A 1,153,433-nucleotide genomic window follows, 5' to 3' on the forward strand; every position below is an offset into this window, starting at 1 on the left:
GCAGATTACTACCTGAATGGTTGTAAATTGGGAGAGGAGAGTGTGCAGCGGGACCTGGGTGTCCTTGTGCACCATTCGCTGAAGGTAAGCATGCAGGTGCAGCAGGCGGTAAAGAAGGCTAATGATATGTTGGCCTTCATTGCGAGAGGTTTTGAGTATAGAAGCAGGGATGTGTTGCTGCAATTATACAGGGCCTTGGTGAGGCCACACCTAGAATATCGCGTGCAGTTTTGGTCTCCTTTTCTGAGGAAGGATGTTCTTGCACTTGAGGGAGTGCAGCGAAGGTTTACCAGACTGATTCAGGGATGGCGGGACTGTCATATGAGGAGAGATTGACTATGTTAGGATTGTTCTCGGTGGAGTTCAGAAAAATGAGGAGGGATCTCATGGAGACTTATAAAATTCTAACAGGACTAGACAGGGTAGATGCAGGGAAGATGTTCCCAATGCTGTGTCCAGAACCAGGGGTCACAGTCTGAGGATTCAGGGTAAACATTTCAGACAGAGATGAGGAGACATTTCTTCACCCAAAGAGTGGTGAGCCTGTGGAATTCATTGCCACAGGAAATAGTTGATGCTGAAACTTTGAATATATTCAAGAGGCGGCTAGATTTAGCACTTGGGGAGAATGGGATTGAAGGCTATGGGGAGAAAGCAGGATTAGGCTATTGAGTCGGATGATCAGCTATGATCATGATGAATGGCGGAGCAGGCTCCAAGGGCCAAAAGGCCTCCTGTTCCTATCTTCTATGTATCTATGTAACCCCTACCCCAATGACCCGCCTGCCGAAGCTGAGCAATCTCAGAGGAGAGTGTCAGCCAGTGCTCTCTCTTGGTTGTGTGGGCTTGGGTCTGCACATATGCAGCAACAGACTGCGTACACAAACAAAAAGTTGATGACACCCAAAACATCTGGGACAAATGGCATTCCAGGAATGCCCGACCCAGGATGGGGCAGAAAGCCAAATTCTGGGACGATTGGTGACCCCGCCTGCGCCCCCCCCCCCCCCAGAGGCTGTTTGCACAGCCAGCTGAACGTGCTTGTGAGTGGCTTCTACATGCAAACATATTTTTGGTCACTTCCAACACAACCCATTCCCCATTCCCGATTAAAATTTCTTTCCCATGTTTTTGTATCTCTTTCTGTGAAAACCAGAAGTGAAACCTAACGGCTTTGCTGATGATAAGTGGTAATTATGCAGTGGGACATCATCTTATTTGATCCGAGCAGCAGACATGCTTGGCACATTTACCTTTTGCACTGCTGGAAAATCTGAAATGTACAGGAGTTAATTTCTCACAGTAGTGCTTCTGGATGTTGTGAAGAGAGCAGTGGGGATTGTGAGCAACAAAGGTACAAGGTTTATTCCTCACCCTCAGGATTTTGGATTTTGACACATTTTCAGTGAATTTTATAGTCTAATGTGATGCAGTACCCAGGTCCATCCACAACGTCCCCAGACCTCTCTCTGCACACTCATGGAACTTTTGTGTATTTGCTGAATGCAGAATCAGAGTATTTCGGGTACGACTTCCCATAGTCCAAATTTCAGGCAGCAAATGCTGACACACTGATAGTGTTGGGTAAAAGCGGACTGCATGTATGTAATGGTTAATTTTTAACAAAATTATTCATGGAATGTGAGTATCATTGGCTAGGTTAGTATTTATTACCCATCCCTTATTGCCCTTGAGAAGGCGATTGTGAGCTTCCTTCTTGAACCGCTGCAGTCCATTTGGCGTAGGCACACCCAGTGTGCTGGTGGAAGGGAGTTGCTGGATTTTGGCCCACCGACAGTGAAGGAATGGCAATATATTTCCAATTCAGGGTGGTGAGTGGCTTGGAGGGGAACTTGCAGGCAGTGGTGTTCCCAGGTATCTGCTGCCCTTGTCCTTCTAGATGGTCATGAGTTTAGAAGGTGCTGCTTAAGGAACCTTGGTGAGTCCTTGCATATTGTAGATGGTACCCAATGCTGCCATTATTTGTTGGTGGTGGAAGGAGTGAATGTTTGTCGATGGGGTGCCAATTAAGCAGACTGCTTTGACCTGGATGGTGTCAAGCTTTCTGAGTGTTAATAGAGCTGTATTCATCCAGGCAAATGGAGAATGTTCAATCACACTCTAATTGGTCGAGGCATTGCCATAGAAAATTCACCAGGTTACAGTTAACTGCCAAGCTTTTGTTTAAATTCAACCAGGCAGGTTGCCTCTGGTCAGCTTACTACTGTTCCACGTGCTGTAAGATTGTCTTCATCAACAATGTAGTAAATGGAACCTGAACCATTTTCCTACCATGTAAGCTTGATGTTGAAATAGGGAATCACAACTATCATGGGGGATATTGGCTACTCTCACCACATTGTTGCTTGCTCTATATATCACAAACTCATGTATGGGCCTTAAGCTGCCACTTTGTCTGGAAAAGTGCTCAGTCTACCTCCGATTACCCTGGACATGTGAGGTGACTCAAAAATGCTTAGCAACAAGTGAAGCTAACTGCTCTGCAGTTGCAGCATGGGTGGGATTGTCCATGAACAGGATGTTGGCTTCAAGCCAAAAAGGGGTTCTGCCTATCACACAAATGAACAATGTGATATAGGAATTTCAGTGTCGCAGTGATCTGGAGTATGTTGGCTGTACATCCCAGGATGAGTAGCTCGTAACAAACAGCTGGTCCCTTCAGCTGTTTGCAACTGACAAAGTACTGACTGTACCCAACCAGCCTGTGCTTGCAAAATTCAGAATATAATGTTCAACATTAGATGTGATGCCGTGATTGGCCAGTACTTGCTAAACAATCCTGATTGTGCTATAAATTACACTGACAACCAATTTAAGATTATAAATTGGGTTCGCAGTGTGGTTCAGTTATGTGTGCAAAAAGCTACATATATTCACACACACTGGGCGACATTCTCCGACCCCCTGCCGGGTCGGAGAATCGCCGGGGGCTGGCGTGAATACCGCCCCCGCCGGTTGCCGAAATCTCCGGCACCGGAGATTCAGCGGGGGCGGGAATGCGCCGCGCCGGTTGGCGGGCCTCCCCGCTTGATTCTCCGGCCCGGATGGGCCGAAGTCCCGCCGACAAATTGCTTGTCCCGCCGGCATAAATTGAACCACCTACCTTACCGGCGGGACAAGGCGGCGCGGGCGGGCTCCGGCTTCCTGGGGGGGGCGCAGGGCGATCTGGCCCCGGGGGGTGCTCCCACGGTGGCCTGGCCCGCGATCGGGGCCCACCGATCCGCAGGCGGGCCTGTGCGTGGGGGCACTCTTTCCCTTCCGCCTCCGCCACGGTCTCCACCAAGGCGGAGGCGGAAGAGACTCCCTCCACTGCGCATGCGCGGGAAACTGTCAGCGGCCGCTGACGCTCCCGCGCATGCGCCGCCCCGACATGTCATTTCCGTACCAGCTGGCGGGGCAACAAAGGCCGTTTCCGCCAGCTGGCGGGGCAGAAATTCCTCCGGCGCGGGCCTAGCCCCTCAAGGTTGGGGCTCGGCCCCCAAAGATGCGGAGCATTCTGCACCTTTGGGGCGGCGCGATGCCCGTCTGATTGGCGCCATTTTGGGCGCCAGTCGGCGGACATCGCGCCGCTTCCGGAGAATTTCGCCCACTGTCTTTTCCTTTGCAGGCAGAAAGAGCATGTCCAATGAGTCTTTTTCAATGAAGCAAAACTTGAGGGATAGCCATTCCCTCGTTCATTCCCCAATGCCAATGCCTTGACCATCAGAGTCAAACTGCCTGGTTTGAATTTAAATAAAAGTTTGGCAGCTAACTGGAACCTGGCGCATTCTCCGTGGCAACACATCTACCAATCAGAGTCAAAGATAATAATTTTTATTATTGTCACAAGTAGGCTTACATTAACACTGCAATGAAGTTACTGTGAGAAGCCCCTAGTCGCCACAATCTGGCGCCTGTTCGGGTACACTGAGGGAAAATTCAGAATGTCCAATTTACCTAACAAGCACATCTTTCTGGACTTGATGGAGGAAACCGAAGCACCCGGAGGAAACCCACAGAGGCTCGGAGAGAACGTACAGACTCTGCACAGACAGTGACCCAAGCCGTAAGTCGAATCTGGGACCCTGAAGCTGTGAAGAAACAGTGCTAATCACTGTGCTACCATGCCGGAACTGATCAGCACTCTCTTCTCATGCAGTATAAATTGCTGTTCCCTTTGCAATTGGTATTTTTACAAATTTGTCCTGATGAGTGGAAGATGATAGGCTTCGACTGCAAGCTTCCTTTTTCAGAAATACTCAAGTGTTGTTCTGTTACGACCCCTTGGGTTAGTGCGCGGTCAATCCCAGCCCCATTTGACCCAGAGTCACAACACAATTGAAACTAATAAATCTTTCTTCGAAAAGCCCTTCGCTACCCAATAACTACAGTCACCAGGTTTGTAAATTTAAACACTATTCCTTTTGTTAATAACAATAACTATAATTCAATATGCAGCAATTACAACAGGCTAACTATTATCTAATTCTTAAGCTCTCTACTTAAACTCGCTCCACCCTCTACACACACAAGACAGATAAACACAGAGGGGAAAAGAGGGGTGCAAACTAATGATAAAAGCAAAAAGGATAAGAGTCTTTGTTTCAGATGGTTGTTTTCTAGCACACCTTAATTCAGTCCTGGCTTTTACTTTGAGGTTTCTGTTTCAAGTCGGTAATGGTTTTCACTGTAGATTCATTCAGCTCTCTGCAGTTTCAGAAATACAGCAGCTTTCCTGGAGAAAACACAAGGGAGAGAGAGAAAGAGCATCCAGTACTCAAACTGCTTCCACTGGCCATCTGGAAATCATCCCACTCATACAGGACCCAATCACCGCCTGTTATCAGGCAAAATACGCCCTTTTGGCTAATTCATTGCCCATTGGCCAACCAATCGAACCGAGTCCCACCGATCTCTCGGGTACCGAAAGGTCTGACTTCTGCTGTCCAATGTTTTGTAACATTTGAATTCCTTACTCCCCCTGCTCGACTTAAAGATATATAGAACATAGAACATACAGTCCAGAAGGAGACCATTCGGCCCGAGTCTGCACCGACCCACTTAAGCCCTCACTTCCACGCTAACCCAATAACCCCATCTATCCTTTTGGGTCACTGAGGGCAATTTATCATGGACAATCCACCTAATCTGCACGTCTTTGGACTGTGGGAGGAAACTGGAACACCCGGAGGAAACCCGTGCAGATTCCGCACAGATAGTAACCCAGCGGGGACGCACAGATAGTAACCCAGCGGGGAATCGAACCTAGGACCCTGGCGCTGTGAAGCCACAGTGCTATCCACTTGTGCGACCGTGCTGCCCCCATTAAACATATGTCCATTAAACATCCATAGATCAAAATGATAACAAAAACAAATGAAGGGGAAATAAGGAAATCAACATAAAGGTCCCTTACAGTAATAACAATCAAATAGAATTCAGGATACAATAGTTATTTGGTTACTCCTGTATTTTGCTGATCATTCCCTCTCATCCTCTCAGAAAATTGAAGTATCAAATGGAACATACACCTGTTGGGGGATACATCAGTGTGGAAGAGAACACTGTAGAGGTCTTGATGGAGGAAAATTCTGCACTCTTAATTAGAGAGTAAGAACGGTAGAGATTTTACATGTAGTTTGATGGATGTCCTGCATACCCGGAATAATGCAATTATCAGAAAGATATCTTTAGTATGACCAGCTGGCCTGAGAGTCACAATGTGCGGCATCAGTTGGAGCCACAGCTTTGTGGAAAACCTGCAGTTTGCGAGAAATCATGCTTAATCTGCTGCTGTTGCAGTGCCAACCTAAGAAAGCAGTTATCAGGATTCACTTGCCTAACAAAAGCATACCATGTAAGCCCTACAATGCAGCATGGGCATTCACATGATGCGTGCCAAGTCATCTTCATTTCAAAAGAGGACACATTTAATGACGAGGGCTTTTTTTGTTCAACCCCTGGGCTCACTTTAATTACCTGGAAATCCGATTTAGTATTATTGTTTATAGGGAGCCTGTGTTTTCTTAGCGGAGAGGTCAGCGATGTTAAAAATAGCAAGTGAAAATGTAATGGATGAAAACAAACCAGGCCAGCGGCACAGGAATTTCCACAGATATGCCACCAGTCAATGGGATAAATACTCAAATTGATTAACTCCTCCTCTTAAGTAGAATTCTTCATTTCACTTTATTCAGGGACTTGAGTGTAAAATGTCAGCTGGTGCACCAGTGCAGTACTGAGGGAGCTCTGCAGTATTTGAGGTGTAGTCTTTTCAATGAGGCGTTAAACAGAGGCTTCATCTGTACCCTTCGGTGGATATAAGCATTCAAAGAATCAAAGATGTCAAAGAGAATCAGAGGAGTTAACCCACTGTCATGATATTCAGATAAACATATCATGGTGCAAACACACAAACACACTGATGGACAGATCAAGGGACCAATCAAAACACACGCAACATCACAGCCAATCACCAGTGAGAGCACACGCACTATAAAACGGGGAACACCACAGTTCCCGCTCATTCCAGCAGGAGACAGCTCAGGGCACAGAGCTCACAGCGTGACACTCAAACATACACCATGTGCTGAGTGCCTCTCTAAGGTAATGTTAGGGCTAGGTCCACAGGCTAACGGCTAAAGTACGAACCACAGTCATACGTTTACAGATGTTGTTATCAAGAGTAATAAAACAGAGTTGTACCATCTACAACCGTGTTGGTTCGTTTGTATAACGGAACACCCAACACGACTCCACTTCTTGGCCAGTATTTATCATTCAATCAACAGCACTAAAAAATGAGTAATGTGGCCCTTATCACTGTTATTTCTGTTTGTGGCAGCTTGCTAGACAGCAATTACTACATTACAGTAATGAATACGCTTCAAAATGTATTTCATTGTTTGCAAAGCACCTTAGGAGGTGTTGAGTTCATATAAATCCGAGTCTTTGTTTTGTCAACTAGCAATGTGGGAGGCGATGGTGTGTTGGTAGTGTCACTGGACTAGTAAGCCAGAAACCCAGAGTCATGCTCTGTGGACCAGGATTTGAATCCCATCACCACAGATGTTGAGATTTGAATTCAATAAAAATATATGGAATTAAAAGTCTCATCCATCTTGGCCGAACAAATAGTCAGGCAAATTATTATCTAAATGGAAAGCAGATTCAAAATGCTTCTGGGCAGAGGGATCTGGGTGTCTTTGTTCATGAATTGTAGAAAGTCTGTACGCAGGTACAAAATGTAATAAGAAAGGCAAATGGAATGTTACTGTTTATTGCAAAAGGACTGGAGTATAAAAGAAGAGGGTGTTGCAATTGTATAGAGTATTGGTGAGACCACACCTGGAGTATTTTGTCCAGTTTTGGTCTCCTTATTTGAGGAAAGTTGTGGTGGCATTGGAGGCAGTTCAGAGGAGGCCTGTCAGATTGATTTCAGGGATGAAAGGGTTAACGTATGAGGAGAGATTGAACAGTTTGGGCTTATACTCGCTGGGGTCTAGAAGGATGAGAGGGGATCTGATCAAAGTATATCAAATTCTAAAAGGGATTGATAAAGTAAAAATCGACCAAATGTTCCCCCTTGTGAGGCAATCTAGAAGGAGAGGTCACAGATATAAGGTGAGAGACGGTAGACTTAAATCTGAGATGAGGAGGTGCTACTTCTCACCGAGGTAGTGAATTTGTGGAACTCGCTGCCCTATAGTGCGGTGAAGTCCGAATCATTAAATGGTTTCGAGAGGGTGACAGATATATTTCTGATTTTAAAAACGGGTTAAAGGGACATGGGGAACAGGCAGGGAGGTGGATTTGAGACCAGTGTCATGGGAGTGCCCCTTTAAGAATGGTTTGTATCTTATCACATGGACTTCAATGATGTCATGGTGTGGGTGGAGCTGCGCTGTGGTTGTGTGAGGTTTTTGGTTTCGCTTTCAGTTTTGTGACTGCTGTGGACTACAGACAAGGAGAAAGAAGTGTTTCGGCCTGTCTCTATCTATTTTCATTTTAAATATCTATTCCAGAAGTAAACAGGTTGTGACTATCTGCTTTGGTAACTTAAAAGAGAAGCTCAGGGAAAGCCAGTCACATTCAAATGAGAATGCAGAGTGCTGGGCCATGCCCTTGAATAGGGTTTTTTGATTTTTTTGGTTTTTGTTTTTGAATTGGAACAGTTAAGAGGGAATTCATTAAGTGTTATACATAGAATACTGTAGCTGATGGTGTCTTTATGTGTGTAATTGATAACAATTCTTGCTGTGTGTTTGGCTGAGTACAATTCTGCTGCTGCTGATGGCCCACAGCGCCTCATGGATGCCCAGTCTTGAGTTGCTAGATCGGTTCAAAGACAATTTCATTTAGATTTAGATTTATTGTTACATGTACCGAGTTACAGTGAAAAGTATTGAATAGCAAAGGAAAGTCTTTTGCATTAATGTGCAATTTATTGAACTTTGAAATAGTTCTTTCTGTCTTGCATTGTTTTTAGTTATCATGGAATTCTTACTTTGCACCTATGCCTGAACATTTCATTGCTGACTCGGGATAGGTCAACACCAGAGACTGGATTTTATAGCTTCCAGGCCAGGCATGTATTTTTTAACAACAATCTTTATTGTCACAAGTAGGCTTACATTAAGATGCAATGAAGGTACTGTGAAAAGCCCCGAGTCGTCACATTCCGACACCTGTTCAGGTACACGGAGGGAGAATTCAGAATGTCCAATTCACCTAACAGCACGTCTTTCGGGACTTGTGGGTGTAAACCGGAGCACCCAGAGGAAACCCACGCAGACACAGGGAAAACGTATCGACTCTGCACAGACAGTGACCCAAGCTGGGAATTGAACCTGGGACCCTGGTGCTGTGAAGCAACCGTGCTAACCACTGTGCTATTGGGCTGCCCAAGGGGTGCAGGAAGTGGCTAGGGGGTGGGGGAGGTTAGTTGTTCGGCAGGAAGGGAGCGGAGAGTGGAGGAGGTGGCGGGACCCATAAAATATGACGGTTGGCTAGTTCACCTACTTCCTCCCCATCCCAGACTCAATCACCACAGCACAGTAGGCAGGCAGATGGATGCCAAAATCAGCAGCCAGCCTACCATTTAAAAAAAACTAACTAGCAATTGAGCTTGTTGTCATGATATGCAGACACACACATAATGATTTACAGACAAGCAGCTAATGGACACAGAGAACAGGACATGACCAATAAGCAGGCAGGACACTCAGGGGTGGGATCTGACTATAAAAGACACGAGGCACTCACACTCCGCCTCTTTCCACTGATGAATATCTAGAGAGTCAGTCAAGGGTGTTGTTACAATCTCACACCTCCACCACGTGGCTAAGAGCTGGTCTGGTTCAGTCAGACAGAATAACCACACTTAAGTTAGCAGAGAGTCGAACTCACAGAGAACTGTGCTAACTGTGCTATTAGTTCAATAAACCTGATTGAACTAACTTCAAGGTCTGGAGTACCTTTCTGATCTAAGCTGCATCCAGTTGCAGCCAATGTTAGACCAGTGTACCTAACACGACACTTGTTGCAGGCAAATTGACCTAAACATTATACTGCCCATGCCATAATCCAGTTGGCATGGGCAGGGTTGAGATCCAGTCGGCTGTTATTTAAATAACTTTGACAAGGCGGGAAGGAAGCAGGGGGCTACATCATTGAGTGGGTGTGTCTTGTGTGTACCCCACCGCCAAGATGGTGCCCCCCCCCTTGTGCCTCCCCACCTGACCTCCAAACCCTGCTTCTTGTGCAACGCCTACGCTCCCTGATCCCTTCCCTGGGACTTAGTTCGAAATCCATTGCTCGTCTTTCCAGGCCTGTTTGCAGTCCCAGCAGCGCCCAATGCTGAATAATGGTGCTGCTCGGACTGAGAGAGCTGCTGGAAGCTCTGGAGGATTGGACTTCCTCCCAATGAAGGGCGAGGTCACACTCTCAGGAACGAGAGGTCGTCCAGCAGTGTGTTTGCCATTGGCCACCTTTTCCTTTGGAACTGACTTTTGTTGGAGTGGAGGGTGGTGTTGAGCATTGTGCCCCTCAGTCCTGTAAAATTCAGCCTCAGGTGTACTTAAGTCCGCTGAAGATATTCTGGAAGTAATTAAGTCAAACTCCCAAAACATGCAAGCACCTGCATTTTCTGATTGCTGACCAGATTAAATTCTTCAAGCCTTTGATGCTCATCTGTAATTACAGAATAACTCTGCCTATCCAGACAGCTATCAGGGAACACTGCTGGAAAAAATAATGCTAATGGCAGTACACTCAACAGACATTTGCATAATAAATCATCTTTTGTTCTGTAGCAGCCTAGAGATGCCAGTGTTTTTCTGCAAAGATCTGTGTTGTGTTTTGAAATGTAATCTATTTAGTCCAGAAGTAATTTTAGGTTAATTTATATTATGTTGCCATGTAGTTAAATTCTGTTGACAAAAGGCTAACTCTGAGAAGTTATGCAGGATGTTGATTAAGACCATTAACGAGATATTAAATGAAGCAGTTAGCAGAATTGTTATGTGCATGAACCAGATTGGTTACAGAGATGTGTGTACCTAATTTTGTTCGAACAAATCTTGAAGTCACAGAATCACAGAAATGTTACAACGCAGAGGGAGGCCATTCCTTGATTAAAGTGATTTTATTTTCAACAGAGAGGCAATGTTAAATTTTAAAGTTGACTTTTAGTGTGAATACGAAGAATGTCACTCATCCAAAGTGTTCCTCCCATCAGGACGATCTGTTCATTGTACAATCAGTTGGCTTGCTTCCATTTCATGAATTTGTACAGAGATTCCACGTGTACTATGAAACTGCACTCTAGCCTCCATCCCAGGTTTAATCATAGAATCCCTACAGTGCAGAAGGAGGCCATTCGGCCCATTGAGTGTGCATCGACCCTCTGAAAGAGCACCCTATCTAGGCCCACGTCTCCATCCTATCCCCGTAACCCAACCTATCCTTTTGGACACTAAGGAGCAACTTAGCATGGCCAATCCACCTAATGGCACATCATTGAACTGTTTGAGGAAACCGGAGCACCAGGAGGAAACCCACGCAGACAGGGGGAGAACGTACAAACTCCACACACACAGTCACCCAACACTGGAATTGAACTCAGGTTCCTGGCGCTGTGAAGCAGCAGTGCTAGCTGCTGTGCCACCGTTCCGCTTACTAATTATTTGAGTGATTTAACTTTAAAAAAAAGAAAGGTCTATTATTTATTTAAACAAAGACTGTCTTTGCCAAGCCATCAACCCCATTAAAAGCAGAAGTTTAAATATTGACAAAAAATTCAGCAAAGTCACTATCACCATTGTATATAGTGCTGACTGCACCTATGAAAATTAGAGTTATCAACAGAGAGTGAATTATATAAAAGTCACAGGTGTTGTGGTTCTGTGGCCTTGCTGTAGCAATGATACTCCCAGAACTGTTGATGAGTTACTTAGAATAATGATTTTATTAATTAACACGTGGAAGGATAACATGCAACTAGGTTGCTCTGGAATTACTCGATGTGCGACTGGCCATGTGCACACCTTATTACCAACTAATGAATCTGCCACATCACATGACCAAGGTCTGATGCCACCAGCTGGTTGGAGGTCACATTGCTATCTGCATACAATATTATTCACAGATGTATCACCACAACAGGGAAATATGGAATGCCATAAGTGATAGTGTAAGTCAATAGTTCTATACTTCCCTCTATAATTTGTGCTTTGAAAGATTCTGATTAGATGTATCATTGTTTCTCCTTCGGTGGTCATTTGGTAATGAGTATGATTGTTCACTTAAGAAACTCCGTGTCACTGGTCATGGGTTCTGTGGGTCCTTGCGTGTCTGATGAGCCCTATCCTAAAGCCGCATCTTTGACCGTAAATTTGGCAGATAAATCATTTACAATTCTGGCCAAATATGTCCTTATCCCATGTGCTCCTGTCGACAGTGCATCTCTGTTGTAATGTGCAAGCCCTCATCTGTCACTCTGTCCCATCGTTTATGCAGTTCCTTCTGTTCACTCCTGATCCATCTCTTAAAATTACCTTGTAAAAGTGCTCATAGAGCTTGTAACTATTTAGGATGTTTTCCTCTTAAAGAATATTAGCATTTAAAGTGAGTGCTGTAAAGATTAATAAACAGGTTTTCCAATAACAAAGATTGTCCACTGTACCCGGGATGTCAGAGGAGAGGGACAGTTGGAGGAAAACTGAAGTGAGGGTTAGCAGCTGGCCAAAGATAGAGACAGATGGTGCAGAATGGATGGGAGCAAGAAACAATGCAGGAAGCCAGCCTTTCCTTTCAATGAGACTGCTTCCTGGATTGGCTCCTGCTGGCTGCTGCTCTTTTCTTACTAAACTTGTTTTACCTGTTTTGAATTCCCTCTCATCGCCCTGGAGTCGGCACAAGTTCGGAAGGATGGGAGAACTTTGCATGGCATTGCATGCAAGGTCCCCGCATCCAGTTGACATAATGAGAGACTTATTGTTTGGGCCCCCAGGTAATGCTGTCATTTAACTGGGTTAAAAGTAAACTCACAATTGTGTTGCATTCAGGCTCTGCTCATGAGAATGACTGAGTCACCTTGAACCAGAGAGAATATCTAATGCAGTTCTGAATTTGTAACAATTGTATGAGTCAGACTGTGACCGTTCCTTTAACTAAACTTTAGTTTAACCCGGAATATGCTACAAGGAAGAAATTGTAAATAAAATAGTATCCCTGAAACAAACTTGAATATTTTAACTCTGGAAATGTTAAAATACCTCAGTTATTGTAATGCGTCCCATAAGCAATATGTAAGGACTTAAAAACAATTTATTTATACACTTAAAAATCTGTATGTACTCTTGGCCAAAGCCTTGCGTTCTGTTGTCACAATTTTGGAGTCACTTCTGTCCTAATTTCTTCCACCATAAATGGATACAGCAATATTTCCCATTCAGTTTTGCTGTGCCAAATTTTTCCATCATAGTTTGTTGTTGAACCAATAGGATCACTCAAAAAGCTGATTTCGAAAATATATGTTTGCTATTGCTAATTTTCTGATTAGTTTGAACTTCTAATCTCTGGAATCTCTGCTGTTGCATTAATGGTTTGGTGCTCCTTTTACTCTGATTTTGAGCATTTCATTAACTATGTATTTCCAACTTCTGCCCATTGGTTCATCTTTTGACTCTTTCCATTCGGTTTTTGTACTTCTTTCGTCTAATTTCTGGCAATGGGCTTTCCACATTTTATCTGTTATAAATGCAGTGATTCCCACAATTACCTGAATCATACATGCTACCCAGGTTCTAGCAAAGACACGGTACTTTCCCCCTGTTGTATATGCTCTGCTCACTGTCTTCCGCATCAGAACTTTTGAAATGTATTTTTTTGTTTAATTGAAGTTCCTCATGCAGTGACTAATAGGCCCCTTGACTGGATCTATTCCATTTTCCAGCTCTGACACACATTTCTGCCCCTTTCTCTCTCCAGCTTAACATGCTTTTCAGATTGTGGTCTATCATTTCTGCCACTTACATCACTATTCCACTGGAAACACGTCTTCCTTTTCTGCCTTAAGAACACCTTGGCTTACTTTATCATTACCTCAACTTGCAGCTGCTTTTTCCACATTTTTCCATGCAATGAAAGGAGATGGAAAGTTATTAGTTCACATGTTCCTGCACCATTATCCAGAGCCCAACACACTTCTCCCATTGGTGAAGACAATTTGTGTGTACATCTTCCGATTTATCATAGGCATTCACTGCTCATGATGTAACTTCTCTATATAAATATGAATGTATGGGGTTCCGGCTTTGCTGAGCACTTCAGTTTTGATTTCAGACATGACTCTCAGGTCTCTCATTATTTCTACTTCCTCTTCCATTCTCACTCACCTCTCCATTTAAATTACATGAAGCCAATGAAGCTCAACATTAGTTCCAAGTTCAGTGTTTAATCTTTTCTCCTGGAACTCTGCAGCCCTCTGTCGTATACATGGACTTGAGTAACTTTCGACAAATTATGGAATGATACAGCACAGAAGGAGGCCGTTCTACCTATCATGGTGACACCATTTCTTGAAAAGGGCTATCCAATTATTCGTACTCCCCTGCTCTTTCTCCTAACCTCTGCGAAAGGAACACTGCAAACTCACCATTTCTTAACATGAGAGGGCTGGCTGGGTTGTGATGGGACAGAGAATCATAGACCTTACAGTGCAGAAGGAGGCCATTTGCCCATCGGATCCGCACCGGCACTTGGAAAGAGCATCCTACTTAAGCCCAGGCCTCCACCCTATCCCCGTAACCCAGTAACCCCATCAAACCTTTTGGACACAAAAGGGGCAATTTAGCATACCCAATCCACCTGACCTCCACATCTTTGGACAGTGGGAGGAAACCGAAGCACCCGGAGGAAACCCACGTACACACGCGGAAAAAAGTGCAAACTCCACACAGTCACCCGAGGCCGGAATTGAACTCGGGTCCCTGGAGCTGTGAGGCAGCAGTGCTAACCATTGTGCCACCGTGCTGCCCATATGGCACCCACAGAGAAGGGGAAAGGAGAGCAGCTGATGTTTGGGCAGATAGAATACTGGTGTGTTGTTTCAATCTCCTATTTTCGTTTTCACCCTGACATCCTGGCATTCTATGTTTACCATTTTCTTGGGTTTTTCTAGAGCAGAGTTGTCATTACCTTGAGTTGACACATGTCCTTTGTTCCAGTAACATCATTAACTATTTTGATGCTTCTTTGTTCCATCGGTATTTTATTTGCATTTGTCGACTGTTTTCCACTCTCCATTTCCTGATACTATGATTCTTTGGCCGGGATGTTCCTCCCTCGTTCGGGCTGGGCAGGTGGGGGAAATATCACAAGGTCAAATTTGCGTTTTACATCGGTGTAAACGCGTGCCGCGATTGTACCCATCGTTTGAATATATTAACATATCATCACGCCCCTACCCCTGAATCAACCCCCCTGCCAAAAAATCCATTCACGTTGGCATGCTGACAGAATGACGCAAAACTTGACTGGTCTCCCAAGGCGTTCACCTGATGAGCAGACCTCCCAAGGGAGCTCAGGTGAGTGCAGTGCTCAGGGGGAGAGGATCATCTCTGGGCACTACTCAGACAGTGGCAGTGCCAGGAGGGTGTGGGGTTGGGGTTCCAGTGTGAAATCCTTTGTGCTCGGGCGGCCTTTAAAATTGGCTCCTGATCCTTGAATGACAAAGTTACTGCTGAGGCAGGTGAATCAGAGGTTGCTCCGCCAGTGATACTTAGTGGGACCCACCCCTTTATGTTTTTTCTTCAAAGCTTGGGACGATATAGCAGAGAAAGCTGGCATTGCTGTCGCCGACTTCAGTGGGGCGGCACGGTAGTACAGTGGTTAGCACTGTTGCTTCACAGCGCCAGGGCCCTGGGTTCAATTCCCACTTGGGCCACTGTCTGTGCGGAGTCTGCACGTTCTCCCCGTGTCTGTGTGGGTTTCCTCCGGGCTCTCCGGTTTCCTCCCACAAGTCCCAAAAGACGTGTTTGTTAGGTGAATTGGAAATTCTGAATTCTCCCTCAGTGTACCCGAACAGGTGCCGGAGTGTAGCGACTAGGGGATTTTCACAGTAACTTCATTGCAGTGTTAATGTAAGCCTACTTGTGACAAGAATAAAAATTATATATTATATGACGCTTTTCCCGCCTGCCGTCAGCTTTTACCGATTTCTGCGAAAGTCTCGTCCTTTGTCTTTCATTTTTATTTCTGAAGGCCCAATTTAGAATATGGGGCTGAATACTCCGTTCCTGAGACTAATTGTTGATGCCATCGTGAAAATGCAGGAGTTTCATGAAGCCGTCATCGGGTCCACAGGTGGAGCGATTCAACTGCTCCCTAGGGGCTAGCACAGGCGGATCGTGAAACGCCCGACGGGCCGGCGGCCGATTCGCTGGTTCCGTCATTGACGCGATGTCGTGGCTGCACGTAATCATTCTCCCCCTCACACACAACGTCGCAGGCAAGGTGGCTGCAAGGAGAGCCGCGCAGCGATTCCAGGACGGCGAACTGGAGACCCTCCTGGACGCCTTGGAGGAGAGGAGGCTAGTGTTGTACCCATGGTGAATACCCAGCATTGTGCCCCTGGCACCAACCACCTTACCCCCCCACACACATATGATCCGCCTCCTCCCCCCACTCCGCCCAAGGGGACGGTCGGAACCCCACCCTGACCCACATGGCTGCACCCACCCATGCCAGCCGCAATGGCCATGTGCCCGGGCCACTGATGCCATCAGAGATCCAACCCCTGGGCTGCATGGGTTGAACCGTCTAACACTGTTGCTGTTTGTGTTTGCCGCCCTCCCCCCCCCCCCCCCAGGCCAAGTCCCCGCATAACCGCCGGGAACGGAAGAAGTCCGGCGGGGGACCACCAGACCTGCGTTCCCTCACCATGCCCGAGCAGAGGGCACTAGACATTGTTGGCAGTCCGGAGGAGAGGGAGGTCGCCGATGCGGAGGTTGGCGGTGCGCCACAAACTGAGACGCCTGGTTGGGGGTCTTCGCGACAAATGTCTGCCCATCCCAACCCCTTCACCCCCCCCCCCCCCCCACCACCACTCCACCCCAACAGCCCTCACGCCTCACCCCGTCCCGCTGTCAACCATACATGCTGTCTTGTGTATTACGGACCAGCCGAAGGTGGGCCCGGCCCACCAGAGCCCCCCACCCCCAGTGAGTGCCAGGGCCAGTGCCCCCCAGAAATCCAAACACTGACTGGGAGAGCAGCCGGAACACCAGCCCTCTGCCCGAGATTAGCCAGGAGACCACGACCCAGGAGACCAACACATAGGAGACAAACACACAGGAGACAGACACACAGGGGACAGACACACAGGAGACAAACATACAGGAGACAAACACACAGGGGACAGACACACAGGGGACAGACACACAGGAGACAAACATACAGGAGACAAACACACAGGGGACAGACACACAGGAGACAAACATACAGGAGACAAACACACAGGGGACAAACACCCAAGGGACAAACACACAGGGGACAGACACACAGGAGACAAACATACAGGAGACAAACACACAGGAGAAAAACTGATAGGTCATCAATAAACACACGACGAGTGATGAATGTAACTGAGGCTTTATTACACTAAACAGCTAGCCTCCTGGCCTCTGGTCCCGAACTGGGGCGGAGGCGGAGACTAGCCACCTTTATACATGAGCCCTAGGGGAGGAGCCACAGGCGGAGCCAGCCGGGACAAGCCAAGGCATATACAACACAACACAATGCAACACAGTGGTTTACCACATTCACCCCCTGTTAGAAAAAGAGTCCGGCAGGGGTGAAGTCTTAAAGGTCAAGTCTGTCGGGGGGCCTTGACCTTCCGCCGTGTTCACCTCAGGCCCGGCTGTGGTGTGGGCACCGGTGTCGAGACCTGCGCTTCCGGGAGCGTGTTGTCCTCTTCTTCACCCAGTTGTTGATCGGTGAAGGGGGGGGCGATGTGTGGGCGGAGGTGGTGGTGATAGTCACCGGTGGGCCTGCGGGTGCTAGTTCGTGAGGTAGGTGGGCGGGGGTGGGGAAAGAGAGTGTTGGGCCAAGGGTGGTGGTGGTGATGGTCGCTGGGGAGCCTGCTTGTGCCAAATCCCGAAGGAAGACTGTCCTGTCACCCGTCCTGGTGTGCCATGTAGGTATATTGTGGATTGGCATGGAGGAGCAGGACCTTCTCGACGAGGGGGTCAGATTTATGGCTCCTTGCATGCTTCCTGAGGAGGATGGGCCCTGGGACTGCCAGCCAGGACGGGAGCAAGACCCCATGGTGTATTTCCGGGGGAAAGCAAACATACGCTTGTGAGGAGTCTCGTTGGGTTGTCCCACCAAGTTTGTCCTATGCTTCCTGGACCTGACTCGTCATTCGCACAAAAATTGGACCAAAGGGGCCATCCTTTCCCCTTCAAATACTTCCTCAACTCTTCCTCCCATATGGGGCATTGCTCTGCTCTGTTGGTCGCTGCGACGTCGGGTTCCTGTGGATTCATTAAATGTTCCATCGCTTTTGTGGCCATTGCTTCTCATATCTCTTTTCCTACCTCTAATCTCTCGTTTCCTCCCGTTAATCTGTTTCCTAACGTTAATTTGGGACAGGGGGATAAGGCGGCGATTCGAACTGCGCGTATGGCCTAAGCTATATTCTGATTCACAACTCCCTCGATAGTTTTGACACAATCTAACAAGTTTACCTTATATCCCTGTTAGTATGCATGCAGGTTAGTACACACTTCCAAAATTCGGTGATTTGGTTGATATGGGCTTGCACTTGTGGTTCTTTCTTTGTCTCGCAATTGGATTTCAAAGTTTTGAAGGTTCTCTCGGAGTGACAAAATCACTTCTACATCGAATCCCATCAGAGGTCTCCAATAATGTTGCTCTTTAATGTGAGGCTCTATTTATAATATGATATTATGTCCCAACATCGTCGCCAATACTGTGGGTATTTCTATTTATCTCGGTGAACCACAAGTCTTTTCCTTATATTGGTCAAATGACCACACAACCAGTTAGTCAGTTCAAAAGATGGTTTATTTACATACACAAAAGGGTTACTTCGATATGCAAACACAATATCGACTACGAGTTAAATTACACCTATCAGCTACAATAACCTGTACTTAACTTCAGGGCGACCGGCGCTGTGCAGATTGATAAGGCCTTTATGTTGATCTCACGTGGCTGGTTTGAAGAAGTGGCTCTGTCTGCTGGGCTCATCCATCAGGTAGCGATTGTTGGTCTTGAACTTGTCTGTCTGGTCGTTATGCTGCAGTTGGGTTGGCACAGCCGGATCCAAAAGAGGCAGAACACATGGCTGTGTCCCCTTTTATCCCTCTGGGATTTCACGCTCTTTGGGGTGGTCCTTGATCTTGGACCCAGTAGTTCGACAGGGCTCTGATCACAACCTTTGATTTTGGCCAATAAAGGGGCGGGTGCCTTGGTGGCTGGGAGGATCCTTAGCGGTCATTGACCTTGGAGTTGGGCTCTCTGAGTAAGGGGAGTGGCGCCGATCAGTCTGTGGCTGTACCGGTTTCTTGATTGGAGTCCTATTGTTCTGGGGAACGGGCCATTAAAATGCACTCGGCGACTGGAAAGACCCCGCCGCGTAAAAGTTCAGGCCGACCGTCACCTTTACGGCCACCGGGAGCGGGTGTCCTCCCCCATTCCCACGCGGTGCCAGGTGTGCCATCATGTGGCAGATATGTCTGACAGTCTCCCGGCTCATCCGCAGTTTCCTCCTGAATGCTCGGTCCGGGAGTTCCTCAAAGGACATGCGGCTCCAGTACACGCGGTGCCTCACCTGGCGCCTCCATGGCTCCTCCTCGTCCTGTTCCCTCTCCTCCTCCTCGTACTGTTTCCCCTCCTCTTCGGTCTGTCGGGCAGGCGGCTCTCCAGCCTGCGCGGCTGCCACCTGCCCCTCTGCAGCCCGCTTCTCTGCTATAGCCTCCGCATCCTCTCTCCGCCGCCTCACCTGACGCTGCCACAGGGCTGCATGCAGGAGCATGGCCGCCGCCACTGCGGCCAACATCACTGGCTGGTGGCCAAACATGATGATCTGCAGGGGGTGCAGGGAAAACATGTTACCATGGCGCATACACCCATGCCCAACGAGGTACAATGGGCTACATGGTCACCCCGGTTGGCACTGGGCACCCCAGTCATGCATACCCCCCACCCCCGCCCCGTCGGTGCCCCACTCCTGGCGCCCATCCCTGCTGCCGTATGTTGGCACTGCCCTCACTGGGGGCTGCCGTCGGCGTGGCCTGGATGGTCCCCCGGTGGGTGTCACCAGTTGAGTGGGGTGGCCGGGGTGGGGGGGATGGGACGAAACCCCCCCATAGGGCCGTTAACCCTGCGTTCACCCAGGGGTGGGGGTGGGTGGCCAACAAGATGGTTGCCGTAATGGGGCTCGGTGCATGGGCCCCGCCCCGTCATGTCGGGGACTCCCCCACTGCTCGGCCTGTCCCCCCCTTCCCCTCCCCTCCCCAGGCCCCTTGCAGGCCCCCCCCCCTCCCAGAGAAAGCACGGCTGGTGTCCGTTACGGGAGCCCGCCGTTCCCCCACGCCATCTCCTACTTCTTCCCACAGCCGCCTCAACCAACACGCCAGCTCCATGATTTTTATAATGTGGTTAGAACCACGCCGTCGGGAAATCGGCCCATTCGGGCTGCAGAATCGCTGAGGCTCTGGAGAATCGGTCGTCAGGACCGATAATGAGATGTGTACTGTATTTCCGGGCCGCGCGGCGGGTGCCACGTTTTCATCGTGTTGTAAGTCTGGAGAATTCCGAATCGTGTGAAACCGCCGTCAAGCCCGATTTCAGCGCCGGAGCAGATTCTCCGTCCGATCGCGTTTTGCGATTTCGATGTTATGTCACGGAGAATGCAGCCCATGGTCTTTTCCCTCCATAGTTGGTCATGTGTGTGCCCAGCGTTTTCTGTTCTATTCCTAACAGCAGCAGTAGCAAAGGTAACCAATATGTAAGGGAGTGGCTAGCTGAGGGTATTATGTCTGGCCTTGTTGCCTGCAGAATCATTTCCCACTTGCACATGCTCTGGTCCTACTTTTAGAAATTCAGTAAGAGATGTCCACGGGGCAGGGATTTGCAATTGTCGCCTGTACTGCTGAGTTTTTATCTGCATAACAACTTATGTCAACAGCAATATTCAGATTACATTTTCATACAAAGAAATGTTTCACAATTGAAAACTACGGGATGGAAATATGGTGCCTAATAAAAGTAATAAACCCATGAAACATGAGTTTGATATTCCACCAAAGCAATTCACTCTGTTAAAACCAAATGGCTATGTTAAGACTGCTTTCATAAAAATGGAAGACAATAAATTCTATGCAAATGTGTTTGTTGCTAGCACAGCCTCGTTATGTTAATTTGAAGTGGGATTTTGCTTTAAAAATGCAAATTACCCAGTAATTCAAATGAGGCAATTTAACTAAATAATACAGGATCCAGTTTTTCACAAATTCAATTCAAATTAGTAGATAATTGGAATTAGGTTCAATTAAGGGTAGTAGACTGCTTACAAAGCATGATTTTAAGGCATGTTAATTTGAATTGTAAATTTAAAAATTATAAGATGGGAAAATTAGAACTTTTATGAGCAATTAATGGCCAAACGAATTCATTGAATTTTATGGATTTACACAGGAATTACATTTTTGTAAGCATTTACCACATTTCAGATAAGTAAGTTATTCATTGTGAAACACAGGAATATCTTGAGCACTGTGTTTATAAAAGTGCATGATCTTTCTAACAGAACCTAAAAACGTTGCAATTTTAGTGCAGGATATTCAATATCAGGTGACTTTTGGACACTGTGATGAAGAAAAAAAAGTGGTTCTTGTAAGTGTTTGTATTGTATCTTTTTAAAGTATTTTTATAGGATTCATTTCTAAATTTTCATCTATTTGTGCATCACTGTGTCATCCATGTCAGATTTATTTGAATTTCAGCGTTTTGGTATTGTTTTATGATGGTCCTGAATCACTTCTACAAAAGTTTAAAATAATACATTAAGTACCAGGGGAAAGTACTAGCTGCAGCTGTTCGTTTGACATTACAATATTAACTTAATGTGCTGAAGTGGTAGATGGGGCAACACAGTGGTTAGCACTGCTGTCTCACAGCACCAGGGATCTGGGTCCAATTCCAGCCTTGGGTGACTGCCTTTGTGGAGTGTGGTGGTATGTATTAGGGGTATTATGGTACCCTGTGATGCCGAGAGGCTATTGGTGGATAGACGCTGGGTCCCAATTAGATCAGCCGCCTACTGGCTCCACCCAGTAAGGCGGAGTATAAGAGCCCAGGTTCTCCCAGCAGCTGCATTCTGTAAATGTGCTGCTGGGGAACAAGTCTGCGTAATAAAGCCATTGATTGACTCCACCTCTTCTCATCTCGTGAGTGATTGATCGTGCTACATGGAGTTTGCACGTTCTCCCCATGTTCGCGTGGGTTTCGTCCGGGTGCTCCAGTTTCCTCCCACAGTCCAATGATGTGCAGGTTGTCATAATATGCACCCATGCACATCATGAGGTAAAAACAGGCAGTGACAGACACCCACGTTAGCCAATCAACAAACAGGACAGAACACAACTAATCACCAGACAGAACACCAGAGTGGGGCTTCCAACTATAAAACACACGAGGCATCAGCACTCCGCCTCTTTCCACTGGTGCCAACTGTAGTGGCAGTCAGGGTGTATATATCAGTCAGCACCTTCTACACGTAGATCAGAGCAAGCCTGATCCAGTAAGTTAGAGTTAGTACACTTGGAGTAGTAGAGTGCCAACCCACAGCCAGCTGTGTGCATTGTTACAGAAGTTCAATAAATTGTATTGAACCAGCGCCTACGTTTGGTGTATGCTTTACAGTTCATCTGCATCCTGTTGCAGTCCTAGTTACCCCAGGGTGAATAACCCGACATGATACCAGGAGTCTACTTCATTTAAATAATTTACCTTGAATAATTCAGTGACGACCAGCATGTGCCTCCCAGTGGCATGGAGAAGATCCAGGCCCCTCCACAGCTCCAGATCTCCGGAAATCTCGGCGCCAACTGGCGGGTCCTCAAGCAGAAATTCAGTCCATACATTGAGGCCTCGGGCTTCGAGGATGCGTCCGATGCCAGAAAAAGTGCTCTGCTCCTATCGACTGCGGGGGACTAGGCCATCCAAATCTTCAATTCGCTCACTTTTGCTGATGGCGAGGACAAGACCAAGTTCCAGACTGTGTTAGCCAAATTTGACAGTCACTGTGAAGTCGAAACGAACGAGAGCTTTGAGCGCTGTGTCTTCCAGCAACGCCTTCAGGGAAAGGATGAGCCTTTCCAATCCTTTCTAACTCATCTCCGCATATTAGCGCAGTCCTGCAACTACGGTGACACCGTTGATTCCCTCATCAGAGATCAGATCGTGTTTGGGGTCCACTCCGACGCCCTGCGGGAGCAGCTCCTAAAAATAAAAAACATGACCCTGCCAGTAGCCATCGAGACGTGTAAAGTCATGAACAGGTGAAAAGTCGCGACTCCCGCCTTAAATCGGCAGAACAGGACCAACTTGCCTCCCATGAGGCAGAGAGTGTACAGGCCATCGCCTGGATGCGGCGCCTTAGCATCGATGAAGGCGGCCATTTCGCGTGCTTTTCCCGTGGTCCCACGCATGCGCACCACAGACGGGGGAACGAAGTGGCCGAAGACCACACTGCGCAGGTGCGAACGGCGGCTGACCCCACTGCGCAGGTGCGACACGCACGGAGCGTTACGACGTCAACATCATGACGTGCCCGAACTGCGGCACTGCCCACTTAAAGCGGCAATGCCCTGCAAGAGGCAGGCGATGTTTAAATTGTGGGAAGCCTGGTCATTGTGCAGCCTTGTGCAGGTCTGCACCTCTGATCGTGGGCCAGCGATCCCAGTTCCAACGCAAACGAGTTTGAAGTGTGCAGCAAGGGCTGCTAGATTCAGAACCTGATACCACCACAGATCCAGAGGACGACTGCTTGGAGTCCCCATATCGTGTGGGCATCATTATCACGTATGACAAGGCCTCCTCAAAGTCAGCAACACGCCGACCCATCGTCAATGTGGATTTTGCGGACGAATGGCGTTCTGTCATACACGTTAACCAATGCAGCATCCGGTTCAAGCTGGTCACTGGTGCTTCAGCCAATCTAATATCTCAAGCAGATCTTGCTCACATCCAAAGGCAGCCAAAAATTCTTCCGCCGGCCTGCCAGCTGCTTGATTATAATGGCAATGCCATTACTGCGTTCGGGTCTTGTCACCTGCATGTCTCCAACAAGACCATCGAAGCCACACTGCGATTCGAAATCGTCAAGCTTGACAAGGCTTCCCTGCTTGGTGCCCATGCATGCAAGCTACTCAATCTCGTCCAGCGCGTACATGCCGTGTCCTCTGCCAATATGAATCTTCAGGCTGACATTGACGAAATCCTGTCACAATACCCAGATGTGTTCAGTGGGATGGGCACGCTGCCGTACCGCTACAAAATCTTACTCTGGCCTGATGCCACGCCTGTGATCCATGCACCACGCCAGGTGCCGGCTCCTCTGCAGGACCGTTTAAAGGCGCAGCTAAAGGAGCTCCAAGACCAGGGTATAATCTCTGAAGTGACGGAACCGACTGACTGGATCAGCTCGATGGCCTGTGTGACGAAGCCCTCTGGAGAACTGCGCATATGTATAGATCCCAAGGATCTTAACCGAAACATAATGCGGGAACATTACCCGATCCCGAAGCGGGAGGAGCTAACCAGTGAGATGGCACATGCCAAATTCTTCACAAAGCTAGATGCATCGCCTGGCTTCTGGCAGATACAACTGGACGAGTCCAGCAGTAAGCTCTGCACGTTTAATACACCTTTCGGACGGTACTGTTACAACCGCATTCCGTTTGGTATTGTTTCAGCCTCTGAAATCTTTCACAGGATCATGGAACGGATGCTGGAGGGCATTGAGGGTGTGCGGGTTTATGTTGATGGCGTCATTATATGGTCCACGACCCCAGAGGAACACATATCTCGTCTCCAACAAGTCTTTAGACGCATACATGCCAACGGCCTCAAGTTGAACAAGGCCACGTGCTCCTTTGGCATGTCATCAATCAAGTTTATGGGTGATCAAATATCCCAGCAGGGCATGCAACCAGACTCGGACAAAGTCAAGGCCATGAAGACCCTGGAAGACAAAAAGGCGGTACCCCGCTTCCTGGGTATGGTTAACTTTTTGGGAAAGTTCATTCCCAACCTCGCATCACACACCACGGCTCTCAGGCATCTGGTGAAGAAGTCCATTGCCTTTCAGTGGATACCCACACATCAAGCAGAGTGGCTCGAGTTAAAGGCAAAGCTCACCACTGCTCCGGTACTAGCATTTTTTGACCCAGAGCGGGAGACAAAAATCTCCACGGACGCCAGCCAGGACGGCATTGGTGCGGTGCTCCTCCAAAAGGATGACTCCTCATCCTGGGCTCCAGTGGCCTATGCGTCCAGGGCCATGACTCCCACCGAGCAGAGGTATGCTCAGATTGAGAAAGAGTGCCTGGGCCTCCTCACCGGTATTGTAAAGTTCCATGATTACGTCTACGGTCTACCAACCTTCACAGTAGAGACTGACCTCAGACCCCTAGTCCATATCATTCATAAGGACTTGAATGACACGACGCCCAGGCTTTAGCGCATTCTCCTTCGACTCCACAGGTATGATTTCGAATTGGTTTACACACTGGGCAAGGAGCTAATCATTGCGGATGCCCTGTCTCGCGCCATCACCTCGCCCTGTGAACAGGTCGACTTCATCCGCCAAATTGAGGCACAGGTGCAACTGTGTGCCAGCAACCTCCCAGCCTCAGATGAACGAGTCGTCAACATTCGAGAAGAGACCGCCAAGGACCCTCTTCTGCAGCGGGTCATACATCACCTTGCAAATGGTTGGCAGAAAGGGCAACCAGCATCTTCTGGAGAGAGCACAGGCAAATCAGTAGCATGAGCATCGTATGTCAGTTATTTATTGTCAAGGATGACCTAACAGTTGTCGAGAGGATCCTCCTCAAGCTCGATCATATTGTTATTCCTCGCAGCCTCCAGAGCTTAGTGCTCAAACAGATCCAGGAGGGACACCTCGGTATCGAGAATTGCAGGCGCAGGGCCCGGCAGGCCTGGTCCTCAATTGTGCGACTTACCAGCGTTTCCAGCCTGCTCAGCCCAAAGAAACACTCCAGCAACATGAGATTGTGACCTCTCCGTGGTCTAAGTTGGGAATCAACTTTTTCACGCCAATGGCCGTAACTACGTGCTTATAATTGACTACTTCTCGAGTTACCCCAAAGTGGTGAAACTGTCCTCAAGGGCTGCAAGGAGACATTTGCCAGGCATGGTATTCCACTCACAGTCATGAGCGACAACGGTCCCTGCTTCTACAGCCAAGAGTGGTCCAACTTCGCGAAGCCGTACCAGTTCAAGCACATTACCTCGAGCCCGCATTACCCGCAATCTAACGGGAAGGTCGAAAAAGGGGTCCATATCATGAAGCAACTGCTCTGCAAGGCTGCAGACTCAGCTTCTGACTTTAACCTTGCGCTCCTGGCGTACAGGGCAACCCCTCTGTCCACCGGTATATGTCCAGCACAACGCCTTATGAATAGAGACCTGCGGACGACTGTTCCAGCCATACACTTACCCAGACCTGGATCACCTCCCAGTGCTGCAAAAGGTGCAGCAACTCAGGAACCGGCAAAAGCTGACATATGATACTCATGCTATTGATTTGCCTGTGCTATCTCCGGAAGGTGCTGTTCCCATCAAGTTACCTGATGGAGGCTGGTCAGCTCCAGCTGTTGTTGTTCGACAGGCTGCTCCCAGGTCATTCGTGGTTCACATGGCAGATGGATCCATTGTCAGGCACAACAGAAGGGTACTACGCAAACTTGCCTGCCCACCACCGGATCTCACGTTCCCAGCTGCCGTTATGCCTTTTCCGGACACCTCGCTCCACGAGGCCACCAATCTGGCTGCAATCCCGCCTGTCAAGGTGCCGTCGTCCCCACCTCCACCTCTCAGGCGGTCGACAAGGATCCGACGCCAGCCCAAGAGATTGCACTTATAAATATTTCCTTTGTACATATTGTTCTGTATCTGCATGCTAGACACCTTACATGTACATATGCATTCAGTCGCCATTTGATGTAAATAGTTATATCTGTAAATATGTCGTATATGCTCTAAGCAACCGACAATTTTTTTTTAAAAAGGGGGGATGTCACAATATGCACCCATGCACATCATGAGGTAAAAACAGGCAGTGACAGACACCCACGTTAGCCAATCAACATACAGGACAGAACACAACCAATCACCAGACAGAACACCAGAGGGGGGCTTCCAACTATAAAACACATGAGGCATCAGCATTCCACCTCTTTCCATGGTGACAACTGTAGTGACAGTCAGGGTGTATATATCAGTCAGCACCTTCTACACGTGGATCAGAGCTAACCTGGTCTAGTAAGTTAGAGTTAGTACACTTAGAGTAGTAGAGTGTCAACCCACAGCCAGCTGTGTGCATTGTTACAGAAGTTCAATAAATTGTATTGAACCAACGCCTACATTTGGTGTATGCTTTACAGTTCATCTGCATCCTGTTGCTGTCCATGTTCCCCCAGGGTGAATAACACGACACAGGTTAGGTTGATTGGCCATGCCAATTTGCCTCTTAGTGTCCAAAGATAAGTTGCGTTTACGGGGGTAGGGCGGGGGAGTGGGCCTAGATAGAGTTCTCTTTCAGAGCGTTGGTGCAGACTCGTTAGGCTGAATGACCTCCTGAACTGTAGGGATTCTATGATTTAACTTGAGGCCAACATGTTGGAAAAGTTGCTGCGTTAATTATATGTGCCATTCCACTGGTCAACAAGCTCCGTGTTCACTGAAACCTTCAGGATGACTGTCAGAGCATTGTAAGGCGCCTCCCTTGCATTCCTAAGTTACTTTGGGTATAGTTAATTCATCCTAGGAAATCTATTGATTTTCAACTCCTAAAGTTCAAACCTCTGCTGTGCAGATAGCAATATGCACAATGGTTCAAAAATTCCCAGAAGTAGTCAGTTTGCACTTTAACCATTTCCATTTGGTAAGCTAGGTTTTAGCTCACTACCCTGCTGATGTTAACATACTGAAAACATTTTTGGTACTATTGTAGCCATCTGAGTTGGCTAAGTCCCGATTTAAAATGGCAAACGGCATAGGCTGAAGGTAAATTCAGCCAACGCAGGCAGAAACCAGCAGGTGCAAGTTTGCTGTGTATTTAACTCTGCAAAGGCCCAGACGGCATCGCTACTAGCAGCCATCTGCATAATAATGTAGCAACCATCTACATACTAATAAGCAATCCCCGGGAACAATAGCAACATTTGGGACAAACAAAACTAAGCCAGACTCCCCGGCGCCAGCAGGAGCCAACACAGAAGAGGTTAACGGACACCTCAAGACTGCCCATCGATCAGGGAACCGCTCCAGTATTGGAGAAATCGAACCAAGTGATTGGAACGAAGTCCAATCACCTAGAACCAGGTACAGGGTCCGCCCCGAAAGGCGGAAAGCCCCTGTGGACTTTAAAGTTAAGCCCCCAAGTTCAAATCGTTCTTCTTGACCGGGTCACCCAGCAATGCGAACCAACATTGACCGTGACCGGATCAACTGCCGTCGAGGGATCGCAAGTCTTAAGTCAACGCTCGCTACGAGATAGGCGCTCCTAGCTATTAATCCGTACCAACTTCGAATCCCGCAGACTCAGAACCCGAACGAAAGGCCATTTGTTCCCCTGACCTGGTGGGCCAGTCCGAAGCTAAGTACAGGCCTGTTAGTTGTAGAAGTAGCTTAGACGTAGAATTTGTGCATGAGTAGCGATTACTGTGTATAATAAATGTGCTTTGGTTTAAATCTTATAAATCGGTGTATTGAGTTATTGGTCATTACTCGAACTTGAACCTCGTGGTGGTATCATAAAGATACCTGGTGACTCGAGAGCAAAGGTTGTAAAACAGAGCCAAGTGAACCAACCAAATGTTAGCAACACTATGCATCTCATTTTTGGTGTTTTGCAAACTTCGCCAGTTTCATCTTTGGACTACTAGTTTCTTCTATTTGGCACAATTTAGTTATCCTTCTTTGTAAACCTTCCCTCCCCCAATTTCCCTTTTGGTTTTCCTGCTTGCCCATTTGGAATATTTTTCTTGGGTGTGCATTGGCATTTTATTTTGAAAGAAAATCTATTTCTTCCGAACAGCATTATTTTCAAATTGAGTTCCATGAATGTGTGTCATGAACGACTATCTCAAACCCCTATCATTTGCCTGTCTGATGTTGTATACCTTGTTGATTGGTCAGGCCAGAAGTTACAATACTATGATTGCTCTGATCTAATAATTCATGAGTCTATTCCCCATTTTGCTGTTATATAATATATATTATATAATAATCACTTGTTATAATACACGAAATGCTAATCTGGTTGAAACTGCTTTTCCTGGCAGGAGAGCCAGTAAACAGAGGACAGCAATTTAAGATAATTGGCAAAAGAACCAGAGAGAAGATGAGAATATTTTCATGCAGCGTGTTATGATTCGGAAGGCACTGCTTGAAAGGGTAGTGGAAGCAGATTAAATAATAACTTTTAAAAGAAGATTGGATATATACTTGAAAAGGACAATTTGCAGTGCTAAGGGTGAAGAGCAGGGGAGTGGAACTGATTGAATAGCTCTTTCAAAGTGCTGGCCCAGACACAATGGGCTGAATTGCCTCCTTCTGTGCTGTAAGATTTTATTCTATATTTAGGAGCAATCACAGACTTTTCTGTGCTACCATAGAATACAGCTTATAAGTCGTTCTTTGAAGCCTCCAAAGACCCTTCAAAAAACGGGGTTGACTTCTACGCAAAATATACAGTGTGAGCTTCCATTCTGAAGGGTGGCTTCCATTCTGAAGGGTGAACAAACTAACACTGGTAATTCATACTAAATTAATGTGGCACAGTTTGTTGAATGTACAAAGTTGTACAAAGTAAACGTTAACCATAATCAAAGTGCTTTAAAACCACCAAATGTGTTGTTTTCATCATCTGATGCAAAGTTCATTGAATTCATTTTGAGGCACTTTGGCTATGATATTGTAAGGATCTCAGTCTGGATTAGTTTTGGCAATTCTGCTTTCTTAATCATTCTTCCACAAGTCATCATCTTCTCCATTCATTGAATTTAATATTCCGCATTGTTTTGAAAGATCTGATGACACTTTGTGATTTTGATTTGATTTATTATTGTCACATGTATTAGTATAGAGTGAAAAGTATTGTTTCTTGCATGCTACACAGACAACGCATACTGTACGTAGGGAAGGAATGAAAGACTACAGAATGTAATGTTAAAGTCATAGCTAGGGTGTAGAGAAAAGATCAACTTAATACGAGGTAGGCCCATTCAAAAGTCTGATGGCAGCAGGGAAGAAGCTGTTCTTGAGTCGGCTGGTACATGACCTCAAACGTTTGTATCTTTTTCCTGATGGAAGAAGGTGGAAGAGAGTATTTCTGGGGTGCGTGGGGTCCTTAATTATGCTGGTTGCCTTTCTGAGGCAGCGGGAATTATAGACAGAGTCAATGGATGGGAGGCTGGTTTGCGTGATGCACTGGGCTACATTCACGACCTTTTGTAGTTTCCTGCAGTCTTGGGCACAGCACGATCCATACCAAGCTGTGATACAACCGGAAAGAATGCTTTGAATGGTGCATCTGTAAAAGTTGGTGAGAGTCATAGCTGACATGCCAAATTTCCTTCGTCTTCTGAGAAAGTAGAGTTGTTGGTGGGCTTTCCTAACTATAGTGTCGGCATGGGGGTACCAGGACAGGTTGTTGGTAATCTGGACACCTAAAATCTTGAAGCTCTCGACCCTTTCTACTTCGTCCCCATTGATTTAGACAGGGGCATGGGAGGCGCTAACAGCGTCCCCCAATTTGACCATGAAACCACACAAAAAACCAAGCGGGGTGCATATTTCCACTCTTTGTGACTTTTTACTCCAGCAACCATCTGCCAATTCCATTTAGTGTGAAATTGATCCTGGAATGTCTTGCTGAGGCACATTAGAAACTCGGATAGAACTGCAATGTGGCTTATTTCTTTGTGGATACCTCTTGATCTCATTGATCATTTGGAATCTGAACATGGCCCATACAAATAAGCTGCACCTTTATGTAGGCCACCGGGACACCTATTCCATACATTATTGATTCATAACTTCACCTCATCACATACATAAAAAGCAAGAGGGTAGCCAGGGAAAGGGTTGGCCCACTGAAGGATAGGCAAGGGAATCTATGTGTGGAGCCAGAGGAAATGGGTGAGGTACTAAATGAATACTTTGCATCAGTATTCACCAAAGAGAAGGAATTGGTAGATGTTGAGTCTGGAGAAGGGGGTGTAGATAGCCTGGGTCACATTGTGATCCAAAAAGACGAGGTGTTGGGTATCTTAAAAAATATTAAGGTAGATAAGTACACAGGGCCTGATGGGATCTACCCTAGAATACTGAAGGAGGCTGGAGAGGAAATTGCTGAGGCCTTGACAGAAATCTTTGGATCCTCGCTGTCTTCAGGGGATGTCCTGGAGGACTGGAGAATAGCCAATGTTGTTCCTCTGTTTAAGAAGGGTAGCAAGGATAATCCCGGGAACTACAGGCCGGTGAGCCTTACTTCAGTGGTAGGGAAATTACTGGAGAGAATTCTTCGAGACAGGATCTACTCCCATTTGGAAGCAAATGGACGTATTTGTGAGAGGCAGCACGGTTTTGTGAAGGGGAGGTCGTGTCTCACTAACTTGATAGAGTTTTTCGAGGAGGTCACTAAGATGATTGATGCAGGTAGGGCAGTAGATGTTGTCTATATGGACTTCAGTAAGGCCTTTGACAAGGTCCCTCATGGTAGACTAGTACAAAAGGTGAAGTCACACGGGATCAGGGGTGAGCTGGCAAGATGGATACAGAACTGGCTAGGCCATAGAAGGCAGAGAGTAGCAATGGAGGGATGCTTTTCTAATTGGAGGGCTGTGACCAGTGGTGTTCCACAGGGATCAGTGCTGGGACCTTTGCTCTTTGTAGTATATATAAATGATTTGGAGGAAAATGTAACTGGTCTGATTAGTAAGTTTGCAGACGACACAAAGGTTGGTGGAATTGCGGATAGCGATGAGGACTGTCGGAGGATACAGCAGGATTTAGATTGTCTGGAGACTTGGGCGGAGAGATGGCAGATGGAGTTTAATCCGGACAAATGTGAGGTAATGCATTTTGGAAGGTCTAATGCAGGTAGGGAATATACAGTGAATGGTAGAACCCTCAAGAGTATTGAAAGTCAAAGAGATCTAGGAGTACAGGTCCACAGGTCATTGAAAGGGGCAACACAGGTGGAGAAGGTAGTCAAGAAGGCATACGGCATGCTTGCCTTCATTGGCCGGGGCATTGAGTATAAGAATTGGCAAGTCATGTTGCAGCTGTATAGAACCTTAGTTAGGCCACACTTGGAGTATAGTGTTCAATTCTGGTCGCCACACTACCAGAAGGATGTGGAGGCTTCAGAGAGGGTGCAGAAGAGATTTACCAGAATGTTGCCTTGTATGGAGGGCATTAGCTATGAGGAGCGATTGAATAAACTCGGTTTGTTCTCACTGGAACGAAGGAGGTTGAGGGGAGACCTGATAGAGGTATACAAAATTATGAGGGGCATAGACAGAGTGGATAGTCAGAGGCTTTTCCCCAGGGTAGAGGGGTCAATTACTAGGGGGCATAGGTTTAAGGTGAGAGGGGCAAGGTTTAGAGTAGATGTACGAGGCAAGTTTTTTACGCAGAGGGTAGTGGGTGCCTGGAACTCGCTACCGGAGAAGGTGGTGGAAGCAGGGACGATAGGGACATTTAAGGGGCATCTTGACAAATATATGAATAGGATGGGAATAGAAGGATACGGACCCAGGAAGTGTAGAAGATTGTAGTTTAGTCGGGCAGCATGGTCGGCACGGGCTTGGAGGGCCGAAGGGCCTGTTCCTGTGCTGTACATTTCTTTGTTCTTTGTTTGTTCATCCAGCCAATCATTATCATGGACATGTACAAACACTCCTACAGAGATCCTTATTTTCAGCATGGTTTAATTTTTGAAAATGACCAAAGTCTTTACTTTCATCCCGTTGGCCATGCAGACTAGTACCAGTGTAAATCTTGACTTCCCGTCCTCCCATTTTCATTAGAACTATTTTTGAACCTTTCCATTTCATGGCTGCTAGGCATATTGAAATTAATGGATGTCTCATCCATGTTGCTGATGTGACTCAATGTTTTTGCTGCTCTCTTATGATGAACGAGCAGGAAATTGCATGGGTGGTATTCCCTTCAGGATCCCGCCCACCCGACGCAATTCTACGGTGTGGCGGGCAGGGCCTTGTGGGGGAATGCTCCTATTAAGGCCAATTAATAATAACAATAAACTTTATTGTCACAAGCAGGCTTATATTAATACTGCAATGAAGTTACTGTGAAAAGCCCCTAGTCGCCACATTCTGCCACCTATTTGGGTACACAGAGGGAGAATTCGTCCACTTAAGGGCCTTTACCCACCCAGCTTCAATGTTTAGGCTGGCGGAAAATGTTTGGAGCAGGGAGAGAATTGAAAAAGTTCAAAACCCTCCCTCAAATTTGGGCCCCCTCTCTTCCAGGACCTGGGAACTGTGGTCCTCTCTCCCTCCCTTCCCAGCCGATCTTCCGAGACCAAGATTGCTCCCCTCCTGACCCCCCAGGGCATCCACTATTTTCCCAGCCCTGGGATCCTGGTACGTATCTGGTGCAGTTCCGGACTTAGGCTTAGGCACTGAGCTGCAGTACCTTTGCTAGCCACTGCAGCGCTGTACCTGGAAGGACTGGAGAGCTGGCAGCCAATCTAATTGGCCAACAGCTCTGCAAGGCAGGATTTCTGTCTATGGGCGGTGGAAGTCCCACCTTCTGCCAATTGAGAGTGACTCCTCTGGTCTCTTCAAAGAGTGTAAAATTCCACATCCTGTGACTGCTGAAGCCAATCTTGCCCGACTGTTTGAAAACCAGCTGTCCCTACCAACAAAATAGCTTAATAGTAATCCTCAATGAGCGTAAAATCGCAGCGGGCCTGTCGAGCTCAGCGGGATAGATTCCTTGCCAACTCTCTGGAAGGTGGGCGCCGAGCACTCACTATCCTGAAAATTCAGGTTTCATGTCCTATCACAGCACTCGACTATTTCAATCCATAAAGTGACCACACCAACTAGCTGTTGCTCTGAAATCTTTGCTGGACTCAGGGTTTCATTTGACCACTTAAGTGGGACGAGATGATGGTGTAGTGGTAATGTCACTGGACCCCAGGCTAACGCCTTGGGCGAAAGGTTCAAATCCCACCATGGGAACTGGTGGAATTTCAATTCCGTTGATAAGTCTGGAATGTAAAGCCAATCTCAGTAGTGGTGACTATGAAACTATGGTTGATTTTTGTAAAATCACAATGGATCACTAATGCCCTTTAGGGAAGGAAATCTGCCATCCTAACCTGGTCAGGTCTACATATAACTCCAGATCCACAGCAATGTGGTTGGAGAAAGCCACTTAGTTCAAGGGCAGTTAGGGATGGGTAACAAATGCTGCGACACCAACATCAGTTGAAAGACAAGCAAGTGTGTGTATGTCCATATAAGTGCATAAATACACATTGTGTTTCTGGTGATAATTGCCCATACCAAATTCTCCCTCTGTGTACCCAAATAGGTGGCAGAGTGTGGCGACTAGGGGCTTTTCACAGTAACTTCATTGCAGTATTAATATAAGCCTGCTTGTGACAATAAAGTTTATTGTTATTATTATTATTACCGTCATGCCCATCATGACGGGCATGATGAATGATGCACGTCAGGACCCTGTAGAAATCCAAACGAGCAACATATGTAGGAATTGCTCAGAAGTTTAACTTGCCTGGATATATACGCAGGAAGTGTTAGACAGCTTAAAACCTGGTTTAACAGCTGGGTAACCACACTCGCCGCCCCAATTCCCCTGACAACCTGACTACCCCTGACCACCCAACGACACCCCCAACCTATCAGGGTACATGCATCTAGGTTAATTGGGATTGATTGTAGAATCAGAGCAATGAGGAGAAGGTGATGAGGCACTCTGTGCCTCACATACACATGTTTGAGATTTAAGAAGAGCAGAATACGATAGACAAGGGTTGAATGATGATAGACAAAGTGATAATGATGCACAGATTAGAGTATTTTACCCAAAGGAAACAGCCAAAAGTTAGTACTGGGGTAACATCCCAGTACTAACAGCCCGTAACAGCCTCCCCGAACAGGCGCCGGAATGTGGCGACTAGGGGCTTTTCACAGTAACTTCATTTGAAGCCTACTTGTGACAAGAAGCGATTTTCATTTCATTTCATGTATACCAGAAAGGTTCAGTGAATGGAGGAATATGACTATTGTAGGGACAGCCAGGAACATTTCCAGACACTGGAAAATTTAAACATTTGCCAAATGTTGAAGATGGTGAATAAGCAATAAGGGGCTGGATTCTTCGCTGTCGGGATTCTCCATTGCACTGGCAGCCCTGGGGATTTCTCGACAGTGTGGGGCTGCCCAAAATGGGAAACGCCATTGGCCGGCTGTCAAGATGGAGAATCCCGGGGGCGCGCTGCACCAGAATTCTGGTGCGGCAGGACGGAGAATCCCGCCCAAGATCTATAGACTGGAAAAATGAGGGGAAACTGTGGAAAGCTAGAAAATGCAGAGTGATCCCATAGCGGATCCGGAAGTGACTCTGGCCCTATGAAGCAATCGCATACTGGCAACAGAACATCTGATTGTGGGAGGGAGAGGCCATATAGCAGGAGCCCAGAAAGAGATAGAAGGGCTAGTGGAGGCCCTAGTTTGACTCAAATAAGGACAATAGAACAAACTAGGAATGCCACTTGAAGTAGAAGCTTTTCTGATCGTGAGGTTTTGGTGGCTACAAACAGATTAGAAAATAAATCAATAAGAGGTGTGAAACAAAGAGAGTTGGATAGTTAGAAATAATTTGGAGTCTATGCTGAAGTGCCAGATGGGACAACCAACGTTATCACATAGGTGGATATGTAAGGAAAAGGTACAGATAAGGCTAAAGTGAGACTGGTGACTCGAGATTTCACAGAGAGACTTGGTGACCAAGATACTGGAATGAACTCCCCCTCCCACCCCATTAAGGAAATGTGATCTTGAAGATTTTCTTAGCTCTCTTAGCCACATATTTGTGAGAATGTAGGTTGATCGCTATAAAAGCTACATTTTGGCAGGGTGAAACATTTCAGAGGGATGGTTTTGAAACTGCCCGAAGAAGCGAGTGACGTGGAAGGGAAACTGGAAATTAAACAAATATGTTAATGGTGAAATGATGTGTCGAGGGTACACAATTTCTCTGTTAGGCCAGTCTTGCTCAAGGTAGGTTCTATTCAGCTGAAAGCAGACTCAACATCACAAAGAGAAATTTACAGGCATCTTTCTGATATCGTCAATGGTTTTCCATGAGAAGGTTCTGCGGTGGAATTTGAGCAATTTGTTCTAGATAAGATAAAAGGGAAATTTATGTTTGGAAGTTAGGCTTTGAGGGCCTTTAAATATATAAGGTCAAACATTAAGCATAATAGGTGAGGAACAACTTTGAATCAACAATTATACTTGGAAAGTGTTAATTGCATCCTGTTAAATCAGGCCTGGTCCTCACAGGAAGATGCTCTTTCATCCAAAGAACAAACAGAGCAGTTAGGAAGTTTGTTTGGAAAGTTAATCGGGCAGTGCACTCAGCCAAGACCCAATGATGGTTATGACATATTGGACCTTAGTCTTATAATGAAACATGCGGCAATTTAAGAAGTTCTGAGGGCAAATAAAACATTAAAGAAATAAAATTTGGAAAAATGCACACTCCTGTTTATAGCCTTGGGTGACCTGAAAAATATGAAGTTAGAACTTTTTGTGTTGCTTCCCTTGCCAATTTTCCAGATGGGTATTCAAATACAGCTAGGTTTATCATCATTTTTGTGGACAAAAATGGAAAATGTTGTCCCTTCGTCTGGGAAGCCAAGAAAATTAAAACCTATTTAAAAGTAATCTAGCTGGAGAAACACTGGCCCAGTTGAAGCAATAGATATGAGATTGTACATGCCTCACGTTCTGAAGGAAATTCTATACAAATGTTCATTTGGCGAAAAGTGTCACTAAGAAAAGGTTGAGAATTGATCGTCCTCGTATAAAAGAAATGTTAAAGAGAAAATGTGTCTCTAAAATAAAATGGGTTGATGCAAATCAACCATCTTACAAAAAGAATGCTTGCTCCATGAAATTGTTGGAGGTGTCTGGCGCAGTGGTTAGCACTGCTGCCTCATGGCGCCGAGGACTTGGGTTCGATCCCGGCTTTGCGTCACTGTCCATGTGTAATTTGCACATTGTCCTTGTGTCTGTGTGGGTCTCACCCCCACAACTCAAAGATGTGCAGGGTAGGTGGATTGGCCACGCTAAATTGCCCCTTAATTGGAAAAACAGAATTGGGTACTCTAAATTTATATTTTAAAAAAGAGGTCCGAGAAGAGAGGCGTCTTGTACCATGACAAATTGTAAGAAATATGCCAAAAAAAAATTTCTTTGATGCTTTGTGGAGTGCTACAATGGTTTTTAAAGAAAACAAAAAGTGGATCACCTTAATAGTTGTTTGATTATGTTGTTAAAGATATACAGGTGATGGGCATCGTCATTGATTAAAAACAGAGCAAATATAAAGAGAGTCAGCTGGGTCACTGGGTGGATTGTTAGAAGGTAGAGATCTTTCATACGGCATCCTGTGAATAAACCTACTCTCAAGGGAAAGATCTGTGTCTTATTCTGCCCTTCACCATCTGTCTTGGATCCATTTGAAAGATAATGCGGAATGGACTGGGAATGGCATAGGAGCATATTATTTAAAACGCTCAGTTTGGAAGAGTAATGTTTGGAGTTTAATGCTTGTTGTTTTGTGGATCATTTTAAGGAAAAAAGTACTTCTCCCCATTTTTATGTGTTCCCTTCTTCTTAAGCTCACTTACAACCTATGTCAGACATGAGGCCCAAGAGATATGCGGAAGCTTCCCATCCTGAACCCACATTCTAGTCTGGTGACACTACACATCAGTACTGTTGGTGTTTTCTCAAGTTATAGCGGCTTCAAATCTTTTGTGAACTTGGAACAAAGCTGCCTGCTGCATTGTAACAAATTAAATCACCCCCTGAGATGCCTCCCTGTCAGTGACCTAACTAGAGCAGCTGAGAGGAAGTCTGTCTCAGGTATGGTACTTAAAGCTTTTAAGAACATGAGTGAATATTTTTAAACACAAATTGTTTTTTTCAACGTGATTGGGTGTATATTCAATAAAATGTCTTGTCTCTGGATTTTCTTTCTCTATTAAATTTGAAGGGATGTGCAAGTGTTAAAAATCACCAACAAAGCAATGCGTTATTGCTCCATTTGTGATATTTAAGTAAAACACATAGCATGATGCCACACTGTTTACTAATGAATTGTGTTCTTGCAACACATGATGGATTCTTATTCTCAACTGGAAATGTGGAGGAAGCATCAACCTGGAGGTAGGGTTTTCCTTAAGCAATGGAGAGGAAATCCGAGTGAGCTCAAATCCAAAGGTTGGCAACAGCTCGCCAATGACTTCATGCTTTAACTTGGCTTCACTCCCAAACTTTGGCGCTATCTGTGCCTTACACTAAGTTTCTACATTTTATAAACGGTTGCTTTTCTGGCCTCCAGTTTTAGAGGTTCTTCAGATCTCCCTACTTTTGCACGCTGTCTCATCCCCACTCTCCCCACAAATTCCCTCTACCTTGGTGTCCATCCCCCCACTTTCTCCACCCCACTCACTCCTCTCTATTCACTCCCCCACTCTGGGACCACTCTGTCCTGCCCACTCTCTCTCCTGTCCCCCCCCCCCCCCCCCCCCCCCCCGGCCCTCTGCTTTCTTTCCCTCCCCTGCTCTCTTCCCCCAATCTCTCATCCCCAATCTCTTGCTCATGCCCCCTTATTTGGCACCCTGCCCTTTCAACACCCCCCCCCACCCCCCCCCCCCCCGGTCTGCATCTGCCACCTTTTTCCACTCCATACTAGCTCTGCCCCTGTGCGTGCTCTGTCCTAACGCCCCCCCCCCACACTTGTGCTGCACACACGCCCCCACACTCTGGCTCTGCTCCCACCCCCGACGCTTACTCTCCCCCATGCTGGTTTTGTCCCCATGCTCACTCAACTGTCACTGTCTCCCCTCTCTACCATCACATCACCTCTTTCTCCTTTCTTTACTACTGAACTACCTGCCTATCCCCCTCTATTACCACACCAACTCTCTCTCCCTTCACTCCTCCTGCATCACCTCTCTCTCCCCTCTGTACCCCAGCATCACATCTCTCTCCCATGTCTATTATTTCACCACTTCTGCCACCCGGCTCTACCACTGCACTACCTCTCTTGTCACTTCCACTATTCCATGTATTCAATTTGTCAGTAGGTATCCAACCTTGGATGAGACTCACTTTCCTCCAGCTCATCTTCTGCGACCATTAAAGCCATCAACTTTAGCCCACACCATAAACACTTCATCCTGCTCCCTGACCATGATTTCAATTCAAATCAGAATTTTGATCAGTTTCACCAGAAAGACTGTGACATCTATCTCTGTAGCTTTGTCACCTTAACTCCACTCTATCAGCTGCTAAACATTTCTTGTCACCTTCATGTCTTTTTCATCTCCAGATTTGACTACACATATACTACCTTGTTCCATCTGCCACCCTCCATGAACTTCAGTTCATCCAAAACTCTTGCTGCTTTTGTCCTATTCCACACCAATGCCCCATACATTCATCTTTACATTGACTTTCATTGGTTCGGGATACTTCAACACTTAAAATTTAGTATTCTCACCTTGTGTTTAAGTCTCTTTATGGTGTCACCCTCACTACATTCCAGTCCGGTTCTCTGCTCTTTTGCTTTTCGTGGAAACCCCCTTGCCTTTTTCCTCATCTTTAATAGCCAAGTCTTTAGTTATTTAGGCTTCAAGATCTGGAGTTGACCTCTGAAACCTCTCTATCATTGCAGCTCTATCTCCCCCATATCAGTTAGACAAACCATTGGTCACTCATCCTAATATTTCTTCTTTGGTTCAGCATCCATTTTTGATTATGTCTCTGTTAAATGATTTGGGGCAATAGAACTTCTTCGACTCATTGGGCCTTGTCTTGAGCCTGTCCCAAATCTTGGAACTGAGGTAGCTGATGTGGTCACCCCAGAAGTAACGCTTTAGAGGGTTACCTTGGGTGGTGGAAATTTGGCTCATGTCAAAAGTTGTTTCTCCTTCTTTGCTCCTTCCCTCTCAGCTCTAACCTCACATTTTTCTCAAGTATCTCTCCTATCACCCTTCTTTGTGCTCATCTTGTCTATGAGATCCATCTTCAGTTCCCTCAATGCTATCCCCACTAAAGTGCTGATCACCTAATTTCCCTTACTGGCTCCATGTTAGCTGATGTTGTTAATGGTTCTTTATCCTCAGAGACTGTCTTCCCTCTTTCAAATCTGCCATCATCATTCTCTTTCCGTTTCTATGAGATTATTAAGACTGTCCATTTTCACTTTTGTAGCATCACCTAACTCCATCCCTGTTCATCTCATCTGTTCTTGAAATTCTCATCCATACCTTTGTTACCTCCAGACTGACTATTGCATACAATCCTACCCTGTCTCTCATGTTCTATAATCATGAGGTCATCCAAACTCTGCTGTCGGTGTCCTAATTCACCTCCTCCCCCACCATCACCCCTCTGCCCGCCCATCATTCTGCTGCTCACTGCTTCCTGGTTTAGCAATGTCTCAATTTTCAAATTCTCAATCTTGTTTTCAAATCCTTTCATTGCTTCACCATTGGAATCTCCCCCAGACCCACAATCCTCCAAGATATCTGTGCAACTCTAATTCTAGCGTCTTGAGCATCTTCAATTATAACTGTGCCATTCGTGGCCGTGCTATCAATTGCCTTAACCCTAAACTCATGAATTCCCTCCCTGAACCTCATTCCCTCACTACTTTGTTTTCCTCCTTTAAGACGCTGCTCAAATTCTACCTCTTTGACCAAGCTTTTGGTCAGATTTCTAATATTTCCTTGCGTGGCTCTGTCACACTTTGCTTTATACCACTCCTTTTGAAGTAACTGTGGATATTTTATTCTGTTAAAAGTGCTATATAAATGCAGCTTGTTGTTGTGTTTGTTAGTTCAATCCAGATAGCTGTTTAGCTCCCTCTGAACTTGGCGCTTCGCCAGCTAGATTCCCAAAATTGAAGAACGGGTCCTCCACTGCACACCTGTCAGAATTTCTCTGAGCCAGAAATGAGATACTTTCTACAGCAACTTCTGTTCCCTTCTTCCTATCACACTGGATTTCCACCCACAAACTGTTTCCTGGATGAGCAAAGACTAGCATATGGCTGCGCTTTGGTTATATGATACACCTATTTTCACTGACCTATGCAAGGCAGTACCTTCATCAGAACACACTGGTTGAGTCAGCATATCTCAAACATCATCTGCCAAAGCCTTGAAAATTTTTATAAATGACCTGGAGGAGGGTGTAGAAGGATGGGTGAGTAAATTTGCAGATGACACTAAAGTCGGTGGAGTTGTGGACAGTGAGGAAGGATATTACAAGTTACAGAGGGACATAGATAAGCTGCAGTGCTGGGCTGAGAGGTGGCAAATGGTGTTTAATGCAGAAAAGTGTGAGGTGATTCATTTTGGAAGGAATCACAGGAAGACAGAGTACTGGGCTAATGGTAAGATTCTTGGCAGTGTGGATGAGCAGAGAGATCTCGGTGTCCATGTACATAGATCCCTGAAAGTTGCCACTCAGGTTGAGAGGGTTGTTAAGAAGGCGTACGGTGTGTTAGCTTTTATTGGTAGAGGGATTGAGTTTCAGAGCCATGGGGTCATGTTGCAGCTGTACAAAACTCTGGTGCGGCCGCATTTGGAGTATTGCGTGCAATTCTGGTCGCTGCATCATAGGAAGGATGGGGAAGCATTGGAAAGGGTGCAGAGGAGATTTACCAGAATGTTGCCTGGTATGGAAGGAAGATCTTATGAGGAAAGGCTGAGGGACTTGAGGCTGTTTTTGTTAGAGAGAAGAAGGTTAAGAGGTGACTTAATTGAGGCATTCAAGATGATCAGAGGATTGGATAGGGTGGACAGTGAGAGCCTTTTTCCTCAGATGGTGATGTCTAGCACGAGGGGACATACCTTTAAATTGAGGGGAGATAGGTATAAGACAGATGTCAGAAGTAGGTTCTTTACTCAGAGAGTAGTAAGGGTGTGGAATGCCTTGCCTGCAACAGTAGTGAACTCGCCAACACTAAGGACATTCAAATGGTCATTGGATAGACATATGGACGATAAGGGAATAGTGTACATGGGCTTTAGAGTGGTTTCACAGGTCGGCGCAATATCGAGGGCCGAAGGGCCTGTACTGCGCTGTAATGTTCTATGTTCTCTGTTAACTGTGGGGGAAAAAAATTGCCATGTTACAATCACGATTTTTCAAAACCATTACATAAAATGCTTTGTGCCTAAATCTTATCCTGAGACTTAGCAAATTGGTCATGGGACCCACGAGAGTAGATATCTGTGCACCTGCATTGCTCAGATTGAGGTAGACAAACATTGCAGCTAAAAGAAACCCTGCAACTCCAAGTCAGCTGTCACTGAATATAAATTGATAAAATACTGATTATCCATGACACCAAGGAATTAAGAACTTTAGTTATCTAATTGGATTCCTATGAAGCTCCTTGGGATGTTTTATTATTAAAAATGCTTCATAAATCCAATCGTGTTGTTACTTCTGAAAACTCACTGGTGTCATGTCATTGGAAGTTGGAACTATCACTGACTGCTGTTGAGGATCCTTGTCATTCTCACCAATTGGCATCAATGGTGTGTAATGGCATGAGTTCTGTATAAGCTGTGGGCAGGTTACATAACTTCTTTCCCTCACATGGTCCCTCCGGGAAGCAGATTACATCATCTTCAGTTCCACTTGTATTGTCTTCTCCTTCTCACTCACACTCGGTATATCATGCAGTGTTCCATCCTGCAGGTTTATCACTGACATGCCAGCCCCTGTTCTGATGTCTATGTTTCCAACTGGACACATTGCCTTTGCTAAATTCTAGACGATCAAACAAATTCTAATCCAATTAACATTTCTGCTGGGTGTCTTTTTCGTTGCATACTCTGATGAAAGTTCCTGGCTTATATGGGCTTGAAAAGTCAGAAACTCATATGGGTGTGGTCCATACTTCCACAAAATGGGGTGGGAGGGCAAGTATTGGCATTTCTGTTGTCTACAACCCAATATGATTTTGCAAATGCTGCTTGCTGCATTACATTCAGTGGAATAGTAGCATTTTCCACATCTTCCTGGTCCATTTCAGGTGGACAGCTATCTTCATGATATCTGACAGTTCTGACCAAAGAGCAAAGAAAAGTACCACACAGGAACAGGCCCTTCGGCCCTCCAAGCCTGTGCCGAATATGTTGCCTGTCTAAACTAAAATCATCTACACTTCTGGGGTCCGTATCCCTCTATTCCCATCCTATTTATGTATTTGTCAAGATGCCCCTTAAACGTCACTATCGTCCCTGCTTCTACCACCTCCTCCGGCAGCGAGTTCCAGGCACCCACTACCCTCTGTGTAAAAATACTTACCTCCTACATCTCCTCTAAACCTTGTCCCTCGCACCTTAAACCTATGCCCCCTAGTAATTGACCCCTCTACCCTGGGAAAAAGTCTCTGACTATCCACTCTGTCTATGCCCCTCATAATTTTGTAGACCTCTATTAGATTGCCCCTCAACCTCCTTTGTTCCAGTGAGAACATACCAAGCTTATTCAACCTCTCCTCATAGCTAATGCCCTCCATGCCAGGCAACATCCTGGTAAATCTCTTTTGCACCCTCTCTAAAGCCTCCACATCCTTCTGGTTGTGTGGCGACCAGAATTGAACACTATAACACAAGTGTGACCTAACTAAGGTTCTATACAGCTGCAACATGACTTGCCAATTTTTATACTCAATGCCCCGGCCAATGAAGGCAAACATGCCGTATGCCTTCTTGACTACTTTCTCCACCTGTGTTGTCCCTTTCAGTGACCTGTGGACCTGAACACTAAGATCTCTCTGACTGTCAATACTCTTGAGGGTTCTACCATTCACTGTATATTTCCTACCTGTATTAGACCTTCCAAAATGCATTACTTCACATTTGTCTGGATTAAACTCCATCTGCCATCTCGCCGCCCAAGTCTCCATACGATCTAAATCCTGCTGTATCCTCTGACAGTCCTCATCGCTATCCGCAATTCCACCAACCTTTGTGTAGTCCGCAAACTTACTAATCAGACCAGTTACATTTTCCTCCAAATCATTTATATATACTACGAACAGCAAAGGTCCCAGCACTGATCCCTGCGGAACACCACTAGTCACAGCCCTCCAATCAGAAAAGCACCCTTCCATTGCTACTCTTTGCCTTCTATGACCTAGCCAGTTCTGTATCCATCTTGCCAGCTCACCTCTGATCTCATGTGGCTTCACCTTTTGTACCAGTCTGCCATGAAGGTCCTTGTCAAAGGCCTTACTGAAGTCCATATAGACAACATCCACTGCCCTACCTGCATCAATCATCTTTGTGACATCCTCGAAAAACTCTATCAAGTTCGAGAGACATGACCTCCCCTTCACAAAACCGTGCTGCCTCTCACTAATATGACCACTTGCTTTCAAATGGGAGTAGATCCTGTCTCGAAGCATTCTCTCCAGTAATTTCCCTACCACTGACGTAAGCCTCACCGGCCTGTTGCTCCCTGGATTATGCTTGCACGTAAGGCTCACCGGCCTGTAGTTCCCTGGATTATCCTTGCAGGGGACCAGGAGAGCGTTCTGCTCCTAATTTCAAAGGGAGCTGTTTGAACAATTTTATCCACATCCATCTGATAGTCTGTTACATTCTGTGTGCCCTTGGAGAAATCTTCAAGCCTCATTTAGTGACAGGATGTCTGATTAGAATAACATGTTCCGGTAGTGCAGTAAAGCAAGAAGGAGCTTTGCATTGAATTATCAGATTCTGTATGGATTGGCTCATCTTGTACTACTGCTAAATAAAAATGATTTGAGCTTTTGATGAATTGTCATGATATACAGAGAATTTGAATTGATAATTATAAGTCGTTTAGTCTATAGGTCTTAATTTCCCCAATTAACTATCATTTATATGTGTTCCCCATTTCTGAAGTGTGGCTATAAAACCCCATCTATTTTCCTATTTTGTTGATTGCCCTGGCACTTGTGATAGATTTAGTACATCTTTCACTGTCCATCATAGCATTGTGTGGATCTCACTGGCAATTTTTACAAACATCTTACGTTTTGGGATTTTGGGATTTGTGCAAAATGCAGAGCACCAGAAGAAATAAAGATGATTCTTCTCTTAACTCTATCTACTTTGAGGGCAGCACGGCGACGCAGTGGTTAGCACTGCTGCCTCACGGTGCCGAGGACCTGGGTTCAATCCTGGCCCTGGATCACAGTCCATGTGGAGTTTTCACATTCTCCCCGTGTCTGCGTGGGTCTCACCCCCACAACACAAAGATGTGCAGGATAAGTGGATTGGTCACCCTAAATTGCCCCTTAATTGGAAACATGAAAAATAAAAAAATCTTAAGAAACAAACTCTATCGACTTTGTCATGAAGAGAATTTCTGTATTACTACAATACTGTGAGTTAGTGTAAGTGGGTGAGAGTGACATGCTCATTGTGGGGGCTGGGGGACTAAGAAGGAGTCACATGTAGGCCAGACCAGGTAAGGACGAAAGAATTCCTTCCCTGAAGGACATTAGTGAAACAGATGTTTTTTTTTAATCAACAATGGTTTCATGGTTATCATTAGACTTTTAATCCCAAATGTTACTTGAATTCAAATTTTGCCATCTGCTGTGGTGGGATTTGATCCCAGGTCCCCTAGTCCAGTGACAATACTACAGTGCTACCACCTCCCCTGTACTCTACTCGTACCTAAAGCGTACTCAGATCATTTCACTTAACAAAAAAATCTTTAGAAATACTGGGCCGGATTCTCCAGATTCCCAGTTGCATATTTCTTGGTGGTTTGAGGCGACACTGTTCACTAGCGTGGGATTCCCTGCTTCTGCTGCTGTCAATGGGAATACCAATTGAAGCCACCCTACGCTGCCTGGAAACTCACGGACGGGCTTGCGCTGCCGGCTGGACCAGATAATCCCACCGTCAACGAATGGCCAGAGAATTCCAGCCATCGTCTTAGAATTAAGAAATAATTTTAATGTTTAGAGAAGGAGAAGAAAAGTTTATATTCAAGAAATGAAAACAAAATTTAGATGTACAAACTGTCGTGTTGGGTGTTCCGATATACAAACGAATCAACACGGTTGTAGGGGAGGTCGTGCCTGACAAACCTGTTAGAGTTCTTTGAAGAGATAACAAATAGGTTAGACCAAGGAGAGCCAATGGATGTTATCTATCTTGACTTCCAAAAGGCCTTTGATAAGGTGCCTCACGGGAGACTGCTGAGTAAAATAAGGGCCCATGGTATTCGAGGCAAGGTACTAACATGGATTGACGATTGGCTGTCAGGCAGAAGGCAGAGAGTTGGGATAAAAGGTTCTTTTTCGGAATGGCAACCGGTGACGAGTGGTGTCCCGCAGGGTTCAGTGTTGGGGCCACAGCTGTTCTCTTTATATATTAACGATCTAGATGACGGGACTGGGGGCATTCTGGCTAAGTTTGCCAATGATACAAAGATAGGTGGAGGGGCAGGTAGTATGGAGGATGTGGGGAGGCTGCAGAAAGATTTAGACAGTTTAGGAGAGTGGTTTAGGGGCTGGTTTAGCTCACTGGGCTAAATCGCTGGCTTTTAAAGCAGACCAAGGCAGGCCAGCAGCACGGTTCAATTCCCGTACCAGCCTCCCCGAACAGGCGCCGGAATGTGGCGACTAGGAGCTTTTCACAGTAACTTCATTGAAGCCTACTCGTGACAATAAGCGAATTTCAATTTTTCAATTTCAAGAAATGGCTGATGAAATTCAACGTGGGCAAGTGCGAGGTCTTGCACTTTGAAAAATAGAATAGAGGCATGGACTATTTTCTAAACGGTGACAAAATTCATAATGCTGAAGTGCAAAGGAGTCCTAGTCCAGGATTCTCGAAAGGTAAACTTGCAGGTTGAGTCCGTAATTAAGAAACCAAATGCAATGTTGTCATTTATCTCAAGAGGCTTGGAATATAAAAGCAGGGATGTACTTCTGAAGCTTTATAAAGCATTAGTTAGGCCCCATTTAGAATACTGTGCGCAATTTTGGGCCCCACACCTCAGGAAGGACATACTGGCACTGGAGTGGGTCCAGCGGAGATTCACACGGATGATCCCAGGAATGGTAGGCCTAACATCCGATGAACGTCTGAGGATCCTGGGATTATATTCATTGGAGTTTAGGAGGTTGAGGGGAGATCTAATAGAAACTTACAAGATAATGAATGGCTTAGATAGGGTGGACGTAGGGAAGTTGTTTCCATTAGCAGGGGAGACTAGGACCCGGGGGCACAGCCTTAGAATAAAAGGGAGTCACTTTAGAACAGAGATGAGGAGAAATTTCTTCAGCCAGAGAGTGGTGGGTCTGTGGAATTCATTGCCACAGAGGGCGGTGGATGCCGGGACGTTGAGTATCTTTAAGACAGAAGTTGATAAATTCTTGATTTCTCGAGGAATTAAAGGCTATGGAGGGAAAGCAGGTACATGGAGTTGAAATCAGCCACGATTGAATGGTGGAGTGGACTCGATGGGCCGAATGGCCTTACTTCCGCTCCTATGTCTTATGGTCTTATAGATGGTACAACTCTGTTTTATTATTCTGTATAATAACAACTGTTAACTTCTGGCTGTGGTTCGTGCTTCACCATTTAACCTGTGGACCCAGCCCTAGCACTATCTTAGAGAGGCACTCAGCACATGGCATATATTTGAGTGGCGCGCTGTGAGCTCTTATGCTCTGAGCTCTCTCCTGGTGGAATGAGCGGGAACTGTGGTTTTCCCTGTTTTATAGTGCGTGTGCTCTCACTGGTGATTGGCTGTGATGTTGCGTGTGTGTTGATTGGTCCGTCGATCTGTCCATCAGTGTGTATGTGTGATTGCACCATGATATGTTAATATGGATATCATGACACAAACTACATATCTTTTAATATTAACAGGCCCTGTATGGTGTAGCTGATAATGAGTCAGAGAGGTTATACAAATAAAGGTGCTGTGTCAAACAGTATGAACAGTGATATAAACTAAAACCAGAAAATGCTGGGAAAACTCAGCAGGTCTGGCAGCATAGGTGGAGAGAGAAACAAAGTTAACGGGGGCGATTCTCCTCGCCCCACGCTGGGCCGGAGAATCGCCGCAAATGCGCCACGATGCCCTGATGCCGGTGTGCGATTCTCCGAGGTGCAGAGAATTGGCGCCATTTACGTCGGCGCTGCGCCGGCTGCGGGTCGCTGGAATCGGCGGGGCCGCCGATTCTCCGGCCCGTATGGGCCGAGCTATCGCGCCGATACGACAGAGTCCCGCCGGCGCTGTTCACCCCTGGTCGCTGCCGGCGGGACCTCTGCGCGAAGAGTCGGGGGGGGCGGCCTGTGGGGGGGGGGGGGGGGCAGGGAGGGGGGTCCTTCACCGGGGGAGGGCCTCCGATGGAGTCTGGCCCGCGATCGGGGCCCACCGATCGGTGGCCCGGCCTCTTCCCCCCCCCCCCCCCCGGGCCTACTTTCTGGCGTGCCGGCCCCTGAACACCGACGCCATGTTGAGTCGGGGCCGGCGCGCTAAAGATGTCCCCCACGCATGCGCAGGTTGGCACGGCCCAACTGTGCATGTGCGGGTTGGCACGGTGCCCATTTGGCACTGTGAAAGGAGGATGGAGCGGCGTGAACTGCTCCAGCGCCATGCTGGCCCTCTGTGGGGGCCAGAATCGGTCGTACCAGGGCCCGGTTCGCGCCGTCGTGAAACGCGACTTGGGCTCCATATTGGAGAATCGCCCCCAATGTTTTGAGTTCTTATGCCTCTTTAGCGCTATCAGATTCAAATAAACTGACTAGTGTACATCATTAGAATTAGCAAATAGTTTAGTAGCTTTTAATGTAATTTCCAATCATTTAAAATAGTTTAAAATTGGATTACATAACGGTAATGGTTAAGTACCAAAGCTGTTTAGTTTTTCTGATGGACCTATATCCAGTTGTATCAATAAAACTGCACCAGGTTACCATCCATCAATACGTTGAGGAATATTTTGTAACGTAGGAAAAAGAGGTTTCTGACCATTCACGGTGGGATTTTCCTGTCCCGACGATGGTGCATACCCGCCGGCCAATGGCAGGCCGCCTCCGCCACTGCGACACATGCGGCGGGGTGCGCAGAAAATTCTGTCCCAAGACTTCACTTTGGAAAATTGACATAATTTGTACCCAATCATTCTTAAAGTGGAGACTCCATATAATTCCTTGAATGAATGTCATCATTGCTTACTGGGAAATTATCATTGAGGTGTAATAATATCAGAGCTTTGGGATCATCAATCATTGCGTAAATGTAATCACGTTGCGATGAAATATTACTTTCGGAGTTTTTAAAGTACAGTTCAAACTCAATTTCAATCAGAGGATAAGTGGCAGATTAAATTCATTTTGAGTGGTCAGCTATGTTCATTAACAAATTGTTATGGCAAATCACTGAAAATATTGATGTGTTCAGTTAGAATCCTGGAATGGAAATGTATGGGTTTTGCTTTGTAAAACTATAACATTGGGAGTAAAGTAAATGTTAACAGCGTACAAAATATAAGAAGAAAATAATATTCCCATAGCCAGAGTACAGGAAGAAAATATATTTCTACATCAACCTGGCTCCTGTATAAAATTATTATTGTTTTTTTTTTAATGGACCTAACTAGCCACTAGCCATATCTCATACCAGATGAATTTCTAATCTTCAGACAAACAGCAGAGGCTTGTTATCTCCCAAAAGATGGTAATGCGCCGCCCCCCCCCCCCACTTTTCACCCGCACCCCGCACCCCCCACACCACCACCACCACATACACACACACACACACTCGGAACCGCCCAAATCCTCTTTACATTGCTAAGCAGAATCCTGGCCATCCGGGATGCTGGGTGCGATTCACCCAAAAAATTTCTAAGTTTCATTTTGGGTGAGTTTGGCGGGGTGTTAACCGCCGTGTTTTTGGGTGAGATCCAGACTGATATTTGTAGCGATATCATGGTTGTGTTGTAATTCAGCAACTGACCACTAGGAGTCGCATTAGTACATAAGTGAATTTAAGAGTCAGGTGACCTCAGATGTACTCGGGAGCTGGGCGAGAGGTTGCTTGTGTATATTCATACTATTAGTCATCGGTTGTTTGTATATACTTGACCCACAGTTAATGTTAATAAATCATTTATAGCTCTAGCTACATGTGTTCTTGTAATATAAATCAGGCCATCCGAGAAGAACATTACATGGTACCAGCACTTGATGGAATGAAACACTGAGAAAAAACTATCACATCATCAAGTGAAGCCTGCCAAAAGGTCCACAGAGATTTGAAGATTTTGCAGACTGCAAGAATTAACTACATGGAGTTGTTGAAGCCACCAATGAGTTTCAGATTTCATGGTAATCTGGACAGCAACCGGCGTGTGTTTAAACAATAATTTAATCTGTTTCTTACTGCAATAAATTTAGGAGATCAATCGGATTCACATAAGGTAGCGATGCTCCTAACAGCGGCAGGGCCCAAAGCAATTGCTGTGTTTAATAGGTTTACATTTGTAAACAATGAAGATAGTAAAAATTTTAACGAAGTAATTCAAAGATTTGATGAACATTGTACCCCTAGAAAGAACGAAATTTATGAACGCTATGTGTTTCGATCAAGTTTACAGAAGACAGAAGAGTCCATGGATCACTCACCGTGGGGTCGGGGTGAGCGGGTATGCGGATACGGCAACACTTAGCCTCAGAAACAGACAATCCAGCCCACCATCTCCTGTGATGAAACATCATTGTTTGTTGGAGTAAAAACTGAGAATAATTTTTGGGAGATATCAAAATATTCGCCAGCTCTTATAAACATGCAAACTGATGCTATATTTAAAATAAATGTGGTTGATGAGGACAATGGCTGCTACCACATGAGGTAAACAGTGTCGTGGGCTAATTCAAGTTAGACACTGGTGCCAAAGCCAATTTCACCAGCATGATGATTTAAAAAATCTAAAAATTCAGCCAATTAGAAGAAATCACAAAATATCTCTGAGAGATTATATTGGTTCAAGCATTAAATGTTACGCCACCCCCCCCCCCCCCCCCCCGACAATCATGCGCCTGGCACCACCCCCACCCAGCACCATACCATGCCTCGACCCACTCACATCCAGCAGGGCTGCCCCCACAATACACACACACAGCTGGTGATGTACATCAAGTGGAGACAGGAACGCCCAGGCAAGACAGCAGCCAGAGGTCTGCTGGGTCCCAGTCAGATGATGAGCCTCTGGATCAGGTTTACCTGGAGCTGATGTAGTCTATAGGCTGCGGCCTTTTTATTCAGAGTGGGATGTCAGCGAAACTCCAGCAGGTCCATAGCTGATTGGAGGAGTCTCAGAGACTACTGGTGCAGGAGGTGGCACTGGTAATGCATGGCACTGGGGCCAATACCACTAGGGTAACAACCGCAGTGGAGAGCCTGGGGTATGACATCGGTAGCATGAGTGGAGCACCTCAACACCATGTCCAACTCGCTGGGGGATGTGTCCCAGTCCAGGTGGACCTTTATGACGCACTGTGGAGTGGGACCCCACCCCGAGCTGTGGTCCCCACCGAGCAGTGGGGTGGCAATTCCAGTGCCCCGGGCTCTTTGCCTGTGAGCAAAGAACCCTCCTCGGTTCTCCAAAGAAGCCCTTCCGCCAGGTTCACATTTTCGAAAGGAGTACTAATCGGAGCCAGTGTGAGCACTTGCTGGGGAGGCTGCTGAATGACAGAAGGCCATTGGATATGGGGTGGCTCCTGTTAATTGTATTGAAATAGGGCTTAAGTGGTGATAATTGATTTCTCACCTTGCTAAGTCGAGATCCCGTACTGTCGCAAACTGTTTGGCGCTTGGCGCAGTTCTCGTTTTTAGCCTCTCCCAGTATTCATCAGCATTGTTTCGCTTGAGCGAGAGCGTAACGAGGCCAGAGAATCGTGCCCCTCATTTCTGGAAAGACAGATCACCCTGCAGCATTCAGCCTACTGCCCTTTGAAGCAATATACCATTGGACATTTGATTTTGGACTCTGGACTCATGTAAGGCCATAACTCTGATTTTATTGCGGTCTTGTCCTGTACCCCTTTTTCTCCATTATCTCTATTTTATTGCGTGAGTGCAAAAGGGGAGGACATTGTGTTAAGTATGTGTGTGTGTGTGAAATAAACCAACCCTCTTATTTTATCTTATCTCAAGTTTGCTGAGGAATTATTAATCGAGGATTGCAACACTTCAAACTGAAGGGTTCAAGAAAATACTTCACCGATTATAAAGGTGAAAATCAGAAATCAAAAACATCTTTCTGTTTACAGACTTGTAATGAGAGGAGAAATTAAGGTTGTTTCAATTCATTCCCTCCTGCCCATATAAATGTTGTATCCCGTTTTGCTGCTTAGGTCCCCCAAAACACAGAACCATGTGGTCCTTAATTTACCTGGATGATAGACATCTTCCTGGGGCCAGTGGCTCAGAACTGACTTGTCCAGCAACCTTTGCAGCAGCTGCTTCTCTTGCACAAATTGAATTGCTCAACTTGTCATTTAGAAAGATGTGTGATGGTTGGTGGCAGCAGTGTAGATGTATGAGAAATATTGAATCAAAAATACACACTTAACAGAATTTTTCATCAAATGTTTTTTTCAAATGTTTTTCAATTTTAATAAGGCATCTGTGTGGTAGATTGCAGCGTTTCTTTTTAAAATTGGGTCTGCTGTTCACTCAAAGTTCATGAGTGGAAGTGAATTTGTGCATGGAACTTTGTCTCTTGGCACTTATTATTCTGTCACCATAGAATCAATTTAATAGTGCTTTGATAGTATTTAAAAGTGGCAGTTAAAAAGTAAGAATTGGAACAAATTAGAGATGAAAGCTGAAGCCCTTATTATCAACCTCACATTGTAGAGATTGAAGGAATAGCTATTTTTAATCACCAGAAATGTACTATGAATACTCAGCAACTGGGTGAAGATTTGCTCTTAAATGACTGACCCCTTAGCCTAGACTCTAGACTTATCAGCCAGCTGAAACTGGCTCTCAGCAGCACGGTAGCACAGTGGTTAGCACTGTTGCTTCACAGCGCCAGGGTCCCAGGTTCAATTCCTGGCTTGGTCACTGTCTGTGCAGAGTCTGCACGTTCTCCCCGTGTCTGCGTGGTTTTCCTCTGGGTGCTCCGGTTTCCTCCCACAAGTCCTGAAAGACGTGCTTGTTAGGTGAATTGGACATTCTCAGTTCTCCTTCAGAGTACCCGAATAGGCGCCGGAGTGTGGCGACTAGGGGATTTTCACAGTAACTTCATTGCAGTGTTAATGTAAGCCTACTTGTGACATGAATAAAGATTATTATTATCAGTCCCTCAAAGAATTTTATAATTAAATGTGGCCACCTCTCAGTCCTCTAAACTCAAGAGAATATCAATCTATTTTACTCACTTTTTCCTCTTAAAACAGCCCTCTTGTCCCAGGAATCAATATCGTGACACCCCCTCGAACGCAAGTTTTTACTTGCCAGATTTCACTTTTGAGTTTATTGAAGAAAATATCTATTCACATAGGACTTGTCACAATTTATGCTCCAAGGTGCTCCATGAATAGGTTCTATATCCTAGAAAAACTGCCCCATACAAAGTTTTATTCCACTATTCAAGAAAGGAGGGGAGAGAAACGGGACACAAGAGGCCAGTTAGCCTGACATCAGTAGTAAGGAAACTGCTGAAATTTATTATTAGGGACCAAGAGCAAATATAATCAGGCATAATTCACGGGTGCTATTGAGCCCAATTTTGCTGCTTAAGTGTCTTGTACATAGAATGCTCTTACTTGCTGTGACATTTTTCCATTATAAAAGTCCCCATCACACATGATTGATAACTGCCCTATTGTCACAAAGCATTATATTGCCTGACACAGCGAGAGGAGTGACACAGGAGAGCTGCTGGCATGTAATAAAAACAGAAAATGCAGGAAATGTGCAATTGGTATCTGTACTTTATGTCAGGACTGTGCTTTTCTCTGAGGAATATGTTTGATAGAATAAAACTTAAACTGTGGAGGAAAGCAAACTCTTTGAACTCTCTCTCAGCATCTGCCCTCCCACCCCATCGAAACATCTCACTCAGCCGCCTTTTGTAAAATTGTGCTTTTACTGATTTTCAGCTTGTTTTCCTTTCCATCTTCTGCTCCATGTCTTCTCGGCATCAACAGCCATGAGATGACTTTCTGACCATAATTAGAAATCTAGACTGCTGGTGCTGACACAAAAGAATTATTGAGCTACAATGTCAAAAGGTACATGCTAAAGGTATTCGAGACTGGGTTAGAAGCTGCATTGCACCATGGCATGAATTTTTAAACATTAGCCAACTAAATAATCTATCAATGTAGGATCACCAAATGTGTGCGCACAGATTTCCCTGAGATGCAGTATACCATTTTTATTCCCAAAGTGCACAAATTATTACTGAAACTCATAGTGCGTCTGACACCTTACTGTCAATCACAAAGCAAGTGAACCATTTTTTTCCCCCCTCTGAGAACCAGAAGCTGTATAAATAAGATCCCCGAGTGCTTTGATGTAATGGCGATGGACAGTAAGATATCACAAGTGCAATTTGCTATTGTTGCATTTAGGACTTCACACTGAGTGTTACAGTTCAATAATCTGTGGAATTCGCTATCCAGGGTGCAGTGGCTGCTGGGACAGTGAGTATATTTAAGGAGAAGTTAGACATATATTTAATTGGTAATGGATTGAAGGGTTCAGGAGAACAGGCAGGACGGTGGAGTTAAGGCCAGGATGAGATCAGTCATGATTGTATTGAATGGTGGTGCGGGGTCGATGGGCTAAATTGTCTACTCCTGCTCCTAGTTCATGTGTTCTAAGAAAGAACTACTCTGGCTGGTTTCACCATCCAGCTCTTGGTCTGTAGCATGGTAGGTGACAACACCCCAATTCAATATGGTGTTCGTGATTAATAACGGGATTTCTTGATTAATATGGAGATCAGGGGGTTTGGGGAGAAGGCAGGAGAGTGGGGATGAGGAACAGATCAGCCATGATCAAATGGCAGAGCAAATTCGATGGGCCAAATGGCCTAATTCCGATCCTATATCTTATGAACATTTAAATTTATGCTTTGGAGACTGGCGATAAAATAATACAGTGCTCAGTATAAATGGCAGAAAATAAATAGGTAAAAACTTGGATATGAACTTCCCTGAGGTTCAGTGGGTAAATGCTAATTGCTCCACCCAGTATGGTACTGAGCTATATAATCTAGGAGCCAGACTCAGGCCTGCAAATAATTAGATGGAATTGACTGATTTGAACCAGGGAATGGTGGACATTACAAGTTGTCTTTGTATTCCTGATTTAACATCAATCCAGCTTCCTGCTCCTAATCACAATTCAGTGACTGTTACTGTAAATGACAGCTGTCAGATAATAAAAAGATGCCAGGCTGCAGATTCAAAACCCAAATCGTGTTACAGAATGAGAAAAGGACATTTCCAGTTGAGAATTTTTTTACACATGCATGGATTGGAGCATCCAGAGACTATTAGGCACGAGTATAGTCGGTAACTCCAATCAGCTGGCAGCGATGCCATCAGCAAGTCTTAACTTCTAACAGAAGACAAAAGACACTCAGAAAAATGATCAACTTTAAGTAGCTTCAAGAGCCAAGCATTCTAGTGAACTTCCAACAATATGTTCTCCAGAATCTCCATTTTAATGGTGTGGAGAAAAATTGGAAAGAGCTGAAGGTAGCCATCGTCCCAAGCTGTGAAGAAAGCATCGGCTACAGGACTGGCAAACACCAAAACTGGTTTGATGAGAATGACCAAGCCATCCAAAACTTTATTGACAAGAAGAGGAAAGCTCTCCGTGCCTGGGAAAATGACAAAACCAGCAAGGTGAAGCGGAGAACTCATCAATTAGCCAACGCAGAGGTACAAAGAAGAACTAGGGAAATCAATAACCAATGCTTCGACTGAGAAAGCTAAGGAGCTTCAACCTCTTGCTGACAAGCATGACACCGGTGCTTATTCAGTGCCACCAAGACAATATATAGGCCAAATACCTGAGGCCTCAAACTGGTGGAGAGTAAGGATGAAACCCTCTTGAGACATAGGGAAAACATAAGACATAGGAGCGGAAGTAATGCCATTCGGCCCATCGAGTCCACTCCACCATTCAATCATGGCTGATTTCAACTCCATTTACCCGCTCTCTCTCCATAGCCCTTAATTCCTCGAGAAATCAAGAATTTATCAACTTCTGTCTTTAAGACACTCAACGTCCCGGCCTCCACCGCCCTCTGTGGCAATGAATTCCACAGACCCACCACTCTCTGGCTGAAGAAATTTCTCCTCATCTCTGTTCAAGTGACTCCCTTTTATTCTAAGGCTGTGCCCCCGGGTCCTAGTCTCCCCTGCTAATGGAAACAACTTCCCTACGTCCACCCTATCTAAGCCATTCATTATCTAATGGTCGCATTCCAAGCATTGTTTGGCATCTTTGAATTTGTTTATATATGTGTTTCTGGAACATACCTCTTCATTCACCTGAGGAAGGAGCAGCGCTCCGAAAGCTAGTGACATCGAAACAAACCTGTTGGACTTTAACCTGGTGTTGTAAGACTTCGTACTGTATTCATTATCTTGTAAGTTTCTATTAGATCTCCCCTCAACCTCCTAAACTCCAATGAATATAATCCCAGGATCCTCAGATGTTTATCGTATGTTAGGCCTACCATTCCTGGGATCATCCGTGTGAATCTCCGCTGGACCCACTCCAGTGCCAGCATGTCCTTCCTGAGGTGTGGGGCCCAAAATTGCTCACAGTATTCTAAATGGGGCCTAACTAGTGCTTTATAAAGCTTCAGAAGTACATCCCTGCTTTTATATTCCAAGCCTCTTGAGATAAATGACAACATTGCATTTCCTTTCTTAATTACGGACTCAACCTGCAAGTTTACCTTTAGAGAATCCTGGACTAGGACTCCCAAGTCCCTTTGCACTTCAGCATTATGAATTTTGTCACCGTTTAGAAAATAGTCCATGCCTCTGTTCTTTTTTCCAAAGTGCAAGACCTCGCACTTGCCCACGTTGAATTTCATCAGCCATTTCTTGGACCACTCTCCTAAACTGTCTAAATCTTTCTGCAGCCTCCCCACCTCCTCCATACTACCTGCCCCTCCACCTATCTTTGTATCATCGGCAAACTTAGCCAGAATGCCCCCAGTCCTGTCATCGAGATCGTTAATATATAAAGAGAACAGCTGTGGCCCCAACACTGAACCCTGCGGGACACCACTCGTCACCGGTTGCCATTCCGAAAAAGAACCTTTTATCCCAACTCTCTGCCTTCTGCCTGACAGCCAATTGTCAATCCATGTTAGTATCTTGCCTCGAATACCATGGGCCCTTATTTTACTCAGCAGTCTCCCGTGAGGCACCTTATCAAAGGCCTTTTGGAAGTCAAGATAGATAACATCCATTGGCTCGCCTTGGTCTAACCTATTTGTTATCTCTTCAAAGAACTCCAACAGGTTTGTCAGGCACGACCTTCCCTTACTAAATCCATGCTGACTTGTCCGAATCCGACCCTGCATTTCCAAGAATTTAGAAATCTCATCCTTAACGATGGATTCTAGAATCTTGCCAACAACTGAGGTTAGGCTAATTGGCCTATAATTTTCCATCTTTTTATCCTTGTTCCCTTCTTGAACAGGGGGGTTACAAATCCTCTGGGACTTTCCCTGACTCCAGTGACTTTTGAAAGATCATAACTAACGCTTCCACTATTTCGTCAGCTATCTCCTTTAGAACTCTAGGATGTAGCCCATCTGGGCCCGGAGATTTATCAATTTTTAGACCACTTACTTTCTCTAGCACTTTCTCATTTGTGATGGCTACCATATTCAACTCTGCCCCCTGACTCTCCTGAATTGTTGGGATATTACTCATGTCTTCTACTGTGAAGACTGACGCAAAGTACTTATTTAGTTCCTCAGCTATTTCCTTGTCTCCCATCACTAGATTACCAGCGTCATTTTGGAGCGGCCCAATGTCTACTTTTGCCTCCCGTTTGTTTTTAATGTATTTAAAGAAACTTTTACTATCATTCCTAATGTTACTGGCTAGCCTACCTTCATATTTGATCCTCTCTTTCCTTATTTCTCTCTTTGTTATCCTCTGTTTGTTTTTGTAGCCTTCCCAATCTTCTGACTTCCCACTACTCTTTGCCACATTATAGGCTTTCTCTTTTGCTTTGATGCATTCCCTGACTTCCTTTGTCAGCCATGCCTGCCTAATCCCCCCTCTGATAACCTTTCTTTTCTTTGGGATGAACCTCTGTACTGTGTCCTCACTTACTCCCAGAAACTCCTGCCATTGCTGTTCTGCTGTCTTTCCCACTAGGCTCTGCTCCCAGTCGATTTTTGTCAGTTCCTCCCTCGTGCCCCTGTAGTTACCTTTATTTAACTGTAACACTTTTACATCTGATTCTACCTTCTTTCTTTCAAATTGCAGACTGAATTCTACCATATTATGATCACTGCCTCCTAAGTGTTCCCTTACTTTAAGATCTTTAATCAAGTCTGGCTCATTACATAACACTAAGTCCAGAATGGCCTGTTCCCTCGTGGACTCCATCACAAGCTGTTCCAAAAAGCCTTCCTGAAACATTCAATGAATTCCCTTTCCTTGGGCCCACTGGCAACATTATTTACCCAGTCCACCTGCATATTGAAGTCCCCCATGATCACTGTGACCTTGCCTTTCTGACATGCCCTTTCTATTTTGTGGTGCATTTTGTGCCCCTGGTCCTGACCCCTGTTAGGAGGCCTGTACATAACTCCCATTATGTTTTTTTTGCCTTTGTGGTTCTCAACTCTACCCACACAGACTCCACATCATCTGACCCTATGTTGTTTAGTGCTATTGATTTAATTTCATTCCTAATTAACAAGGCAACCCCGCCCCGTCTGCCCACCTCTCTGTCTTTTCGATAGGTTGTGAATCCCTGGATGTTTAAATGCCAGTCCTGAACCCCCTGCAACCGCGTCTCTGTGCTGCCTACCACATCATACCTGCCAGTCACAATCTGGGCCACAAGCTCATCTACCTTGTTCCGTACACTGCGCGCATTTAAATATAGTACCTTTAATTCTCTATTGACCGTCCCTTTTTGTTTTCTTAGTGTGGTGGACCTTGGTTTACTGAGCCTTTCCATACACTGTGTCATATTTTGTGGGATGGGGGACTATCGTAACCTCTCCCGAGTTCTGTCTTTTTGTGCTTTTTTGTATTCCTAAGCAGCTACGCTTCCCACTGATTACTTCACCTCTTGGTTCCCTGACTTTCCCTTCCCCCCCATCTCTAGTTTAAAGTCCTATTGACAACCCTATTTACTCTTTTTGCCAGAACACTGGTCCCAACTCGGTTCAGGTGGAGACCATCCCAACGGTATAGGTCCCCCCTGTCCCAAAACTGATGCCTGTGTCCCATGAAAAGGAACCCCTCTTTCCCACACCACTCTTTCAGCCACGTGTTAACTTCCCTTATTCTTGCCTCCCTATGCCAATTTGCACGTGGCTCGGGCAGTGATCCGGAGATTATGACCCTTGAGGACCTGTTTTTTAATTTGAATCCAAGTTCTAATGCCGGCGTGAAAAGCGGCGCCAACCACTCCCGATATTGAGGAATGCTCCACTTCCTAGGGGCCTAGGTCGGCGCTGGAGTGGTCCCCGCAGCTCCAGCAGGCACGGAACGGCTGGCGCGAGTTCGCGCATGCACGCTATGGCCGGCGTGATTCCACGCATGTGCGTGGGTTCCCGTCCCACGCCGGCCCCCTAGCAATATGGCGGAGCCCTGGAGGGGCCTGGCGCAGAGGAACATAGGCCCGCACGGAACCAGCCCGTCTGCCGATCGGTAGTCCCCGATCGCAGGCTAGGCCACCATGGGGCCCCTCCCCCCCCCCCGGGTCAGATCCCCCCCCGCACCCCCCTCCAGGGCGGCCCCTGCAGATACACTTTCCAGGTCCCGCCGGGTGGGACTTGAGTAACCCACGCCGGAGGGACTCGGCTGAACTCGGCGGCCACTCAGCCCGTCGGGGCCCGGAGAATCGCCGCGGGTGGCGCTTTCAACGGCCCCCGACCGGCGTGGCGGCGATCCCGTGGGCGCCCGAGAATTGGTGTTGGAGAATAGGTAAGCCGGCATCGGAGCGTCGGGGCGCGATTCTCGCGTCTCCCCGGGGATTCTCCGACCCGGTGCGGGGTCGGAGAGTCCTGGCCCCGGTTTGAATGGTCAGGTCCTAGCCCCCTTTAATCTCCTTTAGCCGGGTTCCTGCATTAATCCCGACAAACCATTCATCATGATATTGTTTCCACGACCAAAAGAATAGACCCCATTCAGATGTAATGGGCGAAATTCTCCCCAAACGGCGCGATATCCGCCGACTGACGCCCAAAACGGCGCCAATCAGATGGGCATTGCGCCGCCCCAAAGGTGCGGAATGCTCCGCATCTTTGGGGGCCGAGCACCAACATTGAGGGGCTAGGCCGGTGCCGGAGGGATTTCCACCCCGCCAGCTGGCGGAAACGGCCTTTGTTGCCCTGCCAGCTGGCGCGGAAATGACATCTCGGGGCGGCGCATGCGCGGGAGCGTCAGCGGCCGCTGACAGTTTCCCGCGCATGCGCAGTGGAGGGAGTCTCTTCCGCCTCTGCCATGGTGGAGACCGTTGCGGAGGTGGAAGGGAAAGAGTGCCCCCACGGCACAGGCCCGCCCGCGGATCGGTGGGCCCTGATCGTGGGCCAGGCCACCATGGGGGCACCCCCGGGGTCAGATCGCCCCGCGCCCCCCCCAGGACCCCGGAGCCCGTCCACGCCGCCTTGTCCCGCCGGTAAATAGGTACTCTAATTTACGCCGGCGGGACAGGCAATTTATCGGCGGGATTTCGGCCCAATCGGGCCGGAGAATCCAGCGGGGGGGCCCGCCAACCGGCGCGGCCCGATTCCCGCCCCCGCCGAATATCCGGTACCGGAGACTTCGGCAACCGGCAGGGGCGGGATTCACGGCGGCCAACGGCTGGGGGGTCGGAGAATGACGCCCAATGTCTCTGACTCTCAAATTGATATGCATGTGATAAAGTTCACTTCTCCTTCGCTGTTGTTGATGTTTGTTTGCATAATCGCTGTTGTCTTAGGCCATCGGCTCTGATGGCCTCCCAGTTTCTGTAATTGGATTGTCTGATGGCCATTACTTTGTGTTTGAGATGGTAATGTCCCAATATCTTGGTTTCAGTATAAACATGCTTCAAAGATTAATCCCTTGCTGTACAGTTGAGGTTTGGCCTGTTTACAGTATTTATATCCATGAAAATTTGGGGTTTTATATTTAATGAAAGTCCACTTGGAGGCGATTCCAACCCTACATAAGCATAGTTGACATATATGGAGCATGGGGAGTAGATGAGGGTTCACGCTCTAATACTTAACAAAACAACTGTGACCAAGTCACAGAGGGCTGAGTCAGGCCTTTAAAACAACCCGCCTCAGCATTTAACAGTCCCGTGGCCATTTCTGATTTGTCTCTAGGGATGACGGGCCTGACTATCCTGCACCCAACCCCCAACTTTGGAGCATGAATCACGCCAGTCAGGGCATTTTTTCCTGAGGCGGGTGCACAGAGTTGGGAAATTTCCCAACTGGAGCTACCCGCCCTGGTAGTGAAATTGCGGCCCAAGGTCTCGAAAGAACATGCGAGAAAGGGTACTCAAAAATACGAAAAGCAAAGTGATTGCTAAGTTTATCTTATCACCTCTCCTGCTTCCAGTCCTTGCATCAGATGTTGCTAGGGAGTTCTCTGACTATCTTGGATGGTGGTTGTGTCAGGACTTCAAATTTTGTCAAATATCTGCTCACCTCCTATGAAGTGAACACGACTCACAGAGCCTTCACGGCAGCACACTTATCTTCCATCAGCAATAAATGAATGATTATACAAAGTGTTCCTTTTGTATATTTATTCAAAACTTGATTATAACCGTGGCTATCTGAACTTGGAAGAAATGCAAATAATACTGTTATGGGCCAGGGTTTAGAGAACCCCAAAATGTATCATGGAGTTCACCTGGCCCACAACTTTTACTAGATTGTGGTATGGGGAGCACACGGCCCACTCTACAGGTGGGGTAGAGCAGAAATGGAAAAGTATTTTTAAAGCAAAACAATGTTTATTCTATGAACTCAAGTTAACCTTTTTAAAACATACAGTGAACATCTTAGCAACCATTAATTCAAATACAACCCCCAAAGAATACAACACAAAGTAATCCTTTAAGCATTCCTTTTAACATCCATAAGACACCTTTTACCAGAAGCACATCAGGTTAAAGTCACTACTGTTATTAGTTTTAAATTACCAGGATTGATTTACAGTCTTTAGGTTACAGAGAGAGATTCATACATCTTCTGGCTGTGACTGCAGCTATCTAGCTCTGAAAATGAAACTAAAAAACACCCTGCAGGAAACAGCATAAAACAAAAGTAAAAAGCTGACAGACAGCCCAGCTCCACCCACTCTCTCACATCACTGCAGTAATAAACACCCATTTCGTAAAGGTACTCTCACTACAGATACTTATATACATACCCATTTATAAACACCCATTTCGTAAAGGTACTCTCACATGACACCTACCCCCAAGAAAAAAAAGTACACCATCAGCTTCAAGATGGTTTCATTTTTCACCTTTTCACTATCCTTTAAGAAATACACACACTTTATCGTTTCAAAAAACAACACACGCAAACAGGTATAATAATATAGTCCATTTTTCTTTTTTCCTCCAACTGAAATCCTTCTTGATTGACAGTCTCTTTGAACAAGAAGGTCTCTGCACGATCCATCCATTTCTCTACGCCTCGGCATTTCTCTTTAAAGTCAGATAATTTAGTTCAATCTGATCACAGAGTCCCTTGTAATTCTCCAACACAGGAGCATTGGTTATCACAGCTTTCAGGCAGTCAAATGCCTGTTGAAACTCCGCTGTCCACTGAAATTTTCGACGTTTCATCAGCAAGTCCATCAATGGAGCAACCACGCTACAAAGCCTTTGTACAAATGTTCGAACAAATTCACTCATGCCACAAAATCGCATTATTTCCCTTTGTCTTGAGGGTATTGAAAACTCCTCAATAACTGTTGGTTTCACATCCCGTGTGACCATTCGACCCTGTCTGATTGTATTGTCAAGGAAAGTGACTTGGGCTTTTCTAAATCCAGTTTGGAAATAAAAGCTGATTGTCCCACTTTCTCAATGCAATCCTCCAAACATGGAATAGGATAAGAGTCTGTTCTTCTAACTGCTTAACCTTTCTATAGTCCACACATGACCGTTGGGTACCATCTGGTTTTGGTACCATCACTATGGGTGAGCTCCATTGGCTGCAACCCACTTCATTTATGCCATTTTTAAGCATATTCTCAATCTCTTTGTTAACCTGTGCCAATTTTAAAGGGTTAAGTCTGATTGGATGTTGTTTGATTGGAACTGCATTTCCCACATCTACATCATGTATAGCCATTTTAGTACTTCCCAATTTATCTCTACAAACTTGCCCACGTGATATCAATAACTCTTTCAGGTCAGTCCGTTTTTCCTCTGGAAGGCAACTCAACAACTTATCCCAATTTTAAGAACATCCTCGTTTTCCAATTTAATTTGAGGTATGTCAAATTCACAGTCATCTGGATTTGGTTCATCACTTTGAGTTAGAATCATTAAAACCTCCTCCTTTTGCTCTCCTTCCCTTTCAAAGTTCCTTTTAAGCATATTCACATGACACACTCGGTGAGTTTTCCATCTATCTGGTGTTTTTACCACATAATTCACCTCACTTAATTTCCTTTCAATCTGATTAGGTCCACAAAACCTTGCTTTTAAAGGTTCACCTACCACTGGTAACAATACTAAAACTTTATCTGCACTGGCAAAACTAAGAACTTTGGATTTCTTGTCTGCTACCCGTTTCATCACATTTTGTGCAACTTTTAAATGTTGTCTAGCCAATTCACCTGCTCTATTTAATCGTTCCCTGAAATTTGACACGTAATCCAATAGTGTAATTTCCGATTTCTCACTCACCAATTTTTCCTTAATCAGTTTAAGTGGTCCTCTTACCTCAAGACCAAAAATTAGTTCAAAAGGACTGAATTTGGTTGACTCATTAGGTGCATCCCTAATTGCAAACAGTACGAATGGAATTCCTTTATTCCAATCCTCTGGATAATCTTGACAAGCCCTCAACATTGTCTTTTATGTCTGATGCCACGTTTCTAATGCTCCCTGTGATTCTGGAGGGTGTGCAGTTGATTTAAATTGTTTTATTCCTAAGCTATCCATAACTTCTTTGAATAAACTTGAGGTAACATTCGATCCTTGGTCTGATTGTATTTCTGTGGGTAGTCCATATCTAGTAAATAATTTAAGTAACTCATCCACAATCTTTTTAGCTGTGATATTACATACTGGAATGGCCTCTGGAAACCTAGTAAACACACCCATTATAGTTAAAAGATATTGATTCCCACTTTTTGTTTTAGTAAGCGGTCCTACACAATCAATTAGGACCCTTGTAAAAGGTTCCTCAAATGCTGGAATGGATATTAGGGGCGCTGGCTTTATCACTGCTTGAGGTTTCCCTATCACTTGACATGTGTGACATGATTGATAAAATTTAACTACATCTTTATGTAGTTCAGGCCAATAAAAATAATTCTGGATTTTAGCTTGAATTTTCCTTATTCCCAAATGACCTCACACTGGTACATCATGTGCAACTCGCAACACCTCCTTTCTATACCCTACCAGCAATACTACTTGATGAACTTCTGCCCACTTTTCATCCGCCTGCACATGTAAAAGTCTCCATTTTCTCATCAAGACATTACTTTTACGGTAATAATACTCTGGGCAGCACGGTAGCATAGTGGTTAGCACAATTGCTTCACAGCTCCAGGATCCCAGGTTCGATTCCCGGCTTGGGTCACTGTCTGTGCGGAGTCTACACGTTCTCCCCGTGTGTGCGTGGGTTTCCTCCGGGTGCTCCGGTTTCCTCCCACAGTCCAAAGATGTGCAGGTTAGGTGGATTGGCCATGATAAATTGCCCTTAGTGTCCAAAATTGCCCTTAGTGTTGGGTGGGGTTACTGGGTTATGGGGCTAGGGTGGAAGTGTGGGTTTGGGTAGGGTGCTCTTTCCAAGAGCCGGTGCAGACTCGATGGGCTGAATAGCCTCTTTCTGCACTGTAAATTCTATGGTATACATGCAGATTCCTCTTCCGTGTATGCTTTCTGATACATCCGTTTAATTTCTATATCTTTTTGTTGTAACTCCGCCAATTCTCCTGAACTAAAAATATCCGCCTCATCCTCCACCTGTTCTTGCTCTTCTTCAACCATCTGATCAAAAATTGTTTCTAATAATTGCACTTCAATGTCATCTTCAATCTTTGATTTCTCCTCTTGTCTTAACCTGTGACTTTGCGACCTTGTTACTGCACAATCCGGAAAAATTCCAGGATATTCGTCCTTTAACACTTCAGTTGTCTGATTTTCCACTGGCTTATCCACCACAGTGGGCCTCATTCCCACCTGCGATCCAGCTATATCATTATAGCTTCTTATCACAAGATAGTTTCTTATTACTCCTACTACCACTTCACCACTCTTCACTGGATGATCTAAACTTACCTTATGTAATTGAACACTACTCCTCTCGCCCTGAATTCCACATATTACCACCTTTTCTGGCACCATTCTTCCCAAACTACATAACTCCTCATCTCTTACCATTAAAGATTGACTAGCTCCCGTATCTCTTAAAATTGTGACTTCTTTACCTGTTCCTCCTGATACACAGTAGTAAACTTTACCCACACAAGTAAATTCTTTAAAGACATCTGGCACCTTCTTATCAATCATCTCTTGGTCAGGCTGTACAATCGTTTGCACCTCCTTCGCTTCACTTGGGCTTTCCTTTACCACTCTAACAAACCCCACTGTCTTATCCTGTTTTACCACATCAGCCTTCCCAGTGCTTTTCTTCAACCACCAACACTGTGACTTTACATGGCCTAGTTTATTGTAGTGAAAACATTTGAAACTTTTCATTTCTTTTCCACCCTCCTGAATTTCTTTTTTAATCTGAGGTACACTCTCCCTATTATCTCCCATCGGATCACCTGTACCTTGACCACTTGAGTATATCTCATGTCCCCAGTTTCTATCCCTCACAGGCTGAAACTGATGTCGGAAACCAAGCTTTGATTTATGAACTAATTCATAATCATCTGCCATTTCTGCTGCTAACCTCGCAGTTTTAACCCTCTGCTCTTCCACATGAGTTCTCACTACATCAGTAATTGAATTTTTAAACTCCTCCAAAAGTATTATTTCTCTGAGAGCTTCATACGTTTGATCTGTTTTCAAAGCCCTTATCCACCTATCAAAATTACTCTGTTTGATCCTTTCAAACTCCATGTATGTTTGACCAAATTCTTTCTTTAAATTTCTAAACCTTTGTCTGTAGGCTTCAGGCACTAGTTCATATGCACCTCAGATGGATTTTTTCACCTCCTCATACGATCCAGATACCTCCTCCAGTAGTGATGCAAACATTTCACTTGCTCTACCTACCAGCTTTGTTTGAATCAGTAATACCCACATGTCCTGTGACCATTTAATTTGTTTAGCTACCTTCTCAAGTGAAATGAAAAAGGCTTCTACCCCCTTCTCGTCAAACCTTGGCAATGCTTGGACATATTTAAATAGATCCCCACCAAGCCTTCGACTATGACGCTCTATCTCACTATCCTCATCACTATCAACCAACCATACTTTCCCTTTAAATCTGCCAATTTTAACTGACTGTCATGTTTCATGGCCATTTTCTGAAGTTCAAACTCTCTCTCTTTACCTTTTTCCCTGATCTGTATCTCTCTTTCTCTTTCTTTTTGTTCTGCTACGTCTATTCATTCTTTTTTCCTTTCTTCTCTCTCTTTTTCCTCTCTCTCTCTTTCTCTTTCTATTTCTTGTTCCTCTCTCTCTCTTTTGTATTCAAGCTGCTTTAATTCTCTCTCATGTTCCATTTGTTTAATTTGCAACTGAATTTTTGCTATTTCCAATGAGTCAGACTGTATCTCAGGCAACTTTAAATGCTTAGCCCCCGCCATAATTACCTCAGCTTTTCGCATTGTCAGGTAATGTTAACTGCAATGCTTTCACCAAATCTAACAGTCTGTTTTTAGTCTCTGTTCGTAAGATATTGCGTGTGAACGTCTCCACCCCCAAAAACTTCAGAGTCTCTGAAAGAGCCATTGTCCACAACACACTCCCTACTTAAACTAGAATACAACACCTGAAAAGCACCCACAATATGCTCACCCCTCACTGTCTTTATGTTCACTAAGCCAATCCAATAGATAGACTTTTATCCCCCTCGAGCCCCCAATTTGTTATGGGCCAAGGTATAGAGAACCCCAAAGTGTATCATGGAGTTCACCTGACCCACAACTTTTAATAGATTGTGGTATGGGGAGCACACAGCCCACTCTACAGGTGTGGTACAGCAGAAATGGAAAAGTATTTTTTAAAGGAAAACAATGTTTATTCTATGAACTCAAGTTAACCTTTTTAAAACACACAGTGAACATCTCAGCAACCATTAATTCAAATACAACCCCCAAAGAATACAACACTAAGTAATCCTTTAAGCATTCCTTTTAACATCCATGAGACACCTTTTACCAGAAGCACATCAGGTTAAAGTCACTACTGTTATTAGTTTTAAATCACCAGGATTGATTTACAGTCTTTAGGTTACATAGAGAGATCCATACACCTTCTGGCTGTGACTGCAGCTATCCAGCTCTGAGAACGAAACTAAAACACACCCTGCAGCAAACAGCCAAAAACGAAAGTAAAAAGCTGACAGACAGCCCAGCTCCACCCACTCTCTGACTTCACTGCAGTAATAAACACCCATTTTGTAAAGGTACTCTCACATGACAATACTTAAAAGAATTTTGGAAAAAGTAAGTTGAATGATTTGACCGGATTTATCTGTGTTGCATCTGATAGATTTCTGTCAGCTTCACGGTTACAGAATTGTATCTTGTTACTTCATTCTATTTCAGCTAAACGATGGGAGAGAAGTACAACGTGCACAGAACTGAGGAAGATTGTAGGAATGTTTAGCATTTGTGAAGTGGTTTCAGCTCCATTGCAATGGTCATTTAATGCAATGTAAATTGAGTTTCAAGGCTATAAGAGCTCCAGAGGGAAATGGATTGCAACTCCCTTCTACAGGAAGTCTCTGTTCACTTCACTTCAGCATCAAGTCCGGTGCTGACTCTAGATTCAGCTTGATATTTGCATTGTAACCGAAACATTGATCATGAAGTAAAACCACTTTGGATTTATCCAACAGTGGTTTTATAGATTAAACCTTTTAGACTGCTGAAAAGAGAGTAAAATATTTCATTTCATTCTGAACTATTTAAATAGAGGGCTGCTGGACCTTTTTGGCCATGCTTTGAGAACTCAATTTCAATATGAATGACAAAGGAAAAATGAAAGCCAATGGAAATATGAATCTATCTTCGTGTGGGTTTTCCCCCCTATATAATCAGTTTTATGTGTAAAAGGGGAAAGCGATTGAACATTATATTAAGAACATTAACAATTTTTGTGTAATTTCAATAAGCAAAGTAACAGAAATGTTTAAAATTCCAAACCTGTAATTTTTCATTTACAAATGGTACCTGTTCTTTCACTTCTCTTTAATCAAGATTAATATTTGTATTGCATTTATGCTTTGGTAGTAACTACATTGCCTACATATTTATAGCTAACATTCACACACACAGTTCACATCCCAAAGGACAAAGCTACAGCAGTCCAGTTTTTGTTTGACCTTTTAATAAATAATGAGCAGGAAGTCTCACCTCCAAATTGTCTCCTCTTTCTGCATTTCAATTCCTTTTCTCTCAGCTATACCACTATATCTTTCTTAACCGATTATATACCAGATGCCAATGCGTGGCTTAATTGTTTGCCCATTGTGAATGCAGAGTCTTTCGGCTTAAATTAATGACCATAATTATCCAATGCTGACAGCCTGGAGCAGATTCATTCTGTCAGGCTGTATAACCAGCAAAGCAGTAAATATTCATTTTTACTTTGTTTCTGGTGTCTCAGCAGCATATCCAAAATCGCAGCCTAAAGGTGCATGTCATCTTGGAGCGTCTATTGTTTCTTGGAAAATCTGTGCGCTCACCATAGCGGCAGCCACTAACCAGAAACTGCATTTCCGTTCAGGACGTCAAACAGCAGAGAATGAAACAGAGGCATTGGATAGATTTGGCTAATGGAGGAAATTCAGGATAGGGGTTAAAGTTTCAAAATCAAATTCCTGACCCAAACCTGCCTCCAACCTACCAGCCACTGGTTCCAACTGAGGAAAGAAGGCCAGCAGGAAACCAACCTGCTCCAAGGAGGAGGACTTTAAAAATGACAATGAGTCAGCAACTGTCGGCGTCGTTCAGCTTTTCAAATTTGACTGTTATCGCCCACGTTTCCTGAGTTGATCAGCTGCAACCAGGTGAGGACTTGGGGGATTCAGGAGGTGAATCCCTAACTCCCAGATCCATTATGCCTGCCTTTAGAATCCTCATTAATTCCGTACCCCACCCCTCAACAAAGCCTCCACCCGTCCACCCAGAACTGCAAATCTCACCCCCAGGTCTCTTAACCCTCCCCCACTACCCCCCACCACCACCACAAACACCGGCCCCAAGCACAGGCCTCCAATATCATCCCACTTCCCAGGTATCAAAGCTCCCCATCAGGCCTCAGGCCTTCAATCTCCAATCCCCAAGGCTTCCGACCACTTCTCACCAGGCTTCTGATCTCCACTGACTGATCCCTCCCAGGTCTCTGACACGCCTCCACCCCCCAGGTCCCACTGCCTACCCCCTGCCCTGACCAGCCCTAAGAGGCCTTTGATTACCACCCCACATCACCCCGCTCACTTGGGGACCCTGGGATCGACAGCATCTCTTTATGATATTATTATTTGGATCACTTCCACATTGGGAGTAGGAAAGCCAATACCTGAGTACATCCTATGCAGAAAATATAAGCCTACAACAAACTTACACCTGTTCAGAAGTGACCACTGGAATGCCAGATCACTCTTATACACATATCTATGTTAACAATATAAATAGTAATATGCAGGCTACTGTTTTACAAATTCAGTAAGTTGGACCCTAGGTCAAATCAATAACTTGGCCTTCCCGAGATCAAAAGGGTCTCACCAGTTCCAAGTATAAATCCTACTTTTCAGTTAGTTAAAACCTTTCTCTGCACTTAACAAGGTAGCCATAATCAGGTACCTCATTACACAACCTGCTTTATATTATAAACATTGCATCAGATTTATCTCTGGCACGGAGTCTAATGGCATCTACCATTAGTTAGACTTTCCCAGTGCCGTGCCAAAAGACATGAAAGAGATCATAAACTGTTTAAATCAAACTTTACTTTCTGCTTTTTAAAACTGGACTTTACCAGACCAAACTCATGGCATGATTTGCAAGTTGACCACAGTTCTGGAACCTTGCAACAGTAATACAGGACAAAGCTCAGTTCCATCCTTGTGGAATCAGACACCTAACATTGCATGGACCCATTACAATCAATGAAACAGGGAAGCAGCAGATGTCTCTCCAGCCTGCACTTATAACAACGAGGGAGCCTCAAAATTTGTTTACCTGCCGAGGTGATAATAGCCACCATCTATCTCCTAAAGTGAACAGTGGGTTTTGACCAGAGACATATACACCGATTGTTAATCTGAAACAGATTTATCAATCGGCAATACCACATGACCTAAGCTCCTTCGGAAAGTTGTAATATTACATTCCTGGACATCCGAGGTATTCTGTTGTTAAACATCTAGCCCATCAAAACCAAAGCAGAACTGGAGGCTAACAATAAAACCTGCCTCAAGCCTAAAATTCCATGAAGCCTGGTTCTTTGGAAGATTCCTGCCACATCACCTGCAGAGCAGGCCATGACTCTGAATACCAACCTCATCTTGCTGCCTCATCACCAACTTTGAAGGAATTCTGCAAATCCTGTTTTCATGTGGTGTAGGTACACCCACAAGTGCTATTAGGGAGAGGGTGTTCTTGGAATTTAACCAGCAACAGTGAAGGAATGCTGATGTATTTCCAAGTCAGGATGGTGAGTGATTTGGAGGGGAACTTCGAAGTGATGGTGCTCCCAGGTATCTGCTGTTCTTGTCCTTCTATATGTTTGCAGTTGTGGATTTCGAAGGTGCTGCCGAAAGGGCCTTGGTGAGTTCTGAAATGCAACTTGTAGATGATACACACTGCTGTTACTGTTTGTTGGTGGTGGAAGGAGTGAAAGTTTGCAGATGGGGTGCCAGTCAAGCAGATTGCTTTGTGCTGGATGCTGGTGAGCTTCTTGAGTGTTGTTGGAGCTGCACTCATCCAGACACGTGGAGAGTATTCCATTACACTCCTGATTTGGGTCGTGTTGATTTGTGCCGTGTAGATAATTTAACCTTTGGACTCCTGATAACATTCTGATTAATCTGTACAAACTCCTTCCAGAGGCAGTAGAATGGGTGTTTCTGTGATCAACAAATGCATAAATAATGGTGCCTGCTGTTGGCCTCACCATTAGTTCAAGAGCAAAAGATGAGCATCACCTACCTTACAACAAGAATGTGCATTTACACAGCTCCTTTCACGTAATAAACTATTCCAAGACTTCACAGCAATGTTATTAAACATAATTTGACACCAAGACAAAATATGCAAGGACAAGTGAATTGACGTTTGGTCAAAATACAGGTTTTAAGGAGTCTCTTGAAGGAGGGGAGAAAGGTTTAGGGAGGTAATTCCAAAGTCTAGGGCCAAAATAGTTGAAAGCTAGACAGTTAAAAATCAGGGATGCACAAGAGGCCAGGGTTAGAGGAGCACAGAGATCTTAGAGGGTTTTAGGGTTAGAGGTGGTCACAGAAATAGGAAGGGGCATGCAGGAATCAGAAATTCCATCATTTGTAGGATTCGACCAGCATTGTGCAAATCTGCCATTTGAGGCTAGTTCAGGGTACTGGACTCAGAAAAACCATAACACTGTTATCAGTTCGTGAGACAGGAACTGACTGCTGGGTTATGATTAGAGGAGCAGCGATTGCCAGTGTGTAAGGCAGTCACAGCTCAGGTAGCGTGCCACCTTGCAGATTTTGCAGGAGGGTCACCATTAGTGAGGTAGGGAGTGAGTTGTGATGTTTGTTTCCAACTCTGATCCATACCTACTCCAAAATTTGCTACCTCCAGTGTCGGACTGGATACGGCATTCACCTGAGATGTGCAGTGATTCTGTAATTCCAACACTGCGGTTAACATGCAGCAACCACAGGAGGCTCCTTACCCCTCCCTCCCTCTTATTCATTCTCACTCCGCTCTCTCTCTCTCCTCTCTCCCCACCCCCTCTTGCTCTTTGTCTCCCTTGCTCTACCTCCCCTTCCCTCTCTGATGCACGATCAATTACACAAAGACGAGAGTAGGATGTAATCGAGGCTTTATTACACTGAGGTGTGTGGCCTCCTACAGCAGCTGGCAAAATGGCTGCTGTACTGGGAGCACACATATTTATACTCCGCCTACTGGGCGGAACCAGCAGGCAGGGATCTACCCCCGTACCTGTAGTCCAGGGGCCTTACCGTAAAGCACCGATATCAACATCCTATATATACAATATATACATCAGTGGTGACTACCACATTCACCCCCTGTTTAAAAAAATGACTCCGGCGGGGGTGGTGGAGAACTATACACAGAAAGTTGTGTTTTAAAAGGTACAGATAATAATACAAATTCAGGTGGTCTGGTGCCTTGATCTGTCGTTGAGAGCGCCGCAGTGCTGGTGGCGACTCTGGCGGCGGCTTGGTCTTCGGTGACTCTGTGAGCGTGTCGAAATCCTCTTCACCCCCGGGTGTGAGCAAGGGGAGGACGGATTGTCCCGGAGCGGGGGCTGCGGTGGGGTGCGCCAGGGGAGGGGAGGGTGGCACTGGGGCGGGGGTGTGTGTGTGTGGAATCAGCTGGTGCCAGGTTCCTGAGGGAGACTGTGTCTTGGCGGCCGTCGGGGTACGCTACGTAGGCGTACTGCGGGTTGGCGTAAAGTAGCTGTACCCTCTCAACCAACGGGTCCACCTTGTGGAGTCGAACGTGTCTACGGAGGAGAACGGGTCCTGGAGCTGCCAGTCACGTCGGGAGTAAAACCCCGGAGGTGGACTTCCGAGGGAAGGCAAAGAGACATTCATGGGGGGTTTCTTTAGTCACCGTGCACAGGAGCGACCGAATGGAGTGAAGTGCATCTGGGAGGACCTCCTGCCAGCGGGAGGCTGGGAGATTTCTGGACCGTAGGGCCAGCTGGGCGGCCCTCCAGACCGTCCCATTCTCCCTCTCCACCTGCCCGTTTCCCCTGGGGTTGTAGCTGGTCGTCCTGCCCGAGGCAATTCCCCTGTTGAGCAGGTACTGGTGCAGCTCATCGCTCATGAATAAGGATCCCCGGTCGCTGTGGACATAGGCGGGTAAGCCGAACAGAGCGAAGATGGTGTTGAGGGCTTTGATGACGGTGGCAGGCGTCATGTCGGGGCATGGGATGGCAAAGGGGAATCGGGAATATTCATCAACCACACTGAGAAAGTACGTGTTGCGGTCGATAGAGGGGAGGGACCCTTTGAAGTCCACGCTGAGGCATTCAAAGGGGAGGGAGGCCTTCACCAGGTGCGCACGGTCTGGTCGGTAGGAGTACGGTTTACACTCCGCGCAGACCTGGCAGTCTCTGGTGATCGCCCTGACTTCCTCGATGGAGTAGGGCAGGTTGCGGGCCTTTATGAAATGGTAAAAACGTGTGACCCCTGGGTGACAGAGGTTGTCGTGCAGGGTCCGGAGTCAGTCCACTTGTGCGCTGGCACATGTACCTCGGGATAGGGAATCAGGGGGCTCGTTGAGCTTACCGGGGCGATACAAAATCTCGTAATTGTAGGTGGAGAGCTCGATCCTCCACCTCAAGATTTTATCATTTTTGATCTTGCCCCGCTGTGTGTTATTCAACATGAAGACAACCGACCGTTGGTCAGTGAGGAGAGTGAATCTCCTGCCAGCAAGGTAATGCCTCCAATGCCGCACAGCTTCAATGATGGCTTGGGCCTCTTTTTCGATGGAGGATTGCTGAATTTAGGGGGCATGGAGGGTGTGGAAAAGAATGCCATGGGTCTGCCTGCCTGGTTGAGGGTGGCGGCCAGAGCAACGTCTGATGCATCGCTCTCGACTTGGAAGGGTAGCGTCTCGTCGACCGCGTGCATCGCGGCCTTGCCTATGTCGACCTTGATATGGTTAAAGGCCTGGTGAGCCTCGGCCGTCAGAGGAAAAACAGTGGATTGAATGAGTGGGCGGGCCTTGTCCGCATAGTTTGGGACCCACTGGGCGCAATACAAAAAGAACCACAGGCAACGTTTGAGGGCCTTGGGGCAGTGGGGGAGGGGGAGTTCCATGACTGGGCGCATGCGATCAGGGTCGGGTCCCAGAACTCCGTTCTGGACTACATAGCCGAGGATGGCTAAGCGGTTCGCGCTGAACACGCACTTCTCCTTGTTAGACGTGAGGTTGAGGAGAGTGGCGGTGTGGAAAAATTTGGCAAGGTTGGCGTCATGGTCCTGATGGTCGTGGCCGCAGATGGTGACGTTATCCAGGTACGGGAAAGTGGCCCGCAGTCCGTACCGGTCAACCATTCGGTCCATCTCCCATTGGAAGACTGAGACCCCGTTGGTGATGCCAAAGGGAACCCTAAGAAAATGGTAAAGGCGGCCGTCTGCCTCGAAAGCCTTGCGGATGGGGAGCTGGTGGTAGGCCGATTTCAGGTCTACTGTCGAGAAGACTTGGTACTGTGAAATCTGATTGACCATATCAGATATACGTGGGAGGGGGTACGCGTTGAGCAGCGTGTACCGATTGATGGTCTGACTGTAGTCAACGACTATCCTGTTTTTCATCCCCAGTTTTGACCGCTACCACTTGGGCTCTCCAGGGGCTGTTGCTGGCCTTGATGATGCCTTCCCGAAGCAGCCGCTGGACTTCAGACTTGATGAAGGTCCTGTCCTGGGTGCTGTACCGTCTGCTCCTGGTGGTGATGGGTTTGCAATCCGGGCTTAGGTTTGAAAAAAGGGAAGGTGGGTCGACCTTAAGGGTCGCAAGGCCGCACGAGTAAGGGGTGGTAGGGGTCCGCCAAATTTCAGGGTTAGGCTCTGGAGGTTGCACTGGAAGTCCAGGCCGAGTAGCAAGGCAGTGCAGAGGTTGGGGAGGACGTAGAGGCGGAAGCCGCTAAACTCCATGCCCTGGACAGTGAGAGTGGCGATGCAGTACCCCCGGATCGCCACAGAGTGGGACCCGGAGGCCAGGGAGATTCTCTGGTTAGCGGGGTGTACCGTGAGGGAGCTGTGCCTTACCGTATCGGGGTGAATGAAGCTCTCAGTGCTCCCGGAGTCCAGCAGGCAGGAGATCTCGTGCCTGTTGATTTTCACTTTAGTTGAAGCAGTCGCAAGGTTGTGTGGTCGAGACTGGTCAATCGTGACCGAGGCGAGACGCGGCTGGTCGTTGGCGGTTGCAGGTGATGAGCGACCGGATGAGGTGCCCGACGGGCATGGATCCTGAGTCGGGTAAGATGGCAGCGCCCACGGGCCGCACGTGCGGTGGGGGAAGCAAGATGGCGGCGCCCGTTGGTCCTGGGAGGAACAAGATGGCGGCGCCCACGGGACGCACGTGGGGCGTGCCGGGACAATAGCGGAGATTGAGCGGGCCTGGCACACTGCAGCGAAATGTCCCTTCTTGCCACAGGCCTTGCAGAAGGCGCTCCGCGCCAGGCAGCGCTGTCAAGGGTGTTTTGACTGCCCACAGAGGGGTTGGTTGGCTGCCGCGCGGCACAGGCGTGGGATTGGCTGAGGGCGGTCGCTGATGGAGTCCACGATGGGGCGGCCATCTGCAGAGTCCATGATGCACTGGGGGGGGGTGCGCCGCGAGGTCGGGGGCATAGGCCTGTATGTTGCGTGATGCGACCGTAAGTGAAAGCACTCGTTTTTTGGTCACTGCGAGGTCGAGCGTGGCCCCCTCTAAGAGGCGCTGGCGGATCTAGTCAGACCCTATGCCCGTAACAAATGCGTCTCTGATTAGCAAATTTGAGTGTTCTGTCGCCGAAACGGCCTGACAGTCACAGTCTCTAACTAGGGGGAGCAGGGCGCGGCAGAAATCTTCCACCGACTCACCGGGAAGTTGACGCCACATGGAGAGGAGGTGCCTGGCGTAGAGGTGTTAGTCCGCTGAGCGTAGTTTTCCTTCAGTAGCGCCATGGCTTCTGCGTAGGTCGGCGCGCCCTGGACAAGTGGAAAGACGCTGGAGCTCAGCCGCGTGTAAAGGATCTGGAGCTTCTGTGCTTCTGGAATTTCGTCTGGAGCAGACCCGATGTACGCTTCAAAACAGGCTAGTCAATGTGCAAAGTCCTTTTTGGCGTTGTCTGCTTGCGGATGCAGCTGCAGGCGATCCGGCTTGATGCGGAGGTCCATCTTCTGAAAAACTCAGTGTAATAAATTGATGCACTATCAATTACACAAAGATGAGAGGAGGATGTAATCGAGGCTTTATTACACTAGGATGTGTGGCCTCCTACAGCAGCTGACGAAATGGCTGCTGTACTGGGAGCACACATATTTATACTCCGCCTACTGGGCAGAACCAGCAGGCAGGGATCTACCCCCGTACCTGTAGTCCAGGGGCCTTACCGTAAAGCACCTATGTCAATATCCTATATATACAATATATACATCAGTGGTGACTACCACACTCTCTTCCCATCCTTTTCTTCTCCACCCTTTCATCTCTCCCCCTCCTCCTATCCCCCCACCCCCTTACTCTTTCTGCTCATCACGCTTTCTCCCCCAGGTCTTGTCTTTCCCTCACTCTTTTTCTTGCTCCCTCTCTCCCCTCCTTCTATCTCTCTTTCCCTGATCCCTGTCTCACTCTATCTCTCTGCCCCCTCTCCCTTTCTTTCCTCTGCCTCTCACCACCTCATTCTCTCCACTCTTTCATCCCTCCTCTTCCTTCTCTCTCTCTTTCCCTCTATTCCCCCTCTCTCAGGTATGACTGAAATGTCAGCCTGATTCGTATTCTGTTCATTTATCATGGGGCGACTGGTAAGTCAGCAACTCAGTCAAATCAGGTGGCCTGTTGGACATAGACTCCAATAATGAGCCTAGCTGCATATATAGAATCATAGAATTTACAGTGTAGAAGGAGGACAATCGGCCCATCGCGTCTGCACCGGCCCTTGGAAAGAGCACCCCACTTAAGCCCCATGCCTCCACCCTATCCCCTTTATCACCATAACCCAGTAACCCCCCCTAATTAAGGGCAATTTAGCATGGCAAATCCACCTAACCTGCACATCTTTGGACTGTGGGAGGAAACCGGAGCACCCAGAGGAAACCCACGCAAACACGGGGAGAATGTGCAGACTTCGCACAGGCAGTGATGCAAGCCAGGAATCGAACCTGGGACCCTGGAGCTGTGAAGCAACTGTGCTAACCACTGTGCTACCGTGCTGTATAAGTACAGTGGTGCTTATACAATTCCACACATTTAGAGTGGCCTAGAGCATTTGCATTTCATCATAGACCATGAAAAAATACTGCAAGATTCTAGCCCCTTCGCTCTGCAGTGACTTTGCTGTTCTGCACTACTATGTAATTCCTTATCACGAAAACATTTCAGACCCTTTTTGTCTTTGGACATTCTCATCCCGGGATATGGTTATGGAAGGATTTTAAAATTGAGACATTGCCAGGCCAGAAGCCAATGTAGGTCAACGAGCACTGGGGTGATGGGTGGAAGGGACCTGGTGCAAGTTTGGACAAAGATTTGAATGACATCCAATGTATGGAGAGCAGATAGAACAGCATTTGAACATTCAAGTCCAAAAGTAACAAGGGATGAGTGCTTGAGCAGCAAATGCACTGAGGTAGGGATGGTGTCAAGCGAGGTTACGGGGCAGCCTTGGATATACAGCAGATAAGTGGTTGGCAGCTCATCTCAGGCTCAGATACAAAGACAAAGTTGCTTATCATCTAGTTCAGTTTTAAATGGTAGTCAGGGAGAGAGATGAAATCAGTGACTAGGAAACTGAGTTAATGGCAGAGTCCCAAAGACAATGGCTTTGGTCTGCCCAATCTTTCTTCAGAGGAAATTTATTCTCATCCAGGATGTCAGACAAGCAGTTTGCCAATTTCGAGACAGTGGAGAGGTTGAGAGGAATTGTGAAGAAATAGAATTGCATGACAACAGCATACATGTGGAACGTAACATTTATTAGATGATGTTGCAAGGATCAGCTTGTAGATGTTGGCACAATGGCAAGCACTGCAGCCTCACAACACCAGGACATTGCTTTAATTGCAGCCTTAGCTAACTGTGTGGAATTTGCACATTCTCCCAGTGTTTGTGTGGGTTTCCTCCAGATGCTCCGGGTTCCTCCCACAGTCCAAAAGATGTGCAGGTTAGGTGGGGTTGCGGGGGAGTGGGCCCAGTGGGGTGCTCTTTTAAGAGAGGTGGTGTGGACCTGATGGGCTAAATTACTTCCTTCTGTACTGTAGGCATTCTATGACTCTATGAGCAAGCTCAAAGAGACATCTTGAGGGATTTCAGTGTGTGTTTAAGGCTGGGACACACTCAGTGGCACAGACCAATGTACATATCACTGAAACTTTACTTCAGGAGTTTCAACCTAGTCAACATTCACAAATGGTATTATTTTGTCAAACATATTCTGGCATTCTGCTATCCACAGTACAGTTTGTTGATGGTTTTTGTTAATAGGCAGAACACAAGAGAACAGACTCCAGTGGTGTTTGTAATCAAAAGGAGTCAGGTTTAGAGGAAGAAAATTATATCAGAACTGAAAATTACACATTTCAAACCGCCAACTAATTATTCCATGTTTTGCAGTCTATGAATGCAAAAGTGATGAGACAAAGAAACCTCGTGAGTTGCTCATAAAAATATAATTCTATTGCTGGGAACGAGCTGTGCATCTCCTTGTACAATGCTGGAACACAGAGCATCTGTCGATCTCCAACAGAGTCTTGTGATATATTTAATTCTGCAGGTTTAAAATTGGAGCACAGCACTTTCAGCTTTCCTCTGATTCGAAACGTGTGTGCAGCCCATTTTAAAATGCCCAATAAGTGTGTGTGTGGGGGGGGGGGGGGGGGGGGGGGCGGGCGGCGGGGGGGGGGGGGGGGAGGTTAGGGAGTGAATCGGGGACTGGGGTCTTTACCCGAATATTGTAGCTAACACTTTGAGAGCACATTCTCATGCAGTCAGTGAGCTGCATGTCTCAAACTAGTGGTCTGAGGTAATTCAGCAGTTGGAATGGGTAAGACATTGGCCAAATCCCATAAATAGAAAGAAATGCAAAGCCCCTGAGGTGGGTTTTGGAGATGGGGCATTTAATTGGATGGGAAGTGCTGGACTCCAGCCACCTCCCTGCCTCTGCCCCAATTATGTCTATGGAGGGAAGGCTCTTGGATGGCCTTCCCACCCTGCTGCCAATAGAGCCCTTTAAGAAGACAACTAATACCCACAAAATGGGTGGCGGGTGACACAGTGGGTAGCACTGCTGCCTCACAGCATCCCAGGAAGAAAATCATATTGCATTGGAACAAATTGTCTTTTCATTTTATTTGAACACTTCTTTATTGGTTCATAAAAGTATTGGAGATGGGGGGAGAAAAGGCAATTTGACTGCACGGGAAGTTAGAAGTGTGCGAGATTATGTAATAAAATCTTCAACTGAAATTGGCAATCCTGTCATTCCTGCAGTTAGATGGCCTGTTCTGCAGCTTCCAACAGTGTCATTCTGTAACTGTGTGAGTCTTCCACTGAGTATAAGGATGTAAATGCATTGGAAGCAATTCAGAGGAGATTTACTAGATTGATAGCTGGAATGAGTGGGTTGTATCATGAGGATAGGTTGGAGTTTAAAAGAGTGAGGGATGACTTGATTGAAGTATATAAGATCCTGAAAGTTATTGATAAGGGGTACACGGAAAGGATGTTTCCTATTGTGGCTGATCCCAGACCACCGGGCACTGTCTTAAAATCTGGGGTTCCCTTTATAGGACAGAGATGAGGAGAATGTTTTTCACTCAGAAGGTTTTGGGACTTTGGAACTCTGCCTCAGAAGGCGGTGGAAGCTGGAGCACTGAATATGTTAAGGCGCAGGTAGATAGATTCTTGTTAGGCAAGATAATTTAAGGTTATCAAGGGGTAGATGGGGAATGGGACCTCAACACAAACAGATCAGCCACGATCTTATTGAAAGGCAGAGTAGGCTCGGTGGCCTGAATGGCATAGTTCTGCTCCCATTGCGTATGATAGTTTCTTCACCTTGAAGTGAAGGGTATAAGTTTAGCCTTCACTGGGTTTACCCTCCCAACTTCATTCTAGATGGGCAAAAACCTGCCGTAAAATACTGCCCCAAACCAGCACTAATTGAAAGTCTTAAGCCACCAAAATAACAAAAGGAGGAAGATCAGAGTGCACACTTGCTAAGTTTTAGTTATTCAGTGTAAGACGTGCTCATTTTGATGTTCTATCTTGGTGCTACCTCGTGCTTCAAAATAAGAACGAAGAACAAAGAACAAAGAAAAGTACAGCACAGGAACAGGCCCTTCGGCCCCCCAAGCCTGTGGCGACCATGCTGCCCGTCTAAACTAAAATTTTCTACACTTCCTGGGTCCGTATCCCTCTAATCCCATCCTATTCATGTATTTGTCAAGATGCCCTTTAAATGTCACTATCGTCCCTGCTTCCACCACCTCCTCCGGTCGCGAGTTCCAGGCACCCCCTACCCTCTGTGTAAAAAACTTGCCTCGTACATCTACTCTAAACCTTGCCCCTCGCACCTTAAACCTATGCCCCCTAGTAATTGACCCCTCTACCCTGGGGAAAAGCCTCTGACTATCCACTCTGTCTATGCCCCTCATAATTTTGTAGACATCTATCAGGTCGCCCCTGAACCTCCATCGTTCCAGTGAGAACAAACCGAGTTTATTCAACTGCTCCTCATAGCTAATGCCCTCTATACCAGGCAACATCCTAGTAAATCTCTTTTGCACTCTCTCTAAAGCCTCCACATCCTTCTGGTAGTGTGGCGACCAGAATTGAACACTATACTCCAAGTGTGGCCTAACGAAGGTTCTATACAGCTGCAACATGACTTGCCAATTCTTATACTCAATGCGGTAAATATGGCTCCACTGGGTGTGTGATCAGTTTTGCTCTTTTTGATTAGATAGTGAACCAGACTTGCGTGTGAATGGATTATAGTGGGGGAGTATTGCAGTGTCACCACTGACCTATTTTGGTCCAGTGGCTGGGACGTCTTCTATGTCTTGTCGAATTCTACGTTTGCACAACATTGTGCTGAGCCAACTTCAAGACCGTCAGACCTTAGATTGGTCTCAGCGACCTAGTTCACAGGAATCACTCGTCACATGCCAGGGTAGACAATATTATTCATAACAGATCCTAGTTATCGAAAATTACAGGGGTGACTTTGAGCCCACACTCTCCCGCCTGTGAGAAAATCGGCATGGGCTTAAATTCCTGAGAGGTTTGAAAAACGCAATTCTCTGTAGCATGATTGGGTTTAGCAATTTCCATCCCTCCTCTCTGGTTGACTCGTGTGAATTGTGCTACAGGAGCTCGGGAACCTCCTTTTAATACATTAGCATATCATTAGTGAGCAGTACAGACCTTCCACCCCCCCCACCCCTATGTATTATTCACTGGGTGCCGACGTGATGTCACAATGTGTTATTTACAAGTTACATAAGCATGAACCTGGCAGCCTCACTTCCGAGGGGAATGTTGAAGGTGAGCTCTCAGGCAGCCATGATTCTCCAGGCTCTTCACTGCTCAGGGTGCATCGGAGAGGGGCTGGGGAATCAGTCCCACCCCTATCCATTATTAATATCGAACCCCTTCCCCCCCTCCCAAACCGCACCCCCCCCCCCCTATATTTCCTCTCGAGAAAAAAAAATTCCCAGCATCAATCCCTTACCCCCCCCCCCCCCCCCCCTCGCTTGCCTCATAGGCCCATCAAAACCTGCTAACTAGGCTCCAATGTCCGCAGCCCTCCTCTCACCTCACCTCTGTTCACTAGCCAACTTTAGCTAGCGGGGTGACACCCCCGCCAAGATATACCATCCCCTCCCACCCAGTCCTAGAGAAAGAAAAAACAAAAACAACAATCCAACCCATACAATTCACTAAACTAAGATATAACCGTCGCAACACAGAATGCCAATCCACCCAACCAATAACTTGAATTCTGTAACAATGTGAAGAGAAGTAAATTACAATTCATGTCAGTAAAAAGAAAGTTATAGCATTTATACATTTTCCAGCTCCCCAATCACAGTCCACAGTCTCTCTTCCAGCTCCACCCCTCACGTCTGTCCCAAGCCTTCTGCCCTCACGAACGCCTCAGCCGTCTCAAAATAAAAGTCTTAGGCATCATACATCACCCTCAGCTTCGCCGGGTATGCCATACCAAATCGCACACCCCTTTTGTACAGTGCCGCCTTCACTCGCCCGAACGCCGCTCGTCTTTTTGCCAACTCCACCATCAAGTCCTGGTAGATCCAAACTCCAGCACCATCCCACTGCACCTCGCGCTTCTGCTTCAGCCAGCTTAACACCTTCTCCTTCATGCAGTACTTATGGAAACAGATGATTACTGCTCTTGGCGGCTCTTCACTTTGGGCTTTGGCCTTAATGACCGATGAGCTCGGTCCAGCTCGTACCGGCAGGGGTTCTCACCCTCCCCCATCAGCTCTGCCAACTTCTTAGCAAAGTACTCTGTTGGCCTTGGACCCTCTATCCCTTCGGGCAAGCCCACAATTCTCAGATTGTGCTGCCTCGAGCGGTTCTGAAGTCCTCTGTTGATCTCCACTACCCTCCGTAGCTCGACCCCCAGCGAGGTGAGCTGGTCGCTATGCTGCGACACGGCCTCCTCCACTTCCTTCATCTTCTCGCCCAGCTCTCTCACCTTGGCCGATGTCTTTGCCACAGCTACCCTCACCGGGGCGATTGCCTCCTCCACCAATGACATCAATGCGACCGCCATCTCCTTCCTCAAAGCCTCCATGTGCCTCGCAAACTGCTTTTCCAGCTCCACCGCCATCACCTCAGTCATCTTCTCCAACATAAGTAGTGCGGCCCCACCATGAGGTCCGGCATCCGCCATCTTGTCAGCATTTTTGCTCGTCCTCTCATTCAGTGGCGAGCCCGCGTATCCTCTCTTCCTCGATGCTGCTTTTTGCATCCTTTAACGGATTATTATTTTCCTTTTTCTCACCTTTCCTTCCTTCTTCAATCTCAAATTTCTTTAAAACTTCTTTCTCTTCTTTTTTGTATTCCTCCAGAATTTCCCTGTGACCGGACTTCAGTCTTCTTACCACATTCTAGGTGAGAGCCATCCGATGTGGGACACCTCACCTACATCGTGCCCTGGCTTCGAGCCTGCAGCCTCGGCCTCCGATTGGCTCCGCCCCCGCTGCTCCTTTCAAGTTTTCAGGAGAGAGAGAGAAACATTTTTTTTCTCTCCATGCTCTTTGAGCCCTTCGGCTTTCAGGGTGTTGGGAACAAAGTCGCGATCCCCGCTCCTCCTCTACGTGCAGCCGCTCCGCCAAATCCACCGGGACCGGTCTCTCCTCTCCCGCCCTTCCAACCCACCGGCTCCGTGAAACGGAGCTTTGACGCTTTAACAGGGGAGGGATGCAGGGCCAACCCTGGAGTGGTTTAATTCCTTCCAAAAAATCAGCGGGGCACACCCCGAAAAAGACTGTGATATCGCGGACTGGCGGGACCTTCTCCTGAATGCGCCCACTATGCTCGCGAACGCCACCGGAAGTCACCAGTGAAACTCTTGAGGATCCAGCGCTAATCCTAGTCGAGTTGAGATGGACAGCTGTGGAGATATGCCAGTGTGAGAGGGGAGGGTGTGAGGCTTAGTGGAGAGGCATTCACTAAGGGGGAAGGGTATGGGTAGTGGTCCCAAAGCAGTAGAGCACTGAGGGGGAGGACTTTCTCCAGAATCCTCACTGCTCACTTTGCTTTTCTTCTCATTTTAGTGCATGATTCTGGTGAATCATGGAGGGTGCCAATTACTTGCGCTGGAGCAGCAGCAGAGACATGGATGTGCCGCAACATAGCCAGGACCAGCGCCCTGCTGAGGAGATGGAGGCTATGTCCATAGCTGTACAGGGAGCAGCACCACAGAAGGAACAGCCCGATTTGAGATTGTACTGGCAGAGGGTCTTCCAACATTGGACATCCGATCTACAGGTGTCGGAGCTACAGCGTCTGTCCGGGGGACTGTGGACCACCTTTGCTATGTCTTAGCGCTGCAAAGGGGAAAGCACGTGAAGCATGTGGAGATGAAGGAGCGCTGCATCTGTTTGGATGAGCAGGAGGACAGCAAGGGGCAACCCGTGGAGGAGGAAGGGCCTCAGGCCATGGCCAGGGCCCACTTGGGCTGTTGGGCTACGGACACTTACATAGTATCTAGGTTTTGGGATGAGCGGGATTAGAGCTGAGGATATCTCTAACCACGAGGAATGTTATTTTAGCATGAATATGATGCCAGCGATAGGTTTCCATGATGGTGCCTGATTCCATGGGCAGGACTCTAAACCCATTGGCCGGTCTCTGCAGGAGAAGGATGATGACTTGCATTGAGGACAAAGCGATGCTCCATTCATCCTCAGTAATATGTCTGACTCCTGCCTGGCAGAGTTGAACACGTCCTGCCAATGAACCGGCTTATCGTGGAGTTTAGAGACGCTAGATGAGGTCTCATCTGCAACAGCCTTCCTCAAGGTCAGGCATTCTGTTGTGTTCCTTCAACTAACCTCCAGGGTGAGTCAGCCTCTTTACACTTCATAAGTGCATGGCATTCTCATCTCTGGAGGAGAGTGGCTGCAATGAAAGGTCTGAAGTTTGATGCTGGAGAAGGGGGAGGCCTGCGAGTATGATGCTGAGGGGAGGGGGTGAAAGGAGACCTGCCAGTATGTTGCTGGGGTGAGGGGGGGGGGGGTGGAGGCCTGCCAGTATGATGCTGGGGTAGGGGGGGGGTGGAGGCCTGCCAGTATGATGCAGAGGTGAGGGGGGGGGGGGAAGGGAGGCCTGCCAGTATGATGCTGGGGGTAGGGGGGGGGATGGAGGCCTGCCAGTATGATGCTAGGGGTAGGGGGGATGGAGGCCTGCCAGTATGATGCGGTGAGGGGGGGGGGGGGGGGAGGGGGAGGCCTGCCAGTATGATGCTGGGGGTAGGGGGGGGGATGGAGGCCTGCCAGTATGATGCTGAGGTGAGGGGGGGGAAGGGAGGCCTGCCAGTATGATGCTGAGGTGAGGGGGGGGGGGAGGGAGGCCTGCCAGTATGATGCTGGGGGTAGGGGGGATGGTGGCCTGCCAGCAGCAGCAGCGTGTCTTTACTGAGTCATCAGTGTGGGAGGTGGGAGAGACATAGCGCTGGCATTCTCACACTGCACAGGGGTGAAGCGCTGAGTGTTTGCAGAGCATGGCACCATGAAATGACAGGGGGAGGATCTGCTGGTGAACAAAGTGATGTTTATTTACATGTGCTTTTTTATAGTCGTGACCTATCTTAACTATTGCCTCTGTTCACCCGTGCCCACTAGGTGCCTTCGGTTTCTTACCCTAACTCTCCCACTTCCTAACTCTCCCACTATGTCGAAGTGTTTCCCCAGGATCCACAGCTGAGGTTGAGGGAGTCTGCTGCATTTCGTGCTTTGTTGCCTGAGATAACTCAATGGGATAGAGGGGCAGCTGGAGTGAGGTGCAGAAGCCCTGCCATCCTCTGGCGCGAACACTTGTGGTTTCCCACCATCCTGCACCATGCAGTTGAAACCCTCAACCACATAGGTCATGCCCTCAGCCGTGGTGGTCGTGCCCTCAACCAAGGAGCGGACAGCCCCTGCCATGGAGTGTACGTCCTACACCAAGGTCTCCACAGCACCCTTGCAGTGTTGACCTCTTCCGTTGCATTGACGGCACCATCTCCTCAGTCAGAAGGTGCTTAGATTCCTTGCAGTGAAAATGGATGCTGTCATCCCTTCTTGATTATTACGACTCTGTCTTTGCAGTTACTTCATCTCAGGGACAACTGGATCCAGGGACATGCCATTGGCTAGGGGCTCAGTCCTGTGCTCCGGAATCTCTCCAAGTGCCAAATTCCTGGGACATCCCTGCCTCAACTTGCTGTGAGTGGGATGCAGCTATGTCACCTCTTCTATGGTTATGTCCGAAGATTCCTCCTCTTAGCTGATCAGGTCTGTGGTTTCCAGGGGGTGCGAAGATGATGCGGGCTGCCCTTCTGATTGCCCTGCAAGGGAAAGCAATGGTATTAATATAACACGGGAGATAAATGATCCAAAATGTTTATTCATGTGAGCTTTGAGAAATGACTTTGATCCTGGGGTTCTCACTTTTTCTTGATGTCCCACTTTGCCAGCAGCACAGAGGTAGTCCTGCTCCTCCTCAGCCAGCTTAATGATTCGTTCCTCATGGGGGGGGGGGGGTGAGTGGTGAGGCCACGCAGCTCCTGCATGACTCCAGGTAGCTGTGCCTTCTCACGCCGGTTGTGTTCTATTTTGTCCTGCGGGGATAAAGATGGGGAGATTGTAGGTGTGAGTCCTGCCAGTTCAGAGGAGTGGCATGTGTGGGACTGGAGTGGGAACAGGGTTGTGAGAGCAGAGTTGGTGGGGCGGGAGGGGGGGGGGGGGGGAAGGCTTGTGACACTTAGTCAGCCGTTGAGGTGACAGGGTGAGAGATCACCTTGGGGGTGCGAGTGGTGGGTGAGGGGTTGCTTCGAGAGACTGGAGGTGGCAGACGTAGCCTGGCCGCGGGAAGAAGGTCATTCATATTTTTACGGCACAACTGGCCCGTCTTCTTCTGCAGGGAGCTGTCACTTACTGAGGCTGCCACATCCTCCCAGGCTGGGGTGGTCACCTTGCTGGTGGACCACTTCTCAGAGTGCGGGTATAGCACATACCGTCTCTGGCTGGGCTCCCGCCAGAAGTCTGGTCAGGGCTCCTCCGGGATTCTTGGAATAGGCTTTCTGGCTGCCATCTCACCTCCAATGGATTTTGAACATGTGCTTGGGAGTTATTTATATGGAGCTCCCCAGTGATTGCAGTAGTTACATTTCCCCGGGGCAAGTGAATCAGCGCATGCCGCAAAAAGGGCAGCATGAATCAGGTGGAGGAAAAGGACTTTATCATAAGAGGCTCAAAATTCTGTTTTTCTCACCAGAGCTAAGTTTGCCATTTTTTGGTAAGATTTCGCCCGACCTGTTTTACAACTCGGATTGAACTACGTTGGTGGTGCAGTGAAGAGGGAGATCTAATCTATATAATCTGGAACCCATCTGCTCACCACTTGCTTGTTGCTGATGGTGACTGCCAAAGAGCAGAAAAATGCAACGATTTGAAGGATGGATATTGCTCATCTTTACCTGAACAAACATGTTCTGCTAAAAATCTAAGAGTCCATAAGGATGGAGTTGAAAGCTGAGATCTATGTGGGTGGAGAAAAGCTCAGAATATGGCGTTTAAAATGGCAATGTATGCTTACCTCAGTTTTAGTTTCTGCACTTTCTGTTTTAGAATCCATGACCTTCTGGCTCTTTCAAGGATGTTGTGTATTTGTAAAATGTGTGTGTGTACAGAATTTTGCAGTATGGCAGTTGAGGCGGCAGGCCTGAATCCAGGACACGAGGTAGCCAAAACGGTGGCAGAGGGTGAGGCAGCTGGAGCAGCAGAACTGAAGTTCAAGTGTGGAGCAGCAGGGCTGAAGGCAAAGTGTGGAGCAGCAGGAGCAGTGAGACTGAGGTCAGTGCTTGAAGCAGCCGGAGCAGCGGGGCAGGGCCCAGAACACGAGGCAGCCGAAGGCGGCATGTAGAGGGGTCGTCACACGTTTGGTGGCTTCTGCTTACATAAGAACATAAGAACTAGGAGCAGGAGTAGGCCACCTGGCCCCTCTAGCCTGCTCCGCCATTCAATGAGATCATGGCTGTTCTTTTGTGGACTCAGCTCCACTTTCCGGCCCGAACACCATAACCCTTAATCCCTTTATTCTTCAAAAAACTATTTATCTTTATCTTTAAAAACATTTAATGAAGGAGCCTCAACTGCTTAACTGAGTAAGGGATTCCATAGATTCACAACCCTTTGGGTGAAGAAGTTCCTCCTAAACTCAGTCCTAAATCTACCTCCCCTTATTTTGAGGCTATGCCCCCTAGTTCTGCTTTCACCCGCCAGTGGAAACAACCTGCCCGCTTCTATCCTATCTATTCCCTTCATAATTTTATATGTTTCTATAAGATCCCCCCCGCATCCTTCTAAATTCCAACGAATACAGTCCCAGTCTACTCAACCTCTCCTCGTAATCCAACCCTTTCAGTCTCTTTCCAGTGGAGACAGTCAGTGAGTACAGACACAGGGTTAATTCGATATTACACCCACCACGTGGATTGCAGCAGCTGGTTAGTCAGTCTGGGTAGCTGTAGTAGGATTAGCAGTAGTGTCGAACCCGAGTAATAAAAGTGTAAATAGTTTAATAAACGTGTTGACGTTATCTCCACGTCTGAACCTTCCTTTGTCAAGTGCACCACAAGGACGCCGCTTATGTTACACCGACAACATAACAAATCAGGAGGTAGATACGTAACAGTGACAGGTGCATTGGAAGGGAGGTTGGTGGCGTTGGTAAGTGTGTCTGGTCCCAACTGGGATGATGCAGGGTTTGTAAAGAAGATGTGTGGATCCATTCCCGTATTGGATTCACATGAATTGATAGTGGGTGGAAACTGAAATATGGTACAGGAGCCAAAATTGGACAGGTCACGACCGCGATCGCTTACCCAGTCAGGGGGAGCAAAGGCATTGGCTGGGCTAATGGTGGAAATGGGAGGAGTGGACCCTTGGAGGTTCTTGCACCCAGGGAGTGGGAATATTCTTTCTTCTCTTCAATTCATAAGGCCTATTCGCGGATAGATTTTTTTGGGTGTGGGGAAGTTGCTGTTGGCCGGGATCAAGGGGTCGGAATATTCGGCAATTGCGATATCGGACCATGCGCCACACTGGGTTTATATGGTGTTGGAGAAGGGAATAGTGCAGAGGTGGGGGTGGAGATTGGATGTGGGGCTGTTGGGGGCCCGAGGGATTTGTGATATGATTGGAAAAGTGATTGAGGTATATGTGCAGTTTAATTGTACGGATGAGGTCTCGCAGGCGGTGGTATGGGAAGCTTTGAAGGCAGTGGTGAGGGGGGAGGTGATACTGTTTAAGGTGGGGAGGGTGGAACTGCAAAGGTTAATAGATGAGATGTTGGAAATGGATAGGCGATATGCAGAGGGTGTGGATCCAACACTGTTGGAAAAGAGGATGGAGTTGCAGGCGAGTTTTGACCTTTCCTTGTACATACGCAAAGCAGTGCACCAATTGAGGCGGGCGAGAGGAGCGGTCTACGAGAATGGAGAGAAGGCGGGACGCATGCTGACAGTCAACTTTGGAGGGCGGCAGCAGAGAGGGAAATTATTCAGGTGCAAGATAGGGCAGGGAGGTTGGTGGTGGCTCCAGATCAGATTAATAGGGTATTTGAGGAGTTTTGCAAGAGATTGTATAGGTCGGAGCCACCTGGGGAGGATCGGGAAATGCAGGGATTCCTGGATGGTTTGGAATACCCGAGATTGAGGAGGGGGACAGGGCCATATTGGAGGGGGCGATAGCGGAGCAGAAGATAAAAGATGCGATTGGGAGGATGCAGTCGGGAAAGGTAGCAGGGCCAGATGGGTTTCTGGTGGAGTACTACATAAATTTAAAGATAAGTTGGCGCCGCTGATGGTGGGGATGTTTGAGGAGGCGATAGGGAAGTGGGTGTTGCCACAGACTTTGGGGCAGGCATTGATCTCCATGTTGCTGAAGAAGGATAAGGATCCGACAGAATGTGGGTCGTATCAGCCCATATCACTTTTGAATGTGGACGAAAAGGTGTTGGCGAAGGTATTGGCGGGTAGGTTGGAGGAGTGCCTCCCGAAGGTGATAGGAGAAGATCAGACAGGGTTTGTGAAAGGGACGCAGCACTTTTCGAACATTAGGAGGGTATTGAACGTGGTTATGGTGCAGGTGAAACGGAGGGAGACAGAGGCATTGGATGCCGAGAAGATGTTTGACCAAGTAGAGTGAGGGTATTTGATGGTGGTTCTGGAGCGGTTTGGGATTGGGCCACGATTTGTAGATTGGGTAAGGCTGCTGTACAGGGAGCCGAGGGGGAGTGTCCGCACGAATAACATGAATTTGGGATATTTTGCTCTACACCTTGAGACCAGACAGGGATGTCCTATGTCCCCCCTGTTGTTCGTGCTTGCGATTAAACCGCTGGCCACCGCGTTGAGGAGTTCGAAGGTGTAGAAAGGGATAGTGCCGGGGGTGGGGGGGGGGTGGGGGGGGGGGTGGGGGGTAGAGCATAGGGTATCTTTGTATGCGGCCAACTTGCTGTTGTATGTATCGGAACCGAGTGTGTCAAGCAGCATGTTGGAGCTGCTTTGAGTGTTAGGGTCTTTTTCGGGATATAAACTAAATTTCGACAGAAGTTAATATTTTGCAGTGTTTCAGCCAGGGGTGGGGGGGGCTTCCATTCCGTAGGGTGGGGGACTCACTTTAGATATCTGGGGGCGCAGGTGGCATAGAATTAGAGCGGGGGGGCTCCGTCGGTATAACGTTACTAGTCCGGTGGGGAGGGTGAAAGCGGATCTGGTAAGGTGGGATGGTCTCCCTCTGTCACTGGCAGGGTGGGGTACAGGCAATTAAAATGAACGTGTTGCCACGATTCTTGTTTATTTTTCAGTGCCTGCCGATCTTCCTGCCAAAGGCATTTTTCAAGGAGGTCGAAAAGATGATTACCACATTTATATGGTGGTGGGGTTGGCCAGGATTAGGAAGGTGTTGTTGCAGAGAGGACGGCAGTTGGGGGGTTGGGTCTTCCGAATTTACTATATTATTACTGGGCGGTGAATGCGGAGAAGGTGAGGAGCTGGGTTAGAGGGGGGGGGGTGCTCCCAGTGGGCTAGAATGGAGGAGAGTCTGTGTAAGGGGTCAAGGCTGAGGGTGTTAGCAACAACGCCGCTCCCGATGGCCCCAGGCAAATACTCAGGGAGTCCGGTAGTAATAGCGACATTGAAAACCTGGAGGCAGTTACACCAGCACTTTAGGCTGGGGGCGGGGTCAATGAAAATGCAGATTCTGGGGAATCACAGATTTGAGCCAGAGAAGTGGGATGGGAGCTTTCGGTGAAGGGAGGAGTAGGGAGTCAGGGCTTGAAAGGATTTGTTTCTAGGGGGCCGGTTTGTGGGATTGAAGGAGCTGGGGGTGAAATATGGATTGGGGCAGGGGGAAATGTCGAGGTATATGCAGGTCCGAGATTTCACTAAGAAGGAGATACAGAGCTTTCCGGTGGCGCCGGCCTCCACACTGTTGGAGGAGGTGCTGACAGCAGGGGGAATGGAGAAGGGGCTGGTGTCGGCGATTTATGGGGCTATTATGGGAGATGAGAAGGCACCGCTGGAGGGGATTAAGGCAAAGTGGGAGGAAGAGTTGGGAGAGAGCATAGAGGAGGAGTTGTGGTGTGAGGTGCTCCGGAGGCTAAATGCCTCAAGTTTGTGCGCGAGGTTGGGGCTGATGCAGCTGAAGGTGGTGTATAGGGTGCACCACACAAAGGCGAGGATGAGCCGACTCTTTGAGGGTGTAGAGGATGTTTGTGAAAGTTGCGGTTGGGGGGTACTGCCCCCACAAACCATGTTCATATGTTTAGGTCCTGTCCAAAGCTGGAAGGGTATTGGAGGGAGGTTTTCAGGGTAATTTCGACAGTGGTATATGTGAGAATTGTGCCGGGTCCTCTGGAGGCCATTTTCGGGACATCAGATCGGCCGGGGCTGGAAGCAGGTACGGAGGCAGATATTTTAGCCTTCGCCTCGCTGATCGCCCGAAGGCGGGTCCTGTTGGGGTGGAGGTCAGTTTCTCCACCCTGTGCCCTGGCGTGGCGGGGGGGATCTGTTGGAGTTTTTAACACTCGAGAAGGTGAAGTTAAGTTGAGGGGAAGGAAGGATGTAAGGGTTCTACAATTCATGGGCTTTGTTTATTATGCACTTTCAAGAATAGGATGGCATCAAACATTGGGGGGCCAGGGTTGGGGGGTGCGGTTCAACTGTGCATTTTGTTGGTGACTATGTATGGGTAGATGGTGGATTCCTGAATCCTGTTCTTTGATGTTTGTATTTAAAATGTTGAGGGTTGTTTGGGGGTTGGTGGGAGGGAGGAATTGTTGGCCAGGGGATTGACATTGTATTTGTTACCGTTGATTGCTTGTTGGTGGGTGTAAATTTGGATGAAAATGTGAAAAAGGAGGAGAATAAATATATTTTGCAGTATGACCCTGGTGCATAAGTAGATAAACACAAGATGCAAAAATATTTTCGGGATATTAACAGACCTCCTGTGGTACTGCCTGTCAGAGGATATTGTACTATTTTATACCTTGCAGCATAAAATGTATCATCAGATTCTTGAATTATGAGTGAATAATTCAAATTGCATCTTTATTCCAGTGGTCCAAGAATGTTAGTCATATTTTGGGTCTCAGATCATGTGTTTATTTGTGTGGAAACTGTAAGCTAGTGGCTTTGTTTACCATTAACTACAGTAAGCCCTCACTTAAAGTTGTAGTTGAGGTTGCGAAAATCATCACTTTGAAATGAAATGAAAAATGAAATGAAAATCGCTTATTGTCACAAGTAGGCTTCAAATGAAGTTACTGTGAAAAACCCCTAGTCGCCACATTCCAGCGCCTGTTCGGGGAGGCTGGTACGTAGAACAACTTTAAGCGAATCACATTTTCCCATTAAAACCACTGTAAAAGCTGTAATTAGGCATTGTAGAATGTCCCTGATCTAAAAAAAGTTAGAACATATTATATATACCCTGTAATTTGAAATACTTCACATTGTTAAACTCGGACCACAGCATCTGGTTACCGAATGTCAGGACCAGGAGAGATTGGCAGCTGCGGGGCTTCTAGCTGGGAGGGGGGAGGATGAGTAATTGTAATTCATGTTGCTCAGCTGTAATCAGGGGCGACATTCTCCGACCCCCCGCCGGGTCGGAGAATCGCCGGGGGCTGGCGTGAATCCCGCCCCCGCCAGTTGCCGAAGTCTCCGGCACCGGAGATTCGACGGGGGCGGGAATCGCGCCGCGCCGGTTGGCGGGCCACCCCGCTCGATTCTCCGGCCCGGATGGGCCGAAGTCTCGCCGATAAATTGCCTGTCCCGCCGGCGTAAATTAAATCACCTACCTTACCGGCGGGACAAGGCGTCGTGGGCGGGCTCCGGGGTCTTGGGGGGGGCGCGGGGCGATCTGACCCCGGGGGGTGCCCCCACGGTGGCCTGGGCCGCGATCGGGGCCCACCGATCTGCGGGCGGGCCTGTGCCATGGGGGCACTCTTTCCCTTCCGCCTCTGCCACGGTCTCCACCATGGCGGAGGCAGAAGAGGCTCCCTCCACTGCGCATGCGCGGGAAACTGTCAGCGGACGCTGACGCTCCCGCGCATCCGCCGCCCCGAGATGTCATTTCCGTGCCAGCTGGCGGGGCAACAAAGGCCTTTTCCGCCAGCTGGCGGGGCGGAAATTCCTCCGGCGTCGGCCTAGCCCCTCAATGTTGGGGCTCGGCCCCCAAAGATGCGGAGCATTCCGCACCTTTGGGGCGGCGCGATGCCCGTCTGATTGATGCCGTTTTGGGCACCAGTCAGCAGACATCGTGCCTTTTCCGGAGAATTTCGCCCCTGGTTCTTACCCGCTCTGGCTGAGAACCTGATTGGGCCAGGAGACTCGCAATGGGTTTGACGCCTGAGACGAGCGGTCACAGTGAATCATAGCCTTAATCTTTCGTAATTTGCTATCCAAGAGAACAGTGGAGGCTGGGTCATTGAATAAAATTTAGGCTGATTTGGGGGTGGGGGTGGCGGTGGTGCAGGTAAGAAAGTGGAGTGAGGGCATGTTTAGATCAGCCATGATCTGATTGAATGGCGGAGTAAGCTTGATGGGTCAAATGGTTCCTAATTCTTATGTTCCTATATTCCAGGTAGTATGAATTGTATGTAGCAATACTGGAAAGTCAGATGCAATGTTGAAGGATGCTGGGTGGATTCTCACATGGGGTTGTGTGGTTACTGAATGTGGGACTACTGTTGAGGTAATGAAGGTGAGGTGATAGATGCTCTCTCAGGGAGGGAGCGGAGGGAAGACCATCAATGCTCATCACGGGGGAAGAAGCTGAAAGAGGAAGGGGGAGGAGGAGGGAAATGGGCAGCACAGTACACGATTGCTTCACAGCGCCAGGGTCCCAGGTTTGATTCCCGCTTGGGTCACTGTGCGGAGTCTCCCCATGTCTGCGTGGGTTTCCTCCGGGTGCTCTGGTTTCCTCCCACAAGTCCCGAAAGACCTGCTTGTTAAGTGAATTGGACATTCTGAATTCTCCCTTAGTATACCTGAACAGGGTCCGGAATATGGCGACTGGGGATTTTCACTGTAACTTCACTGCAGTGTTAATGTAAGCCTTCTTGTGACAATAATAAAGGTTATTAGATTATAATATATTGCCGTGTTCAAGTCAAAAAACTATGAGCTGCAAGCAGGGTGGAGGGGTGCGGTCTAATGCAGAAGGAGGGTATTTGGTCCCCCATATCTGTCTACTGGTTTGACTTTGCAGGTTTGACTTTGCTAAGAAGAAAAAACAACATACAAAGGGTTTTGAAATGTAATTTTAAGCAATTTAATGGTTCAATTTTTACCCCTCTTGAGAGGGGTGGACTGTTTTTTCTCTCTCTCCTTCGCCGTGCTCCGTGTTGGAGTGGCCTATTCCGGTGGGTTGGGCTGGTGTGCCTTTCCACGGATGTAGGTTGGGGGGCAGGGGGGGGCAGTTTGTAAGTGTGTTCTGGGGTGCCAAGTGTTTGGTGTCCTTGTTGTACTGTTTTCTGTATTTTGATAATGTTATTAAACTAAAATACAGCCCATTGTCACTTCGCATTTATTCAAGTTTTAAAGAACAAAAATCAACATTTTTGAAATTATTTCTGCTTTTGTGTTTCTTAGTAAGTTATCTTGAGAGCTCATAATTATGGACTTGTGATTTATACCTTTTTATTTGAGCTTGTCAAAAATGTGATACCAAGGTGTGTTGCAAAAAATAGGCGTCATATTCATCATAATATTATGTTAATTAGTATGGAAATGTCGATGTTTATTTCAAAAATATTGAATATCCTTTCCCCTCTTCTGAATAATCATCTTCACATGTGCCAAACAGGTCACGCATTTCAAATTGGAAAATGTCAGTGAGGGATTAACTGGTCTGATTTAGATGAACCATTCACAGGTTGGCATTTGCAGTAGAGAAAATGGAACAGTAGACTTGCTGCTTAAGTGTGCATCATGTGCAAAGTCCAACATTCAAGGTTATTACTTGGGCTTCCATAGAAAATTATTTTGGAGGAAGGGGATTATGATTTAAAAATAAAACAGTACACTTGGATAATGCATTTACTTTGAAGTATTAGCCCAAGACATTACAGCAGATTATACTGGTTAACACCACTCACCTTTCCCTGTCAAAACTAAATACAGCAATAGGCGCTCTGACAACAGGAGTAAACTGCTAGGTAGCTCTTTTCTTAACACAGTATATATGTTACAGTATATATGTTATTTCAAATTACAATTTTATTGCAGGATATCATTATCAATCAAATTACTATTTTACGAATTGAAATTGATTGCTATAACTTACCATTTATGTTAAGTGCTAATGGGTGAAGTTGGAACCATTTACATTAAAGGATTTGCTCATAAACACATATTAGATACAAAAAATTGAATATTTACAACGCAGAACGAGATTATTTGGTCCACCTTATCTGTGATCGCCAAAACCAGCTTAATTCCATTTTCCAGCTCTTTGAGCGTAGCCCTGTAGGTTGAAGTGCATATTTCTATATGTTTTTTCAATTAAGGGATAATTTTAGCGTGATCAATTCACCGACCCTGCACATCTTTGGATTGTGGTGGTGAGACCCACGCAGATAGTGGGAAAATGTGCAATCTCCACACTGACAGTGACCCAAGGCCGGCATCAAACCTGGGTCCTCGGCGCCATGAGGCAGCAGTGCTAACTACTGTGCCACTGTGCCGCCCTGCATATCTGTATTTTTTAAATACACAGAGTTTCTGCCTCTACCACTGTAGAGTAAAGTGTTAACTCTAATGATAGCGACTGAGCATGTGTGGAAGGAGTTCTGTCACAGTGATGTCACTTACTAAGAGGCGATGAGTCTGAGAGGAGCTCAGAGAGGAGCTCCAGCAATGTCTCCGTCTTATTTAATGTTTGTAAATAGTTAGCGTATAAATAAATGTTTTTGAACAAAAGACCATTGCCGCCAGCAAAATCTCTTCTAGATTAAGAAAAAAGTGAATCCCGAGATAAACCCACAATAACAAATGGTGGCAGCAGTGGGGTTTGAACCCATGATCCTTTATCCTGACACCGTACTTCTATCGACTCTATCCAGGCCCCTCATTATTTTATACACCTTATTAAATCCCCCCTCATCCTCCACTGTTCCAAAGACTTTCCACATAGCTAAAATTCTTCATTCCTGGTAACATCCTCAAAATCATACTCTGTACCCTATTGCAATCATATTCTTTCTATAATGTGGTGCCCAGAACTGCACACAGTACTCCAGCACTGGCTTATCTAGTGTTTTATGCAAAGATGCTTCAGTGGGATTTGGAAGGCTGAGTGAGTGGGTGTGTGCATGGCAGGTGCAGTATACTGTGGATAAATGTGAGGTTATCCGCTTCGGTAGCAAAAATAGGAAGGCAGATTATTATTTAAATGGGTGTAAATTGAGAGCGGTGGATACTCAGCGAGACCTTGCTGAAAGTAAGGGCGCAGGTACAGCAGGCAGTAAAGAAGGCGAATGGTATGTTGGCCTTCATAGCGAGAAGATTTGAGTATAGGAATAGAGATGTTTTGCTGCAATTGTATAGGGCATTGGTGAGGCCACACCTGAAATATTGTATGCAGTTTTGGTGTCCTTATCTGAGGAAGGATGTTTTTGCTCTGGAGGGAGTGCAGCAAAGGTTTACCAAGCTGATTCCTGGGTGACGGAACTGTCATATGAGGAGTTAGAATTATATTCATTGGAGTTTAGAAGAGTGAGAGGGGATCTCATTGAAACGTACAAATTTTAACAGGATTAGATAGGGTAGATTCAGAAAGAATGATCCTGATGGTGCGGGAATCCAGAACTAGGGGTCATAGTTTGAGGATAAGGTGTAAACCTTTTAGCACTGAGGTGAGGAGAATTTTCTTCACCCAGAGAGTGGTGAATCTGTGGAATTCACTACCACAGAATGTAGTTGAGGCCAAAACATTGTGCACTTTCAAGAAGGAATTAGATATAGCTCTTGGGGACAAAGGGATCAAAGGATATGGGGGTGGGGGAAGGCGAGATCAGGGTATTGAACTTGATGATCAACCATGATCATAATGAATGGCGGACCAGGCTCGAAGGGCCAAATCACGTCCTCCTGCTTCTAATGTTTCTATGTATTCAGTTCAAGCATAACCTCCTTTCTCTTATATTCTATGGTTTTGTTAAATAAAAATATCCCATATGCCTTCTTAATCACCTTATGTCTTATTACCTTCAGGGATCCGTGGACATACATTTCAAGATTCCTCTGTTTCTCTAAACTTCTCAGTATTGGACCATTTATTGTGTAATCCCTTGCCTTGTTTGTTCTCCCCAAACGCATCACCTCACATTTCTCAGAATTGGACTTCTCTGCCCAATTGATCAAATCCATTGATATCTTCCTACAGTCTACAGCTTTCTTCTTCACTATCAACCACACAACTATTTTTTGTATCATCTACAAACATTTTAATCATGCCTCCCCTCCTCTATTTATGTCTAAATCATTGATACATCCCCCCGAAAAAGCAAGGGACCTTGTAGTTAGGCATATGCTTGATCCCTGTATTTCTATACTCCTCTTTGCTTTCTGCAGTATTGAGTTAAGCATTGTGCTTGCCATTTGTACTGGCTAAAAAAGTTCTCCGAAATGCCTTTTTAAGAATTCTGCATCCACTATACCTCTTGCACTGATTTTATGCCAGTTAATACTGGGGTAATTGAAACCCTGTACTATTACTGACCTATTGTTTCTGCACTCCTCAGCAATTTGCTTACATATTTGCTCTTCTACCTTTCTCTGACTGTTTATATTATACTGTGGTTAGCACAGTTGCTTCACAGCTCCAGGGTCCCAGGTTCGATTCCCGGCTTGGGTCACTGTCTGTGCGGAGTCTGCACGTTCTCCCCGTGTCTGTGTGGGTTTCCTCCAGGTGCTCCGGTTTCCTCCCACAGTCCAAAGATGTGCAGGTTAGGTGGATTGTCCATGCTAAATTTCCCTTAGTGTCCAAAAAAGGTTAGCTGCGGTTACTGGGTTACGGGGATAGAGTGGAGGTGTAGGGTCAGTTAGGGTGCTCTTTCCAAGAACCGGCGCAGACTCGATGGGCCGAATTGCCCCCTTCTGCACTGTAAATTCTGTGATTCTATACTCCCAACAGTGTGATTACCACTTTTTGTTCCTCGGTTTAACCCATATGGCCTTATTTAATGATTCTCCTCTCTTATATCCCTCCTCACAGCTGTGATTAATTCTTGAAAGCTTAGTGGCTATGCAGAGTGGAGTTCTGCCAAAAAATGTTTTATTTGGAAAGTCAAGTCATTCAGTGTATCTTTTGTCTAAAGTGCCCAATATTTAATATATAATATGATTGAATTTTACATTCAGTTTGAGGGAGAGAAGAATATGTCCGAGACTGGTATTTTAAACTGAAAGAAGGGCAATTATGAGGGCATGAATGCAGAGGCGGACTTAAACTTTTGGGGGCTACGTGCTCTCCCTCTTTGTGGGGTCCTTACATTACGCCCCACCCTCTGGTGACGCGGCGGCCGGCCCCCAATGATGCCAAGCCCCATCAGCTCACACAATGCAAGGCACAGAAACCCAAAATCACTGCTCAATTGCTGTCGTGCTTTTTACCTTATGACAACAAGCCTGCACTGTAATTGATAAATTGAAATCAAGTCTACCTGTTGTCAGTGTGACGATAGAGATGGTAAATATTGCAATCTGTGCATCTTGAGGCGAGCAAACATGGACTGGCTGATGAGCAACAGGATGGAGAAATCAGACGATGATATGACTGCAGCACAACACACGGGACAGAATGAGCCAGTAAAAGTCCAGTGCAGGAGCAAACACTCCAATGATGTGGAGTGTTCAGCCCAAGTCTCACAACAGTGGCTTTTCTGGAACTGTCTGGCAGGATTCCGTTCTTTATCCATAAGAGAAGAGACTTTCTGAAGGTCAATATTGAGAGTGATGGGGAACCATCATCCAAAAGGCAGTAAATTCAACTTGCAAAAACAAGTGAAGATGCTGATTGTTCCGCACCAATGTTGCGAATGACCCTGTAAAAGTGTGGCAAGTACAGGTTTCGAGAGACAGCCCAGCAAAACTGAGCAAAAGACACTTATCCAGAACTCCATCAGAGCTGCAGAAGAAGAATTGGCCGCCACAATAAGCACAGCAGAAGCATCGACAAATTCAGTAAGGTTTCAAAACACCGTGGCAAAAATAAACCCCCACTGTGTCATCATGCAAAGAGACTGCGCATTCAAACCCAAATTATTCCCAAGAATTCAAATCTTGAAAAACTAACCTTCCAGTTGAAATGCCCAAATGGACTGAGCCTCCTCTCATTGACTCTCAAGGTGGGTCGAGACCAGGTAAACGTCATTTGGTGAGTGCTGAAGTAATGGAGCACCAGCAGATACAAAACCATGGAAATCCTCATCCCCATCCAAGATCAAACTCTACCAGCTGCCCATGACATTTACTTATCTCAGCTACATGGTATAGTTCCTCCCTTCATGGAAATAATCTATTCTTTCAGGAATTTTTAAAAAACTTCCCTTTTTAAAGATTGTAGCAACCATAGCTTGGCAGCTTATTCTTGATATTGTTGCAAAAAAAATTCTGGTATCTCACCTAACCCCATTATGAATTTTATAAATATACCCTTGAGTCTTCCTATCCCAAACTGATAGGACAGTATCTAAACCCAAGACTTTGTAATATTCCGGTTATATCCACTACAATGTCTCCAGAAATTCAATATCCTTTACCATGCGTAGAGACCAAAAGTGGACAAAATATTCCATATGTGGCTGTACCAGGCTGAAATGGAATGCATCTCTCGTTGTAGTATGAGTAGCTCTTTTCACAAATGAACAGGATTCTCCACAGACTTTGGGAGCCTGGCATCAGGACCAAATGGGGACCCCGATCCTGCACTTGGCAAAAACCAGGCTGAAGGAGCTATTTTTACCAAGTGGCCTCCTAATTGGCTGTCTCCATGGTCATTGTCCTATGAAGGATGGTGGCCGGGCTCCTAATGTTGCTCACCCAATCACAGGGCCAGTAGCTCTATAGCCTCAGCAGCCTCACGAAGAGAGTGGCATTGCTGAGCTAGGTCTGCGAATGTGAGGATAGTACAAAATGGAGCTGCAGTCAGAGGTAAATAAAAATTAAACATTATACAGGGAGAAAGCGAAAGCCCCCTCAACTGGATTGTTGCACTACGGGAGTTGTCTTTTCTGCCAGTGACACCCTCCTTTTTGGGGGACGATGCCCTCTGACTCCAATGCACCCCCCAGCCTGTTGCATGGAGGCCACCTCAATAGAGCTAGCAGTCGCTCCACACAGAGGGTGGTGGTGGGGTGGTGTGGGGGGGGGGGGGGGGGGTGGGATGCTGGCAAAACACCAGTGGTGCTACAAAATTAGGGCCTTAACTATGTAAACTGCTTGCCCACCTCTGTGCAGCTAGCAGGCACTCCACTTCCCTAGCCACCTCTGCAAAACCTCCGTGCCTTAGGGAATGTGTCAGGAAGCCACTCCAAAGGGCTGCCTCCTATTTCCCTGCCCACCTCCAGCCTCTACTCCTGCCACCACTGGGCTGGGAAAGTTGAGCCCAATGACTTCAGCCACGACTTTGTACTTTTAAATTAAGGACCCTAACCAGTTTTGCCTGGTTACTTTGACTGAGAAAAGAGTTGCAATAAATTAGGTAATTATAATGATAAGTACAAATAGAAATTCCCAATTATGAAACTGCAATTATTAAATTACTGACCAATAAACAATCGACACATCCCCAATGTGATACGAGAACATTAGAAAACAGCATGCGGTGATCACACGCAACAAACAAACAAAGAACAAAGAAATGTACAGCACAGGAACAGGCCCTTCGGCCCTCCAAGCCCGTGCCGACCATACTGCCCGACTAAACTACAATCTTCTACACTTCCTGGGTCCGTATCCTTCTATTCCCATCCTATTCATATATTTGTCAAGATGCCCCTTAAATGTCCCTATCGTCCCTGCTTCCACTACCTCCTCCGGTAGTGAGTTCCAGGCACCCACTACCCTCTGCGTAAAAAACTTGCCTCGTACATCTACTCTAAACCTTGCCCCTCTCACCTTAAACCTATGCCCCCTAGTAATTGACCCCTCTACCCTGGGGAAAAGCCTCTGACTATCCACTCTGTCTATGCCCCTCATAATTTTGTATACCTCTATCAGGTCGCCCCTCAACCTCCTTCGTTCCAGTGAGAACAAACCGAGTTTATTCAATCGCTCCTCATAGCTTATGCCCTCCATACCAGGCAACATTCTGGTAAATCTCTTCTGCACCCTCTCTAAAGCCTCCACATCCTTCTGGTAGTGTGGCGACCAGAATTGAACACTATACTCCAAGTGTGGCCTAACTAAGGTTCTATACAGCTGCAACATGACTTGCCAATTCTTATACTCAATGCCCCGGCCAATGAAGGCAAGCATGCCGTATGCCTTCTTGACTACCTTCTCCACCTGTGTTGCCCCTTTCAATGACCTGTGGACCTGTACTCCTAGATCTCTTTGACTTTCAATACTCTTGAGGGTTCTACCATTCACTGTATATTCCCTACCTGCATTAGCCCTTCCAAAATGCATTACCTCACATTTGTCCGGATTAAACTCCATCTGCCATCTCTCCGCCCAAGTCTCCAGACACTCTAAATCCTGCTGTATCCTCAGACAGTCCTCATCGCTATCCGCAATTCCACCAACCTTTGTGTCGTCTGCAAACTTACTAATCAGACCAGTTACATTTTCCTCCAAATCATTTATATATACTACAAAGAGCAAAGGTCCCAGCACTGATCCCTGTGGAACACCACTGGTCACAGCCCTCCAATTAGAAAAGCATCCCTCCATTGCTACCCTCTGCCTTCTATGGCCTAGCCAGTTCTGTATCCACCTTGCCAGTTCACCCCTGATCCCGTGTGACTTCACCTTTTGTACTAGTCTACCATGAGGGACCTTGTCAAAGGCCTTACTGAAGTCCATATAGACAACATCTACTGCCCTACCTGCATCAATCAACTTAGTGACCTCCTCGAAAAACTCTATCAAGTTAGTGAGACACGACCTCCCCTTCACAAAACCGTGCTGCCTCTCACTAATACGTCCATTTGCTTCCAAATGGGAGTAGATCCTGTCTCGAAGAATTCTCTCCAGTAATTTCCCTACCACTGAAGTAAGGCTCACCGGCCTGTAGTTCACGGGATTATCCTTGCTACCCTTCTTAAACAGAGGAACAACATTGGCTATTCTCCAGTCCTCTGGGACATCCCCTGAAGACAGCGAGGATCCAAAGATTTCTGTCAAGGCCTCAGCAATTTCCTCTCCAGCCTCCTTCAGTATTCTGGGGTAGATCCCATCAGGCCCTGGGGACTTATCTACCTTAATATTTTTTAAGACACCCAACACCTCGTCTTTTTGGATCACAATGTGACCCAGGCTATCTACACCCCCTTCTCCAGACTCAACATCTACCAATTCCTTCTCTTTGGTGAATACTGATGCAAAGTATTCATTTAGTACCTCGCCCATTTCCTCTGGCTCCACACATAGATTCCCTTGCCTATCCTTCAGTGGGCCAACCCTTTCCCTGGCTACCCTCTTGCTTTTTATGTACGTGTAAAAAGCCTTGGGATTTTCCTTAACCCTATTTGCCAATGACTTTTCATGACCCCTTCTAGCCCTCCTGACTCCTTGCTTAAGTTCCTTCCTACTTTCCTTATATGCCACACAGGCTTTGTCTGTTCCCAGCCTTTTAGCCCTGACAAATGCCTCCTTTTTCTTTTTGACGAGGCCTACAATATCACTCGTCATCCAAGGTTCCCGAAAATTGCCGTATTTATCTTTCTTCCTCACAGGAACATGCCTGTCCTGTATTCCTTTCAACTGACACTTGAAAGCCTCCCACATGTCAGATGTTGATTTGCCCTCAAACATCCGCCCCCAATCTATGTTCTTCAGTTCCCGCCTAATATTGTTATAATTAGCCTTCCCCCAATTTAGCACATTCATCCTCGGACCACTCTTATCCTTGTCCACCAGTACTTTAAAACTTACTGAATTGTGGTCACTGTTACCGAAATGCTCCCCTACTGAAACATCTACCACCTGGCCGGGCTCATTCCCCAATACCAGGTCCAGTACCGCCCCTTCCCTAGTTGGACTGTTTACATATTGTTTTAAGAAGCCCTCCTGGATGCTCCTTACAAACTCCGCCCCGTCTAAGCCCCTGGCACTAAGTGAGTCCCAGTCAATATTGGGGAAGTTGAAGTCTCCCATCACCACAACCCTGTTGTTTTTACTCTTTTCCAAAATCTGTCTACCTATCTGCTCCTCTATCTCCCGCTGGCTGTTGGGAGGCCTGTAGTATACCCCCAACATTGTGACTGCACCCTTCTTATTCCTGATCTCTACCCATATAGCCTCACTGCCCTCTGAGGTGTCCTCTCGCAGCATAGCTGTGATATTCTCCCGAACAAGTAGTGCAACTCCGCCTCCCCTTTTACATCCCCCTCTATCCCGCCTGAAACATCTAAATCCTGGAACGTTTAGCTGCCAATCCTGCCCTTCCCTCAACCAGGTCTCTGTAATGGCAACAACATCATAGTTCCAAGTAGTAATCCAAGCTCTAAGTTCATCTGCCTTACCCGTAATGCTCCTTGCATTAAAACATATGCATTTCAGGCCACCAGACCCGCTGTGTTCAGCAACTTCTCCCCGTCTGCTCTGCCTCAGAGCCACACTTTCCCTATTCCCTAGTTCTCCCTCAATGCTCTCACCTTCTGACCTATTGCTCCCGTGCCCACCCCCCTGCCATACTAGTTTAGTTCTTACCTTCTGAGTGTCTGAGATGTTCTCAGGTTCTCTCGCTGACAGAGACTGCTCCGCCACCTCCGATCCTTGACCTGCACAATGCTAATAATATAATAATATAATATGGCACTTACCTTACACCAATGGGTCTTATTATTAGGTTAGAGGAGGAGGGCGGGTGGGAGACACTACACGTGTAGTGTCTCGGGTTTCCTCTCCACCAGAATTTATTGGTTAGGGGGGGGGGGTGGGGGGACTTGCCAGAGGTCGAACTTCCGGTTCCCGCCTTATATAAAAACAAATAAAACAGAAAAGAAGAACAGACACGGGACCAGGCAAGGCTTTTTAAATTCACTACTCACCTCCCAGAAGGCCCCTGCGCACCGCTGCCGCCGAAATCCAAAGGGCTGTTCCTGTAAAGGTAAGGCTTTTTAAATACACTACTCACCTCCCAGAAGGCCCCTGCGCACCGCTGCCGCCGAAATCCAAAGGGCTGCTCCTGTAAAGGTAAGGCTTTTTAAATACACTACTCACCTCCAAGAAGGCCCCTGCGCACCGCTGCCGCCGAAATCCAAAGGGCTGCTCCTGTAAAGGTAAGGCTTTTTAAATACACTACTCACCTCCAAGAAGGCCCCTGCGCACCGCTGCCGCCGAAATCCAAACTCCTTCCATGGATTTTTAAAAAATGAAATAAAAAGGTCAAATTTACATAGATGATTCCAGTTTCATTTATTGTTGTAACATTTATTCTCAAAGCTCTTTGACAAAGGTCATGTTAAGTCATCACTGTAAACAGATGCCATCAAGTGACCTTGTTATTGACCGTTTACTATCAGGGATAAAAATGAACTTTATCCTTTAAAGAAGCCGAAAGGCAAATGTTATTGCTTTAGTTTACATATAATAGGACTCGGCCATTTCAGTCCCATGAGCATCTTCCTTCATTTAATTAGATAATAGTAGATCTGCATCTCAATCCCATTTACCTGCCTTTCGTCCATATCCCTTGGTACACTTAGGTAAAAAAGAATCAATCGATCTCAGTCTTCAAAACAGCTATTGACCCGGCAAGCACAGTCTTCTGGGACAGCGGTTGCCAGATTTCCATTACTCTTTGTGTGAAAAAACGGCCTCCTGATTTCACTCCTAAACGACCTAGCTTTAATTTGAATATTGTCTCCCTCTGGATCCACTCACTAGAGGAAATAGTTTTTCTGTTTCAAGCCTATAAAATCCTTTTATTATTTTCAAAGACCTTGATTATACCAACCCACAATCTTCTAGATTCAAGGGAGTACAAGCAAGTTTCTGCAATCTGTCTTCCTAATTTAATCCTCTAAGCCCTGGTATCATTTGATGATAAAATCAATGACAACAAAAATCTACACTGTACCCTTCTGAAGTGAAAATATTTATCCTAAGGTACAATGTGCAAAACCGAAAACAGTCCTCAAGATTTACATTGAGAAGCAACCCCTTCATAACCATTACCCTTAATGTAAATGATCAAAATCTAAGCTGTTAACCCAGTTTTTCTTTTAACCATTTATAATTTTTATCACCAATCTTAGATTTGTATTGTTTCTAAATACTTTTCCAGCCTTGGATGCCAATGTTTCTTTTAAACTCAGTGATCAAGTTTCAATTGATAATTTCCTTTCATCAAATGATCAAATTGGTTTGGCTTCTTGATTTAATTGCACAAGTTATTTTCACCTATAAGAACTGGTTTGCTCCTTTGTGAAGATATGCATATTTGATGCAAATTGTTCACATAATATCTTGTATATTCACGGCCCCACGAGGCCGAACGGGTCCAGGCGATTGAGTTTCTCCCAGCCCGCGGCCCGGACGAGGGCGGCCGTTTCGCGCGCTTTTCGAGGCCTCCCGCGCTTTTCGAGGCCTCCCGCGCTTGTGCGCGCCAAAACCTACGGCAACACTGAGGGATGTGATGCGCAGGCGCGCTCGACGCAAGACCGAACTGCGCATGCGCAGTGGCGCAACGAACGCCATGACGTCACGACGTGCGGCAACTGTGAAGCTGCACATTTAAAAGGGCAATGTCCCGCAAAAACCCGACAATGCCTACGCTGTGGCAAGGTGGGCCACTACGCTGCTTACTGTCGAGCAGCTCAACCTGTCGATCTTCCACATCTCCGACAACCTCGCAGGAACGTGCGGACCATTCAGCCTCCATATTACGACATCCAGACCGATGACACAGATGACCGAGACGCCTTCCGGGTTGCGGTCATTGATGGGAACCGAGTCAACACAATCAATCCGGGTGATGAATGGTGTGCCACCCTGACGGTCAACCAATCGCCGATCACTTTCCGCCTGGACACTGGTGCCTCCGCCAACCTCATAGCATGGTCAGCCTTCTACGCCATGAAGGTCAGACCACCAATCCGGCCGTCCCGGTGCAGAATGGTCGACTACAATGGGAACGCTATCCCGGCTATGGGATCCTGCCAGCTCCAGGTGACACACAACACACACACGGCCACACTCACGTTCAAGATAGCCGGCTCATCGAAGGACTCCCTGCTAGGCGCACAGGCATGCAAGGCTCTCCACCTCGTGCAACGAGTCCACTCTCTCTCTCCAGACGGCACATCTGACTTCCCGGATGCAGAGTTCAACGCATGCTAACCGTTTTAGATAAGTTCCATGATTATGTGTATGGTTTTCCCCGGTTCACTGTCCACCGCCCCCTGGTCAGCATCATAAACAAGGACCTGAATGAGATGACCCCTCGCCTCCAGCGCATCCTACTTAAACTCAGGAGGTATGACTTCCAACTGGTCTACACCCCAGGGAAGGAACTCATCATTGCGGATGCCCTATCCAGAGCAGTGAGCACGCCGTCAGATTCGGAGGGGTTCGTATGTCAGGTCGAGGCGCAGGTGGCCTTCACATCGGCAAATCTGCCAGCTGACGACTCCAGTCTGGCCCGTATTCGCCGAGAGACTGCGGCCGACCCCCTTCTACAACGTGTGATGCGCCACATGACGGGAGGGTGGCTCAAAGGGCAGTACCCGCAGTTCTACAATGTCCGAGATGACCTGGCCGTCATTGATGGTGTCCTTCTGAAGCTGGACCGGATTGTGATTCCGCACAGCATGCACAAGCTGGTTCTCGACCAACTACACAAAGGCCACCTGGGGGTCGAGAAGTGCAGATGGAGGGCCCGAGAGGTGGTATACTGGCCGGGCATCAGTGACGATATTGCCAACATGGTGCTCAACTGTCCCACCTGCCGAAGGTTTCAGCCGGCGCAACCTCCTGAAATGCTTCTGCCCCATGAGCTGGTGACGTCCCCCAGCGCGAAGGTGGGTGTGGACCTTTTTCATGCGCTCGGCAGGGACTATGTCATCATCGTTGACTACTTCTCCAACTACCCAGAAGTCATTCGCCTGCACGATTTGACGTCACCCGCTGTCATCAGGGCTTGCAAAGACACCTTTGCTCGCCACGGCATTCCGATGACCGTCATGTCGGACAATGGGCCCTGTTGTGCCAGCCAGGAATGGTCATCGTTTGCTGCCTTGTATGGCTTCACACACGTGATGTCCAGCCCTCTGCACCCCCAGTCAAATGGAAAGGCGGAGAAGGGTGTTCACATTGTCAAGCGGCTCCTCTGCAAGGCTGCTGTTGCCGGGTCGGACTTCTGCCTCGCCCTGCTGGCCTATTGCTCGGCCCCACTAGCCACTGGTCTCTCACCAGCCCAGCTGCTGATGGGTCGTGCCCTCAGGACCACTGTGCCTTCCATCCTGGCACCCACAATAGACCATGCTCCGGTACTGCACAGGATGCAACTGCAGCGCGGTCGCCAGAAGAGGTCATATGACACACGGGCAACTGATCTTCCCGCCCTGGCCCCTGGAGACGAAGTCCGCATCCACCTACCAGAAGGTGGCTGGTCAGCACCTGCCGAAATTCTCCCACGCGTGGCTCCCCGCTCGTTCCTGGTTCGCATGCCTGATGGATCCGTGCGTAGGCGCAATCTCCGAGCTCTTCGCCTACTTCCACACTCGCAATGAGACGTTACACTGACACCGTGTCCTCCTGTGGTTCCTGATAGCGACTTCGTGGAGCTGCCTGCTATCATGCCCCTTCCGTCGCCGCCCGTGGCCAGGCCCTCAAGTCAGCCGGTGGTTCCAGACCCACCCTTGAGGCGGTCAACCCGAATTTGTCGCCCACCTACTAGACTGGACTTATGAGACTGTTTACACGTTGAACTCATGCAACCACTGTTTTAACATGTTTATGTTCTTATCATTACAGGAATTCGTTTTATCGTTCCACATTTCCACGTTCTTTGTTATTGTACAACCTCGTTATTATGTCACACCCGACATCGCCCCTTGTATATAGTTAAGCCCCATGTACATGCTGTAAATATTACACACACACACATTTAGCTGCACTCAGTACACATCTCTATTTATAACCACGTAGGCACATAATCTTGTAAAAAAAGGGGGATGTCATGATATTCAAATGAACATCACAGCACATACACACATACATAATGATGGACAGATCAACGGACCAATTAGCACACACAACACGACAGCCAATCACAGACAAGAGCATACAGAGTACAAAACAAGGAACACAACACTTCCTGGGGAGTCCAACAGGAGACGGCTCAGGGCAAGGACCTCTATCTCTGTTTCAATTCTTTCTTCCTTTGTGTAAATGTTCTCCATTCTGTCACCTCGTATCTCCTAAATTGTATGCCTCTCATACACTTGCCCTCTGTCCCTCTGGTTTTCGCGTTTTTAACTACTGTGTTACTCTCAGCCTCTCTGTCTTTCTGTATATTGAAAAACGTATTTAAAACTTATTGTTTTCTGCCCTTCGCCCCTTCCTCACCCAATTTCATATACCTCATGTTCAACATCCATCACTTCTCCTTGTAAACTGCTTAGAGATGTTTTTTAATGTGAGGTGCGTGGAATGAATATTTTATTCTTGCTAATGAAGTAAAATCAAACCTACTTCAGAGGAATTTCATCAAATAAAACCTGACACCAAGCCTGCATACAAACATATTAGAGAGGAAAACCAAAAGCTAAAACTTAAAGAAATAAGCCTTAAGGTGCCTCTACCAGCAGGAACAAGGGGCAGAGAGGCACAGTGGTTTAGAGAGGGAATTCTAGAGCTCAGTGCCTTGTTAACTGAAGAAACAGCTGCCAATGGGAATTAGGGATATGAAAGAGACCAGGAAAGGAGTCCATAGTTCAGATAATTGCTGGGTTGAAGGATGTTACAGAGATGAGTTGGTTTTAGAATCGATGTGTAACTCAAACAGGATCTAATGTAGATCAGTGAACACAGGGTGATAGGTAAACGGGCATTGGTGTAAGTTAGTAAATGAACAGAAGAGATTTGATGAGCTTCAGTTTACAGAGGATGGAAGACAGGAGGACAACCAGGAGCATATTGGAATAGTTAAACACAAAGGTAACAGGGATGAGCATTTCAATAGCAGTTGAATTGAGAAAGTGTTATGAACCCCACTGATGTTCAAAGCGAGAGCCTCCCAAATCCCAGAAAAAAATGTGAGAAAAGAGATGAAACACGACGAGGAAAGGGGTCAATGTTGTTGTAAATTATTCAGATAACAAAACGTTTATTAAACTTGAAACACACAAGAAAGGAAAAAGTAAAGAACAACATTTACAATCAACTACAATACCCAGACAGTGGGCGCGATTCTCTGACCCCCCACCGGGTCGGAGAATCGCCGGGGGCCGGCGTGAATCCCGCCCCTGCCATGTCGCGAATTCTCCACCACCGGATATTCGGCGGACGTGGGAATCGCACCGCGCCGGTTGGCGGGAATCGCCCGGCGATTCTCCGGTCCGCGATGGGCCGAAGTCCCGCCGCTGTCAACCCACGCCAGCCGGCGTGGATTGAACCACCTTTGTGACGGCGGGACACGGCGGCGCGGGCGGGCTCCGGGGTCCTGGGGGGGGGGCGCGGGGCGATCTGGCCCCGGGGCGGGTGCCCCCACGGTGGCCTGACCCGCGATCGGGGCCCACCGATCCGCGGGCGGGCCTGTGCCGTGGGGGGCACTCTTTTTCTTCCGTCTTCGCCATGGTCTCCACTATGGCGGAGGCGGAAAAGACCCCCTCCACTGTGCATGCGCGGGGATGCCTTGAGCGGCCGCTGACGCTCCCGCGCATGCGCCGCCCGGCAAAGTAATTTCCGCGCCAGCTGGCGGGGCACCAAAGGCCTTTCCCCCAGCTGGCAGGGCGGAAATCAGTCCGGCGTGGGCCTAGCCCCTCAAGATGAGGGCTCGGCCCCTCAAGGTGCGGAGACTTCCGCACCTTTGGGGCGGCGCGATGCCGGACTGATTCGCGCCGTTTTTGGCGCTGGTCGGCGGACATCGCGCCGATATCGGAGAATCCCGCCCAGTATGTTTAATTCACCTCCATTCCAAATCTATCTACTTTGCTAAACTCTGAGAATAAACCTTTCCCAAAACAACATCCCATAAGTTTAACTCTTATGAGCCAAATCCAGAAAATTATTACCACACAGGTCCTGTAGCTTTCTTTTGGGAACGTTTCTTCTAATTTAGGGTCGAACTTATGGCAACTGACCATGGCTATGATCTAGGTCTCTCAACTCTCTTCTCCACTTTGCTTAATGAAGTATCTGTTTCACCCTGCTGCTAGGCTAATCTGCATCTCACAAATCTTCATTGCAATTAAAGGTGGTGGTGAGTTGCTTTCTTGCAGTCCTTGAAGTTCAGGTACACCCACTGTGCTGTTGGGGAAGGAATTCCAGGATGTTGCCCCAGCGACAGTGAAGGAGCGGCAATATATTTCCACAGGGTGGTGAGTGACCTGGGGTGGGATTCTCCGATATTGGCGCGATGTCCGCCGACCGGCGCCAAAAACGGCACGAATCAGTCCGGCATCGCGCCGCCCCAAAGGTGCGGAAGTATCCGTATCTTGAGCGGCCGAGCCCTCACCTTGAGGGGCTAGGCGCGAGCCGGATTTCCGCCCCGCCAGCTGTCGGGAAAGGCCTTTGGTGCCCCGCCAGCTGGCGCGAAACTGACTTTGCCGGGCGGCGCATGAGCGGGAGCGTCAGCGGCCGCTCACAGCATCCCCGTGCATGCGCAGTGGAGGGGGTCTCTTCCGCCTCCGCCATGGTGGAGACCATGGTGAAGGCGGAAGGAAAAGAGTGCCCCCACGGCACAGGCCCGCCCGCTGATCGGATGGCCCCGATCGTGGGCCAGGCCACTGTGGGGGCACCCCCCGGGGCCAGATCGCCCCGCGCCCCCCCCCAGGACCCCGGAGCCCGCCCACGCCGCTGTGTCCCACCATCCCAAAGGTGGTTCAATCCACGCCGGCTGGCATGCGTTGACAACGGCGGGACTTCGGCCCATCGCGGGCCGGAGAATCGCCGGGGGGGGCCCGCCAACCGGCGCGGCGCTATTCCCGCCCCCGCCGAATATCCGGTGCCGGAGAATTCGGCAACCGGCGGGGACGGGATTCACACCAGCCCCTGGCGATTCTCCAACCCGGCGGGGGGTCGGAGAATCCCGCCCCACCTGGAGAGGAACCTCCAGGTGGTGGGGTTCCCAGGTATCTGCTGCTCTTGTCCTTCTAGATGGTAGTGGCTGTGGGTTTGGAAGGTGTTGTCTAAGAAACCTTGGTAAGTTATTGCAGTGCATCTTGTAGATGGTACACACGGCTGCCACTGTTTGTCAGTGGTTAAGGGTTTGGTTTGAATGTTTGTGGAAGGGGGGGCTATCAAATGGGTTGCTTTATCCTGGATGGTGTCGAGCTTCTTGTATTTTTGGAGCTGCACTCATTCAGGCAAGTGGAGAGTATTCCGTTACACTGCTGACTTGTGCCTTGGAGATGGTGGAGAGGCTTTGTGGGGTCAGGAGGTGAGTTACTCACTGTCGGATTCCTAGCTTTTGTCCTGCCCTGGTAGCCACAGAATTAATGTGGCTAGTCCAGTTCAGTTTTTGATCAATGGTAATCCCAGGATGTTGGTGGTAGGCCCCGGGTTGGTCTCCAGTGCTTCCTCCTCCATGATGGCGCCCCTAGTGCCCTGCGGGATTCGATTGGGTGTAGGGGAAGCTGGAGTGAGCTCCAGAGGCGTCTGAGTGACCTGGCGCTGCCAGTCCTGACGACTTTCCATTGCCTGCAGCATGGTGTCAACGCCCTCATTAATGGTCCCCAGTGACTGGGCCACGCTCTGGAGTGCGTCAGCAATGTGCACCTATGTCTGGAACACGTCCCTCAGCGACTGGGACATGATATTGAGGCCCTCAGCTGTGGTCTTCACTGTGAGCCATGCCTTGGACACCAACTCTTAAGATGCGAATGTTGTGCTCCATGTTTTCAAAAGTGGTTGCCACCTTGGCAGTGTTGGCTCAGTGCCATGCATTGTCAGCACCATCTCCTGCGCCTGAAGCCAATGGGACTCCTCCCCCAATTGCAGTCACTGGAATTTCGCTGACACCCTTTCCTGAATCTGATGGCTGTGTTCTGTTAGCTTGGATGAATCTGAAAGAATCACTCGGTACTCAGGTCTGTTCCAATAGTCAAAATGGTTCATTTGTTACGCCAGTGGGGAGCGAGTCCCCGGCTAACTCCGAGCTCTCTCCGCAGAACAAAAGGAAACCGCATCATTGAAACACTTCTTCAGATAACTAACAGCCCAGCATGGCTGATCATGGCCCAATCATTTATTAACAGGCAGGGTGGGATGGTGTAATCTGCAGTTGAAGGTTTATTCATGACTTTCTGATGTTATCAGACCCCTTGTCTCCTGTCCTTGTTTCTTTGCATATCCACTTCCACTTATCGCAACCTTGTCAGCGGCTGGTCCCATTGTCCTTAACTTTGCCTCCATTATCCTTAGCTCTGTCCATGGCTGCTCCCATTGTCTATGTTCAGGAGGATATTCTGGGAGCTGATGATGCAGATGTTCCTACTTAATATGCTGCTTCTGTCTGACTCAGTGTGGCTCTGTTCTCTCAAAGAACATGGTCAAGTCAGAATGTGGTCAAGCCCCACCATGCTTTGCGTATGTTGTTTTAACCTGAGAGCATACATTTGCTTCTTGATGTTTGCTGCAGACATTAAACATATTTGGTATTTCTTACATATTAAGTACGCAGATGCTTCTGCCCAGGAAGTGCCTCTAACAGTTCTATCATCTTCAATAGCTCTGGGAGAACCTTGTCCAGAGGCTCAGCATCTGACTGGGACCTAACTGTGTCCTGGGATTCAGCAGACCTCCGACTGCCGTCTCCCTTGGATGTTCCTGCCACCATCTGATGTGCATCAGCAACTGTGTGGTGCTCACCAGATTGTGCCCTAAAAGGCTGTCCACTAAGTTTGTCCACAGAGGTGTGTCATGTTGCTAATGTTTGGTTGGCTCTTAATTTGGCTCTGTTTAATCACGTTGCTCAAGAGTCGCCAGGTATCTTTCGACACCGCCACAAGGTTCAGAACCGAATACTGATCAATGACTCGATACACCAGTTAGTAAGTTCAAAAGCAATGCTCATTTATTTACACACAGTTGATGCACGATCAATTACACTCAAGACGAAGTGATTTCATAACTGAAGGCTTTAATCTACTAGAACCTCTTCCCCAGCAGCTTCGGTACAGAAAGTGAAGGCTGCTGGGACGGCACCGTTTCTTATACTCCACCTGTCAGGGCGGAGCAACGTATCAACAGCCAATGGTAAACTCCTGGGTTTAACCAATGGTCATCAGCCTCTTAGGTACCGCAATACCTGGTACTACCACATTCACCCACTGTTAAAAAAAGAGTCCGGCGGGGGTGGTGGCCAGTGGTAACAGTCGCCTGTAACATGGTATGAGCAGGTATGGAGGTACCGTGCTGTCGAGAATATTTACAAAGTGTTCGTTCACGGTTAAAGTCAAAGCGAAGCAATCAGTTGATCGGGTGGCCTGGTTGTCCTTCTGGAGCGTCTGGGCTTCGGTGGTGATTCTGGTGGGGGTCCAGGTGGTTACGACTCCAGGAGCGTGGTTTCGGCATCCCTGGCAGCTTCGTCACCCCTAGGCGGCGCTGTTGGGGCAAACGGTTGACACCGGGGGGGGGGGGGCGTCTGTAGGGGGCATCGGTGGGTGGGCGGGCCTAGGCAGGAGTGGCGGGAGTACTGACCCCCCCAATGAGGTGCTGTGGGGGGGGGGGGTCATAGTTCGGGTGCGCGTGGGGTTCCGGCGGGCGCCAGGTCCCGAAGGGAGACTGTATCTTGCCGGCCGTCAGGGAACGACACATAGGCGTACTGGGGGTTCGCGTGCAGCAGGTGGACCCTCTCGACCAACAGGTCCGACTTGTGCGCCCGCACGTCCTTCCGAAGCAGGATGGGTCCGGGTGTCGCTAGCCAGGTTGGGAGCGAGGTCCCGGAGGAGGACTTCCTGGGGAAAACAAGGAGATGTTCGTGAGGTGTCTGATTTGTGGTTGTACAGAGCAGTGGAGGGCCACCGGGAGGACTTCTTGCCAGCGGGAGACTGGGAGATTCCTGGACCGTAGGGCCAGTAGAACCGTCTTCCAGACCGTTCCGTTCTCCATCTCCACCTGTCCGTTTCCCCGGGCGTCATCCTGCTCGAGGCAATGCCCTTGCTGAGCAGGATTTGACGCAGTTCGTCGCTCATAAAGGAGGACCGCCTATCACTGTGTATGTACGCGGGGAAACTGAGCAGTGTAAAGATACCCCGGAGGGCCTTGATGACGGTGGTTGTGGTCATGTCGGGGCAGGGGATGGCGAATGGGAACCAGCAGTACTCGTCAATCACGTTCAGGAAATACGTGTTGCGGTCGGTGGAGGGTAGGGGGCCTTTGAAATCCATGCTGAGGTGTTCAAAGGGACGGGAAGCCTTTATCAGGTGCGCCCTCTCTGGCCAGTAGAAGTGCGGTTTGCACTCCGTGCAGATTTAGCAGTCCCTGGTGACTGTCCTGACCTCCTCGATGGAGTAGGGCAGGTTGCGGGTTAGGGGTCGGGCTTTGTCTGCGTAGTTGGGGACCCACTGTGCGTAATAGCTGAAAAACCCGAGGCAGCGCTTCAGGGCCTTGGGGCAGTGAGGGAGGGGGAGCTCCATAAAGGGGCGCATGCGCTCAGGGTCGGGGCCTATAACTCCATTTCGCACTACATAGCCTAGAATGGCTAGACGGTCGGTGCTAAATACGCATTTATCCTTATTGTATGTCAGGTTAAGGATTTTCACGGTCTGGAGAAATTTGCGGAGGTTGATGTCGTGGTCCTGCTGGTCATGGCCGCAGATGGTGACGTTATCCAGATACGGGAACGTTGCGCGTAAGCCGTACTGGTCAACCATTCAGTCCATCTCTCGCTGGAAGACTGAGACCCCATTAGTGACACCAAAGGGAACTCTTAAAAATTGATAGAGCCGCCCATCTGCTTCGAAGGCAGTGTACTTGCGGTCACTATTACGGAGGGGTAGCTGGTGGTAGGCGGACTTGAGATCCACCATGGAGAAGACCTTGTATTGTGCGATCCTGTTTACCAGGTCGGCTATACGGGGGAGAGGGTACGCATCCAGCTGCGTAAACCTGTTGATAGTCTGGCTGTAGTCAATGACCATCCTATGTTTCTCCCCGGTCTTTACCACCACTACTTGAGCTCTCCAGGGACTGTTGCTCGCTTTGATGACCCCTTCCCTCAGCAGCCTTTGGACCTCTGACCTGATGAAGGCCCGGTCCTGGGCACTGTACCGTCTGCTCCTGGTGGCGAGGGGTTTGCAATCTTTTGCTCTTTTTAAAGCGTCCACGGCATCTGTATGCTGTGGAAGCCATTCCCAAGGTGCCTGCTTCTTGAGAAGGTCGGAAAGGGGCGCTGCTTTAGTGGCAAAACCGTCAATGTGGTTTCGGCAGTAGCCACCCAGTCCTAAAAATGACAGGAGGGCTGAGACATTATGGGGAAGGGGCAATTTGACGATCGAGTCAATTCTCTGGTGCTCAATCTCGCGTTTACCATGTGTGATTGCTGTTCCCAAATAAATCACTTTTTCTTTCATAATCTGGGCCTTCTTGGGGTTGACTTTACAACCAATTTCTTTTAGGAGTGCTAGCAGCTCGGCGAGAAGCAAAATGTGCTCTCCCTTTGTGTCTGTCTGTAGTAACAAGTCGTCTACATACTGGACCAGACAATCGGGGCGGGAAAATTTTGCTAATCCATTTGCCAGCTGTCGGTGGAAAATGGAGGGGGAGTTGTGGAAGCCTTGTGGAAGGCACGTCCACGTGTACTGTTGCCCTTGGAATGTAAAGGCAAATTTGTACTGGCACGCTTTAGCCAATGGAATGGACCAAAAGCCATTACTAATGTCCAAAACCAAAAAAGATTTTGATTGGAGTCCCTATTTGAGCATGGTCTCGAGACTCGTGGCTACGGTGGGGGCTGCTGCTGGGGTTACTTTGTTCAGTTCCCGGTAATCAATGGTCAGTCGCCATGATCCATCCGGTTTCTTGACGGGCCAAATTGGTGCGTTGTTTGTGGAGCCTACTGATCTGAGTACGCCTTGATCCAACAAACTCTCTATTACTTTGGAGATTTCTCCCTCTGCTTCCTGGGGAAATCCGTACTGCTTCTGGGGTTTAGGGTCGGGACCTGTAATGTTCACAAAGCCAGTCAAATTGCCACAGTCGTGCTTGTACTGTGCAAATGCTGCTTTATGTTGCTGTTGGACTGCCCTAACCTGTTTGTCTGCACTAATGGTTCGTGGGTCGAACCAGAAGTCTCCTACTGAGCTAATCCTATTTACGTACTCTCCTACTGTGAGCGTGGCGGGGGCTTCTGCTGCCATTGCCATTTTCCAAACACACTTGTTAACTGGGTCAAAAGAAAGGTTATCGGAGCTCATGAAATTGATCCCAAGGATATGTTCTGCTGTCTGGGGCAGATCAACTAAAACTACGGGGTGCTTAGTCGTGATGTTCCCTATCTGTATTGCTATAGGGGCGATGATGTGTCCCTGTTGTAAATGGCCTGTAAAACCGCTGACTGTGATGGTGTCTGTTGTGGGCCACGTGTCTCGCTGGAACAATGTGGAGGAATTGAGTGTGGTGCGGGACCCTCCTGTGTCCCAAAGAAATTCTATGGGTTGTCCCCGGACTTTGCCTGCTACTACCGATCTACCGGACTTGTCCCAAAGGGTGTCGCAGACCCAGGTTGGGGAGCCCGAACACCGTCAGTCGGTGCCGTTCATGTCTGCATTCTCTGAGCGGGCGCTAACGCAATAGATCGGCTTTGCCCTATTCCTGTTTAGGGTGCCTGTCTGTTGGTTTCTCTGCTGCTTCTGGGGCGAGTTGCACTCTCGTGCAAAGTGTCCTAGCTGTCCACAGTTATAGCATTCCTGAGTTTTGGGCTGGGGTTGGCTGTTCCTGCCCTCATTTACCGATACGGGGTTCTGGTGTGCTTTAACTGCCTGCTCTTCATCGGGTGTTATAAATGCGGTTTTGCCTGCAATGGATTGTTTCCAAGCGCAGGGCAATCTCTTCAAAACCCATTTTTCATTGTGGGCCTCATCTGAGGGGTCATAATTTGCGCAAGCTTTTTGTCCTGCTCCTGTGGCGTGGGAGACTAGAATTCAGGTCCATTTGGCCATATTATCTAGGGACAAATGGGCAGGGGCTAACTCTCCAAAAACTGCGGTAAAGTGAATCCACAAACGTCCAGCAAACGCTGTGGGGTGCTCTGTCTTCATTTGCCTCCACTTATTTCGGCCTTCTATGGGGTCTCCTCTGTTAAAGCCGATCGCATCAAGGATCGCTGTGTGCATCTCTTGGAGTGTGCCGCCTCCTACATTCTGTGGGTCGGGAAGGGCTGCTACGACTGAAGGGTCGAGGCACAAAACTGTGAGCTTCACTTGCTCCTTTTCGTCCAGGCCGTGCATGGTTGCCTGTTGTTTGACTTTCACGAAAAATTGATGGGGGTCTGAAGTGGGAAAGAACGGTGTAATTTTTCCACACGCGTCCCGTAATTGGGTCACGGTTAACAGGGGTGTGTAAAGGGAATCTGCTTCTCCTTCTCCTGCGGCCCTGCGGTGTGTGGTTACAGGATTCATGGGGGGGTGTTCTGCCTGTTTGGTTGGGGGTTGGGGCGCCTTCCTTTTCTGGGGTTTTTCCTGTGTACATGTCGTATCTATGGGCCGTCTCATTTAATTCCTGACAATCGGGGCCGTTTTCTTGATCTAATTGGGGTCCGAATGTACTTTGAAATCCGTTTTGAACAGAAAGCAGAGATTGCAATTCTGAAATTTGCTTCCGACACTTTGCGTGGTCTACTGAGCTCTGCCTTTGTTCCATTGTGGAAGTATGGAGTGCTCGTAGGGCTGCTTTTAAATCATTGCATTGTTTCTGCAATTTCTCGACTTGCTGTTCTGTCTCTTGTCTTACCAAGACCGCACGTTGCGTGTCCTGGTAGGCCTTATCATATTACGTCTGAAAACTGTTCAGATGCGCGAGACAAGACTGATGTCCCTTCGCATCATCCACCTCTCTGTCCCTTGCTGCTAACTGCTCTTTTAAATCTCGATTCTCTTTCTCTACCTCACTCACATCTACCTCACTGCTTCTGTCTCTCTCCTCTATCTCTCCACGGAGCGTCCTAACGACCTCCTCTGTGCCTCGCAATTGTGCCAAACAGGACGCTTGCGAGCTTTCCCTAACCTCTTCTTGTGGATCTCTGACAGGTTCTCCCACCAAGTATGTCCTATACTTCCGGGCCCTGTTTTCTCATTATTGCAGAATTCACTCCAAAGGGGCCATCCTTTCCCTTTGAGATATTTCCTGATCTCATCTTCTCACGGTCCTACTCTACTGGTCGCTGCGACCTCAAATTCCTGGGGGTCCATAAGGCGTTCCATTGCCTTCATTGCCATTTTCTCTATCTAGTATCTCTACTGAATTTGGAACAGGGGGTGATAAAGCGGTGATGTAAACACGGGTATGGCTTTCGCTAATTTCCGGCCTACAAAACTCCCGACAGTTTTACGCAACAAAATCTCTCAGATTTACCTTATATCCCTGTTAGTACGCATGCATTAACACACTTCCGAATCTCAGAGGCTTGATCAGTACTGTCCTTACACTTGTGGTTTTTCTGTTTCCAATTGGATTCTCAATTCAAATTTTGGGTTCTCTCGGAGAGGGTAAGCCACTTCTAAGTCGAGTCCCAGCGGAGTCGCCAGTAAATGTTGCTAATGTTTGGTTGGCTCTTAATTTGGCTCTGTTTAATCACGTTTGTTCAAGAGTCGCCAGGTATCTTTCGACACCGCCACAAGGTTCAGAACCGAATACTGATCAATGACTCGATACACCAGTTAGTAAGTTCAAAAGCAATGCTCATTTATTTACACACAGTCAAATCTACTCATGCATAAACTCTACAAACTAAACTACCACTATTACTAAAGCCTATACTTAGCTTTGGGTGCCCACTCAGTCAGAGGAACAATGGCCATTGCTCGGTTCTGAGGCTGCTGGGTTGAGCTGTTTACAGGGTAGCAACTAGGAACATCTATCTCGTAGCGTGCGTTGACTTGGAACTTACTTGGTCTGCTGCAGCTGCTTGGTTGGTCTCTCTCTTCGGTGAGAGCCAAAGCCAAAGGAGGAAGATTCTCCCTTGGGGAATATCTTTTATACTGAAAAGGGCTTTGTGCGCTTTTGGGTGGGCCTTGAACTTGGCCTCAACTAATTGGGTCTTTCTCAATCAGTCATATCGATTTTCCTCCAATAGAGGGGTGGTTCCCTGATCGCTGGGCGTGTCCTGGTGACTGTTAGTCTGCTTTGTCTTAGGCTCTTCTGGTGCCAGGGAGTCTGCCTTAACATTGTGTGTCTAAATGTTTCCCTTTTGTCCCCGGAGATGGCTCATTAGTATGAAGATTGCTCGGTAGTTTCTGTCCTGTCTGAGAGTTTAAAGTTCGAATAAACAGACAGAGCTTGCACCTGCTTGTTTCTTAGCATTGTCCAATTTTCCCTGCACTCTTTGCAAGTGTCCATTTTGTAATCGGGACGTGGCCATCCCAGATGGCTACAGTCTCTCTGAGCTGGTGGAAGACGCGGGTGATAGCTATGATGCCTCGCCAGTGGTCTCCTCTGAGGTCTCCGAGGTGTTTTCTTGAGTGGCCAGGAGGGGATAACTTCGGAAGGCCCAGCCTCATCAGGTGGTGATCCTGCGAGACCATGGGCATGTGGTCTGTGAGAGGGAAGGATCATTTTTCAGCCATGAACAACTTACTTGAGACAGGTCATCTGCGTGACGGGCCAGTGGATCCTCACCTCTGCAGCACAGGCCAATCTCGCTTTCAGTCGCTGCTCTCTCCTCCGGTATCCCTGCAATTCCCAGGGCCCGTTCCTCATGTCATAATATCCACTCATGTATATAATGAGATGCAGACAGGCAGTGATTGACACATAGGATGACCAGTAAGCATACAACACAGCACAGCCAATCACCAGACAGGACACTACCACTATAAAGCCAGGGGGCGCTAGGTTTCCCGCTCTCTCGGGACCCAGCCACTGAGACAGTCAGAGTCCATGAGCTAGCAAGCACAAACACCATGCGGTAGCTAGTAAGTCTGGTCAGGCTACTACAAGGTCACTAGTCAGACCAGTATAGTGTCGACCCACAGCTGAATATGTACAGCAGTTCATCTAGTTGAATAAAACAGTGTTGGATCTTCTCCTGTGTTCGACGTCTGTTTCTAACTTCCCTGCATCGAGTGCAGTCCACATCGAACCAACCTGCCTAACACATCAGAGGCTGTGGACTCGAATCTCTGGGATTCCTGCGCCCGCCTTGGCCCTTTCCTGTTGATTATACGTTATCTTCTCTTACGGGGACAAAGAGAGGGCATTTTGAGCGGCACGCCTGATGGGTCGGGGGGGTGGTCTATAGAAGGTAGCATGTGTGAGCATCGCACATGGATTTGGAAGGGGTTGCTCTGGTTGGTGCAGGGGGTTCTGAGGAACAAGCTTGAAGATTGGATGTGGGGAGCGTGCAAGGTGGATTGGGGTGTGGGACGCTGATCTTGGAAATTTGAGGGATGGCAGACAGAATTGATGCCAGGAGAGAGGTGGTAACTTACCCTTGCTCGTTGTAGGTCGTTGGTCATCTTCCGACATTGGACGGCGGTCCTCCTGGTCATGCTGCCCGCACTAACAGCCGCTGCCACTGCCTCACAGGTGGTATTGCTGACCCTGTGCTAATCCTCCGACTCTCTCGGAGGAACAAGGTGTCTAACTTCTCATCCACTGCATTGAGAAGCCTGGCCAGGTCGGCATCACCAAAGCGAGGAGCAGATCTGCATGCTGCCATACTTGTGTGTTGATTCGGAGTGAGTGATGAGGGACCGCTTAAAAGTAGCTCCTCTATGTTAGCGGCGAGCAGCTGAGGCGTGCGTTGAGCGAATCAGACGGCAAAGCAGGCAGTAATGTTGAAACTCTCGTGGGAGCTCAATATTGGCACTAAGCGTCGTTGAATATGGCTGGCAATCGCGCCAATGCAGCAATTACGAAAGACCCCACCAAATGCGCCCAAAACCAGATTTTCTCGTTGGTCCACTAACTCCCGCCCACTGTCTCCAAAAACCTACTCCCCAGACATAATAACTAAAACTCATTACGCCTTTCTTTGTAAACATAAACATGGTTTGAAATAACGATGATCTCACTTTTACAACATTTTAATTGCACCTTCCGCAGCCACAGTGTCTGTCTTTCTTTTAAACCAGGATTTTAAAACCATTACTGCACCAGATACATATAATACATTATATATACCAATTTATTACATTCATCATAGAACCAATCACTTGTCATTCAGCAGCATATTTCTGATGACGATTTGAGATACTTCTTTTATTTTTATTTTTATCCTTTGTGTCTGATTCAATCAACAGGGCCAATGTCATACTACCTGGTTACTGAGTGTGATAGGTGAATGCAGAGCATGCTGTTAGTATGCAAGCATGCTGTGTTACAGGCCTGGCTCCTCTGATTGCCCGCATGAGTTACCCAAGGGATGTCATCTAGCCTGGTGCTTCCTCACAGGGAGAGAGAGCTTTTCTTTTTGTAATACTGCCAAACATAACTGCTTTTATTCAGCTCAACTCAGCTCAGATGTACATAGTTGCATTGACCTAATCAGCAGTATTAGAGATTGACTGCAATTGTATAGTATTACAATCAGGACAATATTACTAGTGCAGATGCGGAATAACAGGGACAGAAGAGAAGAAAAATAATTAAATACAATGGAACTTCCTATTGCAGTATTTAAAGAAAACCTATAATTCTTTCCCAGGGTTGTTATGAGCATTGAATTAAATGTATTGCAAAGGCCTGACTGAGCATTGTCAAGAGGGTTCAGAATTAATAATGAAGGCGGCCAGTGGTCTAGCTATTACACCCGACTGTGCTAATATTTTATATCTGGACCTTCATGTCTCTTAGGCACATCAGCAAAGCTTTTCCAACTGTGAATTAATGGTAGCTTTCTATAACAGACATTTTCCACCACAACCGATATAAATATATAACAAGTTAATCCTTGGCAATTTGCCCCCAGTCTCCTAATAGCCACATCAAAGAAGTGATTATTAGTATGGTTCAACAGAGCCACTCATATTGTAATAAAATAAATAATTTCATTTACATCATTAAGCTTTTCCACCTAGATGCACCACTCTTATCATCTCATTATCTCTCCCATTTTTGTATTCTTTCACAAAGGAGCTCTAGCAGAAAATGCCTAAGGCAAAAAGAAAGTTGGCCGTTTTTGAAGCTGATATTTCAGCCCCTTAGTCAAGATGGAAAATTTTGCAATTACAGATCCTTACTGAGTTGTCTTTATTCCTATTTTGATGTAGAATTCAGTCTTACAATGTAGATATGATTGGTCTAGGTATGTGAACCAACATTATAGAAATTAGGGATAAAATTCAGCCTTCTGTTGCAGAAAGCAATATGGAATTTTATTTTTCAGGAAAATATCCTTTTAGTAACACTTTTCCAATGAAAGGACAATTTGGTGTGACCAATCCACCTATACTGCACATCTTTACATTTTTGGGTTGTGGGGTGCGATCCACGCAGACACGGGGAGAATATGCAAACTCCACACGTGCAGCGACCCTGGGCTGGGATCGAACCTGGGTCCTTGGCACCATGAGGCAGCAGTGCTAACCACAGCACCACTGTGTCGCCCTAGGAAAGTATCCTTTTTATAATATGCATATGATAGTATTATTTCTCACTAGCTCAGAGCTTTCCTTTAATATGAACATTAAATAACTGAGTTTTACAAACTACGGAAGTTCTGATTTTTCTGCTCAGTCCGAGCTGAGTTTACTTGACCATTGCTATCCTTGAACTGTCGAGTAGTAAGAAATAAAACAGAAGCTGAAGTCCCTGGTCCCCATTGTTAGTCTGTTACCAGTAAACTGCAAATGCTGTGAGTTTGGATGAGGAAAAGATTGGATTAACAATACTCCAAATGTTTGCTGTACTGGAAAATGGCTCTACCCAATCTTGAGTCTCCACTTTCAGGAAAGGAAAATAGAAATGGCAGCAATTCTGCACCAGCCACATCCCACACACTGTAATGGATGAATAAGTAGGTCACTTATTTTCTTCGGTATTATTGAGGGAACCGTTATGGCCAGGGTACTGGATGACCTGCTGCTTTTTAGTGAATGGTTTAGGTCGATGTCAAATATCTAATCAAAAGGATGGCATTTCCAAAAATGTAGCAGACTGCTCGAGACTCAGCTTGGATGTTAAGGTCAATTTTAAACCGGCAATATTTTGACCCAGAGAAAAAAATGCAGCAAACAGCCACGCTGATAAAGCCTATACCATATAAAGTACAGGCATTACACTGGGCCATACTTACATTTACCTGAAAGAAATCTTGCAAAAGATGTAAATCAGTTACTGACAACAAACCATTGTGGCTGCAACATGAGTATATATGTTCCAATCCACCAAACAGGTGAACAATAAGCACCAAAACAGTACCAATGACAAAACTGTCTGCACCAAAAACCTTATGGGCCAGAATTGTCCGCCACTGGTAGCGGAGTTCCCGATATCGGGGGTAATCACGGCAAAAAACAGGATTGGCGTAGCGACGTTCCAATCCCCCGGTGACAAGGGTATCGTGGTTCGTGCCCTGCACCGGCGGGAGGTCATTTAAACCCATTTTCATCGTATTAACAGGCAACACCGGATTCTCCATGCCTCCATGATGCTCCGGCCTTCTGGGCCAGGATTTACACCAGGGCGTGGATTGGTGCAAGCATTTGCCAGCGTAGCCCTGACATAGTGGACCTCACGGTGGGCCAAGGGGGTAAGTGTTTAACATAGATGGTCCCCCTCACCCCCACAATACAAATCCTGCCCACCCCACCCCACCATCAGAGACCCCCACAACAAAGATTCCCCCAAAACAGAGACCCCTGATAACAGAGAGCCCCCATAACAAAGACCCCCCCCCCCATTTCATTTACTCTCCCATCAGAGGATACCCCACCACCCATCAGTCACCACTGTCTGGAAGATAAAATGCAGTCCAGGTAGAAACAGTGAAAAATCACTGATGTTTCACTTCCCTCTTGTTACATCTGCTACAGGCAGAGGTTTAGAAAACAGTAGCGGCTATGTCATAGAAAATCGAAACGACATTGCAAGGATTTAAACCCCTTCAGATCCTTTGATCTGTGAGGCTTCTATTCACTTTCAAGGAGAATTAGCTTTTAGTAGGCTGTAATTGACAGGGTTATAGCTCCCAGACAACCAGGAGACAGGATTATTTATTTTCATTTCCCTTCATGCTTGAACGCATCTCAATACCTTGGTTTGGACCTAACCACAATATTTATAAACATCGAGGAGACTAGTGCCTTCAGTCCCTCTTTATCTCAGCAGAAAGCACTTAACTACTTTTGATGTGGTCAGGAGAAGTCAATCATAGCTAGGCACTTATAAACATGTTAGTAATCCCGTTTTTTCTATTAAGACAAGAAGAGATAGGAGCTGAGTTAGGCCACTTGGCCCATCGAGTCTGCTCCGCCATTCAATCATGGCTGATATTTTCTCATCCCCATTCTCCTGCCTTCTCCCCATAACCCCTGATCCCCTTATTAATCAAGAACCTATCTCTCTCTTTCTTAAAGCCACTCAGTGAATTGGCCTCCACAGCCTTCTGCGGCAAAGAGTTCCACAGATTCACCACCCTCTGGCTGAAGAAATTCCTCCTCATCTCTGTTTTAAAGGAGCGTCCCTTTAGTCTGAGATGGTGTCCTCTGGTTCTAGTTTTTTCTACAAGTGGATACATCGTCTCCATGTCTATCCAGGCCTTGCAGTATCTTGTAAGTTTCAATAAGATCCCCTCTCATCTTTCTAAACTCCAACGAGTACAGACCCAGAGTCCTCAAACGTTCCTCATACGACAAGTTCTTCATTCCAGGGATCATTCTTGTGAACCTCCTCTGGACCCTTTCCAAGGCTAGCACATCCTTCCTTAGTTATGGGGCCCAAAACTGCTCACAATACTCCAAATAGGGTCTGATCAGAGCCTTATACAGCCTCAGAAGTACATCCCTGGTCTTGTATTCTAGCCCTTTTGACATGAATGCTAACAATGCATTTGCCTTCTTAACTGCTGACTGAACCTGCACATTAACCTGAAGAGAATCGTGAACAAGCACTCCCAAGTCCCTTCGTGCTTCTGCTTTCCGAAGCATTTCCCCAGTTAGAAAATAGTCTATGCCTAGATTCCTCCTTCCAAAGTGCATAACCTCACATTTTTCCACATTGTATTTCATTTGCCACTTCATTGCCCACTCTCCTAGCTTGTCCAAGTCCTCCTGCAGCCCCCTTGCTTCCTCAATACTACCTGTCTCTCTACAGATCTTTGTATCATCTGCAAACTTAGCAACAGTGCCTTCAGTACCTTCTTTCAGATCATTAATGTACATTGTAAAAAGTTGTGGTCCCAGCACAGACCCCTGAGGCACACCACTAGTCACCGGCTGCCATCCTGAAAAAGACGCCTTATCCCCACTCTCTGCCTTCTGCCAGTAATCCAATCCTCTATCCATGCCAGGATCTTACCCTGAACACCATGGCTCTTAACTTATTTAACAGTCTCCTATGCGGCACCTTGTCAAAGGCCTTCTGGAAATCTAAATAAATCACGTCTACTGGTTCTCCTTTGTCGAACTTGCTTGTTACCTCCTCAAAGAACTCTAACAGATTTGTCAGATACGACCTACCTTTGACAAAGCCATGCTGACTCAGTCCTATTTTACCATGCACTTCCAAGTGCTTCGCGATCTCATCTTTAATAACAGACTCTAAAATCTTACCAATGACCAAAGTCAGGCTAACCGGCCTATAATTTCCCATCTTCTGCCTGCCTCCCTCCCTTCTTAAACAGTGGTGTTACATTAGCCACCTTCCAGTCCTCTGGGACCCTTCCTGCCTCCAGTGATTCCTGAAGATCATCACTAATGCCTCCACAATTTCCTCAGCTATCTCTTTTAGGACCCTGGGGTGTAGTCCTTCCGGTCCAGGTGACGTATCCACCTTCAGACCTTGCAGTTTCCCCAAACCTTCTCCTTAGTAATGGCCACTGCACTTACCTCTGCCTCCTGGTTCTCCTGGAACTCTGGCATCCCACTGGTGTCTTCCACCATGTAGTACCACATCCCCATTTCTTTGTGCCCATTTCACTCCTGGAGTGAGGTAGCCTTTCCTTATAATCTTACAAAATTAAAATAAAATCTATCCTGTATCCTAGCCACTGTTGGGGTCTGGCCTGGTAGTCTGGGATCGTAATATTAGTCCCTAGAATTCTCTATCTCAGAGAGCAGTGGAGGCTGGGCTATTCAATATATTTAAGGCTGAGTTTGATAGAAGTTTGATCTACAAGGAAGTCAAGGGTTGTTGGTAGTGGGGGACGGGGCAGGGTGGCTTGAAATTGGAGCTAATGCGGCAATGAGATCAGCTGTGATCCTATTGAGTGAGCAGATGGGGTCAAATAACCTCCTCCTGCTCCTACTCCTTAATTCCAATTTATATGGAACAATATTACTCCTACCAATATTGTCATGGACAGATGTATCTGTGATAGGCAGATCGCTGAGGACCATATTGTAAACACTTTTCTCTTGTTGGTTCTTTCGCCACCTGTCATCGGCTCAGTCTGGCAGAACTGGTCTTCAGGACGAGGTCAACGCAGTCAGTAGAGATAGTACCAAGCCACTCTTGATGATAATCAAATAAGTCTTCCAGCCAGAGTACATTCTGTGCTGTTGATACGCTCAGTGCTTCCTTTAAGTGATGTTCAACATGGAATATAGAACATAGAACATTACAGCGCAGTACAGGCCCTTCGGCCCTCGATGTTGCGCCGACCTGTGAAACCAATCTAAAGCCCATCTACACTATTCCCTTATCGTCCATATGGCTATCCAATGACCATTTGAATGCCCTTAATGTTGGCGAGTCCACTACTGTTGCAGGCAGGGCATTCCACGCCCTTACTACTCCCTGAGTAAAGAAACTACCTCTGACATCTGTCCTATATCTATCTCCTCTCAATTTAAAGCTATGTCCCCTCGTGCTCGACATCACCCTCCGAGGAAAAAGGCTCTCACTGTCCGCCCTATCTATGGTATGCCTCAATTAAGTCACCTCTTAACCTTCTTCTCTCTAACGAAAACAGCCTTCAGTCCCTCAGCCTCTCCTCATAAGATCTTATCTCCATACCAGGCAATATCCTGGTAAATCTCCTCTGCACCCTTTCCAATGCTTCCACATCCTTCCTGTAATACAGCGACCAGTGTTAGATGTTTTAGATGCTGTGATATGAAGAGTTTAAAGTTCTGTTCCTTTTTCACAAACACAGATTTATTTCATTCCAACAGCCTTTGCACAAAACTCTAATTATACATCACCTGACAGAGGCCACCTGAAGCCCTTTACATATCAGTGCCAGTTAATGGATACTTAATATAAATGAGACAACTAATTGCAATGTCTCTTAACCCATTACTTAACAGTCTCCCCTTCCTTGGAGAAAAAAAAAATAATTAGGTGAAAACAAAATTTCAAGAAACTCAATAACACACATGATTTCCCCCCCTTTTTTTTGTTTGGACGAGAAAGAAAAAAAAACAATCACAGAAACAAACGCCCTTCATTAACAATATCCAAAAGTTTCTGTGAACTCGCCCCTCTTTCGTAAAACAGTCTGACAGTTGATAGCTCCTGTCGACCCATTTAATTTTTGTTATTTCCCCTCTGTCCAACATCTGCTTCAAACTTGTGATGTCTATCCGTAACCTCTTTTCATTGACACTTTTTGTAGAGTGCACATTTTCCCACAGGAATTTATTGCCAATGTGACAGTCAATAGGTATATTACCTAAATCCCCTAATCCCAAAATTTCTGTCAATATCATACTTATATAAAAGGCCATATTCACCGCCTCTACAAGGCTTAACGTCTTAGAAGCCAAAGTGCTTTTTACCACTCTCCTTATTTTCTTTGTTACCCACACAAGCGGGCAACATTTACCATTGTTCCCCAAAAGGAAAATTATAAAACCTCCTGCGCTTGAAACCCCATCACATAAAGTTGCGTAGGACGCATCACTATAAACTATGAGTTTCAAGTGCCGAAGGTCACCTAAAACCGGGAACTTCAAAACACACCCCTGCGTTTTTAGTTTGGCCAACGCTTTATTTGCTCTCATTATGTCTTCCACTTTGGGATCATTCATTTTTGTACTCAACTCTAAGACATCAAAACTCACGTCCGGTCTAGTCTGTCTACCTAACCAGTTCAGTTGCCCAATTAAACTTTGCAGTTGCTCTTTTTCTATCTTTGAAACCATTGCGTCTTTTTGTGAAACTCGGCCACGACTAATTGCTATTGGGTTGATGCTTTCCAAATAAGATTGCTGACGTAAAGTTGCCCCTAACTTAGTCTGTCCAATTTCCAGTCCAATATATTTAAATGCACCGGAAGCCTGACTTCCTACCCTGAATTCTTTCCTCAAACCAGAGATTACAAAAGCTTCAAAACCACTAGTCCCACCCCACAAAAAATCATCGACATGCATCATAAAAATGCCAGAAAGATTTCCTTTATAGTGCCAGTAAAACATTGCAGGATCTGCTTTCAACTGGCAACAGCCTAACTTTAACAAAACTGACCTTACCGAAAAATACCAGACTCTAGATGCATCATTTAATCCATATACACATTTGTTCAACTTCCAGAGTACCCCTTCTGCTTCTTTAGGAGGACGGAGAAAAATGTCTCTCTGGAGCTGATGCTCCTGCAAAAAGGCAGCTTTTATATCTATAGATTTGCATTCCCATGTCTTTGTGGCTAATAGAGCCAAGAAGATCTTTAAAATAACCTTTCCTGCTGTAGGTGAATCTACCCTTAAATTCTGATTTTCTAAGTTTTCTTCAAATCTCCTTGCCACAAGCTTGGCCTTTGCCTTATAAGTTCCATCCGGAAGAACCTTTTCCGTGCAAATCCATCTGTTGGGTAGAGCTCTTTGTCCCCTATCCGGTACTTCCGTGTATACCCCAAACTCACTCCAACTATGCAATGCTTGCTGTTTAGCTTCTTTGATAACTTTTTCATCTAATTTATTTGAAGCCATCAAAATCTCACGTGCATGTGGGCTTCTACTCCTATTAGTATTCGTAGTCTTACTCATGTTCCGAGATCTTGATAAACTACGTCCCCTCTCCTGCCTGGTATCTCGTTCTGTACTGCTACTGCTTGATCTTTCCCTTCTGCTGTGGGATGTCCTTTCAATAGTTCTCGACATTTTCCTGCAGACCTGTTCACCATCGGATGTACTATCTGAACTGGCACTGTGTTTCTCTGCCCTCCATTTTTGAACTTCGTTTTCCCAATCCATTGTCTTGACTCCTTCCCCTGAATGCTGTACATTCAACAAATGTTTATACTTTCCAGTGGCCTTCCCTGCTCTACTAATAACAGTTGCATCCTTCCATTGACTAGACCCTTCAGGCAAGTATGTTACTTTTGTACCAAATTTTGGCAGTTGCCCTTTCGGAAAAATGGCCTGTTCTAATTCATCAGAAGTGTTGTGTTCCTCCACAGAAACCCTGTCTATATCAGTTAATTGGTCCTCATAGTCTGTAACACATGCGTACCAGATGACTCTGGTTCCTCATCATGTCTGTCTGCTCTGTCTAAATTTGAAAATTTGTAATCTCTACCCATTATCCTTGATGAATGGACCCTAACAGTTTGATTACCATGTTGCAAAATAATTGTTTTGCCATCTATGCCTATGATCTTCCCTGGGCCTTTCCATTCATTAGAATTGTCTCTCTTATAGTATACCATGCCTCCTTGCTGAAAAACAGCATCTGATGGCCGTACGTTATGTCTTAAAGCTCTGTGAATTCTTTCAGAGACTTCTGCTTCCAAAAAAGCTTTTCTACTGCTAGCTAATGCATTTAAATGTTCAGCAAAACCAGAGCTAATTATAGTCCCCTCCCAAGCTGGAGGCTGGTCATCCAAAATGGATGGAATTTTAGGATTTCTACCAAACACTAATTGATAGGGACTATAGCCCCCAACCATCTGCAATGAATTCCTTGCATGTACTGCCCATGCTAAAGCTGAATTTAGCCTGCAATTTGGTCGATCTGCCAAAATTTTCCGAAGCATGTAATCGATGACAGCATGATTTCTTTCACAGACACCATTACTAAATGGGCTTTCTGCAGCCGTATTCATAACTCTGATATTCATGTTTTCACACATATCCCTAAACTCATCATTAGCAAATTCTCCCCCCTTGGCCGTGAGGAATTTTGCCGGTGGACCCATTCCTGTCCCTATTCATTTTTCCACGATTTGATCCAGAATTACTCTCTTTTCTTTACTTCGTACAATCGTTGATTGACTAAATATGGTTGCTAAATCTACAAAATGGAAAATAAATATATTATTTGCTTTATCCCAGATCTTCAGGTCCATGGCCACAATATTGTTAAAGTCCCTGGCCAAAGGTAGAGTTACTATCGGTCATGCTGGTGTTCTTCTGTACTTCCTACAAACTTCACTGCGGTCACTAACCTGTTCTATCAGTTTAGTATAGTAGTCATCCCTTAACCCCTGCATCCTTTAATACATTTTTCAGCCTCCGAGGAGACGGATGTGCAAATTGCCTATGCAGTTTTAATACCACAAGCTTTTTATCAGCTAAAGTCCCATTTTCAACTGCCATAAACACATTCTTAATCACTCTACTTGAAATATTATTTGTCAGTAATGGAATACAATAGTGTCCCGACTGTGTAAATTGTAAGTCCATCTTTCCAAAAACTGTTGCCTTATCCTGTTTCATATCCAGTTTCATGTGTGCTTTCTTCATCGACGGTCTGCTCAGAAGCAAAGGTATCTCACTTGATACAACATCCGTGCTAATGAAATGATTCACTCCGGCAATATTGCAAGGGATCACCACTCTTTTCAGCGACTTCAGAGTATTATCATCCCCAAACCTGAAACTTGTGGAACTTTCAAATTCCTTCACCTTGTTACGATTTTCAGCATTCAAAGAGTCCAGGTAACATTTTAACCAGTCAATTCCACACACAGTAGATGTGCAGCCACTGTCCAATACAGCACAGTTGAAGGATTCTGCAACCAACACCCTCATTACTGGCGTAAAACTGCTTGTCAATAGGACAATGCCTTCTTTCTGGTCACTAACTTTTTCCTCTTCTGACTCTTCCGTGTCATGTGTCGCTTCAAACACTCTATCATAATGAGTTGGACAGTTAAAAGCATAATGGTATTGAGAGTCACATCAAAAACATCGATTTATCATGTCCGTGCATTTCTGGGGTTCATCTTCCTATTGTAGGTTCTAACTGGGTTTCTGTCTTCATAATTTCCTTGTCTCGGTCTCCTTCTGTAGTCTTGAGCCCTGTTCGTAGCCACACAATTTTGCCATCCTGTTAGTAGTGTATCTTCCATATTCTCCCTTATTGCAGGCTGACCTATTTGGGTCATCAGAGCCATCGGAATCGAATGTTTCCCCAGAAACTTTTGTAAAGCTTTTGTCATCCGTTCGAATAAGGCATCCTTATCAGTAAACTGAACTCCTGTCAAAACCAGGAGCCTATCTCTGTTGCTCACTCTGAAGCCCTCCCTCCTGCACCATCCCTGTAGCCACGTGTTCAACTCCTCTCTCTCCCTATTCCTCATCTCGCTAGCATGTGGCACGGGTAACAACCCAGAGATAATAACTCTGTTTGTCCTAGATCTAAGTTTCCACCCTAGCTCCCTGAATTACTGCCTTACATCCCTATCCGTTCCTACCTATGTCGTTGGTGCCTATGTGGACCACGACTTGGGGCTACTCCCCCTCCCCCTTAAGGATCCCGAAAACACGATCTGAGACATCATGGACCCTGGCACCTGGGAAGCAACACACCAACCGCGAGTCTCTCTCGTTCCCACAGAATCTCCTATCTATCCCCCTAACCATGGAGTCTCCAATGACTAATGCTCTACTCCTCTCCCTCCTTCCCTTCTAAGCAACAGGGACAGACTCTGTGCCAGAGACCTGTCCCCCATGGCTTACCCCTGGTAAGTCCAAAGTGGTATACTTGTTACTAAGGGGAATGACCACAGGGGATCCCTGTACTGACTGTTTCCTCCTAGCCCTTCTCACCGTCACCCATCTATCTTCGTTCTTCGGAGTAACTACATCCCTGAAGCTTCTATCTATGCCCACCTCTACCTCCCGAATTATCCGAAGTTCATCCAACTCCAGCTCCAGTTCCGTAACGCGGTTTCTGAGGAGCTGGAGATGGGTGCACTTCGCACAGGTGAAATCAGCAGGGACACTGACAGTGTCCCTCACCTCAAACATTCTGCAGGAGGAACATTGCTCTGCCTTCCCTGCCATCCCCCCGAGATAACTTGCGGTAAAAACAAGAAAAAGAATGAAAGAAAGAGCTTACCTGATATTCACTCAACCCCTTGGGTTAGAGGAGGTGGAAGGGTGGGGGACACTACAAGTGTTGTGTCTCGGGTTTTGCAACCGCCCAACTTATATACAGGTACTACAAACCTCCCCAGAACGCCCCATGGCCGACTTCCGGTTTCCTGCTGCTCTGAAAAAAAAACAACTCCGAAACAAAGTTAGTTAGAAACAATAATTCAGCTTACCCTCCATTCTCCTTACCAAAAAATCACTCCCCTCTCTGCCTGCTCCGCCTGAAGAATATTGATTCATCAGGGAGAGCAGGAGGAGGTAAAATTAGGACATTTGCTTGCCAATGTTGAACCTGATGCCCTGAAACTTCAAGGGATCTGATGTCAATGGGTCCACCACATCTGATGCATTTGTCCTGCTCGTGGGACATGACACTCTCAGGGATGCTGATGGAGGAGAGTCGGACATTGGTTGCAATGTGTGATGTTGTGAGTATGACTATGTCAGGCATAGCCCATGACTATGTCTAGTCTGTGGGCCAGCTCTCAAAATTTGGCTCAAATTCCCAGATGCCAGTGAGGTGGACTTTGCAGGGTCGAGTTGTGGGTGTAATGCTTTTGTCGCTTTCCGGTGCTATGTAGGATAGACTTCGAATAGGTCTAGTAACTCATATATTGGGCACCATGAGGCACTGAGGGCTATCAGCAGCCGCAGAATTGTATTCTGCAACCTCACGGCCTGCCATATCCCCCACTCTACCATTATCATCAAGCCAGGGATCAACCCTGGTTCAATGAAGAGTGCAAGACAGCCTGCCAGGAGTAATACCAGGCATACTGAAAATGGCATGTCAACCAGTTGAAGCTACAACACAGCACTACTTGTGTGCCAAACAGCATAAGCAGCAAGTAATAGACAGAGCTAAGCGATTCCACAACAAATCTAAGCTCTGCAGTCCAGCCACATCCAGGCATGAATGGTGGTGGACAATTAAACAACTCACTGGAGGAGACTCCACAAATATTCCCATCTTCAATGATGGAGGAGCCCAGTACATATGTGCAAAAGACAAGGCTGATGCATTCGCAACAATCTTCAGCCAGAAGTGCCGAATGGATGATCCATCTCACTTTCCTCCAGAGGTTCCTAGCATCACAGATGTCAGTCTTCAGCCAATACGATTCACTCCACATGATATCAAGTATCTGCTGAAGACACTGGGTACTACAATGGCTATGAGCCCTGATAATAGCCCAGCAATGGTACTGAAGGCTTGTGCTCCAGAAGTTGCCGCACCCCAAGTCAAGCTGTTCCAGTACAGCTACAGCACTCGCATCTACCCGGCAATGTGGAAAATGGCCTAGTGTGCCCAGGTCACAGGAAACAGGACAAACCCAATCCAGCCAATTGCCACCCTATTAGTCTACACTCCATCATCGGCAAAGTGATGGAAGGAGTCATCAAGAGTGCTATCAAGCGGCATTTACTCAGCAATACCCTGTTCACGGACGATCAGTTTGGGATTTGCGAGGGTCACTCAGCTCATGGCCTCATTAGAGCCTTGGTTCAAACATGGACAAAAGAGCTGAATGCCACAGGTGAGATGAGAGTGACATCAAGGCAGCGTTTGACCAGGTATGGCATCAAGGAGCCTGAGCAAAACAGGAATAAATGGAAATCAGGCGGAAAACTTTCTGCTGGTTGGAGTCAGACCTGGCACAAAGAAAGATGGTTCTGGTGGTTGGAGGTCAATCATCTGAGCTCCAGGACATCACTGCAGGAGTCCCTCAGGGTAATGTCCTAGGCCCAACCATCTTCAGCTACTTCATCAATGACCTCTCTTTCATCATAAGGTTAAAAATGGGGATGTTCGCAGGTGATTGATTGATTGATATTTATTGTCACATGTACCGAAGTACAGTGAAAAATATATTTCTGCGGCCAATGGAGTGCACACAGTACGTACATAGTAGACAAAAGAATAATCAACAGAGTACATTGACAAATAGTACATCAACAAATAGTGATTGATTCCAGTGTGGAACAAGGGCCAAACAGGAGCAGCATAGGGTGTTGTGAATAATGTTCTTATAGGGAACAGATCAGTCCAAAAGAGAGTCATTGAGGAGTCTAGTAGCTGTGGGGAAGAAGCTGTTTCTATGTCTGGATGTCCTGTGTAGGTTTCCTCCGGGTGCTCCGGTTACCTCCCACAGTCCAAAGATGTGCAGGTTAGGAAATTGGCCATGCTAAATTGCCTTTAGTGTCCAAAAAGGTTGGGTGAGGGGATAGGGTGGAAACATGGGCTTAAGTGGGGTGCTCGTTCCAATGGCCGGTGCAGATTCGATGGGCCGAATTACCTCCTTCTGCACTGTAAATTTTATGATTCTATTTGCAGGTCTTCTGATGGAAGGGTCTGGAAGAGGGCAAAGCATGGGTGTGAGGGGTCTCTGACAATGCTGTCTGCCTTCCTGAGACAGCGGGAGGTGTATACAGAATCAATGGGAGGATGGCAAGCTTGTGTGATGCATTGGGCTGAGTTCACCACACTCTGCAGTTTCTTGCGATCTTGGACCGAGCAGTTGCCATACCACGCTGTAATGCAGTCGGATAGAATGGTCTCTCTGGCACATCTGTAAACGTTTGTAAGAGTCGATGCAGACATGCCAAATTTCTTCAGCTTCCGTAGGAAGTAGAGGCGTTGTTGGGCTCTCTTGACTGTTGCATCAACGTGAGTGGACCAGGACAGCCTGTTGGTGATGGTGACCCCCAGGAACTTAAAGCTATTAACCATCTCCACTTTGGAGCCATTGATGTAGATGGGTGTGTGTGTCATGCTACGCTTCCTGAAGTCGATGATCAGTTCTTTGGTCTTTCCAACGTTTAGTGACAAGTTGTTTTCGGTACACCATGCAACCAAGAGATCTATCTCCCTTCTGTTGTCTGATTCGTCGTTGTTTGAGATATGACCCACCACAGTCGTATCATCTGCAAACGTATAGATTGAATTGGAGTTGAATCTTGTCGCACAGTCGTGTGTGTATAGGGAGTACAGTAGAGGGCTGAGCACACATCCTGGTGTTGAGAACTATTGTGGAGGAGCTGCTGTTACCTATCCTGACAGATTGCGGTCTGTTGGTGAGGAAATCAAGGATCCAGCTCCACAGGGAGGGGTCAAGTCCAAGGTTGCAGACTTTGAATATGAGTCTTGTCGGGATGGTGGTGTTGAAGGCGGAGCTGTAGTCTATGAACAGCAGGATGTTAATGTTATGGCTCAGTTAAAAAGCCACTTGAATGTCCGTTGGAGATTACAATGTGTTCCCAACCCCCTCTGAAATGGTCCCGTCGTATCGGCAGGGACGAAGTTGAGAAAATCTCACCCATCTTTTCTATGCTTATTCTATCAAATCCCTTCAGAATTTTAAAGACTTCAATGATGTCACCCATTTTTAAAAAAAGAGCCCAAGTCTGGTCAGTCTTTCCTGATAATTGTTTTAATAATGGTGGCATTCAGCTATATCTTTGTACATAAAGATCTTACATTCAGCACACTATTTTCCACAATTCAGGAACCACAGATGTACAATCTGTATTGTCAATTTAAATATCCTTCTCCAGAAAGCAGGAAATCGCAACGGAACAGATATGGAACTTACCATTGAAGAATGAGCAGGCTTGTGAAAACTGCTATTTACCAAGCTCCAAAGTGATTTGAAAACAGCCAATCAAAAGTCAGCAATAAAACAACACGATGAACCAATGATAGCACTCAAGGTAGGTTTTGAAAGTCTGATCTGGTCACCATCTGTCATTTGCCTCTTCAGCATGATATAAAAGGTGCCATGTATTTATTGGAGGATGTGTAAGGAATTTCCCTCAATGCACTATAAATATATATCACTCAACTACAACATGAAGTATAAGTGAGGTGGTCATTTATCTCATTGTGGCTGCCTACATAACAACAGTGAGTGCACTTCAATCACAATTCATTGCCACTTCGGGACCTGTTGAAACTATGGGAAAACTATAATAAATGGAAGCATTCTTTGACATAAAACACGCGCAAGCGATTACATAGAAAGATGTAAGTGGAGCCAGAGGCACAGATTTACATTCCATCGTTGCACATCATATGCCACTTCTGTTCCAATTGTACTGCACTGTCTTAATATTGACAGATTTAAGATAGTGCTTATGTTTTCAGATATTGAACAAAGTAATTCTAGTAAGAAGCTTATCTCAAACATGGAAGGAAAATATTTTATGAGGCAACGTTCATTTATTCCAAGCAGGTGTTGGTCATGTCTCTTGTACAAATTATATTTATTATTCTTCATTTCCTTATTAACTACAGCTTGTAGTTTTAATTGAATAAGCTGTTGTAATATTCAACAGCTCTCATTTGTTAGGTTGCCCACAAAGTTAGGCTACGTTTAATTAAATGGACTGCCAGTTTTGGAGTGGAAGACTTCTAGTCACACATAAAAGCACCAATTACTCTCTCTTTTAACTTCAACTATTCGATATATATATTCAGTCGAAGACAGGCTTTTTGCTCAGAAATTCTTCCACTGACTATTTACCATCTGTTTATTGAGTTAAAACACTTGATTTTGTGAAGGTACATTTTCTATCTTCCTCCCCTAGGCACTGTAAACTAGGTCAGCTATATGGAGTCTTAATTGATTGTATCAGTGATATGTCATCTAGTAACTACCAGTCTCAGAGATTGGCCTCTCTCGTGAATATTCAACATAATAACAATTAAGATAATAGTTAAATTGACCTTCAAATAATGAGATTGGAATAAATCTAGGGAACACAAGGGCCCAATTTTCATTTTTGAACAGGAATTGGGAGTCTGGAGATTTCCTGAATTTGAAATTCTACTTCCTACCTGACAGTTCCCACCAACACTATTTTCAACCGCAAAGGTGGGTTCGGCCTGGATTTGGACCTGCTGCCACCTGAGGCTGAGGCGGGCTGATGCCGAGGTGACCAGGTTAAAAGGCCTACCTCCATTCACTAATACGTTGGTCCAGTTCTGTAGATGGTCCAGTTCTGTCGATGAGTGTAAGAGCCTCCTAACTCTCACCTCCCATAATCTCCTCAACTCTCCATACCCTAAACCCTATCACGCCCCATACCACCTCCAACCCACTCCCCCAGTACCAACTGTAAACAGAATTTATGTGCCCGATAATAACATTTGGAAGTCTTTGAAATGTTTATAACTCGATCAAAATCAACACACATTACTTCAATATCCACCAAATCAATAGTCTCTGAAAAGCACATAAATATGTCAGAATAAACAAGCTTCCATTCCAATTTACAGCTACATCAACTATGCTGAATTTATTAGATGGCTAGAAGGCATCTAAGCATTTGTAATGAATTTCCACTGAACTGTATGAACAACCTGCGCTGAGCAGAATTAATTAGATCCTTTGAAAATGGCCAGAAGCTCAGCCATCTGTCAAAGCTTTGAAACAGCCCAAACAGATGGCTGGGATGAACTTGAAGGAAAAATAGTAGAGTAATGGAGAAATTCCCTACAGTCAGATCTGGATTTCAATATTGTACAGTGTGGAATAGCACTTTATCTAGTAGATAATGTACTCCAATAGATCTGAAGGCACTATCATTTTCACAATGCTCTTTTTTCCCCCTCATTGGCTTGCCAGTTGTCAGAAGTAACAGCCTGGCAACCACATTATTAAATAGCCAGTAACCTTTCCAAAACAAAGCAGAACGCTCAATCACTTCAATAAAAACAGATATAGTCATTATGACATGTGAAGAAAGGAAAATTTTTTGTCCTGACATTTCATATGGTTCCCACCTCCAAACCATGGTTCAACCATGGTTCACGGCACCTCTCTGTTGATGTGACTCATGTCACATGCTTTCACCCACCTTCCTCCATCAACGTTGCTGAAAATGCTGCCGGCAGAGTTGGGTCAGCAACATGTGAGTTCCCAACATACCCACAAATCTTGCTTTGCTGAAAATTGCCAGTGGCAGGCTAGGGGATAAGAGTCGTCTGGTTCTGTCCTCCATTTTTAAAACCTGCCTGATGCACTTGTAGTCTCTTGTCGGGATGGAAACATCACACTTACAATATGGAAAGTGCACAGAGATTCAAAATGTAACTACTGCTCAAAAAATGTTTCACTTCTGCATGATTCAAATCATCTAAAGACCTCAGTTATCACCCAATATTCTTCCACAACTCAGTTGCCCATATCTTCCCTCGTACCAAGTCCCATTCACCTTCTACTCTGTGCTTGCCGACTTACATTGGCTCCCAGTCAAACAAGGATTGAACTTTATGATTCTTTATGATTAAGGTCAGCATGGTGGTTTAGTGGTTGGCACTGCTGCCTCACAGCGCCAGAGACCCAGGTTCAATTCTGGCCTTGGGTGACTCTGTGTGGAGTTTGCACGTTTTCCCCGTGTCTGCATGTGTTTCCACTGGGTGCTCCGGTTTCCTCCCACAATCCAAAGATGTGCAGATTAGGTTGATTGGCCATGATCAATACGTGGGGTTACAGGGATAGGCGGCGGGAGTGGGCCGAGATAGGGTGCTTTTTCAGAGGGTTGCTGCAGACTTGATGGTCCGAATGGCCTCCTTCTGCACTGTAGGAATTCTATGGATGGATCCTTCTATGGATATGAAACACAGCCAAACATTCATAATGGCTACAACTGTGACAACAAAAGCATCCAGCTACATTGCCTGAAACTGACAGAGCAGAATGATGTTCCAATTCCATTTCAAAGACGGCGCCTGTCAACAAATAGAGAGGAGCTCATGCAGAGACGTTTTTGCAACTTTTAAAGGCAGTTTTTTTCTGAACATCCAACGTTGTCAGTTGATTTAACTCACAGCACAGAACACAAGAGCAGAGACTGACGGAGCATTTTTAAAATATTTTTTAAAGCAAATGGCACTTTTAAAAATAAAAATGTACCATCATGCATGACAATGCGTTCACAGTTGTGGCCACTGTCAGGTTCAACTTACCTTTGGACAGACCCCTATAATGAATCACTGCATTAAAATTACATCTACATTACAAACAGCATTTAATAGTGATATCTGAAGATTATCAAAACATATTTGGCAGGATTCTCCATTGGCTGATGCCGAAATCGCAAAATGCGGAGTATTGGTTCTGTCGCTAAAATCATGGTGGACGCTGATTTGGCGCCAAATCACAATTCTCCGTCATCTCGACAGAAGCGTCAATGTGTTCTGGAACGTATGTACAGTAAACACCATTGGCATATCATTAGTGGGCCTGACCCAGTATTCTCCGGGGCCTCCGGGATTCTCCCCCTCCGATGGGCCGAGTTCCTGACAGCGCGGTTCACTTGCGCTTTTAAAAATCATGAAACTGCCGTCGTGGCTGCTGAGGGAGAAAGAGGGGGGTACGGAAAGTGTTCAACATCGCCATAGTTCGCGACAGTTGTGCTGTTGGCCGGGTGGTGGCCAGGAGGTGGGCTGTGGGGTCGGGGTGGACAGGCAAGGAACACCGTTGGCACAGCTGGCAAGGCAGCCATGCAGCTGCACACGCCGCTAACAGCCCACTGTGAACGTAGGGCCACGGGTCGTATAGGCGCCCCCCCCAGAGCACCCCCCTAGGTGCCCTCTGGCCCCAGCCGATCCATCAGTTGTATGGGCATGCTCCAGTGCACCCAGTGCCATCTTGTTGGCTGGGTGAGTGTGGGTGGAGATTGTAATGTGTATATGCGGCTGCAGCTTGTCAGCCTCCAGAGTGTCAATCACGGACCCAGCGAATCCCACACCGTTTTCCATTGGGATCGTTCGTGTTCCACGTGGTGCCGGTGCTCGCCCCTCCACAGTTGCTGAATGAAAGTCCACAAATTCTGCGTTGGCGTCAACACTTAGTCTCAGAAATGGAGAATCCCGCCCATTATATTTACCTGTCAGAATGTTCCTGACTCTTATGGCTTCCCCCAGTGATCACAAAACCTACAAGAAGAACCTACACGGTAGCATTGTGGATAGCACAATTGCTTCACAGCTCCAGGGTCCCAGGTTCGATTCCGGCTTGGGTCACTGTCTGTTTGGAGTCTGCACATCCTCCCTGTGTGTGCGTGGATTTCCTCCGGGTGCTCCGGTTTCCTCCCGCAGTCCACAGATTGGCCGTGATAAATTGCCCTTAGTGTCCAAAATTGCCCTTAGTGTTGGGTGGGGTTGCTGGGTTATAGGGTGGAGGTGTTGACCTTGGGTAGGGTGCTCTTTCCAGGAGCCAGTGCAGACTCGATGGGCCGAATGGCCTCCTTCTGCACTGTAAATTCTATGATAATCTATGAAGTTTAATTGCTTTTGTTTTTTAGGGTTTTCAAAACCTACACCAGCACATGAAAATTGGGTGTGGGAGGAAATGTAATTTCCCTGTAGTCCTCATAATGGGGGCCCCGATCTAGGAAGAGATGAATGCAGATATTGCAGCCAAGGCCTTCCCGACCCACAAAAAGACCACACGAAAATGAAGTGAGAGGAGGAAGACAGAGGGGAAGGTACTTTACCAGCAAAAAAAAAAAAGCTACGTTCAGGGTTGTCGCAGTCCGATTCACACCTCCAGTGGGAGCTGAAAATCCAGTGCCGTGTTTTCAAATTCCCCGTTGCCTCGCCCCTTCCTCTCTTTGCAATATTCTCCAGGCCCACTCCCCACTTCAGATATCTGCATTCATCTAATTTTGCATTCTTGAACATACCCTATTTTAATCGCTTCACCATTGGTGCTGTGCTTCTGCTGCCTCAGCCCTAAGCTTTGGGATTCCCTCCCTAAAGCTCTTTGTATCTCTACCTTGCTTTAGTTCCCTACGACCCCTCCAACCCGGCTTACTCACTCTTCCAACTTCTTCCATCGGAGAGGAGATACAAAAGTCTGAGAACACGCACGAACAGATTCAAAAACAGCTTCTCCCCCACTGTTACCAGACTCCTAAATAACCCTCTTATGGACTGACCTGATTAATACTACACTCCTGTATGCTTCACCCGATGCCGGTGTCTATGTATTTACATTGTGCACCTTGTGTTGCCCTATTATGTGTTTTCTTTTTATTTTATTTCTTTTTCATATATTTAATGATCTGTTTGAGCTGCTCGCAGAAAAATACTTTTCACTATACCTTGGTACACGTGGCAATAAACAAATCCAATCCAATCCAATACGATACTCCTTAAAACCTTCTTCTTTGACCAAGCTCTCGATTATTTGACCTATTATCTGTTTATGTTCCTCAGTGCCATATTTTGGTTTATGATGCTCCTGTGAAGTGCCTTGGTATATATTTTATTTGAAGATGTAATATAAATATAAGTTGTTGTTGTTGCTCCATTTTGGGTAGAATAGCAGCAGTCATGGACGGGCATCTGACTGATGTCCAAGTTGGATTCCATCCGAAAGAAAAACAAAAAAATGCTGGAAATACTCAGCATCTGTGGTGGGAGAAAGAGAATTTCTTCAGTCCTGAGAAGAGTTATATTCGATTTGAAACGTTCATTCTTTTTCTCTCTCTCCAATGACGCTGCCAGACCTGCTGAATATTTCCAGCACTTTGTTTTCATTTCAGATTACCAGCAGCATTTTTGCTTTTATTTTGGAATTTAGCCAAAGTGTTTACAGCGTGGTTAAGTTGCACATCTAACTCAAACATTGAAGACAGCTTTGAAAGCATTGAAATGAAAAGGGCCATGTTTATCCATCTGTCGACTCTGACATTGAATCATCATGCACTTCTAAGTGGCCCAGTAAAGGCAGAACGTTATATTGTGGGTGTTGTTTTGGCTCAGTCTAACACGTGGAACCAACAAAGTCACCTAAACCCAAAGTTATCATTCATTTGCTGATCGCTGGAAACTTTATCCTCTTGAGTTAGCAGACAATGTGTCAGGTTTTACTGGATGGCCCTCGGAATATGAATATGGCTGTACATACACATCAGCAACACATAACTGGCATGTACACACTCGTAGAGAGGTGCAGTGGTGCTTTGATTCCTCAGAAGAAATCGTAGGCTGCAATTATATCACCGCAAGCTGTCCACCTTGATATTATTCATTATAACTCAATTATGCTGCCAGATTAGAAAAAAATAAGGGAATTGTAGACAACCTGCATGTTAGATTGTCAGTCTCTGCCAGATCTCACAGCTTTTGAAAATGTGAAGTATAAAGCAAATATTCTAACATTTTGCCACCTGCCCATAATTTACAGTGAAATTACCATTCCAAAATGCTAATGCTTTCATTTTTTTCACATCTGTACAAACAATGCATAAATAGTCCAATGTCAAACACTAATAATACATCAACCATCACTGTCAGATTAGCAATTGCATTCAGAATATTATTAACCCACTAGATGTGGATCTTGTGTTATTAAAATCTAGGGTGCGACCTACAGGCTCTTTACACCGATGGGATATTTCGGTCCCATACCGGCGCACAGGTTTCCCGGCGGCGAGGGGTGCAGTCGCCAGGAAATCCTGCTGACAACGGCGGGATCGGTAAATCACGCTGGCGGGCCGCCTCCGCCACCAAAAGACAAGCGACGGGTTGGTCAGTAAGTCCCACCCATAGTATTTATTATTACCAGATATACTGTGGCATTCATTTCAGCAAATCAATGCTCATGATGCCACAGTAAGAGAGCTGGATTAGTGTAAAGGAGTTTTAGGCTGGGCTGATTGACCTGTGCAGAGGATTGTACTTAAATTACATACACTGCTCATGTACATTCACAGATGGTTCTTTAAGAGACAATGGGCAAGATTCTCCGACCCCCCCCTCTGGGTCTGGCTTGAATCCCGTCCACGCCGGTTGCCGAATTCTCCGGCACCGGATATTCGGCGGGGCGGCCCCCGCGCGATTCTCCGGCCCGGATGGGCCGAAGTCCCGCTGCTAAAATGCCTGTCCCGCCGGCGTAGATTAAACCACCTACCTTACCGGCGGCTTGGCCCGCGATCGGGGCCCACCGATCCGCGGGCGGGCCTGTGCCGTGGGGGCACTCTTTTCCTTCCGCCTTCGCCACGGTCTCCACCATGGCGGAGGCGGAAGAGACTCCCTCCACTGCGCATGCGCGGGAATGCCGTCAGTGGCCGCTGACGCTCCCGCGCATGCGCCGCCCGGAAATGTCATTTCCGCGCCAGCTGGCGGGGCACCAAAGGCCTTTTCCGCCAGCTGGCAGGGCAGAAATTCGTCCGCCGCCGGCCTAGCCCCTTAAGGTTGGGGCTCGGCCCCCAAAGATCCTTTGGGGCGGCGCGATGCCCGACTGATTTGCGCCGTTTTGGGCGCCAGTCGGCGGACATCGCGCTGTTTCCGGAGAATTTCGCCCAATACTTCTTTGCCTGAAATGGGGTTTGCTATCGGTTCCTCTAATACTGCTACAGTACATTAGGGGTTATAAACCTCTTTCACAAACAGAAGGTGCATCTTATTTTAACTTAGCATATTGTGAGAATTATTTACTTGGTTGTGGGACAGTTTAAGTGGCCAAGCCACTTAATCCAAAGACAAACATACCGAGAATGCGTTTCTCAGTGGCCGATTTTAAAATTAACATACTTCTGTCGAAATCTATGGTGTCACGTTGACTATTTAATTAATCTGGTGGGCGGCTAAAACCCTCAACAAGGTATAATATAATGTTATCTACAAATTTATGAAAGTAAGGAGGATCCCATAATCCCATGAAGCCAAATGATGGAACAGGTATCTGGCGTAATGTCCTTGTGCACCATTCGCTGAAGGTAAGCATGCAGGTGCAGCAGACGGTAAAGAAGGCTTATGGTATGTTGGCCTTCATTACGAGAGGTTTCGAGTATAGAAGCAGGGATACGTTGTTGCAATTATACAGGCCTTGTGAGGTCACACCTGGAATATTGTGTGCAGTTTCGTTCTCCTCTGAGGAAGGATGTTCTTGCTCTCAAGGGAGTCCAGCGAAAGTTTACCAGACTGATTCCAGGGATGGCAGGACTGTCATATGAGGAGAGATTGACTAGGTTGGGATTGTTCTCGCTGGAGTTCAGAAGAATGAGGGGGATCTCATAGACTTATAACATTTTAACGGGACTAGACAGGGTAGATGCAGGGAAGATGTTACCAATGATGGAAGTGTCCAGAACCAGGGGTCACAGTTTGAGGATTCAGTGTAAAGCATTTCGGACAGAGATGAGGAGACATTTCTTCATCCAAAGAGTGGTGAGCCTGTGGAATTCATTATCACAGGAAGTAGTTGATGCTAAAACATTGAATATATTCAAGAGGCGGCTAGATATAGCATTTGGGAAGAATGGGATCAAAGGCTAAGGGAAGAAAGCAGGATTAGGCTATTGAGGTGGATGATCTCAGCCATGATCGTGATGAATGGCGGAGCAGGCTCGAAGGGCCTAAAGGCCTCCTCCAGCTCCTATCTTCTATATATCTATGTATCTATGTAATCTTTAAAAAAAGTATCTCTCCTGTTACTCTGGAAAGGATATGATATTTTAATTTCTTTAACATAATACCAGAAAATAACTTACGATTACACCTTAATACTGAGGAAGGAGCAGTGCTCTGAAAGCTAGTGATTCGAAACAAACCTGTTGGACTTTAACCTGGTGTTGTAAGACTTCTTTCTGAGTTACAATGACTAACACCTCCTCCTTCTTTCCTTCTCTATCAAAATAACTTTTGAGCATATTAACATGATACACTCTGAGATTTCCTTCTGTCTGGCATTCTTAATCAAATAATTCACCTCACTCAATTTCCTTTCAATTTGATACAGCCCACTAAATAGTGCTGTGCTTTTAATGGTCCACCACCATTGGTAACTGTACTAATACTGTCTCCCCACTAACAAAACTCTGAATTTTTGATTTCTTATCCATCTCTTTTGTCATTACATGTTGTGACAATTTTAAATGTTTCCTAGCCAACTCACCCGAGTTAATCTCTCCCGAGTCCAACAACATAGTCTCCAAACCCTGACTAACCAATTTCTCTTTGATCTGATTGAATTTCTTTTCGTAATCCATATCTAGTAAAACATTTGGTTAACTCCTCTACAACCTTCTTAGCTGCAATGTTTCTTAATGGAATGGCCTCTGGAAATCTAGTAGACACATTCATTATGGTCAACAAATACTGGTTCCCACTTTTCGTTTTGGGTAGGGGTCCCACGCAATCAATTAGGACTCGAGTAAAATGTTCCTCAAATGCTGAAATGGATATTAAAGGTGCTGGTTTGATTACTACTTGAGGTTTCCCTATTACCTGACATGTGTTACATGTATGGCAAAATTTAATTACATCCTTATGATGTCCAGGCCAATATAATTTTTTTGTATTTTTGCTTGCGTTTTCGTTACTCCTAAATGACTCCCTACTTGCACCATATGTGCTACCAATAAAACCTCCTCTTTATAGCACACCACTAATACCACTTGATGAATCTCTGTCCATTTCTCATCTGCTTGAATATGTAATGGTCTCCATTTTATCATTAATACATTATTTCTAATGTAATAACACTCTGATATAAACTTCGATTCTATTTCCATAAATGTTTTCTGATTATGCTTATAAATTCAGAGAATTTATCTCTGAATATCTCTGCTGTAATTCAACCAACTTTCATGAACTAAAAATATCCATCTCATCCACCACTTGCTCTTGTTCTTTACCAACCATCTGATCAAACATGGTTTCTGACAACTGAACTTCAGCCTCCCTATCGGTACTCCTGAAATTCTCTTCCTGCCGTCTCGTGTCACCATTCAATCAGGAAACACCCCAGGTTATGCTTCTTGCAATACTTCAGTTGTTTGATCTTTCACTGGGTTTTCCACCACAGGAAGCAGTCCCCTCCTCTGACCCTGCGAGCCTATGGTGTGGATTGGGCCTGTCATGTACAATACGAGATCGTCAGTGTACAGGGACACCCTATGCTCCACTCCATTGCCCTCATTATCCCCCTTCACCCACTTGAGCGAAAGAACCCTCTCCATCACTGAGGTTGTTGGAGCCACAGGGAATGTTGGAAAGATCCGCTTTGCAAACTTGCAGGTATCTGAGCGAGTCAGACCGCGAGCGCCGAAATTTCTCCGACAAACTCACAAACCGTCCCTCCAAGAACAGATCCTCCATTCCTTCCAACCCCCTCTCTTCCCATCCCCCTGCCATCCGATCTCACAGGTTCAAACATATAATTCGAGCAGATCGGAGCCAGCTTCGATACCGCCCCCAATTTAAAATGCTGCCGAAATTGTCTCCATATCTTCAGGGTGGAGAAATCACTGGATTTGCCAAATATTTCACGGTTAAGTACAGGAGTGAGACCATAGCTAGTGCCCTCAACCCAGACCCCTACATGGTTTTGACTCCATCCGTACCCAGGTGGCTTCTGGATCCCCACACCAACCCAACACCTTCTCCACATTCACTGCCCAATAGTACTGTATCAGGCTTTGCAAAGCCAAGCTCCCTGACTGTCAGTCTCTCTGAAAGACTCTCTGTCGAATCCTCGCCACTTTGCCCAAATAAAGGACAAAATCAATTTCTCGACTCCCCACCAAAGGACTTTGGATGAAAAACCGACAAACACTGGAACAGGAACAGAAATCTTGGTAAAACATTCATGTTGACCGACTGAATCCTGCCCTCCAAGGCCAGAGGGAAACTATCCCACCTCTGCAAATCGGTCCTGACCCTTCCCTCCAAGCTTGTGTATTTCAACTTACGGAGCTGGGCCCAAGCATTAACCACCTGAACCCCCAGATACCTGAAGTGAGAATCCACTAAGGGGAATGGTAACATTCCCATACTGACTCCCCGCCCTGGGGGAATAACTGGGAAACACTCACTTTACTCCAGGTTCAATTTGTACCCTGATAAAGGCAAAGCGCCTCAGCAGCGCCATTATATCGCCCAAGGTGGGGATGGGTCTTCCACGTTCCATAAGAGATCGTCAGTGTACAGGGACACCCTATGCTCCACTCCACTCCCCTCATTATCCCCCCCCCCCCCCCCCGAAGCCCTCAGGGCAATGGCCAAAGGTTCAATCGCTAACGCAAACAAGAAGGGGGACATAGAGCACCCCTGGCTTATTCCTCTGATCAACTGAAGATGCCCCGGGCTTACGTTGTGTGCGGACACTGGCCTTCGGAGATTTATACAACAATCGTACCCACAAAACAAATATAGACCCCATCCCAAATTCTTCCAGTACCGCAAACAAATACCCCCATTCTACCCTACCAAAAGCCTTCTCAGCATCTACTGCAACAATTACCTCCTGTTCTGCCCCCTCCGAAGGGGCAAGCACCACAATTAACAACCGTCACACATTCAATCACAACTGCTGACCCTTAACCTGCACATCTTTGGACTGTGGGAGGAAACTGGAGCACCCGGAGGAAACCCATGCAGACATGGGGAGAAAGTGCAAACTCCACACAGACAGTAACTCAAGATTCGAATTGAACCTGGGTCCCTGGCACTGCAAATCACTGTGCCACTGTGATGCCCATTTGGGCCACTGTTATGTATGGAGTTAAAATACATTGTGTAGCACAGTATTGATTTCAGTGCTGTAGACTGCATGACATACTACATAATGAAACACATTATTGATTTTGACCAAAATTATTTAGGACTTGAATTCTGAGCAATTGACATATTGGTACAGTGGAAGTGGCAGCTCACAATATTGACAGGAGCACTGCATTCTCCAGATGGAAAGCATTTAACATAAAACATATTAGTTATTGAAGGCAATACGTTTATCTCTGAAGGAGGGTACAGTTTTGTTAGGATTTCACAATTGTGTATTAATTTTCTGTTATTTTTCATGTGCAGTCTCTGAAGTTTGTTTCAGCTATCTTCCAGCCTTATCCTGCTATGTTTACAATACTCGGGGGCACGATTCAGTGGATTGAAGTTAAAGTCCGCTTTCGGGCATGTTTGGTGGGCTGTTTCGGGTTGGCAGCGTTGGCAAGATCACGGCTCGTATTCAATGGCACTTAGTGCCAAAAATGAGCCCTCACGAGATTCTCAACATTGCTGGTTCCCTCGCCGTCTGATTCACCGGACTCACACCTCAGATGTTCACTGCTAACAAGGGGGAGCTGCTTTTAAAAGATCCCTCACCACTCACTTCCAATCAACACACAAGCTTGGCAGCGTGCAGTCCTACACCTTGCTTTGGCGATGCCGACCTGGCCAGGCTTCCTGACACTGTGAATGAGAGGCAGGACACCCCGTTCCCCCGGGGGGTTGTCAGCAAACCAGCAGCAGGGTCAGCAATACCGCTTGGGAGGCAGTGGCAGCTGCTGTCAGTACGAGCAGCATGACCATGAGAATCGCTGTCCAATGTCAGAAGAAGACGAAAGACCCCCAACAAGCTGCAAGGGTAAGTTACCACCTCTCTCCGGCATCAGTTCTGCCTGTGATCTCTCAAATTCCCAACCTCCACCCTCTCCCAATCCATTGGCTCTCACGTCACACCCTCCCAACATCCAATCTTCAACCTTGTACCTCAGAATGCCCTGGCACCCATCAGCACAACCCCTTAACTCTATCGGATGATTTAAATGTTCTTTCCATTTCTGGCCGAACATTACCAGATCGTCGATGTATACCGCACAATTGGATAATCCTGAAACAACTTTGTTAGTTAACCATTGAAATGTGGCTAGGGCGTTTTTCATGCCAAATGGCATAACTTTGAAATGGTATATACCATCTGGAGTCACAAAAGCGGAAATCCCCTTCGCCCTTTCGGATAAAGGTACCTGCCAGTAACCTTTAAGTAAATCCAGTTTGGAAATAAAAGCTGATTGTCCCACTTTCTCAATGCAATCTTCCAAACATGGGATAGGATAAGAGTCCGTTCTTGTAACTGCATTAACCTTTCTATAGTCCACACACAACCGTTGGGTACCGTCTGGTTTAGGTACCATCAGTATGGGTGAGCTCCATTGGCTGTAACCCACTTCAATTATGCCATTTATAAGCATACTCTCAATCTCTTTGTTAATCTGTTCCAATTTTAAAGGGTTAAGCCTGTATGGATGTTGTTTGATTGGAACAGCATTTCCCACATCTACATCATGTATAGCCATTTTAATACTTCCCAATTTATCTCCACAAACTTGCCCATGTGATATCAATAACTCCTTCAGGTCAGTCTGTTTTTCCTCTGGAAGGTAACTCAACAATTTATCCCAATTTTTAAGAACATCCTCATTTTCCAATTTAATTTGAGGTATGTCAAATTCACAGTCATCTGGATTTGGTTCGTCACTTTGAGTTAGAATCATTAAAACCTCCTCCTTTTTCTCTCCTTCCCTTTCAAAGTACCTTTTAAGCATATTCACATGACACACTCAATGATTCTTCCTTCTATCTGGTGTTTTTACTACATAATTCACCTCACTTAATTTCCTTTCAATCTGATAAGATCCACAATACCTTGCTTTTAAAGGCTCACCTACCACTAAAACTTTATCTCCACTGGCAAAACTACATACTTTGGATTTCTTGTCCGCTACCCATTTCATCACATTTTGTGCCACTTTTAAATGTTGTCTAGCCATTTCACCTGCTCTATTTAATCGTTCCCTAAAATTTGACACGTAATCCAATCATGTAATTTCCGATTTCTCATTCACCAATTTTTCCTGAATCAATTTCAGTGGTCCTCTTACCTCATGACCAAACATTAGTTCAAAAGGACTGAATTTGTTTGACTCATTTGGTGCATCCCTAATTGCAAACAGTACGAATGGAATTCCTTTATCCCAATCCTCTGGATAATCGTGACAATAAGCCCTCAACATTGTCTTTAATGTCTGATGCCACCTTTCTATCGCTACCTGCGATTCGAGATGGTACATAGTTGATTTAAATTGTTTTATCCCTAAGCTATCCATAACATCTTTGAATAACCTTGAGGTCAAATTTGAATCTTGATCTGATTGTATTTCTTTTTTTAAATGTTATTTTTATTGGGTTTTTGTCGATTGTATTTCTGTGGGTAGCCCATATCTAGTAAAGAATTGAAGTAACTCCTCCACAATCCTTTTAGCTGTAATATTACGTACTGGAATGGCCTCTGGAAACCTAGTAGACACATCCATTATAGTCAAAAGATATTGATTCCCACTTTTCATTTTAGGAAGCGGTCCTACGCAATCAATTAGGACCCTTGTAAAAGGTTCCTCAAATGCTGGAATGGGTATTAAAGCCGCTGGTTTTATCACTGCTTGAGGTTTCCCCATCACTTGACATGTGTGACATGATTGACAAAATTTAACTACATCTTTATGTAGTCCAGACCAATAAAAATGTTTTTCGATTTTAGCTTGAGTTTTCCTTATTCCCAAATGACCACCCACTGGTACCTCATGTGCAACTCGCAACACCTCCTTTCTATACCCTATACTACTTGATGAACTTCTGCCCACTTTTCATCCGCCTGCATATGTAAAGGTCTCCATTTTCTCATCAAGACATCACTTTTACGGTAATAACACAGTAATATCAGATTCCTCTTCCATATATGGTTTCTGATACATCTGTTTTATTTCTATATCTTTTTGTTGTAACTCCGCCAATTTTCCTGAAATAAAAATATCGCCTTAACCCACATCTGTTCTTGTTCTTTTTCAACCATCCGATCAAAAATCATTTCTGATAATTGAACTTCAACTTCATCTTCACTCTTTGACTTCTCCTCTTGTCTTAACCTGTGACTTTGCGATCTTGTTACTAAGCAATCTGGAAAAATCCCAGGATATTCGTCCTCCAACACTTCAGTTGTCTGATTTTCCACTGGCTTATCAACCACAGTTGGCATCACTCCCACCTGCGATCCAACTATATCATTACCCAAGATAAACTGTATTCCTGGACAAGATAGTTTCTTATTACTCCTACTACCACTTCAACACTCTTCACTGGACTTTCCAACCTTACCTTATATAATGGAACACTACTCCTCTCACCCGGAATTCCACATATTACCACCTTTTCTGGCAATATTGTTCCCAAACTACATAACTCCTCATCACTTACCATTTAAGATTGACTAGCTCTCATGTCTCTTAAAATTGTGACTTCTTTTCCTGCACCTCCTGATACACATGAGTAAATTTTACCCACACATGTAAATTCTTTAAAGAGATCTGGCACCTTCTTATCAATTACCTCTTGATCAGACTGTATAATCTTTTGCACCTCTTTCGCTTCACTTGGGCTTTCCTTCACCACTTTAACAAACCCCACTGTTTTATCCTGTTTTACCACATCAGCCTTCCCAGTGCTTTTCTTCAACCACCAACACTGTGACTTTACATGGCCTAGTTTATTACGTGAAAACATTTAAAACTTTTCATTTCTCCTCCACCCTCCTGGATTTCTTTTAAAATCTGACGTACACTCTCCTTATTATCTCCCATCAGATCACCTTTACCTTTACCACTTGTGTATTTTTCATGTCCCCAGTTTCTATCCCTCACAGGCTGAAACTGATGTCGGAAACCAATCTTTGATTTATGAACTAATTCATAATCATCTGCCATTTCTGCTGCTAACCTCGCAGTTTTAACCCTCTGCTCTTCCACATGAGTTCTCACCGCATCAGGAATTGAATTTTTAAACTCCTCCAAAAGTATAATTTCTCTGAGAGCTTCATACGTTTGGTCTATTTTCAAAGCCTTTATCCACCTATCAAAATTACTCTGTTTGAACCTTTCAAACGCCATGTACGTTTGACCAAATTCTTTACTTAAATTTCTAAACCTTTGTCTGTAGGCTTCAGGCACTAGTTCATATGCACACAAGATGGATTTTTTTCACCTGCTCATACGTCCCAGATACCTTCTCCGCTAGTGATGCAAACACTTCACTAGTCCTACCTACCATTTTTGTTTGAATCAGTAATACCCACATGTCCTGTGGCCATTTCATTTGTTTAGCTACCTTCTCAAATGAAATGAAAAAGGCTTCCACCTCCTTCTGGTCAAACCTTGGCAATGCTTGGACATATTTGAATAGATCCCCACCACGCCTTCGACTATGACGCTCTTTCTCACTATCCTCATCACTATCATCCAACTGTACGTTTCCCTTTACGTCTGCCAATTTTAACTGACTGTTCTGTATCACAGCCATTTTCTCGAGTTCAAACTCTCTCTCTTTGGGCGGAATTCTCTCACGCCACGCCGCCCCGATTCACGCACGCGATTCTCCCCCCCCCCCCCTAAACCGGCGCAGCGAGAATCACTGCTGGCCGCTGGGAGAATCGGGGCTTGCCGTTGGTAACGGGCGAGCGGCGATTCTCCGGCCCAGATGGGCCGAGCGGCCTGCCCAACAAGACAGGTTCCCGCCGGCGCCATCCACATCTGGTCGCTGCCGGCGGGAACAGCGGGGAACGCTGGGGGGGGGGGCAGCCTGTGGGGGGGGTGTTCCTGTACCGGGGGGCCCTCAAAAGGGGTTTGGCCCACGATGAATGCCCACCGATTGGCGGGCCAGCCTCTCTGAAGGAGGACCTCCTTTCCTCCACCACCCCGCAAGATCCATCTGACATCTTCTTGCGGTGCGGCCGCGGGGAGGAACGGCAACCATGCCTGCGCGGGTGATGTCATTTACACGGCGCCGGTTGTGTCATTTACACGGCGCCGCTTTTGCGCAGCGCCAAGGCCCGGCGCGCGTAAATGACGCGGCGCCGCTCCTAGCCCCCCGGGGGCGGGAGAATAGGGGGCTGGGAGCAGGCTCCGACGCCGGAGTGAAACACTCCACTTTTCACTCCAGCGTCGGGACCTAGTCTCCCGATGGGAGAATTGTGCCCTTTATCTTTTTCTCTGATCTGGGGCGAAATTCTCCATTATTGGGGCGATGTCCGCCGACCGGCGCCAAAAACGGCGCAAATCCCACCTGCATCACGCCGCCCCAAACGTCACAATGTCTCTGGCCCGGAATGGGCTAGCAGCGACGTGACGCTATCCGCGCTGGCTCACGTGGTTCACGCCGTGCGGCGTCATGCACGCCGCACGGCGTGACGGCTCAAAAGACGTGCTGCTCCCACCACCCGACCAGAAGACCCGACCGGATGGCCGCCCGCCACTCAGCCCCGAGGTTCCAGTCCCGCGACATTGAGGCGCTCCTGGACGCAGTGGAGCAGAGGAGGGAGGCCCTGTATCCCGGACACGGCCGCAGAGTCGCCCCATGCCGGTGTCTGTGGAGGGAGGTGGCAGAGGCCGTCAGCGCTGTGGCCCTGACACCACGGACAGGCACCCAGTGCCACAAGAAGGTGAACGACCTCGTCAGGGCAGCCATGGTGAGCACCCCCCCCCCCGCCCGAGATCCATATCCATATGCTCCCTCCCCCATATCCCCTCCCCATATCCCCCCTCCCCATATCCCCCCTCCCCATATCCCCCATATCCCCCCTCCCCATTCCCCACATCCCCCCTCCCCCATATCCTCCCTCCCCCAAATCCCCCTCCCATATCCCCCTCCCCCATATCCCCCTCCCCGTATCCCCCCTCCCCCATATCCCCCCTCCCCCATATCCCCATCCCCCATATCCCCCTCCCCATATCCCCCCATCCCCCCTCCCCGTATCCCCCCTCCCCATATCCCCCTCCCCATATCCCCCTCCCCCATATCCCCTTCCCCATATCCCCCTCCCCCATATCCCCCCTCCCCATATCCCCCCTCCCCCATATCCCCCCTCCCCCATATCCCCCCTCCCACATATCCCCCATATCCCCCTCCCCCATATCCCCCTCCCCATATCCCCCCTCCCCCATATCCCCTCTCTCCCATAGCCGCCTTCCCCCATTTCCCCAAGTGAATCCAGCCCTAACCTTAACCTCTGCAATACACGCACAACCGATGGCGTGCATTCATATACCTGTCTAACACTGTAGCCTTTTACCCCTGCCACCACCACCCACAGGAGAAGCGCGCACAGAACACCAGGGAGCATGTGAGGACTGGAGGAGGCCCAGCTGATGAGAGGCCACTGACCGAACATGAGGGAAGTGCCCTGGAACTGGCTGGTGGATCTGAGGACCGGGAGGTTGCTGATGCAGAGGTCGGGGGCCCACCAGCAAGTGAGCCACCGACAGCCCGTCCCCGTATCGCCCCTCCCCCATATCCCCCTCCCCCATATCCCCCTCCCCCATATCACCTGATCACTACCTGCGTGTCTAACCATGCATGCTTCATTGTGTATCGCAGGAGCAAACGTCGAGGCACCCATCCCCGCAGATGCAGACCTGGAGCAACAGGGAGACGGTGCCCCGTCTCATGCGGGTGCGGCGACGCAGGCGTGTGCCACCCAGCGACGAGAGTGGCAGCCACAGGCCCCCGTCACAGCCGAGCCACGAAACCACAACCCAGGACACCCCTACACAGGTCACCATTACCCAGGACACCAATACCCAGGACACCACTACCCAGGACACCCCTACCCGGGACAGCACTACCCAGGACACCCCTACCCGGGACAGCACTACCCAGGAAGACGAAATACCGGACAGTGACTCAGAGTGGATGGGTGGAGACGAACCCCCACCCCAAAGTGCCGTGGACTCAGAGTGGGATGAAGAGCACGACACAACGCCACTGCTGTCACCAACACCCTTCGCCATCGCAGAAACACTCACCTCGGTTGGGCACTTTAGTGATGAGGCGTCTGGTACACTCACTGGTGCGCACAACATAGCCGTCCCGGTACAGCAGGTGGATATAGGAGCAGCAGAGGGGCCGGGCGGTCGGAGGGCAGCCCGGCGCAAGCGAACATCTGCCGCCCAGATGGATCCCGGGTTCCTGGAGTTACCACACCCACCCATGGGTCCGATGCAACCACTGAACCTGAGCCGAGCGAAGAGGGTGATGGCCAGCTTGAGGCGGCTGCAGTCGCAGGTGGAGGAGTCCACCCACATCCAGGAGCTGGCAGTGGTGCCGGTCATGCGTGCCACCCAGGCCGACACCGCACGGGTGGCGTCCGCGGTGGAGGCAATGGGTGCGACGGTGTCAGACATGGGGAGCGGTTTGCGAGGCCTGGGGCTTTCCGTGCAGGCGGCGTCTGTGGCCCAGGACATGGCTGCCCTCTCACAGGAGGCCATGAGCCAGCGCCAGCGGCAGATGGCAGAGGGGCTCGCTCAACTCCGTGGCACTAACTCTGCAGGCCATGGCCCAGTCTCAGCAGGCCATGGCCCAGTCTCTGCAGGCCATGGCCCAGTCTCAGCAGGCCATGGCCCAGTCTCAGCAGGCCGTCGCTGAGGGCATTGGCGCCATTGCCCATGTGCTAGCCGGCATCGCACAGTCACAGACAGGGATTGCCAACTCCCTGAGCTCCATGGCTGCAAACCTGCAGACTGTTGTCGATACCAGCACGGGCCTCCAGGACTGGCAGCGCCAGATGTCGGAGGCCAGTCCGTTTGCATCCCCCACCCATGTAGAGGCCTGGGGGCCATCGGGCACCCCGAGGGAGGAGGAGGTGCTGGGGCCTGTTCCGGGTCCCATTGTAGGGGAGGTCCCGGAACACCTCAACACCTCGGGCTCCCCCCCTTCCGTCCCAGGTGGATCGGGTGGGCAACGGGCAGGACAGGCTGGCAGCTCGCCATCCCAGTTGCCCGGGCCGCAGCCTGGCCCATCTAGGACTGGACGCCCCAGGAAACGGCCGCCAAAGGGATCCCGTGTCAGAGGGCAGGAATCGCAGGGGTCCACCTCCAGATCTGCTGTACCGTCTGGGGAACCACCTAGGCATAGTCAAAGGGTCCGTAAGGCCAAACAATTAGATACTGAGTAAGTTGGCACGGGTGCAGGGCACAGATGAGTTTTAGGTGCTAGGGCACGTGCATGAACTCCTTTCGTTATTAAAGTCAATGTTACACCTACAGAAGCTGCCTTTGTGCTCTGTCCAAAGCGTGCGGGGGTGTCATGTACGTTGAGCGCAAGTGTGTGTGTGAGGGGTGGTCTTACCTCAGCCCCAGGTGAGTCTGCCCCCTTCCCCCTGGGCCGCCATCAACATCCCCCCGGGCAGAGGACGGGACCGTGCGCTGCAGTGTCACAGCCGCATGCAGGGATGGTCCGGGTGGATGGTGGTACTGTGGCCATGGGTCAGACATAGTCTAACGATGTGGAGCCAGGAGCTCATCGCAGGGCGGGTTGTCATCATCCTCCATGGCCTGCAATAGACACGCGTCCACCGGCAACTGTGTGAGCCCGGCCGTTGTGCCGCAGGTGGATCGGCAATGGGGGGGTGGTGTGCATGCGGGTGGGGTGTGTGGGGTTGGGGAGGGGGGTGAGGGTGCTGGGTGGGTGGATGGGTGGGGGGTGTGGGTGGTCGGCTGTTGCCATGGTGTGCGGTCTGTGACCATACTACCCGATTCCCACGCCCATCTAGTCAGTGAAGCGGGCGTCTATCAGCCTGTCCCGTGCCCGCTGGCCCAGCCGGTAACGGTGGACAGCCACCCGCCCGTGTCTAGCCCGTCTGCCCTGACCATTGCCCCCATCCCCCTCATCTGGGGAGGACTGCGCCTCTTCCTGCTGCTCCTCCACTCCGCCCTCCTCTGCCTGCGGCACATCGCCCTTCTGCTGGGCTATATTGTGCAGGGCGCAGCACACCACAATGATGCGGCCGACCCTATGTGACCGATACTGGAGGGCGCCCCCAGAGAGGTCCAGGCACCTGAAACGCATCTTCAGCACGCCAAAGCACCTCTCTATCACTCCCCTTGTCGCTACATGGGCATCATTGTAGCGGTTCTCTGCCTCATTGCTAGGCCTCCGCATAGGCATCATCAGCCACGATCGCAATGGTGGGTAGCCCCTGTCGCCCAGCAACCAGCCCCTCAGCCGGGGATGGCGTCCCTCATGCATGCCGGGGATGTATGACCACGACAACACGTATGAGTCGTGTACACTGCCTGGGTAACGGGCGCAGACGTGCAGGATCATCATGCGGTGGTCGCAGACCACCTGTATGTTCATCGAATAGGTCCCCTTCCTATTGGTGAACACGGCCCTGTTATCTGCAGGTGGCCGCACGGCGGCGTGCATCCCATCAATCGCGCCCTGGACCATGGGGAACCCGGCCACGGCAGAGAAGCCCACGGCCCGGGCATCTTGGCTGGCCCGGTCCACAGGGAAGCGGATGTAGCGGTGCGCAATGGCATATAGGGCGTCTGTCACTGCCCGGATGCACCGGTGCACCGATGTCTGCGATATGCCGGACAGATCCGCACTCGGTGCCTGGAATGACTCCGTTGCATAAAGGTTCAGGGCCACCGTAACCTTGACAGACACGGGGAGAGGGTGTCCCCTGCCAGTGCCACGCGGTGACAGGTGCGCCAGCAGGTGGCAGATGTGTGCCACAGTTTCCCGGCTCATCCGGAGTCTCCTCCTGCATTCCCGGTCCGTGAGGTCCTGGTATGACAGCCGGGGCCGGTACACACGGGGCGTCCTCGGGTGCCTCCGTTGCCGTGGGGCCGCGACATCCTCCTCCCCCTCCTCGTCCTGTCGGTCAGGTGTCCCTCCAGCCTGGGCGGCTGTCGCCTGCCCCTCTGCGGCAGCCTGCACCGCCTCTCTGGCACGCTCCTCATCCTCCTCCTCATCCAGGGCAACATGGACATTAGCGGCTGCCGCCACGGCGACCAACATCGCTGGCTGACCGGAAAACATGATGGCCTGTGCGGGGGGGGGGGGGGGGGGGGGGGGGGGGGGGGGGGGACCGACGACATGTCATCATTGCCCATACCCCCTCCTCCCCCCCAGCCAGGTGGCATGGACCGCATGGGTCCGACTTTTGGAGGCTGGCACCTGGCCAGGTGGACCAACTCACTTGCCCTCGCACCCCCCCCTCCCCGGCACGGACCCCGTCCCCCTCCCCGGCATGGACCCCCCCGTCCCCCTCCCCGGCACAGACCCCCCGTCCTCCTCCCCGGCATGGACCCCGTCCCCCTACCCGGCACGGACCCCCCCCATCCCTGTCCTCCTCCCCGGCACGGACCCCCCGTCCCCCTCCCGGGCACGGAAGCCCCCCGTCCCCCTCCCCGGCACGGACCCCCCGTCCCCCTCCCTGGCAGTCATCCTCCCGTCCCCGGCACTCACCCCCCCTCCCGGCACTCCCCCGGAGCCTAGCCCACTCTAACCACCCCCCCCCCCCCCGCCGCACACACACACACCCAACCCTACACACACCTCTCCCCCACACATACAGACTGCGGCCACGCCATCGCCTCTCCAGCGGCCAACCCCCCAGGCCGTCACCCACCTCCACGCTGGTCGGCGTCAACCATGAGCACTGGTTGACGCCAATTAATAGGTGGTTTGATTTACGCCGACGTGACCCGTGATCACGTCGGCGGGACTTCGGCCCATCCGGACGGGAGAATATCGGCAGCCCCGAAGTCCATTGCCTTGCGCCCACCCGTGCCATTCTCCGAGGTATGCGGTGCGATTGACACCCCGCCGACCTTTCTCCCTTCGGAGAATTCGGCGGGCGGCGGGGGCGGGATTCACGACGGCCAACGGGGATTCTCCGACCCGGTGGGGGGTCGGAGAATCTCGCCCCTGTATCTCCCTTTCTCTTTCTTTTTCCTCTCTATCTCTTTGTTATTCAAGCTGCTTTAATTCTTTCTCATGTTCCATTTGTTTAATTTGTAACTGAACGTTACCATTTCCAATGAGTCAAACTGTATCTCAGGCAACTTCAAATGCTTAGCCATCGCCATAATTACCTCATCTTTTCGCATTTTGTCAGGTAATGTTAACTGCAATGTTTTTACCAAATCTAACAGTCTGCTTTTAGTCAGTCCGTAAGGTACTGCGTGTGACCGTCTCCACCCCCAAGAACTTCAGAGCCTCTGAAAGAGCCATTGTCCACAACACACTCCCTACTTAAACTAAAATACCACGCCTGAAAAGCACCCACAATATTCTCACCCCTCACTGTCTTTACGTTCCCTAAGCCAATCCAATAGATTGACTTTTATCCCCCTCGAGCCCCCAATTTGTTATGGGCACAAACATTAGGGTATAGAGAACCCCAAAGTGTATCATGGAGTTCACCTGACTCACAACTTTTACTAGATTGTGGTATGGGAAGCACACGGCCCACTATACAGGTGTGGTACAGCAGAAATGGAAGAATAGTTTTTAAAGCAAAACAATGTTTATTCTATGAACTCACATTAACCTTTTTAAAACATACAGTGAACATCTTAGCAACCATTAATTCAAATACAACCCCCAAAGAGTACAACACGAGGTAATCCTTTTAACGGCCAGAAGACTTAAAGAAACATTTTTACAGAAAGACATCAGGCTTAACTTCACTACTGAGAAAAGTTACCACGCTGAAATCGGCAAATGGACATTCATAAGCTTGCAGAGATTCACACACATCCTGCTGCGATTGCAGCTTCTCCAAAACTAAAATGAAACCAAATCCACCCTGCAGCAAAAAAGCCTAAAGCAAAAGTAAAAAACTGCCAGACAGCCCAGCTCCACCCACTCTCTGACATCACTGCTGTAATAAACACCCATTTCTTAAAGATACTTGCACTACAGATATTTATATACCTACCTCTTTATAAACACCCATTTCTTAAAGGTACTCTCACATGACAGTTGACGTTGCTGCCTTCTACGGCCTCTGCCCACCTCGTGGCAGCCTCCCCAGTATCAACACCAGCCAACATTGTTTTATCTGTAAGGAATTGGTGAAGGAGAGAGATCCACAGGCAGTTAGGGATTCCATCCCAAGGCCCTCATATCTCCCAAGCCTCCCCAACCCTTACCACAATTGTCCCGCCTTCTTTCATGCAGCGAGGCAGTTGTACTGACAAACCTTGCTCTGCACAAACACCCCTGGCCACATCATGAGCCACTAGACCTCTGCCGGGAACATTAGGGAGGCCATGCTCAGCTGCCCTCCGCTCATCCAGACACTTACCCTTTGGCCACAGGAGTGTCATCAGTGGTGAAGCCCTGCGTTTTAGTGTTTGATTGTTGACAGCTGCCTCTATGGTGCTGAAGCTCCTAGAGATCAGACACTGTTCAGGCATCAAAGCTCACTGGACATGTAGTGCATTAATCATCTTCTGAGATATAGCACCCGTGCCCTCGAAGGGGCACTTGAGAGTGGAGAATATTTTGTTTATTAAACGGTCAACAGTAACAAAGATTTGAACATCAACTACGTAACATTCCAGATATCACACTAGCCATTAGAGAACAAGAAAACATCACCATTCCATATTGGTACCAATGTAAAGCAATATCAGCTCATGTTCACAAAAGAAAACAAACACTCAGTATCTCGTCTCGCGGGTTCCTTAGCAGACACGGAGGATAAGCCTGAGAATGTGGTATCACGTAACTGTCTGTGTGGAGTTTTCACCCTTTCCCCGTGTCTGTGTGGGTTTCTTCCAAGTGCTCCAGTTTCCTTCTAAAGTCCAAAGATGGGCAGGTTAGGTAGATTAACCATGCTAAATTGCCCCTTAGTGTCCGAAGGTTAGGTGGGGCTATGGGAGTAGGGCAGGGGATTGGGCCTCAGTTGGGTGCTCTTCCAGAGGTCGGTGCAGACTTGATGGGCAAATGGCCTCCTTCTGAACTGTAGGGATTCTATGATTCTATTCTATGTCCAGAACTTTGTCGTCGAACTAATCTGTCCATCAATATGTGACTTGCTCCATGTATCAGTGCCATTCTCTGTCCAGGAGCTGCAGCTGTGCAGGCCCTCCCACACGGAACCAAATCCTGGCATCCACATATTCCACTCGCGCTCAAGGTGCAGTTGAACATCTTGACTTGCAGCATGTTTAACCCTTGGTGATGTGTCAGTTACATGCAGCATTCACCACACCAGCAACAAAAGCATAAGCAATTTGCAAAAGCATGGCGTTATCAGGTGGCCCATTTGGAACATGTCTCGTACCAGGTCCTGCAGTGTCTTCCTGCTTCAAACTGGATTGCCTTCTGCATTCACAGTTTCCCCTGCGCCCGGTGTTCCAGGATTCAGGTACCGTTGAAAAAATAGTCCTTCTTTCAAGCTACAGAAAAGAAAGGAAACAACAAGAGCAGCCTCCAGGCATTGCTGTCACCAGCAGGAGCAAGCAGCAAACACAACCTGCAGCTGTGATGTGCGCTCACAACTAACAAGGCTAATTCCTTATTTGAAACAGCCTTCAGATGTGAAATTAGAGGCTGCTCACAGTCAAAGGGAGTGAAATTGACTTTCAGGAGAGAACCTGCAACATGGCTCTGTCCTACAAGAGTTTGGTAGGATAGACAATTGCAACTGTGGTTGACCCCGTTATGGGCCTCCACAACATTTAAAAATGTCTTGAAGGCTTCACAGATGCAAAGCCCCTTAACCCCCACGGCCCAGGGGCGACCCCCGAGCTGGAATGCTTCAGCCCCCCGACCAAGCCCAACACCCCTGAAGGGTCCTGTCCCTCCCCACTCCGAGCATTAATGAGATTGAAATGAATGCAAATTAGGGTTATTGATATTCTCGCCACTTTTGGGCGAGATCCAGAACGCGCCATCGGGTGTGCGCCGGATGAATTGCAAAATGGTTCGGCGCAAAACTTGATTTTACCCTCTCCCGATGTTCACCCGGCGCACCAAGATTCATGTTGGGCGTAATGCGGTTGCTGAATCGCTTCCCGGATGTTACTTACCTTTCAACATTAGCAGAAAATTGATGGTTAATGTGCAAATAAAAGTGAAATGAAAATTACGAAGCAACCAGACTGCTCACCCGAACTGGTATTACACCTTCTGCTTAAGTGTGGTTTGTGTGGTCTCCTGCCCGGGTTAAAGCAGAGAGCTTATGTCTGTACAAACTGGGAGCAGCACGGTGGTGCAGTGGTTAGCACACTGCCTACGGTGCTGAGGACCTGGGTTCAATCCCAGCCCTGGGTCACTGTCTGTGTGAAGTTTGCACATTCTCCCTGGATTGGCCACACTAAATTGTCCCTTAATTGGAAAACAATAATTGGGCACTCTAAATCTTTAAAAAAAAATATCAGTACAAACTGGAATATTCATAAAACCAAAAATCATGTGGCATAGAAGGGGGCCATTCTTCTCATCATGTCTATGTTAACACTTTGAACGAGCAATGTAATTTTCCCCATTCCGTCACTCTTTCTCCTCATCGTCCCTGATTAAGCTCCCTGAGTTACCATGAGATCACTTCCTTCAGCAGGTCTTGACATGAATGCCATTTGTTGTCTGTGCCTGGTTATTGCAGAACTGAATTCCTGCTTTGGTAGAAAAATAAACACAGAATCATGGGAGCCACCATCCTACACACCTCGAACATAAGATGAAAAAATAAATAAAAAGATTTATACAAGCAAAAAAAATGATAGATTCATTTAATAAAGGACATTGCTCATTATTTTGATAACCTTTTAGTTAAGATTTCTGTCCCTTGATATCACTGGAAACTACTTGCAATATTTTGCTATTGGGTGTGAATTGGTAATAAATAGGACACACTTTGCAGCTCAGTCACAGCCGCTCAATGTGTACCAACAATTCATTTCAGTGAGAAAATGTACTAGGAACCCAGAATGCCAACAAACATAGTCCACACTGCAACATTGAACAGATTGGGGCTGTTTAAGTGTGTAATTAATGAAAAGAATGCTTGACTTTAGTTAGCGAGAGTATGGTGTGATTCATGCTGTTCCTTAAAAGGTCTTCAATCCCAATTCAAATTAAGATTATGGCCTGAGTTTTATGTGGTAGTAGCGGCCGTGTGCCTGACCCGGAAGACTGTAAAATATTGCGAGAAGACGTCGGATGCACAACATTACGGTTGGTGGGCATGCGCGGGAGTTGGAAACACGCCTGCTGACCATTAATCTCCACCTGTCCTGTTTCTGGTCCAATGAACTCTTACCTTCCCTCGAGATGCCTGCTTTTCCACGACCTCTGTGCTAGCGCTCAAGGCCGTCTATCTTAAATGTACTCAAGATGAGCAGGTTAGCCACTCCACCACCAGTTGTTGTGTGCTCAGCGGTATTATGGCTTCTCTTCTGGAAGTACAAATGTTCAATCATTGTTCCAACTACAAAATCATAATAGGCTCTCGCCCACACCACCCTACAAACAATGTTGATGTTCCTGTCATCTTTGCACATCTGACCAAGCTGGACCCAGGGTTTCCGATTCCTACATCCTTGAGTGCCGCCAAGGACGACCAACCTTCCAGATTTCTCCACATTGGACCATGCTAACTCATCCTTGCCGAGCACAGAAGATCATTGAACTTTGTTCGGCACTGTATCCAGGTGCAGAGCATTATGCCGTGCCGGCTGACCTGGACTGTCACCACAGTGCAGCCCATCTTCATTAGGTGAGGTGATTTGCATCAGGATGTCCCGCATGACGTGGGAATGCGCAGGCACTCGTCTGAGAAGCGCGGGGGGGGGGGGGGGGGGGGGAGGGAGGGTAAGAAAGAGTGCCCACCTGCATTGACAGTGGAACCAGTGTTCAGTGAGGGAATTAATACTTCAGGATAGGAGATGAAGAAAGACAAATGTAGTGAAAAATGAAAGCTCAGTTGATTAGATGCCTTCATTGTACAATGGAAAAGATTCAATTATGCATACATTTCCCATGTCAACTCTAATGCAGGTGTTATTTAGTTCAGTTACCACTAGCATCCTACAGCTGATACCTAGAATTATATTGTTACTGAGCAGGATATTTGGAGTATGTGCATTCCCCTGATAACATGTTATGATACTGTGTATAGTAGGTCTTTGGTATTATATTTAAAAGCTGTTCATTATCTAGCTGTCACCAAATGCACCATTACTGCCTTCTTAATTGCATTTCCAAAACATGTTCTTTGATGATCAATTGTTGACGTATCTGAGGCGATGATGACATTTAAAGGATTTATGCTGTGATGTTGGGTTACTTCTTTCCATTGTTTGTGTTTAGAGAGGCAGTTCTAACAACTGGCGGTGTTTATGTTACATTTAATTTAACTCTTTCACTGGACAGAATGATGATGGGCCACATTTGTGATGTGGCTGTTTAGGTTTGGGATTGGGATGTGGCTGTTTAGGTTTTAAGACTTTTTGCCATCAAAGTTCATGGAAGTACGAGCTGATTACAGTGTAGCACAATGAAGGCAAAGGGCTACCTGGGATCCAGGTGCAACCAGTGAGATTTTAAACTTGAGAGAAATATATTGAATTAAAGTGGGTGAAAATCATTGCCAAATCAGGTACAGAAAAAGAGAGGGAAGGGCAATTGGACTAAAAGAGAGATAAGAGACAAAGAAAAGTAAGGAAAACATTTAATTTAAAACTTTACGTTTTTTTGAAATCTCTTAAAACTGTTCACAATCTGAAGGAATGAGATACAACATTTATAATTGTTTATTTTCTGGGCAAGAAAGTTGATTGGCAGTCATTAACAATTAACATGGCTACTTGCGTTGTCAATTACTGTGGTTAGCACTGTTGCCTCAGTGCCAGGGTCCCAGTTTTGATTCCCAGCTTGGGTCACTGTCAGTGCGGAGTCTGCACATTCTCACCGTGTCTGCAAGGGTTTCCTCTGGGTGGTCCGGTTTCCACCCACAAGCCCTGAATGACGTGCTTGTTCGGTGAATTGGACATTCTGAATTCTCCCTCTGTGTATCCGAACAGAGTGTGTCGACTCGGGGATTTTCACAGTAACTTCATTACAGTGTTAATGTATGATTACTGGTGACAATAATAAAGATTATTATTACTAAACTGTGGCAAATTTAAGCAGCAATTAGTGTGCTGATGTAGCAGCGTCATGAAAATTACAGGGAGGTTAAGCACAAGACACCATTTCCATTAATGGTGAAGCAACTTGCAGCAATTCACAACATTTCTCTTACTCAATACAATTTACTAGCTAATTTGTGCATTATTAACAGCATACATTTTTTCCAGAAAACTGACCCCGGTGGGAGTTTTGACTTGGTTGACTGTGGGGGCGTGGGGATGGGCTACAAACCCCAAAAAATCAACATTGTTCAGCAGAGACGTGCTGCCAATTGACAGATGTTAATCACTCATTTAGAGCAATATTTCATATCACTTTTGAGTTTCAAAGGCAAAGTCGCCATAATCTTTGAGGGGGGAGAGCTGACTGGTGGTGATTTAACCTGAGTTATCACCACACCTCAGGCAAGGGGCAAGGTTGGGAAGGTGGGGCCCTTATGATTAACCTCAGCAGGCATGGGAATTGAACCCGCTCTGTTGGCCTCGCTCTGCATCATAAACCATGGGCTGGATTCTCCGCCCCCCGACACTAAAATTGCGTTCGGCAAGGGGGTAGAGAACCCCGATACCGCCATAATCATGGGTGGCGCGCTTTCGCGATGCTACGCCCCTGAAAAGCAGCAAACTCTAGGAGTACACTGCATGCCATATCAACGGCCTCAGGCCGTTGCCTGAATCCCGCCCCGCGATGCTCCATCCCCGACCGGCCGAGGTCCCGATGGTGTGGGACACGTGTGGTCTCACCCATCGTGAACTTAGTGTGGTGACTGCGGACTCAGTCCAGTCCACAGTCGGGGGAGGGCTGATCCGTGGGCAGTGGGGGGGGGGGGATTATTCGGGGCTGGGGGCATTGTGGGAGGGGGGTCTGGGGTGCGCTAGCGGCCGAAGGGGGACACCATTCTTGCGGTCCGGCTCCGCGTGCTAAGTCTGCCATGAAGCACGGCGCGGCCGCTGCAGGCGGCCACAGACCTGTCAATGCTCCGGGCCATATCGGCAGCTCGAGCTGGAAGCTCTGCCCTTCCTCTCTGCTATCCCCCCCCCCAGCAAAAACGGGGAATTGCTGGCCGTTTTTCGCCAGTTTTCCTGGCGTAAAACACCACCGTTTTCACACCGGCGTGGGGACTTAGTCTCCCAAATGGAGAATCCTGCCCCAGTTTTCCAGCCAACTGAGGTAACAGTTGGCAGCTGCCCCAGGCTTCCTGATTCACCACTGTGAGCAAGTCCAGAACATGGTCGTAATTGAGAGGATCAATCTGTTGCACCTACCCTGCAGAGGGAGGAAGGGGTGATGATGTGCCTTATTTGCCGAAATCAAAAGAAAGAATAGGGAACACTGTGCATAGGTTGAAGTAACTTAAGGAATATTTTAAAAAACGGGTGATTTCATGGAGGTCTCACAAATCAATCCCAGGGAATTGTGGCAGTAAATATTCAGTACTCCCAGCTGTTTTCTTCTCCAGCTTTGGGAACGGGCATTCAGAGCCATTTTGCGAAGAGGTTGCTTTCTACAATTTGGAAGTTTGTTCTGTCACATCAGGATGGGAGGTGCAATGGCTGCCTTAGAATACACTTCAGGTAGGAGCATCGTGACCAACAGCTGTTCCAGTACTAGCAGAAGGCCAGCAGAGAGGGTAACAGCAGGGAAGGGATCAGCAGAGAAGGGTACAGCCCACAGGAGGCACTATTCTGTTCGACCGGTAGAGGCTGAATTTCTTACATGTCTGAGCAGCAATGTCCCAGGAGGTTCTGCTTGCTGTGTCAGGAAATGGCAGATATCTGAACCTGATGACCATGCCTTTAACAATGGCTGTCAAAGTAATGACCACCTGACGACTTCCGGGTGCGGCGATGACCAGCTGAGTCGCACGTTTCGGCAGCTCCCGGTGGAACGGACTTTTGGGCTCTTAATAAGAGCCCCAACGGCAATTTTAACGGCTAAAAGTACTGTGCGGTGAACCAGAAGGGAATCCCCCCTGGATACGGATGAAAAAAGGAGAGGAAGGTGGCCGGATTGCGGTGGATCCTTTAGAGCAGCGGCAAGGAAGGCAAGCAAAAACCAAGATGGCGTCGGAAGGTGGCAGTTTAATATGGGGCCCTGAACAACACGAGTTTTTGAAACGCTGCGTGGAAGAACTCAAAAAGGAAATGAAGAAGGAGCTGTTGGCCCCGATATTACAGGCGATCGAAGGGCTAAAGGAGGAGCAAAGGACCCAGGAGCAGGAGCTTCGGGTCGTGAAGGCAAAGGCTGCCGAGAATGAGGACGACATACAGGGCCTGGTGGTGAAGACGGAGATGCACGAGACATAAACGATGTGTGGAAAGGCTGGAGGCGCTGGAGAACAACGCGAGGAGGAACAACCTAAGGATTCTTGGTCTTCCTGAAGGTGCGGAGGGAGCGGACGTCGGGGCATATGTGAGCACGGTGCTGCACTCGTTAATGGGAGCGGAGGCCCCGGCGGGTCCGCTGGAGGTGGAGGGAGCATACCGAGTGATGGCGCGAGGACCGAGAGCAGGAGAAATTCCGAGAGCCATAGTGGTGAGATTCCTCCGTTTTAAGGACAGAGAGATGGTCCTTAGATGGGCAAAGAAAACTCGGAGCAGTAAGTGCGAGAACGCGGTGATCCGCGTATACCAAGACTGGAGTGCGGAGGTGGCGAGAAGGAGGGCGAGCTTTAATCGGGCCAAGGCGGTGCTTCACAAAAAGAAGATAAAATTCGGAATGCTGCAACTGGCAAGACTGTGGGTCACATATTAAGGGAGGCACCACTACTTTGAGACGGCGGATGAGGGGTGGACTTTTATCGTGGAAGAAAAATTGGAATGAGCGGGTGATTAAAAAAAGAACGTTTGAAACAAAGTGGTGGGGCGAGTATGGGGGGGGCGAAGAGGGAGGTAAAAAGGGGGGAAAGAGGAGTTTTATGTTATTAATCCTGCGATGTGGTAACTTTTCTCTCTTCCACAGGAGGTGGTGGGGGGAGGAAAGGAGGTGGAAGAGATGGGGCGTTGGCCATTGGGGGCGGGGCCAAGGGGGAAGCGCGGGCTCGGTTCCCGCGCGATGATAATCATGGCGGGAATAGGGAAGCAGGAAGGAGGGGGCGTCGCACGGTGCGAGCCGAGGTCACGGGGGGAAGCCGAGGTCGGCCAGAGTTTGCTGACTTCTGGGAGCAACATTGTGGGTGTAACTACGCTAGTAGGGGATCTAGCGGGGGGGGTGGGAGGGGGGAATTATTGGGCTGCTGCTGCTGGGGAGCTGGTATGGGGTGGGATCGGCGGGGGGCACCGCCTGGGGGGGGACACAGCTGCGTGGGAACCGGGTGAGGAGCTGGAAAAAGGGGATGGCTAATCGACAAGGGGGGGGGTAAAAAGCCCCCCAACCCGGCTGATCACGTGGAACGTGAGAGGGCTGAAAGGGCCGATAAAGAGGGCACGGGTACTCGCACACCTTAAGAAACTTAAGGCAGACGTGGTTATGTTACAGGAAACGCACTTGAAACTGATAGACCAGGTGAGACTACGCAAAGGTTGGGTGAGGCAGGTGTTCCATTCGGGGCTAGATGCGAAAAACAGGGGGGTGGCTATATTAGTGGGGAAGCGGGTAATGTTTGAGGCAAAGACTATAGTGGCGGATAGCGGGAGCAGATACATGATGGTGAGTGGCAAACTACAGGGGGAGACGGTGGTTTTGGTAAACGTATATGCCCCGAACTGGGATGATGCCAATTTTATGAGGCGTATGCTAGGACGCATCCCGGACCTAGAGGTGGGAAAGTTGGTAATGGGGGGAGATTTTAATACGGTGTATTCGCGAATAGACTTTTTTGTTTTGGGAAGGGCGTTGATCCCGAAGGTGAGGGGAACGGAGTATACGGCTATAGCCATTTCGGATCACGCTCCACATTGAGTGGACTTGGAGATAGGGGAGGAAACAGAAGGGCGCCCACCCTGGAGAATGGACATGGGACTAATGGCAGATGAGGGGGTGTGTCTAAGGGTGAGGGGGTGCATTGAAAAGTACTTGGAACTCAATGATAATGGGGAGGTCCAGTTGGGAGTGGTCTGGGAGGCGCTGAAGGCAGTGGTTAGAGGGGAGCTGATATCACTAAGGGCACATAAAGGAAAGCAGGAGAGTAGGGAACGGGAGCGGTTGCTGCAAGAACTTCTGAGGGTGGACAGGCAATATGCGGAGGCACCGGAGGAGGGACTGTACAGGGAAAGGCAAAGGCTACACGTAGAATTTGACTTGCTTACAACGGGTACTGCAGAGGCACAGTGGAGGAAGGCACAGGGTGTACAGTACGAATATGGGGAGAAGGCGAGCAGGTTGCTGGCCCACCAATTGAGGAAAAGGGGAGCAGCGAGGGAAATAGGGGGAGTGAGGGATGAGGAAGGAGAGATGGAGCGGGGAGCGGAGAGAGTGAATGGAGTGTTCAAGGCATTTTATAAAAAATTATACGAAGCTCAACCCCCGGATTGGAGGGAGAGAATGATGGGCTTTATGGACCGGCTGGAATTTCCCAAGGTGGAGGAGCAGGAAAGGGTGGGACTGGGAGCACAGATTGAAATAGAGGAAGTAGTGAAAGGAATTAGGAGCATGCAGGCGGGGAAGGCTCCGGGACCGGATGGATTCCCAGTTGAATTTTACAGGAAATATGTGGACTTGCTTGCCCCGCTACTGATGAGGACCTTTAATGAGGCAAAGGAAAGGGGACAGCTGCCCCCGACTATGTCTGAGGCAATGATATCGCTTCTCCTAAAGAAGGGAAAGGACCCGCTGCAATGCGGGTCCTATAGACCTATTATCTCCTAAATGTAGACGCTAAGATTCTGGCCAAGGTAATGGCAATGAGGATAGAGGATTGTGTCCCGAGGGTAGTCCATGAGGACCAAACTGGGTTTGTGAAGGGGAGACAGCTGAATACGAATATACGGAGGCTGCTAGGGGTAATGATGATGCCCCCACCAGAGGGGGAAGCGGAGATAGTGGTGGCGATGGATGCCGAGAAAGCATTTGATAGAGTGGAGTGGGATTATTTGTGGGAGGTGCTGAGGAGATTTGGTTTTGGAGATGAGTATGTTGGATGGGTGCAGCTGTTGTATAGGGCCCCAGTGGCGAGTGTGGTCACGAATGGACGGGGATCTGCATACTTTCGGCTCCATAGAGGGACAAGGCAGGGATGCCCTCTGTCCCCATTACTGTTTGCACTGGCGATTGAGCCCCTGGCAATAGCATTGAGGGGTTCCAAGAAGTGGAGGGGAGTACTTAGAGGAGGAGAAGAACACCGAGTATCTCTGTATGCGGATGATTTGTTGTTATATGTAGCGGACCTGGCGGAGGGGATGCCAGAGATAATGCGGACACTTCGGGAGTTTGGAGAATTCTCAGGATATAAACTGAACATGGGGAAAAGTGAGTTGTTTGTGGTGCATCCAGGGGAGCAGAGCAGAGCAGAGAAATAGAGGAATTTCCGCTGAGGAAGGTAACAAGGGACTTTCGTTACTTGGGCATCCAGATAGCCAAGAATTGGGGTACATTGCATAGGTTAAATTTAACGCGATTGGTGGAACAAATGGAGGAGGACTTCAAGAGATGGGACATGGTATCCCTGTCATTGGCAGGGAGGGTGCAGGCGGTTAAAATGGTAGCCCTCCCGAGATTCCTCTTTGTGTTTCAGTGCCTCCCGGTGGTGATCACAAAGGCTTTTTTCAAAAGGATCGAAAAGAGTATCATGAGTTTTGTGTGGGCCGGGAAGACCCCGAGAGTGAGGAAGGGATTCTTACAGCGTAGTAGGGATAGGGGGGGGCGCTAGCACTACCGAGCCTAAGTGAGTACTACTGGGCCGCCAATATCTCAATGGTGAGTAAGTGGATGGGAGAAGAGGAGGGAGCGGCGTGGAAGAGATTGGAGAGGGCGTCCTGTAGGGGGACTAGCCTACAAGCTATGGTGACGGCCCCATTGCCGTTCTCACGGAAGAAATACACCACAAGCCCGGTGGTGGTGGCGACTTTGAAAATTTGGGGACAGTGGAGACGGCATAGGGGAAAGACGGGAGCCTTGGTGGGGTCCCCGATAAGAAATAACCATAGGTTTGCCCCGGGTAGAATGGATAGCCTCGTGTGCCAGGCTAAGCCTGATTCAATTTAAGGTGTTACACAGGGCGCATATGACTGGAGCACGGCTCAGTAAATTTTTTGGGGTAGAGGATAGGTGTGCGAGATGCTCGAGAAGCCCAGCGAATCACACCCACATGTTCTTGTCATGTCCGGCACTACAGGGGTTCTGGGTGGGGGTGACAAAGGTGCTTTCGAAAGTAGTGGGGGTCCAGGTCGAACCAAGCTGGGGGTTGGCTATATTTGGGGTTGCACAAGAGCCGGGAGTGCAGGAGACGAGAGAGGCCGATGTTTTGGCCTTTGCATCCCTAGTAGCCCGGCGCAGGATACTGTTGATGTGGAAGGAAGCCAAGCCCCCGGGGGTGGAGACCTGGATAAATGACATGGCAGGGTTTATAAAGCTGGAACGGATTAAGTTCGTCCTAAGGGGATCGGCTCAAGGGTTCACCAGGCTGTGGCAACCGTTCGTCGAATACCTCACAGAAAGATAGATGGAATGGAAAAGAAGGAGGCAGCAGCAGCCCAGGGGGGTGGGGGGGAGTGGGGGGGGTGGAGTGGGGGGGGTGGAGTGGGGGGGGGGGGGGGAGTGGGGGGGGTGGGGGGGGGAGTGCGGGGGGGAGTGGGGGGGGGAGTGGAGTGGGGGGGGGTGGAGTGGGGGGAGTGGGGGGGGAGAGTGGGGGGGGGAGAGTGGGGGGGGGAGAGTGGGGGGGGGGGGAGAGTGGGGGGGGGGAGAGTGGGGGGGGGGAGAGTGGGGGGGGGGAGAGTGGGGGGGGGGGGAGAGTGGGGGGGGGAGAGTGGGGGGGGGAGAGTGGGGGGGGGAGAGTGGGGGGGGGGGGAGAGTGGGGGGGGGAGAGTGGGGGGGGGAGAAAGAGTGGGGGGGGGGAGAAAGAGTGGGGGGGGGGAGAGTGGGGGGGGGAAGAGTGGGGGGGGGGAAGAGTGGGGGGGGGGAAAGAGTGGGGGGGGGGAAAGAGTGGGGGGGGGGAAAGAGTGGGGGGGGGGAAAGAGTGGGGGGGGGGGAAAGAGTGGGGGGGGGGAAAGAGTGGGGGGGGGGAAGAGTGGGGGGGGGGAGAGGTGGGGGGGGGGAGAGTGGGGGGGGGGAGAGTGGGGGGGGGGGAGAGTGGGGAGGGGGAGAGTGGGGAGGGGGAGAGTGGGGAGGGGGAGAGTGGGGGGGGGAGTGGGGGGGGGAGTGGGGGGGGGAGGAACCAGAAGGAGTCTCAGGGTTATTAATATATATGTATAATATGTATAATATGTATAGGTCGTTGCTATAAATAATTATATATTGGACTGTTAAATCATATTTTTGGAGAGTGTTTATCTGAGACAAGGCAGTTGCCATTTAGTTTTAGTTTTCGTTTATTTATTCTTTGTTTATAAAACAGGTCATTGTTATTTATACTGTTATATTATTGTGTAAAGGATACACAATGTACTGTGATGGTTGACCAAAAATTTTCAATAAAATATTTTTTTTAAAAAGTAATGACCACCTTCAAGTTTTTAATCCTCCAAATTGTTTATGGTCCTGCCAGAGGTATTTCCAGCATCTACCAGTCAGTGGCCCACAAATTTCTAAGATAAGTGACTGATGGCTTATTTGCCAGTTAAAAATTATGCCAACTTTGCCTGCAATGCAATAAATCAGAATGAGGAGGTTGGGTTTGTTATTCTGGCTTCTCACAGGAGCAGTGCATTATCAACCACGGTAGTCCAAGCATCTCCAAATCAACCAGTGCTTGTTCATCGACTGCAAGTGCTTCTACTCTATAATGCTTTCATCCTGCAACAGTCCAATCTCCCTGATGTCTTCTGACCTGCAAACAGACTAAAGCGGTGGCTGTCTGGAGACCAGGGGCGGGATTCTCCGACCCCCCGCCGGGTCGGAGAATCGCCGGGGGCTGGCGTGAATCTCGCTCCCACCAGTTGCCGAATTCTCCGTCACCGGAGATTCGGCGGGGCGGGATGGGCCGAAGTCCCGCTGCTGGAATGCCTGTCCCGCCGGCGTGGATTAAACCACCTCTCTTACCGGGGGGGACAAGGCGGCGCGGGCGGGCTCCGGGGTCCTGGGGGGGCGCGGGGCGATCTGGCCCCGGGGGTGCCCCCACGGTGGCCTGGCCCGCGATCGGGGCCCACCGATCCGCGGGCGGGCCTGTGCTGTGGGGGCACTCTTTTCCTTCCGCCTTCGCCACGGCCTCCACCATGTTGGAGGCGGAAGAGACCCCCTCCACTGCGCATGCGCGGGGATGCCGTGAGCGGCCGCTGACACTCCCGCGCATGCGCCGCCCGGCAATGTCATTTCCGCGCCAGCTGGCGGGGCACCAAAGGCCTTTCCCGCCAGCTGGCGGGGCGGAAATCAGTCCGGCGCGGGCCTAGCCCCTCAAGGTTAGGGCTCAGCCGGTCAAGATGCGGAGGATTCCGCACCTTTGGGGCGGCGCGATGCCGGACTGATTTGCGCCGTTTTGGCGCCGGTCGGCGGACATCGCGCCGATTACGGAGAATTTCGCCCGAGATTTCCACTGCAAACTTGGTTCATTACACTTGTCAGAAACCCGAACAATGAAGCTCAACAGCATTAGAATGAAGATAAAAGAACATGCTGGAATCTGAAACAGCACAGAAACTATTTGGCCATCTCAGCAGGTCTGACAGCATCTGTGGAGAGAGAAGAGAGCTAATATTTTGAGACTGGATGAGTCTTTGTAAAAGCTATAGAGAACTGGAAATAGGATCAAATGTATACTGTTGTGGGGTGAGGGCATGGAGCAATGGCACTGGATAGAGAGTCAACGGTATGTGGAGATTGACAAAGATGTCGTGGACAGAAAGACAAAGGGAATGTAAATGGTGGAGATAATGACTAAGAAGGGTACTGGACCAGGCCAGATGGTGGGGGATGAATGTAATGCAACATGAATCCAATGTCCCAGTTGAGGCCGTACTCATGTGTGCGGAACTTGGCTATAAGTTTCTGCTCGGTGAGTCTGCGTTGTCCCGCGTCCTGAAGGCTGCCTTGGAGAACGCTTACCTGGAGATCAGAGGCTGAATGCCCTTGACTACTGAAGTGTTCACCGACTGGAAGGGAACATTCCTGCCTGGCGATTGTCACGCGATGTCCGTTCATTCTTTGTCACAGCATCTGCAAGGTCACGCCAATGTACCACGCTTCGGGACATCCTTTCCTGCATGAGTTAGACAAGGTTGGCCGAGTCGCACGAGTATGTACCGCGTACCTGGTGGGTGGTGCTCTCATGTGTAATGGTGGTACCCATGCCGATGATCTGGCAGAGATTGCCATGACAGGGTTGTGTGGTATCATGGTCACTGTTCTGAAGGCTGGGTAGTTTGCTGCAAACAATGATTTGTTTGAGGTTGCGCAGTTGTTTGAAGGCAAGTAGTGGGGGTGTGGGGATGACCTTGGCAAGATGTTCGTCTTCATTGATGACGTGTTGAAGGCTGCGAAGAAGATGTCCTAGTTTCTCCGCTCCGGGGAAGTACTGGATGACGAAGGGTACTCTCAGTTGTGTCCCATGTTTGTCTTCTGAGGATGTCGCTGTGGTTTGTTGCTGTGGCGCGTTGGAACTGTTGATCGATGAGTCGAGTGCCATATCCTGTTTGTACGAGGACATCTTTCAGCGTCTGTAGATGTCTGTAACTCTCCTCCTCGTCTGAGCAGATCCTGTGTTTACAGAGGGCTTGTCCATAGGGGATGGCTTCTTTGATGTGTTATGGGTGGAAGCTGAAGAAGTGGAGCATCGTGAGGTTATCCGTGGGCTTGCGGTAAAGCAAAGTGCTGAGGTGACCGTCCTTGATGGAGATGAGTGTGTCCAAGAATGCAACCGATTCTGGAGAGTATTCCATGGTGAGTCTGATGGTTTTTAAGAAGGGTGAAAGGGGAAACCAGAGAACTCTAACGTCTGTGATGGGGAAATTATAATCAGGGGTGGGGGGTAACTGAACACCTCAAAAAAGTTCAGTTGATCAGTGAGAACCAGCATGGATTCATGTAGGAAAAGTCGTGCCTGACTAATTTTTTTGAATTTTTTGAAGCGGTGACTAAGTTGACAGGGGAATGTCTTTGGATGTTATTTATATGGACTTATAGAAGACATTTGATAAAGTAGTGGAGAAAATGGTAAATACTCTAATTGGCAGGAGGTGACTAGTGGTGTACCATAGGGATCTGTGTTGGGGCCACAATTATGAAATGAAAATGAAAATCACTTATTGTCACAAGTAGGCTTCAAATGAAGTTACTGTGAAAAGTCCCTAGTCGCCACATTCCGGCGCCTGTTCGGGGAGGCTGGTATGGGAATTGAATTATTCGCATTATTCATTAATGACTTGGATGATGGCATAGAAAGTCATATATCCAAATTTGCTGATGATGCAAAGGTTAGGCGGCATTGTAGACAGTCTAGATGATAGCATGAAATTGCAAGATATTGACAGACTAGGTGAATGGGCAAATTTGTGGCAGATGGAATTCAATGTAAGCAAGTGTGAGGTTATCCATTTTGGACCAAAAAAGGATAGAACAGTGTACTTTCTAAATAGAACGAGGTTAAGTACAGTGGATGTCCAAAGAAACTTGAGGGTTCAGGTATATAGATCTTTAAAATGCCGCGAACAAGTGCAGAAAATAATCAAAACGGCTAATGGAATGCTCACCTTTATATCTAGAGGATTGGAGTATAAAGACACAGAGGCTATGCTGCAGCTATACAAAACCTCTGTTAGATTCCACTTGGAGTACCCTGAGCAGTTCAGGGCACCACACCTTATGGAAGGATATATTGGACTTGGAGGGACTGCAACGTAGGTTTACTAAAATTATACCGGACTATGGAGGTTAAGTTCCGAGGAGAGATTACACAAATTAGGCCTGTTTCACTTGAACTTTGAAGTTTAAGTGGTGATGTGATAAAAGTATTTAATATAATAACAGGGAAAGACAGGGTAGATAAAGATAAACTATTTCCACTGGTTGGAGATTCTAAAACTTGGGGGCATTGTCTAAAAATTAGGGCTAGACAGTTCAGGAGAAATGTTAAGCAGCACTTGTTTACTCAAAGGGTGGAAGAGGTTTGGAACTTACTCACACAAACAGCTTTTGAAGTTAGAACAGTTGTTAATTTTAAATCTGAGATAGATAGATTTTTGTTCGGCAAATATATTAAGGGAAATGGGCCCAAGGCAGGTATATGGAGTAAGGTCACAGATCAGCCATGATCTCATTAAATGGTGGGACAGGCGGGAGGGGCTGAATAGCGTATTCCTGTTCCTATGTTCCTAATTGAATGCCGTACGACATATGTAATTGGGACCACAGACAGCAAGGAATACTGAGTCTCTCCTGATTTCCAGTGATGCCTCCCGACAGCTATTAGTTGCCAAATATGTGATGGACCACCTCCAGTTCACTCACTTGGTGTAACGTGGAGAGGCATGCAATTGCATAAGGATGCTGGTGAGTGCGATGATGAGTGGATCAAATGGGAGTAAGTTCTTAGAACAAGAAGGATGGACCTACAAGGAAAGTGGGTGCAACGAGCGATTTGACGAAGAATGCTGAGTGAGGGGTCAGGATGTTGCGCAGGATATAAGTGAATGCTGTACTTGCCTTTTCTGACTTATGTAAGTCATTAATAGACTTCCTACACAGAATACAGAAATGTGGCACAACACAGCTGCTACTGACCTCCTGGGCCACTGGAACCTTGGGCACGATTCTCCGCTCCCACGCCGGTTGGGAGAATCGCCTGGGTCGCCAAATTTTCCCACGACGCTGGTCCGACGCCCTCCCGCGTCCCAAGCCGTGAGAACGGCCCCATCGAGTTCTGCGCAGCGCAGGCCGGAGAATCGCCCGAGACACCCAAATTGGCGATTCTCCGGCACCCCTGCTATTCTCAGGCCCGGATGGGCCGAGCGGCCAGCCCAAACCGCCAGGTTCCCCCCGGCGCCGTCCACACCTGGTCGCTGCCGGCGGGAACAGCACGGGAACGCTGGGGGGGCGGCCTGCGGAGGGGGGAAGGGGGATCCTGCACCAGGGGGGGGGGGGGGGGGCCTGAAATGGGGTGTGGCCCGCGATCGGTGCCCACCGATCGTCGGGCCGTCCTCTCTGAAGGAGGACCTCCTTTCTTCCGCAGCCCCGCAAGATCCGTCTGACACCTTCTTGCGGGGCGGACTCGGAGAGGACGGCAACCACGCATGCGCAGGTTGGCGCCGTCAAACCCGCTCATGCGCGGGTGACGCCAGTTATGCGGCGCGGGCCACGTCATGTATGCGGCGCCGCCTTTACGCGGCGCCAAGGCCTGGCGGATGTAAATGATGCGGCGCCACTCCTAGCCCATTATCGGGCCCTGAATCGGTCGAGATAGGGGCCGTTTCGCGCTGTCGTGAATCTTGACGGCGTTCACGATGGCGCGAACACTCTGCCTCCATTTCAGAGAATCCCGCCCCATACATGCTTGGTATTAGCAGCCAGTTTCTTCCTCCTGCTGCTGGGTAATAGAACCTTTGCCCAACTCCTCACCATCCCCAGCACCCTGCCTTTGAGAGTCCTGATTCGACACTGAGCTTTCTTTATCTGTTTCTTCCAACTCCAACTCCTCCAAGTTGCACCTTTAGATTGGCCCTTTAACTTTTCAGTTCAGATCGTGCCATGCAGATCCGCATCATAACCTCTCATTGTGGCCTTTTGTCATCTTGTATTTTAATAACCTCGCACTTGGCATTGCGCCTTTAACTGCCTAGGCCCTAAGGTCTGAAATTCCCTCTCAAAGACTCTCCACTTCTCCATTGTTCTGTGGCTCCTTTAAAACACTCCATACCCCTTTGAACATGCTTGTGGTCTCCTTGTGTGGCTCAGTTGTCCAGGTTTGTTTGATAATGCTCTTGTGATGCAGCTCGCCATTTTTTCATATGTTAAAGGTGTTATGGGCCAGGGTTTAGAGAACCCCAAAGTGTATCATGGAGTTCCACACACTACAGGTGTGGAACAGCAGAAATGGAAAAATTATTTTTTAAAACAAAACAATGTGTATTCTATGAACTCAAGTTACCCTTTTTGAAACATAGAGTGAACATCTTAGCAACCATCAATTCAAATACAACCCCAAAGAATACAACACTAAGTAATCCTTAATAACTTCCCAAACAACATCCAGAAGACAGAAGAAACACCTTTTAACAGAAGCACATCAGATTTACATTCACTACTGAAAACATTTATAATTCTGAATTCACCAAGTGATCAAGAGATAGTCTTTTCATGGCAGAGAGGTCAACAGTACACCTGCTCTGTCTGGCTTCAGCTCCAACACTGAAAACGAAACTAAAACACACCCTGCAGCAAACGGCCTAAAACAAAAGTAAAAAGCTGACAGCCCAGCTCCACCCACACTCTGACATCACTGATAAACACCCATTTCTTAAAGGTACATTTCTTAAACACCCATTTCTTAAAGGTACTCTCACATGATAAAGGCAATACAAGTTGTCATTTTTTGATGTAAATATCTTGGGTGGTACAATTGTAAATTATGCAAGGCTGTAATTAATTTAGATATCAAGAGATGTGTTTTCTTTCTCCCCCCCCCCCAGAGATTAGTACATCTGTGGAACAGGCTGCTGGTTCATATACCGGCTCATGCAGTGAACACTGAGGCTGGACATGTTTTTACCTCATGCAGAGTTTCTTGCGTATAAAGGCAAGTTACAGTATAGCGCAACTCAGGGCCAGAGTGGTCTCCTCAATTAATTTGAGTAGCCATAATTGGTCTGGGTTTTTTAATCTGATTTTTCACCTCTCTAGATAACATGAATTCTGGATGGAATAGAGAAGATATATGTGCTGTAATACACAAGGCATTGTAGTTGTGTGGGACTGGCTGGATGCATCAGTGGATTTTTTTCCTGCTCATTATTGTTTGTATGTTTATAAGATGGACATAATTCCAGTTGTATGATGTTCCTCACTGGAATGTTGTTTTTGTCTGATTGCAGCTTCTAGATTTTGCAATTGCATCTATTCCGCGAACAAATGTTGCACGCATGTGAAGCATCTCTTAAAGCTAATGGTAGAAGTGCAAGTGAAATGTCATGTTAATACTGAAATTCACTCCCAGGTAAATATAGATCTGTGCTGCTGGAGGGGTCAGTGGAATTTGGTAGGCTGATGAGAATCATGACATTCGTAATGATGCCCTGAACGTCAATCAGTTTGCTACCTTAATTACAGGTGGCGGGTTTATTAAATGATTTTCAGACACCAGATATAGATAATAAACCTTAACAACGATGACGTTACCCTCCCACTCCTTAAGCCCTGTCATATCACTCCATGAGAGCAAATGGAAATAAAGTTCTTATCCTGCTCTATTGATCAGGTAGAAATATCTTAGCAATTCTGTGCAGTGAGAAGCTGCTTCGTCCCTTTTCTTCCCATTCCTCTCTTGGTGCTGATGTTTCTTCAGGAATGTGGTTGACTGCAAAAGTGTAATTAATTTACAAACAAAATTGTGTCTGAGTCAACCAATGCCGTAAAAATATATCATTGGTTGTATCCCATTGTTCTTCACCAGCAAAACAGTGAATCAATTCAAAGTATTTCATTGTACTTTATTTTGGGATGTTTCTGACAAATCATAAGTTCTTCTTTTTAACAAACAAAACACAATTATAGTCTTTTTAAGTATCTTTTTTAGTAATGACTATTCCTAATTTTCATCTATAGAGCTTGTGTTTAATCTGATGTGTGAATATGCAAATACGAGAGAAATAAAAGGAAAGTTAATTTTTTATTAGAATGGGACAGGAAAATTGTATATGCGACATTAAACAGTTGGATTGAGTTCCACAATGATTATGGTGACACATTAGTTTTTGTGACTGGGGCCTTCCTTGGGATCAACAACGTTACTGCACTGAGATCTCCACTCCTGTTTGGGTCCAGGTGCCGTTCAGCTCCAGGATATGGGGTAAAAGGAGGGAAGTGGAAGAATTGGATAACTTTCAAAGACCTAGCGCGAACATGAAGGGCTGAATAGCCTCCTTCTATGCTGTATGATTCTGTTACCTTACAAGGAAGATTGGCACAGTGGTTCGCACTGCTGTCGCACAGCGCCAGAGACCCGGGTTTGATTCTAACCTTGGGTGATTGTCTGTTTGAAGTTTGTATGTTCTCCCTGTGTCTGCGTGGGTTTCCTCCCACAGTCTAAAGCAGATTAGGTGGACTGGCCATGCTAAATTGCTCCTTAGTGCCCAAAAGGTTAGGTGGGGTTATGGGGATAGGGTGGGGGTATGGGCTTAGGTAGGATACTCTTTGGGAGTGTAGGTTCAGACCCGATAGGTCGAGTGGCCTCAATCTGCACTGTAGGGATTCTATGATCGTGTGCTCCTGTATCCGACTTCTTCTGCTGTTCTGTATCTTTGCCAATCACTGTGTTAAGTCTGCGATGTGACACAGCCTTTTTGTGTGTAGTGCATATGTTATTTCAATGTTAATACAAAATAAGATATGCACTAGCTGGATGAGATGACTTGCCAAATGTATTTGATGAACTGCAGAGCTATTCACCTTCCTGACCTTTACTGAGTCAACAGATCAGAGTGGAGCATTGACAGGGGTACTAAAGTTGGCATCACTGCTCTGGACTCGGAGGGGTAAATAATAAGCCTGGGTTCCTGCTCCTCTTGCTATATATGGGTGCGTGTGGGCATCCAAATATGTCCCAAATGGTCCCTAGCGGCAGCTTTCTGCTGTTGGTTTTCCCACCTGGCGAATGACCAACCTGTCAATCTGACTGGTTGCCAGGTAGGAGATGGTGAAAATAATTGATAGAAGTCCTGCCATTAAATTTGGTAGGATATATGCATTCCTGGCATTTCAGGTGCATCCTTCACAGAATCACAGAATTTACAGTGCAGTAGGAGGCTTCTTGGCCCACCGAGTCTGCACCGGCCCTTGGAAAGTGCACCGCACTTAAGCTCACACCTCCACCCTGTCCCCGTAACCCAGTAACCCCACCTAATCGTTTTGGACACTAAGGGGCAATTTATGATGGCCAGTCCACCTAACCCGCACATCTTTGGACTGTGTTGGAGGAAACCAGAGCACCCGGAGGAAACCCACGAAGACACAGCGGGAAAGTGGAAACTCCACACTGCTACAGAGCAGAGAAAGTTAAGAGGAGATTTTGATGGAGAGTTCAAGATCAGGAAGGATCTGATGGACTAAAACAAATATAAGAAATTGGCCTTAATTCTATGCTCGTTGCGATTCACATTTCTCTCCGGCAGCACACCCCTTCCTGCCTGTTTTCCGGCGGTGAGGGGTGGTTACAATGGGAAATCCCATTGACAGGCGGTGGCAGGATAGAATCCCGCCCCAGCGAATGGTTGAGAAACATGCAGCTGGGGGACCGGTGAATCCAGTCCACTGTTTCTGTTTGTAGAAGGGTCGGTAGCTAGTTGTTGCAGAATTAAAGTAATTTGCAAAAGATCCAGAGACAAGGTGAGTTTTTCTTTAATACAACAAGTTCTTATAATCTAGAATAAACCATCTGAAAGAATGGTGGAAGCAGATTCTATAATAGCGCTTATAAGACAATTTGGAGAAATTACCTGAGGGCCAATAATAGCAGAACTGGGTTTCAGGGTTGACCTGTTCGAGGTTTACAATATTATGAGTGGCATGGAAAGAGTGAATAATCAGATGCTTTTTCCCAGGATGGAAAAATCAATTACTAGGGAACACAGGTTTAAGATGTGAGGAGGAATGTTTAAAGGTGATGCGCAAGTCAGGTTTTTTTACACAGAGGACGGTGAGTGCCCGGGACGCACTGCCAGGGGAGGTGATGGAAACAGATATGATAGCGGCTTTTAAGAGGCATCTTGACCAATACATGAATAGGGTGGGAATAGGGGGATAGGACCTCTGAAGTGCAGGTTTTAGTTTCGACAGGCATCATGATCAACACAGGCTTGGAGGGCCGAAGGGCCTGTTCAACTGCTGTATGTTCGTTGTACTCTTTTGTTCTTTGACCGGGCTACAGTTCAACAGTTCAAGCAATGAAACATCACTTGCGAAAGATCAGCGTGGGAGGGTGCTGCAATAGCTGCCTCAACCAAGTATCTGGAATGGCGATTGAGCCCACAACCTTCTAATTCCAGGAAGAGTCTTAGCCGTTGAGCCACAACTGCCAGCCAAACATCATGGGAATAACATCTGATGAAGTGTCACAATTGTGTCTGTTCATGATTTTGTTTATTCTCAAGTCATGGTGGTTTATTAGCTGTCATCTTACTAAGCATGCTGCTTTTGCAGCAGCTGCAGTTAGCTTCAACACACAGATGTGGCATCTTTGAATTGTCTATATATGTGTTTCTGGAACAGACCTCTTCATTCACCTGAGGAAGGAGCAGCGCTCCGAAAGCTAGTGACATCGAAACAAACCTGTTGGACTTTAACCTGGTGTTGTAAGACTTCGTACTGTACAAGGAAAGGAGTGAAGGATATTCGTTCTCCAGCAAAAGCTAGATATTTTCACATGGTAGTGCTCATATACAACTTACAGTTTTAATGCTATTTATTTGCATTGTAATTGCAAGATCGACTATTAATTATCCTGTCAGTCCCTCCACATTGTGTTTGCCCATGAAAGGAAAACATCCCCATGAGCCTTTCTCTTCCTTCCAGAATAATTCTTTGGCATGCTGACCTTCTCTTTTAAAGATGTATTTTGGAAAGAGTATGAAGATAATACAGAGCAATGCTTTGCAGGATCATGTAATTCATAAGCTTCGCAACTCCTGCCCACCCCCATTTATATAAACAAAGTCAAGAAAGAGCACTCGCGGCCTCATAAATATTTATAAATCTCTGCTTTATTTCAACTATAAATTCTGACTTCAGGTGTCCTCACAAGTGAGGGTACTTAGATCTTTTGTGAAACTGTAGTTCAGGATTCAAGCCCATAAACAGTGATGAGTGATCATTCCAGTCTCAAACTGCAATATCACCATTGAATAGAGTGCTTTGCATGTATAGTGTACCAGATGCAGAACTGTTATTTGATATAGGAAACAAATTAACTGATAAATGCAGTAACATGACTCTTGCTTAGACCTTGTTGGTTAGACTGTGGTATGTTTGAACCCTGTGATAAAGGAATATACTAATTGACACTACATGATGCAAATCTACAGCTTGAAAATTTGCTAATCAGGTGGGTACAGTGCTACCAGAGGTAACCAAGTTTCAAACATCTTTTATAATTTACCATCAGCAGTGTGTATGTTTTTAAACTATTCTATTTGAAGTAACCATTTTGAATCATGGAAACATATTCTATTCAATGATGGAGCATGTAGAACAACCTCCTCACAACTGTGAATGAATAGAATACATTTCTGGTGAAAAGGTAATTGCTCAGTAACCTCTACAAAGGACATTTTTGTATTAGATGTATTTTATTTATGGTTTCAGTGACACTAGTAAGGAGTGCTTATGTAATGGCTGCAGTTTATGTTGTGTTCTAATATTTTGAGGAGTAATTCTGGCTTTTACTCAGATGCAAAATGTCCCTTTCCAGATGTCAAAATGTAACCCCCTCCCTTCCACTCCTCTCTCTGCCATTACTGCATTCATTACTAATAGGCATTACATCATGTCTGGCTGTTCCTTGCCTCGATTCTCTGCAAGGCCCTTCACATGCTGTGAACAGTATTTGAAAAGAAGTGTAGAAAGTGATCGATCTAGTAGTGATTGTGCAGACTTCAGCATGTTTTATTCAAGGACACGACAGTCCAAGTTGATTTCAAGGCAGTGCCAACTGCAAAGTAAATGTACTTGCACTGTACCATCAATAATTGGTTCCATTATGTTTTAAACTACTATCTTATTTCTTCCCAAATTAAGGGGCAATTTAGTATGGCCAATCCACCTAACCTGCTCATCTTTGGGTTGTGGGGATGAGACCCATGCAGACACGGGGGAATGCGCAAACTCCGCATTTGCAAAGTCCGCATGTACAGTGACCCGGGATCGAACCCGGATCCTCGGCACTGTGAGACAGGAGTGCTAACCACTGAGCCACCATGCCATCTTTTTAAGAACTATCTTTTATTTACAGAAAAAAAATGTCCGTGGCAGCGCTGCAGATAGTTATTTCAACAAAGAGAGTGCAGTGCAGAGGCATGGGTGAGGGATTTTCCAGGGATGAATGTACTGCCAAGGGCTTGGTGCATTCTGATTAAAGGTTTATTTGGGAATGAAAACTGCAAGTTATGGAATAATGAAGTGAATCCTTGACAAATAAGTTGCACTTATACAGGGACCTCAGGATGTCGCAAAATGCTTTACAGCCAATTAAATACTTTCAAATTGTAGCTACTGTTTTTGGGAAGCACAGCAGCCAATTTAGGCAAAGCAAGCTCCCACAAACAGCAGTATGATAGTTACCACATCATTTTTTTAGTAATGTCGGTTTAGGGATTCTCACAACTTGATTGGGCAATATATTTGATTGAAACATATGAAACCTGTAGCTTGGCCAGTCAGAGTTACCTTTTCATTTTTAATTGAGCGAAAAGTTAAAAATGAGAAAATAAATTATGTTCTAGCTTAATCAATGTTGCCTTGTTGGGGTAAAGAAGGCAGTGGGCTAAGAAAATTAAATCAAGGATGAAGTAAATTCGATTGCTAATGCAGACTCATATTTTCCAAAATATTTATCCTTCGAGCAGCTAAGGTTCAAACATGGAACGAACACAACACATGATGTCATCCCAGCATTATGAGGGCGATGACAGCACAAACCTTTTATATATTTGATAATTGAAAGTCAAGTTAGAGCTTCACCTGGTTGAGTCTCCAATGTCACCATTCCATTCATTAAGCCCCAGATCCCCAATGGGTATGAAGCCCGTCTTTGCAGGGAGTATCTGAGCTAATTATAGGCCAGTTTTGTGCATGTTGCCTCCACCTGCAAAATGCTTACACCAACCCAAGAGGTGATGACAAACACCGCCGCACACATGGGCATTACTTCACACCCCTCCATGTGAGAACACCCTGCTATGGGGTCCTTGGCACTGCCACCCCCTTCCAGGGCCCCCACCCCACTCAACCTCCAGAGGCCCCTTCATACCTGACCTACACCCTCCGCACACTTCACACCCACCCCACCACCCTCCTTTCATGAGCATGGCCACTCTTCTGGCCCTGACCCTTGGCAGTGCCACCCTGGCACCCTCCTGCCAGCTTGACAGTGCCAGGGTGGCAGTGCCAAGGTACCATGTTCCAGGGCGAGGGCCAGGAGGCCACCCTGCATTGTCCCTGTCCACCCAGGGGACTCCGATGACCTGGGAGACCCACTCCCCCCTGGGGGGCTGTTCCACCTGGTCCACGTGGACCAGTACCGAATGGCACTTGGCTGGGACTCGGTGGGGAGGCCGTTAGATGCTGTGAGGTCGGTAGATCATTAATAAGTAAGCCTTAATAGGTTTAAAGTTTACTTAAGCGAGTACGGCTTGGTCCCGCCCATTGTGGGTGGGTTCCTAAACCCAATGCATTGTGTGACTTGGGTAGATCCCGCGAGGTGTGGTAGCTGCCGTGAAGCCCGCGGCAGGCATCTACCGAGCGCGACGCAGCTGGTAAATCTCGCCCATGGTGTGCCCAACAGTCCCCCTATACTGACATTGATAAACTGCTGGTGGATGTATAAAAACGCTGCTATAGGCAACTTCATTGGATTAATTTGATGCCCATCTCCAGGAATATCCTGTGGTGGGGAAAGACATCGTACTTCCCTCCTGATGCTCTGCCACCTTCTTATCCAACCTTCTCAGCTCCCAGCCTGTCTCTGGAGGATTGATCATACCCCAGCCATCGTGTCTGTGCCAATTTGCTAGTGGAGTCCCCCTGCTCCCTGTACACTCCATTGTCCTGCATTGCTGTCAGCTTCAATATTATTCAAGCTTTCCTTAAAAGATGTATAATTAGAATTTTGTGACAAAGCTATAATGACCTTCTGCTTAATGAAATTTCTTCAAATCTCTATTCCTGTCCTTGCTGTTTGTTATAACCTGCCTGCTTACCATTGACTGGGGACTAATGACAATCCCACAATCCTGTGGGAGTATGAGCTTCCCCAATGAGGGAGGCGGAGAAATCATCAGCAGACTCCCTGTATAAATAAAGCTGGCCAGTTTGGAACCAGCCAGGAAGGAGTGAGCAGCAAGCGAAGTTGCTGCTGCTGTTGTATATGCATGTTATTGTAAATAAATGTTATTCCTTTGTATCCTTAAAACTCGTGCTGGATTCTTTGTGGCCCTCACAAAAGTGTTAATTTTAGGAGTACTAGGTAAATAATACAGTCACAAAGTCTTTATATTAAAATGTCTTTATTGTTATAATGTGAGCTATTTCAATGTTACAGTTTGTTTGCTGAAAACTATTAGGACAAAATGATTCGCTTAGGGACACTAAATTTTGGGGACTTTTTAAGGATTTTAAAAAAAAAATAAAGAAATCTATTAATTATATTGCCGAAGTTGGAAAGACCAGCGTCTAAACCTTTCATGCCCAGTATGAAATGTAGGAACCAGAATCAAGGCAGCAGGTCATTTATTTAAATGTTTCTTTTTCCACCCTGCTGCTATGCTCACAGCATCCCAAGGCCCACAACAGAGATTGGTTTTAGACATTACTGATCGCATTGATCGATCAGAGTTATTTGCAGTCATGTTGACCCACATGTCACCCAAATTTGCTTGCATTTAGCTTGATTCATCAATTCAACGTTGCAAAGCAATGCAGTTGGATATTTGCTTCACCCGTAAAAGAAAAGCTGCAGATCTTTGCAGATCGTTCCAATTTTGGCCAATCCATAGGGTGTGACTCAAATTTCTGAGTTCTCAGCTTGGCAGATGAAAGCGTATTTAAAACACAGACATTAAAATATTGCCGTGTGTACAGGAAACTAAGGAAGATTATAGAATATTGTGGTACGTATAGAACACTGGATACATTGTGGTTCATATAGCACATAGGGGAACATTATAAATTAATGAGGCTTCTGTAGAGCACGAAGACACATTGCAGAGCTGCCGCTGTCTCAGTACAAGAGGTGAATGTAACATTTTGAATACATGGGAGTGATGTAGAGGACCGTAATGAAGAATTGTGATTGTATAACCAGGAGAGCTTGTGCCTTAGCACCTGATTTTCATTTTGTGAGCTTTTTTGTTGCTGACTATATCTTGCTATTTATATTATGGCTTGGATTCTTCAAAACGGCGGCTAAGTGTTGAAGCCAGCGTAAACACCAGAATGTTTCACGCCGGCGTCAACGGGCCTCTTGGCCCATCGATTCCATGGCCCACAGGGGGCCAGCACGGCGCCGGAGTGCTCCGCGCTGCTCTAGCTGCCGATGGAGTCCCCCCCGCAGCCGTGATGCCGAGCTCCCACCGGGTGGAACCATACGTGAACCACGCCAGCGGGAACTCGGCCGGTCGACCGCGGAGAATCGCCGCGGGGGCCTCTTCCAACGACTGGCGCCGCGTCGACCACGCTCACGACGGCTGCCAATTCTCCCATCGCCGGAGGTTCGCGTCCCGGCTTCGGACCTGATCGCGGGTCTGACACCGCATTCTCTGCCCCTGCGCCGAGCGCAATTCCGGCGTGGAGGCTCGGAGAATCCCGGCCTATGTCTTTGGTGTTTCAAAGGGCCTTTACAAAAGTTTTCAAGTGCCTTGACATGTTGACAAAAAGGGATTATTAATTATTAGTCACATAGTTTCTTGGAATTAATCTACCTATTATTTTGCAGTAATGATATTTCAAACATTTATCTCCCATTGTGAATGTCAGCACTATGCAAGGACATTGAGAGCATTTGACTAAAACCTCTGGTACAAAAAGGTCCAAAACCAGAATACAATGACCACATGAAATGAAACTTGTTGTAAACAATAACTGACACGAGGGAGCCACCCAACACAGCATTTTAATCTTCAAGGTTCAGTCAGTCGTTCTAAACCACTCGGGTTTTGCTGTTATGGCTCATGACATCATCTAAATCCCTTGATTAGATTACTTGTAATTACTCCCAGCCAACCACTACTTTCCATTCAGTCTCCTGCTTATTATCAGGATTTTCCATAAATCTTACATGAAAACATTCAATGCCCTTTTCTGATTGCAGTTATACATTTCAGCAAATTCACAATCGTTCATTGTTTTGCTGACTCACCTCACCAATTACTTCCTCTCTTCAAACTTCAACCAAGATTGCCACATGTAAGTCGAGAATTAAAACTAAGAGCACAGGAGGGACAAACAAATCTTAAACATGCTGGACCACACACATTTTGGTCCCATGATACTCTAATATAACAATTTCTTCATTTGTGTGCTATAGTTTCCCTTTGAAAAAGTGCAAATGTTGCTATTCCTAAAGATTCTTTTAAGCCTGTAGCTGTTAACTGGGTGAACATCTCCGTTTATTGAATAATGCCTTTGAAACTTAACACCACCTGCTAGTTTACTAAATGCATGCAGAAAATATCTGTGATCCACTGAATAGCATCCACTTGCTACAAGAATAAATGGAGATAAAGTAATGTAGCTCAGTGGTCACATGCCTGATTCTGGACTAATTTGGGACTGGAAGTGCTCCATAATTGTGATTTTTGCCAACCAAAACTGAATAAATGGAGTTGTGGTATGGATGCACCATGCATGATCTAACGAATGGCAGAGCAGGTTAAAGTGGCTTCGTGATATATTCCTGTTCCTAATATAAGGGACCTTCCTGTTTATCCTGTTTATTCCCTTATTTCCCTTTGTTTTATTTTGCTGTTGCATTTTTGATTCATGGGATGATTAGTGGACTTGTGTGTTTAAGGCAAGTGGCCTGTGCCTTTTATTCAAGCAGAAGATTTCAGCAGCAGGAGAGATCACTGTGCTGGTTCAAACTGGAGCTGTAGTCTGATCAACACCAATGATAGAGATTGGCTGGGACTCAATTGGAATGATTTGACTGATGACTAATGAATTGGTACAAGAAGCTGTGCTCTGTCCGGTAACTGATGGTGACTGAATCTGATCCCATGGAATGTTTTCAAAGTCACGTTGTTTTCAATTTGGCTTCAGTTTGACTCCTAGCCACTTAGGGAGAAGATTCACTCCCTTTTCCCTCTGTTTGTTCTCCAGAAAGGCTGGGCGCAATTCTCCCATCGGGAGTCTAAGTGCCAACACCGGAGTGAAAACCGGAGTGTTTCATTCCGGAGTCGGAGCCAGCTCCCAGCCCCCTATCCTCCCACCCCCGGGGGGCTAGGAACGGTGTCATGTCATTTACGCACGCCGGGCATTGGCACTGCATAAAAGCGGCGCCGCGTAAATGATGCGGCTGGCGCTGCGTAACTGGCGTCATGTCTCAGTACATGCGCGGTTGCCGTCCTACCTGAGGCTGCCCCGCAAGAAGATGTCGGGTGGATCTTGCGGGGCGGCGGAGGAAAGGAGGTCCTCCTTCAGAGAGGCCAGCCCGCCAATCGGTGGGCACCGATCGCGGGCCAGACCCCATTTGAGCCCCCCCCCCGGTGCAGGAACCCCCCTCAACCCCCCCCCCCCACAGGCCAATCCCCCAGCGTTCCCGCGCTGTTCCCGCCGGCAGCGACCAGCTGTGGACGGCGTCGGTGGGAACCCATCGTATTGGGCAGGCCGCTCGGCCCATCCGGGCCGGAGAATCGCCGCCTGCCCGTTGCAAACAGCGAGCGGCGATTCTCCCAGCGGTCAGCTGTGATTCTCGCTGTGCCGGTTTGTGGGGGGTGGGAGAATCGTGTGCGGGTGTCAGGGCGGCGTGGCGGGTCACACGCGGCGCCCCGGCGATTCTCCCAACCGACGTGGGGGCGGGGGTATAATTCCGCCCGCTGTGTTTCGAACTGACTGAAAGCCTGGGTCAATCCATTTATAGGAAAACCATTACAGGCTGTGCAGGCAAAGTCCAGAATTGGTGAACTCTCCCCAGAAATGCTGGTGTGAATCGACTATCTTTCTCCAGAAGGCCTTATGCCTGTGCGTACTACCTTTTCTACACTCTGGAGGCCTGAAGACAAACCACAAACTGAAAGCAATGTTTGTGGAAACAAAGTCTCTGCCTTTCCAGGCAAGGTGATACTACGGTGCTTTTAAAAACTGCAGGAAAATCAGTACAGGTTGCAAAACAAAGACTGTGATTTACAAGCTACTGTGAAGAAAGCATGCATGGAACCATCGTCTGAAGCAACAACTCTTTTCTCTTTCACTTTTTTCCTCTTTTCCACCCCTCTGTGTTTGTCTGTCTGGCGTGTGTGTGTGTGTGCGTGTGTGTGTGTGTGTGCAGAGGGTGGGAGGCAAGTTATTTAACCAACTGTATCTGCTGTGTATTTCATCATTATTATTGCAGTAATTGTGTTTCAACTTACCACCCTGCTAACTATAATTATTGGGCAGCCAAGGGCCAAAGACCTTGGGTATTTTTACAAGAATTTTTGTTTAATTCACTTGTGCCGTGACTCCGGGATGGGTGGGCTGAAATTGACTGTGTGCTTGCCTAGGGTGTGTTGCTCGTTTTATCCTTAGTTTACTTTATTCTAATTCTGTCACCTTTGCTCATGAGTCGCCAGGTATCTTTCTGATACCGCCACGTGGTTCAAGCTCAAGTAATGATTAATAATGCAGCACACCGTTTAGTAAAGGTTAAATCAACGATCATTTATTATATACAGCAATAAATACTTATACAATAATCCTACTTCTAGACTACTACCTACCACTAAAGGCCAATACTTAACTTTGGAAATGGCCCACCAGATCAGGGAAACAAATGGTCTATCGAATTGGGTCTGGGGGATTCAAAGATGGTACAAGTCGATAGTCAGGAGCACCTATCTGGTAGCGATCGCTGGAGTAAGACTTACTGTTTTCTTTGTCGAAGGGTCTCGAAGGTTGCGAGCAGGAAGAGAAGGGTCGATCTGAACTTGGCCCCTATTCTTGTAGTTCCCAGGGGCTTCCCGCCTCTCGGGGCGGACCTCGTACCTGGTTCCAAGTGATTGGACTTGGTCCCAATCACTTGGTTCGATATGCTCCAATAATGGGGCGATTCCTTGATCGGGGGGTGGTCGTCTACCTTCCTTTGTCACAGCCCCTGCTGGCGCCGAAAGGTCTGGATCGGCTTTATGTTGCTAATGTGTGGCAATTGTTCCTGGGGATGGCTGCTTAATATGCAGATGGCTGGGTTGTTGTGATGTTGATGGCTACAGGTATCGGCCTGGGCTGACTTCCCCAGAGCCGAATACACTGTTTTACCTGCAGCTGTCCGTTTGAGTCCTGTTGGCTGATTTTCCCATCAGCCTCTTTCGTTCGCCATTTTAGATCGGGGTTTGACCATTCTAATCGGGAATCAGCCATTTTAGGTGGCTACAAACCTCCTTGTGATCCTAACGCGAAGCGTGAAGGATCACATAAATGTTGTTCTTTCCATTCCCTGACCGGGGGGGACACCTCCTACATGGCCTCTGCTCTGACCCTAGCTGTGCACAAAAGATTTTACCGAGCAATTCTAAGGACGCTATGTCAGACAGGGGCATGCATTTACAAAATAACAAACTTGGAACCTCTATTTTAACCTTATTACACTATACTCACTAAACATTGCATTATCCTATCTTCCTAAACATACAACAAAATCACACTATTCCAGAGTCTTTCCTGGCTTGGCAGTCAAGCTCAGGATCATACAGTGTTTTTCATGAAAAATTTGAACATTTCTTTATTCACAGTAATAACGCAAGTGAATGCTCTTTATTATTTTGTATAGATCGTGGGGTTCGGGAGTCTGGTCGTAACCAAATATAGGGGATCTGATCCGATATACCGGGGTTCGAGCGCGGTACGCTCTCCTTCTCCATTTGTGGAGGCGCATAGTCTGCACTACACAGCAGAGTATCGCCAATGCTAACAGTGCTTCGATCACGTAGGACAGGGAGTACCAGGTTATGAACCTGGCACACCAGGAAGATGCAGTGTCGCTGGTGACTGGGCTCTGGGTACTGCGGGGCAGTGAAACATTAACGGCAGGGGGGTTTGAAGTAATGGGGTTCGCGTTCCCACGCAACCAAGTGTCCATTGAAAGCATGTTGAGCATGATGAACGGAGTCCTCACGGCTGTCCTGGCTGTCCTCTTTCCTTTTCCTTCTTGTGTTCTTTGTTTTCTCTGGTCCTGGAGCCTCTGGCATTCTGTAAAAACAAGCATAGTATCTGTAACTACCTCTGTTCAATATCCGGTATGCTAGTGTGTCTGTCCTTTGGGGCCAATTATACCCTTATAATTGGTCACTATGTGTGACTCCCTTATTTTTTTTTCCAAAAACAAATTTTAGGACGCGGCACACTTCCCAATGACGGACCAGTGCTGATTTACCATCCAAATGTTCCAGGATGTAAATAGCAGATGGCAGCAACCTAAAGGTCGCCTGAACAAATAAAAACTTTTTGAAATGAAAAAATGTCAAATGAGGTGCGTATGGGCCGCGACGGGTAAGATTTGGATGGAGTCCCCGGGTAGGACGGCTACCAATGCCGTATCTCCCCTACCTGAGCGTGTTTGACCAACGGGGGAGTCCCCAGGCAGGGCAGGTCTCACGCCGTTTCTCCACTGCCTGAGCAACCAACAAGAATGGGCAAAAATGTAGTCATTGTGGTGGGGCTGCTGTAATGATTCTATCGTTGAATCAGAAGAGCAGTTACGATCGGGCGTCTGATACCCGAACAAGTATCAGCTGAAGTGTCTGTAGACAAGCTAGTTCCGCTGAACAAGCGTCTGGAAAAAATTCTCCTGTCGGACGAACAACACAAAACAAACGTACGAACAACATAAAACATCCTGCAGGTTCCATCAGGAAGGACAACACTTCTCCCAAGCGTTTCCTTTAAACATCATGTGAACACCTCAGTTCTCTGTTGCGAACAGGGTCGCAAAGGGGTTGGCGGCTTGGGAGTCAGACTCGAGGTCGTCCCCTTCTCCCGGGTGCCAAACTCTGGAGTGAATTAGGGCTGAAAGGGCTGCTTGGTGTGAGTTGGGGTTGCTTTCGTCGTTGCGGACGAGTCTGTAGGAGTTGTCGCGGTGCCAGTGAGTTGTGTCGAGTTGTGTGGGGACAAAGTCGGGGTCGTCCGTGTGGTTCGGTGGTCGGTGGTGGGATTTATTTAGAAAAGTGATCGGGAAGGGATCACTGGGATCGTAGTCGGAGTCGCTGGGTGGGGGTCCGGTTGCATGGGGATAGTAGGGAGGCGTGCTGTGGCCATCGTCTGAGTCACAGTCGCTGTCTCTGCTGTTGCAGTCTGTGGGCATTCCGGGGCGGAGTGTATATTTTGGGGGTGGAGTCGAGGTCGAGTCCGTGTCTGGGCTGGACGTGGTGGGGGTTGGTCTGGTTACGTTGGCTGTGGTCTGGGTGTGGTCTGCTGTGTCAAGCATGACGTGGTGGGCGTGGTTTGACTGTGTTCCATAAGCCTTTAACTGGTTTATATGAAACCACGCAGTCTTACCATTTGGGTATTTTATTTTGTATACCGATGGGCTTACTTTATCCGTAATGGAGTACGGACGCAAGTATTTTGGTGACAGGAATGTGCTGGGGTTATATACAGACAACATCACTTGCTGTCCTATATCATACTCCGTTGCCTTGTCAAAACAGGCCTTGCTCTGTTTCTTTTTGGTGCTCAATTTAACTGCGGCTGCTAACTGAGCCGTTTTGACATTAGCAACTAATTGCCCCACGGCTTTCTCGTGGGTGAGGGCCGTTACTCCAGAGCTGGTCAGGTCTAAACCTAACAAGTATTCTGTCCCTTTCATGGGGCGTCCGGTCATAAGAGTGTGTGGGGTGTAACCTGTGGAGGTGGAAACAGTGTTACGCAAAAACATCAGCGCAAAAGGGAGGACTGAGTCCCAAGTGGTGTTGTTCTGCTGGACCATTTTTCTGAGGGTGGTTTTTAGGGTCTGATTCATGCGCTCCACTATACCACTCATCTGTGGGTGGTACGCAATGTGGAATTTTTGGGCAATGCCAAATATCGTGAGGACGTTCTGCATGACCCGTCCCGTAAAGTGGGAACCTTGGTCCGATTCAATAATGCGGGGGAGTCCCCATCTTGTAAAGATGTGGTGAATTAGGATCTTGGCTGTGGTTTTCGCGGTGTTGGTGCGGGCTGGAATTGCTTCCACCCACTTTGTGAACGTGTCTATGACCACCAGAACATATTTATAGCCATTCCTGCAAGGGGGCAATGGACCTATAAAATCAATCTGGAGGTTAGTCCAGGGGCCGTTAACGGGTCGGGTGTGGCTGAGTTGGGCCTTTTTGGCATATCTATCGGGGTTGTTCTGGGCACAGATAAGGCAATTCTCAATGTAATGGCTTACATCTTCCTTGAGATTTGGCCACCAACAAAGCTGTTTCAGGTGGGCTGTAGTGGGATCGATTCCTTGGTGTCCATGACCATCATGGAATAAACAAATTAATTGGTTCCTATTCTGCTCAGGAACTACATAAAGGGTGTCCTTTAACACCTCACCGTCATGAATGGTTAGTGTATTTCTGAACCTCTCGTAGGAGGCTGGAAACTTCCCTTTCACGATTTCAGTGAGAGCGCTATCCTGCTTCTGGGCCTCTACTAGATCCTCGATCCTAGTCTGTGTGACCTGAACTCCACTCACTGGCACAATCACTGGCGCGCTTTCGGGGGGTTTCCAAAAATACCCATGCCTGGAACCTGCCTTAGCCAGTGCGTCGGCTTTTACATTTCCAGGTGGGGAGGAACGATGGTGGCTGTGGACTTTTATAATGCCAAAAGTCCTGTTCTGGGCTTTTTGTAAAATATGGCGCAGTAATGGGGCTGAGGGGAGGGGTTTCCCATCCGCGGAAACAAATCCTCTTGTTTCCCACAGGGGCAGAAATTCTGTAAGGCTGTTACAGACATGGAGGCTGTCTGAGTACATGTCTGCTGGGCTGGGGAAGGAATCTGGGTGGTCTATTATGTACGCGATGGCCGCAAGCTCTAAGTGCCCGGGGAGTTTTAATGCTATTTCCTCGAGGGCGCGTCCCTGCGCGTCCTCAACATAAAACCGCAACCTGTTATGCGTCGCCCATCTAAGGCTGTGGAAGATCCATCCACATAAATCTGAATGGGTTCACACGTGTCCGGGTGAGGGGGGCTCTGAGATGAATTTCCTATCTTTCTGGGGCGGGGGGGGGGCGGAGTTTGCCATAAAGGGGCCTGTGTTGTGTTGTGGAGAGATGATTTCACACTCATGGGGGGTTCCGGGGTACTGCAAATTGTCCGCGAAGTATGTGTGAGTCTTTGTCCGTTTTACTGTGATGTCCCGTCCTTGCAGGAGAAGGGTCCACCTAGCTGCGCGTATTTGGCTGAAGGTAACGTCCTTAAGTCGTCCGTCCAGTAAAAGTTGGGTGGGGGTGTGCTCGGTCAGAATGGTGATGGGGTTCAGTCCGGTAATGTATGAAAAGTAGTGGACTGCCCAGAAAACTGCGAGCAGGTGCCTCTCACAGGCTGAAAATCCCTGCTCCACAGCATCTAAAAGCCGGGGAAGCATAAGCTACGGGTCTTAACTGGCCATGCCGTTCCTGCAGGAGCACGGCTGAAAGGGTGCGGTCTGTGGTCGCTACCTCGATGGCGTAAGGGGAAAGCGGGTCTGGAACTTGTCGTGCGGGGGCGGCTATGGGCGCCTGTTTTAATGATTCCACAGCATCCGTATGCTGCGGAAGCCACTCCCAGGGGGCTCCTTTCTTTAGGAAGTCTGAGAGGGGCGCTGCCTTAGTGCTCTTCCTTAGTGTCTGTCTGCAGTAGCAGATCGTCCACATACTGTACCAGACATTCGGGGTGAGACAATTTTGCTCGTCCATTTGCCAGCTGTCGGTGGAAAATGGAGGGGGAGTTGTGGAAGCCTTGTGGCAGGCATGTCCACGTGTACTGCTGAGCTCTAAAAGTGAAACCAAATTTATACTGGCACGCCTTTGCCAATGGAATGGACCAGAATCCATTACTGATGTCCAAAACCATGAAATATCAGGAATTGAGTCCCTGTTTGAGCATGGTCTCGGGACTTGTTGCTACGTTGGGGGCTGCTGCGGGGGTGACTTTATTGAGTTCCCGATAATCAATGTCAGGCGCCAGGATCCGTCGGGGTTTCTCACTGGCCAAATCGGGGCATTATTAGTAGAGGCTACCGATCTTAGTACGCCCTGCTCTAATAAGCTCTCTATAACTTTTATGATTTCTCTCTCTGCTTCCAGGGGGAATCCGTACTATTTTTGGGGTCTAGGGTCCGGTCCTGTTACTTGTACGGAGCCAGTCATCCGTCCACAGTCGTGCTTCTGGGTCGCGAATGCTGCCCTGTTCTTTTGCAGGACTGCCCTAACCTGCCGGTCCGTGCTGAGTGTGGTGGGGTTGAACCAGAACTCGCCCACTGCGCTAATTTTGTTCATATAGTCCCCTATGTTGAGCGTTGCGGTGGCTCTAACAGATTTCGCCATCTTCCAGACACACTGGTTGACTGGATCGAAGGATAGGTGGTGGGAATTCATAAAGTCGATTCCCAGAATGTGTTCTGCTGTGTGGGGCAGATCTACTAAAACTGCGGGATGTTTTGTGGCTATGGTTCCGATTTGGATGGATACAGGGACTGTGATGTGTCCCTGCTGCGAGTGGCCTGTAAAGCCGCTGAGGGTGATAGTGGCTGTAGTGGGCCACGTGTCCTTTTGAAAAAGGGTGGAGGAATTTATGGTGGTGCGGGACCCTCCTGTGTCCCAAAGAAATTCGATAGGCTGTCCCCGAATTTTCGCTGCGACTACAGGTCATCCTGACCTATCCCAAAGGGTATCGCAGACCCAACTGGGGGAGCCTGTACACCGTCAGTCTGTTTCGGTCAAGTCCGTCTGATCCGAACGGGCGTTAACGCTATGGATGGGCTCTGCCTTTTTCTTAATCAGAGTGCCTGTTTGTTGGGCTTTCTGTGGCTTTTTGGGGCCATTGCACTCTTTTGCAAATGTCCCAACTGTCCGCAGTTGTAACATTCTTGTGATTTGGGTGGGGGGCTGTTCTTTCCCTCATTTACCCAGGCGGGGTTGTGAGGTGTGGCTTTTACTGCCTGCATGTCTGCGGCGGTTTGCTTTTCCTCGGTGGTTTTAGCGCCGGGTTTATTGTGAACAGACTGCTCCCAAACGCGGGACAATCTTTTAGCCACCAACTTCTCGTTATGAGCCTCCTCCGAGGGATCATAACTATTACAGGCATTCTGTCCTGCCTCTGTGGCACGGGAGATAAGGGTGCGGGTCCATTTGGCCATATTGTCTGGGGACAAATGGGCACGGTCTACGTCTCCAAAAACGGCTTCGAAGTGAATCCACAGGCGTCCTGCAAACGCTGTGGGGTGCTCAGACTTCTTCTGCCTACACTTATTGAGGCCATCTACCGGGTCACCCCGGTTATACCCGATCGCATCCAGGATCGCGGTATGCATTTCTGCAAGGGTGCCTCCTCCTACGTTCTGTGGGACGGGAAGGGCTGCTACCGATGCATCTAAACTTAGAACCATGAGCTTTACATGCTCTCTCTCATCCAGGCTGTACATGGTCGCCTGATGTTTGACGGTGGCAAAGAAATGGTGTGGGTCTGAAGCGGGGAGGAACGATGTGATTTTTGCACACGCGTCCCGTAATTGGGTCACTGTGAGGGGGGTGGAATATAGGAATTCCGCCTCGTCTGATGTGGCTGTGCGGTGGGTTGTTACAGGGTTCATGGGAGCCTGAACTACCTGCTGTGTGGGGGGTGGGGGTGCTTTTCTCCTTTGGGGCTTTCCCTGCACACATGTTCCCTGAACATATCTCTGCGCTGTTTCCTGTAATTCTTCCCAATCAGGGCCGTCTTTCTGGTCTAACTTTTCCCCAAAGGTTTCCTGAAATCCTTTCTGGACAGAAAGCAGTGATTGCAGGTCTGCAATTTGCTTCCGGCACTTTGCATGGTCTATGGTGCTCTGTCTTTGTTCTGTGGTTGCAGCGTGGAGCGCTCTCAAGGCTGCCTTGAGATCACGACATTGTTTCTGTAGCGCATCCACCTGCTTCTCTGTTTCTGTCCTCACCAGGACTGCACGCTGCGTGTCCTGATAAGCCTTTCATACTGGGACTGGAAACTACTCAAATGCGCCAGACAAGACTGGTGACCCCGTTTGGCGTCAGCCACTTCTTCATCCTTTGCTGCTAATTTCCTCCTTAATTCCAGATTCTCTTTCTCAACCTCGCATACATCGACTTTACTCATACGATGTATGCCCTCTACTTCTTTGCGGCGCGTCTTGACGACCTCTTCTGTGCCTCGCAATTGTGCCAGACAGGACACAATTGCCATCGGCTTGCGAGCTTTTGCTAAGTTCTTTTTATGGATCTCACTCATGTTCTCCCACCAAGTATGCCCTATACGTCCGGGACCTGAGTCTTCATTATCGCAGAAATCATTCCACATGGGCCATCCTTTGCCCTTGAGGTATTTCCGGATTTCCTCTTCCCAAACGGGACACTGTCCCACTCTACTGCTGCTGGTCGCTGCGACCGCAAATTCCTCGGGGTTCATGAGGCGTTGCATTGCCTGCATGGCCATCTTTCCTCTCCGCCTGCTTTGTTTAAATTTGGAACAGGGGGCTAAGGTGGTGTCGTAGATGCGGGTACGGCTTGTGCTAATTTCCGAAAATACAGACTTCCGACAGTTTTGACGCAACAAAAATCTATCAGTTTTACCTTATAGCCCTGTTAGTTACGCATGCATACACACACTTCCGAATTATGAATTATTAATCAGAACTGCTTGAACACCTGTGGGTTTTTTTTCCAATTGGATTCTAATTCAAAGTTTCTTGGGTTCTCCCGGAGTGGTTTTCCACTTCTAGATCGGGTTCCGTCAGGATGTCGCCAAAATGTTGCTCGTTATATCCTTAGTTTACTTTATTCTAATTCTGTCACCTTTGCTCATGAGTCGCCAGGTATCTTTCTGATACCGCCACGTGGTTCAAGCTCAAGTAATGATTAATAATGCAGCACACCGCTTAGTAAAGGTTAAATCAACGATCATTTATTATATACAGCAATAAATACTTATACAATAATCCTACTTCTAGACTACTACCTACCACTAAAGGCCAATACTTAACTTTGGAAATGGCCCACCAGGTCAGGGAAACGAATGGTCTATCGAATTGGGTCTGGGCCTGCGGGATTCAAAGCTGGTACAAGTCGATAGCTAGGAGCCCCTATCTGGTAGCAATCGCTGGAGTAAGACTTACTGTTTTCTTTGTCGAAGGGTCTCGAAGGTTGCGAGCAGGAAGAGAAGGGTCGATCTGAACTTGGCCCCTATTCTTGTAGTTCCCAGGGGCTTCCCGCCTCTCGGGGCGGACATTGTACCTGGTTCCAAGTGATTGGACTTGGTCCCAATCACTTGGTTCGATATGCTCCAATGATGGGGCGATTCCTTGATCGGGGGGTGGTCGTCTACCTTCCTTTGTCACAGCCACTGCTGGCGCCAAAAGATCCGGATCGGCTTTATGTTGCTAATGTGTGGCAATTGTTCCCGGGGATGGCTGCTTAATATGCAGATGGCTGGGTTGTTGTGATGTTGATGGCTGCAGGTATCGGTCTGGGCTGACTTCCCCAGAGCCGAATACACTGTTTTACCTGCAGCTGTCCGTTTGAGTCCTGTTGGCTGATTTTCCCATGAGCCTCTTTTGTTCGCCATTCTAGATTGGGGTTTGACCATTCTAATCGGGAATCAGCCATTTTAGGTGGCTACAGGTGCGTAACACTAATGATCCCATGATATTGTTTCAACTTCACTGCAAGAGTGATGCTACTTTTACAACTTCAGAAGATCAAAACCATTGCTGTATGTCATAAAATTATAGATAAACAACAGTGACAACTCACACTTTCTGTCTGAGATACATCCTCTGAGTTGCAATATGAAAGAAGAATCGGCCATGAACTGCAGTTCAGGAGGACAGTTGTAGGAGGTAACGAAAGGCCTAGTTAAAGAGACAGGTTTTCTGAAAGCATGGAGAGAAGACATAGAGCTTTAGGAAGCTGATTTCAAAGTATAGGCATGGTAATTGTTGACACTGCTGCATATTGTGTGAGAAGGTCCATGATATCCAAGACTACAAAGAACAATACAGCACAGGAACAAGCCCTTCAACCCTCCAAGCCTGTACCGGTCATGATGCCAACCTTGGCCAAAACCCTCAGCATTTCCTTGTGCCGTATCCCTCCATACCCATGCTATCCATGTATTTTCAAGATGCCTTTTGAACGCCGTTAATGTATCTGTTTCCACAACCCACCCTGGCAACATGTTCCAGGCACTCAGCACCCTCTGTGTAAAAAGCCTACCTCGCACATCTCCTCTAAACTTTGCCTCACGGACCTTAAACCTATGCCCCTTGGTGACTGACCCCTCCACCCTGGGAAAGAGTGCCTGCCCGTCCACTCTATCCATGCCCCTCATAATCTTGTAGACCTCTAACAGGTCACCCCTCAACCTCTGTCGTTCTAATGAAAGCAGTACGAGTCTCTTCAGCCTCTCATGGCTAACACTCTCCAGACCAGACTAGATTGAGAAGATCACAGAGTGTCAGCTGATGTAGGGGGGGTGGAGGAGGTTGTAAAGGGCGGGAGGAGTAAACCCATGGGTGTGGTTACAAGGAAGGAGGAAGGTTTTAAAATGATGCACTGGAGATTGGAAAGTAATGGCGGTTGAGGAGGGCAAAAATGATAGATGAGCAGGTAATGTGGGTGGTGGGGTCCTGGATGAGTTGTAGTTTTTGCAAATTTGTCTGGCAGTAAGAACATCGTGAAGACAAGTCAGATGCTGAGAGCGCTGAATGAGGATTTCAGCACAGTAAGACGTCTTACAACACCAGGTTAAAGACCAACAGGTTTGTTTCGTATCACTAGCTTTCGGAGTGCTGCTCCTTCCTCAGGTGAATGAAGAGGTATGTTCCAGAAACATATATATAGACAGATTCAAAGATGCCAGACAATGCTTGGAATGCGAGCATTAGCAGGTGATTCAATCTTTGCAGATCCAGAGATGGGGTAACCCCAGGTTAAAGAGGTGTGAATTGTGTCAAGCCAGGACAGTTGGTAGGATTTTGCAGGCCAGATGGTGGGGGATGAATGTAATGCGACATGAATCCCAAGTCCCGGTTGAGGCCGCACTCATGTGTGCGGAACTTGGCTATAAGTTTCTGCTCAGCGATTCTGCATTGTCGCGCGTCCTGAGGGCCGCCTTGGAGAACGCTTACCCGGAGATCAGAGGCTGAATGCCCTTGACTGCTGAAGTGTTCCCCGACTGGAAGGGAACATTCCTGCCTGGTGATTGTCTCGCGATGTCTGTTCATTCATTGTCGCAGCGTCTGCATGGTCTCGCCAATGTACCACGCTTCGGGACATCCTTTCCTGCAGCATATGAGGTGTTCAACGTTGGCCGAGTCGCACGAGTATGTACCGCGTACCTGGTGGGTGGTGTTCTCATGTGTAATGGTGGTATCCCTGTCGATGATCTGGCACGTCTTGCAGAGATTATCATGGCAGGGTTGTGTGGTGTCGTGGTCACTGTTCTGAAGGCTGGGTAGTTTGCTGCAAACAGTGGTTTGTTTGAGGTTGCGCGGTTGTTTGAAGGCAAGTAGTGGGGGGGTGGGGATGACCTTGGCAAGATGTTCATCTTCATCGATGACGTGTTGAAGGCTGTGAAGAAGATGTTGTAGTTTCTCCGCTCCGGGAAAGTACTGGACGACGAAGGGTATTCTGTCGGTTGTGTCCCGTGTTTGTCTTCTGAAGAGTTTGGTGCGTTGGAACTGTCGATCGATTTGTCTATATATATGATTCTGGAACATACCTCTTAATTCACCTGAGGAAGGAGCAGCACTCCGAAAGCTAGTGATACGAAACAAACCTGTTGGACTTTAACCTGGTGTTGTAAGACGTCTTACTGTGCTCCCCCCCAGTCCAACGCCGGCATCTCCACATCGAGGATTTCAGCAGCAGTGGATAATGTGTGGAAGCAGGCACGTCTACAGTATTGGTCTTTATGATGGCCTAGATGTGTGGTTTGAGGCTTAGTTTAGAGTGAAAGAGGATACCAAGGTTGGCCACTGCCTGCTTCAGCCTAACTGAGCATTGATGAAAGGGAATTAAGTCAGTGTATGAAACAAGCTTTCTGGTGCAGTTTGAACTGAATGGCTGTGATTTTGCTGATTGATATTAAGCTGGTGAAAGTTCCAGCTCAGACAAGACAGACAGTTACATAGAAAAGCCACAGTTGTAAAGTTGGAGGTGATGGGGAAGAACTAAAGCTGGTTTTATGGAGCTGAGTCCATACTTGCAAAATGTGCCATTTGTGGGGCAATATGTAGATGTGGAATGCAAGCCTGCCAGCAATAGAACCTTGAAGCACTCCAAAGCTGCCTGGATCTGACTGTGAAGAGAAACAATTGCTGATAAAATTGAGTGACAAAAATCCTAGAGATGTATGATGTCGGGCAGGCAGTGCAGCATGGAATGGTTCAGTATGTCAAAGGTTGCAGAGAGAAGACGATGCGGTTTTCACAGAATCTTACTGGTTCCTATGGCTAAGCTGAAGAAAACTGACTGAACAGGCAGGAGTGTTCGGGTGTGCAAGTATATTAGAGAACACTAGAAAGAAGGGCAGGTTAGAGACAGCGGGCAGGACCAAGAATAGATTGGGGAATGTTATGAAAGGGATTGATAGTGAATAGGCAATGGGTCATATTTAAAAGACTGCTCATGAATTACAACAAGTATTCATTCCAGCCTGGTGCAAAAATAGAAGAGGAAAGGTGGCTCAACCATGGCTTACAAAAGAAATTAAGGATAGTATTAAATCCAAAGAGGAGATATATTAAATTGCCAGAGAAAGCAGCAAGCCTGAGGATTGGGAGCATTTTAGAATTCAGGAAGGGAGGACAAAAATGTGATCAAGAGGAAACTAGATTATAAGAGTAAAATTGCAGGAACATAGAAACTGACTGTAAGAGATTCAATAAATATGTGAAGAGAAAAAGATTAGTAAAGACAAATTTCTGTCCCTTACGGTCAGAAGCCAGGGAAATGATAAAGTGGAACAAAGAAATGGCAGAAGAATTGAACACATCCTTTGGTTCTGTCTTCACAAAAGAGGGCATAAATAACCTCCCATAAATGTTAAGAAACCAAGGGTCTAGTGAGAGGGCGGAATTGAAGGAAGTCAGAATTTGTAAGAAAATGATGCTGGGGAAATTAATGGGTTAAAGGCTGACAAATCAATGGGGACTGATAATCTACACCCCAGAGCATTAAAGGGAGGGATTCTGGAAATATTGGATGCTGTAGTGATCATTTCCAAAATTCTATAGATGCTGCAGCAGTTCATACAGATTGGAGGGTGGCAAATGTAACCCCACTATTTAAAAAGGGAGGGAGAGAAAAAGGGGAATTTCAGACATGTTAACCTGACATTAGTAGTGGGGAAAATGCTAGTCTGTTATAAAACTCGTGATAACAGAACATTTGGAAAGCATTAACGGGATTGGACAAAGCTAACATGGGTTTAATTAAAGGCAAAACATGCTTTACAAAACTGACATTTTTTGAGGATGTAACTAGTAGAATAGATAAGGGAGAACCAGTGGATGTGGTGTATTTGGCCTTTCAGAAGGCTTTTAATAAGGTCCCTCCTAAGATGTTAGTGGGAAAAATTAAAACATAAGATGGGGCTAACGTATTGGCATGGATCGAAAATTGGTTGACAGACAGGAAACAGAGTGGGAATAAATGAGTCATTTTCTGAAAGGCAGGCAGTAACTAGTCGGGTACCACAGCGTTCAGTGCTTGGGCCCCAGCTGCTTGTGATATATATAAATGACCTGGATGAGGGAACCAAATGTAACATTTCCAATTTTGCTGGTGACACAAAACTGAGTGGATTTGTGAGTTGTGAGGAGGGTGGAAGGAGCCTTCAAGGTGATTTAGACAAGGTGAGTGAGTGGGCAAACACATGGCAGATGTAGCACAACACGGCTAAATGTGAGATTATACACTTGTTGTAGCCTAATCGAGACCTACGGGGTTGGAGCAATCAGTCTCCCCATGAGTCTCACCAATTACGATCTTCCCCGCTAAGGGGATGGGGAGTCCTAGATCATTCATAGTTAAGTTCTGTATAAAGTTGGCCAGCTGTGAAACCGCCCCACAATCACAAGCCTCACATTTTACATAGGCACAGACTCCCAATAAAAAGAATGTTGCAGGCATTTCAGACATAGAAAGTTTTTAATTTAATAATCTTTATTATAATTTTTAATATCCACATTACATTACAAACATTATTTCAAATATCATAGAATTTACAGTGCAGAAGGAGGCCATTCGGCCCATCGAGTCTGAACCGGCTCTTGGAAAGAGCACACTTCCCAAGGTTAACACCTCCACCCTATCCCCATAACCCAGTAACCCCACCCAACGCTAAGGGCGATTTTGGACACTAAGGGCAATTTATCATGGCCAATCCACCTAACCAGCACATCTTTGGATTGTGGGAGAAAACCGGAGCACCCGGAGGAAACCCACGCACACATGGGGAGGATGTGTAGACTCCGCACAGACAGTGACCCAAGCTGGAATCGAACCTGGAACCCTGGAGCTGTGAAGCAATTGTGCTAACCACAATGCTACCGTGCTGCCCAAATAAGATGACCTTGAGTTAAAACCAAGATGGCAGACAAAAGGTCTGTCGTCTCTCTGTTTATTTATGGATTTTTCTGATTAGCTTTGCTTCATTTGTTGCCTGTGGCCAGTGCTCCCTTATTGGAACATTTTTTAAGTGATTTGTCTTTTGAATCATGGGCTGGATTCTTTGGCTGCACCTGCCGCAAGATCGCCACGGACGGAGACCATGTAAAGGTCCGTTGACCTCGGGAGGGAATTTCCGGTTGCCGGGCAGGCGCAGCCGTAGAATTCCGTCCCATATGTTTGCTACATTTTCAGTTCTAATTCATTTCTATTTTAAGTCAATGAAGTATGAGTCAATTCAAGTCATGGAGTTATACAGCATAGAAAGAAGGCATTCGCCCATTGTGTTTGCACTGACCAAACACCTATCTATTCTAATCCCCTTTCCAGCAGTTGGTCTGTAGTCTTGTGTGCTGCGGTGTTTAAAGTGCTCATAGAAATGCTTCTTAAATGTTGTGAGGAAATTGGCTGCAGAAAATTTGCATGTATACAGATGTGACTTCCACAGAATTCAACTCCACAGTGTGATAAACAAAATATGCAAGGTGCAGTAATGTAATTATTGATAGATGGAATGATCTCACTTCAGTGCAGCACAAGTATTATTTCTGCTGCAAAGAGGAAGGTGATGATGATAATATAATTGTAATGAAGAGCCCTAAACACACCTGAAAATATAATTTTGTTTTATTTTCTTGCTGTGTAACACTGCGGTACATTACTTTTCTCGTCATCCCAGCAGCTTCTGAACATGCGATGAGAGTAATAAAGAGCGACATCGCCAGGTGAAGCTTTTCTACTTTTCCTTTTTGCTAAAGAAGTATTACTTTCAAATGTCACAAATTTTAGGTTGCTGTTGTTTTGTGGTCATTGAAGATAAAGGATGCCTGTACAAAATGAAATACAGTAGCCGGAATTCTCCCATCGCCCATGGTAGGATTGATGGCGGGTGGGAGTGGATAATATAATTGGGGCAGAAAAGTTACAAATCCGCTGGCCTAAAATCGCAGTGCAATTCTCCCAATAGTGGGCTAATAGCAGGTCAGTCCTCCCGATGGCAGGTGGTGTGAATACTATTTGCATTCATTTGCATCTCATGAATGCTCATTAAAACAGCTGCCCACTGGTGTCTGGTCAGGCCATTCAATCTTGCCTCATGCCAGTGGGAAATCACATTGACATCAAACTTGGTTGATAAAGAGTGATATACATAAAATGGTCCTCAGTTGGCAAGAGACATAGAAGTGTGTGCAAAATTGCCTTGGTGCAGAGGTGGACTTACATTTTTGGGGGCCTACGCTGTCCCCCTTTGCAGGGACCCTATGTCACACTCCGCCCTTGGTGACGCGACAGCCCGTCCAGAGTGAAGTCACCCCAAATGATGTCAATGTCCACCTGATACCGCTCACCCTCAGCTCAAACAATGCAAGGCACAGAAACTCCAAATCACTGCTTGCTTTCTTTGCATCTCGCAACTGTTGCTCTGCTCACCTCTCCGCTCTCGGTCAGGTAGCCTGACCTCCAGCCTCAAAGACCGCAAGTGCTCCTGGCTGACTGCCTGGTTACTGCTGCTGGCTATCTGGCCTGGCCCCTGCTCTCTCTTGTCCTCACCACCTTGTCCAGTTGCTGCCCGGCCCAGCCCAGCCCTCTCACTCTCAGTTCTGCCTGGCTAGCCCGGACTCTGGTCGAGTCTCCCCGCTCCCTCTAGCCACTGCTCTCCGATTACCTGAGACCCGATGCCAGTGCTTGCTGGACTTCTTTGCACCTCCCAACTGTTGCCCTTCTCGGCTCTCGCTGGAGTGGCTGGGGCTTGAGCCTCAACCCTCAACGACTGCGTATGTTCCTGGTCTGCTGGCTGCCTAGCTGCTGTTTATCTGGCCTGGCCTCCTCTCTCTCTCTCGCCGCCTAGTCCAGTTGCTGCCCAGTCCAGCCCTCTCACTCTCAGCTCTGCCTGGCTGGCCTGTGATTGGTTGAGTTACCTCACTTTGGCTTGCCACTGCTCCCGATTCCTCGAGACATGACACTGGCACTTGCCTGGCCTTCTCGCACCACCCGACTGCTGCTCTCTTCACCTCTCGGCTCTCGCCTAAATGGCCAGGCCTCGACCCTAGATAACCGTATTTGCTCCTGGCTGGCTGCTGGCTATCTGGCAGGTGGTCTCTGTTTATTTGGTTTGTTGTCTTTCCCCCTCAGCTCTGGCCTGGAGGTGGAGAGTGGCCAGGCTGCTCCCCTCGATGGCCATTGACCAGCACTGCCTCCTCAACTCACTGAATGCTTCACAGGTTCGCAGTCTGATGTTAGGTTGGCGCCCTCACTTTTGCCTCAAGTTGCCTGCCAGATCAAATGCCAGAAACCTGGCTGCTGTTTTGCACCTTTACTCAATAAGAGTTCAGAGACTTTACACCAATTCAGGAGATCTGAACTTCTCTAAGTCTCCATCACCTCTCATGTCTGGCAGACTATTTTCCCGCTCTAAAGGAGAGTCCACCAATCAGAGCCCGATGGTGTTCTGTATTGCCTGCTGATAAGAATCTATCAGCAAATTTAGAGCCAGCAAGGCTCTGATTGGTGTTTAATTGAAAATCCATCTCTGCTTGGTGCTGCGCTGCCTCTTGATTCACTGTACACTGTGCTGGTGCAGACTGGTTCCTGCCCTCCATCTCCATATTGAGCTGGTCTTAACTGTGCTGCTGGATCCATGTATCCTGTGTCACCGAGTCAGATCAGTGCAGCACCTGGAGTTGGGGAATACAGGAGTCTCTTTCCTCCTCATGCTACACTCCAGTGTCTATCTGGACAGGACAGTGCTGTGGTGCTCCTTCAGCCACATCAACAAAAATCCAACTTTTGGCCAGGAATTAAGTGAGGTTGGGGAGGTGGGGGTTGGGGGAGCCTGACTAAGTCAAAGGGGGGCAATGTGGAAGAAGGGCCTGGGAAAGAAAATCTCACAAACAAGGTGGGCAAAAGGATACCATATTATTTACAGGAAGGGAAAGGATGAAAACTCCAGATGCAGTTGGTAGAGGCCCAAGTGGGGCAAGGGCATCACGCAGGTGATGGGCTTGGTGGTAGGCGGTTGAATCAAGAAGTGGACTTTTTCATGAGCCTTTTTCTTCTGGGTTGCTGACATCCTGCATGATCTGGTGAAGACAAGGGGGCTGAAGGGGACGATATGAGCTTGTTGGACTGGTTTTTAAAATATGGCGCCGGGACCTATGAACGCGTCAGCTGAGGGCGGGCAATTGAGTCCAGAGAGTCAGAGGGGAATTTGCCTATGCAGAATTAATGAGGTTCCAAGTGGAGAATCTGGCACAGGATCCCACCATTCTGGCCAATGGGAAAGGAACCGCCAGAACCACCCGCCGCCGCACTTGGTCTCAAAATGGAAGAAATGAAATGAAAATCGCTTATTGACACAAGTCGGCTTCAAATGAAGTTACTGTGAAAAGCCCCTAGTCGCCACATTCCAGCGCTTGTTCGGGAAGGCTGTTCCGGGAATTGAACCGTGCTGCTGGCCTGCCTTGGTCTGCTTTCAAAACCAGCGATTTAGCCCTGTGCTGAACAGCCACTATTCCGCCCATTGTAGTTGAGAGCCTTGTACCAGCATCAAGGATTCCAATGCCAATTAAATGCAAACCAAGAAATAAAACAGAAGTGCTGGAAACACTCAGCAGGTCTGGCAGTAAGTCTGCTGTGACACTGTATCAAATACCTTTAGAAAGTACATATACAGCACATCAACAGCATTACTCTCATCAACTCTTTCTGTTACTTATTCAAAGAAAACTAGCAAGTTAGTTGAACACAATTTCCCATTAGAAACCTACAATTCCAATGTGACCATTCTATCCGGAATAATTGTTCATAGAAACTTCCCCATGACTGAAGGTAAACTCATTGGTCTGTAATTGCTGCACTTAACCTTGCAACCTTTTTTGAACAAGGGTACAGTGTCTGCAATTCTATAGTCCTCTGGCACCACCCCAAGTCTAGGGAAGACCGAAAGTGTATGGCCAGTGCCCTTACAATTTCCATTCTCACTCCCTTCAATATCCTTGGATGCATCTCATCCAATCTTGGTGCCTTTTCAAATTTAAATACTGTCACTCTGTACAACACTTTCTCCTTATCAATTTTGAACCCTTCTTGTGATAGAGTTCCTTTGTCTGTCACCATGGCCTGGATAGCATCTACCTCCTTGGTAAAACAGATGCAAAGTATTCTTTTAATACCTCACCCATGCTCTCTGCCTCATTGTGTAAATTCCCTTTTGAGTCCCTACTCCTTGTCTTACTACCCTTTTACTATTTGTTTTTCAAATAAGGGGCAACTTAGCGAGGCCAATCCACCTACCCTGCACATCTTTGGGCTGTGGGGGTGAGACCCACGTAGACACGGGGAGAGTGTGCAAACTCCCCCGCGGACAGTGACCCAGAGCAAAGACTGAACCCGGGTCCTTGGCGCTGTGAGGCAGCAGTGCTAACCACTGCACCACCATACTTCATTCCTTTTGCTACTGATATATATTTTTTGCATGTGCCGTAATCAGAAACCCAGGCAATTGCTTCCGCAGTGGTGAAGTGGAGCTCTCTGAGCCCTCTGCTGAATTTTGTCAGGGGGCAGTCTTTCATATGCCGATAGAAAACTTTGGTATTGTTCTTTATGTTGGCTGTCAATCTTTTCTCATAACCCCTCTTTGCTTCTCTAATGTGTTATTTCACCTCCCCTCTGAACCTTCTGTATTCCTCTTGGTTCTCAATTGTATTTTTGACCTAGCACACAAACACATATTTTCTTCTCTATCTTAATTTCTATTTCCCAGCTCTGTACCCTTGACCCTGACACCAGGGAGGCAACATACCATCCAGGAGTTACACCTATGGCCAAAGAAAATCCTGTCTGTTCCCCTAACTAACAAAACCTTTATCACTGTTACTCTTCCTTTCTTATTCCTCCCTTCATACAGCCGAGCCGCTTGTGGTACCATAAATTTGGCTTTGACTGCATTCTTCTAAGGAACCAGTTCCCTCACCAGCTTCCAAAGTGGAAAACCAAATTGTGAGTGGAACCCTATGGGACTCTTGCACTTCCTGTCTGGTTCTCGTAGATTTCCTGGTAGTCACCCATTCCCTTTCTTCCTCCAGGCTCCTAAGCTGTGGTGTAACCACCTCGCTGAGCGTGCTATCCACATAGCTCTCAGAATTGCAGATGCACCCAGGGACTCCATCCGCAACATGAATTCTTACACCCAGAGCTCACTTTTCTGCAACTGGCAGCACTTACTGCATATATAGTCATCTAGGACATCGGTAGTGTCCATGACTTCCCACATGATACAGGATATTCATTCAACTTGACCGAGCTACTCTGCACGGCTTAACTTTAGTTAACTTTATTTACTTATATTACGTTATTATAGTGTTATTTACTTTCCATTATTTGTGGTGTTTCGTAAGTATAATGCTCTTTAAAAATATAATGCTTTTCTAACTTACAGCAATTTGAAGACAGCCCTTAACAGCAGTTTATTACCAACCAATAAACTTACAGTTTTTGTGTGATGCCACTATTTGTTTGTTAAACCTAATGCAAGCAACAAGATGCCCACTTTCTGCTACCTGCTCATTTCAACAGCTGTTGTGTGCAGGCAGTGCCAACCACTGCTAATCATTGACTGCATGCATCTGCACAGACCCAATATTAGAACTTTCGAGAAGCAAATGGAGCTAATCTCCATTGGTTAAAACAAGTATGCACCTCTTAAAGGGGAGATGCATTGTGGTTTCAGTGGGTGCTGGCAGTCGTGCAGGAAGTGAATATGACCAGGAAACATTGACGAATGATACAATGCAGGAGAAAGCAGAATCCATGGTCTTCGGAAGGTGCACGAGAAACCTTGGTACAGGAGTTGGAAAGTAGGTTCTGTATGTTAGGTGAGGCAAGGCTTCCTCTAGACAGTGGGAGCAGATGGAGCCCAATGCCAGGTGTCAAGCTCTGAGGACCTGAATGCAGTCTTTGAAGACGTTCAATGACCGTACACAAGTGGTCACGATGACCACCTTCAAATGGCATAGCTGAGCAACTGCATGACAAATATCAGGTACTGCTGAGCAACTGCATGACAAATCTCAGACACTGCTTAAATTACCATACCAAGGTGCAAATGTATTAGTGCACTCATGTTTGGGAACAATTGGTGAGTGCAGAAGGCTTGAAGTCAGCAAAAACATTTTCAGCATTTGTTTCACCGCTCCCTGTAGATTTCTGCAACTTGTAACAATCATAGAAAGTACCAAACACTTGTTGATTGACTTCTGGCTGTTGCTGTGATTCTACAATTAACCTGTAAATATAATTGATTATCCCTTTAAACAGCGCTATCAGAGGAGGGGGTGGGGGGGTTGTTTTGTGCAACAGGCTGGGTGCTGGGTGGGGTGTGGAGGGGCAGGGGGAGGTGGGGTAATGGTTATTCCTGTTGCTGAACTGATGTTCAGCTGTGTAACATTAAGAAAAGACAAGAGTGTTGACCTCCAAAATCGCACATCTGCCGTCAAATCAACATTAAACACTGATTGACATCATATCTGCCTGCTCGCAATACTGCTGGCGGCTGCTCATTAAATTCATTGCTAATTCCTTCACCTATCAATTCCAGAACCAATCACACCAGATACCAGTTTAGAGCTTGGAGGCTGTTTGTAGCCCCTCAAATAACTGCTGTTAATGAGCCCAATGCATTTTAAGAAAGTATTTTGAGTTTAGTTATCCATAATAAATTTGGATGGAAAATTGTGTGTTTTTAAATTCATTCACAGGGTGTGGGTTTTGCCGGTCGGACAGTGTTTATTACCCATCCCGAATTGTCATTGAGAAGGTGTGGTGAGCCACAACCTTGAACCACTGTAGGCCATAGAATTTACAGTGCAGAAGGAGGCCATTCGGCCCATCGAGTCTGCACCAGCCCTTGGAAAGAGCACCTCACTTAAGCCCCACACCTCCACCCTATGCTCATAACCCAGTAACCCCGCCTAACCTTTTTGGACACTAAGGGCAATTTAGCATGGCCAATCCACCTAACCTGCAAGTCTTTGGACTGTGGGGGAAAATTGGAGCACCCGGAGGAAACCCACGCAGACACGGGGAGAATGTGCAGACTCCGCACAGACAGTGACCCAAGCCGGGAATCGACCTGGGACACTGGTGCTGTGAAGCAACCACTGTGCTATTGTAAGAATCACCGCTCATTTCACACACTATCACACAGTAGCTAACCACTGTGCTACCGTGCTGCCATCTTGCGCAGGTACACCCACAGTGCTGCTATGAAGGAAGTTCCAGGATTTTGAACCAGCAACAGTGAAGGAACGGTGATATTTCTTCAGGTAAGAATGGAGTGTGGCTTGGAGGGGAACTTGGTGGTGTTCCATACATTGACTGCTCTTGGTGCGGGTTTGGAAGGTGAGTTGCTACAATACATCTTGTAGATAGTACACATGGCTGTCTGTGCATTGGTGCTGGAGGGAATTAATTTTCAAGGTGGTGGATTGGATGCCAATCAAGTGGGTTGCTTTGTCCTGGATAGTGTCAAGCTTCTTGAGTGTTGTTGGAGCTGCACTAATCCAGGAAAGTGGAGTGTATTCCATCACACTTCTGACTTGCACCTTGTAGATGGTTGCCAGGCTTTGGGGAGTGGGGAGGTCAGTTACCTGTCAAAGAATTCCCAGCCTCTCACCTGATCTTGTAGCCACAGTATTTATATGGCTTGTCCAGTACAGCTTCAGGTCAGTGGTAAGCCCACAGGATGTTGATAGTGGGGCATTCAGTGATGGTCGGATGGCAATGGTTAGATTATCTCTTGTTGGGATGGTCATTGTCTGGAATTTGTGTTACCACTTGTCAGCCCAAGTCTGAATGTTGTCCAGGTCTAGCTACTTATGGACAAGGACTGCTTTAGTACCTGAGGAGTTACTAATGATGCTAAATATTATGCTTTCATCAGCGACAATGCCTACTTCTGACCTCATGATGGAGCAAAAGTCACTGAAGAAGCAGCTGATGATGGTTCCATATGGACATAGAAATTTGGGGCTGAAGTAGGCCACTGGTCCCTCGGGCCTATTCCACTATTAAAGAAATTGAATGCTGATCTTATTATAACCTCCACTCCACATTCCTGCCTACCACTGATAACCTTTCATATTATCTTCTCCATATCTTCTGGAAAATTCTCTGCTCACCCACAGACAACAGCTCGTCACAAATGCTGTAATATTAGTATCCCAGGGTTGTTTCAAGAAACACAAAAGGCTAGGACCCTACCCTGAAGAACTCCTGCAGCAATGCGCCATGGCTGAGATGATTGACCTCCAATGACCACAACCATCTTCCTTTGTGCCAGGTATGAGTCAAAACAGTGGAACATTTTCTCCCAGATTCCCATTGATGTCAGATTTGTTAGGGCTCCTTGATGTCAAGGGCTCTCATCTTACCTCTGGAGTTCAGTTCTTTTGTCCATGTTTAGACTACGGCTGTAATGAGGTCAGGGCTGAGTGACCCTGGTGGAACTCAAACTGATTGTCAGTGATCAGGTTATTCCTGAATTATTGTTGTTTGATAGTACTGTTGATGATCCCTTCCATGTGATGATCAAGAGTGGACTGATGGGGAGGTAACTAGATTTGTCCTTTGGTCCTGCGTTTTGTGGAAGGACATAACTGGGCAATTTTCTCCATTTCAGCGGAGTCCACAAAAGATCAGCCATGATCTCATTGAATGGCGGAGCAGGCTTGAAGGGCCAGATGGCCTACTCCTGCTCTTAGTTCTTATGTTCTTATTGCTGGGTAGAGACCAGTATTGTTGTACTGGAATTTCCACTGTTCAGAATGACGTTTTGGCGCAAATCCTGTCAAACAACTTGTCAACAGATAGCATGATGTAGATTTGCAAACCCAGTTGAAAAATCTAATCTTATCACACACTTTGAAATGAAAAATTCTTTGTTGGTGGGTTTTTTGCCTTTCATATGCATTGTCCTAATATTTAAAATTGCTGCCAAAATAAAAGTCCAGTGAGTTTAGAAAAAATTTGTTTGTGTTTTAGAAAATGACAGTCTCCATGACACATTTTGTTTGTTTCTAATAAGTGATATTGGCTCCTTTACTTAGACTTCTCGACAACACAGCCACATGAACTGAAGCATTGAGACAACACAGGGATTGCAATGCAACATTGTGGTGCTCTTTGTCCACCTTTTATGTGAGTCCAAAACTTGTCACACCATCCCGTCATTCCACATTTTCTTTCCGAGATGTCAAAACCTTGGAACTCCGTATCTTCTTAAATATTTTCTGTCACCCACTGGCACCAGCTTTCCCCAAATGTTTTTCCACACCCTCCCTACACACCCTGCCCCCTCCCCAACAAACACTCCACACTCTCCCTGTTGTCATGGGCACCCGCCCCCCTTTTCTAATTTTTTTTACCAAAACCATCCAGCCTAAACAGAAAAAAACTAAACCCTCCGCTGACGATTCAATACTACTTAAAGAAGTCAATGAACAGCTTCCACCTCGAGGTGAACCTCTCCTCCGCCCCTCGAATGGTGAACTTGATGTCCTCCAAATGCAAAAGCTCTGCCAAATCGCTCACCATACACCCCTGCCCTCGGCAGCTTAAACAGTACTACTCAATACAGTGAATACAGTACCCTTAATTGCTATCTTTATTCCCACTTAAACAACAAGAAAACAACAATATCATCTTTCAATCCACCTTAAATACCAATAGCACAGAGAAGTTATTCTTTGAGAAAGAGATCTTTTGACACTACTTTAGAGAAAAGATCTAACTCTGGTCAGACCTGTGCAGAAACTCTGGCTGCATGTCTTCAAAAGCTGTTTCAACTGGCTTATTTCAGCCCCCTCCCGCCTTGTCTTCAGACAAATCCACACTGCTTTAAAGACTCTTACTCTCTTTTTACCTAAACTGCAGAGTAAAAGCTGACTTGGGGGTCCCAGCTTCACCCAGGACTGAACTGAACTCCGCTCAGCAATGACATAATCTCACCAAACTAAAAACTAATTTTCTAATAATAATCTTTATTAGTGTCACAAGTAGGCTTACATTAACACGGCAATGAAGTTACTGTGAAAATCCCCTAGTCGCCACATTCCGGTGCCTGTTCGGGTACACAGAGAGAGAATTCAGAATGTCCAATTCACCTAACAAGCACGTCTTTCAGGACTTGTGGGAGGAACCCGGAGCACCGGAGGAAACCCACGCAGACACAGGGAGAACGTGCAGACTCCACACAGACAGTGACCCAAGCGGGAGTCGAACCTGGGATCCTGGCGCAGTGAAGCAACAGTGCTAACTACTGTGCTCCTGTGCCACCCTAATTAATTAATTAACTCACCAGGGAATCCCCTTAATCAAAACAAAACTGCATTAGCCCAAACTTTTCCTGCTCGTTGCACCCCTGGCTTAAACTAGGATTTATTTTAAAACATGACTGCAGCAAACACATTCAAACCCAGGTTTTTAAACACTGCACCAAATACTTCAATACATCTGAAATTCCTGAATTTATCGCACCACATAAATAAAATTTGTTTAGAAAGTGAGTGAGAAATGTGGTTGAGATCTAATGAAATTAGAACACTTAGCTTTGCCGCGATGAATTTGTTTTCCTTCTAAATGATGCAATTGAATTAATTGTCTTTCTCATTTTCTGGGATTAAGGATATTGATACTCAGAGACTGATTACCCCATTAGTAAAACGGCCTCACTTTGCAATAGTTGGAAAGTATGTCAGCTTCTCGTTTACAGCTGTGCCCATTCCTTCCTAATTAATCTCCATCAGTCAGGCCACATGATGCCCATCTCATTTGGATTATTCCACTGTCTGACTGGGTTTGAAGCTGACGTTCGCACAGGAACGATTCAAATTAAATCCTTTTTTTTCCGGAGAGGGGGAAGAGAACATTAACCCCCCCCCCCCCCCCCCCCAGCGGTGATTCTTTCAACACTCGTTTTTTAAAAAAAAACTCGGTTACGTATCATTTTTTTTCACCAAGTGGTAATTGTTCATTCAGGAAGGTAGGATCGTGGCAGCAGAGAGTGACTCATCTCTCTTATTTAAGCATCGATATGGAACACATGTGACCTTCAATAATGATTATAATAAAGTGGAAAAAATAATTATGGTAAGCACGGCACTAATTGGGGAGAATGTTGTGTGCGCGGGTTTCACAGACAGGACATTACCGGGGGGGGGGGGCATTTAGCATTTCTGATGGCTGATTTTCCTGACATTCTTGTGCCTGACCCTCTTGAGCAGGCTTGCAAAGCCATAAAGGTGCCGATACCAGTGAGCTGCTGGTAGTAAATATCCCATTGGGAACGGCGATCTCTGCAGGGAATAGTAAGATGATACAGTTTATACGTCGACATTTTTTTTTACATTGACAAACTAAGCTGAGCAACCAAGATTGAGCATGAGGGAGGGGGGAGGGAGAGAGGATTTGAGAAACCAAGAAGAAGCAACTAGGAAACTCCAAGCTTGAGCAATAATTACATTGTTTGAACAGAATGACAATGCAACAAAACAGTTTCGTTGAAGCAACTGCATTTTTTCTTCTTCTGTTATGCCAGTCAGTTTTAGCAGATGACTGCTGTGCTTAATTCAACTTAATTAAATTCAGCACTGCAACTATAACCAGGCTGCGAGGACGTCCATAAGCCCCAAGAGCTATTCTGTTCAAGCTCCTTTGGATGCTGGTGTCTTGCTGATTTTTTAAAAATTGTGTATCAAATGCAGAGACCATTATCTCCGGGACGGTGAGGTTCTGTGGAGCTTGCTCGAGACATTTCGCCGTTGTCATTTTTGCTGAGCTTCCAGATGGCACGCTGCCATTTTGATTCTCATCAAGGCACAAAAGAAACGTCAGGAGGTGGGACAGCTATCAGAGAAGGAGCGCATCTGGATAATGTGCTGAATATTTACGACATTTCTTTTCTTGAGGTGGATGGAAAATGTCCCGCCTTCACCATTTAAAGGAAAACATTGTTGGTCTGCTGCAAGGTGCAGACTAAAAAGGAGCATGGAAGCGGCAATGACTGTTTACCAATGTTGAGTGTTTTCTTCTGAAATATTGATGTATTTCCAGGATGATGAGAATTGGAGCTGAGCTGTAGCTACTGTTATTGATGAGCTGAATTTCTCCACTGGCCTCATAAAAAAGACAGCGGCTTCAAACTTAATTACTTCGTGTTGGTGTCACAAATAGGTCAAGCGCCAGAACTAATATTCAAATCTGCTGCATAAATCACATTACGCAAGCCATGTATTAGTGGATAGCTCTTATGACCTGAAAAATATTAACTGGATTCACATTTGATCATTCAGCACAGTATGCGTGGGGTAAGGGATTTGGATAGTGCTTGATTGCACGCTCTCCAGTAATGAGGTGATTGAGAGTAGCCGACTAAATTGTTGCTAATTTCTTTGCATGTTTGTTTGGAATCTAAGCCATGGGGATTCTAAGTCTCCGTTCCTGAGACTAAATGTTGATGCCAGGGCAGAATTTGTGGACTTCTACAACAGCAAAAATGGCGCTGCACCTGGATCAATTCACGATCATTACCGCGCTCGCACCGGCGCCATGTGGAACATGATCGGTTCCAATGAGTAACGGTGCCGGGTTTGTGATTGACGCTCAAGAGGCTGACCAGCTGCAGCCGGATATAAACACTTCACTCCCCACACACACATCCCAGCCAACAAGATGGCAGCAAGGAGAGTAGCACGTCATTTCACAGACGCCAAATTGAAGATACTGCTAGATGCCGTGGAGGAGAGGCAAGCGACCCTCTGGTGGGAAGGAGGCTTCTGACCGCTACCGTTCGCCATGTCTGGACACAGGTGGCAGAGGTAGTGAGCACCGTAGCCAACACCGCAAAGACTGGCCAGCAGTGCCATAAAAAAACTGCACAACCTCCTCAGGCAGCCACAGGGTGTGGACAGCACTGTGCCCCGAGCACCAACCCTTGTCCCACACACCGTAAACCCTATTCCCCCACCCGACAGCAGCCAAACCCCCACCCTGTACCACATACCCATACTGGCTGCCATGGCCAGGTGTCCTGGCCACTGAAACCACCAGTTACCCACCCCCTGGCCTGTATGCGTCAGACTGTCTGACACTGTGCACTTCTGTTCCCCCCCCCCCCCCCCCCCAGGAGAAGGCCGCTCATAATCATCCTGAGAGGGGGGAGACCGCCAGGTCTACGGTCCCTCACTGCAGCGGAACAGGGCACTGGACGTGCTCGGTGGGCCCAAGAGCAGGCAATCGCCTAAGTGGAGGACGGCATCAGGCGAGGACATGAGACCCCCACTGGGTTGCGGTTCCCCATGGTATGTGTCACCTCCCCCACACCTCCTTTCCACCACCATCATCACTCCACCCCCACCCCCCCTCCCAACCCCCCAGCCCGCGATGCAATCATGCATCTTGTCCTGTGTCTTACAGGAGTTCCTGGCAATGTGCGGGACCTTCTGGTGTCCAGCGACCCCAACCAGAACAACAAGCAGATCGCAACGAGGACATGAACATGGACAACGATGGGAGCCCTCAACCCGCATCCCGTGACACCCGAAGCTCGAGTCCAAGGAAGAGACCGACTTTCCATCACAGCTATCTTCAACACCCTCTACCATCCCAGAGATACTCATCTCAGTTGGGCACTTTAGTGAACAGGTACTTCAGGTGGAGGTAGGAACCCCCAAGGAGGCGGATGGTCGGAGCGCACGCTGAACCCAGGGCCTAGCTGCCATCCAAATGGGTTTTGGGCTTCTGGAACAGGTAGTCCCATTGATTGTGGAGATGCAGTCGGAGAGCCAGGGACTGCATGAGGTGTTGTCGGCAACCATCCAGCGTTTGCAGATGCAGCTGGAGGAGTCCAACTGTCTGCAGGAGGAGGAGATAGTGCCAACCATGCATGCCACCCAGGCCAATATTGCACAGTGCACGGGTGGAGGCCTTGCGGGCGAAGATTTCAATTAGATTACAATTAGATTGGCATAGGTACAGCACGTATGATAGCGATAGGAACTAGGGCACTAATCTGTGTACATATGTTCATAATAAACACGTTCACTACATTACAACCTGCCTCGGTGCTCTGTCAGAAGGGAGTGAAGGATGGGCAGGGCTGTCTGCAGAGGGGATGGGGGCGGTGCTGTGCGGAGGGCCATGGGACTTGGTGCACAGACCCCAGTATAGCCAGTGCTCACTGCTCTCATGCCCCATCTCCGTCTCCACCTCCGCCAACATCAGAGCTAATCGCAGAGTGGGCCAACATCACAATCCATCCCATGGACCAGACTAGCTGTTACAGCCAACCCAGGGCCTGCACGCCATGGTGAGGCAGATAAGAATCATGAAGGGGGTCGCACGCGTGTGTGCGTGTGGGGGCAGAGGGGTGACAGTGGCGTAAGGAGGCTGTTCATGGGAGGGGGTAGTTGGTGGGGGTTGAGATGTACATGCCGCTGGCCAGACCCCCTAGTCAGTGAACCTGGAGGCGATCAGAGTGTTCCATGCGCGTTGGCCGTCATGCACATTTTGTGCGGCCTCCCGTGCCTGTCCGGGCCTCATCAACTGCCCATCCCTGCCCTCCCCTGCATCCTCCTACTCAAATGAGGACTGATGTTCATCTTCCGCCTCCAGCACGGGCTCCTCTGCTGTGCGATGTTGTGGAGGATGCTGCAGGCCACCACAATGTGGGAGACTCTCCTAGCGCAATACTGGAGGGCCACTCCAGAGCAGTCCAGGCACCTGAACCGCATGTTCAGGATGCTGAAGCACCGCTCAATCATACCCCTGGTTGCTCCATGGGCGTTGTTGTAGTGTGCCTCCTCGTCGATCTCTGACCTCCAGTTAGGTGTCATCAACCACGACCACAGCGGATAACCCCTGTCGCCAAAGAGCCAACCCCCCAGCTGGTGATGCGCCTGGAACAGGCCAGGAACCAGCGGGTGTGCCAGGATAAAGGCATTGTGCACACTGCCCGGATTTTGGGCGCAGATGTGAATCTCATGGTCACACACCAGCTTCACATTCATCGAGTGGAACATCTTTCAATTTGTCAAGATCGGCCTGTCATCTGCAGGTGCTCGAAGGACACTATGCATCCCGTCGATCACCCCCCTGGACCTGGGGCATCTCGGCAATCAAAGTGACCCCGCTGCCCGGGAATTCAGGTGGTCCCGGTCCATATTGAAATTGATGTATTGTGGTGACCGGGCATGTAGGATCTCCATGTACAGATGTACTGAGCTCTGTGAGATTCTGGACAGGGCTCCGCTCGGTGCCAGGAAGGACGCCATGATGTAAAAGTTCAGGGCAATCATCACCTTGATGGCCACCAGGAGCGGGTGTCCTCCCACATTCCCCCACGGTGCCAGGTGCACCATGATCTGGCAGATGCACTGTCCGCTAGCTCAGTCGGAGTCTTCGACGGCATGCCCGGTCCAGCAGGCCCTCAAGTGACAGGCTCCGCCGGTACACACAAGACCTCATGGGGTGCCACCTTCCATCTCCTCCTCGGCCTGTTGGATGGCCGGCTCTCCATCAAACCGGCTGCCTCCTGTTCCTGTGGGCCTGTCTCCGCTGCTGCATGGTTCTCCTCCTGAGCAACTCCAGCTCGTACAGCCTCAGGGCTGCGGTGACTAGGAGGAAAGCCACCATTCCTGGTTGAATTCTAATATCCATTGTCTGTAGGGGGTGAAAATCCGACATGTTATCATGGTATGTTCCCCCGTGTCCAAGAGGCTACATGTAGCCCTGTTTTGCACTGCGGACTCTGCCATCGCATGTGGTGTCCCGTCCCCCCGCCACATCTCCATGCCCCTGGGCCCGTCAGTGCCCAGCACTGTGGAGGCCTCTGGCCCTGGCACCTGTCTCTGCTGCCAGGGGTTTCGTTGGCTGGTGCTGGCCTTGCCAGCAGTATGCTCTGTAAGCCCCGTCCGGCGCCCCATGTAGGGGCTACTGTGGGCGTTGCCTTGGGTGGGCCACGTGATGTCCCGCCAACGGGTGGCGGCCAGTTGTGCGGGGGAGGAAGGGTATGATGGAGGATAGGGTGCAGAGGTGATCGGGTGGAGACTGGGATGTGGGGACAGGGGGCACCCATATGGTCGGTATCAGTCTGAAGAACCAAGGGCCAAGATGGATGGTCAATGTGGTGTGGAGCAAGTTGGCTGCCTTGCAGGCCACAGCAATGTGATCCGTGCCTGGACAACCCGGTCCCATGGTGGTGGGGGCGGGGGGGGAGCCAAGGCCTACGCCCACGGCCCACTAATGATATGCAAACTGCATGAACTGTACATGTGGAGTCGAATGCATTGACACCACTGACGAGGCACCAGAGAATTGCACTTTGGTGGTGTGAACCCGGCGCCAGCCCCAATTTCGGTGTCAGACCAATTCTCCACCCAAGCGCCTTTCCATATTTTGGGGGTCGGCCAATGAAGAATCCCGCCCATGACATTTTGCCCACATTGCAAAGTTCAATGACTTTCTACGTTATTAATTTCTGTGCAGGTGAATTGTAAAATTTACCTCCCTCTCTCTACCTTATGGTTAAAGCTCTCTTTTTTTCATTTGTTCATTGATGGCACGGCCAGCATTTATTGCACATCCGTAATTGCTGGCTTGAAGGTAAGGCCTGGCTTACCAGTGGATTCGGGCATGCCCAAGGATGGACATGAAGGCGTGTGGGGCATAAGCCGAAAGGTATGATTCTGTAAAGATGATCGTATGAGGCTGCTGCTTGACAGCTCTTCCAATTTTTGATGATGAGGACTTTGTGGAGTGGGTTGATTTTATTCTGTTCTGTCGTGATTTGGGGTCATTTCACAGTCTGATACATTACTGAAGGCCTGGAGTCACATAGTAAGGATGTCAGGTTTCTGTCTCTTAAAAACATTTGTGAACAAGGTAGATTTTAAAATGACCTTCATTACTGATTCCAGATTCTTATCCTTTTTTATTTATTAATTTAACTGAATTCATATTTCCCAGTTGCAGTGGTGGATCTAGATCCAGGCCTCTGGACTGCTAGTCCAATAACGCAACCACTATGCAACTGCTTCTGAGTGCTGATAAATGGTCTTGCACATTAAGATGAATAGCAATTCTAATCTCACTATTTGATAAGGATATAATAATTGAAATGATTCTTCCATGCCAAAGGCCATTTCTTAAACTGACAAAATTGTTTCATATTATATTAATGGAGGCCTTAGAATGCATATGTAGATAAGGACAGGAATCTGCCAATCTTTAATGACATGAATTTTTCTGAGTGGAAATTCCTTGACTACGGGTTGGCATAGAACTGCATAAAACGAACATCACTGAAGCGAGTCATTCGGCCTAATTGCCCATGTGAAGATTTATCCTCTACAGGAGCCTCCTCCCACCTCTTTGCACACCCGTATCAATATAACTTTGTATTCCTTTATCGCTAAGATGTTTACCTTACTTATCCTTAAAGCCATCTATGCTCTTATGCTCTTTGCCTCAGCAATTGTTGCAGTAGTGAGTTCTACATCCCAACAACTCTTTGAGGAAATAAGTTTCCCATGAATTCGTAACAAAGTTATTTTGTCGCTGCAAACAACACTGGCTGATACCACTACAGTTTTGCTGTTAGTGCACAACTAATGTTAATATTGTTAATAAAAGAAAGGTACCAGGGATAATCCTGGAAATTATAGGCCGGTGCGCCTCACGTTGGTAGTAGGTAAATTATTGGAGAGGATTCTCAGGGACAGGATTTATACCCATTTGGAAACAAATGGACTCATAAGCGATAGACAGCATGGTTTTGTGAAGGGGAGGTTGTGCCTCACTAAATTGATCGAGTTTTTTCAGGAGGTAAAAAAGATGATTGATGAGGGGAGGGTGGTGGATGTTATTTACATGGACTTCAGTAAAGCCTTTGACAAGGTACCTCATGGCAGACTGGTACAAAAGGTGAAGTCACATGGGATCAGAGGTGAGGTGGTGAAACGGATACAGAACTGGCTCAGTCACAGTAGGTAGCAGTAGAAGGGTGTTTTTTGAATGGAAGGTTGTGACTAGTGGTGTTCCACAGGGAACTGTGCTTGGGCCTCTGTTGTTTGTGGTGTACATAAACAATTTGGAGGAAAATGTAGTCGGTCTGATTGGTAAGTTCGCGGATGACACCAAGATTGGTGGAGTGGCAGATTGTGGTGAGGATTGTCAGAAGATACAGCAGGACATAGATAGGTTGGAGGCTTGGGGAGAGAATGGCAAATGGAGTTTAATCCGGACAAATGTGAGGTAATGCATTTTGCTAGGTCTAACATAGAGGGGAAATATACCGTAAATAGTAAAAGGCTACGGAATATACAAAGTCAGAGATATTTGGGCGTGCAGGTCCACAGATCTTTGAAGGTGGCAACACAAGTGGACAAGGTAGTCAAGAAAGCATACGGAATGCTCGCCTTCATTGGACGGGGCATCGAGTATAAAAACTGGCAAGTCATGCTACAGTTGTACAGAACCTTGGTAAGGCCGCACTTGGGATATTGCGCACAATTCTGGTCACCACACTACCAAAAGGATGTGGAGGCTTTGGAGAGGGTGCAGAGGAGGTTTATTGGTATGTTGCCTGGTCTGGAGGATGTTAGCTATGTGGAGAGACTGAATAGGCCCGGACTATTTGCATTAGAAAGACGGAGGTTGAGGGGTGACCTGCTGGAGCTCTACAAGATTATTAGGGGCATGGATAGAGTGGATGGGCAGGCACTTTTTCCCAGGGTGGAGGGGTCAGTCACCAGGGAGCATAGGTTTAAGGTCCGTGGGGCAAAGTTTAGAAGAGATGTGAAAGGCAGGTTTTTTTTTACACAGAGGGCGGTGAGTGCCTGGAACGCGTTGCCAGGGGAGGTTGTGGCAGCAGATACATTAATGGCATTCAAAAGGCACCTTGACAAACACCTGGATAGGATGGGTATAGAGGGATACGGCACAAGGAAGTGCTGAGGGTTTTGGCAAAGGTTGGTATCATGACTGGTACAGACTTGGAGGGCTGAAGGGCCTGTTCCTGTGCTGTGTTGTTCATTGTTCTTTAATACTGGTGCAAACTAGGAGAAAAGTGGGCATTTCTATCAGGACATTCCATTTAGTCATATATAGGATCCCGATTAAACAATGCCTTGATTTTAAAAATACTCATCTTTGTTTCGTAATCTTTCCATGGCCTTGAATTTCTGTAATCTCCTCCAGGTCTACACCACTCTAAGATATTTGTCCCTCTCCATTTTTAATCACTTGATCATTTCGAAGTTTAATTTTATCAGCCCTGCTGGCCAAACCTTCAGTTGCTGAGACCCTAAGCTTTTGAATCCCCTCCCCAATTCCTTCTATTTCTCACTTTATCTTTCCTCGTTCAAGACATGTCCCGAAATCTACCTAAGCTTTCCCCCAATCTTTTGGTCATCTCCCCTAGCATTGCTCTTTGTGACTCTGTGTCACATTTTGTTTGATGATGCATTTGTGAAGCATCGTGGGGAATGTTACCATGTTAAAGGCACTCCAAAAATGCAAATCGTTGTTGCACACTTCCTACCACCAGCCCAAGAGATTGATGCTGTGCTTTTTCCAGGATAGCAGAGAAATAGAGGGTATGATTGCATACATGCCATGCCTGGGGGATGTTATAGCACAGGTATCTGATCACCAGAGGACAAGATCACATACTAGGGGTGGGATTTTCCAGGCCCCTCCTGTGGCATGTTTTGCAGAGGTGGCTTGCCCTTGGCCGGCGGCAGGATCTTGGTCCTGCCTATGTCTATGGCATTTTGGGGTTCACCCGTCCTGCCGCCTGGGAAGCCCACCCAGGCGTCTTGCCTTTGGCAGGACCAGATGATTCTGCCGGCAGGAAGGGCTTGAAAATCCCACCCTAGGTCTTGCAGTGGAGTCAGATGAGCATTTTGAAGGGCCAGGCAAAGCAGGTTAATGTGCATACAGAACTAAAGGCTTTGAGCACCTGAAAGCATGCCAGAATCTCCTCCAGTTCATGGCAAGCAGCCTTCCAGTAAACATGCTACAGCCCTGGGGAAGCACCTTATGGGAGCACTTGGACTGGCAAAGGTACACCGACAACAGGCATGAAGGGAACATACAAGAGTGATTTGTTTGATTTTGTATGCTTTGTGCCAGGAGTGAATTGATAAAATTGAACTAAAATATGCATTTTCTGATGGTTTAATTTTTGTTGTTACTGCGGTAACTTGTTCACAAAAAGGTAGTTGAAACACTTTGAAAGTTAATGTTCTTCAATATTTGAAAATAAGTTCAAAATACAGTATGTTGTTACGACACCCTGAACAAGAGAGAAGTCAATTCCAGCCCCACTCGTTCCAGAGACACAACATAAGTGAATTAACTAATAATCCTGATATGAATTTCCGAAATATATGACCCTCGGCTGCCCAGTAATGACTGTCACCAGGTTTGTGTGTTGAAACTCAATTGCTGTTTATTTATACCAAGAAGAGTGATGAAATATGTAGTAAATACAACTGGATAACAACAAGCTACCTATTACCCCCTTTAACTGTGCCACCCTCTAACCACATACACAAGAAAAACAAACTCAGAGGGGGGAAGGGTAAAATAATAAGGATGAAGGTCAAAAGGTCTTTGCTTCCAATGGCAGTTCTTTAACATGTTTTCCTTGCAGCACACTCGCTGATTAAAGCCTCTGGTTTACAACTGGTAAGGATCTTCCTTGCAGAGTCATTCATTCAATACAGCTATCAAACTGGGTGCTCAGTTCGAGGTTCACATCCAGGCCTCTCTGGTTGAAATTCTCCGGTTTGGGTCTGTGCAGAGTCTGTACATTCTCCCTGTGTCTGCGTGGATTTCCTCCGGGTGCTCCGGTTTACTCCCGCAAGTCCCGAATGACGTGCTCTTAGGTAATTTGGACATTCTGAATTCTCCCAAAGTGTACACGAACAGGTGCCCTGGATCCGTGGTGTTGCTAAAGTTCTCACCAGCTTGTACGTCGTCACCCCACACACACACTCAGGAGAATTGAGCGCTTTCTGTTTGTGATCCATTTTGCCAAGAAAATGTGTTCCAACCTTTCCACATATTCAGTCCAGTTCCCGTTATCTTCCACAAGCTCACTGATAGACCCAAACATAGCCATGTGCTGCTAACTTTTCTTCCGCTGTTTCATGTTGAATGTGCTGACACTCAATTTTTTTTGTTCTCTTCACCAAAATGATGTGGTAACTTGACCTCAAAAAGGTAGTTGAAAGTTAATAATCTTTAAGATGTAAAAATAGCTAAGTTTAAAGTACAGTATGGACTGAAAACCGGGATCAGCTATTTAAACATCGAAATAACAGTAGCTGAAAAGAATCAGAACCAATGGCAGTTAAATACAAATATACACTGATAACAACAACTAATGACGTCTTATTCACGATATCAACAATGGATGTAAATATGAAGATGCATAATAATAACACTCAGTTATGATCCCAGTTGATATAACTGGACGGGGAGATTCCAGAATGGAACCCTGGCTCAAAAGACTAACGTCTTACTTTTTTTGAATGAAATGAAGAGTACCAGACTCACAAGGTAACTAATTAATTAACAAGAAAAAAAAATTATTAAACATGAAAAGGTTGGATTATAATACAATACCCTTTTACTCCCCCCTTTAGTTTAACAAATTACAGACAAGTTTTAGGATTAACATAGATTGCAAAGTATATCTGAAGTTGCTGTCGTCTCATTAACACACAAAGTTCCTTTTGAGCATGCAAGGTGACTGTATAAAGACGCACCTCTCTCGGCCTCCAAGTGAGTGTCTGTGGATTTCTCCTCAAAATCCCTCCAGATTATTCTTATACTGTGAGCCACCTTGTCTCATTGAACTCCGGCTTTCACATGAGTGATTTCAAATTCCACTTTCAAAAGTTACACTTTCATATCTTTTTTCCCCCGTTACTTCCGTAAAGGTTTCACTTTCAGGTTTTACACCTTTGCCTTAAAGGTGTTTACATAAACTCTGAAGTCCAGCTGCCAATTTCCACAATTATTTCAAATAATCTCTCCCAAACTGTAGTAATTTCTCACAAAACTTAGCACTACTGCAGATATCTTTCTGGACTCTCACGATCCAATGACTTTTGAAGGCACTGCGACTTTGTGTTCTGCTTCCCAATTTCCTCTATTCAGTTAACTCCAGACTTCTTGGGAACCTCTCTTTATTTCTCTAGTTTCCTTAACTAGCTGGACTTTAGATTTCTGGCATCTGTTTTATTAACTATTACCCCTTAGTATGTTTTTTTCTTGTGACAAGGCTGAGCGAGATGTTCCCTCTTTAACCTTCTAAAACCAACTGCTTCTAGCAAAGCTGTAAGTACGGCTTTCGCTCTCATCTATCTCCTTTCTCTCACTACCGATCTCAAACTGCAATCAAATTCAGCAAACAAAAACTTAAAAGCTTCTCTACCTTACAAGGCCCCAGTTGCTTAGCAACCATTGCTGGTTCATTTACTCTTCAAGCTGTAGCCCTCTCTAAGCACTGTTGAAATTGAAACCAACCCTCACACATACAAACACTTTTGTCCAACATGAAGCTAACTTTCCAGGTTTTACCCTTCTAGGCACAGAAACATTAAATTAAACCCACTTAAAACCATACCTCATTTCTAATGTTTTGCAATACAAACACAAATCCCTTAAAACTACCTTTGTTTTCCTAACATTGTGCTACCAGAAAGAGGGTGATGTGATGGTGACTGATGGAGGAAAAGTGTAAGTCCGGGACTATTAGTGAATGGGGTGATGTGGTTGAGTTTACTGATAATACTGAAATAATCCGATCACATAGAGCCTGGGTAGAAGAGGGCTTCTGCTCCCTTCCTCTTCCTGTCCACTCAATTTCTGTTGCATCTCCTCCACTTCCTCCTCCTCCTCACCTCCCCCTCAGACACTGCCTCTTTCTTCTCTAGTTCTCCTTCTTTTCACATTCCTATCCCTCGGCTTCCCACCAGATAGGTGATGGCAGGAGCTATTCCCTTATAATGGTCAGGTTGTGTAGCAGGCAGGATACTATTATCGCATTAGGTGTGGTGGGGGTGGGATCTTTCATTCCGTTTAACTTCATATGAAATACTGGAAATCTGAAGTAAAAATGGAAAATGCTGGATTGACTCATCAGGGGCGGGATTCTCCAACCCCCCGCCGGCGTGAATCCCGCCCCCGCCGGCCTCCGAATTCTCCCACCCCCCAAAAACCGGCGTGGCGTGAGTCGTGCCACCCGCCTCGGAGAATGGCGGGGTCCAGCGCGACTCAATGGGCCTCGGGGCCGCCCGGATTCCCCGGCCCGCAATGGGCCGAAGTCCCGCCCGCCTGTAGCCAGTCTCCCCTGCGTAAATTGGAGTTGGCCCCTTACCGGCGGGACCTGGCGGCGCGGGCGGCCTCCAGAGTTATTGGGGGGTCGCGGGGGGGATCTGGCCTCAGGATGTGCCCCCACGGTGGCCTGGCCCGCGGTCGGGGCCCACCGATCCGTGGGGGCACTCTATTCCTTCTGCACCGGAGGCCATGGTCATCCGCCATTCCCGGTGCGGAAGTGACTCCACGTGCGCATGCTGGGATGACGTCAGCAGACGCTGACGCTCCCGCGCATGCGCTGACCCGCGCTGGCCGGCGAAGTCCCTTCGGCCCCGGCTGCCGCGACGCCAAAGGCCTTCCACTCCGGCCGGTGGGGCACAAACCGCTCTGGCGCCGTCCTAGCCCCTGAAGGTGCGGAGGATTCCGCACCTTTGGGGCGGCCCGCGCCGGAGTGGTTCCCGCCACTCCACTGCGCCGTTTCTGCCTGCCCCCCCAATTCTCGGAGAAGCCCGCCCCTGGTCTCACAGCATCTGTGGAGGGAAACAGTTGATGTTTCTGATCCAAATGACCCTTCATATTCAGCTGTGTGACAAAGTCTTGGCTGGAGTGTGCAGTTTGACAATGGCAATGTTGACATCAATTCAGCATTACACATGGATTCGCACATCATTTTAAATCTCACCATGCTGCGGGTGGTCGTTTGGTGTGCAGTTACAGACCCCTTTACCAAGTAGGCATTCTGCGCACTTCCTTTTGTTTTGAAGTGCGATAGAGGCAGGTTCAATCGAGGCATTCATAAGGTCACTTGATTACTTGAATAGAAACGGTGTGCAGGGGTATGGGGAAAAGGGAGGTGAATGGCACTCAGTCATGATGCTTTTTTGGAGGGCCGTTGCAGATACACGGCCAAATAGCCTCCTTCTGCACCGTAATGATTCTGTGCAATTAGCTTTGATAAATTGAGGGTGGCATGTGGCGCAGTGGTTAGCATTGAGACTACGGCACTGAGGACCCGGGTTCGAATCCCAGCCCTGGGTCACTGTCCGTGTGGAGTTTGCACATTCTCCCCGTGTCTGCGTGGGTTTCACCCCCACAAACCAAAAATGTGCAGATTAGGTGTATTGCTAAATTGCCCTTAATTGGAAGAAGAAATAATTGGGTACTCTAAATTTATTTTTTTAAACTTTTGATAAATTGATCCAGTAATAGATTACTGACATATGATATTCGCTCATCTATCCAGAAACTCTGAAGATTTTTTCTCATACACATTTTGTGTGTTTTATTGCAGGCTTTTTTAGGCATTTATTTTTGAACTGCAAATTTCAATTTGGTTATGATACTTTGCGAGATGTGACAGGTTCTGGTATGTAAATATTTTTGCCTTTACAGGAACAAGCTGCATTCTCACTGCAGTCTCTTGTTAATCGACAGAAACGCATTAAGGGGAGGATGGATTATAAAAAACATCATATGCTGTAAGGTGTTCAGTCTTTACTGGTGCACCAATGTAACATGCCATCTGTTACAGACTGATGTGAAGCAAAATATCGCTCAACTGCTCAGTGGCTTCCCCTGCCGAGTTATAAACCTCTACACAGAGGACTGGAACTAAAGAAGTAACATCTTTCAACATACATTGCTTTCATGATTCTCTTTTAAATGGCAACAAGTTATTGAAATCACCTTCGCTTTGGCGCTGTTAACCATTTTTAAGTCAAATACATCTGCAAGGAATAGATGGTGAAGCAGCTGGAAGTTCGCAGGGCTTTTTCACCTGTCTTCTTGCTCATTTGTAGGTGGGTAATGACACGAAGTAAAGAAAAATTATCAAAATAAGAATGTTTTGATGTCTGTAGAACCATGAAGCACTTGTAATTTTAAAAGTGTGTCTGAAGCCTATTGCCATGTTCAGCACTGCATATAAAACGGGAGGTCTGCAACTAAATGGCCACTTAATTTTGTGACTAAGCTTTTGGTCATCCTTCCTCATTGCTTTTCCTTTGTCTTGGTGTTCATTCATACCTGATTATGCCCCTTAGGACATTTTTCTGTTAAAGGCACTGTATAAATCCAAGCTGTTATTACCTACAGCTATCTCAATCTTAGCATTGCAATGGCAATGTAGTCTCTGTCAACAGTGAGGGATTGTGGAACATCCTCCTCAAATTCGGCTGCCCGCAGAAATTCGTCACCATTCTCCACCTGCTCCATGATGACATGCAAGCCGAGATCCTCACCAACAGAAACACCACAGACCATATACGTATGCAAACTGGGTTCAAAGTGAGCTGCATCATCACACCAATGCTCTTTTCCATCTTCCTCATAGCAACACTCCACTCCATCACCCTGAAGCTCCCCGCTGGAATGGAGCTAACCTACTGGACAAGTAAGAAACTGTTCAATCTCCGACGCCTCCAGGCCAGAACCAAGCCCACCCCAACCTCTGGCATTGAGCTGCAGTCTGCCGAAAATGCCTGTGTGTGCGCACACTCAGAGGCCGAGCTAAAAACCATTGTCAACACATTAACTGGGGCATATGAGATGGACCTCAGACTAAACATCCAGAAACAAAGGACCTCTACCAGCCTGCTTCTGCACGTAAAACTGCAACCACCCCCCCCGTCCACGGTGAGCCTCTGGACAATGTACATACCTCAGGAGCCTCTCGGTGCGAGCAGACATTGAAGATGAAAATCGACTCCAATGGATCAGGGCAGTCTTCAGACGTCTGAGGAACAGAATGAAGACCGAGACCTCAAATCCAGCACTAAGCTCATGGTCTACTGAGCAGCCATGGTTCCCAACCTCCTGTATGCATCAGAAACATGGACATGGTACAGCAGGCACTTCAAATCCTTGGAGAGATAGCACCAACGTTGCTTCTGCAAAATTCTGCAAATCCACTGGCAGGATAGGCGTACCAACGTGTAATAACCTGCACAGGATTCATCCAGCTGGGGATGATGGTTCCCCATGTTCAATTGGAACTAGCACTAGCATAAAAGGCCGGCAGCTGTAGAGCCAGTTAAAACGGAATGAGGACCCGGTGAAAGGTAACCGGGCCCTGTTCATGTATGATGCTGTTGCTGAAACAAAGGACTTTTAAGAAGCTCCTTAGACTCCCCTGGCTTTATCACATTGGAGATGATGATGAATTGGAGCTGCTGGCGTGCTGCTCGTTCGGCTGAGCTAATTTCCCGGAATTTTTTTTTTAACCTGTGGACTACGGTACACGTTTTTTTTTTGTCGTGTTTTCCTTTCGTGGCCTGTAATGTCATGGAAGGGGAGCGCCGGCTCGGATTTTTGCTGCCGGCTTGTGAAATATGTCCGTTGGGAGTGATCTGGAGTCTGACGTGTCCCGCAGTACCGGATGCGGTATCTTCTGAGCGACTTTTGGTGTTGGTCGCTTAGCGTTTCGTCCTTCGTCGTTTTGTGATTCTGGCAGAGTGGTCCACTGGGGAGTCCGTTCTCGAGTTGGTCTCCGCCCTTTTTGAACGTCATTCTGGTTGTGAGTGCGGAGTTGTGTTTGGAAGACTGCTCTGCGACTGCTTGGACTGTGGGATTTGCAACAGTGATGTTTTGCCTGAGAGCTGACAGTTTGTTGTGCCCTCAATAACGACGCTAGAGAGTAAAACGGTAAAGAAGGCTTTAATAAGCTAAGAGCTAGCCTGGTGCCGAGACGGGTGCATACTGGGTGCCGCTTGCAAGGCGGCCCTTTATATACGACTCCCAGGTGGGCGGAGGCGGAGTCCCCCAAGGTTCCAAGCCTGGTCTTAAAGGGGACATCACCTTACATGATGATAAGGGTACAGTAATACAATAACCGTTCATCACACAGTTATTGCACAACTGCAGGTTTTGTGCCTGGAGACTGTTGCCGTTGCGTTGACTGGGCACTGCATATGTGACTTCTGGTCCTGTGGCAGCTTGCACAGAGCCCTGCTTTTTTTTTTAAATTTGCGCTGTGTGTTTATTTGCCTGTGTAGAGGAACTGTTAAGAATGTCGGGGCGACAGCTCCCTGGGCATTTTACTAGGTGCTTTAATTTTAGATAAAATTTAGAGTGCCCAATTTTTAAAATAAATTAAGGGGTGTTTGGGAGTCACGGGACATTGTCCGATGTTCAACCCCCCCCCCCCCGCCCCCACATGCTCCCTCTGACATAGTTCATCGCTCATGAACGATGTACCCCGGTCGCTGTGGATATAAGCGGGGAAACCAAACAGGGTGAAGGTGCTGTGCAGTGCCTTAATCATGGTGGCCGAGATCATGTCGGGACAGGGGACGGCGAATGGGAAGTGGGAGAACTCGTCGATGATGGTGAGGAAGTAGGCATTGTGGTTGGTGGACGGGAGGGGGCCCTTGAAGTCCAGACTTAGTCGCTCAAAGGGCCCCGAGGCCTTCACGAGACGAGCCTTGTCTGGCCGGTAGAAGTGTGGTTTGCAATCCGCGCAGATCTGGCAAGCCCTGGTCATGACCTTGACCGCCTCGGTTGAGTGAGGTAGGTTGTGGGACTTGATAAAATGGATGAGCCGGGTAACCCCCCGGTGGCAGAGATCATTGTGGATGGCTTGCAGGCGATCCTCCTCCGTGTTGGCGCACGTGCCGCGGGACAGAGCATCTGGGGGCTCGGTGAGCTCCCCTGGATGATACTTGACATCGTACGTGTAGGGTGGAGAGTTCGATCCTCCACCTCAAAATGTTATCGTTTTTTATTTTGCCCCGTTGTGCGTTATCAAACATGAAGGCTACCGACCGTTGGTCGGTGACGAGGGTGAACCTCCTACCGGCGAGGTAATGCCTCCACAATGGCTTGTGCCTCCTTCTCGACTGCAGAGTGCCGAATCTCGGAGGCGGTGAGGGTCCGGGAGAAGAACGCTACTGGTCTGCCTGCCTGGTTGAGGGTAGCAGCCAGGACGATGTCTGATGCATTGCTCTCTACCTGGAAAGGGATAGTTTCGTCCACCGCGTGCATAGCGGTCATGATGATGTCGGCCTTGATGCGGCTGAAGGCCGATCGGGCCTCAGCCGACAGGGGAAATATTGTGGTCTTTATGAGTGGGTGGACTTTGTCCACATATTTGGGGACCCACTGGGTGTTATAGGAAAAAAGCTCCAAGCACCGTTTGAGGGCCTTGAGGCTGCGGGGAAGGGGAAGTTCCTTAAGGGGGCGCATGCGATCGGGGTCGGGACCTAGGACCCCGTTTTCCATGACATAGCCGAGGATGGCTAGCCGGGTTGTGTGGAAAACGCATTTTTCCTTGTTATAGGTCAGGTTGGGGGCTCTGGCGGTCTGGAGGAACCTTTCGAGGTTCGTGTCATGGTCCTGCTGATAATGGCCACAGATTGTGACGTTATCCAAATACGGGTATGTAGCCCGCAAGCCGCACTGGTCCACCATTTGGTACATCGCCCTCTGGAAGACGGAGACACCATTTGTGACGCCGAAGGGGACCCTGAGGAAGTGGAAGAGCCGGCCGGCTGCTTCGAAGGCAGTATAGGGGCGGTCTTTCAGTCGGATACGGAGCTGGTGGTAGGCGGATTTGAGATCGACCTTGGAAAATACCCGGTATACCCGAGCTGCGTGAAGCGGTTTATGGTCTGGCTATAATCCACGACCATCCGTTTCTTTTCCCCGGACAGGACTACCACCACTTGTGCTCTCCAGGGGCTGTTGCTAGCCTCGATGACCCCCTCTCCCAGTAAATGCTGGACCTCTGACGTGATAAAAGTCATATCTTGGGCACTGTACCGCCGGCTCCTGGTGGCGACGGGCTTACAGTCAGGGGTGAGGTTCGCGAATAGTGAGGGGGGTGCGACTTTCAGTGTCGCAAGGCTGCACACCGTGAGGGGGGCAGGGTCCGCCAAACCTCAGTGTCAGGCTCCGGTGGCTGCACTGGAAATCCAGTCGGAGCAGCAGGGGGGCGATGAGGTGAGGGAGGATATACAGTTTGAATCGGGTGCATTCGGCGCCCTGGATCGAGAGATCCGCAATACAGTACCCCTTGATTTGGACCGAGTGTGACCCGGATGCGAGTGCTATGGTTTGGGACACGGGATGGGTTCGCAAGGAGCAGCGCCTTACTGTTTCTAGATGAATAAAGCTTTCTGTGCTCCCGGAGTCGAAAAGGCAGGGAGTGTCGCGATCGTTGACCTGGACCTGCATCATAGAGTTCTGCAGGTGTTTTGGCCGCGTTTGGTCGAGGGTGATCGCTCCCAGTTGCGGGTAGTCCGAGTCCTCAGCCGAGTCGGATTTGTAAAATGGCTGCCGCCGCCGGTCGCACGTGTCGAGTCGAGAAGATGGCCACCGCCAAGATGGCCGCCCCCATGATCCGCACGAGGCAGATGACGCGTCAGAAGGGGGCGTGTCGGGTCGATGCGCAGCCGCGTTGCGAGCCCTGCAGGCCTGTGAGCCTGATTTATGGGCCTGCTGTTCTTTGTGTTTCTGGCCCTTGGGCCTGGCCAGGCAGACCCTCGCAAAATGCCCCTTCTTCCCGCAGTCGCTGCAGAAGGCGGAGCGGGCTGGGCAGCATGGGCATGAGTGCTGGCCCTGCCCACAGAAATAGCACGGTGTGTCACAGGTCTGGGCGGGTCGCCGTGCAGCGCAGGCCCATAACGTGGCCGAGTCTAGGGAAGTCAGAGGGGGGCTCGCAGGGTACGTGCCTAAATTATGTCGGGCCACTTCCAGCGAGGTGGCGAGCGTTAGCGTGTCCTGGAGGTCTTTTGCCCCGTTTTCGAGTAGTCGCTGTAGGTTGAGCGGATGCCAGACACGAAAGCGTCTGATGTGCAGGTTCATATGGATTTCCCCCGTCACATCCTGATGGTCACAGTCCCTGGCGAGCGCGGTGAGTTTTTCTACGAATTCGTCTAGCGTTTCCCCCGAGGGCTGCCGGCAGGTAGAAAGCAGATGCCGGGCATGTACCTCGTTGATGGGTTTGACAAACTGCTTGCGTAGTATCTCGACTGCCTCTTCATAGGTAGTCGCTTTTTCGAGCATGGTGGAGATTCTGTGACTCACCCGGGCATGTAGTAGGCGCAGCTTGCGTGGCCCCAGGATGGGAGTCTCTGAGGAGTCCAGGTAGGCCTCGAAGCATCGGAGCCAGTATTTAAAAATTTCCTTTGCCTCCGGTGTCCGTGCTTCCAGATTGAGCTTCTCTGGTTTTAGGCCTGCGTCCATCCTGATGTAGTTTGGCTTATTGAATTGTTGTACCCTCAATAATGACGCTAGAGAGTAAAACGGTAAAGAAGGCTTTAATAAACTAAGAACTAGTCTGGTGCCGAGACGGGTGCTTGGCCCCTTATATACGACTCCCAGGTGGGCGGAGCCGGAGGCGGAGTCCCCCAAGGTTCCAAGCCCGGTCTTAAAGGGGACATCACCTTACATGATCATCACACAGTTATTGTACGACTGCAGGTTTTGTGCCTGGAGACTGTTGCCATTGAGTTGACTGGGCACTCCATATGTGACTTCTGGTCCTGTGGCAGCTTGCACAGAGCCCTGCTTTTTTAAAAAATTTGCGCTGTGTGTTTATTTGCCTGTGTAGAGGAACTGTAAGAATGTCGGGGCTACAGCTCCCTGGGCATTTTACTAGGTGCTTTAATTTTAGATAAAATTTAGAGTGCCCGATTTTTAAAATAATTTAAGGGGCGATTGGGAGTTACGGGATATTGTCCGATGTTCCGCACCCCCCCCCCCCCCCCCCCCCCCCCACCCCACCCCCACATGCTCCATCTGTGACTGGAAGGCATGCCACGCTGATTGTGCCTTGGGTTGATGTGTCCGATGCCATGGTGCGCGCAGTACCCGGGGCGGCTGTTGGCAGCTTCGCCCCCTGTGTGACTGGTGAGGGTGTTGGGCCGGACGTAATGCTTGGTGGAAACACGCCTGCCCGTCCTGCTTCCCCGTTCGGTGGCGCCTTATCCGAACCAATTTTTAAAAAAATGTTTGTTGTCTGGTCACTGTGGAGTTTGCACCCGTTTGGTCCTCTCTTATCCACTCCTCCTAAATGGCGAGGGGTTTCGGACTTTGGGGGAGAGGGGTGTAATAACCTGCACAGGACTCATCCAGCTGGGGATGATTGTTTCCTGTGTTCAATTGGACTGAGTTAACCCAGCACTAGCATAAATGGCAGGCAGCTGTAGGGCCAGCTAAAAAGGAACGAGGACCCGGTGAAAGGTAACCGGGCCCTGTACATGTATGATGCTGTTGCTGAAATAAAGGACTTTTAAGAAGCTCATTGGACTCCCCTGGCTTTAACACACAACATAAGCATCCTCTCCCAGCCCAATATCCCCAGTATTGAGGCACTGGCCATGCTCGACCAGCTGCGATGGGCCGGCCACATTACCCGTATGCCAGACACCCGAAACAATTGCTCTACTCCAAGCTCCGCAATGGTAAATGATCACTCGGAGGGCAGAGGAAATGCTCCAAGGACACTCTGAAAGCCTCCATAAATAAATGTAACATCCCCATTGACACATGGGAATCGCTTGCCTTAGAACTGGAGAAGGCGCATCCACAAAAGCGCCAATCACCTCGGGCATCACAGGGTGGTACACGCGGAGGCCAAATATAAACAGCAGAAGGAGAACGCAGAATCCAGAGCATCCCACCCACCCACCTCATCAAATACCACCTGCCAAACCTCTGTGGCAGAAGCTACTGACCAGGGTCGGACTTTTCAGCCACCGCAGAACCCACCTCCCGGAGTGGAAGCAAGTCATCCTCGACCCTGAGGACTGCCCAAGGAGAAAGCAATGCAATGAATTGTAATGTAGAAACTGAAAATGCAAAGCAGGTTGGTGAAGATTTGAAAGAGAAAGCTGTGTTATATTTGATGATCATCTTTCTTCAAACATACAAATCTAGTTTTCAGGGCGGCACAATTGTGCAGTGCTTGGCACTGCTGCCTCACTGCGCCGGGGAACTGGGTTCGGTCCCGGCATTGGGTCATTGTCCTTGTGGAGTTTGCACATTCTCCCCATGTCTGCGTGGATCTCAACCCCACAACCCAAAGATGTGTAGGGTAGGTGGATTGGCCTCGCTAAATTGCCCCTTAATTGGGAAAAAAAGAATTGGATACTGTAAAGAAAAATTTTAATTTATTTTTGTTTTCTAGGCGCCATACATTAAAAGCATTTTCTGACATTATTTCAGATATTCAAACTTCATGGCTGGGATTCTCCCAAATCCCGGCTAATTGCTGACGCCGGCGCCAACGGGCCTCTTGGCCCAGCGATTCAGTGGCCCACGGGGCCAGCATGGCGCCGGAGTGTTCCACACAGCTCCGGCGCCGATACGCATCCCTGCACTGCCGGCTCGGGTCCGCGCATGAGCGTGGTGGCCATTTCCACGCCAGCGCCACGCAACATGGCATAGTGACACAGTGGGCCCGCGCGGAAGAAGGTAGGCCCAGCCCCGGATTGCGCGCCCCCGATCGTGGGCTTGGCCATCGTGGAGGCCCCCCTGGAGTCTGATCCCCCTCCCGCCAGGACGGCCACCGCGGCCACGGGTCCAATCTCCCGCCGGGTGGTAGCATATGTGAACCATGTGGGCGGAACTCGGTGGGAACTCGGCCGGTCGACTGTGGAGAATTGGAGAATGAAATGAAAATGAAAATCGCTTATTGTCACAAGTAGGCTTCAATGAAGTTACTGTGAAAAGCCCCTGTGAATCGTCACGGGGTCCTCTTTCAACGGCCCCCAACCTGCGCCGCGTCAATCGCGCGCGACTGTCGCCGACTCTCCGGTCGCCGGAGAATCGCGCTCCAGCGTCGGAGTGGCGTGGCGGGAATTTCCGGCGTCATGCCGATTCTCCGGCCCGGCGTTGGCTCGGAGAGTCCCGGCCCCTGTTTACTTTTGAATCTGTGTAACTTTATTCAGGGAACCCTAATTGCATAAACCTTAAAATGTCACTGACAGAAGACATCAACAGTAGCAGTGGATTTATATGAGGATTCTTCCTTTGGAAACGTGTGTGCCTTTTTGCCATTATGTATGTGACTGTATCCTAGTGCTTACCCACGCTGCACTGGCAACCCAAAGGTGCTGAGAGCATGTCCCAGCACAACAAATTCTTAAATTGATTTCAATTAATCAGGCCTCTTGTGGGGCTGCCAGCAGAAAATAAGCATGAAATCTACTGGATTGTTTTAAAAGCCAAGCTGGTTCACTAATGTCCTTCAGAGAACAAACCTGTCACTCATTATCTAGTCTGGACTTCCACAGAACTCTAGTTCCACAATTGATGGTGGGCTATTAAAGCCCTTAGGGCAACTAAGTATTCACAATTAATACTGTCTTCCAATATCACCCACACCCCAAGGTCAATGGGGAATAAATGATGGCAAGCCCTCAAAAATCTGTTTGGCAGTCAGCTTCTGTGAAACGTTTGTTGGTTTTTTCGCTGAATTATGAAATTCGTCAGAAAATAACTGTTTAAATTAGTTGATGTTTGGACACAATCTGGTCGAAAAAGATTAATTGGGTTTCTACTTTCCTTTTTGGTAAATAAAGTCAGGAGGAATTATTTAAGGGGACTAGTGGTTACGGGGAGAAGGCAGGAGAATGGGGATGAGAAGATATCAGCCATGATTGAATGGCGGAGCAGATCCGATGGGCCGAGTGGCCTAATTCTGCTCCTATGTCTTGTGGTCTTATTTAATTTAAATAAAATACTTTGTTTTCGAGATTAATAGAATGAAAACTCAGCAAAAGCTGGATCTCTGAAATAAAGACGGCAATTGCTGGTAATGTGCCGGTCAGTCAGGATCTGCAGAGAGAAAAGTAAGGCTCGCACATCAGGGACCTGCCACCAAATCTCTGTTCGGTTCCAAGGAATGATCTATTTTCGAAATCTAACCTGCCTTTTCCCCCACAGTCTCGTTTTTTTTAATTTACAAGATTTAACTAAAAGAAAGCAAAGAAGAAAGATTGGAATTTATATCACACCTTTAACATTTTCAGAGAGCTTTCGAGCCAATTAAGGACTTTTGCAGTTTAATTTTCAAAAGGTAATGGGGAAGTGGTGGCGTAGTGGTATTGTCACGGGACTAGTATTCTAGAACATTCTGGGGACCTGGGGTGCGAATTCCACCATGGCGGGTTGTGGAATTCAAATTCAGTAAAAGTCTGGAATTAAAAGCCTAATGATGACCCGATTGTCATACAAAGCTACCTAGCTCATTAATGGCCTTTTGAGAAGGAAATCTGCCATCCTTACCTAGTTTGGCCTGCATGTGACTTCAGGCCCACAGCAATATGGTTGACTTTTAAGTGCCCTCTGAGCTGGCCTAGAATGCCGCTTAGTTGTATCAAACCACTCAGCACTGAGTTGTACCTATAGCACGTGGACTGCAGCGGTGCAAGAGGACAGCTCACCTTCACCTTCTCAAGGGGAAGCAGAAATGGCAATAAATGCTGGCCTAGCAAGCAATGCCAACATCCCATGAATGAATGTTAAAGAAATCACTTGCAATAGTACCACGACAATGTGAGCAGGTAGATACTCTCCTGAACCTTCAATCAGATTAGACAGTGTGAGTGACAAATGCTGGGAATATTCGGGGAGTGATGGGGTGTGCAGGAGGCTGTCCATGATGCACACAGGAAAGGAAATGTGCGAATTAGCAATTTGGGAACAGATATTATTTATTATATTTCGTAAGGTACGAATAGATTTCCTGTGGCATTGATCGTGGCCAGCTTTCAGCATTTACCATTGTTCCAGGTGCTGATTAAGCACAGCAGCGATTGGATCATCAGCTATCGTATAGAAAATTTACTGAAGCTTTTCATCATAACTGCTTCAAGGTAAAATACTACTTTACTTGCATAGAATTCAACATATTCTGACTATAAGACTTGTTAGGACCTGAAAATAGATGCAGCGATCAGATCTTCATGCTGGCTGCTCATTTACATGACTAAAGCATGCAGCCAGCTTTAAGCAAGCTGGTGAGTGGATGCACGCCCTAAGAGGATTTTTAACAAATTGGTTGAGTCAGCAGATAGGTGGCAAATAATGTTCAATGTGAGGTGATGTGTTTTGGCAGAAAGACCATAGAGAGACAATATAAAGTGAGGGATAACATTTTTAAGGGGGTGCAGGAACATTTTTAAGGGGGTGCAGGAACAGGGACCTGAGTATGTATGTGTATAGATTGTTGAAGGTCGCAGGACAGGTGGCGAGAGCAGTCAATAAATCATATAGTATTCTGGGCTTTATTTACAGGGATATAGAGTACAAGAGCAAGGAGGTAATGCTGAACTTATACAACACACCAGTTAGATCCCAACTGGAATATTATGTACAGCTCTGGGTGCCACACTATAGGAAGGATGTGAATGCATTGGAGAGAGTGCAGAAGGGGTTTACAAGAATGGTTCCAGAAATGAGAAACTTCAGTAATGAGGACAGATTGGAGACATTGGGATTGTTCTCCTTGGGCAGAAGAAGACTAGGAAGAGATTTGATAGAGATGTTCAAAAAAGTGAGAGGGCTGGGTGGTAAGGGAGAAACTGTTCTCGCTTGTAAAAGGATGGAGAACAAGAGGGCGCAGATCTAAAGTGATTTTCAAAAGAAGCAAATGTAATGTGAAGAAAAACTTTTTCCCACAGCGAGTTGTTTGGGTCTGGAATGCACTGCCTGGAAGTGTGGTGGAGGCAGGTTCAATCGAGGCATTCATGAGGACATTAGATAATTGTTTCTATTTAAGTAATATACAGAGTTTCAGGAAAAAGGCAGGAGAATGGCACTCAGTCATGATGCCCGATTGGAGAGCTGGTGCAGACGTAATGGGCCAAATGGCGGCCTCCTGTAAAGATCCTATGATAACGTCATGAGAGCCTAGCGTTAGCTCGTTAGTCTACACTACTTAAAGCCAGCCTGCATTTCATTAAGAGGAGGTGTTTTGTGAGTGGAGTTAGTGCTGAAGTGGCTGGGGAAGAGTAACTATGGCACAATGATGGGAGAGTGGGCACCACGGTTTCCTGACAGCCTTAGAAGCCTTAGTGCAGATGGGGATCGGTTCTATATCCGCAGGGGATTGGGAGGCCCTTCAGACAGTTGCTGCAAAGACAGTGGGGACAGATATTGTGGTCAATATCTGTGTAGGGATGAGTGCCTGGATGTAGTAAGGGAAAAGGTTTAATAACTTCACATACATGAGTGGCCAAGGTCAGTGCATGCATCTTCAAATGCCACCTCTACTAGCTTCACACATTGCTCAATTTGCCACACTCTTTTCATTCACCTACTATCTGCATCAGTCACTGCTCACATTCACAGCTTCACCTCACCTTCATTCACTTAGCACTGCTATAAGCTTCACATCCACATTTCACAGCTTTCACACACTGCCAGCTATTCAACCAGCTCGATCCAATCCTTTGCGCTGTCAATTTTATCTTGACCCATGAAGTTTACTTTAGTCAGCATGATGATTGCGTGATCAGCTCATGATTTAGCCCCATCCTGTTCCCTGTCCATTTGTTGTTTTCATTTCCGCTGTCCTTTGCTCCCCCTGTTCCCATGTCGCTTATCTCAATCAGTTCCTGCTCACCCCATTGTTCGTCTGGGTGCAGGATGTTGAAGTTGGCTCCTCTTTGTACCATGGATTGTCTGAGCACAGGATGTTGGGACTACTGTTAAGAACTGCTTATTGAGCTGGCTATATTATTGCTGACCACATTATTTCTATCTGATTCTGTTTGTCTTAAGAACATGGGCAAGTTTGCTTAAATCCCATCATGCATTGCAGCCACTGCTTTTAGCAAGAGTTTAAATGGAGGAATTTCTAACCTGCAGACATGCGTTATCTTTATGAAAAGAAAAGCACCAATGCCTCTTCCTGGAACTGCACTAAGCTTCTTTGTATTTCCAAAGAGTTCTGATCTCCAGGGATGCTGTATCTCCAAGGGCAAAGACAGCTGTTTGTGACTCCTAAAATCCAAATGTGGGGTTATTGGCCTGACTCTTGCCTGCTCCAAAACATAATGGGTTTCGACCAGGAGCCATGTTCGTTAATGCAAAAGCACCCTCTCACATGACCAAGACTTGAACAAAGAACAACGAAAAGTACAGCACAGGAACAGGCCCTTCGGCCCACCAAGCCTGTGCCGACAAAGTTGAGTTGTCTGAATTCCTTTAATGAATAAGCTGTTGGATCTTTATCTCCAGTTACTGTTTGACCTCTGATAGGAATAGTAACTCCAAGCAAACAGCCTGTCGCTGTCTGATTTTAGCATTGAACTGATAGCAGCAGAAAGAGTTCTGTCCAGTTTACAACTAACTGGCCCTCCTCTATGCTATGAACAACTGAACCATTGGAACTGGTGCCTTCAAGACTAATTCAACTCTATGTGCCTTCTCCCTCGTGGAAGTCTTCACATTTGGAAAGACAGATAACCGCAACAATCAGCCAGACTTTCGGTTCTGGATTCTGGACTCATGTATCACCATAACTTGTTTTTGTTTGTGGGCTGGCCCTGTACCTTTGTTTCCCTTATCCCTCTTTTATTTTATGAGTGGAAAGAGGGGTGGTCGTTGTGAAACCACTTTCCCACGTGTTTGTGTGTGAAATAACCAGTCAATACGTAACGACCAATGCGCCATCATCTACTCCTTGCATATCAAGGACTGTTCTGTATAACCTTGTTTCCGTAGTATTGGGTTCAATTCTTATTCCAAATCTGTATGATGCTAGTGTTTTACAATTCCTTCTTGCCTTTTTAGTGGTTAATAAACTTATTCCATCTTGACTCAAATGAGCCTGATTAAATTGGCTCCTTTTCAAACATAGCTATTGGGCGTGGAAAAGGTATCCAAGGGAATGGGAACCTTTGTTGGATTAAACATTGTTGCTACCGGCAGAGGGTGCGTTGAACAGTGAGACGATCATCCATTGACTCTATCTACACCTCCCGCTGCCTGGGGAAAGCGGGCAGCGTTATCAAAGACCCCTCCCACCCGGCTTACTCACTCTTCCAACTTCTTCCATCGGGCAGGAGATACAGAAGTCTGAGAACACGCACGAACAGACTCAAAAACAGCTTCTTCCCCGCTGTAACCAGACTCTTAAACGATCATCTTATGGACTGACCTCTAACACTACAACCCTGTATGCTTCATCCGATGCCAGTGTTTATGTAGTTACATTGTCTACCTTGTGTTGCCCTATTATCTATTTTCTTTTATTCCCCTTTCTTTCCATGTACTTAATCTGTTGAGCTGCTCGCAGAAAAATACTTTTCTCTGTACATCGGTAAAAGTGACAATAAACAAATCCATCCATCCATCCCTCCTCACTTGGGATTGTAATAATTTGGGGGTATCCCCGCCAGACGATGACAAATTGAGGGGTCTTGCCCAGGTCAACAACTTTTGGGGAACCTCACCTGGCGTTAGTCGTAAGACAGTTTACAAACGGATAGTGAGAGAAAAAAATCAGGGCTGTTTAAATTCATCCTCCTTCTGTCCGTAACAGTAACTTGTCCTCCTCCGGGTCAACTCTTGCTCATTCACCCCATCATTCTGTAGGTTCAAAGGGGGTAAAAACTATGAGCTCGATTCTCCCAAAAGGGAACAGAGTCCCCTAGGGAGCACGTTTAGCCACGTGTTTCCCAGTGCTCGCTGTGCCAAGGAACACGTAGGTCTTCAGCGTGACTCGCGTTAAATTAGGGGCCTGAATGGAGAATGCGTGGCCGAGGCCGCACATAGCCCCATTTTGTACAGTATGGTCCTCCGCTCACTGGAACTCAGCAGTGTCATCCCGATCTCTGAGGCCCCCAAAACAATTCCTGACCTCACTGGGAGGGGAGGGTCCCAGCCCCCTCCCATGCAGCCTCTCCCAACACCCACGCTGGGCAATCCATACCTGGTAGCGCGTGCACAAAAAATGCCAGCTTGGCAGTGCTAACCTGGCCCCAGCAATGCCTATGCCAGCTTGCAGCCAGGTGGTACTGCCAAGGTGTCAGTCTGGCACTGCCAGGGTGCCCAGGTAGCACCAGCTGTGCCATGGCATGCAGATGGGGGGCCCCAAACCCCTGGGAGAGCCCCCCGAGTGCCATTCCATCTGTTTCCCGTTTGTGGGGATTAGAGCTGAACGGTGCTCACCCGAGGTCTCTGAGGTGAAGGGATTGAATCCTATTGTCTCAGGTACCTCCATAATCTGCACATTAGAGTGAATTTTACTGCCTCGCTCTAATGTGCAGATTTGCCAAAACGTGATCCCTCCCATTGTGGGCGGGATTTACATTGCAACGTCTCACAAGATTGCGTTGGATCTCACAAGGCGTGACGAGCTGGGTAGATCCTGGGTGCGGGATCTCCCGACTTTCATCGGCCACGCTGCGCCGCGGCGCGCTGCTTTTCCGACGCAGCATGGCTGTTGGATCGCAGCCTATTTGTGCCTTTAACAGATGAGTGCTGTGAACAGAATTCGTGAATGGGGAACCATGTTCCTTATCCCATGCCACACCACTAACTGTAGATGTTATCAACTTTAAGTAGCAATGCAAACCTTGATACGCTAATACTAACTTGGCAATTAACCTGAAAATGGTTAATGATTCCTTTAAATAACACTGCTGGTAGGTCCTGCCTAATGTTGAATATGTACGTGACTATGCAAGAGAGGACGTCTGCTTGAAGGCAAAAATAGCACAGCTAAAATCAAATTGGTGTTTAAACGCTGAATAACATCATGATCTGCCTAGTATACATATCCCAGTACCTGTGCTAATGATCTCACCAGATTTATCTGCATGCAGAGTGGATGACAATTTGGACCTAGAGTGGCACGCAAACTGTTGGAAACAATGGTGGTAGGCAACTGAAATTTGTGGCCAATATTTTTAAACTTAATAACTCATCACTTTACAGGACTTGCTTAGTTGTTTGTTAATACCTCTGCTTCGCTGTTGTCATGTATATAAATATATACAAAAATATATATGTCAAAATCAAATGCTGAGATGCTGGAAATTTGAAATACAAACAAATTGCTGGGAGCACTGAGCAGCATCTTGCAGCATGGAAAGAGAAACAGCACTTAAATGTGATACTGAGGGATGTCTTCCTTCCTTGCCTTCACAGCACTTGTTTAAGATGTAAGTATTTGTCCCAAAATCATCCTCTTCTCAGCTGCCTGGATAAAAATAAAATACACTCTTCTCACATCTTCACCACCTTATTTTTTGCCATCCTTGAAGTTCTTCATGAAGCTGTTATCAGTGTAGCATTGTCAATGAGGATATTGTTGTCCACTATTGAATAGTTAATCAGCATGCTGCATGACTCCAGTAAAGTTTAAGGAATAAGCAGTTTGCATCAAATCCATTTTTATTGCATGGGATTCTGTGACTTTGGAGATTACATACTGCCATTCCATCCATCTCCCTGTGGTGATGATAAATTAGTTGCCTGAATATAAGCCATCGAAGCATTGCACAGAAGAAGCCTTTTAATGCTGAGCAAACTGATCGTTTCACTAAATTGTTCAGTATTAAACCTAGGACGAAAGAGAAAATGCTGGAAAATCTCAGCAGGTCTGGCAGCATCTGTAGGGAGAGAAAAGAGCTAATGTTTTGAGTCCGATGACTCTTTGTCAAAGCTTTCATCATAGAATTTACAGTGCCGAAGGAGGCCATTCGGCTCATCGAGTCTGCACCGGCTCTTGGAAAGAGCACCCTACCCAAGGTCAACACCTCCACCCTATCCCCATAACCCAGTAACCCCACCCAACACTAAGGGCAATTTTGGACACTAAGGGCAATTTATCATGGCCAATCCACCTAACCTGCACATCTTTGGACTGTGGGAGGAAACCGGAGCACTCGGAGGAAACCCACGCACACACAGGGAGGATGTGCAGACTCCGCACAGACAGTGACCCAAGCCGGAATCGAACCTGGGACCCTGGAGCTGTGAAGCAATTGTGCTATCCACAATGCTACCGTGCTGCCCTCAAAGCTCTGTGTACCAGCTTTGACAAAGAGTCATCGGACTCGAAACGTTAACTCTTTTCTCTCCCTACAGATGTTGCCAGACCTGCTGAGATTTTCCAGCATTTTCTCTTTTGTTTCAGATTCCAGCATCCGCAGTAATTTGCTTTTACCCAGTATTAAACCTGCATATGTTCAGTGATTTAGTACTGACGATGCTACATGTGTCCTGGGAATGTTTGATGCCGGAACTGTTGGTCATCTGCATCTCTGCCAATTTACACCTTGACCAACTCTGTTCAAAAGTTTATGCAGTGCAATCTTGAAAATACAGGCACCACATGGACTGCAGTGGTTCAAGAAGGCAGCTCACTACCACCTTGAGGGCAATTAGTGATGGGCATTAAATGCTGGCCTATCCAGCCACGCCCACATCCCATGAATGAATACAATTTAAAAAAGTTATTAAACCCATTTCCAATGCCAAATAAAGAGCGTGCACATTTATAGTGTCTTTCATGACCTCCTAAAGTGCACCAGAGTCAGCAAAATATGTTTGTTTGAAGTTATTCTTCAAGGAAAATTAGGTCTTCACGTGCTGGTGACCAGATGTAAAATTGTCCCTTTGACATTAAGGATCTCATTGAATTCCACACAATCTGTAGGAAGATGTAGTTGTCATTCTGGGGAGAAGGAGGGTGAATAAATGAAACAAAACCCAGAATGATACGTGAAAAGAATGGGTGCAATCATGGTGTACTTGCTGACTAGTATCATTTTTAGCAGTAGTTCTATATACATAACCATGTTTGCTATTTTATTTGGAAGAAGTTGAGGATCCCGTTCCTGGTATTTATTTGGGTCATCGTAAAATGATGGGCAGTTTTGCAAAATTTGCTCAAACAATTCTGCCAGCTGTATGCAATCCACTTTTGCAAATTCCAATCACCGATGTTTGGCGATGTATATGCAGAAGAGATTGAGTTCCTTTTGTAAAAAAGTACTTGCTCTCTGCTAAACTAAAAGTGCATCTCTTGCAGCATTCGCAAAGGATGTGCAGCAGCCTCAGTCAAAGCTGCAGCTGTAAACCCGCTGGATGATATATTCAAATAATTTAAAGTATTTTAGTATGAACAAGTATTTTCTTTGCAGTATAATATCCTTTATTAGCAGCTACCGTAATATAAATTTGTATTTTGGAGAATCTAAAATCTGATTAATTCAGCTTTTTGCAGACCTGCTGAAGTACAGTTTATTTTTCATTTGCAGAAATGCTCTGCTTAGGATTTCCATGCAGAATTGTGCAAACAGTATCGAGTTGTAATGATTTAATTGAATACCACTGTTCTGTAAATGATATGACCCCACAGGTTAGTTGTCCTGTGTTTTTCGCAAAATTTTATGAAAGATCAAATTACAAACCTCGTTATATGTCCATAAATATTACATGCACTGCCCTTTGTTGCATTTGAATTAAATTCACATATCATGCTTCCTCAATACTCCCTTACTGAAAAGAGATAAGGGGCGGGATTCTGCGGGAATCGGCAGGGCGGGCAACTCCGGCGGGACGGAGTGGCGTGAACCACTCCGGCGTCGGGCCGCCCCAAAGGTACGGAATCCTCCGCACCTTCAGGGGCTAGGCCCGCCCCGGAGTAGTTTGTGCCCCGCCGGCCGGCGGGAAAGGGGCTTAGTGCCATGCCAGCCGGCGCCGAAGGGCCTCCACCGGCCGGTGCGAGTTGGCACATGCGCGGGAGCACCAGCGTGTGCTGCCGTCATCCCCGCACATGCGCAGAGGGCTTCGTTTCTGCACCGGCAATGGCGGACTGCAACAGCCGCCGGTGCGGAACAATTGAGTGCCCCCATGGCACAGGCCCGCCTGCGGATCGGTGGGCCCCGATTGCGGGCCAGGCCACCGTGGAGACACCTCCCATGGCCAGATCCCCCCATGCCTCCCCAAGAACCCCGGAGGCCGCCCGCGCCGCCGGTAAGGACCTACTCCAATTTACGCCGGCGGGACTGGCAAAAGACGGGCGGGACTTCGGCCCATCGCGGACCGGAGAATTCGGGCAGCCCATTCGGGGCCCATTGAGTTGCGCTGGACCCCGCCATTCTCCGAGGCGGGCGACGCGACTCAAGCCGGGCCGATTTTTTGGGGCCGGAGAATTTGGAGGACGACGGGGGCGGGATTCACGCCGGCTCCCAGCGAGTCTCCGACCCGGCGGGGGGTCGGAGAATCCCGCCCCTGATTTTGTAAACTGTATCACCTGTTTCAACCAACTACCCACACTGAGCTTTAAAAAAATGAAAGAGACCACAGCTTAAATGTAATTGCCAAATGAATCATAGAATGGTTGCTGTACAGAAGGAGGCTATTTGGTCCATTGTTTCTTTGCCAGCCCTCTGCAAGAGCAACTCAGTTGGTCGCACTCACCTTATCCCTGTGGCCCTGCAATTTTTCTTCTATTCAAATAATTTGTCAAATTCCTTTTTGAAAGTCCCAACTGAATCTTCCAGTAACAGACTCTCAGGCAGTGCATTCCAGATCCTAACCACTCGCTGTTGCCTCTGGTTTTTTTATCATTCACCTTACAGTGCATTTTGTGAGGGCCACGAAGACAATGATATGTACACAGCAGCAGTAGTTCACTATTGCTTCCTTCACTAGCCGGTACCACACTGGCCAGCTCGATTTATACAGGTACAACTGTTAATGATTCCCCCCCCCCATTGGGAGAGCTCACATTCCTTAAGAGGGATAATCAATAGTCCCCAGCTAATATGATGCTGCCAGGTTATAATAGTGTAGTTCTCTGGTTCTTGTCCCATATGCCAATGGAAACAGTTTCTCCCTGACTATTCTGTCCCAACTCCTCTTGATTTTGAAGATCCCTATCAAACCTCCTCTCAACCAGAGGCAGCATGAGAAGAATAATACACACAGCGAGTTGTTATGAATTGCCCCGCCTGATAAGATGATGGAAGCCGATTCAATAGCAGTTTTCAAAGGGGAATTGGAAATATCTTTGAAGGTGAAACATTTGTTGTGCTACCGGGTAGGAGCAGGTGCGTGAGACTCTCTCAAAGAATCGGCATTGCCATGATGGGCTGAATGGCTTCTTTCAATGCTATATCATTCAAGTTCTACTTTTTTCCAACAATACAGTGCTAACTTATTCTTTGTTTGAATGTTGCTCCGCCTTGCCTGTGAATCGGAAAGTTGCAGGTTCCAATCCTGAGCCCATAATTTATGTTTGTACTTCAAGGGACACGCGGAGGGAGAGATGGACTGTTGTGCGTTTTGAATGAGACGCTAATCTGAGACCCATCTGTCCTCTCAGTTGCATGTAAAAAATTCAATGACACTAGTTTGAAGAAGAGCAGTGAAGTTCTCCCCAGTGACCTGACCGATATTTATCAAACTACACTACATTGGCTGGTATTAGCATACTGCTCTCTTTGGGTTCTGGCTGTGTGAAAATTGACAAAATGTTTCCTACGTGATATGTAGACTTCAAAAAGAACATTAGCTGTAAAATGTCCTGATGTATCCAGAGATCGTGGAATTTATGATATGAATGCGAGTTTACCCTTCCTTTAACCATTTTGTGTTCTATACAATTGCATTCCTGTTATAAGCCACCTGTTCAGACTTAATTTAGAAGTTTTGAAGGCAGATTTTATTTTCTGCCTGAATCCAACCTCATCATTCACGAGAAACAAATTCAAAATTGACTTTTATAAATATCATACTCTGTGCATGGCTTTGTGTTAATCTGTGAAAAACTGTCTTGTTTACAATATTTCACAAATGTGTGGAATATGCTCCACACTTCACGTATATAGGACAATGATTTACTTAACTGCATTGGCTGGACACTGTCTCTTCTGATATTGCTACTGTCAATTAAATTGCAGCATTTGCCCACATTCAAGTCCCAGTGAGTTTAAACTTTACTGCATTTGAACCCTGATCAGATTCATAACATGGCACCATCAGTCTCCAGCGGAATAATCAGTTGCTGCTATCTCTGTTCATTATTTCCTGAGCACACTGCGCTTCTGTTAGCTATCCCTGCTTGTATAGTTCATTTTAATCCTCTTTTGTCTACTCTGCAATTTGATCTAATGCTATAAGGTGGAAAATGCTATAATATAGTGGCTGATTTAGGAAGAGACCAGCTGGTCCTCCCCCACATTCACAATGGCCGGAACATCAGAATGAGACACTCCCCACCATCCTCCCCTCCACAACCATGTATATTTCTGAGAGAGGCCAAACAAAAGAACAAAGCTCTGGAGAATCCTACTCCAGCCCTCCCAGACTACAGTTTACGTACTGAACCAAACGTGACTCCGATTAGTTTTGTGTAAAATTGATGTCACTTCCGGTTACATGAAATATATTTTTGTCCTGATATTCCAACAGAGGTAGCCTGGGTAAACATTTGAGGAAAGGTTTTACTTTACAAAGTGTTGACTGATGTCGTCCTATATTAAGGATTCCAAAGAGCTGATTTCAGGAAGGATACATTAATTTTGAAGTGGATCTAGTGCAAATTCACCAGAACGGGATGAAAAGAGTTAGATAATGACTGCAAGCTATGTAGACTAGATAATAATTCCCTTTATTATAGAAGATTAAAGAGTATTTTAATTAAAATGTTTGGCAGTTAAAGAACTTGATAAGATGGGTAGAGATAAACTTTTTCTTCTGATGGGCAAGTCCAGACCAAGTGACCATAAACTTGGTCATTCAGGAGTCACTTTTTCCACACAAAGCAGTGAAATTCTGGAAAATACTTTTTCCAAAAAGCTGGATGATGCTAGGTCAATTCAAGGCAGCAGATGGTCAGAAAGGTTCAAGGCTGTGATATATTTTCTTGGGTAAAAACATTGAGGAATATGGAAACCAAGCAGGTAAATGGAGTTAAAACACAAATCGACAATGAGCTAACTGAATGGTAAAAATGTCCTGGGGGTCTGAAGGTCCTACTCCCGTTCCTGTGTTTGAAGTTTTCTGACATGAGATTGTGGTCAGATAGTGTAGAAAAAGATGAGAGAAGACAGATCAGAGGTCACCTGGAGAGAAATAGAAGAAGTACATTTTGGAAAAAGGATAGGGAGAATCAGCATACCCATAATGATAGTATTCTTAGAATGGAGTAATAAAGATCAAGGGGTCTAGATACACAGATCCATATCATTGGAAGTGAGGGAGCCAACTACAATCCTGGAGTTTATATCGGAGTACTTTGGATACAAAAGCATGGAAAGTAGTGTTGAATTTTGGCAAGACATTATTTAGCTGGTCAGAACACCCCATTGAATGATTGATATTTTAGGTACAGAAAGAAGTACAATAAAGATTCACTAGAACCAGAGACAACAGTTTATGAAAAAAGGTTCTAAAAAATTGCAACTTGTCAACTGGAACCAAGAGGATTAAGAAAGATCTGGCAGAAATCTTCAAGATTATGAAAGGTCTGAGAGGGTAAGTTGTGAAATATTGTTTCCATAATCCAAAACATTACAGTATATTTCTCTTAATGCTCCAGCTTTTAATATAAAACCTGTCTTCTTCAGTTGTTTTTAATGTAGAGCTGGGAGAGATAATACAAAATGCTGACACTCATTGGGTAAGATTTATTATGTTTGTTGCCTTATGCTGTCCTCTCAAGAATCCATTTTAATATTCCTTGAGACTCATACAATTAAACCTTAGTGCTATGATACTTGCTGCAAACTCACTGTTATTATTGGCATGGTGTATAGGTGCCTTGCTTATTTGTATAGCACCATTTCAAATTTGCATTACTTTGGTCTTTGCCACGTTGATTGACGAAAACACAATTTATTACTAAAGGGAAGCCAGGAGCAGGTTCTTGGTAAGATTTTTAGATTAGGGTAACAGAAAGATCAAGAAGAATATATAAAACTACCAGTTTGAGTTCAGCACATAAAAATGGGATTAAAGGGAAAAAGAGCTACTCTTTTAGAGTTTACTCTTAGATCCTGATGGTGAAACAGATTTTACATGTGAATATCAATCAGATTGTTTTTCCAGAGATTAATCCTTCCAGAACCTGAAACTGAAATGGGCATATCATCTCTGTGTATTTAATAACATGTCGGAAAAGGACACCGAAGGTTATACTGGATTGCACAGACAAACAGCTCGCAGTAGCAGCTGTTTAGGAAATATGAGTGGAATTGATTAACTAAAGGTCCATGAGACACAGTGGAAGCACTATGTGCCATCTATAAGATGCACTGCAGCAACTCACCAAGGCAGCACTCTCCAAACCCGCGACCTCTACCACCTAGAAGGACAAGTCAGCAGTGTATGGGAACACCACCTCCTGCAAGTTTCCCTCTCAGTCCCGCATCATGCTCACTTGGAAGGTTATCACCATTTGGTCACTGAGTCAAAATCCTGGAACACCCTTCCAAACAGCACTGTGGGTGTACCCATACCATATGGAGCGCAGTGGTTCTAGAAGGTGACTCACCATCACCTTCTTGAGGGCAATTGGTGATGGGCAATAAATACTGGGCTTGTCAGCGATGCCCACATCCTGTGAACAAATAAAAAAGTCTTCTTTGAAAAGGTATACCTTTTCCCACAGTGATGGAACAGGTATTCATCAGTACTTAATTCGAGAAATCGTTCAGCTGCAACAATTTGTAATGTTGCCTGTGTATGCTGAGCACCTTCAGCTCTGGACAGATTGCAGTAAATCCAGAGCTGGGCACACATCCCTCAGAACCTGAGATAGATGTTGCTGAGTGTCAAATTGTGACTGATAATGATCCTGTGAAAGGCCTTGGGGCATTTGACTGCATAAAAGGCTCTATCTAAATGCAAGTTGTTTTTGTTGTACATTCACTTTTGAGGAACATAGCCTAACCCCTTCATTATCAAACTTTACATAAATAACATGGCAGATTTGCGTGGGGGAGTGAAGCCAATTATGGAAGATATGACATTGGTTGGAAGCCAACTCAGAGGAATTACAAGCTACTGAATTCAAAGATTTTTAACCAATTTTTTTTTTAAGGGCGGAGCTTTGTCAACTATTTGGGGAGTGTGGGGTGTAAAATGGATGACGGTGGACTGTCCACTCGTTACGCAGCTGGCCTGAATCTCCTTTTCTTTCACTTCAGTGGGCAGGTTGAAGATTCAGTGACTGATCCAATATCATCCATTTTAGTTGAAAGTTCAGTGATTATATTAAATTTGACCTTATCGAATTAAACTATTTGTTCGCTTTATTGTTAAATCATGATTTTCCATGAGGAAAATAACTTTGGTATAAATAAGACCAGTGACATCCCCAGGAAAATGACAGAGAAGTAGCTATGTCAGGCATTCATTATTTATTTGCTATTTCAGGGAGTTTCTTTAATACCTTGTGTTGGGCATTTGTCCCTTTAAAGACAAAACCTGTCCACCATCTACAAGGCACATGCCAGGATTGCGATGGACTATCCTCCACGTGCATGAATGAGTGCAGCTCCAACAACACTCAAGAAGTTTAATACCACCCAGGTCAAAGCAGTCACTTAAATATTAAATATTAAAATATGCTGCTGTGCAGAGAGACCTGGGTGTGCTGGTGCATGAGTCGCAAAAAGTTGGTTTACAGGTGCAACAGGTGATTAAGAAGGCAAATGGAATTTTGTCCTTCATTGCTAGAGGGATGGAGTTTAAGACTAGGGAGGTTATGCTGCAATTGTATAAGGTGTTAGTGAGGCCACACCTGGAGTATTGTGTTCAGTTTTGGTCTCCTTACTTGAGAAAGGATGTACTGGCACTGGAGTGTGTGCAGAGGAGATTCACTAGGTTAATCCCAGAGCTGAAGGGGTTGGATTACGAGGAGAGGTTGAGTAGACTGGGACTGTACTCGTTGGAATTTAGAAGGATGAGGGGGGATCTTATAGAAACATATAAGATTATGAAGGGAATAGATAGGATAGATGCGGGCAGGTTGTTTCCACTGGTGGTTGAAAGCAGAACTAGGGGGCATAGCCTCGAAATAAGGGGAAGTAGATTTAGGACTGAGTTTAGGAGGAACTTCTTCACCCAAAGGGTTGTGAATCTATGGAATTCCTTGCCCAGTGAAGCAGTAGAGGCTCCTTCATTAAATGTTTTTAAGATAAAGATAGATAGTTTTTTGAAGAATAAAGGGATTAAGGGTTATGGTGTTCGGGCCGGAAAGTGGAGCTGAGTCCACAAAAGATCAGCCATGATCTCATTGAATAGTGGAGCAGGCTCGAGGGGCCAGATGGCCTACTCCTGCTCCTAGTTCTTATGTTCTTATATTTGACTGGCACCCCATCCACCACCTTAAACATTCACTCCCTCCACCACCGACATGCAGTGGCAGCAGTGCACACTATATGCAAGATGCACTGCAGAAATGCACCTGTAGGCAGGCATTAAGATAAAAGGCACAACCTTCTTTAATCTGTAGTAGGGACAGCCATTATGCTGAGTGAGTGAATCAAAATGTATGCTAGCTCCATAAGGATGTAACTGCGACCCAGTGTTTAGGATCCAAACCATCCATGTGGTATGGATTCCTGAAGAGTAACACATTTCCAAGAAGAAATGTTTAGAAATCAGTTCCCTTTCTCAAGGCAACACATGTTAAGTAATGGGTTAAGAGACATTGCAATTAGTTGTCTCATTTATGTTAAGTATCCATTAATTGACACTGATATGTAAAGGGGCTTCAGGTGGCCTCTGGGAGGTGGTGTGTTAAGAGTTATGTGCAGAGGCTGTGGGAGTTAAATAATTGGTGTTTGGTGAAAAGGAACAAGAACTTTAGACTTCATTTCACAGCAACTAAAACAGCTAACAATGGTAGCAGAGGATGGTTGCTGTGCAAATGTGAAGGTTTGAAAGATACAACTTTTCCTGATCAAACCAAGGAGTGAGTGAGAAGGGAAAAAAAAGAAGATACATGGCTGAACCCAGGATAAAGATGGCTGGATATGACTATCCTCCCTTGTTTTCTGAAAGGGAATCGTACGACCAATGGAGAAGTGCAGTAGTTATGTGGACTAAAGTAACTGCTTTGGGAAAGAGAAAACAAGGTATGGCATTGGCTCTTTCTCTACCATATGGCAGTAAAATCCAAAACAGAGTGCTTTCTGAGCTGGATTTGGAAGAGTTAGACTCAGAAGATGGTCTGGAGACTTTATTACATTATATGGATAAGATTTATAAGAAAGATGACTTGTTAAGTGCGCATGAAGCATGGTCGGATTTTGATAAGTTCCGGAAAATGGAGGATATCTCCATGGAAGACTATATAATGGAATTTGGCAGACTATATAAAAGGCTGCAGAAACACAATCTGGAATTTCCACAGTCTGTGTTGGCCTTTGAATTACTTGACTGTGCTAGACTGAGCAACATGGATAGGCTCCTGGTTTTGACAGGAGTTCAGTTTACTGATAAGGATATCTTATTCGAACAGGTGACAAAAGCTTTACAAATGTTTCTTGGGAAACATTCGATTCCGATGGCTCTGATGACCCAAATAGGTCAGCCTGCAATAAGGCAGAATATGGAAGATACACTACTAACAGGATGGCGAAATCGTATGGCTACGAACAGGGCTCGAGACTATAGACGGAGACCGAGACAAGGAAATTATGAAGACTGAAACCCAGTTAGAACCTACAATAGGGAGATGAACCCCAGAAATGCACGGGGCATGATAAATCGATGTTTTCGATGTGACTCTCAATACCATTATGCTTTCAACTGTCCAACTCGTTATGATAGAGTGTTTGAAGCGACACATGACACGGAAGAGTCAGAAGAGGGAAAAGATAGTGACCAGAAAGAAGGCATTGTCCTATTGACAAGCAGTTTTACGCCGGTAATGAGGGTGTTGGTTGCAGAATCCTTTAAATATGCTGTATTGGACAGTGACTGCACATCTACTGTGTGTGGAATTGACTGGTTAAAATGTTACCTGGACTCTTTGAATGCTGAAAATTGTAACAAGATTAAGGAATTTGAAAGTTCCACACGTTTCAGGTTTGGGGATGATAATACTCTGAAGTCTCTGAAAAGAGTGGTGATCCCTTGCAATATTGCCGGAGTGAATCATTTCATTAGCACGGATGTTGTATCAAGTGAGATACCTTTGCTTCTGAGCAGACCATCGATGAAGAAAGCACACATGAAAATGGATATGGAACAGGATAAGGCAACAGTTTTTGGAAAGACAGTGGACTTACAATTTACACAGTCGGGACACTATTGTGTTCCATTACTGACAAATAATTTTTCAAGTAGAGTGGTTAAGGATGTGTTAATGGCAGTTGAAAATGGGACTTTAGCTGATAAAAAGCTTGTGGTATTAAAACTGCATAGGCAATTTGCACATCCGTCTCCTTGGAGGCAGAAAAATTTATTAATGGATGCAGGGGTAAGGGATGACGACTATACTAAACTGATAGAACAGGTTAGTAACCGCTGTGAAGTTTGTAGGAAGTACAGAAGGACACCAGCACGACCGATAGTAACCCTACCTTTGGTCAGGGATTTTAACGACATTGTGGCCATGGACCTTAAGATCTGGGATAAAGCAAATAATATATTTATTTTGCATTTTGTAGATTTAGCAACCATATTTAGTCAATCAACGATTGTACGAAGTAAAGAAAAGAGAGTAATTCTGGATCAAATCGTGGAAAAATGGATAGGGACAAGAATGGGTCCACCGGCAAAATTCCTTACGGACAATGGGGGAGAATTTGCTAATGATGAGTTTAGGGATATGTGTGAAAACATGAATATCAGAGTCATGAATACGGCTGCAGAAAGCCCATTTAGTGATGGTGTCTGTGAAAGAAATCATGCTGTCATCGATGACATGCTTCGGAATATTTTGGCAGATCGACCAAATTTCAGGCTAAATTCAAGAACAAAGAACAAAGAAATGTACAGCACAGGAACAGGCCCTTCGGCCCTCCAAGCCCGTGCCGACCATACTGCCCGACTAAACTACAATCTTCTACACTTCCTGGGTCCGTATCCTTCTATTCCCATCCTATTCATATATTTGTCAAGATGCCCCTTAAATGTCCCTATCGTCCCTGCTTCCACTACCTCCTCCGGTAGTGAGTTCCAGGCACCCACTACCCTCTGCGTAAAAAACTTGCCTCGTACATCTACTCTAAACTTTGCCCCTCTCACCTTAAACCTATGCCCCCTAGTAATTGACCCCTCTACCCTGGGGAAAAGCCTCTGACTATCCACTCTGTCTATGCCCCTCATAATTTTGTATACCTCTATCAGGTCGCCCCTCAACCTCCTTCGTTCCAGTGAGAACAAACCGAGTTTATTCAATCGCTCCTCATAGCTTATGCCCTCCATACCAGGCAACATTCTGGTAAATCTCTTCTGCACCCTCTCTAAAGCCTCCACATCCTTCTGGTAGTGTGGCGACCAGAATTGAACACTATACTCCAAGTGTGGCCTAACTAAGGTTCTATTCAGCTTTAGCATGGGCAGTACATGCAAAGTATTCATTGCACATGGTTGGGGGCTATAGTCCTTATCAATTAGTGTTTGGTAGAAATCCTAAAATTCCGTCCATTTTGGATGACCCGCCTCCAGCTTGGGAGGGGACTACAATTAGCTCTGGTTTTGCTGAACATTTAAATACATTACATAGCAGTAGAAAAGCTTTTTTGGAAGCAGAAGTCTCTGAAAGAATTTGCAGAGCTTTAAGACATAACGTACGGCCATCAGATGGCGTTTTTCAGCAAGGAGACATGGTATACTATAAGAGAGACAATTCTAATGAATGGAAAGGCCCAGGGAAGATCATAGGCATAGATGGCAAAACAATTATTTTGCAACATGGTAATCAAACTGTTAGGGTCCATTCATCACGGATAATTGGTATAGATTACAAATTTTCAAATTTAGACAGAGCAGACAGACATGACGAGGAACCAGAGTCATCTGGAACGCATGTGTTACAGAACTATGAGGACCAATTAACTGATATAGACAGGGTTTCTGTGGAGGAACACAACACTTCTGGTGAATTAAAACAGGCCATTTTTCCGAAAGGGCAACTGCCAAAAGTTGGTACAAAAGTGACATACTTGCCTGAAGGGTCTAGTCAATGGAAGGATGCAACTGTTATTAGTAGAGCAGGGAAGGCCACTGGAAAGTATAAACATTGGTTGAATGTACAGCATTCAGGGGAAGGAGTCAAGACAATGGATTGGGAAAACTAAGTTCAAAAGTGGAGGGCACAGAAACGCAGTGCCAGTTCAGATAGTACATCGGATAGTGAACAGATCCGCAGGAAAAGGTCGAGAACTATTGAAAGGACACCCCACAGCAGAAGGGAAAGATCAAGCAGTAGCAGTACAGAACGAGATACCAGGCGGGAGAGGGGACGTAGTTTGTCAAGATCTCGGAACATGAGTAAGACTACGAATGCTAATAGAAGTAGAAGCCCACATGCACGTGAGATTTTGGTGGCTTCAAATAAATTAGATTAAAAAGTTATTAAAGAAGCTAAACAGCAAGAATTGCATAGTTGGAGTGAATTTGGGGTATACACAGAAGTACCGGATAGGGGACAAAGAGCTCTATCCCACAGATGGATTTGCACGGAAAAGGTTCTTCCGGATGGAACTTATAAGGCAAAGGCCAAGCTTGTGGCAAGGAGATTTGAAGAAAACTTAGAAGATCAGGATTTAAGGGTAGATTCACCTACAGCAGGAAAGGTTATTTTAAAGATCTTCTTGGCTCTATTAGCCACAAAGGCATGGAAATGCAAATCTATAGATATAAAAGCTGTCTTTTTGCAGGGGCATCAGCTCCAGAGAGACATTTTTTTCATCCTCCTAAAGAAGCAGCTAACACAGAAGGGGTACTCTGGAAGTTGAACAAATGTGTATATGGATTAAATGATGCATCTAGAGTCTGGTATTTTTCGGTAAGGTCAGTTTAGTTAAAGTTAGGCTGTTGCCAGTTGAAAGCAGATCCTGCAATGTTTTACTGGCACTATAAAGGAAATATTTCTGGCATTTTTATGATGCATGTCGATGATTTTTTGTGGGGTGGGACTAGTGATTTTGAAGCTATTGTAATCTCTGGTTTGAGGAAAGAATTCAGGGTTGGAAGTCAGGCTTCCGGTGCATTTAAATATATTGGACTCGAAATTGGACAGACTAAGTTAGGGGCAACTTTACGTCAGCAATCTTATTTGGAAAGCATCAACCCAATAGCAATTAGTCGGGGCCTTGTTTCACAAAAAGACACAATGGTTTCAAAGATGGAAAAAGAGCAACTGCGAAGTTTAATTGGGCAACTGAACTGGTTAGGTAGACAGACTAGACCGGACGTGAGTTTTGATGTCTTAGAGTTGAGTACAAAAATGAATGATCCCAAAGTGGAAGACATAATAAGAGCAAATAAAGTGTTGGCCAAACTAAAAATGTAGGAGTGTGTTTTGAAGTTCCCGGTTTTAGGTGACCTTAAGCACTTGAAACTCATAGTTTATAGTGATGTGTCCAACGCAAATTTATGTGATGGGGTTTCAAGCGCAGGAGGTTTTATAATTTTCCTTTTGGGGAACAATGGTAAATGTTGCCCACTTGTGTGGGAAACAAAGAAAATAAGGAGAGTGGTAAAAAGCACTTTGGCTGCTGAGACGTTAAGCCTTGTAGAGGCGGTGGATATGGCTCTTTATACAAGTATGATATTGACAGAAATTTTGGGATTAGGGGATTTGGGTAATATACACTATTGACTGTCACATTGACAATAAATCTCTGTGGGAAAATGTGCACTCTACAAAAAGTGTCAATGAAAAGAAGTTACGGATAGACATCGCAAGTTTGAAGCAGATGTTGGACAGAGGGGAAATAACAACAATTAAATGGGTCGACAGGAGCTATCAACTGTCAGACTGTTTTACGAAAAGAGGGGTGAGTTCACAGAAACTTTTGGATATTGTTAAATGAAGGGCGCTTGTTTCTGTGATTTTTATTTTCCTTTCTCGTCCAAACAAAAAAAAGGGGGGACATCATGTGTGTGTTTTTGAGTTTCTTGAAATTTTGTTTCCACCTAATTATTTTTTTCTCCAAGTAAGGGGAGACTGTTAAGTAATGGGTTAAGAGACATTGCAATTAGTTGTCTCATTTATGTTAAGTATCCATTAATTGACACTGGTATGTAAAGGGGCTTCAGGTCGCCTCTGGGAGGTGGTGTGTTAAGAGTTTTGTGCAGAGGCTGTGGAAGTGAAATAAATGGTGTTTGGTGAAAAGGAACAAGAACTTTAGACTCTTCATTTCACAGCACCTAAAACGTCTAACGACACATACCCCAATTCTTAGTCTTCTCTTCCTCGCACTCCTCTCTTTCCATATTCAGAGGGGCAGTGGACAGATGGGCGGGTTTGATTTTTTCATTCACAAGACATAGGCATCACTGGGTAGGCCAAGATTTATTGCCCATCCCTAAAAACCCTTGAGAAGGGAGATGGTTAACTGGCTTCTTGAACCGCTGTAGTTCATGTGGTATAAGTATATCCAGAGTGCTGTTCGGAAGGTAGGCTCCAGATTACGACCCAGCGAAGGTGAAGGAACCATGATATACATCCAAGTCAAGATGTTATGTGGCTTGGAGAGGAACTTCCAAGTGGTGGTGTCCCATGCATCTGTTGCTCTTGTCCTTCTCGGCAGTCGAGGTTGTAAGTTTGGAAGGTGCTGTCGAAGGAGCCTTGGTGAGTTCCTGCAGTCTATCTTTCATATGGTATGCACTGCTGCCACTGCATGTCAGTGGCGGAGGGAGTGAATGTTTAAGATGATGGATGGGGTGCCAATCAAGTGACTGCTTTGTCCTGGGTGATGTTAATCTTGTTGAGTGTTGTTGGAGCTGCACTCATTCATGCAAGTGGAGGATAGCCCATCGCACTCCTGACATGTGCCTTGTAGATGGTGGACTGGCTTTGGGGAGTCAGAAGGTGAGCATAAGTTCTGACCAGCTCTCAGAGCCCAGTATTTACATGACTGGTCCAGTTCAGTTTCTGCTCTTTGGTGCCAGAGGTGTATCCAAATTAGCACTTGGCACCTCATAGCTATATTATTCAGACATCGGTTTCTCAATCCTTCTGCAAATCTTTTCCATTCCTTTTCCAAAGATACTTGCTTGCACTGGAGTTTGGTAACCACTGGATATTCCATTATTGAGCACATCACGATCCACACTGACCTTGTCCCAGTTAATATCTATTGAAACACAATTCCCAGCAGGAGTCACTGGATAGAGATCAGGCCCAGGAGCTCCCAGTTTATTTTCCCCTCATTGATCCCCATACTCTGAGCACTGGTAATGTCAATGTGGCTGAGATCAGATAACATCATTCTATCTGATTAATATGTTGAGTAAGAAGGAATTTTGTAACTGTTTAGTATGCAGAGCAATTTGGGGAGTAAATAAACATTTGTGCCTATAAATAAGTGTTTGGACCTATGTTTTGACAATTGCTTGATGAGTTGGATTTGAATGAGCAGCTCCTAACACTACCCAGTTTCCTTACAACAGAATTATTTGGAAACGTAATAGTAGATACTGCTGTTCACTCGATTTGAGAAATGCCTCAAACCAGCTGCACTTTTTTCTCTCTGCTTGCCAAGCTATGCTGTTTCAGCAAAATGCCCCCCTCATAGGTCATTCCCCCAGCTGCTGAACGCTTAATATTTGATTCAATATAATTGGTAGAGAAAGCATTAAAGCAAGTTCATTCAACAGGAAGCTCTCGTAGACTAATGAGGCATTTACAATCACTTGTTTGATGCAATTGCTTCTTACCTAGAAGCTGAAATTAATTGATAGTACAAAGCCTCATGCCCAAGACTGGTAACAGAAATAACATGTCTGCACGGGTCAAATATCGTGAACACTTTTTTATCGCAAATAAGTGACTAATTTCTTAGCAGTCTGTGGCAAATGTCAGTGCTGCTATCATTACAGTGTGTTTTGGTATCACACACTTAATAGTCAGGTAAATTATAAGGTAGAGCAATATGAGATTACAGATGTAGCAACTAGGAAGGACTTGTTACATTCCGTTATAGGTATCATCAGCCTGTCAAATCTTACCTTTAAATTACATTCAAGGGGCATTAGCTGTCACAGTATTAATTTTTCAAAACAGGCTACCATTGTGCATAGTTATCATAAAATTTCATAAAATTTACAGTGCAGAAGGAGGCCATTCGGCCCATCGAGTCTGCACCGGCTCTTGGAAAGAGCACCCTACCCAAGGTCAACACCTCCACCCTATCCCCATAACATAGTAACCCCACCCAATACTAAGGGCAATTTTGGACACTAAGGGCAATTTATCACGGCCAATCCACCTAACCTGCACATCTTTGGACTGTGGGAGGAAACCGGAGCACCCGGAGGAAACCCACGCACATACGGGGAGGATGTGCAGACCGGGCACAGACAGTGACCCAAGCCGCAATCAAACCTGGGACCCTGGAGCTGTGAAGCAATTGTGCTATCCACAATGCTACCGTGCTGCCCTGCTGCCATGTCACAGCTATTCAAAATATGTTTTTCCATTAAAAGGGAAATCCAGCTCAAGATGATTAAACCTTTGCATTGAGAAAACCTGCCATCGTTTAGTCTGCTTTTCAAATAATTACAACATTAAAATAACAAAAACGCTATCTATAATTTACAAACAACTGTAATTTAGTTCTTAATGGTCCAGGCATTTTAATGGTGTAATATGTTACATTGTTATATTACAATGCATTGCAGAATTAACTAAGTATTCAGTGTATTCAGGGTCATTATTTGTAACTAATCTCCATTATGACATACAGCAGCACAAAGGAATTGGGACAATATATTTTGGATCCGGCTACCGAGGAATTGTTTCTCTAGGAATTTTTTTTTTCCCAAGTACATGTCTTCTCTTCCCATTTCTAGCATTAAAATGCAGTTTATTGATGATATGAATACTGTTCACACAGCCTTTGTTTCACCAGTTGGTTACTGATGTCAGCTATATCACTTTCCCATAACTGCTTATCAAGCTGGCAATATTGGCCAATGTCAGTTCTCAACAATGGAATGTATCAATCAGTTCCTGGTAATAGAAGTCTTTGCAGGTCATCCAAGAAAAATGCTAAACTATATCATTGTCTTGTGCTCAATGAAGCAATTCGAAATGGTCTTCAGGTCAAGTTAAAGAGCTCTATATATGCTGACACAGTCCAAAGTTGAGCATTGCCACCAGATTCTTATGCAGATTTGAACCATTTTGTCTGTCTTCATGTCAAACTAACACTGAAGCAGGCTTTATGGAGAATAGTTGTTTCCAGTATTGTAGGACATTCTATGAATGTACAAATTGATTTATAGCTGAGACCTTAATATGGTCATAATAATTTGTAAACCTGTAATTTTAATGGGGTCACACTGTCACGATACAGCCAATTCAGTATATCGCTGGAGGCTCATCAATTCCACCTTGCATAGAACAGTTGGGACTTTATTTTACTTCGATCTTCATTTTCAGACAGGATTGTCTGTATCACTGACACTGCAATGACATTTCTGTAAAGTTGCACTCTGGCTTCAGTTAGAAAACGGATTATTGTTAGGGATCAATGATCACACCAGCTTCATAATAATTAAATACATAACTTAATACAGCATTTCATTATCGAAGAATTTTATTATTCTAAATGTAGTGCCCAGCAAGTTGAGGGCTGTCAATGCTACAATTTAACACATTTTGTTTTTAAATGTCAGTATCAGCCAATCGCGAATACTATATAAATTGATGCAGTGTGCAAAACTGTCTTTACTCTTCCCCAGAAACTTGCCTCACATTCCAACTAAACCAGTATGGCTTGATATTTTATTTTCCGGACAAGCCATTCTTTGTCTGCACTATGTGTGGGAAGCTAAGTCTAGTTGAACGTCTGGTCCATCACGAAGATCAGTCAACCTTTTTCAATTGGTAGGGATTGTTAAGCAACCTGCTAAAATTAAAAAGTAATAGAACAATGGTACAAACCACTACAAAAAAAATACAAGAAACACCCACACTCTTATACTCGTGGCAGCCTGCACTGAACTAGTTAAACTGCTTTTGGCAGGTATGACCACTTGCAGAAGTGTACTGTCGTAATAGTATGAAAAAAACTGGCAGCTTGCCACCAGAATGTTACCAGTTTGTAATGCAAACTCGTGCTTAAAGAACTGGATTGAGAGTGGAGCATGCACAATTTGTGAGAGAATGGAGAATAGATTTGGGCCAAAGCAATGTTGTTTTCATTAGCTTCTCATTATTCTAGCCCCTTAACCAAACAATTGAGAATAAGTTTTTGTTTGTTTGCAATTCAGTGCAATTATCTGCATAAAACACTGTAATTTAAAATAATAACTTATGCTGTATATTAAATGGTGCAAAATATTGAAGAAATTGAAGTGTGTATCTCATGAATAACTTTGGTCAGGTGAAATTATCAGAGATATGATTCTGTTATGATATATGATATTATTGGAGATATGACTCAGCCACATTGATGCCACCTGCTGATGACTATTTTAGAACCCGAAATACTTTCAGAGATAATACCATGTGGTTACATTTGTTACATTAGTTTTCCAGAACACTTGAGTGAATGGGCTTAAGAAAGGATGTTCTGCAATGACAAAACTGGAATTAAAGGCCGAGGACACTATTAGGGCAATTCTTAGGCATATCATGAACTTTCAAATCTTGAGTATCTGAATAGATGGGTTCAAGGTAAAGTGAAGGAGCAATAATGTTGAATTGTGTCTTTTGCCTTGAAATTGAGCTCTTTGACTATCAGCATACAAGTGCTGAACATATTCTTATGAAATTACCTTGCCTGCTATTTTCAGAGATGTTAACCAATTTAGCATCTCTGTGAAAAATGTGGAGAAATGCCTCCTGTGCCTGCTGGCTATAAAAGCATCAAATGAAATCAGCTTAGGTAGCTTGCCTAATTTATAGTGGGCATGTCTCAAAGACACAAATCAAAATTCAGCAGCCTCACTTAGAGCCCTCGGGTATGGCTGGTAAAATTTCCCACTAGTATTGTAAAAAGTTAAATGTCCCAGTAATGCATGAAGTGAGATCGTCTGTACTTTAACATAGATTATTAGAGTGGGATTTTAATCTGATTTAACCTGTATTATTACTGACCTGTGAATGATCAAATTTGACATTGTTCAAAATTGGAAAAAGACTCCTTTCTGGAGATTGGCGTTATCTGCATCTGAAATCAGAACCCAGATATGTTCTGCTTCAGGGTGGTGGTTGACTAATCTGGCTGGGTGATAGCACACCATGGGCGGGATTCTCCACTCCCGCGCCGAAGTGCCCACGCCATCGTGAACGCCGTCGAGGTTCACGACGGTGCGAAACGGCCCCTATCCCGACCGATTCATGGCCCGATAATGGGCTAGGAGCGGGGCCGCGTCATTTACATGCACCAGGGCTTGTCGGCACGTAAAGGCGGCGCCGCATACATGACGCGGCCGGCGCCGCATAACTGGCATCACTCGAGCATGCGTGGTTGTCGTCCTCTCCGAGTCCGCCCCGCAAGAAGATGTCAGACGGATCTTGCGGGACTGCGGAAGAAAGGAGGTCCTCCTTCAGAGAGGACGGCCCGACGATCGGTGGGCACCGATCGCGGGCCAGACCCCATTTGAGGCCCCCCCCCGGTGCAGGATCCCCCCCCCGCAGGCCGCCCCCCCCCCCCAGCGTTCCCGCGCTGTTCCCGCCGGCAGCGACCAGGTGTGGACGGCGCCGGGGGGACCTGCCGTTTTAGCCTGGCCGCTCGGCCCATCCGGGCCTGAGAAAAGCGGGGGTGGCGGAGAATCGCCATTTTGGGTGTCTCGGTCGATTCTCCGGTCTGCGCAGCGCGGAACTCGACGGGGCCGTTCTCACCGCTTGGGAGAATCGCGGCAGGGCGTCGGACCCGCGTCGCGGGAAATTATGGTGACCCAGGCGATTCTCCCAACCGGCGCCGGAGTGGTGAATCGCGCCCCTTGTCTCCCAACCTGAACTCTAATGGGTCTGTCTTGGACCCTTCCTGCAAGTGTCCTGTAAAACCGCTTAGCATGATCTTTTACGGGGGCCCCACATGTTATCCAAGTCGCAAGATGTATTCAGGGTAGTATGGGATCCTCCTGTGTCCCATAGGAACCCGACAGGTTGACCTCTGACCTTGGCTTCTAACAGGGGCCTCCCCACACTATCTCATTTGGCTTTTTACACCCAAGTCGGTGAACCGTCATGCCCCCGGTTCTGTGTCCAGTTGGGGGTACAGGCTGTATGGATTGTCGGTTTCCTCCACTGGGGTTACTGCGGCCTGTCGAGCGGGTCCCTCCAGTGTTATGGGTCCGGGATCTTTGTTCAGGAAACCGCTGGTGTGCCTGTGTCTGTTGGCGGGGTGCCCTAGACTCTAACATAGCGGCCTGTCTGGCCGCAATTGTAACATCGTCCCTGCGGAGGTGAATCCCTAGGGTCCCCTTGGGGCTGATCTCTGCTTTTATGGGGGGAAGGAGCATATGGGGGCAGGTATCACCTGTAGTTACCTTCCCTATTCCTGCCTTCCCCCCCCTCCCCATTCTGCCACATTGGGCTGGGGTTCGAGTTAGTTCAAATGGGATTAATTTTCCCCACCATCGTGGGTTTGGGCTTATTTAGCTCCTGTACCACCTCCTCCCAGGCGTGGATCACCCTCAGAATCACCCATGCCTCGGTGTGTGTGCATCGGCTGGGTCAAAATTCTTACAAGTCTTCTGACTCCCTTCGGTGGCAGCGAGACGAGCCTTTGCATTCAATTGGACCGGTTTTGCTCTTTTAATATCAAAGAAGATAGGAAGAAGGTTTTTCAATATATAAAAGGTAAAAGAGAGGCACGATTAGACATTGGATCACTGGAAAATGAGGTTAGAGAAGTAGTAATAGGAAACAAAGGAACTGAATAAGTTTATTTTTTATTTTTAATAATCTTTATTGTCACAAGTAGGCTTACATTAACACCGCAATGAAGTTACTGTGAAAATCCCCTGGTCACCACATTCCGGCGCCTATTCGGGTACACAGAGGGAGAATTCAGAATGTCCAATTCACCGAACAGCACGTCTTTCAGGATTTGTGGGAGGAAACCAGAGCACCCAGAGGAAACCCACACAGACACGGGGAGAATGTGCAGACTCCGCACAGACAGTGACCCAAGACAGGAATCGAACCTGGGACCCTAGCTGCTGTGAAGCAACAGTGCTAACCACTGTGCTACCCGTGCTTTGCATCAGTCTTCAGTGTGGAAGATACCAGTGGGATACCAGAACTTCAGGAGAATCATGGGGCAGTGGTGAGTGTAGTGGCCATTACTAAGGAGAAGGTTCTGGGGAACCTGAAAGGTCTGAAGGTGGACCTGGACCGGATGGACTACACCCCAGGGTCCTAAAAGAGATAGCTAAGGAGATTGTGGAGGCATTAGTAGTGATCTTCCAGGAATTCTTGGAGGCAGGGAGGGTCCCAGAGGACTGGAAAATAGCTAATGTAACACCCCTGTTTAAGAAGGGAGGGAGACAGAAGATGGGAAATTATAGGCCGGTTAGCCTGACTTCGGTCATTGGTAAGATTATACAGTCCATTATTAAAAATTAGATTGTGGCATATTTGGAAGTGCATGATAAAGAGTCAGCATGGCTTCGTCAAGGGGAGGTCATGTCTGACAAATTTGAGGAGGTATCCAGGAAGTTAGATAAAGGAGAACTAGTGGACATGATTTATTTAGATTTCCAGAAGGCCTTTGATAAGGTGCCACATAGGAGGCTGTTAAATAAGTTAAGAGCCCATGATATTAAGGGTAAGATACTGGCATGGATAGAGGATTGGCTGACTGGCAGAAGGCAGAGAGTGGGGATAATGGGGTCTTTTTTAGGATGGCAGCCAGTGACTAGTGGTGTGCCTCAGGGTTGGGTGTTGGGACTACAACCTTTCACAATTTACATTAATGATCTGTGTTATGGGTCAGGGTTTAGAGAACCCCAAAGTGCATCATGGAGCATCAACTTTTAATTCTGTATGGATTGTGGTATGGGGAGCACACAGCCCACTCTAGAGGTGTGGTACAGCAGAAATGGAAAAGTATTTTTAAAAACAAAACAATGTTTATCCTATGAACTCAAGTTAACCTTTTTAAAACAAACAGTGAATATCTTAGCAACCATTAATTCAAAGATAACTCCCAAAGAATACAACACTAAGTAATACTTTAAGCTGTCCTTTTAATATCCAAAAGACTTAACAACCTTTAAACAGAAGCACATCAGGGTTTACATTCAATACTGAAAACATTTAAATTTCTGAATTCACCAAATGATCAAGAGATAGTCCTTCATAGCAGAGAGATCAACAGTACAGCTGCTTTGGCTGACTTCAGCTGCAACACACTGCAAAGCTCAGCTCCACCCACACTCTGACATCACTGCAGTAACATGAGCAGCTAACCATGTCTTAAAGCGACATTCTCATGTCACCTCTCCCCAAGAAAAAAAAACATCAATTTCAAGATGGTTTCATTTTTCACCTATCACTATTCTTTAAGAAATGCACACAGTAAATATACTTTGCGGTGTTTTTTTAAAAATGAAACAGGTGTAATAATAGAGTCCATTTTTTTCATCGTTCTTCCTCCAACTGAAATCCTTCATGATTGATAGTCTCTTTGAACAAGAAGGTCTCTGGACGATCCGTCCATTCCTCTACGCCTCAGCATTTCTCTTTAAAGTCAGATACTTTAGTTCAATCTGATCACAGAGTCCCTTGCAATTCTCCAACACAGGAGCATTGGTTATCACAGGTTTCAGGCAGTCAAATGCCTGTCGAAAGTCCGCTGTCCATTGAAATTTTTGAAGTTTATTCAGCAAGTCCATCAGTGGAGCAATCACGCCACAAAACATTTGCACAAATGTTCGATCAAATCCACTCATGCCAAGAAATCGCATTATTTCCCTTTGTCTCGAGGGTATCGAAAACTCCTCAAGGAAAGTGACTTGGGCTTTTCCAAATTCACTTTTGGCTAGGTTTATTACCAAACCCGCCTCCTGAAGTCGATCGAATAACTCCATCAGATGTTTTAAATGTTCTGTCCATGTCTGGCTGAAAATTACCAGATCGTCTATGTATACCGCACAATTGGGTAACCTGAAACGACTGTGTTAGTTAACAGTTGAAGTGTGACTGGGGCGTTTTTCATGCCAAATGGCATAACTTTGAATTGGTATATACCATCTGGAGTCACAAAAGCTGAAATCTACTTCGCCCTTTCGGGTAAAGGTACCTGCCAGTAACCTTTAAGTAAATCCAGTTTGGAAATAAAAGCGGACTGTCCCACTTTCTCAATGCAATCCTCCAAACGTGGGATAGGATAAGAGTCCATTCTTGTAACTACATTAACCTTTCTACAGTCCACACTCAACCGTTGGGTACCATCTGGTTTAGGTACCATCACTATGGGTGAGCTCCCAGTCTCTTTGTTAACCTGTGCCAATTTTAAAGGGTTAAGTCTATATTGATGTTGTTTGATTGGAACAGCATTTCCCACATCTACATCATGTATAGCCATTTTAGTGCTTCCCAATTTATCTCCACAAACTTGCCCATGTGATATCAATAAAGCTTTCAGATCAGTTCGTTTTTCCTCTGGAAGGTAACTCAACAATTTATCCCAATTTTTAAGAACATCCTCATTTTCCAATTTAATTTGAGGTATGTCAAATTCACAGTCATCTGGATTTGGTTCGTCACTTTGAGTTAGAATCATTAAAACCTCCTTCTTTTCCTCTCCTTCCCTTTCAAAGTACCTTTTAAGCATATTCACATGTCACACTCGGTGATTTTTCCTTCTATCTGGTGTTTTTACCACATAATCCACCTCACTTAATTTCCTTTCAATCTGATAAGGTCCACAAAACCTAGCTTTTAAAGGCGCACCTACCACTGGTAATAACACTAAAACTTTATCTCCACTGGCAAAACTACGAATTTTGGATTTCTTGTCCGTGACCCGTTTCATCACTTTTTGTGCAACTTTCAAATGTTGTCTAGCTAATTCACCTGCTCTATTTAATCGTTCCCTAAAATTTGACACGTAATCCAATAATGGAATTTCCGATTTCTCACCCGCCAATTTTTCCTTAATCAATTTAAGTGGTCCTCTTAACTCATGACCAAAAATTAGTTCAAAAGGACTAAATTTGGTTGACTCATTAAACATTGTCTTTAATGTCTGATGCCACCTTTCTAACGCTCCCTGCGATTCTGGATGGTACGCAGTTGATTTAAATTGTTTTATTCCTAAACTATCCATTACTTCTTTGAATAACCGCGAGGTAAAATTTGATCCTTGATCCGATTGTATTTCTGTGGGTAGTCCATATCGAGGAAAGAATTTAAGTAACTCCTCCACAATCTTTTTAGCTGTAATATTACGTACTGGAATGGCCTCTGGAAACCTAGTAGACACATCCATTATAGTCAACAAATATTGATTCCCACTTTTTGTATTAGTAAGTGGTCCTACGCAATCAATTAGGACCCTTGTAAAAGGTTCCTCAAATGCTGGAATGGGTATTAAGGGCGCTGGTTTTATCACTGCTTGAGCTTTCCCTATCACTTGACATGTGTGACATGATTGACAAAATTTAACTACATCTTTATGTAGTCCAGGCGAATAAAAATCTTTCTGGATTTTAGCTTGAGTTTTCCTTATTCCTAAATGACCTCCCACTGGTACCTCTTGTGCAACTCGCAACACCTCCTTTCTATACCCTACCGTCAATACTACTTGATGAACTTCTGCCCACTTTTCATCCGCCTGCATGTGTAAAGGTCTCCATTTTCTCATCAAGACATCACTTTTACGGTATAACCACTCTGGTATACACTCCGATTTCTCTTCCGTGTATGCTTTCTGATCCATCCGTTTTATTTCTATATCTTTTTGTTGTAACTCCGCCAATTTTCCTGAACTAAAAATATCCACCTCATCCTCCACCTGTTCTTGTTCTTTTCCAACCATCTGGTCAAAGATCATTTCTGATAATTGCACTTCAACTTCATCTTCACTCTTTGATTTCTCCTCTTGTCTTAACCTGTGACTTAACGACCTTGTTACTACACAATCTGGAAAAATCCCAGGATATTCGTCCTTCAACACTTTAGTTGTCTGATTTTCCACTGGCTTATCAACCACAGTAGACATCACTCCCACCTATGATCCAGCTATATCATTACCCAAGATAAACTGTATTCCTGGACAAGATAATTTCTCTATTACTCCTACTACCACTTCACCATTCTTCACTGGACTTTCCAACCTTACCTTATATAATGGAACACTACTCCTTTGACCCTGAATTCACATATTACCACTTTTTCTGGCAACATTCTTCCCAAACTACATAACTCCTCATCTCTTACCATTAAAGGTTGACTAGCTCCCGTATCTCTTAAAATTGTGACTTCTTTACCTACTCCTCCTGATACACGTGAGTAAACTTTACCCACACAAGTAAATTCTTAAAAGAGATATGGCACCTTCTTATCAATCACCTCTCGATCAGTCTGCACAATTTTTTGCACCTCCTTCGCTTCACTTGGGCTTTCTTTTACCACTTTAACAAACTCCACTGTCTTATCCTGTTTTACCACATCAGCCTTCCCAATGCTTTTCTTCAACCATCAACACTGTGACTCTACATGGCCTAGTTTATCACAGTGAAAACATTTGAAACTTTTTATGTCTCTTCCACCCTCATGGCCAATCCACCTAAACTGCACATCTTTAGACTGTGGGAAGAAACTGGAGCACCCGGAGGAAACCCACAAGACAGAGGGAGAACGTGCAGACTTCGGACAGATAGTCAACCAAGGCCAGGATTGAACCCAGGTACCTGCCGCTGTGAGACAGCAGTGCTAATCACTGTGCCACCCACTGGGCACAAAATGGAACAGGAGAATGACATTTGTTATGGGCCAGGGTTTAGTGAACCCCAAAGTGTATCATGGAGTTCACTTGACCCACAACTTTTAATATATTGTGGTATGGAAGCACACGGCCCACTCTACAGGTGTGGTACAGCAGAATGGAAAAGTATTTTTTAAAACAAAACAATGTTTATTTTATGAACTCAATTTAATCTTTTTAAAACAAACAGTGAATATCTTAGCAACCATTAATTCAAAGATAACCCCCAAACATTACAACACTAAGTAATCATTTAAGCTGTCCTTTTAACATCCAAAAGTCTTAACAACCTTTAAACCGAAGCACATCAGGGTTTACATTCAATACTGAAAACATTTAAATTTCTGAATTCACCAAATGATTAAGAGATAGTCCTTCATGGCAGAGAGATCAACAGTACAGCTGCTTTGGCTGACTTCAGCTGCAACGCACTGCAAAACGAAACCAAAAAGACAGAGACACACCCAAGCTTTTCTCAAAGTGAAACTAAAAAGCAGAACCATAGCTCAGCTCCACCCACACTCTGACATCACTGCAGTAACATGAGCAGCTAACCATTTCTTAAAGCGACATTCTCATGACATCTGAAAGAAGGAACTGAGGGCACCGTTGCTACGTTTACAGATGATATGAAGATCTGTAGAAGGACAGGCATTATTGAGGAAGCAGGGGGGCTGCAGAAGGACTTGGTAGGCTAGGAGAGTGGGGAAAGAAGTAGCAGATGCAATATAATATGGAAAAGCGTGAGGTTATGCACTTTGAAAAGAGAAATGGAGGCATAGACTATTTTCTAAATGAGGAAATGCTAACGAAATCAGAAGCACAAAGGGACTTGGGAGTCCTTTTTCAAGTATATCTTAAGGTTAATGTGCAGGTTCAGTCAGCAGTTAAGAAGGCAAATGCAACGTTAGCATTCACGTCGAGAGGGCTGGAATACAAAAGCAGAGTCATACTTCTGAGGCTGTATAAGGCTCTGGTCAGACCCATTTAGAGTTGTGAGCAGTTTTGGGCCCTGTTTGTAAGGAAGGATGTGCTGGCTTTGGAAAGGGTCCAGAGGAGGTTAACAAGATTGATCTCTGGAATGAAGAACTTGTCATATGAGGAATGATTGCGCTGGTCAAGGAGACACAGCCTGAGTGAGTGAGACACAGACAGAGTGAGAATTTGGTAATTTGGTGCAGTGAGGTAACCAGGAAAGGTAAGTGGTTAATCTAATTGTGCTGTTTTTCAGTTAAAGGTGCAGTGTAGATTAGTGTCTGATTGGCTGAAGCTGCCCCACCCTAATTGCTGAGAGGCAGTTATCTGGCAGTCACCTGAGGCCTGTTAAGGGGCACAAAGGTACACATTGTATTCTTCTCTTTGAAGTTTTAGTGTGAGTCATCCTAAAGTCTGTATAAAAGACAGACAGAAAGCGCACTTAGTAAGCATTGCGCTGGTCAAGGAGACACAGCCTGAGTGAGAATTTGGTAATTTGGTGCATTGAGGTAATTTGGTGAAGAGTGGGAGAAGGTGCTTTTTCCCGACTGTTTTGTTCTCTCTCTTTCTTCGGACCTAATTTTGGGAGCCGTTCGGAGGAGGAGGAGCAGTCTCTGTGAGTATAAAAACCTAACGGTAACTTCCTGTTTTCCAGTTTTTTTCCCTAAAAGTGACGTCAGAGGGAAGCTGTGATCTGATTGGTTGATAGCAAATCTGCCCCAAATTTAAAAAAAAACACAGCTAAACTCGTAAACTTAAATTAAACTAATTAATTAATTAGTGATGGCTGGTCAGGTGATGTGCTTGAGCTGCTTGATGAGGGAGCTGGCAGATCCCATTGCGAGCTGCACATCTGCAGTAAGTGTTGCCTGCTCGAAGAACTCCGGCTCAGAGTTGATGAGCTGGAGTCTGAGCTTCAAACACTGAGGCACATCCGGGAGGGGGAGACTTACCTGGACACTGTGTTTCAGGAGGCAGTCACACCTGTCAGAGTAAGTAGTTTAAATCCTGTCAGTGGCCAGGGACAGCAGGGTGTGACTGCAAGTCAGGCAGGTAAAGGGAACCAGCAGTCAGGAACTCAGGAGCCTCAGCCCTTGACCCTGTCCAACAGGTATGAGGCACTTGCTCCCTGTGTGGATGGCAAACAGGGCTGCAGGAAGGATGAGTCAGCTGACCAAGGCACCATGGTTCAGCAGGCCATTCAAGGGGAGGGAGTAAATAGGCAAGTTGTAGTTGTAGGGGATTCTATTATCAGGGGGTTAGTTAGTATCCTTTGTGAGAAGGATAAAGAGTCCCGCATGGTATGTTGCCTGCCCGGTGCTAGGGAGCGGGACATGTCTGACTGGCTTGAAAGGATACTGGAGAGGGAGGGGGAGGATCCAGTTGTTGTGGTCCATGTCGGTACCAACAACATAGGCAAGTCTAGAAAAGAGGACCTGTTTAGAGATTATAAAGAGCTAGGATTCAAATTAAAAAAAACAGGTCCTCAAGGGTCATAATCTCCCGATTACTGCCCGAGCCACATGCAAATTGGCATAGGGAGGCAAGAATAAGGGAAGTTAACACATGGCTGAAAGAGTGGTGTGGGAAAGTGGGGTTCCTTTTCATGGGACACTGGCATCAGTTTTGGGACAGGGGGGACCTATACCGTTGGGATGGTCTCCACCTGAACCGAGCTGGGACCAGTGTTCTGGCGAAAAGAGTAAATAGGGTGGTCAATAGGACTTTAAACTAGAGATTGGGGGGGAGGAGGGAAAGTCAGGGAACCAAGAGGTGAAGTAATCAGTGGGCAGCGTAGCTGCTTAGGAATACAAAAAAGCACGAAAAGACAGAACTCAGGAGAGGTTACGATAGTCCCCATCCCACAAAATATGACACAGTGTATGGAAAGGCTCAGTAAACCAAGGTCCACCACACAAAGAAAACAAAAAGCGACGGTCAATGGAGAATTAAAAGTGCTATATTTAAATGCGCGCGGTGTACGGAACAAGGTGGATGAGCTTGTGGCCCAGATTGTGACTGGCAGGTATCATGTGGTAGGCATCACAGAGAAGTGGTTGCAGGGGGTTCAGGACTGGCATTTAAACATCCAGGGATTCACAACCTATCGAAAAGACAGAGAGGTGGGCAGAGGGGGCGGGGTTGCCTTGTTAATTAGGAATGAAATTAAATCAATAGCACTAAACAACATAGGGGCAGATGATGTGGAGCCTGTGTGGGTAGAGTTGAGGAACCACAAAGGCAAAAAAAACATAATGGGAGTTATGTACAGGCCTCCGAACAGTGGTCAGGACCATGGGCACAAAATGCACCACAAAATAGAAAGTGCATGTCAGAAAGGCAAGGTCACAGAGATCATGGGGGACTTCAATATGCAGGTGGATTGGGGAAATAATGCTGCCAGTGGACCCAAGGAAAGGGAATTCATTGAATGTTTACAGGAGGGCTTTATGGAACAGCTTGTGATGGAGCCCACGAGGGAACAGGCCATTCTGGACTGAGTGTTATGTAATGAGCCAGACTTGATTAAAGATCTTAAAGCAAGGGAACACTTAGGAGGCAGTGATCATAATATGGTAGAATTCAATCTCCAATTTGAAAGAAAGAAGATAGAATCAGATGTAAAGGTGTTACAGTTAAATAAAGGTAACTACAGGGGCATGAGGGAGGAACTGACGAAAATCAACTGGGAGCAGAGCCTAGTGGGAAAGACAGTAGAACAGCAATGGCAGGAGTTTCTGGGAGTAATTGAGGACACAGTACAGAGGTTCATCCCAAAGAAAAGAAAGGTTATCAGAGGGGGGATTAGACAGCCATGGCTGACAAAGGAAGTTAGGGAATGCATCAAAGCAAAAGAGAGAGCAAAATGTGGCAAAGAGTAGTGGGAAGCCAGAAGATTGGGAAGGCTACAAAAACAAACAGAGGATAACAAAGAGAGAAATAAGAAAAGAGAGGATCAATTATGATGGTAGGCTAGCCAGTAACATTAGGAATGATCGTAAAAGTTTCTTTAAATACATTAAAAACAAACGGGAGGCAAAAGTAGACATTGGGCCGCTCCAAAATGAGGCTGGTAATCTCGTGATGGGAGACAAGGAAATAGCTGAGGAACTAAATAAGTACTTTGCGTCAGTCTTCACAGTAGAAGACATGAGTAATATCCCAACAATTCAGGAGAGTCAGGGGGCAGAGTTGAATATGGTAGCCATCACAAAGGAGAAAGTGCTAGAGAAACTAAGAGGTTTAAAATTGATAAATCTCCGGGCCCAGATGGGCTACATCCTCGAGTTCTAAAGGAGATAGCTGAAGAAATAGTGGAGGCGTTAGTTATGATCTTTCAAAAGTCACTGGAGTCAGGGAAAGTCCCAGAGGATTGGAAAATCGCTGTTGCAACCACCCTGTTCAAGAAGGGAACAAGGAAAAAGATGGAAAATTATAGGCCAATTAGCCTAACCTCGGTTGTTGGCAAGATTCTAGAATCCATTGTTAAGGATGAGATTTCTAAATCCTTGGAAGTGCAGGGTCAGATTAGGACAAGTCAGCATGAATTTAGTAAGGGGAGGTCATGCCTGACAAACCTGTTAGAGTTATTTCAAGAGATAAAAAATAGGTTAGACCAAGGAGAGCCAATGGATGTTATCTATCTTGACTTCCAAAAGGCCTTTGATAAGATGCCTCACGGGAGACTGCTGAGTAAAATAAGGGCCCAGGGTATTCGAGGCAAGGTACTAACATGGATTGACGAGTGGTTGTCAGGCAGAAGGCAGAGAGTTGGGATAAAAGGTTCTTTTTCGGAATGGCAACCGGTGACAAGTGGTGTCCCGCAGGGTTCAGTGTTGGGGCCACAGCTGTTCTCTTTATATATTAACGATCTAGATGACGGGACTGGGGGCATTCTGGCTAAGTTTGCCGATGATACAAAGATAGGTGGAGGGGCAGGTAGTATGGAGGAGGTGGGGAGGCTGCAGAAAGATTTAGACAGTTTAGGAGAGTGGTCCAAGAAATGGCTGATGAAATTCAACGTGGGCAAGTGTGAGGTCATGCAGTTTGGAAAAAAGAATAGAGGCATGGACTATTTTCTAAACGGTGACAAAATTCATAATGCTGAATTGCAAAGGGACTTGGGAGTCCTAGTCCAGGATTCTCTCAAGGTAAACTTGCAGGTTGAGCCCGTAATTAAGAAAGCAAATGCAATGTTGTCATTTATCTCAAGAGGCGTGGAATATAAAAGCAGGGATGTACTTCTGAAGCTTTATAAAGCATTAGTTAGGCCCCATTTAGAATACTGTGCGCAATTTTGGGCCCCACATCTCAGGAAGGACATACTGGCACTGGAGCGGGTCCAGTGGAGATTCACACGGATGATCCCAGGAATGGTAGGCCTAACATACGATGAACGTCTGAGGATCCTGGGATTATATTCATTGGAGTTTAGGAGGTTGAGGGGAGATCTAATAGAAACTTACAAGATAATGAATGGCTTAGATAGGGTGGACGTAGGGAAGTTGTTTCCATTAGCAGGGGAGACTAGGACCCGTGGGCACAGCCTTAGAATAAAAGGGAGTCACTTTAGAACAGAGATGAGGAGAAATTTCTTCAGCCAGAGAGTGGTGGGTCTGTGGAATTCATTGCCACAGAGGGCGGTGGATGCCGGGACGTTGAGTGTCTTTAAGACAGAAGTTGATCAATTCTTGATTTCTCGAGGAATTAAGGGCTATGTAGAGAGAGCGGGTAAATGGAGTTGAAATCAGCCATGATTGAATGGTGGAGTTGACTCGATGGGCCGAATGGCCTTACCTCCGCTCCTATGTCTTATAGTCTTATGGATTGTGGACTCTGGGTCTGTACTCATTGGAGATTAGTAAGATAAAACTTACAGGATACTGCGAGACCTGGATCGAGTGGCAGTGGAGAGGATGTTTCCACGAGTAGGAAAATCTAGAACCAGAGGGCACAACCTCAGACTGAAGGGATGATCCAGAGGGTGGTATATCTGTGGAACTCTGCCGCAGAAGGCTGTGGAGGCCAAATCACTGAGTTTCTTTAAGACAGAGGTAGCTTCTTGATTAATAAGGGGATCAGGGTTTATTGGGAGAAGGCAGGAGAATGGGGATGAGAAAAATATCAGCCATGATTGAATGGCGGAGCAGACTCGATGGGCCGAGTGGTCTAATTCTGCTCCAATGTCTTATGGTCTAACCGTTCAAAAGCGGTTGTAAATTGAGTCCACAAGAAACTGCCATATGCCATCGGGTGTTTCCTTTCTTTTCTGAACTTATTAAGACCATCAACTGGGTCCCCTCCATCATATCCTACGGCAGTCAAAATTATTGCCTTCATTTCCTCTAATGTCCCCTCGCCTACATTTTGAGGATTGGGCAGGGCGGAGGATGTCGCTGTGCTCAAGCACATTAGTATTAGTTTCACCTCCTCTACATCTTCTAACCTGTGCAAAAGCCCTCTGTTGGTTTGTATTGTCGAAGAATGCGTTTGGATCTCCTGATGGTTCAAACACCTCAACTGTCCTGGCGATGTTGGTCAGTTGTGCTACGGTGTAAGAAGTGACATATCTAATGTTAGCATTCTGACCATCCCACCAGATAGTGATGAGCGGATTCATAGAGATGGGGAACTTTTCTGGGTGTGCCATTGGTCCTATTGCCTGGAATAGGGGTGAGAGTCCCCACCCATTGTCAGAGTTGGAATATTTATGTGTTTCCTCCTTTATCTCTTCCTACTCTGCCCCTGCGTCACTCACCTGATTCTGTTGTGAAGGCACACATTTTGATGGACAATGTGATTTTAATTTTCCAATCTCGTGCAGGCACTTTGAGTGATGTGCCGCACGGGCTCTATTCTCTTTCGCTGTCTGCTGCAGGACCTTTACTGCAGTATGCATTTTGCTGCATTTCTCTTTTAATTCTTCTGCTGTCTGTTGCGCCGCATCTCAGTCCCGGGTCACGGTTGCTCTTTCTGATACGCCTTCTCGCATTGAGCCTGAAACTGGCTCATATGTAGAAGGCTGGCTTGGTTCCTCTGCTCTCGTACCTCGCACTCACATTTCAGCTTCTCTATCTGCTCCCTAGCGTCACCTGATTCCTTTGAAAATTTTAAACCCACCGCCTCTCTCCCGTGTTGCTGCTCCAAATAACGTGTGATTGCAATCGCTTTACTCAACTTCGAAGCCCGTCTCCCAACTCTTTGTGTGGTCCAAACAATTCTTTCCTTCTAATCCCAGATCCGATATCAATGTCTTACACACTTCTACCCATTTGGGCCAATACATATTTAGGCATCTCCTAAGGGTTTCTTCCCATTCGGCATGGATTGCCATTTCTAATTCTCTCTCGATTTCTGCCAGGGGTGCATCACGGGTGTGTGGGAACCAACTGGGGTAGGGGTCCAACTTTCATTAAATTTCCCCTCGCAAAGTTTACCCAACTTCTTTTCCTATCCTATTTCTCACTATGTTGTTTGTTCACTTTGTGTTACAGACACCTGGTTTATGGCCCAAATTATTGTTTGGATATCTGTACTCTCGTCCACCTACTAGAATCCTGGCCATCACGTGGGTTGACTGCCCTTCTAATTCAGGCACAGGCTGGATGTTGGAGAATACAAAGTTGGTGGGTTCCAATTCAGAGTAACTAGGTCACTTCTTATTGAAGAGGGAGGCCAAATGTTGTCTGTAAATTATCAGACACTTTGACCAGTTTATTATTAAAACATTTTATCCAGACGCTCTTACTTGCAAGATGAACAGTAGACAAAAACATGTTCACGATTCAACCCAATTTATTCACAAGCACAATAAAACAGTTACTCTCCCAAATTCTCCCCCAATATTACCTTCCCAAGATTCTAATATGTACTTGATTAACTTGATCGAGCTGCGGGTCCATTCCTCTGAGTTGCGGTCGTCTCAGGGCCCTCGTCTGCAAAGGTGGTCCTCGCACGCCTCTTCCGTCTGTTTCTGGTTCACCACCGAGTCTGGTCCGTTGTCTCAGTGTTTGATTCTTTGCCAAGAAAAGTCTCTGGATGTCCCTTCTTATCACCCTCTTTGCACCCTTCCAGAAGTTTCTCTGACCCTCACCCAATGAGATCACAGGGCAGAGGTTGCAACACTCAATGGAGTTGCTGATTTCGACTCTGCAGAACCCCAAGAACTGCTCCCAGGGATCTATCAGTGGCACAGTGGTTAGAACTGCTGCCTCACAGCACCAGGGTCCTGGGTTCAATTCTGGATTTGGGCGGAATTCGCACTTTTCCCGCATGTCTACATGGGTTTCCTCTGGGTGCTCCGGTTTCCTCCCACAGTCAGAAGATGTGTAGGTTAGGTGGATTGGCCACACTAAATTGTCCCATTGTATCCATAGGTGGGGTTACAGGGATAGGGTGGAGGCGTGGGCTCAAGTAGGGTGCTCTTTCCAATGGCCAGTGCAGACTCGATGGGCTGAATGACCTCCTTCTGCACTGTAAATTCTATGATTTTATCCTCAGGTGAATTGTCTGCACGCAACCTTATCCCATGTATGGTAATGCCGGAAAATCAAGGAGGCCAGAGAGTCTGGTTGCATCTTGGCAATCCACAACAATCAATCTATCTGCAAAGGGCCGATTATCTCCAATCTCCTGTCCAGACTTGCCCTGGCTTGCCTGTCTCTGACCAGTATACTCGAACTTGGCTGTTTGAATTCCCATCAGGCCTGTCTGTGGTTTAATTTAAAGTGTCCAGTTCTGAATATAGAGTGTCCAATTATGTGTCGGGCCTAATATTCAGGCTGTTGGTCAATAACAAGCAACTTTAATTTAGATAGTATCTTTAACATAGAATAACGTCCTGTGGAGCTTCACAGAGACAGCAGCATGGTAGCATATAGGCAGCAAGGTAGCATAATGATTAACACTGTCGCTTCACAGCGCCAGTGTCCCATGTTTGATTCCCAGCTTGGGTCACTATCTGTGCAGAGTCTTCACGTTCTCCCCGTGTCTGCGTGGGTTCCCTCCGGGTGCTCCGGTTTCCTCCCACAAGTCCCGATAGACGTGCTTGTTAGGTGAATTGGACATTCTGAATTCTCCCTCAGTGTACCCGAACAGGTGCTGTAATGTGGCGACTAGGGGCTTTTCACAGTAAGTTCATTGCAGTGTTATTGTAAGCCTACTTGTGACACTAAAGATTATTAATATTATTAGCAAGATTGACCAAAATCTTGGGCAAATAGACTTTGAAGAGGATCTTCAGACAGGAGAAGGAGGTGGAGAGGTTTAAGGCGTGAATTCCAAAAGGGTGGGCTTGAATAACTGAAGACACAATTAACAATGGTAGGGCCAAGGGCAGATAGGAGGTTTGTCAGAGGAATACAGGGGGTGTAATGGTTGTGGGATATATGAGGTTACAGAGAAAGGAAGGATTAGTTCATTTAAATACTTGGATGGACTCTTAAGTTCACCATAAAATATGTTTTTAATGTGCTTGCGTGAACTAAATGCCTTGTTATGCAGATTTGCATGCTGTTTTGCTGATGTTCTTCCCTCAGTTAATGTTTCACACCTTTTCTCTCGTATCTGAGCTGACAGTAGGCTGGTGAGTATCCACCAGAAGGTGCCCAGCAGAAACACAGGGGAGTCTCTTAATTTAGCCTCCCTTCATCTTGAGGAGGAAGACATCTGGGATGCAATTTAACGGGAAAAAAAGTTTCATTTTGGGATCATTCGGGATGTGTTTCTCAGCATCTGCAGAACCGAGAACAACCCCGTTATCAAATAGGCCCCTGGGTTTTTTAGGCCTGGGTGGGGAACGCCCCGCCGAGGCTGCACTTACCTTCATTTCCTGCAGGAAGAGATCAGGGCACCATTTTTAGATGCTGCCCCGATCTCTCAACCCCTCTCAGCATCCCATCATGGCCTCTGGACTCCCCCAATTTCCCAGCCTACCTGTTAGGGGGCCCTGGAGCCCCCTCTCACCCCACCTTATATGGGCATGACACACCCGGGCCCTATCTCTGGCATGGGAACCTGGTACCCGGGCACCTTGGCAGTGCCCCTGCCAGCATGACAGTGCCACCCTGACACTGCTGTGGTACCTTGGTGGCAGTGCCAACGTGCCAGGTTGGCAGTGCCAAAGTGCACAGGTGTTAGGAGTGCCAAGGTACCACCATGCCCAGAGCATGACCATGTGGTAGAGTCCGATGGCCTGGGAGACAGGAGACACCCTCCCCCCCCCCCCCCCCCCCCAGGTGTTGTTACACCAAGGCCAATTTGTGTGGACTAGCACTAAATGGAACCATGGCAAGGTCTCCCCAGCATGGGCGTTCCTTCCTGGGCCTCTGTAGCATTGATGTGGAGATGCCGCCGTTGGACTGGGGTGAGCACAGTAAGAAGTCTTACAACACCAGGTTAAAGTCCAACAGGTTTGTTTTGATGTCCCTAGCTTTGAGAGCGCTGCTCCTTCCTCTGTAGCATTGGGCAGCGGCATATTTAAGTGAACCTAACTGCTCAGTTAAATATATAAATCTGGATCACGCCCAGTAAGGGTGAGATCTAGCTTGTGACATCTCGCAAGATATCGTTAGACCTCGCAATGCTTTCCGGACGTCGCAAATCACGCGAGAGGCCTCTCGTGAGATTTAAAGGCCTTGTCGCGTCACCGAGTCAGGTGTGATGAGGCTGTTCAATTGCACCCCTGGGCTCTGGTTGAAGCTTTGCAGTAGTGGAGTGTGGGATTGAATCTGCATCCTAATGATCTAGCACTATATATTAACCTTCTGTTCTCCAATCTGTCTGTGTAACTTAAGTATCTCGAGTGGGATTCTCCATTCTGCCGCACATGATTTCTCGTGTGTCGCGCACCTGGGATATTCCATCTCGACAGCCAGCCGATGGGATTTCTCATTGTGGACAGCCCTACGCCGTTGGGAAATCCCAGGCTGCGGCGCAACAAAATTGATCACACTGTTCCAGTTGAGGTAGCAGTAGTATCTTAGAAAGATTCATCATAACTTCCTTGATTTTGTATTCTATGTCTTGGTTTATAAAGCCCAGGATCCCTTACTCCTTTTTAACCACTTTATCAACTTTCCTTGCTGCCTTCAGTGATTTTGTGCACATATATTCTAAATCTCTCTATTCCTGCACCACCTTTAGAATTGAACCATTTATTTTCTACTCCCTCTCCTCATTCTTACCAAAGTGTATAATTTTACACTTCTCTGCATTCAATTTAATCTGACATGTGTCCACCCATTCCACTATTTCTCTATGTCCATGTGAAGTCTATTACAAATCTCCTCACAGTTCAAACTGCTTCCAATTTTGAGTCATCTGCAAATTTTGCCCTGTACAACGATGTCTCGACCATTATCAAATATCAAGAAAAGCAGGGGTCCTAATATCAACCCATGAGGAAACAAAAATAATTGTCCACAACTGTTAAAAATAACAATATTTAGGTTATTAGTTACATAGCACTGTGAGACATCTGGTGATCATGAAAAATACCATGTAAATGGAAAGTTATCTTTTAGTTGTTATCTTTAAGTAGAATGGTACTGATAGTGTATCATGCGTTCTCTAGTGGTCAGGGTTGTGTCTTCAAATGTCTAAGAATGGGTCAAGGTGATGGTGCTTCTTTCTACTATTTACAGTTGGAGAGAGACGTTTCTATGACAGGAGACAAATGAAATGCAATTCACATAGAGTCCAGGCCTACCTGCTTCAAATTCTAATGACGTGACTCATCTAATATACATGAGAACCATTGCAGAGTTGGCTATGCGCACTTGATCATCTTTCAGTAAAGGAAGGTGTCACACCTTCTCTCTTTGCTATCAATAATTTACAACCAGCTGAAAATATTTATTGAAATGTTATATGAATGCTTTCCCTGAACTGACATTGTGGGGGCGGGGTGGTGGTTGCTGAACAGAACTCTGTAGCAGGGGCTGTTGCATTGAAAACCGCAAATACATGGGTTGTGCCCTACATAGTTTGGTTATTTGCCAATTGTGGCTCTATATATCGCTGATTCTCCAAATGCAGACGTTTTTGATGGCTTTTTTCTTCCCCAATTCTGCATTGTAGTTTCGCCCTGGGGATTGTTTAATCCACACTTTAACACAGGACTCCTGCAGAAAACTGTCTTAATGTGCAGCTCTAATGGAATAAAATGAATAGACAGCAAAACACGCGCTTTAATTCAAATTTAAAAGAAAAACTCTCCATAACATTAGCAGAGCTTCTGCAACTGTTTGGTTTGATGAATTATTTCAGCAGGCACCTTCAGTGATGTTGGATGTGGTTTGTATTGGGGGAGGGGGCAAACTAAAGAACTGATCGAGGTGGTGGTTATTGGGAGTATCTCTCTTTACCCCGAATCCACCAGACAGACGGCAGCCCTGAGCCAGAGGCCTCTCGGATTTGCTGCTGGGTTCTTTCTGTGGATTTGATGCTTGTTCGGCCACGCTCGCCGAGTCTCCACTCGCTCAGGCTGTACTCTCATTTCGATGTCAATGAGATTACCGAATCAGCTGTAAGGAATAAAATGACGACAAGATAGAGGAAAGTTAGAGGATGTCTTGCTGTAGGTGACAAGGAATCGTGTTCAGTGGAGGTAACACACGCGATAAACTGCATGAAGAGGTCTTTAGTTTCCGGTATGTTGAGGTCTGCGGCTCGACAATGAGAATGGACTGGAAGAAATTGCTTTCTTGATCTTTGCCCCTTCTTCCGAACGATGTGGGTAAAGCAGGCGATTGAAAGCGGCATTTCCATTTCTGTTGGAGAAGTAGGGACATTATGCCTTCACTTCCAGACTTTCAGATTGACTTTCAGTGAAATACCTGATTGTCTTTACCCCCAAGTGACGAGAAGCCTGAAGATAATTTATTCCTGTGTTGGTTAGAGATTACATCCAAGCTTTGTTGCAGGGTTTAAATCTAGATTTTTGAGGAAAAAGAAAACGAGGGATAGACTGTCACCAAATCTAAGGTCATGTAGGAATTGTAAATTTCGTGTCCTCTTTTGTTCTCTCACATTGGAGTTGGTCGGTTGGGAGGATGGGGGCGATGCTACACGTTTCCAATTATAGCGCCTGGCTTTTAGTATTATCAGGGGGTTTAGGTCCCATTTCCGTTTGGGAGTTGACAAGTGCGCGCTGTACTGTGGAGAGCTGCACTTAGATCTGTGAGGTGTTAGCAACAGTCGACAGCTGCCAAAGCAAACCTCTTTTTATCCAGTGTTTAAACTGCCACGTTCCGAGCTCTTCTCCAGGCAGATTTCCATAGGTCGGGAGCTGGAGACATTGACAGTTCCACAGGCGGACACTCTGTCATGTTCAGAGGGTGTAAGTCTGCCCCATCTGACCAGGAGATTGGCGTGACAGATTTCCGATGGGACCAGTGAAACATCAGAGGCGCGTTAACCATTGCGAGCAGCCCGTGTCAGCACGCTGTACAGCCGCCTCGCCTTACTGCACCGCAGATGGTGAGAGCGGGACATTACAGCTCCTCGGAAACTTACACCCTGTGATTGAAGTCTGATCAACACCGTGGACAGCAGCCCAAGCAGCGAGAGCTCCTGCTTTCAGAACCGTGGACAGCAACACCCCACAGCGTGGAAAGCAACATAGCGCTGCAGGGCATTGTGGACAGCGGCCAAAAGCAGCTGCTTTCAGGACCTTGGATAACGGCACCGCGCCAAGAGCTCCAGTTTCAGCACCGCGCACAGTGCCACAACAGGAAAGCTCGGAATTGCATTATCTTGTTTCAGCAACGCACCACGGATGGTAATACGTTTTGTGAACATTTGGACTCGATGTTACAGCATCTGACTGGTTAAAGTTGGGGCTGCGAATGGTAATAACCTTTTTACTTTAACGACTGTATTGTATTTGTAGAGCTTGTCTGTAAGGTATGTTGGAAAGAGTTGCATTCGGAATGGGCAGTTATCCACATACTTGACCAGTGGAGTTTAGACTGAGCGGCAAGACTTAATGGAGTAGTGATATAATTGAATTTAGCACTGTAATCTTTAATGCATGTTAATAGCCAGCGGAATCATTGAACTGCAAGCATCCGACATTCGGTAAACGAGCAGATCATTAACGAGGCTGGACTAGTTCCCTCCGACCCTACCCACCAGATGTCACTTTAGTGATTTTAATACAGTGAACAGCGCCAGGCTTTATAAAACGGCAGCGATCTTACTGAATTCAGGGTATTCAGCACTGTCTTCCCTACTGGAGAGGTTTAGACAAAGATAAAATCGCCGCCGCGCTCTTAAAATAGTGCACTAGTAAGGCCCGACATAATCGCCCCTTCTTCCCGTTACTATTCCTGTCACTTCGGATGATCTGATTGTGGATTCAACGACACTGAAGTCCTGTTTCTCTCTCTCTCTCTCTCATATTTCCCTTGCAGAGTTGAAGTGATAATTCGCTCGGCGTCAATATGCACAATAACGGCGATGGCTCGCTCTCTCCTCGGGAAAGCTGCACCAATGGTTGTGGCCAGCGGGACGTGCCCGCGGTCCGCCAAAGGACGGACAGTGGCGCGGAGTACAATGCCGAAGAGGTCCCCAAGAAAATGGAACCGACGCTGGTGGTGAAAAAGGCCAACCGAGAAATACTGGACCACGAACGGAAAAGACGAGTCGAGCTCAAATGCATGGAGCTCCACGAGATGATGGAGGAACAGGGGTAAGTGTGCTGGGTTGCAATCTTACTGCACACAGATCTGGGAGAGAGGGAATCCCGAATATCAAGTGAGACAATATGTTCAAACGATTTAAAAGTAGAACGTTTTCCCCACCCATTTCCTGGGGCATTGATTTTTAAAAAAAGTTTTGGGGGCACACTTTCCAAACAACTCGACTGAAATAACTCTTGAATTAACCCCAATCGTAGCCGGAGATCCACAGTAAACCCGAGGTTCTATTGTTGCTGGGCAACTGAATTCTAATTACCACCGCTGGTGGGAGGTTTGTAAAGAGAGCGTGTTCAGTTGGGACAGTTGTCAATTTCCGGTACACTGACATTCAAGGACTTTTTTTTCTCTAAAGCACTTTATTACAACCTCCAAGGTGTTTATCTCAACACTGTACGTTCTGTGTGATGTGTGGCAGAGTTGAGGGAGAACAGTGCAAAGACTCGGCGCTGTGGAATGTGAATTGTACTTTGGCTCTTACAATGTGTCTGGTTAAGAATTCCTTTCAGTTGCTTGATTGGAAGTTCGAGGTGACCAATAAATAAAGGCCCCCTGCTAAAGGCAATTCCGTGTTTACAGCCGCCAAGTCAACTAAACTCAATGCGTTGTGTTAGGTTGAAATCGTCCTCGTTCATTAAGACTTGAAGCAATTGCTTGTGATTTAATATTTAGTTCAAACTCTATTACTTAAGTAGGGTGCTCTTTCCAAGGGCCACCGCACACAATGGGCCGAATGGTTCGTTATTGATTCCACTTTGGATTGTTTGATGATTGAAACATTTTTATTAAACTTCTATTTAATAGTATATTTTTTTCCTGCACCTACTGCCTGGCAGACATACAGAGGAAATATAAAAATCAAATAGCACTAAATTAATTGCTCATTGTATCCTGTTTCTTACAAATAAAAAGCAAGCTCGGACAAAATGAAGGAAAGAAAGTGAAAATAAAGCACAATACTGTACCACCAAGAATCCCCTACTGGCCTTCCACAGCAAGTGATGGTTTCATTGTGGGTGCCACGGATTGCTAATTAAAACAGCAGCAATTAAAGAACTATTCTAATTAACTCTTGATGCCCTGGCAACTTTGTGATTTATTGCACAATTAGAGACCTGACTCTATTGCATTAATCTCCTTTAGATCTAGGGGTTGGAAGCATAAGGTTACATCATCTCCAATTCCCTTCAATTGATTTTTCTTCCTCCTTTGGGGTCCCTGACTTTCACTGTGTGGTACGATCATTACCTCTTAGCTGGGAATATTGAAGGACTGAAGTTATTTGCAATCTACCCACCGCATTGGTGAATGTGTTTATAACTGCTTGACACCATAAAGGACTTTTTCTTGAATATTATTTCTCACTCTATTGTTTTCACAATATGCAAAATCTCATCCTGCTTGCTCACTCTTGTAGGTAATGTCCTCAGGCATTGGATCTAAATAAATGTAAAAGTATTTAAATATTTTTCAAGAATATCAATCTTTGTCTCAGTGCTATTTTGTGAATAATTATTCAATCGAACACAAAACTCTGCACACCTAGTAGCATGGTACTAATTGACCATTGCCTTCTGCATATTCAACACTCCAGACAGAAGGCGGTGTTGCTTATCAGTCGTTAGCAGGGCCTGATTGTGATAGAGTGTATAAATTCAAGTGTTTTCTCTTTATTATTACCATTCATTCATTTTGTACCCAAATCAAGACTCTAGTTTTAGCTTTAATTTGGTTTTAACAAGTTAAAATTATGTGGCAGAACAGCTTTGCTCATTTGCGTTAATCTACAAGGTGGGGCATCATGTGATTCTTCAACTTGGGTGAGGAGGGCTTTTCTTGGTTTAGTTGAATCACAATAATTGTCGGTGCTGACTCTTGGAAGAAGCAATTCATTTGGAGCCACCTCCCACCTTCTCCCTGTAACCCTGCACATTTTACCTTTTCAGATAATAATACAATTCCCTTTTGAGTACCTCAGTTGAACCTGCCTGCTTCACAATTGGAGATTGTGCATTCCAGATCCTAACCACTAACTGCATGAAAAAGGTTTTCATCATGGTACCATTATTTCTTTTGCCAATTACCTTAAATCTGTGCCCTCTGGTTCTCAATCCTTCCATCAATGGGACCAGTTTCTCCAGATCTACTCTTCCAAATCCCTCACGATTTTGAATGCCTCTCCTCTCAATCTTCTTTTCACCAAAGAAAAAGTCCCGACTTCTCCAATATATCTACTTAACTGGAGTTCCTCATCCTTGGAACGATTTCATGAATCTTTTCTGCGCTCTCTCTAATGCCTTCACATTCTTTTTAAAGTGTGCTGCCTGGAGCTGGACACAGCCAGTATTTTATACAGGTTTAATATAACTTACCTGATTTTATGTTCCGTGCCTCTGGTGATAAAATCCAGGATGCCATATGCTTTATTAACCCTTCTCTCAAACTATCCTGCCACCTTCAATGGTTTATGCCCATATACACTCCGATTTTTCTGCTGCTGCACCCCTTCACAATTGTACTCTTTATTTTATGTAATTCAGAAATAATCACCCTCTAATTCCAAAATCATCTAGGGTGGGGGAGGCCTATCTCCTTGACTTGCCCCAGCTAGCAGAATGGTGCCCCTCAAGCTATATGAAACCAATTGTCTCTCTAATGGAAACTGATGGCTATGGTCCTTTTATTGACTATGACTAATTACCTGATTTCAAATCCTGAAACTATTGCTGTAATGCTGAAACGTAGATACACTTTCATAAAAAATAGAGACACGTGTTTTCACCCAAATCTGCCCTATGTAGCCGTGGTCATGTCTCCATGTTCTTAATACCAAAATTAAACACTTCACGCTTCTCTGCAGCGATCAGGCAAATTTCATCTGCCAGCTGTCTGCCCATTCCACCAACCTGGCTAAGTTCTTTTTGAAGTTCTACACTATCTTCATTTCAGTTCACAATACTTCCAAGTTTTGTATCATTTTGAAATTGTGCCCTGCACACCATGGTCCAGGTTATTAATATATAATGTGAAGAGCAAGATCCCTAACGCCTATCCCTGGGGAACACTACTATAAACCTTCCTCCAGTCTGAAAAAAAACTGTTAACCACTACTATTTTGCATTCATGGTGCTACTGTCACTTTTATTCCATGAGCTCTAATTTTACGTACAAGTCTGTTGTGCAATAGTATATCAAATGTCTTTCGGAAGTCTATATACACCACGTCAACAGCATTACCCTTACCAACCCGCTCTCTTACCTCATCAAAAAACTCAAGCAAGTTATTTAAACATGATTTTCCCTTAACAATTCTATACTGGTTTCCTTAATTAGCCTGCATTTGCTCAAATGACTAATAAGAGACTATTAACCCAAATTATAATTTCTACAAGGTCCTCCATCACCAAGGTTAAACTGACTGGCCTGTAGTTGCTAGGTTTATATTTACACCCATCTTTGAACAAAGGTGTAACAGCTGCAATTCTCCAGTCTGGCACCATCATTGTGTCTAAGGAAGATTGGGAAATTATGACCAGTGCCTCTGCAATTTCCATTCTTGCTTCCCTTGGATGTGCCTTATCCAATTCTGGTGTTTTATCAACTTAAATACAGACATCCTATCTAATACCTCAATATCAATTTTAAACCCATCAAGTGTCTGAACTATCTCCTTCACCATGATATGCTTGCACAACATCTTCATCTTCAGTGAAGACAGATGCAAAATATTCATTTAATACTTTTGCCATGCCTCCTGCCTGCAACCCTAAATCAAACTTTTATCCCTAATGGGCCCATTCCTCCTATAGAGGACCTTTGGATTACCTTTCATGTTAGCTGCCATTCTCTTCTCATACTCTGCCTTTGCTTATGTTAATTGATTAGGTAATTCCCCACTGAACCTTCTATATCCATTATTTAAAGATAGCAATTTAGTGATTATACATGTAGCTGAAAGTGCAAGAGACCTGAGGACTGTGACACTATTTGTCATAAATTCAGCTAATGTAGATCAGTGAAATGTTGTGCATTGATTATTGCTACATGATTCAGTATTCCAGGCATTAAATATGTACATATTAGTTTAATGTTACACCATAGTGAAAATCTGCACAGCGATTCAATGTATTACTATATCCTCTGCTCTAGGGGTTCTGTTCAGTAGCCTGTTGCCCAATCAGGATTTGAGCTTCTCTTGCAAAATGCAACTGGCTATTTTCCATCCTCTCTTATGAAGATCATGTCCCCTTAATGGGCAAGGTTACACGGGCAGTCTATGGCTCCAAAATCCTAGCACCAGGCTATGCAATGGTTATGGAATACGGTAAGAAAGTTTGGTGTCTCTTCATAGAATCATCAAATTGACAGTGCAGAAGGAGGCCATTCAGCCCATCGAGCCTGCACCGGCCGTTGGAAAGAGCACCCTACCTAAGCCAACACCTCCACCCTACCCCCTAAACCCAGTAACCCTATCTAACCTTCTTGGGCACTAAGGGCAATTTAGCATGCCCAATCCACCTAATCTGCACATCTTTTGGACTGTGGGAGGAAACCAAAGCACCCGGAAGAAACCCATGCAGACACAGGGAGAATGTGCAGACCCATCCAGACAGTGACCCAAGCCGGGAATTGAACCTGGCATCCTGGAGCTGTGAAGCAACAGTGCTATCCACTGTGCTACCATGTCGCTCTTGGGCAAATTCTGATCCTCACTCAATGTGCCATTTAACCAAGCTACATCCCATGCCATATCTACATAACTGTGTATAAAACCTCAAGTTTTAAGAATAATCTGTACATTTTGGGCAGCACAGTAGCACACGTGGCTTGCACCGTGGCTTCAGCGCCAGGGTCCCAGGTTCGATTCCCTGCTGGGTCACTGTCTGTGCGGAGTCTGCACGTTCTCCCCGTGTCTGCATGGGTTTCCTCCGGGTGCTCCGGTTTCCTCCCACAGTCCAAAGACGTGCAGGTTAGGTAGATTGGCCATGCTAAATTGCCCTTAGTGTCGAAAAAGGTTAGGAGGGGTTATTGGGTTATGGGGATAGGGTGGAAGTGAGGGTTTAATTGGGTCGGTGCAGACTCGGTGGGCCAAATGGCCTCCTTCTGCACTGTATGTTCTATGTATGTATCTCTTTTAACTTAATGTGAAGTACCTCAAAATAATAAGATGACGGCTTTCGCTAGCAGTTCTCCAGCCAATGAGCTATGGTTCTTGGTTGTTGTCACCCATTAATGAGGACATTTATTCCGCAAGGATTTTTTTCAAGCACCAATGAATTCCCATTGGATTAAAATCAGTACTAATGGATTTTGCTTCGTGCAGATGCTTTGCTATACCGGATAATTCAAATCTCATCAGGTGGAACACTTGGTTTAATTTTTCAAGCTATAGCTATTGACTCCTAAATAAGTTATTACTTGGCATCATGCTGAAGTTTTGGGACGCATTTACAAGAAATGAGCCATATTTTTATGATCACTGCTCTGTGGAACAGATTTTCATGAAAAGAGCTATATCTCTGATTTTTATGTTAAAGTGTATCTACGTTTCTAGCTCCATAAAGAATGAATTGTACAATATGAGAACATTACAGCATAGTTTTAGATTTTAGAATTAGGTAATTAACTAAATAAAGCACCCCAGGAATCGCACTCCAGAGATAATTGATTATGTATAGCTTGCGGGCCACTGTTCCGCAAGCTTGGGGCAAGGCGAGGAGGCAAGCCTCCAGGAACTACCACAGTAGATGATTTTGGAATTAAACAGTAATTATTTCCAATGAAACCATCTAAGTGGCTGGATTCATTTTCTGTTTGTCCAGCATACAGTGCTGAATACGCCTAAGGCAAGAGTGATATCTGTCATTGCCCCTTTAAATAATATTTGCTGCAACCTAGACAGTATTAACTGAAATCATTGTACAGGATGGGTCATTAAACAGTGGGAATAGAATTTAGGTAATTTGCAAAAGTTTCAGAGAGGAGATGAGGACAAATTGTTTTATGCAACAGGTTGTTATAAACTGGAATGCACAGCCTGAAGTGGTGGTGGAAGCAGAGGAAACAATAAAAATGGAAGTGGATAAATACTTGAGAAAGAGAAATCTTAGGACTGTGGGGAAAGAACAGGGGAGTGTGATTAATTGGACAGCTTTCAAAGAGTTAGCACAGACATGATGGGCTGAGTGGCCTCCTGTGCTGTATGATTCAATGATGAGTACTGTTGCTAATTTTCTGTGCTCCATTGTACAATTTTAATACTTGTTCTATTAAAGTTATACTTAATACTCAAATTAAAAGTATTTCTGCGTGTGCTCAATAATCATATAGCGTCATTAATCTATATGTAATAGTTGGCTTACATTAGGTGACAAAAGGGGTGCAAGCATTTTCAATTTGGAAACCATTTTTTCAGATTGTAAAGTTGAGCCTGTCACTCTGCTATTTACGAAAGTTGACAGTGAGAAACCAGGGAATTATAGAGTCGTTGGCCTAACACTTCTAGGAAATTTCTAAAGGCTAGACTTCAGGGTAAAGTGATGAAACACCATGAGAAACATTCAGATAATCAGAGTACCAGCACAAATTTGCAAAGTGTAAGTCATGTCTGACAAACCTGTCTGAATCTTTTGAATAGGTGAATTAAGCAGTGGACAAGGGAAAGTCTGTAATAAAGAGGAAAATTCTGGGAAAATTGCTGCAGTGCATCTTTCATGCGGTACACACTGCTGCCACTCTGGAGTGGAATCATAGAATCATTACAATGCAGAAGGAAGCCCTTCGGCCCAAAGAGTCTGCACCGACAGTCTGAAAGAGCACCCTATCTAGGCCCACACCCCATCCTATCCCCATAACCCCGTAACCCCATCTAACCTTTTTGATCACTGAGAGGCAATTTTCACATGGCCTGCACACCTTTGAACTGTGGGAGGAAATCGGAGCACCCGGAGGAAACCCATGCATACATGAGGAGAACGTACAAACTCCACACAGACAGTGATCCAAGGCTGGATTTGAACCGGGGTCTTGGTGCTGTGAAGCAGCAGTTCTAACCACTGAGCCACCATGCCGTCCTGGAGGATCTTATTAAATGGGGGCTCAGGCTCGGGTGGATCAGGCTTGAGGGGTTGAATGACCTATGCCTGCTTCTTGTCCATATGTTAATGTTGGTGGGTGGGGTGCTGGTCAAGTAGGTTGTTTAGTCCACAATTCGGAGTGTATGCTTAGTTTTTTGAGTGATGGTGGAGCTGCACTCATCCAGGCAAATGGAGAGTCTTCCATCACACTCCTAACTTGTGCATTTCAGCTGGTGGACATGTTTTGGTGAGTTAGATGCTGATTTTCTCACCACAGAATTCTCAGCCTTTGACCTGCTTTTGGAAGCCACAGTATTTATATGGTTGTCCTTTTTAAGCTGGTTGATGGTGACCTACAGGATGTTGATGGTATGGAAACCAGCGATGGTAATGCTATTAAACGTCAATGGGAGATGGTTAGATGCAATCTTGTTGGAGATCGTCGTTGCCTGGCATTTGTGTAGCATGAATGTTATTTGCCACCTATCAATCTAAGTCTGAATGTTGTTCAAGTCTTGCTACATGCGGATGCAGACAGCTTCAATATCTGTGAAGTTGTGAGTGGTACTGAGCACTCTGCAATCAGCGAACAATATGGAAAATTGCCCAGGTATTCCTTGTTCTTTTTATGGAGGGAAGGTCTTTGATGAAACAGCTGAAGATGTTTGGGCCTTACCCTGAAGAACTCCCATAAGCGATGTCCTGGGAATGAGATGATTCGTCGCCAACAAATAAAACCGTCTATTTTGTGCAAGGTATGACTCCAAACAGTGGAGAGTTTTAGCTCGATTCCCATTGACCTCAATATTCTTAAGATTTTTTTGATATAATTGCCACTTGATGGCAATGTCAACGACACCTTCCATCACTTTGCTAACAAGGGAAAGTAGACTGATGGAACAGAGTCTGGCCATTTTGGATTTGTCCTGTTTTTTATGGACAGGACATACCTGGGCAATTTTCTATGTTGTTGAGTAGATGCGAGTATTATAGATGCATTGGAACAATTTAGCTGGGGGCACGGGACTAGATCTGAACTACAAGTCTTCAATCCGACAGCTAGGATCCAGTCAGGCCCATAGTCATTGCTGCATCCAGTGCCTTCAGCCGTTCATTGATATCATCTGGAATTAATCAAACTGGCTGTGGACTGGCAACTTATAATACTGGGATGACCTCAGGAAGAGGCCAAGATGGATCATCCACTCTGGCTGAAGATGCTTGCAAATGCCTTTAACATTGTCTTTTGCTTTCATGTGCTGGACCCTGCCATCATTGAGAAGGTTGTTTTTTTTTGGAGCCTCCTCTTCCAGGTAAAGACATAATAATAGTTATCAGAGGACAGGCTGCAACATACACATCTAAGGTGACACCTGGAGAATGACTTCTTGGGCAAGTTCTAGAGGGTAACTTAAGTATATGAGACTGCATGCTAATAAATATTGGGTACCTTAAGGGGGGAATTAGAGGGTAAATTCACATGCAACTGTGCCTGGTTTCATTGTTTAAAGTATTTGCATCTGTGAACCGTGTAATGGATCAGCTCTAGTACTGTTAATAATTGAGCTTATGAACTTGGAGTTCTGAAATTGTTTTGGAATCAATCTATTTCCTGTATCTATTTTTATATATAAATGTTCTTACTAACTAGATTTCCATTAATTAGTGTCCCTGCCTACATTTCTTGATGAAGCTGATTAGAGAATAGTTATGTTCCATTCATAGGGCAGTGTATAATTGTGCGACAGGACAATTGCTGGCTCACCTGCTGGCTGAAGGGGGTGACAGAAGCCCTGTGCTACCTCTTTTAGGGAAGTTCTGTGGCATTAAATGCCAGTCAGGCACTTTACTGGACAGAAGCGGGTCTTCACAAAATCAAGGACGGAAAGCAGATAGGGGCAGAAGTCACACTTGCCTTTTGAATGCTGGATCCCAAGCCACAGGTGAGTGATAGTGGGAGGGGGTTTGTGGGATGGGGCACCGGAGAAAGGTGTGGAGGGGGATTGGTAAGAGGGGGACCTGGTAGCTCACACCAGGTCCCTCCCTCTTGATACTGGATCCCTCCATCAGGCACTAAATGCCTTTGAACAAGGGAACCCCCTGAAATCCTCCCAGAAGCCCGCAAGCAACCCTGTGCATCTGCATGCAGAGAAATCCCTATTTCCACCACCAACCTGCCCACACCTGGGTTAATAAAAGTGGCAGTGGGTTAAAGCCCTTAAATTGACATCAATTGCCCACCTGCAGGCCACTATTGGTGGTAGGGTGGGAAGGCTATACTTCCGTGTTTTCCTGCCACGGAATTCATTGAGGTGGAGGTGTGAAGGAGTGAGAGGTACATTTGCCACTCCCCTCCCCCACTACCACTGATTAAATGCCACCACCACCAAACGTGCCAGGGGGAAGGACATTAAATTCCATCTATAGCTTTATGTCCTTCGTGACTAGAACAACATGTCATGATAAATTGATGTTTTGAAGCGGGTTTGACCTTGTACAGAATGGATGAAATTCCTGCTGTTACTTCTGAAAAAGCTGTATCACAATCACTTAGCAAAGATGTCTTATTTGAGATGGTTCAGTAACTAATATAATTGCTCACATTGGTGTTATTTATCATGTGTCATTTCTGCCATTAGAGTTGAAAATGTTCAAGAATATTTGATTTGTGCAATTAAAATGCATTTGTTCTGCCAATTTCAAGAAAAAGGGACAAAGTTAATCCAACTTCCTATTTATCACTTACATCTTTGAGACCTAGTCATTTGCACAGTTTCAATTTAGTAAGGAGCTTATCTTCTAATGCAGCCCTACATACAAAGTCGAAATTGAGGACAAAAATGTAAGTATGTGGATCTGGAATAGTTCATCATTTTGTCTCCAGTGAATCGCTGAATTGCTACAGAACAGAAGGAGGCGTTTTAGTTTGTCATGTTTGCATCGGCTCTCTATAGGGGAAATTTACATAGAGCCACTACCCTGCCTTCTCTCCATAGCTCTGCGCATTCTTCCTTTTCGTTTAACAGTCCAACTTCCTCGTGAATGCCTTGATTGAAATTGCCTCCACCAAACCCGCAGACATTTCAATCCAGATCCTAATCACTGTGTAAATAAGTCTTTCAAGCCTCCATTGCTTCTTTTGTCAATTACCTTAAATCTTTGCCCTCTTGGCCTCGGTCCTTTCTCCAATCGGAACATTTTCCCGATTTACTCTGTCCAGAACCCTCATGATTTTGAATATCTCTATCAATCTTTTAACTAACTTTTGATTAATTTTTCCCTAGAACAACAACAACATTTCAAATATTCAGGCATTTAAAACACAAGTTTCATTCCATATTTGATCCCATATTGCTCCTTTCGACCTTGATAGTGCCCTGTAAGTGGACCATTCTCCCTGCACCAATTCTCTCAATCATTGAAAGGAAATTAAGTGAATGGGAAAGTCCAATGAATTTAATTGAAGGTATATTTTCATTTGGCATTTTTCTTGTAGCGAAACACCAAATGTAATCTTGGTAAAGTTGATAGCACTCTTGTCTTTGAGCCAGAAGATTGTCGGATCATGCCCCGCCAAAGACATAGCAAGTAGGCTACGGTTGACACTTCAGTGCAGCACTAAGGGATTGTTGCATTTCAGAGGTACTGTCATTCAGATAAGACATTAAACTGAAGCCTAGTCTGTCAGCACAGCTGGATATTAAAGATCCTATAGCTCTACTTAAAGAAGAGCAAGACGCTTTCCCAGCATCTTGTCATTTATCTCCTGTGAATGGAACATTTCTGTTGCAGACTGGCAAACACATTTGCCTGCATGGCAACTACACTTTAAATTGGCTGCAAAATGTTTCCGAATGCGGTGAGACTGTTCTAAAGCAGCGATGGGCAACCTCGACTAGAGATTGGTCCGCATGAGTGACACCCCTTCATCTCAGTGGGCCGGAAGATTGAACCAAGGCTTGCTCAATAACAGTGACCCAATGAGTAAGATTAAATACAGTTAACACATGCCAAATATTTCATAAGGACTTATAGAAAGTGTTTAATTATTTATATATTAATAGAACTATCACCAACTTCAAATGGTAAATTTAAAATAAATATTTACACTTGATTGGACACAGAGGGAGCGCACGGCTCCCACAATCAATGTTGGGAGGAATCAGCATTCACCTCACTTCACTTGCCCTCGCTTTACGTGCGTATCACTTCAGTCATACAGGTAGGAAAAAACTGCAACTGCATGGATGGAAATCAGTGGCAACCCTGCGTGTTGTGTTGGGTGCTCTGCTACACAGATGAACCAACACGGTTGCAGATGGTACAACTTTGTTGTATTACTATCAATAACAACATCTGTAAACATGTTACTGTGGTTCGTTCATTACCCTTTAACCTGTGGACCCAGCCCTAACACTATCTTGGAGAGGCACTCAGCACATGGTGAATGTCTGAGTGGCTTGCTGTGAGCTCTGTGCCCTGAGCTGTCTCCTGCTGGAAATGAGCGGGAACTGTGGTGTTCCCCGTTTTATAGTGTGTCTGCTCTTGCTTGCGATTGGCTGTGATGATGCGTGTGTGTTGATTGGTCCGTTCATCTGTCCATCAGTGTGTATGTGTGTTTGCACCATGATGTTTATCTGAATATCATGACACTGCGCATCAACTAAAAGACTTGCGGGCCGTACTCAGAATCCTGGGGTGGGAATCGGCGGGACGGGCAACTCTGGCGCGAAGGAGTGGCGTGAATCCTCTGCACCTTCAGGGTCTAGGTCGGCGCCAGAGTGGTTTGCTCATGCCGGCCGGCGTGGAAGGGGCTTGGCGCCACGCCAACTGGCGCCGAAGGGCCTCCACCGGGCGTGCAAGTTGACGCATGCGCGGGAGCACCAGCATGTGCTGGCGTCATCCCAGCGCATGCGAAGGGGGTTCCAACTCCGCGTTGGCCATCGCGGAGGTTCACAGCAGCCGACGAGGAGGAATAGAGTGCCAGCCTGCGGATCGGTGGGCCACGATCGTGGGCCAGGCCACCGTGGGGGCACCTCCCGGGGCCAGATCCCCCCACATCCTCCCAGGACCCCGGAGGCCGCCCATGCAGCCAGGTCCCGCCGGTAAGTACCTGTTGTAATTTACCCAGTGGGACTGGCCTAAAACGGGCAGCCAGTTGGCCCATCGCGGGCCGGAGAATCGCCGGGAGGGCCGCTATCAGTGACCGTCGACCGCCGCGGCTCGATTCCCGCCCCCGCCAAATCCTCGGCACCGGAGAATTCGGCAGCCAGCGGGGGCGGGATACACGCCGCCCCCCCCGGAGATTGTCCGACCTGGCGGGGGGATCGGAGAATCCCACCCCTGATGGGCCACATATGGCCCCTGGGCCACAGGTTGCCCACCAACTGTTCCAAGGTGATCTGTGTTAAATAACATCATTTAAAGCTACAGCTGTAAACACTTCTATTAAACAGAATGTTGACTTGTTTAATCGCAACAAGTGGTTTTAAAAGTGCTCTGCCACCAGGAATACTGTTAGGGACAACGGTTATTACACCTATCAGTTAGAATGGTGTGGACATTTTTATTTTGGGCTCAGCAGCTTTGAAAGTTTCTCGGAAGGCTGACATTTCAGGCAGCACGGTGGCGCAGTGGGGTAGCCCTGCTCCCTCATGGCGCCAAGGTCCCAGGTTCGATTCTGGGTCACTGTCCGTGTGGAGTTTGCACATTCCCACCATGTTTGCGTGGATTTCGCCCCCATAACTTAAAAATGTGCAGGCTAGGTGAATTGGCCTTGATAAATTGCCCCATAATTGGAAAAAATGAATTGGGTACTCTAAATTTATTTTAAAAAAGGAAGGCTGACATTTCTGCAGCTTGCGATGGAGCTATTGCAAGGGCTGGAATAGGAATGGTGCGAACGGAGCATTCACGGATTTATTCAAGTAAATTTATTTGCTTACATCTTGTAACATTTCAAATGTGTAATGTTCTTTAGATATATCTGCCAATTGTTCAAACCCACAGTCATTGTGAAAATGAGCATGCTCTGTGACCTGGCGACCAATTTCCTGAAATTGCTCACACAAACTTTTGCACAAAAAAGGGCAATGTACTGTTTGTGACACGACACAATTTGCATTTTTTGTGAAGCAGGCTCATGTTGTAGGGGTTAGCATTTTAGCATGGATAGAAGATTGATTAGCAAACAGGAAGTAGAGAGTAAGAATAAGTGGATGTTTTCGGGTTGACAAGATGTGACGAGTGGAGTGCCTCAGGGATCAGGGCTGGGACCTCCAACTATTTACAACTGAGATCAATGGCTTGGATGAAGAGATTGAATGTATGATTGCTAAGTTTGCTGATGTCGCTAAGACAAGGAGGAGAATAAGATGTGAATGTGACATAAGGGGCTGGATTCTCCAATTCTGTGGCTAATTGCTAATGGCGGTGTGGAAACTGTGGCGTTTTACAATGCCAAAATCGGCGCCGAACCCTCACCGATTCCGTGACTGGTGAGGGGCTAGCAGCGGCACCAGGGAGAACAACGGGCTCCCGCCCAAAAAACATCCGGAGAATGGCCGGGTCTGTGGCCGCGCATGAGCACAGCGACGACCTGCAGTGGTCGCGCCGTAAAACATGGTGACGGCTGCGCGCAGATCCGACCTGCTAGCTAGTGACCCCCTGGACCCTCCCCTCCCCCCCCCCCCCCCCTCGCCACCCATGGACCACCCCTCACCAGTCCCCCCAGCCCTCGCCGAAGCCCCCCTGGCCAGCGGCACAGCTTCCCCCCCGACTGTGGCAGCACTGGACACAGTCCGCAGCCGCCACGGGCAGTTCAGGAAAACTGAGAGCACAAATGAAATGTGCCATCGTGAACTCGGCCCATCAGGGACGGAGCATCGGGGGAGGGCTTTCAGGTCAGCCCTGAGGCCATCCCAACGGCGTGCAGCGTACTCCCCAAAGACTCCGTTTTAGATGGGGCGGAGCATCCGAAAGCAGGCGCCGCCCCTGACTCGATTGTAAAAAGGGATTCTCTGCCCGATCGCCGATTACAAAATTGCAGTCGGCAAGCGGCGAATCCGTCCAAGGTGTCTGCAAATAGACATAGAGAGGTTAAGTGAGCAGCCAAAAATTTGACAAAAGCAGTTTAATGTGGGAAAATGTGAACTTATCCACTTTGGCAGGAAGAATAGAAACATAGCATATTATTTAAATGGAGAAAGATTGTACAATGTAGATGAAAAGAGAGATCTTAGCGTACAAGTACACAGGTCGCGAAAGGCAGCAGTTCAAGTAGACCAGGTTGTGAAGAATGCATATAGAATGCTCTCCTTCATTGTTGGAATTCTATAAAACACTGGTGAGGCCACAACTGGAGTATTGTATGCAATTCTGGTCACGACATTACAGGAGGAGTGTAATTGCTCTGGAAAGAATGCAAAGGAGGTTTACAAGAATGTTGCAAGGGCTAGAAAAGTGTAACTACGAGGAGAGATTGGATAAATTGGGGTTATTTTCCTTGGAACAAAGAAGGCTGAGGGGGTGACTTTATTCAGGTGTACAAAATTATGAGAAGAAGAGATAGAATGGACAAGGTAAAATTGTATCCCTTGGCGGAGAATTCTAGAACCAGGGGACATAGATTCAAAATAAGTGGCAGAGGGTGTAGAGGGGACATAAGGAAGAATTGTTTTACACTGAGGGTAGTGGATGTCTGGAATTTGAGTTGGTGGTGGGGACAGAGACCCTAAACTCTTAAAAATACCTGGACCTGCACCTTAAAAGCTGTGAGCTACAGGGCTACGGACCAGGTGCAGGACGGTGGACTTAGAATGGGCACCTGGCTGTCCTTGGGCTGGCATGGACAAGATGGGTTGAATGGCTTTCATCTGTGCTGGACCGTTTTGAAGGTTCTAACTCTGAGGTACAGAGGAATTCGGACATCCTACTTTATGAATCAGGAAAAGTTAATATTTAGGTACAGTAAGTGATTAGGAAGGCAAATTTGCCATTTACTGCAAGGAGAATGGAATATAAAACTAGAGATGTTTTGCTACATTTGTACAGGGTACTGGTGAAACCATGGGCACGATCTACTGGCCGCATTATGCCTGAACTGGAGCGCCACGCAGCCGATAGATGCCAGGAGACTCCTCCCATGGGCTTCCTGACAGCCAATACACCTCCTGGAATCTGATTAGATCTGGCAAGGCATTGTGATCAGAATCCCATCCACAATAGGTGGGACCAAGCCTCACGCTCCTAAGTAGGTTTTAAACCCTCTTAGGAATGAGTATCTGGGATCTACCCGGCTCCCGGCATCTACCGGCCTCCCCAGGGAGACCCCAGCTGGCCGCCTTTCAGTATTGGTTCACACAAACGGAGGTCTGACGGGCCATCGGAGGGCCCTGGGTGGTCAGGAATAGGGCAGGGTAGCCTCAGCCACGGTATCCGGGTGGCACTGCAAAGCTGACAGGAGCACTGTCACGGTACAGTGCCTGGGTGCCAGGATGCCACTGCCAAGGGTCAGGGCCTGAGGGGGCCGTGCCATGAAAGGAGGGTGGAGAGGAGGTATGAAAGGTGGAGGTTTCAGGTCTGGCATGAAGGGGCCTCCAGAAGGTTGGGGGGGATGAAGGGTGGGAGTCCTGGAAAGGAGGGGGGCCCTAAAATGTGAAGGCCTTAAAAGGGTGACCCCATGGTTGGGTGTCATCACTTGGGGAGGGGTGGGGGAGCTACATTGCCTATGGGTGGGTAGTGTGGGGGACCCTCAAGCTCACTTAGAGATCGGCGCATCCTTTCAAAATGGTGGCCCGATCTTTGAGGATCTGGCCTGGCCAGCGAGTTCAGCTCCCCAGTGATGAAAATAATTCTGGGCTAGCCCGAAGTGAAACTCCCCAGAGCCCAGAAAAGTGACTACGTTTGGTTAGATAGTGGTAGGGAACTCTCTGACAGAGCCGGGGAGAAACCCCAGCAAAACCCGCCACATCTATGTCGATGATATGACACGTAGAAATTCTTCCGTTAGATCGCGCCCCACATCTCTAGCACTGTGTACAGTTTAGATCTTCTTCTTTAAGAATGGGAATAAATGCATTAGAAGCAGTTCAGAGAACATTCACTTTACTGATCCCAGGAGGGTGATGGAGGTGGGGGAGTGCATGTCATCTTTTGAGGAAAGGTTGGTCAGGCTGAGCCTGTGTCCATTGGAGTTTAGAAATGCGGGGTGGTCTTATTGGAACATATACGATCCTGAGGGGATTTGACAGGGTGGATGCTGAAAGGATATTTCGCCTTGTGGAAGAGACTAGAACCAGCGGGACACAGATTAAAATAAGGGGCTCCCATTTAAAATGGAGCCGAGAAGCAATTTTTTCTCTCCAAGTGTCGTGAATCCTTGGAATCTCTTTCACCAGAGAGTGGTGGAGGCAGGGTCAGTGAACATTTTAAAGAGCGAGGTAGATAGACTCTTGACTAACAAGGGTTGTCGGGGTAGGCAGAATGTGGAGTTTGGGCCACAATCCAATCAGCCGTGATGTTATTGAATGGTGGAGTCGAATACTCCTGCTCCTCATTCATGTGTTCATCTTTTTTAACATTTTACTGTTAACTGGGCAATTTCTGCTCATAGTTGAGCACCGCCTTCAGGATTAAAGACTGAAATAGAGAGACTTAAATTATACTTCATGTCTGAAAGAAGGACAAAAAGATGCGTACGTATTTCATTCTGCACTAGCGTACTGTAGAAGGTGTAGTTAATAGAAAGAGAGAAATTTTAATGTAAGGACAAACAGCATTTTAACAAAGCAATCAAAGCAATCATCTGTTTCCTGAGTTGACATGGAAAGAAACATAAAAAAGTTGTTATTTTGCAGAGTATTTCTCTGTATATACATTGATTATGGTTATCGTGACATGGTAAAAGGGCAATCATCAACTCGCTGACTCCGCATGCTTTGCTGTGCAGCTACCTGCTTTCCTTTATCCTATTGATGTGCCACTACAAATTTAAAATCATCGTGCTTAAAATAAACTTCTCTGAAATAAATTTGATTGTAATTTTCTGACTTTGTTAGACAAGGGTTTTGTCACACATTTTAGCACGTGTTAGCAAGCAATCTCTGGGAAAACTGAAAGTGACTGCAACTGTGCCAATATCTTACAAACCCACCCTTTATGGTTGAAGACTGAAAATTGTCCTGGGAAAGGTCACACAACCAGTGTCGTCAATGGCACCATGAGCTGTGCTGGAGATGTAGTTCATACTTGCTGATCAAAAGTCATTGACCTTCCCGGCACACACGTGCACTCATTCTGGCATCTGATTGATACTCGAGCTATACTGGATTGATATTAAGACATGCCACGAGAATGTCGCTTTAAGAAATGGTTAGCTGCTCATGTTACTGCAGTGATGTCAGAGTGTGGGTGGAGCTGAGCTCTGGTTCTGCTTTTTAGTTTCACTTTGAGAAAAGCTCGGTTGTATCTATGTCTTTTTGGTTTCGTTTTTCAGTGTGTTGCAGCTGAAGTCAGACAAAGCAGCTGTACTGTTGATCTCTCTGCCATGAAGTACTATCTCTTGATCATTTGGTGAATTCTGAAATTTAAATGTTTTCAGTATTGAATGTAAACCCTGATGTGCTTCTGTTTAAAGGTTAAGTCTTTTGGATGTTAAAAGGACAGCTTAAAGGATTACTTAGGGTTGTATTCTTTGGGGGTTATCTTTGAATTAATGGTTGCTAAGATATTCACTGTTTGTCCGACCATTCCCATCTGAGAGCAGGACACCCTGGTACTGGGTGATCATCCCTAGCGAGTCGGACATTTTGCCTGGACCCTCAGCCATGGCTGTCACTGACTGCACGATGCCTTGGACACTTCCACTAAAGGTGCCCACATCATGCACCAGGCTCTCCACTGTGGTCGCCACCCTAGCAGTGTTGGCCTCGGTGCCACGCATTGCCAGTTCACCTTTTGCGCGCGAAGCCTTTGGGACTCCTCCAATCGGCCGTGGATCTGTGAAGTGTCGCTGACCTCCCCCTCTGAATCTCCTGGCCGCACCCTAAAGTCTCCATCAGCTCTGGGATAATCTCTCCATAGGCTCAGCATCAGGCTGGGACCCAATTGGATCCTGGGATCCAGCAGACCTCCGACTGCTGTCTCGCCTGGGGGGTTCCTGCCTCCACCTGATGTGTATCAGAAGCTGTGTGGTTCTTGTTGTGTTATGCTTCTTCATGTAGCATAAGCTGCTTCCTTGATGTATACTCTGACAAAGGAAGGTTCAGACTTGGAGATAGGTTTAACACATTTATTGAACAGTTAACAATTCTCCTACTTGAGTTCGACTCTCCTGCTGATCTTGCTATAGTAACTCAGTCTAACTAACCAGTCTGCTCTAATCCATGCGGTGGGTGTGATGCTTTCTGATCTGCCCCTGTCTCTCTGAGTGTCGCCTCTGGAAAAAAAGAAAGAGCATGTGTGCCCTGTCCTTTTATATGGGTAGCCCCCTTGTGGTCTGTCACCTCTGGGTGTCTTGACTGCCCATTGGTCGTGTCCTATCTTACTGACCTATTGGTTGAATGTCTGTGTGTCATGATGTCTCTGGTGCTCCCTCTAGTGTTTATTTAGTTCTAGTGTATCTACATTAACCCCTTGTGTATCTACAGTGATGCATATCACCACAGTTCTCACTCCAGATTGTGCCCCATAAACCTGCCGCCTAACATTTCCCACCGAGGTGTGTGTATCTGCGCTGGTGGAGAGTGGGGATGACAGCTGAAATGCTTCGATCGTGTCTTCCTGGAGCTCCCCTCCAAGCCGTCGGCCGGAGGAACTGCGGGAAATGGGCATGTGGTCAGTGGGAGTGATGGATCAGTCAGTAAGGCAATAACAACTCTTGTTTGACAGGTTCTTCGGGTGGAGCCCATTGGTTCCTCACCTCCTGCGGCCTCCGCGTTGGTGACCGCTCGGTCCTCATTCACCCAGTCACCTCCAGGGCACGTTCCTCGAAGGAGGTGGGGATTCTTATGCCCGGCCCCCCACCACCAGTCTGGGCCTCTCCTGAAGGTTGTGGGAAAGCTTTTCCTGAGGAGACACAGAGAGGGCACAGTTAGCCACACATGTGGTTCAAAGTGGAGGGAAGGGCTGGGGGAGCTTGAAGGGAGAAGGGGATGGAAAGGGTTGGGGGCCACATTGGGGGGGTGGGGGGGTTGGTGTCCACTCATTCGTGCTGCCCGGTCATTGACCTTTTTCCGGTACTGGAGGCCAGTGCTCCTGGTCACACTCCCAGCGTTCTCAGCCGCCTCCACCTCAACCCAGGCAGCACTGGCAATGCTGCGGCTGACCCTCAGGAACCCTCAGGAGAACAGGATACAGGATATCCCTCCTGGCCTCCATTGCGCCTAGGAGCCAGATCTGCATGCCGGAATATTGGGACTGGTCTTCTGAGTGCCTTTGTTGCGAGCTGGCTGGGGTTGGCTGACCAAGTGCTGTTCGACCTTGTTAGCAGGGGGCTGGCGAGGGATTGTGCCGGCGAAATGGCTGGCGAACCTTCATTTGCAGCGAGAAGTCCATGGGGCTCGTTAAGTGGACCGATTAACATTGAATAGCGTTAGCGGCCTCTCTGGGCTGAGCGTCAGGAAGCTCGCGGCAATTCCTGCTCGCGACCACACTTCGAAATCTTTCCGGAGAATCCCGTCATTAGTGTCCTGGCCAGGATATGCTCAACACACACAATAGACTGACTGTATATATACCTTCCTGTAAAGCTTTGCATGCTCGATTAGCTGATCAAAATTAATTATTAATTTACTTTTTTTTGAAAGGATCACCTGTATAATCTACTGCAGACAATCATTTCAACTCGTGTGTATTATATTTAAAGATATTCACATGAGCAACACCAGTGATACCTAAAAGATGCGTCAACCTGGTGAATCTGCAACATAAGACAGAGCTATCTACTATCGACAGAGCTCAGTTATCTCACTCTTTACTGATCAAATCAAAGCTTTACTACTCTGCCACATTCATTGAATGGTGGTTGCTAATTAAACAGCTAATGGGGGGAGGAGGTTCCACGAACATCCACATCCTATATGATGCAGGAATCCTGCACGTCAGTGCAAATGACAAGGCCAAAGTGTTTGCAACCATCTTCAGCGAAAAGTACCGAGCAAATGATCCCCAGCAAAAAAGATGCTAGTCTTCAGTCAATTTGATTCATTCCATGTGATATCAATGTGATATCAAGAAACAACTGAGCACAGAGGATACAGCTATGGGCTCACTATGGGCCTTGACAATTTCCTACCTGCGGCACTGAAGCTTTGTGCTCCAGGCTAGCCATGTCCCCTAGCCAAACTGTTCCAGTACAGTCATAAAACCTCCATTCACCCAGTAATGTGAAAAAATATCCAGGTCTGTTATGTGCACAAACAGCAGGACAAATCCAACCCAACCAATTACCACTGCATCTGTCTACTCTCAAACAAAGTGATGGAAGGTGTCATCAGCAGTGCTGTCAAGCAGCGTGAACACACCAGTAGCCTGCTCATTGATGCTCACTTTGTGTTCTTCCCGGACCATTCGACTTCAGGTATCATTACGGCTTTGATCTAAGCATGGACACATGAGTTAAATTCCAGAAGTGAAATGAGAGGTGAAATGTCCCTTGACATCAAGGCAATACTTGAACAAGTGTGGCTTCAAAATGCCTTCGCAAAATTGAAGTCCATTTGAATTGGGGTAAATTCTCCACTGGTTGGAGCCACACACAGCACAAAGAAAGATGGTTGTGGCTGTTGGTGACCAGTCATCCCAGCCCCAGGACATCGCTGCAGGAGTTCCGTAGAGTAGTGTCCTGAATCTAACCATTTTCAGCTGCTTCAACAATGACCTCCCATTCCCTCATTAAGTCTGTAGTGGGAATGTTCACTGATGATTGCATGTATTTCAGTTCCATTCACAATTCCTCCGATACTGAAGCAGTCTTTGCTCACACGCGACAAGACCAGGACAACTTTCAGGCTTCGGCTGATCAGTGGCAATGTTGAGAAGGCAGGGCCTTCATGAAAACCTCAGCCAGCACAGGAATTGAACCCGTGCTGTTAGAATCATTCCACATCATGCACCAGCCATCCAACCAACTGAGCTAATCATTTGAATTGTATAGGGCTCAGTGAGGATTCTTCAATCTGATTGATTGCGTGCTGTTTCTTACCCAGTTCACAGACGCCACAGGTCCCCTGCAGAGGGCATCATACTGGAGCAGACATCAGGGGCGGGATTCTCCGTCCCACCGCACCAGGGGCTGGAAGTCCCACGCCGACATGAGAATGGTGGTGTTTTCCGCCAGGATACCTGGCGCAAAACGGCCACCGATTCCCTGTTCCAGGGGGGTGGGGGGCTAGCAGCCAGGCAGCGTAGAGCACCCAGCTCTAGCTGCCGATACGACCGGAGAATTGCCGGGTCGGTGGCCGCCGGGCTGTGCAACATGGCACCGGCCACGCGTGACCCAGACTGCCAAATAGTGGCCCCCTTTGGGCAGGCTCGCCACCCCCGGACTAAATCCCACCAGTGCCCCCAGCCACCGCCAAAGCCCCCCCTGCCCCTGAAGTTTAAAAACTCACCACTATTCTTAGAATTCCCCCTATACCAAAAAGGGTTGATATTCTAAATGGTGAACAGGAATTCTCACTCCCCGACTCCTGTGCAGGCTTCAGTGGGTGCTATTCAGGTCAAACTATGTTTTCAAGTTATCCGCTGGTATAACCCATACCTTCACAGAAGAATTTTACCTACTTACCCCTTTAGTAGCATTGATATCCTGGGTCCTGCGTTGCTAAGTAAGTAAAGTAGGCTAAAAACCACTGTTTCAGGTTAAAACTTTTAAGTTATTTTATTATTTGATGTTTTTTTCTTTTAAAAGATGCAATCATTATCTTTACAGAAAAGTAAAAAGATCTTGCTTCTGTACTCTTCTGGTTGGTTGAAGGGACCTTCAGGCCCACCTTGACAATCAATCTGCTTTAAAGTCTGGTCTTCTTTAGATATATTCGCTGATTAGCTCGGTTGCTATGTCCTATCTTTTCCATGTACCGAGCTGTGAGTGCTGGCTCTGCTGGCTGTCCCCTTTCTTCGGGTTTATATATTTTTCTAACAGTTATTCAGTTTTTATGACTTTATTGTAAAATAACTTTTATTTCACTTGGATTGTAAAAGGTACCTTTAATCTGAATTTTTCTAACACAACTAGGTATTCATTTTGGGCATGGCCTCAGCCCATAGATCTGATTACATTGTGTCCTTTGTGATGTTCAAAATGCTTTGATTTCAAGAAACATGTGAATTTTGATCCCTGTCATTTCTATAGTTTTATTTTCTAATTGTGTCCCCAGCTCATAATTTTGACTTTGATTTTGGCTTTAAATTATGTTTCTCGTAGACTGATAGCCTCCAATTTTCTTTTAATTTACCTGATGTCAGCAGAGCTTCACATCTATATATTTGTCTCCCTAGTCATTCTTTTCTATCTGCTGATTTTACTTCAATGAAGGTGTGAATCATTGCTTTTAGCGTAATGCTAAAAATCCACTTGGTTATAACTTGAAAGGTTTACATTGATCACCTAATTCAACTAAAACCCTCCATGCTTTCACAGATGCTTACTAAGATGGTTAATTTCAATGAAGGTGTGAGCCATTGTTTTAGCTTCATACAAAAATCCTGTTTGTTTGCTAAGCCTGTTTGGAAGAAGGAATCTGCATTTCATAATCCTGATCTTTGCAGCTGCTAGGATCTTTCCCTACATTCTCTCATTTTTCTCTCAGACCAGATATTGCCAGACTTCCATGTTTCAAATGACACATCTTTCCATATTGTCAATTACACCCCGTCTTGACATTTGAAACATAACTATATCATTGTCAATTATCCCCCCATCCAATTGTACTGACTAACATATATGCCCGATCTTTGTCATTTGTATGTATGTTTTGTGATTTTAAATTGTGCACCGAAATCAATTTGTAAATGTATCCATATCACAGACCAGTGTCGATAAGAGTCTTTTTTCATTCTTTCCTCAAGTCCGATTACCGTGAACCATAGCTGCAGCCGCTCAGGAAGGTAACGCAATAGCTATATCCGTGTGTTCCACTACCTCCAAAGCATTTTACTTCCTTGGGAAAGCAGCACCGTAAAAGCTTCCTCATGTCCCTTAGAAACAGCACACAACTCAGTCCATCAGTAATCACAAAGGTCTTTTGTCCATCACTGGCTGTCTAGTGTCCCATTTTTCCATCATCCAAATTTCTTTCCGTTTCTCATTGGAATGGTAAATTATGATATCATGTACCACCCACTGATTCCCTTGCTTCATTAATTTTAAAGGTTCACTTGATCCTGCTTCTATCCCTGACTTCCTCACATTAATGTCTAACGTTGTCCTGAACCATGTATGTCTGCCAGCCCCTGGTGTACATGAGAGAATATCTTTCTGACAAATTTCCTTCAAATGCCTTTCGTCTGTTATCATTTCCCTTACCACATGAAGCGTATATTTTCCATTACAACATTTGCAACATAATATGCCAACAGTATTCGCAAAACCACATCGAACTATCACTTCTTTTTCCAAATAAATTCTCCCTATTGTTAAATACACAGTAAAAAAATATATTAAGTTTTATCTTAATACATTACTCATTACTTAACCACACAAATAGACTGTGTGTTATAACTTTACATATTTGCAACTGTTATCACAATTTCAATACTAAAAATAAAGTACAATATCGACACATCCCTTCGTGGCTTTGGGACCAATAGTCATTACATACTGAATATGGCGTGTTAACAACATCAATATTATTCGTGATGTTTTATGCAGTTAAATCAAGAAAACACACTAAATTACCACTATTCCCCCTCTATTAAAATATGCACACATCTTAGAAATGCTGATCAAGTTCTTGAACGGCACACATACCCCCATTATCATAAATAACAGTCCCTACCAATTTACATGACATTTCTTCCTTAATAACTATTACAGCTCATCAATGCAATATTGTTAGCTGCATTGGTAATAATTTTCCCACCGTGGCATCAAGCTACAAAAATTCTTAAACTATTGTCATTTATCATGTTGGGGTTCCTCGTCAGTCGCTGCTATCTGCCGAGACCCTTAATAACTCCACTGCGTAGTACATACTCTGTGGAGACCGCAAATCATCCATCAGCTGATGTCCAGTTAAATTTGTCTGACCGAAGGTTTCACTGTTCAGTAATAATTTGATATTTTGATTTGTTTCTAACCCGTAAAGCTTTCCTCCGGGCTCTGTCATTTAATTCTCTCAAATATGTAGCCAATTGTATCATTAGTTTCCCCCCAATCCTGTCTGAAACATTCTTCTCTGGAGTGTAGTTCTCTTCCTTCTTGTGAACTGGTTTGTCTGTTATTTTTTTTTCCATCTGAAAAATCAAATGAACAAGTCAAGGGTGGAGAGGGCCCTATTCTTTAATTTGCACTTTCTATTTTCATTTGGATACTCCAGAATTGCCCTCTCCAGGACTTCCAGATTTCTTTTGCCACCATTTCTTTCCTTTTTCTTTTTGAACTGGTTTATCTTCCTTATCATTGATGTACATCATACAATTAAGGCCTGTTAAGCCTCCTCCTTCTGTCATTGCACCCCTGATTGATATTCAAAGAATCTCAAACTCCTCCTCTTTTGCTCACTCAGTGATCCAATCTGGTCGAAACCATACCCTGATACATTCCTGATCTTGCTACTAAATTTACTTTAATTGCTTTATTTTGATTACGACCGGATTTTTACGAAGGTAAGTCCAAACATGACATTTTAGCTTTATCATCTGTCCAATCAATGCTGCTAACGGGTTTTAATTCACTGTCTTCCCACCAATTGGGTCATATGTTTTAATTGTGATACAATTTATTTTGCTCTAGACACCATGCTTCTCTAATTCAACTGTATGTTTACCCAGATTCTGAACAATCTTGTCTTTACATTTTACAGCTTCACTGATTATTTTTCCTGCAGTCTTAGTTGGTAGCTTCACCCATACTTCCTCTCCTACTTGATAATTTCCAGATTCACTTGGGTCCCCTTGTCCCTGGGAGACAGAGGTTTCGAGATTACTATTAAGATCAAATACTATTCTCTAAATGTCTGTATCCCAGCGTTTATCATTCTGATTCTTTTTGATCCAATCCTTTACTTTTCTTACAGACCTCTCAGCCATTCCATTACTCTCAGGCGCATATTTCACGGCCCAATTGATTGTTATTCCTCTATCAGCACATATGTTAATAACGGTATTATTTCTAAAGTGCGACGCATTATCCATCCGGATCGATTCTGGTCTACCTCTTGAGGTCATCATTTCTGCCAATACCTTTTTGATAGTGGCTCCATTTGCTTTGCTGGTTGCTCTAAGGTCAATTTCTCCTGTGCAGCTATCAGTTTTGACTAAAAAGTACAAATTACCTTTGCTGCTTCCTGGAAAAAGTGGTCCTGCATAATCTAATGACCATTCTTGCATTGGTTTCCCAGTTTTTATGCTCCCATATGTTTTATTCCCTCTCTGTCCTCCACAGGCCATACATCTTTCACATTTTCTCCTTACTGCCGTTAAGTGTTGTCTCCAATAGGCTATTTTAATTCCTACCTTTTTCAACTCCCTTCCAACCACAACATGACCTCCATGCCCTGTGGCTTCATGTATTTGCTTAATTACCACTTGAAGGTCGGCCACTGTGTTCCCAAGAGTCCCCAAGATTATCGTTCTAAGTCTGGCTAATTCGTCCACTTCCTGATTCCCCTTACACAGTTCCCCAGTTCCTTTTGTGTGTGCATTTTGATGAATTGTCTGGATTTCCATATCTGCTAAAATTTGATCTGTCTCTTCCCACTCTTCCTTCTGTTCCAGTAGTTTATTTCTACCATTTGTCCAACCGTTTAGTTTCCAAAACTTCAATTCTTTCTCCAATCCTTGCGGCACGAAAAAGCTATTGGTTACTAAGGTTACTTCCTGCAGCTTTCTCTGCTGACATTCCTTTAACCCTTGCAATACTCCCTCTACCTCGGCTGTCTGTGCTGACCCAATGATTATTCCCTGTTCTTCCACTACTTTCTTTCCTGAATTTAAAAAAATGAATGCCCATCTGGCTTGTTCTTCGTCCTCCTTGACTTTACTACCATCAGTATATACTACCCAAGCATTCACCAACTCCGTTTTACTAACTGGTTCATCAAGTTTCTGTCCCTTTTTAATGTTATGAATAAACATTAAGTCAGGGTTTAGAAGAATGGTTTCCCATCTTTCCCATCGAGCTGTATTCGCGCCTTGCTGGCAAATCTGTCTCTTGGTTAGCTCTTTTAATTCCAAAAACTCAGTTGTGACATAGATTTTCTTACCAACCAACAAGTTTTCTAACTCTGCTATTCTTTTTGTTATAGCTGCCAGACATTTCTCGATGTCTGAAAATTATTGTTCAGCTCTCGATCAGTTTCCTGTCAGATGTTTGATAGGTGCCTGATTGCTATGATTAGCGAGCACCATACCATATCCATTTTTATATATGTCTAATTTAATGCTTAAATCATCCTCTTCTTGTCTCCCAACTAATGGTCCCGATATTGCAACTGCTGTCTTTAACTGATCTAACCCCCTCTGGGCCTCGCTGGTCCAAATAAAATCCCCTTTCAATATTTCATAAATAGGTTTAGCATAAAGACTGAAGTCCTTCACTACTGGCCTTAAATATCCCAATATTCCCATTATTGTTTGAACCCCTTTTCTCGAGACAGGCGCAGTAATTTCAGCTACCTTCTTCCTCATTTCAATACTGGCCTCCCTACCTTCCTTTGATAATGAATAACCTAAATAGTTGACTTCGCTTCTCCCAATTTGACATTTCTTTAGTCCTATTTTAAAGCCTGATTCACTAAGTGTCTTAATAATCCTGGCCACTCTTTCCACATGTTTCTCCTGATCGTCATCTCCAATTAATACATCATCGATATATACTAAAGCCAAATCGTCTTTAATCAGTTCCCTGACTATTGCGTGAAAGTGATTCGGAGAATTAACATATACCTGTGGCAGTCTACAATATACGTAATGCTTAGTGCCGAAGGTGAATGCTGTTTTCTCCCTGCTGTCTGGGTCTAATGGAACACTCCAGAATCCATTCGCCAGATTTATACTAGTTAAGTAAGATTTTCCCGCTACTTGCTCTAAGGTAGTTTGTGGATTTATCAAATATCTCTTATCCTTTTTTGTGACTTTATTTAGAGCTTTGTAATTTGTTACCATCCTAAATGTACCATCTGGTTTACTTACTACTTGAATTGGACTATTTGTCGAGGCATATGTGACCTCTTGAATAATCCTCTGCTGCTCTAATTCCTTGATTGTTATCTCCAGCTCGCTCTTAGCTCCTCCGGTCAAAGGATACTGTTTTTGTGCTCTATGCTGTCCTCCGTGTATCGTGTGTTGGAACCGCTTGCTAGTGAAACCTGTGACATTCTTTCCTATCGCTAGGTTTGCTCCCATTAATACTTCTTCCATCTTCTTCCAAGCCTCGTCATTTAAAATACTTTTTTCTTTCTGTTTCCTTATTTCCTCTGTGTTATCAATTGGTTTTAATATCCTTATTTTTTCCTGTATTAATTTTTATTAAATCTTTTCCTGCCATCAGATTCTCATTTCCTGATACTGCAAGTAATTCTCCTAATCTAATTCTGGTCTAATATCCTTATTCCCTAATGCTTCTTCTACTATGTATTCTTTTCCTGTAAGATTTCCAGCTTCCCTTATCATTGATACCTCAGCTCCTGTGTCCACTATAAATCTCTTTCCCCTGTATTCTATTACTAATTCCCCTTTTTCTGTTTCTGTTGTTTGATTTTGGATAGCCTGTTTAAGGAGAGAAGCCAAATCTGTTCAATTTATACCAGGGCCTCCTCTGCCTCTTCCTCGGAATCCCCCTCGCCAGGGTCCCGAGTACCACTCTGGTGGTTGATATCTACCTTGCTCAATCCTCCCCTGACCAGCTGCTCTTCTCCTATCCTCAATGAATCTGTCTCTTTCCTCCCAACTGAGGGCTAGGAATTGTTCCCTTGGTAAGTCATTTAGATTTTGTGGTGGGGGTGGTCCTTGTGACCGCAGATTATACCCGTGTTGTGCAATTGCTGGTTGGGCTAGATTTTGTCCCGTTCTGTCGCATATCTGTCCATTCGGTGGTCTGGTCTGAGCATTTTGTGCTGAAACGTTATTTTGGGCAGCTGCTGCTCTCCTTTGTTCCCCTTTTGTTTGTTTATCCTTAACTGCTTTGCCTGCCAAATCAAATTTGACCAGTTCTCTCCCTATTTCTTTTCTGGGGGTTGTTAGCAGTATTGTTGAGAAGCTATTCCCTCCTGGAACCTTGGGTCCTAATTGCCTCAGGAATCTGACTACATCGGCCCCCTCTTCCTTATTAACCTCATATATTCGGCCGACATATCTTGTGATGTGTTCCCCTACATATGCTGCCTCTGTCATTTCTTTCATTAATTTATCTCTCTCCCAAATCTAACTCATTTATTAAATCTGAGACTTCGTCTGTAACTATTTCTCCCACCGTATGTAAATCAATCAATTTGGTGGATTCTCTTGATGCCCCCATTTTCTTCGCTAACTGTTTTACCCTCTGAATACTCAATTCTACTCTCCCCATCTTTCTTTGGGCCTGCTGTCTTCATTACTGCTGCTACTATTTTATACGGTACCATACCTCCCTGTCCTTCCTCTGGACCTCGTGTAAATGACTGAACTACTTTCTCACTTCTGGGGCACGGCGTTCTTAAAGGGGCACTTCTATCTGGTTCCCTATATTCTGAGAAATGTATTTGTCGTTGCACCGGTTCTTCTTCAAGATAGGGGGTAACCTGTTGTACAAAATCTTCCACCGGGTCTATATATTCATCGAACATTGCAATTGGTACTTGGCTATCCTGTGGAGCAAAACTTACCCTATCTATGGGAGTAGGTGCAGTTATTCGGGGTCTTGGGAGATTCTGTATCCTTTCTTGTGGTCTTAATGCTGCTATTATCTGGCCTTGCGTTTCTGTGATGTTCGTTACTCTACTCATGGCTCTTCCGAAAGTATCATATCCTTTGCCCATTTGCCAAATTTTAGCGTTGGGGGTAACGTTTGACAATCCCAGTAATTTTGTAGAATCAATTTGTTGACTTCCTCCTAATATTTGTCCTATTTTAAGTCCCCTAGATATAACCTCTCTTTCCCATCCTTCCTGATCTCTGTGGTGTACCATTTTTTCCTTTGGATTATACATATAATACGGTAAATCCTCATTTATTGGTCGATAAGTGGAAGGTTGTTGTTGTTTCCAGTAATCATTATAATCCCCTATTTCTAATGGTTTAGAATTCTTTCTATTCCCTTCTCTTCTCCTTGGTTTTAATATTTCCTCATTCTCTGATGAGGATGAGGATTCTTCCTGTCCCAGCGCAGGAGGCACAATAAGCCCAATTAGGCTTTGTTCCTCTTCACTTTCTTGTGTTTCAAAAAAATAATCCATAAAAGCTCCTTCTTTATGTGTGGCAGATTGCCTAGGCCAATTTTCTTCCCGAAACAAACTTAAATCTGGGTATTGAGAATGGTATCCCTTTGGGAAATTTTCAACGGGGTCCGAATTCCCTTGGTTATCTGGGGCTCTGGGACGTGTTTTTTCTGTCTCTGACAGGGGTGCTGGCACTTGGTTGAATTGAAATTCAGATTGCTGTCTTGTTCCTGCTGTGTCTAAAAGGACTTGTGGCCATTGCTCACGCCAAATCCTTATTATCTGAGCTGCCCTAGCCGGAGGGGTTAATGCACATGTCTTTATTATTGCTCTCGGAGATTCCCTTGAGTTATTTTTGAATATTCCTTCTCCTAATAATGTCATATCAACATCTCTTCCTACACTATGTCTTAGGATTCCTTCCATGTTTGCTTGATTTACTTCTATCTCATCCATCATACTATACTGCTGTCAGGAATTGTTTAGTGATACCACATGTATAATCATTGTCCCATGGCTCAGAGTTGTGGCTCTAGCTATCCTTTCTTTAAATTCTCCTCAAGAGCTACCTCCTCATCCATTTTGAGCTGTAGCTCCGGATTGTATCTATGAGCCGATACCCCTGAAATTCCAGTTCCTAATTTCCCCTTTCTATTGGAAGGATTAACTTGTACGTCCTTTTGGGCATTGGTAAAGTCTCCTTCCACTAAGTGGATCTGCTTTCCTCCTACGTGCAATTTTTTTATAAGTCTCGTCTGCTCCCATTCATCTTCGATTTTACTTGCCGCATTTGTTTGAAGCCCTACTGTTTTTACTGTGCTATCTGATTCTAGGACTGATTCCTCATCATTTTCCATTTCTAAAGCTTCATTTTTCTGCAGCTGTTTTCTATATTCATTTGCCACTTCAGACTTACTTTTGTGTTCACTAGGGATCTATATTATTTCTTTCATGTTTTCTTCGTCAATGATTTTAACCAGTTTGGAGCACACTTTGCCCACTTGAGCAGCTGCATGCTTCTGTCTGTGTCCGAACAAAATTCACGATTCAGCTTGCTTTTCGAATGCAAATTTACAAAGTGCTTTAAGAATCCCGACTGGATCTCTATATTGCAGGGCTTTAGGCACTCTAACAAAGAATGAGACGTCTCCATCTTGATACGTCTCTCTCTCTTCTGGGATTTTTTTTAGCTCTTTTAATTTCTTCCATTCTTGTTTCATTGCTTCATCTCTCTTGACTGTATTCCAGGGCACGAGAATTACCCTAATTGCCATTTTTCGGTTTTCTAACTTCTGTTCCTGATTGTCCCTTTCAGGTGCACTCTGAAATTAAGGATAAGTACCCTTTCTGGGCCCTATCCAAGGCTAACTAAGGCACTATCTTCCTGTTTTAGTTAAGGGTCGATTGGTTATTGGTCTCTAAAGGTTTCTAGGCGTCCCTCACAATCTGCCTCACTCTAAGGATGATTTATTTTTTGGCCTCCTTTTACCAGTAATGGATGCAAGATTTTTAGTGCTGTCACCAAGATGTCTTGCAGAATTTTTCTCTGGGTCAGTATCTTCTAGTCTACTGATTTTCACCCCAACCTGAGTTTTATGTCCCCTTGTAGCCACCTGAGTTGACCAAGTCCCGATTTAAAATGACGAATGGCAAAGGCTGAAGGGAAATTAAGCCAACACAGGCAGAAACCAGCACGTGCAAGCTTGCTGTGTATTTAACTCTGCAAAAGCCCAGACAGCATCGATACCAGCGACCATCAGCATAATAATGTAGCAGCCATCTACATACTAATGAGCAATCCCCGGGAACAATAGCAACATTTGGGACAAACAAAACTAAGCCAGACTCCCCGGCGCCAGCAGCAGCCAACACAAAAGAGGTTAACGGACACCTCAAGACCGCCCATCGATCAGGGAACCGCTCCAGTATTGGAGAAATCGAACCAAGCGAGTGGAACGAAGTCCAATCACCTAGAACCAGGTACAGGGTCCGCCCCGAAAGGTGGGAAGCCCCTGGGGACTATAAAGTTAAGCCCCCAAGTTCAAATCGGCCCTCTTCTTCTTGACTGGGTCACCCAGCAATGTGAACCAACATTGACTGTGACCGGTCCAGTGGCCGCCGAGAGATCGTAAGTCTTAAGTCAACGCTCGCTACGAGATAGGCGCTCCTAGCTATCAATCCATACCAACTTCGAATCCCGCAGACTCAGAACCCGAACGAAAGGCCGTTTGTTCCCCTGACCTGGTGGGCCAGTCCGAAGCTAAGTATAGGCCTGTTAGTCGTAGAAGTAGCTTAGACGTAGAATTTGTGCATGAGTAGCGATTACTGTGTATAATAAATGTGCTTTGATTTGAATCTTACTAATCGGTGTATTGAGTTATTGGTCATTACTCGAACTTGAACCTCGTGGCGGTATCATAAAGATACCTGGCGACTCGAGAGCAAAGGTTATAAAACAGAGCCAAGTGAACCAACCAAAAGTTAGCAACACCCTCGATCCACAAAGTAACCTGACAAAAGTCAATCACACATGACTTTCCAAACTAAGCACGGCAGGTAAAGTTTGACTCACACATTGACTAGAAACTTCTAATATTCTAGCCTTTGTGCAAGTTAGAAACTTCTAATATTCTAACCGTTGTTTGGGAACTAGAAACTTCTAATATTCTAGCCCCCACTCTGCTTAACTAGAAACTTCTAATATTCTAGCCTCGCTTTACCTAGAAACTTCTAATATTCTAGGCCTCCACGCTGGGCGCCATGAAGTTTAAAAACTCACCACTATTCTTAGAATTCCCTCTATACCAAAAAGGGTTGATATTCTAAATGGTGAACAGGAATTCTCACTCCCCGACTCCTGTGCAGGCTTCAGTGGGTGCTATTCAGGTCAAACTATGTTTTCAAGTTATCCCCTGGTATAACCCATACCTTCACAGAAGAATTTTACCTACTTATCCCCTTAGTAGCATTGATATCCTGGGTCCTGCATTGCTAAGTAAGTAAAGTAGGCTAATAACCACTGTTTCAGGTTAAAACTTTTAAGTTATTTTATTATTTGATTTTTTTTTTTCTTTTAAAAGATGCAATCACTATCTTTACAGAAAAGTAAAAAGAAATTGCTTCTGTACCCTTCTGGTTGGTTGAAGGGACCTTCAGGCCCACCTTGACAATCAATCTGCTTTAAAGTCTGGTCTTCTTTAGATATATTCGCTGATTAGCTCGGTTGCTATGTCCTATCTTTTCCATGTACCGAGCTGTGAGTGCTGGCTCTGCTGGCTGTCCCCTTTCTTCGGGTTTATATATTTTTCTAACAGTTATTAAGTTTTTATGACTTTATTGTAAAATAACTTTTATTTCACTTGGATTGTAAAAGGTACCTTTAATCTGAATTTTTCTAACACAACTAGGTATTCATTTTGGGCATGGCCTCAGCCCATAGATCTGATTACATTGTGTCCTTTGTGATGTTCAAAATGCTTTGATTTCAAGAAACATGTGAATTTTGATCCCTGTCATTTCTATAGTTTTATTTTCTAATTGTGTCCCCAGCTCATAATTTTGACTTTGATTTTGGCTTTAAATTATGTTTCTCGTAGACTGATAGCCTCCAATTTTCTTTTAATTTACCTGATGTCAGCAGAGCTTCACATCTATATATTTGTCTCCCTAGTCATTCTTTTCTATCTGCTGATTTCACTTCAATGAAGGTGTGAATCATTGCTTTTAGCGTAATGCTAAAAATCCACTTGGTTATAACTTGAAAAGTTTACATTGATCACCTAACTCAACTGAAACCCTCATCCATGCTTTTTCAGATGCTTACTAAGATGGTTAATTTCAATGAAGGTGTGCGACATTGCTTTTAGCTTCATACGAAAATCCTGTTTGGAAGAAGGAATCTGCATTTATAATCCTGCTCTTTGCAGCTGCTGTTAACCCTTCATGGGATCTTTCCCTACATTCTCTCATGTTTCTCTCAGACCAGATATTGCCAGACTTCCATGTTTCGAATGACACATCTTTCTATATTATCAATTACACCCCTGACTGTGGTGGCGCTGGACTTAGTCCGAAAATAAATACCATGAGTGACCGACGCTGTCGGGAACTCAGCCCATCGGGGCAGAGCATCGGGGGGGGGGGGGGCAAGGGCCTCAGGTGGTGTCCTGAGGCCTTCCATACATTGTGGTGGGTACTCTGCGAGTACGCCGTTTTGGAGGGGCAGAGCCTTGCAAAAGCGGCGCCGCACCCGATTTCGGCGGCAACATGGATTCTCCGGCCGATCGCCGAACACAATTTCAGTGTCGGAGCCCGGAGAATCCCACCCGTGATCTCCCATTGTGGTCAGCCCATGCCACCGGGAAATCCCCATTACTTTAAAAAAAAAAAAAAATATTTTATTGAAAATTTTTGGTCAACCATCACAGTACATTGTGTATCCTTTACACAGTAATATAACAGTATAAATAACAATGACCTGTTTTATAAACAAAGAATAAATAATATATAACAAAAACGAAAACTAAAACTAAATGGCAACTGCCTTGTCTCAGATAAACACTCTCCAAAAATATGATTTAACAGTCCAATAAACAATTATTTATAGCAACGACCTATACATATTATACATATATATTAATAACCCTGAGACTCCTTCTGGTTCCTCCCCCCCCCCCCCCCCCCCCCCCCCCACCACCCCTGGGCTGCTGCTGCTGCCTTCTTCTTTTCCATTCCCTCTATCTTTCTGTGAGGTATTTGACGAACGGTTGCCACTGCCTGGTGAACCCTTGAGCCGATCCCCTTAGGACAAACTTAATCCGTTCCAGCTTTATAAACTCTGCCATGTCATTTATCCAGGTCTCCACCCCCGGGGGCTTGGCTTCCTTCCACATCAACAGTATCCTGCGCCGGGCTACTAGGGACGCAAAGGCCAAAACATTGGCCTCTCTCGCCTCCTGCACTCCCGGCTCTTGTGCAACCCCAAATATAGCCAACCCCCAGCTTGGTTCGACCTGGACCCCCACTACTTTCGAAAGCACCTTTGTCACCCCCACCCAGAACCCCTGTAGTGCCAGACATGACCAGAACATGTGGGTGTGATTCGCTGGGCTTCTCGAGCATCTCGCACACCTATCCTCTACCCCAAAAAATTTACTGAGCCGTGCTCCAGTCATATGCGCCCTGTGTAACACCTTAAATTGAATCAGGCTTAGCCTGGCACACGAGGACGATGAGTTTACCCTACTTAGGGCATCCGCCCACAGCCCCTCCTCAATCTCCTCCCCCAGCTCTTCTTCCCATTTCCCTTTCAGCTCATCTACCATAATCTCCCCCTCGTCCCTCATTTCCCTATATATATCTGACACCTTACCGTCCCCCACCCATGTCTTTGAGATTACTCTGTCCTGCACCTCATGCGTCGGGAGCTGCGGGAATTCCCTCACCTGCTGCCTCGCAAAAGCCCTCAGTTGCATATACCGGAATGCATTCCCTTGGGGCAACCCATATTTCTCGGTCAGCGCTCCCAGACTTGCGAACTTCCCATCCACAAACAGATCTTTCAGTTGCGTTACTCCTGCTCTTTGCCATATTCCAAATCCCCCATCCATTCTCCCCGGGGCAAACCTATGGTTATTTCTTATCGGGGACCCCACCAAGGCTCCCGTCTTTCCCCTATGCCGTCTCCACTGTCCCCAAATTTTCAAAGTCGCCACCACCACCGGGCTTGTGGTGTATTTCTTCGGTGAGAACGGCAATGGGGCCATCACCATAGCTTGTAGGCTAGTCCCCCTACAGGACACCCTCTCCAATCTCTTCCACGCCGCTCCCTCCTCTTCTCCCATCCACTTACTCACCATTGAGATATTGGCGGCACAGTAGTACTCACTTAGGCTCGGTAGTGCCAGCCCCCCCCCTATCCCTACTACGCTGTAAGAATCCCTTCCTCACTCTCGGGGTCTTCCCGGCCCACACAAAACTCATGATACTCTTTTCGATCCTTTTGAAAAAAGCCTTCGTGATCACCACCGGGAGGCACTGAAACACAAAGAGGAATCTCGGGAGGACTACCATTTTAACCGCCTGCACCCTCCCTGCCAGTGACAGGGATACCATGTCCCATCTCTTGAAGTCCTCCTCCATTTGTTCCACCAATCGCGTTAAATTTAACCTATGCAATGTACCCCAATTCTTGGCTATCTGGATCCCCAAGTAACGAAAGTCCCTTGTTACCTTCTTCAGCGGAAAGTCCTCTATTTCTCTGCTCTGCTCCCCTGGATGCACCACAAACAACTCACTTTTCCCCATGTTCAGTTTATATCCTGAGAATTCTCCAAACTCCCGAAGTGTCCGCATTATCTCTGGCATCCCCTCCACCGGGTCCGCTACATATAACAACAAATCATCCACATACAGAGATACCCGGTGTTCTTCTCCTCCTCTAAGTACTCCCCTCCACTTCTTGGAACCCCTCAATGCTATTGCCAGGGGCTCAATCGCCAGTGCAAACAGTAATGGGGACAGAGGGCATCCCTGCCTTGTCCCTCTATGGAGGCGAAAGTATGCAGATCCCCGTCCATTCGTGACCACACTCGCCACTGGGGCCCTATACAACAGCTGCACCCATCCAACATACTCATCTCCAAAACCAAATCTCCTCCGCACCTCCCACAGATAATCCCACTCCACTCTATCAAATGCTTTCTCGGCATCCATCGCCACCACTATCTCCGCTTCCCCCTCTGGTGGGGGCATCATCATTACCCCTAGCAGCCTCCGTATATTCGTATTCAGCTGTCTCCCCTTCACAAACCCAGTTTGGTCCTCATGGACTACCCTCGGGACACAATCCTCTATCCTCATTGCCATTACCTTGGCCAGAATCTTAGCGTCTACATTTAGGAGGGAAATAGGTCTATAGGACCCGCATTGCAGAGGGTCCTTTTCCTTCTTTAGGAGAAGCGATATCGTTGCCTCAGACATAGTCGGGGGCAGCTGTCCCCTTTCCTTTGCCTCATTAAAGGTCCTCATCAGTAGCGGGGCGAGCAAGTCCACATATTTCCTGTAAAATTCAACTGGGAATCCATCCGGTCCCGGAGCCTTCCCCGCCTGCATGCTCCTAATTCCTTTCACTACTTCCTCTATTTCAATCTGTGCTCCCAGTCCCACCCTTTCCTGCTCCTCCACCTTGGGAAATTCCAGCCGGTCCATAAAGCCCATCATTCTCTCCCTCCCATCCGGGGGTTGAGCTTTGTATAATTTTTTATAAAATGCCTTGAACACTCCATTCACTCTCTCCGCTCCCCGCTCCATCTCTCCTTCCTCATCCCTCACTCCCCCTATTTCCCTCGCTGCTCCCCTTTTCCTCAATTGGTGGGCCAGCAACCTGCTCGCCTTCTCCCCATATTCGTACTGTACACCCTGTGCCTTCCTCCACTGTGCCTCTGCAGTACCCGTTGTCAGCAAGTCAAATTCTACGTGTAGCCTTTGCCTTTCCCTGTACAGTCCCTCCTCCGGTGCCTCCGCATATTGCCTGTCCACCCTCAGAAGTTCTTGCAGCAACCGCTCCCGTTCCCTACTCTCCTGCTTTCCGTTATGTGCCCTTATTGATATCAGCTCCCCTCTAACCACTGCCTTCAGCGCCTCCCAGACCACTCCCACCTGGACCTCCCCATTATCATTGAGTTCCAAGTACTTTTCAATGCACCCCCTCACCCTTAGACACACCCCCTCATCTGCCATTAGTCCCATGTCCATTCTCCAGGGTGGGCGCCCTTCTGTTTCCTCCCCTATCTCCAAGTCCACCCAATGTGGAGCGTGATCCGAAATGGCTATAGCCGTATACTCCGTTCCCCTCACCTTCGGGATCAACGCCCTTCCCAAAACAAAAAAGTCTATTCGCGAATAGACTTTGTGGACATAGGAGAAAAACGAAAACTCCTTACTCCTAGGTCTGCTAAATCTCCACGGGTCTACTCCTCCCATCTGCTCCATAAAATCTTTAAGCACCTTGGCTGCTGCCGGCCTCCTTCCAGTCCTGGACCTCGACCTGTCCAGCCCTGGTTCCAACACCGTATTGAAATCTCCCCCCATTACCAACTTTCCCACCTCTAGGTCCGGGATGCGTCCTAGCATACGCCTCATAAAATTGGCATCATCCCAGTTCGGGGCATATACGTTTACCAAAATCACCGTCTCCCCCTGTAGTTTGCCACTCACCATCACGTATCTGCCCCCGCTATCTGCCACTATAGTCTTTGCCTCAAACATTACCCGCTTCTCCACTAATATAGCCACCCCCCTGTTTTTCGCATCTAGCCCCGAATGGAACACCTGCCCCACCCAACCTTTGCGTAGTCTCACTTGGTCTATCAGTTTCAAGTGCGTTTCCTGTAACATAACCACGTCTGCCTTAAGTTTCTTGAGGTGTGCGAGTACCCGTGCCCTCTTTATCGGCCCGTTCAGCCCTCTCACGTTCCACGTGATCAGCCGGGTTGGGGGGCTTTTTACCCCCCCCCTTGTCGATTAGCCATCCCCTTTTTCCAGCTCCTCACCCGGTTCCCACGCAGCTGTGTCCCCCCCCAGGCGGTGCCCCCCGCCCATCCCACCCCATACCAGCTCCCCCCTCTCCCCAGCAGCAGCAGCCCAATAATTCCCCCCTCCCACTCCCCCCGCTAGATCCCCCACTAGCGTAGTTACACCCCCCATGTTGCTCCCAGAAGTCAGCAAACTCTGGCCGACCTCGGCTTCCCCCCGTGACCTCGGCTCGCACCGTGCGACGCCCCCTCCTTCCTGCTTCCCTATTCCCGCCATGATTATCATAGCGCGGGAACCGAGCCCGCACTTCCCCCTTGGCCCCGCCCCCAATGGCCAACGCCCCATCTCTTCCACCTCCTTTCCTCCCCCCACCACCTCCTGTGGAAGAGAGAAAAGTTACCACATCGCAGGATTAATAACATAAAACTCCTCTTTCCCCCCTTTTTACCCCCCTCTTCGCCCCCCATATTCGCCCCACCACTTTGTTTCAAACGTTCTTTTTTTAATAACCCGCTCATTCCAATTTTTCTTCCACGATAAAAGTCCACGCCTCATCCGCCGTCTCAAAGTAGTGGTGCCTCCCTTGATATGTGACCCACAGTCTTGCCGGCTGCAGCATTCCGAATTTTATCTTCTTTTTGTGAAGCACCGCCTTGGCCCAATTAAAGCTCGCCCTCCAGTCTTGATATACGCGTTTCACCGCGTTCTCCCACTTACTGCTCCGAGTTTTCTTTGCCCATCTAAGGACCATCTCTCTGTCCTTAAAACGGAGGAATCTCACCACTATGGCTCTAGGAATTTCTCCTGCTCTCGGTCCTCGCGCCATCTCTCGGTATGCTCCCTCCACCTCCAGCGGACCCGTCGGGGCCTCCGCTCCCATTAACGAGTGCAGCATCGGGCTCACATATGCCCCGACGTCCGCTCCCTCCGCACCTTCAGGAAGACCAAGAATCCTTAGGTTGTTCCTCCTCGTGTTGTTTTCCAGCGCCTCCAGCCTTTTCACACATCGTTTATGGTGTGCCTCGTGCATCTCCGTCTTCACCACCAGGCCCTGTATGTCGTCCTCATTCTCGGCAGCCTTTGCCTTCACGACCCGAAGCTCCCGCTCCTGGGTCTTTTGCTCCTCCTTTTGCCCTTCGATCGCCTGTAATATCGGAGCCAACAGCTCCTTCTTCAATTCCTTTTTGAGTTCTTCCACGCAGCGTTTCAAAAACTCGTGTTGTTCAGGGCCCCATATTAAACTGCCACCTTCCGACGCCATCTTGGTTTTTGCTTGCCTTCCTTGCTGCTGCTCTAAAGGATCCACCGCAATCCGGCCACCTTCCTCTCCTTTTTTCATCCGTATCCAGAGGGGATTCCCTTCTGGTTCACCGCACAGTACTTTTAGCCGTTAAAATTGCCGTTGGGGCTCTTACTAAGAGCCCAAAAGTCCGTTCCACCGGGAGCTGCCGAAACGTGCGACTCAGCTGGTCATCGCCGCACCCGGAAGTCCGAAATCCCCATTACTACCGGCGCAACAGAGAATCCCGACAGCGGAGATACCAGCCCCTGATTCACGGAATTCTCTGCTGACAAGTCAATTGAAAGGCTGTGGGCAGTTGTCAGTGAAACGAACAGCGAACGTTGTCCTTTCACTGCTGTGAGTAAAACCTAGTCAGTTGTGAAAATATAAATAAAGGCCCCAGAAAGGGGAATTGTTCAAATTGACAATGAAAAATAAATTGGTGCATAAAACTGTAGACCTTTATATTTGGAAGGTGGTAACTTGCCTGGATTTCATTTTACCAAATCTGTACAGTATGCCACCAGCTTTGGTTGGTACTTGAGATTCTGCAATTTGATGAGATAGTGCAAAGAAAGAATTGACATTGCACTGAAATACTGGAGTGATATTGATTTATTTTAAATCATTCCTCCGCCCTGTGGTTTCACACTTTACAGATCTTACCCACCCTGTGGTTTTGCAATTTTAGAAGTCAATTTCATAAAAATACCATCTATCAATACATTGACACACAAAGGAAAATATTCCAGCCTTACCCTGGTTAAATTTAACATTTTACGCTGAAATATGTGAGAATAAAATGAAATAAATGACCCTTAATGATGTGAATATCTAAACTTTATTTAAACCTAATAAAATAATGGAAATTGCATGCTGCCATTTTCTTCCACTTTGATGGAATGATTTTCTCTATAGTCCGCACTGCACAGGCTGACATAATACAGCATGAAATAGTAGCCTACAAGCTGCGATTTGCCAAGCAAATTGCAGGCTGTTACTTCCAGAGTAAATTGTCGGCATTCAGAAATGCCTGCCTTAATTATAAGTTTCTATTAATAAATGACCGGTTTTGTCCAGTCAAATTTGAAGTATGGTAATTTTCATTCCAAGTAAAAATGATTTCTTTCTGATTTGAAGTGGACCCCTTCAGGCAGAATCTCAAAAATGACACGTTGAAAAAACAGTGACAGGGAGACGGCGGCTTAGATGTAATGCCACAGGCCTAGTGACCCAGATGCCCAGGTTGATGCTCTGTGGACGCAGATTCGAATCCCGCCACGGCAGCTGGTGGAATATAACTTCAATTAATAAACCTGGAATATAAAGCTAGTCTCAATAGTGGTGACCATGACAACCGTCATCGATTGTTGCAAAAACCATCTAGTTGACCAATGTTCTTTAAGGGAGGAAATCTGCCGTCCTTACCTAATCTCGCTTACATGTGACTCCAGATCCACAGTAATGTTGACTCTTAGCAGGCCAAGGGCAATTAGGATGGGCAATAAATACTGAAAGCAAACCATGAAAGAATACATTATCTAAAACAAACATTGTTTTAGCTTTGCATGCTAACTCTTTCTTCATGTAACATTGGCGAATGACTGGAGCTCAAAGCATGTATGTTACTATAACATAGGATGTAATGAAACAACGGTAGGAATCATTCACTTTCCCAGCCTTATAGTCATCATCCCTAATAGTTCAGAGAAGGTTTACTAGACGAATGCCCGGAATGGGCAGGTTGGCTTAGGAGGAAAGGTTGGACTGGCTAGGCTTGAATCTAATGGAGTTTACAAGAGTAAGAGACAATTTGATTAAAACGTTTAAAGTCCTGAAGAGTCTTGATTGGAGAGGGTGTTTCCTCTTGTGGGAGAATCTAGAACTAGGGGCTACTCTTTAAAAATAAGGGGTCGCCCATTTAAAACAGATGAGAATCTATTTATCTCCGAGGGTAGTGTGTCTTTGGAATTCTCTTCCTCAAAAGGCCAAGGAAGCAGAATCTTTGAATATTTTTAAGATTCTTGATGAGCAAAGTGGGTGAAAGGTTATCAGGGTAGGTAGGAATGTGGTGTTAAGGTTGCAATCAGATCATTTATTATCTTATTGAATGGTAGAGCAGGCTCAAGGAGCCAGGTTGCCTACTCCAGTTCCTAATTCGTATGCTTGTATGCACTATCTGCAATTAAGTATGTCACTACAACAGGTTAACTGGTCATTTATCTCATTGCCGCATCTGGATCTTGCTGTTTACAAATTGGCATTTCTTACATTACAATAATGTCTGCGCTTCAAAAGTACCTATTTGGCTGTGAAGCACTTTGGATCACCTGAGGTTGTGACTGGTTCTATGTAAATGGAAGTCCACACTTCCGGGTGCGGCTATGCAGAGCTAGGTCGCATATTCGGCAGCTCCTGCTTGGAACGGACTTTTGGGCTCTTTTACAGTGCCCCCACGGCATTTGTTTGACATTTCCCGGTGTGGGAAGAAGGCTGCAATATTCCCCCGACAGTGTCCCCCAGGAAGGGTATGTCTCTGGGTTGCCAGACACGGCAGAAACAGTAAAAGATTTGGCTGCAACTGCAGGATAAACAGGGCCTCTTCCAGCATGCAGGCGGGGGAAGGGCAAGCTTAAAGCTGCAAGCTGACCTGAGGGCCTGTATCAAAGGTGAATTCTAGCAGCAGAGGGAACAACTGTGAAAAGACCTCATCAAGGCCACTGAAGGGACTTCCGGTTGCGGTGATGCCTAGCTAGCCGCACGCTTCGGCGGCTCCAGCTCCGACGGTCCTTCGGGCTCTTTTAAGAGCCCCAACGGGGAATTTTTCGACGACGCAACCCGGTGTGGGGTGTGTGAGAAGGGAGTCACCCCCAAACGAAGGAGGAAAAAACCGGCGGCGGTGGTGGCTGCAGCGCAAGGAATCGCCGACCAAAGGGTCAGAAAGAGAGAAGTACAAGATGGCGGCGGAGAAAGCGCAGGCGACGTGGGGGCCTGAGCAGGATGAAATTGTGAGACGGTGCGTGGAGCTGCTGAAGAGGGAGGTGCTGACCCCGTTGCTACAGGCAATTGAGGGGCTCAAGGAGACATTAAAGACCCAGGAGACAGAGCTCCGCGTGGTGGAGCAGAAGGTGACAGATATTGAGGACGAGATACTGGGCCTGGCGGTTAAGACACAGACGCACGATGCACTTCATTAAAAAGTGTACTGAAAGGATCGAAGCCCTAGAAAATGGAGCGCGAAGGAAGAACCTTCGGATACTGGGTCTCCCTGAGGGTGTGGAAGGAGTGGACTGTGGAGCGTACGCAAGTACGATGCTGAGCTCACTGATGGGTGCTGAGGCCCCTACGGGCCCCTTGGAGGTGGAGTGGGCAAATCGGATTCCGGCGAGAAGACCAAAAGCGGGAGAACCACCCAGGGCGATAATCGTGCGATTTTACCGCCTTAAGGATAGAGAAGAGGTCCTGAGATGGGCTAAAAAGGTGCGGAGTAGCAGATGGGAGAATGCAGTGGTACGGGTATACCAGGATTGGAGTGCGGAGGTGGCGAGAAGGAGGGCGAGCTTCAACCGAGCCAAAGAGGTGTTGCATAAAAGGAAGGTGAAGTTCGGGATGCTGCAGCCGGCAAGACTATGGGTCACGTATCAGGAGAGACACCATTATTTCGAGACGGCGGAGGAAGCATGGACCTTCATCAAAGAAGAGAAATTGATTGGAACTGAGGGACTGATGCTGCAGGAAATGTTATTGTTAATGTTATGGTTGAAGTTAATTGAGAAGTAAATTGGGAAGGGGGGAGACATTGGGGAAATGTGGGCGCCGGTGAGGGGGGAAAGACGGGACATAGTTGGAGAATGGGGAAGGGGAGTGGGAGGGGAAAGGGAGCTGCGCCATAAGAGGCGGGTCAGGTAAAGGGATGTTCCCGCGCCAGAAAGAATAAGAACAAACAAAGAACAAAGAAATGTACAGCACAGGAACAGGCCCTTCGGCCCTCCAAGCCCGTGCCGACCATATGGCCCGACGAAACTACAATCTTCTACACTTCCTGGGTCCGTATCCTTCTATTCCCATCCTATTCATATATTTGTCAAGATGCCCTTAAATGTCCCTATCGTCCCTGCTTCCACTACCTCCTCCGGTAGTGAGTTCCAGGCACCCACTACCCTCTGCGTAAAAAAACTTGCCTCGTACATCTACTCTAAACCTTGCCCCTCTCACCTTAAACCTATGCCCCCTAGTAATTGACCCCTCTACCCTGGGGAAAAGCCTCTGACTATCCACTCTGTCTATGCCCCTCATAATTTTGTATACCTCTATCAGGTCGCCCCTCAACCTCCTTCGTTCCAGTGAGAATAAACCGAGTTTATTCAATCGCTCCTCATAGCTTATGTCCTCCATACCAGGCAACATTCTGGTAAATCGCTTCTGCACCCTCTCTAAAGCCTCCACATCCTTCTGGTAGTGTGGCGACCAGAATTGAACACTATACTCCAAGTGTGGCCTAACTAAGGTTCTATACGGCTGCAACATGACTTGCCAATTCTTATACTCAATGCCCCGGCCAATGAAGGCAAGCATGCCTTATGCCTTCTTGACTACCTTCTCCACCTGTGTTGCCCCTTTCAATGACCTGTGGACCTGTACTCCTAGATCTCTTTGACTTTCAATACTCTTGAGGGTTCTACCATTCACTGTATATTCCCTACCTGCATTAGCCCTTCCAAAATGCATTACCTCACATTTGTCCGGATTAAACGCCATCTTCCATCTCTCCGCCCAAGTCTCCAGACAATCTAAATCCTGCTGTATCCTCAGACAGTCCTCATCGCTATCCGCAATTCCACCAACCTTTGTGTCGTCTGCAAACTTACTAATCAGACCAGTTACATTTTCCTCCAAATCATTTATATATACTACAAAGAGCAAAGGTCCCAGCACTGATCCCTGTGGAACACCGCTGGTCACAGCCCTCCAATTAGAAAAGCATCCCTCCATTGCTACCCTCTGCCTTCTATGGCCTAGCCAGTTCTGTATCCACCTTGCCAGTTCACCCCTGATCCCGTGTGACTTCACCTTTTGTACTAGTCTATCATGAGGGACCTTGTCAAAGGCCTTACTGAAGTCCATATAGACAACATCTACTGCCCTACCTGCATCAATCATCTTAGTGACCTCCTCGAAAAACTCTATCAAGTTAGTGAGACACGACCTCCCCTTCACAAAACCGTGCTGCCTCTCACTAATACGTCCATTTGCTTCCAAATGGGAGTAGATCATGTCTCGAAGAATTCTCTCCAGTAATTTCCCTACCACTGAAGTAAGGCTCACCAGCCTGTAGTTCCCAGGATTATCCTTGCTACCCTTCTTAAACAGAGGAACAACATTGGCTATTCTCCAGTCCTCCGGGACACCCCCTGAAGACAGCGAGGATCCAAAGATTTCTGTCAAGGCCTCAGCAATTTCCTCTCCAGCCTCCTTCAGTATTCTGGGGTAGATCCCATCAGGCCCTGGGGACTTATCTACCTAAATATTTTTTAAGACACCCAACACCTCGTCTTTTTGGATCACAATGTGACCCAGGCTATCTACACCCCCTTCTCCAGACTCAACATCTACCAATTCCTTCTCTTTGGTGAATACTGATGCAAAGTATTCATTTAGTACCTCGCCCATTTCCTCTGGCTCCACACATAGATTCCCTTGCCTATCCTTCAGTGGGCCAACCCTTTCCCTGGCTACCCTCTTGCTTTTTATGTACGTGTAAAAAGCCTTGGGATTTTCCTTAAAGGCGGGAAGACAGGCGCAAGGCAGATGGGAGTTCCCCACACGGGGGGGTCGAGGAGTGAGCAGGAGTAGCCGCGGTCAGTTGAAGTCAGCTGACTTACGGAAGTAGTATGGGGGAACAATCATGCTAGAAAGAGATCTAGCGGGGAGGGAGGGGGAGGGGGAGGGGGGGGACAACTGGGTTGCTGCTGCGGAAATCCAAAAGGAAATGGCTAAAGAGTGGGTGGGCGGGGATGGTGTGCGACGCTGGGGGAGTGAGCGGGAGCGCGGAGGCGGGATATGGGACTGGCCTAGAGAAGGTAATGGCTAGTCGACACGGGAGGGGGGCAGGTAGCCCCCTAGTGAGGCTGATCACGTGGAACGTGAGAGGCCTGAACGGACCGATAAAAAGGGCCCGAGTGCTCGCGCATTTGAAAGGACTAAGGGCAGACGTGGTTATGCTCCAAGAGACGCACCTAAAGGTGGCGGACCAAGTTAGGCTAAGGAAAGGATGGGTGGGACAGGTGTTCCACTCAGGACTGGACGCAAAGAATAGAGGGGTGGCCATTTTGGTGGGGAAACGGGTAGCATTTGAAGCAAAGAACATCGTAGCAGATAGCGGAGGTAGATATGTAATGGTGAGTGGCAGGCTGGAGGGAATGGAGGTCGTGTTGATTAATGTGTATGCCCCAAACTGGGACGATGCGGGATTTATGAGACGGATGCTGGGGCGTATACCGGACCTGGAGGTAGGAAACTTGATTTTAGGAGGGGACTTTAATACGGTGCTGGACCCGGGGCTAGATAGATCCAGCTCAAGGACCGGAAGAAGGCCGGCAGCGGCCAAGGTGCTTAACGGGTTTATGGACCAAATGGGGGGAGTGGATCCATGGCGATTTCTTAGACCTAGGGCTAGGGAGTTTTCCTTCTTCTCCCATGTCCATAAAGTGTACTCCCGGATAGATTTTTTTGTTTTGGGAAGGTCGTTGATCTGTAGGGTGGAAGAAGCTGAGTACTCAGCCATAGCGGTTTTGGATCATGCCCCACATTGGGTGGACCTGGAATTAGGAGAGGAAAAGGAGCAGAGAACACTCTGGCGATTAGATGTGGGACTGATGGCGGATGAGGGAGTGTGTGCAAGAGTGCGGGGGTGTATTGAGAGATACCTGGAGGTCAATGACGACGGCGAGGTCCCTGTGGGAGTGGTATGGGAAGCACTAAAAGCGGTGGTCAGAGGAGAGCTGATCTCCATTGGGGCCCACAAAAGGAAAACAGAGGCCAAGGAAAGGGAAAGATTACTGGGGGAGATTTTAAGGGTGGATAGGGAATTTGCAGAGACCCCGGAGGAGGAATTGTACAGGGAGAGGAGACGACTCCAGATGGAATTTGACCTTCTGACCACCAGAAAGGCGGAGGTACTGTGGGGGAAGGCACAGGGGAGGAGGTATGAATATGGGGAAAAGGCTAGTCGCCTGTTGGCTCATCAATTGCAAAAGAGGGCAGCAGCGAGGGAGATAGGAGGAATTAGAGACGAAAGGGGAGACACGGTGCGAAGGGCAGGAAAGATAAATGAGGTGTTCAAGACCTTCTATGAGGAACTGTATAGGTCTCAACCCCCAGAGGAAGAGGAGGGGATGCGGCAGTTCCTGGACCAATTGAGGTTCCCGAAAGTGGAGGAGCGGGGGGTGGTAGGCCTGGGGGCACCGATTGGGGTGGACGAGGTTATTAAGGGACTGGGAAGCATGCAAGCAGGGAAGGCCCCAGGACCAGAAGGGTTCCCGGTGGAGTATTACAGAAAATATGTGGACTTGTTGGCCCCATTGATGGTGAGGACGTTCAATGAGGCCAGGAAAGGGGGGACTCTACCCCCGACGATGTCGGAGGCGACGATATCGTTAATTTTGAAGAGGGATAAAGATCCGTTGCAGTGTGGGTCCTATAGACCCATTTCATTATTGAACGTGGACGCCAAATTGTTGGCAAAGGTACTGGCATCGAGGATAGAGGACTGTGTCCCGGGGGTGGTGCACGAAGACCAGACAGGGTTCGTAAAAGGGAGACAACTGAATGTTAACGTGCGACGACTATTAGGGGTGATAATGATGCCCCCAGTGGAGGGGGAGGCAGAGATAGTGGCGGCAATGGACGCAGAGAAGGCATTTGATAGGGTGGAGTGGGAGTATTTATGGGAAGTGTTAAGGAGGTTTGGGTTTGGGAACGGGTTTATTAGCTGGGTTAGACTTCTTTATGGGGCTCCAACGGCAAGCGTAGTTACAGGTCGACATAGATCGGAGTGTTTCCGACTATATAGGGGAACAAGACAGGGATCTTGTTCCGCTGTCTCCATTGTTGTCCGCGTTGGCAATTGAACCTCTGGCCATGGCGTTGAGAGACTCCAGGAAATGGAGAGGGGTGATTAGAGGGGGAGAAGAACACCGAGTCTCGTTATACGCGGATGACCTATTGTTATACGTGTCGGACCCAGCGGGGGGGATGATAGAGGTTATGCGAATTTTGAGTGGGTTCGGGGATTTCTCGGGGTATAGGCTAAACATGGGGAAGAGTGAATTATTTGTGATACATCCAAGGGACCAGAGTAGAGAGATAGAAGGCTTGCCTCTAAGGAAAGTGGAAAGAAACTTCCGATACCTGGGGATTCAGATCGCTAGGAGCTGGGGAACCTTGCACAGACTTAATCTGACACGGTTGGTAGAACAAATGGAGGAGGACTTCAAGAGGTGGGACATGCAGCCTCTATCGCTGGCGGGCAGGGTGCAAGCAATTAAGATGATGGTCCTCCCGAGGTTCTTATTCGTATTTCAATGTCTCCCTATACTAATCACCAAGACCTTTTTTAATAAAATAGACAGGAGCATCACGAGCTTCGTGTGGGCAGGGAAAGTTCCGAGAGTAAGGAGGGGGTTCCTTCAGCGTAGTAGGGACAGAGGAGGATTGGCACTACCGAACTTGGGCAATTACTATTGGGCCGCCAATGTGGCAGTGATACGTAAATGGATGATGGAGGGTGAGGGAGCGGCGTGGAATAGACTGGAGAGAAAGTCCTGTAAAGGGACGAGTTTAGAGGCGCTGGTGACGGCGCCGCTACCGATCTCACCTAAAAAGTTTACCACGAACCCGGTGGTGGCGGCAACATTGAATATCTGGGGACAGTGGAGGCGACAGAGAGGGGTGCGGGGAGCCCTGGTGGGGTCCCCAGTCAGGAACAACCATAGGTTCGCCCCAGGAAGAATGGATGGAGGATTTCAGAGCTGGTACCAGTTGGGAATTAGGAGGGTGGGAGATTTATTTATAGATGGGACTTTTGCGAGCTTGGGAGCATTGGAGGAAAAGTATAAGTTGCCCCGGGGAAATTTCTTGAGATATATGCAGGTGAGGGCGTTTACTAGACAACAGGTGAGGGAATTTCCGTTGCTCCCGACACAGGGGATACAGGACAGGGTGCTTTCAGGGGTGTGGGTCGGAGAGGGCAAGGTGTCAGAGATTTACCGAGAGATGAGGGAAGAGGGGGAGGAGTCGGTGGGCGAACTAAAAGGAAAGTGGGAAGAAGAACTAGGGGAGGAGATAGAGGTGGGTATGTGGGCTGATGCCCTAAGCAGGGTAAATTCCTCTTCCTCATGCGCCAGGCTTAGCCTGATTCAATTTAAGGTGCTACATAGACCACACATAACGGGAGCAAGATTGAGCAGGTTCTTTGGAGTGGAGGACAAATGTGGGAGGTGTGGCGGGAGCCCGGCAAACCATGCACATATGTTTTGGGCGTGCCCGGCACTGGAAGGGTATTGGAAGGGAGTGACGGGAGTGATTTCGCGGGTGGTGAAGGCCCGGGTCAAACCAGGCTGGGGGTTAGCTCTATTTGGAGTTGCGGAAGAGCCGGGAGTGCAGGAGGCGAAAGAGGCCGACGTTGTGGCCTTTGCGTCCCTAGTAGCCCGGCGCAGGATCCTACTCATGTGGAAGGAGGCGAAACCCCCCCGGACTGGAGGCCTGGGTGAATGATATGGCGGGGTTCATTAAACTGGAGCAGATAAAGTTTTCCCTGAGAGGATCGGCTGAAGGGTTCACCTAGGGGAACGTTAGAGGGAAGACAGATGACCAGCAGCAACAACCCAGGGGGAAGGGGGGGGGGGGGGTTAGTTTAGTTTAGGTCAAAGATAAAGGGGTTTTGTTACTTGTGTATTGTTAAAAATTTCTGGATTGTTATTGTTGCGTTTGCTTTGTAAGAGGGGAAAAATTGTTGTTTGGGAAAAAAATTTCAATAAAACATATTTTTTTAAAAAAATGGAAGTCTTTCCTTTACAGTAAATGATATTGGCAAAGGAATAGAAGAATATGCTGATAGACTGAGCTGAGGTAGGGTGGAAAGAGGCTTGTGTGGAGCATAAAGACCTGAATAAACATGTTGGACCGAATGGCCTGTTTCTGTGCTGAGATCCGACGCGAAGAGATGCTGAGAGTGATTAGTGGAAATAATCTTATTGAACAGTGATGCCAACTGTTTATTTCCCCCCCACTCATGGGGTGGGATTTTCCGCAAACGGCGTGATGTCCGCTACCCGGCGCCAAAAACGGCGCGGATCAGTCCGGCGTCATAGGACCACGCCGGAGCGGTTTCCGCTGCGCCGGCTGGTGGGAAAGGCCTTTGGTGCCATGCCAGCTGGGGCCGAAAGGACTTCGCCAGGCGAAGCATGCGCGAGATTGTCAGCGGCCGCTCACTGCATCCCCGTGCATGCGCAGTGGAGGGGGTCTCTTCCGCCTCCGCCATAGTAAAGACCATGGCAAAGAAAAAGAGTGCCCCCACGGCACAGACCCGCCCGCGCATCGGTGGGCCCCAATCGCAGGCCATGCCACCGTGGGGGCACACCCCCGGGGCCAGATCGCCCCGCGCCCCCCCCCACTACCCGGAGCCTGCCCGCGCTGCCTTGTCCTGCTGTTCAAAAGGAGGTCTAATCCACGCCGACTGGCGAAGGTTGACAGCGACGGGACTTCGGCCCATCACGGGCCGGAGAATCGCCGGGGGTGCGCCCGCCGACCGGCGCGATTTCCGCCGACCGGCACGGCGTGATTCCCGCCCCCGCCGAATCTCTGGTGGCGGAGAATTCGGGACACGGCGGGGGCGGGATTCACGCCAGCCGCCGGCGATTCTCCGACCTGGTGGGGGATCGGAGAATCCCGCCCATGTTCTCCTCTTCTTTCTGGAAGGTGCTAACCTGACCTGGACACAGTTCCATAGTTCACACCCTTCAATACCTCCCCAGTAGAACCAGTTAAGTACTGAGCGGCCACTAGTCTATGATGGGACAATCCCAGTCCTATTCTTGCACATGCATGCTCCAATTTGAGTCACTGAGGTAGCAATCAGGACCTGGAAGCCTATCCCAGTCTATTCAGATGTATCAGACCAATTGTAGCGGGCAAGTGCTGCCTGGATGAGACCAGGTCATTGACCAGACAGCAGAATAAAGCATCCTTTTCACCTTGAAGACACAGGACTCAGTTCCACTTATCAACTCATCATTACCATTTATAATTGGAGAGATTGGAGTTTGTTGGTTTTATTTTGTGATGAGCTGTTATAACGAGCCTTAGCCATGGAGCTTTGTTCATTTGATAGCTGATACTGCTCCCGCTGAGGCATTAGATTATTATCCACTATAGAATTTAACATAGATTGGATTACTACAAACAACACTGCACTCTCCTATGTTATAGAAAATAACAGAGAGTTAATGACACATACACTCCCAACTAAGGTGGAACCTTGCCACCAGCTACAAGAATTGGTAAATCATGGATGACAATGCTTAAAACTTCACACCCATTAATTTTGGACAACACATCATGGGCTGTGTACCAATGATACACATAACAAATGTCAAGAGCCTTGGTAAAATTGGCTTTAGATGGTTTTAGATGACCTGGTAAATGCTTTATGTGGCCACTGACAGTCCGAAACCAATGGTCCAGCAGTCATCCAAAACCTCTCATTGTTGCAGCATAGTAAGCTTATGAAAATATAAAAGATTGACTCATACCACAGCATGAATAAAATAAGTTTACATGTTCTCCCATTGTCTACGTGGATTTCCTCCGGATGCTCCAGTTTCCAAAGATGTGCAGATGGTTTGGCCATGATCAATGTGTAGGATTACGGGGATAGCAAGGAGGAATAGGTCTGGATAGCGTGCTCTTTCGGCGGGTTGGTATAGACTCGATGGACCGAATGGCCTCGTTCTGCACTGTAGGGATTCTATGGATTCCACGCATAAAATGGAATAGAACATGGGGTCATAGACTGGTCACAGCACTGAAGGAGGTTGCTGGGCTCTGCAAATATTTATCTTCAGATAATTATGTTCACAATTAAATTATTATGTCCTCTGGGATTCAAGACTTCGGGCAATGGAGATAGTTTCTCCCTATTTACTTTGTCCTGGCCCTTTATGATTTTGAACACCAGTATCAAATCTCCTCTCAACTTTCTCTTCAAAGAGAATGGCCCTAGCTTCGCCAATCTATGCTCCAGTGAAATTTCTAGGTATTTTTCTAAACTTAATCTTTTCTCCACCTCCCCTAAAGCCTTTACACACTTCCTAACATGTGGTGTCCCAAATTGGACGCAGTACCCCAGCTGAGGCCAAATAAGTGTTTAATGAAGGTTCACGTTCCATGATTTATAAATACTGTCCAACGCGTGGGATGATTTGAACACCTGTTAACTTTTTCCTTTAAGTTACGTAAAGAAATACAGAAAGTGAGTTTCAACCACAACACCTGGTCCTTGCTCATGCAATTCCTTCTCTAAAGGACACAAAATGTTTTGCTTAAGAATAACCTCTGATCAGCGTCATTGGAAGATGCCCTAGAATAGGTAGCCTTGGCACCTCTTGCTTCAGTGTGGACATCCATATGGATCAAAGGCAATGTAGACCCAAGAAGAGGTTTGGGACTATTTGGATCCTGGGACAACTTAACTGGACATTCAGGAGTAAGATGTGTTGACACTCAATGGAGAAATGAGTTGGCTTGGACTCAAACCATGCATCAATTAAGTCTTCCTCTGAAGATTGTGAGAGTCCTAACTCGGTGTAAAATATTTTAGTAATTTTATCACAATCCCTTTTCTAACTCTCGCTCACTATGCAACTTTATACCTCTCATTATAATGATCCTGAAGCAACTTTCTCCCTTCTCTCTCCACGTCTTCCTAAGCGTGATTAGTTAAATAAATCTTTGGGGAAGACATTTAAATTTATTTGAATCCATTTACCATGCGAAGTGAAATGAATTTGAGCAAACTCTATTCAATCTCTGGTGCATACAAGTCGATGGTGCAAAACTAGCTGTATTTCTTTACTAATTGGCACTAAACGGCCAGCCTTTCTTAGAGTAGTCACAAAATGACTGGCGTGGGAGATGCAGCTCCACCAGTGTTTTGAAAATACAGTGCTTGAATTGCAGATATTCTCACATGACTTGCAAATGTATGACAGTTTATGAATTCATCACCTCTGCAGCATTTCATTGGCAGTACAGAGCTTTCCACTTCTGTTTCAGACCTGGCAACACCTTTTCAAAATGCAAAACAAAAGAACCAGCTTGTGTGAATTGGAAAATGGAATTGTAATTCATTTAAAAAAGGACTTCACCTGTACTAAACCAGGGATGTGAGAATGACCTTGTCCTTCAGGGTAACCTATTAATTCTCCAAAATAGTTCAAAGGAGAGCTTCCTTATTTTATTTGTATTTTGTCATCACTTGATACCTTCATCCTGCATTATACCCTGGTTCTGCTAATTTAATGATGGCAGAACCCATATTGGTATCTGAATAAAGTTAAGAATTGGCAAATTGGAAGCACATTATAGTCTACTGATGACTGGGATGAAGAATTGGATTTGTTGCTAAATTGAAAGCCATTTGTGTAGCGATAGAACTCTGTTACTTGGAACTTTAACAATCCTGAGCTATCTGGGTAAAGAAAACGTCTATGGTCAAAATGAGAAGAGTTTTTTCCTTGAGCACTATGTTACGTGCCCAACAAAGCTTGTTCCAGATCCAATTCTGAGTAAGAGGACAGGGCAGGAAATGTCCTGAAGATAGAAGACCCCTTGAAAATTAGTGACTGAAGGTTACCACGAGGCTACCAAGGCTATGAAAGAATTTAAGAGGATAACTGATGAAACATTAGGTCTAAAAATGGAAGAATTGTTCTCCGAGGTTAGGACAGGAAGGGAAAGCAGAACCAGACCTTCCACTTCTTTAGTCCAATGGTTTTATCTGCCCAGCACCACCGTCCTATTCTGTCAACCGCCCCCACCCCCAACTCCAAACCTGCTGCTGGAAAAATTACAGTTCCCCTTGAAGACTGGATAGGACAAGATTATGCAGGTTGAACAGCCTGCCGACACTTAGGCCTGGATTTTCATGGACCTGATTGGGTCTAATAGAACATAGAACATAGAACAATACAGCGCAGTACAGGCCCTTCGGCCCACAATGTTGCACCGAAACAAAAGCCATCTAACCTACACTATGCCATTATCATCCATATGTTTATCCAATAAACTTTTAAATGCCCTCAATGTTGGGAGGTGGGATCCCAAATAATTGGAGGTGGGATCAGAAAAGAAATGCACCGAGCAGCGCACCTGGAAGTTCCATCTCTGTTTCCAACCTCAGCAATTTTCACAAGGGTGGGGTAGGGCACAGGACTCACACTCTCCTATCAAGGAGGCATCTGACAGCGTTGTGAGTTTATTGAGAGCCCACACCCATGCTCATGGAGGCGGCTAACTTTACCAGAAACTGTCAGGAGGTGTGAACCATGGTTTGGAGGAGGGAAGAGTTTAAAAGGCAAAAAATGGTTTTGCCTCCTTTACAATTCATCATGAAGTGCTATAGCATGTGTTGTATCTGTGGCCATTAAGGTAAGCCATGCCAATGACATGCTATGATTGGAAGATGTAACTACCCCTTAACAATGTATTTGCTATATTGTCACTTCTGCAATATGGCAAGCTGTCAGTGAAGGATTAACATTGTAAATGTAGAAAAGTCTTCAGATGAGTTACATAGTTCATCAAATTAACAAAAAGGTAGAGTGTATTTAACACTATTGAAAGGGTACGATAGTAATGTGTAAATGTTTCATCTTTTTCCCATTGCTTTTATGTTTTCAGTCAAACAGTTGTTGAGATAGCAGTTCTGAAGTCTGTGTACTGATGAGTTTTATGAACTCTTGGCTGCAATCTAACTGCCTAATCATTATACAAGTGCTTCACATTGTTTACACAGCTACTTTGAAGAGTCTGTTTGTTTACTTGGGTGGTTTATGAGTTATTCAACTGCTTCCAACTGTAATAATAAGGCTTTGTGAGTCTTGTGAGTTCTCTTCATAAAGTGGACGATGGGTGAGGGTGAGGAGTGTTAGAAGTGGCTAGAAGATTCAACTGTGCATAAATGAGCCACTGATTGCATTGCAAGCACCAGACTGAGTTTTTGGGGAATGGAGGCAAACCTTTAAACCTTCCCACTCTGGAATTGGCTACCCTCCATTTATGCCGTCTCCAGTCCTCTGAGGAACTGGACCCTCAAAGTCCATCCTCCTTCAGTATCAAAACAGAAACAGGAATGGGAAGCAGGATTAGTCCCATTCCCTCGATTCCTGGGCGCGATTCTCCGACCCCCCACCGGGTCGGAGAATCGCCGGGGGCTCACGTGAATCCCGCCCTCGCCGTGTCCTGAATTCTCCACCACCAGAGATTCGGCGGGGGCGGGAATCGTGCCACGCCGGTCGGCGGGCCCACCCCCGGCGATTCTCCGGCCTGCGATGGGCCAAAGTCCCGCCGCTGTCAACACTCTCCCTCTGCCGTGGATTAAATCACCTTTTGAACGGCGGGACAAGGCGGCGCGGGCGGGCTCCGGGGTCCTGGGCGATCTGGCCCCGGGTGGTGCCCCCACGGTGGCCTGGCCCGTGATCCGCGGGTGGGCCTGTGCCGTGGGGGCACTCTTTTTCTTCCGCCTTCGCCATGGTCTTCACTATGGCGGAGGCGGAAGAGACCCCCTCCCCTGCGCATGCGTGGGGATGATGTCAGCAGCCGCTGACGCTCCCGCGCATGCGTCGCCCGGCGAAGACCTTTCGGCGCCGGCTGGCGTGGCGCCAAAGGCCTTTCCTGCCAGCCGGCGGAGCGGAAACTACTCCAGCGAGGGCCTAGCCCCTCAAGGTGAAGGCCTGGCCCCTAAAGGTGCGGAGACTTCCACACCTTTGGGGCAGCCCGACGCCAGAGTGGTTCCCGCCACTCCATTACGCCGGAACCCCCTGCCCCGCCGGGTACGGGAGAATCCTGCCCCCTGTCTCTGGCACATAAATCTGGCCCTCACTGTCTAGGCTCCCAGATGAATTTCCAAGTGGATGAGGTACAGGAGGCTTGGCATCTTTGAAACAGTAACTCAACAAGAAGTTGCCAGAAATTGCTGGGAAGTTGGTGATGAATTAATGGAGCTCGCTATTGCAATTCTGCAGAAATCTAGCAATCTATGTGAAAGAAGTCATACCCCATGAGTTCCGATTCTCCACAAATCACTGGGTGATTTGCATCACTTTGCAATTAGCCTCCACAAAACTGGAAAATAACAACCTAGCCATGAGCCTCCTCATTGAATTTGTGTGCCATGGAACTTCTAGATTTACACCATTAGTGCAAATAATCTCACTGCAGTCAATTGGAACTGACAATTAATGGCTGGTGTCTCCGCCCCCCGACGCCGAAATGGGGCGGAAAATCCGTTTTGACGCCAAATTCAGAAACGGTGCTGGTTTTAAAATTCTCCGCCCCTCCCTCGAAAATCGGCGTACTCCTCAAGTATTCACCACCTCAGGCCATTGCCTGAGGCCCGCCCCACGATGCCCCGTTGCCGACCGGTCAAATTCCCGACGGCGTGGGACTCGCGTGGTCTCACTGTCCAGGATCCTCGCATAGTGGCTGTGGACTCTACAGTCGGGGGAGGGCCAATCGGAGGACAGGGAGGACTTCATTCGGGGCTGGGGGCAATGTGGGCGGGCGGTCCAGGGCACGCGAGCGGCCGATGTGGGGCACTACTTTGCCCGTCCAGGTCCGCGGGTTGAGTCCGCCATGGAGCACGATGCCGCCGCTACATTTGTTAAATACCTAATTTATGGCCCAGACATGCCATGCAGTCTCAAAGGCCAAGGAAGAGAACAATTAAACGATGAGCTCTCACTCCTGCAGATTGCAAGTTTATCCTAAATATTGTTGAAACATATTTTCTCTCTTGGTAATATTTTTGTGCCCCGTCTTTCCACACCCACCTTTACAATGCTAAACTGTTTAGATATTTAGGAATTCAAATGAGATAGATTTATTTTACGAAATAATATTTAGGAATGCAATACATCAGTAATTTGAGACGTGGTGTGGTAGATGTAGCATGCTTGGCAGGACCTATGGTTCCCACAACTCTCTCTTATTGTGATTTCCATCACCTAATGTCTGGGTCTACTGTAGATTAATTAATAGAGATTAATTGCTTTGATTAATCAACAATTCCATTGTCATTGCATTATGTGACCATCAGGATGGTAGAAGGCAAACTTATAGACCACTTGTGTTTTTTGTTTAATCATTTCTATGTTCCTGATCATGGTGATCATGCTAGTTGAATACATGCTGAAAAATGTTTGCTCATTTCACATATCTATCCTGCCATTCACTTATCGACTTCCAATAACAATTCTCAAACACAAATGGGTTACAACACCCTCTTCTTCTGCTGGTTCTCTTTAGTTATTTTTCTATTGAACATTTGAAATTGATGGGCAGGAAAATACACAGCGGCCCCATCAAACATGTCTCACACAATGGTGGCCAGCACAACACAATTAAACACTTCTGCACTCCCTCTCCGTATGCCCTCTGCTTTTCCCACCAGCAGCCATGGAACCTCCTGGGAAAGGCAAATTAAGACAGAAAATGTACAGCACTCCTCAGGTAGTCAGAACCGGTGCTATTGATAAAGACACTTCCCTTCTATGTTCAGCAAGCTTTATCCCCAATCAAAAAGTCATCCCTCTTGAAGGCAGTCAGCATGCACTACGCCAGTCAGCAACACATTTGCTGATGATCGCAATTCTCTCAGAATCGGAAAAAATGCTTAATATCTGGCCTATTCCATTTCATACATTTCAAAACTGTGTACTTAGTCCTCCTCAACCTGATAACCTGGAATAATGCAACAATAGCAGGCTATCCAGCCATTTATTTAATTTGTATACTTCTTGTCAGGCCACCTCTGAGTCAATACTGCTCTGAAGTATTAAGACCAAGGTCCTTGCACTTATCTGTGTAACTGAGGTTCACTAAGCTGGCAATCATTCTTGTTGCTCTCTTTTCTCAATTTCTAATGCTACCATATCACCACTCTTCCGCAGGACTTTCCATAAACACAAATACATTTCAAAATTAATTAGCCCATTTGGAATTTCATCCTATTTTTATCAATGTATCAGACACAGATGGGTGGCGGAGGTGCACATTTTTCCAAAATACAAATGGGTAGCTCAGTTGCTTTTGAAGCCCTTCTAAGTAATAACATTGAAGACGCCGTCTAATTTTTAAACTCATGTGGTACCTCCATTGGAGCTGGATTCCTGCTTAAAAGAAAGGAGCAGGGCAGCACAGTGGTTAGCACTGCTGCTTATGGCGATGAGGGCCCGGGTTCGATCCCGGCCCTGGCTCACTGTCCACGTGTAATTTATACATTCCCCACCGTGTCTGCGTGGGTCTCACCCCCACAACCCAAAATGATGTGCAGTGTAGGTCAATTGGCCATGCTAAACTGCCCCTCACTGGGGAAAAAAAGAATTGGATACTCTAAATTTATTTTTTAAAACGGAGCAGATTTCCCGAGAAACCCGCTCTGCAACTTTCAGCTCCTGACAAATGCAGCATGTTTACAAAAACGATTGGCCCACTATAGAAATGTATGCTAATAAATAATGCTTGTTTAATATTAATGCATTAATAATTGAACATGGATTACAGTTAATTGATATTAAATCTGTTCAACCAATGTTAGTTTAAGTAACAACAGTTTTCAAATATTCTCTTGTGATATAAAATATTTAATGTCACATTTGATCTGTATTGGAGCTGCACTTAAAAAGTCCATTAATTATTAAAATTATTTTTAAAAGTGCCTGGATTCAGTGTGCACTCCTAAGCATTGATCTCTCCCATGGTAACACTGACGAGGGTGGGCATCTGATGACCAAAGCATTGATTCTGTATTTCTAAAGTTCTGTGCTATAAACCAAGAATTACCATCAAGGCGCATTGGAGCTTAGTTTCTGTGAAGTATGCATGTTGCAGAATACCTTTCCCACAAAAGCTTTCTGCCTCTTTGAGCCACGCGTTATAGCAGCAGTCAGTTCATGAGAGAGAAAAGTCAGAAAGAATAAGTCAGAAGAGAAGGGGTGATGCAGTTGAGCGTGAACAGAGTGCAGACTAATGAGATCACAAGAGAGCCAGCCAATCAGGTCCACAGTACTTGTCCTAAGTACAAATGAGATTTAAAAAAAAAAAAAAATCTAGAGTACCCAATTATTTTTTTCCAATTAAGAGGCTTATCCACCTAACCTTTAGGTTGTGGGGGTGAAACCCACGCAGACAGGGTGAATGTGCAAACTCCACACAGACGGTGACCCAAGGCCGGGTGTGAACCCGGGTCCTCAGTGCCACAGGCATCGGTACTTACCACTGCGCCACCGTGACCCTCCCCCCACACACACACAAATGAGCTTTAAGTAAATTCAAAAAAGAAGGGCAGGTTGGAATTCATAAGGCAGGACATGTAGTGATAACATTCTGTGCAACTGGCCTTCAATATTATTCAGACTGAAAGTTACCAAGATAACTGGCGAAATTCTGGCCCAGTGAATTGGATTATCATTCCATTGAAGTGAAGTGAAACCATGGGGAAATACTAGCACTTTGTCTGTTGTTTGGGGAAGCATGAGAAGTGATAAATTTGTGTTACTGGGGTCCTGACACTTCACCGAAAAGTGTGTTTGAGTTGAAATTGTTACTGCCATCTCAAAACGATTTTGTAGTCTACCAATTGGCTGAAAAATGGAGGATAACTGGTTTCCAATATGATAGTCTGAAGTTTAACTGCTGGTAATTTTCAGTTCTGAAAAGGACAATTGCCTTTTGTAGGAATTTTGAGCCCACATCATTAATTTTCAGAATTTTATAACATGACTTTTTTTCCTTTATATGAATTAAGAGCTTTTGTTTTCAATTTCAGTTTAAGTGGTTTGGTAATGCACAGGTATTGAGCAAATGGACTGTTTTTAAAAAAAAAAGTACAAAATGCATTTCAAAGTTCAATACTGATTTACCCCAGTTTTCCACGGAGAGTAGGTATACTCAGGATGGTAACACTGGAAGAGTCAAGACTGTTTCTGTGAGGAATAAAAAAAAAGAAGAAAATATTGGAAAACTTGCAGAATATCAGGTAGGGGAGAGAAAGGAGTTTCAGATCGATGACCATTCAGCACAGCATCCTCTGGGTTTTTTTCTGTTTTGATTTCAGTTTTCTAGTATCTGCAATATCTTGCTTCTATTTTTATGAAGAGGATATCTCAGATACATTTGATAAAGTTTTGTTCACAGTCTACGATTCCCATTGCTCAGCATTCTTCAGCCCACAGAACCTCAGAGTTTATACTGTTCACTTAGTGTCTGTCTCAAGCACTGCGCTGTAAGAAAACATTAGAAGCACTTTGCACGAACACACTCTGAATTTTGTAGGGCACTTGCATGTCTCAGGTAGCAGCTCTAATGTTTTTTTTAATTAAATTTACCAAGAGGAAAGGTTTATAATGTGCAATATATACATTTGGAGTGTAATGTGGAAAAATGTGAACTGGCCCCCTTTGGGAGGGAGAATAGAAAAGCAACATATTGTTGAAATAGAGAGGGATTGCAGAACTCGATGGCACAGGGGGACCTGGGTGTCTTAGTACATGAATCAAAAACAATTGTATTGTGGTATAGCAAGTGATTAGGAAGGCAAATAGAATGTTGCTATTTATTGCAAATGGAATGGAATATAAAAGTAGGGACGCTTTAGTGCAGCTATATTGGGCCTTGGTGAGACCATGTCAGGAGTATTATGTACAGTTTTTGTCTCATTTGAAAAAATATATATTTGCGTTGGAAGCAGTATAGAGAGGTTCACTCGACTTATTCCTGAGATGAGGGGCTTATCTTAAGAAGAAAGATTGAACAGGTTGGGCATATACGTATTGGAGTTCAGAAGAATGAGCGGTGATCTTATTGAGATATTAATAATAATAATCACTTATTGTCACAAGTAGGCTTCAATGACGTTACTGTGAAAAGCCCCTGGTGGTCACATTCCGGCGCCTGTTCGGGGAGGCCGGTATGGGAATTTAAGATTGGTATTTAAGATCCTGAGGAAATTTGACAGGGTCGATAGCATGAGGATGTGCCCATTTGTGGGAGAGACTAGAGCTAAAGGACAGTTTAAGAATCTGAGGTCTTTAAGACGGAGATGAGGAGAATTTTTCTCTCAAAAAAGATTGTTGGTCTGTGGAATTCTCTTCCCCAGAAAGCAGTGGAGACTGGGTCAGTGCTGAGTTTGACATCTTTTTGTTGAAAAGGGAGTTGAGGGTTATGGAAGTGCAGACAACAAAGTAGGAGTTGTGACTATAACTAAATCAGCCATCATCTTATTTAATGATGGAGTGGGCAGGAAGGGCTGAATGACCTACTACTTCTCCCACGTCCTATGTTTCTAGGTTTATCTATGGAAAATTGACAACAGCATATGACTGGAAATGATAGTGTTTAAAATCTTCTCCGATGTTATAACCCTCAGGGAGATCACAAGATTAGGACAGTTATATTCCAGCTGACCTCCTCTGAATATGACTTCCCCCGGTAACAAGGGGGCGGTGTCTATCCCCTAGTATAAAAACCCGGGCCTGGAAACAGGTCAGGAAGGAGGCCCTTCGGGGAATAAATAGAATCTTTGCGTTCTACCTGGCTGATCCATGTGTGCTGCTTTAGCGGATTCTACATTATCTCTCAACTGTCATCTGTTTTTTAAACCCATATTATATCTGCAATTTGTAAAAGAACACTCATGGGCAGGCAAGGTAGCACAGTGGGTAGCACTGTTGATTCACAGCTCCAGGGTCCCAGGTTCGATTCCTGGCTTGGGTCACTGTCTGTGTGCAGTCTGCACGTTCTCACTGTGTCTGCGAGGGTTTCTTTCGGGTGCTCCGGTTTCCTCCCATAATTCCCAAAAGATGTGCTGTTAGGTGAATTGGATATTCAGAATTCTCCTTCTGTGTTCCCGAACAGATACCAGAGTGTGGCGCCGAGGGGCTTTTCACAGTAACGTCATTGCGGTGTAAATGTAAGCCTCTTTGTGACAAGAAAATTATTATTATGTTTTAATTGCCTATTTCTAGTGAGGCTACAATAACCTTTTCTATAATTGAAAGAGCCTTATTTGAAGAGCCAAGGCCCAATAACAATAATCTTTATTGTCACAAGTAGGCTTACATTAACACTGCAATGACGTTACTGTGAAAATTGGACAAAACCTCATCTCAATTGAAAAGTGCTACAGAGGACAAATGACTAGGTGATGTCATATTTGCAGATTACAGGAGAATGGGACGATGAGTGATTAGGAATTTTACAGGTGTTAGATCCAGGAAAAAAGGGAATGGCTGATTTCAACACTGGAAGGAGGCAGAAATGCACTTTGGTTTGGCCCTACATTGAGTGTGATATAGTGGCATGTCAAACCCGGTTTACAAAGTGCTCAGTGACTCCCTGTGTCTCTTCCAAGCCCATCTGATCTTAGTCCCAGGGTTGGATTCTCCGATTTGCAGACTAAGTGCCAACACCGGCATGGGAACAGTGGTGTTTTACGCCAGACAAAACGGCGCAAAAGCTGCACCGATTCTCCGTCCGGTGGGAGGCTAGCAGCCGCACAACGTAAAGCTCCCGGCTTTACCTGCGGATACGGCCAGAGAATTGCCGGGTCCGTGGCCACGCATGCACACTGCGGCGGCCTGCAGCGGCCGCGCGTGGACCCGGCCTGCCAAAAACTGCCCCCCTGTAACCAGGATCTCCACACCCCAACTGTCCCCCCCCCAGCTTCCGACGAAGGCCCCCCTGTCAGTGGAACAGCTCCCCCCTTACTGTGGCAGTGCTGGACTCAGTCCGCAGCCACCACGCAGGGTCCATGATAAAGAACCATAAGTGTCCCACAGCATCAGGAACTCGGCTCATCGGGGGAGGGCCTCAGGTGACATCCTGAGGCCGTCCCGATGGTGTGCGACGTACTCGAAGAGAACGCCGTTTTTGAGGGGGTGGAGCATCGCAAAAGCGGCGCTGCCCCCGATTTCCGTGCAAACAGGGATTCTCCGGCCAATCGCCGAACACGATTTTGCCGTCAGCAACCGTAGAATCCAGCCTCAAGTGTTTAAACAGTGGTAACTCTCCCCTCCCCAATGTTGGTACTTTAAAGTTTCCAGGCATGTGAAGAGCTTTCTCTTGGTCAAAGCTGTAGAAGAGGAATTCCTGGAGTGTGCACAGGATGGGTTTCTGGACCAATATGTTGAGGAACCACCTAGAGAACAGGCCATCCTAGACTGTGTACTGTGTAATGAGAATGGAATCATTGGCAATCTCATTGTGCGAGTCCCCTTGGGGATGAGCAACCATAACATGATAGAATTTTTCATCAAGATGGAGAGTGGAGCAGTTGATTCTGAGACTAGGGTCCTGGATCTTAATAAAGGAAACTACAATGATATAAGCCGTGAGTTGGCTTTGATCAATTAGTGAATGTTACTTAAAGGGATGACAGTGGATAGGCAATGGCAAGCATTCAAGGAGCGCATTGTTTACTCCTGTCTGGCACAAAGGTAAAAGGGAAAGGTTTCCCACAGATTGCAAGGGAAATTAAAGATCGTATTGGATTCGAGGAAGAAGCATACAAATTGGCCAAGAAAAGCAACAGGTCCGAGGTTTGGGAGCATTTTAGAGTTCAGTAAAGAAGAACCAAGGGATTGATTGAGAAAGGGAAAATAGAATACAAGAGTAAGCTTGCAGGGAATATAAAAACTGATTGTAAAAGTTTCTATAGGTACGTGAAGAGAAAAGGATTGGTGCAGACAAATGTCCCTTACAGTCAGAAACAGGGCAATGTATAATAGGGGATAAATAAATAGCTGAGCAACTAAACACATACTTTGGTTCTGGCTTCACAAATGAGGGCACAAATCAGATACCAGAAATGTTGTGGCACGCAGTGTTTAGTGAGAGGGAGGAATTGAAGGAGATCAATATTAGTAGAGAAATAGTGTTGGGGAAATCAATGGGATTGAAGGCTGATAAATCCCCAGAGGACTTAAGGAAATGGCCCTCAAAATAGTGTATGCATTGGTTGTCATCTTCCAGGATTCAACAGACTCATGGAACAGTTCCTGCAGATTGGAGAGTGGCTAATATAACTCCATTATTTAAAAAGGTAGGTAGAGAGAAAACAAGGAATTATAGACCAGGAAGCTTGACTTCGGAGTAGGGAAAATTCAAAGATTTTTAGCAGAACACTTAGAAAATAGTGGCAGGATCATATAGAGTCAGCATGGATTTATGAAGGGGAAATCATGCTTGAAAAATCTACTGGAATCCTTTGTGGATGTAGCTAGTAGTGTTGATGAGGGGAGGCAGTGGATGTGGCATATTTGGACTTTCAGAAGGCTTTTGACAAAGTCCTGCATAAGAGATTAGTGTGTAAAATGAAAGCGTGTGGGATTAGGGGTAGTGTATTGAGATGGATCGAAAACTGTTTGGCAGACAGGAAACAAAGAGGAGGGATTAATCGGTCTTTTTCAAATTGGCAGGCAGTGACAAGTGGGGTACCACAGCGATCGGTGCTGGGACCCCAGCTATTCACAATATATATTAATGATTTAGATGAGGGAACAAAATGTAATATTTCAAAATTTGCAAATGACACCAAGTTGGGTGGGAGGGTGAACTGTGAGGAAGTTGCAGAGATCCTTCAGTGTGATTTAGACAAGTTGGTGAGTGGGCAAATGAATGGCAGGTACACTATAATTTGAGGAAATGTGAGGTTATCCACTTTGGTAGCAAAAACGAGAACACAGAGTATTATCTGAATGGCCATAAATTAGGAGAGGGGAATGTGCAATGGGACAAGGGTGCCCTCAAATACCAGGTAAGCAATCAGGTATAGCAGGTGTAAAGAAGGCAAATGGTATGTTGGCCTTCCCAGTGAGAGGATTTGAATACAGGAGCAGTAATGTCTTGCCAATATATAGGGCCTTGGTGAGGCACACCTGGAATGTTGTCTGCAGTTTTGGTCTCCTTATCTGAGGAAGGATGTTCTTGATCGATAGGGAGTGCAGCAAAGGTTTACCAGACTGATTTCTGGGATGAGGGGACTGACTTATGAGGAGAGATTGAATCAGTTAGGATTGCATTTGCTGGAGTTCAGAAGAATGAGGGGGGACCTCATAACCTATAAAATTCTAACAGGAATAGGCAGCGTAGATGTAGGAAGTATGTTCCCGATGGCGTGGGTGTCCAGAACTAGGGGTCACTGTCTGAGGATGTGGGGTAGACTATTTAGGACAGAGAGGAGGAAAAATTTATTTTCCCAGAGACTGGTCGGCATGTGAAATTTGTTACCACAGGAAGTAGTTAAGGTCACAATATTTATGTTTTCAAGGATCAGTTGGGCGAAGAGGATCAAAAGGTATGGGGAAAATTGGAATTAGGCTATTGAGTTACATGATCAACCATGATCATAATGAATGGCGGAGCAGGCTTGAGGGGCTGAATGGCCTCCTTATGCTCCTATTTTCCATATTTCTATGTTTCTGTGTAACAGATTCCAGTGGTCATTAGCTGGAGCCAGATCTCAAATACCAGTTTCAACCCAGAGTTGTTTGGTATGCGAATGCATCCTTGGAAGACCCTCCCAGATTTGGCAACAAGGGGCGAGATTCTCTGACCCCCCGCCGGGTCGGAGAATCGCCGGGGGCTGGCGTGAATCCCGCCCCCGCCGGTTGCCGAATTCTCCGGCACCGGATATTCGGCGGGGGCGGGAATCGTGCCGCGCCAGTCGGCGCCCCCCCCCCCCCCCCCCCCCCCCCCCCGCGATTCTCCGGCCCGGATGGGCAAAAGTCCCGCTGCTAAAATGCCGGCGTAGATTAAACCACCTACCTTACCGGCGGGACAAGGCGGCGCGGGCGGGCTCTGGGTTCCTGGGGGGGGGGGCGCGGGGCGATCTGGCCCCGGGGGGTGCCCCCACGGTGGCCTGGCCCGTGATCGGGGCCCACCGATCCGCGGCGGGCCTGTGCCATGGGGGCACTCTTTCCCTTCCGCCTTCGCCACGGTCTCCACCATGGCAGAGGCGGAAGAGACTCCCTCCACTGCACTTGCGCGGGAATGTCGTCAGCGACCGCTAACGCTCCCGTGCATGCGCCGCCCGGAGATGTCATTTCCGCGCCAGCTGCGGGGCACCAAAGGCCTTTTCCGCCAGCTGGCGGGGCGGAAATTCGTCCGGCGCTGGCCTAGCTCCTTAAGGTTGTGGCTCGGCACCCCAAGATGAGGAGGACTCCGCACCTTTGGGGCGGTGCGATGCCCGACTGATTTGCGCCGTTTTGGGCGCCAGTCGGCGGACATCGCGCCGATACCGGAGAATTTCGCCCAAGGTTTGTTGGAGAAGTAAGAGTTGTCAAGCAGAAAATGTGCATGATTCTCCATTTGCCGACACCAAAATCGCAAAACGCGATTGGGCAGAGAATAGGTTTCGATGCCAAAATCAAAATCGCGATTCTCTGTCACCTCGACAGCGGCGTCAATGCGTACCAGAACATACGTACAGTACACTCCATTTGCATACCATTAGCAGGCCTGACCCGGGATTCCCCGAGGCCTCCGCGATTCTCCTCCGATGGGTCGAGTTTCCCAACGGCACAGTTCACTTGTGCTATTAAAAATCGTGAAACTGGCGTGGTGGCTGATGAAGGAGAGCGAAGGTAGGACACAGAGAGGAGCGACTGCGAGCTGCTGGGCCGGACACTAGCCGGACTGGCTGGGGTGGAGATGGGTTGGTGAGGTAGCCCTGCCAGGGCCGGGGGAGGGGGGGGATGACCGAGGAAACAGACCAAGCCGCCCTGGTGACGCCCCCACGGGACTGGGGAAGTGCCCAGTCATGGACCGCTTTTACCGCAGCCAGATTTCTGTGCACCGACTGACCTCCCACCCTGGCCTCTGGTTCTGCACAGTGACCCCGGCCGTATGGGGGAATATATTGAGGATTAAACTCAACATGCATTGGAGTATATGTTTGCCATGTCTTTGCCTGCAGTAAATCCCCAACATACCATGGTTTATAGGGAGGCAGTGGCGTAGTGGTATTGTCGCTGGACTAGTAATCCAGAGACTCAGCGTCATTCTCTTGGGATTCGGGTTCGAATCCCACCATGTGAGATGGTGAAATTTGAATTCAATAAAATTCTGGAATTAAAAGTCTAAAGGTGACCATTAAACCATTGTTGATTGTCGTAAAAACCCATCTACTTCACTAGAGAAGGAAATCTGGCATCCTTTCCTGGTCTGGCCTACATGTGACTCCAGATCCACAGCAATGTGGTTGACTCTTAAATGCCCTCAGGGATGGGCAATAAATGCTGTCCCAGCCAGCGACGCCCACATCCCAATGAACGAATAAAACAGATGGTGGAAGATAGTGACAATAATTATGGGGATTACCCCAAATGTCTCATTAAAACTCTGACCAGGCGGAGGGTTGGAGATAGCTGTGATAGCGCAGTTCCAGCATTAGTCTGGATAATGGTCTTAAGCACAATCAATGACCACTAAAGCGAGGTTGTAGTCCAACTGAAGGCTTTAATAAGCTAGATGTTTCCCCCAGCAGCTCAGGTGCAGAAAGAAGGCTTCTGGGGCGGCACAGGCTCTTATACCCCGCCTTGCAGGGCGGAGCTACCATACAGCTTGACCAATAGGGAACATACAATATCTACCAATGGTGTTCCAGCATTACCAGGTGCCGTAACACCTCTACACAGACTACCACATGGTCAATAGCAGAATCGTGACCAATAGTCCATCCCTTACCCAAAATCTGCAGTGCCAATAGTGCCAATATAGCTGAGATTAGCTAACCCATCTCCAATTAGGAATTGAAGCAAGCTTCTACAGCAGGGTGTTGGTGATTCTCTGAAGACACCGGTAGCTGTTACATTTATTGTGTTTTCAGTTTTCCCCCTTTCTTCAATCCCAAGCAGAATTCAATTCTAAATTTATCATTTTTTTAAAATTTAGAGTTTCCAATTCATTTTTTCCAATTAAGGGGCAATTTAGTGTGGCTAATCCACCTATCCTGCACATCTATTGGATTGTGGGGGGCGAAACCCACGCAAACACGGGGAGAATGTGTAAACTCCACATGGACAGTGATCCAGAGCCAGGATCGAACCTGGGACCTCAGCGCCGTGAGGCAACTGTGTTAACCACTTGCACCACCGTGCTGCCCTCTAAATTCATAATTTAGCTGCTGGCCCCTTACATTTGTCAATTCAAAGCAGCAACTGGGACAGAAAGACAATACACCACATCCATGTGCTTTTTAAATCCATTTGAGTCATTAGCACAGATAGTAAACACATATTCATAATGGGTTGGTGAGCCTGGGAGTTAACTTGAGTGATGCTGACACCATAGAACAACACTGCTGATGTGCAGTGTGTCGATAATAAAGCAGATTTCCTGCTGTAGACATGGAGCCCTCCCCAAGATATGTGTTAATTGAGTGAAACAATATTCTGTAATATTCCCATTTTAAAAAGATATTAACAAAGCGCATAAGTAAACTTACTGCCCATGTCCCTGTAGACCATTTCCTGTTAAACTTTCTCAAATTCAGTGTTATACAATGTACATTCGGTATAGTGAATGATTCCAGAGTGTGTGTCTTGTAATATGCACAGATGCAAAATGTGGTCTGGCTTCCGATGTTGTGTGACTCAATCAAAAAGTTTCATTCTGTGGGCAATTCCAATTTGGTTTGAGGTTTGGTGTTTCAACATTTGTTGCGAGTGGCGGTCTGGCCTCTAAGAAAAATGTCAGTCAAAAATTACTTAAAACTGGAAGCCAGGATTCCCGACATTACCCTGAAATTACACAGAACTAATTCAATTGGCGGTGTTCAGGCTCCAAGTGCTATGTCACTCTCCATCCCTTGGGACATTGCACAATGTTGAATGTGCTATGTAAATGTAAGTTGTTGTTGTTTTGGAGCACTGTAAACTGGAATTGTTATGATGTGTTTATTCGTTTTTAAAAATACAATGGCTTTGTAATTAAGGTGTGGCGGCTAGCCAGCAGTACATGTTGCAGCTGTCTACAGTTGTAAATCTCGGTTTAAGATGGCCTGCTTTTAATAATCTCACTGCTTGTTGCTGTTCACGATCTTATTACTGGAACTAAAAAGCACAAAATGTCAGACCGCTTCATATGCTTCTGACTTATCGCTGATCTTCCTAAAAAATGTGACCAATGGATGTAGATAGTAGCTTTTTGTTCCTGAAAGTAAATTACCATGGTAATATGTTTCCAGTTTCTTGAGGGCCTTATTTACTGGAAAGTTCTTGTAAAATGTCTAGTTTCCTATTAACCTGACAGATGCGAAGGCCTTAATAATTTAAGGAGCTGTCAAATATTAGAACGTGGAGCTTTGTTTCCTCCTTGCTCAGCAGTATTCAGTGATTGACAAGGTGCAATGTCTGGGACTCTGATTACCTGACGCTTCTTTCATTTCCCTCATGTTCAAACCCACTGAGGCCATATTCTGGAATACACATGATAATGCACAAAAATATTTTGTTATGAGGAAAGGGCAGGGATCTCAATATGCGTGCACGTAAGAGCTCATAGTAGCGTTTTTTTTGCTTCCAAAAAAACCCACATGTGGGATTTGAGAGAAAATTGGTGAGATAATGAAAACAGGATGGGGCGAAAACCGCAAATCTTTTTTAATGACGGTTTGCAGCTGCTAATGAAGTCCCTCGGGAACCTACTCTTGGACATTTGATCATCGGTCTTCTTTATTAACAACCAGAATGAGATGGATATCAGCAGAACTTCTGAGTTTGGTGCTGGTACAAAATCATGTGGGATGGCTGAGGAAGGGAAAGGTTATCCAAAAGGGTTTGCAGAGGCTTAGCACCTGGGTAGACGAGTGATAAATGGAATTCAGTGCAGACAAATGGAAAGCAATACATACTAATGACAGCAACATTAATTAGAACTTCACAGTTAGGAGCATAACCTTGAAAGTAGGAAAGGAAAAGGAAGTAAATATTTGGGCATTAATAAAGACTACCTTTGCACTCTGGGATGCCTTAGTCGCAACTAAATGTTAAGGCACAGAACCACGTTAGTGTTAACCCTGTAAAGCACTGAACAGAAGGCAATATTGTATGGTTCCTCGCCAGCGGGTTTGAAGGTGGGAGAGTTGATAAAATGTAGCATGTTACCTGTGTTACAATCCCAGTTGATGTTATAACTGCATGGGAAGATCCCAGAATGGAACACTGGCTCAAAAGACAGGGGGCTGGATTCTCCCTTGGCAGGATAATCCGTTTTGCCGGCAGCTCACTCATGCCCGCGGATTTCCCTGTTGGCCGCTGGCGTGATGAATAATCCTGCTGCTGGGGGGAATGCACCGCACCAGAAAACGGATGTAGCGGTATGGAAAGTCCCGCCCAGTAACTTTTATTTTTTCTTGATAAAACGTGAGGAACAAAGCCACACCACTGTTAATTAGTTTGAACAACAAGATAAAATATAATTTATTAAACATGGAAAAATTGGATTATAATACAATACTCCTTTACTTCCACCCTTAGCTTAATAAATGCACACAGATTTAAAGATTAACATGGATTACAAAGTACGGGGGCGATTCTCCGATATTGAGGCTAAGTGTTTGCGCTGTTGTGAACGCCGTCGCGTTTCACGACGGCGCAAACAGGGCCCGGACATAACCTATTCTGGCCCCCACAGGGGCCCTGCACATGCGCAGTTGGAGCAGCCCAATCCTGCGCATGCACAGTTGGGCCGCACCATCCTGCGCGTGCGCAGGGAACGTCTTACGCACGCCGGCCCCTCACCAACATGGAGCCGGTGTTCTGGGGCCGCCCGCGGAAGGGGGTAGGCCCAGGTGGGGGGGAGAGGCTGGCCCGCTGATCGGTGGGCCCCAATCGCGGGCCAGACCCCATCGGAGGCCACCCAGTGAAGGAGCCCCCCCCCCCCACAGGCCGCCCCCCCCAGCGTTCCCGCAGAGTTCCTGTAGGCAGCGACCAGGGATGGACAGCACCGGTGGGAACCTGTCGTGTCGTAGCGGCCGCTCGGCCCATCCGGGCCAGAGAATGACCGTTCGCCGGTTCTCCGAGCGGCCCGGTGCGAATCGCGCGCCGCTGGTTTCCGGGGGGTGGGTGAATCGCGTGCGGGGGTCGGGGAGGAGTGGCGCGATTCGTGCGGCGCCCCGGCGATTCACCCACCCGGCATGGGGGGGAGAATAGCGCCCTACGTCTTAAGCTAATGGTCTCAAAGTCCTCTTTTAAGCACTCATGATGTCTGTGGTCAAATACACGCACTCTGCTCTGAACCCAAGTTAGTGTCTGTGGCGTTTCCTCTGAATCCCCCAGATTATGATCACATGAGAGTTTCCAAACTCCACTCCCAAAATCATGTTTTAAAATCTTCTTGCATAATAATGCTTTCCCTCAGTGGTTTGCATTCTGAAATCCAGTCCAGGTTTTACAAATGACTCTAACCCAAGCTTCCGCTCCACTTTTAACATTGAATCCAGTAAAGGATTTTATACCACCCCTTTTAGATTTCATTTGCCTTAACTGCTTTTACACAAACTCTTGAGATCCAGCCACCGATTTCAATAGTTATTTCAACTCACATTCCACAGACTGTAGTAAAATCTCACAAACCTGAGAGTCACTTCAGATATCTTTCTGGTGTCTCAGCATTCTTCTCGGCTTGGTCCACTTTTGCTGAACATTTCTCTGTTCTCGTACCTTTAACATGGGGAGTCTAGGAAACGTCTCTTAATTTCTCTAGTTTCCTTAACTAGCTGCTCTTCAGATTGCTGCACTTGTTTTTTTAACCATTACTCCATGGTATGGCCTTACTTCTAGCAAAGCTGAGAGTGAAGTTCCCTCTAGCCTTCTAAACTAATTGCTTCTAGCAGAACTGTATATTCTGAGAATTAGCTCACTATGAAGGCAAAATGCAGGATTCTCTCTGGAGCTTTGACTTTCAGGCTGTTGTAGGTCGAAGACACAGGCTGCTAGCCTGGTGTCTGGTTTTCTCTTCTGAAGCTCAAGGCTTCATGATGTGGCTGGATGTTTTGGGTCAAGTAATTCAGCTAATAAGACCCCTTGTTAAAATCCATAGTGTTTTGAGCAAGTAACTGCAGAACTATTAGCACGATGTTGGCGATGAGGGGCGGGATTCTCCTTTCCGGGAATTAAATCCCCACGCCGGCGGGAAAACCGGCGCGAACCACTCCGGCGTCAACAGCCCCCGAAAGTGCGGAATTTTCGCACTTTCGGGTGGATGCCGGAGGGGTTGGCGCCGTGCCATCTGGTGGCGAAGGGGCTGCTCAAGTTTGCACATGTGCCAAAGGGCCGGCGTGATCTCGCGCATGCGCGTGGGTTCTCTTCTCCGCGCCAGCCATGGCAGAGCCCTACAGGAGCCGGCGGGGAAGGAAGGAGTGCCCCCACGGCAAAGGCCCGCCCGCAGATTGGTGGGCCCCGATCGCGGGCCAGGCCACCGTGGCCCCCCCCCGGGTCGGATACCCCCGCCGACTTACCTGCCCGGTCCCGCCGTGTGGGACCATGTCTAACCCATGCCAGCGGGACTGACCAAAAAGGGACGGCTGCTCCGCCCATCGGGGCCCGGGGAATTGCCGGGGTGGCAGTTGCCAACGGCCCCCGACCGGCACGGCGTGAACCCCGCCACTGCCCAAAAATCGGCGCCGGAGAATACGGCAGCTGGCATCGGGGCGGCGGGTCAGGATATGCGCTGCCCTCGGGGGATTCTCCGACCCGGCGGGGTGGTTGGAGAATCCCGCTGATGGAGTCCCAATAGTTTTGACTTTCTCTGGAGCTGGCTGGTGAAGACCTCTCGTCTACTAATCCTTTGTGTTGGCTTGGCTGGAATGTTTATACAATGCAAGGACTGTTACATTCCAGGAGTGTGACGAGTTACCTTTTGTCCATTTTTAAACTGCTCAGAAACTTCCAGAACTGCCAACATGTGGTCAGCTGCATCCATTTTTATCCATATTAATATTTTGTTTTGGAGCCAGATGCATATTTGTAAACATGGCTGCACAATGAATAATAAACTTCAACATTTCTTGTTCTCTTGTTAGCAAACTAAACACATGCTAAGGGAGTGGCTCGAGAAAGAGGGGTTCCATTGTATGGGGTACTGGCATCAGTATTTGGACAGGAGGGATCTGTAGCGTTGGGTCAGTCTCTATCTGAACGATCTAGAACCAATGTTTCAGCGGAAAGGATAAATAGGGTGGACACAAGGACTTTAAACTAGCAAAACGGGGTTGTGGAAGCCTATGGGGAACTCAATACTGTTCCAAAATCAAGTAGCAGGTCAGACAGTAAATAGATAGTCAGGAACCCAACTTCAGGAACTGCAACTAATGGCAAAACTACTGTGGTAAACAGGTTAAACCAAAAGAGAAAAATAATAAACAAGCAATTAAAGCATCAGTGCTGAGGGACAGATTAGGATATACAGCCCAATTAAGAGTTCTATATACTAATGCACAGAGCGTAAGGAATAAACTAGATGAACTGCAGGCACAAATACCAATTGAAGATTATGATGCAGCAGCTATTACAGAGACATGGGGCGAAAGTCTCCGTAATCGGCGCGATGTCCGCCGACCGGCGCAAATCAGTCCAGCATCGCGCCGCCCCAAAGGTGCGGAATCCTCTGCATCTTGACCGGCCGAGCCTAACCTTGAGGGGCTAGGCCCGCGCCGGACTGATTTCCGCCCCACCAGCTGGCGGGAAAGGCCTTTGGTGCCCCGCCAGCTGGCGCGGAAATGACATTGCCGGGCGGCGCATGCGCGGGAGCGTCAGCGGCCGCTCACGGCATCCCCGTGAATGCGCAGTGGAGGGGGTCTCTCCCGCCTCCGCCATGGTGGAGACTGTGGCGAAGGCGGAAGGAAAAGAGTGCCCCCACGGCACAGGCCCGCCCGCAGATCGGTGGGCCCCGATCACGGGCCAGGCCACCGTGGGGGCACCCCCCGGTGTCAGATCGCCCCACGTCGCCCCCCCCAGGACCCCGGAGCCCGCCCGCACCGCCGGTAAGAGAGGTGGTTTAATCCACGCCGGCGGGACAGGCATTCTAGCAGCGGGACTTCGGCCCATCCGGGCCGGAGAATCGCCGGGGGTGCCCGCCAATTCCCGCCCCTGCCGAATATCCGGTGCCGGAGAATTCGGCAACCAGTGGGGGCGGGATTCACGCCAGCCCCCGGCGATTCTCTGACCCGGCGGGGGGTCGGAGAATCTCGCCCATGGCTGCAGGATGGTTGGGACTGGGAACTAAATATACCTGGGCCGGGATTCTAAAAGAAGGGTTACAAAATTGCAAAACATAGCACAGATCCAGACAAATGGGATTGATACAAAGACCATCAAAGGGTCTCAAAGCAGCTTAAGAGCTACTGAAAGGGCTTATGAAATAAATCAATAAGAAGAAAATCCAGAAGAAGAAATGTTATAGTTACATAAAGGGAAAGCGGGTGGTCAAGAGCAATGTAGGCCCACTAAAAACTGAAAGTGGAGATATTGTCAGTGATAATGGGGAAATGGCAGGCATGTAACTAGTGCAGCATCAGTAACTAGGAAATTAATGGAACTAAAATGTGTCAAATCTCCAGGATTTGACTGTTTCCATCTGAGGGGGTTAAAATAAATAAATAATCGCTTATTGTCACCAGTAGGCTTGAATGAAGTTACTGTGAAAAGCCCCTAGTCACCATATTCCAGTGCCTGTTCGGGGAGGCAGGTACAGGAATTGAACCCGCGCTGCTGGCATTGTTCTGCATTACAAGTCAGCTGTTTAGCCCACTGTGCTAAACCAGTTAATAGAAATAGCAGAGCACATTGTAGAAGCCCTAACTATAATCTTTCAGATTTCTCTAGATTCAGGAATAGTTCCTCTGGATTGGAAAATTGCACATGCCGCTCTACTTTTTAAGAAGGGGTGAAAGGGGGTAACCAGGGAATTACAGACCAGTTAGCCTAACATCTGTGGTGGGGAAACTGCTGGCGTCTGTAACCAGGGATGGGGTAACTGAAACCGTGAACATTTCCAGATGATCAGGGAAAGCCAGCATGGATTTGTGAAGCGAAGGTCATGCCTGGCTAATTTTATTGAATTTTTTGAAGAGCTGACTCAGGTAGTGTACAGGGGAATGTCTATGAATGTTATTCATATGGACTTCCAAAAGACATTTGATAAAGTCCCACATAAGAGACTGTTAACTAATGTGGAAGTCAACTGAGTTGAGGACAAATTATTGACATTGTTAGGAAATTGGTTGAGTGGCAGGCAACAGAGAGTGGAGATGATCAGTAATTACTCTAGATAATAGCATAAAATTATAAGGAGAGATTGACAGACTCCGTGAATAGGCAAAATTGTGGCAGATGGAAATCAATGTAAGCAAGTGTGAGGATATCCATTTTGGACCAGAAAAGATGGAGCCAGGGTACTTTCTAAAGGGAAAGAGGTTAGGTACAGTGGATGTCCAAGGAGACTTGGGGTTTCAGGTGCAGACATCATTAAATGCTGTGAACAAGTACAAACAATAATCATAAAGGCTAGTGGAATGTTCGCCTTTATATCTAGAGGATTGGATTATAAAGACACAGAGGTTTGCCGCAGTTATACAAAACCCTGGTTAGACCCCACTTGGAGTACTGTGAGCAGTTCTGCGCACCACACCTTAGGAAGGATATATTTGCCTTGGAGGTTTTCAACAATGATTTCTGGACTACGGGGTTACGAGGAGAAATTACTCAAATTAGGCCTGTCTTCTTTAGAATTTATAAGGTTAAGGGATGATCTGTTTGGTGTATTCAAGGTGTTTATAGGAAAAGATAGGGGACGGCATTCTCTGTCGGCTGACGCCAAAATCATGAAATGCGATTCGGTGGAGAATAGGTTTCGACCCTAAAATCGCAGTGGGTGCTGATTTGCCGCTAAATCGTTATTCTCCGTCACCTCGACAGCGGTCCGTAACGCATGTGCAGTAAACACCTTTTGCATATCATTAGCGGGCCTGACCCGGTATTCTCCGGGGCCTCCATGATGCTTCGCCTCCGATGGGCTGAGCTCCCGTCGTCGCGGTTCACTTGTACTTTTAAAAATCGTGAAACCGCCATCATGGCTGCTGAGGGAGAGAGAGGGGATACGGAAACATCACCATGGTTCGCTGACAGTTACACCGCTGGCTGGGTGGCTTCTGCCGGAGCCGGGGTGGAGTAGCGGGGCGGTGGCCACGATGTGGGCAGTGGGGTTTGGGTGAACACCATTGCCACAACCGGAAAGGCAGACATGCAGCTGCGCCTGCCACTGACAGACCACTGTGAACTTAGGGCCACGTGTCAAAATGGTCTCCCCCCCCCCCCCCCCCCCATGCAAAGGGTGGTCGAGGTTTAGAACTCTCTGCCACAAACAGCAGTTGAAACGAGAACAGTTGTTCATTTTAAATCTGAGATTGCTAGATTTTTGTCAAGCAAAGATATTAAGGGATATGGGCCAAAAGCCATGGAATTAGGTCACAAATCAGCCATGATCACATTGAATGGTGGGACAGGCTCGAGGGGCTGAATGGCCTACTCCTGTTCCCATATTCTGGTGTTCTACTCCTGCTCCAATTTTTTGTGGTCTTGTTCTGGTTGCATTTCAAAACAACTGAAGTTTAAATAAAAATGTAACATTTGGATCAAAGCCCTCCCTTTAAGTGCCAGAATTTTTTAAAAAATCCGAAATATTAAAGTTTTACCGAGGTTGGAGTTTCCACTTTGCCATGCTCATCCAACTGCCTTCATTCTCTCCTTGCCTTATAGATGAGCACTGTTATATTCTCAATGTGCCACAAAGAGAAAAGGTATGGAGTTGCCACACACTTGGATTTGCAATCACGATGAAAGGTTTATTGGGAGATGTTGCAGATAGAATCTTAGATAGAGAACTGAAGCCTGCACGAACACCCTGCTGACATCACTAAGATCACGTGACATTCCAACATCAGGGGTGTATTCTCTAATGTATAACACCCCCTCCCCCTTTACGTCTTTAGTACAACAACAGCTTTCTTAACATTTATAGCACAGACCCAATTATTCATTTGATAAATGACTTGCACCATTATCTTTTTTTATAGATACAACTTATCTTGTAACTAACTTTAAGGGGCTGTTTGAGGGAAAATCAACATCCGGCATGAGGGAGGCTTTCAAATGTCAGTTGACTGGAATCCAGGACAGGCATGTACCTGTGAGGATGAAGGATAAGAGTGGCAAGTATAGGGAACCCTGGATAATGAGGGATATTATGAATCTTGTCAAAAAGAAAAAGGAAGCATTCGTAAGGTCTAAAATTCTTAGGACAGATGAAGCCTTTGAAGAGTATAAAGCAAGCAGGAAGGAACTTAAGGTAGGAGTTAGGAAGGCTAAAAGGGTCATGAAATGTCACTGTCAGGGCAGCATGGAGGACAAGTGGTTAGCACTGGGACTACGGCGCTGAGGACCCTGGTTCGAATCCCGGCCCTGGGCCACTGTCCGTGTGGAGTTTGCACATTCTCCCTGTGACTGTGTGAGTTTCGCCCCCACAACCCAAAGATGTGCTGGTTAGGTGGATAGGCCATGCTAAATTGCCCCTTAATTGGAAAAAAAATAATTGGGTACTCTAAATTTATTTATTTTTTAAATGAAATGTCATTGTCAAACAGGATTAAGGAAAATCCTAAGGTGTTTTACACATATGTAAAGAGAAAAAAGGCAGCCAGAGAAAGGTTTGGGTCACTCAAGGATATTGGAGGGAATCCATGTATGGAACCAGATGAAATGGGAGAGATACTAAATGAATACTTTGCCTCAGTATTCACCAAAGCAAAGGACTTGTTGGATGAGGAGTATAGGGTAGAGTATGTAGATATTCTGAGTCATGTTGATATTAATAAAGAGGAGGTGTTGGGCATCTTAAAAAGCTTTAAAGTAGATAAGTCCCTGGTGGGATCTACCCCATAATACTGCGGGGGGCAAAGGAGGAAATTACTGGGGCCTTGACAGTAATCTTTGGATTCTCATTGGCTACAGATGAATTTCCAGAGGACTGGAGAGTAGCAATGTTGTTCCATTGTTTAAGAAGGGCAGCAGGGATAATCCAGGAAATTATAGGCCGGCGAGCCTTACATCAGTGGTAGGGAAACTATCAAAAAGATTCTCAGATTGATCAGGGGGTTGGATAGGGTGGACAGTGAGAGCCTTCTCCCGCAGATGGAAATGGCTGGCACGAGGGGACATAGCTTTAAACTGAGGGGTAATAGATATAGGACAGAGGTCAGAGGTAGGTTCTTTATGCAAAGAGTAGTGAGGCCGTGGAATGCCCTACCTGCTACAGTAGTGAACTCGCCAACATTGAGGGCATTTAAAAGTTTATTGGATAAACATATGGATGATAATGGCATAGTGTAGGTTAGATGGCTTTTGTTTCGGTGCAACATCGTGGGCCGAAGGGCCTGTACTGCGCTGTATTGTTCTATGTTCTATGTAGATAGGATTTACTCACATTTGGAAACAAATGGACTTATTAGTGATGGACAGCATGGTTTTGTGAAGGGGAGGTCGTGCCTCACTAATTTGATCGAGTTTTTCGAGGAAGTGACAAAGATGGTAGATGAGGGAAAGGCAGTAGATGTTGTATACATAGACTTCAGTAAAGCCTTTCACAAGGTACCTCATGGTAGACTGGTACAAAAGATAAAGTCACTTGGGATCAGAGGAGAGCAGGCAAGTTGGATACAGAACTGGCTTGGGCACAGGAGACAGTGGGTAGCAGTAGAAGGGTGCTTTTCTGAATGGAAAGCTGTGACTAGCGGCGTTCCACTGGGATCAGTTCTGGGGCCTTTGTTCGTGGTGTATTTAAATGATTTGGAAGAAAATGTAGCTGCTCTGATTTGTAAGTTCGCAGACGACACAAAAATTGGGTGGAGTTGCGGATAGTGAAGAGGATTGTCAGAGGATACAGCAGATATAAACTGGTTGGAGTCTTGGGAGGAGAAATGGCAGATGGGGTTTAATCCAGACAAGTGTGAGGTAATGTACTTTGGAAGATCCAACGTATGTAGGAATTACACAATAAATGGTAGAACTCTTGCAAGTATTGACAGGCAGAGAGATCTGGGCATGCATGTCCATCGATCACTGAAAGTGGCAACGGATGTGGATAATGTGGTCAAGAACGCATACGGCATGCTGGCCTTCATCGGTCGGGGCATTGAATATAAAAATTGGCAAGTCATTGTGCAACTGTACAGGACCTTAGTTAGGCCTCATTTGGAATATTGTGTATAATTTTGGTCACCACCCTACCAGAAGGATGTGGATGCTTTGGAGAGGGTACTGTTGCCAATCGCCACCAGAGTCACCAATAATGTTGCCAATTAATAATGATGCTCTTTAAAGTCGCCAGGTATCAAATGATACCACCACAAGGCTTTACCGGATATCGATCAAAGGACCACACAACCAGTTAGTCAGTTCAAGTACAAAAATGGTTTATTTACACACAAAGATTACTTCGACATGCAACACAAAACACTACGTGTTAAACTACACCTAACAACTACAATAACCTATACTTAACTTCAGGGCAAACGGGCGCTATGCAGATGGACAAGGCCTTTGTCCGGATCTTGGGCGGGATTCTCCGACCCCCCACCGGGTCGGAGAATCGCCGGGGGCTGGCGTGAATCCCGCCCCCGCCGGTTGCCGAATTCTCGGCACCGGAGATTCGGCGGGGGCGGGAATCGTGCCACGCCGGTTGGCGGGCCCCCCTCCCCGCGATTCTCCGGCCCGGATGGGCCGAAGTCCCGCTGCTAGAATGCCTATCCCGCCGGCGTGGATTAAACCACCTCTCTTACCGGCGGGACAAGGCGGCGCGGGTGGGCTCCGGGGTCCTGGGGGGGGCGCGGGGTGATCTGGCCCCGGGGGGTGCCCCCACGATGGCCAGGCCCGCGATCGTGGCCCACAGATCCGCGGGCGGGCCTGTGCAGTGGGGGCACTCTTTTCCTTCCGCCTTCGCCACGGTCTCCACCATGGCGGAGGCGGAAGAGACTCTCTCCAAAGCGCATGCGTGGGGATGCCGTGAGCGGCCGCTAACATTCCCGCGCATGCGCCGCCCGGCAATGTAATTTCCGCGCCAGCTGGCGGGGCACCAAAAGCCTTTTCCGCCAGCTGGCGGGGCGGTAAATCAGTTTGGCTCGGGCCTAGCCCCTCAAGATTAGTCTGTATCTGTATCGGTTACTTGAGTACAGTTCTTTTGTTCTGGGGAAATGGGCCATTAGAATGCAAACGAGCAGGGGTTTCGATCGCGTTTAGCTATCTGGGTTGCAAATACACACACAAGCTCTGAGTCTGTCTGAGTCCTGGGTTGGCCATAATTCCCATGGTCCTTTGCAGGTGGCCATCTGAGATGGCTACAGTACAGAAACGGTTTACTAGGATGTTGCCTGTATGGAGGGCATTAGCTATGAGGAGAGGTGAGATAAACTTGGTCTGTTCTCACTGGAACGACAGAGGTTGAGAGGTGACCTGATAGAGGTCTACACGATTATGAGTGGCATGGACAGAGTGGACAGTCGGATGCTCTTTCCTTGGGTAGGAGAGTCAAGTACTAGGGGACATAGGTTTAAAGTGCGTGGCAAAAATTTAGAATAGATGTGCGAGGCAAGTTTTTTACACATCGGGTAGTAAATATATTGAACGTGCTGACTGGGGTGTGGTTCGAGCAGGTACGATAGTGGCATTTAAGGGACATCTAGACAAATATATGAATAGTGTGGGAATGGAAGGATACGGACTCCCTAAGTGCAGACGGTTTTAGTTTAGGCAGGTAGCATGGTCAGCACAGGCTAGGCGGGACAAAGGCCTGTTCCTGTGCTGTATTGTTCCTTTTTAACTCCGAGATTATGTATTGTTCGTTGTTCTTTCTTCTTTGTTCTAGTAAGATAGTCTCTCAGGTGGGTGCCTATTCCTTTTGTGTTATACTCGACCTTCTTGAACCTGGCTACTCGAGACCCTTGGTATGTCTTCTTTTTCTTCAGTAGGTGATACTTCCTGTTAAGTTACTTCAGTGTCTGTCCCCATAGGTATTGAAAAGTCTTCAGATACAGAATCTGAATTTGTCTCTGTATTTGGTTTCTATTCAGAAGTATCACTGCTTAGATTTTCCGATTTCACTTTGGGAAGCTAGTAGTTGGTCAGTATGACGTCACCAAACTCTTTCATCAATCCGTCTATATGGTGTATGATATTGGACTTCTTTTTGCTAGGATAACTGCAGGTAACTATTTCTCACTTGTAGTGTAGCTTCTTGCTAACATTCGCTCTGCCTGAGTAAATACTAGCTTTTTAGAGTTTTAATCCCTGCTAATAATCTACTTGTTGTCATTTGACAATCTCTGGAGTATCAGGTGGTATCAAAAGGTCAAACTTTGTCCTTGCCTTTCTTTTGAAAAGCAGCATTGCTGGTGAATTCTGTGTCGTTACGTCTGCTGTTTATGGGTAAGACATCTCGCAGCTATTTACTCGTCTTAACAATGTACCTTGTGATGTCCAGCTTGAGGTCTGGATTTTTATATTGTATGTCTGTCATGGTTCCTTTTTGGGCCATGTCCTTAACCTTCCCCATCACTGGATTGGTTCTTGTGTATCGCTGTTCTTGAAATGGAATCACGGGTACATTATCCATGTGTGAGAAATATAGGGTGTTGACAAAACTCTCTTCAGTTTCTTGCTTGATTTGCTCCGACAATCTTGACAAAGCATCAGCATTTGCATATTGCTCCGGTTTATGATACTGAATCTCATACTTGTTTGCCAAAAACATCAAAGACCATCTCTGTAACCTACTAGCTGCCAAAGAGGGAATACCTTTCGATGGCCCGAAGATTGTCGTCAAAGGTCGGTGATCCATCAAGAGAGTAAAATGATGCCCACAAAGGGAGTGGTGAAACCTTCTTACTCCAAAATGATGCTCAATGCTTCTTTTTCTAGCTGAGCAGAATTAATTTCTATGCTCGTAAGAATGTGTGAAGTAAATTCTATCAGTCCTTCCTCTCCTGAAGGCATTATGTGCAAGACAACTGCTTCAACCCCATTGCATGACCCATTGTTGTAACTTCAGCTTGGGATTCTAGTGACCCAATAACTCTGAATTCTTTAAGACTTCTTTTACCTCTTTATACGCACTTTCACATTCTTCTGACCATGTTTGGAACATAAAATGTGTCAAGGCATTAATCGTGTTGCTAAATTCAGAATAAATTTACCGAATTAATTTAGTTATCCCAGAAACTACCTCAGTTGTGTCACATTTTGAGGATGGGGTGCTTCTAAGATATCCATCATTTTTTTTGGCTCTTTATGCAAGCCATCTTTATCGATAGCCAGATAGTTTATGGACGTCCTGGAAAAAGTCACACTATTCCTTTTTAGCTCCGAGATTATGGTTTTGTAGATGTTTCAGTGCAGCTTCCAGGTTCTTCAAGTGCTTTTGTTCACTTGAACTGGTGATGAGAATGTCACCAACGTAACATTACACCCTATTTAGCCCACTCAGAATTTGATCCATGGATCTCTGAAAAAGAGCAGGAGCAGATGTTATCCATAATGGAAGTCTCCTGTAACAGAACAGCCCTTTGTGCATCCCGAAAGTGAGTAGAGGCTGTGATTTTGTAGCCACATTCATTTGTCAATATGCCTGTGATAGATCGACCAGAAAGACCAGCAGAGAGTCTTCAATTAACGGGAGGTGATAGTGATCTGCGCACAATACTGGGTTAATAGTTGTTTTAAAATCTCCACATATCCTTACTGAGCCATCACGTTTTAATACAGGAATGATTGGTGTTGCCCAATCACTTGTAGTAACTGGTTCAATGACTCCTGTTTGAATGAGTGTTTCTAGTTCTTTTTCAAATTTTGGCCTGATGGCACATGGTGTGGATCTATCTTGGAAACATTTCAGTGTACTGTTTGGCTTCATTTTGAGTTGAACTTCAACTCCTCTCATTGTGCCAGTGAGTTTTCAAACATTTTTTTATACTTTTCCAGAAATCATTGTAGGTCATTCTTTGAATCCACGAGTTGAGTTTAATTTTTCACACCCATGCTCGACCAAATAAAGCATGAAAATTCTCATTGACAACGTGGCGCGTCAACTCCGCTGTATGTCCATTTACTTCTACTTGTACCATATTGTATCCTTTCAATGGTATGACCTCTTCTATGTATGGTCTTAGGATAACATTTGATGGTTTTAGTGGTAGATACTTTAACTTCTGATTATTGATTGTCTTAGGTGTCAATAATACAGCTGCACTCGTATCCAATTCTATTTTGACTTGGTTTCCATCAAGTTTTGGGAATACCCATAAAAATGGTTGATCGCCCTGCACCGACCAGAGACCTATTTTCAGCTCTTGAAGTTGTTTGGGTACGTCAGCTCCTGAGGGGTCTTGAACTCCATCTTATCTTATAGACTTGACTAGTCTGCTTCGACTGGTTTTTTCTTACACGTTTTAATAAGTGTTGATGAAGCTTGCCATGCCAGCACGCCTTGGAAATATGGCCCTTTATGCCACAGTTCTTGCACTTGTTTTCCCTACTCCAGCATTCCTCCACAGTGGCCAACCTATGTACATTGATGACATGGTTGGACGCTCATAAAATTGTTTATGGCAGTCTCCATCTCATTGATCTTTGCCCTAGCATCCAGCTCCTTCCTGTGAAACCTCTTTTGTTGATAGCTCCATAGATGTGACTGCCGTCGAATGTTGCACCAAACTTGCAGTATTTTTCTAACCTTCTTAAGTCACCACGAATTGTATGATGCTTACTCCAAGCGACGTAAGTGTGTGGCACCTCCATTTTCCCTTTGCGGCTCATTGAGAATATAACAAATGAAAAAACTGGCGATGAGGATGGGATGGAGATGCCACACACTTGGTTTTCTTACAAGCATGATGCGAGGTTTATTAAGGGATGTTGCTCATACAATTTAAGATGGAGAACTGAAGCCTGCGTAAGCACACATTACAGATCACAAGATGTTCCATTTATAGTGATGTATTCTCTAATACATAAGAACAAAAAAGGTTCAGCATAGGCCTTCGGCTTCCATGCCTATGCTGACCATGCTGCCCATCTAACCTAAAACCTTCTACATTTCCGGGGTCCGTATCCCTCTTTCCCATCCTGTTCATGTATTTGTCAAGATGCCCCTTAGATATCACAATCATCCCTGCTTCCACCACCTCCTCCGGCAGTGAGTTCCAGGTACCCACTACCCTCTGTGTAAAAAAACATCCTTCTCACATCTCCTCTAAATTTTGCCCATTGCTCCTGTGCCATGTCCTCATGGATTTGGCACCCATGGAGGAGAAGGACGACATCTGCTCCTGGAGTACATGAAGGTCACCGCAGCCCTGAACCTTTATGTACTCCCTGGCTTGAGCAGAATTTCACAAGCTACAGCCCACAAGTGTATCCGTGAGGCCATGGACACCCTGTATACCTGGGCATCAGTCTATATTAACTTTGGGCTGGCCCAAGCCCATCAAGATGCCCTGGCCGCAGGATACTCAGCCATCTCCGGAATGCCCCAGGTCCAAGGCATGATTGATGACACACGTGTTGCCTTGCGTGCACCAGGGAGTGCCCTTCATTAACAAGAAGGGGCTCAAGACCTAAATGTTCAACTCGTATGCGACCACCAGCTTCAGATCATGCACGTGAGTGCCCGTTTCTCAGGGAGCATGCATGACAACTATATCCTGGGCACTCAGATAACAATCACTAATGGGGAAAGCAGGTTCAGGAAGAGTACCCATAGCCCTTGAATGCTCCTCTTTTGTAATTGAAAATGGGGCAGGATTTTTGATCGGTTATGCTGGTTTCGTCGGTGTAATTTGCCCAAAATTGATGTAACCCCGAGTACAGATTTAAAGCTGAAGGAAACCTATTTGATCGACACTCCATTGGCTCACAACCATCTTCTCAAGGGCAATAAACAAAGGGTAACAAATGGTGTCCTCGCCAGCAATACTCACATCCATGTGCTGAAAAATGAGTTTCCGTGATTCTTTGCACTCGAAGCTACCCACCTCGTGTGTTTTCCCCCCCCCGCCCCCCCGTCTCCCCACACAAAACTGATGAGACTTCCCACCCAAGCCAGGATGAATGACTCACCATTTTCATGCACTCATTTACAGCTTTGAGAGACCTCCAAAAACTAAGCTGGCACCTGAGTGTACAAGGACAGTAATAGGCACGTTTTGAAAGCTTTTGAATGTAACAGTTCTGTCAAATTTACGAAACTGATTACAGAATCCTATTGTACCGAGGGATTGATTCTCTATATTTGTAAAAGTCAATTTTGGACATTTTAAAATTTCAAGCAATTTTTTTTCAAAAATATTTAAGTTGTAAACTCTGCCTGTGGTACATTTTGAACTTGGCAAATTAATTTGAGCAGCAATCCAAGAGGAAAAAAAGCCTCAGAATGGCGTAATTCTGGATGCAATTTCCACCTGAATTGTCTACCCTGATGGGTTACTTTTACTTTCAAAAAGTACATGGTTTTATTGTTGCTACAATCTCGTAAACCAGGTACTTTTTTTATAAAGCTGGGAATGCATTAAGTCAAATCTGTTCATCCCAGACTTTCCTTCCCCTCCTTCATCTGGTTATTTGTCAAGAACCTGACTTTGATCTGTCACTTACAAAAGGGTCATTATCGAGTGAACTCTTTCTATCCAGAGCCTTTTGATTAGCCAGCATTGCTTGACGAGGATCGGGAACTCATTCTGACATCTTTGATCAAGCAAATTAACCAGCTGATAATTTATTAACAACTTTTGGGAAATGGATAGAGGAGGAGCTATATCATGGTTAGGGATTGAGTTCATTGATTCACCTGGACATTGTAATCTTGAAATGTTAGGGGGTTACCATCGGAGCTAAGAAGAGAGACTTGTCAAAACCCTCCCCTGCACTGTGTAAGCATTCTGAGAATTTCACCCTTCCAAACTGTAACAAGTTATGATAGGGGGACAGAAAAACTCCCAACAGAAGATCAGAGTTTTCATGTCGCTATGTGAAATATAAACTTTACATAAGAAATGAACTTGGCCTGACATTTTGGATACATTGCAGGAACATTGGAAATATTGATGAACAGCGAGGAAGAGAGAGTTAAGAAGATAATTTATGGTCTTCAGGTGAGGCGCAATAAACCATTGCCTCGACACAGTTAAAGTTCACTCGCAGCATTTTAACAGCAAGGGCAGTTGTCCCCTTGCCCAAACATGAATTATCACTTAATTATTGGGACGTGTTTTACATTCTTCAGTCAAAAAAAGTAATTGCAGACTAATTGCTCGGAGTCTAAACAAGGTATACTCGAAACTGTAGTGTTAAATGAAATAGAAATTATTATTGAGAGTATTTAACAAATAGGAAGAAATGTTTGCAGTAAGTCTTCATGCTGGCTGGTTCCAGGATTTTTATTTATTCGTATTTGGAGCAGAAACAAGTTTGCATTCCCCTTTTCCTCCAGCATCCTGATTTTTTTGTACTTTCGAAAAGATCAGTAATTAGTTTGTCAATTCAGGCATTTTTAAACCTAATCACTTTTGGCAGCTGATCTATCTTTCATTAATTATCCATTGTTCCCTAAGGATTTTGGGCAGTTGGCAGTAATTACAGTTGCATCTATATGTGTAGTCATTGTCTTCCCTACTCATTGTAAGTGAAGAAAACTTAAAATAAATTCCATTCCTAATTGCAAGCGACATGGTGGGTTAGATAGGGACAAACTGTTTCCACTGGCAGAAGGGTCAGTAACAAGAGGATACAGAATTACAATAATTAAAACCAAAAACAAAATGGAGCTGAAGTTAAAAAACATTCACAGATTGTCTGCAGGGCCCCTGCCCTGAAATTGGCAAGGCAAGATGGACGCTGTTAGCCTCTGGCACCTGCAGCTAAACTCCTGGCTACCAGAGCCCAGAGAGTGTGCTGAGCAACAGGAAACCTCTAACCTGCACCTGTACTTACCTATACTTCAGAATGCTCCTCTGATCTGTGGAATGTCCCAGCTCCGACTCTGCTATCAGCTTGCTGGGTTGATACAGAAGGAAATGCAGCATCAGGGCAAAGATGCTGACTCAAAGCCATTTATAGCCAAAGCCAAACTCAAAGCCATTACAGCCAAAGATATTTACTGTAGTCACAAGCTCAGAAGAACCTATTTTGCAAACTCTCAGATACCCCAGGCATTGTGCTGGGGCAGAGAGCCAATATGACAGAATCTAAGTGATAGATATAGGTGAGGTGCTCAGGCCATTATGCATCCCGAACCAAACCTAAAATACCAGAAAATATTGGACAATCTCAGCAGGTGTGACAGCATCTGTGAAGAAAAAAGGGAGCTAACATTTAGAGTCTGGATGACTCTTTGTCAAAGTCATCCAGACTCAAAATGTTAGTTCCCTTTCTCTCCACAGATGCTGTCACACCTGCTGAGATTGTCCAGTATTTTCTGCTATCATGCAGCATCAGGGCAGAGATGCTGACTCAAAGCTTGCATGTACTGTAGTTACAAGCTCAAGGTCACCTATTTTGCAAACTCCCAGATACCCCAGGCATTGTGCTAATTCCAGCATCCGCAGTTATTCGCTTCTCCCTGAAATAATGTTGATCTGGTCATTTGTTTAATTGTTGTTTATGGGAGCTTGCGATTTGCAATTGGCTGTCGCATTTCCTACACAACACTGACTGCAAAAAGTACTTCATTGGCTCTGAAGCACTTAGTGCTGAGGAAAGCACGATTTAAATACAAGTTCGACTGACAGCACTTTCAATTTTCTCTCCAGTTTGGCCGTATTCTCAGGTTTTACACATTCTGTTACAGGGAGAACTCAATGTCAAATAATGGCTTGCTCAACGCTCCAGGATTTTGTGTTCTTGTATGGTTCAACTTTGTTCTGATTGGTCGGCATGATTATATGACAAGTTTAGACAGCTTCAGCTAATCTGGAGACACTGGTGTGGAATTTCGGTTTGTCAGGGCCAGCGTTCTAAGGGATTTGCTATTCTGCTGGAGAGTGATGACTTTGATATGACTGGAGTTTCATGTCAACTGAGTTTCACTCATCGTGTTGTTGTTGTGTTCCTGAAAAATACAACTTTTTAATGAATCCGTATTAAGCAAATCAGAATTTTCCCATTCCAGCCATTGCAAAATCTGTAGTTCGGTTCTGTTGGATCTTTCTCGTCAGAAAAAAAATAGTGGCCCTTATCTTCCAGTGAGCTGGCAATTGAGTCAGATTGCTACTCCGTTCCTAAATATTTACCTTGAAATCATGCTGCTCCTATCTCGCCTGACCTTTGAACTTGGGCCAAGTGAGATCAAGGGGGTAGTTGGGGGAGTCCCATACTTTTCTAACTATCCGGAGATAGCACAGCTAGCGAGTTCCACGGGCAGATGTGTCATTAAGAATGTTAAAGAGATTTTTGCACGCCACGGGATCCCGATCATGGCCATGAGTGACAATGGCCTGTGTTTCGACAGTTATGAGTGGACAAAATTTGCACGTCAGTATGATTTTAAACACATCACCTCGCGTCCCCTATGCCCTCAGTGGAACGGTAAGGCTGAGAAGAGTGTTCATATCATTAAACAGCTCCTGAAAAAAACATTCTATAGCTGAGATGACACCTATCTCGTGCTCCTAAGTTATCGTTTTGCACCCCTAGTCAATGGGCTTTTACCAGCTCAGTTGCTGATGAACTGGCAACTGAGAATGACCTTGCCCTATATTCCTTAAGAACCAGTGAACCATACGTTAGAGAGGCAACTGATCTCTGAAAAAAGAAGGCAAAAGGGATTTTACGATAGATCTGCGAAAAGACTCCAATCATTGCAGCCAGATAACATGGTCAGACTGGAAGATTCCAAAGGGAATGGATGGTCTAAGTATACGAAGGTACTGCAACAAGCAGGTCCAAACTCGTATCTCATCATCACGGATGGAGGTATTGTCTCAAGAAGGAACAGAAGAACTCTGCTGAAAGTCAGCAACCTTTTGTAATGCAACCACCAGAACAAGTAGGTCTGAAGACAGCAGAAAAAGATACAATGCAGCATACGGAGCAACAACAACAAGATACAGACACAACAATACAAGAAGAACAGCAAGCAGCATCCATCCACAACTACAAAGGAAGATGAAGTAACTTCACAAGTTCAGCAGACACTCAGAAGATCAACAAGGCTAAGAAGTAAACCTGAATTTGTGACAGACTGTAAATAGTTTAAAGATATTTATGCATTTCATATTGAACTGTAAAAATGATCTAATGAATATAAATAACAATATTTCCAAAGGAAAGGGGATGTGATGGTATGCATAAAGCAATTCTGTATATAATATTATACACGGCATCCAACCAGCAGGTGGCAGTGTAAGTCTACCATGCGGTTCTGTGCCTCGAGGCAGTTGGGAGTAAGTTGGATTGGCGGATAGATGTATTTTGCAGTAGCTCTATAATATTTAGTTGTGTTCGTAGTTTATTACTTGTTTATTCCAGTTATCTTTATCTCACAGTTGTTTCATAATAAATTATTTAAACTCAATGTCCTGGAGTGCATCATTCATATCGGTCAGTCTACAGAATCTGACATTCAACAAACAGGTATTTTGTGCAGCAAGGAAGAGATGTGAGCGACTGGTTACTCCAACATCTAAGAATGCAGCCAATGTGGTTCATAGCAGCATAGACAGAGAATGCTCCTATCTCAACCAATCCTGGAGGAAAGGTCCTGGCAAAGAAACTGAACCAAATAGTGTTTACCTGCAGCAATGAATGACTGAACCAATTGAACAGCTTCCACCATGCTAAATTCAAACAGATTATGACTGCACAAGAAGTCAAGAACATACAAACATAGAAAACAAGAGTTAAAGGAGGCCATTCAGCCCTTTGAGCCTGCTCCACCATTCATTATGATCATGGCTGATCATCCAACTCTGTAACCTGTTCCCAATTTTCCCCCACTTCCTTTGATCTCTTTAGCCCCAAGAGCTATATCTAACTCCATCTTGAAAACACATAGGGCACGATCTTCCGGCCTCGTTGCGATCTCGCTCAAGCGAAATGACGCCTGTTAATAGCAGGGAGGCCAAAAACGAGAATCGCGCCAGGCGCCAAACAGGCGATGCAACTGGCCCGCTCCCATAGGCGAAATCGGGATCTTGCCGTAGCGTATCGAGAAACCAATTATCACCACTTAAGCCCAATTTGCATACAATTATCAAGAGCCACTCCATATCCAATGACCTCCTGTCATTCAGTGGCCTCCCCAACAAGTACTCACAATGGTGCCGATTAGTACTCCTTTTGACAAACGTGAACCTGGCGGAAGGGCTTCTGCGGGGAGCCGAGGAGGTGAATAGCCATCTTTGCTCACAGGCAAAGAGCCTGGGGATGCTGGGCTTGCCACCCCAGTGCTTGACTGGGGATGGGGGACCCTCCACAGGGGTGGGCCGCCATGTGGGAGGGTGGGGGCTATGCTGGTGGGCAACTGGGGGGGCAACCGCTCATGGCACCACCATGCCATGTTCCGGGGACAACACGTCCCTGCCCGTCTGCCCCATTGATCACCCATAACCCCATTGACTGCTGAGGCCTCTGGCCGTGCAGCTGAAGGCTATTGCTGATAGGGAATTGGCAATTGTGGTTAAGTGAACACTTCACGCAGGCCATGTAGCATGTGGGAGTCATTGCCTAGAATCCCAGTCACAGCTTGATGCCTGAACACTGCGGGAGGCAACACCACACAGGCAGCAGCCAACATCTGAACACACGGGATGGGACACAGCTCCTGGGCCGGAGGGTGGGTGGGTGCCATGGGGGGGCGGAAGCCTGGAGAGATGGGCCAAGGGTTTGGCTGTCAGCCCGCATTGTGGAAGAAAGTGACAGAGGCATCATGATGGTTGTACACAAAGGTGTTTAATGTGTAATACAATTCCCCACTCTCCCGATGGTGCTGCCCCCACCCCTCCAAATCTTCCCCTCCCCTTCCCCTAATGCCCTCCGTGATCCTCAACGTGCTTGGCCCTTCGCTCTACCACTACATCTTGGTGTCTCCCCAGCATGCACATCTGAGGTGTAGGCAGCCAGCTGCTCACCTTGTTCCGTGACATTCGAGGCCCCTGGCGGGCATCCTCTGGGGGCTCTGAGGCCGGAGGGCCCCGGCGCACTTGTCGGTGGCACATGCACAGTGCTGACTTCGCGACACGGCATCATCAGAGGGGAGGAATTTTGGGGAGCTAGTTGCCATCGTCGCCACTCCATGGGACAGGTCCAGGTTGGCACTCAGCGCCCCCTCCTTCCGCTTGGTGTCCATAGGACCTGGGGTTCACCTTGGGACCGAGAGGCAGCTGGTTCGATCCCTGGCGCCCCTGCATTATCTGGGTCTGCCAGGTCTGGTGGTTCCCAATGGTCTGCACCATGGTGTTGTGCCCTCAGTGACTGGGTCATGCTCTGCAGCGTCCAGGCAATCCCCATCTGAGAGTGGGACATGTCCCGCAGAACCTCATCAAGGTCGGCCCGGTACTGGGTGACATCCGCCAGTAGACATTCTGCCGAGATCTTCAGCCATGGCCATCACCCACTGTGCGACGCCTTGGTCACCTTCACTTATGCTGCTGACGTTGTGCACCAGGCTCTCTACTGCGGTCACCACCTAGCAGTGTTGGCCTCGGTGCCACGCTTTTCCGGTGCCATCACCTGCGCCCGTAGCCTCTGGGACTTCTCCAAGCGGCTATGATCTGCTGGAGTGACGCTGACATCTCCCTTTGAATGTCCTGACTGCATCCTATCATCCAAATCAGCTCTGGTTAACTCTGTACCACAGGCTCAGCATCAGGCTAGGACCCAGCTGGGTCCTGGGATCCAGCAGCCCTCTGACTGCTGTCACCCCTGGGAGTTCCTGCCTCTACCTGATGTGCATCATCAGTAGTGTGGTGCTCACCAGATTGTGCCCCAGAAGCCTGTCCATTAACATTTCCCACCAAGGTGCATGTATCTGCACTGATGGAGGGTGGGGATGACAGCTGTGCCGCGACTATAACAGTTGCATCCTCGGAGTCAGGAGAGGGTGCTGCCCAGGGTGGGATGGCACTGTCAGCTGGAGGACCTCCGGGCGAATGGACATGTGGTCAGTGGGAGGGATGGGTCAGTCCGTATGGCTATAACAACTCACGTTTGACGGGTCCCCAGTTTGGAGCCAAGTGTGCAGGAATGTGAACTGCAATGGATTGTTAGAAGTTTCTGTTATAATTTCCACATGTCTCCTAAAGCCTTCCCATGATGGATACTGGGTGAGTGGCTATGGAGGTGGCATGGCTGGTATGAGGGGCCAAGGGGCTGTGGGGGAGGGCGTGTGAGGGGTGAGGCCAAGAAATGTTAACAACTTCATAAACTTCTTCAACTTATAGACATGGCTGCCTATGGCCTGCTTCCAGAATCAGTGGTCTTGCCTGTATTATGCACTCACGTCTCCAGAACAGAAATTGTGTGTTTTGGAGTATTTCTTAACCAAGGCATGTCCAGCATGTTGGGTAGCCAAAATCTGGCAAATAGTGTTCAGGTTAGTGATCAGAAAATCAACCTTGATTCAAGTTTCCCACAGATGGTACATTGCAGCTGAACGAGTGATTTGTTTTGGGATGGGTGGGGCAAACATTTGTAATTGATATGTCCCTGTACTGAGCCCTGAGACCTGAATCGAACTGAAGATCGAATATACTGCCATAGAGATATTTTCCCCAGTGACAGTAAGGGCTCAGCGAGTGAAAGGTGAGCATTTTGGAATGTGATCCATCAGCACAGTTAATATTCTGAGGAAGGGTTCCCTTGCAGATACTCCTTGACCTGCTGCGCATTTCCTGTATTCAGTTTTATTTCAGATTTCTGGTTTTAAATGTCAGTTTCTTTTTTTAACATCAAAAATGTGTCTGCTTCAAGATCTGTTTTAAACCTTATAATGCACTGATTGCGTGCTAAAGTAAATTGCGTAAGTGCATCATGCTTGAGAAAATATTCATATTGGTGCATCAATATTAAATATTAAATTAAGGCAGCAGTTATAAAGTGTTCTGTTGACAGATTTTACTGGACTGGGTAAAATTGCGTGTGTTGTGTTTCGGGGTCTGGGAGCGGGGGCGGGGGCTGGTGTGTGAGCGCAGTGTGTGGTGGAGAGGCAATGCTGAACCTTGCAAAATAACCCCTGGCCTTACATTGAATGCAATTACGGAGAAGCCTGCCTCCAGAGTTGAGCCTGACATGCACTTGGCTGAAGAGCACAAAATTCAGTAAGGAAGCTGTTCTTAAGGAGATGCAGTTCAGCATAAAAAGGAACTCTGTGATTGTGGAATCTAATAAATCTCTCCTCCACCTTCTCAAAAACCTTACTAAAAATATGCACAGTATTCCGGCTGACGCCTAACCAGTGATTTGTAAAACTTCAGTGAGTGGGACTTCCCACGCGCCCCTATGGCATGTTTCGGAGCCGCTGAGATGGCCCGCCATTGGCCAGCAGCAGGATCTACTGGTTCAGCCACTATCAGTGGGGTTTTCTATTGTTTGCAACCCACCCCCCCTAACTCCATCCGCCCCCCCCCCCCATTGGTGGGACCAGAAGATCCCGGTGGGAACTGCCAGAAAATTCCAGACAGTGTAATGTCCTTGTTTTTCCACATAATGCTCCTATTTACAAAGATAAGTATCCGATACCCAGGTTCCTCTGCTCTTGCCACCTGCATATATTACCATTTAGATTATATCGCCTCTTTACTTTGTTTCTGCCAAAAGTTCATCACTTTCTATCGCATCTGCCTTCTGCCTGCCCATTTCACCAGTCCTGATATCTGCTATTGTTCTTGCACAGTATTTACTGTGTTGTCAAGTTTGGTTCCTTCTGCAAACTTCAAAATTGTGCTCCCTGCACCCTACATCCAGGTGACTTAGAGATAATTAGAAAAGCAATTACTTTAATAGAGACCTTCTGAGGGACATCACTGCATCCCTTTCCTTAAGTGCAGCACGGTAGTGCAAGTGGCTAGCACTGTGGCTTCACAGCGCCAGGGTCCCAGGTTCGATTCCCCGCTGGGTCACTGTCTGTGTGGACTCTGCACGTTCTCCCCGTGTTTGCGTCGGTTTCCTCCGGGTGTTCCGGTTTCCTCCCACAGTCCAAAGACGTGCAGGTGGATTGGCCATGATAAATTGCCCTAAGTGACCAAAAAGGTTCGGAGGTATTATTGGGTTACGGGGATAGGGTGGAAGTCAGGGCTTAAGTGGGTCGGTGCAGACTCGATGGGCCGAATGGCCTCCTTCTGCACTGTATGTTCTATGTTCTTAGTCAATAAAACATCCATTCACTACTACTCTCTCCCTCTTAACACTTAGCCAATTACATATCCTGGTTAGCACTATCCCTTTAATGCCATGTAATTCTATTTTCCAAATAAGAATGTTATGCCTTTTGAAAGTTCATATCTATATTATCTGCTGCACGACCTTCTTCAACCCCTCTGTTATTTTGTCCAAAAGAACACAATCAGGTTAGTCAGATAAAATTTTCCTTTCAGAAATCCACACTGGCTGTTCCTTATTAACTTACACTTCTCTAAGTAAGAATTAAATTTGCCCTTGACAATGGCCTCTATCAGTATCCCCAATGCAACCATTAGACTGATTGGCCTGAGTTAGTAGGCTTATCTCGCTCTGCCTTTGAGAACAAGCAAGTGACGTTTGCGATCCTCTGCTACTACTCTCACATCCAAGGGTGACTGGAAGATTGTGGTAAACTTTAAATTTCACTGTGGAAATAATGCACTGGTGTTAAACGTTCTTATGGAATTACTGCTGTTATAAATCTAATAAAAAGTGTGTGCTTAATTATCCATCACTTCCTCATGCTAATCTAGATAGAATGTGACTTGCATTGCAGAATGTTTGTTCGTACTTTAAAACCTGTGAGGATTTTAAGGATATTGGAGAACAAGTATTCATCATCAACCCTAAATGTTCCTTGTCAGTCAATCAAGCTAAGACAGTCATGTTGCAACACTGTTTTTGTGAGGGCCATGAAGAATCCAGCACGAGTTTTTAAGGATACAAAGTAATAACATTTATTTACAATAACATATAGCAACTTCCCTTGCTGCACACTTCTTCCTGCTGGTTCCAAATTGGCCAGCTTTATTTATACTTGGAGTTTACTAATGGTTTCTCCGCCCCCCTCATTGGGGAAGCTCATTCTCCCACAGGATTGTGGGATTGTCATTAGTCCCCAGCCAATGGTAAGCAGGCAGGTTATAACATCCCTCCCCCCCCCAAAGTCCAAGGAATCCACCGAAGACCCTGGCGAAGGAGGGCGTCGGACTCGTTTTGCGCAGGCCGGACACCATTTGCACGCGGCGCTGGATCAGGCGGCGGGTAATGAGACGGAGACCGGCGCTTCCGTGATGAATGGCGCAACGGTTGTACATCCACGGCCCGTGGACCCGAGGATTCCCCCTCTGATGCATCCTGTGTCTCCATCTCGGAGTCAGAGTCTGCTGCCTCCGTCATGTCAGCGTCTCCAACTCCATTCGGTTCTGTAACGACCTGTGCAGGCTTCGAGTGAGGCACCAGTGGAATATTGTGAGGACTACCTTCCCTTGTCTCTGGTCTCTGCGGCTGTAGAAATGAGCTCCGGGGGCGGGAATCTTCTGAGGGGATACTCTTCTGGACCGAACGTGGTCTACATGTTTGCGCTGGAGACGACCCTGAGCTTGCACCTGGTAAGATATAGGGCCCGTTTGGCGAAAGATTACGCCAGGAACCCACTGGGCACCACCAGCAAAATTCCGAACGAACACTGGGTCACCGGGCGCAAACTGCCGAATCGGCCGATGCCGAGAAAATCCCTGTCCCTGCCGTTCTTGTGTGCGGCGTACTTTTGCGCCAATGTCCGGGAAAACCATACTAAGGCGGGTGTGAAGTCTCAGGCCCATTAGGAGTTCTGCGGGAGCTACCCCAGTCACCGCATGGGGGTGGTCCTATACGTAAACAAAAAGCGAGCCAGTCTCGTGTCCATTGATCCGGAAGACTGCTTCTTTAGGCCTCTTTTGAATGTCTGCACTGCGCGCTCTGCCAACCCATTTGAAGCCGGGTGGTAAGGGGCAGTGCGGATATGGCGTATGCCGTTCATCTTTGTGAACCTCGCAAACTCCTCACTCGTGAATGGAGTGCCGTTATCCGTGACCAGCACCTCGGGGAGGCCATACGTACTAAACGACAAACGCATCTTTTCAATTGTTGCGCAGGACGTTGTCCCCTGCATCTTATGTACCTTTAGCCATTTAGACTGTGCGTCAATTAATAGAAGGAACATGGATCCTTGAAAAGGACCTGCGAAATCTGCATGCAAGCGCGCCCAAGGCTGCCCTGGCCTTTCCCAGTGATGTAGGGGCGCGGCCGGCGGAAGCTTCTGATGCTCCTGGCAAATGGAGCAGTTTTGGGCCACCTTCTCAATGTCGGTGTCGAGGCCTGGCCACCAGACATAACTCCGGGCCAACATTTTCATTTTGGTCACACCTGGGTGCCCATTGTGCAAGTCTGTTAGTATCAGCTCCTGGCCTTTTTCTGGGACAATCACACGCGTCCCCCACAAGAGGATGCCGTCTTCCACGCTGAATTCTGACAGATTGGAGGAAAATGCCTGCAACTCGCCTGGGAGCTGTCTATGCTGCCCACCATACAGGACTATGTGCCGAACCTTTGACAGGACTGGCTCCGTCTGGGTCCACTCACGGATCTGTGATGCCGTGACAGGCAAGGTGTCCATAAAATTTAGGGTTGCAACCACCTCACCGGTCGTGGGGGTTGACATGGGGCCGGTCGATAAAGGCAATCGGCTCAGTGCGTCGGCATTTGCTATCTGCGTACCTGGTTTGTGCTCCAGAGAGTACTCGTATGCAGCAAGCAACAAAGCCCAGCGCTGGATCTGTGCGGAAGCAATGGGTGGTATTGGCTTATCGTCTCTGAAAAGTCCCAGCAGAGGCTTATGATCAGTCACGATAGTGAAATGGCGGCCATACACGTACTGGTGGAAGCCCTCCTTCTCGATCTGCGTGTACCTTTTCTCCGCTGCAGTCAATGTGCGGGAGGCGAAAGCTATCGGTCGCTCGGCCCCGTTCTCCATCTTGTGGGACAGGACGGCCCCAATACCATACGGGGATGCATCACATGTGACGAGCAAAGGCTTTCCAGGATCATAGTGGGTTAGTAACCCAGATGACGACAATTGTTGCTTTACCCGCCGGAAAGCGGTTTCCTGCGGCTGACCCCAAACCCAGGTGTGATTTTTCTTTAGCAGAAAGTGCAAAGGGGGCAGTGTAGTTGCCAGATTGGGGAGGAACTTCCCGTAATAGTTTACGAGACCGAGAAAAGAACGAAGATGCGAAGTGTCAGTCAGGGCGGGGGCCTGTTGAATCGCTCGCACCTTCTCTGCGACGGGGTGCAAACCTTCGCGGTCCACCCGATAACCTAGGTAGACTACTTCCTTTGCCTGAAATACGCACTTTGTGCGACGTAAACGGACTCCAGCCTCCGAAAAGCGTCTAAGGACAGCCTCCAGATTTTCCAAATGTTCCTGCTCCGACGTCCCTGTAATCAAAACGTCATCTAAGTAGACAGCAACACGTGGTAAACCTCTCAAAATGCCCTCCATAACACGTTGAAAAATTGCGCAGGCAGAGGATACTCCAAAGGGCAACCGTGTATATTCATACAGGCCCCGGTGTCTATTAATCGTTACATATGGTTGGGAGGCAGGGTCCAGCTCCAACTGCAGGTAGGCGTGACTCATATCTAATTTTGTGAACGAGAGTCCACCTGCAAGCTTCGCGTAGAGATCCTCTATGCGAGGCATTGGATATCGGTCGAGTCGGCAAGCCGTATTCACTGTAAGTTTATAGTCGCCATACAAGTGAACTGTGGCATCTGGCTTCATTACAGGGACAATTGGTGCTGCCCAGTCAGCAAAACGGACGGGCCTGATAATACCCAAACTCTCCAAACGAGTGAGCTCTCCTTCTACCTTCTCGAGCAAGGCTAAGGCACGGCGCGCCCGGAAATAGCACGGCGTGGCTCCTGGTTCGACTTGGATGCGGGCTACGGCCCCTTTTATTTTTCCCAAACCAGGCTGGAATACATCTGGGTATCGTCCTAGCACCTCAGTCAACCCTTCAGAAACTGTTTGGAGGATGTGCTGCCATTGCAACCGCAAATGGCGCAACCAGTCCCGACCCAACAGGCTGGGCCCATGGCCGCGCACCACGATAAGTGGGAAATGCCCCTCCTGGCGTCCATAAACAACAGGGGTCACTTGTAGTTCCTGCAATGTCCAGTGGTTCCCCCGTGTAGGTGGCCAACCTGGCCTGTGAGTCGGTTAATGTAAGGGTCTGTATACCCTGCTTGATGTGGTCGAATGTCCTCTGGGCGATCCCGGAGACCGCTGCGCCAGTGTCCAACTCTACCTCAAGCGGGTGGCCATTGACCCGTACTGTCACCTTAATGGGGCCACACCGGGAGCTGCCACACAATGCAGCTGCAGGCAGTCGTCCTCTGTCTCCACATCCTCAGGAGTAGTCGCCGCAGGTTCATCCACATGGAAGGTACGGCCCCTGGGCTGGTCCCAGTTACGGCCCCTGGGCTGGTCCCAGTTTCGGTCGAAACGACGGCGCCTCTGGCGCCCCCAGGACCGCCGTCCGCGACGGGGTCGGCGCCTACAAGTCTGACACGGACATGGCTCCTCATCATTGGTTCTGGAGAAGGCTCCCTTCGGGGAGGAATGTCCGATGGCCACTGGCGTCAGTCCGGGCGTTGCCTCGCCCAAGGTACCGCAGGAGTGCGGGGGGACGTTTTCGGACGGAAGGGGTTGCACCCCAAGGCATGCACTTCCATTCCCTGTAGCTCCTGCACTTCTCGTTCTGCGCTCTCTCGGGACAAGACTATTTGTATTGCCTGTTGAAAAGTCAATGTTGGCTCAGCTAACAACTTTCTCTGGGTGGCCGCATTGTTAATACCGCAAACCAAACGGTCGCGTAACATTTCTGACAAGGTCTCACCATAGTCACAGTACTCCGCAATCCTGCGTAGCCTGGATAGAAAATCGGCAAGGGATTCTCCAGGGGTCCTCTCAGCGGTATTAAACCGGTAACGCTGGACTATCGTGGACGGGGTTGGGTTAAAATGTTGCCCCACTATATTCACAAGTTCATCAAACGTTTTGGTGTCCGGCGCAGCTGGGTACGTAAGGCTCCTAATCACCCCAAACGTATGTGGGCCGCAGGCGATGAGCAATATGACCACCTGGCGCTCGTTTTCGGTGATATTGTTTGCCTGGAAATAGTAAAGCATCCGTTGTGTGTACTGGTTCCAGCTTTCCAGCGCAGCATCAAAAACATCCAAACATCCGTACAGAGGCATGGTATAATAGAAAACAACTTCCAACTTGTATCCAACAAAAATCCAGGGAGGTGGCTTCAGCAGTGTAGACAGCTATTCACTTTAACCCTCGTCGCCAGTTTTGTGAGGGCCACGAAGAATCCAGCACGAGTTTTAAGGATACAAAGTAATAACATTTATTTACAATAACATATATATATAACAGCAGCAGCAACTTCCCTTGCTGCACACTCCTTCCTGCTGGTTCCAAATTGGCCACCTTTCTTTATACTTGGAGATTACTAATGGTTTCTCCGCTCCCCTCATTGGGGAAGCTCATACTCCCACAGGATTGTGGGATTGTCATTAGTCCCCAGCCAATGGTAAGCAGGCAGGTTATAACAACTGTTAAAACACCTGATTAAACAGCAATGTTACAGTATTTTGTGCATCACTAATTCCATGTGTGAAAACTAACAGGGGAAAGTGATATTTGCTTCTGTTTAGCCTGTTTCCCGGGCCTTCCAAGAGTGGATTGAAAATGTTAACAAAGACTAATGAATGGTTCAGGTCATGAACAAGAAACCTTTGCAACATTCTGCAGTTGCAGTGAAATCAAAATAAAGTCATCTGACTCCTTTTTCTATACCTGCTCTTAATGAAATTAAGATGGAGTAGATTGCTAGTTACCAGCCCCATTGTGAAAAGAATTAAAGCAGATGGGAGTTTCATACTCCTAAACAGCTGAATGAAGGGCAATGGGTATTTCCCAATAGAGCAGGGGAAAGAGGAAATTGCAGTGAATAATAATTATCTTTATTAGTATCACAAGTAAGTACATTAACACTGTAATGAAGTTAAATCCCCTAGTCGCCACACTCCGGCGCCTGTTCGGGTACACAGAGGGAGAATTCAGAATATCTAATTCACCTAACAAGCAGGTCTTTCAGGACAACAGTATTTCTTCAGACACAAAGAGGAAATATCTGGCAAACCACCATCCCATCAGTCCACTCTTGATCATCAGTAAAGTGATGGAAGGGGCCATCAACAGTGCTGTCAAGCGGCAATTACTCAGTAATAACCTGCTCAAGGATGCTAAGATTGGGTTTTGCCAGGGTTGCTCAGCTCCTGACCTCATTACAGCCTTGGTTCAAACATGGGCAAAAGAGCTGAACATCAGAGCTGAGTGTTGAAATCAAGGCAGCATTTGACCGAGTTTGGCATCAAGGAGCCCTAGCAAAACTGGAGCCAATGGGGATCAGGGGGAAACCCTCCACTGGTTGGAGCCATACCTGGTACAAACAAAGATAGTTGTGGTAGTTGGAGGTCAACCATCTCAGCTCCAGGATATCACTGCAGTAGTTCCTCAGGGTAGTGTCCTAGGCCCAACCATCTTCAGCTACTCCATCAATTACATTCCTTACATCATAAGGTCAGAAGTGGGGATCTTTGCGGATGACTGCACAATGTTCAGCACCATTCATGATTCCTCAGATAATGTAGCATTCCATGTCCAAATGCAGCAAGACCTGGACAATATCCAGGCTTGGGCTGACAAGTGGCAAGTTACACTGCGCTGCACTAGTGCCAATGGCCATCGCCCCTGACATTCAATGGCATTACCATCGCTGAATCCCCCACTATCAACATCCTGGCTGTTACCATTGATCAGAAACTGAATTGGACTAGTCATATAAATAATGTGGCTATCAGAGCAGGTCAAAGGCTTGGATGCCTGTGTCATTTCACTCATCTCCTGGCTCCCCAAAGTCTGTCCACCATCTACAAGGCACAAGTCAGGAGTGTGATGGAATACTCCCCACATGCCTGGATGAGTGCAGCTCCAACAACACTCAAGAAGTTCAGCACTATCCAGAACAAGGCAGTCCACTTGATTGATTGCTACCTTTTCCACAAACATTCAATCCCTCTTCTGCCGACACACAGTAGCAGCAATGTGTACCATCTACAAGAAACACTTGAGGATCACACCAAGGTTCCTTAGGTAGCACCTTCCAAATCCATGACCACTACTATCTAGATAGACAAGTGCAGCAGATACCTGGGAACACCACCACCAGGAAGTTCCCCTCCACATCACTCGCCATCCTGACTTGGAAATATATCACCATTCCTTCACTGTCACCGTCAGAATCCTGGAATTCCATGCCATCACTGTGGGTGTACCTAAACCTCAGGGACTGCAGCGGTTCAAGATAGCAGCTCACCACCACCTTCTGAAGGGCAACTGGGTATGGGCAATAAAAGCTGGGCTAGCCAGCGATGCCCACATCCTGTAACTTAATTTTTAAAAAACGTTAATAGAATGGAGAAGTAGTGCACTTGGAGACATGGGTCTGAATTTTACATGCAGAACGCTCTCGAAGTCACTCAAGCTGGAGCAAATATGAAACCTGTTCCTGCTCAAGATTGCAGTGCAAACATGAAAATATGTACTCTGTGAAATTCTGAGTGCTGCTGGAAAGGGTGGGAGGAGGGCGGATGCTGAGAAAAGGGAGTGTGTGGGCTGGCACTTCTAAGGCGTTCCTTCGGGAGGGAAGCCACTGCAGCTGTCTGAGGGAGCTGCTGACTAGTAAAATATAATTATCAGTGGAGAAACTCCGCCATAAGTGTCTGGGTGGCACAATCATACACAGACCTCAGGCCCATGACACATCTGTTAATTTTATTTCAGCCCTGAATTTCATCCTGCCCTGGATAGAGTTTGCAGCTAAAACATAACGGCCGCCTTGCCAATCTGCCTGCCCCCTGACTGTAAAAGCCCACGGGCCATGTAAAGTTCCAGTCAATTGTTGTTTAATTAATTTAAATTGGCTTCTTGATTGTCGGCAGACGCACTTATGACTCATACACACTAGCCAACATATTACATAGGGACGCAATGATGTCAGGACACATGCCCAAAGTCGTCTTGCGCGATTTTACACGCTTCCAGGTCAGGTGCACGCCAACCCGAACAACATTAAACTCTGGCCATAGATTCATCAGAGTTTCCATCACTGACATGTGCCATTTGAGTCATGAAGGTCTTAATGGGGTAGATAGTCAACTATTTGCTAGCCAGTACCAAGAAGGCAACTTAATTCAGGTAGCACCCAGATCTCCCGGCCAGATATCTACAAACCATATTACAGACATAAACACAGTATTTAGAGTGACACTCTTGTATGGTATTGAGGGAGTGAAGTACAAGCGGAGGTTCTGTGTTTCAAATGAGACATTGAACCATTCTTCCAAGTGAGATTCATGTTATAGATCCCATCGTATTATTTGAAGAAGGGAAGAACATTTCTCCCAACAGTGAAGCCAATTCAAACTTCAACCAGCTGTAAGGATTCTTCTGTAAATCCTTGTTAGACCCTTTTATCCTTTTTTCCTGTTCTTTTGGCTTTTATCATTTCTGTACCTGGACATAAATGTGCCTATGCCTTTAAGATGACCTGCACCTTTAATTCAAAACCAGGAGGTCTTAACAGGCTGTGCTGCTACTCTGACATCAATGATGACAGATCTTGATGGACTTGGCTGTCAACCAATGGACTACTTTATTTTCCCAGCATTTAACTGACACTCGATGCAGATTTGTGCTGACCATTTTGGAATGTTCCTTAATTTGTGAGACTGTGTGTTTGCTTTCAGTTTCGCTTGTTGATGAAGCAGCAAGAGGGTCATAGCCCTGATCTCTCTCTTCTTACTTGATGGCCTCTGGCTAAAGACCTGAAGAGAATACCTTTCTCTCGCACAGCCTGTGAGACTGTTTAAGAGCAGTTAGTTTCATTTTGAGCACCAAGCTGAAGAAAGCCCCTTTTGAATCTCTCTGAGGGTAAATCTCTCTGAAACACCCCAGTTGGCGGCTCTGTTTTCTCCTCAACCGAGCTGGTAGACATTCTAAGGAAACTGGACACCAAGTAAGATTAAAATCCAAGCTGAGAGCTGGATTTGAGTGGAGACAAGTAATCTTAAGAATCCAATCCAGCCATTAGCTAAGCAAGGTTAGTGCTTTTTAAAAATCCTTCTTGCAAAATCTGGTCTTATCAGTGAGGCTGATAGTTATTCTGGTGGAGTTGGAAGTAAGTCAGAATTAAACAGACTTGAGGCAGATCTTCTGAGTGATGACCCAGGTTAATTCAAGTTAAAGTGACTCCCTAGAGGGGATTCCACAGCCTGAGAGTTCTGCCTGAAGGTTCCAGCCTGAAGTCACACGTTAACCAACCAACCGGTGGTTCGCAAGCACTTTGCATCCTGGAGGGACAATCAGCTGGAAAACAACTTCAACATTTGAAACAAGGACACTCATCTTCCATCTCACATTATTCCTCTTTTAGTTTCCCCCACCCCTCCCTCAGTATGTGTATGCCTTGTGTGTGTTTAGGTAGAAGGTGGGATGGGAAAAGAGGGGAGTGGATTAGCTGATCGTTATTGTAGTATAATTATTGCATGTCTTATCTCTATTGATGTTATAGAACAACAGTTGTTGTATTCCACTGGTGCCTGTAAGATATTGGAGCAGTCAGGGGCCAGAGGTCTCAGAACCTTTGTACAAACTATTGGTTAATTCACTTGTGTTGGGACTCCAGGGCCTGTGGGACTGGAATTAACCATGCACTAGCCCAGGATGTCATAACACCGCGCACCCAAAAATAGATTATTTTGCTATTGATCTCATTTGCTGTTTGTGTGACCCTTTTTTGCCACAAATTGGCTGTTACTTTTGCCCATGTAACAACATTGAATAGATTCCAAGAGTAATCTGTTGGTTATAACATTTTTTAATACATTCTCAGAACATCAAATGCAGGGAAATTCACCGCTGTTCTCTATTTGTCAGAGATCTTTCAAGGAATGGGCGGGGGCCATTGCAGGAGATCGCCAATTAGCCTTTGCAGATTTTGCATGGTTTCTGCAGAGACAATTGACAAGCAAAGAATATATTAAAAGTGAATGATGTATTTTATTCATTTTTTCACTGCTTGTCATACGCCCATTTATTGCATTTTGCTCAATTGTCTGCTCCTTTATCATGAACTTCCAGAGGTGCCATCTTCCTGATAAGATGTTAGAAATAAAACCTATTATTGCTGCTTGTACATGGATAGGAATACTAAATACGCCTATTAGTTTGGGCCACAAACCTGTTGGATGCCATCAAAGGCAACTATTGATATTAAGTGGCAATCATCTGCTTCGGTACTACTCCACCTATGCCTTTGGTGGAAGGGATTCACCAGATGCCCATGTGATGTATGAACACCAAATTGGGGTATCTCTGGACTTTGGAGTCCTTCCTTCATGGACTTCTATAATTGTACTTCATGATCTGAAGCTGGTCATTGCTACATGATGGAGTTTTTAACTCCAAAGTCTCCATAGCCATCACCTGTACAAATGCCACTAGGATTGATAATATTCCCAACACTAGGCTAGTGTGGGAACTACTTATTCAACTAAAATATGCCCCCTTCAAATTACGGCACAACATGGGCCTGAGGCCACTCCAGCCAGCACGTCCAAGTCCTAATAGCACCTTCATTATAATTCATTGAAGACATTTGTCAACAGCACCGCTTGTGCTTGGGAATTCCTCCCTGCAATATCTTCTCTTTATCATGACGACACATATATTGTATTTTGTCTCACAGTGATAGTCTCATCTCATCTACCTTAGTTGCAAATCCTTGTTAACATTTCCAACCCGTGTCGAGTTGTTAATATATATCATTTTAATAACTTCCCATAAAAGTCCTGACCTCCTTCTTTTATAGTAACATTCACCGCTTTACCTTTGTTCTCCTAAATGTCATGCAGCTGGTTCTGGACTTCTTGTAAAGCTCTTTTGAGTCATCGCCATGTCCAGTTGTCCAATGATGAATTGCCATGCTTCTTGCGACCTATGAACTTTCTCCTATTTCACCATTTATCTGATTGGTTCATTGCAACAGAGTGCCGAAGCCTTGGTTGTAAAATTCAACTTATTTTCAATCTATTTTGAACCATTTTCCATCAACCTCGAGTATAAAAACTGGCAAGTCACGCTACAGCTGAATTGAACCTTGGTAAGGCCACACTTGGAATATTGTGTACAATTCTGGTCGCCATACTACCAGAAGGATGTGGAGACTTTGGAGAGTGTGCAGAGGAGGTTTACCAGGATGTTGCCTGGTCGGGAAGGTGTTAGCTGTGCGGAGAGGCTGAATAGGCTCGGACTGTTTTCATTAGAATGGCGGAGGTTGAGGGGTGACCTGATAGAGGTCTACAAGATTATTAGGGGCATGGATAGAGTGGATGGGCAGGCATTCTTACCCAGGATGGAAGGGTCAATCACCAGGGGGCATAGATTTAAGGTCCATGGGGCAAAGTTTAGAGGAAATGGGCGAGGCAAGTTTTTTACACAGAGGGTGGTGAGTGCCTGGAACGCGTTGCCAGGGGAGATTGTGGAAGCAGACACATTCCTGGCATTCAAAAGGCATCTTGACAAATACATGGATACAATGGGTATAGAGGGATACGGTACAAGGAAGTACTGAGGGTTTTGGCCAAGGTTGGTATCATGACCAGTACAGGCTTGAGGGCAGAAGGGCCTGTTCCTGTGCTGTATTTTTCTTTGTTCTTTGTTGTTGTTCTAAAATACTTCAGTGATAATGTTTTTGGCCCTTATGCCAATTAACTGACTCATCAGCCTTTTGAGAACCATTAAAGAACCAATATGTTTTGAGTATATTGAAGTTGGCTGTTAATTTAATTGGGACCAACTAACACCTCATACCCTCAAATGTAGATTATGTTGGAAAGTGATAGATTACCATGAATAAAAGGAATTAAAGTTTTTTACAAACCAAAGTACAAAATATAATTCTGTGAAGACAACAGTTCACTTTCCACATACCATCATAGTGATGTTCTCCAAAATCTTCAACTGCCAGTTTTAGAGTCATAGCCTCCAAGAAACACGAGGCTGGGGGACCGGAGAATCCAGCACAATATAATGGGAGAAATTGAGTTGGGAAAATTACTTAGCCTAATAGACATCTGAATGAAATGAGCAAACCTGAAGTTACAGGGGGGCGGGATTCTCTCAGCCGAGTGGATAGAGTGGATGGGTAGGGACTTACCTGGCGGGACCTCGGCATCCATCCTGCGGAGGGCGGCGGGGGGTCCGTCCCCGGGGGGGGGGGCCTCCACTGTGGCCTGGCCCACGATCGGGGCCTACCGATCGGCGGGCCGGCCTCTCGTGGTGGGGGCCTCTTTTGCTCCGTGCCGGCCCCTGTAGCCCTACGCCATGTTGCGTCGGGGCCGACACGGAGAAGGGTGCTGCTGCGCATTCGTGCCGGTCGCAGTGTGCATGCTTGCATTCGTGCTGGTCGCAGCACGCATGCGCAGACCCACGGCGCCCATTTGACGCCGGTATCGCCAGCTGGAGCGGCGTGGGTCTGGCCTCCTGTAGGGCTCAGGATCACTGCTCCTGGGGGCCTGTTGACACCGTCGTAAAACGTGACGGCGATTACGACGGCGTCAACACTTAGCCTCAGGATCAGAGAATCCTGCCCAAGGTTCCTGAAGTACTAATGCTCATATTGACTCGTGTTTTTACACAGAGGGTAATGGGTGCCTGGAACTCGCTGCGGAGGAGGTGGTGGAAGCAGGGACGAAGTGATGTTTAAGGGGCATCTTTACAAATACATGAATAGGATGGGAATGGAGGGATACGGACCCCGGAAGTGTAGAAGATTTTTGTTTAGACGGGCAGCATGTTCGGCGCAGGCTTGTAGGGCTGAAAGGCCTGTTCCTGTGCTGTACTTTTCTTTGTTCTTTGTTAACTCAGTATAAGTTAAGGGATTCCTTAACCAGATTCCTCAAGAGTGTCATCAGTTGTTGTATTTGTAAATATTCCCTGAAGCGTTGAAAGACAGAGGATAAGAAAATTGTTGGCATGATTGTTGCTTTAACATTAATCTTCTAAAAAAGCTTACTCTTAACTGATTTAACCTAGAATATTTTGGTTGATTCAGTAAATCTGGTGAAGGTCCTTGCTTCCCAACACCAGGTTTGAGTGTTGACATTGTGTTTGACATACCTGTATCAGACTCACCCCTGCATTGGGAATAAATGTTATCAGATGCCGGAGGGGACATCTCACTTGAATAGAAAAGGAAGATTTGCATTAACATAGCATCTTAGCATGACTGAAATATCCTGTAACCCTTCGCAAAGGGTGACTGCTGTAAGGAAGGTAAATGAGGCAGTCATTTTGAAAACAACAAGCATCTATCTTTGGGTGCTAATTTATGGGAGGAATGGCACTGCTGTCAAGGTTAGAGCTTGCCTTAGCCAAGAGCTCTCAGCTGACATTGAGCAGCCCTGAAATGGAGAAAGTTGGCTCATGCAGAATCTCCAACTGAAAAAAACTTACTCTGCTCAAATTGCACGTATACAGTTGCCAAATTGATAAACTGGGAGATAGGTCATCCGCAAGCTGAGATTGCAGCTTACTCTAAACAAGGACAATTATATTTCAAGCCACTCTGTCCACATTGCTCTCTCTCCTTGCACAGGAGGGAGGGAATGGTTCAACTCCCCAATATTTCCACAGACACAGCATAACTTCCTTTTGTCCTTCATCAGAAGATGGGCTTGAAAGACTGCTGAGTTCTGTTCTTTCCTTGATAAAACTGCTGAAGCCAATTATTCTTCCTCTGTACAAGGAGAATCTGGAGAAAGATGAATGATATTTACTTTGAACTGATGGGTTCAATACTACAGCCAGATCCTGCACAGCCCTGTTATACAATGTTTTTCACATAACTCTCCAGTATGGCATTGTGCCACTTTGGAAAATTTCTCATATGAACTACGCTGGTTGGCTGGTCTCCTCCGACTTCAAAAGAGGTATTATGGATGATTTGAATCATTGGAATGAAGTCATCCTGTCAGTCGACAAAACCAGAGAAACATTACTGGTTGGAAAAACACTTCATTGAGGCTCGTTCGCCATATCGCCCTCATGCAGTGCCACAGATGGTTAAACATTGCATGCTTTGTAAGCATTATTGTCTTTTAGGAGCTGCTGCTGATGCCACAGAATGCATCTTTAGATGATGTTCAGAATGTAACATCGTTAGTGGCTGCTAGCTTGAATGTTCAACTCCGAATCCAAATTAGCTGCCTAAAATGTGCTCAATTATTTAACGAGACTTATTGTGCCAGTGGTTACATCTTGCTTCAATAAGATGTGCAGCATTGTTCCAGGCTATTTGGATCACAGTGCTCCCATTGTATGTTCAACAAAACATTAATTTCTAATTATTTTTAGGGCTGTGTAGATAATTAGTTAATACTTTTTAATAGTCGATTACTGCATCCCAATACATGCCGCAGAAAAGTGGAAGATGTGATACACGCCAGAAATCATTTCCCTTGGGTTTGTATCTAAATAGCAATTGAAAAATGTGCACTGTCTGCAGTCTGACATCCTTCTATCTACAGAAGATGATGGACATACAGCAAACAATCCTTGATGGTTAAAGAGGCCAATCCTCGAGAAGCAGGTTCTGTCACATGTGCCACACATGAAGCTACTGAGTGTCATTGTGGGTTGTTTGCTTCGACGTTGGCACCTGCTGCCCACAAGAGGTGTCGTCATTTTCCCCTGTTGTCAGCTGCAATAATCTATGTCTAGTGTCTTCACGTCATGCTTGCATGCGTCCTTGAATTGGAGCAAATGGGGTTTTGGCTTATCCTCTCATCCAACAGCGCCACCCTCTCTCAGTACTGTGCTGAATTTTCAGCCTAGACTTTGCACTCCAGTCTCTAAAGTGGGACTCGAATCCTCAACCTTCTGCTTCCAAGCCGAGAGTGCTATCACGAACCACGATCGCAGTTTCAGAAAGTGTTGCAAGATGTTGTAACATCTTCAATTACCAATGGAAGCTGTGTCTGGCTCCCTTTTTGTGAGATGTCTTCTTTGGAGGCAGAAGAGGAACAAGAACCATGGCCGGGATTCTCCCCTACCCGGCGGGGCAGGGGAATCCAGCGTAATGGAGTGGCGGGAACCACTCTGGCGTCGCGCCGCCCCACAGGTGCGGAATTCTCCTCCGCACCTTTAGGGGCCAAGCCCTTACCTTGAGGGGCTAGGCCTGCGCCGGAGTGATTTCCGCCCCGCCGGCTGGCGGGAAAGGCCTTTGGCACCATGCCAGCCGGCGCTGAAAGGACTTCACCGGGCGACGCATGCGCGGGAGCGTCAGCGGCCGCTCACGGCATCCCCGCGCATGCGCAGTGGAGGGGGTCTCTTCCGCCTCCGCCATAGTGAAGACCATGGCGAAGGCGGAAGAAAAAGAGTGCCCCCACTGCACAGGCCCGCCCGCCGATTGGTGGGCACCGATCGCGGGCCAGGCCACCGTGGGGGCACCCCCCAGGGCCAGATCGCCCCACGCCCCCCCCAGGACCCCGCAGCCCACTCGCGCCGTCTGCTCCCGCCGGTAAGGTAAGTGGTTCAATCCACACCAGCTGGCGAGGGTTGACAGCGGCGGGACTTCGGCCCATCGCGGGCCGGTGAATCGCCGGGGGGAGCCCGCCAACCGGCGCGGCGCGATTCCCGCCCCCGCCGATTCTCCGGTAGCGGAGAATTCGGGACACGGCGGGGCGAGATTCACGGCAGCCCCCGGCAATTCTCCGACCCAGCGGGGTGTCAGAGAATCGCGCCCAATGGCCGGGATTCTCCCCTACCCGGCGGGGCGGGGGAATGTGGCGTAATGGAGTGGCGGGAACCACTCCGGGGACGCGCCGCCCCAAAGGTGTGGAATTCCCCGCACCTTTAAGGGCCAAGCCCTCACCTTGAGGTGCTAGGCCCGCGCCGGAGTGATTTCCGCCCCGCCGGCTTGCGGGAAAGGCCTTTGGCATCACGCCAGCCGGCGCCGAAAGGACCTCACCAGGCGACGCATGCGCTGGAGCCCAGGTACACTCCAGGGCAGACTTTAATACCTTATACGTTGAAACAATCTTTATACCAATCTTCCAGCAAGCTGCAGTTTTGTGTGCAGATATATAAGGAATACCAATAAACTGGTCACCTGAAAGCAATGCTCTTGCTGGCTTTGGTTTACTGTGCAGAGTTGGCTTGTTGCACTCTGACAGCCCCTTTAAGATTAGCGTGCTGCTGCACATGCATGCATCTTAAAGGGAATGTTGCTTGCGCACCGCATGTCACATTCCGAATAGTTTTGAGGAAACATTACACACAAGGCTGTTTTAAATCTTGGCTGATCTGTATTTCAATTCCATTTACCTGCCTTTGCTCTATATCCTTTGGGACACTTACTTAGCAAAAATCTATCAATCTTGAAAGCTTCAATTGTCTCACAGCAACCACAGCCCTTGGAGGGCGTGAATTACAGATTTCCACTGCAGTCCATGCGAAAACATACTTCCTGACACACCTCCTAAATGACCTGGATCTGAATTACGGCCACTTGTGCATGGTTCACTCATGAGAGGAAATAGTTTTCTGGTTGTGGTGATGTGATTTTCACTGTATGGAACCCTTTTAACATCACAAACATCTCAATCAGCTTACCCCACAACCTTCTCGAAGAAAGACAATCAGTTAACTTCTGCCCGAACTTCAGGTCACTTAATAACAGTTATTTGCAGCACTTCCCTGCCTCGGCCTCCTTTTGCACCATGCTGTAAAGCCACAGATCACAGCGGTTTTTATATATTTTTTCATCTGAGCTGACAAGTATAAGTAAGCCTCCTACAGGCTCTCCTGTGCTAGACAGGCAGTTTCAATATTGATTTTTATTATATATATATATATATATGGTAATGATCTTTTGTTTTAAAAAGATTGGAACATTTTCTCCTTGTTTTGAGTGTTGGCTGATTGCTTCCAGCTTACAACCAATAATTAAAGGATTTTTCTCTGAATTCTTATTTTCGCACCACCCCAATCCATTAAAATATAATGGATTCCATGCTTTTCAAGGGCAACTTGAGTTGCACATAGACACTTAGTAAAATTGGTTTACAAGAGACCTTTAAAGGTATCTTGACGTGCAATGGACTTTATCGATTTGGGAAAATCACTTTACTTGGCATCAGACTGATGAGTTACTTAAATCCCCCCACCCGCTTAATGTAATATCTCAGACCTGGGTGTTATTTTCAACAATGGGGAAATTTTGCACTGCTGTGCTTTTTTAAAAAAAAAAAAGTGCTGCAGACACCAAATTGCCTCGTGACTAAAAGATCAACCCTTTCATCATTGAGATGCACTTTGCCCCCAAATCTACTGCTTTGTGTTCCTGCATGTGTAGAAACCTCAGAAATATGAGTTGCCGTTATCAGCCAAACCTACAGAAATATAAAGGCTGGAGGAAAGTAAGAATCATGGTTTTCGTTCTTATGTTTGCTTTGTTCATGATGTCGTACTCAGAGCTTTATTGACTTCATTCATTTATGTTTCCGTAACGTAAGATACGGATTTGAGAAAAATTTAATTTTCAGTTCTGGACAACTATTCAAAACCTGACTTTGCTCCCAAAATCAGATGGGTACCAACATGTAAAGTGATAATAAATGTTATTGGAACAATTGGGTTCTCCCAGGACGAACATACAGTGCTCTCTAGGAATTCTGGGGGAAGATTTGGGTTTGTTGCTGCTCCTTTCAGGAGCCACAAGACCTTTTGTGGTTACAAAATGGCGCCGCAATGTGCATGTACACTTGTGACACAAAGCGTGCCAGATACGACTTTGCTGAAGGGGTCAGTGTACACAATTGAACACAGGGCTAAGCAGTGTGAAACACCACCCACCTACAGGTAAGTTGCTGGTTGATTTCTTCTGGCAGTTGCTCCAATTATACACGTTCTTGGTTAGCTTCACAATTTCCACATCTCAGTGGTCTGCAGGAAGTAATTTGGTCCGTGGTGAAGTACTTTATGCTGACTATTTTTTTTGCATAAACTAGTTGCTCCTGTACATGGTTGGCCGAGCAGGGCTTTCCTCTTCGAATCATAACTTGCTGGGAGAATGAGCAGAGGCGACTCAGAACAGGATAAGCAGTGAGAAGGGGAGGAAGAGATGGGGAAGGAGGGAACTGAACAGGAGTCTAGATTCACCCAAACGATTCAGGGAATTCTTCCCTGATCTTCAGCAACAACCAATATTCGAGACATCTAAGATCGTCACTGAAATCTGCCACCTGCTTCAGCACAATTCCAACCTCAGTACAGGGTAATCACTGCAATAGCAGTGACTGCGAAGTTGACGATGGCTACGGGCTCATATGAAGCTGCCTTGTTCTAGGTTTTTGGAGTTATGAGCAATATCAAGCAGTTTGCAATGCTATGTTCCATGAGGGAGGCCACTGAGACTCTCCATGCATAGAGGGATAACCGTTTCCAAAAGAGAAGCAGACAGAGCAAGTACGTGATTTTACTTCAATTGCAGGTTTTCCCATAGTGCAGGGCGCCATTGACAGCACAGACATTGATTTGCATGCACTTCATGTCAACCTGTCACATATCTAAGTCTAAAGAGATTCCCTCAACATAGAGCTGGTGGCTGACCATAGGCTGCACAACATGTAAGTTTATAACTTGTGTCCCAGCAGCAACCCTGATGCATGCATTTTTGTGCCAGTTCACTGTGCCAACTACTTTTCAGCCAATACATTAAATCACGGGTTGACTATGTGGTGACGAGGGCCACTGGCTGACCACGTAGCTCATGATTCCAATTGTTAAGAATTGAGAAAGATTAAGATTAAAAAGGAAATTGGGAGAAAATAAAATAAAACAAAAAGGGAAATTGATAAGGGCAGCTGTCTAAAGAGGGTTTTGAAATGCTAATTAGAATACCAGTGAGAAAAGCAAGTATTTACCTTTTGTGACTAGGGGAAAGAATGGGGTGTAGAAAAGGTAAACTCAAAGTGGAGAGATAAGGGAATTGGCACTTATGTGCTAAAAGCTGGGTCCACAGGTTGGGTAACATCAAAGAGAAAAATGATATATCCAAAGCACAATAACTGGAGAAAGAGACACAGTAGCAACAGCTGCCATCATAGCCACACCAAGTTATTGCTAAAAGGGCATCCAGGTAAATCTTTGCTTAAACTGAAGACTGCTTTCCCAAACATGGACAAATAACCTGTGCGTGGTAATTACCTGCTGGATTTAGCTCATTTACAGGAATTTAGAGTTACATAATGTTGGATGTTGTTTGGAAACAAGAGGCACCTCAGAGTTCGGGAAACTTAGGTAGTTGGGAACAAAGGGATAGCTTCATGTAATACTGTGTGTATATAGCCATCAGTGTAGTTAAGTGTTTTGTTGTAGTATATTCTAGTCCTTATTGTCGTGTGTTTTCTTTAAGCTAATAAATATTCTTTGTTAATTAATCACAAAACGACTGGACTATTCCTCCCTGGTTTGCATATCTTTTCTCACAGTATACCAAACTGAAAATATACATCACTAAGAACCGGTGTTCCAAGTTACCTTTCTGGGTTTTTGGATATCCTCACATTTAATATCAGCAGGGCTCTTGACACAATTCACAACTCATGCACACATGTGCAGCATGCATAAAATGAGAGTCAGTCTGTCAGAGCAAATCAGTGATGTTCTGAAGCAGCAATCTGCTGCTTGGGTTCTCTGGAGGAACCCTATAAAATTTAGCTGAGTGGGTCTCATGATTTGTGGTCATGTGCTGCAAGTTGTACAGCCATGCTATTATGAAGGAATGGCCCTTACCACCAGCTGTCAGACAGGGCTATGAGATGCAGGAGCCTGAGACTGAAGAGGAACGCAAAGGGACCTGGTCATGCCCTTTCAGCCTGAGCTACACCTTAAAAACTAGTTCAAGTACGATACCAGTCAACTCAATCCCAATTCCCCATTCACCAACAGCCCTACACTTCTCATCTTCCCTGTATCACTGACTGTCACATCGTCCTCTTGGCCGCGATGCAAAAGTGAAAGCCAATGCCTTCAACAGCCCCTTCCAAACCCTCAACCTCTACTACCTAAAAGGACAAAGGCAACACATGCATGGGAACACCACCATCTGCATGTTCCTTTCCATATTCTATCCTGAATTATATTACTATTCCTTCACCATCGCTAGATCAAACTCCTGGAACGCCCCCCCCAACAGCACTGTGGGGTTTCTACGGCACATGGACTACAGCAGTTCATGAAAGTGGATACCAACCACTTCTTAAGGGCAATTAGGGATGGGCAATGAATGCTGAAATGACCAATGACGCCCACTTCCCATGAAAGAATAAAACAAATGCACGTTAAAGTCCAAATTTCTAAATGAATTCATGTCATATTGCAGACAAAATTAAATTCATAACCTTGTGCATTTCCTTACTGCCTGTCTTCCATGTGCCTCTGTCTTCGTGCCTGCAAGTGGTTGCAGCATAGCTGGGAGGGCCGCACCCCAGCAATCCGATAATCCACCAGAGGGTAGATTACTGGACTGTTGTAACACCCTGAAGGCCCTCTGAACCAATGTATCCACAATGATGCTGGTTGCAGTCTGAGCTTCCACTGCAGCACTCGGCTGTTGGGTAGATGCTGTTTGTGCAATGACAGGAGGCTGAGGCATCAGATGCAGCATCATGATTGGTTACACAAGTGTGATGATGCTGTTTCACACCAGTTCAATGCTTAAATGCTCTACATAAAGGCCTGGTAATAGACTCATCCATACTCCTTTCTGGCAGGCTTTCCAATGTACCCGGGTAGTTACCCAACATCATTTTTCTGTAGCCTGCCCCATCCAAGTCCTTATCGGAGTCCTCTGCAGCGGTATTCAGGTATGAGCTCACACACTGGCGAGCTGGCATAAGCATTACCCTTTCCTTCTGCCCTGCATGCGGCACACTTGAACCTGGTATCTCACCACGTGCAGATCCTGCCTCTGTGCATCCTCCAAATTATGCACACTGTCGGTATCTGAGCCGGTGACTGCATGTGTGAAATTGGGCGGGGGTGTGTCTTCATCATCACTCTCTTGCTCTCCTCCAATGCCTGGCCAGTTTGCCATTTTTCAGTAAATGAAACAAAAAAGGGACAAGGTTAAGGTTAGAGTGAGGGGAGAGGAGAAAGTAAGAAGTTTGCACTTTCGCCATCTGCACCTTGTGAGTCAGAAGCGAGTGAAGGATGAGAGAGAATGGGATGTGAGAAAGGAGATTAGTTATAACCATTGTCTTCAGTGCAGTCAGTCCAGCTGATGGCCACAACAACAAATGGCCCTTCCCTTCGTGAAACATATAGATCCTGAGGGGTATTGACAGGGTGGATGTGGAGAGGATATTTCCTCTTGCGGGAAAATCTAGAACTAGGGGTCACTGTTTGGGAATGAAGGTCACTTATTTAAAATGGAGATGAGATGAAATTGTTTCTCTCAGAGGGCCGTGCGTCTCTGGAACTCTCATCCTGAAAAGCTGGTGGAAGTCAAGGCTTTGGATATTTTAGGGGTGCCTGGGTACTGAAGGTTATCTGCTAAGAAAGTGTGGGTCTTGGTCCTTTTAACAGTGATGTCCCGCCCCTGCAAAAGAAGGGTCCATCTGGCTGCTCTTATTTGACTGACTGTACCGTTTTTAAGACGTCCGTCCAGTAAAAGTTGGGTGGGGGTGTGTTCAGTCAGGATTGTGATGGGGTTCAGTCCGGTTATGTATGAAAAATATTGTACTGCCCAAAAAACTGCGAGCAGGTGCCTTTCACAGGCTGAAAATCCCTGCTCCACAGCATCTAAGACTCTGGAGGCGTAAGCCATGGGCCTTAACTGTTCGTGCCGTTCCTGGAGGAGCACGGCCGAAAGGGTGCGGTCTGTGCTTGCTACCTCTATCACGTAGGGGGAAAGCGGGTCTGGAACCTGTAGTGCGGGGGCTGCAATGAGGGCTCTTTTCAAAGAGTCCACAGCATCCGTAGGCTGCGGAAGCCATTCCCAAGGGGCTCCTTTCTTTAGGAGGTCTGAGAGGGGCGCTGCCTTGCTGGCGAAACCGTCAATGTGGTTTCAGCAGCAGCAAACCAGTCCTAAAAACGACCGGAGGGCTGAAACATTCTGGGGAAGGGGCAATTTGGCAATCGAGTCAATTCTTTTATGCTCGATCTTGTGTTTACCGTGCGTGATAATTTGTACCCAAATATATCACTTTGTTTTCCAAAATCTGGGCCTTTTTGCGGTTTACTTTGCAACCAATTTTCTGTAGGAGTTCCAGGAGTTCGGCTAGAAGCTCAATGTGCTCTGCCTTGGTGTCTCTCTGCAGTAATAGGTCGTCCACATACTGGACCAGACATTCGGGGCGAGAAAATCTCACTAATCCATGTGCCAGCTGTCGGTGGAAAATGGAGGGGGAGTTGTGGAATCCTTGTGGAAGGCATGTCCACGTGTACTGCTGACTTTCACATGTGAAGGCAAATTTGTATTGGCACGCTTTTGCCAATGGAATGGACCAGAATCCATTACTGACGTCCAAAACCGTAAAGAATCGGGAATTGAGTCCCTGTTTGAGCATGGTCTCGGGACTTGTGGCTACCGTGGGGGCTGCTGCGGGGGTGACTTTGTTAAGTTCCCGGTAATTGATGGTCAGTCGCCATGATCCATCGGGCTTTCTCACTGGCCAAATCGGGGCATTATTAGTGGAGGCTATTGATCTGAGTACACCCTGCTCTAATAAGCTGTCGATCACTTTAGCGATTTCTCCCTCTCCCTCTTGGGGAAATCCCAATTGCTTTTGGGGTCTAGGGTCAGGTCCTGTGATTTGAATGGAACCAGTCATCCGGCCACAGTCGTGTTTGTGGGTTGCGAATGCTGTCCTGTGCTTCTGCAGAACTGCCCTAACCTGCTTGTCTGTGCTAATTGTGGTCGGGTCAAACCAAAATTCGCCGACTGCGCTAATCTTGTTTGCATATTCTCCTATTGTGAGCGTTGCAGGGTCTCTTGCGGATCTTCGCTGCAACTACTGGTCGGCCGGACCTATCCCAAAGGGTGTCGCAGACCCAACTGGGGGAGCCCGAACACCAACAGTCCATTCCGTTCAGGTCCGTCTCGTCTGAATGGGTGCTCACACTATGTATGGGCTCTGTCCTATTCTTATTCAGAGTGCCTGCCTGCTGGGTTCTCTGTGGCTTTCGTGGGGCATTGCATTCTCGTGCAAAGTGTCCTAAATGTCCACAGTTGTAACACTCCTGTGGCTTTTGTGGGGGGCTGTTCCTGCCTTCATTTACCCATGCGGGGTTCTGGTGTGCCTTAACTGTGTGTATGTCTGCTTCTGCCTGCTGTTCTTCGGGATTTTTGTTTGTGGGTTTGTTTTGAACAGATTGCTCCCAGGAGCGGGACAATCTTTTTACAACCCATTTCTCATTATGAGCTTCCTCTGAGGGGTCATAATTTGTACAGGCTTTTTGTCCTGTTTCTGTGGCATGGGAGATAAGGGTGCGGATCCATGTGGTCATGTTGTCTGGGGACAAATGGGCGCGGTCTAAGTCTCCGAAAACTGCTGTGAAATGGATCCACAAGCGTCCAGCAAACACTGTGGGCTGCTCGGTTTTCTTTTGCCTGCACTTATTGAGGCCTTCTATGGGGTCACCCCGTTATACCCGATCACGTCTAGGATCGCGGTATGCATTTCTGTTCTGCAAGGGTGCCTCCTCCTACATTCTGTGGGTCGGGAAGGGCTGCTACGGCTGAAGGGTCTAAACTCAAAACTGTGAGCTTTCCTTGCTTTCACTCATCCAGGCCGTACATGGTAGCCTGCTGTTTTACTCTGGCAAAGAAGTGGTGTGAGTCTGAGGTTGGGAGGAATGGTTTGATTTTATCGCACGCGTCCCGTAATGGGGTCACTGTTAAGGGGGTGGTGTACAGAAATTCCGTGTCGTCCGATGTGGCTGTGCGGTGGGTTGTGACTGGGTTCATTGGAGCCTGAACTATCTGCTCTGTGGGGGGTTGGGGCGCTTTTATCTTCTGGGGCTTTCCTTGCGCACATGTTCCCTGAACATATCTATGCGCGGTCTCATTTAATTCTTCCCAATCCGGGCCGTCTTCCTCATCTAATTTGGATCCAAAGATGCCCTGGAAATCATTCTGAACTGAAAGCAAAGACTGCAGTTCTGCAATCTGCTTCCGGCACTTTGCGTGATCTAGTGAGCTTTGTCTGTGCTCTGTGGTGGTAGTATGGAGTGCTCTTAATGCTGCTTTCAGGTTGTTACACTACCTTTGCAATGCCTCTACCTGTTTCTCTGTTTCCTCTCTTACCAGGACTGCACGTTGCGTGTCCTGATAGGCCTTTTCGTACTGTATCTGGAAGCTGCTTAGTTGCGCCAGACAAGACTGGTGTGCCCACTTGGCATCATCCACCTCTCCGTCCTTTGCTGCTAACTTCCTTCTTAATTCTAGGTTCTCTTTCTCTATCTCGCCCACATCGACCTTACTCATTCGATGTGTCTCCTCTATCTCTTTACGGAGCATCCGAACGACCTCCTCTGTGCCTCACAATTGCGCCAAACATGACACGATTGCCATCGGCTTGCGAGCTTTTCCCAAGCTTTTCTTATAGATTTCGCTCAAGTTCTCCCACCAAGTATGCCCTATACTCCCGGGACATGTTTCCTCATTTTCACAGAATTCACTCCAAAGGGGCCATCCTTTCCCTTTGAGGTACTTTCTGATTTCCTCTTCCCAAACGGGACACTGTCCTGCTCTGCTGCTGGTCGCTGCAACCACCAATTCCTCAGGGTTCATGAGGCGTTGCATTGCCTGCATTGCCATCTTTCCTCTCTAAATACTTCTCTTAAAATTTGGAACAAGGGGTATTAAGGCGGTGCTGTAATTACGGGTACGGCTTTCGCTATTTTCCGGAATACAAACTCCCGACAGTTTTGTCGCAACAAAAATCTATCAGTTTACCTTATAGCCCTGTTAGTTACGCATGCATTAACACACTTCCAAATTATGAGGATTGATCAGAACTGCTTGAACACTTGTGGTTTTCTGTTCCCAATTGGATTTCTAATTCAAATTTTGGGTTCTCCCGGAGTGGTTAAGCCACTTCTAGGTCGGGTCCCGTCAGGATGTCGCCAGTAATATGTTGCTAACTTTTGGTTGGCTCTTAAATCGTAATTTGCTCTGTTTTATAACCTTTGTTCTAGAGTAGCCAGGTATCTTTATGATACCGTCACGAGGTTCAAGTTCAAGTAATGATCAATAACTCAACACACCAATTAGTAAGATTCAAATCAAAACACACTTATTATACACAGTAAATCACTACTCATGCATAAACTCTACTTTCTAGACTATTTCTATAACTATCAGGCCTATACTTAGCTTCGGGCTGGTTAACCAGGTCAGGGGAACAAATGGCCTTTCGTTCAGGTCCTAAGTCTGCGGGATTCAAAAGCTGGTATGGACTGGTAGCTCGGAGTGTCTATCTCGTAGCAAGCGTTGACCTGAGACTTACTTGCTTGGAGGCAACAAGACAGGTCACTGTCGAGGGTTGGTTCAAGTTGCTGAGCGACCCTGCCAAAGAAGGACGATTTGAACTTGGGTGCTTTACTTTATAGTCCCCAAGGGCTTCACGCCCTTTGGGGTGGACCCCGTACCTGGTTCCAATTGATTGGACTACTTTCCGATCACTTGGATCGATTTCTCCAATGTTGGAGCGGTTCCCTGATCACTAGGCGGTCCCTAAATTTCCGTTGGCCTTCCTTTGTCTTGGCTCCTGCTGGCGCCGAGGAGTCTGGCTTGGCTTTGTTTACCTTAACTGTTGCCATTGTGCCTGGGAATCGCACATTACTATGATGGCTGCTGGTTTCAGTGCTGCCTGGTTGTTTTGCAGGTTCCAATATAGGTGATCTCTGTATTTGCTAGTATTTGCCTGTGTTGGCTGAATTTCCCTTCAGCCTTTGCGGTTCTCCATTTTAAATTGGGAAGTGGCCAACTCAGGTGGCTACAACCTTCGGGATTCTATGAACTTTTATGAACCAGTCTGTCTTGTCTGTTTCTCCGTTATTTCCTTTGCTACTTTGCATTATGAATTAATTTTGAATTGTGGTCTGCCTGTAATAATCACATTGTGGTGCAGTGCAGGACTAATCTATTCGTGGCTCTGCATTTTTTTGTTTGCATTTCAGTAATGACAATCTAAGCCTCGTTCTTCCTGCCAAAGCAGCCTCTGATATAAAAGCACACGTCTGGTAGCAGATGAAGGCATCCTATTATTGAATCAGTTTAGATTGGCAGATGAATGGAGCACTCGTTTTGCATTTGGCACGAGCTTTGCATCTTTCTTCATTTTCATTCAAGGAAATAACAGAGCTGCCAAGCCTATTCATTCTGGTCATCACCAATATTGATGCGTTCAAAAGTAAACACCTGAACCAGTCTCCCTATTTTCAGTCACAAGTCAGACACCTAACAATTCCCCAGTGTTGCTGGTTACAGCATAAATAAAGCATGAATAAAGCATGGATTCTTTTAAAGATCCATTACAATTGCCTGTGCTGGTAAATTATTCTGGAGACTATACAGATATTTATTTTAACTGTAATTGCAGAGAAGCACCTCCTGTGTATAGCCCTCATAAGGAATATTGTGCAGAAATATTGATCGGTATCTTTATTCCATATCCATTAAAAAAAATTAATGGTTTATTTGCTCCATTATTGCTAGCAATGACTGTGAAATACCTTTATCTCAAGATACATTGCACAGTACATGGTGCATGCCATTCACATCAATATACCATCAAGCCTATCCCCCTTTCATGATGGCTGGAGCATCATGATTAGATACAGCATTTCCTAATCATTGCAACCATGTAATCTTATAGAAGAAGCAGGAAAAAAGATAAACGCCCAAGGCCAATAAGGAGAAAAAATACTCTGTTAAAGTTTTGTCTGATCCCTCTCAGACAATCAAACCCAGTGCAGGAGATCATTTGGATCAAATGTTACCTATGTTAACACTTAATGGGTGACATGGTGGCACTGTGGTTAGCACTGCTGCCTCACAGCCGATGGGTTTCCTCCGGGTGTTTGGGTTTCCTCCCACAATCCAAAGATGTGCAGGTTAGGTGGATTGGCCATGCCCTTTAGTGTCCAAAGATGTGGAGGTTAGTAGGGATTGTGGGGATTGCATGGAGGAGTGGGCCTGGGTAGGTGCTCTTTTGGAGGGTCAGTGCAGACTTGATGGGCCAAATAGCCTCCTTCTGCACCGTAGGGATTATATTCCATGAGATGATGCAATCTCTGTCTTGGTTAATAATTAGCCCACTCTCATAAGGTCTTGAAAATTATTTTTAAATAGTTTGGAACATATATGAAGTATTCCAGTTGGGCTATTCACATCCGGAAGGGGAATATCATTTTGAATGTAATCCATTGGTCAGAGGGGATTGTGGAACTCCACCAGAATCACTGCCTTGCAGCATTTCCTCTAATGCTGGTGCACTCAATTCCAGCATTTCAAAATCAGATTTCCATGTGTTGTTGGTGTCGTGTTGTTCACCCTGGGGTAACACGGATTGCACACAATGCAATTACCTGATCAAGTATACACCAACCGAAGGCGTTGGTTCAATAAAAGATTTTTTGAACTCGAGCAACAAAACACACAGCTGCCTGTGGGTTGATTCTCTACTACCCTAAGTAAACTAAAGCTAACTATCTAGACCAGGCTAGCTCTGATCCATGTGTTGGCGGTGTTGAATGATTTGTACACCCTGACTATCACTATAACTATCACCAGTGGAAAGAGGCAGAGTGCTGATGCCTCGTGCGTTTTATAGGTGTAAGTCCCCCTCTGGTGTTCTGTCTTGTGATTGGGCGTGTTCTGTTCTGTACATTGATTGGCTCACCTGGGTGTCTGTCACTGCCTGCTTTTACCTCATGATGTGCATGGGTGCATATTATGACAGAACCTGCTTATTTTTGCCTTGCCTGAACGTGTGGAAGGCACGAGTGCCATGAGGTACGTCTTGAGGATGCTGGCGAGGCTGGTGGCGGAGGGGGTGTTGGACAAGGTCCCACAGGTGGATAGAGCACACAGGTCTCTGAGGCAGAAGCCAAGAGCTGGAGAGCCACCAAATATGTCAGATGGGGAGCATATCAGGCAGGGAGCATATCGGAAAGCGAGCATATCGGGCGGGAAGCATATCAGATGGAGAGTGTTTTGGATTGCATGAGTATGCGCAGGTGAAGTGCCTTGAAAGCAACACTCTGGGTATAGTATGGCATTGGTAGGTGTGTGTGAGCCAGCGATACCAGCTGATTTGAGCTAACATCAATAGGAATGTCTCCCCAAATCAGTCTGTGCCGCGCACACTAGAACTGGTTCATCCACATGACCGCATCTTGTTAGCCTAATTCACTGAGTGGGAATTCTGATGGATTGGGTGCAACATCCATTTACCTGGAGTAATTTGACAGTCGGGGCTTTGAGTGGATGGGCTCAGAATTTTAAGAAAAATGAACCAAAGCTGCTGTTCCTGATTATTCTGGCTTTATTTCTGCAGGCACACACTTGTGAGGTTGTTGGCTGGGAGCAAAATGCAGCTGAATGTGATCATTCAGCCTCTTTCTCCACCCCGCTCCCCTCTGCCTTCTTATCAATCACATTGATTGCCTGTGTACTTCAAAAAAAAAAATTGCAAAACAGTTTCTGAGGCATTTAAACAGCATTCCCTGCAGAAACGTAATTTCTTTTTCTGGCAGAATCTATTATCTCCCAGAGAAGCTAGGATGAAGAGGCTCCCTCAGTTTTCATTATGTCTCGATGCGTTACCTCAACACTCCTGGGACATCACTGTTCTGAATCAGTGAATCTGGAGTTGTGCTTTTATATATCATCTCCACATTGTCACAGACTGGCAGGTTGCTCTCCCAACTGGGCAGTTCCAAGTATTAGAATTGTCCTCATTGAATTGCATGAGTTTAGGAACAACAGCAAGCTGGACTGTGTGTCCAAGTCTCCTTCACTTTCTTTGTGCATTTCTGGGGAAGGTAATTGTGTGCTCTAAACAGGTTTAACTTGATGTTTACTGATCCTCAATCCTGAAGCATTTTAGGACTGAATTGGGCACCCTCTAACTTAAGGCATTGGGATCATGTTACTGAGTGGTTTCAAGCTCAACAGAGAATCCAGGTTTGCCCGAGACTGGTACCACTTAAAGCCAACCTGCACTCTTTAAATCCATCTTAAAGGTAAGGTGACCTGGCTTCAGCAGGGGATGTCAAGCTTTAGAAACCTTAAGGAAGGTTTACCGAAGTAGCAAAATAGGCAGGAAAGCATGTTGCCTGGTTTTTGGGTGCTGCGCTAGAGTCACTGGTGAAGGAGGTGCACTTGAGGGCAAATGTTCTCTTCCTTTAGAGGGCCAGGAGTCCTTTCAGACAAGTGCTCAGAAGCCAGTTGGAGCAGGGAGCCGATGTGGCCAATGACAACAATCTGGCCAAGCTATCTATAAGCAACTCATCCAGCTGCAGTGTCAGTGCTCTCAATTCCTCATTCACCAAAGACCGCCCACCTTCTCTTACTCTGTGACTTGTTATGATCCCAGTTGATGTTATAACTGAGCGGATTGGAACCCTGGCTTGAAATACCGTAATGTTTACTGTTTTTATAAAATGTAGAGGAATTGAGTCACAGGACCACTAATTAGTTTTAGCACAAGAAAAAAACATTTATTAAACATGAAAAGATTGGATTATGATACAATAATCTTTTTCCACCTTTAGTTCAACAAATACACACAGATTTTAAGATTAACATGGATTACAAAGTATTTCTTAAGCTACATTGGTCTCATTGACACAATGTCCCTTTAAGCATTCCGCTTTGTGGTTTCCTCCTCAGAATCCCCCCAGATGATTGTCACGTGAGAATTTCCAAACTTCACTCCCAAGAACGCGCTTTAAAATATTATTTTGCAATAATGCTTTCCATTAGAGATTTGCATTCTGAAATCCTGTCCAGGTTTTCAAAATGGCACTTTTTAAACAAAGCCTCCACTCCATTTATAATAGAGATTCCAGTCCAGGAGTGTACACCACCCCTTTAGGATTTCTTTGTCTTGACTGCTGTACAAACTGTTCACAATTTGCTTTAACTCTCGATTTCCAGACTCCAATAAAATGGCATCAAATGTCAGATTTACCTCTGAAGTCTGCTGTCCCACTTAAAAATCTGGTCACTACAGTTGTCTCTTTAACTCAGAACGCTTTGTTTACTCTTCCTTGATTTCTTCTGAACAATAGCTTGATCTCTTCTCTCTTAACTCCAGTTGCCTAAAGACATTCTTTCTGTCACAATTGCCTGGTTATCTGGATTATATTTTGTTCCTTACGAAGCTTGCCTCTTTGCAACTCCCTTGTCCTGTGCACTTTCTCTTGGCAGAGTTGAGGGATGTTCACTACCCGGTGTCTTGTCTCCAACAGGAATATATCCAGCTAAAACTAGACTTGAAGGGCTGCATTCTTCTGTCCCACCCACCACAAGAACACCACGGGTGAGATGAGGGCAATGGAGAAGTCCATTGACCTCGTGCGGGATTCTCCAGTTGCCAGGCGGACGTGGCCAGAGAATCCTGCCCAAAAGCTTTTTCACCTTACAACGCCTCAGTTGCGAAGCAACGATTGCTGCTACTATTTATGCTTCACGTCGCAACATGTCACAACCCACTCTAAGTACAATAGAATCACAGTTGGAAATTAAACCAACCCCCACACATACAAACAACTTTGTCCAGCATGAATTTAACTCTTAGGTTTTACCCTTTCAGGCACAGAAACATTAAATTAAACACTCTAAAACTATACCTTATTTCTAATGTTTACCAATACTAATATAAGCCCATAGGGGGGGGGGGGGGGTGCACGGTAGCACGTGGTTAGCCAAGTTGCTTCACAGCTCCAGGGTCCCAGGTTCGATTCCCAGCTTGGGTCACTGTCTGTGTGGAGTCTGTACGTTTCCTCCGGGTGCTCCGGTTTCCTCCCACAGTCCAAAGATGTGCAGGTTAGGTGGATTTGCCATGATAAATTCCCCTTGGTACCCAAAAAAGTTAGGTGGGGCTACTGGGTTACGGGGATAGGGTGGAGGTGTGGGCTTGGGTAGGGTGCTCTTTCCAAGGGCTGGTGCAGACTCGATGGGCCAAATGGCCTGCTTCTGCACTGTAAATTCTATGATTAAAATTACATGTTTTCCTAACAGACTGACAATCAAAGTGTCAACTTGGCTATAAAGAAAAAGAAAAAGCCAACACAAAAAAAAACCTTCCAGACCAAATTTTTAAATCAAATCATGCCACATTGCATACAAAGTTCAACTAATCAACCCTGTGAATTTCCTTCATGACCATCTGTCCTGTCCCTTTGTCTGTCCTAGTGCTCCTATGCAGTGCAATCCAGTGGTTGCAGCATGCCTGGTGGGAGGTTGCTGACTTTCAGTGAGGAGAGGATGATACATGTCCTTGGAGGATGACTCTAAAAGGCCCGGCTTCAGGCTGCACATCGCCAGAGAAGTTCTAAACTGGTTAAACTTGTTGCAGCAACAGCACTGATGGAAAAGCATTGGCAAGAGGATGTATCATCCTGAGAGAGAGGACAGCAGGTTGGCGTTCCCTGGGGACAGTGCCTCAATGATCACAGTAATCTGTTAGAGGACAGATTTCTGGCCTGCTGTGCCACTCTGCATGCTGCATTATGCGTTAATGTGCATTAATGGAGCTTCCATGCTGGAAAGGATGGGCTCCAACCTCTGTGCAAAAGCCCTGTGCAAACCTGGTGCTGGACTGCTCCTTGCTATTGACCGCAGGCTTTCTGGCAGACCTACCATCACACAAAGCATTTCATTATGCATTCCCATCAGCCTTATTCTGTACACTGCACCCATCAATGTCCTCATCTGGGGCGAGATTCTCCGACCCCCCCACCGGGTCGGAGAATCGCGGGGGCTGGCGTGAACCCCGCCCCCGCCGGTTGCCGAATTCTCCGGCACCGGATATTCGTCGGGGGCGGACATCGCGCCGATACCGGAGAATTTCGCCCCTGATTCTCTGAGACAAAACCTGTGTGCTACCTCCTCTCTGAGCTGCCAGCATCTGCTTTATCGTTACTGTTACCCTTGGCTGGCTGGCTGGAGGTCGCTCATGCCCAATGTCTCACCTCATGCAGATCCCATTTTTAACTGATTACCACCAGTGGGTTTTAGCTACAGCACAATGCTGCACCATCAAGTGAGACAGCTGAAAAAAATCTTTCATATCTCATATCTTGCACAATTGGATAAATGACTGGATACCAAATAACCCCATATTAAAAACCCTCACCTGTAATGATTGTACAGAAGGTAGAGAGATTCTACAGAACAACAGTCGCAATGGAGAAATGCCATGCATGAGAATCTGGGATACGGTACTTTAAGCAGCATGAGGCTAAATATGTAATCTTGATGATAGTAAAACTGTATAGGAACAGGATGCATTTGGCAGTGATTTAAGGTCACTGTGACTAATTTGCATTCATTAACTCCAATACAGTGGCAGCTGACTGGCATTCAATAGGGGTTGGAAATGAACGGACATCTTGGTTGGCATTTGAATCAATCTGGCTGAGCAAGAATGTCCCTCTCGCTGTCACTTACACTGATTTCTGAAAGAAGCTGGTGCCTAATTTTCTGATCACTCCTGACGTTTGTAGTGCAGGAAAATCCGTAAGACATTTAAAGTGAGTTTTCGTCGCTGATTTAAAAACCTTCGCAGATTATTTTCAGGTTTTATTCTGCGTCAAGACCAAGAGGATATCGGGAGTGGGGAGGGAGGAAGAATAAAAATTATTACTCCACCTCCAAAAAAACAGGGTAAATGTGAAGAAAGTGAATTTTTATCTTCAGTGTCCCTAAGCGTGTAACAACGCACAGTTAAGCTATTTTCTAACCTACTACTGAGGGTTTCGGCTCTCCGTTAATTCAGCACAAACATGAGAAATCATTAAGTACTCTCTAAGCATGAAGCACTCTTTTTGGCCAATTTCCTCTGATTGTTTTCAGTGATCCATGCTGAATTTCCATTTTCAACATGCACAGAATGTTTGCCAATAAACAAGCAAACAGAAAGCTGGGCCATACTCTGAACCAGTTTCACCAATAGATCAGACATAACTTCACCCAAATCTTTAGAGATTGAGAGGTAAATGTTAATGGTGTGTTAACTATATTGAAGGGCGTTGTTCAATTAAGTACTTCGAGCCCTTCTGGTATATCTGGACTTCCAGAAGGCTTTTGAAAAAGTCTAGCATAAGAGATTAGTGTGTAAAATTAAAGCACATGGGATTGGCGTAGTGTATTGAGATGGATAGAAAACTGGTTGGCAGACAGGAAACAAAGAGCGTTTTTTTTCTCAAATTGACAGGCAGTTCCCAGTGGGATACTGCAGGGATCGGTGCGAGGACCCCAGCTATTCACCATATGCATTAATGATATGCATGTGGCAACAAAATGTAATATCTCCAAATTTGCAGATGATTCCAAGTTCGTTGGAGGGTGAGCTGTGAGGAGGATGCAGAGATTTGGACAAGTTGAGTGAGTGGGCAAATGAATGGCAGATGCAGTATAATTTGGAGAAATGCGAGGTTCTCCATTTTGGTAGCAAAATCGAGAAGGAAGAATATTATCTGAATGGCCATAAATTAGAAGAGGGGAATGTACAGCGTGACCAGGGCGTATGCCAGTCACTGAAGGTAAGCATACAGGTACAGCAGGCGGTAAAGAAGACAAATGGTATGCTGGCCTTCATTGCGAGAAGATTCAAGTATAGGTGCAGAGATGTCTTGCTGCAATTATACAGGGCCTTGGTGAGGCTACACTGGAATACTGTGTGCCGTTTTGGTCGTCTTATCTGAGGAAGGATGTTCTTGCTCTAGAGGGCGTGCAGCGAAGGTTTGCCAGACTGATTCCCGGGATGTCGGGACTGACATATGAGGAGAGATTGAATCGGTTAGGATTGTATTTTCTGGAGTTCAGAAGAATGAGGGGGATCTCATAGAAACCTATAAAATTCTAACAGGACTAGACAGGATGGATGCAGGCAGGATGTTCCTGATGGTGGGTGTGTCCAGAACCAGGGGTCACAGTTTGAGGATACAGGGATTAGGACAGAAATGAAGAGAAATTTATTCACCCAGAGATTGACGAACCACAGGAAGCGTTGAGGGCAAAACATTATATATTTTCAAGAAGCAGGTAGATATAGTACTTGGGGCAAAGGGCATCAAAGGATATTGGAGGAAAGATAATTGACAATAGGCTATTGAGTTGGGTGATCAGCCACGATAGTGAATGGCAGAGCAGTCTCGAAGAGCTGAATGGCCTCCTCCTGCTCCTGTCTTCTATGTTTCTATAAAGAGAGACAGCTGAACCACTGGATTTGTAGGTCGAAGGCAGGCATATGTAATGCTGCATTGTGAATAAACCTAGTATCAAGTAAAATATTACTGTGTTGTTTGGTACTTTGCCAATTGCCGTGGGATAGGAATAACAACTATGTTTAGACTGCTCAGGTGAGCAGTATAGGGCCACTACTATCAACACACAAGAGAAATTGTCTGGTCAACTAAACTGTTGTTGCCAGTTTCTGCATCCCTCAGATGCAAGATAAGGAAAGTGACAATATTACGTGTGTGCTATTTTGTCCACTGCTTTCTCTCTCTCAACGCCACAACATATCGGCTTTCATTATCTGCAATTCATTATGATTTTCCATGCAGTTTTGACTTTATCCATTGGGATCCAAGACTTGCATGTTGAAGTGTCATCCATTGCTCAGTTGATTTTAATGGCCAAGTCCAGTTCCTAAAGAGAACAGAAGATGGAATTGTTTTCTTCACAATAGTGCTGGCTAAGGACGAGACTTGACAAGAGGTATTCAGAATTGTCAGGGGTTTTAACTGATAAGAGTACATTAGAAGAAACTGTTTCTCATGGCAGGAGGTTCGGTAAGCACAAGATGCAGATTTCAGATAATTCACAAAAGAACCAGCGAGAGAATATTTTTTTACGCAGCAAGGGATTATGATCTGGAAAGGACAGTGAAGCAGATTCCAATGTAAATTTAAACTGAGAACATTATGGGGAAAGAGTGGAGAGTGGGACTAACTGCGTAGCTCTGTCAAATAACAGGTAGAGAGCCAAATGGCCTCCTTCTCTGCTGTAGTATTTTGTTTTTATGAAGTTCATGGAATCCATACAGTGCAGAAGGAGGCCAATTGACCCATTGAGCCTGCACCAAACCTCTGAAAGAGCACTCTACCGAGGCACCCCCCCCCCCCACCCTGTCCCTGTAACCCCGTCTTTGATCATGGGCAATCCACCTAACTTGCACACCTTTGGACTGCGGGAGGAAACCGGAGCACCCGGAGGAACCACGCAGACACTGGGAGAACGTGCAAACTCAACACACGGAATTGAAGCCGGGTTCCATGGCGCTGTGAAGCAGCAGTGAGTCCACTGCCAAAGACCTGCGGCGGCATTCTCCGATCCTGGGGCTACATTTTCGCCGTCGTAAACACCGGAGCGTTTTACGACGGCGGCGTCTGGCCCCTTGGATCAGCGATCCCGCACTGCGCAGCACGGCATTGGAGCACTTCACGCAGCTCCAGCTGCCGATACGGGCGCAAGCACGGCCGGCACGAGTTCCCGCATGCGCGCCACGGCCGGCACGAGTTGGCCTATGCGCATGGGTTGCCGTCTCCGCACCGGCCCCGACGCAACATGGCGGAGACCTACAGGGGCCCGACTCGGAGGAACATAGGCCCCCCCACCGGAATAGCCCGCCCGCCAATCAGTAGGCCCCGATCGCGGGCGAGGCCACCGTAGAACCCCCCCCCCCCCGGAGTCAGATCCCCCCCTCCCCCACGAGGCCGCCCCCCGCAGCCAGAACGGCGAGGTCCCGCCGGGTAGGACCACACGAAAACAACGCCGGCGGGACTCGGCCGAACTCGGTCGCCAGAGAATCGGCGGGCCGGCTTCGGAGCGGCATCCCTGGATTCACGCCCCCCCCGGCGATTCTCCGATCCGGCGCGGGATCAGAGATTCCCGTCCTAGTTTTTTAATTGGGTCAGTGTGGGCCATAACATGGACTTTGTATACACATTCCCTGCTTTACATTTACTATCTGTGTACAAGAAGAAAGAAAAGATTGAAAGGCAAAAAGACTGATTGATTGATATTTATTGTCACATGTACCGAAGTACAGTGAAAAGTATTTTTCTGCGGCCAAGGGAACGTACACAGTACATACATAGTAGACAAAAAGAATAATCGACAGAGTACATTGACAAATGGTACATCGACAAACAGTGATTGGTTACAGTGCGGAACAAGGGCCAAACAAAGCAAAAACATGAGCAAGAGCAGCATAGGGCATGTTGAACAGTGTTCTTACAGGGAACAGATCAGTCCGAGGGGGAGTCATTGAGGAGTCTTGTAGCTGTGGGGAAGAAGCTGTTACTATGTCTGGATGTGCGGGTCTTCAGACCTTTGTACCTTCTGCCTGATGGAAGGGTCTGGAAGAACGCAAAGCCTGCATGGGAGGGGTATGTGACAATGCTGTCTGCCTTCCTGAGGCAGTGGGAGGTGTATACAGAATCAATGGGAGGATGGCATGCTTGTGTGATGTGTTGGGCTGAGTTCACCACACTCTGCAGTTTCTTGCGATCGTGAGACGAGCAGTTGCCATACCAAGCTGTGATGCAGCCGGCTAGGATGCTCTCTATGGCACATCTGTAGAGGTTTGTGAGAGTTGATGCAGACGTTCCGAATTTCTTTAGCTTCTGTAGGAAGGTGTTGGGCTTTCTTGACTGTTGCATTAACGTGAGTGGACCAGGACAGACTGTTGGTGATGGTGACCCCCAGAAACTTAAAGCTATCGACCATCTCCACTTCGGAGCCATTGATGTAGTAGAGAGGTGGGTGTGGTGGGGGGGGGGGGGGGGGGGTCGTGCTGCACTTCCTGAAGTCGATGATCAGTTCCTTAGTCTTTGCAACATTTAGAGAGAGTTTGTTTTCGGTACACCATTCAACCAAGTGATCTATCTCCCTTTTGTAGTCCGATTCGTCATTGTTTTAGATACCACCCACCACAGACATATCGGGCAGGATTCTCCAGCCCTGCGCCGGGTGGGTGAGGGTGAAGCCATGCCCAATAGTGGCAACCTTCGGGATATTGGAGCAGCCAGAGCTACACATGGGGAAGGGGCCAACGCCCTTGCTTTCGCTTCCCTAATCGCACGCCGGAGAATCCTGCTCGGCTGGTGATCGGCAGCACCAGCCACGGCTGCAGACTGGCTCGCTGACCTCTTGGAATTTCTCCACCTTCAGAAGATTAAGTACACCATCCGAGGGTCAGAGGAAGGCTTCGTGGACACTTGGGGGCAGTTTGTCGGTCTGTTCCAAAATCTGTTCGAGACCAGCAACGAGGAGTAAGCGAATAAGATTTTTAAAAAAAACACCAAGATAGATGTGGTACCAAAAGACTGCACCACCCATGAGGGAGGAGGGGGGGTGTAGGGCGGATGGGGGGGGGTGTAGGTGGGGGCCGGGGGGGAACTACGAGAGTTTTTTTGTTTCCCATTCTGTCCGGAAAATTAAAGAAAAGCACAGCCGAAGCGATGGGGGGGTGGGTGGGGGGAAAGGGGGAGGGGGCGGGGCGGAGGGGCAACGGGGAAGCGGGAGGAACCATAGATCTTCCAGAGGGCAACAAAATGCACGTCTGGTCAGTTAAACGAAGGACAAAATAAACCTCTCTGTATAATAAAGGAAATTAGCACGGGCGAGAAAAATGTGATGTGTATATAGACAACTGTTTATAAATGTTGACCGGGATTCTCCCAGCCCTGGTCCGGCCCGGAGAATCCCCACAACTGGGCCACACCGCCCCGACGCCGGCATGCGATTCTCCGCAGAGCGAACCGCTCCAGCGCCGTGCTGGAGCCCTGTAGGGGCCAGAATTAGTCCTGGCAGCGGCCCATTCACGCCGTTGTAAAAAGCATCGGCGTTTATGACGGCATGGACACTCTGCCGTGGGATTAGAGAATCCCGCCCATGAGAAATGCCAATAAAAAGATTTTTTTTAAAATATAATTGTTGATCTCGCTTACATTGTATACTTGTGAATGCCTGATGAGTGCAAAAAGCTTCTACAAAAAAGTCTGTATTTTCAGCAATACCCAAGTTCTTGGTGCTCTTGGTGCACTGCCTCAGGCCGTACTCCTGCTGCTGACATCCTCTTGCTTTTCAATGCATGCCTGCTCAGTTTAAGAGGTGGTGCTCTATTCCAATCACCTCACTGCAAACCAGAGGCGGACTTACAATGAAACACACAGCACTGGAGTTCTGGGGCCTGGCCATTGGGCGGGGAGTCGGGGTGGGGGGGCATACTGAGAGGTGGCTGTGTGTGCCCCAGAAATGTAAGTCCACCTCTGCTGCATAGCCTTCAGCGAGGCGAGGAGGAGGCGCTGGTCAATGGCCGTCGAGGGGAGCAACGGGGCAAATCTCGACCCTCCAGGGCTGTGGAGAGCAGGCTGGCAACCAAATAAACAGAATAGAGGCCACCAGGCCAGATGGCCAGAAGCCAGGCAACCAGCCAAGAGCACATGCGGTCGCCGAAGCTCGAGGTCCAGCCACCCGAGCCGAGAGTTGAGCAGAGCAGTCATCGGGCGGTATGAAGAAGGCCAGGCACGTGCTGGCATCATGTCTCGGGAAGTCAGTGAGCAGTGTCCTGTGGGAGCGGGGTGATTTGACCAGAGCCAGAGGCCAGCCAGGCACAACTGAGAGTGACACGGCTGGGCAGCAACCAGACCGGGAAGCCAGAGCGAGAGAGAGTAGAGGCCAGACCAGATAACCAGCAGCAACAGCAGCCAGGAGCACACATGGGCTTCAGCAGTCAGAAGGCGAGAAGAAGGCTCGACAAGCGCCGGTGTCATGTCTCGGGGAATTGGGGTTCAGCAGCCAGTGGGAGCTGGGCAACTCTACCAGAGCCAGAAACCAGCCAGACAGAGGGCTGGGCTGGGCAGTGAGGCAAGATTTGGGGTTTCTGAGCCTGGCATTGTGTGAGCTGAGGATGGGTAGGGTCAGGAGGGTATTGACTTCATTCGGGGTGGGGCTTGATGCCATTCAGGGTGGACTGCCATATCACCAGGTGTCAGGGTGTGACACGGAACCCCCACAAAGAGGGAGAGTACAGGGCCCTCAAAAGTTAAGTGCGCCTCTGCTGCAGAGCCTCAGATCTGATAGCAGCTCCTCCAGGTAACAGTGAGAGATGTGTGGGAGCTGCCTCCCAGGTCTCTCTGTTCTTGGGCGGGATTCTCCGTTGCCCAACGCCAAAATTGGGAACGGCGATCGTGCAGTGAATGGCTCCCGATGCCGAAATCGCGACAGGCGCCGGTTTGACGCTGGGTCGTGATGCACCACCCACTCCAAACCAGCATCATTGAGACACGCGCCGTGCACAGTCGCAACCGCGTTTGTATATCATTATCCTGCCCACCTGCGATAGTCCATCTCTGATGGACCGAGTTCCTGGCAGCGCGGGCCACGTGTGGCCTCAGCGGTCGTGAGCCTGGCATGGCGGCTGCGGAGAGACAGAGGGTGTGCGGACACTGTTCAGCACCGCCATACTCCACCGAGAGCCGTGCCCCTGGCTGGGGGGCTTCGGCCAGAGCTGGGGGGAGTAGTGGGGGGTGGCCAGGAGGTGGGCTATGTGGTCGGACTGGACAGGTACGCGGTTCAGCACAACATTCACTGTATGGTCGGGCATGATCAGTGCGTGTGTGGGGGTGTAGGCATACACGCAACTACAGCTTGTCAGCCCTCAGTGTGTCCAGCACAGAGCTGACGATTCTCCCACCATTTTTCGCACGTTCCACGGATGTTTCACGTGGTGCTGGTGCTAGCCCCTCACTGGTGGCGGAATCGGTACGCGTGTGGCGGCGATTCTTCCATCGTGGAACACTACGGAGCCTCCTTTGCCATTAGCACTTAGACACAGGAGCAGAGAATCCAGTCCCTTGCGTTTGCTGCAGCCTCAAAAATGATGTCCAGTTGAACCTTTCTGACCCAGTCCCTTTAATTAGAGATTTGACGAATTCAGTCTTTTATCCCAATAATCTATCCTCTCTGATCAGGAAACCCAGGAGCGGGATGATAATGATCAATGAGGGTCACGGAAAATCCTGTTCCAGCAAAGATCCGGGTTCCGGACCCACTACAGCTCCTGTCTTTGTGCCGGGGACCAAGACCTTTGCCAACCCTACCTTTGAGTTTATACTGATGAAAGCGTTAAGCTGATTCACTCCTTCTCTTTGATTCTTTGTATTTTATCCCTATGGAGCACATTGCAGAGAGCTGATCTGCTCCTAGGCCTCGTGCAGTGGCATTCCGAGAAGGATGTTCCACCCACCATCCCACCAGGAAGTGCCGGCGTGCGCCTGCCCTTCACAGGAGGGATGGAGAGCCAGAAGAGCAGGTTGGCCACAGCCAGCTCACAGCCCTATAGGTCACAACAGAGCCAACAACATCCTGCAGGTGAATCTGAATACTCAAAGCAGCTATTAGTCAGTGCTTTTAAAACCCGTTATATTCAGAACCATTTGACATCTATTAAATAAGGCAGCAAATCAACATTTTGACTTAGCCAAATTTCATGGCTGATACTTGGACAGAGTAGGTATGTGAGTGGACGACAACATGACCTGCATGCAGAGGTTTCTCCTCATGGATCTCATACATTCAAGGTCTTGAGCTAGAGAAAAACAATGTAGTAATTGAATCTACCAGCATGAAATTTTTCCTAGCCAGCATCTGGCCCCAGGACCCCTTATTTGAAGCTTTATAATGTATTTGGCTGCATTCTCGCAGAGGGTGAAATCTTCTAATACCTTATTAAGTTGCAAATGTGAGCCAGAGACATGTTAACCTGTGACATGGTTCCATCATGTGGTGGATATGGGAAACTGCAATGGAAGTTCACTGTGCTTTTTGCAGCAAGCAGCCTCCCTGACAGTAACAGGTCCTGCAGCATGTTTGACGAGAAACGACTTCCAAGTTTACGGATTCAAGCTGTGGAATTGCTTTGCAAATATAGAAACCGCAGATTTGGGTCCCTCTGAGATATATTTCTGATGACTGGCTTACGTACCAAAGGAAAGCCATTGTGTTCGTTCATGCAGGAAACTTGCCGTTTATTCCACTGCTCCAAATGCCTTGTGTAGTTATAGGGAATGCAGCAGGTTGTCTCACTGACTGATGAGAATGGTCAACCATTACAGTACACTCAGGTGTTGGGATACACTCAGGTGTTGGGATACACTCAGGTGTTGGAATATGTATCACCTTTAACAACTGATTCGCCAATCACCATTTTATAATAATACTTATGAACCATAATAAAATAACGGAGCGATGAAAAATGATTATCAAGATCTTGTCCGGGATTCTCCAAAATCTCGGCCAAGTGTTGACGCCAGTGTAAACACCGGAGTCTTTCACGCCGGCGTCAACAGGCCTCTTGGCCCAGCGATTCAGTGGGCCACAGGGGGCCAGCACGGCGCCAGAGTGCCGATACGTGGCCCTGCACTGCTAGCGTGGGTCCGCTCGTGCGCATGGTGGCCGTTTCCGCGCCGGCATCACGCAACGTGGCGGAGCCACACAGCGGGCGCGCGCGGTTGGAGGTAGGCCCCCTCCAGATTGCGCGCGCCTGCCGATTGGTAGCCCCCGGGCGCGAGCCTGGCCGTCGTGGAGGTCCCCCCGGAGTCTGATCTCCTCCCCCACCAGAACAGCCACCGCGGCCGTGAGTCTGAGCTCCCACCGGGTGGTACCAGGTTGGAACCACGCTGGCGGAACTCGGCCGGTCAATCGCGGAGAATCGCCGTGGGGGCCGTTTATAACGGCTCCCGATCAGCGCCGCGTCGATCACACGCGCGCGACTGCCGCCAATTCTCCAGTCACCGGAGAATCGCGTCCCGGCGTCATAGCGGCGTGGCAGGAATTTCTGGCGTGACCGCCGATTCTCCGACCCTCCACGGGCTTGGAGAATCCCGGCCCTTAACTATGAATAGATTGACAGCCGACAAAATAAAATATCAAGTATCCTTTATGGTAGAATTATTTTATTGAAGATTTTATGTATTGATAAGACATATATTTAGCTTTTAGGTGACAGATATAGTTGTTGAATCAGTAATTATTATTCTGTGTGTATTTTCTCACATGATGGTCTCTGTGCTCTAAAAGCAATTTGCTATTTAATAATCTTTTATTGTTACAAGTGGGCTTACATTAACGCTGCAATGAAGTTACTGTGAAAATATCCTAGTCGCCTGCTCGGTTACACAGAGGGAGAAGTCAGAATGTCCAATTCACCTAACGAGCACATTTTCAGGACTTGTGGGAGGAAACTGGAGCACCCGGAGGAAACCCACGCAGACACGGGGAGAACATGCAGACTCCGCGCAGAGAGTGACCCAAGTCGGGAATCGAACCCGGGACCCTGGCGTTGTGAAGCAACTGTGCTAGCCACTGTGCTACCGCGTGGACTTGAGACATGTTTCGCAATATGTGAAATGCAATGTAACTGGGTTTCATTTCTCACTGCAGGTTCCAGCTACAGTTTTAGCTGTCCAAACTACTAAAATGCACACAATGTTCATGGATTGAAACTGATGGGATGTGCATCCTTTATCTGCTGGCTCTAAGGGTTGTATGTCAAATGATTTTGTCCAGTTTCAGTCCAGGTGCAAGTGGGAACAGGCCCAAAGCACTAAACTAGCTGTGATGTATTTCTAATTGACAATGTCATTCAGATATTCTTCAGAATAGCCAACGTGAGAGGTGGAGAAGTGCCACATCAGTGCAGGGGCAGCGCCACTCCCAAGATCTGGCTCAAGGCCTATTATTGAGGAAGCTGTGCTCTGCATTTAGGTTTTTTCACGTGGTGATATTAGAGCACATGAAATGGATATTGCTCAATAATAATGCCTCAGCCACCTTGCTGAGCACGAAAACATTGGCGGGAAAAGTTTGACTTATGAGTCAATGTATCAAGCATAGTTGGTCATCAGGCTGCTGGAGGTGTGCCGTTTTGGAAGGGCTAGATGTACAACGCACAACCAAGTTATGATTAGCCTTTCCCTCACCGATGAGTACTACTATGGGCGGCACGGTAGTACAATGGTTAGCACTTTTGCTTCTTAGCCGGGGTCCCAGGTTCGAATCCCAGCTTGGGTCACTGTCTGTGTGAAGTCTGCACGTTCTCCCCGTGTCTGTGTGGATGTCCTCCGGGTGCTCCAGTTTCCTCCCACAAGTCCCAAAAGACATACTGTTAGGTAATTTGGACATTATGAATTCTCCTTCTGTGTATCCAAACAGGTGCCGGAATGTGGCGAGTAGGGGCTTCTCACAGTAACTTCATTGCATTGTTAATGTAAGCCTATTTGTGACAATAAAAGATTATTATTATTACTGCAAATGCTCAGGAACAGTTTCAAAACCCAACATCTGTTAAAAGTATAGATGACTGTGCACCCGCATGATTCTTCATCAAATGTACGCGCATAAAGGACTGTACTGTTTCTTAAAGACAAACTCGGGAGTCCAAAGCACTTTACAACACTTCACAACTACTTAACTGTAATGTAGGAGATGCAGCAGCCAAATTGCACACAGCAACATCCCACAAACATGTAATGATTAGATCAGGCCTTTGAGATTGGCCAATTGGAATATGAGTTCCCTGATTAGTGGGCCAATTAGGGAACCTCTTCTTTGTATATAACGGGGAGTGTCAGATCCTCTGCACTCCCAGTGTAGACAGCAAGCTGAATGCACATGGTCGTACTGCTGTTGGTTTTGTTAATAAAAGGGATTCTGGTGAAGGGACTTTTGCCTCTGTGGACTTACTACAAAACAGCAATGAGGTAAAAGATGAGCTGTTTTATGTTTTTGATTGAGAGATAAATATTCGCCAGGACACTGGAAGAACTCCCCAGCACTTCTTTGAATAATGTGGTGGGATCTGTTACATCCATCTGAGACACTTTGAGCACAATTTAACTGGAAAAAAAGGGCCCTGAACCCACAGTTTTCTGATGCAGAGGCAAACGTGCTACCACTGAACCAGGGTTACCAGTGCCATGGTAACTAATTACAGCATCAAGATTGATTCCGCACTGATCCAACCATACCATCTGAAACTCTTATCACCACATTCTGGATGTTTCTATTGGCTGTTCCCCACGCATCGCCTCTGTCACCTTATTATTCCAACAGAGTAATCGCAGCCCAGTCCCATCTGTTCAAGCATTGGAAAGTGACAAACTGTTGGCAGAAAGTTAGAAAGAGCAGATCTGTCAGTGCCAACCCCTAACTGACAGGAAGACACTGTGCAAATGCCTGCCCCAATCTCTCGTAATTCCCCTCAGATCCATCTTACGCTGACACAATGAGATTGAGATGCCGTGAGCTGACGTTTACAAGACTATTGCAAAAGCATTTTAAAAAAGCCGTTTAGAGTTATCCATTTAAAATGGTTCTTGAATCACCATCAACTAATTTTTAAAAAACAGAATGCGAAGAGCATTCATTTTCTAATTTTGCTGATTCTTTTTTATTTAGGCTTAGTGTTTGCTGATTCCATTGGGGAACCGGGCTAGGAACAGTTATTCATGAGCAAAGTGAGCCGATAGCAAATATGGTCTACTGCACTGTTTACCAACTCAGTGCAGTATGAGATGGCATCCTTGAGGGACCTCATGACTTCAGTGCAGTTGCTATTCTCCTCGGCTAACCTGCCACTTTGGCATTGATGCGCATCCGCAACTTCTTTGCGTTGATGTGAATGTGTCAGCGCAGCTGCACCCTTATGTTCTGAGCTTTTCAGCAACCCAGCCTGTTAACTCCATCCCTTCACAGTGACTGTCATCATTGACTCTTCACAGACAGACCTGCCAAAGACATCATGAGCACTCATTGATAAAACCAAGGGTTTTAATCCTCACAAAAAAACAAAAACAAAAGAGTGATAAACGATTGAAAAATAAGTTTAGCTTAAATAAGTCTTTTAAAATAAAGGAGTAATAATCAACACCTTCTATGGTATATATCTGAGTGCAATAATGAGCAGGAAAAAGCTCTTTCTCATTTCAATCCTCACATTGTTACTCATGCTGATTAAGCCACCGTTTATTGATTTACCCGTGTGCTATTCATTTACATAGTTATCCCGTCCAGAAACATTCATCAACAACACGGCTAGTAAATTTGGTACCTTAGCTCCCAATCCCAGCACAGCATTTCCTATTGGCTAACCATGGAGCTGTTGCTATGTGGATTACTCCAGTCCTCACAAGCGAATGCAAGAGACTCAGCAGAGTCAATGGGGGGAATTCTCTCGCCTCCACAGGGAGTTTTTCACGCAGCGGGGAGGTGGCGTGTCGTTCGCCGCCAGTGGGTTGCTCTGCCCCCACCGCTGTCAAATGTTCCCACTGATCCCACCCCGTACCACCGGGAAACCCACGGGTTCGGGTGCACCATCAGCGAGACCAGAGGATCCCACCAGCGTGAACAGCCAGAGAATTCTGCGCAGTGTGTTAAAGGAAAGCGTTGCCTGTGGAGATCCTGTGCGATTTCAAAGTTTTACCCCCTTTAGTTTTGACGTAGCTGTTGTGGAAATGCACATCCTCTTTTACCTTCAGTCCTTAGATGTTGCCTTTTGTAAAGTTTTTTCTCGAATCATAGATAGTTCACAACACAGAAAGGGGGCATTTGTCCCATCATGCCTGTGCCGGCCATAAAATGAGCACCCTCCTAATCTCCCACTCCAACATTTGGTCCATAGCTCTGCAGTTTCCGACACTTCAGGTGAACATCCAGATACCTTCTAAATGGGTTGAGGTTTTGTGTTTCTACTACCCATTTAAGTAGTGAGTTCCAGATGTGCACAACGTTTTGAGGGATTTTTCTTTCCTCATCTCTCCTCTAATCTTTTGACCAATCACTTTAAATCTATAATCCCTAATCACTGACCTATCTACGAAGGGAATTAGACCGTTCCCATATACTCTGTCCAGGCCCCTCACAATTTTGTACACCTCAACAAATCTCCCCTCAGCCTCCCCTGCTCCAAGGAGAACAACCCCAGCCTATCCAATCTTTCCTCCTAGCTGTAATTTCCCACTCCTGACAACATCATGAACTGATAGCTGGAATAGTGAAGGCAAAACACTTGGAATCATTTCAGAAACAACTGGAAGCTACAATGGCAGGACGTTAGGATTTCTGGATGGATGAATTAGATGGACAGAATGGCACTCCTCACCTGTAATGATCTTGATTCATATTCCAGAAAAACCCAGAGCGGGATTATTTTAAAATTCATGACTTGCTCCATTCCACAAATAGTTGATGCAGACACAGTTTCTATATTCCGGATAGTTTCATTATCTCTGAGTCAACCTGTTTTCTTTTTAACTCTTCTGTACGTAGCATGACAGAAAAAAACCAATACCATGAAACATTACAGACAAAAGTGTCTTTCAGTCATAAATATTTCTGTGAGACTGTTGATAAGCATTTTTATATCTCAACCTTGTATCAATCATGCTTCAAAATGTATTGCTTCATATTGCTTCAATATGATTCTTATATTATAGCGATGGGAGAATGACTGTCATGTTACTTGGGTGAGAATAATGAGGCAGCATTACTGCTTTGGGCATATTCACAAATTCCAGTACAAATGGGGTGCAAAATTGTTCCCGTTTTGAAGTAGTTTCTCCCTCCAGTCCCTGGGTTTCTGCTCAAAGGCAGTTACATACCTTGAACACAGAATCTGCTACTCAATTGGGCAACATTTTAAACCATAATTGTTATTAAAACATTTTTTACAAGTTTTCCGTCACATATTTACAAGTGGTAACTTGGTGAAGTTTAATTAAAACAGCTGAAATGGGCCTTATCGCTAAAAATAAACATTTTCAATCTGCGTCAATCCACCAACTCGGAGTAACCTCATTTTAAGTGTTTGAAAATAGCTCTTAAAAATGATACAAAACCATTTGCTGATTATATTGGAATATAGCTGTCAGTTTCTAAGTGAATGTTAAAGAGATTACATTCAAAAGCTTTTAAAACATGCATATTAGTGTCCCTACACTTAAACAATTCAACTTATTTTCTGAGCCTGGCTGAAGACACCGTTAGCAGAAACTCCAGATTAGTTCACCCTGGGAGTTGGGCCAATTTTGTGGACCGGCCTCGTCCCAGTGTGATGTTTTTAAAACTAACACAGAAGATCATGGAAACTCGAGATACGCTGACCGCAAATTGCTCTCAAAGTTTCAGTCTTCCTGGTTGCCTCGGTTTCTGCTAAATTGCATCGAAAAAGAACCAACACAATCAAGTGATCGACTCCAGGTCAACATATCAAGGAGTTGCAGAGGAAAGAATAAGTTATAAATAACAGTTTGAAAATACAGCAATGTTGAGGGTACACTTTTGCAGAAGGCGAGCTGGCGAAGGTGCCTTTAAACAAAGTGGGAACATGATCTGAAGATCAGCAGAAGCTCACGATGGCAATAGGTGTGGGGCCCTATCTGGAGAGGGAATGGGATGACGGTGGGTTTAAGGGGAGTTAAGAGGGGAGGTCGAAAAAGCTGAATAGTGCTCTGTTTAATGTCTTGCTAATTAAATTGTTAAGGTTTGTTAATGTCATTGTTATGTTTAAGAAAAACAGGTGATGAATACCAGTTGCCTTTGAGCGCATATAGCTAGGTCACTGGGTTGTGTGGGAGGAGAGCTGTATAACTGGACAAGTCAATAAATCCTCCCCCATAAAGCAAAGCTCTGTGTCTTGGTTTCAGTTCCACTAATCAACTTGGATCCTATTAAATCATGAAGTGGATATAGATGTATGAGGAGTGATTGGAAGGGTAGACCTATAGTTACCTTGACTACCTGTTGACATTTGAGAATATCAAATCCATAAAGGTAGTCTTATGACGCATCCATTTGCCATTAACTTTCAGTAAGGATACCTCAGTGCAAAATCACTCGAGTCTTGTTCAGATTGTACAACGGCAATTCTATGGAATTGTGTTTGATAGGTTCAAATGTGAAATCCTTTCATGGTATTCTATCTAGATGTTTTACTGTTCGCCAATTTTATTGAACTGAAGCTTAGTTTACACGCGGAAGGTAAGACTTCACACTTGTGACTAGTTTTTCACTGGCATTAGCAAATGGTGAAAGATGTACCTCAGATCCATGTACCATTCTATTTTAAGCCACTGTACACACATCCTATTTCATTCAAATTGCTGTTAAACTCTTGAGACGAATGATTATGATCCTGAAATTGCTTCAAAAAGTGAGAAGTTGCAAAAATATGTTTAAAAGAAGTAAAATCCTGTAAAATAATAGCCCACAGCTTTTTGGAGCAGGTCATCTTGTGGTGTGGCCCATTGGTTAGTGTTTTTCTGTACCTTTCAGCTGGTCAATATTTGACCCTTAATGTTGTTGGAAGTTCACAGGTATTTCTACCTACTGTGCCGGGTGAAATATTGTCAAGAAGCCAGGCAACAAGTTACCTATAAAAGAAAGCTATTAATTAATTACTGATATCAACATTGTATATCAAATTTATTTGTAACAATATTATATACTTTGCCAAAGCTGCACATTTCGATATAGGTAGGCTATACAGATTTACTAATGTACCTCTGCCTGTCCATAGACAGACTTCATGCCATCAGCTGGCCTGTTGTCCTTGGCTGACGTCTTGCCTTCCGCTGGCCTCTTGCCTTCCGCTGGCCTCTTGCCTTCCGCTGGCCTCTTGCCTTCCGCTGGCCTCTTGCCTTCCGCTGGCCTCTTGCCTTCCGCTGGCCTCTTGCCTTCCGCTGGCCTCTTGCCTTCCGCTGGCCTCTTGCCTTCCGCTGGCCTCTTGCCTTCCGCTGGCCTCTTGCCTTCCGCTGGCCTCTTGCCTTCCGCTGGCCTCTTGCCTTCCGCTGGCCTCTTGCCTTCCGCTGGCCTCTTGCCTTCCGCTGGCCTCTTGCCTTCCGCTGGCCTCTTGCCTTCCGCTGGCCTCTTGCCTTCCGCTGGCCTCTTGCCTTCCGCTGGCCTCTTGCCTTCCGCTGGCCTCTTGCCTTCCGCTGGCCTCTTGCCTTCCGCTGGCCTCTTGCCTTCCGCTGGCCTCTTGCCTTCCGCTGGCCTCTTGCCTTCCGCTGGCCTCTTGCCTTCCGCTGGCCTCTTGCCTTCCGCTGGCCTCTTGCCTTCCGCTGGCCTCTTGCCTTCCGCTGGCCTCTTGCCTTCCGCTGGCCTCTTGCCTTCCGCTGGCCTCTTGCCTTCCGCTGGCCTCTTGCCTTCCGCTGGCCTCTTGCCTTCCGCTGGCCTCTTGCCTTCCGCTGGCCTCTTGCCTTCCGCTGGCCTCTTGCCTTCCGCTGGCCTCTTGCCTTCCGCTGGCCTCTTGCCTTCCGCTGGCCTCTTGCCTTCCGCTGGCCTCTTGCCTTCCGCTGGCCTCTTGCCTTCCGCTGGCCTCTTGCCTTCCGCTGGCCTCTTGCCTTCCGCTGGCCTCTTGCCTTCCGCTGGCCTCTTGCCTTCCGCTGGCCTCTTGCCTTCCGCTGGCCTCTTGCCTTCCGCTGGCCTCTTGCCTTCCGCTGGCCTCTTGCCTTCCGCTGGCCTCTTGCCTTCCGCTGGCCTCTTGCCTTCCGCTGGCCTCTTGCCTTCCGCTGGCCTCTTGCCTTCCGCTGGCCTCTTGCCTTCCGCTGGCCTCTTGCCTTCCGCTGGCCTCTTGCCTTCCGCTGGCCTCTTGCCTTCCGCTGGCCTCTTGCCTTCCGCTGGCCTCTTGCCTTCCGCTGGCCTCTTGCCTTCCGCTGGCCTCTTGCCTTCCGCTGGCCTCTTGCCTTCCGCTGGCCTCTTGCCTTCCGCTGGCCTCTTGCCTTCCGCTGGCCTCTTGCCTTCCGCTGGCCTCTTGCCTTCCGCTGGCCTCTTGCCTTCCGCTGGCCTCTTGCCTTCCGCTGGCCTCTTGCCTTCCGCTGGCCTCTTGCCTTCCGCTGGCCTCTTGCCTTCCGCTGGCCTCTTGCCTTCCGCTGGCCTCTTGCCTTCCGCTGGCCTCTTGCCTTCCGCTGGCCTCTTGCCTTCCGCTGGCCTCTTGCCTTCCGCTGGCCTCTTGCCTTCCGCTGGCCTCTTGCCTTCCGCTGGCCTCTTGCCTTCCGCTGGCCTCTTGCCTTCCGCTGGCCTCTTGCCTTCCGCTGGCCTCTTGCCTTCCGCTGGCCTCTTGCCTTCCGCTGGCCTCTTGCCTTCCGCTGGCCTCTTGCCTTCCGCTGGCCTCTTGCCTTCCGCTGGCCTCTTGCCTTCCGCTGGCCTCTTGCCTTCCGCTGGCCTCTTGCCTTCCGCTGGCCTCTTGCCTTCCGCTGGCCTCTTGCCTTCCGCCGGCCTCTTGCCTTCCGCCGGCCTCTTGCCTTCCGCCGGCCTCTTGCCTTCCGCCGGCCTCTTGCCTTCCGCCGGCCTCTTGCCTTCCGCCGGCCTCTTGCCTTCCGCCGGCCTCTTGCCTTCCGCCGGCCTCTTGCCTTCCGCCGGCCTCTTGCCTTCCGCCGGCCTCTTGCCTTCCGCCGGCCTCTTGCCTTCCGCCGGCCTCTTGCCTTCCGCCGGCCTCTTGCCTTCCGCCGGCCTCTTGCCTTCCGCCGGCCTCTTGCCTTCCGCCGGCCTCTTGCCTTCCGCCGGCCTCTTGCCTTCCGCCGGCCTCTTGCCTTCCGCCGGCCTCTTGCCTTCCGCCGGCCTCTTGCCTTCCGCCGGCCTCTTGCCTTCCGCCGGCCTCTTGCCTTCCGCCGGCCTCTTGCCTTCCGCCGGCCTCTTGCCTTCCGCCGGCCTCTTGCCTTCCGCCGGCCTCTTGCCTTCCGCCGGCCTCTTGCCTTCCGCCGGCCTCTTGCCTTCCGCCGGCCTCTTGCCTTCCGCCGGCCTCTTGCCTTCCGCCGGCCTCTTGCCTTCCGCCGGCCTCTTGCCTTCCGCCGGCCTCTTGCCTTCCGCCGGCCTCTTGCCTTCCGCCGGCCTCTTGCCTTCCGCCGGCCTCTTGCCTTCCGCCGGCCTCTTGCCTTCCGCCGACCTCTTGCCTTCCGCCGACCTCTTGCCCTCTGCTGACCTATTGTCCTCAGCTGACCTATTGCCTGTTGGCCTCTTGTTCTCAGTTGACCTCTTACCCTCTGCTGACCACTTGCTCTCAGCTGACCTCTTGCCCTCAGCTGACCTCTTGCCCTCAGCTGACCTCATGCCCTATTGGCCTCATGGTCTCAGTTGACCAATTACGCTCTACTGACCTCTTGTTCTTGGTTGGCCTCTTACCCGTCACTGACCTCCTGCCCTCTGCTGACCTCTTGTTCTTGACTGACCATTGCACAATAAATTACATTTGCCTCTAAAGCAGAAGTGGAGGAAGCAGCATCCGAGTGGATATGACATATCTCAGATATCGTGATACAAATGCTTGGTTCAAAAAAATATAGGTTATTTACCCATTGATTAAAAAAGGAACTAAATTTCAAGCACCCATTTTATGTAAAACCTGTCGTGTTATGTACTCTGGGATAACACAGGCTGCAAGCTTTAAACAAAAGATACTCCAGACCTTGAAGTTAGTTCAATCTGATTTGTTGAACCAGTAGCACAGTTCTCTATGAGTTTGACTCTCTGCTAACCTAAGTGTGGTTACTCTGTCTGACTGAACCAGACTAGCTCTTAGCCACGTGCTGGAGGTGTGATGCTGTAAATACACCCTGATTCACTCTGTAGATGTTCATCAGTGGAAAGAGGCGGAGTGTGAGCGCCTCGTGCCTTTTATAGTGAGAGACCACCTCTGAGTGTCCTGCCTGCTCATTGGTCATGTCCTGTTCTCTGTGTTCATTATCTGCATGTCTGCATATCATGACAAAAGCTACTTGTATTGAGATGGAATATGTCTGAACTACTGTCAGCACAGTATGATGGTAGCAGTGGGTAATTGTGTATACATTCAGTATCCCTTCACCTGAGCTCTGATATGTTAAACAGAGTCCTTTTGTACTGTAACTATTCTCTAATTGCAAGGTTGAGTGATAGCCCATTGGCTAAAGTCGTGGGATTTTGATGCAGCAATAGGAGAGGAAAAAAACATATGAAATGACATGTTTGAGAATAGAAATTGGATCTAATATTGATAGGCAAATAATATTGCGTTTCAGTTTCAATTTCTCTTTTGCTCGTTTTTGGGTAAATTGACTGTGGCTCAGTTGAAATCAGAAGAACAATTAAACTGACAGTTGTCCACAAGTGCTGTTTGCTGAACTGGCCCTTAGTAACAACTTCATTAAATCACAGTGTGAACACAAGCAGGTTTTGGAATATTCTATATCAATTTTAAAAATTTACTATTGCTCTGGTAAGTAAGCAGCCATGAGTGTACGGGATGTAATTTAGTGATGAAAGAGGACGTGCTTTTCAGTCAAGAGTAGGATGAGAATTCTCACTTGATACACCACGGGCGCGATTCTCCAACCCCCCACCGGGTCCGAGAATCGCCGGGGGCCGGCGTGAATCCTGCCCCCACCGTGTCGCGAATTCTCCGCCACGCGGTCGGCGGGAATCCCCCGGCGATTCTCCGGTCCACGATGGGCCAAAGACCCGCCGCTGTCAACCCACGCCAGCCGGCGTGGATTGAACCACCTTTGGGACGGCGGGACACAGCGGCGTGGGCGGGCTCCGGGTTCCTGGGGGGGGCGCGGGGCGATCTGGCCCCGGGGGGGGGGGTGCCCCCACGGTGGCCTGGCCCGCGATCAGGGCACACCGAGCCGCGGGCGGGCCTGTGCCGTGGGGGCACTCTTTTCCTTCCGCCTTCGCCATGGTCTCCACCATGGCGGAGGCGGAAGAGACCCCCTCCACTGCGCATGCGCGGGGATGCATTGAGCGGCCGCTGATGCTCCCGCGCATGCGCCGCCCGGCAATGTCATTTCCGCGCCAGCTGGCGGGGCACCAAAGGTCTTTCCCGCCAGCTGACGGGGCGGAAATCAGTCCGGCGTGGGCCTAGCCCCTCAAGGTGAGGGCTCGGCCCCTCAAGATGTGGATACTTCCGCACCTTTGGGGCGGCGCGATGCCGGACTGATTCGCGCCATTTTTGGCGCCGGTCGGCGGACATCGCGCCGATATCGGAGAATCCTGCCCCATCTCTCCGTCATGTTTTAGATCACCAATCTTTTTACTGCACCTCTAATGCTAAAGTCTTCACAGCAGCTGGTGTGATATTCTCAACTTCTTTTAAGTTAAGATTGTACCTGGATTGTGATCTGGAAAACTATATTGTGGAACCAATACCCCTTTGCTGTGCCACTGCAATCTTAAACATCAGTGTCATCTTACAAAGGTCAGAGAAGTTCACTGACTTTAAAAAAAACTGACAGGTAAAAAGCAATATACAATCAGCAAAGGGCCTAGGGGCTGGTTTAGCACAGTGGGCTAAACAGCTGGCTTGTAATGCAGAACAAGGCAGCAGCGCGGGTTCAATTCCCGTACCGGCCTCCCCGAACAGGTGCCGGAATGTGGCGACTAGCGACTTTTCACAGTAACGTCATTGAAGCCTACTTGTGACAATAAGCGATTATTATTATTAGAATAAAAGCTTATTGCAAAGTATCCCGCATTCCTTTCATTACCTTGACTGTTACAGTTTTTATTGGAGTTTTGTTCCTGTGAAACTTGAACCTTGCATTGTGTGACATTAGCTAACAGGGGTCTCAAATCTGAAGACAGGACAAAATGCCTTTGACATGGATGCTTTGCTATCAAGCAGAAAGAAATGATTAACTGCTTCTCATAGTCACTCTGCAGAACAGTAACGGAAGGTTATCCAGATGTAGCATGGCTGGGCAGAATGCTCTGATCCATAGCAGTTGATGTGTGATTCATGTAACCATCCCAAGTAAACTAACTCGGATAACACTCGCCATGAAGTCAATTTGCATATTTGTTGACACTCTCTGCACTGGCATCATTACCAAAACAATTTATTGCTGTAAGGGCTCCTTTGTAAATTGCATCGTTCTTCCATAAAGGGATAATTTACAACTAAGGATCTAAAATTCATTGACCTTTGTAGGGGGATGCATCTAAATGGGACGGAACTTATATTCATGTTCATGTTCATGTGCAGGGCTGGTTCAGCACAAGGCTAAATTGCTGGCTTTAAAAGCAGACCAAGGCAGGCCAGCAGCACGGTTCAATTCCCGTACCAGCCACCCTGAACAGCCGCCAGAATGTGGCGACTAGGGGCTTTTCACAGTAACTTCATTTGAATCCTACTTGTGACAATAAGTGATTTTCATTTTTCAGGTGTTGATCTCTTGCCAAATTAGTACATGAGGTAGATGGCTCACACCTGTACAGATATCACCTATACAGAGTCACCTATCCTCATGAGAAGGCAGAACACATGGAAACATCATAATTCCAAAAGGGGGTGAGTGTGATACCCTCATCAGCCCCAAGATTCAATCCCCCTTGGATTTTGTTTAATGTTGAGGTCTACAGGAGATGCAGTATGTAAACCAGGCATTGTCAAACACGGGGGAGCGACCCGCGAGTGGGGCGGGGGCGGGTGTCGGGAGGGTCGCGGCACCGTCCGCTGCATCGCTCCCGATCGCGCAAATCTGCGCGCAACAGCCGCAGCAGCCGGCTGTTAACAACGCTGGCTGCAAGCGGCCTTCAAAATGGCCGCGAACATGTAAAAAGATGACGGCCGCACTGCACATGCGTGCCAGATCATCGGGCACGCATGTGCAGTGCAGACGCTTTTTTTTTTTTAAAAGGTCACAGGTTTTTGTTTTGCAAGTTTGTGGGAGTTTTATTCATTTTATTCATTTATTTTGTTTTTATTTTTTCATTTATTTTTTTATTTTTATTTTTTTTACAAGTTCGGGGGGGTTTTATTTGACAAACATTTACAGGAAAAAAATGTAGCACTTTGGACAGATGGAGACTCCATACTTTCCAACACTGGAAGGCTTCACCTTCATCCAACAGGTTCCATTGGAGGAGCGTGTACGAGGGCCAAAGGGACCCAAAACCATTTCCTCCATTTTTATCAGCAGCAAACAAGGTTAAGAGAAAATGGCGCCCCCCCCCCCCCCCCCCCGCGATTCTCCGGCCTGTATGGGCCGAAGTCCCGCTGCTAAAATGTCTGTCCCACCGGCGTAGATTAAACCACCTACCTTACCGGCGGGACAAGGCGGCGCGGGCGGGGTCCTGGGGGGTGTGCAGGGCGATCTGGCCCCGGGGGGTGCCCCCACGGTGGCCTGGCCCGCGATCTGGGCCCACCGATCCGCGGGCGGGCCTGTGCCGTGGGGGCACTCTTTCCCTTCCGCCTTCGCCACGGCCTCCACCATGGCGGAGGCAGAAGAGACTCCCTCCACTGCGCATGCACGGGAATGCCGTCAGCGGCCGCTAACGCTCCCGCGCATGCGCCGCCCGGAGATGTCATTTCAGCGCCAGCTGGCGGGGCACCAAAGGCCTTTTTCGCCAGCTGGCGGGGCGGAAATTCGTCCGGCGTGGGCCTAGCCGCTTAAGGTTGGGGCTCGGCCCCCCAAGGTGTGGAGCATTCCGCACCTTTGGGGCGGCGCGATGCCCGACTGATTTGCGCCGTTTTGGGCGCCAGTCGGCGGACATCGCGCCGATACCGGAGAATTTCGACCTTCATCTTTAACTATCTTTTTTCTTTATCTGCTTTTAATATTTCAATCTATAATTTCAGTTAATATCTTTATAACTTTTACTTAAGTAACTTTTAGCAATAGTCTTTGTAATAAACTTCTAAGCAGGTCTCCATGGCCTCCACCTTTTACTTTCTACCCTGATTCTGATAGGATTCTCTGTGATGTCCAGGAAGCCTACCTCTTATAGATAAATTACTTTGAGGCAGGGAAACTGCCTGGGATCAGAATGCATCTCTGCGATGGGTCCTGCCTTCTGGAGATATCCTGTAATTGTAAATGTAGGTTTTTATATTCACCATTGATGAATGGGTGAGTAAGTGTTTTAGTCCACAGTCATTCATGACTATGTCGACGTAGTGTTATGTTCCAATCATCTGATGTGTGGGACCTTTGGATGAAGAATGTGGCATTGCTTTAATTTGGACGTTGCATTATGAAGCAACTCAAGTATAGATATGTCTAAGATGCAATAAAAAGAAGCTGCAAGGTTGTTTGAGGGCTTTGCATTGGCAGTGAATAAGTGTGGAATAATGCGATAGATGACACTTTTTATATAGAATCTTTTAGGTGAATTGGACATTCTGAATTCTCCCTCAGTGTACCCCAAACAGGCACCGGAGTGTGGCGACTAGGGGATTTTCACAGTAACTTCATTGCAGTATTAATGTAAGCCTACTTGTGACACTAACAAAGATTATTATAAATTGTCTAATCTGTTCCTGCTACAGATCGGTACTCTCACTCCACTGGCTTCTTTAAAGTGTGTCATCTTATATTCCCAAATACTCCAGGTAGTGTACATGGTATTAAGCCATTCACCTCCTGATGCCAGCAATGGCCTAATATGAGAATGATTGACTATTGTCCACTGGAGCGATTGCCTGAAATTATTTACACCCACCTTCATTTTGCCAATTAGCAAACAAGATACTGTGCTGCTCCATTACCCGCTTACAGGCTGTATCAATGCCGTTATATAGAATTTTCTTTTCACTTCATTTGTGCCTGACACTAGCCCACCTCTCTTCACATAGGTTGACCAACATGTAAAAAATTCTGAAGTTTTATGAAGGCCAATACCAGATTTGTCCCCATGTGCAACACTCAGTTTCAAGTGAAGCCTTTCCTTTTAATTAGGAGATGCTGATCTGGTTTTTGACATCCCCGTTCTAGGCTGGCTTCCTGCGTGAGGGCACAGTTGCACAGACAGCTATGAATAATTATTTAAAAGAGTTGACCTTGCTCAATTGTAGGCAGTCGGCTTGCTGCATTGTTGGCGAGCTCTGGCCCTGCAGCTGAACAGAAAAAAGTAAAATTAACATGAAATAGAAAATTGCCACTCTCTAAACATCTAGAGATCAGGCTGATCTTCATTTGTGAGTGAAAGGTGACATTCAGATTGGGGAGAATAGAGGTTGAAATGCAGCAAGGAAAACATTATGGGTGTTCATTCATTGAATACAGAGCAGCATCTGGCTTATGGAATCCAATGTATTATGTGCTTTGAAGAGCAGGCGGGCTCCTCTCTTATGGAAATATGATAGTTCACAGCAAGCAGGTGGCTCTAGATTCATTAAAGATAGCAAGTCACCCATTCATGGTCATCCAAACCAGGCAAGACTGGTTTACCACGAAAAACAGCCACATCTATTTGGATAATGTTACTTAAGATCGCGCTCTGTCGTTCACTTAAAAAACACCTTCCGTGCAAAAATGTGCTGGTATGGGTATCAAAAGAAAATATAAGAACTTGTATTGATAGAGCACCTTTCATGAGATCAGGGCATTTCAAAACACTTTTAAGTCAATTAACTGGTTTTGTAGTATAGTCACTGTCCTAAGCACAACTATAATCCCTTGCTGTTTCTCCTGGGCCCTTACTCTATTTTTATTCAATTATGGGATGCGGATGCCATTGGCAAGGCCAACATTTACTGCTAACCTCTAATTGTCCTTGAGAAGGTAGTGATTTACTAAGAATAATTTGTGGATGAAATGTTTTTTGCAGGGCCTGACCATTCTACTATTGGTTCCTGAATGGATATTGAAGTGAGAGGGATAAGATGTTGGGCGTGATTCACCCCCCCCCCCCCCCCACCCCTGGAATTCTCCATCCCGCCAGTCGGCCAATGGATTTTCCCATTGTGGGCAGCCTCACGCCATTGGGAAAGCCCCGGGCTGCCGGCGCAACAGAGAATCCTGACAGCGGAGAATCCAGCCCGTTATTATCTCTGCAATTAAAAAAACAGCCATTTGATATCTGATGGGATAAGTTGTCATACTTTGAGAGCTTCATGCTGCAATGAACTAACAAAAGTTATAGTTACTTGTCCTTTAAGGAAGAAAACCTGCCATCCTTATCTGGTCTAGCCTACATGTGACTCCAGATCCACAGCAATGTGCTTGTCTTTCAATTGCCCTCTGAAATGGGCAAGCCACTCCGTTCAAGGGCATTAGGGATGCTGGCGTTGTCAGCGGTGCCTACATCCCATGAAATAATAAATAAAAAGAATCCCAAGCTGGGCTTAAGTGGATACATTGAGTTGAGGTACAGATCAACCATGATCTGTATTCTTTCATGGGATGTGGGCATAGCTGGCAAGGCCACCACTTGTTGTCCATCCCTAATTGCCCTTGAACTGAGTCGCTTGCTTCAGTGGGCAGGTAAAAGCCAACCACAATACTGTGGATCTGGCATCACCTGTCAGCCTGACCAAGTTAGGATGGCAGATTTCCTTCCCTAAAGGACATACGTGAACCAGATAGGTTTTCACAACAATAAATAATAGTTTCATGGCCACCATTATGGAGACCAGCTTTATAGTCCAGATTATTTTTATTTATTGAATGAATTTCACCAGTCATGATGGGACTCAATGTCCCCAGAGCATTTGTCTACATCTGGAATACTGATTTTGTGACATTGCCGTGCAAACGAACATAAGATTTAGGAGCAAGAGGAGGCCACTCAGCCCGTCGAGTCTGCTCCACCATTCACTAAGATGATGGCTGATCTCATTGGGGTCTCAACTCTATATTCCACCTCTCCCCACCCCCAATAATCTTTGACTCTCTTGGTAGTCAAGAATCTGTCTACATCTGCCTTAAAAATATTCACTAAGCCTGTCTCGGCTGCTCTTCGGGAAAGAGATTTCCACAAACCCATGACCCTCTGAGAGGACTCTAAAACTGCAACAATACTCCAGATGTGGTCTCATCCTGTACAACTGTAGCAAAACATCCCTACTTTTATATTCAATTCCCCTTGCAAAAAGCAACATACCATTTGCCTTCGTAGTGACTTGCTTTACCTACATACTAACTTTTCATGTTTCATGTACCAGGACACCCAAATTTCTCTGTACCTCCGAGTTCTGCAATCTCTCTCCATTTAAATAATATACAGCTTTTTTATTTTTCCAGCCAAAGGCAACATATTCAGATTTTCCCACATTAAACTCCAGCTGCCATATTTTGCCAACTCAGTTAACCTATCTATATTTCTTTGCAGACTCCTTAAGTCCTCTCATAACTTAGTTTCCTTCCTATCTTTGTGTCAACAGCAAATTTAGCATCCACACATTTGGTCCCTTCATCCAAGTCATTAATATAATGTAAATAGTTGAGGCCCCTGCACTGGCCCCTGTGGCAAACTACTTGTCTCATCTTGCCAACCCAAAAATGACCCATTTCTGCCCACTCTCTGTTTCCTGTTAGCTAACCAATCCTCTATCTATGCTAATATGTTATACGCTACCCCATAAGCTCTTAATTTGCGAGTAACCTTTGATGTGGCACCTTGTCAAATGCCTTCTGGCCATCTAAGAATGGCATATCCACAGGCTCCCCTTTATCCATGTTATTTGTTACATCATCAAGTAGCTCCAATAAATTAGTCAAATATGGGGCGGATCCTCCAGTCCCCCCGCTGCGTGTTTCTCAGCAGCGCAACGTTCACTGGTAGAAAGATTCTCTCTTTCCGCTGCTTGTCAATAGGATTTCCCATTGAAGCCAAGCCACGCCGCTGGAAAACCCACAGGCGAGGGTGCGCTGCCAGCGGGAAAAGAGAATCCCATCGGCCAGGGAATTCGACGATGATTTCCCTTTTGCAAACCACATTGACTTTGCCTGGTTGCATTGGGAATTTCTAAGTGCCCTGCCATAGCATCCTTAATAATAGATTCCAGCGATTTCCCTTACCATATATCCTCTATTTATCCGACCAGATCCTTCTCGACCTAGCCTCTGAATCAGAAGGTTGAGGGTTCAAATCCCAGTACACAGTTTTGAGTCCATAAACTATGCTGATGCTCCAGTCGGTACTGAGGGAGTGCAATGGCTGGAAGTGCCGTCATTCTGAGGAGATGTTCAATCAAGGCCCCATGTTCCCTCTCAGGTAGATGTAAAAGATCCCATGACACTCTTTAAAGAAGAGCGGAGGAGGTTACCCAATATGCTGGCCAATATTTATCCCTCTCCCAACATAATCTGGAAAAATACAGATTATTTGGCCATTTGTTTTGGAAATATCTTTATTATAATTTTGGACAATTTTTATAAAAAGCACATAATAATACAAAATAACAGTAAGAACCCCATCCCACCCCACCCCACCCCCTGCTACCCCCTACAATAATATAACCTCACCAGTAAACCCACCCACCCTACCCTCCCCAAACAGGTAACAGTGAACAACTCTATAAAGTACATTATAAACGGCCGCCATCTGTAATAAACACCGACCCTCTCACAGTAAACTTGACCTTCTTGAGGTGCAAAAACTCCATCAGGTCATCCTGCCACGCCAAGCTGCTTGGCGATATAATCGACTTCCAGCCCAAGTGAATCTTCCTCCTGACCACAAGCTAGGCAAAGACCAGGACATCGGCCCCTGCCCCTATCCGGAACTCCAAAACCCCAAGAGTCACCAGCAGTGTGCAAGGCTCCAACCCAATGCCCAGGATTGCTGATATAGTATCAAAAAAGGACTTCCAGAAGCCCACCAGCTTTGAACACAACCAGAAAATGTGCATATGGTGTGCCAGCTCCCTCGAACACTGATCACATCTAACCGCCACCCCGTCAAAAACCCGACTCATTCTAGCCTTCATGAGGTGTGCTGGAAACAGTACTTTTAGCTGAATGTGACTCAGCCTCGCACAGGACGAAGTCGCGTCCACTCTCTTCTTCGCACTACTTCAGCACTTTTTCAGCATTGGCTGCCCAATAGTAATGTTGAAAGTTTGGCCCAATAGTAATGTTGAAAGTTTGGCAAGGCCTAGCCCCCCGCTTGTCTCTCTCTCTGGAGCAAATACTCCTAATTCTCGGGCCCTTACCCGCCCAAATAAACCCAGCCATAAACCGGTCAATCTCTCTGAAAAACGCCTTGGACAGGAACACTGGAAGGCACTGAAATAAAAATAGTAATCTCAGCAAGAAATTCATCTTCACCGATTGCACTTGGCCAGCCATTAATAGTGGGAGACCATCCCATCTTTGCAGGTCTGCCTTAACCTTCCCTACCAGCGGGGCCTGGGTGTCCTTGTGCACCAGTCGCTGAAGGTAAGCATGCAGGTATAGCAGGCCGTAAAGAAAGCTAATGGTATGTTGGCCTTGATTGCAAGAGGTTTCGAGTACTGAAGCAGGGATGTGTTGTTGCAATTATGCAGGGCCTTGGTGAAGCCTCACCTGGAGTATTGTGTGCAATTTTGGTCTTCTTTTCTAAGGAAGGATGTTCGCTCGAGGGAGTGCAGCGAAGGTTTACCAGACTGATTCCAGGGATGGCAGGACTGTCATATGAGGAGAGATTGACTAGGTTGGGATTGTTCTCGCTGGAGTTCAGAAGAATGAAGGGGGCTCTCATAGAAACTTATAAAATTCTAACAGGACTAGACAGGGTAGATGCAGGGAAGATGGTCCCAATGGTGGGTGTATCCAGAACCAGGGGTCACAGTCTGAGGATTCAGGATAAACCATTTCGGACAGAGATGAGGAGACATTTCTTCACCCAGGTGAGCCTGTGGAATTCATTACCATGGGAAGTAGTTGATGCTAAAACATTGAATATATTCAAGAGGCGGCTGGATATAGCACTTGGGGCAAATGGGATTAAAGGCTATGGGGATAAAGCAGGATTAGGCTATTGAGTTGGATGATCAGTCATGATTGTGGTAAATGGCGGAGCAGGCTCGAAGGACCAAAAGGTCTCCTCCTGCTTCTATATTCTATGTCTATGTACCAGATTCGTGTAGTTCAACCTCCAGAGTTTCCCCCAGTTTCCTGCTATCTGGACCCCCAAATACCGAAAATGACTTTCTGCTAGCTGGAACGGCAACATCCCAAGCCCTCCCTCTCCGTCTAGGTGCCCCAATCACCAAGTATGTGTTCTTTCCTATATTTAGCTAACAGCCAGAAAAGTTCCCAAAACACTGCAAGATTCCCATAATGTTTCCCACTGACGCCTCCAGATCCCTAACGTATAATAGCAAATCGTCGACGTACAGTGAGACCCTCTGGTCCACCCCTCCTCTAACTATTCCTTCCCATGCTTTCAAAGTCCTCAGTGCCATGGCTGGTGGCTCTATTGCTAACACAAACAACAAAGGGTACATTGGATATCCCTGCCTGATTCTCCGGTATAAACGAAAGGGCTCAGATGTCACTTTGTTAGTGCAAACACTGGCAAATGGGGCCACATAAGCACCTATGCTACAAAGCCTGGTCCAAACCCAAATTTCTCTAGTATCACTAACAGATAGTCCCACTCTACCCAGTCAAATGCTTGCTCTGCATCAAGGGAAACTCTGATCTCCGGAACCTGACCCTCCCCTGGGGTAAGCGCCACATTCATCAGCCGTCTCGCGTTTGCTGTCCACCTCCGCTCTTTTCAAATCCCATTTGGTCTTTCCCCACCGCCTCCGGGAGACAAGGCTCCTGTCTTAACGCCAACACCTTAGTTAGAAGCTTCGCATCCACATTTAACAGGAAGATCAGATGATATGACCCGCAGTCTGTGGGTTCTTTGTCCTTCTTCAGGAGCAGGGAAATTGATGCCTGCCCCAGCGTCTGTGGCATAGAATCTCTTTCCAAGGAGTCCCTGAACATCCCAACAATAGAGGGGTCAGCTGGTCTTCTAATTCTTCATAAAATTCCACCGGGAACCCATCCGGCTTCCCCGACTGCATCAATTTCAGGGCCTCTTTGATCTCTCCCAACTCCAACGGAGCTTCTAGTTCCTCCCATAACTCCTTCCCCACCTTGGGAAACTCCAACTTCCCCCAGGAACTCCACTATATCCCTCTAATCCAGAGGCAGTTCAGACTTGTATAACTTTTCATAGAAGGCCCGAAATACCGCATTCACCCTCTCCTGAGCCGAGACCAGCCCCCATCCCGTGCTCTAATCTGGACAATCTCCCTCGCTGCATCCCATTTCCTCAGTTGATATGCCAGGAGCCGACTTGCCTTCTCTCCATACTCATAAGTAGCCCCTTTAGCTCACCTCACTATCACACCGCCCCATCTGTAGAGATCAGATCGAACTGCGTTTGCAGTTTTTTTCTCTTTGCTAATAGTTCTGGGGATAGACTGCTCGCATACCTGTGATCTACCTCTATAATCAAAGAGAAAATGCTGGGAAAGCTCAACATGTCTGGCAGCATCTGCAGGGAGAGAAAAGAGCTAACAGTTCGAGTCCAGATGACCCTTTGTCAAAGAGAAAATGCTGGAAAATCTCAGCAGGTCTGGCAGAATCCACAGTAATTTGCTTTTATCTACCCCAATAATCTTGTCTACCCTCTCCCTCCTTGCCTCCGTAACTACATGTGCCTTGAAAGGTATAATTTCTCCCCTAATTATGACCTTCAGTACTTCCCATAGTATTGAGGGTGAGACGTCCCCATTATCATTGTTCAAAATATAATCCTGGAAAGCCCCTGACATCCTTGCACAGAATCCCAGGGTCGCAAGCTGACCTACATGCAACTGCCATTCCCTGGCGATGCCCACAGCCTACCTCCAACTCTAGGTCCACCCAATGTGGGGCATGGTTAGGAATTATAACCGAGCACTCGGGCTTCTTCACCCCTGCCAACAGCACCCGGCTCATGGCAAAGCATCCTGAAATACACATTATGTACCAAGGAAAAGAACAAAAACTCTTTCTACCCACAGATTTCCAAACCGCCAAGCGTCTGCCGCCACCCCTCTCCTTTCATACATGAATGCCATTAATGCCTTCGCCATACCCCCCCGGGACCAGCGACTTTGGCCCAGAGCAATCCACCCTCGGGTCTAGCACGTAGTTCATGTCTCCCCCCACCGCCCCCCAAAGTAAGTTGATGAGTATCTTCATCTGGTATCGCTGCCAGCAACCGTTTCATGAACATTGTATCGTCCCAATTTGCGGCGTATACATTCATTTGGTCGTTATCCCATGCTTGCGTAAATTGGCTGTTGCATTTCATATATTAAAACAGTGACTGCATTTCAAAAATATTTTAGTGACTGTAAAATACATTGGGATGACTATAGGCGCACTTTAATGGCAAAGAAACAGAGTCCCATTTTGGACATGTTTAGCGGGGTGCTTCCCAGCACTTGCAGCCCCAAGAACAATCCCTCTATTAAAAGGGATTCAGCTTTTTTGGGGGGGCCTCCGGGAGGAACCTCCAGCCGAGGTTGCACTTAGACTAATTTCCTACACTAATAAGTTCAGCTTGCCAATGCAGGAAGAGACCGGTTCACCATTTTTAAATGGCACCCTGACCTCTGGACCGCCACCACTGCCTCCGGATCCCCCCAACGCCCCAACTTACCAGCCTGGCAGTGCCACATGGGCATGCTGGCATTGCCAGTGTGGCACCTGGGTGGCGCTGCTAGGGTGCCCGGGTGGCACTGCAGGCTGTCAAGCTGGCATTTCCATGGTGCCCAGGTGGTATCAGGAATGCCATGGTACCACCCTGCCCAGAGCCCGATCTCCTGGGAGGCTAGTAGATTATGCCCTATATAAATGCACCTCTTTCTTCATAATGCTCGATAGACTTGCATACATCTCTTTTTAGTAGAATCAGCGACTGTTTCATTCTTAGGCTCAATTACATGGAACATACAGTGCAGAGGGAGGCCATTCGGCCCATCGAGTCTGCACCGACCCCCATTAAGCCCTCACTTCCACCCAATTCCCATAACCCAATAACCCCTCCCAACCTTTTTGGACACTATGGGCAATTTATCATGGCCAATCCACCTAACCTGCACATCTTTGGACTGTGGGAGGAAACCGGAGCACCCGGAGGAAACCCACGCAGACACGGGGAGAACGTGCAAACTCGACACAGACAGTGACCCAGCAGGGAATCAAACCTGGGACCCTGGCGCTGTGAAGCCACAGTGCTATCCACTTGTGCTACTGTGCTGCCCATGATTACTATGAATTTAGAAATTTTTATCAAAGCATATTTTTTTTTTAGCATTATAATACAATTTTAATATTCATATTGACTTTTGATAATACATCACCACAGAGAAATAAGCCAAAGCCATCCACTAATTTATTTGGAAGATCTAACTAAAATCAGTTGCTATAGAAACTGCTCACTATAGTTTAACAACTTGCCCTAGTTGTACCCCATGTACGCTCGCTCACTTGCTGAACGTAGTTTATTGAATGTAGGTCACACACACCGAAGAACGGAAAAGAAATCTCGCCATCTCTTTAAATTATTCTTTGTCACCCCCCCCCCAAATCCCAAAAGACACATTGCAAATTACCTCATTGTGTAATCAGACCAAAGAACAAGGATGACACCTTTACAAATTGCTGCTATACTTTTGCAGGCACGGTTACATTTTGTGAATCTGTTGCAACATAATGTTATGCAATACTGAAAGACTGCAATCCAACACAAATGTTCTCACTGCAATCTGTTAAAAATAATAATGAACTGTTGGTTTGAATTGAATTATGGAGTTTCCATGAAATTCTCGATGCTTGTACATTTATTTATCAGATTTGAAAATCCAGGCAGTGCATATTAAACGATGAATCCTTTATTACAAGTTGAAGAATCCTTCCTGTGCAGCAGAGTACTTTTAACCTTCCCTGATCATTTAATCTTTAGCAAAGACAGATGACAGCCCAATGAGGCCCAGGGGGATTTATAAAGCTTTGTCTCAATAAATACATAGTCTGCCAGAATAAAGAATGAATGGCAAAGATTTCAGAAGACTGATATTGCATTGACAGGGCAAGAAGCTGGTGTGCTGAACGCCATATAATCCAAGGGCAGATATAAAGCTGGCTTAAAACCAGCTTGCCAAAGTCTAATTTGGTAAATGTGTTGAACAAAAAAGGAATCTTCTGACAGTGCGGGATGTCAAAACAAAAAGACAGATTGTTCGGTTTGAACTATTTCTGATGACTCCCCCAGCCAAAGGCCCCAATAATCCGAATGAGGGTGTTTACTGTGTATTGACGTGGCATAACCTGGATGAATTTGATATATGGGGCCCAGCTGCCAATGAATTTACATTTTCCAATGGATTATAAATTTGATGCAATTATATCTCTGTATTGTATTCCACAAATTGCTATTTGCTCTATATATCAATGCATCAAGGTTAATGATCATTTCAGTAAGAGTGAATGAAGTGTTGACCCGGAACAGATCATTTGTATCGCAGCAGTTTCTGGAAGGAGGGGAGAGGAGGGTACCATCCCATATTGTAATGTGGCTCAGAGAAAGAGACACTCTCCACTCAACCATAAAACGTCCTCTGATCTTCTCAGGCAGTCCCTCAGGATTGAGGATGATTTTTTTCCACTCTGGGCTGATAGATTCTGAGATATTGATAGGTCCAATGCGTGGCCTGCAGACCTGGCCACATGTGGGCAGGTCATACTTGAAGGGTTAGGCAGATTAAGTGTTTTGAGAAAAAACAAATTAGTGGAAAAATGCAGCAGGTCTGGCAGCATCTGAGAGAAAGAAACAGTTCATGGACGCGATTTAAAGGGAAAAAACAGAGTCCTGTTTTGAGCATGTTTAGCTGGGTGTTTCTGGGCGCCTGCAGCACCAAGTACGAACCCGCTATCAAACAGGACCTTTAGCGAGGAACGCCCCACCGAGGATGCACTTACCTTCATTCCTGCACCAGGAAGAGATTGGGGTGCCATTTAAAAAAAATAAATTTAGAGTACCCAATTATTTTCTTTTCCAATTAAGGGGCAATATAGCGTGACCAATCCACCTAACCTGCACATCTTTGGGTTGTGGGGGTTAAACCCACGCAGACACGGGGAAAATGTGCAAACTCCACAAGGACAGTGTCCCAGGGCTAGGATTTGAACCCGGGTCCTCAGCGCCATAGGCAGCAATGCTAACCATTATGCCACGTGCTGCCCCCCGGGGTACCATTATTAAACACCGCCCTAATCTCACGGCCCCCCTCGACATCCCCACCACGGCCTCCGGACCCCTCCAATGTCCTAATTTACCTTTTAGGGGGTCCTCGAACACCCCCTCACTCATCCTCATAAGGGCAGGGCACCATGGGCATGATCCCTGACAGTGCCAGCTTGGCACCCTTACAATGTCCCTGACAGCCTGCCAATGTCACTTGGGCACCCTGGTAAGATCCAGGGTGGTACTTCCAGGTTGCCAGGCTGACAATGCCAAGGTGTTCAGGTGGCAGCAGGAGTGCCAGGGTATCACCCAGGGGCTTCCATTGGCCTGGTAGAACCCTCCCCCAGATGTTTGGGTGGACCAGTCTCAAATGGCGCCATGCGAGGTTACTAGGCGCGGATGTCAATCCCAGGTCTTGGGAGAATCTGTTGCCTACATATTTAAGTGAGTCTAACAGCTCACTTAAGTACGTTAATCTGGATCCCGCCCAGTGAAGGCAAGATTCAGAGTGCGATGTCTTGCAATATCTCATTAAATCACGCGAGGAGTCCCCAGCGTCGTATATCTTGCGAGAGGTCTCTCGCGAAATAGAACGCGTCCCAAGTCGGGCGCAATAAGGCTGTTCGATTTGACCGAATGTTTCTAGTCCAATATGCCTGTTTGTCGCAAAAACATTTGCACCTATGTATTCCTAACAAAACCTCTCCATGTGCTTTGTGCTTTCTTGAATATTAAATTTCCATGTTGGTCAGTCACAGGCCAGGGTCCCCCCGAAGTTAGTAGGGATGTTTGATGTCTTCAGGGATGCTTGAGGACATCCCTAAAGCATTTCTGCTGTACTCCTGGGAGTCGCCCGCCAGAACTGAGTTCCGAGTAGGATAGTTGTTTTGGGAGATATTAACAACATGTCCTGCCCGGTGGAACTGATTTTGACTGGTTAGCATCTTGATGTTGGGAACGTTGGCTTGGGAATGGACGCTGCTGTTGGATCATCTTCCTTGCTACCAAATTTGGAGCATTTTGCAAAGGCACTGCTGCTGATACTTCCCCCAGTGTCTGACAGTAGTCGATGAGGTATCTCCTATACGTTACCAAATCTCTGAAGCATATAGAAGCGCAGGGATCACTCCTGCCCAATAAACCATGACCTTAGTCTCAGGTTTGAGATCCTGGTCCTCAAATACTCTTTTCCTTAGTCAGCTGGCATCTTGGAAGCAATGATGAATTTTGTCATCTATGACTGCTTTTATCAAGCGGTGTTTGTCAAATATGGGAAATATTCCACATTTTACAGGATCTCATCATTGATCTAAATGAATGAGAGGCGGTTTTGTGCTGTGGAAAGAGGACCTTGATGTTTAACAATGGTCCATTTTCTCTTAGCTTCGGAGAAGGAGTTGACAATGACCCAGAGCTCAGTTTCTGAGTGAGCGCGCACACAAGAGTCATCTGCATTCTAAAGCTCTATGACTGAGGTTGGAGTGGTTTTGGATTGAAGGCGGCAGAGGGTTGAATAGTTTCCCGTTTGTCCTGTAGATTGCCTTCACGCATGTGGGTAATTTGCTGGAAGTGAGGTACAAGGAAAATGGATGATGCCCTGTTGGTGCGTGCCATGCCCAATTTGGTGCATTCATTTTAAATGCTATTAATTCATTTATTTTAATATCTCTTCCTCGTCCCTCCTTTTCCTTGGTTCTTGACTTGATTATGAAAAAGAGTTTATTCTTTTGCAATATTTGCACCTCTTGCTGATGCTGTAGTTGAAGTAGCAAGAGGAAGGTTCCATTAATTCTCCAGTGACTAACACCAGAACGGCTGGTCATTCATCACTTTTAGTTCTGTTATTCATTCTGGGAATGTGTGCGCCGCTAAAGTGCCCATCTTTTATTACTCATCCTTTGTTGCCTTGAAGCTTGATACAAGTGAGTGACTTGCTTATCCACTTCAGAGGGCAGTTAGAGTCACCCAGACCATCTCAGAGTTTCATGTGCACTTTCTCTGATCTTTATAGCTTTTTATTTCCAGATTTATTTAACTGAATTCTAATTGTCAAACTGCTGTAGTGCAATTTGAAATCATATTCTCTGTATTATTAGTCCAATAGCATAATGACTGCACTACCGTACTCAGTATTTCCGGCCTGACTCTTAATTAGACACCATATCCACGCTTACCATTAAAGTGCTTGATAAACATTGTGTTCCAGTTCAGGTGCAAACACAGTCCCCAAAAATGGTGTTCAAAAATTTATCCCAAGCAGCAATATTAATAGCAATTTTTTATTTGGCAGTTCAAACTGTGTAAAAATGTATTTTATCATTTTCCCCATGCTTATATGCCGCACTGTTGTTGGCTGTTAATTTTCTTCCTGGCTGATGTCATGGTAACATTCTGGGTGCTGTAGTTCCATTGGGACAGTGTACGATTACAAGTCCTGTGAAATATATCTTGTTCACGCACAGAATTTATCAGAAGCTGTTGCAAATCCCAGGCCCATGATGCAGAAACCTCTGTTGAAAATGACTTGCACACATAAAACCTGCATCAGGCAAGGCTCATATTCTTCTTTTAGTGCATTTATATATTACTGAACACCGTGTTTATTGCCACTTATACAAGCCATGTCCGAGATGAGCTTGAAAGCTTGTTTTCTATTTGCATTGCCCAAGGGGCCACTTTTAGCACTACGCAGTGAACAAAACAAATACAGTGCATGTTAGCATACCATATTAGCAAGAGTAATAATTCACATCCCGAAAAAAAGCACCTTTTACTAAAGGCAGGGAATAGTAATTTTTAAAATAATGCAAGCAAAGCAATGAAATTCTTTCTGAGGCATGGCTTTATATTTTTGGTCTGTTGTCCATGCAATTAAACTGAGAAATGCGTTTCCAAGGTTGCAAGGTCAATTTAGCTCATCCATCCAGAATGACCATAAAATGGCCCCAAATTGCAGCATACAATTAGTTCTTAAACAATTCCTGGTTTTTCTGTGGAGCCCATTCATGCGTTTGTTGATTTTTGTTTCCTGGTGTGAACCAGAACCTCCTGATAACAGTCCAAACTTTTATTGTTCTGAACATGCGCCCTCTTCTGCTATTTTTAATGTTATGCAATTTTTCAGATTTCGCTTTTCCATGCTGCTTGCTATCTTGAATACATGTTAAGTTGATCTCCTATTGCTGTTTCAGGTATACTCAGGAAGAGATTCGCCAGAAAGTGGGAACCTTTCGGCAAATGCTAATGGAAAAAGAAGGCGTATTGACCAAGGAAGATACGCATGGACGTCACACGTGAGTACACACAACTTTTTTTAAGTTGACCAGCGTTTTCTAAAGTATTGCAGACTAGAATATGCCGCCTTTTATTCTGTGTAGGTTTATATTCCCTCAAGTATAGAAGATTAAGGAACAAGTTCCAGAGATGTAGAGGAAAGGATTGCAAAGATGCATCTGGATAGGCGCGAAAGCAACAGGGTAGTTGTTATGGGGGACTTTAACTTTCCAAATATTGACTGGAAACGCTATAGTTCGAGTAATTTAGATGGGTCCGTTTTTGTCCAATGTGTGCAGGAGGGTTTCCTGACACTGGGTGAAATTCTCCCCCAACGGCGCGATGTCCGCCGACTGGCGCCAAAAACGGCGCCAATCAGACGGGCATCGCGCCGGCCCAAAGGTGCGGAATGCTCCGCATCTTTGGGGGCCGAGCCCCAACATTGAGGGACTAGGCCGGCGCCGGAGGGATTTCCGCCCCGCCAGCTGGCGGAAATGGCGTTTGTTGCCCCGCTAGCTGGCGGAAATGGCGTTTGTTGCCCCGCCAGCTGGCGCGGAAATGCGGCGCATCCGCGGGAGCGTTAGCAGCCGACGACAGTTTCCCGCGCATGCGCAGTGGGGCGAGTCTCTTCTGCCTCCGCCATGGTGGAGACCGTGGCGGAGACGGAAGGGAAAGAGTGCCCCCACGGCACAGGCCCGCGCGCGGATCGGTGGGCCCCGATCGCGGGCCAGGCCACCGTGGGGGCACCCCCCGGGCCCGGAGCCCACCCACGCCGCCTGGTCCCGCCGGTAAATACCAGCTTTGATTTACGCCGGCGGGACAGGCAATTTCTGGGCGAGACTTCGGCCCATCCGGGCCGGAGAATTGAGCGGGGGGGTCCCGCCAACCGGCACGGCCCGATTCCCGCCCCTGCCCAATCTCCGGTACCGGAGACTTCAGCGGGGGTGGGGGCGGGATTCACGACGGCCAATGGCCATTCTCCGACCCGGCGGGGGGTCGGAGAATGACGCCCAGTATGTAGACAGACCAATGAGAGGCGAGGCCATTTTGTATTTGGTACTGGGTAATGAACCAGGACAAGTGTTAGATTTGGAGGTAGGTGAGCACTTTGGTGATAGTGACCACAATTCGATTGCGTTTACTTTAATGATGGAAAGGGATAGGTATATACCGCAGGGCAAGAGTTATATCTGGGGGAAAGGCAATTATGATGTGATGAGGCAAGACTTAGGATGCATCGGATGGAGAGGAAAACTGCAGGGGATGGGCACAATGGAAATGTGGAGCTTGTTCAAGGAACAGCTACTGCGTGTCCTTGATAAGTATGTACCTGTCAGGCAGGGAGGAAGTGGTCGAGCAAGGGAACCATGGTTTACTGAAGCGGTCAAAACACTTGTCAAGAGGAAGAAGGAGGCTTATGTAAAGATGAGACATGACGGTTCAGTTAGGGTGCTCGAGAGTTACAAGTTAGCTAGGAAGGACCTAAAGAGAGAGCTAAGAAGAGCCAGGAGGGGACATGAGAAGTCTTTGGCAGGTAGGATCAAGGATAACCCTAAAGCTTTCTATAGATATGTCAGGAATAAAAGAATGACTAGGGTAAGAGTAGGGCCAGTCAAGGACAGTAGCGGGAAGTTGTGCGTGGACTCCGAAGAGATAGGAGAGGTGCTAAATGAATATTTTTCATCAGTATTCTCACAGGAAAAAGATAGTGTTGTCGAGGAGAATACTGAGATTCAGGCTACTAGACTAGAAGGGCTTGAGGTTCATAAGGAGGAGGTGTTAGCAATTCTGGAAAGTGTGAAAATAGATAAGTCCCCTGGGCCGGATGGGATTCATCCTAGGATTCTCTGTGAAGCTAGGAAGGAGATTGCTGAGCCTTTGGCTTTGATCTTTAAGTCATCTTTGTCTACAGGAATATTGCCAGAAGACTGGAGGATAGCAAGTGTTGTCCCCTTGTTCAAGAAGGGAAGTAGAGTCAACACCGGTAACTATAGACCAGTGAGCCTTACTTCTGTTGTGGGCAAAATCTTGGAAAGGTTTATAAGAGATGGGATGTATAATCATCTGGAAAGGAATAATTTGAGTAGAGATAGTCAACACGGTTTTGTAAAGGGTAGGTCGTGCCTCACAAACCTTATTGAGTTCTTTGAGAAGGTGACCAAACAGGTGGATGAGGGTAAAGCAGTTAATGTGGTGTATATGGATTTGAGTAAAGCATTTGATAAGGTTCCCCACGGTCGGCTACTGCAGAAAATACAGAGGCATGGGATTCAGGGTGATTTAGCAGTTTGGATCAGAAATTGGCTAGCTGGAAGAAGACAAAGGGTGGTGGTTGATGGGAAATGTTCAGACTGGAGTCCAGCTACTAGTGGTGTACCACAAGGATCTGTTTTGGGGCCACTGCTGTTTGTTATTTTTATAAATGACCTGGATGAGGGCGTAGAAGGATGGGTGAGTAAATTTGCAGATGACACTAAAGCCGGTGGAGTTGTGGACAGTGCGGAAGGATGTTACAAGTTCCAGAGGGACATAGATAAGCTGCAGCGCTGGGCTGAGAGGTGGCAAATGGAGTTTAATGCAGAAAAGTGTGAGGTGATTCATTTTCGAAGGAATAACAGGAAGACAGAGGGCGCGATTCTCTGAAATGGAGACAGAGTGTTCGCGCCATCGTAAACGCCGTTGAGGTTCATGACGGCGCGAAACGGCATCTATCCCGACCGATTCAGGGCCTGCAAATGGGCTAGGAGCAGCGCCAACCCGCGCATGCATGGTTGCCGTCCTCCCCGAGTCCGCCCGCAAGAGCATATCAGACGGATCTTGCGGGGCTGCGGAAGAAAGGAGGTCTGCCTTCAGAGAGGCCGGCCCGACGATCGGTGGGCACCAATCGCGGGCCAGACCCCATTTGAGGCCCCCCCCCGGTGCAGGATCCCCCCTCCCCCCCCCCCCCCCCAGGCTGCCCCCCCAGCGTTCCCACGCTGTTCCCGCCGGCAGCGACCAGGTGTGGACGGCGCCGCGGGGAACCGCCGTTTTGGGCAGGCCGCTCGGACCATCCGGCACTGAGAATCGCGGGGGCACCAGTGAATCGCCATTTCGGCTGTCTCGGGCGATTCACGCGCCGCGTAAAACGCGATTGTGCCAATCTGGCCGCTTCCGTGAATCACGAGAGGGCATCGGACCGGTGTCGCGGGAAAATTTGGCGAGACAGCCGATTCTCCAAACCGGCGCGGGAGCGGAGAATCGCGCCCAGAGTACTGGGCTAATGGTAAGATTCTTGGCAGTGTGGATGAGCAGAGAGATCTCGGTGTCCATGTACATAGATCCCTGAAAGTTGCCACCCAGGTTGAGAGGGTTGTTAAGAAGGCGTATGGTGTGTTAGCTTTTACTGGCAGAGGGATTGAGTTTCCGAGCCATGAGGTCATGTTGCAGCTGTACAAAACTCTGGTGCGGCCGCATTTGGAGTATTGCGTGCAATTCTGGTCGCCACATTATAGGAAGGATGTGGAAGCATTGGAAAGGGTGCTGAGGAGATTTACCAAAATGTTGCCTGGTATGGAGGGAAGATCTTATGAGGAAAGGCTGAGGGACTTGAGGCTGTTTTCGTTAGAAATAAGAAGGTTAAGAGGTGGCTTAATTGAGGCATACAAGATGATCAGAGGATTGGATAGGGTGGACAGTGAGAGCCTTTTTCCTCGCATGGTGATGTCTAGCACGAGTAGACATAGCTTTAAATTGAGGGGAGATAGGTATAGGACAGATGTCAGAGGTAGGTTCTTTACTCAGAGAGTAGTAAGGGCGTGGAATGCCCTGCCTGCAACAGTAGTGGACTCGCCAACACTAAGGGCATTCAAATGGTCATTGGATAGACATATGGATGATAAGGGAATAGTGTAGATGGGCTTTAGAGTAGTTTAACTTCTCGGCGCAACATCGAGGGCTGAAGGGCCTGTACTGCGCTGTAATGTTCTATGTTCTATGGATGGCTGCAGTGAGGTGTTTTAAGGTGATTAAACAAGTTGAAGGGATAGAGAAAAACTTTTGTCCGCAGCCCAAAATCAGACGCAGTTATCTTAAAATTAAAGCTAGTGCATTCAGTGCTGAAAGCCCTTCATACAAAGGGCATTCGAAATTTGGATCACTCTCCTGGAAAAGAAAAAATTGTTGAGACTAAATCAACAGCAGAATTAAAAGCTCAGGTAGTTTTTTGTTAGGAAAGGGTTTTAAGGTTTATGGAACCAAGGTGAGTCAATTGAGTTAAGATACTGGTAAGCCATAATCTAGCTGAATGATCGGTAGACTTCGGGGGAGGATGGCCCCCTCCAAACTTAATTTGGCAGAGACAAGAAGGCGGCAGGCTTCCCACACCGCATCTTTTCGCCCGATTAAATTCCCCCCCATATCCAAACTTGCCTCTGAGGCGGGCATTAAATTCAACTCCAAGACTTTTTTGGAAAATTTTCAACACATTTATTTCTCACTCAGATCTAATAAGGAGCCAGTAGTCACTCCTAACTTTACAGTTCTGCTGTGGGATTCTCTATCGGCGGGATCTTCTGCTTCGTCGACAGCGCACCCATGCCTGCAGGTTTCCCGATGGCGTGGGGTAGCCACAATGGGAAACCCCATTGGTTGGCTGCGGAAACGGAGAATCCCGCCCCTGGCTATTCAGAACAAAGCGCATTGCTGTTTATTTTCCAGCAAGGCTGGGAGATTATTCCTGCGCATATTACTGGGGCAGCTTTCAGCAATGGTGAATAGAACCTGTTCAACCACGGACACTTCTCCATAGGATGGGTTGAGGGTTTATTTCCTCTTGCTTGTGTTGTGCAATGATTGTGATTGAAAAATTAACGAACTGGTCTTTCATTTTTTTAATTTAAAAGGTCAATATATAAATACATTTATTTATCAATGAGATTATTTATGTATTTAGAGTCCCTTGTATTGAATCCCCGGTCCAATAATGAAATGTGGGATGCTGACTCATTTTATGTATATAACCAGCATATACATCTTCTACATCGAATGATTAAATCCATTTTTGTAATCATGTAATGAGACAGTCATAATGCAGTACGTCTGCTTCAGTAAATCACGTCCCTCTTGTCTTGCCCAATATTACAGCAGAAAATCAGTGAAGAGTAGATTAACTTCATGGTAGGAAAAGCAATCGGAAAAATAATTTAACATTATAATGAAATAATTTACTTGTTGTCTTCTCTTTTCCCTCGTCCTATTGAATACAGGCTGCGATGCCTCCATTATATCAGAAACTTTCAATTGAATCTGACACTACTGCCATGAAAATCCCAGGGATGCAGGTTGTCTGCAAGGGGCTATGGAAACCTTATGGGACAGATGAGGGTGCTGTTTTGAGATTGGGCGTTAATGCATTTAGTTGGAGTAAAAATAAATGTTGGAAATGGAGCATACTTTGAGACAACATCTAAATACCACACTGAAAACATAGAGAAACATAGAAAATAGGAACAGGAGTAGGCCATTTGGCCCTTCAAGCCTGCTCCGCCATTTGTTCTGTCATGATTGATCATCCGCATCAGTAACCTGTTCCCGCTTTCCCCCATATCCTTTGATTCTTTTAGCCCCAAGAGGTATATCCAACTCCTTGAAAACATACAGGGCGGAATTCTCCATCCGTTCACGGGAGTGGGATTCTCCGGTCCCGCTGCAGTTAATAGAAGATTTGGCTGAGCGCCAAATTCTCTGACTTCACTTGCAGTGGGGCAGACTCACAACCAAGAGTCCCAGCCATAATGTTTTGGCCTCAACTGCTTTCTGTGGTAGTGAATTCCGAAGGCTGACCCCTCTCTGACTGAAGAAATTTATCCTCAGTCCTAAATGGTATACCCCGCATCCTTAGACTGTGACCCCTGGCCTGGACCCCCCCCCCCCCCCCCATCGGGAACATCCTTCCTGCATCTACCCTGTCAAGTTCCATTAGAATTTTATCGGTTTATATGTGATCCCCCCCCTACCTGTTCTAAACTCCAGCGAATATAATCCCAACCAGTCCTCATAAATCGGTCCCGCAATCCCAGGGATCAGTCTGATAAACCTTCTCTGCACTCCTTCTATAGCAAGAACATCCTTCCTCAGACAAGGACACCAAAACTGAACACAAGTAAAAAAAAAAAAATGAAAACCGGTATGAGGTAACCTCACTGTGATGGAACCAATCATTGAAAGCAACCAAACATATGGACATGCATACAAATTAGGAGCAGGAGGAGGTCATTCGGCCTCTCGAGCCTGCTCCACCATTCAATAAAATCATGGCTGATCAGATTGTGACCTCAATTTCACTTTACTTCCTCCCCCCATACCCTATGACTCCCTTGTCAATCAAGAATCTATCAAATCCAGCCTTAACCCAGTCTCCACTGATCTCTGGGAGAAAAGGCTGCCACAAACTCACAACCCTCTGAGGGAAAAATAATCTCTTCATCTCCATTTTAAATGGGAGACCTCTTATTTTTAAACTCTGTCCCCTAGTTCTAGGACATAATCTACCAGCCACGCGACGCCCTAAAAGCAGCATGTCACAGCACAATGTGGCCGGTAAATGAAGGAGAACCCCACTCCCGGGATGTAGCCAGCTAGCCACGCCTCGCGAGATATAATCCCATTGTGGGTGGGATCACGTTTTTGGCAAATCTGCCTATTGGTGCAAAACAACTAGTCTCACTCTAATATGCAGTTCCCTGAGGTAACCAAGGCGTTGGGATCTGTCCCCTTCGCCTTGGAGAACTCGGGCGAGTGCCATTCAGTACGACTCTCCACAAAAGGGGATCGGATGGAACGGAACTAGGGTGGGGTGGGGGGGACTCTCCCAGGGGACCCACAGGTGCCATACCTGCATACTAACCTTTTGTGACTCATGTACTAGAACATCTAGATCCTTCTGCACCTTGAAATTCTGCTGCTATTCTCCATTGAATTTTTAAAATTCATTCCTGGGATTTAGGCTACGCTGGCTAGCCCAGCATTTATTGCCCATCCCTAATAGCCTTTGAGAAGGTGGTGGTGAACTGCTCTTGAAATGCTGCTGTCCGTGTGGTGTAGGTACACTCACTGTTAGGGAAGGAGTTCCAGGATTTTGAACTTGTAGTGGTCGTTGGTTTGGAAGGTGCTGTCTAAGAAGCCTTGTTGAGTTCCTGCAGTGCACCTTGAAGGTACACACAGCTGCTCCTGTTCATTGGTGGTGGAGGGAGTGGATGTTTATGGAAGGGGTGTCAATCAAGCACCCAAAAGAGAAAATGCTGGAAAATCTCAGCAGATCTGGCAGCAACTGTAAGGAAAGAAAAGAGCTAACGTTTCGAGTCTAGATGACCCTTTGTCAAATCTTTGACAAAGGGTCTTCTGGACTTGAAACATTAGCTCTTTTCTCTCCTTACAGCTGCTGCCAGACCTGCTGAGATTTTCCAGCATTTTCTCTTTTGGTTTAAGATTCCAACATCCGCAGTAATTTGCTTTTATCCATTGTCGATCAAGCAGGCAGCTTTGACCTGGATGGGTCAAGCGTCTTTAGAGTTGTTGGAGCTACAGTCATCCAGGCAAGTAGAGTGTATTCCATCACACTCCTGACTTGTGCCTTGTAAATGGTGGACTGCCTTTGGGGAGTCAGGAGATGGATTACTCACCGCAGGGTTCCTCGCCTCTGACCTGCTTTATATGGCTAGTCCAGTTGAGTTTCAGGTCTATGGTAACCCAGGATGTTGATAGTGGGAAATTTGGTGTTAGCAATGCCATTCAATGTCAAGAGGCAATGGTTAGACTCCCCCTTGTTGGAGATGGTCATTACTTGGTACTTGTGACACAAATGTTAACTTGCTATCGTGGATATTGTCCAGGTCTTGTTGCATTTAGACATGGACTACTTCAGTATTTGAGGGGTCATGAATGGTGCTGAACGTTATGCAATCATACATCTCCACTTCTGACTGTATGATGGAAGGACGAGCATTAAAGTAGCTGAAGGTGGTTGGGCCTCGGTCCTTCCCTGAGGAACCCCTGCAGTGATGTCCTGGAATTGAAATGACTGACTTCCAACAACCACTACCATCTTCCTTTGTGCCAGGTATGACTCCAACCAGTGAAGAGTTTCTTCCCTGATTTCCCATTGACTCCAGTTTTGCTAGGGTTTTTGATGCCATGCTCAATCAAATGAGGTCTTGATATCAAGGGCAGTCACTCTCTGCACTGACTGCTGTAATGAGACCAGGAGCTCAGTGATCCTGGCATAACCCAAACTGAGCATTAAACCTGGGTTGATCCCCTGGCTTAGTGGTAATGGTAGAGTGGGTGATATGCTGGGGCAGCACGGTAGCATTGAGGATAGCACAATTGCTTCACAGCTCCAGGGTCCCAGGTTCGATTCCGGCTTCAGTCACTGTCTGTGCGGAGTCTGCACTTCCTCCCTGTGTATGCGTGGGTTTCCTCCGGGTGCTCCGGTTTCCTCCCACAGTCCAAAGATGTGCAGGTTAGGTGGATTGGCCATGATAAATTGCCCTTAGTGTCCAAAATTGCCCTTAGTGTTGGGTGGGGTCACTGGGGCTAGGGTGGAGGTGTTGACCTTGGGTAGGGTGCTCTTTCCAAGAGCCGGTGCAGATTTGATGGGCCAAATGGCCTCCTTCTGCACTGTAAATTCTATGGTAATCTATGAGGCTATAGATTGCGTTTGAGTATAGTTTGGCTTCCCACACACCTCATGGATGCCCTGTCTTCAGCTGCTACATCTGTTTGAAATCTATAACATGGAGCACGATAAAAGTGCCTCGCAACGTGATGGAGGTGTCCTCAATGTGAGGACTGGACTTTGTCTCTATAAGGACTGTGCTGTGGTCACTCCTACTAATATTGTCATGGACAGGTGCATTTGCGGCAGGAAAGTTGGTATGGATGATGTCAATGATGTATTTTCCCTCTTGTTGGTTCCCTCACCACTTACCGCAGTCTCAGTCTAGTAGGCCAGACCAGCTAAGAATGGTAGATTTCCTTTCTTAAAGGGCATTAGTGAACCAGATGGGTTTTTATGACAACCAATAATGGTTTCATGGTCATCGTTAGACTTTTCATTCCATATTTTTATTGAATTCAAATTCCACCATCTGTAGTGGTGGGATTCAAACCTGGATCTCCAGAACATTATTCTGGGTCACTGGATTACTAGTCTAATAGCACCCTGCCACCACCTCCCCTCAATTGTGCTGCTTTTTTATTCTTCCTGCCAAAGTATAAACATTTCCCCATATTATACTCTGCCTGCCAGGATTTTCCCACTCTCACAACCTATCCATCTGCAACCTCCTTATGTCCTCTTCACAACATACTCTCCTACCTGTCTTTGTGTCACCTGCAAATTTAGCTACCACACCTTCACACCCATCACCTAAGTCAGCCAGCACAGACTCCTGCAGGACTCCACTTGTCACATCCTACCAATCGGAAAAAGACCTATTAATGCATGCTCTCTGTTTTCTGCCAGCCAGCCAAACTCCTATTGTTACTTTTGGGGGGCCTAGAAACTATGCCCACAAGTGACTTCCTATCTTCACCATGTCTTGTCTCTACCCAAACTGTTTCAACATGTTGATCTTTAGAACTAAGGCCATCTCTATGCCATCCTGAATTAACGGAGCTACCCCTCCATTTTTTCCTAGCTTCATATCATTCTGAAATGTCATGTACTCTTGAATATTTAGGTCCCAGCCTTTGTCACCTTGTAGTAGTCACATAGCTGTAATGGCTGTCAGATCATGCATATTTATTTCTGTTTGATCTGTCAATTCATCTGTGTTGATACGAATAGTATGTGCAATTTGATACAGAGCCCTTAACTCTATCTTTTTACCATTTTGTAATCTCTGGCGCTATCTTCCAGTGGACTCTTAAATTTATAAGCTCAGTCCCTTCCTGCTGTGCTCTGATTATCACTTCTCTTATTGTTACCATGCTCTCTTGTCTGGTTTTCTCTCTTTAATTGATCCCATCTCCCCAAACTCGATCCATTGTCCCAACTATTTTGTTTAAAGTGGTCTGCTCTCCTTAATTACAATAGAGATCCAAAGGGGGAAATCTGAATGCACTAAGGGCCGCTTGAAGTAATGTCCAACATATTGATAGGTGGGTATGCAAATGACTACAGGTTACAACTTTGCCAAAATATTCAGTTGTCCTTCGACACCGGGAATGTCATGGACCTGCATGAAGTGAACAAAATGACAGCAGGTTCATCAGCAAAAAGAAAATGGTTCCATTGAAAACAAAGACAGGAGAGGTCATCACTGACTCTAATAAAAAGACCTCCGTTACAGTGTTCTCCCTAGAGTACATCTCAAGGTAGTGTTCCACATATCTCTCTTATTATTTATTATTTCCAGCCTCAAACCAGTCAGCACTTTCCTGCTCTTGTTTCCTATATGTTGAGAGTGCAGTATTGCAGATGGTGTCTCAAAGTGTTTTCCATTTCCAAAAGTGTATATATATATTTATTTTTGTTCATTTATTAGTATATGTTCCTTAAAGTGCAGCAATAAATATGTATGTAGGTGGCAGACCATAAAGTGGGAAGTAATTGAACTTCTTTTGAAAGAAAAAGAATTCTCTTGGTACAGAGCTGATTTACGATGTCTTTTCTCAGACTTGTCTGTACCCATGCTGCGCTCCTGCATGACAATCCAACCATTTTAAACACCATCGACCCACACTCCCAGAACAAACTGATTTGCTTTATTCGCTGAAATGGTGCAGATGAGGTTTCACAAGTTATGCTTGGTGCTTTTTCAAGGTTGGCTTTTTGCGTGTTCCCATTTGACTTCAGCACAGTTTGAATGAGTATTTCCTTTAAGCAATAGTTATATAATAAGATGAAATGTTCCCTTTTTAACAGGATAGCATCATTTTTCATTACTCATACTTGAGTATTTGACAATATGATGCCATATTGTTCATTTTTTATCGTAACTCAAGAAATTTCTAGTTGAAGGAGGATTTGATCGGGTTATTATTTTATAACATTATTATATATCATACAGGCGAGAGGTTAGGATAAGCAATAGATATTTTTAACCACAATAGAGAAAATCTAATCAAATCAAATTGCGTGCTTATGGATTTTTAGAAATAGGAAAGACTTATTGGATCATACAGTCCCATCTGATGCTGAGATATCAGACCCCATTTGCAGTATTGTGAGCAGTTTTGGAGTTTTGGGCCCCGTATCAAAGGAAGGATGTGCTGGCCTTGGATGGGGGCAGGAGGAGGTTCACAAGAATGATCTCTGGAATGAAGAGCTTGTCGTACAAGGAACAGTTGAGGATTCTGGGTCTGTACCCGTTGGAGTTTAGAAGGATGAGGGGGGATCTTATTGAAACTTACAGGATACTGAGAGGCCTGGATAGAGTGGACGTGGAGAGGATGTTTCCACTTGAAGGAATAACTAGAACCAGAGGACACAATCTCAGACGATCCTTTAAAACAGAGATGAGGAGGAATTTCTTCAGCCATAGGGTGGTGAATCTATGGAACTCTTTGCCGTAGATGGATGTGGAAGCCAAATCACTGAGTGGCTTTAAGACAGAGATAGATAGATTCTTGATTAATGAGATCAGGGGTTATGGGGAAAAGGCAGGAGACTGGGGATGCGAAAAATATCAGCGATGATTGAATGATGGAGCTGACGTGATAGGCTGAGTGGCCTAATTCTGCTCCTATGTCTTATGGTCTTATGTATTGCATCCTTAAAACATTCTTCAGCTGAATCTAGAAGATGGTTAGAATTTGTGCCTTTTGTGATCACCATTTTTGATCTTCACTTCTTTTCAAAAACAAACCTGACATCATCTACCCTGTATTTGACTTATCTCATCTTCCTTCTTATTCTCCTCCATGTGTAGTGTTTCTGTAATGCACAGGATGTCACTGCAGCAGTAATTGCCCCTCCCTAATTGTTCCTCGAGAAGGTGGTGGTGAGCTGTCTTCTTAAACCACTGTAATCCACATGGTGAAGGTACTCCCATATTGTTGCCAGGTAGACAGTTACAGGACTTTGACTCAACGAAGATAAAAGAATGGCAATGTATGTCCACATCAGGTGTTTCCAATTGCCAGCTGCCCTTGTTCGTACAGTTAGATGATAGATGTTGAATATGCTTTGGTCATTGTTGCATTTCATCCTGTAGGTAGTACACACTTCAGTCATCTGCCAGCCGTGGAGGAAGTGAATGTTGAAAGTGGTGAATGGAGTACGAATGAATTGGGCAGCTTTGTCCTGGTATGCAGTACACTGTACCTTGTTTCTTTAACCAAGGTCTTCCGAGTCTGGTTTTCAAGTGCTTTTCTCTCTTTATCTGTCAGACATTAGACTCTCCTTTCAATCAAAACCATGTGGGTATAAGTTGCAAAAATATGGAAATCAATTTCATAACAAGTTTCAGAGATGAGTTCTCGTACTGTCGCGCGTGAAGCATGGGTTCAAGGCCCACTTCAGATACATAATCTAGGTTGAAACTGCAGTACAATGCAGAGGTAGGCTTGTACTTTTGGAGGAATCATCTTTCAGATGATATTCTAAACCAATGCCCTGTCTGCTGTCAGGTGGACAGAAAAGACCTGACAGCACTATTTACTCTCCCTTGTATCCAGTGGCTAATATGCCTCAACCAACATCACTAAAACAGACAATCTGGTTATTATTAAATTGTTGTATTTGGGACCTTGCTTTGCACAAATTGATTTCTGTGTTGCCTACATTACAACAGCGATTACAGTTTAAGAATACTTCATTAGCTGTAAAGGATGTTCTGTGGTTGTTAAACATACTGTATACATGCAAGTTCTTTCCTCTCTTTTTCTCATGTACATGTTGCATACAAGAACTGGGTGGTTGGAAACATGAACATTCTGAATGCCCAGTGCCCAGTGAGAGCTACCCCATTGCTTTTGCAGATGGGGATTCAAAATCATGGAGTGCTCACAAATTGCACTGGGCACCCAATCTCTTGAGGCCAGGTCCCCTGATCCAACACTCAGGGGACCCCTAACTCCCTGGGAGCCCACAAGCAGCCCTGCATGGCATGTCCCGCTGACAACTTGTGGCTAATACAATCAATGGTAGGATGAGGCCCTTAAATGGGCAGTAATTGCCTACGTAAGGACTTCATCTGGGAATAGGATGGTAGGCTGTCTATGGGTGTTCCCCATCTGCCGTCCTCCCGCCTGATTAAATACATCCTGCCACCAAATCTGCCATGGGGAAGGGCACAAGGTTACGTCCACTGTGAGGATTAGGTAAGGTAAAGTTGGCGTAGTCCCAGATGACCATTGGCTGCTTTCCCCTTGGAGGGGGAGAGCTGACTGGTGGTTGTTTAACCTGAGGATCACCACACCTCAGGTGAGGGGCAAGGTTGAGAAGCCAGGCCCTTCATAAATAACCTGTGAGGGTTAATGGTAACATGATCAATGAAGAATATTCAGGAGGCTGTGATTCATAGTATTTTCGTGCAATCAAGTATCTTGATTTTAATATATATTATATGTGGGTTTGCACTGAACTAGAACTTAATCAGTGATGGGCAATTTTTTAATTAAGAAATTAGATGAAAGCACTGGGCTTTAAGTACATCATGATGCCAAGGTTGACAGGGGTAGAAGAAAATACACAGTAAATCAGATAATCGTTAAGTATTTGGGCTATTAAGCAATAGAATAAATGGGATTAGGCTTGATTCTTTTGGATGTATTTTGTTACACTTCCGAGTGACCTTATCCAAGGGCTTTGTCACCTAACCTCAAGCTAACATAACAACTGTCCAATGAACCTGAATGTCATGAGAAGCAACTTTCTTGGCATTAGAGCTTAAATATATGTTGATGCCTGCGTGCTGGGGACGTTATTTTCTATTTTCCAATGTACTTGAAAGAAATTGACTTTTCCTAATTGTTTAAAAGTGGAATTATTATAATGTATGACTTTGACGCAGTAATGCCTCACAGATGCTGGAGGTATTGGTTAGTTGAAGACTGAAACTTATTGACAAAGCTTTATGTGGCAAGAGTGCTGTGCACTAATGTGCTCGGTCATGGTGGTTGAAATCTTGAGTGCTTTTATCATTATAGTTGGCACAGTTTTCACTGTGCAGTGTTAATTGAATTCATAAATCTTTTGGAAGCGGTGAGAATTCACTACATATATGACTAGAATTGTTTTTATTTGCTCACAGATACATTATTGAACCTTTATTTGGGTTCAATTCTTCACTTCTCTATAGAGAATGATGACAGCATCAATTGCAAAACAAACAGTCCTGAGGTAATTGTGTTTCAGGAAACTCAAAAAAACAAGTTCTAACCTGCTTTTGTGGCACTTCTTATTAAAAAAGACCCTCAATAATCATATCATATCACCAATTTTCTGTCAAAATTCGCTTTGCTGTGCACAGCCTGTTTATTGCACTACTCGATTCCTTTAAGATTGCTGCATAGCCGTGTGTGCTCGCATCTTAAAGGAAAGGTTGGTCGTATGCAACCTGTTTGTTCCCTGTGTGGTCACTTACAGCTTACTGAACAGCCACACACCCGCACAGCTGAGAACACTGCGGAGAATAGCAGAGTTTATTTTTTAAAAGACGAAAAACTCCCCTCTTCACGAAACTTCAATGTAAAAATTTGCCAGATGAAAAGTTAGGCAGTGAAGTGCCAATGAGCGAGTTGTCTGTGTTTAACGCAGAACTAAGAAATCATACACAGGATCATACAGCACAGACGGAAGCCGTTCAGTTCAAGATGCTTGAATCGGCTCTTTAAAATGCTGTCTCGTTCGTCCCATTCCCCATAGTCCAGCAATCTTTTCCGTTTCAAATGTTAATACAATTCCCCATTGGAAGTTATTATTGAATCCTTAAGGCAGTGCATTCTGGATCGTAACAACTCTCTGCCTAAAAGGGAATCTAGCTGAAATCAAGCTGAAACATGACACCCGCTCTTTTGCATTCTAGTCCTCCGGATATAAAGACCAGGGCGAGACTTTTGGACCCCGATGTCAGGATCACATCTGGGTCTGACCCTAAATCATGTCAGAATGTACCACTTGATACAATTTTCCGAGGAATAGCCAGTTAGAGGACATGCTCATCGTTGACATCAGGAAGTGAGCTGCCAGCGCTGGAGAGCCAATTGGAAGCCGTCCAATTAAAGAGTAGAAAGCTTCCATTACAGTTAAGGGAGAGAGAGGTGCCTCAAGATGCCTCAGCACTTCCAAATTATTTCAAATATAAAATGGCCACAGCTGCCTGACTATCCTTGTGGGATGGGTATCCCTCTGCAAGATGGCCTTCAACTTCAGCTTTTACCAGCTGACGACACTAGCCACAGGTTGGGGTGAGGGTTGGGGGTGAAGCCTACTTAATTCTTTATGGAGTGCTGGACTCGCAGACTGCTCTGGCCATGTCTTAGCCAGCAGGGGTAGGGGGCACTCAGCTGGAAACATCCTATAGGCGTGGGCTAGGATCCTTAATCATAGAATCCTTACAATGCAGAAAGAGGCCATTTGGCCATCGAGTCTGCACCGATCCTCCAAAAGTGCATCCTACCTAGGCCCAATCCCCCACTCTGTCCCCGTAACCCCATCTAACCTTTGGGCACTAAGGGGCAATTTAGAATAGCCAACCCACTTAAACTGCACATCTTTGAACTATGGGAGGAAACTGGAACACCCAGAGGAAATCCACACAGACAAGGGGAGAATGTGCAAACACCACACAGACAGTCACCCACGGCTGGAATTGAACCCGGGTCCCTGGTGCTGTGAGGCAGCAGTGCTAACCACTGTGCCACCGTGCCACCTAATCAGTTTGTTAATTGATTCTATTGGCTACTTTTAGGCAGGTGTCACCCCCTCTTCCAACATCTCCTTGAATGTTTGGGTTTGGGACTGCACCCAGGGAACTGGGATGTGTCGGAAAATTCCAGGCCATCCAACCGCTGTTTTTGCCCCCATCTCATGACCAAACTCCCACCCCAGCATTCCATTAGCCTTTTAAATTATTTGATTATGATAAATGCATTGTTTAAACACATTCTATTATTTCTTTAACTATTCCTTCCAAAGCTGGCATCATTAGCGCAGTGTGTACTAGAAGGACAAGTGTGCACATTGGGAAGGCAGTGGCATAGTGGTATTGTTACTGGACTAGTAATCGAGAGACCCAGGGATGGGCTCTGGGGACACGGGTTCAAATCCCGCCACGGCAGATGGTGAAATTTGAATTGAATAAAAATCTGGAATTAAAAGTCTCATTAAACCAGTGTTGTAAAAAAAAAAATCTGGTTCACTAATGTCCTTTCGGGAAGGAAATCTGTTGTCCTAGTCTGGCCTACATGTGACTCCAGATCCACAGCAATGTGGTTGACTCTTAAGTGCCCTCAGGGATGGGCAATAAATGCTGGTAAGTCAGCGACACGCACATCCCATGAACAGACAAAACATTCACCTTTAACTACTTAACAAGCCGTTAAAGAGGAATAAAGAAAATTAACACTTCGACTGTGCTTTCACAGTGTTAATCCTGATTAGTTTCCCGATAGAAGTTCAAAAGCATGTCTGTAACATTTTGGGACTTCTGTTTGTATGCCCTGGAATATATGTTACTGACAGATAAATGCTGCTTATGGAGAGTTCAGCTTTCAGAGGATACAAACTTGTAAAGTTCCAGGCAAGCAGCCACACGGAAGCAATGACTGTAAGAAAAACTCAAATTTATTTTGCCTATTATGTTAACCTGAAGGGTCCCCCATGCCCAACCCACAATTGATTGAGCTGGCATATTTATGTCCCAGAGGCCCCTGGCTTAAGAGGTTGGCTTAACCGCCCCCCCCCCCCCCCCCCCACACACACACACATCTAGGGAGATCGTATTCAGGTGAGGCCACAGGGCTGAGGTTACAGATCCCGTGGCCTCCAGTCGGGTTATTATAACAAAACCATTACAAACATTGATCAGGAACTCTTTAAACTGTAAGATTGTGTATAACCCGGTTTGGGACACCGTGTAAAGAGGTTTTCTGCCATTGGTGAACAGATGAAAGAATATCACATTGCATGATAAGTGTGCTGAGCCAACCTAACCAGGCACACAAATGTGACAGGATTGATTTGTGTGGAATTACTGCTGTGCTGGAATCTGAAACAAAAACAGAAAACAGGACAATCTCAGCAGATCTGACAGCAGGTCTGGCAGCAGGACCTACCTGTCGCTTGCCATTTCAACTCACCGTCCTGCATGTCCTTCCTTGACCTGCTGCAATGTTCCAGTGAAACCCAATGCAAGCTGTAAGAATAGCACCTCATCTTCCAATTCGGCATGTTACAGCCTTCCGGACTTAACCTTGAGTTCAACAACTTCAGACTGTGAACTCTCTCCACTGCCTTCCCAATGTGCACACTTGTCTTTCTCGTCCGCACTGTGCTAATGATGCCAGTTTTGGAAGGAATAGTTAAAGAAACATTAGAATTTGTTTATACAATGCATTTGACATAATCAAATAATTTAAAAGGCTAATGGAATGCTGGGAAAGGATTTTGGTCATGAGATAGGGGCAAAAAAGGAGGTTGGATGGCCTGGAATTTTCACCCCCTTTTTATTTCTATCAATTTATTTTCATTTCTTCCACTGATCTGTTTTTCCCTCACCATTGTCCTCCCTCCCCCCATCCCACATCTATTCCCTGTTCCTAGTTGCCCGTTGTCACATTGTTCTAATTCACACATTCTAATCTCTTTATGTGCCACTATCAGTACCCTTCTTAGCCTTAATCACCGCCATTTACATTCTTTTTGACTTTCGTTCCACACCCTTGTCAATCTCCACCTATCACTAGCCCTCTATCCAACTCTGCTGCACCATGCCCCCCCACGACAGTATAAATCTGCCCTATTTCCAGTTCTCGAAATGTTAGCTCCCTTTTCTCCCCAAATATGCTGTCAGACCTGCTGATGAGATTGCCCAATATTTTCTTGATTTGTGTGCATTTTGACAGTGGATTGATGATAGTGCTCAGGATATTTCTTTCAGGCTTCTGAATTCATTTCTGCTGCATACTGACGTCTTCGACTGGAGAGAGCCTAGCCTGGCTTCTCTTGCTGGGTCAAAATCTCAGAGAGGTTAAACCGATGTCCTAGTAATTGGTGGTGCCATCCTGTCACTGTGCACATTCAGTGGGCCAGCCCACAGCAAAATGCTTCGGCACTGTATGTTGGTACTCCAACACCGTGCCACAGGGGGATTGTCAAGCAACATTATGTTGGAACATCCAGTGCACCCCATGTCAATGTCTTATCGGTTACATTGTTAAGGTTTGTTAATGTCAATTACATTGTTAAGGGAAACGGATGATGGGTATTTAAAAGTATGTAGGTAGGGGATAGCTGGGACACTGGGTGTAGGTGAGGAGTGTTGACGCAAAACAAAATCAATAAACACTCAGGAAGGAAGGAAAGGCTCTATGTGTTAGTTGTGACTTCAACCAGCATGGATCCTGTTAATGTCCCATCACTTACCCCCTCTCCCTATGTTTTTATCATCATCAGTATAAAATATTCTAGCGGGCTGATTTTGTCTTCTCTGACCCAGCTTGTTTGAGGTCATTAGAAACCTGTTAAATGTTAAACTCTACTGACAATGGTATTAAAAGGACAGATATTTCACGGAACAATTTTTCAATGGAATGTCTTTCTCTCCTTTCTACCTCTATAATGTGATATTAATGATTAACATCTCCTACATATTGAAAGTCATTGTTAACATTACTGCACAAGTTTGGCATTTTAGATCAGCTAAAGGCTCCAATTGGCTTGCAATTGATGTCAGCTAGGAGTACAGTCATGGACATGCTGCAACTTGCTGTTTGTTTTGTTTGTGGTTACCTATCAGAAGCTGTCAATAATTCTCAGTTCAGTAACCGACACCTGAGTGGCTGGTTTCAGCTAACAATAAACTCCCTCCACTGTGCATGCGCGGGAATGCCGTCAGTGGCCGCTGACGCTCCCGCGCATGCACCGCCCGGAGATGTCATTTCCGCGCCAGCTGGCGGGGCACCAAAGGCCTTTTCCGCCTTTTCGTCCGGCACGGGCCTAGCCCCTTAAGGTTGGGGCTCGGCCCCCCAAGATGCGGAGCATTCTGCACCTCTGGGGCGGCGCGATGCCCGACTGACTTGCTCCACTTTGGGCGCCCGTCGGCGGACATCGCGCCGATTCCGGAGAATTTCGCCCCTGATTTCGAAGTGAGGATGCTATCACTGAGCAGCAGCTGATACAGTACTCCCTGATGTGCCTCTTGCGCAATTAGATAATGCTTAAAAAACACAGCAGTTCTCACATCAGCGGTTGGAGTGAGATTTCTCTTTCAGGAAGCAACGGACTAGAAACTTTACCCAGAGGATTAATGCATCATTTGCAACTCTGGTTAGCACTGTTGCTTCACAGCTCCAGGGTTCCGGGTTCGATTCCCGGCTTGGGTCACTGTCTGTGCGGAGTCTGCAGGTTCTCCCCGTGTCTGCGTGGGTTTCCTCTGGGTGCTCCGGTTTCCTCCCACAAGTCCCAAAAGACATGGGGTGAAATTCTCCCAAAACAGCGCGATGTCCGCCGACTGGTGCCCAAAGCGGCGCCAATCAGACGGGCATCGCGCCGCCCCAAAGGTGCGGAATGCTCCGCATCTTTGGGGGCCGAGCCCCAACATTGAGGGGCTAGGCCGACGCCGGAGGGATTTCCGCCCCACCAGCTGGCGGAAATGGCGTTTGTTGCCCCGCCAGCTGGCGCGGAAATGACATCTCGGGGCGGCGCATGCGCGGGAGCGTCAGCGGCCGCTGACAGTTTCCCACGCATGCACAGTGGAGGGAGTCTCTTCTGCCTCCGCCGTGGCGAAGGCGGAAGGGAAAGAGTGCCCCCACGGCACAGGACCGCCCGCGGATCGGTAGGCCCCGATCGCGGGCCAGGCCACCGTGGGGGCACCCCCCGTGGTCAGATCGCCCCGCGCCCCCCCCAGGACCCCGGAGCCCGCCCGCGCCGCCTTGTCCCGCCGGTAAGGTAGGTGGTTTAATCTACGCCGGCGGGACAGGCATTTTAGTGGCGGGACTTCGGCCCATCCGGGCCGGAGAATCGCGGGGGGGGGGGCCCGCCAACCGGTGCGGCGCGATTCCCGCCCCCGTCGAATATCCGGTGCCGGAGAATTCGGCAACCGGCGGGGGCGGGATTCACGGGCGAAATTCTCCCCAAACGGCGCGATGTCCGCCGACTGGCGCCCATAACGGCACCAATCAGACGGGCATCGCGCCGCCCCAAAGGTGCGGAATGCTCCGCATCTTTGGGGGCCGAGCCCCAACATTGAGGGGCTAGGCCGGCGCCGGAGGGATTTCAACACTGTCAGCTTGCGGAAACGGCCTTTGTTGCCCCGCCAGCTGGCGCGGAAATGACATGTCGGGGCGGCGCATGCGCGGGAGCGTCAGCGGCCGCTGACAGTTTCCCGCGCATGCGCAGTGGGGAGAGTCTCTTCCGCCTCCGCCATGGTGGAGACCGTTGCGGAGGTGGAAGGGAAAGAGTGCCCCCACTGCACAGGCCCGCCCGCGGATCGGTGGGCCCCGATCGCGGGCCAGGCCACCGTGGGGCCCCCCCCCAGGACCCCGGAGCCCGCCCACGCCGCCTTGTCCCGCTGGTAAATAGGTACTCTAATTTACGCCGGCGGGACAGGCAATTTATCGACGGGACTTCGGCCCATCCGGGCCGGAGAATCGAGCGGGGGGGCCCGCCAACCGGCGCGGCCCGATTCCCGCCCCCACCGAATATCCGGTACTGGAGACTTCGGCAACCGGCGGGGGCAGGATTCACGGCGTCCAACGGCCATTCTCCGACCCCCTCAGCCAGCCCCCAGCGATTCTCCGACCCGGCAGGGGGTCGGAGAATCTCGTCCCAGGTCATCAATTTAATTAATCCAGGACCAGAGCACATAATATAGGTTGATATTTGCAGTGCAGTACTGAGAGAGTGCAGCACTGTTGGATGTGTTTATTGAGGCTGAGGCTCCTTCTTGGGTGAAACTAGAAGATGCCACATCATTATTTGAAGAAGAGTGTGGAAGTTCTCCCTTTGTCCTGGCCAATATTTATCCCTCAGCCAACACGTGTTTCACTGCTGTGTGTTGCTGTGAGTAATTTGGCTCTCAAATCTTTTTTTAGATAATAATTGCTGGTGGTGAAGTACTTTGGGGCATTCTGAGGATGTGAGCAGTGCTAGATAAATGCAAATTTATTTTCTTACAAGTGGAGCCTTTGGCAACAATTCCCTGCACAAAACTCCTGACATATATAAAAGTGTTGACAAGCCTGAACAGTATCTTTCCTTTACAAAATAAATTTCTCAAACGCATTTCCAAAGCTGATTATATTAAAATATTTTAAAAGTTGCAGAGGAAAACTCTTCCTATGTTGCTGTGAGGTATCCCATAAGTACTTGTGTGCAGCAAACAATGTGATTCCAGCTGGTGCCAAGTGCCTAGTAACAGCATCTCCAGAGAACCTGCAAGGCTCCACACAGATAAGTGGGAAACATACAATCACACAGCAAGGAAATAGTCCAAACCAGGTAAGAAGGCAAATGGAATTTGGTCCTTCATTGCTAGAGGGATGGAGTTTAAGACTAGGGAGGTTATGCTGCAATTGTATAAGGTGTTAGTGAGGCCACACCTGGACTATTGTGTTCAGTTTTGGTCTCCTTACCTGAGATAGGATCACCTGGCACTGGAGGGTGTGCAGAGGAGATTCACGAGGTTAATCCCAGAGCTGAAGGGGTTGGATTACGAGGAGAGGTTGAGTAGACTGGGACTGTACTCGTTGGAATTTAGAAGGATGAGGGGGGATCTTATAGAAACATATAAAATTATGAAGGGAATAGATAGGATAGATGCGGGCAGGTTGTTTCCACTGGTGGGTGAAAGCAGAACTAGGGGGCATAGCCTCAAAATCAGGGAAGTAGATTTAGACTGCGTTTAGGAGGAACTTCTTCACCCAAAGCGTTGTGAATCTATGGAATTCCTTGCCCAGTGAAGCAGTTGAGGCTCCTTCATTGAATGTGTTTAAGATAAAGATAGATAGTTTTTTGAAGAATAAAGGAATTAAGGGTTATGGTGTTCGGGCCGGAAAGTGGAGCTGAGTCCACAAAAGATCAGCCATGATCTCATTGAATTGCAGAGCAGGCTCGAGGGGCCAGATGGCCTACTCCTGCTCCTAGTTCTTATGTTCTTATGTAGATGGTAGAGGAGGGTTCTGTGTGTTATCAAGTTGTTGACGTTCTACAGCGAAGAGATTCACACTGTACTTGCTTTGCATGCTCCAGTAGGCGGTGCCATTGACATTGTCCCATTGCCATTGTGCAATAGTCAGTGGAGGGCAAGCCCTGCACAGCTGTGGAAAGATTGAGAGTAAATGTAGGCCTTACTCTCGCTGTAGGCCTTACTCTCGCGCCTGCTTGGCCAGTCAGTTAAATTATGGTTATCTGCCCCTTGTTGGTCAGCTTTCTTGCTCTACTTTGCAACAAAATGGAATCAGGTCGTCTTTGAGACTTAACACTTCACAATTTCAGTACAAATATAGGGGTCTATATGGAACTCATTGCTCAATATGGGAACTTGGACAAATCACTTCACAATGTGACATGCGTACTGGTACATCACAATCCACAATCCAGCATGAGCTGTGCTTCATTCAGAATTTTTATATTAATTGTACTTTTGATTTCCACATTTCATCCACACTACTACTAAATCAAATGCATTAAAGGTAAATCAACCTTCTCCCATGTCTGCATGGGTCTCACCCCACAACCCAAAGATGTGCAGGGTAGGTGGATTGGCCACGCTAAATTGCCCCTTAATTGGGAAACAAAAATACATCAAAGAGACATCAAAATAGGAACGTGAAGTGAGCCAGATCTTCTTATGTCATCCTTCAGTCTCTTCCATTTCTGTTACTATGGTGGTATAGCCCACTTTTATTCTCCTGCTATAAACAACTGAGACTATATGTACGTCTCCCTGGCCATCAAAGACACGATGAGCGCATTTCACACATTCCGTCAGCTCCTAATCCTCGCCTCAGTCCCACTTCCGCAATACATCCCAAGTTCAACAGAAAGCTATTTTAACTCATTGTGTGCTCATCCCATAAAAATCCCAGAACATACAGGATCATTCTCACACAACACTACTCCATATAATTATCTTTCAAACAATATGATCCAGCAAGGAGGGACGTGAAAGAGTGAGAATATGTCATGATTTCCACTGCAAGTCACCATTTAGGATCCCATTCTGTCGAGCGTGTGGGTGCCAGGGTGTTCGGTGTGGACAAGGTCAGGCTATGCTGTGGTGTCGCATAATTGTCTGCCCCGTCGCATTGCCTAAACCCGCATGCGATGCAAGATGCTGCTTGAGGTGAGGTCCTGAAGGGCTCCTGCCACATTTGGAACCTTCCCAAGCAGTCAGACTTGTGTCCTTCAGCACGGGGGAAAACCATTACAAAGTAGGCATTGGGACACATGAAGTAAATTTTAAAAGATGCTGCAAGGTCTTGTGGCAAACACAAGCAAATACTGTTCACCTTATCCTGACTAGGAACTGCTGCGCTTTTCAAGCAATGAAACAAATGAGCCATATTTTAGATCCAAATGTCGTTATTTCTTTCTATCTAAAAAAAACATTCAAAATGTGCCAACAAAGGCAAGTCACATTTAATTTCCTAATTAGCAACGGTTTTCTGTCGAATCTTTTATTCAGAATTTCAAATCGACTGCCAGGCTTCATTTTGTTCCCTGTGCTCAGAGCTCCATCATGTGGTGGTGAATGGTGTTCTTTTACATCTAATGTCTTCACATCTATTGTATCACATAATACACCATACCTCTGGTGGGAAATCAACATAAAACACATACCTCCCCTATAATATAACCTGCTTTGTCAGTTTTATAAAACACTATTGTGTTTGGACTTAATTTTCTTTAATTTGTAGATGCTATTGTCTTTCACTAAAGCAGGTAGAACTGCTCCACTTCAGAAGTACTTGCAAATATTAATTGTGATCTTGCATTCCTCAGACTAAGGCCATCTCAAGGATTGGAAAGAGCTTAGTTACAATGCAATATAGCATCTTTAGGGCTGGATTCTCCGATCTTGTCTGTGGCCGACCCATGTGGGTGAGAACGGATAATTTGGCGTTCCACCCAAAATTCCATTTGCTTTCAGCGGCACTGGAGAATCCCAGCCGCAAACAAGGATGGAGATTTTTAGCAGTAGTCTCCTGCAGCAATGATTCATTGTCTTAGGGAGAAAGGGTGAGATGTCCAAGATTGCTCATATTTGCCAGTTTTTTCTAATGCCTTCCCTTAGTGATCAGGAAGTATGTGTGTGGAGTGTAGATAGTTGTAGATAGTTTTTTGAAGAATAAAGGGATTAAGGGTTATGGTGTTCCGGCTGGAAAGTGGAGCTGAGTCCACAAAAGATCAGCCATGGTCTCATTGAATGGTGGAGCAGGCTCGAGGGGCCAGGTGGCCTACTCCTGCTCCTAGTTCTTATGTTCTTATGTGTGTGTACATCATCAATGGTGTAGCTTCAAGTGGAGATCTTGAGGCTCAGTTGGTAATGCCACACTCTCCGAACCAGAAGCCCCAGATTCAAGTTCCATTCGAGGACTTGTTGGCCACAGGAGTGCTCATGGTTGATAATCAATCCACTAATCCTTCCAACACACCCAGTAAGAATGGGAAAGATTCCTGATCAGCCATACTTGATGGGGAGTAGTGCCCAGCATGGCTGTGGGTTGACAGTGTAGCTTCACAGTGATGTTGCCAGCCAAAGAGCACAGCCAGGCAACGGGCTATGCAAACTGCTTGCTTGAAATATATTCCAGGGCACTACCTTGCTCTTTTGCTGAATCCGGCTGCTTTAGGTGAGGGCTGCTTTAGGTGAGGGCTGCATTCCTCTCTTGCGCGTGTATTTTTCATACTACATTCACATTCTTTCCACCACTGCTGCTGTTTACAGAGAATCGTTCCTCCTGCTTAGCAAGACTGGCCGTCCAGCAAATACCTCAAGAAACAATGGAGGTATGCGGCAGGGAATAGGCCGCCTGCACAGGAATGAACAAATGAGTTGATTTGCATCTTAACAATAACTGCATAATATGATACTCTTCACCAAAACTCACCGAGCATTCTGACAAAGAGTCCCATCCAAAATGTTATTGGGCGAGATTCTCCACTCCCGCGCCGGTTGGGAGAATCGCCTATGCCGCCAAAATTTCCCGGGACGCCGGTCCGACACCCTCCCGCGATTCTCCCAAGTGGCGGGAACGGCCCCGTCGAGTTCCACGGGCCGCAGGCCGGAGAATCGCTGGAGACACCCGAAATGGCGATTCTCCGTCACCCCCGCTATTCTCAGGCCCGGATGGGCTGAGGGGCCAGGCCAAAATGGCAGGCTCCCCCCGGTGCCGTCCACACCTGGTCACTGCCGTCGGGAACAGCTCGGGAACGCTGGGCGGGGGCGGCCTGCGGGGGGGGGGGGGGGGGGGGGGAAAGAGATCCTGCACCGGGGGGTACCTCAAATGTGGCATGGCCCGCGATCGGTGCCCACCGATCGTCGGGCCGTCCTCTCTGAAGAAGGACCTCCTTCCTTCCGTGGCCCCGCAAGATCCGTCCGCCATCTTCTTGCGGAGCGGACCCAGAGAGGACGGCAACCACGCATGCGCGGGTGACGCCAGTTATGCGGCGACGGCTGCGTCATCTATGCAGCGCCGCCTTTACGCGGCGACAAGGCCTGGCGCGTGTAGATGACGCGGCCCCGATCCTAGCCCATTGTCGGAGCCTGAATCGGTCGGGATCGGGGCCGTTTCGCGACGTCGTGAATCTCGACGGCGTTCACGACGGCGTGGGCACTTCGGCGCGGGAGTGGAGAATCCCGCCCATGCTGTTCCAGAAGTTGATCCATTTATTGTTTTGAGTCAGCTGCATTGAGAAAGTTCTATTTTTCTTAGCATATGAATCTAATATACAGCACACACCAGATTAAGAAAACCCAGTTTATGCTCTTGGCTCTGAACAAGTGTCACAGCGATTATGTGTCTACACAGAGAAGATGTACAAGTCTTTCTTTGGCAGGCACATAAAAATGAAATAGAGCAAGGAACTTGTCAGAATGATTGTTTGCACGGTTGTTTTATTGTTGATGGAACTGTAATCAAAATGTGTCTGGCAGAAACTGTGGCATGTCAAAGCTCATGTTCATCTCAGAGGACACTGTACAAAAGCATTTTGATTCAGCACCTTTAATAGAACGTGCAACATAATAGGGCTCTATTTATTCAGCATAATTGTAGCTTGATAACCAATAATAGCTCAGTAGCACACTTTTTAAACTTAAGTATCATTACTGCCAAAGCGGTTGTCTGCAGTTATGCTTACCTGTTTATCTGTTTACATGAGTGTTGCAATTTGAAGCTTTACAGAAAAAGACAATTGCAACCAACAAAATAATTAACCAAACAAAAACCGCAGCTAAATACAAAATAGTTCAGATGCTGTAAATCCCGGGTGGAGGATAAGGGGCAGAATCTGCAGTAAATATTCAGTGAGCCAGGCAGCATCAGTCAAGAGAACCGATACTTTGATTGTGGAAACTCTCCACTGATAAACAAGATTTGAAAAGGAACAGGACAATGAGCCTGAGAAAGCGAATATATGAGGCAAGAAGCAATCGTCTGTATTACGACCCCCCACCAGACCCCAACAATGGCTTGGCTATTGGACTAAAACCTGAATATTCTATTTTATTTTGTAAGACTGCATGGAAGAATACTTCGCTCCAAGAGTGATTGCACAAAGAAATAGGGATTTGGTATTTTAAAACAAATTTTATTAGTAACACAGTATTAAAATCTTTAACCTCACACCCAAAAATAGTATGATGGAAAATGACCCCTTAAACAATACTACTCAATATAATACCCTTAATTACTATCTCTATTCTCAATTAAACAACAAGAAAGAAAAATCCATCCTACATCCCAATGGCACTTTCTTTCCATAACAGATTTGTCTCCTGTTAGAAACCCTGCAGATTCTGTCTGGATGTCTTCAAAAAGCTTTCTCAACTGGTTTGTTTCAGCTTCACCCTTTTCCTCAGACACGTCTGCACTGCTTCAAATACTATTCATCTTTTTTAACTATCCTACTGTGAGGAAAAAAACTGCCTTACTTGTGGCCTCAGTGTTAACCAGATCAGAACTCACTCAAAAGCCTTTCTCAAACTGTCTCAATGCCTTAGCTCCAACCAGCAATGACATTATCTCCCCAGGCTGAAAACACATTCACTCCGCAGGGGCTCCCACCAGTCAAACAGCAGTGTATTAGCCCAGGCGTTTGTGATGGATAATTTGAAGTCCGGTTCCTAAAAGCTTTCTGATCTTGCAAAACTTAAAAAACATGACTACTGCAGTCAAACACACTGTAACCCAGGCTTTTAACCCTTAAGTTGTCAAATGTTTATAATCCAATATATCTAAAATCTCACATTCATCACACTATAATGTACTTGAATGAAAAACAGGAGGTGACTCAGAAGCAGAAGAGTATAAGCTTGAAGTGACTGGCAAGAAGAAAGAATTTGCATTTCTACAGTGCCTGTCACAATCTCAGGGCATCTAAAAACACTTTATACCCAGTTGGGTACTTTGCAACAGTCAGTTTGCACACAAAGTACAAATAATAATGACATTGATGGCCTGATAATCTGTTTCCGTGATGTTGCACTGAGGAATAAATATTGACACGAACATTGGGGAGAATACCTCTTGTCCTCCTCAAATTTGTTCTGTGGGTTTTCTTTTGCCTACCTGAGAATGCAGACAGGACCATGGTTTAGTGGAAGATGGAGATCAGAGACCTCATGAGAGACTTCAAAGCCAGGTCCAATCCCACTCTAAAATTGATTGTTGGGATGGGACACCATATTAGCTCGATGGTGCTCATGGGAAGAGGGTACCAAAAGACAGTAGAGGTCTCCCCACGTGTTTCAAAGGCTGAACCAAATTCCGAATCATTTCTGGGTGGATCGATCCAACTCAGATATGATTGTCTGTCGTGTGTATTTATTATTCAGCCAGAATCAGAGACGATTCTAGTATAAATTTGATGTTAGACGTGTTTGTGATAGTTATGACACAATTGTGTGTTGAAGGGAGAGCTCTGAGAATGGGCCTTGGATAGGTAAGCCATACTAATCTACATATTCTGGTTAAAAATGGAAAACACTGGATAAACTCAGCAGGTGTGGCAGCATTCGTGGAGAGAGAAACCGTGTTAACGTTTCAAGTCAATATGACTCTTCAGAGCATCCACATTCTTTTATTTCGATATTCTGGGTGACCCATTTTTAAATTAAAGTATGTTAGAAAATCTATTTGCTACCTAAAAAATTCGGAATTTAATTTTTATGTTAATTGTGACAACATTAACCTCGTACCCGTCAGCCTCATCCGCAGCTGTCATGTTATGATTTCCGATTGGTTGTGGCTTCAAGGTAGTATATCAACACCAACATGCAACTTTCGCAGACCTACAGTGAATGTAAATCCAGCACCTTCTCTCCCATGACTTCGCCACCATTCAGTGACCTAGAAAGTGAGCAGATATTTAGAGAGGGTATTTGCAGCAGCCTCATTTCAGCCATTTTGTTTTCCAGGCAGCACCAGGGGCTGTACATCAGCTCTGTTTGTGCAGTGGTCTTGTGCACTACAGCAATCCAGAGCTGCTGTAGATTCACAGTGACCACGTTTCTAGCCAGCACATTGAACCAATCAAACACAATGTCCCAGAGATCTACTGGCGTGAGGAACTGTATTAAATTTGCAATATCCATAATAAATTCACAGGAGTGATGCGACACATTTATAGCCAGTCCTTCAGCAGGAGCGCATTCAACTTATAATAAAGCCAACATTTAAAAGCATAAAAGGGCTTTTTATAAAAAGGACTTTTCAAAAAGGACCTTTAATAATGGATAATTTTCCGAAATTGGCAAATTCCTCCTCCCAGCTTCCCATGGGACCGTGAAACCTGACATAGTCTCACAATGGGTGGAATTTACTGAAAACATGAGTGTAATTTTTGGCTCAATAATCGGTGTGATTCCCGCCAGCCCTGGACTGCAATTTATAGGCACTTAGATTCCCCTCGTATGGCACGTTGGCACAGTGGTTAGCAGTGCTGCCTCACGGTGCCAGGGACCCGGGTTCAATCCCGACCTTGGATGACTGTCTGTGTGGAGTCTGCACGTTCTCCCCGTGTCTGTGTGGGTTTCCTCCGGGTGCTCCAGTTTCCTACCACAGTCCAAAGATGTGCAGGTCAGGTGGATAAACCGTGCTAAATTGTTCCTTGGTGGGCAAACGTTAGTTGGGTTATGGGATTGCAGGGGGGTTAGGCCTAGGTAGAGTGCTCTTTCAGAGGCTCGGTGCAGACTCGATAGGCTGAATGACCTCCTTCTGCACTGTAAGGATTCTATGTCTGTGTCCAACCAATTTGATTAACTCTTGAAAATATTACGAAGAGACCAAGTTCAGTGGACATAGTAAAATCCATGATCCCTAACAAAATCCAGTTGAAGATTGTTACTAATTGTGACCTTGGCTAGGTGGTGAGGGAGAATAACAGTGACATTTACATGATAAATTTGGTGAGAATCCAAAACGAGGGGTCACAGTTTGAGGATAAGGACCTTTTAGGACTGAGGTAAGGAGACATTTCTTCACCCAGAGAGTAATGAATCTGGAATTCGCTACCACAGAAAGTAGTTGGCTCCAAAACGTTCTTAGAATCATAGAAGTTTACAGCATGGAAACAGGCCCTTCGGCCCAACCAGTCCATGCCGCCCAGTTGTGTCATTTCAAGAAGGAATTTGATATAGCTCTTGGGACTAAAGGGATTAAGGGATATGGGGGGGGAAGGCGGGATCAGGGTATTGAATTTAATCATCAGCAATGATCATAATGAATGGCGGAGCAGGCTCGAAGGGCCGAATAGCCCCTCGAAGCAGGAGGAGGCCATTCGGCCCTTTGAGGAAACCCACACAGACACGGGGAGAAAGTGCACACTCTACACAGACAATCACCCGAAGCCGGAATTGAACCTGGAATTGAACCAGGGTTCCTGGAGCTGTGAGGCAACAGTGCTAATCACTGTGCCACCGTGCCGCCCTTGCAGGAACATCAGTGGAAGAATCTGACCCATCCGCAGGAGTGTCCCACCACCCACCCTCGACACGTCCTCAGAGGAGATGTCCAAGGAGGACATGGAAGGTGCAATGTCGTTATCGCCCACACCATCCACTAGCGTAGAGACACACACCTCAGTGGATGACCTTAGCAGTCAGGCTTCTGGGTCACTATCTGGTGAGTTCCGCACAGCTTCTGATGCACATCAGGTGGAGGCAGGAGCGTCCAAAGGATCGGACAGTCGGAGATCTTCTCAATCCCAGCACCCAGCTGTGCCCTAGCCAGTAACCGTAATAACAGTTATCGTACGTTAACTGCTACAGATACAAAGGCAGAGCCGGGAATACCAGGAGGGGTGTCAGCGACACTCCTGCGACTGTAAGGATGTGGAGGAGTCTCAAATCTTTCTGTCACAGGCGATGGTGCCAGCAATACGTGGCAGCCAGGCCAATACTGCAAGGGTGGTGTCCACAGTGGAAAGCCTGGGGCCAGAGGTCAGTTCAATGATGGGAGAACTCTGAAGCATGTCTCAGTCCCTGAGGACCATGGCTGAGGGCTTCAACTGTACGGTTCAAACAATGGCGGACCTCCAGGACTGGCAGCATTGGATGATGTTGAGGCTTCTGGAGCTCAATCCAGCTGCCCCTCCACCCAATGGAGTAGCCCAAGGGCCCACAAGCATCTGGAGGGAGGAGGATCTGCTGGAGCTCATCCTGGGTATTTCAGACCAGGAGCCTCTGGAAGTGACCAGCCAATCTAAACCCCCCTTCCTCAGACTGGCACAACGCAGGCACAGTGGACAGAATAAGGTGAATGAGCAACGCCAGTGCCACCTGAAAGTCGGCCAGGGTCCTCCAGGTCCCAGCCCGCCAGAGGACGCCCTCCAAGGGCATCTCATACAACAGGGCATGGAAGGCAGCAGGTGTAGTGGGAGTGTTCACAAGTGTAAAGATTTGTAGGGGCACAGCGTGGGCACGGGTGACATTCTGCACACATAGCTGGGAGGCATTGTTACTTGTTAAATCTATACATGTCACTGTGTTAAATATTATTGTTGATCAGCACCTTAACACCTCAGAATCTTTAACCCTCCTCCCATTGACATGGTGCTTCTCCCATTGGGACACAGTTGTGCTCAGTGGCCCTCGATGTCAGCCAGGCAGTTAGGCCCTCTCATTTCAGTTGATTCATTCGCAGTGATAGGATTCGAGCATGATTCAATGAACCCTAGACCCTCGCCTCTAGAATCCCCCTCTAGAGCAAAGGGACAAAGAGGTGTAGTGCAGAACCTTAGTCAGACATGAGCCAGGGAGTAAGCATGCTAGCAGCGGACAGACTGGAGTCAGACATAAGCAGTAGCTAAGGAGCATGACAGTATTCCTCACTGCGAGTTGTCATCACCCTCCTGTATTAATCGGGCAGCAGGCACTCGAGAACTCCCCTACCCAAGCACCCTGATGTTAGGTATCTCGGCCAAATTTATCTCCTGGTCAGTGGGGTCACCACATCCTGGGGTGTCATGCTGTTGGCCAGCAAGCTAGTCCTCCTCCACGAAGCATAAGGTGATGTGGGCGTCACTTGCCCTCCTGCCCATGTGCACCCTTGCTCCCGCCTGGCCTCCATCCTCCGGATCCTTAGCGGGCTCTTCCATGACACCCTCCTGCAGGTCCTCAGGAAGGTAATCACCCCGCTGTTGAGCCAGGTATTGTAGGGCACAACAGACCACGGTAATGTATGAGACCCTCTGGGGGCTGTATTGCTGGATCCCACCAGACCTGTTAAGGCAGTGAAACCAGATCTTTAACAGACCGTTGCGCCGCTCAATGACAGATCGGGTTGCATCAGGCAACGTGCCTCAATGACTACCGTCCAGTGGCCTTGACTTCAGTAATGAAGTGCTTCGAGAGGTTAATCATGAAGCGCATCACCTCCATACTCCCAGAACGCCTTGATCCCCTACAATTCGCATACCATCGCAACCGGTCCACAGCAGATGCCTTTTCACTGGCCCTACACTCATCCCTAGAGCATCTCGACAACAAGGACTCTTACATCAGACTCCTATTTATTGACTATAGCTCTGCCTTCAACACCATAATCCCAACCAAGCTCATATCAAAGCTCCAAAACCTAGGACTTGGCTCCCCACTCTGCAACTGGATCCTCGATTTTCTGACTAACAGACCACAAACAGTAAGAATGAACAACAACACCTCCTCCACAATAGTCCTCAACACCGGGGCCCCGCAAGGCTGCGTACTTAGCCCCCTACTCTACTCCCTGTACACACATGACTGCGTGGCAAAATTTGGTTCCAACTCCATCTACAAGTTTGCTGACGATACGACCATAGTGGGCCGGATCTCGAATAACAACGAGTTAGAATACAGGAGGGAGATTGAGAACCTAGTGGAGTGGTGCAGCGACAACAATCTCTCCCTCAATGCCAGCTACCGCAGCCAGCAAAATTAAAGAGCTGGTCATTGATTTCAGGAAGCAAAGTACTGTACACACCCCTGTCAGCATCAAAGGGGCCAAGGTGGAGATGGTTAGCAGTTTCAAATTCCTAGGGGTGCACATCTCCAAAAATCTGTCCTGGTCCACCCACGTCGACGCTACCACCAAGAAAGCACAACAGCGCCTATACTTCCTCAGGAAACTAAGGAAATTCGGCATGTCCACATTAACCCTTACCAACTTTTACAGATGCACCATAGAAAGCATCCTATCTGGCTGCATCACAGCCTGGTATGGCAACTGTTTGGCCCATGACCGCAAGAAACTTCAGATAGTCGTGAACACCGCCCAGTCCATTCACACAAACCTGCCTCCCATCGATTGACTCCATCTACACCTCCCGCTGCCTGGGGAAAGCGGGCAGAATAATCAAAGACCCCTCCTGATTTGTTATGTTGTTGGTGTAACATAAGCGGTTTCCTTGTGGTGCACTTGACAAAGGAAGGTTCAGACGTGGAGATAACTTCAACACGTTTATTAAACTATTTACACTTCTGTTACTCGGGTTCGACACTACTGCTAATCCTACTATAGCTACCCAGACTGACTAACCAGCTGCTGCAACCCATGTGGTGGATGTAATATTGAATCAACCCTGTGTCTGTTCTCACTGACTGAATCCACTGGAAAGAGGCAGATCATGTGCGTGGTGTCCTTTATATATGGGTTGGTGTAATGCCCCCCTGTGGTCGTGTAACCTCCTTGTGTATCGTGAATGTCCATTGTTCGTCTCCTATTTAACTGATTTATTGGCTGTGTGTGTGATGTTTCTGGTGCTCCCTCTAGTGTCTAGCTAGCCTACATGTATTTACATTGATGCACATCACCACATCCCCCCTTTTTTATATGTTACATATTTTCTGTACACTTTAAGAAAATTGAACAAAAAACAGGTAGATAAGCTAAGGTATATACAAGTCATGGGAACAGTGATTAAACAATAAGTCCAAATCATTCGTGTGAATGAGTCCAAAAACCATCAATCATCATGGTCAAATGTCTCTCTTGGTTATGAACGCCATCAACGTCCCTGTGCCACAGGAACCAAGAAGTGGTCAAATCACTTCGCTGTCTGATTTAGAGTCCCTTTCTTTTTTCGATGTTTGTGATGGTGCTGTCGGATGGCATCTTGTAGCTGATAAGGTGTTAACGTTGAAGAGGTACCATCAACAGTATCATTCGAGGTCATGGATGTGCCATATGTTGAAGTTGGATAAGACTGTACATACTGGTTCTGGCCACGTGCTGTGCAGGAAGGGTGATCCTGCTGAGAACCATTGAGGCTTGTCGAATTGGAAACAGAATTGCAGCTCGCATAAATACCTGGTGATGGTGTCTAACTAGAACCTTGCATCTGATAGGAATATGCCATCTGGCCAGGCTGTGGTGCAGCAAATCCTGGGCTGTAACTAAGGCATCCAGTCTGTAGTGCAGATTGCGCTTGCGGTAGTCCTCCTTCGGTCTTGATTCTATTAGTGGGCAATCCGTAGTGCTGGCCTGTTTGAGAATATGCTGCATGCCTGAATACTGGGTTTGTCCAGCATGAGCTGTCATTGGCTGCTGGTGTGGACAAAATGTGTGGATATAGCTGTGGTGACTATTGGTGTATTCCTCTTGGACTGTAGCCACTGCTTGTTATTATCGTGAATGTCCATTGGTCGTCTCCTATCTAACTGATCTATTGGCTGAGTATGTGTGTGTGATGTTTCTGGCTCCCTCCAGTGTCTAGCTAGCCTACATGTATCTACATTGATGCACATCACCACACCTTCCACCCGGCTTACTCACTCTTCCAACTTCTTCCATTGGGCAGGAGATACAGAAGTCTGAGAACATGCACGAACAGACTCAAAACAGCTTCTTTCCCGCTGTTACTAGACTCCTAAATGACTCTCTTATGGACTGACCTCATTAACACTACACCCTGTATGCTTCTTCCCATGCCTGTGCTTATGTAGGTACATTGTATACCTTGTGTTGCCCTATTGGGAGAGGGAAGTGTGCAGCAGGACCTGGGTGTCCTTGTGCACCAGTCGCTGAAGGTAAGCATCCAGGTGCAGCAGGCAGTAAAGAAGGTTAATGGTAAGTTGGCCTTCATTGCGAGAGGTTTTGAGTACAGAAGCAGGGATGTGTTGCTGCAATTATACAGGACTTGGTGAGGCCACACCTAGAATATTGTGTGCAGTTTTGGTCTCCTTTTCTGAGGAAGGATGTTCTTTTTCTCGAGGGAGTACAGCGAATCCCAGACTGATTCCAGTGATGACGGGACTGTCATATGAGGAGAGATTGACTAGGTTAGGATTGTTCTCGCTTCAATTCAGAAGAATGAGGGGGGATCTCATAGAGACTTATAAAATTCTAACAGGACTAGACAGGTTTTACGCAGGGAAGATGTTCCCAATGATGGGTGTGTCCAGATCCAGGGGTCACAGTCTGAGGATTCAGGATAAACCACTTTGGACGGCGATGAGGAGACACTTCTTCACCCAAAGAGTGGCGAGCCTGTGAAATTCATTACCACAGGAAGTAGTTGATGCTAAAACATTGAATACATTCAAGAAGTGGCTAGATATAACATTTGGGGCGAATGGGATCAAAGGCTATGGGGAGAAAGCAGGATTAGGCTATTGAGTTGGATGATCAGCCATGATCGTGAGAAATGGCGGAGCAGGCTCGAAGGGCCAAAAGGCCTCCTCCTGCTTCTATCTTCTATGTATCTATGCAGCTGTTCACCATCATTACCTCCCTATTCCATTGGCCTTCCGGACCTGGAAGTTGCCAGTCCCAGACCATAGCTGGTGGTGACTACTTATTCAGAGTTCAGATGCCCTCCCATCTTCAGAATAGGACTGGCCCCGGGCAGCACGGTGGCACAGTGGTTAGCACTGCTGCCTCACGGCGCCGAGGTCCCAGGTTCGATCCTGGCTCTGAGTCACTGTCCATGTGGAGTTTGCACACTCTCCCCGTGTGTGCGTTGGTTTCACCCCCACAACCCAAAGATGTGCAGGCTAGGTGGATCGGCCACGCTAAATTACCCCTTAATTGGAAATAATGAATTGGTACTCTAAGTTTTAAAAAAAAGTATAGGGCTGGCCCCAGTCTACACCTTCACGCACTAAGATGCCCCTTTAGCCTCCCATCTGATTCTCCCTGCGCTTACCCTCTCTAACACTGCGGGTTCTGACCAGAGGGTTCTATGCTCAATCATCCTGAATAACCAGGGTCAACTGGACAGTGATGTCCGCCTTGGATCCTGACTGGTAGGTATTGGTATCCCGGCAAAGAAGCGAGCCGGTGCCTCTTGATTCCGTGCAACCAAGCGTTGAGCCCTGAACCCTGAGTATTCATCCCATTCCTTGACTTTGAGGCTATGGTCAGATGACATCGCCAAGGGTTAATTATCAGTGTCCAATTAGTGTAATGAGCATGAGTCCCAGGAATGTTAGAGGGCACAATTGTTTTATGCTTCAGGGAGAAGCAGAGCTAATTGGCACCCTTTTTACTCAGGCAGCATCAGTCAAATATCTCACTGCTTTGATGCTTCAACACTTAAGCCGAACAACAGCTACTCCAGAGGTTGAGAACACCCAGCCCAGGGTGGGTACCAATCACCTTGTTATTCAGGGTCTAAACCATTCAGCCCATTCGGCCCGACTCCTTGAGTCTCATCCACCCCACACCCCCAACCCATGTGCCCTGCAGCTGACCTGCCCCATATTCCCATGCCACGGATTGCAGACTTCCATAGCACTAAAAGCTCACTTAAACAATGCAGGCAGCAGACTTCCATAGCACTAAAAGCTCATTTGAACAACGCAGACAGCACACTTACACAACCTTAAAAGCTCACTTAAAAAACGCAGCCAGCAGACTTGCACAGCTTAGAGCTCACTTAAACAATGCAGACAGCAAATTGACACAGCCACAAAAGCTCATTTAAACAATACAGACATCAGACTTACACAGCACTAAAAGCTCACTTAAACAAGGTAGATAGCAGACTTACATAGCCCTAAAACCTCACGTAAATAAAGCAGACAGCAGACTTACACAGCACTAAAAGCTCCCTTAGAATCGCAGGCTGCAGACTTCCACAGCACTAAAAGCTCACTTAAACGACGCAGACAGAACAAAGAACAAGAACAAAGAACAAAGAAATGTACAGCACAGGAACAGGCCCTTCGGCCCTCCAAGCCCGTGCCGACCATACTGCCCGACTAAACTACAATCTTCTACACTTCCTGGGTCCGTATCCTTCTATTCCCATCCTATTCATATATTTGTCAAGATGCCCCTTAAATGTCCCTATCGTCCCTGCTTCTACTACCTCCTCCGGTAGTGAGTTCCAGGCACCCACTACCCTCTGCGTAAAAAACTTGCCTCGTACATCTACTCTAAACCTTGCCCCTCTCACCTTAAACCTATGCCCCCTAGTAATTGACCCCTCTACCCTGGGGAAAAGCCTCTGACTATCCACTCTGTCTATGCCCCTCATAATTTTGTATACCTCTATCAGGTCGCCCCTCAACCTCCTTCGTTCCAGTGAGAACAAACCGAGTTTATTCAATCGCTCCTCATAGCTTATGCCCTCCATACCAGGCAACATTCTGGTAAATCTCTTCTGCACCCTCTCTAAAGCCTCCACATCCTTCTGGTAGTGTGGCGACCAGAATTGAACACTATACTCCAAGTGTGGCCTAACTAAGGTTCTTACCTTAGGTTGACAGCTGACTTACACGGGTCTGAAATCTCACTTAAACAACGGAGACAGCAGATTTACACAGCCCGAAAAGCACACTTAAACAAAGCAGACAGCAGACTTGCACAGCTCTAAGAGCTCACTTAAACAAACAGACAGCAGACCTATACTGCTCTAAGAGCTCACTTAAACAGACTGCACACTTACACAGCCCTAAAAACTCATTTAAACAACAGACAGCACACTTACACAGCCCTAAAAACTCACTTAAACAACACAGACAGCAGACTTACACAACCCTTAAAGCTCATTTAAACAACGCAGCCAGCAGACCTGCACAGCTCTAAGAGCTCACTTAAACAGACTGCAGACTTACACAGCACTAAAAGCTCATTTAAACAACACAGACAGCAGATTTACACAGTCCTAAAAGCTCATTTAAACAACACAAACAGCAGACTTACACTGCACTAAAAGCTCACTTTAACAATGCAGACAGAAGACTTACACAGCACTAAAAGCTCACTTTAACAATGCAGTCAGCAGACTTACACAGCTCTAAGAGCTCACTTAACCAACGTAGACAGCAGACTTACACAGCCCTAAGAGCTCACATGAACAACACAGCCAACAATGCAGACAGCAGACTTACACAGCTCTATGAACTCACTTAAACAGACAGCAGACCTACATAGCTCTAAAAGCTCACTTAAACAATGCAGACTGCAGACTTACATAGCTCTACGAGCTCACTTAAACAGCACAGACAGCAGATCTGCACAGCCCTAACAGTCCATTTAAACAATATAGACAGTCGACCTACGCAGCACTAAAAGCTCACTTAAATAACACAGACTGCAGACCAACGCAGCACTAAAAGCTCACTTAAAGAACGCAGACAGCAGACTTACATGGCACTAAAAGCTCATTTAAACAATAGACAGCAGACTTACACTGCACTAAAAGCTCACTTAAATAACGCATGAGACAGCTAAAAAAACAAGCCATCAGACCAGCCAATGGGTTTGCATCTATAAACTGTAGAAATATAAATAATACATACAGATTTGGGCCCCTGCATCTGAATGTGCCCCACATTCCTTGGAAACGCTAATCCCAGAGGACTTTCTGATTGAAGTGACAGAGTAAGTGCTACCTGATACAGTAAGTGCACACTTGATATTGTGGTTGCCTTCCTGAAAATTGCAACTTTTAAGTGAAGCAAATTTAAGTTAACCAAAGGCATCAATGTTAAAGCTGGAGTTAGGTTCCATCGGACATTTCTTGCCCAAAATAAACACATGCAGTACTGTGCAGACCTAGCTGGAATACTTCAAAAATAAATCACTGAATACAACAAAAATACTGTATAAATTCAAATTAAGTAACATTAAGGGTGGGATTTACCGACCAACCCACCATGTGTATTTCGGCGGTGGAGGCGGCTCGCCAGCGGGATTTATGGGTCCCGCCATTGTCAGTGGGATATCCCATTGCCGTTGACTGCAACCCTCATTGCCGGGAAACACACAAATACACTCGAGGCCGTCCGTGCTCGGTGGGCACCACAGGGATCGGACTGCTTTATCAACCCCAATTTTCACATTTTGATTTAAAGTTCATAAGTTTTCGATCCTCTTTGTTCTTTTTGCGCTGTGCCCCTTTTAATTTGTCCTTCAATTAACTTATGTTCTTCTATTTAGTTGCTTGACCCCAAAATACATCATTGCAGGGAAACCTGTGTGTCGGCGTGGGACCAGAATATCCCGCCCTGAGTCACCCAAATAATCCCTGAATAGCACATCTTCTGTGTCTCACCCACAGCACTCCTGAAACTCGGTTTAACTTTTTGTTTGCTTTTCTTTCTGTCTCTCTTTGCTTGGAACATGGTAATAACTGGCCCAGAATGTAGGGCAACAGGGGGCTGGGACCAGAGTGCAGATGAAATAAAACCGAAAATGGCTTCCAAATCAGAAAAACAGGTGCTAAAGAATAAGCAATATAAAGTGGAATGTTACTCAGGGTGACTTAAAGTGAGTATTTACTGTATGATAACTAGGATCCTCCTCTTCAAAATCATCTTCACATGTCAATGAACAATTAATGAACCCGGATATGAGATTTATTAGAATAATTAAGTCAATGTGGGGAGGAGTTTGCTGCAATTGATATCATGGGTGTTTTTTGGTATGGTTAAGAAACATGTATTTAGGAAAATTCATTTTTAAGTTATCCTGTAAGCATGGATCCCTGCAAACCAGTAGTTGCTGTCAGCACATATGCACAAGCATGTGTCAGTGAGTGCGTGTGTACAAATATTAATGTTGTATTGCATGTAAAGATTTTTGCTGAGGTGTATGCTTTCTGTATAGTGAGATTAGAGGATAAAGATAATTAGATTTGGAAGAGGGAACGGTGAAGGAGTGAGGAGACATTTGGAATATCAGGGATGGTGGAATGGGTGGGTAAAGGAAAAGGGGCTTAGGGAAGCTCCTCCCCCCCCCCCCCCCCCCCCCCCCCAAGGCGATTTTATTGTTTTAGTGAGATTGGTTTTGTAAAGGCCCGTCTTCCCTCCCCAAGCCTAGGATTTTCATTTATTGTAACCTCAGCTCCACATTCCTGCTGACCCCGATAACCTTTCACCCCCTTGTTAATCAAGAATATATCTACCTCTACCTTGAAAATGCTCAAGGACTCCACTTAAACGGCCTGGAACAGACTTCCAAAGACTCACGACCCTCTGGGAGAAAAACATTCTCCTCATCTCTGCCTTAAACAGTGACCCCATTTCTAGATTCTCCCACCCTGTAAGTCCACTGTGGATCTTATACGCTATACAGTATATGTGAATCAAGTCGCCTCTTACTCTTCTAATATTGGAAGGATTTGGCCCCAGTTCATGCCACCTTTCCTGCACCCACTGAAGCCAAATTTGTTTTTAATTACTTCTTCCTTCGCACCTCGTTAGTTGCTCAGTTCCTCCCCCTCCATAAGGTTATGTTCCTGTACCAATCCATCTTCAGGTGGGTATGATATTCATTAATTTGGAGAATTCTCGTCTACCTGCTGCCCCTGGTCGACATAATCCAAAGGCACAACATTAGTTTCCGCACCTACGCGGACAACACCCAACTCTACCTCACCACCACCTCTTTCGACTCCTCCACTGTTGCAACATTTTCAGATTGCTTATCCCATATTTCAGGGATCATAGAATTTACAGTGCCGAAGGAGGCCATTCGGCCCATCGAGTTTGCACCGTCCCCTGGAGACGAGAGATCACCCTACCTAAGCCCGCACCTCCACCCTATTCCCATTACCCTATCTAACCGTTTTTGGACACTAAGGACAATGTAGCATGGCCAATCAATCTAACCTGCACACCTTTGGACTGTGGGAGGAAACCGGAGCACTCGGAGGAAACCCACACAGACAAGGGGAGAACGTGTAGACTGCACACAGAGAGTTACCCAAGCCGGGAATCTTTTTCATACTGGATGAGTGGAAATTTCCTCCAATAATATCGGTAAGACTGAAACAATTATTTTCTGTTCCTGCTCCAAATTCTGTTTCTTAACTTCTGGGTCCATCCCTCTCCCTGGCAACAGTCTGAGATTAAACCGGTCTGTTCACAACCTTGGTGCCAGATTTGATCTGAAGATGAGTGTGGTGTTGGGTGTTCTGACACACAGAAGAGCCAACACAGTTGCATATGGTACAACGCTTCTTTATTTAAACTCACTATTTACAACTTGGTCTTTGCACTCTGCACGTGGGGGGCTCCCTGCTTGTGGTGTTTCAACAGCTCTTTCTTGTTTCCTTCTCCCCAGACCTACTGACCTCCAGGTGTCGTGCTCGTGCTTTTTATGTGGTTGGTGTTCTTGTCTGTGATTGGTTGTGGTGTTGTGTGCTCTGATTTGCCTGTTAGTGTGTCCATCATGATGTGTGTGTTTGAATATCATGACATCCCCCCTTTTTACAAAGATATGTGCCTACGTGGTAATAAATATGATCGTGACGTGAGTGCATCTAAGAGTGTGTGTGTGTCGTGTGCAGCATGTGTCTATGACGGAACTATGTACATGGGGCGATGTCGAGTGCGTCACATGAATCCAGTTGTACCATAACATAACAGAAATGCGAACGAGAGAAGAAGAAAAAAAAATTTGAACAGTTGTCCAGTCAGACGACATCTGGAACGATAAACAACAACAGGTTATCATGTAAAATTGTCCAACTTATTAAACATATGAACTGTATTATAAGTCCATTCTAATGGGTTTGCGACGAATTCGGGTTGACCGCCTTAAGGGTGGATCAAGAACCACCGGCTGCTGTGCAGGCATGGCCATGGGTGGCGATGGAAAGGGCGTGATGTGCGGCAGCTCCACAAAGTCATCCTCGGAAGCCTGTTGAGGATCTGGCGTGTTGTGTGGCTGTGAGCGTGGAAGTCGGCGAAGGGCGCGCCGATTGCGGCGACGCACGGAACCATCCGGCATGCGAACCAGGAACGAGCGGGGAGCCACTTGTCGGAGGACTTCGGCCGGTGCTGACCAGCCACCATACGGTTGATGGACGCGTACTTTGTCTCCGGAGGACAGGGGGGGCAGGTCCGTCGCTCGTGTGTCGTACCGACCTTTCTGGCGATCACGCTGCAGTTGCATGTTCCGAAGAACCGCCTCATGGTCTGTTGTCGGTGCCAGGACGGAAGGTACCGTCGTCCTGAGGGAGCGACCCATTAGTAGCTGCGCTGGCGAGAGGCCCGTGGATAACGGGGCCGATCGATAGGCCAGCAAGGCAAGGTTAAAGTCCGATCCGTCATCAGCCGCCTTGCACAGGAGCCGCTTTGCGATGTGGACACCCTTTTCAGCCTTCCCGTTCGATTGTGGATGCAGAGGGCTGGATGTCACATGAGTGAAACCATATGCTGCGGCAAAGGACGACCATTCACGGCTGGCAAAACAAGGTCCATTGTCTGACATGACAGTCCTTGGAATGCCATGGCGAGCAAACGTTTCCTTGCAGGCCCCAATGACTGCGGACGACGTCAGATCATGGAGAGGCATGACTTCCGGGTAGTTTGAGAAGTAGTCTATAATAACAATGTAATCTCTGCCGAGCGCGTGAAATAGGTCAACACCCACCTTCGCCCAGGGGGACGTCACCATCTCGTGTGGTAGAAGTGTTTCCGGAGGTTGCGCTGGCTGAAACCTCTGACAGGTTGTGCAGTTGAGCACCATGTTGGCTATGTCTTCATTAATACCCGGCCAATATACCGCCTCCCGGGCCCTTCGTCTGCATTTTTCGACGCCCAAGTGGCCGTCGTGTAGTTGACGAAGAATCATCTGGCGCACACTGTGTGGAATGACGATCCTATGCGATTTCATAAGGACCCCGTCTATATTGGTGAGATCATCTCGCACATTATAAAACTGGGGGCACTGCCCTTTTAGCCACCCTTCCGTCATGTGGCGCATCACTCGCTGCAGCAGAGGGTCAGTCGCCGTCTCTGCGCGTATGTGGGCCAGACAAGGATCATCAGCTGGCATATTTGCTGCTGTCAGAGTCACGTGTGCCTCAATTTGACGCACGAACCCCTCCGCATCTGGTGGTGTGCTCACTGCTCGGGAAAGAGTGTCCGCCACTATGAGTTCCTTCCCCGGAGTGTAGATCAGTTCAAAATCGTACCTCCTGAGTTTAAGTAAGATGCGCTGGAGGCGAGGAGTCATGTCGTTCAGGTCTTTGTTAATGATGTTGACCAGGGGGCGGTGGTCAGTTTCGACCGTGAATCGTGGCAGGCCATACACATAGTCGTGGAACTTGTCCAGTCCAGTTAACAAGCCCAGGCATTCTTTTTCGATTTGCGCGTAGCGCTGTTCGGTAGGGGTCATGGCTCGTGAGGCATACGCAACCGGGGCCCATGATGACGTGCTGTCTTTTTGCAGGAGTACCGCTCCAATACCAGATTGGCTGGCGTCTGTTGAGATCTTTGTAGGGCGAGTCGTGTCAAAGAAGGCCAGCACTGGTGCCGTGACCAGTTTGTGCTTGAGCTCCTCCCATTCCCGCTGATGCGACTGGTGCCAGTTGAATTCCGTCGATTTTTTTACGAGATGGCGCATGTTTGTTGTATGAGAAGCCAGGTTGGGAATGAACTTCCCAAGGAAGTTGACCATGCCCAGGAATCTTAAGACAGCCTTCTTGTCAGCCGGTCGTGGCATGGCTGTGATGGCGCTAACCTTGTCTGCATCGGGACGGACCCCGGACCTTGAGATGTGGTCCCCGAGGAATTTCAGCTCCGTCTGGCCGAAAGCACACTTCGCACGGTTGAGACGCAGGCCATTTTGCCGTATGCGGGTGAAGACACGTCGAAGACGATGCATGTGTTCCTGCGGAGTGGTGGACCAAATGATGATATCGTCCACATATACACGTACCCCTTCGATGCCTTCCATCATCTGCTCCATAATGCGGTGGAATACTTCAGATGCCGAAATGATGCCGAATGGCATCCGGTTGTAGCAGAATCTGCCAAAAGGGGTGTTGAATGTGCATAGTCTTCGGCTGGCCGGGTCCAGTTTGATCTGCCAGAATCCTTTGGACGCATCCAATTTAGTGAATATGTTGGCTCGCGCCATCTCGCTGGTGAGGTCTTCTCGTTTCGGGATGGGATAGTGTTCCCGCATGATGTTGTTGTTCAGATCTTTTGGATCTATACATATACGGAGCTCGCCAGAGGGCTTCTTTACACAGACCATGGAGCTGACCCATGGCGTGGGCTCCGTGACCTTGGATAGGACCCCTTGGTCCTGAAGAATCTGCAGTTGTGCCTTGAGGCGGTCTTTGAGAGGCGCAGGAACCCTGCGAGGTGCGTGAACGACAGGGATGGCGTCCGGTCTGAGTCGAATCTTGTACGTGTGTGGCAATGTCCCCATGCCTTCAAAAACCTCCTGGTTGTGAGCGAGGAGGGAATGGAGATTCGCGTGGAACTCAGCATCCGGGAAGTCGGATATCTCATCTGGAGAGAGAGACATGATGCGCTGTACCAGGTGAAGGACCTTACACGCTTGTGCGCCCAGTAACGAGTCCTTTGATGAGCCCACAACTTCGAAGGGGAGTGTGGCCGTGTACCTCTTGTGAGTCACCTGTAGCTGGCAAGATCCTACGGACGGGATAACGTTCCCGTTATAGTCAACCATCTTAAGCCGGGATGGTGTGATGGGTGGTTTGACCTTCATGGCCTGGACTGCAGAGTAAGCAATCTGGTTGGCGGATGCGCCGGTGTCCAGACGGAAGGCGACGCGCGATCGGTTGACCGTCAGGGTGGCACACCACTCATCGTCTGGATTGATGGCATTGACCTTGTTGACATCAATGACGGCAACTCGGAAGTCATCCTGGTCATCTGCATCACTTAACTGGAAGTCGTGATGCGTGGGCTGGACGGTCCTGACTCGTGTGCGAGGTTGTCGAGGATGCGCCGGATCCATGGGTTGAGCCGCACGACAGCGGGCTGCGTAGTGGCCTATCATGGCACATCTGTTGCACTGTCGGTATTTTGCAGGACATTGCCCTTTTAAGTGTAGACCTCCACACTTGCTGCACGTCATGACGTCACGACGTTCGTTGCGCCACTGCGCATGCGCAGTGCGATCTTGCGGTGGGCGCGCCTGCGCAGTGCGTCCCTCGTTGTGGCCGTTATTCTTGGCGCGCACCTGCGCGGGAGACCGCGAAAAGCGCGGGAAGCGGCCGCTGTCGTCCGGGCCGTGGGGCGGGAAGAAATCGACGGCCTGGATGCGTTCAACGTCGTGGGCGGCCTGGCTTGCCGATTCGACGGCTGGGGACCCCCTCCGTGCCAACTCGGACGCCTGAAATCGGGCAAAACGGCAGGCAGCATTTTCATGGAGGACACAGGCTTCCACAGCAGACGCTAAGGTGAGGCTCTTTATTTTAAGAAGCTGCTGGCGTAGGCCACTAGAGGCAACGCCAAAAACAATCTGGTCCCTGATCATGGACTCTGTGGTGGTGCCGTAACCGCAGGACTGCGCTAGAATCCGGAGGTGCGTCAAAAAGGGTTGAAAAAGCTCCTCCTTACCTTGCAGGCGTTGCTGAAAGAGGTATCTTTCGAAAGTTTCGTTTACTTCAGTTTGAAAGTGCTGGTCCAGTTTGAGGATGACCGTGTCATATTTGGCCTGGTTTTCGCCTTCCTCGAACACCAGTGAATTAAAGACATCGTTTGGGTGGGGGCCTGCGTAGAAGAGGAGCATTGCAATCTTCGAATCATCCGAGACATTCTGTTTTTCGGTGGCACGGATGTACAGGTCAAATCGCTGCCTGTAGAGCTTCCAGTTGGTGCCTAGGTTCCCCGTGACTTGCATCGGCTGCGGTTTGCCGGTGTGGTCCATGTCCAGAATGGCGGGTTGGTAGGCAGGTATCGATCCACTCCTGTACCATGTGGTGTTGGGTGTTCTGACACACAGAAGAGCCAACACAGTTGCATATGGTACAACGCTTCTTTATTTAAACTCACTATTTACAACTTGGTCTTTGCACTCTGCACGTGGGGGGCTCCCTGCTTGTGGTGTTTCAACAGCTCTTTCTTGTTTCCTTCTCCCCAGACCTACTGACCTCCAGGTGTCGTGCTCGTGCTTTTTATGTGGTTGGTGTTCTTGTCTGTGATTGGTTGTGGTGTTGTGTGCTCTGATTTGCCTGTTAGTGTGTCCATCATGATGTGTGTGTTTGAATATCATGACAATGAGTTTCCAACCTCATATTTGTGTCATTTCTAAGACTACCCATTTTCACCTCTGTAACATCAATCGCCTTTTTCCTTGTCTCAGCTTATCTACTATTGAAATCCTTATTCATGCTTACATTATCTCTAGACTGAGCCATTCTAACACTCATGGTTGGTCTCCCACATTTTACCCTTTGAAAACTTGAGGTTATCCAAAACTTTGCTGCCTGTGTCGTAACTCGTAGCAAGTCTCATTCCCAGCTCCATGCTTGCTGACCTACATTGGCTCCCAGTCAAGCAATGTCTTGACTTTAAAATTCTCATCCTTGGTTTTGAATCCCTGCAAGGCCTTGCCCCGCCCTATTTCTATAATCTTCTATGATCCCACAGCCCTCCGATATCTGCACTCATCTAATTCCAGCCTCTTCTGCATTTAGTTGTCTCGGCCCCGAGCTTTGGAATCCCTCCATGCACCCCTCCAACTTTCTACCTTGCTGTCCATCTTTAAGACACTCTGTAACACCAACCTCTTTGACCAAGCCTTTGGTTATCGGAGCTAATGGGCTGGATTCTCCGTTATTGGGACTACGTCCCCACACTGGCATCAAAACTATGGAGTTTCACACCAGAAAAACCGACGTGAAAGGGCAACAAATTCATAGGCCTGCAGGGGGCTAGCAGGGTCCCGGCAGAAATCTAGCAGCGGGGCCCCGCACTTCCGGGTCAGAGGCCGCGCATGGGCATGCGGCGGCCTCTTGCAGCCGCGCAGTGCACCCGTGGTGGACTCGGACCGCGGAGCTGGACCCTGTAACTAGACCACCGATCGGCCGTGTGCCGGACCCTGTCCGCCCGCACAAACATTTCCCGGCTGACTTTTCTTCTCGTATTTCTGGGGTTGTCCCTACTTTCACATAACACAATTGGCCAAGTTGTTAGATAAACTTCTCTGCGATCCCAGTCATTAATGCCCTGAAACTGAAAGCCACGGGGTGTGCAACTCAATATTGTGTTCTCACCCATCCCCTATCACTATTCCGATGTAGAAAAAGTCAGTTTCACTAAAAATCGCCAACTGGTCCATCCAGCCTATCCCATTCAAACATGGTGCAATTCGCATTCACTGAGCTGGATTCTCCGGTCTTCGACGCCGAATTCGCATTCGCCGATCGGCCGGAGAATCAAAGTTCCCAACCAAATCAGGGGCAGCGCCGCTTTCACGACGCTACGGCTTCTCCAGAGCGGCATACTCTGCCAAGTATCGACAGCCTCAGGACGTTGCCTGAGGCCTGCCCCCCGATGCTCCGCCCCCGAACGGTCGAGTTCCCGATGGCGCGGGACACGTGTGGTCTCATCCGGCGGGAACTTGGCGTGGCGGCTGCAGACTCAGTCCAGCGCCGCCACAGTCGGGAAGGGCCGACTCACTTGCAGGGGGGGACTTCATGAAAATGAAATGAAATGATAATCACTTATTGTCACAAGTAGGCTTCAAATGAAGTTACTGTGAAAAGCCCCTAGTCGCCACATTCCGTCGCCTGTTCGGGGAGGCTGGTACTGGAATTGAAACGTGCTGCTGACCTGCCGTGGTGTGCTTTCAAAGCCAGCGATTTAGCCCAGTGTGCTAAACAGCCCCAGGGGCTGGCGGCACTGTGGGGAGTTTCTCCCAGACCTAGTCCACATTTAGAATTTTTTTCAGCAGCGGGGAACTGAATTCGCTGGTGAGACCGGCTCCTCAGAGATCAGGGTGCCATTTTCAAAGGGGTGAGGGTCCCTGCACACATCCCACCCATGGGCAATGCCACCCTCCACAGACATGGGCATTCCGCACTCTTCCCCCAAGCGAGGACCCTTCTCTGTGGGGCCCATGAGGGCCTCCCCTCACCCCCTTTTCAAGGCCATCCCCAACCCATTTTTGCCCCCCTTTCAGGGAACCCCTCCACCCCCACAAGATTTATGAGGCACCTTCATACCCCCTCTTCAACCCCCACTCTTCTTACCCACCCCACCTTTCATCGGCATGGCCCCTCCCAGGCCCAGACCTTGGCAATGCCAACCTGGCACCCAGACACCTTAGCTCTGCCAGCCTGGCACCATGGAAGTGCCCCTGCCAGGCTGGTAGTGCCCTGGTGTCTGAGAGCACGCCAGGGTGCCACTCTACCCAATACCCAACCACCCGTGGATCTCTTATGGCCTTGGAGACCCCCGCCCCCAAGGTTTCATTACGACTGGTCCATGTCTGTGTGGACTAATACTAAACGGGGCCCTGGTGAGTTCTCCCAGGCACAGCCCTGGGTGAATCCGACGAATGCATATTTAAATTAGCCAAATGGATCATTTAAATATGTAGATCTGGATCTCGCCCAGTGAATCTCATGAGATGTTTCAAGCGTCGCAAATCTCACGAAAGGCCTCTGTGAGATTCACGGCCTCTTCCCGACACCAAATCAGATGCGCCGAGGCCATTGAATTGCACCCTATATCTCCTTGATCTCAGTTCATAAAAACCTCTTGACTGTTGCACATGCATACAAACATGAGAGCTTTCAGGAGCTGGACCTGCTCTCTCAACCCAACCAACCCATTCCTTTTTGACAAATCATCATACCACCTTTTCACTACATATTCTTTAATTTAATTTGTCTCTTCAATTTAATTTGTCTCTTCATAGATCTCATGCTTCTCCTCCATGGTTTTTCTTCCGCTTTTGTGTCCTTTTGCAAAATAAATTTATTTAAAAAATAAAACAATAATGGCTTGGTAGTACAGAACTTGAGTATTGCTGGAAAAATAAACCTACTATCGAAGCTTTTGGTCTTGCACTCATCAGAACAGATGAAAGAATCCTAAATTGCAAAGAGAAACAATTTGTATGCATAAGAAAAGGGTGCTGATTGGTTGGCAAGTCAGCTCTAATTGGATGATGTATAAAGCCATTTTAATTAAAATTTGTTAATTCTGAATTCTTAATTTCTAACAGTGGGGTCCTCAGTTTTGGCTGACCTAACAAGGTATGAATAACTAATAGTCATGAATCAAGCTTAATTTATGAAGTAAGATTTTACACATACATAACAAAAAAAACTGATGACCACACGGAAGTTTCCTAACCCTCAATGTTCTAGGATTTCTCCAGTGTTGATAATTGAGATGATCACCATAGAATCATACAATCATAGAATCCTTACAGTGCAGAAAGAGGCCATTCGGTCCATCATGTCTGCACCGACACTTCGAAAGACCACCCTACCTAGGCCCAAACTCCCGCTCTGTAACCCCATCCTCAGGGGCAACTTGCGCATCTTTAGACTGTGGGAAGACACCAGAGCACCCGGAGGAATCCCACACCGACACGGAGAGAATGTGCAACCTCCACACGGACAGTTACCTGAGGTCCCTGGCGCTGTGAGGCAGCAGCACTAACTACTGTGCCACCGTGCTGCCTATCTGATGCCTGTTTTCTTCTGGCTCTGAAGTGACGATACTTTGAACTGTATCCCCATTCATCCAGATAACCAAACTGTTAAAAACAAAAGTAAATTACATTTCCTACCATGGTGACGACGAAAGGAGTTTTTTCCCGTTCATACAGATGTTCTGTCCTACAGTTTTGGCTTAATGGATTAAGCCTAATAATACATGGCTTTGTTTAAGGTGTCATCCTAAATTCACGCTGCTGAGTTCAACCCTTTTACAAAGCTGACAAAGAAGTCCTCAATTTCAGAGTGCAGTTAAAACAAATACAATTCCTAAAAAGCCAGATGTTTCAGTAACTTTAAAGTAGTCATGAACACCAGTTCTTTGCAATTGCTGTCAACCTGTTTCCAGCCTTAACTGAAAATTGTCCCACTGGCAGAAATTGAAACTAAATGTTTAAAAAGGTGGCTAAGATAATATCCATAAATGTTTCTTCAGACCAACATAGAGCCCTAAAATCAGCAGTATTATCAAAATCTTACACACTGCAGTTCACTGTAGGGCGGCATGGTAGCACAGTGGTTAGCACTGTTGCTTCACAGCTCCAGGGTCCCAGGTTTGATTCCTGGCTTGGGTCACTGTCTGTGCGGAGTCTGCACGTTCTCCCCATGTCTGTGTGGGTTTCCTCCGGATGCTCCGGTTTCCTCCCCCAATTCCCGAAAGACGTGCTTGTTAGGTGAATTGGACATTCTGAATTCTCCCCCAATGTACCCGAACAGACACCGCAATGTGGTGACTAGTGGATTATCACAGTAACTTCATTGCAGTGTTAATATAAGCCTACCATTGACAATAATAAAGAGTATTATAAGGATTATTATTATTTACACTTTCTAGAAGCTCTACATGTTTAAATGCAAAAACTGTATACAGTTTTGGTCCCCTTTATCTAAGGAAAGATATACTGGCATTGAAGACAGTCCAGAGAAGGTCCACTAGGTTGATCCCGTGTACAAAGGGATTTTCTTATGGGGAGAGGTTACGGTGGTTGGCCTGTACTCATTGGAGCTTCGAAGAATGAAAGGGGATCTTATTCAGGCACATAGGATTATCAGGGGACCTGACCGGGTAGATGCTGAGTGGTTGTTTCCCCTTGTGGGAGAGTCTAGGACCAGAGGACATTATCCCAGAGTAAGGGGTCACTGATTTAACACAAAGGTGAGGAGAAATTTTGTATCTCAGAGGGTAGTGAATCTGTGGAATTCTTTACAGCAGAGAACTGTGGTGGCTAGGTTATTAAGTATGTTCAAGGCTAAGACAGTCAGATTTTTAATCAGTAAGGGAATCGAGAGTTATGGGGATAAGGCAGGAATGTGGAGTTGAGGATTATCATATTAAATCAGTCATGCTCTCATTGAATGGTGGAGTAGACTCAATGGCTGAATGGCCCACTTCTGTTCCTATGTCTTATGGTCTCATGACCTGCCCTCTGCAGGCAAAAGGAACATAGAACATAGAACAGTACAGCACAGTACAGGCCCTTCAGCCCACAATGTTGTGCCGACCATTTATCCTCATCTAAGATCAACCTAACCTACACCCCTTCAATTTACTGCTGTCCATGTGCCTGTTTCAGAGTCGCTTAAATGTCCCTAATGACTCTCTGACTGTACCACCTCTGCTGGCAGTGCATTCCACACACCCACCAGTCTCCGTGTAAAGAACCTACTTCTGACATCTCCCCTTTACCTTCCTCCAATCACCTTAAAATTATGTCCCCCGTGTGACAGCCATTTTTGCCCTGGGGAAAAGTCTCTGGCTATCCACTCTATCCATGTCTCAACTACCAATTCACCTCTCTTCCTTCTTCGCTCCAGTGAGAAAAGCCCGAGCTCCCTCAATCTTTTTTCGTAAGACATGCCCTCCAGTCCAGATAGCATCCTGGTAAATTTCCTCTGTACCCTCTCCAAAGCATCCACATCCTTCCTATAATGAGGTGACCAGAACTGGACACAATATTCCAAGTGTGGTCTAACTAGGGTTTTATAAAGTTGCAGTAAAACCTCATGGCTCTTAATCTCAATCCCCCTGTTAATGAAAGCCAACACACCATACGCCTTCTTAACAACCCTATCAACCTGGGTGGCAACTTTGAGGGATCTATGTACGTGGACCCCAAGGTTCCTCTGTTCCTCCACACTTCCAAGAATCCTGCCTTTAACCCTGTATTCAGCATTCAAATTTGACCTTCCAAAATGAATCACTTCATATTAATCAAAGTTGAGTTCCATCTGCCACTTCTCAGCTCTGCATCCTGTCAATGTCCTGTTTAAACCTGCAACAACCCGCAACACTGTCTCCAACTCCCCCAACCTTCTTGTCATCAGCAAACTTACTAACTCACCCTTCCACTTCCTCACCCAAGTCATTTATAAAAACCACAAAGAGCAGAGGTCCCAGAACAAATCCCTGCGAGACACCACTGGTCACCGACCTCCAGGCGGAATACTTTCCATCCACTACCACTCGCTGTCTTCTTCGGCCAGCCAATTCTGTATCTGGACAGCCAAATTTCCCTGTATCCCTTGCCCCCTAACTTTCTGAATGAGCCTACCATGAGGAACCTTATCAAATGCCTTACTGAAATCCATATACACCACATCCACTGCCCGACCTTCATACATAAGAACTAGGAACAGGAGTCGGCCATCTGGCCCCTCGAGCCTGCTCCGCCATTGAATGAGATTATGGCGGATCTTTGTGGACTCAGCTCCACTCTCCGGCCCGTACACCATATCCCCGAATCCCTTTATTCTTTAGAATGGTATCTATCTTTTTCTTAAAAACGTTTAAAGAAGGAGACTCAACTGCTTTACTGGGCAAGGAATTCCAGAGATTCACAATCCTTTGGGTGAAGATGTTCCTCCTACACTCCGTCCTAAATCTACTTCCCCTTATTTTGAGGCTATGCCCCCTAGTTCTGCTTTCCCCGACCAGTGGAAACAACCTGCCCGCATCTATCCTATCTATTCCCTTCATAATTTTATATGTTTCAATAAGATCCCCCCGCATCCTTCTAAACTCCAATGAGTACAGTCCCAGTCTACTCAACCTCTCGTCATAATCTAATCCCCTCAACTCTGGGATCAACCTAGTGAATCTCTTCTGCACTCCCTCCAGTGCCAATATGTCCTTTCTCAGGTAAGGAGCCCAAAACTGAACACAATACTCCAGATGCGGCCTCACCAACACCCTATACAATTGCAGCATAACCTCCCTAGTCTTGAACTCCATCCCTCTAGCAACGAAAGACAAAACTCGATTAGCCTTCTTAATCACCTGTTGCACCTGCACACCAACTTTTTGCGACTCGTGCACCAGCACACCCAGGTCCCTCTGCACAGCAGCATGTTTTAACATCTTACCGTTTAAATAATAATCCATTCTGCTGTTATTCCTCCCAAAATGGATAGCCTCACACTTGGCAACATTGAATTCCATAAATGTATCTTGTCACATCCTCAAAGAATTCAATGAGGCTTGTGAAGCATGATCTACCCCTCACAAAGCCATGCTGACAATCTTCAATCAAACTATGTTTTCCTAAATAATCATAAATCGCATCTCTCAGAATCCTTTCAAATATTTTGCTCACTACAGACGGTAAGACTGATGGATCAGTAATTCCCAGGGATTTCCCTATTCCCTTTCTTGAACAGGGGAACAACATTCGCCTCCCTCCAATCATCCAGTACTACTCCAGTGGAGAGTGAGGACGCAAAGATCATCACCAACGCCGCAGCAATCTCCTCCCTTGCTTCCCGTAGTAACCTTGGGTATATCCCATCAGGCCTAGGGGACTTGTCTGTCCTGATGCTTTTCAAAATTTCGAGCACATCCTCCTTCTTAATATCAACCTGTTTGAGTCTATTAACCTGGTTCACACTGTTCTCCTGAGCAACAAGGTCCCTCTCTCTAGTGAATACTGAAGGAAATTATTCATTTAGGGCCTCCCCCATCTCCTAAGACTCTAGGCACAAGTTCCCTCCACTATCCCTGAGCGGCCCTACTCTCACTCTGATCATCCTTTTATTTCTCACATAAGTGTAGAATACCTTGGAGTTTTCCCTAATCCTTCCCGCCAGGGCTTTTTCATGCCCCCTTCTACCTCTCCTCAGTCCATTTTTGAGTTTCTTCCTGGCTACCTTGTAACCCTCTAGAGCCGAGTCAGATCCTTGCTTCCTCAACCTTACGTAAGCTTCCTTCTTCCTCTTGACTAGAAGCTCCACTTCTCTTGTCATCCAAGGCTCCTTCACCTTACCATTCCTTCCTCGTCTCAGTGGGACAAAACTATCCAGCACTTGCAGCAAGTGCTCCTTAAACAACCCCCACATTACTGTCGTGCATTTCCCCAAGAACTATTGTTCCCACTTTATGCTCCTCAGCTCCTGTCTAATAGCAGTATAATTTCCCCTCCCCCAATTAAATACCTTCCCATACTGTCTGTTCCTATCCCTCTCCATGGCTATGGTAAAGGTCAAGGAGTTGTGGTCACTGTCACCAAAATGTTCTCCCACCGAGACATCTGACACCTGGCCTGGTTCGTTGCCGAGGACCAAGTCTAATATGGCCTCCCCGCTAGTCGGTCGATCTACATATTGAGTCAGGAATCCTTCCTGTACACACTTGCAAAAATCTACTCCATCCAAACCATTTGCACTAAGGAGTTTCCAGTCAATATTAGGGAAGTTGAAGTCATCCATGACAACAACTCTGTTACTTCTGCACTTTTCCAAGATCTGCCGCCCAATCTGTTCCTCTATCTTTCTGCTGCTATTGGGAGGGTCTATAGAAAACTCCCAATAAAGTGACTGCTCCTTTCTTGTTTCTGACTTCCACCCATACTGACTCAGCAGACAAACCCTCCTCAACTATCTCCTTTTCTGCAGCTGTGATGCACTCCCTAATTAACAGTGCCACTCCCCCTCCTCTTTTACCTCCCTCCCTATTCTTCTGAAAACATCTAAACCCCGGAACATCTAACAACCATTCCTGCCCCTCTGAAATCCATGTCTCCGTAATGGCCACAACATCGTAGTTCCAAGTACTGATCCATGCTCTAAGTTCATCTCCCTTATTCCTGACACTCCTTGCATTGAAACAGACACACTTTAACCTATTCCACTAACTATGCCCTATCAACTGTCTATCCTTCCTCACTGACCTGCTGCATACTATTTCTGCCTGTTCAACAGCTACCCTATTCTCTGATCCATAGCTCTGGTTCCCATCCCCCTGCCAAACTAGTTTAAACCCTCCCAAAGATCTCTAGCAAACCACCCACCAGGATATTGGTGCCCCTCCAGTTTAGGTTTAGGTGCAATCCATCCTTCATGTACAGGTCCCACCTTCCCCAGAAGATATCCCAATGATCCACATATCTGAAGCCTTCCCTCCTGCACCAGACCTGTAGCCATGTGTTCAGCTGCACTCGCTCTCTGTTCCTTGCCTCACTTGCACGTGGCACCGGTAGCAATCCTGAGATGACTATTCTGCTTGTCCTGCTCTTTAGCTTCCAACCTAACTCCCTAAAATATTTTTTTAGATCCTCATCCCTTTTCTTAGAGCATAAGAACATAAGAACTAGGAGCAGGACTTTAGCTATGTCGTTGGTGCCTATGTGCACCACGACTTCTGGTTGCTCATCCTCCCCCTTAAGAATCCTGTAGACTCGATCCGAGACATCCCTGGCCCTGGCACCCAGGAGGCAACATACCTTCTGGGAGTCTCATTCGCAACCACAGAATCTCCTATCCATTCCCCTAACCATTGAGTCTCCTATCACTATTGCTTTTCTATTCTCCCACCTTCCCTCCTGAGCCACAGAGCCAGGCTCAGTGCCAGAGACCTTGCCGCTAGGGCCTTCCTCTAGTAGGTCATCCCCCCAACAGCATCCAAAATGGTATACTTGTTTTAAGGGGAACGGCCACGAGGGATCCCTGCACTATCTTCTCGTTCCTTTTCCTTCCCCTGACTGTAACCCAGCTACTCTTGTCCTGTACCTTGGGTGTGGTTACCTCCCTGTAACTCTTGTCTATTACCCCCTCTGCCTCCCGGATGATCTGAATTTCATCCAGCTCCAATTCCTTAACACGGTCTCTGAGGAGCTGGAGTTGGGTGCACTTTCCGCAGGTGTAGTCAACGGGGACACCGGTGATATCCCTCACCACCCACATCCTACAGGAGGAGCATGCAACTGCCCTAGCCTCCATCCCCTCATGTCCAGGCATTATGCCTTTTCTAAATAAAACAAAAGTATTGGGGGCCAACAGTTCCTGATACTTTCTCCATGGCAATTCCTCAACCAATCAGAGCAGATGTGTCCACAAAGCAGCACCCTTGTCTCACATTGTATAAATTGTTGTTCTCTCTGAAATTTGGCATTCTTGTACCTCTACTGATGAGCTCAAGAGGAAAAGCTCGACAACAAGTCTCTTTTTTCGGCAACAAATAAAATAATGGTGTATGTTTTTACAAGATAAAGTATAAGGAGACGGTGGCATAGTGGGATTGTCACTGGACTAGTCATCCAGAGACCCAGGATAATGATCTGGGGACCCGGGTTCAATTCCCATTATGGTGATGGACTTTAAACTCGGTAAAATGTCTGGCATTAAAAGTCTAATGATGACCGTGAAAACATTTTCGATTGTCGTAAAAACCCATCCGGTTCACTAATGTCCTTTAGAGAAGGAAATCTGCCATCCTTACCTGGTCTGGCTTACATGTGACTCCAGACCCACAGCAATATGGTTGAAATGTCCTCTGAAATGGCCTCACAACCACTCAGTTGTATTCAACCGTTACGAAAACACAAGAAAGGAATGAAGCCAGACGGATGACCCTACACTGAACCAGGCTCTGGAAATGACAACGGCAAGCCCAGTCCTGTCGATCCTTACCAACATCTGGGAGCCTGTGCCAAAGTTGGAGATTGGTCTCACAGACTAGTTAAGCAACAGCCTGACATAGTCATACTCACAAAATCATACCTCACAGACAATGTCCCAGTCACCATTCCTGATTATGTCCTGAATCACCATCAGAGGTGGAGGCATAGTGGTATACAATCGGGAGGGAGTTACACTGGGAGTCCTCAACATTGATTCTGGATCCCATGAAGTCTCATGGCTTCAGGTTAAACATGGGTGAAACCTGCTAATTACCACATACTGGCACCATCAGCTGGTGAATCAGTACTCAATGTTGAACACCACCCAGAGGAAGCACTGAGGGTGGCAAGGACGCAGAATATGCTCTGGGTGGGGGGACTTCAATGTCCATCACCAAGAGTGGTTCTGTAGTACTCCAAAGACCAAGCTAGCCAGGTCCTAAAGGACATAGCTGCTGGACTGGGACCGCAGCAAGTGGTGACGGAACCAACAGGAAGGAAAAGATGATCTCATCCTCACCAATCTGCCTGCTGCAGATGCACCTGTCCATGTCAGTATCGGTAGAAGTGACCACCGCACAGTCCTTGTGGAGACAAAGTCCCGTCTGCATATTAAGGATACCCTCCATCGTGTTGTGTGGCACTACCAACGTGCTAAATGGGATAGACTTCAAACAGATCTAGCAAGACTGTGCATCAATGAGGCACTGTGGGCCATCAGCAGCAGCAGAATTGTATTCAACCACAATCTGCAACCAGCATATCCCCCAATCTACCATTACCACCAAGCCAGGGATCAACCCTAGTTCAATGAAGGGTGTGGGAGAACATGCCAGGAGCAACATCAGGTAGACCAAAAAATGAGGTGCTACAACACAGGACTACTTGTGTGCCAAACAGCATAAGCAGCAAGTAATAGACAGAGTTCAGCGATTCCACAATGAACGCATCAGATCTAAGCTCCGAAGTCCTGCCATATCCAGCCATGAATGGTGGTGGACAATTAAACAACTCACTGGAGGAGGAGGCTCCACAAATATCCCCATCCTCAATGATGGAGGCGCTCAGCACATATGGACAAAAGAGAAGGCTGAGGCATTCGCAACAATCTTCAGCCAGAAGTGCCGAGTGTATGATCCACCTCGGTCTCCTCCGGAAGTCCCCAGAAGATGTCAGTCTTCAGCCAATACGATTCATTCCGTGATATCAAGGAACAGCTGAAGGCACTGGATACTGCAAAGGCTATGGGCCCTGACAATATTCTAGCAATAATACTGAAGACTTGTGCTCCAGAACTTGCTGCAACCCTAACCATGCCATACCAGCACAGCTACAACATTGGCATCTACAGGGCAATGTGGAAAATTGCCCAGGTGTGTCCTGTACACATGAAACAGGGCAAATGCAATCCAGCCAATTACCACCCTGACAGTCTACTCTCCATCATCAGTAAAGTGATGGAAGATCAACAGTGCTATCAAGTGTCAGTTACTCAGCAACAGCCTGCTCATGTGCGCTTAGTTTGGGTTCCGTCAAGGTCAAACAGCTCCTGACCTTATAACAGCCTTGGTTCAAACATGGACAAAAGAGCTGAATGTCAGACGTGAGGTGCGAATGACTGGCCTTGACACCTTGGCGGCATTTGACTGAGTATGGCACCAAGGAGCCGTAGCTAAACTGGAGTCAATGGGAATCGGGAGAATAACCTTCCACTGGTTTGAGTCATACCTGGCACAAAAGGAAGATGATTGTGGTTGTTGGAGTTGAAGTCATAAAATTTACAGTGCAGAAGGAGGCCCATTGGCCCATCGAGTGTACACCGGCCCCTGAAAGGGGCACCCTACCTAAGCCCACACCTCCGCCCCATCCCCGCAACCCAACAACCCCACCTAACTTTTGGACTATGCGGCAATTTAGTGTGACCAATCGACCTAACCCGCACAACGTTGAACTGTGGGAGGAAACCGGAGCACCCAGAGGAAACCCACGCAGACATGGGGAGAAAGTGCAGACTCCGCACAGACAATGACCCAACCAAGGTCCCTGGCGCTGTGAAGCAACAGTGCTAACCACTGTGCTACAGTGCGCTCCAGAACATCACTACAAGAGTTCCTCAGGATAGTGTCCTAGGTCCAGCCATTTCAGCTGCTTCATCAATGACCTGCCTTCCATCATAAGTTCAGAAGTGGGAATGTTTGCGGATGATTGCACAATGTTCAGCACCATTCGCAACTCCTCAGATAATGAAGCAGTCCATGTCCAAATGCAGCAAGACCTGGACAATATCCAGGTTTGGGTTGACAAGTGGCAAGTTACATTGGCACCACACAAGTTCCAGGCATTGACCATCTCCTACGACAAAGGATCTAACCATCGGCCCTTGACATTCAATGGTATTACCATCACTGAATCCCCCACAGTGAACATCCTGGGGGGTTACCATTGATCAGAAATGGAATTGGGCTAGCCATGTTAATACTGTGGCTACCAGGGCAGGTCAAAGGCTAGGAATCTTCTGCGAGTAACTCACCTCCTGACCCTCCCCAAAGCCTGTCCACCATCTACAAGGCACAAGTCAGGAGTGTAGTGGAATACTCTCCTCTTGCCTGGATGAGTGCAGCTCCAGCAACACTCGAGAAGCTCAACACCATTCAGGACAAAGCAGTCCGCTTGATAGCTCCTCCTTCCACAAACATTCAAACTCTCCACCACTGACAAATAGTAGCAGCCATGTGTACCATCTACAAAATGCATTACAGTAACTCACCAAGGTTCCGTAGACAGCATCTTCCAAACCCTCGACCACTACCATCTAGAAGGACAAGAGCAGCAGATACCTGGGAACCCCAACACCTGCAGGCTCCCCTCCAAGTCACTCACCACCCTGATTTGGAAATATATCGACTCCTTCACTGTCGTTAGGTCAAAAGCCTGGAACTCCCTCCCTAACAGCACCGTGGGAGTACCTACACCTCAGGGACTGCAGCGGTTCAAGAAGGCAACTCACCACCACCTTCTGAAGGGCAGCGAGGAAGGGCAATAAATGCTGGCCGAGGCAGCGATACCCACATCCCGTAAATGAATTTTTAAAAAACATTGGTGACGGCTGCCTTAATCAACGTCAAGATCTATAAATGTAGTGGGAGTTGATATTAATGCCTCCCACATTCGTATTGTGCTGATAATTATCTTTTCAGTGAAGAAGAGAAGAAAAGTTAAAGTTGGAGGTTTAACACAAGTTATAAATTAGCTTATTAAGAGGAATCTCTGTCAAATCATATATTTTGCACAGAAGACCGGTTGTCTAGTAAATCCTTTTTATTCGCTCATAATCAAACCCTATGCTTCACAAAATTGAAAATGCGTAGTAGCAAATGGTTTGTAAGTGCAACTCATTTTACTTTATCAGCACAGAAGAGAAGGAAATGGTTGGCCACTCCAGAATAATTTGGATTTAAAAATCGATGTATGAAGTCGAACTATCATCCAAGACATGCCAATTGATTTATTTCTCCTACTGAGACTTGCTGCAATAAAATAACTTTTCCGGGGGATGGAGGGGACTGGTCTTGATTAACATGGGTTGGGTAATGAAATATGTTGGATTTGTTTTCCTCCCTGAGCTTTCAAAAACATTAATAATTTTCTCCCAAGAATTGTTCACTTCTCTCACAAGGGGCATTTTAACCTTGTGTGAAATCTGCCACTGCTTTTTTTAAAAACAAATACGCTTATTTCATCCAATGCAATTGTGATGAATGGTTACTGTGTCCTTAACACCATGTAGGTGATGCCCCTTTAAGACCGGGTTTGGAACCCTGGGGGACTCCGCCTCCGGCTCCGCCCACCAGGGAGCCAGATATAAGGTGACGCCCTGTAGGTGGCACTCAGTAAGCACACGTCTTGGTCACTGACTAGTTCTCTGCTTATTAAAGCCTTCATTTACCATTCTATACTCTCGTGTCATTATTGAGGGTACTACAGCAATATTGGCATATTTCTTTTTAATTCCATTGCCATTTATTTCTTCCGTATCAGAGTCTATTTGACCAACCTCCTGCTTATGAATCCAATCCATGGGTGTAAATGGTGTTCGTTCAAACGCTCACCCCGAGGACATCCCACTTAGTACCTGCTGGCCCCACCTGACATTTTCCAGCTTTCAGCCAACCCCTTACCCAGTTCCAAGAATTACCCTGAAACTCCACGGCCTTGAGCCTAACGTCTTTTGGATGAATTGTTAACCCTCAGTTTGTGCTTTCGGGTGAACACAGAAAAATCCTATAGCCCTATCTGGGTCAATATTTACTCCACAGTCAATATCACTAAAACATATGATCATGATCAATTGCGCCATTGCTGTCTGTGTGACCTTAATTGATATGCACAATGTGATTACTGCATTTCCTAAATTATAACAGTGACTTCAATTCAGAATTATTTTTTGGCTGTATTGGGAAGTCGTGAGACTGTGAAAGGCACTCTATGAATTACCGGATGCCTTTTGATAGACCAGTTTGTAAACTTTCCCACAATTGATTTGGGTTGTCACATTTGAAAGTCAGGGAATGTGGTCAAACAGGATCTTTGACATATGACTGCCAGTATTTCAGTTACTATTGCATGGGATTTCCACCAATTCTCTAAACCCCAGGAACTCTTCCCACCCCCGACTACTCCTCCTGGGATTCCCCCAAACCCTCAGGCGAATCCCCCACTGCTCCCTCAAGTAACCCCCACAGGATTTCCCCCCGAAACCCCACTGACTGTCCGACCCCTCCCCCCACACACCAACTTTCTGACCCCCACCGACTGTCCAGAGTTAGCTATTGTTGTAAAATGGGGGAATGGGTGGCCTCCTTCCGTCCGATTCTGCAGCGTTCAATCAAAGGATTCAGGGGCATGCTGCCTGGTCGGAGTTGGGAGGTCGGATGAGACAGGAACGAGAAGAATTCCAACATTATTTTGTGATTCGACAGGCCTGGGCTATTACTAAATGAATTATGTCATTGGTGTTAGCCGGGGGTGGGGGGGGGGTGCATTGGGACAATACAAGAATGGAATAATTAAAAAAATAAAGAGGGGTTAAGATGGAGGAGAAAGTCCCGAGGCTGCAAAGTGCCCAACTGGAAGATGAGATGCTGCTCCTCCAGCATGCGCCTGTCTTCACTGGAGCATTGCAGCTGGCTAAGGATGGACATGTGGAGATGAGAGCAAGATGCTGAGTTAAAATGGCACACAACAGGAAGACTGTTGACTGAGCTTGCGGACTGAGTGAATATGTTCCACTGAGCGGTCCCCAGTCTACGTTTAGTTTCCTCTATGTAGAGGAGACTGCATTGGGAGCAACAAATACAATAAACCAAATTGAAGGAAGTGCAAGTGAAAAGTTGCTAAAGCTGAAAGGAGGGTTTGGGGCTTGAATGGTGAGGAGGGTGCAGGTAAAGGGGCAGGTGTTGCAGGTGAAAAGTGAGGATAAGAGGAACTCTATCATGATTCTGGGAATGAGTGGAGGGAGTGAGGGCAGACATGCGGGAAATGAATCAAACCTAGTTGAGTGCCCTGTTAATCAAACATGGGGGAAACCTTGGTTAAGGAAACAAGCAGACATGTCAGAAGCACCATTTTCAAAGGTGACATCATTAGAACAGATGCAACAGAGGCAGGGAAACTGGGAGAATGGGATGGAGTCCTTACAGGGAGTGGGGTGTGAGGAGCTGTAGTCGCGATAGCTAGGGAGTCAGAGGGTTTGTAATAAATATTGGTGGTCAGTCTATCACCGGAAATGGAGATAGAGGGGCCAAGGAAGGGGCGTGAATTGTTGGGAGTGATGGACGATGTTAAGGTGAGAGAGGGGTGGAAATTGAAAGCAAAATTGATCAATTTTTCCAGGTCCAGACGAGAGCATGAACAGGCATTGATACATTCATCATTGTAATGGAAAATGAATTGCGGGAGCAGGTTTGAGTAGGACTGGAACAAGGAGTGTTCCACATAACCCACAAAAGGCAGACATAACTGGGGCCCATGCGGATACCCATACCCACACCTTTTAATTACAGGAAGTGAGACAAGCTAAAGGATATGTTATTAAGTGACAGAACAAGTTCAGCCAGGAGGAAGGGTTCAGCCAGCCTGGAGTGTTAGTTAAGCCAATGTCAAGACATTGCAAGCCTGAAGCAGTGATCAGAGTTTAATTCTGAGTGTGTCTCCAAAGTGTAACAGAGTGTGAATGAAGGAGCCAGTAAAGTATGCCAGAGAGCTTTGTGAGGTCATGAAAGTGTCAACATTGAGTAGATGAAGCAAATAAAGTTTTATTTAGAAGAACTATTATGTACACCTCACGGCAGCTCCCTGCCGGGTCTCCGGCCAACTCCAGATGATTGTTCGAAATTAGAGTTCCCCGCCCCCTTAACGGGGGAGCTTATATTCTGTGAGGTTAATGGAGAGTCTGATTGTTGCTAGCCCGCAAGTTCCATTCTGGTTATTGTGTTGTTCTCTGCTTTGCTTTACCTGGATGGCGTGGATGCATAGTGTTGAACGAAGAACAAAACTAAGTTATTAACACTACTAAAAAAGATTTGTACGTATTCTTAAAGTATAAGGTTACTATATTAAACTATGCTATCTCTGATTACAGAACTCTCAAATACACAACTGGGGCGAAATTCTCCCCCAACGGCACGATGTCCGGCGCCAATCAGACGGGCATCGCGCCGGCCCAAAGGTGCGGAATTCTCCGCATCTTTGGCGGCCTAGCCCCAACATTGAGGCCGCTGACAGTTTCCCGGCGCATGCGCGGGAGCGTCAGCGGCCGCTGACAGTTTCCCGCGCATGCGCAGTGAGGAGAGTCACTTCCGCCTCCGCCATGGTGGAGGCTGTGGTGGAGGCGGAAGGGAAAGAGTGCCCCCACGGCACAGGCCCGCCCGCGGATCGGTGGGCTCCGATCGCGGGCCAGGCCACCGTGGGGGCATCCCCCGGGGTCAGATCGCCCTGCGCCCCCCCCAGGATCCCGGAGCCCGCCCACGCTGCCTGGTCCCGCCGGTAAATACCAGGTTTAATTTACGCCGGCGGGACAGGCAATTTCTGGGCCGGACTTCGGCCCATCCGGGCCGGAGAATTGCGCAGGGGGTCCCGCCAACCGGCGCAACCCGATTCCCGCCCCCGCCCAATCTCCGGTACCGGATACTTCGGCGGTGGCGGGATTCACGGCGACCAACGGCCATTCTCCGACCCGGCGGGGGGTCGGAGAATAACGCCCCTGATGTCTCCTATGCCTAACCATCTTCTACCTCTTCTACTGTACTCTCCTGGACTCTCCAGCTCACTCTTCTGTATCTCTCACCAGCTCACTCTTTCAGAAATCTAACAGTCAGTGCAATTTATAGTACTGTCCCTTAGCTCCCTCTAGTGGCTAGTTTTAACATAACATTAACTCTTCACATGCTGTACATTTGTATAATGTCACAGTTATGACAGAGAGATTGAGTGGTGTAAATCTGCCTGAGTGATCAGGAAGTAAGACCGCAAGATTTGGTTGCATAGGGTTAGTATTTTTCATGCTACAGGTGGTTTTGCTCCAAATGGTGTCTGTGCTTTGGGAGCAGACCTCTGGAGCAAGTTGCAACAGACACTATTTGGGTATGTTTCTATGTTACTTTTTTAAAGGGATCATCAACTATTTAGGGCCAGTTGCTGATTGATTTTGAATGGCTGTTGCTGTGTTCATAAAAGTGGTGAGCTGTTAGTACTGTCACTTAAAGTTGATGAAGTACAGGGAATGGTGTGACATTTTCTTCCTACTTAAATGGTTCTGCTCATGTCACTTGCTTCAGTAAAGGGGCCTGTAACTTCTATTCCTCTTGGCCTGTAGCATGACAGAGGGAATGAGCCAAGGAAACACAATGCAGGACCAGCTGCTCGAGGACAATGAGGGGGAAAAGGACTCTCAGAAGGAAGTCTTATGCAAATCTCCTGAGCCAGCAATAGTATGTGCAGTGTCTCCATTTCACCAAGGAGATGCTCATCCACCTCTGGCAGCCCTCAGAGCAGGTGATGATAACATTGGCACACCTATAAAGGTGACCATGGCTGTGAATTTCTCCATGTCAAGCTCATTCCAGACTAGAGCAGAGAACATCTCCAATACCTTGGAGTTCACCATCCATTGGTTTACAAGGGAAGTGCCTTGTACTGTAATGTTAAAATAAAAGCCACCACCAGTTCTCAATATTACAAACAAAGGTCAACTAATCTTTGCCTGGCTGAGTGCTCCTCTGCAGAAAGGCTGCTGATTTTCAGAGGAAGAGATTGCAGGTGGCCTTGTCAGACAACCTTTTTGCAACTATAGCCCTAGAAACCTAGCTTCGGACTGCACCACTTTGGCATCCGTGCCAACAGTCTGGGCTGACTGGCTGAGATGGAACAGCAAAGGGAGGTGAAAGAGTAGGTCTGGAGGGAAGAATGAGGCCACTCTGAGAGAGGACAGCAGCTTTTCGATCCATGTGGATCTTCCCCTGGGGCAGCTTCTCGGCAATCTAGATATCTGCTGGAGGACAAGATTGCTGCTGCTGTGAAAGCCTGTGTGCTTGTTCAGCACTGATATCTGTAGCAATGATAGCAATTGTCAGAACATGCATGTTAGAAAGCTGTACTTTCATAGCTCCAAGCAGAGCTTGCATGGCGGCAGAAGAGCTTCCACAGCAGCCCATGGATATGTTGTGTTTGATGCTTGTGTTTTAGTGGAAGCTGAGGCATTAGCCACCATACCCAGGCTGGAAGGACTGGGCTTCACACTGTGCAAGGTCTTGTGTAAAGTTGATGCCACACTCCTCTTTGCTCCTTGACAGTGACCACATGCTTTCTGGCAGACCTGACAATGAGTCAAACATTTCTAAGTGCATATCAGCTTTTTCCTTTATGTTTCCTCATCAAAGTGATCATCTAAGTGCTGTGCAGCAGAACATGTGGGCGACCTCACCTTCCAGCATGCTGGTACCTGAGCTACCCTTTTCCCTTGCCTTGGCTGCAGGCCATTTGTATCTGACATCTCACCCCATACAGGTCCTGTCTCTAAGATCCTTTTAGAAGTCTGTGTATATAATCTTTATTATTGTCACAAGTAGGCTTTCATTAACACTGCAATGACGTTACTGTGAAAATCGCCTAGTTGCCACACTACAGCGCCTGTTTGGGTACACTGAGGGAGAATTCAGAATGTCCAATTCACCTAATAAGCACGTCTTTCTGGTGGAAACTGGAGCACCCGGAGGAAACCCACGCAGACACGGGGAGAACATGCAGACTCTGCACAGACAGTGACCCAAGCGGGAATCAAACCCGGGTTCCTGACGCTATGAAGCAACAGTGCTAACCACTATGTTACCGAGCTGGTGTCTGTGAGCATCAGGGAAAGTGAAGGTATTTATTCATCATTAGTCTTTTTTTCCTCTACCGTTTCTTGCTCCCACACTGCTGTTTGGCCAGGTTACAATTCTTGGGTATCTTTCCACCTGTCTGTATCGCTGCCTTGCCTTTGAGTGATAAAATCATGGAGACAAATGTCCCAATGGCCATATACAATGAGCTTTCCATCCATTCCCTGGATGTTATTGCTGGCTGCAGTGCGCCTTAGCAGCTCCCCAACAAAGGGGTTGCCAGCCTCCATTGGCATGGCCTCCTACGTCAGGAAACCGCCACTAAGGACAGAGATTCTCCCTGTCGGTCAGCACACTTTTCATCCAATTAGAGTCAGGACCCAAAAATAATCCCTCCCTCAATTTTTTTCAAAGTTCAGAAGATTCTGGGCAATGTTTTTGAAAAGTGTTTCTTGATGTTGTGGGACTATCCCATCCAAAGACAAGAATTTAATTGTCTCAAAATCCTGCTGAGAAATTAGCAGCCAAATGTCACAACATTATTCACAATGGCAACACAGTCTTAAAAGTAATTATAATCCAATTTTCCATTTCGTAATGTAATGTTATTGAATTTTTAACTTGTGATTTCCACTGTCTCCCATTTTTGTCACAGTTCCCGAACTGCATGTGCCAGTGCTGATCAGAGAGAAATACAAAATAGAATATTATGCTCACTTGAGTAAGTCACTAGCAGCTCCTCAAAGACTAAGCTGACTCCACAGAGATCCAATATATTCGTCCAATCTGCGCGAATGTCTCCTTGTTTCAAACATGCAAATGTGTAGCATTGAGGGTTTGTTTAATGTAATATAACATTGATGAGCAACCGAGGATCTGGGGAAAGTACTAAATGAGTAAAATCCATTTAGCTCAAAGCAGGTTATGAATAATTTGCACCAATGAGGACCCTCAATAACTGAATTAATGTGCTGAGGAATCAATACTTGGTAAAGACAGAGCTCTGAAATGTCTTCCAAAGGTAATTCAGGAGTTACTTTTGGTAATCTAGTATTAAAATTTTCATTATTCAACCTAAGGCACATTCCTCAGATGGCCCCAAAAGGACAAAGACCATAGTCTTCAGGAGTTTATTTGATCATCTATTCTTTTACTTATCTGCCTGTGAAAGGGAGTGAAGATTAGAGACAGATGTATCTTGAAAGAAATGAATCAACATATCATTAAATATTTTTTGCTGTAAGTTTTTCCCTGTGCCTGCTATCCTGTGGGGATAATGATCAAAGCTGCAGCCTCCCTCCAGGCTTGTTAATTTTGTGCCCCAGTCCTCTAAGGATTTCAATTGTGTTTTAGTTCTTTATGCATTTTCTAACTTTTCTGGAAACTGCTCCAATCTTGAACATAATGAATAATGCACATTATCAATCATATTGCGACACTTCTATGAAATTGGGAGATGAGTACTTGACTCATGTTTGTGAAGCCTAAACCAAACACGCACATCATACTCACAAAGGAGCTATGTCGTCTCAGTGCACGTATGATTTTATTTGATTTGCCTGCCACTCACTACTTGCAAACATTCCTTGCTGCTAATAATTTTAAACTAAAAGGTTTCTCAGTGAAATATATTTTTCATACCACTCCACTCCCAATTTTCTCCCCTCCTTTCCTGATCCATGCCCTATATGCAGTGATTCCCTGTGACAACATACATAAACTAGGTACCTCACAGTCCCAGGCTAAACTACAGGGGGCTCGAAGAATGTCTGTCCACCACCCCACCAGACATGTGGTATATAGGCCCATCGATACTTGTGGTTATGCCCAGTTGCCCACAAACCAAACTCCCTGCTGTGGGTAAGTAGCTCCACTGCCTTGTGGATGTCTCAGGAGAGAAGGCAGCTAAGGGAGTAAACCCTGACAGAAAATCCAGAGTGGAGTCCCTTAGCTAGTAATCTATCATCTATCGGGCAGCTTTCCAGCAACTTCTGCCTCAGAGCTGATATGAAACAGTACTTGTTTTGTTCTTTCATTTGAACAATATTCACAACTCCAAGAAGGAGGCCTTGATGTTTGGGCAATTCGAGGTCTCCATACTATTTGCCAAGGCCTGTATTCTGGAAAGGACACTCCAGCTTTGTGGTTTACGTTGGCACAACACTGGAAGAAACAGTTGCCGGTTGTAAGCTTTCACTTGATTGGCATAGAGTGCGAGTGCTAGGGTTAACTTCTGATGATGGGAGACATCGTTGCCTCTCATTGGGCAGCTACTGCCCACCTCAAGCTGGGCAGCCCTCTGTCTGTCAGGCGCTGTCCTGCCCGGGCCTGCTAGCTTCAATGGGCACTTGGCGTTTAGAGCATCATCTCTCGACAGGCTGGTTGCTAATCTAGACACCAGGCAAGACAACCTCAACAAAGAAGACACTATGTTTTCTGGCCTTATTCCTGACCTCTTTCAGGTTGATGCTACATGCAAGTCAGCTGTGACTAAGAACTTACAAGGTTCAATTGCTGCAGTACAAGAACATAGGCTCACTTAAAGTGGATCCCTTAAGAGGAATCACTACACGGGAAAGCTGAAGATGCAACGTGAGAATGGAGTGTATTTACAAGTTAAAAACACCCAACTCATGATGATTGAACCTCCCATCGAAGCTCAGACTTCTTACTCTTTATCAACAAACATGGCTTCAGATAACCTAACGTGCAACTATGCCCCCAACCCTCACCTCCACCTCAGATATCAAGGATCAGTTCTACAAGGCACGTGACTCTGCCATCAGCAGAATTCTCAGCACCGAGACACTGTACCTTCATGGAGACTTCAACGCAAGTGTGGGTACCAACCACACCACTTGGGCAATGTGCACAGGGTACCAGGGAATTGGCAAGATGAGTGAAAAAGGACAGAGGATGTTGGAGCTGTGCTGTTGCCATGGACTCTGTGATGTGCAGGTACATTCAAACCAAGCCGTGCGATAAGGGTCCTGGAGACATCCGAGATCATGTCACTGGCACCAGCTAGATCTCATCATCACCAGGTGTACCACCTTCAACAGTGTCCTCGTCACTCATAGCTGTCACAGCTCTGACTGTGACAATGACCACTCGCTGGTGTGTAGCAAGATCAGGCTTCAGCCCAGGAGACTATACCACTCCAAGAAGAAAGGTCGTCATTGGATCAACTGGACCACTGACCGAGAAAGGACTCAGGAGTCCCACCAACATCCTCGATGTGACTTTGTCGGATAACAAAGCCCAAGGCCAGAGCGCAGTGTTTCATGTGGAATCATCTGCACAACATATCTACAACTCTGCACTCACACAGAAAGGAAAAGAGATCGGAGGAATGCTGACTGGTTTGAGGTTTATTGGACTGAAATGGTGCCAGTTATTGCAACCAAGGGGAAAGCCCTTCATAAACAACAAACAAGTCCCCAGCAATGAAAATCTAGATGCTTTCAGAGCTGCCAGATCAAGTCTGAGCAAGTTGCTCAGCACTGTCTAATCAATATAGATTGAAACTCTGCAACAGCAAACAACCTGCTGCTGAATCCAGGGATGTTCAGCAGGCTGCCCAGCACTGCACCAATAGATACGGGTTGAAACTCTACAACAGCATATGACCTGCTGTTGAATCAGGGTATGCTGGATTGTTTTATGAAAGAATCAAAGAAACAACAGGCCCAGCAGCATATTGTGCTGCTGTTTTCTGCTTTCAGCGACTCAAATGAAGGTGTTTACCCGCATGCCCGAGTCAAAGCCAGCTGTTCAACATGGCAAGGACTCGCACCAAGTCGAACATGAGTAATGCCCTAATCTGTGAATAGTTGTTTTCTGATATCGCCGCCCTGGCGACCTATGTTGAAATGCACTTACACAACTTGTAGATCAGCTCTCCCGGGTCTGTAAGGAGTTTGGACTGACAATCAACATCAGGAAGACCAAAGTTATTGGCCAGGGAGTAGAGATTCTACCTTGCATCAACGTTGACAATCTCACTCCAGAGGTCATTGACAGCTTGAATAAACAGTCATCAGCAATCTGCCCCTTGATGCTGAAATCTGCACCAGGATTGCCAAGGCTGCAGCTGTCATGTCAAAATAGAGAAGCCAAAGTTCCCTCTGTTCCAGGCTTACGTTCTCAGCACCCTCCTTTACAGTAGAAACATTATTCAAACCAAGGAAAAGTGCTGAAAAGCTTCCACCTCAGCTGCCTCAGATGAATATTGGGCATCTCCTGGCAAGTATACCAGCGTGCAGAGTTCACCAGCATGTTTGCCCTCTTGAGTCACCGGCAACTGCATTGCCTAGGTCATTTAAGCTGAATGGATGCATCCCCAAAGGCATAATCTATGGCAAACTTGCTATTGGCATGAGATCAACAGGTCATCCATGCCTGTGATACAAGGATATCTGCAAGATGTCAAGTTGACCCAGGATCAGAGTTGATGCACAGGAGGTCTCACTGCTGACTGGAGTTCCTGTATACAAGCAGTCAAGGAAGGGTATGAAAAAAGCAAAGGGCAAAAGAGTAGAAAAGGAACTATGGCCAAACCATGACTTACGAGGGAAATTAGAGATGGTATTAGATTCAAAGAAGAGGCATACAAATTAGCAAGAAAAGGCAATAGACCTGAAGATTGAGAATGGTTTAAAATTCAGCAAAGGCAAACCGAGGGATTAAGAAGGGGAAAATACAATATGAAAATAAACTAGCGGGAAACATAAAAACTGACTGTAAAACTGACCGTAAAATTTCTATAGATATGAAAAGAGAAAAAGATTGATAAAAAACAAATGTAGGTCCCTTACAGTCAGAAACGGGGGAATTCATAATGGGGAACAAAGAAATAACTGAGGAACTAAATTTGTACATTGCTTCTATCTTCACAAAGGAAGACATGAATAATGTACAGGGAACGATAGACCAGTGAGCCTAACGTCGGTAACAGGGAGGTTACTAGAGTCCATTATCATGGATTTCATAGCACAGCATTTGAGAAGCAGTAGTGTAATTAGACAAAGTCAGCATGGATTTACGAAAGGGAAATCATGTTTGACAAATCTAGTAAAATTCTTTGAAAATGTAACTAGTAGAGTTGACCAGGGAGAACCGGTGGATGTGGTTTATTTAGACTTTCAGAAGACTTTCGACAAGGTATCACATAGCAGATTACTGTGTAAAGTTAAAGCGCATGGAATTGCGGGTAGTGTCTTCAGATGGCTAGAAAGCTGGTTAACAGACAGGAAGCAAAAAAGTTGGAACAAATGGGTCTTTTTCCGATTGACAGGCAGTGGCTAGTGGAGTACCACAGGGATCTGTGTTAGGACCCCACTGTTCACATTATACATTAATGATTTGGAAGAGGGAACTAAATGTATTATCTTCAAATTTGCAGATGATACAAAGTTGAGTGGGAAGGTGAGCTGTGAGGAGGATGTAAAGATGCTACAGTGGGATTTGGACAAGCTGAGTGAGTGGGCATATGCATGGCAGATACAGTATAATGTGGATAAATGTGAGGTTATCCACTTTGGTAGCAAAAATAGGAAGGCAGATTATTATTTGAATAGGTGTAAATTGAGAGAGGTGGATACTCAGCGAGATTGTGGTGTCCTCATGCATCAGTTGCTGAAAGTAAGGGCGCAGGTACAGCAGGCAGTAAAGAAGGCAAATGGTATGTTGGCCTTCATAGCGAGAGGATTTGAGTATAGGAATATAGATGCTTTACTGCAGTTGTATAGGGCATTGGTGTGGGCACACCTGGAGTATTGTGTACAGTTTTGGTTCTTTATCTGAGAATCTTTGCTATGGAGGGAGTGCAGCAAAGGTTTACCAAGCTGATTCCTGGGATGGTGGGACTATCATATAAGGAGAGACTGAGTCGGCTAGGATTATATTCATTGGAGTTTAGAATAGTGAGAGGGGATTTCATAGAAACTTATAAAATTCAAACAGGATTAGGCACGGTAGATTCAGAAAGAATGTTCCCAATGGTGGGGGAGTCCAGAACTAGGGAGTCATAGTTTTGAGGATAGGGGGTAAACCTTTTAGGACTGAGGTGAGGAGAAATTTCTTCACCCAGAGAGTGGTGAATCTGTGGAATTTATTACCACAGGAAGTAGTTGAGACCAAAACATTTGTGTAATTTCAAGAAGGAGTTAGATATAGCTCTTGGGGATCAAAGGATATAAGGGGAAGGTGGAATCAGGTATTGAACTTAATGATCAATCATGATCATAATGAATGGCTGGGCAGGCTCGAAGGGCCGAATGGCGTCCTCCTGCTTCTATTTTCTATATTTCTATGAAATGATTAGGCGGCAGAAAAGAGCCGGTGGAAGGATCTCGGGCCAACTATTCATCTGTGCCAGCTGCAGAAAGGACTGCTACTTAAGACTCGGCCTTTACAGTCACAACAGACAATGTTCAACTCAAAAATGATGTACACTCCAGGCACAATCAATCATCTCTCGTGACAGACGAATGCCAGTATGTATATAATAATAATAATAATCTTGTCTTAAGTAGCCTTACATTAACACTGCAATGAAGTTATTGTGAAAAGCCCCTAGTTCCACATTCCGGCGCCTGTTTGGGTACACAGAGGGAGAATTCCGAATGTCTAATTCACCTAACAAGCATGTCTTTCGGGACTTGTGGGAGGAAACCGGAGCACCCGGAGGAAACCCACGCAGACACAGGGAGAATGTGCAGACTCCACACAGACAGTGACCCAAGCCGGGAATCGAACATGGGACCCTGAAGCTGTGAAGCCAAAATGCGACCCACTGTGCTACCATGCTGTATATATATTTTCAAGTAGTCACGATGTTGTTTCCTCTGTCAACCTCGGGTCTTGAAGACAATTGTAGCCATCCTCCCCGACTCAACAAAAATTAGCCAGCTTGGCACAGACCAACTGAAATCAAGAACCTCCTGAAAACTCTTCTCCACAGCTCACTCTAAGTGATCCTTCAGTCCTTGCCACCTTCCTGTTTAATTCTTGCTCTTGATTAAAATCGGGTTTCTAGATTTACAATCGAACCTCACTGCTTTATACTGTGAAGTTGGTGGCCACTTGAAATTAACCTAGATCCTCTGCTAGGTGATGAAACCTAAGATATCAAAATAGTCAGCTGACCAGAAAGCAGAGCACCTAGAAATTGATAATTCACTGTCATAAAGTCAAACCAAATGTATCATTCTTTGGTGATGTACTGAAACAAAATGCACTATAAATTATGTTAACTCAGTTATCATTCACAGATTATTAATTACCTGGTGTATTTGTCCTCTGAAATACAGTTGCGCTCTGAGTAACATATAGAGACTTTTTGTGGCTGACCATATCCAAAGCGTCATGTGGAGCAAATTATATCGAATGACATCTAAGAAGCAAGATGTGCAGAAGTGATCCTTAGGAATGCTGTATTTAAAGTAACCCCCTTTGACATCTAAAACTGGCCTCTATGGTGAACCACTGTAATAAGAGATGTAAGGTAGGACCTGCACTACAGGTTCGCCGGTAGCTCCTGTCGGCTGGCTCCGCCCACGGAGAACTGTATAAATATGCATGACCTCCCGTGCCCTGGCATTTCGCCAGTTGCAGCAGGAGGCCACGCATCTGACTGCAATAACGCCATAGTTGTACCCAACTTTAGTCTTTGTGCAATTGATCGTGCATCAGGCGCATAAGAACTTAAAATAGAGAAGCAGGTGAAGACCTTATGACTCGTCGCGCCTGCTCCACCATTCAATGCAGTCGTGACTGATCTCAGCTCCAACTCCACTTTTCCACTGACTCACAATATCTCTTTATTCCTCAAGAGACCAAAAGTCTGCCTGTTTCATCCTTAAATATATTGAACAATGGAGCATCCGCAACCCTCTAGGGTAGAGAATTCCAAAAATTCACAACCCTTTGAGTGAAGAAATCTCTCCTCATCTCAGTCCTAAATGATTGGTGCCTCAACCTGGAACTGTGCCCTCTTGTTCTACATTCCTCAGCCAGTAGAAACAACGGGCGTGATCTTCCGAGCCCCGCGCCGGGCTGGAGAATCGCCATAACCGCGCCACGACGCCCCAACGCCGGCACGCGATTCTCCGAGGTGCGGAGAATTGGCGCCATTTTCGCCGGCGAGTTTGACGCGGCGCCGGCCACGGACCACTGGAATCGGCGGGGCCGCCGATTCTCCGGCCCGGATGGGCCGAGCGGAAAAAGCAGAGTCCCGCTGGCGGCGTTCACCCCTGGTCGCTGCCGGCGGGAACTCTGTGCGAAGGGTCGGGGGGCGGCCTGTGGGGCGGTGAAAAACGCTCCTTCACCGGGGGGGGGGGGGGGGGCCTCCGATGGGGTCTGGCCCATGATCGGGGCCCACCGATCGGCGGGCCGGCCTCTACCCCCCAGGGCCTACTTTGTTGTGCGGCCGGCCCCTAAACCCCTATGCCATTTTGCGTAGGTGCCGGCGCGCTGAAGAAGTCCCCCGCGCATGCGCAGGTTGGTGCGGCCCAACTGCGCATGCGCGGGATGGGCGCCGAGAAGGGAGGCTGGAGCGGCGTGAACCGCTCCAGCGCCGTGCTGGCCTCCTGTGGGGGACAGAATATCGGTCGTCCCCGTGCCCGTTTTGCGTCGTCGTGAAATGCGACGGTGTTCACGACAGTGCGAACACATTGTCTCCATTTTGGAGAATCGCCCCCACTATTTCAATATCCTCCCTGTCATGTCCCTCCATAATCTTTGTGTTTTAATGAGATCACTTCTCATTCTCATGAACTCCAAAGATTTTAGACCCAATTTACTCAACCTCTCATCAGAGGACAAACCCCTCATCCCAGGGACCCGTTTAGTGACTCTTCACTAGACCGCCTCCAATGCAAGTATATCCTTCCTGAAATTGCACACCGTATTCCAGGTGTGATCTCACTAATGCCCCATACTATTGTGGCATTCATTCATCTTGGGCACGATTCAACTAAAAGGGAACAAAGTCCCACAGAGAGCGTGTTTAACCGTGTGTTTCCCAGTGCTCACAGCACCAAGGGACACATAGCTATTCAACGGCACTCACATTAAATAAGGGGTCTCAGTGGGTAACATGCGGCTGAGGCCGCACATAGCCCGATTTTCTAATTTGAGGAGCTCGGAACACCTCCGTATAGTGAGAGATCAAAACGCCATTTTTACATGGCATTCGATCTCTGAGGCCTTCCGATGCAACTTCCGACCCTCCCAGGCCCCACCCAAAACATGCACAGGGCACCCCCGGCCCGATCGGCAGCACAAAAAAAGTGCCAGCTTGGCTCTTGGCAGTGCCAACCTTACAGCGCCCCTGCCAGCTGAAAGTGCTACCTGGATCCCCTGGGAGACCCCCATGACTACCGTTTCATCTGGTCTCTGTTTGTGGGGACCAATGTTGAATGGCGCTCACCCGAGGTCTCCAAGGCGAAGGGGATAGATCCCAAAGTCTTGGGCACCTCAGGAATCTGCACATTAAAGTGAGACTAGCTGTCTCACTCTCATATGCTGATTTGCTAAAAAGTGATCCACCCACAATGGACAGGATTTACATTGCAATGTTTTGCGAGATCGCGTTGGACGTTGTGAGGCGTTGCGAGCCGGGTAGAACCCGGAAGTGTGGTCACCCGGCTTTTATCGTGCAGCGAGCTGCTTTTTGGGTGCTGCGTAGCCATTTGATCGCGCCCCGCGTGTTCCAATCCCCTTGCAATAAAGGTCAACATGCTATTTATTTCCTAATTACTTGCAGAACCTGCATGATAACTTTGTGTTCTTTGTATGAATACATCTCTCTGAACATCAACAATTACAAGTTTCACACCTTTTAAAAAGATTAATCAGCTTTTCTAACCTTACAACCAAGTGCATAACCTTCCTCACAATGTGCTCTGTCTACCACCTTTTTGTCCATTGTTTAACCCGTCTATATCTCTTTGCAGCCTCTTTGTGTCCTCCTCACAGCTTACATTCCCACCTAGTTTTGTATCATCAGCAAACTTAGATACATTATTCTGGGTCTCTTTGTCTATGCCATTAATATAGATCTTGAATAGCTGCGGCGCCTGCACTGATCTTTGTGGCACTCCACTAGTCACAACCTGCCAAACTGAAAATGTCCCAATTAAATATTTGGAATTAATAATGATCATGAAACCATTGTCAATTGTCATAAAAACTCATCTGGTAAACTAATGCCCTTTAGGGAAGGAAATCTGCCATCCTTACCTGGTCTGGCCTACATGTGACTCCACACCCACAGCAATGTCCTTGACTCAGGACGGCACGGTGGCTCAGTGGTTAGCACTGCTGCCTCTTGGGGCCGAGGACCCAGGTTCGATCCCGGCCGCGGGTCACTTTCCGTGTGGAGTTTGCAGATTCTCCCCACAAAGGACATAGCTGCTAGACTGAGACAAGAGGGAAAAACATACTTGACCTCATCCTCACCAATCTGCCTGCTGCAGATGTATCTGTCTATGACAGCATCGATAGAAGTGACCACCGCACAGTTCTTGTGGAGACAACATCCTGTCTTCACATTGAGGATACCCTCCATCGTGTTGTTTGGCACTATCGGCGTGCTAAATGTGATAGACTTCGAACAGATCCAGCAACTCTAGACTGGGTACCCATGAGGGGCTGTGGGCCATCAGCAGCAACAAAACTTTATTGAACCACAATCTGCAACTTCATGGCCCATCATGTTCCCCACTCTTCCATTAGACCAAGCCAGGGGATTAATCCTGGTTCAATGAAGAATGCAGGAGAGCATGCCAGGAGCAACATTAGGCATACTGAAAAATGAGGTGTCAACCTGGTGAAGCTACAACACAGGGCTACTTGTGTGCCAAATAGCATAGGCAGCAAGTAATAGACAGAGCTAAGTGATTCCACAACAAAGGCAGGATTCTTGGAAGTGTGGAGGAACAGAGGGATCTTGGGTCTGATGTGTTGGGTGTTCTGGATCACATACAGGTCACCAACACTTGAAATAGTGCAACACTATTTTTATTAAAAGGTTAACTATTTAAACATACTTGAACTGTGGGTAAATATGATATCAGCTTTAACTAAAGACCTTTGCCTTGTCCTAACCAGCTGATACACTCAGCACATGGTGAATGTCTGTGTTGCAGGTTGTGAGCTCTGTGCTCCTAGCTAGCTGCTACTCGAATGAGCAGGAACTCTGATGTACCCTGTCTTTATAGTGCGTGTGCTCTCACTGGTGATTGGCTGCAGTGTTGTGTATGTTGATTGGTCCCACTGTGTGTCCATCAGTGTGTGTCTGCACCATGATATACTGGTGTATATTATGACAGGGTCCACGTACATAGATCCCTCAAAGTTGCCACCCATATTGATAGGGTTGTTAAGAAGGTGTATGGTGGGTTGGCTTTCATTAACAGGGGGATTGAGTTTAAGAGCCGCGAGGTTTTGATGCAGCTTTATAAAACCCTAGTTCGACCACACTTGGAATATTGTGTCCCGTTCTGGTCGCCTCATTATGAAAATGAAATGAAATGAAAATTGAAAATCGCTTATTGTCACAAGTAGGCTTCAATGAAGTTACGTGAAAAGCCCCTAGTCGCCACATTCCGGCACCTGTTCGGGGAGGCTGGTACGGGAATTGAACCGTGCTGCTGGCCTGCCTTGGTCTGCTTTAAAAGCCAGCGATTTAGCCCAGTGTGCTAAAACCATTGTAGGACGGATGTGGATGCTTTGGAGAGGGTGCAGAGGAGATTTACTAGGATTTTGCCGAGACTGGAGGGGCATGTCTTATGAAGAAAGGTTGAGGGAGCTAGGGCTTTTCTCACTGGAGCGAAGGAGGAAGAGAGGTGGCTTGATAGAGGTGTACAAGGTGATGAGAGGCATGGATAGAGTGGATAGCCAGAGACTTTTCCTCAGGACGGAAATGGCTGTCATGAGGGGACATAATTTTAAGGTGATTGGAGGAAGGCATAGGGGAGATGTCAGAGGTAGGTTCTTTACACAGAGAGTGGTGGGTGCTTGGAATGCACTGCCAGCGGAGGTGGTGGAGTCAGAGTCATTAGGGACATTTAAGCGACTCTTGGACAGGCACATGGACAGCAGTAAATTGAAGGGGTGTAGGTTAGGTTGATCTTAGACTGGGATAAATGGTCGGCACAACATCGTGGGCCGAAGGGCCTGTACTGTGCTGTACTGTTCTATGTTCTAAACCCACAGATCTAAACTCTACAGTCCTCTCACATCAAGCCGTAAATTATGGTGGACAATTAAAGGATGACCTTTTTAACCACATTAAAAAAATGCGGCCGCACTGCGCATGCGTGCCCGCTCATCGATGCGCATGAGCAAAACTCTGTTGCGCGTGAATTTGCGCAATCGAGAGTGCTGCGACGGATGGCACACCAACCCTCCCGACACATGCCCACGACCCACCCGTGGGTCACGCCCCCGACTTTGAAGATCACTGCTCTAAGGGACCAATGTTTACTTGAGCTATTCTCTTCCTTTGCAAGAACTTTAGTAAGTATACAAAATGTGTGTAACCCTGCCCAGTAACAGAACTGAGGAATGCTCCAACAGAGATTCCAGTATTAGTAACAGGGAATGGAGGGCAGCCATAAGATTGGCATGACAGCCTACAGGAGGGGGGGGGGGCAGGGAGGAGTGGGCTGGGGGTAGGGGGGACCACTTGCCGAGCCAGAGGGCGGCAGAATGTAAATAAGGGAAATTAAGGGAAGGACAAGACAAACCTTTCTGTATAATACAGTAAATAAACATGGCCAACGATGTACATAACTGTTTATAAATTTTGAAAATGCCAATAAGAAGATTTCAAAAAAAAATCTTCGACAAGCAATGAGGAAGTCATGAGTTTAAATCCTCCCATGGCAGGTTGTGAAATTGGATTAAATAAATCTGGTTATTTGTGAATTGGCAGCAAAAAAATGGTGATTGTTGTTAAAAGCCCAACTGGCTCACCCTTTACTTCGGCAAAAGGAATCTGCCATCCCCAACAGGTTGAACCCTGTTGAGTTCCATACAACATAGAATCATAGAATTTACAGTGCAGAAGCAGACCATTCAGCCCATCGAGTCTGCACCGGCTCTTGGAAAGAGCACCCTACCCAGGCCCCCCCCCATAACCCAGTAACCCCACCCAACACTAAGGGCAATTTTGGACACTAAGGGCAATTTAGCATGGCCAATCCACCTAACCTGCACATCTTTGGACTGTGGGAGGAAACCGGAGCACCCGGAGGAAACCCACGCACACACGGGGAGAACGTGCAGACTCCGCACAGACAGTGACCCAAGCCGGGAATCGAACCTAGGACCCTGGAGCTGTGAAGCAATTGTGCTAACCACTGTGCTACCTTGCTGCCCACAGCATGGTTGAGGGAGCTAGGGCTTTTCTCACTGGAGTGAAGTGGCAGACACTGCATCCCTTCAGAACCATGTCCACAATATCTTTTTCCAAAAGCTAACAAAGAAAAGTCACAAGGGCCCCATGGCTCTGGTGAAACAGTCGAAATTGGTTTATGGATTTTGCCCTCGGTGAACCCTTGCCTCATTTCTTTTGGGAACTTGTTCTATTGGCAGGACATCATCCCATTACTGTTTGTGCCTGTAAATGTGGATTTTTACACCAAACGTATATTTTGGAGTTTAAACCCAACCTTCCACTTAAACTATGTAGCCATTGGAAGCATATATTCATGGGCTGAGTCTCCCACAAAAAGTGCAATCTTAAATTTACCATCAAATCAATCACATTTTACAGTTAATGATGGCGAGTGTTAACGCTATCAGGAACTAACATAATAGGACAATAATGCAGGGCTCCATCAATGTAGGTTTAATGTAGAGCCATTTATGTCACAAGAATGGATGCTTTTCCCATCACAGTGTGCTCCACTATCAGTCCACTTCACCTGAATCAGTTGTGCCATTTGGGGAAACGCTACTGGCCAGTTGTTCAACTATCAAACTTAAAAATTAATTTAATTTAACCTAGTAGACCCATCTAGTCCATACCAGATTGATCTCAGATAATCTGAAACGTGGTATAGTTTGAGGGGAAAATGTGTGGCTTACTGAAGAGAGCATCATTTGAATTCATTTTGTTCTCCAGAAAAATAAATCTTTACATTTTTATGCAGTCTAATGTGGCTGTAACTCAAGTGAATGCTGATGTTGCAAGCTCATTGCACTGACAGAGATTGAGCCAGATGTTTGTGTACTGACACACAGTTTATCTGAAATGTGTTTATCAATGAGAAATGTGGTTCTATAAAAGTGCTAATTGTATCTGTGTCTGGAGCCTTTTTAAACATTTCCCATTAATATACTGTATTATCACCGTGACATATTATTGATGCATTGATTGATGTTGTCAGATATAGTGCTATAGGCTCAGCTGACTGTGAATCCTAAATAACAGGTAATCCAGGGTCCTGGTTTTCTAACGGACCAGTCTTAGTGATGCCTACCTTGCAGCCTTCGGTAAAAGGTTGCTTTCTTACAGGAGACTAGAAATATTTAATCTTCTCTTCATACGTGAGGCTGGATTTCCAAGAGCTGTGAATAACTGGTTCCTTTTTGAAAGATAGAGATTGGCTTGAATGCTTTAAACGGGGAAAGAAGGGAGAGGGAAGGCTTCTAGAAATTTCTCCACCAAGTCATCAGAGAAAATCCCTCCCATGACGAACCCTGGGGATTCAGGCCGATGGTTCCTATGGAAGCCTTTGAGCTAGTATAATGATAATGTGTGTGGAGTAAAATCCCTACATATCCAGGCACTGTGCGTATTCTGTGCTGCACGACTAACAGCATGTCATACACCATGACAACCAGACTGTGAGAGCATAGTGCTGTGGATCTACTTCACTCTCTTCATTCAACTGAAAGGGAGTCCTCGGGCATCCATTTTTATCTGTGTGTGTGTACGTGTGTGTGTGTGTGAGAGAGAGAGAGTGCCTGTGTGTATATGCCTCCTGTGCCACCGGCACATAAATTGAACACAATGTGCTCAGACGTGACAAGAGTAGAATGTGGCGAAAAGCAGCTATTTGAACAGTTTTGGAAAGGGACGTTACAAACAGTTGCCAGTCCACGGCCTCAGAGTATAACCATGGAGAACACTGATTCCAGAAAGCCTGTCAGAGCACCTGAAAACAGGTTAGTGTCTATACATTTTAAATCACTCGGTGACGCTAGCTACATATTCTTACCCCCCCCCCCTCCCTAATTCCCTTACCTGAGAATTCTACCTATTTTTAAAAATAAGAATATCTGTATTTGATGCTGACTAATGTCAGTGGAGAAGTTAGCATTTTGTAATTTGTGGATATTTTTGTTGGAGATAAAATGGATGCTTTTCCCATCACAGTGTGCTTCACTATTAGCCCATTTTACTGCTGCACCGTTTAGGCCATTCTTTTCGAGAATCAGCTGTGCCATTTTGGGAAACACACTGTTCAATTTAAACTGAAACAATGAATTTAATTTAGTCTTTTGAAATTCCCAGAAAGTGTCCCTCATCCAGCATTTCCCAAGTCTGATGAAGGTCATCTGAGAGAAAGTGAGGTACGTGTTCTTACAAATAGAAGACTAGAGAGTGGGTTCACCCTGAACTCGGTCTCAAGAACCAGCAGGATTGGAGGCCTTGGGACAGGCCCACTGCCCCATTTCAGTCATTAGGCACAGAGAGTAAAAGGGAAGAAAGTCAGGTTGGGGTCTAGGAGCCGAAGAAACTTTACATGAACTTTGAACGAGAGCTGTGCCTTGAGAAAATCTGAACAATGTGTTCCGCGATACTTCTATATTAATGCCAAGTTGACATCTGTTCACTAAACTGGAAGTGAATCAAGACCCAATAGAGCCAGTATTATTTCTCTGAAGAGGGCAGTAAGGGTGAATTACATATTTTTATGTTTGCAGTGTCTCTGAATGTGACAGCTGTTTCACAGTGCTTTTCCCTCATACCTGTCAGTGGTTTGAAATACTTGGTATGTCTGTGAAGCTATTGCATAGTGATTATCATGTTGATAAAGTCTTCATCTTGCTTAACAATGATTTTACAAATCATGAGTGTTTCGCTCAGGTTTCAACAGAGGAATACGAATGTAAGTGCAAATTCTGTGAGACGTTCACTGTGTGGAAATTGTAATGAATCTTGCCAAGCATGTACAGGCTAGTGATTTTACCATGCCAGTGATTAAGTACAACCCTTAGTCAAGGATGAAGAGAACCAGGCTTGTAACAACACCATAATTTCTCACACAGTATTGCAAGTTACAAAATGGGGGAAAGGAGGCTTAAAAACTCTGAATGAAAAGAGTGACTGTAAGGATTTGATCTCACTTATCTCAACTTTTCCCTTTTACAATGCATTACAACTTCAGCAACAGTGTGAAGTGGTTTAGATGTGTACCAGTGCTAAGCTCAAGTGGCGTAAATTGAATAGTAAGGTAAAAGCTGGCTCTAAGCGGTGTAAAGTGAAACTTTCACTTGCCCAGAATCTCTCTTTCAATCCAGTGTCAGGTCAGATCCTGATTGTGGATCAGGACTGCATTTGCACAAGGGAGTTCTTCCCAGTGACGTGTCCAATATTTCGAACAGTTTAACAAACAATCTTAAAGGGCATTTGCCTCATTACTGTTTTAGGATCTTTATAGTTATCATTTTTCCGTACAGAATGATAGTGATTGCTCTTCAGAAATATGGCATTGTTTGTGAAGGACCTTGGGAATGAAAGATACTGGGCACGATTTACCAACAGCGTCCCACCAGAACCAGAACGGGATGTGGCCGATAGATCCTACGGGAGGCCTCTTCCGGGTTTCCCGACAGTTGTTTCGCCTCGTGAGATCTAATCTAACGAGATCTTACGAGACGTCGCGATCTGGATCCTATCCACAATAGGTGAAACCCAGGCTTGCAGAGTTACTTACTCTGCCAATGTCAAATCTAACTGGCTCCCAGGATCTACTGGCCTTGCCAAGGAGACCCCAGCCGCATTTGATGGGGATTTCTGAGGTGATTGAAAGCCCCCAGGTAGTTGGTATCTGAGCAGAATTGGAATTCATTAACCCATTTCAAACAATCTATAATTACTTAGAACTGTCAATCACTGTGAAATGGAAGATACCCTACTGTGATAATTCATGGCCGTGTGATCAGTCATGCAGAACTAATCCATTAATGGGAACCCTAAGGCGGAATGAAATAGCAAGCAATTTTTTTTCATCACTTCAGATAGTTTTGACAATGAGTTAAAGGGCAGGTGTTTTAAATGCTTTGACAGTTTGACAGCACCCTTGACACTTTTGACAGTTCCAATGAATTGATACACAGGGCGGGATTCTCCCATTTGGCGGAAGAGTGTCCACGCCGTTGTTTTACGATGGCGTCAACGGGCCGCTGGGAGTACCGATTCTGGCCCCTTTAGGGGGCCAGTACGGTGCTGGAGTGGTTCATGTTGCTCCAGCCTCCCATTCCGGCACGAACTGTGCGCCACGCCAAATGGCGCATGCGCGGTGGCCTCCCTCAATGTGCAGGCCCCAACGCAACATGGCGCGGGAGTTCAGGGGCCGGCGCGTAAGAAAATAGGCCCGGGGAGCGAGAGGCCGGCCCGCCGATCGGTGGACCCCGATCGCGGGCCAGGCCCCATTGGAGGCACCATCGGGGTCGTAGCCCCCCTTTCCCCCCCCCCCACAGGCCACCCCCCGACCCTGCACGCAGAGTTCCCGCCAGTTGCGACCAGGTGTGGACGGCGCCGGCAGGACTCTGCCACTTTAGAGCGGCCGCTGGGCCCATCCGGGCCGGAGAATCGGCGGCCTGGCCGCGTAGAGCAGCCTGCGACCGGCACCGCGCCAAATGCACCGGTGCTGATTGCGGCGATTCTCCACTCCACGGCTTCGGGGCTGCGGGGCGCGGTTGCGGGGATTCTCCTGCCCGGCGTGGGGCAGGGAGAGTCCCGCTCACTTTATATGCGCATTCATGCCTAATTTTAGAATCCCAATGGAACCTGACTTCCACTGAAAGTATCCCGAGGCCATATCCAAAGGGGTATCTTACGTCTCCAAAGAGTAACCTGGCTTTCCAAATGAATTCACAAGGATCAAACCTGTTCCTACCAGGTCTAATCTGCGCGGGTTGGGTTTCAGACACCTCTGATACCAAAATAACACGTGAATGGGGGCAGCTGCTGATTTCTATGGGGAGCTGCCTCCACGAAATGAGCAGGTGTGAATCCGGACCCGGGCCTCTTCCTGCCCCTTGAAAATGGTATGCGCCACGTTTGGGAGTGGGACCTCCAGAGACAGGCTACTTCACAACAATGGAGAGGCTCTCTGTCATTTCCTAACTACAGGCCTTTGTCTCAACATTGCTCCAAGTTAGTCCACACTAGAGTATTTTCAAACTTCAGATTATGACTGAAAACAATCAAAAATATTCTTCGGAAATGATTATTTTGATGAGTTCAACTCCAGCCTCACAGACCATGATTGCAAAAAGGACAGATATTACTGCTAAACGTTCTATTCGTGTTAGTGTCACATTACTCTGTCCATTCTTGTCCACTTGCCATGCAGTTTTTTAACTGGAGGCAAAGCCACGACAATAGGCAGAAAACAACTCAACTGACGCCTCAAGAGAGAATTTTACAGGATGGAAAGATGAGGGCATTAATTGCATATGGAATACAACATCCATGAAATAGCAGGAATGAGTAAAAGTTGCAAGGGAAACACAGTAGCAAAATAAATGTTTGGAACAGGCTGCTCATAAAATCACAGGAAGCATTCGAACCGAAAGGGGAAAAATTGCTAAAGGAACACAGTCCAAGTGATAAATGTTTTGAAGCACCTGGCAGGCAGAATAATGGAATTAAAAGCATTAGGGCAGGCTATTAGAGGCAGGATGCTGTAACAGACAAGCTAGAATATTGAACATAAAAACTTTGGTGGGTTCAATGGCCTTTCTTTTACTTAATTTCTATGTTTCAATATTGTATTTTGTTGCCAGACTATGTGCAGGAGCATATATCGATCAATTAGTCCATTGGCATAGCTACACATACTTGATTCCTGGTAGCATCGTCAAGTAAGGTCTATTCTTGTGGCACCAGAAGCAGCAGCTCGTGACTTAACATTTCTCCAGCAGTCTAGCCCTCACACCGCTGTGCTCCAGCAGCCTATCCCTCACACTGCAGTGCTCCAGCAGTGTATCCCTCACACCGCTGTGCTCCAGCAGCCTATCCCTCACACCGCGGTACTCCAGCAGTCTATCCCTCACACCGCTGTGCTCCAGCAGCCTATCCCTCACACCGCGGTAATCCAGCAGTCTATCCCTCACACCGCTGTGCTCCAGCAGTCTATCCCTCACACCGCTGTACTCCAGCAGCCTATCCCTCACACCGCGGTAATCCAGCAGTCTATCCCCCACACCGCTGTACTCCAGCAGTCTATCCCTCACACCGCTGTGCTCCAGCAGTCTATCCCTCACACCGCTGTGCTCCAGCAGTCTATCCCCCACACCGCTGTACTCCAGCAGTCTATCCCTCACACCGCTGTGCTCCAGCAGTCAATCACTCACACCGCTGTGCTCAGCAGTCTATCCCTCACACCGCTGTACTCCAGCAGTCTATCCCTCACACCGCTGTACTCCAGCAGTCTATCCCTCACACCGCGGTGCTCCAGCAGTCTATCCCCCACACCGCTGTACTCCAGCAGTCTATCCCTCACACCGCTGTGCTCCAGCAGCCTATCCCTCACACCGCTGTGCTCCAGCAGTCTGTCCCTCACACCGCTGTACTCCAGCAGTCTATCCCTCACACCGCTGTGCTCCAGCAGCCTATCCCTCACACCGCTGTGCTCCAGCAGTCTATCACTCACACCGCTGTGCTCAGCAGTCTATCCCTCACACCGCTGTACTCCAGCAGTCTATCCCTCACACCGCTGTACTCCAGCAGTCTATCCCTCACACCGCGGTGCTCCAGCAGTCTATCCCCCACACCGCTGTACTCCAGCAGTCTATCCCTCACACCGCTGTGCTCCAGCAGCCTATCCCTCACACCGCTGTGCTCCAGCAGTCTGTCCCTCACACCGCTGTACTCCAGCAGTCTATCCCTCACACCGCTGTGCTCAGCAGTCTATCCCTCACACCGCTGTACTCCAGCAGTCTATCCCTCACACCGCTGTACTCCAGCAGTCTATCCCTCACACCGCGGTGCTCCAGCAGTCTATCCCCCACACCGCTGTACTCCAGCAGTCTATCCCTCACACCGCTGTGCTCCAGCAGCCTATCCCTCACACCGCTATGCTCCAGCAGCCTATCCCTCACACCGCTGTGCTCCAGCAGTCTATCCCTCACACCGCTGTGCTCCTGCAGTCTATCCCCCACACCGCTGTGCTCCAGCAGTCTATCCCCCACACCGCTGTGCTCCAGCAGTCTATCCCTCACACCGCTGTGCTCCAGCAGTCTATCCCTCACACCGCTGTGCTCCAGCAGTCTATCCCTCACACCGCGGTACTCCAGCAGTCTATCCCCCACACCGCTGTGCTCCAGCAGTCTATCCCTCACACCGCTGTGCTCCAGCAGTCTATCCCTCACACCGCTGTGCTCCAGCAGTCTATCCCCCACACCGCTGTGCTCCAGCAGTCTATCCCCCACACCGCTGTGCTCCAGCAGTCTATCCCTCACACCGCTGTGCTCCAGCAGTCTATCCCTCACACCGCTGTACTCCAGCAGCCTATCCCTCACACCGCTGTGCTCCAGCAGTCTGTCCCTCACACCGCTGTGCTCCAGCAGCCTATCCTTCACACCGCTGTGCTCCAGCAGTCTATCTCTCACACCGCTCTACTCCAGACATCTATCCCTCACACCGCTGTGCTCCAGCAGTCTATCCCTCACACCGCTATGCTCCAGCAGCCTATCCCTCACACCACTGTGCTCCAGCAGTCTATCCCTCACACCGCTGTGCTCAGCAGTCTATCCCTCACACCGCTGTGCTCCAGCAGTCTATCCCTCACACCGCTGTGCTCCAGCAGTCTATCCCTCACACCGCTATGCTCCAGCAGCCTATCCCTCACACCGCTGTACTCCAGCAGCCTATCCCTCACACCGCTGTGCTCCAGCAGTCTATCCCTCACACCGCTGTGCTCAGCAGTCTATCCCTCACACCGCTGTGCTCCAGCAGTCTATCCCTCACACCGCTGTGCTCCAGCAGTCTATCCCTCACACCGCTATGCTCCAGCAGCCTATCCCTCACACCGCTGTGCTCCAGCAGTCTATCCCTCACACCGCTGTACTCCAGCAATCTATCCCTCACACCGCTGTGCTCCAGCAGTCTATCCCTCACACTGCTGTGCTCCAGCAGTCTATCCCTCACACCGCTGTGCTCCAGCAGTCTATCCCCCACACTGCTGTGCTCCAGCAGTCTATCCCTCACACCGCTGTGCTCCAGCAGTCTATCCCTCACACCGCTGTACTCCAGCAATCTATCCCTCACACCGCTGTGCTCCAGCAGTCTATCCCTCACACCGCTGTGCTCCAGCAGTCTATCCCTCACACCGCTGTGCTCCAGCAGTCTGTCCCTCACACCGCTGTACTCCAGCAGTCTATCCCTCACACCGCTGTACTCCAGCAGTCTATCCCCCACACTGCTGTACTCCAGCAGCCTTTCCCTCACACCGCTGTGCTCCAGCAGTCTATCCCTCACACCGCTGTACTCCAGCAGCCTTTCCCTCACACCGCTGTACTCCAGCAATCTATCCCTCACACCACTGTACTCCAGCAGTCTATCCCTCACACCGCTGTGCTCCAGCAGTCTATCCCTCACACCGCTGTGCTCCAGCAGCCTATCCCTCACACCGCTGTACTCCAGCAGTCTATCCCTCACACCGCTGTGCTCCAGCAGTCTATCCCTCACTCCGCTGTACTCCAGCAGTCTATCCCTCACACCGCTGTGCTCCAGCAGTCTGTCCCTCACACCGCTGTGCTCCAGCAGTCTGTCCCTCACACCGCTGTACTCCAGCAGCCTTTCCCTCACACTGCTGTGCTCCAGCAGTCTATCCCTCACACCGCTGTGCTCCAGCAGTCTATCCCTCACACCGCTGTGCTCCAGCAGTCTATCCCTCACACCGCGGTGCTCCAGCTTTCTATCCCTCACTCCGCTGTGCTCCAGCAGTCTATCCCTCACACCGCGGTGCTCCAGCAGTCTATCCCTCACACCGCGGTGCTCCAGCTTTCTATCCCTCACTCCGCTGTGCTCCAGCAGTCTATCCCTCACACCGCGGTGCTCCAGCAGTCTATCCCCCACACCGCTGTGCTCCAGCAGTCTATCCCTCACACCGCTGTGCTCCAGCAGTCTATCCCTCACACCGCTGTGCTCAGCAGTCTATCCCACACACCGCTGTGCTCCAGCAGTCTATCCCCCACACCGCTGTGCTCCAGCAGTCTATCCCTCACACCGCTGTGCTCCAGCAGTCTATCCCTCACACCGCTGTGCTCAGCAGTCTATCCCTCACACCGCTGTGCTCCAGCAGTCTATCCCTCACACCGCTGTGCTCAGCAGTCTATCCCACACACCGCTGTGCTCCAGCAGTCTGTCCCTCACACCGCTGTGCTCCAGCAGTCTATCCCCCACACCGCTGTACTCCAGCAGTCTATCCCTCACACCGCTGTGCTCCAGCAGTCTATCCCTCACACCGCTGTACTCCAGCAGTCTATCCCTCACACCGCTGTACTCCAGCAGTCTATCCCTCACACCGCTGTGCTCCAGCAGTCTATCCCTCACACCGCTGTACTCCAGCAGTCTATCCCTCACACCGCTGTGCTCCAGCAGTCTATCCCTCACACCGCTGTGCTCCAGCAGTCTATCCCTCACACCGCGGTACTCCAGCAGTCTATCCCCCACACCGCTGTGCTCCAGCAGTCTATCCCTCACACCGCTGTGCTCCAGCAGTCTATCCCTCACACCGCTGTGCTCCAGCAGTCTATCCCCCACACCGCTGTGCTCCAGCAGTCTATCCCCCACACCGCTGTGCTCCAGCAGTCTATCCCTCACACCGCTGTGCTCCAGCAGTCTATCCCTCACACCGCTGTACTCCAGCAGCCTATCCCTCACACCGCTGTGCTCCAGCAGTCTGTCCCTCACACCGCTGTGCTCCAGCAGCCTATCCTTCACACCGCTGTGCTCCAGCAGTCTATCTCTCACACCGCTCTACTCCAGACATCTATCCCTCACACCGCTGTGCTCCAGCAGTCTATCCCTCACACCGCTATGCTCCAGCAGCCTATCCCTCACACCGCTGTGCTCCAGCAGTCTATCCCTCACACCGCTGTGCTCAGCAGTCTATCCCTCACACCGCTGTGCTCCAGCAGTCTATCCCTCACACCGCTGTGCTCCAGCAGTCTATCCCTCACACCGCTATGCTCCAGCAGCCTATCCCTCACACCGCTGTACTCCAGCAGCCTATCCCTCACACCGCTGTGCTCCAGCAGTCTATCCCTCACACCGCTGTGCTCAGCAGTCTATCCCTCACACCGCTGTGCTCCAGCAGTCTATCCCTCACACCGCTGTGCTCCAGCAGTCTATCCCTCACACCGCTATGCTCCAGCAGCCTATCCCTCACACCGCTGTGCTCCAGCAGTCTATCCCTCACACCGCTGTACTCCAGCAATCTATCCCTCACACCGCTGTGCTCCAGCAGTCTATCCCTCACACTGCTGTGCTCCAGCAGTCTATCCCTCACACCGCTGTACTCCAGCAGTCTATCCCCCACACTGCTGTACTCCAGCAGCCTTTCCCTCACACCGCTGTGCTCCAGCAGTCTATCCCTCACACCGCTGTACTCCAGCAATCTATCCCTCACACCGCTGTGCTCCAGCAGTCTATCCCTCACACCGCTGTACTCCAGCAGTCTATCCCCCACACTGCTGTACTCCAGCAGCCTTTCCCTCACACCGCTGTGCTCCAGCAGTCTATCCCTCACACCGCTGTACTCCAGCAGCCTTTCCCTCACACCGCTGTACTCCAGCAATCTATCCCTCACACCACTGTACTCCAGCAGTCTATCCCTCACACCGCTGTGCTCCAGCAGTCTATCCCTCACACCGCTGTGCTCCAGCAGCCTATCCCTCACACCGCTGTACTCCAGCAGTCTATCCCTCACACCGCTGTGCTCCAGCAGTCTATCCCTCACTCCGCTGTACTCCAGCAGTCTATCCCTCACACCGCTGTGCTCCAGCAGTCTGTCCCTCACACCGCTGTGCTCCAGCAGTCTGTCCCTCACACCGCTGTACTCCAGCAGCCTTTCCCTCACACTGCTGTGCTCCAGCAGTCTATCCCTCACACCGCTGTGCTCCAGCAGTCTATCCCTCACACCGCTGTGCTCCAGCAGTCTATCCCTCACACCGCGATGCTCCAGCTTTCTATCCCTCACTCCGCTGTGCTCCAGCAGTCTATCCCTCACACCGCGGTGCTCCAGCAGTCTATCCCTCACACCGCGGTGCTCCAGCTTTCTATCCCTCACTCCGCTGTGCTCCAGCAGTCTATCCCTCACACCGCGGTGCTCCAGCAGTCTATCCCCCACACCGCTGTGCTCCAGCAGTCTATCCCTCACACCGCTGTGCTCCAGCAGTCTATCCCTCACACCGCTGTGCTCAGCAGTCTATCCCACACACCGCTGTGCTCCAGCAGTCTATCCCCCACACCGCTGTGCTCCAGCAGTCTATCCCTCACACCGCTGTGCTCCAGCAGTCTATCCCTCACACCGCTGTGCTCAGCAGTCTATCCCTCACACCGCTGTGCTCCAGCAGTCTATCCCTCACACCGCTGTGCTCAGCAGTCTATCCCACACACCGCTGTGCTCCAGCAGTCTGTCCCTCACACCGCTGTGCTCCAGCAGTCTATCCCCCACACCGCTGTACTCCAGCAGTCTATCCCTCACACCGCTGTGCTCCAGCAGTCTATCCCTCACACCGCTGTACTCCAGCAGTCTATCCCTCACACCGCTGTACTCCAGCAGTCTATCCCTCACACCGCTGTGCTCCAGCAGTCTATCCCTCACACCGCTGTACTCCAGCAGTCTGTCCCTCACACCACTGTGCTCCAGCAGTCTATCCCCCACACCGCTGTACTCCAGCAGTCTATCCCCCACACCACTGTGCTCCAGCAGTCTAACCCCCACACCGCTGTGCTCCAGCAGTCTATCCCTCACTCCGCTGTGCTCCAGCAGTCTATCCCCCACACCGCTGTACTCCAGCAGTCTATCCCCCACACCGCTGTACTCCAGCAGTCTATCCCTCACACCGCTGTGCTCCAGCAGCCTATCCCTCACATCGCTGTACTCCAGCAGTCTATCCCTCACACCGCTGTGCTCCAGCAGCCTATCCCTCACACCGCTATGCTCCAGCAGCCTATCCCTCACACCGCTGTGCTCCAGCAGTCTATCCCTCACACCGCTGTACTCCAGCAGTCTATCCCTCACACCGCTGTGCTCCAGCAGCCTATCCCTCACACCGCTGTACTCCAGCAGTCTATCCCCCACACCGCTGTGCTCCAGCAGTCTATCCCTCACACCGCTGTGCTCCAGCAGTCTATCCCTCACACCGCTGTGCTCCAGCAGTCTATCCCCCACACCGCTGTGCTCCAGCAGTCTATCCCCCACACCGCTGTGCTCCAGCAGTCTATCCCTCACACCGCTGTGCTCCAGCAGTCTATCCCTCACACCGCTGTACTCCAGCAGCCTATCCCTCACACCGCTGTGCTCCAGCAGTCTGTCCCTCACACCGCTGTGCTCCAGCAGCCTATCCTTCACACCGCTGTGCTCCAGCAGTCTATCTCTCACACCGCTCTACTCCAGACATCTATCCCTCACACCGCTGTGCTCCAGCAGTCTATCCCTCACACCGCTATGCTCCAGCAGCCTATCCCTCACACCGCTGTGCTCCAGCAGTCTATCCCTCACACCGCTGTGCTCAGCAGTCTATCCCTCACACCGCTGTGCTCCAGCAGTCTATCCCTCACACCGCTGTGCTCCAGCAGTCTATCCCTCACACCGCTATGCTCCAGCAGCCTATCCCTCACACCGCTGTACTCCAGCAGCCTATCCCTCACACCGCTGTGCTCCAGCAGTCTATCCCTCACACCGCTGTGCTCAGCAGTCTATCCCTCACACCGCTGTGCTCCAGCAGTCTATCCCTCACACCGCTGTGCTCCAGCAGTCTATCCCTCACACCGCTATGCTCCAGCAGCCTATCCCTCACACCGCTGTGCTCCAGCAGTCTATCCCTCACACCGCTGTACTCCAGCAATCTATCCCTCACACCGCTGTGCTCCAGCAGTCTATCCCTCACACTGCTGTGCTCCAGCAGTCTATCCCTCACACCGCTGTACTCCAGCAGTCTATCCCCCACACTGCTGTACTCCAGCAGCCTTTCCCTCACACCGCTGTGCTCCAGCAGTCTATCCCTCACACCGCTGTACTCCAGCAATCTATCCCTCACACCGCTGTGCTCCAGCAGTCTATCCCTCACACCGCTGTACTCCAGCAGTCTATCCCCCACACTGCTGTACTCCAGCAGCCTTTCCCTCACACCGCTGTGCTCCAGCAGTCTATCCCTCACACCGCTGTACTCCAGCAGCCTTTCCCTCACACCGCTGTGCTCCAGCAGTCTATCCCTCACACCGCTGTGCTCCAGCAGCCTATCCCTCACACCGCTGTACTCCAGCAGTCTATCCCTCACACCGCTGTGCTCCAGCAGTCTATCCCTCACTCCGCTGTACTCCAGCAGTCTATCCCTCACACCGCTGTGCTCCAGCAGTCTGTCCCTCACACCGCTGTGCTCCAGCAGTCTGTCCCTCACACCGCTGTACTCCAGCAGCCTTTCCCTCACACTGCTGTGCTCCAGCAGTCTATCCCTCACACCGCTGTGCTCCAGCAGTCTATCCCTCACACCGCTGTGCTCCAGCAGTCTATCCCTCACACCGCGGTGCTCCAGCTTTCTATCCCTCACTCCGCTGTGCTCCAGCAGTCTATCCCTCACACCGCGGTGCTCCAGCAGTCTATCCCTCACACCGCGGTGCTCCAGCTTTCTATCCCTCACTCCGCTGTGCTCCAGCAGTCTATCCCTCACACCGCGGTGCTCCAGCAGTCTATCCCCCACACCGCTGTGCTCCAGCAGTCTATCCCTCACACCGCTGTGCTCCAGCAGTCTATCCCTCACACCGCTGTGCTCAGCAGTCTATCCCACACACCGCTGTGCTCCAGCAGTCTATCCCCCACACCGCTGTGCTCCAGCAGTCTATCCCTCACACCGCTGTGCTCCAGCAGTCTATCCCTCACACCGCTGTGCTCAGCAGTCTATCCCTCACACCGCTGTGCTCCAGCAGTCTATCCCTCACACCGCTGTGCTCAGCAGTCTATCCCACACACCGCTGTGCTCCAGCAGTCTGTCCCTCACACCGCTGTGCTCCAGCAGTCTATCCCCCACACCGCTGTACTCCAGCAGTCTATCCCTCACACCGCTGTGCTCCAGCAGTCTATCCCTCACACCGCTGTACTCCAGCAGTCTATCCCTCACACCGCTGTACTCCAGCAGTCTATCCCTCACACCGCTGTGCTCCAGCAGTCTATCCCTCACACCGCTGTACTCCAGCAGTCTGTCCCTCACACCACTGTGCTCCAGCAGTCTATCCCCCACACCGCTGTACTCCAGCAGTCTATCCCCCACACCACTGTGCTCCAGCAGTCTAACCCCCACACCGCTGTGCTCCAGCAGTCTATCCCTCACACCGCTGTGCTCCAGCAGTCTATCCCCCACACCGCTGTACTCCAGCAGTCTATCCCCCACACCGCTGTACTCCAGCAGTCTATCCCTCACACCGCTGTGCTCCAGCAGCCTATCCCTCACATCGCTGTACTCCAGCAGTCTATCCCTCACACCGCTGTGCTCCAGCAGCCTATCCCTCACACCGCTATGCTCCAGCAGCCTATCCCTCACACCGCTGTGCTCCAGCAGTCTATCCCTCACACCGCTGTACTCCAGCAGTCTATCCCTCACACCGCTGTGCTCCAGCAGCCTATCCCTCACACCGCTGTACTCCAGCAGTCTATCCCTCACACCGCTGTACTCCAGCAGTCTATCCCTCACACCGCTGTGCTCCAGCAGTCTATCCCTCACACCGCTGTACTCCAGCAGTCTGTCCCTCACACCACTGTGCTCCAGCAGTCTATCCCCCACACCGCTGTACTCCAGCAGTCTATCCCCCACACCGCTGTACTCCAGCAGTCTATCCCTCACACCGCTGTGCTCCAGCAGTCTATCCCTCACACCGCTGTGCTCCAGCAGCCTATCCCTCACATCGCTGTACTCCAGCAGTCTATCCCTCACACCGCTGTGCTCCAGCAGTCTATCCCCCACACCGCTGCACTCCAGCAGTCTATCCCTCACACCGCTGTGCTCCAGCAGTCTATCCCCCACACCGCTGTACTCCAGCAGTCTGTCCCTCACACCACTGTGCTCCAGCAGTCTATCCCTCACACCGCTGTGCTCCAGTCTATCGCTCACACCGCTGTACTCCAGCAGTCTATCCCCCACACCGCTGGGCTCCAGCAGGCTATCCCTCACAAAGCTGTACTCCAGCAGTCTATCCCTCACACCGCTGTGCTCCAGCAGTCTATCCCTCACACCGCTGTGCTCCAGGAGTCTATCCCTCACACCGCTGTACTCCAGCAGTCTATCCCCCACACCGCTGGGCTCCAGCAGGCTATCCCTCACAAAGCTGTACTCCAGCAGTCTATCCCTCACACCGCTGTACTCCAGCAGTCTATCGCTCACACCGCTGTACTCCAGCAGTCTATCCCCTACACCGCTGTGCTCCAGCAGGCTATCCCTCACACCGCGGTGCTCCAGCTTTCTATCCCTCACTCCGCTGTGCTCCAGCAGTCTATCCCTCACACCGCGGTGCTCCAGCAGTCTATCCCTCACACCGCGGTGCTCCAGCTTTCTATCCCTCACTCCGCTGTGCTCCAGCAGTCTATCCCTCACACCGCGGTGCTCCAGCAGTCTATCCCCCACACCGCTGTGCTCCAGCAGTCTATCCCTCACACCGCTGTGCTCCAGCAGTCTATCCCTCACACCGCGGTGCTCCAGCAGCCTATCCCTCACACCGCGGTGCTCCAGCAGTCTATCCCACACACCGCTGTGCTCAGCAGTCTATCCCTCACACCGCGGTGCTCCAGCAGTCTATCCCTCACACCGCTGTGCTCAGCAGTCTATCCCTCACACCGCGGTGCTCCAGCAGTCTATCCCTCACACCGCTGTGCTCCAGCAGTCTATCCCCCACACCGCTGTACTCCAGCAGTCTATCCCTCACACCGCTGTGCTCCAGCAGTCTATCCCTCACACCGCTGTACTCCAGCAGTCTGTCCCTCACACCACTGTGCTCCAGCAGTCTATCCCCCACACCGCTGTACTCCAGCAGTCTATCCCCCACACCACTGTGCTCCAGCAGTCTATCCCCCACACCGCTGTGCTCCAGCAGTCTATCCCTCACACCGCTGTGCTCCAGCAGTCTATCCCCCACACCGCTGTGCTCCAGCAGTCTATCCCTCACACCGCTGTGCTCCAGTCTATCGCTCACACCGCTGTACTCCAGCAGTCTATCCCCCACACCGCTGGGCTCCAGCAGGCTATCCCTCACAAAGCTGTACTCCAGCAGTCTATCCCTCACACCGCTGTGCTCCAGCAGTCTATCCCTCACACCGCTGTGCTCCAGGAGTCTATCCCTCACACCGCGGTGCTCCAGCAGTCTATCCCCCACACCGCTGTGCTCCAGCAGTCTATCCCTCACACCGCTGTGCTCCAGCAGTCTATCCCTCACACCGCTGTGCTCAGCAGTCTATCCCACACACCGCTGTGCTCCAGCAGTCTATCCCCCACACCGCTGTGCTCCAGCAGTCTATCCCTCACACCGCTGTGCTCCAGCAGTCTATCCCTCACACCGCTGTGCTCAGCAGTCTATCCCTCACACCGCTGTGCTCCAGCAGTCTATCCCTCACACCGCTGTGCTCAGCAGTCTATCCCACACACCGCTGTGCTCCAGCAGTCTGTCCCTCACACCGCTGTGCTCCAGCAGTCTATCCCCCACACCGCTGTCCTCCAGCAGTCTATCCCTCACACCGCTGTGCTCCAGCAGTCTATCCCTCACACCGCTGTACTCCAGCAGTCTATCCCTCACACCGCTGTACTCCAGCAGTCTATCCCTCACACCGCTGTGCTCCAGCAGTCTATCCCTCACACCGCTGTACTCCAGCAGTCTGTCCCTCACACCACTGTGCTCCAGCAGTCTATCCCCCACACCGCTGTACTCCAGCAGTCTATCCCCCACACCACTGTGCTCCAGCAGTCTAACCCCCACACCGCTGTGCTCCAGCAGTCTATCCCTCACACCGCTGTGCTCCAGCAGTCTATCCCCCACACCGCTGTACTCCAGCAGTCTATCCCCCACACCGCTGTACTCCAGCAGTCTATCCCTCACACCGCTGTGCTCCAGCAGCCTATCCCTCACATCGCTGTACTCCAGCAGTCTATCCCTCACACCGCTGTGCTCCAGCAGCCTATCCCTCACACCGCTATGCTCCAGCAGCCTATCCCTCACACCGCTGTGCTCCAGCAGTCTATCCCTCACACCGCTGTACTCCAGCAGTCTATCCCTCACACCGCTGTGCTCCAGCAGCCTATCCCTCACACCGCTGTACTCCAGCAGTCTATCCCTCACACCGCTGTACTCCAGCAGTCTATCCCTCACACCGCTGTGCTCCAGCAGTCTATCCCTCACACCGCTGTACTCCAGCAGTCTGTCCCTCACACCACTGTGCTCCAGCAGTCTATCCCCCACACCGCTGTACTCCAGCAGTCTATCCCTCACACCGCTGTGCTCCAGCAGTCTATCCCTCACACCGCTGTGCTCCAGCAGCCTATCCCTCACATCGCTGTACTCCAGCAGTCTATCCCTCACACCGCTGTGCTCCAGCAGTCTATCCCCCACACCGCTGCACTCCAGCAGTCTATCCCTCACACCGCTGTGCTCCAGCAGTCTATCCCCCACACCGCTGTACTCCAGCAGTCTGTCCCTCACACCACTGTGCTCCAGCAGTCTATCCCTCACACCGCTGTGCTCCAGTCTATCGCTCACACCGCTGTACTCCAGCAGTCTATCCCCCACACCGCTGGGCTCCAGCAGGCTATCCCTCACAAAGCTGTACTCCAGCAGTCTATCCCTCACACCGCTGTGCTCCAGCAGTCTATCCCTCACACCGCTGTGCTCCAGGAGTCTATCCCTCACACCGCTGTACTCCAGCAGTCTATCCCCCACACCGCTGGGCTCCAGCAGGCTATCCCTCACAAAGCTGTACTCCAGCAGTCTATCCCTCACACCGCTGTACTCCAGCAGTCTATCGCTCACACCGCTGTACTCCAGCAGTCTATCCCCTACACCGCTGTGCTCCAGCAGGCTATCCCTCACACCGCGGTGCTCCAGCTTTCTATCCCTCACTCCGCTGTGCTCCAGCAGTCTATCCCTCACACCGCGGTGCTCCAGCAGTCTATCCCTCACACCGCGGTGCTCCAGCTTTCTATCCCTCACTCCGCTGTGCTCCAGCAGTCTATCCCTCACACCGCGGTGCTCCAGCAGTCTATCCCCCACACCGCTGTGCTCCAGCAGTCTATCCCTCACACCGCTGTGCTCCAGCAGCCTATCCCTCACACCGCGGTGCTCCAGCAGCCTATCCCTCACACCGCGGTGCTCCAGCAGTCTATCCCACACACCGCTGTGCTCAGCAGTCTATCCCTCACACCGCGGTGCTCCAGCAGTCTATCCCTCACACCGCTGTGCTCAGCAGTCTATCCCTCACACCGCGGTGCTCCAGCAGTCTATCCCTCACACCGCTGTGCTCCAGCAGTCTATCCCCCACACCGCTGTACTCCAGCAGTCTATCCCTCACACCGCTGTGCTCCAGCAGTCTATCCCTCACACCGCTGTACTCCAGCAGTCTGTCCCTCACACCACTGTGCTCCAGCAGTCTATCCCCCACACCGCTGTACTCCAGCAGTCTATCCCCCACACCACTGTGCTCCAGCAGTCTATCCCCCACACCGCTGTGCTCCAGCAGTCTATCCCTCACACCGCTGTGCTCCAGCAGTCTATCCCCCACACCGCTGTACTCCAGCAGTCTATCCCCCACACCGCTGTACTCCAGCAGTCTATCCCTCACACCGCTGTGCTCCAGCAGTCTATCCCTCACACCGCTGTGCTCCAGCAGCCTATCCCTCACATCGCTGTACTCCAGCAGTCTATCCCTCACACCGCTGTGCTCCAGCAGCCTATCCCTCACACCGCTATGCTCCAGCAGCCTATCCCTCACACCGCTGTGCTCCAGCAGTCTATCCCTCACACCGCTGTACTCCAGCAGTCTATCCCTCACACCGCTGTGCTCCAGCAGCCTATCCCTCACACCGCTGTACTCCAGCAGTCTATCCCTCACACCGCTGTACTCCAGCAGTCTATCCCTCACACCGCTGTGCTCCAGCAGTCTATCCCTCACACCGCTGTACTCCAGCAGTCTGTCCCTCACACCACTGTGCTCCAGCAGTCTATCCCCCACACCGCTGTACTCCAGCAGTCTATCCCTCACACCGCTGTGCTCCAGCAGTCTATCCCTCACACCGCTGTGCTCCAGCAGCCTATCCCTCACATCGCTGTACTCCAGCAGTCTATCCCTCACACCGCTGTGCTCCAGCAGTCTATCCCCCACACCGCTGCACTCCAGCAGTCTATCCCTCACACCGCTGTGCTCCAGCAGTCTATCCCCCACACCGCTGTACTCCAGCAGTCTGTCCCTCACACCACTGTGCTCCAGCAGTCTATCCCTCACACCGCTGTGCTCCAGTCTATCGCTCACACCGCTGTACTCCAGCAGTCTATCCCCCACACCGCTGGGCTCCAGCAGGCTATCCCTCACAAAGCTGTACTCCAGCAGTCTATCCCTCACACCGCTGTGCTCCAGCAGTCTATCCCTCACACCGCTGTGCTCCAGGAGTCTATCCCTCACACCGCTGTACTCCAGCAGTCTATCGCTCACACCGCTGTACTCCAGCAGTCTATCCCCTACACCGCTGTGCTCCAGCAGGCTATCCCTCACAAAGCTGTACTCCAGCAGTCTATCCCTCACACCGCTGTGCTCCAGCAGTCTATCCCTCACACCGCTATGCTCCAGGAGTCTATCCCTCACACCGCTGTGCTCCAGCAGTCTATCCCTCACACCGCTGTACTCCAGCAGTCTATCGCTCACACCGCTGTACTCCAGCAGTCTATCCCCTACACCGCTGTGCTCCAGCAGGCTATCCCTCACAAAGCTGTACTCCAGCAGTCTATCCCTCACACCGCTGTGCTCCAGCAGTCTATCCCTCACACCGCTGTGCTCCAGGAGTCTATCCCTCACACCGCTGTGCTCCAGCAGTCTATCCCTCACACCGCTGTACTCCAGCAGTCTGTCCCTCACACCGCTGTACTCCAGCAGTCTATCACTCACACCGCTGTACTCCAGCAGTCTGTCCCTCACACCGCTGTGCTCCAGCAGTCTGTCCCTCACTCCGCTGTACTCCAGCAGTCTATCCCTCACACCGCTGTGCTCCAGCAGTCTGTCCCTCACACCGCTGTGCTCCAGTAGTCTGTCCCTCACTCCGCTGTACTCCAGCAGTCTATCCCTCACACCGCTGTGCTCCAGCAGTCTATCCCCCACACCGCTGGGCTCCAGCAGTCTATCCCTCACACCGCTGTACTCCAGCAGCCTATCCCTCACAAAGCTGTGCTCCAGCAGTCTATCCCCCACACCGCTGGGCTCCAGCAGGCTATCCCTCACAAAGCTGTGCTCCAGCAGGCTATCCCTCACAAAGCTGTGCTCCAGCAGTCTATCCCTCACACCGCTGTGCTCCAGTAGTCTACCCCCCACACCGCTGTGCTCCAGCAGTCTATCCCTCACACCGCTGTACTCCAGCAGTCTATCCCTCACACCGCTGTGCTCAGCAGTCTATCCCTCACACCGCTGTACTCCAGCAGTCTATCCCCCGCACCGCTGTACTTCAGCAGTCTATCCCTCACACCGCGGTGCTCCAGCAGGGTATCCCCCACACCGCTGTACTCCAGCAGTCTATCCCTCACACCGCTGTGCTCCAGCAGCCTATCCCTCACACCGCTGTACTCCAGCAGTCTATCCCTCACACCGCTGTGCTCCAGCAGCCTATCCCTCACACCGCTGTGCTCCAGCAGTCTATCCCTCACACCGCTGTGCTCCAGCAGTCTATCCCTCACACCGCTGTGCTCCAGCAGCCTATCCCTCACACCGCTGTGCTCCAGCAGTCTAATCCCTCACACCGCTGTGCTCCAGCAGTCTATCCCTCACACCGCTGTGCTCCAGCAGTCTATCCCTCACACCGCTGTACTCCAGCAGTCTATCCCTCACACCGCTGTGCTCCAGCAGCCTATCCCTCACACCGCTGTGCTCCAGCAGCCTATCCCTCACACCGCTGTGCTCCAGCAGTCTATCCCTCATACTGCTGTGCTCCAGCAGCCTATCCCTCACACCGCTTTACTCCAGCAGTCTATCCCTCACTCCGCTGTACTCCAGCAGTCTATCCCCCACACCGCTGTACACCAGCAGTCTATCCCCCACACCGCTGTACTGCAGCAGTCTATCCCCCACACCGCTGTACTCCAGCAGTCTATCCCTCACTCCGCTGTACTCCAGCAGTCTATCCCTCACACCGCTGTGCTCCAGCAGCCTATCCCTCACACCGCTGTGCTCCAGCAGCCTATCCCTCACACCGCTGTGCTCCAGCAGTCTATCCCTCACACCGCTGTGCTCCAGCAGTCTATCCCTCACACCGCTGTGCTCCAGCAGCCTATCCCTCACACCGCTGTGCTCCAGCAGTCTATCCCTCACACCGCTGTGCTCAAGCAGTCTATCCCTCACACCGCTGTGCTCCAGCAGTCTATCCCTCACACCGCTGTGCTCCAGCAGCCTATCCCCCACACCGCTGTGCTCCAGCAGTCTATCCCTCACACCGCTGTACTCCAGCAGTCTATCCCTCACACCGCTGTGCTCCAGCAGCCTATCCCTCACACCGCTGTGCTCCAGCAGTCTATCCCTCATACTGCTGTGCTCCAGCAGCCTATCCCTCACACCGCTGTACTCCAGCAGTCTATCCGTCACTCCGCTGTACTCCAGCAGTCTATCCCCCACACCGCTGTACTCCAGCAGTCTATCCCTCACACCGCTGGGCTCCAGCAATCTATCCCCCACACCACTGTACTCCAGCAGCCCATCCCTCACACCTCTGTGCTCCAGCAGCCTATCACTCACACCATTGTGCTCCAGCAGTATATCCCTCACACCGCTGTGCTCCAGCAGCCCACCCCTCACACCTCTGTGCTCCAGCAGCCTATCACTCACACCACTGTGCTCCAGCAGTCTATCCCTCACACCGCTGTACTCCAGCAGCCCATCCCTCACACCTCTGTGCTCCTGCAGTCTATCCCCCACACCGCTGTGCTCAGCAGTCTATTGCTCACACCGCTGTACTCCAGCAGCCTATCCCTCACACCTCTGTGCTCCAGCAGCCTATCACTCACACCACTGTGCTCCAGCAGTATATCCCTCACACCGCTGTGCACCAGCAGCCTATCCCCCACACCGCGGTGCTCAGCTGTCTATCCCTTACACCGCTGTACTCCAGCAGTCTATCCCTCACACCGTTATATTTCATCAGTCTGTTATTCACACCACTGTCCTCCATCAGTCTATCCCTCACACCGCTGTGCTCCAGCAGCCTATCCCCCACACCGCTGTGCTCCAGCAGTCTATCCATCACACCGCTGTGCTCCAGCAGTCTATCCCTCACACCGCTGTGCTCCAGCAGTCTATCCCTCACACCGCTGTGCTCCAGCAGCCTATCCCCCACACCGCTGTGCTCCAGCAGTCTATCCCTCACACCGCTGTGCTCCAGCAGTCTATCCCTCACACCACTGTGCTCCAGCAGCCTATCCCCCACACCGCTGTGCTCCAGCAGTCTATCCCTCACACCGCTGTGCTCCAGCAGTCTATCCCTCACACCGCTGTACTCCAGCAGCCTATCCCTCACAAAGCTGTACTCCAGCAGTCTATCCCTCACACCGCTGTGCTCCAGCAGTCTATCCCTCACACCGCTGTGCTCCAGGAGTCTATCCCTCACACCGCTGTGCTCCAGCAGTCTATCCCTCACACCGCTGTGCTCCAGCAGTCTATCCCCCACACCGCTGTACTCCAGCAGTCTGTCCCTCACACCGCTGTACTCCAGCAGTCTATCACTCACACCGCTGTACTCCAGCAGTCTGTCCCTCACACCGCTGTGCTCCAGCAGTCTGTCCCTCACTCCGCTGTACTCCAGCAGTCTATCCCTCACACCGCTGTGCTCCAGCAGTCTGTCCCTCACACCGCTGTGCTCCAGTAGTCTGTCCCTCACTCCGCTGTACTCCAGCAGTCTATCCCTCACACCGCTGTGCTCCAGCAGTCTATCCCCCACACCGCTGGGCTCCAGCAGTCTATCCCTCACACCGCTGTACTCCAGCAGCCTATCCCTCACAAAGCTGTGCTCCAGCAGTCTATCCCCCACACCGCTGGGCTCCAGCAGGCTATCCCTCACAAAGCTGTGCTCCAGCAGGCTATCCCTCACAAAGCTGTACTCCAGCAGTCTATCCCTCACACCGCTGTGCTCCAGCAGTCTACCCCCCACACCGCTGTGCTCCAGCAGTCTATCCCTCACACCGCTGTACTCCAGCAGTCTATCCCTCACACCGCTGTGCTCAGCAGTCTATCCCTCACACCGCTGTACTCCAGCAGTCTATCCCCCGCACCGCTGTACTTCAGCAGTCTATCCCTCACACCGCGGTGCTCCAGCAGTCTATCCCCCACACCGCTGTACTCCAGCAGTCTATCCCTCACACCGCTGTGCTCCAGCAGCCTATCCCTCACACCGCTGTACTCCAGCAGTCTATCCCTCACACCGCTGTGCTCCAGCAGCCTATCCCTCACACCGCTGTGCTCCAGCAGTCTATCCCTCACACCGCTGTGCTCCAGCAGTCTATCCCTCACACCGCTGTGCTCCAGCAGCCTATCCCTCACACCGCTGTGCTCCAGCAGTCTAATCCCTCACACCGCTGTGCTCCAGCAGTCTATCCCTCACACCGCTGTGCTCCAGCAGTCTATCCCTCACACCGCTGTACTCCAGCAGTCTATCCCTCACACCGCTGTGCTCCAGCAGCCTATCCCTCACACCGCTGTGCTCCAGCAGCCTATCCCTCACACCGCTGTGCTCCAGCAGTCTATCCCTCATACTGCTGTGCTCCAGCAGCCTATCCCTCACACCGCTTTACTCCAGCAGTCTATCCCTCACTCCGCTGTACTCCAGCAGTCTATCCCCCACACCGCTGTACACCAGCAGTCTATCCCCCACACCGCTGTACTGCAGCAGTCTATCCCCCACACCGCTGTACTCCAGCAGTCTATCCCTCACTCCGCTGTACTCCAGCAGTCTATCCCTCACACCGCTGTGCTCCAGCAGCCTATCCCTCACACCGCTGTGCTCCAGCAGCCTATCCCTCACACCGCTGTGCTCCAGCAGTCTATCCCTCACACCGCTGTGCTCCAGCAGTCTATCCCTCACACCGCTGTGCTCCAGCAGCCTATCCCTCACACCGCTGTGCTCCAGCAGTCTATCCCTCACACCGCTGTGCTCAAGCAGTCTATCCCTCACACCGCTGTGCTCCAGCAGTCTATCCCTCACACCGCTGTGCTCCAGCAGCCTATCCCCCACACCGCTGTGCTCCAGCAGTCTATCCCTCACACCGCTGTACTCCAGCAGTCTATCCCTCACACCGCTGTGCTCCAGCAGCCTATCCCTCACACCGCTGTGCTCCAGCAGTCTATCCCTCATACTGCTGTGCTCCAGCAGCCTATCCCTCACACCGCTGTACTCCAGCAGTCTATCCGTCACTCCGCTGTACTCCAGCAGTCTATCCCCCACACCGCTGTACTCCAGCAGTCTATCCCTCACACCGCTGGGCTCCAGCAATCTATCCCCCACACCACTGTACTCCAGCAGCCCATCCCTCACACCTCTGTGCTCCAGCAGCCTATCACTCACACCATTGTGCTCCAGCAGTATATCCCTCACACCGCTGTGCTCCAGCAGCCCATCCCTCACACCTCTGTGCTCCAGCAGCCTATCACTCACACCACTGTGCTCCAGCAGTCTATCCCTCACACCGCTGTACTCCAGCAGCCCATCCCTCACACCTCTGTGCTCCTGCAGTCTATCCCCCACACCGCTGTGCTCAGCAGTCTATCCCTCACACCGCTGTACTCCAGCAGCCTATCCCTCACACCTCTGTGCTCCAGCAGCCTATCACTCACACCACTGTGCTCCAGCAGTATATCCCTCACACTGCTGTGCACCAGCAGCCTGTCCCCCACACCGCGGTGCTCAGCTGTCTATCCCTTACACCGCTGTACTCAAGCAGTCTATCCCTCACACCGTTATATTTCATCAGTCTGTTATTCACACCACTGTCCTCCATCAGTCTATCCCTCACACCGCTGTGCTCCAGCAGCCTATCCCCCACACCGCTGTGCTCCAGCAGTCTATCCATCACACCGCTGTGCTCCAGCAGTCTATCCCTCACACCGCTGTGCTCCAGCAGTCTATCCCTCACACCGCTGTGCTCCAGCAGCCTATCCCCCACACCGCTGTGCTCCAGCAGTCTATCCCTCACACCGCTGTGCTCCAGCAGTCTATCCCTCACACCACTGTGCTCCAGCAGCCTATCCCCCACACCGCTGTGCTCCAGCAGTCTATCCCTCACACCGCTGTGCTCCAGCAGTCTATCCCTCACACCGCTGTACTCCAGCAGCCTATCCCTCACAAAGCTGTACTCCAGCAGTCTATCCCTCACACCGCTGTGCTCCAGCAGTCTATCCCTCACACCGCTGTTCTCCAGCAGTCTATCCCTCACACCGCTGTACTCCGGCAGTCTATCCCTCACACCGCTGTACTCCAGCAGTCTATCCCTCACACCGCTGTGCTCCAGCAGCATATCCCTCACACCGCTGTGCTCCAGCAGTCTATCCCTCAAACACCTGTACTCCATCAGTCTATCCCTCACTCCGCTGTGCTCCAGCAGTCTATCCCCCACACCGCTGTACTCCAGCAGTCTATCCCTCACATCGCTGTGCTCAGCAGTCTATCCCTCACACCGCTGTGCTCCAGCAGTCTATCCCTCACACCGCTGTACTCCAGCAGTCTATCCCTCACACCGCTGTGCTCCAGCAGTCTATCCCCCACACCACTGTACTCCAGCAGTCTATCCCCCACACCGCTGTACTCCAGCAGTCTATCCCTCGCACCGCTGTGCTCCAGCAGTCTGTCCCTCACTCCGCTGTGCTCCAGCAGTTTATCCCTCACACCGCTGTGCTCCAGCAGTCTATCCCCCACACCGGTGCGCTCCAGCAGTCTGTCCCTCACTCCGCTGTACTCCAGCAGCCTAACCCTCACACCGCTGTGCTTCAGCAGTCTATCCCTCATACTGCCGTGCCCCAGCAGCCTATCCCTCACACCGCTGTACTCCAGCAGTCTATCCCTCACTCCGCTGTACTGCAGCAGTCTATCCCCCACACCGCTGTACTCCAGCAGTCTATCCCTCACACCGCTGTACTTCAGCAGTCTATCCCTCACTCCGCTGTACTCCAGCAGTCTATCCCCCACACCGCTGTACTCCAGCAGTCTATCCCTCACACCGCTGGGCTCCAGCAGTCTATCCCCCACACCGCTGTACTCCAGCAGTCTATCCCTCACTCCGCTGTACTCCAGCAGTCTATCCCTCACACCGCTGTACTCCAGCAGTCTATCCCTCACTCCGCTGTACTCCAGCAGTCTATCCCCCACACCGCTGTGCTCCAGCAGTCTGTCCCTCACACCGCTGTGCTCCAGCAGTCTATCCCCCACACCGCTGTGCTCCAGCAGTCTGTCCCTCACACCGCTGTACTCCAGCAGTCTATCCCTCACTCCGCTGTACTCCAGCAGTCTATCCCTCACACCGCTGTGCTCCAGCAGTCTATCCCTCACACCGCTGTGCTCAGCAGTCTATCCCTCACACCGCGGTGCTCCAGCAGTCTATCCCTCACACCGCTGTGCTCCAGCAGTCTATCCCCCACACCGCTGTACTCCAGCAGTCTATCCCTCACACCGCTGTGCTCCAGCAGTCTATCCCTCACACCGCTGTACTCCAGCAGTCTATCCCTCACACCGCTGTACTCCAGCAGTCTATCCCTCACACCGCTGTGCTCCAGCAGTCTATCCCTCACACCGCTGTGCTCCAGCAGCCTATCCCTCACATCGCTGTACTCCAGCAGTCTATCCCTCACACCGCTGTGCTCCAGCAGCCTATCCCTCACACCGCTATGCTCCAGCAGCCTAACCCTCACACCGCTGTGCTCCAGCAGTCTATCCCTCACACCGCTGTACTCCAGCAGTCTATCCCTCACACCGCTGTGCTCCAGCAGCCTATCCCTCACACCGCTGTACTCCAGCAGTCTATCCCTCACACCGCTGTACTCCAGCAGTCTATCCCTCACACCGCTGTGCTCCAGCAGTATATCCCTCACACCGCTGTACTCCAGCAGTCTGTCCCTCACACCACTGTGCTCCAGCAGTCTATCCCCCACACCGCTGTACTCCAGCAGTCTATCCCTCACACCGCTGTGCTCCAGCAGTCTATCCCTCACACCGCTGTGCTCCAGCAGCCTATCCCTCACATCGCTGTACTCCAGCAGTCTATCCCTCACACCGCTGTGCTCCAGCAGTCTATCCCCCACACCGCTGCACTCCAGCAGTCTATCCCTCACACCGCTGTGCTCCAGCAGTCTATCCCCCACACCGCTGTACTCCAGCAGTCTGTCCCTCACACCACTGTGCTCCAGCAGTCTATCCCTCACACCGCTGTGCTCCAGTCTATCGCTCACACCGCTGTACTCCAGCAGTCTATCCCCCACACCGCTGGGCTCCAGCAGGCTATCCCTCACAAAGCTGTACTCCAGCAGTCTATCCCTCACACCGCTGTGCTCCAGCAGTCTATCCCTCACACCGCTGTGCTCCAGGAGTCTATCCCTCACACCGCTGTACTCCAGCAGTCTATCCCCCACACCGCTGGGCTCCAGCAGGCTATCCCTCACAAAGCTGTACTCCAGCAGTCTATCCCTCACACCGCTGTACTCCAGCAGTCTATCGCTCACACCGCTGTACTCCAGCAGTCTATCCCCTACACCGCTGTGCTCCAGCAGGCTATCCCTCACAAAGCTGTACTCCAGCAGTCTATCCCTCACACCGCTGTGCTCCAGCAGTCTATCCCTCACACCGCTGTGCTCCAGGAGTCTATCCCTCACACCGCTGTGCTCCAGCAGTCTATCCCTCACACCGCTGTGCTCCAGCAGTCTATCCCCCACACCGCTGTACTCCAGCAGTCTGTCCCTCACACCGCTGTACTCCAGCAGTCTATCACTCACACCGCTGTACTCCAGCAGTCTGTCCCTCACACCGCTGTGCTCCAGCAGTCTGTCCCTCACTCCGCTGTACTCCAGCAGTCTATCCCTCACACCGGTGTGCTCCAGCAGTCTGTCCCTCACACCGCTGTGCTCCAGTAGTCTGTCCCTCACTCCGCTGTACTCCAGCAGTCTATCCCTCACACCGCTGTGCTCCAGCAGTCTATCCCCCACACCGCTGGGCTCCAGCAGTCTATCCCTCACACCGCTGTACTCCAGCAGCCTATCCCTCACAAAGCTGTGCTCCAGCAGTCTATCCCCCACACCGCTGGGCTCCAGCAGGCTATCCCTCACAAAGCTGTGCTCCAGCAGGCTATCCCTCACAAAGCTGTGCTCCAGCAGTCTATCCCTCACACCGCTGTGCTCCAGCAGTCTACCCCCCACACCGCTGTGCTCCAGCAGTCTATCCCTCACACCGCTGTACTCCAGCAGTCTATCCCTCACACCGCTGTGCTCAGCAGTCTATCCCTCACACCGCTGTACTCCAGCAGTCTATCCCCCGCACCGCTGTACTTCAGCAGTCTATCCCTCACACCGCGGTGCTCCAGCAGTCTATCCCCCACACCGCTGTACTCCAGCAGTCTATCCCTCACACCGCTGTGCTCCAGCAGCCTATCCCTCACACCGCTGTACTCCAGCAGTCTATCCCTCACACCGCTGTGCTCCAGCAGCCTATCCCTCACACCGCTGTGCTCCAGCAGTCTATCCCTCACACCGCTGTGCTCCAGCAGTCTATCCCTCACACCGCTGTGCTCCAGCAGCCTATCCCTCACACCGCTGTGCTCCAGCAGTCTAATCCCTCACACCGCTGTGCTCCAGCAGTCTATCCCTCACACCGCTGTGCTCCAGCAGTCTATCCCTCACACCGCTGTACTCCAGCAGTCTATCCCTCACACCGCTGTGCTCCAGCAGCCTATCCCTCACACCGCTGTGCTCCAGCAGCCTATCCCTCACACCGCTGTGCTCCAGCAGTCTATCCCTCATACTGCTGTGCTCCAGCAGCCTATCCCTCACACCGCTTTACTCCAGCAGTCTATCCCTCACTCCGCTGTACTCCAGCAGTCTATCCCCCACACCGCTGTACACCAGCAGCCTATCCCCCACACCGCTGTACTGCAGCAGTCTATCCCCCACACCGCTGTACTCCAGCAGTCTATCCCTCACTCCGCTGTACTCCAGCAGTCTATCCCTCACACCGCTGTGCTCCAGCAGCCTATCCCTCACACCGCTGTGCTCCAGCAGCCTATCCCTCACACCGCTGTGCTCCAGCAGTCTATCCCTCACACCGCTGTGCTCCAGCAGTCTATCCCTCACACCGCTGTGCTCCAGCAGCCTATCCCTCACACCGCTGTGCTCCAGCAGTCTATCCCTCACACCGCTGTGCTCCAGCAGTCTATCCCTCACACCGCTGTGCTCCAGCAGTCTATCCCTCACACCGCTGTGCTCCAGCAGCCTATCCCTCACACCGCTGTGCTCCAGCAGCCTATCCCTCACACCGCTGTGCTCCAGCAGTCTATCCCTCATACTGCTGTGCTCCAGCAGCCTATCCCTCACACCGCTGTACTCCAGCAGTCTATCCGTCACTCCGCTGTACTCCAGCAGTCTATCCCCCACACCGCTGTACTCCAGCAGTCTATCCCTCACACCGCTGGGCTCCAGCAATCTATCCCCCACACCACTGTACTCCAGCAGCCCATCCCTCACACCTCTGTGCTCCAGCAGCCTATCACTCACACCACTGTGCACCAGCAGTATATCCCTCACACCGCTGTGCTCCAGCAGCCCATCCCTCACACCTCTGTGCTCCAGCAGCCTATCACTCACACCACTGTGCTCCAGCAGTCTATCCCTCACACCGCTGTACTCCAGCAGCCCATCCCTCACACCTCTGTGCTCCTGCAGTCTATCCCCCACACCGCTGTGCTCCGCAGTCTATCCCTCACACCGCTGTACTCCAGCAGCCTATCCCTCACACCTCTGTGCTCCAGCAGCCTATCACTCACACCACTGTGCTCCAGCAGTATATCCCTCACACCGCTGTGCACCAGCAGCCTATCCCCCACACCGCGGTGCTCAGCTGTCTATCCCTTACACCGCTGTGCTCCAGCAGTCTATCCCTCACACCGTTATATTTCATCAGTCTGTTATTCACACCACTGTCCTCCATCAGTCTATCCCTCACACCGCTGTGCTCCAGCAGCCTATCCCCCACACCGCTGTGCTCCAGCAGTCTATCCATCACACCGCTGTGCTCCAGCAGTCTATCCCTCACACCGCTGTGCTCCAGCAGTCTATCCCTCACACCGCTGTGCTCCAGCAGCCTATCCCCCACACCGCTGTGCTCCAGCAGTCTATCCCTCACACCGCTGTGCTCCAGCAGTCTATCCCTCACACCACTGTGCTCCAGCAGCCTATCCCCCACACCGCTGTGCTCCAGCAGTCTATCCCTCACACCGCTGTGCTCCAGCAGTCTATCCCTCACACCGCTGTACTCCAGCAGCCTATCCCTCACAAAGCTGTACTCCAGCAGTCTATCCCTCACACCGCTGTGCTCCAGCAGTCTATCCCTCACACCGCTGTTCTCCAGCAGTCTATCCCTCACACCGCTGTACTCCGGCAGTCTATCCCTCACACCGCTGTACTCCAGCAGCATATCCCTCACACCGCTGTGCTCCAGCAGCATATCCCTCACACCGCTGTGCTCCAGCAGTCTATCCCTCAAACACCTGTACTCCATCAGTCTATCCCTCACTCCGCTGTGCTCCAGCAGTCTATCCCCCACACCGCTGTACTCCAGCAGTCTATCCCTCACATCGCTGTGCTCAGCAGTCTATCCCTCACACCGCTGTGCTCCAGCAGTCTATCCCTCACACCGCTGTACTCCAGCAGTCTATCCCTCACACCGCTGTGCTCCAGCAGTCTATCCCCCACACCACTGTACTCCAGCAGTCTATCCCCCACACCGCTGTACTCCAGCAGTCTATCCCTCGCACCGCTGTGCTCCAGCAGTCTGTCCCTCACTCCGCTGTGCTCCAGCAGTTTATCCCTCACACCGCTGTGCTCCAGCAGTCTATCCCCCACACCGATGCGCTCCAGCAGTCTGTCCCTCACTCCGCTGTACTCCAGCAGTCTATCCCTCACACCGCTGTACTCCAGCAGTCTATCCCTCACTCCGCTGTACTCCAGCAGTCTATCCCCCACACCGCTGTGCTCCAGCAGTCTGTCCCTCACACCGCTGTGCTCCAGCAGTCTATCCCCCACACCGCTGTGCTCCAGCAGTCTGTCCCTCACACCGCTGTACTCCAGCAGTCTATCCCTCACTCCGCTGTACTCCAGCAGTCTATCCCTCACACCGCTGTGCTCCAGCAGTCTATCCCTCACACCGCTGTGCTCCAGCAGTCTGTCCCTCACACCGCTGTACTCCAGCAGCCTATCCCTCACTCCGCTGTACTCCAGCAGTCTATCCCCCACACCGCTGTGCTCCAGCAGTCTGTCCCTCACACCGCTGTACTCCAGCAGCATATCCCTCACACCGCTGTGCTCCAGCAGTCTATCCCTCAAACACCTGTACTCCATCAGTCTATCCCTCACTCCGCTGTGCTCCAGCAGTCTATCCCCCACACCGCTGTACTCCAGCAGTCTATCCCTCACATCGCTGTGCTCAGCAGTCTATCCCTCACACCGCTGTGCTCCAGCAGTCTATCCCTCACACCGCTGTACTCCAGCAGTCTATCCCTCACACCGCTGTGCTCCAGCAGTCTATCCCCCACACCACTGTACTCCAGCAGTCTATCCCCCGCACCGCTGTACTCCAGCAGTCTATCCCTCGCACCGCTGTGCTCCAGCAGTCTGTCCCTCACTCCGCTGTGCTCCAGCAGTTTATCCCTCACACCGCTGTGCTCCAGCAGTCTATCCCCCACACCGCTGCGCTCCAGCAGTCTGTCCCTCACTCCGCTGTACTCCAGCAGCCTAACCCTCACACCGCTGTGCTTCAGCAGTCTATCCCTCATACTGCCGTGCCCCAGCAGCCTATCCCTCACACCGCTGTACTCCAGCAGTCTATCCCTCACTCCGCTGTACTCCAGCAGTCTATCCCCCACACCGCTGTACTCCAGCAGTCTATCCCTCACACCGCTGTACTTCAGCAGTCTATCCCTCACTCCGCTGTACTCCAGCAGTCTATCCCCCACACCGCTGTACTCCAGCAGTCTATCCCTCACACCGCTGGGCTCCAGCAGTCTATCCCCCACACCGCTGTACTCCAGCAGTCTATCCCTCACTCCGCTGTACTCCAGCAGTCTATCCCTCACACCGCTGTACTCCAGCAGTCTATCCCTCACTCCGCTGTACTCCAGCAGTCTATCCCCCACACCGCTGTGCTCCAGCAGTCTGTCCCTCACACCGCTGTGCTCCAGCAGTCTATCCCCCACACCGCTGTGCTCCAGCAGTCTGTCCCTCACACCGCTGTACTCCAGCAGTCTATCCCTCACTCCGCTGTACTCCAGCAGTCTATCCCTCACACCGCTGTGCTCCAGCAGTCTATCCCTCACACCGCTGTGCTCCAGCAGTCTGTCCCTCACACCGCTGTACTCCAGCAGCCTATCCCTCACTCCGCTGTACTCCAGCAGTCTATCCCCCACACCGCTGTGCTCCAGCAGTCTGTCCCTCACACCGCTGTGCTCCAGCAGTCTATCACCCACACCGCTGTGCTCCAGCAGTCTATCCCTCACACCGCTGTACTCCAGCAGTCTATCCCTCACACCGCTGTGCTCCAGCAGTCTGTCCCTCACACCGCTGTACTCCAGCAGTCTATCCCTCACACCGCTGTGCTCCAGCAGTCTATCCCTCACACCGCTGTGGTCCAGCAGTCTATCCCTCACACCGCTGTGCTCCAGCAGTCTGTCCCTCACACCGCTGTGCTCCAGCAGTCTATCCCTCACACCGCTGTACTCCAGCAGTCTATCCCTCACACCGCTGTGCTCCAGCAATCTATCCCTCACACCGCTGTTCTCCAGCAGTCTATCCCTCACACCGCTGTGCTCCAGCAATCTATCCCTCACACCGCTGTGCTCCAGCAATCTATCCCTCACACCGCTGTACTCCAGCAGTCTATCCCTCACTCCGCTGTACTCCAGCAGTCTATCCCTCACACCGCTGTGCTCCAGCAGTCTGTCCCTCACACCGCTGTACTCCAGCAGCCTATCCCTCACACCTCTGTGCTCAGCAGCCTATCCCCCACACCGCTGTACTCCAGCAGTCTATCCCTCACACCGCTGTGCTCCAGCAGTCTATCCCTCACACCTCTGTGCTCCTGCAGTCTATCCCCCACACCGCTGTACTCCAGCAGTCTATCTCTCACACCGCTGTGCTCCAGCAGCCTATCCCCCACACCGCTGTACTCCAGCAGCCCATCCCTCACATCTCTGTGCTCCTGCAGTCTATCCCTCACACCGCTGTGCTCCAGCAGTCTATCCCTCACACCGCTGTGCTCCAGCAGTCTATCCCTCACACCGCTGTACTCCAGCAGCCTATCCCTCACTCCGCTGAACTCCAGCAGTCTATCCCTCAAACCCCTGTACTCCAGCAGTCTATCCCCCACACCGCTGTACTCCAGCAGTCTATCCCTCACATCGCTGTGCTCCAGCAGTCTATCCCTCACACCGCTGTGCTCCAGCAGTCTATCCCTCAAACCCCTGTACTCCAGCAGTCTATCCCTCACACCGCTGTACTCCAGCAGTCTATCCCTCACACCGCTGTACTCCAGCAGTCTATCCCTCACACCGCTGTGCTCCAGCAGTCTGTCCCTCACACCGCTGTACTCCAGCAGTCTATCCCTCACACCGCTGTGCTCCAGCAGTCTGTCCCTCACTCCGCTGTACTCCAGCAGTCTATCCCTCACTCCGCTGTGCTCCAGCAGTCTATCCCTCACTCCGCTGTTCTCCAGCAGTCTGCCCCTCAAACCGCTGTACTCCAGCAGCCTATCCCCTCACACCGCTGTGCTCCAGCAGTCTATCCCTCACACCGCTGTGCTCCAGAAGTCTATCCTTCACACCGCTGTGCTCCAGCAGTCTATCCCTCACTCCGCTGTTCTCCTGCAGTCTGTCCCTCAAACCGCTGTACTCCAGCAGCCTATCCCCTCACACCGCTGTGCTCCAGCAGTCTATCCCTCACACCGCTGTGCTCCAGCAGTCTATCCCTCACACCGCTGTGCTCCAGCAGTCTATCCCTCTCACCGCTGAGCTCCAGCAGTCTATCCCTCACACCGCGGTGCTCCATCAGTCTATCCCTCACTCCGCTGTGCTCCAGCAGTCTATTCCTCAACCGCTGTACTCCAGCCGTCCATCCCTCACACCGCTGTACTCCAGCAGTCTATCCCTCACACCGCTGTACTCCAGCCGTCCATCCCTCACACCGCGGTACTCCAGCAGTCTATCTCTCACACCGCTGTACTCCAGCATCTATCCCTCACACCGCTGTGCTCCAGCAGTCTATCCCTCACACCGCTGTGCTCCAGCAGTCTATCCCTCACACCGCTGTGCTCCAGCAGTCTATCCCTCACACCGCTGTGCTCCAGCAGTCTATCCCTCACACCGCTGTGCTCCAGCAGTCTATCCCTCACACCGCTGTACTCCAGCAGTCTATCCCCCACACCGCTGTACTCCAGCAGTCTATCCCCCACACCGCTGTGCTCCAGCAGTCTATCCCTCACACCGCTGTGCTCCAGCAGTCTGTCCCTCACACCGCTGTGCTCCAGTCTGTCCCTCACACCACTGTACTCCAGCAGTCTATCCCTCACACCGCTGTGCTCCAGCAGTCTATCCCCCACACCGCTGTGCTCCAGCAGTCTATCCCCCACACCGCTGGGCTCCAGCAGTCTATCCCTCACACCGCTGTGCTCCAGTCTGACCCTCACACCGCTGTACTCCAGCAGTCTATCCCTCACACCGCTGTACTCCAGCAGTCTATCCCTCACACCGCTGTACTCCATCAGTCTATCCCCCACACCGCTGGGCTCCAGCAGGCTATCCCTCACAAAGCTGTACTCCAGCAGTCTATCCCTCACACCGCTGTGCTCCAGCAGTCTATCCCTCACACCGCTGTACTCCAGCAGTCTATCCCCCACACCGCTGGGTTCCAGCAGGCTATCCCTCACAAAGCTGTACTCCAGCAGTCTGCCCCTCAAACCGCTGTGCTCCAGCAGTCTATCCTTCACACCGCTGTGCTCCAGCAGTCTATCCCTCACTCCGCTGTTCTCCTGCAGTCTGTCCCTCAAACCGGTGTACTCCAGCAGCCTATCCCCTCACACCGCTGTGCTCCAGCAGTCTATCCCTCACACCGCTGTGCTCCAGCAGTCTATCCCTCACACCGCTGTGCTCCAGCAGTCTATCCCTCTCACCGCTGAGCTCCAGCAGTCTATCCCTCACACCGCGGTGCTCCATCAGTCTATCCCTCACTCCGCTGTGCTCCAGCAGTCTATTCCTCAACCGCTGTACTCCAGCCGTCCATCCCTCACACCGCTGTACTCCAGCAGTCTATCCCTCACACCGCTGTACTCCAGCCGTCCATCCCTCACACCGCGGTACTCCAGCAGTCTATCTCTCACACCGCTGTACTCCAGCAGTCTATCCCTCACACCGCTGTGCTCCAGCAGTCTATCCCTCACACCGCTGTGCTCCAGCAGTCTATCCCTCACACCGCTGTGCTCCAGCAGTCTATCCCTCACACCGCTGTGCTCCAGCAGTCTATCCCTCACACCGCTGTGCTCCAGCAGTCTATCCCTCACACCGCTGTACTCCAGCAGTCTATCCCCCACACCGCTGTACTCCAGCAGTCTGTCCCTCACACCGCTGTGCTCCAGTCTGTCCCTCACACCACTGTACTCCAGCAGTCTATCCCTCACACCGCTGTGCTCCAGCAGTCTATCCCTCACACCGCTGTGCTCCAGCAGTCTGTCCCTCACACCGCTGTGCTCCAGTCTGTCCCTCACACCACTGTACTCCAGCAGTCTATCCCTCACACCGCTGTGCTCCAGCAGTCTATCCCCCACACCGCTGTGCTCCAGCAGTCTATCCCCCACACCGCTGGGCTCCAGCAGTCTATCCCTCACACCGCTGTGCTCCAGTCTGACCCTCACACCGCTGTACTCCAGCAGTCTATCCCTCACACCGCTGTACTCCAGCAGTCTATCCCTCACACCGCTGTACTCCAGCAGTCTATCCCTCACACCGCTGTACTCCAGCAGTCTATCCCCCACACCGCTGGGCTCCAGCAGGCTATCCCTCACAAAGCTGTACTCCAGCAGTCTATCCCTCACACCGCTGTGCTCCAGCAGTCTATCCCTCACACCGCTGTACTCCAGCAGTCTATCCCCCACACCGCTGGGTTCCATCAGGCTATCCCTCACAAAGCTGTACTCCAGCAGTCTATCCCTCACACCTCTGTACTCCAGCAGTCTATCCCTCACACCGCTGTACTCCAGCAGTCTATCCCTCACACCGCTGTACTCCAGCAGTCTATCCCCTACACCGCTGGGCTCCAGCAGGCTATCCCTCACAAAGCTGTACTCCAGCAGCCTATCCCTCACACCGCTGTGCTACAGCAGTCTATCCCTCACACCACTGTGCTCCAGCAGCCTATCCCTCACACCGCTGTGCTCCAGCAGCCTATCCCTCACACCGCTGTGCTCCAGCAGTCTATCCCTCACACCGCTGTACTCCAGCAGTCTATCCCCCACACCGCTGTGCTCCAGCAGCCTATCCCCCACACCGCTGTGCTCCAGCAGTCTATCCCTCACACCCCTGTGCTCCAGCAGTCTATCCCTCATACTCCTGTGCTCCAGCAGCCTATCCCTAAATCCGCTGTACTCCAGCAGTCTATCCCCCACACCGCTGGGCTCCAGCAGTCTATCCCCCACACCGCATTGCTCCAGCAGTCTATCCCTCACACCGCTGTACTCCAGCAGTCTATCCCTCACACCGCTGTGCTCAGCAGTCTATCCCTCACACCGCTGTACTCCAGCAGTCTATCCCCCGCACCGCTGTACTTCAGCAGTCTATCCCTCACACCGCGGTGCTCCAGAAGTCTATCCCCCACACCGCTGTACTCCAGCAGTCTATCCCTCACACCGCTGTGCTCCAGCAGCCTATCCCTCACACCGCTGTACTCCAGCAGTCTATCCCTCACACCGCTGTGCTCCAGCAGCCTATCCCTCACACCGCTGTGCTCCAGCAGTCTGTCCCTCACACCGCTGTGCTCCAGCAGTCTATCCCTCACACCGCTGTGCTCCAGCAGCCTATCCCTCACACCGCTGTGCTCCAGCAGTCTATCTCTCACACCGCTGTGCTCCAGCAGTCTATCCCTCACACCGCTGTACTCCAGCAGTCTATCCCTCACACCGCTGGGCTCCAGCAGTCTATCCCCCACACCGCTGTACTCCAGCAGTCTATCCCTCACTCCGCTGTACTCCTTCAGTCTATCCCTCACACCGCTGTACTCCAGCAGTCTATCCCTCACTCCGCTGTACTCCAGCAGTCTATCCCCCACACCGCTGTGCTCCAGCAGTCTATCCCTCACACCGCTGTGCTCCAGCAGTCTATCCCTCACGCCGCTGTGCTCCAGCAGTCTATCCCTCACACCGCTGTACTCCAGCCGTCCATCCCTCACACCGCGGTACTCCAGCAGTCTATCTCTCACACCGCTGTACTCCAGCAGTCTATCCCTCACACCGCTGTGCTCCAGCAGTCTATCCCTCACACCGCTGTGCTCCAGCAGTCTATCCCTCACACCGCTGTGCTCCAGCAGTCTATCCCTCACACCGCTGTGCTCCAGCAGTCTATCCCTCACACCGCTGTACTCCAGCAGTCTATCCCCCACACCGCTGTACTCCAGCAGTCTATCCCCCACACCGCTGTGCTCCAGCAGTCTATCCCTCTCACCGCTGTGCTCCAGCAGTCTGTCCCTCACACCGCTGTGCTCCAGTCTGTCCCTCACACCGCTGTACTCCAGCAGTCTATCCCTCATACCGCTGTACTCCAGCAGTCTATCCCTCACACCGCTGTACTCCAGCAGTCTATCCCTCACACCGCTGTACTCCAGCAGTCTATCCCCCACACCGCTGGGCTCCAGCAGGCTATCCCTCACAAAGCTGTACTCCAGCAGTCTATCCCTCACACCGCTGTGCTCCAGCAGTATATCCCTCACACCGCTGTACTCCAGCAGTCTATCCCCCACAGCGCTGGGCTCCATCAGGCTGTCCCTCACAAAGCTGTACTCCAGCAGTCTATCCCTCACAACGCTGTACTCCAGCAGTCTATCCCTCACACCGCTGTACTCCAGCAGTCTATCCCCTACACCGCTGGGCTCCAGCAGGCTATCCCTCACAAAGCTGTACTCCAGCAGCCTATCCCTCACACCGCTGTGCTACAGCAGTCTATCCCTCACACCGCTGTGCTCCAGCAGCCTATCCCCCACACCGCTGTGCTCCAGTAGTCTATCCCTCACACCGCTGTACTCCAGCAGTCTATCCCCCACACCGCTGTGCTCCAGCAGCCTATCCCCCACACCGCTGTGCTCCAGCAGTCTATCCCTCACACCCCTGTGCTCCAGCAGTCTATCCCTCATACTCCTGTGCTCCAGCAGCCTATCCCTAAATCCGCTGTACTCCAGCAGTCTATCCCTCACACCGCTGTGCTCCAGCAGTCTATCCCCCACACCGCTGTGCTCCAGCAGTCTATCCCTCACTCCGCTGTACTCCAGCAGTCTTTCCCTCACACCGCTGTGCTCAGCAGTCTATCCCTCACACCGCTGTGCTCCAGCAGTCTATCCCCCGCACCGCTGTACTTCAGCAGTCTATCCCTCACACCGCGGTGCTCCAGAAGTCTATCCCCCACACCTCTGTACTCCAGCAGTCTATCCCCCGCACCGCTGTGCTCCAGCAGCCTATCCCTCATACCGCTGTACTCCAGCAGTCTATCCCTCACACCGCTGTGCTCCAGCAGCCTATCCCTCACACCGCTGTGCTCCAGCAGTCTATCCCTCACACCGCTGTGCTCCAGCAGCCTATCCCTCACACCGCTGTGCTCCAGCAGCCTATCCCTCACACCGCTGTGCTCCAGCAGTATATCCCTCACACCGCTGTACTCCAGCAGTCTATCCCTCACACCGCTGGGCTCCAGCAGTCTATCCCTCACTCCGCTGTACTCCTTCAGTCTATCCCTCACACCGCTGTACTCCAGCAGTCTATCCCTCACTCCGCTGTACTCCAGCAGTCTATCCCCCACACCGCTGTGCTCCAGCAGTCTATCCCTCACACCGCTGTGCTCCAGCAGTCTATCCCTCACGCCACTGTGCTCCAGCAGTCTATCCCTCACACCGCTATACTCCAGCAGTCTATCCCTCACACCGCTGTGCTCCAGCAGTCTATCCCTCACACCGCTGTGCTCCAGCAGTCTATCCCTCACTCCGCTGTACTCCAGCAGTCTATCCCTCACTCCGCTGTACTCCAGCAGTCTATCCCTCACACCGCTGTGCTCCAGCAGTCTATCCCTCACACCGCGGTACTCCAGCAGTCTATCTCTCACACCGCTGTACTCCAGCAGTCTATCCCTCACACCGCTGTGCTCCAGCAGTCTATCCCTCACACCGCTGTGCTCCAGCAGTCTATCCCTCACACCGCTGTGCTCCAGCAGTCTATCCCTCACACCGCTGTGCTCCAGCAGTCTATCCCTCACACCGCTGTACTCCAGCAGTCTATCCCCCACACCGCTGTACTCCAGCAGTCTATCCCCCACACCGCTGTGCTCCAGCAGTCTATCCCTCTCACCGCTGTGCTCCAGCAGTCTGTCCCTCACACCGCTGTGCTCCAGTCTGTCCCTCACACCACTGTACTCCAGCAGTCTATCCCTCACACCGCTGTGCTCCAGCAGTCTATCCCCCACACCGCTGTGCTCCAGCAGTCTATCCCCCACACCGCTGGGCTCCAGCAGTCTATCCCTCACACCGCTGTGCTCCAGTCTGTCCCTCACACCGCTGTACTCCAGCAGTCTATCCCTCACACTGCTGTACTCCAGCAGTCTATCCCTCACACCGCTGTACTCCAGCAGTCTATCCCTCACACCGCTGTACTCCAGCAGTCTATCCCCCACACCGCTGGGCTCCAGCAGGCTATCCCTCACAAAGCTGTACTCCAGCAGTCTATCCCTCACACCGCTGTGCTCCAGCAGTCTATCCCTCACACCGCTGTACTCCAGCAGTCTATCCCCCACACCGCTGGGCTCAATCAGGCTGTCCCTCACAAAGCTGTACTCCAGCAGTCTATCCCTCACACCGCTGTACTCCAGCAGTCTATCCCTCACACCGCTGTACTCCAGCAGTCTATCCCCTACACCGCTGGGCTCCAGCAGGCTATCCCTCACAAAGCTGTACTCCAGCAGCCTATCCCTCACACCGCTGTGCTACAGCAGTCTATCCCTCACACCGCTGTGCTCCAGCAGCCTATCCCCCACACCGCTGTGCTCCAGCAGTCTATCCCTCACACCGCTGTACTCCAGCAGTCTATCCCCCACACCGCTGTGCTCCAGCAGCCTATCCCCCACACCGCTGTGCTCCAGCAGTCTATCCCTCACACCCCTGTGCTCCAGCAGTCTATCCCTCATACTCCTGTGCTCCAGCAGCCTATCCCTAAATCCGCTGTACTCCAGCAGTCTATCCCTCACACCGCTGTGCTCCAGCAGTCTATCCCCCACACCGCTGTGCTCCAGCAGTCTATCCCTCACTCCGCTGTACTCCAGCAGTCTTTCCCTCACACCGCTGTGCTCAGCAGTCTATCCCTCACACCGCTGTGCTCCAGCAGTCTATCCCCCGCACCGCTGTACTTCAGCAGTCTATCCCTCACACCGCGGTGCTCCAGAAGTCTATCCCCCACACCTCTGTACTCCAGCAGTCTATCCCCCGCACCGCTGTGCTCCAGCAGCCTATCCCTCACACCGCTGTACTCCAGCAGTCTATCCCTCACACCGCTGTGCTCCAGCAGCCTATCCCTCACACCGCTGTGCTCCAGCAGTCTATCCCTCACACCGCTGTGCTCCAGCAGCCTATCCCTCACACCGCTGTGCTCCAGCAGCCTATCCCTCACACCGCTGTGCTCCAGCAGTATATCCCTCACACCGCTGTACTCCAGCAGTCTATCCCTCACACCGCTGGGCTCCAGCAGTCTATCCCTCACTCCGCTGTACTCCTTCAGTCTATCCCTCACACCGCTGTACTCCAGCAGTCTATCCCTCACTCCGCTGTACTCCAGCAGTCTATCCCCCACACCGCTGTGCTCCAGCAGTCTATCCCACACACCGCTGTGCTCCAGCAGTCTATCCCTCACGCCACTGTGCTCCAGCAGTCTATCCCTCACACCGCTATACTCCAGCAGTCTATCCCTCACACCGCTGTGCTCCAGCAGTCTATCCCTCACACCGCTGTGCTCCAGCAGTCTATCCCTCACTCCGCTGTACTCCAGCAGTCTATCCCTCACTCCGCTGTACTCCAGCAGTCTATCCCTCACACCGCTGTGCTCCAGCAGTCTATCCCACACACCGCTGTGCTCCAGCAGTCTGTCCCTCACACCGCTGTGCTCCTGCAGTCTATCCCCCACACCGCTGTGCTCCAGCAGTCTATCCCTCACGCCACTGTGCTCCAGCAGTCTATCCCTCACACCGCTATACTCCAGCAGTCTATCCCTCACACCGCTGTGCTCCAGCAGTCTATCCCTCACACCGCTGTGCTCCAGCAGTCTATCCCTCACTCCGCTGTGCTCCAGCAGTCTATCCCTCACTCCGCTGTACTCCAGCAGTCTATCCCTCACTCCGCTGTACTCCAGCAGTCTATCCCTCACACCGCTGTGCTCCAGCAGTCTATCCCACACACCGCTGTGCTCCAGCAGTCTATCCCTCACACCGCTGTGCTCAGCAGTCTATCCCTCACACCGCTGTACTCCAGCAGCCTATCCCTCACACCTCTGTGCTCCAGCAGCCTATCACTCACACCGCTGTACTCCAGCAGTCTATCCCTTACACCGCTGTACTCCAGCAGCCTATCCCTCACACCTCTGTGCTCCAGCAGCCTATCCCCCACACCGCTGTACTCCAGCAGTCCATCCCCCACACTGCTGTACTCCAGCAATCTATCCCTCACACCGCTGTACTCCAGCAGTCCATCCCCCACACTGCTGTACTCCAGCAGCCTATCCCTCACACCTCTGTGCTCCAGCAGCCTATCCCCCACACCGCTGTACTCCAGCAGTCCATCCCCCACACTGCTGTACTCCAGCAATCTATCCCTCACACCGCTGTACTCCAGCAGTCCATCCCCCACACCGCTGTACTCCAGCAGTCTATCCCTCACACCGCTGTGCTCAGCAGTCTATCCCTTACACCGCTGTACTCCAGCAGTCTATCCCTCACACCGTTATATTTCATCAGTCTGTTATTCACACCACTGTCCTCCATCAGTCTATCCCTCACACCGCTGTACTCCAGCAGTCTATCCCTCACACCGCTGTGCTCCAGCAGCCTATCCCCCACACCGCTGTGCTCCAGCAGTCTATCCATCACACCGCTGTGCTCCAGCATTCTATCCCTCACACCGCTGTGCTCCAGCAGTCTATCCCTCACACCGCTGTGCTCCAGCAGCCTATCCCCCACACCGCTGTGCTCCAGCAGTCTATCCCTCACACCGCTGTGCTCCAGCAGTCTATCCCTCACACCGCTCTGCTCCAACAGCCTATCCCCCACACCGCTGTGCTCCAGCAGTCTATCCCTCACACCGCTGTGCTCCAGCAGTCTATCCCTCACACCACTGAAATTCAGCAGCCTATCACTCACAAAGCTGTACTCCAGCAGTCTATCCCTCACACCGCTGTGCTCCAGCAGTCTATCCCTCACAACGCTGTTCTCCAGCAGTCTATCCCTCACACCGCTGTACTCCGGCAGTCTATCCCTCACACCGCTGTACTCCAGCAGTCTGTCCCTCACACCGCTGTGCTCCAGCAGCCTATCCCTCACACCGCTGTGCTCCAGCAGTCTATCCCTCACACCGCTGTGCTCCAGCAGTCTATCCCTCACACCGCTGTACTCCAGCAGTCTATCCCTCACACTGCTGTGCTCCAGCAATCTATCCCCCACACCACTGTACTCCAGCAGTCTATCCCCCACACCGCTGTACTCCAGCAGTCTATCCCTCGCACCGCTGTGCTCCAGCAGTCTGTCCCTCACTCCGCTGTGCTCCAGCAGTTTATCCCTCACACCGCTGTGCTCCAGCAGTCTATCCCCCACACCGCTGCGCTCCAGCAGTCTGTCCCTCACTCCGCTGTACTCCAGCAGCCTATCCCTCACACCGCTGTGCTTACGCAGTCTATCCCTCATACTGCCGTGCTCCAGCAGCCTATCCCTCACACCGCTGTACTCCAGCAGTCTATCCCTCACTCCGCTGTACTCCAGCAGTCTATCCCCCACACCGCTGTACTCCAGCAGTCTATCCCTCACACCGCTGTACTTCAGCAGTCTATCCCTCACTCCGCTGTACTCCAGCAGTCTATCCGCCACACCGCTGTACTCCAGCAGTCTATCCCTCACACCGCTGGGCTCCAGCAGTCTATCCCCCACACCGCTGTACTCCAGCAGTCTATCCCTCACTCCGCTGTACTCCAGCAGTCTATCCCTCACACCGCTGTGCTCCAGCAGTCAATTCCTCACACCGCTGTACTCCAGCAGTCTATCCCTCACACCGCTGTACTCCAGCAGTCTATCCCTCACACCGCTGTACTCCAGCAGTCTATCCCTCACACCGCTGTACTCCAGCAGTCTATCCCTCACACCGCTGTGCTCCAGCAGTCAATTCCTCACACCGCTGTACTCCAGCAGTCTATCCCTCACACCGCTGTGCTCCAGCAGTCTATCCCTCACACCGCTGTACTCCACCAGTCTATCCCTCACTCCGCTGTACTCCAGCAGTCTATCCCTCACACCGCTGTACTCCAGCCGTCTATCCCTCACACCGCTGTGCTCCAGCAGTCTATCCCTCACACCGCTGTGCTCCAGCAGTCAGTCCCTCACACCGCTGTGCTCCAGCAGTCTATCCCTCACACCGCTGTTCTCCACCAGTCTATCCCTCACTCCGCTGTACTCCAGCAGTCTATCCCTCACACCGCTGTACTCCAGCCGTCTATCCCTCACACCGCTGTGCTCCAGCAGTCTATCCCTCACACCGCTGTGCTCCAGCAGTCAGTCCCTCACACCGCTGTGCTCCAGCAGTCTATCCCTCACACCGCTGTGCTCCAGCAGTCAGTCCCTCACACCGCTGTGCTCCAGCAGTCTATCCCTCACACCGCTATGCTCCAGCAGCCTATCCCTCACACCGCTGTACTCCAGCAGCCCATCCCTCACATCTCTGTGCTCCTGCAGTCTATCCCCCACACCGCTGTGCTCAGCAGTCTATCCCCCACACCGCTGTGCTCCAGCAGTCTATCCCTCACACCGCTGTGCTCCAGCAGTCTATCCATCACACCGCTGTGCTCCAGCAGTCTATCCCTCACACCGCTGTACTCCAGCAGCCTATCCCTCACTCCGCTGTACTCCAGCAGTCTATCCCTCAAACCCCTGTACTCCAGCAGTCTATCCCCCACACCGCTGTACTCCAGCAGTCTATCCCTCACACCGCTGTGCTCCAGCAGTCTATCCCTCACACCGCTGTGCTCCAGCAGTCTACCCTCAAACCCCTGTACTCCAGCAGTCTATCCCTCACACCCCTGTACTCCGGCAGTCTATCCCTCACACCGCTGTGCTCCGGCAGTCTATCCCTCAAACCCCTGTACTCCGGCAGTCTATCCCTCACACCGCTGTGCTCCAGCAGTCTATCCCCCCACCGCTGTACTCCAGCAGTCTATCCCTCACACCGCTGTGCTCCAGCAGTCTATCCCTCACACCGCTGTTCTCCAAAAGTCTATCCCTCACACCGCTGTGCTCCAGCAGTCTATCCCTCACTCCGCTGTACTCCAGCAGTCTATCCCTCACACCGCTGTGCTCCAGCAGTCTATCCCTCACACCGCTGTGCTCCAGCAGTCTATCCCTCACACCGCTGTGCTCCAGCAGTCTATCCCTCACACTGCTGTACTACAGCAGTCTGTCCCTCACACCGCTGTGCTCCAGAAGCCTATCCCTCACACCGCTGTGCTCCAGCAGTCTGTCCCTCACACCACTGTGCTCCAGCAGTCTATCCCTCACACCGCTGTACTCCAGCAGTCTATCCCTCACACCGCTGTGCTCCAGCAATCTATCCCTCACACCGCTGTGCTCCAGTAGTCTGTCCCTCACACCGCTGTGCTCAGCAGTCTATCACTCACACCGCTGTGCTCCAGCAGTCTATCCCTCACACCGCTGTGCTCCAGCAGTCTATTCCTCACACCGCTGTGCTCCAGCAGTCTATCTCTCACACCGCTGTACTCCAGCAGTCTATCCCTCACACAGCTGTGCTCCAGCAGTCTATCCTTCAGACCGCTGTGCTCCAGCAGTCTGTCCCTCACACCGCTGTGCTCAGCAGTCTATCCCTCACACCGCTGTGCTCCAGCAGCCTATCCCTCACACCGCTGTACTCCAGCAGTCTATCCCTCACACCGCTGTGCTCCAGCAGTCTATCCCCCACACCGCTGTACTCCAGCAGTCTGTCCCTCACACCGCTGTGCTCCAGCAGTCTATCCCTCACACCGCTGTGCTCCAGTCTATCGCTCACACCGCTGTACTCCAGCAGTCTATCCCCCACACCGCTGGGCTCCAGCAGGCTATCCCTCACAAAGCTGTACTCCAGCAGTCTATCCCTCACACCGCTGTGCTCCAGCAGTCTATCCCTCACACCGCTGTGGTCCAGGAGTCTATCCCTCACACCGCTGTGCTCCAGCAGTCTATCCCTCACACCGCTGTGCTCCAGCAGTCTATCCCCCACACCGCTGTGCTCCAGCAGTCTATCCCTCACACCGCTGTGCTCCAGCAGTCTATCCCCCACACCGCTGTGCTCCAGGAGTCTATACCCCACACCGCTGTGCTCCAGCAGTCTATCCCTCACACCGCTGTGCTCCAGCAGTCTGTCCCTCACACCGCTGTGCTCCAGTAGTCTGTCCCTCACTCCGCTGTACTCCAGCAGTCTATCCCTCACACCGCTGTGCTCCAGCAGTCTATCCCCCACACCGCTGGGCTCCAGCAGTCTATCCCTCACACCGCTGTACTCCAGCAGCCTATCCCTCACAAAGCTGTGCTCCAGCAGGCTATCCCTCACACCGCTGTACTCCAGCAGTCTATCCCTCACACCGCTGTGCTCCAGCAGTCTATCCCTCACACCGCTGTGCTCCAGCAGGCTATCCCTCACACCGCTGTGCTCCAGCAGTCTATCCCTCACACCGCTGTGCTCCATCAGTCTATCCCCCACACCGCTGTGCTCCATCAGTCTATCCCCCACACCGCTGTGCTCCATCAGTCTATCCCTCACACCGCTGTACTCCAGCAGTCTATCCCCCGCACCGCTGTACTTCAGCAGTCTATCCCTCACACCGTTGTGCTCCAGCAGTCTATCCCCCACACCGCTGTACTCCAGCAGTCTATCCCTCACACCGCTGTGCTCCAGCAGCCTATCCCTCACACCGCTGTACTCCAGCAGTCTATCCCTCACACCGCTGTGCTCCAGCAGCCTATCCCTCACACCGCTGTGCTCCAGCAGTCTATCCCTCACACCGCTGTGCTCCAGCAGTCTATCCCTCACACCGCTGTGCTCCAGCAGCCTATCCCTCACAGCGCTGTGCTCCAGCAGCCTATCCCTCACACCGCTGTGCTCCAGCAGTCTATCCCTCACACCGCTGTGCTCCAGCAGTCTAATCCCTCACACCGCTGTGCTCCAGCAGTCTATCCCTCACACCGCTGTGCTCCAGCAGTCTATCCCTCACACCGCTGTACTCCAGCAGTCTATCCCTCACACCGCTGTGCTCCAGCAGCCTATCCCTCACACCGCTGTGCTCCAGCAGCCTATCCCTCACACCGCTGTGCTCCAGCAGTCTATCCCTCATACTGCTGTGCTCCAGCAGCCTATCCCTCACACCGCTTTACTCCAGCAGTCTATCCCTCACTCCGCTGTACTCCAGCAGTCTATCCCTCACACCGCTGTGCTCCAGCAGCCTATCCCTCACACCGCTGTGCTCCAGCAGTCTATCCCTCACACCGCTGTGCTCCAGCAGTCTATCCCTTACACCGCTGTGCTCCAGCAGCCTATCCCTCACACCGCTGTGCTCCAGCAGTCTATCCCTCACACCGCTGTGCTCCAGCAGTCTATCCCTCACAACGCTGTGCTCCAGCAGTCTATCCCTCACACCGCTGTGCTCCAGCAGCCTATCCCTCACACCGCTGTGCTCCAGCAGCCTATCCCTCACACCGCTGTGCTCCAGCAGTCTATCCCTCATACTGCTGTGCTCCAGCAGCCTATCCCTCACACCGCTGTACTCCAGCAGTCTATCCGTCACTCCGCTGTACTCCAGCAGTCTATCCCCCACACCGCTGTACTCCAGCAGTCTATACCTCACACCGCTGGGCTCCAGGAATCTATCCCCCACACCACTGTACTCCAGCAGCCCATACCTCACACCTCTGTGCTCCAGCAGCCTATCACTCACACCACTGTGCTCCAGCAGTATATCCCTCACACCGCTGTGCTCCAGCAGCCCATCCCTCACACCTCTGTGCTCCAGCAGCCTATCACTCACACCACTGTGCTCCAGCAGTCTATCCCTCACACCGCTGTACTCCAGCAGCCCATCCCTCACACCTCTGTGCTCCTGCAGTCTATCCCCCACACCGCTGTGCTCAGTAGTCTATCCCTCACACCTCTGTGCTCCAGCAGCCTATCACTCACACCACTGTGCTCCAGCAGTATATCCCTCACACCGCTGTGCACCAGCAGCCTATCCCCCACACCGCGGTGCTCAGCTGTCTATCCCTTACACCGCTGTACTCCAGCAGTCTCCCTCACACCGTTATATTTCATCAGTCTGTTATTCACACCACTGTCCTCCATCAGTCTATCCCTCACACCGCTGTGCTCCAGCAGCCTATCCCCCACACCGCTGTGCTCCAGCAGTCTATCCATCACACCGCTGTGCTCCAGCAGTCTATCCCTCACACCGCTGTGCTCCAGCAGTCTATCCCTCACACCGCTGTGCTCCAGCAGCCTATCCCCCACACCGCTGTGCTCCAGCAGTCTATCCCTCACACCGCTGTGCTCCAGCAGTCTATCCCTCACACCACTGTGCTCCAGCATCCTATCCCCCACACCGCTGTGCTCCAGCAGTCTATCCCTCACACCGCTGTGCTCCAGCAGTCTATCCCTCACACCGCTGTACTCCAGCAGCCTATCCCTCACAAAGCTGTACTCCAGCAGTCTATCCCTCACACCGCTGTGCTCCAGCAGTCTATCCCTCACACCGCTGTTCTCCAGCAGTCTATCCCTCACACCGCTGTACTCCGGCAGTCTATCCCTCACACCGCTGTACTCCAGCAGTCTATCCCTCACACCGCTGTGCTCCAACAGCATATCCCTCAAACCGCTGTGCTCCAGCAGTCTATCCCTCAAACACCTGTACTCCATCAGTCTATCCCTCACTCCGCTGTGCTCCAGCAGTCTATCCCCCACACCGCTGTACTCCAGCAGTCTATCCCTCACATCGCTGTGCTCAGCAGTCTATCCCTCACACCGCTGTGCTCCAGCAGTCTATCCCTCACACCGCTGTACTCCAGCAGTCTATCCCTCACACCGCTGTGCTCCAGCAGTCTATCCCCCACACCACTGTACTCCAGCAGTCTATCCACCACACCGCTGTACTCCAGCAGTCTATCCCTCGCACCGCTGTGCTCCAGCAGTCTGTCCCTCACTCCGCTGTGCTCCAGCAGTTTATCCCTCACACCGCTGTGCTCCAGCAGTCTATCCCCCACACCGCTGCGCTCCAGCAGTCTGTCCCTCACTCCGCTGTACTCCAGCAGCCTATCCCTCACACCGCTGTGCTTCAGCAGTCTATCCCTCATACTGCCGTGCCCCAGCAGCCTATCCCTCACACCGCTGTACTCCAGCAGTCTATCCCTCACTCCGCTGTACTCCAGCAGTCTATCCCCCACACCGCTGTACTCCAGCAGTCTATCCCTCACACCGCTGTACTTCAGCAGTCTATCCCTCACTCCGCTGTACTCCAGCAGTCTATCCCCCACACCGCTGTATTCCAGCAGTCTATCCCTCACACCGCTGAGCTCCAGCAGTCTATCCCCCACACCGCTGTACTCCAGCAGTCTATCCGTCACTCCGCTGTACTCCAGCAGTCTATCCCTCACACCGCTGTACTCCAGCAGTCTATCCCTCACTCCGCTGTACTCCAGCAGTCTATCCCCCACACCGCTGTGCTCCAGCAGTCTGTCCCTCACACCGCTGTGCTCCAGCAGTCTATCCCCCACACCGCTGTGCTCCAGCAGTCTGTCCCTCACACCGCTGTACTCCAGCAGTCTATCCCTCACTCCGCTGTACTCCAGCAGTCTATACCTCACACCGCTGTGCTCCAGCAGTCTATCCCTCACACCGCTGTGCTCCAGCAGTCTGTCCCTCACACCGCTGTACTCCAGCAGCCTATCCCTCACTCCGCTGTACTCCAGCAGTCTATCCCCCACACCGCTGTGCTCCAGCAGTCTGTCCCTCACACCGCTGTGCTCCAGCAGTCTATCCCCCACACCGCTGTGCTCCAGCAATCTATCCCTCACACCGCTGTTCTCCAGCAGTCTATCCCTCACACCGCTGTGCTCCAGCAATCTATCCCTCACACCGCTGTACTCCAGCAGTCTATCCCTCACTCCGCTGTACTCCAGCAGTCTATCCCTCACACCGGTGTGCTCCAGCAGTCTATCCCTCACACCGCTGTACTCCAGCAGTCTATCCCCCACACCGCTGTGCTCCAGCAGTCTATCCCTCACACCGCTGTACTCCAGCAGTCTATCCCCCACACCGCTGTACTCCAGCAGTCTATCCCTCACACCGCTGTGCTCCAGCAGTCTATCCCTCACACCGCTGTGCTCCAGCAGTCTATCCCTCACACCGCTGTACTCCAGCAGTCTGTCCCTCACACCACTGTGCTCCAGCAGTCTGTCCCTCACACCGCTGTGCTCCAGCAGTCTATCCCCCACACCGCTGTGCTCCAGCAGTCTGTCCCTCACACCGCTGTGCTCCAGCAGTCTATCCCCCACACCGCTGTACTCCAGCAGCCCATCCCTCACATCTCTGTGCTCCTGCAGTCTATCCCTCACACCGCTGTGCTCCAGCAGTCTATCCCTCACACCGCTGTGCTCCAGCAGTCTATCCCTCACACCGCTGTGCTCCAGCAGTCTATCCCTCAAACCCCTGTACTCCAGCAGTCTATCCCCCACACCGCTGTACTCCAGCAGTCTATCCCTCACACCGCTGTGCTCCAGCAGTCTATCCCTCAAACCCCTGTACTCCAGCAGTCTATCCCTCGCACCGCTGTACTCCAGCAGTCTATCCCTCACACCGCTGTACTCCAGCAGTCTATCCCTCACACCGCTGTGCTCCAGCAGTATATCCCTCACACCGCTGTGCTCCAGCAGTCTGTCCCTCACACCGCTGTGCTCCAGCAGTATATCCCTCACACCGCTGTACTCCAGCAGTCTATCCCTCACACCGCTGTGCTCCAGCAGTCTGTCCCTCACACCGCTGTACTCCAGCAGTCTATCCCTCACACCGCTGTGCTCCAGCAGTCTGTCCCTCACTCCGCTGTACTCCAGCAGTCTATCCCTCACTCCGCTGTGCTCCGGCAGTCTCTCCCTCACTCCGCTGTTCTCCAGCAGTCTGCCCCTCAAACCGCTGTACTCCAGCAGCCTATCCCCTCACACCGCTGTGCTCCAGCAGTCTATCCCTCACACCGCTGTGCTCCAGCAGTCTATCCTTCACACCGCTGTGCTCCAGCAGTCTATCCCTCACTCCGCTGTTCTCCTGCAGTCTGTCCCTCAAACCGCTGTACTCCAGCAGCCTATCCCCTCACACCGCTGTGCTCCAGCAGTCTATCCCTCACACCGCTGTGCTCCAGCAGTCTATCCCTCACACCGCTGTGCTCCAGCAGTCTATCCCTCTCACCGCTGAGCTCCAGCAGTCTATCCCTCACACCGCGGTGCTCCATCAGTCTATCCCTCACTCCGCTGTGCTCCAGCAGTCTATTCCTCAACCGCTGTACTCCAGCCGTCCATCCCTCACACCGCTGTACTCCAGCAGTCTATCCCTCACACCGCTGTACTCCAGCCGTCCATCCCTCACACCGCGGTACTCCAGCAGTCTATCTCTCACACCGCTGTACTCCAGCAGTCTATCCCTCACACCGCTGTGCTCCAGCAGTCTATCCCTCACACCGCTGTGCTCCAGCAGTCTATCCCTCACACCGCTGTGCTCCAGCAGTCTATCCCTCACACCGCTGTGCTCCAGCAGTCTATCCCTCACACCGCTGTGCTCCAGCAGTCTATCCCTCACACCGCTGTGCTCCAGCAGTCTATCCCTCACACCGCGGTACTCCAGCAGTCTATCTCTCACACCGCTGTACTCCAGCAGTCTATCCCCCACACCGCTGTACTCCAGCAGTCTATCCCCCACACCGCTGTGCTCCAGCAGTCTATCCCTCACACCGCTGTGCTCCAGCAGTCTGTCCCTCACACCGCTGTGCTGCAGTCTGTCCCTCACACCACTGTACTCCAGCAGTCTATCCCTCACACCGCTGTGCTCCAGCAGTCTATCCCCCACACCGCTGTGCTCCAGCAGTCTATCCCCCACACCGCTGGGCTCCAGCAGTCTATCCCTCACACCGTTGTGCTCCAGTCTGACCCTCACACCGCTGTACTCCAGCAGTCTATCCCTCACACCGCTGTACTCCAGCAGTCTATCCCTCACACCGCTGTACTCCAGCAGTCTATCCCTCACACCGCTGTACTCCAGCAGTCTATCCCCCACACCGCTGGGCTCCAGCAGGCTATCCCTCACAAAGCTGTACTCCAGCAGTCTATCCCTCACACCGCTGTGCTCCAGCAGTCTATCCCTCACACCGCTGTACTCCAGCAGTCTATCCCCCACACCGCTGGGCTCCATCAGGCTATCCCTCACAAAGCTGTACTCCAGCAGTCTATCCCTCACACCGCTGTACTCCAGCAGTCTATCCCTCACACCGCTGTACTCCAGCAGTCTATCCCCTACACCGCTGGGCTCCAGCAGGCTATCCCTCACAAAGCTGTACTCCAGCAGCCTATCCCTCACACCGCTGTGCTACAGCAGTCTATCCCTCACACCGCTGTGCTCCAGTAGCCTATCCCCCACACCGCTGTGCTCCAGCAGTCTATCCCTCACACCGCTGTACTCCAGCAGTCTATCCCCCACACCGCTGTGCTCCAGCAGCCTATCCCCCACACCGCTGTGCTCCAGCAGTCTATCCCTCACACCCCTGTGCTCCAGCAGTCTATCCCTCATACTCCTGTGCTCCAGCAGCCTATCCCTAAATCCGCTGTACTCCAGCAGTCTATCCCTCACACCGCTGTGCTCCAGCAGTCTATCCCCCACACCGCTGTGCTCCAGCAGTCTATCCCTCACACCGCTGTACTTCAGCAGTCTATCCCTCACACCGCTGTGCTCAGCAGTCTATCCCTCACACCGCTGTACTCCAGCAGTCTATCCCCCGCACCGCTGTACTTCAGCAGTCTATCCCTCACACCGCGGTGCTCCAGAAGTCTATCCCCCACACCGCTGTACTCCAGCAGTCTATCCCTCACACCGCTGTGCTCCAGCAGCCTATCCCTCACACCGCTGTACTCCAGCAGTCTATCCCTCACACCGCTGTGCTCCAGCAGCCTATCCCTCACACCGCTGTGCTCCAGCAGTCTGTCCCTCACACCGCTGTGCTCCAGCAGTCTATCCCTCACACCGCTGTGCTCCAGCAGCCTATCCCTCACACCGCTGTGCTCCAGCAGTCTATCTCTCACACCGCTGTGCTCCAGCAGTCTATCCCTCACACCGCTGTACTCCAGCAGTCTATCCCTCACTCCGCTGGGCTCCAGCAGTCTATCCCCCACACCGCTGTACTCCAGCAGTCTATCCCTCACTCCGCTGTACTCCAGCAGTCTATCCCCCACACCGCTGTGCTCCAGCAGTCTATCCCTCACACCGCTGTGCTCCAGCAGTCTATCCCTCACGCCGCTGTGCTCCAGCAGTCTATCCCTCACACCGCTATACTCCAGCAGTCTATCCCTCACACCGCTGTGCTCCAGCAGTCTATCCCTCACTCCGCTGTTCTCCTGCAGTCTGTCCCTCAAACCGCTGTACTCCAACAGCCTATCCCCTCACACCGCTGTGCTCCAGCAGTCTATCCCTCACACCGCTGTGCTCCAGCAGTCTATCCCTCACACCGCTGTGCTCCAGCAGTCTATCCCTCTCACCGCTGAGCTCCAGCAGTCTATCCCTCACACCGCGGTGCTCCATCAGTCTATCCCTCACTCCGCTGTGCTCCAGCAGTCTATTCCTCAACCGCTGTACTCCAGCCGTCCATCCCTCACACCGCGGTGCTCCATCAGTCTATCCCTCACTCCGCTGTGCTCCAGCAGTCTATTCCTCAACCGCTGTACTCCAGCCGTCCATCCCTCACACCGCGGTACTCCAGCAGTCTATCTCTCACACCGCTGTACTCCAGCCGTCCATCCCTCACACCGCGGTACTTCAGCAGTCTATCTCTCACACCGCTGTACTCCAGCAGTCTATCCCTCACACCGCTATGCTCCAGCAGTCTATCCCTCACACCGCTGTGCTCCAGCAGTCTATCCCTCACACCGCTGTGCTCCAGCAGTCTATCCCTCACACCGCTGTGCTCCAGCAGTCTATCCCTCACACCGCTGTGCTCCAGCAGTCTATCCCTCACACCGCTGTACTCCAGCAGTCTATCCCCCACACCGCTGTACTCCAGCAGTCTATCCCCCACATCGCTGTGCTCCAGCAGTCTATCCCTCACACCGCTGTGCTCCAGCAGTCTGTCCCTCACACCGCTGTGCTCCAGTCTGTCCCTCACACCACTGTACTCCAGCAGTCTATCCCTCACACCGCTGTGCTCCAGCAGTCTATCCCCCACACCGCTGTGCTCCAGCAGTCTATCCCCCACACCGCTGGGCTCCAGCAGTCTATCCCTCACACCGCTGTGCTCCAGTCTGTCCCTCACACCGCTGTACTCCAGCAGTCTATCCCTAACACCGCTGTACTCCAGCAGTCTATCCCTCACACCGCTGTACTCCAGCAGTCTATCCCTCACACCGCTGTACTCCAGCAGTCTATCCCCCACACCGCTGGGCTCCAGCAGGCTATCCCTCACAAAGCTGTACTCCAGCATTCTATCCCTCACACCGCTGTGCTCCAGCAGTCTATCCCTCACACCGCTGTACTCCAGCAGTCTATCCCCCACACCGCTGGGCTCCATCAGGCTATCCCTCACAAAGCTGTACTCCAGCAGTCTATCCCTCACACCGCTGTACTCCAGCAGTCTATCCCTCACACCGCTGTACTCCAGCAGTCTATCCCCTACACCGCTGGGCTCCAGCAGGCTATCCCTCACAAAGCTGTACTCCAGCAGCCTATCCCTCACACCGCTGTGCTACAGCAGTCTATCCCTCACACCGCTGTGCTCCAGCAGCCTATCCCCCACACCGCTGTGCTCCAGCAGTCTATCCCTCACACCGCTGTACTCCAGCAGTCTATCCCCCACACCGCTGTGCTCCAGCAGCCTATCCCCCACACCGCTGTGCTCCAGCAGTTTATCCCTCACACCCCTGTGCTCCAGCAGTCTATCCCTCATACTCCTGTGCTCCAGCAGCCTATCCCTAAATCCGCTGTACTCCAGCAGTCTATCCCTCACACCGCTGTGCTCCAGCAGTCTATCCCTCACACCGCTGTACTCCAGCAGTCTATCCCTCACACCGCTGTACTCCAGCAGTCTATCCCCCGCACCGCTGTACTTCAGCAGTCTATCCCTCACACCGCGGTGCTCCAGAAGTCTATCCCCCACACCGCTGTACTCCAGCAGTCTATCCCTCACACCGCTGTGCTCCAGCAGCCTATCCCTCACACCGCTGTACTCCAGCAGTCTATCCCTCACACCGCTGTGCTCCAGCAGCCTATCCCTCACACCGCTGTGCTCCAGCAGTCTATCCCTCACACCGCTGTGCTCCAGCAGCCTATCCCTCACACCGCTGTGCTCCAGCAGTCTATCCCTCACACCGCTGTGCTCCAGCAGTATATCCCTCACACCGCTGTACTCCAGCAGTCTATCCCTCACACCGCTGGGCTCCAGCAGTCTATCCCTCACTCCGCTGTACTCCTTCAGTCTATCCCTCACACCGCTGTGCTCCAGCAGTCTATCCCTCACACCGCTGTACTCCAGCAGTCTATCCCTCACTCCGCTGTACTCCAGCAGTCTATCCCCCACACCGCTGTGCTCCAGCAGCCTATCCCCCACACCGCTGTGCTCCAGCAGTCTATCCCTCACACCGCTGTGCTCCAGCAGTCTATCCCTCACACCGCTGTGCTCCAGCAGTCTATCCCTCACAACGCTGTGCTCCAGCAGTCTATCCCTCACACCGCTGTACTCCAGCAGTCTATCCCTCACTCCGCTGTACTCCAGCAGTCTATCCCTCACACCGCTGTGCTCCAGCAGTCTGTCCCTCACACCGCTGTACTCCAGCAGCCTATCCCTCACACCGCTGTGCTCCTGCAGTCTATCCCACACACCGCTGTGCTCAGCAGTCTATCCCTCACACCGCTGTACTCCAGCAGCCTATCCCTCACACCGCTGTGCTCCTGCAGTCTATCCCACACACCGCTGTGCTCCTGCAGTCTATCCCACACACCGCTGTGCTCCAGCAGTCTATCCCTCACACCGCTGTGCTCAGCAGTCTATCCCTCACACCGCTGTGCTCCAGCAGTCTATCCCTCACACCGCTGTGCTCCAGCAGTCTATCACTCACACCGCTGTGCTCCAGCAGCCTATCCCTCACACCGCTGTGCTCCTGCAGTCTATCCCCCACACCGCTGTGCTCAGCAGTCTATCCCCCACACCGCTGTACTCCAGCAGCCTATCCCTCACACCGCTGTGCTCCTGCAGTCTATCCCTCACACCGCTGTGCTCCAGCAGTCTATCCCCCACACCGCTGTGCTCCTGCAGTCTATCCCTCACACCGCTGTGCTCCTGCAGTCTATCCCCCACACCGCTGTGCTCCAGCAGTCTATCCCTCACACCGCTGTGCTCCTGCAGTCTATCCCCCACACCGCTGTGCTCCAGCAGTCTATCCCTCACACCGCTGTACTCCAGCAGTCTATCCCTCACACCGCTGTGCTCCTGCAGTCTATCCCTCACACCGCTGTGCTCCAGGAGTCTATCCCCCACACCGCTTTACTCCAGCAGTCTATCCCTCACACCGCTGTACTCCAGCAGCCTATCCCTCACACCTCTGTGCTCCAGCAGTCTATCCCTCACACCGCTGTACTCCAGCAGTCTATCCCTCACACCGCTGAACTCCAGCAGCCTATCACTCACACCTCTGTGCTCCAGCAGCCTATCACTCACACCACTGTGCTCCAGCAGTCTATCCCCCACACCGCTGTGCTCCAGCAGTCTATCCCTCACACCGCTGTGCTCCTGCAGTCTATCCCCCACACCACTGTGCTCCAGCAGTCTATCCCTCACACCGCTGTGCTCCTGCAGTCTATCCCTCACACCGCTGTGCTCCAGGAGTCTATCCCCCACACCGCTGTACTCCAGCAGTCTGTCCCTCACACCGCTGTACTCCAGCAGCCTATCCCTCACACCGCTGTGCTCCTGCAGTCTATCCCTCACACCGCTGTGCTCCAGGAGTCTATCCCCCACACCGCTGTACTCCAGCAGTCTATCCCTCACACCGCTGAACTCCAGCAGCCTATCCCTCACACCTCTGTGCTCCAGCAGCCTATCCCTCACACCGCTGTGCTCCAGCAGGCTATCCCTCACAAAGCTGTACTCCAGCAGCCTATCCCTCACACCGCTGTGCTCCAGCAGCCTATCCCTCACACCGCTGAACTCCAGCAGCCTATCACTCACACCTCTGTGCTCCAGCAGTCTATCCCTCACACCTCTGTGCTCCAGCAGCCTATCCCTCACACCGCTGTGCTCCAGCAGGCTATCCCTCACAAAGCTGTACTCCAGCAGCCTATCCCTCACACCGCTGTGCTCCAGCAGCCTATCCCTCACACCGCTGAACTCCAGCAGCCTATCACTCACACCTCTGTGCTCCAGCAGCCTATCCCTCACACCGCTGTGCTCCAGCAGGCTATCCCTCACAAAGCTGTACTCCAGCAGTCTATCCCTCACACCGCTGTACTCCAGCAGTCTATCCCTTACACCGCTGTGCTCCAGCAGTCTATCCCTCACACCGCTGTGCTCCAGCAGTCTATCCCCCACACCGCTGTGCTCCAGCAGTCTATCCCTTACACCGCTGTGCTCCAGCAGTCTATCCCTCACACCGCTGAACTCCAGCAGCCTATCACTCACACCTCTGTGCTCCAGCAGTCTATCCCTCACACCGCTGTACTCCAGCAGTCTATCCCTCACACCGCTGTGCTCCAGCAGTCTATCTCTCACACCGCTGAACTCCAGCAGCCTATCACTCACACCTCTGTGCTCCAGCAGTCTATCCCTCACACCGCTGTGCTCCAGCAGTCTATCCCTCACACCACTGTGCTCAGCAGTCTATCCCTCACACCGCTGTACTCCAGCAGTCTATCACTCACACCGCTGTGCTCCAGCAGCCTATCCCCCACACCGCTGTGCTCCAGCAGTCTATCCCTCACACCGCTGTACTCCAGCAGTCTATCCCACACACCGCTGTACTCCAGCAGTCTATCCCTCACACCGCTGTGCTCCAGCAGTCTATCCCTCACACCGCTGTGCTCCAGCAGTCTATCCCTCACACCGCTGTGCTCCAGCAGCCTATCCCCCACACCGCTGTACTCCAGCAGTCTATCCCTCACACCGCTGTACTCCAGCAGTCTATCCCTCACACCGCTGTGCTCCAGCAGTCTATCCCTCACACCGCTGTGCTCCAGCAGTCTATCCCTCACACCGCTGTACTCCAGCAGTCTATCCCTCACACCGCTGTACTCCAGCAGTCTATCCCTCACACCGCTGTACTCCAGCCGTCCATCCCTCACACCGCTGTGCTCCAGCAGTCTATCCCTCACACCGCTGTACTCCAGCAGTCTATCCCTCACACCGCTGTACTCCAGCAGTCTATCCCTCACTCCGCTGTACTCCAGCAGTCTATCCCTCACACCGCTGTGCTCAGCAGTCTATCCCTCACACCGCTGTGCTCCAGCAGTCTATCCCCCACACCGCTGTGCTCCAGCAGTCTATCACTCACACCGCTGTGCTCCAGCAGTCTATCACTCACACCGCTGTGCTCCAGCAGTCTATCCCTCACAAAGCTGTGCTCCAGCAGTCTATCACTCACACCGCTGTGCTCCAGCAGTCTATCCCTCACAAAGCTGTGCTCCAGCAGTCTATCACTCACACCGCTGTGCTCCAGCAGTCTATCCCCCACACCACTGTGCTCCAGCAGCCTATCCCTCACACCGCTGTACTCCAGCAGTCTATCACTCACACTGCTGTGCTCCAGCAGTCTATCACTCACACTGCTGTGCTCCAGCAGTCTATCACTCACACCGCTGTGGTCCAGCAGTCTATCACTCACACTGCTGTGCTCCAGCAGTCTATCACTCACACTGCTGTGCTCCAGCAGTCTATCCCTCACACCGCTGTACTCAGCAGTCTATCCCCCACACCGCTGTGCTCCAGCAGTCTATCCCTCACACCGCTGTGGTCCAGCAGTCTATCCCTCACACCGCTGTGCTCAGCAGTCTATCCCCCACACCGCTGTGCTCCAGCAGTCTATCCCTCACACCGCTGTGCTCCAGCAGTCTATCCCTCACACCGCTGTGCTCCAGCAGTCTGTCCCTCACACCGCTGTACTCCAGCAGTCTATCCCTCACAAAGCTGTGCTCCAGCAGTCTATCCCTCACACCGCTGTGCTCCAGCAGTCTATCCCTCACACCGCTGTGCTCCAGCAGTCTATCCCTCACACCGCTGTGCTCCAGCAGTCTATCCCTCACACCGCTGTGCTCCAGCAGTCTATCCCTCACACCGCTGTGCTCCAGCAGTCTGTCCCTCACACCGCTGTACTCCAGCAGTCTATCCCTCACAAAGCTGTGCTCCAGCAGTCTATCCCTCACACCGCTGTGCTCCAGCAGTCTATCCCTCACACCGCTGTGCTCCAGCAGTCTATCCCTCACACCGCTGTACTCCAGCAGTCTATCCCTCACACCGCTGTACTCCAGCAGTCTATCCCTCACAAAGCTGTGCTCCAGCAGTCTATCCCTCACACCGCTGTGCTCCAGCAGTCTATCCCTCACACCGCTGTGCTCCAGCAGTCTATCCCTCACACCGCTGTACTCCAGCAGTCTATCCCCCACACCGCTGTGCTCCAGCAGCCTATCCCCCACACCGCTGTGCTCCAGCAGCCTATCCCCCACACCGCTGTGCTCAGCAGTCGATCCCTCACACCGCTGTGCTCCAGCAGTCTATCCCTCACTCCGCTGTACTCCAGCAGTCTATCCCCCACACCGCTGTGCTCCAGCAGTCTATCCCTCACACCGCTGTGCTCAGCAGTCTATCCCCCACACCGCTGTGCTCCAGCAGTCTATCCCTCACACCGCTGTGCTCCAGCAGTCTATCTCTCACACCGCTGTGCTCCAGCAGTCTATCTCTCACACCGCTGTACTCCAGCAGTCTATCCCTCACTCCGCTGTGCTCCAGCAGTCTATCCCTCACTCCGCTGTGCTCCAGCAGCCTATCCCTCACACCACTGTGCTCCAGCAGTCTATCCCTCACACCGCTGTGCTCCAGCAGTCTATCTCTCACACCGCTGTGCTCCAGCAGTCTATCCCTCACACCGCTGTGCTCCAGCAGTCTATCCCTCACACCGCTGTGCTCCAGCAGTCTATCCCTCACACCGCTGTGCTCCAGCAGTCTATCCCTCACACCGCTGTACTCCAGCAGTCTATCCCTCACTCCGCTGTGCTCCAGCAGTCTATCCCTCACTCCGCTGTGCTCCAGCAGCCTATCCCTCACACCACTGTGCTCCAGCAGTCTATCCCTCACACCGCTGTGCTCCAGCAGTTTATCTCTCACACCGCTGTGCTCCAGCAGTCTATCCCTCACACCGCTGTGCTCCAGCAGTCTATCCCTCACACCGCTGTTCTCCAGCAGTCTATCCCCCACACCGCTGGGCTCCAGCAGGCTATCCCTCACAAAGCTGTACTCCAGCAGTCTATCCCTCACACCACTGTGCTCCAGCAGTCTATCCCCCACACCGCTGTACTCCAGCAGTCTATCCCTCACACCGCTGTACTCCAGCAGTCTATCCCCCACACCGCTGGGCTCCAGCAGGCTATCCCTCACAAAGCTGTACTCCAGCAGTCTATCCCTCACACCACTGTGCTCCAGCAGTCTATCCCCCACACCGCTGTACTCCAGCAGTCTATCCCTCACACCGCTGTGCTCCAGCAGTCTATCTCTCACACCGCTGTGCTCCAGCAGCCTATCCCCTCACACCGCTGTGCTCCAGCAGTCTATCCCTCACTCCGCTGTGCTCCAGCAGCCTATCCCTCACACCGCTGTGCTCCATCTGTCTATCCCTCACACCGCTGTGCTCCAGCAGTCTATCCCTCACACCGCTGTGCTCCAGCAGTCTATCCCTCACACCGCTGTGCTCCAGCAGTCTATCCCTCACACCGCTGTGCTCCAGCAGTCTATCCCTCACACCGCTGTGCTCCAGCAGTCTATCCCTCACACCGCTGTGCTCCAGCAGTCTATCTCTCACACCGCTGTGCTCCAGCAGTCTATCCCTCACACCGCTGTGCTCCAGCAGTCTATCCCTCACACCGCTGTGCTCCAGCAGTCGATCCCTCACACCGCTGTGCTCCAGCAGTCTATCCCCCACACCGCTGTGCTCCATCAGTCTATCCCCCACACCGCTGTGCTCCAGCAGTCTATCCCTCACACCGCTGTGCTCAGCAGTCTATCCCTCACACCGCTGTACTCCAGCAGTCTGTCCCTCACACCGCTGTGCTCCAGCAGTCTATCCCCCACACCGCTGTGCTCCAGCAGTCTGTCCCTCACACCGCTGTGCTCCAGCAGTCTATCCCTCACACCGCTGTGCTCCAGCAGGCTATCCCTCACACCGCTGTACTCCAGCAGTCTATCGCCCACACCGCTGTGCTCCAGCAGTCTGTCCCTCACACCGCTGTGCTCCAGCAGTCGATCCCTCACACCGCTGTGCTCCAGCAGTCTATCCCCCACACCGCTGTGCTCCAGCAGTCTATCCCCCACACCGCTGTGCTCCAGCAGTCTGTCCCTCACACCGCTGTGCTCCAGCAGTCTATCCCTCACACCGCTGTGCTCCAGCAGGCTATCCCTCACACCGCTGTACTCCAGCAGTCTATCCCCCACACCGCTGTGCTCCAGCAGTCTGTCCCTCACACCGCTGTGCTCCAGCAGTCGATCCCTCACACCGCTGTGCTCCAGCAGTCTATCCCTCACACCGCTGTGCTCCAGCAGCCTATCCCCCACACCGCTGTGCTCAGCAGTCTATCCCACACACCGCTGTACTCCAGCAGTCTATCCCTCACACCGCTGTGCTCCTGCAGTCTATCCCTCACACCGCTGTGCTCCTGCAGTCTATCCCCCACACCGCTGTGCTCAGCAGTCTATCCCTCACACCGCTGTACTCCAGCAGCCTATCCCTCACACCGCTGTGCTCCAGCAGCCTATCCCTCACACCGCTGTGCTCCTGCAGTCTATCCCTCACACCGCTGTGCTCCAGCAGCCTATCCCTCACACCGCTGTACTCCAGCAGTCTATCCCTCACACCGCTGTGCTCCTGCAGTCTATCCCCCACACCGCTGTGCTCAGCAGTCTATCCCTCACACCGCTGTACTCCAGCAGCCTATCCCTCACACCACTGTGCTCAGCAGTCTATCCCTTACACCGCTGTACTCCAGCAGTCTATCCCTCACACCGTTATATTTCATCAGTCTGTTATTCACACCACTGTCCTCCATCAGTCTATCCCCCACACCGCTGTGCTCCAGCAGCCTATCCCCCACACCGCTGTGCTCCAGCAGTCTATCCATCACACCGCTGTGCTCCAGCAGTCTATCCCTCACACCGCTGTGCTCCAGCAGCCTATCCCCCACACCGCTGTGCTCCAGCATTCTATCCCTCACACCGCTGTGCTCCAGCAGTCTATCCCTCACACCGCTGTGCTCCAGCAGTCTATCCCTCACACCGCTGTGCTCCAGCAGTCTATCCCTCACACCGCTGTGCTCCAGCAGTCTATCCCTCACACCGCTGTGCTCCAACAGCCTATCCCCCACACCGCTGTGCTCCAGCAGTCTATCCCTCACACCGCTGTGCACCAGCAGTCTATCCCTCACACCACTGAAATTCAGCAGCCTATCCCTCACAAAGCTGTACTCCAGCAGTCTATCCCTCACACCGCTGTGCTCCAGCAGTCTATCCCTCACAACGCTGTTCTCCAGCAGTCTATCCCTCACACCGCTGTACTCCGGCAGTCTATCCCTCACACCGCTGTACTCCAGCAGTCTGTCCCTCACACCGCTGTGCTCCAGCAGCCTATCCCTCACACCGCTGTGCTCCAGCAGTCTATCCCTCACACCGCTGTGCTCCAGCAGTCTATCCCTCACACCGCTGTACTCCAGCAGTCTATCCCTCACACTGCTGTGCTCCAGCAATCTATCCCCCACACCACTGTACTCCAGCAGTCTATCCCCCACACCGCTGTACTCCAGCAGTCTATCCCTCGCACCGCTGTGCTCCAGCAGTCTGTCCCTCACTCCGCTGTGCTCCAGCAGTTTATCCCTCACACCGCTGTGCTCCAGCAGTCTATCCCCCACACCGCTGCGCTCCAGCAGTCTTTCCCTCACTCCGCTGTACTCCAGCAGCCTATCCCTCACACCGCTGTGCTTACGCAGTCTATCCCTCATACTGCCGTGCTCCAGCAGCCTATCCCTCACACCCCTGTACTCCAGCAGTCTATCCCTCACTCCGCTGTACTCCAGCAGTCTATCCCCCACACCGCTGTACTCCAGCAGTCTATCCCTCACACCGCTGTACTCCAGCAGGCTATCCCTCACACCGCTGTACTTCAGCAGTCTATCCCTCACTCCGCTGTACTCCAGCAGTCTATCCGCCACACCGCTGTACTCCAGCAGTCTATCCCTCACACCGCTGGGCTCCAGCAGTCTATCCCCCACACCGCTGTACTCCAGCAGTCTATCCCTCACTCCGCTGTACTCCAGCAGTCTATCCCTCACACCGCTGTACTCCAGCAGTCTATCCCTCACTCCGCTGTACTCCAGCAGTCTATCCCCCACACCGCTGTGCTCCAGCAGTCTATCCCTCACACCGCTGTGCTCCAGCAGTCTACCCCTCACACCGCTGTGCTCCAGCAGTCAATTCCTCACACCGCTGTACTCCAGCAGTCTATCCCTCACACCGCTGTACTCCAGCAGTCTATCCCTCACACCGCTGTACTCCAGCAGTCTATCCCTCACACCGCTGTACTCCAGCAGTCTATCCCTCACACCGCTGTACTCCAGCAGTCTATCCCTCACACCGCTGTACTCCAGCAGTCTATCCCTCACACCGCTGTGCTCCAGCAGTCAATTCCTCACACCGCTGTACTCCAGCAGTCTATCCCTCACACTGCTGTGCTCCAGCAGTCTATCCCTCACACCGCTGTACTCCACCAGTCTATCCCTCACTCCGCTGTACTTGAGCAGTCTATCCCTCACACCGCTGTACTCCAGCCGTCTATCCCTCACACCGCTGTGCTCCAGCAGTCTATCCCTCACATCTCTGTGCTCCTGCAGTCTATCCCCCACACCGCTGTGCTCAGCAGTCTATCCCCCACACCGCTGTACTCCAGCAGCCCATCCCTCACATCTCTGTGCTCCTGCAGTCTATCCCTCACACCGCTGTGCTCCAGCAGTCTATCCCTCACACCGCTGTGCTCCAGCAGTCTATCCATCACACCGCTGTGCTCCAGCAGTCTATCCCTCACACCGCTGTACTCCAGCAGCCTATCCCTCACTCCGCTGTACTCCAGCAGTCTATCCCTCAAACCCCTGTACTCCAGCAGTCTATCCCCCACACCGCTGTACTCCAGCAGTCTATCCCTCACACCGCTGTGCTCCAGCAGTCTATCCCTCACACCGCTGTGCTCCAGCAGTCTACCCTCAAACCCCTGTACTCCAGCAGTCTATCCCTCACACCCCTGTACTCCGGCAGTCTATCCCTCACACCGCTGTGCTCCGGCAGTCTATCCCTCAAACCCCTGTACTCCGGCAGTCTATCCCTCACACCGCTGTACTCCAGCAGTCTATCCCCCCACCGCTGTACTCCAGCAGTCTATCCCTCACACCGCTGTGCTCCAGCAGTCTATCCCTCACACCGCTGTACTCCTAAAGTCTATCCCTCACACCGCTGTGCTCCAGCAGTCTATCCCTCACTCCGCTGTACTCCAGCAGTCTATCCCTCACGCCGCTGTGCTCCAGCAGCCTATCCCTCACGCCGCTGTGCTCCAGCAGTCTATCCCTCAAACCCCTGTACTCCAGCAGTCTATCCCCCACACCGCTGGGCTCCAGCAGTCTATCCCTCACATCGCTGTGCTCCAGCAGTCTATCCCTCACACCGCTGTGCTCCAGCAGTCTATCCCCCACACCGCTGGGCTCCAGCAGTCTATCCCTCACACCGCTGTGCTCCAGCAGTCTATCCCTCACACTGCTGTACTACAGCAGTCTGTCCCTCACACCGCTGTGCTCCAGCAGCCTATCCCTCACACCGCTGTGCTCCAGCAGTCTGTCCCTCACACCGCTGTGCTCCAGCAGTCTATCCCTCACACCGCTGTACTCCAGCAGTCTATCCCTCACACCGCTGTGCTCCAGCAGTCTATCCCTCACACCGCTGTGCTCCAGCAGTCTGTCCCTCACACCGCTGTGCTCCAGCAGTCTATCCCTCACACCGCTGTACTCCAGCAGTCTATCACTCACACTGCTGTGCTCCAGCAGTCTATCACTCACACCGCTGTGGTCCAGCAGTCTATCACTCACACTGCTGTGCTCCAGCAGTCTATCACTCACACCGCTGTACTCCAGCAGTCTATCCCTCACATCGCTGTACTCCAGCAGTCTGTCCCTCACACCGCTGTGCTCCAGCAGTCTGTCCCTCACACCGCTGTGCTCCAGCAGTCTGTCCCTCACACCGCTGTGCTCAGCAGTCTATCCCTCACTCCGCTGTGCTCCAGCAGTCTGTCCCTCACACCGCTGTGCTCCAGCAGTCTGTCCCTCACACCGCTGTACTCCAGCAGTCTATCCCTCACACCGCTGTGCTCCAGCAGTCTGTCCCTCACACCGCTGTGCTCAGCAGTCTGTCCCTCACACCGCTGTGCTCCAGCAGCCTATCCCCCACACCGCTGTGCTCCAGCAGTCTATCCCTCACACCACTGTACTCCAGCAGTCTATCCCTCACACCGCTGTGCTCCAGCAGTCTATCCCTCACACCGCTGTGCTCCAGCAGTCTATCCCTCACACCGCTGTGCTCCAGCAGTCTATCCCTGACACCGCTGTGCTCCAGCAGCCTATCCCTCACACCGCTGTACTCCAGCAGTCTATCCCTCACACCGCTGTGCTCCAGCAGTCTATCCCTCACACCGCTGTGCTCCAGCAGTCTATCCCTCACACCGCTGTGCTCCAGCAGCCTATCCCTCACACCGCTGTACTCCAGCAGTCTATCCCTCACACCGCTGTGCTCCAGCAGTCTATCCCTCACACCGCTGTGCTCCAGCAGTCTATCCCTCACACCGCTGTACTCCGGCAGTCTATCCCTCACACCGCTGTGCTCCAGCAGTCTATCCCTCACACCGCTGTACTCCAGCAGTCTACCCCTCACACCGCTGTGCTCCAGCAGTCTGTCCCTCACACCGCTGTGCTCCAGCAGTCTATCCCTCACACCGCTGTACTCCAGCAGTCTATCCCTCACACCGCTGTGCTCCAGCAGTCTATCCCTCACACCGCTGTGCTCCAGCAGTCTGTCCCTCACACCGCTGTGCTCCAGCAGTCTATCCCTCACACCGCTGTGCTCCAGCAGTCTGTCCCTCACACCGCTGTGCTCCAGCAGTCTATCCCTCACATCGCTGTACTCCAGCAGTCTAACCCTCACACCGCTCTGCTCCAGCAGTCTATCCCTCACACCGCTGTACTCCAGCAGTCTATCCCTCACATCGCTGTACTCCAGCAGTCTGTCCCTCACACCGCTGTGCTCCAGCAGTCTGTCCCTCACACCGCTGTGCTCCAGCAGTCTGTCCCTCACACCGCTGTGCTCAGCAGTCTATCCCTCACACCGCTGTGCTCCAGCAGTCTGTCCCTCACACCGCTGTGCTCCAGCAGTCTGTCCCTCACACCGCTGTACTCCAGCAGTCTATCCCTCACACCGCTGTGCTCCAGCAGTCTGTCCCTCACACCGCTGTGCTCAGCAGTCTGTCCCTCACACCGCTGTGCTCCAGCAGCCTATCCCCCACACCGCTGTGCTCCAGCAGTCTATCCCTCACACCACTGTACTCCAGCAGTCTATCCCTCACACCGCTGTGCTCCAGCAGTCTATCCCTCACACCGCTGTGCTCCAGCAGTCTATCCCTCACACCGCTGTGCTCCAGCAGTCTATCCCTGACACCGCTGTGCTCCAGCAGCCTATCCCTCACACCGCTGTACTCCAGCAGTCTATCCCTCACACCGCTGTGCTCCAGCAGTCTATCCCTCACACCGCTGTGCTCCAGCAGCCTATCCCTCACACCGCTGTACTCCAGCAGTCTATCCCTCACACCGCTGTGCTCCAGCAGTCTATCCCTCACACCGCTGTGCTCCAGCAGTCTATCCCTCACACCGCTGTACTCCGGCAGTCTATCCCTCACACCGCTGTGCTCCAGCAGTCTATCCCTCACACCGCTGTACTCCAGCAGTCTACCCCTCACACCGCTGTGCTCCAGCAGTCTATCCCTCACACCGCTGTGCTCCAGCAGTCTATCCCTGACACCGCTGTGCTCCAGCAGCCTATCCCTCACACCGCTGTACTCCAGCAGTCTATCCCTCACACCGCTGTGCTCCAGCAGTCTATCCCTCACACCGCTGTGCTCCAGCAGTCTATCCCTCACACCGCTGTGCTCCAGCAGCCTATCCCTCACACCGCTGTACTCCAGCAGTCTATCCCTCACACCGCTGTGCTCCAGCAGTCTATCCCTCACACCGCTGTGCTCCAGCAGTCTATCCCTCACACCGCTGTACTCCGGCAGTCTATCCCTCACACCGCTGTGCTCCAGCAGTCTATCCCTCACACCGCTATGCTCCAGCAGTCTATCCCTCACACCGCTGTGCTCCAGCAGTCTATCCCTCACACCGCTGTACTCCAGCAGTCTATCCCTCACACCGCTGTGCTCCAGCAGTCTATCCCTCACACCGCTGTACTCCAGCAGTCTATCCCCCACACCGCTGTACTCCAGCAGTCTATCCCTCACACCGCTGTACTCCAGCAGTCTATCCCCCGCACCGCTGTACGTCAGCAGTCTATCCCTCACACCGCTGTGCTCCAGCAGTCTATCCCTCACACCGCTGTACTCCAGCAGTCTATCCCTCACACCGTTGTGCTCCAGCAGCCTATCCCTCACACCGCTGTACTCCAGCAGTCTATCCCTCACACCGCTGTACTCCAGCAGTCTATCCCTCACACCGCTGTGCTCCAGCAGTCTATCCCTCACACCGCTGTACTCCAGCAGTCTGTCCCTCACACCACTGTGCTCCAGCAGTCTGTCCCTCACACCACTGTGCTCCAGCAGTCTATCCCCCACACCGCTGTACTCCAGCAGTCTATTCCTCACACCGCTCGGCTCCAGCAGTCTATCCCCCACACCGCTGTACTCCAGCAGTCTATCCCTCATTCCGCTGTACTCCAGCAGTCTATCCCTCACACCGCTGTACTCCAGCAGTCTATCCCTCACTCCGCTGTACTCCAGCAGTCTATCCCCCACATCGCTGTGCTCCAGCAGTCTATCCCTCACACCGCTGTGCTCGAGCAGTCTATCCCTCACACCGCTGTGCTCCAGCAGCCTATCCCTCACACCGCTGTACTCCAGCAGTCTATCCCTCACACCGCTGTGCTCCAGCAGTCTATCCCTCACACCGCTGTACTCCAGCAGTCTATCCCTCACTCCGCTGTACTCCAGCAGTCTATCCCTCACACCGCTGTGCTCCAGCAGTCTATCCCCCACACCGCTGTACTCCAGCAGTCTGTCCCTACACCGCTGTACTCCAGCAGTCTATCCCCCACACCGCTGTGCTCAGCAGTCTATACCTCACACCGCTGTGCTCCAGCAGCCTATACCTCACACCGCTGTGCTCCAGCAGCCTATCCCCCACACCGCTGCACTCCAGCAGCCCATCCCTCACATCTCTGTGCTCCTGCAGTCTATCCCTCACACCGCTGTGCTCCAGCAGCCTATACCTCACACCGCTGTGCTCCAGCAGCCTATCCCCCACACCGCTGCACTCCAGCAGCCCATCCCTCACATCGCTGTGCTCCAGCAGTCTATCCCTCACACCGCTGTGCTCCAGCAGTCTAGCCCTCAAACCCCTGTACTCCAGCAGTCTATCCCCCACACCGCTGTACTCCAGCAGTCTATCCCTCACATCGCTGTGCTCCAGCAGTCTATCCCTCACACCGCTGTGCTCCAGCAGTCTATCCCTCACACCGCTGTGCTCCAGCAGTCTACCCTCAAACCCCTGTACTCCAGCAGTCTATCCCTCACACCCCTGTACTCCGGCAGTCTATTCCTCACACCGCTGTGCTCCGACAGTCTATCCCTCAAACCCCTGTACTCCGGCAGTCTATCCCTCACACCGCTGTGCTCCAGCAGTCTATCCCCCACACCGCTGTACTCCAGCAGTCTATCCCTCACACCACTGTACTCCAGCAGTCTATCCCTCACACCGCTGTGCTCCAGCAGTCTGTCCCTCACTCCACTATGCTCCAGGAGTCTATCCCCCACACCGCTGTGCTCCAGCAGTCTGTCCCTCACACCGCTGTACTCCAGCAGTCTATCCCTCACACCGCTGTGCTCCAGCAGTCTGTCCCTCACCCCGCTGTACTCCAGCAGTCTATCCCTCAATCCGCTGTGCTCCAGCAGTCTATCCCTCACTCCGCTGTTCTCCAGCAGTCTGCCCCTCAAACCGCTGTACTCCAGCAGCCTATCCCCTCACACCGCTGTGCTCCAGCAGTCTATCCCTCACACCGCTGTGCTCCAGCAGTCTATCCCTCACACCGCTGTGCTCCAGCAGTCTATCCTTCACACCGCTGTGCTCCAGCAGTCTATCCCTCACTCCGCTGTGCTCCAGCAGTCTATCCCTCACTCCGCTGTTCTCCTGCAGTCTGTCCCTCAAACCGCTGTACTCCAGCAGCCTATCCCCTCACACCGCTGTGCTCCAGCAGTCTATCCCTCACACCGCTGTGCTCCAGCAGTCTATCCCTCTCACCGCTGTGCTCCAGCAGTCTATCCCTCTCACCGCTGTGCTCCAGCAGTCTATCCCTCACACCGCTGTACTCCAGCAGTCTATCCCTCACACCGCTGTACTCCAGCAGTCTATCCCTCACTCCGCTGTGCTCCAGCAGTCTATCCCTCAACCGCTGTACTCCAGCCGTCCATCCCTCACACCGCGGTACTCCAGCAGTCTATCCCTCAACCGCTGTACTCCAGCCGTCCATCCCTCACACCGCGGTACTCCAGCTGTCTATCCCTCACACCGCTGTACTCCAGCAGTCTATCCCTCACACCGCTGTACTCCAGCAGTCTATCCCTCACACCGCTGTGCTCCAGCAGTCTATCTCTCACACCGCTGTACTCCAGTAGTCTATCCCTCACACCGCTGTGCTCCAGCAGTCTATCCCTCACACCGCTGTGCTCCAGCAGTCTATCCCTCACACCGCTGTACTACAGCAGCCTATCCCTCACACCGCTGTGCTCCAGCAGTCTATCCCTCACACCGCTGTGCTCCAGCAGTCTATCCCTCACACCGCTGTGCTCCAGCAGTCTGTCCCTCACACCGCTGTGCTCCATCTGTCTATCCCTCACACCGCTGTGCTCCAGTAGCCTATCCCTCACACCGTTGTACTCCACCAGTCTGTCCGTCACACCACTGTACTCCAGCAGTCTATCCCTCACACCGCTGTGCTCCAGTAGCCTATCCCTCACACCGTTGTACTCCAGCAGTCTATCCCTCAAACCCCTGTACTCCAGCAGTCTATCCCCCACACCGCTGTACTCCAGCAGTCTATCCCTCACATCGCTGTGCTCCAGCAGTCTATCCCTCACACCGCTGTGCTCCAGCAGTCTATCCCTCACACCGCTGTGCTCCAGCAGTCTACCCTCAAACCCCTGTACTCCAGCAGTCTATCCCTCACACCGCTGTGCTCCAGCAGTCTATCCCTCAAACCCCTGTACTCCGGCAGTCTATCCCTCACACCGCTGTGCTCCAGCAGTCTATCCCTCACTCCGCTGTACTCCAGCAGTCTATCCCTCAATCCGCTGTGCTCCAGCAGTCTATCCCTCACTCCGCTGTTCTCCAGCAGTCTGCCCCTCAAACCGCTGTACTCCAGCAGCCTATCCCCTCACACCGCTGTGCTCCAGCAGTCTATCCCTCACACCGCTGTGCTCCAGCAGTCTATCCCTCACACCGCTGTGCTCCAGCAGTCTATCCTTCACACCGCTGTGCTCCAGCAGTCTATCCCTCACTCCGCTGTGCTCCAGCAGTCTATCCCTCACTCCGCTTTTCTCCTGCAGTCTGTCCCCCACATCGCTGTGCTCCAGCAGTCTATCCCTCACACCGCTGTGCTCGAGCAGTCTATCCCTCACACCGCTGTGCTCCAGCAGTCTATCCCTCACACCGCTGTACTCCAGCAGTCTATCCCTCACACCGCTGTGCTCCAGCAGTCTATCCCTCACACCGCTGTACTCCAGCAGTCTATCCCTCACTCCGCTGTACTCCAGCAGTCTATCCCTCACACCGCTGTGCTCCAGCAGTCTATCCCCCACACCGCTGTACTCCAGCAGTCTGTCCCTACACCGCTGTACTCCAGCAGTCTATCCCCCACACCGCTGTGCTCAGCAGTCTATACCTCACACCGCTGTGCTCCAGCAGCCTATACCTCACACCGCTGTGCTCCAGCAGCCTATCCCCCACACCGCTGCACTCCAGCAGCCCATCCCTCACATCTCTGTGCTCCTGCAGTCTATCCCTCATACCGCTGTGCTCCAGCAGTCTATCCCTCACACCGCTGTGCTCCAGCAGTCTATCCATCACACCGCTGTGCTCCAGCAGTCTATCCCTCACACCGCTGTACTCCAGCAGCCTATCCCTCACTCCGCTGTACTCCAGCAGTCTATCCCTCAAACCCCTGTACTCCAGCAGTCTATCCCCCACACCGCTGTACTCCAGCAGTCTATCCCTCACACCGCTGTGCTCCAGCAGTCTAGCCCTCAAACCCCTGTACTCCAGCAGTCTATCCCCCACACCGCTGTACTCCAGCAGTCTATCCCTCACATCGCTGTGCTCCAGCAGTCTATCCCTCACACCGCTGTGCTCCAGCAGTCTATCCCTCACACCGCTGTGCTCCAGCAGTCTACCCTCAAACCCCTGTACTCCAGCAGTCTATCCCTCACACCCCTGTACTCCGGCAGTCTATTCCTCACACCGCTGTGCTCCGACAGTCTATCCCTCAAACCCCTGTACTCCGGCAGTCTATCCCTCACACCGCTGTGCTCCAGCAGTCTATCCCCCACACCGCTGTACTCCAGCAGTCTATCCCTCACACCACTGTACTCCAGCAGTCTATCCCTCACACCGCTGTGCTCCAGCAGTCTGTCCCTCACTCCACTATGCTCCAGGAGTCTATCCCCCACACCGCTGTACTCCAGCAGTCTATCCCTCACACCGCTGTACTCCAGCAGTCTATCCCTCACACCGCTGTGCTCCAGCAGTCTGTCCCTCACACCGCTGTACTCCAGCAGTCTATCCCTCACACTGCTGTGCTCCAGCAGTCTGTCCCTCACTCCGCTGTTCTCCAGCAGTCTGCCCCTCAAACCGCTGTACTCCAGCAGCCTATCCCCTCACACCGCTGTGCTCCAGCAGTCTATCCCTCACACCGCTGTGCTCCAGCAGTCTATCCCTCACACCGCTGTGCTCCAGCAGTCTATCCTTCACACCGCTGTGCTCCAGCAGTCTATCCCTCACTCCGCTGTGCTCCAGCAGTCTATCCCTCACTCCGCTGTTCTCCTGCAGTCTGTCCCTCAAACCGCTGTACTCCAGCAGCCTATCCCCTCACACCGCTGTGCTCCAGCAGTCTATCCCTCACACCGCTGTGCTCCAGCAGTCTATCCCTCTCACCGCTGTGCTCCAGCAGTCTATCCCTCTCACCGCTGTGCTCCAGCAGTCTATCCCTCACACCGCTGTACTCCAGCAGTCTATCCCTCACACCGCTGTACTCCAGCAGTCTATCCCTCACTCCGCTGTGCTCCAGCAGTCTATCCCTCAACCGCTGTACTCCAGCCGTCCATCCCTCACACCGCGGTACTCCAGCAGTCTATCCCTCAACCGCTGTACTCCAGCCGTCCATCCCTCACACCGCGGTACTCCAGCTGTCTATCCCTCACACCGCTGTACTCCAGCAGTCTATCCCTCACACCGCTGTACTCCAGCAGTCTATCCCTCACACCGCTGTGCTCCAGCAGTCTATCTCTCACACCGCTGTACTCCAGCAGTCTATCCCTCACACCGCTGTGCTCCAGCAGTCTATCCCTCACACCGCTGTGCTCCAGCAGTCTATCCCTCACACCGCTGTACTACAGCAGCCTATCCCTCACACCGCTGTGCTCCAGCAGTCTATCCCTCACACCGCTGTGCTCCAGCAGTCTATCCCTCACACCGCTGTGCTCCAGCAGTCTGTCCCTCACACCGCTGTGCTCCATCTGTCTATCCCTCACACCGCTGTGCTCCAGTAGCCTATCCCTCACACCGTTGTACTCCACCAGTCTGTCCGTCACACCACTGTACTCCAGCAGTCTATCCCTCACACCGCTGTGCTCCAGTAGCCTATCCCTCACACCGTTGTACTCCAGCAGTCTATCCCTCAAACCCCTGTACTCCAGCAGTCTATCCCCCACACCGCTGTACTCCAGCAGTCTATCCCTCACATCGCTGTGCTCCAGCAGTCTATCCCTCACACCGCTGTGCTCCAGCAGTCTATCCCTCACACCGCTGTGCTCCAGCAGTCTACCCTCAAACCCCTGTACTCCAGCAGTCTATCCCTCACACCCCTGTACTCCGGCAGTCTATTCCTCACACCGCTGTGCTCCAGCAGTCTGTCCCTCAAACCCCTGTACTCCGGCAGTCTATCCCTCACACCGCTGTGCTCCAGCAGTCTATCCCTCACTCCGCTGTACTCCAGCAGTCTATCCCTCAATCCGCTGTGCTCCAGCAGTCTATCCCTCACTCCGCTGTTCTCCAGCAGTCTGCCCCTCAAACCGCTGTACTCCAGCAGCCTATCCCCTCACACCGCTGTGCTCCAGCAGTCTATCCCTCACACCGCTGTGCTCCAGCAGTCTATCCCTCACACCGCTGTGCTCCAGCAGTCTATCCCTCACACCGCTGTGCTCCAGCAGCCTATCCCTCACACCGCTGTGCTCCAGCAGTCTATCCCTCACTCCGCTGTGCTCCAGCGGTCTATCCCTCACTCCGCTGTTCTCCTGCAGTCTGTCCCTCAAACCGCTGTACTCCAGCAGCCTATCCCCTCACACCGCTGTGCTCCAGCAGTCTATCCCTCACACCGCTGTGCTCCAGCAGTCTATCCCTCTCACCGCTGTGCTCCAGCAGTCTATCCCTCACACCGCTGTACTCCAGCAGTCTATCCCTCACACCGCTGTACTCCAGCAGTCTATCCCTCACTCCGCTGTGCTCCAGCAGTCTATCCCTCAACCGCTGTACTCCAGCCGTCCATCCCTCACACCGCGGTACTCCAGCAGTCTATCCCTCAACTGCTGTACTCCAGCCGTCCATCCCTCACACCGCGGTACTCCAGCAGTCTATCCCTCACACCGCTGTACTCCAGCAGTCTATCCCTCACACCGCTGTGCTCCAGCAGTCTATCTCTCACACCGCTGTACTCCAGCAGTCTATCCCTCACACCGCTGTGCTCCAGCAGTCTATCCCTCACACCGCTGTGCTCCATCTGTCTATCCCTCACACCGCTGTGCTCCAGTAGCCTATCCCTCACACCGTTGTACTCCAGCAGTCTGTCCGTCACACCGCTGTACTCCAGCAGTCTATCCCTCACACCGCTGTGCTCCAGTAGCCTATCCCTCACACCGCTGTGCTCCAGCAGTCTGTCCGTCACACCGTTGTACTCCAGCAGTCTGTCCGTCACACCGCTGTACTCCCGCAGTCTGTCCCTCACTCCGCTGTGCTCCAGCAGTCTATCCCCCACACCGCTGGGCTCCAGCAGTCTATCCCCTCACACCGCTGTGCTCCAGCAGTCCATCCCTCACACCGCTGTACTCCAGCAGTCTATCCCTCACACCGCTGTACTCCAGCAGTCTATCCCTCACACCGCTGTGCTCCAGCAGTTTATCCCTCACACCGCTGTACTCCAGCAGTTTATCCCTCACACCGCTGTACTCCAGCAGTCTATCCCTCACACCGCTGTGCTCCAGCAGTCTATCCCTCACACCGCTGTGCTCCAGCAGTCTATCCCTCACACCGCTGTGCTCCAGCAGTCTATCCCTCACACCGCTGTGTTCCAGCAGTCTATCCCTCACACCGCTGTGCTCCAGCAGTTTATCCCTCACAGAGCTGTGCTCCAGCAGTCTACCCCTCACACCGCTGTACTCCAGCAGTCAATCACTCACACCGCTGTGCTCCAGCAGTCTATCCCTCACACCGATGTGCTCCAGCAGTCTATCCCTCACACCGCTGTGCTCCAGCGGCCTATCCCTCACACCGCTGGGCTCAAGCAGTCTATCCCTCACACCGCTGTGCTCCAGCAGTGTGATGAACGGTTACTGCCTTATCATCATGTCAGGTGATGTCCCCTTTAAGACCAGGCTTGGAACCCTGGGGACTCCGCCTCTGGCTCCGCCCATCTGGGAGCCATAAATAAAGGCCTGCCTCATGGTCTGTATAGCAGTCAGCTCTCGTCCAAATCTGTAGCATAGTTATTAGCCTAATAAAGCCTTCTTTACAGTTTAATCTCTAAGCATCATTATTGAGGGTACCTCAATTTATTAGGCTAAACTAGATTCAGGATGGACGCAGGCCTAAAACCAGAGAAGCTCAATCTGGAAGCACGTACGCCGGAGACAAAGGAAATTTTTAAATACTGGCTGCGGTGCTTCGAGGCCTACCTGGACTCCGCAGAGACTCCCATCCTAGGGCCACGCAAGCTGCGTCTACTCCACGCCCGGGTGAGTCACAGAATCTCCGCCACGCTCGAAAAGGCGACAATTTATGAGGAAGCGATTGAGTTGCTCCGCAAGCGGTTTGTCAAACCCGTCAATGAGGTGCACGCCCGGCATCTGCTCTCTGCCTGCCGGCAGCGCTCGGGGGGAATCGCTCGACGAGTTTGTTGAGAAACTCACCGCGCTGGCCACGGACTGTGACCATCAGGATGTGACAGGGGAAGTCCATATGAACCTGTACATCAGAGATTCTTTCGTGTCCGGCATCCGCTCGACCTACATCCGGCAGCGACTGCTCGAAAACGGGGCAAAAGACCTCCAGGAGACGCTAACGCTCGCCTCCTCGCTGGAGGTGGCCCGACATAACTTGGGTACGTACCCCGCGGACTCTGCCAGCCCCCCCCCGGACTTCCTCAGACTCGCCCGTATTACAGGCCTGCGCCACGCGGCGACCCGCTCACCATGGGGGCACACCTTGCTAATTCTGCGGGCAGGGCCAGCACCCACGCCCACGCTGCCCAGCCCGCTCCGCGATCTGCAGCGACTGCGGGAAGAAAGGGCACTTTGCAAGGGTCTGCCTGGCCAGACCCAGGGGCCAGCAAAACAAAGAACAGCCGGCCCGAAAATCAGGCTCTCAGGCCCGCAGGCCTCGCAATGCTGCTGCGCACCGACCCGACACGTCCTCTTCTGACGCGTCATCAGCCTTGTGCGAATCATGGGAGTGGCCATCTGGTCGGCGGCCATCTTCTCGACCCGACACGTGCGACCAACGGCAGCGGCCATTTTACGACTCCGACTACCCGCGACTGGGTGCGATCACCCTCGATCAAACTCAGCCAAAACACCTGCAGAACTCCATGATGCAGGTCCAGGTCAACGGGCACGACACTGCATGCCTCTTCGACTCCGGGAGCACGGAGAGCTTTATCCACCCTGAAACGGTAAGGCGCTGCTCACTATGCACCCATCCCACATCCCAAACCATAGCCCTCGCATCTGGGTCCCACTCGGTACAAATCACGGGGTACTGTATTGCGGATCTCTCGATCCAGGGTGCCAAATACACCCATTTCAAATTTCATACCCTCCCTCACCTCTGTGCCCCCCTGCTGCTCGGACTGGATTTCCAGTGCAGCCACCGAAGCCTGACACTGAAGTTCGGCGGACCCTTGCCCCCCCTCACGGTGTGCTGCCTTGCGACACTGAAAGTCGCACCCCCCTCGCTATTTGCTAACCTCACTCCCGACTGTAAGCCCGTCGCCATCAGGAGCCGGCGCTACAGTGCCCAAGATATGGCTTTTATCAAGTCAGAGGTCCAGCGTTTACTGGGAGAGGGGGTCATCGAGGCTAGCAACAGCCCTTGGAGAGCGCAAGTGGTGGTAGTCCGGTCCGGGGAGAAGAAACGGATGGTCGTGTATTATAGCCAGACCATAAACCGATTCACGCAGCTTGATGCGTACCCCCTTCCTCGCATCGCGGAAATGGTAAATCGGATCGCCCAATACCGAGTCTTTTCCACGGTCGACCTCAAATCTTCCTACCACCAGCTCCCCATCCGACCAAAAGACCGCCTCTATACTGCCTTCGAAGCAGCCGGCCGGCTCTTCCACTTCCTCAGGGTCCCCTTTGGTGTCACAAATGGGGTCTCCGTCTTTCAAAGGGCGATGGACCAAATGGTGGACCAGTACGGTTTGCGGGCTACATACCCGTACTTGGAGAATGTCACCATCTGCGGCCATGATCAGCAGGACCATGACGCTAACCTCAAAAAGTTCCTCCAGACCGCCCGAGCCCTTAACCTGACCTATAACAAGGGCAAATGCGTTTTCCACACCACCCGGCTGGCCATCCTCGGCTATGTCGTGGAAGACGGGGTCCTAGGTCCCGACCCCGACCGCATGCGCCCCCTTAAGGAACTCCCTCTCCCCCACAGCCTCAAGGCCCTCAAACGGTGCTTGGGGCTTTTCTCCTATTACGCCCAGTGGGTCCCCAAGTATGCGGACAAAGCCCGCCCACTCCTAAAGACCACCACTTTTCCCCTCTCGGCTGAGGCTCAATTGGCCTTCAACCGCATCAAAGCCGACATCATCAAGGCCGCCATGCACGCGGTGGATAAAACCATCCCTGTCCAGGTAGAGAGCGATGCATCAGACATCGCCCTGGCTGCTACCCTCAATCAAGGAGGCAGACCAGTAGCGTTCTTCTCCCGAACCCTCACCGCCTCCGAGATTCGACACTCTGCAGTCGAAAAGGAGGCACAAGCCATTGTGGAGGCTGTGCGGTGCTGGAGACACTACCTCGCCGGTAGGAGATTTACCCTCGTCACCGACCAACGGTCGGTCGCCTATATGTTCGACAACACGCAACGGGGCAAAATAAAAAACGATAAAATTTTGAGGTGGAGGATCGAACTCTCCACCTACTCGTACGATATCAAGTATCGTCCAGGGGAGCTCAACGAGCCCCCAGATGCCCTGTCCCGCGGCACATGCGCCAACGCGCAGGTGCACCGCCTGCAAGCCATCCACAATGACCTCTGCCACCCGGGGGTTACCCGGCTCATCCATTTCATCAAGTCCCGCAACCTACCTTACTCAACCAAGGAGGCCAAGGCCATGGTCAGGGCCTGCCAGGTCTGTGCGGAGTGCAAACCACACTTCTATCGGCCAGACCAGGTTCGGCTCGTGAAGGCGTCGGGCCCCTTTGAGCGACTGAGCGTGGACTTCAAGGGGCCCCTCCCGTCCACCAACCGTTATGCCTATTTCCTCACCGTGATCGATGAGTTCTCCCGTTTCCCATTCACCATTCCCTGCACCGACATGACCTCAGCCACGGTGATTAAGGCACTGCACAGCATCTTCACCCTGTTCGGTTTCCCTGCTTATATCCACAGCGACCGGGGTACATCGTTCATGAGCGATGAACTGCGTCAGTATCTGCTCAGCAAAGGCATCGCCTCGAGCAGAACGACCAGCTATAACCCACGGGGAAACGGGCAGGTGGAGAGGGAGAACGCGACCGTGTGGAAGGCTGTCCTTCTGGCCCTGCGGTCGAGAAATCTCCCAACCACCCGCTGGCAGGAGGTCCTACCCGATGCCCTACACTCCATTAGGTCACTCCTCTGCACGGCCACAAATGAGACCCCTCATGAGCAATTGTTTCTCTTCCCCAGGAAGTCTACCTCCGGGGTCTCGCTTCCACCTTGGCTGACGGTTCCGGGACCTGTTCTTCTCCGGACGCACGCGAGGAGCCATAAAACGGACCCCCTAGTTGAAAAGGTCCAACTGCTCCATGCCAACCCCAGTTACGCCTACGTGGAGTACTCCGATGGCAGGCAAGATACACCGCTATACTCCAGCAGTCTATCCCTCACACCGCTGTGCTCCAGCAGTCTATCCGCACACCGCTGTACTCCAGCAGTCTATCCCTCACACCGCAGTACTCCAGCAGCTTATCCCTCACACCGCTGTACTCCAGCAGTCTATCCCTCACACCACTGTGAAAAAGTTATGAGGGAAATATTCTCGACAGTCGATAGATAACCTGTTTAATTTTTGTTCTCTTGCCTTAGAAAGTGGGCCAAGCTTCCCAAAAATCAATTTTGGGTCCCTATTTCCATGTACTAACAATCCATGCAAGCTCAAGGGGGCCACTTGGTCAGAATTACGCTGCCCATCCAAAATTAAATATCCCGCAGGTGAGAATTTACAATATTCAGTTTAACCACTGTATATAAGTTGAGTGACTCTGGATAGCTTAACATCTTCCACGACTTTGAGATCTAAAATGTTGCTTCCTCCTTTTGGGGATCTTGCATAATTTCACTTGTATTGAATATCCTTCGCAAGCATTGCACCAAGGCTTGACAAGGGAGGCAATGTTCGGGTGGAAGGGTAGAGGCTGAACAGAGGAGGAGGGGAGAGTGCCCAGGGAATGGTGGACTGTGTCCGGGGAAGGGGGAGAGGAGGGGGAATGTCTGGGGAACAGTGGTGCTGAGAGTCTCTGGGGAAGCGGGGGAGTCGTAATTTTTAGGAATAGGAGCCGGTTGAGTCGATGGTGGGGTCCTGGGAGGGGAGAAGTCAGAGTACTGGTGATAGGGAATAATCACAGCCGGATGAGGGAGCAAAATGTGATAGGGCGGCAGGTTCAAGGTGAGGGTAGGTGAAGGTCTGATCGGATGGGTCACTGAGTGCTCTGGTGTATATTAAAGATCCCAATACATTATTCTGAAGAAGATCACGGGAGTCTTCCCGTGCCCTGGCTAATATTTACTCCTCAATCAGCATCACATAGAAGTAGATTATCTGATCATTAATACATTGCTTTTTGTGGGAGTTTGTTGTGTGCAAATTAATTGACCTATATCCCACATTAAACATTGTCTGCACTTCCAAAAGTACTTCTTTGAATGTAAAACGCTTTGAGATGTCCGATGGTCATGAAAAGTGGACTATAAATGCATGTCTTCCTTTAATCATTCTACTTCGAGGCATGGGTCAGAGGTAAGAACAATGTGAGACATCAATGAGCCTTCCCCACATTCAAAGCCATAATGTGTGACGAGAAATAACTGAGCTTTTAGTCCTGTCACAGAAATCCTCCACATACAAGACGCTATTCAAACCACTGTGTAAATGAGACTTCATTGAGTTTTTCTCGTTAAAGTTGCGAATCAAAAATGTTTCTTGTTCTATTATTCTAACACTGTTGATATGACCTGCTTACAACTGCCTGTAATTACGCATTTGTATATTCCAAAAGAATAGAAGGAAAAATACATTCATATCATTCCTGAACATTCAGTCCTCAGCATGCACACAACAGTTCATTTTCAAGTTTTCAAAAATCCCTGAAGTTCTTTACCATGAGGAAGCAAATGCAGGATAGTGATGGAAAACTGACAGAAGCTGATGAAAGCATATGGTCAACAAGATAGGTTGTCGGGTAACAAAGCAAAAAAATACTGGAAATATACAGATAACCATTTGGCACCTAGGGAGAAAAGGCAAATTTACTCTTGCCGAATCCTTCTTCAGAATTCAAAACATTCTCAAATATGTTCGGAGAGAAAGAAGGTTGACATAAACCAGCATAACCTCAAGCAGCACACAGAGTTCCTTCATTCCTGCGCCAGCTCTTTGAACGAGCTGAACAATTAGTTCCACCCCCATGCTCCTTCCCCGAAGCCTTGATAATTCTCCCTTTCCAAGTTTATATCCATTCGGCCTTTGAAAGTAACTACTGAATTTGCTTCCTACACCCTTTCAGGCAGCGCGATCCTGATTGTGACGAAAAGCTGCAAAAAAAAAAAAGTTCTCCACGTTTCCCCTTGAAATTCTTTGGCAATTACATCAGTGCCCTCTAGTTACCAACGCTCCAGCAAGAAGAAAAATGTTCTCCTCATCACTCCAACCATGGTTAATCGGTGGGATGATCTGCAAAATGCCTGAAAGAAAAGTGGGGAATTGTTCCATAAGTGTAGCAGTGGACAAATATATAGGACTAGATTCTCCGTTTCCCGATGCCAATTTTGTAATCGGCTATTGGGCGTAGAATCCATTTTTACGACCGGATCGGGGACGGCGCCTGTTTTACGCAGGTTGCACGTGCTCCGCCTTCTCCAAAATGGCATTATCGCGGCGCAAGCAGCACGCCGTTGGGACGGCCTCAGGACGTCACCTGAAGGCCCTCCCCTGATGTTCCGCCCCCAATGGGCCACGTTCACGACCGTGCAGTTCACTCATGGTCCCAGCTGTGCGGGAACCTGTCGTGGCGGCTGCGGACTGTGTCCAGCGCCGCCACAGTCGGACGGGAGCCATGCTGCTGGCTAGGGGGAGGCTTCCGTGAGGGCTGGTGGGGGGGGTGGCCAGGGGCGCATTACCTGGCGGGTCGGGTCCGAGCACGGCCGGCGCCATGTTTTACAGCGTGACTGCTGCGGGTCGTCGCCGTGCGCACGCGCGGCCTCGGACCCGGACATTCTCCGGCCATATATTTCGTGGAGGCTGGGCATTTTACATGGCGTGGCTGCTAGCCCCTCACCGGTCGGAGGACTGATGCTGGGGCGGCACCAATTTGTCCCACATAAAACTCCATGGATCCTCCGGACATAGCCTCTAAATCGGAGAATTTAGCCCATTTTCTTTAAAACACACCTATTTAGCTAACACAATCAGAGGCCACACAAGGTGAAAAGAAAGTTGAAGGAAAAAGGAAGCCAGGCTGCCACAGGAAGACTGAAATGTTGTTGGAGGCTTTCACTAGAGGAGCCTGGTGCTGAATGTATTGCCATAAAGTACTCTGGTCTTGGTGTTCTGATGGCACGAGAAAGTGCACAGCAGAAGGTTGAGTTTTTTCCAGGTGTTACTTGAATTTGTGAGATTAGGTTCTAAAATTTAAATGAAAGTCAGTAATAAAATACAGAGATCTCTATTATTAAATCGTGTTTTCGGAGAAGGAGCTACACCTTTGCAGTGTTGAAAGGAAATGCCCAATTTAAAGTGGCTTGCCATTTCCCTTCTCTTCTTAATCATTTTACTCTGTCACGATCATGAAATAGCCAAAACATTTAGAATTCAAACATTTAGGGGAGGCAATGGTGGAGTAGCATTATCGCTGGGCTAGCAATCCACAGACTTCGCTGAATGCTCTGGGGACCTGGGTTTGAATCCCACCATGGCGGATAGCTGTTATAACGACCATGAAACCATCGTCAATTGTCGGGGAAACCCACCTGGTTCATTAATGCCCTTTAGGGAACAAAATCTGTCATCCTTAACTTTTTTTAAATTAATTTATGGGATGTGGGTGTCGCTGTCTAGGCCAGCATTTATTGCCTATCCCTAGTTGCCCTTCAGAAGGTGGTGGTAGTGAGTTGCCTTCTTGAAGCTGGTTTGGTCTGTATATGAGTCCACATCGACAGCAATGTGGTTGACACTTAAAGGGACTCGCAAGCCAAGCACTATGGGTGTACCCACACAACATGGGCAGCAGTGGTTCAAGAAGGCAACCTTCTCAAGGGCAATTAGGGATGAGCAATAAGTGCTGACCTCTCCACATGCTTTGAATGAATAACAAAAAAAAGAAAGCATTTCCTGTCCACATTTTGTTCTTTAATAAATTCAATTTGATTTCCATCGACGCACTGTGAAAAGGTTTGTCTGTTCTAGGTCAATTGCCCCAGGTACTCTTCAAGTGAGCTGATATCAAACATTCTGCTTCTGAAAATGTCACATCAGAGCAACCTCCCTTTAACATGTTCTATAACTTGACATGGGCCTTTCTGTCCATTTGCACTACGGAAAGGCAGGCTTTATCCTGAGGCTTATATTTGTTTTTTTTTCCATTCTTTCCATTCTCTCCCTCTTCATTGTTCTATATTTCTTGTCACCTGTTTTACCTCACTGTTTTACCACATTACCGGCATTACCACATTAATATTGCTATGGAATCCTTTGGTTACAAACATTATACCCAGTACTCCAAGCCCTCATCATTGCAGGTGGCATGATCACTGTTTCCAGTGCCTAGCTTGGAAGTTAGAGGTCAAATGATAGCTCTCATCCTCACCTTGCAGAAGCAATGATTATTTCAGATATTTCCAGGATGCATCTCTGGTGAAGGCATGTCTGTCTTCCATGAGCTCCTCCGGTATCGCAGTTGCTAAGGACAGTGCCAACAGAGATAAGCACCAGTATAACCCACAGCCAGCCCTACTTTGTCCCTTTAACCTCGGTGGCAGGAGGTGTCCCATCTGAATTTGATGTGCGTCCAGCTTCTTTTGGAAAATTCAGTGCCTAGCTGTTAATCTCTAGGACTACAGTCCAAAGCACCTTAATTTCTTCAGTCCTCAGGGCATATAAATCGGCTCAATCCTCCGCAAGGTTATACATCACATCTGAAGCTGAGCACTGTGGAGGAGGAGGAATAGTCTTTTCTGGCGAGTTGTCACATAGTTAAATCAAAATATTCAAAGTCATAAACTCCAAGGGAGCCAGGAACAAAATTCATCAGCTCCACAATCTCTTGTGTCAGAAACTGAGCTAGTTGTTTTATGGTCACCTGTTTATTTTCAGACCTGTCTGCAGAGCTGCCCTTTGGTAAGAAAGGGTTATTTGGCAGCTAAGGAGAGAAGACATTTGAGGATAATAAAACAGCAGCTGCAGTCTGTGCATCCATTTTGTTACGCCCTAACTCAAATGTCACACATGTCATCCTTGAGCCACTTACTCACAAACCATCATTAATAACCCTACCATGCCTTTGGCTGGAGTGTAAAACCAACAAGGTGCTTGTCACCCCCAGACAGAGTCTAGAATGAGAGGCACTCAGTCGGATCAAAAGATGAATGACAGGCTGACTCGCTTGAAAAAAATCAGTGCCAAAGGTTGCACATTTTCATGAGTGTGTTAACAATGACAAGTGGCTGAATTTTCGCCTTGATGGCCGGAAACCAGGAGAAACCGTCACTGACCAAGATTTTCATGGTAGTTCCCCCTTAATTGGCATGGAGGCAGGCAAATAAGGGCAGCAGGTGGGCTCTTGAATTTGGGGTGCCAATCAGGGGCCTCCCAGCTTGAGAAGAACAGCCTGCAGTAAAGGGTAAGTAACAAAGATGGTGCTTCAAGAAGGAGATGCCCACTCACTAACCTCTTTAAAACTCGAATTAAAACATAGAAATAGCAGCCTGGCCATCCATGTTTGAGATACCCTCAATTACAACTCGAGAGAGATGATTGGTAATACAAAGGCTTTAATTAGCAGAGAACCCGACAGCTACCGAGAAGTGTGCTCACTTCACACTGAACATGACCTTATATATGGCTTCCTGAGGGGTGGAGCCGGAGGCGGAGTCCCCCAGGGTTCCAAACCCAGTCTTAAAGGGATCATTACATTAAAGGTGCAGTAATCAATCATCACAATGTTGGAGGTGAATCTCGCTATAGGGCATTGGCTGCATCCACACCCAGGCATGCAGGAAGAATCTATAGATCAACGTGGATTGCTGGCACCCTCTTTGTCTCTGGATGCCTGTCTCCAGGCAATTAAACTGGAATATCCCAGTCAGCCTCTTTTTAGTGCTGTTATCAAGGTTCTTAATGAGTCTAATTGGCTACCTGTCTCTTGGGGGCGGATTGACTTGGCCAAAATTGGGAACGGGATTGGGCAACCAGCATGCCAACTGGCACCATTACTTTTTGGTCCCGCCCATCCCTGTTTTCGACCTTGGAGGGCCTGAAAGTTCAACCAAGATGCTAAGTTTACAGTTCATACATTTTATATTTGTGAGCTTCAACCCTAAGATTTGAGAGGGCACAGTAAAATGGACTTTGATGAAATATAAGAATATCAGTTCCAAAAAAACTTTAATCCCACTTTACACCACACACTTAACAGACTTCTGGAGGCCATGACTCTTAATTTTGCACCTTCAATTGCCAAATAATAGTTTTGATTGTCCCCGACAATGCAGGTCGACGGGTTCCACACCTGGGGCGTCATTCTCCGACCCCCCGCCGGGTTGGAGAATCGCCGGGGGCTGCCGTGAATCCCGCCCCCGCCGGTTGCCGAAGTCTCCGGTACCGGATATTCGGCGGGGGCGGGAATTGGGCCGTGCCGGTTGGCGGGCCCCCCCCCGCTGGATTCTCCGGCCCAGATGGGCCGAAGTCCCGCCGATAAATTGCCTGTCCTGCCAGCGTGGATTAAACCACCTTTTGAACGGTGGGACAAGGTGGCGTGGGCGGGCTCCGGGGTCCTGGGGGGGGTGCGGGGCGATCTGACCCCGGGGGGTGCCCCCACTGTGGCCTGGCCCGCAATCGGGGCCCACCGATCCACGGGCGGGCCTGTGCCGTGGGGGCACTCTTTCCCTTCCGCCTCCGCCACGGTCTCCACCATGGCGGAGGCGGAAGAGACTCCCTCCACTGCGCATGCGCGGGAAACTTTCAGCGGCCGCTGATGCTCCCGCGCATGCGCCGCCCCGACATGTCATTTCCGCGCCAGCTGGCGGGGCAACAAAGGCCGTTTCCGCCAGCTGGTGGGGCGGAAATTCCTCCGGCGTCGGCCTAGCCGCTCAATGTTGGGGCTCGGCCCCCAAAGATGCGAAGCATTCCGCACCTTTGGGGCGGCGTGATGCCCGTCTGATTGGTGCTGTTTTTGGCGCCAGTCGGCGGACATCGCGCCGTTTCGGGAGAATTTCGCCCCAGAATTGTAAATAGCCCATTCTCCACTCACTGCTGTTTTCCATCACTCTAATCATCAACATCAGAAAGACCAGGTGGAAGATAATCTGAAATGCTATTAGCCTCTAGCTGGCATTTTGAAACAGGAAATTTACATTTTTTTTATTGTGCCAGGGGATTTCAAATGTTATGAACCATTGATTGTCAGCACAAATGTAAGCTGAAATCATTCTTTCGATGCACAGAGCCCAGAGTGCTCCATCCCACGGTTAAATCCAGCTGTCATTTCCTCCATTTAACCTAAGAAGCAATCCTGCCTGGATCTTGCGATATTTCAGGTCAAGAGCTAGCATACTTACTTGTTTCCTGTTAGGTCAGCTGAGTTTGCATGACTTTGATAATCTTGGGGTTTAGTGGGGGAGGGTGTGGGACGGACATGTGGTTTATTCCAGCATTTCTTTTCCTCCCCCAGTCTGGAATGTCATGGTCAGGTAGTCATCCACAGGAAGTGACGATTCAGAGTCGGGTACAGATTCATAGGAGGTGTTGCTCATTATAAGGATGTGACTACTATTCGATTACTCATTGTCATAGACCACGCTGATGGTATCTGTGGGCAGAATTACTTTCAATGGTCCTCTGACCTCATGCCTGTACATAATCACAAATAATAAAAATGGAATCCCTTTGTCCCAATCATGAGGGGAGTCTTGGCTAGAAGCTCTCACCATGGTTTTCAAAGTTTGGTGCCACCGGTAGTTCTCCGTGGGACTCTGGATGATAGGCTGATGATTTGTGCTGCCTGATCTCCAGGCTATTCATGACCTCTTTGAATGCACTTTACATAATTGACCCTTGATCTGATTCTATCTCCTTTGATAAGCCATATCTGGTAAGGAATTTGGTTAACTCCTCTACTACTCTCCTAGAAGTAATGGTTCATGAAGTTGTGGCTTTTCAGGGAATCGGATGGATATATCCACCATAGTTTGCAAATATCGACTCCCACTTTGTGTTCTTGGCAACGGCCTGATGCAGTCGATTAAGGTAAAAGGTTGTTCAAATGCTGGGATGGGGATCAGAGGTGCTGTCTTGATTACTGCTTATGGTTTCCCTATTACCTGACACAGGTGACAGGCTCGACAAAAGGTGACTACATCCTAGTGTTGTCTGGGCCAATAAAACTGTCTTTGGATTTTGATTGGGTTTTCTTCATTCCAAGATGTTTCCCTAATGGAATCTTGTGAGTTATCCTCAGGATCTCAGAATCTCTTTGCCCATTTGCCCTCTGCACTAGCATGTGGTGGGTGCCATTTTCTCATTAATGGGCTGGATTCTCCATTTGGGAGACTATGGGCGGGATTCACCGTTGCCCGACGGCGATGTCGTAATTGCCGATCGGGCGGAGATTCGACTCCGATGCCGGTTTGACGCCCCGCGTCAGCCATGCTCCTCCCCCCCCCCCTCGGAAAAGGCGTGATCGCGCAGCGCACCATTGCAACGCCGTTGGCACATCATCGGCAGGCTCTCCCACGATGCTCCGCCCCCGATGGGCCGAGTTCCCGACGGCGCGGGACACGTGTGGTCTCAGCCGTGCGGGAACCCGGCGTGGTGGCTGCGGACTGTGTCTAGCGTCGCCACACTCGGCCAGGATCCGTGCCACCGGCCGGAGGGCTTCTGCGAGGGCGGGGGGGCGGGGGGGGGGGGGGGGGTTGGAGCCAGGGGGTTGTGCTGTGGGGTCGCGGATGGCAGGTCGGGTCCGCGCACAGCCGGCACCATTTTGTACTGCGCGACTGCTGCAGGTCATCAGTCAGTCGTTCGAATGTGTGGCCAGGGATCCGGCCATTGTCCGGCCGTTTTTGGAATGGGAGCCGGGTATTCTACCTGGCGCCGGTGCTAACCCATCACTGGTCTCGGAATTGGTGAGGGTTTCACGCAGAGATTTTGGTCGTAAAAGACCACAAATGCTCCGTTGGCGTCAACACTTAGTCGCAGAAACAGAGGATCCAGCCCTATGTTCTCCTGTCGGAGCTGAATTAATTGCACCTACGCTCCCACTGGAAGCAAATTTCAATCGTTGGCAATACAAATCTTCACATGGCAAGGATTGCGAGGGATTCCCCTAAGGCCAGCCCCATTCAATCTGGTAGTCCTGAATGCAGTGAAACAAGCTAACTTTGTTTTTCGGCATATTTGAACATTGAATAGCAGGAGAAAGTCACTTCTAAATTCAGAGAATGAATTAATCACTCCTTTTCCCATTGTTTTATTTTTTTTATTTGTTCAAGGGATGGGAACATTTCTGTGCAAGCCAGCATTTATTGTACACTCCTCGGGCGCGATCTAAAGGAAAAGTGTGGTACCGAGTGGGAACGAGTGCTTCCCGGTGGCCGACACGGCGAGGCCGTCACCGGTATCTGACGTTAATTAGGGCACTTAATGATGCCCATAGGCTTCACGTTGGCAAAGATTGTCCCGCCAGCTGATTCACCGGGACCGAGCTTGGCAGCTCCCCGCTAACGAGGGGGAGCAGGTCTTAAACTGACCCGGCAGAGCAAACCCCAGGCAGCATACAGCCATGCCACAGCGCAGACCAGCCCCACATTTTGGTGATGCTAACCTGGCCCGACTATTGGGCACGGTGGAGTCAGGACTAGGCACTCTGTTCGCCGGCGGGGTTGGAGAGTCAGTCGCAGGACAGCCAATGCTCCCTAGGAGGCAGCGGCAGTGGCTGTCAGCATGGGCACTGCCACCAGGAGGACCGCCACCCAGTGCCGTAAGAGGATAAACGACCTCCACTAGGCCGCACGGGTGAGTTGGCATCGGCCTCCTGGCACCGGTCCCGCCTGCGACTCCCCCCGACACTGCCCCCCCCCCACCCCCCGCAGCCCTGTGATTGGCACCTCACCACCACCCAGCACAATACTGTGCCTGTATCCCAGCACACCCTGGCACCCACCTGTGCACTCCACTCATGTCCAGCGGGAGTGCCCATGTCTGATTCCCAACATAGCCCCCACCCCCCACCCCGCGATGCATGAAGAGTGCAGCTCATGATGCCCTCTGTCTATCCCGTCGGAGAAGTTGGCCCACAACAGATGGAAAAGGGCCCAGACGTGCTGCCGGATATCAGAGTCCTCATGTCCTATGAGGAAAGGGCCTTGAAGTTGCGGGGGTTGCCAAGGACAGATCGATCAAAAACATTGAGATTGGCCTGCACTGCAGAGGTGAGTATCCACCAGCTCCCACCCAGATGACCTGTCAGACGTGAATTGTTCATGCCAGACATAATGATCCTTCCCTCTCCCTGACCACATGCCCATTCTCCCGTAGGATCTCCATCCGATGGTGTCGGTCCATCCGGCATCCTCCCACCCCCCCACCCAGTCATCCAAGAGAATACCTCAGAGGAGAGCTACAAGGATGCCACCATCGAGTTGTCATCCCCTCCACCAGTGCAGAGACACACACCTCAGTATAATCTGGTGGCACCGCACAGGTGATGATGCATATCAGGCGAGGCAGGAACATCCAAGGGCAACAGTAGCCAGAGATCTGCTGGATACCAGGACCCAGCTGGGTCTCAGTCAGATGCTGAGCCTCTGGCCCAGGTTATCCTGGAGTTGATGCAGGTCCTTGGATGTGGCCATGATATTCAGAGGGGGAATGTCAGCGATACTCCAGCGGGTCCATAGCCAATTGGAGGCGTCCCAAAGACTATGGGTGCAATAGATGGCGTGGGAAATGCATGGCACTGAGGCCAGCACTGCTAGGGGTGGCGACCACAGTGGAGAGTCTGGAGCATGACGTCAGCAGCATAAGTGGTGATATCCAAGTCGTTGCTCAGTCAGTGATGACCATGGCTTTGGGCAAGACCTGTCGCTGGGGACATGTTCCTGATGCAGGTGGACCTTGCCGAGGTGCTGCAGAGCACATACCAGTCTCTCAGGTGGGCATTGCCAGGCTCTGCGGAGCATGTCCAAGACGCAGGTGGACATTGGTGAGGCTTTGCAGAGCGTGGCCCGTTTACAGAGGGACATCGCTGAGGGCATCGACACCAAAGAATAGAATCATAGAATAGAACTCCTACAGTGCAGAAGGAGCCCACTCGGCCCCACGAGTCTGCACTGACCGTTTGAAAGAGCGCCCTACCTAGACTCACGACCCCACCCTCTGCCCATAACCCCACCTAACCATCACATCTTTGGACACTAAGGGGCAATGTGACATGGCCACACCACCTAACCTGCACTTCTTTGGACTGTGGGAGGAAAGCGGAGCACCCGGAGGAAACCCACGCAGACACGGGGAGAAAGTGCGAACAACACACAGACAGTCGCAAGAATTGAACCCGTACTTGATGCTGTGAGGCAGCAGTGTTCCACTGTGCCACCCCCATGGTGCAGACAATGGGGAACGGTCAGGGCTGGCAGAGCCAAATGATGCGGGGGCCTCTGGAGCTCAATCCAGCTGCCCCTCCACCCCAAGGTGAACCCCAAGGTGCTATGAGCACCGACGGGGAGGAGGGAGCGCTGGAGGCCGACCTGAAGCCGCCCTACAGGGAGAGGGCGAGCGGTCACGAATCCCCCCCACTCCTGACAACGGCGCATCGTCGGGCCAGCGGGTGGAACAGGGTGGCACGGCAAGGCATGTGGAGCCGGATCCGCAGGGTGTGGGGCAGGCCCCTGCACATGGGCTGCCACCTCGAGCCTTTGTCGACACTGCTGCCACTGCCTTCTCCGGCGTCTATCCTCCTGGACTGCCACTGCCACTGCGAGGACAACTGCTGCAGGATCCACAATATGATCCATCACAGGATATCTGTGAGGAACTGGAGAGGGATGTGTGAGCGACGATCAATCATGGATTCCACCTTGGTACCCTTGAGTCCCCCAAGCCTCCTTACATTCCCTGCCATCTCTCAAGGTGCCCTCCAATGGGTCGCTTATGCTGGGGGACCCTGCCCCTGAGTACCGGACCGCCCGCCCCCCTCCGCTGATACCCACTCTATGGTCGCGGGCAACCCCAGTGATGGGGTCCAGCTCTTGGATGTTTGATTGTTGGTTGCTGCCATGCGGTTTTGAAGCCTCCAGTGTCCAGGCCTGGAGCCAAGTGGTCCAGCGGAATCCATAAGAAGGCATTTAAATTTAAAGTTTCATGAAGAATATGCCATTGTTGATTAATCATCTGTTTTTTCCACATCATAGCAGGTGATTTAGTAATGTTTACCCTCACTTTAGTTAATGCAAATCACAGCCTGAAGATGCACCATGAAGTGCAATGTTATACACATCTCTACAAGTAAGATTGACTGACATGCAAGTGACTTGGTGTGTTGTATCACCAGCTTGCGTATCATACAGGACTGCTGGTCTGGTCACCTTCTATTACAATGCATTGTCATTTTTAAATGGAATTATAGACATCTTTATGATTTTCAGAGTCCTGGAAAACCAATTGAGTACGTTTATTGCTCCCTTTTTTTGATTGAACGTTCAGACCCTTAGAATTACAATTCATCACTAAATGTTCAAGGTACCTGAAATAATTGATTAGGTTATATATAAAAGCTATTAGAGAAACATCAGTCTTCATTCCACTTTAAAAGCTGTGTTCAGGATTGCTGAATTCTAATTGAAGGTATTCAACAATGTGTTGATGTTCCCTTCCCAGGAACATTGGGAAAGGCTCTATTTGCACTTGCTGGCAAAGCTAAAGCATATTCAATTGTGACTTTATCTTTCAGCCTATGGACTTTTCCCATTGTCAGAAAAATCCATGCAGGCCCGGGATGCTATATCCGTGGCCTAACACCACAGCCTGGGCATGGTATGATTGTATGTGGTGCTGCCAGGACAGTTTGATTGCTTGGTTGCCCCTTGTTGCACTTTGCCCCAGTAGTTAGACCATAAGACATAGGAGTAGAAATAGGCTGCTCAGCCCATCGAGTCTGCTGCACCATTCAATCATGGCTGATACTTTTCTCATCCCCATTCTCCTGCCTTCTCCCCATAGCCCCTGATGCCCTTATTAATCAAGAACCTATCTATCTATCTTAAAGACACTCAGTGATTTGTCCTCCACCACCGTCTGCGGCAAAGTGTTCCACAGATTCACCACCCTCTGGCTGAAGAAATTCCTCCTCATCTCTGTTTTGAAGGATCGTCCCTTTAGTCTGAGATGGTGTCCTCTGGTTCTAGTTTTTCCTACAAGTGGAAACATCCTCTCCATGTCCACTCTATCCAGGCCTCGCAGTATCCTGTAAGTTTCAATACAATCCCCCCTCATCATTCTAAACTCCGAGTACAGACCCAGAGTCGGCAACCGTTCCTCATACGATAAGCTCTTCATTCCAGGGATCATTCTTGTGAACCTCCTCTGGACCCTTTCCAAGGTCAGTGCATCCTTCCTTAAATACGGGGCCCAAAACTGCTCACAATACTCCAAATTGGGTTTGACCAGAGCCTCATTGAGCCTCAGTACATCCTTGGTTTTGTATTCTCGCCCTATCGACATGAATGCTAACATTGCATTTGCCTTCCTAACTGTGGACTGAACCTGCACGTTAACCTTAAGAGACTCTTGAACGAGGACTCTGATTTCCTAAGCATTTCCCTATTTGGACAATAACATGTCACAGTTCAACAGCAAACTGCTGAGGTACTGTTGCCCCTGTGATTATATTGCAGTGTTGCCACTAACTGATGAGCTACCATCTGCAGCAATCCAATAATGGAAGTGTACTGCCTGCTCATGAAAACTATTGTCAACTTGTTTCTGTTAACCTAGGAGATGGAATGGTTTTCAACAGAAGGGAGCAAATAATAATCTATGTTGATTGGCGTTAATCTTTCCCCCACAATTGTTTTGTATTCAGAAACTATAAGCTTGACACAGGTACAGCTGTTTGTCTCTCATCAGCGAGCACTAATTATTTGGAAATAATGAGCCATTTCCATTTAGGATAATGATAATTCACAATTGTTAGTACTGAGCAAGGAATCTAGGGAACAGAGATCCAGACAAGATGATCTTTTTCTTCAGTTCTCCGCCCAAAGGCTGCTCAGATCCACAGTGCCATGGCTTCCACCATGGGTAGGGCAAGGATGCAAGCCTCAAATCCACCCTATAATGTTCACACCAATCTGGTCCACACTGGCCTTTCAACCAACAGTGCTAACTGACTCCCTGTGGAATCTGAACTGCTGTACACTTGCATGTCGTAGTCTGAAACTATGAATAATGATGGTAGAGGCTCCAATGGAAGATGGTTTTGATTATTGGAGTTCAATCATCTCAGTTCCAGGACATTACTACAGGAGTTCCTCAAGGCAGTGTCCTCGGCCCAACCATCTTCATCTGCTTCATCAATGACCTTCCCTCCACCATAAGGTCACAAGTGGGGACGATGGCTGATGATTGCACATTGTTCAGCACCATTCACGACTCCTCAGATACTGAAGCTGTTTGTGTACAAATTCAGCAAGACCTGGACAATAGGCAGGCATATGTGGCAAGTAACATTCACACCACCCAAGTGCCAGGCAATGACCATCTCCAACAAGAGAGAATCTAACCACCGTCAATTGACATTCATGACATTACCTTCGCTGAAACCCCCACATTCAATATGCCGGGAGTTAGCATTGACCAGAAACCGAACTGGACTAGCCAAATTAATACTGTGGGCACAAGAGCAGGTCAGACGCTGGAAATTCTGTGACATGTAACTCACCTCCTGACTCCCCAAAACCTGTCCATGATCTACAAGACACAAGTCAGACGTGTGACGGAATAGTCTCTTCTTGCCTGGATGAGTGCAGCTCCAACAACACTCAAGAAACCCAACACCATCCAGGACAAGGCATTCACATCTTCCTAGGGGGCTAGTATGGCGCCGGAATGCTGTCTGCTGCTCCGGCGCCGAAAGCCAGCGCGTCACAGCTGGCGCGGGTCTGCGCATACGCGTCACTGCTGGCACGGGTCCGCGCATGCGCGTGGGTTGCCGTCTCTGCGCCGGCCCCGGGAAACATGGCAGATCCCTACAGGGGCCCGGCGCGGAGGAACATAGGCCCCCCGCGGAATGAGCCCGCCTGCCGATCGGTAGGCCCCGATTGCGGGCCTGGCTACCGTGGAGGCCCCCCTCCCGGAGTCAGATCCCCCCCTCCCCCCACCAGGATGGCTTTCCCAACCAAAACCCTGAGGTCCCGCCAGGTAGGACCATACGTAACCCACGCCGGCGGGACTCGGCCAAACTCGGTGGGCACTCGGGCTGTCGAGCGCGGAGAATCGCGGGAGGGGCTGCGATTGGCGCCGATTCTCCGGTCGGCGGAAAATCAGTGGCCCGCCATCGGAGCGGCGTGGCACTATTCTCGCACCCCCTCGGCGATTCTCCGACATGGCACGGGATTGGAGAATCCCGACCATGGTGTTTGGGCCGGAAAGTGAAGCTGAGTCCACAAACGATCAGCCATGATCTCATTGAATGGCGGAGCAGGCTCGAGGGGCCAGATGGCCTACTCCTGCTCCTAGTTCTTATGTTCTTATGTTCCCATTAATCCACACATCCAATGAACATCCAGTTGTCATTCCACTTACATAGACAGGCAAATATGATACTTGTATGTACAGAGCAATTCTCTGCTGTAAGTCAAGTCCCTTTTAGAACCCTTTTCAAAAATCTGTATCTAGAGCAGCTTCCTTCATGGCCTCTCTGGGTGACCTCCAAAACCTTCTACTGTAACCGTTCAAAACAGCATTTCTCCCTCTCTCTCTCCAAGCTCCACCCAGCCCCTCAAACAAGGTTCGCCCCTGAGGTGGCCAGACGTGAATCTATTATTGTCGTCTGGCTGTCTGGTTTCCCATTTTTACACAAGAACAGAGCTATGCCATTCATATGAAACTAACCTTCCATTGATGGACAAATACGTCATTAGACTCTGTGATGGGCTATGGCTTATCAAACAAGATTGTCCCGAAGGACAGTGGCTCTTGAGGAGATCTCCTGGCTGAATGGGACAAGGTAACTCAGACTGTGGGCATTTTCCTCTGAGTCTGCTGCTAGCATTCGTTTCCTTCAGCTATTTAACCCCTAAATTGCCTGCTACATCTTGAACCTCATTTCTGGACCCAAGTTCATAATCTCTCTTTATCATGACACTCGGTAAGTGATTGCTGTTGCTCTGAACAACAGCAACCATTGGCTAGGTAGGACCAATTCCCTCCTTTCTTACCACTTGTCGGGACTCGTGAGGACTTTCTGTTGGAGCTTTCTTCGTTTCAGACCTGGGTAGAATGCAAGAAAAGGTAAAGCAAAGCATCTGATTGCCACACCTCTATCGCTAGAAAGCCCGTCCCGACACCCTCCCAATTGAAGGTGTGTGACCTGGGCCAGGCCGTTGCTGACCTCTTTGTCAGCATCCTCCCTGACCCAATGTGTGTCGTCCGCAAAGTGTGAATCTTCTGTGAACAAAGCCTGCTTGTGTGATAGAAATAACACATTATTGCAGGTGAATTGGCTGGTGCTAATTGGAAGGTGTTGCCATATTTAAACTTGGAAAGGAAAGCAGTACTCATGCACCAATAGAATCTATCCAGTTGCTCTGTCTGGACCTGTAGACTTGCATTAAAAATATCGTATTGCATCTTTGACTTTGTCTAAAAATATATGTTTCTGGAACCCACCTCTTCATTCACCTGAGGAAGAAGCAGTGCTCCGAAAGCTAATGATTCAAAACAAACCTGTTGGACTTTAACCTGGTGTTGTAAGACTTCTTACTGTCCAATAGAATATGTCACTGGTAGTTCAAGATATTCTCATTTTTACATAGAATTGTTGATTGTGGTGCTTGCGAGATTAAAGTCCCTTGGATGCTCCTGTCCAAATATTGTGGAAGCTGCCTGCATTATATGAATGGCCACGTTGTGTGTAATTGGCTGACCAAGCCATGGTTGTAAAGTATATCCTGCTTAACCCTTATCTTTTGGTGGGCTTTATAAATAGACACATAGAGTACAAAAGCCAAGAAGCATTGCTAAACCAATATAAATCACCGTGACTGTGGTTTCTGAATCTGGGCATCCAAAGGATGTGAGGGGGAGTGTTAAATGAGGTTGGTGGGGGGAGTGAGTATGAGGAGCCTGGAAACAGGCAAAGCTCCAGGACCCATGATTTCTCTCCCTGCCCCTGCAGCAAGTGATAACAACCTGATCATTCGTTTTTAGATGTCAGTCGAGGGATAGATATTGGCCAGGACACCAGGGAGAATTCTTCTATTCTTCCTCAATGTTGTGCTATTTACATTCACCTGAGAGAGTCGGCTCTTTTTTAGAAACCTGGGAGGCCCCTCAAGTAAGTTCCGCCATCCATGGCTGATGGCTAGCCAACTCTATTTACTACTTTGGCTCCATGCCCCTTAACACTTGGCTATAAACGATCTATCAGTCTCATATTTAAAATTATTAGTTGAGCTACCAGCTACTGCTCTTTGTGCGAAAGAGTCGTGCACTTCCACTCGCCTTCGTCTGAATGCTTCACAACCTCTCTCCTAAAGGACCTGACTCTGATTTTAACACCGGATCCAAAAGACTGCACCTCTGATAATGTATCACTCACTCAGATCTCAACTGGTCAGGCAACCTGGACAAGTCAAGACTTGAACCCAAATCACTGTGCTAAATTAGCTGATTTTAGCCTGCTCTGTAGAGCAGAGACATCAATTAAGCTCATCACTCTGGGTGTTGAGAGGGGAATGAATCCAGTTACTCCCTGTGGTGAATGTATTCCCATAATGCATGACACTGCAACCATTGTATCCACCTAATGTAACCTATGACCTGGAAGTGGTGATATGAGCTGCTTCCAGGTACTGTACTGTAACCCCGGTGGACTCCGCCTCTGGCTCCGCCCTCACCGGGGCCATATATAACCCGGCCACCTGCGGGTGGCACTCATCTGCACAACCGACTCTGGCTAGGCACGTTCCCGACTAATAAAGCCTTATGTTCACTCGCTCTCTCTGCCTCTCGGTGAATTGAAAGTATATCAATTTATTAGTCATCGACAGCACCATGGAAGCCGCTGTAAAGCCAGGCAGGCTCGAACTCGACAGCCACGAACGAGACCCATCACAATCGTTTGTTTATCTTCCCCAGGAAGTCCATCTCCGGGGTCTCGCTTCCATCTTGGCTGTCAACTCCGGGACCTGTTCTTCTCCGGAGGCACATGAGGAGCCATAAGACCGACCCGCTGGTCGAGAGGGTCCAGCTGCTCCACGCCAACCCCCAGTACGCTTGCATCGTGCACCAGGACGGACAGCAAGATACGGTCTCCCTACAAGACCTGGCAACAGCTGGTTCCCCTGCCAACGCGCCCCCCCCGCTACCCGCCCCCATCCCCAGCACCCCGTACGCCCCTCCTGGGTCTCCTGTAATGACCCGTGCTGACACTGCCACCACCCACCCACCCCCCCTGTCTACCCCCACACCCCAACCGCCTCCGACTCGCCGGACTGAAGCTCCAGCTCCAGACACAACGCCCCTGGAGTCACCACCTGCAACAACCGTGCCCGCCACACCGCCAGAGCTAAGGAGGTTGAAGAGAATGATCCAGCCTCCAGAGAGACTGAATATGTAATGACCCCACGTCACCCCCGCTGGACTTGATTTTTTAACAGAGGGTGAATGTGGTGAATGTATTCACCATAATGCATGACACTGTAACCATTGTATCCACCTAATGTAACGTATGACCTGGAAGTGGTGATACGAGCTGCTTCCAGGTACTGTACTGTAACCCCGGTGGGCTCCGCCTCTGGCTCCGCCCTCACCGGGGCTATATATAACCTGGCCACCTGCGGGTGGCACTCATCTGCACAATCGACTCTGGCTAGGCAAGTTCACGACTAATAAAGCCTTATGTTCACTTGCTCTCTCTGCCTCTCGGTGAATTGAAGGTATATCACTCCCCAACCCTAATTAATGCCCAGTGATACTTTCTGGAAAATGTACCTGTGTGAAAATAGGAAACTTTTGTAATAATGAATGTTAAGGAATGGATTAAGTAGCTAAATAAAATGTTTAAAAACAATTAATGTTTGATTTTGGTGATACACAAGAGGTCAGAAATGGAGGACTGTAAAATTCTCAGGGAGTAGTAGTAGGAGGTTATAGAGATAGGGAAGAAGACAAACAAATCCAAATTGCAGTATACAAAATGACTGGTTTTATTGCATTTACCCTTTTGAAAAGCATGCGGTCACAGAACACATACTGGCTGCACAAATAATGAAAAACCAGAATGGTCAGCTATCTACTTTGGTGTTTATTTATGATGCAGATACATTTCTTTCCCCTCCCAATGTTGGATTCATATCCTTCCCATCTGTCAGTTGTTCACTTTTCTGTCAGTTAATTGTACAGGACAAGCTGTTCTCCTTCTGGCACAGTGTGGTGGAAATGGGACAGTGAAGGCTGAGCAGAACTGGGCTGCCCTCATTGGGAATCTGCTTTGGAAGGTTGTGAAGATGGCATTACAGATCTTGGAAATGATATGAAGCATGGGTAATGTGGATGTGATCGGCCTGGTTAACACTGATTGCAAGAGTAAAGCACAAATGAAGATCATGGAGCATCAAAAGCAAGATTAGAAATGAAGAGATTCTCGTCAAATGGACGGTACTGTGATGTTCCTTGTATAGTTCTCCAAGATAGCTAAAAGTTGTAGCGTTAACAAAGAACATCAAGCTATGTATTTAAAACAAATCTAGTTTATTTACACTACTTTTAATGGTTCGCACACTCTACTAATAACAGCTAATAAAACAACAGTATTGAATCTATGTTACAGTAATCTATAATGTCTTTCCAATACAACTAACACTCTATCTCAACCTCACATTATCCTGCTCCTTAACCTTCTCCCAGAATGCTTAGAGACGCAGCCGTTTATAAGACTACTCAGTGATGCCATCCAGTGTTGAGATACATGAACATCATCTTGTTAACCCTTTACACTCCTTACATTATACATATCATTACAGGTCCCATCGTACCACACTCACCGCCTGGAATAAGATTTTTCAAGGACATTATCTATCTTGGGGTCAGGTTGGCTCCAGGTGACAAGAAAAGTTTGAAACAAATCATTTCTATGGCTGACTCAGTAATCCAATACCTGAGCCCGGCAAGTCCTCGATACACTGAAATACGGCTGCTGGTTAACCAGCTAGCCTGACTCACCAAAGAATTTGGAGTGTGTGGTAAACACCACTAGTGATTTATTGTATGTATTACGGCACTGCCCGTATATTGGAGGTACGACGGTAAATCCCTACGACGGCGTATAAAAGTGTCTGCTCTCCTGCGCTGCTTCCATTCTGGTTCCAGCTGCGGGAGGCACAACATCTTGTGCAATAAAACCTCGATTGTTTCACCATTCTTGTCTCGTGGTAATTGACTGTACATCAATTTATTGCACAAGAGTTTAAAAGATGGATCACCTAATCAAGCCTGGTCGCCTCCAGCTGAGCCCTCACGCAGCCAATGCCACGTCTACCTTCGACCACTGGCTAGCCTGCTTTGAAGGCTACCTCAGACAGCCACTGAAGAACCCTCGGACCCACAGAAGCTCCACGTCCTCTACTCACGGGTGAGCCCTGAAATATTACCATTCATCCGGGATGCGCCCACCTACTCAGAAGCGATGACGCTCCTAAAGGGACATTACGTTAAACCGGTGAATCAAGTGTACGCCAGGCTCCTCTTGGCCACAAGACGGCAACTCCCGGGGAGACTCTAGACGATTTCTTGCGGGCCCTACAGATCCTCGGTAGGAACTGTGACTGCCAGGCAGTTTCGGCAATCCATCACACCGAACGATTAATTAGAGACGCTTATGTCACGGGCATGAAGTATACGTACGTCCGCCAGTGACGATTGGAAGGGGGTACGCTTGATCTTGCGGAGACTAGGCAGCTTGCTAATTCACTAGAAGTGGCCTCCCGTAACCTGGAGTCCTACACCCCCAACCGCGCGCACCCTCGTGGGCATCGTGGGCCCCACCAGCTGCCGATTCCAGCTCACCGCAAGCCTGCGCCACGCGGCAGCCAGCCAACTCTGGGGGGCCCCAAGTGTTATTTTTGTGGACAAAGCAAACACCCAAGGCAGCACTGCCCGGCGCGGAGCACGACGTGCAACGGGTGTGGGAAGAAAGGACACTTTGTTTCTGTTTGCCAGGCCCGGTCGGTCGCCGCTGTTTCCAGGCCCGGCATTTCTAGGGCCTTCCAGGGCGTAGAGTTCAGCAACTTCAGGCTCTACGTCCTCCCCCACCTCTGCGCTGCCCTGTTGCTCGGCCTGGATTTTCAATGCCATCTCCAAAGCCTTAGTTTGAAATTCGGCGGACCCCTGCCCCCCCTCCTCACCGTCTGCGGCCTCATGACCCTTAAGGTCGATCCACCTTCACTGTTTGCGAACCTCACCCCAGACTGCAAACCAGTCGCCACTCGGAGCAGACGGTACAGTGCCCAAGACAGGACCTTCATCAGGGCGGACGTCCAATGGCTTCTGCGGGAAGGGGTCATTGAGGCCAGCAACAGCCCCTGGAGAGCTCAAGTGATGGTAGTGAAGACTGGGGAGAAGCACAGGATGGTCATTGACTACAGTCAGACCATCAATTGGTACACGCAGCTCGATGTGTACCCCCTCCCACGCATATCTGATATGGTCAGTCAGATTGCGCAGTATCGAGTCTTCTCCACAGTTGAAGTCCGCCTGCCACCAGCTTCCCATCCGCTCGGAGGGCCGCCAATACACTGCGTTCAAAGCAGATGGCCGCCTCCATCATTCCTCAGCGTTCCCTTCGCCGTCACCGATCGGGTCTCGGTCTCCCAGCGAGAGATGGACCGAATGGTTGACCAGTAGGGGCTGCGGGCCACCTTCCCGTACCTAGATAACGTCACCATCTGCGGCCACGATCAGCAGGACTGCGATGCAAACCTCCAAAAATTCCTCCATACCGCCAAACCCCTTAACCTCACATACAATAAAGAGAAATGCGTTTTCCGCACCAACCGCTTAGCCATCCTTGGCTACGTAGTGGAAAATGGAGTCCTGGGGCCCGACCCTGACCGCATGCGCCCCCTCCTGGAACTCCCTCTCCCCCACTGCCCCAAGGCACTGAAACGATGCCTGGGGTTGCTCCCAACATGGCTGATAGTTCCTGGGCCCGTCCTCCTCCGGAAGCATGTGCGGAGCCATAAATCGGACCCCTTGGTTGAGAAGGTCCACCTCCAACATGCAAACCTGCAGTACGCCTACGTGGCACACCCCACCGGGCACTAAGACACAGTCTCCCTCCGGGACCTGGCACCCGCTGGGTCCCCACCCACGACCCCCGACCTGACACCGCTCCCCCCACCCACCCCCGGTTGCCTCATTTTCCCCTGCGCCACTCACCCTCCCTCCAGCGAACCTCACCGCAGCCCCCACCCCAGCTGGCAAGGCTCCCTCCTTCAATCGCTGGCAAGGGCACACCCCCCTCCACCCAATTGTTGCCAAGGATCCCTCCCCCTAATCACTGGCAAGGGCCGCTCCCCCCAATTGCTGGCAAGGCAACCCCCCCTTCCCACTCCATCCCCCCATTGAGCGACGCCCCAATTTGGGCTCGCCAAATGTCCCCCCTTCATGCCCCACCCCTGACACCATGGACTCAGAGAGGGGGAAAAGTGGTGAGTACCCTCTCCACAACATACCTCCAGGATGCAGAGGGGGGGTCCTTCAGGGAATATGTGGGTTGGGTGAGAGTTCGGGCTGGGTTGGAGGGGCTCAGTTTTTTTTTTTTTTCCTGGGATGGTGATCACGTGGCAGGTCTTCCCTCTGTAGCTTTCAAAATCATTAGTCGCTTGTCAGGAGCTGCATTAATTCACACCCATGCGTCTCCCGGCTTGGGGGATGGAGGGGCGGGGAGGAGGGGGGGGGGGGGAGTTGGTGGGAGCATCCCAGGAGACCGGTGAACCAGGCTTACTGCCCAATAATTACACTAAAATGAATGCAAATGAGGAGTTCGCTCTGGGTGAGAACCTGATCGGGGCCAAGAGTCTGGCGACGTGTTTGACGCCCGGCGAGAATCTCATTTTGGCCCTCAGGCCCAATTCAGTGGACCAGCACCATTTCCCGCCTGAGGCTAGCAGCCCCTTAAAATTGCCAACACTTCTTTTTGCCAGGCATGCGTCCGAGTCTCATAGACAATGCAGGATAATTAAGTATGCTGTCTTCTGTTTGTAATCAAACCTCTCCAGAGTCAGGGGGCAGGATTCTCCCCTACCCGGCGGGGCGGGGGGTTCCAGCGTGATGGAGTGGCGGGAACCACTCCGGCATCGGGCCGCCCCAAAGGTGTAGAAGTCTCCGCACCATTAGGGGCCAGGCCCTCACATTGAGGGGCTAGGCCTGCGCTGGAGTGGTTTCCGCTCCGCCGGCTGGTGGGAAAGGCCTTTGGCGCCACACCAGCCGGGGCCGAAAGGCCTTCGAGGGCGACGCATGCGCGGGAGCGTCAGCGGCTGCTGATGTCATCCCCGCGCATGCGCAGGGGAGAGGCTCTCTTCCGCCTCTGCCATAGTGAAGACCGTGGCGAAGGCGGAAAAAAAAGAGTGCCCCCACGGCACATGCCCACCCGCGGATCGGTGGGCCCCGATCGCGGGCCAGGCCACCGTGGGGGCACCCCCCGGGGCCAGATCGCCCCGCGCCCCCCCCAGGACCCCGGAGCCTGCCCGCGCCGCCTTGTCCCGCCGTTCAAAAGGTGGTTTAATCCACACTGGCAGGACAGGCATTCCAGCAGCGGGACTTCGGCCCATCGCGGGCCGGAAAATCGGCCCGCCGACCGGCGCAGTGCGATTCCCACCCCCGCTGAAACTCTGGTGGCGGAGACTTCGGGACACGGCGGGGGCGGGATTCACGCCAGCCCCCGGCGATTCTCCGACCTGGCGTGGGGTCGGAGAATCCAGCCCAGGAATCTGGACATCAGGAGAAAGAGCCACTCTGATATTGCAGTGCTACCTCAATCCTAGCCAAAAATGAGGACCGAAGTCAATCCTGTAAATACATCCTGAAGGAAAACATCTATAAGTGCTTGTCCATCACTGATCTCCCAGCTGAACAAGCCTTTCCTGTTCAATGATTCATGTCCCTCTGTGCTAAGCAAAATAATGCTTTTGATGTTTTTAATAGTTTGTTAAAGCTGTCAAAAAAACCAACATCCTGGACGATCCAGAAGGTTTTATTATCAGGCATTTACTGCTCAAAATGTTGAATTGTCCAGTAATTTGAGTTAAGCTACAAAGAAATGTGGGAAAATAGTTACAAAAGATTAAATTATTTTGATTTGAGGAAGTTTGAATTAAGAAGGGTAGAGTAGAGCATTGGGTTTGGCACTACTATCTAACCTGTGGCACACTCAGAGCTTATCCATCAATTTAGATTTTCCACAAAATACAAGAATTGCTCTTTCCTATTTTTGGATATAATAAAACATTAAGCAATACAGATGTGATCCACGGCCTCAATAAAACCACAACTTTGAAAAGTAAAGTGCATCTTTAGAGTGCTGAGGTGCATATACAGATTTTCATAACAGTCAGCTTTTTCCGGTGTTTCTTGCATAGTAACTTATTGTTATATATCTGTGCTGAAAACTATCACGGACGATCTCCCCTTGACTTTCCTGTTCAACCACCATGTTGGATTTTACAACCTGAATCTTTCCCATTTATAAAAACACAGTGTATTAAGCAAATGCCCTCCTGTCCTTCCATTCATGTAAGTTGTCTGTCAATTTGTAGTATTCTTACCTATTGTGTGTTAAAACCCCACTCCAGGATATGGGGCGAGATTCTCCGACCTCCCGCCGGGTCGGAGAATCGCCGGGGGCTGGCGTGAATCCCGCCGTTTGCCGAATTCTCCACCACCGGAGATTCGGTGGGGGTGGGAATCGCGCCGCGCCGGTTGCCGAATTCTCCACCACCGGAGATTCGACAGGGGCGGGAATCGCGCCGCGCCGGTTGGCGGGCCCCCCCCCGCGATTCTCCGGCCCAGATGGGCCAAAGTCCCGCCGCTAAAATGCCTGTCCCGCCGGCGTAGATTAAACCACCTACCTTACCGGCGGGACAAGGAGGCGCGGGCGGGCTCCGGGATCCTGGGGGGGGGCGCGGGGCGATCTGGCCCCGGGGGGTGCCCCCATGGTGGCCTGGCCCGCGATCGGGGCCCACCGATCCGCGGGCGGGCCTGTGCCGTGGGGGCACTCTTTCCCTTCCGCCTTCGCCACGGTCTCCACCATGGTGGAGGCGGAAGAGACTCCCTCCACCGCGCATGCGCGGAATGCCGTCAGCGGCCGCTGACGCTCCCGCGCATGCGCCACCCGGAGATGTCATTTCTACGCCAGCTGGCGGGGCACCAAAGGCCTTTTCCGCCAGCTGGCGGAATTCGTCCGGCGCGGGCCTAGCCCCTTAAGGTTGGGGCTCGGCCCCCAAAGATGCCCCCCTGCCAGTCGGCGGACATCGTGCCGTTTCCGGAGAATTTCGCCCATGAACAGAAAAGTCAAGACTGACAGTCCAGGGCAATTCTGAGGGAGTGTTGCAATATTGGAGATGCTGGGCGGGATTCTCAGTTCGTCGCCGCCGAAATCGTATTTGGTGATCGGCCGGAGAATCCCTGTTTGCGCCGAAATCGGGGGCGGTGCCGGTTTTGCGATGCTCTGCCCCCTCAAAAACTGCGTCCTCGGGGAGTACACCGCACACCGTATGGACAGCCTCAGGGCATCATCTGAGTCCCTCCCCCGATGCTCTGCCCCGATGGGCCGAATTCCTGATGGCGTGGGTCACTCATGCTATTTTCTTTTTCGTGCACCCCGCGTGGCGGCTGCAGACTGAGTCCAGCACCGCCACAATCTTGGGGGGGGGAGCCATTCCGCAGGCAGGGGAGGCTTTGGCAGGGGCTGGGGGCACTTGTGGGGAGTGGTCCGGGAGTGGCAAGGCTGGTTACAGGGGGCAGTTTTTGGCAGGCCGGTTCCGCACACGGCCATCGGTATGTTGCGTGGCACGGCTGCCGGCATGTTGAATGGCACGGCTGCCGGCATGTTGCGTGGCACGGCTGCCGGTATGTTGCGTGGCACGGCTGCCGGTATGTTGCGTGGCACGGCTGCCGGTATGTTGCGTGGCACGGCTGCCGGTATGTTGCGTGGCACGGCTGCCGGTATGTTGCGTGGCACGGCTGCCGGTATGTTGCGTGGCACGGCTGCCGGTATGTTGCGTGGCACGGCTGCCGGTATGTTGCGTGGCACGGCTGCCGGTATGTTGCGTGGCACGGCTGCCGGTATGTTGCGTGGCACGGCTGCCGGTATGTTGCGTGGCACGGCTGCCGGTATGTTGCGTGGCACGGCTGCCGGTATGTTGCGTGGCACGGCTGCCGGTATGTTGCGTGGCACGGCTGCCGGTATGTTGCGTGGCACGGCTGCCGGTATGTTGCGTGGCACGGCTGCCGGTATGTTGCGTGGCACGGCTGCCGGTATGTTGCGTGGCACGGCTGCCGGTATGTTGCGTGGCACGGCTGCCGGTATGTCGCGTGGCACGGCTGCCGGTATGTCGCGTGGCACGGCTGCCGGTATGTCGCGTGGCACGGCTGCCGCCATGCGCATGCGCGGCCACAGACCCAGCAATTCTCCGGCCGTATCCGCAGGTAAAGTCGGGGGCTTTACGCTGTGGGGCTGCTAGCCCCCCACCGGACGGTGCAGCTTTGCATTATTTTTTCCAGGGTAAATCGCCACTGTTTGCCGGGTCAGCACTTAGTCTTCAAATCAGAGAATCCAGTCCACTGTCTTTTGGATGAAATTTTAAATCAAGGCCTCATTTCCCTCTCAGAGGGGCAGAAAAAACATCATATGGTACTATATTGAATATGAGCCGATGAGTTATCTCTGGTGTCATATTTATCTCTCAACCAACATCACAACTGATCATCTGGTCATTATTACATTGCTGTTTATTGCAGCTTGTTGTGCACAAATTGGCTACTCTGTTTCCTGCATTAAAAAAAACAGCTAATGTAGCATTCTTGAAGTATGGTTCAATGTTTTGAGACTTCCAGTGGTTGTCAAAAGCGCTTTATACTTCCGTTCTCCTTCTCCTTCCCTTCCCTCGTTATCATTTTGATACATGGGCACTTAATGGACACGTATCTTTACGTCGCGCAGGGGAAGTGAGGGATTCAACAGTTATAAAAAAGAGAACACCGTGCTTGCCGTCGGACAGCAGAACACAGACTTTTCAGCACCAAGAGATCGGTGGGACTCCGTTTGGTTGGTTGGCTAGTGGCTAATGAATTGGCCAAAAAGCCGTATTCTGCCTGCTAACAGGATTGGGTTCTGCCTGAGTGGGGTGATTTTCACAGAGCCAGGGGAAGGGCAGTTGGTGTTCTGGATGTTCAGAGGAAAGACGCTGCTCTCTCTCTCCCTCTTGTTTCTGTTTTTCTTTCTGTCTTCCTTTCCTTTCCCGCATTCTGTAAAATATGTTGGGTCAAATTTAAGGCTCTTGCAAGAGGAGGGTCAGTGTTGATGGAAACAAAAACTGGCTTAAGGGCCAAAGACAGCAAACCATTTATCAATGGTTATATCTCAGATTATCAAATATATATAAATGACTTGGATATTGAAACACAGAGTAAAATTTCAAACTTTGCTGATGCTGCTCAAATTGGAGGCATAGCAAGCAGAGGCGATGATACAAACCAACTGAACAGGACATAGAGGGAAGCAGGGAAGTTATGCTGAAGCTTCACAAAAGTCTGGTTAAGTGGCAACTGCAGTATTGCATTCAGTTCTGGTCACCACATTTTACGAAGGATGTGAGGGTCCTTGAGTGGATGTAGAGGAAGATTTTCCAAAATGATTCTGGGGTGGGGGATTTTAGTTGCAATGTTAGGTTGGAGAAGCTGGATTGTCCTCCTTGAGCCAGTATGATTGAGGGGAGATTTGATTGAGCTGTGCAAGATAATGGGCACGATGCAATGGCAACGCTGTGCCTGAAAAGCAGCTCGCCGTCGTGCAGCATGGCCGATAAAAGCTGGGAGACCCCACTCTCCCGGGATATACCCGGCTCGCAAAGCCTCGTGAGATCCAACGCGATCCAACGCGATCTCACAGATGTTGCAATGTAAATCCTGCCCATAGCGAGTGGTATCACATTTTAGCAAATCTGCTGGATTCTACGGAGAATCGGGGGGGGGGGGGCGGCGTGAATCCCACCCCGACACCAGCTGGCGAGTTCTCTGGCGCCCGGGGTTAGGTGGGGACGGGAATCGCGCCGGTCGGCGGCCGCTAGCAGCGGCCCTCCCGGCAATTCTCCGCCCCACGATGGGCCGAGCGGCCGCCCGTTTACAGCCGGTTCCGCCGACGTAAATCAAACCAGGTCCGTACTGGCGGGACCGGGCTCTAGGGTAGCCTACGGAGTCCTCGGGGAGGGTGCAGGGGGATCTGGCCGTGGGGTGGGGGGGGGGGGGGGCCACGGTGGCCTAAGGTGGCCTGGCCTGCGATCGGGGCCCCCACGGTGGCCTGTCCTGCGATCGGGGCCCACCAATCCGCGGGGGGGTCCTGTGCCGTGGGGGCACACTTTCCCTCCGCGCCAGCTGCTGTCAACCTCCGCATGGCCGGCGTGGAGAAGAACCCCCCTGCGCATGCATTGGGATGACACCAGCGCACGCTGGCGCGCATGCGCCAACTCGCGCCGGCCGGCGGAAGCCTTTCGCCGCCGGGTGGCGCAGCGCCGAGCCATTCCGTGCCAGCTGGCGCGGCGCCAACCCTGTCAGCGCCGGCCTAGTCCCTGAAATTGCGGAGGATTCTGCAACTTCCGGGCGGCCTGACGCCGTAGTGGTTCACGCCGCTCCTCGGCGCTGGTACGGCCTGCCCCGCCCCGCCGGGTAAGGGAGAATCCCGGCCAGTGAGTCTCACTTTAATGTGAAAACTCCCGAGGTACCTGAGGCTTTGGAATTCATGCCCTCCACTTTGGAGAACTCGGGCGAGTGCAGTTTGTGGGGATCAGATGGAACGGCACTCATGGGGGTCTGCCAGGGGATCGGAGGCCCCCAGCAGCATGCCCTTTGGGCAGGGTGGTACCCTGGCACTGCTGGTGCCACCTGGGCACTCTGGCAGTGCCAGTCTGGAATTGCCAATGTGTCCAGGTGGCATTGCCAGCTGGCATGGGCAGTTCCCAGGGCACCAGGTTGGCACTGCCAAGGTGCCGCTGACATTTGTGCACGTGCGCGATTGGTCCAGCCGTGCCCTGTGTGGGTGGTGGTTGGGGGTGGGGGGGGGGGGGGGATAGGGAGGGAGACAAGGGCAAGGACCCATAGGTGCATTCAGGCTAGGGGTGGGTGTCGAGGATCGCTTTGGGGGCCTCGGAGCTCCCCAGTATTCAAAACGAGGCTCTAAGCGGCCTCAACCGTGCATTCCTCACTGACGCCCCTTATACAGTGCGAGTCGGGTTGTATAGCCATGTGTTTCTCAACACTGCGAGCACTGGAAAACATGTGGCTAAACACTTTGTTCCCATTTAGTTGAATCCAGCCCTCTGACAGGTTTGAATAGTTTGGACAAAGAAAGCCTGTTCCGATAAGTTGATGCTGCAAGAATGAAAGGGAAACAGATTTAATTTTTGGAAGAGCGAAGCGGGGGAATATGAGGAAGGATATTTTGATGCAGCAAGTTGTAAAGACCTGGAATTCATTGCCCATGAGGTTGTTTGAAGTGGGGGGGATCAAAGATTTCAGAAGGAAGTTGGATGGACTCTTGATGGAAATAAATTTGCAGGGCTTCAGGGATGGAAGGGATGGGGCGGGGTGTCGGTTTTGGTAGGATTGGGTCTGACTGGACACCTCCAAGGAGAACCAAACTGTTAAGACTCAATGGGCTGACTGACTATCTTCTGTGCTGTAAAATACTCAATGGGCATAATTTAAGATAGGTGACTGGGGTCTCGCCCGCCAGCTGAAGAGGAGCGAGAGCCCCACATTGTCTCTTTTCGGGAAGACCCATCTTATTAAGTGCCTATCTGGGCAACAGCAGACCTTCCCTGGGGAGAAGATCCCAGGGTCCCAAGAATAGCACCAGGGAGGCAGTGCCTGCTTTCGCCAATGCACTCACATACAAGGCAAGTACTTGGCCCGCAGCAGAGGTGGGATGAGGCCCTTAAGTGGGCATTAAATACCCCTCCCCTCCTGCAGGATATTAAATTCCACACAATGATGCAGTGACACTAGAAAGCTGGAGCGTCATTCTCCGACCCCCCGCCGGGTCGGAGAATCGCCGGGGGTTGGCGTGAATCCCGCCCCCGCCGGTTGCCAAAGTCTCCGGCACCGGATATTCGGCGGGGGCGGGAATCGCGCCGCGCCGGTTGGCGGTCCCCACCGCTCCATTCTCCAGCCCGGATGGGCCGAAGTCCCTCCAATAAATTGCCTGTCCCGCCGCCGTGGATCAAACCACCTTTTGAACGGCGGGACAAGGCGGCGTGGGCGGGCTCCGGGGTCCTGGGGGGGGGAGCGGGGCGATCTGGCCCCGGGGGATGCCCCCATGGTGGCCTGGCCCGCGATCGGGGCCCACCGATCCGCGGGCAGGCCTGTGCCGTGGGGGCGCTCTTTACCTTCCGCCTCCGCCACGGTCTCCACCATGGCGGAGGCTGAAGAGACTCCCTCCACTGCGCATGCGTGGGAAACTGTCAGCGGCCGCTGACGCTCCCGCACATGCGCCGCCCGGGGATGTCATTTCCACGCCAGCTGGCGGGGCAACAAAGGCCGTTTCCGCCAGCTGGCGGGGCGGAAATTCCTCCGGCGCCGGCCTAGCCCCTCAATGTTGGGGCTCGGTCCCCAAAGATGCGGAGCATTCCGCACCTTTGGTGCAGCGCGATTCCCGTCTGATTGGCGCCGTTTTGGGTGCCAGTTGGCGGACATTGCGCTGTTTCCGGAGAATTTTGCCCCTAATGTTACCCTGTTGGGTGATATTCTCCAGGTTCTGGCTTTCATACACAGGAGACAGGTACATTTGACCAAATGCGCTCTTGTTCTGTAACGATCTTAAGATTAGACTTTGAATAAATTTCACAGAATCATAGAATTGTTACAGTGCAGAAGGAAGCCATTTGGCCCATCGTGTCTGCACTGACTCACTAAACAAGCATCATGACTTAGTGCCATTCCCCTGCCTTTTCCCTGTACCCCTGCACATTGTTTCCATTCAAATAATCAACTAACACCCTCTTGAGTGCCTCGATTGAACTTGCCTCCACTACACTCCCAGGCAGTGCATTCCAGACCCCAAACACTAGTTGTGCGGAAAAGCTGTTTCTCACATTACGTTTGCTTCTTTTGCAAATCACTTTAAATCTGTGCCCTCTCATTCTTGATCGTTTTACAAGTGGGAACAGTTTCTCTCTATCGATCCTGTCCAACCCTCTCATGATTTTGAACATCTCCATCAAGTTATATCTCAGCCTTCTTCATTTGAAGCCTACTTGTGACAATAAGCGATTTTCATTTTATTTCCCTCAAAGAAGAACAGTCCCAACCTCTCCAATTAATCCTCAAACTGGAGTTTCTCATCCCTGGAACCATTATTGTAAACGTCTGCTGCACTCTCTCCAATGCGTTCACATCCTTCCTACAGTGTGGCAATCAGAACTAGACACAATTCTCCAGTCCAGCTCTAACTAGTGTCTTTTAAAAGTCCAGTATGACCTCCTTGTTCTTGTACTCTATGCCCCGATTAATAAAGCTCAGAATGCTGTACATTTTATTAACTCCACCTGTCCTGACAACTGAATGATCTATACACATATACACCCAGGTCCCTCTGCTCCTGCGGCCCCTCAAGAACTTTACCCCTTATTTTATATTGTCTCTCCATGTTCTTTCTCCCAAAATGCATCATCTCACACTTCTCCACATTGAACCTCATCTGCCACCTATCTACCCACACCACCATTTGACTATGTCCTTTGAAGTTCTACACAGTCCTCTTCATAGTTTACAATACTTACAAGTTTTGTGTCTACCGCATACTTTGAGATTTTCTACTACAAACCATGACCTAGACATTAAAACATTTCAGAAAAAGCGAGGGTCCCAGTCCCAACCCCCAGGGAGCACCTACGGCACATTTCTTGCACGTGATGCTCCTGGGTGTTATCTGTGAAATAGAATATATCCTTCAGCAATTTTCATTTTGGTAATTCAGCTGAACAGATAATTTCTGAGTGTTTGAACAGGCTATGTGCAGGAGAGATGCTGGCAGCAAGTTTGCGATGTGAAAGCCCGGACTCCTTCTCTTCAGGTCAACACGCTGTTTATTGAAAAGTGTGTGGTGATCTCGTATTGACGGCTGGAAGTACACTGCTGCGCGAATAGCTAGCTTGTATGTGAATCAGTTCCTGTTGCCACAGCAAAACCTTCAGAAGCTCGCCACTTAAAAGCATCGAAACCATCTGTTTACTGTATTTGTTCAAGGTGTGCTCTTCTGCCTCCTCATTCTCTTATTCTTTCGATTGCTCTCAATGCACCATACATGAGACCCACCAGATGGGTGTCTGTTAATGAGAATGAATGCTAGGCACTGGGTGGTTGGGGGTGGGGGGAGAAGCTGCGCAGTAGGACGCGCTTTCCACCTTAATTGCTGCAGCAGAAAAGCTGCCACTCGTCAGGGGGAAGATCCGAGAGAGTGCAGCTCGGCAGTGGCCATCAGATCATGGAATACCACACACTACTATCCTTATAAACTACATTCTGCATCTGGTTTGTCTCGATAAAGTTGTCATTTCCCTCCTCAGTTGTACAGGGATGGTTGCTCTACTTTATCACACAGTGATCAATTAGTCCAAAAGTTGATCCCTGGCTGATCTAAAAACTACAAGTTAGGTTTAAGGGATGATCTAATTTAAAATTATTAAAGGGGTTGATAGGGAAGTTCACGAGAAACTATTTCTCTGGTGGGAGCAGAGTCTAGAATAAAGGGGCATAATCTTCAACTCAGAGCCAGTGATGATTGAAATGCTAACTGTAATGCTGGCAGCACTCTGCACTGCCCTGGTAGCCGCCAGCACCACTGCTTCCCCCCCTGGAGAATACATGTAAGTCTGCAAAGCACCGAAACAATGCAACATGAACAGGTTTTTCTCTCAATCTACCCTATTTGTCACCCTTCATATCTTGGAAACTTCAATTTTATTCTTCCAAATTCCAGTGAACCAAACACTAATTTGTATAATCTCTTCGTGATTTTATCCTCAAAGTCCAGGTATCATTCCAGTAAATCTACACAGGACTTGCTTCAAGGCCAACATAGCCCTTCTCAGGTATGATGTCCACAACTGCTCAGGGTAGTCCAGAGTTCGCAGGAGGAGGCGGAGATGGTGGGAAATTTCAGGGAGTGCAGTTCACGGGGTAGAAAACCGCAGGTGAGAAGATCACAGGGGGAGATCAGGAGAGATTCCTATGGGATTGACGTTCAGAACGCAACAGGATGAAGTTTGCACCACAGAGGGATTGAGGTCGGGTTTGTGGCCAATTGTGTGAAAGAAGGTAAATCCATGGCAGATAAGCTTGGTAGGCGGTGGAGTGGGATAGAATCTCTCCTGCTACACTTGGCCCACCAGAGCCTGAAGTGACTGCAAAGGTACGCAGCTTTGCTTAAACATTATAATTCCTGACCTGTTTCTATAGAGCAGGTCACTCATCTGCCTTGGTTCAACAGGAAGCAGCAGTTTGGGTTTAGTTTTGCATTTTTAGGAACTTAAACTCACCCATCCTGGGATTTAAAATTCACCCCTCTGACTCAGAAAATAACCTAAAGGCATGTGATACCTGCTGTACAAAATGCAGTCTTTCACAAAGTAACTAAAGATTTGTTTTCATTCATTTAAAGGATGTGGGCGTCACTGGCCAGGCCAGTATTTATTGCCCATCCCTAGTTGTCCTTGAGAAGGTGGTGGGGAGCTGCCTTCTTGAACCGTTGCAGTCCATGTGGTGTAGGTGCACCCACAGTGCTATTAGGGAGGGAATCCCAGCATTTTGACTCTGTGATAGTGAAGGAGCGACGATATAATTCCAAGTCAGGCTGCTGAGTGATTTGGAGGTGAGCCTCCAGGTGATGGTTTCCCAGGTATCTGCTACCCCTGTCCTTCCAGATGGTAGTGGTCATTGGTTTGGAAGGTGCTGCCTAAGGAACCTTGCTGATGGCACACACAGCTACCACTGTTCATCGGCGGTGGAGGGATTGAATGTAACGGGTCCTGGATGGGGTCCAGCTTCTTGAGTATTGTTCCGACTGCACTCATCCAGGCAAGTGGAGAGTATTCCATTACACTCCTGACTTGTGCCATATAAATGGTGGACAGGTTTTGGGGAGTCAGGACGCGAGTTACTCGCCACAAGATTCCTAGCCTTTGAGCACTTCTGGTAGCCACAGTATTAATATGGATAGTTCCGTTCAATTTCTGGTCAATGGCAACCCCCAGGATGTTGATAGTTGGGGATTCAGCGATGGTAATGCCATTGAATGTCAAGGGCAATGGTGAGATCCTCTTGTTGGAGATGGTCATTGCCTGGCACTGAGGCTACAGATTGCGGTTGAGCACAATTCTGCTACTGCTGATGGCCCACAGTGCCTCATGGATGCCCAGTCTTGAGTTGCTAGATCTGTTTGAAGTCTGTCCCATTTAGCACAGTGCCAATTAACACAACGGTTGGTATACTCAATGTGGAGAGAAGACTTTGGCTCCACAAGAACTGTGTGGTGGTCACTCCGACCAATACTGTCATGAACAGATGCATCTGCGACAGGAAGGTTAGTGAGAATGAGGTCAAGTATGTTTTTCCCTCTTGTTGGTTCCCAGTGGGTCAGGGCATAGCCAGGAATGGTGATGGTGATATCTGGGACATTGTCAGTCAGGTAGGATTCTGCGAGTATAAATATGTCAGGCTGTTGCTTGACTAGTCTGTGAGACAGCTCTCCTGATTTTGGTGCAAGCCCCCAGATGTTGGTAAGGATAACTTTGCAGGGTCAACAGGGCTGGGTTTGCCATTGTTGTTGTTGTTTCCGGTGGTTTGTCTGACTGGGAAGACGTCGGAGATGGTGTGGGAGCATGGTGAGGTGTTGAAGGGGAGTGGAGGAAGTGCTTTTGAGGCACAGCAACCAGCTCACTTCTTTGGAAGCCAAGCTGTTGAAGATTGAGGACAGTAACAAGAGCCTGAGAGCAAAGGCCGAGGATCTGGAAAACAGTCTCGGCAGCTGAACTTGTAGATCATGGGGCGGCCTGAGGGTATGGAGGGCCGAGGAGGCAGAGGCATTTATAAAGGTAGAGGGCTTTGGACTGAACTGAGAATGGTGGAGGAGGGACCTGTTATATATGGGACTTTGTAGTTTCTTTGTAATTTGGTATTGCTAATAGTTGATTGAAAATTGTTTTGGGAGACTGCTCAATGGATTGGGTTGCTTCTCTCCCCCTTTTTCCTTTTGTGGTTTTTAGGGGTGGGTATGGGCATATAGAAAGGGGAAGGGGCAATGGAGTTTGGAAGAGGGGGTTGGTGTGGAGGGTCCACTGTATTGTTGAATTTTAAGTCAGGTGGACTCTGGTGAGGTGCGGGGGGGTGACTGCAGTTCGTTAGTAAACGGGAACGAGGTGGGGGGAGGGTTTGCGGCCTGCTACTCCTGTTTGTACAGGTTTCGATGTACCTAGGAGGTGTGAATGATGGGGGATGGGAATAAGGAGATAACAGCGGTTTTGAGAGGAAGTGGTTGGGGATTTATGGGATAGGGGAGGTGGGTAGGTTGCTCACGGTGACTGGGTGTTGTCTTTTGCTCCATCTGATGAGTGGGACCAGGTACCATCTTGGGCGGGGACTCATGGTTGGGGAATATTGGAGGGATGGGTACATCACCCCATTGGGATGATGGCTGACCCAAGGGATGGGGGGCGGGGTGGGTGGTGAGAAGACTCTGATTCAGTTGGTGACATGGAACGTGTGGGAGTAGGAGGGCCCGGTAAGACGGGTGCGAATGTTTGATCATCTGAAGAGCTTGAGGGCCAATGTGGTGCTATAGCAGGAGACTGACTTGTGGCTGAAGGACTAGGTAAGGTTCGTAAGGACTGGGTCAGTCAGTACTTTCATTCGGGCTTTGACAGTAGGGCTCGAGAGGTGGAAACCCTGTTCAATAAAAGATTCCGGTTCCAGATGCAGAAGGTGGTGGCGGATCAGGGGGTTAGATATGTTATGTTTTCAGGGGTGTTGGAAGGCAGGTCGGTAATGTGGACGATGGAGATTTCATGAAGAGGGTGGCGGCGACTATCCCGGATGTGGACAAACAGCAGTAGATCCTGGGGGGATTGCAATACGGTCTTGGATCTGAATGTGGACTGTTCCAAGCAGAAGTCTTTGTCTCCTTTGGAGGGGTGGAGGTGTTGCTGGTGTTTATGAAGGAGATGGGAGAGGTGGACCCGTGGAGGTTTCTACACTAGGGGTTAAGGAGTTCTCTTCTCGTCGTACATAAGGTCTGTCACGTTTTAATTTTTTCATTATGGGGAGGCCCCTGTTGCCGCAGGTGCGGAGAGGGGAATATTCGGCAATTGAAACTTCAGATCATGCCACGCACCTGGTAGATGTGGTGTTGTCGAGAGAGCCGGCCCAATTTCCGGCCTGGAGTTTGGATGTAGGGCTGTTAGCAGATTTGGGGCTAGATTCTCCGTTATTGGGACTATGTCCCCACGCCGGCGTCAAAACTGTGGAGTTTCACGCCAGAAAAACTGGCATGAAAGGGACACATATTCCTCGCCCTGCAGAGGGCTAGGAGGGACCTGGCATAGATCTCGCAGCTTTTGCTGCAGATACGGGTCCCCGCACCTCCGGGTCAGGGGCCGGCGTCGGCCTCCAGCTGCCGCGCCGTGCTCCATGGCGGACTCGGACTGTGGAGCTGGACCCTAAAAATAAACCCCCCCGATCGGCCGCGCACCCGACCCTCAATGCCCGTACAAACATTTCCCAGCTGCCCATAAGGTCCCCCCTGCCCTTCAATCGGCCTGCCCCCGACCAGGGCGGCTGCGGACTGGCCACTCGAATATCCCGACCGGCTGGACCACAGTAGATCCACGCCGTTGGTACTTCGGCCGGTCAGGGCTGGAGAATGGCGGAGTGGGCCTCTGGCAATGGCCCCAGGTAGGTCCTAGGCGGAGAGTACGCCGCTTTTCAGAACCCGCAGAATCGGGGAACCGGCGCCGGTCCCGATTCCGTGCGGGAAAGTGGATTCTCCACCCCCCCCCCGTGCCGGCCGCGATTTCGCTGTCGGGGTGTGGAGAATCCAGCCCCTGGGGTTTGTGTGAGGGTGGCAAGGGTGATTGATGAGTATGTCGGGTTTAATAAAAATGGGAATGTCTCGCCGTCAGTGTTATGGGACGTGTTGAAGGCGGTGGTGCGAGGAGAGATAGGGTGGATATGGAGGCGAGAGAGGAATGCCAGCAGCTGGTGGATGAGATTCTGGAGGTGGACAGTAAATATGCAGAGGGTTCTACCCCAGAGTAATTGGTTAGTAGGAAGGTTTGCGGCCCAGCTTGGGTCACTGTCTGTGTGGAGTTTGCACGTTCTCCCCGTGTGTGCGTGGGTTTCCTCCGGGTGCTCCGGTTTCCTCCCACAGTCCAAAGATGTGCAGGTTAGGTGGATTGGCCATGCTAAATTGCCCCGTAGTGTCCAAAAAGGTTAGGTGATGTTACTGGGTTACAGGTGGAGGTATGGGCTTAGGTAGGGTGCTCTTTCCAAGGGCTGGTGATGACTCAATGGGCCGAATGGCCTCCTTCTGCACTGTAAATTCCATGATTCTAAGGTATTGCGAACACATTTTAATCCGGCGACCACGGATAAGGCAGTGCGGCAGTTGCGGCACACAAAGGGGCAATGTGCAAATATGGAGAGAAGACCAGCCGCTTGTTGGCTGGCCTGTTGAGTCGACAGGCATCTTCCCGGGACATTGTTCAGGTGCGGGATATAGGAGGTGGATGGGTGGCTGCGCCAAGAAGGTGAAACGCCACTTTTGAAGCGTTCTATCAGAGGCGATACAGGTCGATATCGCCGGAGGATGAGTTCAACATGGGGGAGATTTTAGAGGGGTTGAAGTGTCCCATATTGGAGGAGGAGGAGGGGGAATAGTTGGAGGGGCCACTGGGGCTGGAGGAAGTTGGAAAGGCAATCGGAAATATGCTGACAGGTAAGGCTGGATGGGTTCCCAGTGGGATTTAGTAAAATGTTTGCCGATTGTTGTTAGTGGAGGCATTTGAGGATTCAATGGAAAGGGGGTCACTCCCAGAGACGATAATACAGGCATCTATCTCACTCATTCTGAAGAAGGAGAAGGCCGCGGTGGAATGCGGGTCTTTTTGGCCGATTTTGTTACTGAACAAAACAATACAGCAGAGGAAAAGGCGCTTCAGCCCTCCAAGCCTGTACTGGCCATGCTACCACCCTTGGCCAAATCCCTCAACACGTCCTTGCGCCAAATCCACTATGCCCATCCTATCCATGTATTTGTCGAGATGCTTTTTGAAAGCCATTAATGTATTTACTGTATGAACGTGGATGCAAAAATCCTGACAAAGGTGCTGACACTCAGTAAAAAAGCAAATTACTGCAGATGCTGAAACCTGAAACCAAAGAGAAAATGCTGGAAAATCTCAGCAGGTCTGGCAGCACCTGCAGGGAGTGAAAAGAGCTAGGTCGGAGAATCCCCAGAGGGCGGCACGAATCCCGCCCTCCGCCGGCTGCCATATTCTCCGGCGCCGGTTTTCGGGTGGGGGCAAGGTTCACGCCACGCCGGTCGGGGGTCGATGGCAGCAGCCCTCCAGGCAATACTCCGGTCCCCGAAGGGCAGAGCAGCCGTCCATTTTTGGCCAATCCCACCGGCGTGGGTTATACATGGTCCCATACGGCGGGGCCTGGCAGGTAAGTCGGCTGGGGCGGTCCTCGGGGGGACGCGCGGGGGTCCGACACCGGGGGGGGGGGCATGGTGGCCTGGCCTGCGATCGGAGACCACCGATTTGCGGGCGGGCCTGTGCCGTGGGGGCACTCCTTCCTTCCGCGCCGGCCCCTGTAGGGCTCCGCCATGGCTGGCGTGGAGAAGGGAACCCACTGCGCATCTGCCAAAATACGCCGGCCGATCTGCACATGTACGAGATCACGCCGGCCCTTCGGCACATGCGCAAACTTGCGCAGTCCTTTTGCCGCCAGCTGGAGCGGCGCCAACCCCTCTGCTGTCCACCTAGCCCCCGGAAGTGCAGAGAATTCCGCACGTTCAGGGACTGTAGACGCTGGAGTGGTTGGCGCCGGTTCTCCCGCCGGCGTGGGGACTTAGTCTCCCAGGAAGGGAGAATCCCGCTTCTGGGGCGTCATTCTCCGACCCCCCGTCGGGTCGGAGAATGGCCGTTGGCCGCCGTGAATCCCGCCCCCGCCGAAGTCTCCGCTCCCGGAGATTGGGCGGGGGCGGGAATCCGGCCGCGCCGGTTGGCGGGACCCCCCGCTGGATTCTCCGGCCCGGATGGGCCGAAGTCCCGCCCAGGAATTGCCTGTCCCGCCGACGTAAATCAAACCTGGTATTTACCGGCGGGACCAGGCGGCGTGGGCGGGCTCCGGGGTCCTGGGGGGGGGCGTGGGGCGATCTGACCCCGGGGGGTGCCCCCACGGTGGCCTGGCCCGCGATCGGGGCCCACCGATCCGCGGGCGGGCCTGTGCCGTGGGGGCACTCTTTCCCTTCCGCCTCCGCTATGGCCTCCACCATGGCGGAGGCGGAAGAGGCTCTCCCCACTGCGCATGCGCGGGAAACTGACAGCGGCCGCTGACGCTCCCGTGCATGCTCTGGGAAACTGACAGCGGCCGCTGACGCTCCCGCGCATGCGCCGAATTTCCGCGCCAGCTGGCGGGGAAGCAAACGCCATTTCTGCCAGCTGGCGGGGCGGAAATCCCTCCGGCTTCGGCCTAGCCCCTCAATGTTGGGGCTAGGCCGCCAAAGATGCGGAGCCTTCCGCACCTTTGGGCCGGCGCGATGCCCGTCTGATTGGCGCCGGCTTTGGCGCCAGTCGGCGGACATCCCGCCGTTGGGGGAGAATTTCGCCCCTGATGTTTCGAGTCCAGATGACCCTTTGTCAAAGCTCCTTTGTCAGCTTTGACAAAGAGTCATTTGGCTCAAAACGTTCGCTCTTTTCTCTCCCTATAGACGCTGCCAGACCTGCTGAGATTTTCCAGCATTTTCTCTTTGTTTGCTGACACTCAGATTGGAGGAGTGCCTCCCGAGCATCGTTGGGGAGGATCAAACAGGGTTCGTGAAGCTAAGGCGGTTGTCCTATCATGTGCGGCCCCTTTTGAATGTAATCCTATCCCCGTCAAAGTGGGGGAGGGGAGCAGGAGGTCACTGTGGCGCTGGATGCAGAAAAGGTTTTTGATAGGGTAGAGTGGAACTGTCTGTTTGCGGTTTTGGAGCGATTTGAGATTGGGCCCTGATTCACTAGGTTGATCCCAGAGTTGAGGGGATTAGATTATGACGAGAGGTTGAGTAGACTGGGACTGTACTCATTGGAGTTTAGAAGGATGCGGGGGGATCTTATTGAAACATATAAAATTATGAAGGGAATAGATAGGATAGATGCGGGCAGGTTGTTTCCACTGGTCGGGGAAAGCAGAACTAGGGGGCATAGCCTCAAAATAAGGGGAAGTAGGACCGAGTTTAGGAGGAACTTCTTCACCCAAAGGGTTGTGAATCTCTGGAATTCCTTACCCAGTGAAGCAGTTTGAGGCTCCTTCTTTAAACGTTTTTAAGAAAAAGATAATACCTTTCTAAAGAATAAAGGGATTCGGGGATATGGTGTACGGGCCGGAGAGTGGAGCTGAGTCCACAAAGATCAGCCATGATCTCATTGAATGGCGGAGCAGGCTCGAAGGGCCAGATGGCCTACTCCTGTTCCTAGTTCTTATGTTCTTATGATTTGTGTTGTGGGTGAGACTGTTATAGAAGGAGCCTAAGGCTCGTGTTCGCATGAATAGTCTGGGCTCAAAGTATATTCAGCTGTATAAGGGAACCAGGCAAGGGTGCCCTATGCCCCACTCTTATTTGCATTGACGATAGAGCCTTTGGCCATAACGTTGAGGAATTCAGGTGCGTGGTGGGGGGTGGTGAGGAGGGGGATGAAACATAGGGTGTCCTGTATGCTGATGATCTGTTACTGCACATTTGGACCCAGTGGGGGAGGGGCATAATGGCATTGTTGAAGTGGTTTAGTGCGTTCTCTGGGTATAAGTTAAACCTGGGGAAGAGGGAGCGTTTTTCGGTTACCCCGTCAGAGAAGGGTGCTAATTTGGGAGTGTTGCTGTTTCGTTTGGCGGGCACTCGTTTTGGGAATTTAGGGATGTAGGTCGAATGATATTGGGCTCAGCTTCATAAATTAAACTTTACGAATCTAGTGGGTAGGGTTAAAACGGTCCTACAGAGGTGGGATAGCCTTCCTCTGTCCTTGGCAGACCGAGTGCAGTCGGTGAAGATGAACGTTTTGCCACGTTTCCTGTTCGTATTCCAATGCTTACCGTTTTTTTTGCCAAAGGTATTTTTGCGGGGGTGGAGAGGCTGATTTTGTCCTTTATTTGGGCGGGCAATATTGCTAGGATTTGTCGAACAGTCCTGCAATGGGACCGGCAGGCAGGGGTTTTTGCCGTTACTGAGCTTGATCTGCTAATATTGGACGGTGAATGCGGAAAAGGTGTTGGGTTGGTGTGGAACCAGGAGGCTATGTGGATGGGGATGGAGTTGGGCTTATGTAAGTGGACTGGGCTGCGGACGCTGGCGATGGCCTTGCTGCCGTTCTCTCCAGGGAAATATTCAGGGAATCTGGTGGTGGTTGCGACGTTGAAAATCTGGCATCCATTTGAACAGCGTTTTATATTAAGATGTCGAAGTGGGCAGCAATTTGTGATAATCATATGTTTGAGCCAGCAAGACTGGATACCAGGCTGGCTGGTTAAGCGGGGTGGATGGCGAGGGGGACTTGTTTTTGGAGTGGGCGGTTCGCAATCCTGGAGGAGCTGTCAGAGAAGTTTGGGTTTGCGCAGCCAGAAAGCTTTAGATATCTGCCGGTGAGGGACTTTGCAAGGAAGGTTTTCCTGTCGTTTCTGGTAGCACCGCTGTCTTCACCGTTGGAAAGGGTTTTGACACTCATGGGTTTGAAATTGGCAAATAGCTCGTGAATTTACGGGAGGATAATAGCGGGGGAAACTGCATCCCTAGTGGGGATTATGGCTAAATGGGAAGAGGAGTTGGGGGGTTGGCATTAGAGGAGGGGATTATGCTGTGAGGCCTTGCGTAGGGTGAACGTCACTTTGTCGTGCGCGTGACGAGGGTTGATTAAGTTGAAGGTGGTATACCGGGCACACTTAACTCAGACTAGGTTGAGTTGGTTGTTTGAGGATGTGGAAGATAAATGTGAGCGCTGTGGGAGGGGCCCCGCAAACCACGTGTATATGTTCCGGACGTATCCTGAGCTGGTGAGATTTTGGGTCTCCTTCTTCAGCACCACGTCGGAGATTTTGCAGATGGATTTGGAGCCCAATTCTCTGGCGGCCATATTTGGGGTATGAGACTCGTCGGAGCTGCAGACAGGTGGGTGGGCGGATATCTTAGCCTTGGCCTCGTTGGTCGCTTGCGGGCGGGTTCGGTTGGCGTGAAGGTCAGCTTCTCCACCCAGTGCCTCGGTGTGGCTGGGGTTCTCATGGAGCTTTTGCATCCTGAGACCATTAAATACACATTAAGGGGTACAATTGCGGGGTTCTACAAAAGATTGTAGCCTTTTATTGTGTTCTTTAAAGAGCTAGTCACTGTCAGCTGTTAAGGGGGAGGGGGAGCTGATGCTGCTGTGTTTCGTCGTTTGTTTGTTTTATGGTTTTGTATTTATTAAAAAATGTTCAATAAAATAATTTTTTAAAATGCAGATCTGGAGAGATCCAGTTCGCGCCTGGCAAAATGCATCGGGAGACTCACGATCGGCCCAGCGCCGAGCTCGATTCAGGTGCTCTTGAGCGATTCACTCATTGCGCCCGAATGCACGGCAGGCGTAACGGGGTCGCTGAATCGCACCCATAGTTTCAATACAGGATGGTCTGTGACCTGGAGGGAAACATGCAGATGGTGATATCCCCAATGCTCTGCTGCCCTTGCCTTCTATGTGGTAGAGGTCATGGATTTGGAAGGAGCTGTTGAAGGAGCCTAGTTGAATGGCTGCAGTGCATCTCACAGATGGAACACACTTCTGCTACTGTGCGTCAGTTTTGTAAGGAGTGAATGTGTATTGTGGCGGGTGGCATGACAATCAAGCTGGTTGCTTTGTCATGGATGATGTTAACCTGCTTGAGTTTTGTTTGGAGCTGCACTCATCCAGGCAAGTGGAGAGTATGCCATCACTATCCTGGGTTATGCCTTATTGTGATAGACAGGCTTTGGGAGGCAGAAGGTGAGCTACTAGGCTCAGAATTCCCAGCCTCTGTTACTGTACTTACATGGCTGGTCAATTCAGTTTCTGGTCAATGGTAACCCCCCAGGATGCTGATAGTGGGGGATTCAGTGATGGCAATACTATTGACTATCAAAGGGTGATGGTTAGATTCTCTGTTGTTGGAGATGGTCATTATCAGGACCTGATATGGCACTAATGTCACTCACCACTTATCAGCCCAAGTTGGAATGTCATCCAGGTCATGCTACATTTGGACAAAGACGGCTTCAGTATCTGAGGAGTTGCGAATGGTACTGAACATTATACAGTCATCAGCGATGATTGCTACTTCTGACTTTATGATGGAGGGAAGATCATTAATGATGCAGATGAAGTTGGTTGGGCCTAGGATATTACCCTGAGGAACCCCTGCAGTGATGTTCTGGGACAGGGATGATTGACCTCCAACAACCACAATCATCTTACTTTGCACTAGATCTGACTCCAACCAGTGGTGAGTCTTCCCCTTGATTCACATCGACTTCACATCAAGGGCTCCTTGATGCCACACTCTGACAAATGTTGCCTTCAAGTCAAGGACAGTCACTCTGCTCGAGCTGTTTGAAATCTATCCATTTAGCACAAAACACAATGGAGGGTATCCTCAACAAGAAGATAGGATGTTGTCTCCTCTCAGACTGTGCGGTGGTCATTCCTACCGATACTGTCTTGGACAAATGCATCTGCGACAGGTAGACTGGTGAGGACAACGTCTAGTAGGTTTTTCCCTCTTGTTGGTTCCCTCACCACCTGCTACAGACTCAGTCTAGCAGCTTGGCCGCTCAGTCTACGTTGTTGGTTATGGTGCCTCGGTCAATGTTCAGTTTCATTCCTTTTAGACTTTTTGGAGCTTTATACAACTGAGTGACTTTCTGGGTCATTTCAGAGGGCATTTAAGAGTCAACTGCATTGCTGTGGACCAGGAGTCACATCTCGACCAGGCCAGCTAAGGATGGCAAGTTTTATTCCCTGAATGACATTAGTGAATCAGATGGGTTTTTATGACAATTGACAATGGTTTTGCGGTGACGTTGAGCTTTTACTTCCTGACTTTATTAACTGAATTTAAATTCTACCAGTTGCTGTGGTGAGATTTGAGCCCCAGTCCCCACAGCTTTAGTTGGGCCTCTGGATTACTGATCCATTATGCCCAAGGCTGGTTCTTCTTGATGAGCACAAAAATTCACAAAATATATCAGTATTAATGTAATTCTTGTAAGTTCCATTTCATTAAAATATTTCTATTGAGGAGACTTCAAATTCACTCAGAGATATCCATTATAGTCAACTTGCCCTTCATAATCGGTTTTCTATGCATTATATTTAATTGGTTTTTAATATTAAGTTCCTAATTCAGTGTTCTGGACCCAATACATTATTATGAACCTAAGGCCGTGGGTAAATATATTCAAACTGTTTGTAGACAAGAAAAAGAACAGTAGATTGAGTGCCAGCAATTTCACTCACTTCAATAGTGTCACCCTGTTGAAGGTCCAATACCAGCTTGAGAATGGATCTTACATAGAATTTACAGTGCAGAAGGAAGCCATTTGACCCATCAAATTTGCACCAACCCTTGTAAAGAGCACCCCACTCAAGCCCACACTCCCACCCTATCCCCGTAACCCCTCCAAACCTTTTTTGGACACTAAGGGCAATTTAGCATGGTCAATCCACCTAACCTGCACATCTTTGGATTGTGGGAGGAAACCGGAGCACCCGGAGGAACCACGCAGACACTGGGAGAACATGCAGACTCCGCACAGACAGTGACCCAAGCCGGGAATCGAACCTGGGACCCTGGAGCTGTGAAGCCGCAGTGCTAACCACTGTGCTACCATGGGGTGGCACGGTGGTATAATGGTTAGCACTGCTGCCTCATGGCGCTGAGGACCTGGGTTTTATCCCGGCCCAGGTCGCTGTCCATGTGGAGTTTGAAAATTCTCCCCGTCTCTGCGTGAGTCTCACCCCCACAACCCAAAGATGTGCAGGGTAGGTGGACTGGCCACGCTAAATTGCCCCTTAATTGGAAAACTTTTTTTTTCAAAGAATACAATGGAAATGTCTAACAACATGACTGCTGCATTCCAATTTGCGAAAACTAAGTACATGTACAGAACTGAGTTTCAATTCCAAACGATAAAATAACATGTTTAAATACATTGAAGAATCCAGAGGTGGTCTTACACTTTTGAGGATCCTGCGCTCTCCCTTTTGCGGGGGCCCCACATCACATCCCATCCCTGGTGACGTTGAGCCCCGTCCCAATTACATGGAGCCCCATCCAAAATACTGTCAATGCTTCCTGACCTCGCCCACCCTCAGCTCACACACTGCAGGACCTGGAAACACAAATTCTCGCCCAGTCCAGTTTCTGCCCAGCCCTCTCCACTCACTTTCAACCCTGCTGCCTCTGGCTCTGGTCGAGTTGTCCAGCTCCCGCTGGCTGCTGCTCCCCAATTCCCTGAGACACGATTCTAACGCTTGCCTGACCTTCTTCTCACCTCCTGAGTGCTGCTCTGTTCTCATCTCGGCTCTCGCTTGGGTGGCTGGACCTCGAGCCACAACCCTCAACAACCGCGTGTGCTCCTGGCTGTCTGCCTGGCGGCTGCTGCTGGCTATCTCACCTGGTGGCCTCTGTTCTTTTTGGTTAGTTGCCCGCCTGCCCTCCTCAGCCCTGGCCTGGAGTTTGAGAGTCACCCCGCTGCTCCCCTCGATGGCTGTTAGCCAGCGCCTCTTCCCCGTCTCGCCAAAGGATTTGCAGCAGAGTCAGACTTGCACTGTGGGGGCACATACATCCACCTCTCAGTATGGAGCACCCCCATTGGCCGGGACACCACACTTCAGCGCTGTGTGTTTCATTATAAGCCAGTCTCTGGAAGTATCTCCTTACAATAAAAGAGTCAAATAAAGAGTTACTCTGTTGTGAACTTATTTAATGACCGCACCATGGTAAGGATATATTTACAGGCCAAAACTTTCCAGCCATTCATACCAATGGGATCTTCCATTCCTGCTGACGGTGCACTCCCATCCCAGGTTTCCCGGTGGCAAAGGGTCTATTAAATGGGAAACCCCATTGACAACGCAGGACCAGATGATCCTGCCTCCGGATCCTGCCTCCGGCCAATGGTAGGCCATCTCTGCCACAGCAAATCATGCGGCGGTTGTGCGGAATCCTGTTCAGCCCCAATCTGAGCTTCTGACCTGATAGCCTCCTCTTCATAAAGGTTGCCTACTTTCCCCTCATCTCACCTCACCTGCTTATTTATGCTTCGAACCTCCACAACTATTCCAATGCTCTCTTGAATAATATCCCATTCTCCACTATACATGAATTTCAGCACGTCTAAAACTTTGCTACCTACAGCCTTTCTCATATCAAGTCCCATTCATCTATACCCCATATCCTTGATGGCATACATTGGTTCCAATTTACAATTCTCATTGCCATGTGAAATCCCGACCTGGCTTTGCCTCTCCTTGGGCGGGATTCTCCAATAATGGGGCAATGTCCCCACGCCGGCGTGAAAAGCGGCGCCAACCACTCCGGCGTCAACCGTCCCTGATAATCTGAATGCTCCCCTTCCTAGGGGGCTAGGTTGGTGCCGGAATGGTCCCCACAGTTCCAGCCGGTGCGGAACAGCTCGTGCGAGTTCGTGCATGCGCAGAACGGCCGGCGTGATTCCGCACATGCGTGGAACCGCTGGCGTATTTCCGGACCAGCGCGCTATGGCCGGCATATTTCCACGCATGCGCAGGGGTTCCCTTCTCCACGCCGGCCCCCGGGCAATATGGCGGAGCCCTACAGGGACCGGGTGCAGAGTAAAATAGGCCCTCACGGAACCAGCCCGCCTGTCGATCGGGAGGCCTCGATCACGGGCCACTGTAGGCCCCCCCCCCCGGGTCGGAACCCCCTCCCCAACTCCAGGATGGCCCCCGCACACTCACCTTCCAGGTCCCGCCAAGAGAACAGGAATCCTGCGAGCGCCCGAGAATTGGCGCCGGAGAATCGTGCCCCCTCCCGGGGATACTCCGACCCGGCGACGGGTCGGTGAATCCCGGCCCTTATAGAATCATAGAAGTTTACAGCATGGAAACAGGCCCTTTGGCCCAACCAGTCCATGCTGCCCAGTTTTTACCATTAAGCTAGTCCCAGTTGCCCACACTTGGCCCATAACCCTCTATACCCATCTTACCCATGTAACTATCTAAATGCTTTTTAAAAGACACAATTGTACCCGCCTCTACTACTACCTCTGGCAGCACATTCCAGACACTCACTACCCTCTGAGTGAAGAAATTGCCCCTCTGGGCCCTTCTGAATCTCTCCCCTCTCACCTTAAACCTATGCCCTCTAGTTTTAGACTCCCCTACCTTTGGGAAAAGATGTTGACTATCTACCTTACCTATGCCCCTCATTATTTTATAGACCTCTATAAGATCACCCCTAAGCCTCCTACACTCCAGGGAAAAAAGTCCCAGTCTATCCAGCCTCTCCTTATAACTCAAACCATCAAGTCCCGGTTTGAGTTATAAGGAGAGGCTGGATAGACTGGGACTTTATCTCTGCGACCTCCTCCAAACTTACAACCACCTCTCCATAGGTCTGTCCCTCTCTTTGCCCTGTGATTGGCAGCCAGGCCTTCAGTCACTTAGACCCCACACCCTGGATTCACATCTTAACTCCATTTCCACTTTCCTTTTTGTAAAGCTCACCTCTGACCAGGTTTTTGTCACTTCTCCCAGTATCCTACGTACTCAGAGAGGTTTTCCTCATTAAAGATGTAAATGCAAAGTGCTGTTGCAAGTTTGGCCAATTGTCTTCTCAGTCAGGAATACTGCATGAGAAAGGAGACAATTCAAATCAGCGGGGGAAGAAATATATGTCGGAGATTTCTTTGAATAATCAGATATTTTATGTAATTAGATAAAAAGTAACTTTTCAGGCATAACTGGCGCGATTTTCCGAAATGGGGACAGAGTGTTCGCGCCGTCGTGAACGCCGTAGCATTTCACCACGGCGCGAAACGGGCGTGGGCAGTAGCGATTCTGGCCCCCACAGGGGGCCAGCATGGCGCTGGAGCGGTTCACGCCGCTCCAGTCTCCCTTCCTGGCGCCAAATGGGCACAGCGCCAACCCGCGCATGCGCAGTTGGGCCGCGCCAACCCGCACATGCACAGTTCACCGCGCCAACCCGCGAATACATGGGGGACTTCCACAGCGCGCCGTCCCCGACGCAACATGGCATGAGGGTTCAGGGGCCAGCCGTGTAATAAAATAGGGCCGGGGCTGGAGAGGCTGGCCCGCCGATCGGTGGGCCCCGATTGCGGGCCAGACCCCATCGGAGGCCCCCCCGGTGAAGGAGCGCTTTTCCCCGCCCCACAGTACGCCCCCCCGACCCTAGGCGCAGAGTTCCCGCCGGCTGCGAGCAGGGGTGAACGGCGCCGGCAGGACTCTGCTGTTTCTGCGCGGCCGCTCGTCCCATCAAGGCCGGAGAATCGGAGGCCCAGCCCCAGACAGCGCCCCGCAACTGGCGCCACTCCAAACGCGCCAGCGCAAATGGCGGCAATTCTCCGCTCCTCGGTTGGACTGCCGCCGTGGGAAAAAATGGCACAAATGGCAATTTCCCCCATACGGCACGACATGGGAGAATCGCGCCCAACATATGAAGCCCCCTGAAAATATGCAGTGAGATTTAGTTGCTGCACATCATGGCATTTAAAAAATTCTAATTATATTAATATCACTTCACGCAGTGTTTGGAAAAGGCATCTTCAATCTAGATTCTGGCAGCTCTGTATGGGTGCCTACTTGCTAAATCCTGACAGGAACTTGGAACACGGTTGACAGATGAATGGTTTGCTGAATTCCTTTGTGAGATGCTTGTGAATCAGATGAATGCAGAGATGGTGTTCAGCCGAATGCCAAGATATTTTTGTCCATATTCTAATTAGAAAATGGTGTTGGCATGGGGTGCTGGGATGAAATGAAACATGTCCTTCTGCAAAGAGAAATGGGCTCTCCCCCCACCCCCACCCTTTGCAAAGAGAAATGGGCTCGCCCCCCACCCCGCACGACCGTCAGAGCTACTGCTGCCTGGGAAGGTGAGTCCTTTCTGAAATTAGGTGGAGAGCAATGATACATTTGAACCAGTTTAGTTGCATTGTGCATTCAACAGATGTCCATCACATTTTAGAAGTTCTCTTTCAAAATAAAAGGGAGCAAAAATAAAAGTAACCGTTTTTGAAATTATAAATTAATGAGCACAGGCCAATGTCCAGACTTCCCTCCCCAGCAACAGCGAATGGAGACTTAACCTCAGGATTTAAAAAAAATGAATTTTGTGACTTTAAATAAATTAGTTCGACCTTAAGAGAAAATTAGGTTGTATGGTACCTGATATAATGTTCCCACCATTGTAAAACAGTGTACCATACTATTTGCCATGATCATTACCATAGGAAGCATTATGTGCATAGGTTCCCCCATCAGGATTAGGGCATCTGCTCATTGGGTCTGCATGTGTCATTTTATTCACTATGGCAGTTCTAATTTGTCCACCCCGGTGCATTGTCCTATCACCATTGTTTCCTCCTCCTCCCCTCTTCACTCTCAAGGCACTGCTTCGAGCTGGGATTCCAAGGTAAAGCAGCACTCCAGTACCTCATCCAAATGGCATTCATTTTTTCTGATGTTGTGAAGTTATTTTCCCAGTGGGACCTCACATTGTACATGTACACACACCTTCCAGGTAGAGATCAAGAGATAGTTTTCAGGAATGGAAATTTTGCTTCATTTTTTCACTCCCAACCAGTGCTCCTGGGCCATTTGCAGTCAATTGATCTGAGATTAGCTAACTCAACATGGGTCAAACCTGCATCCTTCCTATTCTGTGTAAGGTATTTACCCTAGACTATAAGGAAACTACACATGCATACATGGAATTGCCAGTAGGGTTGGAGGGGTATCAATAGTAACCATAGAATTACAAAATGTTACATCCGTGTACAAATGGTAGGTGAGTTTATTGTCATAATTTGGATTATTTTTAATTCATACTTCCACCAAGATAGATGTAAATGAACTCCGGGTGCACAGAATGGGATGCAATTTATGGTAATCAAGGTGAAGCCATACAGTGCTGTGAAGGAGAATACTTTCCCATTGTTGGCATTGAGTGTCAACATCAAGCACTAAAATTTCAGCATTGAAGTGTTCAATTTAGGGGATAGTTCCATCGATCAAGGCACAAACGGTCTGTGTGCAAATGGGCATCTCTCATAAATAAAGGGAGGTAAACTCATTTACAAAATTGACCAGTACTGCAGTCACATATCTGTACCGGGCATATCACAACAGCATTGTTGTGTACCAGCAGAGGTGAAGGCTGCAGGCTGCCTGCTTTGTACCAGGCATATGCTCAGCATGGGTGGGACCATGAGGAGGAGGGCCACTGGGCAATTTGATACAGCACTGGGGACATCTGGTAGCAGTGGGTGTGAATATAATTTTCAAACAATGCAGTGTCCACTTCAGTGAACGTTCTATAGAGTGTACCTCAAGCAGTCCTCCAATACATTATGGAGTGGCACTCTCATTAACATTAAAGTCAAGGGTGCCTGGTGAATCAATGAGGCCTCCATTGTAATTTTCTGAAGCACTGTCACCCAGTACTCAGCCCATTATTGTATGATCAGTCAAGTAGAGCAAAGCTCCCTCCACACTGCTGCAGCTTTGTGCCCTGACTCTGATATTTTGCAATTCCAGAGTAGAATAATCCATAATTGGAACGTAGGGGCAGGCGTTGGCCATTCAGTCCCTTGACTTACCTTAACTTAATTTACCCATTTTGGTTCCCCAATCTTCGTTTCTGGGTAGGATCCTCAATTATTCGAGGGTCACCGAACCATGGCTTATGCCTTGAATTTACTGCAGGGCAGGGTGAGGAGGCAGGCCCAAGCATATCTCAGCCAGAATGGGGATCGAACCCCGTGCTGTTGCCCTTAATCTGATCGACACACGAGCCATCTAGCCAACTGAGCTAACCAGTCTGCTCAGTCCCTTAATATTCCCCTAAGAATTCACAATCATGAGTTATGTTTTGTTTGCCATGTGTTCTAATCCCTTTGCGAGTGTGGCACTTGGTTAAAAACTCTCAAACTGCTTCTTACTTTAGGAATCATTGATTTGAATTTATTTCTGGTTTGGACAGAGTCCCGTAGCACGGGAGATTAGCCGGGTCCCGTAGCACGGGAGATTAGCCGGGTCCCGTAGCACGGGAGATTAGCCGGGTCCCGTAGCACGGGAGATTAGCCGGGTCCCGTAGCACAGGAGATTAGCCGGGTCCCGTAGCACGGGAGATTAGCCGGGTCCCGTAGCACGGGAGATTAGCCGGGTCCCGTAGCACGGGAGATTAGCCGGGTCCCGTAGCACGGGAGATTAGCCGGGTCCCGTAGCACGGGAGATTAGCCGGGTCCCGTAGCACGGGAGATTAGCCGGGTCCCGTAGCACGGGAGATTAGCCGGGTCCCGTAGCACGGGAGATTAGCCGGGTCCCGTAGCACGGGAGATTAGCCGGGTCCCGTAGCACGGGAGATTAGCCGGGTCCCGTAGCACGGGAGATTAGCCGGGTCCCGTAGCACGGGAGATTAGCCGGGTCCCGTAGCACGGGAGATTAGCCGGGTCCCGTAGCACGGGAGATTAGCCGGGTCCCGTAGCACGGGAGATTAGCTGGGTCCCGTAGCACGGGAGATCAGCCGGGTGTTTCCCAGCACACGGAGTGCCGAGAAACACCCCACTATCTTTTTTTTAATACTCTTCATTGTCACAAGTAGACTTACATTAACACAGCAATGAAGTTACTGTGAAAATCCCCTCGTCGGCGCATTCCGGCGCCTGTTCAGGTACACGGAGGGAGAATTCAGAATGTCCAAATTACCTAACAGCCCGTCTTTCAGGACTTGTGAGAGGAAACCGGAGCACCCGGAGGAAACCCACGCAGACACGGAGAGAACGTGCAGACTCCGCACAGACAGTGACCCAAGCCGGGGATCGAACCTGGGACCCTGGTGCTGTGAAGCAACAGTGCTAACCACCGCACTACCGTGCTGCCCCTAACACCCATCCGGGTAGAGCAGGGGCCTCAGCAGGGAACTCCCCAAAGAGGTTGCACTTAACTCTTTTTTCTGCACGGAGGAACTCCGCTTGCTGGTGCAGTGAGGGGCTCTCGAGCCCCTTACATGACCCTGAACCCCCCCGAAGCCCCAACTCACTATAAGGGATCGCGGGACCCCCCCCACACACACACCCACACAGGGCACCCCTGGCCTGATCACTGCCGCGCAACAAATGCCTGGCACCCTGGCAGTGCCTCTTCCAGCTGGCAGTGCCACATGTGCCCATGTGGCACCACCAGAGTGCCCAGGTGGCACCAGCAGTGCCAGTGTACCACCCTATCCAGAGAGCAAGCACCTGGGGACCTCTGATCCACTGGGAGACCCCACGAGTGCCGTTCCTTCTAGTCCCCGTTTGTGCAGACCAGTACTGAACAGCGCTAGCCCGAGGTGTCCAAAATAATAATAATCATCTTTCTTGGTGTCACAAGTAGGCTTACATTCGCACTGCAATGAAGTTACTGTGAAAATCCCCTAGTCGCCACTACGGCGCCTGATCGGGTACACTGAGGGAGAAATCCAAAATGAAGTTAGATCTCGGCAATGCATATTAGAGTGAGACTCGTTGTCTCACTCTAATATGCAGATTTGCCAGAAAGTGACGCCTCATAAGATTGCGTTAGATCTCGCCCGGCAAACCGAGTATATCCCGTAAGTGGGATCTCCTGACATCTACTAGACACGCTACGCCGCGCTGCTTTTTGGGCGCAACACTCCTGGTAGATCCTGCCAGTAAGGCCTGGTTGATTCAGTGATGCAGGAAAATAAATCAATAATATAGGGTCAATGTATATCTCTGAACGTCAGTAGCAGTTGAATTTGCCTCTACGGAATGTGGCCACTTTTTCTTGGTACTGGGGCGAAATTCTCCCCAAACGGCGCGATGTCCGCCGACTGGCGCCCAAAACGGCGCCAATCAGACAGGCATCGCGCCGCCCCAAAGGTGCGGAATGCTCCGCATCTTTGGGGGCCGAGACCCAACATTGAGGGGCTAGGCCGGTGCCGGAGGGATTTCCGCCCCGACAGCTGGCGGAAACGGCGTTTGTTGCCCCGCCAGCTGGCGCGGAAATGACATCTCCGGGCGGCGCATGTGCGGGAGTGTCAGCGGCCGCTGACAGTTTCCCGTGCATGCGCAGTGGGGAGAGTCTCTTCCGCCTCCGCCATGGTGGAGGCCGTTGCGGAGGCGGAAGGGAAAGAGTGCCCCCACGGCACAGGCCCGCCCGCGGATCAGTGGGCCCCGATCGTGGGCCAGGCCACCGTGGGGGGACCCCCCGGGGTCAGATCGCTCCGCGCCCCCCCAGGACCCCGGAGCCCGCCCACGCCGCCTTGTCCCGCCGGTAAATAGGTACTCTAATTTACGCCGGCGGGACAGGCAATTTCTCGGTGGGACTTCGGCCCATCCGGGCCGGAGAATCGAGCGGCAGGGCCCGCCAACCGGCACGGCCCGATTCCCGCCCCCGCCCAATCTCCGGTACCGGAGACTTCGGCAACCGGCGGGGGCGAGATTCACGGCGGCCAACGGCCATTCTCCAACCCGCTGGGGGCTCGGAGAATGACGCCCAAGTTGTCAAACACACTGGTCAAGAAGATCATCCATTCTCTGGTTACTAAGTGGAAGATGGTCTTTCCTAGTGTTCCTGCTTCGGATCTTGGACAGGATCACATTCAGCTGAGAATGCTTCCCAATGCAGAATGCAAAATCAAAACCAAATTGTACCTTTGTTAGTCTTTCAAGCCTGAACCATAGACCGAGAATAGGAAGTTAACCGACAGTTTAAAGGACGTTTGCTGATAAAATTATAACATGCAACCACTGGCAAATTTTGACAATGGCGTAATAGGCGTTCTAGTTGTTTCACTAAGCTTTAGTGCCTATAAATTACAGTTACCATGGTGATAAGGGGTGTTGTGAGTCATTGTGTCTGCATGAATCATCTGAGCCTAGTAGTTATCGTGGAATTTGATGTTTATGCTCCAAAACTGTGAGAGACATTTTAACGAGATGTGAGGTGTGAAGAATGGGTCGTTTGGGCCTTATATTCTGCGCCTTCCGATGGAGCCTGTACAGATTGTACTGTCCCAGAGGCTATCTCATTTATATAATTTCTTGGGAATAATTACTGAAATGGTGACAAAAGGGACAACAGGGAATTAAAGTAAGGCAGCAATGTTCAGTGTTCAGTGCAGACCAAAGTTAACCACATCAGATTTGTCGTTTATATCACTAAATCCACTGTTTGTTCCCACTCATTTTGACTCCTTGTTAAACAGCCTTTCTCTTTTCGACCACAGACTTTGATCGTCCATGAATGTTTAACGGGGTATTTTTTTGGTTGTTTTTCCAAGCACCATGGCTCATGATTGGTAGATTGGATATGAGTATTAGATAGAATTTCTGTCACTTTGCCTTCCAAATGAGTTTGAATGATCAAAAACAAATATTCTCGGTTTTTGGTAATCATGAACTGCCCTCTAGACCAAACTGTTAGTGTAAGGTTTTCAATAAATCACAGAATTGTTAAGGTGCAGGAGGCAATTCGGCCCGCAGCACCGGCTCTCCAAACGAGCATCATGACCTAGTGCCATTCCCCTCTTAGCCTTCTTCTCTCCAAGAAGAACAGTCCCATTCTCTTCAATCTATTCTCGTAAATAACCTTTCTCATCCCTGGAACGATTCTTATAACCCTCTTCTGCACTCTGTCCAGTGCATTCACATCCTTCCTATAGTGTGGCAATCAGAACTGTACACAATATTCCAGCTGAGATCCAACTGGTGTGTTGTGTAAGTTCAGCATTACCTCCTTGCTCTTGTACTCCATGCTTTGATTAATAAAATCCAGGACTCTGTATGCTTTATTAACTGCTCTCTCCAGGGCACCCTGCTCCCATGTCTAGAGAAAAACTCCTCTCCACACCCCCCTCCAACACAAATGTTAACACCCCCCTGCTGACAAAGGGAGCTCCCCCAAACCCTCATTAAGGTGGGGCATTCTCCCCCCAACACAGGAATAACAGGTCACCCCCCCACACAATACGCATGCATAAGAGTGACCTGACCCCACCCCTCCCAGCATCCCCACCCTAGCCCCATCCCCTCAGCCACCTCCTGCCCTCTTCAGACCCTACCTTGGCATTGCCGATGGTGTACTTTCCTCTGGCACCATGGCACTGACATCCTGGCAAAGACACCCTAGACTGGAGTACTGGACCTAGAGAGGGGTCAGCCCATTGCTCATGTGCGCCTCTTCTACTGCCAAGCTACAGAGGAGGGTCCCCAAGAATCCTTGGAGTTGTGTGGCAAAGGGGTTGAGGCCGGGACCCTGCCCCGGGATGGGGTCCCATGTCTGGACTGCCCATTCCAGCCCTGGGCATCCTGGAGATCACTCTTCACTCAGTGATCTCAGCAACTCTCTGCTCAGAATCATCATCCTTTTCTGACCTGTTTAAACTCTGAAGTGGCAGTGGCCTTCTCACTCTGAACTGCTCTGCCTGACAGTTGATGAGCAGTTCTGACAGTTAATTTAATATTGAATTCAGGAAGACTTCCCCTTTCCTCGCATGTGCTCCCTCAGCTCTCTGCTTTTTGAAGTGTCAGAGGCTTCCTAGAAAGCACTTGAAAAGCCTTGAAATCCCCAGAGATTTTTGGAATGCCTAGCACAGTGCAGTACCTTTAACTAGTCTTTGATTGACAGCTTAAGGGTTTAAACACAGGGACCTGGAGGTTTGTTTATTTATCTTTCCCTTCACGCTTGAATGCATCTGAAGTGCTCTCCATTGATCCTAACTGCAATATTTATAAACATTCTTGTTCTGATTGACAGCTGCTGGCAACTTCAACAATGCTTTCTGAAGTCAGAAAAGAGGAAGTGAAAGGTTGGCATTGCCGAGTGCCACTGCCCTGCCCTGTTTCCAATCACCCGGGGGCTGCACTGGCCTCCCAGCCCCCAGGCAAGGTCATCATGCCTAGTTTCCATTTTTGGAAACCAGTATTGATTCACCCGCCGTCAGGCTGCACCTGTGGGACAGCAATTCATGAAAGCCAGGAGGCTCCGGCTCTGAACGAGCTGAGCATATTTAAATGAGTTTAAAGACTTATTTAAATATGCAAGTTTGGTTCACGCCAATAAGGACATGAACCAGTTTGCATCGGGTGCTACACCCCAGGAAAATGGCACCCCATTTGGCGCCCGCGCTAACCCCATTTAGGAACTCCCCCGCTATTCTCCGGGAATAGTGGGAGGTGCAGCCGATGCAATGAGGCATTAGAATCATGCTCATTGAGGTGTATAGTTTATATGCATTACAAGGAAACTAGATAAGTACATGAGAAGGAAAGGAATTGAATAATATATTGAGATTGTTAGTTAAGAGTAGATAAAGTGGGGGAGACTCATGTGGACATAAACACTGACATAGATTGGTTAGGTGGATGGCATGTTTCCGTGCTGTAAATTCAATATAAAAGTTCCTTAACCCAGACTAATGAACTTCTGTGTATTTGTGTGACCAATCTTTTCCCTCTCATGCTGCTGATGCTGATGAAGTCTGAAAAGGAAATCAAGCAGTTCTCCCTCACCACCACCCAAGAAGAAAAAGAAGAAGAAATCAGGTCACTACAAAAGCCGGTAAGTATCCCTGTATTAATCCTGCATAAATACATTAGGATTCCATAAATAGTAAAGCGATCTCCAAAAATAACTGTAATTAGCAGGAAATGCTTAACATCTAAGTATGCATTTTATTTAAACAAAGCTTTATTTTAGTTGTGTTTTATGTTCATGTACAAGGCTGCTCTGTGGTGCTATTTCAGGAATTGAGCCCTGAAATAATCTCACTGAGGCATCATTGGACAGGAGATCTCTTTGTGTTGCCCCTTTTTACGATCGTGATTGATCTGTGTACAAAGCATTCATGAAGAGTGAGCCATTTGCCTTTTTTTCCTCTTGGCTTTTACTGAATACTTGATGTGCCTTTCACAAAATCTTAATGGACGCAGGGGAATGAGATGCTTAGCAGATGGACAGCTATGTTAAGAAACCATAGGGGATCTCCAAAAGGTGAGATCATCCTAACTAGTTCCCCAGATCAAATTGAAGATGCACAGGTCCGCAGAAAGGAGGCTACTAATGATTTTTTAAATCCATAATTAGGTGGAACGCATCCACATTATCTATCTAAGGAGTCATACTTGTTTGGGTGCCCACAGCTTTGAATGTACAACCGCCTATTAGTTAAAGCTTTGCTTCCATCATCCTTTTGCATGTGAGACTTTAAAGAAGTGAATAGTGAAGTAAACAACAGATGGCAGGCGAGGCGCAATCAGAAGCCAAATGTTCTGTTTTACCGTGTTTGACACTTCTTTAAACAAATCTGAGATTTTGCTTAAACTAAAACTAGAACTGCCTGTTGAAATGGAAATTATTTATACAGAGAGGGAAGTCAGGAGAATTTTTTGTTTAAAAAATTGTCCAACAAGGAAGAACTCAATTGAATGTGGAGACCACCGCCGCACCCCACCCCCACCCCCCCCCCCCCCCCCCACACCCCACACCCACCACGAACCCACCTTGTAAGTGCAAGATCACTCGATCAATGTCTTCTTCAAGCTTGAGTGCAGTTCCTGCCTTATCAGTGGCCATTTTGAATTGAGGCCCTCCATTTGCAATATACACTCCAGTTAAATTCTCCATTCAACATCAACCAAGTGGCGAAAATGTCAAACGCTTCAACTTGTCCCATCTGTAGCTAAAACCCCTTAACGCTTAGCCCCATAGCAACATGTTGAATATTTGGCTTCACATATAAAAAATTATGTGATCTAAAGAAAAGAGACACAAACATCTTGGATACATCAAATTGATTTTCCTTCATATTGATTATACATTTAGGGAGCATATTGGCCACAGTGGATAAAAATAGTTACAAAAGATACAACGTTTATAGTGCGACAAGCAAAGAGGATTATGTGTCAGTGACTGGAAATATACACCAGCTATGAAAGTAATAGTGGAATATAATGTACCATGGCTGATCTACACCTTAACTGAGGAGTGCAGCCATGATCGTATTGAATGGCGGGGCAGACTTGAAGGGCCTGGTGGCCTACTCCTTCAATTTCTTGTGTTCACTTGAATTACCCACCTTTGCTCCATATTTCTTCATATCCTCCCAGAACAAAAATACATTTGTTCTGTAATGTATTGAGTATAAGACTGTCGGCTCTGCTGCAGGCAGCCTTTATTGAGCTAACCTCTGCATAACCTTTCTCCTCCTCCTTCAGGTGCCATGTCCTCAGAGGGCATTGCTGATCATGGACTTCCGTTGGATTGGTTCATGGTTATGCTTGCCCTCTGCAATATGGCTGACCAGGAAACTCTCCCACTCCTTTCCTGCCATCAGGAGTATTGGAAAGATTTACAGGCTGGCAATCAACCTGGTTGGCCACATTATGAATGCACCTTCCATGGCCAACAAGTTCTGAACATAGAACATTGAACATAGAAAAATACAGCACAGAACAGGCCCTTTGGCCCACGACGTTGTGCCGAACCTTTGTCCCAGATTAATCATAGATTATCATAGAATTTACAGTGCAGAAGGAGGCCACCCGGCCCATCGAGTCTGCACCGGCTCTTTCAAAGAGCACCCTATCCAAGGTCAAACACCGACACCCTATCCCCACCCAACACTAAGGGCAATTTTGGACACTAAGGGCAATTTATCACGGCCAATCCACCTAACTTGCACATCTTTGGACTGTGGGAGGAAACCGGAGCACCCGGCGGAAACTCACGCACACACGGGGAGGATGTGCAGACTCCGCACAGACAGTGACCCAAGCCAGAATCGAACCTGGGACCCTGGAGCTGTGAAGCAATTGTGCTATCCACAATGCTACCGTGCTGCCCTTAAGAACAAATTAATTTACACTATGTCATTCTACCGTAATCCATGTACCTATCCAATAGCTGCTTGAAGGTCCATAATGTTTCCGACTCAACTACGTCCACAGGCAGTGCACTCCATGCCCCCACTACTCTCTGGGTAAAGAACCTACCTCTGACATCCCTCCTATATCTTCCACCATTCACCTTAAATTTATGTCCACTTGTAATGGTTTGTTCCACCCGGGGAAAAAGTCTCTGACTGTCTACTCTATCTATCCCCCTGATCATCTTATAAACCTCTATCAAGTTGCCCCTCACCCTTCTCCGTTCTAATGAGAAAAGGCCTAGCACCCTCAACCTTTCCTCGTAAGACCTACTCTCCATTCCAGGCAACATCCTGGTAAATCTCCTTTGCACCTTTTCCAAAGCTTCCACATCCTTCCTAAAATGAGGCGACCAGAACTGTACACAGTACTCCAAATGTGGCCTTACCAAAGTTTTGTACAGCTGCATCATCACCTCACGGCTCTTAAATTCAATCCCTCTGTTAATGAACGCGAGCACACCATAGGCCTTCTTCACAGCTCGATCCACTTGAGTGGCAACTTTCAAAGATGTATGAACATAGACCCCAAGATCTCGCTGCTCCTACACATTGCCAAGAAATCTACCGTTAACCCTGTATTCTGCATTCATATTTGTCCTTCCAAAATGGACAACCTCACACTTTTCAGGGTTAAACTCCATCTGCCACTTCTCAGACCAGCTCTGCATCCTATCTATGTCTCTTTGCAGCCGACAACAGCCCTCCTCACTATCCACAACTCCAACAATCTTCGTATCGTCTGCAAATTTACTGACCCACCCTTCAACTCCCTCCTCCAAATCATTAATGAAAATCACAAACAGCAGAGGATCCAGAACTGATCCCTGCGGTACGCCACTGGTAACTGGGATCCAGGCTGAATATTTGCCATCCACCTCCACTCTCTGACTTCTATCGGTTAGCCAGTTCGTTAATCAACTGGCCAAATTTCCCACTATCCCATGCCTCCTTACTTTCTGCATAAGCCTACAATGGGGAACCTTATCAAATGCCTTACTAAAATCCATGTACACTACATCCACTGCTTTACCTTCATCCACATGCTTGGTCACCTCCTCAAATAATTCAATAAGACTTGTAAGGCAAGTCCTACTCCTCACAAATCCGTGATGACTATCCCTAATCAAGTAGTGTCTTTCCAGATGCTCAGAAATCCTGGGCGCGATTCTCCACTCCCACGCCGGTTGGGAGAATCGCCTGGGCCGCCAAAATTTCCGGGGACTCCGGTCCGACGCCCTCCCGCGATTCTCCCAAGTGGCGGGAACGGTCCGGTCGGGTTTCGCAGGCCGGAGAATCACCGGAGACACCCAAAATGGCGATTCTCCGGCACCCCCGCTATTCTGAGGCCCGGATGGGCCGAGCGGCCAGGCTAAAACAGCGGGTTCCCCCTGGCGCCGTCCACACCTGGTCGCTGCAGTCGTGGGCGGTGCGTGAACACTGGGGGGGGGCAGCCTGTGGGGGGGGGGCGAGGGGGGATCCTGCACCGAGCTTCACCTGCAATGTGGGGTGGCCCGCGATCGGTGCCCACTGATCGTCGGGCTGTCCTCTCTGAAGGAGGACCTCCTTCCTTCCACGGCCCCGCAAGATCCGTCCCCCATCTTCTTGCGGGGCAGATTTAGAGAGGACGACAACCACGCATGCGCGGGTTGGTGCCGGCCAACCCGCGCATGCGTGGATGTCGCCTGTTATGCGGCGTCGGCCGCGTCATCTATGCGGCGCCGCTTTTACGCAGGCGACAAGATCTGGCACGTGTAGATGGCGCGGCCCCGATCCTGGCCCATTGTCAGGGCCTGAATCGGTCGGGACTGGGGCCGTTCCGCGCCGTCGTGAATCTCGACGGCGTTCACGACGGCGCGCCCACTTCGGCGTGGGAGTGGAGAATCCGCCCCCTATCCTTCAGTACCCTTTCCATTACTTTGCCTACCACCGAAGTAAGACTAACTGGCCTGTAATTCCCAGGGTTATCCCTAGTCCCTTTTTTGACCAGGGGCACGAAATTCGCCACTCTCCAATCCCCTGGTATCACCCCTGTTGACAGTAAGGACGAAAAGATAATTGCCAACGGCTCTGCAATTTCATCTCTTGCTTCCCATAGAATCCTTGGATATATCCCGTCAGGCCCGGGGGACTTGTCTATCCTCAAGTTTTTCAAAATGCCCAACACATCTTCCTTCCTAACAAGTATTTCCTCAAGCTTACCAATCTGTTTCACACTGTCCTCTCCAACAATATGGCCCCTCTCATTTGTAAATACTGAAGAAAAGTACTCGTTCAAGACCTCTCCTATCTCTTCAGACTCAATACACAATCTCCCGCTACTGTCCTTGATCGGACCTACCCTCGCTCTAGTCATTCTCATATTTCTCACATATGTGTAAAAGGCCTTGGGATTTTCCTTGATCCTACCCGCCAAAGATTGTTCATGCCCTCTCTTAGCTCTCCTAATCCCTTTCTTCAGTTCCCTCCTGGCTATCTTGTATCCCTCCAGCGCCCTGTCTGAACCTTGTTTCCTCAGCCTTACATAAGTCTCCTTCTTCCTCTTAACAAGACATTCAACCTCTCTTGTCAACCATGGTTCCCTCACACGACTATCTCTTCCCTGCCTGACAGGGACATACATATGTCCCTGTTCTATAACATAGAGGGCATTTAAAGGTTTATTGGATAAGCATATGGATGATAATGGCATAGTGTAGGTTAGATGGCTTTTGTTTCGGTGCAACATCGTGGGCCGAAGGGCCTGTACTGCGCTGTATCGTTCTATGTTCTATATCAAGGACACGTAGTACCTGTTCCTTGAACAAGTTCCACATTTCACTTGTGTCCTTCCCTGACAGCCTATGTTCCCAACTTATGCACTTCAATTCTTGTCTGACAACATTGTATTTACCCTTCCCCCAATTGTAAACCTTGCCCTGTTGCACGCACCTATCCCTCTCCATTACTAAAGTGAAAATCACAGAATTGTGGTCACTATCTCCAAAATGCTCCCCCACTAACAAATCTATCACTTGCCCTGGTTCATTACCAAGTACCAAATCCAATATGGCCTCCCCTCTGGTCGGACAATCTACATACTGTGTTGGAAAAGCTTCTTGGACACACTGCGCAAACACCTCCCCATCCAAACTATTTGATCGAAAGAGTTTCCACTCAATGTTTGGGAAGTTGAAGTCACCCATGACTACTACCCTGTGACTTCTGCACCTTTCCAAAATCTGTTTCGCAATCTGTTCCTCCACATCTCTTCTACTATTTGGGGGCCTATAGAAAACTCCTAACAAGGTGACTGCTCCTTTCCTATTTCTGACTTCAACCCATACTACCTCAGTAGGCTGATACTCCTCGAACTGCCTTTCTGCAGCTGTTATACTATCTCTACTTAACAATGCCACCCCCTCACCTCTTTTACCACCCTCCCTAATCTTATTGAAACATCTATAACCAGGGACCTCCAACAACCATTTCTGCCCCTCTTCTATCCAAGTTTCCGTGATGGCCACCACATTAGCCTCAAGTACCGATCCATGCCTTAAGTTCACCCACCTTATTCCTGATGCTTCTTGCGTTGAAGGATACACACTTCAACCCATCTCCGTGCCTGCAAGTACTCTCCTTTGTCAGTGTTCCCTTCCCCACTCCTCACTACACGCTTTGGCGTCCTGAATATCGGCTACCTTCGTTGCTGGACTACAAATCCGGTTCCCATTCCCCTGCCAAATTAGTTTAAACCCTCCCGAAGAGTACAAGAAAACCTCCCTCCCAGGATATTGGTGCCCCTCTGGTTCAGATGCAACCCGTCCTGCTTGTACAGGTCCCACCTTCCCCAGAATGCGCTCCAATTATCCAAATACCTGAAGCCCTCCCTCCTACACCATTCCTGCAGCCACGTGTTCAACTATACTCTCTCCCTATTCCTAGCCTTGCTATCACGTGGCACCGGCAACAAACCAGAGATGACAACTCTGTCTGTCCTGGCTTTTAACTTCCAGCCTAACTCCCTAAACTCGTTTATTACCTCCACACCCCTTTTCCTACCTACGTCGTTGGTACCAATGTGCACCACGACTTCTGGCTGCTCCCCCTCCCCTTAAGGATCCTGAAGACACGATCCGAGACATCCCTGGCCCTGGCACCCGGGAGGCAACATACCTTCCGGGAGTCTCGCTCGCGACCACAGAATCTCCTATCTATTCCCCTAACCATTGAATCTCCTACTACTATTGCTTTTCTATTCTTCCCCCCTTCCCTTCTGAGCCCCAGAGCCAGACTCAGTGCCAGAGACCTGGCCGCTAGGGCCTTCCCCCGATAGGTCATCCCCCCCCCCCAACAGCATCCAAAATGGTACACTTGTTTTGAAGGGGAACGGCCTCGAGGGATCCCTGCACTGTCTGCCTGTTTGTTTTCTTTCCCCTGACTGTAACCCAGCTACTCTTGTCCTGTTCCTTGGATGTGGTTACCTCCCTGTAACTCCTCTCTATCACCCCCTCTGCCTCCCGGATGATCCGAAGTTCATCCAGCTCCAGCTCCAGTTCCCTAACACGGTCTCTGAGGAGCTGGAGTTGGGTGCACTTCCTGCAGGTATAGTCAGCGGGGACACCGGTGGTATCACTCACCACCCACATCCTACAGGAGGAGCATGCAACTGGCCTAGCCTCCATCCCCTCTTACCTTACAGAATATAACTGCCCTGTGGACCAACTGAACCTCCGCCCTCCCACTCTGCTCCCAGTCAGCTGCACTCTCACTAAACTCCTGGCTCCCTTCTCGCTCTTTGCGGAAATGTAGGAAATGAAATGAAAGGAGCACCTTACTCCCTCCTCACCTAACTCCCTCAGTCACCAAACTCTCACTATAACACTCAAATGTACCAAATTCAGCACTCCTTCAGTCACCAAATTCTCACTCTGGCACTTAAATGCACCAAATTCAGCACTCCCTCAGTCACCAAACTCTAACTATAGCACTCATATGCACCAAATTCAGCACTCCTTCAGTCACCAAACTCTCACTATAGCACTTAAATGCACCAAATTCAGCACTCCCTCAGTCACCAAACTCTCACTATAGCACTCAAATGCACCAAATTCAGCACTCAGTGCAAACAAAGTCTGCGCTGTCGGGGATCACTTTTATACTGTGAATCTAGCCTCTGAAAACTGGCCTAATCCAATTAACTAATTAACAAGCTCCAGCTGCAAGTGCCTACAAGTAGAAACTTTGTTTGAAGCTGATTGAAAATTCACTTTCTTCTAAACCAAACAGCAACTTTTAAGTTAATTAACTAAATAAAAGAAAGACTAGACTTTAGATAAAAATGAACCCTTATACTCCCTCAGTCACCAAACTCTCACTATAGCACTCAAATGCACCAAATTCAGCACTCAGTGCAAACTGAAGTGGGACTTAAACCTGGTCAACAGCCAACCAGGACCCGGGATCTGTCAGCCAATGACATCACGGCTTCACAGTCCCACATGACCCCTAATGCATACTACCACATTCACCCCTTGTTAAAAATGAACCCGGCGGGGTGGTGCTTCGTATGGTGGTAAGGGTTTACAAGGCTGGTCCTGGGAGGAAAACTTTTGCATGTCATCACAGTATGTACAGAGGTTTTTTTTTTTTGTTTTGAACTATTTACAGTAAAAGGGGGAAAAGGAAAGAGTTCTCGTTAAAGTCCACAACATTGTAGTGTTACATCGATGCCACGAGTCGGTCGGGCGGTCTGGTCGTCCTCGTCGATCGCCTCGGCCCCGGTGGTGGTGCTTGTTCCCGTGTTGTCGTCTCCGGGAGCCTTACGGTTTCTGCTTCAGCTTCACTTCTGGTCGGACCTGGGAGGAGGACCGATCCTCCCAGGAAGGGGGCGCTCGCGGGGTGCGCCGATGGCAGGGAGGGGGTGATTGGTGTCAGGGGGGTGTGCGTGTTGCCGGCGGGCGCCAGATCTCGCAGGGAGACCGTGTCCTGTCGGCCGTCGGGGTACTCCACGTAAGCGTACTGCGGGTTCGCGTGGAGGAGGCGAACCCTCTCGACCAACGGGTCCGACTTGTGCGCCCGCACATGTTTTCGGAGCAAGATGGGTCCTGGGACCGCCAGCCAGGTCGGCAGCGACGTTCCAGAGGAGGACTTCCTGGGGAAGACAAGGAGGCGCTCATGAGGCGTTTGGTTACTGCTCGTACACAGTGGCGACCGGATGGAGTGGAGAGCGTCCGGGAGGACCTCCTGCCACCGTGAAACTGGGAGGTCCCTGGACCGTAGGGCCAGTAGGACGGTCTTCCAGACCGTGCCGTTCTCCCTCTCTACTTGCCCGTTCCCCCGGGGGTTGTAGCTGGTCGTCCTGCTCGAGGCTATACCGTTGCTGAGCAGGAACTGGCGCAGCTCGTCACTCATAAAGGAGGACCCCCTGTCGCTGTGGACGTATGCGGGGCAACCGAACAGTGTGAATATGGTGTTAAGGGCTTTAATGACTGTGGCCGCTGTCATGTCAGGGCAGGGGATGGCGAAGGGGAAACGGGAGTACTCGTCCACCACGTTCAGGAAGTATATGTTGCGGTCGGTGGAGGGGAGGGGCCCTTTGAAATCCAGACTAAGGCGTTCAAAGGGACGGGAAGCCTTGATCTGGTGCGCACCATCCGGCCTGAAAAAGTGCGGTTTGCACTCTGCGCAGATGTGGCAGTTCCTTGTGACTGTACGGACCTCCTCCACAGAGTAGGGGAGGTTGCGGGACTTTATGAAGTGGTAGAACTGAGTGACCCCCGGGTGGCAGAGGTCCTCGTGGAGGGTTTGGAGGCGGTTAATTTGTGCGTTGGCACATGTGCCGCGGGATAGGGCATCGGACGGCTCGTTCAGCTTTCCGGGACGGTACATGATCTCATAGTTGAAGGTGGAGAGCTCGATCCTCCACCTTCAGATCTTGTCGTTCTTAATTTTGCCCCGCTGTGCATTATCGAACATGAAGGCTACCGACCATTGGTCCGTGAGGAGAGTGAATCTCCTGCCGGCCAGGTAATGCCTCCAATGTCGCACAGCTTCCACTATGGCTTGGGCTTCCTTTTCCACTGAGGAGTGGCGGATTTCTGAAGCGTGGAGGGTTTGGGAGAAAAAGGCCACGGGCCTGCCCGCTTGGTTAAGGGTGGCTGCTAGAGCTACATCGGAGGCGTCGCTCTCGACCTGGAAGGGGAGGGACTCGTCGATGGCGCGCATCGTGGCCTTTGCGATATCCGCTTTGACGCGGCTGAAGGCCTGGCAAGCCTCTGTCGACAGAGGGAAGGTCGCGGTCTGTATTAGGGGGCGGGCCTTGTCTGCGTACTGGGGGACCCACTGGGCGTAATATGAAAAGAACCCCAGGCAGCGATTTAGGGCTTTTGAGCAGTGCGGGAGGGGAAATTCCATGAGGGGGCGCATGCGTTCGGGGTCGGGGCCTATTATCCCATTGCGCACTACATATCCCAAGATGGCTAGACGGTTTGTGCTAAACACGCACTTGTCCTCGTTGTATGTGAGGTTCAAGGCTTTAGCGGCCTGGAGGAATTTTTGGAGGTTGGCGTCGTGGTCCTGCTGATCGTGGCCGCAGATGGTTACGTTGTCGAGGTACGGGAACGTGGCCTGCAACCCATGTTGATCAACCATTCGGTCCATCTCTCGTTGGAAGACCGAGACCCCGTTTGTGACGCCAAATGGGACCCTTAGGAAGTGGTATAATCGCCCGTCTGCCTCGAAGGCTGTGTACTTGTGGTCACTTGGGCGGATGGGGAGCTGATGGTAGGCGGACTTGAGGTCCACGGTGGAGAAGACCTTATATTGGGCAATCCGATTGACCATGTCGGATATGCGGGGGAGAGGGTACGCATCTAGTTGTGTGTACCTGTTGATGGTCTGACTATAGTCTATGACCATCCTTTGCTTCTCCCCTGTCTTTACTACTACCACCTGTGCTCTCCAGGGACTGTTGCTGGCCTGGATTATGCCTTCCTTCAGTAGCCGCTGGACTTCGTACCGAATGAATGTCCGGTCCTGGGCGCTGTACCGTCTGCTCCTAGTGGCGACGGGTTTGCAATCCGGGGTGAGGTTTGCAAACCAGGATGGGGGCTCAACCTTGAGGGTTGCGAGGCCGCAGATAGTGAGTGGGGGTATTGGGCCGCCGAATTGAAACGTTAGGCTCTGCAGGTTGCACTGGAAATCTAATCCCAGTAATGTGGGCGCGCAGAGTTGGGGAAGGACGTAGAGCCTGTAGTTTTTAAACTCCCTCCCTTGCACCGTTAGGGTCACTATGCAGAAGCCTTTAATCTGTACGGAGTGGGATCCTGCAGCTAGGGAAATCTTTTGCGCACTGGGACGGATGGTCAAAAAACAGCGTCTTACCGTGTCGGGGTGGATGAAGCTTTCTGTGCTCCCGGAGTCGACCAGGCATGGTGTCTCGTGCCCGTTTATCAGCACCGTTGTTGTCGTCGTCTGGAGCGTCCGGGGCCGTGCTTGGTCCAGCGTCATTGAGGCCAGACGTGATCGTAGTGCTTGAGCATCTTCCTCGAACCCCGTGGAGCCGTCGACACTGGGGTCCGTTGTTGCCGTCCAAGATGGCGGCGGGGGTGAACAAAATGGCCACCCCCATGCATCACACATGGCTGGGGGGTCCCAAGATGGCGGCGCCCCTCCTCCCCTCGTGGTGGCCGGGACCCAAAATGGCGGCGCCTGCGGGTCGCACATGGGGCGCTGGTGGGGTTGGGGAGCGTCAGAAACGCGCAGATCGCCTTGTTCTCCGGGGACAGCGGTGGCCGGGACCCAAACTGGTTTCGCCTGCGGGTCGTACATGGGGAGCTGGGGGGTTGGGGAGCGTTAGAAGCGCGCAGGAATCCTTGTTCGCCGGGGACAGCGGCGACCTCCCGGGACCGGCACACAGCCGCGAAATGGCCCTTTTTCCCGCAGCTCTTGCAAATCGCTGCGCGGGCCGGGCAGCGCTGCCGGGGGTGTTTCGCCTGGCCGCAGAAATAGCAGCGGGCTCCCCCGGGACGACTTGGCGTCTGAACCGCGCAAGCCTGTCGGGTGGGGGGGAGGGGGGGTTTGTCGCGACGGGGGTCCACGGAGCACAAGGGGCTGCCGCGCGGTCGGGGCCGTAGGCGCGGGCGTTTCGCGCGGCCACATCTAGTGAGGCTGCAAGGGCACGTGCCTCTGAGAGTCCTAGCGACTCTTTTTCTGAAAGTCTTTGGCGGATTTGGGAAGAGTTCATACCAGCCACAAAAGCATCACGCATCAACATGTCCGTGTGTTCCATCGCGTTTACCGGCGGGCAGCTGCAGGCCCGTCCCAAAATTAGTAGCGCGGCGTAGAATTCATCTATCGATTCTCTGGGACTTTGCCGTCTCGTTGCGAGTTGGTAACGTGCGTAGATCTGGTTCACTGGGCGAACATAGATGCTTTTTAGTGCTGCGAACGCCGTCTGGAACTCCTCTGCGTCTTCGATGAGAGGGAAAGTTTCCGGGCTTACCCTCGAGTGCAGGACCTGTAGTTTCTGGTCTTCTGTGACCCGGCCGGGGGCCGTTCTGATGTAGGCCTCGAAACAAGTCTGCCAGTGTTTGAAAACTGCTGCTGAGTTCACTGCGTTGGGGCTGATCCTCAGGCATTCTGGGATGATCCTGAGCTCCATAGTTCTTTTAAGCATGCTTAATAAATTGTAGCACACAAAGACTCCCGAGAGACGAATAGAGGTGAAGTCGATGAGGCTTTATTAAGCGTGACTTGTTCCCCGCAGTTCAGTAGCAGACTGGCCTGCGGGGGAGAACTCCTGGTTCTTTTCCTCCGCCTTCAGGGCGGAGCTAGAAGTCAACAGTCAACCAGGACCCGGGATCTGTCAGCCAATGACATCACAGCTTCACAGTCCCACATGACCCCTAATGCATACTACCACACAAGCTCCAGCTGCAAGTGCCTACAAGTAGAAACTTTGTTTGAAGCTGATTGAAAATTCACTTTCTTCTAAACCAAACAGCAACTTTTAAGTTAATTAACTAAATAAAAGAAAGACTAGACTTTAGATAAAAATGAACCCTTATACTCCCTCAGTCACCAAACTCTCACTATAGCACTCAAATGCACCAAATTCAGCACTCAGTGCAAACTGAAGTGGGACTTAAACCTGGAGCTTCTGACCCAGTGGTAGGGAAGCTACCATTGTGCCACAGGACCCCGTTCCTGGATAACCCATCAATCTTGAAAGCTCCGATTGACCCCACGATCCATGGTCTTTTCAGGGAAACAATTCCAGATTTCCATAACCTTTGTGTAAAAGTGCTTTTGAATAATAATCTTTATTAGTGTCACAAGTAGGCTTACATTAACACCGCAATGAAGGTAGGCCTGGTTGGCCTTGCTCTAATTTTACGATTATCCAACTTCATTTCTAATTCTCCTGCTGGACGCAAATGGTTTACTATACCCACCCAAGCAAATACTTTTAGAATTTAAACACCTCAAAAAGATTCCCACCGTAATGTATTATGTTCAAGGAAATACAAATTGACACAACCTATCCCAATAATTAACCCAGCAAGCCTCAGTATGATGCTATTTAATACGTGGAATTGTGTTGGGGTTTCAGATTTTAACTTCCATACTTAACCTGAAACTACTTGGTCAAATGTATTTACAGCCGAAATAACATTAAAGCAGGGAGTACAGTGCTAATAATTGTCAGACAATTAAACCATTAACCATGTTTAAAGGTGTGAACTGGGGCGTGCTTAATCATCGATTACATTGTTTTAATATTTAAGAGCAATTATTAGTGTATCTCCTGTGAATCTGCATTCACTAACTTTGCAGATAGCCTGTTCTAGCTTCAGAGTAACTGATACCTTGATTTCCGAGCAGGCTTGCCTGTTTTTCATTGCTGTCTACAATCTGCCACTTAGTTTCCAAGTAGTGGGACAAAATCTGATACTTTATCTAATTAAAACAATATATAAGAATTCTCAACAGATATTTTAATGCCAACATGCTTCCATAGAAGTGAATGGAGGATGTCTTGACATTTAAAGAAAAGTAGGCTTGAGCCTTAAGTTGAAAGCTGCTTTGGAACCAGAGTTAATGCTAACTTTATCTCACCTATTAAATGCAGGAATGAAACTTCCCCAAGATTAAATAAATAATTGTCCAATTAAAAAGTTTATGACTATTCTTTTCAACACTAGCCTAACCACTTGTTAAAATAAATCCTATGCTGGCATCTGGTTAAGCACGTGCCCACACAGATTCTCAAAGGAAAGTCCTTAGAGAGTAATGCACCCGCTGCAATCTGGCATCTATCTATGGTAAAGGAATTCTATAAATGTGTAGACGTTTGGAATGGACTTGATATTAGTCAGCATTACTCTCACCAGAAACTTGCATTTATATATAATTTATAAAGCGCCTTTAACAGAATAAAATGCCCCAAGAAATAATAGTGAGATACATTGGAACTCAAAATAGATCGACAGAACTGAAAGTGATTAATTAGATCAAATCTGTATTGCTGAATATTAATCCATGCCTGCCAATTGTGGACAGTTGAATAATGACCCTGTGGTTTTCACTATCTACCTGTAGAGAATGATCCAGGAATCATTAGAGCTTTCAACACTGAGATAGATAGAAACTTGCACCTAACCTGATCTAATTGAATGATGGAACAAACATTGAGGGGCTGAATGGCCCACTCCTCATCCTAATATTATGTCACTAAGAAGACTATAGGACTGACAATGGAAGCCTAATGTTGTTCAAATCAGTTTGCAAAATATTCTTGGAGAACACAGAATAGCTTATTAACACATTATAATGCAGAGGTTTCCATTGATGTCTCCTCTGACTTGTAATGTCTGCCTACATTGCAACTATTTAGTTGATCTCAGTTACCAGGAAATGCAAACGCAGCACCATCTCTGAGCGTTATCACTGGGTTATGAATACCACTGGATTTTGACATAATTACTTTGGATTCTTTCTTTAAAAAGAACTCTGGTAAAGTTTGAGGAAGCTCAGCTTCCCATTCACATTCAGCTGCAATACCATTAACCCCAGGTAACTCCAGGACTCATCCAAGGATAACACCACATGTTATCAGATCATCCAGGGTTGCATGAATTCCCTGATGCAACCACGACCATTTCCCTAATTGTCTGCTTTGCAATGTTCAGTGGACTCTGCTGTCAGTGGGACATTCAAAAAAATCCAAGCAATTTTAAACGATGTATGTATGGCAATGTTAATTGTTCCGTAGACCGGGACAGGAAATAGGGAAAGGTTGTAAAGAGCCATTCCATTGCTCATCCAGTAAGGCGCTGACAGAAAATCCATGGCTTATCTGCAGCAGTTTTCAGAACATGCTGTTCTAGGGATTGACCTGGCCTGATAGGAAGTGATCTTGTGGTTACTTCGATTAAATCATTAAGGAAAATTATTATACTTGCACTGGACTTCGTTGATGTAGAAACTCACTAGCATCGCAGGATCCATACAGTGCGGAAGGAGACCATTCAGCCCATCATCTGCACCGGCCCTCTGAAAGAGCACTCTACCTAGGCCCAATCACCTGCCCTATCTCCGTAACCTTATCCAATCTGCACATCCCTGGACACTAACGGGCAATTTAGCATGGCAAATCCGCTTAACATGCACGTCTTTGGACTGTGGGAGGAATCTGGAGCACCTAGAGGAAACCCACGCAGACACGGGGAGAACATGCAAATTCCATACAGTCACCCAAGGCCAGATCCAGGTCCTGGTGCTGTGAGGCAGCAATGTTAACCACTGGGTCATCGTGCCACCCATACAAATGAAAAAGGGTCACTACTGAGCTGACTGCCAAGTACACTTCCCAGTTCAAGTATCAAAGATTTTACAAAGTCCCTCAGCATTTGACAGGATTCCGTCCTATGGTTTTCAGTGTACAATCGGCACTTTTCTGTTGCTAGCAACCGTTGTCTGCAGTGCAGCTCCTGAAACACAGATACCCGCATGCGTGAATGTCAGAAACAAATGTTCCCATGCACCCTGCCAAAGCTGCTTGCTGCATATCTGTGGGGGCATGCACATCTGCAAATTGGAATATGAGGCAGCAGGCTTCATGTTTTAATGCTTTGACACTTGCTCACGTTTTAGGTGGTTTAGTAACTGAAGCTTGGCTATTTTTTTCTAATTAATATTGCTCATCTGTTTTACTGTATTCTCACATTGTTAATTGCAAGCAAAAGGAGGAAGCCTGGATCAGAGCGAAGGTAAGGTCAAAGCAAGGAAGTCATATACTGCAACTTGCAAGAGGAAACATTGCCCCATTTAAAGGTCTGAATAGGCAAATTGTTAAATCCCTTTGTTGTGGCTAGTTGTTTATTCTGGCCCCAAAAAGACCGAAAGGATTGCATTTAAACTTTAAGCAATTAAGTGCAGTCGCCATCGGAAAAATTGGCTGTGGGGATGTACAAATTAGATTTTTGCCTTACAGAGTTTTAAGATTTTAAGTTGCCATACAAATCTTGTACCACAGTATACCAGTGATGAGCAGCAAATTAAATTTTGGACTCAGATGGCTTCAACTAAGTCATATTGGATTTACTCCTAACGATCTCTAGTATGGGTGGCATGGTAGCACAGTGGTTAGCACTGTTGCTTCACAGTGTCAGGGTCCAAGGTTCGATTCCCGGCTTGGGTCTGTCTGTGCGGAGTCTATACGTTCTTCCATTGTCTGCGTGGGAGGATTCCTCCGGGTGCTCCAGTTTCCTCCCACAAGTCCCGAAAGATGCGCTGTTAGGTAATTTGGACATTCTGAATTCTCCCTCAGTGTACCTGAACAGGCGCCGGAATGTGGTGACTCGGGGATTTTCACAGTTACTTCATTGCGGTGTTAATATAAGCCTGCTTGTGACACTATTAAAGATTATTATTATTATCCCTGATGCACTATCAATTACCACAAAGACGAGAATAGTGGAACAATCGAGGCTTTATTGAGCAAGATGTTGTGCCTCCTGTAGCTGGAACCAGAATGGCTGCAGCACAGAAGAGCACACATATTTATACGCCACCTACTGGGAGGAGCCAGCAGGCAGGGATTTACCCTTCTACCTCTAATATACGGGCAGTGCCGTAATACATATAATATACTACTAGTGGTGACTACCACATTCCCAAAGGTGGCCCTCACCATTTGCAGTCACATGGAATGAAGTGTGCAGGTTTTGTCTTCCGGTTGGTGGACTGATCAGTTGTAGAACGGACAGTGTTCTTCCCCTTGCAGTGTGAGAGAGGATATAGCTCTGTCCAATCCTAGGGTAGAATTAGGGGAACCAGGAGGAATATACCCTTGCTCCTCTGGTGGTCTAAAACGTACCGTGCACATCCTGTGAGAGTAGGATCAGGTGTTAAGCTTGAACATCAAATTTGATGCAGTGATAAATATTTCTCTTAAATGACAAAATATACAACCAAAAAAGTACATTGATATCACAGACATCAGGTAGGTTTATTTGGCACTTCTGAGAAATCATATAATGTGTTTTTAGAACCTCACAGCCTAAGTAGATCAATTAAAAGGGATACTGTCTCTTCAAAATATAGTCAGACTATTAAAGATTTTATGCGAAAACTGGTCATGACAAAGGAATGCAGACCTTGTACTGAATCTGAGTGTGTGGCAGTATTTCAGTGAATTACCTTTTACAGCTGGTGCCCATTTGATATCCTCAATGCTAGGCTGTCCTTTCTTTCTATGTGTAATTACAACACTTGAGACAGTTTTCCAATTTCGAACATGACAGTGTGGACCCAATGCCATATCAATCCAAATTAACCATTGGCCCACATCTTCGACCCTACCCACCTGCCATACACCCACCTGCCACCCTACCGACCTAGAATGCTGTGATGGAATTTTCTGAAGGACGCTACGCCCCACATTTCTTGAGAAGTGGGGCTCAGAAGACCCAGCAAGGAATGCACAACGTCTAGGCATTGAGCTGAGTGGCAGTCTGATGATGATTGCTGCTTTGCAGAAGATCCAGGCCATATTATGTTTAAAAGTTCAGTCTATCTTTACTGGCTGAATGAGTCCAGGATATTCTGCAGCTACAGCGCTATTGAGGGTATTGAATCAGGTGACTAAAATAGTGGTCTTGGGCTCAGTAACCCATAATACCCTTGTCTGGCAGAAAATGACCAATATCTGTTTAGACATTTTCAATTGACTCCTAGCCTTGAAGGTTTTTTCAGGGAAAGAGTTTTACACTTCTTTGTGAGAAAAGGTTTTTGCTGATGTCACCCCTGGCCAATTCTATTTTAATTCAATGTTCTTTTGTTAGCTCCATTACTGCTTTCTCAGACTGATCCATTTAATGGGAATCCACAAAGGAACCTAATTTGGTTCTGTCCGAAAGAAAACTCCAAATTACATTTGCATCCAAAAAGAACACCCCCGAAGATACTCAATGCCTGAGCAGTCTTAAGCGTTTGTGCACTGCCAATTCATCTTCCTCCATTTCAAATAAAATTAGTGTCCGCAAGATATTTCTCTGTCGGATTTTTCCTGCACTAATTGAAATTTAAAGAGTTTAAAGGCGGCGGCAATCATTACGTTGTAAATGTGTTGTTTTTCTCATAGCTGCGAAAGTTCCTCATCGTCACGGAAAGAGAGAAAAAAGAAGAGTGGGAAGAAACACAAGAGAGACAGGTGGAGTTGCTTGCTTCTTGTGTGGTGACATCTGACCCCACTAGCAGGAGTACATTTAATAGAAAATCACTCAGGCCTTCAACCTGGAGGCTGCAAATGGAGAAAATCATCCTGATCTTACCCACATGCACTTTGTCTGAATAATGTTGCAAAAAAGATACATGTTGCTTTCAGGTTTTAATGCCAGTTTTGATTGCAGTCCACTTTAAGTAATCATTTTAATATTTCTCCCCCTGAAAAATGATGGATCCAAAGAACCGTTCCTTGTGACTTTGGCTCTCCTGCCATTTCTGGATTAATGTGTCTCTTTCTCCACTGAATTTCCCCAGGAAAATGGAGCTATATTTTCAGAGTCAAATGTCAATATGACTCAGGAATCTAACTGCCTTAGAGCCTTCAGGCAGACTGCCTGACACTACTTGGACTTGGCACCATATGCAGCATATCTGTAATGTGCTTTGTGGTCCAGTCAGTTTGTTGGATTTCCCCACACTTAATAAACTCACTGCAGTTTAAAATATATATGTTTTGAGAAAGGGGTGCTCTCGCAATAAATAGAGTATATTAGCAGCAAGAATAGAGCTCTTGTCAGTGTGTGAGCTTGCACGTGCCAAACTGCCTCGGGCAGTTAGGATATGATTTGCAGTCAGACTGTATAACAGGAGTCTTACTGGTTGGAAACATCACACAACACCTACCAAAAGAAAGCCACAGCCTCACATGTGTCTTCCCACAACCCCAACACCACTTAATCATTAGATAAAGTACTTAATTAAATGAATAAATCAGTATTGTGTTGCTTTGTAAACACAAAAGCATCGTTATAAAAATTGCCGTTTGGACCTGGTTCTTTCCAATGAGTAACTCTTGCTATTAAGGCCGCTTAAATAAAAGTAAGCTGTCAGAAAGATCTATTTATTATATGACATTCTTTAAAATTATATTTCAACAATAATTGCTTGTAGTATTGTCTAGAAAATGTTACAGAGCACAGCAGTGCAAATGAACAGAACATGCTTGCAAAGTACCCAATGGCTTAAGCAGTCTCTGATAAATATTGATATATTTTATATTCTCGTTAGTGAGTGAAAAAAGGCGAGTGAGTTATCCCCATACTGAATTCCTTAGCTAGCGATAGTGAATGAAGGCAGCTCTGCCTCCCCAGTTTCTAATGTCAATTATCAGATGAAACAATTCCACCAATCCAATTCCAGATTGGAATCAGCACCAAAGTATTCGGAATGTTGTTAAATATGTAAAATCATTCAAACGATCAAGCCCATGTCATCCAGAGGCCCGATATGATCACCATTATTTTACTGTTTGCCTTATACTGTTTAAAATAAATGGGTCAGTACCAATATTACAATAATGCCAATTAGGAAATCTAGGATTTTATCGGCAGGTGGCTTTGACATTCTTTATTACTTTGATTTAATATATACAAATGTGCAGCTGACACTGAATGAAGGAACAGACTTTTGTTTCATTTTCAATGCCTCGTTTGAGCAGTTTGGATCTTTCTTCCATGGAATCTCAGTAGAATATCAGCTTGTCTCTGGCCACAAACCTATAAAATTCTAACAGGGCCAGACAGAACCAGGGGTTACAGTCTGAGGATTCGGGGTAGACCAAGATGAGGAGAAATGTCTTCACCCAGAGAGCGTTCAGCCTGTGGAATTCGTTACCACAGGAAATAGTTGAGGCCGAAACATTGCATGTTTTCAAAAAGCAGTTAGATATAGCACTTAGGGCAAAGGATATATGGGGATTTGGATGATTAGCCATGATCATAATGAATGGCGGAGCAGGCTTGAAGGGCCGAATGGCCTCCTCCTCCTATTTTCTATGTTTCTGTGAAGAACATGAATGTTCCAGAAAAAAAACACATCCCTGAAGCTGGCAGGTTTAACAGTTGTTTGGTGTAGAGATTGGTTTGGGTGAGGAGGGGGTTGGTCCAGGAGAACAATGTCATGATATTTAGATCAGCATATCATGGTGCAATCACACACACACTGATGGACATGCAGTAGGACCAACCAACACACACACAACATCGCAGCCAATCACCATTGAGAGCACATGCACTATAAAAACAGGGGACACTACAGTTCCCGCTCTTTCCAGCAGCAGCCAGCTCAGAGCACCGAGCTCAGAGCCTGCCACTCAGACATTCACCATGTGCTGAGTGCTTCACCCAGATAGTGATAGGACAGGGTCCACAGATTAGCTGGTAATGCACGTTCCCAAGTTAGCAGTGTGCTGTTACAATTGAGTTACACCATCTCCAGCCGTGTTGGATCGTTTGTACACCAGAACACCCAACACGACAAACAACATAACATAGAACATACAGTGCAGAACGAGGCCATTTGGCCCATTGAGTCTACATCGACCCACTTAAGCCCTCACTTCCACCCTATCTCCATAACACAATAACCCCATCTAAACTTTTTGGACACTAAGGGCAATTTGGCATGGCCAATCCACCTGACCTGCACGTATTTGGACTGTGGGAAAGATGGAGAAGAGCTGGCTGGAGTTTGAGCCAGTTGGGGATTGGGAGCATCTGTAAATAGGTGGTTGCCGATCATGGGGCAGGAGATTTGGTGATAAGGGGCTGTCAGGTGGAAATAGTGGAGATGGTGATTTTGAGCTTGTTGGGCTTGGAGAAAACACTTCTGCCCTTCTTGGCCCACAAGAAGCGCTATAAAGGTACTTAGCTAATAGATCCGGGCTTTCTCGCTTTCTACGCGTCACGTTTTCCAAGACTTGGGCAACGCAGCTAACAGTTAAAAGTAAAAGTCCTGGTAAAATAAAGTTACACAGCCTTCTAAAAAGATTTCAATAACTGACCGACCTGCTGAACAAACTGGGCAAAGCTCATCATCCCACCTCTGTTGAAACCAAAGGTTAATGGGTTTGAGGTCAGTTGGATTCCTGTTTCTGATTTTCAGCCACCCAGTCAGCAAAACCCCCCATTTTGGGGTTTAAATTTATCCCCAGCGTTTGTGAGTTAAAATCACAATATTCATTTGCCACTGTTAAATGAGTTCACAAATTTTTGATATTCTTGTGACATAGTTGTGAACCATTCCATCTCAGGAAGAGAAGAAGAGCTGGAAGGGAAAAGCTATAGCCCAAGAACTCAGTGTATTCGGCTCACCCAGAGACCAATGATGCAAGATATGGGAAGTTTTCCCACAGGCCTGTAACTTACTGGCCACCCAGCATCAGATTTGGGGGGCACGCCAAAGATGCGCTGGAGAATGTGGTAATATGCATCACTGTAGATACACAAGGGGTTAATGTAGATACACTAGAACCAAATAAACACTACAGGGAGCACCAGATACATCAAGACACACAGACATTCAACCAATAGGTCAGTAAGATAGGACACGACCAATGGGCAATCAAGACACACCCAGAGGTAACACTACCGCAAGGGGGCTACCCATATAAAAGGACAGGGTGCACATTCTTTTTCTCTTTCCATAGGCGACACTCAGAGAGGCAGGGGCAGATCAGTAAGCATCACACCCACCGCATGGATTAGAGCAGACTGGTTAGTTAGATTGAGTGACTATAGCAAGATCAGCAGGAGAGTCGAACTCAAGTAGGAGAATTGTTAACTGTTCAATAAATGTGTTAAACCTATCTCCAAGTCTGAACCTTCCTTTGTCAGAGTATACATGAAGGAAGCAGTTTATGCTATATGAAGAAGCATAACACAACATGGTTCCAGGAGTGCCTGTTGGATCTATATAGTTAAACTCAACATATCCGTGACAACCAGCAACAGCACCCAGGCATGATGTTCGAGGTTCTGGTTCCACAGCAGCTCCGGTACCACGGCAATCTCAGTGCAAACTGGCGTGCGTTCAGTCAGATATTCGAGATCTACCTGGTAGCGTCCGACATAGATGGCGTGGCGGATGCAGAGAAAAAAAAGCTTCTGCTCACCATTGCCGGTGCAAGAGCAGCAGAAATCTTCGAGACCTTCTAGTACTCTAAAGGGCAAGACAAGAGAGACTTCCAGGCAGTCCTGGACAAGTTTCAAGAATACTGCGAGGAACACACAAGAGAGAACGGTGAAAGAGACGCTAATACTCACCACAAGGCGAAGATAGGCCTGCAAATGCAGAAAATGGCAGTTTTGATTGGCAGCCATCTTGAGAAAGGAGCTGCACATGCGCAGTTGCGCAAAGAGCGCAAAGTAAAGGAAAAGCAATTTGCACGATCCACTCCTACGCTCTACGTCACAAGCGGCATGACTTCAGAAGCCCCAGACCATGCCCACTTAAAGGGGAAATGTCCCAAAACAGTTTTTTAAAAATTCACGCCGGAAAACACAATTCTTTCACCTGGAACGACAGCACAATCCTGAACTTCGACCAGTAGCTGAATGTAACCTCCGCAGAACCCTGCAACACGCAGTTAGCACCACCCAAAGTAATGATTTAGTCCTTGACGACTACGACTCAGACGTTGATTACTTCTTTGGACATCGTGAGCAGAATGATAGCTCCGACACATAAAGTGATTATATGGTCCTTGAAGACTACGACTTGGAAGATGATTTCATCATTGGATGTGGCGACCTCAGTACCAAATCCGAACCGCAACGAGATGTGTCGTACAGTGAAGAATCCGACACAGACATGGACGAGTTCTTCGGATTTGAGGATCCTCAGCCCAGCACAGACGACATCCTAACCCAGAAGTACAGGATTCTGCTGCGGCCTGACACCAAGAGACAGAGAGCGGTACAAGCCCACAGAGAGCGGCCTGATGCCAAGAGACAGAGAGAGGTACAAGCCCACAGAGAGCGGCCTGACGCCAAGAGACAGAGAGAGGTACAAGCCCACAGAGAGCGGCCTGATGCCAAGAGACAGAGAGAGGTACAAGCCCACAGAGAGCGGCCTGACGCCAAGAGACAGAGAGAGGTACAAGCCCACAGAGAGCGGCCTGACGCCAAGAGACAGAGAGAGGTACAAGCCCACAGAGAGCGGCCTGACGCCAAGAGACAGAGAGAGGTACAAGCCCACAGAGAGCAGGCTGACGCCACACCAGTGCTCCACGCACCACGAACAGTGCTCCACACACCACAAAGAGTCCCCGACTCCGCACAGAAAGCGATGACAGACTCCACAGCGAAAACTCTGCATGTCTCCACACAGAGAACACAGAAAGACTCCACAATGAGACCACTGCACGACTCCGTTGAGAGCGCACAGATCGAATCCACAGCGAGACCACTGCATGACTCCACACAGGGAACAATGCCAGACTCCACAGAGAGCGCGATACAAGCCTCCACAGCGAGCTCGTTGACAGACTCCACGATGGAAGCAACGCAAGACTCCAGAGCGCAGTCCTTGCACGAACAAGACCATGAAGGTCTAGCAACCTTATCTGAGCAATCAGCAGCAGACGATGCATGTCTGCCACGCTCAAGTGCACAGCAAGAAGACTATGACAGTCTACCACGCTCACGTGAACAACAAAGCGACTATGACAGTCTACCCAGATTATTTGAGCCACCAGAAAAAGACTCTGACAGTCTACCCAGCTCATTTAACCGACAAGAAGACACTGAAGGTCTACCCACTGTATGTACGACAAGTGACAAAGGCTTCACAATTCCCATACAAGATGTGCAACATGACAGCGAGACTGACTGTTCTCCGCTAGTATGTACAGAGGCACTCGACAATCAAAGTGAGGCTACTAGTGACTCCAGTGACACCACGTTAATTCAAACCTCATCCACTCGAGCGTCTCCACAAGAAAATGCATTCCTGAACATTTTGACTCCGGACGGGAAGCATCAAGACACCTCAGATGATTCAAGTGACACCGCAGATGATTCAAGTGAACCTGAAATGACTCCGGACGGGGAGCGTCAAGAAACCAAAGCTGATTCAGGTGAACCAGAAAGGACTCCAGACGGGGACAATCGACAAGCCAAAGATGATTCCAGTGCACCGGACATGACTCCAGACGGGGAGCACCGAGGAATCAGAGATGGCACGCTCAATGAAACAGCAGATGCCACAAAGGACACTGATACAAGTAACTTTGTGAAGAACTCGAATTCTCCACACGGTGTGGTCATTGAGCGCAACAAACACAACAACAAAACCTACAAAAGCAACAACAAAGACAACAACAAGAAGTGTACCAAAGGCACCAACGTCAACAACAAGCACAACAAAAACAACAACACTGGACCAACGACTCTTTCAACATGGTACAACTCTGCAAATGCAGGACAATGTAACAGCACAGCTCCTGACACTGGCAAGAGTACAGCCATACCATGGCATGACAGCAAATCTCACTGATTCAAGTTTGCTCCACTACAAACAAGCAAAGCAGCTTTCGAGGCAGATGAGTTTGCTCCACTACGAACAAGCAAACCAGCTTTCGAGGCAGATGAGTTTGCTCCACTACGAACAAGCAAACCAGCTTTCAAGGCAGATGACATACGGCATCAATATCGCAATCACAAGGAACAGTCCAGGTCGGACGACACAGATTACATACTACATCGCTACCACAAGCATCGAAAAAAAAGAGTCCAAATCGGACAACAAAGTGATTTGACCATTTGCACACCTCCTGATCACTCCTTGATTCCTTAAGCACAGGGACACTGACGGCTTTCACAATGAAATGTCAACATCAACATCGACACCTCAATAACAAAACAAGAAAGCCACTCGACCATATTAACTCATAAACTTTGGACTCATACATATTATTTGGTATTGTGTAATCATCACTGTCATCATGATTTGTACATGTCATCACGTATCTACCTATTTTGTTCAATTTTCTTTAATACTGTACAGAAATTATGTAACATGAAAAAAGGGGGGATGTGGTCATATGCATCACTGTAGATACACAAGGGGTTAATGTAGATACTCTAGAACTAAATAAACACTAGAGGGAGCACCAGAGACATCATGACACACAGACTTTCAACCAGTAGGTCAATAAGATAGGACACGACCAATGGGCAGTCAAGACACACCCAGAGATGACACTACCACAAGGGGGCTACCCATATAAAAGGACAGGGCACACATGCTCTTTCTCTTTCCATTGGCGACACTCCGAGAGACAGGGGCAGATCAAGAAGCATCACACCCCCCGCATGGATTAGAGCAGACTGGTTAGTTAGACTGAGTTACTATAGCAAGATCAGCAGGAGAGTCGAACTCAATTAGGAGAATTGTTAATTATTCAATAAATGTGTTAAACCTATCTCCAAGTCTGACCCTTCCTTTGTCAGAGTACACATCAAGGAGGCAACTTATGCTACATGAAAAAACATAACACAACAGAGAATACCTCTTGAACGTTCCTATATAAGGGGTGCCATTTAATGGAAAGGTTCTAAGTGTGGTAGTGAGCCGGAACTGCCGCGAGCTTCCCGACGCTCGGCCTGGTGAGGCTGTCACTGCTACACAACATTAATTGATCCACTTAACGAGGCCCCACAGGTTCACGCAGCAAATGACTGTCCCGCTGGCTGATTCATCGGGACCATGCTCGCCATACCCCTGCTAACAAGGCCACATAAACCGCTCCTGCACAGTTAAGCCCACACAGCTAGCATCCGTGCCTCCAAGGAGAACAGCCCCATGATTCGGTGATGCTGATCTGGCCAGACTGTTGGACGTGGTCAAAATCAGACAGGATGCTCTGTTCACCCGAAGGTCTTTGATGGTCAGCCACAGGGCAGCCAGTGCCACCTAGGAGGAAGTGGCAGTGGCTGTCAGCTCAGGGAGCGTCACCAGGATGTCCAGCATCCAGTGTCATAAGAAGGTTCACAGTGCCGCACGTGTCGGTTGGCGCCGGCCCCACCCACCACCCGACTCAAACCGCGCCCCCTGAGCATGCGCCAGGCAATGCCCCTGCCCAGCATTATTCTGTGCCCCGGCCCACCCATGTCCAGCAGTGCCACCCACGCCCCCCTCCCCAACACACACACGCACACACAAAACTTCCCATCTGGTTAGAAGGGGGGAAAAAAGCACTTTTAACGTCAGTGTAACTATTTTAAAGACCCAAACTAATCCCCGCATGGGAAACCCACCACACCACTGGTCCCCCAGGGGACCCCCCCATGCACCACCGTATTGCCCACTCCCCCACCCATACAGGATCCCCCACGCCCGGCTTGATTCCCTCCCGACCCCTCCCAGGCCTCCAGCACTGACCCAACCATCCTCCTGACATGAACAACGCCACCACCCAGCTCCATGCCCCCGACCTGAACACCTCTCCAGATCTCAGACTCCCCTCCCGGTTTCCAACACCTCCCCCCACCCTGATTTCCAAATCCCCCCACCCCCCCGATATCCGAATACACCACCCACTGCCGATGTGCGGGATAGTTGTGATAGGATAAACTCAGAAGATTAGTTTATCTGCACAGATTCAAACACAGGAGGACAGTTGCAATGCAGCCTCTTTTCACTCATACAATAGAAGAGGCATGATAGAGAAAGAAAGTTTTACAGGGCAAAGGCCAGATAATAAAGTTAAAAGCAAATTATTAAGGATGCTGGAATCTGAAACAAAAATAGAGATACTGGATCTAAACACGATTTTCTCAAGTGAGACAGCACTTCACGTACACCTCCTTCAATCTGGCCTATTGCTTTTGCTGCTCCCAATGCGGGTCTACTCTACATAGGAGAGACTAAACGCAGACTGGGTAACCACTTTACAGAACACCTCCGGTCTGCCCGCAAGCAGGAGCCAGACCCTCCTGTCGCTTCCCATTTCAACTCACCATCCTGCTCTCACGTCCACATGTCCGTCCTTGGCCTGCTGCAGTGTTCCAGTGAAACCCAGCGGAAACTGGAGGAACAGCACCTCACCTTCTGATTCAGCACATTACAGCCTTCTGGACTTAACATTGAGTTCAACAATTTCAGACTGTGTATTCTCTCTTCCACCTTCCCCCCCCATTTTTATTTCTATCAATTTACTTTCATTTCTTCCATCATTCTGTTTTCCCCTCACTATTGTTTCCTCTCTTCTCCCCCCCCCCCCCCCGGACCCCACTTGGGCCATCTGTTCCCTATTACTAGCTGCCCTTTGACACATTGCTTACCTTTGTTTGGCCATTAACACATTCTAATCTCGTTATGCGCCACTATCAGCACTCTTCTTAGTTTTGATCATCTCCATTTACAATAAATTTGTCTTCCTATCCACGACATCTTTGCCAGTCGCCACCTATCCCTGCCCCACTGTCCAGCCCCAGTTCTCCACCCATCCCCCACAACAGGAGAAGCTGATCCTATTTCCAGTTCTCTCCAGCTTTGACAAAGAGTAATCTAGACTTGAAACGTTAGCTCCCTTCTGTCTCCACAGATGCAGAGTTCCAGTGAGCAGAGCACCTCTGTGCATAAAATGGGACTAAGTGCGGCCCCGTCAGGGCCTTTCCCGCTGAGGCTCTGTATCTACACAAATGGGTATTCAATAACATGGTGTTTCTCAGCGCTCCGACTGCCGGCTACTCTATTTCTATTCGAGTAGATCACGCCCATAGAGTGAGGTCTTAGCTTCATTACATAATTTTCCACGGAATTAGTTTCTGATCTTGCTAACGGTGTATTGAAGCAGTACACTAAACATTCTAAGGGCGGCACGGTGACGCGAGGGCCCGGGCTCAATCCCGGGTCACTGTCCACGTGGAAATTGCACGTTATCCCTGTGTTTGCGAGGGTCTCACCCCCACAACCCAAAAATGTGCAGGGTAGGTGGATTGGCAGTGCTAAATTGCCCTTTAGTTCAAAAATATATCTTGCACTCTACTGGTACTATAGTACAATATTCTGTGATATGATTATCTCTGCCATAAAGTGAGTCACTTATAGCTTTGTCTTTGAGAACCCTGTGTTGCAAATCCCTACCGCAACTTCTCACTATTATTTTATATGACTTCTAAAGATAAACTCTATGTACTGAATTTAGTCTTACCATCGCAGCACCTGTCAGTAGACCCAGAGGTTGTTCGGGATCTGGTCCAGGGCTATGGTGGTTGTCCGGTCTTGAATACATGGTGGCAAGCTCCTGCATACGGGTGATGTGGGTTTGCTGTCTCATTGCCTAGCTGGGGCTGGTGGTTGTGTAGGTGGGGGGGGGGGAATTTTGCATCACCTGATGGCCATACAGCAGTTGGCACCATATTTAAAAGACAGCCACCCTGTCGGAGTTGGGATTTGGTCTGCAGGATTTTTAAGAGGTTTCCATCTCCAGCATGTGAATTTCTGTTGCGAGAAGATGTTCCAAAGATCAAGTAGAATATTTGTCCACTAATGGACAAGATCATTCAAGGCCAGCGACAGATTCATCTGAGGTCTGAGATGTCACAGTAGGACAGGGTGGATTATTCCCGTGCTGCCACTACCTTTTCCTTTCCTTGCAGGCAGCCTCCTGAGTGTCCTCTCTCAGGGTCTCGGACTTGTGATACCACTTGAAGAGATGACCACTCTGCACCTCAGGTCTGCGCTGCCCTTTGAAATTTTAGACACGATACTTACGGGTCCTAAACTTCCTGCCTGAGGGTCCGCCCTTCAGAATGTCAACTCAGCAAATGTTTCCAGAGAAAAAATCTCCCAGATCAATCCCCTGACTCAGTCTCACAGTCAGTCAAGGTATCACCAGCTTTCACTGTGTTGGTTACTGAAGGCATGTACGAAGCATATGAGTTTCAATAAATGACAGAGGCAGGATTAACTCGCATCGAAATTCATTTAAATTATCTGCAAATAGACAATTAACTAAAAGGCCAGTCTCTTGTTTTGTTACCTACCCACCGCTGACTTAATCGTTATAGTTTTCCTACTGCCTGAAGTTTGACGTGCAACCTCCTGTGCTCGCCTGCCATCTTGCATGCTCCAGCGAGCTCCATAATATCCAGCACCAGAGGACCACCATTTTGAGTACCACTTGCAGCAATCCGGAATTAGGTCTTGTCACGATTGTTCCTTAATCTCAATAAATTCAGTTCTTTCCGAATTCCTTCCCAGATGATGGGCAGAGTTTAATGCGAAGCATGTGGGTCGTGATGGCGGAATCCAAAGTGGGAACCTCTTACGCTTGCGTGTCAGGACTCGGCGCTTGGGCAATTAAAACTAAATAGATAGCAGTGGGCGCAAAAAGCAGGTGATTACACAACAAAGGCAGGTGTTCGTTGGTGGATCCAGCAATCTAGTGACAATGCCGCAGGTACAGGCAGACTATTAAAGCCCTGGACAAATAGGGATGCTCTGCCTCATGGCCACAAGTGTCCTGTTCATTTCTATTCTGCCAATACTTCATTCTGTTTCTTGTAGCACCTCTCATCACCCCCAGTTCACCTCAAACTTCTCCCCCTCCCATAAATTCATCTCTTACTATTTTTTGTGAGTAATGGTGTCCCCAATACCACCATCATGCCCCAGCCCCTTAAAGCAGCTATTGGATTCCTGAGCTCTTAGCCAAGCTGCATTATGTATTCTTGGCCGAGAGCCTAAACATCCATTTGAGCACTAAAATCACCTGAGTCCGAGGGGGAAACATCGCTTGACTGACCAGTCCAGCTGACTGATCTATTCTGACAATTTCACAATGTTTATTTTCACAAGGTGAAGAGGTTCCATGTGCTTGCAGGTTCAGCTATTGAAGCTTTAAGGAGTGTGGATGATTGACACATTTATTGGGCTGTAGTAGAAATTAGATTTTGTTTGAATGAGGAACTCATTAATGAATTACCTTTTAAAAACTTTTTTTTTTTTTTTACACATTCTACTGTTACCGTAAGGTTCATTGGTTCTACGTAGCATATAGCGGATGAATTGGCATGCAAGTTCCATGAGGAGCATGAGGGGCCACATGGCGTGGTTACGGGTGGTGCATAAAGACCCATAAGGGTTGTTAGGGGTGCATGCTTTGACAAAGAGTTATCCAGACAGGAAATGTTGGCTCTCTTCTCTCGCCACAGATGCTGTCAGACCTGCTGAGATTGTCCAGTATTTTCTGTTTTTGTTATATTAAAGATGGGGCCTGAGTTCTGTCTGGTGGTGTTTTGATATTCTACTGAAAACCTGAAAAGTCTTTTCCCGATTAATCCTATTAAATATACATCTGAGAGAAAACGACATCTGGGTGTTTCTGGATGACACCTCATGACACCTACAAAGGCCAGGGAAGGCCCAAAATGTTCTTATGCTTAATAAGGAAATGCCTTTCTTATTTTAAAATGAATCTCTCCCTTTGGTAGTCCCTCAAAGCAAGGAGAGCATTTGCCACAGAGTGCATGCCATGGTTAGAACCTGCACAGGAGTCTGTCACTGAGAATGAGTGCTGCAGCTACCATATGGTTCTAGCTTCCACCTGCCATAGACGCATTGGACAGATTTTCAGATTGAGAAATCTGTTGGACCACATTATGAACACACCGTCAGGTCCTGGAGTGAGTCTCAAACCCATTGTACCATAAATGTGCAGCACGGTAGCACAGTGGTTAGCACTATTGATTCACAGCACCAGGGACCTGGATTCGATTCCCGGCTTAGGTCACTGTCTGTGCGGAGTTTGCACGTTCTCCCCGTGTCTCCATGGGTTTCCTCCGGGTGCGCCGATTTCCCCCCACAGTCCAAAAATGTGCAGGTTAGGTGGATTGTCCATGCTTAATTGCCCTCAGTGTCCCAAGAAAAGGTTAGGTGGGGTTACTGAGTTACAGGGATAGGGTGGAAATGTGGGCTTTAGTAGGGTGCTCTTTCCAAGGGCCGGTGCAGCTCGATGTGCTGAATGGCCGCCTTCTGTACTGTAAATTCTATGCAGACCTCCCTTGAAATGAACCACTCATTTAAATAATCTTGATATATGCCAGTTTATATTACAGATAAATGAACATAGTGCGCTGTGTTCAAGGTTACATCAATTAAAACCTGTATTTACTCATTTCTCATCCTGTCCAGGTCTGATTCAGGTTCCAGAAAAAAGAGGAGGCATCGGTAAGCATATTAAATCATCCAATACTGTTGTGAAGTATCCATTCACTGCCCACTGCTACTGCTCAGTTCCTCAGGATCACATTTTAATTTTCATTAGAAATGGACACCAAATTTGGGTATCCCTAAAGTTGCCCGTTTCCTCAATCCAAAGTCACACTCTGAGCTGGTGGATAAGGTCTGAAGCTTTGTTGCTCCTGAAATTCATTAAAACCTTCATAGCCAATGCCTCCATATCAAAAGGCACCAAAATTAATGGAGGAAAAAGTGGACACCGTTTTCAAGATACAAACTTGATGGGATGGGACCTTTTTGACCAAGCTTTTGGTTTCTGCCTCTCAATAGTTCTGGTTAGGTGATGCTAAGCTTACGTTTTAAAATCCTGCAACAGCAACTTTCATTTATATGGTGCCTTTAATGAAGTGAACATTCCAAGGTGCCTCAGAGGAACTTACTGAGACAAGGTTTGACGTGGAGCAACATGGGGGCTGGATTCTCCGCCGGCGGGATGCTCCGTTTGCCAGCAGCCCCGGGGTTTCCCGATGGCGTGGGGTAGCCCCACAATGGAAATCCCCATTGACCGGCCGGCGTAACGGAGCATCCCGCCGTCGGGGTAAAACAGAAATGTGGCGCAGTTGGGTGGAGAATACAGTCCAGGAGATTTTAGGGAAGGAGACCAAAAGCTTGATCAAAGAGGTCTCATCCTCTAACTTTGACCTTCAGTGCCTCCACCCAGTACTCTTCCCATTTCCCAATCATTCTTGACGCAGCCTGCAGACATCTTTTGGTTCTACTTTTTGGTAGGCTCTCCATGAACTTCTTTGAATGCCTCTCACTCTCTGTCGCTCCATCTTCTCAAAACCTCCTCTAAACCAATCCCTTCAACCAAGTCTTCATCCAATTTAATCTCTCCCTTCCTGCCCTGACAGCTGTTTTCATTCCCCCTACTTGTGAAAGACCATGGGACCTTTCTTATATTGACCACACCATGGGTAGAATCTTACCATATTTTCCAAAGCATCAGGCTCAGACTGAAAACTGACGTGTAGCTCTTCAGCTGCACAAACAGTTTTCTCTCCCGATCCTGAGTCTCTCCAAGAAATAAAATTGAGTGGGTGGGATTTGCACCATCATTCCGGCGGGCGACGTCTGATAGAGCCGGCATCTGGCTCCACAGAGAATGGGGCGGCATCCTTAAAGCAAAGGGTGAACCAATCAGCACTGAGGTTCAACTCTTTCCCCCCTCCCCATCACCCGCCATGGAAGTATCGGGGGCCCTCCCCCAGACAGTCACCGGACTCTTACCCACCCCACCACTGGACAATGATCAGGACCTCCCCATCACCATGGGAGTATTGCCGCTCCCCCCCCCCCCCCCCCCACAGTGCTCCTCCCCCCGCCCATTGCCTGCAATTTCCCCCCCCCCCTCACTGCCCGCCCTCCCCACCCCTGATCACATAAAACTAGAATACCACCCACAGCCCCCCTCCCCCCGCCATGGGCCACCCATGAGGGCCTGCCCCGGCACTAGTTGGCACAGCCAGGTTGGCACTGTGCTAACCTGGCGGTGTCAACCTGTGCCAAGGCACTGCCCGTGAATGTCCCTCTCTCACCGGGCGTTATACTTACCGTTGCACTCCCAGACGGATCCCCTTGACTGAATCCCATTTTTATAGAGTTGTTGGAAACCTCACCGACATGATACACATTGGCCAAAAAAAATAAATGATGGAATAATCGAATCAAGTCAGCCTAGTTTAATGAAGGGTAGGTTAAATCTGGCTAATCTAGTTGGATTTTTTTGAAGAGGTCACCACTTTGCTGGACAGGGGAGTAATTACTTTTCTAATCTATATAGACTTCCAGAAGTCAATTGATAAAATTCTGCACAAGACAGTATTAGCAAACAAGGGGGGGAAATGGAATTAGAATTAACTTTATGACATGAGTTGCTTCTAGGTAGGAGACAGAAACCAGGGATGAAGTCAATGCGTTCTGATTGGCGAGATGTGACAAATGGTGTTCCAGAGACTTGTGCTGAGGCCGCAGCTTTTCACCATATATAGTAATGACTTGGGTAAATGAATAGAGCAGCTATATATCCATCTTGTAGATGACAGTAATTTCGGAGGCAGAGTCATTTATGTAGATGTATAGCACATATAGAGATCATACCACAGGCTCAGACTCCACAGTCAGGAAGGGAATGGGTGACCACCAGGCAGAGCAAGAGGCAGGCAGTGCAGGAATCTGCTGTGGCCATTCCCCTACAGAACAGATATACCACTTTGGATACTGTTGAGGGGTAAGCAGCAACAACCAAATGTGTTGCACCATAGTTGGCTCTGCTGCACAGAGGAGAAGTAAAAAGTGTGAGAAAGCAATAGTTATAGGGGACTTAATTGTAAGGGGAATAGATAGGCATTTCTTTGGCTGGAAATGAGACTTCAGGATGGTATTTTGCCTCCCTGGTGGCAGGGTCGAGGATGTCTCAGACCGGTTACAGGACATTCTGAAGGGGAGGGAGAACAGTCAGTGGTTGTGGTAGACATTGGTACCAAAGACATAGGTAAAAAAGGAGATGAAGTCCTAAAAGCAGAATATAGGGAGTTAGGAAGCAAGTTCAAAAGTAGGACCTCAAAGATGGTGATCCCAGGATTACTACCAGTGCCACATGCTAGACAGAGTGGAAAGAGCAGGATATATAGGATGAATATATGGCTGAACAGATGGTGCAGGGGAGAGGGTTTCAGATTCCTGGGGCAATGGGACTGGTTCTGTGGGATGTGGGACCAGTACAAACTGGACAGGTTGCACTTGAGCAAAACCGGGACTTATGTCCAAGGTGAATATTTGCTAGTGTGCTTGCGGAGAGTTTAAACTAGAATGGCAGGGGAATGGGAACCTAAGCAGGGTAACAATGGCAAGAGAAACAAGGACAGTAATAAAAGAAAAAACAGTAAAATGCAAAAATGGTAGACAGGATAATCAAGGGTGAGATGCAAATAGGGTCACAGTACAAGGAAAAGTGAGGATGATTAAAAATGGCTAAAAGGCAAGCCTAAAGGCTTTGTATCTTAATGCGCAAAGCATTCGGAATAAGGTAGGCAAACTAATGGCACAAATCAGGTAAATGGATATGATCTCATAGCCATTACGGAGACATGGTTACAAGATGATCAAAACTAGGAACTTAATATTTAGGGATATTTGATGTTTTGAAAAGACAGGAGGGATGGAAAAGGTGGTGGGATAGAACTGTTAATAAGAAATGAAATGAGGACAGTTGGGAGAGACGACATAGACTCGGGTGATGTCTCGTCCATTTGGGTAGAGGTAAAAACAGCAAGGAAAAGAAGACATTGGTAGGAGTAGCGTACAGACCCTCAAAGAGTAGCCACGCTGTAGGGAAGGGTATAAACCAACAAATAATAGGACTGTGTAAAAAGAATAGAGCAATAATTGTAGATGATTTTAACCTTCATGTTGATTGTAGGGCGGCACGGTAGCACAGTGATTAGCACTGTTGCTTCACAGCGCCAGAGTCCCAGGTTCAATTCCCGCTTGGGTCACTATCTGTGCTGAGTCTGCACGTTCTCCCCATATCCGCAAAGGTTTCCTCCGGATGCTCCGGTTTCCTCCCATACGCCCCAAAAGACGAGCTGTTAGGTAAATTGGACATTCTGAATTCTCCCTCTGTGTACCCGAACAGAAGCCAGAGTGTGGCGACTAGGGGCTTTTCACAGTAACTTCATTGCAGTGTTAATGCAAGCCTATTTGTGACAATAATAAAAAAAAAGATTGGTTGGTCAAGTTAGAAAGGGTAGCTAAAACAACAAATTCTTAGAGTGCATTAGAGATAGTTTCCTGGAGCGAGTTTCCTGGAGCAATAAATCATGGAGCCAACCAGAGAACAGTCTATCTTGGACCTGGCAATGTGTAATAAGGCAGGTTTAGCAAATGCCCTCAGTGTAAAAGATCTCTCAGGAAGTAGTTTGAGTGTGAGAAACTGGGTCAGAAACATCTGTATTTAACTTAAATAAAGGGAATTACAACAAAATGAGGATAGAGTTAACTGAAGTGGACTGGGGGAATAGATTAGCAGGAAAGACAGTAAACAATGTTCTTAGTGTCTGCGTGGGTTTCATCCAGGTGTTCTGGTTTCCTCCCACAGTCCAATGATCATAAGACCATAAGACATAGGTGCAGAATTAGGCCACTCAGCCATCAAGTCTGCTCCACCATTCAATGATAGCTGATATTTTTCTCGTCCCCATTCTCCTGCCTTCTCCCCATTATCCCTGATCCACTTATTAAATCAAGAACCTATCTATCACTTTCTTAAAGACACTGTGATTTGGCTTCCACACCCTTCTGCGGCAAAGAGTTCCACAGATTCCACACCCTCTGGCTGAAGAAATTCCTCCTCATCTCTGTTTTAAAGGATCGTCCCTTCAGTCTGAGGCTGTGCCCTCTGGTTCTAGTTTTTCATACCAGTGGAAACATCCTCTCCACGCCCACTCTATATGAAATTTTCATTTCATTTTCATTTCTAGGCCTCTCAGTATCCTGTAAGTTTCAATAAGATCCCCCTTCATCCTCCTAAACTTCAATGAGTACAGACCCAACCACTCCTCATATGACAAGCTGTTCATTCCAAGGATCATTCTTGTGAACCTCCTCTGGACCATTTCCAGGGCCAGCACATCAAACCTTAGATACGGGCCCAAAAGCTGCTCACAATACTCCGAATGAGGTCTGACCAGAGCCTTATACAGCCTCAGAAGTACATCACTGCTCTTGTACTTCTCAACATGAATGCTAACATTGCATTTGCCTTCCTGCACAGTAACCTTAAGAGGATCCTGAACTAGGACTTCAAAGTCCCTTTGTGCTTCTGATTTCCTAAGCCTTTTCCCATTTAGAAAATAGTCTATGCCTACATTCTTCCCACAAAGTGCATAACCTCACACGTTACCACATTGTATTCCATCTGCCACTTATTTTCCCACTATCCTAGCCTGTCCAAGGCCTTTTGCAGCCCCCCTCATTCTTCAATACTACCTGTCTTTGTACCTGTATGGGTTGGGGATTGGCCGTGATAAATTACCCCTTAGAGCCCAGGGATGCGCAGGTTAGGTTATGGAGTTGCAGGGATCGGGCGGGTTGGAGCAGATGGACATGGGTGGAGTGCTCATTTGAAGAGACGGTGCAGACTCAATGGGCCGAATGGTCTCCTGCACTATAGGGATTCTATGATTCTATGACAAACAGTTGCAGACATTTAAGGAGGTGTTTCATGACTCTCAGCAAAAATATATCCCAGTAAGGAGGAAAGATTCTAAGAGAGGGATAAACCAAGCATGGCTAACCAAGGAAGTGAAGGAGAGCATTAAGTTGAAAGAAAAATCTTATAAGGATGCTAAAGACAGTGATAGCCCCGAAGACTGGGATAATTTCAGAATCCAGCAAAGGAGGACTAAAAAGATAATAGAGAGAAAATAAACTACAAGGGCAAACTAGTGAGGAATATTAAAACTGACAATAAGAGCTTTAAATATATAAAAAGGAAATGAGAGGTCAAAGTGCACATAGACCCCTTGGAAAATGAATCTGGGGAGATAGTTATGGGAAACAAGGAAATGGCAGAGGAGTTAAACAGATATTTTGTATCAGTCTTTCAGGTCGAAGATGTTTTGAACACCCCATTAATACTAAAGAATACGGGGAGGAGTTAAATACCATCACCATCATTAGAGAGGTATTATTAGATAAACTGATGGGGCTAAGGCAGGTTAAGTCTCCTGTCCCTGGTGGCTTGCATCTTAGGATCCTAAAAGAAGTAGCTACAGAGATAGTGAAAGCATTGGTTGTGGTTTTCCAGAAATCTTTGGATTCTGGAGAAGTACCGGAGGATTAGAAAATTGCCAATGTGACACCCCTATTCAAAAAGGGAGAGAGGCAAAATTAGGGTAGCTATAGGCTGATAAGCCTAACATCTATTGGGAAAATATTGCAATCAGTTATTTAGGAAGTAACAACAGCATATTTGGAAAATTATAATCTAATCAAGCAGAGTCCGCCTTCATGAAAGGGAAATCATGTCTGACTAGTTTATTAGAGTTTTCTGAGGAAGTCTCAACCAGAGTGGATAGAGGGGAACCAGTAGATGTGTTGTATTTGGACTTCCTGAAGGTGTTCAACAAGGTACCTCACGAAAGGTAAAGTCATAAGATTAAGAGCCCATGGTGTTGCCACTGATCCCTGTGGCACACTACTGGTTATCATTTTGCCAACCAGAAAATTACTCATTTATGCCCACTCTCTGTTTCTTGTTAGCTAGCCAATCTATCCATGCCAATAAGTAGCACCTTTTCAAATGCCTTCTGGAAATCTAAGGTACAGTGCATCTACTGGTTCCCCTTTATCCACAGCAGATGTTACTACTTCAAAGAACTCCAATAAATTGGGTAAATATGATTTTCCTTTCACAAAACTATGTTGACTCTGCCTGATCACCTTGATTTTATCCAAGTGTCCTGCTAGAATGTCTTTAATAATAGCTTCTAATTAGTGGGTTCAAGATGCACTTCAGGACCTGATGGCCATGGAAGATGCATTCACAACACAGCCAAAAAGGTTGATTATCAGCCTCAAAAACCTTCCAATATGACACGTGGCAAGAGTGGGAGTTTCCTGGTCAGCCACACTGCAGCAGGCAATGGCAAACCACTGCAGTACTTTGTCAAGCAGAGCCATAGACCAATCCAATGTAAGTCCTTGGTCACAAGTGTCCTGTTAGGGCATGGTACCTGCAGGAGTAGCCTCAATCCAGTTCCTTTTTTATGTAGATACTAACTATGAAACGTTTTACTTTGCCACCAGCCTGTCTCACAAGGCTGAATAATATTCAAAATTGAAAGTTCATGTATGTGCTGTAAGGGGTGGTCATGGATGTAGTAAAGTTGCATTATTGGGAAACAGTAGGGAAAGTTTAACTATGCATCTGGTCCATGGGATCAATTGCCCTCTGACCTGGAAATATTTGATGCTGACATTTAGAGCAAATTATGGCAAAGTGCACCATTCTCCAAAATTATTATTGCTCACCATGGTGAGCACGAATTAATTAAAATAAAACAGCTTATGAGAAGAAATTCCTCTGCTTAATTATTTAATGTATAATTTAATGGAATTTTGTTCATTAAGAGTTTTAAGGGTTATGGAGGCAGGTATGAAGCATTCCTGGGGAATTCTACATCCTTGCCTCATTTGTATTGATTTGTCTTGTAGGTCTACAACTCCTAAATGCAAACGTAAAGACAGGAGCAAACAAAGAAAGCGGTGAGTTGAATTAGTTAATAGTCAGCTTTGCGGTGTTTTATTCTTTGTTTGTATGTTCTCGTGACATTAGTTTAAAACTTTCAATAATGTAGTTTAATACAAAACAGAGTAATCCTATCTGATGAAGAACATAAATTGGTCAGCTCGGAAACTCATCATGCGAACAAGGCTTTAATCTGAGCAACAGGAGTTAAATACGTAATGTTAAATAGCAGTTAGGAGTTAAATAGGAGGAACTTGTTCACCCAAAGAGTTGTGAATCTATGGAATTCCCTGCCGAGTGAAGCAGTTGAGGCTCTTTCATTAAATGTTTTCAGGATAAAGATAGATAGCTTTTTGAAGAATGAAGGAATAAAAGGTTATGGTGTTCGGGCGGGAAAGTGAAGCTGAGTCCACAAAAGATCAACCATGATCTCATTAAATGGCGGAGCAGGCTCGAAGGGCCAGATGGCCTACTCCTGCTCCTAGTTCTTATGTTCTTACGATAAATACATGTCAGGGCTGGATTCATCGACCTTTTGAAAATTATGTTACATACTATTACAATTCTATCACTATCAAGAAAATGTTCCCCTACCCCTATTCATATTGAACATCTATTATATCACCCATTAATGATTTATACATGATGTGTTCTCATAATTTAACCTTTTCAGTCATGATTTCATTCTGATGAATTACTGCTATATATCCTCCAAGGCTAATATATCCCACATGAGGTGCAGTGCCCAGAAATGAAATCAGTATCCCAATTATTTGTCCTCCTTTACAACTGACCCCCCCCCACCCCACCCCCCCCCCCCCCCCCCCCCCCGCCAAGCTTTTTTCTGCCTTTCATTTTGAGTTCCATCATATGAATCACCACTTTTATATTACCCAAGACTTTGGCGAGACAGTTCCACTATCATCTGGAATGTGACGTGAGAGAAGCACAGTTCCACAAGAAGGTCCTGCTTAATTTGGACAAATGCAGCATAATGTTGCTTCTAATCTCCACATTTTGATCAGTGTCAGGCCAATATTCGCAGCATACTGGTACACAACAAGCAGTGTGAATGTGCCCACATAAGTAAGAAAATCACCAGAATATGGGCCGGGATTCTCCCCTACCCGGTGGGGCGGGGGGTCCCGGCGGGATGGAGTGGCGGGAACCACTCCGGCGTTGGGCCGCCCCAAAGGTGCGGATTTCTCCGCACCTTTAGGGGCCAAGCCCTCACCGTGAGGGGCTAGGCCCGCGCCGGAGTGGTTTCCGCTCCACCGGCTGGCATGGAAGGCCTTTGGCGCCATGCCAGCCCGGGCCGAAAGGACCTTGCCGGCCGGCGGAAGTCCGCGCAAGCGCGGGAGTGTCACCGGCTGGTGACATCATCCCCGCGCATGCGCAGGGCGGGTGTCTCTTACGCGTCGGCGATGGTGAAGGCTGTGGCCAAGGCGGAGGGAAAAGAGTGCCCCCATGGCACAGGCCCGCCCGCAGATTGGTGGGCCCCGATCGTGGACCAGGCCACCGTGGGGACACCCCCCGGGACCAGATCACCCCGTGCACCCCCCAGGACCCTGGAGCCCGCCCACGCCGCCTAGTCCCGCCGGTAAGAGAGGTGGTTTGATTCTTGCCGGCGGGCCACGCATTCCAGCAGCGGGACTTTGGCCCATCGCGGGTCGGAGAATCGCCAGGGGGGAGGCCCGCTGACCGGCACGGCGCGATTCCCGCCCCCGCCGAATATCCGGTGCAGGAGAATTCGGCAACCGGCGGGGGCGGGATTCACGCCAGTCCCCGGCGATTCTCCGACCCAGCGGGGGGGGGGGGGGGGGGGGGTCAGAGAATCCCGCCCATGATCTTAATTTGTTTCAAGCCAAAGGCAGTATGCAAACATGGACTACGGACTACATATAGTCACTTCTTTGAAAGGTCTTGAAAGTCAGTAAGCTGCTGTTTAATTTCAAATGTTCACCTTTTACTGATGTCTGACCGATCAAAGTCAGTCTGAAACTCTTGAGAAGTAGCACAGAGCATGTGTTTGATACACAAGTGAGAAGCTTCACCTCCAAACTCACTTAGTGCAAATGTTTAGCAACAATATAATAATAGGAACAGAAGGAGACCATTTCAGTCCCATGGGCCACCAAATGGCTTATCTACTTCCACCCTATTTTCCTATCTTTCCTACATTCACTTTGATACCCTTACGTTGTAAAAATCTACCAACTCTCATTGTCCTAGCATCCACAACCTTTTGGACGAGAGCATTCCAAATCTCTACTCGCCACTATGTAAAAAGAATTACATCCTAATTTCACTTTTGAATGGTCTGGCCCTGTGTTCAATAGACAAGGGTTACGGGCAGAAGAGGCATGCAAACTGAACTTCTTTCTTCTCACCAACTGTCCGTAACAACAGGTGATTTGAATTATTTTTTAAAGTACGCTGTGGCATGTTTTCACAAACCTTCGATTTGCGTGATCCAATTTATTAATAACTCTCATCAATATTGCATAATGATTAACTCAGAAGATTAGTTTATTCACATTCAAAACCTGAGGGGAGGAGTGTTCACAATGTCCTACACCGCTGCACGCAGAAGGGGGGATAGAAAAAAGAAAGTTTTACAACTATGAATAATAACAGTACAAGATTGACATGAATAAATATTAGTTGACATGATTATCATGATTATGAGGAATTTGTTCATGTAGGATCTTGGGTTCAGCTGGCTGATGACAGCAGTTGTAGAGTTCTTTTTACAATTGGTGCTGATCCCGCAAGATGAAGTTGGTACACAGAGACTGGTTGGCGATGATAGGAAATCTTCCAGCACAGGCAGGCTTAGAAGAGCAGAATGTTATTCAGCCTGAAGTCCTGCTTCTTGTTTTTCACCAGTTGGGTTTTACACAGCAGACAGAGGATTTCTCGATTCTAAAGAAAAATGGAGGTTTCAAAATGATCGCTTGAGTCATGTGACCTTCTTTCATCACAGTGATTTCAAAGGGATGTTTATCTAATGTCTGGAATTGGTTTTGATTTCAGGACTGATAATGTCCCAGTCATTAGCTTTTGAAAGTGTTACCATCCATATTGATGGTTTTGTGTCAGTAAGCCATTGTCTAGCGTGATGAATGTAGGAAATGGTTAGAAATTGTAATATATATCTGTTGCAGTACGAACTTTTAAAATCCTTGTTTAACATATAGGCAGGTGGTGTGTCTGCAAATATAATAAAAGTGTGGTTCAAGTCAGATAATCATTGATTCTAAGCATTCACTTGTTTACCTATATAGGGCTAATAGCATTTTAATTATAGAAAGAAGTTTCCCGAGAGGTTTTGATTAGACTTAGGTAAACATGGCTGTCGTGTCGGGTGCTCTGCTACACAGACGAACCAACACGTTGCGGAAGGTACAACTCAGTTTTATTACTAACAATTATTAACATTTGTAAACTGGTTACTGTGGTTCGTTCATTACCCTCTAACTTGTGGACCCAGCCCTACCACTATCTTGGAGAGGCACTCAGCACATGGTGAATGTCTGAGTGGCTTGCTGTGAGCTCTGTGCCGTGAGCTGTCTCCTACTGGAATGAATCGGAAGTGTCGTGTTCCCCGTTTTATAGTGTGCCTGCTCTTGCTTGTGATTGACTGTGATGTTGCGTGTGTATTGATTGGTCCGTTGATCTGTCCATCAGTGTGTATGTGTGTTTGCACCATGATGTTTATCTGAATATCATGACAATGGTCATGGATTCTGAGTGGGATAGGGATGATGTAATTAATGAGAGGAGCCAGGTCTCTGGCAGGCAGTTTAGATTTTTGTCTGTAAAAGACAGAAGGACTTGCAGATTGTGTCTGAAAGGGTCTCTCTCCTTTGCTGAAAGCAACTCTTTTACACAGAGTACTGTAGCATAAATTGCACTAGCTTTTTATGAATTAATATTGATAGGGTTGTTATTATTGTTCCTAATCTAATTCCCACATTAGTTCTAGTACACATATCTCAGATTATATTATTTTCATCTGTACATTTCTATCCTCATCCCATAACTTTGATTGCCGAGTTATAGCCATTATCAATGGATAAAGCCGCCTTAACACTGCATGTAGTGTAGTACAAACATTCACTTGTTTATCTATATAGGGCTCATAGCATTTTCTATCTTTAATTACAAGCGGCTTTTGGCCTGTGATGGGCTTTGCTTAATTGGAGGTAGAGAATTTATAAGTCAATAGTAAAGTGTTTCCTTTTATTGTTAAGAATTGTTTAACTGTTAAGTGTAAAACATTTTCTGTGATGTTAATGTAGTTGGTCCTGTGTTAAGAATAAAGTTGGGGTTCCTTGTTCAGTTTCCGAGCACATATTGGGGTCTGGCTGGGTACCTAACACTAGGCAGACCCTCTGATTCCACTAGAGGCACAAGCTTGTCAAGATGCAAATGGCGTACAATTTCCCTTCAGTTGTCCACTTTGAAGTGGACCTGGACAGGTATGCGATGGGTCTGTTAATAGCTCTATGAGTCCCCTGGTTTTGTGATTATAATGTCCATACAATTGGATGTGAGATTCCACAACGATGCGAGGCGGGTTATTTTGTTCTTATAATTCCTGTTAGTAGCTTCCATAACATAAAATCCTGTGGTCATGTGTCTTATAGCAGCCATCTTTTTTTGTTCAGCAGAGAGTCTTGAAAATAGCAAAAAGAATAATGTTTTGATATATAGTTTTGGATTTCTTTTCATGACCCAACACAAATGAGAAGCTTCAAATGAGATCTCTTTCAGTGCAGGGATTTAATATTCAGGTGAGAAATGGTGCTTGCTTTCCCTCTTCCATTGTAGTGTTGATAAGCAGTATACTGATAGTTCTATGCTGGCGCAACTGCTGTTTGTACTACACTAGATGCAGTGTTAAGGCAGCTTTATCCATTGATAAAGGCTATAACTTGGCAATCGAAGTGATGGGATGAGGATAGAAATGTACAGAGGAAAATAATATAATCCAAAATATTTGTGTTCTAGAACTATTGTGGGAATAAGATTAGGAATAATAATAACAACCCAATAATACTAATTCATAAAAAGCTAGTGCAAATGATGCTACACTCCTCTTAAAATCTGGTAAAAACACCATCTGGAGTATTCATTCACTTGTAGGCACTTCACTTCGTTTAGGATATATTCGCCTTGGAGGACGTGGGGCGCCAATTCACCAGAACTGAAATAGTTAAATTCTGAGAATAGTTGGCATGTAGATCACTAAAGGATGATATGATGGAGGTGTTTTACATTATAAAATGATGTGATAGAATATAATTCCCCCTTTGGTGGGGGGTATCCTGAATAAAGGGGTGTAACCTTAAAATTAGATTTAAAGTTGATGTCAGGAAATGCTTCTTTTCTTCAAAGGGAAGTGGAAATCTGGAACTCTCCTCCTCAAAAAAGTTGCTGCCGCTTGGGATTAATTGAAAAATTCATAACTATGAGTAAAAGTTCTAAAAGTATTAAGGGTTATGGAATCAAGGTGGGAAAATTGATTTCATAGAATTTGCATGTAGAAGGAGGCCATTTGGCCCATCGAGTCTGCACCAGCGCTTGGAAAGAGCGGCTTACTTAATTCAGGCTCAAGGGGCTGTTCCTTTGTAAAGAAAAGCACTCTCTACCTATCGTGCAGTCTTATTCTAGGTCATAAACTGTTATGACTGTAAATACAACAGAGTATACAAAGAACAGTTACTTAGGAGTTTACAACTTTAATGGTCCCAATTTATGTTGTGGAAACTAAGGGCCATTACCTCCGCTGGAATGGTAGTAGAGTTGGATTGCCATTCCAGGCGAAGGTTCTCAGATGGAAATCCAGCCGATCGTATCTCACCTGATCTTCCGACTCAGGGGGGTCAAGATCTGGACAGTGCAACATCAAGATCTGTAGTCAGTCAAAGATAAGTAAGCCGCAAGTGGGTAGAATCTGCGGGGTGCGCCGGCAGTGCAGGGCCGCGTATTAGCGCTGGAGCTGCTTGGAGCACTCCAGCGCCGTGCTGGCCCCCTGCTGGCCACTGAATCTCTGGGCCAAGAGGCCCGTTGACACTGGCATGAAACACTCCGGTGTTTACACCGGCGTCAACACTTAGCTGGGATTTTGGAGAATCCCGGCCCATGTGTTGGCAAATCATATTTATGCAAAGGTCACAATCACAACTTTAGATTCTTTGCACAGAGTTTCCTGGTGACTAGGTGATGCACGATCAATTGCACAAAGACTACATTTGGGTACAACTGTGGCTTTATTACAGTCAGATGTGTGGCCTCCTGCTGCAGCTGGCGAAATGGCGGGGCACTGGAGGTCATGCATATTTGTACAGTTCTCCGTGGGCGCAGCCAGCTGGCAGGAGCTACCGGCGAATCTGTAGTGCAGGTCCTACCTTACATCTCCTATTACTGTGGTTCATCACATTCACCCCCTGTTAAAAATGAGTCCGGCGGGGGTGACGTGAAACGAGATACAATTAGTGCAATTATGTACGGTGGTAGGGAAAGATAAGTCCATGTTGACGGTCCGGAGTCTGTCAAAGGTTCAGCCGGTCCGGTGCTTTGGTGCTTCGTTGGGAGCAGCGTAACGGTGGCGGCAAAGTCACTGCTGGCGGTGGTGGAGGTGGCACCGATGGCGGTGGTGGCAGTGCTGATGCTGGCCAGTCATCGGGGAACTCCGGGAGCGTGCAGAAGTCCTCTTCGTCCTCTTGTGCGGAATAGGGGAGGGGCGGTGCTCTGGTGGGGTCAATATTGGCGGCGGGGTGGGAGGTGGGGGGGGAGGGGGGGGCACATTGGTGGGGGGGGTGTGTTGGGGTGGAACCTGATGGTGCCAGGTCCCTGAGTGAGACAGTATCTATGCGGCCGTCGGGGAACTCAACGTAGGCATATTGAGGGTTGGCGTAGAGCAGGTGAACCCTGTCCACCAAGGGGTCCGCCTTGTGGAGTCGGACATGCCTTCGGAGAAGGACCGGTCCTGGAGCAGTGAGCCAAGTCGGGAGCGACAGCCCGGATGTGGACTGCCTGGAGAAGGTAAAAATACGTTCATGGGGTGTGTTATTAGTGGCGGTAATAGTGACTGGATGGAGTGTAGAACGTCAGGGAGGACCTCCTGCCAGCGAGAGGCTGGGAGGTTCCTGGACCGTAGGGCCAGCTGGACGGCCCTCCAAACCGTCCCATTCTCCCATTCTACTTGCCCGTTTCCCCGGGGGTTGCAGCTGGTCGTCCTGCTGGAGGCTATACCCCTGCTGAGCAGGAACTGACGCAGCTCATCGCTCATGAATGAGGATCCCCTGTCACTGTGGATGTAGGCGGGGAAACCAAACAGAGTGAAGATGGTGCTGAGGGCCTTGATGACGGTGGCAGACGTCATATCGGGGCATGGGATGGCGAAGGGGAATGTGGAGTACTCATCAACCACACTGAGAATGTACATGTTACGGTCGGTAGAGGGGAGGGACCCTTTGAAATCCACGCTTAGGCGTTCAAAGGGGCGGGAAGCCTTCACCAGGCGCACACGGTCTGGCCGGTAGAAGTACGGCTTGCACTCCGCACAGACTTGGCAGTCCCTGGTGACTGTCCTTACTTCCTCGACGGAATAGGGCAGATTGCGAGCTTTGACCAGTTGGTACAATCGAGTGACCCCCGGGTGACAAAGGCTGTCGTGTAGGGCCCGGAGTTGGTCCACTTGTGCGCTGGCACATGTACAGAGGGCGTCTGGGGGCTCGTTGAGTTTACCGGGGAGATACAAGATCTCGTAATTATAGGTGGAGAGCTCGATTCTCCACCGCAAGATTTTATCATTTTTGATCTTGCCCCGCTGTGTGTTATTGAACATGAAGGCTACCGACCGTTGGTCCGTAAGGAGAGTGAATCTCTTACCGGCCAGGTAATGCCTCCAATGCCGCACAGCTTCAACGATAGCTTGGGCCTCCTTTTCGACAGATGAGTGTTGAATTTCAGAGGCATGAAGGGTGCGGGAAAAGAATGCCACGGGTCTGCCTGCCCGGTTTAGAGTGGCGGCAAGGGCGACGTCTGAAGCGTCGCTTTCTACTTGGAAAGCAGTGACTCGTCCACTGCGCGCATCCCGGCCTTGGCGATGTCTACTCTGCTGCGGGCGAAAGCGTGTTGTGCCTCGGCCGCGAGGGGGAATTGGGTGGACTGAATGAGTGGGCGGGCCTTGTCCGCATAGTTTGGGACCCACTGAGCATAGTAGGAAAAGAACCCCAGGCAGCGGTTGAGTGCCTTGGGGCAGTGGGGGAGGGAAAGTTCCATGAGTGGGTGCATGCGGTCGGGTCGGGCCCGAGAAGTCCGTTTTGGACTATATAGCTGAGAATGGCTAACCGGGTCGTGCTGAACACACACTTCTCTTTGTTATAGGCCAGGTTGAGAGGAGTGGCAGTGTGGAGGAATTTATCGAGGTTGGCATTGTGGTCCTGCTGGTCATGGCCGCAAATGGTGACATTTTCTAAGTACGGAAAGGTGGCCCGCAAACAGTACTGGTCGACCATTCGGTCCGTCTCTCTTTGGAAGACCGAGACCCCATTTGTGACACCGAAAGGGACCCTAAGAAAGTGGTAGAGGCGACCGTCCGCCTCGAAGGCAGTATATGGCCGGTCCGACTTCCAGATGGGGAGCTGGTGGTAGGCGGATTTCAGGTCAATTGTTGAGAAGACCCGGTACTGCGCAATCTGATTGACCATATCAGATATACGTGGGAGGGGGTACGCGTCGAGCTGCGTGTACCGATTGATGGTCTGGCTGTAGTCCACGACCATCCTGTGTTTCTCCCCAGTTTTAACCACTACCACTTGGGCTCTCCAGGGGCTGTTGCTGGCCTCGATAATACCCTCCTTAAGCAGCCGCTGGACTTCGGACCTGATGAAGGTCTTGTCCTGGGTGCTCATTTCATTTCATTTTTTCATTTACCATCTGCTCCTAGTAGGGGGTGGGGGAGGGGGGGGGGGGGCAATCCGCAGTTAGATTTGTAAAAAGGGAGGGGGATCGACCTTGAGGGTCGCGAGGCCGCAAACGGTAAGGGGGGGTAAGGGCCCGCCGAATTTGAGGGTGAGGCTCTGGAGGTTGCACTGGAAGTCCAGGTCCAACAGGAGTGCAGCGCAGAGATTAGGAAGGACATAGAGGCGGAAGTCACTTAATTCTGTGCCCTGGACCGTGAGGGTAACTGTACAAAAGCCTCTGATCGGGACGGAGTGGGATCCGGATGTTAGGGAAATCCTTTGATTGGCAGGGTGGACCGCGAGGGAGCAGCGCCTTACCGTATCTGAGTGAACGAAGCTTTCGGTGCTCCCGGAGTCCAGCATGCACGAGGTCGCGTGGCCGTTGATTTTAACCGTCGTCGATGCGGTGGCCAGGTTGTGCGGGCGAGATTGGTCCAGCATCATCGAAGTGAACTGCGGGTAGCCATCGGATGCTTCGGGTAGCGAGCGTGTGTGGTTCCGATGTCGGGATGTCCGGAGACCCTGTGGAGGACAAGATGGCGGCGCCCCTGGTGCGCACATTGCGGGGTTGGGACAAGATGGCGACTTCCATGGTGCGCATGTTACGGGGTCGGGCAAGATGGCGGCGCCCATGGGACGCACGTGGCCGAAGGGGGACAAGATGGCGGCGCCCATTGGTTGCACATGGACCCGGGAGGAGACGATGGCGGCTCCCATTGTGCATCTGGCATGGGGGAGAGGGCGATAGCGGGCGCGATCGCAGCAACTGCGCGGGCCTGGCACACAGCCGCGAAGTGGCCCTTTTTACTGCAGACTTTACAAACTGCATTGCGGGCCGGGCAGTGTTGGCGGGGGTGCTTCTGCTGACCGCAGAAGTAGCAGTGGGGTCCCCCGGGGTGCGCGGATCGGCGTGCGGCGCAGGCGTATTGGGAAGGCAGGGCCCCGGCTGACGAGGTTGTCGGCGGGGTCCAGGAGGGGTAGGAAGGAGTAGAAGGGTGGGCAGCGCGGCGGGAGGGGTACGATTGTACGTTATGGAATGCGACCGTCATGGAGAGCGCCAAAGTTTTCGTCTCTGCCAGTTCGAGCGTGGCCCCTTCCAGTAATCGTTCTCGGTGCGGTCCGACGCAATCCCCGTCACGAAAGCATCGCGCATGAGGAGATTTGCATGTTCAGCGGCCATAACAGCCTGACAATCACAGTCCCAGATGAGTGGAATTAGGGCCCGCCAGAAGTCTTCGATGAACTCACCAAGTAGTTGTGAGCGGGTGGCGAGTACATGCCTGGTGAAGAGCGTGTTCGCCTTCTGCGCATAGTGCTCCTGAAGGAGTTCCATTGCTTTTGTGTAATTCGTGGCATCTTGGATCAACGGGAACACACTGGAGCTCAGTCTGGAGTACAGGGCGTTTATCATCTGAGCCTCCGTTGGCTCGGGGTCCGCAGCCTTGATGTAGGCCTCAAAACATGCTAGCCAGTGAGTAAAGTCTTTTCTGGCGTCGGGCGAGTGCGGATCCAGCTGCAGGCGACCGGGTTTAATTCTGATATCCATTCTGTGGAAAATCAGACTGTAATAAATTGATGCACGATCAATTGCACAAAGAGTAAAGTTGGGTACAACTGTGGCTTTATTACAGTCAGATGCGAGGCCTCCTGCTGCAGCTGGCGAAATGGCAGGACACGGGAAGTCATGCATATTTATACAGTTCTCCGTGGGCGGAGCCAGCCGGCAGGAGCTACCGGCGAACCTGTAGTGCAGGTCCTACCTTACATCCCCTAATACAGTGGTTCACCACACTAGGGAAATCCAATACAACCATCATGTAAACATTACATTTTTGACTTGGACGAAAATTCCTGTAGCTTGTGACACCCATGTTGGGTAGCACTGCTCACTGGCGTTCTGCTCTTAGAGGAGTCTTGGAAACCTGCTTCTCAGGTGGACTTGCCATTTCTAGTGAAAGAAGCACTCTATATTAGAAGAGCACTGTAGCATGAGGATAGCATTTGATCTTTTTAAAAATTCTTTCACATGGTGTGGGCTTCACTGGCTAGGTCAACATTTATTGCTCTTGAGAAGGTGGTGGTGAGCCACCTTCTTGAACCGCTTCAGTCTATGTGGTGTAGGTACATCCACAGTGCTGTTAAGGTGGAGTTCTAGGATTTTGCTCCAGCGACAGTGAAGGAACAGTAACATAGTTCCAAGTCAGGATGTGGCCTGGAGTGTAGGTATTGGTGTTCCCATGCATCTTCTGGCCTTGTCCTTCTCGGTGGTAGAGGTTATTGGTTGAGTGTGCTGTCATGTTATGGGTTAAGTTGCTGCAGTGTGTACCTGTAGATGGCACACACTGCTGCTACTGTGTTGATGGTGGAGGGACTGAATCAAGCGGGCTGCTTTGTCCAGGGTGGTGTTGAGCTTCTTGATGCTGCACTCTTTCAGGAACGTAAAAAGTATTCCATCTTCCATCAAACTCCTGACTTGTGCCTTGTAGATTGTGGACAGGCTTTGGGGCATCAGGAGGTGAGTTACTCACCACAGGAATTTCCAGCCCCTGACCTCTTGTAACCACAGTATTTATATGGCTGGTTCAGTTTAGTTTCTGGTCAATGGTAAGGCTCAGGATGTTGATTGTGGGGGATTCAGCAATGGTAATGCTGTTGAAAGTCAAGGGCAGATGATAATTGCCTGGCACTTGTGTGACGCAAATGTTACTTGGCCCTTATCGGCCCATTCCTGTTCTCCAGGTCCTGCTGCATATGGACACGGACTGCTTCAGTGCCTGAGGACTTACAAATGGTGCTGAACATTATGCAATCATCAGTGAACATTCGCACTTCTGATCTCATGATTAAGGGAAGATCACTGATGAAACAGCTGAAGGTGGTTGGGCCTAGGACACCACCCTAACACACTCAATCAGCGATGTCCTAGGACTGAGATGAATGACTCCCAATAACCACAACTATTCTTCTTTGTGCAAGGTGGGACTCCTACCAGTGGGGAGTTTGCTTCCTGATTCTCATTAATTCCAGTTTTGCTTGGGCTCCTTGATGCCACACTTGGTCAAATGCTGCCTTAATGTAAAGGACTGTCACTCTCACCCCACCTCTTCAGTTCAACTCTTTTGTCCATATTTGAACCAAAGCTGTAATGAGGTCAGGAGTTGATGGCCCTGGTGAAACCCAAACTGAGCATCAGTGAACAGGTTATTGCTGAGTAACTGCCTTTTGATAGCACTGTCGATGACACCTTCCCATCACTTTGTTGATGATCAAGAGAAGACTGATAGGATGGTAATTGACGCGGTTGGATTTGTCGTGCATTTTGTGGACAGACCATAGGTAGATGTCAGTGTTCCAGCTTTACTGAACGACTTGGCTAGGGGCGTGGCAAGTTCTGGAGCACAGGTCTTCAGTTCTAATGCTGGAATGTTGTCAGGGTCCATAACCTTTGCAGTATCCCGTGCCTTTGGCCATTTCCTGATGTCATGTGGAGTGAATCAATTGGGTGAAGACTGACACCTGTGATGCTAGGACCTTAGGAGGAGGCGGAGATGGATCATCCACTCAGCACTTTTGGTTGAAGGTTGTTGTAAATGCCTTACCTTTTGCACTGATGTGCTGGGCTCCCCCATTATTAAGGACAGGGATATTTGCAGAGCCTCTTCTGTTGGTTGTGTAATTATCCAAAACCATTCATGTCTGGATGTGGTAGGACCTCAGAGTTGAGGTCTGATCCATTGATTGTGGGATTAGATCTGCAGGTTTATGCTGTTTAGCATGCAAGTAGTCCTGTGTCCTAGCTTCACAAGGTTGGTACTCATTTTTAGGTATGAATAGTGGTGCTCCTGGCATGCTCCAGAGGATACTGGAAGTTTGCAGAGGGATTTGGATAGGCTAAGTGAATGGGCTAGGGTCTGACAGATGGAATACAATGTTGACAAATGTGAGGTTTTCCATTTTGGTAGGAATAACAGCACAAGGGATTATTATTTAAATGATAAAATATTAAGACATGCTGCTGTGCAGAGAGACCTGGGTGTGCTAGTGCATGAGTCGCAAAAAGTTGGTTTACAGGTGCAACAGGTGATTAAGAAGGCAAATGGAATTTTGTCCTTCATTGCTAGAGGGATGGAGTTTAAGACTAGGGAGGTTCTGCTGCAATTGTATAAGGTGTTAGTGAGGCCACACCTGGAGTATTGTGTTCAGTTTTGGTCTCCTTACATGAGAAAGGATGTACTGACACTGGAGGGTGTGCAGAGGAGATTCACTAGGTTAATCCCAGAGCTGAAGGGGTTGGATTACGAGGAGAGGTTGAGTAGACTGGGACTGTACTCGTTGGAATTTAGAAGGATGAGGGGGGATCATATAGAAACATATAAGATTATGAAGGGAATAGACAGGATAGATGCGGGCAGGTTGTTTCCACTGGCTGGTGAAAACAGAACTAGGGGGCATAGCCTCAAAATAAGGAGAAGTAGATTTAGGACTGAGTTTAGGAGAAACTTCTTCACCCAAAGGGTTGTGAATCTATGGAATTCCTTGCCCAGAGAAGCAGTAGAGGCTCCTTCATTAAATGTTTTTAAGATAAAGGTAGATAGTTTTTTGAAGAATAAAGGGATTAAGGGTTATGGCGTTTGGGCCAGAAAGTGGAGATGAGTCCACAAAACATCAGCCATGATCTCATTGAATGGTGGAGCAGGCTCGAGGGGCCAGATGGCCTACTCCTGCTCCTAGTTCTTATGTTCTTATGCCCTCCTGAACTCTTCATTGTACCATGGTTCATTCATGGCCTGATGGTAATCATAGACTGGGGGATATGCCGGGCTATGAGGTTACAGATTGTGGTGGAGTACAATTCTGCTGTTGTTGATGGCCACAGCTACTCATGGATGCCCAGTTTGTAATTGCTAGAACTGTTCATGATTGATCCCATTTAGCACAATGGCAGTGCCACACAACACAATGGAGGGTATTCTAAATATGAAAACAGGACCTGGTCTCCACAAGGACCTTGTGGTGGTCATTTATACCGACATTGTCAGGGAAAATTGCATCTGCAGCAGGGAGATTGGTGAGGATGAGGTCAAGTAGGTTTTTCCTCTGGTTGGTTCCATCACCACCTGCTGCAGATCCAGTCTAACAGCTATGTCTTCCAGGCCTTGGGCAGTTCAGCCAGTAGTGGTGCAATTGAGCCACTCTTTGTCAGCCACCCAGAGTACGTTCTGTGTCCTTTTCATCCTGTGTGCTTCCTCTAAGCGGTGGTCAGTAGGAGTGTGGATTCATCAGCTATAGAGTGGGGGGGGGGGGGGGGGGGGGGGGTGGTAGAGGTCATTAGGTGCTAATCAGAAGGAGGATTCCTTTCCCTTGTTTGACCTGAAGCCATGAAGTGGGAGTCCTCAGCATCGAGCCTGGACTCCAGGACAACCCCCTCCTAACTATATATTACTGTGCAGCCACCTCTTGTGGTTCAGGACACACCCAGGGATGGTGATGGTGGTGTCGGAGTCATTGGGTGCGATCTAACGGCCGCGTCGTGCCTTTCACACGATTTACCCGGCTCACTATGCCTCGTGAGATCTAATGGGATCTTGCGAGTCGTGGCGATCTGGATCCCCATGGGTGGGACCTAAATTTGCATATTTTAGTGTGCAGTTAGGCACACTTAAAAATGTCTCCGCCAGAGCTAACAAGTCCACGGGATCTAACGGCCTCACCAAGCAGACTCCAGCCGGGCACCATTTAGCAATGATTTTCACAAACGGAAACCAGGTGGAACTGGGGGGTCTGCCAGGCGATCGGAGGCCCCCGGATGGTCGGCCTTTGGGTAGGGTGGTACCCTGCTACTGCTGATGACAATTTGGCAGGGTGTCCAAGTAGTACTGCCAGTCTGTCAGGAGAACTGCCAGGGCCCCAAGCTGGCAGTGCCAAGGTGCCATGGGGGCATTTTGCTCACATCGGGTTCGGGCCTGGGTGCCCTGCTCTTATGAGGTGGTGTGCAGGGGGCTCAAGGGCTACTCCCCCAACAGATAAGTTAGGGCGCAGCTCCTCAGTGCAGGAAATAAAGATAAGTACGGCCTCCCTGCCCAGGCCAGAAAAGGTAACAGAGTACTGTTTGATAGCAGGGTCGTTCCGGGAAACATGCCGCTAAACCTGCCCAAAACGGGACTCTTTCCCCCCCCGCCCCCCGTCAAATTGTGTCCGTTGTCTTTAAGATGTAGTTCTCTGATTATCACCATGTCAGGCTTTTGCTTAACTAGTCTGTGGAACTGCTCTTCCAGTTTCAGTACAAACTCCAAAATGTTAGTAAGGAGGACTCTGTAGGACTTACTGGGCTGAGTTTGACATTGTCATTCCTGTTTCCTGGGTTGATACTTCTGGTTTCATTTTTTTTGTGGACTTTGTGGTGGTTTGATACAACTGAGTAGCTGGCAGGGTCGTTTTAGGGGAATTTAAGAGTCAACTACATTGCTGTGGTTCTGCACATGTCAGGTAAGGACAGAAGATTTCCTTCCCTAAAGGGCATCAGTGAACAACAATAACCATTGTCACCATTACCGAGACGAGCTTTTAATTCCAGATTTTTATTAATTGAATTTAAATTCCACCAGCTGCCATCGTGGGATTTGAACCTGTTTCCCATCAGCCTGGGCTTTCTGGATTACTGGTCCAATAATATTGCCACTTCCCCGTAATTGAGTGTGGTATCAAGGAATCCCTTATAAAATTGAAGCGATTAGGAATTGGGAAAACCTTTCCACTGGTTCGAGTCTTACCTTGTACAGAGGGGGATGATCGTTGTTGTTGGAGGCCAACTATCTCAACTCTAGATCTTTGCTGCCGAAGTTCCTCAGGTCAGTGTCTTTGACCCAACCATCTTCAGCTGCTTCTTCAATAACTTTCCACCATCATAATATCAGAAGTGGGGATGCATTGATTGAAGTGTGTAAGACCCTGGATGGTTTTGACAAGGTAGATGAGAAAATAATGTTTCCTCTTGTGGGCTTGTCCTCTTAGGACAGAGATGGGAGAAATTTTCTCTCAGGACACTGTGACTTTGAAACTCTCTTCCTCAGAAGGTGATGGAAGCAGGATCACAGCATACATTTAAGGCAGATTGATTCCCTTGCCATGCTCGAAACACAAATAGATCAGCCATGACCTTGTTGAATGGTGGAGGAGGCTCAAGGGGTCGAATGGCCTACTTCTGCTCCTATTTTGTATGTATGTTTATCTGACTGCAATGTTCACTTCCATTCTCAACATCCCAGATATTGAAACAGACAGCACCGGTAGAGAACCAAGACCAGAACAACAAGGGAAGCAGGTTATTTGGGGACATCGCCACTTCCAAGTTCCCGACGATGTAACACACTATCCTGACTTGGAACATTATCACTGTTTCTTCACCTTCACTGGGTCAAATTGCTGGCACTCCCAACATGACAGCAGTTTTGGTGTACCTTCACCACACAGAAGACACCGGTTCAAGAAAGCAGATCACCAGAACCTTTTCAAAGGCAGTTAGTAGTAGGTATTATGGGCCAGGGTTTAGAAAACTCCAAAGTATATCATGGAGTTCACCTGATCACAACTTTTAATAGATTTGGTTATGGGGAGCACAGGTGTGATACAACAGAGATCTAAAGTATTTTTTAAACGAAAACATTGTTTATTCTATGAATCCAGTTAACATTTTATAAACACACAGTAAACATCTTATCAACAACCAACCCTGATACTCCCCCCAAAGGTACAGTACTCTATAGGTAACCCTTAGTAACTTTCCTAACATCCATAAGTCAAAAACCCTTTTTAAAAAGACAGTAGGTTTGCATTCCTTACAGAAACAGGTATTACTTTGAAATCATCAAGTGATCTGGAGACATTCTTTAGAGAGAGAGTGAGATACCCAAAGTACAGCTCCTTGGTTTGAATGCAGCTCTCCAACTGAAAACAAAACCCAAACTCAGTTACAAAACAGCTTCCAGCTCAAAACGAAAGTAAAAAGCAGAGCCCAGCTCCACCCACACACTGACATCACTGCAGCCACTTGAGATGACAAACATTTCTTAAAGTGACATTCCCATGACAGTCGGCAATAAATGTTGGTCTTGCCATGACGTGATTGTCGTGAATTAATAGTAGAAAAAGAGATAATGAGACAGATGATTATGTCATAATCCCCACGAGGACCAAGAGGAAACCATTGTCGATCTCCCCTTGGGACCTGTGGAGTACGAGTTTCCCAAGTAGGCGGCAGAAGACACTCAGCTGGAGCTCGTTGGACTTACACATAAAAGTTGGCCCAAGCAGAGCCCGGAGTTGTTGGTTGTCCCAACAGGGACTGGATTGTGGAGAGTTACTGCCATGGGCAGAGTATTGTATATAATTTTAAATAAATCCTTGTTCCACTACCGCTGGCTTCCTCGGTTACTAAAAGATAGATCTGAAGGAGCATCTTACAGGACGAGAGATGCCGAGACAGAAAGGCTTAGGGAGGAAATTTCAGAGCCTGGGGACGAGGCAGCTGAATATAGTACCACCAGTGATGGAGCAATGGAAATCTGGGAGGATTGGAGAAGGAGCGAGATCTCAGAAGACTGTGGGGCTGGAGGGGGTTACAGGAATGGGAAGTGATAGACAGAGTGAACAAGAATGTGGAGTACATCTTAAATATACCTGAGATGCGAAAGTGGGAAGAAGATCCGGTGAATAGGTTATTGATTCAGTGTTCAGGGGGCAAGAAAGGAAATTACTAAGAGCATGATTAGATCAAATTAAATTAGAATAAAGCACTTGAGATTTTATCCAGCCTACTATGTTCATTTTGATTTCTGTACTGCAGTACAGATGTGTAGTTATTGGAAGGAGTCCAGAGGAGGGCTATGAGGCTGATTCCTGGAAATAAGATAGCTGGCTTATGCAGAAAGATGGTGTTATCTTGGGACTACTCTCTTGAGAAGAGACAGAGGGGATATGATAAAATCTTCTTAAGATCGTTAGGAATAGGAAGAACTAAAACTCAGGAAAATCGTGTTACATCTTCAGATAGAGAAGTAGTCTGTGCCAATATGCAGCAAGACCCAGACAACATTCAGGCATAGTCAGATGAGTGACAAGTAATATACTTGCAATATAAGTGCCAAGCAATGACCATTTCCAACATGAGAGAATATAACCATCCCCCCTTGACATGCAATGACATTATCGTCAATGAACCCCCTGGAGGTTTCGCCATCCAGGATAAAGCAGCCTGTGCGATTTGTGTACCGTCCACCACCTTCAACATTCACTCCCACCAACACCGACGCACAGTGGCAGCATTGCGCACCATCTACAAGATGCACTGCAGCGACTCACCAAGGCCCCCCCCCCCCCCCCCCCCCCCATCCCCACCTACCAACTTCTCCAGCCCAAACACTCGCTTCTCTCTGCCCCGTTACAGGTCCACGCTAGCTGGTGAGCTGCAGCAGAGTAGGTCTTCAATGTCACTTCTGGTTCTAGTTGGTCCCTTGACCCGAGTGCTCTGGGGGTGCGGGGAGGAGGAAAAAACGATATCACAACTTTATGGTAGGGGAGTGAGATTGATGAGTCGTGTCCTTTTCTTGTTCTATGTCCATCCAGATAATGTGCAACAGTGATGCCATTATGTGAGTGGATAACAATGGCGAAAGGCTCAAAATGTGGTTTGAAAAGAATTGCACATTTTATATTTATACATAAGTAACTTGCACTTACATAACTCTTGTTATATTCCACAAACTATGTAGCAGTGTTGTGCATGTAAGAACAGGAATTGGCCATTCAGCCTCTCAAGCCTGTTTCACCATTTAATGCTGATCTGTACCTTAATTCCATTCGCTTGCTCAGTTACCTTTAATAGCCTTGCCGAACAACAATCTAGAAATCTCTGTTTTCACATGTTCAATTGATACCCAACTTCAATGGTTTTTTGAAATACGAGAGTCCCAGATTTCCGGTATTCTTTGTGTGAAAAAGTGGTTTCTGACCTCACCCCTGTACAACCTGGCTCTAATTTTTAAAGTTATAACCCATTGTTCTGGACTCCCCTAGTTTTTCTTTGTCTACAAAACCTTTAATCATCTTAAACATCCCAACTGTGTCACCTCTATACATAAGAGATTGCAAACAAAGGACTGGATTTACCCCTTTGAGGTGCAAATCATGAGTTGGGAGACTCATGATCCAGCCTCCTCTCCATGCTATTTTCACGACAGAGGGGCAGGGCTGGGCTGGAGTCAGGTCCGCCACCTTCAAAAGCAGGCCTGGAGTCGATGGATGCGGAGGTGGGCAAGTTAGAAGAATTGCCTCTGTTCCTTGTGACATCAGCCTGGTTCTGTATGTCAGTGTTAGGCACCCTAGTCCTCACCCCCACTCTCCTTTATTCCCCCCATCCCATGCCACCTATATATCGCCATGCCTCTTCATATACGCCCATGCCCCCTACATAATCCGCAGGTCTCCTCTGTACCTCCATACCCTTTCAAAATCCATCATTTCCCCATGCTTACTCACACAGTATCCGCATGAGCACTATGATAAAATTGAAAAGCCTTTCAAGATGCTGATGAAGCTATCAAAATAAACAAATAGTCATTCAAAAACATCTCAAATTATCTTAGCTCATAAAACTGTGAATCAAAATAAAGTTCATTGTATTCTTGACAACTGTATCAATAACTCCTGCTGAGCTGTATCCAATAGTGTGATTTAGAGTTCAGCCAAACATTCATAATGATGTTCCATTGCACAACTGTGTCAAAAAAGCCTCCAGAACTGCATATATTGAAACTTTGAAGTGGTGAATCGATGGCCATCTTCCACTTCTTCAAATACTCAACAGATGCCTGGGCTGTCAATCAAATATGTTAGCCATCTGTTCAGCCATTTCAAAGGCTGAAGAGATAGCTGGGTTATTTATCAAAGTGATCCATAAAAGTATATATCAAAGCAAAGGGTCCAATTAGAACAAAGAACAACACAGCACAGGAACAGGCCCTTTGGCCCTCCAAGCCTGTGCCGATCATGTGTCCTATCTAGACCAACTACCTGTAATCTTCTATACCCCGTCTGTTCATGTGCCTATCCAGATAAGTCTTAAAGGTCACTAACGTGTCTGCCTCAACCACCTCACTTGGCAGTGCATTCCAGGCCACCACCACCCTCTGTGTAAAAAACATCTCCACTGAACCGTTCCCCTCTCACCTTGAACTTGTGCCCCCGTGTAATTGTCATTTATGTCCTGGGAAAAAGCCTCCACCTGTTCACCCTATCTATACCCCTAATAATTTTATAAACTTCTATCAGGCCGCCCCAATTTATGCATTAAAATCTGCATCTCAATACTGTTGAATGCAGAAGACCACTTTATCTTTTGGGGAAAATACTTTAGCACATCTGAACACTTTCACAATGCTGGTCAATTTAATGGTCACCTATTTTTCAAGAACAAAGTTCTATGATCAATCATTGCAATTAAAACATACTTAAATGATCAGACAGGATTTAATTATTACACATGAAGGTGGCTACAACTTTTAAACTTAACTTTCAAAGAATTCCTGGCACCATAACAGGCTTCCCCATCACCACCCCTCTGATCTCATGTGGTTCACATATGCTTCAGAACCTACATGTCTTGCTGAAAATTTCAAACCTGATGAAATACTAAATTGAGATAGGGAGAAATATGAAAATTATCAAGTTAGTTTGTATGCACATTGGGTCGTGACCCATCACATTTCCTGCAGTAAAAATTGTGGCCGGCAGGAAAGAGGTTGCAGTTTCGGATTTCCTGTCTCCCTCGCCTCCATTTATGTTTACCTGACACGGGTTCCCCCCATGTCAGGACGGCAAAAATCCAGCTCCTAGTTTCTCAACATGTCCTCATAATTCAAACCTTTTAGGCCAGTACGCATGTAGACAAACATGGCAGCCATTTCACTCAATAGTATAATGAATGTTTGGTGGTGTTTCTGGCGATCTTGGTAAATGGCATGATGACTAAGAACTCTGTCACAAGATTAAATAACCAACTATGTTCTAATTGAATGACGTAACAGGCTTGAGGTGCTGAGTGGCCAACTCCTGTGTCCATTGTCCTGTACTCCTGACACTTGTTGACTTCATCCCCATGGACGAATATTGCTCAGCAAATGGTCCGTATCTCATATGTTGTTGTATTCCTCAGTAGGTCACCCAGTGAGTCACCACCACGGAAGTCACACAAAGGACGGAGCTGTTGCAGCTCCCGTAGCATCTCTGCATCTTCCGTACGCAGTTCATCCAAATCTCTGAGCAGGTAAGTATGTTAAACACCTAAGGTACTGCTGCGATACTGCATTTTTCATGTGTGATCTGTTTGCTCATCTTTACACAATAGCTATTCCTTATTTGAATGTGGATATTGTAGACCAATGTAAACAAATCCTTAAAACCAATAATTTGTCTACAATAATATGGTCTCTTGCCACCTGCTGTCTACAGAACCTAACTTTTTCAAAAACTGGTCCATTATAATTCCTCATGTCCACATTTAGAATAGAAACTTCCACTGTAAATTTTTCATATGTATGATTTCTAATCTCTTGGCATTGGTGCTGCTGTAATAAATTGCAAAGTAAATCCCGTAAACTCTCATCTCTTACTTCCAAAAATCATATCCTTTTACCAGATATTGTAGTCAATATTATATATACACAACAAATGTAGTATTATATCATAGAATCATAGAATTTGCAGTGCAAAAGAAGGCCATTTGACCCACCAAGTCTGCACCGGCCCTTGGAAAGAGCACCCCACTGAAGCCCAGGCTTCCACTCCATTCCCGTAACCCAGTAACCCCACCTAACCTGTTGGACACTAAAGGGAAATTTAGCATGGCCAATCTAACCTGCACATCTTTTGACTGTGGGAGGAAACCCACGCAGAGACCGGGAGAAAGTGCAAACTCAACACAGACAGTCATCCGAGGCCGGAATTGAACTCAGGCCCCTGGAGCTGTGAGGCTTCAGTGCTAACCACTGTGCCACCCTATATGACACCCTATTGGTGTAAAATAAATTAAAATTGCTAAGATTAAATCAGCACATACTGATCCAAGTTTATCTGCCATTGTTGACGAATGATCCTGTAATATTGAAGCATTTGTTATGATCTGATGGAAGGGTGAAATGGCTCCCTCTATTTTGTTTATATCAATGATAATATATGATGGAGGAATAATACAACAGCTTGACTTTTACCTTCCGCAAGTTTATTCCACATACATCTCAGTAGAGAGACAAACGCTTTATGGTTCTTCTACACCAACTGTTCCAGCTGTGTCCATTTATACTCTTTTGGAGATTCATAGAATCGAACCTGGGACCCTGGCGCTGTGAAGCCACAGCGCGAGCCACTTGTGCTACCGTGCTGCCCAAAAATACCACCACATCCTTCCTCAAATAAGGAGACCAAAACTGGACACAGTACTCCAGATGTGGTCTCATCAACACCCTATACAATTGAAACAACACTTCTCTACTTTTCTACTCCAGTCCTTTTGAAATAAATGCTCTCATTCCATTTGCCTTTTTAAATACATGCTGTACCTGCATACCAACTTTCTGCGATTCATGAACAAAGACACCTGGGGCGAGATTCTCCGACCCCCCGGCGGGTCGGAGAATCGCTGGGGGCTGGCGTGAATCCCGCCCCTGCCGGTTGCCGAAGTCTCTGGCACCGGAGATTCGGCGAGGGCGGGAATCGCGCCGCGCCGGTTGGCGGGCCCCCCCGCGCGATTCTCCAGCCCGGATGGGCCGAAGATCCGCCGCTAAAATGCCTGTCCCGCCAGCGTAAATTAAACCACCTACCTTATCGGCGGGACAAGGCGGCGCGGGCGGGCTCCGGGGTCCTGGGGGGGGTCGCAGGGCGATCTGGCCCCGGGGGATGCCCCCACGGTGGCCTGGCCCGCGATCAGGGCCCACCGATCTGCGGGCGGGCCTGTGCCGTGGGGGCACTCTTTCCCTTCCGCCTCCGCCACCATGGCGGAGGCAGAAGAGACTCCCTCCACTGCGCATGCGCGGGAATGCTGTCAGCGGCCGCTAACGCTCCCGCGCATGCGCCGCCCGGAGATGTCATTTCCGCGCCAGCTGGCGGGGCACCAAAGGCCTTTTCCGCCAGCTGGCGGGGCGGAAATTCGTCCGGCGCCGACCTAGCCCCTTAAGGTTGGGGCTCGGCCCCCAAATATGCGGAGCATTCCGCACCTTTGGGGCGGCGCGATGCCCGACTGATTTGCACCGTTTTGGGCGCCAGTCGGCGGACATCGCGCCGTTTCCGGAGAATTTCGCCCCAGATTCCTCTGTCCAGATGCATTTTGAATCTGTTTTCCATTTAGATAATAATTTGCTTTTCGATTTCTTCGGCCAAAATGGGTAACCTCACACTTATCTACATTAAACTCCGTCTGCCAAAATTTTGCCCAATCTCCATGCCTATCTATATCCATCTGTAAAATCTTTATCTCCTCTTCACTGCCTGCTTTCCCACCTATTTAAGTATCATCCGCAAATTTTGCTGTGTTGCACTGTCCCTGTTTGCAGATCATTTATATAGATCATATAAACAGTTGAGGTCCGAGGACTGACCCTCTGCGGCACCCCGCCAGTTAAAGTTCACCAGCCAGAAAAGGACCCATTTATCCCAACCCTCTGCTTTCAGTCAGTCAGCCAATCTAGCACTCCACTTCTGGCATGTATGTTACCTTTGACCCCACATCAGATAGTTGTCCTTTATAATAAATAGCCTTATCCTGTGCTTCAGTGTTACTTAGTTCATCATCAATCAATTCTTTATTTGCCGTAATCAGTTCCTCATAATGTGCACAGCACCTCTTCACTCCCTGTCTTGTTCAGAATCTGTAACGGTATAGTCAATGCCAATTAACCTTGAATTATCAACTCTAACAGTTTGATTTGTGTGTTGTACAATTACTAATTTTCCTTCACTGCCTATCACTTTCCCAGGGCCTTTCAATTATTTCCGCCCTTCTCTGTTGTAACGTTTACATAGCACATACAGTGCAGAAGGAGGGCATTCGCCCCATAGAGTCTGCACCAACCTCACTTCCACCCTATTCCCATAACTCAATAACCCCTCCTATCCTGTTTGGTCACTAAGGGCAATTTATCATGGCCAATCCATCTAACCTGCACGTCTTTGGACTTTGGGAGGAAACCGGAGCACCCGGAGGAAACCCACGCAGACACGGGGAGAACGTGCAGACTCCGCACAGACAGTGACCCAGCGGGGAATCGAACCTGGGACCCTGGTGCTGTGAAGCCACAGTGCTATCCACTTGTGCTACCATGCTGCCCAGGTCCCCCTGTCTAAACTGTATTCCCGATGGCCTTATGCGGTGCCGTAAGGCCTGCAGAATTCTCTCTGAAACCTCAGCAAAGCATTCAGATGAGCAGAAAAAGTAGAGCTAATGCTCATGCCTTCCAGAGCAGGAGGAACATCTGAAAGTATTGACGACAATTTTGGATTCCTGCTGCACACCAACTGGTACAGATTGTACCCCCAACCATTTGCAAAATGTTCTTTGCATGCACTGCCTGTGCCAGTGCAGTTTGCAATTTACAATCAGGTCAGCCAATATTTTATGTAAATGTCATCTATCACTGCAAGGTTTCTTTCGCACAGACCATGGTTGAAGTGTACATAAAACTATGTTCTTCAGATTTTCATTCATGTCTCAAAATTCCACCTTGGCAAATTCCCCACCATTATCTGCTGATGTTCCGAAACCTGTTTCCACCCATTTTTCTGTAACCTCATTGACAATGGTGCATTTGTCCTTACCATGTATTACAGTTGATAAGCTAAATCTGGTCACCATATCTGGGAAGTGCAGCAGAAAATTACCCCTATCTTTGTCCCTTACTTTTGAGATCATTGTCACTGCATTATTAAATTTCCTGCCTAATTGCAAGCTCACAACAGGACATGGAGTATACGAAATAAGGTAGGGGAACTGGCAGCATGGGTTGGTACCTGGGACTTCGATGTTGTGGCCATTTCGGAGACATGGATAGAGCAGGGACAGGAATGGATGTTGCAGGTTCCGGGGTTTAGGTGTTTTAGTAAGCTCAGAGAAGGAGGCAAAAGAGGGGGAGGTGTGGCGCTGCTAGTCAAGAGCAGTATTACGGTGGCGGAGAGAATGCTAGATGGGGACTCATCTTCCGAGGTAGTATGGGCTGAGGTTAGAAACATGAAAGGAGAGGTCACACTGTTGGGAGTCTTCTATAGGCCTCCAAATAGTTCGAGGGATGTAGAGGAAAGGATGGCGAGGATGATCCTGGATAAGAGCGAAAGTAACAGGGTAGTTATTATGGGAGACTTTAACTTTCCAAATATTGACTGGAAAAGATATAGTTCGAGTACATTAGATGGGTCGTTTTTTGTACAGTGTGTGCAGGAGGGTTTCCTGACACACTATGTTGACAGGCCAACAAGAGGCGAGGCCACGTTGGATTTGGTTTTGGGTAATGAACCAGGCCAGGTGTTGGATTTGGAGGTAGGAGAGCACTTTGGGGACAGTGACCACAATTCGGTGACGTTTACGTTAATGATGGAAAGGGATAAGTATACACCGCAGGGCAAGAGTTATAGCTGGGGGAAGGGCAATTATGATGCCATTAGACGTGACTTGGGGGGGATAAGGTGGAGAAGTAGGCTGCAAGTGTTGGGCACACTGGATAAGTGGAGCTTGTTCAAGGATCAGCTACTGCGTGTTCTTGATAAGTATGTACCGGTCAGGCAGGGAGGAAGGCGTCGAGCGAGGGAACCGTGGTTTACCAAAGAAGTGGAATCTCTTGTTAAGAGGAAGAAGGAGGCCTATGTGAAGATGAGGTGTGAAGTTTCAGTTAGGGCGATGGATAGTTACAAGGTAGCGAGGAAGGATCTAAAGAGAGAGCTAAGACGAGCAAGGAGGGGACATGAGAAGTATTTGGCAGGTAGGATCAAGGGAAACCCAAAAGCTTTCTATAGGTATGTCAGGAATAAGCGAATGACTAGGGAAAGAGTAGGACCAGTCAAGGACAGGGATGGGAAGTTGTGTGTGGAGTCTGAAGAGATAGGCGAGATACTAAATGAATATTTTTCGTCAGTATTCACTCAGGAAAAAGATAATGTTGTGGAGGAGAATGCTGAGACCCAGGCTAATAGAATAGATGGCATTGAGGTACGTAGGGAAGAGGTGTTGGCAATTCTGGACAGGCTGAAAATAGATAAGTCCCCGGGTCCTGATGGGATTTATCCTAGGATTCTCTGGGAGGCCAGGGAAGAGATTGCTGGACCTTTGGCTTTGATTTTTATGTCATCATTGGCTACAGGAATAGTGCCAGAGGACTGGAGGATAGCAAATGTGGTCCCTTTGTTCAAAAAGGGGAGCAGAGACGACCCCGGCAACTATAGACCGGTGAGCCTCATGTCTGTAGTGGGTAAAGTCTTGGAGGGGATTATAAGAGACAAGATTTATAATCATCTAGATAGGAATAATATGATCAGGGATAGTCAGCAAGGCTTTGTGAAGGGTAGGTCATGCCTCACAAACCTTATCGAGTTCTTTGAGAAGGTGACTGAACAGGTAGACGAGGGTAGAGCAGTTGATGTGGTGTATATGGATTTCAGCAAAGCGTTTGATAAGGTTCCCCACGGTAGGCTATTGCAGAAAATACGGAGGCTGGGGATTGAGGGTGATTTAGAGATGTGGATCAGAAATTGGCTAGCTGAAAGAAGACAGAGGGTGGTGGTTGATGGGAAATGTTCAGAATGGAGTTCAGTTACAAGTGGAGTACCACAAGGATCTGTTCTGGGGCCGTTGCTGTTTGTCATTTTTATCAATGACCTAGAGGAAGGCGCAGAAGGGTGGGTGAGTAAATTTGCAGACGATACTAAAGTCGGTGGTGTTGTCGATAGTGTGGAAGGATGTAGCAGGTTACAGAGGGATATAGATAAGCTGCAGAGCTGGGCTGAGAGGTGGCAAATGGAGTTTAATGTAGAGAAGTGTGAGGTGATTCACTTTGGAAGGAATAACAGGAATGCGGAATATTTGGCTAATGGTAAAGTTCTTGGAAGTGTGGATGAGCAGAGGGATCTAGGTGTCCATGTACATAGATCCCTGAAAGTTGCCACCCAGGTTGATAGGGTTGTGAAGAAGGCCTATGGAGTGTTGGCCTTTATTGGTAGCGGGATTGAGTTCCGGAGTCAGGAGGTCATGTTGCAGCTGTACAGAACTCTGGTACGGCCGCATTTGGAGTATTGCGTACAGTTCTGGTCACCGCATTATAGGAAGGACGTGGAGGCTTTGGAGCGGGTGCAGAGGAGATTTACCAGGATATTGCCTGGTATGGAGGGAAAATCTTTTGAGGAAAGGCTGATGGACTTGAGGTTGTTTTCGTTGGAGAGAAGAAGGTTAAGAGGAGACTTAATAGAGGCATACAAAATGATCAGGGGGTTGGATAGGGTGGACAGTGAGAGCCTTCTCCCGCGGATGGAAATGGCTGGCACGAGGGGACATAGCTTTAAACTGAGGGGTAATAGATATAGGACAGAGGTCAGAGGTAGGTTCTTTACGCAAAGAGTAGTGAGGCCGTGGAATGCCCTACCTGCTACAGTCGTGAACTCGCCAACATTGAGGGCATTTAAAAGTTTATTGGATAAACATATGGATGATAATGGCATAGTGTAGGTTAGATGGCTTTTGTTTCGGTGCAACATCGTGGGCCGAAGGGCCTGTACTGCGCTGTATCGTTCTATGTTCTATGGTGGTTGGTCTCTTCTGATATTTAACAAACAATTCCCACTGAGCCATGATTTTCTCAACAAGATTGTCATTTTCTTTATCAAGGGCTCCAACATCTCGCAGTAAAGACTTCAGTTGTTATGGCATCGGATGTGCAAACTGTCTATGCAGCTTCATGGACCATGACCAGACCACTGAACATCAAGCCATTATCTCCAACACTGTTAGCGACCCAATTTCCTCCGGATGCCTTCCCCCCCTACGGCTTCCAACCTCAGTCTCCCAACCCCAGACAGCCCGCTTTTACCTACTTCCCAAAATCCACAAAAAGGACTGTCTCGGCAGGCCCATTGTGTCAGCATGCTCCTGCCCCACTGAACCTATTTCCTCTCATCTTGACTCCATCCTCGCTCCTCTGGTCCATTCCCTCCCCACCTACATCCGGGATTCCTCTGATGCCCTGCGTCATATTGACAGCTTCCAGTTCGCGGGCCCTAACCGCCTCCTATTCACCAGGGATGTGCAATCCTTCTACACCTCCATCCCACACCAGGATGGCCTGAGAGCTCTTTGCTTCTTTCTCGAAAAGAGGCCGGGACAATTCCTATCCACCACCACTCTCCTCCACCTGGCTGAACTCGTTCTATCTCTCAACAACTTCTCCTTTAACTCTTCTCACTTTCTCCAAATCAAAGGTGTAGCAATGGGTACCCGCCTGGGTCCTAGCTACGCTTGCCTTTTTATGGGGTATGTGAAACATTCCTTGTTCCAGGCCTATCCAGGCCCCCTCCCACAACTCCTTTACCGGTACACTGATGACTATTTTGGTGCCGCGTCATGCTCTCGTCCGGAATTGGAAAAATTCATCAACTTCACTTCCAGTTTCCACCTGTAGCAACTTGTTCCATTAACTGCCAATGGGCGTTAAAAGAGTGGTGGCATGGGGCCATGAAAACTTTAAATTGACAAACAACATTTAACATTCACAATAACGAACAAGCATACATTACAAACATGGTGCAGGTTCCATCAGGAAGGGATACCGTAAATCACATTTGGCTTGGGGTGTAACTAGCACATGGAGTCAGTGTAGTGTGACCGAAGAAGAGAGAAAGGAGGAGAGAAACAAAAATGAAGTGGCATTGCTGAGGTGTCCCTGCCATGAGAAGTGGTGGGTAAGCACTCACAGTTCATGGGGCATCTGGGTCCTTGCAGCTGCTGTGGGTGGTGTTCTCCTTCATATCTGGGGGCTAGTCTAGCTGGTGGGGGTCTCCTGCAATCTCGGGCGAAGTGTCCTGACTGCCCACAGTTGTAACATGACCCCTGGGGCATGTAAGGTGGAGCAGGCTCTCTGGGGTATTGCTCCCTTGGGTATGGTTCCCTGAGTGGGGGGTTGGTGCTGTTGGTGTCGTTGCTGGTTCGGGGGGCATTTGTGGGTTGATTCCGTTGCTGTTTCAGAGGGGCTTGACATTCTCGTGCGTAGTGTCCTAATTGGCCGCAATTATAACATTCCTGGGATTTAGTCTGCTGTGGGCTGTTTCTTCCCTCGTTTACCCATGCAGGGTTCTGGTGCGTCCTAACTGGATGCATGTCTGCCTGCTCTTCCTCTGGGTTTGCAAATGCGGTTTTGCCTTGGATGGATTGTTCCCAAGTGCGGGACAATCTTTTCAAAACCCCTTTCTCGTTGTGGGCCTCGTCTGAGGGGTCGTAATTTGCGCAAGCTCTCTGTCCTGCTTCTGTCGCATGAGAGACCAGGATTCGAGTCCATTTGGCCATATTATCCATGGACAAATGGGCGTGGGTTAACTCTCCAAATACTGCTGTGAAATGTATCCACAAGCGTCCAGCAAAGGCTGTGGGGTGCTCTGTTTTCTTTTGTCTACACTCGTTCAGGCCTTCTACGGGGTCTCCTCTGTTATAGCCGATCGCATCCAGGATCGCTGTGTGCATTTCTTGGAGTATGCCTCCTCCTACATTCTGTGGGTCGGGAAGGGCTGCCACGACTGAAGGGTCGAGGCTTAAAACTGTGAGCTTCACTTGCTCCTTTTCGTCCAGGCCGTACGTGGTAGCCTGCTGTTTAACTCCAGCGAAAAAATGGTGGGGGTCTGATGTGGGAAGGAACGGTGTACTTTTTCCACACGCGTCCCGTAATTGGTTCACGGTTAACGGGGTTGTATATAGGAAATCTGCGTTTCCTTCTGCTGCGGCCCTGCAGTGTGTGGTTACAGGGTTCATGGGGGCGTGTTCTGCCTGTTCAGTCGGGGGTTGGGGTGCTTTCCTATTCTGGGGTTTTTCTTGCGTACATGTCCCATGTACGTATCTGTGTGCAGTTTCATTTAACTCCTGCCAATCGGGGCCGTTTTCCTGGTCTAACTGGGGTCCAAACGTACTTTGAAACCCATTCTGGACAGAAAGCAGAGATTGCAATTCTGCAATTTGCTTCCGGCACTTTGCGTGATCTACGGAGCTCTGTCTTTGTTCCGTCGTGGAAGTGTGGAGCGCTCGTAGGGCTGCTATTAAATCATTGCACTGTTTCTGCAATTGCTCTACCTGTTGCGCGGTTTCTTGTCTTACCAAGACCGCGCGTTTTGTGTCCTGGTAGGCCTTATCGTACTGGGTCTGAAAACTATTCAAATGGGCTAGACAAGACTGGTGTGCCCGCTTGGCATCATCCACCTCTCTGTCCCTCACTGCTAACTGTTCTCTTAACTCCTTATTCTCCTTCTCAAATTCGCTCACATCTCCCTCACTATTTCTGTCTCTCTCCTCAGTCTCTCTACGGAGCGTCCTAATGACCTCCTCTGTGCCTCGCAATTGTGCCAAGCAGGACACGATTGCCATCGGCTTGCGAGCTTTCCCCAAGCTCTTCTTATGAATCTCTGACAGGTTCTCCCACCAAGTATGTCCTATACTCCCGGGATCTGTTTCGTCATTGGCGCAGAATTCATTCCAAAGGGGCCATCCTTTCCCTTTGAGATATTTTCTGATCTCTTTTTCCCATACGGGACATTGTCCTACTCTACTGGTCGCTGCGACCTCTAATTCCTGGAGGTTCATAAGGCATTCCATTGCCTTCATTGCCATTTTCCCTCTATCTCTGGGTTCTCTACTGAATTTGGAACAGAGGGTGATAAAGTGGTGATGTAAACACGGGTACGGCTTACGCTATTTTCTGACCTACAAAACGCAACAAAATCGCTCAGGTTTACCTTATATCCCTGTTAGTACGCATGCATTAACACACTTCCGAATCTCGGAGGTTTGATCAGTATCGTTCTCACACTTGTGGTTTTTCTGTTTCCAATTGGATTCCAATTCACATGTGGGTTCTCTCGGAGTGACTAGGCCACTTCTAGGTCGAGTCTCACCAGAGTCGCTAGTAAATGTTGCTCTCTTTGGTTGGCTCTGAATATGGCGGTCAATATGGTCACCTTCCTTAATTCTAATTATGTTTGCTTTAGAGTCGCCAGGTATCTTTCGATACCGCCACAAGGTTCAAAACCGAATACTGATCAAAGACTCGGTTCACCAGTTAGTTAGTTCAAAGTCAATTCTTATTTATTTACACACACAGTTAAATCTACTCATGCACGAAAACTCTACAGACTAAACTGTCACAACTGCTAAAGCCTTGGGCGCCCACTCAGTTAGAGGAACAATGGCTGTTCGGTTCTGAGGCTGCTAGGGTCGAACTGGTACAGGGGAACAGCTAAGGTCGTCTGCCTGGTAGCGAGCATTGACCTTGGACTTACTTGCTTCTGGTGCAGCTGGTGGACAGGTCTCTCCTCAGTGAGAGCCGGGTCCAAGAGAACAATTCTCTCTTGGGGGTTCCTTCTTATACTCAAAGGGGCTTTGCGCTCTTTTGGTCGGGCCGTGAACTTGGCCCCAATCAATTGGGCCGTTTCTTGATCATTCCTATTGATTTCATCCAATAAAGGGGTGGGTGCCCTGATGGCTGGGCATGTCCTAGGTGGCTGTTGGCCGGTTTGTTTCGGTCTCCTCTGGCGCCGGGGTGTCTGCCTTAGTATCGGTTACTCAAATGTTACTCTTTTGTTCCTGGAGATGGGCCATTAGTATGCTAATGGGCCTACAGTTTGGTCTTGTCTGGGAGCTGCGGCTCCAATATACAGAAAAGCTCAGAACCTGCTTGTTTTCTCAGCATTGTCCATTTTCCCTGCAATCTTTGCAAAGTGTCCATTTTGTAATCGGGAAGTGGCCATCCCAGATGGCTACACACCCCTCCATCAGTATCACCTGGTCCATCTCAGGCACTTCCCTTCCCTTTCTTGACCTTTCTGTCTCCATTTCCGGCAATAGACTATCTACTAATACCCACTACAAGCCCACTGACTCCCACAGCTATCTGGACTGCAGCTCTTCGCACCCTGCACCCTGTAAGGACTCCATCACTTTCTCTCAGCTTCTTCGCCTCCGTCGCATTTGTTCCGATGATGCCACTTTCCATAATGGGGCTTTGAAAATGTGTTCCTTCTTCCTCAACCGTGATTACCTACCTACAGTTGTTGACAGGGCCCTCAACAGTGTGCGGTCCATCTCCCGCGTCACTACCCTCGCCCCCTCCACTCCCTCCCAGAACAAGGATCGAGTCCCCCTGGTTCTCATATTTCACCCCACCAGCCTCCGTATGTAAAGCATAATCCTCCGCCATTTTTGTGAACTCTGGCGTGATGCTACCACCAAACACATCTTCCCCTCTGTCAGCATTCCGCAGAGACCATTTTCTCCGAGATAATCTAGTCCACTCCTCCACAATACCCAACACCTCTCCCATTACCCACTGCACCTTCCCCCCATGCAATTGCAGAAGGTGTAACACCTGCCCCTTTACCTCTTCCATGCTTAACATCCCAGGCCCAAAACACTCATTCCAGGTTAAATAGCGTTTCACTTGCACCTCTTTCAATTTGGTCTATTGCATTCGCTGCTCCCAATGTGGTCTCCTCTATATCGGAGAGACCAAACGCAGACTGGGTGATCGCTTTGCTGAGCACCTTCCGTCTGTGCGCATTCAGGACCCTGACCTTCCCGTTGCTTGCCATTTTAACGCAAGATCCTGCTCCCATTCCCACATGTTTGTCCTTGGCCTACTGCAATGTTCCAGTGAAACTCAACGCAAACTGGAGGAACAACATCCGGTTAGGCACGCTACAACCTTCCGGTCTCAACATCGAATTCAACAACTTCAGATGATTAGCTCTACCCCACCTCGACCCCCCCTGGTTTTCATTCCATTTCATTTTACCTATCTTTTACCATTTCTTTCTTTCTTGTCTTTCTTTATATATATTTACGCACACCCCTATCTTATCCCCCTTTCCTTACCTTTTCTCCCCTTTGCTTCCCCTTTCCCCTCCCCCCACATCGACATCTGTCACAGTTTACCCTCTTCAGTTAGTTTCTCTGCTGTTTGGCCTTTCACACCTTTTGTTCTCTCTGGGGACTGCATTTCGCACTCTTTCCCTTGGTTTCTGTGGCGAGGACTCATCCTTCATTCTCACTCCACAGTATAAATATTTCCCACTTTCTCTGTCTTTTAGCTTTGACAAAGGATCATCTGGACTCGAAACGTTATCTCTTTCCTCTCCCTACAGATGCTTTCAGACCTGCTGAGATTTTCCAGCATTTTCTCGAAGGTTTCAAATTCCAACATCCGCAGTAATTTGCTTTTATTCAAAATGATCTTTTTGTGTACCAGAATCTTATTCCCAGAAGTTAACAAAACTTCATGAATTCTTTGAGAAATTTCTGACTTCCTTAATAGCAGGTAGTAATGGTCTACCTCATAAAACGTAGGTCCACAGTTTTCCCAAATACGATGGCTGTCATTTTTCATGTCGAGTGTCATCTGCGCTCTCTTTATTAAAGACCTGCTTAACAGGAGAGGCGTGTCGCAAAAAAACACATCTGTACTGATGAAAAGGTTGATCCTAGCTGATCCCGCAAGGGAGGATGGCCCTTTTGGAGGATGTTGTCATCTTCAAACCTGAAGCACGAAGAGTTTACATTCTCCTTGACCTTCCATCAATCTGCCTCATCAAGAGACTCCAGATAGTATTTAAGCACACTGTTGTAGTCCAACCACGATCTAAAACTGCACAGTTGAATGAGTCAGCTGTCAAAATACTCATCACTGGATTCAAACTCTGATTAACACAATTCCTTCATGGCCGTTCTGCTCATCATTTTCAGCCTCAGAATTCTCCACTTCATGCATTATTTTAAAAACGTGATTACTTCACTGTGGGCAACACATTGCATAATGAGACTTGGAATCACACCGGTAACATTGATTAACCATTCCCTGTGCATTTCTCGGGTTTAAACGGTTACGGTCGCCATCCCAGACCCGCTTTTTGTCTCTCCTCTCAAATTGGTTGAAAGTGCTGCTGATCAATAATCCCACCTTTGTACTCAAGTCTGTGTCTAATGTTTTGGCGATCTCAAAATTCAGCCATCATTGAACCTTCCATCTTTTGCTTTATCACAGAGTTGCCTGTGTTCTGCAGCAAAATAGCTGGAAATGACTGTCTTCTCAGAATTTCTTTTAGGGCAGCAGCTATTTGATCGACAAGATATTTGGATATCAAACTCCCCATAATACTAAAAGTCTATCGACATGGGAAATGCGTGCACAGTCAAGTAACTTATAACTTATAACAAAATTTGTCAATAAAAGTCTGACATTTTCCACCTGCTATCCTGTAACTTAAATTTGTCAACAACTTCTTTTCCTTCAGAGGGTGAAGACAAACCTTATTTTGCAGCAATTAACCACAAGGCATAATAATCCACTACCATGTTAATATCAATGCCAGTGTATGATGGAGTAATAATACAGCAACTGGTATTTTCTCTTCTTCAGCAAGTGTATTCTACATACAGCTCAGTGAAGATACAAACTACATATGATTTTTCCACATCAACTGTTCCAGCTGTGCCTATTTATACTGGAGGTTGAGCCAATCAGCATCACCTGTCTCTAATAAGACAATGTAATTTCCAAAGCAGGTACTTGCTGATACATTGACACATTTGACCTTCTTAGTTGGTCACAACAAAGGCTTAAGTTTCTCTTTACGAGGATGTACCTTTTCCAAATCAGAATATAATTAACTATTTCTGGTTTGAGCAATAAAGAGTCAATCAAACAAGGTTTTCTTGTGTCAAAAGAAAGAGCAAATGTATTCACCACTCCCAAGAAAAATAGTAAAAACGTGACTTTGTCCCTCTTGCAGTCATTCGGAAGCACACCCACACACCAGAAATAAGGGGAGTTAGAGGCCAACGTAAAAAGGCAAAATAATATCCAGCTTAGTGTCCTGGAGGCACAGATATGAAATGTTGCAGCCTATTTAAGTTAAATAGTTTCTTTCATCCAATCAAATGTTGACGATGTTGTAATTATTATGCGATCTAGGTTTGCTAGTAGAGTTTGATTCTCGAACTAGGTGACACGTTTATTAAAAGAGAGAGAGAGAGATGCGTTTAGCTCATCTGCTGAAGACTTTCTTGACATCGCCTGTGTCATTTGAAATCTTTCTATAGTGGCTGGCAGCCTTGTCTTGAAATGCTTCGCCATTGTGTATTTCTGAGAGGTTTTGGGTGGGTCTATCTGTGGCAGCCATTGTTTCAATATCTTGTACTTTTCATTTTAATGTCTCTTCATGAGACAGTTATGAGTTTTGATGGGTACCTGGATTATAGGAAATATCTAATATCAGTCCAAAGATGTGCAGGTTAGGTGGATTGGCCATGCTAAACTATGCCTTAGTGTCCAAAGATGTGCAGGTTAGGTGGATTGGCCATGCTAAACTATGCCTTAGTGTCCAAAGATGTGCAGGTTAGGTGGATTGGCCATGCTAAACTATGCCTTAGTGTCCAAAGATGTGCAGGTTAGGTGGAGTTACAGTGATAGGCAGGGGAGTGTGCCTAGTTAGGGCGCTCCTTCAGAGGGTTGGTGCAGACTCAATGGACCAAATGGCCTCTTTCTGCACTGTAGGGATTCTATGGATTTCTCTCTTTACACTCCCCTGAGGATGATTTGTTGATTTCTCATCTGCACCTTGGAATGTAGGTAGCATGCTGCCACAGGAGTTAGCACTGCTGCCTCGCAGCACCAGGGACCCGGGTTCGATTCTGGCCTTGGATGACTGTTTGTGTGGAGTTTGCACATTCTCCCTGTGTCTGTGTGGGTTTCCTCCGGGTGCTCTGGTTTCCTCCCACTGTCCAAAGATATGCAAGTTAGGTGGATTGGCCATGCTAAATTGCTAGTGTCCAGCGATGTGCCGTTTAGGTAGGGTTACGGGAATAGGGCAGGGGAGGACTCTATTCTGAGGATTCAAGAGTTATTACCCACTCTCTAGCCTTGCTTCATCTGAGGACTGTTGTTGGTATCAATCCCAGTGTACAATACATAGGGCATTGACTAGCTACATTATGTTGCCTTGCTTATAATGCTGAGTTCCTGCATATGTCATGCTTTCTTCACTTCCCCCATCAGATTTTGCTGACAATGCAGCAGCTGTTATCAAAGCCATTGGAGATCTCTTTGCTTTTAACTAATAAATAGGGCTCGGCTGTAGTGTCAGGGTAATAGAGGGTGAGCTCAACCTCATCAAGCAAAGGGAAAAATACCAAAGGGTAATGAAAGGGTGTAAGTATTCGGGGATACAAGTTCAACATTTTAAAATTAGAAGCAGGCGGTGTTGGAGTCTACGTTGAAACTGTTTATTCTTCTGCTCAGGAAGCACCTTCTCTGTCCCAAGCTCAATGCACCAAATCATTCTTTCCCCCATAATCAGAGTGAATGGAGGTGGGGTTGGCTTAAAAAATAGGACACAGAAAGCTCAAATTATATTGGCCTGAAATGTGAGAGCTTTCTGATGGCAAACTGTCAGCATTCCACATCATTATCCCTCTGAATATGAACGTAACTTCACATCTTAAGCAAACAAAGATTAACAAGGATATCCTGAACTTGCGATCTGTCATTCAATGCCCCGTCACAAGCTGCATTGTGAACTCTAAACCCCCACCACATCACCGCCACGGGCCTGCAGTCAGTGAAATCACGTTATTTGGTGAGAACATCTCCTCTTCACTCCCATTTCATTGTTAGAAACCTCATTAAAATTAAACCTTGTTGAATAATGTGCAATTGTCTGCCTTCCTCCCATCCATTGACTCCATCTACACCGCCCGCTGTCTGGGGAAAGCGGGCAGCATAATCAGTGTCCCCGCCCTCCCGGCTTACTCACTCTTCCAACTTCTTCCATCGGGCAGGAGATACAAAAATCTGAGAACACGCATGAACAGACTCAAAATCAGCTTCTTCCCCGCTGTTACAAGACTCCTAAACGACCCTCTTATGACTGACCTGTTTAATACCTCATTAACACTACACCCCTGTATGCTTCACCCGATGCCGGTATTATCTAGTTACATTGTGTACCTTGTGTTGCCCTATTATGTATTTTCTTTTATTTCCTTTTCTTTTCATGTACTTAATGATCCGTTGAGTTGCTCGCAGAAAAGTATTTTCCACTGTACCTTGGTACACATGACAATAAACAAATCCAATCCAATCCAATTGGGTTTTCATGACAAACTGAGTAATAACTAGTGCTGAACAACTGAACTAGCCCTGAATAAAATCGTGAAACAGTGTTAAATTGCTCCGTTGTAATTAGTTGTTAGCTTTTTATAATTAAAAAAAAATAACATTTGTTCATGATATTCCAACTTACACTTAACCCCATGTGTATGTCTTAATATTTGTTTCACGGTAAGATTTTTGAAAAGTGCTTTGATTATTCATGCCTTTGATTTTCTGGTTGGCTGTCTGTACAAATTATTCAATGTGATTGGCTGCCTAGACAGCTTGATGACATCAGTACAGCTCGGCACTGGGAAACCCATTACACAACGCTATGATCAATTACATGTTGAGTGATTGAAAGTTCCTCACCACAGAGGTCACTAAATCTCGGCTTTCTACGTAGCCGAGTGAAGGTTCCAGTGAAAACCAACCCAAGCTGGAGGAACAGCACTTCATCTTCTGATTAGGCACTTTGCAGCCTTCATTGAGTTCAACAACTTCAGATCATGAACTCTGTCCCCCATTTTGATTTATTTTTGCCAAGTGCCAGTTTGTATCTTCTTTTGAATTTCAGACTGAGCTGACCTTTATTCTGCTATTAACACCTACTCTTGTTTCTTTACTGCAACCACCACCACTCCTTTTGCTTTTTGTTCCCTGACATCTCTTGCATTTAATCTCCCCCGCCCTCTAACCCATCCTTGACCTTCCCTTTTGTTCCGCCTGACTGCACCCCTCTCACCCCCGCTTTTCTGAACAGTATAAAACCCATCATACTTCTACCTCTCTCCTGTTCTGATAAGGAGTGATATTGGACTTGAAACATTAACCTTGTTTCTCTCTCCACAGATGTTGCCAGACCTGCTGAGTTTTCCAGCACTTTCTGTTTTTATTGATGCTAGATCTCGCAGCCCAATGTTCTTTGAGATCAGCAGTGATTGCTGTCACGTCCCTGTTGACTGTAAATTACAGCCCATCGGGTCTTCAGAAAATTGAGCACAGCTAATTTCCTGCTTCACAACAGTGAGGTCACAGTTCCAAGTCTTGGAAGTGGCCAACGCTTGACATTAGTAGTCACACTCATTTTAATCTTGACAGTTCTATACTTGGTACTCAAGCAGGAATAGCCGAACGTCAGAACAGTCAAACGGTAGAGACTGAAAGTGGCATTGATCTGGGGAAAGGTTTTTTTTCCCCTCATGGAATGTGAATGTCACTGACAATGCCAACATTTATTGCCCATCCTCATTGCCTGTGAAAAGGTGAAGGTAGGGTAGCACGGTGACGCAGTGGTTAGCACTGTGGCCTCACACTGCCAAGGTCCCAAGTTCAATCCCGGCTCTGGGTCACTGTCCGTGTGGAGTTTGCACATTCTCCCCGTGTTTGCGTGGGTTTCGCCCCCACAACCTAAAAATGTGCAGGGTAGGTGGATTGGCCACGCTAAATTGCCCCTTAATTGGAAAAAATGAATTGGGTACTCTAAATTTATTTTTTAAAAAGGTGAAGGCAAACCCCCTTCTTCAACCCCTGCAGTCCCTCTGGTATCAGTATGCCCACATTTCTGTTTGGAAGGGCGTTCCAGGTTTTTGACCCAGTGATAGTGAAGGAATGGTGATATATTTCCAAGTCAGGATGGTGTGTGGCTTGGAGGGGAACTTGCTTGTGGTGGTGTTCTCATGCATTTGTCCTTCTAGGTGGTAGAGGTCAGGTATCTGGAAGGTGCTATCGAAGGAACCTTGGCAAGTTGCTGCATTGCATCTTGCATATCGTACACACTGTAGCCATGAATGAATGTTTAAGGTGGTAGATGGATGCCAGTCACTGGGGCTGCTTTGCTGGTGTTGAGCTTCCTGAATGTCATTGAGCTGCACTCATCCAGGCAAGTGGAGAGTATTCCAACACACTCCTGATGTGTGCCAATAGACAGGCTTTGGTGAGTCATGGGGTGAGTTTCTTGCTGCCAAATTCCCCAAGCCTCTTACCTTCTCTTGTTGCCCCAGTATTTATATGACTGGTCAAGTTCCACTTCCGGCCAATGGTAATCCCCAAGGTGTTGAAGGTGATTACCTGGGAAAAGTAAATTCAACTGCACCTTATTTGTGTGGAGTTGGGGAAATTTTTTTTAACCTAACGTGTTGGCTGTAGTAGAATGGGTTCCTACTGGACACCCATTTTACGCCATGCCAAATTCTACTTTCAGTTGAAGTAAGGGGAGCATAAAATGGCCAAATTACCTGAACATGTCCTACTTCTGTCGAGGGGTTACATTCAATTACCCGGAAGATAATTAATTGACTGAAGTGTTATTCATGGTTGCTTCAGCTCAGCAGGCTATAATACCTCAAATTGTCTCATAAAAAAATCAAATGACTTGTGCTGCATTCAACTGCAGCTAATAGGACCATTTAAACAGTATTGAGACACTGTAAAGTGTGCAACTGAAAATCGGAAGTGTGCTTGAATTGTATTCATGAACTTACTGTGAACTCTCCTCTGAATCCAGAGTAGGCTGAGTATTTGGATTCTTCATTGACTTAAAACTGGTCATATTAATTTACTGGCCCTGGGTTGGAACTCGGTAATGGACCTGCTGCTCCCATACACTTACAGCTTGGTTTTCCTTGTTTTGCAGCTGCCACAGTCCATCGTCAGAACCCAGAACTTCACATGCCAAGAACAAGCAGAGTGCTATGTCCAGGCAGAGTCCCAAGAATGACACAAATGGCCGGAAGCCAAGTTGCACTCGATCCAGCCCCAATCAATCCCCTTTGCGAGTCCGGCACAGAAGATCAGTGACTCCCAGGCAGAATGGGCACAAGGGAGCTTCATGGAACGGCAGGCAGAGTCCAAGGCACAGGCATCCTCCAGATAGATCACAAGATGTACGTAATCTTTTCCTTCTCTTCTGTGGTTTTTCTTTCTCTCTCTCCCTCTCTCTCTCTCTCTCTCTCTTTTACCTGTCTCTCTCTGGGAGTTCTGAAGCCAGTTTCTGACCAGAATCATGTGTGTGCTCTCCATTTTCCACCATTGTTTTCCATTTCTCATTTCCATCTGAGCAGCATCTGCAGTTATTAAACAGCGAGAATCGTTTGTAGCAGAAAAGTGCGACTGGAGGAACCCCAAATTCCTGCAAGCTGCAATTTAGCAGAGAATGCCACATTATCAGAAGACCTCCCTTCTCTCCCGGGAAATTACATCCCACTGTTCTGGAGAATGCAGATTAAACTGGAGATGACTTTAACGGAATGTAATTTGTAGGGTCCAATGAAGTAGAGTTAACAGAGAGAGCAAAGGTTGGGAATTTCAAAGCAACCCTAAATCACACCAAACTGACCTTTTAATAAAACGTGAGGTTGAGATTTCAGTATGGCATTGCTATTTCCAAGAAACCAGGGATAAAGGCATTCAATTTTGTGGAGAAATTGGAGAAACTGGACATGTTCTTTTTAGAGCAGAAGAGTTGAAGGGAGAATCAATAGAGGTGTTCAAAATTCTGAAGGGTTTCGATCCAATCAATAAAGGTAGACTGTTTCTGCTGGCAGATGGGTGGGTAACTGGTGAGCACAGATTTAAGATAATGGCAAAAGTGCCAGGGAGAAGAAGATAAGAAAATCCACTCGGAATTTAATCCGATTTGAAATGCGTTCTCTGATAGGGTGCTTGAAGCAAATTTAATAGAACTTGCAAAATGGGAATTAGGTAGATGCTTGAAAACAAAATTACGGGACTGTGGATAAAGCACAGAAGAGTAGAATTAATTGGACAGTACTTTCAAAGAGCCAGCATGGGGGCAACGGGCCAAATAGCCTCCTTCTGTCTTGTACCATTCTGTCGGACAGTCTATTTTATTCAGGAGCTGCTAATCGGTTTTGCAGCAGCTCAGCAGTAATTCGGCTACAGGTTCAAGTCCTCTGTGGGGAAACGCAAAAGTCTGCAGAGGCAAGCATTCCCCAGGACACCATCTCTACAGTTTCATGTTGTGTGAAATGGCACTTGCCTCATCTCGGCCCAAGGAGAGGCAGGGGTTGCATGGACTAGTACCTCACATAATCCATAATTCATGTACTGTGAAACAAAATACATGGAAACCATCTGAAGGCACATTATAGTGCATGAAGGAAGTTTGCCGGAGCTACAACTAGTAGGATTTACATCACTACTTTTATTGCTTTTTCCTCATCTGGCACCATTTTGAATGTACTGGTACATGCAGCAAAAGCAAATTGTCAAGTGGCAGTCTGTACCATGTGTATTGCAACATCTGGAATAGCAGACAGATGTATTTTCTCACTGGATACATGACAGATAATACTTTATTTGACGGAACATGAGATGGTACTTATGGTGCTCAGCGCATAAGACATCCTTGTGCTACCGGTGTTTGAGACTTACACAGGGCTTACCAGCAGCAGCACTCTATACCAAGAAACTCAATCCAGTTTGTTCTGCAGAGCACAACTCCCTTCATGCATTGGCTAAGGATGATCAATTTTCAGCTCATTAATTTGAATATTGACTGAGAAGAAAATCGAGCAGTATTCTATCACTGTTTTCCAAAATGTCAGTATTCCAAAGCGCCACCATTCAGGAACATCTGTATTCCAACATGCCAGTATACCAACACGCCAGTGTTCCAGTGGGCTGTACAACATGGTATTGAAGACTTCAGATGTGGTCTTGTCCATGTCATTGTACAGAGAAGTGGAAATCACAGGTTAAGCATTTCTGCACAGCTTTAATAAGAGGATCAGACAAGTCATGCCCTCAAAAGCGACATTGGCCTAGGTTTGGGAGCAAGATCAGTAAGCAATTGATTCCTATCTGGAGTAGTCTAATTCGCAGCTGAATGAAGCTCTCTTATTTTGTTTTATCAATACCAGAAAATCACCTGTGCAATTATGTCGCAGATACATTGGCAGAAACTACTGCTACACAGACAATGATGCAGATCTTCCGGTCTCCGGATCATCGGAGATGGAATGTACTCTCCAAAAGGCTCGTCGGGATTGCATGGAAGTCCCAATGCACTGACTCCATTGGAATTTCCTGGGAAGTTTGAATTCCCCTGTTCCTCAGGACTGTCCACAAAAGTCTCTGGTATGAGTCGCAGACTTCGGACAGTTCTGACACTCTTATCTGGATAGTTACCCAGCCTAGGTTAGACAGACAATCCCAGCCTAGGTTAGACAGACAATCCCTAGCTTAACTCCTGGGAAGTTACAGAACTGCCCACCCCACAATCACTGACACTGACATCCCTTGGCTACCCCCTGTACCTCCCAACCCCGCTGGACCAGCTTTATTAGCTCCCACTACCCCAGACCCAACCTGATTAGCCCCAACCATACCCCACCCACTACCCCACCCTCTTGCCACCTATTACCTCACTCAGCTTCCATCCTACCCACTTACCTCACCCACCTGCCCACTTCGCATTCATACATCCACTCACCCGTTCACTAACATTCACTTTGGACATTTGAGCAGCCACTACTATAGAAAGGGAGCATGGCTTTTGTACTGATTCTCTTCATTGTTCTCTGTGTGGATTGCTGCAGTGAGGGAGCGCTTTCGCATTGTAAATCAGAGGTCTGGCCTTTTTAAATGTATCCAGGTTAGTAGATAGACACTGAAGGATAGGAGCATAGAAACCGCAGAGATCCCTGTCCCTGGAATCGTAAAAACATTCAATGATATACTGTTGGACTGCTGGTGTATCAACAAGTCCGAGAGGCATTGATGGGAAATAAATCCCAATTCCAATTTTTGTTCATTTTTAAAAAATTTTGTTATCCAGTAGTCATTGGTTGATATATCCAACCAATCCCCAACACAATGGTGGGATTTTCTACCTCCCCCTCACCCCCGGCCCACCATTGGCTGGCGGTGGGATCTTCTGGTCCTGCTGCTGTCAAAGGGGTTTCCCGTTGCTCTCACCCTCTGCCGCCCGGGAATCTTCAACAGGAGCGGACGATCCCGCTGGTGGGAACAGCCGAAAAATCCCACCCAATGTCAAAGAAGTGAGACATACAGACAGTCCTTACTCTCGGTAGAGATTCTGCTGAGAAACAAACAATGTACAGTTCCAAAGATCAGTGGGAGGTACTCATGCTGCTTATGTAAAGAGTTTTTGCTCAAGGACAGATTAGAGGCTTGGTATTCTGCGCTAAGTAATAACTCACCTCCTGACTCCCCAACTCTAGTCAGCAAATACAAAGCTCGAGAAACCTGACACCATCCAGGAAAAAACAGCCCACTTGATTGACATCCCATCCACTGCCTTAAGGTGCTGTCACAGAAGCCATGGTGAGTTTCTGAACTGTATCTTGTAGATAGTATACACTGTGTCAATGGTGTCGGGAGTGAATGTTTAGGTTGGTGGATGGGTGCCAGTTAAGTGGACCGCTTTGTCCTGGATGTTGTCAATATTCTTGACTGTCATTGGAGCTGCACTCATCCAGGCAAGTGTCACACTCTTGAGTTGTGCTTTGAAGATGGTGGACAGGCGTTTGAGAGTCAGGAAGTGAGTTACTCACCTTACAATTCTGCGCCTCTGACCTGCACTTGCAGCCACAGTATTTGTATGGCTAGTCCAGTTCAGTTTCTGGTTAATTCTAATGCCCAGGATGTTGATAGTGGGGGATGCAGTGATGCTAACGCCATTGAATGTCAAGGGACTATGATTAGATTCTCTTATGTTGGAAGTGGTCATTGTCTGGCACTTAGGTGTGGGGCAAATGTTACTTGCCTTATATCAGCCCAAGCCTGATGAACTTGCTGAGGACTCTGCTGACCCATGATTAGAATTAGGAATCTGAGCTGGTGCAGTGTACAACCCTTGAATATTTTTAAGGTTTTGGGAAAGAGCATTTAAGAAAGTACCAATGCACCTCTCACAGCAGCTATGAAACCCATACAGAATGCTGTCCCCCTCCTCCTACTGCTCATTAAGATTGAGCACATCTCTTATGTCCGGGAGATCAACATAAACTGATGCAGTTCATTGACCCGGCTTAGACACTCCCTGTCAGGCCATACGAGAGGTGTGGAATTAAGCTGGATTCTGAACTTTGCTCAGCTGATTATAGAGGTGAACTGACAGCCTTGCAGCCACATCCTGAGTGGAAAAGCTGAGTTCAGTTCCAAACTTTTTGTCTCCTGGTTTTCCTCCTGGAATTCCTCGTCCCACCCAAAAACTGCCTGGTTCCAAAGGAGCCTGGTGCCAAACCGATCAGAATTGAGGGGGCTGAAGCGATGGGGGCAAATCCATTCCTACCTGTCCCAGCTGATGGGAGAAGTGAGAGGACAAGGATTACAAGAGGAATAGGATAAAACTGGGAATCTGCAAGGGATTAAATGAAAACAACAAAAAAGGACTGGTACCTTTCCTTTTCCATCAAATAGAGTGATATCTGAAATGTGTGTCCATTTTATTCCATTGCAGGTAAGGCAATAGTTATTGACTGTTGGAGGCCATGTGCTTTGAATCGAATTGGCTCAGCCCCTTAAGGTCTGATATGCCCTTTGCTGATACACTGTAGTTTCTGACATTACCCTGCGGGCTGTAGCAAAAATATTCAATGCATGTTTCAAGTTTTATACATTTTGTAAAACACGAAGTACAAGCATTTGTTGTAGCTGCTGCGGGCCTCCAGGACAGTCTGCATCTCATGTCAACATGGTAATGGCACGCAAGCGTCCTCATACGGCTTTCATCCGCCACAAAGCCAACATACAACGTTAATTCTATCCTGTTGGTTTAGTTTTCTGGAGAATACTGGCCATCCCTATGAGATATCAGGGCATGTGACAATATGAAGATATACCTAACATGTTTAAACCACTGCCGACGAACGTGAAATTGAAAATAGCTGTTCCTATGTGTCTATTACATCGAATCAGTTCCTTCATGTGGCAAGCTGAACACAGCCCAGTCCTTCACCCTGCATGGCACAAGACTTGCATGTATCACTGTGGGGTCAGTACAGTTTTAGTTTATTTTACCCAGTCGCTATTATCACATTATTATTCACCCAAAACCAAACTTGATACAAACCAATCATTAAGTACCGGTGCATTGACAATTCAATGTCAACAGCAATGGTGGGAAAACCATCATTATTTCTCTGTCGAAATTAATGTGCATCATTCAAGCGATTTACTGCGTGGAATTTAAACAGAAAATACCGACTTTGTTCAAATGCATGTTAAAATAATTTTTTTTTAAAAAAGTCACCCTATTGTGCTCGTCGATACAAATGGATTACTGTTTCAAATCATTTGGATTTAAAGAAAATCGAATAGACATTATCTACCTTTGTTTTTAATTTTAACACATTTACTGATTACACCAGGAAAGATATAAACAGGTTAATGATATGCATTAACCTAAAGTAGACCAGTGTAATCTCTGAACCAGAGTGGCAGCTCTTTCTCAATTGTAAGCACAGCGGGATTTTTTTTGCGGGGGGGGAGATACCAATTGTATTATTTATAACAATTACACAAACTTTTCAATCATAGTTATTCTTGAGTTTTGCTAGCAGTATTTTCAGTTTTACAAATCCACACCGTGGAAATTACAGGCATGGCCACTCACTCCTGCTACAAGCATGGCTGTCAAGAAATTAACTTCCATCTTTTCAGCTCTACTCACTACTCATGTAGTGTACAGGAAACACCAAAGCCATTTTAACCCAGACATGGTGCATTGAATCATCATGAGTAGGTAAGGTCAAGGTAAAGTCACCATAATCCCAGGTGACCGTAGGCTGCTTTCCTCTTTGAGGGGGAGAGCTGACTGGTGGTGGTTTAAGCTAAGGATCACCAAACCACAGGCGAGGAGCAAGGCCTGGGATTGATGGAGTTTAACTGATAAATCAGACCCTCTATTCAACAAGAGGAGCACAGGCATTAACATTACATTCAGGAGGTGAATATACACTAAACTAGAAACAGCTAATTTAGAATCATAGAGTCGTACAGCACAGAAAGGGCCCTTTGGCCCTTTGAGTCTGTGCCGGCCAAAGAAAGTCACCTAACTATTCTAATCCCATTTTCGAACACTTAGCCCATAGTCTTGTATGCCTTGGCATTGCAAGTGTACATCTAAATACTTTTTAAATGTTATGAGGGTCTCAGCCGCCATCATCCTTTCAGGCAGCAAGTTCCAAGCTCCCACCACCCTCTGGGTGAAAAGGTTTTCCTCACATCCCCTCTAAACCTTCAGCCCCTTACCTTAAATGTCTGCCCCCTGGTCATTGATCATTCCACCAAGGAGAAAAGTTTCTTCCTGTCTATTCTATCTATGCCGCTCATAATTTTATACATCTCAATCATGTCCCCCCCCACCAAAGTCTCCTCTGCTCCAAAGAAAACAATCCAAGTCTAGCCAATCTCTCTTCATAACTAAAACTCTTCATAACCCTTGGCAGGATTCTGGTAAATCTCCTCTGCACCCTTTCCAGTGCTATCACATCCCTCCTATAATGTGGAGTCTAGAACTGCCCGCAACGTAGCTGCAACGTAACCAATGTTTTATACAGTTCCAGCATAACCTCCCTGTTTTTAAACTCTATGCCTCGGCTAATAAAGGCAAGTATACCATATGCTTTCTTAACCATTGTATCCACCTGCTCTGCTACTTTAAGGAACCGGTGTACATGCACACCAAGGTCCCTCTGATCCTTGGTGCTTCCCAGGGTCCTGCCGTTCATCATGTCTTTTCTTGCCTTGTTTGTCCTGCACAAGTGCACCACCTCACACTTATCCGGATTGAATTCCATTTGCCACTGATCAGCCCATCTGTCTAGCCTGTCTGTATCCTCCTGTAATCAAAGGCTACCCTCCTCACTATTTACCACCCCACCAATTTTCATATCATCCGCAAACATTTGATCAACCCTCCCATTAAATCGCTGTCCCCTTTTTGTTGTTTAGGGTTAAATGGTAACATCCCACTATACATAAAGAGTAATCAGCACAATGGTATCGAGTTAATCTAGCAATTCTATAGGCCACTGATATGACTTAAATGAAATGAAAATGAATGAAAATCGCTTATTGTCACAAGTAGGCTTCAAATGAAGTTACTGTGAAAAGCCCCTAGTTGCCACATTCCGGCGCCTGTTCGGGGAGGCTGTTACGGGAATTGAACCGTGCTGCTGGCCTGCCTTGGTCTGCTTTCAAAGCCAGCGATTTAGCCCTGTGCTAAATGGTTAAATATAATTAAAAGTGATCATGAAGCCGTTGGATTGTGGGAAAAATAACACAACTGGTTCACTAATATTCTGTTGAAGGAAGGAAACCTGCCATCCTTATCTGTCCTGTATCTGACACCAATCTCACACCCAGTCTGATTGACTCTTAACCACATTCTGAAGTCGCCTAACGAACAAGCCACTTTACAACAGTTTAAGAGGTGGGTCCATTAGCACCTTCTCACAAACACTAGGGATAAGCAACAGAGACTACCCTTGGCAATGGCACCCACGTCCCACATTAAATAGAGGTGTCAACCCCTTTCCAATTTTTCAGAAGGTGGAATTGATAAGGATCCTGAACTATTACTGTGTTCCTGTGACATTACTGGCCCATCCTAACCCCTTCATTCAACAGCCATCCCAGATTTTTAGTTTTCAACTTCAATGGGTACGACGGATATTAACCCTTTGAGCGCTGTGTATTTTGATATGTAGAACTAAAATAAATTCAGCTTGCTGCGCAAACTGCCATTTTAATAATGTGCTTTGCTACTTGCATATTTTAGTACTAACGGGTGGTATTTTTTATTGGAAGGGGAGGAAATCTGCTCACTTTGTTTGTGTTTTCAAAATGTTAGGCAAAGATTCATTCGACATTTATTATTCGTACAGTTTTAGGAAGGAAGCGTTTGAACAATCAGTGGAATCTTTGCCATCACTGCACACAGGCAAGCATGTGATTGCACAAACCACAGACTCCTTGTACAGCCTGCTTGATGTTCAGTCTGCTGATTCTAACACGGTGAATTACAGGCAGTTTCTGTAAGGAGCAGGCAATACGTCTTGTCAGATTACTACCTGGGTAATGGAGAGGGAAATCTATTTGGGATTTGCTCCTTTACATAAAAGCCTTTCCCTTCCTTGTCTGTTTTATATCCTGTTTCAATTAAAGCTCAGCAGAGTAACAGTTTTGATTCCAAGTATCCAAGTGCACAGCGCTAAATTGGCACACCCGCAGAGTTCCACACATCGTTTGATGCATTCTGGGTCAAGGAAATCACATAGTCTTGCATTTTTTGGTTAGAGGTTGAGGGAATGATTGTTGGCAGGCTAAATTTTAAACAGTCCTCAAAGGGTTAATTTGCCTGAATACAGATTATCTAGAGAGTGTTCTGGTTGTGTCACCCATTCCTTTCCTTCTCTGTGTGCTTTTTCTTCCCTGTGAGCTTTCCCTTGTGTATATACTCCAATGTGCACTTTCCGTTTCCCTTAGCCGGTTGTCTTGTAACATTACTGCACGGCACGTGGTTGGACCTTTTATGTTTAATGAGATTTTTTATCCTGAATCTTTGCAAATGAAACCTCTTGGCTGCAATGTTTGAGCATAAAACATATAGAGGAAAAAATAACACTTAGCATCAAGTCAATGGCACATTACTAAAGAGTCACTGTCTCTTTCCCATATTGCACTCCAATGTGGAGAATATTGTTTTCTTTCATTATTGCACTCCTATCTATGGTTGGAAAGGTAGGTATTTGTTTGCCTTGGCACGCAACACATCTGCAGATGAGTCTGTTAAAACACCCTGGCTTGAAGTTAAATCTTATTTGGTTTCCATTTTCTAGGTTTATTGCTTTGGGTTTTTTTTCATATTTTGGTTGTCTGTTTCATTATAAAATCTTCCAGTTAGCCCCTGCTCTGGATTCATTTTCATTTCTGACCTTCATGTTCTGTAGAGTTGTTAAGATGCATATCTATGTTGTTTGTAGCATTGATCCATGAATGATGCCTTTTAAGTCATTTTCTTTTATTTCTTTTTTTAAATTATTTTGTCAGTAGCTGTACTAACATATATGGTGTCCCTGAATATAGTGGCTGTTTGTTCTTGTCTAGCTGTAGAAAACAAAAAGATAAAAATCGAAGAAAGCAAAGGCCATGTTCACATATAGGGCGCGTGGGCCTTCTGCCAGTTCCTTTGGCAGATCATTGATCTAGCAGTGCCTTCAGTTTCCTGCTGGGGGGGAAATCTGCATGGACAAAAAATACTAGAGACAAAATCAATTTTAGAAGAAAATGAAGTGGGTGAGATTAAGATTATAATGAGCATCCCTCATCACCTTTGACCTTTAGCCTCCATTTTCTACATTTTTTTTGTTGAAAATATGCCATCTGAATTTATTTTGAAATAGAGTCCCTTTCGGCTCTCCTTGTACTGTCCCCGATCCCAATTTGAAAATGTAATATCCCAATTTGGAAAATATGGTAATCAAGGGAATAAAAGTTTTCTCAGCAACTTTTATATTAATCCTCGTTGACTATTGTCCATAAATTGTTGACAGCTGCATTGTGTAAATGCAGAGCTGGTTGGCTCCTTTGATACCTTTTGTTTCATTTGATTTTCACATTTTGGCTACACAATGTCAGGGTCTACAAGGGACCTGTGACTATAATTAGGCTGCAATCAAATCATAAAACTGGTGGAATTTGTAAAATTATGAATCAAACATGCTCATTTTTGTGAAAGAAAATTATTAGAGGCAGCAACATTGCTGGACTAGGTGGGATATCCAAGCTCCAATGGATTGAAGGGTAGAATAGTCCCCCTTCAATGTCAGCAATTCCCGCTCACCCGATGGAGTTGCCTTTATCAGTTATGTTACCAACTGAAGGACAGGTTTGGCCCCATTGAGGGAAAGGGAGGGTGAAACCAGAAGAGAAAATGGTCAATGTACCAGACTCATGGCACCCACTAGGAGCATGGTCAGGATCAGCAGAGACTTCTGCCCTCCTGCCTACACCGTCTATCTGATGAATTACAATAAAGTCCCAAACACATCAGAAAACTGGAGGGAAAAGAAACACAATAATCTCACCAAAGACAGCCTGATATTATCCTTGAAACTAGTGCTGTTTTCCCTGTTACCAGATCACTTTTTTGAGACGGTTTTTCAATATGCTTTTATTTGATTATTTTCATCTTTTTCTTTTACATTGACAATTAATGAGGTTAAGAATTTGTTACTCAAGTTAGATCTCTTTTTTTTTGGGGGGGGGGGGCGGTAGGGTGGCGCAGTGGTTAGCACTGCTGCCTCACGGCACTGAGGACACGGGTTCGATCTCGGCTCTGGGTCACTGTCCATGTGGAGTTTGCACATCCTCCCTGTGTTTGTGTGGGTCTCATCCCCACAACCCAGGTGGATTGGCCACGCTAAATTGCCCCTTAATTGGAAATAAAGAATTGGGTACTCAGAATTTATTTATTTTTAAATTGCTTTTTAGGGTATTAGTCACAGCTAATTAATACTTGGGTTTATTTAATCACGCGATCCACATTACAATTTCATAGGCTAGTCTTTCCGATTTGAAATTACTCTGCATTCATACAAGTTTGAAAATCTCGTAAACGTTGAATGAATGAGCACGACTTTCCAAACTGTTTTTTTTAGAATAAAGCTTAGTATAAAATAATAACAAAGGATTTCAGAGTTGACTCAATGCTATCGTATAGTAATGATCTACAAAGTGGCAATATTTGGATCCAATCCTCCACTCCTCATTCTGATCTAACCCATGCCATCAGGGATGCAAAGCAGAGGTGAATCACCTGGGGTTGGCTTCATATGCCCCCTAATGACTAGCTAAATAGTGAGGCCAAAGTGCCTGGAGGTAATCGAGCATCAGCTATCAAGTTGTTCTCAGAGATTGGGGGTGAGGATTTGACATTAAATAAATTTTAAAATTGCTCATACAATGGTTTTAGAATTTGAAATAATCTAGTCAAAGGTTTTATCTACTTTTAATACAAGTTTTCATAAGTTAATTGGCAACATTGATTTTTTTTGCAAAATATTTACACTGCATTAGAAAAGTTGAACACGCACACTGTAAAATTTCACCTGCAGCTGCAGGTCATTTGAGCTCAGAAGTCAACTTCATAAAATGTTTGAGCTGACTTAAAATTGATTGTGATCTACTGATGTGGTGAAACCTCAAGTAAATGCTTGGGCAAATGAGGAATGTGCTATGTGGCTTCACAATATCCTTTGTTTTAAGATGTGAAATCAGGTCACTTATAATGGACCACAAAGTGAATGTGGTATCGTAAGAGTGAATGAGAGAACATTCCAGAAAATCAGTAGTCAACAATCACAGACTAGAGGTGACCAACCCTCAACTGGGCCAGTTAAATGTAGTCAGATGGCAGCTATTATTGATTTCTTCTGTGTGTGTAGTGCCTTTTGTTTGCAGTAAAGGTGCTACATAAAGAGAAGTTGCGGTTAATGGTAATTAAGACAAACGCTAGTGTCTTATTACAAAGAGATTGACCTCCTGATAGCTGTGCAGTCTGGTACTCACTTTTAAGAGGATATCTGGCAAGGAACCCAGCTATAACAATGCCCAAATTAAACAGGAAAACAATTAGAGACTGGTCTAAACTAAATCAAAATAAACGCTGGCTAGAAAATAGGGAAGCGGCATGTTTTTGGAACAATATCTGTTCCAGATTTAAGAGAAAAATGTCTAAAACAAAAGAATTTGGACGATATCGACCTACTTCTCCTGGACCAAAGCACAAAATGTTTGAGGCTAATTGACAGTTCAGAACTGAAAACTGAAGGGGGACGGATTGGACACTGCCCTTCACTGTACGATCTTGAAGAGTGCTAAAGGTCACAGAGACTGGGAGAGGCTCATTCTCTGCACTTCAGGAAAAGCAGATGTTGCATTTTACCTTGTCTCCAATAATCTCCTGTCCTAAGCTTTGCAGGTGAAATCTGACATTCCCCGTGTATATATTTCCCTTTTGTGGAGTGGTAGCCCAGAGACCCCGGTCTGGCCTTATTTTAGTGCATCAGTACTTAGGCATTGCATTATTGTAGTATTAATAAATTCCTTTGCACATTCTTAATTTCATACATTGTTCATATTTCACTACTTGGAAAGGGCTTTTTTGTGTCTTTTTTTCTCTTGCATTTTGTGACTCTAATGATGCACTTATGTTGCCCCGCTTTTCCCTTTTTCCTCACACCTTACCTACTAATGGAGGAAATGCTACCTGATTGGTAAGTGTATGTTAACCAAACGGGGGTACAAAAAATACATTAATAATCTGGGTCGCTGATGACAGATGAGCAGTTCTCTGCAGGAAAAGCACAAAAAGAAAACAGAGTATTATTCAGAGGGTTTTGTTTGAGTGATAATTAATACATTTGTGGATTTTTTTTTTTCAATTTTTGCCTTCCATTTCTGTGCTGTTCAGTCAAGTTGTCTATCTTCATCTTGTTTTATTTTAAAACCAGGATTTGTAAGAAAATTTGTCCTTTCCTCAAAATACAGCAATCTGTTGAGCTCACTTTTTAAAACTTATTTATTATTCCATCCTGTTCCTTCTTAAACTTTGGTTGACTTTAATTTTTGTGTTTTTCCCATTCCAGGTTTTTTATTTTGAATTAATTTTTGGTTTGCATGCAAAATCTTGCATGAGCTGCACTGTAGAGGACTGTGTTAGATAAACTTTTGACGTAGGCTCTGTCTTAGGGTTGTGGCAAGAATTGAAAGATGGCACTGTTGTTGTATCAGAGTCTCTTTAAGTTTAGCCTTTCTCTCCTGCTACAGAGCACGGACTCCAGGTCATTGTCACCAGGAGCAGAGCCCAGATCTGCATCGACATCTCCCAAGGCCAAGGACAGCAAGCGCTCGAAGCACGGGTCCAGGAGCTTCAGGTCCAGGTCGCCGGGCCACAGCAGAAGATCCTCCGCCGAGGGCAGGCATGCGAAGCACAGGTCAAGGTCAGCATCCACACATAGGGGCTCGAGCCGATGCAAGTCGACCCTACCAGCTCACAAAGAGTCTCCACGCTCTTCCAGCCAGTCAGACTTCAGCAGTGATTCTGCAGAATCTGTCGGCAGTCGCTCACGATCGCACCATGTGTCAGGGTGGAGAAAATGCATGCGAGCAAAGAAGTCATCTGGTATTTCTCCAATCTTAAAAAGGCGAGACGTACTGTTTTTCAGTAGCAACACCACTCTTGCCCCCCGGAACTTATTCCCCCCCCCCCCATAACGTATTTCCCAGTCCACCCCTCCTTGGGTTGCTCACTGCTTCCTCTGTTGTCATGCTTAAGGTTTCCCCTCCAAACACCTTACAGTTCCTCTCCCTGGCCACTGTCGTGCTGGGTGTTCTGGTTCACAAACAAGCCAACAATTCTGGAAGTGGTGTAACGCTATTTTATTAACTGTTCAACTATGCTAACATACTGTAAACGTGGGTATAAGCAATACCAGCTGAACTGTGGACCCTTTCCTATCACTAGCTATGGTGAGGCACTCAGCACATGGTGAATGTCTGTGATGCAGGCTGTGAGCTCTGTGCTCTGAGCTGGCTGCTGCTAGAATGTGCGGGAACTCTCCTGTCCCCTGTCTTTATAGTGCTTGTGCTCTCACTGGTGATTGGCTGTGGTGTTATGTATGCTGGTTGGTCCTACTGCATGTCCATCAGTGTGTGTATGTGATTGCACCATAATGTACTGATGTATATTATGACAGCCACCTTCCATGCTACTGTACTAGTCACTGAAAGGAACGGTAGTTCGGCCCACTTTTCAATCTCTTCCACTGCCGTCCGTCCATCCACTCCACCACACCCCATTACTAGTGAAATATGCTGCAGGAGAGCAATGGTATTCAATTTTCAAATTCGGATCCTGCCAAACACAATCATACTTTCATTCACTAATGGTTTCTTATAGCCTTGGAAACAACCTGAATTCAATCCATGTTCTATTCTCGACAATCACAGCAGAAAATCAACATGGTATTGCACGTGGTTATCCAACCAAGGATGGGGGTAAAGAATTTATGCAGAGATAGTGATCCCCTGCTGTCGTGCATTGCTGCAAACTGCAAGTTCACTAGAACTCTGTTTTTGTAGATGAGGTACTTCCCGAAACACTTTCAAGGTGAGCAATTAATATAACTTTCGACCCTACCAGAACAATTTGACATTGATTTTGCATTCAATTGTGCTCGGAACAATCAGAACATCATTTGACATCAAACGTTGACATTTGGAACAGACTTTGATCTTGGAAACAGAGCTCATTTGTCCTCAAAAGTGCTCAGTTAGACATCTTTTAGCATCATGATCCTCCTATTTGTAGAGTCATCAAAGTACTCAGAAGTGTCAAGAAGCCGTCACAACTTGTTAAATTTGTGGAAGCTAATGTTAACATTCTAAAGCAATCATAAGGCAACTCAAACAATCATTAGGCATCAAAGGCAAAGCAAATGTGATGTTAGAAAACGTTTTTCACACAGTGAGTTGTTCTGGTCTGGAATGAACTGCCGGGAAGTATGGTGGAGGCAGATTCAATCAAGACATTCAAGAGGGCATTAGATGATGATTTGAATTGAACCCATTGTCATAATATGCACCCATGCACATCATGAGGTAAAAGCAGGCAGTGACAGACAACCAGGTGAGCCAATCAACATACAGAACAGAACACGACCACCAATCACCAGACAGAACACCAGAGGGGGGCTTCCAACTATAAAACACACGAGGCATCAGCAGTCTGCCTCTTTCCACTGGTGACAACTGTAGTGACAGTCAGGGTGTACAAATCATTCAACACCTTCTACACGTGGATCAGAGCAAGCCTGGTCTAGATAGTTAATGTTAGTTTACTTAGAGTAGGAGAGAGTCAACCCACAGGCAGCTGTGTGCTTCGTTACTGAAGTTCAATAAATCTTATTGAACCAACGCCTACATTTGGTGTATGCTTGATCATTTCACTGTATCGTGTTGCAGTCCGTGTTACCTCAGGGTGAATAACACAACATGATACCAGGAGTGGCTACTGCTTCTAAGTAATTTACCTTCGAAAATTCACTGACGACCAGCAACTGCCTCCCAGCGGCATGGAAAAGATCCAGGCACCTCCACAGCTCCGGATCTCCGGGAACCTTAGCGCCAACTGGCGGGTCTTCAAGCAGAAATTCTGTCTATACCTTGAGGCCTCGGGCGTCGAAAGTGCGTCCGATGCCCGAAAAATTGCACTGCTACTGTCGACTGCGGGGGACCAGGCCATCCAAATCTTCAATTCGCTCACTTTTGCCGATGGTGAGGACAAGACCAAGCTCCAGACCGTCTTAGACAAATTCGACAGTCACTGTGAGGTCGAGACGAACGAAAGCTTCGAGCGTTATGTCTTCCAGCAGCGCCTTCAGGGTAAGTTTGAGCCTTTTCAGTCTTTTCTCACTCATCTTCGCATTCTCGCGCAATCCTGCAACTACGGTGACACCGCTGACTCCCGCATCAGGGATCAGATCGTGTGTGGCATCCACTCCGACTCCCAGCTCCTAAAAATAAAAAATATGACCCTGCCAGTGGCCATGGAGACGTGCAAAGTCCATGAACATGTGAAAAGTCGCTATTCCCGCCTGAAGTCGGCAGAGCAGGACCAACTTGCCTCCCATGAGGCTGAGATTGTAAAGGCCATCACCCGAATGCAGCGCCTGAGCATCGATGAAGGCAGCCATTTCGCGCGCTTTCCAGGGGTCCCACGCATGCACACCACGGTCGGGAAAATGAAGCAGCCGAAAACTACACTGCGCATGTGCGACGACGCACCGAGCTTCACAACGTCAACGTGATGACGTGCCCCAACTGCGGCACCGCCCATTTAAAGCGGCAATGCCCAGCAAGAGGCAGGCGATGTCCCAACTGCAAGAAGCTTGGCTATTATGCGGCTTTGTGCAGGTCTACCCCTCAGATAGGGGGCCAGCGATCCCAGTTCCAACCAGACGCGTTCGAAGTGTGCAGCAAGGGCTGCTGGATTTGGAACCTGATCCCGTCATGGATCCAGAGGGCAACTGCCCGGAGTCCCCATATCGAGTGGGCATCATCAACATGACAAGGCCTCCTCGCATTCAGCAACACACACACCCATCCTCAATGTGGATTATGCGGACGAGTGGAGTGCCACAGTACAAGTCAACGATTGTAGAATCCGGTTCAAGCTGGACGCCGGTGCTTCAGCCAATCTAATTTCCCAAGCAGATCTTGCTCATATCCAAAGGCAGCCAACAATTCTTCCGCTGGCCTGCCAGTTGCTCGACTACAACGGAAATGCCATCACTGCGTTAGGATCCTGTCACCTGCATGTATCCAACAAGGCCATCAAGGCCACTTTGCGGTCTGAGATCGTCAAGCCCGGCATGGCTTCTCTGCTTGGCGCCCATGCATGCAAGTTACTCCATCTCGTCCAGCGTGTACATGCCATGTCCTCTGCCAACAGCACTCTTCAGGCTGACATTGAGGAGCTCCTATTGCAATACCCGGATGTGTTCAGTGGGATGGGTACGCTGCCCTACCGCGATAAAATTCTGCACAGGCCTGATGCCACGCCTGTCATCCATGCGCCATGCCGGGTGCCGGCACCCCTAAAAGACTGTCTAAAGGTGCAGCTGCAGGAGCTCCAAGATCAAGGAATAATATCCAAGGTGACGGAACCAACTGACTGGGTCAGCTCGCTGGTCTGTGTCAAGAAGCCCTCTGGAGAACTGCGCATTTGTATCGATCCCAAGGATCTGACCCGCAACATTATGAGGGAACACCACCCGATCCCAAAGCGGGAGGAGCTGACGAGTGAGATGGCACATGCCAAATTCTTTACAAAGCTGGGTGCATCGCGTAGCTTCTGGCAGATACAACTGGAGTCCAACAGGAAGCTCTGCACGTTTAATACACCCTTCGGAAGATATTGCTACAACCACGTGCCGTTTGGTATTGTTCGGCCTCCGAAATCTTTCATCAAATATTGGAGCAAATGCGAGAGGGCATTGACGGTGTGCGGGTTTATGTTGACGACGTCATCATATGGTCCACGACCCCGGAGGAACATATTTCTCATCTGCAACAAGTCTTCAGGCGCATACATGCTAACGGCCTGAAATTAAATAAAACCAAATGCTCCTTTGGCATGTCGTAATTAAGTTTCTGGGTGATCAGATCTCCCAGCAAGGCACGCAACCAGACCCGGACAAAGTCAAGGCCATCAACACAATGAAGACCCCAGAGACAAGAAGGCAGTCCTCCGCTTCCTGGGGATGGTAGATTTTTGGGGGAAGTTCATTCCCAACCTCGCGTCACACATCACGGCCCTCAGGCACCTGGTGAAGAAGTCCACCACTTTCCAGTGGCTACCCACACATCAAGCAGAGTGGCTTGAGTTGAAAGCGAAGCTAACCACCGCTCCTGTTCTAGCTTCTTTTGACCCAGCGAGGGAGACTAAAATCTCCACAGACGCCAGCCAGGACGGCATTGGGGCGGTGCTCCTCCAGAAGGACGACACCTCGTCCTGGGCTCCAGTGGCCTACGCGTCAAAGGCCATGATCCCCACTGAGCAACGATATGTAAGGATTTGAGGAAAAGGCAGGTGAATGGCACTATGCCATAATGCGCATTTGGAGAGCCAGTGCGAACAGTATAGGTTAAATTGCCTCCTTCTGCACAGTACCAATTCGGTGTTTCTGTGATGAGGATATAAGTGCAGCTTCCCACATGTTACCAGGGGAGAAAAAACTACAAATTGGACAGCACGGCAACACAGTGATTAGCACTGCTGTCTCACATGGCAGGGACACAGATTCAATTCTGGCCTTGGTGACAGTGTGGTGTTTGCATTGTAGAATTTACAGTGCAGAAGGGGGCCATTCAGCCCATTGAGTCTGCCCTTGAAAAGAGCACCTATTTAAGCCCACGCCACCACCCTATCCCCGTAACCCAGTAACCCCACCTAACGTTTCTGGACACTAAGGGCAATTTAGCATCTACCCACCTAACCTGCACATCTTTGGACTGTAGGAGGACAACAGGGCAATGGAGGAAACCCACGCAGACTCCGCACAGACAGTGATCCAAGCCGGGAATCGAACATGTAGTTACTACTGGTCTGCCACAGTCAAACCTTAAACTGAACTCAAAACTGAGAACTGAACTCAAAACTGAGAACTCAACATCTGACTACTTCAGCCCCTGGCTCCTCCCATTAACTTCATCATTTTACTACAACTAAATGTCGTATCTCTAATTATCTACTCCCCGGTGAACCTAATTTATAGAAACAAAATTCCATTAGCCCAACTTTTACGATGCTTTAATTGCACCTCTGTCCCCAAAATGCCTGAAGCCTTTCAAATCAGGATTTTTAAAAACATTACTGCAGCAGTCACATACTAATCCAGGTTTTTAACCCTTACTACACCAACTACATAAAATACAATATATCTGAAAATCCAACATTCATCACACACATGACCAATGTCTGCTTGGAAAAGATTTAATGGAACATAAAGGTAATGCAGGAATGACTTTCACATCTATTTAATGAGCCATCCCCATGGTACAAATTCTCTGGGTCCAACTGCTGGTTATTGTGAAGTGAAGATGTCAAAGAATGAGGCCCTCATGGCTCAGGGAGGATCATCTGGAGTCCTGGGGTAAGGATGATTGCATACCTAATATTTGAGGCACAGTTACTCCTGCTTTTCTTGTACGCTGAGGATCTGCTCTTTCTCATCCGAATCTCATGCCATTGGAACTGGCAAAGCATTTCCTACCCTGTCCACTTTGGCTGTTGCAAAAGAATAGGAAGGAAAACATTTGTAAGAAGGGGAGTGACAATTTTGCACAACATCAGGTCTACAGTGGGGTGGGTTATAGGGCGGTGGTGGAGACAGCATGAATTCCATGGATGGGAATGCCTCGGGGGGCCTCGCCCACCATGGATGGGAATGCCTCAGGGGCCCCGCCCACCATGGATGGGAATGCCTCGGGGGCCCCGCCCACCATGGATGGGAATGCCTCGGGGGCCCCGCCCACCATGGATGGGAATGCCTCGGGGCCTCGCCCACCATGGATGGGAATGCCTCGGGGTCCCCGCCCACCATGGATGGGAATGACTCGGGGGCCCCGCCCACCATGGATGGGAATGACTCGGGGGGGGGGGGGGGGGGGGCCCTGCCCACCGCCCACCGCCCACCCTGACGTGGTTGTGATTTTACACTGGGGTGGGCAGGGACTCAGATGGGAAGCTCATCCTTGCTCCAGTTAATGTCCTTTTGTGGCCGCTTAAGGACCTTTTCCACCAAGCCTCAATTCTTAGGCTAGAGGGCAGATAATGGGGGAGGGGGGTTGCAAACCCCAAAATGAACATTGTTGAGCTGGGGCAGGAAGAGTGGGGGAGGATTTTTCCATCAGAAGCCCCCTGATGACTGGTATGGCTGGGGCTGCTCTTCCCTTAAGGCCCAGTAATCGCTGGAGCTCCCTCCTGCTGCCGGCCTACACCCTGGGACCTCTAACCCCCCCCCCATGACTCCTCCATGTCTCACCTACCCTCCTAACATTGGGGCCCCTGCCACTTACCTCTCCTCTTGCTTTCTGGACTTAGTTCTAGTACATTTTCCGTCCACTGCAGTGCTGTTTCTGGAGAGCTGCAGTCCAATCTCATTGGCCGGCAGCTCTCCAAGGCAGGTCTTCACCCCCCCTTCCCCCCAGAGATAGGCAGAGCATGTCAAGGCCGTCGCCTCACACGGAGCAGTTCAGGTGGAAGTCCTGCCTTGTAACAATCAACACTCATTAGAGCATGAAATGGCAATCGGGCCTGCTGGAGTTGGTGGGATGTGTTACATTAAAGTTATAAAAGCAAATGGAAAAGTAGAATCACTACAATGCAGAAGGAGGCCATTTGGCCCATCAAGTCTGCACCGACTCTCTGAAAGAGCACCCAACCTAGGCCCAGCCCCACCCTATCCCTGTACATTAAGGGGAAAATTAGCATGGCCAATTGTGGTAAACCACTGTATTGTATTGTATTGTATTGTTCCATGCCTGGGCTTGTCCCTGCTGGCTCCGCCTGTGGCTCCTCCCCTCGGGCTCATGTATAAAGGTGGCTGGTCTCCGCCTCTGATCCAGTTCGGGATCAAAGGCCAGGAGGATTTCTGTTTTGTGTATTAAAGCCTCAGTGACGTTCACCACTCGTTGTGTGTTCATTGATGGCATATCAACAATCCACTTAATCTACACATCTTTGGACTGTGAAAGGAAACCAGAGCACCCGGAGGAAACCCATGCAGACACAGGGAGAACATACAAACTCCACACAGACAGTGACCCAAGGCTGGAATTGAACCTGGGACCCTGGTGCTGCTGTGAGGCAGCAGTGCTCACAATTTTTTTTAATATCCCAATGTTTTCCCTGCGCTGCCCGCAGCACTGCCTCAAAGATTTTTTTTAAATTTCTGGAGGCGCCTGGTTATTCTTGATGTACTTTTACCCTTACTCTATATGTTGTATGTATGTTAGTCTGTATGTTGCAATGCACAAGACATGGAAGTTGTATAGTGCAAGCTAGTTTGGCTAGAGGACCTTTCTCTGTTCTCCTGTTCCTATGACTATATTAAAAAAAAACCCTGGTTAATTTCCTAGGTTAAGGCAGACGTCAGATCGTCACCATCGAAGCCATTTCACAAGCAGGAACAAGAGCCGCACCCGGTCACCAGGGAAACGTGAACAGCCCAGCAGCCATAACTCAGACAAGAAGAAAAGTTCTTCCTACAGCCCTCGCCGCAAGAGCAGCTCCAGGAGCTCCAGCAGGTCCATGTCGCGCTCCTGCTCCCGATCACACGACAAGAGAGATGGGCGGAGCAAGTCACGGTCATCGCCTCGCAAGGAACAGTCCAGGTAGGTCCCATTCTCGAGCAAAACATTTAAGTCGGAGCATGGTTCCTATCATTTACGGAGGCGCGTTTGTATGAATGTAATTTACACACAATATGAAATGCCAGGAATAATAGGGTACTGTTCTAATAGTACAGTAATTCCTCACTTAAAATTGTGGTTGTGTTCCTGAAAGGTCCACCTTTAAATGAAACAACTTTAAGTGAATCAGATTTTCCCATTCCAACCAATGTAAAAGCTGTAGTTAGGTTCTATAAGATCTTTCTCATCCGAAAAAACATTAAAACATTGTGCCCTGCAATTTGAAGTACTTTACGTTGCTAAATTCCTATATTCATAAATGAAATAACTTTAAAAATAAAATAAATATAAAAATATTTTTGAAACGTGCTTACCTTTGTGCTTACCTCCTGTTTACTGACTCCCGGGCTCGCTGCCTCTCCTGCTCCCTGACCCTCCCTCTCACTGAAACTCTTGCTCATTGACCCTCTGGCTGCCGTCCCTACACTCCACAACACTCCCATCCCTGCCAATCATGCTCATCTAACCTCCTGCTCACCACAAATGCAGTAAAAAGGTTTGCACAGCACCAGAGCTACGCAGAGCTGAAAATTAATACGCCATTAAAAATGCAGAAAAGAACAGGAATAGGCTATTCAGCCTCTTGGATCCACTCTGCCATTCAATTAAACTGCTGCTTAATTTCTCTCCGGATACCCTACCAACCCTTTTAATCATTTTAATCACCTCAATGGGATGGCACTTTAATCTTCTGCGCAGGAGGGAATGCAAGGCAAATCTTACAATTTACAAACCTGATGTATGCAGGATGAAGCAATATAATCAGGAAAAAAATCATTTCCTCACTTAGAAGTTCAAAAGTTGATACTGGACTGCTTGCTGAGTGGAGAAAACCAGCTTGTCGTTGGAACACTGCATTCTTGGCTCACCCATCACCTAGAGAAGATTTGGCTGGTGACAGCCGATTGCACTGCTGCCCCAGTATTTAACACCTCTAAACACACTGCTTCCTAAAACCAAAGGGAGAGGAAACAAACTGGCACCGACAACAACTACTCGGCGGCACAGTAGCACAGTGATTAGCACTGTTGCTTCACAGCGCCAGGGTCCCAGGTTCGATTCCCGGCTTGGGTCACTGTCTGTATGGAGTCTGCACGTTCGCCCCGTGTCTGAGTGGGTTTCCTCCGAGTGCTCTGGTTTCCTCCCACAAGTTCCGAAAGATGTGCTGTTAGGTAATTTGGGCATTCTGAATTGTCCCTCAGTGTATCCGAACAGGCGCAGGAATGTGGCGACCGGGGCTTTTCACAGTAACTTCATTGCAGTGTTGATGTAAGCCTACTTGTGACAATAAAGATTATTATTATGTTGTTTCGAGTCAGGATGATGTGTGACCTGGAGGGGGAAAATCAGATGCTGGTGTTCCCATGTCCCATTGTAGAGGTCACAGGTTTGGAAGGTGCTGTCGAAGGAGCCTTGGCAAGTTGCTGCAACTTGTAGATGGTACACACTGCTGCCACTGTGCATCAGCGGTGGAGGAAGTGAATGTTTAAGGTGATGAATGGAGTGCCATTTAAGCAGGCTGCTTTGTCCTGGATGGTTTCAAACTTCTTGCTGCATTCATCCAGGCAAGTGGGGAGTATTCCAACACGCCCTTGATTTGTACCTTGTAGATTGTGGACAAGAGTTGGGGAATCAGGAAGTGAGTTACTAACTGCAAAATTCCTAACCTTTGACCTGCTCTTTTACATGACCTGCTCTTTTACATGACTGGCCCAGTTCAGTTTCTAGTCAATGGTAACCCCCAGGATGCTGGTAGTGGGGGATTCAGCGATGGTAGTCCAATTGAATGTCAATTGGTTAAATTCTCTCCTGTTGTAGATGGTCATTACCTGGCACTTTTGTGGCTCAAGTATTATTTGCCACTTACCAACCCAAGCCTGAATGTTGGTCAGGTCTTGCTGCACATGGACACGGACTGCTTCATTATCGGAGGATTCGCAAATGGTGCTGCACATCAGTGAACATCCCTCTTCTGACCTTATGATAGAGAGAAGACTATTGATGAAGCAGCTAAAGATAGTTGGGCTTACGACACTAACCTGAGGAACTCCTGCAGTGATGTCCTGGGACTGAAATAATTGACCTCCAACCACCATGACCATCTTCTGTTGCGCTAGATATGACTCTAACCAGTGGAGAGTTTTCCTCTGATTCCCATTGAATTCTGGTTTGCTAGGGCTCCTTTATGTCATGCTCAGTCACATGCTGCCTTGATGTCAAATCACTCTCACCTCACCTCTGGAGTTCTCTTCTGTTGTCCATTTTGGATGTAATAAGGTGGCCCTAACAAAATCCACAATGTGCGCCAGTAAGCAGTTTATTGCTGAGCAAGTGCTGCTTCATAGCACTGTCAATGGCCATTTCCATCACTACAGTGATGATCGAGGGTAGACTGATGGGGCGGTTATTGGCCAGGCTGAATTTGTCCTGCTTTTTGTAAACAGGATATACATGGGAAACTTTGCAGATTTCTGAGTAAATACTAATATTATAGTACATTTCTTGGTAAATACTAATTTTGTAGCTGTACTGGAACAGCATTGCTAGGGGTACGGCAAGTTATGGAGCACAAGTCTTCAGTACTATTATCGGGATATTGTCAGGGCCCATAGCCTTTGCTGTGTGCAATGCCGTCAGCCATTTCTTGATATCGAGTGGAGTGAATCGAATTGGATGAAAGCAAACATCTAGCTGGAGAGCTCAGGATGAGGCCAAGGTAAATCATCCACTCGGCACACCTGGCTGAAGATGGTTCAAATACTTCAGCCTTGTCTATTGCACTCATGTGCTGCACCATCCCCCATCATTCAGGATGGGAATATTTATTAAGTTTCCTTCTCCCAATAATTTTTTAATTGTCATAACTGGATGTGGCAGGATTGCAGAGTTTTGACCTGATCTGTTGGTTGTGGGATCTCTTAGTTCCGTCTATCGCGGTTCTGCTGTTTGGTACACAAGTGGTCCTGTGTTGTAGCTTCACCAAGTTGACATCTCATTATTCGGTATGCCTGGTGCTGTTCCTGGCATGCTGTCATGCTCTCTTCATTGAACCAGTGTTGCTCCCCCAGCTTGATGGTACTGAGAGAGTGAGAGCTATACCAGGCCATGAGGTTACAGATTGTGGTTGTGTTCAATTCTGCTGTTGTTGATGGCCCATAGTGCCTCATGGATGTCCATGAGTTTCTAGATCTGCTTAAAGTCTATCCCATTTAGCTTGGTGGTAGTGCCACACAACATAGTGGAGGTTATCCTCAATGTGAAGTCAAGACTTTGTGTCCACAAGGACTGTGCGGTGGTCATTGCTACTGATACCGTCATGGACGGATATATCGGCGACAGGTAGATTGGTTAAGACAAGGTCAGGTAGGTTTTTCTGTCTTGTTGATTCCCTCACCACTTGCCGCAGACCCAGTCTAGTATCTATGTCCTTTAGGACTAAGCCACCTCGGTTAGCAGTGATGCTACCAAGCCACACTTGATGATGGACATTGAAGTCCCCCACCCAGAGTATATTCCATGTTCTTGTCATCCTCAGTGCTTGCTCCAAGTGGTGTTTGATATGGAGGAGTATTGATTCATCAGCTGACAGTGTGTGTGTGTCTGGGTTTTGGGGTGGGGACCGGAACAGTAGGTAGTAATCCGCAGGAGATTTGCTTGCCCACATTTGACTTGATACCTTGAGACTTCCCAACTTCGTAGTGGTTTGATACAACCGAGTGACTTACACAGCCATTTAAGAGTCAACCACATTGCTATGAATTCGGAGTCACACATAGGCCAGACCAGGTAAGGACGACAGATTTCCTTCCCAAAAGGGATTGGTGAGCCAGATGGGTTTTTACGACAATGGTCACCATTAGACCAGCTTTTTAAAATTACAGATTTATTCAGTGAATTTAATTTCTACCAACTGCTGTGGTGAAATTTAAACCCAAGCCTACCCAGAACATTTGCCTGGGCCTCTGGATTGCTAGTTCAGTGACGTTCCCACTACACCCACCACCACCCTCCCGCTCAGATCTTAACACCCTGCTCATTCCCCATTGCCCTGCATATTTTCCCTTCTCAAGTATTGTGGCGCACAAAGACTCCGTGAGACAAACAGAGTGAAGTCGATGAGGCTTTATTAAGCGTGTCTGTTCCCCAGCAGCCCGATAGTAAACTGGCATGCGGGGGAAGGCACCGGCTTCTTATACTTCGCCTTCAGGGCGGAGTATGAGGTCAACGGCCAACCAGGACCCGGGATCTGTCAGCCAATGACATTAGGGCTTCCAGTCCCACATGACCCCCAATACATACTACCACATTCACCCCTTGTCAAAAATGAACCCGGCGGGGTGATGCTTCGTATGGTGGTAAGGGTTTACAGTACTGGTCCTGGGAGGAGAGAACAGTTACATGGTAGGACCGTATTGGACAGTATCGTCCTGTTACAACTATTTACAGAGGATATATGAAAACAAAATGTTCATTGGACAGTCCATCTTTGTTTTACATCGACGCCACGAGTCGGTCGGGCGGTCTGGTCGTCCGTGTCGATCGCCTCGGCCCCGGCGGTGGTGGTAGTGCTTGTACCAGCGTTGTCGCCTCCGGGAACCGCACGGTTTTAGCTGTCGGTGCAAAGGGGAGGGGGGCTGATCCTCCTGGGAAGGGGGCGGTCGCGGGGTGCGGCGGTGGCAGGAAGGGGGGCGGTTGGGTTGATGGTGCCGGGGGTGTGTGCGTGGTGCCGGCGGGCGCCAGATCCCGCAGGGAGACTGTGTCCTGTCGGCCGTCGGGGTACTCCACGTAGGCGTACTGGGGGTTTGCGTGGAGGAGGTGAACCCTTTCGACCAACGGGTCCGCCTTATGTGCCCGCACGTGCTTTCGGAGCAGGATGGGCCCTGGGGCCGCCAGCCAGGTCGGCAGCGACGTTCCAGAGGAGGACCTCCTAGGGAAGACAAGGAGACGCTCGTGAGGCGTTTGATTAGTGCTCGTACATAATAACGACCGGATGGAATGGAGAGCGTCCGGGAGGACCTCCTGCCACCGTGAAACTGGGAGATCCCTGGACCGTAGAGCCAGTAGGACGGCCTTCCAGACCGTGCCGTTCTCCCTTTCTACTTGCCCGTTCCCCCGGGGGTTGTAGCTGGTCGTCCTGCTTGAAGCTATACCCTTGCTGAGCAGGAACTGGCGCAGCTCGTCACTCATGAAAGAGGACCCCCTGTCGCTGTGGACGTATGCGGGGTAACCGAACAGTGTGAATATGCTGTTCAGGGCTTTAATGACTGTGGCCGCGGTCATGTCGGAGCAGGGAATGGCAAAAGGGAAGCGGGAGTATTCGTCCACTACATTAAGGAAATACGCGTTGCGGTCGGTGGAGGGGAGGGGCCCTTTGAAATCGAGACTGAGGCGTTCAAAGGGACGGGAAGCCTTAATCAGGTGCGCTCCATCTGGCCTGAAAAAATGCGGTTTGCATTCTGCGCAGATGTGGCAGTCTCTTGTGACTGTACGGACCTCCTCTAAGGAGTAGGGGAGATTGCGGGACTTGATGAAGTGGTAAAACCGAGTGACCCCCGGGTGGCAGAGGTCCTCGTGGAGGGCTTGGAGGCGGTCAATTTGTGCATTGGCACATGTCCCGCGGGATAGGGCATCAGACGGCTCGTTCAGCTTTCCGGGCCGGTACAAGATCTCATAGTTGAAGGTGGAGAGTTCGATCCTCCACCGCAAGATCTTGTCGTTCTTGATCTTGCCCCGCTGTGCATTATCGAACATGAAGGCAACCGACCATTGGTCAGTGAGGAGAGTGAATCTCCTGCCGGCCAGGTAATGCCTCCAATGTCGCACAGCCTCCACTATGGCTTGGGCTTCCTTTTCCACTGAGGAGTGGCGGATTTCTGAGGCGTGGAGGGTTCGGGAGAAAAAGGCCACGGGTCTGCCCGCTTGGTTAAGGGTAGCCGCGAGAGCTACGTCAGAGGCGTCGCTCTCGACCTGGAAGGGGAGGGACTCGTCGATGGCGCGCATCGTGGCCTTTGCGATGTCCGCTTTGATGCGGCTGAAAGCCTGGCAAGCCTCTGTCGACAGCGGGAAAGCCGTGGTCTGTATTAGGGGGCGGGCCTTGTCTGCGTACTGGGGGACCCACTGGGCGTAGTATGAAAAGAACCCCAGGCAGCGTTTCAGGGCTTTTGGGCAGTGCGGGAGGGGAAATTCCATGAGTGCGCGCATACGTTCGGGGTCGGGGCCTATTATCCCATTGCGCACTATGTAGCCCAGAATGGCTAGCCGATCGGTGCTAAAAACGCACTTGTCCTCATTGTACGTGAGGTTCAAGGCTTTGGCAGTCTGGAGGAATTTTTGGAGGTTGGCGTCGTGGTCCTGCTGATCGTGGCCGCAGATGGTTACATTGTCGAGGTACGGGAACGTGGCCCGTAACCCATGTTGATCAACCATTCGGTCCATTTCCCGTTGGAAGACCGAGACGCCGTTTGTGACGCCAAAAGGGACCCTTAGGAAGTGGTATAATCGCCCGTCTGCCTCGAAGGCTGTGTACTTGCGGTCACTTGGGCGGATGGGGAGCTGATGGTAGGCGGACTTGAGGTCCACGGTGGAGAAGACTTTATACTGGGCAATCCGATTGACCATGTCGGATATGCGGGGGAGAGGGTACGCGTCTAGTTGTGTGTACCTGTTGATGGTCTGGCTATAGTCAATGACCATCCTTTGTTTCTCCCCTGTCTTCACTACTACCACCTGCGCTCTCCAGGGACTATTGCTGGCCTGGATTATGCCCTCCTTTAGTAGCCGCTGGACTTCGGAGCGAATGAAGGTCCGGTCCTGGGCGCTGTACCGTCTGCTCCTAGTGGCGACGGGTTTGCAATCCGGGGTGAGGTTCGCAAACAAGGACGGGGGTTGCACCTTGAGGGTGGCGAGGCCGCAGATAGTGAGTGGGGGTATGGGGCCGCCGAATTTAAACGTAAGGCTCTGTAGGTTACATTGAAAATCTAAGCCCAGCAAGGTGGGGGCACAGAGTTGGGGAAGGACGTTAAGTTTGTAGTTTTTGAATTCCCTCCCCTGTACCGTTAGGGTAACTATGCAGAATCCCTGGATCTGTACGGAGTGGGATCCTGCGGCTAGGCAAATCTTTTGTGCGCTGGGGTAGGTAGTTAAGGAACAGCGTCTTACCGTGTCGGGATGTATAAAACTTTCCGTGCTCCCGGAGTCGACTAGGCATGGCGTCTCGTGGCCGTTAATTAGGACCGTTGTCGTCGTCGTCTGGAGAGTCCGGGGCCGAGCCTGATCGAGCGTAACCGAAGCGAGCCGTGGTTGTAGTAGTGGGGTGGGGTCCGTTGTTGCCGTCCAAGAGGACGTCGGGGATGGATAAAATGGCCGCCCCCATACCTCGCCCGTAGATGAGGGGTCACAAGATGGCGTCGGGGGTGGACAAAATGGCCGCCCCCATGCGTCGTACAGGTCGGGGGCGGTCCAAGATGGCGGGTCCCCTCCTCCCCTCGTGGTGGTCGGGACCCAAAATGGCGGCGTCTGCGGGTCGCACATTGAGTGCTGGGGGGTCTGGGGGGCGCTAGGACCGCGCGGAGTTCCCGGGCCGCGGGCGCTAGGACCGCGCGGAGTTCCTTTGGTGCGAGCTCCAGGGCCGCGGGCGCTAGGACCGCGCGGAGCTCCCTCGCTGGGGACCGGCAGGTCAGTGCGAGCGCTGGGACAGTGAGGAGGTCCCTCGCCGGGGACGGAGGTCGGGGTCCAGGTGAGTTGTATTGCCGGCGGGTCAGGCGTGGGGCGCGGGACGGGGGTGAGGGACCAGGTCGGCGGCGTTGGCGGGTCAGGCGTGGGGCGCGGGACGGGGGCGAGGGCCCAGGTCGGCGGCTCCGGCGGGTCAGGCGTGGTGCGCGGGACGGGGGTGAGGGCCCAGGTCGGCGGGTCAGGCGTGGGGCGCGGGACGGGGGTGAGGGACCAGGTCGGCGGCGTTGGCGGGTCAGGCGTGGGGCGCGGGACGGGGGCGAGGGACCAGGTCGGCGGGTCAGGCGTGGGGCGCGGGACGGGGGCGAGGGCCCAGGTCGGCGGGTCAGTCGTGGGGCCGCGAGCGCTGGCACCGCGCGGAGCTCCCTCGCCGGGGACAGCGGTGGTCGGGGTCAAGGTAGGTGGCGCCGGCGGGTCAGGCGTGGGGCGCGGGACGGGGGTGAGGGTGGCGTTCGGGATACGGAAAACCCCTTCCTCTCCGTGGAGAGTGTTGGCTGGCACCCAAATCGGGAGCGCCGGCGGCGGGTCATACATGGGCTGCGGGGAGGGGGGTTGGGGAGCGTTGGCGGCGTGCAGGGCTCCCAGTTCTCCCGGGGCCGCGGTGGTCGGGACCCAAAATGGCGGCGCCTGGGGGTCGCACATGGCGTGCTGGGGGGGTTGGGAGGCATAGACTGCCTGTAGGGCTCCCTGTTCTCCCGGGACGGCTGCGACCACGCGGGACCGGCACACCACCGCATATTCAGTTCTCTTTTGAAAGTTACTAATTAATCTGCTTCTACCACTCTTAAAGGCAGTGAGTTCCAGATCCCGACAACTCGCTGTGCAGAAGAATTTCTCCGAGTTTCCCTCCTGGATTTTGTGCTGATTATCTCAATCTAAGGCCTGTGGTTACTGACTCACCTGCCAATGGAAACAGTTTGTCTCAAAACAGCTGGCTGACTGGCCAGTCACTCTGTTTCCTCGAAGATGAGCGAGCAGTCCCTGATCTCTCCTTGTCTTGACTACTCTCATACTCCACTCTGCCTTGATCCATCTTATTGATGAGTTCACCTTTGTTTAAGTTTGGGCAAAGGATTTCCACCTGTGACGCCAACTTGTCTTTTTGCTCCTCGGGTGCTTTTATATTTGCTGCGCATTTCCAGCATTCTCTACTTTGCTGTCAGATCTCCAACATGTGAACTTTAATTGATATATTCTGTCTCATTTGTTTATGGATACGGCTCCCTGCTCCTCTGGAGGCAGCACTACGTTTGTGAGTAGTGGCAGTAATGAAAGGTGATAAAACGTATCCCAAACCTATTGTCACTGATAGCTTCTGATTCCAGTCGTCCCAGCAATGCTGTTGTATGAATATACGAGCATCTGGCTGCACTGTGGTCAAATATAAGCCCTGTCGCAACTATACCATGCAAAGTGTATGTTGTCTCCCTCTGCTGGATGGAAGCACAACAATAACTGTTATGTGATAAAAAGCTCTCCCATTTAACCCATGCAACACAAAGGGCAAGATCTTCCAGCTGTTCACATCGGCGGGATCTTCCAGCTCTGCCGACGGCACCCCCCCCGCCATGGGTTTCCCGGTGGCATGAGGTGGATTAAATGGGAAATCACATTGACAGCGGCGAGACTTGAAAATCCCGCCTCCAGCCAACATGCTGCCAAGAAACACGGCATGGGGAGGCCAGAAAATCTCACCCAAAGAGTTGAATTTTATAGCATGGGAGATAGGGGAGCTTGTCAAATTAGGCACCATGTTCACTGCTTATCCACACTTGCCTGTCCCCTTGGGCATTCTTCCTGCAGCAGGGTAGCCCATTCACCTTTGGGCCAGGTAAGGACCTTAAGTGGCCAATTGAAGTGACCTGGGTGAAGGGTGGTGCCTTCTGTCTGGACAACCCATCAGAAGCCCCATGCCAGCTTCCTTTACTCAATAAGGGAGAGAGACAAAGCAGGAAACTATGGGCCAGTTAGCGTAACATCTGTCAGAGGGAAAATGTTAAAGCATTATTAATGATGTTATAGCAGGGCACTTAGAAACATTCAAGGCAATCAGGCAGAGTCAACAATTTTGTGAAAGGGAAATAATGTTTGATTAATTTACAGGAGTTCTTTAAAGACGAACGCTGTGGATAAAGGGGAACAGGTAGATTTACTGTACTTAGATATCCAGAAGGTATTTGATAAGGTACCACATCAAAGGTTATTACCAAAAATAAAAGCTCATGGTGCAGAGTGTAACATATTAGCATGTAAAGAAGATTGGCTGGTTAACAGGAGTTTCGGCATAAATGGGTAATTTTCTGATTGATAGGATGTAATGAGTGGTTTGATACAGAGATCTTTACTGGGCTTCAACTTCTTACAATTTATAGAAACTACTTGGATGAAAGGATTGAAGGTATGGTTGCTATACTTGTTGATGACGCAGTGATAGAAATTAGGTTGTGACGAGGACTTGAGGCTACAAAGGGATATAGATGGTTAGGTCAGTGGGCAAAGATCTGGCAAATGGGGTATACTGTTGGAAAATGTAAAGATGACCACCTTGGTAGGAATATTAGAAAATGGTGAGAGATTGCAGAGCTCTCAAATGCAGAGGGATCTGGATGTTCTAGTGCATGAGTCATAAAAGACCAGTACGCAGGTACAGCGAGTAATTAGGAAAGCTAGTGTAGAATGTTGTGACTTTGTGGTGAACGTATTGCTGCGACAATTCACCTCTGTATTGTATTAAGTTGATGCCCTTGTGGGCTCCGCCTGGGCTCCGCCTCTTCGGGGGTGGCATATAGATCTGCAGCCTGTAGGCGGCACTCAGTACAGAGAAATCGCAGGCAGGCACAGATCTAGCTTATTAAAACCACTGTTCACTTCTACTAATCGTCTCGTGTGAATTGATGGTCGCATCAATTTAATAAGCTAAAATATCGCAATGGAAGCCGCCCTCAAACCTGATTGACTGGAACTCGACCCACAGGCAGCTGAAGCAAAAGGAATCTTTTCACACTGGCTCCGCTGCTTTGAGGCCTACCTAGCCGCCTCCTCCTCGCCCGCCGTCACCGAGGCACAAGTTGCACATGCCCGGGTGAGCCACAGAATCTCTGTACTAATCGAAGACGCGACTACATAGGCAGTCGCGACCCTGAAAAGACATTACGTGAGGCCGGTGAACGAAGTGTTCACACGGCATCTCCTCACCACACGTTGTCAACGCCCCAGGGAATCGCTGGAGGAATATCTACGTGACCTGAGGGTACTCGCTCGAAACTGCAACGACAAGGACGCCACGGCCTCACAGCCTCACTCGCCATCCGGGACACCTATGTGGCTGGAGTCCAGTCCAACTATGTCAGACAGCGCCTGCTCGAAAAGGGCGCCCTCAACCTAGAAGAGACGGTAACACTATCCACCTCATTAGAGGTAGCCTTCCAGAGCCTAAATGCTTTTCATTCCGATCACGCAATTTCCTCGTGGGCGGCGGAGGGTGTCCCAGGCCTGTGCCGCGTGGCTGCCCGCCCAACCCGGGGGGGTCGCCTTGCTATTTTTGCAGTCAGAACCAGCACCCCCGGCAGCGTTGCCCAGCTCGGAAGGCGACCTGCAGCGACTGTGGCAAGAAAGGACATTTTGCCAAAGTCTGCTTGGCCCGACCCAAAGTTCCAAAATCGCAGGCCCGACTCACAGGCCTGCAGACCGCGCTGCGTGCCTGCCGGTAACGCCCCTTCTGACACGTCATCCGCCTCGTGCTAGCAGTGGGGGCCGCCATCTATAACCCTACCCAACACGTGCGACTCATGGGGGCCGCCATCTTGGCCGCCATCTTCAACACCACCCAACACGTGAGACCGACAGGGGCCGCCATCTTGGCCGCCATCTTCAACGCAGCCCGACACGTGCGACCGATGGGGGCCACCATCTTGGGACCACCCCGCTACCACCGACCACGCCGGTAACCCGCAGCTTGGTGCTGTCACTCTCGACCAGTCATGGCCCAAGCACCTCAAGAACTCCATGATGACCGTCCGGGTTGTTGCTAACTTTTGCCTTAGTTTAATTGCTCTGTTTTATCACCTTTGCTCTTGAGTCGCCAGGTATCTTTATGATACCGCCACGTGGTTCAAGTCTGAGTAATGATCACTAATCCAATACACCGCTTAGTGAGATTTAAATCAAAGCACATTTATTGTACACAGTAATCACTACTCATGCATAAATTCTACGTCTAAGCTACTTCTTACAACTAACAGGCCTATACTTAACTTGGAACTGGCCCACCAGGTCAGGGAAACGAATGGCCTTTCGTTCGGGTTCTGAGCTTGCGGGATTCGAAGTTGGTACAGATTGGTAGCTAGGAGCGCCTATCTCGTAGCGAGCGTTGAAGTAAGACTTACTGGATATCAGTGGTGGCTGGACCGGTCACTGTCAAGGGTTGGTTCGCGTTGCTGAGAGACCCGGTCAAGAAGAGAATGAAGCACGATTTGAACTTGGGCTTGATTCTTATAGTCCCCAGGGGCTTCCCGCCTTTCGGGGCGGACCCTGTACCTGGTTCCAAGTGATTGGACTTTGTCACAATCACTTGGTTCGATTTTCTCCAATGCTGGAGCGGTTCTCTGATCGATGGGCGGTCTTGAGGTGGTCGTTCACCTCCCTTTGTGTAGGCTTCTGCTGGCGCCAAAGAGTCTGGTTTTGCTTTATGTGTCTAAATGTTGCTCATTGTTCCCGGGGATTGCTCATTAATATGCAGATGGCTGGTGTTTTGTTATGCTGATGGTTGCTGGTATCGATCTTGTCTGGCCTTTCCAGAGGTAAATACACACTCAACCTGCAGCTGCTCGTTTGTGTCCTGTTGGCTGACTTTCCCATCAGCCATTGCCGTTCGCCATTTTAAATCGGGAGTTAGCCATTCTAAATCGGGAGTTAGCCAATTTAACTGGCTACAGGGTCAATGGGCACGAAACGCCCTGTTTGTTTGACTCTGGGAGCACGGAGAGCTTCATCCATCCGGACACGGTAAGGTGCTGTTCCCTCCAGATTTCCCCCACATCCCAAACAATCTCCCTTGCATCCTGATCACATTCAGTGCAGATCCGGGGGTACTGTGTCGCCGATTTTAAACTCTATGTCCTCCCCAATCTCTGCGCTCCTCTCTTGTTAGGACTGGATTTCCAGTGCAACCTCAGAAGCCTGACCCTGAAGTTAAGCGGACCCCTACCCCCTCTCACTGTATGTAGCCTCGCGACCCTTAAGGTCGCCCCTCCCTCGCTCTTCGCGAACCTCACCTCCAAATGTAAACCCGTCGCCACCAGGAGCAGGCGGTTTAGTGCCCAGGACAGGACTTTTATCAAGTCGGAGGTCCAGCGGCTCTTGAGGGAGGGGATCATCGAGGCCAGTAATAGCTCCTGGAGAGCCCAAATGGTGGTCGTCAGGACTGGAGAAAAAAAACGGATGGTTGTAGACTACAGCCAGACCATAAATCGTTACACACAACTCGATGCGTAGCCCCTTCCCCGCATTGCGGACATGGTTAATCAGATTGCACACTACCGGGTTTTCTCCACGGTAGATCTGAAGTCCGTATACCACCTGTCATGATATTCAAACACACATCATAACACATGCATAATGATAGACAGACCAACGGACCAATTAGCACACATAACATGACAGCCAATCACAGACAAGAGCAGACACAGTATAAGACAAGAAACACGACACTTCCTGGGCAGTCCTTCTGGAGACAGCACAGGGCCAGGACCTCATTAGCAAGACACTCACACAGTCACAACGTGCTGAGTACCAAGTCAGATGTGTAAATAATTAGTTGGAATAAAACTGCGTTGTACCAATCGCAACCGTGTTGGTTCGTCTGTACCTCAGAGCACCCAACACCTCACCACCAGCTTCCGATCCGCCCGGAAGACCGGCACTACACTGCCTTTGAGGCAGACGGCCGCCTCTTCCACTTCCTCAGGGTCCCGTTTGGCATCACCAATGGGATCTCGGTATTCCAAAGAATGATGGACCGAATGGTTGACCAGTACGGGCTGCGGGCCACATTCCCGTACTTGGATAACGTCACCATCTGCGGCCATGATCAGCAGGACCACGACGCTAACCTTCAGAAGTTCCTCCAAACCGCCCAAGCCCTCAATCTCACCTACAACAAGGAGAAATGCGTTTTCTGCACAACCCGACTAGCCATCCTCGGCTATGTCGTGAAAACGGAGTCCTCGGCCCGACCCTGACCGCATGCGCCCCCTCCTGCAACTTCCCCTTCCCACTGCTCCAAGGCCCTGCAAAGATGCCTGTGGTTCATTTCACATTATGCCCAGTGGGTCCCCAACTATGCGGACAAAGCCCGCCCACTTATCAAAGCCACCATCTTTCCCCTGATGACTGAGGCCCGCCTGGCCTTCAGCTGCATCAGGGCAGACATTACCAAGGCCGCGATGCACGCGGTGGACGAGTTCATCCCCTTCCAGATGGAGAGCGACGCGTCGGATGTCGCCCTGGCCGCTACCCTTCACCAGGCAGGCAGTCCCATGGCCTTCTTTTCCCGTACCATCAACACATCCGAGATTCGACACTCCTCTGTCAAAAAGGAAGCTCAAGCCATTCTGGAAGCTGTGCGGCACCTACCACCTGGCCGGTAGGAGGTTCACCCTCGTCACCGACCAACGGTCGGTAGCCTTTATGTTCAACAACACACAGCGGGGCAAGATCAAGAATGATAAAATCTTGAGGTGGAGAATCAAACTCTCCACCTATAATTACGATATCGTGTATCGTCCTGGGAAGCTCAATGAGCCCCCAGATGCCCTGTCCCGCGGCACATGTGCCAGTGTGCAAGATGACCGACTTCGGGCCATCCACAATGACCTCTGTCACCCGGCTTCTCCACTTCATCTAGGCCCGCAACCTGCCCTACTCCACCGAGGAGGTCAGGGCCATGACCAGGGACAGCCAAGTCTGCGCGGAGTGCAAGCCGCACTTCTATCGACCAGACAAGGCCCACCTGGTGAAGGCATCCCGCCCCTTTGAGTGCCTCAGCGTCGATTTCAAAGGGCCCCTCCCCTCCACTGACCGCAACGTGTATTTTCTCTACATCGTTGATGAGTACTCCCGTTTCCCCTTTGCCATCCCATGCCCCGACATGACCACAGCCACTGTCATTAAGATCCTGCACAGTATCTTCACCCTGTTCGGTTCCCCCACTTACGTCCACAGTGACCAGGGCTCCTCGTTTATGAGCGATGAGCTGCGTCAGTACCTGCTCGGTAAGGGCACTGCCTCGAGCAGGACTACCAGCTATAAACCCCCGGGGAAACGGACAGGTGGAGAGGGAGAACGCGACGATATGGAAGGCCGTCTTTCTGGCCCTACGGTCTAGAAGTCTCCCCGTTTCCCGCTGGCAGGATGTCCTCCCCGACGCGCTGCACTCCATTCGGTCGCACAGCCACGAAAGAGAGCCCTCACAACCGTTTATTTGTCTTCCCCAGCAAATCCACCTCCAGGGTCTCGCTTCCATCCTGGCTGACAACACCTGGGCCTGTCCTCCTCCTGAAGCACACGAGGAGCCATAAGTCCGACCCCCAGATCAAGAGGGTCCAGCTCTTACATGCCAACCCTCAGTATGCCTACGTGGCGCACCACGACGGCCGACAAGATACAGTCTCCCTCCGGGATCTGGCACCCGCCGGTTCCCCAGCGACCATCACCTACCCCCCCCCCCCCCCACACCAAACACCGCCCCCGCCTCTACACGGCCTACACCCCCCCCCCTCCTCCCCATCGCCGACCCACCGTGATGAAGCTCCAGATGACACACTCACAGAGTCAACGAGCCCAACACCCATGCCCGCAGCAAAGCCGGAGCTGAGGCGATCACAGAGAACGATCAAGGCGCCGGACAGACTCGATCTGTGAGCCCACTTCACCCCCGCTGGACTTCAATTTTTTAACAGGGGGTGAATGTGGTGAACGTATTGCTGCTACAATTCACCATTGTATTGTATTATGTTGATGCCCTTGTGGGCTCCGCCTATGGCTCTGCCCCCTCGGGGAGGTATATAGATCTGCAGCCTGTAGGCGGCACTCAGTACAGAGCAGTTGCAGGCAGGCACAGATCTAGCTTATTAAAACCACTGTTCACTTCTACTAATCGTCTCGTGTGAATTGATGGTCGCATCAGGCTTATTGCGAAGTTAATTTAAACTAAAAGTAGGGAGGTTTTGCTTCACTTATACCGGATATTGGTGAAATCACATCTGAAGTACTGTGTAGATTATTGGTCTCCTTATTTAAGAAAGGATATAAACGTGTTGGAAGCCGTTCAGAGAAGTTTTACTCATCTAATGCCTGGAATGAGTGGGTTGTCTTATGAGGAGAGGTTGGACAGGCGAGGCATATATCCATTGGAGCTTACCAGAGTAAGAGGCAACTTGATTGAAAGATTCTGAGGGGCCTCGACAGGGTGGATGTGGAAAGGATGTTTCCTCTTGTGGGAGTATCTAGAACTAGGGATCATTGTTTAAAAATAAAGGATTGCCCATTTAAGACAGAGATGAAGAGAATTTATTTCTGTCAGAGGGTCATGAGTTTTTGGAACTCTCTTCCTCAAAAGGCACTGGGAGTAGAGTATTTTAATATTTTTAAGGCAGCGCTCATTGGATTTGTAATAAGCCAGGTGGGGTGAAAGGTTATTGGGGTAGGTGGAAATGCGGAGTTTAAGTACAATTAGATCAGTCATAACCTTATTGAATGTCGGAGCCAGGCTCGAGGAACTGAATGACCTGCTCCTATTCCTAATTCATATGTTCCCCCTTTCCCCATATTTCTCGTCCGCCCTGTCCAGTCCATCCCTGCACCCCACTCCCTCATTGGGGCCTGCCAGTCCTGGCGAGACCCCAGACTGAAATTGTTCTGGCTCCATTGACGACACACAGACCTAACAGTGGCCACTGCCCAGTGGCGCTGCTGGGATAAGAGAGCTGCCTATCATTAAAGGCCCAACAGTCATAAAGTGACTGCAGAGTGATCTGGCTAAATTCAGAGGGACCCGCCCTCCATTTTCTGGCTCTTTATAGGGGGCACGGCCTTCCAACACCCCTCTCTGAACTGTATAGTTAAATCCAAGATATAGAAATTTGTCTCTGGCACTAAACAGGCATTGTCAGAACATAGAATTTACAGGGCAGAGGAGGCCATTCGGCCCATCGAGTCTGCACCGGCCCTTGGAAAGAGAACCCTACTCAAGCCTATGCCTCCACCCTATCCCTGTAACCCAGTAACCCCACTTAAGGGCAATCTAGCATGGCCAATCCACCTAACCCACACATCTTTGGACTGTGGGAGGAAACCGGAGCACCCAAAGGAAAACCACGCAGACACGGGGAGAACGTGCAGACTCCACACAGACAGTGACACAAGCCAGGAATCGAACCTGGGACCCTGGAGTTGTGAAGCAACTGTGCTATATCTTGGATTGAACTATATAGTTCAGGGAGGTGCGGTGGAGGTCCTTGCCCCCCCGGATCAGCCAGCTATTATAATCAGTACCTAATTTTGAGTTTCAATGCAGACAATGGAATTAATCATCCAGCGTTGTGTATAACTACTGCCAATTCGATAATGACCATTTTGTGTCATTCCCCAAGGTGAATTTCTATCCCGATATGCCCTGTCAGCCTGCAGTTAATCAGGAGAAATTGCTCTACTCTGTGCCATTTAAAAAAAATAATTGCGTAAATTCATACTGGATGAAACTCTGTCACTCAACCCTGTCTCCCTTTTCCTGGAATCTTAGAGCACAGAAGGAGGCCATTCGTCCTATCCTACCGGAGCTGGCTCTTTGAAAGCATATTTTCTATTTTCCTTTTGAACGTTGCTCTTGAATCTATTTCCCCTATTCTTTCATTTTGGATGGTAACAACGTAGGGCCTAAAAAATAATCTCCTTATTTCGCAGATACATAAATACTATTCCTCTCTGGTTCTTTTGCATTTTCTGTTTCTTTTAAAACAATTCTGAAATTGTCCCTTTTTCATGAGCAACATGCCACAACATGCAATTGTGCAGGTATTTCAGCATGCAACTGGGGCAAGGAATATGTGGTGGCGCGGCAGAACCCACAGAGCAGCAATTGACTCGCCGAGCTGCGGAGCGCGAGCCCAAACTCGCAGAGCGGCGGTTGATTTGGTCGATTCGCAGAGCGACGGAGCGCGAGCCCAAACTCGCAGAGCGGCGGTTGATTTGGTCGATTCGCAGAGCGACGGAGCGCGAGCCCAAACTCGCAGAGCGGGGGTTGAGCACTGGCCAGTCAACACTCAGGGAGTCATGGAGTAGAATGGCATTCTTTGTCCTCCTTTGTATATAGTTAACTTTCGATAAACAAATTTGTTAACTTTCACATGCCGAGTAATTGTTGAGGCTCGCTGCTATTGCAGAATAACTCCCCTGAATGATGCCATTTGATATCTGTCACTTTTCACAATTAGCCTCAGAAACCTTGATAATTGCTTTGTTCTTTGTGCACAAACCAAAATGTTATGAGGGATTTGTTGGTAAAATTGAAAAAAGGTCTGAAAAAAAATAGATTGTTTCATCCTTAAAAAAAGAGGGTATCTTTAGTTCTATCAATTTCATCAATTCTAAATCCATGGAAAACTGACTTGGAAGGCTAATAAACCCAATATCGTAACTATGCCAGATTGCCAAGCACAGCACATACAGATTGTCCCTGGTTTATGATGTTAATTGAGCTCTGCACAATGAATGCAGTAATTCATTTAAACCTGCACGCTTGATCACCGCTGTTCTAAAAAATATTTTTAAAATTCCAGAATGGACACAAAATTATATTACCACAAAATCTCCCAATTAGTGACATTTCCAGTTCAATTATTCATGGCAGGATGGCAGTACTCCATATTCACCCATGTGCGAGTCCAAGCGCTGAATGTTAAAAGGCTGTTCGCCTGTGGTGGTATAACAGCCAAGTCCAACGCTCTCCTCTCCCATACTTTCCACCAGGAGTTTAATGGCAGAATGTGAGACCTCTTGCAGTCTTTAATTGCCTCTCACCAAACCAGGGGTAGTGAAGCCAACTGTTGCAATCCCCTCTCCTCCCAATCCTTGCTGCCCCTGGCTGAGATCATCCACCACAATACAGAGCAGAAATTGGAAAGAGTCCGAATGGCTTAGCTTCAACTTGGGAGTCCAACTTCCCATTAGGGCAGCAAATGCATTAATATTTATGGGCTGAAAGTACGAGATGATACGAGACGCAATGAGTTAGAGAAGGAGCTACAGGTGATTGGGGCCCTCTTTCATTCCTTCTTGTGTGGTCACTCATTCCCTCTTTCTTTATAACAGAGAAAGGGATGGCAAAGTCGGAGCAAGACATCATGACTCTGAGGCAGAGAGGCATCACCGCCGTTCAAGAAGCTATTCACCTATTAGGAAAAGAAGGCGGGACTCGCCTAGCTTTATGGAGCCCCGTCGAATTACAAGGTACACCAATGGGAGCCTTCAGTTTTTACTTCCAATGAGGATTTTCTTTTTAGGATTTTAGGCATGGAGTTAAGGAAGGAAGTATCAAAAGAGAAGAAATATTCACTGACTCTGTATTCATTTCAGCTATTCAGATGTATACCTATTTCTTCATATCGTGAGTACAGTGATATTTCAGCACAATTATATGGGATATTATAATGGATTTCCTGCATGTGAGACCTTTGAGCAACAATTTGGATATTTTATCCCTTCCTATTTATCCTAATTTGTAATCCTGATAATCTGAATACTCTTCTGCAGTATGTATATCAAGTGGGGTAGAATGAGAGATTTTTGAATTAGTTTGTGTATTTTAATATAATGATTAATGGTGCTTGTCATGGTCCTTCTCCTGATATCTGAACTTGAACATCTCATTTCAGTTTACTATTAGATTGCCTGCCTGAGAGGTCTACAAGCAGTGTGTGGTCCAAAATAAATAGAAGGACAAATTGGTTCTCTAAGCCTGATCTACTCCCCTTGCTGAAGTCATTGCTGGCAAGAAGCCCATGATCTTTGTATGTGTGTGCTTTTGCACTAGTCTTCAATGGCCCAGACTGGCCATCAGAGGTGACGCCATATGCTTGCTTCAGTGACCCCAGTAGCAGCCTGGTTTCTGTTATTTTGATGCCACTCTGGAAGGATGCAAAATTGTTTCCCTCAATGAGCTGAATGCCCATATTCCATTTTACAAAGGGTGGCAATATATCTGACAGGAAGTTGCCATCCTGCTCCTCCTGTATGCCATTTGGTAGCCAAGTAACAGTGGCATTGCAGTGAAATGTAGAGGCCATCCTGCCTATAAAGCTGGAAGAGATGCAGAGTCTGAATTGGGAAGGGTAGGAATGGATGAAAGACCCACAGGAAGGATCAAAAATGTGATTAGGCCTTGAAAACAAACCACAATATCACAGCTATGTATAATTCCCCAAGCAATCCATTTGCTGCAGTTATCAGTTTTGCTTTAACTCATCGTGTACAAGTCATGCAAGGTCTACCTCACCTCAGCAGCAAATGTCCATTAAAGGTCTTGAATATAACACAGTCTTCCTGTAATGGTCTCACTTTGAGCAGTGAATAGATATGTTAGAAATATTGCCTTGCAGTAGATTCCAGAAGTCAAAAATGATGATCTATTCAATAAAATACAACCAAGAGTCATCAGCAACACCACACACAACCAAATGACTGCTTCTTGGATTTGTGCAGTGAATGGAGTGTCGAGAAAGTAAACTTGTGTCTAATCTAATAGAAAGATTTCGCAGCGTTGTTGGAGTATATGATCAGACTAGTCTGTTCCAGGGACTACTGGAAAGGGAGGACAGTAGAATTTGCAGGTCCTCATCTTTGGACTGAATATGTGGGGCTTTACAGAACAGGTCACGACGCAGATTAAGTCACTCCTGAGCCAGAAGTTGAGAAGTACCTTTGGAGAAAATCAGATCACCCTCTATGTTTAAAAGGTTTAACCTACTCAGTTCCTGCTGCTGGATGAATGGATCAATGCAGGTTTAATCTGAAAAACATCTGTTGATCTATGGCATACTAGCCCTACAGCTCTGTAACATCATTGTAATTAAGCATTCTGTTCAGTTGATGCAATTTAATTCCCCCCAATAAATTTGAGTTCTACCAAAACGGTGCTGTCCATATCCTTTTTATTTATTTATTTAATTTAATTTAAAGTATCTAATTCTTTTCTTTTTCCAATTAAGGGGCAATTTAGCCACATCTTTGGGTTGTGGGTGTGACGCCCACGCACACATGGGGAGAATGTGCAAACTCCACACGGACAGTGACCTGGGGCCAGGTTCGAACCCAGGTCCTCGGCGCTGTGAGGCAGCAGTGCTCACCACTGTGCCACCGTGCTGCCCTGCTGTCCTTATCCTAACCCTCGTGCTACAAATTGCAATTTTATGGGATCCCAGGACCCCAGCACTGGACGGTGTGCAGAGGAGATTCATCCCAGAGCTGAAGGGGTTGGATTACAAGGAGAGGTTGAGTAGACTGGGACTGTACTCGTTGGAATTTAAAAGGATGAGGGGGGGATCTTATAGAAACATATAAAATTATGAAGGGAATAGATAGGATAGATGCGGGTAGGTTGTTTCCACTGGCGGGTGAAAGCAGAACTAGGGGGCATAGCCTCAAAATAAGGGGAAGTAGATTTAGGACTGAGTTTAGGAGGAACTTCTTCACCCAAAGGGTTGTGAATCTATGGAATTCCTTGCCCAGTGAAGCAGTAGAGGCTCCTTCATTAAATGTTTTTAAGGTAAAGATAGATAGTTTTTTGAAGAATAAAGGGATTAAGGGTTATGGTGTTCGGGCCGGAAAGTGGAGCTGAGTCCACAAAAGATCAGCCATGATCTCATTGATTGGCGGAGCAGGCTCGAGGGGCCAGATGGCCTACTCCTGCTTCTAGTTCTTATGTTCTTATGTCTGTGAATAAGAGTGGCTGGATTAAAGATCTCCATCTTGGCTCCCGATTAGGGAGGAGATTGAGGAACAAAAACTAGGTCAGGATGAGGGGATGGGGGGGGTGGGAGGGGAGGGGGGTGCGGAGAGCAGAGAATCAATACTTTCCGATCCAATCCGAACATTTTCTTACCAACCTTTCACCTTTCTAGGTAGTAGTATGGTTGACTAAACTGTTTGTATTCATGGTCGACATTCATACAATAGACAAGTTACCAGAGGGCAGCTGTAGGAATGGCTCAGTACCCGGCATGAATCACTGGTTATGGTATTACAAATTGGCATTTATATCGTGCCTTTAATGTAGTAAAACTTTCCCAATGCTCTTCGAGCAACAGAAAATGATGTCAGGGTGAGTGACTAAAAGCTTGGTCAAAGTGTTAGATTTGAGGGAACCGTATAAATGAGGAGAAGTAAAAAGCTATTGCGGTTTAGGGAGCAATTCCAAAGCAGATGACCTGGGCAAATGTAGGCACAGTCACAAATGGTCAAGCGAGGAAAGCAGGGATGTCTAAGGTCCTGGAATTGGAGCAGCACAGAGATCTTGGAGGATTAAGTTTGGAGCTGGTTGAAAAGTTGGAGAAGGGCAAACTCATGGAGCCAAATGGATGAGAATTTCAAATCCTAGGTGTTGGTGAGCAAGTAGAGCGATGATGGATAAATTGGGCTCGGTGCGAGTTGTTTAGAAGGTTTACTAGACTGATACTTAGAATGGACAGTTGTCTTGTGAGGAAAAGTTGGACGGGCAAGGCTAATATCTGCTGGGGTTTAGAAGAGTAAGGGATGACTTGATTGAAACCTATAAGATCCTGAGGGGTCTCGACAGGATGGACGTGGAGAGGATATATTCTCTTGTGGGAGAATCAAGAACTAGGAGTTATTGTTTAAAAACCAGGGGTTGTCATTTAAGACAGAGTTGAGAAGATTTTTTTTTATTCATAGGATAATGTGTCTTTGGAACTTTCTTCCTCAAAAGGCAGTGAAAATGGGGTCTGACAATTATTTAAGGCAGAGCTAGATAAGGCAGGGCAGTACGGTAGCACAGGTGGATAGCACTGTGGCTTCACAGCGCCAGGGTCCCAGGTTCGATTCCCCGCTGGGTCACTGTCTGTGCGGAGTCTGCACGTTCTCCACGTGTCTGCGTGAGTTTCCTCCGGGTGCTCCGGTTTCCTCCCACAGTCCAAAGACGTGCAGGTTAGGTGGATTGGCCATGATAAATTGCCCTTAGTGACCAAAAAGGTGAGGAGGGGTTATTGGGTTACGGGGATAGGATGGAAATGAGGGCTTAAGTGGGTCGATGCAGACTCGATGGGCCGAATGGCCTCCTTCTGTACAGTATGTTCTATGTCTGTGTCTATGTCTAGATAGATTGTTGGTAAGCAAGGAAGTGAAAGGTTCCCGGAGGTGGGCAGGAATGTGGACTTGAAGCACAATCAGATCAGCCATGATCTTATTGAAAGGCAGAGCAGGCTTAAGGAGCCATGTGGTCTATGCATCCCAACGCATATGATCATATGTATGTATGTATGTAGTCCACAAACAGCAGGGTTTTGGATGACCTGTTGAAAGTCTGTCTCAAATCTCTTGTTTGAATTAAAATATCAGGTCCTAAATAGAATGGCAATCAGTTAAGGATAAAATAAAGATTTGAGACAATTGAAAGATTGTACTGTAAAACTTTGCAAATGGAAGACTTAGCTCAAAGCCTCCTTCCTTGATTCAATGGTGGTTATAATTTGTACTCTTATGTGCAACCAAGTACATTGCATAGGCCAACCAAGGGTTAACTTATTGAGTGTGTAAGAGACATTAGAATGTGTGCCATTGGCTGAAGAGACTTCCTCTGTTTTAAGAACAGAATGCAGATCAATTCCCTGCACATACATTGGACCTTGCTATCAGATCACCAACCCGTATTTTGTCCACAGTTGATTCCAACTCATTCTTTGAGAACTGGCATTTTGATATCAAAATGTGCAGAAAAAGCCAGCGTGCGCTGGTTTATTGATACAATCTATAATTTAATTCGATCTTGGAGAGTGTGCAGATTGTAGCCCCTTCCCCGACACAGATGACAGCCCAAAAACAAATGTGAAGTTGGCGCTAAATCAGATTTTCATCTTATAATTAAGGAGACAACATTAATTTAACTTGGATCAGGCCCAGCTCCACCCTGGTGGTCCTTTTCTTTCACAGACTGGCTGTCAGTTAAGGCTACTCACAACCTGGCAAACCAACAAATTGATATGCCCATCTGCACATCCCAAAGAATAGCAAGGATCTCTTTGAGTAATACAGGCTGCTGTCAATTTGGTACATGTTTGCAAAAATGAAAGCTGGCTTGTTGAGTATGGTGCAGCCATTCAATGACTCCAGTTCCCATTACCCACATCCTTGAGCTTAAACTACCCACATTAACTGCATTAAAAGTACAAGGGGTTAAAAAAAAACATTCAATAATTGATTCTGGAAGTTAAATGCAAAGAAAGATGAAAGGTTGTTTCTTGCAGTTTAACAAAAATAGAATCTACTCAGACAATACACAGAAGTGGAGGCATTGCAAGAGCTTTGGGGCAAAGACTAAAGCCTGTGGTTTAACCTAAGTTAAAGCTGGTCAGTGGACCCCTGACTTAATACAAACAGCTACACAACCGCAGTGACTGTATCTAAAGCCCTCTTTGGGACATCTGGAGGATCAGATCAGGCACTCATGGCTGAGGGTCATTGGTGAACACTGATGTCACTGATGTGTCAATCAATGAAATGGAAATGGAGTAAATAGTCACGCTAGCTGCCCCTGATACTGGTAAATATATCTGAATTATGCTCTGTTTGTACCTTTGAGATGCCAATAGTTTTATCATCAAGGATTTGAGGCACTTGTGAAGCTGGTACTCACCTGACATTGATATTCTCCACATGTATATGATATGAGTTCTTTGAGCAATTGATTAAATTTCAGGCACTGAAATGCCTTTCATAGTGCCTTACTCCAAATTGCATGAATTTGTTTCAGATTGTTTTGTGTCTCTCATTTTTCCCTCCCATTTGAAGGTTTGCTGAAGATTACGCAAGTCGGTGGTGATTACCTGGGTAACCACTGCACTGCATTGGACTGACGCTGTCCCACCTTGAACCCGGTGTTGTGAGGCCGTTAAAGAAGAGCACCCCATCTCTGTACGGCCAACATTTCTCTCTCTCTCTCTCCCTATTGAATCACATTGGTAGTAGTTTAATACAGCACAGGCCTCTCTGGTGATGGAGCTTGTTTATCTAATCTGCTGTGCAAAATGTATGGATTACACTCATAATTCAGCTGATGTCGTGGTATTTGATTCCAATACTGCTCGCTATTTTCTGGCTTCTGTTCCTGTCCATTTTGCCCACAGTTTCCCACAATCTTTTCCATTTCTTCCAAATCAAGTGTGTTTCTTGGATAAACTATAAACAAACATGATAAAGCATTGGGTTCGTTTGGCAAAATGCTGACCCTACATTAGTTCATTCAAACAAATTCTTCAAATTGCCACTGGAGCCTTACTTGGTAGTGAAAAGCAAGAGGTGAACACACCAACCTCTCATAGAATCATAGAATTTACAGTGCAGAAGGAGGCCATTCGGCCCATCGAGTCTGCACCAGCTCTTGGAAAGAGCACCCTACCCAAGGTCAACACCTCCACCCTATCCCCACAACCCAGTAACCCCACCCAACACTAAGGCCAATTTTGGACACCAAGGGCAATTTATCATGGCCAATCCACCTAACCTGCACATCTTTGGACTGTGGGAGGAAACCGGAGCACCCGGAGGAAACCCACGCAGACACGGGGAGGATATGCAGACTCCGCACAGACAGTGACCCAAGCCGGTATCGAACCTGGGACCCTGGAGCTGTGAAGCAATTGTGCTATCCACAATGCTACCGTGCTGCCCTACTGCATAATCTCTAAACATTAAATGCAGCCCAGTGACAGTCTCTGTCTATTGGCTATAAGTGCTGTGTGTAAATGAGGTTGGGCAGTATCAGCCCGGTTCTCACAGCACAAAATCAGCAATCTCGCCTGAAAGAGCACAAGAGCAATGCTGAGTAGGGCTCATTCCTCAGGCAATTTATTCACAGACATAGCACAGAAAGAGGCCCTTCGGCCCATCGTGTCTGCACTGACCATCAAGCCCCGGTCTATTCTAATCCCATTTTTCAGCACTTGGTCCACAGCCTTGTATGCCATGGAGCTCCAAGTGCTCATCTAAATGCTTCCTAAATGTTGTGAGGGTTCCTCCCTCTACCACCCTTTCAGGCAGTGAGTTCCAGGTTCTGAACATCCTCTGCAGGAAAATGATTTTCATCAAATCCCTTGTAAATCTACTGCCCCTTACCTTAAATCTATGCCCCCTAGTTATTGACCTCTCCACTAAGGAGAAAAGTTTCTTCCTATCTATTCTATCGATGTCCCTCATAACTTTGTATGCCTCAATCAGGTCCCTCCTCAACCTTCTCTGTTCTAAGGAGAACAACCCAAGCCTAACCAGCCTCGCTTCAGAGCTGAAACGCTCCAGCAAAGGCCTGAGTGAATTTCCTCTGCACCCTTTCTCGTGCAATCACTTCCTTCCTATAGTGTGGCAGCCAGAACTGTGCACAGTACTCTAGCTGTGGCCTAATGAACATTTTATACAGCTCGATCATAACCTCCTTCTTCTTGTATTTTGTGCCTCGGCTAATACAGGCAGGTATCCCTTATGCCTTCTTGGCCGCTTCACCTACTTGTCCTGCTGCCTTCAAGAATCTTTGGACAAGCACCCCAAGGTCCTTCTGGTCCTCTGTACTTCCTAACATCCTACCGTTCATTATGTATGCCCTTGAATTATTAGTCCTCCCAAAGTGTTGGGCAAGAGTAAAGAGAACTCTGCTGTATAAGTAACTGTGCTCTAAGTAATCCAGAATTGTTTGATCCTTGTCACCAGGTACCCAACATAGGAAAGGGATATTCTACTCCCCCCCCCCCCCCCCCCACCCTCCCCAGTCAGCAGAGCATATAATTTTGCAAGGTATTGAACAGGCATCCAACTCAAACTCACCCAATTCCCACCCCATGTTTCAGCTTCACTGGGATATTTATTTGATTTGTCCATATTTGTGGAATGTAGGAATTCATGTATTGTAAAAATTAAGGGCAGTATGTGGAACAAAGCCCATCCCACAAGGACATCATCTGAGTCTGGTGCAGATCTAGCATTGTGTAAAAAATGAATTATTGCTTCTTTGCTAACAGCAACCTACAGCAAACAAAACAGCCAACTAACAGATTGTGGTCTTGCACTTTGGGACTGCAAGTTGAAGAAGGACTGCTCACTGGTGAATATGCAATCAGATTCTTTAGAACTCAACATTGAAAACATAGACAAAAATAATCCTGCTGCATTTTACTGATCATTTTACTGATCTTATCTTCCGCACACTTGTTTCAAGCAAGAGGGTATTTTCTCTGTCTCATATGAAGTACTCCATTACCATCTTGTACTTCTAGCAAAGTTAAAGGATCAACAAATGCTGAAGACCCAGCTCATATTTAGTAGCAGCCCACCTGATATATAATTTTAAAGATGCCTTGCTGTACTATACTGCCAGTGTCAGAATGTTAGTAAGGCTTCTGTTTGAACTGTAGACTAAAATTAATAATACAACTGCTGTGAGCAGGGCTTCTAAGCTGTAGGTTTGTACATCATGGTTTAGTTGCTGTTCTCATTGCAGAAGGTATATTGGGATATCCCAGTCAGGTTTGTCCTTCCAATGTGACAGACAGACATCCCTGTTAACTTGGTAAGTCACTGGAATTGTCCACCATTCCCAATGAGCAGACCTTAATTTTCTTGTCTAATCTAACATGTATACTAACCAACATTCTATTCTATTCACCTCTTATAGACCTGGAGTTCATGACCTTTCAGAAGGACATAACAGGCTCACAACTAATCATTTTCTTGGCTTGGAAGTTGAAGCAATGACAAACTTAACCTACGTTTTGTTCAATACTAAGAAATAGCTTTTAATTAGCTCCTCTCTCACAGTGGTGCAATGTTTCAGTGTTCTCCATACAGGGTTAAGACAGAACTCATTCCTCAATTGCTTACAGATAGATGTCAGTATTTTTGATTGGAGTAATTACCAGGGTGCTGTATGAATGTTAATCTTCTTGCCTTTGTGAATTTGCGATGAATTTTCACAAAACACCTATTTCCCTTTCAAGAAGAGGGTTGCTGGTTCTGAAAGGTGGGTTGAGGAATGGCAAGTTACCATGGCAAAACACATTGTGGAGAACACTGGCTCTAATCTGATGTACGCTGCAGTTTATCCTTGTCTCGCTATATTTATGCAAATCTATTTCTGATAATTTGTTGACTCTGCCTGGTTTGGAAAACCATCCAGCATAAGGTTTTGTGAAACTGATGATAGGGCTCATGAAATCATTTTTCAGATTCAATTCCTTCGCGTTAAAGGAATTCTTAAACCAATCGTGATTTTAGTCACACTGTATCTGTGCAAACGTTATTATCTTCACTAATGATGCATTTCGAATCAATTCAATTATTTAATGTTGTTTTACATAAACCGAGTGTAAGTTTTTGGGAGGCTTTTTAACTGCGCTCCCATTACGCACTGGAGTTTAAACCATGTTTCAAAATACAATCTAGTCTTTTGGTGAGTCTGACGTGAGCTAGCTAATAGTTTGAAAACAGGGTCTGCCCCCTGCCCCATCTAAAACTGATCAAAGGTTTAAATATGAAAATATTCTTTATATGCGGCCCCCTTCACTGATTTTAGACATTGCACTAAGAACAATTTTTTTTCCAGTTTTCTCCCACTCTCTCTGGTAAGTGATGGCTTACACTGGGCATTGATTCCATAGATACCAACAGGGCTCTGTGTCAGATAGTTGGAAGTCTGAAATAAAAACAAAATGCTGGAACCACACAGCAAGTCTGGCAGCTGTGTGTCAAGGTCGATGACCTTGCGACAGGATAGGAAAAAAAAATTAGAAATGTTATAAGTTTTAATTAGGTCAAATGGGGGAAAGGGAGAATAAACGTAGAACATAGAACATTACAGCGCAGTACAGGCCCTTCAGCCCTCGATGTTGCGCTGACCCGTGAAACCACTCTAAAGCCCATCTACACTATTCCCTTATCGTCCATATGTCTATCCAATGACCATTTGAATACCCTTAGTGTTGGCGAGTCCACTACTGTTGCAGGCAGGGCATTCCACACCCTTACTACTCTCTGAGTAAAGAACTTACCTCTGACGTCTGCCTTGTATCTATCTCCCCTCAATTTAGAGCTATGTCCCCTCGTGCTAGACATCAACATCCGAGGAAAAAGGCTCTCACTGTCCACCCTATCCAATCCTCTGAACTAAGGAAAGTCTGTGATGGGGCAGAAGGCAGGAGAAGTTAAATGACAAAAGAGTAGCTGAAGCAGAGCTTTTGGGGAATGGCAATGCGACATCAATTACTTTCCATCCATCAAAGAAGTAGGATTTTTAAATTATTGCATAATGCATCAGAAAATGAAGTTGTCCATGCCTGCATGCAGCCAGACCTGGACAGCATTCAGCCTTGGACTGATAAGTGGCAAGCGACAGTCGTGACACAGAAGTGCTGAGCAATGACCATCTCCCATCAGGTACAGTCTCAATTACCTCACCTTGATAGCCAGTGGCATTACCATCAACATCCTGAGGGGGGAACGATTTACCAGAGGCGCAACAGGACTTGTAATATGCTGTGGAGATAAGAGCAGGTCAAAGGCTGAGAATTCTGTGGCAAGTGAATCACATTTTAATTTCCCCAGATCGTTCCTGCATCCACAATCACTGTAGATGTACTTACCACCACATTGACTGCAGTAGTTCAAGAAGACAGCTCACCACCACCCTCACGCACAATTAGGAGTGGGCAGTAAATGCCAGCCTAGCCAGTGAAACCCACATCCCACAAAAGAATAAAAAAGTGTAAGGGCAGCACGGTGGCACAGTGGTTAGCACTGTTGCCTCACGGCACCGAGGTCCCAGGTTCGATCCCGGCTCTGGGTCACTGTCCATGTGGTGTTTGCATATTCTCCCCGTGTTTGCTTGGATTTTGCCCCCACAACCCAAAGATGTGCAGGGTAGGTGGATTGGCCGCGCTAAACTGCCCCTTAATTGGAAAAAATGAATTGGGCGCTCTAAATTTATAAAAACAAAAGAATAAAAAAGTGTAATGGAATATTCTTTGTCATGATAGTACACCAGTATATCATGGTGCAGATACACACACACTGATGGACACACAGCAAGACCAATCAATACACACAACACCGCAGCTAATCACCAGTTAGAGCACACTCATTATAAAGACAGGGGGCATCAGAGTTCCCGCTCATTCGGGATGCAGCCTCCTACAAGGACAGAACTTACAGTTTACAACACAGGTCCTCACCATGTGCTGAGTGCATAGACTGGTTCGGACAGGCATAGGTCTTTAGTTTAATCTAACATTGTGTTAACCCACAGTGAAAGTATGTTCAACAGTTTCTAACTTAATAAAATAGTGTTGCACTATTTTAAGTGTTGGTGGCCTATATGTGTTCCACGGATCCAGAGCACCCAACACATCATGATACCAGGAGTTGAGGGATATTAGAACTTCTTACCTACCTGCAAGTGATCTGCCTTCCACCAGCATACAGTCATCCTGCAAAATGGACAGCGTCCGCCCGCCGTCGCCGCTCCGCATCACCGGTAACCTGGGGGCCAACTGGAAGATATTCAAACAACGCTTCCAGCTCTACCTTGAAGCCACAGACCGGAAAGATGCCTCAGACACCATGAAGATCGCTCTCTTCCTCTCCACGGCCGGGGAACATGCCATCCACATTTTCAATTCTCTCACCTTTGCTGATGATGAAGATAAATCAAAGTTCAAGACGGTCCTCCTTAAGTTTGACACTCACTGCAACATGGAGGTGAATGAAAGTTTTGAGCTCTATGTATTCCAACAGCGTTTACAGGGTAAGGATGAACTTTTCCAGTCCTTTTTCACCCACCTCCGCATCCTTGCGCAGTCCTGTAATTACGGGCCCACCTCCGACTCCATGGTACACGACCAGATTGTTTTTGGTGTTCAGTCGGACCCCCTACGCCAGCAGCTCCTCAAGGTAAAGCAGCTCACCCTAGCGATTGCCATCGAGACCTGCGTGCTACATGAACACGCCACTAGTCGGTATTCCCACATCCAAGTGGCTGAAACGGCGTGGCAAGGTCCCCACGAGGCAGAACGGGTCCAAGCAATCGAGCAACTCCAGGGCCTCCGCCTGGATGAGGAAGGCCATTTCGCAGGCTTTTCGCAGACTCCTGCGCTTGTGCGCACCGAACGAGGGGACGGCGACGGCGACAAACTTACTGCGCAGGCGCACCACGTATGGCCGCACCACGTATGCGCGGTGGCGCAGCGAACGTACTGACGCTACAACGTGCAGCAACTGTGGCTCCGCCCACTTAAAGCGGCAATGCCCTGCCAACTCCCGACAATGCCTGAAATGTGGCAAACCTGGACACTCTGCTGCTTTATGCAGATCAGCTCGGCTTGCCAATTCGTATCGCTCCGGCCAGACTCGCAGGAATGTCCGGGCCATTCAACCCACGGTCACCGAGTCCGATGCGGACCTACTGCCCGATATTGACACCGAGGACCCGAAGACACCTTTTTGAACCGGTATCATTACAAAAAACAGGGTGTCCCCGAAGCAAAGAATCCAGCCTCTCGGTATACAGCATCGATCCGGACGATGAGTGGTATGCCACCCTTACGGTCAACCGGTCCCAAATACGATTCCGCCTGGACACTGGTGCCTCCGCCAATCTCATTGCGCGGTCTGACCTCCAAAGCCTTTGTGTCAAACCAGCCATCCTCCCATTAGCCTGCCAGTTATTAAATTATAATGGCAATGCCATTGCTGCCAGCGGTTCGTGTCAGCTCGAAGTGATGCACAAGTCACGCAAAGCCATCCTTCCCTTTGAAATCGTGGGCTCCTCGAAAGCCTCCCTGCTTGGAGTGCAGGCATGCAAGCTGTTGAACCTAGTTCAGAGAGTTCACTTTCTCTCTCCTGCTGACCGTCTGCCTTTCAGGACACCGACTTCAGGGCGCAGCTCGACGCCATTATCAACCAGTACCACAAAGTCTTCGAGGGCATGGGCATGCTCCCGTACACCTACAAGATTTTATTAAAACCGAATGCCATGCCTGTGGTGCACGCACCGCGCAGGGTCCCAGCGCCCCTTAAGGACCGCCTCCGCCTCAAGCAGCAGCTGCAGGACCTCCAGGACCAAGGACTGATTTACAAAGTCACGGAACCGACCGACTGGGTCAGTTCCATGGTATGTGTAAAAAAGCCTTCCGACGAATTGAGAATTTGCATTGATCCCAAGGATCTAAATCGCAATATCATGAGGGAGCATTATCCAATTCCCAAGCGCGAAGAGCTCACATGTGAGATGGCTCGCGCCGAGCTCTTCACCAAACTCGACGCCTCAAAAGGATTCTGGCAAATCCAGCTCGATAAATCCAGCAGGGAACTTTGCACATTTAATACCCCCTTTGGCAGATATTGTTGCAACAGGATGCCGTTCGGGATCATATCTGCATCAGAAGTGTTCCATACGATTATGGAACAAATAATGGAAGGCATTGAAGGTGTTCGCGTCTATGTCAATGACATAATCATTTGGTCCACCACCCCGCAGGAGCATGTTAGTCGCCTCCAGCGCGTATTCAGATGTACACATGAGCATGGCCTCCGCCTCAACAGGGCCAAATGCTCTTTTGGTCAGATGGAACTCAAGTTCCTCGGGGACCACATCTCCTAATTGGGTGTGCAGCCGGATGCGGACAAGGTAGCTGCCATCACAGCTATGAAAACACCAGAAGACAAGAAGGCGGTCCTCCGATTTCTGGGCATGGTCAATTTTTTAGGGAAATTTATCCCTAACCTCGCCTCTCATACCACGGCTCTCAGGAACCTGGTCAGGAAGACGACAGACTTCCAATGGCTCCCTGCACACGAGCGCGAATGGAGAGAACTCAAAGCAAAACTGACCATGGCCCCGGTCTTAGCTTTCTTTGATCCAGCAATGGAGACCAAAATTTTGACCGTTGCCAGTCAATCCGGCATTGGGGCAGTGCTCCTTCAACTTGATGAGGCCTCATCATGGGCCCCCGTTGCATATACTTCATGTGTGATGACCCCCACAGAGCAGCGCTACGCGGAGATAGGAAAGGAGTGCCTGGGCCTTCTGACCGGTGTGATTAAGTTTCACGATTATATCAACGGACTTCCTCAATTCACCGTCGAGACCGACCATCGCCCGCTGGTCAATACAATACAGAAAGACTTGAACGATATGACGCCTCGCCTCCAGCGTACTCTTCTCAAGCTCCGGCGATATGACTTCCAGCTGGTGTACACCCCAGGCAAAGACGTCATCATTGCTGACGCTCTCTCCAGGGCAGTCAACACTCCATGTGACCCAGCGGGATTTGTCTGCCAGGTTGACGCCCATGTGGCATTTGCAACCTCCAATCTACCTGCCACGGATGAACGCCTCGTCCAAATTCGCCGCAAGACAGCTGCGTGTCATGCGCCACCTAACAGACGGGTGGCTCAAGGGCCAATGCCCTCAGTTCTATAATGTCAGAGATGATCTGGCGGTAGTAGACGGGGTTCTTCTAAAACTGGACCGCATTGTCATCCCGCATAGCACGCGCCAACTTGTCCTGGAACAACTACACGAGGGCCACCTTGGCGTGGAAAAGTGCCGCCGACGGACCCGAGAAGCAGTGTACTGGTCCGGCATTAATGAGGACATAGCCAGCACAGTGCTCAACTGTCCCACTTATCAGCGCTTCCAGCCGGCCCAACCACGTGAGACCCTGCAGCCCCATGAGTTGGTCATGTCACCATGGACCAAGGTGGGCATCGACCTGTTCCATGCGCTGGGTAGAGACTATGTTCTGATCGTGGACTACTTTTCGAATTACTCGGAGGTGATACGGTCTGCCATCATTCGTGCATGTAAAGAAACATTTGCTCAACACGGCATCCCGCTCACGGTTATGTCGGGCAATGGCCCCTGCTTCGCCAGCCAGGAATGGTCCAACTTTGCCAGGCAGTACAATTTTGCGCATGTGACATCCAATCCCCTGTACCCCCAATCCAACGGCAAAGAAGAGAAGGGAGTACATATAGTCAAACGGCTCCTATGCAAGGCTGCCAATGCTGGGTCTGATTTCCACCTTGCCTTGCTGGTCTATCGCTCCGCCCCGCTGTCCATTGGCCTGTCGCCAGCCCAGTTACTCATGGGTCGTACCCTGAGTACGATGGTGCCGTCCATCCATGTCCCAGACCTCGACCACGTTCCGGTCCTTCGCATGATGCAGCTGTCTCGTGCACAGCACAAGGTGCCTCATGACTCCCGTGCAACTGATCTCCCTGCTCTGGCTCCAGATAACAACGTCCACGTCCATCTTCCGGATGGGGGCTGGTCTGCGACCGCTGTTGTCCTTCGGCTCGTTCCTGGTTCGTCTACCGGATGGCTCTTTCTGCACTTCAATCGACGTGCCCTTCGTCTCATTCCACGCTAGCCACGTGATCCTCCACTGTCGCCTCGCCCTCCTGCTGACCCTGCCATGGAGTATGCATAGCTCCCTGTCACTCTGCCTCGCCCTGACACTGACGCAGTCCAGCCCGTTCCTGAACCGGCGGCTCTCGACCCACCCTTGAGGCGGTCAACCAGAATTCGTCGCCCACCTCAGAGACTTAATTTATGAACTTTGCGGACTTATAGACTCTCTGAATTGTTTCATTGCTTTGTTTGATCGTTTCCCTGGTTTGTATATAGTGTTGATCTCGTTATTCTTGTTGCATACTGCTTCTCTGAACCAGGCACCTTCCCATGTAAATAGCTTAGTTATCATGTACGTAGTCCGGTAAATATGTCTTCGCACCCCACACGTAGTTAGGAACATTCTCACCATACATTATTTATTGCCACACACATACATTCTTTTATAAAAGGGGGGTGTCATGATATTACACCAGTATATCATGGTGCAGATACACACACACTGATGGACACACAGCAAGACCAATCCACACACGTGTTGACCCACAGTGAAAGTATGTTCAACAGTTTCTAACTTAATAAAATAGTGTTGCACTATTTTAAGTGTTGGTGGCCTGTATGTGTTCCACGGATCCAGAACACCCAACACATCACTCTTCACTTACCAGGAAGGGTGCAGTTCTAACAACACTCGAAGCTCGACACCATCCATGACAAACAAGCCTGCTTGGATTGGCCACCACTTAAACATTCACTCCCACCTCCCTGACACACACTGGCAGCAGTGTGCACTATCTCCAAGATGCAGTGCAGCAAATCGCCAGTGCTCCTTTGACAGCACCTTCCAATCACACAATCTCTACTGCCAATAGTGGAAAGGGCAATAGGTGAATGGGAAAACTAAGTTCCCCTCCAAGTCACAGTCCATCCTGACTTGGAAATATCTGCTGTTTCTTCATCGTCGCTGAGTCAAAATTCGTAAACTCCCTTATTTATTAACACTGTGGGAAGTTGTATCTGTACCACATATGCTGCAGTGGCTCAAGGCAGTGGCTCACCTCCATCTTCTCATTACGGATGGACAATAAATGCCAGTGAGGTTCACATCCTATGACAAATAAAAACAAAAAATACTACTTTTTTGGTCATACCACTAGACTTCTGAGTTAGATTCTTGATATTGTCACCTGGGTTTTAGCCTGGTGGATAGTTGTGTGGGGAGCAGTAGTGTAAAGGCACTTATTTCATGGATTCAGCCTCCTTAAAACTACTAAAGTGTAAAATAACCCACTTGTGTGTGGTTAAAAAAATAGAATGGCTTTTAAAATGAAGGCATGTGGCTTATTATAATAGTCAAATGACTACTCACTTCTTGTGAGCAGGTTGGTCACTCACTTCTCACCCCGCCTCTGCTCACACAGAATTTAGATCATTACAGCAGGATTTAGATCATTTGGAGACTTGGGCGGAGAGATGGCAGATGGAGTTTAATCCAGACAAATATGAGGTAATGCATTTTGGAAGGTCTAATGCAGGTAGGGAATATACATTGAATGGTAGAACCCTCCAGAGTATTGACAGTCAGAGAGATCTAGGTGTACAGGTCCACAGGTCACTGAAAGGGGCAACACAGGTGGAGAAGGTAGTCAAGAAGGCATACGGCATGCTTGCCTTCAGTGGCCGGGGCATTGGGTATAAAAATTGGCAAGTCATGCTGCAGCTGTATAGAACCTTAGTTAGGCCACACTTTGAGTGTAGTGTTAAATTCTGGTCGCCACACTACCAGAAGGATGTGGAGGCTTTAGAGAGGGTGCAGAAGAGATTTACCAGGATGTTGCCTGGTATGGAGGGCATTAGCTATGAGGAGAGGTTGAATAAACTTGGTTTGTTCTCACTGGAACAAAAGAGGTTGAGGGGCAACCTGATAGAGGTCTACAAAATTATGAGGGACATAGACAGAGTGGATAGTCAGAGACATGTTCCCAGGGTAGAGGGGTAAATTACTAGGGGGCAGAGGTTTAAGGTGTGAGGGGCAAGGTTTAGAGGAGATGTACGAGGCAAGTTTTTTACACAGAGGGTAGTGGGTGGCTGGAACTCGCTGCCGGAGGAAGTGGTGGAAGCAGGGACTATAGTGACGTTTAAGGGGCATCTTGACAAATACATGAATAGGATGGGAATAGAGGGATACGGACCCCGGAAGTGTAGATGATTTTAGTTTAGACGGGCAGCATGGTTGGCACAGGCTTGGAGGGCCGAAGGGCCTGTTCCTGTGCTGTACTTTTCTTTGTTATTTGTTCTTTGTTCACACATAGAAGTGGGCGGGTTTTATTCCTGTCCAAGATTTTTCACATTTTAATCTCTGACGCAACCCAACAATCGAATTTTTACGAAGTTAAGATTAACCCCCGTGTCAGAAGTTAGAATCCTGGGTTCAGTCATTGAAATTCTGCCAGATGTTCAGAATTCCCCATCAGATAGTTGGAACTTGTCAGACTGCTGGAATTCGTGACAGGTAATTGGAATTCTATTTCAAATACCGCTCACATTTCAGAAAAGCAAATGCATCTTGACAAAAGAGTCAAGTGTTTCTGACGGACGCATTTCTATGGAGTAATTGTACATTCTGTCCAAAGGCTTGTGTAAAGTAAGCTCCATTGAATTTGACCTCGGGCTTCCCTTCCCCAGCCTGTCCCCCAATTGATAGCATTAGTGAAACTGAAGTATAATTTTGAAACCACTTGAGATGGGTTGATTTATCAGGCACACATAAAGATCCATCTTCAGTTGAGTTTAAATCCTTAGTTCTATGGTGCACATATGGTTTGGCTCTCTAAGCATGCTTTTGTGCAAACCCTCAGCCATTTCAGGCACACTTCATGAGTCAGAGCCATAGTTTGCACAGTAAAGAAACAATATCATTTGCCTAAGATGCTTCCTCCTCAGCCAAAGCTGCCCCACTAAGATTCTGAAGATAAAGCTGATCGTGCTAAGTGGGTGAAATGTTCTAGCTGTGAACACACAGCATTCGCTCACTCAAAAACTCATGTGACACCCAGGCATTTGAGGAGAAAGTATGGAAAGAGGAAAGGTCATTCAGCCACGAGCCTGGCTCCTTCCATAGGCCTAAGAACAATCTACCCTGCAGTACAAGATCATTAGCATTCAAGGTTCATTTTAGATTGGACTAGCACCACTGGGCTCATGTCGCCAACTGCCAACCAAGGTAACGGGGGGCTTGCAAAGCCATTGCAATAGCTCTTCCAACCAATAAGATTTATGACATTCTGGCTGTTTTTTATCTGGTTTGCATCTGGCTCCCCATTTAGGGAACCGGTACCACTAGTACATATCTCAAACTGTCACCTGAAAGAAAACTGCATAAATAAACCACTAAAAGCCTGATAAGATCTGTTGTTTCTGAGAGCTAGATTTTGGCAGATGTGCCTAACCTTAGATTACATAAGAACTAGGAACAGGAGTAGGCCATCTAGCCCCTCGAGCCTGCTCCGCCATTTAATGAGATCATGGCTGATCATTGTGGACTCAGCTCCACTCTCCGGCCCGTACACCATATCCCCGAATCCCTTTATTCTTTAGAAAGGCATCTATCTTTTTCTTAAAAACGTTTAAAGAAGGAGCCTCAACTGCTTCACTGGACAAGGAATTCCAGAGATTCACAACCCTTTGGGTGAAGAAGTTCCTCCTACACTCCGTCCTAAATCTACTTCCCCTTATTTTGAGGCTATGCCCCCTAGTTCTGCTTTCCCCGACCAGTGGAAACAACCTGCCCACATCTATCCTATCTATTCCCTTCATAATTTTATATGTTTCAATAAGATCCCCCCCGCATCCTTCTAAACTCCAATGAGTACAGTCCCAGTCTACTCAACCTCTCGTCATAATCTAATCCCCTCAACTCTGGGATCAACCTAGTGAATCTCCTCTGCACTTCCTCCAGTGCCAATATGTCCTTTCTCAGGTAAGGAGACCAAAACTGAACACAATACTCCAGATGCGGCCTCACCAACACCCTATACAATTGCAGCATAACCTCACTAGTCTTGAACTCCATCCCTCTAGCAATGAAAGACAAAACTCGATTAGCCTTCTTAATCACCTGTTGCACCTGCACACCAACATTTTGCGACTCGTGCACCACACCCAGGTCCCTCTGCACAGCAGCATGTTTTAACATCTTACCGTTTAAATAATAATCCATTCTGCTGTTATTCCTCCCAAAATGGATAACCTCACACTTGGCAACATTGAATTCCATCTGCCAGAACCTAGCCCATTCACCTAACCGATCCAAATCCTTCTGCAGACTTCCGGTATCCTCTGCACTTTTTGCTTTACCACTCATCTTAGTGTCGTCTGCAAACTTTGACACATTGCACTTGGTCCCCAACTCCAAATCGTCTATGTAAATTGTGAACAACTGCGGGCCCAACACTGATCCTTGAGGGACCCCACTAGTTACGGGTTGCCAACCAGAGAAACACCCATTTATCCCCACTCTCTGCTTTCTGTTAGTTAACCAATCCTCCACCCATGCTACCACTTTACCCTCAATGCCATGCATCTTTAGTTTATGCAGAAACGTTTTGTGTGGCACCTTGTCAAAAGCTTTCTGGAAATCCAGGTATACCACATCCATTGGCTCCCCGTTATCTACTGCACTGGTAACGTCCTCAAAAAATTCTACCAAATTAGTCAGACATGACCTACCCTTTGTGAACCCATGCTGCGTCTGCCCAATGGGACAATTTCCCTCCAGGTGCCCCGCTATTTCCTCCTTAATGATAGATTGCTCTTAATGTGTGAAGCCCTATGTTTAACACTATGGCCTTTCATTAATAGGGATACTAACTTTACAGGAACATGTGCTTGTAAATTGGCTAACACCATGTGTCATCTTTAACAGCATCTTTTAAAAAAATAATTGAACATGGATGAATGGTCACCATAGTTTACTTTGGCAGAACAAGTCTGTCTAGTCCCCACACAAATGGATTGTAACTGAGAAGTGTATTTCTAGTTACAGTGCCAACTCTGTTCTACCCTTTACCAAGGGCCAAAACTTGTAACAAAATAAATCAAATCAATATGCCGTATCAAGGATTCATCTCACACCAAAACATTTTTGAAACATTTGCAAAATAAGATCAAGTTAAGACTGTTCAAATGTTAGGAAACTTTCCTGGTAGATTCCTGAACTTTCCTGACAATTCCTGAATGTTCCAGTATGGTCCTGCCCCCTTTTCCAACCTTCACCCCTCTTCCCTCCCTCCCTCCCTAATCCTAATCTTCTTTGGGGGAATGAGCCACTTTTTCCAAGATGACATTGTTGCCTTTTATGGTGACTGTGAGCTCGTTAGGATTTATTGTCTCCCAGCTGCTACTAGTTTGTGTACAAAAGAATTGTCACATGGAAATATGGAGCAAAAGAATTGTCACATGGAAATATGGAGCAATGAAAGACTTTTTAGTTTAGCCTCTTCAAAGAGGGTTTCACTGTTCTTGCCTGAACTGCCATGCTAGAGCGCACTTGCATCACTATAATAATATTGTGCGTTTATACACCATTTTTGAACATAGAAGAAAGGCCGAAGGCGTGTGGAGTAAGGAAAGGCAGATCACTAGTCTCGTTATATTGAATCAGACAGCACAACAGGAGGCACTCAGCCCATTTCGGTCTGTTGCAGCACTTTTGATTAGTCCTCCTGGCCCGCTCTTTCCCGATGGTGCTGCAATTATTTCCTTTTCAAGTTCTGTATATATCCAAATCGCCTCTAAAAGCTGCTGTTTGCTCCCCCCACCCTTCAGACAGCGAATATTCTACATTATTACAGATCCCTGCCTTAAAAAGTCTCATCGCTCTATTTCTAGTGCCACTGAATGCCAGCTCTGATGGGAAGTTGGGGAGGGTGGCCAGGTTACTAAAAGAATCAGACTTGCTCAAAAGACTGGATGGCCAGAGTGGAACTGGTAACAAAAATTTTTTATATTCGTTTGCACCCAGGTGAATTTGATCATAATACACCCTTTCTTTGTATTTCTATTAACCTTCCTGAATAGTGTCCTCACAACTCAGTCAAATGGGGCAAATTTCCCTGGAGCTGCATCTGTGACTCTTTCGGCCTGAATACAAGGGGAATGAGGGGAGAGCATATCTCCTCACCGCCCAGCTTTCCTCCAGAAATGATACAAAAAAAAAAAACAGGTGCCTAGAAACAAAATGAGGAACTGGGCCTTGATTTCAAAAGGCAATGATTAAAATAATCTGCGCAATGTTTTCATTGTTCATTTAATAATAAAAGTAAAACATTGTAGATGTCTTTTAAAAAAAACACACGCACAGGAAAATCTGCCCCATGTTGGTGAGGCAACAGATACTGAACGCTTATTTTTTTTTCTCGCCATTGTTCACTGTGTACAGTTGTTATCTAATCCAGATTCATTCCTTGTCTCCCTCCCCTTCTCTCCTCCTGTTTGTTTTCGCTGGGTCCTGCTCATTCAGTGCACGCAAGCGGCCCATCCCGTATTACAGACCGAGCCCATCATCGCCCAGCTCCCTCAGTTATTCTTCCTACAGCAGCCGGAGCCGGAGTCGCAGCTACGACAGCTACAGCTCGTACAGCCGGAGTGGGACTCGCAGCCCGAGCAGGAGCGGGACTCGCAGCCGCACCGCCAGCTACGACAGCCGGAGCAGCTCAGAAAGCATTGGCTTTTAGACAGACTATTTAGGGGGGTAAAACACACACAAAATAAAATCGACAAGTCACAATATAAACATCAACTACTGACATCTCCAAAACAGATGTGAAACTGCGAGTAACGGCAGTGCCAATAGGCCACTGGAACACGATTTGTATTATAACAAGTATATATTTATATCAAGATCGCCTTGTAGGTCCTGACATTCATAAGTTCGTTAGACCCAGGCTTACTCATCATTCAGCACTGATATAAGGGCGGACAAAACGGATTTTGCAGTCTCCACACTGCCTCCATGCTTGTGTTTCTCCATTCAACATCATTCAGGATTTTAAAACTTTGCCTGGTGCTGGGATTCAAATGGAAAACTTTACCCCCCCCCCTTTACATCGATTATAAACCTCTGCAAAATAATTCTTCCATGAAGTCAACTGAATCAAAAGTCAGCAACTTCTTCCAAACAGAAGACATGCAGCTATTTAAGTTTTTTTTTCCTGGCTGACTGGAATTTACATTGATCAAATCTTCAGGAGTTTCTGCCCTGATAACTTGTCAAAGAGCCTCTTGGACAAAAACAAAACCCAGAAGGGGTGGATGCGGGCAGGCATGGAAACTTACTGTACTTGATCTCATTGAGCAAGGCCCAGCCACAAACTGCACTCCCTTCCTCAGATTCATCCTACTGACCTTGTAATGTTGTGAGGCAAATGGTTTTAAGTCACTGCTGTGGTTGCAAAAATGGAAAACTATGCACTGTAAATATAGTACAATTAGCACATGGGTGGGTGGGTGGGGAGGGGGGCATTGTGGCTCCAAGAGTTCAAAGGGGAATTATTGTATAACACATGCTGTTCTAAAGCAACAAATTATGTAGAGTTGTATCCATGCCTCTAGTTGCTTCCTGCTAGATGCTAGTTGAGGCCTGTTCAAACAGCAATGTTGAGATTGTCTCATAAATATACGAGCTGTTTAAGTGTTGTGCACATAAAACAACCACCCTCCATTGAATGACTTTCTCATTCTCCTCACCCTTTTTAAGACTTTGCTTTAACAGAGTGTGTGTTGCCACAGCTACCGAGCATTGTTTTGTTACAGCCGTGATACATATTTTGTTTAAACAGATCTGGTTAGGTTTAGGCCAACCCAAGTAAATCTTCCCCCAGTGATTGAGTGAGCACCCTGGAAACCTACCACTGTTCCCACACCCAGTCTGCTAAGACTGTTCAGCACCTTGCATATAGTTGGCTTGGAAGGTATACATCACCTTTGGGTCACTGACTTGAAGTTGGTGTCTCCATTGGAAGACACCAAAGAACTGTATAGTGACTTTGTCAAACCATTTGGAGAGATTGAAGAGCAATAGGACAGAACCAGACGTAGACAGGCAATTCCAAAGTTGCTTGAAGCCATGAGAAAGTGGCACAAGTTTCCAGAACAACATTAAGCATTTGGAAAAGTTCAAATTCAATTATTCAAGATGTAGGCTTGAATGTAGAAGGCTCTTCTCCAGTTTGGGAGCTGGCAGCTTGGAACAATAATTATGATCTTTGTTGTCTTTCCACACACTAGCCTAATTGCAGGGTTAGCCCAGCTCCCCTTTATCCGAGTTATTGAGGATTTCTTGGGGAGTGACATGCAGACATTTATTTATAACCTCCGGGGAGGGTGTCCTATTTTATAATTTCCTATCGATGTGGCTTTTCAGACAACCTCGTGCCAGTTGCTCCTGTTGCAGAAGAGCCATTCATTATTTGCAAACCTTACAATTTCTAACTTATTTCCAGTGCAAAGGATTGAACCCAAGTACAACCCAGGAAACAAAATAATACAGAGTGAAAGGTGGATCAAGGATGCAGTCTCAGTATTGAATAGGCTCCAACAGTTGACAATGTACAGTGAATACAAACTTTAAAAATTGAGAATCAGGATCTAAGATCTGATATAGATCCATCTTTTATTGGGAGTTTTCCAATCAATGAAATACGAATGAAGGTCTCTTATTTAGCAGATTACGTTAAACTGGCCTAATTTTGTTGATCGGCCCCATTTTACTAATAACTGAGATGTTAACCCCTTTGGGAACAGGTCCTAGACATCAAGACCCTAGAATTGGTCCATTAATTGTTTTCACTTTCAAATTATCCCCACCTTCCCCTCCCATAAAAATAAACACCTAATGAATTTAAATGGCATCATTCTCCCAATTGGAGAACAGTTGGATAGATATTTACACACATTCCATTGATAGCACCATTTCTCATTCAGCTATTTCAACAATGGCAATGCCAAAACGGGGCAATGGCATTGCCTATGAACAGCCTATCCACATTTAAAAATGAGCTCATGGATGTATTTTTAATCTGTGATTTTAACCTGGCTTACAACCACCTGGAACTCCTTTCATAAACCTCTCTACTTCTCTCTTCAACCTTTGAAAATCTTTCCGAAACCCATCCATCTCATTAAACGTTAGGCCACCTCTCTTAACACCTCACTATGACATAACATCTGGTTTCCTTCATCAATTCCATTTATTTTTGTTTAGTTTTCCTGCCTCCTTCCCAGTCTAAAGCATCTTCAGACATTTTCTAGGTTTTATGTGAAAAAAATCTCTCGGAGCAACCTTTAGTTTCCAAACTCTAAATTTGGCAGATTTGACTTCAGTGAAAGGAAAAAATAAAGTACCTCAGTTTGAAACTAGACCTGTCTAGTCAACCTCATTAGAAAATGGCGGCAACCCACGTGGGGGTTGGGGGTGCAGTTGCCCAGTTTGTGTGCCAACCTGTCAGAAGCTTTCAAAATCATGCAAAAATCCTATTTGCAATCTCAAGTGCAGTAGTAGGCTACAGTAACTGCCAATAACATAAAAATGTTAGTACAGTAACATAAACAAGGTAACTTGTTTATCAAAGTCCTTTTTTTGGCCTGTCTCAAACTCGAATCTTGGCACAACCTTCATCACTTTCTAAATGGATGCATAGCCCAAATCTGTAAAAGGCCAGAAAGGTCAAAGCATATGAATAGAAGTGCAGCCATTGACAGGCAATTTATACAGATGCACCTTTCGGCCCTCTCTAAACACGCTAGTATTATCAAGTTAGCTTTAGAGCATGATATATACAGTGTGCTAATTAATAATCCTGGGTTACCCTTCATTACTCAACTCATATCAGGCTCAATTGAGATTATAATGAGGAATGACTAGTTAGATTAACTAGTTTCTGTTGAATGCACCTTCCTGTGCACTTGGTAGTAATGCTGCTGGTTTTGGTATGATCATCAATACCCAGACCATTTCCCCCCTGTTTGTGACTCAGTGTTAAGAGTAGCCTAGTGGGGGAGATGAACGGCGACAATGCTACAAATGTCCTTGGCAATTCCGTACAATCTTGGTGAATCATTAGGTGATTGAGTGTGAGGTGCTACCTGAAAGCTCTAGGGCAGATGCTCACCCTTCATACATGCACATTTTAGACAGCCGTGGCCTAGTTACTCAACCCCTTTTTTCCAAAAATCCACAGCTGTTCTATAACTTTTGCTATGCAAAGTTTCTATGCCCATTTAAATGCAAATGTAACACATGCACAACAGAGTAGTTAGGGGGAAACTGTTCCCATTCACAGAATGATAAAGAACCAGATTTATCGTTTTTGGTAAAAGTAGCAACACAGCGAGTGATTAGGGCCTGGAATGTGCCGCCTGAGAGTATGGTGGAGGCCGCTTTGATCAAGGCATTCAGGAGGGAATTCGATGACTATTTGAAAGCAAGGTACAGGCGGAGAAGGTGGGAGAATGGCTCTCGGTGGACTGCTCATTCAGAGAACTGGTGCAGACACAATGAGCCAAATGACTTCCTTCTGTCATTCTGTGAACTGTAATGAGTCTGTATGTACAGTGTATGAATAAAACTGACCTCATCTAGACAGTTTTCATTTCTCAACATGTACGCAGATTCATGAAGTGCAGACCCTAGCATTTTGAATGCATTAATGGTTTCAATATTTCTGCTGAATCAGTTTGTCAGTTTTTTAAAACATTCATTTTTGAGATTTGAGTGTCACAAGAAAGATCAGCATTCACTTCCCAACCCCCTAGTTGCTCGGGGAAGGTGATCGTGGGCCTTCTAGCACTACTGTTGCCTTTGTGGCAATTGTGTCCCCATAATGGTGTTAGATATGGAATTCCAGGATATTGACCGAGCAAAAGTGAAGTAATGTCAATATATATCCAACATGGGATTCTGTGTGACCAAGGAGATGGTGACTTTTCTTACTTGGTTGCATATGAACATATAATAAAGGATGGAAAAGGACTAACTGGATCATGCAGACAGAATGCAGCCTCACTTACATGTAGTATCAACCTACCCAAACCTGTCTCAGTCTCCTGGGAAAAGATAATATTGAGAGCAACAAAAGAAAATTGGCCACGTGTAGAAGAATAAAAACTCTAGTGGTGTTAGCATGGAAAATCATAGTTAAAAAGCTAGTGTTAAATAAAGTACATCATTTGCAATGAAATCCCAATAGTATCATGCTCACGCTACAGCGCTCAAACATAATCAAATTATTCCCACTATAACCTGGTCTTTTTGAGCACAATGTTTATACCCACATCAATACCTCCTTCTTAAGCCGATGAACAGCAGCTCAAAGCATTCTAATGGGAGGAGGGGGCAGTGGAGAGGGGGGGTTTTGTTCGTATGTAATTGTTCCACTGCATGTTAAAGCTTAATATCAAATAGTCTGTGAATACAGGATTTTATTTCCCCCTAAATAGAAGAATTGTAATCTAGGTGTTGAAGGATACGTTTACAAAAGGGATTTGGCAAATTTGTCAGTGTATTGCACTCATCTCAAACACAGACCTGTTGTTCCCTGCTGTTGGGCGTGGGAAACATTGCTGTTTGATTTTCAGGATTCTCCTACATTTTCTATTTATTTGGTCACAGTTAACTTTTGTCCATATGCACATCGGTAGTTACAATGCTTTTGTCAGCAAACCTATATATAAAATGTTTTTTTTTTAAAAAGAGGTGGCATTTATATGGTTCCTTCAGTCCTGTACAGCTTGGGTTTATTCTGTGTTATGTTGACTTGTATTGTTCAAATGTATAAGTTCCGAGATGCTGCTTTTTTCTCCTGTACAGTATTAAATGTGTTTCTCTTAACTTGGTGATCATGAAGAACTCTGTGTGTCACAGAAGAGTTGGGTTTCTGAGAGATCTGGCAGGTCCCCCCCCACCCCCCGCCCCCCTTAAGATCCTCAATATAAACAGCAATACTAATTCCCATACTTCGTCTCCATAACACCATTAAACCATCTACCAGAGCCGAACCAATCAAATCCAGTTTGAAACGCAATAAAGAGTTTGAGAATAACAGTGGCCTGAACTGAAGCAAATGGAAACCAACAGTGTACCAGCCAGATCTTGGCTGCGGCGGCCATAAATATATTATTTCTCATGTCGACACACATTTATCTGCAGTTAACCAGAAAATGTGTCCTTTAGACTAGATCATTTTGACTTGAGAGTTATTTTAATTTAACACTGTAACTGAACAGAAGGATTTAGTTAAAATTACCCTCCTCGCCCTCCCTAATGACCTCAACTCCAAACCAAACCAATTGTCATGAAGGCATAGATCTACCCCGGTAGATTTTGCATAAAGCCTGGACTGGAAACAAGTATGGATTTGTCCCAAGTCCATACTTTTACTCATGGACCTACACTCAATGTGTTTTTTTTCATTAATTCAAAGGATGTGGGTTTCGCTGGCTAGGCCAGCATCTATTGCCCATCCCCTTGAAAATCAAACCTGTCCTGGGACGTGCAGGGCAACATGCTGCATCCATTACAAAGCAAGCAACTCCAAAAAGGAATATTTAAAATCAATCATGAGCGATTTTCAACAAGAATGTTTTTGAGTTCTTCAAAGCTTAAAAGCTTTCATCCAATTACAGCAGGTTCAAGTGATCACGTATCTCATAATTCGGGACACATTTTAAAAATAAACAAAATTATTGGTATAAAATTACATATTGACATTGTTTTGTGAAACAAAGTATAACTATGTACGGTTTTGAAGTCAATGGAAATAAAATGGGGAAAGAGGTCAAGGGGTCTGTCAAACATCTCACACCATTGAATAAAATCAAGCTCTACCAGATTGCCAACACTTCTATTGTGTGAATACATTTTAGATCGTGAAGGTTACAATGCAATATGCATTTGCACAGTGCTTGCACAGAAAGTCAAACACATTAACGAACCAATATCCCTCGAGCTCTCAAAAAGGTTGATGCGTCTTTTATTGGCGGGAAATTAGACACCCCCTGAAAAGAAACATTTCAGCAGATTTACAAAAGTAGTGTTGCAGAGAAGTATTTGATAGTATTGAACTTACAGACAAAAGCGATTCATCTAATCAAATGTTAAATATTTAGGGTATAGTGTCAGTGTTGCAGTAGACGGGAATGCATCATTGCCAACACACATTTACTGTTTGCAAAAACTAATGTTTTAATTTTGAGCATATATTTTATTAGGTATTAGTTACCAACAATTCCTTCCACTTTTATGATAAATCAGAAAAATCGCACCATGTACTCTGTGCAGTGATTTGTATAAGATAACAAAAAACGTAAAGTAATTCATTTGGGGGTTTTGTTTCTTTACTGCCTGAGTTACGACGCTCATTGTTCAATTTGATCTTGCCCAGAAACCACTGATTAGTTTAACACTGTTTACCAGAGATTGCCAATTGATCAGTCTGTGAAACTAGAATTATTGGTGCTCTCAGCCCTTTCCTTGTAATCGTTTAATACAAAATAACCTAAACATCACCTGTTTTCACTACTTGGCTGCTGCTTAGCTCTAACATAGTGTTTTCTTGTCAAAAGGCTGGTAAATCTAAAAGCAATAAAGAACAAAGGGTGACCTGCAGCTTTAACAAAAGGCACAACAGGACCTGCACTATTTAGCGCCAGTGTACACCTTTTCAGTCATTGCCACCCACACATGCTGCGGCAGGTATTTGTAAAACAAAACGCTGGCGTATCAGGGAACAATCAGTCTTCCTCGAACTTGATCAATTATGATTTTTTTTTTTGTCTCCTGCAATGTTGAACAAAATAAGGAGGTAGAGCAAATACAATTCTGGAGCTGTTTGTAGAATGCATTTTGAGATTGTGTATTACTTAGTAATTAGTGTATCTAGTTAACATGAAATAAAGAGTATATGATGAACATGTGATAATTCTTTGATTTCTGCTGCAGAGGCAGAGATTTTGAAAAGCCCCAGATGTACTGATTTTTGTTTTTGCTCCACAATTCCTTCCCTTCCTCTAGCGAGATCGCAATCCTGTCTGCGCCCTCAGGTGACCCTAAAAGAACCCATGGCACTATTTCAAAGAAGAACAGGGGAGCTCGCTTTGGTACTCTGCATAATATTTATCCCGCAACCAGCATCATTAAAAACAGAGTATCTGGTCATTATCACGGTTGCCGTTTGCGGGTCCTTCCTTTGCGTAAATAGCAGTGACTACACCTCTAAAGTATTTCATTGGCTATAAAACACTTCAAGACATCTCCAGATGCAAAAGGCAGGATATTAATGCAAGTCTTTCTTTAATGCACCATTGGTATTGGTTGTCCACAAGTACCTTTTCATGAGCCACATTTCACAAATGAGCCTACAAGCCAATGCTGTCAGACCATTCCTTGAGCTGAGCCCATTCCTAACCACATCTGACAACCGATTTCCCATTCAGGAAGGGTAGGGTGTTCTCAATGAGAGTGTGAGGAGGTGTACTGGTCAGTAAATTGTTGGCTTGTCAAAGACTTTTCCCCATCCAAATAAATGAGTGAATAAAATGTCGGAAAAATTAAGCACCGCAAGACCGATTGAGGAGAACATTTTGTTTCCGTGATGCCACTTCGAAGCAAGGCTGTACTGATTACATCAATTCCATAGAGGTAGGAAGTGCCACAGGTAACTATCTTCATGGCCCACTTGATGTTATTCAATGATCAATGTAGAAACCCAGGCAGGCAATAGCCTTCAGGTTAAAGCACTCCGGTGCTTCCTGCTATACTATTCAATAAAACCATGGATGGCCTGATTCTGACCTTAACTTAACCTTCCTGCCTGCCCCCCATAGCCCCCGACTCCCTTATCTGTCTAACTCAGCCTCAAATATATTGAATGACCAGCTTCCGCATCTCTCTGGGGATTTGAATTCCAAAGACTAATGACCCTCTGAGCGAAGATATTCACCCTCATGTCTACCCTGAATGGGAGGCCCCTTATTTTTCAACATTTCCCCTAGTTCTAGATTCCCCTCCAAAGGGCAACCATCCTCTCAGCATCTACTCTATCAAGCCGCCTCAGAATCTTACATGTTTCAATAAGATCACAACACATTCTTCTAAACTGCAATGAGCATAGGCCCAACCTTCTCAACCTTTCCCCATAAGACAACCCCTTTGTCATGTGAATCAGCCTAATGAACCTTCTCTGAACTAGATCCAAGTACATCCCTTCTTAGTCAGCAGACCAAAACTGTATGCTATACCAAAGGTGCGGTCTCTCTGATGCCCACAGTATTTCTAGCATGACTTCCATACTCCAATTCCTTGCAATAAAGGCCAAACATTCCAATGGAGCCAAATTTTGTAGCATTTATATTTAAACTTGTGATATATAAAAATACTTTGTATTACAAATGATGACATTATCAAATGAAGTAATTAATATACTTGATTGGCTTTAATTGGCATTTTGACTAGGGTGGCAGTTCAAGGGCAGTATCACTGCATTGTGAGGGATGCTCCGGTACAATTGGAGGAGGAGGAGGAGGGAATTCATCCTGTGACCGACTCGGGAAATGTCACCAAAAGCAGATTACCTGATCATTGAGTTGTCTGCTGTTTCTGGGTACTTGCTGTGTGAAAACTGGCAGCTCTGTTAACCTCCATAACAACGATGACTGCACTTCTCTTAGCAATGCATCAATTGTGGTGCAAGAGCTTCATTTTCGGTGAAGCATGGAAAGAATGATCCATTATGAATGGAGGATTATTGAGATGGCCAGCTGGTTATCTACACCGGCTTCTGCATATTTGTGTCAGTTATGGCTCAGTTCATTACATTCTCGTGTCCGGGTTGGATCGTGGTTCAAGCCCCATTCCAGTTAGTTAAGAACAATAATCAAGGCCTGTTTCAGCACGATGCTAAGGGAGTGCTGCTCTGCCAGAGGCCCCCAGCAGAATTATCCGTTCCTGAGACTAAGTGTTGACGCCGGGTCAGGATTCGCGGAGTTCTATGACAACATACCTGGCACTGCACCTGGACCAATTTAGTGACCCCGGAGGTGATCACATCGTAGCCACGTGGAACACAATCGATTCCAATGAGAAATAGTGCGAGATTCGCGATTGACACTCAGGAGGCTGACAAGCTGCAGCCTCATGTACACACTTCACTCCCCGCACACACCATCCCAGCCAACAAGATAGCACTGGTTGCGCTGGAGCGTGCCCATCCTGTTGATGGGTTGGCTGGGGCCAGAGGGCACCTCTGGGGGTGGCCGGAGGGGCTGTTATGGGTCCGGGTTAACAGAACCCCAAAGTGTTTCATGGAGTTCAATCGACCCACAACTTTTAATAGATTGTGGTGTGGGAAGCACACGGCGCACTCTCCAGGTGTGATACAACAATTATGGACAAATGGTTTTTAAAACAAAACAATGTTTATTCTATGAACTCGATTTAACCTTTAAGAAACAAACATTGAATATCTTAACACACATTATTTCAAAGATAACCCCAAAAGACTATAACACTAAATAATCCTTTAAACATCTAAAAGACTTCAACCTTCAAAAACAGACATGAGGTTACATTCAATATATTTATAGTCTTTGGATTTGCAGACATCAACAGACCAGCTCTGTTTCTTCCTGAAGCTCTCAGCAAACTCTGTGTTTTCTTCCTGCAGCTCTCAGCAAAACACACAGACACTCCCAGCTTTCTCCTCAAACTGAAACCAAAAGCAGAAGTGAGCTCAGCTCCCCCCACCCTCTGACATCACTTCAGTAATATGAATAGCTCCATTTCTTGAAGGTACATTGCTTAAACATCCATTTCTTAAAGGTACTCTCACATGACACCTCCCCCCAAGAAAAAATAAACCATCAACTTCAAGATGGTTTTATTTTTCACCTTTGCACCATCAATTAAGAAATCCACACAGTAAAAACACTTCACCGGTTCAAAAAAAACAACACACGCAAACAGGTATAATAATGTAGTCCATTTTTATTTTCCCGTTCTTCTTCCTCCAACCGAAATCCTTCTCGATTGACAGTCTCTTTGACCAAGAAAGTCTCTGCACGATCCATCCATTCCTCTATGCCTCGGCATTTCTCTTTAATGTTAGATACTTCAGTTCAATCTGATCACAGAGTCCCTTGCAATTCTCCAATACAGGAGTATCGGTTACCACAGCTTCCAGGCAGTCAAATGCATGTTGAAACTCCGCTGTCCATTGAAACTTTTTAATACGTTTCTTCAGCAAGTCAGTCAGTGGAGCAATCACGCTACAAATCTTTTGCACAAAGGTTCGATCAAATCCACTCGTGCCAAAAAATTGCATTATTTCCCTTCGTCTTGAGGGTATCGGAAACTCCTCAAGGAAAGTGATTTGGGCTTTTCCAAATTCACTTCTGGCTAGGTTTATCACCAAACCCGCCACCTGAAGTCGATCGAATAACTCCATCAGATGATGTAAATGTTCTTTCCATGTCTGGCTGAAAACTACCAGATCGTCGATATATACCGCACAATTGGGTAATCCTGAAACGACTGTATTAGTTAACCGTTGAAATGTGGCTGGGGCGTTTTTCATGCCAAATGGCATAACTTTGAATTGGTATGTACCATCTGGAGTCACAAAAGCTGAAATCTCCTTCACCCTTTCGGATAAAGGTACCTGCCAGTAACCTTTAAGTAAATCCAATTTGGAAATAAAAGCGGATTGTCCCACTTTCTCAATGCAATCCTCCAAATGTGGGATAGGATACGAGTCCGTTCTTGTAACTGCATTCACCTTTCTATAGTCCACACACAACCGTTGGGTACCATCTGGTTTAGGTTCCATCACTATGGGTGAGCTCCATTGGCTGCAACCCACTTCAATTATGCCATTTTTAAGCATACTCTCAATCTCTTTGTTAACCTGTGCCAATTTTAAAGGATGAAGTCTATATGGATGTTGTTTGATTGGAACAGCATTTCCCACATCTACATCATGTATAGCCATTTTAGTACATCCCAATTTATCTCCACAAACCTGCCCATGTGATATCAATAACTCTTTCAGGTCAGTTTGTTCTTCCTCTGGAAGATAACTCAACAATTTATCCCATTTTTTAAGAACATCCTCATTTTCCAATTGAATTTGAGGGCAGCACGGTAGCATTGTGGAGAGCACAAATGCTTCACAGCTCCAGGGTCCCAGGTTCGATTCTGGCTTGGGTCACTGTCTGTGCGGAGTCTGCACAGCCTCCCCGTGTGTGCGTGGGTTTCCTCCGGGTGCTCCGGTTTCCTCCCACAGTCCAAAGATGTGCGGGTTAGGTGGATTGGCCATGCTAAAATTGCCCATAGTGTCCAAAATTGCCCTTAGTGTTGGGTGGGGTTACTGGGTTATGGGGATAGGGTGGAGGTGTGGACCTTGGGTGGGGTGCTCTTTCCAAGAGCTGGTGCAGACTCGATGGGCCAAATGGCCTCCTTCTGCACTGTAAATTCTATGATCTATGTCAAATTCACAGTCATCTGGATTTGGTTCGTCACTTTGAGTTAGAATCATTAAAACCTTTTTCTCTCCTTCCCTTTCAAAGTACCTTTTAAGCATATTCACATGACACACTCGGTGATTCTTCCTTCTACCTGGTGTTTATACCACATAATTCACCTCACTTAATTTCCTTTCAATCGGATACGGCCCATAAAACCTAGCTTTTAAAGGTTCACCTACCACTGGTAACAACACTAAAACTTTATCTCCACTGGCTTATCAACCACAGTAGGCATCACTCCCACCTGCGATCCAACTATATCATTACCCAAGATAAACTGTATTTCTGGACAAGATAGTTTCTCTATTACTCCTACTACCACTTCACCACTCTTCGCTGGAGTTTGCAACCTTACCATATATAATGGAACGGTACTCCTCTCACCCTGAATTCCACAGATTACCACCTTTTCTGGCAACATTCGTCCCAAACTACATAATTCCTCATCCCTTACCATTAAAGATTGACTAGCTCCCGTATCTCTTAAAATTGTGACTTCTTTACCTGCTCCTCCTGATACACATGAGTAAACTTTACCCACACAAGTAAATTCTTTGAAGACATCTGGCACCTTCTTATCAATCACTCTTGGTCAGGCTGTACAATCGTTTGCACCTCCTTCGCTTCACTTGGGCCTTCCTTTACCACTTTAACAAACCCCACTGTCTTATTCTGTTTTACCACATCAGCCTTCCCAGTGCTTTTCTTCAACTACCAACACTGTGACTTTACATGGCCTAGTTTATTACAGTGAAAACATCCGAAACTTTTCATTTCTTTTCCACCCTCCTGGATCTCTTTTTTAATCTGAGGTACAGTCTCCTTATTATCTCCCATCAGATCACCTTTACCTTTACCACTTGAGTATTTCTCATGTCCCCAGTTTCTATCCCTCACAGGCTGAAACTGATGTCGGAAACCAAGCTTTGATTTATGAACTAATTCATAATCATCTGCCATTTCTGCTGCTAACCTTGCAGTTTTAACCCTCTGCTCTTCCACATGAGTTCTCACTACATCAGGAATTGAAATTTTAAACTCCTCCAAAAGTATAATTTCTCTGAGAGCTTCATACGTTTGATCAATTTTCAAAACCCTTATTCACCTATCAAAATTACTCTGTTTGAGCCTTTCAAACTCCATGTATGTTTGACCAAATTCTTTCCTTAAATTTCAAAACCTTTGTCTGTCGGCTTCAGGCACTAGCTCATATGCACCTAAGATGGATTTTTTCACCTCCTCATATGTCCCAGATACCTCCTCCGGTAGTGATGCAAATACTTCACCAGCTCTACCTACCAGCTTTGTTTGAATCAGTAATACCCACATGTCCTGTGGCCATTTCATTTGTTTAGCTTCCTTCTCAAATGTAATGAAAAAGGATTCTACCTCCTTCTCGTCAAACCGTGGCAATGCTTGGACGTATTAAAATAGATTCCCACCAAGCCTTCGACTATGACGCTCTTTCTCACTATCCTCATCACTATCATCCAACTGTACGTTTCCCTTTACATCTACCAATTTTAACTGACTGTCATGTTTCATGGCCATTTTCTGAAGTTCAAACTCTCTCTCTTTTCCCTGATCTGTATCCCCCTTTCTTTTTCTTTTTGTTCTGCTAGGCCTATTCTTTCTTTTCTCCTTTCTTCTCCTTTTCTTTTTCCTCTCTCTCTTTTTCTTTTTCCTCTCTCTCTCTTTCTTTTTCCGCTCTCTCTCTTGCGTATTCAAGCTGCTTTAATTCTTTCTCATGTTCAAGTTGCTTAATCTGCAACTGGATCTTTGCCATTTCTAATGAGTCAGACTGTATCTCAGGCAACTTTAAATGCTTAGCCACCGCCATAATGACCTCATCTTTTCGCATTTTGTCAGGTAATGTTAACTGCAATGTTTTTGCCAAATTTAACCGTCCGCTTTTAGTCTCTGTCCGTAAGCTACTGCGTGTGATTGTCTCCACCGCAAAAACTTCTGAGCCTCTGAAAGAGCCATTGTCCACAAACACACTCCCCACTTAAACTAAAATACCACACCTGAAAAGCAACCTCAATATGCTCACCCCTCACTGTCTTTAAGTTCACTAAGCCAATCCAACAGATAGACTTTTATCCCGGACGAGCTCCCAATTGTTATTTGTCCGGGTTTACAGAATGCCAAAGTGATTCATGGAGTTCAACCGACCCACAACTTTTAATAGATTGTGGTGTGGGAAGCACACGGCGCACTCTCCAGGTGTGATACAGCAATTATGGACAAATGGTTTTTAAAACAAAACGATGTTTATTCTATGAATTCAATTTAACCTTTAAAAAACAAACATTGAATATCTTAACACACATTACTTCAAAGATAACCCCAAAAGCCTACTACACTAAATAATTCTACAAACATCCAAAAGACTTCAACCTTCAAAAACAGACATGAGGTTACATTCAATATATTTATAGTCTTTGGATTTGCAGACATCCACAGACCAGCTCTGTTTCTTCCTGCAGCTCTCAGCAAAACACACACACACTCCCAACTTTCTCCTCAAACTGAAACCAAAAGCAGAAGTGAGCTCAGCTCTCCCCACCCTCTGACATCGCTTCAGTAATATGATCAGCTCCATTTCTTAAAGGTACATTGCTTAAACATCCATTTCTTAAAGGTACTCTCACATGACAGGGCATCCATTCGACTCCCGGCTCTAAGTTCACAGTGGGCAGTCAACGGCTTGCCCAGCTGCATGGCTGCCAAGCAGGCTGCAGCATTAGTGTTCCGAGCTCGTCCTCCCCGAACCCATAGCCCACCTACTGGCCACCCACAGCTACTCCCTCCGTCTCTGGCAGAAGCCTCCCAGCCAGCGACACAACTGTCAGCAAACTATGGCAATGTTGGACACTTTCTGTACTCCCTCTCTCCCCCTCAGCAGCCACGGCACCTGTTTCATGATTTTTTGAAAGAACAAGTGAACTTTGCTGTCAGGAATTTGGCCTTTTGGAGGCAGAGAATCGCCCATTCCCCAGAGAATACCGGGACAGGACTGTTAATGATATGCCAACGGCGTTTACTGCACGTCAGAGTGGAAAGCATTGATGTCGCTGTCGAGGCACCGGGGAATTGCGATTTGCTGTGAAACCGGCACCCGCCACGATTTCGGCCTCAAAACCGATTATCCGCCCAATCGCGTTTCCTGATTCCAGCGTCGGCCGACGGAGAAACCTGCCTCCCGTCTGCTCTCTCTGTGGTACATGTGAACGACCTCATGACATATTTTGAAAAATAGGTCCGTGAGTCCTCCCAGATGTCCTCCCCGATATTTATCCCTCACCAGCATCAGTACAACAGATTGTCTGGTCATTATTGCGTTCCTGTTTGTGGGATCTGGCTCTGCAAGTAAGGAAGAAAGACTTGCATTTATGTAGCACCTTTCTCAACTACAGGATGTCCCAAAGTCAACCAGCATAGTACTTTTAAAGTATAATGTCCGTGTAGGAAACACAGCAGCCAATTTGTGCACAGCAAGCTCCCGCACAACAATCAGTTTGGGCTGATGTGTTTCTTACATTACATTGTGACTACATTTCAAAAATACTTAATTGACTGTCAAGTGCTTTGTTTGTTTCTTCAACTAGTGGATCAACTAATGGATTCAGCAGCACCAACAACGTACATTCATGTAGTGCCATAAAGTAGTAAAACAACTGGAGTATAATTAGACAAAGAACGCACTTGGAAGGAGGAGAGCGAGTTGGAGAGGCAATAGATTAAGGGGAGGGAATTCCAGAGCTTAAGACCTGGACAACAGAAACCGTCAATTGGGGGCTGGGAAGGGAGGGTGAAAGGAAACTAACGGTTCACAAGAGACGAGAATTGGAGAAGTTCTCAGATGGTTGTAAGGCTGAAGGAGATTGCGCAGCTAAGGAGAGGCAGTTTTTCGGTGATTTGTACGCGAGAATAAAAACTTTAAATCTGGGTATTATTGGCTCAATGTAGGTCAGTGAGCACGTGGTGAATGGGGCTTGATGTAAGTTAGTGCAAGGGCAGGAGAGTTTTGGGTGAGTTCAAATTTAGGAAGGATGGACAATGGGAGGCTTGGTAAAAGAATGTTGGAATAGTTGAGTTTAGTTGAGGGCTTCACTGGCAGAGAATTTAAGAGTGTCCCGAGCAATGGTATAAAGAGGGCAGTAGGTTTCTTGATGATGGACAGAGTATGTGGGTGGGAGGATCACCTCATAGTCAAATAATATGCCCCAGGTTGCAAGCATCTGATTCAGTCTCAGACAATGTCAGGGAGAGGGATTGAATCAATGTCTCGGGAACCGATTTTGTAATGGGATCTGAAGATAACACCTTCTGCCTTCCTGACATTTAATTGGAGGAAATCTCTGCTTCTCCACGACTGGATGTTGGATAAGCAGAGCTGTGACAATGCTTCACAATGCAACTGCAAACCAAGGCACTGAGTGGGAGAATTGATTTCCCAAGCTCACGTTAGCAGCATCAATTCAGATAATGAGAAACCTTCATGTGTCCAGCTAATTGATTGCAGTCATTATAAATATGTAATGGGGAGGGGTGGGGGGGCAAAGAAACCATTCCCCTTCTGGCCCAGTCTCGCCCTAAATGTGATGGTATAGCAGACAAACTGGTGATGAGGGTGTGTGTCAATTAACCCCAGACGATTTGACAAAGCTTGCAAGGGACGAAGTGTCTGCCCGCTGCAGGGGTCAGCCGCTGAAGGCTGGTCAAGGCTGTTAGTAATTAGTAATCGTTAACAACTCTGCTTACCCCCCACCGCTCTCCACCCCCCCCCCCCCACCCCCCCTACCTTTTCAAAAGATGTCAATGAGCCACAAAGAGGATGCCCCTGAATGGGTCTTTGGAAAGGAGGCCTGCACGTGCCACACTCCCAGCCAACTGGACAAAGTCTGCCACAATTTACAGATTCTCCATGGAGGCGGGCACTCTGGAACTCTGGCAGCATGGGTGCTGAGTTAAGTGACCTCTGCCCTCATGACCTTTGACAAGGTCAGTGCTGGAGATCATGGGCAAACACATCCTGATGCTCGGACTGATATGCTGGGACTGGCCAATATTCAACCCTTATGTCATTAAAGGCGTGCTGTGGCCAAAGTGTTAACGGGTTTCCCATAGCTCTGCATTACAGCAAGAAGCTCACGTCAAGTAGTTGCTTTTATTTGAGTCAAATCGGCAAGACGTCTGGAGCTTGGGGTCTGACAGGAAAGGAGCCATTTTGTGTGAGTCCTTCACACCGCCTGCATTCGGAATGTAATCAGGTCGTGGTATAGAAATAGAAATATGTTGTGATGACACCACACCACAAGAGAGCTAAAGAAACATACAGAACGCTTGTTCAACATTCCCAAAAGACAAGTCAAGTGGGCAGAGGTCAAGGGTCAAGTAGCCAGGGTATTGATTACGTTAATACTGATCAAGCCATGACCTTTACAATGACAGAATGCGAGTAAACTCATTTTATATTGTAGATACACAAGATACATGGATACGTAGACTCCGTACAGAGCAGAAGGAGGCTATTTGGGTCACCAAGTTTGCACTGACCCTCTAAAGGAGCACCCTACCTAGGCCCACTCCCCTGCCCTATCCCCATAATCCCACCTAACGTTTGAACACTAAGGGGCAATTTTAGAACTAACAAAGAATAAAGAAAATTACAGCTCAGGAACAGGCCCTTTGGCCCTCCCAGCCTGCGCCGATCCAGATCCTTTATCTAAACCTGTCACCTATTTTCCAAGGATCTACTTCCCTCTGTTCCCCGCCCGTTCATATATCTGTCTAGATGCATCTTAAATGATGCTATTGTACCCGCCTCTACCACCTCCGCTGGCAAAGCGTTCCAGGCACCCACCACCCTCTGCGTAAAAAACTTTCCACGCACATCTCCCTTAAACTTTCCCCCTCTCACCTTGAAATCGTGACCCCTTGTAATTGACACCCCCACTCTTGGAAAAAGCTTGTTGCTATCCACCCTGTCCATACCTCTCATAATTTTGTAGACCTCAATCAGGTCCCCCCTCAACCTCCGTTTTTCCAACGAAAACAATCCTAATCTACTCAACCTTTCTTCATAGCTAGCACCTTCCATACCAGGCAACATCCTGGTGAACCTTCTCTGCACCCTCTCTAAAGCATCCACATCCTTCTGGTAATGTGTCGACCAGAACTGCACGCAGTATTCCAAATGTGGCCTAACCAAAGCCCTATACAACTGTAACATGACCTGCCGACTCTTGTACTCAATACCCCGTCCGATGAAGGCAAGCATGGCCAATCCACCTAACCTGCACTGTTGGAGGAAACCAGAGGAAAGCCACGCAGACGCGGGAAGAAAATACCAACTCCAGACAGACAGTCACCCAAGGATGGAATTGAATTATAAAATGGAATGGGAGCAATAGATATATCAGAGTCTTCTGCAATTGAGAGGATTGAATTTTGGTATATTGCTATAGCAACAATGTATGTTTATGTAGTACTTTCAATGTCGTAAAATACCCCAACTGCTCAAATCATCAAAAACAAATTCAAGGGATAGGAAGGATCAATTACATCACTTCTATTTTATTTAGTTGTTCCTAGGATGTGAACTTTGCTGGCGAGGGAAGCATTTATTGCTCATCCTTAATTGCCCTAGAGAAGGTGGTGGCGAGCTGCCTTCTTGAATCTCTGCAACCCATGTAGTGTAGGTACACCACAGTGCTGTTAGGAAGGGAGTTGCAGGATTTTGACCCTGCAACAATGAAGGAACGGCAATATATTTCCAAGTGAGGACAGTAGGTGGCTTGGAGGAGAGCATACAGGTTATGGTGTTCCCATGTATCTGTTGCCCTTGTCCTTCTTGATGGTAGTGGCCATGGGTTTGGAAGGTGCTGCCTAAGGAGCCTTGGTGAGTTGTTGCAGGGCATCGTGTAGATGGTACACACGGCTGCCACTGTGCATTGATGGTGGAGGGAGTGGATGTTGAAGTTGGTGGATGGGGCACCAATCATGCAGGCTTCTTTGTTCTGGGTGGTGTTGAGCTTCTTGTACTTGTTGGAGCTGCACTTATCCAGGCAATTGAAGAGTTTTCCATCACACTCCTGACGTGTTCCTTATAGATGGCTGACAGACTTTGGGGAGTCAGGAGGTGAGTTCTATGCCTCAGAATTCTCGTCCTCAGACCTCTTCTTGTAGGCACAGTATTTAAACAGTTAGTCCAGTTCAGTTTTTGGTATTGACCTCCTCTCTCATCCCCATTACTGTTGTACTAACAGTAGCTAAAATGATATTGTAGTTCCAATTCTGGAATGGGGAAGGGAGATATTTCACACATCTGTGGTTCACAAAGGCATTGGCACATTTAAAAGTATGGCTTGCTTCAAACAGAAGGACTTTTTGGTGAAGGGATTTCCAAACCATGACTTGTAAATTTTATCCACTTGAGGAAAAGGCCTGAACCTAGTGGAGTTTCTTTGGAAGGATCAGATACCGCTTTGGGAGAGGTCAGTTAGTCCTTGTTGGAAATGTCCGGTACTCCTTTGGGAGAGGTCAGATTCTCCTTTGGGAGAGGTCTGGTAATCCTTTGGGAGAGGTCAAGTACTCCTTTGAGAAAGGTCAGGTTCTCCTTTGGGACAGGTTAGGTACACTTTGGAAGAGGTCAGATACTCCTTTAGTATGGTTAACAGTGGACAATAATATGTACAAAACGTGGATAGGTTCTGTGTGATAGGTCAATGTGTCAAGTCATTTAAATCCCATGCCATTTAAATATTTAAAGAAAATCCATCCTGCAGCTGAAACAAAATCAAAGCTCATCATTTCACTGTTTGTTGACTTAAGGATTATTTCTACTTGACTACTTTCAGAACATATCATTATCATAGTGGTGAGGGGTCATGGGGCTGTAAGTTCATACTTTGGTTGACAGCTCCAAGTGGTTATAAAGAGATTAGTAGTCTTTGGTGTGGGACAATGAATACAAATGATTGTTTTATAAATGATTAAGTACTTGAAGGGATTTAAAGGTGTTGAATGGGCTTGAGAGTACTTTTTAGATATGAGGGATCATGGGGTGGGTGGGGAGCATAAAGTGGCTTGCGTAGGCATGGATGGGGAATGGGGAGGGGTGAGAGGTGCAATGGATGGGAGCCTGAGGGTTGCTTTGGTTTTACTGCTATTTTTACAAGAGGGGCTTTTCAAACATTTCTTGTGGCTGCCTCTGAATTCTTCCTGCGAACAGAGGACTGAAATCCAGTTATCCCCCCCCCCCCCCACCACCACCACCACCAACATGGAATGAAAATCCAACTGTTCAGGGCATTGTTATGGCACACAGGTGGTATGTTCCAGGCTGCCCATATCCCAAAAGGAAACTGAAATGGCTGCCAAAACGATTTTGCAATTTGTGTATTATGAAGAGTTTTCTGACGTCAAAACAGGTAACTCTCAGCCCAATTGTGATGATTTTGTATTAAAGTTAAACATTTATCAGAATAAAGTAAAAAGAAAAAAACACAAGAACCCCTTTGCACAGTTAGCAGTACTTTTCAAACATTTTCCGAAAGATTTTGGCTTAGATTTAGAGCTAAATCCTCTTTTGATGGTAATAGTCCTTATAGATTTTCTAATCTATAAAATTCCAGTAATGTTACTGCACAATGCCCTGTTACTCTTAGGGTAATCTCCAAGGGGGGCAGCAAATTGTTGTTCACAGATCTGGCTTCAACATAACCTTTGCCCTTTTTCAATTTTCGGAGCCACCACACCACCACACAGTCGGCAATGTTTCCTTAAATCTGTTTTTTCCTTTGATCTTACACTCTATTGTTGCCCACGGTACTTTAAGGAGTTCCTTTTCCTACAATTGATGAACCAATTTTGTTTTAACTTTATGGCTACTATTTTAAAAGTAAATTTGCACCATTTTGCCTCATCTATTTACAATCTTCCAGGTGTATATGTTCCCTTTGAAATACAACAGCCACCTTACAACCACTTATTTTATTTATCTTTTGTAAATTTCTATTCTAACTCCCCTGGCTCTCCATTCATTATCACTTCAAATAATTTGCCTGCACACCTCCTGTATTGCTGCTTTTGACCTTTGGTCTATCTGTCTTCAATTTAATTCAATCAGTCTAATTTAATTTAAATCAATTTAATTCAATCAAACAAGCCTGTTTCCCAGTATATGAAAATGTTACAAAGATACTGCAAAAAAAATTAAATATTCTGATTTTCCGCACAGGCACTTCTCCTGATTTGGGTTTGCAGAGTTGGGAATTTTCCCAAATAAATTTGCCCTCCCTGTATGTGATGTTGTATGAATTAAGTAATGGCAAGATGGGAAAACTGGTTAACTATTCGGTACAATGTAAGAAAAGCTGAGCTAGCCATTTCAATGTACCAGACTCCTTTGTAAGACCAATAATGCTGACTCCGCATAACCTAAAGCATGAATAAGATCAGAGAAGGTCAAGCTATTCCAAAATGCCTGACCTCTGTAATTTCTGATAAGGCTAACTCGTCATAACCCAGGGAGATATGAATAAGACAAGATAAGGAATGGATGAGTCTCCTCCAACATTTTAATGTTCTATCAAAGGGCAAGATAATGGTATGAGGGATGAGGCAAAGACTCCGAGAAGATCATCAGGTCAGCAGGTTTATGACATTGCTTCCGTTTCTACATCCGATCGAATTCCTGACTAAGCTGTAGTCACGCAATCTTGATAATGATAATGTATAAATACTGAACTGATTTTCTGTAAAAACACGGACTTGAGTAGGAATTAGCAGTGGTAGTAACTGCTCTCCGACCTCAACTTTCAGCCAAAACTGCATGCGCTCTTTTCATAAATAAAGCCTTGTTATTTTACCATAACAATCTATTGTTGAGTCTTTACCACAGTCATAGAAGCAGGAAAATATTGACTTCCACATGTATCTCTGCATTATCTAAGTCTGAAGCCTCAAGCCTACTTTGCTCCTGTTCACAGATTAGTCAGGTGTGGTTTCCTGCTTAGCAGTCTCCCAGTAATGGATAATTTTATCAGGACAATTACGCATGATAATACAAGAATGTGGAGAGCAATTTTGAATACTTTGAATTTGACTTGGCAGCAGTCAGAAAATATGGCCTAGATATTTCCCACCTAAATTTGAGGCTCAGTGGATCCTCCAGAGCAATGGTGATATATTCCATTCAATCCAGTTCCGTTGGCCTCCAGTTGTGGTAGTTAGCTGGGAGAAACTCCATGGGGGTCAATATCTCATTCACTCCACCAGCAATTTTGAGCCTTCACTTTTTCTCTCTAGCCGACCCTGAATGTGATGGCTCATGCCAGTAAACAATAGCAGGGGAGCTTGATTGCGTGCTCATTGTCAGCCTCGACACACACTGTGCGGATGAGCTATGTGTATGTGATTATAGTCCTCCATCTGATATACGGGTGACACAGTGACACAGTGGTTAGCACTGCTGCCTCACAGCACCTGGGACCAGGGTTCAATTCCGGCCTTTGGTGATTGTCTGTGTGGAGTTTGCACTTTCTCCCTGTGTCTGTATTCCAGTTTCCTTCCACCATCCAAAGATGTGCTGGTTAGGTGGATTGGCCATGCTAAATTTGCCCCTAAAGTGTCCAAAGATGTGCGGTTTAGGTTGGGTTATGGGGATAGGGTGGGAAATGGGCTTTGGTAGGGTACTCTTTCACAGGGCTAGTGCAGAAGTGATGGGCGAAAAGGCCACCTTCTGCACTGTTGGGCTTCAATGGATTCTTGTGCTTTATCCTGGCAATCAGGACCAGGAGGATTGGTGAATATTTCCTTCTAGTTCCCAGCTCAGGAACAAAGGCCAGCTCTAGTGCTTCAAATGGGGCTAAGCAGATAGTTCAGTATGGACCCTGCGCTTCTTATTAATTTGACTGGCTTAGTTCCATTTGATAGGTCTCATTTGCCAAGTAAAGAGGCACAGGGGCCATGTCCAATTAAACAGACATGCAAAATCAAGAGAATCCAGTTTTATTAACTTGGCATTGCCAAGCAGAGAATCAAATGAAAACCAAAGAACATTTTACAATGGAATTATTTGACTTAGAAAAGTCAGTCATGTAACTTGCAAATATAAATGTGCCAGAGACAGAGAGGAACTCATTGCCAATTGGCTCAGTATCAAATAAATGAGAATAATCTAAGCTATGGGGCTGATCTGTTGACTAGCACTCTCCCTACAGGTGGTTTTCCAACATGTCTTCTTCCAATTCCGAGAACAGTTTCTAACCGCAATTCACCAATGTTAACATCATTGTGGGGGCAGCACAGTGGCGCAGTGGTTAGCACTGCTGCCTCACAGTGCTGAGTACCCGGGTTCAATTCCCGCTCTGGGTCACTGTCCGTGTGGAGTTTGCACATCCTCCCCGTGTCTGCATGGGTCTCACCCCCACAACCCAAAGATGTGCAGGGTAGGTGGATTGGCCACGCTAAATTGTCCCTTAATTGGAAAAAAAGAATTGAGTACCCTAAATTTATTTTTAAAAACATCATCGTGCAGGAATTTCAATCCAGTGATACAGCTGTGAAATTGACTTCTCAGGTTAGTGGCTGAATCCAAAACTATGCCAACATTCAAGGTTAGATTGAATAGTAGATAGTGTGTGGCAGGATATAGGAACTGGCCAGTCAAATATAGAACAGTGAACATACAGTGCAGAAGGAGGCCATTCGGCCCATCGAGTCTGCATCGGCCCATTTAAGCCCTCACTTTCACCCTATCCCCGTAACCCAAAAACCCCTCCTAATCTTTTTGGACACTAAGGGCAATTTAGTATGGCCAATTCACCTAACCTACATGTCTTTGGACTGTGGGAGGAAACCGGAGCACCCAGAGGAAACCCACATAGACATGGGGAGAACTTGCAGACTCCGCACAGACAAGTCGGGAATCGAACGTGGGACCCTGGCGTTGTGAAGCCAAGTGCTAACCACTGTGCTACCGTGCTGCCCACAATCTAATCCATGATTCGAACTATCTGCTCAGGTGGAGGGGAAACACCAACACAGACTGGCTGGGCAGAATGGCCATTTTCCAGGTTTGAACTAGCAAATCTTCTAAATCCACAATCTCCACCATCTAGAAGGACAGGGGTAGCAGGTGTTGTAAAGCTCTATGACCATTCCAACTTTGACACATGTCTCTGTCATTCCTTCTTCTGTCACTGAATCAAATTCCTGGAATTCCTTACATGTGGTGTATCTTCACTGAATTGAGAGCAGTGATTCAGAAAGTAGATGCCCCACCAACTTTCCAAGGGCAACAGGGAATGGGCAATGAATGCTCACCGTGTCACTGATGTACACATCCCAAGACCAAACTAAAGAAGAGTATTTTTCCATGTTTTCCTGAAATATCTCTATTTAAGAATTAGTAACTAACGGCAATGGCATGAGTTTGAATTTGCAACTGGTTGATATCCCATCCCTCTTCCAATTACAGTTTGCAAGGAAAGGCGGGTTCTCGGAACAAACCCGGGTGGAAAGAATGAAGAATTGCATCCAACCCAATCCTCCAGCCCTTGTCTGAGCAGGAGTTCATCTGAGGAATGCAACAAGTCAGGTTTTCTTTTCCCATTGAAAAGATATAATTTGCCTATATTCCTCTAGTTAGATGAATTCAACTGTAGTCGCAATAGGTTTACAAGTGGGCTTGAAGGAACCAGGAAGGAGTCAACCATGTTTTGCTAAGGGAGGCAGTGGCATAGTGGTATTGTCGCTGGACTAGTAATCCAGAGGCCCAGAACCGTGCTCTGGAGACCTGGGTTCGAATCACGCCATGGCAGATGGTGAAATTTGAATTCAATGAAAATCTGGAATTAAAAAGGTCTAGGAGGTGACCATGTAAATACCCATCTGGTAATCTGTCATCATTATCTTGATATAACTCCAGACCCACAGCAATGTGATTGACTCTTCAATGCCCTCAGGGATGGGCAATAAATGCCCACATCCCATGAATGAATAAAAAAAAGTTATATTTTTTCTTATTGGTTTGTGAAGTCCACATTGAAAGAGACAATGAGTGCTCGAAATCCATTCAACAGTTCAACTGAAGACATTTAACCTTGCTCATAGATGCAGCTCCCCCTATTCAGTCTTTGCCAGAACCTTCTATTTTTACTTCAGGTTTTGTTTGGCTGCATACACAGCAACAACTGGAAGCTGAATGGGGTCCATTACAGCTACAAATGTTTCTCAATCCATTCCACATGCCAAGTGCAGAGATCCTGTAACATTTGCACTCATAGCTCTAGGTCAAACATGTAGGAAACGTATGAACTGGACAGCAGATCTAGCAGCAGTATAAACACAGCAAAACCCTCCTTAGTGCAGACACTTACACGTCATAGATATAAAAAGGCCATGGAGCTCAGTCTCCTAAAATTCAACATTAGACTCTGTTAAATAGCTGAAATCCTTTGGTCCCTACTATCTTGATTAAAATTTGAACACTTGCATTGATGTTCAACCTTTAAGAACTTCAGCATCCCTACCCAAAATCTTTCATATCATTTGACATAATTTGCTTTCAATAGCTTTCATTTGACATTAACTGCTGTCAATTGCAATCATCTTTCCATCATTTGACATCAATCATTTTGTTATAATTAGATATCACTTGCACTCACAAGCAGTAATCTGACTATCATTATATTTCATTTTCTCTCAGGTTCACACAAAACCGTACTTGTGGGTCTGGATTCTCCGTTCGGGAGACTAAATGCTGACTTTCACGACAGGAAATTTGGCGTCGAACCCCTTACCGATTCCAGTACCAATGAGGGGCTAGCGCCAGTGCTGACTGAAACCCCTGCCGACCACGCCGAAAACGGCCGGAGAATGGCCCGGTCCGCGGCCGCGCATGTGCACAGCTGATGACCTGCACCGTACAACATGGCGACTGTGCGCGTAACCTAATACGCAAACCGCGACCCAGGAGCCCACCACTGGCCACACCCTGACCATCCCCCACCAGTCATCCCAGCCCCAGCAGATGCACCCCCCTGGCCAGCGGCAGAGATCCAGGCCGAGTGTGGCGCCGCTGGACACAGGCCGGGTGAGCCTTCCGATGACGTGGCAACAGCGCTGAAACGGCGCGCAGTGCGATGATGCCATTTTGAAGGGGGCGGAGCATGGCGGACCGGCATCAAACCGGCGCCGACCCCAATTTCAGCATCAGAACCCATTCTCCGCCCGATCGCCGAACACGGTTTTGGCATCCGGCTACGGAGAATCCCGCCCGTGATGTCAAATGATAGTTATCATCTGACAGCATTGTCATCGATTGCTGTCCTGCAGTGATCACAACAAAATGTGACTACATACAGCCAAAGTTTTCCTGAGTCCCGTATGATTATGTATGCAGAGTAGGGGGCATATTCCCACCCCGTCCCAAAGCTACACCCAATCACTTTCACACTCATTCCTCTCTCTCCCCCGTCTTTTCCCTCCCTCATCCTCCTCCCCTTCCCTTCCCCCTCCCCTTTCCCCAGAGGTAGGGGGATAGAGAGGCTGGAAGGAGGGAAAGGAGAGACTGGAGGGAAGGGGAAAGTGGCCAGGGGAGACAAGAGGCTGGAGGGAGGGGGGAGAGAGAGACTGCAATGAGGGGCAGGGAGATGCTGGAGGAAGGGTGGGAGAAGATGCTGGAGAGAGAATTGAAGAAGGAGAGGGAGGAGCTAGAGGGAGGGGGAAGAGGTTTGTGGGTGGGGGGAGAGGTTGGAGGGAGGGGGAAATGCGTCAGTGAGTGTCTGCGATGTGGCTGCCATGGCTGAATAGCTGGCAGTGTGTGCCAACTGTGAATAGTGGGTATGAGGCTTGCAATAGTGCTAAGTGTGTAAGAGTGGGGTGAAACTATGAATAGATGAGGTATGAGCTGTGGTTGATGGAGATTGTTAGCTGAGTGTTTGAGGTGTATCGAGCAGAGCTGGAGGTGATAGGTTGCTGGGATATGATAGAATTGTAGATGCACTGACTGGACCCGGACCACTCTGTGTGAGATCATTAAACCTTTTGTGTCACTACAATCAGGTCCTTGGAGTTTGATTCTTGGCGTTGACCTTCACAGCTTTCTGATGCCACTGCTTTACATAGAACATACAGTGCAGAAGGAGGCCATTCGGCCCATCGAGTCTGCACCAACCCATTTGAGACCTTATTTCTACCCTATCCCCGTAACCCAATAACCCCTCCTAACCTTTTTGGACACTAAGGGCAATTTAGCATGGCCAATCCACCTAAACTGCACATGTTTGGACTGTGGGAGGAAATTGGAGCTTCCGGAGGAAACCCACGCAGACACGGGGAGAATGCGCAAACTCCGCACAGACAGTGACCCAGCGGGGAATCAAACCTGGGACCCTGGCGTTGTGATTGGTCACTGGCCACAGTGCTACCGTGCTGCCCCTTTCTGAGAGTTTGATGAGAAGGCCTTCACTGTGGATGGGAAAATGTCTCTCCCATTCTCGAGCAAGGCCTCCGGCATTGTATCAGAACTTCCTGGATCCTGCTCTTGCCCATGTTATGTTATTCCTATGTCATTCCCGGGTTCCAATCAGTTGTGGAATGACATCACACACATGTTCCACCTACAGCGTGTCTCTGCTTTAAGAGATGGAACATATTTTTAACTGGTGAAGACTCTAATAAGATACACTACACAACAGCACGGTTAGTGTTGGCTACACAGAACATTATGTAAATGAGCAGAGAGCATATAGTTTACGTGCTCCCTGTATGAGAAGGGATAGGAGTGATTAAATCTCTCAAGCACTTGAGGAACTTGAAGGCGTGGGTGGTCTTTCTGCAGGAGACACATTTCAGGGTTTGATTCAAAGGCATGGGGAAGTGGCCATACTGCTAAGCAAAAGAACAGAGTTTGTAGGTGCCAAGGAAGTGTGGGATCGAGGGAGGAGATACATGATAGTGAATGGGGTGTTGGAGGGGATGCCGGTGCCGAATTGGGACGACGTGGGGTTTGTGAAGGGGTTGCTGTGAGTGATTCCAGACCTGGAGATACATCAGTGGGGTGATCATGGGGGGTGATTTTAATTGCATACAGGAGTCGAGGGTGAATAGGTGGAGCCCCAAGTCAATGGGAAGGTCAAGGATGGCGAAGGAGCTGGGAGGGTTTATGGAAAGGATGGGAATGGTGGATCTGTGGAGGTTTACAAACCCGGGGGAGGGGAAGCATTCCTTCTTGTTGCACTTGTATAAGGTATACTCTGGAATTTACTTCCTTGGAGTGAGCTGAGCAGTGTTGGTATGGGTGGTGGGGTGAAATACGTGAGAATCGCGATCTCAGACCATATGCCACACTGGCGGGAGGTCATGTTGCAGCTGTACAGAACTCTGGTACGGCCGCATTTGGAGTATTGCGTACAGTTCTGGTCATCGCATTATAGGAAGGACGTGGAGGCTTTGGAGCGGGTGCAGAGGAGATTTACCAGGATGTTGCCTGGTATGGAGGGAAAATCTTATGAGGAAAGGCTGATGGACTTGAGGTTGTTTTCGTTGGAGAGAAGAAGGTTAAGAGGAGACTTAATAGAGGCATACAAAATGATCAGGGGGTTGGATAGGGTGGACAGTGAGAGCCTTCTCCCGCGGATGGATATGGCTGGCACGAGGGGACATAACTTTAAACTGAGGGGTAATAGATATAGGACAGAGGTCAGAGGTAGGTTCTTTACGCAAAGAGTAGTGAGGCCGTGGAATGCCCTACCTGCTACAGTGGTGAACTCGCCAACATTGAGGGCATTTAAAAGTTTATTGGATAAACATATGGATGATAATGGAATAGTGTAGGTTGGATGGCTTTTGTTTCGGTGCAACATCGTGGGCCGAAGGGCCTGTACTGCGCTGTATTGTTCTATGTTCTATGTTCTATGTTCTATGTTAGACTTAGCTCGAGGCAGGAGCAGAGGCCAGGATGGAGGTTAGACTTGGGGCTTCCAGCAGACACGGGGTTATGTGAGGAGGTGCGGTCGGTGATCAGAGACTATGTGGAGTTGAATCAGAATGGGGAGGTATCGGCGGCCATATTTTGGGTGGCGTCAAAGGCAGTGATTCGAGGGGATTTTATCTCATTCAAGGTGCACAGAGATAGAGAAGGAGAGCAGAATATGGATGGTTGTTGGACGAGATGGTCGAGGTGGACAGGAAATATTCGAGTACTCCCATCAAGGAGGGGTTAACGGAGAGAAATAAGTTATAGGGGCAGTTCGATAGATTGACGATGCGGAAGGCAGGGGGCCAGCTACGGAGTGGGGGGGGGTGCAGTATGAATATGGAGAGAAGACCTGCCGTGTGCTAGCCCATCAGCTACGGAGGCAGGCCGCAGTAGGGAAATCCTGAGCATACGGACAGGGAAGCGGGAGGTAGTGACTGAGCCGAGGAAGATTAATGAGGCGTTATACAGGGCTGATCCGGGTGGTGAGGAAGGGGACGTTGGGCGGTTTTTGGACGAGCTGGAATTCCCACGGCTGGATGAGGAGAGGAGGCAGGTGCTGGAGGAGCTATTAGGGTTGAGACGGGTGATGGAAAGCAGAAAAGGGATGAATACAATAGAATAGAATTTACAGTGCAGAAGGAGGCCATTTGGCCTCTCGAGTCTGCGCCGACCCTTGGAAAGAGCACCCTACTTTATCCCACACCTCCACCCTATCCCCGTAACCCAATAGCTACGGACACTAAGGGGCAATTTATCATGGCAAATCCACCTAACCTGCACATCTTTGGACTGTGGGAGGAAACCGGAGCACCCGGAGGAAATCCACACAGACATGGGGAGAACGTGCAAACTCCACACAGACAGTCACCCTAGGTCAGAATTGACCCCAGGACCCTGGAGTTGTGAGGAAGCAGTGCTAACCACTGTGCCAACCTGAAGTCAGTGAAGGCCCCAAGGCTGGATGGTTACCTTGCAGAGTTAGAATCATAGAATCCTACAGTGCAGAAGGAGGCCATTCGGCCCATAGAGTCTGCACCGACCCTTAAAAAGACCACCCGACATAAGTCCAATCCCCTGCCCTATTCCTACAACCTAGCATGGCCAATCCACCTAGCCTCCATATCTTTGGTTCTAGAAGGAGTTTGCGACGGAGCTGGCACCACATTTGCTGGAGGTGTTTTGCGAGGCGCTGGATAAGGGGGAGCTGCGGAGACATTGATCACGTTAATCCCGAAGAAGGGGAAGGACCCATTGGAGGGTGGATTGTTAAACACGGGTGTGAAAGTATTAGAACAAACAAAGAACAAAGAAAAATTACAGCACAGGAACAGGTCCTTCGGCCCTCCAAGCCTGCACCGATCCAGATCCTCTATCTAAAACTGCCGCCTATATTCTAAGGATCTGTATCCCTCTGCTCCCTGCCCATTCATGTATCTGTCTAGATACATCTTAAATAATGCTACCACCTCCGCCGGCAATGCGTTCCAGGCACGCACCACCCTCTGCGTAAAGAACTTTCCACGCATATCTCCCTTAAACTTTTCCCCTCTCACCTTGAACTCGTGACCCCTAGTAATTGAGTCCCCTACTCTGGGAAAAAGCTTCTTGCTATCCACCCTGTCTACACCTATCATGATTTTGTAGACCTCAATGAAGTCCCCCCTCAACCTCCATCTTTCTAATGAAAATAATCCAAATCTACTCAACCTCGCTTCATATCTAGCGCCTTCCATACCAGGCAGCATCCTGGTGAACCTCCTCTGCACCTTCTCCAAAGCATCCACATCCTTTTGGAAATGTGGCGACCAGAACTGTACGCAGTATTCCAAATGTGGCCGAACCAAAGCCTTATACAGCTGTAACATGACCTGCCAACTCTTGTACTCAATACCCCTTCCGATGAAGGAAAGTGTGCCGTATGCCTTCTTGACTACTCTATCGACCCGCGCAGCCACCTTCAGGGTACAATGGACCTGAACACCCAGATCTCTCTGTACATCAATTTTCCCCAGGGCTTTTCCATTTACCATATAGTTTGCTCTTGAATTGGATCTTCCAAAATGCATCACCTCGCATTTGCTCGGATTGAACTCCATCTGCCATTTCTCCGCCCAACTCTCCAATCTATCTATATTCTGCTTTATTCTCTGACAATCCCCTTCACTATCTGCTACTCCACCAATCTTAATGTCATCTGCAAACTTGCTAATCAGACCACCTATACCTTCCTCCAGATCATTTATGTATATCACAAACAACAGTGGACCCAGCACAGATCCCTGTGGAACACCACTGGTCACAGTTCTCCAGTTTGAAAAACTCCCTTCCACGACTACAACAACTTTCAGCGGGAGCAGAGCAGGTTAGTCAATTTCACCGGGAGCAGTGCGCAAGTGATTTCTGGGAGGTAAGTCTCTCCTTTAAAAACACTTGCCTTTGCAGGAGCAGGCCAGTCGATTTCAGCGGGAGCGGAGCAGGTTAGTCAATTTCACCGGGAGCAGTGCGCACGTGATTTCTGGGAGGTAAGTCTCTCCTTTAAAAACACTTGTCTTTGCAGGAGCAGGCCAGTCGATTTCAGCGGGAGCGGAGCAGGTTAGTCAATTTCAGCGGGAGCAGTGCGCAAGTGATTTCTGGGAGGTAAGTCTCTCCTTTAAAAACACTTGCCTTTGCAGGAGCAGGCCAGTCGATTTCAGCGGGAGCGGAGCAGGTTAGTCAATTTCACCGGGAGCAGTGCGCAAGTGATTTCTGGGAGGTAAGTCTCTCCTTTAAAAACACTTGTCTTTGCAGGAGCAGGCCAGTCGATTTCAGCTGGAGCGGTGCGTTAATGATTTCTGGGAGACCTTCACGGGAGCAGGCTAGTCAATTTCAGCGGTAAACACTTACCTGGTCCCGTTTTCGGTCCCTCTTTGCTGTTTTTTTTAAATTTTAGTGTTTAAGGCGGGAACAGGAAGTTCGACCCGCGGACTTCTGGGAAGACCCTCACCAATAAATTCTGGTGGAGAGGAAACCCGAGACACTACACGTGTAGTGTCTCCCACCCGCCCTCCTCCTCTAACCTAATAATAAAACCCATTGGTGTGAGGTAAGTACCATATTTTATTATTATTATTATTTTTTAAAAAAAATTTAATTTAGTTGTTAGCCAGATCTTGGTAGAAAGTTAGAGGGATGGCAGGGAAGGGAGTGCAATGTTCCTCCTGCAGGATGTTTGAGATGAGGGATGCCATTAGTGTCCCTGCTGATTTTACCTGCAGGAAGTGCTGCCATCTCCAGCTCCTCCAAGACCGAGTTAGGGAACTGGAGCTGGAGTTGGAAGAACTTCGGATCATTCGGGAGGCAGAGGGGGTCATAGATAGCAGCTTCAGGGAATTAGTTACACCAAAGATTGGAGATAGATGGGTAACTGTAAGAGGGACTGGGAAAAAGCAGTCAGTGCAGGGATCCCCTGCGGTCGTTCCCCTGAGAAACAAGTATACCGCTTTGGATACTTGTGGGGGGGGGGACTTACCAGGGGTAAGCCATGGGGTACGGGCCTCTGGCACGGAGTCTGTCCCTGTTGCTCAGAAGGGAAGGGGGGAGAGGAGCAGAGCATTAGTAATTGGGGACTCGATAGTCAGGGGCACAGATAGGAGATTTTGTGGGAGCGTGAGAGACTCACGTTTGGTATGTTGCCTCCCAGGTGCAAGGGTACGTGATGTCTCGGATCGTGTTTTCCGGGTCCTTAGGGGGGAGGGGGAGCAGCCCCAAGTCGTGTTCCACATTGGCACTAACGACATAGGTAGGAAAGGGGACAAGGATGCCAGGCAGGCTTTCAGGGAGCTAGGATGGAAGCTCAGAACTAGAACAAACAGAGTTGTTATCTCTGGGTTGTTGCCCGTGCCACGTGATAGTGAGATGAGGAATAGGGAGAGAGAGCAATTAAACACGTGGCTACAGGGATGGTGCAGGCGGGAGGGATTCAGATTTCTGGATAACTGGGGCTCTTTCTGGGGAAGGTGGGACCTCTACAGACAGGATGGTCTACATCTGAACCTGAGGGGCACAAATATCCTGGGGGGGAGATTTGTTAGTGCTCTTTGGGGGGGTTTAAACTAATGCAGCAGGGGCATGGGAACCTGGATTGTAGTTTTAGGATAAGGGAGAATGAGAGTATAGAGGTCAGGAGCACAGATTTGACGTCGCAGGAGGGGGCCAGTGTTCAGGTAGGTGGTTTGAAGTGTGTCTACTTCAATGCCAGGAGTATACGAAATAAGGTAGGGGAACTGGCAGCATAGGTTGGTACCTGGGACTTCGATGTTGTGGCCATTTCGGAGACATGGATAGAGCAGGGACAGGAATGGATGTTGCAGGTTCCGGGGTTTAGGTGTTTTAGTAAGCTCAGAGAAGGAGGCAAAAGAGGGGGAGGTGTGGCGCTGCTAGTCAAGAGCAGTATTACGGTGGCGGAGAGGATGCTAGATGGGGACTCATCTTCCGAAGTAGTATGGGCTGAGGTTAGAAACATGAAAGGAGAGGTCACACTGTTGGGAGTCTTCTATAGGCCTCCAAATAGTTCTAGGGATGTAGAGGAAAGGATGGCGAGGATGATCCTGGATAAGAGCGAAAGTAACAGGGTAGTTATTATGGGAGACTTTAACTTTCCAAATATTGACTGGAAAAGATATAGTTCGAGTACATTAGATGGGTCGTTTTTTGGACAGTGTGTGCAGGAGGGTTTCCTGACACACTATGTTGACAGGCCAACAAGAGGCGAGGCCACGTTGGATTTGGTTTTGGGTAATGAACCTGGCTAGTTGTTGGATTTGGAGGTAGGAGAGCACTTTGGGGACAGTGACCACAATTCGGTGACGTTTATGTTAATGATGGAAAGGGATAAGTATACACTGCAGGGCAAGAGTTATAGCTGGGGGAAGGGCAATTATGATGCCATTAGACGTGACCTGGGGGGGATAATGTGGAGAAGTAGGCTGCAAGTGTTGGGCACACTGGATAAGTGGATCTTGTTCAAGGATCAGCTACTGCGTGTTCTTGATAAGTATGTACCGGTCAGGCAGGGAGGAAGGCGTCGAGCGAGGGAACCGTGGTTTACCAAAGAAGTGGAATCTCTTGTTAAGAGGAAGAAGGAGGCCTATGTGAAGATGAGGTGTGAAGATTCAGTTGGGGCGATGGATAGTTACAAGGTAGCGAGGAAGGATCTAAAGAGAGAGCTAAGATGAGCAAGGAGGGGACATGAGAAGTATTTGGCAGGTAGGATCAAGGAAAACCCAAAAGCTTTCTATAGGTATGTCAGGAATAAGCGAATGACTTGGGAAAGAGTAGGACCAGTCAAGGACAGGGATGGGAAGTTGTGTGTGGAGTCTGAAGAAATAGGCGAGATACTAAATGAATATTTTTTGTCAGTATTCACTCAGGAAAAAGATAATGTTGTGGAGGAGAATGCTGAGACCCAGGCTAATAGAATAGATGGCATTGAGGTACGTAGGGAAGAGGTGTTGGCAATTCTGGACAGGCTGAAAATAGATAAGTCCCCGGGTCCTGATGGGATTTATCCTAGGATTCTCTGGGAGGCTAGGGAAGAGATTGCTGGACCTTTGGCTTTGATTTTTATGTCATCATTGGCTACAGGAATAGTGCCAGAGGACTGGAGGATAGCAAATGTGGTCCCTTTGTTCAAAAAGGGGAGCAGAGACAACCCCGGCAACTATAGACTGGTGAGCCTCACGTCTGTAGTGGGTAAAGTCTTGGAGGGGATTATAAGAGACAAGATTTATAATCATCTAGATAGGAATAATATGATCAGGGATAGTCAGCATGGCTTTGTGAAGGGTAGGTCATGCCTCACAAACCTTATCGAGTTCTTTGAGAAGGTGACTGAACAGGTAGACGAGGGTCGAGCAGTTGATGTGGTGTATATGGATTTCAGCAAAGCGTTTGATAAGGTTCCCCACGGTAGGCTATTGCAGAAAATACGGAGGCTGGGGATTGAGGGTGATTTAGAGATGTGGATCAGAAATTGGCTAGCTGAAAGAAGACAGAGGGTGGTGGTTGATGGGAAATGTTCAGAATGGAGTTCAGTTACACGTGGAGTACCACAAGGATCTGTTCTGGGGACATTGCTGTTTGTCATTTTTATCAATGACCTAGAGGAAGGCGCAGAAGGGTGGGTGAGTAAATTTGCAGACGATACTAAAGTCGGTGGTGTTGTCGATAGTGTGGAAGGATGTAGCAGGTTACAGAGGGATATAGATAAGCTGCAGAGCTGGGCTGAGAGGTGGCAAATGGAGTTTAATGTAGAGAAGTATGAGGTGATTCACTTTGGAAGGAATAACAGGAATGCGGAATATTTGGCTAATGGTAAAGTTCTTGGAAGTGTGGATGAGCAGAGGGATCTAGGTGTCCATGTACATAGATCCCTGAAAGTTGCCACCCAGGTTGATAGGGTTGTGAAGAAGGCCTATGGAGTGTTGGCCTTTATTGGTAGAGGGATTGAGTTCCGGAGTCAGGAGGTCATGTTGCAGCTGTACAGAACTCTGGTACGGCCGCATTTGGAGTATTGCGTATCACTGATAAGCCCATTTTCTTCCAAATGGGAATAGATCCTATCCCTTAGTATCTTCTCCAGCAGCTACCCTACCACTGACGTCAGGCTCACCGGTCTATAATTACCTGGATTATCCCTGCTACCCTTCTTAAACAAGGGGACAATATTAGCAATTCTCCAGTCCTCCGGTACCTCACCTGTCTTCAAGGATGCTGCAAGGCTATCTGTTAAAGTCCCAGCTATTTCCTCTCTCACTTCCCTCAGTAACCTGGGATAGATCCCATCCGGACCTGGGGACTTGTCCACCTTAATGCCTTTTAGAATACCCAACACATCCTCCCTCCTTATGCCGACTTGACCTAGAGTAATCAAACATCTATCCCTAATCTCAACATCCGTCATGTCCCTCTCCTCGGTGAATACCGATGCAAAGTACTCGTTAAGAATCTCACCCATTTTCTCTGACTCCACGCATAACTTTCCTCCTTTGTCCTTGAGTGGGCCAACCCTCTAGTTACCCTCTTGCTCCTTATACATGAATAAAAGGCTTTGGGATTTTCCTTAACCCTGTTTGCTAAAGATATTTCATGACCCCTTTTAGCCCTCTTGATTCCTCGTTTCAGATTGATCCTACATTCCCGATATTCTTCCAAAGCTTTGTCTGTCTTCAGTCGTCTCGACCTTATGTATGCTTCCTTTTTCCTCTTAGCTAGTCTCACAATTCCACCTGTCATCCATGGTTCCCTAATCTTGCCATTTCTATCCCTCATTTTCACAGGGACATGTCTGTCCTGCACTCTAATCAACCTCTCTCTAAAAGCCTCCCACATATCAAATGTGGATTTACCTTCAAACAGCTGCTCCCAATCCACATTCCCCATCTCCTGCCGAATTTTGGTATAGTTGGCCTTCCCCCAATTTAGTACTCTTCCTTTAGGACCACTCTCGTCTTTTTCCATGAGTATTCTAAAACTTACGGAATTGTGATCACTATTCCCAAAGTAATCCCCGACTGAAACTTCAACCACCTGGCCGGGCTCATTCCCCAACACCAGGTCCAGTATGGCCCCTTCCCGAGTTGGACTATTTACATACTGCTCTAGAAAACCCTCCTGGATGCTCCTTACAAATTCTGCTCCATCTAGATCTCTGACACTAAGTGTATCCCAGTCAATGTTGGGAAAATTAAAATCTCCTATCACCACCATCCTGTTGCTCCTACATATCTCCATAATCTGTTTACACATTTGTACCTCTATCTCACGCTCGCTGTTGGGAGGTCTGTAGTACAGCCCCAACATTGTTACCGCACCCTTCCTATTTCTGAGCTCTGCCCATATCGCCTCACTGCTCGAGTCCTCCATAAGGCCCTCCTTCAGCACAGCTGTGATATCCTCTCTGACCAGTAATGCAATTCCTCCACCCTTTTACCTCCCTCTCTATCCCGCCTGAAGCATCGATATCCTGGGATATTTAGTTGCCAATCATGCCCTCCCTTCAACCAAGTCTCAGTAATAGCAATAAAATCATACTCCCAGGTACTAATCCAAGCCCTAAGTTCATCTGCCTTACCTACTACACTTGCATTAAAACAGTCCCTTTGCATTCTTCATCTTCTCCCTGCCTACTCTCCCCATTAGTCACACTGACTTCATGATCTAGTTCCTTACAGGCTTTAGTTACTACCTCCTTACTGTCCACTAACCTCCTCATTTGGTTCCCATCCCCCTGCCACATTAGTTTAAACCCTCCCCAACAGTGTTAGCAAAAGCACCCCCAAGGACATTGGTTCCAGTCCGGCCCAGGTGTAGATCGTCCAATTTGTAGTAGTCCCACCTCCCCCAGAACCGGTCCCAATGTCCCAAAAATCTGAACTCCTCCCTCCTGCACCATCTCTCTAGCCACGCATTCATCCTGCCTATTCTTTCATTTCTACTCTGACTACCACGTGGCACTGGTAGCAATCCTGAGATTACTACCTCTGAGGTCTGACTTTTTAACTTGGCTCCTAACTCCCTAAATTCTGTTTGTAGGACCTAATCTTGTTTTTTACCTATATCATTGGTGCCTATAAGCACCATGACAACTGGCTGTTCACCCTCCCTATTCAAAATGTTCTGCAGCCAATCTGAGACATCTCTGACCCGTGCACCTGGGAGGCAACATACCATTTGGGAGTCTCGTTTTCGACCACAGAACCGCCTATCTACTCCCCTTACAATTGAATCCCCTTCCACTCTTTTTCCCACCCTTCTGTATAGCAGAGCCAACCACAGTGCCATGAACCTGGCTACTGCTGCCTTCCCCTAGTGAGCCATCTCCCCCAACAGTATCCAAAACGGTATACCTGTTTTAGAGGGAGATGACCGCAGGGGACACCTGCACTGCCTTCTGCTTGTTCTCTGCCTTTTGGTCACCCATTCCATTTCTCCCTCAGCAATCCTAATCTGTGGTGTGACCAATTCGCTAAATGTGCTATCCACGACCTCCTCAGCATCGCGGATGCTCCAAAGTGAGTCCATCCGCAGCTCCAGAGCCATCATGTGGTCTAACAAGAGCTGCAGCTGGACACACTTCCCGCAAGTGCAGGAGCTAGGGACATCAGCCACGTCCCTGAGCTCCCACATTGAGCAAGAGGAGCATAACACAGGTCTGAGATCTCCTGCCATTTTTAATTTTAAGCTTAACTTAGTCCAACTATAATATCAAATAATAGATAAAAGAAAAAGGAAAAAGAAAAGAAAAATTGTTACCAATCACACGATAAAAAAGAAAAAATAGAAATCGAAAAACCCTACCTTATCAACACACCTCAGGGAAAAGAAAAACTACTTACCAGTCACCAGCCAATCACTTACCTGCTGGCTGTGACGTCACAGTTCAACTTCTTTCTACTTCTACCTGTCCTCGAGTCTCCCTCTTGATCTTTACTCGGCTGGGATCCTTACAGTGATTGGTTCTTTTTGGTTAGAGGAGAAGGTAGGGAGGGAAACACTGAAGAAGTGTTTGGGGTTTAACTGTCACTTGACAACAGCTCCTTCACAAACCACCTTCTGGATACAGTGACCACAATGCACTGATGCAAATTTTCCCTGCAACAGCCAATCAGTGGCTCCACGCTGCTGCCCTCTGCTGGATACTTGCCTTCACTTGAACACGGAGGGTGTCTTGCTCAGGTACACCCTCTGGATACAGTGACCGCAATGCACTGGTGCAAATTTTCCCCGCAACAGCCAATCAGCAGCTGCGCTCTGCTACCCTCGGCTGGATGCTTGCCTTCACTTGAACATGGAGGGTGTCTTGCTCAGGTACACCTTCTGGATACAGTGGCCGCAATGCACTGATGCAAATTTTCCCCGCAACAGCCAATCAGCAGCTCCGTTATGCTGCCCTTTGCTGTATTGGCTAAGTTAGTGGCAGGGAGGATGAAAGGAGCCGAACCGGGGGTGGTTGCAGAGGAACAAACGGATTTCGTGAAGGGCAGGAAACGTCCCAGTAACATGAGGCGATTATTAAATGTGATCATGACCCTCTCGAGGGGACGGGTACCAGAGGTAGTGATCTCTATGGATACTGGGGCTGTTTAGCACAGGGCTAAATTGCTGGCTTTGAAAGCAGACCAAGGCAGGCCAGCAGCACGGTTCAATTCCCGTATCAGCCTCCCCGAACAGGTGCCGGAATGTGGCCACTAGGGGCTTTACACAGTAACTTCATTTGAAGCCTACTTGTGACAATAAGCAATTTTCATTTCATTAATTTTCATTTCAGGGAAGACTTTTGACCGGGTGGAGTGACAGTACCTGTTTGAGGTTTTGGGAAGGTTTGGGTTCAGGCCGAAGGTCATGGCACGGGTCCGTCTGCTGTACGTGGCCCCGGTGCCGAGTGTACGGACAAGCGAGATGAGTTCACGGAGCTTCGGGTTGCTTAGGGGAATGAAGCAGGGGTGTGCGCTGTTGCCGCTGGTGTTTGCGTTGGCAATAGAGCCCTTGGCGATGGCCCTTAGGGGGTCAGTAGAGTGGCAGGGGATTACGAGGGGGAATAGGGACACCGGGTATTTTACCGGAGTATCACTGCCTGCAGGCGACCTGTTGCTGTTCGTGTCGGACCCACTGGAAAGTATGGGGAGAGTTATGGACATACTAGAAAGGTTCGGGGCCTTCTCGAGCTAAAAGCTGAATGTCAGAAAAAGTGAGATGTATCCGGTGAATGAGGCGAGTCGGGGAACCGATTTTGGGGGTTGGCATTTAGGGTAGCCAGGAATAGGTTTAGGCATTTGGGGGTTCAGGTGAAGGCAGAGTGGGTGATGATGCACAAATGGAACCCAACAAAGTTGGTGGAGGAGGTAAAGGAGGACTTTAGGAGATGGGATACGTTACACCTGACACTGGCGGGGAGGGTCCAGGTGGTAAAAATGAACGTTCTGCCAAGGTTCCTGTTTGTATTCCAGACCCTCCTGATCTTCATTCCGAAGGCCTTTTTCCAGAAGGTGGACGCTGTGATTTTGGAGTTTATTTGGGTGGGGAAGGTACCTAGGGTAGAGAGGGCCCTGCTACATAGGCAGAGGCAGAAAGGGGGTTGGCATTACCAAATCTTCTGCATTAATATTGGGCGGTGAATGCAGAGAAGCTGAGACGGTGGTGGGAAGGAGAAGGTCAGAATGGGTTAGGATGGAGGAAGGAGATGGCACCAAGGAGATATACTGAGAGCCCAGTGGTACAGTCCATGTTTAGGGTGTGGAACCAGCTTTGGAGACACTTTAGGATGGAGGGGATGTCAGTGTGAACACTGCTGTGTGAGAACCATGAGTTCAAGCCGGGGGAGACGGGTGGCATGTTCAGGAGGTGGAGAGAGATGAGGCTGGTGAGGGCAAGGGGATTTTTATTTGGATGAGAGGTTTGTAAGTCTGGAAGAGCTGCAGGAGAGGGTAGAGCTCCCGAAGGGAAGCAAATTCAGGTATATGCAAGTGAAGGACTTTGCCCAGAAGGAATGGAGAGGGTTTCCCAAGCTGCCGGAATACAGCCTGTTGGAGCGGATGCTGCTCCTGGACATGGAAGGGGAGGGGAGGAATGGGGATGTATATGGGTAGCTGGGGGAGCAGGGGGGAGCGCAGGTAGTGAGGATTAAGGGGGAATGGGGAGAGGAGCTGTGGGAGATAGGATGGGGAGTGTGGAGTGAGGCGCTGCACAGGGAGAATTCGACCTCCTTGTGCGCAAGGATTAGTTTGATTCAGTTTAAGGTGGTACACAGGGTGCACATGATTCGGTCGAGGATGAGTGGGTTCTTCCAGGGGATGGCAGACGAGTGTGAGAAGTGTGGGCAAGGACCAGCAAACCACGCACATATTGGTGTGTTATTCACTCTGTGGTAACACAGACTGCAACTGGGTGCAGTTGTACTTGAAAGTAGACACCAAACTTTGATGTAAGTTCAATACGCTTTCTTGAACTTGCTGAGCAGGGCTCACAGTTCGCTGTGGGTTTGACACTCTACTTATCTAAGTGTGCTAACTATAACTAACTAAACCAGACTAGCTCTGAGCCACGTGTAGAAGGTGCTAACTGATATATACACCCTGACTGTCACTACAGTTGTCACCAGTGGAAAGAGGCAGAGTGCTGATGCCTCATGTGTTTGAAAGTGGGAAACACCCCTCTAGTGTTCTGCCTGGTGATTGGTTGTGTTCTGTCCTGTGTGCTGATTGGCTGTACTGGGTGACTGTTACTGCCTGTCTGTATCTCATTATGTGCATGAGTGCATATCATGACATCCCCCCTTTTATTTAAAAAAATGTGTTGGTTGCTTGGAGCATATGCGACTGTATGTACATGTATAACTATTTACATTAAATGGCGAGTGGATGAATATACACATGAGAGGTGTCTAGCGTGCAGATACAGAACAAAATTTACAAGATGAATGTCTATAAGTCCAATCTTTGGGGCTTGCGTCGGATCCTTGTCGACCACCTGAGAGGTGGAGGTGGGGACGACGGCGCCTTGACAGGCGGGATTGCTGCCAGATCAGTGGTGCAGACCTGCACAAGGCTGCATAATGTCCAGGCTTCCCACAATTTAAACACCGCCTGCCTTTTTCAGGGCATTGCCGCTTTAAGTGGGCGGTGCCGCAGCTCAGGCACGTCATGACCTTGACATCGTTACGCTCCGTGCGTCGTCGCACATGTGCAGTGCGGTCAGCCGCTGTTCGCACCTGCGCAGTTTGGTCTTCAGCCGCTTCGTTCTCCCGTTCGTGCTGCGCATGCGTGGGGCCCCGGGAAAAGCGTGCAAAATGGCCGCCTTCATCGATACTGAGGCGCTGCATCCGGGCGATGGCCTGTACACTCTCTGCCTCGTGGGAGGCACGTTGTTCATGTTCTGCCGATTTGGAACGGGAGTACCGATTTCTCGCCTGTTCATGCAATTTACATGTCTCGATTGCGACTGGCAGGGTCATGTGTTTAATTTTGAGGAGTTGCTCCCGCAAGGAGTCGGAGTGCATCCCAAACACGACCTGATCCCTGATGATGGAATCAGCAGTGCCACCATAATTGCAGGACTGCACTAATATACGGAGATGAGTCAGAAAGGATTGGAAAGGCTCATCCTTACCCTGGAGGCGTTGCTGGAAGACATAGCGCTCAAAGCTCTCATTTGTTTCGACTTTACAGTGACTGTCGAACTTCGCTAAAACGATCTTGAATTTGGTCTTGTCCTCGCCATTGGTAAAAGTAAACGAGCTGAAAATCTGGATGGCTTGGTCCCCCGCAGTTGATAGGAGCAGCGCGATCTTTCTGGCATCGGACGCATCCTCAAGGCCTGAGGCCTCAACGTAGAGAAGGAACCTCTGCTTGAAGACCCGCCAGTTGGCGCCGAGATTGCCGGATATCTGGAGCTGTGGAGGGGCCTGGATCTTCTCCATGCCGCTGGAAGGCACTTGCTGGTCGTCACGGAATCACTCGAGGTAAACCACTTGGATAAAGTAGACTCCTGGTACCATGTCATGTTATTCACCCTGGGGTAACACGGACTGCAACTGGATGCAGTTGTACTTGAAAGTAGACACCAAACTTTGATGTAAGTTCAATTCGCTTTATTGAACTTGCTGAGCAGTGCACACAGTTCGCTGTGGGTTGACACTCTACTAACCTAAGCGTGCTTACTATAACTAACTAGACCAGACTAGCTCTGAGCCACGTGTAGAAGGTGCTAACTGATATATACACCCTGACTGTCACTACAGTTGTCACCAGTGGAAAGAGGCAGAGTGCTGATGCCTCGTGTGTTTTATAGTGGGAAACCCCCCTCTAGTGTTCTGCCTGGTGATTGGTTGTGTTCTGTCCTGTGTGTTGATTGGCTGTACTGGGTGTCTGTTACTGCCTGTCTGTATCTCATTCTGTGCATGAGTGCATATCATGACACATATGTTCTGGGGTTGTGAGAAGTTGGAGAGGTACTGGGAGGGGTTGTTTGGGATGCTAGCAAAGATTGCGGGGTTAGAGGCTGGGCCGGACCCTATGGTGGCGATTTTTGGGGTGTCAGAAATGCTGCAGCTGATGGATGGGAGGAAGGCCGATGTTGTGGCCTTCGCCTCTCTAGTTGCTCGACGAAAGAATTTGCTGGAATGACAGTCAACAACGCCACCAGGGGTGGCGGCCTGGCTGGGGGACCTGTGCGACTTCCTCCAGCTGGAGAAGATAAATTTTGAATTGAGGGCTTTGAGACACGATGGGGACTGTTCATGACCATGTTTGAGGAATTGTTCTTTGCCGGAGGGGGTGTGGGGGTGGGGGGGCGGGGGGAGAGGAAGCGGTGAATAGGGGGAAAACTTGCATACACTGTGAACTGTGAGATGTGAAGACTGTTCCTTGATTTATTTATGTTGTTGTACTTTTGAATATTTTGGAATAAAATACATTTTTTTAAAAACGGACTGGTTAAATCTCACATCATTATCTGGATGCTCGTTTTCTGGATCGGTCAGATTTAGCCTGGTGTAGCTCAATTGTGAGCAGTCCAAAAATATTTTGGTCTTCCACGAGCAGTATGAAAGGATATGGCTCATTAAAGAGAAGTATGAATGGGTGAAAGGGTATAGCTCCTTTAAGAGCAGTATGAAAGGATATAGCTCCTTTAAGAGCAGTATGAAAGGGTATAACTCCTTTAAGAGCAATATGAAGGGTATAGCTCCTTTAAGAGCAACAGGAGAGAATTTAGCTTCTTTAAGAGCACTATAAAAGCATATAGCTTATAACAGTCCCTTTAAGAGCAGCACGAAGGATATAGCTCCTTTAAAGGCAGCATGAAAAGATATCGCTCCTTTAAGGTTACAATCTCAATTATGCATATTTCCCTGTGGCCACTAGAGGGCGTGCAGCCAAGTCCAGAAACATCCAGATGGTGACAGCTGTAAAAATGTGGAGAATGTTCTGGTAACTGCTCTGTGATAAGGACAGACAGAAGGATCTTGATCCTTCGGAGAGCTTTTAGCACTCTCCGACCAGCTATTATTGGCAGGTTGTGTAAACATGATCCAGTGGTGCATGCCAGCTCAGCTCAATTACTCTGCTCAAATTCAAGGGCACAAAATGTCTTCCAGAATGTAACTATTTCCTTTAAAACGGAGTTTGTTCAGATCTCAGCCAGACTGGCAGAGAGTAGAACTGAACGTGAAACACAACAAAATGCAGCAAGTACCCCAATAAAATATATACCCCTTAGACATACATACACAATCAACTCATGTAGTCATACTTCATACAGACAACCACATGCATAGATCATACACACAATTAAACACATAGACCATACACATACTCACACACATAGATCCTACAATCACATAGATAGATGTTCCCGAACAAGCGCCGGGGTATGGCGACTAGGGGATTTTCACATTAACTTTATTGCAGTATTAATGTTACTTATGACAATAATAAAGATTAGATTAGATTAGATCTACACACAATCACACGCATAGATCCTACAATCACATGCATAGGTCATACACACAATCACATTCATAGATCATAAACACAATTACATGAATAGGTCATATGTGCAATCACATGCATAGATTATACAATCACACATACATCATACAATCACACACATAGGTCAAACACATAGATCATGCACACAGACACGCTACAGTCAAATTCAAACATGCACTCAGACACAGACATTATGCAATGCCAGTTTTAAATGGTTACTCTGACAATATTCTGCAGAACCCAGCTCTCTGACAGAACTGCATCTGAACACAAAATGTAAGAGGGGGAATGGGGGAGAAAGTGAAAAAGGCACAAAAATGCCTGAAAGGAGTGGGCTGGATGCTCACCAACTCACCTTCAGTGGTGGGACTAACAAAACCAAAACACATGTGGTAATCACCACTGTTGTACATATTAATAGATGTGTGGTAAGGCCCTGTACTACAGGTACGGGGGTAGTCCCTGCCTGCTGGCTCCGCCCAGTAGGCGGAGTATAAATATGTGTGCTCCCCATACAGCAGCCATTTCGCCAGCTGCTGTAGGAGGCCACACATCTTAGAGTAATAAAACCTCAGTTGTATTCAACTCTCGTCTCTTTGCAATTGATCGTGCATCACAACAGGACTGCGTTCGCTGAAATTTACACAAGTGAGTTTCATATTATTAGCTGCAGGAGCCAATTGCCTATCCTCTCCCCACATCTGAGGGGTGGGGTTATTGAATTGTGAGTTTGTCCCAGTTTCAGCACTCCCGATGAGACATCGCGTTCCTGTGAGCGATCTGGAAAATTGTGAAGGGGTGTGTTAGGGTAGACATCGGGAGGATGTTTCTACCAATGAGGAAGAGCAAAACTAGGGATTATCAGTACACCATAATAAATAAATCACGTAAAGAGTTTGGAAGAAAGCTAGAGTATGGAACTTGGTCGCATAGAGAGTTAGCCTGCGTGCATTTAAGGGAAAGCTAGATAAAGAAGGAATAGAAGGACATGCTAATCAGCTGAGGTGAAGTGAAATGGGAGGAGGCCTGCATGGAATATAAACACCAGTATGGGCATGTTGGGCAGAATGACCTCGCTCTGTGCTGTGAAATTCTATGTAACTTGATGTAAATAAGGGAAAGGTTGCAGCTCACTGCCCTGCTAAAGTCAAACCGCTTCAGAATATTCCAGAATTCTCTGGGAGTGTCAGCTTGCTGAATTTCAGTATGAAATTATACATTTTGAATATTGTGGCAAACCCAAATGTTATTTCTGCCATTCTCTGGTTCTTTCTAAAAAGGTATCACTGTATCAGAAGGAGACTGTTACTGACTAGTGTTCAGTTACATGACGGGTAACTGAAGACCGTGTCTATACCATTAGGGAAAAGGGCTTCATAATTCATGAGTGACTCACTGCATCACAAACTAGTTGATCTACATATTAGGTTGTTCAATAGATCAGAACAGAGCATTTTCAATTCATGATGAGGAACAACAAAAAAGAAAGAAGCCGCATTAATAAATTCATAACCTCAGGGACATCCAGGGCTTCGCAACAAAGGAATTACTTTTGAAGTGTGGTCTTTATTGCGAGGTTGGGAAAGACAGAAGCCATCTTCTGCACAGCAGGTTCCCACAAGCAAGCAAGGAGACAAATGACCAAGTCGTCCAGTTTAGTTGTGTTGGTTGAGGGATAAAGGCTAGCCAGGAACACTTATTTATTAACCCCAGCGCTAACCGCAACTCACCTGAGACAGCCTGGGCGCGATTCTCCATCAGCCGACACTGTTGTGTTGGGTGCTCTGGATCCGTGGAACACATACAGGTCACCAACACTTGAAATGGTGCAACACTATTTTATTGAATCATTAACTGTTTAACATACTCTGACTGTGGGTTAACACGACACTAGCTTTAACTAAAGACCTTTGCCTTGTCCTAACCAGTCGATGAACTCAACACATGGTGAATGTCTGTGCTGCAGGCTGTGAGCTCTGTCCTCCTAGCTAGCTGCAGCTCGAATGAGCGGGAACTCTGATGCCCCCTGTCTTTATAGTGCGTGTGCTCTAACTGGTGATTGGCTGCGGTGTTGTGTGTGTTGATTGGTCCCACTGTGTGCCCATCAGTGTGTGTCTGCACCATGATATACTGGTGTATATTATGACATCGCCCCTTTTATAAAAGAATGTACATGTGTGACAATAAATAGTGTATGGTGAGAATGTTCCTGACTACATGTGTGCAAAATATTTACAGGACTATGTACATGAGAACTAAGCTATTTACATGGGAAGGTGCCTGGTGCAGAAAAACAGTGTGCCACAAGAATAACGAGATGAACACTATAAACAAACCATGTAAACGATCAAACGGAAGAACAGAACAAATCAGAAAGTCCATAAGTCCACAAAGTTCACAAATTAAGTCTCTCAGGAGGGCGATGAATTCTGGTTGACCGCCTCAAGGGTGGGTCGGGAGTCGCCGGCTGAGGAGCGGGCTGGACTGCGTCAGAGTGAGGAGGATGCAGAGTGACCAGAATCTCTGCATAGTCCATGGCAGGGTCAACAGGAGGGCGAGGCAACAGTGGAGGATCACGTAACGAGCATGAAACGAGACGAAGGGCGTGTCGATTGCGGCGCAGAATAGAGCCATCCGGTAGACGAACCAGGAACGAGCGGGGGGCCACCTGCCGAAGGACAACAGCGGTTGCAGACCTGCCACCATCTGGAAGATGGATGCGGACATTGTCATCTGGAGCCAGAGCAGGGAGATCAGCTGCACAGGAGTCATGTGCCGCCTTGTGCTGTGCACGAGACAGCTGCATCCGGCGAAGGACCGGAACGTGGTTGAGGTCTGGGACATGAATGGATGGCACCGTCGTCCTCAGGGTGCGACCCATGAGCAACTGGGCTGGTGACAGGCCAGTGGACAGTGGGGCGGAGCGATAGGCCAGCAAGGCGAGGTAGAAATCGGACCCAGCATCGGCAGCCTTGCAGAGGAGCCGTTTGACTATGTGGACGCCCTTCTCCGCTTTGCCGTTGGATTGGGGGTACAGGAGACTGGATGTCTCATGTACAAAATTGTACCGCCTGGCAAAGTTGGATCATTCCTGGCTTGCGAAGCAGGGGCCATTGCCCGACATAACCGTGAGTGGGATGCCGTGTCGAGCAAAGGTGTCCTTACAGGCACGGATGACAGCAGACGATGTGATATCGTGAAACCGTATCACCTCCGGGTAATTTGAAAAGTAGTCCACGATCAGGACATAGTCTCTACCTAGCGCGTGGAACAGGTCGATGCCCACCTTGGTCCATGGTGACGTGACCAGCTCATGGGGCTGCAGGGTCTCACGTGGTTGGGCCGGCTGGAAGCGCTGACAAGTGGGGCAGTTGAGCACTGTGTTGGCTATGTCCTCATTAATGCTGAGCCAGTACACTGCCTCTCGGGCCCGTCGGCAGCACTTTTCCACTCCAAGATGGCCCTCGTGTAGCTGTTCCAGGATGAGCTGGCGCATGCTTTGCGGGATGACAATGCGGTCCAGTTTCAGAAGAACCCCGTCTACTACCGCGAGATCATCTCTGATATTATAGAACTGAGGGCATTGGCCCTTGAGCCACCCGTCTGTTAGGTGGCGCATGACACGCTGTAGCAAAGGGTCAGCCGCCGTCTCGCGGCGAATTTGGACGAGGCGTTCATCCGTGGCAGGTAGATTGGAGGCCACGAAGGCCACATGGGCATCAACCTGGCAGACGAATCCCGCTGGGTCACATGGAGTGTTGACTGCACTGGAGAGAGCGTCAGCAATGATGAGGTCTTTGCTTGGGGTGTATACCAGCTGGAAGTCATATCGCCGGAGCTTGAGAAGAATACACTGGAGGCGAGGCGTCATGTCGTTCAAGTCTTTCTGCATTATATTGACCAGCGGCCGATGGTCGGTCTCGACGGTGAATTGAGGAAGTCCGTAGATATAATCGTGAAACTTAACCACACCGGTCAGAAGGCCCAGGCACTCCTTTTCTATCTGCGCGTAGCGCTGCTCCGTGGGGGTCATGGCGCGTGACGTATATGCAACGGGGGCCCATGATGAGGCCTCATCGCGTTGCAGGAGCACTGCCCCAATGCCGGATTGGCTGGCATCGGTCAAAATTTTGGTCTCCTTTGCTGGATCAAAGAAAGCTAAGACCGGGGCCGTGGTGAGTTTGGTTTTGAGTTCTCTACATTCGCGCTCGTGGGCAGGGTGCCATTGGAAGTCTGTCGTCTTCCTGACCAGGTTCCTGAGAACCGTGGTATGAAAGGCGAGGTTAGGGATGAACTTCCCAAAAAAGTTGACCATGCCCAGAAATCGGAGGACCGCCTTCTTGTCCTCTGGCGTTTTCATGGCTGTGATAGCAGCCACCTTGTCCGCATCCGGCCGCACACCCAACTGGGAGATGTGGTCCCCGAGGAACTTGAGTCCCGTCTGACCAAAAGATCATTTGGCCCTGTTGAGGCGTAGGCCCTGCTCACTTATGCGTTTGAATACGCGCTGGAGGTGACTGACATGCTCTGCGGGGTGGTGGACGAAATGATTATGTCATCGACATAGACGCGAACACCTTCAATGCCTTCCACCATTTGTTCCATGATCCTATGGAACACTTCCGAAGCAGGTATGATCCCAAATGGCATCCTGTTGTAACAATATCTGCCAAAGGGGGTATTGAATGTACACAGTTTCCTGCTGGATTTGTCGAGCTGGATTTGCCAGAATCCTTTTGAGGCGTTGAGTTTGGTGAAGAGCTTGGCGCGAGCCATCTCACATGTGAGCTCTTCGCGCTTGGGATTTGGATAATGCTCCCTCATGATATTGTGATTTAGATCCTTGGGATCAATGCAAATTCTCAATTCGTCGGAAGGCTTTTTTACACATACCATGGAACTGACCCAGTCGGTTGGTTCCGTGACTTTAGAAATCACTCCTTGGTCCTGGAGGTCCTGCAGCTGCTGCTTGAGGCGGTCCTTAAGGGGTGCTGGGACCCTGCGAGGTGCGTGCACCACAGGCGTGGCATTCTGTTTCAATAAGATCTTGTAGGTATATGGGAGCATGCCCATGCCTTCGAAGACGTCATGGTGCTGGTTGATAATGGCGTCGAGCTGCGCCCTGAAGTCAGTGTCCTGAAAGGCAGACGTGTCATCAGGAGAGAGAGAGTGAACTCTCTGAACTAGGTACAACAGCTTGCATGCCTGCACGCCAAGCAGGGAGGCTTTCGAGGAGCCCACGATTTCAAAAGGAAGGATGGCTTTGCGTGACCTGTGCGTCACTTCAAGTTGGCACGAGCCGCTAGCAGCAATGGCATTGCCATTGTAATCCAATAGCTGGCAGGCCGATGGGAGAATGGTTGGTTTGACATGAAGGCTTTGGAAGTCAGACCGCGCAATGAGATTGGCGGAGGCACCAGTGTCCAGGCGGAATTGTATTTGGGACCGGTTGACCGTCAGGGTGGCACACCACTCATCGTCTGGATCGATGCTGTACACCGACAGCGGCTGGTGTCTTTGCTTCGGGGACACCCTGTTTTTTGTCACAACACCAACTCGAAAAGGCGCCTTCGGGTCCTCGGTGTCACTGCTGTGTGGGAGGTCCGCATCGGACTCGGTGACCGTGGGTCGAATTGCCCGGACATTCCTGCGAGGCTGGCTGAAGCAACATGAATTGGCAGACTGAGCTGCTCGGCAGAAGGCAGCATAGTGGCCATGTCTGCCACATCTTAGGCATTGTCGAGATTTGGCAGGGCATTGCTGTTTTAAATGGGCGGAGCCACAGTTGCCACACGGCGTAGCGTCAGCACGTTCGCTGCGCACCGCATATGCGTGGTGCGGTCATGCGTGGTGCGCGCCTGCACATTACGTTCTTTGACATCACCGTCCCCTCGTTTGGTGCGCACAAGCGCGGGAGTCCGCGAAAAGCGCGTGAAATGGCCGCCCTCATCCAGGCTGAGGCCCTGGAGTTGCTCAATCGCTTGGAACCGTTCCGCCCCGTTGGGACCTTGCCGCGGCCGTTTCAGCCGCTTGGATGTGGGAATACCGACTCGTGGCGTTTTCGTGTAAGACACAGGTCTCAATGGCGGTCGTGTTGCTAACTTTTGGTTGGTTCAATTGGCTCTGTTTTATAACCTTTGCTCTCAAGTCGCCAGATATCTTTATGATACCGCCACGAGGTTCAAGTTCAAGTAATGATCAATAACTCAATACACCGATTAGTAAGATTCAAATCAAAGCACATTTATTATACACAGTAATCGCTACTCAAGCACAAATTCTATATCTAAGCTACTTCTACGACTAACAGGCCTATACTTAGCTTCGGACTGGCCCACCAGGTCAGGGGAACAAATGGCCTTTCATTCGGGTTCTGAGTCTGCGGGATTCGAAGTTGGTACGGATTGGTAGCTAGGAGCGCCTATCTCGTAGCGAGCGTTGATTTAAGACTGACTGGATATCGGCGGCAGTTGAACCGGTCACGGTCAAGGTTGGTTCACGTTGCTGAGTGACCCGGTCAAGAAGAACGATTTGAACTTGGGGGCTTAACTTTATAGTCCCCAGGGGCTTCCCGCCTTACGGGGCGGACCCTGTACCTGGTTCCAAGTGATTGGACTTCGTTAAAATCGTTTGGTTCGATTTCTCCAATACTGGAGAGGTTCCCTGATCGATGGGTGGTCTTGAGGTGTCCGTTAACCTCTTTTGTGTTGGCTCCTGCTGGCGCCGGGGAGTCTGGCTTAGCTTTGTTTGTCCCAAATGTTGCAATTGTTCCCGGGAATCGCTCATTAGTATGTAGATGGTTGCTACATTATTATGCAGATGGCTGCTTGTATCAATGCTGTCTGGGCTTTTCCAGAGTTTAATACACAGTAAACGTGCACCTGCTGGTTTCTGCCTGTGTTGGCTGAATTTCCCTGCAGCCTTTGCTGTTCTCCATTTTGAATCGGGAGTTGGCCAACCCAGGTGGCTACACACCCTCCTTGTGATCCTAACGCGAAGTGTGAAGGATCACATAACTGTGTTGGTTTTCATTCCCTGATCCGGTGAGCACTCTTCTATGGCCTCTACACTGACCATAACTATGCGAAAAAATTTTAACTGACAGTTCTGAGGGGCGCTATGTCAAACAGGGACATGCATTACAAAACAAGAAACTCAGAACCTCTAACTATCCTTAATAAACTACACTCACTCAAACATTTCATCACACTAACTTCCTAAACCATACAAACAAAATCATAGCACTTTTATACACATTTTCTGGCTTGGCAGCCAAGCTCAGGATTGTACAATTGCTCATGAACATTTCTTTATTTACAACAAATCGCAAACGAATGCTCTTTATTATAGATCGCGGGGGTCTGGTCATATCCGAAAATAGGGGATCTTATCCTATATACTGGGGTGCGAGCGCGGTCGGCTCTCCTCCATTTCCTCAGACGAATAGTCTGCACGATGCAGCAGAGTATCGCCAATACCAATAGGGATTCTATCAAGTAGGACAGGGAGTACCAGGTTATAAACCTGTCACACCAAGATGGTGTGGTGTCGCTTGTGACTGGGCTCTGGGTACTGTGGGGAAGTGAATCATTAACGGCTGGGGGGGTTGAGGTCAGGGGGTTCGAGTTCGCGCGCAACCAAATGTCCATTATGGTGATGAGCAACACGGAGGATGTCCTCATGGTTCTTCTTCTTTCACTTCTCTTCTCTTCTCGTCTCTTCTCCTGGTCCTGGAGCTTCTGGAGTTCTGTGGGATCAAGCATAGTGTCTGTTACTATCTTGGTTTAATATCTCGTATGATAGCCTGTCTGTCCTTTCGTGCCAATTACTCCCTTTATAATTGGTCACTATGTGTGACTCCCTCAATTTTCTTTCTCCAAAAACCGAATTTCAGGACAAGACACACTTACAAATACTGAACCAGTGCGAGACGTCTCACAGGCTGTGTGATTTACCATCCAAATGTTTGAGGATGTAAATAGCAGAGGGTTGGCAACCTAAGGGTCACCTGAAAACAAAAGAAAACTTTTTGAACAAAACCTGCCGAAATGAGGTGCGTATGGGCCGCGACAGGTGCGATTTGGATGGAGTCCCCGGGTAGGACGGCGACTAATGCCGTGTGTGCCTTACCCGAGCGTAATGACCAGAGGGGGAGTTCCCAGGCAGGGCAGGTCCCAATGCCGTTTCTCCACTGCCTGAGCAACCGACAAGAACGGGCAAGAAATGTAGTCATCGTGGGGGGTTGCCGTATTGGTTCTTCCTTCGAACCAGAAGGGCAGTTATGAACGGGGATCTGTGTATCTGTCGACAGACGAGTGCCTCTGAATTGGCGTCTGGGATATTAACAAGTCTCTGTGGACAAATTCTCAGAGATTTCGACCGAAAAGGCGTGGGGCTGTGGGGGGGAAAAAAATTCCGGTCTTACATACAACATTTAACAAAACACTACAAAGCACATAAAACATGCCGCAGGTTCCATCAGAAAGGACACCGTTTTCTCCCAAACGGTTCCTTTTAAAACATCATCTGGACACCTCAGTTATCGGTTGCAAACAGGGTCGCAAAGGGGTTCTCGTTTTGGGAGTCAGACTCAAAGTTGTCATCTTCTCCCAGATGCCAAACTCTCGAGTGTATCAGGGCTGATAGGGCTGCATGGTGTGATCTGGGATCGCTCTCGTCATTCCGGACGAGTCTGTACGAATTATCTCGGTGCCAATAGGTGGTGTCTAGTTCTGTGGGGACGGAATCGGGGTCGTCATTGTAGGTGGGTGGTCGGTGGTGGGATTTGTTTGGGAAAGTGATCGTGAAGGGATCACTCGAATCGTGCTCAGATTCGGTGGGTGTGGGGTCTGTTGCATGGGGATAGTAGGATGTGTGCTGTGGCTATTGTCCGAGTCACAGTCACTGTCACTGCTGCTGCAGTTTGTGAACGTTCCGGGGCGGAGTGTATATTTCGGGGTGGAGTCGAGGTTGAGTCCGTGGCTGGGCTGGATGTGTTGGGGGAGGGTAGAGTTACGTTGGCTGTGGGCGGGGCGTGGTCTGCTGCGTCGAGTATGACGTGGGTGTGCGTGGTTAGACTGTGTTCCATATGCCTTCATCTGTTGATATGGAACCACGCAGTCTTTCCATTGGGGTACTTTATTTTGTAGACGGAAGGGCTTACTTTGTCCGCAATGGAGTACGGACCCGAGTACTTAGGTGACAGGAATGTGCTGGGTTGTATACGGAGAGCATGACTTGCTGTCCTACACTGAACTCAGTCGCATGCACTGTCTTATCGAAACAGGCCTTGCTCTGTTTCTTTCTTGTGCTCAATTTCACTGCGGCTGCTTGCTGAGACGTTTTAACATTCGCCACTAATTGTTCTACTGCTTTCTCGTGTGTGAGGGACGTCACTTCGGGGCTGGTCATGTCTAATCCCAATAAAAATTCTGTGCCTTTCATGGGGCGTCCGGTCATGAGGGTGTGTGGGGTGTAACCTGTGGGTGTGGAAACCATATTTCGCAGAAACATCAGCGCAAAAGGAAGGACTGAGTCCCAAGTGGTGTTGTTTTGCTGGACCATTTTTCTGAGGGTGGATTTTAGGGTCCGATTCATGCGCTCCACGATACAACTTGACTGGGGATGGTATGCAATGTGGAATTTTTGGGCAATGCCAAATATCGTGAGGATGTTCTTCATGACACGCTCCATAAAATGGGTACCTTGGTCGGATTCAATGCTGCGGGGAGTCCCCATCTCGTAAAGATGTGGTGGGTGAGGATCTTGGCTGTGGTCTTTGCCGTGTTTGTTCTGGATGGGAATGCATCTACCCATTTTGTAAACGTGCCTATCACCACGAGTACATATTTATAACCATTCCTGCAAGGGGGCAATGGTCCTATATAATCAATCTGGAGGTTAGTCCAGGGGCCATTTACGGGTCGGGTGTGACTGAGCTGAGCCTTTTTGGCGTATCTGTCCGGGTTGTTCTGGGCACAGATAAGGCAATTCTCAATGTAGTGATTTACATCCTTTAAATTCGGCCACCAACAGAGCTGCCTGAGGTGGGCTGTAGTGGGATCGATTCCCTGATGTCCATGTCTGTCATGGAACAAACAAATCAGTTGATTCCTGTCCTGTTCAGGAACCACATAAAGGGTGTCTTTTAACACCACACCGTCATGTGTGGTCAGAGCATTTTTAAATCTGTCATAGGGGGCTGGATAGTTTCCTTTCAAAATCTCTCTGAGATTGCTGTCCTGCTTCTGGGCCTGCACTAAATCCTTGATATTAGTCTGCGAGACCTGAACTGCATTCACTGGTGCGCTTTCCAAAAATATCCATGCCTGGAACCTGCTTTTGCCAGTGCATCGGCTTTTACATGTCCAGGGGGGGAGGAACGATGGTGACTACGAACTTTGACTATTCCAAAAGTCCTGTTCTGTGCTCTCTCGCAGATGTGACGGAGCAATGGGGCAGAAGGGAGGGGTTTTCCGTCTGCGGAAACAAATCCTCTTGCTTTCCACAGGGGTAGGAATTCCGTAAGGCTGTTGCAGAAATAGAGGCTGTCCGAATATATGTCTGCTGGCCTGGACAAGGAATCTGGGTGTTCCACTATGTATGCGATGGCCGCAAGTTCTGCTGCCTGCGCGCCTAAGTGTCCTGGAAGTTTTATTGCTATTTCTTCTAGGGCGCGTCCCTGCGCGTCCTCGACATAAATACCGTATCCTGTTATGCGCTTCCCTTCTAATATTGTGGAAGATCCATCCACATATATCCTTATGGGTTTGCACGTGTCTGTGTGCTTGGGGATCTGGGTTGAACTACCTATCTTTCTGGGGGGTGTTTTAGCAATAAAGGGGCCTGTGTTGTGGTGTGGAGATATAATTTCACATTCATGGGGGGTTCCGAGGTACTGTAAGTTGTTGGCTAAAAAGGTGTGGGTCTTTGTCCTTTTAACATTGATGTTCCGTCCCTGCAAAAGAAGGGTCCATCTGGCTGCTCTTATTTGACTAACTGTACCGTCCTTGAGTCGTCCGTCCAGTAAAAGTTGGGTGGGGGTGTGTTCTGTAAGGATTGTGATGGGGTTTAGTCCGGTAATGTACGAAAAATACTGTACTGCCCAGAATACTGCGAGCAGGTGCCTTTCACAGGCTGAAAATCCCTGCTCCACAGCATCTAAGACTCTGGAGGCGTAAGGCACGGGCCTTAACTGTTCGTGCCGTTCCTGGAGGAGCACGGCCGAAAGGGCGCAGTCTGTGCTTGCTACCTCTATCGCATAGGGGGAAAGCGGGTCTGGAACTTGTAGTGCGGCGGCTGCTATGAGGGCTCTTTTCAACGCATCCACAGCATCCGTATGCTGCAGAAGCCATTCCCAGGGGGCTCCTTTCTTTAGGAGGTCTGAGAGGGGTGCTGCCTTGCTGGCGAAACCGTCAATGTGGTTTCGGCAGTAGCCAACCAGTCCTAAAAACGACCGGAGGGCTGAAACGTTCTGGGGAAGGGGCAATTTAACAATCGAGTCAATTCTTTTGTGCTCAATCTCGCGTTTACCATGTGCGATAATTGTACCCAAATATATCACCTTATTTTCCAGAATCTGGGCCTTTTTGGGGTTAACTTTACATCCAATTTCTTGTAGGAGTTCCAGGAGTTCGGACAGAAGCTCGATGTGCTCTTCCTTGGTGTCTGTCTGCAGTAGTAGATCATCTACATACTGTACCAGACATTCGGGGCGAGAAAATTTTGATAAACCATTTGCCAGCTGTCGGTGGAAAATGGAGGGGGAGTTGTGGAATCCTTGTGGAAGGCATGTCCACGTGTACTGTTGATTTTTAAAGGTGAAGGCAAATTTGTACTGGCACGTCTTTGCCAATGGAATGGACCAGAATCCATTACTGATGTCCAAAACCGTAAAGTATCGGGAATTGAGTCCCTGCTTGAGCATGGTCTCGGGACTTGTTGCTACTGTGGGGGCTGCTGCGGGGGTGATTTTGTTGAGTTCCCGGTAATCGATGGTCAGTTGCCATGATCCATCGGGCTTTCTCACTGGCCAAATCGGGGCATTATTAGTAGAGGCTACTGATCTAAGTACGCCCTGCTCTAATAAACTGTCGATCACTTTTGCGATTTCTCCCTCTGCCTCTTGGGGAAATCCATACTATTTTGGGTGTCTAGGGTCAGGTCCTGTGATTTGTACTGAACCAGTTATCCGGCCACAGTCGTGTTTGTGAGTTGCGAATGCTGTCCTGTTCTTCTGTAAAACTGCCCTAACCTGCTTGTCCGTGCTAATTGTCGTCGGGTTAAACCAAAATTTGCCTACTGCACTAATTTTGTTGCCGTATTCACCTATTGTGTGCATTGCGGGGGCTCTTGCAGATTTTGCCATTTTCCAGACACACTGGTTGACTGGATCAAATGAAAGGTGATGGGAGTTTATGAAGTCTATGCCCAAAATGTGTTCTGCTGTGTGTGGCAGGTCAACGAAAACTACGGGGTGCTTGGTGGTGATGTTGCCGATTTGAATGGGTACAGGGGCTGTGATGTGTCCCTGCTGTGAGTGGCTTGTAAAGCCGCTGAGGGTGATAGTGGCTGTAGTGGGCCACGTGTCCTTTTGGAACATGGTAGAGGAATTTATTGTGGTGCGGGACCCTCCTGTGTCCCAGAGAAACTCGATGGGCTGTCCCCGTATCTTTGCTGCAACTACCGGTCGTCCGGACCTATCCCAAATGGTGTCGCAGACCCAACTGGGGGAGCCCGAACACCGTCAGTCCGTTCCGTTCAGGTCCATCTAATCTGCACGGTAGCATAGTGATTAGCACAATTGCATCACAGCTCCAGGGTCCCAGGTTCGATTTCCGGCTTGGCTCACTGACTGTGCAGAGTCTGCACGTTCTCCCCGTGTGTGCATGGGTTTCTTCCGGGTGCTCCGGTTTCCTCCCACAGTCCAAAGATGTGCAGGTTAGGTGAATTGGCCATAGTGTCCAAAATTGCCCTTAGTGCCGGGTGGGGTTACTGGGATAGGGTGGAGGTGTGGGCTTGGGTAAGGTGCTCTTTCCAAAGAGCCGGTGCAGACTCGATGGGCCGAATGGCCTCCTTCTGCACTGTAAATTCTATGATCTATGAACGGGTTCTCACACTATGTATGGGCTCTGCCTTATTCTTACTTAGAGTGCCCGTCTGCTGGGCTCTCTGTGGCTTTCGTGGAGCATTGCACTCTCTTGCAAAGTGTCCCAACTGTCCACAGTTGTAACACTCCTGTGACTTTGGCGGGGGGCTGTTCTTGCTTTAATTTACCCATGCAGGGTTCTGGTGTGTTTTAATGGCTTGTATGTCTGCTTCTGCCTGCTTTTCTTCGGGATTTTTTACTGCGGGTTTGTTTTGTACAGACTGCTCCCAGGTGCGGGACAATCTTTTTACGACCCATTTCTCGTTATGAGCCTCCTCTGAGGGAGCATAATTTGCACAAGCTTTTTGTCCTGTTTCTGTGGCATGGGAGATAAGGGTGCGGGTCCATTTGGCCATGTTGTCTGGGCACAAATGGGCGCGGTCTAAGTCTCCGAAAACTGCTGCAAAGTGGATCCACAGGCGTCCAGCAAATGCTGTGGAGTGCTCGGTTTTCTTTTGCCTGCATTTATTGAGGCCATCTACAGGGTCACCCCGGTTATACCCGATCGCATCTAGGACCGTGGAATGCATTTCTGCAAGGGTGCCTCCTCCTACATTCTGAGGGTCGGGAAGGGCTGCTACGACCGAAGAGTCTAGACTCAAAACTGTGAGCTTTACATGCTCTCGTTCATCCAGGCCGTACATGGTCGCCTGCTGCTTTACTCTGGCAAAGAAATGGTGGGGGTCTGAGGTGGGGAGGAATGGGATGATCTTCTCGCACGCGTCCCGTAATTGGGTCACTGTTAAGGGGGGTGGTGTACAAAAATTCCATATCGTCCGATGTGGCTGTGCGGTTGGTGGTTACAGGGTTCATTGGAGCCTGAACTATCTGCTCTGTGGGGGGTTGGGTTGCTTTTCTCTTTTGGGGCTTTCCCTGCGCACATGTTCCCTGAACATATCTCTGCGCTGTCTCATTTAACTCTTCCCAATCAGGGCCGTCGTCCTCATCTAATTTTGCTCCAAAGGTTTCCTGGAATAATTTTTGAACTGAAAGCAGCGATTGCAGCTCTGCAATCTGCTTCCGGCACTTTGCGTGGTCTAGTGAGCTTTGTCTTTGCTCCGTGGTGGCAGCATGGAGTGCTCTTAACACTGCTTTCAGGTCACTACACTGCCTCTGCAATGCTTCTACCTGCTTCTCGGTTTCTTCTCATACAAGTACTGCACGTTGCGTGTCCTGGTAGGCCTTTTCGTACTGGGACTGGAAGCTGCTTAAGTGTGCCAGACAAGACTGGTGTGAACACTTGGCATCATCCACCTCTCCGTCTTTTGCTGCCAACTTCCTCCTTAACTCTACATTCTCTCTTTCTACCTCACTAACATTGACCTCATTCATTTGATGTATGCCTTCTATCTCTTTCCGGAGCATCCTAACGACCTCCTCTGTGCCTCGCAATTGTGCCAAGCAGGACACGATTGCCATCGGCTTGCGAGCTTTCCCTAAGCTCTTCTTGTGAATCTCGCTCAGGTTCTCCCACCAAGTATGTCCTATACTCCCGGGACCTGTTTCCTCATTGCTACAGAATTTGCTCCAAAGGGGCCATCCTTTCCCTTTGAGGTACTTCCTGAATTCTTCCTCCCATACGGGACACTGTCCTACTCGACTGCTGCGGGTCGCTGCGACCGCAAATTCTTCTGGATTCATGAGGCGCTGCATTGCCTGCATTGCCATCTTTCTTATCTGAATGCTTCTTTTAAATTTGGAACAGGGGAGCTAAGGCGGTGCTGTAAATACGGGTACGACTTTCGCTAATTTCCGAAATACAAACTCCCGACAGTTTTGTCGCAACAACAAATCTATCAGTTTACCTTATAGCCCTGTTAGTTACGCATGCATTTAACACACTTCCGAATTATGAGGATTGACCAGAACTGCTTGAACACTTGTGGTTTTCTGTTCCCAATTGGATCTCTAATTCAAATTTTTGGGTTCTCCCGGAGTGGTTAAGCCACTTCTAGTTCGGGTCCCGTCAGGATGTCGCCAGTAATATGTTGCTAACTTTTGGTTGGTTCAATTGGCTCTGTTTTATAACCTTTGCTCTCGAGTCGCCAGGTATCTTTATGATACCTGCCACGAGGTTCAAGTTCAAGTAATGATCAATAACTCAATACACCGATTAGTAAGATTCAAATCAAAGCACATTTATGAGACACAGTAATCGCTACTCATGCACAAATTCTACGTCTAAGGTACTTCTGGTTCTAACAGGCCTATACTTAGCTTTGGACTGGCCCACCAGGTCAGGGGAACAAATGGCCTTTCGTTCGGGTTCTGAGTCTGCGGGATTTGAAGTTGGTACGGATTGGTAGTTAGGAGCGCCTATCTCGTAGCGAGCGTTGACTTAAGACTTACTGGATATCGGCGGCAGTTGAACCGGTCACGGCCAAGGTTGGTTCGCGTTGCTGAGTGACCCGGTCAAGAAGAACGATTTGAACTTGGGGGCTTAACTTTATAGTCCCCAGGGGCTTCCCGCCTTTCGGGGCGGACCCTGTACCTGGTTCCAAGTGATTGGACTTTATTCCAATCGCTTGGTTCGATTTCTCCAATACTGGAGCGGTTCCCTGATCGATGGGCGATCTTGAGGTGTCCATTAACCTCTTTTGTGTTGGCTCCTGCTGGCGCCGGGGAGTCTGGCTTAGCTTTGTTTGTCCCAAATGTTGCGATTGTTCCCGGGGATCGCTCATCAGTATGTAGATGGCTGCTACATTATTATGCAGATGGCTGCTTGTATCGATGCTGTCTGGGCTTTTGCAGAGTTTAATACACAGTAAACTTGCACCTGCTGGTTTCTGCCTGTGTTGGCTGAATGTCCCTGCAGCCTTTGCTGTTCTCCATTTTGCATCGGGAGTTGGCCAACCCAGGTGGCTACAGTCGCTAGGGTGAGCTGCTTTACTTTGAGGAGCTGCTGTCGTAGGGGGTCCGACTGAACACCGAAAACGATCTGGTCACGTATCATGGATTCGGAGGTGGGCCCGTAGCTGCAAGACTGCGCAAGGATGCGGAGGTGCGCGAGAAAGGATTGGAAAGGTTCATCCTTACCCTGCAAACAATGTTGGAACACCTAGCGCTCGAAACGTTCATTCACCTCTACGCTGCAGTGTGTGTCAAACCTGAGTAGGACCGTCTTGAACTTTGTTTTATCTTCATCATCCGCAAAGGTGAGAGAATTGAAAATGTGGATGGCATGGTCCCCGGCCATGGATAGGAGGAGAGCAATCTTCCTGGTATCCGAGGCGTCCTCCCTGTCTGTGGCCTCAAGGAAGAGCTGGAAGCACTGTTTGAATATCTGCCAGTTGGCCCCTAGGTGCCGGTGATGCGGAGCGGCGGCAGCGGGCTGCTGTTGTCCATGTTGCAGGATGACGGAATGCTGGCAGAAGGCAGATCACTTGCAGGTAGGTCTAAGAAGTGCTAATATCCCTCAACTCCTGGTATCATGTTGTGTTGGGTGCTCTGGATCCGTGGAACACATACAGGTCACCAACACTTGAAATAGTGCAACACTATTTTATTGAATCATTAACTGTTTAACATACTCTGACTGTGGGTTAACGCAATACTAGCTTTAACTAAAGACCTTTGCCTTGTCCTAACCAGTCGATGCACTCAGCACATGGTGAATGTCTATGCTGCAGGCTGTGAGCTCTGTCCTCCTAGCTAGCTGCAGCTCGAATGAGCGGGAACTCTGATGCCCCCTGTCTTTATAGTGCGTGTGCTCTAACTGGTGATTGGCTGCGGTGTTGTGTGTGTTGATTGGTCCCACTGTGTGCCCATCAGTGTGTGTCTGCACCATGATATATTGGTGTATATTATGACAGACACCAGAATTGCGAATTACAAAACGCTGCCATGGGATGCTTCAGGGACAGGAGGAGGGTGTCTGAGGTGCTGCGGTGTTCGGCACCTCCCCTGCAAGAGTCACCTCCTCCCTCGGGGTACCCGATGGTCCCCGGGATACTACATGGGACGGGGGTGTGAGCAGAGCTAACCCCTGAGGATCCCCAGCCACCAGGCGCTGCCAGTCCTGGAGGCCCACTCTCGCCTCAGCAAGGGTCTGCCTGATCGCAGCCATGGGGCACAGAGAGTGGACCATCTTGTACTGTGCCACATTACGCTGCTGTACCGGAACAGGCGTGTATTGCGCACCAGATAGTGCCCCAGGACCCTCTTCACTAACATGCCCAACCGAAGTGAGCGTCTCTGGGATGGTTGTAGGGTGTTGGAGACAGCTGTGATGGGAGGTCAGTGTTTTCCCCGGACTCGGGTTCCGGGGTGACTCGGGATGCGGGACAAGGGCTCCCGTCCATGTCGCTGGTTGCACATGGGGTTCTGGTTGTGGCTGGGTTCGGGGGACACCACAATGGCCCATGCCATCACCAGCAGCTCCTGCAAGGCACAAGACAAGACGCATGATTGCATCGCGGGCCGGGGGGGGGGGATTGGGTTTTTTAGGAGCGTGGGGGAGAGGTGGTGGTGGCGGTGGCGCGGGGGTGTGGGGTGGCATTGGGTCTGGCGGTAGTGTGGGTGTGAGGGTAGGTGTGGGGGTGATAACATGGGGAACCGCAACTCAGCGGGCTCTCACTTCCTCCCCCGATGCCGACCTCCGCCCCGATGACTGCCCATTCCTTGGGCCCTCTGACTATGTACAGAGCCCTATGTTGTGCTGCGGTGAGGTGGTCGCAGGTCCAACAATGCCCCTCCAGTGTTCTCCCGCTCTCGGCAGTTGTTCGTGGCCTTCTCCTGAGTGGGGGTGAAACAGAAAAGTGTCAGACGCTCACACATAATGCAGCCCAGGGAGTGGGTAGCTGGTGGCATCGGTGGCTGGGTCACCCAGCCACGGTGGGAGGTGTAGGTGCCGGCATGTGGATCAGCCCGACTCCCGGTGGGGGGTTGTGCCAGGAGCATGGAACTGCCTACTCACCCTGGCTGCCTTGAGGAGGTCGTGCAGATTCTTTCGGCGCCGCTGGCCGGCAAGGACGGTGTTGCTCACGACCCTGATGACCTCTGCCACCTGCGCCCAAATCGGTTAATGGCGGTGGCTGCAGCCTCCTTTGCACCGCGGGGTAGGGTCGGCCACCTCTCCTTCATGCTGTCCAGCAACGTCTCCAGTTCCGCGTTGGTAAATCCTGGTGCTGCTCGTCTTGGTGCCACCTTGTTGGCTGGGATGGTGTGGGCGGGGAATGAAGTGTGTATATGCAGCTGCAACTTGTCAGCCTCCTGAGTGTCAAACCAGCACCATTTCTCATTGCAATTGATTGTGTTCCATGTGGCTCACTGCGGTGCTAACCCCTGAACGATCGTTGAATTGATCCAGGTGCAGCGCCAGTTTTGCTGTCGTAGAACTCCGCTAATTTTACCGCAGCGTCAACACATGGGCGCGATTCACCGGAATGATCTCTAAGGGCTGTAGCGAGTGAGAACTGCCGCGAGCTTCCCGCCGCTCGGCCCAACGAGGCCGGCAATGCTATTCAAAGTTGATTGGTCCACTTAATGAGGCCTCACAGGCTTCTCATCGCAAATGAAGGCTCGCCAGCTGATTCTCCAGGCCGCGCTCGCCAGCTCCCCACTAACAAGATCGAACAGCACTTAAGCTGCTCTTGCTCTGCCAACCCCAGCCAGCTCGCAATAATGGTGCCGAGGAGACCAGCCTCAAGATTCGGGGATGCTGACCTGGGGAGGCTCGTAGATGTAGTGGAGGCCAGGAAGGATGTCCTGTTCCCCCGAGGGCCCCGGAGGGTGAGCTATAAGGCAACCAGTACTGCCTGGGACAAGCTGTGAGCTCAGGGAGTGTGACCAGGAGGACTGGCCTTCAGTGCAGGAAGAAGATCAAAGGCCTACACCGGGCAGCACGAGTGTGTAAACACCAATGCCCCAGCCGACGGCGCAGGCCAATCCCGGGGGCCCTCTCTCCTGACTCCGAGGAGAACCCCTTAGAGGAGAGCTCTGAGGATGCAACTGTTCTGGTGGCGACACAGCTGTCATCCCCACCCTCCACCAACAGAGATACACACAGCTCGGTGGGAAATATTTGTGGTATGGCGTCTGGGGCACAATCTGGTGAGCACCACACTGCTGCTGATGTACATCAGGTGGAGGCAGGAACCCCCAGACAAGACAGCAGTTGAAGGGCTGCTGGATCCCAGGACCCAGCTGGGTCCCAGCCTGAAGCTGAGCCCCTGGAAGTGGGTAACCTGGAGCTGATCGAGATGATAGGGAGCGGCCGGGACATTCAGAGGGAGATGTCAGCGTCACTTCAGCAGATCCATAGCCGCTTGGAGGAGTCCCAGAGGCTACGGGCGCAGGAAATGGCTCAGGCAATGAGTAACACCGAGGCTAACACTGCTAGAGTGGCGACCGCAGTGGAGAGCCTGGTGCACACCGTCGGCACCGTGAGTGAAGGGGTCAACGGCTTTGCGCATTCGGTGATGGCCATGGCAGAATGTCTGCCTCGCTGGGGGATGTCATCCAGTACCAAGCCAACTTTGGTGAGATTCTGTGGGACATGTCCCGCTATCAGATGGGCATGGCCGAGGCACTGCGGAGCTTGTCCCAGCTGCAGGTGGGCATGGCTGAGGTGCTGCAGAGCATGGCCAACGGTGTCAACACAATGGCGCAGATGTTGGGGAACTGCCAGGCCTGGCAGAGCCAGATGATTCAGCTTAAACCAGCTGCCCCTCTGCCCCAAGGTGGACCCCAGGGTCCTATGGGCACCAAACAAGAGGAGGCACTGAGTGCCAACCCAACCCCATTCCATGGAGTGGGGATGATGGGCACCAGCTCCCCCGAATTCCACCCCTCTGAGGAGGCCACATCTTGGGGTCAGCACACGGGACTGGGCAGCACAGCTGTGCATGTGCCGCCAACAAGTGGGCCGGGGCCCTCCGGCTCCAGAGCCCCCAGAGGACACCCGCCAGGGGCATCGAGGGCCACGAGTTAAGCAGCAGTCTGCCTTCCCTTCAGATGTGCATCCTGGGGACACCTAGATGTAGTGGTTGAGCTCGGAGGGCCAAGCACGTTGAGGATCACTGAGGGCACTGAGGGGGGGGGGGGTCGGGGGTAGGTACGGGGTGGGAAGGGAGGGGGGTTGAGGATTTGGGGGGCGGCACCACCGGGAGTGGGTTTTGTACAGCACATTAAACTCCTTTTTGCACAACCTTTGTCACTTTTTTCTGCAATGTGGGCTGAACCCCAGACCCATCTCTCCAGGCATTTTCTCCCCCTCCCCTCCCCGTGACATTCACCTGCCCTCCGGCCATGGACATGCCCCGTAGCTGTTTCCCTGGGTGTTCAGATGTTGCGTGTGTGGTGTTGCCTCCCGCAGTGTTCAGGCATCAAAGTGTGATTGGAATTCTAGGCAATGTGGGAGACATGCTACATGACCCGCTCACCCACGGGAATCCACTTGGATTCTGTGAAGGGCTGACTGCAGAGTGTGGTGAACTCAGCTCAACACATCACACAAGCTTGCCACCCACACATTGATTCTGTCTACACCTCCCGCTACCTCAGGAAGGCAGACAGCATTATCAGAGACTCCTCCTACCCAGGCTTTGCCTTCTTCCAGACCCTTCCATCAGGCAGAAGATACAGAAGTCTGAAGACCCGCACATCCAGACATAGGAACAACTTCTTCCCCACAGCTACTAGACTCCTCAACGACTCTCCCTTGGACTGATCTGTTCCCTGTAAGAACACTATTCACGACGCCCTATGCTGCTCTTGTTTGGCCCTTGTTCCGCACTGTAACCAATCATTATTTGTTGATGTACCATTTGTCAATGTACTCGGTCGATTATTCTTTTGTCTACTATGTACGTACTATGTGCATCCCTAGGCTGCAGAAAAGTACTTTTCACTGTACTTCGGTGCATGTGACAATAAATATCAATCAATCAATCAACTTGACCACAATTGCCAATTCCCTATCAGCAATGGACTTCAACCGCACGACCAGAGGCCTCGGCAGTTGGTGAGGGTTACGGGTGGTTGTTGGGGCAGACGGGCAGGGACAAGGGTTGCGCCTGGAACGGGAATACACGATCCAGGGGTTGGGGCTTCCCCCCCGTTTGCCCCCCAAGCATCCCGCCCCCATCTCCCCATGATGAACCACTCCCAGCCAAGGGTCACCCATCCCCCGCCGAGCACTGGGATGGCAAGCCCAGCTCCCCCGGGCTCTTTGCCTGTGAACAAAGATGGCTACTCACTTGCTCGGCTCCCCACAGAAGCCCTTCCACTAGTTACACGTTTTTAAAAAGGAGTACTGATCGGCGCCAGCGTGAGCACTTGCTGGGGAGGCCTCTGAATGACAGGAGGCCGTTGGATATGGGGGTGGCTCTCGTTAATTGTATGGAAATAGGGCTTATGTGGTGATAATTGGTTTCTCTCATCACGCTATGACGTAATCCCGATTTCGCCCGGGGAGCGCCTGGCGCCGACCTCATTTTTGGCCTCTCCCACTATTCACCGGCCTCGTTATGCTTGAGTGAGAGCGCAACGAGGCCGGAGAATCATGCCCAATGATTTGTAAAAAGTAAATATTCAAATATATTCCACAAAGGCTTTTTTTTTAAGCCACTGAGGTAAGAGGCTCCAGCAAGTCCCTTCAAACAAATAGACTCTCACAAAACCTAAACAGCAGTTGATTTGGAACAATTGTCCCTCTGGTTAAATTACAGAGGGACACAAACCAAACCTAATTAATATTGAAAATGAGGCCCTTTACCACTCATTGGTTACCACCATCCGCATGGAACACAACAGTCAGATACACACCTTAGCATATGGCAGCTATAGTTTGTCTTTCACCCTATCCTAGACCTTACCTTTTAGCACCCCCCAAACTCCCCACATTTCTCCCCGCCTCTGTGATAAACCTGTTACATCTCGAACCCTTCTGATGAAACAACATTGACCTAAAACGTTAACTCCGTTTCTCTCTCCACAGATGCTGCCAAGTTTACTGAGTATTCTCAGCATTTTCTGTTTTGGTCTTGGAGTTCCAGTCTGTGCATAATTCTGCTTTTTATATCCCCGCTCTCTGAAATCCTCTATAAAATCTCTCGACATTGCTATCTTGTCCCATATCTTTTGAAGCCTCTGGCCAACCAATCACAAGAGTTATTAATCATAGAATCAAATCATTACAGTGCAGTAGGAAGTCATTCGGCCCATCGTGTCTGCACCGACCCTCCAAAAGGATACTCTACCTAGGATCAGGGTCCCACCCTATCCCCTTAACCCAGCAACCCCACCGCAACCTTTGGACACTAAGAGGCAATTTAGCATGGCCAATCCACCTAACCTGCACATCTTTTGGACTGTGGGAGGAAACCAGAGCACCCGGAGGAAACCCACGCAGACATGGGGAGAACATGGAAACGTCACCCGAGGCTGGAATTGAACCCGGGTCCCTGGAGCTATGGTGCAGCTGTGCTAACCACTGTGCTACTGTGCCACCTGTTTACTTAAATGTTCCCTGAAGTCTTCGTCTTTCTTACCTCTTTCCCCATCTTAAAAAGATTGCTCCGACCCCACTCTTCATTCAGGCCACCTCTCTTAACTCTCCTGCAAGTCTGTCCCTCTCATTGAGCACCATTGGCTAAGTCTCTCAGCTAAACACTCGATATAAATGCTAGTTCTTAACAATTCCATTCAAAACAAGAGAGGAATATTATCCAAACTTGTTACATTTTTGCTGATGTTTCTACAAATCCTAGTCATGTGCCGGGAGCGCTTACGTGCCCAAGAGGTACAGTTTCAATATGGTACATTTAATGGAAACCTCCTTCATAGAGACAGGTTCCAGCTTAGATAATAAGGGGCAAATCAAACATTTTGACTGTGAGCAAAGAAGATTGAGAAGTGTAGACTGCAGGAGGGCTCCACTGACATGTCTTTGTCTGTGCCTCAGGATGCCTGGATCCTTATGCCAAAGAGGCTATCAATGAGGTACACCCTGAGGTACATTACCCAGAAGAGAAATAACTGATGCCTTGTTTGCTGGTACAAACAGTTCTGTCCCTTTCCCCAAGAACAAGAGAACAGGAGAAAAGCCCAGGATTTTATCATTGACCCAGAAAGTCCTACATGTTTCTCAACACAGGAGGAATCCTGTTTTATTGCTGACTTCAGGATATCCCAAAGTACACAACCAGTAATGATGTGTTCTGTGAAGTGAAAGGGAGTTTTTAACCCTCAAAAGTAGGTGAGTTTAAACAGCATGAGAAGAGTTAAAATGAAAAAAATGTCAAACCTACCTTGAACACCCACCTCCCCCACTCCTCTTACTATCATCCCCCCACCCCCCCAGCCTGCCCGCTTCCAGCAGGAGGCAGGATTGAGCCATGACAGTGGCTGACAGCTTTTAACAAGGCTGCGTGTTTCAAACGTTTTCTATTTTTAGCTCACATTGGCAAGGTTTCCGCAGCATCAGCAAATCGAGTTTGGCAAACGAAGACGAAAAGGGCTGGATTGATGAGGGAGCTGCCACGTGGGCCTGGAGCAGCACTTTCTAACCCAGGAAGATGTCCTGCAAACACCCCCATCACCGCAACAATCTCCCCAGAAGTCCCATGATCGCCAACACACACACCCTCCCCCCAACCACCCGCTGTCTGTCCAACCTTCAACTCCAAACCACCCGCCCTCCCCCCATTGACTTCCCATGATCACTGACACCCCAGCATGATCGTCCACCTACAACCACCACCTGGCTCCGCTAACCATGCTATTCCCCTTGGCAATCACCAGTCCACCACCCCAAACACACTCCAGCACCCCACATACACCAAATCATACCCTCTGCCCACACAATATCAACCCACCTTGACCTCTCCTGTCACCCCCCCCCCCCCCCCACTGCTGCCCGTCCCACCTCCAGCTCCAGGCCAACCAGCTCCTTCACTGCATTTTCCTATTGCTGGATTTCCCGCCTGACATCAGCCAACCTGTCAATCAGGCAGGAGACCTGGAAACAAACCTGAAAATATGTACTTTCTGGCTTTCCATTTACACCTGCTGCAATGTCCTCCACACATGCACCCCTACCCTGTTCACCACAAATCACCCAGATCAGTAAACATCAGGTGCATATTGACTGTTTTGCTGGCAGAAAGAAGATATTCAGTTTGAGCAAGGTCACACAAGCAAAGATAAATAATCCATCATCAAACATGTTTGATCAAACATAGGCGGCACTGTGTCACAGTGGCTAGCACTGTTGCCTCACAGAGCCAGGGACTGGGTTCAATTCTGACTTTGGGTGACTGTGTGGAGTTTACACATTCTCCCCGTATCTGCTGGCGGTTTCCTCACACACTCCAAAGAGGTGCAGGTTAGGTGGATTGGCCATGTTAAATTACCCCTTAGTGTCCAAATAGGTACAGGTTTGATAGGGTTACAGGGATAGGGTGGAGAATTGGGCCTGGGTGGGTTGTTCATTCAGAGGGTCGGTGCAGACCCAATGGGCCGAATGGTCTCAGTGTAGGAATTCTATGGTTCTATGTTGGTTGAAGGAGAAAGGTTGGCCAGGGCACCAGGGAGAGGTCTCCTGCCCTGCTTGCAAATAGTGGTCCTTGTGAATGTTTACACCTCTCAAACAGGGACACTTTTGGTAGGGTATTCGCTGAAACACTAACTCTGTTTTCTTCTCCACAGACGCTGTCAGGCGAGTTGAGAACTTCCAACACTTCCTCTTGTTATAATGTGGAATTTTGATCCAGTTGGTTTCAGAAACATTAAGCCTGCAGAATACAGTTCGCTCATTGACTGCATAACTCAGAATGTCAGTAGAACAAGTCATTTTAAAAATAAGCTTGGTCATACAGTGTGCAAGAAACCAATGAGGACGAAAAACCTGCAGATCGGGCCCTGAAGTGGAATGGGCTGCATTTTATTTTTTTACCCTCTTTGTTGCCTTATGCAACTTTCATTAACCTTAATGTACAGACCTTCACGTTCAGATGCACAAAAGCACATTTCGACTTGGTTCTCCACTGGACAGCATTAAAGTGGCCCATTACTCAAACACTTGCTCTGCTGTCAGAGGTCTTGACTCACTTTGGAAAATGTGCACAGCCAAAAATAGGCCAACTGCAAGAATCATAGCTGTATAATTCACAAAGGCACCAGTCAGTCTGAAGCACCAGACGCACTGTGGTGCATGAATAGTAAATGGCTGGATGTCGACGGTGGTGGGTAATTCTGAACAGCACTAGTCGAGCAATCAATTGAACAGCAAACTGGAGCAAGCAACTAGGCATTCAATTTCAAAATCCTTAATGGCCACATACATCTTCCCAGTTGTGTTTTGGAGAAACGTTTGGATGTTCTTAAAATAATCCATGGAAAATGAGAATAAAAATTGTTTGTTTGAATTGAAGCGTTCTGAAGCAATAGAGATTTATAAGGTGCGCCAACTGTTGTTGTGAGGCACCATGTTAAGGTACGTTACCGATTCTCTCACCCAACTTGTCTTGAAGCAGCGCCAAATCTCACTGGAGCGGCCGGAGATGTGCCAAGTAAGCGGGAGACAGAGATACAACGATAATTTTGTGGCCCCCTTGCATCCAGTACAACAGTGGAACTGTTCAAAGAACAAGGTACACAAGGGGGAGGGGGGGGGAAGCAACATAAAGGGGCATTAACATTTCAGGCTGTCGCTGTTTTTAAGAGTTCGCTCTTGGTATGTGGGTGGCATTAGCGACATCTACATTTAGCACCCAACCCGACACAGGCCATACTCAGCCAATCCGCATTTCTAAAACCCAAAGCAATGCATCAACTGTTAGATAGAATTCTGCGATTGGGCAGCACTTGCTGAATAATCCTGAGTGCAGTGCACTAACAACCAATTTAAGTTCATCAGTTGAGCTCGCAACATGGCTCATTGACATTGATAGAAGCAGCACATATTCATACACAAGGACCCATTCTCTGCCAACAAAAGAAATATGTTCAAGCCTTACTCCTTATTTGAATTATCCAAGAGCTTGGGGAAACTACAGTTCCTTGTCGCTGTCTCCACGACAATGCCTCTGCCAATCTGAGTTAACTTGCTATCCAACCAGAGCCAGTGCCTGAGGTGTAGGTAAGCGGTGTTAGGGATGGGGAGGATGTTCCAGGATTTTGACTCAGCGACAGTGAAGGAATGTAATATACAAGTCAGGAAGTTGAGCAGCTTAGAAGGATGTTTCTCCTGAATTCCTGATTGGATTTATTAGTAACTATCATATGTTTATGTCCCATAGTTTTAAACTCCTCACAAGTGGACACATTTCCATTTCAACTATATCAAACCTTTTCTTTACTAGATACCTCCTCAGCCTTCTCCTTTCCAGAGGGAAAGACCATTGCATTACATAGAACATAGAACATACAGTGCAGAAGGAGGCCATTCGGCCCATCAAGACTGCACCGACCCACTTAAGCCCTCACTTCCACCCTATCCCCATAACCCAATAACCCCTCCTAACCTTTTTGGTCACTAAGGGCAATTTATCATGGCCAATCCACCTAACCTGCATGTCTTTGGGCTGTGGGAGGAATCCGGAGCACCCGGAGGAAACCCATGCAGACATGGGGAGAACGTGCAGACTCCACACAGACAGTGACCCAGTGGGGAATCGAACCTGGGCCCCTGGCGCTGTGAAGCCACAGTGCTATCCACTTGTGCTACCGTGCTGCTCAAAGTCGAGTGAATCTTTCAATTGTCAAGTAGTTAACTTTGGTTTTAATATAATTGGGCAGGGTTTTCCATACAACCCGCCGTGTGTTTCATGGTGGCAGAGCTGGCCCACTATTGGCCAGTGGCAGGATTTTCCAGTCCCTCTGGTGTCAACAGGGTTTCCCGTTGACTGCACCCATCCACAGTGGGGGTGGACCGTCGGCGGGGCTGGAAGATCCCGTCGGGGGAACGGCGGGAAAGTTCCAGCCAGAGTTAATGCTTCAAGCCCGCATGACTCTCCTTCAGGGCTCTCTGTTTCTCTCTTCCCAGATGCTGCCAGACCTTCTGAGCTTTTCCAACATTTTGTTTTTGCTTCAGATTCCAGCATCCGCAGTATTTTACTTTTATTTTAGTCCATGATAAGATACCAGATCCTGGGAGTGGAATTTCTCACCAACACTGGGCAGCTCACGCCCTTTGCTCAGAACATGCCCTCTGTATGAATAGATATGTAGACACTAATCCATGCATACCTCCTCTGTCTGTATATGTAGGGTAGTACTGCAGACTGCAGAGGGAGCCTGGTCTGCCAGACAATGTGAAGCCCATTAGGAACTGATTCACATACATTCTGCTAACCTACTGCAGCACCACCTGTCAATCGGAGAAACAGGTGAGGAACAGCAGGGTTGTCATTTTTCATTCTATGTTGACACGCATGTTGCAGGAGTTGACAGGATGTTGGTCCTTCAGCGAGACTCTCCATCCACCCCACCCGTGTTATCAGGAATGTCATGGGGTAACCGAGTCACCCGATCTAATGAAATGGTGGGGGGGAGGGAACGTGGGGTAAGGGGTGAGTGTAGAAGCGAAAAGCCAGAAACATTCAGCAGGCCAGGGAGTCTGTGGGGAGGGAGAAACATATTTAACATTTCAGACTGGTGATATTTTATCAGAACTGGAAGATGTGCGCGGTGAACAGCGGTTATACAATTAGAGCGAGCGAGAGTGAGACAGGGCAAAGGGGAACAGGGAAGCAACAAAAGGGAGGGTATGTAAGAAAGATGAAGGGCAGGAATGCTGCGAGGCAAAAAGGATGCGATTGCGACAAGAAACAGAAATGGGTCTGCGGGGAGTGAAAACGATGACTGCAGAATTGTCCAGAATAGCCGAGAGGCAGGAGTGCATGAAAATTATTTTAAACATTCAGAATCATAAAATGTTTGTCGCAAAGAACGAGGCCATATGGCCTGCCTATCCCTGCTGGCTCTCTGCATGAAAGCTCAGCTAGTGCCAATTTCCACACTATCCATCTATAATGCACAAGTTGGACAGGTTGAATGAGTGGGCAAATGAATGGCAGATGCAGTATAATTTGGATAAATGCGAGGCTATCCACTTTGGTAGCAAAAACGAGAAGGCAGACTGATCTGAATGGTCATTAATTAGGAGAAGGGAATGTGCAACAAAACTTGGGTGTCCTCATATACCAGTCACTGAAGGTAAGGATGCAGGTACAACAGGCGCTAAAGAAAGCAAATGGTGTGTTGGCATTCATTGCAAGTACAGGAGCAGGGATGTGTTACTGCAATTATACAGGATCTTGGTGAGGCCACACCTGGAATATTGTGTACAATTTTGGTCTCCTTATCTGAGGAAGGATGTTCTTGCTCGAGAGGGAGTGCAAAGAAAGTTTACCAGGTTGATTCTTGGGATGGCGGGACTGATGGATGAGGAGAGAATCAGTTAGGATTGTATTCACTGGAGTTCAGAAGAATGAGAGGGGTCTCATAGAAACCTATAACGTTCTAACAGGACTAGATAAAGTGGCTACAGGAAAGATGTTCCCGATGGAGGGAGGGTCCAGAACCAGGGGACACAATCTGAGGATGTGGAGTAGACCATTTAAATCAGAGATGAGGAGAAATCTCTTCATGCAGAGGGTGGTTAGCTGTGGAATTCGTTACCACAGGAAGTACTTGAAGCCAAAAACCATTGTATGGTTTCAAGAAGCCTTTAGATATAGCAAGTGGGGCTAAGGGGTTCAAAGGATATGGGGGGAAGGCTTTTGAGTTGGATGGTCAACCATGATCATAATGAATGGCGCAGCAGACTCGAAGGGTCGAATGGCCTCCTAGTGCTCCTATTTTCTATGTTTCTATGTATAGGTACTTGGGGATTTTTTTTGTAACATAGCATATTGCACCTGCATTCTATTGACCTTTCCAAATTCATACACATACAATTGAAAAGAGATTGGTTGTCTTTTGGGAATATTCTAGAAGTTGGTTCCTTTGCTAGCATTCCACAACAATGACTGCTCTCCCTAGAATAAGACAGCAACTGGAAGCTGTTCTAAATATACCCCGGGCAGCTCCCAGATATAAAAAGCACCGCCGTTCCTGCCTCATCCACACTTTGCCCAACTTTGGCCGAAGTTTTCCCTCCCCACTTGGTGCCCTCTTCTCGTCATGTCTGAGCGGCGGATTCCTTTCTCTTTCCTGCGGAGTCCCAGCTGGGACCCCTTCCGGGACTGGCACTACCCGGGCCGGCTCTTTGACCAGTCCTTCGGGCTCCCGCCTTTCACCCACGACTGGCCGAGCGACTGGCAGGGCATGTGGCCCGGTTACCTGCGCCCCTCGCTGGCGGCGATCCCCGGGCCAGCGGCGGGGCCAGCGGCGGCGGTGGGCACGGTGGCACCCAGCGCCCCGGAGGGTGTCCTCAGCCGGCAGCAGAGCACCGGCCTGTCCGAGATCAAGGTCACCTCGGACAATTGGAAGGTCAACCTGGATGTTAACCACTTCGCCCCCGAGGAAATCACAGTGAAAACCAAGGATGGATATGTGGAGATCACTGGTGAGTGAGCATCTTGGAACAACCCAATCCTGGTTCTTACCTGGCAAGAGGTTTATTCAGTTTAGAAATTGTGTCAGCCTCCCCCCCCCCCCCCACTCTGAAACACAACCAGGAAGTGGCAAGGTTCAGTGTCAGAATGGCTCAATGGGGGAAAAGAATGTCCCAATCCCAATGGGGTGGAACTGCTGAATCTCTAGTGTGACAAAGAGTATGTAGTGTTGTGCCTTTTAAATGTGATGTTAAACCTGCCTGCTTGCTCCAGAGGATATCACGGTGGCACAGTGGTTAGCACTGCTGTCCCACAGCACCAGGGACCCGGGTTTGATTCTGTCCTTGGGTGAAAATGTAGACTTTGCACTTTCTCCCCATGTCGGCGTAGGTTTCCTCCGGGTGCTCCGGTTTCCACCCACAGCTCGAAGATGTGCAGGTTAGGTGGATTGACCATGCTAAATTTGCCCCTTAGTGTCCAAAGATATACAGGTTAGATGGGATTACAGTGATGGGGTGGAGGAGGGTTGGTGCAGACTCTTTCGGAGGGTTGGTGCAGACCCGCTGAACCAAATGACCTTTTTCTGCACTGTAATAATAATAATCTTTACTGTCACAAGTAGGTTTACATTAACACTGCAATGAAGTTACTGTGAAAAGCCCTGAGTCGCCACATTCCGGCGCATGTTCGTGTATGTGGAGGGACATTCAGAATGTACAAATTACCTAACAAGCACGTCTCTCAGGACTTGTGGGAGGAAACCGGAGCACCCGGAGGAAACCCACACAGACACGTGGAGAACGTGCAGACTCCACACAGACAGTGACCCAGCCGGGAATCGAACCCGGGACCCTGGTGCTGTGAAGCAACAGTGCTAACCACTGTGCTACCGTGCTGCAGGGGTCCTATTATTCTATCTAGTAAGGTGGTGATCTTGGCCAACATTCATCCCTCAGGCAACAGCAAACCTGAATAATCACTTACTCAATTAATTGGTGTTTTGTGGGACTTTGCTGCGTGCAAATTAGCTTTCAGGTTTTCCGTATTGCATATCATGAAGTGCTTTAGGGATGTCTGGTAACAGTGACAGATGTGCTATAAATACTAGTTTTGTTGACCTTAACTCTAACATTGGGAAATCTTTCCACAGGCTCTGACCCACTAATATGACTTTGCGACATGCAATATGCCAACACTGTTCTCATTAGCTGATGGTACAGGGACTAGGATTTACATAAGAATAGGTATGAGAAACATACCATGATTGAATGGCGGCGCAGACTCCATCGTCCGAATGCCCTAATTCTGCTCCTATACCTAATGGTCTTATGTGGGGGTGGATGGTGGAGGGTCGTGAGGAGCAAGTGTTTTACACAGAGAGTGTTGATGACCTGGGACGTACTGCCTGGTGGGAGTGGAGACAATCAATGATTTGCAAAGGAAGTTGGATTGGCATGGGAGGACAATAAAGTCGCAAGGCTGCCGTGATAGAGCGGGGAAGACACACGTTACAAACCAGAAGTAGAGGGTAACGCAGGGGCTAAAATGAGTGGAGGAATTAAGGTAATTAAATATCAGCAGAGAAAGAGTATTGGAGAAGCTCAAGGGACTAACCTTCAACAACTCAATTCATGTAACAAAAGGGCGGCACAGTGGTGCAGTGGTTAGCAGTGATGCCTCACAGCTCCAGGGACCCGGATTCAATTATGACCTTGGGTGACTGCCTCTGTGGAGTTTGCACTTTCACCCAGTGTCTGTATGAGTTTCTTCCAGGAGCTCTGGTTTCCCCCCCCACTGTCCAAAGATGTGCAGGTTAGGTGGACTGACCATGCTAAAATTGCCCCTTAATGTCCAGGGATGTGCAGGTTGGCTTGCGCGGAATAGGGCTGGTTGGGTGGGGCTGTGGGACTGAGTAGGGGACTCTTTCAGAGGGTTGGTGCAGACTCGATGGACCGAATTACCTCCTTCTGCACTCTAGAGATTCCATGAAATTGTAATTTATGAAATGGCTAGGGCCTGATGGCCTATACCTTAGGATTCTAAAAGGAATAGTTGCAGAGATAATGGTTGAGCTGGTTTTGATTTTCCAAAATTTCTTAGATTCTGGAAAGATCCCAGCAGATTGTAAATTAGCAAATGTAACACCGCTATTCAAGGAGGGAGAGAGCAATCAAGGAACTACAGACCAGTGAGCCTGACACCAATCATCGGGAACATATTGGAATATGTTATTCGGGAAGCCTTAACAATGCAATTAGAAAATGATAGTGTGATCAGACAATGTCAACATAGTTTCATGAACGGGAAATTGTGTTTGAAAAATGTATTGCGTATTTTTGAGGATTTAACTAATAGAGTAGATACGGGGAAACCAGAAGGTCTAGTATACCTGGATTTCTAAACAGCTTTCAATAAAGAGTGCCACACAACAAGTTAAGGGCTCATGGAATTGGGAGCAATATATTAGCATGGATAGCAGATTGATCAACAGATAAGGAGCAAAGAGTGGGCATAAGTCGGGCATTTTCATGTTGGCAGCTGTAACTGCCAAAGGATTGGTGCTTGAGGCCTCAGCTTTTTACAATCTATATTAATGGCCGAGACAAAGAAATGGAGAATAATGTCTCTAAGTTTGCTGATGATATATACAGCTTGAGAACGAAAGCGGTTAAATGAAAAGACCCAAAACATGGCAGATGTGCGGGGGGGAGGGGGGGTGGATGGAATGCGAGGTTCTGTACTTTCATTGTAAGAATGGAAAAGCAGATTATTTTTAATAAGGTGTGAAATTGTTAATATCGATGTTCAGAGGGACTTAGGTGTACTTGTACAAGGAACAAACACAGAAGGTTAGCATGCAGATCTTTTTCATTCTTTCATGGGATATGCCCAGTGCATTTGTTGCCCATCCCTTCAATGAAGTGGCAGTTAAAAATCATCCACATTGCTGGGGTCACATGTCAGCTAGACCTTCCCCAAAGGACATTAATGAACCAGATGTTTTTTTTTACAATAAGTGACAATGGTTTCATTCTCATCATTAGAATTTTATTCCAGATTTTTATTGAATTCAAATTTCACCATCTGCCATGGTGGGATTTGTACCTGGGTCCCCAGATGAGTATTCTGGGTCTCTGGATTACTAATGACAATATCACTATGCCCGCAAATGGCATTGCGGCCTTTATTGTAAAAGGATTGGAGTACAAGAATAAGGAAATCTTGCGACAATTGTACAGGGGTTTGGTGAGATTGCACCTGGGATATTGTGTGCAGTTTTGGTCTCCACATTCAACGAAGGATATCCTTTCAGTAGAGATATATTGCAAAGATTCACTAGATTGGCCCTTGGGATGTAAAGGTTGTCCAGTGATGAGAGACTGAGTAAATTAGGCCTATATTCTCTGGAATTTGGAAGAATGAGAGGTGATCTCATTGAAATATCTGACAGGGCTTGACAGGGTAGACACAGAGAGGTTGTTTCCCCTCTCTGGGAATATCTCAGGATATGGGGTCGGTTATTTAGGACTGAGATGAGGAGAAATGGTCTTCACACACAGGGTTGTGAATCATTGGAATTCGTTACCCCAGAGGGTTGTGGATCCTCCATCGTTGAATATACTGGGCTGGTTTAGCTCAGTGGGCTAGACAGCTGGTTTGTGATGCAGAACAAGACCAGCAACGCGGGTTCAATTCCCGTACCAGCTTACCTGAACAGGCGCCGGAATGTGGCGACTAGGGGCGTTTCACAGTAACTTCATACTTGTGACAATAAAAGGTTATTATTATTATACTTAAGGCTGGGGGATAGACAGATTTATGGTCTCTCAGGAAATGAAGGAATCTGGGGATTGGGTGGGAAAATGCAGTTGAAGCCTGAGATGAGCCATGATTGGATTGAACGGGGAGGCGTTGACACAGTGGTATTGTTACTGGTCTCATAATCCAGAGACCCGCGGTAATGCTCTGGGGACCCAGGTCGAATTCTCTTGTAACAACCATGAAATCATTGTCGATTGTTGTAAAAAAAAAAAATCCATGTGATTCACTAATGTTCCTTAGGGAGGGAAATCTGCCATCCTTACCTGCTCTGACCTACATATAACTTCAGACCCAAAGCAATGTGGTTGACTCTTAAAAGCCCTCTGAAAGGGCTAGCCCCTCAGTTCAGGGGCAATTAGGGCTGCGCAATAAATGCTGGCCCAGCCAGTGACACACACATCCCCTGAACGAATAAAGAAAAGAATAGTGGAGCAGCCCCGATGGCTGTATGGTCTACCCATACAGTATATTACAAAATGTTCCTATTTGTCCTGTTCCAATGACCTGAAATGCAGTGCCTGACGAAGGTGGATTCAATCGTAGATTACAAAAGGGTATTTATTAGATAACTACCTGAAGAGAAAACAAGAAAACATTTTTAGCCTTTGGGTAAAGAAGGTGGGGAGAGTTACTATCTCACGCCCAGAGTTGGCACAGGCACATTGGGTTGAATGGTGTCCTTCTGCGTAGGCAAGTGGAGTCACGGGGATGGTGGTTGGTAGCAAAGGAATGGCTTTCAGTGATGCCCTTGTTCCTGCAGACAGGTCCCTCGATTAGGCGCTGAGTGCCTTTGAACGAGAAGGGTGTGTGCTTATCGTGTCTCCCCGTGTGGTAAGAACTCCCGCTCCCCGCCCTCCCCCGGCCCCGCTGCATTACCGCTGCATTAATACTATCAATGGTGGGTGTTAATTGTCTGCTACAGGACATTAATTGGCACAAGGTTGGGAAGACCGTCCATCAGTCTTCCAACCACAGGCTTAATCATGGTGGAGGTGGAACGGCAATCCACGTCAGCAGCCTTTTTTAAACAAACTACTAAAAAGAATAAAAAATATACATTTATACAGTACCTTTCACAGCCTCCCAAGTGCCTTACAACCAATGACGTAATTTTGAATAAATACAAGTCTTTCAAATACAAGTGTTTAAAAGCTTGTTTAACAGAGGTAGGTTTTAACGAGGACATTGTAATTGTTATATTAGAGCTGTGGGGTCACTACTGATTTGAGCTGTTTTGAAATTGTGCACAGATCCCTCAGTAACACAATTGATCCAGTTTAAATCAAGTACAGCATTCAATTCAAAAGTATGTAAACTTATATTGTCTTTATAGTTTGGGGAGAGGCAGCGTATTCATTAATGGGGAATGGAATATCCCTACCATGGTCAGAATTGAGACTAATCCCTACTCTCACTGAGCGAGGCCAACAGCATGGGTTCATTTCCCGAAACAGCTGAGGTTATTCATGAAGGTCTCGCCTTCTCAACCTTGCCCATTGCCTGAGGTGTGGTGATCCTCAGGTTTGATCACCACCAGTCAGCTCTCCCCCTTCAAGGGAAAAGCAGCCTATGGTCATCTGGGACTATGGCGACTTAATTATAGTGGGCAGCATGGTAGCGCAGTGGTTAGCACAGTAGCTTCACAGCTCCAGGGTCCCAGGTTCGATTCCCGGCTTGGGTCACTGTCTGTGTGGAGTCTGCACATTCTCCCCGTGTCTGCGTGGGTTTGCTCTGGGTGCTCTGGTTTCCTCCCACAGTCCAAAGATGTGCAGGTTAGGTGGGGGCCATGATAAAGTGCCCTTTGTGTCCATAAAAAGGTGGAGTTACTGGGTAACGGGGATAGGGTGGCGGCGTGAGCTTAAGTAGGGTGCTCTTTCCAAGGGCCGGTGCAGACTCGAATAGCCTCCTGCACTGCAAGTTCTATGATTCTATGACGCTATTATGTGTTTCTAATCCTTCTACACCCAAGGTTAACAATAGATAAACCTACAATTTCAGAAAAACACTGCAACAACAAGACCTTTATATTTCTCACGTCAATATGCCTGAGGGCTAATGTTTTGAACGCGCACCCCTGGCATAGGGCCTCAATTGCTGGGATCGCAATTTGGGAAATCATGGATGTGAAATTTAAATGGGAAAAAGTCGCAAAGGCTGCATTACCATTCATTTCTTGACATCACTAATGTTGTGACAGCCTCACGCCCAAAATGCATTTGAAGAATCTTCCAGAACAAAGAGCCAACAATTCCATAGGAATCTGACATGTAAAAATAAATTAGGGTGTATATTCCCAGAAGGTGAAATCTTTTGTTATCATTTCAGGAGTTTATGGATAATTTTAAACAGCGAGCTTCCATTTTTATGAGAGGAGTTTGATTTTCAATGGGTTGCTGAGGAACTCTTTGCTCTGTTCTGTAACTAATTTACATGCAAATACCCACAAACATTTTCATCTATTTAACTGTGAATTGTGGAGATTTATTTTACCTGGTAAAAATGTGATCATTATTTACAATGAACCTTAACCACCTTTATTGAAAATGTCAATTATTCTCTCCTACAGGCAAGCACGAGGAGAGGCAGGATGAACATGGTTTTATTTCAAGGTGTTTTACTCGAAAATATCTGTGAGTAATTTCTTTTATAAATTGTTTTGTGGTAATCCTATCATTTTGAGTTGCATTTTAGATTCAAGGATTATGAACAACACAGAAGGAAGCCATTTGGCCCTTCACACCTCTGCTGGCTGTTTGGCAGAGATATCGAATTAGTTCCACGCCCCCTGCCCTTTCCCCATAGCCCAGCAAACCATATCCAGTTCCCCGGGATTAAGCCCAGGCCTCACTTGGTGGGATTGGAGAATGGGATGGGATTGGAGAATTGAGCAGAGATTGCGATGCAGTTCATCCAAGGTGTCCCTGATGTGGTTCTGAAGAGGAAATGGGAAAAGCCGGGAATTGGCGCTGCCATTGGGCAAGGTACCATGTCAGCAATGTACCACTGTGGACTGTGAGAAACCATGGGCTGGATTCTCCGTTCCTGAGACTAAGTATTGACGCTGAGGCAGGATTCATGGACTTTTACGACAGCAAAACTGGCACCAAACCTGGACTGATTCAGCGACTGTGGAGCGACAAGCACCGGCGGCACATGGAACACAATCGATTCCAATGGAAAACGGTGATTGACACTCGGGATGTTGACAAGCTGAAGTCGCATATATACAAATTACAATACTCACACACACTCATCCCAGGCAACAAGATGGCACTGGTTGCGCTAGAGTGCACCCATCCCACTGATGGGTTGGCTGGGGCCAGAGGGTACCTCGGGGAGTGCCCTTGGAGGGCACTTCTACAACCCATGGCCCTATGTTCACAGTGGGCTGCCAGCGATGTGCGCAGCTGTGAGGCAGCCCTTTTGGCCGTGGCAATGGTGTTCTGTGTCCATCCACCCCGACCCCACAGCCCATCTCCTGGCCACAGCTGCCTACTCTCCTGGGCTCTGGCAGAAGCCCCTGGCCAACGGCATAACTGTCAGAAAATTATGGCTATGTTAGACACGTTCTGTACCCCCTCTCTCTCCCTCAGCAGCCATGATAGCGGTTTCATGATTTTTAAAAGCACAAGTGAACCATGCCATCGGGAACTCGGCCCATTTGCAGATGTAGAATCGCAGAGGCCCCGGAGAATACCGGGTCAGGCCTGCTAATTATATGCAAACAGTATTTATTGTACGTACGTTCCGGACTGCATTGACGCCGCTGTCGAGGCGACGGAGAATTGCCATTTGACATCAAATCGGCACCAGCCACGATTTTGCCGTTGGCATCTATTCTTCGCCCAATCGCATTTCCCGATTTTGTCGTCAGTCAACGGAAAATCCTGCCCCATAGCTTCCACTGCTGCATACAGCCTAAGTATCACACAGCACTGGGTGACAATGTCTGAGACATCAGACCGAATCTCAAACTCAGGATCAGGAGGAAGGTAGGAGTTGGATCACAATCACATCAGGAATCATGAAATTCGTAATTGTTCTGGAGAGAGTGCAGAGGAGATTTACAAGAACGTTGTCAGGGATAGAAAAGTGTAGTTATGAGGAGAGATTGGATAAATTTGGGTTATTTTCCTTGGAACAAAGAAGGCTGAGGAGTGACTTGATTCAGGTGTACGAAATGATGAGGGGAAGAGATAGGGTGGACCGGATAAAATTATTTCCCTTGGTGGAGAATTCTAGAACCAAGGAACATTGATTCAAAATAAGTGGCAGAAGTGGACATGAGGAAGGATTTCTTTACGCAGAGGGCAGTGTGTGTCTGGAATTCGCTGCCTGAGTTGTTGGTGGAGGCAGGGACACTTTTAAGAAGTACCTGTATCTGGCAGCTTTAAGGGCTTAAGCTCCAGGGCTACGGTCTGCAGGCAGGAAGGTGAGACTAGAAAGGGCACCTGGGTGTCCTCGGGCTGGCATGGACAAGATGGGATGAATGGCTCCCTTCTGTTCTGTAACTTTTCTATGGCTCTATGAATTTCAGTGCTGGTGTGATGCCAGGTATGTGGGCCATCTGACTGCATGGTGGTTAATTGTTTCCTGATGCATTCTCCATGGCAATACTTCTACCAGTCAGAGTTCAATTGCCAACTAATCAGCGTTCTCTTCTCATGCAGTATAAATTGTTGCTTCATTTACATTTGTTATTCTTGTGAATTGCCCTGATGAGGACGGCACGGTGTCACAGTGGTTAGCACTGCTGCCTCACAGCGCCAGAGACCCGGGTTCAATGGGTGATCGTCTGTGTGGAGTTTTCACTTTCTCCCCGTGTGTGCGTGGGTTTCCTCCGGGTGCTCTGGTTTCCTCCCACAGTCCGAAGATGTGCAGGTTAGGTGGATTGGCCACGCTAAACTGTCCCTTAGTGTCCAGGGATGTGCAGGTTAGGTTACGGGGATAGGATAGGGAGGACGGGGCAGTGGACCTGGGTAGAATGCTCCTTTGGAGTGTAGGTGCACACTCGATGGGCTGAATGGCCCCCTTCTGCACTATAGGGATTCTATGATTTTATGAGTGCAAGAAAAAAGTTTCAGCAGCATGTCCACTTTTCCAATAATACTCAAGTTCTGCACAGTAGCAAAGATCCAGTGTAAATCCAGTTTATTCCGGCTGGATTTAATGTAAGGTGCAGTTAATTTGCTATCAATGCTACCCCTGAATAGTGGACAGATTAAAAGAATCTGGGGTGAGATTCTCCGACCCCCCGCCGGGTCGGAGAATCGCCGGGGGCTGGCGTGAATCCCGCCCCCCCTGGTTGCCGAATTCTCCGGCACCGGATATTCGGCAGGGGCGGGAATCACGCCCCACCCCCCCCACGATTCTCCGGCCCGGATGGGCCGAAGTCCCGCTGCTAGAATGCCTGTCCCGCCGGCGTAGATTAAACCACCTACCTTACCGGCGGGACAAGGTGGCGCGGGCGGGCTCCGGGGTCCTGGGGGGGGCGCGGGGCGATCTGGCCCCAGGGGGTGCCCCCACGGTGGCCTGGCCCGCGATCGGGGCCCACCGATCCGCGGGCCGGCCTGTGCCGTGGGGGCACTCTTTTCCTTCCGCCTTCGCCACGGTCTCCACCATGGCGGAGGCGGAAGAGACCCCCTCCACAGCGCATGCGCGGGGATGCCGTGAGCGGCCGCTAACGCTCCCGCGCATGCGCCGCCCGGAGATGTCATTTCCGCGCCAGCTGGCGGGGCACCAAAGGCCTTTTCCGCCAGCTGTCGGGGCGGAAATTAGTCTGGCGCGGGCCTAGCCCCTGAAGGTTGGGGCTCACCCTCCCCAAGATGCGGAGGATTCTGCACCTTTGGGGCGGCGCGATGCCCGACTGATTTCCGCCGTTTTGGGCGCCGGTCGGTGGACATCGCGCCAATATCGGAGAATTTCACCCCTGATTCTTACTGTTGTCATTGTTCGCAACTCTCACACGAGAACATTTTGGAATTTTAACAAACCTAAAGCGTCACTGAGGATCTGGATAAGACCATAAGAAATTAGAACAGGAGTAGACCATTTAGCCCTTCGAGCCTGCTCCGCTAATTTCATATCTAACGCTTACTAAGTCCACATTCCTGCCTTCTCCAATAACCCTCAATTCCCCCACTGATTATAAGCTTATCAATCTCAGCTTTGAAAATGTTCAAGGACTCGGCCTCCACAGCTTTCGATGGTAAAGAATTCCACAGAATAAATTCTCCCTCAAATCCATCTTGTCAGCATCCCCTTGTTCTACAAATATGCCCTCTGGGTCCTACACTCTCCTATGAGTGGTACATCATGGAAGGTGGGTAAGTATGGCTTTTTAGTCCTCATACTTTAATATGAGCTAAATATCAGATGCTGACAGTAATTACCACAATGTACAGTCCTTAAAAATATCAAGGCGACAATTAATTTCAATTTCTTGAACAGCTCAGATCACAGTGTTACTGTTAACATTGACTCCTGAGCAGAAAGTCATGAGCTACAGGTCATCTTCAGCCTTGGCAGAGGGGGTGGGGGTGGTTCAAATTTAATTTCAACTTCAATAAAATATAAAATCTGACCTATCTGGGAACTTGTGCTTGTGTAGACCTGTGAGTATGCGAACCTATGAACACTGGGATAATAGGGATGGCAGGAAAGCAACAGTGTGTAAGTTCTTTCAAAACGACTCCCGCGCACTGACCTCTGCCGCCCACTGGCCTCCTGAGGCACACCCAACTCAATTTGCAAGAGGGCCTCGAAATGGGACCGTCTTCCCAAAACTCTGGAGGCTGCTTTCGCTCAATTGGCTGGACAGCTGGTTTGTCATGAAGAACAAGGCTAGAGTAAGGCCAGCAGCATGAGTTTAATTCCCATGCCGGCTGGGGTTATTCATGAAGGCCCCACCCTGCCCCTCACCTGAGGTGTGAATGATCCTCAGGTCAAATCACCAACAGTCAGCTCTCCCCCTCAAAGGGGAAAGCAGGCAACCTTACCCCCCCCCCCCCCCCCCCCCCCGCCCCCCGACCTCACCTGAAACAGGCCTTTGCTGAAAAGTTTAAATTGGGTTTTTTGCCATTTGTGGTATCCTCCATGTGCAGGTGAGCAGTCTTCTCAAGATTCACCGATTGGCACTGAGGTGGAATGGCCTAACCAGCAACCTTTAAAGGGACCTCTACAGGATGCTTAAAAAACAGCCAGATAAAAAAAAAGAGGTGCCATTGCCTTTTAAAGGACAAGGAAGAGCATCAATGCTCAGCCCCATTGTATCCCAAGGGTAAGGTCTGTATCTCAGTCTTTTTCTACCCATTCAAACATCAAGCTCATTTCAAGATGTTTATCCAGCTGCTCTCAAAATTATCCTCTCATGTTATTGTTGCGAATCATTTCAAGGGTGTGTGTGGCCAATAAGGCTCACAGCTGTACAAACTGTGCTGCCATTCTGAGAGGGCAGCGGGGAGATAATGTCACTGGACTAGCATTTTAGAGACGCATGCTAATGGGGCATGATTTTGAATCCCACCACGGCAGCTGGTGGAATTTAAATTCAATTAATAAATCTGGGAATATAATGCTGGTCTTAATGATGGCGGTCATGAAACTATCGTTGATTGTTGCAAACTTAAGTGGTTCTGGATATCTGCCATCTTCACCTGGTCTGGCCTACATATGACTCCAAACCCTCAGCAATGTCGTTGACTCTTAAATGCCCTCTAAAATGGTCCTCGAAAGCCACTCAGCTCAAGGACAATTAGGAATAAGCCATAGGTGTATACCATGAAAGAATACATTTTTAAAACACAGGGTTTGTCTTGGTGACTGGGTTTCTGCAATGTAACCAGTGAGATGCCAATGTAACGTAATCTCTCTTTCCCTTCTTCCTAGCCTCCCACCAGATACGGACCCCGCTATAGTTTCTTCAACGCTCTCACCCAGTGGCGTGCTGACAGTGGAAGCGCCAATGAAGAAACCAGCCCTGCAATCGTCCGAGATCACCATCCCAGTTACGTATGAGTCCAGAGCCCAGATCGGAGTGCAGGATTCAAAGAAAGCAACTGAAGCAGCAAAGAAGTGATCTGGAGAGCTAAATTAAAAAAGATTGCCATCAGCACAGTGCAGGATGGCCAGGCTGGCCAGCCAATATTTACCAGTTCTAATCATTAATTGGTTGTGAACTAATTTCCAGCTGTCTGTTGGCTGTTAGATTTCCTGTCCTTGCATTTGCAGCTTCTTCAGAACTTAGAGACTTTCCACATTTTGGTAAAATTGTTTGTTAGATGAACATTGAACTTTATTTAAGAAAACACAAATGATGAGAACAAAAATAAATCCTTTTTATCCCATTAGTATGACATCCAGTGTGATTAATGTTTCACTGTGACTCTTCATCAGAACCGTACCTGAAAGTGAATGCAGTAAGCTCGAACAATAAGTCAGCTTTCCGAGGCCTCCTGGCCATTTGCAGTTTCTGTTCCAGATTCCAGCTGTTTCTCTCTTTCCCATCCTCGTTGATTTTGGATCCGGTTCTGACACTGAATCCCAAATTGTCCCAGTATAAGACCAGCATCACCAACTCTATATTTATCACCAAGGTTTCCATCAACACCTACATTGCCATCATCAACATTCCCATTAAAAACATTCTGAGCATCAACATTCCCATCACCAACATTCCCATCACCAACATTCCCATCTCCAACTTTCCCATCACGAACATTCCCATCTCCAACATTCCCATCACGAACATTCCCACCTATAACATTCCCATCACTAACATTCCCATCTCCAACATTCCCATCACAAACATTCCCGTCTCCAACATTCCCGTCTCCAACATTCCCGTCACCAACATTCCTGTCTCCTTAATTCCAATCATCAACATTCCACTCACCAACATTCCAATCATCGACATTCCCATCACCAACATTCTTGGATACAATGTAACCACTGTGTTTCACCTGGCGCGGATCAGGGGCGTGCTGGCTAAGTAGTGGGAAAGGCCAAAATCGAGATTTACGCCAGACAGTTTGCAATTCACCCAGCCCGCTCCCAATGTCGAGTTCCGGATCTCGCCTAAAAAGGGCAAGCATTTCATTAACCCTCATTAGCGAGATTGAAGTTGAATGCAGTAGCCTCCCGGAAATTACCCGACTCCCCAGCGAGAAATTACTCAGGTATCATTTCATACTCCATTTCAAAAACGTGAAGCTGATGCAATGGCTGCTGAGGGGAAGTGAGGAGATGAGGAAGTATTTCCATTTTTTGGCATGCAGCTCAAGGGCACCGAAGTTGCTGCTCGGGGAGGGGTGGATGGGGGGGGGGGTAAGTGGATGGAGGACCCGTCAGGGGGTTTGGGCTTGGTCATGGAGCTGAAGCGTTCGAGGTTGGGGATCGCCCCAGGGCTGCGAGGGGAAGCGACTTTGTGTCTGTGAGGCCTCCAAGCCACCTTTCAATATTGTGGAGACCTATAACAGGGGCAATCACAGTTTCAACCTGTCTGTCCGACCAAACATTTACAGGACAGCCCTGCTGTGGTTTCTGTCCTGAAAGACAATTTCACTCGCTTTGACTGTGAGCAGCCTCTAGCTTCATAGCAGAATGCTATTTCAACTCAGGAATTAGCCTTGTTAGTTGTGACAACACTACACACTCTTGATGAGATGAGAATGTTGGTGATGGGAATGTGTATGCATGTCAAGCAAACTTTTATGCCTGAACAGTGTGCCTGAACTCTAGGAGTGCCAGCACCATAGAAGCAGTTGTCAACAATCAAACACTACAGAGCTGGGCATCACCACTGGGAATCCTCTCGTGGCCAAAGCGTAAGTGTGTGGATCAGGCGAGGGCGCCTTAGTACGGTCTGCCTAATGTTCCCAGCAGAGGTCTGTGGTCTGGGGTCCAGGGGCTCCTGATGTGAAGGGAGTGAGTGTGCAGAACAAGGTTTGACAGCACAACTGGCTTGCTGGATGGCACTCTGAGAGAAGGCGGGCCACGTAAGAGTGGAGGAGGCTTGATGGCTTTGAGGGTCCCAGGATGGAAGCCCTCACTGATTGTCGGTCTATCTGCTTCTCCAATTCTTTACAGATACCAAAATAGTTGATGGTGTCGATCCCGCAGCGGCTGACCTCACGTTGCTGGTGGCAGCGGAGGCGGCCAACGCTGGAGAAAACAGCACCTGGCCACCCATCAGGCTGAGGAGGGACCTAGAATGGGAGGCCAGCGATGACCCAAGGTGTACAGGCATCACTGATCATTCAATGAGATGATGGACAGCATGTGACGCAGAAGTCTCCATCTCAGGAGAGAGACAGCGTGGCACCTGCCACATTATCGTAGAAATGGCACCCAGTGGAGGAATAGGACAACCGCACTCGGTGGCTGTGAAGGTCACCACTGCTCTCAACCTATATGCCACCGGTTCATTCCGGGTTCAATCCCAGCCCCAGGTCACTGTCCTTGTGGAGTTTGCACATTCTCTCCGTGTTTGCATGGGTCTCACCCCACAACCCAAAGATGTGCAGGGTAGGTGGATTGGCCATGCTAAATTGCCCCTTATAATAAATAATTGGGTACTCTAAATTTATTTTGAAAAAGACAGTAACATTCCCATCGTCGACATTCTGATCTGTCAGGAGTAATGGAGAGATGGTGGGTGGTTGATGGCTGTCGATTATGTTGGAAATGTGAGGTCATGAAATAATTTAAGCAATAGAATTTGAGGTTTAAGTTTGAACAGCTTTGGGATGGGTGTCAAAGTACATCAGTGAAGCACAAGTCAGCATTAGTGTGTTCTGGCACAACTGAGGAAAAGTCAATCAATGTAATGAGCTCAAAGGCCAGTCTTTCTTGTGCAGTGTTTTATTGAATGGAACGTAAGAGCCTGCAGGAAGCCCCCATGGCAGAGATGCTACGGCAAGTCAGATAGGACAAGTAGCGATGATTACATTTCAAAACACAAACAATCAGGTCACCTTAATATTTAACCTATTCCCAGAGTCTCTTTGTTCTCTAAACCAATACTTTGACCTGGAAGACTTGAATTAAGAATCAAACCTGTGGCTCGTCTCTGAATCTTTGCCAGGGCCTTGTGAGGCAACCTAAACTGTTCCAGATGTTGTTGGATTGATCATGGAGATCTCTCAAAGTATTACTGAGGATCAATATGGGACACCAGAGTGGGGAGGGGGGATTGCTGGGAAGGGGGATTCAGTGTGGGGGGAATGCTGGGAAAGGGGGATTCAGAGTGGGAGAGGGGGAATGGCTGGGAGAGGGGGATTCAGGAGAGGGGAGGGAGTTATGGCTGGGAGAGGGGGATTCAGAGTGGGAGACGGGGAATGGCTGGGAGAGGGGGAATCTGAGTGAAGGGGATTGGCTGGGAGAGGGGGGATTCAGAGTAGTGATAATGGCTGGGAGAACAGGTTCCAGAGTAGGGATAATGGCTGGGAGTGGAGGATTCAGAGTAGGGATAACAGCTGGGGGAGGAGGATTCAGAGTAGGGATAGCGGCTGGGAGAGGAGGATTCAGAGTAGGGATAACCGCTGGGAGAGGAGGATTCAGAGTAGGGATAATGGCTCAAAGAGGAGGATTCAGAGTAGGGATAACGGCTGATGGAGGAGCTTTCAGAGTAGGGATAATGGCTGGGAGAGGAGGATTCAGAGTAGGGATAACGGCTGGGAGAGGAGGATTCAGAGTAGGGATAACGGCTGGGAGAGGAGGATTCAGAGTAGGGATAATGGCTGGGAGAGGAGGATTCAGAGTAGGGATAACGGCTGGGAGAGGAGCTTTCAGAGTAGGGATAATGGCTGGGAGAGAAGGATTCAGAGTAGGGATAATGGCTGGGAGAGGAGGATTCAGAGTAAGGATAATGGCTGGGGAGGAGTCAGAGTAGGGATAGCGGCTGGGAGAGGAGGATTCAGAGTAGGGATAATGGATGAGAGAGGAGGATTCAGAGTAGGGATAACGGCTGGGAGAGGAGGATTCAGAGTGGAGGGGAATGGCTGGGAGAGGGGGATTCAGAGTAGGGATAATGGCTGGGAGAGGAGGATTCAGAGTGGAGGGGAATGGCTGGGAGAGGGGGATTCAGAGTAGGGATAACGGTTGGGAATGGGGGATTCAGGGTGGAGGGGTTGGCTGGGAGAGGGGGATTCAGAGTAGGGATAATGGCTGGGAGAGGAGGATTCAGAGTAGGGATAATGGCTGGGAGAGGGGGATTCAGAGTAGTGATAATGGCTGGGAGAGGGGGATTCAGAGTGGAGGGGAATGGCTGGGAGAGGGGGATTCAGAGTAGGGATAATGGCTAGAAGAGGGAGATTCAGTGTAGGGATAATGACTGGGAGAGGAGGATTCAGAGTAGGGATAATGGCTGTGAGAGGGGGATTCAGAGTAGGGGTAATGGTTGAGAGAGGGGGAATCAGAGTAGGGATAATGGCTGGGAGAGGGGGATTCAGTGTGGAGGGGAATGGCTGGGAGAGGGGGATTCAGAGTAGGGGTAATGGTTGGGAGAGGGGGAATCAGAGTAGGGATAATGGCTGGGAGAGGGGGATTCAGTGTGGAGGGGAATGGCTGGGAGAGGGGGATTCAGAGTAGGGATAATGGCTGGGAGAGGGGGATTCATAGTGGAGGGGAATGGCTGGGAGAGGCGGATTCAGAGTGGAGGGGAATGGCTGGGAGAGGGGGATTCAGAGCGGAGGGGAATGGCTGGGAGAGGGGGATTCAGAGTGGAGGGGAATGGCTGGGAGAGGGGGATCCAGAGTGGAGGGGAATGGCTGGGAGAGGGGGATTCAGACTAGGGATAATGGCTGGGAGAGGGGGATTCAGAGTGGAGAGGAATGACTGGGAGAGGAGGATTCAGAGTGGAGAGGAATGGCTGGGAGAGGGGGATTCAGAGTGGAGAGGAATGGCTCGGAGAGGGGGATACAGAGTGGAGAGGAATGGCTGGGAGAGGAGGATTCAGAGTGATGGGGAATGGCTGGGAGAGGGGGATTCAGAGTGGAGGGGAATGGCTGGGAGAGGGGGATTCAGAGTGGGGATAATGGCTGGGAGAGGGGGATTCAGAGTGGGGATAATGGCTGGGAGAGGGGGATTCAGAGTGGGGATAATGGCTGGGAGAGGGGGATTCAGAGTGATGGGGAATAGCTGGGAGAGGAGGATTCAGAGTGATGGGGAATGGCTGGGAGAGGGGGATTCAGAGTGGGGATAATGGCTGGGAGAGCGGGATACAGAGAGGGGATAATGGCTGGGAGAGGGGGATTCAGAGTGGGGATAATGGCTGGGAGAGGGGGATTCAGAGTGGGGATAATGGCTGGGAGAGGGGGAAGGGGGATTCAGAGTGGAGGGGAAAGGCTGGGAGAGGGGGATTCAGAGGAGGGATAATGGCTAGGAGAGGGGGATTCAGAGTGGAGGGGAATGGCTGGGAGAGGGGGATTGAGAGTAGGGATAATGGCTAGGAGAGGGGGATTCAGAGTGATGGGGAGTGGCTGGGAGAGGGGATTCAGAGTGAGTGAATGGCTGGGAGAGGGGGATACAGAGTGAGGGAATGGCTGGGAGAGGGGGATTCAGAGTGGGGATAATGGCTGGGAGAGGGGGATTCAGAGTGGGGATAATGGCTGGGAGAGGCGGATTCAGAGTAGGGATAATGGCTGGGAGACGGGGATTCAGAATGGGGATAATGGCTGGGAGAGGAGGATTCAGAGTGATGGGGAAAGGCTGGGAGAGGGGGATTCAGAGTGGGGATAATGGGTGGGAGAGGGGGATTCAGAGTGATGGGAAATGGCTGGGAGAGGGGATTCAGAGTGAGGGAATGGCTGGGAGAGGGGGATTCAGAGTGGGGATAATGGCTGGGAGAGGGGGATTCAGAGTAGGGATAATGGCTGGGAGACGGGGATTCAGAATGGGGATAATGGCTGGGAGAGAGGGATTCAGAGTGATGGGGAATGGGGGGAGAGGGGGATTCAGAGTAGGGATAACGGCTGGGAGAGGAGGATTCAGAGTGGAGGGGAATGGCTGGGAGAGGGGGATTCAGAGTAGGGATAATGGCTGGGAGAGGAGGATTCAGAGTGGAGGGGAATGGCTGGGAGAGGGGGATTCAGAGTAGGGATAACGGTTGGGAATGGGGGATTCAGGGTGGAGGGGAATGGCTGGGAGAGGGGGATTCAGAGTAGGGATAATGGCTGGGAGAGGGGGATTCAGAGTAGGGATAATGGCTGGGAGAGGGGGATTCAGAGTGGAGGGGAATGGCTGGGAGAGGAGGATTCAGAATAGGGATAATGGCTGGGAGAGGGGGATTCAGAGTAGTGATAATGGCTGGGAGAGGGGGATTCAGAGTGGAGGGGAATGGCTGGGAGAGGGGGATTCAGAGTAGGGATAATGGCTAGAAGAGGGAGATTCAGTGTAGCGATAATGACTGGGAGAGGAGGATTCAGAGTAGGGATAATGGCTGGGAGAGGGGGATTCAGAGTAGGGGTAATGGTTGGGAGAGGGGGAATCAGAGTAGGGATAATGGCTGGGAGACGGGGATTCAGTGTGGAGGGGAATGGCTGGGAGAGGGGGATTCAGAGTAGGGGTAATGGTTGGGAGAGGGGGAATCAGAGTAGGGATAATGGCTGGGAGAGGGGGATTCAGTGTGGAGGGGAAAGGCTGGGAGAGGGGGATTCAGAGTAGGGATAATGGCTGGGAGAGGGGGATTCATAGTGGAGGGGAATGGCTGGGAGAGGCGGGCTCAGAGTGGAGGGGAATGGCTGGGAGAGGGGGATTCAGAGTGGAGGGGAATGGCTTGGAGAGGGGGATTCAGAGTGGAGGGGAATGGCTGGGAGAGGGGGATCCAGAGTGGAGGGGAATGGCTGGGAGAGGGGGATTCAGACTAGGGATAATGGCTGGGAGAGGGGGATTCAGAGTGGAGAGGAATGACTGGGAGAGGAGGATTCAGAGTGGAGAGGAATGGTTGGGAGAGGGGGATTCAGAGTGGAGAGGAATGGCTCGGAGAGGGGGATTCAGAGTGGAGGGGAATGGCTGGGAGAGGGGGATTCAGAGTGATGGGGAATGGCTGGGAGAGGGGGATTCAGAGTGGAGGGGAATGGCTGGGAGAGGGGGATTCAGAGTGGGGATAATGGCTGGGAGAGGGGGATTCAGAGTGGGGATAATGGCTGGGAGAGGGGGATTCAGAGTGGGGATAATGGCTGGGAGAGGGGGATTCAGAGTGATGGGGAATAGCTGGGAGAGGAGGATTCAGAGTGATGGGGAATGGCTGGGAGAGGGGGATTCAGAGTGGGGATAATGGCTGGGAGAGCGGGATTCAGAGTGGGGATAATGGCTGGGAGAGGGGGATTCAGAGTGGGGATAATGGCTGGGAGAGGGGGATTCAGAGTGGGGATAATGGCTGGGAGAGGGGGATTCAGAGTGGAGGGGAATGGCTGGGAGAGGGGGATTCAGAGGAGGGATAATGGCTAGGAGAGGGGGATTCAGAGTGGAGGGGAATGGCTGGGAGAGGGGGATTGAGAGTAGGGATAATGGCTAGGAGAGGGGGATTCAGAGTGATGGGGAGTGGCTGGGAGAGGGGATTCAGAGTGAGTGACTGGCTGGGAGAGGGGGATACAGAGTGAGGGAATGGCTGGGAGAGGGGGATTCAGAGTGGGGATAATGGCTGGGAGAGGGGGATTCAGAGTGGGGATAATGTCTGGGAGAGGCGGATTCAGAGTAGGGATAATGGCTGGGAGACGGGGAATCAGAATGGGGATAATGGCTGGGAGAGAGGGATTCAGAGTGATGGGGAATGGCTGGGAGAGGGGGATTCAGAGTGGGGATAATGGGTGGGAGAGGGGGATTCAGAGTGATGGGAAATGGCTGGGAGAGGGGATTCAGAGTGAGGGAATGGCTGGGAGAGGGGGATACAGAGTGGGGATAATGGCTGGGAGAGGGGGATTCAGAGTAGGGATAATGGCTGGGAGACGGGGATTCAGAATGGGGATAATGGCTGGGAGAGAGGGATTCAGAGTGATGGGGAATGGGGGGAGAGGGGGATTCAGAGTAGGGATAACGGCTGGGAGAGGAGGATTCAGAGTGGAGGGGAATGGCTGGGAGAGGGGGATTCAGAGTAGGGATAATGGCTGGGAGAGGAGGATTCAGAGTGGAGGGGAATGGCTGGGAGAGGGGGATTCAGAGTAGGGATAAGGGTTGGGAATGGGGGATTCAGGGTGGAGGGGAATGGCTGGGAGAGGGGGATTCAGAGCAGGGATAATGGCTGGGAGAAGGGGATTCAGAGTAGGGATAATGGCTGGGAGAGGGGGATTCAGAGTGGAGGGGAATGGCTGGGAGAGGAGGATTCAGAATAGGGATAATGGCTGGGAGAGGGGGATTCAGAGTAGTGATAATGGCTGGGAGAGGGGGATTCAGAGTGGAGGGGAATGGCTGGGAGAGGGGGATTCAGAGTAGGGATAATGGCTAGAAGAGGGAGATTCAGTGTAGCGATAATGACTGGGAGAGGAGGATTCAGAGTAGGGATAATGGCTGGGAGAGGGGGATTCAGAGTAGGGGTAATGGTTGGGAGAGGGGGAATCAGAGTAGGGATAATGGCTGGGAGACGGGGATTCAGTGTGGACGGGAATGGCTGGGAGAGGGGGATTCAGAGTAGGGGTAATGGTTGGAAGAGGGGGAATCAGAGTAGGGATAATGGCTGGGAGAGGGGGATTCAGTGTGGAGGGGAATGGCTGGGAGAGGGGGATTCAGAGTAGGGATAATGGCTGGGAGAGGGGGATTCATAGTGGAGGGGAATGGCTGGGAGAGGCGGACTCAGAGTGGAGGGGAATGGCTGGGAGAGGGGGATTCAGAGTGGAGGGGAATGGCTTGGAGAGGGGGATTCAGAGTGGAGGGGAATGGCTGGGAGAGGGGGATCCAGAGTGGAGGGGAATGGCTGGGAGAGGGGGATTCAGACTAGGGATAATGGCTGGGAGAGGGGGATTCAGAGTGGAGAGGAATGACTGGGAGAGGAGGATTCAGAGTGGAGAGGAATGGCTGGGAGAGGGGGATTCAGAGTGGAGAGGAATGGCTCGGAGAGGGGGATACAGAGTGGAGAGGAATGGCTGGGAGAGGAGGATTCAGAGTGATGGGGAATGGCTGGGAGAGGGGGATTCAGAGTGGAGGGGAATGGCTGGGATAGGGGGATTCAGAGTGGGGATAATGGCTGGGAGAGCGGGATTCAGAGTGGGGATAATGGCTGGGAGAGGGGGATTCAGAGTGGGGATAATGGCAGGGAGAGGGGGATTCAGAGTGGGGATAATGGCTGGGAGAGGGGGATTCAGAGTGATGGAGAATAGCTGGGAGAGGAGGATTCAGAGTGATGGGGAATGGCTGGGAGAGGGGGATTCAGAGTGGGGATAATGCCTGGGAGAGCGGGATTCAGAGTGGGCATAATGGCTGGGAGAGGGGGATTCAGAGTGGGGATAATGGCTGGGAGAGGGGGATTCAGAGTGGGGATAATGGCTGGGAGAGGGGGATTCAGAGTGGAGGGGAATGGCTGGGAGAGGGGGATTCAGAGTGGAGAGGAATGGCTCGGAGAGGGGGATACAGAGTGGAGAGGAATGGCTGGGAGAGGAGGATTCAGAGTGATGGGGAATGGCTGGGAGAGGGGGATTCAGAGTGGAGGGGAATGGCTGGGAGAGGGGGATTCAGAGTGGGGATAATGGCTGGGAGAGGGGAATTCAGAGTGGGGATAATGGCTGGGAGAGGGGGATTCAGAGTGGGGATAATGGCTGGGAGAGGGGGATTCAGAGTGATGGGGAATAGCTGGGAGAGGAGGATTCAGAGTGATGGGGAATGGCTGGGAGAGGGGGATTCAGAGTGGGGATAATGGCTGGGAGAGCGGGATTCAGAGTGGGGATAATGGCTGGCAGAGGGGGATTCAGAGTGGGGATAATGGCTGGGAGAGGGGGATTCAGAGTGATGGGAAATGGCTGTGAGATGGGGATTCAGAGTGGGGATAATGGCTGGGAGAGGAGGATTCAGAGTGGAGAGGAATGGCTGGGAGAGGGGGATTCAGAGTGAGGGAATGGCTGGGAGAGGGGGATTCAGAGTGATGGGGAATGGCTGGGAGATGGGGATTAAGAGTGGGGATAATGGCTGGGAGAGGAGGATTCAGAGTGGAGAGGAATGGCTGGGAGAGGGGGATTCAGAGTGGGGATAATGGCTGGGAGAGGAGGATTCAGGGTGGAGGGGAATGGCTGGGAGAGGGGGATTCAGAGTAGGGATAATGGCTGGGAGAGGGGAATTCAGAGTGGAGAGGATTGGCTGGGAGAGGGGGATTCAGAGTAGGGATAATGGCTGGGAGAGGGGGATTCAGAGTGGAGAGGAATGGCTGGGAGAGGTGGATTCAGAGTAGGGATAATGGCTGGGAGAGGGGGATTCAGAGTGATGGGGAACAGCTGGGAGAGGAGGATTCAGAGTGATGGGGGATGGCTGGGAGAGGGGGATTCAGAGTGGGGATAATGGCTGGGAGAGCGGGATTCAGAGTGGGGATAATTGCTGGGAGAGGGGGATTCAGAGTTGGGATAATGGCTGGGAGAGGGGGATTCAGAGTGGGGATAATGGCTGGGAGAGGGGGGTTCAGATTGGAGGGGAATGCCTGGGAGAGAGGGGGATTCAGAGGAGGTATAATGGCTGGGAGAGGGGGATTCAGAGTGGAGGGGAATGGCTGGGAGAGGGGGATTGAGAGTAGGGATAATGGCTAGGAGAGGGGGATTCAGAGTGATGGGGAGTGGCTGGGAGAGGGGATTCAGAGTGAGGGAATGGCTGGGAGAGGGGGATACAGAGTGAGGAAATGGCTGGGAGAGGGGGATTCAGAGTGGAGAGGAATGACTGGGAGAGGAGGATTCAGAGTGGAGAGGAATGGCTGGGAGAGGGGGATTCAGAGTGGAGAGGAATGGCTCGGAGAGGGGGATACAGAGTGGAGAGGAATGGCTGGGAGAGGAGGATTCAGAGTGATGGGGAATGGCTGGGAGAGGGGGATTCAGAGTGGAGGGGAATGGCTGGGATAGGGGGATTCAGAGTGGGGATAATGGCTGGGAGAGCGGGATTCAGAGTGGGGATAATGGCTGGGAGAGGGGGATTCAGAGTGGGGATAATGGCTGGGATAGGGGGATTCAGAGTGGGGATAATGGCTGGGAGAGGGGGATTCAGAGTGGAGGGGAATGGCTGGGAGAGGGGGATTCAGAGGAGGTATAATGGCTGGGAGAGGGGGATTCAGAGTGGAGGGGAATGGCTGGGAGAGGGGGATTGAGAGTAGGGATAATGGCTAGGAGAGGAGGATTCAGAGTGATGGGGAGTGGCTGGGAGAGGGGATTCAGAGTGAGGGAATGGCTGGGAGAGGGGATTCAGACTAGGGATAATGGCTGGGAGAGGGGGATTCAGAGTGGAGAGGAATGACTGGGAGAGGAGGATTCAGAGTGGAGAGGAATGGCTGGGAGAGGGGGATTCAGAGTGAGGGAATGGCTGGGAGAGGGGATTCAGACTAGGGATAATGGCTCGGAGAGGGGGATACAGAGTGGAGAGGAATGGCTGGGAGAGGAGGATTCAGAGTGATGGGGAATGGCTGGGAGAGGGGGATTCAGAGTGGAGGGGAATGGCTGGGATAGGGGGATTCAGAGTGGGGATAATGGCTGGGAGAGCGGGATTCAGAGTGGGGATAATGGCTGGGAGAGGGGGATTCAGAGTGGGGATAATGGCTGGGAGAGGGGGATTCAGAGTGGGGATAATGGCTGGGAGAGGGGGATTCAGAGTGATGGAGAATAGCTGGGAGAGGAGGATTCAGAGTGATGGGGAATGGCTGGGAGAGGGGGATTCAGAGTGGGGATAATGGCTGGGAGAGCGGGATTCAGAGTGGGCATAATGGCTGGGAGAGGGGGATTCAGAGTGGGGATAATGGCTGGGAGAGGGGGATTCAGAGTGGGGATAATGGCTGGGAGAGGGGGATTCAGAGTGGAGGGGAATGGCTGGGAGAGGGGGATTCAGAGTGGAGAGGAATGGCTCGGAGAGGGGGATACAGAGTGGAGAGGAATGGCTGGGAGAGGAGGATTCAGAGTGATGGGGAATGGCCGGGAGAGGGGGATTCAGAGTGGAGGGGAATGGCTGGGAGAGGGGGATTCAGAGTGGGGATAATGGCTGGGAGAGGGGAATTCAGAGTGGGGATAATGGCTGGGAGAGGGGGATTCAGAGTGGGGATAATGGCTGGGAGAGGGGGATTCAGAGTGATGGGGAATAGCTGGGAGAGGAGGATTCAGAGTGATGGGGAATGGCTGGGAGAGGGGGATTCAGAGTGGGGATAATGGCTGGGGGAGCGGGATTCAGAGTGGGGATAATGGCTGGCAGAGGGGGATTCAGAGTGGGGATAATGGCTGGGAGAGGGGGATTCAGAGTGATGGGAAATGGCTGTGAGATGGGGATTCAGAGTGGGGATAATGGCTGGGAGAGGAGGATTCAGAGTGGAGAGGAATGGCTGGGAGAGGGGGATTCAGAGTGAGGGAATGGCTGGGAGAGGGGGATTCAGAGTGGAGGGGAATGGCTGGGAGAGGGGGATTCAGAGTGGAGAGGAATGGCTCGGAGAGGGGGATACAGAGTGGAGAGGAATGGCTGGGAAAGGAGGATTCAGAGTGATGGGGAATGGCCGAGAGAGGGGGATTCAGAGTGGAGGGGAATGGCTGGGAGAGGGGGATTCAGAGTGGGGATAATGGCTGGGAGAGGGGAATTCAGAGTGGGGATAATGGCTGGGAGAGGGGGATTCAGAGTGGGGATAATGGCTGGGAGAGGGGGATTCAGAGTGATGGGGAATAGCTGGGAGAGGAGGATTCAGAGTGATGGGGAATGGCTGGGAGAGGGGGATTCAGAGTGGGGATAATGGCTGGGAGAGGGGGATTCAGAGTGATGGGAAATGGCTGTGAGATGGGGATTCAGAGTGGGGATAATGACTGGGAGAGGAGGATTCAGAGTGGAGAGGAATGGCTGGGAGAGGGGGATTCAGAGTGAGGGAATGGCTGGGAGAGGGGGATTCAGAGTGTTGGGGAATGGCTGGGAGATGGGGATTCAGAGTGGGGATAATGGCTGGGAGAGGAGGATTCAGAGTGGAGAGGAATGGCTGGGAGAGGGGGATACTGAGTGGGGATAATGGCTGGGAGAGGAGGATTCAGGGTGGAGGGGAATGGCTGGGAGAGGGGGATTCAGAGTAGGGATAATGGCTGGGAGAGGGGGATTCAGAGTGGAGAGGAATGGCTGGGAGAGGGGGATTCAGAGTAGGGATAATGGCTGGGAGAGGGGGATTCAGAGTGGAGAGGAATGGCTGGGAGAGGTGGATTCAGAGTAGGGATAATGGCTGGGAGAGGGGGATTCAGAGTGATGGGGAATAGCTGGGAGAGGAGGATTCAGAGTGATGGGGAATGGCTGGGAGAGGGGGATTCAGAGTGATGGGGAATGGCCGGCAGAGGGGGATTCAGAGTGGAGGGGAATGGCTGGGAGAGGGGGATTCAGAGTGGGGATAATGGCTCGGAGAGGGGAATTCAGAGTGGGGATAATGGCTGGGAGAGGGGGATTCAGAGTGGGGATAATGGCTGGGAGAGGGGGATTCAGAGTGATGGGGAATAGCTGGGAGAGGAGGATTCAGAGTGATGGGGAATGGCTGGGAGAGGGGGATTCAGAGTGGGGATAATGGCTGGGAGAGCGGGATTCAGAGTGGGGATAATGGCTGGCAGAGGGGGATTCAGAGTGGGGATAATGGCTGGGAGAGGGGGATTCAGAGTGATGGGAAATGGCTGTGAGATGGGGATTCAGAGTGGGGATAATGGCTGGGAGAGGAGGATTCAGAGTGGAGAGGAATGGCTGGGAGAGGGGGATTCAGAGTGAGGGAATGGCTGGGAGAGGGGGATTCAGAGTGATGGGGAATGGCTGGGAGATGGGGATTCAGAGTGGGGATAATGGCTGGGAGAGGAGGATTCAGAGTGGAGAGGAATGGCTGGGAGAGGGGGATACTGAGTGGGGATAATGGCTGGGAGAGGAGGATTCAGGGTGGAGGGGAATGGCTGGGAGAGGGGGATTCAGAGTAGGGATAATGGCTGGGAGAGGGGGATTCAGAGTGGAGAGGAATGGCTGGGAGAGGGGGATTCAGAGTAGGGATAATGGCTGGGAGAGGGGGATTCAGAGTGGAGAGGAATGGCTGGGAGAGGTGGATTCAGAGTAGGGATAATGGCTGGGAGAGGGGGATTCAGAGTGGAGAGGAATGGCTGGGAGAGGGGGATTCAGAGTAGGGATAATGGCTGGGAGAGGGGGATTCAGAGTGGAGGGGAATGGCTGGGAGAGGGGGATTGAGAGTAGGGATAATGGCTAGGAGAGGGGGATTCAGAGTGATGGGGAGTGGCTGGGAGAGGGGATTCAGAGTGAGGGAATGGCTGGGAGAGGGGGATACAGAGTGAGGAAATGGCTGGGAGAGGGGGATTCAGAGTGGAGAGGAATGACTGGGAGAGGAGGATTCAGAGTGGAGAGGAATGGCTGGGAGAGGGGGATTCAGAGTGGAGAGGAATGGCTCGGAGAGGGGGATACAGAATGGAGAGGAATGGCTGGGAGAGGAGGATTCAGAGTGATGGGGAATGGCTGGGAGAGGGGGATTCAGAGTGGGGATAATGGCTGGGAGAGGGGGATTCAGAGTGGGGATAATGGCTGGGAGAGGGGAATTCAGAGTGGGGATAATGGCTGGGAGAGGGGGATTCAGAGTGGGGATAATGGCTGGGAGAGGGGGATTCAGAGTGATGGGGAATAGCTGGGAGAGGAGGATTCAGAGTGATGGGGAATGGCTGGGAGAGGGGGATTCAGAGTGGGGATAATGGCTGGGAGAGCGGGATTCAGAGTGGGGATAATGGCTGGCAGAGGGGGATTCAGAGTGGGGATAATGGCTGGGAGAGGGGGATTCAGAGTGATGGGAAATGGCTGTGAGATGGGGATTCAGAGTGGGGATAATGGCTGGGAGAGGAGGATTCAGAGTGGAGAGGAATGGCTGGGAGAGGGGGATTCAGAGTGAGGGAATGGCTGGGAGAGGGGGATTCAGAGTGATGGGGAATGGCTGGGAGATGGGGATTCAGAGTGGGGATAATGGCTGGGAGAGGAGGATTCAGAGTGGAGAGGAATGGCTGGGAGAGGGGGATACTGAGTGGGGATAATGGCTGGGAGAGGAGGATTCAGGGTGGAGGGGAATTGCTGGGAGAGGGGGATTCAGAGTAGGGATAATGGCTGGGAGAGGGGGATTCAGAGTGGAGAGGAATGGCTGGGAGAGGGGGATTCAGAGTAGGGATAATGGCTGGGAGAGGGGGATTCAGAGTGGAGAGGAATGGCTGGGAGAGGTGGATTCAGAGTAGGGATAATGGCTGGGAGAGGGGGATTCAGAGTGATGGGGAATAGCTGGGAGAGGAGGATTCAGAGTGATGGGGAATGGCTGGGAGAGGGGGATTCAGAGTGGGGATAATGGCTGGGAGAGCGGGATTCAGAGTGGGGATAATGGCTGGAAGAGGGGGATTCAGAGTGGGGATAATGGCTGGGAGAGGGGGATTCAGAGTGGGGATAATGGCTGGGAGAGGGGGATTCAGAGTGGAGGGGAATGGCTGGGAGAGGGGGATTCAGAGGAAGTATAATGGCTGGGAGAGGGGGATTCAGAGTGGAGGGGAATGGCTGGGAGAGGGGGATTGAGAGTAGGGATAATGGCTAGGAGAGGGGGATTCAGAGTGATGGGGAGTGGCTGGGAGAGGGGATTCAGAGTGAGGGAATGGCTGGGACAGGGGGATACAGAGTGAGGAAATGGCTGGGAGAGGGGGATTCAGAGTGGGGATAATGGCTGGGAGAGAGGGATTCAGAGTGGGGATAATGGCTGGGAGAGGGGGATTCAGAGTGATGGGGAATAGCTGGGAGAGGAGGATTCAGAGTGATGGGGAATGGCTGGGAGAGGGGGATTCAGAGTGGGGATAATGGCTGGGAGAGCGGGATTCAGAGTGGGGATAATGGCTGGGAGAGGGGGATTCAGAGTGGGGATAATGGCTGGGAGAGGGGGATTCAGAGTGGGGATAATGGCTGGGAGAGGGGAATTCAGAGTGGGGATAATGGCTGGGAGAGGGGGATTCAGAGTGGGGATAATGGCTGGGAGAGGGGGATTCAGAGTGATGGGGAATAGCTGGGAGAGGAGGATTCAGAGTGATGGGGAATGGCTGGGAGAGGGGGATTCAGAGTGGGGATAATGGCTGGGAGAGCGGGATTCAGAGTGGGGATAATGGCTGGCAGAGGGGGATTCAGAGTGGGGATACTGGCTGGGAGAGGGGGATTCAGAGTGATGGGAAATGGCTGTGAGATGGGGATTCAGAGTGGGGATAATGGCTGGGAGAGGAGGATTCAGAGTGGAGAGGAATGGCTGGGAGAGGGGGATTCAGAGTGAGGGAATGGCTGGGAGAGGGGGATTCAGAGTGATGGGGAATGGCTGGGAGATGGGGATTCAGACTAGGGATAATGGCTGGGAGAGGAGGATTCAGAGTGGAGAGGAATGGCTGGGAGAGGGGGATTCAGAGTGGGGATAATGGCTGGGAGAGGAGGATTCAGGGTGGAGGGGAATGGCTGGGAGAGGGGGATTCAGAGTAGGGATAATGGCTGGGAGAGGGGGATTCAGAGTGGAGAGGAATGGCTGGGAGAGGGGGATTCAGAGTAGGGATAATGGCTGGGAGAGGGGGATTCAGAGTGGAGAGGAATGGCTGGGAGAGGTGGGTTCAGAGTAGGGATAATGGCTGGGAGAGGGGGATTCAGAGTGATGGGGAATAGCTGGGAGAGGAGGATTCAGAGTGATGGGGAATGGCTGGGAGAGGGGGATTCAGAGTGGGGATAATGGCTGGGAGAGCGGGATTCAGAGTGGGGATAATGGCTGGGAGAGGGGGATTCAGAGTGGGGATAATGGCTGGGAGAGGGGGATTCAGAGTGGGGATAATGGCTGGGAGAGGGGGATTCAGAGTGGAGGGGAATGGCTGGGAGAGGGGGATTCAGAGGAGGTATAATGGCTGGGAGAGGGGGATTCAGAGTGGAGGGGAATGGCTGGGAGAGGGGGATTGAGAGTAGGGATAATGGCTAGGAGAGGGGGATTCAGAGTGATGGGGAGTGGCTGGGAGAGGGGATTCAGAGTGAGGGAATGGCTGGGAGAGGGGGATACAGAGTGAGGAAATGGCTGGGAGAGGGGGATTCAGAGTGGGGATAATGGCTGGGAGAGAGGGATTCAGAGTGGGGATAATGGCTGGGAGAGGGGGATTCAGAGTGATGGGGAATAGCTGGGAGAGGAGGATTCAGAGTGATGGGGAATGGCTGGGAGAGGGGGATTCAGAGTGGGGATAATGGCTGGGAGAGCGGGATTCAGAGTGGGGATAATGGCTGGGAGAGGGGGATTCAGAGTGGGGATAATGGCTGGGAGAGGGGGATTCAGAGTGGGGATAATGGCTGGGAGAGGGGGATTCAGAGTGGAGGGGAATGGCTGGGAGAGGGTGATTCAGAGTGGAGGGGAATGGCTGGGAGAGGGGGATTCAAAGTAGGGATAATGGCTAGGAGAGGGGGATTCAGAGTGATGGGGAGTGGCTGGGAGAGGGGGATTCAGAGTGAGGGAATGGCTGGGAGAGGGGGATTCAGAGTGGAGGGGAATGGCTGGGAGAGGGGGATTCAGAGGAGGGATAATGGCTGGGAGTGGGGGATTCAGAGTGGAGGGGAATGGCTGGGAGAGGGGGATTCAGAGTAGGGATAATGGCTAGGAGAGGGGGATTCAGAGTGATGGGGAGTGGCTGGGAGAGGGGGATTCAGAGTGAGGGAATGGCTGGGAGAGGGGGATTCAGAGTGAGGGAATGGCTGGGAGAGGGGAATTCAGAGTGGAGAGGAATGGCTAGCAGAGGTGGATTCAGAGTGATGGGGAATGGCTGGGAGAGGGGGATTCAGAGTGGAGGGCAATGGCCGGGAGAGGGGGATTCAGAGTGGGGATAATGGCTGGGAGAGGGGAATTCAGAGTGGAGAGGAATGGCTAGCAGAGGTGGATTCAGAGTGATGGGGAATGGCTGGGAGAGGGGGATTCAGAGTGGAGGGCAATGGCCGGGAGAGGGGGATTCAGAGTGGGGATAATGGCTGGGAGAGCGGGATTCAGAGTGGGGATAATGGCTGGTAGAGCGGGATTCAGAGTGGGGATAATGGCTGGGAGAGGGTGATTCAGAGTGGGGATAATGGCTGGGAGAGGGGGATTCAGAGTGGAGGGGAATGGCTGGGAGAGGGGGATTCAGAGTGGGGATAATGGCTGGGAGAGCGGGATTCAGAGTGGGGATAATGGCTGGGAGAGAGGGATTCAGAGTGGGGATAATGGCTGCGAGACGGGGATTCAGAGTGGGGATAATGGCAGGGAGAGGGGGATTCAGAGTTATGGGGAATGGCTGGGAGAGGAGGACTCAGAGTGATGGGGAATGGCTGGGAGAGGGGGATTCAGAGTGGGGATAATGGCTGGGAGAGCGGGATTCAGAGTGGGGATAATGGCTGGGAGAGGGGGATTCAGAGTGGGGATTATGGCTGGGAGAGGGGGATTCAGAGTGGGGATAATGGCTGGGAGAGGGGGATTCAGAGTGGAGGGGAATGGCTGGGAGAGGGGGATTCAGAGGAGGGATAATGGCTGGGAGAGGGGGATTCAGAGTGGAGGGGAATGGCTGGGAGAGGGGGATTCAGAGTAGGGATAATGGCTAGGAGAGGGGGATTCAGAGTGATGGGGAGTGGCTGGGAGAGGGGGATTCAGAGTGAGGGAATGGCTGGGAGAGGGGGATTCAGAGTGGAGGGGAATGGCTGGGAGAGGGGGATTCAGAGGAGGGATAATGGCTGGGAGAGGGGGATTCAGAGTGGAGGGGAATGGCTGGGAGAGGGGGATTCAGAGTAGGGATAATGGCTAGGAGAGGGGGATTCAGAGTGATGGGGAGTGGCTGGGAGAGGGGGATTCAGAGTGAGGGAATGGCTGGGAGAGGGGGATTCAGAGTGAGGGAATGGCTGGGAGAGGGTGATTCAGAGTCGGGATAATGGACGGGAGAGGGGGATTCAGAGTGGGGATAATGGCTGGGAGAGGGGGATTCAGAGTGGGGATAATGGCTGGGAGAGGGGGATTCAGAGTGGAGGGGAATGGCTGGGAGAGGGGGATTCAGAGGAGGGATAATGGCTGGGAGAGGGGGATTCAGAGTGGAGGGGAATGGCTGGGAGAGGGGGATTCAGAGTAGGGATAATGGCTAGGAGAGGGGGATTCGGAGTGATGGGGAGTGGCTGGGAGAGGGGGATTCAGAGTGAGGGAATGGCTGGGAGAGGGGGATTCAGAGTGGAGGGGAATGGCTGGGAGAGGGGGATTCAGAGGAGGGATAATGGCTGGGAGAGGGGGATTCAGAGTGGAGGGGAATGGCTGGGAGTGGGGGATTCAGAGTAGGGATAATGGCTAGGAGAGGGGGATTCAGAGAGATGGGGAGTGGCTGGGAGAGTGGGATTCAGAGTGAGGGAATGGCTGGTAGAGGGGGATTCTGTAGAGGGTGCCATCTCTGCTACTCCACTACTGGGCCGATATCTGGGGTTTGAGTATCTGTGTGTGTCTCTCTCCAGCTGGCACTGAAACTTCAGAGGCCAGGGGATGCCGCACTGGGACACCTCCACGGAAGAGAGCACTGAATCAAGCCTGCCGTTTATCCCTAACCGGAAGCCTGAGGCTTATATCACACAGATATCCAGACCCCTACCAATGCCCAGGTGATTCTCTCTCTTGCCGGTGGTGCAACACCCACCCGGTTCCTACTTCGCTGGAGTAGCTTTCCCAAGAGAGAGAATAGGACACTGCTGTTTATTACCTAACCAGCAGCCTGTCCTGAGTGAATCGCTCAAGATGACCCTAGATTCTTGAACCCGGAATTAAGGTGAGGAATATCTTAACAATGACTTGGTCAGAGATCGCTGGTGAGAGATTGAAGAATTTAAACGACTCCAATTATCAGCAAATCAAGGTTTATTGCAAAACCCAGGTCAAAATCATCAAACAGAAGAAATTATAATAAAATCTTAAACTCTAACACAAACTAAGTCTATTCAGAAAGTACTATAACGGACACAACGAAAAATCTTATTGTTACACAGTTTTAGCAATGACACAGAACACAAATCAAGTCCCCTTCCCCAAAGCCTCAACCACTATCAAGGTCAAGGGAGTTTCGCAAGCTGCTGCAGGGTACTTACAGTCACAGGCTGCAGGAGGTCAAGTCAAAGGTGGAGAGGTCAAGCCAAGAGCCCCTTTTATATCCGTTTTACCTGGCTTTTTCCTGTGTTCGGCCAGCCCCTTTTGCATTGAATTGGTAAGGTTTAAAGTTCCCGCTGGTCCCGCCCCCTTTGAGCCGGTCAGAGCTGTCGACTTCCGGGTTTTCCTCCCCCTTTGCGTTGTATCGGCCAAAGTTTAAAGTTCCCGCTGGTCCCGCCCCCTTTGAGCCGGTCAGAGCTGTTCGCTTCCGGGTTCTCCTCGCAGGTCCGCTCCTTCCAGCCAGGCAGACCTGCCGCGATTTGAATTTGGCGCCGACTCCGCCCCCTCCACCCAGTGAGTTCCTGCCGGTGGCTTCTGTCAGGATTGGAGTACCTCCCCCAGGTCCGCCTCCAACTTGGTTTTTTCTACCGTTTATCTTCAAGGGGCTTTTCCAGTGCAATATACTGAGCCCAGACAGTCTGCTTTTTGGGATAACAAGGTTAAGCTCTCTTGTGAAGATTTTCAAAGTCTTCCAGCTGCTCCGGAGATGGCTGCTATTCTCACCTTGCTATGTTGATGGGGTGTTAATTGGATTCTGCTCTGGTGGAGGCCAAGTCATTTACATCTGCATGGGGCTATGACCATCCCATTGTCCTGCTTGCAGGCAGGCCCCCTGTGTATTCCCGTGCCCCTTTGTCTGTGTTTTAATCTTATCTCGTTGTCTGGCTCCTTCTTCCTTGTAGCTCCTAGGGGGGGGTTTGTAAATACCTATGCCCCTACTCAGCTCAGCGGACCAAGCCTGCTGGGAAATCTGGTTACGTTCTTTTGGCTGACAAATGTCCAGTTTACAGTCTCTGGGTTTTATTCTTGGGCAGTCCAAAAAGGGCCGAATTGCCCGAAAACCTTACAGATGCCCCTTCGATACGTCCCTACCTGCTTGGACCGTATCGACACAGGTGAAGGGCAATCATTTCCTTTTGTGTGGACCGTAGGCCCCCCCTCAACAACATGCGAAACTACAAGTCCCAAGACAGTTCCCTTAATCTAGGCTACCCCTAATTTCATTGAAAGGGAAAGACAAGACCATACTTAATTTCAACACAGTAACATACACACATTTCACCGGAACCCCAAACGTAAGGGTCCCTGTACATATATCACAATCAAATAACTGAAACCCGCGAATCCATACAACTATTTACATTTGAATCTCTTTATTTCACTAAGGATCCTCTTTTCTGGGCTGCACTTCGCTTCTTCCCGTTGAAGGCTCTTCATTTTTCCTCCGTCATCGATACCTGCAGCTGAGAGGTTCAGTCCAACTGAGGCGACAGCATAATGTACCCCCTGGTACAACATTTTCTTTGTGGGGACAAACACTAAACCATTCTCAGGCCCCCCTGGTGGTGATCGGACAGTTGTGAGGGTCGATTGGTTGGGCTGTGGGCAGGGGTCGCTTTACCTGAACCAGCAGTTCGGTAGCTTTTACAGTCATCCCTTCCCTGGGCGTTACACATCCCTCCCCAGTGCGGTCAATTCATCCCGTTCCCTGGGTTCTGCCATCACCTTACAAAAGTGATCAATGCCCCTTGTGGACATGCCTTGGTAGACCCCCATAAACACAAATAAATGCCCTGGTCAGAAGCCCACCACTTATCCCAGCAAACGGTGATCCTACCCGGTGACCCCGTGATGGTCCGGTAGGTGTTGTTGTCCGGGCGTTCCCAGTCCGAGGACCGATCCCTCATGTCCAGCCTCAGCTTCCTGAGCCACCACCATCTCCCCAAAGGAACGTCCCCCTTATAGGTTAAACACACCCGCCTGCCCTCAGTCACCCTAACCCGGTCAGTCGCCACCTGTATCTCCTCGCAGAGTACAGAGGCCTCTCCATAGGTGAAGCTCTGGTGGCTGGAGTACCTGGTCGAGTTCGACCCCAGCCACCCAGGCCACCTCCCCAGGTGTGAGTAGCGGGCCTGCTCTGTGGCCACCTGGTTTCCCTGTCCGGTAGTGACAAGAGGGGCTCTGCCGCCAGAGCACCCATAGACAAAGGACTCTTCTGTCTCGCCTCTGCGTAGTTCTCCCGGTCCCACCATCGCCAAGATCAGCAAACTCCACATCGTCGGGTGCCCCATCTGTAAAAGAGACAAAACACATCCTTGCCTCTACAGAACTACCTACCTTAAAGTGCATGGGTTCTATCCAGCGGCAGCAGCAGCTTCCGCTTTGAAGTTGTGAAATCAACATGAAATTGCCGCAGCCTGTCTGTGGTTCTGTGTCCACAGCCCGGCTCCACCAGGGTCCTAGTGCCTGCTGCTATCCGGCGGCAGCAGCAGCTCCCGCTTTGAAGTTGCCGCAGCCTGTCTGTGGTTCTGTGTCCACAGCCCGGCTCCACCAGGGTCCTAGTGCCTGCTGCTCCATCATTATACCATTGCACTCGGCGCTTCTGTGATCCCACGATCCTAAATAACCCACACACCACTACACACTAATTAGAACTGTGAGGGGGAAAATGATATATACAATGCCACCCGTCTCCGGGTGGCCAAATTAAAACTGGGCCCCGCTAAACTGGGGCAGTTCACCTGTTTGGACCAACGGCTCGGGCCAGACCGTCCCCTCCCGGGGGTTCGGGCTGCCCCTTGCCTCTCCTTCCCCAACAGGGTTCGGTGATCCCTCAGCGCTCCCTTCTACTCGGGCCCCCTTACTGCGGGACCGGGTTCTAGGGAGGTGTGATGGGGACCATCTTACCGGGGGCTTGGAGACCCGATTGCTCCTTCGTCCCCTGACTGGTTCCCAAGCCCAAGGTGATACCTCCACTTCCTCCGCCTCCTTAGCCTCTATACTAAGGCAGGCCACCTGACCCACAGGTAAGGGCTTGGGAATCGTTACTGTCCCTGGTCTGGGTGCTTGCAGCACTGTCGTTTTCTTTGGGACTGCCCCTTCGGGACAGCACCTTGTCACCGGTTGTGTGACCGTGGAGTCAGGGACCTCCCCCACCGTCGTTAATTCTGCAGGCGGCTTCTCCACTATCACCCCCAGCCCCCCCCCCCCAACTTGCTCTTACCGGCTCTGGTGGGGTCGAAAAGTTTGCATTGGTTCACGTGGAACCATTTAATCTTCCGGGGGAGCTGTACTGCGTAAACCATGGGGCTGGCCTTGTCCACTATACTGTACGGTCCCGCGTACAGTGGCTCAAAGGCTCCTACCCGTGCAAAATTCCGGACCATTACTTGGTCCCCTATGGCCCATTCCTGGGTAGTGTGGGGCTCGAGCAGCAGCTTGTTCCTCCGGTGCTGGGTTCCCATGTTAAATGCTGCCTGCCAATTAATTGCCTTCAGCTGCTCCATCAGCTTCTTAGCGAACCTGTCCCGGTTTACCTCCCTAAGCTGTCCCTCTGTCAGGGAAGGTACCCTGACATGGATCGGGGTTCTCATAACCCTCCCTGTCATGAGCTCGTGCGGGGAGTACCCTGTGCTCCTGGACTGGCTTGCTCGGATCCCCATTAAAACTAGGGGTAAGATTTCTACCCACCGGTTGGGCGAGTTGCCTGTTTCTTTCCTGATCCTCTCCTTTATGGTCCTGTTTAACCTTTCCACAGGACCTGAGGATTGAGGGTTATAGGCCACATGCCACTTTGCCTTAATCCCCAGGACTTTTAGGGTCGCTTGCATCACCTGTCCCGTGAAGTGACTCCCCTGATCTGACTCCACAAACTGTGGGAGTCCCCACCTCGAGAATACCTCCCTGACCAATATCCTGGCTGTGCCTGCTGCGGTGGCTGTTCGGCAGGGGAAGGCTTCTACCCACTTTGTGAAAATATCCACCAGCACCAGACAGTACTTGTATCCCCCTGCCGCTGGGGGAAGGGGTCCAATATAGTCGATCTGTATCGACTGCCAGGGCCCCTCCACCCTGCGGATGTGCCCCAACGAGACCTTTCTTTTCTTGGGATCCGGGTTATTAGTAGCACACACCAAACAGCTCGCGCAGAAATCGCGAGCATCCTCCCGGAGGCTCGGCCACCACCCCACCCTCTCCACCCGTTGCCAGGTGGTCTCAGGGCCGGGATGTCCCGCTCCGGGGCTCTCATGGGCCATTTCAATAAATTCCCTATGGTGCTGGGAAGGCACTATCCACTGGTCCCCTCTGAAGAGCATGCCCTCCTTCAGGGTGATGTCCTTTCCCCCATAGGGCCCCTCTATCCTTTCCTGCCTACCCATGGCCGTTATGACTTTCTTTAGCTCGGGGTCCTGTCCCTGGGCAGTGGCTAGATCTGGGGCCAAACTCGTTCCATCCCCCCTCTGGGGCTGTCTTGTAACGGCCGCTACCTGTCCCTCTTCGTACGGGTCCCACGCTATCCCATTCTTAGCCCCCTCTCGAGCCAGGCCGTCTGCTCTCTGGTTCCCCTCGCCCCATGGCTCTGTTTTGGAGTGAGCTTTCACCTTAAGGATATACCTGTCCTCCCCCTGCCCAACTGCTGCCACGATCTTCTCGAGGAGGGGTTTTGTGGCCAGTGGCTTTCCATCCGAGGAGGTGTATCCTCGGCGGGACCAGATAGCCAGGTACTCCGTGCAGGAGTTGCATGTAAACATGCTATCTGAGCAGATGGTATACGCCGTGGGAAAACGGTTGGGGTGGGTCACCACATACATCACTGCAGCCAGCTCTGCCTGCTGGGCGCTGAGTGTATGGGGGAGTTTAAGGGCCAGGGCTATCTCTGCATCGGGGTCCCAGATCCCACAGCCCGTGAACCTGACGCCCTCTGCTACAGTACTGGACCCATCCACATAGATCTCCCTCCCTGTGGGGTGCAGCCCTGCCCGGAGTCCGAACCCTACCTCCCATACCCCTTCGACGGAACAGTGGTGTGGCTCCCCGGGGTATATCAGGTTGGCTGCGAGCTGTGGCTCATTCAGCCCTTTTACCTGAAGGGCCATTTGTGACAGCAGGAGGGTCCACCTGGTGATTCTGGCGCTGCTGACCGTGCCTTCCTTAATCCTGCCGTCCAGCAGCATTTGGGTCGGGGTGTGATGTGTCAGGAGGGTGATGGGGCCCATCCTGACAAATACCTGCATCCGCTTTACCGCCCAGTGGGTGGCCAGCAGATGCCTCTCACAGTTGGAGTATGCCCGCTCCACGTCTGTGAGGACCCGAGAGGAGTATACCACCGGCCTCAACTTGCCATGCCGGGTCTGGAGGAGCACAGCACTCAGGCCATCACTGCCTGCGGCCACCTCCAGGAAAAACTCCTCCCGGGGGTTAATGGCTCCCAGGGCTGGGGCTTTCTGCAAGTCCTCCTTGAGTCGGACGAACGCCGTCTCACACTTACTGTCCCAGTCCCACTCCACCCCCTTGTGCAGCAGCCTAAGCAGAGGCGCTGCTGTGGTGGCATAGTCCTCAATGAAGTCCCTGCAGTAGCCGGTGATTCCTAAAAAGGACCGTATCCCCTTTGCATCTACGGGGACTGGGAGTTCCTGCACTGCTTGTCTCCTGGCAGTGTCAATCCCTCTCTCTCCAGCTCTCAGGGTTAACCCCAGGAACTTCACCTCTCCTACCCCGATCTGTGCCTTTTTAGGGTTAACTTTCAGCCCTCCTTTGTACAATAACCCTAACAGCTCGTCCACCAGGGGCCCATGCTCCTCACTATTACTGGTGAACAACAGGATGTCGTCCACATACTGCACCAGCTTGTGTGGCTCACTGAACCCCTTTAAGCATTCGGCCATGCATTGATGGAAAATGCTCGGGCTGTTATGGAATCCCTGCGGGAGACAGGTCCAGGTGTACTGTTGCCCCTTAAAGGTAAAGGCAAACTTATATTGGTCCTCCCGTCTGACCGGGACGGACCAAAATCCATTAGAAATATCCAGCACCGTAAAAATTGAGGCGGATGCTGGAATTTCTCCTAGCAAGTCTGCCACGGCCGCCACCGTTGGGGCGCAGGCCGGGATGTTTTTATTCAGGACTCTGTAGTCCACGGTGGCCCTCCAGGAGTTGTCCGGCTTCCTCACCGGCCAGAGCGGTGAGTTCACATGGGTGGCAATTGTCCTCAACACCCCTTGCCGCACCAGTGAGTTTAGGGCCACCTCCAAGTCTGCCTCTGCTTCCCGGGGGAAGCGGTACTGTTTCTGGGGCTGGGACATGGGGTCCCCATCTACCCTGACCTCTGTCCCAGTAACTCTCCCACAATCATGCTTGTGGGTGGCAAAAGCAGCCAGATTCCTGCGGACATACTCCCTGAACTCTTCCGGGGTATTCCTCTCCAGGGCTTCTAAATCGTACCCTTCCTTTGGCTGTACCACGCACAAAGCTCCCTTCTCCTGGGCTCTGTCAATTACCCTCAACTCCCTTTCACTCCCTTCCGTTGCTGCACCCCACAGGCAGTGGTTTCTTAGGTCCACCAGGATCTGATGAGCCACTATAAAATCAGCTCCGAGGATCCCTTTTCCCTCCTGTTCCCATCTCATCAGGACGCATTTCCAGTGCGCCTGGAGTGCCCCTAACCTGATAGACAGGGGAACAGAGAAAAAACCGATCTTTTCGTTCCCGGTAAATCCGATGAGACTATAGGGTACCCCGCTAGACAGAGGGGATGCTCGGGGATTGTCCGTGTGGACTATAGTACTGGAAGCACCTGTGTCCAGTAGGTAACTCCCGACCGTATCCTGGACCTCCATCTTGACCCAGGGTCTCCCGCACGGGCCATACTCCAGTGGGCGTAGAAAGGTGGGCTGCTGAGGGGCTAGTCATTCGGAGGCTTCCCTGGGTGCGGGAGCGGGCTGACCCTGGCCCGTTGCCATTGCCACCTGTCCTGAGCCTTGCAAAAGGGCTAAAATTTTACTTACCTCGATGGTTTCCGGGGCAGCTGCTCCTGCCGCCGGGGTCTGGCTCTCTACTGCGGGAGCCCTCTCCTGCTTGCTAGGGTTTTTACATTCCCTCTTGAAATGCCCGGCCTTCCCACACCCGTAGCATACCGGTTTCTTGTCGGAGGTCCGGGTGCCCTCATGCTTCCACTCTCTCTTAGGGGCTGCTGGCGCGATTTCATGCACCCTACCCTTAAGGGGCTTGTCCTCACCCCTCTCCCCATTACGATATGCGAGGGTAAGTTTCCTAAGGACCTCTTCCTCATTAAGGGCCGGGGTCTGCGGGTCGAACCAGTGTTCGGCTCTTGCCCTAACGTTAGGGAGACAGTTGGCAACTAGGGTCTTCAGCCAGTGGGCGGTTCTTTCCCCTAAATTCCGTCTATCCGCGGGAACCCCGCATGCCTCCATATAGACAATCCACAGCCTGTCTGCGAACATGGTGGGAGATTCCCCTGGTTGCTGCTTGGTTTCCCCCACCCTCATGAAAGGGCTCCCCAGATTCAAGCCCATCGCCTCCAGAACAGCAGTCTGTGCTGCCGCCCATGTGTCAGGTCTTCCCCCATTCCCAGAGGTCACTGCCCTGCATAGCTGTGCATCTAGGGTCATCAGGAGCATCCTTATTTGCTCCCCCTCGTCGCATTCATTAATGCTGGCTGCCTGCTCCACCTCCATAAAATGAAGCGACGGATCCCCTTTTGGAGTTAGCCTGGGAACGTGGGCCACCATCCCCCTGAGCGCGGATGCCCCATGAGGAATGATAATGTCGCCCTCAACCGGTCCCCTATTCGCCAGCCCCGCCGGGGGACCATACCTTCTCTGTCTGACAGGGCACATCTGCCCTACCTGGGGTTCCTGCTCCTCCTCCCCACTGTCCAGCTCTCCTGCCCCGTTGGGTAGCCCCCCTGTCCCCGGGCTAACTACCCATATAGGAGACGCCGCTATCTGGGGATACACCACTGACCCCCCTTGGACCTGCCCCTGACCGGGCGGTCCAAACCCTACCTGCTGACCCGGCCCCATCACCGGCATCCCAGGCAGCGGTCTGTCCCCATCCCATGGGGACCCACATACGAAACCAGGCGGACACGCCGCCAGCTGGGGGTACCCTGCCGACCCCCCTTGGACTTGCCCCTGAACGTGCAGTCCGATCCCCCCCTGCCGACCCGGACACAATCCCGGCGCCTCAGGAGGCGGTCTATTCCCCTTGGCCTTTGGGGAATCATCTGCTGCGAGGAACACCTTGCCCCTAGGGAACCCCCCTGGACCTACCAGGTGTACCTGTCCCCTGACCTTGGACAAGGTCTCCTCCAACTCCGTTATTCGTGCCTGGCACGGCCCATGAGCACAGTCCCCTACTTCCTCGCGAGCCACTCGGTACGCTGCCTGGATGTCTCGGAACTTCCCCTCCAGCTTCCTACACTGCTCTGTACTCCGAGCATAGAGTTCCTGGAGCCTCCGTTCCTTTTCTTTACCCTCCACTATCTGGCAGTGGAGATAGTCCTTCTCGCACCGGTTAGACTCGCTTTCCTGTAGGTTGCCCCGTTTAATTTCTGCCAATTCCTCCCGCAGTCGTTCCGCTGCGCTCGCGCTGTCCTGTTTACTTTCTGCCAATTCCTCCCGCAGTCGTTCCGCTGCGCTAGCGCTGTCCCCTGCGCTGGCCCTCACTTCTCCCAACTCCTGCTCTAACTCTTCGACCCTTCGCTCTGTTTTGACTACCTGCTGGGACAGGCAGACCAGCCAAACTGCCTTCTCCAAGTGCCTTTTGTGCGCCTTACTTTCTGTCCATGCAGCCGCTGCCATTACCGGTTGCTCCGCATTGATTAGTTCTGAGACCCAAGGTTTGGTGAGGTTGACCTTTTGCCACATATACGAGAAGATTCTCTCCTCCATTTTACTTCGTTCCCTCACCCCCTCTGCCAAGTCACATACTCCAAACCACCGGGGTCCTGCCGCAGTCGCCATTGTAGAGGGTGCCATCTCTGCTACTCCACTACTGGGCCGATATCTGGGGTTTGAGTATCTGTGTGTGTCTCTCTCCAGCTGGCACTGAAACTTCAGAGGCCAGGGGATGCCGCACTGGGACACCTCCACGGAAGAGAGCACTGAATCAAGCCTGCCGTTTATCCCTAACCGGAAGCCTGAGGCTTATATCACACAGATATCCAGACCCCTACCAATGCCCAGGTGATTCTCTCTCTTGCCGGTGGTGCAACACCCACCCGGTTCCTACTTCGCTGGAGTAGCTTTCCCAAGAGAGAGAATAGGACACTGCTGTTTATTACCTAACCAGCAGCCTGTCCTGAGTGAATCGCTCAAGATGACCCTAGATTCTTGAACCCGGAATTAAGGTGAGGAATATCTTAACAATGACTTGGTCAGAGATCGCTGGTGAGAGATTGAAGAATTTAAACGACTCCAATTATCAGCAAATCAAGGTTTATTGCAAAACCCAGGTCAAAATCATCAAACAGAAGAAATTATAATAAAATCTTAAACTCTAACACAAACTAAGTCTATTCAGAAAGTACTATAACGGACACAACGAAAAATCTTATTGTTACACAGTTTTAGCAATGACACAGAACACAAATCAAGTCCCCTTCCCCAAAGCCTCAACCACTATCAAGGTCAAGGGAGTTTCGCAAGCTGCTGCAGGGTACTTACAGTCACAGGCTGCAGGAGGTCAAGTCAAAGGTGGAGAGGTCAAGCCAAGAGCCCCTTTTATATCCGTTTTACCTGGCTTTTTCCTGTGTTCGGCCAGCCCCTTTTGCATTGAATTGGTAAGGTTTAAAGTTCCCGCTGGTCCCGCCCCCTTTGAGCCGGTCAGAGCTGTCGACTTCCGGGTTTTCCTCCCCCTTTGCGTTGTATCGGTCCAAGTTTAAAGTTCCCGCTGGTCCCGCCCCCTTTGAGCCGGTCAGAGCTGTTCGCTTCCGGGTTCTCCTCGCAGGTCCGCTCCTTCCAGCCAGGCAGACCTGCCGCGATTTGAATTTGGCGCCGACTCCGCCCCCTCCACCCAGTGAGTTCCTGCCGGTGGCTTCTGTCAGGATTGGAGTACCTCCCCCAGGTCCGCCTCCAACTTGGTTTTTTCTACCGTTTATCTTCAAGGGGCTTTTCCAGTGCAATATACTGAGCCCAGACAGTCTGCTTTTTGGGATAACAAGGTTAAGCTCTCTTGTGAAGATTTTCAAAGTCTTCCAGCTGCTCCGGAGATGGCTGCTATTCTCACCTTGCTATGTTGATGGGGTGTTAATTGGATTCTGCTCTGGTGGAGGCCAAGTCATTTACATCTGCATGGGGCTATGACCATCCCATTGTCCTGCTTGCAGGCAGGCCCCCTGTGTATTCCCGTGCCCCTTTGTCTGTGTTTTAATCTTATCTCGTTGTCTGGCTCCTTCTTCCTTGTAGCTCCTAGGGGGGGGGTTGTAAATACCTATGCCCCTACTCAGCTCAGCGGACCAAGCCTGCTGGGAAATCTGGTTACGTTCTTTTGGCTGACAAATGTCCAGTTTACAGTCTCTGGGTTTTATTCTTGGGCAGTCCAAAAAGGGCCGAATTGCCCGAAAACCTTACAATTCAGAGTGAGGGAATGGCTGGGAGAGGGTGATTCAGAGTCGGGATAATGGACGGGAGAGGGGGATTCGGAGTAGGGATAATGGCTGGGAGACGGGGATTCAGAGTGGGGATAATGGCTGGGAGAGAGGGATTCAGAGTGATGGGGAATGGCTGGGAGAGGGTGATTCAGAGTGGGGATAATGGCTGGGAGAGGGGGATTCAGAGTGATGGGAAATGGCTGGGAGAGGGGATTCAGAGTGAGGGAATGGCTGGGAGAGGGGAATTCAGAGTGGAGAGGAATGGCTGGGAGAGGGGGATTCAGAGTAGGGATAATGTCTGGGAGAGGGGGATTCAGAGTGGAGAGGAATGGCTGGGAGAGGGGGATTCAGAGTAGGGATAATAGCTGGGAGAGGGGGATTCAGAGTGGAGAGGAATGGCTGGGAGAGGGGGATTCAGAGTAGGGATAATGGCTGGGAGACGGGGATTCAGAGTGGAGAGGAATGGCTGGGAGAGGTGGATTCAGAGTAGGGATAATGGTTGGGAGAGGGGGATTCAGAGTGAATGGGAATGGCTGGGAGAGGGAGATTCAGAGTGGAGAGGAATGGCTGGGAGAGGTGGATTCAGAGTAGGGATAATGGTTGGGAGAGGGGGATTCAGAGTGATGGGGAATGGCTGGGAGAGGGGGATTCAGAGTGGAGGGGAATGGCTGGGAGAGGAGGATTCAGAGTGGAGGGGAATGGCTGGGAGAGGAGGATTCAGAGTGGGGATAATGGCTGGGAGAGGGGGATTCAGAGTGGAGGGGAATAGCTGGGAAAGGAGGATTCAGAGTGATGGGGAATGGCTGGGAGAGGGGGATTCAGAGTGATGGGGAATGGCTGGGAGAGGGGGATTCAGAGTGATGCTGAATGGCTGGGAGAGGGGGATTTAGAGTGGAGGGGAATGGCTGGGAGAGGAACATTCAGAGTGGAGGGGAATGGCTGGGCGAGGAGGATTCAGAGGAGGGATAATGGCTGGGAGAGGGGGATTCAGAGTGGAGGGGAATGGCTGGGAGAGGGGGATTCAGAGTAGGGATAATGGCTAGGAGAGGGGGATTCAGAGCGATGGGGAGTGGCTGGGAGAGGGGGATTCATAGTGAGGGAATGGCTGGGAGAGGGGGATTCAGAGTGAGGGAAGGGCTGCGAGAGGGGGATTCAGAGTGGGGATAATGGCTGGGAGAGGGGGATTCAGAGTGGGGATAATGGATGGGAGAGGGGGATTCAGAGTAGGGATAATGGCTGGGAGACGGGGATGCAGAGTGGAGGGGAATGGCTGAGAGAGGGGGATTCAGCTTAGGGATAATGGCTGGGAGAGGGGGATTCAGAGTGACGGGGAATGGCTGGGAGAGGGGGATTCAGAGTGGAGGGGAATGGCTGGGAGAGAGGATTCAGAGTGGAGGGGAATGGTTGGGAGAGGGGGATTCAGAGTGGAGGGGAATGGCTGGGAGAGGGGGATTCAGAGTGATGGGGAATGGCTGGGAAAGTGGGATTCAGAGTAGGGATAATGGCTTGGAGAGGGGATTCAGAGTGATGGGGAATGGCTGGGAGAGGGGGATTCAGAGTGGAGAGGAATGGCTGGGAGAGGGGGATTCAGAGTAGGGATAATGGCTGGGAGAGGGGGATTCAGAGTGGAGAGGAGTGGCTGGGAGAGGGGGATTCAGAGTAGGGATAATGGCTGGGAGAGGGGGATTCAGAGTGGAGAGGAATGGAAGGGAGAGGGGGAATCAGAGTAGGGATAATGGCTGGGAGAGGGGGATTCAGAGTGGAGAGGAATGGCTGGGAGAGGTGGATTCAGAGTAGGGAGAATGCTTGGGAGAGGGGGATTCAGAGTGGAGAGGAATGGCTGGGAGAGGGGGATTCAGAGTAGGGATAATGGCTGGGAGAGGGGGATTCAGAGTGGAGAGGAATGGCTGGGAGAGGTGGATTCAGAGTAGGGATAATGGTTGGGAGAGGGGGATTCAGAGTGAATGGGAATGGCTGGGAGAGGGGGATTCAGAGTGGAGAGGAATGGCTAGCAGAGGTGGATTCAGAGTGATGGGGAATGGCTGGGAGAGGGGGATTCAGAGTGGAGGGCAATGGCCGGGAGAGGGGGATTCAGAGTGGGGATAATGGCTGGGAGAGCGGGATTCAGAGTGGGGATAATGGCTGGGAGAGTGGGATTCAGAGTGGGGATAATGGCTGGGAGAGGTTGATTCAGAGTGGGGATAATGGCTGGGAGAGGGGGATTCAGAGTGGAGGGGAATGGCTGGGAGAGGGGGATTCAGAGTGGGGATAATGGCTGGGAGAGCGGGATTCAGAGTGGGGATAATGGCTGGGAGAGAGGGATTCAGAGTGGGGATAATGGCTGCGAGAGGGGGATTCAGAGTGGGGATAATGGCTGGGAGAGGGGGATTCAGAGTGATGGGGAATGGCTGGGAGAGGAGGATTCAGAGTGATGGGGAATGGCTGGGAGAGGGGGTTTCAGAGTGGGGATAATGGCTGGGAGAGCGGGATTCAGAGTGGGGATAATGGCTGGGAGAGGGGGATTCAGAGTGGGGATAAAGGCTGGGAGAGGGGGATTCAGAGTGGGGATAATGGCTGGGAGAGGGGGATTCAGAGTGGAGGGGAATGGCTGGGAGAGGGGGATTCAGAGGAGGGATAATGGCTGGGAGAGGGGGATTCAGAGTGGAGGGGAATGGCTGGGAGAGGGGGATTCAGAGTAGGGATAATGGCTAGGAGAGGGGGATTCAGAGTGATGGGGAGTGGCTGGGAGAGGGGGATTCAGAGTGAGGGAATGGCTGGGAGAGGGGGATTCAGAGTGAGGGAATGGCTGGGAGAGGGTGATTCAGAGTGGGGATAATGGATGGGAGAGGGGGATTCGGAGTAGGGATAATGGCTGGGAGACGGGGATTCAGAGTGGGGATAATGGCTGGGAGAGAGGGATTCAGAGTGATGGGGAATAGCTGGGAGAGGGGGATTCTGAGTGGGGATAATGGCTGGGGGAGGGGGATTCAGAGTGAGGGAATGGCTGGGAGAGGGGGATTCAGAGTGGGGAGGAATGGCTGGGAGAGGGGGATTCAGAGTAGGGCTAATGGCTGGGAGAGGGGGATTCAGAGTGGAGAGGAATGGCTGGGAGAGGGGGATTCAGAGTGGAGAGGAATGGCTGGGAGAGGGGGATTCAGAGTGATGGAGAATGGCTGGGAGAGGAGGATTCAGAGTGGAGGGGAATGGCTGGGAGAGGGGGATTCAGAGTGGAGAGGAATGGCTGGGAGAGGGGGATTCAGAGTGATGGGGAATGGCTGGGAGAGGAGGATTCAGAGTGGAGGGGAATGGCTGGGAGAGGGGGATTCAGAGTAGGGATAATGGCTGGGAGAGGAGGATTCAGAGTGGAGGGGAATGGCTGGGAGAGGGGGATTCAGAGTGGAGCGGAATGGCTGGGAGAGGGGGATTCAGAGTGGAGGGGAATGGCTGGGAGAGGGGGATTCAGCTTAGGGATAATGGCTGGGAGAGGGGGATTCAGCGTGATGGGGAATGGCTGGGAGAGGGGGATTCAGAGTGGAGGGGAATGGCTGGGAGAGGAGGATTCAGAGTGGAGCGGAATGGCTGGGAGAGGGGGATTCAGAGTGGAGGGGAATGGCTGGGAGAGGGGGATTCAGAGTGATGGGGAATGGCTGGGAGAGTAGGATTCAGAGTAGGGGTAATGGCTGGGAGAGGGGATTCAGAGTGATGGGGAATGGCTGGGAGAGGGGGATTCAGAGTGGAGAGGAATGGCTGGGAGAGGGGGATTCAGAGTAGGGATAATGGCTGGTAGAGGGGGATTCAGAGTGGAGAGGAATGGCTGGGAGAGGGGGATTCAGAGTAGGGATAATGTCTGGGAGAGGGGGATTCAGAGTGGAGAGGAATGGCTGGGAGAGGGGGATTCAGAGTAGGGATAAAAACTGGGAGAGGGGGATTCAGAGTGGAGAGGAATGGCTGGGAGAGGTGGATTCAGAGTAGGGATAATGGTTGGGAGAGGGGGATTCAGAGTGGAGAGGAATGGCTGGGAGAGGGGGATTCAGAGTAGGGATAATGGCTGGGAGAGGGGGATTCAGAGTGGAGAGGAATGGCTGGGAGAGGTGGATTCAGAGTTGGGATAATGGTTGGGAGAGGGGAATTCAGAGTGAATGGGAATGGCTGGGAGAGGGGGATTCAGAGTGGAGAGGAATGGCTGGGAGAGGTGGATTCAGAGTACGGATAATGGCTGGGATAGGGGGATTCAGAGTGATGGGGAATGGCTGGGAGAGGGGGATTCAGAGTGGAGGCGAATGGCTGGGAGAGGAGGATTCAGAGTGGAGGGGAATGGCTGGGAGAGGAGGATTCAGAGTGGGGATAATGGCTTGGAGAGGGGGATTCAGAGTGGAGGGGAATAGATGGGAAAGGAGGATTCAGAGTGATGGGGAATGGCTGGGAGAGGGGGAATTCAGAGTGATGGGGAATGGCTGGGAGAGGGGGATTCAGAGTGATGGGGAATGGCTGGTAGAGGGGGATTCAGAGTGGAGAGGAATGGCTGGGAGAGGGGGATTCAGAGTGGAGGGGAATGGCTGGGAGAGGGGGATTCAGAGTGGAGGGGAATGGCTGGGAGAGGGGGATTCAGAGTGATGGGGATTGGCTGGGAGAGGGGGATTCAGAGGGGAGGGGAATGGCTGGGAGAGCGGGATTCAGAGTGGAGGGGAATGGCTGGGAGAGGGGGATTCAGAGTGGAGGGGAATGGCTGGGAGAGGGGGATTCAGAGTCGGGATAATGGCTGGGAGGGGGGGATTCAGAGTGGAGAGGAATGACTGGGAGAGGGGGATTCAGAGTGGAGGGGAATGGCTGGGAGAGGGGGATTCAGAGTCGGGATAATGGCTGGGAGAGGGGGATTCAGAGTGATGGGGATTGGCTGGGAGAGGGGGATTCAGAGTGATGGGGAATGGCTGGAAGAGGAGGATTCAGAGTGATGGGGAATGGCTGGCAGAGTGGGATTCAGAGTGATGGGGAATGGTTGGGAGAGGGGGATTCAGAGTAGGGATAATGGCTGGGAGAGGGGGATTCAGAGTGGAGGGGAATGGCTGGGCGAGGGGGATTCAGAGTGGAGGGGAATGGCTGGGAGAGGGGGATTCAGAGTGGAGGGGAATGGCTGGGAGAGGGGGATTCAGAGTGGAGGGGAATGGCTGGGAGAGGGGGATTCAGAGTGATGAGGAATGGCTGGGAGAGGGGGATTCAGAGTGGAGGGGAATCGCTGGGAGAGGGGGATTCAGAGTGATGGGGAATGGCTGGGAGAGGAGGATTCAGCGTGGAGGGCAATGGCTGGGAGAGGGGGATTCAGAGTCGGGATAATGGCTGGGAGAGGAGGATTCAGAGTGGAGGGGAATGGCTGGGAGAGGGGGATCCAGAGTGATGGGGAATGGCTGGGAGAGGGGGATTCAGAGTGATGGGGAATGGCTGGGAGAAGGGGATTCAGAGTGATGGGGAATGGCTGGGAGAGGGGGATTCAGAGTGGGGATAATGGCTGGGAGAGGGTGATTCAGAGTGATGGCGAATGGCTGGGAGAGGGGGATTCAGAGTGGAGAGGAATGGCTGGGAGCGGGGGATTCAGAGTGATGGGGAATGGCTGGGAGAAGGGGATTCAGAGTGATGGGGAATGGCTGGGAGAGGGGGATTCAGAGTGATGGGGAATGGCTGGGAGAAGGGGATTCAGAGTGATGGGGAATGGCTGGGAGAGGGGAATTCAGACTGGGGATAATGGCTGGGAGAGGGGGATTCAGAGTGATGGGGAATGGCTGGGATAGGGTGATTCAGAGTGGAGAGAAATGGCTGTGAGAGGGGGATTCAGAGTGGGGATAATGGCTGGGAGAGGGGATTCAGAGTGATGGCGAATGGCTGGGAGAGGGGGATTCAGAGTGGAGAGGAATGGCTGGGAGCGGGGGATTCAGGGTGGAGAGGAATGGCTGGGAGCGGGGGATTCAGGGTGTTGTTTTATCTTCTGGTTCTCAGAATTTGAATTATCACAGTTTCTGTTGAAATGTTGGAGTTTCATTTCCTTCAGTGGGTCATGTGACCTGTGGACCAATGGACTGACACAATGGCACAGATTGTCGGGCCTCTGGATGATTAGAGACCGGACACACCCCGGAGGATTCTTGACGGGATCCTTTGGAAGTTCCAACACAATGGGTTTGCGCCGAATCTCTGTCCCGGGCCGGCGCGCTGATTCTCCGGCCCGTATGGCCCGAGCGGCCATCATCAAAAAGCCGAGTCTCACCGGCGCCGTTCTAACACCGTCTGAGTCTGCAGGACCTCGGCGTTGAAGGGTCCGGTGGCGGCCTGTGGGAGGGGGAGTGGGTTCCGATCTCAGTGGGGGGCCTCCGTAGTCGCCTGGTTTGTGATCGCGGGCCGGCCTCTCTGCCCCACGGCCTCCTTTCCTCCGTGCCGGCTCCTGCCGGGTCCGGCGCGGGCAAAGAAGGCCACTGCGCATGCACTCGTTGGCGCTGACCCCACCGCGCTGGGTTAAGGCCGGGATCGGCAGCTGGAGCGGCATAGGCATAGTAAAAATGGGAGTGTTTTACTCCGGCGTCGGCACCCGGTCTGGTACCCCATTCTGCGGCCAACAGCGCCGTCCTACCCCCCTCTTGGCCGCAGAATGGGGTCCCAGACCGGGTGCCGACGCCGGAGTAAAACACTCCCATTTTTACTCCGGCATCGGCACTTAGCCGCCCGATGGGGGAATCGTGCCCAATGACTCCCTGGGAAATGTCCGGAAAGTGTGAACTAGACAGCAGGCCCAGAACCCTCCAAGAAAGTCTCCAAATCTGAGTTACTGAGCTGGATAGTTACCAAATAAATGTTAGACAGTAAAAGTCTTAGTCTAATTTCTGGCTAACTATACAACTGACAGCGTCCCCTCCCTCATGACTTCTGTCCCTCAACTCCCCGACTAACCCCCAACCCTATCTGCACCGACCCCACAACCTGGCCCCACAACCAAAACCCGCCGACTCAAACCGACTAGCCTTCATCACCCAACTCCTCCCTGCCCGACCCACCAACTCACTCATCTAACTGACACCCCTCCCCACCTGCCCCTCCTACCATCCTACAATATGTGGATTATCTAACCTGTGATTATCCCTCTCTCCAGTTGCTCTGTCTGGACCTGTAGACTTAATTACCTGCAAAGACTCGCATTCAAAGTATCGTCTTGCATCTTTGATTTTGGCTGTACGAATTTTCCTGGGACCCACCTCTTCATTCACCTGAGGAAGATGCAGTGCTCCGAAAGCTAGTGATTCGAAACAAACCTGTTGGACTTTAACCTGGTGTTGTAAGACTTCTTACTATCCTACAATATGCGCCCTACTCATGTGCAATGCTACCCAATTGCGATGCTGTCACCCTACCCAGCTGCCCCTTACCCACTTTCCGTACCCACCCTACACCTGTAGCTCACTCACACTACCCCTTGTCAAACTTGCCACTTTAGGCACCTACCCCTTTACACACTTACTTGTTCTCTGCCTCTTTTCAAAGGAGCTTTGGGACATTTAAACTCTCCACTTACTAGTGCTGTAAATGTTCAGTGAGGCATGTCTTGCCCCGACAAACAAGCGCGATGAAGAAGCAGTTCTATTGCAGGCACTCCTGTAGTCGCAGCCGGAAATGTCTCAGTCCCAGCATCGGGGAGGGTGGGTAAGTCGGAGCAGAGTGGCATTCCGATGGTCATTGCTGCACCATGGAAGATTTGTGCCAATGTTACTTGGCACATGACTGCAGTTCAACAGTGAATCGACACCCCAAGATATATATTCACATTACAATTAGTTCCTAGCCCTTTACGAATAATATAACAATTTAACATCCCCCTTTCTGTAAATAAATATAAATGTAACTGTTCCAATCCTTAATCCTTTTTCTGAGCTAAAGAAGATTAACAATTGACTTTTGTAAATAAACTGAACATCTTTCGAGTCTTTCATGGTTTGTTTTCTTTTCTATAAATATTATTCACAGTATCGCTAAGGATGTTGGGCGCTATTCTCCAGCCCCCACCCCGGGTGCGAGAATTGCCGGGTCACCGCGCGAATCGCGCCATGCCGCCCCGACCCCCACACCCCCGGAAACTAGCGGCGTGCGATTCGCACCTGGCCTCTCGGAAAACCGGCGAGCGGCGATTCTCCAGTCGGATGGGCTGAGCGGCCGCTACGATATGAAAGGGTCCCGCCGGCGCCGTCCACCCCTGGTCGTTGCTGGCAGGAAGTCTGCGGGAACGCTGGGGGGGCGGCCTGTGGGGGGGGGAGCTCCTTCACTGGGGTGGCTTCCGATGGGGTCTGGCCCGCGATCGGGGCCCACCAATCGGCAGGCCGGCCTCTCCCCCCCCCCCCCCCCCCGGGCCTACCTCCTTCCGCGCGCGGCCCCAGAACACCGGCTCCATGTTGGTGAGGGGCCGGCGTGCGTAAGGCGTTCCCCATTCATGCGCAGGATGGCGCGGCCCAACTGTGCAAGCGCAGGATTGGGCTGCCCCAACTGCGCATGTGCGGGTTGGCGCGCCGCGTAAGGACGCTGGAGTGGCGTGAACTGCTCCAGGGCCGTGCTGGCCCTCTTTGGAAGGGGAGTAGGGAATGCAGAATGGGGTAGGTATTGCAGAGTGGGCGAGGGGATACAGAGTGAGGGAGGAGATAGCAGATAGGGCCATGGCTTTCAGAGTGGGTGGGAACAATATGATAAACCGGTGAATTCTGGGAGCCTCTTTAGGGTTGAACAGGAAGCCAACTGTTAATTTAAAATACATTCGGGGTGGCATGGTGGCACAGTGATTAGCACTGCTGCCTCATGACGCCGAGGACCCGGATTCGATCCCGGCCCCGGGTCACTGTCCATGTGGAGTTTGCACCTTCTTCCCGTGTCTGCGTGGGTCTCACCTCCACAACCCAAAGATGTGCAGGCTAAGTAGATTGGCCACACTAAATTGTCCCTAATTGGAAAAAAAAGAATTAGCTACTTTAAATTTATTTTTTAAAAAGTAAAAATACATTCAGACAGAGCAGAAAATAGTTGTTTTTGGACTTTGCAGACCAGCAAACTGCTACATTGAAAGAAGTATGTAATAAAATGATCTTACTTGATGTAATTATTACTGAAAGAATAAGCAGCAATTATATTAGGAAGAAACATTTAAACGCTAAAGTCCAGGCCAAGAAAGATGAAAAGATCCCAGCGAGACTCAGGTTTATTTTATTTATGAATTCATACTGAGTCAAAATCCGTGGAGCACTTTGGGAAACCGTTAAAAAATATCCAGCGGTTCAAGAAGATAACCCTCCACCACCTTCTCAAGGGCAACTGGAAATGGTCAATAAATGACGGATTGCCAGTGACATCCAGATGTTGAATTTAAAAAAATCTTTGTGGCAGAGCTCCACCCTATGTTTCGTCCAGGTCTTGCCACTCAGTAGGCAGCCTCAGGGGTTTGGTGATTCAAGCCCCTCTCCAGGATTTGGTGGCTGTGACATGGCCGATAGTCTTTCAAAACTTCTTATTATTTCCCAAAAGAGAAAAAAAGTGCTTGTTAAGATATCAAATAAACATTTGTGCTTCAAGCATTTATTTCCCAATACTGCCACAGCAGAGTCAAATTCCAGAACATCCCTAAGGACATTATTTAAGCCCATCTTAATACTAGTAGGCATGCTGGTTCCGGGCAGGCTAGTATTATCGTGTTGCAATGGAACTGTGCCCATGGCGGGTATGGGTCTGGATTGATCAGAAACCCCATGAAGATGCTGTGGTTGACTGCATGGGTCAGTCAGAGAATCATATAATCCCTACTGTGCAGAAGGAGACCATTTGGCTCATCAAGTCTACACCGACACTTTGAAAGAGCACCCTACCTAGGCCCACGCCACCACACTATCCCTATAACCCAGTTGATGTGTTGGATGCTCTGGATCCGTGGAACACATACAGGCCACCAACACTTAAAATAATACAACATTTTATTAAGCTAGAAACTGTTGAACATACTTTCACTGTGGGTTAACACAATGCTAGATTAAACTAAAGACCTATGCCTGTCCTAACCAGTCTATGCACTCAGCACATGGTGAAGATCTGTGCTGTAAGCTGTAAGCTCTGTCCTTCTGAGAAGCTGCATCCCGAATGAGCGGGAAAACTGATGCCCGCTGTCTTTATAGTGAGTGTGCTCTAACTGGTGATTGGCTGATGTGTTGTGTGTGTTGATTGGTCTTGCTGTGTGTCCATCAGTGTTTGCGTCTGCACCATGATATACTGGTGTATATTCTGACATCCCTCCTTTTATAAAAAAATGTATGTGTGTGGCAATAAATAATGTGTGGTGATAATGTTCCTAACTACGTGTGGGGTGCAAAGACATATTTACAGGACTATGTACATGAGAACTAAGCTATTTACATGGGAAGGTGCCTGGTGCAGAGAAGCAGCATGCAACAAGAGTAACGAGATCAACACTATATACAAACCAGGGAAACGATCAAACAAAGCAACAAAACAATTCAGCGAGTCCATAAATTTGAAAAGCTCATAAATTTAGTCTCTGAGGTGGGCGACAAATTCTGGTTCAGGAGCGGGCTGGACTGCGTCAAAGTCAGGGGGAGGCAGAGTGACAGGGAGCTCTGCATAGTCCGTGGCAGGATCAGCAGGTGGGCGAGGCAAGCGTGGAACGAGACGAAGGGCGCGTCGATTGCGGCGCAGAATAGAGCCATCCGGTAGACGAACAAGGAACGAGCGGGGGGCCACCTGCCGAAGGACAACAGCGGTTTCAGACCAGCCACCATCCGGAAGATGGACGCGGACATTGTCATCTGGAGCCAGAGCAGGGAGATCAGCTGCATGGGAGTCATGAGCCGCCTTGTGCTGTGCATGAGACAGCTGCATCCGGTGAAGGACCGGAACGTGGTCGAGGTCTGGGACATGGATGGACGGCACCGTCGTCCTCACGGTGCGACTCATGAGTAATTGGGCTGGCGACAGGCCAGTGGACAGTGGGGAGGAGCGATAGGCCAGCAAGGCAAGGTAGAAATCAGACCCAGCATCGGCAGCCTTGCATAGGAGCCGTTTGACAATATGTACTCCCTTCTCTGCTTTGCTGTTGGATTGGGGATACAGGAGACTGGACATAATTGGTCACATGGTCACATGGGCAAAATTGTACCGTCTGGCAAAGTTGAACCATTTTTGGCTGGCGAAGCAGGGGCCATTGTCCGACATAACCGTGAGCAGGATGCCGTGTCGAGCAAAGCTTTCTTTACATGCATGAATAACTGCAGACGAGGTGAGGTTGTGCAACCATATCACCTCCGGGTAATTCGAAAAGTAGTCCACGATCAGGACATAGTCTCTACCCAGCGCGTGGAACAGGTCGATGCCCACCTTGGTCCATGGTGACATGACCAACTCATGGGGCTGCAGGGTCTCACGTGGTTGGGCCGGCTGGAAGCGCTGACAAGTGGGACAGTTGAGCACTGTGTTGGCTATGTCCTCATTAATGCCGGGCCAGTACACTGCCTCTCGGGCCCGTCGGTTGCACTTTTCCACTCCAAGGTGGCCCTCGTGTAGTTGTTCCAGGACAAGCTGGCGCATGCTATGCGGGATGACAATGCGGTCCAGTTTTAGAAGAACTCCGTCTACCACCGCCAGATCATCTCTGACATTATAGAATTGAGGGCATTGGCCCTTGAGCCACCCGTCTGTTAGGTGGCGCATGACACGCTGTCGCAAGGAGTCAGCTGCCATCTTGCGGCGAATTTGGACGAGGCGTTCATCCGAGGCAGGTAGATTGGAGGCCGTGAATGCCACATGGGCGTCAACCTGGCAGACAAATCCCGCTGGGTCACATGGAGTGTTGCCTGACCTGGAGGGAGCATCAGCAATGATAAAGTCCTTGCCTGGGGTGTATACCAGCTGAAAGTCATATCGCCAGAGCTTGAGAAGAATACGCTGGAGGCGAGGCGTCATGTCGTTCAAGACTTTCTGTATTATATTGACCAACGGGCGATGGTCGGTCTCGACGGTGAATTGAGGAAGTCCGTAGACATAATCGTGAAACTTAACAACACCGGTTAGAAGGCCCAGGCACTCCTTTTCTATCTGCGCGTAGCGCTGCTCCGTGGGGGTTATCACACGTGACGCATATGCAACCGGGGCCCATGATGAGGCCTCATCACGTTGAAGGAGCACTGCCCCAATGCTGGATTGACTGGCATCGGTCTAAATTTTGGTCTCCTTTGCTGGATCAAAGAAGGCTAAAACCGGGGCCGTGGTCAGTTTTGCCTTGAGTTCCCTCCATTTGCGCTCGTGGGTAGGGAGCCATTGGAAGTCTGTCATCTTCCTGACCAGGTTCCTGAGAGCCGTGGTATGAGAGGTGAGGTTAGGGATGAATTTCCCAAAAAAATTGACCATGCCCAGAAATCGGAGGACCGCCTTCTTGTCCTCTGGTGTCTTCATAGCTGTGATGGCAGCTAACTTGTCCGCATCCGGCTGCACACCCAATTGGGAGATGTGGTCCCCGAGGAACTTAAGTTCTGTCTGACCAAAAGAGCATTTGGCCCTGTTGAGGCAGAGGCCATGCTCATGTATACGTCTGAATACGCGCTGGAGGTGACTAACATCCTCCTGGACCAAATGATTATGTCATCGACATAGATGCGAACACCTTCAATATCTTCCATAATTTGTTCCATAATCCAATGGAACACTTCTGATGCAGAGATGATCCCAAAAGGCATCCTGTTGTAACAATATCTTCCAAAGGGGGTGTTAAACGTGCAGAGTTTCCTGCTGGATTCATCGAGCTGGATTTGCCAGAATCCTTTTGAGGCGTCGAGTTTGGTAAAGAGCTTGGCGCAAGCCATCTCACATGTGAGCTCTTCGTGCTTGGGAATTGGATAGTGCTCTCTCATAATATTGTGATTGAGATCCTTGGGATCAATGCAAAGTCTCAATTCGCCGGAAGGCTTTTTTACACATACCATGGAACTGACCCAGTCGGTCGGTTCCATGACTTTGGAAATCACTCCTTGGTCCTGGAGGTCCTGCAGCTGCTGCTTGAGGTGGTCCTTAAGGGGTGCTGGGACCCTGCAAGGTGCGTGCACCACAGGCGTGGCATTCGGTTTTAATAAGATCCTGTAGGTGTACGGGAGCGTGCCCATGCCCTCGAAGACGTTGTGGTACTGGCTGATAATGGCGTCGAGCTGCGCCCTGAAGTCGGTGCCCTGAAAGGCAGACGCGCCAGCAGGAGAGAGAGAGTGAACTCTCTGAACTAGGTTCAACAGCTTGCATGCCTGCGCGCCAAGCAGGGAGGCTTTCGAGGAGCCCATGATTTCAAAGGGAAGGATGGCTTTGCGTGACCTGTGCAAGTTGACACGAGCTGCTGGCAGCAATGGCATTGCCATTATAATCTAATAGCTGGCAGGCTGATGGGAGGATGGCTGGTTTGACACAAAGGCTTTGGAGGTCAGACCGCGCAATGAGATTGGCGGAGGCACCGGTGTCCAGGCGGAATCGTATTTGGGACCGGTTGACCGTAAGGGTGGCACACCACTCATCGTCTGGATCGATGCTGTATACCAGTAGAGGCTGGATTCTTTGCTTCGGGGACACCCTATTTTTTGTAATGATACCGACTCGAAAAGGCGCCTTCTGGTTCTCGGTGTCAATATCGGGTAGTAGGTCCGAATCGGACTCGGTGACCGTGGGTTGAATGGCCCGGACATTCCTGCGAGTCTGGCCGGAGCGACGAGAGTTGGCAGGCTGAGCTGATCTGCATAAAGCAGCATAGTGGACAAGTTTGCCACATTGCAGGCATCGTCGGGATTTGGCAGGACATTGCCGCTTTAAATGGGCAGAACCACAGTTGCCGCACGTTGTAGCGTCAGTATGTTCGCTGCGCCATCGCGCATGCGCGGTGCAGTCGTACGTGGTGCGCCTGCACAGTACGTTCGGCGACGTCGCCATCCCCACGTTCGGTGCGCACAAGCGCGGGAGTCCGCGAAAAGCGCGCAAAATGGCCACCCTCATCTAGGCTGAGGTCCTGGAGTTGCTCGATTGCTTGGACCCGTTCTGCTTCGTGGGGACCTTGCCACGCCGTTTCAGCCGCTTGGATGTGGGAATACCGACTAGTGGCGTGTTCATGTAGCACGCAGGTCTCTATGGCAATCGCTAGGGTGAGCTGCTTTATCTTGAGGAGCTGCTGGCATAGGGGGTCTGTCAGAACACCGAAAATGATCTGGTCGTGTCTCATGGAGTCGGAGGTGGGCCCGTAATTACAGGACTGCGCAAGGATGCGGAGGTGGGTAAGAAAGGACTGGAAAGGTTCATCCTTACCCTGTAAACGCTGTTGGAATACATAGCGCTCAAAACTTTCATTCACCTCGATGTCACAGTGACTGTCAAACTTAAGGAGGACCGTCTTGAATTTTGATTTATCTTCACCATCAGCAAAGGTGAGAGCATTGAAAATGTGAATGCATGGTCCCCGGCCGTGCATAGAAAGACAGCGATCTTCCTTGTGTCTGAGGCAGTTTCCCGGTTTGTGGTTTCAAGGTAGAGCGGGAAGCGTTGTTTGAATATCTTCCAGTTGGCCCCGAGGTTACCGGTGATGCGGAGCGGCGGCGGCGGGCGGACGCTGTCCATTTTGCAGGATGGCTGTATGCTGGTGGAAGGCAGATCACTTGCAGGTAGATCTAAGAAGTTCTGACATCCCTCAACTACTGGCACCATGGTGTGTTGGGTGCTCTGGATCCGTGGAACACATACAGGCCACCAACACTTAAAATAATACAACACTATTTTATTAAGCTAGAAACTGTTGAACATACTTTCACTGTGGGTTAACACGATGTTAGGTTAAACTAAAGACCTATGTCTGTCCTAACCAGTCTATGCACTCAGCACATGGTGAAGATCTGTGCTGTAAGCTGTAAGCTCTGTCCTTCTGAGAGGCTGCATCCCGAATGAGCGGGAAAACTGATGTCCCCTGTCTTTATAGTGAGTGTGCTCTAACTGGTGATTGGCTGCAGTGTTGATTGGTCTTGCTGTGTGTCCATCAGTGTATGTGTCTGCACCATGATATACTGGTGTATATTGTGACACCAGTAACCCCACCTAACTTGTTGGACACCAAGGGGTAATTTAGCATGGCCATCTTTGGACTAATATTTTTCTCATCCCCATTCTCCTGCCTTCTCCCCATCACCCCTGATCCCCTTATCAATCAAGAACCAATCTATATCTGTCTTAAAGACACTCAGTGATTTGGCCTCCACAGCCTTCTGCGGCAAAGAGTTCTACAGATTCACCACCCTCTGGCTGAAGAGATTCCTCCTCATCTCTGTTTTAAAGGATCGTCACTTTAGTCTGAGATTGTGTCCGCTGGTTCTAGTTTTTCCTACAAGTGGAAACATCCTCTCCACGTCCACTCTATCCAGGCTTCGCAGTTTCCTGGAAGTTTCAATAAGATCCCCCTCATCCTTCTAAACTCCAACAAGTACAGACCCAGAGTCCTCAACCATTCCTCATACGACAAGCTGTTCATTCCAGGGACCATTCTTGTGAACCTCCTCTGGACCCTTTCCAAGGCCAGCACATCTTTCCTTAGATACGGGGCCCAAAACTGCTCGCAATACTCCAAATGGGGTCTGACCAGAGCCTTATACAGCCTCAGAAGTACATCCCTGATCACGGGGCGAATGTGCAAACACCACACATAGAGTCATTAAAGGCCGAATTGAACCTGGGTCCTTGGTGCTGTGAGGCAGCAGTGATAACCATTGTGCCATCGTGCCGCCCATCCAGTCCAGTGAGTCCAAGTTCTCAGACTATCATACTCTGTATCAGTACACAGAACCAGGAAATGATGAAAACATTCCCCAGCCATGCCAGAATCTGTGGAGAGAAACAGGGTTAACGTTTGATAATGAAAGATGATTGACCTTAAAAACTGAGTGGAAATTAAATGGTTGCGGAGGCGGACGGACTAACTAGAGAACACCTCTGTTGCGGCCATTTCGGAAAGCCCTGTCAGAATTAAATCCCAAATAGGTTTCTGTTGGGTTCCTGACTCCACTGGGGCCAATTTTTGCTGCACCTTCTCGTGCGGGACAGTTATCTCACCAATGAGAGTTGCCAGGTTAATCAGAGATCAGCTCACTCTCGCAGGAGCATCCCTCCATTGGGCATAGGACATGCCAGAGAAGGACGGGCCCCTCCCCACTCTGCAGTCTTCTGGCATCGTCTAGCCCACACCCATTAATACCAGTGGCAGTTGTATAAGGCCCATAGGTGCTCAATAAAGGCCTCAATTAGTCTCTTGGCAGAAATGCCATTCTTGAGCCTCCCTGCCGCAGACTTAATTGAGGGGGGACGATCAGGAGATGGCGGTTCTCCTCCCCACACTTTCTCGCTCCTTTATATGGCACTGTCTGCCTCCCAGGGGAAACATTAAATTCCATTCATTAATTCTGTTTCTCTCTCCACTGTTACCCGCACTGCTGCGATCGGCTGAGTATCCATAATAGCATTGCTGGCCTGTTGGGATCTTTCCCATCTAGGTTTGGAGTCAGGGTCAGCACCAGGCTACTATGGTCAACGAGAAGACTGATTGACAATCTCACTGAGGCACAGACAGGTTCCTAAGGGAATTAGTCTGAGTTATTTCAATGAACGTGGAGAGATGTGAGAAGCCGAAATCCTTCCCCTTGGAGCAGAGCGGGTTCAGGTTTTCAATCCCTCCTCCTTGCACCAACCTTGGCCTCCCTAGAAAACCCCCTCACCTCCTCCAACTGGTAAGACCCCCCCAGGCCCTATCCTGGCTCTACCAGCCTGGCACCTGGGCATCCTGACAGTGCCCCTGCTAGCTTGGCAGTGCTACCTACCACCTTGGCAATACCACTCTGCCCTGTCCCCGAGCACCCGGGTGTCTCTAATGGCTTGGGAGACCCCCACCCCAGGTGCCATTCCAACTGGTCATGTTTGTGGAAACCAGTACTAAACGGTATCCGGGCGAGGTCTCCCAGGAATGGCCGTTAAGTCCTGGACGCAGGGAAAATCCCGCAAATGCATATCTAAATGAGCCGAATGACTCCGTCAAATCTGGGAGGGATTTTGAGTGTCACAAATCTCGCGAGAGACCTCTTGCGAGATTCAAAGTCCTGATACCAAGTCGGTGCGACAAGGCCGTTAAATCACACCCAATGTTCAGAATGTATGAAGGATAATAACTTTGTAAAACCGGAAAGAGATGTGTTGAGGAAATCCTTTTAGACTGGGTCAGGAGCTGGGCGTTCTGATCTATTCCAGATGTGGCAGAAGCAATCAGCAAAGTGTCTGAGGCAAAATCTAGGTCACCTTTGAAAGTTGCATTAAGGTGGTTCATGTGTTAGCCTCCTCCGTTGACTAACCACTTCAGATGATCATTTTGTAGCAAATAATATGCCTACGTCTTTTGAACTGATGTTTTTTGTGTTGTTACAATATTTTGTGGGAATTTGGGTGTGACCTCTGGGGCGAAATTCTCCGACCCCCCGCCGGGTCGGAGAATCGCCGGAGACTGGTGTGAATCCCGCCCCCGCCGGTTGCCGAAGTCTCTGGCACCGGATATTCGGTGGGGGCGGGAATCGCGTCGCACCGGTTGGCGGGCCCCCCCGCTCGATTCTCCGGCCCGGATGGGCCGAAGTCCCGCCGCTAAAATGCCTGTCCCGCCGGTGTAAATTAAATCACCTACCTTACCGGCGGGACAAGGCGACGCGGGCGGGCTCCGGGATCCTGGGGGGGTCGCGGGGCGATCTGGCCCCGTGGGGTGCCCCCTCAGTGGCCTGGCCCGCGATCTGGGCCCACCGATCCGCGGGCGGGCCTGTGCCGTGGGGGCACTCTTTCCCTTCCGCCTCCGCCACGGTCTCCACCATGGCGGAGGCGGAAGAGACTCCCTCTACTGCGCATGCGCGGGAATGCTGTCAGCGGCCGCTGACGCTCCCGCGCATGCACCACCCGGAGATGTCATTTCCGCGCCAGCTGGCGGAGCACCAAAGGCCTTTTCCGCCAGCTGGCAGGGCGGAAATTCGTCCGGCACCGGCCTAGTCCCTCAATGTTGGGGCTCGGCCCCCAAAGATGCGGAGCATTCCGCACCTTTGGGGCGGCGTGATGCCCGTCTGATTTGCGCCGTTTTGGGCGCCAGTTGGCGGACATCGCGCCGTTTCCGGAGAATTTCGCCCCTGATGCTCGATCAATAACCCCAGAAGCGAGATTGGAGACAATTGAAGGCTTTATTGTATTAGATGTTTCCCCCAGCACGCAGGTACAGAAGGTAGCTGCTGGGGAGACACGGGCTCTTATACTCCGCCTTATTGGACGGAACCAGCAGGTAGGCTTAACCAATGGAAACAGTACCTCCTACACCAATGGTCTTACAGCATTACAGGGAACCGTAATGCCTCTAATACTGACTACCACATTCGCCCCCTGTTAAAAAAAGAGTCCGGCGGGGGTGGTGGCCTCGCATTACACAGTGGTAGAGGTTAAGGTTATGGAGGTACCCGGTATACATCAGTACAGTGGTTTTGCCTCGTTACATCGCAACTATTTACAAAATTCATTTACAGTTCAGAATGAAACAATTAGTGATCGGGGGCCCTGGTCGTCCTCTGCGATCGTCGTAGCTTTGGTGGTGATGCAGGCGCCGGCTCGGGCATCTGTGGCTCCGGGAGCATGGCTTCGGCAGCTCCATCACCCCGAGACGGGACCGGTGGGAGGACAGATTCACCTGGGAAGGGGGCGGCTGTGGAGTGCGCCGGTGGGATGGGGGGTGGGATTGGTGGTGGGGGTGTGTGTGGGGATCCAGCGGGCGTCAGGTCCCGTAGGGAGACCGTATCCTGTCGGCCATCGGGGTACACCACGTAGGCGTACTGAGGGTTAGCGTGGAGGAGATGGACCCTCTCGACCAATGGGTCTGACTTGTGCGCTCGCACGTGTTAGCGGAGCAAGATGGGTCCAGGAGCTCCCAGCCAGGTTGGGAGCGAGGTCCCGGAGGAGGACTTCCTAGGGAAGACAAGGAGACGTTCGTGAGGTGTTTGGTTGGTCGTGGTACACAGAAGTGACCGGATGGACTGGAGGGCATCCGGTAGGACCTGCTGCCAGCGGGAGACTGGGAGATTCCTGGACCGTAGGGCCAGTAGGAAAGCCTTCCAGACCATTCCGTTCTCCCTCTCTACCTGTCCATTACCCCGGGGGTTGTAACTGGTCGTCCTGCTCGAGGCAATGCCCTTGCTGAGCAGGAATTGACGCAGTTCGTCGCTCATGAAGGAGGACCCCCTATCGCTGTGTATGTAGGCGGGGAAACCGAACAGCGTAAAGATACTGTGAAGGGCTTTTATGATGGTGGCTGCGGTCATGTCGGGGCAGGGAATGGCGAATGAGAACCGGGAGTACTCGTCAATCACATTCAGGAAGTACGTGTTGCGGTGGGTGGAGGGGATGGGCCCTTTGAAGTCCATACTGAGGCGTTCAAAGAGACGGGAAGCCTTTAACAGGTGCGCTTTCTCTGGCCTGTAGAAGTGCGGCTTGCATTCCGCGCAGATTTGGCAGTTCCTGGTGGCTGTCCTGACCTCCTCGATGGAGTAGGGCAGGTTACGGGTCTTGGTAAAGTGGAAGAAGCGAGTGACCCCCGGGTGGCAGAGGTCCTCGTGGAGGGCTCGGAGGTGGTCCACTTGTGCGTTGGCACATCTGCCGCGGGATAGGACATCAGGAGGCTCGTTTTGCTTCCCGGGACGATATAAGATCTCATAGTTGTAGGTGGAGAGTTCGATCCTCCACCGTAAGATCATGTCGTTCTTTATCTTGCCCCACTGTGCATTATCGACCATGAAGGCCACCGACCATTGGTCAGTGAGGAGAGTGAATCTCCTGCTGGCCAGGTAATGCCTCCAATGCCGCACAGCTTCTACTATGGCCTGAACCTCCTTTTCAACTGAGGAATGGCGGATTTCTGAAGCATGGAGGGTGCGTGAGATGAAGGCCACGGGTCTGCCCGCTTGGTTGAGGGTGGCCGCCAGAGCTACGTCAGACGCGTCACTCTTGACTTGGAAGGGGAGGGACTCATCGATGGCGTGCATCGTGGCCTTTGCGATGTCCGCTTTGATGCGGCTGAAGGCCTGGCGGACCTCTGTTGACAGGGGAAAAACCGTGGATTGGATTAGCAGGCGGGCCTTGTCCGCATAGTTGGGGGCCCACTGGGCATAATAAGAGAAAAATCCCAGGCAGCGTTTCAGGGCTTTGGAGTAGTGAGGGAGGGGGAACTCCATGAGGGGAATCCCAGGCATGCGTTCAGGGTCTGGGCCAATAACTCCATCATGCACTACGTAGCCGAGGATGGCTAGACGGTCGGTGCTGAACACGCATTTATCCTTGTTATAGGTGAGATCAAGGATTTTTGCGGTATGGAGGAAATTTCGGAGGTTGGTGCCGTGGTCCTGCTGGTCATGGCCGCAGATGGTGACATTATCGAGGTATGGAAATGAGGCCCGCAAACCGTACCGGTCAACCATTCGGTCCATCTCTCGTTGGAAGACAGAGACTCCATTAGTGACACCGAAGGAAACCCTTAGGAAGTGGTAGAGCCGTCCATCTGCTTCGAAAGCAGTGTATTTGCGGTCTCTAGGGCGGATGGGGAGCTGGTGGTAGGCGGACTTTAGATCCACCGTGGGAAAGACCTTGTATTGTGCGATCCTGTTGACCAGATCGGATATGCGGGGGAGGGGGTTCGCGTCAAGCTGCGTATACCTTTTGATGGTCTGGCTATAATCGATGACCATCCTATTCTTCTCGCCGGTCTTTACAACGACTTCTTGAGCTCTCCAGGGACTGTTGCTAGCCTCAATGACACCTTCCCTCAGTAATAGCTGGACCTCTGACCTAATAAAGGTCCGGTCCTGGGCACTGTACTACCGTCTGCTCCTGGTGGCGACGGGTTTGCAATCCGGGGTGAGGTTCACAAACAGGGAAGGCGGATCGACCTTGAGGGTCGCGAGGCTGCAGACAGTGAGTGGGGGTATCGGGCCACCGAATTTAAAGGTTAAGCTTTGCAGGTTGCATTGAAAATCTAACCTTAGGAGTGTGGCAGCGCAGAGGTGGGGAAGGACGTAGAGCCGGTAATTTTTAAACTCCTTTCCCTGGACCGTGAGGTTCGCTATGCAGAACCCCTTGATCTCCACTGAATGAGACCCGGAGGCCAGGGAGATTATTTGGTTAACTGGGTGAATGGGGAGAAAACAGCGCCTTACCGTGTTGGGGTGTATGAAGCTCTCCGTGCTCCCAGAGTCGATCAGACAGGATGTTTCATGCCCATTGATTAGCACGGTCGTCGTTGCAGTCGAGAGTTTTCGGGGCTGAGACTGGTCCAGGGTCACTGAGGCTAGCCATGGCAGAAGCTCTCCTCGGGCGGTGTGTGGTCATCCGAGTCGGGGTCCTGAGAGTCCAGCCAAGATGGCGGCGCCCACTCGGTGCACACGGCTGGGGGTGCACAAGATGGCAGTGCCCATCCATCACACGTGTTGTCCGAAAGACAAGATGGCAGCACCCGGAGGCCACATGTGGCCCTGAAGGAGGAAGATGGCGGCGCCCGCTGGTCGCACGTGGCCCGTAGAGAAGGTTATGGTGGCGGTCCCGATTCGCCTCCGGAGACCGCAGCGACTGCCCGGGCCTGGCATACCGCCACGAAGTGACCCTTTTTGCCGCATCCTTCGCAGAGGGATGAGCGGGCCGGACAGCGCTGTCGGAGGTGCTTGGCTTGCCCGCCAAAATAGCAGCGGGGCCCCCCGGGGCTGCCTGGCAGTCTCACAGCACAAGCTTGTGGGGGGATGGGGGGTGCACCGGAGTTGGTCACGGGGGGGTTCCACGCTGCCCAAGGGGCTGCTGCGCGGTCGAGGACGTAAGCGTGGGCGTTTCGGGAGGCCACATCCAGGGCCCGTGCCTCCTTGAGGCCTAGTATCTCTTTCTCCAGCAATCGCTGGCGGATTTGGGAGGACAGCATACCTGCAACAAATGTGTCCCGGATCAAAAGTTCTGTGTGGTCGCTGGCCGAAACTTGCGGGGAGTTACAGTTCCTCCCCAACACCAGGAGCGCACGGTAGAACTCCTCCAGCGATTCCCCAAGGATTTGTCGCCTCGTCGCTAGTAGATGTCGGGCATAGACCTAGTTTACAGGGCGAATAGAGTGTCCTTTCAGCAGATTCATTGCGGCCTCGAAATCGTCCGCGTCCTCGATGAGAGTGTAGACCTCTGGGCTCACCCTCGAGTGCAGAATTTGCATTTTCTGGTCCTCCGTGGGTGTAATTGTGGCCGTCCTGAGATATCCATTGAAACACGTCAGCCAGTGCTTGAAGGTTGCCGCTGAGTTTGCCGCGTGGGGGCTGTGTTGCAGACACTCCGGCTTGATTCGGAGCTCCATTCTTTAAAATCTAGTGTAATAAATTGATGCTCGATTAATAACCCCAGAGGCGAGATTGGAGACAATTGAAGGCTTTATTACACTAGATGTTTCCCCCAGCAGTGCAGGTTCAGAAAGCAGCTGCTGGGGAGACACGGGATCTTATACTCCGCCTTACTGGGCGGAACCAGCAGGCAGGCTTAACCAATGAAAACAGTACCTCCCACACCAATGGTCTTACAGCATTACAGATACCGTAATACCTCTAATACGACTACCACAACCTCTTTAAACACTGTTTTTATTACAAAATATAAGTCTGAACACGAGGTGAGGAACTTCTGTCACAGTACTTCAGAAGCATAGGTGGTCGGAAATTAAGTTAGGTAAGTGTTTGCCGTTGTTGAAAGCTTCACTGTTTCTGAGAGGATTCTTATTGATTTAAATGCTAGTTTAGTATGATGCCATGTTCTCCCAATGAACAGGCCATGCTGCAGAATGTGTCTGGATGGGGAACAGGTGTGGACAGAGAGTTGGGGTGTGTGTTGGTGGGGAGTGGGGTGAATTTGGAGGGAGAGTGAGGGTGGGTTTGGAGGGAGAGTGAGGGTGGGTATGGAGGGAGAGTGGAGGTGAGTTTAAGGGGAGAGTGGGGGTGAGTTTGGAGGGAGAGTGATGGTGAGTTTGGAGGGAGAGTGGGGGTGGATTTGGAGGGAGAGTGGGGGTGGTTTGGAGGGAGAGTGAGGGTGGGTTTGGAGGGAGAGTGGAGGTGAGTTTGGAGGGAGAGTGGGGATGAGTTTGGAGGGAGAGTGATGGTGAGTTTGGAGGGAGAGTGGGGGTGGATTTGGAGGGAGAGTGAGGGTGGGTTTGGAGGGAGAGTGAGGGTGGGTTTGGAGGGAGAGTGGGGGTGGGTTTAGAGGGAGAGTGAGGGTGAGTTTGGAGGGAGAGTGAGGGTGGGTTTGGAAGAGTGGGGGTGGGTTTGGAGGTAGAGTGGGGGTGGGTTTAGAGGGAGAGTGGGGGGGTTTGGAGGGAGAGCGGGGGTGAGTTTGGAGGGAGAGTGGGATGAGGTTGGAGGGATAGTGGGGGTGGGCTTGGAGAGAGTGGGGGTGGGTTTGGAGGGAGTGAGGGTGAGTTTAGAGGGAGTGAGGGTGAGTTTGGAGGGAGTGGGGGTGAACTTGGAGGGAGTGGGGGTGGGTTTGTAGGGAGAGTGGGGGTCAGTTTGGAGGGAGAGTGGAATGTGTTTGGAGGGAGTGGGGGTGGGTTTTCAGGGTGAGTGAGGGTGAGGTTGGAGGGAGAATGAGGGTGGGTTTGGTGGGAGAGTGGGGGTGGGTTTGGAGGGTGAGTGAGGATGCGTGTGGAGGGAGAATGAGAGTGGGTTTGGAATTTGAGTGAGGATGGGTTTGGAGGGAGATTGGGGGTGGGTTTGGAGGATGAGTGAGGGTGGGTTTTGAGGGAGAGTGGGGGTGATGCTGGAGGGAGAGTGAGGACGGGTTTGGAGGGAGAGTGAGGATGGGTTTGGAGGGAGAGTGGGGGTGGGTTTGGAGGGTGAGTGAGGATGGGTTTGCAGGGAGAGTGAGGGTGGGTTTGGAGGGTGAGTGAGGATGGGTCTGGAGGGTGAGTGATTGTGGGTTCTGAGGGAAAGTGGGAGTGAGGTTGGAGGGAGAGTGAGGATGGGTTTGGTGGGTGAGTGAGGGTGGGTTTTGAGTGAGAGTGGGAGTGAGGTTGGAGGAACAGTGAGGATGGGTTTGGAGGGAGAGTGAGGGTGGGTTTGGAGGGAGAGTGAGGGTGGGTATTGAGAGAGAGTGGGGGTAAGGTTGGAGGGAGAGTGAGGGTGGGTTTGGAGGGAGAGTGGGATGAGTTTGGAGGGAGAGTGGGGTGAGGTTGGAGGGAGAGTAGGGATGAGTTTGGAGGGAGAGTGAGGTGGGGTTGGAGGGAACATGAGGGTGGGTTTGGAGGGAGAGTGAGGGTAGATGTGGAGGGAGAGTAGGATGAGTTTGGAGGGATAGTGGCGGTGAGGTTGGAGGGAGAGTGGGGGTGGGTTTGGAGGGAGTGTGGGTGGGTTTGGAGAGAGAGTGAGGGTGAGTTTGGAGGGAGTGGGGTTGGATTTGGAGGGAGTGAGGGTGAGTTTGGAGGGAGTGGGTGTGGGTTTGGAAGGAGTGGGGGTGGGTTTGGAGGGAGAGTGAGGGTGAGTTTGGAGGGAGAGTGAGGGTGAGTTTGGAGGGAGAGTGAGGGTGAGTTTGGAGGGAGGGTGAGGGTGAGTTTAGAGGGAGGGTGAGGGTGAGTTTGGAGGGAGGGTGGGATGAGTTTGGAGGGAGAGTGAGGGTCAGTTTGGAGATGGAGTGGGGGTGAGGTTGGTGGGATAGTGGGGGTGAGTTTGGTGGGAGAGTGGGGATGGGTTTGGAGGCAGAGAGGGGTGAGTTTTGAGGGAGAGTGGGGGTGAGTTTTTAGGGAACGTGGGGGTGGGGTTGGAGGGAGAGTGGGGGGGTGTTTGGAGGGAGAGTGGGGGTGGGTTTTGAGGGTGTGTGGGGTGGGATTGGAGCGAGACTGAGGGTGAGTTTGGAGGGAGAGTGGGAGGAGTTTGGAGGGACAATGGGGGTGAGTTTGGGGGGAGAGTGGGGGTGGGTTTGTAGGGAGTGGGGGTGGGTTTGGAGGGAGAGTGGGGGTGGGTTTGGAGGGAGTGGGGGTGGGTTTGGAGGGAGAGTGGGGTGGGTTTTGAGGGTGTGTGGGATGAGGTTGGAGGGAGAGTAGGGGTGTGTTTTGAGGAAGAATGGGGGTGGGTCTGGAGGGAGTGGGGGTGGGTTTGGAGGGAGAGTGGGGGTGGGTTTGGGGGGAGAGTGGGGGTGGGTTTGGGGGGAGAGTGGAGGGAGTGGGGGTGGGTTTGGAGGGAGAGTGGGGGTGGGTTTTGAGGGTGTGTGGGGATGGATTTGAGGGTGTGTGGGGTGAGGTTGGAGGGAGAGTGGGGGTGGGTTTTGAGGGGGTGTGGGGATGGGATTTGAGGGTGTGTGAGGTGAGCTTGGAGGGAGTGTGGGTGTGGGCTTTGAGGGAGAGTGAGGGTGGGTTTGGAGGGAGAGTGGGTGTGGGTGAGGAGGGAGAGTGTGGGTGGGTTTGGAGGGAGAGTGAGGGTGGGGTTTGAGGGAGGGTGGGTGTGGGTTTAGAGGGAGAGTGAGGATGGGTTTGGAGGGAGAGTGGTGGTGAGTTTGGATGGAGTGGGGGTGAGTTTGGAGGGAGAGTGAGGGTGGGTTTTGAGGGTGTGTGGGGATGGGTTTTGAGGGAGAGTGAGGGTGGGTTTTGTGAGTGTGTGGGGGTGGGTTTAGAGGGTGTGTGGTGGTGAGTTTGCAGGGAGCGGGGGTGGGTTTTGAGGGAGAGTGTTTGCGGGTCTAATACATGTCGGACTGTGAATCAACATTCACAGAGGTCACACTGAAGAAGTCACAATACAGCTGATGAATTCCAAACAGAAACATGGAAGACACTCTTATCTCAGACATAATAAGCTCCTGGTAGAATTCCAAACATTGGCGAGAGAGAGTCTGCAAAGTTTCATACTGACTGGAATTGAAGTTAGTAAATTAAATACAATGGGCAGTGCCTGTAAGACATTGTAGACTTTTAATGTCCAAAACTGCATAACAAAAAAAAAATCTTTTTGCTTTAATTTAATCTTCTTTGTAAATTATCATTAACAATTCTGTCTTCATTTGCAGCTGGCTATGTTTTAGTCTCTAATCTAGAGGTTATGGATTAGCACTATAAGAATCTGTGCATGTGAAACAGGCCTCAGAACATCATAAAGAAACTAATTAAACTGCCTTGTGTCTGTCCCCTTTGCAAAGCAACCTTTACTATAAACTCAGAGAAAAACATGATATAATAAGCTTTAAAAAATCACCAGGATATTGATATTGAACTTGTGCCCCCTAGAGTGACAGCTTTCATAATGATAGTACAGCAGTGATTTTACTGGGCCATTAGTAATCCAGAGGATGAGAATTCGAATCCCACTTTGGCATATTTATCTCATCACTTTCAGCTTAATGGAAATAAAACAAAAAGCTGCCATTGGTAAAAAATTACCACAATTTCCTTAGATTGTCATTAAGAGCCAACTGGTTCACTAATGTTCTTTGAGTGAGACAACCTGTTCTTCATTCTTTGTCCAGCCAGGCTATTAAGCCAGTCCCACACACATCTAGTTAGCTGCCCCCTGAAGCAACTCAGTCAGCCACTTGGTTAGATCAAATAAAAAGCTACCAGTAGTTTAAAAAGAAACTCCTCCGCCATTACTCCAGGGGCCACCAACGATGGGAATAAATGCCAACTATTCCAGTGACAGCTACATCCAGCGATTTCTTTGAAAAACATATGCACTCATGAGTTCCGAACATCAACTGGTTCCCACAGCCTTTCACAGATTTCCATTTTTGGGTAAAGCCAAGGCAGAGTTCCAAAGTCTGGCTGATTAAGTTTATGAATAAAATTTATTCTCAGAATTTGGAGAGATGAAAGCCCTTACAAATCAGGAGCAGGCTACTCATGATTTTCTTTCCAAATGAACTGATAACAGGGTTAAGTTTTGCAATAAGAAGGTACTCTGACCCCCTCCCCTTTTAGACTGGCCCAATGCTAAAGAGTAAAGGCTACACCAATGTGTTTCAGCTCATGTTTGAGAGTAATATGGAGAAATTTAGATTGTTTTTTTAAATTAATGCGCATGCTAGTGTATGGTTTCTCACAAGTATCAAAACGGGCGGCATAGTGGTTAGCACTGCTGCCTCACAGGGTAAGGGACAATTCCTGCCTTGAATGACTCTGTGCGGAGTTTGCACTTTCTCCCCGTGTCTGCATGAGTTTCCTCCGGGTGCTCCGGTTTCCTCCCACAGTCCAAAGATGTGCAGGTTAAGTGGATTGGCCATGCTAAATTGCCCCTTAGCGTTGAAAAGGTTTGCTGAGGTCATGGGAATAGGGCGGGGGAGTGGGCCTGGGTGGGGTGATCTTTTGGATGGTCGGTGTAGACTCAATGGGCCAAATGGCCTCCTGATGCACCATTGGGATTCTATGATTCTATGAGAACAGAAAGTCCCACGCATGAATTTTTTAAACGATGGGGGCATTACCTGTTAAGCAGAAGTGAGAGCTCATTACAATTTTGAAGAGACTGAACAGTCAAGTGGAGAGTATTCCATCGCACTCCTGACTTGTGCCTTGTAGGTGGTGGACAGGCTTTGAGGACCAGGAGGTGAGTTACTCACCACAGGCTAGCCTTTGATATTCTCTGGTAGTCATGGAATTTATACGGCTAGTCCAGTTCAGTTTCTGTCCAAAGGTATCCCCCAGAAAGTTTAAACAGGGGATTCAGCAATGGTAATGCTGAATGTCAAAAGATCCTCGAATGTTGGAGAAAGCCATTTGTTAGCCCAAGCCTGGTTTAGCTCAGTGGGCTAGACAGCTGCTTTGTAATGAAGAACAAGGCCAGCAGCATGGATTCAATTCACGTACCGGCTCATTAACCGAACAAGCGCTGGAATAATAATAATCGCTTATTGTCACAAGTAGGCTTCAATAAAGTTACTGTGAAAAGCACCTAGTCGCCACATTCCGGCACCTGTTCGGGGAGGCCAGTACGGGAATTGAATCCACGCTGCTGGCATTGTTCTGCATTACAAGCCAGCTAATTAGCCCCTGAATGTGATGACGAGGGCCTTTTCACAGTAACTTCATTTCAGTGTTAATATAAGCCTACTTGTGACAATAAAAGATTATTATTATTGTCCAGGTCCAGCTGCATTTGGACATGAACTACTTCATGAGGGAAAAAGGGAGAAAGGAGTGGAAGGTTATGCATATCGGGTAAGACAGTGGGAGGAGGTTTGTGCAGGATACGAACCTTAGCAAGGACCAAATGGGCCAAAAGGCAGAGCTGTTTTGTAAATAACATCAACCATACGAACAGAAACTAAAATAAAGAAAAGAGACTCCTGAGGGTTAATATTCTTCCAGAAGCACTCTGTGATAGGAAACTATCGACCTGCAGGGCAGCAATAGAAAGATTCAGTTGCCATGGCGACAGACGTGGTCAGAGCAGAGCAGCCAATGATGATTCTTTCATCTTTCTCGTTATCCACTCAGGAGCATCATATGATTAAAAGTCAACTCAAAAGCCAAGTCCTTGAAATCAACTGGTTACAGAGCAGGTGCGAAAAGCCTTTGTACTGATAGCTGCCTTGACGTGGGAGTATTCAGCTCCCAATTGCTGCCATTGTTTGTGTCAACACACAATACTGAAAGTCCTTGCGGAATCTGTGAGGCTGAGACAGACAATGCCATCCTGGAGGCATGGCCGGTGATTTTCCACATGGTATTGTATAATCCACGCAGCGGAATATTTCCCTGTCAATTCGGAAACAAAACTATTTGGAGATAAACTGCTTAATTTTCAGGACCAGAATTATTGCCTTAACGCACAATCCCCCTCTGAGAAAATTAGCCTGCATCATAACTAAACTGATTATGCATTGCTTGACAGGTACATCAAGATGATTGAAAGGGGCTTGTGCTCCTCAGCAGGTGGGGGGAGAGGGGGGTGGTGGGGGGAGAGGGGGGTGGTGGGGGGAGAGGGGGGTGGAGGGGGGAGAGGGGGGGGGAGAGGGGGGGGGGAGAGGGGGGGGGGAGAGGGGGGGGGAGAGGGGGGGGGAGAGGGGGGTGGAGGGGGGAAGGGGGGTGGAGGGGGGGGGTGGAGGGGGGGGGGAGGGGGGGTGGAGGGGGGGGGAGGGGGGGGTGGAGGGGGGGGGGGAGGGGGGGTGGAGGGGGAGGGGGGGTGGAGGGGGGGGGAGGGGGGGTGGAGGGGGGGGGGAGGGGGGGTGGAGGGAGGGGGGGTGGAGGGAGGGGGGGTGGAGGGGGGGGGGGTGGAGGGAGGGGGGGTGGGGGGGGGGGGGAGGGGGGGTGGAGGGAGGGGGGGTGGAGGGAGGGGGGGGGAGGGGGGGTGGGGGGAGGGGGGGGTGGGGGGAGGGGGGGGGGAGGGGGGGTGGAGGGAGGGGGGGGGAGGGGGGGGTGGAGGGAGGGGGAGGGGGGGTGGAGGGGAGGGGGGGGGGAGGGGGGGTGGAGGGAGGGGGGGGGGGGAGAGGGGGTGGAGGGGGGGGGGAGGGGGGGGGGGAGGGGGGGGGGAGGGGGGGGGAGGGGGGGGGGAGGGGGGGGGGAGGGAGGGGGGGAGGAGGGGGGAGGGGGAGGAGGGGGGGGGAGGGGGAGGGGGAGGGGGGGGAGGGGGGGGAGGGGGGGGAGGGGGGGAGGGGGGGAGGGGGAGGGGGGGAGGGGGGGAGGGAGGGGGGAGGGGGGGGGGAGGGGGGGGAGGGGGAGGGGGGGGGGGGGGGAGGGGGGGGAGGGGGAGGGGGGGGGGGGGAGGGGGGGGGGGAGGGGGGGGGGGGGGAGGGGGGGGGGGGGGAGGGGGAGGAGGGGGGGGGGAGGAGGGGGGGAGGGGGAGGGGGAGGGGAGGGGGAGGGGGAGGGGAGGGGGAGGGGGAGGGGGGGGGAGGGGGAGGGGGAGGGGGAGGGGGAGGGGGGGAGGGAGGGGGGGGGGGGGGGGGAGGGGGGGGGGGGGGGGGGCTTGAACGCAAAATCTGGACTGATACTCCAGTGCAGTACTACAGGAACACTGTAAGTGTCACAGATGTTGGGCTGCATTTTACCTGCTCCCGCAAGGCACGTTTACAGCAAGAGTGTACATAAAATAGTGAAGGTGCCCACCCACTACCTTCCCACTGACCCCCCCCCAGCTCACCCCATAATATGGGTTGAGCGGTGGGCTCAGGAATCAGCATTTTTAAAGAAATAAACAATTGATCTTGTTAAAAAGCTAATTGTCCCCGATAGTTTGCTGCCCATATGACTGAACGGGTTGGCGTGGAAACTTGTGTGGGAGTGGGCAGGCTGTTTTCTTCAGGGCCGGATGGAAGAGGTGTACTATCTTCAGGGGTGCACTTTGCGCAATGGAATGCAGTTTCCCCCGCCTCCTAAGATAGTGTGGTAAACCACAGTATTGTATTATACATGCTGTATGTAACATGCCCAGGCTTGCCGCTGCTGGCTCCGCCTGTGGCTCCTCCCCTCGGGCGTGGGTATAAAGGTGGCCAACCTCTGGCCTGGCCTTCAGTCTGGGGTCGGCTGCCAGCAGGTATCTTTAAGCTAATTAAAGCCACAGTTTCACTCTGCAACTCGTCCTCTGTCGTTATTGATGGCACATCAATTTAATTAGCTTAAAGTTTTAAGATGGACCAATCACTCAAACCTGATTGCCTGGAGCTGGACCCCCAAGCAGCCGATGCCACCACCACATTCGAACACTGGCTATGCTGCTTTGAATCCTACATCGAATCCTCCGCCATCGCCGTCGCCGAGACCCACAAGCTGCGAATTCTCAACTCCCGGGTGAGCCCGCAAGTATACCTTATTATCAGGGACGCTGCCTCATATGCGGATGCGATAACACTGTTGAAAGGACAGTATGTCAGGAAAGCCAACGAAATGTATGCTAGGCATCTCCTTGCCATGAGGTGACAGCGCCCCGGGGAATCGCAAGCTGAATTTCTGCGCGCATTGCGGGTACTCGGCCGGAACTGCAATTGTAAGGCGGTATCGGCTGTCGAGCACACAGAGTTGTTGATCCGGGACGCCTATGTCGCAGGCATAACATCAAATTACACCCGCCAGCACCTACTAGAAAGGGTACACTCGACCTCCAAGAGACAGTACAGCTTTCGGACTCGTTAGAAGTGGCCTTCCACAACATGGATGCCTACACCTCCACCCCGCGGCACCCTCGTGGACATCGTGGGCGCCGCCATCACCAGACCTGCAAGCCTGTGCTGCGCAGCAACCCACCAATTCCAGAGCCCCAAAGTGCTACTTCTGTGGCCAGGGTAAGCACCTCAGACAATGCTGCCCAGCGAGGAGCACGACCTGTAACGGGTGAGGAAAGAAGGGCCATTTCGCTAAAGTCTGCCAGGTCCGTCCTATTTTTAAACCCAGCAGCGCTGCGTGTAGCCCGTGGAGGCCGCCATCCTCACCGCCTCTCGCCACGTGCGACCCCTGGGGGCCGCCATCTTTGAATCACCCCTCCGCCTCCCGGAACCCCTACTCACCCGATCGTAAGCTGGCCTCCGCTGCCCTCGATCAGCCCGCCCACCTTCCGCACCTCGCCTCCATCACCCTCGACCAGTCTCGACCGCATCACCTCGCCAACTCCATGATGGCCGTCCGGATCAACGGCTACGAGACGACCTGCCTTTTCGACTCCGGGAGCACAGAGAGTTTCGTTCATCCAGATACGATACGGCACTGCTCCATCACAATCTTATCCACGACCCAGAAAATCTCCCTGGCTTCCGAATACCATATCGTGGAAGTCCATGGGTACTGTGTTGCAACCCTTACAGTACGGGGCGTTGAGTACAAAAACTTCAAACTCAAGTCCTCCCACAAGTCTGCGCTGCCGTGCTATTGGGGCTCGATTTCCAGTGCCATCTCAAAAGTGTTACCTTGGAGTTCAATGGACCCCTGCCTCCCCTCACTGTCTGTAGCCTCTCGACCCTTAAGGTCGCCCCACCCCCGCTCTTGGCTAACCTCACCCCAGACTGTTAGCCCGTCGCCACTAGAATACAGTCTCAGGACAAGGCCTTTATCATGTTGGAGGTCCAGCGACTCCAGCGGGAAGGGATCATAGAGGCCAGTACTAGCCCCTGGAGAGCCAAAGTGGTGGTCGTCAAGACTGGGGAGAAGCACCGGTTGGTCATCGACTACAGTCAGACTATCAAACGGTGCACGCAGCTCGATGCGTACCCCCTCCCCCGCATATCTGACATGGTCAATCAGATTGCGCAGTACCGACTCTTCTCCACCATTGATCTGAAGTGCGCGTACCACCAGCTCCCTATCCGCCCGGAGGACCACCAAAATACTGCCTTCGAGGCAGATGGCCACCTCTATCACTTCCTCAGGGTCCCCTTTGGAGTCACCAATGGGGTCTCGGTCTTCCAACGGGAGATGGACCGGATGGTTGACCAGTACGAGCTGCGGGCCACGTTCCCGTATCTGGATAATGTTACCATCTGTGGCCATGACCAGCAGGACCATGGCGCTAACCTCCAAAAACTCCTCCACACCGCCAAGCTGCTTAACCTCACGTACAAAGAGGAGAAATGTTTTTTCCGCACAAGCCGCCTAACCATCCTTGGCTACATTGTGGAAAACGGAGTCCTTGGGCTCGACCCCGACCGCATGCGCCCCCTTCTGTAACTTCCCCTTCCCCACTGCCTCACGGCCCTGATGAGATGCCTGGGGTTCTTTTCCTACTATGCCCAGTGGGTCACCAATTATGCAGACAAGGCCCGCCAATCATTAAATCCACCCTTTTTCCCCTGACGGCTGAAGCCCGCCTGGCCTTCAACCGCATCAAAGCAGATATTGCCAAGGCCGCAATGCACTGAAAGCTTTTTTTTAGAACTGGAAGCAGGAGTATGCCATCTGGCCCCTCGAACCTGCTCCACCATTCAATGAGATCATGGCTGATCTTTTGTGAACTCAGCTCCACTTTCCAGCCTGAACACCATAACCCTTAATCCCTTTATTCTTCAAAAAACTATCTATCTTTATCTAAAAAACATTTAATGAAGGAGCCTCTATTGCTTCACTGGGCAAGGAATTCCATAGATTCACAACCCTTTGGGTGAAGAAGTTCCTCCTAAACTCAGTCCTAAATCTACTTCCCCTTATTTTGAGGCTATGCCCCCTAGTTCTGCTTTCACCCGCCAGTGGAAACAACCTGCCCGCATCTATCCTATCTATTCCCTTCATAATCTTATATGTTTCTATAAGATCCCTCCTCATCCTTCTAAATTCCAACGAGTACAGTCCCAGTCTACTCAACCTCTCCTCGTAATCCAACCCCTTCAGCTCTGGGATTAACCTAGTGAATCTCCTCTGCACACCCTCCAGTGCCAGTACATCCTTTCTCAAGTAAGGAGACCAAAATTGAACACAATACTCCAGGTGTGGCCTCACTAACACCTTATACAATTGCAGCATAACCTCCCTAGTCTTAAACTCCTCTAGCAATGAAGGACAAAATTCCATTTGCCTTCTTAATCACCTGTTGCATCTGTAAACCAACTTTTTGCGACTCATGCACCAGCACACCCAGGTCTCTCTGCACAGCAGCATGTTTTAATATTTTATCATTTAAATAATAATCCCTTTTGCTATTATTCCTACCAAAATGGATAACCTCACATTTGTCAACATTGTATTCCATTTGCCAGACCCTAGCCCATTCACTTAGCCTATCCAAATCCCTCTGCAGACATCCAGTACCCTCTGCACTTTTTGCTTTACCACTTATCTTAGTGTCGTCTGCAAACTTGGACACATTGCCCTTGGTCCCCAACTCCAAATCATCTATGTAAATTGTGAACAGTTGTGGGCCCAACACTGATCCCTGAGGGACACCACTAGCTACTGATTGCCAACCAGAGAAACACCCATTAATCCCCACTCTTTGCTTTCTATTAATTAACCAATCCTCTATCCACGCTACTACTTTCCCCTTAATGCCATGCATCTTTATCTAATGCAGCAACCTTTTGTGTGGCACCTTGTCAAAGGCTTTCTGGAAATCCAGATATACCACGTCCATCGGCTCCCCATTATCTACCGCACTGTTAATGTCCTCAAAAAATTCCACTAAATTAGTTAGGCACGACCTGCCCTTTATGAACCCATGCTGCGTCTGCCCAATGGGACAATTTCCATCCAGATGCCTTGCTATTTCTTCCTTGATGATAGATTCCAGCATCTTCCCTACTACCGAAGTTAAGCTCACTGGCCTATAATCACCCACTTTCTGCCTACCTCCTTTTTTAAACAGTGGTGTCACATTTGCTCATTTCCAATCCGCTGGGACCACCCCAGAGTCTAGTGAATTTTGGTAAATTATCACTAGTGCATTTGCAATTTCCCTAGCCATCTCTTTTAGCACTCTGGGATGCATTCCATCAGGTCCAGGAGACTTGTCTACCTTTAGCCCCATTAGCTTGCCCATCACTACCTCCTTGGTGATAACAATCCTCTCAAGGTCCTCACCTGTCATAGCCTCATTTCCATCAGTCACTGGCATGTTATTTGTGTCTTCCACTGTGAAGACTGACCCAAAAAACCTGTTCAGTTCCTCAGCCATTTCCTCATCTCCCATTATTAAATCTCCCTTCTCATCCTCCAAAGGACCAATATTTACCTTCGCCACTCTTTTTTGTTTTATATATTTGTGGAAACTTTTACAATCTGTTTTTATATTCCGAGCAAGTTTACTTTCATAATCTATCTTACTCTTCTTTGTAGCTTTTTTTGTAGCTTTCTGTTGCCTCCTAAAGATTTCCCAGTCCTCTAGTCTCCCACTAATCTTTGTTACTTTGTATGCTTTTTCCTTTAATTTGATACTCTCCCTTATTTCCTTAGATATCCACGGTCGATTTTCCCTCTTTCTACCATCCTTCCTTTTTGTTGGTATAAACCTTTGCTGAGCACTGTGAACAATCGCTTGGAAGGTTCTCCACTGTTCCTCAACTGTTTCACCATAAAGTCTGTGCTCCCAGTCTACCTTAGCTAGTTCTTCTCTCATCCCATTGTAATCTCCTTTGTTTTAGCACAAAACACTAGTGCTTGATTTTACTTTCTCACCCTCCAACTGTATTTTAAATTCCACCATATTGTGATCGCTCCTTCCGAGAGGATCCCTAACTATGAGATCCTGAATCAATCCTGTCTCATTACACAGGACCAGATCTAGGACCGCTTGTTCCCTCGTAGGTTCCATTACATACTGTTCTAGGAAACTATCGCGGATGCATTCTATAAACTCCTTCTCAAGGCTGCCTTGACCGACCTGGTTAAACCAATCGACATGTAGATTAAAATCCCCCATGATAACTGCTGTACCATTTCTACATGCATCAGTTATTTCTTTGTTTATTGCCTGCCCCACCATAATGTTACTATTTGGTGGCCTATAGACTACTCCTCTCAGTGACTTTTTCGCCTTACTATTCCTGATTTCCACCCAAATGGATTCAACCTTATCCTCCATCGCACCGATGTCATCCATTGCTGTTGCCCGGATGTCATCCATAAATAACACAGCTACACCACCTCCCTTACCATCCACTCTGTCCTTCCGAATAGTTTGATACCCTTGGATATTTAACTCCCAGTCTGACCATCCTTTAACCATGTTTCAGTAATGGCCACTAAATCATAGTCATTCACGATGATTTGCGCCATCAACTCATTTACCTTATTCCGAATACTACGAGCATTCAGGTAAAGTACACTTATGTTGGCTTTTTTACCTCTGCTCTGAATCTTAACACCTCGATCAGTAACCTCGCCTAAGTTATATTTCCTCTTAACCTTTCTCCTAATTTTCCTTGTCGTTGAACCCATATCTTGATGTAACAACCTGCCGCGTCGCTTACCATTAATGTTTTGACTTCCCGTTTTATTCCTTTTAGTATTCCTGGTCCTATTCACTGAGCTCCCCTCAGTCACTGTACCCTGTACTGTCGCCCTTTTTGATTTTTGACGATTGCTTCTCTGCCTTACACTTTTCCCCTTACTGCCTTTTGTTTCTGTCCCTGTTTTACTACCTTCCAACTTCCTGCATCGGTTCCCATCCCTCTGCCACATTCGTTTAAACTCTCCCCAACAGCTCTAGCAAACACTCCCCCTAGGACATCGGTTCCAGTCCTGCCCAGGTGCAGACCGCTCGGTTTGTACTGGTCCCACCTCCCCCAGAAACGGTTCCAATGCCCCAGGAATTTGAATCCCTCATTCTTGCACCATCTCTCGAGCCACGCATTCATCCTATCTATCCTGACATTCCTACTCTGACTAGTTCGTGGCACTGGTAGCAATCCTGAGATTACTACCTTTGCGGTCCTACTTTTTAGATTAACTCCTAACTCCCTGAATTCAGCTTGTAGGACCTCGTCCCGTTTTTTACCTATATCGTTTTTGCCTATGTGCACCACGACAGCTGGCTGTTCACCCTCCCCCCCAGAATGTCCTGCAGCCGCTCTGAGACATCCTTGACCCTTGCACCAGGGAGGCAACATGTCATCCTGGAGTCTGGATTGCGTCCGCAGAACCACCTGTCTATTCCCCTTACAATTGAAGCTGTACGACATTGGAGGCACTACCTGGCTGGCAGGTGATTCACTCTCCTCACTGACCAACGGTCGGTTGTCTTCATGTTCAATAACACACAGCGGGGCAAGATCAAGAATGACAAGCTCCTAAGGTGTTGGTTCGAACTCTCCACCTATAATTGTGATATCTTGTATCGACCTGGGAAGCCAAATGAGCCTGCAGATGCCTTATCACGCGGTACATATGCCAGCGCACAAGTAGACCGACTTCGGGCCCTCCACAATGACCTCTGTCACCCGGGGGTCACCCGGGTTTTCCACTTTATCAAGGATCACAATCTGCCTTACTCCATCGAGGAGGTCAGGACCAGGACCAGGGACTGCCAGGTCTGCGCGGAGTGCAAACCACACTTCTATCGGCCAGACAGAGCACACCTGGTAAAGGCCTCCCGCCCCTTTGAGCGCCTCAGTGTCGATTTCAAAGGGCCCCTCCCCTCCACTGACCATAACGTGTACTTCCTCAACATCATTGATGAGTACTCATGTTTCCCTTTCGCCATCCCTTGCCCTGACATGACCTCTGCCACAGTCATCAAGGCCTCTTCACCTTATTCGGTTTCCCCAACACCATCCATAGTGATCGAGGTTCCTCCTTCATGAGTGATGAGCTGCGTCAGGACCTGCTTACCAAGGGCATCGCCTCCAGCAGGACGACCAGCTACAACCCCCGGGGGAACGGACAGGTGGGGAGGGAGAACGCAATGGTCTGGAAGGCCGTCCTCCTGGCCCTACGGTCTAGAAGTCTCCCAGTCTCCCGCAGGCAGGAGATCCTTCCGATGCGCTCCACTCCATCCGGTTGCTCCTGTGTACCGCCACCAATGTGACCCCTCATGAGAGAATGTTTGTATTCCCCAGGAAGTCCACCTCAGGGGTCTCGCTCCCATCCTGGCTGACGGTCCCAGGGTCCGTCCTCCTCCGGAAGCATGCGAAGAGTCATAAATCGGATCCCCTGGTTGAAATGGTCCCTCTCCTCCATGCTAACCCCCAATATGCCTACGTGGCACACTATGACGGGTGGGAGGACACAGTCTCCCTTCGGGATTTGGCACCCGCAGGTTCCCCAGCGACCATCACCACTACCCCTGACCCTACACCTTTTCCCTCCATTGCTACGCATGGTGCACCAGGGACACGGCATACTCTGCTAGTCCCAGTGCATGGCACGCCAGAGCCTTAGGGTCCGCCGCCAGGCACTCACCTACTTGGTGACGCAGAAGGCGACACGCTCCTGGATACGCAAGCCTCAACACTTCATCCGACACCAGTATCCACACCACACCCGGGACTGCGGCGGTCACAGCGGAAAGTCAAAGCCCCCGACAGACTCAATATATAATTCAACCCATCCACTTCACCCCCGCCGGACTCCTTTAACAGGGGGTGAATGTGGTAAACCACTGTATTGTATTATACCTGCTGTATGTAACATGCCCGTGCTTGCCCCTGCTGGCTCCGCCTGAGGTTCCTCCCCTCGGGCTCGGGTATAAAGGTGGCCAACCTCCGGCCCGGCCTTCAGTCTGGGGCCGGCTGCCAGCAGATATCTTTAAGCTAATTAAAGCCACAGTTTCACTCTCAACTCGTCCTCTGTCATTATTGATGGCACATCAGATAGTCCCCCCCCTTCCTACCCGCCTGCTCTGGAAACCCACCACTCAGCATCCCCCCCCCCTTCAAAATCTGCCCAAGCCCTTGCCGTCTGGGACTCTGGATCTTGCTCCAGGATCCACAGATCTTCTCCTTGAACCTACTTGAAGTCCCGGCAGTGTCCACTAATGTGCTCTTGGTGCTGCTGGAGCTGCTGCCTATTTGATTCTTCCTCCCCATTGAGGAGCTATTTAGACAACCGACAGCGCGTTATGGCAGCAGGATGGGCTGGCATGGTGCAAGTCAGCTCGACATTGCGGTGAACGTATTGCTGCTACAATTCACCACTGTATTGTATTGTATTATGTTGATGCCCTTGTGGGCTCCGCCTGTGGCTCTGCCCCCTCGGGGAGGTATATAGATCTGCAGCCTGTAGGCGGCACTCAGTACAGAGCAGATGCAGGCAGGCACAGATCTAGCTTATTAAAACCACTGTTCACTTCTACTCATCGTCTCATGTGAATTGATGGTCTCATCAATTTAATAAGCTAGATCTGTGCCTGCCTGCGACTGCTCTGTACTGAGTGCCGCCTACAGAATCGAAGATGCGACCACGTACGCAGACACAGTCGCGATCCTGAAAAGACATTACGTGAGGCCGGTGAACGAAGTGTTCGCGCGGCATCTCCTCACCACACTTTGTCAACGCCCCGACACGTGCCACTCATGGGGGACGCCATCTTGGCTGCCATCCTCAATGCCACCCGACACCTGCGACCGACGGCGGCCACCATCTTGGCCGCCACTTCAACGCCACCCGACACGTGCGACCGATGGGGTCCACCATCTTGGGACCACCCCGCTACCACCGACCACGCCGGCTACCCGCAGCTTGGCGCTGTCACTCTCGACCAGTCACGGCCCAAGCACCTCAAGAACTCCATGATGACCGTTCGGGTCAATGGGCACGAAACGCCCTGTCTGTTTGACTCTGGGAGCACGGAGAGCTTCATCCATCTGGACACGGTAAGGCGCTGTTCCGTCCAGATTTCCCCCGCGTCCCAAACAATCTGCCTTGCGCCGGATCACATTCAGTGCAGATCCGGGGGTACTGTGTCGCGAACCTCGCGATACAGGGGGCCGAGTACGCCGATTTTAAACTCTATGTCCTTCCCCATCTCTGCGCTCCTCTCTTGTTAGGACTAGATTTCCAGAGCAACCTCAGAAGCCTGACCCTGAAGTTTGGCGGACCCCTACACCCTCTCACCGTATGTAGCCTCGCGACCCTTAAGGTCGCTCCTCCCTCGCTCTTCGCGAACCTCACCTCCGACTGTAAACCCGTCGCCACCAGGAGCAGGCGGTTTAGTGCCCAGGACAGGACTTTTATTAAGTTGGAGGTCCAAGGGCTCTTGAGAGAGGGGATCATCGAGGCCAGTAATAGCCCCTGGAGAGCCCAAGTGGTGGTCGTCAGGACCGGGGAAAAGAATCGGATGGTTGTAGACTACAGCCAGACCATAAATCGGTGCACGCAACTCGATGCGTACCCCCTTCCCCGCATAGCGGACATGGTTAATCAGATTGCACACTACCAGGTTTTCTCCACGGTAGATCTGAAGTCCGCATACAACCAGCTTCCGATCCGCCCGGAAGACCGCCACTGCACTGCCTTTGAGGTAGACGGCCGCCTCTTCCACTTCCTCAGGGTCCCCTTCAGCATCACCAATGGGGTCTCGGTATTCCAAAGAACGATGGACCGAATGGTTGATCAGTACGGGCTGCGGGCCACGTTCCCGTACTTGGATAACATCACCATCTGCGGCCATGATCAACAGGACCACGACGCTAACCTTCAGAAGTTCCTCCAAACCGCCCAAGCCCTCAATCTCACCTACAACAAGGAGAAATGCGTTTTCCACACAATCCGACTAGCCATCCTCAGATATGTCATGGAAAACGGAGTCCTAGGCCCCGACCCCAACCGCATGCACCCCCTCCTGCAGCCTCCCCTTCCCCACTGTCCCAAGGCCCTGAAAAGATGCCTGGGGTTCTTCTCATATTATGCCCAGCGGGTCCCCAACTATGCGGACAAAGCCCGCCCACTTATCAAAGCCACCATCTTTCCCCTGACGACTGAGGCCCGCCTGGCCTTCAGCCGCATCGAGGCAGATGTTACCAAAGCCGCGATGCACGCGGTGGACGAGTCCACCCTCTTCCAGGTGGAGAGCGACACATCAGATGTCGCCTTGGCCGCTACCCTTAAGCAGGCAGGCAGTCCCGTGGCCTTCTTTTCCCGTACCTTCAACACCTCCGAGATTTGACACTCCTCTGTCGAAAAGGAAGCTCAAGCCATTGTGGAAGCTGTGCGGCATTGGAGGCACGACCTGGCCGGTAGGAGGTTCACGCTCGTCACCGGTCAACAATCGGTAGCCTTTATGTTCAACAACACACAGCGGGGTGATGCACTATGAATGACCACTAAAGCGAGATTGTAGTCCAACTGAAGGCGTTTCTAGCTGTTTCCCCCAGCAGCTCAGGTACAGAAAGCAGGCTGCTGGGGCGGCACGGGCTCTTATACCCCGCCTTGCAGGGCGGAGTTACCATACAGCTTGACCAATAGGAAACATACAATATCTACCAATGGTGTTCCAGCATTACCAGGTACCGTAATACCTCTACACAGACTACCACACGGGGCAAGATCAAGATTGATAAAATCTTGAGGTGGAGATTCACCCACTGTTAAAAAATAGTCCGGCGGGGGCGGTGGCTTGATATTACACCATGGTAACGTGGTAGAAATTATAGTTATGGAGGTACCGTAATACCTCCGTACAGCATTTTGTAACTATTTACAGATTCCCAATTAACTATATACACTTTAAAATGAAGCAATCAGTCGATCGGGGGCCCTGGTCGTCCTCTGTGATCGTTGAAGCCCTGGTGATGATGCCGGTGGAGGCTCGGGCGTCTGTGACTCCGGGAGTGTGGCCTCGATCTCTGTGGCAGCTTCAACACCGTAGGCGGCGCTGGTGGGGAAAACAGTTGACCTGGGAAGGGAGCGTCTGCGGGGTGCGTTGGTGGGTGGGGGGGCCTAGACGGGGCCAGCGGAAGGACCGATCCTCCTGTAAGGTGCACCGGTGGGAGGGAGGGTGGGACTGGTGGCTGGGGTGTGCGTGGGGATCCGGCGGGCGCCAGGTCTCGTAGGGAGACCGTATCTTGTCGGCCGTCAGGGTACACGTAGGCGTACTGGGGGTTAGAGTGGAGAAGATGGACCCTCTCGACCAACGGGTCCGACTTGTGCGCCCGCACATGTTTTCGGAGCAGGATGGTTCCAGGAGCTGCCAGCCAGGTCGGGAGTGAGGTCCCAGAGGAGGACTTCCTGGGGAAGAAAAGGAGACGTTCGTGAGGTGTTTAGTTGGTCGTGGTACAAAGCAGTGACTGGATGGAGTGGAGGGCATCCGGGAGGACTTCCTGCCAGCGGGAGACTGGGAGATACCTGGACATTAGGGCCAGTAGGACGGTCTTCCAGACCGTTCCGTTCTCCCTCTCTACCGGTCCGTTACCCCGGGGGTTGTAACTGGTCGGCCTGCTCGAGGCGATGCCCTTGCTGGGCAGGTTGCGCCTCTTGATAAAGTGGAAAAAGCGAGTGACCCCTGGGTGGCACAGGTCCTCGTGGAGGGCTCGGAGGCGGTCCACTTGTGCGTTGGCACATGTGCCGCGGGACAGGGCGGCAGGAGACGCGTTTAGCTTCCCGGGACAATACAAGATCTCGTAATTGTAGATGGAGAGTTCGATCCTCCTCCGCAAGATCTTATCGTTTTTTATCTTGCCCCGCTGTGCATTATCGAACATGAAAACAACCGACCGTTGGTCAGTGAGGAGAGTGAATCTCCTGCCGGCCAGGTAATGCCTCCAATGTCGCACAGCTTCTACTATGGCCTGGGCCTCCTTTTCGACTGAGGAGTGGCGGATTTCGGAAACATGGAGAATACGTGAGAAGAAGGCCACGGGTCTGCCCGCTTGGTTGAGGGTGGCCGCCAGAGCTATGTCAGACGCGTCGCTCTCGACCTGGAAGGGGAGGGACTCGTCGATGGCATGCATCGTGGCCTTTGCAATGTCTGCTTTGATGCGGCTGAAGGCCTGGCGGGCCTCTATCGACAGGGGAAAAGCTGTGGATTGGATCAGGGGACGGACCTTGTCCCCATAGTTGGGGACCCACTGGGTAAGAGAAAAACCCGAGGCAGCGCTTCAGGGCCTTGGAGCAGTGAGGGAGGGGGAACTCCATAAGGGGGCGCATGCATTCAGGGTCGGGGCCTATAACTCCATTTCGCACTACGTAGCCTAGGATGGCTCGGCGGTCGGTGCTAAACACGCATTTATCCTTGTTATACGTAAGGTTAAGGATCTTTGCGGTCTGGACAAATTTTTGGAGGTTGGTGTCGTGGTCCTGCTGATCGTGGCCGCAGATGGTGACATTATCGAGATACGGGAATGTTGCCCGTAAACCGTACCGGTCAACCATTCCGTTCATCTCGCGCTGGAAGACCGAGACCCCGTTGGTGACACCGAAGGGAACCCTTAAGAAGTGATAGAGCCGCCCATCTGTCTTGAAGGCATTGCATTTGCCGTCACTAGTGCGGATGGGGAGCTGGTGGTAGGCGGACTTAAGATCCACCGTGGAGAAGACCTTGTAATATGCGATCCTGTTTACCAGGTCGGATATGCGGGGGAGAGGATACGCGTCCAGCTGCGTAAACCTGTTGATGGTCTGACTGTTGTCGATGTCCATCCTATGCTTCTCCCCGGTCTTTATCACCACTACTTGAGCTCTCCAGGGACTGTTGCTAGCTTCAATGACTCCTTCCCTCAGTAGCCTCTGGACCTCTGACCTAATAAAGATCCGATTCTGGGCACTGTATCGTCTGCTACTGGTGGCGACGGGTTTGCAATCCGGGGTGAGGTTCGCAAACAGGGAAGGCGGATCGACCTTGAGGGTTGCGAGGCCGCAGACAGTGAGGGGGGATATAGGGCCACCGAATTTGAAAGTTAGACTTTGGAGATTACACTGGAAGTCTAAACCTAGGAGGGTGGCCGCGCAGAGCTGGGGAAGGACGGAGAGCCGGTAATTTTTAAACTCCCTTCCCTGGACCGTGAGGTTTGCTACACAAAACCCCTTTATCTCTATGGAGTGGGAACCGGAGGCCAGGGAGATTTTTTGATTAACAGGATGGACGAGGAGAGAACAGCACCTTACCGTGTCGGGGTGTATGAAGCTCTCCGTGTTCCCAGAGTCGATTAAGCAGGACGTCTCGTGCCGGTTGATTAGTACTGTTGTTGTAGCAGTTGAGAGTGCTCAATGCCGGGACTGGTCCAGGGTCACCGAGGTGTGCGGTCAGCCGAGCTGGGGTCCTGGGAGTCCATCCAAAAAGGCGGCTCCCATTGGTTGCACATGGCTGGGGGTGCACAAAATGGCGGTGCCCATCCATCTAACATGGCGTCCGCGGGACAAGATGGCGGCGCCCGGGGGCCGCACGTGGCCCTGGAGGAGGAAGATGGCAGCGCCCGCTGGCCACACGGGGACCGTGGTGACGTTTGTGGTGGCAGTCCGCATTCGCCACCGGAGACTGCGGCAACCGCACGGGCCTGGCATACCACCACGAAGTGGCCCTTCTTACCGCATCCCTTGCAGGTGGATGCGCGGGCCAGGCAGCGCTGCCGGGGGTGCTTGGCCTGCCCTCAAAGGTAGCATCGGGACCCCCCGGGGTTGCCAGGCCGCCTTGCAGCACAAGCTTGTGGGGGGATGGGGGATGTCTCGGGGTCGGCTGCGGAGGGGTTCCACGCTGCCCAGGGGGCTACCGAGCGGTCGGGAACATATGCGTGGGCGTTTTGGGAGGTCACATCCAGGAAGCCTGCAAGAGCCCGTGCCTCCTTGAGGCCTAGGGTGTCTTTTTCCAGCAATCGCTGGCGGATTTTGGAGGACAGCTGTTGCTCTTTTTAGCCTTCGTATTATTACCTCTGATTATGTCACCTTTGCTCACGAGTCGCCAGGTATCTTTCTGATACCGCCACGTGGTTCAAGCTCGAGTTATGATTCATAAGTCAGCACACCGCTTAGTAATATTGAAATCAACGGTCATTTATTATATACAACAATTAATGCTTACACAATAATCCTACTATCTATATCACTACCTACCACTACTGGCCAATACTTAACTTTAGGAAGGGCCCACCAGGTCAGGGAAACGAATGGCTTATCGAATCAGATCTGGCCCACGGGATTCAAAAGGCTGATACGGGTCGATGGCTAGGAGTCTTTATTCGGTAGCGATCGCTGGAGTCAAACTTAAAGTTTCTGGTCGATGTTCTTGCGAAGGTCGCGAGCAGGAGAAGAAGGGAGAGAGAGAGCGATCTGAACTTGGCCCCTCACTTTATAGGGCCCAGGGGCTTCCCGCCTCTCGGGGCGGCCCTTGACCCTGAGTCCCAAGTGATTGGACTTGTTCCCAATCACTGGGTTCGATATGCTCCAATAATGGGGTGATTCCTCGATCGGGGGGTGGTCGTTCACCTGTCTTTGTTTCGGCCACTGCAGGCGGCGACAGGTCTGGCCCGGCATTCAATTGCTAATATGTTGCAATTGTTCCCGGGGATAGCCGATTAAACTGCAGATGTCTGCTGGGTTGATGTGCTGCTAATAGTCTTGAGTATCGATCTGGGCCGACTTCCCCAGAGCCGAATACGCTATTCTGTCTGCAGCTGTCCGTTTGTGTCCTGTTGGCTGCTTTTCCCATCAGCCTTTTCGGTTAGCCATTTTAAATCGGGTTTTGGCCAAATTAATAGGGAATCAGCCATTTTAGGTGGCTACAGACTCTCCTTGTGATCCTAACGCGAAGCGTGAAGGATCACATAAATTTTGTCCTTTCCGTTCCCTGACCGGGGGGGACACCACCTACATGGCCACTATTCTGACCCTAGCTATGCACAAAAATTTACCTAAACAATTCTTGAGGGCACTATGTCAGGCAGGGGCATGTATCTAAAAAAAAATGTAAAAATTGGAACCTCTAATTTTACCTAAATACACTCATCAAGCATTGCATCATCCTATCTCTCTAAAACATACAACAACAATCATAACATTCAATATACTCTTTCCTGGCTTGGCAGTCAAGCTCAGGATCATACTTTTTTTTTTCTTGGTACAGGTAGTTTTGTACATCTTTTATTTACAGGAAAACGCAAGTGCTTGTTCTTTATTTTTGTATTATAGGCCGCGGGGGTCTAGGGTCTGGTCATACCCGAACATAGGGGATTGGATCCGATATACCGGGGTTCTAGGATGTAAATAGCATTTGGCAGCAACCCAAAGGTTGCCTAAATAAATAAACTGTTTTTGAAAGGAAAAGGTCGAATGAGGTGCGTATGGGCCGCGACGGGTAAGATTTGGATGGAGTCCCCGGTAGGACGGCTACCAATACCGTATCTCCCCTACCCGAGCGCTTTTTGACCAACGGGGGGGTCCCCAGGCAGGGCGGGTCTCACGCCGTTTCTCCACTGCCTGAGCAACCGACAAGAACGGGCAAAAATGTAGTCATCATGGTGGGGTTGCTGCTGTGATTCTCCCGTCAAATCAGATCGGGCGTCTGGCACTTGGACCAGTACCAGCCGAAAAGCTAGTTCCTCTGAACAAGCGTTGGGTGCTGTGCTTCTACCATTGAATCAGAACGGGCGTCTGGTGGCTGAACAGGTATCAGCTAAAGTGTCTGCAGACAAGCTAGTTCCGCTGAACAAGCATCTGGTCTGTTGGCCAGGTATCTACAGATAAGTTGGTACCACTGAACAGGCGTCTGGCCGTGGTGGGGGTTTTGGAACGAGCTAAAAAGTTTCAGGTGAATGGGTGTATGACAGTGAGACCCATTCTCCTGTCGGACGAACAACACTTAAACAAAACATACAAACAACATAAAACATCCTGCAGGTTCCATCAAAATACGGGACATTGTAAATCACATTTGGGCTGGGGTGTAATTAGCATATGGAGTGAGTGCAGCGTGACCGAAGAAGAAAGGAAGGATGAGTGAAACAAAAATGAAGTGGCCTTGCTGAGGTAACGCTGCCATGAGAAGTGGTGGGTAAGCGCTCACAGTGTGCATGGGGCAGCTGGCACCTTGTAGCTGCTGTGGGTGGTGTTCTCTTTCATATCTGGGGGCTAGTCTAGCTGGTGGGGGTCTCCTGCAATCTCGGGCGAAGTGTCTGACTGCCCACAGTTGTAACATGACCCCTGGGGCACATAAGGTGGAGCAGGCTCTCTGGTGCATTGTTCCCTTGGGTATGGTTCCCTGGGTGGGGGGCCGGGGCTGTTGGTTTCTTTGCTGGTTCGGGGGGCATTTGTGGGCTTATCCCGTTGCTGTTTCAGGGGGCTTGACATTCTCGTGCGTAATGTCCTAATTGTCCGCAATTGTAACATTCCGGTGGTTTCTGTGGGGGGCTGTTCCTTCTTTCGTTTACCCATGCGGGGTTCTGGTGCGTTTTAACTGGATGCATGTCTGCCTGCTCTTCCTCGGGTTCCCTAACTGCGGGTTTGTCTGCTTCTGCCAGCTCTTCCTCGAGATTTTTAACTGCGGGTTTGTTTTGTACAGACTGCTCCCAGGTGCGGGACAATCTTTTTAAAACCCATTTCTCATTGTGGGCTTCCTCTGAGGGGTCATAACTCGTGCAGGCTTTTTGTCCTGTTTCTGTGGCATGGGAGATAAGGATGCGGGTCCATTTGGCTATACCGTCTTGGGACAAATGGGCGCGTTCTAAATTACCGAAAATTACCGTGTAATGAATCCACAGGCATCCAGCAAACGCTGTGTTCTGTCTTTTCCTGCCTGCACTTATTGAGGCCATCTACGGGGTCACCCCGGTTATACCCGATCGCATCCAGGATCGCGGTATGCATTTCTGCAAGGGTGCCTCCTCCTACATTCTGTGGGTCGGGAAGGGCTGCTGCTACCGATGGATCTAAACTTAGAACCGTGAGCTTTACATGTTCTCTCTCATCCAGGCCGTACATGGTCACCTGGTGTTTGACGGTGGCAAAGAAATGGTGTGGGTCTGAAGCGGGGAGGAACGGTGTGATTTTTGCACACGCGTCCCGTAATTGGGTCACTGTGAGGGGGGTGGAATATAGGAATTCCGCCTCGTCTGATGTGGCTGTGCGGTGGGTTGTTACAGGGTTTATTGGAGCCTGAACTACCTGCTGTGTGGGGGGTTGGGGTGCTTTTCTCCTTTGGGGCTTTCCCTACGCACATGTTCCCTGAACATATCTCTGCGCTGTTTCCTGTAATTCTTCCCAATCAGGGCCGTCTTCCTGGTCTAACTTTTCCCGACAGGTTTCTTGAAATCCCTTCTGGACAGAAAGTAGTGACTGCAGGTCTGCAATTTGCTTCTGGCACTTTGCATGGTCTATGGTGCTCTGTCTTTGTTCTGTGGTTGCAGCGTGGAGCGCGCTCAAGGCTGCCTTGAGATCACTACATTGTTTCTATAGCGTCTCCACCTGCTTCTCTGTTTCTTCCTTGACCAGGACTGCACGCTGCGTGTCCTGATAAGCCTTTTCATACTGGGACTGGAAACTACTCAAATGCGCCAGACAAGACTGGTGACCTCGTTTGGCGTCAGCCACCTCTTCGTCCTTTGCTGCTAATTTCCTTCTTAATTCCAGGTTCTCTTTCTCTTTCTCGCATACATCGACTTTACTCATACGATGTATGCCTTCTATTTCTTTGCGGAGCGTCCTGACGACTTCCTCTGTGCCTCGCAATTGTGCCAGACAGGACACAATTGCCATCGGCTTGCGCGCTTTTGCTGAGCTCTTTTTATGGATCTCACTCATGTTCTCCCACCAAGTATGCCCTATACTTCCGGGACCTGAATCGTCATTATTGAAGAAATCATTCCACATGGGCCATCCTTTGCCCTGCAGAAATCTGCGAATTTCCACTTCCCAAATGGGACAATATCCCACTTTAATGCTGCTGATCGGTGCGACCGCAAATTCTTCGGGGTTCATGAGGCGTTGCATTGCCTGCATGGCCATCTCTCTTATCTGCTCGCTACGTTCAAATTTGGAACAGGGGGCTAAGGTGGTGTCGTAGATGCGGGTACGGCTTGCGCTAATTTCCGAAAATACCGACTTCCGACAGTTTTGACGCAACAAAAATCTATCAGTTTTACCTTATAACCCTGTTAGTTACACATGCATACACACACTTCCGAATTGTGAATTATTAACCAGAACCGCTTGAACACTTGTGGTTTTTTTTTGTTTTTGTTTCCGATTGGGTTCTATTCAAATTTCTGGGGTTCTCCCGGAGTGGTTTTCCACTTCTATGTCGGGTCCCGGCGGAGTCGCCAATTATGTTGCTCTTTTTAGCCTTAGTTTTATTACCTCTGATCATGTCACCTTTGCTCACGAGTCGCCAGGTATCTTTCTGATACCGCCACGTGGTTCAAGCTCGAGTTATGATTAATAAGTCAGCACACCGCTTAGTAAGATTGAAATCAACGGCGATTTATTATATACAACAATTAATGCTTACACAATAAACCTACTATCTGTAGCGCACAATGACTTACGAGAGAGACGAGTAGAGATGAAGTCGATGAGGCTTTATTAAGCGAGACTTGTCCCCAGCAGTTCAGCAACAGAATGGAGCGGCGGGGAGAAGCTCGGGTTCTTATACTCCGCCTTCAGGGCGGAGCCAGGAGTCAACAGCCAACCAGGACCCGGGATCTGTCAGCCAATAGCATCACGGCTTCACAGTCCCACATGACCCCTAATACATACTGCCACATTCACCCCTTGTTAAAAAATGAACCCGGCGGGGTGGTGGTTCGCATGGTGGTAGGGGTTTACAAGGCTGGTCCTGGGAGGAAAATTTCGGGCATGTCATTACAGTTTTAGCCCTACACTGGGCTATGTACAAGGTTTGTGAAACTATTTACAAGATTCTGTTGCTGAACTGCTGGGGACAAGTCTCGCTTAATAAATTGTAGCGCACAATGACTTACGAGAGAGACGAGTAGAGATGAAGTCGATGAGGCTTTATTAAGCGAGACTTGTCCCCAGCAGTTCAGCAACAGAATAGAGCGGCGGGGAGAAGCTTGGGTTCTTATACTCCGCCTTCAGGGCGGAGCCAGGAGTCAACAGCCAACCAGGACCCGGGATCTGTCAGCCAATAGCATCACGGCTTCACAGTCCCACATGACCCCTAATACATACTACCACACTATCTATATCGAAACCTACCACTACTGGCCAATACTTAACTTTAGGAAGGGCCTACCAGGTCAGGGAAACAAATGGCTTATCGAATCGGATCTGGCCCGCGGGATTCAAAAGGCTGGTACGAGTCGATGGTTAGGAGTCTTTATCGGGTAGCGATCGCTGGAGTCAAACTTACAGTTTCTGGTCGATGTTCTTGCGAAGGTCGCGAGCAGGAGAAGAAGGGAGAGCGAGAGCGATCTGAACTTGGCCCCTCACTTTATAGGGCCGAGGGGCTTCCCGCCTCTCGGGGCAGCCCTTGACCCTGAGTCCCAAGTAATTGGACTTGTTCCCAATCACTGGGTTCGATATGCTCCAATAATGGGGCGATTCCTCGATCGGGGGGTGGTCGTTCACCTGTCTTTGTTTTGGCCACTGCAGGCGCTGACAGGTCTGGCCCGGCATTCAATTGCTAATATGTTGCAGTTGTTCCCGGGAATAGCCGATTAAACTGCAGATGTCTGGGTTGAGTATCGATCTGGGCCGACTTTCCCAGAGCCGAATACGCTATTCTGTCTGCAGCTGTCCGTTTGTGTCCTGTTGGCTGTTTTTCCCATCAGCCTCTTCGGTTAGCCATTTTAAATCGGGTTTTGGCCAAATTAATAGGGAATCAGCCATTTTAGGTGGCTACACAGCATACCTGCTCCATTGCTGCATCGAAGTCGTCCGCGTCTTCGATGAGGGTGTAAATTTCCAGGCTTACCCTCGAGTGCAGGACTTGCAATTTCTCTTCACCCGTACGTGTGTTTTCGGCCGTTCCGAGATATCCTTTAAAACACGCCAGCCAGGGCTTGAAGGTTGCCGCTGAGTTCGCCACGTGGGGGCTTGGTTGCAGACACTCCGGCTTGATTCGGAGCTCCATCCTTTTAAATCTAGCTTATTAAATTGATGCACGATCAATGACCACTAAAGCAAGGTTGAAGTCCAATTGAAGGCTTTAATAAGCTCGATGTTTCCCCCAGCAGCTCAGGTACAGAAAGAAGGCTGCTGGGACGGCACGGGCTCTTATACCCCCCCTTCCAGGGCGGAGCTACCATACAGCTTGACCAATAGGAAACATACAATATCTACCAATGGTGTTCCAGCATTACCAGGTACCGTTATACCTCTACACAGACTACCACACGGGGCAAGATCAAGATTGATAAAATCTTGAGGTGGAGAATCAAACTCTCCATCTATAATTACAATGTCGTGTATCGTCCTGGGAAGCTCAATGAGCCCCCAGATGCCCTGTCCCGCGGCACAAGCGCCAGCGCACAAGATGACCGACTTCGGGCCATCCACAATGATCTCTGTCACCCGGGGGTCACCCTGTTCTCCACTTCAACAAGGCCCGCAACCACTGTTCACTTCTACTAATCGTCTCGTGTGAATTGATGGTCACATCTACATCGACTGTGCTTTGAGATGTGTGCAAACTGACCACACCCCCCGCTCCCTCCCCGTTTCCCCGTTCCCCCTCTCCTGTAATATGCTGCCCAGTGAAGACGTGGTGGCACAGTGGCACAGTGGCTAGCGCTGCTGCCTCACAGCGCCAAGGGCCTGGGGCAAGATTCTCCTACCCCCCGCCGGGTCGGAGAATCGCCGGGGGCTGGCGTGAATCCCGCCCCCACCGGTTGCCGAATTCTCCGGCACTGGAGATTCGGCGGGGGCGGGAATCGCGTCGTGCTGGTTGGCGGGCCCCCCCCCCCGTGATTCTCCGGCCCGGTTGGGCCGAAGTCTCTCTGCTAGAATGCCTGTCCCGCCGGCGTGGATTAAACCGCCTCTCTTACTGGCGGGACAAGGCGGCGCGGGCGGGCTCCGGGGTCCTGGGGGGGGCGTGGGGCGATCTGGCCCCGGGGGGTGCCCCCACGGTGGCCTGGCCCGCGATCGGGGCCCACCGTGGGGGCACTCTTTTCCTTCCGCCTTTGCCACGGTCTCCACCATGGCAGAGGCAGAAGAGACTCCCTCCACAGCGCATGCGCGGGGATGCCGTGAGTGGCCGCTAACGCTCCCACGCATGCGCCGCCCGGCAATGTCATTTCCGTGCCAGCTGGCAGGGCACCAAAGGCCTTTTCCGCCAGCTGGCGGGGCGGAAATCAGTCCGGCGCGGGCCTAGCCCCTCAAGGTTGGGGATCGGCCCCCCAAGATGCGGAGGATTCCGCACCTTTGGGGCGGCGCGATGCCGGACTGATTTGCGACGTTTTTGGCGCCGTTCGGCGGACATCGCGCCGATACCGGAGAATTTCGCCCCCGGGTCCAATTCCCTGTGTGGAATTTGTACGTTCTCCCGTGTCTGCGTGGGTTTCCTCCGAGTGCTCCGGTTTACTCCCACAGTTCAAAGATGTGCAGGTCAAGTGGATTGGGCACGATCAATTGCCCCTTAGAATCCAAAGGTGAGGTGGGTTATGGGGATAGAGTGGGGGCATGAACAGTTAGTGTGCTCTTTCGGAGTGTCTTGCAGACTCGATGGGCCGAATGGCCTCCTTCTGCACTTTAGGGATTCTATGAAGACATTAAATCAAATCGTTGTTCGCCATCTGAGGTGGATGTACAATATGTTGTGGCTCTGTCGAAGAGCAAGGGTGGTCGACCTGGTTTTCTGGCTCACATTTGTCTATTACCTCACAGAACTGGAAGAAAAAACTTTGCTGTTTGGAGGATATGGTTGTGTTCAAAATGGCTGTCACGTTTCCTATAAAATCAGCATGACTGCACTTTAAAAGTAGTTAATTAGCTTTAAAGTGCTTTGGGACTTCCTGAGGTTATGAGAAGTGTGATATAAATGCACGTCTTTACTTCTGTTCTTTCAAATTACCGCACTCCAAATGACACGATCGTTGCAATATGTTCTTTTTATACATCTTCATTTCACTCAGAACTGTTTACTTCATTCTAAACTATCATCCAGGATTTTTCCATTACCAGTGACTGACTCAACCACCAAATACATCCCCAACAGTGATCACGGATTGTGCTAACGCAGCTGTTGATTTGAGATAAAGCTATTTTGCAGAAGATAAGCCGCTGTTTCTCTGTGCTGACAGGTTGAATTTGTTGGGTGTATTCAGAGGGGACAAGTAGGGTTGAATGTGTGCCACTTGATATGCCGGAACCATCTCAGAACTGGCTTGTCGCTGAGCTCGGAGTTATTTTTAAGTAGAAAGATATTGCAATATTCAACCATTTCTGATTTCCGTTACAGCAGCTCTGTGACCTTGACTCCTACATCATGGGCGGGATTCTCCACTCCCGCGCCGAAATGCCCATGCCGTCGTGAACGCCGTCGAGGTTCACGACGGCGCGAAACGGCCCTGATCCCGAACGATTCAGGCCCCGACAATGGGCTAGGATAGGGGCTGCGTCATCTACACGCGGCAGGCCTTGTCGCCGCGTAAAGGTGGCGCCGCATAGATGACGCGGCCGGCACCGCATAACTGGCGTCACCCGCACATGCGTGGTTGCCGTCCTCTCTAAGTCTGCCTCGCAAGAAGATGGCGGACGGATCTTGCGATGATCGGTGGGCACCGATCGCGGGCCACCCCACATTTGAGGTACCCCCCCGGTGCAGGATCCCCCCTCGCCCCCCCCCCCCCGCAGGCCGCCCCCCCCAGCGTTCGCGCGCTGTTCCCAACGGCAGCGACCAGGTGTGGACGGCGCCGGGGGGAACCCGCCGTTTTGGCCTGGCCGCTCGGCCCATCCGGGCCTGAGAATAGCAGCGGTGCCGGAGAATCGCCATTTTGGGTGTCTCCGGCGATTCTCCGGCCTGCGGCCCGCGGAACACGACCGGGCCGTTCCCGCCGCTTGGGAGAATCGCGGGAGGGCATCGGACCGGCGTCCCGGGAAATTTTGGCGGCCCAGGCGATTCTCCCAACCGGCGCGGGAGTGGAGAATCTCGCCCCATGGCTTTGAAAATTAATATTTAGGGTCGTGGAAGCTTTACGGAACCAAGAGGTTGGGATATTGTGTGAGGAAGGGCTTTCACGATCCCCTGCCTAAGTGCTGGCAGGTGGGTAGACCCAAGAAAATCCTAGAATCACAGCTAAAGCATCCCTTGCCCAGCTGTGGAATAAGGCATGTTTCATGTTGAAGGGAGCTTCCCAGAGAAAATGACGCCAAGACCTCATAATGTAACACCCTCACAAGGTCAACCAAGGCCGCATGCAATCCATTTGATTTTATCAAAGCCCACCTCAAACGTGTCCCAGCCCTACTTTCTGAAATCCCTAACCTCTCCGTCTCATTGCCCTGCCTGGCAGGTTATTCCGGACATTCATTATCCTTGAAATGAAAAATGAAATGAAATGAAAATCGCTTATTGTCACAAGTAGGCTTCAAATGAAGTTACTGTGAAAAGCCCCTAGTCGCCACATTCCAGTGCCTGTTTGGGGAGGCTGGTACGGGAATTGAACCGTGCTGCTGGCCTGCTTTTGGCTGCTTGAAAAGCTAGCTCTTTAGCCCTGTGCTAAACTAGCCCCTTGCATTCTAATATCTCCGCGTAAATTACTTTTCTCTGGTTATTGTTGGTTGTCCTCTGGATGTCCTAGCCTCACTTTGATACGAACAAATGGAATGAAGATGTTTAAGTGGTACAGATATAGAATGGAATGTTCAGAGCGGTTTTCAAAGAGAGGAGAGTCTTACAGTACTGGCCAGCTGTTTACAGGGAAGAGGAAGGAAACACTTGCATTTATATGGCGGCACGGTAGCACAGTGGTTAGCACTGCTGTTTCATAGCTCCCGAGGCCTGGGTTCGATTCCCGGCTTGGATCACTGTCTGTGCGGAGTTTGCACGTTCTCCCCGTGCCTGCGTGGGTTTCCTCCAGATGCTCCGGTTTCCTCCCACAATCTAAAGATGTACGGGTTAGGTGGATTGGTCATGCTAAATTGCCCTGAGTGTCCAAAAGGTTAGGTGGGGTTGCTGGGTTACGGGGATAGGGTGGAGGTGTGGGCTTAGGTAGGGTACTCTTTCAGGGGCCGGTGTAGGCTCGATGGGCCAAATGGCCTTCTTCTGCACTGTAAATTCTATGATTCCATGAAATCTATATACCACCTTTCACAATCACCAGGGGCGCGATTCTCCAAAATGGAGACAGAGTGTTCGCGCCATCGTGAACGCTGTCGCGTTTCACGACGACGCAAAATGGTCGCGGGAACTACCGATTCTTGCCCCCACAGGGGGCCAGCACAGCGCTGGAGCGGTTCACGCCTACATGGCATTGGGGTTCAGGGGCCGGCCGTGTAATAAAGTAGGGCCGGGGCTGAAGAGGCCGGCCCGCCAATCGGTGGGCCCCGATCGCGGGCCAGACCCCATCGGAGGCACCCCCCGGTGAAGGAGCACTTTTCCCCACCCCACAGGCCGCCCCCCGACCCTTCGCGCAGAGTTCCCGCTGGCAGCTACCAGGTGTGCACGGCGCCGGCGGGACTATGCCGTTTCCACACGGCCGCTCAGCCCACTCAAGGCCAAAGAATTAGCGGCTGGCGACCGGCGCTGCGCCAAACGCGCCGGCGCAAATGGTGCCGATTCTCAGAGAATCACCTGCCGGCGTCGGACCGACGCCGCAGGAAAAAATGGCGCGGCGTGAAAGAATCACGCCCCAGATGTCTCAGAGCACTTTACAGCCAATAGAGTATTTTTCAAATGTTGTAGTGTAGGAAACGCAGCAGCTCATTTGCACTCGGTAAACTCCCATGAACAGCGATGTGATAATGATTAAATAACCTGTTTTTGTGATGTTGATCAAAGGTTGGCCAGGAGACTGAGCATGGCTCCCTCTTCCCCTCTGGAATAGCGGCGTCAGGACGTTTTACATCCACCCGTTCTGGGAGGTGAGACCTCGGTTTGACATTTCATCCTGGAAGACGGCACCTCTGACAGTGCAGCACTCCCTCAGTACCGCACTGCAGAATCAACCCGGATTTTTGTGTTCAGGGTCGAGATTCTCCGACCCCCCCGCCGGGTCGGGGAATCGCCGGGGGCTGGCGTGAATCCCGCCCCCGCCGGTTGCCGAATTCTCCGGCACCGGCTATTCGGCTGGGGGCGGGAATCGCGCCGCGCCGGTTGGCGGGCCCCCCCCCCGGCGATTCTCCGGCGGTCCCGCTGCTAGAATGCCTGCCCCGCCGGCGTAGATTAAACCACCCACCTTACCGGCGGGACAAGGCAGCGCGGGCGGGCTCCGGGGTCCTGGGGGGGGCACGGGGCGATCTGGCCCCGGGGGGTGCCCCCACGGTGGCCTGGCCAGCGATCGGGGCCCACCGATCTGCGGGCGGGCCTATGCCTTGGGGGCACTCTTTTCCTTCCGCCTTCGCCACGGTCTCCACCATGGCGGAGGCGGAAGAGACTCCCTCCTCTGCGCATGCGCGGGGATGCCGTGAGCGCCCGCTGACGCTCCCGTGCATGCGCCGCCTCGCAATGTCATTTCCGCGCCAGCTGGCGGGGAACCAAAGGCCTTTCCTGTCAGCTGGCGGGGCGGAAATCAGTCCCGCGCGGGCCTAGCCCCTCAAGGTTAGGGCTCGGCCGCTCAAGGGGCGGAGGAATCCGTACCTTTGGGGCGGCGCGATGCCGGTCTGATTCGTGCCGTTTTTGGCGCCGGTCGGCAGACATCGCGCCGATTGCGGAGAATCCCGCCCCAGGTCTTGGACTGGAACTGGAACCTTGTGATTGCGAGGTTAAGCTGCTACCAACTGAGCCATGGTTTACAGTACACTAATCAGGATGATGCACCTCCTAAACCACAGTGTGTATTTAAAACCTATACGATGGACAAATGATCACACAAGTTGCTTAATACAATAATAGTTTGTTAACAAACACACTAGGTTAATCTTAATCAATCACACACACTTGCAAGTTGAACTCTAAACTAATACACTAAACAACCTTAACTTAACTTCCAGGTGACTGGCAAATTCAGTGCCGATAAGGCCTTGGGCAGGATTCTCCTGCAATCGGCGGGGCGGCCCGTACCGGCGCCAAGAGCGGCGTGAACCCTCCGCAGGGGGAAAGAGTGTGCCCCGATCACGGGCCAGGTCACCGGGGCCTGGATCCCCCCGCGCTCCCCCGAGGACCCCGCTAACCGCCCTCCAAGCCAGGTCCCGTCGGTATGGACCATGTCTAATCCACGCCAATGGGACTGGCCGAAAACGGGTGGCCGCTCGGCCCATCGGGGCCCGGAGAATTGCCGGGGGGTCCGCCGCCAACGGCCCCCGACCGGTGCGCCACGATCCCTACCCCCGCCCGAAAACCGGTGCCGGAGAATTCGGCAGCCGGCGTCGGAGTGGCGGGGCGGGAGTCACGCTGCCCCCCACCCCGGCGATTCTCCGGCCCTGCGGGGATTGGTGAATTCCGCTTCTTATCCGTAATCTTGTAGTCTGGCAGTGCTGGAGTTCTTATTGCTGGTCGCCTGTGTCCTTGGCTCTGGTCCCTCTGTGGATGGTCTTCTTCTTGGTTGGTGATGGTATCACCGCTGTTGTTGGCTGTCGAAAGCTGCAATTGAGAGAGCAAGTGGTGGGCTGCGCAGCACCTTTTATCGCTGAGATGCTCGCAGTCTTTTTGGGCAGTCCCAGGCGAAGGCCCAATGGATCGATCAGGTCTCGATCACCCTGATCGATCTTAGCCAATTGGGGGCGGACACCTCGATGGCTGGGCGGGTCCGGTCGGCCATAGCCGATCGTGCCCGAGTCACGTCGGCCTTCCCAAATAAGGAAAGCAGGCGCCACTGAGTCTGACAATTATTGCCAGTTTCTACCTGGAGCCCATTGACCCGGGATGGTCTTAGAACATAGAACATAGAATTTACAGTGCAGAAAGGAGGTCACCAGTCTCATCGAGTCCGCAGTGGCACTTGGAAAGAGCACCTCATCCAAGCCGCACACCTCCACCCTATCCCCGGAACCCAGAAACTCCACCCAACTCCTTTTGGACACTAAGGGCAATTTAGCATGGCCAATCGACCTAACCTGCACATCTTTGGACTGTGGGAGGAAACCGGAGCACCCGGAGGAAACCCACTAGAGACACGGGGAGAATGTGCAGACTCTGCACAGTGACCCAAGCAGGGAATCGAACCTGGGACCCTGGTGCTGTGAAGCAACCGTGTTAACCACTGTGTTACCTTGCTGCCCTTTTGCTGCCGTGCTGCCCTTACAATGGCCTTTTTCCTATGTTAGTTTCTGCATAAGCCTGAGCTGCAGCCTTTTGTATATTTGCAGGCTGCAGCCTGCCTGTGCTCAGGCTTGGCCAAATTTCCCATCGATCTCTGTGGGCGGCCATTTTAGGTGACCACAAAGACCATAATTGCCTAACTACCTTGGAGGGTTAGGGCAGATGCAGCCAAATGACCATTTTACATCCCATCCATGTTATCATCGGTTGAAGGGCTTCTGCAGCAGAGAGCTGGGGCAGGAGTGTCGGGGTGGGCCTAGGTGGTCCTAATGATGGAGAGAATGGTGGAGGATATTGTAGATTGGGGCAGCAGTTTGCAAGGGTGGGATATTTGAGGAGAAGGTTGATGATAGTAGGTAAAGGTATTACCTGAGGAGAGGTGCCTATTTACAGTGGAAACTACTATGGCGACCACAAAAGGGTGATCAACAGTTTCTCAGAGTAGGTTCAGGAGGGGGAGGAGGGGGAGCAGGATGTGGATCTCATGGACAAGATAGGATCAAAAATGGCATGAGGGGAGATAGAGAAACTAGAGTAATATTGAGTTCAGGGCCTGGACTGGGAGGAACATTAGGGGATGTTTAGCTTGATGGACTGTGGAAGAGAGGGACGAAGGTGCGGCAGCCAAATCTTAGCAATAAAAATGTTCATGCGTTCTTCGCACTTTAGATGGCGCGAGGGTGGACATGATGGGCCGAACGGCTTCCTTGTGCGCGTGACAATTCAGTGATTCTTGGCATGTGCTGGATAAGGATGCAACAACCCTGAAACTGAGTGTGACTGACAGTCGGCTGTTTACACTAAGCTCACTCAATGTGACTGCATTGCAGTTACTGGTGCTCATAGAGGACATGCTGTCACTTCAGGCTGTACAAGTGAAATGGGAGCCTGCACTGCCTCCCTCCCTCCCCCACCGCCCCCACCCCGAAGATTCATTAACACCACGCGGAAACATTCAGTCATGGAAGTTTTTATATTAACCCACTCATTCTCTACAGATAGTATTCTCTTCCCCTCAGCCGGGTCGCAGCCGCAAAGCAAGTTATTTATGACTTTGATGAGAGCCATTTTTGTACCGTGACGGGGCAGAAACCTGACTGGACGAATTTGATGTACCGTCCATTGCCACGAGACGAGAATGGTGAAACAATCGAGGCTTTATTGCACAAGATGTTGTGCCTCCTGCAGCATACACTTTTATATGCCGCCTGCTGGGCAGAGCCAGCAGGCAGGGATTTACTGTCGTACCTGTAATACAGGGGCAGTACCGTAATACATGCAATGTTACTAGTGGTGTTTACCACGTTCACCCCCTGTTTAAAAATGAGTCCAGCGGGGGGGTGAAGAAAAATATTACAGACCCTCCGCTGCAATCGCCTCAGTCCTGGTGGTGATATGGGCACCGACGTGGTCACCTGCGACTCCGGGAGTGTTTTGTCCTCTGCTTCGTCACCACTTAGTGGATCCGGTGAGGGGACGGATCCTACTGGGGTGGGGGCTGCGGTGAGGTTCGCTGGTGGGAGGGTGGGTGGCGCAGGGGTGAATGAGGCAACCGGGGGGGGGGGGAAGCAGCGATATCAGGTCGGAGGTTGTGGATGGGGACCCAGCGGGTGCCAGGTCCCGGAGGGAGACTGTGTCCTGGCGCCCGTCGGGGTGTGCCACGTAGGCGTATTGCGGGTTTGCATGGAGGAGGTGGATTTTCTCAACCAAGCGATCCGATTTATGGCTCCGCACATGCTTCCGGAGGAGGATGGGTCATGGAACTGTCAGCCATGTTGGGAGCGAGACCCCGGAGGTGGACTTCCTGGGGAAGGCAAACACACGTTCGTGAGGGGCCTCATTAGTGGCGGTGCACAGGAGCTACCGGATGGAGTGGAGCGCGTCGGGGAGGACCTCCTGCCAGCGGGAGACAGGGAGATTTCTAGACGAAGGGCCAGCAGGACAGCCTTCCAGACCTGGGCTTTGATGACCGTGACAGAAGTCATGTCGGGGCAGGGGATGGCGAGAGGGAACTGGGAGTACTCATCAATTACGTTGAGGAAGTACACGTTGCGGTCGGTGGAGGGGAGGGGCCCTTGGAAGTCCATGCTGAGGCGCTCAAAGGGGCGGGAGGTCTTCACCAGGTGCGCTCTATCTGGCCGGTAGAAGTGCGGCTTGCACTCTGAGCAGATTTGGCAGTCCCTGGTTACGGTCCTGGCCTTCTCAATGGAGTAGGGCAGGTTGCGTGCCTTGACAAAATGGAAGAACCGGGTGACCTCCGGGTGGCAGACGTCATAGTGGAAAGCCTGGTGTTGGTCCATTTGTGCGCTGGCACATGTACCGTGGGATAGGGCATCAGGGGGCTCATTGAGGTTCCCCGGGCGATACAAGATGTCATAGTTATAGGTGGAGAGCTCGATCCTCCACCTCAAGATCTTGTCATTTTTGATCTTGCCCCGCTGCGTATTGTTAAACATGAAGGCAACCGACCGTTGGTTAGTGAGGAGAGTGAATCTCCTGCCGGCCAGGTAATGCCACCAATGTCGCACAGCTTCCACGATGGCTTGGGCCTCCTTTTCGACTGAGGAGTGGTGGATTTCGGAGGCATGGAGGGTGCGGGAAAAGAAAGCCACGAGTCTTCCCGCCTGGTTGAGGGTGGCGGCCAGAGCTACGTCTGATGCATCGCTCGCCACCTGAAAGGGGAGGGTCTCGTCGAACGCATGCATCGTGGCTTTGGCGATGTCCGCCTTGATGTGGTTGAAGGCCTGGCGGGCCTCAGCCGTCAGGGGGGAAACTGTGGACACCCACTGGGCGTAATACGAGAAAAACCCCAGGCATCGTTTCAGGGCCTTGGGGCAGTGGGGGAGAGGGATTTCCATGAGGGGGCGCATGCAGTCGGGGTCGGGCCCTAGGACTCCATTTTCCACTACGTAGCCAAGGGTGGCTAAGCGGTTGGTGTGGAACACGCATTTCTCCTTATTGTTGGTGAGGTTAAGGAGTTTGGCGGTATGGAGGAATGTTTGGAGGTTGGCGTCGTGGTCCTGCTGATCGTGGCCGCAGATGGTGACGTTATCTAGGTACGGGAAGGTGGCCCGCAGCCCGTACTGGTCAACCATTCGGTCCATCTCTCGCAGAAAGACCGAGACTCCATTGGTGACGCCGAAGGGAACTCTAAGGAAGTGATAGAGGCAGCCATCTGCTTCGAACACAATGCATTGGCGGTCCTCCGGGCGGATGGGGAGCTGGTGGTAGGCGGACTTCAAATCAACTGTGGAGAAGACTCGATCCTGCGCAATCTGATTGACCATGTCAGATATGCGTGGGAGGGGGTACGCGTCGAGCTGCATGTACCGGTTGATGGTCTGGCTGCAGTCAATGACCATCCTGTGCTTCTCCCCAGTCTTCACTACCACTACTTGAGCTCTCCAGGGGCTGTTGCTGGCCTCAATGATCCCCTCCCGCAGAAGCCGTTGGACCTCCGACCTGATGAAGGTACTGTCCTCGTCACTGTACCGTCTGCTCCGAGAGGTGACGGGCTTGTAGTCCGGGGTGAGGTTCACAAACAGTGAAGGTGGCTCGACCTTAAGGGTCGTGAGGCCGCAGACGGTGAGGGTGGGTGTGGTAGTATGTATTGGGGGTCATGTGGGACTGGAAGCCCTAATGTCATTGGCTGACAGATCCCGGGTCCTGGTTGGCCGTTGACCTCATACTCCGCCCTGAAGGCGAAGTATAAGAAGCCGGTGTCTTCCCCCGCAGGCCAGTTTACTATCCGGCTGCTGGGGAACAGACACGCTTAATAAAGCCTCATCGACTTCACTCTGCTTGTCTCACGGAGTCTTTGTGCGCCACAATTTATTAAGCGTGCCTAAAAAGGACTATGGAGCTCAGGATCATTCCAGAATGCCTGAGGATCAGCCCCCACGCAGTGAATGCAGCAGCAGCCTTCAAACACTGGCAGACTTGCTTTGAGGCCTACATCACATCGACCACAGGCCGAGTCTCAGATGAACAAAAACTGCAGGTCCTGCACTCGAGGGTGAGCACGGAGATTTTCACCCTCATTGAAGACACCCGCGATTTCCAGACGGCGTTCGCAGCACTGAGAAGTCTCTACGTTCGCCCAGTTAACCAAATCTACGCTCGCTACCAGCTCGCGACGAGACGGCAAGCTCCCGGAGAATCGATGGACGAGTTCTACGCCGCGCTGCTGATTTTGGGACGAGCCTGCAGCTGCCCGTCGGTGAACGCAAACGAACACACGGACATGTTAATGCGCGATGCTTTTGTTGCAGGTATACAATCCTCCCAAATCCGCCAAAGACTTCTAGAAAAAGAGTCACTAGGACTCTCAGAGGCACGGGCCCTGGCAGCCTCGCTGGACGTAGCCGCGCGTAATACCCGCGCCTACGGCCCCGACCGCGCGGCAGGCCATTGGGCCCCGTACGTACCCGCCGCGGCAAACCCCCTACCCCCCCCCCCCGGACACCCCACAGGCTTGCGCAGTCCAAACGCCGAGTCGCACCGGGGGCGCCCGCTGTTATTTCTGCGGCCAGGCGAAGCACCCCCGACAACGCTGTCCGGCCCGCGCAGCCATCTGCAAAAGCTGCGGGAAAAAGGGCCACTATGCGGTGGTGTGCCGGTCCCGCGTGGTCGCCGCCGTCCCGGGAGAACAGGGAGCCCTACAGGCAGTCTATGCCTCCCAACCCCCCCAGCACGCCATGTGCGACCCCCAGGCGCCGCCATTTTGGGTCCCGACCACCGCGGCCCCGGGAGAACTGGGAGCCCTGCACGCCGCCTATGCTCCCCAACCCCCCTCCCCGCAGCCCATGTATGACCCGCCGCCGGCGCTCCCGATTTGGGTGCCAGCCAACACTCTCCACGGAGAGGAAGAGGTTTTCCGTATCCCGAACGCCACCCTCACCCCCGTCCCGCGCCCCACGCCTGACCCGCCGGCGCCACCTACCTTGACCCCGACCACCGCTGTCCCCGGCGAGGGAGCTCCGCGCGGTGCCAGCGCTCGCGGCCCCACGACTGACCCGCCGACCTGGGCCCTCGCCCCCGTCCCGCGCCCCACGCCTGACCCGCCAGCGCCGCCGACCTGGGCCCTCGCCCCCGTCCCGCGCCCCACGCCTGACCCGCCAACGCCGCTGACCTCGTCCCTCACCCCCGTCCCGCGCCCCACGCCTGACCCGCCGGCAATACAACTCACCTGGACCCCGACCTCCGTCCCCGGCGAGGGACCTCCTCACTGTCCCAGCGCTCGCACTGACCTGCCGGTCCCCAGCGAGGGAGCTCCGCGCGGTCCTAGCGCCCGCGGCCCTGGCGCTCGCACCAAAGGAACTCCGCGCGGTCCTAGCGCCCGCGGCCCGGGAACTCCGCGCGGTCCTAGCGCCCCCCAGACCCCCCAGCACTCAATGTGCGACCCGCAGACGCCGCCATTTTGGGTCCCGACCACCACGAGGGGAGGAGGGGCCCCGCCATCTTGGACCGCCCCCGACCTGTACGACGCATGGGGGCGGCCATTTTGTCCACCCCCGACGCCATCTTGTGACCCCTCATCTACGGGCGAGGTATGGGGGCGGCCATTTTATCCATCCCCGACGTCCTCTTGGACGGCAACAACGGACCCCACCCCACTACTACAACCACGGCTCGCTTCGGTTACGCTCGATCAGGCTCGGCCCCGGACTCTCCAGACGACGACGACAACGGTCCTAATTAACGGCCACGAGACGCCATGCCTAGTCGACTCCGGGAGCACGGAAAGTTTTATACATCCCGACACGGTAAGACGCTGTTCCTTAACTACCTACCCCAGCGCACAAAAGATTTGCCTAGCCGCAGGATCCCACTCCGTACAGATCCAGGGATTCTGCATAGTTACCCTAACGGTACAGGGGAGGGAATTCAAAAACTACAAACTTAACGTCCTTCCCCAACTCTGTGCCCCCACCTTGCTGGGCTTAGATTTTCAATGTAACCTACAGAGCCTTACGTTTAAATTCGGCGGCCCCATACCCCCACTCACTATCTGCGGCCTCGCCACCCTCAAGGTGCAACCCCCGTCCTTGTTTGCGAACCTCACCCCGGATTGCAAACCCGTCGCCACTAGGAGCAGACGGTACAGCGCCCAGGACCAGACCTTCATTCGCTCCGAAGTCCAGCGGCTACTAAAGGAGGGCATAATCCAGGCCAGCAATAGTCCCTGGAGAGCGCAGGTGGTAGTAGTGAAGACAGGGGAGAAACAAAGGATGGTCATTGACTATAGCCAGACCATCAACAGGTACACACAACTAGACGCGTACCCTCTCCCCCGCATATCCGACATGGTCAATCGGATTGCCCAGTATAAAGTCTTCTCCACCGTGGACCTCAAGTCCGCCTACCATCAGCTCCCCATCCGCCCAAGTGACCGCAAGTACACAGCCTTCGAGGCAGACGGGCGATTATACCACTTCCTAAGGGTCCCTTTTGGCGTCACAAACGGCGTCTCGGTCTTCCAACGGGAAATGGACCGAATGGTTGATCAACATGGGTTACGGGCCACGTTCCCGTACCTCGACAATGTAACCATCTGCGGCCACGATCAGCAGGACCACGACGCCAACCTCCAAAAATTCCTCCAGACTGCCAAAGCCTTGAACCTCACGTACAATGAGGACAAGTGCGTTTTTAGCACCGATCGGCTAGCCATTCTGGGCTACATAGTGCGCAATGGGATAATAGGCCCCGGCCCCGAACGTATGCGCGCACTCATGGAATTTCCCCTCCCGCACTGCCCAAAAGCCCTGAAACGCTGCCTGGGGTTCTTTTCATACTACGCCCAGTGGGTCCCCCAGTACGCAGACAAGGCCCGCCCCCTAATACAGACCACGGCTTTCCCGCTGTCGACAGAGGCTTGCCAGGCTTTCAGCCGCATCAAAGCGGACATCGCAAAGGCCACGATGCGCGCCATCGACGAGTCCCTCCCCTTCTAGGTCGAGAGCGACGCCTCTGACGTAGCTCTCGCGGCTACCCTTAACCAAGCGGGCAGACCCGTGGCCTTTTTCTCCCGAACCCTCCACGCCTCAGAAATCCGCCACTCCTCAGTGGAAAAGGAAGCCCAAGCCATAGTGGAGGCTGTGCGACATTGGAGGCATTACCTGGCCGGCAGGAGATTCACTCTCCTCACTGACCAACGGTCGGTTGCCTTCATGTTCGATAATGCACAGCGGGGCAAGATCAAGAACGACAAGATCTTGCGGTGGAGGATCGAACTCTCCACCTTCAACTATGAGATCTTGTACCGGCCCGGAAAGCTGAACGAGCCGTCTGATGCCCTATCCCGCGGGACATGTGCCAACGCACAAATTGACCGCCTCCAAGCCCTCCACGAGGACCTCTGCCACCCGGGGGTCACTCGTTTTTACCACTTCATCAAGTCCCGCAATCTCCCCTACTCCTTAGAGGAGGTCCGTACAGTCACAAGAGACTGCCACATCTGCGCAGAATGCAAACCGCATTTTTTCAGGCCAGATGGAGCGCACCTGATTAAGGCTTCCCGTCCCTTTGAACGCCTCAGTCTCGATTTCAAAGGGCCCCTCCCCTCCACCGACCGCAACGCGTATTTCCTTAATGTAGTGGACGAATACTCCCGCTTCCCTTTTGCCATTCCCTGCTCCGACATGACCGCGGCCACAGTCATTAAAGCCCTGAACAGCATATTCACACTGTTCGGTTACCCCGCATACGTCCACAGCGACAGGGGGTCCTCTTTCATGAGTGACGAGCTGCGCCAGTTCCTGCTCAGCAAGGGTATAGCTTCAAGCAGGACGACCAGCTACAACCCCCGGGGGAACGGGCAAGTAGAAAGGGAGAACGGCACGGTCTGGAAGGCCGTCCTACTGGCCCTACGGTCCAGGGATCTCCCAGTTTCACGGTGGCAGGAGGTCCTCCCGGACGCTCTCCATTCCATCCGGTCGTTATTATGTACGAGCACTAATCAAACGCCTCACGAGCGTCTCCTTGTCTTCCCTAGGAGGTCCTCCTCTGGAACGTTGCTGCCGACCTGGCTGGCGGCCCCAGGACCCATCCTGCTCCGAAAGCACGTGCGGGCACATAAGGCGGACCCGTTGGTCGAAAGGGTTCACCTCCTCCACGCAAACCCCCAGTACGCCTACGTGGAGTACCCCGACGGCCGACAGGACACGGTCTCCCTGCGGGATCTGGCGCCCGCCGGCACCACGCACACCCCCCCGGCACCATCAACCCAACCGCCCCCCTTCCTGCCACCGCCGCACCCCGCGACCGCCCCCTTCCCAGGAGGATCAGCCCCCCTCCCCTTTGCACCGACAGCTAAAACCGTGCGGTTCCCGGAGGCGACAACGCTGGTACAAGCACTACCACCACCGCCGGGGCCGAGGCGATCGACACGGACGACCAGACCGCCCGACCGACTCGTGGCGTCGATGTAAAACAAAGATGGACTGTCCAATGAACATTTTGTTTTCATATATCCTCTGTAAATAGTTGTAACAGGACGATACTGTCCAATACGGTCCTACCATGTAACTGTTCTCTCCTCCCAGGACCAGTACTGTAAACCCTTACCACCATACGAAGCATCACCCCGCCGGGTTCATTTTTGACAAGGGGTGAATGTGGTAGTATGTATTGGGGGTCATGTGGGACTGGAAGCCCTAATGTCATTGGCTGACAGATCCCGGGTCCTGGTTGGCCGTTGACCTCATACTCCGCCCTGAAGGCGAAGTATAAGAAGCCGGTGTCTTCCCCCGCATGCCAGTTTACTATCCGGCTGCTGGGGAACAGACACGCTTAATAAAGCCTCATCGACTTCACTCTGCTTGTCTCACGGAGTCTTTGTGCGCCACAGTGGGCACGGGTCCGCCGAATTTCAAAGTAAGGCTTTGGAGGTGGCATTGAAAATCAAGGCCTAGTAACAGGGCAGCGCAGAGGCGGGGGAGGACGTAGAGCCTGAAGTTGCTGAACGGTGAGGGTCGTGACACAGTACCCCCGGATTTCAACGGAATGGGATCTGGAGGCCAGGGAGATTTTCTGGGTGACGGGGAGTACCGGTAGGGAGCAGCGGCTTACCGTAGCAGGGTGGATGAAACTCTCTGTGCTCCCGGAGTCAAAGAGGCAGGTCGTCTCGTGCCCGTTGATCTTCACTGTCGTCGTAGCGGTCGCGACGTTGCGGGGCGTGTCGTAGCGGGCGCGACGTGTAGGCCTCCAGATTATGGGAGGCCACTTCTGGTGAGTTAGCGAGCTGCCTAGTCTCTACAAGATCGAGTGTACCCCCTTCCAATAGTCGCTGGCGAACGTACGTATACTTCATGCCCTTGACATAAGCGTCTCTGCTTAATAGTTCGGTGTGTTGGACTGCCGAAACTGCCTGGCAGCCACAGTTCCTACCGAGAATCTGTAGGGCCCGCAAGAAATCGCCCAGAGTCTCTCCCAGGAGTTACCGTCTCGTGGCCAAGGGATGCCTGGCGTACACTTGATTCACCGACTTAACATAATGTCCCTTTAGTAGCGTTATCGCTTCTGTGTAGGTGGGTGCATCCCGGATGAGGGGAAAAATGTCAGGGCTCACCCGTGAATAGAGGACTTGGAGCTTCTGTGGCTCCGAGAGTTCTTAAGTGGCTGCTCTGAGGTAGCCTTCGAAGCAGGCTAGCCAGTGGTCGAAGGTGGACGTGGCGTTGGCTGCGTGAGGGCTCAGCTCCAGGCGACCAGGCTTGATTAAGATGTTCATCTTTTAAAATCTTGTGCAATAAATTGATGTACCGTCAATTACCACGAGACAAGAATGGTGGAACAATCAAGGCTTTATTGCACAAGATGTTGTGCCTCCTGCAGCTGGAACCAGAATGGCTGCAGCTCAGGAGAGCAGACACATTTATACGCCGCCTGCTGGGAGGAGCCAGCAGGCGGGGATTTACTGTTGGACCTGTAATACGGGGCAGTGCCGTAATACATACAATGTTGCTAGTGGTGTTTACCACAGAATTCAAACATGGAACTGAGGAAAAGATGGGCTCGCATTAGGGAGGCAAAAATGTTCCAGGAATCCGGAAAGGAAAGACATGGCAGTTCACGAGGGCAGAGAGGTGAAGGGTGTATTTTGTTTTGTGGAGAGGGTTGATGACCAGTAAATTTGAAGGTAACTGAGGAGAGGGAACCATTAATAGTATCAGCTAAAATGTGACTCATGAACAGACATTGGGAGGCCAACAGTTTGGTTGGAAAAGGATTGAGGGAACAGGAAATGGGATAGATTTAGAGAAAGAAGAAAGTTCGGGACCACAGGTCAGCAGGGTAAATTAGGGGAAGTTTGACCTGGCGAGCTAGAGAAAAGGAGAGAGTCAACAATGGCAGGCAATTAGGTTTTTCTGACTTTTGTGACAAAAAAAGACCGTGAGCTCTTCACACTTATTGCTGTATCTGAGGCTAGGGGAGCGGGGGAAAGCTGGAGAAGGGAAGCCAGGGTTATCTTACCGTGGTGGGCACTTTTGGAGATGAAAAGGAGGACCTGATCATGTTTCATCTGGTTAAGGGAGAGGGAGCATTGGAAGGTTGCCTGGCAAAGATGCTCAAATTTGTATCCCTTGACACCAAGGCGGAAAGATAGGCGGTGGAATTCTCTGTTCCTGAGACAAAGGGCGGAATTCTTTGTTCCTGAGACAAAGGGCGGGATTCTCTGTTCCTGAGGCAAAGGGCGGGATTCTCTGTTCCTGAGATAAAGCGCGGGATTCTCTGTTCCTGAGCCAAAGGGCGTGATTCTCTGTTCCTCAGACAAAGGGCGGGATTCTCATTTCCTGAGGCAAAGGGCGTGATTCTCTGTTCCTCAGACAAAGGGCGGGATTCCCTGTTCCTGAGAAAAAGTGCGGGATTCTCTGTTCCTGAGACAAAGGGCGGGATTCTCTGTTCCTCAGAAAAAGCGCGGGATTCTCTGTTCCTGAGATAAAGGGCGGGATTCTCTGTTCCTGAGACAAAGGGTGGGATTCCCTGTGCCTGAGGCAAAGGGCGGGATTCCCTGTGCCTGAGACAAAGGGCGGGATTCTCTGTTCCTGAGCCAAAGGGCGTGATTCTCTGTTCCTCAGACAAAGGGCGGGATTCTCATTTCCTGAGGCAAAGGGCGGGATTCTCTGTTCCTGAGACAAAGGGCGGGATTCTCTGTTCCTGAGCCAAAGGGCGTGATTCTCTGTTCCTCAGACAAAGGGCGGGATTCTCATTTCCTGAGACAAAGGGCGGGATTCTCTGTTCCTGAGCCAAAGGGCGTGATTCTCTGTTCCTGAGACAAAGGGCGGGATTCTCTGTTCCTCAGACAAAGGTCGGGATTCTCTGTTCCTCAGACAAAGGGCGGGATTCTCTGTTCCTCAGACAAAGGGCGGGATTCTCTGTTCCTGAGCCAAAGGGCGTGATTCTCTGTTCCTCAGACAAAGGGTGGGATTCTCTGTTCCTCAGACAAAGGGCGGGATTCTCTGTTCCTGTGACAAAGGGTGGGATTCTCTGTTCCTCAGGCAAAGGGCGGGATTCTCTGTTCCTCAGACAAAGGGCGGGATTCTCTGTTCCTCAGACAAAGGGTGGGATTCTCTGTCCCTGAGACAAAGGGCAGGAGTCTCTCTTCCTGAGACAAAGGGTGGGATTCTCTGTTCCTCAGACAAAGGGTGGGATTCTCTGTTCCAGAGACAAAGGCCGGGATTCTCTGTTCCTCAGACAAAGGGTGGGATTCTCTGTTCCTGAGACAAAGGGTGGGATTCTCTGTTCCTGAGACAAAGGGCGGGATTCTCTGTTCCTGAGACAAAGTGTGGGATTCTCTGTTCCTCAGACAAAGGGCGGGATTCCCTGGGCGTCATTCTCCGACCCCCCGCCGGGTCGGAGAATGGCCGTTGGCCGCCGTGAATCCCGCCCCCGCCCCCGCCGAAGTCTCCGCTCCCGGAGATTGGGCGGGGGCGGGAATCCAGCCGCGCCGGTTGGCGGGACCCCCCGCTGGATTCTCCGGCCCGGATGGGCCGAAGTCCCGCCCAGAAACTGCCTGTCCCGCCGACGTAAATCAAACCTGGTATTTACCGGCGGGACCAGGCAGCGTGGGCGGGCTCCGGGGTCCTGGGGGGGGGCGCGGGGCGATCTGACCCCGGGGGGTGCCCCCACGGTGGCCTGGCCCGCGATCGGGGCCCACCGATCCGCGGGCGGGCCTGTGCCGTGGGGGCACTCTTTCCCTTCCGCCTCCGCTACGGCCTCCACCATGGCGGAGGCGGAAGAGACTCTCCCCACTGCGCATGCGCGGGAAACTTTCGGCGGCCGCTGACGCTCCCGCGCATGCGCGGGGAAACTGACAGCGGCCGCTGACGCTCCCGCGCATGCGCCGCATTTCCGCGCCAGCTGGCGGGGCAACAAACGCCATTTCCGCCAGCTGGCGGGGCGGAAATCCCTCCGGCGTCGGCCTAGCCCCTCAATGTTGGGGCTAGGCCGCCAAAGATGCGGAGACTTCCGCACCTTTTTGCCGGCGCGATGCCCGTCTGATTTGCGCCGGCTTTGGCGCCAGTCGGCGGGCATCCCGCCGTTGGGGGAGAATTTCGCCCCCTGTTCCTGAGAAAAAGTGCGGGATTCTCTGTTCCTGAGACAAAGGGCGGGATTCTCTGTTCCTGAGACAAAGGGCGGGATTCCCTGGGCGACATTCTCCGACCCCCCGCCGGGTCGGAGAATCGCCGGGGGCTGGCGTGAATCCCGCCCCCGCCGGTTGCCGAAGTCTCCCGCACCGGATATACGGCGGGGGCGGGAATCGCGCCGCGCCGGTTGGCGTGCCCCCCCGCTCGATTCTCCAGCTCGGATGGGCCGAAGTCCCGCCGATAAATTGCCTGTCCCGCCGGCGTAAATTAAATCACCTACCTTACCGGCGGGACAAGGCGGTGTGGGCGGGCTCCGGGGTCCTGGTGGGGGCGCGGGGCGATCTGACTCCGGGGGGTGCCCCCACAGTGGCCTGGCCCGCGATCGGGGCCCACCGATCCACGGGCGGGCCTGTGCCGTGGGGGCACTCTTTCCCTTCCGCCTCCGCCACGGTCTCCACCATGGCGGAGGTGGAAGAGACTCCCTCCACTGCGCATATGCGGGAAGCTGTCAGCGGCCGCTGATGCTCCCACGCATGCGCCGCCCGGAGATGTCATTTCCACGCCAGATGGCGGGGCAACAAAGGCCGTTTCTGCCAGCTGGCGGGGCGGAAATTCCTCCGGCGTCAGCCTAGCCCCTCAATGTTTGGGCTCGGCCCCCAAATATGCGGAGCATTCCGCACCTTTGGGGCGGCGCGATGCCCGTCTGATTGGCGCCGTTTTGGGCTCCAGTCGGCGGACATGGCGCCGTTTCAGGAGAATTTCACCCCCTGTTCCTGAGACAAAAGGTGAGATTCTCTGGGCGAAATTCTCCGACCCCCCGCGGGAGTCTCTGTTCCTGAGGCCAGGTGTCGACGCCGTCGTAAACTCCGTCGCGATTTATGGGCGCATGTGCGTTACGACTGCCGCGAACTCGTGCATGCGCGCTAGTTACCTTCCCCATCAGGAGAAGCCGGCCCGCCGATCAGTAGGCCCCAATCGTGGGCCAGGCCATGGTGGAGGCCCCCCCCCCCCGCTGTCGGATCACCCCCTACCCCCCACCAGGCCGACCCCCGCAGGATGAATGCCGAGGTCCCGCCGGGTAGGACCCCACGTGAACGGCGCCGGCGGGACTCGGCCTATCTCGGCGGCCACTCGGCCCAATGCGCACGGAGAATCGCCGGGGTGGCCGCACCAACCGCGCCGGTGCCAATTGCGCCGATTCTTTGGTCACCGTTGCGTGAATCGCGCACCCTCCCCCCCTCCTGGTGAGTCCCGCCCTAAGTGTTGACACCGAGGCAGAATTTGTGGACTTCCATGACAGCAAAACTGGCGCTGCACCAATTCAGCGACTGCTAAGGGACAAGCACTGGCGCCACATGGAACATAATTGATTCCAGTGCGGGATTCGCCGGGTCCGTGATTTACACTCGGGAGGCTGCCAAACTGAAGCCGCATATACACACTACTGTCCACACACACTCTCACCCAGCCAACAAGGTGGCACTGGTTGGCTGGAGTGTGCCCCATCCCGCTAATGGGTTGCCGGGGCCAGAGGGCACCTAGGGTGGTTGGCCTGGGGGGTCACCCATATGACCTGTGGTGCTAGGTTCACTGTGGGAGGTCAGCAGCGTGCACAGCTGCATGGCTGCTTTGCAGGCCGCGGCAATGATGTTCCGTGCCCACCCACCCCGACCCCGCTGCCCACCTCCTGGCCACGCCCCGCTGCTCCACCCGGCCCTGGCAGAAACCCCCTGGTCAGCAGCATGACTGTCAGCAAACTATGGCGATGTCGGACACTTTTTGAACCCCCTCTCTCTCCCTCAGAAGCCATGACACCTGTTTCATGGTTTTTAAAAGCACAAGTTAACCTCACCATCGTATATTTGCTCCGGTGGCCCGCTAATGATATGCCAAGGGTGTTTACTTTATGTGTGGAGTGGAACACATTGACACCACTGTCGAGGCACCGGAAGATTGCGATTTGGCATCAAACCAGCACCTGCTATGATTTTGGCGTCAAAACCAATTCTCCGCCCAATCGCGTTTCCTGATTCTGGTGTCAGCCGAAGGCGAATCCCGCCCAAGGGGTCTACCGGGGGAATGACGGCTGAGAGAGGGCAACAGGTTTAATTGCTATGTAGATGATGGGATTTAGCAAATTGGCAGCTGCAGAAAAGCTATGAAGAACTATGAACCAAAGGTAACTAGCTGGGAGTTTGAAGCTGAAGTGGTAGATGACTTGAGGGAAAGTTCTCTCCAGGGTGGATGCAGGATGGAGTGGAGTTGGAAGCAGGAAACGCAATATGGACAGCGAGCGAAGCAAGGAAATTATGAGAGATTGCCATGCGGTTTCCATGGTAGCAACAAGGCCACAGGGCTAGCAAGATTGAGAGAGTCTATGGTAAGAGAGTTGACATATCATAGAATTTACGGTGCAGAAGGAGGCCATTCAGCCCATCGAGTCTGCACCGGCTCTTGGAAAGAGCACCCTACCCAAGGTCAACACCTCCACCCTATCCCCATAACCTAGTAACCCCACCCAACACTAAGGGCAATTTTGGACACTAAGGGCAATTTATCATGGCCAATCCACCTAACCTGCACATCTTTGGACTGTGGGAGAAAACCGGAGCACCTGGAGGAAACCCACGCACACACGGGGAGGATGTGCAGACTCCACACAAACAGTGGCCCAAGCTGGAATTGAACCTGGGACTGTGAAGCAATTGTGCTATCCACAATGCTACCGTGCTGCCCCCATATCTAGAGATTTTTCCACAAAATTTAGTGAGAAGGTTGAAATAACTGAGGATTAGGAGTTGATGCAGAAACTGAGGAAAGAGAACAGTGAAGTTGGTCTGAATATTTAGCCTCAAGGTGGTTGGTGGGAGTTAGAAAAATTCTTGGCTTGGCCTGCCTGCCTTGGGAACAGTGCAGGATCTTCATTGCTGGGGTGTGAGGCTAGAGTTGTGCCAGCTTACACGGAAAAAAGATGCTGCTGAAAAAACTGCCTCGCCAACACCAGGCTACAGCACCTCCAAGTCCATTGAACCACTATGCAATGTATGGAACCAATGAATCCTATATCGACAGGAGGTTGTGTAAAAAAATTTTTAAGAAAAGTAATTAATTGATAACCTTTTACCATGATAAGTAAAAGTAATTTCACTTAGAAGGCAATGAAAGTGTTAATCATCCAGATCCTTAAAAGAAACAATAGCAAAAGGCACAATCCCTTGAAACCGCTTAACCTTGTGTAAATAAACATTGTGCAGACTGCAGGGATCAGAGAACCTAGGGGCAAAATTCTCCGGTATCGGTGCGATGTGCGCCGACTGGTGCCCAAAATGGCACAAATCAGTCGGGCATCGCGCCGCATCTTTGGGGGCCAAGCCCCAACCTTAAGGGGCTAGGCCCGCGCCGGACGAATTTCTGCCCCGCCAGCTGGTGTAAAAGGCCTTTGGTGCCCAGCCAGCTGGCGCGGAAATGACATCTCCGGGCGGCGCATGCGCGGGAGCGTTAGCAGCCTCTGAAGGCATTCCCGCGTATGCGCAGTGGAGGGAGTCTCTTCCATCTCCGCCATGGTGGAGACCGTGGCGAAGGCGGAAGGGAAAGAGTGCCCCCACGGCACAGGCCCGCCCGCGGATCAGTGGGCCCCGATCGCGGGCCAGGCCACCGTGGAGGCACCCCCCGGGGCCAGATCGCCCCACGCCCCCCCCCCCAGGACCCCGGAGCCCGCCCGCACCGCCTTGTCCCGCCGGTAAGGTAGGTGGTTTCATCTACGCCGGCGGGACAGGCATTTTAGCGGCAGGACTTCGGCACATTTGGGCCGGAGAATTGCAGGGGGGGGGGGCCGCCAACCGGCGCGGCCCAATTCCCGCCCCCGCCGAATATCCGGTGCCAGAGAATTTGTCAACCGGCGGGGGCGGGATTCATGCCAGCCCCCTGCGATTCTCCGACCCGGCGGGGGGTCGGAGAATCTCGCCCCCTTGTGAGATCATTTGGGAATGTGGCTGTTATGGTAGAAAAGCTACCATTCTGTATGTCAGATCTGAGTTTTAAGTGCCAGGATGAGGTGAGAACTATCAAATGAAGTGCAATGTACTGATTGGAGCAGATTGCAATTTGCTGAGAAGGAATTGGTGGGTGTGTCACATTTAAAGAGGCCAAGAGTGGTGGGTCCACCCTCCCCCTCCCCTAGAGTTGTCAACCATCCATGATTGGCCTGAAGTCTCCAGGTATTGAAGACTGATTTCCAAGACACTGCTATGTGAAAATTATCGGGGCATTAACAACAGTTGTTGTTTCGACATTTCCTTCAAATGTCTTTCTTTCCGAGATATGGAAATATTTAAAATGGGGATAAAAGAGATTTTGGTTGATTATTGAGTGGAGCGTGGAGTTGGTCATGTGATGAAACCTCCAGGAATACATTTAATCATGGTTGGCAACCCTACAACTCCCCCACCATGCCCCCCCCCCCCCGCCCCACCAAACCCCAATGCCACCAGAGATTTTCAGCCAATGAGCATCATGGGTCGCACTATCTGCATGAAATAATCATTTTAATAAAACAGGCAGTAGGTTAGTCACACACCACACCACCTACATTTTCCAATTGTTCTCGGTCTGAGTTCCTTGTCTTTTCTGATTTTGGGACAACTATACCATGGAATGTGCGTTCACCTTGTATTGATGCAAGTTGTGCAAATAAGCCACTAGGGCAGCACGGTGACACAGTGGTTAGCACTGCTGCTTCACTGCACCAGGGACCCGGGTTCAATTCCAGCCTTGGGGTCTGTGTGGAGTTTGCAAGTTCTCCACTTGTCTATGTGGGTTTCCTCCGGGTGCTCTGGTTTCCTGCCACAGTCCAAAGATATGCAGGTTAGGTTGATTGACCATGATAAATTGCCCCTTTGTGTCCAAAGGTTAGGTGGGGTTACAGGGATAGGGTGGTGGAGGGGTGGGGGGGAGGAGTGCGTCTAGGTCGGGATCTCTTTCGGAGGGTCGGTGCAGACTCGATGGGCCAAATGGCATCCTTCTACACTGTAGGGATTCTGAGATTCTATGAACTGAAGATTAAAAAAAAGAACTTGCATCCCTACAGAGCCGTTCAAAACCGAAGACTTCAGGTGTGGTGTAAAGGAATCATGGCAGCAAAGTAGTGCACAGCGAGATCCCTGGGCTCAACAATGTCCTTTGTGAAGTTGTTCTCGCATCTTCACTCCAACCCATTAGCACGAGTCTCATATTATTTCCTGTCTCGCTTCATCCAGTATTCGAACAAAATGGAATACGATTTCATCCGGCAATCGTGATTGCATCCCACTTATTTTATAGATTTCCAGATGGAGAAACCTGTTCATCAGCACCGAATGATTAGTGGATTAGACAGAATACAGCCATTGACAACAAAAGGATTTGACTTCCCTAAATTAGCAAGGCCAACTACAGTAAAAAGAAAAATTGATTCTCAGCAGCAATGGGACAGACTCGATTTCTCGGATTAATATTAAAGACAGAAGTGGCCACACGAGCCTGAAATGATCGCTGCAAAATGGATTGAAATAGATTCCAATGACGCTGTAGGTCATGCAGCTCAGGTTTGCTGAAACGTTTCTGATCGATTGAAAGGGGTAATATTTGCCAGCAACCTCCAATTGTCCAAATCTTACCGTACATTTCTGCATTGCCAAACTTGGTGATTACTGCATCTCAATATGAACAGTATCATAACAAACACTTCAGCATGTCACAGCTGGTATGAACCATGCAACTTGCAAGATAGCTACAACCATCTACACATCCTAATAGAGCTCATTCACTCATTTATTCACTGAATACAAATTAATTCCCTCACTTATTGCTTTAAGTACATCTAAATTTTCTCATATATCTCATTCACTCAAACAGTACTCCAAATGTAAGTAATTTCACCCATCTCGTAGACTCATAAAATCCCTACAGTGCAGAAAGAGGCCATTTGGTCCATCGAGTCTGCACCGACCCTGCAAAAGATCACTCTACCCATGTCCACTCACCCGTCCGTCCTGCCCTATCCCCGTAACCCTGTAACATAACCTGCACATCCCTGGACACTAAGGGGCAATTTAGCATGGCTAATCCATCTAACCTGCACATCTTTGGACTGTGGGAGGAAACCGGAGGAAACACATTCAGACATGGGGAGAACATGCAAATTCCACACGACAGTCACCCAAGGCCGAAAAATAACCCGGTGTGATGATATGCATTAAGCAGTTCTGTACATAATTGTATGCACAACCTCCAACCACTGGGTGGCAGTGTAAACCTGCCACATGACCCTGTGGCTGGGGAGTTGGGAGTAGGGTGTGTTGGAGGATATACGTGTTTTGCAGTAACTCTACAATAGTTAATTGGTGTTAGTAGTTTATTATTTTATTTATCATAGTTATCTTTATCATGCAGTTGTTTCATAATAAATTATTTAAACTAGATGTTCTGTAGTTCATCATTCACTTTGACCACTCTATAGAACACGATACCGGGTCCCTGGTAGCACTGCTAACCATTGAGCCACCGTGCCGCCCATATTTAAGAAATGTACCTTTATGAAAACAGTGATGTCAGAGAGTGGGTGGGGCTGAGCTCAGGTCAGCCATTTTGGAAGTTAAGTTTTGCAGTTTGGAGGAAAAGAGCTGGGTGTGAGTCTGTGATTTGCAGTGAGCTGGTTCTCTGCCATGAAAGACTATCTCTGGATCATTTGGGTGATTTAAAGTAAAGCCTTTAACCTGATGTGATTTTGTTTAAAGGTGTTCAGTCTCTTGGAGGTTTGAAGGAACATTTTAGGGAATTATTTACTGTTGCAATATTTTCTGAGTTATCTTTGAAGTAAGGGGTGTTAAGAGATCCAATGTTTATTTAAGACGTTAAATTGAGTTCATGGAATAAACAGTGTTTTGTGTTTAAAAACCCACATGTCCATAATTGTAATCCCAAACCTAGGGAAAAAGCCATGTGCCAGGAAAAGCAACAAATCCATTAAAGGGAGAGGTTGGTTGAACTCCATGATACATTTTTGCGTTCTGAAAACGTCTCACCCATAACAACTGGGGGCTCGAGGGGGATAAAAGTCTATCCATTGGATTGGCTTTTGTGAACTTAAAGACAGTGAAGGATTGTTGCTTTTCCGGTGTGGTGTTTTAGTTTAAGTGGGGAGATTGTTGTGAACAATGGCTCTTTTAGAGGCTCAGAAATCTTTGGGGGTGGAGAATGTCACACGTAGTACTTTACAGACAGAAACAAAAAGCAGGCTGTTAGATTTGGCAAGAACATTGCAGTTAACATTACCTGACAAAATGCAAAAAGATGAGGTAATTATGGCGGTGGTTAAGCATTTAAAGTTGCCTGAGATAGAGTTTGAATCATTGGAAATGGCAAAAATTCAGTTGCAAATTAAACAAATGGAACATGAGAAAGAATTAAAGTGGCTTGAATACGAGAGTGAGAGAGAGGAAAAAGAAAGAGAAAGAGAGAGAGAGGAAAAAGAAAGAGAAAGAGAGAAAGAGGAAAAAGAAAGAGAAAGAGAGAGAGAGAGGAAAAAGAAAAGGAGAGACAAGAAAGGAGAAAAGAAAGAATAGCCCTAATAGCCCTAGCAGAACAAAAAGAAAAAGAAAGGGAGATACAGATCAGGGAAAAAGATAAAGAGAGGGAGTTTGAACTTCAGAAAATGGCCATGAAACATGACAATCAGTTAAAATTAGCAGACGTAAAGGGAAACGTACAGTTGGATGATAGTGATGAGGATAGTGAGAAAGAGCGTCATAGTCGAAGGCTTGGTGGGAATCTATTTAAATGTGTCCAAGCATTGCCAAGGTTTGATGAGAAGGAAGTGGAAGCCTTTTTCATTTCATTTGAGAAGGTAGCTAAACAAATTAAATGGCAACAGGACATGTGGGTATTACTGATTCAAACAAAGCTGGTAGGTAGAGCTAGGAACGGTGATGTATTTCGAAGTCAGGATGATGAGTGACTTGGAGGGTGGTGTTTGTGGAAGGAGTGCTAATCAAGTGGACTGTTGTGTCCTGGATGCTGTCGCGCGTCTTGAGTGTTGATGAAGCTTCACTCATCCAGCCAAGTGGAGAGTATTCCATCCTGACTTGTGCCTTGTAGATGATGGACAGACTTTGGGCGGGTCAGGAGGTGAGTTACTCTCTGCAGGATTCTGAGCCTCTGACCTGCTCTGGTAATCACAGTATTTATATGGCTTGTCCAGTTCCGTTTGTCGTCAATGGCAACTCCCAGCAGTTAATTGTGGGGGATTCAGTGATGGTAATTGCTGAATGTCAAGGGGCAATGGTTAGATTCTCTCTTGTAGGAGATGGTCATTGCCTGGCACTTGTTAGTGCAAATGTTGCTTGCCACTTGTCAGCCCAGGCCTGAATATTGTCCAGATCTTGTTGCATTTTAACATTGACTGCTTTAGTATCTGAGGAGTCATGAATGGTGTGTCAGGTGGATGTACCTTTAAGAAATGGGGTTTATAAAATAGCTGCAGTGATGTCAGTGTGTGGTTGGTGCTGGGCTGTATGTCTGTCTTTTTACTTTTGTTTTGAGCTGAAAAGCTGCTGCGTGGCTCTGTTTTTAGTTTCGTTTTCAGAGTTGGAGAGCTGTGTTCAAAGCAAGCAGGTGTGTGATCTATCTCTCTCTACAAGCTAAAGAATGTCTTCAGCTCACTTGATGATTTCAAAGTAATACCTGTTTCTATCGAGAATTTTAAATTGCTGTCTTTGTTTAAAAAGGTTTAACTTATGGATGTTGCTAGGAAAGGTATTAAGGGTTACCTATAGAGTATTGTATCTGTGGGGTTACATGTGTCGGTAGTTGATAAGATGTTTACTGTGTGTTTATAAACTGTTAAGTAGATTCATAGAATAAACATTGTTTTGTTTTAAACATACTTTAGCTCTCTGTTGCATCACACCTGTAAAGTGGGCTCTTGTGCTCCCCATAACCAAAATCTATTTAAAGTTGTAGGTCAGATGAACTCCATGGTATACTTTGGTGTTCTCTAAACCCTGGCCCATAACAATTTGGGTATTCGTCCGGGATAAAAGTCTCTCTTTCGTAATTGGGTTGGCTTAGTGAACTTAACGACAGTGAGGGGTGAGCATATTTGTGTTTGCTTTTCAGGTGTGGTATTCCAGTTTAAGTAGGGAGTGTGTTGTGGACAATGGCTCTTTCAGAGGCTCGGAGGTTTTTGGGGGTGGAGAAGGTCACATGCAGTACCTTACGAACAGGGACTAAAAAAAGGCTTTTAGATTTGGCAAAAACATTGCAGTTAGCGTTACCTGACAGCACATGAAAAGAAGAGCTACTTATGGCGATAGCTGAGCATTTAAAATTGCCTGGCATACAGTCTGACTCATTAGAAATGGCAAAAATTCAGTTACAGATTAAACAACTGGACCATGAAGAAGAATTAAAGCGTCTTGAATATGAAATGAGGGAAAAAGAAAGAATAGCCCTAGCAGAACAACAAGAAAGAAAAAGTGAGGTACAGATCAGAGAAAAAGAAAAAGAGTGAGAAAGAGATAGAGAGAAAAAGAAAAAGAGAGAGAAAGAGATAGAGAGGAAAGGGAAAAAGAGAGAGTTTGATCTTCGGAAAAGGGGCATGAAACATGACAGTCAGTTAAAATTGGCAGATATAAAGGGAAACGTACAGTCTGAGGAGAGTGATGAGGATAATGAGCCTCAGCGTCATAATCAAAGGCTTGGTGGGGATATATTTAAATATGTCAATGCATTGCCAAGGTTTGATGAGAAGGAGGAAGAAGCCTTTTTCATTTTATTTGAGAAGGTAGCTAAACAAATGAAATGGCCACAGGACATGTGGGTATTATTAATTCAAACAAAGTTGGTAGGTAGAGCTAGTGAAGTGTTTGCATCACTATCAGAGGAGGTATTTGGGACATATGAGGAGGTGAAAATATCCATCTTAGGTGCATATGAACTAGTGCCTGAAGTCTACAGACAGAGCAGAGGTTTAGAAATTTAAGGAAAGGACCTGGTCAAACATACATGGAGTTTGAAACGATCAAACAGAGTAATTTTGATAGGTGGGTAAGGGCTTTGAAAATAGACCAAACGTATGAAGCTCTCAGAGAAATTATACTTTTGGCGGAGTTTAAAAATTCAATTCCTGATGTATTGAGAACTCATGTGGAAGAGCAGAGGGTTAAAACTGTGAGGTTAGCAGCAAAAATGGCAGATGATTATGAATTAGTTCATAAATCAAAGTTTGGTTTCCGACATCAGTTTCAGCCTGTGAGGGATAGAAACTGGGGAAAAGAAAAATACTCAAGTGGTAGAGGTCAAGGTGATCTGATGGGGGATAATAAGGAGACTGTACCTCACATTAAAAAAGAAATCCAGGAGGGTGGAAGAGAAATGAAAAGTTTCAAATGTTTTCACTGTAATAAACTGGGCCTTGTAAAGTCACAGTGTTGGTGGTTGAAAAAAAGCACTGGGAAGGCTGATGTGGTAAAACAGGATAAGACAGTGGTGTTTGTTAAAGTGGTAAAGGAAAGCCCAAGTGAAGCGAAGGAGGTGCAAAAGATTTTACAGCCTGATCAAGAGGTGATTGATAAGAAGGTGCCAGATCTCTTTAAAGAATTTACTTGTGTGGGTAAAGTTTACTCATGTGTATCAGGAGGAGCAGGTAAAGAAGTCACAATTTTAAGAGATGCGGGAGCTAGTCAATCTTTGATGGTAAGAGATGAGGAGTCATGTAATTTGCGCGGAATATTACCAGAAAAGGATGTAATATTGGGATTCAGGGTGAGAAGGGTGGTGTTCCATTATATAAGGTAAGGTTGAAGAGTGGTGAAGTGGTAGGAGGAGTAAAAGAAAAACTATCTTGTCCAGGAATACAGTTTATCTTGGTTAATGATATAGCTGGATCGCAGGTGGGAGTGATGCCTACTGTGGTCGCTGATCCAGTGGAAAATCAGACAACTGAAATTTTGAAGGATGAATATCCTGGGATTTTTCCGGATTGTGTCGTAACAAGGTCGCAAAGTCACAGGTTAAGACAAGAGGAGCAATCAGAGAGTGAAGATAATGTTGAACTGCAATTATCAGAAACAATTTTTGATCAGATGGTTGGAAAAGAACAGATGGAGGATGAGGCGGATATTTTTGGTTCAGGAAAATTGGCAGAATTATAACAGAAAGATATAGAAATAAAACGGATGTATCAGAAAGCATATACAGAGGAGGAATCTAAGTGTATACCAGGATGTTATTACTGTAAAAATGATGTCTTGATGAGAAAATGGAGACCTTTACATATGCAGGCGGATGAAAAGTGGACAGAAATTCATCAAGTGATATTGCCGGTGGGGTGTAGAAAGGAGGTGTTGCGAGTAGCATATGAGGTACCAGTGGGAGGTCATTTGGGAATAAGGAAAACTCAAAATACAAAAGCATTTTTATTGGCCTGGACTACATAACGATGGAGTTAAATTTTGTCCATCATGTCACACATGTCAAGTGATAGGAAAACCTCAAGAAGTGATAAAACCAGTGTCCTTAATACCCATTCCAGCATTTGAGGAACCTTTAACAAGGGTCTTAATTGATTGCGTAGGGCCGCTTCCTGAAATGAAAAGTGGGAATCAATATCTTTTGACTATAATGGATGTGTCTACTAGGTTTCCAGAGGCAATTCCAGGATGCAATATTACAGCTAGAAAGATTGTGGAGGAGTTACTTAAATTCTTTACTAGATATGGACTACCCGCAGAAATACAATCGGATCAAGGATTACATTTTATCTCAAGGTTATTCAAAGAAGTTATGGATATCTTAGGAATAAAACAATTTAAATAAACTGCATACCATCCAGAATCGCAGGGAGCGTGAGAAAGGTGGCATCAGACATTAAAGACAATGTTGAGGGCTTATGATCAAGATTATCCAGAAGATTGGGATAAAGGAATTCCATTTGTACTGTTTGCAATTAGGGATGTACCTAATGAGTTAACCAAATTCAGTCCTTTTGAACTAAATTTTGGTCATGAGGTAAGAGGACCACTTAAATTGATTAAGGAAACATTGATGAGTGAACAGTCGGAACTTAGATTATTGGATTAAATGTCAAATTTTAGGGAATGATTAAATAGAGCAGGTGGAATTGACTGGACAGCATTTAAAAGTTGCACAACATGTGATGAAACGGGTAGCGGACAAGAAAGCAAAAGTTTGTAGTTTTGCCAGTGGAGATAAAGTTTTTGTATTGTTACCAGTGGTAGACGAACCTTTAAAAGCAAGGTCTTGTGGACCTTATCAGATTAAAAGGAAATTAAGTGAGGTTAATTATGTGGTAAGTACGCCAGATAGAAGGAAAACTCACCGAGTGTGTCATGTGAATATGCTTAAAAGGTACTTTGAAAGGGAAGGAGAGCAAAAGGAGGAGGTTTTAATGTTTCTAACTCAAAGTAAAGAACCAAATTGAGATGACTGTGAATTTGACATACCTCAAATTAAATTGGGAAATGAGGATGTTCTTAAAAATTGGGATAAATTGTTGAGTTACCTTCCAGAGGACAAATGAACTGATGTGAAAAAGTTATTGATATCACATGGCAAGTTTGTGGCGACAAATTGGGAAGTACTAAAATGGCTAGACATGATGTAGATGTGCGAAATGCTGTTCCAAATGAACAACATCAATATAGACTTAACCCGTTAAAATTGGCACAGGTTAACAAAGAAATTGAAAGTATGCTTGAAAATGGCATAATTGAAGTGGGTTACAGCCAATGGAGCTCACCCATAGTGATGGTACCAAAACCGGACGGTACCCAACTGTTGTGTGTGGACTATAGAAAGGTTAATGCAGTTACAAGAACGGACTCTTATCCTATCCCACGATTGGAGGATTGCATTGAGAAAGTGGGACAGTCAGTTTTTATTTCCAAACTGGATTTACTTAAAGGTTACTGGCAGGTACCTTTATTCGAAAGGGCGAAGGTGATTTCAGTTTTTTGTGCCTCCAGATGGTATATACCAATTCAAAGTTGTGCCATTTGGCATGAAAAACGCCCCAGCCACATTTCAACGGTTAACGAACAAAGCTGTTTTAAGATTACCCAATTGTGCGGTATACATCGATGATCTGGTAAATTTTAGCCAGACATGGAAAGAACATTTGAAACATCTGATGGAGTTATTCGATCGACTTCAGAAGGTGGGTTTGGTAGTAAACCTAGCCAAAAGTGAATTTGGAAAAGCCCAAGTCACTTTCCTTTGCCATACGATCGGACAGGGTCTTGTGGTCCCACGGGATGTGAAAACAAAAGGTATTGGGAGTTTCCAATACCCTCGACACAAAGGGAAATAATGCGGTTTCTTGGCATGAGTGGATTTTACCGGACATTTGTGCCGAACCCTAGCAGTGTGCTTGCTCCACTGACGGACTTGCTAAAGAGTCGTAGCAAATTTATGTGGATAGCGGAGTGTCAACAGGCAGTTGAAGGCCTAAAGACTGTGATAACCAATGCTCCTGTGTTGGAGAATTACAAGTGGCTCCGTGATCGGATTGAACTAAAGTATCTGACTTTAAAGAAAAATGCCGAGGCATAGAGAAATGGATGGATCGTGCAGATACCTTCTTGTCCAAAGGGACTGTCAATCAAGAGGGATTCCAGTTGGAGGAAGAAGAACTAAAATGGACTACGTTATTATAAATGTTAGCTTGTTTTGTTTTGTGAAACAAAAAAGTATTTTACTGTCAGTATTTCTTAAAGGAAAGTGAAAAGGTGAAAATTGAAACCATCTTGAAGTTGATGGTTTATTTTTTTTATTGGGGGGAGGTGTCAGGTGGATGTACCTTTAAGAAATGGGTGTTTAACAAATAGCTGCCGTGATGTAAGTGTGTGGGTGGAGCTGGGCTGTCTGTCTGTTTTTTTACTTTAGTTTTGAGCTGAAAAGCTGCTGTGCAGCTCTGTTTTTGGTTTTGCTTTTAGAGTTGGAGAGCTGTGTTCAAAGCAAGCAGATGTGTGATCTCTCTCTCTACAAGCTAAAGAATGTCTTTAAATCATTTGATGATTTCAAATTAATACCTGTTTCTGTAGAGAATTTGAAACTGCTGTCTGTTTAAAAGTGTTTAACTTACGGATGTTGCTAGGAAAGGTGTTAAGTTTTACCCATAGAGTATTGTATCTGTGGGGTTATGTCTGTTGGTAGTTGATAAGATGTTTACTGTGTGTTTATAAACTGTTAACTGGATTCATAGAATAAACATTGTTTTGTTTTAAACAGATTTAGATCTCTGTTGCATCACACCTGTAAAGTGGGCCCTTGTGCTCCCCATAACCAAAATCTATTAAAGTTGTAGGTCAGGTGAACTCCATGATATACTTTGGTGTTCTCTAAACACTGGCCCATAACAGGTGCTCAACATTGTGCAATCAACAGCGAAGTCGCCACTTCTGACCTTAGGAAGGAAGGAAGTTCATTGATGAAGCAGCTTAAGGTGGTTAGGCCGAGGACACTATCCTGAGGAACTCCTGTAGTGATGTCCTGGAGCTGAGATGATTGACCTCCAACCACCACAACCATCTTCCTTTGTGCCAGGTATGACTCCAATCAGCAAAATGATTTCCCCCATGATTCCTATTGCTAGGGCTCCTTGATGCCATATTCGGTTAAATGCAGCCTTGATGCGGAGGGCAGTCACTCTGACCTCACGTCCAGAGTTCTCTTCTGTCCATGTTTGAACCAAGGCTGTAATGAGGTCAGGAGCTGTAATAATAGCACTACACCAGTGCCTCCCCTGAACAGTAATCTATTACTTTCTATAACTACAAGGGCTATTAATTACCCCTTTATCTAACCCACTGACGAGATTTTTTAACCCAATATGACTGATTGATTATTGCCTGTTAAGCCTTTATTTAACTCTGTGTCTAATTTCCCTAAGATTTCATGCTAGCTCTTTATTACATTCCCTGTAACTTGCTGTCTTAATCTCTTACATTATTTGCAGCAATTTCTACTCTCTCCTTTTGAGGTGAAAATAAAAAGAAAAGTGCCAAACCAGTCATCGTCCTTCGCAGAAAGGCCTTTTCTTGAAGACCTCAAGAATTCCACAAATTTTAAACACAAATGCTTGTAAATGATGCTGTTCAAACTCCTTTAGACAGCTAACAGTTATGAGGGCCGCTATTCTCCGACCCCCCGCCGGGTCGGAGAATCGCCGGGGGCTGGCGTGAATCCCGCCCCCGCCGGTTGCCGAATTCTCTGGCACCGGAGATTCGGCGGGGGCGGGAATCGCGCCGCGCCGGTTGGCGGGCCCCCCCCCCCGGCAATTCTCCGGCCCGGATGGGCCAAAATCCCGCTGCTGGAATGCCTGCCCCGCCCACGTGGATTAAACCACCTCTCTTACCGGCGGGACAAGGCGGCGCGGGCAGGCTCCGGGGTCCCGTGGGGGGGGCGCGGGGCGATCTGGCCCCGGGGGGTGCCCCCACGGTGGCCTGGCCCGCGATCGGGGCCCACCGATCCGCGGGCGGGCCTGTGCCAATGGGGCACTCTTTTCCTTCCGCCTTCGCCATGGTCTCCACCATGGCGGAGGCGGAAGAGACCCCCTCCACTGCGCATGTATGGGGATGCCGTGACCGGCCGCTGATGCTCCCGCGCATGCACCGCCCGGCAATGTCATTTCCACGCCAGCTGGCAGGGCACCAAAGACCTTTCCCGCCAGCTGGTGGGGCGGAAATCAGTTCGGCGCGGGCCTAGCCCCTCAAGATTAGGGCTCGGCCGCTCAAGATGCGGAGGATTCCGCACCTTTGGGGCGGCGTGATGCCGGATTGATTTGTGCCGTTTTTGGCGCGGTCGGCGGACATCGCGCCGATTACGGAGAATTTTGCCCCTTGTGTCCAATCCATTGAAACTGACCCTCCCAGATTCTCAGGTAACTAAGGCTGAAATTGAGATTGGAAACCAAAACCTCCAGAGAGACCGAATTGGTTGAAACCATGTGAAAGTGTAGCCACCTGGGTTGTCGACTTAAAATGGAGATCCGCAAAGACTGCAGGGAAATTCAGCCAACACAGGCAAAAACTAGCAGGTGCAAAGTCTCTTGTGTATTAGACTTTGCAGAAATCCAGACAGCACTGAAACCAGCAGCCATCTGCATATTAATGAGCGATCCCCGGGAACAATTGAAACATTTAAGGTGAATAAGGCCAAGCCAGACTCCTCGGCGCCAGCAGGAGCCAAGACAAAGGAAGGCCAACGGACACTTAGGGACCGCCCAGCGATCAGGGAACGGCTCCAGTATTGGAGAAATCGATCCAAGTGATCACTTGGAACCAGGTACGGGGTCCACCCAAAGGGGCGGGAAGCCCCTGGGGACTATAAAATAGAGTCCCCAAGTTCAAATCGTCTTTCTTGGCAGGGTCACTCAGCAGCGAACCAACCCTTGACAGTGAACTGCCTAAGCTGCCGCATCAACCAAGTAAGTCTCCAGTCAACACACGCTACGAGATAGGCGCTCCTAGCTACCAGTCCATACCAGCTTTGAAGCCTGCAGATTCAGAATCCGAACGAACGGCCATTTGTTCCCCTGACCTGGTGGGCCAGTTCCAAGCTAAGTATAGGCCTTTTAGTGATAGAGATAGTCTAGTAAGTAGAGTTCTATGCATGAGTAGTGATTGACTGTGTATAATAAATGTGTTTTGATTTAAATCTTACTAATTGGTGTGTCGAGTTATTGATCAGTACTTGAACTTGAAACTCGTGGCGGTATCACAAAGATACGTGGCGACTCTAGAGCAAAGGTTATAGAAACAGAGCAAATTAAGTAAAGATACAACGGGCAACATTTAAGAGCCAACCAAAAGTTAGCAACAAAAGGACACAGCTGTCAGAGCTCAGATGATGATCCCAGTGGTGCAGTACAGGCTGGCTGAATCATAGAATCATAGAATCATAGAAGTTTACAGCATGGAAACAGGCCCTTCGGCCCAACCAGTCCATGCCGCCCAGTTTTTTACCATTAAGCTAGTCCCAGTTGCCCGCACTTGGCCCATAACCCTCTATACCCATCTTACCCATGTAACCATCTAAATGCTTTTTGAAAGACACAATTGTACCCGCTTCTACTACTACCTCTGGCAGCCCATTCCAGACACTCACTACCCTCTGAGTGAAGAAATTGCCCCTCTGGGCCCTTCTGAATCTCTCCCCTCTCACCTTAAACCTATGCCCTCTAGTTTTAGACTCCCCTACCTTTGGGAAAAGATGTTGACTATCTACCTTATCTATGCCCCTCATTATTTTATAGACCTCTATAAGATCACCCCTAAGCCTCCTACGCTCCAGGGAAAAAAGTCCCAGTCTATCCAGCCTCTCCTTATAACTCAAACCATCAAGTCCCGGCAACATCCTAGTAAATCTTTTCTGCACTCTTTCTAGTTTAATAATATCCTTTCTATAATAGGGTGACCAGAACTGCACACAGTATTCCAAGTGTGGCCGTACCAATGTCTTGTACAACTTCAACAAGACGTCTTAACTCCTATATTCAATGTTCTGACCAATGAAACCAAGCATGCAGAATGCCTTCTTCACCACCCTGTCCACCTGCGACTCCACCTTCAAGGAGCTATGAACCTGTACTCCTAAATCTCTTTGTTCTATAACTCTCCCCAACGCCATACCATTAACTGAGTAGGTCCTGGCCTGATTCGATCTGCCAAAATGCATCACCTCACATTTATCTAAATTAAACTCCATCTGCCATTCGTCGGCCCACTGGCCTAATTGATCAAGATCCCGTTGCAATCCTAGATAACCTTCTTCACTATCCACTGTGCCACCAATCTTGGTGTCATCTGCAAACTTACTAACCATGCCTCCTAAATTCTCATCCAAATCATTAATATAAATCACAAATAACAGTGGACCCAGCACCGATCCCTGAGGCACACCACTGGTCACAGGCCTCCAGTTTGAAAAACAACCCTCTACAACCACCCTCTGCCTTCTGTCGTCCAGCCAATTTTGAATCCAATTGGCAACCTCACCCTGGATCCCGTGAGCTTTAACCTTCTGCAACAACCTACCATGCGGTACCTTGTCAAAGGCTTTGCTAAAGTCCATGTAGACAACGTCTACTGCACTACCCTCATCTACCTTCTTGGTCACTCCCTCAAAAAACTCAATCAAATTTGTGAGACATGATTTTCCACGCACAAAGCCATGCTGACTGCCCCGAATCAGTCCTTGCCTCTCTAAATGCTTGTAGATCCTGTCTCTCAGAATACCTTCTAGCAACTTACCTACTACAGACGTTAGGCTCACCGGTCTGTAGTTCCCAGGCTTTTCCCTGCTGCCCTTCTTAAACAAGGGCACAACATTCGCCACTCTCCAATCTTCAGGCACCTCACCTGTGGCTGCCGATGATTCAAATATCTCGGTTAGGGGACCCGCAATTTCCTCCCTAGCCTCCCACAACATCCTGGGATACATTTCATCAGGTCCCGGGGATTTTTCTACCTTGATGCGCTTTAAGACTTCCAGCACCTCCTCCTCTGTAATATGCACACTTCTCAAGACATCACTATTTATTTCCCTTAGTTTCCTAACATCCATGCCTTTCTCCACCGTGAATACCGATGAGAAATATTCATTCAGGATCTCACCCAACTCTTGTGGCTCTGCACATAGATGCCCTTGTTGATCCTTAAGAGGCCCTACTCTGTCCCTAGTTACTCTTTTCCCCTTTATGTATCTGTAGAATCTCTTTGGATTCTCCCTTGCATTATTTGCCAAAGCAATTTCATGTCCCCTTTTTGCCCTCCTGATTTCCCTCTTAACTCTATTTCGACAATCTCTATACTCTTCAAGGGATCTACTTGATCCCAGTTGCTTATGTACGTCATATGCCTCCTTCTTCTTTTTGACCAGAGTCTCAATATCTCGAGTCATCCAGGGTTCCCTACTTCTACCAGCCTTGCCCTTCACTCTAAAGGGAATGTGCTTACCCTGCACCCTGGTTAACACATTTTTAAAAGCCTCCCATTTACCAGCCGTCCCTTTGTCTGCCAATAGTCTCCCCCAATCTACCTCTGCAAGTTCCTGTCTGATACCATCAAAATTGGCCTTGCCCCAATTAAGAATTTTAACTCTTGGGCCAGACCTATCATTCTCCATAGCTATCTTAAAACTAATGGAATTATGGTCACTTGTCCCAAAGTGATCCCTCACTAGCACTTCTATCACTTGCCCTTCCTTATTTCCCAAGACGAGGTCAAGTTTTGCCCCCTCTCTAGTCGGTCCATCCACATACTGAATGAGAAATTCCTCCTGAATACACTCAACAAATTTCCCTCCATCCAAGCCCCTAATGCTATGGCTGTCCCAGTCAATGTTGGGAAAGTTAAAGTCCCCTACTACTACCACCCTATTATTCTTGCAGCTATCTGTAATCTGAAGAAGACAGAAAGTAGATCCAGAAGCTGGGAATAGGAAAACATACAGTAGCTGCGACTGTTTCTGTACTTGAATGTAACGCTGGTGGATCTGCGCCACTCAGGCTGTGGTAAGAAGAGTTGAGGAGGCTCTGCTGACATGTGCCATTATTGGTGAAGATAGTGCTTATGTGAAATTCAGGTTTGGTTTGCCCTGCTGTTGTTTGGGCATCAGGCTAAACCCTACAAGAAATTCATTGTGAGGAAGACATCATTTTGAAAGGTTTCGGTGACTGAGATTGAGATATATATTAAGTGAACTTCTGAGACAATTTGTAAGATCTATCTTACTTATATCTACAATTTAATGTCTAATTTATCATTTATAATTGAATTCATTTTTAACTTATGTTTAATAATGCAATGATTCCAGGCTTTGGAACATAGGTGGTTACTCAAGATGATATTTGGTATTTGGGTTTTTTTGTGTTACATATTTGAGTAACACTGTTTGCTGGTGAAATGTCAGGTGATAGGTATGATGCCCGCGGAGCATTTCATGGACTTGGCGGGGGGGGGGGGGGGGGGGGGAGCAAATTTCAGGTGCACTTCCTGCTTGCAGTGGATAGAAGCTATGGGGACCGCACACATGGCACTGTAAACGGGCTGCGGGAATGGGAACCTTGAAGGCTGCTGACTCTGCAACCTACTGTTTGGGGACCGATAGTCCAGGCAAGGGAAGAATTAGTTTGCTTGTGAGCTTAGAGGTTACTTGCTTTTGGGAAATAAATGGAAGGGACAAAGACTGAAGAAGCACAGATCCAGGAATCGGGATCCGAAAAATGGTCGGTAAAAGTGGCACCATGGACGTGTTTGACTTGGATTACGAGACATGGAATTATAATGAGGAAAGGTTCCAATTGCATCTTGTAGTAAATCAGACAGTGGAAATCCTGCATGTTGTCACTATTCTCAGCTCGGTTGGGTAACATTCATGTTGTTACAAAATCTAATCCATCCAGTAAACCAGGAGAAAAGACCTACAAAGTTAATGACAATCTTGGAAGGACATTCCTCTCCCCGTCTGCTGCTGATAGCTGAAAGATTCTGCTTCCACCGTGGTGCACAAGAGGAAGGGCATTCACATGGTCATTGGATAGACATATGGACGATAAGTGAATAGTGTAGTTGGGCTTTAGAGTGGTTTCACAGGTCGGCGCAACATCGAGGGCCGAAGGGCCTGTACTGCGCTGTAATGCTCTATGTTCTAAGGGGGAAGCATTTTGCAATTCGTAGCAACACTATGTAAGTTAGTCAAGTAATTTGGTCAAACACTTGATGATACACTTCACAACAGTTGATTGAAGGTGCATTAACCCTGAAATCTGCTGTGAAAATTGTTACTTCCATGGAACTTGCAGCAAAAGAGGGTCCGTTGACTGGAGTCTGAACAACAGTTTATAAGGTGGAGGTTGCGAGAAGCAAGGGTGGGATTGTCCAACCCCCCCACCGGGCTAGAGAATCGCCGGGGGGGGCCGGTGTGAATCCAGCCCCGCTGCCCCGACGCTGGCTGCTGGATTCTCTGGCGCCGGTTTTTCGGCGGGGCGGGAATCGCATTGCGCCGGTCAGGGGCTGTTGGCAGCGCCCCCCCCCCCCCGACAATTCTCCGCCCCACGATGGGCCGAGTGGCCACCCGTTTTCGGCCAGTCCCGCCGGCGTTTATTACACCACGTCCGTACTAGCGGGACCTGGCTCTGCGGGCGGCCTGCAGAGTCCTCAGGGGAGACGCGGGGGGATGTGGCCCCGGGGGGCCCCCATCGATGGCCTGGCCCGTGATCGGGGCCCACCGATCCGCGGGCGGGCCTGTGCCGTGGGAGCACTCTTTCCCTCCGCGCCGGCCGGTGTAACGGTCCGCCATGGCTGGCGCGGAGAAGAACCACCCTGCGCATGCGCTGGGCTAACGCCAGCATGTGCTGGCACTCCCGCGCATACGCCAACTTGCGTCAGCCGCGGAGGCCCTTCGGCACCAGTTAGCGCGGCGCCAAGCCCTCCTGCGTCGGCTGGCACAGCACCAACCCCGCCGGCGCCAGCCTAGCCCCTGAGGATTCCGCACCTTCCGGGCAGCCCGATGCCGGAGTGGTTCACGCCACTCCTTGGCGCCGGTACGGCCAGCCCCGCAGGTTAGGGGAGAAACCCGCCCCAGGTCTGTGAAAAATCTGTCATGCCATCATTATACTCAGGTGTGACATTCCACCGGAGGGTGTTGCAGCAAATAAATGTCAATACTGTGATAAAGTAGGCCACGTTGCCAAGGCATATGGGTCGTACCAACCTTCATCAGTACAAAGGAAGCGTACCAAGAAAAACACAGCTTAGTCTGCTGGTTGAGTTTATGAGTTAAGGACAGAACTGAAGATTCACTCGGGGATAAGGTGTCAAGCCAGCTTAAAGAATTCAAGCTTGGTGTCTTACCAGTGAAAGGAGATCAGCAATGCCTTTGGGTTTATGCAAAATATTATCAAGATGGAAGTGAATATGGGTGACACAGTATCACTCATACCTCAGACAATATACAGTCAGAAGCTAAAACATATACCTTCACAGCCATCAGACGTCATCTTGAGGACACACACTGAGGAGGTTGTGCCACTGAAGGGATGCATCAAGGTGAATGTGGAAGTTGAAGGTTAGAAAGCAGAGTTACCTCTCCACATTGTCCAAGAAAATTTCCAACATTGTTTGGTAGATTGTGGATAAAGAAGATAAAGCTAATCTGGGTCATCGTGAACAAATTTGTTGATTCTAAGAGCAACCTACAACCATTTCTGAATTGGTATGCTAATGTATTTGAAGAGTCACTTGGACCCATGACCCAGGAGTGGAAGTGAAACTCAAGATCAAGGCAGGCAATGTTCCTAAGTGTTTTAAAGTGGGTACCATTGTAGCGCACAAAGACTCCATGAGACGAAAAGAGTGAAGTCGATGAGGCTTTATTAAGCGTGTCTGTTCCCCAGCAGCCCGATAGTAAACTGGCCTGCGGGGGAAGGCACCGGCTTCTTATACTTCGCCTTCAGGGCAGAGTATGAGGTCAACGGCCAACCAGGACCCGGGATCTGTCAGCCAATGACATTAGGGCTTCCAGTCCCACATGACCCCCAATACATACTACCACAACCATACCCTATGCCATCCGGCCAAAATCTGAAGAAGAACTTGAGAGGTTAATTGAGACAGGAATCATTGAGCCGGTTACCACCAGTGACTGGTTGACACCAATCGTTCCTGTGATAAATAGGGATGTTTCAGTAAGAATATGTGGGGATTTGAAAGCCAGTATCGTGTGCTGACCATTATTCTCTACCACTTATCAAAGATATGTTTGCTGGATTCTCACAAGGCCAAACATTTCGTAAAATAGATCTTTCAAAGGTAGATCTTCAGATGAAAGTGGCTGCTGAGTCACTGCCATAACCTGCCATAGAGACACAGAAGGGCCTTTTTCATCTTGACAACTTCTATTTGTGATGACTTTGGCATCTGCTCTTTTCCAGAGATCGATGGATCAAATCCTGAGTGGGCTATCTGGTGTACAATGTTACATAGATGACAGTCTTATCACAGGTTCAATTGATGAAGAATATATAAGGAATTTGGTAGCCTCTATTGCACGTTTGCAGAATCGCAATCTTAAGAATCAAGAAGGTAAGGTGTGGTTTTTTAACACAGAGATAGCTTACATAAAGAACCAAATAAGATGACTGAGATCCTAGAATCCAAAGAATGTGATGCAGTTGAAGCCGTTTTTAGGATTGCTCAATTATTATGGCAAATTCCTTCCCAACTCAGCAAGAGGCTGAAGCCATTACCCACTTTGATTTGTATCAAACAAGCTTGGCACTGGACCAAAGAATGTGAAAATGCTGATCAAAATGTCAAAGGTATTTTAAAGAAGTCAGAGTTATTAGTCCATTCCAATCCAAAGTTGAGGCTACAGCTTGCTTGTGATGCATCACCCTTTGGGGTTGGCGCAGCTGTCTCACACATAATGTCCTCAGGAGGGGAACAACCAATAGCATTTGCCTCTAGAACATTAACTAGAGCTGAGTTGAACTATGCTCAGCGAGAAAAAGAAGCTTTGAGCATCATTTTCGGTATAAGAAAGTGCCACTATTAACTTAATGGATGGCATTTTACACTTCTGACTGACCATCGACCCATAACTACAATATTGCACCAAGCACTCATGCAATAGCAGGCAAATTTGATAATAGAACAAACTTAGAGGCCTTGAATTGTTTTGCACAAAACAATTGGAATAAAATCAATGAGTTAACAGTGTAAATAGAGACAAAGGGGTATCATTTGGTGGCGATTAAAGAGACATGGTTACAAGGAGATAAGGCGTGGGAGTTGAATATCCAAAGGTATTTTGGAAGGATAGACTGAAAAGAAAAGGAGGTGGTGTAGCTTTGCGAGTAAAGGAAGGGATTACTGCTGCAGTAAGAAATGATGCGGGCACTGGAGATCAAGACCAGGGGCGTCATTCTCCGACCCCCCGCCGGGTCGGAGAATGGCCGTTGTCCGCCGTGAATCCCGCCCCCGCCGAAGTCTCCGGTACCGGAGATTGGGCGGGGGCGGGAATCGGGCCGCGCCGGTTGGCGGGACCCCCCGTTCAATTCTCCAGCCCGGATGGGCCGAAGTCCCGCCCAGAAATTGCCTGTCCCGCCGGCGTAAATCAAACCTGGTATTTACCGGCAGGACCAGGTGGCGTGGGCGGGCTCCGGGGTCCTGGGGGGGGGGGGGGGGGCGCCGGGCGATCTGACCCCGGGGGTGCCCCCACAGTGGCCTGGCCCGCGATCGGGGCCCACCGATCCGCGGGCGGGCCTGTGCCGTGGGGGCACTCTTTCCCTTCCGTCTCCGCTACGGCCTCCACCATGGCGGAGGCGGAAGAGACTCACCACACTGCGCATGCGCGGGAAACTTTCAGCAGCCGCTGACGCTCCCGCGCATGCGCCGGGAAACTGTCAGCGGCCGCTGACGCTCCCGCGCATGCGCCGCATTTCCGCGCCAGCTGGCGGCGAAACAAACGCCATTCCCGCCAGCTGGCGGGGCGGAAATCCCTCCGGCGTCGGCCTAGCCCCTCAATGTTGGGGCTAGGCCGCCAAAGATGCGGAGCATTCCGCACCTTTGGGCCGGCGCGATGCCCGTCTGATTGGCGCCGTCTTTGGCGCCAGTTGGCGGACATCACGCCGTTGGGGGAGAATTTCGCCCATGGACTCTGTCCGGGTAGAGTTAAGAAATAGAAAGGTAAAGAAGTTCCTGATGGGAGTAATCTATAGGTCACCAAACAGTAGTTCCATAGTATAAACCAGGAACTACTAAGGGTGTGTAAGAAAAATATGGCAATAATCATGGGTGATTTTAATATGCACATAGACGGGATTAGTCAAATTGGCAAGCGTAGCCTCGAGGGAGAGCTCATTGAATGTATGAGAGATTGTTTCTTGGCGCAATATGTTCTGGAACCAACCGAGGGGCAGGCTATTCTGAATTTTGTATTGGGTAACGAGGAGGGATTAATAAATGACCTCATAATTAAGGATCCTCTAGGGAAGAGTGGTCATAGCATGATAGAATTTCATGAGGACAGATTTGGTCCTCGTGGACTGGGCAGGACGACTAAAAAGTAGTGCAGCAATGAGCAATGGCAATTGTTTAAGGAGATATTCAATTCCTCCCAACTAACATATATTCCAGAAGAAAGGTTGTAAGAGGATGAAAAAAGCATCCATGGCTAAGCATAGAAGTTAAAGATAACTTAAAGACAAAAACTAAGACAAACTTAAAGACAAAAACTAAGACATACTGTATTGCAAAGGCCAGTGGCAGGCTGGAAGATTTGGAAACTTTTCAAGATCAACAAAGGGCAATAAAAAGAGCAAAGGTAAATTATGAAAAGAAACTTTAGCAAGATATAAAAGAGGATTGCAAAAGCTTCTATAAGTATCTAAAAAGAAAGAGAGTAGCTAAAGTGAATGTTGGTCCCTTGGAGGATGAGACCGGGGAGCTAATAGTGGGGACCGCAGAACAGAAATAGTGGAGATGCTAAATCAATATTTTGCTTAATTCTCATGGTGGAGGACACTAGTACCATCCCAAAAGTAACAGGTAATGTAGAGGTAATTGAAAGAGAGGAACCTAGAACACTCATCATCAAAAGGGAAAAAGTTCTAAACAAATTATTGTGATTGAAGGCAAGCAAATCCCCAGGACCTTTTCGCCTACACCCTCGGGTCTTAAAGTAAGTGACAGCAGAGATAGTGGATCCGTTGGTTATAATATTCCAAAATTCCCTGAATGCGGGAAAGGTTCCAATGGAATGGGAAAATGTTTATATAACGCCTTTACTAAAAAGTGAGGGAGGCAGAAAGTGGGAAACAATAGACCAGTTAGTTTATTATCTGTTGCTGGGAAATTGTGAGAATCCATTTTTAAGGAAGTAATAACAAGGGCATAGTATAAACCAGGAAATACTGAGGGCAGGTAAGAAAAATATGGCAATAATCATGGGTGATTTTAATATGCACATAGACGGGATTAATCAAATTGGCAAGCGTAGCCTCGAGGGAGAGCTCATTGAATGTATGAGAGATTGTTTCTCAGTGCAGTATGTTCTGGAACCAACCGGGGAGCAGGCTATTCTGAATTTGGTATTGTGTAACGCGGACGGATTAATTAATGACCTCATAGTTAAGGATCCTCTGGGGAAGAGTGAAAATGAGAGAAGGTCAAAATGCAACCCATTAGAGTCAGCATGGTATTACGAAGGGTAAATTATGTCTGACAGATTTGCTATAGATTTTTTAAGATGTAACAAATCAAGTGGTAGCTGTAGTATATCTGGACTTCCAGAAGGCATTTAATAAGGTTCCGCACAAAAGATTGATACACAAGGTAAGGCCACATGGGATTAGGGTAATTTATTAGCTTGGATAAAAGATCGGCTAACTGACAGAAGAGTCGGGATAAATGGGTCTTTTTCTGGTTTGCAAGATGTAACTAGTGGAATATTACAGGGTTCAGTCCTGGGGGCCTCAACTATTTACAACCTATGTTAATGACTTGGATGCAGGAATAGAAGGTACAATATCTAAATTTGCAGATGACTCTAAAATAGGTGGGATAGTAAGTTGCAATGAGGAAAAAAGAAATGTACAAATGGATTTGGATAAGGTAGGTGAGTGGGTCAAAATGTGGCAGATGGAGTTTAACGTGGATAATTGTGAGATCATGCATTTTGGTCAGAAAAAAGGAAAGGCAACTTTTTATCATTGGATATTGCTTGAATGGGACAGATATCCGCCAAAGAGACCGATGTATAGATAACATAAAGATGTGTAATAAACATTGTGTTTGCTCTGTTGATTAAAAGAAAAGACTTGTCACTAAAGGAGTAAAGGGGGGGGGGGGGGAGGGGGTGTTGGTGTTCTGGTAAAGTGTCATGTGATGTCAGTGGAGTGTTTTGTGGGCTTCGGGGGCGTTCACCATTTTACCTTGTAGCAGCAACATCTCTTAATAAACCCAGAACTATATATTTTTACAAACTTAAAGCAGGGCACCTCTTCGTCTTTTCCTCTTTGCGGCAATAACAAATATATAACAGTGTGATGTTGGGTGCTCTGAGGTACAGACGAACCAACACGGTTGCGATTGGTACAACGCAGTTTTATTCCAACTAGTTATTTACACATCTGACTTGGTACTCAGCACGTGGTGACCGTGTGAGTGTCTTGTAAATGAGGTCCAGGCCTTGTCCTGTCTCCAGATGGACTGACCAGGAGGTGTTGTGTTTCTTGTCTTATACTGTGTCTGCTCTTGTCTGTGATTTCGTATTATGTGTGCTAATTGGTCTGTTGGTCTGTCTATCATGATGTGTGTGTTGTGATGTGTGTTTGAATATCATGACATCCCCCCCTTTTTTACAAGATTATGTGCCTACGTGGTTATAAATATAAATGTGTCCTGAGTGCAGCTAAAGGTGTGTGTGCATGATATTTACAGCATGTACATGTGGCATAACTATATACAAGGGGCAATGTCAGGTGTGACATGCTAACGGGGTTGTACCATAACAAAAGAAGAAGAACGTTGAAATTTGGGCCGATCAAACGAGGCCTGGAACGATAAAACAGTGACATGTTACAATACAGTAGTTGTGACGTGTGAACAGTCTCTTAAGTCCAGTCTAGTAGGTGGGCGACGAATACGGGTTGACCGCCTCAAGGGTGGGTCGAGAACCACCGGCTGAGGTGCGAGTCTGGCCACGGGCGGCGACAGAAGGGGCATGGTATATGGCAGCTCCACGAAGTCGCTATCAGGAACCAGTGGAGGACACGGCGTCTGTGTATGGTTCCGTTGCGAGCGTGGAAGTAGGCGAAGGGCTCGGCGATTGCGCCTACGCACGGATCCATCCGGCATGCGTATCAGGAACGAGCGGGGAGCCACGCGTCGGAGAACTTCGGCAGGTGCTGCGCAGCCACCGCCTGGTAGGTGAATGCGGACGTTGTCTCCAGGGGTCAGGGAGGGAAGATCAGTTGCGATCTCTTCTGGCGATCGCGCTGCAGTTGCATCCTATGCAGTACCGGAGCATGGTCTATTGTTGGTGCCAGGATGGAAGGCACAGTGGTTCTGAGGGCGCGACCCATCAGCAGCTGTGCTGGCGAGAGACCCGTGGCTAGTGGGGCCGAGCGATAGGCCAGCAGGGCGAGATAGAAGTCTGATCCGGCAGCAGCAGCCTTGCAGAGGAGCCGCTTGGCAATGTGAACGCCCTTCTCCGCCTTTCCATTGGACTGGGGATGCAGAGGGCTGGACGTCACGTGTGTGAAGCCATACGAGGCCGCAAAGGACGACCATTCATGGCTGGCAAAACAGGGCCCATTGTCCGACATGACAGTCATCGGAATGCCGTGGCGAGCAAAGGTGTCTTTGCAGGCCCGGATGACAGCAGGCGACGTCAGATCGTGTAGGCGTATGACTTCCGGGTAATTGGAGAAGTAGTCCACTATGATAACATAGTCCATGCCAAGCGCGTGAAATAGGTCGACACCCACCTTCGCCCAGGGGGACGTCACCAGCTCATGGGGCAGAAGCGTCTCAGGAGGTTGCGCCGGCTGAAACCTTTGGCAGGTTGTACAGTTGATCACCATGTTGGCAATATCGTCACTGATGCCCGGCCAGTATACCGCCTCTCGGGCCCTCCGTCTGCACTTCTCGACCCCCAAGTGGCCTTTGTGTATTTGATCAAGAACCAGCTGGCGCATACTGTGCGGAATCACAATCCGGTCCAGCTTCAGAAGGATCCCATCAATGATGGCTAGGTCGTCTCGTACATTATAGAACTGCGGGAACTGCCCTTTGAGCCATCCTCCCGTCATGTGGCGCATCACTCGCTGTAAAAGGGGGTCGGCCGCTGTCTCTCGGCGGATGCGGGCCAGACTGGAGTCGTCAGCCGGCAGATTTGCCGCTGTCAAGGCCACCTGTGCCTCGACCTGACATACGAACCCCTCCGCATCTGGCAGCGTGCTCACTGCTCTGGATAGGCATCCGCCACGATGAGGTCCTTCCCTGGAGTGTAGACCAGTTGGAAGTCGTACCTCCTGAGTTTAAGTAGGATGCGCTGGAGGCGAGGGGTCATCTCGTTCAGGTCCTTGTTTATTATGCTGACCAGGGGGTGGTGGTCAGTTTTGACCGTGAACCGTGGAAGACCATAGACGTAATCGTGGAACTTGTCTAAACCGGTTAGCAAGCCCAGGCATTCTTTTTCGATTTGCGCGTAGCGCTGCTCTGTGGGGGTCATGGCCCGCGATGCATAGGCAATCGGGGCCCATGACGACGTGTCATCCCTCTGCAAGAGCACTGTTCCAATGCCGGATTGGCTGGCATCAGTTGAGATTTTGGTGGGATGAGACGTGTCGAAGAACGCCAACACTGGTGCCGTGGTGAGTTTGCGTTTGAGCTCCTCCCATTCCAGCTGGTGTGTGTGTTGCCACTGGAACTCTGTAGATTTTTTGACGAGGTGGCGCAGAGTCGTTGTGTGGGAGGCAAGGTTGGGAATGAATTTCCCTAGGAAGTTGACCATGCCAGGAAGCGTAGGACAGCCTTCTTGTCGGCCAGCTGCGGCATGGCTGTGATGGCGCTCTCCTTGTCTGCATCCGGCCGGACCCCTGACTGGGAGATATGGTCCCCTAGGAACTTCAATTCGGTCTGGCCAAAGGCACACTTGGCTCGGTTGAGGCGCAGGCCGTTTTCCCGTATGCGGGCAAAAACGTGTTGGAGACGATGAATGTGCTCCTGCGGTGTGGTGGACCAGATGATGACATCGTCCACATATACGCGCACCCCTTCGATGCCTTCCATCATCTGCTCCATGATTCTGTGGAAGACCCCAGATGCCGAGATGATGCCAAATGGCATCCGGTTGTAGCAGAATCTGCCGAAAGGGGTGTTGAAGGTACATAGCTTTCGGCTGGACGGGTCCAGTTGGATCTGCCAAAATCCTTTAGAAGCATCCAGTTTCGTGAATATCTTCGCTTGGGCCATTTCACTGGTGATCTCCTCCCGTTTGGGTATGGGATAATGTTCCCGCATAATGTTATTATTGAGGTCTTTGGGGTCTATACAGATGCGGAGCTCGCCAGAGGGCTTCTTGACACACACCATGGAGCTGACCCATGGCGTGGGCTCCGTGACCCTGGATAGGACCCCCTGGTCCTGGAGATCCTGCAGCTGCAGCTTGAGGCGGTCTTTAAGTGGCGCAGGAACCCTGCGAGGTGCGTGAACGACCGGGATGGCGTCCGGTTTGAGGCGAATTAGATAGGTGTATGGCAGTGTTCCCATGCCTTCGAATGCCTTCTGGTTGTGGGCGAGGAGCGATTGGAGCTGTGTGTTGAACTCTGCATCCGGGAAGTCAGACGTGCCATCTGGAGAGAGAGAGAGAATTTGTTGCACAAGGTGGAGAGCCTTACATGCCTGTGTGTCCAGCAGGGAGTCCTTCGATGAGCCAACTATCTCGAACGAGAGTGTGGCCGTGTGTGTTTTGTGTGTCACCTGGAGCTGGCAGGATCCCATGGCCAGGATAACGTTCCTGTTGTAGTCGACCATCTTGCACAGGGATGGCTGGATTGGTGGTCTGACCTTCATGGCATAGAATGCTGACCATGCTATGAGGTTGGCGGAGGCGCCAGTGTCCAGGCGGAAAGTGATCGGCGATAGGTTGACCGTCAGGGTGGCACTCCATTCATCGGCCGGATTGATGGTGTTGACCCGGTTCACATCAATGACCGCAACCCGGAAGGCGTCTTGGTCATCTGTGTCGTCGGTTTGGATGCCGTGATGTGGAGGCTGGATGGTCCGCACGTGTCTGCGAGGTTGTCGGAGATGTGGAAGATCCACAGGTTGAACCGCTCGACAGTCGGCAGCGTAGTGGCCCATCTTGCCACAGTGTAGGCATTGTCGGGTTTTTGCAGGACATTGCCCTTTTAAATGTGCAGCTCCACAGTTGCCGCACGTCATGACGTCATGGCGTTCGTTACGCCACTGCGCATGCGCAGTTCAGTCTTGCGTCGGGCGCGCCTGCGCAGCACGTCCCTCAGTGTTGCCGTAGGTTTTGGCGCGCACAAACGCGGGAGGCCTCAAAAAGCGCTCGAAACGGCCGCCCTCGTCCGGGCCGCGGGCCGGGAGAAACTCGATTGCCTGGATGCGTTCGGCCTCATGGGCGGCCTGGCTTGCCGATTCGATCGCTTGGGACCCCCTCCATGCCGATTCGGTCGCCTGAAATTGGGCATAGCGGCTGGTCGTATTTTCATGCAGGACACAGGCTTCAACTGCAGATGCTAAGGTCAGGCCTTTAATTTTTAGAAGCTGCTGGCGTAGGCCACTGGAGGCAACACCAAAAATGATCTGGTCCCGGATCATGGACTGAGGTGGTGCCGTAACCGCAGGACTGCGCGAGTATGCGGAGGTGCGTCAGGAATGACTGAAAGAGCTCATCCTTACCTTGTAGGCACTGCTGAAAGATATACCTCTCAAAGCTTTCATTGACCTCAACGTTGAAGTGCTGGTCGAGCTTGAGGAGGACCGTGTCATATTTAGATTTGTTCTCGCCTTCCGCGAACACCAAGGAGTTGTATACATCGATGGCGTGCTGACCTGCGGTAGTGAGGAGCATGGCAATCTTTGTTTCGTCCGAGGCGCCCTGTTTTTCGTTGGCTCGCATGAACAGTTCGAATCGCTGCTTGAAGAGCTTCCAATTGGTGCCCAGGTTCCCAGCGATTTGCAACGGCTGCGGTTTGTTGTGGGTGTCCATGGCTCAGGATGGCAGATTTGCCGGTAAGTATCGATTCACTCACTGGTACCATGTGGTGCTCTGAGGTACAGACGAACCAACACGGTTGCGATTGGTACAACGCAGTTTTATTCCAACTGGTTATTTACACATCTGACTTGGTACTCAGCACGTGGTGACTGTGTGAGTGTCTTGTTAATGAGGTCCTGGCCTTGTCCTGTCTCCAGATGGACTGACCAGGAGGTGTTGTGTTTCTTTTCTTATACTGTATCTGATCTTGTCTGTGACTGGCTGTCGTGTTATGTGTGCTAATTGGTCTGTTGGTCTGTCTATCATGATGTGTGTGTTGTGATGTGTGTTTGAATATCATGACAAACAGTTTGACTCTAGCATTGTAAAAATGATTTTGTTTTTAACCATGAAATTTTGTTGCTTCACTCTTTCAGTAACTGGGATTTTCGTTTTGACTGCGATCAGGACACAGTAATTCAATCCCTGTGAGCCAATTAGGCTCTTAATTTTTTTTAAAAATTCACTCTTGGGACACGGGATTCGTTGACAGAGATGGCATTTATTTTCCGTAACCATTCTTACAATGAAGGTGCTCCCTGTGGTGCTGTACATAGGGCATTCTAGGGTTTTGACCAGACGATGAAGAAAGAACGGTGATGTGTGCCCACATCTGGATGCCCTGTGACTTGGAGGAGAACCTGGCGCTCCTTCTGGGCAATGAAGGTGTTAGGTTTGGGAAGTGTGTAACGCAACAATTACTTACTCAAGTCGAGAAGAGATGAAATCAATCGAGGCTTTATTAAGCAAGACTTGTTCCCCAGCAGCTCAGTTCCAGAATGCAGCTGCTGGGAGAACTCGAGCTCTTATACTCCGCCTTCAGGGCGGAGCCAGAAGGCAGCAGATCCAACCAGAACCCGGGACCTGTCAGCCAATAGCCTCTTGGCTTCACAGGTACCGTATTACCCCTAATACATACCACCACAAAGTGCTAGTGAAGAAAACATGGCAACTGGCTCCGGTGCAACCAAGGTGTTGAGGGAGTGGATGTTCAGGTTGCTTGTCTTAGATATTAAGTGAAACGGACTCAATGTGTAGGGGGCCGAAAATATGTAGCTTCAAAACTACTGATAACGATATGACAGATGTAACTCTCACTCACTGTAGCAATTTGACGAGCTACTGTACCATGGGTCATGCATAGAAACATACATAGAAAATAGAAGCTGGAGGAGACCATTAGGCCCTTCAAGTCTGTTCCACTATTCATCAAGTTCAATACCCTGATCCCACCTTCCCCCCATATCCCTTGATACCTTTAGTCTCGGCACAGTGGTTATCACTGCTGCCTTACAGTGCCAGGGATCCGGGTTCAATTCCAGGTGGCTGCTGTGTGGAGTTTGCCAGTTCTCCCTATGTCTGCGGGGTTTCCTCTGGGTGCTCCGGTTTCCTCCCACAGTCTAAAGATGTGCAGATTAGATGGATTGGCCATATTAAATTGCCCCTTAGTGTCCAAATGTTGGGTGGGATTATGGGGTCACAGGGATAGGAAGGGGTCGTGGCCCTAGATAGGGTGATCTTTCAGTTTGGTACCGACTCGATGGGCCAACTGGCCTCCTTCTGCACTGTACGATTCTATGATAAAGAGCTATACCTAATTCCTCTTTGAAATTACACAACATTTTCACCTAGACTACTTCTTGTTATCGTGAATTCCACAGATTTGCCATTCTGAGGGTGAAGAAATTTCTCCTCACCTCAGTCCTAAAAGGTTTACCCCTCATCAATTGAACCCCCCCGCACCCCTACCCACTCCACCGTTTAACTATGCCCCAGCACGAGTCCCCTTCAGGACTGGAGAGGAGAAAACTGACTAAAGATCAAGTACTGTTCGGCAATGGAAGTAAATGCCACTGCTCAGTTTTCAGGAACTTCCCTGGTTCTGCTTGAGTTGAAATAACATGTGTCCAAAGCAGGGATGAACTTACTGCCGTAATCAGCGGGCATTTGAATCCATCGGGCATTTGAATTCATCGAACAAAGGGCAATACAATAAAGGTTTGGTCACAGTTCTGTTAATGTGGGCCCTGAGTCATTGCTCTCTGTGATGTAAACAGATGCAGTAATAAAACCTTTGCGGATGATTCAGCCTCTGTGAACTGAGAGCCCAAGGATCATTAGTTGAATGGGATAGGGGAAGAGTGTGTGATACTATCAGAGCCAGTGTAGGAGTGAAGTGCTGGCTGGCTTTACCAATGACCAACCAAGGCATCCTTTGGTTGCATTAATATTTTAAAATTTGTTTAATTCTTCAGACCTTGAAGAAAATGTTTGTTGTGCCAGGTAATTATGACAGTTAGGGTTTGCCAACTGTGATTAAATGTATTCCTAGAGGTTTCATCACATGACTTGCCCTCACCTTCCAGCCATTAGTCGGCCACCACATACATCCTTGTGACACACGGCCTTCCTACGCCAATTGGAAAGCAAAATGATTTGTCACCAATTGGATGATGCTCGACTGTCAACTAAACAGCCTTTTTATCCCCATTTTCAATCTTCTTATAACCGGTAAGGAGAAATGTTCAAAACGAAGTGACACATAAACAGCCTTTATTGATTTCCTGATAAATTTTGTCCAGGGTTGCACACAGCCGTGTCCTGGCATCTTCAATTCCTGGAGTCTCCAGGCCAGTATTGGAGAGTTGTCAACCCAAACTACCGTTGACACTTTCCTCTTCACTTCTTTAGTTTTTCAAGAGCAATGTTATAGTACAAAGGGGAAGTTGTTTCCTCGATCATGCCATGGCATTGTCACATCGCCACCCAGGCCTCTTACAGAAGGTGAGCAATAGAGACCAGGCAAGATTGGATTCTTAATCTGTGCTAAATTTGCTTGACTCAGTCAAGTCCCCCGGCACGCAGGCAACAATTTTCCTGCCAGTCCTTGGGCTAGAGAGTGCAAAATAAGCTAGGGTTTCTGCGGCTCCTGCACACCATCCAATAACTGCTGCTGTGAATATATTAGTATGCATGTCACACTAGCTTTTGCATGCATCCTTCTAAATAATGCACAGTGTTGGGAAGGTTTGTAAAGTTTAAGGTCCTTTCGATTTTTACTCTGTGACTCAGGCCTTCTCCAGTAACAAAACCCAACATTGGTACTGTTGTTTAGAAGGGTAGAGGCCACTCTCTGAGCAATGTCAATCCCTGGCCATCCCATCATCCATTCTAACATTCATAGAATACCATCACAGAATCGTTACAACACAGAAGGTGGCCATTCACCCCATTGTGTCCATGCTGGTTCTCCGAAGGTGGAATTCCCATTCTGCCACTCCCCTGCCCTCTCCCTACACCCCTGCACATTCCTCCTTTTCAGTTGTTTAGAACATTTAGAAAGAGCAGGAGCAGGAGTCCACTCTGCCCATCATGTCTGCGCCGGCCAAGTCACCCAGCACCATTTTCCAGCACTTGGTCCGTATTCCTGGAGGTTCCGGGACTTCAGGTGCATATCCAGGCTCCTTTTAATTGAGTTGAGGAGTTCAGGCAGTGAGTTCCAGACCCTCCCAACCCATCTGGGTGAAAACATGTTTCCTATTTCCCCTCTAATCTTTCTATCAATAACTTTCAGTTTATGACCCCTGGACAGTGACCTCTCTTCTAAAGGAATATGTCTGGATTTCCAGAAAGCCTTTGACAAGGTGCCACACAAAAGGTTGCTGCATAAGATAAAGATGCATGGCGTTAAGGGGAAAGTAGTATCATAGATAGAGGATTGGTTAATGAATAGAAAGCAAAGAGTGAGGATTAATGGGTGTTTCTCTGATTGGCAATCAGTAGCTAGTGGTGTCCCTCAGGGATCAAGTGTTGGGCCCACAACTGTTCACAATTTACATAGATGATTTGGAGTTGGGGACCAAGGGCAATGTGTCCAAGTTTGCAGACGACACTACGATAAGTGGTAAATCAAAAAGTTCAGAGGATACTGGAAGTCTGCAGAGGGATTTGGATAGGCTAAGTGAATGGGCTAGGGTCTGGCAGATGGAATACAATGTTGACAAATGTGAGGTTATCCATTTTGGTAGGAGTAACAGCAAAAGGGATTATTATTTAAATGATAAAATATTAAAACATGCTGCTGTGCAAAGAGACCTGGGTGTGCTAGTGCATGAGTCGCAAAAAGTTGGTTTACAGGTGCAACAGGTGATTAAGAAGGCAAATGGAATTTTGTCCTTCATTGCTAGAGGGATGGAGTTTAAGACTAGGGAGGTCATGCTGCAATTGTATAAGGTGTTAGTGAGGCCACACCTGGAGTATTGTGTTCCGTTTTGGTCTCCTTCCTTGAGAAAGGACGTACTGGCACTGGAGGGTGTGTAGAGGAGATTCACTAGGTTAATCCCAGAGCTGAAGGGGTTGGATTACGAGGAGAGGTTGAGTAGACTGGGACTGTACTCGTTGGAATTTAGAAGGATGAGGGGGGATCTTATAGAAACATATAAAATTATGAAGGGAATAGATAGGATAGATGCGGGCAGGTTGTTTCCACTGGCGGGTGAAAGCAGAACTAGCCTCAAAATAAGGGGAAGTAGATTGAGGACTGAGTTGAGGAGGAACTTCTTCACCCAAAGGGTTGTGAATCTATGGAATTCCTTGCCCAGTGAAGCAGTTGAGGCTCCTTCAATAAATGTTTTTAAGATAAAGATAGATAGTTTTTTGAAGAATAAAGGGATTAAGGGTTATGGTGTTCGGGCCGGAAAGTGGAGCTGAGTCCACAAAAGATCAGCCATGATCTCATTGAATGGTGGAGCAGGCTCGAGGGGCCAGATGGCCTTCTCCTGCTTCTAGTTCTTATGTTCTTATGTCTTTCCCATCTACTCCATCCAGGCACTTCACAGCCTTGTACGCCTCAAAAAAAAAAAATCAAAAATCCTCGGAGAGTGATCTCCAACTTCCCATAAAGTAACAGATAACTTTACACAGGCAGATCTGGTAAGGAACACCTAGATCGGAATGCCCAACTCTGCCAAACCTATCCTAGTCAAACCTTTGTAGAAAATTCTTGCAGCAAGCTGAATTGTCTTTAATATATTGACACAGAAGAAAGTAAATCTGTGCAAAGTCTTTATACATTTCTGTCAATAATGTAACGGAATTTTCATCACAGACATCTGAGTCAAATCTACTGACCTGTAGAAAAATACGTACTCACCATGTTCGTAACTCTGATGGCTACAACCCATTGACCAAAAATATTGTTATTGCCGCAACGTCATTTTGTGCCTCGTTGAGTCACCCCATGGCAATAGCCTCTGACCTCGGGTAAAGTTGGCATTTCGGTGACGTATTGAGAGACTGTCGCGTGGTCGAGGATTAAGTTGAGGTCCCTGTCTGCCTTTTCAGGATGTTCCATGATGTTATTTAAAGAGGCTTATTTATGCCATGAGCAACGTTCCTCCTTTAACCAAAGCTGCCTAAATCAGATCGTCTGCTGATTTGTCTAAGTTGTGAGTTGCGGCAGCTGGCTGGGTGTGAGCTGAAGGCCATGTTTGCCAACTAGACTTTAAAAATAATTCAATGATTGTGAGGCACTTTGGGCAACCGGGAGAGGCCTTATATTGTGATAATCTTCACGAGGGCCACGGGGGGTTGCTGATTGATCTCCCCGTGAGTTTCGTAAAATACCCCCCCCCAAGTTCTCTTGGTTACCGGGGGAAGCCCCCCCCCCCCCCCCCAACCCCCCACCCCCCAAGCTGGGGTTCGTTAGCAGAACCTTTAAATGTAGCTCCCAGATCTGCAGTTCCCAACAGGCCTGGGCTGGAATTTTTGTTTTGTGTGCCATGGTAGTGGCATTATTTTCTGTTTAAAATAAACCAGATTGGCCTTTCACTCTGCACCCCCTGGAATTGTTACAAATATGAATGCACCTTTCATCTTAATTAGGAGTAGGAGTTCACCTTTTGACAATCAGAAACACAGAAGGTAGTCAGAAAGGGTTGGACATAGCTTCAGTTCAGGTGTCGTTATGGATATTCTACAATCCCAGTGATGTTAACCCTGGATAAATCAGATCCCAGAGTAGAATCTAACTTGATTTATCATAACGTTTATTTCCTTAAACTGTTGAGAGCAGTTACTGCACATATTCACAGGAGTCTGCTGATGCTTTTAATCAAAGAATAAAACCAGGGCACGGTGGCATAGTAGCTAGCACTGCTGCCTCACAGCCACAGTGACCTGAGTTTGATTCTGACCTTGGGCGACTGTGTGGAGTGTGCACATTCTTCCTGTGTCTGCATGGGTTCCGCCGGGTGCTCCGGTTTCCTCTCACAGTCTGAAGATATGCAGGCTAAGTGGATTGGCCATGCTAAATTGTCCCTAGGTGGGGTTACGTGGATAGTGTTATAGGTCCGGGTTTACAGAACCCCAAAGTGTTTCATGTACTTCAACCGACCCACAACTTTTAATAGATTGTGTTGTGGGAAGCACACGGCGTACTCTCCAGGTGTGATACAGCAGAAATGGACAAATGTTTTTAAAACAAAACAATGTTTATTCTATGAACTCAAGTTAACCTTTTAAAAGCAAACATTGAATATCTTAACACCCATTACTTCAAAGATAACCCCAAAAGACTACAACACTAAATAATCCTTCAAACTGGTCCTTTAAACATCCAAAAGACTTCAAATCTTCAAAAATAAGAACACATTAGGTTACATTCAATATATTTATAGTCTTTGGATTGCAGATATCAACAGACCAGCTCTGCGTTTCTTCCTGCAGCTCACAGCAAAACACAGACACTCCCAGCTGCCTTCTCAAACTGAAACTTAAAAAAGCAGAAGTGAGCTCAGCTCTCCCCACCCTCTGACATCACTTCAGTAATATGATCAGCTCCATTCCTTAAAGGTACATTGCTTAAACACCCATTTCTTAAAGGTACTCTCACATGACACCTCCCCCCAAGAAACAAAAATAAACCACCAACTTCAAGATGGTTTCATTTTTCACCTTTGCACCATCAATTAAGAAATGCACACAGTAAAACACTTTACCGGTTCAAAAGACCATTTTGTTTTTCGTTCTTCTTCATCCAACCGAAATCCTTTTCAATTGACAGTCTTTTGAACAAGAACGTCTCTGCACGATCCATCCATTCCTCTACGCCTCGGCATTTCTCTTTAAAGTTAGATACTTCAGTTCAATCTGATCACAGAGTCTCTTGCAATTCTCCATTACAGGAGCATCGGTTACCACAGCTTTCAGGCAGTCAAATGCTTGTTGAAAGTCTGCTGTCCATTGAAATTTTTGACGTTTGATCAGCAAGTCCATCAGTGGAGCAACCACGCTACAAATCTTTTGCACAAAGGTTCGATCAAATCCACTCATGCCAAGAAATCGCATTATTTCCCTTTGTCTTGAGGGTATCGGAAACTCCTCAAGGAAAGTGATTTGGGCTTTTCCAAATTCACTTCTGGCTAGGTTTATCACCAAGCACGCCACCTGCAGTCGATCGAATAACTCCATCAGATGATGTAATGGTTCTTTCCATATCTGGCTGAAAACTACCAGATCGTCGATATACACCACACAGTTGGGAAATCCTGAAACAACTGTATTAGTTAACCGTTGAAATGTGGCTGGGGCGTTTTTCATGCCAAATGGCATAACTTTGAATTGGTATATACCATCTGGAGTCACAAAAGCTGAAATATCCTTCACCCTTTCGGATAAAGCTACCTGCCAGTAACCTTTAAGTAAATCCAATTTAGAAATAAAAGCGGATTGTCCCACTTTCTCAATGCAATCCTCCAAACATAGGATAGGATAAGAGTCCGCTCTTGTAACTGCATTCACCTTTCTATAGTCCACACACAACCGTTGGGTACCGTCTGGTTTAGGTACCATCACAATGGGTGAGCTCCATTGGCTGCAACCCATTTCAACTATGCCATTTTTAAGCATACTCTCAATCTCTTTGTTAACCTGTGTCAATTTTGAAGGATTAAGTCTAAACGGATGTTGTTTGATAGGAAAGGCATTTCCCACATCTACATCATGTATAGCCATTTTAATACTTCCCAATTTATCTCTACAAACTTGCCCATGTGATATAAATAACTCTTTCAGGTCAGTTTGTTTTTCCTCTGGAAGGTAACAACAATTCAACCCAATTTTTAAGAACATCCTCATTTTCCAATTTAATTTGACGTATGTCAAATTCACAATCATCTGAATTTGGTTCATCACTTTGAGTTAGAATCATTAAAACCTCCTTTTCTCTCCTTCCCTTTCAAAGTACCTTTTAAGCATATTCACATGACACACACAGTGAGTCTTCCTTGTATCTGGTGTTTTTACCACATAATTCACCTCACTTAATTTCCTTTCAATCTGATAAGGGCCACAAAACCTAGTTTTTAAAATTCACCTACCACTGGTAACAGAGTTGTTATCTCTGGGTTGTTGCCCGTGCCATGTGATAGTGAGATGAGGAATAGGGAGAGAGAGCAATTAAACACGTGGCTACAGGGATGGTGCAGGCGGGAGGGATTCAGATTTCTGGATAACTGGGGCTCTTTCTGGGGAAGGTGGGACCTCTACAGACAGGATGGTCTACATCTGAACCTGAGGGGCACAAATATCCTGGGGGGGAGATTTGTTAGTGCTCTTTGGGGGGGGGGTTTAAACTAATGCAGCAGGGGCATGGGAACCTGGATTGTAGTTTTAGGGTAAGGGAGAATGAGAGTATAGAGGTCAGGAGCACAGATTTGACGTCGCAGGAGGGGGCCAGTGTTCAGGTAGGTGGTTTGAAGTGTGTCTACTTCAATGCCAGGAATATACAAAATAAGGTAGGGGAACTGGCAGCATGGGTTGGTACCTGGGACTTCGATGTTGTGGCCATTTCGGAGACATGGATAGAGCAGGGACAGGAATGGATGTTGCAGGTTCCGGGGTTTAGGTGTTTTAGTAAGCTCAGAGAAGGAGGCAAAAGAGGGGAGGTGTGACGCTGCTAGTCAAGAGCAGTATTACGGTGGCGGAGAGGATGCTAGATGGGGACTCATCTTCCGAGGTAGTATGGGCTGAGGTTAGAAACATGAAAGGAGAGGTCACCCTGTTGGGAGTCTTCTATAGGCCTCCAAATAGTTCTAGGGATGTAGAGGAAAGGATGGCGAGGATGATCCCGGATAAGAGCGAAAGTAACAGGGTAGTTATTATGGGAGACTTTAACTTTCCAAATATTGACTGGAAAAGATATAGTTCGAGTACATTAGATGGGTCGTTTTTTGTACAGTGTGTGCAGGAGGGTTTCCTGACACAATATGTTGACAGGCCAACAAGAGGCGAGGCCACGTTGGATTTGGTTTGGGGTAATGAACCAGGCCAGGTGTTGGATTTGGAGGTAGGAGAGCGCTTTGGGGACAGTGACCACAATTCGGTGACGTTTACGTTAATGATGGAAAGGGATAAGTATACACCGCAGGGCAAGAGTTATAGCTGGGGGAAGGGCAATTATGATGCCATTAGACGTGACTTGGGGGGGATAAGGTGGAGAAGTAGGCTGCAAGTGTTGGGCACACTGGAAAAGTGGAGCTTGTTCAAGGATCAGCTACTGCGTGTTCTTGATAAGTATGTACCGGTCAGGCAGGGAGGAAGGCGTCGAGGGAGGGAACCGTGGTTTACCAAAGAAGTGGAATCTCTTGTTAAGAGGAAGAAGGAGGCCTCTGTGAAGATGAGATGTGACGTTTCAGTTGGGGCGATGGATAGTTACAAGGTAGCGAGGAAGGATCTAAAGAGAGAGCTAAGACGAGCAAGGAGGGGACATGAGAAGTATTTGGCAGGTAGGATCAAGGAAAACCCAAAAGCTTTCTATAGGTATGTCAGGAATAGGCGAATGACTAGGGAAAGAGTAGGACCAGTCAAGGACAGGGATGGGAAGTTGTGTGTGGAGTCTGAAGAGATAGGCGAGATACTAAATGAATATTTTTCGTCAGTATTCACTCAGGAAAAAGATAATGTTGTGGAGGAGAATGCTGAGACCCAGGCTAATAGAATAGATGGCATTGAGGTACGTAGGGAAGAGGTGTTGGCAATTCTGGACAGGCTGAAAATAGATAAGTCCCCGGGTCCTGATGGGATTTATCCTAGGATTCTCTGGGAGGCCAGGGAAGAGATTGCTGGACCTTTGGCTTTGATTTTTATGTCATCATTGGCTACAGGAATAGTGCCAGAGGACTGGAGGATAGCAAATGTGGTCCCTTTGTTCAAAAAGGGGAGCAGAGGCAACCCCGGCAACTATAGACCGGTGAGCCTCACGTCTGTAGTGGGTAAAGTCTTGGAGGGGATTATAAGAGACAAGATTTATAATCATCTAGATAGGAATAATATGATCAGGGATAGTCAGCATGGCTTTGTGAAGGGTAGGTCGTGCCTCACAAACCTTATCGAGTTCTTTGAGAAGGTGACTGAACAGGTAGACGAGGGTAGAGCAGTTGATGTGCTGTATATGGATTTCAGCAAAGCGTTTGATAAGGTTCCCCACGGTAGGCTATTGCAGAAAGTACGGAGGCTGGGGATTGAGGGTGATTTAGAGATGTGGATCAGAAATTGGCTAGCTGAAAGAAGACAGAGGGTGGTGGTTGATGGGAAATGTTCAGAATGGAGTTCAGTTACAAGTGGAGTACCACAAGGATCTGTTCTGGGGCCGTTGCTTTTTGTCATTTTTATCAATGACCTAGAGGAAGGCGCAGAAGGGTGGGTGAGTAAATTTGCAGACGATACTAAAGTCGGTGGTGTTGTCGATAGTGTGGAAGGATGTAGCAGGTTACAGAGGGATATAGATAAGCTGCAGAGCTGGGCTGAGAGGTGGCAAATGGAGTTTAATGTAGAGAAGTGTGAGGTGATTCACTTTGGAAGGAATAACAGGAATGCGGAATATTTGGCTAATGGTAAAGTTCTTGGAAGTGTGGATGAGCAGAGGGATCTAGGTGTCCATGTACATAGATCCCTGAAAGTTGCCACCCAGGTTGATAGGGTTGTGAAGAAGGCCTATGGAGTGTTGGCCTTTATTGGTAGAGGGATTGAGTTCCGGAGTCAGGAGGTCATGTTGCAGCTGTACAAAACTCTGGTACGGCCGCATTTGGAGTATTGCGTACAGTTCTGGTCACTGCATTATAGGAAGGACGTGGAGGCTTTGGAGCGGGTGCAGAGGAGATTTACCAGGATGTTGCCTAGTATGGAGGGAAAATCTTATGAGGAAAGGCTGATGGACTTGAGGTTGTTTTCGTTGGAGAGAAGAAGGTTAAGAGGAGACTTAATAGAGGCATACAAAATGATCAGGGGGTTAGATAGGGTGGACAGTGAGAGCCTTCTCCCGCGGATGGAAATGGCTGGCACGAGGGGACATATCTTTAAACTGAGGGGTAATAGATATAGGACAGAGGTCAGAGGTAGGTTCTTTACACAAAGAGTAGTGAGGCCATGGAATGCCCTACCTGCTACAGTAGTGAACTCGCCAACATTGAGGGCATTTAAAAGTTTATTGGATAAACATATGGATGATAATGGCATAGTGTAGGTTAGATGGCTTTTGTTTCGGTGCAACATCGTGGGCCGAAGGGCCTGTACTGCGCTGTATCGTTCTATGTTCTATGTTCTAACACTAAAACTTTATCCCCGCTGGCAAAACTACGAACTTTGGATTTCTTGTCAGCTACCCGTTTCATCACATTTTGTGCAACTTTCAAATGTTGTCTAGCCAATTCACCTGCTCTATTTAATCATTCCCTAAGATTTGACACGTAATCCAATAGTGTAATTTCCGATTTCTCACCCACCAATTTTTCTTTAATCAATTTAAGTGGTCCTCATACCTCATGACCAAAAATTAGTTCAAAAGGACTAAATTTGGTTGACTCATTAGGTGCATCCCTAATTGCAAACTGTATGAATGGAATTCCTTTATCCCAATCCTCTGGATAATCTTGACAATAAGTCCTCAACATTGTCTTTAATGTCTGATGCCACCTTTCTAACGGTCCCTTCAATTCTGGATTGTACGCAGTTGATTTAAATTGTTTTATTCCTAAGCTATCCATAACTTCTTTGAATAACCTGGAGGTAAAATTTGATCCTTGATCCGATTGAATTTCTGTGGATAGTCCATATCTAGTAAAGAATTGAAGTAACTCATCCACAATCTTTTTAGCTGTAATATTAAGTACTGGAAAGGCCTTGGAAACCTAGTGGACACATCTATTATCGTCAAAAGATATTGATTCCCACTTTTCGTTTTAGGAAGCGGCCCTACACAATCAATTAGGATCCTTGTAAAAGGTTAATCAAATGCTGGAATGGGTATTAAGGGCGCTGGTTTTATCACTGCTTAAGGTTTCCCTATTACTTGACATGTGTGACATGATTGGCAAAATTTAACTACATCTTTATGTATTCCAGGCCAATAAAATTGTTTCTGGATTTTAGCTTGAGTTTTCCTTATCCACAAATGACCTCCCACTGGTACCTTATGTGCCACTCGCAACACTTCCTTTCTATACCCTACCGTCAATACTACTTGATGAACTTCTGAACTTCTGCCCACTTTTCATCTGCCTGCATATGTACAGGTCTCCATTTTCTCATCAAGACATTTTACGGTAATAACACTCTGGTATACGCTCAGATTCCTCTTCCGTATATGCTTTCTGATATATCCGTCTTATTTCTACATCTTTCTGTTGTAACTCCGCCAATTTTCCTGTACTAAAAAATCCACCTCATCCTCCACCTGTTCTTGTTCTTTTTCAACCATCTGATCAAAAATCATTTCTGATAATTGTACTTCAACTTCATCTTCACTCTTTGATTTCTCCTCTTGTCTTAACCTGTGACTTTGCGACCTTGTTACTACACAATCCGGAAAAACCACAGGATATTCGTCCTTCAACACTTCAGTTGTCAGATTTTCCACTGGCTTATCAACCACAGTAGGCATCACTCCCACCTGCGATCCAGCTATATCATTACCCATGATAAACTGTATTCCTGGACAAGATAGTTTCTCTTTACTCCTACTACCACTTCACCACTCTTCACTGGACTTTCCAACCTTACATAATGGAACGCTACTCCTCTCACCCTGAATTCCACATATTACCACCTTTTCTGGCAACATTCTTCCCAAACGACATAATTCCTCATCTCTTACCATTAAAGATTGGCTAGCTCCTGTATCTCTTAAAATTGTGACTTCTTTACCTGCTCCTCGTGATACACATGAGTAAACCTTATCCACACAAGTAAATTCTTTAAAGGCATCTGGCACCTTCTTATCAATTACTTCTTGAACAGGCTGTACAATCATTTGCACCTCCTTCGCTGCACTTGGGCTTTCCTTTACCACTCTAACAAACCCCACTGTCTTATCCTGTTTTACCACATCAGCCTTCCCAGTGCTTTTCTTCAATCACCAACACTGTGACTTTACATGGCCTAGTTTATTACAGTGAAAACATTTGAAACTTTTCATTTCTCTTCCACACTCCTGGATTTCTTTTTTAATCTGAGGTACACTTGCTTAATTGTCTCCCATCAGATCACCTTTACCTTTACCACTTGAGTATTTCTCATGTCCCCAGTTTCTATCCCTCACCCGCTGAAACTGATGTCGGAAACCAAGCCTTGATTTATGAACTAATTCATAATCATCTGCCATTTCTGCTGCTAATCTTGCAGTTTTAACCCTCTGCTCTTCCACATGAGTTCTCACTTCATCAGGAATTGAATTTTCAAACTCCTCCAAAAGTATAATTTCTCTGAGAGCTTCATACGTTTGGCCTATTTTCAAAGCCCTTATCCACCTATCAAAATTACTCTGTTTGAGCATTTCAAATTCCATGTATGTTTGACCAAATTCTTTCCTTAAATTTCTAAACCTTTGTCTGTCAGCTTCAGGCACTAGCTCATATGCGCCCAAGATGGATTTTTGCACCTCCTCATACAGTCCAGATACCTCCTCTGCTAGTGATGCAAACACTTCACTAGTTCTACCTACCAGCTTTGTTTGAATCAGTAATACCCACATGTCCTGTTGCCATTTCATTTGTTTAGCTACCTTCTCAAATGAAATGAAAAAGGCTTCTACCTCCTTCTCGTCAAACCTTGGCAATGCTTGGACATATTTAAATAGTTCCCCCCCACATCTTCGACTATGACGCTGTCTCACTATCCTCATCAATCTCATCCAACTGTATGTTTCCCTTTATGTCTGCCAATTTTAACTGATTTTCATGTTTCATAGCCATTTTATGAATTTCAAACTCTCTCTCTTTTTCCCTTTCCACTCAATCTCTTTCTTTTTCTTTGTTCCTTTCTTCTCGCTCCTTTTCTTTTTCCTCTCCATCTCTATCTCTTTCTTTGTTTCTTTCTTCTCTCTCCTTTTCTTTTTCTCTCATTGCATATTCAAGCTGCTTTAATTCTTTTTCATGTTCACGTTGCTTAATCTGCAACTGGAGCTTTGCCATTTCTAATGAGTCAGAATGTATCTCAGGCAAATTTAAATGCTCAGCTACGCTGTAAGTACCTCACCTAACTGCAATGCTTTTGCCAAATCTAACAGTCTGGTTTTAGTCTCTGTCCGAAAGGTATTGCGTGTTACCGTGTCCACCCCAAAAAACTTCTGAGCCTCTGAAAGAGCCATTGTCCACAACATACTCCCCACGTAAACTAAAATACCACACCTGAAAAACAACCACAATATGCTCACCCCTCACTGTCTTTAAGTTCGTTAAGCCAATCCAATCAATAGACTTTTATCCCCCTCGAGCCCCCAATTGTTATGGGTCCGGGTTTACAGAACCTCAAAGTGTTTCATGGAGTTTAACTGACCCACAACTTTTAGTAGATTGTGAGAAGCACATGACGTACTCTCCAAGTGTGATACAGCAGAAATGGACAAATGTTTTTTTAAACAAAACAATGTTTATTATATGAACTCCAGTTCACCTTTTAAAAGCAAACATTGAATATCTTAACACCCATTACTTCAAAGATAACCCCAAAAGACTACAACACTAAATAATCCTTCAAACTGTTCCTTTAAACATCCAAAAGACTTCAAACCTTCAAAAATAAGGACACATTAGGTTACATTCAATATATTTCTTATATATAGTCTTTGGATTGCAGACATCAACAGACCAGCTCTGCGTTTCTTCCTGCAGCTCACAGCAAAACACAGACACTCCCAGCTGCCTTCTCAAACTGAAACTCAAAAAAGCAGAAGTGAGCTCAGCTCTCCCCACCCTCTGACATCACTTCAGTAATATGATCAGCTCCATTTCTTAAAGGTACATTGCTTAAACATCCATTTCTTAAAGGTACGCTCACATGACAGATAGGGTACTCTTCCAGAGGGTTGCTGCAGACTGGATGGGTCAAAAGACATCCCTCGATGATTATACAAGAAACATTTAACTATATTACACCAGACAAAAGGGCAGCACGGCAGCATTGTGGATAGCACAATTGCTTCACAGCTCCAGGGTCCCATGTTCGATTCCGGCTTGGGTCACTGTCTGTGCGGAGTCTGTTCATCCTCCCCGTATGTGCGTGTGTTTCCTCCGGGTGCTCTGGTTTCCTCCCACAGTCCAAAGATATGCAGGATAGGTGGATTTGCCATGATAAATTGCCCTCAGTGTCCAAAATTGCCCTTACTGTTGGGTGGGGTTGCTGGATTGTGGGGATAGGGTGGAGGTGTTGACCTTGGGTAGGGTGCTCTTTCCGAGAGCTGGTGCAGACTCGATCGGCCGAGTGTCCTCCTTCTGCACTGTAAATTCTATGATAATCTATGATAAAATGGTTTGAAATATTTCAATACAGATACCAGAAAATGATTCACACTCATGCTATTCCTTTTATCCCAGCAACCCTTACAGACATACAGCACTAAGGTATCTTGCTTGGGTTAATTTAGATTCAAACAGTCTTCTTCTGGCAGATTTTTGCCTCTTCTTTCAGTTGCATCTTTCCCTGAGACACCCAAAAACTGAAGTCTAAACTCACAATTGTTTCAGGTTCAAAGCAAATACACGGGTTCCTTAACCTCGGTTGCTCATAGCTATTTCAGAGGTCTGAACTTCTGCCTCCACCTTCTGGTCTGCATACGGTATCCGTTAGTGGCTCTCGGGTCTTCATCCATCCTTTTTTTCCACAACATGGAACCACCAAACAGTTCCTGGGACTTCTCCTGTGTTCTGGTTGCACAGTTAGCCCACGGCATACTTGCTGCTTGGAATCTCTTTGCCGACTGACTCTTGAACTGCTCATCATTGACTCTTGAACTGAGCTGGGGAACTTATCAACACACTCAGAACTCAGCAGAAACCAGGGGGCGGGATTCTGCGCTAACCGTCGGGGTTGGAAAAAACGGCGCAAACCCTGGCGGTAACTACTCCGGCATCGAGCCGCCCCAAAGGTGTGAAATCCTCCGCACCTTTGGAGGCTAGGATGGCGCCGGAGTGGTTTGCGCCGCACCGACCGGTGGGAAGGGGCTTGGTGCCATGCCAACTGGCGCGGAAGGGCCTCCGCTGGCCGGCGCGAGTTGGCGCATGCATGGGAGCGCCAGCGTCTGCTGGCGTCATCCCCGCGCATGCGGGGGGTGGGGGTTCATCTCCGTGTCGGTGCAGTACAAGGCTGATGCAGAGGAATAGAGTGACCCCACAGCACAGGCCCGCCCGCGGATCGGTGGGCCCCGATCGTGGGCCAGGCCACCGTGGGAGCACCCCCCAGGACCAGATCGCCCCGCGCCCCCCACCGAGGATCCCGGAGGCCGCCCACGGAGCTAGGTCCCGCCGGTAGGGACCAACCTTGATTTACGCTGTCGGGACTCTCGTTAAATGGGAGGGACGTTGGCCCATCGCAGCCCGGAGAATTTGGGCGGCCCCGGGGCCCATTAGTCACTCCGGTCCCCGCCATTCTCCGAGGCGGGCGTCGCGATTCACGCCCGGGTGATTTTAGAGGGGCCGGAGAATTCGGAGGATGGCGGGGGCGGGATTCACGCCGACCCCCGGTGATTCTCTGACCCGGTGGGGGGTCGGAGAATCCCGCCCGCAGGACTGAAACATACCTTAAAATTGTAACAATGCCCACAGGGACACACAGGCGTAATGAACTAAATTCATAACAGGTGATGAAAATTTATTAGAAATACCACAATGGCTGCTCACCCTCAAAAATGGTGTCAATCCTGGCTTAGTTGGTAGCAAGGTTTTAAGTTAAAGCTTCACTCCAGAGAATTGAGCACATATTCTAGTCTGGCACGAGAACGAGCGCTGAACCATCGGAGTGCCACTTTTCTGATGAGATGTTTTAAGTGAGGTTGCTTTATCTCTCAGGTGGTTGTAAAAGATACTAGTGAATTATTGGAAAAAGAAAAATAGGTATGGTCTCCTGGAATGTGCCTAACATTTAGACTGAACCAATTACAATGACAGATAATCTGCTGATTATCTTGTGGGAGCTTGCTGTGCACACATTGGAGACTGAATTTCCTACATCCCAGCACTGAATACATAATTAGCTGCAAGATGCTTTGGGGGAAACCCTGAGCTCATGAAAGGCCTTACACAAGTGAAAGTCTTTATTTTCCTTCAAAAAACAAGTAGTAAATACAGAAAAGGATCGCCATGTCATTATTACTCATTTGGGGAACTTCCAAACATCCCACATACAAACGAGACTGAACGGTCTAACATGAAACAGGCGGCAAAGCTATGATCAACATGAACCTTCCTCTGGCTGGAAGCCTTCCAGTTCTTCCTGCATGTGTTTTGTCTATTTGCAAGTAATTATTAACTCACTCACCTTCACTAGCAAAGAACTTAAATCTCATTTCCACTTCACACACAAATGCGTGACTCAGCACAAATGTGCATACACCCAAAATCACGCTGCCCACTTCCTACCTTGGAACATTGGAACTATCATCCGTGAGCTTGCTGACGTGCACTGGTTCTCTGTTTTAAAATTCTCATCTTTGTTTTCAAATTCCGCCGTAGCCTTTCCCCCTCCACATTTCTGTAATCTCGTCAACCCTACACCACTGCAGGATCCCTGAGGTCCTCCAAATCTGGCCTCTTGAGCATCCACAGTTTTCACTGCTCCACACTAGCGCTTGTGGCGGACTTCTTCCAGTTAACCACAGGAAATCCAGGTGCAGATTACAACAGTCTATTAGTGATTCAGGCATGGAGCGAAGTACCCCAGTGGAACCTCTGGAGGAGCAACCTCCTCTGATACAGCTCTCACAGCTTTAACAGGGAGAGCATTCTATTAATAATAATAATAATTGCGTATTGTCACAAGTAGGCTTCAGTAAAGTTACTGTTAAAAGCCTCTAGTAGCCACATTCCGGTGCCTGTTCGGGAAGGTTGGTATGGGAATTGAACCCGTGCTGCTGGCATTGTTCTGCATTACAAGCCAAGTGTTTAGCCCTGTAATAATCCACAGGAGGCAGGGGCTCCGTCACCACACCAGTATTTATTTGCAATAACTTATATACAAGAGCAGCTCCAAACAGTGCTGCTAGCATTCCAGTCAACTTAAGACGCCTCACAAAGCCTACACAGGTGCTTATATGGGCCCCCTCAATGAGCTATCATTGATGGAGCTCATACTCCAGTTGGCCAACCAATAATGCCAATTGGAGGTCATTACACCCCCCCCCCCCCCCCCCCCCCCCAAGGTCCGAGGAAGTCCTGCCAGCTGGCATTCCTCTGAGCTTCTTCCTGCGCCTCCTGTCCGGGTCTGTCACCTCTGTGTCGTCCGCCGGGTCGTTCTCCGACTTGGGTGGAGTGTACCTTATAGGTGCCCGTCTTTTCCTTGACGACCTCCTTGGAAGTTGTACTTCCTCCTCCTTGGGGAGAGGTGTCGCGGCGGCCTCGTCGAACATGTCCATCTCCGACTCTGACGACTGGATGACGGGGTCTGGAGAAATTGCTCGGGGCTGGGGTGTGGGTATCTTTCCCGTCTGAGCTATCCCAGCTTGAGGCGGTCCTGCTTCGACTGCCTCCAGGTGTGGTTCCGCTGCCCTTATTTGGTCTAGGTGTTTCTTCAGCACCTTACCTCTTTTCAAAACTTTATATGATATGGGCCCTATTTGGGACTCGATCGTGCCTTTGACCCACGTTGGTCCATTCCCATAATTCTTGACCCAAACCGGTGCCCCCACCTGGAAATGTCTCTGCTGCCGACTATTATCATGCCCCCTGCGTTGGACCTACTGCTGTTTCTCCACTTTCCCCGTTAAATTTGGGAAAAGGAGACTCAGCCTCGTCCGCAGCCGCCTTCCCATTAAGGGTTCAGCTGGCGGTATGCCCGTTGTGGAATGCGATGTGGTCCTGTAATCAAACAGCCAGTGGGAGAGCTTTGTGTCCATTGACACTGCCGGCTGCTTCTTGAGTCCCGCTTTTAGTGTCTGGACCGCTCTCTCTGCCAGGCCGTTGGACGCTGGATGGTAAGGGGCCGTTTAGATGTGGCGGACTCCGATTCCCTTTAGGAATTTTCCAAATTCCCCACTTGTGAATGCCGTTCCGTTGTCCGACACCAATACCTCCGGAAGTCCATGTGTTGCAAACGAGGCCCTGAGCTTTTCAGTTGTCAATGCTGTGCTTGCCGTGTTTACCCGGTGGACGTCCAACCATTTGGAGTGGGCGTCCACTATCACCAAAAACATTGAGCCCATGAAAGGGCCGGTGTGGTCAATATGCAGGCAGGTCCACGGTCTGCCTGGCCATTCCCACGGGTGCAATGGCGCAGCTGGTGGCACTCTTTGCCCCTGTTGGCAGTCCTGGCACCGACGTACCAAGGCTGCTATGTCTGTGTCCAATCCTGGCCACCAAACGTAGCTTCGAGCTAGCATCTTCATTTTAGACACCCCTGGGTGTCCGTGATGTAACTTGGTTAAGATTGCCCGACGGCCCTGAGCTGGGACTATTACCCGGGCTCCCCATAATAGGATACCGTCTTCTACGGTTATTTGGTCCCTTCTGCTCCAGTATGGGTGCATCTGGGGCTCCACTGGTCTCTCCAGTTCCCCTGTTAGCAGTAAATGCTTCATCTTTGCTAAAACTGGGTCTTTTTGCGTCCACAACCGAATATGTTGTGCGTCCACTGGTAGGGTGTCCAAAAAATTTAGAGTCATTACTGTCTCCTCTACTTTCGGTATTAGCGGCGGGGTATCTGGGAGGGGAAGTCTGCTCAAAGCATCTGTATTTGCTACTCGCGTTCCCGGTCTGTGCTCCAGAACGTATCTATACGCAGCCAGTAGCAACGCCCAGCGTTGGATTCTAGCTGATGCAATCGGGGGTATTGACTTGTTTTCTTTTAATAACCCTAATAACAGCGTATGGTCCGTCACTATGGCGAATTTCCGCCCGCACAGATACTGGTGAAATTTTTTTTACTGCAAGTATCACTGCCAGTCCTTCCTTCTCGATTTGGGTGTACTTTCTCTCAGCCATCGCCAGGGTCCTCGAAGCATAGGCTATTGGCCGTTCTTCCCCATTCCTTCCTCTATGGGCTAAGATGGCTCCTACCGCATAAGGTGATGCATCACACGTGACCACCAACTCCTTCCTTGGGTCATAATGCTCTAGGACATTTTCGGATGACAGCTGTTCCTTAATGTCCCTAAATGCTCGGTTTTGGCGGGCGGACCATTTCCATTCTTGACCCTTTTTTAGTAGCTGGTGGAGGGGTTCTAGGATGGACGCCCTATTTTCAATAAATTTGCCATAATATGTGACCAATCTTAGAATTTATCGTAGCTCCTGGACCGTGGTGGGAGCTGGGGCTTCTTTAATTGCCCTTACTCGGTCTTCCAATGGGTGTAAGCCTGACTCGTCTACTTTATATCCCAGGTACGTAACTTGTGGGGCCAGAAAAACACATTTTTCTCTTTTCAGCCGTACGCCTGCCTTTGCGAAACGCCTGAGCACTTCCTCCAGGTTCCTTAAGTGTTCCCTGTTTGTCCTACCCGTGATTAAGACATCGTCCAAATAAATCGCCACCTGCGGTAGTCCCTGCAGAATATTTTCCATCGTACGCTGGAATATAGCGCAGGCTGATGACACTCCAAAGGGTAGCCGAGTATAACGAAAAAGTCCCTTCACGGTGTTGATCGTAGCGAACTTCTGGGAGTCCTTGTCCAGTTTTAACTGCAGGTAGGCGTGGCTCATGTCCAGTTTCGTGAACAAAGGCCCACCTGCCAATTTGGCATGTAGGTCGTCTATTTCCGGGATCGGGTATTTGTCCAGCAGTGTGTATTTGTTTACCGTCTGTTTGAAATCTCCACAGAGACGTTTCGAGCCGTCTGGCTTCAAAATTGGTACCACTGGCGCTGCCCATTCCGAGAACTGTACTGGTCTGATAATGCCGTTGTGCCGTAACCTTTCTGGGCGAGATTCTCCGATCCCCCGCCAGGTCGGAGAATCGCCGGGGGCTGGCGTGAATCCCGCCCCTGTCGGTTGCCGAATTCTCCGGCACCGGATATTTGGTGGGGGTGGGAATCGCGCCGCGCTGGTTGGCGAGCCCCCCCCGCGATTCTTCGGCCCAGATGGGCCGAAGTCCCGCCGCTAAAATTCCTGTCCCGCCGGCGTAGATTAAACCACCTACCTTACCGGTGGGACAAGGCGGCGCGGGTGGGCTCCGTGGTCCTGGGGGGGGGGGGGCTGCGGGGCAATCTGGCCCCGGGGGGTGCCCCCACGGTGGCCTGGTCCGCAATGGTGGAGACCGTGGCGAAGGCGGAAGAGACTCCCTCCACTGCGCATGCGCGGGAATGCCGTCAGCGGCCGCTAACGCTCCCGCGCATGCGCCGCCAAGAGATGTCATTTCCGCGCCAGCTGGCGGGGCACCAAAGGCCTTTTCCGCCAACTGGCGGGGTGGAAATTCGTCCGGCGCGGGCCTAGCCCCTTAAGGTTGGGGCTCGGCCCCCAAAGATGCGGAGCCTTCCGCACCTTTAGGGCGGTGCGATGGCCGACTGATTTGCGCCGTTTTGGGTGCCAGTCGGCGGACATCGCGCCGATACCGGAGAATTTTGCCCCTATTTCGACATCTACTTTCTTCCTTAATGCAAAAGGTACTGGCCTGGCCTTACAAAATTTCGGAAGGGCTTCTGGGTCCATGTGCAAAGTTGCTTTGGCACCTCTAATTTCCCCCAAACCTTCTTGGAAGACCTCTGGGTATTTTTGGAGTTCTCCACTCAACTGCCCGCTTCCACTCTCGAAAATTTTCATCCAATCTAAGTTTAGGTCTTTCAGCCAGCTCCGTCCTATTAAGTTCGGTCCGGAGCCCTCTACTATCGTCAATGGTAATCTGAGCAATTGTTTGTCATATTCCACTGGTACATGAGTCGTGCCTAGAGCTTCCAGGGGTTGCCCCGTGTAGGTTTTAAGTTTCGTCAATGTTTTTGTTAGGGTTGGTGGCTGGAGTCCATCTTTGATTTTTTAAAATGCTGCCACTCCCATTACTGATACGGCCGCACCCGTGTCTATTTCCATTATTGTTGGCCGACCGTTCACCCGTGGGGTAATCTTAATAGGTTCTGCTTTCTTCGTCACAATATTATATAACTGTTCCTCTTCGGAAGAGGATGGGGCATCTAGATTGTGTACTTCCCTGCGTCCCCACCTGCTATTCCTCTTTTGCCACCTCCTTCTAGGGTTTCTGTCGCTGTTACCCCACTCTGTCTGGTGCCCGAAACGGTCCTTCTCTGTTGGGGGAGCCTCAGACGGTAGTTCCCTCTGTCTCCGGTTAGTCCTAGCAGACTTGGGGCAGTTCTGGGGTTTTCCTTTGGCCCTCTGTTCCTCAGGCTTTTCCTGAGGGCGGCTATCTGGTAGCTGGACCCATTGTGGTAGTCCCTTTCCCAGGTATCTACCTCCATTGGCGTGCCCTGTAGTTCCTGCGCCCCACTTGCTGCCTTTTCTAGGGACAGTGCGAGCTGTAACGGCCGCCTGCAGTCTCGCTGCGTTTCTGCCAACAGGCGCTTCTGTATTTGGAGGTCATTTATGCCACACACTAACCGGTCCCGAAGCATTTCATTTAGCGTTGGGCCGAACTCACATTTTTCCGCCAGCCTTCTCAGGCGGGTCAAGAAATTTGTGACTGACTGTCTTCCCGCTTCGTTGTGTGGAATCTGTACCTACGCAAAATGAGGGGTGGTTTTGGGTCATAGTGCTCCTCCACTAATTTTGTTAATTCTTGGAAAGGTATCGTCTCCGGCATATCGGGATAAGTTAGACTACGTATAATGGCGAATGCTGAGGGTCCGCACGCCGACAGCAGTATAACCCGTTTCCTTCCGTCCTCCGTTATCTCATTGGCCTGGAAAAAGTAACACATTCGCTCCACATACTGGGACCAGTCCTCAATAGATGGTCGAATGCATCCAACTTCCCAAAAAGAGGCAATTTTGAAAGAGCAAGGCTTCCCCTCCGAGTGCGGCAGCTGGTCTCCGCAAGGTTCTTTGTTTACCTCGTCACCACTGTAATAATCCACAGGAGGCAGGGATTCTGTCACCACACCAGTATTTATTTGCAATAACTTATATACAAGAGCAGCTCCAAGCAGTGCTGCTAACATTCCAGTCAACTTAAGACTCTTCACAAAGCCTACACAGGTGCTTATATGGGCCCCCTCAATGAGCTATCATTGAGGGGGCTCTTACTCCAGTTGGCCAACCAATAATGCCAATTGGAGGTCATTACAGGCCCACTGTGCTAAATCATCCCCTCTCTCTCCCAAGTCACAGATACAGACTGCTTTTTCTGTTAGTCAGTACACAGAACATTGTTTTAAAATAAAATTCTGATCTTTCCAATGTAGGTTTATTTTTAAACCTTCACCCAAAAGTTTGTTAGTTATCTAGCGAGAAAACTGTCTGTTCTTCTAAAAAGTAAACCAGGTTATCAGAAAGTTCTGTTGATAAAAGGACTTTGAGGGAGGGTATTTAGCTAGCATGTGCTGTTTACTCTAATGCAGGGCTATTAGATCTATTCCCCTTTTAGTAAATCCATTAATTCCGCCTTTGAGTGATCATGTGCCAATTGGGCGCTGAACTAAAAAATTCCCTCCCTATACCTTCCCGTCTGGAAGGCTCTTCTCCACCTTGAAGATTCTTCTTGAAGCATCCCTCTTCGATCACCACTCCGAATATCTCGTTATGTGACTTGGTAACACTTGAGAGAGAGGGAGAGTCCTTGGAAGATTTTACCATGTCGAAGATGCTATTGTTAACTGAAAATCGCGGTGTTGATGGATACATTTACTGCAAATGCATTACCGCAAACAAAAATGTCAAACTTTAACTCAATCTCAATCGGGGGGGGGGGGCATCCAGTGATATCCTGGGCCCACTGTCTGGGCTGACATTATCTGTATCGACAGATAACGCCTCGGAAAAGGGAGAAAGTTACCCAGAGCAGGGGACAGTGAAGCTGTCACAATAGGGGGCTCAGCATCAATCGCATGTCATATTTCCATCAAATCCTTTCAAAACCTTCTTCAAGCAAGTGCAGAATTTATAAACAAACACTGCTGCAGATCGATTGTGTGCTTTGCCTGTTGATTAAAAGCATTTTTTTTTCACACATCCTTCAAACTGGAGCATTATCGCGAAATGTTCTATTCCTAATACGGCTGGGGAATCTTCAGATATTTACCAATAAAGGAATGTTGTCTGCCAAATCACAATCAGAAAAAATTAAAAGCCTAATTAATGGTACACTAAATTCGTCAACTGCTTTCTGGATTTACTCAGTGTAGCGCACAATGACTTACGAGAGAGACGAGTAGTGATGAAGTCGATGAGGCTTTATTAAGCGAGACTTGTCCCCAGCAGTTCAGCAACAGAATGAAGCGGCGGGGAGAAGCTCGGGTTCTTATACTCCGCCTTCAGGGCGGAGCCAGGAGTCAACAGCCAACCAGGACCCGGGATCTGTCAGCCAATAGCATCACGGCTCCACAGTCCCACATGACCCCTAATACATACCACCACACTCAGTGCCTTTGTTAAGGGGCACGGTGCCAGTTACCTTTCCAGAAATTACTGTTCACTATATGGGCGGACACGTGGTTTAACATGCATACATAGCATTTCTCTGTCAATTATCATAACCCATTTAAAATAAATGGTCTAGTTTTGAGGAAGCTTCCCAAGGAGGTCCACAGAGGATACATTTACCAGAGCCCACAGGCCTTATAGTTTCTTCAAGTCCTCATTCTCAAATGGTGATCCTGGAAATGTTAGAGGTCAAGTAGATCAGTAAACAGGTTTTTCCATTTGCGAAAATAAACAATAATTGTTGAGACAGGTAACATCGGAACATAGGAATTAGGAGCAGAAGTCGGCAATTCAGCCCTTCGAGACTGCTCCGCCATTCAATCAGATCACAGCTGATCTCTTCCTGGTCTCAAATCCACCTCCCTACCTGTTCCCCATATAAATTTAACCCGTTTTTAAAATCAGAAATATATTTTATCTCCTTTAACCATTTAAAAAAAAATCAGAAATATATCTATCTCTTCAACCTGCTTTTTATCAGAAAGGGCTATTTGGTTACCAAATCATTAAAGCTTGTTGACTTTTCAAATGCTACCATCAGCTCATCTTTAAATGAAATGATTTTCGTTGTGATTTGTTGAATAGTGTCTAGCCAGGCCTGACAAATTGAAATGCGATTCCTTTCGGGAATATGGAGAATCTTCACATTTATTTTACTTCATCAAGAATGCAATTTGTCCACTATAAGGCAAGCTGAGACCAGCCGATAGTATTGCTGAATTGAGATGTAAACGCTTCCAACCATTTTGTTGTTCGAGAAGGGAGTCTACAGCAAGAGAAAAATTCCAGCGGTGCTGCAGAACCTCTGAGCAGCACTACAAGAGGCAGGATGAGTTGGAAGGGACAATATAACCACATAAAGAGATAGGATAGAGTCTTTAAGCCTCACCTTGGGCTTAAGTGCTGTTTGTGGGAGATATTATGCACATTACAACAGTGAAGATACCAAAAGTGTTTCATTGACTTTGAGACATCCTGAGATCCTCAAAAGCGCTACATAAGTGCAAGTCTTCCTTATTTTCCAGTTTACTAGTATTTTGTTTTTCAGTATTAAATTATACTCACAAAATGGAGAAATCGGAGGCCTAGAGTGACCTTGGTTATCCTGTCCCATAAATAGCATGGGATAATGGCAGGAACAGTAGGAAAATGGAGCATTAAGGCTCTATCCTATCTCTTTATGTGGTTTTATTGTCCCTTCCAACTCATCCTGCCTCTTGTAATGCTGCTCAGAGGTTCTGCAGCACCGCTGGAATTTTCCTCTTGTTGTAGGCTCCCTCCTCGAACAACAAAATGATTGGAAGCGTTTACTTTAATTCATACTTTAATTTTGTTAAATTAAAGTGTGAATATTGGTCGGAACATTCTAGAGGACTCGCCTTTCCTTTTTCAAACAAATGTCAAGTGATCTTCAACACCTACCCAAGAGAGCGGAGGGAACTTTGGTTTAACAACTTGGAAGGAACCTCGGGCGGGATTCTACGCAATCGGCACGATGTCCGCCGACCGGCGCCAAAAGCGGCGCGAATCAGTCCGACATCGCGCCGCCCCAAAGGTGTGGAATTCTCCGCACCTTGGGGGGCCGAGCCCTCACCTTGAGGGGCAAGGCCCGCGCCGGTCTGATTTCCGCCCCGCCAGCTGGCAGGAAAGGCCTTTGGTGCCCTGCCAGCAAGCGTGGAAATGACTTTGCCGTGCGGCGCATGCGCGGGAGCGTCAGCGGCCGCTCACGGCATCCCCGCGCATGCGCGGGGTCTCTTGATGAAGGAAAAGAGCGCCCCCACGGCACAGGCCTGCCCGCGGATTTGTGGGCCCCGATCGCGGGCCAGGCCACCGTGGGGGCACCCCCCGGGGCCAGATCGCCCCGCGCCCCCCCCAGGACCCCGGAGCCCGCCCACGCTGCCTTGTGTCCCGCCGGTAAGAGAGGTGGTTTGATTCTCGCCGGCGGGACAGGAATTCCAGCAGCGGGACTTCGGCCCATCGCTGGCCGGAGAATTGCCGGGGGTGGGGGGCCCGCCAACCGGTGCGGCGCGATTCCCACCCCCGCCGAATATCCGGTGCCGGAGAATTCGGCAACCGGTAGGGGCGGGATTCACGCCAGCCCCCTGCGATTCTCCGACCCGGCGGGGGGTCGGAGAATCCCGCACCTCTTTCTCATCCTTGTTTTCTCTTTTTTAATTCCTGCCTTGCTGGCGGCCTCAGAATTGCAGGCGCTGTTTTTAGAACTACTGACCTGTGAAACCAACCCCCCCCCCCCCCACCCCACCCCACCACCGCTGCAAGCTGCTATTTGGATTGACCAGGCACCCCATGATGCAGTGTGCTCTGTCACATAGCTCGTGATGCATTTTGATGGACTTGGCTAACAGCCAATCCCCTCTCCTGAAATTCTGGGACATCTTCTATTTTTGATTGCAATTGGTGGAGCCATTCAGAAACTTCTGGAATAGAAAGACAGGTTCCAATTTGGCTATGGGGTTTCTGCTTAGACCTAAAAGAAAGCACACAACAGGTAGAGTCTCTCCCTACTTTCTCTCTGGCGATTTGAAAGGTTTCCAGCGAGCTGTAGACATTCCACTGGAAGGTAAAGCAGATATCTCAACTCTCTGCATGGCGATTTAAAGGCTGAAGCCTGTGAAATTAACTTCCGATAAAAAGGCTGCAAACAGTCTCCAGCCAGATCTGTAAAAGCCTAACCTCTGTTTGAAAGGCTGGGGAAGGTACCGTGCTGGTAATTCTTCCCTAAGATTTCCAAAGGTCTGGAAAAGGAGATTTTACCTTCTCTTCATGACACTTAATCTTGATCTGCAGAAATTGCAGACAAGCATTCAACAAATGGAGTGGATGTACAACCTTCTTTTAAATTCCAGGTAGAGAATTCTAACATTATCTCAGTAAGTCTGAGAGCCAGTCTGGTGGAGGCCTGTACAACTGAAAGTGACTCCCTAGAGAGAACTGTACAGCCTGCATGTTCTATTGGAAGTCAAATATTAAAAGATCCAAACCAACCAAAGATTTCAACACTTCATGTCCTTGGAAGAACCCCTGGGAGTCCTTTGCTGAGTTTCTGGTATGCTTGAACACACTGGCAGAGCATGGCAATTATGGACCATCCCTACCGGAGATGCTTGTTAACAATATGGCAACCCAACGGAAATTGCTGGCTGAACCGTCTTTGGACTTATAAAGGGACTTCGAGATCTCCCTCTAATGTGAGATTGGGAGAAGGGAGTCCAGGACCTCCAGGGCAATTCCAAAATGGAGGTGAATAGCGTAGGACACCCCCCCCCCCTCCCTTCAGGCAAGTGGCATCCCCCAGGAACAAAACCTCTGTGACTCAGTCCTTGCCCGATCAACGTAGGGGCTAGGCCCACTGGCCGAGGGTTGCTGCAGCCAGGCGAGATGACTCATCTGAACCACTGGAGGAAGACTCAGAGGTTCAGAAGGAAAAGAAATAACAGATGCATGTAGAAATGGTACAGCAGTTACCATGGGGGATTTTAATCTACATGTTGATTGGTTTAACCAGGTCGGTCAAGGCAGCCTTGAGGAGGAGTTTATAGAATGTATCCGCAATAGTTTCCTCGAACAGTATGTAATGGAACCTACGAGAGAACAAGCGGTCCTAGATCTGGTCCTGTGTAATGAGACAGGATTGATTCAGGATCTCATAGTTAGGGATCCTCTAGGAAGGAGCGATCACAATATGGTGGAATTTAAAATACAGATGGAGGGTGAGAAGGTAAAATCAAGCACTAGTGTTTTGTGTTTAAACAAAGGAGATTACAATGGGATGAGAGAAGAACTAGCTAAGGTAGACTGGGAGCAAAGACTTTATGGTGAAACAGTTGAGGAACAGTGGAGAACCTTCCAAGTGATTTTTCACAGTGCCCAGCAAAGGTTCATACCAACAAAAAGGAAGGACGGTAAAAAGAGGGACAATCGACCGTGGATATCTAAGGAAATAAGGGAGAGTATCAAATTGAAGGAAAAAACATACAAAGTAGCAAAGATCAGTGGGAGACTAGAGGACTGGGAAATCTTTAGGGGGCAACAGAAAGCTACTAAAAAAGCTATAAAGAAGAGTAAGATAGATTATGAGAGTAAACTTGCTCAGAATATAAAAACAGATAGTAAAAGTTTCTACAAATACATAAAACAAAAAAGAGTGGCTAAGGTAAATATTGGTCCTTTAGAGGATGAGAAGGGAGATTTAATAATGGGAGATGAGGAAATGGCTGAGGAACTGAACAGGTTTTTTGGGTCGGTCTTCATAGTGGAAGACACAAATAACATGCCAGTGACTGATGGAAATGAGGCTATGACAGGTGAGGACCTTGAGAGGATTGATATCACCAAGGAGGTAGTGATGGGCAAGCTAATTGGGCTAAAGGTAGACAAGTCTCCTGGCCCTGATGGAATGCATCCCAGAGTGCTAAAAGAGATGGCTAGGGAAATTGCAAATGCACTAGTGATAATTTACCAAAATTCACTAGACTCTGGGGTGGTCCCGGCGGATTGGAAATTAGCAAACGTGACACCACTGTTTAAAAAAGGAGGTAGGCAGAAAGTGGGTAATTATAGGCCAGTGAGCTTAACTTCGGTAGTAGGGAAGATGCTGGAATCTATCATCAAGGAAGAAATAGCGAGGCATCTGGATTGAAATTGTCCCATTGGACAGACGCAGCATGGGTTCATAAAGGGCAGGTCGTGCCTAACTAATTTTGTGGAAATTTTTGAGGACATTAACAGTGCGGTAGATAACGGGGAGCCAATGGATGTGGTATATCTGGATTTCCAGAAAGCCTTTGACAAGGTGCCACACAAAAGGTTGTTGCATAAGATAAAGATGCATGGCATTAAGGGGAAAGTAGGAGCATGGATAGAGGATTGGTTAATTAATAGAAAGCAAAGAGTGGGGATTAATGGGTGTTTCTCTGGTTGGCAATCAGTAGCTAGTGGTGTCCCTCAGGGATCAGTGTTGGGCCCACAACTGTTCACAATTTACATAGATGATTTGGAGTTGGGGACCAAGGGCAATGTGTCCAAGTTTGCAGACGACACTAAGATAAGTGGTAAAGCAAAAAGTGCAGAGGATACTGGAAGTCTGCAGAGGGATTTGGACAGGCTAAGTGAATGGGCTAGGGTCTGGCAGATGGAATACAATGTTGACAAATGTGAGGTTATCCATTTTGGTAAGAATAACGGCAAAAGGGATTATTATTTAAATGATAAAATATTAAAACATGCTGCTGTGCAGAGAGACCTGGGTGTGCTGGTGCATGAGTCACAGAAAGTTGGTTTTCAGGTGCAACAGGTGATTAAGAAGGCAAATGGAATTTTGTCCTTCATTGCTAGAGGGATGGAGTTTAAGACTAGGGAGGTTATGCTGCAATTGTATAAGGTGTTAGTGAGGCCACACCTGGAGTATTGTGTTCAGTTTTGGTCTCCTTACTTGAGAAAGGACGTACTGGCACTGGAGGGTGTGCAGAGGAGATTCACTAGGTTAATCCCAGAGCTGAAGGGGTTGGATTACGAGGAGAGGTTGAGTAGACTGGGACTGTACTCGTTGGAATTTAGAAGGATGAGGGGGGATCTTATAGAAACATATAAGATTATGAAGGGAATCGATAGGATAGATGCGGGCAGGTTGTTTCCACTGGCAGGTGAAAGCAGAACTAGGGGGCATAGCCTCAAAATAAGGGGAAGTAGATTTAGGACTGAGTTTAGGAGGAACTACTTCACCCAAAGGGTTGTGAATCTATGGAATTCCTTGCCCAGTGAAGCAGTAGAGGCTCCTTCATTAAATGTTTTTAAGATAAAGATAGATAGTTTTTTGAAGAATAAAGGGATTAAGGGTTATGGTGTTTGGGCCGGCAAGTGGAGCTGAGTGCACAAAAGATCAGCCATGATCTCATTGAATGGCGGAGCAAGCTCGAGGGGCCAGATGGCCTACTCCTGCTCCTAGTTCTTATGTTCTTATGTTCTGCACCTGTGGTCGGAGGAACCGCAGGGACCTAGATGACCAGGTCAGCCAAAAAACACATCGCACTGTCAAGGGATGCACCTGCCTAGAGCATGATCCTTCCATCTTTTAACCTTTCACCTTTTAAACTGTCCCCTCTGCCTCGCAGCTCCCGCGCTTTTTCAATCTCCCGCGCTGTTTCCAAGGTCCCGGCTCTCTCTACATGGACTTTCGCAAAGCCTTTGACAAGGTACCGCATGGTAGGTTGTTGCAGAAGGTTAAAGCTCACGGGATCCAGGGTGAGGTTGCCAATTGGATTCAAAATTGGCTGGACGACAGAAGGCAGAGAGAGGGTGGTTGTAGAGGGTTGTTTTGCAAACTGGAGGCCTGTGACCAGTGGTGTGCCTCAGGGATCGGTGCTGGGTCCACTGTTATTTGTGATTTATATTAATGATTTGGATGAGAATTTAGGAGGCATGGTTAGTAAGTTTGCAGATGACACCAAGATTGGTGGCACTTTGGATAGTGAAGAAGGTTATCTAGGATTGCAATGGAATCTTGATCAATTAGGCCAGTGGGCCGACGAATGGCAGATGGAGTTTAATTTAGATAAATGTGAGGTGATGCATTTTGGCAGATCGAATCAGGCCAGGACCTACTCAGTTAATGGTATGGCGTTGGGGAGAGTTATAGAACAAATAGATCTAGGAGTACAGGTTCATAGCTCCTTGAAGGTGGAGTCGCAGGTGGACAGGGTGGTGAAGAAGGCATTCGGCATGCTTGGTTTCATTGGTCAGAACATTGAATACAGGAGTTGGGACGTCTTGTTGAAGTTGTACAAGACATTGGTACGGCCACACTTGGAATACTGTGTGCAGTTCTGGTCACCCTATCATAGAAAGGATATTATTAATCTAGAAAGAGTGCAGAAAAGATTTACTAGGATGTTGCCGGGACTTGATGGTTTGAGTTATAAGGAGAGGCTTGATAGACTGGGACTTTTTTTCCCTGGAGCGTAGGAGGCTTAGGGGTGATCTTATAGAGGTCTATAAAATAATGAGGGGCATAGATAAGGTAGATAGTCAACATCTTTTCCCAAAGGTAGGGGAGTCTAAAACTAGAGGGCAGAGGTTTAAGGTGAGAGGGGAGAGATTCAGAAGGGCCCAGAGGGGCAATTTCTTCACTCAGAGGGTAGTGAGTGTCTGGAATGGGCTGCCAGAGGTAGTAGTAGAGGCGGGTACAATTGTGTCTTTTAAAAAGCATTTCGATAGATACATGGGTAAGATGGATATAGAGGGTTATGGGCCAAGTGCGGGCAACTGGGACTAGCTTAATGGTAAAAACTGGGCAGCATGGACTGGTTGGGCCGAAGGGCCTGTTTCCATGCTGTAAACCTCTATGATTCTATGATTCTATCTAGTGCAGCCCGACAAAGATGAGTGCATGCAGTTAAACTGCATTGCCACATCATGGGTTGTCCCCATCAAAGTCACCGTCCAGGTTAATGGGCACTCAATTGCCATGGAACTGGATACGGGGCTGCGGATTTGGTGATAGGATGGCAGGTGTTCCAGAAGGTCCAGTAGGCCCAACCATCTTCAGCTGATTCATCAATGACCTGCCCTCCATCATAAAGTCAAAAGTGGGGATGTTCACGGATGACTTGCACAATGTTCAGCACCATTCATGGCTCCTCAGATAATGAAGCAGTCCATGTCCAAATGCAGCAAGACCTGGACAATATCCAGGTTTGGGCTGACAAGTGGCAAGTTATATTTGCGCCACACAAGTGTCAGGCAATGATCATCTCCTACAAAAGAAGATCTAACCCTTGACATTCAATGGCATTACCATCACTGAATCCCCCATAATCAACATCCTGGGGTTACCATTGATCAGAAACTGAACTGGACTAACCACATTAATACTGTGGCTACCAGTGCAGGTCAAAGGCTCAAAGGCTAGGAATCCTTCAGAGAGGAACTCACCTCCTGATCCCCCCCAAAGTCTGTCCACCATCCACCAGGCACAAGTCAGAAGTGTAATGGAATATTCTCCACTTGCCTGGATGAGTGCAGCTCCAACAGCACTCAATAAATCCACACCATCCACGACAAAGCAGCCTGCTTGATTGCTTCCCCTTCCACAAACATTCAAACCCTTTACCACTGACAAACAGTGGCAGCCGTGTGTGCCATCTACAAGATGCACTACAGGAACTCACCAAGTTTCCTTAGACAGCACTTTCCAAACCGATGACCACTACCATCTAGAAGGACAGGTGCAGCAGATACCTGGGAACCCCACCACCTGGAGGTTCCCCTCCAAGTCACTCACCACCCTGACTTGGAAATATATCGCCGTTCCTTCACTGTCACTGGGATAAAATCCTGGAACTTCCTCTCTAACAGCACAGTGGGTGTGCCTACACCTCAGGGACTGCAGTGTTTCATGAAGGCAACTCACTTCCACCTTCTGATGGGCAACTAGCGATGGGCATTATATGCTGGCCAACCAGTGACGCCCACATCCTGTAAATGAATTTTTTTTTAAATCCAAGGCGGCACAGTGGCGCAGTGGTTAGCATTGCTGCCTCACGGCGCTGAGGACCCGGGTTTGATCCTGGCCCCGGGTCACTGTCCGTGAGGAGTTTGCACATTCTCTTCGTGTCTGTGTGGGTCGCACCCCCACAAACCCAAAGATGTGCAGGGTAGGTAGATTGGCCACGCTAAATTGCCCCTTAATTGGAAAAAGAAAGAATTGGGTACTCTACATTCAATAAAAAAAGGGGGAGAAAAGGACAGGAATTCAATATTTGGACTTGAGAGGGACTGAGATGTTTTTGGAAATGTACATGGGAGAACCGTTAGCCATCGCGGACATGACACCAAACCCAGTTGCCTCCAGACAGCAGTCTGTCCGGTGCCCTCGATAGTAGTACGTGGATCCTGCCCGATTTGCTGGGCTGTGATTGGCTGCAGAGGGCCCATTTGGACTGGCAGCGAATTTTCAGGGTGGGCACTAGGGCATTATACGAAGTGTTGGGGAAGTACCCGGTAGTCTTCCAGGATGGCTTGGGAAAAATAAAGGGTGCCACGGCCAAAATTCATGTCCACCCTGAGACCCAACCGAGGTACTTTGGGGCCATGAGAGAGGAGGTAGGACATGCAGCAGCACAGCCGTGGGCTGCCGTTCCTGACACAGGCCGGGCTGACTGACTCTGCCAGAGCCGGGGTGGGGAGGGGGGGGGGGGGGGGGGGGTGGGGGGCGGGGGCTGGAGCAGAGGATGGGCCGGGAGACCGGGGTGACCGCCCACAGGACCGGAGTGCCCAGACATGGACCGCCATTGCCGCAGCCTGGGAGGCAGCCATTTTGCTGCACACCCCACTGACCACCCACCATGTCCCGTGGTTCTGCAGAATGACATGGGCTGTATGGGTGCCCCACCACCCCACCCCACACTGCACCTTCTGTCATATCACACCCCTTCCCAACCAGCCACCACCCGTCAGTGAGGCAGCACATGGCCCAACCAAGGGCAATGCCCACTGTAGCTCCTACAGGGGGGGTGCCAGACGGGGGCTGCGGACTGTACTGCTGGGTAGTGCCAGCGGATGGTAGCCCTTGCAGCAGGGACTAGCACCAGAGCCAAAGGCCCCCTGTGGGCACTGACAGGATCTGGGGTGCGGAGAAGGGGCAGGGTGGAGGGGAGGGGGACATGTGGGGGCAGGGCTATGTAGCCCGTTGGACCTGGTTGGGCATGGGGGCACATGTTGGCCTTTCACCCCCTGTAGACAATGGATATTGGAATTCAACAAGCAATGGAGGCTTGTCACCGCATCCCTAGAGGCTGCCCTGCGGCTGTACGAGTTGGAGCTGCTCGAGGAGGATGCTGCAGTAGTGGGGCCTGCCCAGAGTAGCAGGATGCAGCCGGTGAGGATGGAAAGCCGGCTGCCCAACTGGCCGAGGAGGAGGTTGTGTGAAGACCTCACGTGTACCGGCAGTGCCTGTCATTCGAGGGCCTGTCGGACCAGGCATGCTGTCAAAGACTTCGGCTGAGCTAGGGGACAGTGCGGCATATCTGCCGGGTCATGGTGCACCTGACACCGCGGGGGAATAGCGGGATGACACTTGCTCCCGGTGGCTGTCAAGGTGACGGTTCGCCTGAGCCATGGAATTCTTCCAGGCACCGAGTGGGGACCTGTCTGGCATCTCACAGACCTCAGTGCACAAGTCCATCAGCGCCGTCAGGAGGTCCTATACGCCCAGTCGGCACAATACATCCATCTCAATGTGGACCGGGCCCATCAGGCAGCAGGTTCGCCGCCATCGTGGGAGGCCGCACAACGTGTGTGCCTGGGCCGACCTGGGTTCACTTTTGGGGCCATCTTCTGGGCAACCTTGCCTGGATGGACCTGGCTACTGCCTGGGTGTCTGAGGTGGCATGGTAGCGCCCTATTCTGCCCCCTGCCCACCAGATGTGCCAGGAACAAGAGTGGGGAATTCCGAGGTGCAGCGGTGTTCCAGCACCTCCTCTGCGGGTGTCACTGGCAAAGGCCCCATCACCTCCTCCTTCCCTGGGCTGCCTGATGGCCCCCGGGCTACTCCATGGGATGGGGATGCGAGCGGAACTAACCCCTGAGCCCACCCCCCCCCCCGTCACCTGCCGCTCCAATCCTGGAGGCCCATTCTTGTCTCTGCATGCTCGCGGCCATGGAGCACAGGAAGGGGACAAACTCTGTCTGGGATTGTGCCACATCACCTTGCGACTGTGCCACCACCTCTGGGTCTATGCCACACCAGCAAGTGACTGCGCCATCTACCTCTGGCACTGGGTCTCTGCCCTCTAGGGTCTGTGCCACGTTGGCCAGTGCCTGGGCAATGCCGCCGCCGCTCTCAGCAATGACCCGCTGTGACCGGGCCACGCTCTGCAATTTCCAGGTGGCTCTGGTACATGGTTGTCTGTGAGGCGGCAACACTGTCCTGGGCCTCGGCCACCACCTGCACAGAATGTCCCAAGCCTTGGACATGTTGAACCATGGCCGAAACCTTCGCCCCCCCAAGGCGACCACCACGGATGCCACCCCTGCGGTATTGGCCTGGGTGGACTCCTCCAACCACACCTGCAGGTACTGGATGCTCGTTGACATCCCCTCATGCAGTCCTTGGCTCTGTGACTGTATCTTCAAGAAGCACGAAATTCATCTGGACGTCAGCTAGCCCCTGGGTCGGCCCGCCCTCCAGCCATCCACACCTTCGGGAGTGTCTATCTCCACCTGTTGTATCGAAGCATTTGTATGGTGCGCACCAGATAGTGCCCAGGAGCCTCTTCACTAAAGTGCCCAGCCGAGGTGAGTTTCTCTGGGACAGTGGAGGGTGTTGGACACAGCTGTAACGAGAGGTCAGTGTCTTCACCGGACCTGCGATATGGGGTGTCTCGGGATGTGGGTTGATGGCTCTCAGTGTGTGTCGCTCTCATTGTCATCACTGGCTGACTTATGGCTGGGGTCGGGGGGCATGGGACACCACAAGGGCCATCAATAGCAGCTCCTGCAAGACACAAGATAAGATACATGATGCATTGTGGGCTGGGAGTGAGTGGGGGTGGTGGGGGGGGTGGGGGGGGAGGGGATGTGTGCAGGGAGGGGGGGAGCGGGGTTAGTGGCGTTGAGTGCGGAGGTGGTGGTGGATGTGGGGGTGGTGGTGGGTGTGGGGGTGATGGTGGGTTGGGGTGGTATGGGGGGTGGGGGGTGGAGATCGATGGGAGGTAACACATGTGCCATAGGGAACCGCAACTCAGCGGTGGTCCCATTTACCCCGCTCAATGCCGACCTCTGCCCCTGGTGACTGCCCTTTCTTTGGGCCCGCTGTGATGCTGTGGTGAGGGGCTGCAGGTCCGGTGGTCTTCTCCATCTTCTACCGCTTTTGATGGTTCAGAGTGGCCTTCTCCTGGGTGGGGGACAGAAAACGTACAGTGTTAGACAGTCCAGAGCATGCAGCCCAGGGGCTGGGTAGCTGGTGGTGGTGGCTTCGGTGGCCAGTGCGCCCAGCCTTGGCAGCCAGTAGGGGTGCCGGCATGTGGTGCAGGGTGGGGGTTTGCCCACCTCTGGGTGGGGGGGGGGGGGGGGGAGGGTGTCCAGTTATGGTTGTGTGGGAGGGGGTTGGTGCTTGGGGAAGAGTGCTGCCTACTCACATTGGCTATCCTGAGGAGGTTGTGCTGTTTCTTTCGGCACTGCTGGCCGGTCCAAGAGGTGTTGCCCATAGTGTTGATGACCTCTGCCACCTGCGCCCAGGCCTGACAAATGGCGCCAGCTGGCAGCCTCCTTCCCACCCGCCCCCTTTCCCTCCACGATGTCCAACAGCGTCTCCAGTTCCGGCTGAATATCTCTGAATTGAATATCTACTTCCCAGAAATCATAACAAAAAAAACATTAGACCTCTCGTTGTAAACATAAGCATGGTTTGAAAGAACAATGATCTCACTTTTATGATATCTTAATTGCATTTTAAAGCAGGATTTTAAAAATATATTACTGCAGCAGATACATACACACTCTAACCCAAGCTTTTGAAACATGACTGCACCAAATATACATATAATACAATATTTATATCAATTTCTAACAGTCATTACAATCAGTGTGAGAGAGTATTCGTGCAAGATAAAGAGGTGCTGTCGTGACACATTTTGATCCACGTTTACCCCTGCAACTGGCATGTGACACATCACTCTGTGGGGTTGGGGCAGTGGTTTCATACATAATGTCCACTAGTCAAGAAAAGCCGATGGCCTTCACGTCGAGGGCCTTGAATAAAGCTGAAAGCAATTATGTGCAGATAGAGAAAGAAGCCTTAGGAATCATTTTTGGAATGAAACAGCTCTACCAATTCCTTTCTGGGAGGAAACACACTTTATTGATGGCCCATTGTCCACAAACGACCATTCTTGGACATCATATCGCGATTCCATCACTGGCAGTAAGCATAATGCAGAGGTGGGCATGGCTCTTGTCAGCAAACAAATATCATCAGTCAGACCTTCATGGGAATGCAGATGGACTCTGAGAAATAACCCTTATCAAATAGTGCATCAATAAGCAGTTTGTGTGAAAGCATTTTCTACTTCGAGCATATAGATAACACTGCTGTAACTGCAGGACAGGTGAAGAAGCATCCCAGAAGTGATCCAGTACTGTCAGAGATTATGAACATGATGCTTCAACGCAAACCCTGAGTTAAGGCCATATTTCACCTGAAGCCTTGAGTTATCCGTGCAGGCAGGTTGTCTGCACTGGGGAATGAGAGTCATCATTCCAGCATTATTAAGAAAACGTATATTAAATCAATTGCACAAAAGCCACTGTGGTATTGTAAGGATGAAGAAGATCGCAGGAGGTATTTTTGATGGCCAGAGCTAGATGCCGAAATCAAGGAGAAGGCGGGAATGTGTTCGTCTTGTGCAAATGTGTGGAGCCTGCCACCATTAGACCCTTTCCACCGATGGGAATGGCCAGAAGAGGTCTGGTACATGTTGATTACATCAGACCGTTGGAAGGGCATGTGTCTCTCATTCTACTCGATGCTCGCTCAAAATGGCCAGGAGTTGCCATCATGAAGTCAACATCATCGGAGAAAACAATTGAGGTGAAATATTCAATGGATTTGGTTTCTTTGAACAACTGGTGAGTGATAATGGTCCATAGTTCATAACTCAAGAGTTCATAAACTACTTGAAGCAGAGCAGAATTCAACACATCCAGTCCACTCCTTATCATCCTGCCACAATGGGCTGGCAGAATGTTTTGTACAGATGATGAAACATTCATTAAAGGTAACCAGAGAACAAGGTTCATTGTCCAAACATTTGAGGCAATTCCTGCTCATGTACAGGAATACTACGCACTCAACAACCCCAGTTTCTCCGGTGTTGCTAAAGGTTAAATATCAGCTACGCACAGCATTCAATTTGGGCGTGAGAGTGGGCCTGGGTAGGGTGCTCTTTCCGAGGGTCGATGCAGACATGATGGGCCGAATGGCCTCCTTCTGCACTGTAGGAATTCTATGGTTCTATGGTTTTAATACTGTGAAATGTGGGGCAAACACAACGTTTAGTCCATCATCAAGACTTCCTATTTCTATTTCCTCAAACTGTTTGCCTCAGTTGCACCAGTGAACCTTCCTTCCAGAGCATTGTTGCTGCAAGGTTTTGTAGAGTAAAGGGTTAACATCAGCAGCACTGATACTGATGTAGCTGCTGATGTAACTATGATGCAGTGTCGTACAATTAAGTAACTGAGATCTTCTGGGAAGCTGACATACAACCTGGTCTCGAGTACGGAGCTGTACATAGATCTGTAAATAAACAAGAATGTTTTTTTGTGAATAATAACCCATTCTTAGAATAACAAGCAAACCCTAAAGAAACCCCATTTGCACCCTGAACACAAGATGAAATAGGTCTAACTTCTGGATTATACTTCTAACAGCCTGGTACTTCACTAATACTTTAAAGTAAACATCTCACAATCATTGATGATATCTTAACTTTTAATGATAGACTAGTCATCCTTAAAACACAATGATTCAAAAGTCTCAAAAAATCCATCAAGGCCATTTTGGAATAGCGAAGTGCTGAGCAGAAACCCAGCAGTCGCTCGACTAAGGAATTAATCACCAATTGTCTGACTTGTGTAGTGAATAGGCAGCAGCAGAGTGAACTATTGGCACGCTCCACTTTCCCTTTCAGGCCATGGCACTGCTTGGGAATGAATTTATTAAAATATTTTTATTCTCCATTTTCACATTTTCTTCAGAATTTATACTCCACAAACAAGCAGTAAACGGTAACAAATACAAAGCCAATTCCTTTATCAACAACAACGATCCCATCCTCCCACCACCCCAAACAATGACCCACCTGATAATATAAGCATCAAATACAACAAACCCTCCCACGGTGGGACAAACAAAGGAGAGAAAAAAAAGAAAAAGGAATCAGGAATCGCCTATGGTTACCGTTAACCTATAGAGTCCCCCCCACCCTCCCCCTAACATTCAATACCATCCAATCCCCGAGATAGTACCGTAAATGACACCCATGCATTGCAAGCCCTCCCCCCCCCCCCCCCACACACACACACACCCACGACTCCTCCCCTCCACCTCCTCTTACAAAACTCCTCCCCAACCTCTGTTCCTTCCCCCCCAACTTTCCACCCCGGCTAGACTCATCGGAACCTGTTCTGCCAGACTCCAATGGCCACAGCCCCTCCCCCCACCTCACTCCCGTTCACTGGCCGGCTTAAACCGGCCAGCGTGGAGGCCCCCGCCCGGGTCTCTTACCCACTTGCCCGGTCCCAGGAAAACCAAGAAATCCCCTTTAGCACACAAACCCCGCGTACACACCCAAGCCCCAAAGAACCATAATTACAAGCGGAAGTCCCATCTCTTCCCTTGTCCAAGTATATACAACGTTAGCTCATTTAGCACATACACCAGCCACAGTGAAAAAATAGTTACATGAGTGAGACTACATCGGTACATGACCACTTCTCAATTCAGCCACAGTCCTTCTGCCTTCGCAAACCGCTCCGCTGCTTCCACTGTGCCGAAATAAAAGTCCTTGGCTTTGCAGGTCACCCTCAACTTAGTTGGGTATACTATGCCGCACTGCACCTTACTGATGTCCAATGTCTTCTTCACCCGGCTGAAGGCAGCCCGCCTCCTCGCCAGCTCCACCGTATAGTCCTGATATATGCGTATACCAGCTCCAGCCTACTGCACCACCCGCTTCTGCTTCGCCCAGCTCAGGACCTTCTCCTTCACACTGTACCTACGAAAACACAGAGTCACTACTCTTGGCGGCTCACTCTCCTTCGGTACAGGCCTCCACGACCGATGAGCCCGATCCAGTTCATATCGGGAGGGATCATCTCCCTCCCCCAATCGCTTTGCCAACATCGTGGCAAAATACTCAGTCAGCCTAGGGCCTTCCACTCCTTCGGGACGACCCACAATCCTCAGATTCTGTCGCCTGGATCTGTTTTCCAAGTCGTCCATTTTGACTTGCAGACCTTTGTTGATTTCTATCACCTTCCGCATCTCCTTCCCCATTGAGGTAAGTTGATCACTGTGCTGCAATAATGTCTCTTCCACTTCCTTCAGCGCCTCGCCTTGCTCCCGCACCTCCGCCACTGCGCTCAATACTGCCGCCCTCACCGGGGCAATCGCCTCCTCCACCAGCACTTTCAATACCGCCCCCATCTCCTTCCTCATCGCCTCCATGTGCTTTGTGAACTGTCTTTCGAGTTCCACGGCCATCACCTTAGTCATCTCTTCAGCCGTGGGCAATGCGGCCTCCCCTGGTGGCCCAGCCTCCACTTTTCTTGCCGTCCCCGCGGTGACCTTTCCACTCCCCGACGGACTTTCAGCTGCTTTTTCCACGGCGGTTTTTTTGCTTGTTTTCGACATTTCCCTTCACTGTGCCTTCTCCCTGCTTTTGCCGCCTCTGTTGCCCCTGGGACCGGGCGTTAAACCCCGAAAATGCCGTTCCCGAACTGGAGCCCTCCAATGTGCGGCTGCCTCCCGCCCGCCGTCACCGGAAGTCGCTTGGGAATGAATTTATTCAGGTTAAAAGGTAAAGTTTGCATCATCATCATTAATTACTGCGCCAGAATGTTTGACGTGAGTTTTTGAAATTCATTTATGGGATGTAGACATCGCTGGCCAGGCCAAGAGTTATTGCCCATCCCTAATTATCCTTGGGAAGGTGGTGGTGAGTGGACGTCTCGAACCGTTGCAGTCCCTGTGATGTAGGTACATCCACAGTGCTGTTAGAGAGTGAGTTCCAGGATTCTGAGCCATTACAACCTAACATTACCTCAGTTTTTTTTTTAATTTAGCGTACCCAATTCTTTTTATTATTAAGGGGCAATTTTAGCATGCCCAATCCACCTACCCTGCACATCTTTGGGTTGCGGGGTAAGATCCGTGCAGACATGTGAAGAATGTGCAAACTCCACAGGGACAGTGACCCGGAGCCGGGATCGAACCCGGGTCCTCTGCGCCATGAGGCAGCAGTGCTAGCTACTGCGCCACAGTGCCGCCCTTACATTACCTCAGTTAATTGTGAGAAAGTTAGGGAGCATGAGGAGCAACGATGAGATAGCTAAGCTCGTAATTTCAACTTCAGGCACAGAGCACAAGACTTGCAAGTTAGAGCGCAGGGAGAGTGTGCGGATATACGATCAACAGAAAGAAGGCATTTTAATAGGAAGAGCTCCACAACTGAGATCTTGTAGAATTGAGACGGACCAGGGAAACATCTGAGGGAACCCGAGAACCTTGATATCATAGAAGCATAGAATTTACAGTGCAGAAGGTGGCCATTTGCCCCATCGAGTCTGCACAAACCCTTAGAAAGAGCGCCCAACTTAAGCCCACGCCTCCACCCTTTCCCCGCAGCCCAGAAACCCCAGCCAACCTTTTTTTGGATAGTAAGGGCAATTTGTCATGGCCAATACACCTAACCTGCTCATCTTTGGACTGTGGGAGGAAACCTGAGCACCCGGAGGAAACCCACACTGACACGATGAGAAAGTGCAAACTCCACACAGACAGTCACCCAAGCCAGTAATCGAACCTGCGACCCTGGAGCTGTGAAGCTACCATGCCGCTCATTGGGAAGGAAACCAATGGAACCTTGGAGATCCTATGTAGATCCGGATGGAGACATGGAACCAGGAACAAGTAGGAACTCTACAACCACCCAGGTGGAAGACATTTCTTCTATCAAACAGAGAGAGAGTACAGTTCATTCTCAGTCTCAAAATGAAATCAGGACCAGATCAATGAGATTTATCAAGACACCTCAAAGACTAACCCTGTGAAGTCTGAGACTTTGCAGAGAGGTGTAGGAGGATATATATAGTTGGGAAAAAGACTTGGAGAAGATGTAAAGGGTTAACATCAGGAGCACATGATATTGATGTAACTGCTCATGTAACTATGACGCAATGTTACATGATTAAGTAACTGAGGTCTGGTGGGAAGCAGCCATACAACCTTGTGTAGAGTACTGAGATGTATGTGGCTCCAGAGGTAATCAATAATTGTTTTAACAAATAACAGTCCATGGCAGCACTCTTTGGCAAATCTTAAAGTAAGCCCATGTACACCCTGAATGCAAGATGAAGCAGGTTTTACTTCTCAAAGGTGTCCACACCAAATTCTCATGTCTGATTCTGTAGCCAAAGGCAGCCTGGCCACAATATTCATTTTGGAGGCAGACAATTTGTGATTTTACAAACAACAACAGAAGCAGTGCAGACCCACCTGAAGCTCCTTCTGTGATGACCGAGTGAACACTGAAGAGTGCTAGAATTCAGCAGCAACAAAAAAAATACCTGGAAGTCAAGCAGCAGCCAGAGGAAGTAAATCTGCATCAACGTTGCAAGTACAACATGAGCCTTTCAAATACCGCTGGCAAATCAGACTTCATGCCTAACATCCCCCTGTGCTGAATGCGGCCATTAGCAATGCACCCTCTAAGCTTCAAGAGTTATAGAATAGAATAGAATAGAATAGAATCATTACAGTGCAGAAGGAGGCCATTTGGCCCATCAAGTCTGCACAGACCCTCTGAAGGAGCACACTACCTACTGACCAAAAGCTTAGTCAAAGAGAAATGTTTTGAGGAGTGTTTTACAGAAATACAGAGGGGAGGTCAGGAAGGGATTTGAAAACAAGATTGAGAATTTTAAAATCAAGATGTTGCTTAACCCAGAGTCGATGTGGGTCAGGGAGTGGGAACATGCAAGTTCAAACACAGGCAGCATAGCTTTAATGACGTCTTCATGGAGGTTAGAATGTGGAAGACCAGCCAGGAGTGTGTTGGAATAGCCAAATCAGGAGGTCACAAAGGCATAAATGAGGACTAATAAAGCTGTATGATGTTTGAGTTGGAGGTTTCCTGTACAATTCCGTACTGTCTGAAGTTCATTCCATAGGGAGTGATGTTGATGATCCTATTGCCGCAGTTGCTAAACAACCCACAACCCAATTTCCTGAAGTCAAGGTCACCTATTGGGACTAAGAGAACTACACGACTCAGCTCCGAGATACCTTGACCCACTAAGGAAATTATAACCTGCTGTTTTGATTTGTGGAATAAAGATTGCGCCACAGAACAAACAATTGCAAAAGGGAAAGAACTTGTACCAGATAAACATCCATAAAAACTTGCTGTAATTTAGTGCAGGAATATCTTGATTCAAATTGTCTTCCACATGGTTGATGGCATATCAATGGTTCACCATGTCTGTCAGATTAAGAAAAATTCTCTTCTTGGCACCGTCTTCAGCTGTCTAGCTTCTATATTCTGCAATTCCCTCCATAAAATCCTTCATCTGTCTCATTTGTTAAAATGCTCCTTTAAAATCTACCTCGCTCTGCCAGGTTTTGGTTGGCCGTTTTCTCCTTGTAGCTTGCTGTCAAACTGTCTGATTATGCTCCTGTGAAGACCCGGCTCATTTTGCTAGGTTAAAGGCGTGACAAAAGGCAAGTTGTCATTGTATCCACAATTTGTTGGGTCCGCCATGAAGAAGGTGGTTAGGCGTCCTGGGCATGGTAGCAATGATAGCCAGCTGCTGTAGAGGCTTTGTAACAACCCTCATTCCCTCCATCCCACTCTGAAAATCGATATATTGAAGCTAAGACGATTAATGACAGTTCTCTTCAAACCTTCAAGGTGTGCCTGCCCATTAAACTCTGTTGTGGGGTCTTCTAGTATTCCCGCTGCAGTATTGCTGCCATTTTTTCATTCATTCGCTGGACGTGGCTGTTGCTGCAATTCCAATTGCCATATTACGTATGTAATAAGGGTTCTTTATGTTGCAGTTGTGGTTGTGCATTGATGAGATCCTGAGGCCTGTGTGTTTGAACATAAACACCTTTATTGATAGGCTTTAACTATTTTAAATAACTTACTCAGCAATAACTTGCTCACGGATGCTCAGTTTGGGTTCCACCAGGGTCACTCAGCTCCTGACCTCATTACAGCCTTGGTTCAAACATGGACAAAAGAGCTGAATTCCAGAGGTGAGGTGAGAGTGACTGCCCTTGACATCAAGGCAGAATTTGATTGAGTATGGCATCAAAGAGTCCGAGCTAAACTGGAGTCAATGGGAATCAGGGGGAAAAGTCTCCACTGGTTGAAGTCATACCTAGTACCTAGCTGTAGTGGTTGGAGGTCAGTCATCTCAGTCCCGGGACATCATTTCAGGAGTTCCTCAGCATGGTGTCCTGGGCCTAACCATCTTCAGCTGCTTCATCAATGGCCTTCCTGCCAACTTAAGGTCAGAAGTGGGGATGTTTGCACCATTCGCAACTCCTCAAATAATGAAGCAGCCCATGTCCAAATGCAGCAAGACCTGGACAATATCCAGGTTTGGGCTGACAAGTGACATTCATGCCACATAAGTGCCAGGCAATAACCATCACCAATAAGAGAGAATCAAACCATTGCCCCTTGATATTCAATGGCATCACCATCACTGAATCCCCCACTATCAACACCTGGGGGTTACCATTGACCACATACTGAACTGGACTAGCCATATAAATAGTTTGGCTACAAGAGGTCAGAGGCTAGGAATCCTGCGGTGAGTAACTCCTGACCCGCCAAAGCCAGTCCACCATCTACAAGGTCAGGAGTGTGATGGAATACTCCCCCATTTGCCTGGATGAGTGAAGCTCCAACAACACTTAAGAAGCTCAACACCATTCAGGTCAAAGTAGCCCGCTTGATTGGCACCCCTTCCACAAGCATTCACTCCCGCCACCACCGAAGAACAGTGTCAAACGTGTGTACCATTGACAAGATGCACAGGGGAGCCGGGGACGGTCCGGGTTCCTCCAACAGGGGGTCGCATATCATGGGGCTCCTATGAGGAGATGATCGAGGTGCCTATTCAATTCCCAGCCCTGCTCATGAACCTGGTACAACACTGGACGGCTGCCAAATAATAGTGCCAGGAAGCCACTTGGCGCCATCTCTGAAGTTGTGCATGTGGACCATGTCGTACGGTACGAATCAGAAAAGAGAGCATGTCTAACACGTGCCACATGGGAAGCGTAGGGAACGAAAGGTTTATTTACAGAGGTACAAAAATACTAGAAACACAAGTCCCAGAGGAAACTACCCGCGCCTGCGCACACTCGGGCCGGGTTTTTAGATTCTGGTTTCCTCTCCCGCTGATAAAGGGGCTCCGCCCCACAGCAGAGAACCCCGTACTCCACGTGACTCATGGGAAGCGTAATCGGCCCAGCCCGTGGGTCTTGTATAGGTTACAACAGAGTCAAAAACCTACCATGATTCTACCCACTTCCACATTTAACCCCAGCGGGTTTGCAACTGAGTGGGAAAACTTTGTGCAGTTGTTGGGTAAACAAGTAAAACTTTTAAATCCTGCATTAACTCAGGAGTTCTGGCTTTAACAGCTCAAGTGCCTAATTCCTGAGTTGTGTGGAACTCTTCTGCCTCAGGGCAGCATGGTAGCACAGTGGTTAGCACAGTTGCTTTACAGCTCCAGGGTCCTAGATTCAATTCCCGGCTTGGGTCACTGGCTGTGCGGAGTCTGCGCGTTCTCCCCGTTGCTGTGTGGATTTCCTCCGGGTGCTCCGGTCTTCTCCCACAGTCCAAAGATGTGCAGATTAGGTGGATTGCCCATGCTAAATTGCCCTTCGTGATGGGCCAAATGGCCTCCTTTTGCACTGTAAATTCTATGATTCTCAACCAGGTGAGTGCACAGTGGAAAGTGTTTTGGTCAGTGGAGCGAGCAGGCTGGGCAGCCTTCAAGGAGTAAAACCAAATAGCTGCAGATCTGCCTATTTGAGAGATTGGTGTTCACAGCACCTCCTCCACGAGTGTGATTTCACTGCTCGACAGGTAATTCCCAACTTGTGGCATTACATTCACATTGATCTGCTCTTCCCTGCTGTCGGTCTTCGCTGTGCCCCAGGAATAACTTATGTAGCGTCATCTTTGACGCCTGACAAGATGTAAGAGGAACAGCGGCTGGGGTAGGAGCACCAGCTTCTTCTCCTCAGACACATTCACCTCCATAGGGCAGAAGGGATGGACAAAGAGATTCAGCTCCAAGGAGGTACACTCCCATCGCAGGATCAGTTCTTTTAACATGTGTGAGCACCAGTGTCTTAAGAGGCTCTGGCCTTCAGATTGTCACTGTTATCTGCAACCCCCATAGAACAAGACTTCCTTGTTCGCGGGCACACCAGTGGCTGTCAAGGTGTCTATCACAAGAGGACAACCCTCCCACCGCCCGACTGCCCCCAGTTCTCTCTCTCCTCCTGGAGTTCAACACTCAATTCTTGAGCAAGGAAAGAAAGTAAAGAGCCGTGAGGCTCAGAAATGGACTGCTGAAGAGAAGTGAAGGATTTGTTGAAGGTGGCTGTGAGGCACGGATAGAATGAGGGTATATATGTGAGTGTTGAATGTTCAGATGGGTGTGTGAAAAGGTGCCTTCAGCGAGAGCAATGAGTGGAGCTACAAGGTGTGTTAATATGAGAGTTGCTGTGCAGCGGAATGCTGGGAAAGTCAGAGTGTGGGGACTTGGCACTTGAAAGTGAGGTACCGCTCACTGTCATGCCTTCCTGAAGTGCTTGAACCTCTCGGGAGATTGTTTCCAGGTTCGAGTGGCCATAACCCTGCTGCTCAGCCACTTGCACCCACGTTTCCTTGGCTTCTGAGGCTGGCCTCTTTCCTCATCCTCGGGAAAGATCACATGACTTCAGCCCCTCGGATCCTGCAGCTGGAGTTTGAGGGCAGCCTTCCCTGGTCCCCTTCCCATTCCTGTGGTTGGCAAAGCCTTAGGAATCAATGGCCAGAATTTTATAACCACCCTCCTCCCAGGTTGATGTTTCTGGTATCTACCCATTCCTCACCTGCCCCCGCTGTAATTTTTATGAGGGGCAGGGGAGGCTGGTGCAACTGTCCAGCCTCCCAAGTAAAACCTGGTGGACTGTTGGCTGGGCAAGAGGTGTGCGCCTTTTGTTTGGGCACCTTGTGCCTGTTCGAGGCCTGCCAAGTTATTCCCCCGACATGAGGGTGGCACCATAGCGCAATGGTTAGCACGGTTGCTTCACAGCTCCAGGGTCCCAGGTTTGAGTCCCGGCTTGGGTCACTGCCTGTGCGGAGTCTGTATGTTCTCCCCGTGTCTGCGTGGGTTTCCTCCGGGAGCTCCGGTTTCCTCCCACAGTCCAAAGATGTTCAGGTAGGTGGATTGGTCTCCTAAATTGCCCTTAGCATCTAAAAAGTTTAGGTTGGGTTATGGGGATAGGGTGGATGTGTGGGCTTAAGTAGGGTGCCCTTTCCAAGGGTCGGTGCAGACCCATTGGGCTGAATGGTCTCCTTCTGCACTGTAAATGCTATGACTCTATGTTACACCTCCCATCCACCCTGCCCGACCCAAGCACACCACTGATGCACAGATTTGGCAGTCCCTGGTGGCTATCCTGACCTCCTCGATGGAGTAGGGCAGGTTGCGGGTCTTGATAAAGTGGAAAAAGTGAGCGACCCCCGGGTGGCAGAGGTCCTCGTGGAGGGCTCGGAGGCGGTCCACTTGTGCGTTGGCACATGTGCCGCGGGACAGGGCATCAGGAGGCTCGTTTAGCTTCCCGGGACGATATAAGATCTCGTAGTTGTAGGTGGAAAGTTCGATCCTCCACCGCAAGATCTTATCGTTTTTTATCTTGCCCCGCTGTGCATTATCGAACATGAAAGCAACCGACCGTTGGTCAGTGAGAAGAGTGAATCTCCTGCCGGCCAGGTAATGCCTCCAACGTCGCACAGCTTCTACTATGGCCTGGGCCTCCTTTTCAACTGAGGTGTGACGGATTTCGGAAGCATGGAGGGTACGTGAGAAGAAGGCCACGGGTCTGCTCGCTTGGTTGAGGGTGGCCACCAGAGCTACGTCAGACGCGTCACTCTCGACCTGGAAGGGGAAGGACTCATCGATGGCGTGCATCGTGGCCTTTGCAATGTCTGCTTTGATGCGGCTGAAGGTCTGGCGGGACTCTATCGACAGGGGAAAAACTGTGGATTGGATCAGGGGACGGGACTTGTCCGCATAGTTGGGGACCCACTGGGCATAGTAAGAGAAAAACCATAGGCAGCGCTTCAGGGCCTTGGAGCAGTGAGGGAGGGCGAACTCCATAAGGGGGCGCATGCGTTCAGGGTCGGGGAGTAGAACTCCATTTCGCATTACGTAGCCGAGGATGGCTAGGCAGTAGGTGCTAAACACGCATTTAGCCTTGCTATATGTAAGGTTAAGGATCTTTGCGGTCTGGAAGAATTTTGTGAGGTTGGTGTCGTGGTCCTGTTGGTCGGGGCCGCATATGGTGACATTATCAGGATACGGGAATGTTGCCCGTAAACCGTACCGGTCAACCATTCGGTCCATCTCGCGCTGGAAGACCGAGACCCCGTTGGTAAAACCGAAGGGCACCCTTAAGAAGTGATAGAGCCGCCCATCTGCCTCGAAGGTAGTGTATTTCCGGTCACTAGTGCGGATGGGGAGCTAGTGGTAGGCGGACTTAAGATCCACCATGGAGAAGACCTTGTAATGCGCGATCCTGTTTACCAGGTCGGATATGCGGGGGAGAGGGTACGCGTCCAGCTGCGTAAACCTGTTGATGGTCTGACTGTAATCGATGACCACCCTATGCTTCGCCCCGTTCTTTACCACCACTACTTGAGCTCTCCAAGGACTGTTGCTAGCTTCAATGACTCCTTTCCTCAGTAGCCTTTGGACCTGTGACCTAATAAGGATCTGATCCTGGGCACTGTACCGTCTGCTCCTGGTGGCGACGGGTTTGCAATCCGGGGTGAGGTTCGCAAACAGGGAAGGCGGATCGGCCTTGAGAGTCGCGAGGCTGCAGACAGTGAGGGGGGGTATAGGGCCGCCGAATTTGAAAGTTAGACTTTGGAGATTGCACTGGAAGTTTAAACCTAGGAGTGTGGCCGCGCAGAGGTGGGGAAGAACGTAGAGCCGGTAATTTTTAAACTCCCTTCCCTGGACTGTGAGGTTTGCTACACAAAACCCCTTTATCTCCTGAGTGGGAACCGGAGGCCAGGGAGATTTTTTGATTAACGGTGTGGACGAGGAGAGAACAGCGCCTTACCGTGTCAGGGTGTATGAAGCTCTCCGTGCTCCCAGAGTCGATTAAGCAGGACGTCTCGTGCCCCTTGATTAGTACTGTTGTTGTAGCAGTTGAGAGTGTTCGAGGCCGGGACTGGTCCAGGGTCACCGTGGCTAATCGCAGCAGTTGAGTGTTCTCTTCGGGCGGTATGTGGTCAGCCGAGCTGGGGTCCTGGGAGTCCATCCAAGATGGCGCCGCCCATTGGTCGCACATGGCTGGGGATGCACAAAATGGCGGCACCCATCCAGCGAACGTGGCGTCCGCGGGACAAGATGGCGGCGCCCGGGGGCCACACGTGGCACTGGAGGAGGAAGATGGCGGTTCCCGCTGGCCGCACGGGGACCGTGGATAGGTTTGTGATGGCAGTCCGTATTCGCCGCCGGCGACTGCGGCGACCGCACGGGCCTGGCATACCACCACGAGTGGCCCTTTTTACCGCATCCCTTGCAGGTGAATGCGCGGGCCGGGCAGCGCTGCTGGGGGTGCTTGGCCTGCCCGCAAAAGTAGCAGCGGGGACCCCCGGGGTTGCCAGGCCGCCTTGCAGCACAAGCTTGTGGGGGATGGGGGATGTCTCGGGGTCGGCTGCGGAGGGGTTCCACGCTGCTCAGGGGGATGCCGCATGGTCGGGAACGTAAGCGCGGGCGTTTCTGGAGGTCACTTCCAGGGAGCCTGCAAGGGCCCGTGGCTCCTTGAGGCCTAGGGTCTCTTTTTCCAGCAATCGCTGGCGGATTTGGGAGGACAGCATACCTGTCACAAAAGCGTCGCGGATCAAGAGTTCTGTGTGGTTGCTCACCGAAACTTGCGGGCAGCTGCAGTTTCTCCCCAACACCAGGAGCGTACGGTAGAATTCTTCCAGCGATTTCCCCAGGGATTTGTCGTCTTGTTGCTCGCAGATGTTGTGCGTAGACCTGGTTTACCGGGCGAATATAATGTCCTTTTAGCCGCTCCATTGCTGCATCGAAGTCGTCCGCATCCTCGATGAGGGTGTAAATTTCCGGACTCACCCTCGAGTGAAGGACTTGCAATTTCTGTTCTACCGTGGGTGTGTCTTCAGCCGTTCCGAGATATCCTTTAAAACACGCCAGCCAGTGCTTGAAGGTTGCCGCTGAGTTCGCCACGTGGGGGCTGAGTTGCAGACACTCTGGCTTGATTCGGAGCTCCATCCTTTTAAATCTAGCTTACTAAATTGATGCACGATCAATGACCACTAAAGCGAGGTTGTAGTCCAACTGAAGGCTTTAATAAGCTAGATGTTTCCCCCAGCAGAATGAAGGCTGCTGGGGCGGCACGGGCTCTTATACCCCGCCTTGCAGGGCGGAGCTACCATACATCTTGACCAATAGGAACCGTACAATATCTACCAATGGTGTTCCAGCATTATCAGGTACCGTAATACCTCTACACAGACTACCACAACCACCTATTTCCCTATTCACTGAGACTTGCCAGCTGGGCCCCAACGAGACCCCAGACTTACCTCACAGTTCTGGCTCCATTACAGTTCTCATCTTTGGGAGACTGGCTGCAGTCCCAGAAGTGGCCACTGCTCCTTGTGGCGCTGCTGCGACAACACAGCCATTGGTTATTTGACTGGCCGCCTGTTCTCAGAGGTGGAACATCCACCCTAATGGGGGGAAAACAACTAGTAACCCCCATGTCATTAAATAACTGTGAGATGAGCCGGAAAAGCTAGGGTGGACTCAACCCTGATTTGTACTCTGGGGTGGAGCCCCTGGTCCCAGCATAAAACTCTGCCAAAGTACAGTTCAGCTATTTTCATGCCTGGTGTGGTGCCTTTAACTAGAAATTCTCCTTTGATATATTTGGTCGGTCATCCACCCACCTTACGCCAAGGTCAGAAACCCAGAATGCAAATGGTATTGCCATGGCTGTGTTAGAGAGCCATTAAACCGGTCACCAGTGAAATCAAACAGGTTCCTAACCTGCTGCCCACCTCCCCAGTGTGTGAAGATGTGTTTGGTCAGGTTTTCAGCCAAAGGTTCAAATTGGTTAACAGCGCCTGCTCTCGGGACCAGACAGATATTCTTGCCTCCTGAGTCTGGAGGAGAACTTTAGACAGACTATTCAATGGGCGGCAAGGTAGGACAGTGGTTAGCACTGCTGCCTCACAGCTCCAGGGTCCAGGGTTGAATTCCGGCCTCGGGTGACTGTCTGTGCGGAGTCTGCACGTTCTCCCCGTGTCTGCGTGGGTTTCCTCCGGATGCTCCGGTTTCCTCCCACAGTCCAAAGATGTGCAGGTTAGGTGGATTGGCCATGCCCCTTAGTGTCCAAAAGGTTAGGTGGGGTTACTGGGTTACATGGAAGGAGTGGGGGCGAGGGCTTAGGTACAGTGCTGTTTCCAAGGGCCGGTGCACTCGATGGGCTGAATGGCCTCCTTCTGTACTGTAAATTCTATGATCCTGTGATGACTTGGATGGGAATCTCCTGTTCTCATCCAGCTCCACATTTACACATGCCAGCACGGTGGCACGCTGCTGCCTCACAGCGCCAGGGACCCGGGCTCTATTCCAAGTTTGGGTGATTGTGCGGAGTGTGTACGTTCTCCCTGTGTCTACGTGGGTTTCCTCTGGATGCTCTGGTTTCCTCCCACAGACCAAAGATGTGCAGGTTAGATAGATTGGTCATGCTAAATCATCCCTTTGTGTCTAACGGTGAAATGGATTTACGGGGAAGAGGCAGGTGGATGGGCCTAGATAGGATACTCTTTTGGAGGGTTGGTGCATACATGATGGACCGAATGGCCCCCTTCTGCACTGTAAGGATTCTACGACTTACAGCCCAGGGCTCAGTCATTGATGTCCCTGATGGCCCTCATGTAGTTTTGATATTCAGTGAAATTGAATGATTTGTTCTGATTAAATCTTACTTCCCGAAAGCAGAAGAACCTAGTCAAACCTTGAATAGATTACTGGCAGATCTAATATTGTTTACTTCACAGTAAACCATAGGCCACGTTCCCTGTCTTGCCTGATCCTTTTGTTGCCGATTCCCCGTCGCACCCTTTTTATTTGTTTCTGTTTCTCTTCCTGACCTGTTTTGCTTCTCTATCTCCCTGTCTCGCTCTCTGTCTCTCTGCACCTTTTCTTCTTTGCCACCCAATGGGAACAGGTGGCATGTTTGGCCAGCTGAGGGTTGGAGTGGGAGGTGTTGGTGGAATCGGGCATTGGGGTGGCATCTTTTGGGTGGTGTGTGGAGAGAGGTGTGAGGCTTGATTTTTGCGAGCAGATATCCACTCAGGACAGCAGGCTGGCTGGTCAAGGGCACCTTTGGGGTTGCAGAGGGCACATGCTTCAATAAAGGTGCCCTGTCTTGGTCAAAAGGAGGGGTGGAAAGACAGGCATAGAGTTGAATGGGAATGTAATGGGGAATTACACCACATTACCATCTACACTGGAGGTGGAAATGTCAAGAGTGAGGAGGACTGCAAAGTAAGGACTGCGGGATTTTAAATCTTGCCATCTTTAACCTAATTCACAAATGTGACCCCGCGGAGGGAAATAATTTGACACAACCTTCTGGTAAGTACATAATCCTTTAGCGTATTAAAGATGGCTATAAAGATATGGGCAAATTAGGATCAGTATTGTCGATGATGCATGTAAAAGATGGGTTGTGAGCGGTCCCAGGTCATGGTCACAGTAAGTAATCCTGGTTACTGACACTTCACTCTATTAGGTCTAATAAAGATGATTTACTGAGACGTTTCTATCATTGGATAATATATGTTAATTTTTATGCCTGTTTCACAAGTACAGTCTGGTGCACTTACACACTTGAAGCAACATTATGGATGTATTGGGATCAATGTATCACAAGAGCAAATATGCGCAGTGAATTTTAGTTGCCTACTTGGATCAGGGTGTTGTCTGGAATCGTATCAGTGCGGCATAGAAATGAATGAGGAGCACACACTGTAATTACATGGCTGGATCAACATGCCAGAAGTGGGCATTAGTATCACTGACGCGCGGAAATGAATACTGTGACAACACAGTTGGATCAGCATTCTGGGAATTAGGATTGGTGTAGCAGAGAGAAAAGAGAGCATTGCACAATGTAACTACATGGTGGGCTTGCAATTACAGGTGGGTGAGTATGGAAGTGAATGAGTACTGTCATTACAGACCTGGAACCTCAGTATAGCTGGATTAACATAGTGTCATAGAGTCATAGATGTTTACAGCATGGAAACAGGCCCTTCGGCCCAGCTTGTCCATGCCGCCCAGTTTCTATCACTAATCTCATCCCACTTGCCTGCATTTGGCCCATATCCCTCTTTCCGCACCCTTCCCATGTAACTGTCTGACTGCTTTTTAAAAGACAGAATCATACCGCCTCTCCCAATGCCTCTGGCAGCCCGTTTCAGGTACTCACCACCCTCTGTGTAAAGACATTTTCCCTCTGGTCTCTTTTGTATTTCTCCCCTCTCACCTATGCCCTCTAGTTCTAGACTCCTCTACCTTTGGGAAAAGATGTTGACTATCTACCTTATCTATGCTCCTCATTATTTTATAGACCTCTAGAAGGTCACCCCTAAGCCTCCTACGCTCCAGGGAAAAAAGTCCCAGCCTATCCAGCCTCTCCTTATAACTCAGACCATCAAATCCCGGTAGCATCTTCACAAATCTCTTCTGCACTCTTTCTAGTTTAACAATATCCTTCCTATAATAGAGTGATCAGAACTGAACACAGTATTCCATGTGTGGTCTTACCACTGTCTTGCACAACTTCAACACAACGTCCCAACTCCTGTATTCAATATTTTGACCAATAAAACCTAGCATGCTAAATGCCTTCTTTACCACACTGTCCACCTGTGACTCCACCTTCAAGGAGCTATGAACCTGTACTCCTAAATCTCTTTATTTTATAACTCTCCCCAACTTCCTACCATTAACTGATTAACTGATTTGGTTTTATCGACCAAAATGCATCACCTCACATTTGTCCAAGTTAAATTCAATCCGCCATTCATCGGCCCACAAGAATAGACAAGCAAATCAGTACACTCTGTTAACATGCCTGCATTAGGTTAAGGTAAAAGGTGACGCCACCCTAGTCCCACATGACCATTAGCTGCTTTCCCCTTTGAGGGGAAGAGCTGACTGGTGGTGATTTAACCTGAGGTCACTGCACCTGAGAATCACACCTCAGGTGAGGGGCAAGGTTGAGAAGGTGGGGCGTTCATGAATAACCTCAGCTGATACAGGAATTGAACCTGGGCATCACACACCAGCTGTCCAGCTAACTGAGCTAAACTGGCCCCTGCATTTGGATAACAAGGCAGTGAATGAGCAAACACACTCATCGCAATACTGGACCACCTTTATGAGGCTGCATGTGGTGACACTATTTCCAAGCAGAAGAGAGTTGATTTGATAATTCCTCCCACCATTCACACCTGGGGTTTACTCTGCTGTAAGTGACAGGGATTCATATTGTGCTCACTATTTATAAGTAGTTAGCCACCACTCATTGTACTTTGCTGGAGAAATCATCCTGATTTCATTGGGAGGCATTGCTGTAGATTTGATCATGAGTTTTATTTGCTGTACTTTTGTAGAGATTATTTTTTTAAATAGACAGTTTGCTTTAGTACACTCTTTAATCAGAGCCTGTTTGCTGTGAACTCTTATGATCTCCGTCGAGACTGAAAACTTTTAGAAAGAGATTTGAAGTTCCAAGCATTAGCTGAAAGTATGATCCAACAAGATTTCACATTTTTAAACTTCTGCTGTAATAAATGACTAAAAAAAACTTATGACTAAACATTATGTTATTTTTGTAGGCAACCTATATTTTAGCTCCAGAAAGTAACATTCCTCTTATATACTTATCAACCATCGCACTCTCCACAGAACTACAGCCCATTTTCTGAACAGGCAACAGTTAATCACTTCAATAAGTTCCTTGGGTTGGATTCTTCACCGGCGGGATGCGCCGTTTTGCCAGCAACTCGGGGGCTTCCCGACCACGTGGGGCTGCCCCACAATGGGAAACCCCATTGACCAGCCGGCGAAACGGAGCATCTAACAGGGGGTGAAACAGAAATGTGGCGTGGCGGGATGGAGAATCCAGCCCCTTATCTATGTTTCACCAACTAGAAACTTTGAGTGACTGTCTCCAGATACTTACCTCAGTTTGCGTGTTCCTTAAATATATCACCAGAAGTAAAGCCTGTTCTGATGATTTTTATTCCCGCTGGCCTTGGCAGGACTAATCTCCAGAAATACTTAGAAGGCTGCAGAGTGTGTTCCTTCAATTAGGGACAGTCTTCCTGCCACCTCTCGGTGTGATAGCTTGTGATGTCAAGCAGCATTTTCTTTCTACTGACCATGCAGAGTCTTTCTGTATGAGGTATTCATTGGTTTGTAGGGAAACCTGTAACCTGATCTCAAAAATGTCTTCCTCTGCTATCTACCCCGTGGCAATGAGAAACACATTAACCTTAGTTAGAGATGCTAATTAGCTGTCTTTGATCAATTTAAAAGTAAAGGGACAGTTTACAGTACAACTGGTTACAACCTGATACCGTTAACATCTTTCTCAAACTTTGGAAGATGCAGAATCTACTCGTTATAAACTCACACTGCTGCCACTGTATCCCAGCATGAATACCTTCTTCTCCATCAAACAATCTATGCCCTTCTTTGGTCTCTGACAATCAAATCACACACGCTTAGCTTACTGTAGGGTAGACTTAAAAACATGTCACATGACCCCCTTCATTTACCCTAAATTTAAAGCGACAGTCCCAAAATATCATGGGCTGGATTCTCCGTTTCAGGGACTATGTCCCCATGTCGCCGTAAAAACTGTGGCCTTTCACGCCAGAAAAACTGGTGTGAAAAGGCCCCATATTCATAGCCATGCAGGGGGCTAGAAGGGAACCGTCGTGAATCTAGCAGCTTTAGTTGCAGATATGGGCCCCCGCACTTCCGGGTCAGAGGCCGCGCATGCGCAAGGCGATGGCCTCCAGCGGCTGCGCAGTGCTCCATGGCGGACCTTCTAAATAGTGCCCTCGATTGGACGCGCGCCCGACCCGGACCGCTCGGTCCCGTATGAGGCCGCCCCTGCCCTCCGATCGGCCCGCCCCCGACCATGACTGAGTCCGCAGACGGCACGCGAGTATCCCAAATGGCAGGACCACATTAGATGCACGTCGTCGGGACTTCGGCCGGTCGGGGGCGGAGAATGGCCTCCAGCAATGGCCCCAGGTAGGGGATACGCAGCGTGGCATACTCGCTTTTCGGGGCCTGAAAAATCGGGGAACCCCCGCCGGTCCCGATTCCATGCGCAGAAGTGGATTCTCTGCCCTGGCACCGGACTTGATATTGGTGTCGGGGTGCGGAGAATCCAGCCCCACGATTTTATAAATATCATAATTGTCGTGTTATGTACTCTGGGATAACACAGGCTGCAACTGGATGCAGCTTTAACCAAAGGATACTCCAGACCTTGAAGTTAGTTCAATCTGATTTATTGAACCAGGAGCACAGTTAACACAGTTCTCTATGAGTTTGACTCTCTGCTAACCTAAGTGTGGTTACTCTGTCTGACTGAACCAGACTAGCTCTTAGCCATGTGCTGGAGGTGTGATACTGTAAATACACCCTGACTCACTATGTAGATGTTCATCAGTGGAAAGAAACAGAATGTGAGTGCCTCGTGCCTTTTATAGTGAAATACCACCCCTGAGTGTCCTGCATTCTCATTGGTCATGTCCTGTTCTCTGTGTTCATTAGCTGCCGGTCTGTGCCTGGCTGTATGTCATTATCTGCATGTCTGCATATCATTACATCTCCCCCTTTTTTAAAAATGTTTTGTTGGCATATGGGAACGTACTCACATGTGGTGGCATATATGAACATATGTACAAGCGGTGGCATATGTGAACGTATTTACATGTGAAGACAGCTGTCTAATGTGAGAAAACAGACATAGCAAACAAAACAAATGTTCCCAAGTCCAGTCTCTGGGGCTTGCGTCTGATCCTTGTCGACCGCCGGAGAGGTGGTGGTGGGGCGACGGCGCCTTGACAGGCGGGATGGAAGCCTGACTGGTGGCCTCGTAGTTCGAGGTACCGGGAGGTGGCAAAACAACAGACGGAAACGGGGAAGAAAGCGGTTGCGGGCAGACAACTTTGCGCAGTGCTCGTCTGTTTCGTTGCACAACAGAACCATCAGCCATACGTACAACACATGAGCGGGGCGCAGCCTGTCGATCAACGACAGCTGGAGCAGACCAGCCACCATCCGGTATCTTGATCCTGACAGTGTCTGCCGGGGATAACATGGGCAAATCGGTGGCATGAGCATCATAGCCCTGCTTTTGCTGGTTTCGGAGCTGCTGCACCTCCTGCAGCACCGGGAGGTGATCCAGGTTGGGCAAGTGTATGGCTGGAAGTGTCATCCGTAGGTCCCTGTTCATCAGGAGTTGAGCCGGCGACATGCCAGTGGACAGTGGGGTCGCCCTGTACACAAGCAGCACGAGGTAGATGTCAGAAGCAGAATCCGCGGCCTTGCAGATGAGCTGTTTCACAATGTGCATCCCTTTTTCAACCTTCCCATTGGACTGCGGATAGTGTGGGCTGGAAGTGACATGTTTGAAATGGTATGACTTGGCAAACATAGACCACTAGTGGCTGTTGAAGCACGGGCCATTGTCACTCATGACAGCGAGTGGGATACCATGCCTGGAGAATGTCTCCTTACAGGCCTTGATGATGGTCCGAGATGTGAGGTCTGAGAGCTTCACGACTTCAGGGTAATTGGAGAAATAGTCAATAATCAACACGTAGTCACGACCATTCGCACGAAAGAGGTCGATGCCAACCTTGGACCACGGGGAGGTCTCGATTTCATGCTGCTGGAGCGTCTCCTTGCTCTGCGCTGGCTGGAAGCGTTGACAGGTCGCACAGTTGAGGACCATGTTCGAGATGTCCTGGCTAATTCCGGGCCAGTAGATAGCCTGCCTGGCTCTGCGTCTGCACTTCTCGACGCCCAGGTGTCCCTCATGGATTTGGCGGAGCACCAAGCTCTGGAGACTGAGTGGAATGACAATCCGGTCCAGCTTGAGGAGGATACTATCAATCACCGTCAGGTCGTCCTTTACATTGTAAAATTGAGGGCATTGCCCTTTCTGCCAGCCATTAGCGAGGGAGTGCATGACAAGCTGCAAGAGGGGGTCTTTGGCTGTTTCCTCGCGGATACGAACCACCTTCTCATCAGACGCCGGGAGGGTGCTAGCAGACAGCTGCACCTGTGATTCAATCTGCCAGATGATTTCCAGCGGTTCACTAGGCAATGTGATGGAGCGAGGCAATGCAGCAGCGATGATGAGTTCCTTGCCAGGCGTGTACAATAAGTCAAAGTCGAACCTTCTGAGTTTGAGGAGGATGCGCTGCAACCGAGGCGTCATGTCATTCAGGTCCTTGTGGATAATGTGGACCAGAGGCCTATGATAAGAGCATAAGAACTAGGAGCAGGAGTAGGCCATCTGGCCCCTCGAGCCTGCTCCACCATTCAATGAGATCATGGCTGATCTTTTGTGGACTCAGCTCCACTTTCCGGCCCGAACACCATAACCCTTAATCTCTTTATTCTTCAAAAAACTATCTATCTTTATCTTAAAAACATTTAATGAAGGAGCCTCTACTGCTTCACTGGGCAAGGAATTCCATAGATTCACAACCGTTTGGGTGAAGAAGTTCCTCCTAAACGCAGTCCTAAATCTACTTCCCCTTATTTTGAGGCTATGCCCCCTAGTTCTGCTTTCACCCGCCAGTGGAAACAACCTGCCCGCATCTATCCTATCGATTCCCTTCATAATCTTATATGTTTCTATAAGATCCCCCCTCATCCTTCTAAATTCCAACGAGTACAGTCCCAGTCTACTCAACCTCTCCTCGTAATCCAACCCCTTCAGCTCTGGGATTAACCTAGTGAATCTCCTCTGCACACCCTCCAGTGCCAGTACGTCCTTTCTCAAGTAAGGAGACCAAAACTGAACACAATACTCCAGGTGTGGCCTCACTAACACCTTATACAATTGCAGCAGAACCTCCCTAGTCTTAAACTTCATCCCTCTAGCAATGAAGGACAAAATTCCATTTGCCTTCTAAATCACCTGTTGCACCTGAAAACCAACTTTCTGTGACTCATGCACTAGCACACCCAGGTCTCTCTGCACAGCAGCATGTTTTAATATTTTATCATTTAAATAATAATCCCTTTTGCTGTTATTCCTACCAAAATGGATAACCTCACATTTGTCAACATTGTATTCCATCTGCCAGACCCTAGCCCATTCACTTAGCTTATCCAAATCCCTCTGCAGACTTTCAGTATCCTCTGCACTTTTTGCTTTACCACTTATCTTAGTGTCGTCTGCAAACTTGGTCACATTGCCCTTGGTCCCCAACTCCAAATCATCTATGTAAATTGTGAACAGTTGTGGGCCCAACACTGATTCCTGAGGGACACCACTAGCTACTGATTGCCAACCAGAGAAACACCCATTAATCCCCTCTCTTTGCTTTCTATTAATTAACCAATCCTCTATCCATGCTACTACTTTCCCATTAATGCCATGCATCTTTATCTTATGCAACAACCTTTTGTGTGGCACCTTGTCAAAGGCTTTCTGGAAATCCAGATATACCACATCCATTGGCTCCCCGTTATCTATCGCACTGTTAATGTCCTCAAAAAATTCCACTAAATTAGTTAGGCACGACCTGCCCTTTATGAACCCATGCTGCATCTGTTCAATGGGACAATTTCCATCCAGATACCTCGCTATTTCTTCCTTGATGATAGATTCCAGCATCTTCCCTACTACCGAAGTTAAGCTCACTGGCCTATTATTACCCGCTTTCTGCCTACCTCCTTTTTTAAACAGTAGTGTCACGTTTGCTAATTTCCAATCCGCCGGGACCACCCCAGAGTCTAGTGAATTTTGGTAAATTATCACTAGTGCATTTGCAATTTCCCTAGCCATCTCTTTTGGTACTCTGGGATGCATTCCATCAGGTCAGGAGACTTGTCTACCTTTAGCCCCATTAGCTTGCACATCACTACCTCCTTGGTGATATCAATCCTCTCAAGGTCCTCACCTGTCATAGCCTCATTTCCATCAGTCACTGGCATGTTATTTGTGTCTTCCACTGTGAAGACTGACCCAAAAAACCTGTTCAGTTCCTCAGCCATTTCCTCATCTCCCATTATTAAATCTCCCTTCTCATCCTCTAAAGGACCAATATTTACCTTAGCCACTCTTTTTTGTTTTATGTATTTGTAGAAACTTTTACTATCTGTTTTTATATTCTGAGCAAGTTTACTCTCATAATCTATCTTACTCTTCTTTATAGCTTTTTTAGTAGCTTTCTGTTGCCCCCTAAAGATTTCCCAGTCCTCTAGTCTCCCACTGATCTTTGCTACTTTGTATGTTTTTTCCTTCAATTTGATACTCTCCCTTATTTCCTGAGATATCCACGGTCGATTTTCCTTCTTTTTACCGTCCTTCCTTTTTGTTGGTATAAACCTTTGCTGGGCACTGTGAAAAATCACTTGGAAGGTTCTCCACTGTTCCTCAACTGTTTCACCATAAAGTCTTTGCTCCCAGTCTACCTTAGCTAGTTCTTCTCTCATCCCATTGTAATCTCCTTTGTTTAAGCACAAAACACTAGTGCTTGATTTTACCTTCTCACCCTCCATCTGTATTTTAAATTCCACCATATTGTGATCGCTCCTTCCGAGAGGATCCCTAACTATGAGATCCTGAATCAATCCTGTCTCATTACACAGGACCAGATCTAAGACCGCTTGTTCCCTCGTAGGCTCCATTACATACTGTTCGAGGAAACTATCGCGGATACATTCTATAAACTCCTCCTCAAGGCTGCCTTGACCGACCTGGTTAAACCAATCAACATGTAGATTAAAATCCCCCATGATAACTGCTGTACCATTTCTACATGCATCTGTTATTTCTTTGTTTATTGCCTGCCCCACCATAATGTTACTATTTGGTGGCCTATAGATTATTCCTATCAGTGACTTTTTCACCTTACTATTCCTGATTTCCACCCAAATGGATTCAACCTTATCCTCCATCGCACCGATGTCATCCCTTGCTGTTGCCCGGATGTCATCCTTAAATAACAAAGCTACACCACCTCCCTTACCATCCACTCTGTCCTTCCGAAAAGTTTGATACCCTCAGATATTTAACTCCCAGTCGTGACCATCCTTTAACCATGTTTAAGTAATGGCCACTAAATCATAGTCATTCACGATGATTTGCGCCACCAACTCATTTACCTTATTCCGAATACTACGAGCATTCAGGTAAAGTACACTTATGTTGGCTTTTTTACCTCTGTTCTTAATCTTAACACCTCGATCAGTAACCTCTCCTAAGTTATATTTCCTCTTAACCTTTCTCCTAATTTTCCTTGTCGTCGAACCCATATCTTCCTGTAGCAACCTGCCGCATCGCTTACCATTAATGTTTTCACTTCCCGTTTTATTTCTTTTAGTATTCCTGGTCCTATTCACTGAGCTCCCCTCAGTCACTGTACCTTGTACTGTCGCCCTTTTTGATTTTTGACTATGGCTTCTCTGCCTTACACTTTCCCCCTTACTGCCTTTTATTTCTGTCCCTGTTTTACTACCTTCCAACTTCCTGCATCGGTTTCCATCCCCCTGCCACATCCGTCTCGACAGTGAATGTCGGCAGGCCGTAGACATAGTGAAACTTGCAAATGCCAGTGAGAAGACCCAGGCATTCCTTCTCTATTTGCGCATACCTTGTTTCGGTGGGCATCATGGCACTCGATGCATAGGCTACCGGTGCCCAGGATGAAGTGTCATCACGTTGAAGCAACACCGCACCGATGCCATCCTGGCTCGCATCTGTCGAGATCTTCGTCTCCCTGTCTGGGTCGAAAAATGCCAAGACGGGTGCAATGGTGAGCTTGGCTTTCAGCTCCAACCACTCTGCCTAATGTGCTGCCTTCCACTCAAAGGCAGTGGACTTTTTCACCAGGTTTTGGAGGGCCGTGGTGTGTGAGGCCAGTTTCGGGAAGAAATTGCCCAGAAAATTGACCATGCCCAGGAAGCGCAATACCGCCTTCTTGTCTTCAGGGCCATTCATTGCTTCGATGGCCTTGACCTTGTCTGTGTCGGGGCACACGCCCTGCTGAGAGATCTGGTCACCTAGGAACTTGAGTGTCGACATGCCAAAGCAACATTTGGACCTGTTCAGCTTCAGGCCATTGGCATGGACACGGCGGAATACCTGCTGGAGACGGTAAGCATGCTCTTCAGGTGTCGTGGACGATATGACAATGTCATCCACGTACACACGAACTCCTTCAATGCCCTCCATCATCTGCCCCATGATGCGATGGAAGATCTCCGATGCCGAGACAATGCCAAACGGCATGCGATTATAGCAGTATCTGCCAAACGGTATGTTGAAGGTGCAGAGCCTTTTGCTGGACTCATCCAGCTGGATTTGCCAAAATCCATGTGACGCATCTAACTTGGTGAAAAAACATGCGTGTGCCATCTCACTGGTGAGTTCCTCCCGCTTCGGGATGGGGTAGTGTTCGCACATTATATTCTTATTGAGATCCTTGGGATCAATGCAGATGCGCATGTCTCCCGAAGGCTTTCTAACACATACCATCGAGCTGACCCAGTCTGTCAGTTCGGTTACCTTGGGAATGATGCCCTGTTGCTGAAGATCCTTGAGCTGTGCCTTCAGGCGCTCCCTCAGCGGAGCCGGGACCCAACGTGGTGCGTGTGGACCACTGGCTTGGCATCAGGTCATAGCAGAATCTTGTATCGATATGGCAACGTGCCCATCCCATCGAACACATCCGGATACTGAGCGAGGATGTCGTCAATGCTGGCCTGAAGATCCACATTGGAGGATGTCGTTGTGTAAAACCGCTGCACGAGGTTCAGCTGCTTGCAGGCACGCGCGCCAAGTAGGGACGCCCTGTCTGGCTTGACAATTTCAAAACGTAACCGTGCATGGGTGCTCCGGTTGGAGACAAGTAGATGGCAGGATCCCAGTGCCGTGATGGCTTTTCCGTTGTAGTCCAGGAGCCTGCAGGCTGCTGGAAGGACCTTGGGGGGCTTCTTAATGCGTTTGAAATCTGCCTGTGAGAGGAGGTTGGCAGAAGCACCTGTGTCCAGCTTAAACTGGATGGAGCAGTGGTTGACCTGTATCACTGCATGCCATTCGTCCTGATGCTCTGTGCGTCGTCGCACATGCGCAGTGTGGGTGTCGGCCGCTTCGTTATCCCGTTCGCATCGCGCATGCGTGGGGCCCCGGGAAAAGCGCGCAAAATGGCCGCTTTCATCAATGCTGAGACGCTGCATCCGGGAGATGGTCTGTACACTCTCTGCCTCGCGGGAGGCAAGTTTCTCATTTTCAGCCGATTTTTACTGGGCATAGCGATTTTTGGCATGCTCATGCACTGTGCATGTTTCAATCACGACTGGCAGGGTCATATGCTTGATTTTCAGTAGCTGCTCTCTCAGAGGATCAGAGTGAACTCCAAAAACTATTTGATCTCTGATCATGGAGTCAGCAATATCACCAAAGTTGCAGGACAGCGCTAGCAGGCGGAGGTTAGTTAAGAAGGAGTTGAAAGATTCATCTTTACCTTGTAGACGCTGTTTGAATATGTAGCGTTCAAAGATTTCATTGGTGTCCACTTCACAGTGACTGTCAAACTTGTCCAGGATGGTCTGAAACTTTGTCTTGTCCTGGCCTTCAGTGAAGTGAAAAGAGTTGAAGAGTTTGATGACTTGATCACCCGCTGTTGAGAGGAGAAGCGCGATCTTCCTTGCATCAGACGCACCCACGAGGTCTGAAGCTTCGATGTACAGCAGAAATTTTTACTTGAATGTCTGCCAGTTGGCACTGAGATTGCCGGAGGTCCTGAGCTGGTGAGGAGCCTGAATCTTCTCCATGGTACCGGGATACATTCACTGGTCGTCACGGAACGGACTGAGGTAAACCACCTAGATTAAGCAGTCTCTTGGTAACATGTCGTGTATTGTACTCTGGGATAACACAGGCTGCAACTGGATGCAGCTTTAACCAAAAGATACTCCAGACCTTGACTTTAGTTCAATCTGATTTATTGAAGCAGTAGCACAGTTAGCTCGGTTCTCTATGAGTTCGACTCTCTGCTAACCTAAGTGTGGTTACTCTGTCTGACTGACCCAGACTAGCTCTTAGCCACGTGCTGTAGGTGTGATACTGTAAATACACCCTGACTCACTCTGTCGATGTTCATCAGTGGAAAGAGGCGGAGTGTGAGTGCCTCGTGTCTTTTATAGTGAGATACCACCCCTGAGTGTCCTGCCTGCTCATTGGTCATGTCCTGTTCTCTGTGTTCATTAGCTGCCGGTCTGTGCCTGTCTGTATATCATGATAATAATTGTAACGCATTACTATAAATCCTGCCCACCTTCAATATTTTGACACATGGCCTTTATCAGGAAGTGACAGTAAGATTAGTGTAATACCAAAATAACACAACAATTACCTGCATTTAATTATTACAGGAAGGATGTGATCAATGCTGCAATGAAGTGTTGTATTCATTCATTACATGCATGGATCGAATTCTGCACTCAAATACTTATTCTTAATAAAACAGGCAAGTGTCACCCAGCAACCGTTGCTGTTCAATATCCTTGCCCATTTGTCTCGGCTGTCAGTTTAAAGTGGGCCATGTCCCTGAAGGCTTCCTCTGTGTCTCGATACACAAGCTTTCAAGGTTGAGCTACGGTGCAGAGAGAGAACATTTTTTTGCAGATTATTCTGTCAATCCTGCATCCCCGGACTGATACCCTGCCAAAGTTAACGATTCGGAAAAGAGAAAACTACAGATGCTGGGGTGGAGACAGGCTACAGGGTGGGATGTGGTAATTAGAACACTCTGTGGCTGTCCTATTTTGTCCCATCATCATTGCATTGAATAGTCGCTGAGAGGAAAATGCTTTGTGTTTGTCTTTTATCGAAGTGCATCTAATTAAACCCTGGCACCAAGCAGTTTGGTTAAACCCGAGGCACATCAGTTTTATTGGTCACAGCATCGAGGGCCAAGATAAATAAGAGTTTTGTTAATGACTGAACCCTGACACAATGATTATCCTGGAAATAACTGAATTGATTTTAGGAAAGCAATATATCAGTTTGACCAGGGCTCAGCAATTTATAAATGTAACCATCGATTCACGCTCTTTATGGTGATTTTGCTGCTACCCATAACCTTTGGATTAGAATTTCTAGAGCGCAGAAGGAGGCCATTCAGCCCATCAAGTCTGCACTGACCCTCAGAAAGAGCACCTTACCCCAGACTCACTCTCCTGTCCTATCCCGTAATCCCAACTATACTGCACATCTTTGGACACCAAGGGGCAATTTAGCCTCCACCTAACCATCTTTGGACTGTGGGGAGAAACCGGAGAACCCGGAGGAAGCCCACGCAGACACGGGGAGAACTTGCAAACTCCACACAGACAGTCATCCGAGGTTGGAATTGAACCGGGGTCCCTGGTGCTGTGAGGCAGCAGTGCTAACCACTGTGCCACCTTGCCGCCCTCAATTGTATCAAGATGATTCAGTGAAGGGTGAAGACCTTGAATGAGTTGCACTCATTCAACACCTTCATGCCCAGCTCCCAACTAAAGGTTGGCCTGATGGATCGTTGAGCAAATGCACTTCTTTTCAGGGGATTGAACCATTGAAAATCAAGGAGGTCCCAACTTGTCTTCAGCAGTCTCGGCCCACACTCTGAAATGCTCTCCCTAAACTCCTCTGACTCTCCAACTCCTGCTCCTCCTGTCAACACGTTCCTGCAAACTTTTCCTTATCCCTCACTAGCAGCTCAGTTTAACTTTTTAAGAAAAGTGAGTCTTTTCCTAACTCTCTACAAAGTCCCTGGTGTTGGTTTTCTGTGTTAACTTTATTAATAAAAGTTGTTGTTGTTTAATGCCTTTTTCTGCAGTTCTATTGCACAAGTGTAACACATGAATGGTGTGAGATTAGCCCCTGGATTTATTTTTGTGCAAAAGTGCATCAGAAATGGCTTTGCAATGACAGAAGGTCTGTACAATGACTGGGATTTAGCAACTAATGGATCGATAATAAAGAGAACCTAAAGGAGACATTCTAAGCCAGTGCTCAATGGTGGCACCATCGGCTCTGAATCTGTAGATTCATGTCCCACACCAAAGATTTGAGCACTTATCCCAGGCTGATTCTTCTGTGGGACACTGAAGGAGTGCTGAACTGTCAAAGATCCAATAGTGGCAACGCAGGTGAATAAGGTAGTCAAGAAGGCAAGCAGCATGCTCAACTTCATCAGTCAGGGCATTGAATATAAAAATTGGCAAGTCATGCTGCAGCTGTACAGAACCTTAGTTAGGCCACATTTGCGTACAATTCTGGTCGCCATACTACCAGAAGGATGTGGATGCTTTGGAGAGGGTACAGATGAGATTTAACAGGATGTTGCCTGGTCTGGAGGGTATTAGCTAAGAAAAGAGGTTGGTCAAACTCGGATTGTTTTCACTGGAACAACGGAGGTTTTCGAGGCGGCCTGATAGAGGTTTACAAAATTATGAGTGACATGGACAGAGTGGGTAGTCAGAAGCTTTTTCCCAGGGTGGAAGATTCAATTCCGAGATTACATAGGTTTGAGGTGTGAGTGGCAAAGTTTAGAGGAGATGTACAAGGGAAGTTTTTTACATAGAGGGTGGTGAGCGCCTGGAGCGCACTGCCAGGTGAGGTGGTGGAAGCAGGTACGGTAGCCTCCTTTAAGAGGCCCTTGACAAATACATGAATAGGATGGAGATAGATGGATACGGATCCCGGAAGTGGAGAAGGTTTTAGTTTAGAGAGGCTTCATGATCGGCGTAGGCTTGAAGGGCCGAAGGGCCTGTTCTTGTGCTGTCTTGCTCTTTCAAGTGGGTGTATAACATCCCACAGCATGATTGGAAGAGCGGGGCAGCACTCTGTCGTGCTTTAGCCATTAATTCTCTCTGATTATCTGATCATTTCTCTCATTGCTGTTCGTGAGAACTTGCGCAAATTGGCTGCCACATTTCCAACATTCCAAAAGTAACATTTCCAATGTACTTCACTGGCTCTAAAGTGCTTTGAGATGTGAGGATGGGAAAGGCCCGATACAAATGCATGTTCTTTCTTTGAGCAGCACGGTAGCACAGTGGATACACTGTGGCTTCACAGAGGCAGAGCCCCAGGTTCGATTCCCCGCTGGGTCACTGTCTGTGCGGTGTCTGCACGTTCCCCCCGTGTCTGCGTGGGCTTGCTCCGGGTGCTCCGGTTTCCTCCCACAGACCAAAGACGTGCAGGTTAGGTGGGTTGGCCATGCTAAATTGCCCTTAGTGTCCAAAAAGGTTAGAAGGGGTTATTGGGTTACGGAGATAGGGTGGAAGTGATAGGGTGGAAGTAAGTGAGGGCGGTGCAGACTCGATGGGCCGAATGGCCTCCTTCTGCACTGATGTTCTATCCTTTCTAAATGGGGATAGTTGTGTCCTAAATTAGACCCTGTGGTGACTGGCAGCATGCAAGGACTTGAAGTCAAGAACGGTACCAAGTCGCAGAACCAACATTTCTCGAAGTATAATACAATCTTCAGAAACCCTGGGCGGGATTCTCTTAGCCCGACGCCGCGTCGGAGAATTCCCACGACTGTCGCGAATCGCACCACGCAGCCCCGACGCCGGCACATGATTCTCCGCAGAGCAGCGCCATTGGCGCCGGCGTGGTTGGCACGGCGCTGGTCAGGGGCCGGTATGGGCCGAGCGGCCGTCGGTAAAACGGCAAGTCCCGCTGGCGCCGTCCACACCTGCTCTCAGCCGGCGGGTCTTCGGCGTGGAAGGGTCGGGGTGGCCTGTGGGGAGGGAGGCGGGGGGGGGGGGGGGTCCTGCCCCAGAAGGGGCCTCCGATGTGGCCTGGCTGGGGACCTTGTTTCTTCCGCGTCGGCCCCTCCTGCGCCTTGTTGCATCGGGGCCGGCGCATTGAAAGAAGCCACTGCGCATGCGCGCGTTGGGGCCGGCGCCACTGCGCATGCGCGGCTCCCACGGTGCCCAGTTCGCACCGAGATCAGCAGCTGGAGCAGCGTGCACCGCTCCAGTGCCATGCTGGCCCCTTTTGCGAGCCAGAATTAGTCATCAGGTCGGCCCGTTCACGCCGTCGTAAAATGAGACGGCGTTTACAACAGCGTGGACACTCTGCCGCTGGATTAGAGAATCCCCCCCCCCTGTTCCTGAGGTGTTCGCGACTGTAACCTTTGAGGGTATAGTATCCAAATTCAAGGGACAGACATGACACAAGAGTGAGGTCGATCGGGAGCATTGAGGTGTCTGACTTTGCTTTACTCGGGCCAGAGATGAGGAAAAACCATTGCTCTCGGAGAGTTGTGAGACTTTGAAATTCTATTCAGACAGAGGCCGGTGTTTCCAGCCTTCATGCTGGCGGGGTCCTCTGGAAAATCCCTCTGGAAAATCCCACCCAGAAGGATGCGAGAGGCCATTAAACCTTGTGAGAGGCCTCTCAGAGATTTCTGATGTTCCTTACGCCTGGATCTTGCCCTCAAAGGGCGGGAGGTGCTGTTCCTTCAGTTTGCGCTAGATTTCACTGGAACATTGCAGCATGCCAGGGACGGACATATGGATGTGACAGCAGGATGGTGAGTTGAAATGGGAAGCAACAGGAAGGTCTGGGTCTTGCTTGCTGAGGGACCGAAGGTGTTCTGTAAAGCGGTCACCCAGCCTGCGTTTAGTCTCTCGAATGTAGAGTAGACCGCATTGGAAGCAGCGAATGCAACAGACCAGATTGAAGGAGGTGCACGTGAAGCGCTGCCTCACTTGAAAAGAGTGTTTCGGGCCTGAGATGGTGAGCAGGGAGGAGGTAAAGGGGCAAGTGTTACACCTTTTGCGATTGCATGGGAAGGTGCAGTGGGAAGAGGGTGAGGTGTTGGGGATGATGGAGGAGTGGAGCAGGGCAGAGTATTCTGCCATAGTTATTTTGGACAATGCATCCCACTCCCTTTATCTGGGTCTTACATCCAAGATGGAGGTTGGCCCCTATTAAGATTTAACACAGCCTTACTAGCTGACAAAGATTTTGGTAAATTCATATCCTCTAGTATTGGCGATCATTTTAAAATGAATAATTCTGATTCCACCACCCCGTTAGTAGTGTGGGAGACCCTCAAAGCGGTTCTCCAGGGGACCATAATTTCTTACAATGCATACGTTATCAAGCAAAGAAAATTAAAACAAGAAATTGCTGGGTTCAATTTTGGAAACTGACCATCAATATTCCATTATCCCCACTGCTGAGCTACATGCAGACAGGCTAAAGCTTCACACTCAATTCGACTTACTTTCCTCAAATAAAGCTGAGTATATGTTACAAATTCAAGGGGGATGTTTTATGAACACAGGGACAGGGCCAGCTGCCTCCTGGCCCACCAATTGCAGGTTAGCTTCTCAATGGGCTGAATGGCCTAATTCTGCTCCGATGTCTTATGGTCTTCTCAACTCATCTCACAGGTCTATGCCTCCTCCATAATCTTCTGACTGACCCCTTGGATATTAACTTGACCTTTGCTTCTTAATACTGTAACCTTTGTAAACCAGAACCATCACCCCTTGGATAGCATCACAATAACCGGCTTTCGAATAATTTGGACATATCTTCTGTGGATGTGGACTTGAGCAGCGACTTGGCGGATCCTTTGTTTCTGGATGAGATAACAAACTGCATTAAATGAATACAAAGTGGCAAGGCTTCAGGCCCTGATGGCTTTTCCCATTGACTTTTATAAAAGTTCTCTCTTCAACTCACTCCCTTATTATTAGCTACGCTCAACAACTCATTGGCCCATAACTTCCGGCTAGCAGCGGGAAGCCACAGGCCGCCAATTCCAAAAAGAAAAATTGCGCACTTACCAGCGCTCGGATATCGTGTCCATCCTGCCTCTTGGTGCAGCAGCCTCGGGCCTCCAGCGCCTCGGCCTGCGCAGGCTCCACTGACCACTGATGTAAATGTTTTTTAAAGGTTTTTTTCCACTTTCTTTTATTCAGGTATTACTGTTGTTATTGGTTCTTTTAAAGTAAGTTTTAATTTTTTATGATTAAAGTTGATCATTTATAAGTGAACATGGGCGGGATTCTCCAATAATGGGGCTATGTCCCCACGCCGGCGTTAAAAGCGGCGCCAACCACTCCGGCGTCAACGCTCCCCGATAATGGGGAATGCTCCCCTTCCTAGGGGGTTAGGTCGGCGCCGGAGTGGTCCCCGCAGCTCCAGCCGGCACAGAATGGCTGACGCGAATTCGCACATGTGCGGAACGGCTGCTGTGATTCCGCGCATGCGCGGATCGGCCGTCGTGATTCCGTGCATGCGCGGATCGGCCGTCGTGATTCCGTGCATGCGCGGGGGCTCCCTTCTCTGCACCGGTCCCCGGGCAATATGGCAGGAAACCTACAGTGGCCCGGCGCGGAGGAACATAGGCCCCCATGGAACCAGCCCCCCCGCCGATTGGTAGGCCCTGATGGTGGGCCAGGCTACCATGGGGGCCCCCACCTGGGTTTGGATCCCCCGCCCCCCCTCCAGGACGGCCCCCGCTGACAGACCTTCCAGGTCCCGCCGTGTGGCACCTGAGTAATCCACAGTGGCGGGACTTGGCCAAACCCGGCGGCCATCCGGCCCGTCAGTGCCTGGAGAATCGACGGGGTGGCCGCTTTCAACGGCCCCCGACTGGCACGGCGGGAATCCCGCGGGCGCCCGAGAATCGGCAGGAGAGAATCGGGAAGCCAGCGTAGGGGCGGCGGGAGGGGATTCTCGGGTCCTCATGGGGATTCTCCGACCCGGCGCGGGGGCCCATGTGTTTAGTTATTTGTTTTAAATCTGTGAAACTATTTAAATCTGCACCATATTACTATATAACTTTACATGTAGCATGGTTAAAAGTGTTTGTATGTTTTAATTTCGATTATGGTCATAAGATTTTAAAAGCGCACCAGGGCTTTTTGCTGTCACTGTCCTTGTAGCATCTATTTCTTTGATTTGTGTTTATAGAATCATAGAATCACTGCAGTGCAGAAGCCATTCAGCCCATCAACTCTGCACCGACGCTCTGAAAGAGTACCCTATCCACGCCCCTGCCCTATCCCTGCAACCTCACCTCACCTTTGGACACTAAGCGGCAATTTAACATGGCAATCCACCTAACCTGCACATCTTTGGAGGAATCCGGAGCACCCAGAGGAAACAACGGCAGCACGGTGACACAGCGGTTAGCACTGCTGACTCACAGTGCCAGGCACCCAGTTCAATTCCAGCCTTGGGTGACGGCCTGTGTGGGCTTTGTATGTTCTCCCTGCGTCTGCGTGGGTTTCCTCCGGGTGCTCCGGTTTCCTCCCACAGTCCAAAAATGTGCAGACTAGATGCTAAGTTTCTCCTTAGTGTCCAGGGATGTACAGGTTAGGTTCCAGGGATAGGACGGAAGGGTGGGCCAAGGTAGGGTACTCTTTCAAAGCGCTAGTGCAGACTGGATGGGCCAAATGGTTTCCTTCTGCAGTGTAGGACCTTTCTGATTCTATTCCATGGTTCTAGGAAACCCATGTAGATGCGAAGAAAATGTGCGAACACCACACAGTCACCCAAGGACCAAATTGAACATGGGTCCCTGGTGTTGTGACGCAGCAGTGCTAACTAGTGTGTCACCGTGTTACCCGAGTTATTATGTTTCGGCCTTGTTTACTTCAATTATCTTACTCATTTATAATTATCTCATAATTAAATTTTGTGTTTTGATGTATCAGTAAGACTTTGGAGAAACTTGTAAAGTTTAATGTAAAACATTTATTAACAAACATAATTTTATAAATACAAAATTTTGGAACCAGTTAATATTTAACTTAACGTTTAACTTTATCAGCTGAACAATGACATTAAACTTACCTTAACTTTTACAAATTACTTGTAATAAAATATATTTTATCACTTAAACACAATGGTTCTGTCTATTTGTAAAGGGGGGAAAGAAGTGGGGATGGAAGAGTGGAGGGACGGGAGGGTTTTGACATATCAATTGTTGATTTTACAAGTTCAAAGTCTGAAAGCAGCAACTGCTGCTGAAGTGCAGTGTCCTGGCACACACCTCCTCCGTCATCATTTTGGGATGTCCTTTGATAGTACACTCTTAGGGGTGGGCAATTGATTGACTGCAATGCCTGTCAGAGAGATAGTTCACATTAGCTTACTTTGTTAAAGCATTTGAAGTAATCACTGAAGCTTGTGAGGATGAACATTACATCAGGGAGACTCTTAAACAACACAGTTTAAAAGACATTGCAAAATCCAAATGTACTTTAGTTCTGAATCAGCTGGGAGGACAGTCGTGCTAATATTATTGTCCTTGAAGGAGTCAATCGCACCAGCATCATTGCCATGATCATCTGAAACCAAATCCGCTGGGCTGACCAGGATGTCAGAGACCCGACTGCCAAAGAAAATCTTCTTCACCCAGCTCAAGGAAGGATCCTGAACAAGAGAAGGACAAAGGAAGTTCTTCAAAGACATCTCGAAGGCTTACCTCAAGAAATGGAACATAGACATCAACACCTAGGAGACCTTTGCTCAGAAGAGACCTACTTGGAGGAACTTCTTGATTGAAGGGACACAATTCTTCAAGAACACCGACAGCAGAAGGAAGACTGGAAAAGGAGTCTGAAAAAGGAATACCTCTGACCTAGAGTTCTGGTACCGATCCCACCTTTTGGAAACACCTGCCAAGTGAGTGATTCAAGATGTGGCTCTCGTATCGGGCTCATCAGCCACGCAAGGACCCACAGAACCTGTGACCAGTAACATGGAGTATCTTAGGTGGACAATCATACTTGTTAGTGAGTGATCACTGCATTCTATCCATTCTATTTCCTTCAGTGGAATTAACATCCTCATGACAAATTAAAGTTTCAAAAAAATCTTTCTTTCACTTTCTGTGACTCCAAACTCACTTTATGCAATAACGTATCCTTTTAATGAAATTAACAGCCTCCTAACAAACCAAAGTTTAAATATATATATCTCCCTTTCACTTTATTTGCATTTTAAACATATTTATAAACACTGAACATTAATAATATAAAACATTAACCTATCAGACAAATGTCCCCCGATGTCTCTTGCCTCTTCTAGACCGAAAAATAAAAGTGCAAATAAAAAGTTGGAAAAACTCACTTAACATCGGGGCAAGTGGTCCAAGTTAGCGCTGTTGTTGCATTTTTCATTCCGTTGCTCCAGCACAATGCAGGACTTCAAGCAGTGAAAAAAAATGCTGCACTCTTCCAGCACACATGCCTGTACGTCCGCACTCCCGGGTCCTCATGAGAGGAGGTTACGGGCCATTATCTAAGGGCTCTCCGCCCCCCAACTCTGACTCAAGCTTATACTCCAAAAAGACAGAGACCCTCAAGGTATTCACTCCTTTTTGCCCTGGCGATGGAAGCCCTGTTCATATCCTAAAGTCGTCATCGCTGTTAAAGGGTATCCACCAAGCTGGTGTGGAGTACGGGGTGTCCTTATATGCTGATGGTCTCCTTTTATATATTACTAACCCTACAACTCGTGTTGACAATATAATGATTATTCTCAGCTCCTTTGATTGATTTTCTGGCTATAAATTGAATATCAACAAAAGTGAGTGTTTCCCAATCAACCCTATTGCCAACTAAATCCTCCCAGGAGAATTGCCGTTTCATATATCTATTGCCGGTTTTCGTTACTTGGGTGTGAACATAACACACTCTCTTGCATCTCTTCATAAAACAATCTTTATCAGCCCAGTCAGCAAGATTAAGGCAGGTTTAAAATGCTGGGATAGTTTGTCTCTTTCCTGGCCGACAGAATTCAGTCTCCAAGGATGAACATTCTACCCATACTCTTCTTTTTCAAAGTCTCCCTATCTTTTTACCAAAATCATTTTTGTTATGGTAAATAAGTTGATATCAACATTTGATTGCGCAGGTAGGACTCCTAGAGTTCATATTTCAGAGAGGGGGACGATTAGTGGGCTTGCATTACCTAACCTACTGTACTAAAATTGGGCTGCCAATATTCAAAAGATTTCAATATGGTGTCACGATCCAGGGGAAGCTGTGCCTATGGAAGCACATTCCTATTGCTTAAACTCTCTTCCTGCCTTAATTAGTACCCCACTGTCCCTATCTCCTTCTAAATACACATTGAGCCCCATTGTAATTTTCACTTAAAAAATATGGAAACAATTTTGTCAACATTTTTAACTCATCGCTCCTTCGCTTGTGGGCTCCATTTGTAATTGACTCAGCATTTGCCTTTTGGAGGGAGAGAGGACTTGAGTGTTTTACTGATATATTTGTAGATGGGTGGGGTGGCATGAGGTACAGTGGCTAGCACTGGGACTGCAGCGCTGAGGACACAGATTTGAAGCCTGCCTCTGGGTCACTGTCCGTGTGGAGTTTGCACATTCGCCCCATATCTGCTTCGGTTTCACCCCCACACAAAGATGTGCAGGTTAGGTCAATTAGCCACGCTAAATTGCCCCTTAATTGGAAAAAATAAAACTGGGAACTCTAAAATTTATTTTTTTTAAATATTTGTAGATTTAATGAGCTTGCAGCCAAACTTAACCTGTCCCAATCTAGTCTTTATCGCTATTTTCAAGCCTGTAGTTTTGTCTGCTTTCATTACTCATCCTTTTCTCAGCCACCTCTGTTGCCTTTCTTTACTACTTGGTCTTTTCTGTGGCTCTGTTCCAATTATGGCAATCAGTGAGTTTGTCTTTCTTTCTATGTTATCTATGTCCAAATGCTTAGAGTCGCCAGGTATTGAATGATACCACCACAATTTGAACCGGCTATCAAAGAACCAAACACCAGTTAGTTAGTTCAAGGTCAAGGGTGCTTTATTTACACACAATTAGTCATGCAATATAAACACTACTAGTTAACTACACCTATCGACTAAGACAACCTGTACTTAACTTCGGGCACCCGGCTTAGGTCAGAAAACAGTGGCCGCTGTTCAATTCTGGATCTCTCTGGTTCGAAGGAGTGACTGCTGCTCAGCTGGGCTCATCCGTCTGGTAGCGGGCGTTGAACTTGGACTCGCTTCTGGTGTTGTTACGATTGGCGATGACCGTGACCGGGGTACCAAGGCCAAGAGAGAGCAAACATATGGTAAACTCTTCTTCATATACTCGGGGGGGGTTTCGCGCTCTTTTGGGCGGTCCTTCGATTTGGGCCTTACTAATTGGGTGATCCCTGATCACTCCATTCGATTCCTTAGCCAATAAGTGGGCAGGGATCTGGATGGCTGGGCGTGTCCCAAGCGGTCACTGACCCCGTTCTTTGCGTTTCCCTTGAACAGGGAGTGGCGCCGAAATGTCTGGGACTGTCCCAGTTGCTTGAGTACCAGTCCTTTGTTTTGCTGAAGATGGGCCATCAAATGCTAATCGGCCCCATTAAAATGCGAATTGGTCGGAGTTTCTATACCATCTGGATTTCTTGCTTACAAATATGCATTTCAGGCTCTGAGCCTGCCTGAGTCTTGGCTTGGCCATTTTACCCACCAGGCTTTGCGAGTTTCTCTGTACCTAGTTGGAAGTGGCCATCCCAGATGGCTACAGCTCAAAACACATTAATAATCTTACAACACCAGGTTAAGTTCAACAGGTTTGTTTCGAATCAATAGCTTTCGGAGCACAGCTCCTTTCTCAGGTGAATCCTAGTGAAAGCTAGTGATTCGAAACAAACCTGTTGGACTTTAACCTAGTGTTGTAAGATTTCTTACTGTGCTCACCCCAGTCCAACGCCGGCATCTCCACATCATGAAAACACATTGTTAGAAGGGATTCTGTCTCTGCCTCAACCTCGCAGAGGTTGTGGGCGGGATTTACTGAACAACCCACCGCGTGTTTTTCGCCGCCAGAAGCGACCCACCAGTGGAATTTACCAATCCCGCCATTGTCAACATTGAATGCACCCCTCGTCAACAGTGAAGCTCTTCAAATGAGCAAATATCCTCGACATTTTTGCTGGTCAATTCAACCCTCTTACATTCCAAGTGACCAGCCGAATTGGGGGCCTGCCACTCCCTCCCATACCCCCTCCCATACACCAAAAGAGATATTCCAACTGCACCTTAAAATGTTCAGGCATCGAGCCTATCCCAGATGGCCACCAAACCCCCGCCCCCCCCACCCCCCAACCCCCCCACCCCGACATCAAAACGAACAAAGAACAAACGGCAGTCACCGTCAGAAAATCCTTCCTAACCCCCACACACCTCCCCCACCTCCCCGGCTTCCAACATCACAACACTCAAAAAAACAAACCAACAGCCAAAAGGTGAGGTAGAGGATTACATGGATAGCATGATTAGGGAGGTGGCCACACTACAGGTGAGAAGTGTACAGCCAGAGACTGAATGGGTGACCGGCAGGCACTCTCGGACAACCAGACAGGTAGTGCAGGAGATCCCTGAGTCTATCCCGCTTGCCAATCGATTTTCCATCTTGGAAGCTGATGAGAGCGATGTTGATGCTGCCAGAGCCAAGCCTGTGGCACCACGTGCATCTCAGCTGCACAGAGGAGGAAGAAGAATGGAAGGGCAATAGTGAAAGGGGCTTCCATAGTCAGGGGATCAGACAGGCATTTCTGTGGCAGTAAACGTGACTCCAGGATGGTGTGTTGCCTCCCTGGTGCCAGGGTCAAGGATATCACGGAGTGGCTGCGCGACCTCCTTCGAGGGTAGGACAATCAGCCAGAGGTTGTGGTCCATGTTGGCACCAATGACATGGGAGGAAGAGGGATGAGATCCTGAAAGCAGAAAGCAGAGTTAGGAAGCAAAATTAAAAAATAGGACCTCAGGAGCAGTAATCTCAGGATTTCTCCCAGTTCCACGTGCAGGTGAGCATAAAAATAGGAGGATTGGTCGATTAAATATGTGGCTGGAGAAATGATGCAGGAGGGAGGGCATCTGATTTCTGAGGCATTGAGATTGGTTCTGGGGCAAGTGGGACCTGTACAAGCTGAATGGGTTACATGAAATGAAATGAAAAATGAAATGAAAATCACTTATTGTCACAAGTAGGCTTCAATGAAGTTACTGTGAAAAGCCCCTAGTCGCCACATTCCGGCGTCTGTTCGGGGAGGCTGGTACGGGAATCGAACCGTGCTGCTGGCCTGCTTTGGTCTGCTTTAAAAGCCAGCGATTTAGCCGAGTGTGCTAAACCAGCCCCTTACATCTTAACAGGACTGCGATATACTCGCAAGGAGATTTGTTAGTGCGGTTGGGCTGGCAGGAGGGGTGGAAACCTGAGGTGTGGTCCAAGTTAGAAAGAAGTAAAGTTGTTAACGGGAAGTAGGAATAGGAATACAAGGCAGGAGAAAGTAAAGCATTGAGTATGCGTTGAATGCAGAAAGGTGTCAAAAAACTTAATGCAGCATTCATAACAAGGTAGGTGATCTAAAGGCACAAATCGAGGTAAATTGGTACGATATAATTGCCATTGCTAAGACTGCATGGTGACCAAGACTGGGAACTGAATATTCAAGGATATTTGATGTTCAGGAAGGACAGACAAGAAGAGAAATGAGGTGGAGTTCTGCTGATAATCGATGGAATCAGTGTCGGAGTAAGGGAGGATCTCCGATTGGAAGAAAAATGTGTGGAATCTTTTGGATGGAGTTAAGAAGCAGCAAAAAGCAGTGGATATTGGTTGGAGTTGTTTGTAGGCCACTTATTAGTGATGGTAATGTGGGGCACAGTATTAATCAGGAGATGAGCGAATCATGTAACATGGTCAATATTGTGACCATCGGAGACTTCAATCAGCACATAGACTGGTTAAACCCAGTGAGCACTGATGCTGAGGAAGCAGGTTTCTGGGATGTGTTAGGGATGGGTTTCTAGAGCGGTATGGTGAGGGGCCAACTCGAGAACAGGCTATTATAGATGTAGTATTATGCAATGGAAAAGGGATAATTAATAATCTAGTTGTAAAAGAACCTTTAGGAGTAATATGTTAGAATTTTCCATTATGTTTGATAGTGAGGAAGTTCAATCTGAAGCCAAGGTATTAAAGTTGAATAAAGGAAATTCTGAAGGCATGGGGGAAAATTGGTTGAGATGGATTGGGAAAATACATTAAAAGGTATTGACTGTGCATAGGCAATGGATGGTCTTCCAAGAGCTGTTACATAGCCTACAGCACCTATACGTTCCTTCAGGGTACAAAAGCTCCAAAAAAAGTCAGCCAACAGTGACTGACAAAGGAAGTTAAGGATTGTATAAGATTAAAAGAAAAGGCTTATAAAGTTACCAGAAATTGTAGTAAACATGAGGATTCGGAGCTTTTTAGAATACAGCAGAGGGAGGCCAAGAAATTGATAAAGAAAGGGAGATCAGAACATGAATGCAATCTAGCAAAAAATACAAAAACGGACAATATAAACATCCTTCGGTATGTAAAAATAAAGTAGCTAAGACAAATGTGGATCCATTCCAGACAGTCAGGAGAATTCTTAATGGGGAATAGAGAAATTATAGAGAAGCTAAATGATTACTTTGTGTCTGTTTTCACTGAAGGAAGATACAGGAAATCTCCCAGAGTATGGAGGTCCAATTGACTAGTTACAGAGTTGAGGGAAATTAGTATAAGTAAGAAGGGTGTATTGGAGAAACTAATGTTACTGAAAGCTGATAAATTCCTGGGGCGTCATTCTCCGACCCCCCAGAGGGTCGGAGAATGGCCGTTGGCCGCCGTGAATCCCGCCCCCGCCGGTTGCTGAAGTCTCCGAAGGGAGAAAAGTCGGCGAGGCGTTAATGTCGCCGCTGCCGTTGGAGAATGTCACGGGTCTGCGCAAGGCAGCCGATTTTCGGCCTGCCGATATTCTCCCTTCCGGATGGGCCGAAGTCCCGTCGACGTGATGACCGTTCACGTCGACGTAAATTAAACCTCCTTTTCATCGGCGTGACCCTGTGCTCCAGGTTCACGCCGACCAGCGTGGAGGTGAGTGACGGCCTGGGGGGTTGGCTCTGGGCAGGCGATGGCGTGGCCGCAGTCTGAATGCGTGAGGAGAGGTGTGTCTCGGGTTGTGTGTGTGTGTGTGCGGCGGCGGGGGGGTGGTTAGAGTAGGCTGGGCTCCGGGGGAGTGCTGGGAGGGGGTCCGTGCTGGGGAGGGGGATGGGGGGGGTCCGTGCCGGGGAGGGGGATGGGGGGTCCGTTCCGGGGTGGAGGTTGGGGGGGGGGTCCGTGCCGGGGTGGAGGTTGGGGGGGGGGTCCGTGCCGGGGTGGAGGTGGGGGGGGGGGTCCGTGCCGGGGAGGGGGATGGGGGGTCCGTGCCGGGGTGGAGGTTGGGGGGGGTCCGTGCTGGGGTGGAGGTTGGGGGGGGGGGGGTCCGTGCCGGGGAGGGGATGGGGGGTCCGTGCCGGGGAGCGGGATGCGAGGGCAAGTGAGTTGGTCCACCTGGCCAGGTGCCAGCCTCCAACAGTTGGACCCATGCGGTCCATGCCACCTGGCTGGGGGGAGGAGGGGATATGGGCAATGATGACATGTCGTCGTTCCCCTCCCCCCCACCAGGCCGTCATGTTTTCCGATCATCCAGCGATGTTGGCCGCCGTGGCAGCAGCCGCTCATGTCTATGTTGCCCTGGATGAGGAGGAGGAGGAGGAGGAGCGTGCCAGAGAGGCGGCGCAGGCTGCCGCAGAGGGGCAGGCGGCAGCCGCCCAGGCTGGAGGGACACCTGACCGACAGGACGAGGAGGGGGAGGAGGACGTCGCAGCCCCACGGCAACGGAGGCACCCGAGGGCGCCCCGTGTGTACCGGCCCCGGCAGTCATACCAGGACCTCACGGACTGGGAATGCAGGAGGAGACTCCGGATGAGGCGGGAAACCGTGGTACACATCTGCCACCTGCTGGCACACCTGTCACTGTGTGGCACTGGCGGGGGACACCCTCTCCCCGTGTCCGTCAAGGTTACGGTGGCCCTGAACCTTTATGCAACGGGGTCATTCCAGGCACCGAGTGGGGACCTGTCCGGCATATCGCAGACATCGGTGCATCCGGGCAGTGACAGATGCCCTATATGCCATGGCGCACCGCTACATCCGCTTCCCCGTGGACCGGGCCAGCCAAGATGCCCGGGCCGTGGGCTTCTCTGCCGTGGCCGGGTTCCCCATGGTCCAGGGCGCGATCGATGGGATGCACGTCGCCGTGCGGCCACCTGCAGATAACAGGGCCGTGTTCACCAATAGGAAGGGGACCTATTCGATGAACATACAGATGGTCTGCGACCACCGCATGATGATCCTCCACATCTGCACCCGTTACCCAGGTAGTGTACATGACTCATACGTGTTGTCGCGGTCATCCATCCCCGGCATGTACGAGGGACGCCATCCCCGGCTGAGGGGCTGGTTGCTGGGCGACAGGGGCTACCCATTGCGATCGTGGCTGATGACGCCTATACGGAGGCCATGCAATGAGGCGGAGAACCGCTACAATGATGCCCATGTAGCGACAAGGGGTGTGATTGAGAGGTGCTTTGGCGTGCTGAAGATGCGTTTCAGGTGCCTGGACCTCTCTGGGGGCGCCCTCCAGTATCAGTCAGATAGGGTCGGCCGCATCATTGTGGTGTGCTGCGTCCTGCACAACATAGCCCAGCAGAGGGGCGATGTGCCGCAGGCAGAGGAGGGCGGAGTGGAGGAGCAGCAGGAAGAGGCGAAGTCCTCCCCAGATGAGGGGGATGGGGGTAATGGTCAGGGCAGACGGGGTAGACACAGGCAGGTGGCTGTCCACCATTACCGGCTGGCCCAGCGGGCACGGGACAGACTGATAGCCGCCCGCTTCACTGACTAGATGGGCGTGGGAATCGGGTAGCATGGCCACAGACCGCACACCATGGCAACAGCCGACCACCCACACCCCCCACCCATCCACCCACCCAGCACCCTCACCCCCCTCCCCAACCCCACCCACCCCACCCGCATGCACACCACCCCCCCCCCCCCCCCCATTGCCGATCCACCTGCGGCACAACGGGCCGGGCTCACACAGTTGCGGGTGGACGCGTGTCTATTGCAGGCCATGGAGGATGATGACAACCTGCCCTGTGGTGAGCTCCTGGCTCTACATCGTTGGACTATGTCTGACCCATGGCCACAGTACCATCATCCACCCGGACCATCCCTGCATGCGGCTGTGACACTGCAGCGCACGGTCCCGTCCTCTGCCCGGGGGATGTTGATGGCGGCCCAGGGGGAAGGGGGCAGACTCACCTGGGGCTGAGGTAAGACCACCCCTCACACACACACTTGCGCTCAACGTACATGACACCCCCGCACGCTTTGGACAGAGCACAAAGGCAGCTTCTGAAGGTGTAACATTGACTTTAATAACGAAAGGAGTTCATGCACGTGCCCTAGCCCCTAAAACTCATCTGTGCCCTGCACCCGTGCCAACTTACTCAGTGTCTAATTGTTTGGCCTTACGGGCCCTTTGACTACGTCTACGTGGCTCCCCAAACGGTACAGCAGAACTGGAGGTAGACTCCTGTGATTCCTGCCCTCTGACACTGGATCCCTTTGGCGGCCGTTTCCTGGGGCGTCCTGGCCTAGATGGGCCAGGCTGCAGCCCGGGCGACTGGGATGGCGAGCTGCCAGCCTGTCCTGCCCGTTGCCCACCCGATGCACCTGGGACGGAAGGGGGGGTGTCCGAGGTGTCATGGTGTAGCGGGACCTCCCCTACAGGGGGAGCCGGGACGGACCACACCACCTCCTCCTCCCTCGGGGTGCCCGATGGCCCCCAGGTCTCTACATGGGTGGGGGATGCGAACGGACTGGCCATCTGACGCCCCCCCGACATCTGGCGCTGCCAGTCCTGGAGGCCCGTGCTGGTATCGACAGGGGTCTGCAGGTTTGCAGCCATGGAGCCCAGGGGGTTGTCAAACCCTGTCTGTGACAGTGCGACGCCGGCTCGCACATGGCCACTGGTGCCGATGCCCTCAGCGATGGCCTGCAGAGACTGGGCCATGGCCTGCTGAGACTGGGCCATGGCCTGCTGAGACTGGGCCATGGCCTGCAGAAACTGGGCTATGGCGTTGAGCGCCTCTGCCATCTGGCGCTGGCACTGGCTCATGGCCTCCTGTGAGAGGGCAGCCATTTCCTGGGCCACAGACGCCGCCTGCACGGAAAGCCCCAGGCCTCGCAAACCGTTCCCCATGTCTGACACCGTCGCGCCCATTGCCTCCACTGCGGACGCCACCCGTGCGGTGTCAGCTTGGGTGGCACGCATGATCATTTCCGCGCCAGCTGGCGGGGCACCAAAGGCCTTTTCCGCCAGTTGGCGGGGCAGAAATTCGGCCGGCGCGGGCCTAGCCCCTTCAGGTTGGGGCTCGGCCCCCAAGATGCGGGGGATTCCGCACCTTTGGGGCGGCGCGATGCCCGACTGATTTCCGCCGTTTTGGGCGTCAGTCGGCGGACATCACGCCGTTTCCGGAGAATGTCGCCCTTGATCAGCCATGATCATACTAAATGGTGGAGCAGGCTTGACGGGCTGAATGGCCTACTCCTGTTCCTATAATCCTCTGATCCTCTGTTCCTATGTTCCAGGCCATTTTCTGCATTGAAGTGTTGCCAAGGAAAAGAAAGGCATTAAAAATTCTAAGCTGAGAAATTGTCTCTTTGTGTTTCTCTGTCCAAAGCAGTTTGTGTTAACCCACTCTATGGGGGCGGGTTTATTCCAGTGTCTCTTAATCAATGCCTCATTTACTAGAAGTTGGACAGGAAATGTAGGTGCTAGATAAATGGAGTTGTAAGTTAAGAGATCTCCGCCCAAATTTCCTGGTGGCCACTCCCCGGTGTTACCCTGGATTATCTGCACTTATATGCGTTTAGTTCATTTTGCAAACAGGATTAGGCCATAAAAGAGGACCTTCTAACCCTTTGGTTGAAACATCCATGGGCAATGGTTAGCAGGAGCTGCACTTCCATGAGTAACATTTTAATTTCCCAGTAAAAGATAGCTCGCAGAAGCATCTCTCAATCTCCAGCAGCTTGACTGCTTCTAGCTCTGAGAAACTGTAGTGCTCTTTGTCCTCTAACAGCTCAATCCTCCGGCTTGAAGTATGTCAAAGTTCTGCATTAGCATCTCTCTCAGGATTGCAATATTCTACCTTTGCTTGTATCTGCTGCAGGAGGTTAAAGATCAGCAATGATGACGCAGATAGAACAGCAATCAAAACCGCAGGCACAATAAGCCTCGGAAATCAGTTCTCAAAGGTTTGGTAGCCTCACAGAGACTCCATAACACATTCCCCCCACTACCCCCTCCTTAAGTACTGCACCAAAGTGTCAGATTTAATTCTTGTGCTCAAATCCATTGAGGGGTTTGGGGGTCCAAACTCACAATCTTCTGACGCTGCTGCCATTTGAAACAAACCTGACAACAAGTGGCGTGATACTATGCCCAGTGCCATTCCTGATCTCTGACCCCCCCCCCCCCCCCCCCCCCCGTCCCCCGTCCCCCGCCCCATGGCTGTAACTTGTGCCCCAGTTAGTGAGGACAAGGCCAAGCAGAGACATAAAATGACACATTGCACTCTTTGTCCAGAATTGCACATGAGAAACAGTTAAGTAGGCGGCATGAGTCACTACCTTGAGGAGAGGAGAAGCAAAAGGGAGTAAATGAGAGGGAAAATGCGAGAAGACGACAAGCTGACTCAATGCTGAGGTAAAGTTTTCAGTATCTTACTCAGTTTTCCCTCTTTTTTCTCTCTGTTGTCTCTTGTCAGTTTGACTACTTAGGCAATAATTGCCTGTTAACAGCTCCTCTATTGATGTGACAGCTTTCACAATCCTTGGGTTTTTCATACAAGATAATTCCAATGGCAATGTTTGCTGTAGAAATCGTGCTAACAACAATGTCAAACAAAAGGGAGAGTGGATGGTTTTAAAAGCATTTACCATTTGCTCAGAGGAAAATGTTAATCATAGAATCATAGAACAGAAGGAGGCCATTCGGCCCATCGAGTCTGCACCGGCTCTTGGAAAGAGCACCCTACCCAAGGTCCACACCTCCATCCTATCCCCATAACCCAGTAACCCCACCCAACACTAAGGGCAATTTTGGACACTATGGGCAATTTAGCATAGCCAATCCACCTAACCCGCACATCTTTGGACTGTGGGAGGAAACCGGAGCACCCGGAGGAAACCCACGCACACACGGGGAGGATGTGCAGACTCCGCACAGACAGTGACCCAAGCCGGAGTCGAACCTGGGACCCTGGAGCTGTGAAGCATTTGTGCTATCCACAATGCTACCGTGCTAATGAATAAATCTTCCCTGAATATTTGGCACTTATTCTTAGTACCCACCAGATCACGTTACTGAGTAAAAGTTGCTTCATCAGCTTCAACTCAAAGAAAATCAACAGGAACATTCCAGAAGGTCCAAATCAAGTACCGGCACAATTAATAATCCAACCCTGCTGCTCGCTGTGAGGCCATTGCACAAGGTCCATCCTCAAAGGTTTTCACAAAAGCTGCATTGGGGGAAGGAATGACAATGTGACAGCTGGAGGGCACAAAGCCCTGTGAGGAGGCAAAAAGAAGAAGTGTGTCAGCGAGTGATGGAGGGACTGTGTCAGTGAGTAATGGAGGGATTGTGTCAGCGAGTGCTGGAGGGATTGTATCAGCGAGTGATGGAGGGATTGTGTCAGCGAGTGATGGAGGGAGTGTATCGAAGAGTGATGGAGGGAGTGTATCGAAGAGTGATGGGGACATTCCACGGCCGGTGCTTTCCTCCACCACTCTCTCTTGCTCCCCTGTGTTGTGTGAGTTGCCAGGTGACAGGTGTATTTTATTTTCAGGCCCACTATGGAGTGTGTGTGTTTATTTGAATGCGAGGATGGTCCTGTGAGGGTGCATCTGAGAGACCTTCTCGGCGAGGTTTTATCTTTCTCCAGCGCCAGCCCCTGGGGTATGTTTGTGGGGCCTGTGGGAGATGAAAGACATGGGGCGGGATTCTCTCAGCCCACGCCGGGCCGGAGATTCGCCGGGCCGGGCTCAAATCGCGCAATGCCGCCCCGACGCCGGTCTGCCGATTCTGCGGTGAGGGGAGAATTGGTGCCATTGGCACCGGCACGGTCGGCATGCCGCCGGTCGGGGGCCGCGTACCCCCGGCGATTCTCCGCCTGGGATGGGCCGAGTGGCCGCAAAAAATATCCGAGTGCCGCCGGTGCCGTCCACGTGTGGTTTTACCCAGCGGGACCTCGGCGTTCATCCTTTCGGGGGTGGTCTGGTGGGGGGGGGGGTAGGGGGGACCAACCCTGGGGGGGCCTCTGCTGTGGCCTGGCCCATGATCGGGGCCTACCGATCGGTAAGCCGGCCTCTGGAGCTGGGGGCCTCTTTCGCTCCGCGCCGGCCCCTGTAGCCCTATGCCATGTTGCGTTGGGGCTGGCGCGGAGAAGGAAGCCACCATGCATGCACGGAATCGCACCAGTCGCGGTGCGCATGCGCGCATTCACATCCGTCGCAGCATGCATGCGCAGTCCGGCGGCACCCATTTGAGGCCGGTATCGGCAGTTGGAGCGGCTTGGATCACTCCAGTGCCGTGCTGGCCTCCTGGAGGGCTCGGAATAGCTGCTCCTGGGGACCTGTTGATGCCGTCGTAAAACGCAATGGCATTTAAGACGGCATCAACACTTAGCCTCAGGATCAGAGAATCCCGTCCATGATACCAGATTCTCTGGCCCCCCAGCCCGTGGTTTCCAGGGAGGCATGCCCTCGCGAGCAGCAGGATTCTCTGTTTCCACCCCCGGTCAATGGGATTTCCCATTGTGGCCACCCCACAGAACGGAGAATCCCGTCAGGTGATCTAGAATTGCCACGGTGACAAGGTGCTGTGACATTTCATTTCTCTTTGAGGTGAGAGGAGGTGCAGTGGGAGAAATCTCCACCAAGGGTGAAGGTGACCAGCCGCAAGATGACATTCTCGACCGTAATTTGTCCTTTCGGGAAAGAGTGGAAGAGAATGACAACCAAGGTGCCACTGAGATCGATGATTTGTCGCAGAGGGAGATCATGAACCTTGCTTTACTTTTTGAAAACAGCAAGTGTTCTGACAAAGCTCCAGAGTAATCGGTGAGGAGAAAACTCACACCGAAGAGATTGTACGAGTTGAGCCACGACCTACAGAAAAAGGAATCCCTTCAGAAGGGGCGATTCTCTGGCTGCACATCCTGCTATGTCGGGAGAATAGCGGAAAACCCCCAAACGGGGTTCGCACCGGGTGCCAATCAGTGTGCGACATAATTGTGCACATGACCATAATGATTCCTTGGTCACTGATATGGAGTCCAGGGAGTGAGTGTTGTATGCAATGTTATATTTAATGCATACAACAATTAAGTGGCAGCCTCCATCCCTGATGGCCAGGCCTGCGGAGACTCAACACATCTCCAGTATGGAAATTATTAGAGAGCCACCTCTGGTTGTCTGCCACTCTCTGGTGTTCTGAACTCTCTCCTGCAAGAAGGAATCCTGCAAGCGAGAGTAATGGAGTGTGTTCAGTGAGCAATGTGCAACTTTTGAGGAAGTCACTCTGAGGGATTAATGTGAGATTGTAAGAAGGTGATGCAGGATTGTCAGTGCTGGGTGGTCAGATTGGGATGTGAGGAAGAGCAGAGACAGAGCGCGACAAATGTATCTTCAAGGTAAGCTGGCATGAGGAATGATGTGCAGGTGTGTAGGCTTGGGGAATATAGGGAGGAAAGTAAATGTTAGAGAGGACGTAAGGAGGCCACAAAGGTTATAGATAGATTAAGTGAGTGAACAAAGATCTGGCAAATGGAGCATAATGGGGGGAAATAGTGAGAGATTGCAGAAACCTGAGGTGCAGAGGGATCTGGGAGACCTAGTGCATGAATCACAAAAGGCTAGAATACAGGTGCAGCAGAAATTGGGAAAGCTAATAGAATGTTATTGTTTATTGCAAAGGGAATTGATTACAAAAGTAGGTCAGTTATGCTTCAATTGTACAGGGCATTGGTGAGGCCACATCTGGAGTGCTGTGAACACTACTGGTCTCCTTGTTTAAGAAAATATGTAAATTTGTTAGAAACAGTCCAGAGAATGTTTACTAGACTAATACCTAGAATGGGCAGTAGTCTTATGAAGAAAGGTTGGGAGAGGTTAGGTTTGTAGACACTAGAGTTCACAAGAGTGAGAGGTAACTTGATTGAGGCCATTAAGATCCTGAGGGGTATTGTCAGGGTGGATGTGGAAAAGATATTTCCTCTTGTGGGAGAATCTAGAACAAGTTGACACTATTTGAAAATAAGGGGTTGCCCATTTAAGAGATGAGGAGAATTCTTTTCCCTCAGAGGGTCGTGAGTCTCTGGAACTCTCTTCCTCAGAAGGCAGTGGAAGCAGAGTCTTTGAATATTTTTGATGCAGAGCTAGATAGATTCTTGATTAACAAAGGGGGTGAAAGGTTATCGGGGTCAGCAGGAATGTAATAATAATAATAATTTAATAATCGCTTATTATCACAAGTGGGCTTCAATGAAGTTACTGTGAAAAGCCCCTAGTCACCACATTCCGGCGCCTGTTCAGGGAGGCCGGTACGGGAATTGAACCTCCGCTGCTGGCATTGTTCTGCATTGCTTGCCAGCTATTTAGGACACTGTGCTAAACCAGACCCAGTATGTGGGGTTGAGGTCACCATCAGATCAGGCATGAGCTTATTTAACGATGGAACAAACTCGAGGGGATAACTGGCCTATTCCTACTAACTCCTCCTAATTAGTATTGTATGTTTGTGTGTAAGGGGGCGGGGTTGTTGGTTAGATGCATTTGAGAATGTACGAGAATATTCCATGTCACTCACATTATCAGCGATGATTAGAATCCCTCCAGTGCAGGGAGGCCATTTGGCCCATCGATTCTGAACTGACCCTCTGAAAGAGCACCCTACCTAGGCTCACCCCCCGCCATCTCCCAATAACCCCTTAGTTTAACCTGTACATCTTTGGACACTAAGGGGAAATTTAGCATGGCCAATCCACCTAACCTCCACAATCTCGGGACTGTGGGAGGAAACTAGAGCACCCGGAGGAAACCCACGCAGACACGGGGAGAACGTGCAAACTCGACATAGCCAATCACCCGAGGCCGGAATTGAACCCAGGTCTCTGCCGTTAAGAGGCAACAGGACTAACTACTGCACCACCGTGCGGATTGATTGACTGTAAAGTGTTTGGAGTGATTTGAGGTCATGAAAGGTGCCATATAAATGCAAGTTCTTTCTTTCAGAGTCACACCGAACATGGACTGATTACATTAGTGTTGTCCAAAAAGACTTGCTAATGATTCAACTTTAGAGAACAACGTTGCAGAACGAGCTGGACAGTCTATTCAAAAAAACAATGTTGGAGCTTTAACCATGTTTGATAGGCCAGTGTTGTAAGGGAATTTAATTGTAAATATTTCGACGCATTCTCATTTTGCTAAGGTATGATGGCTGCAATCTCTCTATTCTACTTGCTGGTGTTTATGAATTCAGGTCTCTGGAGATTGCAGCTGAATACTCTTTATTGTGCTTCAAGGTAATGACACATTGTCTGCACATTCAACACAACAACAGGGCTCGTACCTCCTTCTGATATTTCCCCAGAAACAGGCAAACTATTGGTCCATTAGTATCGACTACTTTCTTATTATTGGCTGTCTGTTGCTGCATGAGAATAAGATTTGACTTCTGTTCCTGATTCAAAGACATTCTCAATTGAAGCGCCTGCTCAATAGCTCACAGTAGTTTGTGCATCATTGAGCTGTTTAACCCTCTGAAGACTGTGAACAGTGCAAATTTTCACCTTTACTTTATTTGTGCGATATAATCCTGAAGGAAACGGCATCTTTTGCTTCATTCCAGGGTTTTCAATGTCTGCAGTTTATTTAGATGAATAAGAAATACATGGGGAACTATGGTAGTTATTCTTGTTGCTCGAGGACACAACTTGACCACATTGCTCAGTGATTAAATGTGTATTTAGCAGCGTTTGACATAGTGGGTAAAGTACCATTAAAGGGTTTTGTTGGCGAGTAGAATTGCAACCACAGTGCGTTCACCAAGTGAAAGACCCAAGGCTGGAATTCTTCGGCCTTTCGCAGGAGGGGGGATTCTCTGTTCCAAACATCAGCGCCTCCCAGCCTGCAGGTTTCCTGGTGTCGTGGGTGCTTCAATGGGAATTTCCATAGACAGCGGCGAGAGCAGAGAATTTCACCGCCAGCGGACGGTCCACTCCCGCCGAGAAACGCACGGCTGGTAGGCCGGAGAATCACACCCCAAGAATCTGGGGAGAAATTCTCCTACCCGCCCCGCCACATTTCTGCCCCGACCGGCCGGCGGGGGTCTCCGTAACACCGGCCGGTCAATGGGGTTTCCCATTGTGGGGCAGCCCCACGCCGTCGGGAAACCCCCCCGGCGCCGGCAAAACGGAGACTCCCGCTGGCGGAGAATGACGCCCCTGGCAGGATAGTCCGGCCACGCCCTCCGTCAGGATTACTCTGTCCCGTTCGAAGTCAATGGAATTTTGGCATGGTCGCCAAATCTTCCATGACGGGGGTGGAAAATCCCGGCCTCGGCATGCAGGAATAAATGTCACAAAGGTGACAAGAATGTTGAGCTATTGTGCAAAATAACAGCGACTGGTATTCATATGAAAACTTAAACACAGTAAAACATCCCAAGGTTCTTCACAGGAGGGTTGTCTGACAAGAATTGACACTGAACATGTAACGACATAGGGTCGTGGGTCTCAGGAGCTCTCTCTTCCTCAAAAGGTAGTGGAAGCAAAGACTTTGAATATTTTGAAGACAGAGGTGGATAGATTATTGATTAGCAAGGGGTGAAATTTTACTGGGGGAGGCAGGAATGTGGGATTGAGGTTACAATCAAATTGCCATGAGCTTATTGTCATGATATTCAAACACACACATCATGATAGACACACCAACAGACAAATCAGAACACACAACACCACAACCAATGACAGAAAGATATAAAAGCACAGACACGACCCCCGGTGGTCAGTATTAGCTGCAGAGGAGGACCAGGACAGATCTACTACACGACACACTCAGGGAGACAGCACGTGCAGAGTATGGAGAACGAACTGTATTATAAGAGTTAAAATAAAATAGAGTTGTACCACATACAACTGTGTTGGCTCATCTGTGCACCAGAGCACCCAACACCACATGGTACAGGAGTGGATCGATACCTGCCGGCATACCTCAGTGTACACAGACAACCAGCAGTGCCCAGGCAAAATGATAGCGCTCCCGGTTCCGCAGCCGCTCCAGTGCCACGGCGACCTCCGCGAAAACTGGCGGCGATTCCGGCAAGTGTTCGAATTGTTCCTGGTGGCAGCTGAACTCCAAGACCTGGATGATAGCGAAAAAATTGAATTTCTCCTCACCATCGCCGGTGCAAGGGCAAGAGAAATATTCACAAGGTTCAGGTTCTTCAGGAGGCAGCAAAGGTACGATTACCAGGCAGTCCTGGACAAATTCTCCAAGTACTGTGAAGAAAACGCAATCCAATCGGCAAGTAAAGGTAAGAAAAGCTGCAGTACTCACCTCGTGGCTGGGATCCCGGAGCCCGAATTCCCAGAGGCCGAAATCCCGGGCCTGAGAGAGGGCTGGGTCGAGGTCGGCGGCCATCTTGCTAAAGGTATCACGCTAGCACAGTTGCGCGAGCAGTGCGCAGAACCGGAAGTATCGTTTGCGCATGCGCAGTCAAGAAAACGGCCATCGGTAAAGGAACAGCGATCTGAGCATGCGCAGTCGCTTCCTACGTGTTACATACCGAGCGTCAGGATGTCAGAGGCCCCAGACTGCACCAATTTAAAGGGGAAACGTCCCAAATCCAATTTAAAAGGGAAACGTCCCAAATCAAAAAAACAAAAATCTGTTAAAGCTGTAAAACAACCTTCCCTCACCTGGAATGACAGCACATTGCCGCAAATTGACCCAGGAGATGAATTTGACCTCCGAAGAACCCTCCGACAAGCAGTTACCTATATACAAGCCGATGATTCCGACCTCGAATACTTCGATGATGATCTTTACAGTGTTTCCGGACCTCGCGAGCCCAATGATAGCTCCGTGGTCCTATACGACTATGACTCGGACGAACCTTTTGTGTTGCACATTGGCGGCCCCCACATTGAATCCGACGCAGATGCGGATTCATTTTTCGGATTTGAGGATCTTCAATCCAGCAGATATGACGTTCCAACTTATCAGTACCGGATGATGCTGCAGCCTGACATTAACAGACAGGGAGCGCTGCAAGCACACGGAGAGCGCCCTGCTGCCACACAGAGCGTGGTCCACGTCCCGCTCAACGTTCCCGACTCTATGAAAGAAGACATGCAAGACTCCAGAGCGCAGTCCTCGCATGAACCAGAAGTGACTCCAGTATCACAAGCCTCCACAGCAAGCTCGTGGACAGACTCCACAATTGCAGAAACGCAAGACTCCAGAGCGCAGTCCTTGCATGAACAAGAAGTGACTCCAGAGTCACAAGCCTCCACAGGGAGCTCGTGGACAGCCTCCACGATAGAAGCAACGCAAGACTCCAATGTGCAGTCCTTGCAGGAACAAGACCATGAGGGTCTAGCAACCTCTCCTGACCAACCAGCGGCAGATGTGCAAGTCTGCCATGCTCACGTGAACAGCAAGAAGGCTATAACAGCCTACCATGCTCCACTACACAGCAGCATGACCATGACGGTCTCTCATGCTACAATGAAGGGCACAGCGCTGAAGACTGTTCAAGCCCAACTGAAGACAAGCCAAAGGAACCGCCTCGTCCAAGCCCGAAGGAAAAAGGTTTATGCGCTGACCTTCAGGATCATTATAGCCGAACAGAGATTAATAATGCTGCACGGCCACAGAAGGATGCTGAGGATTTGCTAAAGAAATTAATTGAATGTTTAACTTGCAAGGAGCAGACTGAGAATTGCCAGTGTTTTAGTACGGATCGAGAAAATGGACAAGACATTGATCCTCAGGTAATGGAAATAACACAACCTGAATCATATCTACAGCAGGGACAAATGTCTCCCTTCAACACAACGCCGCATATTCCCAACTTCGGAGACCAGCAGTTAGTCAGTAATGACTATTCAAACCTTGAGGGGAACATTAATTGCATTGAACCTATACACACTCCACTGATAAATGAGCAGAACATTGGAGCAAGAATCCTGAGGACACCGACATCGAGTAGCCAGATAACGAATTTAAAACCCACAGCAGTCTCACGTGAACCAAGTGTGCTTTCCACTAATGGTGAAGATGCAGATAAGGTCGACCCGATTATCCATTGTACCACACTAACCCCAGTGATTAAGCAGTTATGTATGGGGAGTATAATGTGGGCAATTGAGAACAGTAAAAGAGAGACTGTGACCATGCCAGTCCCAGCAAAATCAGACCCAGAGACCATGAAGGCATGTACATTAGACAAAGATACAAATGAGGTACCTGAGAAGAAAAGTGAAACGGAATGTTCTTTGGAAAATAGTACAATGTCGATAGAAACATTGGATCCTATATTAGAGACCATACATATGGGAGAATTTGGGGGTAAGAAACAAGGTTCTGCAATGTCTGGGGGAAGATTTAAAATTCCAAAGAAGAAAAGCCCAAATGAAGGACAACGGCAAGACAATGACAGTCCACCGACATGGTGTGCACCACCAGATGAAAACTCTGACAATTTACCCAACCCTAGTGAACAGCAAGCTGCTAATGAGGATCTATCCACGGGATGTGAGACGAGTGACGACAGCATCCGACTTCCCATGCAAAAGGTGCAAGGTGACAGACCTCGCCTAGTGCGTACCGAGGCACTCGACGATCACGGTGGGACCACTGACGACTGCAGTGGCGGCGCACCGCTTCCACCCTCGATGGCTCGAGCCTCTCCACTGGTTGGTGCATTCCTGCATGTTTCGACTCCAGAAGTGCAGCTTCAGGGAATCTCGGCTGCCTCCAGTGAACCTGTTGGGACTCTGGACGGGGGGCATCGACGAAAGGCAGACCGGACTCCAGATGGGGAGCAGCCAAGCGCCGACTCTGATTCGCGCACGCCAGACCTTGCTCCGGACGGGCGGTGTCGCGGCCTCGGTGATGGCACGCTCAGGGTGACGGCGGATGCCACGGCGACAGGGAATGGATCGCGTGGCAGTCCCACTGGGTCGGCAGTGGCAACCAGCACCGGCGGTCCAAGATGGACACACCAATTCGCGCCATCGCCAGACGTTGATGCGAGCAACAATTCTCTCTCCAAGGCGACATGCTTCGACGTTTCTCTGCGGAGTCGCCCTTCCGGCACAGCAGGTGGCCGGAACCAGCGTGCACGGTCTCGGCCAACTTCCACATCTGGCACCGCCATCGCCTTTCATGATATTAGTGATGGTGCTACTTCGATGGCAACGACCCATCGGCTACAAGATGCCGTCCACCACAAACATAAAAAGAAAACAGACTCCACCTTGTTCCTGGCATGCAGGGCGGATGGATTGGTGCGTAGGCGCAATCAGCGAGCTTTGCGCCGCCTTCCACGCTCGCAACTGAACCGTACGCACACGCCGGATCCTCCACTGGTTCCCAAGGATGACTTCGTGGAGATGCCACGGATCATGCCCCTTCCATCGCCACCAGAACCAAACCACAGCCAAGGCAACAATAACAAAGATGTTGAATGTTATATTTGCACAAATGAAAAACCAAGCACTGCACGAAGTACAACAAATGGTAAAGTAGAGACTTCGGCAACAGCATCACCTCCAACAGTCCAAGGTGAACCAGTGTGACCACAAATCTCCACAGCTGAACCGGCTTGAGGACCAGCCCATTCTTGAGGCGGTCACCCATTAGACTGGACTTATAACGCTGTTCATACGTTCAAAAAGTCAAACACTTCTGTATTATAACCTGTTGTTGTTTATTGTTCCAGATATCGTCTGACCGGACCACTGTTCAAGTTTTTTTTCTCTCGCATCCATGTTTTGTTATGGTACAACCTTGTTAGTGTGACGCACCCGACATCGCCCCATGTAAATAGTTACGTCATATACACACGCTGTACACAACACACACACACACACTCTTAGATGCACTCACGACACAATTATATTTATAACCACGTAGGCACATATCTTTGTAAAAAGGGGGGATGTCATGATATTCAAACACACACATCATGATAGACACACCAACAGACAAATCAGAACACACAACACCACAACCAATGACAGAAAGATATAAAAGCACAGACACAACCCCCGGTGGTCAGTATTAGCTGCAGAGGAGGACCAGGACAGATCTACTACACGACACACTCAGGGAGACAGCACGTGCAGAGTATCCAGAACAAACTGTATTATAAGAGTTAAAATAAAATAGAGTTGTACCACATACAACTGTGTTGGCTCATCTGTGCACCAGAGCACCCAACACCACACTTATTGCGTGGCGGGCAGGTTTTAAGAGCCGAATGGCTTCCTTCTGCTCCTTATTTGTCTGTTCATATGCGCGTATGTTTGTACCAGGACAAGTGTTTGACCTGAAACGTTCACTCTCTTCCTCGACCTGACCTGTCCAGTGTTACCAGCATTTTCTCTTTTTGTTTCAGTTCTTTGGTATCTGCAACATGTTACTTTGGTTAAGGAGAGCTTAAAACCGGTGGTCAATGCCTTTGTCAAACGGGTAGGTTTTAAAGAGCGCTTAAAGGAGGAGAGGGAGGTCGAGAGGTGGAGAGGTTTAGAGAGGATATTCCAGTGCTTAAGGCCCACGAGGATGAAGGCACGACCAATGGTAGAGCAAAGGAAGCCAGAGATGTGCAAGAGACCAGAATTGAAGGAAGGCAGATACCTTCAGCACATTGTAAGGCTGGAGGAGATTTCAGAGATAGGGAGGGGTGAGGCTATGCTGAGACATGAAAACAAGAAAGAGAATTTTAAGGCTGTGGCATTGCTAACTGGGAGCGAACAAATGTCGGAGAGTACAGGGTTGCTGGGTGAAAGGGACACAGCACGAGTTACACTACAGATGACAGAATGGTGGATGGCCTCGCCCATACATAGGATAGACCAGGCCAGCAGAACATTGGAATAATTGAGTTCAGAGGTAAAATACAAAAACCTGAGGAAGTCACGACCAGACTGCACGAGCTTATCCCAAAAAAATTATTTTATGATGAAGTTCAATGTTGTTTTTGAAAGGGAGAAACATGAGATTCTAGATTTAGGTAAGACTTGTTACATCCACATCAATTGCCTGTGATTTTAAGGAGACAATGAACATTTTTACTATAAAAGCGCAGGGTGGAATATAGATAATTTACCTTGACAAGATAGATGCTAGGGTCAGGTGACCTTTTTATTTTATGTCCGTACGCAGAAACTGATTCATGTCTGGGCATATCTTTAGGATGACACTTGAAATGACGACTTTCCCCAGGAGCTGATGACTGCCACCTTCCAGTTCAATTAAAGTGACTCAGAATAACAATACCGGATAGATTTGCCAGCCCAGTGGAGACAGAAATGCAAATAAAGATACGTGGAGACTAATCATACCTGGAATGTTGGTGGGGATATCAAACATTCCCATTATTTGGCAATTGCTGAGTCCATAAAACCAGTTGTGTGGACAATTGGAACACTGAAAATGTGGTCACTTGACAGAAAGTGGCTTGCAGGGGGCAGCACGGTGGCACAATGGTTAGCACTGCGCTTCAGGGCGTCGAGGACCCGAGTTTGATCCCGGCCCTGGGTCACTATCCGTGTGAAGTTTGCATGTCCATGGATCCCAGCCCCACAACCCAAAGATGTGCAGAGTAGGTGAACTGGCCATGCATAATTGCCCCTTAATTGGAAAAAAAGAAATTGGCTTGCAGTGAGAAAGACAGTCGAGGGAGGGTTGTCTGGGATATATAGACTAGAGAAGAGAAACATCTCGCCCAGAAAAAAGGATGGGGCCTGTCGAAAAATTCCCCCAGGTAGAGAAGTATTCGTTACCTATAGATCACAGTTTCACTTCAGGGGCACAACCAGAATTTTGACTGGTAAAGCCAGAACCTGCTGTTGCAGGAAGTAAGCCATTGTGAGTTCATTGCCAGGAAGTTCCAACCTCCATTGACTTCCATAAATAACAAGCGGATCCTCAGGCCTGTAAGATTTCTAACTACCATCTTGAGAACTGATAGTAACATCGATTTTTTTTTTGCCCTCTTTCAGAAATCTAAGTGCACGCTACATCTTTTGTAAACATTTACTCTTGTGTGTGTGGGTCTTGTGTGAATGAGCGAGTAGGTGTTTTTATGCTCACGTTTTGGGTGTTGAGAAAATAAACCTCCATTCCTGCTTTTACTTTAAACCTGTCTTGTATTAATCCCAGACCAGACCCCAACAGTGGCTAGGATACTGGACCGAAACACCAATATTTTAGTTTATTTTGTAAGACTTTGCGGAAAGAATACTTCGCTCCAGGAGTGATTCACGGAAAAATATGGATTTGGTATTTTTACAACAAAACTTAATTATTTTGTCAAATAAATTTAGTGTACCCAATTATTTTTTCCCAATTAAGGGGCAATTTAGCGTGGCCAATCCACCTAGCCTGCACATCTTTGGGTTGTGGCAGTGAGACCCACGCAGACACGGGGAGGATGTGCAAACTCCACACGGACAGTGACCCAGAGCCGGAATTGAAACTGGGACCTCGGTGCCGCGAGGCAGCAGTGCTAACCACTGGGCCACCGTGCTGCCCAAACAAAACGTTATTATTAACACACCATTAAACTCTTTAACCTCACACTCAAAAATAGCTTACAATTACCCTTTAAACAATGCTGCTAAATACAGTAAATACAATACCGCAGTTCTCTGGTGCGCGACAGCGGCGTCAATGCGTTCCACTCTTCACATACAGTAAATGCCATTGTATATCATTAGCGGACCTGGCCCGTTATTCTCCAGGCCTCCCTGATGCTCCGCCTCCACTGGGGGGAATTCCCGACGGCAAGGTTCACTTGTGCTTTCAAAAATTGTGACTAACCGTGGCTGATGAGGGGGAGAGAGGGGGCACGGAAAGTGTCCAACATTGCCATAGTGTGATGACAGTTGTGCCGTGGCTGGTGTGCTTCTGTCAGGGCTGGGGGGAATTGCGAGGTGTGGCCAGGTGGTGGGCTGCGGGAATGGGGTGGATGTGCATAGTACACCATTGCCGCAGCCTGCTAGGCAGTCATGCAGCTGGGCATGCCGTTGACTGCCCACTGTGAACTTAGTGCCACAGGACGTATGGGTATCCCCCCACCCCCCACCCCCACCCACCCCCAGGCCATCCCCCGAGGTGCCCTCTGGCCCCAGCCGACCTATCAACAGGATGGGCACGCTCCAGCGCAATCAGTGCTATCTTATTGGCTGGGTGAGTGTGTGTGTGTGGGGTGTGAAGTGTGTATATGCGGCTGGAACCTGTCAGCCTCCTGAGTGTCAATCACGGACCCAACAAATCAGACACCGTTTTTCTTTAGCATCAATTGTGTTCCACATGGTGCCGATGCTAGCCCCTCAATGGTAGCTGAATCGGTCCAGGTGCGGCACCAGGTTTGGTGTCGTAGAAGTCCACGAGTTCTGCCCTGGCATCAACACTTAGTCTCAGGAATGGAGAATACCACCCAAGATTCTTTTTTAAAAACATGTCTACTGCAGTCAAACACACTGTAACCAGGCTTTTAACCCTTAAATTACCAAATGTTTATAATCCAATACATCTAAAACCCTGCATTTGTCACACTCAAGGAGTTTCAGCACTTAAGGGGTTAAAACACTTTTCCTTTTGAAACACATTCTGTTGCAGTTAGTCAAGAGGTGGACAAAGTGGGAACAACCCTAACATCTCCCCTCTGTCCATATGATAATAATAATAATTTTTTACTGTCACAAGTATGAAGTTACTGTGAAAAGCCCCTAGTCACCACATTCCAGCGCCTGTAAGCTGGTACGGGAAAGCTGGTACGGGAATTGAACCCGCGCTGCTGGCCTTGTTCTGCATCACAAACCAACTGCCTAGCCCACTGTATCAAACTAGTTCAAAAGTATGAAGCAGAGAATGTCCATAGTAATTTTGGCAAATCTGCCAATGGGTTAAGATGACAGTAGGGTGCAATGTGATACAGAACCACATTATACCCTGAAGACCCAAGAACAATATTTAACCAAAAGAACACCCATGAATGGCAAAAGAGTTAAATGACAACATGAAACTGAATGAGAAAGCGTAAAAAAGATGAAACGATTCACATATATCCTGATGAACGGCACAAAGGCAAAAGAACAGAAAAGTGGGACAAGGCAATAAAAGTGCATGAAGATAAATTTGTAATGGATATCCCAAACAACACAAAAGCCGTTTCAATGATATAAGGACAAAGGTAAGCAGCAGCAGATAAGTCTCCTGAGCTGGATTGAATTTACCCCAGAATAGCAAGGGAAGCAAGGGAGGAAATTGCTGGGACCTTAACTGACATCTTTCTGTCCTCATTGGCTACAGGTGAGATCCCAGAGGACTGGAGAATAGCTAATGTGGTACCGCTGTTTAAGAAAGATAGCAGGGATAATCCAGGATACTATAGGCCGGTGCGCCTCACGTCGGTCGTAGGTAAATTATTGGAGAGAATTCTCAGGGACAAGATTTATACCCATTTGGAAACAAATGGACTCATGGAAAATGAAATGAAAATCGCTTATTGTCACAAGTAGGCTTCAAATGAAGTTACTGTGAAAAGCCCCTAGTCGCCACATTCCGGCGCCTGTTCGGGGAGGCACTTTCACGAGGAAGTGCTGAGAGTTTTGGCCAAGGGTGGTATCATGACCCCTACAGGTGTGGAGGGCCGAAGGGCCTGTTCCTGTGCTGTATTGTTCTTCGTTTTTGTTCTATGTAATTTAGGGCCCTTGAAGGCTGATAATGGTGATATAGTCAATGAAAATGAGGAAATGAGAACAAAATCTCCTTAATTTATAATGGAGGATGAGAATAGCATGCCTGAGGTCCCCCAGGAAAATAATGTTGAAACAATATACAGTGACATGAAAGCAATTCATAAGTAAATTATCAGCAATGAAGAAAATGATGTGTTGTGTTCAGTGCAGGCTTGTAAATATTAAAACATTTTAAAGTTAGTTTAAAAGCCACATTGTTCAAAGACTGTAAAAGATTACATCTGGGGATCCTCAGACTGCTGTTAGTATAGAACTGTAGAATTCCTACAGTGCAGAAGGAGGCCATTCGGTCCATCGAGTCTGCAGCAACCCTCTGAAAGAGCACCCAGTCCAATCCCGCGCTGCATCCCCGCATCCCCACCTAACATTTGGACACTAAGGGGAAATTTAGTGTGGCCAATCCACCAAACCTGCACATCTTTAGGCTGCGAGAGGAATTGAACCCAGATCCCTTGCACTGTGAGGCAGCAGTGTTAGCCACTGTGCCACCATGCCGTCCTTTTTGTGGATGAAATTGTGGATTAAAACTACTCTGTCTCCAGAGAGAACAGTAAGAAGTCTTACAACACCAGGTTAAAGTCCAACAGGTTTGTTTTGAATCACTAGCTTGCGGAGCACTGCTCCTTCCTCAGGAGAATGGCGAGGTAGGTTCCAGAAACATTTATATCGACAAAGTCAAAGATGCAAGACGATACTTTGAATGCAAATCTTTGCAGGTAATAAAGTCAGGTTAAAGAGGTGTGAACTGTCTCAAGCCAGGACAGTTGGTAGGATTTCACAAGCCCAGGCAAGATGGTGGGGGGTGAATGTAATGCATCATGAATCCAAGTTCCCGGTTGAGGCCGTACTAATGTGTGCGGAACTTGGCTATAAGTTTCTGCTCGCCGATTCTGCGTTGTCGCGCGTCCTGAAGAAGAGAACATTATTGACTGACGCGACGCATTGTGACTCAGACCAAAAGGTAAACAAAGCCCATCGACACCTCATTGTAATTTGCTGGTCTGCCCTTCAAACACAAAGGCTGCCTGAAGCAACAGGCATGAAAAGATGCCTATTGATATCCAAGATGCTCATCGAATTAACCCAGCACCTTACTTGGACAATGACTCGGCTCTTGATACCAGGTCACTTGGTTAAGATGGTCACCTTTTCTCCTTGATTTTAAAACATAACAGGAGACTTCTACAGGACTCCATCAAAAAGTCTGTGAAACGTCATCAAAAGCCATTGGATTGCTGCGGCCAGCTAACCAGCCAAGTTGCTTAATAGCAATACCTCGAAACAGAAAGAAGGATTCTCTTATATCCTGCTTGAACTTTAAGTTCAACTGGGAGACCGACCTCTTGGCAGGTCAACTACAGAAACGTTTGCGTTGAGCAATCTCTGCTCATCAAAATTTTCACCCAGGCAAAGCATCAACTCAACTAAGAAACATCAGGCCTGTGACAAAAGAGAAACTGAGATAAATGTAATTTTCATAACTACTGTTTTTAGCTTCATCTGTGTCTAATTTTGTGTGTGTGATACTATGGGTGGGTCAGGTAAGTGTGACATTGCGTTTTTGTGTGGACAAGTGTGTAAGAAATGAAAAACCGTCTTCATTATTAATAATAATAATCATTTTTACTGTCACAAGTAGACATACATTAACACTGCAATGAAGTTACTGTGAAAAGCCGCTAGTCGCCACATTCCGGCGCCTGTTCGGGTACACAGAGGGAGAATTCAGAATTCTCAGCCGGTACGGGAATTGAACCTTGTTCTGCTGTCCAGCTGTCTAGCCAACTGAGCTACACCAGCCCTGCTGGTATTTTCAATACATAAAAGTTTGCTGCTGGATGACTAAAAATTGAATTTATCTCTCCAAGAGTCAGAAAATAGATTCACATCTACAACCAAAAGTGTTGTTTAGAAGCAATAAAAAGAAAACGACTCCATGACAAATATGACTAAAGAGTAGAAATTCGAAGGATCGGTGTGTTTCCATCCCAGGATTTTAAAGAACTAGATGAGGACATTGCAAATTCCCAACTATATGCTTTAAAGTACTCTTGAGTCAGGAAGTGTGAATCCTTTGGATTGGAAAATTGCACAGAGTTTCTGAAGTGCATTCATGGGTCGCTGTGGGCCATCAGCAGCAGCAGAATTGTATTCAACCACAATCTGCAACCTCATTGTACAGCACAACCCTCATTACACCACCACCATCAAGCCAGGGAATCAACCTGGTTCGATGAGGTGTTATGGGAGACCACACACCAGGATCAACACAAAGCATGCCAAGAAATGAGGTGCCAAACCTGGTGAAGATACAATACAAGACTACACAAGTGTGAAACAGTGGAACCGGAATGTAAAATATAGAATAAAGTGCTCCCACAACCAATAGGTTAGATCTAAGGTCAGTAATTCTGCCACATCCAGTTGTGAATGGTAATAGACAATTAAAGAATTAACTGGAGATAAGGTTCTAAATGCACCCCCATCCTTAATGATAGGGAGGTCTAGTGCACAAGGCATTTAAAAAAATTATTTCCTGGGATGTGGGCATTTACTCCCCATCCCTTATTGCCCTTAAGGGGCATTTAAGAGTCACACATGGGCTAGACCAGGTAAGAAAGCAGGTTTCCTTCCCTAAAGGACATTAGTGAGCCAGATAGGTTTTACAACAATAGTTTCAAGGACATCACTCTACTTTTTAAAACATATTCCACAATCTGACGTGGTGGGATTCGAGCCCCAGTCGATAACCCTGGGTTTTTGGATTACTCGTCCAGCAACAATACCACTGCGCCATGGCCTCCCTAATCATTGCACCAATCTTCAGCTAGGTCTGCTGTGCGGATGAGCCAAAAACAGAGAATGCGGACAACCCCAGCAAATCTGGCAGCATCTGTACGCTGAGAAAAACAGAATTAACGTTTAGAGTTCATTTGACTCTTCGTCAGAACTAAAGAGTGGGAAATGTGTTGGATATTAAACTTGTGACATTATACAAATGTACAGCATGTGAAGAGTTAATGTTATGTTAAGCCTAGCCACTAGAGGGAGCTAAGGGACAGTACTATAAATTGCACTGGCTCTTAAGCTAAGGGGAGGAGATTAGACTGGAACTGACGAAGATAAGATTCATTGTGTATTTCAGAGTTAGTTAAGATATAATAGTGTTAGTGAGTGTAGTTTAATTCTTACATGTATTTTTGCTATTCAGAATAAATGTCAAACTCAAATTTAGTAGTGTTAATAAAATTAGTTTAGTTCTTCAAAAGAGCTTTGTGTATCTTTGTGATCACTGTGCCTTCCATCCTCGAAACCCCTCTCAAAGATCACCACATGGTACCAAGAGTGTATTCCAGAAAGGCAAGCAGTAAGAAAGAAGAAAGAAAATAAATCAGCGCATCGCTACACATCTGAAAATCTGTAAAGAACAAAGAAAAAACAAGACTAAACATGATGCTGTGCAAAAGCCAGATAATTTCAAGATGTCCAGTTAACTAAGTTTAAATTGGAAAAACTTCAAGCAACAGTTTGAAGTCTTTCTCTCTGCCTCTGCACTTGATTCAGCTCCTGACACTAGGAAAATAGTTCTCCTACTAAATCTGGCAGGTCCGCACTCATTTGAACTCTTTAACTCATGTGATTTCTCAGAAAATGAAGGTAAAAATAAGTATGAGAAAGTAACGGAAAAATTTGACTCTCATTGCAAAAAACAGGTTAATGACGTGTATGAGAGATACATGTTTAAAAAAATGGTGCAGCTAAAAGGGAAATTTTTTGACTCTTTTCTAACTGATTTGAGGCTCTGAACTGAATCAATCCTGCATGACCAAATTGTGTTTGGCATATTTGACAAGCAAATGTGGGAATGTTTACTAAGAAAACCAAACTTTGCTTTCGGAGAAGCCATCAACTTCTGTAAAGCAAGTGAGCAAGCCACCAATGAATATGCTGAATTCAGATCCCGTGAAAAAAGCACAAACTTCAGCAATGTTGTTGGCACCATTGCCTCTTGGGCGCAGTTTAAAATGAATGGCACTGCAGCAGGTAGCCGCTTTGTGCAGGTGGGGGTAAGAAAAGAAATGCGAAATGGATATTCGATGTGCAACGTTATGCGCATGTGCAGGATCCGTTCACATATGTGCACTTCGAAGAAGGACGCAAACCGGAAGTTGACCGATTTGCGCATGCACATGAGAGGTTTACGCATGACTTCACCAACATGAAGTTTGAAGTTTTTCTCGCTGCCTCTGCACTTGAATCAGCTCCTGACACTAGGAAAATAGCTTCCCTACTAAATCTGGCAGCTCCGCAAACATTTGAACTCTTTAACTCAAACTTCACCAACATGTACATGCTGTGGACACTCCCCCTTAATGCAACACTGTCCTGCATTTGGGAAAAGGTGTACAACATGTAAGGTAACAAACTCAATCATTTTGCTACATAATGCAGATTTAACACAACAACAAATCGGAATCAATTTTAAAAGGCATTTCAACAGCATTAAAAAATCAACACTATATAAAACAAGGAAGGAGAAGTAAAAAATTTTAAATCCAAGATTGATCTCACTATGCCTACTTCACTGAAAAACTTCATAATAGAAGCAATCACTAAAACAAATGGAAATGATACTCCTGATAAACTATCCGATAGAAATACAGATTGGATAGAAACAGTGATCATAAATGGATCAGAAGTACAATTTAAATTGGTCACTGGCCCACACGCTAATCTGATAACAGAATCGGATTTGAGCAAAGTAGCAACCCGTCCAAAATATAAAAATACAGATTACAATGGAAATGAAATAGCAACAAAAGGTTCATTCTATCTCGTAGTTCAGAGTGGTGACATTAAAATTACACTTGATTTTGAAATTGTGGATGACACAAAATTCTCATTGGAGTAGATGCATGTATCCAGCTAAACCTGATGCAGAGAATTCACACTGCCAACTCTTGGTTTGAAAGGTTTACATACATAGAAGATAGGAGCAGGAGGAGGCCTTTTTGCCCTTCGAGCCTGCTCCGCCATTCATCATGATCATGGCTGGTCATCCAACTCAATAGCCTAATCCTGCTTTCTCCCCATAGCCTTTGATCCCATTCTCCCCAAGTGCTATATCCAGCCGCCTCTTGAATACATTCAAAGTTTTAGCATCAACTACTTCCTGTGGTAATGAATTCCACAGGCTCACCGCTCTTTGTGTGAAGAAGTGTCTCCTTATCTCTGTCCGAAATGGTTTACCCTGAATCCTCAGGCTGTGACCCCTGGGGCGTCATTCTCCGACCCCCCAGCGGGTCGGAGAATGACCGTTGGCCGCCGTGAATCCCGCCCCCGCCGGTTGCCGAAGTCTCCGAAGGGAGAAAAGTCGGCGGGGCGTTAATGTCACCACTGCCGTCGGAGAATGGCACGGGTCTGCGCAAGGCAGCCGATTTTCGGCCTGCCGATATTCTCCCTTCCGGATGGGCCGAAGTCCCGTCGACGTGATGACCGTTCACGTCGACATAAATTAAACCTCCTTTTCATCGGCGTCACCCGGTGCTCCAGGTTCACGCCGACCAGCGTGGAGGTGAGTGACGGCCTGGGGGGTTGGTTCTGGGCAGGCGATGGCGTGGCCGCAGTCTGAATGTGTGAGGAGAGGTGTGTCTCGGGTTGTGTGTGTGTGTGTGTGTGTGCGGCGGGGGGGGGGGGGGGGGGGGGTGGTTAGAGTGGGCTGGGCTCCGGGGGAGTGCCGGGAGGGGGGTCCGTGCCGGGGACGGGGATGGGGGGTCCGTGCCGGGGAGGAGGTTGGGGTCCGTGCCGGGGAGGAGGTTGGGGTCCGTGCCGGGGAGGAGGTTGGGGGGGGGGTCCGTGCCGGGGAGGGGGATGGGGGGGGGTTCGTGCCGGGGTGGAGGTTGGGGGGGGTCCGTGCCGGGGAGGGGGATGGGGGTCCGTGCCGGGGAGGAGGTTGGGGGGGGTCCATGCCGGGGAGGGAAATGGGGGGGGGGTCCGTGCCGGGGTGGAGGTTGGGGGGGGGGCCTGTGCCGGGGAGGGGGCTGGGGGGTCCGTGCCGGGGAGAAGGTTGGGGTCCGTGCCGAGGAGGAGGTTGGGGGGGGTCCGTGCCGAGGAGGGGGATGGGGGGTCCGTGCCGGGGAGGAGGTTGTGGGGGGGTCCGTGCCGGGGAGGGGGATGGGGGGTCCGTGCCGGGGAGGAGGTTAGAGTCCGTGCCGGGGAGGAGGTTGAGGTCCGTGCCGGGGAGGAGGTTGGGGGGGGGTCCGTGCCGGGGAGGGGGATGGGGGGTCCGTGCCGGGGAGGAGGTTGGGGGGGTCCATGCCGGGGTGGAGGTTGGGGGGGGGGGTCCGTGACGGGGAGGGGGATGCGAGGGCAAGTGAGTTGGTCCACCTGGCCAGGTGCCAGCCTCCAACAGTTGGACCCATGCGGTCCATGCCACCTGGCTGGGGGGAGGAGGGGATATGGGCAATGATGACATGTCGTCGTTCCCCTCCCCCCCCCCACCAGGCCGTCATGTTTTCCGATCATCCAGCGATGTTGGCCGCCGTGGCGGCAGACGCCAATGTCTATGTTGCCCTGGATGAGGAGGAGGAGGAGGAGCGTGCCAGAGAGGCGGCACAGGCTGCCGCAGAGGGGCAGGCGGCAGCCGCCCAGGCTGGAGGGACACCTGACCGACAGGACGAGGAGGGGGAGGAGGACGTCGCGGCCCCACGGCAACGGAGGCACCCGAGGGTGCCCGTGTGTACCGGCCCCGGCAGTCATACCAGGACCTCACGGACCGGGAATGCAGGAGGAGACTCCGGATGAGGCGGGAAACCGTGGCACACATCTGCCACCTGCTGGCACACCTGTCACCGCGTGGCACTGGCGGGGGACACCCTCTCCCCGTGTCCGTCAAGGTTACGGTGGCCCTGAACATTTATGCAACGGGGTCATTCCAGGCACCGAGTGGGGACCTGTCCGGCATATCGCAGACATCGGTGCATCGGTGCATCCGGGCAGTGACAGATGCCCTATATGGCATGGCGCACCGCTACATCCGCTTCCCTGTGGACCGGGCCAGCCAAGATGCCCGGGCCGTGGGCTTCTCTGCCGTGGCCGGGTTCCCCATGGTCCAGGGCGCGATTGATGGGATGCACGTCGCCGTGCGGCCACCTGCAGATAACAGGGCCGTGTTCGCCAATAGGAAGGGGACCTATTCGATAAACATACATCTGGTCTGCGACCACCGCATGATGATCCTGCACATCTGCGCCCGTTACCCAGTCAGTGTACACGACACATACGTGTTGTCGCGGTCATCCATCCCCGGCATGTACGAGGGACGCCATCCCCGGCTGAGGGGCTGGTTGCTGGGCGACAGGGGCTACCCATTGGGATCGTGGCTGATGACGCCTATACGGAGGCCACGCAATGAGGCGGAGAACCGCTACAATGATGCCCCTGTAGCGACAAGGGGAGTGATAGAGAGGTGCTTTGGCGTGCTGAAGATGCGTTTCAGGTGCCTGGACCTCTCTGGGGGCGCCCTCCAGTATCGGTCAGATAGGGTCGGCCGCATCATTGTGGTGTGCTGCGTCCTGCACAACATAGCCCAGCAGAGGGGCGATGTGCCGCAGGCAGAGGAGGGCTAGTGGAGGAGCAGCAGGAAGAAGCGCAGTCCTCCCCAGATGAGGGGGATTGGGGGTAATGGTCAGGGCAGACGGGGTAGACACAGGCGGGTGGCTGTCCACCATTACCGGCTGGCCCAGCGGGCACGGGACAGACTGATAGCCGCCCGCTTCACTGACTAGATGGGCGTGGGAATCGGGTAGTATGGCCACAGACCGCACACCATGGCAACAGCCGACCACCCACACCCCCCACCCATCCACCCACCCAGCACCCTCACCCCCTCCCCAACCCCACCCACCCCACCCACATGCACACCCCCCCCCCCCCATTGCCGATCCACCTGCGGCACAACGGGCCGGGCTCACACAGTTGCGGGTGGACGCGTGTCTATTGCAGGCCATGGTGCATGATGACAACCCGCCCTGCGGTGAGCTCCTGGCTCCACATCGTTGGACTATGTCTGACCCATGGCCACAGTACCACCATCCACCCGGACCATCCCTGCATGCGGCTGTGACACTGCAGCGCACGGTCCCGTCCTCTGCCCGTGGGGATGTTGATGGCGGCCCAGGGGGAAGGGGGCAGACTCACCTGGGGCTGAGGTAAGACCACTCCTCACACACACACTTGCGCTCAACGTACATGACACCCCCGCACGCTTTGGACAGAGCACAAAGGCAGCTTCTGTAGGTGTAACATTGACTTTAATAACCAAAGGAGTTCATGCACGTGCCCTAGCCCCTAAAACTCATCTGTGCCCTGCACCCGTGCCAACTTACTCAGTGTCTAATTGTTTGGCCTTACGGGCCCTTTGACTACGTCTACGTGGTTCCCCAGACGGTACAGCAGAACTGGAGGTGGACTCCTGTGATTCCTGCCCTCTGACACTGGATCCCTTTGGCGGCCATTTCCTGGGGCGTCCTGGCCTAGATGGGCCAGGCTGCGGCCCGGGCGACTGGGATGGCGAGCTGCCAGCCTGTCCTGCCCGTTGCCCACCCGATGCACCTGGGACGGAAGGGGGGGAGTCCGAGGTGTCGCGGTGTACCGGGACCTCCCCTACAGGGGGAGCCGGGACGGACCACACCACCTCCTCCTCCCTCGGGGTGCCCAATGGCCCCCAGGCCTCTACATGGGTGGGGGATGCGAACGGACTGGCCATTCGACGCCCCCCCGACATCTGGCGCTGCCAGTCCTGGAGGCCCATGCTGGTATCGACAGGGGTCTGCAGGTTTGCAGCCATGGAGCCCAGGGGGTTGGCAAACCCTGTCTGTGACAGTGCCACGCCAGCTCGCACATGGCCACTGGCGCGATGCCCTCAGCGATGGCCTGCAGAGACTGGGCCATGGCCTGCTGAGACTGGGCCATGGCCTGCAGAGACTGGGCTATGGCGTTGAGCGCCTCTGCCATCTGGCGCTGGCACTGGCTCATGGCCTCCTGTGAGAGGGCAGTCATGTCCTGGGCCACAGACGCCGCCTGCACGGAAAGCCCCAGGCCTCGTAAACCGTTCCCCATGTCTGACACCGTCGCACCCATTGCCTCCACCGTGGACGCCACCCGTGCGGTGTCAGTCTGGGTGGCACGCATGACCGGCACCACTCCCAGCTCCTGGACGCGGGTGGACTCCTCCACCTGCGACTGCAGCCGCCGCAAGCTGGCCGTCACCCTCTTCGCTCGTCTCCGGGTCGGTAGTTGCATCGGATCTATGTGTGGGTGTGGTAACTCCAGGAACCCGGGATCCATCCGGGCGGCAGATGTTCCCTTGGGCTGGGCTGCCCTCCGACCGCCCGGCCCCTCTGCTGCTCCTACCTCCACCTGCTGTACCGGGACGGCTGTGTTGTGCGCACCAGTGAGTGTACCAGACGCCTCATCACTAAAGTGCTCAACCGAGGTGAGTGTTTCTGCGATGGTGGAGGGTGTTGGTGACAGCAGTGGCGTTGTGTCGTGCTCTTCGTCCCACTCTGAGTCCATGCCACTTCGGGGTGGGGGTTCGTCTCCACCCATCCACTCTGAGTCACTGTCCGGTATTTCGTCTTCCTGGGTAGTGCTGTCCCGGGTAGGGGTGTCCTGGGCAGTGCTGTCCCAGGTAGTGGTGTCCTGGGTAGTGGTGTCCTGGGTAGTGGTGTCCTGGGTAGTGGTGTCCTGGCTCGGATGTGACGGGGGCCTGTGGCTGCCCCCCTCGTCGCTGGGTGGTCGCTCCCGCACGTGACGGGGTTGTCGTCTCCCTGTTGCTCCAGGTCTCTCCGTCTCCCGTGGTGTGCGAGGGGCATCCTGCGGGCGTCGCATGCTGGAGGGTCCGGGTCTCTCCATCTCCCGTGGTCTCCGAGGGGCATCCTGCGGGCGTCGCATACTGGAGGGTCCGGGTCTCTCCGTCTCCCGTGGTCTCCGAGGGGCATCCTGCGGGCGTCGCATGCTGGAGGGTCCAGGTCTCTCCGTCTCCCGTGGCCTCCGAGGGGCATCCTGCGGGCGTCGCATGCTGGAGGGTCCAGGTCTCTCCGTCTCCCGTGGCCTCCGAGGGGCATCCTGCGGGCGTCGCATGCTGGAGGGTCCGGGTCTCTCTGTCTCCCGTGGCCTCCTGCGGGCGTTGCATGCTGGAGGGTCCAGGTCTCTCCGTCTCCCGTGGCCTCCGAGGGGCATCCTGCGGGCGTCGCATGCTGGAGGGTCCAGGTCTCTCCGTCTCCCGTGGCCTCCGAGGGGCATCCTGCGGGCGTCGCATGCTGGAGGGTCCGGGTCTCTCTGTCTCCCGTGGCCTCCTGCGGGCGTCGCATGCTGGAGGGTCCAGGACTCTCCGTCTCCCGTGGCCTCCGAGGGGCATCCTGCGGGCGTCGCATGCTGGAGGGTCCGGGTCTCTCTGTCTCCGGTGGCCTCCGAGGGGCATCCTGCGGGCGGTCTGCATCTGCGGGGATGGGTGCCTGGACGTTTGGTCCTGCGATACACAATGAAGCATGCATGGTTAGACATCAGGCAGTGATCAGGTGATATGGGGGAGGGGATTATAGGGGAGGGGGGATATGGGGGATATGGGGGAGGGGGGATATGGGGATATGGGGGGGGATCTGGGGGAGGGGGGATATGGGGAGGGGGGATATGGGGGAGGGGGGATATGGGGGAGGGGGGATATGGGGGATATGGGGGAGGGGGATATGGGGGAAGGGGGATATGGGGGAGGGGGGATATGGGGGATATGGGGGAGGGGGGATCTTGGGGAGGGGGGATATGGGGAGGGGGGATATGGGGGAGGGGGGATATGGGGAAGGGGGATATGGGGAGGGGGATATGGGGAGTGGGGATATGGGGAGGGGGATATGGGGGATATGGGGAGGGGGGATATGGGGGAGGGGGGATATGGGGAGGGGGGATATGGGGGAGGGGGGATATGGGGGATATGGGGAGGGGGATATGGGGGAGTGAGGATATGGGGGAGGGGGGATATGGGGGAGGGGGGATATGGGGGAGGGGTATATGGGGGAGGGGGGATATGGGGAGGGGGGATATGGGGGAGGGGGATATGGGGGAGGGGGGATATGGGGGATATGGGGGAGGGGGGATATGGGGGAGGGGGTATATGGGGAGGTGGGATATGGGGGAGGGGGGATATGGGGGAGGGGGGATATGGGGGACGGGGGATATGGGGAGGCTCACCCTGCCTGCTCTGACGAGGTCGTTCACCTTCTTGTGGCACTGGGTGCCTGTCTGTGGTGTCAGGGCCGCAGCGGTGACGGCCTCTGCCACTTCCCTCCACAGACGCCGGCTGTGGCGTGGGGCAACTCTGCGGCCGTGCCCGGGATACAGGGCGTCCCTCCTCTGCTCCACCGTGTCCTGGAGCGCCTCCAAATCCCGTGACTCGAACCTCGGGGCTGAGCGGCGGCCAGCCATCCAGTCGGGTGTTGCGGTCGGGTGTTGCGGTCGGGTGGGGGGGAGCAGCGCGGCCTTATGAGCCGTTACACCGTGCGGCGCGTATGACGCTGCACGGCGTGAACCACTGCGCAATCGCGGATCCCGTTACGTCGCTGCTAGCCCATTTCGGGCCGGAGACTTTCGACCCATTTTTCCGACGTGACGCAAGTCGGATTTGCGCCGTTTTTTGCGCCGATCGGCGGACTTTCCGCCGATGACGGAGAATTTCGCCCCTGTTGCTGGACACACCTATCATTTAGTGCTTGCAGATACGTTATCAAGAGTCACAATGCACAAGGATAACAAAGTTGTTGGCGTTGTACTCAGTGTTGAAGCATAAGACAACTTCATCACAGCAATGCTACCTGTCACAGATGATAAACTAAAATAATCAAGGCAGAAACTCTACGAAATATGACATGTCAGCAAGTGATACAATATCTATGTACCGACTGGCCTCAAGGGAAATGTGCAAACTTTCGCAACATCAGAGAAGACCTGACAACAATAGACAACTTTCTATTGAAAGAAGACTGCATTGTAATTCCATTATATTTAGACAAGACATTCTCACACAAATCCACGAAAGACACAAGGCATTGAGAAATGTAGAAGAAGAGCACGGCAATCAGGATCAACAAGGATATAGACAACTACATTCAATAGTGTCGGATATGCCAATGCACCAACCAGCACAATGTAAGCAAACCTTGGTGGAAAGTGAACTAGTTACTCAACCATGGACAAAAGGTGCCATGGACATATTTTACTTTCAAGGTTGTGATTATTTGATAATCATTGACTATTACTCAAATTTTCCAGAGGTTATCAAATTATCTGACTCAACAACGCATTCAGTTGCCAAGGCAATGAAAAAAGTATTTGCCATGCATGGCATACAGAATTTAATAGTGTTAATAAAATTAGTTTAATTCTTCAAAAGAGCTTTGTGCATCTTTGTGATCACTACGCCTTCCATCCTGGAAACCCCTCACAAAGATCACCACAAAACTGTAGCTAGGGGCAGATTGTGTGTGTGGTCAGATTGTGTGGGGAAAGATTGTGTGGGGGCAGTTTGTGTGTGTGGTCAGATTGTGTGGGGACAGATTGTGTGGGGGCAGATTGTGTGTGTGGTCAGATTGTGTGGGGGCAGATTGCGTGGGGGCAGATTGTGTGTGTGGTCAGATGGTGTGCGGGCAGATTGTGTGTGGTCAGATTGTGCGGGGGTAGATTGTGTGGGGGCAGATTGTGTGGGGGCAGATTGTGTGTGTGGTCAGATGGTGTGGGGACAGATTGTGTGGGGGAAAGATTGTGTGGGGCCAGATTGTGTGGGGGCAGATTGTGTGGGGACAGATTGTGTGGGGCCAGATTGTGTGGGGGCAGATTGTGTGGGGCCAGATTGTGTGGGGTAGATTGTGTGGGGCCAGATTGTGTGGGGGCAGATTGTGTGGGGACAGATTGTGTGGGGGCAGATTGTGTGTGTGGTCAGATGGTGTGCGGGCAGATTGTGAGTGATCAGATTGTGTGGGGTAGATTGTGTGGGGGCAGATTATGTGGAGGGGCAGATTGTGTGGGGGCAGATTATGTGTGTTGTCAGATGGTGTGGGGACAGATTATGTGGAGGGGCAGATTGTGTGGGGCCAGATTGTGTGGGGGCAGATTGTGTGTGTGGTCAGATGGTGTGGGGACAGATTGTGTGGGGGACAGATTGTGTGGGGCCAGATTGTGTGGGGGCAGATTGGGTGGGGACAGATTGTGTGGGGGCAGATTGTGTGTGTGGTCAGATGGTGTGCGGGCAGATTGTGTGTGGTCAGATTATGTGTGGGTAGATTGTGTGGGGGCAGATTATGTGGAGGGGCAGATTGTGTGGGGGCAGATTATGTGTGTTGTCAGATGGTGTGGGGACTGATTGTGTGGGGGACAGATTGTGCGGGGGTAGATTGTGTGTGGGCAGATTGTGTGTGGTCAGATTGTGCGGGGGTTGATTGTGTGGGAGCAGATTGTGTGGAGGGGAAGATTGTGCGGGGGCAGATTATGTGGAGGGGCAGATTGTGTGGGGGCAGATTATGTGGAGGGGCAGATTGTGTAGGGGCAGATTCTGTGGAGGGGCGGATTGTGTGGGGGCAGATTGTGTGGGGGCAGATTATGTGGAGGGGCAGATTGTGTAGGGGCAGATTGTGTGGGGGCAGATTGTGTGTGTGGTCAGATGGTGTGGGGACAGATTGTGTGGGGGACAGATTGTGTGGGGCCAGATTGTGTGGGGGACAGATTGTGTGGGGCCAGATTGTGTGGGGGCAGATTGTGTGTGTGGTCAGATGGTGTGCGGGCAGATTGTGTGTGGTCAGATTGTGTGTGGGTAGATTGTGTGGGGGCAGATTATGTGGAGGGGCAGATTGTGTGGGGGCAGATTGTGTGGGCAGATTGTGTGGGGGCAGATTGTGTGGGGGTAGATTGTGTGGGGACAGATTGTGTGGGGGCAGATTGTGTGGGGACAGATTGTGTGGGGGCAGATTGTGTGGGGGCAGATTTTGTGGGGGCAGATTGTGTGGGGGCAGATTGTGTGGGGGTAGATTGTGTGGGGTCAGATGGCAGATCCTGGATAGAGGTTGGCTGACTGGCAGAAGGCAGAGAGTGGGGATAAAAGGGTCTTTTTCAGGATGGCAGCGGGTGACTAGTGGTGTGTGTCATGATATGCAGACACACACATAATGATATACAGACAAGGAGCTAATGGACACAGAGAACAGGACATGGCCAATAAGCAGGCAGGACAGTCAGTGGTGGGATCTCAGGGGTGGGATCTGGCTATAAAAGACACGAGGCACTCACTCTCCGCCTCTTTCCAATGATGAACATCTAGAGAGTCAGTCAAGGCTGTTGTTACAATCTCACACCTCTACCACGTGGCTAAGTGCTAGTCTGGTTCAGTCAGACAGAGTAACCACACTTAAGTTAGCAGAGAGTCGAACTCACAGAGAACTGTGCTAACTGTGCTATTAGTTCAATAAACCTGATTGAACTAACTTCAAGGTCTGGAGTATCTTTCTGATCTAAGCTGCATCCAGTTGCAGCCAGTGTTAGACCAGTGTACATAACACGATATGATACCAGGAGACTACTAATTTAAGGTGGCTTACCTCAGTCCGTTCCGTGATGACCAGCAAATGTATCCCGGCACCATGGAGAAGATTCAGGCTCCTCACCAGCTCAAGACCTCCGGCAATCTCAGTGCCAACTGGCGGATATTCAAGCAAAGGTTTCTGCTGTACATCGAAGCCTCAGACCTCGAGGGTGCTTCTGCTGCAAGAAACCTCACGCTTCTCCTCTCAACAGCAGGTGATCAAGCCATCGAACTCTTCAACTCGTTTAACTTCACCGAAGGAGAGGACAAGACAAAGTTTCAGACCATCCTGGACAAGTTCGATTGTCACTGTGAAGTGGACACCAAGGAAATCTTTGAGCGCTACATATTCAAACAACGGCTTCAAGGTAAAGATGAATCTTTCAATGCCTTCTTAACTAGCCTCCGCCTGTTGGAGCTGTCCTGCAACTTTGGTGATATTGCTGACTCCATGATGAGAGACCAAATCGTGTTTGGAGTTCACTCTGATCCTCTGAGAGAGCAGCTCTTAAAAATCAAGCATATGACCTTACCAGTCGCGATTCAAACATGTACAGTGCATGAGCACGCAAAAAAAATCGGTATTCCCAATACAAATCGGCTGAAAATGAGAAACTTGCCTCCCACGAGGCAGTGAGTGTGCAGGCCATCTCCCGGAGGCAGCGCCTCAGCATTGAAGACAGTGGCCCTCTCGCGCACTTTTCCCAGAGCCCCATGCATTCGCGATGCGAACGGGATAACGAAGCAGCCGACACGCACACTGCGCAGGTGCAGATGTCTGCCGACCGCACTGTGCATGTGCGATAACGTACACCGCGTCACGACGCCGATGCCATGACGTGCCAAACTGTGGCAACGCCCACTTAAAGAAACTCTGCCCTGCAAGAGGCAGGTGATGTTTAAACTGCGGGAAGCCTGGATACTATGCAGCCTTGTGCAGTCTACACCACCAGTCAGGGGCCAGCGCTCCCAATTCCGACGACGGTGCATCCAGAATGTGCAACGATGATTACAGGATTCTGATCCTGGCAGTACAACAGATCCAGAGAAGGAGTGCCTGGAGGACGAGTGGGCATCATTCCCACAGGTGAACATGCCACACCTAAACCCATCTCGCATTCAGTCCATCCTCGCTGTGGATTCGGAGGACGAATGGCGTGCGGTGATGCAGGTCAACCGCTGCTCCATCCAGTTCAAGCTGGACACAGGTGCTTCTGCTGACCTCCTCTCACAGGCACACTTCAAACGCATCGAGAAGCCCCCCCCCCAAGGTCCAACCAGCAGCCTGCCAGCTCCCAGACTATAACGGTAATGCCATCACGGCACTGGGGTCCAACCGGAGTACCCATCCACGGCTAAAGTTTTGAAATTGCCAAGTCGGACAGGGCATCCCTACTGGGCGCGCATGCCTGCAAAAGGCTAAACCTGGTGCAGCGGCTTTATTCAACGATATCCCCCAACGTGGATCTTCAAGCTGGCATTGACGCCATCCTCGCTCAGTATCCAGATGTGTTTGACGGGATGGGCACTTTGCCATATCCTACAAGATCCTACTGCGACCTGATGCCAAGCCAGTGGTCCATGCACCACGCCGGGTCCCGGCTCCGCTGAAGGAGCGCCTGAAAGAACAGCTCAAGGAGCTGCAGCAGCAGGGGATCATTTCCAGGGTAACCGAACCGACTGACTGGGTCAGCTCAATGATGGTGGTTAAAAAACCCTCTGGAGACCTGCACATCTGCATTGATTCCAAGGATCTCAACCAGAATATAATGCGTGAACACTACCCCATCCCGAAGCGGGAGGAACTCACCAGTGAGATGGCACATGCACGGTTTTTCACAAAGTTAGATGCGTCACATGGAATCTGGCAAATCCAGCTGGATGAGTCCAGCAGAAGGCTCTGCACCTTCAACACACCGTTTGGCAGGGACTGCAATAACCGTATGCTGTTCGGCATTGCCTCGGCATCGGAGATATTTCATCGTATTATGGAGCAGATGATGGAGGGCATCAAAGGGGTTCGTGTGTACGTGGACGACGTCACCATATGGTCCACGGCGCCTGAGGAGCATGTTTCCCGTCTCCAGCAGGTATTCTGCCATGTTCACGCCAATGGCCTGAAGCTGAACTGGGCCAAATGTTGCTTTGGCATGTCGACACTCAAGTTCCTAGGAGACCAGGGGCGAGATTCTCCGATCCCCCGCCGGGTCGAAGAATCACCGGGGGCTGGCGTGAACCCGCCCCCGCTGGTTGCCGAATTCTCCGGTACCGGATATTCGGCGGGGGCGGGAATCGCGCCGCGCCTGTTGGCGGGCCCCCCCCGGCGATTCTCTGGCCCGCATGGGCCAAAGTCCCGCTGCTAGAATGCCTGTCCCGCCGGCGTGGATTAAACCACCTCTCTTACCGGCGGGACAAGGTGGCGCGGGCGGGCTCCGGGGTCCTGGGGGGGGCGCGGAGCGATCTGGCCCCGGGGGGTGCCCCCACGGTTGCCTGGCCCGCGACCGGGGCCCACCGATCCGCGGGCGGGCCTGTGCCGAGGGGGCACTCTTTTCCTTCCGCCTTCGCCACGGTCTCCACCATGGTGGAGGCGGAAGAGACTCCCTCCACCGGGCATGCGCGGGGATGCCGTGAGCGGCCGCTGACGCTCCCGCGCATGTGCCGCCCGGCAATGTCATTTCCGCGCCAGCTGGCAGGGCACCAAAGGCCTTTCCCTCCAGCTGGTGGGGCGGAAATCAGTCCAGCACGGGCCTAGCCCCTCAAGGTTAGGGCTCGGCCGGTCAAGATGCGGAGGATTCCGCACCTTTGGGGCGGTGCGATGCCGGACTGATTTGCGCTGTTTTTGGCGCCGGTCGGCGGACATCGCGCCGATTAGGGAGAATTTTTGCCCCAGATCTCTCAGCAGGGCGTGTGCCCCGACACAGACAAGGTCAAGGCCATCGCAGCCATGAAGGTCCCGGAAGACAAGAAGGCGGGATTGCGCTTTCTGGGCAAGGTCAATTTTCTGGGCATGTTCATCCCAAACATGGCCTCACACACCACGGCTCTACGGAACCTAGTGAAGAAGTCCACTGCCTTCGAGTGGAAGGCGGCCCATCAGGCAGAATGGTCGGAGCTGAAAGCCAAGCTCACCATTGCACCCGTATTGGCATTTTACGACCCAGACAGGAAGATGAAGATCTCGACAGATGCGAGCCAGGATGACATCGGTGCGGTGTTGCTTCAACGCGATGACACTTCATCTTGGGCACTGGTAGTCTACGCATCGAGTGCCATGACGCCCACCAAAACAAGGTATGCGCAAAGAGAGAAGGAATCCCTGGGTCTTCTCACTGGCATTCTCAAGTTTCATGACTATGTCTACGGCCTGCCGACATTCACTGTCGAGACGGATCATAGGCCTCTGGTCCACATTATCCACAAGGACCTGAATGACATGAAGCCTCGGTTGCAGCGCATCCTCCTCAAACTCAGAGGGTACCTGGTCTACATGCCTGGCAAGGAGCTCATCATTGCCGATACACTGCCCCGCTCCATCACCATGCCTAGTGAACCACTGAACGTCATCCGGCAAATTGAGTCACAGGCTGAGTCACAGGTGCAGCTGTGTGCTAGCACCCTCCCGGCATCTGATGAGAAGGTGATTTGTATCCGTGAGGAGACAGCCAAAGACCCCCTCTTGCAGCGTGTTATGCAACACCTAGCCAATGGCTGGCAAAAAGGGCAGTGCCCTCAATTTTTCAATGTAAAGGACGACTTGACGATGGTTGATGGTATCCTCCTCAAACTGGACCAGATTGTAATTCCACACAGTCTCCAGAGCTTGGTGCTCCGTCAAATCCATGAGGGCCACCTGGGTATGGAAAAGTGCAGACGCAGAGCCAGGCAGGCTGTCTACTGGCCTGGGATCTGCCAGGACATCGCGAACATGGTCCTTAACTGTGCGACCTGTCAACGCTTCCAGCCAGCGCAGAGTAAGGAGACACTTCAGCAGCATGAAATCAAAACCTCTCCGTGGTCCAATGTTGGGATCAACCTCTTTCATGCAAATGGTCATGATTACGTGTTAATCATTGATTACTTTTCCAATTACCCTGAAGTCGTGAAGCTCTCAGACCTCACATCTCGGACCGTCATCAAGGCCTGTAAGGAGACGTTCTCCAGGCATGGTATCCCACTCACTGTCATGAGTGACAATGGCCCGTGCTTCAGCAGCCATGAATGGTCTCTGTTTGCCCAGTCGTATCAGTTCAGACACGTCACTTCCAGCCCACACTATCCGCAGTCAAACGGAAAAGTTGAGAAAGGGGTGCACATAGTGAAGCAGCTCATCTGCAAGGCCGCGGATTCTGCGTCTGACATTCACCTTTCGCTGCTTGCGTACAGGGCGACCCCACTGTCCACTGGCATGTCGCCGGCTCAACTCCTGATGAACAGGGACCTGCGAACAGGGACCTGCGAACGACACTTCCAGCCATACACTTGCCCGACCTGGATCACCTCCCGGTGCTGCAGAAGGTGCAGCAACTCCGAGACTGGCAAAAACAGGGCTATGATGCTCATGCCACCGATTTGGCCGCGTTATCCCCATTAGGCAGTGTTCGGGTCAAGATCCCTGATGGAGGCTGGTCAGCTCCAGATGTCGTTGTTCGACAGGCTGCCCCCCACTCGTATGTTGTGCGTCTGGTTGATGGTTCTGTTGTGCGACGAAACAGACGGGCACTGCGCAAAGTTGCCTGCCCGCAATCACATTCTTCTCCGTTTCCTTCTGTTGTTTTGCCAACTCCTGATACCTCGACTCACGAGGCCGCGAGTCAGGCTTCAATCCCGCCCATCAAGGCGCTGTCGTCCCCACCACCACCTCTCCGGCGGTCGACCAGGATCAGACGCAAGCCGTAGAGACTGGACTTATGAACATTTGTTCTGTTTGCTATGTTCTGTGTTCTCGCATTAGACAGCTGTTTTCACATGTACATGTGTTCACATCCATTGCATGTACACATGTTAATATTGGCCTAGTCATGTAAATACGTTCACATATGTCATCCAAACATTAAAAAAAAGGGGAGATGTCATGATATGCAGACACACACATAATGATATACAGACAAGCAGCTAATGGACACAGAGAACAGGACATGACCAATAAGCAGGCAGGACACTCAGGGGTGGGATCTGACTATAAAAGACACAAGACACTCACTCTCCGCCTCTTTCCACTGATGAACATCTAGAGAATCAGTCAAGGGTGTTGTTACAATCTCACACCTCCACCACGCGGCTAAGAGCTAGTCTGGTTCAGCCAGACAGAGTAACTAGACTTAAGTTAGCAGAGGGTCGAACTCACAGAGAACTGTGCTAACTGTGCTATTAGTTCAATAAACCTGATTGAACTAACTTCAAGGTCTGGAGTATCTTTCTGATCTAAGCTGCATCCAGTTGCAGCCAGTGTTAGACCAGTGTACCTAACACGATATGATACCAGGAGACTACTAATTTAAGGTGGCTTACCTCAGTCCGTTCCGTGATGACCAGCAAATGTATCCCGGCACCATGGAGAAGATTCAGGCTCCTCACCAGCTCAAGACCTCCGGCAATCTCAGTGCCAACTGGCGGATATTCAAGCAAAGGTTTCTGCTGTACATCGAAGCCTCAGACCTCGAGGGTGCTTCTGCTGCAAGAAACCTCACGCTTCTCCTCTCAACAGCAGGTGATCAAGCCATCGAACTCTTCAACTCGTTTAACTTCACCGAAGGAGAGGACAAGACAAAGTTTCAGACCATCCTGGACAAGTTCGATTGTCACTGTGAAGTGGACACCAAGGAAATCTTTGAGCGCTACATATTCAAACAACGGCTTCAAGGTAAAGATGAATCTTTCAATGCCTTCTTAACTAGCCTCCGCCTGTTGGCGCTGTCCTGCAACTTTGGTGATATTGCTGACTCCATGATGAGAGACCAAATCGTGTTTGGAGTTCACTCTGATCCTCTGAGAGAGTAGCTCTTAAAAATCAAGCATATGACCTTACCAGTCGCGATTCAAACATGTACAGTGCATGAGCACGCAAAAAAAAATCGGTATTCCCAATACAAATCGGCTGAAAATGAGAAACTTGCCCCCCACGAGGCAGTGAGTGTGCAGGCCATCTCCCGGAGGCAGCGCCTCAGCATTGAAGACAGTGGCCCTCTCGCGCACTTTTCCCAGAGCCCCATGCATTCGCGATGCGAACGGGATCACGAAACAGCCGACACGCACACTGCGCAGGTGCAGATGTCTGCCGACCGCACTGTGCATATGCGACGACGTACACCGCGTCACGACGCCGATGCCATGACGTGCCAAACTGTGGCAACGCCCACTTAAAGAAACTCTGCCCTGCAAGAGGCAGGCGATGTTTAAACTGTGGGAAGCCTGGATACTATGCAGCCTTGTGCAGTCTACACCACCAGTCAGGGGCCAGCGCTCCCAATTCCGACGACGGTGCATCCAGAATGTGCAACGATGATTACAGGATTCTGATCCTGGCAGTACAACAGATCCAGAGGACGAGTGCCTGGAGGACGAGTGGGCATCATTCCCACAGGTGAACATGCCACACCTAACTCATCTCGCATTCAGTCCATCCTCGCTGTGGATTTGGAGGACGAATGGCGTGCGGTGATGCAGGTCAACCGCTGCTCCATCCAGTTCAAGCTGGACACAGGTGCTTAGCTGACCTCCTCTCACAGGCACACTTCAAACGCATCGAGAAGCCCCCCCCCAAGGTCCAACCAGCAGCCTGCCAGCTCCCAGACTATAACGGTAATGCCATCACGGCACTGGGGTACAACCGGAGTACCCATCCACGGCTAAAGTTTTGAAATTGCCAAGTCGGACAGGGCATCCCTACTGGGCGCGCATGCCTGCAAAAAGCTAAACCTGGTGCAGCGGCTTTATTCAACGACATCCTCCAACGTGGATCTTCAAGCTGGCATTGACGCCATCCTCGCTCAGTATCCAGATGTGTTTGACGGGATGGGCACTTTGCCATGTCGGTACAAGATCCTACTGCGACCTGATGCCAAGCCAGTGGTCCATGCACCACGCCGGGTCCCGGCTCCGCTGAAGGAGCGCCTGAAGGAACAGCTCAAGGAGCTGCAGCAGCAGGGGATCATTTCCAGGGTAACCAAACCGACTGACTGGGTCAGCTCGATGATGGTGGTTAAAAAACCCTCTGGAGACCTGCACATCTGCATTGATCCCAAGGATCTCAACCAGAATATAATGCGTGAACACTACCCCATCCCGAAGCGGGAGGAACTCACCAGTGAGATGGCACATGCACGGTTTTTCACGAAGTTAGATGCGTCACATGGAATCTGGCAAATCCAGCTGGATGAGTCCAGCAGAAGGCTCTGCACCTTCAACACACCGTTTGGCAGGGACTGCAATAACCGTATGCTGTTCGGCATTGCCTCGGCATCGGAGATATTTCATCGTATTATGGAGCAGATGATGGAGGGCATCAAAGGGGTTCGTGTGTACGTGGACAACGTCACCATATGGTCCACGGCGCCTGAGGAGCATGTTTCCCGTCTCCAGCAGGTATTCCGCCGTGTCCACGCCAATGGCCTGAAGCTGAACAGGGCCAAATGTTGCTTTGGCATGTCGACACTCAAGTTCCTAGGAGACCAGGGGCGAGATTCTCCGATCCCCCGCCGGGTCGAAGAATCACCGGGGGCTGGCGTGAATCCCGCCCCCGCTGGTTGCCGAATTCTCCGGCACCGGATATTCGGCGGGGGCGGGAATCGCGCCGCACCTGTTGGCGGGCCCCCCCCGGCGATTCTCTGGCCCGCATGGGCCGAAGTCCCGCTGCTAGAATGCCTGTCCCGCCGGCGTGGATTAAACCACCTCTCTTACCGGCGGGACAAGGTGGCGCGGGCGGGCTCCGGGGTCCTGGGGGGGGCGCGGAGCGATCTGGCCCAGGGGGGTGCCCCCACGGTTGCCTGGCCCGCGACCGGGGCCCACCGATCCGCGGACGGGCCTGTGCCGAGGGGGCACATGGTGGAGACCATGGCGAAGGCGGAAGAGACTCCCTCCACCGGGCATGCGCGGGGATGCCGTGAGCGGCCGCTGACGCTCCCGCGCATGTGCCGCCCGGCAATGTCATTTCCGCGCCAGCTGGCAGGGCACCAAAGGCCTTTCCCTCCAGCTGGTGGGGCGGAAATCAGTCCAGCACGGGCCTAGCCCCTCAAGGTTAGGGCTCGGCCGGTCAAGATGCGGAGGATTCCGCACCTTTGGGGCGGTGCGATGCCGGACTGATTTGCGCTGTTTTTGGCGCCGGTCGGCGGACATCGCGCCGATTAGGGAGAATTTTTGCCCCAGATCTCTCAGCAGGGCGTGTGCCCCGACACAGACAAGGTCAAGGCCATCGCAGCCATGAAGGTCCCGGAAGACAAGAAGGCGGGATTGCGCTTTCTGGGCAAGGTCAATTTTCTGGGCATGTTCATCCCAAACATGGCCTCACACACCACGGCTCTACGGAACCTAGTGAAGAAGTCCACTGCCTTCGAGTGGAAGGCGGCCCATCAGGCAGAATGGTCGGAGCTGAAAGCCAAGCTCACCATTGCACCCGTATTGGCATTTTACGACCCAGACAGGAAGATGAAGATCTCGACAGATGCGAGCCAGGATGACATCGGTGCGGTGTTGCTTCAACGCGATGACACTTCATCTTGGGCACTGGTAGCCTACGCATCGAGTGCCATGACGCCCACCAAAACAAGGTATGCGCAAAGAGAGAAGGAATCCCTGGGTCTTCTCACTGGCATTCTCAAGTTTCATGACTATGTCTACGGCCTGCCGACATTCACTGTCGAGACGGATCATAGGCCTCTGGTCCACATTATCCACAAGGACCTGAATGACATGAAGCCTCGGTT

The 1,153,433-nt window shown here is 48.8% G+C and overlaps 2 protein-coding genes across 9 annotated transcripts; both read left to right on the plus strand.

The window, feature by feature from the left end:
• The first annotated feature begins 286,707 nt into the window (after positions 1-286,707).
• srrm3 (serine/arginine repetitive matrix 3) lies at positions 286,708-811,476 on the plus strand. Of its 8 annotated transcripts, none has more exons than XM_072469198.1 (14): positions 286,711-288,050; positions 288,615-288,892; positions 453,572-453,673; positions 669,652-669,732; positions 685,321-685,350; positions 687,726-687,794; positions 700,790-700,825; positions 708,116-708,166; positions 729,336-729,446; positions 748,184-748,433; positions 761,371-761,543; positions 769,246-769,500; positions 788,674-788,811; positions 810,504-811,476. In XM_072469198.1, the coding sequence occupies exons 2-14, from the start codon at positions 288,645-288,647 to the stop codon at positions 810,715-810,717; spliced, it is 1,758 nt and encodes a 585-aa protein (XP_072325299.1). In that variant the 5' UTR covers positions 286,711-288,050; positions 288,615-288,644; the 3' UTR covers positions 810,718-811,476. The 8 variants fall into 8 exon arrangements, with proteins under 8 accessions (XP_072325307.1, XP_072325299.1, XP_072325303.1 ...); XM_072469199.1 differs by having other exon boundaries at positions 286,712-288,050; positions 729,339-729,446; XM_072469202.1 differs by lacking the exon at positions 708,116-708,166.
• Positions 811,477-884,283: 72,807 nt separating this feature from the next.
• Positions 884,284-896,898, plus strand: hspb1 (heat shock protein, alpha-crystallin-related, 1). Its single transcript, XM_072469207.1, has 3 exons — positions 884,284-884,739; positions 891,117-891,180; positions 896,438-896,898. The coding sequence occupies exons 1-3, from the start codon at positions 884,355-884,357 to the stop codon at positions 896,625-896,627; spliced, it is 639 nt and encodes a 212-aa protein (XP_072325308.1). The 5' UTR covers positions 884,284-884,354; the 3' UTR covers positions 896,628-896,898.
• Positions 896,899-1,153,433: the final 256,535 nt, after the last annotated feature.

This window comes from Scyliorhinus torazame, chromosome 12 (assembly GCF_047496885.1).
Source record: "Scyliorhinus torazame isolate Kashiwa2021f chromosome 12, sScyTor2.1, whole genome shotgun sequence".
Lineage (NCBI taxonomy): Eukaryota > Metazoa > Chordata > Chondrichthyes > Carcharhiniformes > Scyliorhinidae > Scyliorhinus > Scyliorhinus torazame.

Excerpts from the sequence above, each read along its gene's own strand:
- srrm3 (XM_072469198.1), top strand. The coding sequence starts at position 288,645 with ATGCACAATAACGGCGATGGCTCGCTCTCTCCTCGGGAAAGCTGCACC. Across the intron at positions 748,434-761,370 it reads CTCCAGATAGATCACAAGAT|AGCACGGACTCCAGGTCATT; the intron begins GTACGTAATCTT and ends CTCCTGCTACAG. Across the intron at positions 788,812-810,503 it reads GAGCCCCGTCGAATTACAAG|TGCACGCAAGCGGCCCATCC; the intron begins GTACACCAATGG and ends CTGCTCATTCAG.
- hspb1 (XM_072469207.1), top strand. The coding sequence starts at position 884,355 with ATGTCTGAGCGGCGGATTCCTTTCTCTTTCCTGCGGAGTCCCAGCTGG. Across the intron at positions 884,740-891,116 it reads TGGATATGTGGAGATCACTG|GCAAGCACGAGGAGAGGCAG; the intron begins GTGAGTGAGCAT and ends TCTCTCCTACAG. Across the intron at positions 891,181-896,437 it reads TGTTTTACTCGAAAATATCT|CCTCCCACCAGATACGGACC; the intron begins GTGAGTAATTTC and ends CCTTCTTCCTAG.